The sequence below is a fragment of the Penicillium macrosclerotiorum genome, assembly GCF_028827735.1.
Source record: "Penicillium macrosclerotiorum strain IBT 26536 chromosome Unknown utg000009l_segment0_segment0, whole genome shotgun sequence".
NCBI lineage: Eukaryota > Fungi > Ascomycota > Eurotiomycetes > Eurotiales > Aspergillaceae > Penicillium > Penicillium macrosclerotiorum.
In genome coordinates, this window is record NW_026643088.1 from 1 (window position 1) to 1068460 (window position 1068460).

At 49.9% G+C, this 1068460-nt stretch overlaps 382 protein-coding genes across 382 annotated transcripts in view, besides 2 other annotated features; 177 read left to right on the plus strand and 205 right to left on the minus strand.

The window, feature by feature from the left end:
- Nucleotides 1-3: 3 nt before the first annotated feature.
- N7462_009167 (Heat shock 70 kDa protein) lies at nt 4-495 on the plus strand (the record flags this gene model as incomplete). The annotated part of the gene is made up of 1 exon (XM_057080881.1): nt 4-495. A coding segment is annotated over one exon (492 nt), but the record flags the coding sequence as incomplete, so codon positions are not given.
- Nucleotides 496-5805: 5310 nt separating this feature from the next.
- Nucleotides 5806-7393, plus strand: N7462_009168 (uncharacterized protein; the record flags this gene model as incomplete). Its single annotated transcript, XM_057080882.1, has 2 exons — nt 5806-6195; nt 6320-7393. 2 exons carry the CDS (start codon nt 5806-5808, stop codon nt 7391-7393), a joined length of 1464 nt encoding a protein of 487 aa, XP_056929719.1.
- Nucleotides 7394-8217: 824 nt separating this feature from the next.
- Nucleotides 8218-10486, minus strand: N7462_009169 (S-adenosylmethionine-dependent methyltransferase; the record flags this gene model as incomplete). Its single annotated transcript, XM_057080883.1, has 6 exons — nt 8218-9008; nt 9386-9547; nt 9610-9814; nt 9865-10004; nt 10251-10333; nt 10395-10486. 6 exons carry the CDS (start codon nt 10484-10486, stop codon nt 8218-8220), a joined length of 1473 nt encoding a protein of 490 aa, XP_056929720.1.
- Nucleotides 10487-10900: 414 nt separating this feature from the next.
- On the plus strand, nt 10901-13065 carry faa4 (long-chain fatty acid-CoA ligase FAA1; the record flags this gene model as incomplete). The annotated part of the gene is made up of 2 exons (XM_057080884.1): nt 10901-12907; nt 12976-13065. 2 exons carry the CDS (start codon nt 10901-10903, stop codon nt 13063-13065), a joined length of 2097 nt encoding a protein of 698 aa, XP_056929721.1.
- Nucleotides 13066-13864: 799 nt separating this feature from the next.
- N7462_009171 (uncharacterized protein) lies at nt 13865-14155 on the plus strand (the record flags this gene model as incomplete). The annotated part of the gene is made up of 2 exons (XM_057080885.1): nt 13865-13878; nt 13951-14155. The coding sequence occupies 2 exons, from the start codon at nt 13865-13867 to the stop codon at nt 14153-14155; spliced, it is 219 nt and encodes a 72-aa protein (XP_056929722.1).
- Nucleotides 14156-15597: 1442 nt separating this feature from the next.
- Nucleotides 15598-15786, plus strand: N7462_009172 (uncharacterized protein; the record flags this gene model as incomplete). The annotated part of the gene is made up of 1 exon (XM_057080886.1): nt 15598-15786. One exon carries the CDS (start codon nt 15598-15600, stop codon nt 15784-15786), a length of 189 nt encoding a protein of 62 aa, XP_056929723.1.
- Nucleotides 15787-16529: 743 nt separating this feature from the next.
- On the plus strand, nt 16530-16769 carry N7462_009173 (uncharacterized protein; the record flags this gene model as incomplete). The annotated part of the gene is made up of 1 exon (XM_057080887.1): nt 16530-16769. The coding sequence occupies one exon, from the start codon at nt 16530-16532 to the stop codon at nt 16767-16769; it is 240 nt and encodes a 79-aa protein (XP_056929724.1).
- Nucleotides 16770-18764: 1995 nt separating this feature from the next.
- On the minus strand, nt 18765-21237 carry N7462_009174 (uncharacterized protein; the record flags this gene model as incomplete). The annotated part of the gene is made up of 3 exons (XM_057080888.1): nt 18765-20172; nt 20888-21077; nt 21228-21237. The coding sequence occupies 3 exons, from the start codon at nt 21235-21237 to the stop codon at nt 18765-18767; spliced, it is 1608 nt and encodes a 535-aa protein (XP_056929725.1).
- An 8262-nt stretch (nt 21238-29499) lies between these two features.
- Nucleotides 29500-30588, minus strand: tif35 (translation initiation factor eIF3 core subunit g; the record flags this gene model as incomplete). The annotated part of the gene is made up of 4 exons (XM_057080889.1): nt 29500-29552; nt 29630-29801; nt 29880-30504; nt 30572-30588. The coding sequence occupies 4 exons, from the start codon at nt 30586-30588 to the stop codon at nt 29500-29502; spliced, it is 867 nt and encodes a 288-aa protein (XP_056929726.1).
- Nucleotides 30589-33334: 2746 nt separating this feature from the next.
- N7462_009176 (DUF4396 domain-containing protein) lies at nt 33335-34045 on the minus strand (the record flags this gene model as incomplete). The annotated part of the gene is made up of 2 exons (XM_057080890.1): nt 33335-33627; nt 33685-34045. 2 exons carry the CDS (start codon nt 34043-34045, stop codon nt 33335-33337), a joined length of 654 nt encoding a protein of 217 aa, XP_056929727.1.
- A 667-nt stretch (nt 34046-34712) lies between these two features.
- N7462_009177 (cation diffusion facilitator family transporter) lies at nt 34713-36450 on the plus strand (the record flags this gene model as incomplete). The annotated part of the gene is made up of 9 exons (XM_057080891.1): nt 34713-34791; nt 34895-34944; nt 35018-35062; nt 35119-35266; nt 35320-35400; nt 35452-35618; nt 35674-35902; nt 35960-36039; nt 36100-36450. 9 exons carry the CDS (start codon nt 34713-34715, stop codon nt 36448-36450), a joined length of 1230 nt encoding a protein of 409 aa, XP_056929728.1.
- Nucleotides 36451-36820: 370 nt separating this feature from the next.
- On the minus strand, nt 36821-38583 carry N7462_009178 (cytosine permease; the record flags this gene model as incomplete). The annotated part of the gene is made up of 3 exons (XM_057080892.1): nt 36821-37923; nt 38002-38218; nt 38311-38583. The coding sequence occupies 3 exons, from the start codon at nt 38581-38583 to the stop codon at nt 36821-36823; spliced, it is 1593 nt and encodes a 530-aa protein (XP_056929729.1).
- A 382-nt stretch (nt 38584-38965) lies between these two features.
- On the plus strand, nt 38966-39450 carry N7462_009179 (uncharacterized protein; the record flags this gene model as incomplete). The annotated part of the gene is made up of 2 exons (XM_057080893.1): nt 38966-39097; nt 39238-39450. The coding sequence occupies 2 exons, from the start codon at nt 38966-38968 to the stop codon at nt 39448-39450; spliced, it is 345 nt and encodes a 114-aa protein (XP_056929730.1).
- Nucleotides 39451-41392: 1942 nt separating this feature from the next.
- N7462_009180 (nitronate monooxygenase) lies at nt 41393-42601 on the minus strand (the record flags this gene model as incomplete). The annotated part of the gene is made up of 3 exons (XM_057080894.1): nt 41393-42185; nt 42261-42522; nt 42589-42601. 3 exons carry the CDS (start codon nt 42599-42601, stop codon nt 41393-41395), a joined length of 1068 nt encoding a protein of 355 aa, XP_056929731.1.
- Nucleotides 42602-43437: 836 nt separating this feature from the next.
- On the plus strand, nt 43438-44861 carry N7462_009181 (folic acid synthesis protein; the record flags this gene model as incomplete). Its single annotated transcript, XM_057080895.1, has 3 exons — nt 43438-43641; nt 43709-43917; nt 43970-44861. The coding sequence occupies 3 exons, from the start codon at nt 43438-43440 to the stop codon at nt 44859-44861; spliced, it is 1305 nt and encodes a 434-aa protein (XP_056929732.1).
- Nucleotides 44862-45680: 819 nt separating this feature from the next.
- Nucleotides 45681-47465, minus strand: N7462_009182 (ADP-ribosylation factor GTPase-activating protein; the record flags this gene model as incomplete). The annotated part of the gene is made up of 6 exons (XM_057080896.1): nt 45681-45709; nt 45772-46089; nt 46146-46858; nt 46928-47111; nt 47182-47317; nt 47400-47465. 6 exons carry the CDS (start codon nt 47463-47465, stop codon nt 45681-45683), a joined length of 1446 nt encoding a protein of 481 aa, XP_056929733.1.
- Nucleotides 47466-48711: 1246 nt separating this feature from the next.
- Nucleotides 48712-49608, plus strand: tim21 (the record flags this gene model as incomplete). The annotated part of the gene is made up of 4 exons (XM_057080897.1): nt 48712-48963; nt 49061-49245; nt 49309-49363; nt 49423-49608. The coding sequence occupies 4 exons, from the start codon at nt 48712-48714 to the stop codon at nt 49606-49608; spliced, it is 678 nt and encodes a 225-aa protein (XP_056929734.1).
- Nucleotides 49609-50043: 435 nt separating this feature from the next.
- Nucleotides 50044-51540, minus strand: N7462_009184 (L-fuconate dehydratase; the record flags this gene model as incomplete). Its single annotated transcript, XM_057080898.1, has 3 exons — nt 50044-51252; nt 51324-51428; nt 51496-51540. The coding sequence occupies 3 exons, from the start codon at nt 51538-51540 to the stop codon at nt 50044-50046; spliced, it is 1359 nt and encodes a 452-aa protein (XP_056929735.1).
- A 648-nt stretch (nt 51541-52188) lies between these two features.
- Nucleotides 52189-54736, minus strand: N7462_009185 (uncharacterized protein; the record flags this gene model as incomplete). The annotated part of the gene is made up of 5 exons (XM_057080899.1): nt 52189-52281; nt 52350-53870; nt 53930-54525; nt 54586-54630; nt 54718-54736. 5 exons carry the CDS (start codon nt 54734-54736, stop codon nt 52189-52191), a joined length of 2274 nt encoding a protein of 757 aa, XP_056929736.1.
- Nucleotides 54737-56255: 1519 nt separating this feature from the next.
- N7462_009186 (glucose-6-phosphate isomerase) lies at nt 56256-58011 on the plus strand (the record flags this gene model as incomplete). Its single annotated transcript, XM_057080900.1, has 3 exons — nt 56256-56755; nt 56851-57260; nt 57302-58011. 3 exons carry the CDS (start codon nt 56256-56258, stop codon nt 58009-58011), a joined length of 1620 nt encoding a protein of 539 aa, XP_056929737.1.
- Nucleotides 58012-58421: 410 nt separating this feature from the next.
- On the plus strand, nt 58422-59769 carry N7462_009187 (uncharacterized protein; the record flags this gene model as incomplete). The annotated part of the gene is made up of 3 exons (XM_057080901.1): nt 58422-58588; nt 58662-58674; nt 58765-59769. 3 exons carry the CDS (start codon nt 58422-58424, stop codon nt 59767-59769), a joined length of 1185 nt encoding a protein of 394 aa, XP_056929738.1.
- A 336-nt stretch (nt 59770-60105) lies between these two features.
- On the minus strand, nt 60106-60807 carry N7462_009188 (mitochondrial 37S ribosomal protein bS21m; the record flags this gene model as incomplete). Its single annotated transcript, XM_057080902.1, has 1 exon — nt 60106-60807. The coding sequence occupies one exon, from the start codon at nt 60805-60807 to the stop codon at nt 60106-60108; it is 702 nt and encodes a 233-aa protein (XP_056929739.1).
- Nucleotides 60808-61084: 277 nt separating this feature from the next.
- N7462_009189 (phosphatase YCH1) lies at nt 61085-61567 on the plus strand (the record flags this gene model as incomplete). The annotated part of the gene is made up of 2 exons (XM_057080903.1): nt 61085-61199; nt 61257-61567. The coding sequence occupies 2 exons, from the start codon at nt 61085-61087 to the stop codon at nt 61565-61567; spliced, it is 426 nt and encodes a 141-aa protein (XP_056929740.1).
- Nucleotides 61568-61852: 285 nt separating this feature from the next.
- Nucleotides 61853-63551, minus strand: N7462_009190 (uncharacterized protein; the record flags this gene model as incomplete). Its single annotated transcript, XM_057080904.1, has 4 exons — nt 61853-62742; nt 62804-63008; nt 63078-63335; nt 63396-63551. The coding sequence occupies 4 exons, from the start codon at nt 63549-63551 to the stop codon at nt 61853-61855; spliced, it is 1509 nt and encodes a 502-aa protein (XP_056929741.1).
- Nucleotides 63552-63953: 402 nt separating this feature from the next.
- On the minus strand, nt 63954-65033 carry N7462_009191 (RNA recognition motif domain-containing protein; the record flags this gene model as incomplete). Its single annotated transcript, XM_057080905.1, has 4 exons — nt 63954-64214; nt 64278-64679; nt 64760-64911; nt 64976-65033. The coding sequence occupies 4 exons, from the start codon at nt 65031-65033 to the stop codon at nt 63954-63956; spliced, it is 873 nt and encodes a 290-aa protein (XP_056929742.1).
- A 1089-nt stretch (nt 65034-66122) lies between these two features.
- Nucleotides 66123-67442, plus strand: N7462_009192 (uncharacterized protein; the record flags this gene model as incomplete). The annotated part of the gene is made up of 1 exon (XM_057080906.1): nt 66123-67442. One exon carries the CDS (start codon nt 66123-66125, stop codon nt 67440-67442), a length of 1320 nt encoding a protein of 439 aa, XP_056929743.1.
- Nucleotides 67443-68348: 906 nt separating this feature from the next.
- N7462_009193 (uncharacterized protein) lies at nt 68349-69849 on the minus strand (the record flags this gene model as incomplete). Its single annotated transcript, XM_057080907.1, has 2 exons — nt 68349-69210; nt 69281-69849. 2 exons carry the CDS (start codon nt 69847-69849, stop codon nt 68349-68351), a joined length of 1431 nt encoding a protein of 476 aa, XP_056929744.1.
- Nucleotides 69850-70170: 321 nt separating this feature from the next.
- On the plus strand, nt 70171-71159 carry N7462_009194 (copper chaperone CCS1; the record flags this gene model as incomplete). Its single annotated transcript, XM_057080908.1, has 4 exons — nt 70171-70188; nt 70256-70328; nt 70417-70551; nt 70639-71159. 4 exons carry the CDS (start codon nt 70171-70173, stop codon nt 71157-71159), a joined length of 747 nt encoding a protein of 248 aa, XP_056929745.1.
- Nucleotides 71160-72130: 971 nt separating this feature from the next.
- Nucleotides 72131-73022, plus strand: N7462_009195 (uncharacterized protein; the record flags this gene model as incomplete). Its single annotated transcript, XM_057080909.1, has 2 exons — nt 72131-72343; nt 72408-73022. The coding sequence occupies 2 exons, from the start codon at nt 72131-72133 to the stop codon at nt 73020-73022; spliced, it is 828 nt and encodes a 275-aa protein (XP_056929746.1).
- A 138-nt stretch (nt 73023-73160) lies between these two features.
- N7462_009196 (uncharacterized protein) lies at nt 73161-74081 on the minus strand (the record flags this gene model as incomplete). The annotated part of the gene is made up of 3 exons (XM_057080910.1): nt 73161-73498; nt 73562-73686; nt 73834-74081. 3 exons carry the CDS (start codon nt 74079-74081, stop codon nt 73161-73163), a joined length of 711 nt encoding a protein of 236 aa, XP_056929747.1.
- Nucleotides 74082-75175: 1094 nt separating this feature from the next.
- N7462_009197 (Major facilitator superfamily domain general substrate transporter) lies at nt 75176-76730 on the plus strand (the record flags this gene model as incomplete). The annotated part of the gene is made up of 3 exons (XM_057080911.1): nt 75176-75414; nt 75481-75493; nt 75543-76730. 3 exons carry the CDS (start codon nt 75176-75178, stop codon nt 76728-76730), a joined length of 1440 nt encoding a protein of 479 aa, XP_056929748.1.
- An 851-nt stretch (nt 76731-77581) lies between these two features.
- Nucleotides 77582-77966, minus strand: N7462_009198 (hypervirulence associated TUDOR domain-containing protein; the record flags this gene model as incomplete). The annotated part of the gene is made up of 3 exons (XM_057080912.1): nt 77582-77671; nt 77721-77783; nt 77871-77966. The coding sequence occupies 3 exons, from the start codon at nt 77964-77966 to the stop codon at nt 77582-77584; spliced, it is 249 nt and encodes an 82-aa protein (XP_056929749.1).
- Nucleotides 77967-79748: 1782 nt separating this feature from the next.
- On the plus strand, nt 79749-80511 carry N7462_009199 (OBAP family protein; the record flags this gene model as incomplete). The annotated part of the gene is made up of 2 exons (XM_057080913.1): nt 79749-79962; nt 80045-80511. The coding sequence occupies 2 exons, from the start codon at nt 79749-79751 to the stop codon at nt 80509-80511; spliced, it is 681 nt and encodes a 226-aa protein (XP_056929750.1).
- Nucleotides 80512-80854: 343 nt separating this feature from the next.
- N7462_009200 (uncharacterized protein) lies at nt 80855-81221 on the minus strand (the record flags this gene model as incomplete). Its single annotated transcript, XM_057080914.1, has 2 exons — nt 80855-80961; nt 81020-81221. The coding sequence occupies 2 exons, from the start codon at nt 81219-81221 to the stop codon at nt 80855-80857; spliced, it is 309 nt and encodes a 102-aa protein (XP_056929751.1).
- A 1079-nt stretch (nt 81222-82300) lies between these two features.
- Nucleotides 82301-83980, plus strand: N7462_009201 (MFS transporter; the record flags this gene model as incomplete). Its single annotated transcript, XM_057080915.1, has 5 exons — nt 82301-82429; nt 82486-82506; nt 82560-82617; nt 82673-82732; nt 82782-83980. 5 exons carry the CDS (start codon nt 82301-82303, stop codon nt 83978-83980), a joined length of 1467 nt encoding a protein of 488 aa, XP_056929752.1.
- Nucleotides 83981-87535: 3555 nt separating this feature from the next.
- On the plus strand, nt 87536-89363 carry N7462_009202 (putative PB1 domain protein; the record flags this gene model as incomplete). The annotated part of the gene is made up of 3 exons (XM_057080916.1): nt 87536-87718; nt 87810-88145; nt 88224-89363. The coding sequence occupies 3 exons, from the start codon at nt 87536-87538 to the stop codon at nt 89361-89363; spliced, it is 1659 nt and encodes a 552-aa protein (XP_056929753.1).
- A 499-nt stretch (nt 89364-89862) lies between these two features.
- Nucleotides 89863-91075, plus strand: N7462_009203 (uncharacterized protein; the record flags this gene model as incomplete). The annotated part of the gene is made up of 2 exons (XM_057080917.1): nt 89863-90707; nt 90835-91075. The coding sequence occupies 2 exons, from the start codon at nt 89863-89865 to the stop codon at nt 91073-91075; spliced, it is 1086 nt and encodes a 361-aa protein (XP_056929754.1).
- Nucleotides 91076-91831: 756 nt separating this feature from the next.
- On the minus strand, nt 91832-93544 carry N7462_009204 (aspartate aminotransferase; the record flags this gene model as incomplete). The annotated part of the gene is made up of 4 exons (XM_057080918.1): nt 91832-91927; nt 91999-92841; nt 93037-93168; nt 93272-93544. The coding sequence occupies 4 exons, from the start codon at nt 93542-93544 to the stop codon at nt 91832-91834; spliced, it is 1344 nt and encodes a 447-aa protein (XP_056929755.1).
- Nucleotides 93545-98786: 5242 nt separating this feature from the next.
- On the plus strand, nt 98787-99611 carry N7462_009205 (uncharacterized protein; the record flags this gene model as incomplete). Its single annotated transcript, XM_057080919.1, has 1 exon — nt 98787-99611. The coding sequence occupies one exon, from the start codon at nt 98787-98789 to the stop codon at nt 99609-99611; it is 825 nt and encodes a 274-aa protein (XP_056929756.1).
- A 937-nt stretch (nt 99612-100548) lies between these two features.
- Nucleotides 100549-102469, minus strand: N7462_009206 (RING-H2 finger protein; the record flags this gene model as incomplete). The annotated part of the gene is made up of 4 exons (XM_057080920.1): nt 100549-100987; nt 101087-101636; nt 101711-102113; nt 102248-102469. The coding sequence occupies 4 exons, from the start codon at nt 102467-102469 to the stop codon at nt 100549-100551; spliced, it is 1614 nt and encodes a 537-aa protein (XP_056929757.1).
- A 2325-nt stretch (nt 102470-104794) lies between these two features.
- Nucleotides 104795-105211, minus strand: N7462_009207 (uncharacterized protein; the record flags this gene model as incomplete). Its single annotated transcript, XM_057080921.1, has 1 exon — nt 104795-105211. The coding sequence occupies one exon, from the start codon at nt 105209-105211 to the stop codon at nt 104795-104797; it is 417 nt and encodes a 138-aa protein (XP_056929758.1).
- A 619-nt stretch (nt 105212-105830) lies between these two features.
- Nucleotides 105831-108034, plus strand: N7462_009208 (uncharacterized protein; the record flags this gene model as incomplete). Its single annotated transcript, XM_057080922.1, has 3 exons — nt 105831-105904; nt 106075-106396; nt 106517-108034. The coding sequence occupies 3 exons, from the start codon at nt 105831-105833 to the stop codon at nt 108032-108034; spliced, it is 1914 nt and encodes a 637-aa protein (XP_056929759.1).
- A 1039-nt stretch (nt 108035-109073) lies between these two features.
- Nucleotides 109074-110451, plus strand: N7462_009209 (phytanoyl-CoA dioxygenase family protein; the record flags this gene model as incomplete). Its single annotated transcript, XM_057080923.1, has 2 exons — nt 109074-109542; nt 109589-110451. 2 exons carry the CDS (start codon nt 109074-109076, stop codon nt 110449-110451), a joined length of 1332 nt encoding a protein of 443 aa, XP_056929760.1.
- Nucleotides 110452-111884: 1433 nt separating this feature from the next.
- On the plus strand, nt 111885-114943 carry N7462_009210 (serine/threonine protein kinase; the record flags this gene model as incomplete). The annotated part of the gene is made up of 2 exons (XM_057080924.1): nt 111885-112544; nt 112664-114943. 2 exons carry the CDS (start codon nt 111885-111887, stop codon nt 114941-114943), a joined length of 2940 nt encoding a protein of 979 aa, XP_056929761.1.
- Nucleotides 114944-115668: 725 nt separating this feature from the next.
- N7462_009211 (putative mitochondrial genome maintenance protein Mgm101) lies at nt 115669-116622 on the minus strand (the record flags this gene model as incomplete). The annotated part of the gene is made up of 2 exons (XM_057080925.1): nt 115669-115942; nt 116033-116622. The coding sequence occupies 2 exons, from the start codon at nt 116620-116622 to the stop codon at nt 115669-115671; spliced, it is 864 nt and encodes a 287-aa protein (XP_056929762.1).
- Nucleotides 116623-118299: 1677 nt separating this feature from the next.
- Nucleotides 118300-119453, plus strand: N7462_009212 (uncharacterized protein; the record flags this gene model as incomplete). The annotated part of the gene is made up of 4 exons (XM_057080926.1): nt 118300-118407; nt 118478-118719; nt 118797-119143; nt 119203-119453. 4 exons carry the CDS (start codon nt 118300-118302, stop codon nt 119451-119453), a joined length of 948 nt encoding a protein of 315 aa, XP_056929763.1.
- Nucleotides 119454-119888: 435 nt separating this feature from the next.
- On the minus strand, nt 119889-120412 carry N7462_009213 (uncharacterized protein; the record flags this gene model as incomplete). Its single annotated transcript, XM_057080927.1, has 4 exons — nt 119889-119957; nt 120142-120206; nt 120258-120289; nt 120351-120412. 4 exons carry the CDS (start codon nt 120410-120412, stop codon nt 119889-119891), a joined length of 228 nt encoding a protein of 75 aa, XP_056929764.1.
- A 125-nt stretch (nt 120413-120537) lies between these two features.
- N7462_009214 (biotin--[acetyl-CoA-carboxylase] ligase BPL1) lies at nt 120538-122840 on the plus strand (the record flags this gene model as incomplete). Its single annotated transcript, XM_057080928.1, has 4 exons — nt 120538-121301; nt 121354-121920; nt 121998-122269; nt 122332-122840. The coding sequence occupies 4 exons, from the start codon at nt 120538-120540 to the stop codon at nt 122838-122840; spliced, it is 2112 nt and encodes a 703-aa protein (XP_056929765.1).
- Nucleotides 122841-122949: 109 nt separating this feature from the next.
- On the minus strand, nt 122950-124714 carry N7462_009215 (uncharacterized protein; the record flags this gene model as incomplete). The annotated part of the gene is made up of 6 exons (XM_057080929.1): nt 122950-123033; nt 123095-123238; nt 123311-123801; nt 123864-124004; nt 124140-124489; nt 124551-124714. The coding sequence occupies 6 exons, from the start codon at nt 124712-124714 to the stop codon at nt 122950-122952; spliced, it is 1374 nt and encodes a 457-aa protein (XP_056929766.1).
- A 1113-nt stretch (nt 124715-125827) lies between these two features.
- Nucleotides 125828-127462, minus strand: N7462_009216 (uncharacterized protein; the record flags this gene model as incomplete). Its single annotated transcript, XM_057080930.1, has 2 exons — nt 125828-127277; nt 127338-127462. 2 exons carry the CDS (start codon nt 127460-127462, stop codon nt 125828-125830), a joined length of 1575 nt encoding a protein of 524 aa, XP_056929767.1.
- A 2371-nt stretch (nt 127463-129833) lies between these two features.
- N7462_009217 (uncharacterized protein) lies at nt 129834-133275 on the plus strand (the record flags this gene model as incomplete). The annotated part of the gene is made up of 4 exons (XM_057080931.1): nt 129834-130169; nt 130270-130531; nt 130599-130753; nt 130813-133275. 4 exons carry the CDS (start codon nt 129834-129836, stop codon nt 133273-133275), a joined length of 3216 nt encoding a protein of 1071 aa, XP_056929768.1.
- Nucleotides 133276-134125: 850 nt separating this feature from the next.
- On the plus strand, nt 134126-134643 carry N7462_009218 (GFA family protein; the record flags this gene model as incomplete). Its single annotated transcript, XM_057080932.1, has 2 exons — nt 134126-134221; nt 134272-134643. The coding sequence occupies 2 exons, from the start codon at nt 134126-134128 to the stop codon at nt 134641-134643; spliced, it is 468 nt and encodes a 155-aa protein (XP_056929769.1).
- Nucleotides 134644-135019: 376 nt separating this feature from the next.
- On the plus strand, nt 135020-135910 carry N7462_009219 (dihydrodipicolinate synthase family protein; the record flags this gene model as incomplete). The annotated part of the gene is made up of 1 exon (XM_057080933.1): nt 135020-135910. The coding sequence occupies one exon, from the start codon at nt 135020-135022 to the stop codon at nt 135908-135910; it is 891 nt and encodes a 296-aa protein (XP_056929770.1).
- Nucleotides 135911-136078: 168 nt separating this feature from the next.
- On the minus strand, nt 136079-138451 carry N7462_009220 (Zn(II)2Cys6 transcription factor; the record flags this gene model as incomplete). The annotated part of the gene is made up of 3 exons (XM_057080934.1): nt 136079-137131; nt 137214-138166; nt 138223-138451. The coding sequence occupies 3 exons, from the start codon at nt 138449-138451 to the stop codon at nt 136079-136081; spliced, it is 2235 nt and encodes a 744-aa protein (XP_056929771.1).
- A 199-nt stretch (nt 138452-138650) lies between these two features.
- N7462_009221 (uncharacterized protein) lies at nt 138651-139904 on the minus strand (the record flags this gene model as incomplete). Its single annotated transcript, XM_057080935.1, has 5 exons — nt 138651-138908; nt 138971-139422; nt 139482-139559; nt 139628-139833; nt 139888-139904. The coding sequence occupies 5 exons, from the start codon at nt 139902-139904 to the stop codon at nt 138651-138653; spliced, it is 1011 nt and encodes a 336-aa protein (XP_056929772.1).
- Nucleotides 139905-140317: 413 nt separating this feature from the next.
- N7462_009222 (alpha-hydroxy acid oxidase) lies at nt 140318-141989 on the plus strand (the record flags this gene model as incomplete). Its single annotated transcript, XM_057080936.1, has 9 exons — nt 140318-140411; nt 140470-140503; nt 140573-140675; nt 140737-140971; nt 141037-141189; nt 141259-141333; nt 141403-141656; nt 141742-141818; nt 141914-141989. The coding sequence occupies 9 exons, from the start codon at nt 140318-140320 to the stop codon at nt 141987-141989; spliced, it is 1101 nt and encodes a 366-aa protein (XP_056929773.1).
- Nucleotides 141990-142858: 869 nt separating this feature from the next.
- On the plus strand, nt 142859-143181 carry N7462_009223 (uncharacterized protein; the record flags this gene model as incomplete). The annotated part of the gene is made up of 2 exons (XM_057080937.1): nt 142859-143002; nt 143119-143181. The coding sequence occupies 2 exons, from the start codon at nt 142859-142861 to the stop codon at nt 143179-143181; spliced, it is 207 nt and encodes a 68-aa protein (XP_056929774.1).
- A 455-nt stretch (nt 143182-143636) lies between these two features.
- N7462_009224 (uncharacterized protein) lies at nt 143637-145370 on the minus strand (the record flags this gene model as incomplete). Its single annotated transcript, XM_057080938.1, has 3 exons — nt 143637-143801; nt 143906-144979; nt 145044-145370. 3 exons carry the CDS (start codon nt 145368-145370, stop codon nt 143637-143639), a joined length of 1566 nt encoding a protein of 521 aa, XP_056929775.1.
- Nucleotides 145371-145519: 149 nt separating this feature from the next.
- On the minus strand, nt 145520-145735 carry N7462_009225 (uncharacterized protein; the record flags this gene model as incomplete). The annotated part of the gene is made up of 1 exon (XM_057080939.1): nt 145520-145735. The coding sequence occupies one exon, from the start codon at nt 145733-145735 to the stop codon at nt 145520-145522; it is 216 nt and encodes a 71-aa protein (XP_056929776.1).
- A 665-nt stretch (nt 145736-146400) lies between these two features.
- Nucleotides 146401-148071, plus strand: N7462_009226 (cytochrome P450; the record flags this gene model as incomplete). Its single annotated transcript, XM_057080940.1, has 2 exons — nt 146401-146805; nt 146911-148071. 2 exons carry the CDS (start codon nt 146401-146403, stop codon nt 148069-148071), a joined length of 1566 nt encoding a protein of 521 aa, XP_056929777.1.
- A 2701-nt stretch (nt 148072-150772) lies between these two features.
- N7462_009227 (ABC transporter integral membrane type 1) lies at nt 150773-151602 on the plus strand (the record flags this gene model as incomplete). Its single annotated transcript, XM_057080941.1, has 2 exons — nt 150773-150982; nt 151255-151602. The coding sequence occupies 2 exons, from the start codon at nt 150773-150775 to the stop codon at nt 151600-151602; spliced, it is 558 nt and encodes a 185-aa protein (XP_056929778.1).
- Nucleotides 151603-152365: 763 nt separating this feature from the next.
- N7462_009228 (uncharacterized protein) lies at nt 152366-156110 on the minus strand (the record flags this gene model as incomplete). The annotated part of the gene is made up of 2 exons (XM_057080942.1): nt 152366-155407; nt 155490-156110. The coding sequence occupies 2 exons, from the start codon at nt 156108-156110 to the stop codon at nt 152366-152368; spliced, it is 3663 nt and encodes a 1220-aa protein (XP_056929779.1).
- Nucleotides 156111-157089: 979 nt separating this feature from the next.
- egl3 (putative extracellular endoglucanase/cellulase) lies at nt 157090-158915 on the minus strand (the record flags this gene model as incomplete). The annotated part of the gene is made up of 5 exons (XM_057080943.1): nt 157090-158126; nt 158189-158286; nt 158348-158412; nt 158482-158690; nt 158792-158915. 5 exons carry the CDS (start codon nt 158913-158915, stop codon nt 157090-157092), a joined length of 1533 nt encoding a protein of 510 aa, XP_056929780.1.
- Nucleotides 158916-160077: 1162 nt separating this feature from the next.
- On the minus strand, nt 160078-161101 carry N7462_009230 (NRDE family protein; the record flags this gene model as incomplete). The annotated part of the gene is made up of 2 exons (XM_057080944.1): nt 160078-160977; nt 161036-161101. The coding sequence occupies 2 exons, from the start codon at nt 161099-161101 to the stop codon at nt 160078-160080; spliced, it is 966 nt and encodes a 321-aa protein (XP_056929781.1).
- Nucleotides 161102-161360: 259 nt separating this feature from the next.
- On the minus strand, nt 161361-161666 carry N7462_009231 (uncharacterized protein; the record flags this gene model as incomplete). Its single annotated transcript, XM_057080945.1, has 1 exon — nt 161361-161666. The coding sequence occupies one exon, from the start codon at nt 161664-161666 to the stop codon at nt 161361-161363; it is 306 nt and encodes a 101-aa protein (XP_056929782.1).
- Nucleotides 161667-161778: 112 nt separating this feature from the next.
- N7462_009232 (HVA22/TB2/DP1 family protein) lies at nt 161779-162917 on the plus strand (the record flags this gene model as incomplete). The annotated part of the gene is made up of 3 exons (XM_057080946.1): nt 161779-161807; nt 161905-162054; nt 162113-162917. 3 exons carry the CDS (start codon nt 161779-161781, stop codon nt 162915-162917), a joined length of 984 nt encoding a protein of 327 aa, XP_056929783.1.
- A 1704-nt stretch (nt 162918-164621) lies between these two features.
- On the plus strand, nt 164622-169822 carry N7462_009233 (putative eukaryotic translation initiation factor subunit eIF-4F; the record flags this gene model as incomplete). The annotated part of the gene is made up of 8 exons (XM_057080947.1): nt 164622-165254; nt 165508-167847; nt 167883-168339; nt 168401-168620; nt 168773-168983; nt 169059-169142; nt 169207-169601; nt 169675-169822. The coding sequence occupies 8 exons, from the start codon at nt 164622-164624 to the stop codon at nt 169820-169822; spliced, it is 4488 nt and encodes a 1495-aa protein (XP_056929784.1).
- Nucleotides 169823-171398: 1576 nt separating this feature from the next.
- On the minus strand, nt 171399-172946 carry N7462_009234 (universal stress protein; the record flags this gene model as incomplete). The annotated part of the gene is made up of 3 exons (XM_057080948.1): nt 171399-172109; nt 172178-172568; nt 172633-172946. The coding sequence occupies 3 exons, from the start codon at nt 172944-172946 to the stop codon at nt 171399-171401; spliced, it is 1416 nt and encodes a 471-aa protein (XP_056929785.1).
- Nucleotides 172947-175459: 2513 nt separating this feature from the next.
- Nucleotides 175460-176173, minus strand: N7462_009235 (uncharacterized protein; the record flags this gene model as incomplete). The annotated part of the gene is made up of 1 exon (XM_057080949.1): nt 175460-176173. One exon carries the CDS (start codon nt 176171-176173, stop codon nt 175460-175462), a length of 714 nt encoding a protein of 237 aa, XP_056929786.1.
- A 5235-nt stretch (nt 176174-181408) lies between these two features.
- Nucleotides 181409-183337, minus strand: N7462_009236 (serine hydrolase domain-containing protein; the record flags this gene model as incomplete). The annotated part of the gene is made up of 4 exons (XM_057080950.1): nt 181409-182192; nt 182270-182531; nt 182606-182719; nt 182779-183337. 4 exons carry the CDS (start codon nt 183335-183337, stop codon nt 181409-181411), a joined length of 1719 nt encoding a protein of 572 aa, XP_056929787.1.
- Nucleotides 183338-184413: 1076 nt separating this feature from the next.
- Nucleotides 184414-186487, minus strand: N7462_009237 (phosphoribosylaminoimidazolecarboxamide formyltransferase/IMP cyclohydrolase; the record flags this gene model as incomplete). The annotated part of the gene is made up of 4 exons (XM_057080951.1): nt 184414-184569; nt 184636-186121; nt 186239-186365; nt 186472-186487. The coding sequence occupies 4 exons, from the start codon at nt 186485-186487 to the stop codon at nt 184414-184416; spliced, it is 1785 nt and encodes a 594-aa protein (XP_056929788.1).
- Nucleotides 186488-187330: 843 nt separating this feature from the next.
- Nucleotides 187331-188832, minus strand: N7462_009238 (INSIG family protein; the record flags this gene model as incomplete). Its single annotated transcript, XM_057080952.1, has 3 exons — nt 187331-187699; nt 187795-188615; nt 188748-188832. The coding sequence occupies 3 exons, from the start codon at nt 188830-188832 to the stop codon at nt 187331-187333; spliced, it is 1275 nt and encodes a 424-aa protein (XP_056929789.1).
- A 2199-nt stretch (nt 188833-191031) lies between these two features.
- Nucleotides 191032-191718, plus strand: N7462_009239 (uncharacterized protein; the record flags this gene model as incomplete). The annotated part of the gene is made up of 1 exon (XM_057080953.1): nt 191032-191718. The coding sequence occupies one exon, from the start codon at nt 191032-191034 to the stop codon at nt 191716-191718; it is 687 nt and encodes a 228-aa protein (XP_056929790.1).
- Nucleotides 191719-192807: 1089 nt separating this feature from the next.
- On the plus strand, nt 192808-193110 carry N7462_009240 (uncharacterized protein; the record flags this gene model as incomplete). The annotated part of the gene is made up of 2 exons (XM_057080954.1): nt 192808-192892; nt 192965-193110. 2 exons carry the CDS (start codon nt 192808-192810, stop codon nt 193108-193110), a joined length of 231 nt encoding a protein of 76 aa, XP_056929791.1.
- A 1712-nt stretch (nt 193111-194822) lies between these two features.
- Nucleotides 194823-195881, minus strand: N7462_009241 (uncharacterized protein; the record flags this gene model as incomplete). The annotated part of the gene is made up of 1 exon (XM_057080955.1): nt 194823-195881. The coding sequence occupies one exon, from the start codon at nt 195879-195881 to the stop codon at nt 194823-194825; it is 1059 nt and encodes a 352-aa protein (XP_056929792.1).
- Nucleotides 195882-196467: 586 nt separating this feature from the next.
- Nucleotides 196468-198389, minus strand: N7462_009242 (ribosomal RNA-processing protein RRP9; the record flags this gene model as incomplete). The annotated part of the gene is made up of 2 exons (XM_057080956.1): nt 196468-197961; nt 198024-198389. The coding sequence occupies 2 exons, from the start codon at nt 198387-198389 to the stop codon at nt 196468-196470; spliced, it is 1860 nt and encodes a 619-aa protein (XP_056929793.1).
- Nucleotides 198390-198804: 415 nt separating this feature from the next.
- N7462_009243 (cysteine proteinase) lies at nt 198805-201844 on the plus strand (the record flags this gene model as incomplete). Its single annotated transcript, XM_057080957.1, has 5 exons — nt 198805-198901; nt 198971-199220; nt 199289-199412; nt 199860-200616; nt 200676-201844. The coding sequence occupies 5 exons, from the start codon at nt 198805-198807 to the stop codon at nt 201842-201844; spliced, it is 2397 nt and encodes a 798-aa protein (XP_056929794.1).
- Nucleotides 201845-202304: 460 nt separating this feature from the next.
- On the minus strand, nt 202305-205047 carry N7462_009244 (uncharacterized protein; the record flags this gene model as incomplete). The annotated part of the gene is made up of 4 exons (XM_057080958.1): nt 202305-204015; nt 204069-204310; nt 204377-204733; nt 205012-205047. The coding sequence occupies 4 exons, from the start codon at nt 205045-205047 to the stop codon at nt 202305-202307; spliced, it is 2346 nt and encodes a 781-aa protein (XP_056929795.1).
- Nucleotides 205048-205347: 300 nt separating this feature from the next.
- On the plus strand, nt 205348-208354 carry N7462_009245 (U3 snoRNA-associated protein UTP13; the record flags this gene model as incomplete). The annotated part of the gene is made up of 3 exons (XM_057080959.1): nt 205348-205521; nt 205581-205608; nt 205662-208354. 3 exons carry the CDS (start codon nt 205348-205350, stop codon nt 208352-208354), a joined length of 2895 nt encoding a protein of 964 aa, XP_056929796.1.
- Nucleotides 208355-208622: 268 nt separating this feature from the next.
- spp2 (spliceosome ATPase-activating subunit SPP2) lies at nt 208623-210215 on the minus strand (the record flags this gene model as incomplete). The annotated part of the gene is made up of 1 exon (XM_057080960.1): nt 208623-210215. One exon carries the CDS (start codon nt 210213-210215, stop codon nt 208623-208625), a length of 1593 nt encoding a protein of 530 aa, XP_056929797.1.
- Nucleotides 210216-210919: 704 nt separating this feature from the next.
- eaf1 (MYB and HSA domain protein) lies at nt 210920-215416 on the minus strand (the record flags this gene model as incomplete). Its single annotated transcript, XM_057080961.1, has 3 exons — nt 210920-215021; nt 215154-215285; nt 215373-215416. The coding sequence occupies 3 exons, from the start codon at nt 215414-215416 to the stop codon at nt 210920-210922; spliced, it is 4278 nt and encodes a 1425-aa protein (XP_056929798.1).
- Nucleotides 215417-216104: 688 nt separating this feature from the next.
- N7462_009248 (putative 60S ribosome biogenesis protein Mak11) lies at nt 216105-217682 on the plus strand (the record flags this gene model as incomplete). The annotated part of the gene is made up of 1 exon (XM_057080962.1): nt 216105-217682. The coding sequence occupies one exon, from the start codon at nt 216105-216107 to the stop codon at nt 217680-217682; it is 1578 nt and encodes a 525-aa protein (XP_056929799.1).
- A 985-nt stretch (nt 217683-218667) lies between these two features.
- Nucleotides 218668-219001, plus strand: N7462_009249 (uncharacterized protein; the record flags this gene model as incomplete). The annotated part of the gene is made up of 2 exons (XM_057080963.1): nt 218668-218913; nt 218990-219001. The coding sequence occupies 2 exons, from the start codon at nt 218668-218670 to the stop codon at nt 218999-219001; spliced, it is 258 nt and encodes an 85-aa protein (XP_056929800.1).
- Nucleotides 219002-219863: 862 nt separating this feature from the next.
- N7462_009250 (peptidylprolyl isomerase) lies at nt 219864-221176 on the plus strand (the record flags this gene model as incomplete). The annotated part of the gene is made up of 8 exons (XM_057080964.1): nt 219864-219974; nt 220029-220106; nt 220214-220230; nt 220295-220398; nt 220453-220533; nt 220593-220656; nt 220728-220894; nt 220989-221176. 8 exons carry the CDS (start codon nt 219864-219866, stop codon nt 221174-221176), a joined length of 810 nt encoding a protein of 269 aa, XP_056929801.1.
- A 1195-nt stretch (nt 221177-222371) lies between these two features.
- On the plus strand, nt 222372-224507 carry N7462_009251 (DEAD/DEAH box helicase; the record flags this gene model as incomplete). Its single annotated transcript, XM_057080965.1, has 2 exons — nt 222372-222553; nt 222632-224507. 2 exons carry the CDS (start codon nt 222372-222374, stop codon nt 224505-224507), a joined length of 2058 nt encoding a protein of 685 aa, XP_056929802.1.
- A 1706-nt stretch (nt 224508-226213) lies between these two features.
- N7462_009252 (amino acid permease) lies at nt 226214-226567 on the minus strand (the record flags this gene model as incomplete). Its single annotated transcript, XM_057080966.1, has 1 exon — nt 226214-226567. The coding sequence occupies one exon, from the start codon at nt 226565-226567 to the stop codon at nt 226214-226216; it is 354 nt and encodes a 117-aa protein (XP_056929803.1).
- A 180-nt stretch (nt 226568-226747) lies between these two features.
- Nucleotides 226748-227977, minus strand: N7462_009253 (uncharacterized protein; the record flags this gene model as incomplete). The annotated part of the gene is made up of 5 exons (XM_057080967.1): nt 226748-227004; nt 227055-227435; nt 227492-227571; nt 227631-227815; nt 227867-227977. The coding sequence occupies 5 exons, from the start codon at nt 227975-227977 to the stop codon at nt 226748-226750; spliced, it is 1014 nt and encodes a 337-aa protein (XP_056929804.1).
- Nucleotides 227978-230850: 2873 nt separating this feature from the next.
- On the plus strand, nt 230851-233283 carry N7462_009254 (uncharacterized protein; the record flags this gene model as incomplete). The annotated part of the gene is made up of 4 exons (XM_057080968.1): nt 230851-231283; nt 231357-231896; nt 231980-232033; nt 232088-233283. 4 exons carry the CDS (start codon nt 230851-230853, stop codon nt 233281-233283), a joined length of 2223 nt encoding a protein of 740 aa, XP_056929805.1.
- A 1594-nt stretch (nt 233284-234877) lies between these two features.
- Nucleotides 234878-236703, plus strand: N7462_009255 (translation initiation factor eIF2 subunit gamma; the record flags this gene model as incomplete). Its single annotated transcript, XM_057080969.1, has 6 exons — nt 234878-235160; nt 235228-235479; nt 235539-235908; nt 235979-236030; nt 236093-236307; nt 236367-236703. 6 exons carry the CDS (start codon nt 234878-234880, stop codon nt 236701-236703), a joined length of 1509 nt encoding a protein of 502 aa, XP_056929806.1.
- Nucleotides 236704-237591: 888 nt separating this feature from the next.
- Nucleotides 237592-239229, plus strand: N7462_009256 (zinc metalloprotease; the record flags this gene model as incomplete). Its single annotated transcript, XM_057080970.1, has 5 exons — nt 237592-237606; nt 237697-237879; nt 237944-238690; nt 238747-238939; nt 238997-239229. 5 exons carry the CDS (start codon nt 237592-237594, stop codon nt 239227-239229), a joined length of 1371 nt encoding a protein of 456 aa, XP_056929807.1.
- A 505-nt stretch (nt 239230-239734) lies between these two features.
- Nucleotides 239735-240250, minus strand: N7462_009257 (uncharacterized protein; the record flags this gene model as incomplete). The annotated part of the gene is made up of 1 exon (XM_057080971.1): nt 239735-240250. One exon carries the CDS (start codon nt 240248-240250, stop codon nt 239735-239737), a length of 516 nt encoding a protein of 171 aa, XP_056929808.1.
- Nucleotides 240251-240803: 553 nt separating this feature from the next.
- N7462_009258 (mitochondrial 54S ribosomal protein bL34m) lies at nt 240804-241263 on the plus strand (the record flags this gene model as incomplete). Its single annotated transcript, XM_057080972.1, has 2 exons — nt 240804-240823; nt 240912-241263. 2 exons carry the CDS (start codon nt 240804-240806, stop codon nt 241261-241263), a joined length of 372 nt encoding a protein of 123 aa, XP_056929809.1.
- Nucleotides 241264-241591: 328 nt separating this feature from the next.
- N7462_009259 (putative zinc metalloprotease) lies at nt 241592-244891 on the minus strand (the record flags this gene model as incomplete). The annotated part of the gene is made up of 2 exons (XM_057080973.1): nt 241592-241792; nt 241868-244891. 2 exons carry the CDS (start codon nt 244889-244891, stop codon nt 241592-241594), a joined length of 3225 nt encoding a protein of 1074 aa, XP_056929810.1.
- An 846-nt stretch (nt 244892-245737) lies between these two features.
- N7462_009260 (uncharacterized protein) lies at nt 245738-248367 on the plus strand (the record flags this gene model as incomplete). The annotated part of the gene is made up of 3 exons (XM_057080974.1): nt 245738-245896; nt 245978-247500; nt 247554-248367. The coding sequence occupies 3 exons, from the start codon at nt 245738-245740 to the stop codon at nt 248365-248367; spliced, it is 2496 nt and encodes an 831-aa protein (XP_056929811.1).
- Nucleotides 248368-248619: 252 nt separating this feature from the next.
- Nucleotides 248620-250158, plus strand: N7462_009261 (WD repeat WDR12/YTM1 family ribosome biogenesis protein; the record flags this gene model as incomplete). The annotated part of the gene is made up of 2 exons (XM_057080975.1): nt 248620-248743; nt 248816-250158. 2 exons carry the CDS (start codon nt 248620-248622, stop codon nt 250156-250158), a joined length of 1467 nt encoding a protein of 488 aa, XP_056929812.1.
- A 461-nt stretch (nt 250159-250619) lies between these two features.
- On the minus strand, nt 250620-251289 carry N7462_009262 (mitochondrial 37S ribosomal protein uS13m; the record flags this gene model as incomplete). The annotated part of the gene is made up of 4 exons (XM_057080976.1): nt 250620-250664; nt 250823-251089; nt 251186-251230; nt 251287-251289. 4 exons carry the CDS (start codon nt 251287-251289, stop codon nt 250620-250622), a joined length of 360 nt encoding a protein of 119 aa, XP_056929813.1.
- A 556-nt stretch (nt 251290-251845) lies between these two features.
- N7462_009263 (S9 family peptidase) lies at nt 251846-253938 on the minus strand (the record flags this gene model as incomplete). Its single annotated transcript, XM_057080977.1, has 3 exons — nt 251846-252953; nt 253018-253784; nt 253840-253938. The coding sequence occupies 3 exons, from the start codon at nt 253936-253938 to the stop codon at nt 251846-251848; spliced, it is 1974 nt and encodes a 657-aa protein (XP_056929814.1).
- A 927-nt stretch (nt 253939-254865) lies between these two features.
- Nucleotides 254866-256448, minus strand: N7462_009264 (uncharacterized protein; the record flags this gene model as incomplete). The annotated part of the gene is made up of 4 exons (XM_057080978.1): nt 254866-256017; nt 256085-256177; nt 256233-256352; nt 256410-256448. The coding sequence occupies 4 exons, from the start codon at nt 256446-256448 to the stop codon at nt 254866-254868; spliced, it is 1404 nt and encodes a 467-aa protein (XP_056929815.1).
- Nucleotides 256449-257979: 1531 nt separating this feature from the next.
- On the plus strand, nt 257980-258413 carry N7462_009265 (uncharacterized protein; the record flags this gene model as incomplete). Its single annotated transcript, XM_057080979.1, has 2 exons — nt 257980-258050; nt 258302-258413. The coding sequence occupies 2 exons, from the start codon at nt 257980-257982 to the stop codon at nt 258411-258413; spliced, it is 183 nt and encodes a 60-aa protein (XP_056929816.1).
- Nucleotides 258414-259599: 1186 nt separating this feature from the next.
- N7462_009266 (MDM20/NAA25 family protein) lies at nt 259600-262923 on the plus strand (the record flags this gene model as incomplete). Its single annotated transcript, XM_057080980.1, has 8 exons — nt 259600-259737; nt 259838-260113; nt 260192-260407; nt 260454-260794; nt 260848-261124; nt 261179-261935; nt 262002-262114; nt 262171-262923. The coding sequence occupies 8 exons, from the start codon at nt 259600-259602 to the stop codon at nt 262921-262923; spliced, it is 2871 nt and encodes a 956-aa protein (XP_056929817.1).
- Nucleotides 262924-263276: 353 nt separating this feature from the next.
- Nucleotides 263277-264249, plus strand: N7462_009267 (60S ribosomal protein eL36; the record flags this gene model as incomplete). Its single annotated transcript, XM_057080981.1, has 3 exons — nt 263277-263324; nt 263705-263890; nt 264166-264249. The coding sequence occupies 3 exons, from the start codon at nt 263277-263279 to the stop codon at nt 264247-264249; spliced, it is 318 nt and encodes a 105-aa protein (XP_056929818.1).
- Nucleotides 264250-264862: 613 nt separating this feature from the next.
- On the minus strand, nt 264863-266446 carry N7462_009268 (putative UBX domain protein; the record flags this gene model as incomplete). The annotated part of the gene is made up of 2 exons (XM_057080982.1): nt 264863-266246; nt 266310-266446. 2 exons carry the CDS (start codon nt 266444-266446, stop codon nt 264863-264865), a joined length of 1521 nt encoding a protein of 506 aa, XP_056929819.1.
- Nucleotides 266447-266988: 542 nt separating this feature from the next.
- On the plus strand, nt 266989-267622 carry pup3 (proteasome core particle subunit beta 3; the record flags this gene model as incomplete). The annotated part of the gene is made up of 2 exons (XM_057080983.1): nt 266989-267423; nt 267479-267622. 2 exons carry the CDS (start codon nt 266989-266991, stop codon nt 267620-267622), a joined length of 579 nt encoding a protein of 192 aa, XP_056929820.1.
- Nucleotides 267623-267882: 260 nt separating this feature from the next.
- N7462_009270 (epoxide hydrolase) lies at nt 267883-269378 on the minus strand (the record flags this gene model as incomplete). Its single annotated transcript, XM_057080984.1, has 4 exons — nt 267883-268652; nt 268702-268780; nt 268845-268969; nt 269057-269378. The coding sequence occupies 4 exons, from the start codon at nt 269376-269378 to the stop codon at nt 267883-267885; spliced, it is 1296 nt and encodes a 431-aa protein (XP_056929821.1).
- A 1684-nt stretch (nt 269379-271062) lies between these two features.
- On the plus strand, nt 271063-273954 carry N7462_009271 (uncharacterized protein; the record flags this gene model as incomplete). The annotated part of the gene is made up of 1 exon (XM_057080985.1): nt 271063-273954. The coding sequence occupies one exon, from the start codon at nt 271063-271065 to the stop codon at nt 273952-273954; it is 2892 nt and encodes a 963-aa protein (XP_056929822.1).
- A 718-nt stretch (nt 273955-274672) lies between these two features.
- On the minus strand, nt 274673-275543 carry N7462_009272 (p24 family protein; the record flags this gene model as incomplete). The annotated part of the gene is made up of 3 exons (XM_057080986.1): nt 274673-274822; nt 274927-275309; nt 275384-275543. The coding sequence occupies 3 exons, from the start codon at nt 275541-275543 to the stop codon at nt 274673-274675; spliced, it is 693 nt and encodes a 230-aa protein (XP_056929823.1).
- A 276-nt stretch (nt 275544-275819) lies between these two features.
- Nucleotides 275820-277677, plus strand: N7462_009273 (SANT/Myb-like DNA-binding domain-containing protein; the record flags this gene model as incomplete). Its single annotated transcript, XM_057080987.1, has 4 exons — nt 275820-275916; nt 275973-276090; nt 276148-277115; nt 277193-277677. The coding sequence occupies 4 exons, from the start codon at nt 275820-275822 to the stop codon at nt 277675-277677; spliced, it is 1668 nt and encodes a 555-aa protein (XP_056929824.1).
- A 253-nt stretch (nt 277678-277930) lies between these two features.
- Nucleotides 277931-280234, minus strand: N7462_009274 (uncharacterized protein; the record flags this gene model as incomplete). Its single annotated transcript, XM_057080988.1, has 1 exon — nt 277931-280234. One exon carries the CDS (start codon nt 280232-280234, stop codon nt 277931-277933), a length of 2304 nt encoding a protein of 767 aa, XP_056929825.1.
- A 1654-nt stretch (nt 280235-281888) lies between these two features.
- N7462_009275 (5-methyltetrahydropteroyltriglutamate--homocysteine S-methyltransferase) lies at nt 281889-284262 on the plus strand (the record flags this gene model as incomplete). The annotated part of the gene is made up of 2 exons (XM_057080989.1): nt 281889-281899; nt 281967-284262. The coding sequence occupies 2 exons, from the start codon at nt 281889-281891 to the stop codon at nt 284260-284262; spliced, it is 2307 nt and encodes a 768-aa protein (XP_056929826.1).
- A 965-nt stretch (nt 284263-285227) lies between these two features.
- On the minus strand, nt 285228-287008 carry N7462_009276 (metallophosphoesterase family protein; the record flags this gene model as incomplete). The annotated part of the gene is made up of 4 exons (XM_057080990.1): nt 285228-285603; nt 285670-285950; nt 286048-286505; nt 286573-287008. 4 exons carry the CDS (start codon nt 287006-287008, stop codon nt 285228-285230), a joined length of 1551 nt encoding a protein of 516 aa, XP_056929827.1.
- A 627-nt stretch (nt 287009-287635) lies between these two features.
- On the minus strand, nt 287636-288777 carry N7462_009277 (3-oxo-5-alpha-steroid 4-dehydrogenase family protein; the record flags this gene model as incomplete). Its single annotated transcript, XM_057080991.1, has 2 exons — nt 287636-288592; nt 288664-288777. The coding sequence occupies 2 exons, from the start codon at nt 288775-288777 to the stop codon at nt 287636-287638; spliced, it is 1071 nt and encodes a 356-aa protein (XP_056929828.1).
- A 633-nt stretch (nt 288778-289410) lies between these two features.
- Nucleotides 289411-292918, minus strand: N7462_009278 (ubiquitin-ubiquitin ligase UFD2; the record flags this gene model as incomplete). Its single annotated transcript, XM_057080992.1, has 6 exons — nt 289411-289505; nt 289571-289720; nt 289775-291818; nt 291883-292093; nt 292153-292805; nt 292889-292918. 6 exons carry the CDS (start codon nt 292916-292918, stop codon nt 289411-289413), a joined length of 3183 nt encoding a protein of 1060 aa, XP_056929829.1.
- A 706-nt stretch (nt 292919-293624) lies between these two features.
- On the minus strand, nt 293625-294824 carry N7462_009279 (J domain-containing protein; the record flags this gene model as incomplete). The annotated part of the gene is made up of 3 exons (XM_057080993.1): nt 293625-294163; nt 294221-294493; nt 294554-294824. 3 exons carry the CDS (start codon nt 294822-294824, stop codon nt 293625-293627), a joined length of 1083 nt encoding a protein of 360 aa, XP_056929830.1.
- Nucleotides 294825-295339: 515 nt separating this feature from the next.
- N7462_009280 (uncharacterized protein) lies at nt 295340-295836 on the plus strand (the record flags this gene model as incomplete). The annotated part of the gene is made up of 2 exons (XM_057080994.1): nt 295340-295403; nt 295496-295836. 2 exons carry the CDS (start codon nt 295340-295342, stop codon nt 295834-295836), a joined length of 405 nt encoding a protein of 134 aa, XP_056929831.1.
- Nucleotides 295837-296063: 227 nt separating this feature from the next.
- On the minus strand, nt 296064-296936 carry N7462_009281 (nicotinate-nicotinamide nucleotide adenylyltransferase; the record flags this gene model as incomplete). Its single annotated transcript, XM_057080995.1, has 1 exon — nt 296064-296936. One exon carries the CDS (start codon nt 296934-296936, stop codon nt 296064-296066), a length of 873 nt encoding a protein of 290 aa, XP_056929832.1.
- Nucleotides 296937-297130: 194 nt separating this feature from the next.
- On the minus strand, nt 297131-300447 carry N7462_009282 (fungal specific transcription factor domain-containing protein; the record flags this gene model as incomplete). The annotated part of the gene is made up of 4 exons (XM_057080996.1): nt 297131-297550; nt 297612-298519; nt 298586-298917; nt 300170-300447. The coding sequence occupies 4 exons, from the start codon at nt 300445-300447 to the stop codon at nt 297131-297133; spliced, it is 1938 nt and encodes a 645-aa protein (XP_056929833.1).
- Nucleotides 300448-301996: 1549 nt separating this feature from the next.
- On the plus strand, nt 301997-302410 carry N7462_009283 (EthD domain-containing protein; the record flags this gene model as incomplete). Its single annotated transcript, XM_057080997.1, has 1 exon — nt 301997-302410. One exon carries the CDS (start codon nt 301997-301999, stop codon nt 302408-302410), a length of 414 nt encoding a protein of 137 aa, XP_056929834.1.
- A 769-nt stretch (nt 302411-303179) lies between these two features.
- Nucleotides 303180-304186, minus strand: N7462_009284 (short-chain dehydrogenases/reductase; the record flags this gene model as incomplete). Its single annotated transcript, XM_057080998.1, has 2 exons — nt 303180-303751; nt 303832-304186. The coding sequence occupies 2 exons, from the start codon at nt 304184-304186 to the stop codon at nt 303180-303182; spliced, it is 927 nt and encodes a 308-aa protein (XP_056929835.1).
- Nucleotides 304187-304797: 611 nt separating this feature from the next.
- On the minus strand, nt 304798-306375 carry N7462_009285 (uncharacterized protein; the record flags this gene model as incomplete). The annotated part of the gene is made up of 1 exon (XM_057080999.1): nt 304798-306375. The coding sequence occupies one exon, from the start codon at nt 306373-306375 to the stop codon at nt 304798-304800; it is 1578 nt and encodes a 525-aa protein (XP_056929836.1).
- A 984-nt stretch (nt 306376-307359) lies between these two features.
- N7462_009286 (transcriptional regulator family TF) lies at nt 307360-308214 on the plus strand (the record flags this gene model as incomplete). The annotated part of the gene is made up of 1 exon (XM_057081000.1): nt 307360-308214. The coding sequence occupies one exon, from the start codon at nt 307360-307362 to the stop codon at nt 308212-308214; it is 855 nt and encodes a 284-aa protein (XP_056929837.1).
- A 312-nt stretch (nt 308215-308526) lies between these two features.
- Nucleotides 308527-310281, minus strand: N7462_009287 (tetratricopeptide repeat protein; the record flags this gene model as incomplete). Its single annotated transcript, XM_057081001.1, has 1 exon — nt 308527-310281. One exon carries the CDS (start codon nt 310279-310281, stop codon nt 308527-308529), a length of 1755 nt encoding a protein of 584 aa, XP_056929838.1.
- A 393-nt stretch (nt 310282-310674) lies between these two features.
- N7462_009288 (uncharacterized protein) lies at nt 310675-312835 on the minus strand (the record flags this gene model as incomplete). The annotated part of the gene is made up of 8 exons (XM_057081002.1): nt 310675-311005; nt 311073-311312; nt 311377-311605; nt 311683-311750; nt 311808-311901; nt 311973-312060; nt 312384-312485; nt 312536-312835. The coding sequence occupies 8 exons, from the start codon at nt 312833-312835 to the stop codon at nt 310675-310677; spliced, it is 1452 nt and encodes a 483-aa protein (XP_056929839.1).
- Nucleotides 312836-313745: 910 nt separating this feature from the next.
- N7462_009289 (uncharacterized protein) lies at nt 313746-315071 on the plus strand (the record flags this gene model as incomplete). The annotated part of the gene is made up of 4 exons (XM_057081003.1): nt 313746-313833; nt 313928-314029; nt 314088-314248; nt 314310-315071. The coding sequence occupies 4 exons, from the start codon at nt 313746-313748 to the stop codon at nt 315069-315071; spliced, it is 1113 nt and encodes a 370-aa protein (XP_056929840.1).
- Nucleotides 315072-315303: 232 nt separating this feature from the next.
- Nucleotides 315304-316660, minus strand: N7462_009290 (acyl-CoA desaturase; the record flags this gene model as incomplete). The annotated part of the gene is made up of 2 exons (XM_057081004.1): nt 315304-316304; nt 316399-316660. 2 exons carry the CDS (start codon nt 316658-316660, stop codon nt 315304-315306), a joined length of 1263 nt encoding a protein of 420 aa, XP_056929841.1.
- A 992-nt stretch (nt 316661-317652) lies between these two features.
- Nucleotides 317653-318707, plus strand: N7462_009291 (elongation of very long chain fatty acids protein; the record flags this gene model as incomplete). The annotated part of the gene is made up of 2 exons (XM_057081005.1): nt 317653-317947; nt 318016-318707. The coding sequence occupies 2 exons, from the start codon at nt 317653-317655 to the stop codon at nt 318705-318707; spliced, it is 987 nt and encodes a 328-aa protein (XP_056929842.1).
- A 3417-nt stretch (nt 318708-322124) lies between these two features.
- On the plus strand, nt 322125-323234 carry N7462_009292 (uncharacterized protein; the record flags this gene model as incomplete). Its single annotated transcript, XM_057081006.1, has 3 exons — nt 322125-322571; nt 322638-322814; nt 322884-323234. The coding sequence occupies 3 exons, from the start codon at nt 322125-322127 to the stop codon at nt 323232-323234; spliced, it is 975 nt and encodes a 324-aa protein (XP_056929843.1).
- A 1170-nt stretch (nt 323235-324404) lies between these two features.
- N7462_009293 (uncharacterized protein) lies at nt 324405-325340 on the minus strand (the record flags this gene model as incomplete). Its single annotated transcript, XM_057081007.1, has 1 exon — nt 324405-325340. The coding sequence occupies one exon, from the start codon at nt 325338-325340 to the stop codon at nt 324405-324407; it is 936 nt and encodes a 311-aa protein (XP_056929844.1).
- An 818-nt stretch (nt 325341-326158) lies between these two features.
- On the minus strand, nt 326159-328164 carry N7462_009294 (TCP11 family protein; the record flags this gene model as incomplete). The annotated part of the gene is made up of 2 exons (XM_057081008.1): nt 326159-327178; nt 327241-328164. 2 exons carry the CDS (start codon nt 328162-328164, stop codon nt 326159-326161), a joined length of 1944 nt encoding a protein of 647 aa, XP_056929845.1.
- A 2117-nt stretch (nt 328165-330281) lies between these two features.
- On the plus strand, nt 330282-331923 carry cp9 (putative serine carboxypeptidase; the record flags this gene model as incomplete). The annotated part of the gene is made up of 2 exons (XM_057081009.1): nt 330282-330522; nt 330584-331923. 2 exons carry the CDS (start codon nt 330282-330284, stop codon nt 331921-331923), a joined length of 1581 nt encoding a protein of 526 aa, XP_056929846.1.
- A 1436-nt stretch (nt 331924-333359) lies between these two features.
- Nucleotides 333360-336550, minus strand: N7462_009296 (uncharacterized protein; the record flags this gene model as incomplete). The annotated part of the gene is made up of 3 exons (XM_057081010.1): nt 333360-335876; nt 335931-336042; nt 336141-336550. The coding sequence occupies 3 exons, from the start codon at nt 336548-336550 to the stop codon at nt 333360-333362; spliced, it is 3039 nt and encodes a 1012-aa protein (XP_056929847.1).
- Nucleotides 336551-337523: 973 nt separating this feature from the next.
- Nucleotides 337524-338393, minus strand: rsm25 (mitochondrial 37S ribosomal protein mS23; the record flags this gene model as incomplete). The annotated part of the gene is made up of 2 exons (XM_057081011.1): nt 337524-337875; nt 337963-338393. The coding sequence occupies 2 exons, from the start codon at nt 338391-338393 to the stop codon at nt 337524-337526; spliced, it is 783 nt and encodes a 260-aa protein (XP_056929848.1).
- Nucleotides 338394-338796: 403 nt separating this feature from the next.
- Nucleotides 338797-341362, plus strand: N7462_009298 (pentatricopeptide repeat protein; the record flags this gene model as incomplete). Its single annotated transcript, XM_057081012.1, has 2 exons — nt 338797-340292; nt 340348-341362. The coding sequence occupies 2 exons, from the start codon at nt 338797-338799 to the stop codon at nt 341360-341362; spliced, it is 2511 nt and encodes an 836-aa protein (XP_056929849.1).
- Nucleotides 341363-341555: 193 nt separating this feature from the next.
- On the minus strand, nt 341556-342152 carry N7462_009299 (uncharacterized protein; the record flags this gene model as incomplete). The annotated part of the gene is made up of 1 exon (XM_057081013.1): nt 341556-342152. One exon carries the CDS (start codon nt 342150-342152, stop codon nt 341556-341558), a length of 597 nt encoding a protein of 198 aa, XP_056929850.1.
- Nucleotides 342153-342242: 90 nt separating this feature from the next.
- On the minus strand, nt 342243-342871 carry N7462_009300 (uncharacterized protein; the record flags this gene model as incomplete). The annotated part of the gene is made up of 2 exons (XM_057081014.1): nt 342243-342382; nt 342442-342871. 2 exons carry the CDS (start codon nt 342869-342871, stop codon nt 342243-342245), a joined length of 570 nt encoding a protein of 189 aa, XP_056929851.1.
- A 1920-nt stretch (nt 342872-344791) lies between these two features.
- On the plus strand, nt 344792-346571 carry N7462_009301 (putative RecQ family helicase RecQ; the record flags this gene model as incomplete). Its single annotated transcript, XM_057081015.1, has 3 exons — nt 344792-344874; nt 344923-345154; nt 345210-346571. The coding sequence occupies 3 exons, from the start codon at nt 344792-344794 to the stop codon at nt 346569-346571; spliced, it is 1677 nt and encodes a 558-aa protein (XP_056929852.1).
- Nucleotides 346572-347096: 525 nt separating this feature from the next.
- Nucleotides 347097-349220, minus strand: N7462_009302 (KH domain-containing protein; the record flags this gene model as incomplete). Its single annotated transcript, XM_057081016.1, has 9 exons — nt 347097-347120; nt 347203-347719; nt 347779-347987; nt 348047-348214; nt 348270-348322; nt 348390-348411; nt 348629-348787; nt 348853-348932; nt 349013-349220. 9 exons carry the CDS (start codon nt 349218-349220, stop codon nt 347097-347099), a joined length of 1440 nt encoding a protein of 479 aa, XP_056929853.1.
- Nucleotides 349221-349632: 412 nt separating this feature from the next.
- N7462_009303 (acetolactate synthase regulatory subunit) lies at nt 349633-350668 on the plus strand (the record flags this gene model as incomplete). The annotated part of the gene is made up of 2 exons (XM_057081017.1): nt 349633-350429; nt 350491-350668. 2 exons carry the CDS (start codon nt 349633-349635, stop codon nt 350666-350668), a joined length of 975 nt encoding a protein of 324 aa, XP_056929854.1.
- A 349-nt stretch (nt 350669-351017) lies between these two features.
- On the minus strand, nt 351018-351369 carry N7462_009304 (uncharacterized protein; the record flags this gene model as incomplete). Its single annotated transcript, XM_057081018.1, has 2 exons — nt 351018-351305; nt 351349-351369. The coding sequence occupies 2 exons, from the start codon at nt 351367-351369 to the stop codon at nt 351018-351020; spliced, it is 309 nt and encodes a 102-aa protein (XP_056929855.1).
- An 8-nt stretch (nt 351370-351377) lies between these two features.
- N7462_009305 (uncharacterized protein) lies at nt 351378-353929 on the minus strand (the record flags this gene model as incomplete). Its single annotated transcript, XM_057081019.1, has 4 exons — nt 351378-351652; nt 351737-352024; nt 352114-353058; nt 353113-353929. 4 exons carry the CDS (start codon nt 353927-353929, stop codon nt 351378-351380), a joined length of 2325 nt encoding a protein of 774 aa, XP_056929856.1.
- A 323-nt stretch (nt 353930-354252) lies between these two features.
- argB (ornithine carbamoyltransferase) lies at nt 354253-355395 on the plus strand (the record flags this gene model as incomplete). The annotated part of the gene is made up of 1 exon (XM_057081020.1): nt 354253-355395. The coding sequence occupies one exon, from the start codon at nt 354253-354255 to the stop codon at nt 355393-355395; it is 1143 nt and encodes a 380-aa protein (XP_056929857.1).
- A 1047-nt stretch (nt 355396-356442) lies between these two features.
- On the plus strand, nt 356443-357786 carry N7462_009307 (uncharacterized protein; the record flags this gene model as incomplete). The annotated part of the gene is made up of 2 exons (XM_057081021.1): nt 356443-357415; nt 357476-357786. The coding sequence occupies 2 exons, from the start codon at nt 356443-356445 to the stop codon at nt 357784-357786; spliced, it is 1284 nt and encodes a 427-aa protein (XP_056929858.1).
- Nucleotides 357787-358241: 455 nt separating this feature from the next.
- N7462_009308 (DUF3984 domain-containing protein) lies at nt 358242-359633 on the plus strand (the record flags this gene model as incomplete). Its single annotated transcript, XM_057081022.1, has 2 exons — nt 358242-358247; nt 358314-359633. 2 exons carry the CDS (start codon nt 358242-358244, stop codon nt 359631-359633), a joined length of 1326 nt encoding a protein of 441 aa, XP_056929859.1.
- Nucleotides 359634-360723: 1090 nt separating this feature from the next.
- Nucleotides 360724-361775, minus strand: N7462_009309 (cut8/STS1 family protein; the record flags this gene model as incomplete). The annotated part of the gene is made up of 2 exons (XM_057081023.1): nt 360724-361586; nt 361700-361775. The coding sequence occupies 2 exons, from the start codon at nt 361773-361775 to the stop codon at nt 360724-360726; spliced, it is 939 nt and encodes a 312-aa protein (XP_056929860.1).
- Nucleotides 361776-362323: 548 nt separating this feature from the next.
- Nucleotides 362324-365684, minus strand: N7462_009310 (ATP-dependent RNA helicase MTR4; the record flags this gene model as incomplete). The annotated part of the gene is made up of 3 exons (XM_057081024.1): nt 362324-362504; nt 362567-363132; nt 363192-365684. The coding sequence occupies 3 exons, from the start codon at nt 365682-365684 to the stop codon at nt 362324-362326; spliced, it is 3240 nt and encodes a 1079-aa protein (XP_056929861.1).
- A 341-nt stretch (nt 365685-366025) lies between these two features.
- On the plus strand, nt 366026-366392 carry N7462_009311 (cytochrome c oxidase VIIc family protein; the record flags this gene model as incomplete). Its single annotated transcript, XM_057081025.1, has 3 exons — nt 366026-366212; nt 366273-366305; nt 366367-366392. 3 exons carry the CDS (start codon nt 366026-366028, stop codon nt 366390-366392), a joined length of 246 nt encoding a protein of 81 aa, XP_056929862.1.
- A 445-nt stretch (nt 366393-366837) lies between these two features.
- Nucleotides 366838-371152, plus strand: N7462_009312 (Elongator subunit IKI3; the record flags this gene model as incomplete). The annotated part of the gene is made up of 7 exons (XM_057081026.1): nt 366838-368628; nt 368681-368834; nt 368896-369238; nt 369288-369556; nt 369617-369750; nt 369813-370092; nt 370149-371152. 7 exons carry the CDS (start codon nt 366838-366840, stop codon nt 371150-371152), a joined length of 3975 nt encoding a protein of 1324 aa, XP_056929863.1.
- Nucleotides 371153-372329: 1177 nt separating this feature from the next.
- On the plus strand, nt 372330-374698 carry N7462_009313 (S53 family peptidase; the record flags this gene model as incomplete). Its single annotated transcript, XM_057081027.1, has 7 exons — nt 372330-372541; nt 372628-372891; nt 372953-373423; nt 373480-373597; nt 373651-373741; nt 373793-374424; nt 374483-374698. The coding sequence occupies 7 exons, from the start codon at nt 372330-372332 to the stop codon at nt 374696-374698; spliced, it is 2004 nt and encodes a 667-aa protein (XP_056929864.1).
- Nucleotides 374699-377421: 2723 nt separating this feature from the next.
- N7462_009314 (cytochrome P450) lies at nt 377422-379472 on the plus strand (the record flags this gene model as incomplete). Its single annotated transcript, XM_057081028.1, has 5 exons — nt 377422-378185; nt 378307-378480; nt 378655-378775; nt 378890-379204; nt 379260-379472. 5 exons carry the CDS (start codon nt 377422-377424, stop codon nt 379470-379472), a joined length of 1587 nt encoding a protein of 528 aa, XP_056929865.1.
- Nucleotides 379473-380099: 627 nt separating this feature from the next.
- On the minus strand, nt 380100-381130 carry N7462_009315 (cytochrome b5 reductase family protein; the record flags this gene model as incomplete). The annotated part of the gene is made up of 3 exons (XM_057081029.1): nt 380100-380650; nt 380727-380804; nt 380863-381130. 3 exons carry the CDS (start codon nt 381128-381130, stop codon nt 380100-380102), a joined length of 897 nt encoding a protein of 298 aa, XP_056929866.1.
- Nucleotides 381131-381703: 573 nt separating this feature from the next.
- N7462_009316 (anthrone oxygenase family protein) lies at nt 381704-382341 on the plus strand (the record flags this gene model as incomplete). Its single annotated transcript, XM_057081030.1, has 2 exons — nt 381704-381773; nt 381890-382341. The coding sequence occupies 2 exons, from the start codon at nt 381704-381706 to the stop codon at nt 382339-382341; spliced, it is 522 nt and encodes a 173-aa protein (XP_056929867.1).
- Nucleotides 382342-383777: 1436 nt separating this feature from the next.
- On the minus strand, nt 383778-385065 carry mvd1 (diphosphomevalonate decarboxylase MVD1; the record flags this gene model as incomplete). The annotated part of the gene is made up of 2 exons (XM_057081031.1): nt 383778-384921; nt 384995-385065. 2 exons carry the CDS (start codon nt 385063-385065, stop codon nt 383778-383780), a joined length of 1215 nt encoding a protein of 404 aa, XP_056929868.1.
- Nucleotides 385066-385282: 217 nt separating this feature from the next.
- Nucleotides 385283-386149, plus strand: N7462_009318 (cytochrome c1 heme lyase CYT2; the record flags this gene model as incomplete). Its single annotated transcript, XM_057081032.1, has 1 exon — nt 385283-386149. One exon carries the CDS (start codon nt 385283-385285, stop codon nt 386147-386149), a length of 867 nt encoding a protein of 288 aa, XP_056929869.1.
- A 346-nt stretch (nt 386150-386495) lies between these two features.
- Nucleotides 386496-387370, minus strand: N7462_009319 (SNAP receptor PEP12; the record flags this gene model as incomplete). The annotated part of the gene is made up of 2 exons (XM_057081033.1): nt 386496-387014; nt 387074-387370. 2 exons carry the CDS (start codon nt 387368-387370, stop codon nt 386496-386498), a joined length of 816 nt encoding a protein of 271 aa, XP_056929870.1.
- A 426-nt stretch (nt 387371-387796) lies between these two features.
- N7462_009320 (nucleoporin NDC1) lies at nt 387797-389927 on the plus strand (the record flags this gene model as incomplete). The annotated part of the gene is made up of 3 exons (XM_057081034.1): nt 387797-387932; nt 388026-388293; nt 388352-389927. 3 exons carry the CDS (start codon nt 387797-387799, stop codon nt 389925-389927), a joined length of 1980 nt encoding a protein of 659 aa, XP_056929871.1.
- Nucleotides 389928-390330: 403 nt separating this feature from the next.
- Nucleotides 390331-391127, plus strand: N7462_009321 (AAA-ATPase Vps4-associated 1 family protein; the record flags this gene model as incomplete). The annotated part of the gene is made up of 4 exons (XM_057081035.1): nt 390331-390441; nt 390547-390834; nt 390893-390963; nt 391013-391127. The coding sequence occupies 4 exons, from the start codon at nt 390331-390333 to the stop codon at nt 391125-391127; spliced, it is 585 nt and encodes a 194-aa protein (XP_056929872.1).
- A 4215-nt stretch (nt 391128-395342) lies between these two features.
- Nucleotides 395343-397011, minus strand: dspC (dual specificity phosphatase YVH1; the record flags this gene model as incomplete). Its single annotated transcript, XM_057081036.1, has 4 exons — nt 395343-395829; nt 395904-396257; nt 396600-396821; nt 396968-397011. The coding sequence occupies 4 exons, from the start codon at nt 397009-397011 to the stop codon at nt 395343-395345; spliced, it is 1107 nt and encodes a 368-aa protein (XP_056929873.1).
- A 352-nt stretch (nt 397012-397363) lies between these two features.
- Nucleotides 397364-397591, minus strand: N7462_009323 (uncharacterized protein; the record flags this gene model as incomplete). Its single annotated transcript, XM_057081037.1, has 1 exon — nt 397364-397591. The coding sequence occupies one exon, from the start codon at nt 397589-397591 to the stop codon at nt 397364-397366; it is 228 nt and encodes a 75-aa protein (XP_056929874.1).
- Nucleotides 397592-398063: 472 nt separating this feature from the next.
- On the minus strand, nt 398064-398498 carry N7462_009324 (uncharacterized protein; the record flags this gene model as incomplete). The annotated part of the gene is made up of 2 exons (XM_057081038.1): nt 398064-398348; nt 398421-398498. The coding sequence occupies 2 exons, from the start codon at nt 398496-398498 to the stop codon at nt 398064-398066; spliced, it is 363 nt and encodes a 120-aa protein (XP_056929875.1).
- A 3686-nt stretch (nt 398499-402184) lies between these two features.
- On the plus strand, nt 402185-404444 carry znfA (putative C2H2 finger domain protein; the record flags this gene model as incomplete). The annotated part of the gene is made up of 3 exons (XM_057081039.1): nt 402185-402654; nt 402753-403868; nt 403925-404444. The coding sequence occupies 3 exons, from the start codon at nt 402185-402187 to the stop codon at nt 404442-404444; spliced, it is 2106 nt and encodes a 701-aa protein (XP_056929876.1).
- Nucleotides 404445-405343: 899 nt separating this feature from the next.
- N7462_009326 (uncharacterized protein) lies at nt 405344-406274 on the minus strand (the record flags this gene model as incomplete). Its single annotated transcript, XM_057081040.1, has 2 exons — nt 405344-405461; nt 405535-406274. 2 exons carry the CDS (start codon nt 406272-406274, stop codon nt 405344-405346), a joined length of 858 nt encoding a protein of 285 aa, XP_056929877.1.
- A 674-nt stretch (nt 406275-406948) lies between these two features.
- Nucleotides 406949-407663, minus strand: N7462_009327 (glycoside hydrolase family 11 protein; the record flags this gene model as incomplete). Its single annotated transcript, XM_057081041.1, has 2 exons — nt 406949-407348; nt 407410-407663. 2 exons carry the CDS (start codon nt 407661-407663, stop codon nt 406949-406951), a joined length of 654 nt encoding a protein of 217 aa, XP_056929878.1.
- A 1050-nt stretch (nt 407664-408713) lies between these two features.
- On the minus strand, nt 408714-409730 carry N7462_009328 (sterol desaturase family protein; the record flags this gene model as incomplete). The annotated part of the gene is made up of 1 exon (XM_057081042.1): nt 408714-409730. The coding sequence occupies one exon, from the start codon at nt 409728-409730 to the stop codon at nt 408714-408716; it is 1017 nt and encodes a 338-aa protein (XP_056929879.1).
- Nucleotides 409731-411734: 2004 nt separating this feature from the next.
- N7462_009329 (uncharacterized protein) lies at nt 411735-412101 on the minus strand (the record flags this gene model as incomplete). The annotated part of the gene is made up of 2 exons (XM_057081043.1): nt 411735-411797; nt 411913-412101. The coding sequence occupies 2 exons, from the start codon at nt 412099-412101 to the stop codon at nt 411735-411737; spliced, it is 252 nt and encodes an 83-aa protein (XP_056929880.1).
- Nucleotides 412102-418564: 6463 nt separating this feature from the next.
- On the minus strand, nt 418565-421374 carry N7462_009330 (fungal specific transcription factor domain-containing protein; the record flags this gene model as incomplete). The annotated part of the gene is made up of 4 exons (XM_057081044.1): nt 418565-418772; nt 418844-420709; nt 420799-421090; nt 421233-421374. The coding sequence occupies 4 exons, from the start codon at nt 421372-421374 to the stop codon at nt 418565-418567; spliced, it is 2508 nt and encodes an 835-aa protein (XP_056929881.1).
- Nucleotides 421375-424055: 2681 nt separating this feature from the next.
- N7462_009331 (Cys/Met metabolism pyridoxal phosphate-dependent enzyme) lies at nt 424056-424364 on the minus strand (the record flags this gene model as incomplete). Its single annotated transcript, XM_057081045.1, has 1 exon — nt 424056-424364. One exon carries the CDS (start codon nt 424362-424364, stop codon nt 424056-424058), a length of 309 nt encoding a protein of 102 aa, XP_056929882.1.
- Nucleotides 424365-427145: 2781 nt separating this feature from the next.
- On the minus strand, nt 427146-428168 carry N7462_009332 (uncharacterized protein; the record flags this gene model as incomplete). Its single annotated transcript, XM_057081046.1, has 3 exons — nt 427146-427545; nt 427606-427857; nt 427969-428168. The coding sequence occupies 3 exons, from the start codon at nt 428166-428168 to the stop codon at nt 427146-427148; spliced, it is 852 nt and encodes a 283-aa protein (XP_056929883.1).
- A 20-nt stretch (nt 428169-428188) lies between these two features.
- On the minus strand, nt 428189-429067 carry N7462_009333 (uncharacterized protein; the record flags this gene model as incomplete). The annotated part of the gene is made up of 4 exons (XM_057081047.1): nt 428189-428384; nt 428407-428637; nt 428684-428813; nt 428869-429067. The coding sequence occupies 4 exons, from the start codon at nt 429065-429067 to the stop codon at nt 428189-428191; spliced, it is 756 nt and encodes a 251-aa protein (XP_056929884.1).
- A 1596-nt stretch (nt 429068-430663) lies between these two features.
- Nucleotides 430664-432318, minus strand: N7462_009334 (putative acyl-CoA thioester hydrolase; the record flags this gene model as incomplete). The annotated part of the gene is made up of 5 exons (XM_057081048.1): nt 430664-431214; nt 431285-431466; nt 431530-431826; nt 431890-431954; nt 432013-432318. 5 exons carry the CDS (start codon nt 432316-432318, stop codon nt 430664-430666), a joined length of 1401 nt encoding a protein of 466 aa, XP_056929885.1.
- A 2119-nt stretch (nt 432319-434437) lies between these two features.
- On the minus strand, nt 434438-434662 carry N7462_009335 (uncharacterized protein; the record flags this gene model as incomplete). Its single annotated transcript, XM_057081049.1, has 1 exon — nt 434438-434662. The coding sequence occupies one exon, from the start codon at nt 434660-434662 to the stop codon at nt 434438-434440; it is 225 nt and encodes a 74-aa protein (XP_056929886.1).
- A 1602-nt stretch (nt 434663-436264) lies between these two features.
- Nucleotides 436265-436278: a sequence feature (Protein overlapping with rRNA (N7462_009336, KAJ5673897.1) was converted to a misc_feature.).
- Nucleotides 436279-436427: 149 nt separating this feature from the next.
- Nucleotides 436428-436752: a sequence feature (Protein overlapping with rRNA (N7462_009336, KAJ5673897.1) was converted to a misc_feature.).
- A 783-nt stretch (nt 436753-437535) lies between these two features.
- N7462_009337 (glycoside hydrolase superfamily) lies at nt 437536-440000 on the minus strand (the record flags this gene model as incomplete). The annotated part of the gene is made up of 3 exons (XM_057081051.1): nt 437536-438103; nt 438599-438611; nt 438662-440000. The coding sequence occupies 3 exons, from the start codon at nt 439998-440000 to the stop codon at nt 437536-437538; spliced, it is 1920 nt and encodes a 639-aa protein (XP_056929888.1).
- A 437-nt stretch (nt 440001-440437) lies between these two features.
- N7462_009338 (uncharacterized protein) lies at nt 440438-440922 on the plus strand (the record flags this gene model as incomplete). Its single annotated transcript, XM_057081052.1, has 2 exons — nt 440438-440546; nt 440618-440922. The coding sequence occupies 2 exons, from the start codon at nt 440438-440440 to the stop codon at nt 440920-440922; spliced, it is 414 nt and encodes a 137-aa protein (XP_056929889.1).
- A 74-nt stretch (nt 440923-440996) lies between these two features.
- Nucleotides 440997-441206, plus strand: N7462_009339 (uncharacterized protein; the record flags this gene model as incomplete). Its single annotated transcript, XM_057081053.1, has 1 exon — nt 440997-441206. The coding sequence occupies one exon, from the start codon at nt 440997-440999 to the stop codon at nt 441204-441206; it is 210 nt and encodes a 69-aa protein (XP_056929890.1).
- An 880-nt stretch (nt 441207-442086) lies between these two features.
- On the plus strand, nt 442087-442389 carry N7462_009340 (uncharacterized protein; the record flags this gene model as incomplete). The annotated part of the gene is made up of 1 exon (XM_057081054.1): nt 442087-442389. One exon carries the CDS (start codon nt 442087-442089, stop codon nt 442387-442389), a length of 303 nt encoding a protein of 100 aa, XP_056929891.1.
- A 617-nt stretch (nt 442390-443006) lies between these two features.
- On the minus strand, nt 443007-444392 carry N7462_009341 (pepsin-like aspartic protease; the record flags this gene model as incomplete). Its single annotated transcript, XM_057081055.1, has 1 exon — nt 443007-444392. The coding sequence occupies one exon, from the start codon at nt 444390-444392 to the stop codon at nt 443007-443009; it is 1386 nt and encodes a 461-aa protein (XP_056929892.1).
- Nucleotides 444393-448243: 3851 nt separating this feature from the next.
- Nucleotides 448244-449194, minus strand: N7462_009342 (SAP domain-containing protein; the record flags this gene model as incomplete). Its single annotated transcript, XM_057081056.1, has 3 exons — nt 448244-448685; nt 448823-448911; nt 448973-449194. 3 exons carry the CDS (start codon nt 449192-449194, stop codon nt 448244-448246), a joined length of 753 nt encoding a protein of 250 aa, XP_056929893.1.
- Nucleotides 449195-450051: 857 nt separating this feature from the next.
- N7462_009343 (uncharacterized protein) lies at nt 450052-450534 on the minus strand (the record flags this gene model as incomplete). Its single annotated transcript, XM_057081057.1, has 1 exon — nt 450052-450534. One exon carries the CDS (start codon nt 450532-450534, stop codon nt 450052-450054), a length of 483 nt encoding a protein of 160 aa, XP_056929894.1.
- Nucleotides 450535-451822: 1288 nt separating this feature from the next.
- Nucleotides 451823-453562, minus strand: N7462_009344 (FMN-dependent alpha-hydroxy acid dehydrogenase; the record flags this gene model as incomplete). The annotated part of the gene is made up of 3 exons (XM_057081058.1): nt 451823-452761; nt 452860-453365; nt 453430-453562. 3 exons carry the CDS (start codon nt 453560-453562, stop codon nt 451823-451825), a joined length of 1578 nt encoding a protein of 525 aa, XP_056929895.1.
- Nucleotides 453563-455516: 1954 nt separating this feature from the next.
- On the plus strand, nt 455517-456709 carry N7462_009345 (3'-5'-exodeoxyribonuclease; the record flags this gene model as incomplete). Its single annotated transcript, XM_057081059.1, has 5 exons — nt 455517-455552; nt 455633-455810; nt 455865-456355; nt 456411-456601; nt 456655-456709. The coding sequence occupies 5 exons, from the start codon at nt 455517-455519 to the stop codon at nt 456707-456709; spliced, it is 951 nt and encodes a 316-aa protein (XP_056929896.1).
- Nucleotides 456710-457730: 1021 nt separating this feature from the next.
- Nucleotides 457731-458532, plus strand: yphA (tyrosine phosphatase family protein; the record flags this gene model as incomplete). The annotated part of the gene is made up of 3 exons (XM_057081060.1): nt 457731-457939; nt 457991-458186; nt 458251-458532. 3 exons carry the CDS (start codon nt 457731-457733, stop codon nt 458530-458532), a joined length of 687 nt encoding a protein of 228 aa, XP_056929897.1.
- A 348-nt stretch (nt 458533-458880) lies between these two features.
- On the minus strand, nt 458881-459333 carry N7462_009347 (uncharacterized protein; the record flags this gene model as incomplete). The annotated part of the gene is made up of 1 exon (XM_057081061.1): nt 458881-459333. One exon carries the CDS (start codon nt 459331-459333, stop codon nt 458881-458883), a length of 453 nt encoding a protein of 150 aa, XP_056929898.1.
- Nucleotides 459334-459450: 117 nt separating this feature from the next.
- N7462_009348 (uncharacterized protein) lies at nt 459451-460381 on the minus strand (the record flags this gene model as incomplete). Its single annotated transcript, XM_057081062.1, has 2 exons — nt 459451-460062; nt 460124-460381. The coding sequence occupies 2 exons, from the start codon at nt 460379-460381 to the stop codon at nt 459451-459453; spliced, it is 870 nt and encodes a 289-aa protein (XP_056929899.1).
- A 661-nt stretch (nt 460382-461042) lies between these two features.
- Nucleotides 461043-463040, plus strand: N7462_009349 (putative amino acid transporter; the record flags this gene model as incomplete). The annotated part of the gene is made up of 6 exons (XM_057081063.1): nt 461043-461978; nt 462040-462199; nt 462251-462262; nt 462315-462519; nt 462584-462942; nt 463006-463040. The coding sequence occupies 6 exons, from the start codon at nt 461043-461045 to the stop codon at nt 463038-463040; spliced, it is 1707 nt and encodes a 568-aa protein (XP_056929900.1).
- Nucleotides 463041-463545: 505 nt separating this feature from the next.
- Nucleotides 463546-465401, minus strand: N7462_009350 (uncharacterized protein; the record flags this gene model as incomplete). The annotated part of the gene is made up of 5 exons (XM_057081064.1): nt 463546-464557; nt 464628-464668; nt 464886-465079; nt 465137-465305; nt 465360-465401. 5 exons carry the CDS (start codon nt 465399-465401, stop codon nt 463546-463548), a joined length of 1458 nt encoding a protein of 485 aa, XP_056929901.1.
- A 5375-nt stretch (nt 465402-470776) lies between these two features.
- Nucleotides 470777-470986, minus strand: N7462_009351 (uncharacterized protein; the record flags this gene model as incomplete). Its single annotated transcript, XM_057081065.1, has 1 exon — nt 470777-470986. The coding sequence occupies one exon, from the start codon at nt 470984-470986 to the stop codon at nt 470777-470779; it is 210 nt and encodes a 69-aa protein (XP_056929902.1).
- A 12604-nt stretch (nt 470987-483590) lies between these two features.
- On the minus strand, nt 483591-484790 carry N7462_009352 (pectate lyase superfamily protein domain-containing protein; the record flags this gene model as incomplete). The annotated part of the gene is made up of 1 exon (XM_057081066.1): nt 483591-484790. One exon carries the CDS (start codon nt 484788-484790, stop codon nt 483591-483593), a length of 1200 nt encoding a protein of 399 aa, XP_056929903.1.
- A 1494-nt stretch (nt 484791-486284) lies between these two features.
- On the plus strand, nt 486285-487214 carry N7462_009353 (uncharacterized protein; the record flags this gene model as incomplete). Its single annotated transcript, XM_057081067.1, has 2 exons — nt 486285-486289; nt 486557-487214. 2 exons carry the CDS (start codon nt 486285-486287, stop codon nt 487212-487214), a joined length of 663 nt encoding a protein of 220 aa, XP_056929904.1.
- Nucleotides 487215-488000: 786 nt separating this feature from the next.
- N7462_009354 (uncharacterized protein) lies at nt 488001-488708 on the plus strand (the record flags this gene model as incomplete). Its single annotated transcript, XM_057081068.1, has 1 exon — nt 488001-488708. The coding sequence occupies one exon, from the start codon at nt 488001-488003 to the stop codon at nt 488706-488708; it is 708 nt and encodes a 235-aa protein (XP_056929905.1).
- Nucleotides 488709-491843: 3135 nt separating this feature from the next.
- N7462_009355 (RAD52 DNA repair protein RADC) lies at nt 491844-493820 on the minus strand (the record flags this gene model as incomplete). Its single annotated transcript, XM_057081069.1, has 5 exons — nt 491844-493004; nt 493062-493241; nt 493301-493387; nt 493446-493746; nt 493813-493820. The coding sequence occupies 5 exons, from the start codon at nt 493818-493820 to the stop codon at nt 491844-491846; spliced, it is 1737 nt and encodes a 578-aa protein (XP_056929906.1).
- A 401-nt stretch (nt 493821-494221) lies between these two features.
- Nucleotides 494222-495286, minus strand: N7462_009356 (UBX domain protein; the record flags this gene model as incomplete). Its single annotated transcript, XM_057081070.1, has 2 exons — nt 494222-494728; nt 494801-495286. The coding sequence occupies 2 exons, from the start codon at nt 495284-495286 to the stop codon at nt 494222-494224; spliced, it is 993 nt and encodes a 330-aa protein (XP_056929907.1).
- Nucleotides 495287-496483: 1197 nt separating this feature from the next.
- Nucleotides 496484-497713, plus strand: N7462_009357 (uncharacterized protein; the record flags this gene model as incomplete). Its single annotated transcript, XM_057081071.1, has 7 exons — nt 496484-496523; nt 496589-496659; nt 496726-496748; nt 496809-496867; nt 496939-497054; nt 497119-497226; nt 497282-497713. 7 exons carry the CDS (start codon nt 496484-496486, stop codon nt 497711-497713), a joined length of 849 nt encoding a protein of 282 aa, XP_056929908.1.
- A 689-nt stretch (nt 497714-498402) lies between these two features.
- On the minus strand, nt 498403-499955 carry N7462_009358 (sphingolipid delta(4)-desaturase family protein; the record flags this gene model as incomplete). Its single annotated transcript, XM_057081072.1, has 3 exons — nt 498403-499206; nt 499324-499602; nt 499749-499955. 3 exons carry the CDS (start codon nt 499953-499955, stop codon nt 498403-498405), a joined length of 1290 nt encoding a protein of 429 aa, XP_056929909.1.
- Nucleotides 499956-500223: 268 nt separating this feature from the next.
- Nucleotides 500224-501958, minus strand: N7462_009359 (methionine aminopeptidase 2; the record flags this gene model as incomplete). The annotated part of the gene is made up of 7 exons (XM_057081073.1): nt 500224-500280; nt 500342-500428; nt 500489-500650; nt 500711-500974; nt 501033-501628; nt 501733-501861; nt 501919-501958. The coding sequence occupies 7 exons, from the start codon at nt 501956-501958 to the stop codon at nt 500224-500226; spliced, it is 1335 nt and encodes a 444-aa protein (XP_056929910.1).
- A 981-nt stretch (nt 501959-502939) lies between these two features.
- N7462_009360 (uncharacterized protein) lies at nt 502940-503632 on the minus strand (the record flags this gene model as incomplete). The annotated part of the gene is made up of 1 exon (XM_057081074.1): nt 502940-503632. The coding sequence occupies one exon, from the start codon at nt 503630-503632 to the stop codon at nt 502940-502942; it is 693 nt and encodes a 230-aa protein (XP_056929911.1).
- Nucleotides 503633-505082: 1450 nt separating this feature from the next.
- Nucleotides 505083-506196, plus strand: N7462_009361 (uncharacterized protein; the record flags this gene model as incomplete). The annotated part of the gene is made up of 2 exons (XM_057081075.1): nt 505083-505372; nt 505458-506196. The coding sequence occupies 2 exons, from the start codon at nt 505083-505085 to the stop codon at nt 506194-506196; spliced, it is 1029 nt and encodes a 342-aa protein (XP_056929912.1).
- Nucleotides 506197-506551: 355 nt separating this feature from the next.
- N7462_009362 (porin) lies at nt 506552-507881 on the minus strand (the record flags this gene model as incomplete). Its single annotated transcript, XM_057081076.1, has 5 exons — nt 506552-506701; nt 506798-507496; nt 507581-507669; nt 507732-507765; nt 507834-507881. The coding sequence occupies 5 exons, from the start codon at nt 507879-507881 to the stop codon at nt 506552-506554; spliced, it is 1020 nt and encodes a 339-aa protein (XP_056929913.1).
- Nucleotides 507882-508407: 526 nt separating this feature from the next.
- On the minus strand, nt 508408-510739 carry N7462_009363 (asparagine synthetase B; the record flags this gene model as incomplete). Its single annotated transcript, XM_057081077.1, has 10 exons — nt 508408-508450; nt 508530-508634; nt 508702-508838; nt 508879-509961; nt 510029-510177; nt 510252-510287; nt 510348-510374; nt 510448-510473; nt 510547-510597; nt 510714-510739. 10 exons carry the CDS (start codon nt 510737-510739, stop codon nt 508408-508410), a joined length of 1683 nt encoding a protein of 560 aa, XP_056929914.1.
- Nucleotides 510740-511243: 504 nt separating this feature from the next.
- N7462_009364 (E2 SUMO-conjugating protein UBC9) lies at nt 511244-512001 on the minus strand (the record flags this gene model as incomplete). The annotated part of the gene is made up of 4 exons (XM_057081078.1): nt 511244-511497; nt 511631-511654; nt 511724-511884; nt 511967-512001. 4 exons carry the CDS (start codon nt 511999-512001, stop codon nt 511244-511246), a joined length of 474 nt encoding a protein of 157 aa, XP_056929915.1.
- Nucleotides 512002-513260: 1259 nt separating this feature from the next.
- On the minus strand, nt 513261-515134 carry N7462_009365 (uncharacterized protein; the record flags this gene model as incomplete). Its single annotated transcript, XM_057081079.1, has 6 exons — nt 513261-513359; nt 513415-513507; nt 513564-514174; nt 514225-514389; nt 514456-514884; nt 514951-515134. The coding sequence occupies 6 exons, from the start codon at nt 515132-515134 to the stop codon at nt 513261-513263; spliced, it is 1581 nt and encodes a 526-aa protein (XP_056929916.1).
- Nucleotides 515135-516202: 1068 nt separating this feature from the next.
- Nucleotides 516203-516628, minus strand: N7462_009366 (SDR family NAD(P)-dependent oxidoreductase; the record flags this gene model as incomplete). The annotated part of the gene is made up of 2 exons (XM_057081080.1): nt 516203-516553; nt 516605-516628. The coding sequence occupies 2 exons, from the start codon at nt 516626-516628 to the stop codon at nt 516203-516205; spliced, it is 375 nt and encodes a 124-aa protein (XP_056929917.1).
- Nucleotides 516629-519264: 2636 nt separating this feature from the next.
- Nucleotides 519265-520491, minus strand: N7462_009367 (uncharacterized protein; the record flags this gene model as incomplete). Its single annotated transcript, XM_057081081.1, has 1 exon — nt 519265-520491. One exon carries the CDS (start codon nt 520489-520491, stop codon nt 519265-519267), a length of 1227 nt encoding a protein of 408 aa, XP_056929918.1.
- Nucleotides 520492-525924: 5433 nt separating this feature from the next.
- On the minus strand, nt 525925-527777 carry N7462_009368 (uncharacterized protein; the record flags this gene model as incomplete). The annotated part of the gene is made up of 3 exons (XM_057081082.1): nt 525925-526801; nt 526867-527433; nt 527503-527777. The coding sequence occupies 3 exons, from the start codon at nt 527775-527777 to the stop codon at nt 525925-525927; spliced, it is 1719 nt and encodes a 572-aa protein (XP_056929919.1).
- A 4050-nt stretch (nt 527778-531827) lies between these two features.
- N7462_009369 (Vegetative incompatibility protein HET-E-1) lies at nt 531828-532305 on the plus strand (the record flags this gene model as incomplete). Its single annotated transcript, XM_057081083.1, has 2 exons — nt 531828-531870; nt 531932-532305. The coding sequence occupies 2 exons, from the start codon at nt 531828-531830 to the stop codon at nt 532303-532305; spliced, it is 417 nt and encodes a 138-aa protein (XP_056929920.1).
- An 817-nt stretch (nt 532306-533122) lies between these two features.
- Nucleotides 533123-534004, minus strand: N7462_009370 (MFS general substrate transporter; the record flags this gene model as incomplete). Its single annotated transcript, XM_057081084.1, has 1 exon — nt 533123-534004. One exon carries the CDS (start codon nt 534002-534004, stop codon nt 533123-533125), a length of 882 nt encoding a protein of 293 aa, XP_056929921.1.
- A 547-nt stretch (nt 534005-534551) lies between these two features.
- Nucleotides 534552-536012, minus strand: N7462_009371 (CAZyme family AA7; the record flags this gene model as incomplete). Its single annotated transcript, XM_057081085.1, has 2 exons — nt 534552-535775; nt 535842-536012. 2 exons carry the CDS (start codon nt 536010-536012, stop codon nt 534552-534554), a joined length of 1395 nt encoding a protein of 464 aa, XP_056929922.1.
- Nucleotides 536013-536444: 432 nt separating this feature from the next.
- N7462_009372 (SDR family NAD(P)-dependent oxidoreductase) lies at nt 536445-537284 on the minus strand (the record flags this gene model as incomplete). Its single annotated transcript, XM_057081086.1, has 2 exons — nt 536445-536638; nt 536699-537284. 2 exons carry the CDS (start codon nt 537282-537284, stop codon nt 536445-536447), a joined length of 780 nt encoding a protein of 259 aa, XP_056929923.1.
- Nucleotides 537285-537556: 272 nt separating this feature from the next.
- Nucleotides 537557-538633, minus strand: N7462_009373 (EasF; the record flags this gene model as incomplete). Its single annotated transcript, XM_057081087.1, has 2 exons — nt 537557-538298; nt 538362-538633. 2 exons carry the CDS (start codon nt 538631-538633, stop codon nt 537557-537559), a joined length of 1014 nt encoding a protein of 337 aa, XP_056929924.1.
- Nucleotides 538634-538753: 120 nt separating this feature from the next.
- N7462_009374 (FAD-dependent oxidoreductase) lies at nt 538754-540520 on the minus strand (the record flags this gene model as incomplete). The annotated part of the gene is made up of 2 exons (XM_057081088.1): nt 538754-540379; nt 540461-540520. The coding sequence occupies 2 exons, from the start codon at nt 540518-540520 to the stop codon at nt 538754-538756; spliced, it is 1686 nt and encodes a 561-aa protein (XP_056929925.1).
- An 849-nt stretch (nt 540521-541369) lies between these two features.
- N7462_009375 (dimethylallyl tryptophan synthase) lies at nt 541370-542533 on the plus strand (the record flags this gene model as incomplete). Its single annotated transcript, XM_057081089.1, has 1 exon — nt 541370-542533. The coding sequence occupies one exon, from the start codon at nt 541370-541372 to the stop codon at nt 542531-542533; it is 1164 nt and encodes a 387-aa protein (XP_056929926.1).
- A 1046-nt stretch (nt 542534-543579) lies between these two features.
- On the minus strand, nt 543580-544473 carry N7462_009376 (phytanoyl-CoA dioxygenase family protein; the record flags this gene model as incomplete). Its single annotated transcript, XM_057081090.1, has 1 exon — nt 543580-544473. One exon carries the CDS (start codon nt 544471-544473, stop codon nt 543580-543582), a length of 894 nt encoding a protein of 297 aa, XP_056929927.1.
- An 872-nt stretch (nt 544474-545345) lies between these two features.
- On the minus strand, nt 545346-546969 carry N7462_009377 (aldehyde dehydrogenase; the record flags this gene model as incomplete). The annotated part of the gene is made up of 3 exons (XM_057081091.1): nt 545346-546517; nt 546586-546785; nt 546842-546969. The coding sequence occupies 3 exons, from the start codon at nt 546967-546969 to the stop codon at nt 545346-545348; spliced, it is 1500 nt and encodes a 499-aa protein (XP_056929928.1).
- Nucleotides 546970-549103: 2134 nt separating this feature from the next.
- N7462_009378 (uncharacterized protein) lies at nt 549104-550140 on the minus strand (the record flags this gene model as incomplete). Its single annotated transcript, XM_057081092.1, has 3 exons — nt 549104-549733; nt 549782-549899; nt 549989-550140. The coding sequence occupies 3 exons, from the start codon at nt 550138-550140 to the stop codon at nt 549104-549106; spliced, it is 900 nt and encodes a 299-aa protein (XP_056929929.1).
- A 1818-nt stretch (nt 550141-551958) lies between these two features.
- On the minus strand, nt 551959-554199 carry N7462_009379 (uncharacterized protein; the record flags this gene model as incomplete). The annotated part of the gene is made up of 6 exons (XM_057081093.1): nt 551959-552597; nt 552664-552719; nt 552797-552988; nt 553167-553551; nt 553630-553708; nt 553769-554199. 6 exons carry the CDS (start codon nt 554197-554199, stop codon nt 551959-551961), a joined length of 1782 nt encoding a protein of 593 aa, XP_056929930.1.
- A 382-nt stretch (nt 554200-554581) lies between these two features.
- N7462_009380 (uncharacterized protein) lies at nt 554582-555222 on the minus strand (the record flags this gene model as incomplete). Its single annotated transcript, XM_057081094.1, has 4 exons — nt 554582-554611; nt 554693-554856; nt 555024-555079; nt 555137-555222. 4 exons carry the CDS (start codon nt 555220-555222, stop codon nt 554582-554584), a joined length of 336 nt encoding a protein of 111 aa, XP_056929931.1.
- Nucleotides 555223-556522: 1300 nt separating this feature from the next.
- On the minus strand, nt 556523-558020 carry N7462_009381 (ANP1/MMN9/VAN1 family protein; the record flags this gene model as incomplete). The annotated part of the gene is made up of 5 exons (XM_057081095.1): nt 556523-556689; nt 556753-556968; nt 557048-557095; nt 557160-557791; nt 557848-558020. 5 exons carry the CDS (start codon nt 558018-558020, stop codon nt 556523-556525), a joined length of 1236 nt encoding a protein of 411 aa, XP_056929932.1.
- Nucleotides 558021-559193: 1173 nt separating this feature from the next.
- Nucleotides 559194-561682, minus strand: N7462_009382 (uncharacterized protein; the record flags this gene model as incomplete). Its single annotated transcript, XM_057081096.1, has 5 exons — nt 559194-559449; nt 559525-560163; nt 560232-560498; nt 560624-561185; nt 561256-561682. 5 exons carry the CDS (start codon nt 561680-561682, stop codon nt 559194-559196), a joined length of 2151 nt encoding a protein of 716 aa, XP_056929933.1.
- Nucleotides 561683-564680: 2998 nt separating this feature from the next.
- N7462_009383 (uncharacterized protein) lies at nt 564681-565832 on the minus strand (the record flags this gene model as incomplete). Its single annotated transcript, XM_057081097.1, has 1 exon — nt 564681-565832. One exon carries the CDS (start codon nt 565830-565832, stop codon nt 564681-564683), a length of 1152 nt encoding a protein of 383 aa, XP_056929934.1.
- Nucleotides 565833-567317: 1485 nt separating this feature from the next.
- N7462_009384 (putative HLH DNA binding domain protein) lies at nt 567318-568554 on the minus strand (the record flags this gene model as incomplete). The annotated part of the gene is made up of 2 exons (XM_057081098.1): nt 567318-568440; nt 568496-568554. 2 exons carry the CDS (start codon nt 568552-568554, stop codon nt 567318-567320), a joined length of 1182 nt encoding a protein of 393 aa, XP_056929935.1.
- A 3476-nt stretch (nt 568555-572030) lies between these two features.
- N7462_009385 (uncharacterized protein) lies at nt 572031-572240 on the minus strand (the record flags this gene model as incomplete). Its single annotated transcript, XM_057081099.1, has 1 exon — nt 572031-572240. One exon carries the CDS (start codon nt 572238-572240, stop codon nt 572031-572033), a length of 210 nt encoding a protein of 69 aa, XP_056929936.1.
- A 5878-nt stretch (nt 572241-578118) lies between these two features.
- ecm33 (GPI-anchored protein Ecm33) lies at nt 578119-579493 on the minus strand (the record flags this gene model as incomplete). Its single annotated transcript, XM_057081100.1, has 3 exons — nt 578119-578413; nt 578483-579302; nt 579430-579493. The coding sequence occupies 3 exons, from the start codon at nt 579491-579493 to the stop codon at nt 578119-578121; spliced, it is 1179 nt and encodes a 392-aa protein (XP_056929937.1).
- A 214-nt stretch (nt 579494-579707) lies between these two features.
- On the plus strand, nt 579708-579959 carry N7462_009387 (uncharacterized protein; the record flags this gene model as incomplete). The annotated part of the gene is made up of 2 exons (XM_057081101.1): nt 579708-579878; nt 579915-579959. The coding sequence occupies 2 exons, from the start codon at nt 579708-579710 to the stop codon at nt 579957-579959; spliced, it is 216 nt and encodes a 71-aa protein (XP_056929938.1).
- Nucleotides 579960-585796: 5837 nt separating this feature from the next.
- On the plus strand, nt 585797-587266 carry alkA (DNA-3-methyladenine glycosylase II; the record flags this gene model as incomplete). The annotated part of the gene is made up of 3 exons (XM_057081102.1): nt 585797-586884; nt 587013-587135; nt 587203-587266. 3 exons carry the CDS (start codon nt 585797-585799, stop codon nt 587264-587266), a joined length of 1275 nt encoding a protein of 424 aa, XP_056929939.1.
- Nucleotides 587267-587795: 529 nt separating this feature from the next.
- On the minus strand, nt 587796-588593 carry N7462_009389 (ubiquinol--cytochrome-c reductase subunit 7; the record flags this gene model as incomplete). The annotated part of the gene is made up of 4 exons (XM_057081103.1): nt 587796-587885; nt 588038-588091; nt 588158-588266; nt 588478-588593. 4 exons carry the CDS (start codon nt 588591-588593, stop codon nt 587796-587798), a joined length of 369 nt encoding a protein of 122 aa, XP_056929940.1.
- Nucleotides 588594-589262: 669 nt separating this feature from the next.
- Nucleotides 589263-590581, plus strand: N7462_009390 (uncharacterized protein; the record flags this gene model as incomplete). Its single annotated transcript, XM_057081104.1, has 2 exons — nt 589263-589740; nt 589803-590581. The coding sequence occupies 2 exons, from the start codon at nt 589263-589265 to the stop codon at nt 590579-590581; spliced, it is 1257 nt and encodes a 418-aa protein (XP_056929941.1).
- Nucleotides 590582-594337: 3756 nt separating this feature from the next.
- Nucleotides 594338-595003, plus strand: N7462_009391 (iron-sulfur cluster assembly scaffold protein; the record flags this gene model as incomplete). Its single annotated transcript, XM_057081105.1, has 2 exons — nt 594338-594776; nt 594837-595003. The coding sequence occupies 2 exons, from the start codon at nt 594338-594340 to the stop codon at nt 595001-595003; spliced, it is 606 nt and encodes a 201-aa protein (XP_056929942.1).
- Nucleotides 595004-595770: 767 nt separating this feature from the next.
- Nucleotides 595771-597844, minus strand: N7462_009392 (ABC1 kinase family protein; the record flags this gene model as incomplete). Its single annotated transcript, XM_057081106.1, has 4 exons — nt 595771-596024; nt 596084-596656; nt 596714-597318; nt 597399-597844. The coding sequence occupies 4 exons, from the start codon at nt 597842-597844 to the stop codon at nt 595771-595773; spliced, it is 1878 nt and encodes a 625-aa protein (XP_056929943.1).
- Nucleotides 597845-600890: 3046 nt separating this feature from the next.
- Nucleotides 600891-602734, plus strand: N7462_009393 (amidase signature enzyme; the record flags this gene model as incomplete). Its single annotated transcript, XM_057081107.1, has 6 exons — nt 600891-601319; nt 601380-601416; nt 601468-601496; nt 601553-601918; nt 601986-602100; nt 602571-602734. Coding segments are annotated over 6 exons (1140 nt in total), but the record flags the coding sequence as incomplete, so codon positions are not given.
- A 3605-nt stretch (nt 602735-606339) lies between these two features.
- N7462_009394 (uncharacterized protein) lies at nt 606340-607078 on the plus strand (the record flags this gene model as incomplete). Its single annotated transcript, XM_057081108.1, has 2 exons — nt 606340-606551; nt 606604-607078. The coding sequence occupies 2 exons, from the start codon at nt 606340-606342 to the stop codon at nt 607076-607078; spliced, it is 687 nt and encodes a 228-aa protein (XP_056929945.1).
- Nucleotides 607079-607889: 811 nt separating this feature from the next.
- N7462_009395 (uncharacterized protein) lies at nt 607890-608861 on the minus strand (the record flags this gene model as incomplete). The annotated part of the gene is made up of 2 exons (XM_057081109.1): nt 607890-608153; nt 608205-608861. 2 exons carry the CDS (start codon nt 608859-608861, stop codon nt 607890-607892), a joined length of 921 nt encoding a protein of 306 aa, XP_056929946.1.
- A 1345-nt stretch (nt 608862-610206) lies between these two features.
- N7462_009396 (putative MFS transporter) lies at nt 610207-611896 on the plus strand (the record flags this gene model as incomplete). Its single annotated transcript, XM_057081110.1, has 3 exons — nt 610207-610215; nt 610278-610373; nt 610442-611896. The coding sequence occupies 3 exons, from the start codon at nt 610207-610209 to the stop codon at nt 611894-611896; spliced, it is 1560 nt and encodes a 519-aa protein (XP_056929947.1).
- A 402-nt stretch (nt 611897-612298) lies between these two features.
- N7462_009397 (uncharacterized protein) lies at nt 612299-613180 on the minus strand (the record flags this gene model as incomplete). The annotated part of the gene is made up of 1 exon (XM_057081111.1): nt 612299-613180. The coding sequence occupies one exon, from the start codon at nt 613178-613180 to the stop codon at nt 612299-612301; it is 882 nt and encodes a 293-aa protein (XP_056929948.1).
- Nucleotides 613181-614672: 1492 nt separating this feature from the next.
- On the minus strand, nt 614673-615599 carry N7462_009398 (fungal specific transcription factor domain-containing protein; the record flags this gene model as incomplete). The annotated part of the gene is made up of 2 exons (XM_057081112.1): nt 614673-614897; nt 614979-615599. 2 exons carry the CDS (start codon nt 615597-615599, stop codon nt 614673-614675), a joined length of 846 nt encoding a protein of 281 aa, XP_056929949.1.
- Nucleotides 615600-617708: 2109 nt separating this feature from the next.
- Nucleotides 617709-619352, minus strand: N7462_009399 (MFS transporter; the record flags this gene model as incomplete). Its single annotated transcript, XM_057081113.1, has 1 exon — nt 617709-619352. One exon carries the CDS (start codon nt 619350-619352, stop codon nt 617709-617711), a length of 1644 nt encoding a protein of 547 aa, XP_056929950.1.
- A 381-nt stretch (nt 619353-619733) lies between these two features.
- On the minus strand, nt 619734-620693 carry N7462_009400 (putative short-chain dehydrogenase/reductase family protein; the record flags this gene model as incomplete). Its single annotated transcript, XM_057081114.1, has 1 exon — nt 619734-620693. The coding sequence occupies one exon, from the start codon at nt 620691-620693 to the stop codon at nt 619734-619736; it is 960 nt and encodes a 319-aa protein (XP_056929951.1).
- Nucleotides 620694-621186: 493 nt separating this feature from the next.
- Nucleotides 621187-627592, plus strand: N7462_009401 (putative polyketide synthase; the record flags this gene model as incomplete). Its single annotated transcript, XM_057081115.1, has 2 exons — nt 621187-621834; nt 621899-627592. 2 exons carry the CDS (start codon nt 621187-621189, stop codon nt 627590-627592), a joined length of 6342 nt encoding a protein of 2113 aa, XP_056929952.1.
- Nucleotides 627593-627788: 196 nt separating this feature from the next.
- On the plus strand, nt 627789-628091 carry N7462_009402 (uncharacterized protein; the record flags this gene model as incomplete). Its single annotated transcript, XM_057081116.1, has 1 exon — nt 627789-628091. The coding sequence occupies one exon, from the start codon at nt 627789-627791 to the stop codon at nt 628089-628091; it is 303 nt and encodes a 100-aa protein (XP_056929953.1).
- Nucleotides 628092-629214: 1123 nt separating this feature from the next.
- Nucleotides 629215-630171, minus strand: N7462_009403 (NmrA-like family protein; the record flags this gene model as incomplete). Its single annotated transcript, XM_057081117.1, has 1 exon — nt 629215-630171. One exon carries the CDS (start codon nt 630169-630171, stop codon nt 629215-629217), a length of 957 nt encoding a protein of 318 aa, XP_056929954.1.
- A 521-nt stretch (nt 630172-630692) lies between these two features.
- N7462_009404 (Zn(II)2Cys6 transcription factor) lies at nt 630693-632008 on the plus strand (the record flags this gene model as incomplete). The annotated part of the gene is made up of 3 exons (XM_057081118.1): nt 630693-630875; nt 630940-631419; nt 631475-632008. The coding sequence occupies 3 exons, from the start codon at nt 630693-630695 to the stop codon at nt 632006-632008; spliced, it is 1197 nt and encodes a 398-aa protein (XP_056929955.1).
- A 1894-nt stretch (nt 632009-633902) lies between these two features.
- On the minus strand, nt 633903-635721 carry N7462_009405 (uncharacterized protein; the record flags this gene model as incomplete). Its single annotated transcript, XM_057081119.1, has 3 exons — nt 633903-634814; nt 634881-635015; nt 635077-635721. 3 exons carry the CDS (start codon nt 635719-635721, stop codon nt 633903-633905), a joined length of 1692 nt encoding a protein of 563 aa, XP_056929956.1.
- A 557-nt stretch (nt 635722-636278) lies between these two features.
- On the minus strand, nt 636279-639087 carry N7462_009406 (ribonucleotide-diphosphate reductase subunit RNR1; the record flags this gene model as incomplete). Its single annotated transcript, XM_057081120.1, has 3 exons — nt 636279-638711; nt 638778-638935; nt 639069-639087. The coding sequence occupies 3 exons, from the start codon at nt 639085-639087 to the stop codon at nt 636279-636281; spliced, it is 2610 nt and encodes an 869-aa protein (XP_056929957.1).
- An 829-nt stretch (nt 639088-639916) lies between these two features.
- On the minus strand, nt 639917-640628 carry N7462_009407 (putative GPI anchored cell wall protein; the record flags this gene model as incomplete). The annotated part of the gene is made up of 3 exons (XM_057081121.1): nt 639917-640167; nt 640277-640425; nt 640534-640628. 3 exons carry the CDS (start codon nt 640626-640628, stop codon nt 639917-639919), a joined length of 495 nt encoding a protein of 164 aa, XP_056929958.1.
- Nucleotides 640629-641729: 1101 nt separating this feature from the next.
- On the minus strand, nt 641730-642565 carry N7462_009408 (kinase-related protein; the record flags this gene model as incomplete). The annotated part of the gene is made up of 2 exons (XM_057081122.1): nt 641730-642403; nt 642526-642565. 2 exons carry the CDS (start codon nt 642563-642565, stop codon nt 641730-641732), a joined length of 714 nt encoding a protein of 237 aa, XP_056929959.1.
- A 971-nt stretch (nt 642566-643536) lies between these two features.
- N7462_009409 (uncharacterized protein) lies at nt 643537-644856 on the minus strand (the record flags this gene model as incomplete). Its single annotated transcript, XM_057081123.1, has 2 exons — nt 643537-644758; nt 644846-644856. The coding sequence occupies 2 exons, from the start codon at nt 644854-644856 to the stop codon at nt 643537-643539; spliced, it is 1233 nt and encodes a 410-aa protein (XP_056929960.1).
- A 397-nt stretch (nt 644857-645253) lies between these two features.
- Nucleotides 645254-646534, plus strand: N7462_009410 (dihydrofolate synthase; the record flags this gene model as incomplete). The annotated part of the gene is made up of 1 exon (XM_057081124.1): nt 645254-646534. The coding sequence occupies one exon, from the start codon at nt 645254-645256 to the stop codon at nt 646532-646534; it is 1281 nt and encodes a 426-aa protein (XP_056929961.1).
- Nucleotides 646535-647271: 737 nt separating this feature from the next.
- Nucleotides 647272-651807, plus strand: N7462_009411 (serine/threonine-protein kinase; the record flags this gene model as incomplete). Its single annotated transcript, XM_057081125.1, has 10 exons — nt 647272-647457; nt 647533-647667; nt 647722-647751; nt 647801-647865; nt 647927-648359; nt 648412-649218; nt 649281-650156; nt 650220-650424; nt 650485-650935; nt 650991-651807. 10 exons carry the CDS (start codon nt 647272-647274, stop codon nt 651805-651807), a joined length of 4005 nt encoding a protein of 1334 aa, XP_056929962.1.
- Nucleotides 651808-652311: 504 nt separating this feature from the next.
- N7462_009412 (uncharacterized protein) lies at nt 652312-653445 on the minus strand (the record flags this gene model as incomplete). Its single annotated transcript, XM_057081126.1, has 2 exons — nt 652312-653035; nt 653117-653445. The coding sequence occupies 2 exons, from the start codon at nt 653443-653445 to the stop codon at nt 652312-652314; spliced, it is 1053 nt and encodes a 350-aa protein (XP_056929963.1).
- A 2311-nt stretch (nt 653446-655756) lies between these two features.
- Nucleotides 655757-656168, plus strand: N7462_009413 (uncharacterized protein; the record flags this gene model as incomplete). Its single annotated transcript, XM_057081127.1, has 2 exons — nt 655757-655940; nt 655999-656168. The coding sequence occupies 2 exons, from the start codon at nt 655757-655759 to the stop codon at nt 656166-656168; spliced, it is 354 nt and encodes a 117-aa protein (XP_056929964.1).
- A 4760-nt stretch (nt 656169-660928) lies between these two features.
- N7462_009414 (RlpA-like double-psi beta-barrel domain-containing protein) lies at nt 660929-661693 on the plus strand (the record flags this gene model as incomplete). The annotated part of the gene is made up of 1 exon (XM_057081128.1): nt 660929-661693. The coding sequence occupies one exon, from the start codon at nt 660929-660931 to the stop codon at nt 661691-661693; it is 765 nt and encodes a 254-aa protein (XP_056929965.1).
- Nucleotides 661694-663451: 1758 nt separating this feature from the next.
- Nucleotides 663452-664792, minus strand: N7462_009415 (fumarylacetoacetate hydrolase family protein; the record flags this gene model as incomplete). The annotated part of the gene is made up of 4 exons (XM_057081129.1): nt 663452-663564; nt 663697-664066; nt 664166-664302; nt 664516-664792. The coding sequence occupies 4 exons, from the start codon at nt 664790-664792 to the stop codon at nt 663452-663454; spliced, it is 897 nt and encodes a 298-aa protein (XP_056929966.1).
- A 386-nt stretch (nt 664793-665178) lies between these two features.
- N7462_009416 (uncharacterized protein) lies at nt 665179-666862 on the minus strand (the record flags this gene model as incomplete). Its single annotated transcript, XM_057081130.1, has 6 exons — nt 665179-665531; nt 665599-665738; nt 665786-665941; nt 665994-666150; nt 666217-666571; nt 666668-666862. The coding sequence occupies 6 exons, from the start codon at nt 666860-666862 to the stop codon at nt 665179-665181; spliced, it is 1356 nt and encodes a 451-aa protein (XP_056929967.1).
- A 409-nt stretch (nt 666863-667271) lies between these two features.
- N7462_009417 (cupin domain-containing protein) lies at nt 667272-668408 on the plus strand (the record flags this gene model as incomplete). Its single annotated transcript, XM_057081131.1, has 3 exons — nt 667272-667524; nt 667580-668014; nt 668104-668408. 3 exons carry the CDS (start codon nt 667272-667274, stop codon nt 668406-668408), a joined length of 993 nt encoding a protein of 330 aa, XP_056929968.1.
- Nucleotides 668409-670439: 2031 nt separating this feature from the next.
- N7462_009418 (LysM peptidoglycan-binding domain-containing protein) lies at nt 670440-671791 on the plus strand (the record flags this gene model as incomplete). Its single annotated transcript, XM_057081132.1, has 3 exons — nt 670440-670457; nt 670539-670741; nt 670810-671791. 3 exons carry the CDS (start codon nt 670440-670442, stop codon nt 671789-671791), a joined length of 1203 nt encoding a protein of 400 aa, XP_056929969.1.
- A 1479-nt stretch (nt 671792-673270) lies between these two features.
- Nucleotides 673271-675887, plus strand: N7462_009419 (putative C6 transcription factor; the record flags this gene model as incomplete). The annotated part of the gene is made up of 5 exons (XM_057081133.1): nt 673271-674270; nt 674349-674541; nt 674595-674744; nt 674800-675290; nt 675397-675887. The coding sequence occupies 5 exons, from the start codon at nt 673271-673273 to the stop codon at nt 675885-675887; spliced, it is 2325 nt and encodes a 774-aa protein (XP_056929970.1).
- A 365-nt stretch (nt 675888-676252) lies between these two features.
- Nucleotides 676253-678252, minus strand: N7462_009420 (sphingomyelin phosphodiesterase; the record flags this gene model as incomplete). Its single annotated transcript, XM_057081134.1, has 3 exons — nt 676253-677872; nt 677959-678045; nt 678118-678252. 3 exons carry the CDS (start codon nt 678250-678252, stop codon nt 676253-676255), a joined length of 1842 nt encoding a protein of 613 aa, XP_056929971.1.
- A 2566-nt stretch (nt 678253-680818) lies between these two features.
- On the plus strand, nt 680819-683879 carry N7462_009421 (putative MFS monosaccharide transporter; the record flags this gene model as incomplete). The annotated part of the gene is made up of 4 exons (XM_057081135.1): nt 680819-680962; nt 681118-681249; nt 681346-681814; nt 681904-683879. The coding sequence occupies 4 exons, from the start codon at nt 680819-680821 to the stop codon at nt 683877-683879; spliced, it is 2721 nt and encodes a 906-aa protein (XP_056929972.1).
- Nucleotides 683880-687555: 3676 nt separating this feature from the next.
- Nucleotides 687556-688113, minus strand: N7462_009422 (uncharacterized protein; the record flags this gene model as incomplete). The annotated part of the gene is made up of 1 exon (XM_057081136.1): nt 687556-688113. The coding sequence occupies one exon, from the start codon at nt 688111-688113 to the stop codon at nt 687556-687558; it is 558 nt and encodes a 185-aa protein (XP_056929973.1).
- Nucleotides 688114-696114: 8001 nt separating this feature from the next.
- Nucleotides 696115-696394, plus strand: N7462_009423 (uncharacterized protein; the record flags this gene model as incomplete). Its single annotated transcript, XM_057081137.1, is given in 2 exon segments — nt 696115-696133; nt 696147-696394. 2 exon segments carry the CDS (start codon nt 696115-696117, stop codon nt 696392-696394), a joined length of 267 nt encoding a protein of 88 aa, XP_056929974.1.
- A 477-nt stretch (nt 696395-696871) lies between these two features.
- On the plus strand, nt 696872-698506 carry N7462_009424 (glutamate dehydrogenase; the record flags this gene model as incomplete). The annotated part of the gene is made up of 3 exons (XM_057081138.1): nt 696872-696923; nt 697097-697227; nt 697301-698506. The coding sequence occupies 3 exons, from the start codon at nt 696872-696874 to the stop codon at nt 698504-698506; spliced, it is 1389 nt and encodes a 462-aa protein (XP_056929975.1).
- Nucleotides 698507-699037: 531 nt separating this feature from the next.
- Nucleotides 699038-700729, minus strand: N7462_009425 (general substrate transporter; the record flags this gene model as incomplete). Its single annotated transcript, XM_057081139.1, has 2 exons — nt 699038-699489; nt 699544-700729. The coding sequence occupies 2 exons, from the start codon at nt 700727-700729 to the stop codon at nt 699038-699040; spliced, it is 1638 nt and encodes a 545-aa protein (XP_056929976.1).
- Nucleotides 700730-702074: 1345 nt separating this feature from the next.
- Nucleotides 702075-705429, plus strand: nut1 (putative RNA polymerase II mediator complex subunit Nut1; the record flags this gene model as incomplete). The annotated part of the gene is made up of 6 exons (XM_057081140.1): nt 702075-702663; nt 702729-702979; nt 703033-703095; nt 703181-703687; nt 703742-704273; nt 704330-705429. The coding sequence occupies 6 exons, from the start codon at nt 702075-702077 to the stop codon at nt 705427-705429; spliced, it is 3042 nt and encodes a 1013-aa protein (XP_056929977.1).
- A 13443-nt stretch (nt 705430-718872) lies between these two features.
- On the plus strand, nt 718873-722511 carry N7462_009427 (guanine nucleotide exchange factor; the record flags this gene model as incomplete). The annotated part of the gene is made up of 3 exons (XM_057081141.1): nt 718873-719016; nt 719063-719413; nt 719533-722511. 3 exons carry the CDS (start codon nt 718873-718875, stop codon nt 722509-722511), a joined length of 3474 nt encoding a protein of 1157 aa, XP_056929978.1.
- An 891-nt stretch (nt 722512-723402) lies between these two features.
- Nucleotides 723403-724560, plus strand: N7462_009428 (uncharacterized protein; the record flags this gene model as incomplete). Its single annotated transcript, XM_057081142.1, has 2 exons — nt 723403-724110; nt 724183-724560. The coding sequence occupies 2 exons, from the start codon at nt 723403-723405 to the stop codon at nt 724558-724560; spliced, it is 1086 nt and encodes a 361-aa protein (XP_056929979.1).
- A 1863-nt stretch (nt 724561-726423) lies between these two features.
- On the minus strand, nt 726424-729409 carry N7462_009429 (putative DNA mismatch repair protein (Mlh3); the record flags this gene model as incomplete). The annotated part of the gene is made up of 2 exons (XM_057081143.1): nt 726424-729113; nt 729166-729409. 2 exons carry the CDS (start codon nt 729407-729409, stop codon nt 726424-726426), a joined length of 2934 nt encoding a protein of 977 aa, XP_056929980.1.
- Nucleotides 729410-729778: 369 nt separating this feature from the next.
- Nucleotides 729779-731148, plus strand: N7462_009430 (uncharacterized protein; the record flags this gene model as incomplete). The annotated part of the gene is made up of 2 exons (XM_057081144.1): nt 729779-729812; nt 729878-731148. The coding sequence occupies 2 exons, from the start codon at nt 729779-729781 to the stop codon at nt 731146-731148; spliced, it is 1305 nt and encodes a 434-aa protein (XP_056929981.1).
- A 389-nt stretch (nt 731149-731537) lies between these two features.
- On the minus strand, nt 731538-733352 carry N7462_009431 (cytochrome P450; the record flags this gene model as incomplete). The annotated part of the gene is made up of 5 exons (XM_057081145.1): nt 731538-731633; nt 731697-732467; nt 732534-732652; nt 732714-732966; nt 733044-733352. Coding segments are annotated over 5 exons (1548 nt in total), but the record flags the coding sequence as incomplete, so codon positions are not given.
- Nucleotides 733353-734350: 998 nt separating this feature from the next.
- N7462_009432 (uncharacterized protein) lies at nt 734351-735671 on the plus strand (the record flags this gene model as incomplete). Its single annotated transcript, XM_057081146.1, has 5 exons — nt 734351-734524; nt 734597-734972; nt 735034-735151; nt 735212-735279; nt 735340-735671. 5 exons carry the CDS (start codon nt 734351-734353, stop codon nt 735669-735671), a joined length of 1068 nt encoding a protein of 355 aa, XP_056929983.1.
- A 902-nt stretch (nt 735672-736573) lies between these two features.
- N7462_009433 (uncharacterized protein) lies at nt 736574-738103 on the plus strand (the record flags this gene model as incomplete). Its single annotated transcript, XM_057081147.1, has 2 exons — nt 736574-736702; nt 736802-738103. The coding sequence occupies 2 exons, from the start codon at nt 736574-736576 to the stop codon at nt 738101-738103; spliced, it is 1431 nt and encodes a 476-aa protein (XP_056929984.1).
- A 2053-nt stretch (nt 738104-740156) lies between these two features.
- N7462_009434 (uncharacterized protein) lies at nt 740157-741262 on the minus strand (the record flags this gene model as incomplete). Its single annotated transcript, XM_057081148.1, has 2 exons — nt 740157-740292; nt 741129-741262. 2 exons carry the CDS (start codon nt 741260-741262, stop codon nt 740157-740159), a joined length of 270 nt encoding a protein of 89 aa, XP_056929985.1.
- Nucleotides 741263-743868: 2606 nt separating this feature from the next.
- N7462_009435 (FAD-binding oxidoreductase) lies at nt 743869-745387 on the minus strand (the record flags this gene model as incomplete). The annotated part of the gene is made up of 2 exons (XM_057081149.1): nt 743869-745028; nt 745087-745387. 2 exons carry the CDS (start codon nt 745385-745387, stop codon nt 743869-743871), a joined length of 1461 nt encoding a protein of 486 aa, XP_056929986.1.
- Nucleotides 745388-747603: 2216 nt separating this feature from the next.
- Nucleotides 747604-749036, minus strand: N7462_009436 (putative bZIP transcription factor (MetR); the record flags this gene model as incomplete). The annotated part of the gene is made up of 2 exons (XM_057081150.1): nt 747604-748187; nt 748742-749036. 2 exons carry the CDS (start codon nt 749034-749036, stop codon nt 747604-747606), a joined length of 879 nt encoding a protein of 292 aa, XP_056929987.1.
- Nucleotides 749037-750883: 1847 nt separating this feature from the next.
- On the plus strand, nt 750884-752365 carry N7462_009437 (CENP-N/CHL4 family protein; the record flags this gene model as incomplete). Its single annotated transcript, XM_057081151.1, has 1 exon — nt 750884-752365. The coding sequence occupies one exon, from the start codon at nt 750884-750886 to the stop codon at nt 752363-752365; it is 1482 nt and encodes a 493-aa protein (XP_056929988.1).
- An 870-nt stretch (nt 752366-753235) lies between these two features.
- N7462_009438 (DUF4870 domain-containing protein) lies at nt 753236-753967 on the minus strand (the record flags this gene model as incomplete). Its single annotated transcript, XM_057081152.1, has 4 exons — nt 753236-753306; nt 753374-753476; nt 753535-753577; nt 753648-753967. 4 exons carry the CDS (start codon nt 753965-753967, stop codon nt 753236-753238), a joined length of 537 nt encoding a protein of 178 aa, XP_056929989.1.
- A 231-nt stretch (nt 753968-754198) lies between these two features.
- N7462_009439 (DASH complex subunit DUO1) lies at nt 754199-754983 on the minus strand (the record flags this gene model as incomplete). The annotated part of the gene is made up of 2 exons (XM_057081153.1): nt 754199-754627; nt 754687-754983. 2 exons carry the CDS (start codon nt 754981-754983, stop codon nt 754199-754201), a joined length of 726 nt encoding a protein of 241 aa, XP_056929990.1.
- A 1071-nt stretch (nt 754984-756054) lies between these two features.
- On the plus strand, nt 756055-757055 carry N7462_009440 (uncharacterized protein; the record flags this gene model as incomplete). The annotated part of the gene is made up of 3 exons (XM_057081154.1): nt 756055-756287; nt 756346-756414; nt 756476-757055. 3 exons carry the CDS (start codon nt 756055-756057, stop codon nt 757053-757055), a joined length of 882 nt encoding a protein of 293 aa, XP_056929991.1.
- A 927-nt stretch (nt 757056-757982) lies between these two features.
- Nucleotides 757983-759484, plus strand: N7462_009441 (MFS transporter; the record flags this gene model as incomplete). The annotated part of the gene is made up of 3 exons (XM_057081155.1): nt 757983-758237; nt 758311-758712; nt 758780-759484. The coding sequence occupies 3 exons, from the start codon at nt 757983-757985 to the stop codon at nt 759482-759484; spliced, it is 1362 nt and encodes a 453-aa protein (XP_056929992.1).
- Nucleotides 759485-759779: 295 nt separating this feature from the next.
- Nucleotides 759780-762548, minus strand: N7462_009442 (Mcm10/DnaG-type zinc finger protein; the record flags this gene model as incomplete). Its single annotated transcript, XM_057081156.1, has 2 exons — nt 759780-762214; nt 762431-762548. 2 exons carry the CDS (start codon nt 762546-762548, stop codon nt 759780-759782), a joined length of 2553 nt encoding a protein of 850 aa, XP_056929993.1.
- Nucleotides 762549-762634: 86 nt separating this feature from the next.
- N7462_009443 (uncharacterized protein) lies at nt 762635-763909 on the plus strand (the record flags this gene model as incomplete). Its single annotated transcript, XM_057081157.1, has 1 exon — nt 762635-763909. The coding sequence occupies one exon, from the start codon at nt 762635-762637 to the stop codon at nt 763907-763909; it is 1275 nt and encodes a 424-aa protein (XP_056929994.1).
- Nucleotides 763910-764375: 466 nt separating this feature from the next.
- N7462_009444 (uncharacterized protein) lies at nt 764376-766103 on the minus strand (the record flags this gene model as incomplete). The annotated part of the gene is made up of 3 exons (XM_057081158.1): nt 764376-764412; nt 764487-765368; nt 765451-766103. 3 exons carry the CDS (start codon nt 766101-766103, stop codon nt 764376-764378), a joined length of 1572 nt encoding a protein of 523 aa, XP_056929995.1.
- Nucleotides 766104-767614: 1511 nt separating this feature from the next.
- On the plus strand, nt 767615-769968 carry N7462_009445 (acetolactate synthase catalytic subunit; the record flags this gene model as incomplete). Its single annotated transcript, XM_057081159.1, has 5 exons — nt 767615-767778; nt 767835-767933; nt 768004-768071; nt 768155-769840; nt 769898-769968. The coding sequence occupies 5 exons, from the start codon at nt 767615-767617 to the stop codon at nt 769966-769968; spliced, it is 2088 nt and encodes a 695-aa protein (XP_056929996.1).
- A 3634-nt stretch (nt 769969-773602) lies between these two features.
- On the plus strand, nt 773603-776502 carry N7462_009446 (vacuolar protein sorting-associated protein 35; the record flags this gene model as incomplete). Its single annotated transcript, XM_057081160.1, has 5 exons — nt 773603-773739; nt 773843-774480; nt 774542-775524; nt 775584-776132; nt 776188-776502. The coding sequence occupies 5 exons, from the start codon at nt 773603-773605 to the stop codon at nt 776500-776502; spliced, it is 2622 nt and encodes an 873-aa protein (XP_056929997.1).
- Nucleotides 776503-778038: 1536 nt separating this feature from the next.
- On the minus strand, nt 778039-781787 carry N7462_009447 (uncharacterized protein; the record flags this gene model as incomplete). Its single annotated transcript, XM_057081161.1, has 5 exons — nt 778039-778532; nt 778579-778680; nt 778741-780340; nt 780401-780645; nt 780716-781787. The coding sequence occupies 5 exons, from the start codon at nt 781785-781787 to the stop codon at nt 778039-778041; spliced, it is 3513 nt and encodes a 1170-aa protein (XP_056929998.1).
- A 1544-nt stretch (nt 781788-783331) lies between these two features.
- On the plus strand, nt 783332-784333 carry rho2 (uncharacterized protein; the record flags this gene model as incomplete). Its single annotated transcript, XM_057081162.1, has 5 exons — nt 783332-783366; nt 783580-783658; nt 783731-783736; nt 783796-783987; nt 784046-784333. The coding sequence occupies 5 exons, from the start codon at nt 783332-783334 to the stop codon at nt 784331-784333; spliced, it is 600 nt and encodes a 199-aa protein (XP_056929999.1).
- Nucleotides 784334-785064: 731 nt separating this feature from the next.
- On the minus strand, nt 785065-785762 carry N7462_009449 (mitochondrial 54S ribosomal protein mL40; the record flags this gene model as incomplete). The annotated part of the gene is made up of 2 exons (XM_057081163.1): nt 785065-785408; nt 785537-785762. The coding sequence occupies 2 exons, from the start codon at nt 785760-785762 to the stop codon at nt 785065-785067; spliced, it is 570 nt and encodes a 189-aa protein (XP_056930000.1).
- A 595-nt stretch (nt 785763-786357) lies between these two features.
- Nucleotides 786358-787863, minus strand: N7462_009450 (RING finger domain protein; the record flags this gene model as incomplete). The annotated part of the gene is made up of 1 exon (XM_057081164.1): nt 786358-787863. The coding sequence occupies one exon, from the start codon at nt 787861-787863 to the stop codon at nt 786358-786360; it is 1506 nt and encodes a 501-aa protein (XP_056930001.1).
- Nucleotides 787864-791120: 3257 nt separating this feature from the next.
- Nucleotides 791121-791375, minus strand: N7462_009451 (uncharacterized protein; the record flags this gene model as incomplete). The annotated part of the gene is made up of 1 exon (XM_057081165.1): nt 791121-791375. The coding sequence occupies one exon, from the start codon at nt 791373-791375 to the stop codon at nt 791121-791123; it is 255 nt and encodes an 84-aa protein (XP_056930002.1).
- Nucleotides 791376-793440: 2065 nt separating this feature from the next.
- On the plus strand, nt 793441-794050 carry N7462_009452 (GFA family protein; the record flags this gene model as incomplete). Its single annotated transcript, XM_057081166.1, has 2 exons — nt 793441-793566; nt 793622-794050. The coding sequence occupies 2 exons, from the start codon at nt 793441-793443 to the stop codon at nt 794048-794050; spliced, it is 555 nt and encodes a 184-aa protein (XP_056930003.1).
- Nucleotides 794051-796105: 2055 nt separating this feature from the next.
- N7462_009453 (uncharacterized protein) lies at nt 796106-796492 on the plus strand (the record flags this gene model as incomplete). The annotated part of the gene is made up of 1 exon (XM_057081167.1): nt 796106-796492. One exon carries the CDS (start codon nt 796106-796108, stop codon nt 796490-796492), a length of 387 nt encoding a protein of 128 aa, XP_056930004.1.
- Nucleotides 796493-797239: 747 nt separating this feature from the next.
- N7462_009454 (hydroxyisourate hydrolase) lies at nt 797240-797770 on the minus strand (the record flags this gene model as incomplete). Its single annotated transcript, XM_057081168.1, has 1 exon — nt 797240-797770. The coding sequence occupies one exon, from the start codon at nt 797768-797770 to the stop codon at nt 797240-797242; it is 531 nt and encodes a 176-aa protein (XP_056930005.1).
- A 2043-nt stretch (nt 797771-799813) lies between these two features.
- N7462_009455 (ArsA family ATPase) lies at nt 799814-800883 on the plus strand (the record flags this gene model as incomplete). Its single annotated transcript, XM_057081169.1, has 2 exons — nt 799814-800203; nt 800290-800883. 2 exons carry the CDS (start codon nt 799814-799816, stop codon nt 800881-800883), a joined length of 984 nt encoding a protein of 327 aa, XP_056930006.1.
- A 3243-nt stretch (nt 800884-804126) lies between these two features.
- On the plus strand, nt 804127-804535 carry N7462_009456 (uncharacterized protein; the record flags this gene model as incomplete). Its single annotated transcript, XM_057081170.1, is given in 2 exon segments — nt 804127-804281; nt 804292-804535. 2 exon segments carry the CDS (start codon nt 804127-804129, stop codon nt 804533-804535), a joined length of 399 nt encoding a protein of 132 aa, XP_056930007.1.
- A 178-nt stretch (nt 804536-804713) lies between these two features.
- Nucleotides 804714-805219, plus strand: N7462_009457 (uncharacterized protein; the record flags this gene model as incomplete). Its single annotated transcript, XM_057081171.1, has 3 exons — nt 804714-804830; nt 804905-804946; nt 805004-805219. 3 exons carry the CDS (start codon nt 804714-804716, stop codon nt 805217-805219), a joined length of 375 nt encoding a protein of 124 aa, XP_056930008.1.
- Nucleotides 805220-806370: 1151 nt separating this feature from the next.
- On the minus strand, nt 806371-807865 carry N7462_009458 (eukaryotic translation initiation factor 3 subunit E; the record flags this gene model as incomplete). The annotated part of the gene is made up of 3 exons (XM_057081172.1): nt 806371-806389; nt 806470-806664; nt 806742-807865. The coding sequence occupies 3 exons, from the start codon at nt 807863-807865 to the stop codon at nt 806371-806373; spliced, it is 1338 nt and encodes a 445-aa protein (XP_056930009.1).
- Nucleotides 807866-808097: 232 nt separating this feature from the next.
- N7462_009459 (mitochondrial 54S ribosomal protein mL49) lies at nt 808098-808926 on the plus strand (the record flags this gene model as incomplete). Its single annotated transcript, XM_057081173.1, has 3 exons — nt 808098-808275; nt 808424-808815; nt 808876-808926. The coding sequence occupies 3 exons, from the start codon at nt 808098-808100 to the stop codon at nt 808924-808926; spliced, it is 621 nt and encodes a 206-aa protein (XP_056930010.1).
- A 3671-nt stretch (nt 808927-812597) lies between these two features.
- Nucleotides 812598-812798, plus strand: N7462_009460 (uncharacterized protein; the record flags this gene model as incomplete). The annotated part of the gene is made up of 1 exon (XM_057081174.1): nt 812598-812798. The coding sequence occupies one exon, from the start codon at nt 812598-812600 to the stop codon at nt 812796-812798; it is 201 nt and encodes a 66-aa protein (XP_056930011.1).
- Nucleotides 812799-813198: 400 nt separating this feature from the next.
- N7462_009461 (putative flavoprotein) lies at nt 813199-814144 on the plus strand (the record flags this gene model as incomplete). The annotated part of the gene is made up of 3 exons (XM_057081175.1): nt 813199-813281; nt 813386-813938; nt 814052-814144. The coding sequence occupies 3 exons, from the start codon at nt 813199-813201 to the stop codon at nt 814142-814144; spliced, it is 729 nt and encodes a 242-aa protein (XP_056930012.1).
- Nucleotides 814145-815216: 1072 nt separating this feature from the next.
- On the minus strand, nt 815217-818216 carry N7462_009462 (putative ARID/BRIGHT domain protein (SWI1); the record flags this gene model as incomplete). Its single annotated transcript, XM_057081176.1, has 1 exon — nt 815217-818216. The coding sequence occupies one exon, from the start codon at nt 818214-818216 to the stop codon at nt 815217-815219; it is 3000 nt and encodes a 999-aa protein (XP_056930013.1).
- A 3153-nt stretch (nt 818217-821369) lies between these two features.
- Nucleotides 821370-822995, plus strand: rpt3 (proteasome regulatory particle base subunit RPT3; the record flags this gene model as incomplete). Its single annotated transcript, XM_057081177.1, has 6 exons — nt 821370-821524; nt 821588-821629; nt 821697-821795; nt 821868-822154; nt 822231-822894; nt 822977-822995. The coding sequence occupies 6 exons, from the start codon at nt 821370-821372 to the stop codon at nt 822993-822995; spliced, it is 1266 nt and encodes a 421-aa protein (XP_056930014.1).
- Nucleotides 822996-823939: 944 nt separating this feature from the next.
- Nucleotides 823940-825303, plus strand: N7462_009464 (Vacuolar protease A; the record flags this gene model as incomplete). The annotated part of the gene is made up of 3 exons (XM_057081178.1): nt 823940-824041; nt 824119-824260; nt 824360-825303. 3 exons carry the CDS (start codon nt 823940-823942, stop codon nt 825301-825303), a joined length of 1188 nt encoding a protein of 395 aa, XP_056930015.1.
- A 1331-nt stretch (nt 825304-826634) lies between these two features.
- Nucleotides 826635-829240, plus strand: fcpA (protein-serine/threonine phosphatase; the record flags this gene model as incomplete). The annotated part of the gene is made up of 3 exons (XM_057081179.1): nt 826635-826882; nt 826957-827043; nt 827128-829240. The coding sequence occupies 3 exons, from the start codon at nt 826635-826637 to the stop codon at nt 829238-829240; spliced, it is 2448 nt and encodes an 815-aa protein (XP_056930016.1).
- A 2447-nt stretch (nt 829241-831687) lies between these two features.
- On the minus strand, nt 831688-832372 carry N7462_009466 (uncharacterized protein; the record flags this gene model as incomplete). Its single annotated transcript, XM_057081180.1, has 3 exons — nt 831688-831791; nt 831855-832132; nt 832203-832372. The coding sequence occupies 3 exons, from the start codon at nt 832370-832372 to the stop codon at nt 831688-831690; spliced, it is 552 nt and encodes a 183-aa protein (XP_056930017.1).
- A 644-nt stretch (nt 832373-833016) lies between these two features.
- N7462_009467 (arginase) lies at nt 833017-834123 on the minus strand (the record flags this gene model as incomplete). Its single annotated transcript, XM_057081181.1, has 3 exons — nt 833017-833320; nt 833393-833976; nt 834037-834123. 3 exons carry the CDS (start codon nt 834121-834123, stop codon nt 833017-833019), a joined length of 975 nt encoding a protein of 324 aa, XP_056930018.1.
- A 1090-nt stretch (nt 834124-835213) lies between these two features.
- Nucleotides 835214-837175, minus strand: N7462_009468 (glutamyl-tRNA(Gln) amidotransferase subunit PET112; the record flags this gene model as incomplete). The annotated part of the gene is made up of 6 exons (XM_057081182.1): nt 835214-835590; nt 835635-835949; nt 836000-836473; nt 836532-836673; nt 836729-836805; nt 836887-837175. The coding sequence occupies 6 exons, from the start codon at nt 837173-837175 to the stop codon at nt 835214-835216; spliced, it is 1674 nt and encodes a 557-aa protein (XP_056930019.1).
- A 1606-nt stretch (nt 837176-838781) lies between these two features.
- N7462_009469 (uncharacterized protein) lies at nt 838782-840392 on the plus strand (the record flags this gene model as incomplete). The annotated part of the gene is made up of 3 exons (XM_057081183.1): nt 838782-839850; nt 839910-840294; nt 840350-840392. 3 exons carry the CDS (start codon nt 838782-838784, stop codon nt 840390-840392), a joined length of 1497 nt encoding a protein of 498 aa, XP_056930020.1.
- A 1073-nt stretch (nt 840393-841465) lies between these two features.
- Nucleotides 841466-843974, minus strand: N7462_009470 (uncharacterized protein; the record flags this gene model as incomplete). Its single annotated transcript, XM_057081184.1, has 2 exons — nt 841466-843734; nt 843772-843974. 2 exons carry the CDS (start codon nt 843972-843974, stop codon nt 841466-841468), a joined length of 2472 nt encoding a protein of 823 aa, XP_056930021.1.
- An 876-nt stretch (nt 843975-844850) lies between these two features.
- N7462_009471 (uncharacterized protein) lies at nt 844851-847898 on the plus strand (the record flags this gene model as incomplete). The annotated part of the gene is made up of 1 exon (XM_057081185.1): nt 844851-847898. The coding sequence occupies one exon, from the start codon at nt 844851-844853 to the stop codon at nt 847896-847898; it is 3048 nt and encodes a 1015-aa protein (XP_056930022.1).
- Nucleotides 847899-848206: 308 nt separating this feature from the next.
- N7462_009472 (putative mitochondrial methylglutaconyl-CoA hydratase (Auh)) lies at nt 848207-849253 on the plus strand (the record flags this gene model as incomplete). The annotated part of the gene is made up of 2 exons (XM_057081186.1): nt 848207-848565; nt 848683-849253. The coding sequence occupies 2 exons, from the start codon at nt 848207-848209 to the stop codon at nt 849251-849253; spliced, it is 930 nt and encodes a 309-aa protein (XP_056930023.1).
- A 2344-nt stretch (nt 849254-851597) lies between these two features.
- On the plus strand, nt 851598-852792 carry N7462_009473 (esterase/lipase family protein; the record flags this gene model as incomplete). The annotated part of the gene is made up of 2 exons (XM_057081187.1): nt 851598-851900; nt 851968-852792. The coding sequence occupies 2 exons, from the start codon at nt 851598-851600 to the stop codon at nt 852790-852792; spliced, it is 1128 nt and encodes a 375-aa protein (XP_056930024.1).
- Nucleotides 852793-853366: 574 nt separating this feature from the next.
- Nucleotides 853367-856708, plus strand: N7462_009474 (uncharacterized protein; the record flags this gene model as incomplete). The annotated part of the gene is made up of 1 exon (XM_057081188.1): nt 853367-856708. The coding sequence occupies one exon, from the start codon at nt 853367-853369 to the stop codon at nt 856706-856708; it is 3342 nt and encodes a 1113-aa protein (XP_056930025.1).
- Nucleotides 856709-857864: 1156 nt separating this feature from the next.
- Nucleotides 857865-859026, plus strand: N7462_009475 (uncharacterized protein; the record flags this gene model as incomplete). Its single annotated transcript, XM_057081189.1, has 3 exons — nt 857865-858307; nt 858371-858910; nt 858987-859026. The coding sequence occupies 3 exons, from the start codon at nt 857865-857867 to the stop codon at nt 859024-859026; spliced, it is 1023 nt and encodes a 340-aa protein (XP_056930026.1).
- Nucleotides 859027-859198: 172 nt separating this feature from the next.
- Nucleotides 859199-860677, minus strand: N7462_009476 (uncharacterized protein; the record flags this gene model as incomplete). The annotated part of the gene is made up of 1 exon (XM_057081190.1): nt 859199-860677. One exon carries the CDS (start codon nt 860675-860677, stop codon nt 859199-859201), a length of 1479 nt encoding a protein of 492 aa, XP_056930027.1.
- A 398-nt stretch (nt 860678-861075) lies between these two features.
- N7462_009477 (J domain-containing protein) lies at nt 861076-862200 on the minus strand (the record flags this gene model as incomplete). The annotated part of the gene is made up of 1 exon (XM_057081191.1): nt 861076-862200. One exon carries the CDS (start codon nt 862198-862200, stop codon nt 861076-861078), a length of 1125 nt encoding a protein of 374 aa, XP_056930028.1.
- A 45-nt stretch (nt 862201-862245) lies between these two features.
- Nucleotides 862246-863217, plus strand: N7462_009478 (putative FHA domain protein SNIP1; the record flags this gene model as incomplete). The annotated part of the gene is made up of 1 exon (XM_057081192.1): nt 862246-863217. One exon carries the CDS (start codon nt 862246-862248, stop codon nt 863215-863217), a length of 972 nt encoding a protein of 323 aa, XP_056930029.1.
- A 172-nt stretch (nt 863218-863389) lies between these two features.
- On the minus strand, nt 863390-863846 carry N7462_009479 (uncharacterized protein; the record flags this gene model as incomplete). Its single annotated transcript, XM_057081193.1, has 2 exons — nt 863390-863592; nt 863654-863846. The coding sequence occupies 2 exons, from the start codon at nt 863844-863846 to the stop codon at nt 863390-863392; spliced, it is 396 nt and encodes a 131-aa protein (XP_056930030.1).
- A 1369-nt stretch (nt 863847-865215) lies between these two features.
- N7462_009480 (uncharacterized protein) lies at nt 865216-865698 on the minus strand (the record flags this gene model as incomplete). The annotated part of the gene is made up of 2 exons (XM_057081194.1): nt 865216-865463; nt 865578-865698. 2 exons carry the CDS (start codon nt 865696-865698, stop codon nt 865216-865218), a joined length of 369 nt encoding a protein of 122 aa, XP_056930031.1.
- Nucleotides 865699-868430: 2732 nt separating this feature from the next.
- Nucleotides 868431-869789, plus strand: N7462_009481 (uncharacterized protein; the record flags this gene model as incomplete). The annotated part of the gene is made up of 1 exon (XM_057081195.1): nt 868431-869789. One exon carries the CDS (start codon nt 868431-868433, stop codon nt 869787-869789), a length of 1359 nt encoding a protein of 452 aa, XP_056930032.1.
- A 111-nt stretch (nt 869790-869900) lies between these two features.
- Nucleotides 869901-870590, minus strand: N7462_009482 (uncharacterized protein; the record flags this gene model as incomplete). Its single annotated transcript, XM_057081196.1, has 2 exons — nt 869901-870403; nt 870470-870590. 2 exons carry the CDS (start codon nt 870588-870590, stop codon nt 869901-869903), a joined length of 624 nt encoding a protein of 207 aa, XP_056930033.1.
- Nucleotides 870591-872779: 2189 nt separating this feature from the next.
- Nucleotides 872780-874105, minus strand: N7462_009483 (FAD-dependent pyridine nucleotide-disulfide oxidoreductase; the record flags this gene model as incomplete). Its single annotated transcript, XM_057081197.1, has 5 exons — nt 872780-872949; nt 873018-873304; nt 873451-873489; nt 873555-873979; nt 874058-874105. Coding segments are annotated over 5 exons (969 nt in total), but the record flags the coding sequence as incomplete, so codon positions are not given.
- A 3252-nt stretch (nt 874106-877357) lies between these two features.
- Nucleotides 877358-878556, plus strand: N7462_009484 (amidohydrolase family protein; the record flags this gene model as incomplete). The annotated part of the gene is made up of 4 exons (XM_057081198.1): nt 877358-877622; nt 877679-877791; nt 877854-878331; nt 878408-878556. The coding sequence occupies 4 exons, from the start codon at nt 877358-877360 to the stop codon at nt 878554-878556; spliced, it is 1005 nt and encodes a 334-aa protein (XP_056930035.1).
- Nucleotides 878557-879152: 596 nt separating this feature from the next.
- Nucleotides 879153-880541, minus strand: N7462_009485 (uncharacterized protein; the record flags this gene model as incomplete). The annotated part of the gene is made up of 1 exon (XM_057081199.1): nt 879153-880541. The coding sequence occupies one exon, from the start codon at nt 880539-880541 to the stop codon at nt 879153-879155; it is 1389 nt and encodes a 462-aa protein (XP_056930036.1).
- A 760-nt stretch (nt 880542-881301) lies between these two features.
- Nucleotides 881302-886038, plus strand: N7462_009486 (uncharacterized protein; the record flags this gene model as incomplete). The annotated part of the gene is made up of 8 exons (XM_057081200.1): nt 881302-881453; nt 881483-881654; nt 881719-881802; nt 881866-882573; nt 884639-885103; nt 885171-885254; nt 885310-885615; nt 885715-886038. 8 exons carry the CDS (start codon nt 881302-881304, stop codon nt 886036-886038), a joined length of 2295 nt encoding a protein of 764 aa, XP_056930037.1.
- A 1321-nt stretch (nt 886039-887359) lies between these two features.
- N7462_009487 (uncharacterized protein) lies at nt 887360-887650 on the minus strand (the record flags this gene model as incomplete). Its single annotated transcript, XM_057081201.1, has 1 exon — nt 887360-887650. The coding sequence occupies one exon, from the start codon at nt 887648-887650 to the stop codon at nt 887360-887362; it is 291 nt and encodes a 96-aa protein (XP_056930038.1).
- A 3389-nt stretch (nt 887651-891039) lies between these two features.
- Nucleotides 891040-892506, plus strand: N7462_009488 (uncharacterized protein; the record flags this gene model as incomplete). Its single annotated transcript, XM_057081202.1, has 1 exon — nt 891040-892506. One exon carries the CDS (start codon nt 891040-891042, stop codon nt 892504-892506), a length of 1467 nt encoding a protein of 488 aa, XP_056930039.1.
- A 537-nt stretch (nt 892507-893043) lies between these two features.
- On the minus strand, nt 893044-895038 carry cdcA (phosphoprotein phosphatase CDC14; the record flags this gene model as incomplete). Its single annotated transcript, XM_057081203.1, has 3 exons — nt 893044-894307; nt 894373-894910; nt 894990-895038. 3 exons carry the CDS (start codon nt 895036-895038, stop codon nt 893044-893046), a joined length of 1851 nt encoding a protein of 616 aa, XP_056930040.1.
- Nucleotides 895039-898300: 3262 nt separating this feature from the next.
- Nucleotides 898301-899247, plus strand: N7462_009490 (uncharacterized protein; the record flags this gene model as incomplete). The annotated part of the gene is made up of 3 exons (XM_057081204.1): nt 898301-898925; nt 898986-899063; nt 899117-899247. 3 exons carry the CDS (start codon nt 898301-898303, stop codon nt 899245-899247), a joined length of 834 nt encoding a protein of 277 aa, XP_056930041.1.
- A 525-nt stretch (nt 899248-899772) lies between these two features.
- N7462_009491 (uncharacterized protein) lies at nt 899773-900477 on the minus strand (the record flags this gene model as incomplete). Its single annotated transcript, XM_057081205.1, has 1 exon — nt 899773-900477. One exon carries the CDS (start codon nt 900475-900477, stop codon nt 899773-899775), a length of 705 nt encoding a protein of 234 aa, XP_056930042.1.
- Nucleotides 900478-902200: 1723 nt separating this feature from the next.
- Nucleotides 902201-902675, plus strand: N7462_009492 (CTAG/PCC1 family protein; the record flags this gene model as incomplete). Its single annotated transcript, XM_057081206.1, has 2 exons — nt 902201-902244; nt 902348-902675. The coding sequence occupies 2 exons, from the start codon at nt 902201-902203 to the stop codon at nt 902673-902675; spliced, it is 372 nt and encodes a 123-aa protein (XP_056930043.1).
- A 1090-nt stretch (nt 902676-903765) lies between these two features.
- On the plus strand, nt 903766-904551 carry N7462_009493 (glutathione peroxidase; the record flags this gene model as incomplete). Its single annotated transcript, XM_057081207.1, has 2 exons — nt 903766-903808; nt 903989-904551. The coding sequence occupies 2 exons, from the start codon at nt 903766-903768 to the stop codon at nt 904549-904551; spliced, it is 606 nt and encodes a 201-aa protein (XP_056930044.1).
- Nucleotides 904552-904826: 275 nt separating this feature from the next.
- N7462_009494 (translin) lies at nt 904827-906219 on the minus strand (the record flags this gene model as incomplete). Its single annotated transcript, XM_057081208.1, has 7 exons — nt 904827-904901; nt 904974-905123; nt 905202-905287; nt 905376-905481; nt 905534-905667; nt 905816-905939; nt 906154-906219. The coding sequence occupies 7 exons, from the start codon at nt 906217-906219 to the stop codon at nt 904827-904829; spliced, it is 741 nt and encodes a 246-aa protein (XP_056930045.1).
- Nucleotides 906220-906785: 566 nt separating this feature from the next.
- On the minus strand, nt 906786-907398 carry N7462_009495 (DIM1 family thioredoxin-like protein; the record flags this gene model as incomplete). The annotated part of the gene is made up of 4 exons (XM_057081209.1): nt 906786-906811; nt 906873-907115; nt 907176-907223; nt 907284-907398. The coding sequence occupies 4 exons, from the start codon at nt 907396-907398 to the stop codon at nt 906786-906788; spliced, it is 432 nt and encodes a 143-aa protein (XP_056930046.1).
- A 1290-nt stretch (nt 907399-908688) lies between these two features.
- Nucleotides 908689-909491, plus strand: N7462_009496 (60S ribosomal protein eL22). The gene is made up of 4 exons (XM_057081210.1): nt 908689-908720; nt 908930-908965; nt 909045-909241; nt 909332-909491. The coding sequence occupies exons 1-4, from the start codon at nt 908706-908708 to the stop codon at nt 909456-909458; spliced, it is 375 nt and encodes a 124-aa protein (XP_056930047.1). The 5' UTR covers nt 908689-908705; the 3' UTR covers nt 909459-909491.
- A 1029-nt stretch (nt 909492-910520) lies between these two features.
- On the plus strand, nt 910521-911113 carry N7462_009497 (actin-binding ADF family protein; the record flags this gene model as incomplete). Its single annotated transcript, XM_057081211.1, has 3 exons — nt 910521-910795; nt 910883-911013; nt 911088-911113. 3 exons carry the CDS (start codon nt 910521-910523, stop codon nt 911111-911113), a joined length of 432 nt encoding a protein of 143 aa, XP_056930048.1.
- Nucleotides 911114-911548: 435 nt separating this feature from the next.
- rex3 (putative RNA exonuclease Rex3) lies at nt 911549-913600 on the minus strand (the record flags this gene model as incomplete). The annotated part of the gene is made up of 1 exon (XM_057081212.1): nt 911549-913600. One exon carries the CDS (start codon nt 913598-913600, stop codon nt 911549-911551), a length of 2052 nt encoding a protein of 683 aa, XP_056930049.1.
- Nucleotides 913601-914201: 601 nt separating this feature from the next.
- On the plus strand, nt 914202-915640 carry N7462_009499 (lipase ROG1 family protein; the record flags this gene model as incomplete). Its single annotated transcript, XM_057081213.1, has 2 exons — nt 914202-914251; nt 914323-915640. 2 exons carry the CDS (start codon nt 914202-914204, stop codon nt 915638-915640), a joined length of 1368 nt encoding a protein of 455 aa, XP_056930050.1.
- A 173-nt stretch (nt 915641-915813) lies between these two features.
- On the minus strand, nt 915814-916703 carry N7462_009500 (uncharacterized protein; the record flags this gene model as incomplete). The annotated part of the gene is made up of 2 exons (XM_057081214.1): nt 915814-916584; nt 916680-916703. The coding sequence occupies 2 exons, from the start codon at nt 916701-916703 to the stop codon at nt 915814-915816; spliced, it is 795 nt and encodes a 264-aa protein (XP_056930051.1).
- Nucleotides 916704-917935: 1232 nt separating this feature from the next.
- N7462_009501 (phosphatidyl synthase) lies at nt 917936-919354 on the minus strand (the record flags this gene model as incomplete). The annotated part of the gene is made up of 2 exons (XM_057081215.1): nt 917936-918944; nt 918984-919354. 2 exons carry the CDS (start codon nt 919352-919354, stop codon nt 917936-917938), a joined length of 1380 nt encoding a protein of 459 aa, XP_056930052.1.
- Nucleotides 919355-920477: 1123 nt separating this feature from the next.
- On the minus strand, nt 920478-920747 carry N7462_009502 (uncharacterized protein; the record flags this gene model as incomplete). The annotated part of the gene is made up of 1 exon (XM_057081216.1): nt 920478-920747. One exon carries the CDS (start codon nt 920745-920747, stop codon nt 920478-920480), a length of 270 nt encoding a protein of 89 aa, XP_056930053.1.
- A 4013-nt stretch (nt 920748-924760) lies between these two features.
- Nucleotides 924761-926806, minus strand: N7462_009503 (uncharacterized protein; the record flags this gene model as incomplete). The annotated part of the gene is made up of 1 exon (XM_057081217.1): nt 924761-926806. One exon carries the CDS (start codon nt 926804-926806, stop codon nt 924761-924763), a length of 2046 nt encoding a protein of 681 aa, XP_056930054.1.
- Nucleotides 926807-928392: 1586 nt separating this feature from the next.
- Nucleotides 928393-928842, minus strand: N7462_009504 (YqaE/Pmp3 family membrane protein; the record flags this gene model as incomplete). The annotated part of the gene is made up of 3 exons (XM_057081218.1): nt 928393-928414; nt 928512-928646; nt 928826-928842. 3 exons carry the CDS (start codon nt 928840-928842, stop codon nt 928393-928395), a joined length of 174 nt encoding a protein of 57 aa, XP_056930055.1.
- Nucleotides 928843-929977: 1135 nt separating this feature from the next.
- On the minus strand, nt 929978-931616 carry N7462_009505 (fungal specific transcription factor domain-containing protein; the record flags this gene model as incomplete). Its single annotated transcript, XM_057081219.1, has 2 exons — nt 929978-931070; nt 931132-931616. The coding sequence occupies 2 exons, from the start codon at nt 931614-931616 to the stop codon at nt 929978-929980; spliced, it is 1578 nt and encodes a 525-aa protein (XP_056930056.1).
- Nucleotides 931617-932666: 1050 nt separating this feature from the next.
- Nucleotides 932667-934278, plus strand: N7462_009506 (uncharacterized protein; the record flags this gene model as incomplete). Its single annotated transcript, XM_057081220.1, has 2 exons — nt 932667-932822; nt 932875-934278. 2 exons carry the CDS (start codon nt 932667-932669, stop codon nt 934276-934278), a joined length of 1560 nt encoding a protein of 519 aa, XP_056930057.1.
- A 306-nt stretch (nt 934279-934584) lies between these two features.
- N7462_009507 (H(+)-transporting V0 sector ATPase subunit c) lies at nt 934585-935534 on the plus strand (the record flags this gene model as incomplete). Its single annotated transcript, XM_057081221.1, has 6 exons — nt 934585-934601; nt 934728-934740; nt 934877-935006; nt 935084-935240; nt 935309-935412; nt 935476-935534. 6 exons carry the CDS (start codon nt 934585-934587, stop codon nt 935532-935534), a joined length of 480 nt encoding a protein of 159 aa, XP_056930058.1.
- A 1101-nt stretch (nt 935535-936635) lies between these two features.
- N7462_009508 (mitochondrial 37S ribosomal protein mS38) lies at nt 936636-937753 on the minus strand (the record flags this gene model as incomplete). Its single annotated transcript, XM_057081222.1, has 2 exons — nt 936636-937336; nt 937411-937753. 2 exons carry the CDS (start codon nt 937751-937753, stop codon nt 936636-936638), a joined length of 1044 nt encoding a protein of 347 aa, XP_056930059.1.
- A 781-nt stretch (nt 937754-938534) lies between these two features.
- On the minus strand, nt 938535-939890 carry N7462_009509 (guanine nucleotide-binding protein subunit alpha; the record flags this gene model as incomplete). The annotated part of the gene is made up of 4 exons (XM_057081223.1): nt 938535-938876; nt 938955-939213; nt 939287-939701; nt 939764-939890. The coding sequence occupies 4 exons, from the start codon at nt 939888-939890 to the stop codon at nt 938535-938537; spliced, it is 1143 nt and encodes a 380-aa protein (XP_056930060.1).
- A 7513-nt stretch (nt 939891-947403) lies between these two features.
- N7462_009510 (M13 family metallopeptidase) lies at nt 947404-950078 on the plus strand (the record flags this gene model as incomplete). The annotated part of the gene is made up of 6 exons (XM_057081224.1): nt 947404-947423; nt 947484-947713; nt 947783-948300; nt 948360-949452; nt 949535-949935; nt 950001-950078. 6 exons carry the CDS (start codon nt 947404-947406, stop codon nt 950076-950078), a joined length of 2340 nt encoding a protein of 779 aa, XP_056930061.1.
- Nucleotides 950079-952149: 2071 nt separating this feature from the next.
- Nucleotides 952150-957304, plus strand: N7462_009511 (mitotic regulator LTE1; the record flags this gene model as incomplete). The annotated part of the gene is made up of 4 exons (XM_057081225.1): nt 952150-952535; nt 952593-953914; nt 954004-956988; nt 957057-957304. 4 exons carry the CDS (start codon nt 952150-952152, stop codon nt 957302-957304), a joined length of 4941 nt encoding a protein of 1646 aa, XP_056930062.1.
- Nucleotides 957305-957998: 694 nt separating this feature from the next.
- N7462_009512 (uncharacterized protein) lies at nt 957999-960839 on the plus strand (the record flags this gene model as incomplete). Its single annotated transcript, XM_057081226.1, has 4 exons — nt 957999-958173; nt 958299-958693; nt 958812-959216; nt 959286-960839. The coding sequence occupies 4 exons, from the start codon at nt 957999-958001 to the stop codon at nt 960837-960839; spliced, it is 2529 nt and encodes an 842-aa protein (XP_056930063.1).
- Nucleotides 960840-963702: 2863 nt separating this feature from the next.
- On the plus strand, nt 963703-965202 carry N7462_009513 (uncharacterized protein; the record flags this gene model as incomplete). The annotated part of the gene is made up of 1 exon (XM_057081227.1): nt 963703-965202. The coding sequence occupies one exon, from the start codon at nt 963703-963705 to the stop codon at nt 965200-965202; it is 1500 nt and encodes a 499-aa protein (XP_056930064.1).
- Nucleotides 965203-965777: 575 nt separating this feature from the next.
- N7462_009514 (allantoate permease family MFS transporter) lies at nt 965778-967837 on the minus strand (the record flags this gene model as incomplete). The annotated part of the gene is made up of 9 exons (XM_057081228.1): nt 965778-965998; nt 966070-966183; nt 966253-966442; nt 966502-966602; nt 966680-966956; nt 967014-967153; nt 967232-967298; nt 967363-967478; nt 967549-967837. 9 exons carry the CDS (start codon nt 967835-967837, stop codon nt 965778-965780), a joined length of 1515 nt encoding a protein of 504 aa, XP_056930065.1.
- Nucleotides 967838-968853: 1016 nt separating this feature from the next.
- Nucleotides 968854-969711, plus strand: N7462_009515 (3-hydroxyacyl-CoA dehydrogenase family protein; the record flags this gene model as incomplete). The annotated part of the gene is made up of 1 exon (XM_057081229.1): nt 968854-969711. One exon carries the CDS (start codon nt 968854-968856, stop codon nt 969709-969711), a length of 858 nt encoding a protein of 285 aa, XP_056930066.1.
- An 892-nt stretch (nt 969712-970603) lies between these two features.
- On the minus strand, nt 970604-973444 carry N7462_009516 (putative TBC domain protein; the record flags this gene model as incomplete). Its single annotated transcript, XM_057081230.1, has 2 exons — nt 970604-970996; nt 971051-973444. The coding sequence occupies 2 exons, from the start codon at nt 973442-973444 to the stop codon at nt 970604-970606; spliced, it is 2787 nt and encodes a 928-aa protein (XP_056930067.1).
- Nucleotides 973445-974937: 1493 nt separating this feature from the next.
- N7462_009517 (Mo25 family protein) lies at nt 974938-976367 on the minus strand (the record flags this gene model as incomplete). Its single annotated transcript, XM_057081231.1, has 5 exons — nt 974938-975168; nt 975221-975493; nt 975573-976049; nt 976169-976207; nt 976263-976367. 5 exons carry the CDS (start codon nt 976365-976367, stop codon nt 974938-974940), a joined length of 1125 nt encoding a protein of 374 aa, XP_056930068.1.
- A 240-nt stretch (nt 976368-976607) lies between these two features.
- Nucleotides 976608-978437, plus strand: N7462_009518 (protein arginine methyltransferase RmtB; the record flags this gene model as incomplete). The annotated part of the gene is made up of 3 exons (XM_057081232.1): nt 976608-976848; nt 976979-977627; nt 977687-978437. 3 exons carry the CDS (start codon nt 976608-976610, stop codon nt 978435-978437), a joined length of 1641 nt encoding a protein of 546 aa, XP_056930069.1.
- A 226-nt stretch (nt 978438-978663) lies between these two features.
- Nucleotides 978664-979839, minus strand: N7462_009519 (uncharacterized protein; the record flags this gene model as incomplete). The annotated part of the gene is made up of 2 exons (XM_057081233.1): nt 978664-979777; nt 979832-979839. 2 exons carry the CDS (start codon nt 979837-979839, stop codon nt 978664-978666), a joined length of 1122 nt encoding a protein of 373 aa, XP_056930070.1.
- Nucleotides 979840-980175: 336 nt separating this feature from the next.
- Nucleotides 980176-982827, plus strand: N7462_009520 (AAA family ATPase SEC18; the record flags this gene model as incomplete). The annotated part of the gene is made up of 3 exons (XM_057081234.1): nt 980176-980537; nt 980591-980906; nt 980956-982827. The coding sequence occupies 3 exons, from the start codon at nt 980176-980178 to the stop codon at nt 982825-982827; spliced, it is 2550 nt and encodes an 849-aa protein (XP_056930071.1).
- An 892-nt stretch (nt 982828-983719) lies between these two features.
- Nucleotides 983720-984626, minus strand: N7462_009521 (KxDL motif-containing protein; the record flags this gene model as incomplete). Its single annotated transcript, XM_057081235.1, has 3 exons — nt 983720-983801; nt 983998-984150; nt 984313-984626. The coding sequence occupies 3 exons, from the start codon at nt 984624-984626 to the stop codon at nt 983720-983722; spliced, it is 549 nt and encodes a 182-aa protein (XP_056930072.1).
- A 1925-nt stretch (nt 984627-986551) lies between these two features.
- Nucleotides 986552-987319, plus strand: N7462_009522 (uncharacterized protein; the record flags this gene model as incomplete). Its single annotated transcript, XM_057081236.1, has 2 exons — nt 986552-986588; nt 986811-987319. The coding sequence occupies 2 exons, from the start codon at nt 986552-986554 to the stop codon at nt 987317-987319; spliced, it is 546 nt and encodes a 181-aa protein (XP_056930073.1).
- Nucleotides 987320-989084: 1765 nt separating this feature from the next.
- pkhB (putative sensor histidine kinase/response regulator) lies at nt 989085-994882 on the minus strand (the record flags this gene model as incomplete). The annotated part of the gene is made up of 3 exons (XM_057081237.1): nt 989085-989378; nt 989436-989549; nt 989606-994882. 3 exons carry the CDS (start codon nt 994880-994882, stop codon nt 989085-989087), a joined length of 5685 nt encoding a protein of 1894 aa, XP_056930074.1.
- Nucleotides 994883-997091: 2209 nt separating this feature from the next.
- On the minus strand, nt 997092-997358 carry N7462_009524 (uncharacterized protein; the record flags this gene model as incomplete). Its single annotated transcript, XM_057081238.1, has 2 exons — nt 997092-997253; nt 997317-997358. 2 exons carry the CDS (start codon nt 997356-997358, stop codon nt 997092-997094), a joined length of 204 nt encoding a protein of 67 aa, XP_056930075.1.
- A 1148-nt stretch (nt 997359-998506) lies between these two features.
- Nucleotides 998507-1005648, plus strand: N7462_009525 (putative sensor histidine kinase/response regulator; the record flags this gene model as incomplete). Its single annotated transcript, XM_057081239.1, has 2 exons — nt 998507-1001508; nt 1001580-1005648. The coding sequence occupies 2 exons, from the start codon at nt 998507-998509 to the stop codon at nt 1005646-1005648; spliced, it is 7071 nt and encodes a 2356-aa protein (XP_056930076.1).
- A 2385-nt stretch (nt 1005649-1008033) lies between these two features.
- N7462_009526 (uncharacterized protein) lies at nt 1008034-1008363 on the minus strand (the record flags this gene model as incomplete). The annotated part of the gene is made up of 1 exon (XM_057081240.1): nt 1008034-1008363. The coding sequence occupies one exon, from the start codon at nt 1008361-1008363 to the stop codon at nt 1008034-1008036; it is 330 nt and encodes a 109-aa protein (XP_056930077.1).
- A 2445-nt stretch (nt 1008364-1010808) lies between these two features.
- On the minus strand, nt 1010809-1012488 carry N7462_009527 (putative MFS sugar transporter protein; the record flags this gene model as incomplete). Its single annotated transcript, XM_057081241.1, has 2 exons — nt 1010809-1011447; nt 1011508-1012488. 2 exons carry the CDS (start codon nt 1012486-1012488, stop codon nt 1010809-1010811), a joined length of 1620 nt encoding a protein of 539 aa, XP_056930078.1.
- Nucleotides 1012489-1013430: 942 nt separating this feature from the next.
- Nucleotides 1013431-1015686, plus strand: N7462_009528 (glycoside hydrolase family 95 protein; the record flags this gene model as incomplete). The annotated part of the gene is made up of 1 exon (XM_057081242.1): nt 1013431-1015686. The coding sequence occupies one exon, from the start codon at nt 1013431-1013433 to the stop codon at nt 1015684-1015686; it is 2256 nt and encodes a 751-aa protein (XP_056930079.1).
- A 363-nt stretch (nt 1015687-1016049) lies between these two features.
- N7462_009529 (glycoside hydrolase family 1 protein) lies at nt 1016050-1017390 on the plus strand (the record flags this gene model as incomplete). Its single annotated transcript, XM_057081243.1, has 1 exon — nt 1016050-1017390. One exon carries the CDS (start codon nt 1016050-1016052, stop codon nt 1017388-1017390), a length of 1341 nt encoding a protein of 446 aa, XP_056930080.1.
- An 860-nt stretch (nt 1017391-1018250) lies between these two features.
- On the plus strand, nt 1018251-1018634 carry N7462_009530 (uncharacterized protein; the record flags this gene model as incomplete). Its single annotated transcript, XM_057081244.1, has 1 exon — nt 1018251-1018634. One exon carries the CDS (start codon nt 1018251-1018253, stop codon nt 1018632-1018634), a length of 384 nt encoding a protein of 127 aa, XP_056930081.1.
- A 101-nt stretch (nt 1018635-1018735) lies between these two features.
- Nucleotides 1018736-1019293, plus strand: N7462_009531 (uncharacterized protein; the record flags this gene model as incomplete). The annotated part of the gene is made up of 1 exon (XM_057081245.1): nt 1018736-1019293. One exon carries the CDS (start codon nt 1018736-1018738, stop codon nt 1019291-1019293), a length of 558 nt encoding a protein of 185 aa, XP_056930082.1.
- Nucleotides 1019294-1019937: 644 nt separating this feature from the next.
- On the plus strand, nt 1019938-1020699 carry N7462_009532 (uncharacterized protein; the record flags this gene model as incomplete). The annotated part of the gene is made up of 1 exon (XM_057081246.1): nt 1019938-1020699. One exon carries the CDS (start codon nt 1019938-1019940, stop codon nt 1020697-1020699), a length of 762 nt encoding a protein of 253 aa, XP_056930083.1.
- A 3437-nt stretch (nt 1020700-1024136) lies between these two features.
- Nucleotides 1024137-1024489, minus strand: N7462_009533 (uncharacterized protein; the record flags this gene model as incomplete). The annotated part of the gene is made up of 2 exons (XM_057081247.1): nt 1024137-1024242; nt 1024317-1024489. The coding sequence occupies 2 exons, from the start codon at nt 1024487-1024489 to the stop codon at nt 1024137-1024139; spliced, it is 279 nt and encodes a 92-aa protein (XP_056930084.1).
- A 1245-nt stretch (nt 1024490-1025734) lies between these two features.
- Nucleotides 1025735-1026742, plus strand: N7462_009534 (cytochrome b561 domain-containing protein; the record flags this gene model as incomplete). Its single annotated transcript, XM_057081248.1, has 3 exons — nt 1025735-1025896; nt 1026033-1026095; nt 1026248-1026742. 3 exons carry the CDS (start codon nt 1025735-1025737, stop codon nt 1026740-1026742), a joined length of 720 nt encoding a protein of 239 aa, XP_056930085.1.
- Nucleotides 1026743-1027135: 393 nt separating this feature from the next.
- Nucleotides 1027136-1027858, plus strand: N7462_009535 (uncharacterized protein; the record flags this gene model as incomplete). The annotated part of the gene is made up of 1 exon (XM_057081249.1): nt 1027136-1027858. One exon carries the CDS (start codon nt 1027136-1027138, stop codon nt 1027856-1027858), a length of 723 nt encoding a protein of 240 aa, XP_056930086.1.
- Nucleotides 1027859-1027869: 11 nt separating this feature from the next.
- N7462_009536 (Aminoacyl-tRNA synthetase class II) lies at nt 1027870-1028757 on the plus strand (the record flags this gene model as incomplete). The annotated part of the gene is made up of 1 exon (XM_057081250.1): nt 1027870-1028757. One exon carries the CDS (start codon nt 1027870-1027872, stop codon nt 1028755-1028757), a length of 888 nt encoding a protein of 295 aa, XP_056930087.1.
- A 619-nt stretch (nt 1028758-1029376) lies between these two features.
- Nucleotides 1029377-1031151, minus strand: N7462_009537 (uncharacterized protein; the record flags this gene model as incomplete). Its single annotated transcript, XM_057081251.1, has 2 exons — nt 1029377-1030525; nt 1030627-1031151. 2 exons carry the CDS (start codon nt 1031149-1031151, stop codon nt 1029377-1029379), a joined length of 1674 nt encoding a protein of 557 aa, XP_056930088.1.
- A 1816-nt stretch (nt 1031152-1032967) lies between these two features.
- ptpB (tyrosine protein phosphatase PTP1) lies at nt 1032968-1034490 on the plus strand (the record flags this gene model as incomplete). Its single annotated transcript, XM_057081252.1, has 3 exons — nt 1032968-1033133; nt 1033248-1033513; nt 1033627-1034490. The coding sequence occupies 3 exons, from the start codon at nt 1032968-1032970 to the stop codon at nt 1034488-1034490; spliced, it is 1296 nt and encodes a 431-aa protein (XP_056930089.1).
- A 931-nt stretch (nt 1034491-1035421) lies between these two features.
- On the minus strand, nt 1035422-1036128 carry N7462_009539 (VanZ family protein; the record flags this gene model as incomplete). The annotated part of the gene is made up of 2 exons (XM_057081253.1): nt 1035422-1036044; nt 1036104-1036128. The coding sequence occupies 2 exons, from the start codon at nt 1036126-1036128 to the stop codon at nt 1035422-1035424; spliced, it is 648 nt and encodes a 215-aa protein (XP_056930090.1).
- Nucleotides 1036129-1036260: 132 nt separating this feature from the next.
- On the plus strand, nt 1036261-1036638 carry N7462_009540 (uncharacterized protein; the record flags this gene model as incomplete). The annotated part of the gene is made up of 2 exons (XM_057081254.1): nt 1036261-1036296; nt 1036390-1036638. 2 exons carry the CDS (start codon nt 1036261-1036263, stop codon nt 1036636-1036638), a joined length of 285 nt encoding a protein of 94 aa, XP_056930091.1.
- Nucleotides 1036639-1036751: 113 nt separating this feature from the next.
- N7462_009541 (SAGA histone acetyltransferase complex subunit SPT7) lies at nt 1036752-1040396 on the plus strand (the record flags this gene model as incomplete). Its single annotated transcript, XM_057081255.1, has 4 exons — nt 1036752-1037835; nt 1037893-1039037; nt 1039111-1039799; nt 1039865-1040396. 4 exons carry the CDS (start codon nt 1036752-1036754, stop codon nt 1040394-1040396), a joined length of 3450 nt encoding a protein of 1149 aa, XP_056930092.1.
- Nucleotides 1040397-1041801: 1405 nt separating this feature from the next.
- Nucleotides 1041802-1045155, minus strand: N7462_009542 (putative eukaryotic translation initiation factor eIF-2C4; the record flags this gene model as incomplete). The annotated part of the gene is made up of 6 exons (XM_057081256.1): nt 1041802-1043874; nt 1043932-1044125; nt 1044175-1044425; nt 1044484-1044632; nt 1044699-1044818; nt 1044940-1045155. The coding sequence occupies 6 exons, from the start codon at nt 1045153-1045155 to the stop codon at nt 1041802-1041804; spliced, it is 3003 nt and encodes a 1000-aa protein (XP_056930093.1).
- A 1746-nt stretch (nt 1045156-1046901) lies between these two features.
- Nucleotides 1046902-1050185, minus strand: rna14 (cleavage polyadenylation factor subunit RNA14; the record flags this gene model as incomplete). Its single annotated transcript, XM_057081257.1, has 4 exons — nt 1046902-1047665; nt 1047724-1048726; nt 1048781-1049212; nt 1049319-1050185. The coding sequence occupies 4 exons, from the start codon at nt 1050183-1050185 to the stop codon at nt 1046902-1046904; spliced, it is 3066 nt and encodes a 1021-aa protein (XP_056930094.1).
- Nucleotides 1050186-1050692: 507 nt separating this feature from the next.
- On the plus strand, nt 1050693-1051705 carry asf1 (nucleosome assembly factor ASF1; the record flags this gene model as incomplete). The annotated part of the gene is made up of 3 exons (XM_057081258.1): nt 1050693-1050801; nt 1050861-1050900; nt 1050955-1051705. The coding sequence occupies 3 exons, from the start codon at nt 1050693-1050695 to the stop codon at nt 1051703-1051705; spliced, it is 900 nt and encodes a 299-aa protein (XP_056930095.1).
- Nucleotides 1051706-1052349: 644 nt separating this feature from the next.
- N7462_009545 (uncharacterized protein) lies at nt 1052350-1055715 on the minus strand (the record flags this gene model as incomplete). The annotated part of the gene is made up of 7 exons (XM_057081259.1): nt 1052350-1052375; nt 1052456-1052737; nt 1052796-1052917; nt 1052971-1053526; nt 1053584-1055161; nt 1055218-1055557; nt 1055629-1055715. 7 exons carry the CDS (start codon nt 1055713-1055715, stop codon nt 1052350-1052352), a joined length of 2991 nt encoding a protein of 996 aa, XP_056930096.1.
- A 489-nt stretch (nt 1055716-1056204) lies between these two features.
- On the minus strand, nt 1056205-1057324 carry N7462_009546 (phosphotransferase family protein; the record flags this gene model as incomplete). The annotated part of the gene is made up of 2 exons (XM_057081260.1): nt 1056205-1056337; nt 1056414-1057324. The coding sequence occupies 2 exons, from the start codon at nt 1057322-1057324 to the stop codon at nt 1056205-1056207; spliced, it is 1044 nt and encodes a 347-aa protein (XP_056930097.1).
- Nucleotides 1057325-1058834: 1510 nt separating this feature from the next.
- Nucleotides 1058835-1060172, minus strand: N7462_009547 (THUMP domain-containing protein; the record flags this gene model as incomplete). The annotated part of the gene is made up of 5 exons (XM_057081261.1): nt 1058835-1059002; nt 1059066-1059206; nt 1059336-1059550; nt 1059648-1060035; nt 1060110-1060172. 5 exons carry the CDS (start codon nt 1060170-1060172, stop codon nt 1058835-1058837), a joined length of 975 nt encoding a protein of 324 aa, XP_056930098.1.
- Nucleotides 1060173-1060803: 631 nt separating this feature from the next.
- On the plus strand, nt 1060804-1062727 carry N7462_009548 (alpha-keto acid decarboxylase family protein; the record flags this gene model as incomplete). The annotated part of the gene is made up of 4 exons (XM_057081262.1): nt 1060804-1060996; nt 1061078-1062305; nt 1062383-1062590; nt 1062644-1062727. 4 exons carry the CDS (start codon nt 1060804-1060806, stop codon nt 1062725-1062727), a joined length of 1713 nt encoding a protein of 570 aa, XP_056930099.1.
- A 1582-nt stretch (nt 1062728-1064309) lies between these two features.
- Nucleotides 1064310-1068460, plus strand: part of bck1 (uncharacterized protein) — a gene marked incomplete at both ends in the record, with an annotated part of 4969 nt that continues 818 nt past the window's right edge. The window contains 2 exons of the mRNA XM_057081263.1: nt 1064310-1067175; nt 1067257-1068460. The exon at nt 1067257-1068460 is cut by the window's right edge and continues 636 nt beyond it. Coding sequence (XP_056930100.1) covers nt 1064310-1067175; nt 1067257-1068460 — 4070 coding nt within the window. The remainder of the gene's footprint in view (nt 1067176-1067256) is intronic.

Genomic DNA, 1068460 nt, shown 5'->3' on the forward strand with positions numbered 1-1068460 from the left:
CTCTACATATATACTAATCAATGCTTGAAGGTCACTTTCGATATCGATGCGGACGCGTTGGTCCAAGTTCGGGCTATGGACAAGGCTACCAACAAGGACCAGTCTATCACCATCACCTCCGGCTCTGGTCTTTCTGATGCTGAGATCCAGTCCATGGTTGAGGATGCCGAGAAGTACGGTGAGCAGGACAAGGAGCGCAAGGCCGCTATTGAGGCTGCCAACCGTGCCGACAGCGTCCTCAACGACACTGAGAAGGCTCTCAAGGACTTCGAGGACCGTCTCGACAAGGCTGAGGCTGAGAACATCCGTGAGAAGATCGCCACTCTCCGTGAGTTCGTCGCCAAGAACCAGTCTGGCGAGGGCACTGCTACTGCCGAGGAGCTCAAGGCCAAGACCGATGAGCTGCAGACTGCCTCTCTGAGCCTCTTTGACAAGATGCACAAGGCCAACAACGAGCAGCAGCAGCAGCAACAGCAGGGCGAGAACAAGCAGTAAATTACTTGTTTTTCGTCTTGATGCTGTGAACTCATGGCCACCTTGAGTGGCCACTGTATTTTTTTATTGTTTTCCTTTTTCTTTTTCCTTTGTGTGTTAGAGACTCCCTGATTCTGTCCTCGCATCTCCTTTTTCGCATCATCTGTACACATATTTTTCTGAAGGCCCTTTTTATTTATCCCCCTTTTTTGTTTTGGTGTATCGGTGTTTTGACTCCCAACTTGTATGATCTATTTTCCCTTTTTTTTTTCCCTCTTCGACCCTTCTTCTTCCCCTGTTGCCCACAAATGCTCTGTGATTCAAGGCTCTCTCGCCTTTATCAGAGAGTTTGCTGGGGTCGTCTACCATTGTATTTAATGACACTAACGGCAAGGGGGGCCACCAAAAAAGGATGCAGGCTTTGGCTATCAGGTGCATGTGACAATAGAAATCGGACCATTCTCCTCTCGCTTTTACACATTTTTGATTCCTGCATCTGTAAGACCGTTATTGCGTAACAATGCCTTGAGCTTGAGGGCAGCAAATAGGAGAGCATCTTACACTCAGCAGCTTCTGCATCTCTGTGGCTTGCAGCGCGAGCAAGATGAGAAAATGAGTGCGCCAACCACCCCTCTAGCAAACAGCAAATGGGATCATGGCGCGGCTGTATGCGTTTCTGACCCGGATGCAGCCTGCAAGCCCGTCTTGTTTCTGTTCTCCTTCAAGTAGAGTGGCCTATTCTTGACTTTCCCACGGCTTGCTACGGCTTCTGGGTTCCGGTCAGCCAGGACCAAAGTACAGTACAGGTGAATGACTTGGTCCAGTCATTGCATCGCTGCGCCCCGAAGTTAATATCAGCGAGACATGAGAGAGGATGGACGGGTCCGCCACCTCAGACTGCAAACGATAGGTCGGAAACGCCTGTCACACGGGCTGAGCGTTCTCAAGGTTCTGTTTTCTTTCTTCCCCGCCCATGATTTCATCTGGCCTGGTTGATTTGTCGCCGTGCGAGGGAGAGCAGATGCTGTTGAGTGAGTGGGTTAGCTTGAAACCGGGCGCTTTCGCCTCTCACCGGGCCAATCTATTCGAGAGAGACGCTGGGACTAATGTTGTGTCTGCCCGGAGGGAGGAAGCTAGTTCAGGTAGTTGGAGATGGGCCAATCGCCTCTATAGTCTGGATTCCTTGCATGACAAGCGGCTGCGGCCAGGCGAGATTTCTAATCTGGTGCCAAGGAGATGATGTATGAGGATTTTAGCAAGATGATGTCGTCGTGTGAGCAGTATTAGTGGTCTGTATTACTATTTAGTGTACAGAGTAGTGTTACAGACAAGATGAATCATCAGACCAGAATAAAAAATAGTTCCAACTAAACCCCAGATGGTGATTATCTGATTATCCTGATTCTATGATTATTATTCATGATTAAGATGATGCAGCATGTCGGTCGAGAACGAGCAATCAGGGAATCTAAGAGGTCGGTGCTCATTCTGGGGCATGCTCTCAGCCTTGTTTTGGCTGCAGCGACGATACCAATGACATTATCAATGGAGTCTATAACCAACTTACCAACTAATTGCGTTCGAATTCTATGCGCCAGAATCAGACCCAACTCCACTCAACCAGAATGCGACATGAGACCAGCACGCGCACATAACCCTGGGCCAATCTGGCGCCGAGCCGGTGACTGAGCGAAGCAGTTGTGCAGGCTTCCCTGCAGCGGCGCGACACGAGCAAATCACCGTTGTACACACCAGTTGGGCTTCAAAGTGGGTCATTTGCAATGATGATGTTTGTGAATTACGAGGCCTCAGATCCTGTTGTGGGTATTTCTTTCGGTGGTAACGATGGGCGGGACCGGTCTATACTTCATACGAGCATAGTGGATGGATCATGTGTGTGTGTGTGTGTGTTTTTGCTGTTGTTTTTTAGCCAAGAAAGAGAGGGAACAAGACTAAGGCCTATCAAGGACAAGCTAGAAAAATTTCAAACGCCCACTGCACTTGCTTTTCCATCATTCGACGATCACCTTCTGTGTTGTGAGACCGTCTGCCTTAGCGCGCCCCTAGTGCTGCGTATGATTATTTCCCATCGTCTCCACTTCCATTTCCACTCTCTCTGTTTTGATTACTCTTTCTTTCTTACAAGCTAAGCCCTGGCGTCTGCTGCTCCAGGCCCGGAGTCTTCCTTCTTTCTTTTTTCCCCCTCTCTTCGTGATGGGGCAGTTTCATCTCGTTTTCGCTCTCCGAAGAGAAATGGCAGCAATAAGGCTTAAAAAACGGACTGCAAGACAGTCAAGGGAAAACCCGTTGTTCTCCCTCTGCTTAATGGATCCTGCTCCATAATTGGAGAAAAGAGTTCCCTATACCGGAGCTAGTGTACCAGCCAACGAGGGGCCACCTGGCACACTGGGAGCAAACCAATTTCTCATCGCAAAATGGTGTAGATTTCAAATGACTATCGCCTATTCGGCAATTTAAGGACACGATGGGTGTATGGTTGAGAATCTTGGCCTTGCCTGGCTGGACTTTGGAGATGATTGTGGCCCTTGCCGCAGTAGTCTACCCGCCCCAACCCCTTTTTGGACTGGATTGGACTGGGACTGGAAGGGAAAACAAATCATCGTCGGTAGACCCATGCCGCTCGCAGACAATAACCGCCGGGTTGAGTCAATAATGCTAATAATAAGTCAAATCACGACGCTGCACTCCCCCTCCCCTACATAGGAGGACGAATGTACCTCCTCACTACAAGGATCGAAAGCCACCAATCTATGGCCTTGCGACGTCGCACTGAGGTACTCTGTACATGGTCGTGTAACCTCTTTTTCCATAGTTGAAGATTAATGGCGATAGATGATAAACAATTTGACCAAGGGAATAATCGGAATAATAGCTGGGAAAATAATATGGAATCTGCAATTCTACTATTATTAATTGGCTACTCGTGTTCATAGTTAGTGCATGCTTCCCATAATGTAGCTAGAAGGTGTCCCAGTTCCCTCATTAGGTAGGATTGAAGTTCTTTGTTGCTGCAGACTAATGGAGCGGAAATCGGAAATGACTCCATTGACCCATTTTTTTTCTGCTTCACAGTAGTTCCCAAATTTTTTTTTTTTCGGTTCCAGCAGCTTCGACAAGCGTCCCACGGAACCGCCCAGGGTCGCCAGTTCACTGGCAAGTTCTTCCCCTGTGTTACATAATTGATCTCCCGCAATGACCAGGTCTTTCCAATGACGGTAGATCTGTGGCGTGCCATTGGCGGCCGCGACCGTAATTCACTAATTCACCTACACTAACGAGCAACTAAAACAGGAGCTGCCACACAGTGCACTGACTGGGAGCTTATGATTCATTGGGGACTCTCCCCCAGTGTACATATTTCGCTTTCACGCGCGCCACCAGGAAAGTGATGGATCATCCAACGAAAAAGGCTTCGCTATACTGTCTCCTCCTTTCTCCGGACCGGCTCCGGTAATGGTATGTTTGGGAATTTTAAAGTAGAAAATTTTTTTTCTGCCAAACTGTGTGTTCAGAGTGATTTTTAGGGCTGCAGTCAGCAGAAGTACAGATTTGACAAAGCAGTATGAATGTGATACAAATGGCAATAAGGAGATGTAGACAAATATTATCGGGTAATTAAGTTAATCAAATAATCAAATAATTTTGAACCGAACCGGCTTAATCATCGCAATGCTCACGACACCAGATGAATATGGAAATAAATAAATAAAACTCGTCTTAATTATCCCAAGTTCAACAAAGGTATTTGACCTCGGCCACATGTTCCCACAGGAGGCGCCGGGCTTCATCCGCCCACATGCGTGTCCCAAATGAATCATCAGGACCAAACAAGTTAAGCACAGAAAGTACGGAGTACAAATTCGATGGTTTTTTTTATTAAAAAAAACACTCGGGCCAGATGTTGGGTGTGCTCCTTGACTAAGATGCAGTGGGTAGAGTGGATAAAGATTATAACCCCCGTCTCCCAAAAATACAGACCAAAACACCAGGATCAGGAATATGGTCAACTGACGAAAATTCCGGGATTGCCCTCTTTTTACCCCGTCAGATTGATGAGATAACTCTAGGCTGTGGAGCGACGAAAAATCATCATCGTGATTCTTGCTAGAGAATTGAGATGATGGTGATTCTAATTATTACCTGATGGATTAGTCTTTTTTGGTGTCTAGTATTGGATGAGTTTTTACTTTGAGTCTAGTGATAGAGGGGACTAGTGCCAGGGATTGTCGCCATGTCCAATCTCCAGGAAATGAGGTATTGTGATTGTTGTGATTTGATTACATCGGGTCACTAGCGCCGAACCAATCCATGGAATCGCCGCTGTTCGACTGTTTCCGCTGACCGCATCTCCCAAACTGGTTTTGCTTCATGCGAATCGCACTAAAAAGGGGGGTCACAAAGTATGATGATACGCCCGTCACTATGAGGGCTGGTGACTGGCTCATAGTGGCTCATGAGCTAATGAGCTAATAGGGATCGCGATACGCCTGGATTTGGCTACCCCCCCTCCTCCCTTCTTTCGTCTCCCATTCGAGCCACTAGAATAATAATAGCCTTGTCGGGTAAGCGCTTGGTGGATCCGATATTCTTTGCCCTGTGTCAATATGTATTCTGTATGGAGTACAAGATGTAGAATATTGAGGTTTGCACAGTGATAAATATGGAACTTCAGTCTTGAGGCCTTTTCAGTGTTTGCGGAACGAAGCCCAAGATCCTGAAGTGTATACTAGACTCTGGTATAATCCAGCTACCTGCAGGCTAGGCTCTCTGCTGGACCTATGACGAGCCACCGTCAAGCTCAGCATGTCCTTTCCCCTAATCAGAATCGAGAGGAGGCCCTATTAAACTGGGTCTCGACGGGGGGGCCGATCCCCTTACACCGTTACGGGAAATTTCAAGATAACGGGGGTGCAGCCCAAGGGTCGCGCTAGTGGATATTGTCATTTCTTATTTTAATTTTTTTGGGCTGTTTTTCTGCACTATTTTCCTGTACTATTATTATAATGGGATGGGTTTTATGGGGACGTCTGGATGTCAATCCTTTCCTAACCGTCGACCCATAGATCGGAAATGGGGCTTTTTTCTGTCGATTCTTGTCTCATTGCCCACACGATTTGACTTCTTTTTTTCTTCCCGTGGTCGTGCCTTTTCTTTCCCTTTCTTCCCTACCTATCCCTGGTCCTGCCTTCCTTCCGGGACCCTCTGATAGCCTTTAGGGATCTATTGTAGGCGTGAGGTACAAACGTGGGAGAAGCAACCTCCCGATTTGCATTGCATTCTGGACACGGGCACCATCTTCAGAAGCTCGTCATGACGGCTGCTCCCCCGGTGGTTCACCCTGTTCCCGACAGCGGTTTAAATGGCCCTGGTCATCTCGCGCACAGCCTTCCACGCTACCAGGCAATCGCCATGAATCCCAATCCTCCCCCTCACCCACCAATGCCCCCGCCAGATCAAATGGTGCAAAATCATCACTACCGTCACTATGCGCCGCCGCCGTTGCATGATCCGCACTCCGGCCCGCCTCCTCCACCGCCGGCGCCAGCGCCGTCTTCTCTCGACCAGATTGAAGCTCGTCTACGCCAGTTAGAACATGAAGAGATGAACCGGATGGCTGCCCGCCATCACCTGCTCACCCTTCGTAAGCGAGAGGATGAGGAGTTCCGCAGGTTGACAGAGAGTGCCGAAGCCGAAGAAGAGGTATGTTGTATGAATTGTATAGTTCGCCGAGTCGGCGGATGGAAACCATGCGCGCATGAGCGCAATGCTCAATTCTCAATTCTTAAATCTCAATTCTCAATATATACTGACACTGCTCGATTAGGATCTACGGCGACAACGAAAAAGAATCAAGCGAGAGTCCATGGGGTTGGGACCCAATGCCATCACCGACTCTCCGCCGCTGCGCCCAACACCACCGCGGCGGCTGTCTGAGACCAGCGCTGCCACGACGTTGGCTTTCTTCAAGCAGCAGTCTCCTCCGGAACCGCGTCAACAGCCGCTACCACCGGTTTCTCAGGGACCACCACCCCCGCCAGCACCTCAACAACAGCAACCACCACCCCCGTCGATGCCCCCGCCCCTTCATCTGCATCCCCAAGCCCATCACGCACCTCCTCCTCCTCAGACTCAGCCCCAGCACCCCATTGTCCCGCACGATCACATTAACGGCACAGGATCTATCCGCCGTAAACAAAAATACACCATCAAGAATGTCGAGGCCTGGGGTGAACGTCATGGCCGCCCAGCAGCCCATGACCCTTCCGGCCGCGCTTTATGGAAGCGTCCCTCCGACAATAGTCTCGTGTATCTGACCTGTCCGATTGCCGGGTGCGGCAAATCAGACTTTGTCACCTTGCATGGCTTCATGTGCCATCTGACGAAGAAGCACAAAGACCGGTCTTTGGGCAGTCAGTCGCGCGCGCTCGAGATTTGTGGCGTCGTCTACGACCCCAACTCTCCGCTGCCTCCTGTCTCGGCCTCCACCCGGACCTCAATGGAAGACAGCCCGTTGAATGGCGGCGCTGATGACGAGGGCATGAACGAGGACGAGCTTGAGTCTCTCTCGGACGAGGGGGACTCGCCATACCGCGTGAAGATTGAGACCACAGACCGATCTCTGCCGGACGTAGAAGGGACACCCGGTCCGCGTGATTCCTCGCCCATGCTTCCCAAGCCGGTCGTGAACGGCCTGTCCACCAAACAGTCGATCTCTTCGATTATCGACCGCACCCCGGACTCCGAGCACCGGGAGGTGCTGGCATCTCTAACCCCGTCCGAGTCCATGTCACAGGGCCACTCATCGCTGGAGCCGTCGGTGCCCACGAAGCGGAAATACGAGTACTCGCCGGAGAAGGAGAACACGCAGCCGAAAAGGAACTCTGTGATGGCGGAGTAAATATGAATATTATTTAATATGGATTTTGTGTGTCCACCGACCCCACTGGAACACTGTTGGGCTGTCATACGCCGTTGAATTAGCCCGGGCTGCTGCAATGCCGAGGGATCGGTCGTCTCTCTGACACAGAAGAAGAGCAAGAACCAGGGCAAAAAAAGCGATCGGCTGCATCCGTTCTATCATTTCTCATTTTCTCAGCATGCTTGCAAGTGTCAACTGTCTCGATGTCGTTCCTTTTTCTATCAATACCCTTGCAATTTTCCTTTTCCATTTCTCTTGTTTTTGCTCGCTTGTATGTGTCAAATCTCTCTGGGTGGCTTGTTTATGTATTATGTCCCATTTGCCATGTTCTTCTGTTGCTTCAGGTTGACCTTCATTCGTTTTGAACTTCTCCTTGCCGCACCTTGTTAGATTGGCGGATTGCGCCCCCCCCCTTTACTCTCCTGTCCATACCCTCATTGTATGCTGAGCATATTTGTTAATGATGTACGAGGTTCTCGGACGTGGACATATTGTGCTAGAACATACTGCTGCATGTGGCCGTGGTGATTACCCTGTTGCACATGGCATTCGGACTGTCTTATCATGGCGGACCAATTTGAGATATCAGTTTGAATATTGCATGTAGCAAACAAATGATTAAATCTACCTTATCATTTACAGAAAATTTCCATGGGCAGTTCAGTTCAAATTGGAACAGAGGACTTCCTCTTGCACATGTGTAAGTGATGATTGTAGCATGGTCATATGCAGACAAACTAGAAATACATTTCTATCCCTCTATTCTATCTCATTTGAGCCACCAGGGAGAACGCCTACGCAGATCAATTCTTCTCTCTGACCATCAGCAAATGCACCAAATATCCCGTCCCACTCTTCAGTCCGTTCCCCAGGACCTCATCGCTCAGGCGCCAAATCCGGAATTCACGCAGCGTTTCCCGCAGCCAAGCTTCGAACACATCCGGCGAGCGCTGCTGCTGCGCGATGATACTAACCGTGGGTCGACGACTATACTTAACCGCGCCGTTCTCAGACGGCTCGTACGCCGGCCGGAGACGACATACTTCAGCGCAGGTGCGGACGAACGGAGCCACCAGGGCTTCATTGTAGATGCAATCGCATGAGAGCAGGAGGTCGAAGCCCCGGTCATCATCCTCTTCTTCTTGCCTCTTTGCACCGTGGCCCACGGTGCTGGACTCGGACTCGATGCAGTCTTTCAACCGCTCCGGCTGGTCGAGCTCCCAGTCCAAGGTGGTGAAGGTGACGTTGCTGACGGCCGGAGGGACAGACTGCTGCTTTTTAGCGGACTTACTACTACTGGCCCTGGCTTTGCTGGATTTTTGCTTGGTGCTGGAAGACGACTTGGCCGAGGCATTCTCGTCGAGGTTGGCGCGAAAGACTCGGCGAACGTATTCCTGATCGGTGGCGATATAATGCTGTACCGAGGGAGATAGGGCCAGGGCGACCAGGGCGGAGATGCCACAGCCCAACTCAGTGACTACCGAGGTTGGAGAGAGGATGGAATGTGTCCAGAGCGGATTGGAGGGAGACGAGATCCAGTCCGCGAAGAGGGGGGGTGATTTTCCAAAGGACTGGCCGGGCGTGGTTAGTTCAGCTGATCGATGAGGATATCGTGCCCTCGTGTAGGGAAGTAGGTGGCGTGGCAGCCAGACAAGGGGATGTGGAATGTTGAGGACACGAGGGCAGCAGTCATGTTTGGTTAAATGCTCATGTTGATGACGATGTGAAAGAAACGAGGCAGAGGGAGGTGAAAAGAATGTCCAGAAATGGTTCATGGTTTCCCCAACGGGCCAAGACATTCAAATGTAAAGGTCCAGATGCGCCGAAGCCGAGGCACAGCAGCACCTCCCTGAGGCCCGGAAGAAGATAAAAGTCCCATACGCGGGGATCTGTCACGTCCGTGCATTGGGGACAAGAAATTGAAAGGGGCTGTGTCGATCTTGCTGCAGTGCTTGGGACCTCTGAACTCACCGGCGCCCGTGGTTCCCCCAGCACGAGAGGAAGAGAGGAGAGAGGGGGATTGATGGATCGTATACTCGGCCCCGTGAATCGTCACATCGACCGAGTTGGCGCGGGAGTCGACAAACCCCAGGTTAGTGGTGGGGATGTCCTGACTGAAGAGGAGAAACGCCTCTTGGTTATGAAAAGCGAAATTAGGTCGCAGCTAGTATTGAGGGATTGATGATTGGACATACCCTCTTCGACGTCGGTGACTTCCTCGCAGGCGGCCAGTAGCTCACAGAGCTGCGCGTCTGCCATCTCTTTCGAACCTGGGGACTTCCCAAGCTTGCGCCGTGGGAGAGGAAGAGCCGTGCAGCTGAGGTTTTCCGGTGTTTCCGTGAGGGGATCACGGGATCGGGAAGCTTGACCTTGTGAACGACTTCGATTTCTCCATCTCTCCTATACTTCCGTCCAGAGAACCAGAGATGACCAAGACGGCCCCCAGATACCCCAGACTCTGACTCTGCAAGATACCCCGGCGGGGGCCATTGTGGCCAGCTACCACCGAAGTATACAGCCTGGCCGTGGAGTGGTAGCCAGTCGTTGCTGGAACCAGTTCCCCACTCCTCGACTGGACACGACGGATAGACTAATCACACGCAGTGCAGCAGTGCCGAACCCTCCGTTTATTGTTGGGCGGGAGCCCCAACAAAAGAGCAGCTGATCTGCCCGCGGATAAACGCCTGGCGAATTCCCCCCGGGCAACATGAACAGCTCAGGACCCGCCCTGAAGAAGACAAAAGCAGAGAGCTTTGAGGCAAGATACCTTCTCTACGGTGTACAGATCCCCAGTGACGGAGTATCGGAGAAATTTTTCAATCCTTTTAGCACGCACGAGGACTGAGCACTTGGCCCGAACCCTCGGACATCTGCCAACCGCGGCATGTTGCTGCTGCTACACTCTGAAGAGGTCTAGCGCTGCAGGCGGCAATTTAATATTATCAAGTATCAACGAGCACAAAAGGAACATAAAACCTACAGCCCCGTAAAACTCTGCTTGGCATTGATTGCAACGTCTGCGCTGGGGTCGAGTTGGTTCTTGGTCTGCAGACTCCATACGAACTGCGTCATCTGCCCGCAGAAGCCCAGCCACTCCAGGGCCTTGGGCTGCCGTAGCTCTCCTCCCCCTTCCTCGCAACCTCGCCAACAGCTTCAAAAGCTCCATCCCTCCCCTTCCCTTACCCCTCCTTAACCATACCACTGCCTCCCCTTGAGCAAGAGAAGGTCGCAATACCCTGCGGGTGTTGGTCTTGGGTAAGCTTTCGGATCGCTGTGCTCCCAGCTGGGCCACAGCTATTGTTTTTCCCCCGGGGCCCTGGGGGCCCCTCCCCCCCCCCCCCCGAAAGAAAGCCCGCTAACGTCACTCCGGCTCGACCCAGTGGATTTTTCCTCTCGAACGGTGCTACTCCGTCCCTGTCCTCCTCAACCCTGTCGAACACCCCTGAATACCCCTTTCCATACCTCCCGTAAGAGAGTTCGGTCAAGATGTCGAAGGCCGACCTCCACATCCAGCCGCGCATGGCCAAGAAGGGTCCCTTCTCGGTCGAGGCCGCCGGCTATGAGCCGGTGGACGGCGAGACCATTCCTCGCCGACACCCGGCCGCGAAAAATGGCCTCATCCTGCGCCCCTCGGACGACGTTGCGACCACCTATGACAACTTCCGCCGCTCCGCCCGGCTGTTTGGCAACTCCAAAGCGGTCGCCACCCGCAAGCTGATCAAGACACACGTGGAGAACAAGAAGGTCAAGAAGGTGGTGGACGGCGTGGAGCAGGAGGTTGACAAGCAATGGTCCTACTTTGAAATGAGCGGGTACACCTACAAGACCTTCCTGGAGTACGAGCAGCTCTGTCTCCAGCTCGGTGCCGGCCTGCGCAAGCTGGGCATGGAGAAGAACGGCCGGATTCACCTCTACGGTGCGACAAGTGCGCACTGGCTGGCCATGTCACACGGCGCTGCCTCGCAATCCATCACCATTGTCACTGCTTACGATACCCTCGGCGAGGAGGGCCTGAAGCACTCGCTTGTCCAAACCTCCAGCACAGCAATCTTCCTCGACCCCGGCCTGATCAAGTCTCTGACCAATGTCCTGAAGGATGCGTCCTCAATTAAGCATGTCATTTACAACACTGACAACGAAGTCAACGAGGCAGATCTCGAGAAGCTGAAGAGCGATTTCCCCGACCTCGTTGTGCTCAGCATTGAGGACCTGCGCAAGTCTGGCGAGGAGAACCTTGTGGACCCGGTGCCTCCCAAGCCCGAGGATCTCTGCTGCATCATGTACACATCCGGCTCTACAGGTCCCCCCAAGGGTGTCTCTCTGACTCAAGCCAACGTGATTGCCGCCACTGCTGGTGTCAATGAGATTGTTGGTCCGTACATTAGCCCCAAAGACTCGCTGCTCACCTATCTCCCCCAAGCGCACATTCTGGAGTTTATGTTTGAGAATCTGTGCCTGTTTTGGGGCGGTTGCATGGGTTACGGCAACCCACGTACCCTGTCCGATGCCTCGATGCGCAACTGCAAGGGTGATATTCGCGAGTTCAAGCCTACCATTCTGGTTGGCGTTCCTGCGGTCTGGGAGTCGGTCAAGAAGGGTGTGCTGAACAACCTGAACAAGAACTCTTTCCTTATCAAGGGCATGTTTTGGGGCGCCATGGCGGCGAAGAACTTCCTGCTGACCAACGGATTCCCTGGTGCTGCCACTGGCGCCTCTATCCTGGATGCTGTCGTCTTCCGCAAACTGAAGGAGGCTACCGGTGGTCATCTCCGTATCATGATGAACGGCGGTGGCCCCATTTCTAAGGATACCCAAAAGTTCCTGTCCATGGCCATTGCTCCCATGATCGGTGGCTACGGTCTTACGGAGACCTCTGCCATGGGTGCTCTGAACGACCCGATGGCCTGGAACCCCAACGCCTTGGGCGAGGTTCCCGCCTCGATCGAGATCAAGCTTGTTGACTTCCCCGATGCCGGGTATTTGACCAAGAACAACCCCCCACAAGGCGAGATCTTCATCCGTGGCGGCAGCGTCACCTCCGGATATTTCGATAACAAGGAGGAGACAAAGGCTGCGCTGACTGAGGACGGTTGGTTCATGACCGGTGACATTGGCGAGTTCGATTCCAACGGCCACTTGAGGATCATCGACCGTAAGAAGAACCTGGTGAAGACCTTGAATGGCGAATATATCGCTCTCGAGAAGCTTGAGTCTATCTACCGCTCGTGTCCCGTTGTTGGCAACATTTGTGTCTACGCCGCTGAGGACCAGGAGAAGCCTGTCGCAATCATTGTTCCCGTGGAGGTTGCGCTGAAGAAGCTTGCTGAAGACAATGGCGTTAAGGGCGATAGCCTTGAGTCGCTTGTGCACAACGAGAAGCTCCAACGTGTGGTTCTTCAGCAACTACAGAGCTCTGGCCGTGCTGGCGGCCTGAAGGGCATTGAGATCATCAACGGCGTGGTTCTGTCTGACGAGGAGTGGACCCCGCAAAACGTAAGTCATCATTCATATCGGACCCAAGCCAAATGACTATTTCCATGCTAATTTTTTTTCATCTTTAGGGCTTCATGACTGCCGCTCAGAAACTGCAGCGCAAGAAGATCGTCAACAAATACCAGGCTGAGATTGGCAAGGCCTATGGCAAGAAATAAAAAAATTGGGTGTCTTTTTTTTCGTGATCCCCATTGTGATTCTATTTACTTTTTGCTTTTTTTCTTTTCTTTCTATACACCTTCCATCATGGCTTTTCTACTTATCTTCGTTTCTCGCTCTGTTACCCTCCCACGCGTTTGATTTTGCCGATTTGCGATCTCCTCAAGTCCTGTTAATATAAGAAATTTCCGCGGATGGCTACTATTCTATGCCTCGTGCCACGGAAAGTTCCCTCGCTACGATGTAGACGAGATAGTGATGAATGCGGATATGACATTTCAACGGGTTTACCATGTTTTTGTGTCCTCTCCTTCCTCCCCTCTGAGCTAGGTAGAGCTCAGCTTCATCTAACCAACTTGAGACATCACTTCACCATGTTGTATACCGTCGAAGATCAACCATTCTGCACTACATTTCTAGTATCGAAACATTCGACAACCACAATGCCCTTTATTCAAATTGCCCAGTAAAGGTATCATCTAGATGTCTTTGGATTTCAGATCGAAAAGTACTATTCCACCCCCGATACTTCAGCCACCGTTACACTGATACCCAGTGGGTGCACCATTTTGACCTGCTCGTGTGGTACATGTACCTGGCAGTACCTGACAGGGCCATATTGCCTATCCGATGAGTTCGCAGGAACTACGAGAGCCTCAGGACCAACTACCTAACACGGACTAGCCCGCTGTTAGCTCCACGTGACATCGCTGCCACTCCCGGAGCTTAATCTTCTTCGAGCTACTTTGTCTATTAACTAGTCTTCCCTTGCCAGTGCCAGCAGAACATCAGAACACAATGTCTTTGTGGAGGTAAAGTTTGTCAAACACATACACCAATCAACATGACGGTATCTAGACACGAAACTGACGCTCCGCCGCTAGCTCCTACCGGTCCCTCACCCCCAAAACCCGGGCCTTGTTCGGTATCGGCGCCATGGCCTGGGCAAGCATCGGTCTCTGGACTTCACCCCAGGTCGAGAGCGCGCTAGGGATGCAGGCTACCCAGGCCGAACAGGATACGCTGGACCGCCAGCTTGCGGTGCGGGTTTCGCGGGTTGGAGAGGACGAGCAGCACCGGGCCAATTGAACAGCACCCCGATGGCCTCGACAGCCATGGTGCCTGTACCGCCCATGTCTCAGTTTCCGCGCCAAATACCAAGCTCACCTGGCTGCGATCGGATCGCTTCGGTCCTGGATGGGAGCTAGTTCCGGACCCTCCATTGTCTGAGCGTGGGTGCGATCCGCGCGTCCACGTTGCCCACCTCCTTTCGTGTGAATGCAATGGGTTCGGGATTCAAAAGGGGGCGCGCCATCTCGGAATTGAGAGTTTTCGGGCGAAGGAGCAGGAACAGGCGAGAGAAAAAAGAGGATCAGACCTCGAAGCTGGTCTTGGTTGGTGATGTCATTTCCGACTGGCCTATGTGAGCTACACACGATCCGGTGCATGGAGCAGGAGGACGTGGTAATGATCCTAGACCCCGACCCCGCCCCTCCTGGACGGTGCACCTCGAGTTCGTGGCTTCTGTGGGCTCAGCATGAGAGTAATTCTCCGATTGTACGATTCTCGGGGAGACAGAGAGTGCGCCAGATCAGGCCCCGCGTTGCGGCATGCACATTGGAACAACCAACCCTGGTGGCTGAAAGGGTAGATGGCTGCCCAGTTTAGATCAAGACTTTACCGGGCGAAGTAGTGAGGAGCCAATCATGGGGGCATTTGTTGGGTTGGATCTTGTTGCGAGCTGCTGGGCAGATCTTTGCAGATGTTGATGATTTCGGGACTGGTTGGCAATCCCTTTCTGATAGTCATGTACAGCTTGGAGCCTCGGGGATTTTTTTTTTTCATCGAAAAGCCGGATTCGATACTGCTTCATAGTTGGGTACCATGCATTTGTGCATGCAATGTTGATATCAACCTCATGCAACGGAGAGAATCAGCCATACGACCTCCAGCCAGATGCTCAATATACAAACTCCTTTTAGCCAATCTTGATTCTCCCCTGATCTCGAATGCATAGTTTCATTTACTAGCACTGTGATAATACTAATAAATCCCCCACCCACAATCAAATCAAATGCACCCAATCACTTCATCGGCTATCCATGGAAATTCTGGTGCAACCCAGCAAGAGATCTTGCCCGACCCCGTAAGACACTTTCCCAAGCGCCCTCCCCCCAAAGCCGTTGATGTGAAACAACGGAGAAATGCTGACCTCCCCGAGCTCCAAAAAAATCATCGACCCGCAGCTCTGAGCCTCGCAATATTCACAGGACTAATGCATCGGACAGATTGGAATCTCAATCCGCAGCCCCCATGGCGACCGGTCTGTCAAACCTACCTAAGCAGGGGGGGACACTGTCGCGGGCGCTGTGCTCACCACTCACAAGCAGACAAGATTGGTTTCTGGTTGCGTGAAAGAGCTGGGATTTTGTGGTAGCCCTCCTCCAAAGGGCAGGGCGCCTGACGAAGAGTTGTCTTTATCGGAAGCTGGATAGCAATGGCAATACCGACAAATCTCAGCTTCAATTGAGATGGTGTGGCCAATGCTCTTCTCGCTGGATTATGAGATAGGACCTAAAGAGCATGGGGGTGTCGGCATCCTGGGTGTCGCATGGTTTTCTGGGGGCACAGGTTATGCGCAAAAGGTGGATGTCGTTGTACTGACAACCAAGGGTCCATTAATGAGTGTCGCAAAGGATGAGTATCACGTCCCGCTGTAGTCCACCTCGTATACCTCATCTCTCCGGATCTCGTTGAACGGCAAAGCCCAAGGGGTTCTCTGTCTTTGTCGCTGGTGCCGACCAGATGCATGGGTTCATTTAAGACGAGTACAGAGGCCATTGGCCCCGGAGCGGCGCAAGTGGGCTTGTTCTTCGAAAGTATTTTGTTTCCATCTCGGGACTCTTGGATGTTCTCACCTGCTGTGGAACCGTGTTCACTCCAGAAATCCTCCGCAACAGCCTGATGCGTGCGGGCAGAAACACATTGGAAAGGCGAAATTGGACTTGAGTGCCGAGTTTCCAGGTCTTCCTCGCCATTCACTGGTATGAGATTTTTTTTTGGATACCATAATACAGCCTGCCGTGAGCCACAGAGGGCACATTCGCAAATGCTCCTGGGGCCGGAGGACTGTGCCCAAGACGATTGCTCTTTCGGCCGACGGCCCTGTACGACATGCAGCTTGGTCGCGGCGTTGGGGCTATTCCGATGGGCCGTGGAAGGGGGGGCGGTTGGGAAGCCTTCGTCTACATCCTATCATTGCATGTCCTAGGCTATTGCCACCGGGTGGTGGGCTACTCCGAGTCAAAAGCCCTCCCATTTTCGATCGTTGTGTGACCCGGATAGAGTTTTAGATGACTGATGAAAACATCTTTCGTCGACTAATGAGAAGAGGAGGTTCCCGCGGAATAGAAAAGAAAGGAAGAAATCATAAAATAATCCGATTCAGACGGCGATTCCGGCCATGGCAGGCCTAGCAGGCCTCGCAGAGTCTGGGCGAAGCCCGGGTGAGGTTCTCACTAACTCGCAGCGCAGGACCAGGATCCTGGCCGCTAAGCAGGGCACCGACATACCAAACAAGTGGCGTGAGGCACCGGAACATGCCGAGGACCAGGTGACTTGGGGTTTCTGGTCTCGCCAAGTAGTCAAGTACAAAAGTACCGGTGAAGTTGTACAGGACTATTGCGCCTGCCGCAAAACCTAGAATAGCAACCATCTCGAACTATAGAACGCGTCGTTAAGTTTGAAGCGGACCAAACAAAATAAATATGGATGCCCCTCAATTCTCCAAAAAAGAAAAACAAAACAAAACAAAACAAAACAAAACCCCACCTTGCCACTGTGTCCAAGGTACCCTGCAGGTATCATAGCCGCAGACGGGGGCTGAGCTGAGACGCAATAAATCACCTGCGCACGCACTGTCGATCCGATGGGCGATCAGACTGGGATCTGCACATTCCATACATTCTGATAGTCCACTACTCTACCTTTCCCCACAAGCGGAGAGGGGAGGGGGAACAGAGAGAGAAAAGAGACAGGTGCAATATCTAGAGCTAGAGCCCCATGGACGCTCCGTGCTTACCCTTGCGCCCTGGACACCCACTGTATAGAGTTAGTGCGAAATAGAATCTTTCTCACACGAGCCTGCAAGTAATATCCAATTTAGCACGAGTTTAGAGAATCAGAGCCTTTGACAAGAAAAGGTAATAAAATGACTTTTTTTTTTTTTTTAAAAAAAAATACACGCAAGAGTCCAGAGTCCGGCTCAAACAGGCTATAGCTCCGGGGTCTCGATTGGCTCTCTGCATCTTGCCATTGATAATCTCGTTTCATCACTCCAAAATCCTCCAAAGTCAAACCAGCGCAATCTCTAAAAGAAAAAAAGAAAGAAAGAAAGAAAAGAAAAATAAAAGTCAAACAACAAGGGAAAAGCAACGATGCAACGTAATACGCCACGCTCGGCTTCTCTGTACATGTACATACCCTTCATCTGAATCTCCACCCTGCACTCAACTAAACACGGGACAGCTGCAAACCTACTCGGGGAGCAGAGCCACAGCCGAGTAGACTCCAGTCCCCATCAGGTCCGAGTACCAGAAGAGAGAATATGGAAAACCTAGCTCAAATCATGACAGGGCCCCCTACCCAAACGAGGGCCAGTCATGAGGCAGAGGAATTAGGAAGGAATTGCCGCACTGACAGGCCCCCATCTCCATTGCATCTGAGACCGGGCGCATCCCTGCTACCACCCTGGCCGCGATGGACAGCTGGACTGGGACTGCACCAAATAACGGTTGATGGGGGCTAGGACGAATCGGGGAATTGGGTGGGTTTGGTGTGGTTTGGTGTGGTTCGGGGCATAAGGAGATGAGACTAGGATCACAAACGGAGAGGGTAAAGACGGCAATAGTAGCCAGGTCCCGGGAAAGAGAAGCGGCAATGGAAGTAGAAGCATGCAAAAACGCGGTATTATTAGGAGAAGCCAATTGTAGGAAAAGAAAAAACGCTAAATTATGGCAATTGTTTGATGTGGCATTCTGCTCTTGTTTTTTTGTTAAGAGGGTAGAAGAAGTAAAAAGAATATGACTAGAAGAAAGAGAAAATGGAATGGCCTTTACCAGGGGAAGCAATCTGTTTGTTTTCCAATGTTGAGAGTGTTCGAGGTGATTTAGGGGGGGGGGGGGCTGACGTTTAACGCCGCGGCGTGCTTTTTTTGGGGGCTCGAGGTTTCAGCCAGCCCGCTGTCAACTGCGAGGCTACCCGCCCACTTCGCCTAGATAGTTCTCCCAGAGATCATGGCGAAGAGGCAAAAGGGCCAATTCGAAGAAATCTGCAAGAAGGGAAATTTGGACATTTGAAAAAAAAAAAAAAAAAAAAAGAAAAAAGAAAAAAAAAGGACACAAACATAGAGGGAAAAGAAGCCGAAGTTCTCAAGTTCAAGTTGGTAAGTATAAGATATGAAAAATAAAAGAGAAAAAAAAAACGTCGAAGAAATAATCACACAAAGAAAGAAATTCAAAGAGCCATGAATTCATTCAGTCCCGCGCCGTTCTGCACCATTCCGTAAACCCATATCCCATTCTGCATTCTGCAGGTAAAATTTCTCTCGAAAGGTAAATGACAACAAGAAATAAAGTCAAAGGATTCAAAGTCAGGAGGAAATTATTGAGAGGAGAAACACATCCTATGCCGCGTCGATTTAGGTACACAGGCTATGTGGGTTCTGAATCGGGTCGTAGCGGCCGTACGTTGAGTAGACCGGATCATAACCGCCCGCACTGGGTCGGTGGTGGTTGGTAACACCGGTAAAGACAGGGTCTTGGTAGGGGTCGAGGGTAGAAGATGTCTTTAGCGTATCCATGGGATCCATCGTATCGTTGAGCATAGAATAGTCAAACCCAGATGACGACGAGGAGGAAACAAGTGGACTATCGCTCAATGGAGAATGTTCAGCTGTTGTCATCTGGCGATAGTCCGTTCGGCCATAGGGCAAACCTCCACGATGGGCAGAATCATAAAGCAGTAGATGCGAACGAGTCGCTTGCCCCATTCCATGAGGTAGAGAGCCTCCGGGTCCTTCTCCACTGCCCCCATCCGGTCCCATACTCGTCGTACTATCCCGCCGTCCGTCTTTATAATGACCTGGTGACCGGCCTCGTACAACCATCGGGTGCGAATGTCGACGGGCAATCTGAACCCACTGAGATTCTCCGCTAACCGGGCCGGCAACCTCTGCATGAAGCTCGACCACCAGATTATAATATTGCTGTTGAGCGCGCCGCTTCCCATTGTTAGCCGTCGCCTTCTGGAATTGAATCCGCTCGAACATATGAGACTGTGGCGGCTGACAAGGCTGGGGTGCTCCGGTAAAGGCCGACGTATAGTCTAGGGATTGAGAACCAAGTGAAAAGCCATGTGTGCCATTTCCAGTAGCCCCTGCCATTAACGATTGTGGCGGCGACGGTTGAAGGACCACGCGGCCCGGCTTGCGCTCGGATTGCTTATCCCGCTTCGGCGTATGCTGCACCAGCTCCCGGGTGTCCCCATATTGACCATTGACAATAGCCGAGATAGACATTGCAAAGCCCCTAATCGGCTCCATTGTTTGGTCTGAATGGCGAATATAGAGCGGAACAGTTGAAGGCCAGGGTTGAAAACTGAAACTGCAAGTCACGGCGAAGTAATTTCGTCGATAGCATGTCCACTTTCCATCCGATGCAAAGAAGCCTCGTCCAATCTTGGCTTGGACATCGGGTTTCAATATTTGCTGACTCGTTCCAAAGTCTGCCACAATCGACTCGAGAACATTCGTCTCTTCAAATGGCGGGGCCTCTACTTGAGCCTGTGAACGGTGGGAAGATTCCACTATTGGCTGCGGCTGTTGAAACAGTGCTGTTTGAGTGCGGTCCAGGCCATCCAAACCTCGTGGAGTACCCGAAAAGCCATGAGCGCGAGAAACATCATTGACACCGGTCAGTGGCAACCCCATGCCCCGGTGGAGCGTATATGAGTTCGAATAGGCATTGCTACGTCCCATCAAAGCTGGAATCGAGTTCACAGCGTGACCAGGAGCCTGCATAGTAGTAGACATGCCAGTAGGTGGTTGACTACAAAATCAAGGGTTTCACGTTAGTTTTTGGGCTCGAATACACCGGGGAAACTAGTCAAAGGGAGCATGCTTACAGAGCCGGAACCCGGCGAAAATCTGCCATCCGATCAAAAGGATGTTGGTGCTGCGGCATATGGGGAAATAAAGGGCCGGATGTTGGAGAGAAAGAATCTATTTCAAAGCCCAGAGGCATATTGGTCAGCCAAGAAGATCAATGCTAAACGCAAAACAGTTAACAAAGCCCTACCCGAGCAGGAATCTGGGGGAGTCATTGCAAGTGCAGATGAGCCAGGGTAACTATAGAGGAAAGCGAACCAGATTAGCACGTCACATCACCACGGACTGGTTCTTCGGCAATCGCCTGGAGGACTAAAAGTAGATGGAACAAGATAGAAGACCATGGGATTCCGGGCTGCGCCCGGAAAGCATGATGTGTAAAAACAAGAATCAACCACAGGTGCGCAAGACCCAGCAATGGCTCGCAAAACGACACAGACACATGAGTTCAGATAAAAAGAATAAAACATCGGAAGAAACGCATGCACGCAGCGGATCGATATGGAAGGTACCGAAACAGCCTGGACTGAAGTCCAAGCTGCCCGGACCCGGAGGAAGCGCAGTGACCAGGGGGAGTCGATTTGTCGATAGAAGGCCGAGTGGAGCGCCAGGGCAGCCCAGATTAAAAGAACAGCAGAGAGTAAAGAATAACTTACTGTAAGTCTTGCATCGCAGGCTGCTGTGCGTGGTATCGCACGCCGTTGGTGACAGGCATTGAGGAGAACCCTCCGACTCGTTGGCTGCTATCTTCGTCGTCGGTCGGGAATCCCGTCACATGGGAGTTGATATAATCCCCATCAGTAGTGACTGGACAATCCATGGCAAATGAATCCGGCAATAGTGAGGCTAGATAGGGTGGAGTTAGTTAGGGTGCACTGGGCGTAGAAGGGCGAAACAGGCACCAGAGAAGCCAGGGCTTGCCATGATGTCGAGTCCACTGCATGGACAGGGAAGAAACATCGAGCGAACCATGTAGGGCACGTCAACGAGACTTACAGGGATTCATTTTGATCGTGCTGATTCTAGGTGTCTCAAGGACCTTGAAGTATGGCCAAGCTGAGGTAACACCAGCGAGACGCCCAAGCCGTCGCCGGGCCCTTGACGTCTTAGAGTGGCGAGGGGATGGTTGTCTGGAACACGGAGGCCAAGTTAGTGACCAGGTTTCCAGGCCCAGGTCTTCTTTTTTCCGCCATCGGCCTTTGCTCACAGACACTGGACCGAAAGGCACACCTCCTTCCTGCTCTCTTTGCTCAAGGTCTCGCGAGAGACGCTGGCGAAAGACAGAGAGCGAGAGATAAGGAGAGAATGTGAGCTGCACGGAATACAGTTCCCCAAACCACGAAGCAAATAGACAAAATCCGGTCTTCAGAATTCACCAGAGAAGTAGGTTCAGGCAAAAGCAGTGACAATACAGGATATAAAGAAGAGGGATGACGTTTGTGAAGTAGAGAATAGTGATAGATGATGGTGGATGCTTGCGTTAGGAAGGAAGTGCAGGCAAGACAAGGTGTGGGAGTGAAGCAAAGAAGAAGATCTCCAGCGACGACGGGAGGGGGTGAAGACGAGAATAAGAGGATGTCACGACGGGAAGAGGGTTGGAAGTATGGAGGTGCCTATGGGGCCGTCGGATTGATGGAGGAGCGGAACGCAGAAGTATCTGGCGGAAGCCCGTGGCTCGGCCGGCCAGAAAAAGCGAATGCGTCACCAGTTAAAGCGTAGGCTTCCTATTTAGGGCCTCCTCACGTCTCCCGTCAGAAGGGTATTGTTTTCCGGGTGCAATGAGACCATATAAAGCATCCACTTCAATCCTAGTGTCTCCAGCGGAACTAGATCGCGAAGATCCAAGCTGGTTTTCATCGGCCGATGAGGACGATTGTAGTTGCTCCAGAACAAGGTCGAATAATCATTAAAAAAAAAGAAAATACCCCAAAGAAAATATGAAATCATGTAATAGAACAAGGCCAGAAAAAGGAAGAAACGGGGAACTAAAACAATAAAACCGAATAAAAAAAGAAAAAGAAAAAAACTTACTGATTACTGGTGTAATCTGGTGTGACTTGCGTCTGCAAATCAAGCCCCAGCACTGGAGGGCCTTGGCTAGCAATGAGGATTTGTTTGGCATGTACAGAACGTGTACAAAAAGTGACTGGAAGTACAGAAAGAAGGGTACCGTGCTTAGAGGGAAGGCAAACCGAATCCTGCCAACGGACTCTGCAACCCTAACTTTAGGGTCGTTGGGCGTGTCCCCAGAATCCAGGATCAGGGTCGCCGCGGGCGTTGATGCAGATGATCGATTGCCAGCTGTGGATAGTGCAGAGAGGTGGATGTCAATGTTGAAGGATTGATTGATTTTCCTTTTGGTCGAGTGGGTTTGTAGGTTATAGGTAGGTTCCTCAAGATAAGAAACATACCCCTCTAATGCAGAAGCAAAAATGCCAAACCCTCCTCCACAAGTTCCTGAGCGATCAGATTATTTTTTTTTTTTTTTGAGGCGGGCGAAGTAGTTGTGGCTGGGCTGGACGATGGGGAAAGATGGGGAAAGAGAAAGAATGGGATCGTGGAAGAGCGCATATAATTGATAGTTATTTGTTTTCCACCTTAATGGGATGCTTTGGGATTCGGGGGGAAGGTTCCTGTCTCTTTTCGCATCTGTCCTTGTTGCCACGATATTTTTCGGTTAGGAGAACAAAAGAACAAGAGCCTTACAGGAATCAAGATTCCGGTCGTCGTGGTCGATGTCCCTGCCTGGTCTTCCCGGAGCCGATGACTTCGGTCCTATGGTTTAGATGACGAAGGGGGGGGGGGAACCGAAAATAGACTCAGATCAGTCAACGACCCAGCCAAAAGACGACATTCCTCTTCGCCACGAGTTCTGCGGTGGGAAATCTGGAATCTGGGTCTGCCAGGGACAGTGGAAATACGTTGTATTCGGCAAAGCTCCAGTGGGTGGCAGCAGCCAGTTTTGCGTCAGGGGTCCAACCATAATGAGCGGCAGCCTGGGATTTTCGTAATGGATGGTTGATCTTGGGATTTTTTGTTTTTCTTTTCTTTTTTCTACTTGGTTTTGCTGGTGCTGGATTTTCTTTTCTTTTCCCACCCCCCTCTGCTGTTTTGGATTCTTGATTTTTAAATGACGGTCCCTCAAGGTCCTAGAAGGGTGGCCCGGTGCGAGTCCCCATAGGCAGAAAACTGTAACCTCAAATCATTGACCCCGGCGTCCAGACAGTCAACAGTTTGATTGCTCAAGGAGCATGGCTTTGGTCGAAATCTCCACGTTACGTGCCCTGAGGAGCCGAGGACGAGCTCTGCACGGACAGTGACCGATCCCGTAGGTGGGTATAGGCACGGACCCTCGTTCAATGACAGGCGCGGTGGATGTATTTTCCATACAGGGCGAGTCCCGATGAAGTCAGATGCCCCAGGCGCGAACACCCGAGCGACGGGTCGCTGCAGCAAAACCAAATAAGATGAAACTAGGAAAGATAGAGAAGGGGATCATCCACCAGGTTACCCGTCCAGACATCCATCTCACTTCCATCGCCTAACGAGTGATGTATCAGACTCTGGAGATCTGCAGGCCAATAGACCGTGCCGACCAACAAGAAAATCCAATCACCAATCATAAACATAATGAAGATGAAATCATCATATTCATTCGTCTGCATTGACCCAAGGAACCGAAATTTCCCTGACAATGGCCCAGGATGCTGGGGCGAAGTAAACCTGTCGGAGTCATCCCAGGAAATATCCTTTTTTTTCTTCTTCGTTCCCTGTTCTTGTGTATAGGATCTTCTGCTTCTTTCCTTCTATAGAAGCAGCATGGGAAATCCGATCTCGAGGCACGAGCGGTTCTTACATTGCGAAATAGGAGAGACACAACGATCGGCATTTTTGATTGAGCGAGTTGCATTGTGCATGTTGGCAATGTCCTCACCGACAGAACTCTGAGGCTTTCTTGGAATGTGCCGGCGGCGCGCAAATTACGGCGAGTCGTCGAACAACCACTCGCGAGAGATATCCACTCCACCCTGCCGAGGGAAGGGGAGCTCTGGGAGGGGTGCCACCGCCCTCAAATTGTGACCGATGTGATCATGCCCTAACTGGGGACGGGAATCTCCACCAAGCGACCAAGGGGGTGTGCCTAACGCATCTGCAACGGGAAGGACCGGTGGCATATGGTCCGTACCCGGCAGCATTTTCCAGGGAGCTCCACAATTACTGCAGCATCATACTCTGGATGCTTTTCCTTCTCCTTCCTTCATGTGGGGGAGGCTACTAGAGAGCATCCAGAGTGGCTCTGCTGAAAAGATGATATGAGCTGATTCAACTCGTAGATCCCAAAGATCCTAATTCACCATTCAAGTGGGTACCTTAACTATGATCGCGGATTGACGAAAGCGCGTTCATGGGGCTGGGAGATCGGCCATCCTGCAGGAGGCTAGTTGGTTGAGATGGCAAAGGCGAGAGCAGTGCCAGGGCGCCCAGCTACCGGGGGGAGGGTGAAGGCGAGTTGATTGATTGGTGGATCGAGACATGGATTGATACACTTGGGACCAGTCAATGGAGCCAGGCCTGGTCATGGAGGGTATGTTGTGCAGCGGCTTGCGCTGCCCACGGACCACTGGAGGCGTTCAGAGCCGGGCGTGATGGTACCGAAAGTGGTCCTAGGTGCAGGGGGTGGGAGCAAGTGTGGTCAAGGCCCATTCCAGACTGTCGATCCAACCACAAGGCCCATCAGGCCTACCAGCTCCATAACAGAGCTTGCGATTGACCTCGCAGTAACAAGGATGAAATATCGATGCCTCAGTCCCAGTGAAACTTGAGGTTGACCCTGGGAGGTTGATACTCGGGCTGATCATCCGCGGTCCCGTGGGCGTGCACACGTGTGGGGGCGGTGAACGAGGGCAGTCGGAACGAGTAAACCAAATGGTGGTCTGGGGATCGGAATATACGATGTAATTGTGTATGGTCCCAGTCCGTGCGATTATCTATGCTCAAGGTATGTGATAAATATTATGATACTTCCCTATAATTCCGAATATCCGTGAAGCCCTGCTGACCATTCCCGCCCGAGTAGTCCGAGCTAAACAAGGCGAGATGTGCTGTGTGCCCGTAATAAACAGTGGGGACCAACCGGCTCTAGGTCTCGTCTCGGATACGAAGTCCTGGATACATTCTCCATCCACAGTCGCCACACTGTGACTAGTGTACATAGTGTACTTAAGTCTACGGAGCCTGCCTAGTCTGTACTTTTTTTTGGTTCTTTTCACATCCGCTTGGCCGCGTCAAGTATAGAATCAAACAGCAAAAACAAAAGGCCCTCCCCTCGGATACTAGTGTATCTCGGTATTTCTGAATCCCTGTATTTCTGAGTCTCTATCCTTTCCATCCGTCCTTGAGTTGTTCCCGGGAATCTATTAGATCGTTCCACCCTCCCGTACCCGTGCCGGACTCCACTCGCCTTGCGGTGCTCCCGGTCTCCACCTTTTCCGATCTATCACAAGTCCTTTTCTCCAGGACACTGGGTACATGACACTATGGTCTGAGATACATAAAGGGAACGAGCTCTCCAGACCAAATTGTCCGAAAGACCGTGGTGGGGGCTCCTACGGCAGGATCTGAAGATCTGAGAGAATCCACCAGGAAGATCGGCTTGGAGTCCACTGCAGGTACCGCCCACTGTCCAGTCCGATTCCGTTCTTTATCGCCCTCCGCTTGCACCCTTCACAAGATGTAAAGCCTCACAAGCCCCAAGCCGCAATCTCCAAAGCTTCAGGTCTCCGAAATCCCCACCAAGGATGAACAGAACCAAGCAGAAAGTGTAATTGACTCGGTGCTTATTAAAATCCCCGCAGCGATTTTGAGTTTCCTAGCGGAGCGGAACTACAGGCACAATTGAATAAACCCCATCAAACCAACCAAGGTTCGGACCAGCGTCAATCACCCGATAGTTCTTTGAGGCTTTTTTTCAGGGTTGCAGATTCTCCCGAGACAAGAGTCCGGTCCCATCTCCGGGGCGGAATTTTGAGTTCTATTTAATTTTTCTGCTACGTTACTCTCTATTGGAGCGGCAATTGAACTCAAAGGGCGAAAGATTTGAGAAGAAAAAATTTTACGACTATGAGGGAGTATGGGAGTATGGGAGTATGGGAGTATGGGAAGTTCACATTCAGGGCTGGCGTGGGCACGTGCCCTGCGATTTCTTTCTTTCGTTGCTTCTGTGTCCTCCATCTGTAATCGATCTGTTGTGATCGCAAAGTCGCGTCCTAGAGCACGATTAATATTTCGACGCGAAAAGAAGGAAAAAGCTGACTTTGTGCGACGCAGCTATCCTCCTTCGCAGGCAATGGAAACTCCCGGGGTCTCGATTCCGCGTCCATTTCCAGGCTGCACCCGGCCGAATGCTCAGGTTTCTGACAAGGAAGCAGATTGACCAGCATGAAGGATACGGACTGCTCATCAGACGATGGTAGAAAATGGGAAATGACTCTCCGGCTCGCTGCTCCCCTCCGGAAAGTCGGAAGCTTTCCTATCTCATTACAGGGCACCGGCAGGCCCTGTGGTTTGACTTTCCGGCCGTGGGCTGAAAAAGCCATTGGCCAGCAATGAAGCTTCAAGGGTACATACCCAGAATGGCAACAGCTGGTAACATTCTAGACTGGCTGGTCCCCTTGTTCCGTGACCCTAGCTCGATATGCCCGTTGTTCTAGGATCTTGAATCCCGCGGTGGATCCGTGGATCCTGGTTTCCACCCCCGGTCCCTTCCAATGACCAGCGCACACAGATAGCCTTGGTCTGGATCCTCTCATGTTAGTGTCAGCAGAAGTGAAAGAGGGTGCCTTGACCCTCATCGCCAGGGTAGAGGCCGTTGAAGATCCCACGACCGACGTCCAGGCTGGGTGATTGGTTTGTCTTTGCTGGGCGGTGCAATCCCTGGCTCCTTGGACCCTCGCCCGCATTAGAGTTTGAGACACCGAAGAGATCATGACTGGGAAGAATCTTTTTCTGTCTCCTGCCGGGACAAGCTAGTGCGCGCGAGTAATGGACGCGACCACGTGTGAGGTAGCGAGACAAATCTTGACTCGACATCCATCCTGGCAACGGCCTCTTCCACTCTCCGCAATCATAAGCTTTCCAAACCCGCACCAGATGCCTTGGGTTAGCGGTTTTCAAGCTCCAGGTCACCTCCAGTGTCCAAAAAGACTCGATTGGAGCTCCTGTTGAGCCTTGCCCATCTCGGAGTCTGTACACAAGGTTCTGTGGACGGTTACCTGTGTATCACCTCTGGCAAAGATTGAGGGTCACTTGGGGCGACGCTCAACCTGATTCCCGGTAGATCTCCCCACTGTTTCTTACGCGCTGCCTGCTCTGTAGGCCAATGGAGCGTCCGATTCACCACCTGACACGTCCCTATATTCCGTTTTTGGAGGAAGAGAAATGGGCTCGAATAAGGCGCCTAGTAGCCTGCCCATGCTGATACCACATACCTCCATCGCCCTGAGATCGCCAGCCGGCCGAGCCGACCGTATTACGGCCGTGCTATGCCGACAGTCACTTTCTGAGTGGGGAGCATCGCTGGAAAGGGCAAGAGGCGATACGAGACTCTGGAACGGAACCACGGGGCGAATAAGGATCTTGTTGAGCCATCCTGGCAGCAATGCAAAGTGGTCTTAGCTGTACTATGGACATGGAAGGTGTCCAAAGGATGAAGATATTCCCGATGATGCTGGTCTGCGGACCAGTGATGACCATGGATGCGCCTTCGGCGACTTCGGCATCACCAAGGGTAACTTGTCTCTTTCTTGTTTCGCTGTCCTGAATTCGGAATTTTACTGATTTTGTCGGGGGCGTGACAAACTGCTCCAACCTTCATCACTCATCCCTAGCACGCAACGGCCAACCGGGGTGCGAGCTTGAGTAGCACGAGCAAGGGCCAAGACAAAATCCACTCAACGGCACGAGGCCGAGCAAGCAGCGGCGACGAAGAAATGCCTTTCCTGTCAATTAATTTGAAGTGTCTCACGGCATATGGCTCTCATTAGACGCTCGCCGTCTGCTACAATGTCATTAGGGCTTTGGAATGTCGCGAACGTCTTTCACATGCCCTGTCTTGTCATACTGCATGCCGTAGTGGCGGGGCGAGGCCGCTTGGAGAGACGGCGAAGCTTACTTGAGGACAAAACAAACTAACGGGAGGTTCCGAAGCGCTCCCCCGAAGGGACAAAACGATGAATGCAAAACACCAGACGCAGTAAAGACCGCTCCATTCCCTGTCCATGGAGCGTCCTTTGGTCGGCGAAACGCAGCGCCTGCGGGCCCTTAGGTCCACCCAAGTAAGCTTTCTGAAGGCAACCTCTTTCCTAAAAGAATTACCGATGCTACGTGATGCAACCCAATTCGAGCCCGGGAAATCGAAGACCGTAGCCTTTGGAAGTCCGAGGTGGAGGCACTGGCATACGAAGATCTCGATAGATCGGTGCAATGTTGCAATTAAGTGCAGGATCGGTGATCCGGTGTAGCAGCGTCAGACTTTGAAGCTGGGGGGTGTAACACTTTCCCCAAAGTTCTTTTGACGAACTTGGAGGTAGTGAAGAGCTGCCGTTAGGCGTAGCTGAAAAGTTTGTTTTGGGTCCCCTGGCCAGGTCTCCTGTCCATTTGTCGCGCAAAGATATCCTAGTCGTTCTATCTTATACGGGACTAGGAGTTGATCAGGACCATGAGGCTGTGGTTCTGATATCATATGCTATTCCAGTCGGATGATGAGAGGATGTTGAGCATAGACGGGTAACCTCGCCATTTGTGGATGGCACTTGGATTTCATTCGAAGCAGTAGATCTAGATACACAAATTTCAGAAAGTGACTATCAATTTATGTAAATGTTCAGTCAATGAAGTCTTGTGGAATACGAAAGGATCAAAGGTAGTCAAGGTTTCAGTGAACGGCTGTCTTTCTTTCTCTCCCTCTCCCTCTCTCTCTAGCTTTAGATAGCTACGGACAAAAGACTACGAAGTGATCAAAACAATCCGTTAAGACCAATCGCGAAGGCGCATCATGCAAGAAATCTCTAAACCATTGCTTTTGTATAGACTGACCAATGCAAGTAAAATGACATGAAGGTGTCTTTTCGGAAATCATCATTATCAATCAATCATACAGTACAAAGGAGAAGAGCTTCGACCAGTTGGTGAGGCCCGCCTGAAAAGAAAAAAAAAAGGGAAAGAGAATCCAGCCAGAAATTTGTCGTGAAAGGAAAAGCGAAAATTGAGTCTAGGTAGAGCGCTTGGCGAATTCGACGCGAAGAATGAGGTGGCGGTAACCGACTGCGATAGGGGAAAAAAGGTATACGTTAGCTCTGGACACTCGAAAAATAATTCTTGAGGGATGGGTGAAAACGTACAGCCGTCCATCTTCTCGCAGGCGCGAGACGCGTCGCTCCGATCCGCATAGCTGATGAAAGCAAAGCCCTTGGCCCGCTGGGTTTCGCGGTCCCGGGCAAGGAAAACTCTGGTGACACGACCGAACCGCTCGAAGAGATCCCGCAACTCTTGTTCCTCTGCCAACTCGCTGACCTGTAGAGATGAGAAAAGAGAAGCCGTTAGAGATATATTCAACACGAAGACAAGAATCCGTAGGATAGGGGTACGTACGTTTGTAACTCTGAGGGTAGCCAGGTCGTCCTTCTCGAAACGACCACCCATCTTCTCGCCGCCAGCAGCACCGCCCTTGCGCAGGTGCGGAGGAACGTAGCTGGAGGAACCAGCGCCCAGACCACCGGCAGCCTTATCATCTTCCATGCCCATATCGCCGCCGGCAGAAGGCTCCTCGACAGGGGCCATGGTGTCCTTGAAGGGACAGCGAGCCGTAAAGTGCTCGCCGCTGCAAATACGACACTTGACCTTTTTGTCTCTGAGCTGGTCCTTCATGCTGCCCTTCTCGGGGCCCTCCTTCTCGGCCTCCTTGGCCTGCACCTTCCAGTTTGTGCTGGGGCGGAAGACAATGTTCTCGCCGACGGAGGTGGTATCGAAAGACGGGCCAGCTGGGTGGCCCTTCTCGAGGCCGAACTTGGCCCACGAGCGGCGCTCGGCGACCTGGGGGTTGACATGTTCGCGGACCACAGTGGTCTTGATGCGGCGGGTGACCTTCACTTTCTTGTTCTCGTCATTGAAGCGGTAGGAGATGACGGTCTTGGTGCCGTCTTTGTTCGTGATCACTTGTTGCGCGGGGAGAGCGGAGGGGTCATCGAATTCCTCGTCGTCGGCCCAATCGGCGCGGCTGTGAAAATTTAAAAATTCTGGTTAGAAAGGAAAGTTGAGAAAATTTGGTGTGCGAAAGTACTCACTTCCCGAGTCGAGACATGGTGTGTGGTGTGGTTGTTGCGGTACTGCCGAATTCTAGGATTTCTTTCAAAGGTGAATCCGTTGTGGATTTCCTTCGCGGCGATTTTCCTGTGGCGCAGCCCGTGGCTGGTGTAAATCCAAGGTCACGTGGATATCGCCTGCCCCAATTTAACCAAGCATCACCTTGGGGTTTACGAATAGGCTGTTTTTGAATAGGATTGGACCATATTAATGTTTTCGGTAGGAATTTATCATAAATAATCTAGAGATATCTAACGAATCAAGAAAACTTTCGGTAAATAGTTGCAACGTCTAGTCTAGCAGGGTCAGAGCACCCATGAGAGAGTGATGAGTCTAAAACATAAATAACCTAGTATGTTCCGAGGGAAACCGTTTCGGTCATTTCGGTGGAATAAAAACTATGTCCTTTTATCGATTGGGTTGTCTTGAGGATGGTTCAAGACATGATTTTTATGTAATTTGAATCCCTCCGACACCCAGACAAAATGCAATCTCAGCGACTTGCTTCATATCTCGATCAATGATACTTTTTCCCATCTCAAACAGTGTGATAAACTATTTTGAGGAGATACCTCAAAGTCCTGATTGATAAAAATGCGACCACATAATGCGCCTGTCCCAGGTGCGGCTTGGCTCCCTTGAGATATAGAGTGGGTTTAAGCTGCGTGATTGTGAATGGAATCAAATCCAACCATTTCGCCCCAGGCATTGTTATTGATGTAAAATTGGTATAGGTCCATAATATTGATTGTAAAGATAGCTTCAGCTTCCGGCTCTGAGATCATGCCAATCTCAGAAGAGGGGCCCAAACTGGCCTTCTCTGCACAAAGTCGAGGTTGGTTCTTGGCCTTTTTTGGACCAAAATCCAGGGACAGTAATGATATAGATGAATCTCGTCGAGTCAAAGGCAGATTCAGCTCAAAATTTCATGATCTCCTCGGCATTGTTGTCAATACCATGCAGAAGTTCGCAATTATTTTTGAGTTAGGGCATGATATGGCCACTCCCTTTTTCTCTCGTCCTTGTAAGCACATGCCACGGAGACCTACATCCTAATCCTTTCTTCAGGGTCAAGTAAGATATATTTTAATTTGCAGTATCAAAGAAGTATTGGGTTTGTACAGAAAAAAAACATGCCGAATTGGAAGAACGGATTTCAAGTTTGAAAATGAGGGCCCGGAATGTTTCCAAAGTGAAGGGCTCACTGATTTCTCACCCTTCAAGATCCTTTCAGTAGTTTGGGAGAAATAATTAGTTATGAGGACTGAAAAAATGAGGAGCAAGAAGAGACAAATCGAAAAGTTCCATCTATCTTTAACGACCACCTGGATTTCAACGCTGGCATAATTCTCTCCTTCCTATCCACGCACATCAAATCTGACTTCTCTGCGACATGAAGGCCGGGTACTTTCAGGCATGTGTCCTCGCCCCCAGGCTATCAAAACCGAGTGGAAATAAAATGCATTACTGCAACGAACTCTATTTGAAAATTCTTCAAATACCCTACTCCGCCTCAGTCAACTAATGAGATCAATCTCGAAAATCAAACAAGCATGTTCCAAGGCCTCCTACCCGGCTTGCTACTAAACTAAGCTGCGCCTGCAAGGATACGATTGGAGGCGGACGACAAGCTTATCAAAAGACCTGCTAAAAAATGTGGATATTTCAAATCCCATGGAATTCTACATTTCGGCCTATCATGGTGGAAACTACTTCAGAGGATCGGAAACTCTTCCAAAAATATCCAAAAAAAAATCTTCAATGTGAGTCAAGCCAAGCAGGCATTTAGTTTTCCCACGAGACTCTGAATTAAAGACTAACGTAAATCAGATGCTCTTCAAGCCTGTACTAAACTCAAGACATATAAACCCAATCACACCAGGGCGCCATGAGGCGAGAGATTATATCACAAACGCTCTCAAAATACGAAGGCCACCAGACAATAAATGGGAACGCCGCTCGTCAATTCTTCTTATAAGATGTTACAGAGCAAATCGCTCGCGTCGCAAGTGAACTATACTGCTCGTCAGACAAATATCGCCGGACCTGGGATTGACCCTTCGAGAAGAAATTTTTCGAATATGACTGGATTGATCACCCGCAGAAGGGTTCCATAAACTGTCAGACTCGGCGTGAAGTTCAGAAGGAAGGCATTTATCATGCGTCCAGCTGCATCAGAATCGGCGAACAATGTCCCCCCATAATTCTAGCTCTATGCAAGAAAGGGAATGACCGTCAGCGAATGCTCTTCGCCGTTAGAGGATAGGTCCTTATTGAACTACGTGACCGAGCCAAACTGAACCTGGTTCTTCTCGCATTTTTGAGGCCATGAGAAACAAATTTTCGCAGCGGAAGAAGCCCTAGCACGAGTTCTAGGGAGACTCTGCAGCATCTTACTCTCAATGGCTTCATTCCACACTCAGAAGATATGTGGTATTTCCAAACTCATGCTGGTTTTCTCACAGCTCAATACTGACATGACAACATATACATCGATCTAAATTGTGTCTATTCTGATGCTTCGATTTGGAATCCACTTGCGTTCCAATAGCTTTGACTACCTGCCTTCTTATAATATCCGTAATTGAAGGGAACTATCAACTTTGGCTCGAAATGAGATGAGATTGATTGAAAAATCTTTTCGGTGTCTATGGTACATTTATTTTGATATTGATATTACAACTTCCGAGGTATTTCCAACTTCCGAGCTGAAACTTGACATACGCTGCCCTCGTGCGTTCGGTTTAATGACAAGCCTTACCATACTTTCGTAGGCGTAAGTAATTATAAGGCAACGGGGCCAAGTAACCAGCAGCAATCGACAGAGCTGCCGCTGTCCAGAATTTTGGATCATCGAACGCGACAATGCCGCCCGTGAGATGGTAGTCTACGACATTCTCCGCGCACTCCATCGCCAGCATGGATACCATACTCATTCCCATGGCTGTCCGAGCTGCCATTTTCCATGAAAGTTGGTCGGCTCCTCGGCGGAGCAATATCGTTTCTAAGATGACGGATGTGGTGATACCCGATGCCACTGTGAAACAAGATCTTAGCTGGAGCTTCAAGTGTACCTGTTGAGTCTAGAACGTACTGGATGCGAGCATGATGGTACTCATCCCTAACTCGGGATAGTAGGATTGAAGCATCCATAAGGCAGAAAAATCGCCGACCGTACACCCAACTAAGCAGCGTAAGGTATTGATGCCTGCTCTTCTCCATGTGGAGCGGCAGGTCCAGAATGGGAGGCGAAGGGTAGAGTTCAATTTAGATCCGGACGGTAAATCAGCTGCTTTGCTGCTCTGCCATGACGCCTTTTGCTGCGTGGAGGCCGAGGCCTTGTCGGCTTGACTCAGTTGGCAGGCTTGTCGCAAAACGCCTCTAGACAAGAAGCGACCAGAAAAAAGACACTGGCGAAGGCCAATGATCGGCCGCTGTCGGGAAAATTGGCTCATAGTGGTCGACTCTATAGTTACATAGATAACTGGTAGAGTTAGGCAACGAGAATCATAAACAAGATCTGGGAATGATTGTCTAGGCCGAGTGGAAATGTTTTGGTTTTGTCCCTGAAACAACGCAAAAATCCCGCATGAACAGGCAGTGATTGTTTGTATTCCGGATCTTTTATTGAGACCGAGGGTTCCTAAGGGCGCAAATGCCTCATGTCAAGAACCCATCGGGACTGATGAGATGTTTTTTGTGCTATAACTATACCGAACTAGCTCGCTCTGTGGCCCACGAAGATTAGCTTTACTCAGTTCATTTGACTCGGAAATCCGGTGTCTGCTTTGCTAAGGCTTGGCGCGAGGCAGTGATTTGCCGAGCCGCAGAGATTGAAATCTTATAGGTTGCATCGCTTTCTTTGATGCATGCTGAAGAAGCAACTGGACTTATTTTTGATCTTTTGTATGTCTACTTGGGGACTTGATTTGCGGTGTTGAGTCATACGACCCGGAAAGTGATTCGCCACTTGAAGCTTGAATCCTTCTAGCGAAACCCTGATATGGAGGCTGCGCGACCCTTAATCCCACTAGCCACTAGACTCGCGATTTTAATTCTTTCGATCCACACCCTGGATTTACACCCACCGCCAAATAATAATCCGCCTTGTGATTGCTCGCTATGGCCAAGATATCCCGAATCCAGCGGCTTAGCGCTGTCATCGGGATCTCGTTCTGCTTCTTCATCGCTGAGATCTCCGGTCAGAATTTTCCTTGGTTCCCCATCATGACAGTAATCTAGCAGAAAAGCTAGAACCTAATATGCGAGTCGAGTTATTACTAATACATTCTATACAACAATAGTCGGCTTCTATACACATTCACTCGCTCTGGTCGCAGATGCCTTTCATTATGTAATTTTGTCCCGAAGTCAGCGGTCTGCAAAGGCACTGGCAACTAGATATGGTGAGAACTGACGATCGCTAGCTAAATGACCTGGTTGGCTTCATAATTGCCCTTATCGCTGCAATCGTGAGTACCACCTGACTAGACCCTTACTGTCTTTATTACTGATCCCAGGTATGTAGGTGGCCGAAAAAAGCACTCCTCCAAAAGCCCTCACATTTGGCTGGCAGCGAATCCAACTCTTGGGTGCTTTCTTCAATGGAGTCCTGCTATTTGGGTTGGGGATCAGCGTTTTCCTGCAATCCCTTGAGCGCTTTATTACCCTACAGAGTCAGTCGTCTTCTGGCTTATGATAGCCTTCGCAACTAATACAGTTATTATAGAGGTCGAGCAGCCAAAACTTGTTCTGGTCATGGGCTGCGTAGGTTTTGGCCTCAATCTCATCAGCGTATTGTTCTTGCACGGTCAGTGTCTTGAATTAGGTTTGCTCTAACAAATACTAAAGGTCTTCACAGATCACGACCACGGACATGACCATGGTAGCGGGCATGGGCACGACCATGGACATGAGCACGATCATGGGCACGACCATGGCCATGACCATGGCCATGACCACACGCACGATACCCACGAGCGTTCTACTGACGAGGACTCTGCGGCGATAGGTCTTGTAGATGGAAAGGTTAGCAATATGCTTATTTTCTTTTGACTTTTTTGCCATGTGCTTACCAAAATAGCATATCCATCACAAACATTATATCAAGCAAAGTGCTTCAAGCAAGCCCCATCGGGATCTAGCTATGATGGGCGTTTTGATACATGTTATCGGCGACTGCGCAAATAATCTTGGTGTCATTATCGCCGCAGCGGTCATTTGGTTCGCTAACTACGGCGGAAGATACTACGCGGACCCTGCGGTCAGTATGGGTATCGCAATTATGATATTTCTTTCCTCCATCCCTCTGAGTAAGTGGTCATCTGAATGCCTATCCCATCACCAACAAGAGTACTGACCTATGCCAGTCAAATCTTCCGGTCTCATCCTCCTACAAAGCGCCCCGCAAGGAGTTGACCATGACGATGTCAAGCACGATCTAAAAAAGGTAGACGACATCCAATATGCCCTAATAACCCTTGACTTGACGTAATTGACTCGATAATAGATTCCGGGTGTTCTTGCAATTCACGAACTTCACATCTGGCGTCTGAACCAGACCAAGTCGCTCGCTTCGGCGCACCTCGTCATTGATGGCGATATTACGACTGATTTCGACAGTCTGGCCAAGACTATTCGAGAATGTTTCCATGCATATGGCATTCACTCTGTCACTCTACAGCCAGAGATCAATACTAGCTTGAAACCAAGCACAGCCGCATCAGGACACAGCACCAGTATCGACGCTGGTAATGAGTCTGGGGACAACGCTAGACGCCGGCAAAGTCTTGAGAGAGCGATGAATCAGTGTCAGATAGGATGTGGCAATTTGTGCCTGGACCTGACTTGTTGCCGTTGACAGTGCTTATCGTTCGAAGTCGTAGATGATCATTTCCGCGATTACTCATTGATCACATCTTGCCAGGCCTTTCAAAGGTAAGACTAAAAGGAGGTTGGAAACCCATCCGAGACATTTTTTTGGTAAAAGAAATCCTCATCCGAAAGAAATAATTTGGACAGGGTTGTCTGTCTTTTAAAACCAGAGACTAAAGGGATAAGAGGATAGGATAAGAGGATAGGCTCAGAGATGATGCGAATGCAAGATTCATTATTAAGAAAAATTTTCTGAACTATCCATCCATGATAAAATGCAAAAACTATTACCGTCAATACAAATCCCATGTTTCCACAGCCCACCCATCCCAACCCATATGTACAAACAATCAAAACTAACGGCGGAAGAAGTGAATCTCAATCGGGCGTGCAACGCAGTACATCGTAAAGGCAAAAGCGAAACCCAGTTCGAAACCGACATCACCACCATAGGGAAGAGCGCCAGCGTGCTTCGCAATCGGACCGATCCACCAGGTCTGACTCATACCAGTGACCATACCGGCGACACCGAAGCAGAATGCCACGCTCGCGGCGAGGCCGATGGGAAGCTGATCAGGCTTATCGTAGATTTCGGGGCGGTAGCCCTTGAACCCGCGCTTGAAGACGAAGTGGTCCGCGATAGCAATACCCGAGTAGATAGCCAGCCAGTACGCGATCAAGTTCATGAAGTTTTCCAAGACGGTCTCGAAGTGGGAGTAGCCTGGAATAGCAATGGCAAGCGACACACAGGAGGCGAGGAAGGTCCAAATGAAGCGAGGCACGCGCTGCGTGTATCGGCTCAGAACTTGCAAGGTCAGCGAGACAGAGTAGATGTTCGGGCAGTTGTTGGCGATGATTGATAGCGCCAGGATGACCAAACAGAACTTGCCGAAGCCACCAAGGGGTTCCAGGACAGCTCCAAGCAGACCACCGTTGCCCGAGGCCGAGTAGCCATCGGCGTACTTGTTGTTACCGTCGTTGAGACCAGTGGCAGTCATCACGGCAATACCTAGGAACTGGGTAAACAACAGCGGAATAACCAGGCCAGCCCAGGTGGCGGCGAAGACCTTGCGGCGGCTGCGGTTAGCCGGCTGGTAGACGGTATAATCCGCGGCATAGCTGGTCCAGCCAGTTGCGAAGCCATACACAGTCGAGCCAAAGGACAGGCAGTCACCCAGCTCAGAGGTGCCAGACTCCATAGGCAGGTTGAGGAAATCACCAGAGTGGGCAAAGCAACCCAGCACGATGAAGAAAACGATACATGTCGGAATCCAGCTCCAGTATTCATAAATGTGGACGACCTTGTATCCGGCGAAGGTAATGAAGAGGGTGCAGAAAGTGATGATGAGGATGCCGGCAAAGCCAGGAACGGTACCGTTGACGGCATTCAAAAGCTGAGCGCCCACGATGGCGTTGGCGGCGGACCAGCCGACACAGGCCAGGACGTTGAGGATGGCAACTGTAAAGAAGAATCAAGGTTAGTCCTACCATCCATTATATGGCGTTGCACACCAGATGATCACTCAAGGCTACTCACTGAACTTCACAGGGAACCAGCCAAACCAGAAGCGGGACAGAACCATCTGTCGCAGTCCAAACGCGGGGCCAAAGCACGAGAAGAAACACACGGTCATGACACCGAGCAAGTTGAAGAACAGACACACCAGGATCGCGTCAACGAATCCCAGGTAGAAGAGTGATTTGCCGAGGACTCCAATCGCAAAGGAGCTGACGACCATGTTCGCGGCCAGCCACTACCCGGGTCTTGGTCAGTTTTTGGGACGATTTTCCCCCAGATAACCCCCAGCCACAATGAAGTGGCCGAGGCAGAAAGAATTCAACACACCATGCTGCCGATATTGAAGTAGGAGGTATCCGTGCGCTCATTTTCAGGAACGCGCTCAACTCCACGCTGTTCAATGTTGAACTTGCCCGCAATGCGCTGGATGCGCGCGTAGAGCGAGTTGCCGTACTCGAAGCTCTCACCTGGCACGGCGTTGTCGCTAACGGTGTCATAGTTCTCGTGGCTAGTGCTGTCGGATGCGAGAGTGTTATCGACATGGGGACCCTTCTCAACGTCGGCTTCCGCGCGGGAGCCAATGGCAAACTTCGAACGCATGGTTGGCGGAGGGTGAGGTTTTTGTCTTCGTTCGAGGAACCAGAAAAAACCGTGAAAAAAAAGTTCACGCAAAGTCAGTCAAGACGGGAGGAGGAGCACCACAGGCCCAGATCAAAGAATGACCAAGAGTGAAGAGGAAGAAGAGTGAAGAAGCGCAGTCACATCTCTTTTTCTTTTTTTTTTCTTCGGTTCCACTGCAAGGGACAGAGATCTTATAGTCATGCCCGAGTGCCGAAATCTCCCAGTGCGCGTTCGCCCCACCCCGCGACACAGTGGCAACGGGGCCAGGGCAAAAAGATAGCTCATTGTCGCGTGGGCCCCAGGAAAAATTCTAGAAAGAAGCAAATGACAAGCCTTGCACCGGGTCGAGTGGGTCGTCGGCATGGCGACAGGGCCAATGAAGAAGAGCAATAGGAGGGGCGGCGATGGACTAGCTTATCAGCAGCCCGCGGTTTCATTGCTCGCTTCCGCTGCGCGTGTGGCATTGGCCGGTCGGACCGCCGATAAGCAGCGCGTGAGATTCGGGTGAGATACGCACCCGATAACTTCCACCCGTTTGAGCTCACCCAATTACTGATCTCTTAACTGCTCTATCTCGTCCGCCCTCTTGGCTCGAAGCCAAGCTTTGTGCTTGATGTTCACCATGGTCTACAGACGAGAACCATAGTGTGGCTGATGCTGAGCTGCAAGAAGCTTGGCTCCCGTGCACGTCACCGTGATGATAGTGGTGATACCGGCGACACTGACAAAACAGGGAATGAACCCTTGCGCATCGTGGCTCGTGCATCAACATGCATTCTCATTACTCAGATTGCCCCGTGTGGATGGCTGGTTTGCGCTGACCAACGGCCGTTCATCCTCCATTAACTTGTCCATTTGAGGAAACCTACTCAAAAGCATTCAATATAGCCTCCTGGCCCTCAATCCAGCAGGTTGAACCGGTCGATCCAGTCGATTTTTGTCGCTGCACGATAGAATGCAGGGTATCTCTGCAAACACACGGCGGTGGCAGTTCCTTACTCCGCATTTTGGCGCCCCGGATGTCCCATCGTTCGTCATTCGGAGGGAGGCCCGTTCTCTCCTATGTGCTTGTGATAGCGGAGATCACCGCCAGGCCTGTTATTGGTGCGGTCAAGGGTATCACCCCGGATCTACTAGACGATGGGATCACGTAACGCCTTCCTCTTAATGAATTGAAATGATCACGATTGGCTCGAATTGGCTGTCCTGCCGATGCCAGCCCATCGTCCCAAACCAATATTCGGATCCTGACTGTGGCTAACAAGCTTGTGCTTCTGCTTATTTGGCCCTGCATGCACCTGCCTATACCTGCTTATTTGGTCAGCCACAGGCCTTTTAGCCGCTCCAGTGTTTCGGGGCCCTCCGATGGCTCGGGGCTCTGCTATCAGGACCATGCGGAGGGAGTTCTGGATCTCCTTGCCCCCTCGGGGTTGTTCGGCCTGCCCGTGCCGGCGGCTGTTGCGCCCGGCCACATGGGTCGGCCTTATTGACTAACTAACTACCGGCTAAAGACTTAATTATGAGGTGTCGATGGTTACTGATCGAACTGACGATGTCGTATTGCGTAATAGGAATTTGATCAGAGTGGGCGATACTCTATACAGGGGTCGTATATAAAAAATGAAATATGATATTTATAACTAGCACCATGAGGTTCGAAGATCTTGTGATTTTGCATATTCTTAGTAGCATGAGGATTCAGAAGTAGGGAAATACCGGGACCTCGACCTTTCTTCTGAAAAGCGGCAAGATGAGGCGACTAGGGGGTAGCAAATTCAATAGATATGAGCCACCTAGCCCTGTAGAATCACGAATCGTATCAGCTCTTCCACATTCTCTCACCGTGGACAGATATTAATCCTCTTGAGGCGTTGAGACCAGTCAATTGGTTCCTTGGTCCTCGATATACGGCGAAAGTTCTGTGCCCGGCCTGTAAAATCCATCTGTCCCAATGCCCCCTTTCCATGCTAAAGGTTCAGTGTTGATATTTTCTCGGCTATAGCGACCAATTATCATGCTCCTAGTTTATGTGAAGAGAATTCCATTTCTTTATAGAACAAGATAGTATATTTCATTAACTGTCCAAAAACTTGATCTCTTTTCATGCTCTGATGTCTCTTTCAAAATTTGTTAAAAATCTCTCTATGTCGCGCCTCTCCTACCGTTCTTCCCTCTGCGTCCTCTTCAAAATGAATTCCAGGATTTTTGTAATATGAAAAGTACCTTCTCGAAAAAAAAAGAAGAAAGAAAAGCCAGAAAGTTCACGAATGATCGTCAAATCCGTATCTCTTTTCATTTACTTGACCTTCAAGTTCTTTCGGAATATCTTCATCTTCCACAAACGATCAGTTCACATATTTACTATATCATTTGAACACTACTCATTCAAGACATCTACCATCTCAAATGCCAGATAAATGTTTCATGTCTGCTTATCTCCAATGAAGCTTCTCGAGGACAATGTTTCTCATTTCTACCTGCATGCTTCCATTTTCATACAGCACATTCAGATCCGGTCTTGTACCTTCCATCACAGAAAAGCCAGTTCACAATTCGCCGCCGGAAAACTGTGAGCGAGGGTTCCAGATGTCGCCTATTCGCTCAAATCAAGCACAGAATCTGCAACCAATGGGTGCTTACTTATTCATACAAAAACAACGTATAGCAAGAAAATAAACCGCTCTTTATGAGGTATTGTCATATTTCGACTATCCACATCGGGACCAAGCTATGGCATATAGAGACAAAGAGGAAGAAAGAAAATGTGGCGGGAGAAGGAGATCATTATTTACAACTTGGCAGTCATCTGGTTGCCCTTCTTGAGGAGAGCGGCAGCATCAGTGACAAGCTCGTCCACGATGGCCTTAGCAGACTTCTTCTCGTTCACGACGGCAGAAACCTTGCCCATCAGGAAAGGACGAGCATTGTCGAGGGTATCATCATCAACATCATCGGGCAAATTCTCAAAGTCGTGCTCGACAGGAATGATACCCTTGGCAGTCAGCTGCTTGATCTCGTCCTGTCGGTTGTTCTCCCAGTTCATAATGTAATCGTTCTTGCGGACACGCAGGGGACGACCGGTAAAGATGATGGTACGGACATTGTCCTCGAAGCCGGCAGTGCGGACAGCCTCTTGGTGAGCAACCGGGGCACCGGCCTCATCAGCCAGGATGAAGCGGGTGCCAATCCACACCGCTGAGGCACCGAGCATCAGGGCGGCGGCAACGGAGTTGCCGTTATAGAGACCACCGGCAGCGATGACCTGGACAGGCCCGCCGGTCAGAGGGCTCTTCTTGCCCTGGACCAGCTTAGCAACGGTGGGAATGAGGATGGTGGTGGGGACATCGCCGGTGTGACCACCACCCTCGCCACCCTGGGCGCAGATGATATCGATACCGACATCGAGGGCCTTCTGGACGTGCTTGGGGTGACCGATCATGTTCATGCAAAGGATACCAGCCCCGTGCAGCTTGTCGACAATGGCCTTGGGGGGGACACCGACGGCGGAGACGAAGAGCTTGGCGCCGCTGCTGATGATGATATCAACAAGCTCGCCGAGCTTGCCCTTGGTGTAATCATAGCTAAGGAGTAGGACCGAAATGGTTAGCCGAACGGATCTCTGCGAGAAGAAAGGGTTGTATGCAAGGCATGCTCACTTGGTCTTCCGGGCACTACCGCCAACCTGGGGAAGAAGCAAGTCAACACCGAAAGGTGCGTTCTTGTCATTGAGGAAGCTCTTCAACTCAGCGATCTGCTCCTTGAGCATGTCAGGAGTATAGCCGACACCGCCGATAACACCGAGACCACCAGCGTTGGTGACTGCGGCCGCCAGCTTAGGGCCGGCGGCCACGTTCATGCCTGCAAGCAGGACGGGGTGGTTGATCTTCAAAAGATCGGTGATCGGGGTACGGATGACCTCTATAAAGGCGACAGTGGTTAGCTATCGTTGTCAACACATAAGATGCCGGAGGGCAGAAAACTAACGAGGAGAAGCCATTTTGCTATGCGATGGGGTGCAAATGAAAGAGAGAAATCTGGGGAAGCGGACACCGTACCACTCTTATGAAGGGGCGCACTGCAACCACCGAGGACCATTCGAGCCTCGGTTCAGCGAGCCTTGCGGGGGTGACGGATTATGTCATCTCGTCACAAGCTCCGGACCTTATCCAGGCAGCAAGGCACCCACTCGAGGCCACTCACCTGACGCGCCCCAACAGAGCAGAACAACGGTCGCCATCCCGGAAAACTCCCTGGCCTCAGGTTCTTCGGCCCCAGAATGATTTCCAGAGCTTTATCTGGCCCGGGCACAACAGCATGGTTTGGGGCCCGTGGTCTTCCACGCTTGTTGCAACCATTGAGGTCGGCTAGGGGCCTGCCGGCAAGGCCGGTAACTCCGAGCGCGTCACGGCAGTGCGCTCGGGCAGGCGACGGAGGCCGGGCGAAAAGGTAAAGACGCTGGCAATTGCCGAGTTTAATCAGTTGAAACTAATAAACAAATATAGTCAATTTTCGAGTGTGAGCTCACGTATGTGTCTTCTCAAATTGTAACCACGGTATCTCAAGTCATGTATCTGTCCCGCGCAGAAAAAGGAAAAAAAAAAAAAAAAAAAAAAGAATGGCGTCCCGCATTCTTCTACCACTCCCTGCTTTTTTATGGTTGACCTGGCCGCCACACAGACTGAGCTTTAAATAGGGCAATTCTCGATGGGCGGTGTTAAGATTGCCACTTCGTGCATCGAAGATGCCCGGTCATCGCGCATGACCCCTCTACCGTACTTGAAATCATACTCGAGAAGATTTTCTAGAGGGGCAAACCTGCACCTGGATCCCAGAATGAACCCTACACAGGGCAGTCCACAACTTCATCGTGCATTCATCGCGCTAGGAAGTAACGTGGGGGATCGAGTGGAGATGATTGAGAAAGCTTGCCAGGAATTGGACCGGGCCAATATCAAAGTTAAACGGACAAGCTCCCTCTTTGAGACTACTCCTATGTATGTGCTTGACCAAGCTACATTCATAAACGGAGTCTGTGAAGTAAGCATGTTTTCCAATACTTGGCTAAAAGCATCTCCAGAAATCTAGTTCTTCTAATTTGTTGTAGGTTGAAACAAGTCTCGCGCCCATGGAACTCTTGGATACTCTCCAATCCATTGAGAATGAGCTAGGTCGAAAGAAACTCATTGACAAGGGCCCGCGCTCAATTGATCTGGATATTCTACTCTACGACCAAGATATCTTCTCCCATGAACGTCTGAATGTTCCACACAACTTAATGCTCGAGCGTGACTTTGTGCTCCGTCCTCTCTGCCAGTATGTCCAGTTTCGATGGCATAATCTTGCACTTCAACTAAAAACCCCCTAGATTGATTCCCAATGAACGACCACCCCAGCCAGAAAAGAGTGGTCAGACTTATAGCGAATATCTCAAGGCTCTCCCACCCCCAGAGCCAATCCCCTTCTCGACGACTCCGATCTCTCCTTCTTTTCCATCGCTGCACGCAACAGACCCTAAACGCAGCACCCATGTCATGGCCATCCTCAACCTAACCCCAGATTCCTTCTCTGACGGCGGCACCCACTCCCCAACAGACTTCACCAAGCTGACGGAGACAGTGCGCAACTTCATCACCGCTGGCGCCACCATAATCGATGTAGGCGGCGAAAGCACGCGACCAGGATCAACCCCCGTCGGCGCCGACGAAGAAATTGCTCGCGTGGTCCCCGCTATCCAACACATACGCACTACTATCCCCGAAGCAGCCAACATCGCTATCAGCATCGACACGTATCGTGCCCGTGTTGCAGAGGCAGCATGCGCCGCCGGCGCAGACATCATCAACGACGTCTCCGCCGGCCTCTTGGACCCAGAAATGCTACCCACTGCCGCGCGCATCGGCAAATCAATCATCTTAATGCACATGCGTGGAACACCGCAAACCATGACAAAACTTGTCGACTATCCGAACGGAGTCATTCCCGAAGTCGGGTCCGAGCTGCGCGCGCGGATCGCCGCCGCCGAAGACGCCGGCGTCCGGCGCTGGCGCATCATCCTAGATCCAGGCCTCGGCTTTGCGAAGAATCAGCCACACGACTTGGAAATCTTGCGCGACCTATCTCGTTTGCGTGGTCTGCAAGGGCTAGAATACTTTCCGTGGCTGATGGGCCCTAGTCGGAAGCGATTCATAGGCCACATCACTGGCGTCAAGACCCCCGCGGGAGCGTGTCTGGGGTACCGGTGCGACTGTGTCGGCTAGTGTTGCTGGCGGTGCGGACATCGTGCGTGTACACGATGTGCATGAGATGTGGCAGGTTACCAAGGTCGCAGATGCGATTTACCGTGTGTAAATGAGCGTTGCAAGCGTTGCACAGTGCTCTGCGCCCCTTTTAAAAAGTTATCCGAAGGCTGTCCTTCTTCCTTTTCAACACTGTACGAATTTGGCGTGTTTTTACCTTCATTCATCATGGAGTTTACGAGAGTATTTGATCTGGGAATCATTGGATCGAGGCGGAGTTGTGTCGGCGAGCACTGTATTATGCTATCATCAAACTAGACCGAGGCTCCATTGAATCTCAATTTATCACTGCGAGCGGTTCCTCCGAGGGACTTGGCCGAAATATATTGGCAGTGATCGTGTACACATTGCCTTCATTTGTCTAATCTATGCAAACCATGGAACTGTCAACAGGCTTGGGGATGAATTATCCATAAATTTTCTCAAGTAACTCAAATCCTACCAAACAAACAAACAAGAAAAAAACAGCAAGAAAAGAAAAGGGAACCTCAACCCATACGTGCGTTGCTGCAAAATGCGCGATGTGATGAAAAACATTCCAAACGAGTATCAACCGCGCCAGGTTGCAGTTTCACCCAATTTTGTTGCTTGGCTGCCGCTCATGAGATTTTGCCATGAGAGATGAAACAAGAAACTTGGATGAGAAAGAAGAAGTAGGATCAGAGAGACAGGTAGATGTCACGCATCACGGGAATAAACTGGAGAGGGGATCATTGGGGTTGCTAAGTATTCGATGGAAAGGGCGCGTCTGATATCGGACAGATGGCCAAGCATCGCCTTTTAACTGTTCAGATAGTTGCGGATAGCACCTAATTTTTTTAGTTTGGGCACTGTGGATATAGTCCTATTTTCATTTCTTTGAGAAACTAACCTTGCAGCTTTGTCGCACCCTCGCCAACGAGGTGTGACAGGTTCTCGAGATCGTCTCCGGCAGTGATACCGAAGCGGCGAACAAAGTCCTTCGCCGCATTCTCGAGGTCTCCATATCCATCATCAATTGCAGGAAGGTCATCATCGGGCCGGCCGAAATACGCATTGCTGGAGATCGAGGTCGCACCGTCAAAGTCCCGAAGGCGCTGCTTGGCTTCCTCTTGAGCATTGGGGTCGAAGCGGTCTCGCCCGAAGAACTCATCGGAGGAAATACCCTTCTGGGTGCCGAAACGAGTCCGGGTCTGGGCCAGTTCCTCGTCTAAAGATACTGGTTAGTTTTTGGTCTATGCCACTTCAAAGTCTGTAGAGCCATACCATCGACATTGGACTTGGCGGGCGCAACAGCACCAAAGCCAAGCTTCTTGGGGGCCGCTGGCTTGGATACTTGTCCGAAGCCAAGCCTTCCCATACCCATTCCCAGTCGCTCAACGTCACTCGAGTTACGTTCGTGGGTCTTATTAGTGGCACCGAACCCGGCTCGACTCGGACTAATCGGAGTAGGAGAAGTGATTGCTGCAGTGGAAGAAGCAGCCTTGGCATCTGCCTCAGCTTGTTCGGCGTCGGGGTCGTAACCAAGTTTCTCAATACGTTCCGCTTCCTCCTTAGCTTTACGTTCCATCTCATCGAAATCAATGTCGTTGGAGACCACCTTCTTAGCACCAAGCTTGGGCGCCTTCTTGGCTCCAAGCAAACTGCCCTTCTTCGCGGCACCAGTGCCTGCAGTCTTTCGGGTAGCGGAGCTAGGGCGGATAGCGGTGGGCGCAGGCGATGCTGTCTTTTCTTCAGAGGCAGAGAGAGGTGACTTCGATCGGGATCCGTTTGAGCTGGCACCGGCATTCAGGAAGGGGGATCCAGTTCGGCTCACGACGGGTGGCGTTCCAGTACGGGAAGGGGGGTTGCTCGGACGCTTGATCGAGGGCTTATCCCACGACGAGAAAAAATCATCTTCTTGGTCACCGGCTGGGGTACCTGAGCCATCCGATGGGGTGCCAGCAGGGATATCGGTGATGATAACTTCCTCGGGGTACCTAGATTATAATGAATCAGCACTCCTATCGTCCAAAACAATCAACACGGACGAGAGCCTGTGAACTTACTGTTGCGCATCCGCCGCAGCCCGTCTTTTCAACTCATCCTTATACTTGACAGCTGCATTGGATTCATACTTGACCTTGGGGTCCTTGCTCGCCAGCGCGGCGGATCCCCCATGGGACTGAAAGTACTTCGTGGCAGACTCGTTTCCACCAACTTTCATCACCCGCAGTTGTTCCCATTGCCACTCTGATTAAAAATAAGCCAATATTCACCAACAGACTGAAAAGCCAGGGTAACATCATCGGGTATTACATACGGTCGAGATTCGTGGAGCGAACAAAGGAGATATGGACACCAAGATTACGATGATGGGCAGAGCAATCAAGGCAGAGGTAGATTCCGAAGGGGACAGACGACCATGTCGGATTCTTAGATCCGCAATCAAAGCATAGCTATTAATGAGAAGATGGTTAGCGACCAATGGACAAGACAACCGAAAAATCACGGAGCAAGCGGGGTGTTGTTCGTGCGCACCTTATTTGCAGGCTTCAGCTTCAGCTTCTCAAAGATCTTTTGAGACTGCGCCTTGGAGGCACTCATGGTTGAAGAGCGAGGATCACTGAATGAGGAGGGGAAGGAGTTTGTTCAGCAGTGGGAAAGAAGCCGAGAATGATGAGTATCGGGAACGGCGAACGTGGTCGGACTCGAGACCCTGTGCCTGGGTGTAATTTGCACTTCTGCCGCCCCCCAAGCCGGCGGAGGAGCGGCGATCAATACACCGCCCTCTGTTGCAAATATACGGTATGGTAACTTTGAAACATGCACGTGAAGCGCCTCACGTCTATATGCAGTGCACGTTTGCAGCCATGATACCGTACACACTCTGTTCAAATTCTACATAATAGGAAAATCCATGGTAATCTCACATACCGCTAATCTAAGAGTATTCTTATGCAATCCCCCTTCCAAAAGACTGTAATGTGGAGTCCAATCACTCGGCGATCAACCTGATTGGCGAATTGAGTCCGAAGTGCGGTCCTTAGAAAGTCTCCAACTGCCCGGTAGTTCCCATTTCTTCCAGAAATCGGCATCTGTTTCATGGTTGGGAAGATTTGCTCTTTGCAGTAATTTTTTAACTATTTGATGGTTGATTTCGCGATCGGACTTGTCTGTCTTGTCAGACCAGGCTGCTCAGTTGTAGACTATCGCCATGAATTAATTGCTTTAGTACTGCAGCTAGGAATCGCCAACTTATAAAGACGTGATAAGAGTTATGATAGGTACCCCACAACTGTAGAAGATATCAGGAGGACCTACAACAATTACAACGTCACTTTATGCCCTACTGGGTATCCATAGAATCAATATATATTAGTGCAGAGTCAATGATGAATTCCAATTGACGAGGAACAATCCGGACTAGACCTTCCTTTGGATACAATTATCATTCCTGGGGCCTCATCATATATGGCATAGATATGTGAAAGCCCTTTCTATTCTTCTCTAAATTATTTGATGTGGTGTTTTGATCATAATAAATTCTGCCAGTCAAAAAGCCCCTCCAATTGCTCTGATTATACTGCTCTTATACTTTCCCGCCTTCTTCATGTCTTTTTATACCTATGCTGTCATCAGCTTATTTCCACTTTCTAAACTATGTTTTGAAAGCAGGAAATATGAATTAGGTAGACCAGGAAGGGAGCACAAACATCTTGTTACCAGAAGGTAAATAAGCCAGTACGGTAATTTCCACCCGAGCACGTGAGCATCTCCGCTCCGCTGCTATCAGCGTTATCGACTGTTGCGACAACCTCACGGCCCTGGCTCTTCGACAGACGCCACCACAATGAATTTCCGGTCTCTGCAACATCTGCGAGTGCCTTTGAGCGCACCGGTTGCCCCTCGCTCCCTTCCTCGCTCCGAGATCGCTCGGCTCTACGCAACACAGACCGGAGCTCGATCCAAGAGGAAGAACATCACAGTCTTGTCAGACGATGGACGATACGAATGGAGTGAACTGACTGGACGAGAGAAAGTTTCACGAGCAACACAACAATCATTCAACTTCGTGGTTGTGCTGGCTGGTGCGGCGCTGACGGTAGGCAATACCCATTCTCACGACTGGCCATAGAGGCGGCAGACAATTTTTTTTGGAAAGAGCTATCCGCTGATCACTGTGGCTTGGAAATGTATAGGGCGGTGTATTTTATTTACTTTATACCGAGGTTTTCTCGCCGAATAGCAGGGTATGGCAGTTTGAGAAGGCTGTTGATCGTATCAAGGATGATTCGCGATGCATAAAACTTCTGGGAGACCGACGGGAGATCAAGGCATACGGAGAGAACACCAATAGCCGGTGGGCACGGAATCGGCCTGTTGCGTGAGTTCCATAAGCAAGGAAGATTAGCGGGGAGGCGAGGAGCATATTGATTGACTTGAGCAGGACCACTATCGAGAAGGATCGGCTAGGCCGCGAGCATCTCAGAATGAACTTCCATGTATGACTCCTTTTGTTTCTCTGGCTATCAAGCAGGGCGATACTCACACACCTGTCTAGGTCGAGGGCCCTCTGAATTCCGGCGTCGTTTTCGTGCACATGATGAAGCCTTTGGACAAGAGCGAATGGGAGTACCAGCTTCTTGCTCTGGATGTGAAAGGCCATTCTCGCATCGTTTTGGAAAAAGCACATGAAAAGCCTAGTGTGGCTAGCTCATTGAAGCTTTTCGGAATCCAATGGCGTTGAGATTTAGTATTTGGGATTTGTTCATCGCGATCCTATCTTACTTTCCTACTAAACGCTTGGTCAATGGCGCCGTCTCTCCTGGGACTAATACCCCAAGACGCCGGCGAGCCTGTTGAACTGCATGCCAATATTGGCAGCAAGTCATTCGCATCGCTGTTCCAGGATATGATTATGTTTTCCATTTGATTGTCTTCCGACTTTCTTTGTATTTTTAGGGCTGGTCACAATCCACCCATTCATATCTATGGCCGCTGGCCTATCTGTTGTATCATATATTCCAGTTCAAGCAGCTTACTGCTGTGGACAAGTCAATTTGCCTTATTTATCGGCACTCTATAACAATACTTATTCAAGAACAAATGATATCTGACAAATTTCGAGAAAGCTATGGACATGAAATACACATAAAACGAACGATGCTAAAAGTCTTTCCACTTAGACCACCCGAGGGCCCTCAAGAATAGTCTTCGCCTCTTCTGAGCGCCACCAGCTCTTACCCTCCTCGCCAGGGAACGCGAAGGCATCCATGCTTTCCGGCTTCATTTCCACACTGTATCCAGGCTCCATAGGGGTGACATAGTAGCCGTCCTTGACACTGGACGGGTGCACAAAGTGTTCGTGCAGATGGTCAACATACTCCAATACGCTCTTCTTGCCGCTCACCACAACGTAGTCAATGGTGCTCAGGTGCTGTGTGTATTCGGGTAGGCCGACACCGCCCGAGTGGGGGACAATTGGGACGCCAAACTTGCAAGCCAGCAGCAAGATCGCGAGCACCTCGTTGACACCACCAACACGGCAGGCGTCGGGCTGGAGCACGGTCAAGGCACCAGCCTGCAGAAGCTGCTTGAAAACCACACGGTTCTGGCACATCTCGCCGGTGGCAACGCCAACGGTGCCGTGAGGGGTGTTCGCCAGCGCCTTGCGAATGGCGGCGTGACCGAGGATGTCATCGGGGGAGGTGGGCTCCTCAATGAACCAGGGCTTGAACTCAGCCAACTCCTGCATCCAGGTAATTGCCTCCGGTACGGACCAAACCTGGTTGGCGTCAACCATCAGGATGTTCCCCTTGTCATAGCCAATAGCGTCGCGAGCAATTTTCAATCTTCGCTTATCCTCTTCCAGGTTGGCGCCAACCTTCAGCTTGAAGTGTTTGTATCCCTGGGCCACGCTCTCATCCAGTAACTTCTTCAGCTTATCCTCACCATAACCCAGCCAGCCCGCGCTGGTGGTATAAGCAGGCACTGCCTGGCTGGCTTCCGCCTCGCGGATACGGTCCTGCTTGCCGGCTTCGACCGACTTGAGCATGTCCAGTGCCTCCTCGGGGGTAATGGCGTCTGTGATGTACCGGAAGTCGATGCAGCGCACGAACTCCTCAGGGGTCATGTCTGCGACGATACGCCATACGGGCTTGTTCAGGGTCTTGGCCCACAAATCCCACAAGGCATTGACGACGGCACCCAGGGCAAGGTGGATCACACCCTTCTCGGGGCCGATCCAGCGCAGCTGGCTGTCGGAGACGAGGTAGCGCCAAGTCTTGCCCCAGTCGGCAGTAAGCTCATCCAGGTCTTTGCCAACAATGAGTGGAGTCAGGAGGGAGATGGCAGAGCAGACAATCTCGTTGCCGCGGCCAATGGTGAAAGTCTATTGAGGTTCTTCATGTTAATGGGGCATTGCGGGGAGAATATGGGGACATCCGCTGGCGCGGGACGTACCATGCCATGGCCCTTGTAGTCTGAGTCTGTATAGATAATGCAGTAAGCAGCAGAGTAATCGCCAGCTGCGTTCATGGCATCTGAGCCAGTCTTATCGAGGGAGGTCTGGTGCGGGAGTCAGCGATGGCTCATTTCGAGTGCGTGGTAGGCAGCAGGTGCTTGAATAACGTACCGGAAACCTCACGTCCCGCGTGGTGAAGCTTGTGATTTTGACCATGATGAGACGCAGTCCCAAGTAGCAGCCAAAAAGGTATTTTCCGGGTCAATTGAGTGCAATTGAGGGGTGGTGGTGCTGTCGGTATAGGGAAGCGTTGCTCAATCTAGAGATTGCGGGATATGCCTCAAGAACAGATATCTACACCGTAGAGGGAGGGTATCAAAGCCCAACAATCAAAGCAAGGTGCAACGTGAGAGAAAATCGCAAAAGAGAAATGAACGGAAAAATGGGAAAAACTGCGACGCAGGCCCGTATATAGAGACCTTGTTACCCCCGCGGCGCCCGCGTTTTCGCCCTCGCCCCTCACTCCCTTATGACGCTGTGAAATTCTATTGGCGGATAATTGCCGGCAAAGGGGAAATGAAATAGTCCGCCAATCATATTGTGGGACGGGCCATCGGAGCTGCTCCGCGTTTCTGGGGGTGGGCGCATGCCCTAACAAGCTAGCCCAGCTGGCTACAGGACCTTCATAGCCCTAATACGGTTGGCCTATATAATAGAAAAGATTGAACAATTACGGCGCTAAAATGTATGTGAAAATCTGCCATTGTAAGCCAATTGCGGCTCTTCATTCTACTTTGTGTACGCATGTGTCTTGAATGTGGCAGATCATCCCGCCCCTGATCGACATGCTGCATAGTCGCGAGTTTATGCTGACAGACCGCGCTTCTCGCTTTCCGAGAAGAAGATGAGCATTCGCCAGAGCTTGCGGACCAGCACTTCGGCTTCTTCGTCCAATGCCTAGAGAAACCCCGTGGTCAGCAGTGCAATGTAAATTTCCAAGTGTAGACGGGGCCAGAAGAACGTACCATTTCCAACTGCTCCACAAGATCCTGAGGAGTGCCATGCTTCCGCACATGCTCCTCTACCACATCGACCAGCATCTGTTCCTGCACACCCAAGTATTCCACAATCTTCTTTTCCACAAACGGTTTGAGCTGATCAGTGATGACTGCCTCGTCCACAAACTCCCATTTGATCTCCCATTTCCACAGTCCGTCCTTGTCGGCAGGGATCTCGGCCGCCAATTGACGAGCCGCCTGAGCGCGTTCTTCGTCCGACAGGCCCGCAGCTTCGGCAGCAGAATCGAATTTGATGGGGATAAGCTGCCGGCGAGTAGTGCCTGCGGGTTCCTCCTCATCCTCCAACAAGCCCTCGACTTCGGCGACGGTGCGGCGGTTGGTCGCGGCCTGGGCTTTCTGGGCAGCAGCGCCGAGAGACAGCTTGAAGCGTTGGGGCTCCTCGCGAGGTTCGGGCTCCTGTGTACGGGTCTCCAGCTCCTGGGCCTGGCGGGCGAGGAAGTCGTCGGCCATTCCGCGAGCCTGCTCTTGCTGCTGAGCAGAGCGAGCCCGCTCACGCTCTTCCGCAGAACGATCAGCCTCATCCATGCTCACTTCGCGGGCCCGGAAAGCGGCACGGCTTCGCAACCAGGCACCGCGATCGGCGTAATATTCGCTTGCTTTTCGGCTAGCCTCATTGTCGTCATTCCACTCCCTTAGTCGCTGGTCCATCTCATCGTGAGCATCTTGCAACTTCCCATCTTCATCCTTATCACGCTTCTTCTCCCGCTCAAGGGCGGCAGTTCGGCTGCGTTCCCGGTTGAGCCACCGGCGCTCCTGGTCGAGAAATTGTTTCTCCTGCTCAGCATCGCGTTTCGCCTGGCGACGACGCTCAAGCTCCTCGTCACTGGCATCTGAATCTTCGTCTTCACGATCAATAGAGACCTGAGCCCCATTGATGGATCCGCCATTGACGAACGATACTCCTTTCTGGTAATCTTTAGGAATCTGTACACCAAATCCTTTCGGCCCGGCCGGGGCGTTCGGCATGCTACGATCACGCGGGCCCAGAGGAATGCCATTTGCGCCGCCAGCAGGTCCACTCGGAGCTGAAGCCGGGGGAGAAGCGAGACGGCTGATCCGGGAGCCAGAGTTCCGCGCACGCTCCATGGACTCGATCTCCTCCTCGCGCTTGAGCCGTTCGATATCTCGACGATTGCTGCGTTCGCGGAATGCAGCGATCTCCTTGGCCACACTCTCGCGCTGTTCGGGCGGGATGTCGGCCAGTTCGTCTTCGACACTGATTGGGATGGTAACGATCTCGCCGTCCTTGCCAGTTTCACCGTCCTTCATGTCGATATCGCCATCCCGATCGATGGCAGAAATATCCTCCTTCTGAGTGGGGCTGACTGGGTGGGAAAGATCAGACAAGACGCTCTTCAAATTGGCGCGAGCTGTATCAAAGCGCGCCTGAAGCTCCGTAGGATCACGTTCGCCTCGGGTGGCCCCGAAGTTCTCCAGATAGGTCATGGTGCTTTCGTCGACAATAACCTAATAGGAAAATTAGATCCATGGCAGATAGTTAGCCGTAGAAAGGGACATGTACGAACCAGAAGCATGCTCTTCTCAACTTCCGTCTCCTCATCATTCTCCGCACGCGGCTCTTGTCGCTTCACGGGGACCTCGATGTCTTTCAAGACTTCTACCGCAATTTCAAGGCTCTCAGGGTCTTCAAACTCGGCAAAGCCAAACCGGCATGGCTTCTCGTCGGCATCCGTGGCGCGAATCCATCGGCGCAAGTTACCTGCTGAGCGCAGGATCCGCTCAACGCCATCATCACCGCCCGCGCCCTCCGTGATTCCGCCCACAAACAGTGTCCGCACGATTTCGTCCCGTGTAGGGGGCTGCAGCTGCATCATTGTATCCCGAGCATGGTGACGCTGGTAGTCTGCGCCCCCCGATCCGAGACCTGCACGTCGTCCCTGACCCTCCGACCCACGTTCACGACCCATCTCCGGCGCGGCAGGCTTCGCAGGGCCGGAGGTGCCGAGTCGGATGACCGGCGCGGAGAAGTTGATGTTCGACATGTTCGGGGGCGGTTGGAAATTGGCCGGGAAGCCGGCCGGGCGGCCAGACTGCTGGTTATTGTTCTGCTGCACGCCTGGCGGAGGAGTGGTCCCGGGGGCAGACATCCCTGGAGGCGGCGCTGGAGTTGGTCAGTGATCATGAGGATAATCAAACTAGGCTGGGGTCGAATGAAACTCACCCATGCCCGGCGGGGCACCAGGGTACGAGCCATACATGCCCGGAGCTATGGCATAACAATCAGTATTGAGTCCATTGCGGAGGTTCAAGGCGCAAGATCGCAAAGGATGTGGCAAAGGAGGATGTAACTCACGCTGGTAAGGGTTGTACATCGTGGAGCAGGTCTCAGCTGAGTAGAACTAGGGACCTTGTGAGAATGGACCCGAAATATCTACCGCGATTCAGTTCACACTGCTATTGCCGTCGCCTTATCTGGGAAGGACGGGGTCGAGATCCAGCAAGCGAAGAAAGTTGCAGGTCGGCGGATATGATGCTTGGGTCCGTGCGTCGCTTGGCGGTTCGCAGCGCGGAAGGGCGCTAGCGGCAGTACAAGTACATAAGGAGTGACAGGTGCATGCTACAGAAGCGTCTCGGAGTCCCAGTGCCCCCCGAGACAATGAGACTATGACCAATAGCACATAAGGCGAGATCAATGGGGATGGTTCTTGACTTGAGACCTGGATCCCACTCTCATTCCTTCCCGCGCATTCTCACCGTCTCTCACCTTCGAAAGGACAGACACCCGAAAGAGCAAACCTCAGGCTTTCTAATGCTTCCTTGAGAGCATCGAACAATTGTCCCTTCCCTTAGCCTACTCCGCTCCGGAATATTCCAAAAGAATCTCGGTGGGACGGAGCTTATGGTTCACAGGATGCGGCCATTCTTAACCCATCGATCCAGGCTCATAGGTAGTCTAGGGAATAGGGTCATCGACACAGATATAGATGTAATGTACTCTAGATCGAGGAATCGTTGTATTTCCGCAGCATGCGAGAGGAGCTCTGCCCAATTTGCTTGTTCTGCAAGCGTTGCTCGGTCTCCGCGGAAACTCTCTCGTATGGATGTCTAAGGCTTATGTGTGCGACCTTGTTGATCGAGAATCCTCCAAAGAAACCAAAGAAGCCAAAGAAACTTTGCCCGTCACCCGACCAGTCCCGGAGTAACACCGTCCGGTAGTGGGGGTTCCTGGCGGCTGATCAGCCTATTTTCGGTCGACCCGGGGAGATGGCAGGAGCAATTGGTCATCTAGCGGGTCGAGAACGTGTCTCAGCGCTGGCTGCTAATTAGGGTGTCCGGTCAATCTAGGATCTTTGCGGGTTCGAGGGGCTGGTTCCTCCCCGTACAGCCGTACGGGATCCCGGCGGGGTGTTATCCGGTAGAAAAGGGAGCGAGGTAGAGAAGTACAGGTGTAGAGAGGCAGGCAATGCCCATCCACAGCTGAGGAAAGCAAGCCAAGAGGAAGACATGTCTGCCAATTCAAGCGGGACCGCCTATCTCGTCGCATTCGCAATTCACGCGAGCTCTGAATTCCGAGTCGGCAAGTGGAAGGGGTCGTCGATTTGCAAACAAACCCGCTCCAGACCCAGCCCGAATGCGGCAATGATGATGCTTGCCCCACGTCCCTCCGCCGGACCCCAACACGCCGGACACTTGACGACATCGCTTTTTTTCTTCTCTTCTCTTCCCTGCTGCCAGACTTCTTGGTGAAATCCTCTTCCCCCTCTCCGTTCCGTGTCCTATCTTGTGAGTTCACTTGCCTTCTTTGCCCCTCGCCTTTTCTGACCCCCGCACTGTTGCTCTAATGCTGACTTCCATCCGCCCCTCCAAAATCTAGCTCTACAATTCGTCATCATGCCGGCTTTCGCGCAGGCCTCCGATCTCAAGGCCTGGAAGGAGCTCCAGGAGCACCACACCACCCTTGGACGCAACATTGTCCTGAAGGAGTACTTTCAGAATGACCCCCAGCGCTTTGAGAAGTTCAGCCGGTCCTTCGCCAACACCGTGGACAACTCGGAGATCCTCTTCGACTTCTCCAAGAACTTCATCACCGAGGAGACCCTGTCTCTGTTGGTGAAGCTGGCCAAGGAGGCTGGCGTTGAGGAGCTGCGGGATGCCATGTTCCGCGGTGACCACATCAACTTCACTGAGGACCGTGCCGTCTACCACGCCGCCCTGCGCAATGTCTCCAACGAGCCCATGCAGGTGGATGGCAAGAGCGTTGTCGAGGAGGTCAACGCAGTCCTGGAGCACATGAAGGAGTTCTCCGAGCAGGTCCGCAGCGGCGAGTGGAAGGGTTACACCGGCAAGAAGATCAACACCATCATCAACATTGGTATTGGTGGCTCTGATCTGTAAGTCCCCCTCTCCTGTCGCGCTATCTACATGATCAGCCCGATGTCAAGCAGTCGGATGAAAGGTTGACCTTTTTTTTTTCTTCTTCTTTTAGCGGCCCCGTCATGGTCACCGAGGCCCTGAAGCCCTATGGCCACCCTGACATCAAGCTCCACTTCGTCTCCAACATTGATGGTACTCACGTCGCTGAGGCCCTCAAGGACTCCGACCCCGAGACTACTCTTTTCTTGATTGCCTCCAAGACCTTCACGACCGCCGAGACTTGCACCAACGCCAACACCGCCAAGAGCTGGTTCCTGCAGTCGGCCAAGGATGAGTCGCACATCGCGAAGCACTTCGTGGCTCTGTCTACCAATGAGGCCGAGGTCACCAAGTTCGGCATTGACAAGAAGAACATGTTTGGGTTCGAGTCTTGGGTCGGTGGTCGCTACTCCGTCTGGAGCGCCATCGGCCTGTCTGTGGCCCTGTACATTGGTTATGACAACTTCCACCAGTTCCTGGCCGGTGCTCACGCTATGGACAAGCACTTCCGTGAGGCCCCCTAGAACAGAACATCCCCGCCATTGGTGGTCTTCTGAGCGTCTGGTACAGCGATTTCTTCGGCGCCCAGACCCACCTGGTCGCGCCGTTTGACCAGTACCTGCACCGTTTCCCCGCCTACCTGCAGCAGCTGTCCATGGAGAGCAACGGTAAGGCAATTACTCGTGCCGGCGAATATGTCAAGTATACCACCGGCCCCATCCTGTTCGGCGAGCCTGCCACCAATGCCCAGCACAGTTTCTTCCAGCTGCTGCACCAGGGGACCAAACTCATTCCGGCCGATTTCCTCATGGCTGCCGAGTCTCACAACCCCGTCGAGGGCGGCAAGCACCAGCGCATGCTGGCTTCCAACTTCTTGGCTCAATCTGAGGCCCTGATGGTCGGCAAGACTCCCGACCAGGTCAAGGCTGAGGGTGCCCCGGACAATCTCGTTTCGCACAAGACCTTCCTGGGTAACCGGCCTACCACCTCCATTCTAGCCCAGAAGATCACCCCATCCACCCTGGGTGCTCTTATCACCTACTACGAGCACGTCACCTTCACCGAGGGTGCTATCTGGAACATCAACTCCTTTGACCAGTGGGGTGTCGAGCTTGGCAAGGTCCTCGCCAAGAACATCCAGAAGCAGCTGGAGACTCCCGGCGCTGGTGACGACCATGACAGCTCAACCAGCGGTTTGCTGCTGGCCTTCAAGCAGAAGGCCAAGCTGGCGTAAATCTCCCGTCCTGTTTGATTTGCGTCTTGCATCGGGGACATGGTGGACGATGATGTGATGCGGTTTTGACGAGCAACGAATGATCCTTATATTTTGAAACCCCTGTCTTTTCTTTTTATTCTGAAAATCAATGAGATTTAAATGCGAGTCTATAGTGGATTAGTAAATAAGCCGGAGCTAGAACAAAATTCACCCAGCTCCTGTTTCAGCAGCATTCTTGTTTGCGTCATCCCTGAGACATCATTGTTGGCTTGGTACTGTAGTTCGCGGGCGATCGTGATTAAGTAGGGACAACTAGCCCCGGCAGAAACACACCTCCGTGTCTCCTCCGCGTCGACACTCCAATTACTCCAGTCCACCAAACGCCAACGCGGGGCGGCCAACACATTAGAGTCATGAAACTCACCAGCATGTCTGCTCCGCGTCCATTGATCCAGCTGTCGTCTAAACTGGGGCTTCTGGCCCTCGTTGGCACGATGTTGCCACTTGATTCCGCCGCGGGGAGAAGCACTACCAACAGTGGGGAGGGATACAAGCTGGGAGAAGAGATCCCAGTCTCCTGTCTGAATCGAACAATGTAAGAAATGACTGATGAATACTGATCTGCTCTCTACCTCAAGACAACAGCTAACGAAGATCTGTCTGCACAGGGAGGGAGAACATGTATGCGCCACCTATCCTCCTAAACAAGCAACCCTTTCCTCCCCTCGAGCTACGAGCCACGCCCGCTAACAAAACGCAACAATCTCGCAGATCACAGACTCCCTTGGCAAACTGCAGTACATCCCTTTCGCAACCTGCAACGAGACCTCCCGCCCACTAGTTTTGCACTACGGCGTCTCCGAAACAATCACCTGCACGATTCCCTCCCTTCCCGACTCGCTCTACCACCTTTACGAATTCTACGTGCACTCCGACGTCCCCATGACCTGCCGCATCCCGACAGTGCCCCTTTCCCCCTCCTCTAGCGCATCCAAAGACCGCGCCGAAGACTCTGCCTCTGCGGAGGTCGACTCGCTCGCCGCTCTCAGCGAGAACGGCCCACCCTTTACGCCGCTCACCGTTGCGCTGCAGGGCACCCTGCAGCTCAGTCACTTGCACATCTGGACCGACATGAATATGCTACTGCACAACATCGCCGCGGACGCAGCGGCGCAGCCGCGCCCGCGCAATCGCCAGACTGGCCAGCCCGGGTACGCAGTCGCCGGGACAGCGTACTCGACGCCGGAGTTTGAGGCGGCCGCGGCGGCCAGGGCGGCTCTGGACGAGAACGAGCGCGCGGTCACGGTTGCGCAGGCGGCACGCGAGCCATGGACGGCCGGCCACGGGACAAAGGTGGTGCGCGGCGAGCCGCTGACATTCTCGTTCCACGTGGCGTGGTTGGAGGGCGGCGCAGGTATTGGATGGCCGGAGCGCGGAGGCTCGGAGTCCTTCCTGGAGATGCCAGGCGGATCGGGGGTGGGGTCCTTCTTCTCGCGTGTGTTTTTCTTTTTCCTGGCGATGTCGGTGGGGGCGATGGCGGCGCTGTACTGGGAGCGCAATGGCGGCCAGTTGCGCGGCCGGGCTGGCTGGTACGGAGATGGGATTCTCGGCGTGCCACCAGTGAAGGGCAAAGGGACTGGAGTAACCTTTGGGGCAAGTGGCCGGTCGAATGGGTATGGGGGATACTCAGCGGCTGCGAATGGCGCGAATGGCAATACAGCTGGTGGTGGAGGCCATTTTGGATATGGCGGATTTGCCAGCGGGAAGAGAGATTGAACAGGTGACGAATACGTTGAAGTATGAAAATACGTGTAAAGAATCTCTTGTACAGGGGTATATATGCATGACTACCAAGGCTTGGTAGAAGTGATGAACCAATTTTTAGAAGTAATGCAATCAAGATAACATCCAATGCATTCCATATCTTATGCAAAAATAAGCCAGGATAAATGAAACATTCCATAGATAAACAGTAGTTATACATGTAACACAGCAATTCCTCGGTTGTTAGGCGGACACGGCACCAGTACCACCGATAATGCTCCAATCCAGACTCGGTATCTATACAGACTGGTAAACGACCTTTGCCCCAAACCTAGAACACAGCTCCAACTACCAGCCCTGAGCTTGCATCCGCTGGATCTTCTTTACGGTCTCCTGGAACGAGAAACGGAAAAGCTTTCTCCACCGCGTGCGACGCAGCTCCTTTCGCACCGCACCCTTGCGTTTGTGATACTTCTGCTCAATCGACTGAGCCTTGACCTTGTTGACGCTGACCGCAATCTGCAGCTGGCGAATCGCCGACGCGAGATCCACGCCCCGCTCCGGCTCGACCTGGATCTGACGACCCAGCGTCGGGCCCAGCTTCAGCTCCAATTTGCGCGAGGCGAGCTGCTGGGCAGACCGGTCGCGGAAGGTCTGGGAGCTCACGCCGGCGACGGAGCGGGATAGGGAGTCGGCGAAGATGCGACGACCCCCACGGGTAAGAGAGTCGGGGGATGTGCTAGCTGAGCGGTTTCCGAGATCAAGCTTGTTAAGAATTTCGTCGAAATCCGAGGCAACGCTCTTGGTGGGTTCTCGTGCTTGGGAGTTGGCTTGCTCGGCAGGGGCGGGGGTCGGCGTTGATTGTGTGACTGGCGAGGTGGATTTTGTTGATTGTTGGCTAGGAGGTGTCTGTGGCGAGGAGGTCTTGGAGGAGTTATAGCGGATGCTTTTGAGAAGGAAGGGCTGCTGCAATTGCAGTTGTTGGCGCGAGCTGAGAAGCCACGGCATTGGCCGGGCACGGAGGCCTCGAGCCAGGAGGCGGGGGTCCATAATTTGTTTTCTTTTCACAGAGCAATTGAAAGGTCTGAAAAATTTAAATGCTGCCAATGGGCAGATGCTCTGTCTGGGCTTTGGCGCGAGAACTGAAGTCTGAAGCACAGGAGCGGAGAGCCGCTGGAAAATCGGTAGGTCGAAGGAAATTATAGATCACGTGCACCTCCGCGGCCAGTGAAGAACGACGTGGAGAGCAACTGCAGCACTTTTTCTTGATTCCTCCAGAAAGACAAATATTGAAAAAAAAAAATCTATCTTGTTATCAACTGCCAGAATGTCATCCATCACCATTGCGACCCTCCCTCGCTTGAGTAGAGATGCCCTATCCGCACTCCTGCACTCCACTAGCACACCTACCACATTGGCCATTATTGACGTCCGTGACTCTGGTATGGAAGATGTTGCTCCAAGTACAAGCATATATAGTGGCTAAATATCCGTATCAGATCATGTTGGGGGCCATATTCGCTCTTCAACTTGGGTCCCGAGCTCTACCCTCGATGTCCGCATGCCAGAGCTCATCCGCACTCTCCAAGATAAGGAGAAGGTAGTTTTTCACTGCGCCCTAAGCCAGCAACGTGGCCCGTCAGCCGCATTGCGTTATGTCCGCGAGCGTGAGCGCACCCTCGGTGCCGAAGAGAGCCAGAAGCAAGAAGTTTACGTGCTCGAGGGTGGCTTCGTTCAATGGCAGGAGAAGTATGGCAAAGACGAACAGCTGACTGAGGCTTATGTCGAGGACATCTGGCGCGAATACTGAACGATGGGACTTTGTTTTCGCTATGGCAGTCTATGTTGGCACTCTTTGCGATGTTATTTTGAACATGTGCATTTCCCATGAGATATGAACTAGAAATTTAGATACCACACATACTTAAGATACCGGATGAAACTTCTCTTGAAATAGCGCTGAGACGCATTTTAAACATCGTTTAAGATCGTAACACATGCGGCATCAATCCTTTTTTTAAGAGACTCGAAGATCTTGTACTGTAATATGGAGGCATTTTACAGGATGATAATTACTACATGGCACTAATGGCTATTACATTTGAACACCACCACCGAATCCAACCGGGCGCCTGCGACCGCTATTCTCCGGGATAATGGCCATGAACTTGTAAATCTGTCCCATAGAGCCGCCGCTCTTCTCAATCAGACGTTTCCAGCCTGTCTCCAGCGTCTTCTTATGTTCTTCATCGGCAACGCCTTTCAGCAACTGGCGCATACGTTCTTCAATACCCATAGCACCAAGGAAATCACCTTGCTCGACAGGACCATGAACCTCAACACCATCGCTGCCCTCAATGGCAGCTTCGGCGAGAGAAGTGAAATCAACGTCGGCACTCACGTCAACCTGGCCGGGCGACGAGAGCGCCGGTACAATCTTGTGGTGCTGGATACCGCGCAATGAGTTTATAGGAATGGTGGACATTGTGCCATAATCCATGATCAAAGCGGCACCAGAAGGGGTTTTCTTCTGGGCTTCCTGAGGTGCTGGTGAGTTCTTTGAGGACTTGGAAAAAGCAGCATCGCCACCAATGCGGCGCGCAAAGTCGGCAGCGTAGATTCGGCTCTCTGGGCTGATTTCAACGGTGGACCCAGGCTGAGCCTTCAGCTTGCGGTATCGTTCGGATATCTCGGGAATCACCAATGAAGAGGGAGTGGAGGCCTTGGCTTTGGTGAGCTGAAACTCTGGCTCGCCTTCGATGTTCTCTTCGACAGCCTTCGGGTTTAGGGTAACCAGAAGCTCGCGCCATTGCGGGACATTGGCGGCTTTGAGAGGCTTGTGTAGTTTTTGAGGTCCAGTGGGAGTCATAATTTCTTGTAGTTCGGATGGCTGATTTTCAGGTGACGGGGGGACGGATTCGAAAGCATGAATAGGGAGCGCGTCGAAGAACTCGTGGGCAAAGATGAAGGGTGTTTTGCCTTCCTCTGCATTCGTGGACAGGTGAGAAGGTTGCTTGTAGAGTGTCATATAGTTGGAACAACTCACCATGCGGCAACAGGCGAATATCCTCCACCCAGATGATGGGTACGTCAAAGTACTTGCAGATGCTTCGGTGTCCAATGTCTATTTCTTCCATCGTAGCCTCTTCACCGCAAAGCCGGAGCTTTTGTACTTCTCTCAGGGTTGAGCTTGCTTCGACGAGGTAAATAGCCTCCACACTTGAAGTGAAGGTCTTGAAATTCCGGAATGTCTGTTGCCGCCCGGGACACACGATTAGTCTTTTGATACCATAGATGCATGCGCCAACCACAAAACTTACTCGCAGCATATCATCCATCAAGGTGCCTTTACCGGGTCCCACCTCCATCAGCTGGACACCGCTTCGTTTTCGCCCTTGTGCCATCCACTCCGCAATTGTCCAAATACCAATTAATTCTCCAAAGACTTGCGAAATTTCCGGCGACGTGACGAAGTCGCCATACTTCCCGAACACATGTTCACGGGAAGTGTAGTAACCACCTTCTGGAGAAGTCAAGACCTGGCGCATAAAGGCCGCGATTGGAATGGGCCCAGTGACCTAAGGCGCATAGGGCGGTTAGCTTCGAGCTGCAAATCTGGAGATGCTAAAAAAACGCACCTTCATCGCACTGGCCAGTGTACGAGCAAGAGGGGTCGACCATTGTCTTTGCTCAAAAGCCGATGTGGAGTTCCATCGACGCGAATAGGCTGAGAAAATTAAGTTGCGAGACCTTCTAAGAGTATGCGACGCCGTGCGCCGGGCAGAGGAATTCATTTTCGTGGGTGGTGAGGCCAATGGCCCAGAAGCTCAAGGGTGGGATTGCTCTAGGTGGATGAGATTTCGGTGGAACTATGTCTCGACAACATATGAGGTCGCCAGCTCGACACGAAATAACAACACGCCTGAAGGAGTTGTGTTCCTTGTCTTCGAATCTGCCAAACTCCGCAGAAGCTCCGCTACACGTGACCTTATCCTTATCAGGAACATTCTGGCGCATTATTGATTGATTGATGACGAGCAGCAAGTAGCGAGGCCAAGTGAGTATAAGATATCATTCAAGTCATGAGATTGAGTATAGATGGAAAGGATCAAGTTAATTGTACAAATAATTCTGCACCTCCAGCGATCATCGGAGCCATTCAGGGGGGCTATGTCCTTTTGAGTCACCTCGGGCCATTATCGCCGTTGTCTATTGCGGTTCTGTTTCTGTTGGGGAGTATCCACCATCATCTGGTCACTGTAGAGTCCTGACTGCGACCCCATGGGGGTCCCCTGATCACCAAAACCGTAGCTACCATCCTGGAGCGAGGGATCTGCCCGACGACTCCGTCGCTGGCGGTCTGCCTGTTCTCGAAGCTTGTTAAAGGAATTCTGGGCCAAGGTAGACGTGCTGGTTCCAGGTGGTTGTAATTTCATAGATAAAATTCTTCCATCGGCCTGCGATTGGTGATAGTGTTAGCATAGATCAGATGAATAGGCTAAAGATGGGCTGGCCCTCACCCGTTGGCGGTCGAAGTTTGCCACGGCCCCCTCAGCAGACAGCTTGTCCTCATACTCAAATTCTGCGGTGACTGTGGGGTGGTGGGAAATGACCCGACAGCTCATCATTGGCCCCGAGACAGGCTCTAGTGCAGACTGAATATCGGCAGCAGTAGTCCCAGGGGCAAAATTGCTTCCAATCACTACGAAGGGGCCCGACGCACCCTTGATGGACAGACCGCCGCCGGGTTTGCGCACATGGGCTTGACCATGACCGCTCTCCAAAACACTCAAGAGGCGTTCTGCGTTCTGGCGCCGCTTGTTTGTAGGCTTCGTGCGTGAGTCTGTGGGACCGGTTGTAGCTGGTGCCGGGTTGGGCTTTTTGGTCTGGTTGCGTGGAGTGAAGGTTTGGGAAGTTGTGCGCTGTTAGCTCAAAGAATATGGTCAGAAATCATGTGTTGATTTGACTATGTGGAAAATAAGATACCTGGGGAGGCACTCACCTTGAGGGGGCCGATGCGACTGGCCAAGCTTCCTGGTTTCGCAGCTGAGGCCTTGGTTATTGCGCCTGGTGCGCTTGCCCTGCGGCCTTTCTCCTTTCTGTTCTTTCCAAGAAGCTGGTTTGCCAACTGTTCATTCTGCTTTTTCTGGCGATCTGGATTGCATATGGTGTTAGATAGTGCCAGACAGGCGATCTGATTGAGACAGCAAGCAATTACCAGATTGAATGATGGCATCGAAAGACACCGCGGATTTGGGTGCTGGCTTGTTCTTCATGGCGAGCGGGAATCAGACAGGGCTGAAAAAACGAAGAAAAGACCACAGAATAGGAGAGATGACCGATTAGACGTGCAACATATGATAAGGATGTTGGAGGAATGGAAGTTTGCGGGCCAAGGGAGGATTGGAACGGAGAAAAAGAAGCTCGGGAAGCCAAGTGGGTCGCGGATCAGCGCGCGCTTGCCTGAACACCAAAGCCAAACAAGTATGCAACACTTGTTTTGTGGACGCGAATGTTTTGGAAGCCACCATTAGTCCATAACTGTGTATTCCTGAATATGCTGCGTCTGGTTCTTTATGTATAGCTAGATATTGACAGGTAGGTGGGCAGGTAGATAGTTGACTGTCCCTCAGATAGAACTCAACGTAAGACAGCCCAGTGGGGGTTTGAGGGCCGTATAGATCCATGTCTTTTGTAAACTTGGAAATGAGGCGGACTTTCCCATTTGAGGAGACCACAACCTGCTCCGGTGGCTGTTCAGCGTGTCTTCTGCTGACCTTCACTGTACATACATGAATCTCATCACCCATCCCATCATCTACTTTTGTGCACTCAACGCGGGTTTATCGATTCGATCTTGACTTGAAATACCTAGACATTGTTGCAAGACCAATGAGTACAGCAAGTCTGCCGAAAGGTCTTGGACGGGGGCGAGAAGAATTACCCCGGCGGAGCCAGACCTTTTCACTCTCCTACGCATTCCGTTCGCCCAGCAAGAGAGGAAGGTCAGTAATGCAAGCCGAATATAAAAAATACACAAGCCTGAAGGAATTCACCACTCAGAAATAAGCTCTAGTGTTTTGGAATCTTCAGAAGTACAACCAACTTGCCAGGAAAAGATCCATTACCCTGTCTTCAATCCTCGAGACCCCCGACATAACCCAGCAGCTGCAGGAGAAGCCTGGCGTCGTTCGGATTCTCAGACGTCCTCTTCAGACTCTCAGCCTTCTCGACAGATCCATTGGGTTCAGGACTTTCCACGACGGTCACTGCACAAAGCACGATCGGGGTTGCTAGCCTTACGAGCAGGGCTTTTGCGGCGCTCGACTCGTCAAGACAGTGACCTCGTGGTGCCGGTCGTTGATATGTCCTCAAATCAAGGACATAACCATCAAGAAACCTATGGGTTCTCCAGTACGACCCAGGAGGACTTGAGCTTTGGGTTTGAGCTGTACAGGGCTCGTAGAAATCATCCCAGAGCCTCGAATGAGACTAACTCCGAGGAATTGAACCGAGTGCCTTCGTTCCAACCACTGGAGAATGCTGTTTCTGCCCCAGAGCGCTTGCCGAGTTCATGCACTACAATCCATGGTCCAGAAGACGCGGAGCTTCCTATTGTGAGTATGACTTCTCATGAAGCATCCGCCCTCGACTTGACTCTCACCCGTGCTACCAGTCCAGGCCCTTCTCTCGACCTGGAAGACCGCACCGACAATGGGCAATTGGTCGTCTCCAGGGCACGGAATATCACTACTGTTGATTCAGTTCATTCAGCGACTTCAATAGACTGGGAGACAGTGGGATCCTCTGGATCTTCATCAATATCCACGTCCACAGATGAGGATATTGGTGGAACGAGTTTGTTGTGTGACGCTCATGGCTTGGGGCTAGAGCTGCAAAACGGCACTCTGGAAGGGTTTGCAGGCAGCGCATATGATCAGCATTCAAGTCGATCTAGGTTGTCAAGTGCGTCGAGCGATATCTCCTCCTCGGACATGAAGCAAGATGAAGAGAATAGCCCCAAAGGGTCATTCGCATTGCCAGACTACGACACGGCAAGTATTGCAGGTTCCAATGCATCTAATCGACAACCATTCATCTTCACTCAGTCTGAAGCTTTCGTCACACAAGAGAGGCTAGATCAGGCCCGCGAAGCATCTTACTCCTCACCCTCTGCAATTCCTCTTCCACACTCCCGGCAATGTTCTGCAGAAGTCGGGATTGCTTTCCCTGGAATCTACCAAGAGCTGCTTGACCAGTGGACAAGAGAAGCACAGGGAAACCTTGAAAACTATGCCCACGGCGGACAACACAGGGCACATCGTCCTTCACAGCTCCCCATTATTTCATTAACACCAGAAACACCGTTTGTGAGAGAAGCAGCCCGGGCATCGTCGTCAACAGCGCTGCTTTGGAGCTACGAGAATTTGGCGTCCCTGGGAGCCCCTGCCCCTTTTGGCACCTCCCAGTTCGTGTACAGAGCATTTGTTCCCCCATCATCTTTCATCTCGCCTCTTTCTTTGACGGAAGACATGCAAGATTCCGGAAACGTTCCATACACCATGCTTAACCCCCCAGGTCACTCGGATAGTGCATCGCAACCACATAGCAACCGTTCTTCTGACGCACGCCATTCATTCGGCCTCCATATCTCTCTGAGGAATGTAAGTATACTCGATCAATGAAACGGCTGTCGAATTCAGAAAGGGTCTAACAGATGTCTCAGGAGTCTGACCAGAGGCGTACTCTCGAAAGGGCAATAAGTCCTCAAGAGCATCAACAAGGCTCATTTGATCAACACAACCCCCTTCGCAGTAGTCATTCTCTATCCTCTCTCGGAGTATGGGGCGCAGAGGATTCTCAGTGTGACTACTCAGAGGTCTCAACAAATTCTACTCGCCACAACACCACTTCAGATGGTGTCACATCACGCACGTCCATGTCAACAGCTCCATGGTCCCCACTCGACTCTCCTATTGATGAAGAGGTGCTTTTCTCGCATCACCGAAGCGAGTATTGGTCTGGGGATGGCAAACACAGTAGTTACTATCCTGATCGCGGTGATCAGCCAGTCAAGGTCACCAGGCCAGTCTTTGGAGACGGACACATTTACAGTGGCCCGGGTCTTGACCGAACCCCATCCTCCAGACTTCGAGAAGCCACCCAAATGATGCCTGCAAGAGCTATTCCACGACAATTTCGCCCAGATACCCGAGCGCAGACCGAGAGAGGGGAGAGCGAATCAACTGGATGACGAGTGTAGCTCAAAGCATAACACTCACACCGGGTCCCTTGAGAATGGTGGCAGACATACTAGGGTCTCTTTTTCATTCCATTTCACTCTTTTTCGTCTGTTCTTTCACAGGCTTTGAAGGTCTGCATACCTCGGCGGTTGCATTCCGTCATTGGAATACCCTTGCTCTATTCTTTATTTCTAGCGGTGTATATCTTAGGAGTTCGCTAGCAAGCAGTGTGTATTGTGTGGACCCTTCATTTGTAATTCCAGGATTGAACAAAGAGATTATTTCATGACATGTTGGTATCGTATTGTTGAGTTTCTCAATCGCCTATATAATTTATGTAGATATTCCTTAACCAAGGCGAAGGGTGAAGCCAGCACCAACCTCGCCCGAGTCTCCTCCAGGTGCGCCACCAAATACACCAGCAAAGTCCAGCTCGGGTGCTTCCTGGCCCCGTTTCGGGGCTTCAGGGGTATGGTGGCGTCTTCGTTTCTCCATGCCGGCCTTGGAGGGGAAAGTAGGAAACATTTCCTTAGGCTTGGGGCGGGGATCCTCGCGGAAGTATGGGTGCGCAAGACATTGCTTTGCTGTCGGGCGGGACGCTGGGTTCAAGGCTAGTAGTTCCGACAGCAGACCCAAGCCTGCATTTGTCAAGTAGGGGAACCGCGAGCGAGGCAATAGAGGCGGATTGCCCGAGGCAGAGGAAGATGTCGACGGCAGGCGTAGCGACTTTGCATTAGGCAGGGATCGGAATCCCGGCCATGTCTGCTGGGTGGGAGGTCCCGTTAGGGCAAAGATCTTGGAGACTTGGTCGACCTCATTCTTCCCCTGTAGCAAAGGTTCCTTGGTGAGGAGCTCGCCGAAGATGCAGCCAATGCTCCACATATCGATCTCCGTTCCGTACTTGTCTGCGCCTAAAAGTAGCTCCGGTGACCGGTACCAAAGAGTTACGACGAGCTGCGTCAACTTGGGTGGGGGGTCTCCGAAGTATCGCGCCATGCCAAAGTCGGCGATTTTGATCTCGCCGCGGTTGTTCATGAGAAGATTGGAGGTCTTCAGATCACGATGCATGATCCATTGCGAGTGTAGAAAATCAAGACCGCCGACGACCTGGAGAAGTAAAGTTTTAATCTCGGAAGGGAGGAACGGCTCTCGCATGTCATCTAGAAGAGTCTTCAGATCGTGTTCGAGGAAGTCCATGACGAGGAATACACTGTGCGAGAGGACAAATGGATTAGCTTGCTGGTCACCCTCCGATTGTCGAGACTTTCAGAACCACTCACTCATCCATCTTGTTTCCCATGACTACCTCTCGCAGAAAAACCACATTCTGATGTCGTGCCTCCAAGAGCGTCTGTATCTCCCGCAACCCCGTCACAGGGAACCCGTCCGGTGAGTTCTCAATCTTCAATTTTTTCAATGCAACGACCTCGCCCGTTGTGATGTCCTTGGCCCGCGAGACCCATCCGTAGGAGCCTTCCTCGATATGATTCAATCGCTCGAAGTTGTCAACGTGTCTGCAAGGGCCCCATTCGTTCTGGGGAAAGCGTAGCAAGCTCGACTGCTTTTTGTTCGCTTGTTGCGCCTCAGTCGGCGGGACATCTTCTGCACCAGAGAGTCCATCCGGATCGTTCGACAATCTCCGTCGTTTCTTGGGAGGGCCTAGATCGCCATTGGAGCCCTGGGCACCATCGACCGGCTGTGAGGAAGCCGCCTTTGTGCTGGCTTCCTCAGCCTGGCGCTGTTTCTCAGCCTTGGCGCGGCGCTTCTCCTCCTTCTCACGTTTGCGTTGCGCGAGAATCGCTTCGGTCTCGGGGTCATCGTCTGCCCATCGCGATTTGGCGGCAGACATGGTTTCTCGGGCGTCGTTGCGGGACGCGGGAGTTGGGGAGATCTCGTTGTCAAGGGAGGTTCGCGGAATGACGTTTCTCTGGGGAAGGAAAACGGGCCGAAGTGCAGCTCCGATTTGAAATCAATTGCCCCCGCCGCCGCACCTGGATCTTTTTTTATCAGTCACGGAATGTGCTGAAGACAAGCCACTTGGGAAATTCAACCCGGATCTTCAGGCTCGTCTCTTTTACTCAATCTTCAGTCCTAGCGATTTCCCAACGCTGCGCGCCCTGAGCATTTAGTTCGCCCCTACACCCGGCATCGGATCTACTTCTCCCCCACTATGATTGAGCCCTTCCAGGTGGGTTTGCAGGAACACCCATGGATCTTCTGAAGGTGTATGCTGATTCATATGATGGTGCTCTCAGACGACCTTCGCGGTCCCCATGACCTGCGAGGGCTGTGTGAAAGACATCTCCAACTCGCTGCACAAGGTGGATGGTACGATCTTCCCCGCGAGATCCCCGCGATGCGCCTTGTTCCCTCTGCTCCGACGACCCCTCTAACGATACGGCTGATGTCGGTCTAGGCGTGAACAAGGTGGAGGCAGACCTTAAGGACCAGCTGGTATTCATTGAAGGCACTGCGCCACCGAGTTCGATTGTGACTGCAATCCAAAATACCGGCCGAGATGCAGTTCTCCGCGGAAGCGGCACATCAAACAGTATGCGCGCCCGGTCACTCTCTTGGCCCCGTCTACGCTCTTCAGGCCCGTATTCTCATATCTAACCTGTCCTCTCTTTCCTCACAGGCTCGGCTGTCTGCATCCTTGAAACCCACTCCAATACCGTCGCCAATAAGATTCGTGGCCTGGCTCGCATGGTCCAGGTCTCGTCCAACATGACCCTCGTCGACCTCACAATCAACGGGCTGGCGCCTGGAAAATACTGGGCCACTGTCCGAGAAGCAGGCGATATTTCCCAGGGCGCCGCGTCGGCAGGCGGCATCTGGGACTCTTTGAAGACCAAGGTGCTGGGGTCGAATGCCGCAGCCGAGGAGCCGCGAGGTATCTTCGGAGCGGTGGATGTAGACGAGAAGGGTCGTGGAAATGTGTTCTTGGACCGACCGGTTGCTATCTGGGAGCTTATTGGGCGTAGTATGATTGTGTCCAAGACCAAGGAGGGCCCGTTCAAGCGTGAGGACGAGAACACCCTGGTTGGGGTGATTGCTCGCAGCGCGGGCGTGTGGGATAACGATAAGATGGTTTGCTCCTGCTCGGGCAAGAATGTCTGGCAAGAGCGACAGGAGCAGGTTGGCTTGGGTATGGTTTAAGGAGGCGGGTTCACTCTCGACGCATGGCGATTATCCTGTCAGATCTCGATCTTGCGAACTACCGCAATCTTTCCTAACATCACCCCCGATATTTGCCAAGGGATGGGGAGAAACTCTACACTCACATAGCAGCATAACAACATAAGATTGGCATTTCTTCTTCGCTTGTTTTCCCCCCCGAAAATGCTTCCCGCAAGTACGTTCCCGACAGGTCATAAAGCAGGTTTCAGTCTAGACCACAACGCCGTTCAGAGAGTCAAACAGGAACCGTCGAGACTAGTGTGACCTCGGCTCGCATGTCTTTCTACACATAGCCACTATCCCGTCTTGACTGTCTTGTATCCCTGTATCCGTTATTCTTTAGAAGAATAGATAGAAGGTCTCTCTCTCTGTCTCTCTCTCTCCCCCCCCCCCCCCCTTCTAACACGTTAGGACCATAAATTACCTCCACCAGGCAGGGTTCTATATGATGCATTCGTTGTTCTCTGCATGAAGAACCTAGTCCCGACCAATGATGCAGGCGCGCAAGCCTCGCAGGTGCCGTGTTACGTCTCTGGAAAGCTAGACCCAAGCCATGCTGCATCAAACTGGATGCGGGGGAGCGTGTCGAATCAGCGGGCATCGGGAACCACGAACCGTTGGTAGCCGGGTGACGAATCAAGCAATGCGCGCAAGAGAGGGGGAAAGGTGGATGCAGGCAGAGAATCACATCGAACCAGCCCCCGTCTGGGGTTCAAATACTGGATGAGCGATCGCTGGATGTCTGGGGCATCATTTCTTCTGAACGTGCATTCTCCCGAAGCTTATCACCAATGTACTGGAGCCGTGAAGAAACGTGCAGGATCGAGCCTCGGGTCTAGATTCAGTGACTAAGGCATCACGTGGGGCCAGAGCATCTCCGCCCCGCGGCTTCACGACTTCACGACTCGACTTCAGTCGGTAGACGGGCCCCGTCTCTCGATGAACTCGAAATGCTAGCCCCCAACTTCCAACTCAACTCAGTACCGCCGCCTTTGCCCGTAAACGACACCCCTACCTACTCCCCGGGCGAGGTCCCCTCTTGCGGAGGCCATGGGACCCTCGAGATTTTGGCCGTCACTCGATTCCTGGAGAGCCGTGGGATTGAATGTTGCATTGTCGGCGTCTCCGCACTAATTTTCTACGGCGCAGGGCGGGTGCGAGATGTATGAGTCCATTTCCCGTACCCCCGTGTCGCAGAGCAGAACCGCTAACCGGGACCCGGCTTAGGAATGGGAACTCTGCGTCCCCGACAACCGAGTCGACGAAGTGGCTGCGCTGCTGTCGTCGGACCTGATGGCCGACCAGATCCATCCCATGCCACCACACTCGATCTCCCATCCTTTCTCCCTCAGCCATACCTACCACCGCTTCAAAGGTTGCGGCATCCACTTTTACTTCGTCCTGATGCCGGCCCATGACGCCCATATTCCCTACGGTCCCTTCCCCATCCAGCGCAGCCTCAACGGGCTCCCCTACCCGACACTACCTGTATTAATGCAAAGTTTTCTGGACATGAATGACGACGTATCGCTCTGTGATTGCATCGACGGATCAAACGTCTCCGAGGAATGGGGACGCCGACATCTCGATCTGGACGGCACGAATGATCTTCAATGGACGGCACAAATGAACAAAGTGGTTAAAAAAGCCGCTGAAGGGAAAGGCTGGCTGTTTGTCTATTACTTCCCAACCCAAACAATCAACAAACGAGACAAATGGGAGTCGCGCGTCCGCAACAAGGCCGGACGGTTGGGCTGGACGACGCCAGAACATCTTTTCGCGACTCGATTCCGCTTGAAAGGCTCCCCAGATCCGTGGACCCAGAAGCTCATGTCCTGCTAGAGAAGGATGGGAAGGAAAGAAAGAGAAAAAAAAAAGGAAAGAAAGGGAAAGACCAAAAAAAAAAGTCTATAATGAAGCAAATGAATTAAACGATCAATTAATGTCTTTTGATTTTATACACCTGTGGATTTCGTCCTGTCAAAGGCCCAGTAGAATCCTCATATTTTCCACTTGATCTGGAAACGCCACATAGGCAGCGGCATATTGGGTATAGAAGTAGCGCCGCTGCTCGATATCATAATAATCTCGGAAAGTAGGGATCTGGGCCGCGTATTGAGTGAACAGAAATTCCAGATCCAGAAAGTCTTTACTGCCCTGTTCGCCGCGCCGAAAGAACGCGTCGAGCTTGGCGTAAATCTGAAAGACTAGGCCAAGCACCAGCACCGGTGAGCCCAGCGGCGTGGGTCTATGGGGGTTGATGGGTTCCCGCGAGGATTGTAGATCCGCCGGGGTCCCCAGGTTGCCTATCGATGGCCCTGGGTCATTAACACAGTGTTATTGTCTTCTTATCGACTGTCCTGTCGTCGAGCGCAACTCACCACTGATCACTATGTCCATGCTGACTGCCAAGTCGGGGACGTGAGGGAACTCATCATCCACGCTGTGCCCGGTGTCGATGAATATTTGGACCGAGGTGCGTCCGTGGATAGCTGGGAAGTGGATTCTGGCGATCGTTAAAAAACACAGGAATTGTATACAGAGAGAGAGATTACGCGGGCAGACGAGGTAGAAAGGAAGTGACGGTGCGAGGTGTCAAGAGTGCAAAGAGTGCGAAGAGTGCGAAGAGAGTGCGAGAGTGTAAAGCAAGTACCGAGATTGCGCGGTCAGGATCTGTTTCAAATTGTCCATTGTCGTCCCCACGGTGATATCAATATCTTGGGTGCGGCGGCGTCCCCCTCTTAAATAGACGGCCCAGCCGCCAATGAAGGCGTATGTGACCTGGTGGGCCTCGAAGAGGGTCGCTATGAATCTAGCCGCCAGGCCAAGCTGCAGGAGGTCGGCGGTATTCGATGGGTAATAAAGCTCGGCGAAGCGGTCCGTATTATAGATCTCCGCCATCGCGGGCGCCCGAGAGGTTTATCTTGATAGTATGAGAAGGTTTGATGGTGCCAGCAAGTCGGTGAGACCATCGTTGCGCGCGGAATGAGGGGAAGGCGACTAATCCCTGCTGAGGTTTGGCGCCCGTGTTCAGATCCCCTGCGGCATGGTCCCACTGCTGTCAGGCTCAAGCGCCGATTGTGTTGCGATCAATCTCGTCGACGCCATGGAACAGGATATTATGCAGACAGCAAACTTTTCCAGCTGTCTCCTTTTGTTCAGAGCAGTTCGTCCTTTATTTTCTCCTTCCTTTCTTCCTTTTTCTTCGCTTCTACTATGCCCCAATTGGGCGTTTTATGGTCGAACTACTGACTTCATACTACCCCGTAGAATCGGGACGACGAGCTGGGGATGAGCCTTGGTAAGCCGGCCTTTCTAGGTCTTCAAGGTCAATTTGACACAAGGCGAGCAACCTTGCTCCTATAGACATGGGTTATCCAGTTATCAACGGCCCCTCTCTGGCCAGAATTCATTGCTGCATTTCCCCACATTTAGCATTCTCACGGTGCGCATATCACGGGATTTCACCTCATAGGAAAGTGACCACCAGGTAGGAGTGTGCCCAAGAAGAAAATTTTAACTTCTCAACTGCTCTAGACATCCTAGAGCCCATGGAGATTGGGTGTCCCTCTGAACTTAGCTTCTCCAGATGACTGTGGAAAACAAATAGATAAATTAGCTACATCAAGACTAAATATTTATGGGTGAAAAAATTCCACATTTCATTTTATTCAGTGGACGTGTCAGAGCAATCAAAGGCTAATTGATTGGCTCATAAATGTTTGATTGTGTTTTCTGTTCAAATACGTATTTTATGGTCAATAGAATAGCATGCTGCCTAATACGGCTAGTGTTCTGCCCTACTCCGCATGACGAGCCTCCCACGCCCAATGATATTTTTTAAAGCATGATGATTCATCCTGATTCATGGGCGTTAGTCCAGAAACGGGTTTAAAATATACAATTTTGATCTATGGCGCTTCCCATATATTTATACGATTCTTCGCCCGAATTGACTGTCGCTATCCAAATATTTCGATCCGTCAGAAGAGACAATGGTCGAAGAAAAGCCCAAAGGGGTCGCAGGGGTCCCCAAGGCGGAGGACAAATCGACCAGCGACATCGACTCCTCAGTTGAGGAAGTGAGCGATTTTGAATTGAGAGGACTGTCATTAGTCCTCGTTTTTGTGGGACTTGCGCTCGCTGTTTTTCTCATGTCATTGGACTCGGCCATTATTTCAACAGCCATTTCTCGTATTACATCACAATTCAACAGCACAGGCGATATAGGGTGGTATGAAAGTGCGTATTCCTTCGCGATGTGTGCGTTGTAGCCCATAGCGGGTAAATTATTTCCAAGCTTTCCGATGAAGGTAAGTTCATACCTGAAAACTATTCCCACAGATATACTGATTACAACAGGGAATGTTTCTTGGATGCCTTGCTGTCTTGCAGCTGGGCTCCTTGCTTTGTGCTCTTGCGGTCAATAGCCCGATGCTTATTGTTGGTCGTGCTATAGCCGGAGCTGGGGCAGCAGGCTGCTGCACAGGAGGGTTCTGCATTGTTGCAGTTTCTCTACCTCTGGAGAAGCGACCTTTTGCTGTCGCAATTCTTCAATCAAGCTTTGGAATCGCCACCATCATTGGGCCATTGCTTGGAGGTGCGTTTACGCAGCATTCGACGTGGCGATGGTGTTTCTGGATCAACTTGCCTCTTGGAGCCGTCACAATCTTGACATTGGTATTCTTCTTTAACCCCCCATCACGAAACTCTACAAAAGTTTCATTGATTCTTCACCGGCTGGAAAGCTTGGATTTACTCGGTGCTATCTTTTTCGCCCCGGCTGTTATCATGATACTCTTAGCTGTTCAGTGGGGAGGAACTGAATACGCGTGGAAAAGTGCGACAATTATTGGTCTTTTCATTGGAGGCGCCGGGCTAGGTGTCATCTTTGCTTTTTGGCAAGTATACAGAGGGGAGAAAGCTATGATACCTCCTCGTCTGTTTACTAATCGCATGATGTTCTTCGCCTGTTTTGCGGAATTCTTTGCCTTGGGTGCGGTCTGCATATCAATATACTATATCCCTGAGTGGTTCCAAGTTGTTAAGAACGCTTCACCCGCAACATCCGGCGTCATGTATCTTCCTCTGGCACTGTCTGATGTACTATCTACCATTATCGCCGGGGCTTCGCTGAAGTATTTGGGCTACCCGAACCTCTACATTCTGTTCGGAACCGCCCTGATGAGTATAGCGACAGGGTTATTTCCCACTTTCACTACAACCACTCCCCACCAGCACTGGATCCCATTCCAAGCCCTACAGGGTCTTGGCGCCGGAATGACCATGTCAATGCCCTATGTCGCAACCCAAATAATACTCAAGCCTGAGGATATCCCTGTCGGTACCTCGCTCCTCCAGTGCCTCCAGTTCTTCGGAGCTGCTGTGAGTCTTGCCGTCGCGGAAGCTACTTTCGAGAACAGACTTGTGTCAGGATTGGCCAGCTCGGGATACACAGAGGAAGCAATCGAGAATTTCATCAACGCAGGCTCTACGTCTGTGAGGAGCGTGGTTCCCAAATGCGTGCGTATAACAACGCCCTCACGATAACTTTCTATGTCGCAGCAACCGTTGCTGCAATTTCATTCTTGGTTTGTCTTGGCATGCTATGGAAGAGCATCAAGTCACCAAAGCCTCAGGCTTCCTCAGGTGATATAGAGGCAAAGTAATTGCGCTCGCATGTATTTATAATAGATTTGGAAAACACATGATAGAGAACATAGCAGCTCCAGACCCTGGTTTCTCGGATATTGGGGATAATGTCATTTTAATTTGCGTCATTCAGTCTGGCCAACGTAGAGTACATAGACCAGACAGTTATAGAAAGAATATTATTACTCTCTCCACACTGTGAAACACACTTCAATTTGCTTTGTTGCGAAGTATTGAAACAAGAAGATTGGTGAATTATATAATGATGGTATCTTTTCGTTGCCCGTTGAAACTGCGAATGAATAGGACCTACCTACCACTATAAAACTAGGTGAATATTATTTTGAGGACTGTTAATCTCATAATTACTAGAGGATATATATACCAGAAGCGAATTATCAATTCTAACTCCGAATATGCGTACCCTACATAGAGCTATAAATAGAAAGCAAGGAAGAAAGCTGTTGCTATGAATAGGCGATTACAATTACGTATTAGTGGGGAAGATACCACCTGCTTCTTACAATATTTAGTAAGAATTAACCGTCGTTGGATCTCTAAAAGTGGGCCTTGAGTTATAGAGAACCCCATAAATGTCGTTAACTTTCTATAAATTCACTATGTAATAAGAGTCAAGTTTGTTTATTTGCTAGGCGAATGAGAAATCCCAATCCGTGCCAAAAATTTTGAATATGAAATTTCGGCTTCAAACGATTATTGGGATTCTTTATTGACTCGTAGACCCATTCTCACATAGTTTCTTCAAAAGTGCCCATTTTGATTTCCAAAGCACCCGGATTATGCGCTACCTTTTTCCCGTCCTTGTTCTGGAATAAGATCTTGAGAGTTCCATCAGCATCAACTTGACGCAAATGTTCCCTGTCTTACCTTAGGAGGGTGCTTTAATGATAGTTCTGCAGCTCGGTTGTCATCGGTTATGATCTCTTCCACCTTTATTCCAAAAATTAGTAAGCCCAAGATATCCTCCAGGCTGACTTTTCGCGGAGAATCGCTCAATTAAGGAAAATTTGGACATACCTTGCCCTCATGCGAGCCTCCACGTATTCTTGTAAATACGTAATCTGCTTTATGAATAGGGTTGCCGTATTTGTCCCAAATATCACTGTTTTCCATATTGATTTACTATCATTTAGTTCTTTAGCAGTAAGGATCCTAGTCGTAGGAAGTGTGATCAATCTGCCGTGATAAAATGTGGTATTAAACTTGCACCTAGTGCATCAGAATGACGTGGTCTCCAGCTACGTCATTAAACATGTGAGACTATTTGCTAATAGGTGGCGCATTATCGAAATTAATTTTGTTTGATGTTCTTATATTATGTGATATCGCCATCGTCTGAATTATGTTCCAGCTGCTCATCATATCTGCGTACACCAGCGAGTCTCCTCTATATCACTCCTTAGACACAACGTAAGGGATAATCAATGTAAGAGCCAATCTGAACAATATCAGAGCGACTGGAGATGAAAAGGTAGATTGTAATCATTTGATAAAAAATATCTGTCGTTCTCAAAATCCAGTTTTCGAGCTGGATCGTGTCTTGGCATGGCATGGCTCAGTTGTCGTTCTCACTTTGAAGCTAGTCTCGGTGCTCACAATTTCTCGGAATTATCAAGATGCAACCAATGCCCCCATAAAGTTGACCGCTGTCTTTGCTACCCTGGTTCATGATGAATTTTGTATAGGAACTTGAGAATGGTTCGGGAATACAGATTCTTTAAGAGCGATTCTGGTTCTTAATCCTGGGGGTTAAACTTTTTTTTTGGGGTTTAATGGGACCAATTCAATGTGGACCCAATTGGGCTATAGCTCCATTTCATTAAAACTTGAAGTGAAGGTGAGGTTGCACAAATTACTTTGTTGTAAGTATCGACGGTAATCATCCAATGAGAGCTGAAGATCTTCGCCACCGGCAAACGAGTGAGTTGAAAGCACCTGTTGATGTGGGCCGAGGGGCAGTTTGCTAGCTGAAACTGATAGCGTACTAGGAGACTGTAATACTATATTAAACTAAATAATTATAGAGAGTCAATCCTCATTCTATTCGAATCAAGGATTTGAAAGGATCGGTTTGACCATTAAAGGTGTGCGGGGAAAGTTCGATTTCATTTTCAATGAAAAGGAACGCCCGCAGTTATTAGTTTGGGGCATTCTGTTTAGAATTCTCACATTAAATTCTAAACACCAAGGATACGAATCACCATCAGTTTTTATGGTTGGCTTTTGATGTGCATAGCGCTAAATTTGGGGCTAATGCCACACGGGGTGTTACCCTCCAAGCCAGGTCACATGACCCCAGGGCACCTTCTCAGCTAGTTCAGAGCATAACTAATAAGACCACCTTTTACATCTCCTGACCTTGTCACAAGGGATGCCACTGTGGAAAAAAGAAAATGAATCATGTACCATATTAAAACTTGTGTAGCAACCTATATATTAATCTACAGAAAACCAGGTTGTGATAAAGCTGGGTGGACAAATACCAGGATTCCGACAGGGGCTGCTACCTTTACGAGTAGCTATGGAAGTCGAAACATGAACTCTTCGATGTAATTGCTTAGACAGCTAACGAATGACAATTTTAAGCCATGCAGATTAGATTATATCTCCTATCTAGGACTCCTTTCATTAAAGTCGCTATTCACAGCGGCAAGGTATGACGTGTACGGCATGGATGGAAGTGCATCACCACAACGTCACTATCTCGATGAGCGTCTCTGAACCACGCAGAATATATATTATCTCAGTAGATGAGCCTAATGAGAGTGCAATAAATATCTTATTATTCTTTGAAAGGAATCCCTTCACTCCGAACCTTTTTTTTAAAAGCTCATAATCAATAACCACAACTTTTACTTGAACATCTACATCTATCCCACATTCCTCAACGTTCAAATGGCTGATATAGAAACATCCACTGCGAAATCAAATGTGATCCCAGGAGAGCCACGCACAATTAAAAGTCGTATTCTCGAGACAGGTGCGGCTGTGACTCAGGATTTTACACCCATCAAACAGATATGTGCGCATCTTAACGCGTTCCATGTGTACGCCGAGGACCCATCTCGATGCATCGAGGCAAATCACTACTGTGCACACCTGACAGAAGGTAATTCGCAAGAGCAAAATTGAGTCCTCATCAAGGCTCAAGAGATCCACATTCTTTGAAGCAATAGCTCAATTATACGCAGATGTTCGACAATGTCTGATTTACGATTCTGACAAAGCCAACGCACGCCTTATTGGTGTCGAGTATATGGTTTCACCATCCTTATTCGAGACACTCCCGCAGGAAGAGCGCAAATTATGGCACTCACACGAATTTGAGGTGAGGAGCGGCATGCTCATCATGCCAACACCAATGGGCGTTCCAACTGCGGTGTGGGAAACCGCCGAGAAAGCTGAAATGAAAGATGTCATCCCTTTATACGGTAAGACATTTCACTTTTGGCAAGTTGATCGTGGCGATCCAGTCCCATTAGGGCTACCACAGCTCATGGGCAGCTTCACGTCCCCTGCAGCTGTTAAGCACGCAAATCCAGATGGTCTGGACGGGTTACTGAATGGGAGAGATGAGAGATTTGGAGTGGACTATAGGAAAAAGGCCCAGCAGAGAGAAAGTATTCCGATCATTCAAAAGCATCCTGGTGGGTTCTGATCCATGTACATGAAAGCTTTGCGGGCTCAAACGCGCTGACGGATTGATGCAACAGATGCAGATGCGATGTTTGAATGAGAATCAAACAGTTTTATTCTCAGTAGTCTATTCTTAGGAATCTTGGGCTTACCAAAGAGTCGTAGACTCAGTCTTGAACACAAATTCTTTTGCTACCCTCGCTCTGGTTCGGAAAGGCTAAGGAGATTTTCGAAGGATAAAATGACCAAATCATATGCTGAAGCTGAATTTCATACAGCCCGATAAGTCAACTGGTAGTAATATGATATCACAGTACAACAAATTTCATTCTTGTCCAAAAAATAATCGTGCGGAGACTTCATATTTAGTTAAGCTTCTTGTTTGAAGCCCTGGTAGACCGTCCTTGGCGACCCTGATACTGCACATAGCCATATACCCCTCCGGCAATGAGCAATATGATAACAAGATTGCCTTTTCATTCAAAAATTTAGTCTCTCAAAATTTGTATGGACAGGAGAGGAGAACCTACTTGCAATAAACTTGCCAAGTCCCCCGATTGCCTCAAGAGTGTTTCCTGCCGCCCTCAATGCTGTTTGGACAATCCCCACGAAAAAGTCGACTATGGTCGTGATGACTCCGGTTGTTGCATGAAAAGCCGTGCTGAAAATGGAGTATATGACCTCAAAGATAGAATCGATGAGGTGTTTGAGAGAAACAATGATTGATGACATGACTGTCCTCGTGTAGAAGCTTAGTGTGATGATGGTTTTTGTCCACGTTGGAAAAGGTAATAGGTAGTCCCGCGGCAGAGGAACGACGGTGGGTTTAAAAAGACAGTTGAACAGTCGATGCTGGTTCAAAGGGAACATATCCTGTTTCAAGAAAAAAGGAAGATTGACACTGGGTATTCCCTGCTTCTGGCACTCGAAACCGTGGTGGCTTGCGATGAATAGAGCTGCATGACGTAATTCCCACAACTTCAAGTTTGGCTGCTGATTCGGTCCGTCCACGATGCCACTTCCTCCTGGTCAATTCTGATTACTCTATTCAGTTCATTTAAAATAATGAGGGAAACTTAGAAATTGATTCGCGCAAGGTGATCGATTAAGTTGCTGAAAAAGTGAAAGTGCTTATCTGAGTATAGCATTTGGATTCGTCAAATGATTGAATGGCTCACGTCAACAGTCAAATCCAGACAAATTCCCGATTACACGTATTCATCTCATCTTGATGCTAGGTACAGCGGGAAAACAAAGTGATCTCGACAAAAGAATTTAATAACACTCCTGAGGTCTTTCGGTTTGAACGTCAGACCTAGGGGGCATAGAGGAGTGAAATGGACGTTAAAGAACGGCACTGGTTCGCGGAGACCATCCTTAAGTTCGGGTTGGCCAATCAGGACCTAGAACGGCACTGTCTATGGATGGCCTCCAAGATCTATATCCCCACAATTTCTTTCCTATTTTCTACTCTTCGGTGCTGAAATATAAGAAGGTGAATCAACTTAATAATACAAATGTGTTAGTTACTGTCATTGGCTTAATGAAAGTCTTTATTATTAAAGCCAGCCGGGCCAGCCCTAGAGGAGCTGCTCTTATCAGGAGCATACAGTTAAGTCCGATGTGGGTGGAGTCCTAAGGTCACGCCAATGTAATCTGCTTACGGACCCATGCGGGGTGTTCCAGTCAGCAGAAAAATATATGGCCTCGCTAAGAGTTTTCTCCTTTGGAGTCCACAAATAATTATAAAGCTCCCGGTTTTGGCTAATAACCGATGATCGTAAAGTGTCTTGCTGCTGATTATTCACACAATGCTGCCCCCTCATCCAAGCGCTGCTCTTCGATTGCTGAACAAGTTTGCGCGGTCTCGGCCGGTGCTGCTGGACCTCAGGTCTTCAGATGTATTAATTACGAGTGCTGTCGCGGCAGCTTTATTCACGGTATGCATATTCATCTGGCTTGATGCGGATAAAATCAATTTAATACCTGGTTCCAGGATAGCTTTCTTTACACAGTGGTATGACCACATCAACTAGATTCAATTCCCTTCCGTTTCTTACTGCCCGCTAGGTTGTTCCGGTTATCCCAACTGCTTTGCGTGTGAGGGTCGGCCTGTCCGAGGGAGACCGTATGTAAACAAACTGTATGCCGTAGAAGTCTCTGGATCTGATCAGACTCGGCAGAACAAAAATGGACCTCGATCTTGCTTAGCTTATATGCTGCAGCTCTACTCCTTGCCTCTCGTAGGTGTATATACCCCGAAAGACGGATGTGTCGCTAAAAAGTGGCTAGCACCCCTTGGATACCTCGCAGACCGTATGTCTTCGAGACGAGTCCCATTGCTGCTTGGTCTTGTCGCGCTGGCAGCGTCAACCGGCCTTCTCTGTAGTGGAACGACGGTCGGGCTATGGGCTGCCGGACGATTCTGTCAGGGGCTTTCAGCAGCCGTTGTATGGGCAGTCGGATTCGCCCTGATAAGAGACACAATTCCTCCAGAGAAGTTCGGCCGGGTCATTGGGATCCTTGGGATGGCATCCAGTGTTGGAAGTATGACTGGCCCATTGCTTGGTGGGTTATTATATGAACGAGGTGGCTACTATGCAGTCTTCGGACTGTCTTTCGGCGTCATCGGTCTCGACGTAATACTTCGCTTCCTGCTCATAGAAAAGCGCCAGGCCGCGAAGTGGCTCGCGGCTTCCGGGGTACAACTGCAGCTGGAATCTCAGGGTAGGTCGTCCCAATTGATCGAACCGCGGGATGAAGAAAGCGAAACTGAAGATATGAATCGTATCCAAACGCCTGTGGAATCAGTTGCTCCAATATGTTCCAGCAGTTGGGGGCTGACATTCCTGCTTCTGCGATCTCCTCGTCTTGCGAGTGTTTTGGGCGGATACATGGTGATCGCGCTTATAGGAGCATCGTTCAACACTATCCTCCCTTTGTGTGTAGAGGAAACATTTGGATGGCAGCAAATGGGACAAGGCCTCATCTTTATTCCGCTCGCTGCCCCCCATGCGTTTAATCCATTAATAGGGAGGATCGTGGACCACAGCCGACGCTCGAGCCGCTATTTCGCCGCTGGAGCCATGTTTCTCTCCGTTCCTGTATACGCTCTTCTACGACTTGTAGATCAAAACTCACTCGGTCAGAAAGTGCTATTGTGTGCATTGCTTGCCCTCATCGGACTGAGCCTGGCTGTGTGCATGCCACCATTGATGATAGAGGTATCGTTCGAACTTAGTCGCCTGGAACAGAATGACCCAAGTCTCTTCAGCGGGGGAGGTGCAACAGCTCAGGCATACGGAATGTTGAATTCCGCATGGGCGACAGGTAATCTGATTGGGCCGTATCTTGCTGGATACGTTAAAGAAGCAGCTGGGTGGGGTACGATTACCTGGGTGCTTGGACTGGTAGCTGGAATTACCTCTTTGCCCTTGTTTCTTTATCTTGGCGGTTGGATTGGGCAGACCACTCGTGCACATGCCGAATGATTTCCTCTCGTTTCGCTTGGATGACACATTATATCTATCCGAAGCTGTCCCGGTCAAATATTTGCCCCAGGCTCACAGACAAGCGTTATGATGCCAACATACAGGCAGCAGAGAGCTGGAATTCAGAGTCTCTCGGATAGGTACTCCAAGCAAGGCACAAGAATGACCTCATGATTTCTTTCAGATACACAATGGTCGCCGCGTGGATTCTCGTAAACTCCAGATTCATGCGATTATTCCAAAAATACCCAAAACGCGGGAAGGACCTAAGGTTACGCCATTTAGGGCATCCATTCTTGCTTTGGTGTGTGTGTGCGTCGATACAATACTACTTCAGAAATAAAATGGCAATCTATGTCGACTTCGGAGTTGAGTTCTCTTCTTGGCTCTAAGTCCAGAACATCACCGCAGCAGATATCCAATCATGATGTTCTTTCTTTTCTCAGTGGATTGATATAATAATCATGATGTTGGGGTTTAGCCCGTTGTTCCGGACGAAGATCTATTGTCTATAGTGTCCATCACGACGATCTATTCCTTTACAGTATCACGAGGTTTTCCACACTGAAAAGGGAATGCAAGTGAACGGGTAGGCTATCTTTCAAACGATAACGAACAGGATGTTGTTTTATTTACTAGTCTCTGCTAGTAATCTAGCCAAGGTTTCCACCGTATGCCGAGACGTGATGAGGTGCATCTTGCATGTTGATCAGCTGGAATTGTTGCAGAACTCGGAAGGTTCGGAGTGTGCTTAGTGCAATAAGAAAAGCATAATATTGCTATTCATAGACCCTGCTCTTTGTTGCCCGCTATATTCGATATTACGACACGGACAGTGATGCAGACTGGCTGCCATCGGTTCTTCGGCAAGTATGATTGGTTTTGAACGGGGTTGTCATCGGTGTCTGTTTCGAGGGTGCTCCTGGCCCCCAACTGAAGCTCACCCGCATCAATCACCGGTCCAATGACCTCGATAGCTCCAGAATTGATCTTCCAGAAGGGCAGGCAGCGTTCAATGGGTAGGTACTGGAGGGAAACGTCTCAGTGATTGCCCTTCCCGTTTAAGGCCAGTATGCATTTACCCCGCCCGAGGGTTTAGCAAGCTTGGCTTGACTCTAAATCACCGGAAGCGCCGTCAAAGTGGTAAATGAGGAGGACCTGTGCGGGACCTGTCTAGGAGGACGAGGACGGACAGGCCCGGGCTTCCACGACATCCTTCAGGTGAAATGAAGGTTGCCGGTGGTTGGAATCGTCCTGCATATCGTAGTCACTCCTTCAATTGATCTTCTCTTGGGTGTGTCAGTGAATCGTCGGACTACCTTTCTAAGTTGGACTTGCTCTGCTTCGACGGTTGCGCGGGCAGCTTGGGACTCCCCATGCTCAAACCGTGGAACGGCGCGGCGGCCCGTTCGTCGAACCAACCGACCACCAGGTTGCGCCCAACGTCCCCTGTGGTTTGATAGCCCGTCTGCTCTTGATTTTCTCTGAATTCGGCTCTGTTTGGCTCTTTCCGATGGGTCTGATCGTTCGAAACCCCCTCTCCATTCCGTTTTGCTCGCTTTTATTCGATCTGGTTTCCGGAGATGAAGACCTCAGGCCCGCTTTCAGCGACCAATAGGAGGTTCCCACCATATGCTTAATGATGGGCGATGTGACAAGGGGGGGGGGAGGCTGGGAGCATCCTTCCGGAGGTGTGGTTCGCGAGAACGAGCGAACGACACGAGGCAGGAGAATCCATGCTGCTATGATGGTCTGATGGGTCTGATGGGTCTGATGGATCCGGTGGGCCGATAATCATGATATCTCCCCAACGTCATCCGACCCTGCTGGGAGAGTCTTTCTCCGATCAGTTCAGCGGTCTGCATCCCAGACTCGCCAATGGTCGCAAAAGGAGGACGAGTAAAAGCCAGAACTGGGCGACGTGCGTCTACGACTCGCGCCGCGGGGAAGGCTGCACGCTGATTGCACGCGAACGTGCATGAATCGCTGCAGGTGCCCAAGCTATTTTTGGCCCATCACGCCGGGCGCTTCGCTTTCCTCCCTCTCCCTCTGCATGGGCAATACCGATGACCCTGGCCAGGGAATTGGTTCTGTTGCGTGGACGGGAAATGAAATTTGGGGACGTTGCATGTTGAGAAGTAGAAAGTTGTTGGTGGGAAGTTGGAAGTGGAGGGGTCTATAGGTCCCTCGTCATATAGTCTAGTCTACTGGAAGCAGACCGGATAGTATCACGTCTAGTTTGACGACTTGCCTGGCGACTCCAGCCTCTGTCTCTCTCGTCACAGGGAATTGAGTATGGAGCATGGGCGTACAGAGTCCTCCGGACTTCTCGAGCGTCTCGTTTCGGATTGCGCTGGCCTGCCCCTGATTCCAAGTCGCCGACGAGTCAAAGCGGCTTCTCGTCGATTCTTAACCGCCCATGCTCGGCCCTCGTCGGGCTCGTGACTTTTCTGGCTGCTTGATGTCGCTTCCTGGCTCTCGACACTACTTCCTTCTTTTACCAACCGAAAGACTGGACTCTCGAGATTGCTCTGGCACCTCCCGTCGTTTTCTAGCGTTGAGACTCGCTGTCGCCACCAGAATCGATTATTGCCAACTCCAAACGTCCGGTGCCATCGACTCTCGCGGAGATTATCCCGAGTCAAGCCGTCACGCCGCCAATCTATCGGGACCCTCAAATCAGATCCCCCAGCCACCGGCCTTACACGGGATCGCGTGATTCTATTAATACTTCGGGGAATAGCAACCTTGATCTTTGCAAGGCAAATTGACTCGTTCGTTTTGTCTTCGCCAAGAAATCGAAGCGAGAGACGAGCCCGACAGCCCAGTCCAGATCTATCAGCCCATTAACTGCATCGGATTGATCGGTTCTCGAGGCCCTGATTCTCCATTCTAATCCCGACATCCCCTCTTTTCCTCCACTTCAATAGTGCGCCACTTCAACCCGCTCAGGCTCCGGCGCGTATCGCACTCAAAACTCAAAATCCAAACCCTCAAAATTGCCCAAACCCACCAAATCTCTGAAGTCCGGTTCGCTCCCGAGCTCGACTGGCAGCTACCGTCCCAAAGCCAGCCCACTATTGCCCTGGGACCCGCCACGAGTCCCACCCCCGCAGCTCGTTCGTCCCGCCTCGGCGAGCCCCATTTCCTTCTTCCCTTTCTTGGCAGTTGATAGTCCGTGGCAGCACTGACCAGACCGCCCATCACACTGACCTAAGTACCCCTCCCCCACCACGGCCACAAGGGCCCTCCTAAACCGGATCATATAACATATACGCTGGGACGGTTGACTCGCTCACCTCCCTAGATGCCACTTTCCGGCAGCCTGACCTTGCTTCCCGCCTACAGCCCAACCTGCGGTGTACCACGACGGAGCAGGGTGGGAAAGCTGCTTTCTTTTTAGTGCGTCTCTCGCCTCCCTTTTCACGTACCGATCCATACCCAACCGGCAGGTTCGGTACTGTAGAGCAAGAGTCCGGAGAAGATTCCTATCAATGGCTGCAATGTCGATCAAACAGGTACAGACTGCGGCCCAACTTTGATCCCAATTAACCTATGCGAGCCTCATATGCTAAGATGACCCTGCAGGAAATTGAGACTTGGGTGCAAGCTCTCGACGCCTATGATAACCAGGAGTTTGAGGAATCCTTACGCTGTTTTGACCAAATTGCCGACACTTCCAAGATCTTGTTTAACTGTGGCGTGATCTATGCCACGTTGGGCGAGCATGAGACAGCAGTATGTGACTGATTGAATCGAGTGGAGGGAACCAGAGCCATTGACAGGCAACAGGGAAAATCGAATCCTCGGCTAATTTTCTCCTCTCCAGGTACAATGTTATCAAAAAGCAACCGGCCTGGACCGCTTCCTTGCTATTGCATACTTCCAGCAGGGCGTGTCTAACTTTCTGCTGGGAGACTTTGAGGAGGCATTGGCAAACTTTAACGACACACTCCTGTATTTGCGTGGGAACACATCTATCGACTATGAACAGCTAGGCCTCAAGTTTAGACTCTATTCGTGTGAGGTTTTATTCAACCGTGGCCTATGTTACGTCTATCTTCAACAGATGGGTCCCGGACTACAGGATCTCGAATACGCCGCAAAGGAGAAGGTGACCACAGATCACGATGTGATTGACGACGCAATCCGCGAAAATGCAGATGTACGCTTCGCTTGCCCTCCATCGTCCTTGAGAGACCATCTTCCATCTTAATGGCCGCATCTTGCTAACATGACTTAGGGATATACGGTTTTCTCAATCCCTGTGGGCGTGCTCTATCGACCAAACGCAGCTAAAGTCAAGAATCTCAAGACCAAAGATTACCTCGGCAAGGCCAGGCTCGTTGCGGCTGCTGATCGTCAACAAGGATCAAATTCTCAATGGCAACCCATGGCTATCCCCATACAAACTGTCCCCGAAGGCCGCGAGGGCATCCCCTGGACAGTGTCACATCTGGTTCATAAGAATTTGAGCAGTCGCACTCGTCAACAATCAGAACCACCAATGAACCGTAACGTTTTCCCGCCCACACCACCCCCAGACGACCGCACTGCCTCCAATGGTGCCGCAAGTGGATCATCGCACCATCGCACCTCCTCTCTCCGAAACGCTCGTCCACCCCAATTAGATCTTGCTCAGACCAAGCCAAACTCAGACCAGCGGCTATTCGCAGAGGTTGCTACTGGCGTAGAAAAGCCCCGTATTGGCACCACACGAACCGCCTCCGAACCCCGCGGTCCTTCCGGGAGACACTATCAAAACATGCGTGGCTTCGGCGGGGAGTCCTCAGCTGGTGGTCACCGACGCAATCTCAGCGACACTAACTATACTCCCGACCCCGAGCACGCCAATAACAATTACACTTCTGCAACGGCCCAATCCAACTCCTGGGGCCGCATGCCCCGCTATCAGCCACCGCAATACATTGATGAGGAAGAGGAGTACGGCAGCGACGATTGTGACGGCTCTCCGGTGAAAGATGGTGGCTTCGAGATTGTGGTCAACGCGCCACCGTCTACCAATTCGCCCAGTAAGCGCACACGCTCACCACGGCGCTACTCGCGGCGGCCTGAAGTTACCAAGTTCCGAACAAAGGTACATGCACCGGACGATATTCGATATATCATGATCGGGGCGACTGTGGAGTATGCGGAGTTCGAAGCGCGAATCCGCGAGAAGTTTGGATTCCGGGGCCCGCTGAAAGTGCGAGTCCAAGATGACGGCGATATGATTACTATGGTGGACCAGGAGGACTTGGATTTATTGGTTGGTTCCGCGAGGGATATTGCAAGGAGGGAAGGTAGCGAAATGGGGAAGATGGAGGTAAGATCTTGGATTTGTTCTGTCCTTTTCCTTGGACGATTTCGTACGAGACCGTGAGCTAACGCCGTGTGCGTCTTTTGGCAGGTTTGGGTTGAAGAGATGTGTTGATCAGGCGGGATTTCAATTGGATTTCAATTGGCCAGCTTTGGTAAACATGAATTTTGGTCTTGGGTCCTGGTGTTTAGAGCTTTTGCGGGAGCATTTTGAGCCTTTTTTTTGGCGTCTTCAGTTTATTTTTTTTTTTTTTTTTTTTTTTTTGGTTATTTATACCCTTTTCTATTGGCATGAAGATACGAAATGCATGGTTGGAGAGTAGATATACGTTAATGCTGCTCCTACGGAACAAACCTCTGGATTTGACACTTCTAGATTGATATCCGACTGAGTAAACGTACTATATCTACAGGGGGCGGGATTGACCAATAGTGCCCTGTGACGTTGACTGTTGACGGCTCCACTCCGAGTCCATCTTCCGCTTCACTTTCAACATTTAGATCTTAACACCTCCGTCTCTCCCCCCAAACCTCCTTATGCCCTCCCTCTCAAGTTCGGCACAATGACAGACCTCACGCCAGTCCTCAACTCTCTCCTCGCGGCACACAAGGCGCCCCCAATCCAACATACCGTCTCCGTATCCCCCTCAAACGCAGACGAGTTCCTCAAAGAAGCCTATCGCATCGTACGCCCTCTACTCCCCCTCCCCTCCAAACAGCCAAACAAAACCCCCACTAACATCCGCCAGAATGCCCACATAAGCTCCCTCCTCAAATATCTCCACTCCATCCGCCCCGCCTACCTCAGCACAACAACTCACTCTAGCACATCCTCCACCACAACCCCCCTCACCGACCCAGATCGCGACTCAATCGACAGCTCCACCTCACTACTCCTCCGTGACCTCGCAGCATCCATCTCAAACCTCTCCTCCGCTGAATCTCTCCGCCAAGACACCCAATCGAGCCTCCTCCGCGCCCGCTACGGCCACTCCGCCGCCGGCGCCGCACTCTTCCGTTGGGCCGGCGCAGATGCCAAATCACCCGACCAACTCGCCGCCGAGGAGCGCGCACGCACCCAGGCTGCCGTTCGCGAGGCCGTGCTCTGGTACCTGCGACACACGCTCGATGGTGCGGCGGGCGTGCAGCGCAACATGGTCGAGAAGCGCATCGAGCGCGTGCGCGAGCGCGAGAAGAGCGTGCTCTACAAGAGCGCCGCGAAGCCGGCCGCGAAGATACGGGCCCAGCCTGATGCGTATGCGGGCGTGGTGCCGGCGAGCGCGACCGCGTTGAGCGAGACGGAGGCGGCAGCGATCGAGGCAGAGCTGTCGCCGGCGCAGTTGCAGTTGTTTGCGGAGGAGAACGACACCATGCTAAGGCATTACGAAGATACCCTGGGAAAAGTACAGTACGTGCAACTGGATGGCTTATTATCCCTTCCTCTCCTCTTTTTCCTTGTTTTTTTTTTAAAAAAAAAAAATTTCTATTCCATTCCCACGGAACCTCGGCTAACGAAGATCGTGTGCCACTACTAGGAATGCGGAGAAATCGCTCCTGGAGATCTCATCTCTGCAAGAAACGCTCGTTTCACACCTGTCCACTCAGGAGGAGTACATCTCGCAATTGGTCAGCGATGTAGATACGACGCAGGTGAATGTGGGCCAAGGAAACCGCGAGCTCAAGCGGGCGACAGAGCGGCGTAGTACGGCACAGGCAGTGTTTTGGGGCACTGTTGGGCTGTGTACGTGGCTTGTGGTGTGGGATTTGGTGTTCTGATGGCATGGACGACTGGGCATGTTTTGCATTTTTTGGGCAACGACAAGTGTCTTTCGATATCCGAGTAGCAGGGACCCTATCTGTTTCTTCCTACTTACTTGGACAACCTTTGCATTGGCTAGCGGTGCGGTTTACATAATAAGCATAAGCATCTATCATGCGCTAGGTTCCTTCCATCCAGCGAGTAAAGCTTGTGCTTCTCGCAATATGTGAACATTTACACTATACTAGATGTCAGGGAAGGGGTTCCACCCTACAGGGCGTGAAACAAGACTTGAGAGAAACCCTGCTACTACAAGGGAAACAACCCCCGAGAAAGAATCTGTGATACGTGGAATAATATCTTAATAAACTAACTCTCTATCTTCACTACTCAACTGCGATACTGAGGGTCCCAAGAAAGTGGCCATGTCCAAATTCCCATAGATTCTGGCGATAAAAGTGGATGTGACGTGATGGTGTATGGGGGTAGCGCGACCCCCGGGATCCACAGTGCCGATCCGGGGAGGCGTTAGGAAGCAATAGTGGGAATCGATAATTGTGGGGAGAATAAACATGCTTGCGGAGAATACGGGCAGATATGCATCGGGGTGGGGAGGGCCTAGATGATCACATCACAGCCATGTTGAATTGGAGAGAAGATACATGAGAGAATAATACCCTAGATCCAAAAGAGGGAGCTAAAGCAAGCAAGGAAAAGGAGACAAAAGAGAAACGCCGGGCCCGAGTTGGTATCGCTGATCATGGCAGAACAAGTTATGAGGTCTCTCGGACGACGCTGTCGACTGCCTCGGCGAAGTAGTCCAAGTTGTGTGTGTTCAGGCCGGCCATAGAGATACGACCGTTCTTGGTCTGTGCAGACAGCGAAGAAAACAAAGATCAGTAAGAATACCATGGAGAAGCAGGGGAGGAAGAGATCTTACCATGTAGACGTGCCACTTATCCCGCAGTACCTTGACTTGGGCCTCAGACAACCCGGTGAAACTAAACATGCCAATCTGGCTGGTGATGTGGTCCCACGAACCGGGAGTGCCGCGCTTCTCCAAACGCTCTCGCAACCCGCGGCGCATCTCCTGGATACGGCCGCTCATAGTGCGGAGGTCCTCCTCCCACTCCGCAAACAGTACCGGATCGTTCAGAACCCGACTGGCGATGCGGGCACCATACGCAGGGGGGTTGGAGATCTCCGAGCGCTGCAGGATCGCCAATTGGCTAGCAATGTGAGCAATCGCAGTGGAGGCGTCCGCACCAGGGGCAGAGACAAAGTGGAAAGCGCCAGTCCGCTCGCCGTACAGGCCAAAGTTCTTGGCAAATGACTGGGCGACGCAGAGCTCGAAGCCTTGCTCGACGAAGTAGCGGATGGCCCACGAATCGCGCACCAGATCACCAGAGGCGAAGCCCTGGTAGGCGGTATCAAAGAAGGGGAAGTGGTGGCGCTCGCGCATCACGGCGGCAATTTGCTTCCACTGCTCCTGAGTCGGATCAACGCCGGTCGGGTTGTGCGCACAGGCGTGCAGCAGGATGACAGAGCCGGTCGGCGCCGCCTGCAGCGCACCCAGCATGCCGTCGAAGTCAAGGCCCTTGGTCTGGGCGGAGAAGTACGGGTACTTGGCCAGAGAAAGCCCGACATTGGTGAAGATCTGATTGTGATTGGCCCATGTTGGGTTGGACAGGTAGATGGTGGGCTTCTGTGGATGGAATTTGGCGAGGAACAGGCCGCCCAGGTGGACGGCGCCGGTTCCCGAGATGGTCTGCAGGGAACAGATCTATAGAAAGCCAAATAGATACAGCGTTAGCGTCTGTCTTTTGCGCCCTTTCAGGGCATCTGTTTCCGTAGGGTAGGATTGAGGCCAAGTGTTTCAGGTATTGATAGTAATGCAGTGGAGAGAGCCGGGGGAGAGGGGGGGGGGGGGACTAGGAGCGTGGACATGGCCGATCTTAGTCGGCTCGGGTCGACATACCCGTTTCTCATGAATCGCAGGGCTGTCCGCGCCGACGATAAGCTTCTGCGCAGCGGAGGTGAAATCGGCCAAGCCGCCTATGGACAGATATTCGTGATTCAAGCTGGGATCATTGTGGATTGCGTCATCAGCCTATGGACCAAAGAGAATCCCGCAGGACGGTATTAGCTGGAGCTCTGGAGGATCTCAAGGTCTGATAGAGGTGCGAAAGCACGGAATTGGAGATGGGAATTACCTTCTTGACGACGGGCAAGATCCAGGGCTTTGCATTGTTGTCGCGGTAGGCACCGATACCCAGATCGACCTTCTTATCGGAGGGGTCTTCGCGATAGGCCTTCATCAGACCGAAAAGAGGGTCTTCGGGGGCCGCAGCGACGGCGGCCGGAGTGAAAACGGACGGGCTAGGGGAACCCATGATGTGTGAGGAGAGTGAAGAGAGACGGGCGCGAGCAGAGGAAGGAGAAGAAGAGGAGGATGCAGGGGGGTTTTGATGTTGGCGGGCCGTCATGTTGTTGGTAACGAATTGCCTGACCAGGTATGAGTAATAATCCTCTTGTTCTGGCCGTACGACCCTACCTTGGCAGCAGTGATTGTCAATTTCTGACGAAATAAGACACTTTCCCCGGAATCTAGCCACCGGAAATCCCTAAAAAAAAAATCTCCAAGCAAACCTTGCTGCTTGCGTTCACCGGATTGAGGAGGAATGAGGGGGTGGAGACGGAGCGGTTAAATCAGGGCGCGGCGAATGTCAGCGAATCTCCGACCATGCAAGAATTCGGAGCTTGAGGAGTGCAACTCTGCAACCAAGAACTCCCCCAAAAACAAGTGAGGGAAAAAAAAAAATAAAGTCGGATCGAGATTCAGAAGAGCAGTTGCCTCTGCCCCATTGCTATTTATGAAGCTTCCCCTGAGATCCCTCGGGAGAGGCCAGAGATGCCGAGGAACTTCCGTATCATCTTCGTCGCATGACGCACCGACTCCGGTGGAGTTCACATGTCATTAGGACGGACGAGGGACCTGGTTGACTCGCATGGAATGAGTTCTTATCCTGGCAGACCAGAGATCAGGTGCCCTTGAATGGGGGCGGTAATAGGGACTACTACGAGTGCTATGCGAGCTGAGTTGAGTACGATGAATATACTATGGTGATCGTTCTCACTGTGATGTATAGGGCTATTCCCGGACCTGCTTCTCCAGGGCGCAGAGGGTCAGATAGGATTCACAGAGTATACTTTACGGAATATTTACAGAGATTTCCGCAAAATATTGACAGAATCATCGCCGGCCTTGCTCATACCCGGTCACTGTTGAGGACCGAAGGCTCAAAGCCCCATATCTAGCAATTTACCTGTCTGATTTGTTTATCCGTCCGCGCACCACGAGTCCACGAGGACTAGTACACTATAAATACCCGAGTGTCGTCGCCAGCGCGGCTTGTCGGGGCCTGTCGGGGGCTCTCTGGCCCAATCTACGCCGAGCTCTGGCCTCCGACAGGCTCCCGCCGCCGCCCACGCCCACCTGTGTGTCATCGCAACGCCGAGCGCGTAAAAAAAAGGCGCAAAGTGGAGCCCTTCTGGAAGCCCCAGCCTGGAACGTGCCTCGTCGTAGAATGAACCGATCCCATGATCGAGGACGTTTGATAGGCGTCAATCTGCCCAGGTGCTTAGTCCCAACACAGTAAAAGGCAGCATGTACCTGCCGTAGTCTCCCGAGCGGTCCGTTGGAACCCGGCTCCCCCAGGTCGCCCCCAAGTTCTCCCCATATCCGCCCCCAAAGATACCCCAAGGATCCTCCCAGCGCCGGTGCGGAGTCATCCCCCAAAACACCATCCGGGTCCATGAGGTGCGAGATTGACCCCCCACAAGGGCCCCGTCTCGAGGTGAGGAGAAGAAAGAAGCACTCTGTCGTCGATCATGCTCATTTCCGAAAAGGGAAAGTAATCCCCCCCCAATACAAAAGACCCTAGCGATTTCTGCATGCGACATTGAGTTACCAATTGATAAGCTTACGCTCCGTGTCTCCGGCTCTCCGTGTCTTCCCCCCATGCCCCATCACTCGACCAATCCACAATTGAGGGTAGGAGATGAGCATTCGCAAGAAGACCAGGAGTCGAGGAATACAAGAAGAATTCTGAATATGGAAAATAAAAACCAGTCAACATTTAAAATCAAACAGCGACGTTTCATCCCCCGAATAGTTCGCTGACCGGAACCTCCGCAGGAAGAGTGGTATTCGAATCCCGGCCAACGGACGCAGGAGTAAGAAGTGAGGAGTATACTTCGTACGGACTGCGGAGCAATTGAGACCGACATAGATGATCCCGGTCCTGGGCGGCGGAGGAGCGGAGGAACGGACTTGTTCCGACGCCAACCGTGTCTCCACCAGTCCTCGCTTTTCTCCCCGAAGAGCCCAATTTAACAATGATGTCAAGTCAGAGTGCAGGTCGGCCGTCCGGAAGCAACTGTCTGACCTAACTAGAAGGCCTCGAATCTCCTCCACTTTTTTCAGATAAATTGGCCCTTATCTCACCGAAAGGTTCGTTTATCTCCCCTAGCGTTCGATATATAGTTTAGCGTAATGCAAGATATACTATCTGAATTGTACGGGTACTGCAGTATTTACTGGTATGCATGCAATATACACGAAAACGTCTGCTTGGCGTCGCTTTCGTTTAGGACCGTCGATCAGGTTTATCGAGTGGTTTGTAGCATGCTCTCGATACTCCGACCTGGAGTGATCGACTCACGTATTTGCTTTCCACTGGGGCTGAGCGATCATGAAAGCCTCAGTGATTGTATGATGGTTCACGTAGCCCGTTGTATCCAGGCTTCACTGCGCTTAATACTATCAGATTTTACCTTAAACGTATGAAGATATGAAGAAGTAATCAATACAGCAGCGATTTTTGATGTATAGTATCCAAGGCATACGTTTATAAAAATTTATCTATTCTCAGATAAAGTCTTGCAAATTATCCCAGATTGTAACCATCCAACAACAGAGGCTCTTTAACAATGACGGAAAGGGAAAATATCGAATTCAAAAGTTGGGATGGTCTTACGTTGCGAGGCTGGTTCTTTCCAACTGGGCTGAATAGAACCGTGTATCAATTCAACTCGCGGTGTAAGTTACTCCCGCACGTTCATGCAACCGGGGTTGTCGATGCGTTTCAAAGCCCAGCCACTTACAAGAGTCTGCTAGTTCGGTGGTTTGAAAGAGTAATTCCTTCCTGACTTTGCCACTCGCTTCCAGTCTGCTGACTTTGGCTCTGTTGTGTACGATAATCGACACTTTGGCTCGAGTGACGGTTTACCTCGCAACCACGCAGATCGTATCCTTCAGGCTCGGGCTTACTCGTCTGCATTTGACTATATATCCTCCCTCCCAGAAGTTGATCCATCCAAAATTATCTTTTGGGGCAGCAGTTTGTCTGGAGGGTTGCAACGTACGCAACATCTATCGATTCCCGTGCTAGAGCCGTTATATTACAGTGCCCCTTTTCCATCTTCTGGTCACGTCGTCAATGACCTAGGAGATGCTATCAAGCGAGCTCTAGCGGACCGCGGGGCCACAACGTCGGGGAAGGAGCATAACATGATACCCACGTGTCCTTATGCAAACAAACGTATCCAATCTGATCATGGTGCTGCTATGGTTGATGACCCTGATATTTTGGGGTATTATGCTGAGCTGGACCGCCACCGTAACACCCCCCACGGTGCCCTGGTCACACTCCAGAGCCTTCTCGGGATAGCTGGCTTTGAACCAAAGGCGTTCATCGATAGAATATCCCCTCGGCCTTTGCTAATGACACGAAAGTCTGAAACCCAAAGTTTGAGATGTTCTTCAATTTACAATCGCCGCTGCCAGGCATCATATCGCAGTGGAAAAAATCTGCATTACCTAAAGAAAGACATATTGCTAAGACAGCCAAATTTCATCGTAATCCCTGACGGCATCGGAAGGACGCGAAGAGCCGTGGACCTACAATGACTTTCATTACATTAGCGGACTGTGAGGTAATTGAATCCGAACATCGTCGTGACCCAGAATATTTGCTGGGTAACAAAAAACCACGTCCGATGTGTGAAAACACTTACTGCCAGCTTCATATAATACGAATATGATTCCTTGCGATGATCTCCTTACCCAGAATAAAAGGGGAAGGCATGAGCCTGCCCATGAGTCAGATACTTGACACTGTGGGTAAACGGGGACTAGGGCAAGTAATAGAAGGAGAATAAGCGTACCCGACTACCAATTTATATTACTAGCTAGTTTAATAACCTTCGTAGCGACTAGCGATTTGAAATATTATTACAGTTAGACTAGCTGTTAGGGTGCTACTTACAGGGTAGTCACCTGTTGGTTAGGCAAGGGAAATGAATACAAAATTGAATCGCTATTGAGTCGGAGAAGAATATTCAAGGTGTATGATTCCAATAACTGAATCTCTTCAAGATTCAGTTCGAAAGAAAGGGAGATTCTCCTTTCTTAACCTTAATGTCGTCATTACGCTGTTTGCCGAAGATATGACGATAAAGGTGTCCCATTCCAACTTGTTTTCCATGAACAAATATCGTCATGTGCACCATTCGTATCCGAAGTCGGCCGGAATAACATCAAGCATTATACATTTGGTTGTTCCATAACAGCCGAGCTCTAGATTCACTGCACTGACAAGTAGCACTTTTAACATACTATACAAAACAGATAGTGAATCGAGTATCCTTGTGATACTAGTACGCACGGAAGAATATATCGATCCTCGCAGTATTATGTGGCTTCTTCAAAAGCAATGCAAAGATCACTTTCCTTGCTCCTTTCGTCTACCTATTGCCTCTTCGGGATTACGCGAGAGAACTAGCGCGTATTCCGCGCACGGGCCAATACGCGAGGAATATAAATGCCGCCTCCCCCTCGCCACTCTTCCTCTTCTTTTTTTTCTTTTCCAGCTCTCTTTGCCAATTGGCTTAGATCAAGTGTAGTATCTGTTCTTTTCAGTTTAATCTCTGAAAGTTTTGCATAGCAAAACAACATTGATTATTCTCATTTTTGGACCCCGCGACTTGGCCCCTGTGCTTGCGCATGCCTCGTCGCACAGTGTCATCGGGCTCACACTACCCCCGATCGACGCGAACACCCTTTTTCATCAATTGTGTCGGCTTGTCTGACCGCTTGGAGAAGAACTGGTGGTATTATATCTCGCGCGTATGTTATGCCGCACTGTGTTTCCAAAGAAACTTGAATGACTTTGGCCTCCGAAGGCCCTAAGATGTTGTGACTTCAGAGAGTTGAGTCAGTGTTGGTTAGACTACTAAATTTAGCCACTTCACCGCGTCATTTGAAAGATGAAAAATAATAGTCTTCGATATCCCAGCCTATAATATGGTCCTATATAATATTGCCGCGTTATTCACCCTATGAGAATCACAGCGCCAAGTCCAATTTTAGAACGCTGTCGTATCGACCAGGGGGCAAATGGGTCGAGACCACAGAATGGCCAGCCATCTACTGGCTGAGAAGAAGACATCATATCCACAAGACACAGTCATGTTCGAATAAAGGGTCTCAGTATGGGGGTTTTTTTTAATTGAAATCCCATGAATGAAAGGGGTATTTAGAACTCCCCACGGCGCTTCGCGTAACCTCCTTCGAGTTCAAGGCACAGAAAAGCATCATTCGTTGGTACATAGGCATTCCTGTCAACTCCAATAAACCTTTCCCGAGGTTTCTTTGAGCGGGCAGGAATGTCCAATCCAGCCAAGGGTCTGCGCGGACTTCTGCGGCCATGGGTCATCGCCAGTAAGTCTCAGAAGAATCCGCAGGAGTCCAGTAGTGCTCCTCCAAGGAAGCTTCCACAAGGGCAGCAGCAGGCGGAAGAGGCCTTGGCTGCCATAGAGACACCAAAAGATTTCATGGACCGTCTACACAGCCATCCAAGCGCATTATACGTCATTCTCTGGAGGAGAGCGACCCGGGAGAAAGATTTCCACTGGGGCTTTTATTTTCACTGGAGTGATCAACATGCTGAGAAACAGAACCGAAAGCGTGGGTCATCCTACTGTGGTAGCATATACCGCATAGTGAGGGAAAAAGGGAGCAAGCGCAATAAAAGGAACTCCAAACTCACACAGCACTCTGTTGTTGAAGACGACCTTCTAGAGCCAAAATTTTCGTGCGTCCTCATTCCTATCATGCAGGCTCGCGATAGAGATGAATATATTCGGAAGATCATGACTTCTTCCCACATTCGCACTAGCCACCAGCTCAGCGACGAAGAATATGTTACTCAAATCATCACGGAAATGAGAGAGAGAAGACACAAGTTTCGCGTCTGGAACGTCTTTGCACCCCTAAACAATCCCGTGCAAGACATTATGGCTGATTTGGTCGTTCGGGCTGCAAAGCATATGCCTGAAGTAGGACCAGGACTAAAGCCGCGACCCGCGCTGGTCCTGGCACGCGAGGGCACGATCTGGCTTGATCACAACCGGAAGTCCCGATACGAACTAGTTCCTGATCATAGGAAATCGCCAAGGCCGGGAGGTTTTGGAATCCCAGCTACATCTTAGTTCGTGGACCCCAAATAGGACTTCACTTCGGCAGACGTCATAAATTGGTACCTCCGAGACAGGCGGGTAAACAAAGGAGAAAGATAATGGCTTCGCTAGAGAATCATCAAGCAGCATGTCCCGCACTGAGATAAACTACTGACTGGAACCCGAAGTAATCTGCTTATAAACGATCTCGATATATACCATGTTCGCACCCTAGTTCCATCTCCGGCGAACCAGCCAAATCTGCAACAAATTTGTCGCCATCATAGGTCTTGTCTCTAAGCCTCCTCCTCCTCCTTTGCGAATATGAAGAGAGATAGATTCTATTCAATTTTTTAACACCCCTACTTAACCATCAACGTCAATCTTCCTCAAATATGCTCTATACCTACCTATTTAAGATATGATCAGGACGCAACAATGTGATTTTCAAATGGCGAGACCAAAAAGTCAGCTCGGTTCATGCAGTATGTAATTTTATTTCTGATTTGTAGCAGAATCTACACAACCCTTTTAACTCAAAAATATACATCAACCGTCCATGCAAAACAAGGTTGAACACAGAAGACAAGTGAGTCACAAGAAAAATCCACAGAGAAGGGAAAGAGAAGAGGAAGATGGATGAACAGAACAAAGACAAATCTCTTTTCCTCCCGAGTCTCATTGAACGCCCAGTATACCACAGATACAAAACCCTTTAAAATCCAAGGTAGGTTGCGAGGGAAGGGAAGGGGAGCAAAGAAAACCATATAAACAAAAACCATGTCATAACGCCGGTGCAGTAGAAACCATAAGCCTGGCGGTGTCGTGTTGAGGAAGCTAAAAGGGGTAAAAAAGAAAATAAAAAATCATCTGATCGTCAAAGAAGCCCAGTCCATGCGACATCGCATTGGACGGGATTGAATCCGGTAGAAGTGAAAGAGTAAAGGAGGGTCATGTCATAACGTGAAAATCATGGGTTGGATTCAGAGGCTGATGGGCCGGTGGTGTGTGCCGGAGCAGGTACGGCGGGTGTAGTCACGGCCGGGGTAGTCGACCCGCTCTCGACGGGGCTGGGCGAGTCGATGCCGTGGGCACGGGTGCGGATGCGAAAGCGTTCGCGGAGCCGCCTGGAAAGCCGGCTACGACCGGAGCGGGCGGGATCGGCGTCGTCGGCTTCACCGTTGTTGGCTTCTCGCACACGACGTAGGGCGTCGAGGCGCTCTTCTACGGTGGCATTGCGCATGCGCCGGGCGTTCAGCGGGCCGTGCAGGTAGTTGGTTAATCGGTGAGAGTGTCGGTGCTGAGGTGCGTCGGCAGCGGCGGCGGATGTGTCCTCAGCATGGGACTCTGGGTGTTCTCCTTCTTGTTCGGCATTCTCCTCAGCCTTGGGGGGGTTGAGGTCAATGCGGCTGTGTCAAGGATCAGTATATATTTTTTTCTTTTCTCTGGTGTGAGACAATATGTATTCTTGGTGGGGGATAGCCACTGGAAGGGAGGGATTTGCATACCAAAGAGGACATGTGCCAGACACATTTACAAGCCAAGGGTCAATGCATTCCGGATGGAACTGATGACTGCAAGGCAGGACACGGAGATCTTGGCCCTTAATGAAGTCATCCGTGCAGATGGGACAGGAAAAGTTACCCCCGTCTGGGGCCGCCTCAGGCTTCGGGTCGTGCGTGTGCGCGGCGTCTGTGGATTGTTCTGCCGGCTGTTCGGAAGTGGGCATTTCAGATTCATGCGGCGTGGTCTGCTCAACGTCGGCGATGGTGTCCGAGCGGGAAGGCGAGTGTTCCCGAGCGGGATCCTCGGCTCCCGCCATCTCGACATCTCGCTTGGCGGCATCGACTCCATCGGCATTGTCGCCGAATTTGACGACGGGGATGGTGTCGAGCATAGCTTGGGCTATCCCTCGCGCTCGACTTTGCCGTGGACGACCGGCGACCCGACGTGGTCCATACCGCTCGGGGTGGCGGTGGGCCCGGACGGCACCGGTGATGATGATGCCCAGGAACAGGGCGGTGATGATACCCGTAATACTATACAAGATAATCATGGCTGACAGCTTACGTTAGTACGGGAACGCCGGATCAGGCCCGATGTAGAGATATTGGGGCAGTGCATCCACGAACCGGTGTTTGGGCTATCACCCGAGCCCCCAGTATCACTACTGGTGTCCGCCGTGGTGGTTGTTACTGGGTACGACATTGGGACAATGCTGTACGTCTTGTTTGAGGTGGTCGAGAGGGTCTGGTTTAGGACCGCGGCCGCATGTGCTTGCTTGAGAGTGAAGATGTAGCGGAAATTCTCCGCGGAAGCATCCCTCGTCAAGTTGCAGTGATTCTCGGAAGCACTGAAGAGGACAATGGCCGCCGGGGGGGACTCCGCGGAGATGACGCTTTGGACGGTTTGGCTAGCATCCAATTCCCCGGGGTAGTCTGATGAATCACAGGGGATGCAGGCAATCTGCGAACTCGAGAGATCCTGGGAGTTCGTGGCAGTGACCTCAAGAATCGTACCCGCAACGTCGAAGCCCTAGAGGGCAGCCGGGTTAGTCGGAGGACCGGAGGAGAGGAGAAGGGGAAAGAGGCGGATGGGTGGAGGAAAGGCAATGATGGAATAGGACTGGAAGGAGGGAAAGGAGGAGGAAGGGGAGGATGGTGACGCACCTGGACTTGGCTGGTGGATAAATTGACGAGGTACTGCGTCAACGGAGCGAGAGTCTGGCCGGACAGTGGGCTGGCACCGTGGAAGCGGAAGGTCGCGGAGGATGACCAGGCCAGATCCTGGGTGTTGTTGGAGGGCTCGACGGTGATGGTAGCGTGGACAGCGGCGAATAAAAGGCAGAGCCCGAGGCTGCGACAGAGACGGGGACTGAGACGAAGACCCATGTCGGTGGGTTTTGGCCCTTACGTCCTCACGGCCTCACGTTCTACGGGAGCCGGCGGAAGAGTCGCAGTGTGGGGGTGGGCTGGGCGTGAGCGTGGGCGCATTAGTCAGGGCCACCCAAAATTGAGAACGTTTGGAGACGTGGAGGAACGACAGAGACGAAAAAAAAGAGGGGAGGAGTGGAGTTGCATAAAAAGGCGAGACGGAAAACAGGGAAAAAGAGGGGAGAGCTTAGGCCGATCGCAGGACTCCGTCTGGATCCCCGGAGGACGGGGGAGATCCAAGCGATCATGACGATAACGGCGGGGCTGAAACGGGGGAATTGGGGGGGGGGGGGGGGAGCAGCCGCAGGGGGAGGGACGATTGGGGCAATTGGGAGAATTGGGATAAAGCAGATAATTGGGACAATTTGGTTGTTCAGAGTTCTCCTCGTTCTCGTCTTCAAGACCCCGAGCATGATTGGACTGGGATTGAGAGGCTTTGGGAAACGCGTTTGGGAGGAGGCTGGATTGGATGGGTCTGGATGGGCCGGGCTGCTTCCTCAGTCATTCACTCTTGCTGCTTCTGGGGCGACCCGGGGCGCTGCCGAGGCGGAGTCGGGCGCGGTCCATGGCCTGTATCGCCCGAACGGGCCTCTTCATCACCCCCCGTTCCCTGGAGATCGCTGCAGATGATGTGATGACTGAACCATCGCATTTTGGAATTCTGGCACTCTCCCTCTCTGCCCTTCTCTTAATCCGCAGGCGGTTCGAGGTATCATCGTGATCGTACGGGTGATGGACTCGGAGTCCCGCCGAATGGGAGAAGGATATACTTCCCTTCTGGAGTATAGATAGTCCCGATCATCCCCACAGGGTCCATCCTGCGATCCGATGACGGAGTGCGTCGCTGACATTGCTGACAGCGGTGGATCTTCAAAAATTCATACTCAGTCCCCGATTGATCATAATATTCTGGGGATTGACTGATCGACTGATCGACTGCGCGTGCGCGCTCCTCTGTGTCGTCTGGAGCAAGTGTTGGAGATGCGATCATCCTTCAATCCGTCCCATTCAGGAAATATGTTAATCATCACGTGATTTACAGGGCGCCCGGTCTGAATGGTACGCGGGGTCAGCGGGGTTCAGAGAACAGCGTGCGGACCCTCGGAGAATCCGTCCTGCGAATCGCGACGTGCAGCCAGTATTGTCGCCCTACAGCGCCCAGAATACGAAAACGCCGGACGGAGAACATACACCAGAACACGGCGCTCAACGTCCGAAAGCGCTCCCTCCAACCACACATCCGGTCATCGACCTCTACTTCGTAGATACTACGTCTAGATATAGCACCTTATACATTCCTCGAGAGCGGGAGATTATCGACTGTGTGTACCTCTCTCTCTCTCTCTCTCTCTCTGTATGTGTGTGTGTGTGTGTATTCAGCAATATGCGACCTCTCACATCCCCAGAAGTTGAGAGACGGAGCTGAGGACCGTAAACTATGGACTAAGGACAATGTACATAATAGATGTGTATCTGATGCGACTCGGTGTGGTGGGTGACGAATTGGCCCGGCATCACTAGTCTGCTGCAGGGTGTCGATCGTCGGGGGGAGAGGATGGGGTTGTGATCGGGAGTGCTTTGGTCGGGAGAAAGTCCCAGACGATGTCCGTTTCTGGACCGGGTACTCTGCTACGGCTGGTGTTGACAATATGTTGATCGACCAGGATCCCGTCTGCTAGCATGCCTGTATGGAGTGTATGGAGTGTATGGAGTGTAGAGAGTGTGTAGAGTGTGTAGAGTGTAGGGTATGGAGGACCTAGCAGAACCCTGCTTTCCGGCGGGCAGGGATGGGCCGGAGGGAGAGGTGATGGGGACTGCGGGGGGTGTCGGGGTGCTGGGCTATGGTCTAGATGCCATTGGGGTCCCGTTTTGCCATTTAGCCCATCGAGCATCTCAGCCGCTTGAAGCCTGGCTCCCGACAGGCTGGTTATCCGCCGATTGAGGAAATGAGGTTCGACGATGGACACGGTGTTTTCGCCGTGGGCAGAAAGAATCCGGGTCCTTTGTATATGTGTACGGCCCATTACCTCTCCGGGGTCACGACCCTAATTGGGGAGGGGTGTGGGGGGTGGAGGCCTGAATGCCTGAATGCCTGAGGCATGACGTTATCCAGGCAGGATATTCAGGCGTCAAGGCAACCAGGTGTCCGCATGAGTTAATTCTGGATTCGGAAATCCGGGATCACGAACGATGGGGATGAACGACTCCATCGTTCATGCTCCTCCCGACGCCAGCCACCCGACCCTGTGGCCCCTCGTCGGGGCGTCTGGATTTCTGGCCTGTTCAGGGGGAGGTCTGGACCTTTCCAGAAGTGCGCAGGTCCCGGTCCTCTCGGGGGAAGTCGCCAGCACAACCCAAACAAAAGCAACGCAGCGTGACAGCCGGCGGCCGCATGCCGAACCGGGCGGCCGCCCAAACCTTAAATGCGTTCAATGAATCCCGTTCACCTGTTCTCGGCCACAGCACAACCGCCGCGCGTGTCATGTAAAGCGCCTGTAGAGAGAGCATGTAGAAGGGGCGACGGGGCCAGGGCGCGAGAGACCGCGCATGCGAAGTATACCCCGGATGATGGGGTTTTAGCACAGGCGATCCGTGGAGCTCGACTCGATTATTGCGACTGTCGCGACTGTCGCTCCGTCCCTCTCCGGTCTGTTCAGCCCTGCTCGATCCCGTTCCATCCAGAGGCTCTTCGGTTCCCATTCCTGGTTCTCGTGATGCTGAAGAGCTCCCTGTTGGGTCGCTGTTCGACCCTGTCCAGGCCCAGCCCCGGGCGAAGCGGAGTCCTGTGATTTGCGGAGGCCCGAGTGGGGGAGGTCGAGGCTCTCATCGACCGTACAAAAAAAAAAACTTCGCCATTAATAGCACTGGGCTTCTCTCTTCAGGCTCTGTTCTCGCTCGTCTGGTCTCGGCGCTCTCGTCGCTCTCTGACTCCCTCTCTTGCTCGCTCTCTCACGCCTCTCGTTCTTCGCTACTCTGCCTCGTTTCGTGTCTCGTCCTTTACGTCCGGCCTGTGCCTGCAACCGGCAACCCCTCTCCGCCCGGCTTCTTGTTCCTTTAAACGCCGTCTAATTTGACGCGTATCGTCCGGCCAAAACCAACCCATTCCCCCCTCTCTGGCCAAATCTCCCGACCTTCTTTCTTTCCCCCCCCCCCCCCCCCATATCCCCTCGATCGGCACTCCACCCCAGGCGATCCACTCCCGCTTTTTCATGTCATGAGGAGTTTCTTTCCGTTCGACCTCCTCCTTTGAGTGTCCCCCCCTCTCCTCGTAGTTGGATCCTTCGATACTCGGGGGTGCCTGTCGGCCATGCGCCGCACCATGCCCTTCGAGTCATCCACAAATCCTTTCCCTCAGGACTGGGAACGATGCTTTGATAGGAAGCCGATCTCCGCGTAGGTCGACCCCCCCTCCCCCCCCCCCCCCCGTGCGAAAGACTGTGACCGCGAGCCTTTGGTGGCCCGTTTCAAAACGTCGCCCGGATCCCCGGGCTCCCAAAGCCGCGACGGTCTCCGTCGCGCGGCAAACCCGTGCTGGGGCAGTGATCTAACGTGGGACCGGACAGGAACCCCATTCTCGCGGATCTCGACATCGAACACAATGAGCTGGCGCAAACGTGCAAGTCCTTTGTCCGCCGCCTTCTATTAGAGGACCGAGTCGACATGGGAGAGCAGCCGCCGTCTCCGGCCGATGTGCTCGCACTCGTGCGCCAGCTGCAGACCGGTTGGGTCTCCCGGCCCCGACGACGCCAGTTTGCCAACACCATAACCCTTGCGGGCCGATTTCTTCCTACGGTCCAAACCCATGCGGCATTGATGGCCGTGCTGCCCGACTCTGACCTGTTCCACGCCCCGCTCTTTTATAGCGTACTGCAAATTGTGCTCAAGGTGGGTGACCCGAATGGAAGAGGATGGTTGCTCGGCTCCGGACGCAACCCAAAAGGATAACCTGTCTCGATTAAGATGACATGCTAACTCATCGCTTTGTTGCGGCATCACCGGAATCAGGCATCTTCAAATTACCCCCACGTGATCGAATGTCTTTTAACCGCCCTCCTGGATATTCATCGTGCCCTGGACCTTCCGGAGGAGCCATTGTCGTCGGCCCACCTGTTGCCTGTCGCGCAGATCTATGCCCTGATTTTCTTTTTCTTGACCGAATTCATGGATTGGTATGTGCGACGGTCCACGTGCGCGCTGTTGAATTGTCACAGCCAGGATGCATATGCAGAGTTTTACTATCTGGTCCGCTGCATTCAGCGCCAGGCAAGGGCCCTCGCCGGGCCTGCCGATGCCATGGATCTGGATCTGGATCTGGATACGAAATGTGACTCGGCCTATAGCCCACGCGCCCTGTGGGAGGAGTCCCAACTCAGTCAGGTGGGCCGGCAAGGAGCAGAACGGCGAATCGCCGCCCAGAACACCATAACGCGCCGATTGATCTGGGAAATCCAGCAAGATGCTGAAGAACGAGCGCGCATCCGGGAGCAACGCGACCAGCTATTGGCCCAGATGCTGACTGCCGTCAGCGAGCACCTCACCCCGATCGCCGAGCAGAGCAGTGGCATTGTCTGCCTGACCACCGCGGCCCCAGACCTTGGTATGGAACCCCCGACGCCGCTTCTTTACCCATGCGCCATCGGCGAGGCCGCAACAGAGACTAATTTGCCACCAGTGACTACCCAATTCGAATGGTCACGAGGGTCAAAGCGTCGTCTCGCCCGCCTGGAACTCCAAAATGCCTCCAAACATCTCCAGGTTTTCTTCGACAGTGACGACCAGGTCGCCGACTTTGCGCCGGATGTCCGAGTGGCAGCTGAGGGCACGCTCATCACCTCGCTACAGAACTGGATGACCAATCCCCGATCGCACGCCCTGGCCGTCGGTGGTCCCCAGAACCCCCTCTTCCCGAACTCCGTGGCTCTGATCTCAGCCTGCTATGCGTCCATCGCCCGCCGCACACGGCTGCCCGTGGTGGCGCACTTCTGCGCCCTCTCTACCGAGGGGGTGCTGGGTCTGGGTCTGACACCCCACCAACGGGGGCTCATTGCCCTGACCTACAGTCTGATCCGCCAGTTGATTGATTCTCTCCCCACAGTCGTCGACAGTGACGCCCTGCTGGACCTCAGTGCCGAGCGCTTCCTTCAGCTCGATGGATCGATGTATAGTTGGAAAGCTGCTCTCGCGTTGGTCGACACCCTACTGCATTTTGTCCCGCCGCTATTGGTTTGTGTCATCGATGGCATTGATACGATTCAAGACGCCTCCACGGATGTGGCGCTACGGGAGCTCATCCGCGTTCTCCTTACTCATACCCGCCACCAACCACAGCCTATGGACCTCGACAGCCCTGGCCCAACGTTCTTGTTCAAAGTTTTGTTTACCGTCGCGGGGCGGCCCAGTGCCCTGGTGGAAACTATGTCCGAGAACCAGGTGATCATGAGCGAGTCGACGGCGGCAAATGAGTCCACTCCCTCAGACCCTGTACTTACATCGGATCTGGGCGCCGTCATGATGAATGCCTGAGCCATCAGCCTCAGATCCTCCACAGAGAGGGCCATTTAACTTCCTCACGAATTTCCTTTCACTATTTCTCTCTTCCTCACCCCCCTTCGGTCTGGACCAGACTAAATCAAAAGACCTCGACCGAAACATAGACCTGCACTCTGCTGGACTGTTTTCATGTTTAATTATGAGGTTATCTTACGACGCATGAGGCACGAATGCTGACACCTTGAGCACTTCCGAGCTTTGATTTCTTTCTCTTTCCCCATATGTTCTCGCTATTTGCATGGTACCTCTGATGCAACGATACCTTGGTTTCTTACCCATGCCTTCTAATTCCCGCTTCATCTGTTAGCTTTTGTTTATTTTCGTTGGGCCCCTCTTGCTCCTTTCGGTTCACTGTCGGCGTCCTTTCTGTTGCGACTTAGCTCTCTCGTTGGCGTCTGAGAACTTTCTCCGGAATATATGGATATCCGGGGGGGTGTTGTTGATTTTTTTTTTCCCCTTTTCTTTCTTACTTTGTTTTTTATTTTGGTTCCCGTTATGGATTTTGTGCATCCCTGCTCGTTCAGTGACTTGTGGTAGACCGTGTATTATATACTGCTTGCTCGCTGTTGATACCCCTGTCTAGAACTAATTTGCTGATATTTTCTTTCCCCTCCTGCCTTGATTTGGCCAAAGCCCTCCTGAGCCACAACCGTAGGCTGAGTGCCCAAGGGTCATAATGGGGGGAGGGAGTGCATCGGAATCCGGTTTCCGTGGTCTCGAGATATGGTGGTTGCTGTGTCTATGGTGACAGTGAATTGCGGGTCTCTTTATACTGGGACTCGGTAGTGGATGCGAATTGCGGGGATGGGGCCCATCGCGCCACTGGAGATTGAATTCCGCGCGCCAAGTACTTAAAGCGTGGGCCGCGTCTGGCATCCACATCCGCAATTTTATACACATTTATTGCACATCCTACGTCCCGCATAGATCTATATAAAAAACCCATCTACAAACTACAAATTACAAACACACTTACACAACGCCCCGTATAGAAACTCCTTGGTCATCAGCCATGGACGGGCCAACGCCAATTCCCTCGCGGCTGTACAAGCCCTCGGCCTACAACCTGGACGAGTTCCAACAGATCTGTTCGCGCACTGTCGACCCGGCGACTTACCCCCTCGCCTGCGCCGTCGAGCAAAACATCCCGATCTACGATATCCCCGCGCTGGACGCACAGTCCCCGGGTTCCGAGACTATCGCCGCCCTCCAAGACGAGTGGCACCACATACTCTTCACAGGCCCGGGCGTCTTCGTCCTCCGCGGCATGTACAGTCCAACCCGCTACGAAGCCGTCCTCACTGCCGCTGATGCCGCCTTCGACCGCATCATAGCCGCGGAGCGCGCGTCCCACCCGACCAAAGGTGACCATTTCGCCGCCGGCGGCACCAACGACCGCATCTGGAACTCCTTCTCCAAGCACGCTCTCGACGACCCATCCTCTCTTTCTCCCTTACTACGCAAACCCGTGGCTGGCCCTCGTCTCCACCGCCTGGCTCGGCCCCGCCTACCGTATCACCGCCCAAGTCAACGCCGTGCACCCAGGCGGCGCAGCCCAGGCCCCGCACCGCGACTACCACTTCGGCTTCATGGACGCTGCCACGCTGGCCACATACCCGGCCGCCACGCACCGGGCCTCCCAGCTTCTCACGCTGCAAGGCGCGGTCGCGCACTCGGCGATGCCGGTCGCCTCGGGCCCGACGCGCTTCCTCCCCTTCAGCCAGACGTTCGGCCCGGGCTACGGCGCAGCGCGGGAGCCGGCCTTCGCAGCACACTTTGCAGCGCACTATGTCGCGCTACCGCTGGCCCGCGGCGACGGGGTCTTCTTCAACCCGGCGCTGATGCACGCGGCCGGGGCGAACGTCACAGAGCCTGGCAGCGGGACCCGGCGCGTGGCCAATCTGCTGCAGGTGAGCTCGGCGTTTGGAAAGCCGATGGAGGCGGTGGATGGGCTACCGCTGGTTGAGCGGTGCTGGGGTTCACTGGGGGAGATGTATCGGGCGGGCGTGGCGGGGGGTGAAGGGAGTTGGGCGATGCGCGAGGTGAGAGCGTTCGTGGCGGCGGTTGTAGAGGGCTATCCGTTTCCGACAAATTTGGATCGGCGACCGCCGGCGCCGAGTGGGATGGCGCCGGAGAGCGAGCAGGATGTGGTCATGCGGGGATTGGAGGAGGGGTGGGGGGAGGGCGAGGGTGGTTGCGGCGTTGGAAGAGATGCGGTGGCAGGGACGGGCTTGAAGCGGTGGCCTGGGGAGGTAGAGAGGATTGATCCCGTGTTTTTGGCAGTATTTCCGAGCGGAACGCCGGGGGTGTTCTGCAAGACACAAGAGATAAGAGGCAAGAGAGAAGAGAGAGGAAGAGAAGGAGAGAGTATAGGTATATCAGTGTGGTGAGCGGGATCAGCTAATTCGGGTTTGTTTCTGTTTTTCCTTGGCATCTCTTGTTTGACTCGATTGCCCCAAGTCTTAGGTTTGCATGGTTTATATGATTCATATACATGGAGTCATTATAATATATACATGGATGCAATATAGTATATATATAGTATCATGACGGTAGAGGATGGCACAATCGTACAACGATCCTCTGTTCTGTTCACTGCACTCCGTCCAAGTAGGAAACCCGAGGAGCTCGGAAGACAGCCGTGTTCTCGCCTGGCCTTTCCTTGGACCCTTGCTGGCCCCTGGGCCGTCTAGGATTTGGTGGATGCTCGGACCCCTGAGATCGGGCGGATCGGGAGATGCGATTGGAGGGTCTGCTTGGGGCGCACGGTGGACCCCAGTGGACCTGCATTCATGTTACCGTGGACGGAGAGAGGTTTTGCAGCTGATCAGTGGCAACAAAACGGTTGGAAGAGAGGGTCAAAGGATCAGGGGGGGAATTTGGTCATGGCCACAATGTGTATAGATGGCGGAGGTATAGATCTGGTGGAGGACGGAATCAGGATAGATGCAAAGGGTCAGAACTTGACAGTGGTCGTGTTGAGCGGGGGAGGGTTCGAAGTGATCATTAAGAATGCGGCTGCTGGCAGGCCAGAATGAACTTGAAGGAAGGAAAGCATCGATTCCAATGTTTTTAGTGCAATGCGATCAATCAGAACCCGGAATCCAGGAGGTACCTGGCCAATGTATGTGTCCCACCCTACAATCGCAGGTATCGCAGGGGGTCTCACATTTCTGGGTGGCTCCCCGCCAACAACCTCCAACGCTGGTGAAACATGGCTTGCAAGCCTCTCCCACGGCTTTGCTCCACTCGCGACATCCAACAAAAAAATCTCCGTTCTTTTCACTTGAACCTCGCACAGGAAAAAACAAAAAACAAAAACAGAAAGACACTCGTTTTCTCCAACCGCATCGTCCAAGTCATTCCCTTCTCACTCTCCCGAGCCTCCACATCCACCACCACCACACTCATTCTACCTCGGCCCTCGCCGATCTCGTACTCCACCGCGACAGCTACACGACGACAGCGTGGATGATCTTCTAGTCCTCCAACGGCGACTGGCCCGGGAGTGACAGCCTAGCAAAGGCCTCTAGAGCAACAGCAAAGGAAAATCACTCGGCACGTCCAAGACACGCAGAACACGACGCACTCGCGACTGGGCTCTCCGAACGGAACAGCAAAGCTGATTGCTGCATGACGGGAGGGGGTTTGGCCTGAACCAAGACGAACGGCCTATGGTTTTTTCGCCTCGCGCTCCACCGACTCATTGCCATCGGGCCAACCAGCTTTAGCATCGATCTACAGCGCGAGTTCCTTTCCCCGAACCTAAATAAAAGACCCTGGCTGTTCCCCTCCCCACACGGGTCTGATTTCTTTCCTTGAGATGAAGGGCCGCTTGGGGATAACCTCCAACCGCTTGTCGACTCACCGGTTCGAGCAAATTCCGGATCTACCCCACGACGGCATGCATAACCCCAACGACGTGACCATCGATATCCCCCTGACGGCCACCCAGAGCCGAGGTCAGAACGGCATTCGCAAATGGGGGTCCAATACGGGGGTCGCCGAACCTGTCAGCAACGACGAGAAGGCTGATATTGCCCCTGGTCGTCGACGACGCCGTGAGGATTCAGATATCAACGAGTCTACGGGTAAACCCTCCGAAGCCCCAGAAGATGGCACGATCACGCGAATGGGCCGCATCTACCAGGCCATCTACAACTTCTCCATTGTCACTCGTTACATGATCTATGTGATCCCCATTGGCGCACTCATCGCCATTCCAATCATTGTCGGGGCCACTGCGTCACCGGATGCCCGCATCGGCGGTGTTCACATCTACTGGTTCTTCACCTGGATCGAGGTGGTCTGGGTTAGTTTATGGGTGTGCAAGATCTTCGCCAAGTTTATTCCCTATGTGTTCCAATTTCTATGTGGCATCGTCAGCTCCGGCACACGCAAGTATGCACTTATCCTGCGCGCTTTGGAGACTCCGATTACCCTTGTGATCTGGATGATCATCTCGCTAGTTACTTTCCTCCCCGTATGTTTTCCCTCCCTTTCCTTTTTATGGCTCGGGATAGCCACCGTTCCGTGGAGAGTGTATTTCCCACTCCCTCAACCTCAAAAGGACGATCAATGGAACTAATAATGTCTCGGTAGATCATGACAATGAATGCTGGGAAAGAGGCCAGCGGTGATACCGGTGTCAAGTCGTGGGAGAAGAGCGTCAAGAATATTCTCTTCGCCCTGCTTGTCTGCAGTCTAATCTTCCTCGGTGAAAAAGCCATCGTCCAGCTCATCTCCATCAGCTACCATCGCAAGCAGTTCGATGCCAAGATCAAGGAATCCAAGCGCAACGTCTACCTCGTCGGTCTCCTCTTCGAAGCCTCCCGAAACATGTTCCCCGTCTACTGTCCGGAATTTAAGGACGAGGATGCCATCATCTTTGACTCGCTTCTCGCCCAGAGTACTGGCAAGAAGCACAAGCGCGGATCTATCATGCCCTTGCGTATGATGCGTCAGGTTGGACACAACGTCGGTCGTATTGGTGACAAGGTCACTGCGGCGTTTGGCAATGTTGCCTCCGAGCTGACGGGCAAGCAAGTCTTCAACCCTAATGCTACCCATTCAATTGTCATTGAGGCGCTTGAGCGCAAGCGCTGTGCTGCGGCGCTGGCTCGCCGCATTTGGATGTCGTTTGTCGTGGAGGGCCGGGAGGCTCTATATCTTGATGACGTTATTGAAGTCCTGGGCCCCGAGCATGAGGCAGAAGCAGAGGAGTGCTTCGCTGCGATCGACAAGGATGGAAACGGCGATATCAGTCTGGATGAGATGATTATGACGATCAGCGAGTTTGGCCGCATGCGCAAATCTCTGAACCACAGCATGCATGATGTCGACCAAGCCATCCACGTTCTGGACAACTTGCTTCTCTCTGTTGCTTTCGTGATTGGTATCTTGGTCTTCGTGTCTTTCGTTACAACTGGCTTCGGCACTGTTATTGCAGCTGGTGCTACCTCCTTGTTGTCCCTGAGTTTCGTTTTTTCGACGACTGCCCAAGAAGTCCTAGGCTCGTGCATTTTCTTGTTTGTGAAGCACCCCTTCGATATCGGAGACCGCATCGAGGTCAATGACAAGGCCTATATTGTGGAGCGTATTTCTTTGTTGTTCAGTGTGTTCCGCACTGTCAATGACCATCGCATGACCCAGGTGCCCAACAACATCTTGAACAGCCTGTGGATCGACAACTTCACTCGTGCCAACGCCATGCACGAACAATTGACCGTGCCTGTCAGCTTCGACACCAGCTTTGCTGAGATCCAGGCTTTGCGAAATGAAATGGAGGCATTTGTTCGTGACAAGGAAAACTGCCGTGACTTCCAGCCTGACATTGACGTTGAGGTCTCGGGCGTTGGTGACATGGATAAGCTCGAGCTTCGCGTTGATATCCGCCACAAGTCCAACTGGTCTAATGAGACCGTCCGGGCCGCACGTCGCTCTAAGTTCATGTGCGCACTGGTTCTGGCTACGCGTAAGGTTCCTATTCGTGCTCCTGGTGCTGCTGCCCCGGAGGAAGAGTCCAAGGAGGAGGGTGGCCATGATGACAATGGTGACAATGCCGGTGACCGCAAGTCGACTCAGCCCGGCGCCGACTCGAAGGGCAATGGTGGTTTAACCCCAGCAGCTGCCGTTGCTGCTGGCTTTATCTCCTATGACGCCCACGCGACTGGCTTCGACCAGGGCCACACCGGCACAGTCACTCACCGCGGCTCTACCCACGCCGCATCCGAAGCTGCCATCGCCGAACGCCTGAACGCGCGCACTCCCGCCGTGGAACCTGTCCGCGATGAACAAGGCCTTTACCGAACTGCCACCAACACTTCCAGCCAGGGTAATCAACTCAGCACAAATGACGGTAACACCGGCGTTTCCCGCGGCCTGTCCACCGGCCACCGCAAGGCTGGCCTGCGTGCCTCGTACACCGAAGGCGACGTGCCCATGCCGCCACCTCTCTCTCCAGTAGCCGCCGGCATGACCCCGTCCTCCAGCAATGTGCCCATTTTGGGCGCCCCCGCGCCGCCCGGGTCTCGTGGCAGTGTCCGTTATGAGCCTCCTACCAACGCACCCCCCAGCACCCAGGCCACGGACCCTCATTCGATCATCTCCCCTGGTACCTACACGCAGCCGTACTACCATAACCAAGACAATACCTACGACTCCGTTCCGCTGCATGGCGTCAGCACAGCCTACACGCCCGCCCGTGACGACCGCTACGATCCCGTATCCTCGCCCTCGATCTACTCCCCGCCGCAGCCCCAGGCGCCTGCACCTGCGCTGACAGGCGAAGGTATCAGTCAGCGCGGCTCCTTCATCTCGCGCACGCTGAAGCGCGGCAAGCATGGCAATGACCAGGGCCCGTACGGAGAGCACGACGCATAATAGGCACGATATAACCTCTGGCGCTTCCATGCGCCTTTCCTTTCCTTTTGGGGTTCATGGGTAACAAACGGGGTGTACTACTCGACTTCTCTCTTTCTCTCTTTCTCATTTTCACATTTCCTTGACCAAAAATTTCCTTCATTTTCCTCCACCATAATTCCATTTTGGGGGGTTGTATGATATTGGCCTTCGGCCTAGGGGTTGGATTTCTTTGACGATCTAGATGATCAGATGATTTTGACAATTTTATGTCCGAATTAGGACGGTTTTCTCTCTTTGGTGACTTTGGAATCAATTCTTTTTCTATCGAGCTGTCGTTTTGTGAAGTGAACATATAAGTAGAGGACGTAAGTAGCGGCTTATTGGCGCTCTAGTGTCTCTGCCTGTGTGCAAGCTATGTTTCACGTAGCTGCTAATCTGTTGGAGCGCCTCGCGGGCATGCATGCGTGCGGATTCGACTATAGCAAACCGTTGATACTTCGGTCAGGAAATCGAGCAGAGATGCGTGTAAATTCTTAAACTCCTAGCTAGGTACCCCCTGGCTAGATCGTAGGTATCACTCTTACCAGATTATATAATATAAACATAAGAATTAGAAAAAGTGAGAGACTAACCATCTATCAACTCTCATGGAAAAGATCCCGCTGCGCCCTGGGTCATCTTCTGACCGAGAAAAAAAAGGCAGAGACTCACAAGTAGAACAGTAAACAAGCCTTCATACTTCCCTACTTGCTTCCAGATTCCTTCCACGGATAGCTCACTGGATCATCTTTCCGCACCCAGATCTTCGACCGCTTCTTGCTCACGATATGCTCGACAAAAACCTCCCGCGTATACTGCGCCTTGAACTTTCGGATCCACCGGGGATCCCACAGCTCGCTCGCAATGCCGAGGTCCTTGCAGCACCGCACCAGTGCATTCGACTTGCAACCCTCGGTCGCGGTCGGGATCCCGTCTGGCGAGAAGTAGTCTTGCTCACCGCGCGCCACGGAGACAAGTCTGCGGAAGTACCGTTAGCAAGAGAAGGAACGTCTCGGGGTGGCGCAGAAAGGGAGGAGGAGGGGGCAAGAAAGAAGGCGAAGGCCTCACCGTCCATTGCACACAAGCGCATACTCGCGGGTCACGGTCTTTGGGGTGACGATACTCTCGCCGCGCGGGGCGAGGCCCCAACCGCCGGGCCCGAAGGCGCGGTTCAGGATGCGCCGGTACTTGATCTCGGGCAGGTAGACGATGCCATCGGGCTTGATCTCAACTTCTTGCGGGTCAGTGTCGGCAAGAAGGATTTCGGCTGCTTCTTTGGGGAAGGGCTCCGCAGAGAGGCCATGGAAAGAACGGGTCCAGTCGATCTTGTCTTCCTGTGCCTCGAGCTCGAGCGGCTTGTCGCCGAGCCCACTCTTGGAGATGTTGTCGGTTGTGGGGCGGTTCCGGGGCTCGGTGGTTGCGGAGGGGGAGGCTGAGGTGCGTGGCTGACTTGATGGGACTGGCTTGACGGTGCTGTTGGTGGCAGTGCTGGCGTTTTGGGTGCGTGTTGCGCTGTAACTTATAGCGCGTTGTGGAACGGGGCGGAGGAGCTGCGGCAGGACATGTGCACGCAAGACTTGGGATGTGGATGTCGATGCGGATGTCGCATATTGGATACTCTGCAGCACACGCCAAGGACGAGGGCGAAGAGCTGCCATGGTTGGTGGAGGGAACGCAGAGGTGAGAGCTTTGAAAGCTCGAGGGCTGTGCATTGATGTTTCGTCGGGGAGCTCGATCCCTGGCGCTTAGCGGACATCACGTAATTCCCTCACGGCAAGTTAGCTACTCCACCCTGTCAACGGTGATCACTTGCAAGCGGTACAAGGTTGTTTCAGAATCAACTTTTATACCAAAAAAGAAATTTAATGTGAGGTCACTATTATCGACAACTAAGTTACGGTTGCGAGAGCTCTCTACGACGAAACTCTTGAAATATTCGGTTGGCCAAATACGTCAAGCCAGATCCCTCCATAGAAGAAATCGCGCAGCATTGGCAATAGATTAGTGGCCTCAATAACGCGATTGGCTGATTTGGAAAAAATGTATGGAAGTCTGCAAATAGGCTGTATTTGCCAGTAATTGCCTCTATTCTTGTCGCTCGGGACTAATCTGACCTATCCTACTATAAATTCATGGTCTCTGCATCTCGTTCTGCTCTCTTTACTATCAACTGCCTCCTTTTGGTATATCTAAAAGCAATTCACAGACCCATCGCTTTCTTTCTGCCAAACCCTTTGCTTGCCTTTTTCCAATATGCCATCCCCAGGTAAGTCATCTGAGATTCTATCCTGCTCACAAGGCTGATGCATGTGTGTTTAGCTGCCTCTCGACAACCTTCGCCAAACCGTCAATTGAAGCCTTCATTTCTGAGCAATCAAACTGATGCATTTCCCGTCACTCAAGTCCAAATAACGATAACAGCCAATGGGCAATCGAAGGAATATACCTGGAATAGTGACTGCTGGGCAACCCCCAGGGCGATATATGTCCCGGCCAACGGGGTTTATAAAGCCACAGGAACCGCTCTAGTGGGTTCAGGGATTGTTGCATATACCATGGTCCTCCCGGGCAGAAACCCTCTCTTACCGGACCCTCAATGGCTTTGTTGGGCTCGGATCCAGGCTGGACAGCGATTGAACGTATGGGACTCGAACATCAAGGTGAGTGGGACGCTGGTGTACACGAAGAACGGTAAAGTTGAGCAGGAAAGCTTCGTGCTCTCAACTTCTTCACCATAGAGTATAGTCGAGATCCAAATTTTGGTCAAATCCAAAAAAACTTGAATAGAAACCAGAATACACATTGTCAAATAAATGCGCATATGTAATTGGATCTATATCTTGTCTGCAGAATAGAGATAACAATCAACTTCTCCTGGCTACTAGCGGAGCACAGAACGACTGAGCAAGCGAGGTCAATGTGTAAGTCACTTCTAAATTAGCTTCGAGTTAGAAAGAGGATAGCTCTGTTGGATGAATTATTGGTCAGAAGGTTCGTTTTATTCGACATATCCTCTGAGCCAATGAACAAAGGGAAGGGCAACGACTCCTTCAAGGAAAAGAAGAAAAAGAAGACGAAAACAAGAACCACGCATCTTGTGGAGCCCGAAGACTGAGACTATCCCCAATAGTTGTTGTTGCTGCTGCGCAATTTGCCGAGAAGAATCAACGGCAATGGCACCCGGTTCCACTTGACCCGCTTTGAGGAAATTCTATTCCCATCGATCGAACCCCTTTTCGAAAACATCACGTGTGCTGGGATATACGGAGAGTTTATGAGCTAAAGTTCGAAGGGATCTCTACCATTGCATGCACACTTTTTGATCGGCTTCTACCATGGCCCGAACGATTGCAGTGGCTGGAGCGACTGGTAGTGTGGGACGAACAATTACTGAGCAAATCTTAAATGAGAACAAATTCTCTGTGATTGCTCTGACCCGAAGGGTATGTCTCAACAACACCAGCACAACCCCACGTATCCTCGGGAAAGCATTTTGGTTAAAATAGAGAAAAGGACCCGGAGCGAATTCTCGAGTCCGCAATCAGCAACGTGCAGTATGTGCAGGTTGACTATGATAACATTCTGAATCTCGCACAACAATTAGACGAACATGCAGTGCACACGGTGATATGTGCCATCGGCATGTTGGGGGATGACTGCTCCGAAGCCCAGCTCAATATAATCAAGGCCGCTGATCAGGCATACTCAGTACAAAGATTCATCACTAGTGAATTTGGCTATATGACCCATGAAGGGTAACGGCTCCTCATCAACCTTGGTATTCTCGCGTAGGCGAGGCCGTGAAATCATCGTATTACTGACCCATATATAGAAAAAGGCACATCGATCCGGGTGTTGGCTGGTTCCTGGAAGCTGCTGATCTTCTCAAGAAGACCAATTTGACTTATACCCGTCCAGTGTGTGGGGCATTCATGGATTTCTTGGGAGCGCCACATATGAGATCGAATATTCCCCCGATACCCATAGCCGTTGACGTGTTGAATCGAGAAGCATACATCCCGGGGGATGGTAACGCAATTTTAACCATGATCTACAGCTATGATGCTGCTACCTTTATTGCAAAGCTCCTCGAGCTGGACGATTGGCCTGAAATTAGCTATTGTGCGGGGGAGGATATCACCTTTAATCAAGTCGTGCAGTTAGCCGAGGAAGTTTGTGGTAGGATCTTCTGGCCGACATCCAAACCTCATTTGTGCTAATGCTATTTTGCTGCGCAGGAGAGAAATTCAAAGTGATCAACTTGAATGCAGAAAATATCGACAAAGGCGATATCCCACTGCTCAAGGCCCATGAAGAAATCGACATACCACCAGAGGAGATTAAGGCATATAATGTCTTTGGTTACCAACTTTATCTCGCCGGCGCGTTTCATTTACCTAGTGAAGGACGAGTTGGAGACAGATTTCCGGAATTTGAAACGAAGACTGTTTCGGAATTCTTGAACCTGGCTTGGGGGTCTCGTACCTAGACGAATGATTGACGCACAGTACCCTCTGACATAAAGCTGGTTTTCTTGATCGCTTCGTGACCATGTATTTACTATACTATATGAGTTTGTAGATCCTAGACGTGCCTGTCTAGTCCAAGATGGTCATTAGGGGTGCATATATTCCTTTATAACTCTCAGTATATTAAGTTTCCTAGCATGGCAATCTAGCCTATACATCCAACCAAAGTTATGCTCCCCACCTGCAAGTGCTCAGGCCATTATTAGACCTCTTTCTTTCTTCAGGTAGTCTATTGATGCCTCAGGCTACAAAAGTAAGCCAAGTTATATCACGTGATGATACAGCTAGCAGAGAATGAACTTCTCATTAAGTAAATGGCAGCCATGGAAGAGAAAGAAAGCATGTCACTTGAGTGAGAAGAAACAATATACATATTAACAACTAATGGCAAAATTTCATGCGTCTTTAGTCTGCGTTCGCTCGTCGTTACCTTGACGTTTCCAGCATTCCCGGAAGGCTTCCATCTGTGGTCTTGTTAGAGAGAATGGCAATCAACTCAGCGGAAGAGAGGTAAATTGGACACGGGAAAAACCAGTCGGTCTCCAGAAGTCTTGATCTCATAGATTTGCGTCATATGGCAGTACCATAATCTCTTTCTCAAGGGATTGCAGAGGGATGACATTAAAAGCAGAGATGGGCATTCCTCACCTCCTCCTTGCACTGGCGCCAGTCTTTCTTCGCGAAATAGCAGTCGTTCATCTTGTCTTGCTCAGCTGGGGGGCATCAGTAGGCGATCCAAAGCAAGTGGCGTAGGAAGCACTGACCGTGGCAGCCGGTACTGAAGATGCGCTTGTCCCTGCAGAGAAATCTCAGTGTCTTCGAATCCTCACAAAGCCCTAGTGCGGTCGGTCAATTACCATTCATCGGGTTCATCGTCATCTTCTGGAGTAATTTTGGGCTGTTCTGCGTTATTTGACATTGTTGTGTTCCTTGGAAAGCGAAGGGGTCACACCAGTCAAGTGGAAGTCGGGCGGTTGGCCTCGGCGGGCTCAACTATCTTATCGGCTTCCCCAGCATCCCATCAATTCTCTCCAACAATCAACAATGGCCACGCCAACGGGCAATGATGCCAACCTCACGGGCAAGAAACTAAATGTCCTAGTCTACTCCGGTTCGCTTACCCATTCCGCCTGGCAACTCAGCCGCTTTCTGACCGACAATGGCCCGACAGGAACTGGAACCACCGTTGACTCGGTCCGCCACTGCATTTACACCCTGCGCCGCCTACTTGCCCCCCACTACGCCGTCACCCCCGTGACGGGAGATATGCTTCTGAAGGAGCCATGGACGGCAACATGTGCTCTTCTCGTCATCCCTGGGGGGGCAGATCTGGGCTACGGGCGCACCCTCAATGGCGCGGGGAACCGGCGCATTACGCAGTTCGTGCGCCGAGGTGGAAAATACTTGGGCCTTTGCGCGGGCGGCTACTATGGATGCAAACGATGCGAATTTGAGGTCGGTGATAAGACGATGGAAGTGATTGGAGACCGAGAACTGGCCTTTTTCCCGGGCACTTGCCGAGGCGGTGCGTTCCCGGGATTTGTTTATCATAGCGAGGCCGGCGCAAGAGCGGCTCAACTTGATGTCCAGAAGGAGTCGTTGAGTGCTGGTGCGGTGCCGACGCATTTCCGATCATACTATAACGGAGGAGGCGTTTTTGTGGATGCTTCGCTGTACAAAGACCAGGGTGTTGAAGTGCTGGCCAGCTATACCGAAAAGCTCAATGTCGACCCTGGTGAGGGTTCGGCTGCAGTGGTCTATTGCAAAGTCGGTGAAGGAGCGGCTATTTTGACAGGGCCACATCCTGAGTAGGTGATTATATATATGGGAGACTATCTATCGGCTGACACCATTATCTAGGTTTGCCGCAGTGAATCTCGATCCCAATGCCAATGGCCCCGATTATGCCGATGTTGTGGCCGCATTGGCCGCCGACGACAAAGAGCGTACAGACTTCCTAAAGGCATGTCTGTCTAAACTTGGGCTACAAGTTACCCAGGACTCCACGACCGTACCTTCTTTGTCGTCATTACATATGTCTGGTATTGATGCAGAGGGTCCTATTGAGATCCTATCCTCCCTTGCCCCGGCCTTAACCCGCGAGAACCATAACGAGTACCTGAAAGATGAAAATGATACGTTCCGTATCGAAAGACCTGGCACATGGAATCTGGACGATCTCAAGGAATCGCTTCCAAGCGATTCATCCGCCACTAGCGACGGTATTGTTGACTACAAGACAATTATTAAACGACTTGTGATCCATGACGATCTCCCCTCTTCAAAGCTAACACCCTACTTCAATCACCATGCATTCTACGCCAACCTTCGACAATACCAGTCTGAGTCCAAGGAGGGAGCATCCGAGTTTGGGTCGAATCTCTTGTACGGCGAGGTCGTGACAAGTACTAACACTATAATGGAAAAGTAAGCAACTACTGGGGAGGAGAGGATTGTTGGCCAGCTAGTATATTTACAAGGATCCAACATCTAACGATACCTAGGAATACACAGTTACTTCGCCAACTTCCGCATGGGTTCACTGCTACAGCGACCGTTCAAGTTGCTGGACGGGGCCGAGGTTCTAATGTCTGGATCTCACCAGCAGGTGCCTTGATCTTCTCAACAGTCGTTCGCCACCCGATCGACAAGATCCAGTCTGCGCCGGTCGTATTCCTCCAATACCTCGCCGCCATGGCCGTCGTCAAGGGAATCAAAAGTTACTCCAAGGGCTACGAGAACCTCCCAGTCAAGATGAAATGGCCAAATGATATCTGTATGTTGGGCCATTCATACTTTTCTTTTTTGATCGCCCAGCCACTAATCATTGTTTTCCAGATGCCCTTGATCCGGAGGACCCCGAGCAGAAGCGTTACACCAAGATTTGTGGCATTCTTATCAACTCTCACTTCATGTCAAATGAATACATCTCCGTCGTCGGCATCGGCGTCAATGCAACGAATGCCTCCCCCACCACTGCCCTAACAGCTCTTGCTGCACGTTATGCTTCCCCGGGAGCGGCTGCTGCATCCCCTGTGACGCTTGAGAAGCTTTTGGCCCGTATTCTAACAACATTCGAAGATCTTTACACTCGGTTCCTTCGTACCGGTTTTGATCGCGGCTTTGAGGCTATGTACTACGAGGACTGGCTACATATGCACCAGATCGTCACCTTGGAAGAGGAGGGCGGTGCCCGTGCTCGCATTCAAGGGATCACTCGGGATTATGGCTTGTTACTTGCAGAAGAACTTGGATGGAATGAACGACCCACTGGGCGGGTCTGGCAACTGCAGAGCGATAGCAACAGTTTTGACTTTTTCAAAGGTCTGGTGAGGCGGAAGGTTTAGACTACTCCCCTTGCAACACAACATAGAAAGTAAATGCATGAAGATGAAAATTTCCAACAGGAGATATCTTCTTTGACTTTGATATATGTACAGCTACTTATACGTCTATTCATGCATTGTTGGCACACGAAAAGCTAGCGCCGCTAGGATTATCGTGGATGGATTTTCCGGAAGTATAAAGACCGAGAGCACACTGTGAGGCAAATGTTAGAAATTGAGACCAAAAAATTAACTTCTGGCCTACGAAGACTTACTAGAATGACACCAACACAAATGATAAACGCATTGAGAGCGGTTAAGAAAATCTTTCTGGGCGACGAGAACCACAAGCCTTTGTTCATGTAAAACCAGAACATACCCGTGAAACCGAAAGTGAACCAACTTCCGAAAAGGGCAGTCTGTGATATTCATTAGTACCTGTGGATCATACATATCCAGTAATCCTCTGGGGCAAATAAGTATAAACATACAATCAAGCTGACAAGGTCGCTGAACACTGGAATGGAAGATGCGATTATCCAAGCAATTATCCAAAGACCAAAAGAAATGCCAATCCACGAGCTGACAGCAACCCAGTCTCGCTTATGCATACGGTCTGTGCCGGCAAAGAGGCGGATATAAATCGACTTGGCGGCAACGTGACTATTGATGACACCTGCAATGACAATCTGAACGAGTGAAATGATGAGTGGATATTCCATAAATATTGAGTAATATTTGTTCAAATGATAGTAGATATTTCTCACTGTAGGAAGAGCGACGCCATAGGCTATCTTTGATATCAATGGGCCGGCAGAGCCCAGTGCCGGGGAGGCAACGTCAGGACCAGCGAATCGATATATCACCACAGCAGCGACAATATATAGCGTCATGTCAATTGTTTGCAGGAGAGCAAGAGCTTTTGGGAAATCTCTTGCGTCCTGAAGTTCTGCCATAAACGTGAAGAATGTGTTGTGGCTGACTACTTATTGTCAGAAAATATGACAGTCAAAAGTAAACTTCGATTCATCAATGGAAACTAACCGTAAGAAAAGCCAATGTTGGCGGCAGCAGTGCATGCAGTAACAAGGTTTGTCTTGGAAGTGGGATGGATAATGGTGTCAGGGTTTCGTATTCCCACGGCAATCATGGTTATCATGACCGCGGTGAAGATACTAATGAAGGCTGAGGAGAATATCAGTGACTATTGAGTAGCGTTGGAGTGGAAAATTCTGAAAGCAAAGAACTCACAAATCAAGGAAAGCCACGATATTTTCTCCAGTGTTCGCGGTAGCGACAGAATACATGAAAGAATCATACCTACGACCCCAAAAACAATAGAGCAGGTGGCATGATTGGTAATGACGTTCAATGCAACCGTGAATGTCAGAATATGGCTTGCCATGATGAAGACCAAGAACAATAATTGGGCTGTTCCAAACAACTCGCGACCAAACCGACCCATAAGCATCTCGCCAGCATCAGCCATGCTCGAAATATGAGGATATCTCCATTTGAATTGTCCAATCACATATCCTGTATAAGATGCTAGGATCCCGAAGCCAATCAGAACAATGAGACCAGGCACAAGACCTAAGCCAGCGATGGCTGCTGGTAGTGAGAGGATTCCAAGCGAGATGGTCTCCGAGACCATCAGCAGGCCTCCTTGCCTTTGAGCGAAAGGAATCAATTAGCATAGCACAATCTCAATATAGTGTGTATAGAGCATACCACCACTTCAATACTTTATATTTCACTTCTGCATGCTCCTCGTCGCCAAACGCATCCTGCCGCTCGGGAACAAGATCTGGTTTTTCCTGGATACCCTCGCTCCCGGCCCCCAATTCAGGGGTCCCTTGGCTAGGCTGTGTGATATCAATAATCTGGGGTCTCATAGTTGTTGTTCTCATTCTATTTATGGAAATATAGAAAGGACGGTGGTTGCCAAACAATTCAGTAGTGTAGTGAATGGAGAAGGTGATATTGAGACTCAGGATAGCAAACACACAATAAAAGTCCCCCGGACCAACCGCGATATCCGCTCAGATCCCCAGTGAAATCATTTCAACTTGCGGGGAAAGACTGCTCGCCTTCCATTTCCAGTCACCTTCATAACCCTGGCTACTCGAGCGATATGTGGATCACTGTCGGTGGGAATCGCCTAGTGAGGTGGAATCCACGGGATAAAGACGGGGCCAACGAAAATAGCCCTTTACTGGTATCTCGTCTGTATAGGAAAGGCATGCCCGTTGTGCCTGACGATAAGAGAGAGAGAAAAAGGCTCTCTTATCGCCCGTATTTCATAATTCTTGGGACCTTTAGCAAACGCAGTGAGGATTGGGATTACTCGACATATATAAATACTCATGGCATGATCCTTCCTTTATTTCAGTATCTCGATTCCTACCCCGTTTTTTGCCCCGGATTCGTGATTTTTTCCCGTTGCACCACCTTCGCGCAATCTGGGGTATTTTTTGATGCCAATGTGGTTATGGGTCGGAATCGCCTTCCTACCGTCGGAGTGACTTTCTTAAATTAGAACATATCGCCAAATTGGCCGAAAATGGCCAAATCGTCATTTTCATCTAATAAGATAATATTTACTAACTAATTGGTACGTCTTACGTACTATCTGATATTGGATTGAGTCATCAAGGCACATTTCATGATTCCTGTATCCAGTTTCCTCAGTTGAGATGTGATCTGCAGCGATATAGAGTTCCATCTGGGGAAGGCCGCCCTCATTACCGGCTTGAAAAACATAGTGTCTATCTTCACTCTCCTCTATGATTCCTTTATATGATAAGAGCTTACAGAATTAGTTCATAGTATAAGGAACCCAGAAAATGGAATCCAGCTACTGGCCCGACCCGGTTATGTTTTGGCGGCAGCGCTGAGTTCGCCGGGGTATGATTGAGAGAAAGTAAAGTGATCTCATTGAAAAAAAAATGATTCATTGAAGATCTATCATAAAATTCTAAACATCAAATGCGATGCAAATCGTATCTCTACAGCCTGGTGCCCATGTTTACATGGACAGCCTTGATCTGGCTGTAAGCCTCCAAACCAGCTTCACCTAGTTCCCGGCCAATGCCGCTCTGCTTAACACCACCGAATGGCACACGAGGATCACAATCTTGGCTACTGTTCACCCATACCATACCGGACTCAATCTCAGATGCTACGCGATGCGCCCGTTCCAAATCTGTCGTGAACACCGCCGCACCCAGGCCGTAGGTAGTGTCGTTGGCACGGCGGATAGCCTCTTCCTCTGTATCAAATGGCAAGATCACGACCACTGGGCCGAAGATCTCCTCCCGAACCACCCGCATCGAGTCGGTCACATCGGTAATTACCGTCGGCTTGACAAAGTAGCCGTCCTTGTGCTCCGAGTTGGCGGGGACATGGGCAGTACCACCCGTCAGTACAGTCGCGCCTTCGCTCTTGGCAATATCCATATAAGACAGGATACGCTCATACTGGGCGCGCGTCACTTGTGGACCCTGGAACGTCTCCGGATCCCATTGATCGCCGATCTTGACGCTCTCAACCGCCTTCTTGAAGCGAGCTAGAAATGTTGGCAGGATTTCCCGGTGCACGAAGATACGAGACGTTGCCGTGCAGATCTGGCCCTGATTGGACATGATTCCGAAATGCGACCACTTCACTGCCTGGTCCATATCGGCGTCCGGGAAGACCAGTAACGGAGACTTACCACCGGTCTCGAGTGTGATATTCTTCAGAGTGCCAGCCGCCATCTTCATAATTTCACGAGCCGTGACCGTGGAACCTGTGAAGGCGACCTTATCAACAAGCGGATGAGAAGTCAGTGCGGCGCCGGCCTCACGGCCGTAGCCATTGACGATGTTCACCACGCCTGGAGGAAAGCCTGCCTCCTTAATCAGAGTTCCTAGGATCAACGCGCTGAGTGGAGTTTGTTCGGCAGGCTTGAGAACGACGGTGTTGCCGCATGCGAGTGCCGGTCCGAGTTTCCATGCCGCCATCGACAAGGGGTAGTTCCATGGGATAATCTGGCCAACAACGCCGATCGGCTGGCGCAAAGTGTAGGCGAACTTTTGGGGAGTAGTGTTGATCGTCTGCCCAAAGGTCTTGTCTGCCCAGCCGCTGTAGTACCGAATCGTCGAGATTGCCTCCACCAGATCCTCCTCGAGAGCGACATGGTACGGCTTTCCTATATCGTTATTAGCAGACGCAAATAGTAGCTCCGATTGGCGCTGTCGCCAGATTGAGTCGCTTACCGTTGTCCCACGCATCGATCGTGGCCAGAATTTCCTTATTTTTTCTAGCAAATCGGCCAGTCGGCCCATTAGTTGGCCCCGCTCGGTTGCGGGAAGAAGCTTCCACGACGGCTGCCCAAGCGCGGTTTTGGCCGCCTGCACGGCACGGTCGACATCCTCGGCGCTGGCAGCGTGCACGGTGGCAATTGGTTTATCGGTGCTATCGGGTTCGGCTGATGAGTGTTTTATTTCGTTCGTGAAGGCGTTCTTGGAGACTTACGCCGGGTCAAGAGAGGTGATGGTTTGGCCGGACGACGCAGGCACAAATTCATTGTTGATGAACAGGCCGGTGGGCTGCGTGTAGCGGCGCCCATTAGGCGTAACGATTTCCACGGAGAGGCTCATGATAAAGGATCAGTCTTGCAGAAGTACAAGGCAAAAGACACTGGTTCAAAAAGAAGAGAGACAACAGCATCAAGCTGGTGGTGCACCGAGATATTAGAGGGGCAGCAAGTCCGGGGAGTGTTCGCAAGTGGGGCGCCGTTCGGCGCGAATGTTCTCGAGGCTTTTGAGGAAGGCGATTCCGCCGAGACGAGGCTACGCTCGGTCTGTTAAGTCCACCCGCAACACAGCTTGAGATTCGCGTCCTATTTCCAATCCGAGAACCCATCGGTCTTGCTGTCTATCTCCCCTTCCTCACTTAGAACATCGTGCGTCATCGCATATCGCAAACCGAATGTGTATCTTGATGTTCGAATTGCGTAAGGCTCTCTCTCTCTCCCATACCGTGAGGGAGATGGTAGGTCTCTGAGACGGGATTGGGCGAGGGAAGGGTGGACAGAATCACAAAGCTAGGTCACCTATGAGCTGAGGCTGTCAGGATGGTCAAGCCCAATTTCTTCTCAATCTCGATGAATCAATTGGGCACATCGCTTCATTCAACTACTCAGATGGTCCTATAGTTCCCCTGGCAGGGGACTGTTCGCGTTTGCCAGGTTGTCGACCATCAATGAAGTGCCAGTCGATGAGGCACCCAGTTATCGAACAAGTCGTGTGCAGAGTAACAGCTGCATGTCAGAACCGGAGGTTTCTTCATCTCATGATTGAGTGCCCTAAGAGCCGCCCGTTGCGACCGGGGCCAGAACGAACGAGAAGCAATAAACAGGGCTTCCTGCACACACTACGGAGAACGTTCTTCGATAAGCCAATATTTCCAATATTTTTCTCCACTATTTATGTCAATAGCCACATGACTAGATAGTCTGAAAATGGGATTTTGACCCCGTCATTTTTGTCTAGTACAGATGAAGTTTCAATAGCTCCATCTTCCGAGGTCTGATTTTTGAGATCTTCCAAAATGGAATGGCAATGTTGTTTCATATGTAGCACTAGGCATCGGATAATCGATAGAGAATAAATCTAGACCTTTAGGGGGAGAGGGGGGTGGCAGATCGGCCACCACTAACTAGTAGTCATTGGTTCAACTAAAAAAGCGGCAGGTCTTCATCAAGTCATCGGGTGGATTGTGATTGTGTTGGTTAATATCCTATCGCTAATGCCAGTCTAGCCCGAATAGCGTCAATCCATGCACATTCACATTTTCGAGAGGAGGAGGAGGAGGTGGGGGGGGAAAGACAAGTAGTATTCGGGCCTTTATTTCAACATTGTACCGACCATGATGGGGCAATTGTTGCAGTCTATCATGAATACCACCAACTGGGGGGTCTCCTGGGTTGTCAATCTTCCCCGTCGGCTCCCGCACTTCTGACCGAGCAGATCCAGGGGGTATGGGGGATCGTTTTGCTTTGCGGGACGTGGTTCGGGGGTGCGGGTAGAGCCGAAACTCGGTTCCAGCGGAAAGAGTGGTTATTGATTCATCATCGCATGAGACCGATTGCTTTTGCCTTCAAAAAGAAATCATGAAAAATGGCCATATATGCATATTTGAATAGGGTCTTTTCGTTTTATTGGGGGCCATTTAGGGTAACCTCGAAAGTTTCTACCGAGAACAGCCCACCAATAGTCATAATCCTTACACGTGTTAGATAAAGGACTTTGCCCCGCGCGGGGATTGAAGCAAGGGATGGGAAGCCCAGACGAACGGATCAGCCAAAGAGATAGATAGCCAGGAAATCTGCCCGGTGGTCCATTTGGAGTCAATTGGCTCCAATGGGCTTTCGGAAAATTGCCGTTCTCCCCGAGTGGGGGTCGAGCCCGCCTCGCTAGCTAGCTGGTGGGAGTCCTCTGTAGGTGGTGCTATCTAGTTACGGTGTGTCTCAAGTAGGTAAATAGTGATCCTTCCCTCATCGAAACTAGAAGATGCGTTGGTTAGCCGCAGCCACCTGATGTCATCTTGAACACCAACCTCGAACTAGAAAACTCGAGCAGACCAACCACGGCAAAACGCAGCAATATGTCTGCCTTTTTGCTGGTCTAGCGACTCCAGAACCTGGCATGGAGACTCCGCATGGCTTCAAAAACTCACTAGTTGCCCTGTTCGAACTTTCTATTTGCCCTCTCCTCTTGCACGGGGTTCGAGAGGGGCGGAAGGGGGGCGGCACACCCGCGCATTAGCGCTCTCCCGGAAGGTTATAGTGTTGACCCGCAGGCACAAGCCGCGCTGCAGCTACCGACTTTTCACTTGACAATCCCTGTCATTTCTTCACACATCAGTGATCCTCAAACATTCTCGGAGCGCCATGGCATGAGACTGTACTCGATCTCTCCTTCACCCCGCGACAGGAGCCCACGACACCCCCCTTTCGCGTGCACGCCTATGACCGCTAGAATGGCCGGGTCTACCTCTCTCCAGCCTTGGGCTGAAGGCGCGGAGAAATTTAGAGGCCAACGGTTGCTCCCCCACATCATCGACTATTACGCTCATCATGAACCCGATCGGGTATTTGCCGCCGTTGCGACCTCCGAAAGCGTAGCGACAAGCTTTCAGGATGTCCCTATGAAGACTCTGGCGACAGCTATCGACCATATGGCCTGGTGGCTGGACCGCTCGTTGAAAAAGTCAAGCAAAAAAAGGCGGACCCTGGCTTATGTTGGCCCTGTCGACCTGCGATATACGATTGTTCTACTGGCGGCGATCAAATCAGGATGGAGGGTAAGTATTATCAATAAACTAGTTCTCTCCCTTCAGAGTAAATTGGGATCAATCATTTCTTGGCCGGAAACTTATCTTGCTTTCTTCCTACTTCCAATAGACTATGTTTGTCTCGCCACAAAACCCCGCCATCTTGAACCTTGGCCTTCTACAGCAGGTCGATGTGAGCACCATGCTGTATGCTGATGTCATGCGTTCTGTGGCCAAAGACTTACAAAAGTTTGATCCCTCAATATCCTGCAAACAAGTGCCCTCGATGGCCGATTTACTCAACTCAGATGCTATGCCATACCCCTTCGAGAGCTCATGGAAGGATATTAAAGATGTGAATTGCCTGGTCTTACACTCTTCGGGATCAACTGGTAAAGCGACAATCCACAATTTATGCATGATTGTTGAATCTCATCTGACCCATATCGCAATGAACAGGCCAGCCAAAGCTAGTGTATATCACTCATTATTCGTTTTCCTGCACGGACAATGACGGAAAGATACCCGTTCCAAAGGGTCGACGCCCCCAAAACGCGGCTCTATTCAACTTTTCCCCAGCTGGACGGTTCTATTCTGCCTTTCCACCTTATCTTGTAAGATGACCTTGAATAATGCTGGTGACTATGATATATCGAAGCTTACAACTGAACAGATGGCGGGTGTTCAATCAACTACATTATTGCCTGCATTTTCGCAAGGAGCGACGGTGGTCATGGGCCCACCGATGTTGCCCCCTAGTGGCCTTTTAGTAACTACTATCATGAAACAACAGGAGATACGAGGTCTTTTTGTTCCTCCGCCTATTATAGAACAATGGGTCATTGATCCACATGCATATGAACAGGCAGAAGAGCTTGATTTCGTGCTCTATAGTGGTGGTCTATTGAATCGAAGTATTGGCAACCGCCTCGATGAAGTTACAGATGTCTGCCAGATATACGGTACTCTCGAAATCGGCCATGGCCAGATGCTTGTTCCTCAGGATGGAGAATGGGAATACATGGAGGTGAACCCAGTGGAAGAGTACGACTTTCAAGAACTGGAAGAAGGTGAGGGTCTCTATGAATTGGTGATACATGCAAATCCAAAGCTCATAGAGCATCGCGCCCTTGCACATAACTTCCCGGACGCGAAAGAATGGCGAACGAGGGATCTATTCATCCCCCACCCGTCAAAGCCTGGACTCTGGCGTTTTCACTCCCGCACTGACGATATTATCTCGCTGGCAACCGGTTATCGAGTATGGCCTATCCCGATGGAGACAGTCCTGGCCGAGGATCCTCATATTTCCGGTGCTTTGATGGTAGGGAATGATCGCCCCGAGGTCCTTCTTTTAGTCGAACCACGCCAAAGTCCGCAGGTGGACCGAATGAGTAAACGCGAATTTATTGATGCTATCTGGCCAACCATTGTTCAAGCGAATGCAAAGGCTCCTGAGTACGGCAAAATTCGTCGATCGCGAATTCTCCTCTGTCAGCCCAATCTTGGATTCTTTAGAACTCCAAAGGGCACCATCTCACGGAAACCTACAGAATCATTATACTCCGAGTACATTGCCGGGACTTTTATCGAGGGCACAGCGGATGAGCAGAGCCAAATCGGACTTCTGGAAAAGCACTGGTTGGACGAAAGCAAACGGTTTATTGGATCAGTTGTGCATGACATTCGTCCTGATGTTACTTTTAAAGAAACCGATGATTTCTTCATTACCAAAGCTATGGACTCGCTCACCGTCGTGGAACTTGGGCAGAAGCTGAGACTCGGTCTTTTAGGACGTATGAGTCAAGAGAAGAATACAATTAGCTTCTGGATACGAACCATCTTCGAAAACCCGTCTATCGAGAGTCTAGCCAAGGCCACCTTGAATGCTATCTCTGGGAAAGGAGACTCTGACGAGCTATCACAAACCTCTGCCATGGAGCGTATGGTAGAGCAATTGACGGACCAGCTGCCAGAACCCAGTGGAAAGGCCCCAGAGCTTGAACTTCCGAACGAAGACATTGAAGTCGTTCTACTTGGATCTCGCGGCCGTCTTGGGCCATACCTCGTTAAAGACTTGCTAGACGACCCTCGTGTGGCCAGCATCAAATGTCTAGATAGAGGACAGAACGGTCGAGCAGCGTTTCAGCGCCGCGTGGATGAGCTCGGTCTTGACCTGGATTCGAAGAACTCACGGTTGCAATTCATCTCCATGAACCTATCCTTGCCAAATCTTGGACTTCAGCCAAAAGAATTGGAGGAAATTTCCAACAATGCTGATGTCATTATTCATAATGTCTGGGCTGTGAATTTTGCGTTGTCGCTATCATCCTTTCGGCTGGAGATGCTCAAGAGCCTCGTCACCTTGGTAGAAATCGCAAATAATGCGCCATCTCGGCCACGGCTCGTCTTCACGTCAAGTACCGGGACTGTATCATGCTGGCCAAAAGCTGTTGCACCCAATGTGCCTGTCCCAGAAGAGGTTATTAAGTGTTCGGCAGCAGCGACACTAACAGGCTACGCACAATCGAAGCATGTCGCAGAGCGGCTCCTGGCGTCTGCGGGGGCACGTCTAAAAATTCCGATCTCCATCCTTCGCATTGGCCAAATCGCCGGCCCCACCACCTTGGCAGATAGCGGTAAATGGGATAGTCGCGACTGGATGCATTCTCTCTCAATTCTCGCCAAGGCCACCGGCCTTGTTCCCTCAGACGTGGCTGAGATTGACTGGATCCCGGTGGATCAAGTCTCCCAAATTGTGACCGAGATTTCGTTGAAAGAGACTCACGACGAGGAAACCGGCACGCCTTTCGTGCAAGTTTATAATGTGATCCACTCGCGTCCAGTTCCATTCGTCCAGTTTGCCGATGCACTGGCAGGCTGCATCTCCTCATCGCGTAAAGTTGGGTTCCACCAATGGGTAGATCACTTAGCTGGTCTAATGCCAAACAAGCTTTCAAAGGATGCCGAGGCTGAGAAGACTCGCATCTTACATTTCTTCCAGGCGATCGTTCAGGAACAGTACCCCAAGTTCACGCTGAGCAAGGCAAAAGCCGCTAGTGTTACTATGGCTAGTATGGAACCGATTGGGCAGGAAATGCTGACGAAGTGGTGTAAGCAGTGGACACAGTCATAGAAATGGGTCGGATTGATATTTTTCGACGATTGATTGATTAGACCGTGGGAGGTCAATTTGAATGATTCATGAATAGCATTATACATAGCACATTTAGCGAGATCGAAGAATTGAGAATTTCAAATTAGTCGAAGCTCTTTCAAAATGCAAATGTACTGATTGATGTTGGTGTGAGCATGTCTTCGCCGTTCAGATATCAAGGGACTACCACGTCAGACAAATCCCATTCGTGTAGCCGCGAGGAAACTTCTATTCATCGAGGTACACGTTGGCTCTCTGACTAAGACTATCTGGTTTGGTCCCCGAATTCTTTATCAGAGCACCAGTCGCCCTCCCTACCATATACGTATGTACGTATATATATTATTTTTGATGGTCAGCTTGTGGTCAATTGTGTGGCTTTCCATGGGAGAAAGTAAGTAAGAAAAGCAAGAGAGAGCTAACTGATGAAATAAATTTGTCTCTCATTGGTTCTGAGAGCTATATTTTAGCCCCTAGGTCAAACAAAAATATGATTATTATCAAGGTTATCAGTTAAATTAATTTCTAAGCTTGGAGATACAAAATGCAGCCAATAGGGAGAGGGGGATAGCGAGACTTGACGAGGCAAGCACGTTGGTATGAAGCCTTTTCTTTTCGGGCTAATATAGATCAAAATAAATTACTATTCATCTCAATTAGGCTTGGCCTTTCCGTAATCTAGCTTCATCCAAGCTACCTCCGTGAAATGAATATTCGGTTCCGGGTCTTTCAGAATGACCCGCCGAGAGTCTATTATTAGCTACTTCGTATCCTCCACAATCTGGCCACAATTTTGAGCACTCTTCCCATCGCCCTACAACTCGTCGCCATGTCCACGATGAGTCCAAATTTTCTGACTGGCTCGTGTCTTTGCAAAAATATCACATATCGCATTGATTTGCCCAAATCTGAGCCATACCCCAATGTATGAATCATCTGTCCGACCATCAATCTGTTTCCTGATTTACTCACTAGCCGTACCACCAGCTTGTCATCTGCCACTGCATCAATTGCAAACGATATACCGGCTCCGGATTCTCCACTAATATTGTCGTGTCTCAGTCGAGTTTCACGTACACGAGTGGACAACCTAAGCTGTTTCTCGATCGCAGTGATAATGGCAACCATGTACGCCGTGAGTTCTGTCCCGATTGCGGTACGCCATTCACATCGCAGTCAAGCACTGGCGATGATGTTGCTGTAAAGTCGGGGACTTTGGACGAGCAGTGCCGACTTCAGTGTGCAAACCTGACGACTGAGATCTACTATCATCGGAAAGACGCCTGGGTGGACGAGATCGGAAACGATAAGGTGCAGAAGCTTAACGGCAGCATGGGCAATTCGTAAGATCACAGTTACCACGGGACTTTCTCAAGCATCCGATGCCGCACATAACTCATTATATTTCAAGAATTTGTAATTAATTTGAATAGTCTTATCAACTCATTCAATACCCCTCAATTGGCAGGACAATGTGTATAGCGGGGTAGAGTCGGAGTCTCATTCCCAAGGTATTCGTGTGGGGCGATCCGGGATAGGCAGGCCACTCCATCACGATATCCTTCGACTTTACACTGACTTCATAGATCGATGCAACAAAAGCAGAAAGCCACTCCGTTTCGGTCACCTATATCTATAACAGTCTTCCGCGACATCATGCATAACATTATACATCTCCTCTATACCCGCCACGACACGAGAAAACAAACGATTATACGCAAACATGACCTCGCTCACCGGTATCTTTGTGGCTTTGATCACCCCGTTCACCGATGATGGTTCCAAGATAGATGAAGGTCGCTTGCAGGCACATATCGAGCACCTCATCAAGGCCGGCGTGCATGGCCTCGTTCCTGGTGGCAGCACCGGCGAATTCACAGCCATGTCCACAGCCGAACGCAAGCAGCTCACCGAACTGTGCGTGAAATACGCCGCTGGCCGCGTGCCCGTCGTCACCGGCACCGGTAGCACTTCCACTGCTGAGGCCATTGAGCTCTCTGTACACGCAGCCCAGGCCGGCGCCGCTGCAGTCATGATTGTCCCGCCCTTCTACGACCCTGTCAATCTTGAGCAGCTGCATGAGATGCTGTCCGAGGTCCACACTGCTTCCAAGCTGCCCATTATGTTCTACAATATCCCCTCTGCCTCCGGTCTTACCCTCTCGCCTACTGAGATTGCGGGTTTATCCAAGGTCGGCGTGAAGTGGCTCAAAGATACTTCTGGCAACGCGCCGGCTCTGACAGAGCTGGTTTTCGGCTTGTCTGATCAGATCACAACCTTCAATGGATGGGATACGCTGACCTTCTACGGCCTGGTGGCTGGCTGCCCTGGCGGTGTTTGGGGCGCGGCGAACATCATCCCCGAGCTGGCGGCTGAGCTGTGGGATGCCGTCGCGGTGAAGGGGGACTTACAGCGTGGGCGGGAGCTTTGGGCTAAAGCTTGGCCTATCTGCAAATTCCTGGAGTCGCATAATTATTCTGCGGCTGTGAAGACCGGTGTCGAGCTTACTGGACAGCCCACCGGTGGTCTACGGAAGCCGTTTTCGCTCTTGAACCCGGAATTGACGGCGGAGTTGAAGCAATTGTTGCAAAATGCCGGTGTCAAGACTATTTAAAATACGCATGTGATATAGAAATGAATTGAAGACCAATGATTGAATGGAAAGTATGATCGAATCGGTAAAAATTTCGCTTCTTCGTTTCTTCGTACAATAGAGCGGCCACGAGATAAATATGAACCAGAAAATACAACGATACCCAATGAGGAAATAGGATGTTAAATATCAACAGAAAAGAGGCCATATCTGCTCTTCTTTCAAAATTTCGACCCAGATCGGCACGGGTGTAGATCGATTTGCGGTTAAATACTCGTCCTGCTTGCGCCAGAGTTTGGTCATGATATAACGGGCCGTAGTGAACGAAGTAAACCCACAGATAGAGCTTGCGTTATCAATCCATCGCATGATTGCTTCCCTCCTCTCTGTTGTGAGTGCTTCACATCCAGCAATGAAAGCAGGCCAGGCAGTCCCGGGGCCTACCAGCCCACTTTGAGACAGTGAGGCGCTGCATTTCTCAAGAGCAGCAATAACACTGTCCACATATCCTTGCAGCGCGGCAGGATGAGTCTCGCGAATTCTTCGGTAGAAGAAGATAACCAGTGCTCCGTTTAAAGCTTCCAGCATATGCCCATGAGGCTTACATGTGGCCTGAAGGTCAGTAGCACCCCCTCTGGCGCGGCCGAGATTGAACGAGCAGATCATGTTTTCCAGCCGCATTGCGCGCCGCTGGAGTGTTTCCCAAGCTTCTAGGCTCAACTTTCTGCCCGACGTACGCGCAATATCCCAGGTTGCTAGGACATTGGCTAGCCTTGTAGTTTGGGACACAAGACTAAGCCACGTCTCTGGAATGCCGTATATTTGTTTATATAGCGTTTCGGGAAAGCTGCGGGAGTCGTGGAGATGTATGTCGTGGTATCCCGAAGCCTGATCCTTCGGTTCATCGATATTGAGATCGCTGTCTGAATTCTGATTCTCAAGGCGAAGAAAGTCGTCAAGATGAGGGTTTGGCTCACTGAATACCACTGCCGTTGAAGAATTCCCCGTGCTGGAGGATGGCTGAGAGCGCGTGAAAGTGCCTAGCATTTCGAGGCATGAATATGAGAGCCCATAATCGTGTAGAACAAAAGTACTCTCCCCCACAATCCGCAGCCACGTATAGACATGATGTAAAAGACGGGCCTTTTTCGAGATTCTTCTCTTTGATAAGCCTCTCAATCGTAGTAGTCGCTCTGCATCAATCAAAAAACATCGAGCATGTTGTTGTTGCCCAGACAAAATCTATTACAAAATCAAAAGCTGATCTAACTGGGCTCGATGGGTATGTGGTGAGTGGGAAGTGAGTGGAAAGTGGCATATTTACCGCATACTGAGTGAGAATGTTGGCTGCCATTAGCTGGTCTTTGTACTTGGCCTTTTTTGGACCGTTTGTTTCATGCTGCAATGAAATTTGTATATGATCCTTGGCCTGCTGATAGGTCCGATTCGCAATATCATGCCAATGCTCAGTGGATTTTATCTCTTCAGTTGGCGGCTTCAAAGCCAAGCTGATAGCCGAGCAAGCTAATAAACCAAATAAATTTGCAAGCCGGGCATGAGTGACGCTTTCTGTGCCAAGGAAAGTAGAATCCCCAAAGGCCACGACTGCTGCAGGCAAGTTCAATATTTTCCAAGGGGACTTGTTGTCAAATGGGACTGCCATAATCTGGGGAATCACATTATCCTGGAAATTCTTGAGAAGGAATTGCGCATCTTTGAGCAGGTCCTCGGCCAAGCTAGATAATTCTACTGGTGTTTGCTTTGGAGTAGATAGTTGTATCGAGCCTTCGAGCAAGTTCAAGGCCCCTGGTAGTAAAACGTTCTCATTGCCAAGATCGAAGGGTATATCGTTTGGCATGCTGAGTGTAGGATGCAATGGAGGTCCCAAATTATCTGGACTAAAGCTCAACAAATCGGACCAATGAAGAAAGTCATCCATGTTTGATAGAGAGTCAATGATCGACGCGGGGCTAGCATCCGGCATGCCGGCAGACATGTCCGCTGGCATGATAAGATCTGTGGACTGCACTGCAGGCACCGAGTCCTCGGTGACGGACTCATCCTTTCCACGTGGTACAGTCTCCGACTGGGGCTGCGGCTGTGGTGATGATGCAGAGCCAGTGAAGTTGAGAACTCCGAAGGGACCGATGACAATATCGCTCTCCAGCGAGCGGTCTGGGTGTCGGGACCGGAGATCAACTTCAGCTAGGGAAGCATCAACTGAGCCAGATACTAGATCATTTCCCAGCGTAGCACTCATAGAAAGTCGTGATTGCTCTAGAGCGTCAATCAGCTTCACAAGGTTCTCGTAAAAATGAATGGGCTGTAGCTACCGGTATAGAGATGGCGACGTGTGCCACGGCGACCATTTTCTGTCGCTTCAATATCATCGCCGCGCAACCATAAGACCTGATCAGAGAAGCCCTCACATGGAACTCCCAGAGCCCGGCAGGTCCGGCATGCGGGGCGTTTCTGGTCGCATTTGACGTGCCGGCGTCTGCAGGTGCTACATCCGCCTAGCACATGAGATCGGCGAGCACGAGCACGCTTCGCACTCGGCATTGGACAAATTTGATCTTAGAAAGAATATAGATTTCAACCTGTTCATAGACTTGGATTCGGTATCAAATGAAGTATGGGGATCCGGGGAGACCCCGCAAAATCTGTCGGAATCGCCTCCCAAAACGAGCGGCGAAATCCCCCGCTGCCACTCTTATCTACTTATCGCCTTATCGATTATCACCTCTTTCCCTTTTCAGATCTACAATTTGCCAAGACGAATCGCCTCGGCGCGGACGGTCAACGGGATCTCCTGCTCGACAGAAGGGCCTTGTGGAGCCCATCCAAGCATCTGTTGAGCCCGTTGTGCAGTGCTGCGTGCGTTGGTGCCCCAAAACACGCTGCCCCGCGCAGATAACGTATCGGCCTCAGTGGCACTGATGCTCTTGACAGCAGGCGAGTCAGTCAGGCCCAGCTTATATGCCGCCTCAGCAATCAATTCAGAAATTCTTCCAAAGGACTACTCATATCAGCTCCGATCTAGATTCATTTAACTGCTCAATAGGGTTCAGGGAAACTCACTAGCATTCCAGTTCCAACGAAGTAGACGCCATTCTGGTTCCAAAGGTCACCTTCCGTACCCTCCACGGCCTTTTTAACAAGCTTCAGGAAGACATTGCTGAGATCATAGATGTAGATATTGCTCCAGATGCTTTCTCCTCTGCCCACCTGAACTGTTTGCCGAGTCTCGATCGCCACTCTAGAGAGCTCTGGAATCTGCACGCTGCGCTGTTTCACCGGCCCCCGTGACTGGCCATAGATGATGGGAGGGAATACGAGCGCAGTTTTGATACCGGACACATTCAGAAGGAACTCGTCTACTACTCTGGTGTCCGCATTCTTGTGCACGAGCTCACGGATCTCGGCGGCATCGTCGACATCGCAACTAACTTTATCGGATGCCTCGCCGAAGCGCTTTTGCAGAATATCGGGGATCGACAGCAGACTGGCACCGGAGACTTGAATCCAGTATCCTACATTGCCCCTTTGTTAGAACTTTGCCTTGAACATTACGCCCCTATCTGTTCCTCACCAGGCTTTGGGCCAGCTTTCTTGGCTAGACCGCGCGCGATAGCCTCGACGCTGTTCATGTGCTTGTTGCTAGCGGCATCTTGACAGGATGTTATTCAAACTATTCACCCGTAGGAGGTATCATAAACCCAATTAATGAGAACTTACGGACAATCACATCTGCCTGACTGGCTTCTTCCTCGATGAGGGAGGTGGAGTCGAGGTCCCCCTCCAAAACACGCACACCAGGGTAGGCATTCGTGACTGCAGCGACTTTCTCGCTTCCACGGACGAGGGCAGTAAGCTGATACTCGGGATGAGTCGAAGTTAAGGCATGGAGCAGGTCTCCGCCAATATATCCGGAGGCGCCAGTGCTATGGGGCCAATTAGCATGCCACACGCTCAGTCTTAAATGATAATCCACGTACATGAAGATGCGTGCCATAATGGTCGATAGAGCTAGTTGATTGTTCCTGACTATTCTGGAAGGAAAATTGCATATGTGGGTGTAAAAGGACATGTATCATGTTCATGTGGTGCTTTAAACCTCGTACGGCTGCGGGGGGGATCTGCGTGGGGCAAGTGATTCCGAAGCCCTGAGGAGCTCCAACCATGACATGGGATGACTGTCCACAATAGGAAGCCCAGCCCAAGCTGTCTAGATAGATAGAAGAGGAAAGTGATTGACAGTCGTCTTGATTAGGCTAACAACCTGTGTAGTGCTTTTGGGGTTTGACCTGCAATTCGGGGATACGGGGTAATGTACTTATTTCTACTCCATCGCTGTCGCTCTGATTGAACTTTATTTTTCCCTGCCTCTCCTCAAAGCTCTGCCTTCATAATTATAACTCTTTAGACATGGCGCATCGCGGCGAGACTTTCCACAAAGATGTATGTTGCATCGCAGACTTGAAGGAGCTGGGGAGTCGGCGGTTATCTCCCATGGCGAGGGGTGAGTGATTACCGAAGTATTCAGCACCCTCGCGACAGCTGCATACTGACGCAACTAGACTATTACAACGAGGGCGCTATGGATCTAATCACGTATGCCACTTGAGATTTTGCCCTTGATTAAAAACAATGAGCAAGTCCATTAACTCACATTTTGACTAGCCTGCGCGAGAACGAATCGGCATATGATCGGTATAAAATCCGGCCCAGGATCCTGGTGAATGTGGACAAAATCGATACTAGCACAGAGATACTGAACACCAAGGTCCGTCAGAACACACAATTGGACGAATATCACCCTGTGGATTAATCTAACGGCCAGGCAGGTATCCCTCCCTTTCGGCTTTAGCCCCGCCGCCTCTCATAAACTAGCACACCCCGACGGAGAACTTGCGACATCACGCGCGGCGGCCAAACATGGAATTTGCATGGGCTTGTCATCCTATTCGACCTACCCGCTTGAGGACGTGGCCGCCCAGGGTTTGGGGAATCCGTATGTGATGCAGATGTGTGTGCTGAAGGATCGATCCATCACCGTCCAGTTGCTGGAGCGAGCGGAGAGTACGTGTCTTCTTTGCCCTAAGATTTCTAAAATAGATCCAGCTTGGTTGACTCGGTTCTGGTAGAGGCGGGATACAAGGCTTTGTTCTTGTCGGTCGACGTGCCTGTACTGGGCAAGCGGTTGAACGAGTACCGCAACGAGTTTCGCATCCCGGATGATATGGCCTGGCCGAATATCCTCAGCTACGGAGGCGACTCCTCTGATCGCACCGACTATGGTACGTGGAAAATATTCCTTCCTGCGAGCTAGCGGGTTGGTGAACATAGATTGACATTGACATGAATAGACCCGAGTCTGGATTGGGAGACGGCGATTCCCTGGCTGCGACAGCACACATCGCTTAAGATTTGGTTGAAAGGAGGTATAGCCCTTCCACCTTATACTCAGACTCTCTCTCTCCCGTCATACTAATATGCATGGTGTTTTATAGTGTCCACCCCCGAGGACGTGGAACTTGCTATCCAGCATGGCGTCGACGGGATTGTGATCTCCAACCACGGCGGGCGCCAGCTGGACGGAGTCCCGGCTACCCTCGATGCCCTGCGAGTGTGTGCCCCTATTGCCCGGGGTCGCATTCCGATCACTGTTGACGGCGGCATTCGTCGAGGGTCGGATATCTTCAAGGCGCTGGCGCTGGGAGCGAGTTACTGTTTTTTAGGGCGAATTCCAATTTGGGGCCTCTCGGTAAGTTTTGGTTTATTTTATTTTTGTTTTGTTTTCGCCTCTTCTTGATCATATTAGGACATCATCAAAGCTCACACGGATACAGTACGATGGCCAGGCAGGAGTCGAGCTCGCGATCAGGATCCTTGCTCAGGAGCTGAGGATTACCATGGCGCTGGCTGGGTGAGTCAGGGTTTCCCCATGGCCTACTGGCCCTTCTATTTAAAATGGTTTGAAACAATTCACCACTGACTTAATTTATCTTGAATGACTCTCAGGTGCCGCACCATCAGCGAAATTAAACAAAGTTACCTGTCGGTGCTGCGCTCCGACGGTCTCCTGGCGAAGCTTTGAGGATCCGAACCTTCCGATTATCCGATCCTAGTGGGTTGCCAAGCCGTCTTGGCGCGTCGTTTTAGGGCTGACGGGGCCGGTCCACGAATTGATGCCGTCCCATGGATTCGAGGGCCCTGAAAACGCGTCAAGGGGGGGCTCAGGGCCAGGGGCAAGGGATAAGTGAGCGATAGGCAACCAGAATAGCTAACGAAAAACCCTTATGGTACTCCCTGTCTCGAGCACTCGCGTAGTCTCCCGGACTCCGGTACGTATGCGTATGAGGCGCATCCATGGACCAAGCCTCCTTCGCCAGTGGCGGTGTGCCCGATCCCTCCAGATGCCTACAGCCGTCAATCGCAGGCAGCATCGTTTTGATTAGTCCGCTATACTTAGCACACCAGCACACAAGCACTCCAAGGCAAGACTACCCGGTGCATGAGGACCGGCTATGCAGTTGTTGGCATTTTTGCATTTACGAAGATTTGCCGAACAAGCCGAGGAGGTCGTAGTTGAATGTCGTTTCGCATGATGGCCCAACAGTGTCAAAGTGTTATTCGTCCTCCATACACCCTCGTCAGTATAGAGATTCGGGAATTATAATGATCGCGCCGGGTTGAAAAAAAAGGAAACGAAAAAAGTGTAATAATAATAGTTTGTAGAATTTGCTGGGAATCAGGGAATTATGAACAGCCGATCCTCCACATCGCCAAAGTGTAACAAGTACCGGTGGAGACGCAGACGGTTCCCCTTTTGGTCTGCGTGCTCAGCCCTGCTGATCCCTCTTTTTCAATTTAAACCCCGTCCCTCGTCCCTCATCTTTCCCTTTTTCTTTCTTCATCCTACGCGTCACTCGATCTCCCCGATCTCGAATCTGACATCCATTCACCATGTTCGGCTTCAACTTCTTCAAGTCCGCTCCCGCCGAGGCCGAGGCCACCCAGGAGAACACCTGGAACGGCAACACCGTCGCCATGCAGCCCTCCAGCCCCGCGGCCCCAACCACCAACCAGGGCGTCGTCTCTGAGCAGCCGGTACGCTGACCCCCTTCCCTCCCCCCCCCCTCCTTCCCCCTTTCCCCCACCAGACAACCTCCAGGTTATGATATCAACTCAAAGCAAAACCCGAAAAGACTAACATCTCTTTCTAGTCCGGCCAGGAGCAGATGCAGCTGCGTGGTGGTGGCGGCGGCGACGTTTGCTGCGGCATGTAAGTAGTCCCTCTAACCTACTATCTTAGAGATCAAACACCTGGGACAAGCACTAACTTGAAACCAGTTGTGCCGGTGTCGCCTGCTTCGAGTGCCTCGAGTGCTGCTGCTAGATCCATTCCCGTGTTGATCTAACTTCAGGAGGGAGGCCGGAAAGAATACGTCCAATCCGCAAAGACTAAGCTGGATTGCAGGAAATTTGGTTTTTTTTTGTTTCCTCTTTACGCTTTTGCAGGCTCTCGTGCTGGAGAATTTTGTAATGGCTTGTTTAATGTTACATCAGACGTCTATGCGATATACCCAATGACAAACTATGCAGTCTCCGATGGCTGTCTCGCTTAAAATTACCTTCGTTTCAAGTGTCGTTTCATCGTACCTCATGGGGCTGGAGTTGTTGGCCCGATAGTCATCATGGCAGGTCGGCAGGGTGGACCCCTGCCGACGTGGGGTGAACGGGCTCAGTCGAATGATCGCCGCTGGATGGCAGTCCGCAGTGCAGCTTCGACATCCCAGAGCCGGAACCCAGGGGCGCGACCCAGAATCCGGACGTCGGCGAGGAGTACTAGAGATGGGGCGAAAACGTGGAAATCAGCAAGGTCGGTAGACGTTGGAACAAGCTTGTTCTGGTGGCCCCAGGCAAGGGGGGAGGCGGGTCACACTCACAGTCAAAAAAGCATTCCACATCAAGGACATACATCGACTGCCCTAAATACTGCGACCCACTCACCTCGCTGGAAGACAGTTCTCCAGGTGAGACATAGAATTGTGAGGCAGCGTGGTCCGGTGAGAGGCCATACAAAGCCTTCACCGTCGACGCCGGCACTTCCAGCTGCAACGATGAGCCGTCCAGCACTACGTCAAGGTTCTGAAGGTAGCCCTGGACATCATGGCAGTCGAACCATTCGCCCTCTAAATCCAACAGGCGTAGCCGCGCATCCTCGCTCATCGCCTTCAGCTGCTGCGCCTGTGCATCCCCGTCATCCGGCTCCCGGTCCCCGCTCCAATCCTCATCCCAGTCCTGGATGCCCCCACGGCGCAAGATCCGCGCCAGCCGCCGGATGATCTTGCCTGGCCGCCGCATGTTCTCCGGGTAGGCGGGTTGGCCGTCGTGCCCGGTGCGGGGGTAGTGCGTGCCCGCGCCGCCGAGGGTGTAGAACGCCAGCTTGGGCACCTCCAGGGGTCCGCCGATCTCGCCTTGCAGCATATGCCTCATGCTGCGCCGCACGCCGGGCATGTCCTGGATGCAGGGCAACAGGCCGAACACGCGGCTCATCAGAGCCGGGTCAGAATGCGGCTCTGATTGCCAGCGGTAGATGTGCTCGAGGCAGAATCGCTGCAGGCGGCGCGAAAGGTCCGACTCCTGGTAGCTGTAGGTATAGATGGTGTTGGATGGAAAGAGGCGGCTGAGGAGGGGGGAGGGCGATCTGGGGCGTGGGTATCGTGGTGGTCGTTCTTGGGCGTGCTGGCGCGAAGATGGGTTATCAGCATGTTCTCTTCGGCCATGTGCGACATGATAGCCGAAAATGTCGCGAACACTGTCGAGGTCGCGCCCGGTCTGGTCGGTCTGGTCTCCTGGAAACGGCCGCCCTCGTTGTATCTCTTCGAGGACAAGCTGTCGTGCGCGGATCAGGTTTCCGCGGTCAGCACGGCCATCTGCGTCTGTGTCTGTGGCACCGAGCAGATCAGATACCGTCTGCAACGTGTGTTCGAGAACCTCAACTCGCGTCCTCAGAGTCTGGATTGTAGCCTCTTTCTTCTGGCGATAGGTGCGCTGCGCCCGTCGGATTTGCACACGCCGCTCCTATATAGGGCGCCGATAAGTATATATTCGCATGATCAGTTAATCTGGACTAAGGATTCCGTACCTCGAGCGCAGCGGCATCCTTTGCGGTGTCGAGTCTGGGCCGGCCCCTTTTTCGCGGTGGACGGTCCACCGGCAGCGGATTCTTTGCCCCGGACTCCGACTCGGTCTTCTCCGAATGCTTCGGACAGGGTTGGCGGTCGCAGGATCGCAAGTGCGGAAATGAGTTGTCGCCAATGCCAATCGGGCTCCCCGAGAACGTGGACCGCTGTTTGGACAGGGATTGTCGAGGAGGAGATGAAATTCGCTGGCGAGCAAGTTCAAGATAGGATCGCGCAGAGAGCGTGTCCGCGAGGGCGTGGTCGGACGGTGAGCCTTCGGGGGCGGGCATCGGTTTGGTAAATAGATTGGGGCCAAGTTGGAGGTTTGAAGGGTTGGCTTGGAGGAGGGGGCCTTGGTTCGGTAGAGAAACTTGGTTCAGAAAAGAATGAATGTATTTTTGGGTGACGATGTTGGGATGACCATCGCCATGACTAGTGATCAGTAATCGTCGAGACCCCGGCCTCGGCTGGTCGGCGATCGCAGTCCGGTCCCGTCAAGGCTGAACCCCGGCGGAGAGAGGGGCACACCGCAGCCTCCAATCGTGAGCTCGGCTGACTGAACTTTAAGGGCGATCTTGGCTGTAGCATCATCCGAATATGGGAATAGTTCAATATGCCAACATGTCGTGGGGTCCGTTGGTCGCTTCAACGGCATTGTGACGCTGCCGCGCCAGACGAGCGCCAAATGAGTATGTCGAGTAAGCTTATCAACGTGGGGGAGGCTTACACGCTTAATTTATTTCCGATTTGGGGCCGCCCGCGGCCCCCCATGGCTGAACATGGGGGCTGTAGACGCCTGGACTAGAATGCAGCAGACAGACAGGCACAATCCTGACACAATCCTTCAGATCCGGTCCATCTCAGTCGATCCACCTCGACGGAAGCTTCTGTGTGCGTTGCAGCTCGCAAGGGGGTCCCACCCAACTATCTACTAAAGCATGTGGACTCTCCAGCCTCACCGAGAGAGCAAGGCTCCAGGCGGATACTAAAGAGATCCCGCCTCCCGTGAATCCAATCAAGCCACCTTACGAGACCCCCCTCACGAGCCGGCGCGGGCGACCTGTTATTCGGAGTAGGAATTCAGCGCGAAGTCCGACGGCCGGCCATCGAGTTCGACCTCCGGCAGGCCTCCCATTGGCTCTCCAACACGGATGATCCTGTCTCGAGCCCTCTGCTTCCCCCACCCACTGGATCCAGTACCGAGGCCCGGTGATGAAATGCAACTTGCTATATAATGTCATTCCTATCCCCTTATTTATACGAACTCTGAAGCTCTCTTCCAATACCCATGGTCGCCGCCTTTATTTCCGCTGCGCAACCATGACCTACACCTTTATTTTGGGCTTCGCGGCCGCGGCCGTGGTCCTGCAGATCATCCGCATGGCCCTGTCATCCTGGCAACACGCCCGTAAGGCGCATAGTCTGGGCTGTAGTGCCATCCCTCATTTTCCATCCAAGGACCCGATGGGTATCAGTAACTTAAAGCAATCACTGGCAGCGGATCGGAAGAAGCTACTGCCAGTGCTCTCAGAGCGCCGCGTCGAGATCGTGAGCGAGAAAGAGGGTCGCTACGTCACAACCTACGTGATACGAAATATGGGCCGGGACCTGGTCTTTACCATCGACCCGAAGAATATTCAGGCTGTTCTAGCAACTCAGTTTAAGGACTTCGAGTTGGGTACGGTGCGCCAAAACAGTGTGCACCCCCTGCTGGGCACCGGTATTGTAAGTCACATACCTCGTGCCGTGGGTTTTTTTTGCTCCTTGAATTTGTTTGGGCGTGATGCTATATCAAGTGGCGCAGATGTTAACTTTTTTGGTGGGAAATAGTTCACTGCTGATGGCGAAGAATGGTCTCGATCGCGTGGCTTGCTTCGTCCACAATTCACTCGAGACCAAATCAGCCAGCTGGATCTGGAGGAAGCACATGTGCAAAAGGCAATGCAGGCATTGCCCGTCGCCGCAAACGGATGGACTGCTGCCACCGATATCCAGTCGATTTTCTTCCGCCTCACCATCGATTCCGCCACCGAATTCCTGTTCGGAGAGAGCGTAGAGAGCCAACTGGGCGCTTTGCAAGGCACCCAGCGGCCCGAGGACTCTTTCGCTTACTATTTCGATAAGTCACAATGGGTGTGCGCCCAGCGAGCCCGTTTCGAGAAGCTCGCCTTCCTCGTGAATAGCAAGGAAACACGCCACTCGGATAAGCAGGTGCATGCCTTCGTCGACAAGTTCGTTCACAGTGCCCTAGCCGCGACGCAGAGTGGCAAGCCCCGCGTGGACGAGGAGAAGTCGCAGTATGTATTCCTAGATGCGCTCGTAGCGACTACCCGCGACCCAGTCGACCTGCGCTCGCAGCTGTTGAACATTCTTCTGGCCGGTCGTGACACCACGGCCTCACTACTGAGCTGGACCATCTTGATGCTGGCGCGGAACCCTGAGGTCTTCCGCAAGCTGCGCGAGACGATCATCGAAACCTTCGGCACGTACTCCGCCCCGCAGAACATCACTTTCGCCACACTTAAGTCCTGCCAGTACTTGCAGTACTGCATGAATGAGTCTCTCCGCCTTTTTCCTGTAGTCCCCTTCAACCGACGCGCCGCCACCCGTGATACCACCATCCCCCGCGGCGGCGGCCCTGATGGTCAGTCCCCGGTCTACATCAAGAAGGGCCAATCTGTCGTCTACAGCACCCACGTCATGCATCGCCGTAAGGACATCTGGGGCCCGGATGCAGACAAGTTCAAGCCCGACCGCTGGTTCAACCGCAAGGTTGGCTGGGAGTACGTTCCCTTCAACGGCGGCCCGCGTATCTGCATTGGCCAGCAGTTCGCCCTTACCGAGGCTGGCTATGTGCTCGTGCGTCTACTCCAGCGCTTCGACCAGATCCAAGACGTCGACCCTGATCGGGAAATCCGCTGGGGCTTGACTCTTACAAGCTGCCCGGCCGATCTGGTGACTGTCCGGATGCACCAAGCAGACGACGCGTAAAGCGAAAGATCGAAAAGCCCCTCAGATGTTGAATTTGGACATAAAGAGGCAATGTATATGTTGGAATATTTCTCTTCCCCTTCAGTTTTCTGTGATGAAGAAATTGTTGGTCCTTTAATTCCCAACTCTGGGTCTCCGCTGAGCCCGAGACCTGAAATGTTGGCCTAGGCTTTAGGCAGGCTCTTTGCATCACTCCTCTCATGAGGTCATCTGATTTATGATACAACGATTTCTCTGTGTTGATTACCGAATGTCATTGATCTCTCGCTGCAATTTGCAATATGAAATCTTACAGCGAAAGCCAGCCCTCCTGTGACAGAGTCCGAGGATGTAAAAGTGATCATATTGGATGTCCTTTAAACTAGCCAAGAATTTGCTATATAGTCAGGTGACCTAACTTAGAGGGTAATATATGCCTGGTCTGTAAAAGTATTATCTTGGTACGGAAGGGAATATATAAGGTTAGTTTTAATACTACGTAATGAGCACCTATACTTTATTCGCCTTGCGTATAGCTTCTCGGGATTCTTTATTATTTTTGAGGAGGGGAACTATAGGTAGAGCAGCCAGGATAAGGAGGAGAAATACTAGCTTCACTATAGCTAGAAGAGGCTTAATTAGAGATAAAAAGAGGAAGACTGAGAGAGCTGCGCTAGAGAGAGGATAGTAGCTACTGCACTTTAGCTGCTGGAATGGCAAGATAAGCCCTGGTTGCGGCTCCCATCCGCGGGTACTTATCCTTGTGCATCCTCCATTAGGTAAATAACTAATCTTCACTTTTTGTTACAGATTCATCAACCGTCACCACGCCTTCCTTAAAGTCGCGGTCAATATCTAAACGTAAAATCACTTATGGTTATAATTTTTGTAGGACACGAGCCTCTAGCCCGTGCGGCTTTGCCGCTTATTTTCCTGGTTAAGTTTTGACATTAATAGCTCTAGTGACGGTTTTGTCGTGTATTACTTATATAAGGTATCCTTAATTAATCGAATCTCTTTTGGTGCTGTCACCGGCCCGAGCCCCTACTCTGACAGTTATGAGCCCGAATTGTATAACTAGATATCTCATTTATTCCAAAAATTCCTTCCTACTGCGCGGAATCAGCTATACAACCTATCGACGAATTCGATCTGTTTAGACCGCCAATTGTATTGCCTAACCCACCAGAAACTCGTCAACAGGTCGAAGAACCTTGAATACATACTACAATCATAAGAGTCGAAAAGTCGAGACTACCGCTAAGCGAGCCTACAGGGGGCTTACTTCTACGAGAGAAAGCCTAGTAGCGAAGATGAATAGGACACATTCGGTCCTATATATAAGGATTGAGAGTATAGGACTAGATTGACCCCGATCTCTCCGATTACTAAATCAAAAGGACTCCTTGCCTCACACAACCTACCATTCCTTTACCCGACGGGTGGGATAAGCTCTTGTCCGATCGCAAACGGTAATTTGGGATAAGATTAGGCGAATATAAGGATAGGAAGAAGGAGACCAAGAAGGTCAATGACGGCCTTCGGTGAACCAGCTAATTGATTATCTAACGTTAAGAGAGAGCGAAGGACTACATGATTCTTAGCATAAGTGACCCTCGAGAACAATTAGTTACTCTCAAGACCTATTTCGGAACTACACAGGAAGATCGCTAGTTGGATCTTCGCCGTTAATGGATAGCTATGATTACCAATCCAAGGAGCCGCATAGACCAAGTCTTGCACACCAAGGCTAGTTCCTGGAACAAACCACTAGCGAATTCAATTCGATAAGCAACAGCCTGGTAGATGGTGCCAACATAAGAGGCAGAAAGGAACTAGAGGTCAATCGCACCACGAACAAGTTCTGGTTATTTAGAATGTGGTAATATGGCTCTATGTGTGCAAGGTCGATGTTGGGATGAATTCCACAGAAGCTAGCTAGTTCGAATTAGGCCTAATTGTCGAGCTGAAAGGTGGTATTTTAACACTAAGAATTGGATGACTCAGCTACGACCTACTCCATATGTTTTTGCACGGTAAACCGGGTCAACTCGGGATATCCGCGTTGTAGCACGCAATGCTAGCCTTTCAGACTATGAGACGCTCTCAACAGCGATCTCCAGGATAGTTCTTCAATCAACTCATTCAATTGGTTCTCTCAGTACTACTGTAGCATATACGGAAATCCTGCCGTCCATCACTAATTAATTACACACTTTCTGATTACTGAACTTTTACCGCGATTAGCCAATAAGCACGCGTCATCATGCATCTGCTAAAAACCACGCTAATTGTGCCTCCCGGGACGGATGAGGGGATTAGCCTTAGGGGAGGTGGGAGGTTCTAGTTAATCACGCATCTTCATAATCCATACAGTCAAGGCTTTCTGCTGATACGCTTCGAGAGCATTTTTACGCGACTCGCGCTGAGTAGGCACTTGCTGAGCGTTTTTGACGCATCGGTAGGGAGTCGGCTGAAAAACGCCGAAGTCAAGCTCAATATTCGAGATATTTGGGTTTTTTTAGGCAAGAGCAGCTATAGGCCTCAGCCAAGCGATCCTCGTAGAAATGTGTGAGATTTCGGACTACGACCTGGCCACACTCCAACGAGGCTCATGAATGCTTGATAAGAAATGGCAAGGCCAAATAAGCTCCCCCTTCACTTTATCCCCCGCTAGGAAAACGTAGCCAGGAATAAACACCAGGTCTTTCAGCAAGGGAAGATGACGGCCTACACAGGGGCGGCAGATGCTATGTTTGGCCCCAGAGTCAGCATCGCCTGTCGCGCCTTTGACTTCACTATCTATTCGATGGACGTGTTTTTTGCGTGCTTACCGGCCGCATTATTTCTTTTAATTTTCCCCTTTGAATTGTGGCTGCTACGGAACGAGCCCCGCCGAGTTCAGCGATCGGCCCTACTAGGTTGTAAGCTGGTGAGTTGAGTCGTGCACGCAAGTACCTTGAACCTGATTGACGAGCCATTGGTGATTTTTACAGGGAGTTCAGGGAGTTCTCGGTGCCCTTTTTGCATGCCAACTCGCTTTTGTCCTCATACGACAGTTGCGGTCACTCGGGTTACACAACGAAATCTCGCTGCCAGCAGACGTGCTGGAGCTGGTCGCTATCGCCAGCGCCGCCGTCCTCTCGTATATCCACCATTGTCGATCGATTCGACCCTCAACACTGATTGTGATCTTCTTGTCAGCTCAGTCGCTACTGGGGATTGGCTCGTATTAGAACGCTAGGGCTCATTCCCACCGTGACCAACGCGGCGACCCCCTTTACATTGGGCTTTGGCTTCACTCTGCTTTCGATGGTGATCGAATCCACAGAAAAACGGTCTAGTCTCACGGCGACTACAGCAAAGCCTGCGACACCAGAGCCCTTCAGTGGCTTCTGGAAGCGCGCTAGTTTCGCATGGCTCGCTGGGACATTTCGCCAGGGTTACGCGAAAGTCTTGTCGGTACACGACCTTCCAGAGCTGGACCCCCAGCTGAACAGTCAAACTGTGGCGCAGAAGCTGCACCGCAGCTGGGCGCAAGTCAGTAGGTAGAATCGTGTATAATCTGACAATGGAGAGCTGTTGGCTGATTAGAAATACTGGACTCCCCAGAAGAATGAAAAGACTATCATACCAGCCTCATACGCTGATTCGTCGATAGTATTGCCATACATTTTGTGAATTCAGATACAGGACCTGACTTGTCGGCAAAGAACCGCAGCCCATCGACTTAAATTCACATATGAACGATATAGTCGACTACCTTCTGATCGGTTGAGAAGCTTTGAAGCTGCGGTCATTACTAGTTGCGAGGTGGCCTATATTTTGATCTGCTGTAATGAGGATCAACGCAGCGAGGACGACACAACCACCACAGTCCAGCCAACGAGATGGAGAAGGACAGACTTTTGAATATAGACTGGGAGGACAAGTTCATCTGCTCACATTCATCCAATGGAGCCTGCTCTGAGCGAAGCCAGGAGGTCCACCGGTGCTTGACACTTCTCCGTCAACTTTCTTTCCAAGACACCAGGATTCACCCTGCCTGGCCACGTATTTTGCAATTTCTCTGCATCATGATGATATGCTATCTATTATAAATCTGGCTTGACTGCGAGGACCCTGGTTCAATATATAGACTTTCTCGATACTCAGGTATTTATTTCTGTTCCCCTGTGGGGAGATTACCTAGTTGATTTCTTCTTCTTCCTAATTTGTATTTTTCTCATATAGGGGAGAATTGAAAGTGCAAACAGTCTTCCGTCTTAACCAGTATTCAAATAGAAGACGAGTACCCGAAAAGGTGAGATAAAAATCAGAAATCCATGATACTGCTTTCCTCGCTTGATTCAGCCTCGGGCGGTGTGTTTGGTGATCGACCGATAGAGGGATCGGCACCATGGTCCAACAGCATCTTCACAGTAATTTGATTGTCTCTGAACAACGCTGCCTGAAGCGCTGTACCATGAATGCCACCTTGAATATTGACATCGGCACCATGATCCAGCAGCATCTTGACAATCTTTTGCTTATACCAGACCGATGAGGCCGGAATTGCATAACAGGTTTTCAGAATAAAGACATCGGCATTAAGGGACATTAGCATGTCGATATCCTTTTCACCGCCAACATACTGCACTTCTCTCATCACATTACTTGATATCGCCTGCAGTGCAGTACCATACTTGCCCCCTTGAATGTTGACATCGGCGCCATGGTCCAGTAGTATCTTGACAATGTTTTTGTGTCCTACTACCGATGCTGCCTGCAGTGCGGTATCATACCTGCCCCCTTGAATGTTGACATCGGCGCCATGGTCCAGTAGCATCTTGACAATGTCTTTGTGGTCCTTTACTGATGCTGCCTGCAGTGCGGTATCATACCTGCCCCCTTGAATGTTGACATCGGCGCCATGGTCCAGTAGCATCTTGACAATGTCTTTGTGGTCCTTTACCGATGCTGCCTGCAGTGCGGTATCATACCTGCCCCCTTGAATGTTGACATCGGCGCCATGGTCCAGTAGTATCTTGACAATGTCTTTGTGGGCCATTACCGATGCTGCCTGTAGTGCGGTACCATACTTGCCACTTTGAATGTTGATATCAGCACCACGGGCTAGCAGTATCTTTAAAATATCTTCGTAGCCGTTCGCCGATGCTATTTGAAGCGTTGTACCGTAATTCTCATCTCGGTAGTTGACATCTATTCCTTGATTGAGCAGCAACATGACGACCTGTGTTATGCCAAGCGCACTCGCCACAGAAATCATGTTGGATTTCTCCAACTGGTTTTCGTTGAGGTCACCTTCGGCATAAATGGATATCCAGACGCGTGCAGGGTATTTGGAAAGATCACACAATGTGCGCACATCCTCGATGAACTGCTCAGCAAGCGCGTCGTTCTGAAGATCGAGATGCAAAGGCCAGTTTCGAGCCGCATACTGCAGAAAAGAGGGATTGCCAACGTCATTGTCGCTGCCGTGGTCATGGTCGTTGTCGCTGTCGTTGTCGCTGTCGTTGTCGCTGTCGTTGTCGCTGTCGTTGCCATAAACATACCCTTTCAAGCCATTATCATACCATTTCAAGCCGGGAAGCAATAAGTACTGGACACATACACATAGAATTGTGTCGTTGGACTGTGGTAGATTGAAGTCACCTTTCCATGCTCCTTTCTCACCTCCTTGATTGGGTATCATGAGGAAGTCCCTAGCTGTCTGGTGGATGAATGAGAGCTTGGAGTCGTACACACTGACGAACAGGCCGCAGAGATTGGTGACGATTTTCTTAAATTGTTTTCTTGGCCACATTTCATCTTCAAGTGCCTCGAGCGATTTCGGTCTGGATTCCCGGAGAGCCAGAGTTAGGGCCGCATTTGCCTGATCAAGGGTCAGAGGCTGCTGAGCAGCCAACATCAGCTGGAGGAGGATCTTGGTTCGTGATTTGTTGGTACTCCGACTCAAGATTCTTTCATATGCGTCGGAAATTTGGGTGGGTAGATGGGATAAGAGCCTCTCCACGTCCGAAGCTCGGCTGTATTCGGTGCGCTCTTTCTCGATAATATCAAGTGTCAGATGTAGCCAGAGATATGTGCGGTTCTCCATGCTCTTGAGACGGTCTGTGATAAGTCGACGATCGCTCTCTTTAAAACCCTCAGTCACTTTGTTCACCCGAGCGTCTATCACGAGGTTGATCTCTTGGCCAATTTGCTCACTCTTTTCATCACCATCGAGCCGAAGATAGGTTGAAATGGCTGGGAAGCTCTCAAACGAGTGTTCCAAGTCATGATATGGACGACTTGTAATGAAAAACTTGAGCTTGGAGGTGGGCAGCGGATGGTCTGTGCAATAAAACTCTTTCAGCGTGTTGATGAACGTGAGCCTGTTGTGTTCCTTGCATTCATCCAATGCATCTAGCACACAGACTATTTCACCGGCTTCTGGTGCAGCGCTACATTTCAGCAAGATGTGCCACAAGTTGGAGAATTTTGCAGTCAGAGAATTGCCATTTTCTTTATGGCTCTGAAGTCCATATTTAATCAGACTTGAAGCGGACGGGGAGGTGAACAGCTGGTGCAATAGGGCGCATAGAGCATGATTAGCGTCCATATTGCCATCACCGCCTTCCTTGAAGAAGAAATAAATGACAGTGACCTGAATTTCTTGCGAAGTGCTCGATGGCGGGATTGAAATGGTGGTGAGCGAACTCAAGTGCCCTTCATCAATCAGAGATCGGGATAAGACAGACTTGCCGCGTCCAGGGCCTGCTGAGACCCAGAGGAGATTGGAAATGCCATCACGCCAATTGCTAAACCTTTCATCGTTCAGGAACCACTCGCAGGTGCCAGGAACCCTATCGGGGTTGATATCTTTGTATCGCTTGTAATCACCAGCCGTGGCGGCTAGTGCTTGAAGCAGGCTTGCTTCCTTCTCATCTTGTCTGTCTTCTTGCATTTGCCGCAGAATGCTTTCTTGGACGACTCGTGCCTTTTCCATCTCTTGTAGCTGACTATTCCTACTTTCTCGAATCTCTGACTGTTCACCAACCGAGAGAAAGCCATCGCGGTACTCTTTGTCCATCTTGGTAATCTTTTCGATCCTTTCGGCCCAGGAGTTGGAGCCTTGAACATTCTGCCAGGCACGGGACAGTTGAGCACTGGCTAGATGATGTATAGCTCGAGCTTGATACTCAATGATATAGGAGTAAAGCTTGGCCAAGGGCTTGATCAGTGGCTCATAGTGTCGCCGATGTTCGGACTTGAGGTAATTATCCTCGCAGATTTGCCAGTACATCTGGATGTCACCAATGAAATTCAAGCCCTCTAGCATGTCTGCGTTCTGGGTGACGCCACTGGTTATAAGCTTTTACAGTTACAGTTAGCGAGGTTTGGATACCACCTAAACTTATAGGAAAGATGAGACTCGCTGGTAGAATCAAGGAGACGCCCGACCAGGCAAGCGCTGCGTATGGTTGAAGGCTGAGAGCATTCTTCACGAGCGGATCCGACCAACGAAGAAACTCGGCCAGCTTCTCTACCTGCGAGCGTATTTTGATATCGTGGTTGCGAATGGTGACTTTCCATTGCTTTCCCTCTCGATAGGCGAGCAGATTCTTCACAGCTTCTTCGACGGAATTTTGTTGGGAGAAATCCAGACTAGCCGGGCTGCCATCCTGCAAAGAGACCAGATGGTTTTTGTAGGCTGTGACCAGTTCCTGATTACCGTCTCTCTCCTCGAAAATAAGAAATGCTTGGGTCCATAAATAGGCTCGGATTTCGTGATTGACGCGTGGTTCTACCTGCGGCCCCTGGGCCCCTACTTGTTGATCTTGTGGCTCGTTTGATTCTGGTAAGCTGGTACTAACAGCGGAGGACTCAGCGGGCTGGGGGTGGGTCGTGATATTTTTCACGGTCGTAGATGATGTACCGGAAGACCCGGAAGCCACCTCGTTCGACTCAGTTGTTGTTCCTGTTCCTTTTTCCTGAGGCTTGCTCTCCCCTGCTCTTTCCGCAGACCGTCGTTTTGTTCGGACAAAGCGTCTTTTGAGCTTGGAGAGACATTCCATTTTGTAATGGCAGCGTAGATGCAAGGGAAACGATTGAGTCTGGCATTAGGCGGGTTTGAAGCAAGTGTTGGACCCGACACTACGACAAGTCCACTGATTAGGCACCGGAGCCTGGGATGATACATCACCCTAAAATTTCTGAACTTGGAAAGTGGGGAACCGAATCTCAAAAATGACAAATTGAGTCCACCTTTAAAAGAAGCTTACCTACCTTGAATACATGGCACAATCACACTTTGAAAATCGAAGTCTTTCAATTCAAATATCTCTCTGGGCTAGCAGACAAATTTTATCCCCCTACCACAATAGTTACATAGTTTAATACTGGATGGAGCCAGTAGTCGCCAAGGACCAGATATATCACATGTTGGTCCATTTATCGCCTTCACTAATTTTGTAAAAGCGGTGTTAACTTATCACAGACTACTAATAGTCCTACTTCGTACTAGTATTAGAGTCCTAATGACTAAGGGATTTTGTGAACAGTCACGGTGACTGAGACGACCCCACTCGCTATGGGAGACAATCTGTCACAACATACCTCCATTTCTCATCGGCCCATTGTTCCCTGTCCACCATGTAAGCCAGATACCTGAAAAAGCATATGCAAGTCAACCGCGTAAGGAAAGAGTCTTCTTTGAGCTATAATTCCTCCGGTAATTCGGGATACAGCCCTTGGCCCATGGCTTGTAGAAAACAACCAATCAATCAAACGATCACCTACACACTGACCCACCTCAAATATCGAATAATCATGTATCAATATGCAGCCTAAGCACAAATAAAAGAAGAAATGGCTTGGAAGAAAGTAAATTGTAAATATCTGAATCGAAATTTAGATGGAAAAAAAGTATACAAGCGAAGGTCAAGCCTCCAGAAGAAGAAAATTAATCACCAATCCATGATCAGAAACACAGACACACACTCCTTTTATCTTCTCTGCTCTATGGCTCGTCGCTGCCGTCCAATTTATATATCTTTAGACGCACTGGTAGTAGTAGGGGTTCTGCTTCACGCAGGTGTATCCGCTCTCGCACGAAGTCGCACCGGTCCAGTTGATGCCGCCACACTGGTAGTAGTGGGCTGCAACACCACCGCTGGTAGAAGTGGTAGCCGAGGCGGTGGGGGCGCTGGTGGTCGAGGAGGCGGAGCAGGCGACGCTGACGAAAGTGGTCGGGTTCGAGGCTGGAGTGGAGACGGCAGCGGTAGATGGGGAAGCGGCAGCAGTCTCGATGGGAGCGACAGAAGCAACGGCAGCGGTTGAAGAGCTGGTGGACTCAACGGCGGGGCTGGAGGCCTGGACCTGGGAGTTCGGCGTGCTGATAACCTCGATACTGGTGGTGGCAGAGGCGGAGGTCTGCTGGGCGACGGTGGAGGTGGAAGTGGAGGACGAAGATGACGAAGAGGACGAAGAGGTGGAAGAGGAGGAGGACGAAGAGGAAGAAGAAGAAGACGACGATGAAGATGACGAGGAGGAAGATGAGCTGCTGACGAAATACTTCTCCAGGATGGGGAGGTAGGTCGAGTATGCGGGGCCGTCAGTGGGCTCCAGGCTGTACATGTAAGTTCCCCACCAGGGACCAGCAGCCCACCACTCGGCGCCCATCCAGACATCGCTGTTGTCTGACATGTAGGAAAGCATGCCTTCGACGGCAGTCTCGCAGTCAGAGTTGACGCCACCGGCAAACTCGCCGATGAAGCCCTTCTTGTTGTTGTTCTTCAGCCAAGTAGTGGCGGACTCGAGGCGCTCCTTGCCAATGGTAGTGCTAGTGCAGGTCTCAGAGGTACCGGAGCTATCAGAGTCAAGGTACTGGTGCATCTCGTAGACAATGAGGTCCTCCGAGTCTGTCAGGTCCTTCAAGTTGTCGTTATTGTCGGTCCAGGACCAAGCGCCAGTCCAGGCGTTGCCTTCAACAAAGATATATTGCGTGGTGGCGCCAGCAGCACGGATACCGTTAATGGCAGCCTGGTTCAGGTTGAGAACCAGGGTCTGGTCCATGTCATGGTACTCGTTGTCTACAAAATCAAGAGTTAATTTCTCATCGGATGGGACGCATATCAATAGAATCAAATCTTACTGGTGTCAAAAATAACCAGATCGTTGGAGGCAAACTCAGAAGCGACGGTCGTCCAGAAGGTTTTAAAGTCGGAGGTGGAGGTGATGATACTGCCAGAGCTATTGGGGGAGAAGTCAACACCAAATCAACTGCAGATGAGAAGGCTCCTATGTAGCTTACTATCGGCCATAGTTGTGGGGGTCCAGAACAGCATATGCACCACTGTCAGTGATGTACTCGACGGTCTATATTGATTATGGCATCAGTACTTTCACTTGCAATTCTTTTTCAGGATATTTGATATTGTCCCTTACAGACTTCAGGGCCGCCAGGTAAGTCGAGTCGGGAGTACCAGTCATGCTATCAGGAACCAGACGCTCCATCAAGAAGGGAACACGGAAGATGTTCATGCCTTTGTTACGCAGGACCTCAATCTTGGAAGTCACCGGCCAAGTGTAGTCGGTGCCCAGAGTACCGGGAATGTTCGAACCAAACTCAGCGCCAGATTCACTGACACCAACCCCTAACAGCTATTAGTATACCGGCCCGTGAAATGCCGACTTGGCATATAATGCCGCAACCCAGAATATCTTGAGACGAGATCTGCGGTGGTAAAAAGCTTACAGGTGAAACCGGAAGCACGCTTTTCCTTAACGTTACGCTTGGCAGGAAGGGTATCCCGGCCCTTGGGGTAGGCAGTGGCAATGCTAGCAGCGCTAGCAGCGAGGATCAGGTTGGTGAACTTCATGTTGAAAGTTATGGAGTTGATGAAAAGAGAATGACTGTCGAGCTTGTCGAGTAAAAGAGAATGGAAAGTCCCGAAGGAAGAACGAAGGAAAATCAAGAAACCAGTCTTGAAGCCTGAAGGGAAAGGAAGGATAGCGACGAAAGAGAAGGGAGAGAACAGGGTTCTGGCGTCTCGACCGTTATATAGTTTCAGTATAAGGGAAAGCGGGGGGCATCAAAAACCCTTTGCTCGGCTAAGGCTACCAAGCATCCGATACACGATGTGGGCTCGTCATTCAAGACCCTCTCAGACACGGTCACCGCCAGCATCTGTCCAGCCTTTCATAAAAGTAGTACCAGTGGAGTCTGCTCCTAGAATCCATATTGAATGGGCTAGAAGCGTTCTTCCGGGACGATGGATCTACTCAATTGGGGATAGAGGTGGGAAAAGCCACCAGCGCTTGATTGAGGGCCACTGGAACCAGCACGAACGGTCTGGAACTGCCATGATCTGATCATAGGTTAATTAAATTTCATTGTCAGGCTCCCTCACACTACACGCAGGGATTGGGAACTAGAAATTGAGCACTCACAGTGCAGCCACGCTTAGACAGGTAGTTTGAGATGGGGCCATGTGGAGTCATTGATTGACACAGGATCCACGGGGGTTCAGGGTCATTTCGCGAAGTGATACCAGACTGCAAGCCATAAGTGGAATCTCCAGAGGAAATTAATCCGGTCCAGGGGCGGTGGACTCGGTCATTTCCCTTTGGGGGGCGATGCCGAGCGCAGGAGGGCTCCGGGTAGATGGGCGGCCCTTAAGCTGAAACGCGAGCGGTCCGTTAGCAGGTTTAGGAGGGTGAGCAGGACCGCCGGCGAAGGGACACCGGCGCGCTTGGCCCGAATCAGCTCGGAGGCTCCTTTGCTAAATGATACGGATATTAAAGATGGGTCTCCGGATGTGATAGGGAATGTCAATTACATCGAAGTCCCAAATCTCATCAGAGAGACAAGGCAGACGCAAAAAAAAAATAATATCTATCCTCGGCTCCCTGGGTCTTTCGCTTTGCCTCACCCTCCATGACTTTGAACAACATTGTCGCGTTCATAACCCGTCACAGTCTACCCAAGCAAATCAAGAGCCACGATCGCTCTGGGGAAGTCCTACTGAGTCCGACCGATCATTATTGTTCAATGTTGAACTCAAAGGACCGATCGCCCTGTCCGAGAGGCACCGGTTTCCCATAGTCACCGTAAAGGGTTCGCTCAAAGTATCGCACCCGACCATCGGGCCGCGCCAGGAGAATGGTCTGCTTCTGAGTTCCATATGGTCCAGAGATATAGCTCTGTTCCAGAGCCCCATTCGTCTGCGGTTTCATCGCCTCGTCCTCAATCTGGGCAGCGGCAATAGTCTCCGCAGCTTGAGCGGCATCACCATCAGGGTTGATCCATGGGATAAAAATGCTCTTCCGTAGTTCTGTGATGTAATCATGAACCGTGACCTCTGCTCCAGACAGCCGCGGCAAAGTGTCTGTATTAAGTACCTGGAGGAGACGTTCCACCAAACCATCCTCGTCCTCTCCCTCTTGGATGTGCTTCTTGATCGCCGTTTGCATTAATATCTCTCCGTCCAGGATCTTGGGCCATGTCCGATCATCCACGTTGGTATTGCTGAGTCCGCGAGTCTGGTTCTTTTCCGTGGCCACCCAGGTGATATGGTCCATGTCCGAGGAGCGGTTTGAGATAATGGCCAGCGGTTCATTGATCCGTCCACACAATAAACTGAAGCCGCCCACTTGCTTGGCTTCCGGGCTGGCGACCATCGCCTGCACGAAGCTCTGGGTGGACTGTTGCTCGTCCGGGGCACCAGTCAGCCAGCTGTTGACAATCCGGCCACGGCTATACGTCCCAATAGCCTCGCTGGTTTTGTCTTCACGGTAGTTGGTGAGTACAGCTAATTTGCCCTGTTTGGTGACCCCCATCCAGGTGCCATGCGTGGATCTGGCCATGTCGCGTGAGCCGAGGACATACGAAAAGGGCTCCGGCCACCAATCTGGCGAGGAAGTTGGTCGTCGGAGGAACTCCTGGACGGAGTCAGTACGGCGCAATTCTCGTTTATATTAGAACTGAATGGCCACTCACATCTCTGTTATCGATAATAATTAATGAATAGGACGGGTGGGCAGTTGAGATCAGTGCGATGCACATCGTTTAGTTCTGAAGTCCCGCCGAGGAAGCTCAAGGACCAGAAGCGGGGAAGAGAAAGTTGCAATCGTTGCGCCCAACACAAAGCTGGAAGACAAGGGTCTGATAATGATAATGCCGGGTATTCACAAAAATGTCAGAACGCAAAGGGGTGGAAGGACGGAAGAAGATCTGGGAATCCGGGCTGTTCATGCAAGCAAAGACCTTGGGTGGACATCGGCTGATTGGGCCGATTCTCAAGCTCCACCAGTCTCGCTCTGTCCTACTGCAGTAGATCGGAGGCCGCTCGAATGTGGCGTGACGTAAAATGAGGGAAGGTTAACATGAAGAGGAAGCCCGCGATAGTCGAGCAACTAACAAGTCGTGCTGTGTTCGTTGCCGCGATGTCTCGCGTGACGTCAAGACGAGCCGTTGAATCGCGGCTGATCTGGGGCGCCCCAAAATAGGCGGTCATGCTCTCTGCAGATCTCCCAACTCCACGACTTGTCTTCTTGTTCGCCATTTCACTTCCTAAAGTACTTGAAGACGTGATAGCCTGCTCCTTGGGGACATTGTTAGCTCGACTCATTGTTCACCCGCTGAGTACGCAGCAGCCCCACGGCCGGAGGGAGCTGCCTAATCCTCCACCGCTGATTGTTGACCCCTCTTGAACTTTGCTTCTCGATACCTTTGCCGCCATCATGTTTGGAATATTTGCCGACTTGTTGTCGTAAGTTTTTGCAAAAGTAAAATCGAGACTAAGCCACGATTAGGCTAGACGGACAGATTCTTGAAGACTGCAAAGCTAACATTCGTGTGTCCCATAGCTCCGTGATCACCATCCTCTTCCCCATCTTCGCTTCCTACAAGGCCCTGCGCTCTTCCGACCCCTCCCAACTGGCTCCATGGCTGATGTACTGGGTGGTACTCTCCATCATCTTACTGGTGGAATCCTGGACTGTTTTTATTATCGGATGGTGCGGCTCAACGATCCTCTCGGAACGACGCCCGCCGCTGACGGTGTGATCATCTTAGGTTTCCCTTCTATAGCTGGATCCGCCTCTTTTTCATGGCCTACCTTGTCCTCCCACAGACCCAGGGTGCCCGTTTGCTCTATCAAGACTACGTCGATCCGTTTTTGACTCACCATGAGCGGGAGATTGAGGAGCTGATCGGCCGTAGCCACGAGCAGGCCAAAGCTCTAGGATTGCAATACTTCTACAAAGCCATCGATCTGATCCGAGAGAAAATTCTCGGTCTTCCCCCACAACGGACGGCCCCGCCACCACCTCCCTCTGGCCCGGCGGCGTATGCACAGTCTCTGCTCTCGCGATTCAATATCCCCACGGCGATCCCCATCGCTGGAGCCTCCGGGACGACAGGCAGCCCTGCCGCCTCCAACGATTGGTACTCTGCGCTGGCATCCGTCCTGGGGTCTGTGGCCTCGATGGGCAAGCCTCGCGAGGTGCGGGAGGAGCAGATGTCCGCCAGTGGCACCCTGTTGCAACAGCAGCTTCAAACCATGTCCGGCGCGGAGAAGGCACAGTATATCACACACCAGCGCGAGGTCTTGGATTTCCTCCGCTCTACGTTAGCTCGTGAGGAGCAGGCGATGGGCCGCGACGATCCTGAGACGGACGACCTGGCCTATGGGGCGCCGCTGCGCAAGGACCCCAGTGACACCTCGTTCGATGTCGTCGACGATGAAGATCTGGGCAACCGCAGCGGGACGCGACGGACCAGCAGTCGATGGGCCTCGGGCTGGCTTGGGAATGACCAGGACTCGTCTGGCTCGTCTAATCCCGACCACGCACGCACCAGCGGATATGATCGGTACTAAAAGGCTGTGTGGATTAGACTCTTCGCAAAAACCAAGAATGATCTATGGAGTACTGGCGAGGAGAAGGACCAAGAATCCACAAGAGCCACCAGAACCCACAAAATTCACATAGAAGTTTGTCTTTTCAGGCCTTTCTTTGTTGTTTTGCTTTGCGCCACAGGGATAGCGGGTTTTCAGGCATGGGGAGTTCATGAAATCAAGCTATTTGCTATTTGAGGTCTCTTTATTATTTTTTTGGTCCTTGCTCCCTCGATTTTGACTTCGTATGATGTATGATCAAAAGTCAGTGGCCGTCTTGAAGTTAGCCTGCAATGGGTCAAATCGAAAACCGGATGGCCTGCATTCCAGGCGACAGCCGAGGGTGGAGTCGCGGCCGACTCAATCCGATCGGAAGAAATCCCCATGCACGTCGAGACGGTGCGGCTGCAAGGCGATGGGGGACAGCCGATCTCAAGAATGCATGGCTATCCCTTGAGAAACTATTGGATTGCGAGGGATATGCCCATTCCATAGATCCACTCCTGTTTCAATGGCTTGATCTATAGTATCTATAATATTCATTGTATTCATTGTTCTGCGTCCAATGTACGAGAGAAATCAAACAGGAAACAAGCTAGCTAAGTCGTAAATTTTGAAACTTCAGATGTTTAGTAAGTATAGCCAAGTTAGAACGAATCCTTTCGTTTTAGTTTCCTGACTCATTCCCATGCGTCATTCAAACCATCCAATCAATTTACGATCTTTGACGAGTTGCAATCCTTGTTGGACTTTTTGTTACCCGTCAATCGCAGTGGCAAATGGGGAATCGTCTACAAAGAGCCTGAGATGACTGGGAATGGAATTATTTGGTTCACAGGGAGAGAGAATCCCCCCAGAATCCAAAGGATCCATGGTCGATTAGTTCATTTCGGGTTCCGATTGTTCGTGCATTCTTCCTCCCGTAGAACCCATCGCGGAGATGCCAGGATGGTTGGCCCATAGATTGATTATAGATCGGTCATGCAATGATAGAGTCCTTATCGGAAGACCATCTCCAGTTCCATAGATGTACATTGATCTGACGTAGACTCATGGGTGTTTCAAGCTGGGCGCATGGTCGTCCTGGGTGGCGGAGTAATGAAGTCCTATATACCTCGTCACTGGGGCTCCGGGGCTCGGAATCGCGCCTCCAACCACTAGCAACAACATCGTCCTGCTTTTCTTCTTTCTTCACCCTCCCCTCCGATTCCCAGAATCCGACGGTGAATCTTTTTTGTTTGTGGTGAGTGCTACTCTTTTTCGCCTTGTTCACCTCAGTCGTGTTGCTGTGCTGCCACCCAATTTTTCCCTTCCCGAAACAACTTTTTTCCAGCTGGATTTTTTCTCCTTCCCACACACAACCTCACTTCTTGTGCCAACTCTCCACCCCCCTTCCACCACTCCCTCCAACCCCCCCCTCTGGAAGACCACGGCGCTGCATTTTCCCCTGCTGCGCTTGCTGGTTGTCATTTCATTCAGTTGATTTGACTCTTTTCTTCCCTTTTTGGTTGCTTTTCTAACCTCCGGGTCCGAAAATCCCACCCCCGCAGATCTCAGGTTTGGATGTGGCCTTGTTCGAGCCTCTTCCACTTGACATCACCGTCACCAGGCATCGCTTAAAAATAAACTCCGATTTCACCTCCTCGTCCACCCTTCTGCGCCTTTGACGTGGACACCACCTGTCTAATGACCTCGAACCCTCCTCAGTCGGGCGTTCAACCAGGACAGAGCACCGCTACCAACCCGCCCTCCTCCTCCCCCCTGGCCGCTGCTGCTCCGCCAGCCAGGTCCTACGCCAACGCGACGAAGAAGTCCGCGACGGACTCGACCGCCGCTCCCGTCACCGTGGGTGGCTCGGCGCAACATGGGAAGTCGACTTCCGTATCTCCTGTGAACGGCAAACCCATGCAAACCCAACAGCCCCAGCAGTCCGGTGTGACCATCGTCAATGGCGGTGCTCCGACTGCGCCTGCAGCTCAGGGTGACCACTCCCGGAAGCCCTCCGTGACCATCACCTCGGCGGGAACGTCGGGATACATGCCCAACGGGGGGCCGGCCAGTCGCCCCAACAGCCTTCAGTTCGGCTTCGCCAACCAACAGAGCTCTCCGAACATGGGCAATCCTGCCGTGCTCGCTTCCTCCCAGCCCCAGTCTGGTTTGGGGGCGCCGTCTATGAACCCGCGTGTCACCTCGCCTCAGACTTCTCCGTCTCCAATCCCACAACCCGCCTCCAGCGGTGGTCGCCCTCCCCCATCAACTTATCAGGCGCAAGGCAACGTGCCGAACTTTGGTAGCTTTGGTGATTCGGGCGATAACAACGTAAGTTTGGTTTCTTTTTAGTACAGTGATTTTTTTTTCTTTTCGGTTTAAAGACTGGTGGCGGGTTGCTATTGTTGTTGGCACCCACGGAGGAAAAAAATTGATTGGGGGATCTGTATGCCGCGATAGCGGATGGTAGCGCGCGGCACGCGCGACCGCGCATAACTCTAACCCCCCGTCTCTCTTTTTTGCGTCGCCTTTCACTCCCCTCTTTTGGACCCGCTGGCTCACCTTGATACGCCCACCACCACAGGCACCCCTTGGCCCCGGTTCCCAGCACTTGCGTCGCGAGTCTTCTCAGTCCACTCACAGCGACATGAGTAACCACATGGGTAGCGGCCCTGGCCGTGGCGGATACCCTCACCAGGGTGGTCGTGGTCGCGGATATTCTCAGTCGGGCTACCAGGGACAGATGCCCTACTCGCCAGGGCCGAGTTTCCGCCAGACTCCCAACCAGCCCCGTGGCGGACCTAACATGGGCCCTCAGTACCACGGACCTAACCAAGGCCGCCCGATGCCCCCGTTCCCTAACTCGCCGCACCAGGCGAACCGGAGCCCGGCCCTCGCCAGCGCCCATCCCACCACTCCTCAAATGAACCAAGTCCCTATGGCCCATCCGCAGATGCCTCCCCAGCCCTACACCGGCTATGGGCAGCACATGGGTCCCCAAGCTGTGAGACACCCTCCCTCCTCTCGTCATCCCACGAGACCCGCCCGGCGTGGCAATTATGGCAAACAGAACAGGACGAACAACCGCGTCTTCTCGTTCAATCCCCCTCCCTCTCGCCTTCCGGACTTGACGCCGGAAAGCGGCCAGTTCGACTATTGGCTAACATACATGAAAAACAACCAGGCGTACCCCCCTTACGATCCAAACTATGGCTACTATCCTCCCGGCAACGCCTACAACATGCAGTATATGACCCCTCCGTCGCCTCAGCCCCGGCCCGGCATGCCCTATAACCCCCAGACCCCCTACATGCAAGGACAATATCCCGTTCAGCCGCCGCCGCAGTCGACTCCCCTCTCGCGCACCCCGTCCCAGGTTTCCACCGATCGTCCTGGCTCGAGTCTCGGTCAACCCGCTCCTGCAGGCCCTGGTCACGCTCACACTAATAGCAGATCCTCGAACAGCCCTGCCCCTGCGAAGCCGAATTTCATCATTCCTTCCAACAAGAAGAGCCCAATCGTGATTAAGGACCCGGGCAGCGGTGTTGTCAAGACTTTCGAAAAGACCCCAGCCTCTCCGGCCCGTGCCACTCCTTCTCCCGTGAAGGTCGCCACTCCCACTTCGACCCCGCCACCCCGAACCGCGAGCGCTGCTGAACACACCCGCACTGACAGCAAGGTTAGCGGTGCCAAGACCGACGAGGAGAAGAAGCAGGAGTTGAAGGATGCTGTTCGCCAGAAGATTCAGGAGGATGAGGCTGCTCAAAAGCGCGAGGCTGAGGAAGCCGCCGCCCGCAAGAATGCCGACAAGGCCAAGGTCGCGGAACCCAAGGCCGCGGAACCCAAGGCTGCGGAACCCAAGGCTGCGGAACCCAAGAAGGAGGACACCACCGAGTCTGCTCGTGCTGCTCTTGAAGATCTGAGCTTGAAGGAGAAGGCCGCTCCTGTGGAGGAGCCCAAGAAGGCCCCTGCCCCTGTTCCTGCTCCTGCCCCCGCGCCCATCCAAGACGATGATGAGATCGACTATGACGCCATTGAGCGTGAGATGGCCGAGATTGAGGCCAAGGAGCGTGCCGCTGAAGAGGATTACAATCGCAAGAAGCAGGCCAAGAAGGAGGAGGCCGAGCGCAAGGAGCGTGAAGAACGCGAAGCCTATGAGACCAACATGAAGAAGGCCGAGCAGGAGGCTGAGGAGCGTGAGCTTGCCCGCGAAGCCGCCCGTGCTAAGGGTGACTCCGGCGAGGACGAATCTAGTCGTAAGGAGCGTGAGGATCTCTTTGCCTCTCTCAAGAAGGGTGGTTTCGCTGCCACAGAGGCCTCCACCCCGGGTGACAGCGGTGCTGCCACTCCTGTTTCATCTGACATGTCTATGGGTCCTCCGTCCAAGCCCGCCAGTGCCACCGCCAAGAAGCCGACTGGTCTGAAACTTGATACTCCCAAGCCTACTGAGCCACCGCAGCCCAGCGCAGCCATGAAGTCGCTGCAAAACGCGAAGTTCCTGGAGGATCTCAGTGCTGTTACCTATCCGTCCTCGGTCACCGCGCCGAACAGCGAATTAAACACCAGCGCCCCGGCTGGCCGCCGCTTCCATTATGATCGCGATTTCCTGCTTCAGTTCCAGGCTACATTCAAGGACAAGATCTCTATCGACTGGGATGCCCGTGTGCGCGACACTGTTGGCGATAGTGACTCTTCCCGCACTCCATCCCGCAATACCGGCCTGGGCAACCGTAACCCCTCCCACAAGGGCATCCCTGGTGGCTTCTCTACTGTTATGGGCAGCTTCGGTGCTCAACATCCGTCCCGTCCCATGCCTCAAGTCAGCACTCCTCTCGGTGGCCGTGGCTCTCACCCCTTCGGATTCCCCTCGCGCCCTGGTATGAGTGGCATGGGCAGCGGTATGCCCCCCGCTCTGGCTCTTCTGGTATTGGCAACATGCCTCGTGGAACCTCTAGCAAGGGCCCCGGTAGCAAGCGTGGCGGCAAGGGTGGCCTTAAGAAGGAAGAGGAGACCAACAAGTCCATGCCCCTCACTGCGGGTATGGAGCTAAAGGCTCTCCAGATCTCCGCTGGTGGATGGAAAGCCCGCAGCATTGGTCAGGCTCCTGCCGGCCCTGCCCCCGGTGGAGAAGGCCATATGGCTCCCGATGTTGTGCAGCGTAAGGTCAAGGCCGCGCTGAACAAGATGACGCCCGAGAAATTCGACCGTATCGCTTCCCAGATTTTGGAGATTGTGTCTCAGTCTAAGGATGAATCCGATGGCCGCACCTTGCGCCAGGTCATTCAGCTTACTTTCGAGAAGGCTACTGACGAGGCTCACTGGGCTCCGATGTACGCCAAATTCTGTAAGAGCATGCTCGAGAGCATGAGCGCCGAGATCAAGGATGAGAACATTCGTGATAAGAATGGCAACATTGGTAAGTACCCCCGAACCTGCTGTGAACTTGCAGTTGGATACTAATTCACATATCAATCAAGTCACCGGTGGTTCGCTTTTCCGGAAGTACCTGCTCAACCGCTGTCAGGAAGAGTTCGAGCGTGGTTGGAAAGTCAACCTACCTCCCAAGCCTGAGGGCGTGACCGAGGAGATTGCTATGATGTCCGACGAGTACTACATTGCTGCTGCTGCCAAGCGACGTGGTCTTGGTTTGGTCAAGTTCATTGGTGAGCTGTACAAGCTTGGCATGTTGACGGAACGGTATGTTTTGGCGGTCTCTTTTATTTTCCATCTATTTTTGTGCCTTGTCCTGCCTCCCTTTTCTCAATATGCTCAACCCAAGCATTCTTTCTGCCTCTTTTCTTTTGCAACATTGTCCAGTCACCAGAACTAACTCTTGTTTTTTTTTCTAGTATCATGCACGAGTGTACTAAGAGATTACTCGACTTCGAGGGTATTCCTGAGGAGGCTGAGGTTGAGAGTTTGTGCAACCTCTTGCGCACCATCGGTGCCAGTCTCGATGCCTCGGAGAAGGGTCCTGCCATGATGGACGCTTACTTCGCTCGTATCAACCTCATGATGGAGATGCCTGGCCTCCCCAGCCGTCTGAAGTTCATGTTGATGGTGAGTCAACCGCTGATGGCTACTCTATACCCCTGATGATTTTTGAGCCGAAACTGATTCGAGCCCCACTTCCAGGATATTGTTGATCTGCGCCAGAAGCGTTGGAACTCCAAGGATGCCGACAAGGGTCCTAAGACTATCCAACAAATTCGTGAAGAGGTAAAGTTCTATGTTCACTGTTAATTCATCTTCAGACTGTCATCGCTGACTACATAATCTCTAGGCTGCTCGTGCGCACGCTGAGGCCGAGATGGAGCGCCAACGCCAGCAAGCTAGCCGTGGTGGCGGTGGCGGTGGTGGTGGCCGCCCGGCTATGGGCCGTGGTGATGCCCGCGGTTTTGGCTATGGTAACCAGGCTCCTCCTCCCGACTATGCCTCTAGCAAGGTCGGCAGCGACGATCTTCGCCGTCTGCGTGCCACACGCAACACCAACCAGCCTATGTCCTTCGGCCCGTCCAGCCTGCTCGGATCCCGCAGCAGCAGCGGCCGTAAGAACCTTGGCCCTGGTGGTAACCTGGTCCGGGGTAGCGATGACAGCGCTGCCAGCAGCCGCACTGGTACTCCTCCTGCCGGCAAGAAGGAGGACAAGGAGGCCGCATCGTCGATCAATGCTTTCAGGTACAACCTCACTTCCGAATTCCTTCTCAGCGCACCGCATCCCATTTGCTAACATCTCCGTCACCCTCTCTAGCGCTCTCGCCAGTCTGGAAGACCGCGACAACATGGCGACTTCGCCCCCGTCCAACCCCACCTCCCCGATGCTCACCAAGTCGCAGCCCGCTACTTCCGAGCGCCGGCCCTCCAAAACCCCGTCTAAGGACGGCGAGAACGCAGCATAGATTTGATTCCCTAGGAGTAATGATCAACGCCTTTCCAATGTTTCTGGTTGCCCAAAAAGATTTCCCTTTTTTTCTTCTTCCTCTTTTCCTTGCGCCTCTATATGGTTTTTCATCGTTTCCAACCTTTCTTTTACCCCTCTGACTATGCTCTCTCTCTGCCTTTGCTCCTCCCCATTGCGCTCTGCTTTTAATGGCCGTCCTGCAGGACCTTGCATTTTCCGACTGGTCGGTTCTCTTTTTTTAACCTCTTTTTATCGGGACTTTCGAGGACCTCACCTTCATAGTGTACAATTTTCACACCTTTTCTTCTTCGATTTTTTATCTCTGCCTTCGTCTCATTTCTTCCTTACTTTCCTGCTTGCTCTTGTGCGTTGGCTGAACAATCAGACCCGAAGGGGTTGATTGCGTCTGGGTCGAGCTCGTATTCGAATGGAGAGATGGGAATAGTCGCGGAAGGGTTGCTAGTCTCGTAAAGAATGCACAATGCTGTGCGTGAAGCAACAGCACTTCCCAATGTGCCAGGCTTCTCAGGCCGTCTACCCTCAAAAGGCCGGTCTCCCTCTTTTCAGCCCATTCTCGGATCCCTGTCGCTTTAGTCTGGTCCTTCTTGGTCGTATCGTTGCAATGGGGCGTAGTCTGGTGTTGCGTGGCGCTGGTGAACGTAATTCTCTTCTACCTATCCGGTGGGCATGTAGCGAATACACTGAAAGTCCCTATAGCGGACTCTTGTGGTCCAGTTTGTAACGCCATGACAGCTCTGTCTGTAGCCGGATTTCAGGATTGAAAGAGGGGGAGGGGGGAGGAGAGGACGATCCCGAGTAGATGAGCCTTGCAGGAGGCAGCAGGACTTTGAACCCAATTAATCTAATCTACTAATACTCACATCGGCTGGTTGAGGTAAATAGAGTATGTACGGATAGACAGAGAGCTACGGCGCAAATGGCGATGTGTATGTACCTTGTAAGCACACGGTTCTTAATACTGCAGTGATATACGAATCTTATGACCAGATCAGAGAGACGCTTGAAAGGCCGCCCCAAGCCGGTAACCCCGGGACCTTGAGGTAAATGGTACTAGCTTGATTTCGATTCTCTGCCCCTCAGCGCGAAGCCAGCGCCCTAAATGGCTCGATGCATTGTGCAGGCTATGTGCCATGCGGTACAAAGTGCTTTCGCTGTTAGAAACCAGAGACCTGGTTGCCAGGGCCATGCGTATAGATTCTATGGAAAGGCAGGAGGCACGAAAGAAGCAGTTTGGAAGGAATATGTCATGCAAAGCGGAGAAGAATATGAAGCAGAGAAAGGGGGGGGGGGGGGGTATTTGCGCTGAAAATGGTTGTGAAGGGGGGTATAATCAGGCTAGAAAGCGTGCTGGGTATGAGAATTAGCCCGAGCGGGTATGGAGAATGCAAAATGCAATTTGGTTCGTTGTGGTTTGGTAGGAGACAATGATGGTAGAGGAGGGACATGAGAAGGTAAGCGTGAAATTTGGACTCGGTCAGTAAAATGCAGTTTGGAATCTGTTCTGCAGGAGGGTATCGAGTTGAGATTGAAGTTTTGAGTATAAGCCACTTCGTTCAGTCGTCTTTAGGCTTGCTATGCTTCTCGTTGTCGTTGGATACTTCGATCACAGGAATCGAAACACGCTTCGCAGTTGCATCAGATGCCTCAGAATTGGAATCGGCCATGTCATCCTCGTCGGACAATTCCTCGACTTCATCGAGAGAGTCTTCGTCGGGCGACAAGGATCGAAGCGGGGGCGCTGGCGATGATGCTCTCTGAGTCCCTTCGCTAACGACTACACTCTCCTCGGAGCTGGCCGGACTCCCATTCAGTGGGCTCTTCATAATTACGGTGTCCAATGATTGCAGAATTGGAGAAGGGGAGTCGGACTCGTCGATGCTAATGCTGCTGCGGTCTGATACCGATAGGGAGCTGCGAGAATTGGCACGTGAGTAAGAGGCAGGCAGGCCCAGTGCCTCCGCGACAGCAGCCTCTTCGTCCGGGAGCTTGGAGATGTTACTCTCAGTGCTAGAGCTAGCGTCGAAGATGCGACTACCACGTTGCTCACTCAGCTCCAGTATATGGTTGTAGCTTCGTCGGGTTGGGTCCGCGCGCCGCTTTTTCTTTTTCTTCTCACGCTTGGGCGACGGCCGAACCACAATCACGGGAATAGGTGACTGCTGCAGGCAGTACTTAGAGACCGATCCTGGGAGAAGACTGTGGACGCCCTTTAGATTGCGTCCTCGGGTGCCGACTATGAGCATCACTGGTTCATATATGCGGATCTATGTCCCGTCAGCATGGATACTAAGTGAAAATTGCTAAACCGCTGTCAAGCCAAAAGGAAACTCACCATGCGCTGGATGATCTCCTCTACCTTCCCCACCACCAGTTCCAAAACTAAACTGATGGCTTTTTCATCCTGGCTGTTCTTCTGGATCACCTGTTCGAACAGCCTCTCGGCTTCCTGGCGGTATTTCCCTTCTTCGATACCGGCATCGCTCGCCATGCGCGAGTCCTTCTCCACCGCGCGCAGACAGACAATCTCGTCGCCATCATCAACCAGCTCGTCTATCAGCCACTCCAGTGCAAACTCTGAGTAATCATTCTGGTCCGTGCCGCACAGGAACGTCCGACTCCGACGAGTACTCTGGTACCCCTTATGCTTATAATTGAGCGTCAGAGTGAAATCCGCCGCATCACGATTATCAAAGGTGTTAAATGAAACGCCGCGCTCATAAGTCCTGTGATACCCTGGTTAGCATGCGCAATCCTTGCCCTTGAAACCTTGCCCGTGGGATAACATACTTCGGCGGCGGCGGCGACAGGCCACGAGTTGTCGACAGAGCCCGAGGCTCTCGTTCTATCTCTAGTTCCCTGGGTTGAGCGTCTGCATATGAAAGTCGCTTCTCCTTGATGCTCTGCGAGCGAGTCGGCAGCTGTGCTTCCGCGGCGCCCACGCTGAATTGGATCGACCGTCGCCGCGGGCTGTGCTGCCTGGGCTTTGTTTCAAACGAGATACTGGATCGCTGGCCGCTGTCCGGGCCTTTTGGAATGTCCTGGGTCGACTCAAGACGCTCCTCCGACTCAAAGGAGTGCTTCGGTGAGCTCGAGGCTGACATTGTTGCGAAGGTGGGGGGAGTATTCTTGTGGACTGGTGGTTGCCTCAATGGGTTCTTTCGTCCGAAGCGGTGAGGCAATCGGTTGCCCAGGCAAAGACTGGCACGGCGCTCGTCGTGCGGGGATTTGACGGCTTGTTTCCAGCGAGGATTCGGGGGCAGGTGGTCGTACGCAGTACAATGATGACGGGGTCGGGACTCGATGTGGCTGTCTATGGTCGCAAGGCACGCAGGACGGGATCGGCTGCTTCAGTCGCACGGCTCAGCGGTAGATGAACGAGTGGTGTTAGTCCAGAGCAAGGCACGCACTTCCATGGTTCAAATGTCCTGCGTTTCTCGGGGGTGCGGAGGGTCTGAAATGGAAGGCAGGATGGCACGAGATCATGGAGCAACAAGTGCTGTGACGCTTGCAGCGAGGGGTTGGGCCCGAAGGCGTAGGCGGTGAGGTTGTTATCGATAGCAGGCTTGGAGCCGACCAGGCGTGAGGAAGTATAGAGATAGCTAACATCGTGGACTACGAGGACACTCGTACATGAGCAATTGGAGGGCAAAGCAATGAAGCGATATCCAAGAGCAGGACCTCAATAGAATTTTGAGGCTCAAAACTCCCCATTGTCAGCAGGTGCTCCACGTCCGACTCTAATAACTCGTCGCTTCTCGGCCAGCGCACCCTCTGCTATGACCCATCAACCCCTCATCAGGAAATAGAATCCAGTCACCACAACCGTTCCCTCTACAGCAGAGCACCCCCAGAAATGAGCGCCTGTCCAAATGATGTGCTTACCCGGAGCAGTCAGGTGAGCGGTGCTGAGGACCTCTCGGACCGGAAATGAGCTGCAACGCGAGATAACAGAAAGCCCTAACGCCATTCGAGCCAGCAGAAAATAAGTTTGCAGATCCCGAGTCACATAATCTGAGGTGATCCAAGGACTTCGGATTCTTCAAGCTATGTACAGTACAAGCATGGAGAAGGGGAATATGCTCGGTTGTTCTCCCGTAAGCATTGAACACATGTTGCGGTTGACGGAAGTCCGTTCATGACCATGTATCTCGCTATATAGGGTAATCCGTAGTAATCTAGCGTACAGGCCATTGTTCAAGTCGGTCACAGTATCTACTTCATATTTCGATGCCCCGGAAACCCCCGTCAAAGCCTACCTGTTGTGACACCCAGACCAAGCCCTACACAGTGCACGCAGGCATGTGTCATGGCACACTTCCACGCAACTAAAATGGTGCATTCTGCTGACGACTGGCAACTGTTCTCGTCTGTCCCAATGCCCGACACGACTCTCCCCCCCCCCCCCCCCCGCCCAACTGCTGCTGCGTACAAAGCATATAGAACACTGGGTACAGAACACAAAATACGGAGAACGGAGCCCATAATTGGATCTCTCTGTACAGTCCACAGGTTTTGAAGGCGGACTCCACATTCTATTTTCCGCTATCCACCTGATCATCTCACAGTAATTGACTCCATCGAGCATCGATCTCTCTCCCTCCCCCCTTTCTCGAAAATTTCCCAAAGGAAAGCCTCTCTGTGCAAATCCCCCCTCCCCAAAAAGCACCCTAAGCAAACCCTTCACCACACTAGCACCCGTAGCGGGCCGACTATGCCGACTTAGCCGCGCAGATCGGAGACTATCGCTGACTTGGCGTGGATCTATCCACCAGCGGTGAGGCCCCATCCGGCGTCCGGCTCAGTGCCGCACAAGGGGTGCTCAGGGCGCTGGCGTGCAGTCCGATCGACCGGTCACATGCACCGTTGGGCCACAGTGGTTGGCAGGGCATTGGCGATGTCCGGTTCGATGGACGGAGGACAAGAGGGGCATGAGTGGGGTCGGAGTATGTGCGGAGCATGTATATTGTGGACTATGGCGTGCGCTACTGGGAGATCGTTCCAGGTGGCAAAGCGAGTACAAGGAGGAACCTACTTGCGACGAGACTATGGGGGGCGAAGGCAAGAGATAAGAGATTATTTGAACTGTTTTTGATTTGGTATTGTGAATTATATAGTTTTTTCAACTTCCTGAGGAGGGTCGGTTCCAAGATCTATGGACAGAAACATGTGGTTTCGATACAGCGACCCTCCCAGTTGGGATCCCAATCCCCAATCTCCACTGTTGGGTAGTCTCAACCTGCCACCGTCCGCTCGCAGAAGGTGGGGGGAGAGCTGCCCTGGAAGGGGGTTTCAGGGACAACGGATAAACCAAGTAATGAGGTGAGATGCAGGTATCCCCGACGTAGTGGAGTGGTGGTCTGAATGTATGTTCAAAACATGCGACCATGACAAATAAAAGAGGTCAAAAATATAAACGCCAAATATGATGAATGGAAAACATTGAATGGGAAATGAAAAAAAAGTCGCTCCAAATGGCTCAGCCATCGCTCGTAACGGCATCAGGGTATCACAAGGTATCATAATAATGATCAAAAGATAATATGTGGTGTACAAGGCAGAGCACGGAGAAATATGCGGGGGTTGGTAGGTATGGGGATAGATCGGAAGGGCGAGCTCAATACGCCTCGATCATCGTGCTCTGCTCTTGTGAAACGTAATACCCTGAGTCAAACAGATGGTCCTGGTGGGCGTCGTTGGCCAGTGGGATAGCCATAGTGGTTGGCGCCTTCTCGTCGAAGACTTCCAACGTGGGCTGGGACGGGGAGGGCGGCATGCCCTCGTCCTCCTCCGACGAGTCGTCCGAGTCTGCCAACAGCTCGGGCGGTGATTGCCGCGAAGGAGAACGGGTGAGACTGAGCTCTTCCAAATCCTCAACATCGTCGTACTCGAAGTCCGAGTCGGTGTCGTCCTCATAGTCCTCCAGCAAGGCGGACTCGACCACCGGCGGCGGGGAACGCAGGCGGGCGGGGGTATTAATGACAAATTCGTTCTCGTCAAAGTCGGAATCATCCTCATCACTGTCGCTGGCGTCGGACTCCAGGTCGGACGCATCTTCCGGGTCCCAGTCCTCCTCGGGCTCCTCGACCACGGTCGAGGCCCATTGGATGTGACGGGAGGACTCTTCATGTGAGGCCTTGGAAGCACCGCTGACGGTTTGGTTGAACCAGCGTTCCTGTTCCCGCTCGGCATCGGCAAGGTCCAGCATCAAGGAGTCGAGGAGGTTGGCATGGCCAACCAGGAGGCGCAAGTCATGGTCGGGCCGGGAAGCCTCACGGGTGAGCTTCTTGCGAGCCGTGTGGGCCAGGTAGTATGTTTGTGTGATGCTCATCTTTTTCTGTTGACGACGACGGAAGAGAGAGTTGAAGTAGGGTGAGGCGGCGGCGGCGAAAGAAGAATCCTTGGGAGAATCCTTAGGGAGAGTGGGGGGGTGATTGGAGAAACGTCCATGGCGCTGTTGGGTCAAGGAGGTGCTTATGAGCTCTGACGGGTATGACTCGTTCTGCCCAGGTGGTGACTCAATCCTGTGCTCATCCAGTCACAAAGTAGGCGGTGAGGCAGGCGCCGAGGTGCTGATAAGTGCGAGGCGGTGAACTGCAAGGAAGGTCCTCAATGCGGCAGGGGGGTGTGGAGACGAGAGGAGAGTAAGTCTGCGATCTTGGTCGAGAAGAAAGAGTCTGGAGATCGGAGAGTGGATGATTATTACTGTTGTCTGGTGTAGTTTGTGGTTTGTAGGATATAGACAGTGTTACAGGGGTGAGGGCGAAGGGGATGGTTTTAAAAGTTTCCTTGGGGCCTGATAAATCCGTATTATTTTTTTTTTGAAGTTCCCGTGTATCCGTTGTAAAGTCCGGGACCCGATCGGAGGGCGACGTTCCCCCCGAGTTTTATGCTCTCGCGGTCAGTGGATCCACCGAGCCCGAGCTGCCGCTGAATAATGGACGGTTTTTTTCGTTTTTTTCTTTCCTTTTTTTGGTTTTTTTTTTTGACGTTTTGCTGGTGATGGGCCACACCGCTCCCTGCACCCCGATCTATACAGAGATTCAGCTGCACAACAGGATACATCTGATGCTTCAATTATTGTTCGGAATATTGTTCAGGATTGTTTAGCGCCGATGTCTCGAGTACATACCTTGCGGATGACCATGCCAATGACTCCCAGGATGCGTCCAGCTGGGGGCTCGGATGGATGGCCCCTTGCTATCCCCGATTTTTGGTCCGGATTCCTTCTTCGCGTTTTCTCCGCTAGTGCCATTCCAGCTCGATTGAGTAATCCAAAAGCCGCACTCGGCTGATCAATCAGAATCATGGCTCAGAGCATAATCCAGCGTCGACCATGACTCACCCGATAAAGTCCGTTTTCCGCTCGAGTCTCTCTGTATTGCTCCGTAATGAGGACCCTGAGCATCTCCACCCCACGATGACCCAAACTCGTCCGTCCTGTCGTTACTAATTAGGAAGATGTACAGACTCTGTATAGAGTATGGTACGGGATTCCGCCTTGATGGCCCGGGCATCCGGTTCGTCCAGGCTCCGGCTTTCCTCGCCTTTCCACGGTTTCTGCACGGAACGACATCCCCCCGGGGATTACTCAACGTGACTCGGATTTAACACCAGTTAACTATTCCAGTAGTCACGGTGCGCGGTCACTAATTTTCACTTTCACTCGAATAGCCTAATCAGGACCCATCATCCTTACATGGTCCTCTCATTGCTGCCACACCCCGGTCCAGTAATTTTGCTGTCCATTCAACCCCGTCCCAGTAGTCCTGCCTTAGCTCAGCAGCGTGATTTCCAATCATCGATCGTGTTCGATTATCAATCCATGTCTATCACCTCATCCAACCACCCCATGTCCCTCCTGCCTGTCCCCGTGGCCATCCCCAGATTTACCTAGGATAGCTGATCCTGGCAACATGATACGAGAGCTGTTCTCTTGGGGTTTCTCCCGGTCGGATAGTTGCGCAGCCGCTCCTGAGCCTCGACCAGGGCCTAGATGATCTCACCCACCAGTCCTCCGCATCCTCTGCGCCTTATCCCCGGGCCCATGTCGCGATGACAGCGTTTGATCTCATCCCGCTTCCCAATCCCCGGTCAAGTATATCCGCCCTGTCGGGACAGTATGGCCATCAGCAGGGAACATGGAACATGGAATTCTCCAGATTCACGGACCATCCTCGTATTGTGTATTTCCTTACGGCTGCAGCCGCCTGCCCCCAAGCAAATAGTGGTGCACCCAGTCGCTGATTATTAGCCTTGGCGACCAAAGCCTCCCTCCCTTGGGTCGCTCTGATTTCCCAAGATGGACAGCTGGGAAGTGAATGCGGAGGGCGTGTCATAGCTCATTACGAATGCTGACCATGGGGTCGGGCATAATGGCCTGCTGCCTTGTGCTGGCCACGTCCTCCTTACTCCGTACAGGCCGCAGCAATCCTGTAATCATCTCCAGGCATGCATATATTCTCAATATTAATTTACGTGTATCAATTCCAGGTCGGTGACAGAATTGAGCTACCTAATCCTCCGTGTTCGTGTTCCAGTATTTGGGTATTCCAATACGCCCCCAGCATACCATGTAGATAGGCGTCCGTACAAAGTCAAGAGAAGCGACCAGCGCCCGCTTCCCCACTGGCGGCAACACCGACAATGTCTCACTGTGGAATGCTGATGAAACACGCTGCCTGAGAACCACATTAGTTCGCGCCTCACAGATTCTTCGCGGCTCAGCTCGGTGCCATGGAGCCAGGTCCAATGCCCAGGGTGGCTGTGACGAGCTAGTGACGAGCTAACGGAGGCTCAGAGACTGTCCTGTCCCCCAAATCCAGCCATCCACTCACAGGCGATTCTTCGTCTCGCGATGGATTCCCTTTTCAGCCCAATGGGTCCCGTCTCAGGAATTTATTTTTACTTTTTTTTTTTCTTTTCTCGCTCTCTCTGTGTCTTGGGACGTTCCCCACCCGCACTGGGACTGGGACTTGGCCGTTGCGTAGCAGCCCTACGGTCGCGAATACGATTTTCCTATCTGGATAGTGTCTCGTATACCCTATTCGAAGATCTGTTCTGTCTCCTCCGTGGGGACTTGAGGCTTTGGCCGAAAAAGTGCCATCCTCCCTGCCTGTCGGGTCCATCAGCGTCATCATTTCCCTCGATCCCAGAGAAACGTACGAGAGAGAAATCAATGGCCAGATGTGAAACTCACCGCAATTGCCCTCGCATCGATAGGCCTAGAGCCCGCCACGTCCAGCTGAAATTGCCCAGTCAACCTGCGACGGGCGACCATGGAGATAGAGAGAGGATCGGTGGCCGGTCGGAGTTTACCTGGGAGGGAATTGGACTGGCAATTACGGAAGAGATCCTGGATTGGACAGGAAAACATGGGTCGGCCAATGTCGATCCGGTCGGCGTTTTGGCCTGCCAATCCGCCCGAGCGGCCGGTCCACCGTGACAGGTCGATGATGTCAATCATCATCGATTCTGTCGCCCAGGGTTCACAGGGTGTCAAGATACGGATATAGGGGAAGAATGGAGGGCAAAATCTAGACCAGCAGTCTTCTAGACCTCGTTGGAGCCATTGAATGGCGCTATACTGATGACATACAAGTGCTCTGAATAGAGTATCTCCTCATAGTTATACCTCAGCGTTGACTAATTATATATCTTGCAACTAAGTAGTTCATAACTCGCCTCATCAAAACCTTTTCATCATATCGTCACCATGTCCCACAGATAGCGAACCATAATTCTGAGATGTCCATTTCCCCTCCGCGGACATTCTGCTAGATCGACAATCAATTGTCATCAATTGTAATCAATCATCGATGATGCACCAGAGTGGTCACCCAAGGACCCGTGTTACTGCTAATCTCCATTAGGATCAATTACATAAGCGGATCAAACCCATCTCGTTCGACCGTTTCGTCGAGCATCGCAAATCATGTTTAGTAATACCTCGAACTCTCTCTTAACTCCACCTGGCTCTTGTTATCCATCTCCGATTGCAATAAGCAACTATTCATCCGCGTCCGGACTTTCCGCGGCCGCGGCCAACAACCGCGGCTCTGAGTCAATAGCACCACAAGACATCAGATTCTGCCGGAACCTCGGCGATTCACGCAGCTCCACTGCGTAGATCGGCGTCTCCGAACCCCGACGCCGACCAGCGCACAAACTCGGCGCCCCGTGGATCCGCGTGGGTCGTGCACAATTTGAGGGCCGTTTATGCTCAGCCTTACAGCCACACGATGGGTGTGCCCCTTATGCTTGATATCTGATACTATCAAACAAGGCATGCAATATCCAATGCTCCACCACCCGATCAAGGGAAAAAAAAAGAGACGTGGCCCTCTGATCAATGGAGCACACAGGACCCTTTCGAGTCTCTTTACCCCAGGTTCCGCTTCCTTGTAGGCCCTCATCCGCGCCCATACTCCCGGTGCCGTTGAATATCCCATTTCCGTGTTGGCAACACCAACAGTCGCCCAAAAAAAAAAGAGCCCGTCCAACCCAACAATCCCAATATAGCAGCAATCACCCCTAAACAAACCTGCGACACCAAAAATTCCTTCCTTCTCTGGCATCAGCGCTAACAACGCCCCCTTCCCCCCCACCTCCCTTACCACCTGGTAGTACGCCCGGCAGCTCCCCCGCACTCCTGGTATTATGCCCCCCTCCCCCCGGGCGATCCTGGCATTGTCCACCCTGGCCCCGGGCACTTGTTCCCGTGTCTGCCGGATGCACGCGGCTACGGAAAGCACGGCGCATGGTAGTCGCCGAGCATTCTTCTCGAGTGCTGGTCACGCGCGTGCTGCAGAACACAGAGCGCGACGCGGGAGGGAGGAGAGGGGAATAGGAAGGGGTTATGCATGCTGAGGGTGCATAGGGTGTATACGCGAGCTTTTACATCTGTCCCTGTTTCTTTCTTGTTTCTTTCCTGTTTCTTTCCTTTTTGGGCAACCCCTCCTCTTCCCGTGTATGTATTCTCGGCACACTTGGGCCGTGAGCTGGGGAGGGTCCGCTAGCCTGTTTCGGGGTACATTTTGGGGCTCTGGCGATGGGGAGTGGAAGTGGGGAGTGGAAATGAAGAAGATTGACTGATGCTAGTCTTTTTTCTTTTTTCTTTTTTCTTTTTTCTTTTTGGCGGCAGCGAGGTGGAATGGATGGCGTGTAGCATATAGCATATTTGTAGTATATCTGTAGCATATCTACAGCATATTTGTATAGAATGTAGGGAGCAGTCTTGGCTGCAAAAATGTCAGTATGAGGATGGTGTTGCTCAGCTTCAGCACTTTTTAAGGCACAGTGTCCTGTCAAGTGGTAAGAGTTGTTGAATAGCCAACCATGTGCCCATATCGGACCACGTACATAGCCGCAAGCTTGCTCTTTGTCCACTGTCTATACACGAGTAAAATCCTGCCTGATCACATTTTATTTTATCAAAAATGTTCACATTTGACCACAACAACCTCCCAAGAAAGGGAGATGAGAAAAAAGAAACTTTCATCAAACAGCATAAATCATCTATGCCGGTCTTGGTCCCATCAAGGTACACCGTGCAATTGTACTTCTTTCACGTCTTCGGCAACGTGATCCGCAAAATACGAGGCGAGACACTAACAACATCCCCCTGATCATCGAGATTAAAGACAAATTCATCGAGAGCGACACTGCCATACATGGCAGAATCGACCGTCACCCAGGTGATGCAGGACGAAGTAAACGGCCCATGACCCGCCGTCGGCAGCGTTGGTGGGATCAGAGCCCGGAAGGAGACCATGTCCGGGGCCACCAGGCCCGTCGGATACAGACGGATGCTCAGTAGGCTGGGGTCAGGAATGCCCTGGAGCGACATGATACTCTGAAACATGTCTGTGCCGTTACTGATCCAGCTGGTCACCAGCAGGCCCGGCCCGGCATCTGTGGTGATGTTGATGGACGAATTGGTGCCGGCGGAGGCCGCGAAGTATCCTGTGAATTGCTGCTCGGCTTGGTCTTTGGCGCTCTGGTCCAAGGCCGGCAGCAAGGTGGCAGAGACGAGATCGGAGAGAAGGGCGATGTTGGCGTGGCCGTCCTTGCCAGCGTGCTGGATGGTGAAGCCAACTGCGTGGTCGGAGGAGAGGACGATGGTCGACGAGTAGACACCAATGTCTCCAGATTTCGTGTAGAGATCGATAGGCCGGTTATCACCGAAAGATATGATTTCCCAAGGGGCCCCGACCGCAAAGTCAAGGGAAGACGTGTGCGTGACGGGCTTCATCCATTTTCTGGTGATTGATGGTGCAACCAGGGTGTTGTTTAGAATGGCTTGCCCCAGCGCGGTCATGTCCCTTGTGCTCGAATAGATGCCGCCAGCACTGGAGAATGGGAAGGTTGAAGACAATGGTCAGCCTTTGGGCTGCTGTAGACTCGAAGAGGTGATGCTACTACTCACGGGTTCTCGTCCCCTAGGTCCATATTCCAAAAGTACTCGCCCTGTTCGCTCGGGATGACCCCAATTGTCGAGTTCGGCCTATCATAGTACGTCCCAGTCAGGCCTAGGGGCCTAATGATATCTCGCTGCAAAAGATCTGGATAGGAATGGCCTGTGATAGTCTCCAGTGCATATGCCAGAATCTGAAAGGCTGCGTTTGAGTATATCGGTGTTCTTGATGTCGGGACAATAGGATGTCTTCGAAGCAGCCCATTAAAGAATTCTAGGACATGACCCACCAATTAATCGACCAAAACTTTTAAAAGCCATCAAACGGAACCATTTAAGTAGACATACGTTTTCTATTGCATGGTTCTGGCACACCGCAGGGGGGAATCTGTGACCGGGGAAGGGCAGGGAATCCCAGGTCTATCATCCGAGATTCCATCTCACTGAAATCGAGTATACCGTCTTGATAAAATCGTCAGTGAGGCGTCACTGACTGCGTGGAACGGAGAGACAATACATACAATCTCTCCCAATGCCTGCGAGATGACTCGCTAGATCTCCGATGGTGATTTCATCCCACTGCACGTAGTCGACTTTATCTTCTCGCCGAGTGCGGTTATGGCGAAGCTCGACAGCGGCTCTCCGTAACTCGGGGACAAATCTCGCAATTGGCTGCTGGAAAGTCCAGAGACCTTCTTCGGCAATGAACATGAGAATAGTCCATAGTTTGGAGACGCTTCCGACGCGGAATACAGTATTTTCGTCAACAGTGCTTACGCCTAAGGTAGTGTCGATGTCACTGCCAGTATAAGAGAAACTCAACAATGGACTAGGGTTGGTTGCATCAAATATTTGCAACGAAATTGAATTAGTAGATAGATTGCCCGATGTCATTACTTCATTAAGTGTTGATGTTATGTTTTGTAATGCTGCGCTGAAGGCTGCATCGTTGGCCAGAGTTGTTGGAGGGGGGTAGATTGGGCCAAGCAGGGGACAGTAGTTCAGGGTTATCTGGGCAGTCACTGAAGTCCAAAGTGCCAATGACACTGGAAACCATTTTTTGGTGAGCAAAGAAACCATTATGAGAATTGACAATATGAAAATCTAGTACAGTGATGTGCTCGGCATCATACTTATAAATCTAAATGCCCCTTTGTTCCGAGACCTTCGCTAGGTATGCTCTTCAAGGGTCCTGAAATGTAATTGGTATGCAACATGCGGAACTCTATAGGAGGGAAGGGCTACTAGAACGCGATTCAACGCGTTGATAAGGGAGTATCAGGGGGCTTAGGTGTACCTTCTTCTTAGATTCAACAACAATATTCGATGTGTGTAAGGCATATAAATGATCTGGCGGTCCGTGCGATGGTTATTGGGGAAACACATGCCAGCTCAGCGTCGGATTCCGCATAGGTTACTATTGTAAAACCCTCAATGGCCAACGGGGGAAAGGAAGAAAGAAGGAAAGGGATTTAGTGAATCATAATGAGCTGGATCCTTGAAGTACCTGTGAACAGTCTGGATTGCGGCTGCCCCCCTTCCGAGGAGAGCCAGGCACCATCCCTGCCATTCCTAATCCATGGACGAGCAAAGGGGTATTATACTTGGCGTTAGAATTTGCTGCGGCCTCTTGATCTATACTTAACAGATTGTCTCTAGATGTCCTCACTTCTACCTAGCTCATTCAGCTATAGTGTTGTCTGCTAGATGGTACTTGACCTGCTTCATAAGGCCCCCTGTCCGATTTGATAATATGCATACTTCCATAGTTCAGAACGGGGTTACACTGGCCTAGTGGCCCTGTAATACACACCATCGGCATAATAATTTGAACGTTGTGGTAAAAGGGGGTGGTCGTTGGCTTGAAACCGTGGGCAGCCAGCTAGGTCCAAGTTAGTATTTCGGAGTTCAACATCCGCTGATTACTCACACCTCCCTCATCAATCCAGAAGACCAACGGAGCACTCGTGATTTAACACGAGAAAAAAGAAAGGGAAAGAAGAAGAAAAAGAAGAAAAAAGTATGGAAATATTTGTGAATTTCTTAATCATAAATAAGGAAAGCTATCATCATCATAACTTAATATCATCCTTTTTGCCCCGAAACAAGGGACGTCCAAAAAGCAAAGTTACCCTCAGGGTAGCCACGAAATAGACTTAGTGGTGGAACAGACGGATACCTTGCTCAACGAAGGTGATGCCCAGCTTCTCGGCGGTCTCGAAGACGGGAGTGTCATTCTGGCTGCCAGTAGGGGCGGCAATGTACTTGACACCGGAGCGGGCAGCGCGGAAGACATTGTCGATGAAGGGGAACTAGAGAAAGATCATAGCGTTAGTAGAGAATAAAAAAAAATCAAGGAATCCCATTGGCAAACTTACGAAGGCATCAGAAGAGATTGCGACCTCGCCCATCTTCTGGAGCCAAGCATCACGTTCCTCCTGAGTGAAGGGAGCGGGGACCTCCTCGAAGACACGCTCATACTCGACCTTCTCAGCGTCGTTACGGGGGGTCTGGCCAGAGCACAGTAGATCGATGGCGTTGCTCTTGTCAGCGCGCTTGGTGCCTTGCTTCCACTTGATGCCGATGACACGGTCGTGGAAACGCATCCACCAGTTGTCGGCCTTGTCACCGGCCAGACGAGTGCAGTGGATACGGCTCTGCTGGCCAGCGCCGAGACCGATGACCTGGCCGTTCAGGGCATAGCAGACAGAGTTGGACTGGGTGTACTTGAGAGCGATGGTGGCGACAGTCAGATCGCGCAGGGCAGCCTCGGGCAGAGCCGGGGCGTTCTTAGGGGTGATGACATTGTTGAAGGTCTTGCTGGGGGAGATGACGACGTCGTTGCGGTGCTGGGTGAGCTGCACACCGTACAGAGTGCGGGTCTCCTCGGGAGAGGGGGTATAGTTCTCGTCCATCTGGAGGACAAGGTACTTGCCACCCTTCTTCTTGGAGAGAATCTCCAGAGCCTCAGGCTCATAGCCAGCGGCGATAACACCGTCGGACACCTCGCGCGAGATGATCTTCGCGGTAGGGGTGTCGACGATGTCGCTAAGGGCAAGGATGTCTCCAAAGCTGGACATACGGTCAGCACCACGAGCGCGAGCATAGGCCTGGGCCAGGCCGGAAGACTCGATGCCCTTGATGTCATCAACCATGTAAACCTTGCGCTCCTTCTCGTTCAGAGGGACACCGATGGCAGCACCGGCAGGAGAAACGTGCTTGAAGCTGGCAGCGGCGGGAAAACCAAGAGCCTGCTTAAGCTCCTTGACCAGGGGCCAGGCATTAAGGGCATCAAGGAGGTTGACATAGCCAGGCGAGCCGTTCAGGACCTTGAAGGGAAGCTTGCCCTGCACCATGAAAGCGGAAGCAGGCTTCTGATGCGGGTTAGTACCGTACCGCAGAGAGAGCTGCTGCAGTCCATTGCCAGCGTACTCCTTGCGGAAGAAGCCCGAGATAGCGGAGTCGTAGTCAGCAGTCTGTTCAAAAGCCTTGAGGGCATACTGCTTGCGGCTGGCCTCGGTGATCTCGCCTGCCTCGAGCTCCTTGAGGAACTCGGGATAGTCAGAGGGGTCCGACAGAATGGTCACACGCTTGTGGTTCTTGGCCGCAGCACGGAGCAGAGTCACACCGCCGATATCGATCTCCTCCACAGCCTCATCGATAGTCACGTTGACCTTGGCAACAGTCTCCTTGAAGGGGTACAGGTTGCACACAACGTAGTCGACCTTGGCAATCTTCTGCTCAGCGAGGTCCTGCTCGTCGGATTCGATGTCACGGGCAAGGATACCACCGTGGACAGCTGGGTGGAGGGTCTTGACACGGCCGCCCAGCATCTCGGGGGCATGAGTGATGGCGGAAACATCCCTAGGAAGTAAATATCAGCAACAATTTTTAGAAATATCCGGCTAAATTGGATAATAGGAGCTTAAATCGTCCCCTCAAGCTTTCCAGAACCTCAAATTGTCAAAGAATGGAACTTACTCGACAGGGAAGCCAGCCTCACGGATCATCTTGGCAGTACCGCCGGAGGCAAGAAGACGGACATTTTGCTTGACCAGGCCTTTGGCCAAGTCGAGCAGTCCCGTTTTGTCGTAGACGGAGACGATAGCTGTTTCCATAGAAAATAAAAGTCAGCATTGATTCTCTAGCAAAGTATGCCCCAAATCCATTGTGAAGTAATCCGGGGAATGATGTCAAGACCTAGGTATGCCTACCGGATTTCTGAGACATTGTGTCGACACTGGGGTGCAAGTCAGCAAGCATAATCCTTCCCCAAGCTTCAATTGAGCTCAGTGCACATCAAACGAGATCAACGTACCTGAATCCAAGCGGCAGCGGGGTATGGCAGCTTCGAACAAGAGTGAAAAAGAAATATTTCTGTCCCGCGGCGGGGGTGGTTTGGCCGCAATCGGACGGGGGTTTGTAAGGTGATACCTGAAAATTACCCACGATACGCACTCTACGGGCGGGAGAAGATACATCCCATCGCGGGGTCCTGTTGTACTACCGTATGGTCATGTATCGGGAAACTGCATCATCGCGGCCCAATCGGGGCGGACTCTGACTCAGCATGTCACATGACCCACGACACACGGCTACTTCAAAAGCGCTTTTCCGCCGTGTTTTTTCCTCTTCTTTTTTCTTTTCCTTCAATATGAACAACGCAAAAAACAACATTCTTCTCAAAAAGCGTTCCTACGAGGCTTTGTCTAATGAAGTACGGAAATCGTCATAGAGAATGGAGATCGAGTGTAGCTTGACTGCACAGTGTCGATCTTGGGTGCAGTGCCTGCTTGACCTTCGGGTCCTGTGGTAGGAATTGCAATGATTGATTCTACAATCCACGCGTAATCTGTTCTCTTCTAGAATTGGAAATTACGAGGGAGAGCGAGATGCATAGCTCAAAAAGCTGGTTTCTATTACATATATCTATGGGATTAAATGAAAGAAAATTTTGCTGTATGAAAAAATTGCGTTCCATCACAAACTTCCTAGTCGTCCTGGCTCTCTGTTCGAGTTGATTCTCAGCGTGATAAGTGAACCAAGGGGGCTGTGAGGCGGATATCGCAGCCCTCATGGCTTGAGGGTATCTCTGCTACCAGCTCCGATCGCGAGCTGACGGCCAATATTGCCGAAACACACGCAGGCGCAGAAAATGACGCTGGCGACCCAGGTGCGGACCGCGATGCTCTCCTGCGAGATTCCTGCCCCCAGTGTATTTTCCCAGCCAGTGCCGTTCAACAAAGTGCTGCCCACTGTCGGACCAGTGGACGTAGGGATCAATTCGGGCTTGAGTCCCAAAACCACACTCATGCCGGTGAGGCCAACAGTGGTTGAAAGGAGGAAGCCCGTCGAGGTTCGATCAATTAGATACCAAAGGACTGGGTTCGCGAGAGCAAGGGTCAAGGAGGCTTGCGTGGTAGACTGCCAGGGAAGTCGTCGCTAAAAAAAGTTGACAGTCAGCATGGAGAAACTCAAAGAATGCAAATCTGTAGGTAGTTTTGTTTTTTAAAAAAAGCTCAAATCGGGGGTTTTACCATGGCGAAGGCGATGCCGACAAATGCTCCAACACTGCGGGCGACAGTCACCCACGAGGGAGTACGATCCCTATTCTCTTCCTCATTGTTTGTGTTCTTTGATTCATCAACCTTCTTCAATTCATTCTCGCGCCAAGTGTCCAGTAAGGGAAGAAGATTTCCCAGTGCTATGCCCGCGAGTCCCCAGAATCCCAGATACTGCCATGAATCGTAATAGTGGACATTTTCCAGTTTGACTGGAGTGATCCAGTGATTATCGTGTAAGTGAACGGTGATGACCCCGTAGACGATGCCGAAGCCAAAGAGCAAAGCGCTGCTCATGGCCTGTGGCAGGATCACTCCACGGAACAGACCCTGACTCAGTCGCGAGCGTGTCCGTCGTAGAGCAAACTGACGCGGTTCTGTCGCAGATTTCACTGCTTCCCGCTGCGAGGGCTCTGGCGGGTGCTCTGCAGCTGGAGTATGGGCCTCTGTGCCCCAGGGGCTGGATTCATCACGCAGACTATCGAATGCGGTCGGGGAATAGATGCCGTAGAGGGTGGAGGAGGTCAGATTCAAGATTGAGCCGGTGCGACTGACACTGGTCGAGTTCGAGCCCGTGTCCTGGGCGTTGGGATTCAGCAAGTCGGGGTTGGCGGCTTCGCTCGGCGTAGGGGGCTCGGACGATTCGTTCGACGCGGGTACGACCTCAAAGGGCCGTCGCGGGCGCGGGCGAAGGATACGGGGGAGTCCACCATCGTGTACCGGTGAATTTGTTCTTTTCGGGCTCACAAAGGGCGAGAAGGATTCAATTCCGCCGGGGATACGAGGTAGGGAATTTCCTCGTTAACGGCAGAGCCTCCGTTCAAAAAGATACGATTAGGTCGTTCTCGTGGTTGCCACGGTGAATTCCACGTAACAATCGGTCGGCTAGAGCAGATCTGAATTGAGGAACTGGGAAAATGCAGTTGTACGACACGTCTGCAGAGGAACAGAGTTAGTGAAATTCTCGGCGGGAGGACGACTCGGGCGGAGTGCGCGCTGGGGGGTCCCATACATGGTATGACACGCGGAACCTCGCCACGGCCGGACTCAGTGATCCGGGGCTTACAGGTCGGTGAATTAGGTAGATCTTGGAAGAGTAATGCAGGTTCTATGAACTCCGCTAAGGGGATTCTGTTGTTGGGCAGAGAGCCTAAAAGTGTTGGGAGGCCGGGAAGATGTCAGGGACCGCGGTTTCAAGGGTCTTTCGCCGCTAGTGAAGGTCCACGGAAGGTCACTGCAGACCCATCAGCGCGCCTGGTCCTTTATATTTGCCGATCTCCCCAAATCCTCGACACGGAGCGCAGGAATGTTCACCTAAGCAATCCTAACACACTCGGGTTGGCCACCTGAACTGTGATCCACAGTGGCTCTTCACTCGTCTGTGAGGAGTCGCTGATCCGTCATGGGGATCCGGGGTTAACGGGAGTTACGCGGTCCCGAAGTTGGCCAAAGTAGAAGAGCTTTGCTTTTCCCGAGTATTGGAGTTTCGAAGTCTCGAAGTCTCAAAGTCTCAAAGTCTCAAAGTCTTAAAGTCTCAAAGCTCAAAGTCTCAAAGACTCTCCACAGTAGAATTGAGGAGAACAGAAACGAAGAGAAAGTGTAGGACACCAGAAGAGGCGACAAAAGAGGGGCCATCACATGCCACTGACGCCAGTCCACCGCAGCTGCAGAGCGCAGTCTCACGAGGTCCCACGGCGGTTGAAGGTTGTGTGATTGACAGGACATTGGGTTTGCCGTATTTGTCTATTCATCTATTGTCCATTTGCCTATTGTCTATTGTCACTTGTCTCTTGTCCTCCATAGGCTGATCTTCAACCCGAAATTGTCGTTCTATTCTTGCTTGTCCATGAAGGTTCCCCCCCTTCACGGCTCTGGGGGAACATCGGGCCAGCTAATCGCCTAGCAAAGCTCTCGAGACACGCCAGTTTCTCCATTGCCTTCTCCGAACGGACCTGTCGCCCAGCTGCATGAAATGCTCATCCAATGGCTGATCAAGGACGGTCTTGGTCGAGGGTCCAGTCAGCTGCAGGCCGATGTCAGCCGAGCTCAAACCAACACCAATAGCTTGACCGCGAATACAAGCCGACAATGACAAAGAGGGGGCTTAAACTCTCGGAAATTTCGTTTTGTTGCGATCACTGCTTTACAATTATGCACCTCTTTGTTATTTTTGAAGGAAACTTCGAACACTAGAGAAATTACCTCTTGGGTTGTACGTAGATACTATGCTCCGTGGAGTGTGTATGGGGTTCTCATGTCCCCAACGGCTACAGCAGCGTGCAGGCGTACAATCTCAAATGCATGCAGTGCATGTGCCTCCCCGCTTTTTCAAGTAGGCTCAATCGTACGAAGTGTGCAGATGGGGAAATTACCCGAACGGGCTTGCGGGGGGCCAGACTGCAAAATGAAGGCCTTAGAACGAGTTGTCCTCACCCCATAAACAGCCTAGAGCAGGACAGCCCAGACATCATTAAACCCGAAATCTAAAGTACTTATGCCGAAGAGGCTAAATCTTGATATGTAGTCGTCCGCTCTGTGTACCATAGACTGTGTATTTCGAAGGAAGGTATGGACCGGACTTCTTGGATGCCAGCTAATCTGAGACTGTGATCTCAAATTAGAGCCCCAGCCAAGCTTTGATCATGTCCTTCGCCTTCTCCAGGGCTTGGATAATATTGGCTGACGCTATCTACCGAATAATTTCAAAGAAATCGTTATCCTGAAGGTGCATATCAACTGCGTCACGCACGCTTTGGTTGCGTTGATCTAAGGTCCTCCGGCTCAAACTGGTATTTCTGAGTCCGGGTATTCAGAGGAAGCAATTCCATAGGGTCTTGTTCTGTAAATATGTATTTATGCAACTGCACACGTTTTTATAGCAAACAAACTTTGAGGAATATTTCGAGGAACTACAGCATCCAAGCATATGGACTTGGCACCATTAATGGATCGAGGAAGTGCCCACAAGACTTACCAGAAGGACTGGCCAATAGTCTATCCCGGAGATCCGGAGCTCTGAATCTTCTCCAATTGAGTGAAAGGCCTTGGTGTGATAATTGGCTCAAATGGATCCAGAAAAAAAAAGGAGATCTTATGCCCGTGAGGGATATAAGAAGACATTCCCTGGTGCTGTTCAAACAATCCCAACCACAACGTTCTTTTCATACTTTATCTGTTAATTTTCAAGAGCTAATTATCTCTTTTCATCACGCAATGCCTTCTATTCGAGCCTCAATCGTTGCTACCCTTGCCGTCCTGGCTCCCGCTACCCTCAGCCGCGCGACTCCGCTTACGGGCCAACTGAATCTCGATACGATTCCCGAGGAAGTTTCTTACTTCTATAAAGAGCAGAACGTCCCCCTGAGCCTCTTTACTGAAAGATATGACTCGAACTTCGACTTCCGCACCCGTCAGCTAAGCTGCGGTCAGGATCGCCTAGGCGATTGCCCGCCGCTGCAATCCTTCTGCTACCAGCCGATGAAGAGATGTATGGTCAAAGGAATCATTGGAATGAAGTGCAATTCCAACGACAGCTGTTTTTCTGGTCTCTGTGGCCAAGATGGTCTCTGTGAACGGCCTAAAGGCCAATTCGGGACTCTCTGCACGGAGCAGAGCGACTGCAACTCCGATCTCGTCTGTCGAATCAGTCGTTTCGACCCAGACAGCACAAGATGTCTCGATAAACGAGCACGAGGTGTCGGTGATGTGTGCAAGAATGATAATGATTGCGATCGTCCACTCACTTGTAAAGAGACGAAGCTGCCTGATGGGCGTAGTATCTGCACTCTGGCAAGGGAAGATTCTCAGAAGTGCATGAATGCCGGAATGCTCTGTGGCTCTGGTAGTCAGTGCTGCTCTGGAAGGTGCATGCTCTCAGGAATCATGCCTTCATGCGCTTAAGTGATCTCTCACTCTTAATATATTGAAGCTTGAATCATTGGTATTTTTGGGAATAGTATTCGTTCGATTTTTATTATTGCAGTCATGGATTCATCTATCTCTCTAATTAATCACTTAGCTCAATTTGCCAGATTTCTTATCAAAAATGATTATGAGCCCCAATATATGTCCTTCAATTTGATGATTGATTTGTTGATATCGTATATTATTTTTCCTTTCCACAGAGCTGAAATAGGTAAGTCAACCCCCGAGGCATTCGCTTCAATGGTCGAGTATCATGTAAATAGTCCTAATTCACTTATAAGTATATTCTTAAATATCAATTTTATTTCCTTACGCTCCGGATGGCAATAGGAGCAAGCGATGGCGCTGGTCGTTACATGTAGGAATCTTTCTTTGGATGCTTGGCCTATACTCAAGCGGGTTACGCGGTGGATAATAGAGACTAGGTTTGGCTTTATTTACTCACTCATCCCAGAAAAGTCTCAAGCACGAGGGAAAAAAACCCAGAAAAAATCGAATACCGGGGATGTGTTTGAACTATATTAGTTCAGATATTTATCAAGAACGACAATTATTTAGAGGTCTACCTTTTCAGGAACTCTCTTGATATGTTGAAAGGGGACCTTTTCCCGGGCATCTAATTTTGGATACCCCAGATGCCAAGTCAATTGTCAAATCAAATTTTGCATATCCCAACAATAATGGCTATAAAGCTCAATAATTCCATTTATGCCGGGCGGCTTTCCGTGATTTCTAGTGGTGATAATGAATGGGGTAATCGGTCGTGATTCTCGGCCAGATTTGCCACCTACTGAAATGCGGTGGGGTGAGCCGGGCTTACAACCCCGCAACCAAGGTGCATATGCAAAAACAAACGAATCATAATCATAAACCACGTCCACGAAGAAAAAATGTACCAACCAAGCTGTCGAACAGTTGTCCCATACGTCGCGCATCATATGATACCTGGATCGAGGCGTACAGAGGCTTCTTATATAACCCCAAAGACGTCATCGCAGGAATCTGAAGATTGCACTTCAAGAACTTGAACTTCAAAGACATTCACAACAGATATTACCTCTTAAAATGTCTTCATTCAGTAACTTTCAAACCCTTCTGGACCAACAGGTCGGAACCCTTCCACAAAGGTCATCATGGCCGATAGCAACAGGTATGAAACTCCTGTCCCTTAATCTAAAAATTGATCCAGTCTCAACTTTCGATGATAACATATTCAATATAGATAAGTCGCAGAAGCAGAGACCTATTCCCATCAGCTCTTTACGCTTTCAGGGCGCTGCTTGGGCTACTGCGGGAGGCAGTATGTACGCAACGCTCCACGGTGTATTCAAGATCTTCCGCAACTTCCGAGGGCTGAGATACATTTGATGAAATTCTTTTCTTGAATATGAAATTGGGAATTTGATATGAAATGTTTCAATAATCAAACACATCACCTAAAAAGAAGTGCACCTTTTCAGCTTTACAAAATACGATGATTAATGATTTTGACATGTGGAGAGAGGAGGAGAGAAGTTTCATTATGAATTGAAAGAGATTTAGGATATGCAAACTGGGAAAGTAATAATAACGGATGAATCATTGTCTGAAATTTGGTTCGGTTATATTGTCCTATGCTGAGCATTATACGGGCTAGACTCCGTAATTGTCTGGTTCAACCAGCAGGAGCAGCAGCTTAATTTTAATGGGCTTCAAAATTTCCTGGCCTCGGCTTTAGGAGCCATTTGTTAGAAAGTAGTGACATCAGAAGAGCCAATTTTCAAGCTGATCACCGGACATAGGCCTAAGTGATTTAAATCGCAGTATCCAAACCGTGGGTAGATATCATTTGCAAGGTATACTCATTCCTTAGACATTAAGAATATTTAGTGAGCAGGTAAAGAACCTCTTCAAGACTCTACTATTGACTATCTAATAAAAGTCCAAGAAAAGGAGCCTCAGATGAAGCTTTCCGCACTCATCATTTCAATGCTCCTCGTGAGCACTTCATCTGCTTGGGAACTTCGTGCCAAAAACCAAGTATGGACTGGTTCCAGCCCTCAACCGACATGTCGATCCGTTAATATCCCTAGAGGCGCAGCAATTAGCTGGAAAGGCTCCAAAGGTGCCCAGTCTCTATTGTTATTCAACACTCAAGGAAAATGTTCCCAGGTATACCGGACTGTCATGGGCGTTGGGGATATTAATGCGTCAAACAACATTTATGGATTCATCGTCAAACCTTGAGATGAGTCCACTTGTACCTGCCTTGAAAAGGATTGAATGGAAGCACGTGTATTGAGATTCGTATGCCCGGAGGGGATTTCTGTTTTCAAAAGGAGCGGGCTTGCTCCCTTGCGCTCTCTATTCCTATCTCGGTTTTCTAGAAAGAAACTTAAGTGTTGATGGGCACGGCCGGGGTTTGAATTAGGAGTCAGTAACTAGTGAAGTCTCGTTTGATCCTTTGGGTTCCTACTGTCATATTCCTCTTAAACAATACTTTTATCTAGGGTCTACACTACTCAATTAGCTTTTAAGTACCTTCAAATCTTGGACCTTGAAATCTCCCAAAGCCAGGCCCTTAAAGACGACGCACCCATTATACCATACCATTATGGACTGTATACTTGACCTTTCTCTGGGCTAAATAAGCAGTGAGCTTAAAGTAACACTGCAACGTTACTTAGACCGGAAAATTATTTTCCTAGCTACATTTCAGGAATCCACCACGGCATTGTCAGTCGTAATGATGACACGCCAACAAGCTTCCGCCTTCTGAATTTCTGTTACCCGGGAGGATACTAAGAGCAGGAGTGTTTTTCGGTCACAACACACTGAGCTGAAACAGATCGACAGAATCTTCCAGCGATGGGATGGAAAAGTCAGATTTATTAGAGACTAGCACAAACCATGACCAACTCGTATTTCCCTACCAGGTAGTTGGGAGATTGATCAAGCTCGACTCTCCATCGCAGCCGATATATTCGGACTCGATGACTTCAGGTCACTGGCTGGCGAGTACTGGCACAAATACATAAGCAGGGAACGAGAAATGTGATATATAGGGGTCTCTTTAGCAATGTATATTAAAGCTTTGACATTCAACCACCATGTGTACAGACCGTCACTGTAAAAATCATGATCCCAAATTCATCCATATTTTCCAGCCATTGATCGACCCTTTCACGCCTGTGAGTAATACCGGCTTCGTCCATGCCTTGGGGAATAGGCCAAAGTTCATCAATTGTAAGGCTATGAGTTGTCCATTTGGTGAGATAAACATTGAATTCCTTTTCCCAGTCTGCCCGATTTTCGGCCTGCCACAAAGGTTTATTCGCAGGTGCTGGAAGCCCTTGTAGCTCGGTTCCAAGAAATGTCGGAAGGCTCTCCTGGGCAGACAAGATATTGTCAAAGAGATACATGACATAGAGGGTTCGTCGTTTCGCCTCAGTGACGATCCACTCCTCCCACCTTGGGCGCGAATGAAGCCGGTCTGCTGCGCATACGAGACCTTGCCGAGAGGTCAGACAAGCTAGTTCCTGCAAATTCATCATCGCCTGACGGAAGAAAGGGTTGAAACCCTGACTGAGATGAAAAAATAAAGCCATTGTGTATATTAGATACGATTGAAAGGCCGCCAGGAGATCCATATCATCATAATCGTTACGAGTTTCGGCTATGGCCTCCATTTCACGCTGGAGGACAAGAGCTGCAGAGTTCTCACTGCCAGGTAAAGGCTTTTCGCAAATTCGAATCAAACTCAAACAGGTAGCTAGCGGGGAGCCGCTCAAGCTTTGCTTGGGGTGAATGAACGGAAGGGCACGGTGGCCACGAACAGCAACAGCAGAATAAGACTTTAAAACGCGATATATAAAGCTGGTGACAGTGGCAGGATAGTTTTTTATCTTCTGCCCCGGGGTTGGAATATAAGGATTCAACCACCGATTGCTGATTTCCTCAACATTGATAGGGCAAGCCAAATCAAGGTTCTGGAAGTCAAGATTACTCTGATTGAAAGGTCTTCGCTCCTCGGCGCCTATGACAGACCGTTCATAACTAGGCACAGGAGAAGTATGGCTGTTGGAGCATGTGGCGAAAGCCTGATGTTGAGATTGTGTGTTTGCCACGGCCTCAGTAACCGATGTAGAATTTGGAGCCATTATTGGATTGAATTCTGCGGATATTTGAGAGTTAGGGTTTTCAAATGACACTACGCTTTTTGTGCCAGACCCGTTAGAGTTGGTCTTGCTGATTATTGAAGAATCAATCTGTACATGACCGGCTGTTTGGGAGTAAATGCACGACAGACCCCGTTGGATACATCTGGCACAATGTTTTTGGCGGTCGCATTTTGCCTTGGCGCTTGAGCATTGTTGGCAGGATTTTTGTCGAGATGTAGCATATCTTGAGGCCTTCATGGTGATATTTAAAGATCAACGGAAATCTCAAGAAGTTTCCCAACTCCACGCATTATGGAAGAGATATGTTATTGACTAAAAGGAAGCAAGGCAATCACAGAACTGTATCACGTGATATCCATAAGATCTTCAGGATTTGGGTACGCAGTAATTCATCCGTTTCCAGCGTCGAGATGAATCCAATCGAAATTTCCAGAAGAGATAGACGAAGCTTTTTTGTAGAAGAGACTCTATATGTATGCAAAATAGGTGGACAAATACATGCAAGGTTCCTACTCCATAACACCCCAAAACGCTCGTAATAGTAGGTAATCAAACCTAGAAACTTTTATACATCAGACTCGGCAGCAGCGTCGACTGAAATGAAGGGAACCTCAAAAATAACGGCACCGTTACGGCCTTGAGAGCAAGGACCCTCGGAGTAGTTGTTTGCAAAACATTTCCACCGCGCCAAACGATGCTCCTTTCCGACGGCAGCGACAACGCACAATCCTCGAGGCTGCGTTTCGGAGGATGATCCAGTTTTGGATGAGGGTTTTGTGCCAGACAAGCTTGGCTGGGCAGTCTCTGGTCGACGTTCGAAAACCGCAATGTCGTTAATGACACCCTTGATCAATGGCTCGGACTCACTCTTCTCCGAAACCGTGTCGTCAGGGTCGGGGGTAGTGTCGAGAGCCAATGAACTGTTGAGCTGTTTTGAAGGGGTATCAGGTGTCAATTGACCCGAGGGTCCTGCACCAATCGGACCCAGAGGGATGATAGTCTTCTTATCCTCCGAGATGCGCCACGCACGAATCCAACCATCCCAGCTGCCACTAAGGATAACATCAGTCCCTGGGATGGTTGTCAGAGCTGTAATCCAGCGGGGCATGGCTCTCATATGGCGGGTATTGTGAGCGGCGGTATCCTTGTCGACTTCAGGGGAAAGTTCATCCAAAGGTGGAATTGGGTCCAGACCATGTGCAAGAGGAATGGTGTAAAGTGGTTTCTTTTTGTGCATCGACCACAAGGAAATGGACCCAGAGTCGGAGCCTGTTACAAAATGGGTGGGAGGAAGCGGGGCAATGCAGTCAATATTGTTCTCACGGTAGGCGGCATTCTTGGAGGAGCCGCCTCGGAATACAAGCTGGGATTCCTCCACAACCTTCCACAAGCGAGCGGTTCGGTCTCTGGCGCCGACAGAAACACACTGGTCGATGGCCATGGCTGCAACTCCAGTAACGTGATCCTGGTGTCCAAAGAGAGTCTCAACGTAGGCATGACCGGCTCCACTGAGAGACCAAGTCTTTAAAGTGCGATCATAGGATCCGGAGAAAAGTTGTTCACCGGAGCTCATTGTTGAGATGTGTCGGGCGAAGGCTAAGCTGCTCACGGAATCGCGATGCTGAGTGAAAGTCTTGGTAGGGGTAAGACTCTCAGCATCCCAGATAACCAACCGATTGTCCCGGCCACCAGTCGCAACAAAACGTCCAGAGGGGGAGACAGCAACAGACAAAATGTCGCTGGTGTGTCCAGACTCTTCGCCCGTCTCGGGAATTTTGCGCACACCTCGAGCGTACTTCACGCGCCTGGGCTTCTTGCGCTGAGGGCGTGGAGGTCTTGTTGAGGATCCATTCTGGGCGGTTGACTGAGCATTGCTCGTGCTCGGAGTAGCCAATTCCCATTTGGTCAAAGTCTTGTCTTTGGAAACAGTATAGACGTAGGGATAATGAATGGCAACAGAAGTGAGGGATTGGGTATCGGAGCGGAAAAAAGAATGAGATGAGGTAGAAAAGGATAAGTTAGAGGCGATTTGCCGAAAAGTTCGTCCTTTGAACTCATCCTAAATAAAAACTTCGTTAGCCATCACGACTTTGCGCCGCGGAACAGGGCTTCATCACATACGACATCCTCTTTCAATCTTTCTGCGATCAGATCTCGATCAATCTCGGCCGCATCGAATCCAACTTCATCAACTTCCTCTCGGATGTTGTCTAGGTAGCGTTCCGCGAGTTTCAAGCGTCGGTCTGCCGCTGTCTCGCCGTCGTCCGAGTCAGACTCAGACTCCTCTCCAGATTCAAATTGCTCAATTTCCCCCTCCTCATCCTCCTCGATATCACTGCCAGAAATCGATTCTTCTCGTTCACGATTACGGCGACCTCCACTGTCGCTTTTGGTGTCCACGCCTCGTTTCTTAGTTGCCGGGGCTGCGGGACGATCTTCTCTCTTGCGCTTGCGCTGCGATGCGGGGACCGTAAAAAAAGAAGACATGGTGCCCTCTATCGGAGATCTCCGGCAGACGTTCCTGTGAAAATTTTCGTATGAAATCCGCCGGGCAGAAAATGTCGTTGTGGTAGTTCAAGTCTGGCGCGGATACAACTTTTTTTTTTGGGGGAAAAGGCGCTAAGCGGCGGCTGAGTCAGCATTGTAGCTGAGAGCTCCAGTCCAGGCGACAAGCTCGCCGCGCGGTCCATAACCATTCACTCCCACTCGCCTTCACCCCATCATCTCTTGCGACTTCTTACGCTCTCTTGTTCGTTTTACTCTATTTGACAGAAAATATGTAGGTGCACCATACTTTTATCCCCCCGATCAATCTGGTCCCTGACACTAAACGCTTGCTAGGGAGGTTCTCTTGGGCATCACCGGAAAGGACTTCGTCATTGTTGCCGCATCCAAGGCCACAATGCGAGGACCGACTATTATCAAGGCAGAAGATGACAAGACACGACAGCTGAACAAGAACACGCTCATGGCGTTTAGCGGAGAGGCGGGTGACACCGGTGAGTAGCTTGTTACCTTCAACCGCTGTGACGAGGCTTGATAGCATGCTGAGTCTATGTCGTAACCAGTGCAATTTGCCGAATACATCCAAGCCAACATTCAACTCTATTCGATGCGCAACGATACCGAGCTCAACCCGGCTGCCGTTTCCAACTTTGTTCGAGGAGAGCTGGCCCGCAGCTTGCGGTCACGAAACCCCTACACAGTCAACCTGCTGCTTGGCGGCATGGACCCAACCACCGAGCAACCACACCTGTATTGGATCGACTACTTGGCTTCTCTGGCACCTGTACCATATGCCGCTCACGGATATGCTCAGTATGTGTGCACCTAAGTGGATTGCGGACCGGATTCATGCTGGGCTAGGCATTTCTAACATTGTGCAGATACTACTGCCTGTCCCTTCTTGACAAGCATCACAACCCAAACATTGATCTCGAGGAAGGAATGAAGCTCCTCGGAATGTGCACAGATGAGCTCAAACGTCGACTACCCATTGATTACAAGGGGGTATGTGACCGCGCAAACTCTTCCATATTTTCCTCCTGGTCACTGACTCCATTCCCCCGCAGGTTCTTGTAAAGGTTATCACGAAGGATGGTGTTCGAGAGGTAGACTTCGATAACGACAAAATCGTTCGGAGTGCTTAATGGCGGCCACTTTCCAGTGTTTGTTGTATCATATCCTATGACGTTTACCCTTTGATGACAGGATAATACCATATTTGTCGAGACAACACAAGCTGCTGTAGAGTTGAATGTTGGCCCTTGGTCACAAACCCTCAACGTTTATCCTCACTCTTCCTTCGTATTGTGTAATTTCTAGCAAATTGTCAAACAACAGAAATGTTCGTGAAGGGTCCTAGGAACAGACCCTATTGAAGTCAACCTGAGTATGTAGGGTACCCGCTGCCCGCTTCCCGTGCACCCAGATCCGCCCTGTTTGACTGGTTTGCAGCTCAAGCTGGGCGCTCGGGCGGACCGCATTGAACCTTTTGATTGCGGCGCGAAAGAACCCCAGCATTTCATTTGTCTTCCACCACCCCACGTCACAATGTCGAAAAGACAAGCAGAGCTTCCCTTAGGGGAGAATTTCCCTGGTTCTCCCGCCTCCAAGAAAGCTCGCCTCGAGGATGACGTTGCTTCAGATGATCCAAACGGTAACAGCTTTACGCGAGTTCACGACCAGGAGCTAGAACATGACAAGCGCAATGGCACACAGACTCGCACAGCTATCGATCTGGAAGAGAAGGAGCTGCAGGAAGAATCATCGGATGTTTCTGGATCATCAGACCTCGATGAAGAGGCACCCGCCCTCAGTGCGCCCAAACGACAGACGCAGCCGATCGAAGGCTATGGTGACCTCTATCTCGACACTGTCAACCGTGGAGTGCTGGACTTCGATTTCGAGAAGCTGTGCTCGGTCAGTCTCTCGAATATCAACGTGTATGCGTGTCTCGTCTGTGGCAAATATTTCCAGGGTCGCGGTCCCAAGTCGCATGCGTATTTTCACGCACTCGAGATCGGCCACCATCCTTTTATCAATATGGGGACGAAGAAGGTATATGTTTTGCCGGAGGGCTATGAAGTGAAAAGCAAGAGTTTGGAAGATATCAAATATGTCGTAGATCCGCACTTCACCAAGGATGAGGTGATGAAACTTGACAAGGAAGTCCACGATGCATGGGACCTTTCCGGTTCCCGGTACAGACCAGGTAAGACACCCCTGTATAATTGATGAGACAGGCCTCAATGCTTAGCTTTTTTTTGCCAGGATTCGTCGGTATGAACAACATCAAGGCTAACGACTACTTAAACGTGGTTGTCCAATTGCTTGCACATGTTCACCCCATCCGGAATTTTTTCCTTCTCCACAAGTTTCCCGCTCCAGGCACGCCCGAACTAGCCCTTCGATTCAGTACTCTAGTACGGAAACTATGGAATCCCAAGGCTTTCCGATCTCACGTCTCACCCCATGAGCTTCTGCAAGAGATTGCGCTGAGGTCATCAAAGCGCTTCACCCTCACCCAACAATCCGACCCCGTGGAATTCCTGTCCTGGTTCCTTAACAACCTGCACCTGTCTCTGGGTGGCTCGAAGAAACCATCCTCAACGCCTACCAGTATAATTCAAGCTGCCTTCCAGGGCCAACTTAGAATCGAGAGCCAAGCCATTACTGCGCATTCAGACACCCAAAATGCTCGATTGGTGTTCACAGAATCCGGCGATATTAAAAGCCAGGTTACACCCTTCCTCATCCTTACTCTCGACTTACCGCCAACACCGCTCTTTCAATCCGCAAATCGGGAGTCCATCATCCCGCAAGTGCCTCTCACTACACTTCTGAATAAGTACAACGGCTTAACGGCGTCCGAAAAAATGGCGCAGCGTGTTCGGCATCGCCTTCTTCACCCTCTTCCGCCGTTCCTTCTTTTCCATATCAAACGTTTCAGCAAGAACCGTTTCGTCTCAGAACGTAACCCCACGATCGTCACCTTCCCCTCTCCGCGCTCCCTCGACATGTCCCCGTATGTCGAGCCCAACCCTGACGTTTGGCCTCCGGGGGAGCCCATTATGTATGACCTTGTGGCAAATATTATCCTTGATCCTGCGGTTGCTGCGCCCGGTGCCACTGAAGATGCGGCGGAGAAGGGTGTCAATGCAGCCACTGGGTCTGGCGGCTCTTCAGGAGCTGGCGCTGGCGCTGGCAGCGAAAAGGTTTCTTGGCTTGTACAGCTACATGATAAGGCTGTATCAACAGAGACTTCACGCCACACTGGCGGTACTACGGAACAGCAGCAACGGGGTGCGGAGTGGCTCGAAATTCAAGACTTGTTCGTGAAACGTGCTGAGAGTGAGACCCTATTTACCCGTGAAGGCTACTTGATGGTCTGGGAACGGCGGAAGGTCCCTGGACAAAAGGGCAAGAGCAAATTAAAATAAGAAAGCTGGTTATAATTACTAGCCTTTCCTTGCATATTTGATGGCCATTGGAAGGAATATAATAATTTTCATTTCTGACCAAATGTCTATCCGGTGTATGATTAGAAATATGACGAAATTACGGCAATCGGAAGCATTAATTCATGAATTGGTCAATACGTAGGAATATACTGGATGCATTGCAATCGTCATGAGAATAAATTTGTCTTCAAACCATCCAACTCACACGCTTATCCTAAAGTTCCCCAGCCACAGAATCGCCTTCCAATTCTCATTGTCGAGCCGACGAAGAATCCCCACACACCGGCTCTGACCGCAGCTTGCATGGCTCTTATGAGAACCATCTTTCCATTATATGCCAACATATCAGTCCAAGTGCGTCCCCCAAACCATAAACCCACAGGATGGATATCTGATAACTGAGCTGTCGGGGAAGAATGAACAGTAAGGTAAGAGTGAGCTAATGAGCGAAGGCAGAGAGTTTCGAGGGGGAAAGAATAATGGCACTAATAAAGGCTGCCAAATGAGATGCAAGTGAATCGACCGGATGGGCGGATAGTAAAGTGATTCGGTGAGCGCCGGATGGATTATTGACAAGAGACAGGCCCTGCAGGCGCGAAGATGAGATTGGTTGATCAGTAAGATCAGTTTGAGTGTCTGAAATTTGGAGTGCGCCAACAGCTACAGGTATTTGATTGTCAGACTCTTCATCACTTGGCTCTTCAACGCCATCTGGGAGAAGGGTATGAGCAGTGGAAGCTGCCGTCGTTTCAATAGCGGTAGAAACACGGCTCTCATCGGTCAAAATGTTATCTAATACAGGGTTCGGAGGGACAGAAGCAGAGCCGGGAACATCTTGCCCAGAGTTCCGAGCACTGGTTTCAGAAACAGGCATATCCTGTGTTGTACTACTTGCAGTCGGCGATATGTTTGAAATATCATCGATATCTGTACGTCGAGTTTGATGGATCGCTTGATGTTGAGCCTGGTTCATTATCAATGACTCGAGGAACTCAGCTATTGATCGGCGATCCATAGTTGTTGAGGAAGGGCGTAATCCTTGGTTGCCATGACCAAATCTTGGAATCTGCGAGTTTCGAACAGAGGCATCGGTTGGAGGGTTACGGGTGCGATTACCGAGTAACTCAAGTTGCATTGTAATAATGTCAGAGCTCTGGTGTATAAGCGAAGCCCTGACACGGGGCGAAGTCGGCGGAGAGCTCTCCGGCGAAGATGGATGAGAGAAAAGAGTATTAGAACGAGAATTATGTCGATCCATGGCGGCGCTCCCCGAGTTGGTATTATTCGGTAGGCTCTGAGAACTTGACTCTGTGGATTGCGCGCTTGTCCTGCCAAGCGTCGCCATTTCCGAAAAGAAATCATTGCTCATCTCCCCAGGAGATTGGGACATGCGATTTTCGTTGGTAAGTACCTGGTTTATGCCAAGGTCTAGGTCTTCTTCGGTGATTTCAGACATTTGTGCAGCAGCAGGTGAACCCGAATCAGCCGTCCCAAAGTGGGAATGAGCCAGGACACCAGAAAAGTGGTTGTTGCGAAGCTGAACTTCCTCTAGTTGATGTTGTAAAGATTCGATGGAGTTCCGAAGATTTTCGATTCGTTCTTGATTCAACGTGTCAATAGCACGAGGATTTGGATTGAGCTTTGTGTTTGAGGCTAGGTTTTGTTTTGAGAAGAGGTTGAAGAACGAGAAGACCCATCCTCGAAAAGAGGCCAGTTCGCATTTAATATCATCCAGTAATGAGAGCTTGGCACGGCGGGTTTCCTCTTCTGCCCTACGGCCTAGGGTGGGAACTACCCAGTCAACAAGGTTCTCATCATAGGCGACTCTAATTGAAAGTTCATCTGCAATCATCGGCTTTGGGAGTTGACGACGAATCAGTCGGTAGATTCGTTCCTCCAGATTGGGGCGCAGATAAAAGGCAAAAAGGAAAGTCAATACCCCAGGAGAGGTCAAGAGACCGACAAGGAAGCCACCAATAGAGGGAACAGAAAAGTCGGTGGGGAAAGATGGCAACCGAATCAAAGACTGTTCTCTAAATGGAATCATAAGATTAAGGCTGGGTACGGAATTTGACGGTATGATTGCGAGTGACTGGAGAAGCGAGTACATGTAGGTCTCGATAGATAAGAGAAGTATTGAGCTCCGGAGTCTGCAGCCAAGATTAGCTGCTATTTCTTTACTGGAGATGACAGAAGGACTTACGTGGAATATGCAATGACGAAAAGAGATCGAATGCCGAGAGACAAATGGTTATTTCCCGTCAAGTCAATAAGGTCCCCCACTGTGGCAAACAAACGCTTCAGGGGGCTATCACGAGCAATAGACAGACCGCTGGTGACCACCCAAGCGGGGATTCCAGCGAGGTAAAAGCCGAAGACTCCTGTTGCTCCACGTTCAGATCGTATGACATCTAACAGAGCAGCATGGGTGTAATGTTTGAATGTCTAGTTTGATGGCACACAAAGGTCATTAGAAAGGAATTCAATCTAAATTAGAGACATCAGTCTTACCTGAATGCGGCCAGCCAGGGACGAGGAGAACCAGGTCGTAAAGAATGAAGCCAGCTGGTCAGCGGTGGTGATCACCAACCCGAAATCATTTTCTGTTGCAATCTGGTTGAGTTTCTGCTGCTCATTGGGACTGCTGGAATTTCGATCTTCTCCACTGACAACAATCCCCATGGTAGAAAGAATGTCATTTTTTGCGCGTCGAAGTTCTCGTCCAAGCGTCTTGGATTCAGGGTTGACCGGGTGGCCTCGCGCATCATATTGTTGCATGTAGCTGTCAGAGTGAATGTTAGAGACTCTTCGGACCGGACTTGATGGGTCCACAGCAGCAGTCTCTGGTGGTTCATAAGGTGACCGGCCCTTAAATAAGTTAGTCTCCTTAGCTATGAAACTTGCAAATGTAAGGAGAGAAATGAGGAAAGTCAAGGTTGGTGCTGTACAAGGACTATCGCAGCACAGCCAGATTCAACAGGGAACATGAAACCCAAAGAAAGCCCTATGATTAAATCTAGAGTCATTGTAACAAAAAAAAAATCGAAGTTCTCCATCTCATGAGGAATCAAAAAGATTGAAGCCACGGACAACCATGGAGGGAAACGGGTAACGAGCAACAACGGGAATCAGATTAAGGCGCTTACCAAAGCCAGCCGGTTCAAGTAAGCCTGACGACCCATCGTGACCAGAACCAGAGTATAGCCAAGATGTTAGAAGGTCCTCATCTCCTCATAAATGTCCGCTGGTAATATCGGGTTTTCACGACACGTCAGGAGAGCAAGAGGGCTATCCGATGATGCGCTGGATGTGTGCACGTGACAGCGTTGCGGCGTCAGCAGCGCTTGGGTGGGCGCTATCTTATCACGATGCAAACAAGGCAAACTCGAAAAAAGTTGGCCGCCCCGGCGAGCTTTTCGCGACTCCGAACTTGAAAAAGTGGGTTGAATGGCGTGAAGTACAGACAGGCTGTGGTACACATCATGTCGAAAGCCATTGTCAAAACCACTTTTGAGGCGACTCGCACTCTGCGCCCCATCTACACCGGCGGCAGTACGTCCCTGGATGCCAGCGGTCGTATTCTATTGAGTTGCGTTGGCGAAGATGCCTTGATCGTGGATTTAGAAACCGGCGACCAACTCGCTAGTTTGGAAGGAGTGAGACTGCATCCCTTTTCAGACATTTCAATGGATCACTGACTATGTCAACTTTTCAGGATGGCGAAGTTATCACAAGCTTGGCGAGTATGTTACTTTCGCATGTGTCTAGCAAGATGAACTGCTTACAGGTTCTTTAGTTTCCCCGTCTGCCTCGCACGCTGTCATCTGCTCGCGGTCAATGTCCATGCGCATATACAGCCTTTCACCCTTCGATGAGACCTCTAAGACCATTCAAGCCGAATTGGTTCGGACCCTAAAGCCACATACCGCACCTGTCATCTCAGCTGCGATTGACCCAACCAGCACACTTTTGGCTGTTGGTGGTGCAGATGGTAGCATCAAAGTTTTTGATATCCGTGGCGGTTATGTGACGCATACTTTCCACGACCGGGGAATTATCTCTGCACTCTGCTTTTTCGAGCTCTCTGTCAGCGACACCAAGTCAAGCTCGAAGAAATCAAAGAAGGCATCCGGAGATGACGATGAGGATATGGACGATGTTGCCCTGGCTGCTACGGACTCCACAGCAGGATTCCGTCTAGCAAGTGGCTCAGAGGAGGGCAAGGTTCGCGTTTGGGATTTGCACAAGCGAAAATCCATTGCAGTGCTTGAATCCCATGTCTCCCTCGTGCGCAGCATTTCGTACTCCTCGTCGGAGAATGCCCTTCTGTCAGCATCTCGAGATAAAACTGTGATTGTTTGGGATGCACGCACCTGGAAAACTCGCCGAATAATCCCCGTACTTGAGAGCGTGGAAGCCGCCGCGTTTATCGCTGACAGCGGTTTGTGTGTTATTGGTGGAGAGAACGGCAAACTACGTGTATGGGACTGCAATCGCGGTAGTGAAGTTACAGAGGACCAAGAGGCTGGTGAGGAGTTTGAAACTATTGTCGCCATTCAATACTCGCCTGGTCTACCCTTCGTCATGACAGTGCATGCAGACCAGACAATTCGCATCCATTCTATTGAGCAACTGTCGGATTACAAAACTGGCTCGACCATCCAACCACTTGCTATCATTCGACGAATTTCTGGCAATGATGACGAATATATTGACTTGGCTTTTGCTGGCCCCGATCGTTCTTTGCTTGCCCTGGCCACCAACACAGAGAGTATCCGTCTAGTATCCGTTGCACCTTCGGAAGACCGACCTTCCGCTCAGGGTGATGAGTTTTTTGGAGCTGATGTTGATCACTTGGAAGGTCATGAGGATATTATTATCTGTCTTGATACGGATTGGTCCGGTCACTGGCTAGCTACTGGCGCTAAGGACAATACCGCTCGTCTCTGGCGCCTAGACCCTAAGAACTCTTCATTTGAGTGCTTTGCTGTTCTCACTGGTCATGCTGAATCCCTGGGTGCCATTGCTCTACCGCGGGTTCCACCACCTGCCGGTACCCCCGCCTATAACGACCCTATCAACCATCCCCCCACTTTCCTAATGACTGGCTCTCAGGATCGAACCATCAAACGTTGGGACACAGGAAAGCTAGGATCACTAAAGGGAGGAAAACCGCATTCTCCCAAGGCTATCTATACGCGAAAGGCACACGAGAAGGATATCAATGCCCTCGACATTGACTCTTCGTCAGCTTTCTTTGCATCTGCTTCCCAGGATCGCACTGTCAAGATTTGGGATACTGAAGAGGGATCTGCCGTAGGCATTCTTCGAGGACACAAGCGTGGTGTGTGGTCGGTACGGTTTTCTCCCAAAAATATCCCCATTGTCAATGCCGAGGGTGGAACTAGTACAAGCCGTGGTCTTGTAGCCACCGCATCTGGAGATAAGACTGTCAAACTCTTCAGCTTGTCTGATTACAGCTGTCTTCTTACATTCGAAGGGCACACCAACAGTGTTCTCAAGGTGATTTGGCTCCCGCCTCCTGAGATCAACAACGGTGATGACGATGAGGAGACATCCGCAAGTAACAATTCTCTTCCTACCAAGCCTCTTCTGGCCAGTGCTGCAGCAGATGGCTTGGTGAAAGTCTGGAATCCTTACACTGGCGAGTTGGAGACAACTCTGGATAATCATACCGATCGTGTCTGGGCACTCGCCAGTCCAACGCCCTCTGGCTCCCGAGGCGATGTCAAGCCAGCCTCCTCTAAGTTGAATTCTACCCCTTACGCCCTGGTATCTGGATCAGCCGACTCTACTGTCACTTTTTGGACCGATACAACATCTGCAACCTACACAGCTACTGTCAATGCCCAATCAGAACGCGTTGAGCAAGACCAACAGCTGCAAAACCACATTCGTGCAGGTAATTATCGCGAAGCCATCACGCTCGCGCTGCAGCTCAACCACCCAAGCCGACTCCTCGCGATTTTCACTTCTGCGATCGACGTTGCCGAGGATCCCACCCGGTCTGCTGAAGAACGTGCACTCTCGGCAAACAGCCTCAGTGGCAATCCTGCCATTGATGAGGTACTCCAGACGCTTGGAACAGCTAACCTTCGGACACTGTTGCTCCGTCTTCGTGACTGGAACACCAATGCCCGGACCTCGCGTGTGTCGCAACGCATCCTCTATGCACTTTTCCGTTCCTACCCGGCCTCGACCTTCGTCGAGCTGGCCACGCAATCTGTGCGAGGCAAGAATGGTCACGCTGCGGCTGGCCTGAAAGACATTCTGCACGCGCTGTCAGTATACACGGAGCGACACTACAAGCGGGTTGAGGAACTTACAGACGACTCTTATCTCGTCGAATGGGTCCTTGCTGAGATGGACGGTGGTGTTGGCCTCGGAGGACTGATGAGTCTGGATGTTAACGATGCCAATGGCGATGTGGAGGAGCATGAGAAGGATTTTATCATGCTGGAGGCTTGAAAAGGCCTTGTATTTTGTGTATATTGAATGGCGTCTTGTTTTTTAGGAGTACCATGGGAAGGGGATATGACAAAAGCCATCTTCTTTCTCTCATAGATTTCAAATACATTTATCATGTCATGCGCTCTCAATAGTCTAGTGTTGTTTGGGTATCGCTATTTTTAAATGCATCGGAGCTCTTTCTTGTGGCAATGGCAACTGAAGAGTCACATCGCAATTTCATCAAATGCATGAAGTGTTCGATAGATTGATTAACAGTATAAAACCTTTAATCCGCTCGCCGGACTCGACGAGAATCATGGTCTCGATCATGGTCTCGGTCGTGTCGGGATGAGAGCGACGAGGAATGTCGCGAGCTGCCGTATCGGTCATCTCGGTGTCGACGATCTGATTCACGATCACGATCACGATCACGATCTCTGCGAGACTCCTTGTGGTCGTCATGACGATCCCGCCGATGATCACGGTCACGGTCTCCGTCTCTAGAAGATCGTTTATCGTTACGGCGATAGTCATCATCGTATCGAGATCGTCTGGAGGAGTGGCGACCAGCAGATGAACTCCGGTCACGACGCGAAGACCCATTCCGCCGATCAGAGCGGTGGTCGTCGTAATCCCGTCTGCGACATTCCCGATCCTGGTCGCGCCCGCTCTTCTCCAGATTGCGATCGCGTCTGTCGCGCCAGTCATTTTCCTCAGGTTGAGAATTTGCGCCCTCCTTCTTGAGATTTGCAAGCTCCTCCTCGGTGATATATTCTCCTGTCTTCTTGTTCCGCATCATCACAGGCATATACACACCCTCCGTGCTGCCACCATTGGCATTCTCCTCGCCTTGCTTTCTCGATGCCTTGCGCATCGCCGACTTGCCCCACGCTCCAAGCTCAGCTTCGGCACCTTTGCCACTAGAAGTATCCTTGGCACCGATACCTAGAAATCCAGGGCGTCTTTCTGGTACACGAGATTTGTTTTTATTCATCGCAGGCGCAGAGGAACCGTAGTCTCCACGTCCAATAGACTGTCCATCCTTCCATCCCATTCCACGCAGGAGCGCAGCGCCAAACTCTTCGACCGGAATGGCGTTGTATTGATCCAGAGTAGCAGACTCCGGACGAGAGGCCACATCTGATCGGAAAGAGCTTGTCTCGTCGTATCGCGCCGGTGCCTCGTCATCGTCCTCTTGCTGTTTTGAGGACTCAATCACAAGATCTGTTCTCCGCTCCACCTCTCCTTTGCTTTCACGTAATAAAGCCTGCAAAGCAATCTGGTCCTCTGTGAGAGGCTTGTTGTCCTCAACAGATACAGGGTTTGCATCCGGCATTCGTTGATCCTCCACGCCCGCACCCTCTTGATTTTCCTGGTCCAGTTTCTGTGCAAAGCTCAGGCCATACGCCATGCTCGGTCCCTCCGTCTCAACTGCTCCTCCCTCGAGCATCTTTCTGTTTTTCTGTGCTTCTTGCATGGCTTGTACTTCTCGAGGAAGCAGGTTCTTCTTGCTCTTCTTCGTATTGACACCCGCCCTATCGCGCCAGTTATTGGTGCTCGTTACTGGAATGACCAAGGGTTTTTTCCCGTCGCTAATAGCATCTCCATCGGCGGTGATTTTCATGCCAGTATGCGTATCAAACCCAGAAATTTCCTCGTGTACGGGCGCCCGCTCTTCTTCATCGGAGGAGTCATCGTCACGGCCTAGTTGATGCGGACGGCGAGGTAGAGAGCGGTTCTGGCTGGCTGGACTGGGACGGTTGCGACTCGATTGAAAGTTGAATCCAGTTTTCTTTTGAGGTCCGCTCGAAGTGCTGGAAAAAGAGAATGGCTTCGAGCCGCTTCCATTGCAGTCTCCATGGCCTTGCGATGAAGACATCGCGACAAAGCTATGGGTAAAAAGATACCGGTTGGTGCTTCTGAAGAGTAGATCGAGGTCGATGGATTCGATGAGAGCTTCAAGGCGGGAGGCGGTGGCAAAAGCGGACAAGTCCAAGCGCGCGACTGTGTGGTTAACTTATTATCGGCATCTATCAGATGGGTCCATGACGCAGAAACGAATGAAACGTCGACTAAGTTACTGTTATCCATAAAATCTATTGAGAATTGCAGCGTAAAATGGTCTACTATGTTAATATAATATAATAGAGACGAGGATTGGCAAACTTGAAACTAATCATACAATTCGTGCTCGTGCAGTCCTGGGTTCAACTAAAACAAATCCCAGAATTTTTTCCCATCCTGTGGAATAATACATGCCCAAATCCAGAGAAGCGCCACTGGTATAAAGGGAGCCAGTACGACGTCTGGTCCATTACATTAATGAACGCACCAAAGAGTTCGGACAAGAGTTCGGAAATCAGATCGCGCACACGGTAAATAGGAATCAGAGGGGGCGTGAGGGTGTCAAAAAGCAAGGTGCGCCGTTGTTATCCCGGACCACCAACGCAGAAAAAAAGACAATAAAGCAGAGTATCAAGGGGCGTAGGTGTAAAATATGTACACAAGAAGTAGTAGAAGAAGAAGAAGAAGAAGAAGGGGGGGGGGGAGTATTAGGAGCATGAGGGGTAGCAGGGCTATTCCCTAACTGCTCGCTGTTTGGGCAGGCGGAGGGTGTGGACTCTTGCTAGAGCCTTGCACCGCACCAGCCTGAGAGCTACCGCTGCGCTGGGTCTGAGGTGTTGCGCTCCGGCTAGCCTGGGGAACAGCACCATTGATTGCCGGCGAGCTGGTAACATTTACCCGGTTTTGTTGATTGGCCTGGGGCACTCGCATCATCGGGGAAAAGCCTTGATTCTGAGGAACTTGCATGGCTGGGCCAGCATTGGGAATGCCAGGTTGCGGTGGAGTCTGGAAGTTTCCGTCATGCGGAACCTGGAAGTTGGCTTGAACGTTATTAACATTGTTCATACCACCTGCGGCTGCATTGATAGCAGCTTGCTGAGACATGCGTTGCTGCTGGTACTGATTTAAGCGGTCAGTAGCCAGCTTGTTCACTTGTTCAGCAGGCAAGTTTGGGTTCGCTCGCTGGATCTGGCTTTGGAAGGTGCTTATTGTGGGAACAACCCCACCGGAGAGGGGATTGGGCTGACCCATACGAGGCGATGGCGTTGAAACCCCTTGTGGTGTGTTTCCATGGAACGATGGGCTCTGCATTCCTCCCTGGGCCTGGAGAGCAGCCATCATAGCAGGATTGTTCGGGGCACCGTTAACATTTGGCAAATTCATGTTTGGCGAGTGAGATCCTTGTGTAGCAAACTGCTGATTGTGGAACTGTTGCGGGGGTTGCTGGGGCTGGCCTTGCTGGGGAGGAACCTGCTGTTGCTGCTGACGGGATTGAAGCAGGCGCTGTTGTTCTTGCAACCGGTTTGCCTCTCGAATAACTCGGGCATTGTCAGGAGACGCCTGCATTGGCATCCCAGGGCGAACGCCCACGTTCTGTTGCATTTGACCTTGAGGCATCATCTTCACCGCCATGGCATTGGCTGGCATTTGACCATTGACAGGTGCAGAACCTGCAGGCAGGCCCTGCATTGGCTGAGCACGAGCTTGGTTGACACCAACATTGGGAGCCATGCCAGCAGGAACTCCATTCGGTGTACCATTCGGCATATTAGGGTTGGTCGAATTCGGAGGAATACTGTTAGGGTTCCGTCCTTGAGCATTCATCATCTGTTGCTGCTGTGGATGGTTAGGAAGCTGGCCAGCACGCTGGGCTGCGAGACTCGCTCTCTGTTGGGCGATCATCTGCTGCCGGTACTGCTCTTGACGCTCTTGAAGTTTCATTTCCCGGTCGTACTTAAGACGGCTGAATTCAGCAGGCGACGAAATTGGAGGCTTAGGCTGATTAGCCTCGTTCACTTTCCTGAGGGAAGCAAGATGGGAAGCATGTTGCTGCTTCTGCAACATTGTCTCCCGCTTCTTCGCCAACTTCCGCATAGCATCAAGTAGAGCAAGGTGTCTTGAAGATCGGCGCCTATCCACACGCAGAGGCTGGGTTGTCCGGCGACGAATCGGCTGCTGCTGGGCTTGGCCATTGTTTGCTTGTTGCTGCTGTTGCTGCTGTTGCTGCTGCTGCTGCTGCTGAGCAGCTTGTTGTTGGGCAAGAACGGTACGTTGCGCAGTTTCAAGCCTTTGATGATAAGCTCGGAAGTACTGAGTCTTGGACATGTCCGCAGGCAAGCCTTCCAATCCCACCCAGCGTTCAAAGCACTCCCAAGGAGTCCGTCGTTCAGCTCCAGATGTAAACAATGATGGCGAGGTCAAACAACCTGAGATGAGAGACCAGTTATAGGAATACTCTTTAACCAAGCGGCGAAGTTCGTCATCCTCCGACATTGTCCACTGCGACGACTGCCGGGATTCGAAAAACCCAACCGATGGCATGGGGTGCTCAGTGGGAGGCCGGAAAGAATGACCTGGGTGAATTCGGTCTCGAATATGCTTGTTCTCTGGTCGGAACAGGGCAACGTTGGTCTGCTCTGGTGGAATGTCCGCGATCCGGTGATCCGAGTCGGACCCATATTGAGAGTAATCGTACCTGGTACGCTTTCGAGGACGTTCATCTTCCTCGTTAAAGGTGATTTTGGATGAGGCAAATTTGGAGACAGGAAGGAGCTCTGTTTTCCAGGCAGAATCAGGGAGATCTTTGAATGCGGGGAGGCGAGTTTCTTGGGCAAGACGAACTGGCTCATAAAGCGGCAACTCATCCAACAACTTCACGGCAGCAGGGGTCATATCAATCGAGAAGTTAAATTCGTCGGAGCCAAGAGAGAATATGGCCGCAGGCGCAACTGTGTCGCATATATCATGTCGGGGCTCCTCGTTGAACCCATCACTGACCGATTCCTCCTCGGCAGATGGGACCAAATCGGGTGTTGGGTGAGAAGCAGCGAGGGTTTCATCTCCTGTATCTTCCGGAGATGCCACCTCCATTTTAGAAGTGTCCTGCGTCGTGGTGGGGGAAGGAATCCTCGCCGTCACGCGTAGGAGTGCCCGATGTTCTTCGTCACTGTTGACATACTCTGCACACCAGTCGGCGCAACTTTTGGCGGCGGCCAGTTTCCATTTACGCTCTTCCCGAAAATCTGTGCGCATCCATTTCATGTGGTCCAAGAGGACATCCAAATGACTAGACGAGCGGGGGGGCTCGGCAGACCGTTTCATCTGCCGCAAGGGCCACCGATTCGCATTCTGAAGGGCATAGATACGTCGAAGAGTCCGACAATCCATCTGCTCTTGGTATTCAAGAAGATGGTTCGATGTACTCAAGGTCTTGTGGGCGGACGCGAGAAGGGTGTTGAGGTTGGTTCCCCGTGGAGGTGCATAAGCCCTATTCAAAAACAGGGTGAAAAGGTAGTCCTGCTCCTCATGCAATTTCGCAACCGCATCCCCGGAATCCCGGTTATCGAGGTCCGATGTGTCGCTCTTGTCTTGCAAGGAAGAAGGCTGTTTGGGAAAAACAACAGTCGATACTCTGGATCTTTCCTTCTCGCGGTCCTTGCGATCTTTGAATCGCATGCGGGCGACACTGTCAGGAGTATCAGGCTCAGTGCCATGACCTCGGTCATGGGTTGCTGTTCTTGGTGTTTCTCCAAGAATTTCAGACACAGACTTGTGTCTAATCGCGCCTGATGAAACGCGAGTCGTCATACGAGGCTGGGAGACATCTGTTTGGATGGGAGGTATTGATATTGGAGGTTTGGCGACGATACCCTCCTCCGCAGAAGGCTGAGTTCCTTCCGGTAAACGCTCCGTCGGTGATAACGTCTCTGTCCGAGCTACGGCCGTTTTTGCGGGAAGCTTCGTCTCGGGAGATTGGACCAGAGGGTCCTGTTCGACTTCCATTGGATCCTGGTCAATTGTCGAGTCCACACTCTCTTGAATCACCTCATTTGTCGGAGGCACGCCATCCACAGTATTATTCTGCATCGACTGTGCTTCTTCCAATCGCAACTGCTCGTCTGGGGTGGACGGCACGAGACCTGGACGAGGCTTCATAGATCGAATGTGTTTGGGACTCGGTCTGCCAGCATCTGTCAATTCCTCACCGGGACTAGTATCAGGCGAAGCATCGACGGGAGCAGGAGTATTATTTGAAAAGGGATCGATGGAGGAGGCGGGTGAGAGAGGTTGTTCTAGGTGTGACGGGCCTAGAGTGAGAGAAGGTCGAGAGTCGGATTTCTTTCGGGGGAGTGTATGGGGAGGGATTTCCAGAGAGGTCGTCGTGCTTGTCGCAGCTGGTACCGCTGCAATAGTAGAAGGCTTGACCTCCACTCCATCGTGCTCTTGGGAACTCAGAGGGGTCTCAGATACAGACGCGCTTCCGTTCTGGTTCCTACTAATATGGTGGAATGGGGCGGCCGAGGATGGAACAGCGACCCCCTGGAGCCGGCCTGGGCTCGTGGCTGGCACAGAAGACTGGTTCGGGCCAGTTGCATGCTTCACGGTCGAAGTGACAGTCGGTATTGCGGCTCCTGGCTGGGTCGCGATGGGCGCAGCTTGCGGACTGGGTTTGGTCGGCAGCGAAGGGGCGTGACCATCGACCGTAGGCGGGGGCGTGATGCCAGCTGCTTCTGATGTTTTGGCGTCTGTTAAGGTAGCTACTGCGACATTTTTTCTGGTCGGAGAACGTTGTTGCGCATGAGTGGGTGATGGAAGGGTGATCTCGTCGAAGTAACGACCTCTGCGACCAATATCAGTTTATCGCGCAATTGCCAGGGAGGGAGCATTTGAATCATTTAGATTCTTTTAAGTGTTTTTGGAGGATTGCGGAGCCTTTAGGGTGATAGGAAGAGGAAGAAAGATTGAGACCTACCTGGCGAGGTCGTTGGCGTCGAGAAAGGCCTGTTCTTTCTGCTGATACAGAGAGTCGGCGGTCGCGCCCTCAAACCCCACGGTCGCATAATACAACTCGGTCAGTTTTCGCTTGCGCGACAACAAACAGTTTCTGAGCCGATATTAGCCAAAAATGCATCGTTCGCCGGCCAAAACCGCTCGTCCGTCAGTCTCGATTTTTTTTCGCATTAATACTTACGCGATCTCATCGTTCTTAGACCGGAGAAGCTCGTCGCGGAGCATGAGGTCTAACTTGGGAGCACAGCATCCGATTAACGTGGGGGAAAAAGGAATGGATTGACCGAGGTCATTCAGATGGAAAAAATCGCTTGAAAGGATGAAATCGGGTCTTGGAGTCGCGTGAAGCGATGGAAGGCAGGGAAGGGAGGACTTTTCTGTACGGGTTGGCACGGGAAAAAAGGGAAGCGCCGGCGAGCAGATGGTCGTTGAGGTATGGTACCGTACGCGCGAAAATTACCGCCAAGGACCTGCCTTGGGGAGCGGCAGCGCGAGCTTGTCGGTGGAAGATGACGGGCTGCAATACGGGGCCAATACAGAGGACAGAGGACAGGATGTGATGGCAATGATGAGACAAGAGCGACTTCGGGCATCTCGCCAGCTTCGTGGGGGAAGGCCAGTATTCTCATCATCCTCCAGGGCGCGCCCGTATTGTGTATTTCCAACAAGACATTCTCCAGGCCGCGAACGGATACCTTGACGCCTCAGGCATATACAACTACGTTTCGAGACACCTAGGTGGTAAGGCACTCAGGCACTCATTGATCCAGGCACCAAGGCACCTATTACCCTATCGGCAACCGATAAGGCAAGAAAAAAAATGCTGTCGAAAAGCTCCAGGCCCATTTCCCTGCGTTCTTCATCCTACCATCCCCCAACCTTGAATATCTCCTCTCTTTCAATTATTGATACCATGGTTAAGCGAAAGCGCAATGATCCCTCTAAGGAGGAGAAATCGACCGCGAGTCCTGCCAAGACTGTCAAGTCGGCTCCAACTCCTTCACAAGTTCCCGATGCAGCTGTGACCATCCAGGTTGTTACCGGCTCCTATGAGCGCGTGTTGCACGGCTTCACGGCCGGCTTTCCAGCATCCAGCTTAACTTCCAATGATGCAGACGCCTCCATTCAATGTGTCGACACCTTCTTATTCGAGGCCCACGAGTCCGCCATCCGTTGCCTGGCCCTCTCCCCGCTTCCCAAGGCCACCGACTCGCCTGACGCCCAAAAGGTTTTCATGGCTTCAGGATCCACCGATGAGAGAATTCAGCTATACTCCCTGTCGGCGGCACCACCAGCCGTGACTGATGAATACCCCTCGATTCCCACCCTCGCCGGAAACAAGATCCTGGAGAACCCGAAGAACCGCGAACTGGGCTCGTTATTGCACCACACCGCCAGCATCACCGCATTGAACTTTCCATCACGCAGCAAATTGCTCGCTGCCGCCGAAGATAACACCATATCAGTGTCCAAAACCCGTGATTGGACCGTGGTCTCGTCCATCAAGGCTCCCCGCCCGAAAACCCAAGGCCGCCCCAGCGGTGATACGGCACCCGAGGGGGCTGCGCCATCCGGAGTCAACGACTTTGCAGTGCACCCCAGTATGAAGTTGATGTTGAGTGTTGGAAAGGGCGAGAAGTGTATGCGGCTGTGGAACTTGGTGACGGGTCGGAAGGCCGGGGTCCTCAACTTTGGAAGAGAGATCCTCCAGAGCGTGAAGGAGGGCAAGTGGAGCAGTGGAGAGGGACGTCGTCTTGCATGGAATGCCGCAGGAGAAGAATTTGCTGTGGCTTTTGAATGGGGTGTCGTCGTTTTTGGCGTTGTAAGTTGCTGGATTTCTTTTGACTCATCGGATTTCGGATTTCGATCTCGCATGCTAACCATGATACCTGGTACCCAGGACTCGACCCCCAAGTGCCGACTCCTCCCGAGTCCACGAAGCAAGGTTCACCAGATGAAATATGTTTCCCTCCCTTCAGACGGCGAGGAACAAAAAGATGACTTACTCGCGATCTCTACCGAGGATGGTCGCGTGATCTTCTATTCGACTACCGCACTCCAAGATCCGGAGGAGGGCGATGAGTCGACAATTCCTCACGCCACTCAGGTGGCGCAGGTTGGTGGGAAACAAGCGGGTTTTCCTGGTCGCATCAAGGACTTTGAGGTTCTGAGCCTGGAGGAGCAAGGGAACGAGTTCCGTAACGACTTCGTGCTGTTGACTGCTAACAGCGACGGCGTTGTCCGTTTCTGGAAGGTCAATGGACAAGATCTGGCTTTGGAAAAGCAAGACAAAGCCAAAAAGGGCTCAAAAGAATCCAAAGACTCTACACGGCAAACCGGTAACCTGTTGACAACCTACGAGACAGGAAATCGCATCACTTGTCTCGCTGCCTTCATCATGCTGCCAGCGGAAGACCCATCAACACTTTTTGCTTCTGAAGATGAGTCTGAGGAGGAACAAGAGGAGTCAAGTGAGGATGATGATGAGTAGGTGACTGTTTGTTCTCAGAGTTGATTACTATTATACCCATTGTATTGTTAGATCGGGATGATATATATATACACACGTATTCGGCTGCGTGAAATAAAACTTCGTACTAACGCAACATTTCACGGGCTTTTTTTCTCATCTTCTCTGTCATACTGATCCTCATATCTCTCATATCATGCAGCATTAATCGATTCGTGTTTGCAGCTAGGTGTCTCATGCAATCTACCCTTGACCCTAGCAAAGAGGAGAATCTTCGCATCTCCGTGAGCATATCCCATCAATTTTTTTCATCACAACTCCCACTCATGCGCAGCCGTTGCCGCTTCCCATAAGCTGAAATCCTGACCCTCGACGGTAACAGCCATACCCAAGACTGAATGCCCCAACCCTCGCAAGGAGATAGGGACGTAATCTAACTGTGGCAAATATGGAAATGCCCTTAATCGTGTAAATCTATCAATACTATGGAAAATGAAGCTTCACAGATTGTTACAGGCACTCGACGGCTGACTACCGTAAGTCTCAAGTCAATGGAGCTTGTCGCATTCTTCTCAAGGGATGAACAACTTTAGTGTTGATTGCTCAACACTCTCTATACGTACAGATCTGGATGAGTTCGAAAGGTTCAAAGGCTCGGTCCCAAAATTATTCCATTCGTAGTGTACAAGCTCGCAAAGGATGACGGTCACCAGAACTCGTGGGGGGTGCTTTTGTGTGAATCTTCACTGTCGCTGTCATCACTATATCCTGATAGTGGGTCCTGCTAATCCTATCCCAGACAACCAGCTAGGGAATAGCACTGACCATGTTACTAAAGGGAATGGGCGACTGGCCTCCCAAGAGGAGGTAAAGCGTGAGTCAGATCGTCAAGCTGAACTACAAAAGAAACCATCTCATCGAAGAACCTATTTTAGGGTGGAAAAGGTACCATGAGGCGCATTTCGCAGTCAGTACTGGATGCGACGCGTAATATGATGTACTCAGGATGGAACAGAGTTTGACTCTGCAGATAATACTCGCCTATGAGAAGGGCCTGCTTTACGAGACTATCCACGGCCACGAGATGGACGCGCGGAGCTACCAGAAGGGTAACTTGTATGACCTAAGGGAGGTGTTCTTCAACGAGAGTGGTTGGGACCAGGTTCCTATGTATACTTCTAGCAGATTCGACCGTCAGCTGTCTCGGTCTAAACTTGAAGAGATGCTGTCTAGTTGGGTGATCTCCAAGAGGGTTTCTCTTAAAAGATGTCGTTTTGAGTGACAAGATTCTTAGGTATCTGCATATCGAGTACTCTTGATACTAACAGTCTATCATGTAGATCGTGGTTGAATATCTCTGCTAGACAAAGATCTCGATAGACCTTTCTAGTGTCGTAGCATTTGGCTCACATGAAAGGACTATGTCGCTATCAAGATGTCACGGTCTTTGGATGACAATTTGATTGGAATAAATTTGACATGGACTGTGAAGTACCCATAATATCTGAGTAAATTCCTATGAATAAAAAATAAAGACAGTAGAAATTAGCCCTTTAGTCATAATAGTGATTGTAAATATGTAGCTTTACCTCTAAATACGTATATTCATCAATTTTCTAAGAGTGTTGAACTCCTATCATTCCTATTTCTATTTTTATATCCCAGCATACTTGTACTTGCTTCAAGATTGCACAGTCAAGAAGCCAGAATTAGAGGCAGATGAGGAGAGAGAAATGAGCAGCCTGTTTGCACAGGACTAGACTAGCCTTTACGGAGATCGAAGGTGAAGTTGCCAGCAAAGAGTGGAATATCGAAAACAAGGCAGAGGAGAGACAGCTATTGAGTATATCTGAGCATCTTATTCATTCTGCGTGAGAGCTCTGCGTCTTCCCTAAATACCCCCTTTTTGATTGAGTTACTTATTTCGCAAGTAGTTATTTGCTACAGTTAAGCACTGCCACGGAGACAGGATTCACCGCCTGGTGAATCCCTTTATTTTCTGCCTTACTTTGTACCGTATATTCGTATCCAATACCCCATCCGCACTGCAAATCACTACTTTAATCTGCACATATTACAATACCTAACCGATGCGGAGAGGCCACTCTCAGCACGTCCTTTGCAAGCTGGCCTCCTATCGAGTTCTCCTGCTTCATTTCTTATCTCCACTGCACCCTCTCTAGGCAGTGGCAATTCGCAACCATGAATTTCCGTAACCTTTTCCTATCCCTTTTCTTCGTCTTCGCCTTCAGCCTTGCGCTGGCCCAGGCTGAGGATGCCAAGGAGCCCCGTGGCCCCAAGGTCACTAGCAAGGTAATTGCTTTTGGATATTGATTTCACGAGGCAACAGTTAATTGGTGAATGCAGGTTTACTTCGACGTTCAACATGGCGATGAGTTCCTTGGCCGAATTACCATGGGTCTGTACGGCAAAACTGTCCCCGAGGTGCGCTATCCTACTTCAGCAGAGCTATGGGACTATGCGCCCGATCTCTGACATTGGTGTATCGAGAATTACCCCTGACTTACTGACGTTCTGTCTTCGTTGATTAGACTGCTGAGAATTTCCGGTATGATACTTTTAAACTCCCTGCTGGCTGAGCTGTATCGATGATTGATGCTAACCATCTTCAGTGCTCTGGCCACCGGTGAGAAGGGCTTTGGATACGAGGGCTCGACTTTCCACCGTGTCATCAAGGACTTCATGATTCAGGGTGGTGACTTCACCAACCACGACGGTTCGTGCGAGTTTGTATATACAAGGATGGTATCGTGGCTGATCTGTTGGGCAGGCACTGGTGGCAAGTCCATCTACGGCAACAAGTTCAAGGATGAGAACTTCAAGCTTCGTCACACCCGCAAGGGTCTCTTGAGTATGCATACCTTTTTTTCTAATCTGCCCGCTCAGTCCTGGAAACTCACAAATATTTAGGCATGGCCAACGCCGGCAAGGATACCAACGGCTCTCAATTCTTCATCACTACCGTCATTACCTCGTATGATTTTGCCTTGACCCTTTTGCACCTGACCCAGCTCTGTGTGACTAAACAATATTATAACCTTCTAGTTGGCTTGACGGTCGCCACGTTGTCTTCGGTGAGGTCCTCGAGGGCTACGAGATCGTGGACAAGATTCAGAACGTCCCCAAGGGCCGTGGTGACAAGCCCGAGAAGGCCGTTAAGATCGTGAAGAGCGGCGAGCTGACGATGGATGAGTCGGAAACCGAAGACAAAGGTAGCCGCGACGAGCTCTAGTCCGGTAACGGACCCGGTTTCTACTTTGCTGCTTTGGACCCAGGGTGGCTGATAATGCATGCTTTCCCTTTAAGACTACGACGCCGACGGATTGCCCATCGCCCACGAGACCGAGACCGAAACTGCTGCTGCCACCGATGACGCGGCTAACTATTCGATGCAACCAGTTCTGATTTTCTTGGTGTTAGTTGCTGTGGTGGGTTTCTATATTCGCCATCGTCGCAACCAAGAGCGGGCCAACGAGAAGGAGTTCGAGGCGTAAAGAGTAGATTATAGAGGAGCTAGAAACCAGAAGAAGTATTGAAGAATTCAATATCTACGTACATAAGATGCATGTTAGGTAGCCCATCAGCTCCGTGGCCCGTGGAAATCACAGCAGATGACTGTTGACCTGTCCGCTATCGTCTTTCTTTCACTCATTCTTTGTCTCTCGTATGAGCTTTTTCTTGGCTCATGCTCCATAGGGCCGATCCTGAGAGCCTCATCTCAACATGGGTCGTGGGATTTCCCCCAGTTTGATCACCGTGACTAGTGACCTAAGTCTCATGCCGATGATCGTCCTTCTCCGCCACTCAGAGCCTGTGACTCTGCCCTTAGTCAGCGTACACAGGGGGTCCGGACTCCCTCAACTGGTCAGTACAAGAAAAAAAAAATCTGTCTCGCCGCCCTAATCTGTACTGATACAATCCAATACATGTCTATACGGGCTGCCGGTACTTTTCTGGTACTCTGTTCAGCCATAGCGAGACTAGTTGCCCCACAGGTACCATGGTCCCTGGGATAAGTATCTTTGCCAAGGGGGGAGCCCAGCAGGACAGGCAAGACGCTGCAGGAACATGGCTCAACCACAATACCGACAATACACTAGATACGCCCCAATACACACGATACGGCGGAGGGACCGCAGAATACACTGCACTGGCCGGCGGGCACTGCCAAGTGGATGACTGACCGTGTACCCAGGAAGTACACGATTTGCCTCCTTCCCACAGAAAACCGGCCTTGACTTCTTCTCTTCTTGTTTTACTCCCATCATCCCTTTTTCCCACCTCCCACCCATCCCTCTCATTTTCTTCTGTGCTCATAGAGTTCTTAGAACCGGGGGATTTTGCATTTTTTTCGTCTTTCGCCCCTCTCTGCCCTGTCTCCTTTTTGCCGACATTTTTTTTCCCTATCACCCTAGGGGAAAAAATACGAGAGGACCTGACGACTTCACTTTCTAACGTCCTTCACTTGTTCTTGACCGTTATTTCACATTCCCTCCGCAAGTGTTCTGTGTCCAGTCGCTTGCGCCCTAGTACCAGAGAACACTTTTTAGTGAAGTTCTAGCAAAAACCTGTACGCAAACTTGTCCCTCTGCCGCATCGAGATTTTTCCATCCGCTATTCTTTCGACCAACCGAGACTAACGCTGAGGTGATCTTCGCGACCACAGAAATCTCCTTTTCAATCGCAATCATGGCCGACGGTCTCCAAATGGGCAGCCTGTCCATCAACGACTCTCAGCACGCGCCCGCGCCCGCTGGTGGCCCCCCTGGCCGCGCTGCCTACATCCCTCCGCACCTCCGCGGACGGGGAGGCGCCGCCGCTGCAAACGATACCTCTGCTCCCCCTGCCGGCCCTGGCTATGGTGGCCCTCGGTACGCTATCTGACATGAAACGCATGGAACACAGTTCCTTTTGCCACTTGGTCCACTAACCCCAAGCTGCTTCTCTAGGGACGGTCCTCGCAACAACTGGGCTAACGCCAGTGCCCCCAACTTCAGCCCTCGCGGCCCTGCCAACGGTAACCCTAGCTGGATCCCAGACGGTCAAATCCGGCCCTTCAATCCCCATGCTTACGGATACCCAGGTCACGGTGGCTCATACGGTGGTGGTAACTACAGTGGCGGTGGTGGTAGTGGTGCCCAGGCTCGCGGTTCGGGCGATGGCCAGTGGCGCGACGGCAAGCACATTCCCGGTCCCGCCAATGCCCGCGTGGAGCGTGAATTGTTCGGTGTCCCCAATGATCCTACCAAGCAGCAGACTGGTATCAACTTTGCCAACTATGACGATATCCCCGTCGAAGCCTCTGGCCAGGACGTCCCAGAGCCCGTCAACACTTTTACCAACCCTCCCCTCGACGACCACCTCATCTCGAACATCACGCTCGCCAGTTACGTCACTCCCACTCCCGTTCAGAAATACTCCATCCCGATTGTCATGAATGGCCGCGACTTGATGGCCTGCGCTCAGACCGGTTCCGGAAAGACCGGTGGTTTCTTGTTCCCTATCCTTTCGCAGGCTTTCCAGAATGGTCCCTCTGTTGTTCCTAACCAGGCCGGTGGCCAGTTCAGCTACGGTCGTCAGCGTAAGGCCTACCCTACTTCGCTGATTCTTGCTCCCACTCGTGAACTGGTCTCCCAGATTTACGACGAGGCTCGCAAGTTCAGTTACCGTTCCTGGGTCCGCCCTTGTGTCGTGTACGGTGGTGCCGACATTGGCTCCCAGCTCCGCCAGATTGAGCGTGGCTGCGATCTGCTCGTTGCCACCCCCGGCCGTCTGGTCGATCTGATTGAGCGTGGCCGTATCTCCCTCATGAACATCAAGTACCTGGTTCTCGATGAGGCTGATCGTATGCTGGACATGGGTTTCGAGCCCCAGATCCGCCGCATTGTTGAGGGCGAGGATATGCCCCGTGTTGAGGACCGTCAGACTCTCATGTTCTCTGCCACTTTCCCCCGCGACATCCAGATGCTGGCTCGTGACTTCTTGAAGGACTATGTCTTCCTGTCTGTCGGCCGTGTTGGTTCGACCTCCGAGAACATTACTCAGAAGATTGAGTATGTCGAGGATGCTGACAAGCGTTCCGTTCTGCTTGATATTCTCCACACTCACGGTACCACCGGCCTGACCCTCATCTTTGTCGAGACCAAGCGCATGGCCGACTCCCTTTCCGACTTCCTGATCAACCAGCGCTTCCCTGCTACTGCGATTCACGGTGACCGTACTCAGCGCGAGCGTGAGCGTGCCCTGGAGCTGTTCCGTAACGGCCGTTGCCCCATCCTCGTTGCTACCGCTGTTGCGGCCCGTGGTCTCGATATCCCCAACGTCACCCACGTTATCAACTACGACCTGCCTACTGACATTGACGACTATGTTCACCGTATCGGTCGTACCGGCCGTGCTGGTAACACTGGTATCGCCACTGCCTTCTTCAACCGTGGCAACCGTGGTGTCGTCCGTGACCTGATTGACCTTTTGAAGGAGGCCAACCAGGAGGTTCCCAGCTTCCTAGAGAGCATTGCCCGTGAGGGCAGCGGATACGGTGGCCGCGGTGGCGCCCGTAGCCGTGGCGGTGGCCGCTTTGCCAAGCAGGACTCCTTCGGCTCCCGTGATGTGCGTCGTGGTGGCATGGGCGGTGCCCCCTCGTCCTTCGGTGGCGGCGGATATGGCGGTGCCCCCTCCTACGGCGGCAGCGGTGGTTATGGCGGTGCCGCTCCCTCCTATGGCGGCTATGGTGGTGGCAGCGGCGGCTCATACGGCGGCAGCAGCGGCGGCGGTGGTTATGGCAACCCCTCCGGCGGTCCCACCGGTCCCTCCTCTTGGTGGTAAATCAGTTGTGGTCTGATGACGAGGCTGTCGGGTCTGATTGGTTCTCATTTCTTATTTCCTTATGTCTCTCGTTGACGGATACGATCAGAACGAACCCTGGGTTTCTTTTTTCCCTGCTAGCTGTTTCTCAGGGACGGCTTTGTCATGACTGCCACGACTTTCCTATGCGTTTTTAGAGTCATGTTCCGTTCTCTCTTATCTCTTTTCCTTTTCCTGTATCTGTCTTATCTGCTTTTATTCTTTGTTTCTTTTCCTATTTCCGCATGTTTTTCATGGCTTTCCATCTGGCCTTGTTTAGACACGGGGCGTTCGAGCAGTTCTGATTTCCATTATGTGTTGCTCCGGGTCCCTTTCATGACAAGCATGTGTCCCCGTTTTCCTCTTCGAGCAACCTCGGTGATCGGCACTGCATGAACATCATAGAATGCGTTGTCTTTTACTGTGTCCGCTCTCATCAGATACCCCTTGCGTTCGAGCGTTCCCACATCTGGGGACGACGTTCGAATGACGCGCGCGCCGAATGGAGAGTGCCGGCTTTTCAACTCTCCTCGAAAAGTGCTTTCTCTTACATCTGCATACATCTCTCTCGGTGCTGTTATGGCTGCGCCGGTCGAGTTTTGCAGCATAGACTTCTGACAGCGTCGGTATCTTATGGCGGACTCGTTATCTGCGTTTTTTTGCTGCCCCTCGTGTTAAGTCTTCTGTGGTCGATTTCGCTGTTTCAGAAACCAAAAAAAATTCCGCGCTTTCTTTCTCCTGGCTGCCGATGGCTTTTTTTAATGATGGACCAACACCAAAAGTTCGGGGAGGCGTGCAACAATGGGCGAAGAAGGACAGAACCCTTGTTTGCTAAACCTTCAGATACTGGGTCTCTTTCCTAATTCTTGCTGGCCATTATGTTTTGCCGGATGGATTTCGAATGGGGTGTTTCTTTGCATTCTGTATGGCGTTGGCTTGACATCTGTTCTCATGTTATCCTCGAGGGTCCGCGGAGGCTGATTGTTTCTACGCTATTCTCTTGCATATCGTTTTTCTCGGATCCATGGAGGTTTGGGACGCTGTGTCGCCGGCGCTGCATGAATGAGTCGCTCTCAAGCATCATGGTTTGATTTTCGCATGGTTCAAAGTTTGGGAGGACGCAGAGGGGGCCTGGAATCTCGAGGCCGTGAGAAGGAAAGCCTTCTTAGTTCAATGCAATTTCGAAAAGTACTTGCATTTTTATTCTTAGGAGTATTATCTCTTAGTGATTGTAGTTTGATGCGGACCAGTCTCGCTTGAGGAGCTATTCTACTAGCCTCTAAGCTATAAAACGATAAGGGTTCTCTGTAACGTGCCAATGCCCGGCGGTAAGTCATGTGCTATGGCCAACCTCCTCCGGATGGAAATGAACTATATATGCCTTCGCAAATGCAAAAGACACTGGATTTCTCCCTAGGAGTTAGGTATCGCCCAATTCTCAGCTGTCGGGATGTCAACGAAAGCCTATAAGATGCGTTTCTTGGGCGTTTCTTCGTACACCAAACCGTTCCATATAATCTCCAGTAAAGACGCTTAAGAGTAGGGAGCTCATATAGATTTTGGATACTTACTGAATTGAAGTATATGAACAGTCTAGTCAACCCCTTTAATAAAAAGCTATCAACGAATACTAGCAGCTAACTTACTTTCACTCCCACTTGGAGTCTTCGGTTTCCACCTTCTATACTTCACTCTTCTCTAGCATAAGACGCTATTGTTGGGCCTTCCCACTTATGCCGTCCGCGAAAAATCCAATCCCCACAGGCGAATACCATAACGAACCCAAGCACAGGCCCGGCATAGTTCATGTTCTCCCCGGTGACCGGCAGCGTCGACGGGAAGGGAAGGAAGATAACAAAATAAGTAGCGAAGAGAGTGGCAAGAAGGTTCATGGGAAGGCCAAATTTCCCCAGACTAAATGTTCCCTGCGGGATATTTTGGGGCGCCATGAAGCGCTTTAAGACAAGAAGGATGAGAGGAATAAGATAGGAAATGTAGAGACCGAGCGTGCTGAGCGACAGAATAGCGTTGAATGCAGCCATGGATCCGATCTGGATAAACGAGAGTGCGAAAATACATGATGTGACTAGGAATAAAGCACGGAGGGGGATCTTATAGGTTGGGTCGATGAAGGCAAAGAAGTTGGAGAAGGGGAGTCCGTTGTCTCGAGCGAAAGCCCAGGTCAGACGTGTAACGGAGGCGAGACCGTTGAAAAGGGCTACTCAGCCGGGGAGCATTCCCATTGCCATTAGAACGCAGGTGGCTGCTTTGGATCCGGTTGCTTGGAAGGCGATTGTGATGATGGAATAGCCCGTTGCGCTGGTGACAGCTTCGGTGTAGTCGCCCATGCAGTAGAGGACCGCTATCAGATAGCAGAATGCGAGGATTCCGTTGATCAGGGTACCGTAGATCATGGAGCGGGGGACGACAACTTGGGCGTTCTTGACTTCTTCGGCCATGTGAATTACACCGTCGACGCCTGTGGACATGGCTTAGATTGCTGAATATTATGATAATGGAGAGACGTACCAGCCAGCGGAGTAATGACACCAATAAGACCGACGGAGAATACCACTCCGGAATCCTTCCAGCCACTCAGGCCACCGACAAAGTTATCCCAGACAAACGAGTCGGGGTTTCGAGGGGCAAGGATAACGAAGACTGCGATGGTGACGGGTAGGAAAACGACATGCTTGATGCCCGCAGCAACCTCGATACCTCCCATGATGCGACGCGCAAATATATTGATAATGATCGGGACGATTGCAACTGCCCACATGAGTAGCGTACCCCGCCACCTCACAAGCTCATATTCAGGGTGTGCCAGCACAACCATGCCTTGAATTTGGGTTCCGATGAAGTATGGCGCGATGCAGACGAGAGCGGACCAGGAGAAGACAGTGACCCAACCTGAAATGTTTAGCGTGCGACTATAAACGAAGGAAAGTTGCGGGGCATGTATCTACCCTGGAAGAAACTAATGAATCGACGACCACGAGGTGCAAGATAATAGCTCCAATGATATTGAGCACCGGCAGTTGGGTGTCTTGTCAAGGTCGGTGTTAGCACTATCAAATTGCAGTCGTTTGTGCACGTTGCACATACAGAGAGGCAAGCTTGGCTAAAGAGCATGCAATAGCCAAATTACCCACGGTACTTAAGATAATTCCATAAACAATCGCTGCAGGGCCGCCGTTATACAGCCCCGAGAGCAAACTGCCACCAGCAGATTCCCATGTGGCAAGCAGGCAAGCGGAAAATGCCATCGAAGAGAAGAAGCTTAGATATCTCTGTTAAACTATTAGAGTCTGCCCAGGTCAATTAATCGCCTAAATATTTACCTCCAGTTCTTGTTTCTGGCGGAATGTGACGCTCGAATAGACACCATTCCCACTCCCTCCTGGCCCTGAACGCCCAGCGCTCCCACTCTTGATTTCCATCTCTTCCTGCATATTGAAACACAACCAAAGCCGGAAAAATGGGGGGTGGGGGGATATTTACAGAAAGCAGACCAGTCGGTCTGAAGACGGCAAGAAGTACTCGATGCCATCTGTGCCTCTTTATTTCTGTAGACAGGTGGTCGACAGGGATCTTGATGGCGCCATGAGTGCGAAACGAATAGACGACACTTCGAATGCGAGTTGTTGCACCGCGTCGAAACAATTCTGTTCGCTTCGGCGCAAACCCTTGTCGTTCGCGTTCTAGTAACAAGACCGGTGCTATTTAGTGCTGGATCTGGACTCTCTGGCGAGCAGCGGACTGCTGCGTAGCAAATTTAGTGGCACGAGCCCGGCTTCCGCGCTTTGTCGTTGGTTACTGATAGCTATTGCCAAGTAAAAGAGTTAGTCTTCCCTAGTAGCTAGTCGACGCGGTCTTTTTAATCTGTCGTCGATTCCCCGCCCCCGCAATTTTGGGTCTGTTCTGGGCCATACGGACAATGCCATCGAAAAACCTCGGGCCCACCTGGTCTCAAATCATCACGATGTTCGATTTAGCCGATACACTATACTACCAGGATTCGCATCCTTGCAACGGAAGGGATGCGTGCTATCATTCAAAACCAATAGCCACCTCTGTTCCCTTCTAGTGAGTAGGGTCGGGCTCGAAGAAACAGTAAGAATCGTGATTTTCAATGGAAAGAAATTTAACTACCAAGATGGCTGACCAAATGAACCTTCCAGGCCCTGTCAAGCGATAATCGCCGCACTATCATCTCCTTGGCCTCGGTGTCCCTTCCGATTAGGGCCATGATCTTTGTGCTCGTTAAGTGCGGCTCGGCAAATTATCTCAAGCAACGAGGGACCGTTGTCAATACTCCCATCTCAACCGCTTTGGTTCTTGCTACTGTTCAATTGTGTTGTCTTGTAGAAGGCCGTTGACCATAGACTGAGAACGCATCAGGACCGACTTGATGAAAAGTAATATCCAAGCCTGGAGCAAATTCGCCTTCGCGGCTCACATTCTGCTCGTCGTTATCTTGTCGCTTTTGAAAATGTCGACCATTTTGCTGGTTTGGAAGTTAAAGCCAAATAAGATCGTTAGCTAGCGGCTGTATGATCACGGGTGGGCAATATTCGCCGTGTCCAGCAAAGCTTTCCAGTGTGAATGAGCCGATCCGTGGCTATATTCCCCCGAGAGATGTGCTGGAGACCCGATACAGCATATTAATGCCGATGATGAATACTGTGCACCTTGAACATATTGATATCTACCATCAATTCATCAAGATATATAGCAAGGTTTCGAAACCATCACATCGCTTGACAGGGAAGAACTGATAAAGATTAAAGACGGGCTGGTGAAGGAGCTGGCGAAATTCTTAGATATTGTCAATTACTATGGCCGCCATTTGTGCTCTTCCCCCACAACTCACACGAACACATACATTTCTTGACTCTACTTCTGAATGAGCAGCAGCTTCTGATCGGTAATGATGTGGTCCACTGTGAAGAGGCCTGCACACTGTTTTTGAAGGGGAAAGAAGCCACATAAGTCTTCGGGAGGCAATCTTCGACAGTTGCCATGCTATTGAAAGCCAAGATGCGGTCAACAAGCACAAAGAGGAGCGGTCATAGCATTCATCTGAGACTAGATGTCGCTGATGTAGCAACAAAGCATTAGCGAGTCATTCTTTGGCAGCTCTTTGTGGCTACTGATTGATTTGCTGTATTTCTTTTTTAGCCCTATTGCTCAGAAGCCCAAATTATGTAATCTATGTATATGTGGTTGCATACGCATTACTCGCTGGGATCTTTCCAGAAAATGGTGTCAGTCTTTGAACCTGTCATTGTTATTGAGTTCCTCCTCCGTACTGAGGTATCTTGCGATTTGTTCTTCAGCCATCTCTAACAAAAATGGCTCATGGTCAATGTTTTCATTCTTCAAACTCGATGCAAGAAGAATTTAGTCGAACAAAGTCCAAGAAAATCGAATTCGAATAAGTGGTCTCGTTTGCGAACTGATCTACAGCGCTTTTTACCTCGACCAAAATCCTAGCCGAAAGAATTATGGCCTGTTTAAGTGAATGAATCATACCAATTGAGTATACTATACACATTTATGCCTGAGACAAACCGGTGAAAGTTGAGAAGAGGGCATAGCTAGTATTCAAGGAGGGAAGGGGGGTCTTTTGAATATGCAGCAGAAACGAGACTCAAGGTCACTTTACACTTAGGAAGGACCATACTTTTGAGTTAATATAATCATTTTGGGAATAGAAAACCAACGTATTTTACATTCATAGAACACCCCTGTAAGTCCATTGGAGCTGGCAATGGCCTTTTGGCAACCTGACGGCTGTGTATTACCGCCACTATGATCGATACCTAGACTAGCGTAGATTTCGAAGAGTTATGGCTGAATTGAAGCTATATTACTATTGGGATGTAGGTAAATAATATTGATATGTGTAAAATCAAACCGAACAAAAAAATGTCAAGATAAAAAAAAAAAAGGTCGCTGCGTGCAAGGTCTGGGGGTCGCGTAGCGAACACGCCGAGCCACGTTACGCGGAGCCCCAAAGCGGGTAGATAATCACGGCTGGGCGTTTAGAGGCCGCAAACCTTACGTTGATCCGGCACACCCTCTCCCTTCCGCTCCCTCCCCTTGGCAGACTTCCCATCACCCCTCCTCTTTACGACCTTCTTTCCTTCGCCACCCTCTTTTTACTCCTATATCCTTTGTTGTCCTTGTCCCTTTCGATAGTGCTCGCGCCTCCAAAGGAGGCCGACATCACCGCCCCAGATCCCTCGATTTCTGGACCCTTGGGGCTTTCGCACGCCGCGAGCATCGACCCCCCTGATCGCAACCTGAACCATCACCCCTGATGACTGAAGTCGATCATACTCCAATGGACGAATCCTTCGCTGCGTCCGAGGCGGCGGACGAGCAGTCCCACGGCGCAACCGCAAGCGCAACGGTTGGAACGAGGCGACAGGCGAATGGCACTATTGGCTCTGTGTATTCGGGTAACAAAATCCGACATCTCAAGAAGGAGGATGGCATCCCCCTATGGCGGAAGGATATTCAGTACCAGTTCCTTAAGCTTGTCTTCGAGGACAAGACTGCCGTTTTCACGCGATACCCCGATGGACAAAAGAATATGGACTTTGCCGATATCTACATTGACGCCATGGCACGGAGTAGCAAAACGAGCAAGATCTTAAAGGATAAATTGCAGAATGACAAACCCGCGGCTATTAGTATGGCAATGGTCTGTCTGCTGGTCAATTTCGGTCGCATGAACACAACTCTCAACTGTAAGTGTCGCGCGTGAAGATGTCATTAGTGCTGGTCTGGTCACCTACTAATTTCAGCGCCTGCGTTGCATAGTCTTCCCCGAAATGCGTGCTCAGTTACGAACCTACCACTCAATCCCTTCTCTCCAAGCCCACCAGGACTCGAATGCTTATAAACAGCTACAGGACGCTCCACGTCTGAAATCCATCTTGAAAGGTGCCTCCGAGGATGTCGATCAGCCGAATACCTTAGACAAGATCAAGCGCCAAGCAATTCCTCGAACAAATCCGGTGAATTTGATCTTCGTTTTGGCGCAATATGCACCAAAGGTGTCTGAGATGCACTTCTTCCCTCCGCGGGACTTCTTTGACCTGGTCATGAGGTCAACACTAAGCAGTAAAACTCGGGCAAGGGCATTTCTGTGGTTGATGTGGTGGTACCTGGAGAGTGATTTCACCCGCGAATCCGCGCTGAAGAATCCATTTGGACCGGGCCTTGAAGGCGAAGGGACCGATGGCTTGCCATTGAAGGTTCCGGCATTTGAAAGCCTGACAGAGGAGCAGGCGAACGAGGAGAATATAGATACACAGGAAGAATTGGATTACGGAGAGTCAAAGCGATTGGAACGCAAACGTTAGTTTTCCCCATGCGGTGTGGACATTTTTGGTGCAAGATTTAGGATGCGACTTTTACTAACACCCACTCCTTCTATCCAGGTATCCTAGAAGAAGATGAACCGCTTCCTCGAGTTCCCAAGCGTTCAAAGAAAGGTATGTGTTGTCCATGCTTGTTCCTCCCTTTTTATGTCTAACAGTTGTGTGCAGACTACGGCCTAGATGACGATTCCTTTGCCGGTGACTATTCCGGCCTAGGAGGTCGTGGGTCTGCAATGTCTACGCCTCTCCATCCATCTGCCAAACGCAGTCTAGACGACGACGATGATGATCTCACCCCGGGTTCTTCACGTCCACGCAACAAGCAGGTTAAGCGTGAATCCTCTCTCAATCGTGCTGTGGGCCAGCAACGACTCATCCTCAAGACCAAAATGGATCATACTCCTGATGCTTCGCCTGCTCCACCGGGTTCCAATCATCCTGTGTTGAATCGTTTCATTCCTGAGCCATCCCTTTCTCAAGCGCCTGGCCGTCGTCCCCGGCCCCTGACACAACACCAAATTGCTGTTGAGCAGAACCGCCGCCAACGTGTTGAATATCTGCTTGCCAAACGCAAGAATAATGCCTACCGGGTGCTTCGCAAGAAGCGCGAAGAAGAGATTCCTCTCGTCCGATCTGGTCGCCTGCTCCAGAACCTGCCTGATGGATATGACACAGAGGACGAAGATAAGTCGTTTGGCAAAGCTGGCCTGCTTCCCAATCCCGAAGAGGAAGATGACTACGGCGAGTGTGCAAGCTTTTTCCTCTCTGTTGTGCGAAAGGCAGCTCGCCGACTTGATCGCTGGGACTATGAGGATGCCAATGGACCCAAGAAAGATCGCCAGAAGGAACGTGAGGAACGACAGAGGGCCAAGGCCGCCCTCGAAGCAGACGTTCGAGCAGCCAATAGTCGGGCTCGCCCCCGCGTGGTACGCAGTGCTGCTGCGAAGCGCAAGTCCACTGGTCCAACTTCTACCCCGGGAGCCGCCAAGAAGACTGCTTCTCGTCCAAAGGGTGGCCGCAGCCGCCCGCCTGGGATTGAAGGTACCGGGGCATCCTCTGTTGGTACTCCAACCTGGGACCCCGAGAACGCCGCTGGTGATGAAGAGATCGAGGGCGAACTCGACGATATTGACCGAGAACTGCTGGGTGAGGCATCCGGTGAAGAAGATATCGCGCCGCGAGTCGGAGATGTGGAGGGTGACTCCTCAGACGAATCTGGCGATGAGGATGGTGATGTAGATGGCGATGAAAATTCCTCAACCTACGACGGCCCCAATGGCTATGCACGACATGAGAGCTCTTCACCTGTTCCTGAAGGCGCTGTCGGCCGCCGCGAGGGGGCAGACGATGCAATGGAGGAGTGAAATGGGCTCCATTCTTTCTTTCCTTTTCATTTCCTATTTTGTTATGACCATATTTGTGCTTTCTAAATGGCCCTGAAAGGTGTTCATGGGGTCTGATGTGATTTTCCTTCTGTGCACGGACGGCATGGGATATCAGTTAGCTTCTACTTTAGGACTAATATTTTCATCTTTGTGAACGGTTACGTTTTAGCTTTTGGCTTTATCTTTTCTTCCGGTCTGTACTAAGGAAACACAGGCATACAAGCCGCAGGAAACATGGCGTCAGGTTCTGTATGTCTTGTCGCTCCTTTCTGTCTGATATTAACGACCGCGATTCGTACTCATGAACATATCATCACTATCATAATTTCGAATGCATCTTAGTAGTGGTGGTATGACGTTTATTCCCTTCAAAATTACTGTCGGATCAAGGATAGCTCCGAATTGCTTCCCCCTTTGATATGATGCAAGCTATCGAACATCTACTGACAATACGAGAACTTATATTCAAGTAGAGCTGAATCCTGAAAATTGTACATAAATACCATCCGACATCATCTTTATCAATATTCTCCAGGGATTCGAGGAGCTTCAGAGCTTGTTGGAAAAGGATCTCGAAGGGCAACAGTGCTAGCCAGCCAAACAATGATATTGCGGACTTCTATTATGTATATTTCCTTAGTGGAAGCGCTAGTTCTGAAAATATATTAGCTGCATGTCAAAGTACTCTGAGATTAATTTGATATCCCTCCACGAGTAAGCAGATGATCAAGTTGAAATAGGTTTAAAAAAAACAACAAATATGTCCTCAAACCCCATGTTGAAGGCAAGACTGAAATGAAGATAGGGTAACAGGTGACGAGAGTCATGGTTCTAACAATTCTTAGTATCATTATGCTTAGCGTCTTGGCCAAAACAGACTGCGCGATATGAGGCCCGATCCTTCAGGCACCATGAATCACATGACCAATAATTCGAGCGGGAACAAACTCGGCTGAGTCATTGGGATTACATCCCCCGGAGTAACCTTTCCTGCTCTTCTGTGAAGAGCAAACATTTAGAGACTGAAATATAGATAGATAGATGGATGGATATATATCTGCTGAGCATCCATGTTAATAATTTTTTCTTCCTTCTCTATGTTTCGATTTTGAGTTAGCTTTTTCATGAAAAAGGGTCCCTGTTGTAGCATTTGCCTCCAAGTCATATTGGTTGGTCCCTGTCGGGACTATCCTCTTTTCTTCTCTTGAAGTTTCTTCGGCTGGCCTTTGGTATACCTTTTTTTTCATTCAAAATTGCGCAGAATGATAATATCCAACGAGCGATTTGTGATACAACTATTGAATAGAGCTCATGGGGAAATTTTGGTTTGGATCATGCTTCGCTGTGGCCCATAGACTTGGTAGCGTAGCCAACCTGGACACCGCCCGGCCACTCTCCACTGCACAAAACCCCCCACTATTACATTCTTCCATTATCATATCGCCGCCCACCAGCAATTTTCACCCGACCTTCAACTCTCCATCCTCCACCACCAACACCTTCTCTCCCGTTTACTACCCTCGACCTTGAAGGGAAAGGTTGTTGCTGCCAGTGCGATCTGAGAATTTCCAATATGGCCACCAACGGCGACTTCTCCGACGAGTCCCTTCCCGGGAGTCCCAACCTCGATGCCAACCAAGCCCAGGATTTCGAGGACCAGGAGCCTCTTGACGCGAAGCCCCTCAAGTCTGCTATGAAGAAGACCGACTCTGCGCCTATTCAGCCTGCGCGTCCTTGGCTGCCTGAGCAACCCGACCCAGCGACTCTTGATCTCTCAACTCTGAGCCCTTTGTCACCCGAAATTATCGCCCGTCAAGCCACCCAGAATATCGGCACAATCGGCCACGTCGCTCACGGTATGTGATATTGTTTGGAGGCTCAAGGTTGAAATAAGCTCAATGCTGAGTGACAAATCTCGTTTAGGAAAATCCACTGTTGTCAAGGCCATTTCCGAAGTCCAGACCGTCCGCTTCAAGAACGAGTTAGAGCGAAACATTACCATCAAGCTCGGTTACGCCAATGCCAAGATCTACAAGTGCGATAACCCCGCTTGCCCCCGGCCTACCTGCTACAAGAGCTATAAGAGTGAGAAGGAGATTGATCCGCCTTGTGAGCGTGATGGATGTGAGGGAACATACCGCCTGCTTCGCCATGTGTCCTTCGTCGACTGCCCCGGTATGAATTTCACTTAAGCGACAAACGAGATGGGCCGGACTCTAATTGACTTGCTATAGGTCACGATATTCTCATGAGCACTATGCTTTCGGGTGCCGCCGTCATGGACGCTGCTCTTCTCCTGATCGCCGGAAACGAAACCTGCCCTCAGCCCCAGACCTCCGAGCATTTGGCTGCTATCGAGATCATGAAGCTCAGCCATATCATCATTCTGCAGAACAAGGTGGATTTGATGCGTGAGGACGCTGCTCTGCAGCATTACCAGTCCATTCTCAAGTTCATCCGTGGTACTGTTGCCGACAACTCGCCTATTATCCCGATCTCCGCCCAGCTTAAGTACAACATCGATGCTGTCAATGAGTACCTCGTTTCGTCCATCCCCGTTCCCCTTCGTGACTACACCGCGAGCCCGAAGATGATGACTATCCGGTAATTGCTCCTCGCCTCTTATTTTTGGTCTTTGGGGATATAGAGTGCTAATATTGTTTTTTCGATGCAGATCCTTCGACGTCAACAAGCCCGGTGCCGAGATCGATGAGCTTAAGGGTGGTGTAAGTATTCTTTCGCCATTGGTCTATATACTTGAATCACGATTAATCAATTACTCATATAGGTTGCTGGTGGTTCCATTTTGACCGGTGTCTTGCGACTGGAGGATGAGATTGAGATCCGTCCCGGCCTGGTCACAAAGGACGAGCATGGAAAGATCCAGTGCCGCCCCATTTTCTCCCGTATCGAGACCCTCTTCGCCGAACACAACTCTTTGCGATTCGCAACCCCTGGTGGCCTTATCGGTGTTGGAACCCGCATCGATCCCACCCTGTGCCGGTAATTATGATGTCCGATATCCCAAAGTCTGTGTTCTGTTTTGCTAACTTAATTCATAGTGCTGATCGTCTGGTCGGCTTCGTTCTTGGTCACCGTGGCCAGCTTCCTGCCATCTATACTGAAATTGAGGTCAACTACTTCCTGCTCCGCCGTCTTCTGGGTGTCAAGACTGCCGATGGAAAGCAGGCTAAGGTTGCCAAGCTGGCTAAGAACGAGGTTCTCATGGTGAATATCGGCTCAACTGCCACCGGTGCCAAGGTTCTGGGCGTGAAGGCCGATGCTGCTAAGCTCAGCCTGACCAGCCCCGCCTGTACAGAGATTGGAGAAAAGATTGCCATCTCCCGAAGAATCGATAAGCATTGGCGTCTGATCGGTTGGGCCAACATTGTCGCGTAAGTCACCACCAAGTCATCACGTTCGGTTCACATTTCGAAGTTTATGGATTACTAATTGATATGATTCCTAGTGGTAACACTGTTGAGCCCATTTCGCACTAGGAGTGCATCTTCACAGATGTTCAGTCCTGAGCGAGAAGCTTGAAGAAGGGTTGTATTTTATTGGGATGAATCAATCGAATCACTCGGTATTCTTCATGTACGGCCCTCTGATCACTCCCGCTCAGGCTCACGCTCCGCGGTTCATCATCGCAGAAAAGTTTTACGGTCACGAGTCGGAAAAGTGAAGGCATGACATTTACAGATTCCCCCGGCTGAATAGAGAAGAGTGTTTTTCCAAAGTCCTCTTACCTGTCACCGTGCTCCAACCCTCCGCATAAAGCACACCTGCGGCCATCTCAACTGGCTTTAAAGCGGAGTGCCCATAGGGTTGGCCAGCAAGGTGACAGGGGCAGGATATGAGTCACGTTGACGAAGAAGAGGTGTACTTCTTTTTCTTTTGTGTGTTCTAGGGAGTTGTATTGAAGAGGCTTCTTTTTCCTTGTTCATTTTTTTATTGCGTCTGCATAGTCAAGTCTTATGTATCGAGATATATAGGTCTTGCGGTCCCCGGAAAAGTGTAGCAGAGGCAAGGTAGCGCTATGAAAACGAAAGTTCTTCGCATCTTTATTCATGGATCACAATTTACCAAATGCAACCAATCTCATAAACAGTTGAGCTAGGTGATCTTGCCAATTTTCTTAGATTGGGTTCCTTTTGTTCCTGCATTGATCGTCATTAAGAGCCGGGCCCCGTGTAGTATGACTAAGGCAACCAACCCGCAATAACAAGGTAGCTTCTTCGGCGCTTCGAGGAACTCTCTCCCTTGACACTGTCGCGAATCTGCAACATGTGGATTCTTGAGGTGAGTTAGCCTACCTTGATACTACTTTTATTTGTGAAAACTAAATTATAGTTTTCTTTTCGATACCTTTGCTGATACGCGACCATTTAGCAACTCGCGCGCCTTCTGGACCGGCCGCTCTTCCCATGGAAGAACGTGCTCGTAGGATTCTCTCTGGGCCAGTTCGTCCTTGAGGGTCTCTTGTCTCTTCGCCAGTATAAAGTCCTGCAGCAGACAAAGCCTCCTAAGGTTCTCGCAGGAGAGGTTACTCAGAAGGTCTTTGATCAAAGCCAGGTATGACACCGCGGGATAAGTCCAGAAACGTGTACAGACGCTCATGAAAGAAATCTCAATCTAGGCATATGGTCGCGCTAAGGCTAAGTTTGGCTTCGTTTCCGGTCTCTATGGTCAAATTCAGAATCTTGCTTTCATTTACGGCGATGTCCTTCCCAAGCTTTGGGGCGTCGCGGGCCTCGTCCTGACGCGGTACTTCCCTGATCGATTCCAAGGCGAAATCTCGCAGACACTCCTGTTCATATTCGGTTTCAACATTCTCAGCACTATTCTTTCGCTTCCGGTCTCTTACTACAACACGTTTGTCCTCGAAGAGAAGTTCGGGTTCAACAAGCAAACGGTCAAGCTCTGGGTGACAGATATGCTTAAGGGTCAGATGCTGGGTATAGTCCTGGGAACCCCGATCATCAGTGCTGTTCTGAAGATCGTTCAAAAGACTGGTAACTCCTTCTTCTATTACCTTTGGCTCTTTGGTGTCTTCGTCCAGGTGTTTGCCATCACTATTTACCCTATTGTGATTTTGCCCTTGTTCAACAAGCTGTCTCCCCTGGAGCCTGGTGAAATCAAGACTGGCGTTGAGAATCTTGCCCAGAAGCTTAAATTCCCGCTCTCAGAACTGCACGTCATTGATGGCAGCAAACGCAGCGCTCACAGCAACGCTTACTTCTATGGACTGCCCTGGAAGAAGCACATTGTCATCTACGATACTCTCCTCGAGAAGAGCGAACCACAAGAGGTTGTTGCTGTCCTGAGCCACGAGCTTGGTCACTGGAGCCTGAGCCACACAACCAAGCTATTTGGGATTGCTCAGGTACGTTCAACCATCTAGTGTCTCCGAGTTGTCCAGATTTCTGACCAAACCTTTAGTTCCATATGTTTTATATCTTTGCTCTGTTCTCCGTTTTCGTCAACAACAAGTCCCTCTACCAGTCATTTGGTTTCGTCAAGGAGCAGCCTATCATGATCGGCTTCTTGCTGTTCTCGGACGCCCTGGCCCCCATGGATGCTGTTGTGAAGCTTCTGATGAACATCCTCAGCCGCAAGTTTGAGTTTGAGGCTGGTATGTTGTCTCCTTATCCCACTATTCAACCTCACGATGGATACTGATCTCTCGCAGATGCTTTCGCTCAAGGACTTGGATTTTCGAAGGAGCTTGCCTCATCGCTCCTGAAGCTACAGATCCAGAACTTGAGCACCATGGATGCCGACTGGATGTATGCCAGCTATCACTACTCCCACCCGATTCTCACCGAGCGTCTTGGTGCCCTGGGCTGGAAGGGCGGCAAGGTTACCGATTTCAAGAATGAGGACAGTGAGAAGCCGGTCAAAGCCGCCGACCGCGAGCTTTGAGCTTCAACAAAGCAATGACTGGACTTTCTCCTTTATTTACCTGATGATACTTTATGCCATCGGACGCATCCGAGATACTATGATGAAAAATCTAATCTTCGATGGAGTTGTCTTGTGTGACAAAATTATGATGTGGTAGCTGTCTTCCCAGGGCATTTGGAGTTTTAGTATAGCAAAGGGGGACGATGGGTTTTTTTGGCAGGCCGATATATCTTCCTGGCGACTTTGCTAGTGATATGACGGGGTCATAGATATTGGTTTTTGAAAAGAGCAAAGTACTCGAATTTTGCATGTGTTTGGATAGGCCCTTTGGAATATGACCGAACCATCTAACTTTACAACAAACCATACTTTTCCTAGACATGATTTGCATGCGTTCATATGTCCAGACCAGAGAATATCCATTGATAGGAAACTTCCCGACCAAAAAAGGGTGAATAAAGAAATGGAACTCCGACCCAATGCAGCAACGCCCATAAGCTCAAAGATATCCAGGAAAAAGTGATCAATCCGAACCAACATCCTTCTTGGCCTTAGCTTTTTTCTCTGCTTGACGCCTTTCCTTCTTCTTGCGCTTGCGCTCCTCCTTATCAATGGTAGTTTGATCCTTCTCTTGTTCGGAGAAAGCCTCGGCCTCCATCTCAGCATCCTTCATTTCGAGATCGGCTTGCTCTTGTTCGTCACCCTCCTCATTCTGGTTGGTCTTTGAAGCAGATCCAGCGGCAATGTCCAGGTATTCCTCGTTCGGGTTCTGCTTTGCAACGGTCAGATCCTGGCCGAGAATCTCGCCAGCAAGACCAGCTTGCACGCGCTTGAGGTTGTGGAGGATCAGGTTGGGCGCAGCAGCGGTTGTGCGCGAAACAGGGCCGTTCTCGCCGATGCTAGAGTTTGGCTGCAAGGAGGGATCTGTGTTCGCGCGCTCCAAGTAGGAGGCCAGGAACTCATGCGCAGCGGACTGGCTAATTGTCTTGGTGCTGTGCACAGTCGTGGGTGGGAGGGCGGAGGGGCCTTGAGTAGTCATTTTGGCGGGTGGTCTGGTTCAATTGACAATTTATTGGAGTCTGTTTGATAGACCAGACAATATTGGGGGTATTATTCGATGTCCCAGGGGTTGAAAGGCGAAAACAAGGCCAAGAAGAGTCTCTGCAAGAATCATGAAAGTAGCAAGCGGCGCATCGCGACAAAAAAGTTTCGGTGCGCTAGTCCCAATTTGGTATCATATTCATAAATCGCAGAGCATAATGCCAGACTGCTGATCCCAATTAATAGGATTGCAAGAATGGTGTTATTATATTACTCTTGGATTAATTCCTTGTATCTTCTTTTTTGTATCTCTCACTGACTTGATTGCATGGGGCGATCTAACACTGTACAGTCGGGTCCGTGCCTGCGGCTCCGCGCTTAATTTTCTTTCGACTTCCGAACACCGCGCCTCGAGCCAGTGACTCCATCAGCCCGTCCATCACAACGTCAAGAAACCCAGAGTCGCTCATCCACGTCACCGACTCGGGTCTTTTACCATGTTTTGTTCTGGTTGCAGGGTTCTGCCCTCTATCCGGGCTCCTTTTTCCGCCATGCGCACCCCGATGAACAGGTATGCCAGCACGCGAATCTCGACTCTTCTCCGCAAAAACAGCCATCCCAAGTCAACCAGACTTCTAACAGTTGTTCCAATGATGTAGAATCTCTCAATTCACCCCGTCAGCTACAATTACCCCTTCCACCTTTCTCACCTCAAGATCTTTCTCCTCGACTCTCCTCTCCACGCCCACTCGCCTCCAATCAATGCAGACCGTTTCCTCCCGTTTGCCCTCGACATCGGCCCTCACAATCCCATCTATTCCCTCACTGCTGCCTCAGCAGAACCGTTCTTTCTCGGCTACTGCATCCCTGGGGGTCAAGCGCTCTACATTTCGCCCCTCGCGCCGAGTCCAGAAGCGGCGTCATGGTTTCCTATCCCGCAACACCGCCAGGAAAGGACGGTTGACAGTTATCCGCCGGCGGCTGAAGGGTCGGAAGGCTGTGAGCTGGTGATTCAAATGCAACTTCAACCTTCGACCTGCTAGTTCTTCCAGGAGACCGCGAAAGTGATATGTCCATATTAGGGCGGATACAAATACCAAAGCATACGGGTTAGGGAAGAGAAGGGGAGCAAGATTTTCTTTAAAGAGACTACCTCTTGAGACGGAGTCCGTCGAGAGATAGAGCATGTTGGGCCACTAGGCCTTGTACCATAGTACCTATTCGTGTTACAAACGCACGGAACGGATTTGTGAGATTATACTCAATTCAACAGTTATTCATTTCAGCGCCAGCACACAACTCCGTAGCCAGTGTATAAGTTCTACCTAGGCTGCCGTTTCTAGAGTTCGTGGGACGCATCGCTCATCTCTTCGTCATCTTCATCGTCATCGTCCTCTGAGTCGTTCTCATAATCTTCGTCATCTTCATCTTCATCGTCTTCCTCATCGCCATCGAGCTTAAGACCATAGTCGTCCTCGAATTCCTTGAGTGGCTGGACAGTTGGAGTGAAGCCAGCGGACTTGAAACCTTGCACAAGAGGCTAAGAATGGAAAATTAGCAAATTATCTTCTCAAACTGGGTACTATCCTGGGCGAAATGGGGCATTGGAGCTTACCTCCTCTAGAACGGGGCTACATGTGACGACAAGGTTGGCTGTCTCCGACGAGAACATAGGCAGGATGATATCGCGCAGAGCACTCTTGACCTCATCAACGTTGATATCCCGTACTTTCTTGAGCATCTTCTCTTTGTAGTCGCTGGGCAGGTTGCGAACGACTTGGCGAATGAAACTGCCCTGAGCAGCGCTGGCTGCAGTAATTTGCTCGTTGGCGAAGCCAACTACGATGCTGCTAATGGCACCTTCCAGCATCAATGGATCGAAGGGAGTGGCACCAGACAAGTAATTCTCGACGATATTTTTGCTCGCCTCAAATGCCTTGTGCGCGTTTGGAGAACGGTACACATCGAAGGTGACGAAGTTCGTGTCGATGTTGTAGCCGAAGTTGGTGCCATAGGCCAGGCCGGTGCCGCGGACTGCCACCCAGAGGGGACCCTCAACTGCGTTCATGTACGCAATTGCAACAAGAAGCGCCGGTAACTTGGGATGGTCGTAAGAATCAAGACCTCGAGAAGTAGTATAGGCGAAAGACGAGTCGACAGTGGGCATTGGGACAATGTATGACTTGCCACCAATATTCTTGCCCGCATCGCTCATCAAAGCCCGGCGGTTAGTGATGGGCTTCAGGTTTTCGCTGCTTCCGAGACGCTCGGCAAACTGCTTCCAGGCCGAGACAGGACGAGGAAGCTTCTCGAGGTCGGCAATCACCACAACTCGAATGTTGTCCGGGCGAAACAGCGACTTGCGGATTTCCTCCATGCGGCTGACGATCTCTTCGGGCTGGCTTGACAGCAGCCGTTTGACCCGCTTTAGGTAGCGTGCCTTTACCAAGGTAGATCGAGCGCGCGAGATAGATCCCTGTGCATAGTGTACCATAGTGTGAACCGCAGCGAGCATAGAGTCGCCGTTGCGCTTAGATTCAGGGACGTCGGCGAGGAGTCTAGTTGTGATGGCACGGAGTCTCTCGACATCGAAAACAGAATTCCAGCACAGTTCCTGGATCCAGGCGATGGCAGTTTCATACTTCTCAAGCTCCACCTGGAAGGAGACACGCAGCATCTCGGAACTTCCGAGGGCCCGTGCGGATTCCATGCTGTATCCGACGGTGTCCTTCTCCAATTCGACCACAACTTGCTCGAAGTTGATGGTCTTGCCATCACGCAGGACCGGAATGTTGAAGAACGCCTCCGTGTAGATAGACAACAAGGGGAGAAGCTGAATGGGAACTGACTGCGCGGAGAAAAGAACAGACATCTGTACAAAGCTGCTGGGGATGTGCTCGAAGTGAATGAACAAAGGCATGTCTGTCTTGTCAGTATCCACCAGCTTTTGAATCTTGTGATCAGGGTGGCCAGCCTTTAGTGCAGCACCTGAGCGCGCAGTGGTCGTCTCCGTGAAGTGAATAGATTCAGTTCCAGGAATAGTGAACTCGGCCAGTACCTCTTCCGGGATTTCCCTGTCGTTCACTTCCTTGGCCTGCTCAAGCTTGTCTGCAAGCTCCTTCAGACCAGTTTCACCCAAACGTTTCTTTTGCGCGGCAACTCGGGCCTCCTCATCCGCCTTCAATTTGTCAGACATCTTCAGCGACGGAACACCCAGGATTGAAACATGATTCGCATCAGCGATCCATTTTCTGATGAAAGCACGCCACTCATCCTCCGTCCAGCTTTCAAGAGCATCATATTCCTTCAGCGACGCAACATCCCGCATGGTTGAACCATCACGTTTTCCGAACAAGAAATCCGTAATGACGTACTCAGCAAAGCTGTTCGCTGAGTTTTCAGTCGAGAACTTCCAAGAACGGCGCTGGCGGTCAATGCATTCCTTGATATATTTCATGTCTAGTGGCTTATTCATCGCATCTTTCAAGATCTCGAAGAATCTCTTTTCAACTTGCTCAAGCTTTTCAGTCTCAACGCTAGTTAGTGTAAAGCGAATCTCGATGCTGGGATGGTCATCGGTGGAATAGTAGACAGCACTGGCGATCTGCTCCTTTTCCACGATGGTGTTCTCCAGCAGGGAGGCAGATGAGCCGGCCAGATACAAGAGAGCCACATTCAAGGCACCAGCTGGGAGATTGTTAGCTTCTGTATCTATATATAGGAAGGAAGCAGTGACAAACATACATTGTATGGCATCGTTGCAATCCGGACCAAGAAATCGGATCTCAACTTCACCAAATGACTCATCTTCCTCAGGGAATTCCACTCTCTCGATGATGGACTTCTCTAAGGCGGGAGTTTGCTTGGAATCAGTCCAGGGTCTCTTGAAGGAGGCATCTGGGCTAGGAATGACATCCAAAATGGTGTCCTCAAACTTGTCCAGGATTTCCAGCATGTTATTCTGGTCGACCTCACCCGTAATGATCAAGCAGAGGTTCTTTGGCTGATACATCTCTCGGTGAAACTCTCTGATCCGCTCTGCAGTCAAGACTCGAAGCTGCTCCATCATTCCTCCAGTCTCATACCGGAATCCAATGCCCGGAGGATAGGTGGCACGTCGAGCTGCCAGGTCAATCAGCTCCGCGGCGTTGTTCTGGACACCCTGCATCTCCGAGTAAACTACACCGGCATCGTTTCCAGTGCCGTCGATGTGGTGCACCTCCGTATAGCAGCCCTCGTCTGTCAGCGTTGGGGCAATGACATGCTCTAGATAGACAGGAAGGATACGTGCAAAGCCTTCCCAGCCGGCTGTGTCAAGTGTGTAGGCTGTGTGATCGGTCGCCGTCCAGGCATTGGTGTTGGAGTACACCCGAGTTGCCAGCTTATCCAGGAAGCCCTTGTATCGGTAGTTCCGTGATCCCATGAAGCAGAGATGCTCCAGAGTATGAGGAGCACCTGAATCATCGTGGATCTCAGTGGCGAGTACAAAGTAGCCGTTCACCTTGGGGCCCTTCTGGTCGATCACCACGACCCGCATGCCAGTGCGTTGAGACTCATACTCTGTGAATTCACTAGGTGAATAGTCTGGCTTGAACTGCTGGAGCAGTTTGAAGTGACTATTCTGTTTTGAGGGCGACATATTGATCAATGAAAGGATATGCCCAGGAGAGATTCCGCGCCGGAAGGTGAACAGTCTGCTTTTATGTTAGCTGCCGTCTTCACCTGGACGCTGTGTATAAAAGGTTGGCTTATAGTAATTCTGTTGCATGCCAACAGCACCAGCCATCAACCGCCAACTGCCAACTGCCAATATGATTTCCAATGGCGCTAAGGGCCGGCTGCGCCCGCGCAGGTATTGGATGTGGGGAGAGAGAGCATATGCACCATGTCCAGAGTGGAATAAATAGAGCCACCAGTAGAATCAGGAGGAAGGTAGGCCACGCGAGGCTGCAGGGACGCATCTAAGGAATCGCCTGCGACATGGTACCAGTGGGCATGTGTGACGGCGGGGCAGAAAGAGATTTGGGAGGCCGAATGGAGCCTCGGTGCAGGGATTGAAGGGATTCCAGCAGATCCAAGACACAAAGGGGGCGCTTGACTTACAGTGACTGAATTGTTTTCACCCGACTCAGGCCTTGCAGGCTAAACCGAGACACGATGGGGTTAGAGCTGAGCTTGTGTGCTGGACCCAAGCGGAGGTTCCAAAGGTCGGTTCCCGTTCCTTACAAAGCGACCGTGTTCTCTGGCTCCTCTTTTCTTGTATCGGGCTGGGACTTGGGACTCTTTCCAATCTCTGGCCAGTAAGACTCCCCGAGCAACGTCTTGATTTTGGATTTCGGCTGATTCCTGGCCCTCGTGGACGATCTCCGATCACACGTGGGGCGGTGACGCCCAAAGTCACGAGTTGTTGACACGCCGCAACTCCGGGGCTCGAGTCCTCCAAACCCCTAGTAATCCCGACAGCTGTTGGTATTTCGCTCCCAACATGTCCCGTCAGGCCTCCGAGGACGAGTTGTGCCAGGCGGTCCTCAATTTTGTCACCGACGGCGCCTATCCAGAGGAGACCCTGGTGGCCGCCCAATTCCCTGCGGCAGCTCTGACGAAGGAGCTGGAGCTCATTTCCAAGGCTCGCAAGCAGGTTGAGGTGGGTCAATGCAGTCGCAGCTTCACCTCAGCTTTGAGATGATCCGTGAATATACTGACTTGTTGCTCGTTGGCCCTTTAGGACGAAATTAGCTCACTGAGCCGTGAGAATACCACCTTCGATGCCGATGACTGGATTATCCAAGCGAAGCAACTGCATGCGGATATCGAGCGCTCGCGAGTCACTGCACGGGAGATTGTCGCCCAGCATGAGCAGACTAAACCATTGCGATCAAAAGTGGAGGATGCAAGCGCGAAAGTGGGCTTGATCGAAACGGAGATCGCGTTCAACCAGGCCGTGACCGACACGCTCGAGGAGGTACAGCGACTATGCCAGCAGCTGGAGAGCGGACGAGCAGCTCTTGCGACTGGTCAGATTTCGGCAGCCATCAAGCAGTTGGAGTTGATCGATGGGGCGATTGGAAGCGATACGAACTTCGCGCACACCAACGTCATGGGCATACTTTCGACAGAGGTCGCACGCTTGCGTCAAGAGATAGAAGATGCACTGCGCCTGCGCTGGAGCAAACAATTGAACGTTGATCGGCAAAAGGGCGAATTTCAAATCACCAAGGGTGATGCGGCAGATTCTTTGGATGATACGATCGAGGCCCTGTCTCGATTGGAGATTCTACCTTCTGCCACTGATAAATTCCTGAGAGATCTTACTTCTATTATCATTGACCCTATACTATTACCACGGGCAGATGGTAGCAGCCGTGGTGTCTCGGTAACCGACGCGAGCGTTCATCTTGAACCTGATTATTCAATAACCACCGTCTCTGAAACTTTGAATCATGTCGCCGAGGTCTTGAGCCATTTGCGGCAGAACCTTCCTCCATCCATTTCGGTCGGGCTTTCACAGACACTTGTTTCAGCTGTTGCTTCGAAGGCAATATCCGGGCGGTTGTCTTCTGTAATCCCAACCACCCTCGCTGGTCTGGACGAATTTGAAAAAACCCTAGACCATGTCTTGCAATTTACAAAAACTATTGAGTCTTGGGGGTGGACTGGTCAAGAGGAGCTGGTGTCGTGGGTCAATCAAGCTCCTCGTCTGTGGTTGACACAGCGTCGTGTCGATTCGCTTGACCGTGTCCGCAAGATTCTCGCTGCTAGCAAGGGCTCAACCATGCAAGTGGAATGGGTAGAAAAGGAGGTTTTTGAAGCCGATGAAGCTTTATTGCAGAATGCCACGGCCGATGATGATTGGGATGTAAATTGGGACGATGACAAAGAGGAACAGGAAGCTACTACGCATGAGAAGAATGCGCAGTCCGAAGACGATGAGGAGGATGTTAGTGCATGGGGCCTTGATGATGCTCAGGAAGAATCTAAACCCGACAGCATGGGTCCAATTGAAGACGATGGCGATGGCGATGATGCTTGGGGTTGGGGCGAAGAGGATGAGGAAGATAAGGGCGAGAAAAACCCAGAATCTGAAGACACGGCGAGCTTAAAACCTGCAAATGGTGAAAAGATTGCCACTTCCTCTGCTCCCAGAGAGGTGACTCTGAAAGAGGTCTACACTGTCACTGATATCCCTGATTCGGTCCTTGGCATAATCCAACAACAAATTACCGACTCGAAAAATATTTCACAACCCCCGTGAGTCTATAACAGTCATTGATCTGATGCTGTACTTCGCTAACAGAACCCAGATATTCGACTTCTCGTGTTGCATCGTCTGGCGCTGGCCTGCTTGCGCTACCCACCTTGATTTTGGCTATGTTCAAAGCCACCTCGTCCACTTTCTATTCTCTGAAACTTGAATCCGGACAGATGTATCTTTACAATGATACTCTCTATCTTGCTGGCCAAGTTCGTGAATTGGTAGAGCGATACGAGTTGTCCAGGCTCGGCTCGGATGTGGAAGCTCTGGAGAAGTTTGGGAAGTTTGCCTACAGCAAGGAGATGCAAACTCAGAGCACCATTGTTACAGACCTTCTAGATGGTGCACAGGGCTTTGGTCAATGTTCTCAGCAGCCATTCAAGACGGAATGCGAAAATGCCGTGAGCGCCACTGTTGACCGGATACGAGACGTCTACAAAGAGTGGCAGCCGATCCTGTCACACTCCGCCCTGCTTCAATCAATAGGCTCTCTGCTCTCTACGGTGATCAATAAGATCATTATTGATGTTGAAGATCTAGGGGATATCTCTGAAGATCAGTCCAAGCAGTTAGTCGCAGTCTGCAACCAAGTCACCAAGCTCGAAAACCTATTCATGCCCAAGACGACCGGCGACGCTGAAGCTGTTCCAATTACTGCCGTTTATGTTCCAAACTGGCTCCGGTTCCAGTATCTTATTAACATCTTGGAAAGCTCGCTGGCCGATATCAAATTCCTTTGGCTCGAGGGCGAATTGGGCCTAGAATTCTCCATGGATGAAGTGATTGATTTGATTGAAGCACTGTTTGCTGAGTCTGACTATCGCCGTCGAGCCATTGCAGATATTCGACGAGCCCCCCGATGATGATGATGATGATGATGATATTTTCCATAATAGGCTTCGGTTTTTTTCAATAATTCATACATATTTCAACTAATGTAAAATTCTACGTATATTCCGATGGACTTTGTAGGTCTGGCGGGGCCATCTCCGCGCTTTGCACTACTATGCCGCACCGGCTACCGTATTTTTTCCTCACCCGCGCGCTTTTGTTCAATTTGCGACGGCCACCAGAACAGGGATCGCCACGACGTTCTGGATCCAATTTTGCCCATCATGAGCGAAGACCAAGGTTCATCTGCTGCGGAGGCTGTGCAGAGACAAGTTCGTGTGCAGCTCACCAGCAAGCAAGAAGATGTTGCTCTGCCTGAAAGCACTGGTCCCATTTTGGTTCCTACCGGTAAAATCTCCCTCAGTCCTCATCGAGGACATATGAGTATTAAAATCAAATGCTGATGCAATTGTTACCTAGGATTGCGACGATATGCGCTTTCGACACTGGTTAACAACCTTCTGGGAAGCGAGAAGCCGATTCCATTCGAGTTTTTGATCAACGGAACATTCCTTCGTACCTCGATCGATGAATACCTGACTTCCCATGGCATATCTTCTGAAACTACTCTTGAGATTGAATATGTCCGAGCCCTTATTCCCCCGCTTCACATCGCATCCTTCCAGCATGACGATTGGGTCAGCGCAACCGATGTCCTCTCAGCGACCTCCCACGCTGCGTCCTGGGCATCCGGCGCTACCTTTTCCAAGGGCCAGGAAAGAATTCTGTCCGGTAGTTACGATGGTTTCCTCCGTATTTGGAACATGTCTTCCGAGACCATTGCCACCTCTCCCGCTGCCGCCGAAGGAGGACACACCGCATCTATTAAGGCTGCTAAGTTTGTGTCGCCAAACCAGATCGCTTCGGCTGGGCTAGACCGGACGGTTCGCCTGTGGAAATATACCGAGGATGATGAGTTCACTGGAAAGATCTCTCCCCAGCTAGAGCTGTATGGACACAAGTCTGGTATCGAATCGCTGGCTGTGCATGCTCCGTCTAACCGTCTTCTTACTGCTTCCTCTGACCATACTGTCGGTTTTTGGTCGACTAAGAAGGCCGACGCCCCTGCTGCTCCGGAAGGTCTTCTCCCATCCAACACTTCCCGGACATCGAAGCGAAGAAAGCTGAACTCCTCTCTGAGCACCCCGCAGCGCGGCCCTCTGGCTCTTCTTTCGGCCCACACTAGCCCCGTCTCTGCTGCCATCTTTGATGCCAAGGACTCGACTGTTGGTTACTCGGCCTCCTGGGACCACTCTCTGCGAACCTGGGACCTGGTGACTGCTACTCTCGTTGACACTCGCACCACGTCCCACTCCCTTCTCTCTCTGGAGCACCTGCCCGAGCATAACCTCCTGGCTGCTGGTACATCTGCCCGCCACATTACTTTGATCGACCCTCGAGTATCTGCTACAACTGTGGCAGCGCTGACCCTCCGTGGTCACACCAACGCCGTAGTGAGCTTAGCTCGCGATCCCCACAGCACCTACGGTCTGATTAGTGGCTCACACGACGGAACCTGCCGAATTTGGGATATTCGATCGACCAAGACCGACAAAGACGGCGTTGTTGGCGAGAGCGTCTACTCAATCTCCCGAAAAAGTCTTGAGGAGGAAGGTAAGGCTGATAGCAAGCGTGTTGGCGGTGAGGGCGTCAAGGTCTTCAGTGTATGCTGGGACCAGACTGTGGGCATCGTGAGCGCGGGTGAGGACAAGCGGATTCAAATTAACCGTGGTGAAGGAGTTTTGTCCTCGATGAAGGAGTAGATTGCACATATGGGCCCGGCGTTTTTAGATGTGTCGTTTTCTGTCAAAAGTTTCTATCTGCCTGTACTTTTCCGTCTCTAGCTTGATTTAGCCCTAGGTAGTATTCGGATATACACCAAAGCCTACCTGAACTGAAGATAAGTTTCTACTGCCGTAAGTATTGTATTGGCCAGGTACAAATCATGGACTGCTACTGGTAAGATGATTTGTGAACTAGGCTTTATGTGTTCAGTTATTTGAATTTAATCTATGGTACAGTGTGAGACTACCCATATGATAGCAGATGTTGCAGTCCATATGTGCATCCCAATGGGTCCTTATCTCCATTTGTTCATAATCCCGCGACGGATTGAGTGCTAAAAAATCAAGAAAATATGAAACGCCATTCCCATGCCTCTTACACCAAAGAGGTGTGATTGTCCCAGAAAAAAAAGTCGAGGAGAGTGAGATCGCTGCTATATTTACAGCCGGCGCTCCATCCGATTGAGTTTGACAGGGGTTTTGATCTGTACATAATTCCATTAGCATTGACTGGCCCTATTCAATACGGTGCAGGAACTCGCAGCATGTGCATCAACATGTTGCAATATAACATCGAAGGTAATGACAAGAGCACAGATCCACCGACCGTACAGTGGAACCTTAAAATCAAGATAAAACCTACCTGAGTGCGTGTGCGCTGTCCTCTCACAGGCAAACCCAGGGCATGGCGACGGCCGCGGTAGGTACCGGTCTCCTTCAAGCGCTTGATGTCATTCAAAACCTCTCGTCGCAGATCGTTCTCAATCTTCATATCCGACAGCACAGCGGTCAGGTCGAGAACCTGCTTGTTGGCAAGCTCTCCGACGCGGCAGGTCGGGTGGATGTTGAAACGGGCCAGAAGGCGAGAAGAGGTATTACCTCCGACTCCGAAGAAGGTCTCGAGGGATTTCTGTTAACTACAGTCAGATTCTGATGACCGGGCGAGTCAATTGATCGAGATAGAAGGGTTGAGGTTGGAGGTGCGATGTCACGGAGGGAGGCTTGCCTTGAGAAGATTCCGCTCAGGGAAGTTGACGCCGAGAATAAAGACCTATGAAGAAGATTAGCGGCTGCAACAATGAAAAAATATTGACGGAGAAGCGGTACCATTGTGACGACTCTGAATAGCTGCTGGCCAGGCAATTGTTTCGTGCTCCGACGGATGTTCTTGTCGCGATGCGAAATCCTCCGGCAACAACGTTTCTCCGGGAAGTGACTTGCGGACGGCCCGCAACGGCTTTACAGTTCTACGGGTAATACAGTCACGATGTACAGTATTTGTCGGCCTTTCCTGTACACACTTCATTTCCTTGCTATGGGTAGTGGATACACTCGTTGAAAAGTAAAATAAATGATATTAAAAAACGCGAATGATCTATTATAAGTAAAACCTACACTCATTAATAGCTGAATTGCCCAGCTTGTGAAAGCGATGCAAATAAGATGTATGTTGGCTGAGGGTTCACTGGACTTTTCCCGAAAAACGGGTCTGGCGAACACTTGAAACGCAGAAGGTGTTCCTTATTGACCCTAAGTCCAACTTAATGCCAAATAAGAATGAGACGAAGCAGACTCGGCGAAATGTCATTGTCAATGGCCTCAGTTGAGCGTTTCTAGAAATCATACTTCTTTCAAAAACGGGGGCAAATATTCCAATTCGAAGACTTCAAGTCAGATGCCGCTTCCACCATTCCTCTTTCCGTAAAAAGGACTCGTGGATAGCCTTTTGCCCATGCCAACCATGCCCTTCACCCTCGAACTCGACAACCTCTGCAACTCTTCCTTCCGTTTTCATGGCATCAGCCATCATTCTCGCCTGTGCAACTGGGACAACCATATCGATGGTTCCCTGCAAGAGTAACAGTGGTGCCTTCATCCGCTCGGCATAAAAGCATGGGCTGCGATTTTGAAGCTCCATTTCTCTGTCCTCAGGCTTTGTTTTAGAAAGTAACAAGCGGTCCACATCTTGACTTTCAAACTTGTAAGAGTCTGCCTGGAGTGCCTTCACATCACTGATGCCATAAGAGCTTATACCCGCAGCCCATACATCGGGATACATATGCAGAGCTCGCAAAGTCAGGTACCCACCAGCGCTTCCGCCGTATATGCCGACTCGCGCCGTATTGACCAACCCTTTACTTCCTAGGAATTCAACGGCGCTGACAGCGTCCCCAACATCGACAAGGCCCCAGTATCCAGAGAGTCGCTCACAATAATCACGGCCGAATCCAGTGGAACCGGTGTAATTGACCGCAGAAACGGCGAAGCCGCGTGTGGTCCAGTACTGGATTTCCAGATTCAACGCAGGAGTCACACATCCATTGGGACCACCATGTACATAAACTAGGAGTGGCGGTAGAGTTGTATCATTCGCTTGGAACTCTGGGTTACGAGGAGGAAAGTAGAACATATGAACATCTCCATCGCATCGAGGGCCGTATTTTTGAGGGGCCGTATATTCTGTCGCGAGCGAGACATACTCCGGTGAAATTTCAAACGAAGCAGTCGAAGTAAGCACAATTTTCTCTGTAGCAGCAGATGGCAACACCGAGATCAAAGCTAGTTCTTGTGGGGAAGTAGCTGCTGAGCCAACAACTGTAAAGCTGGTAGACGAAACTCGAGTGAGCCCATTGCCACGACTTCCAATATCGACATATGGAAGATGGAGATCTTGAGCCGACAAAGAGACAAGATCGATTAACACAACTTTGCTAGTTGCATGAGTTATGACGGTCGCCACTATGGTTTTCTCATCAAGAAAAATATATGTAGAGCTGCATAGATGTTAGGTGATTGAGAATTGAATGCCCATTTTTCGAATGACAATTTTGAACATACCTTCCAAGCTCCCATTCAGCAATAGCAAAGTCGGATTTGTCCATGCCATCAAACTGTAGATGACTTAGATGTCCATTTTCCGGGTGGAATGAGTATAGTTGCCAGAATCCTGTCCGGTCACTCGCAAAGTACAATCTACCGTCCAAACCCCATTTGGGTTGGGCGATACTCTCTTCCCGAGCCTTTCCTGCGATGCGGGTCACATTTTGCAAAGCGCCATCGTGCCATTCTGCTGTATACAGAACTGTTCCGGTCCAGGGCATATCTGGATGTGACCATTGTATCCAAGAGAGATGATTTCCGGAAGGGTCAAACTTAGGGTGGGAATAGAAATCGTCTCCTTGGGCGATGATGACTTCTTTGTTCGAATTCATGTCGAAGGCAACCAGGGTGTTGTGAACATGGGTTGCTTGGGTTTCGGGGGTAGCCTCTCTGTGGTCTTCCTTAATTGCAACTATCCATTGTGGGTTTGTGGGATGACTGCAAAAATCCCCATAGCGGATGCCTTTCTCCGCTGGATGGAGGAGTTTAGCCTGGCCTGTCGATGGATCTAGCAAGTAGATATGGCAAGACTTTTCATCCGATAATAAGATCTGGCCATCGTGTCTCATAGATACAGAGCCGCCGCCGAGCTCTTGCACTGTTGCCAGGGCGCTCAATTCTCTAGGAAGGACGTCTTTCTTTTGTCCGTCTAGATGCTGCACGATGGCGAAGCGACCGTTCTCAGTGGGGCGGCACTCAACAGAGTATATCGCGCCAATGGATTCCTGTAGACTATTATGAGCAAGCGCATCTTGTATTTGAAGATGGGTGAATACAGACATCAACCACAACGTCGTGAAGGGATATACTACAAGTTGCCAACACCTCGGCGGTGAGCGGGCTTCCCCATTGACCATAGGGTACAGTTTGGGGAGGCATCTTTCTAGTTTAAAGAAGGCGACGCAATTCGGGTTCAAATGAAGACTTGTCTTTGGGGATGGACCAGTTTTTTCTGGAGATTTTCTGAACCCCACGGCAGCTGTCTCGGAAGTTGGATTGGGATGACTCACCGGAAAATTGCCAATTGCTCGAAGAAACTGGGCGATGTTTCTCAACGCTTCAAAAGCAAGTCTATTAAGTCTTTGGATATTATGCTGATCACATCTATGTTGGAACCTTTATACTCTTCTTTTGAATGGGCACCAGCGACGCTGCTTCGATGGGCGAGCAAAAATTCAACTGTTTGTTAACGAACTCCTCGTGATTAACTGGTTGGAAAATTACAGTGTATCATCGGTCGACCTGCAAGCTAAGGCAAGACGATATCTGCAATTTTTACGGGTGTCACATTAGTCATTGGCGTGAAAATCACTAAAATTATGCTGGATTGGTTGTCTCTGGTAGAAGCCGGAGCCAGAAGACAGGAAAAACCTCAATAGAACCCCACATGCATCTAAAGCCCTTCCTTCGCTTGCTATGATCGCCAACAAGATAATGAAAATAAGAATAAGACGGTAAATAGATCAAAAGAGATGCACCACAAAAGACAAATGTTGGGTGGGGTATTCGCGGAGAAGTTTGGGGATTCCAAGAGGCAAGTGATGAGGAAATAGCAAAGAGGCGAAAAGAAGTCATTGCGTTGGCCAAACCAAGCAATGGTCTCCTGCAAGATTAAATCAAAGAGGGCACAGTCGACATATAACCTGTTGAGGAACTTTTCTATTCCATCCAAAGCGCCGTGCTTTTGCAAAAACATGAGAAAAAGTATGAGAAGGCAGCTTCAAAAAGATCAAGGCCGGTTCCGAAAGTGACAAGCCCATGTTTAGTACGGTGAGAATCGGGCTCTCCGCCTTTGAGTTGCTCTTCTCATGGGACCAACTGGTTGCTCATCCTCGGAATCATCAATCGTGATGGCATTGGTGGCGGAGGCTCCTGTACTCCTGGCAATTCTTGCGGGGGGCCTTGGGGGGAGCTGGAACTCGCGGACTCATCATCCAAATCCTCCAAAGCAGGATCTGGATGCGAATCATAGAAGCGTCTTCTGCCCGTGGCGAGATGAGGAGCCTCTTCTTCTTCATCATCATCTTCGTCATCTTCGTCATCTATCAACGAGTGCATCGGAGAAGAACGGGTATCGTGGTATGTAGGACTGCTCGAGGTGTCCTCGTCATGAGAGGGTGATGACACCTCCCAAGGCTCTCTGGGCGCCACAAAACTGCTCTCATCTTCTTCGATTTCGCTATCTTCGTCTGAATTATCGGTGTCAACATAAGTGGGGCCAGATTGAGGCAATCCTCGACGGGGTGACCCTCCCACTCGGGAATGAGTGCCATCAACCACTGTGGAGTGATCAGAGTCGTAATCTTCCCCATGTGCGTGCTCCTCATCGTCGATGAAGGAGTCCATGTCATCATAATCATCATCCTCCTCCTCTTCATCATATTGGCTACCATCAAGGTCGTGAACGCGTTGCCCCCATGGGTGGGGATGGTATGCGTGCTCCCCTAACGCATGAGCCAGAGGAGCAAATATGGAGGGAGTAGGATCTCCAGCTCCTACTCCAAGATAGAACTGATGCGCGTACGGGTCACCATAAGATCCCCAAACGCTATCGTCATCCTCAAGGTCACCAAACTCATCCTCTTCAGCCTCCTCCCCATCAACCATCGAATCGAAATCGGTCTCATCATAATAATCATCGTCCGTAATACTGTAGTCTGTCAGGCCTTCATCCGGGCGGTAGACCCAACCGCAGCCTCCGCATGCATCGTCTTCAAGTTCCCATTGACAGTGAGGGCAGCGCATTACTCCATCATCCACATCAACCAAAGGTTTGAGCGCAGGGGCTTTTGGCTTGAAGAGACCCCCAAACAGACCCCCAGTTTGGGGATGAGCATCTGCTTTGTCTTTATCCACTCGATCTGATTCCGATTTTTGGTGCTCCGAGTGCTCCGCTGTGGTTTCTCCTTTGTCTAAGAGCTCTGCACGACTTGTGAACATCTGGACTACTGCGCGAACCTTTGAAGTATGTATCAGATAACAGCTCACAACATTGCGTTTGAAAAATATGGACCCGGGAGCTTACCAGATATGCCGGAGCAGGCTGGGTCTTGACGGGTGCCCGGCAGTCCGGGCATGTCCTCTTCGATCTTCCACCACCAAACCATGATGACAGGCACTATGCGCGGTTAGCAGGTCCCTGGGTAGGAACCCGCTAGCAAAAGAGCACTCACAGTGTAACAAAACGTATGCCCGCAGGCAAGGGTAAAGGGTTCGTATAGGGGTCGAATACAAATTCCGCATTGTATAAGGCTTCGGATTTCATCGACATGTCCTTGGAGCGTGTTGACAAGCTAATGACGCGTTAAGTCTGGATCTTCGGTTCAATCAGAGGGATGAAAGGATCTTACTCCGGAGGCCTCGGCCTCTGAGCCACTGCCACCCGCCATGCCGGCTGCGCGTATTGGGCTGATGTGCTCAATCGCCCAAGCAGTCGCTTGTATATCAGCAAACGTGCGTAGGGGTGGTGTAGCGCGGGGGCGCGAAATCCGTGGAGATGCGGTGGGGGTCGGACGAAAAGGTTTCTGTCGAGGTTGGGCGGTTAGGCGATGAACCAAGGAGAATAGCGACGACAAGGATTCAAGATGGTAAAATGAGGTGTAAGCACGTTTTAAGAGAATGACAGAGACGAAGACCGGTGGAAAATGAGGACTCGAGAAATCGTGGAAGGCAGGATAATCATGGCTATTGTCGCCTCAGGCATAAATTTACATAAGCGGTACCTGAGCCTGCAAAGCGCCGACTCCGCCTTCTCGTGCACAGAAAAACTGATAGCAAAATTGTTATTGTGACTATTATTACTGCAAGTATTGCATCCTGATAGGATACTTGTCCTGGCTTAGACTTGGCCCTCGTAGTCATTCCATAGTTCTGACTTAGGTTGTTGAGCCCTTGAGGCTAATTACGCAATCAGAATGATGATATGCCGCTCTATGCAAGTATGTGGCAACAAGCAGAAAGCAAGCCATGATTCGGATCTGACATACAATATCAGTCTCCCTGGGAGAACGTCGCTTGACAGCGACGGCTCATCCGGTCCCAAGTCTTGCTGCACCTTCTACGGATCTAGCTGGCCCCCTGGGCTCCTGTTTGCTTTCCGTCTGTATTAAAATTCTCCCCCTTGTATGGATGGACAGATAAATGGATTGGATAGATCACTTTCTCTGCTTTTTGCTGCTACCAGTGTCGCAGAGTCGCACTCGCCGTGGCAATCTACGATGTTTGACACACAGAACATATGTTTTTTTTTGCCGGGCATCCCTTCGAATAAACATTCCTATGTGAATTCACCCATCACCTTTGATTTTCCCGATTGCTCCTCCCTCATGAGCCAGATCTCCACGATACCGGGTCACCCATTGAGAGCCAACTGATCATTCCTTCAGCGACATTCACACAATCTTGTAACGTCAGCCTTCATTAAGCTTCAAGGACTGAATATGAAGAGGGGAATAGTTGAGATGGACTCGCCCTATATACCTTCCTTTGGAGTTATCTATGGTTTAGAATATACCTTTACACTTCTTTTCTTTGCTAGCCGCTTTGAGACATTCCTGCATCGATCATGATTCATCAGGAAAGACCCCATAGGTACGATGTCTATTTATCTAATTTATTTCTATTTCAGGAAAATGTGCTTTTTTGTTTCCCCTCAGCCGGGACGGGCTGCAAATTCAAAGTATATCCTCCGTCTTCCGTCCGCCAACCCAACGATCCAATGGTCAGCGGCCGCAGTCTCTCCGCGCCAAGACTGTGGGTCCATAATTCTTCCCTGAGTAACACTAACCTAAACCTCCAATCAACCTCCAGTCCTTCTAAGCTCTCCCTTGACGCGCGCCATCACCGTCTTTGGTTTCATTTGTGTTCAATTTGGCTCATCACTCAGCCTTCTTTGAAACATATTCTTGACACATCGCCCTCATGGCGGCCGAATCTGACCAGAATGAAAATTACGACAAGGTGTGGGAGAAAGCCGAGCCCAAATTCTCACAGTGAGTCTATACTCCTTTCTAGCCTGTCCTTCTTTCGTTAGCACGTCACCCTTGTCCATGTCTTCTGGGCAATCTTCTTTTGAGAATATTGCACTACATTCGATACTTGTCAGAGCTTCAGATCTATGATTTATATTGCAACTTCAAGGGTGATTACCCATTGAACTTGTTCGCGCAATGCTCCCACTAGTGCATCTTGGTCGCGTAGTTGTTCATTGGGCTTGAACTCATGACTGACTTCATCATTCTAGTAAAACCGCAAGTGAATACTATGACCCTTGTCAGGATTTTGCAGATCGAAGCCTGAAGTGCATGAAGCGCAATGGCTTTGATCGTGAAATGTGCCAAGATTACTTCCAGTAAGTGAAGCATTCTCCTCTTTCTCAATGAATACATAGAGATCTAGGGGCTTCTGGGACTACATGGACTTGACATATTGCAATTCTTTATCCCAACCAATCCCGGCACTCCTCAATATCTTCTTGTCTAATTGACATTTCCTCACAGGGCTTATCGGGACTGTAAAAAAAACTGGGTAAGTTCAAAAATATTTGGAACAGTCATTGTTCAAAAGTCTTTCCTATCATTTTGGTCTAGATTTTGATGGTCGGAGTCTTGTTGCTGATTGTCTCTTCAGCTGAATCAGAAGAAGGGGATCCCGTCTCAGCCAAAGTAAAAGGTTGATGGATTTGTCCAATAACCAATACGGACGATTCAGGCCTGATGGCGGAGACTACGATGGCCGCTCTCCTGATTTCTATTTAGCGAGTCTTGTACACGCCATTCAGAAGCTTTCATGAAACATATATACCTGCTAATCTCCGATCGCAAACTCGGAGTATCAGGCAACTTATATATCACCTGAGTACGTCTTCTCATTTTGAATCATGTTTCCTGGGGTTTGAGTCTTTTTACCATAATGGGGAACTTCTGCCAGGCCCAATTCTCGGTAATTAATGTATTATTAGTTCGCTAGCCTTCATCCAAAACTATTTCCGCATATTAAGCGAGAATTTAAAGATATATTTTGAAAACAGTCTAGAAAGATTGTCAAAAAAGAGGATGATAAAATCAAGTCCAATAAAACTTCGAGACTTCACCTACAGCTGAATGTGAAAAAGACACACAGTAGATTGATCAATCATTAACAAATACTAACCAATCCTAACTATGTGATCTTACGCTGAATGAAAGCGAAAAATTTATTGGGTATCTAAGAATGAGACTTGTATTGGGAAACTCAATAATATTGAGAAAAAAAAACAACCACTGGCTTTTATGTTCTATTACCCAGTTCATAGGAAAAAAGACTTACAAGGATTTATCTTGCTCGAAAAATTACTAGATGTGAAGGGCAAGTAATTGATCGTGCGGACAAGACACCCCTCCATGCTTCACCGCCTTTAAACTGCTTCCCCGCCAAAACGGCACCTGCGACAAAGCTCATGGCCGTCACTCCGACTACCTCTTCTGGGCCTTCGGCGAGGGAGAACAATTACTCAGGTGAGCAGCAAGTGGTACATATCCGGCTCAACCTGTCACACCCATCATGTCGCCTGTCAACGACCCGGTGTTTCTCCGCCGCAACAATCAGATCCAAGATGCTATTGACGGGCAGAATCTCAAGCAAGCCCTGCAGCTGATCGAGAAGCGCATGAAGAAGGGCGAGGACACGCGTTTTATGAAGGTAATCTAAAAATATCTGCCCTCAATTGAATAACTGTCTCAGGCTCACAGTCCCCTATCAAATTAAAAATTACGTTTTGCTCACGACGGTCTCACCCCAGGCATGGAAAGCGCACGTTCTCTTCCGGCATGCCGATGATGTTCACCACCAGCGTGGTATTACCGAGACGCTCCAGCTTTGCAATGCAGAGCCTCCCACAACGGATATTGAGACGCTGGACATTTTGCACAAAACCTTACAGAAGTTGGATGGGCATGGTGATACCAGGACCATGTTGTGGGAGGTAGCAGCCAGAGCGAAGCCCCAGGATCTGACGATTCAGGGCAGATGGTTCACTTATGCCTTTGAAGAAAATGATTGGAAGTCAGCACAGAAGGTCAGCCTCGACCTTGTCCTCATATAATAAGTGCTGATTGTATTTCCCGATCGCTGACATCTGCTTTGAAAATTACAGGCTGCCATGAGTCTTCAAAAGAATTTCCCCAAGGATCGGAAATATTATTTCTGGGCTATCTTTTTAAGCCACATGATCGCCATCGATGACACGAGCTCGGAAATTGACCGCAAGCTTTTTGGCACTCTGGCATATCGCATGGTTTCCAAGGCAGCCGCGGATGTTCCGATCGAAAAGGTTGGTAGACTGCCAAACCCACCTATTTACACCAATCGCGTATGTATTTGAGCAAATCTGACGAGTGTATTCTCAATCTTCACAGAGTCAGTTATTGAGTGCCCCTCGCGCCATTCAGACATCGGAGGAGCTGCTCTTGCTCATTAAGATCTATGAAGCACAAGGGCGGTTCGATGAGGTTGTGAAAACTCTGGACAGCGAGAATTTGGGTCTTTCTTCTCGAATCGTTCAAAATGATACTGCTTTCCTCGGGTTCAAAGCCTCTAACCTGGGAGCTGGCAAAATGTGGGAGGAAGCGATATCCTTCGTGAAGAGCCTTTACACGGTGCCGGATAATGAGGAAAAACGTAAAGCTCTCCGGGAGATTGATGACTGGAATATCTGGAATCTTCTGGTCGAGGCAACACGACACGTTAAAACCTCTGGGTTGGCTTCTTCAATTTATTTCATTTTACGTATTGAGCTGACACTCGCCATAGGATTTTCACTGAAACGGCCCAATTTGTTGAAAAGTTCATTGAATTTAACCCCAAGTCTCGGAATGCTGCTCTAGCTCGTCTTGAGGTCATCCTTCACGGGATAGATGCAGGAGAAATGAAAGCTGACGACCTTCACTCGGCTTCCGAAAAGTACATTGACCATCATATCCACAAACTTTATGCATTTGATGATCTTCGAAGAATCTCTCGTGGCAACAGAGACAATATGCTAAAGAATAATACCTATACCCAAAAAGCTCATGGGAATGATGAGAATGTAGGCGACTCAAAATATTCTACAATTCCTGATTTAATGCTGACACCAATCCAGAGCATAGTTCCTACAATTAACGCCCTGAAGATGGACTACTGGTTGAACATCTCCGGCTCAGAGAGCACGCCATCTTGTCAGCAGATTGACTCTTTTGTATCTCGTTGCATGAAGCTTTATCAGTCCTTCTCAAGCAAGGATAAAAAAGACACAACAAAGAAGGCTGTGGAAGGATCCTCTTCGACCATTGAAAGCCAACCTAGAGATGAACTGTGCATTCTTGCCGCCATGGGACTTCTTCAGATTGAAGGGACACAATCCGAAGTGTCTGATACTGCTCTCATTCGTGCTGCCAGCATACTGGAACGTCTTTGCCAAGATTCACCTCACAACTACCAGGCCTTACTGCTCTTGATTCGCATTTATCTCCGATTAGGTGCTGGGTCTCTTGCATTGAGCACTTTCAGCAAGTTGTCAGTCAAACAAGTTCAGTATGATTCTGTTGCTCATCTTTTTTTCACACGTCTCGCCACGATTCATCCTCATTCCGCGCCCCCGATCGAAGGTGCAGAGTACAAAGATTTCGATCCACAGTCTGCATTTGTTCAGGCTCTCCACTTTTTCCGGATGGCCGATGCCAACACTATGAAATATCGCACGGCAGGTTTGGATAACGGAAGCTATGCGAATACGGAAGAAATCATAGAGCTGCGAAGACGTCTTTTGAATAGTGTAAATCGCAGGACCTTTGCGCTTGATGTTCGACGAATGCAGAGGCTTGTTGGCGGTGATCCCCTGTCCCGTTATGATGATATTGGTTAGTTCTTCAACCCCAAATCTAACTCCAAACTCCCCTAATGGCAGTTACTAATTGATATTAAAGCCCAAGAGACTTCGCCATTCCTAGACCACCGGGAATTTACGGCTTTCATGAACTGCGAGTTCACAGGCAAGCCTGATTTTGAACAGCGAGTGCGCGTGGGACCAACTCCAAAGGTGGGTTCGGTATTTGACAAGCTTGCAGTATTGAAAATCAACTAACACGCTGTAAGGCAAACTGGTTGGCTTCGAGCAGAGTCACCGACAGACTCTTTAGTATTCTGAAGGGTATTTCCCTCCAAAGGCCCCTCCCCGCTGATATAGAGCTACCCTCTCTGGAAAACCTGCAACTCTCTGGCTCTGAATCCGATCAGACCGAGACCGAGAGAGAGACAGCCCAAGTTCACTTGGACCTCCTAAAAGTGGCATTCTTCATGGCTGGATCCAATACCGTCAACCCTCAAGAAGCAGACAAAGCTCTAAGTCAAGTTGAAACCTGGCTCATTGGGAAGAAAAATGAACTCACGTCCAATGAATCTAGTTTTGCACCACTCGTCAACTCCACAGCGGTGCATCTCAAAGCAGGTATCCCAACTGCACCAACTTGGAGATACTTCCATAGTGTCTTCACTCTCCTCGAAACTATAAAGGCATTGTCGCAGCTGGTTATACTAGCATCCCGAAAGGGATCCAAAGCCGCCAAGTTGCCCAAGGGCCGCTTTGACCAGTTGTCTGCTTTGGTCCCTGAAGTGTTTGAGTCGGTTCGGCGTAACACTCGTGTTTTCAAGCAGTGTATCTCTGAAGCCGGGGTACTTAGCTCACTAGTGGATCTTGTACTCCAAGGTGATCAGGGTAATCTTTACTCAAAAGAGCTGCAAGAAACACTGGATACTTCGATGGACTCGGCTGCAGTCGAGATGTTCTGCGGTTCCTTGATGGAAAGCTGGGAGGAAGCCCTGGATGGCGTAATGAGCGTGAGGATATGATGGGTCTATTTGCTTTGAGATGAGCGTTAGATACTTCTTTTCAGGTGATTGATAGAGAGCTTCAGACAAAAGTAGATGGCATAGAGCGTGATGACCATGAAATCCTTCGCGAACCCAGTATACAAAGATAAACACGTGACGCAGTATAAATTCTAGCCTTAGGTGTCGATCGCACGTGAATGCTAACTCAAAATGGGAAGTTGCCCTAAGCCCTATTTTTTCGCCTACGCACCAACGCCTGCGCCAAGACCCGCATTGTGCGGTTCCCAAAGGACTAGGGGATTTCCACTCGACTTTCTTCATTCCCTTTCTTCGACAACCACCGCCAATCCCTCCAGTCACCAACCGTCGAAATGGCGCAGGAACGCACCGGTATCGTGGTCGGCACCAACAAGGGCCACGTACGTTCTCCCCCAACTGCTTTGAATCGTCGATAGCCCTGAATCTCTCAGTTTTTCCGTCCGTTTTTTCGAGTCGAGTCGAGTCGGGAGTTCAAGATCCAATCTTGGTCAATCGTTGTACTACAAAGTGAAACGCAAGGAACGAAATGCAGTCGGAAGTGAATAAAAAAGAGAGGGAATTCAAGGTTCAAGACCTGGAACTGTTGGAAAATTTCGATGTTTTCAATGAATCTCAACCCAAGACTTTGTATTGGCAACATGAACCCCGACTCGATTCCGAATCGCATTCAACAGACCTACGAAAAACCGAGCATCCTGGGAGCTATCGTCGCTCCGAATATTCTAGCGGGAACAGATTGACTGACTAGGATTTGATACAGAAAACCACTCCCCTCAACACCCCCAAGACCAAGATTAGCCGCACCAAGGGCCAGTCTTCCCGCCGCACTGCGTTCGTCCGCGAGATCGCCCGTGAGGTTGTCGGCCTTGCTCCCTACGAGCGCCGTGTCATTGAGCTGCTCCGTAACGCTCAGGACAAGCGTGCCCGCAAGCTCGCTAAGAAGCGCGTACGTCTACCGAAATACCCTCTCTATCTCCGCTTTGTTCAACCGCTTGTGTCTCAAATTCGTTGGGGAATTCTTGGAAAGATTGAGTGGTGGACCTGGCAAAGTGTTTTCGCGCAAATTTACCGCCTACTCAAGGCTCACTCCATCTGATTTGCAAACCCACTGCGCCAATGATCCCACTCGTTCGCCAGGTCCCAATCGTTTTGAGCTCATCCAGCGAGCATAACATGGCGACTTTTTTTTGTCAGGAAATATGAGCTAACTTCTCTCTCTAGCTCGGAACCTTCGGCCGTGGCAAGCGCAAGGTCGAGGACATGCAGAAGGTCATTGCTGAGGCTCGCCGTACCCAGGCCCACTAAATGCACCATTCCGCTACTGTTTTTCTCTTTCGTTTAACGACTCGAATACCTGGCGCGCGCGAGGGAACACGAAGAAAAAATCGCCGGAGCCTTTCTCTTTTTCCACGCTGGTTGGTCTGATGTGATTAAAACCTACGGCCACCACATGGCGCATGGCTTGCGGATTGGAACATGGGGGGTTTTGTGACTACCGGTGGTTGATGGGGATGGCAAAAATGGAATCCCTTCCCTGTTATTTGGAAGTGAAACCATAATGAAAACAATTTTTCAATTCATCTACTGTGCTTGATTCGTAATCCAGTAAAGACATCGGGAACTTGGATGTTTATTTCCACTACTCTATTCCTCCGATCTCCTCGATATGGGATTAGCTATTAAGATGGTTATTCTAATTGAATCATCATGATGTACATGAAAATCATGTATAAGATCTGGACTTACCGAGTTATACTAAGGGCAAGCATAAAACCTACAACGTTTATATGCTTCTTTTCATGACGTCGATTTTCATAGCTTGATCCCAAATACGACATGCAAAGTAGAGCGCTTAGATTCATAAAGTATAAGGCCATGGTTATCCAATCATGCATATCCCATGGGATATAATATCATTTTACTTCTTCCCCGGCAGTTTCAGCCACTTCGGCATACCGCCAGACTTCCGGGCTCCGTTGGGCTTGCTTCCCTCGCTTGTAGTGCTAGGTCCCGCGGCTGCGGAAGATAAAGCCGATGAATCTTCCACGGCCGCTGACGGTTGTTCAACCTTCAGCTGCTGGGCTTGGCTTCGAAGTTCAGGACGCAGAAGATTCACCCGGCCCTGGTGAGCAGATGCATCAAACCAACTGAAGTTGACCAAGACTCGGCCCGCTAGACCCAGATCCTTGATTAAAAGGATTTGCTCCGAATCTGAGATGGTATTTGCATGAGAGGCCCGAGGAGCCGCCGGGTTGAGGAAGACATTGAGGGTGAACTTCTCCTCAGAGAACTCTGGCGCAAGACAGCTGCGAACAAATCCATACAGTGACTTACCCGAGTCCGTAGGTCCAAATTTAGCTACAACTTGGCTTTGGTCTGGAAAGCGGACTTTCATGTCCACTTCATGGATCTGTAAGCGCCGCTTCTCTTCTGCGGCTGCCTTAGCCGCGATCTCAGCATCGGTTGGAAGGCGGGTGTTATGAGACGATTTGTTAAGAAGCCGTTGATGAGCTTTAGCGTGCTCGACAGACGGGATATAATCTTCTTCATTGTAAGGTATTTGGGCTGATGATGGGGTATTGTCGGATGGAGGGGAGAACACAGTGACGTTCCGGTCGGAGGTTGTAATTGACATAGGTTGCTCAGGCGATGCATTTGACAAAGAAGCATCCTGTCCAGACCCCACTGGTAATTTTGATCCATTATCAGGTTCAGTGCCTGTGGGATGAGCGGATTGATCTTCAGAAGGGACTGTTCCTTCAGCGACTGGGGCGGTTGGTGGTTGAATCTGGGCCGGAGCTGGCATCTCATCCTCGGATGACTTAAAGTATTCCCCAATCTTTGTCATTGCCTCTTCAAGGGGGTCTTCAGTCCGCCGAAAATTGAGACGAATAAGCACATTTCCGCTGTTGAACCCTAGTTGGGCCAGAGTCTTCTGTAAATCGGTGAAACTTGATAACTCGCGCTCCAGGATCTGAAGGACAGGAATCTCGTAGAATAGACGCCCAGCACCAGTCTGACGGGTGGTCGAAGGTACACCACGCGCGGTAAGATTTCTGATAGGTCCAGCCCCTGCTACTCCTGCTTCAAACTTGCGTAGAACCAGCCAAAGTGTAGTTGTACTTGGAAACTTGTCTAGTATGCGCCCGTTGGGTGCCCCGCGCGCTTCGGATTCAGGTAGTTGCAGCGCAACCGTCACCACAGAGGGAGAGCGAGATAGCTGTACAAGCTCGAGCTTGGCTCCAGAACTGAGGCCGGAGAGACGGAAGGATAGGGAAAGATCGATTTGCTTGCGATTATGTCTGTAAAGAAAAGAGAAGTCAGTATGAGCATATCATAGCAATGGGGTTAGTCTCTTGACTCACTTGAGGCCATATTGACTTGAATTATAACCAAGCTTTGTGCACGCCTCCTGAAGAACATCGGTCAAATGTTTCCCTGGTGTCGTCTTGACCGTTGCCCGCCTGGCCGTCGCGTCGATCACCACGACGTGGGCACTCATGGTCACAAAGTATGAACTCCTCTGGTTCCGGGAAAGATCCTCAAAGCTTAGAAGAGAAGTAGATCAGTGGCAGCAGATTAAGGCCATAAAAATCGTGATTAATGGTCTAAAATAGGGGTTAGCCAAGAGGTGTGGTGAGAGAAAGGTAGAAAGCAGTCGAAGGTCGAGGCCGAGCCAAACAGGCAGCGGTGCGGCGGCGTCATCCGAGCTCTCTCGCGTACTTCACAGCTCCCCGTCACCACCTCACCTCCCCCGATCATCCACCCCCCAACCTCCTTCTCCAGCCTTCTATTCCCAGCTCCTGCCACTTGTCTAAGCTCCAAGGCACGCCTATTTGATTGGATTGATTCAAAAGAACTGCAATAATGGTAGGACAGATGTGCCCCTTCTCCCGATCATTCAAAGCCGCCGGACTTCAAGCTGACCACCTCCTGCCATCAACAGAGCTCTCCCTTCGACATCAGTATGACAGAACCTAACTCCTGAATTGTACCCGGTTTATACACTAACATCTGTGCAAAGATGGCGGTGCCTGTGTCGCCATGGTGGGCAAGGACTGCGTCGCCATTGCTTGTGACCTCCGTCTGGGCATGCAAGCCCTGACCATCTCGAACAACTTCCCCAAGATCTTCAACTACGCTCCCTCCACCTATCTCGGCCTGACAGGCCTGGCCACCGATGTCAACACCGTCTCGGATCTGTTCCGCTACAAGGTCAACATGTACCGCCTGCGCGAGGAGCGCCACATCGCACCCCAGACTCTGGCCAACCTGGTCAGCTCATCGTTGTACGAGAAACGTTTCGGACCGTTCTTTGTTAGCCCTGTACTTGCTGGTATCAACCAAACAACCGGGAAACCGTTTATCTGCGGATTTGACAGCATCGGCTGTATCGACTTCGCCAAGGACTTCATCGTGAGCGGAACTGCCAGCGAGCAGCTTTTCGGCACCTGTGAGGGTCTCTGGGAGCCAGATCTTGTAAGTTTACGGACTTGAGCAAGGCCTAATCTATCGAGCTAACATGCGACGCCAGGCTCCTGAGGACCTCTTCGAAACAATCTCCCAAGCGCTACTGAGTGCAGTCGACCGAGATGCTCTCTCCGGCTGGGGTGCCCAGGTGTATATTATAGAGAAGGATAAGGTCACCCAACGACTACTGAAGGGACGACAGGATTAAAGACGGATGCGAAGTTATTATTGGGGCTTTCTGTTGATCCAAGAGCAGATTCCGGCGTCTAGGGTCTTGACTGGATGATAAGGTGCCACTGACAGTCGGCGACTGTCAAAATACCACAGCAGCGACGCGAGCGATATTCGCATGGAAGATGGATCTCTGCGACTATATGTTTCTCCTACTCCTATCATGATAATACAAAGCCCATCATCACGCCTAGAGCAGCAGCATTCGAGCCCTGGCCAGTCTAGCCTAGACTTTAATCATCCAGAAGCTCTGTAGCCATCTTTGCCTTGCACAGCCTCGTAAGCCGCTCCATCTCTGCCAAAGAACTCGTACAGATCACCAGCCAGCAGCTCTGGAACCTCGAAGGCAGCGAAATGGCCTCCACGATCAAATTCCTTCTCCTTCACCACGTTACCAATGGAATGATACCAAGCCATAGGCCACATTACAAGCTCCTCCTTGAACTGTGCTACGGCAAAACGCACATTCGGAGGTGCCTGGGCCGCTAGCACCTGTTCAAGTGGCATCCAGTTCTTCGGCTCTTGGCCGTCCGCTGTGCCGTTTTCTGCAGTGCTGTTGTTCGCAGACCTCTTGGCCGACGCCTCGTAATAGATCCTCGTGGACGCAGTTGGCCCAGCCCGCGAGAAGTAGTAGATGCTCACCCACGTCAGGATCTCCTCATCGGTCCATGAATAGCTGTCTGACCAAGAATGTAATTTGTCGTAGATCCACGCCAATAATGCGACAGGACTGTCGTGTAACCCATATCCGAGCGTTTGTGGTCGAGTCTCTTGCTGTTTCATGTACGCATTTCCACGCATCAAATAATCCATGGACCGAGCGATATATGCGCGGTCCTTGGCTGAAAATGGGACGCTGACAAGAGATTGGAAGAAGCGCAGGGGACTGCGCCACGGGTATGGTGGAATGACGGGGATGAAGTTCAAGTGTATGGCCTGGATATGCTTCGCGTAGTACTGGGACATCGTGCGGGCGATCATACTTCCCCAGTCACCTCCCTGAATCACTATACAGGTGTTAGCTATTGAGTCCTTCAAGGATCATTGACTTCAGACACTTGCCGTATTCGTCGTATTCAAGGGAAACCATCACTTTGTGGAGCGTCTCGGCGTATTGAGCAAGGCCGAATCCTTTCTGGTCGTTATCAAGCAAAGTCAACATAGATCATGGGCCAGTTCCGTAAGTTGGGAGGACATACCTTCTGTACGCCCATCGAGAAGCCAAAATTAGGGAGCGATGGTGCTATAATATCGAAGTCTGGACCTCCATCCTCTTTCATGAGGAGTGGGATCAGCTTTGTAGCTTCTAGGAAACTACCAGGCCCTGATGCACAAAACAGTAAGGAATTGTCTTTAGATGGGAGGATAAATGGGAAGGACTAGGGGAATCGCAAGGGAAAATTATACTCACAGCCATGAATGAATAGCAGAGGAATGGCATTGGGGTTTTCACTTCGATGGTACACAAGATGGATATCCAATTCTCCAAATCCATCTACCGAGACCGGGAGAATGAATTGCTTCAGCTGGTCATTCAGCTTCTTCTCTTGGGCCCGCCAGTCAAAATTCTCACGCCACACCGTAGCCAGTCGCTTTGCCTCTGCTAGTGGGACGCCCATGTCCCAGCCTGCAGCGTCGAGTTCATCGGGGAACGTGGCATACTCAAGCTTCTGCTGAAGCTGCTCGATTTGAGAATCGGGAACCGCAATATTGAACGGCGTCAGGTTGACCATGGTGAGATCTTTGTTCTAGCTTCTCTAACGCGGTCTGGCATGAGAGATGACAGTGCCTGGGTTGTAGCAGCTGCTCATGATGTGCTCTAGGGTGCTCTAGTAGACAGCAACCTGGAGGAGACCGAAACGTACATGATTGGCGGGCTGGGAATCGACCTCGGTATCACGGACCAGCTCCCACACCGACAGCAGCTGTCGAATGTACGGTATTTACAGATATCACACATGAAGAGAAAAGAGATGATTGAATGATTTCATTCAAGTCCTAGGCGGTATATAGAATACAAATTCGAGCTACTCTTTGCTGAACATCAGATCGACTTGTGTGCATTGTATACCTTGTCGATGGGGTCAGTGGATTGCCAGTGACCGGGTCCACGGTGGAGACTGCACAAATATATATTGTCTCGGCCCGTGCAGACACTTCATCTATCTTGCCGTCCAGCTTGGGAGCGTAGCAATCATAATGGGGTTGTGCTCCCAATAGGAGGCGTCTACAGACCCTTTAAATGTCCTCCTTAGCCATGATTCGGTCGGCAATGGATCTAGTCCCCGTCCCTGATGGCTTCTTTGGGCGCCATGCAGATGCGAGATACACCTCGACGGCGTTTCCATTGGAAACCCGGACCGCCCTGGTTATTGGTGACCGAATCTCGAGGATACGAGTTCCTCTCATAAAATTTACAGCCAGTGCCACCAAGAAGTAGTTCCACGCGAGTTGAGTTACCTATTGTTACCTATTGCGAACTGGTGAAATTTTAAATCCCAACTAGTTCAGATTCCTCAAGCCCCGCATGGTAATAGCGTTCTTGGCGACGAGCGGTGGGCAAGCTTTTCGCCGGGGTGGACTTATGTTTATGAACCTTCTAGAGCGGTAATAGCCGACGGTCCAGAGATGGAGATGCAAGACATGAAGGCGAGGGCACAAAAGCAAAGAAAGAGATCGATCATGTTTTGGATCTCGCTTGCGCTATCTCCACGCCCCAAGAATGGGGGCCAAGCCACCTGCAAGGCTCGGCATGTTCGTGGGTACCGGTACCTACTTCGTATTGCCTGATACTGCCGGCGCGGACGGGGCCCGTTAAGCTGGGGATGTGCCAGGCCCTTTTACCGGGCCTTTAACCAGACCTTTGACCGGGGCTTAACTGGAACTGCTCGGGGACTGCCCGCACCAAAGGAACACGCACCCACCGGCGCCCTCCTGTGGTACCCGTTACTCGGATGCACAATACCGGTCTAGATCCGCCGATCGTGCAGCATGCATTTTCGTCTCCGCAGCAGAGGAATAGCGTAGCGAGAATTGAACAAAAACTAAAAAAAAAAATCCTTCTTCGATCTTGCAGAGCCAACAGAATCCTCGGCCATCGAGGGGAGCAGCGACCATCCTATAAACACATACTGCCGCGGATGCGGTCCCTGACCCACGAACTCCTGTTTCAGGCTGACCACCTCCCCCGAAGTGTCTAGACCGCCCTGTGGCCCCATCGCCAGTGCCGAAAATCCCCTCCTGATCCCCCTCCCTCAACCCTTCACCCTTCAAACTTCAACTCTCCAATCTTCTCACCTTCCCCGCCCAAGGCTTTCCGCTGCTGGCTTCATGCTTTTTGGACCCGTCCGCCCAAAAGCCATGGTCCCAGTTCTGCCTAGATAAAGTGTGCATCGATTCCTCTCTCCCACATGGACTATGTCCGAGTCGCCCGAGTCCGATGTCCCTAATTCCATCCACCCTCGCTCCGCCATGTCCTTCCCTTCATGCAAGTCCGAAAGTCTTACCGATGGACGAGCTGCTGTACACGACGATGGGGACATGAAGTTCGACGCGTCGGGCCGACGGTGGAACGATGGCGCTCAAACAGCTGCCATTGAACATCTGGTGACCCTCAAGCAGGGGCTGCGGGCGTCGGACACTGAGCTATTCTGGAAGCGCCTTATGGAGGATATCACTTCCATCAGCAAAGCACAATATGGATTCGTAGCTCGGAGGGTACACGGCGGGGAGCCTATGCCGGAACTCGGTGGGCGCCGGCCGTCGCTGTTTGGGGCGGTCTTTTATTATAACGACGGCTACCAGAACGTTGGACTGCAGCGAAACCGGTATTTCGCAGGCGGAAACCCACTTCTGCATATGGATCACGAACGACCCTGCTTGGTTCCTGAGAACCTCAAATCTCTCGTCTCCTTTGGTGACGACCAACTGCCATTCGCCGCCGAGGCGTACCTGGCAATCCCACTCTTCTCGGCTGGCAAGTGCCTGGCGCATCTCGGGTTGATGTGGTCCAAAGATGGCATCCGGAGTCGAAATCTGTCATGGTCGTTTCTCGAGATGATTCTGCATTCCCTGGAGGACTTGATCGTTCAGCAACTATTACAAGACGACGTTTTCCCCGAGCATCAGACCACCGAGTTTCCAGCCTTCGACCCCACCATTATGCAAGATGCACCGACTAGTACGATTCCTGAAGATTCCGATTTCACGTCTCAACCTCTGAAGCCATACGCCCGGAGTCTATCCCATGAGCTGCGAACTCCGATGCAAGGTGTGGTGGGTATGCTGGATGTCATGCACGCGACCGTCCGAGAGGCCATGGAAAGCAAGACTCCCATTAAATCGGGCGGCATATTTCAGGCTCTCAAAGAGGGTATTGAGATGGTTCAAGACAGTGCTAGGCGGGCAGTTGAGGCGGCCGATAATGTCGTTCATGCATATGACCTGAACATGCAAGTCCCTAAGACACCACAAAGAGAGCGAGAAAACGGAATCCTGGTCGATCCGACCCCGCAAACCGACTCTATCGAATCCCGTCCAACCGTTTTCATCGAAGGAAACAATATTGCCGTCAATCCCTATAAGAGACGACGAAGTCTGCCATTGGACATGACCTCGGGCCCTGCTAGGAAGCAAAGAGTTCGCGCGGCATCATCGCGGCAAGAACTCTCGCCTCGCAGCGAAGAAGTCAAGAACGCCGTTCACGAGAGCGACCAGATTGTGCATGCTTCACCGGCCCGCCAGATTGAAGCAGTCATGGCCAATATGGTCGACCCACGTCCATCAATCGCGGTCCGACGATCCGCCCCTCACCTGCTCTTAGAAGGTATCAACATGAACCTTCGAGGTCCAGCTCTGCGCTTCACCAAATTGCGAGACCTTCTCCGTCTGGTGATCAACGAGTCCCTTCATGTCGGTGGTCGCCCTGATTCTGCCATCAGCACTGCCACTGATTTTGGCGAGAAGATAGAGATTCGGTCTCGATCTTCGAATGGCGAAATCTTTACTAAAGTCGTGGATTGGTCTGTTGACCCGGCCTTACCAGACACTCTTCTTGCCGACGATCGGGACTTGGCCAAGTTGATCTCGTGCGTTTTTCTAAATGCCATCAAGTTTACCAATAACGGGACCATCACTGTATTTGCGACTGTCGACCCGAAAAATGGCGATGTCTTGATTATGGTCCGCGACACAGGCCCAGGAATCCCCGAGGCGTTCCTCCCGAACCTTTTTAAACCCTTTGCCCGTGAAGATGCTTCGACCACTCGGAGTAAGGACGGTCTGGGTTTAGGTCTTCTCGTGGCGAAGGGTCTTTCGCGGAAGATGGGAGGTGATTTAATCTGCGTTCGCTCTTCGACTACAGGTCCCAACCATGGCTCTGAATTCCAGATTCGAGTTCCTGTCAACCAACGTGATGCGTACAATCGCCCTGGGACCCCAAACGAGCGAATGATGACCCCACCAATCATCAATGATCATTCTCGACATGGCAGCGGAAGCAGCTTCACCTGGGAGCCTTCCTCCCTGATCTCACCTTCCATTATCCAAAATCAGCCATTGCAACAACCGACACCCAGTACTGCTGATGAAAACACATCTCAAAGATCGACGCCCCCGCGGGCTCTCGCCAAGCCCCGGCTTAATCGTACCCTTGGCGATACGTACGACAAAAAACTTGGAGAGAAATATCCACTCCGGTTTCTTGTCGCCGAAGACAACCGAATCAACCGGCGTGTGTTGGTTAATATGCTTCGCAAACTGGGATATCGGGACGTTCTTGAAGCTGCTGATGGCCGAGAAGCCGTTCAGATTGTGCAAGACATTTTATCTGCGTCGGCGTCTGTCAATGCCTCACCTACATTCCCCACTACCGACGCACAACCGATGTCTTCTTCCCTACCCGACTCTTCTCCCGAGATGAAGCCAATCGATATTGTCTTGATGGATCTTTGGATGCCAAAAATGGATGGATACGAAGCAACTTCTCGCATTCTTCAAATGGTTGATGACCATCAGAGCCAGGGCTCTGGGTCCGACGATGGGTCACAGCTCCCGAGTGCTACAGACAGCCCTGATAAGATGGACATGGATACCACTGTCAGCCCGCCCCGGGTCCCGCGGCCTCCTACCGTCCTTGCTGTCAGTGCGGATGTCACAGACGAGGCATTGAATCGTGCCTCGAAAGTTGGCATCAAAGGCTACATGACAAAGCCTTACAAGCTGTCCGACTTGGAACGTCTTATCCTTGGATTTTGTGGTAGCCCTATTGAACCTATTGGAGTGGCTCCACAAGCCTTCTCAGCCATTTGAACATGATATTTTCTTCCGTATTTGTGCTCGGAGACCGATTCTCGCATCACAAAGAACCTATTTTCAGTGTTCTATGTACCAAGTCCCTTCCCAGATGACTGGAGTTGAGACTACTATCATGTGGCAAGGAACAACCTTGCCTTTGTTCAATTGGCGTCTTTTCTTTTCGGTCCGAGTTCTTTTCTCTAACATGCCGTATACCATATCGGGCATTTTCACTCTTATATTTTTTAACATTCCATACTGGACATAATGAATGATGACCCCCTCACAATTCAACAATCAAATTACTTTTCAATTGGCTCTCGAGAAACCTCTCAACTACTCAATACCCTACGTAGTCTATGAAAAGCACAGTTTAAAACCCAAAGCTGTTCATTACATCCATTATCAAAATCGAAATCGCTCTGACCATGCGGCTCCAGACACTCCACATTCCTCTCTCTCTCTCTCTTTTTTTTTAACGAATCATAGACCGAGAGTGATGTCCCAGAACATGTCTGACTTGGCCACTCTGGCCAAAACAGAGTTGTTCTGATGCAAACAATCGGTTTATCTCCCAAGGAAGAAAGTCAAACCCCATGTAAGAACCAAAGATCAAAACCCTGTACTTGGGCGTGCGTGATACAAAGAGTTGGAAGCAAGATGCAAGGTTGTAGGAAAGGCTTAAAACACATTCGAAGCATAAGAGAAAGAAACGAAATTTCACGTCCCATTCTTAAGTCAACTTCTGCTTGATGAAGAATGACCGCAAATGCGAAAGCTGCCACGCGCAGGCGGCAGACAGGATCGCCAGCTGGATCAGGGTCCAGCGGACGACACGGGAGTTGGTGGTCTCGGATTGGTCACGAAACTCGGCCTCACGTTCCTGCAGGAGATATTTGTTAGTTTTGAGCAAGTAGGGTTTGGCAAGGGGCACGCATGGTCAGGTATGGTGTACAAGCGACACTACAAGGAGAGTGGGGAGCTTACACGCTGGTAGACCTGCTCCCGACGAATGTCGTGCAGCCGGCTGTTCAGATCGCGGACGCGCTGCACAATATCCTTCATCTTGTCCTTATCCTCGGTTTCGATCTTGCTGGTCTCGCCAATGGCAATGTCCAAGGACACTTTGACCGCACCCTGAGCACTGGACATCCAGCCGCCAGTCGAGGCATCGGTATCCGCGGTGAAGCAGATGCGGTGCTGGCCAGCGTCGGCAGCGGAGAAAGTGAAGCGGCCAGAGTGGTTCTCGCGTTTCGAGACGACGCGGTGGTCGTTGTCGAAAGTCTCATCGACGGTGATATGCATCTTCAAGTTGTGGTCGATCGCGTAGGTGTTGGTGTTGGGGTTGATGACCTCAGTCTCAAACTTGCCTATATAATAGCAGTTAAGGTTAGATATTTGCCATTATCATGCGAATTTCAGCTGCAGATAGGTGCTTCCATACCTGCTACTAGAGTATCCTTGGGCAGGTCCTCGAAGAAGCACTTTGTTTGGCGACCGTCAACATAGAAGTACAGGGCGTTCGCGGGGAGAAGCAGAGAGAAGAAGGAGAACAAGGCCAGAGCAGCCGCAAGCCATGACGGCGAGGATACCTTGAAAGCCATGGCTATGGAAGTTGAGCAATTGAGAGAAACGCTACTCCTTGTCAACATGGGAACAGCGGAGTGTTGACCATCTGGCACCATCACGACCCCACACCGCCTGCTGCTTCCGTGTCCTCCCTTCCCAGAAGCCGCGCTCGATTTTCATCTCACCACTATCTCATCGTCATCAGAGAAATCCAGTCAGGTTGATACAGATCTGCCTTGAAATCTACGCGTTGCAGTGCCTCAACTCTATACTGTTCCGTGTTACGCTCAAAGAGGCTTGCCTGAGTCGTTATGGCGGCCGCCGCTGATGTTCGCGACATGCTGGACTTGCCCGCCGAGGGCCAGCCCAGACCGACCAAGAAGCAAAAAGTCGTCGAGAAACGACCGGGTGTGTCTAGAGTGGATCGCATATTGTGTTAATTACCGCTGACTTTATATGTATAGAGGGTATAACCCGTGAATTGTATGCACTGCTCGGCGAACGTGCACCCCCAATTGCTATCAATGAGAACAAATACAAGGGGCGCCCAAAATGGATGAACAAGCTGCGAGTCCGACCATGGTATGCATAAATCGGATAATATGGCATGCGGTAGAAGTTAACTTTGTATTTTTGCAGGCGTATGTCGCCCTTCACCAACAGTGCCCGCGACGACGGCCTGGTTCTTAACCACTGGCAACGGAAACACGAATCGAAACAGCCCGTTTTGCCCGAAGGGTCCCAAATGGAAGTGGATGGAATGAAAGAGGAAGGAAAGGAAGAAGCGCCCAAACACCAGGAGCAGGAATATACATTCTCCAAGTACAACATCAAGGCCCGGGTACCACGGCGATACACGGACGAAGAATACAACCGACATTTGAAAAGTGATGAATGGACCCAAGAGGAAACGGATTATCTCATGGACCTCGCTTCAGAATATGACTTGCGTTGGGTCATCATTGCAGATCGCTACGACTATCAACCACACCTGGACTCCACTCCAGATGCCAATGCGATTGTACCGGCCAAGCAGTACCGGACAATGGAGCATATAAAGGCACGCTATTATTATGTGGCCGCAACTATGCTGGCAATTGAGCATCCCCCGTCTGAGATGTCGGAGGCTGAATTCGAATTACACGAAAAAATGCTGAAGTTCGACCCAGACCGTGAACGGGATCGCAAGGAGCTGGCTGCTTTGCAATTGAATCGCACTGCAGACGAGGTCCGGGAGGAGGCCATGCTGCTAGAGGAACTGAAACGTATCACAAGCAACGAGCAGACGTTCATCACCGAGCGTCGCGAACTCTACTCCCGCCTCGAGGTCCCCATCAGTGTCGGCAACACCACAATGTACCAGTCGAGCCAAGGCCTCTCCCAACTTCTCCAAACCCTTCTCCAAGCCGACAAGAGCAAGAAACGTCGCTCGATTCTCGGTCCAGAGGGTGCTGTCGCCAGCCCCGCTGGCCAGACTCCTACCCAGGCGACTGCCATGGGACGCGCCGAAACACCCAGCACAAACCCTCCCCCGCCACCAAGAAAGGCTCTATCACAGCCCAGCCACAGCAGACGGCACGAACTCTCACCCCAGCAGAGGAAGCTCGGTATGGCGTGCAACACCATGAACGCCTGTCTGGTGGCGTCCAGTTTCGCAGCGATCGCGCTCAGAAACTCACACAAGCCAAATCAAACGTGCAGACACAGAAGCTGGCCGGGGCCCTGGCTGAGCTTGAGATCCCTGTGCGCTTGTTCATGCCTACCGAGCGCGTGTGCAAGGACTTTGAGAAGCTCATCCAGTCTGTTAATCTCCTCCTGGATGCCCGCAAGGTCTCCGAGAAAGTCGAGAGCGAGATCCGGGTCCTTGAAGCTGCCAAGGCGGACCGGGAGCGTAAGAATGCCCCTGAGTCTGCTGCTAAAGATCCTGACAACCCAGAAGTCAAGACAGAGGCCGAAGAAGGCGGCAATGGCGTGTTAGAGTCGACTGCTGCGGACGGGGCTGAGGCTTCGACGGCCACTGCAGAGGGCGAGGCAGACCAAGCCAATGGAGATGATGCTGATGACAGGGCACCTGAAGAGACACCTGCCAAAGAGGATAGCACTCATAAGCGGTCCGCCAGTGTACTGAGCAGTGTTAGTGACAAAAGCTCTAAGCGACAGCGACGCTAGATGATCCAATCTTCTCTTTGTGTCTGGAAAGTCTTGGAAACTGCCCGTTTTAAAAACTGTATCATATTCGGCGCTGGGATCTGGATGCCGCTGTACGATTAATGACATTCTGTTGCTGGGAGCTACCATCTATAATTCACAATTTGACTCCGCACTGCCGGTTAATAATATACCACCAAACCCCTCCTGCTCGCTATAATAAAAAACGAACAACCACGCGCTTCACATTCTGACTTTTTCCATTCTGATCCCATCACTGGTCATCAGTAGTAACCAGGTCCCATAACACCCTACTTGTCCGACTTGCCCAGCGACTGCCTTCAAATGATCCTGGCATCTGAAGACACTCTCGATACATGCTTGCTAAGTCCTCCGCAACGGTACTCTTGGTGGAGTTGGCTCGGCCAAGGCTGTCGGCATCACAGTCCTGGTACGGGCCCGAGGAAGCCTGAGACACATCCTGCTTATGTAGATTTGAGACTCGCCGACTGTCTCTACGCTTGGAGAATCGGCGAACCCATTTGGCACCCCGAGAGTTGCTGGGACGCAGCAGGTGGGCAAGATCGTCAGGATTGGGTTCCCGTCCAGTGCGAAAGAACTCTGGCTCAATGTCCGCTGCACTGTCACCTGAGATTGGAACATCTTGTACTGCTGCCGGGTGGACAACATTTGTAATTACGGATCGCCGTCCGTTATTTTGTTCTTTGCGACCCCGAGGGTGGGCGTTCAGGGACTGGCTTAGCCTGGCCCATCGGTTGACTGCATTGTCCGCAGATTGGCTATTATAGTGGGAGCTCTGCGGGACTTGACAGTGCTCCATTTGAGTCATTGGAGGCACCTCGGATGCACGCAGGCTCCCCGAGCTCTGTTTGCTACCTCTCGGAGACTGGGGGTCCTGCCCCTGGCTGTAGCGACCTGATAGAATGGCTCGTAAGTACGGTGGCTCCGGATACTTGTCAACGTTTCGGATAGAGCTTCTGGCCTTAGGAAGAGTGGTGGGAGCAGCCTCCTGGCCAGTCTGACGATTGATGACTCGGATGGGTTCTGGGTTTGGTGTACTGGTCCCGGCTGCATACCCAGAGTCCCGTCGTTCTCCTGAAAATTGGACAACTTGGCCATTTCCCAACCCTGAGCCCGCAACTGAAATTTCGGGTCGATCTGATCCTTGCTGAGTATAATAATGGCCATCTTCCAACTTGGATTGTTCCTCATCATTAGGCACCGGACTATAACCGTATCCAACTCGTCGGCCTCCAGACATCCATCCGATGCTGACTTTGCGGGACGAGCCAGCCTCGTTGTTATAATTTGATTCCATTTGAGCAGGCGGGGTTTTCGAGAGCTCGTTTTCACAATGCTCACGAAATTTGCTGCTTAGGCCTTCATTTGTTGGAGAAGGACCTGTTTCAATAGCAAAGCCTTCGTTGAATAATTTCTGTTTGATATCCGGGGGAGTTTCAATTCCAGGGGAGGAGGCTCCGAAATGAGACGACCCAAGACAGGGGGATGAACATGTTGATATAGGGCTGGCCTGGTGAGAATAGTATGACGATACATCTCGGCGGTTCGAATGGGTTTGCAACTCGGGCACAGAATGTGCAGACGCCGATCTCTGACTGGTTGGAATGTTCTCTTGCGAAGCATTCAAAAATGCGCCGTACTTGCTGAGGCGAATCAATTCGGCGATAGACGGATTGCATGAGCCTGTCCCAGAGGATGCAGATGGAGAGGCAAGCCGGTGTGGAATACCTATTTCGCCCAAATGAATTGGTCGAGGGTCTGTGCCAGGAGTACCGGAAGCGATGAGTTGTCGTCTTTTCGTAACCATAATGTCATTTGGCTGGTTCGGTAAAGAGCCTGAAGAGATGCCATACTTTTGGCGGTTCGGTCCTACGAACTGGGCCCAGTCTACCGCAAGACTTTGATCCTGAAGGGCATCTGGGACCCGAATAGTGGGGAGATGCTTAGTTGCCGATGTTTTGGGCATTTGATTGATCGCATTCAAGTCTGGAAGCGACCTTGCTTGATTCACTTGATTCATCTTGATGCCATGACCGGTTTGTATGGCCCCTTGGACAATGACCCCTCCATGTGAGGGCGAATTCGACCTATGAGAATCTGGTGACTCATAAGCTTTGTGATAGGGACTGCGAGCGCTTCTTAGGCTGCTGGGTGGCGTGTGTATATATCTCATCCCAAAGGCAGATTCGGGGGGTTCTGGAATGTTTTCGCCATGTCCCATCGCCCAGCGCTCAGACTCGGTTCGTTCGTGACTGCGTTCTATCAGATCACTTAATTCCATTCGACGACGGCCGCGATGCGCAGGAGAGTTCACTAGATCGCGTTTTGGTGTGGTGATACACTGTGCGTCGCTATCATATCGGCTCTCGCTCATCAGGCTGCTTCCATAGTTGTCTAATACGGCGAGCTCCGTTGCCGGTTTCGCGGCGGATCGGGAGGACTTGCGGGAAAAAGGGAATGTAAATTTGCTCTGCTCGCGGTGGTCACTTGAAGCTTTGGAGGTCTTGGACTCGCGGGAGAATCGGCGCCGGAGCATGCGAGATATGCTCTCCGGATGATATTTTGAGGGCAAGGGGACATTCTGCGATCCAGCTTGAGGTTCTACTTCCTTCAGTCAGAACTAAGATTTATTATTTTCTCATGTGGAATGAAACGTATGAAACACATCAAGGCCAATGTAGGACATACCTTGCATCTGTCTCTCCTGGACTCGCGTTTGCCCTGGCTGATTGCATTGGTAGGACGGGGCGACGTCTGGCGAAGCCGGACGCGGCTTTCGCCAAAGAGGACAACTGAATAACACCATCTGGCCTGGAGAGGCACAAAAGATGGCAGAGGCTATCCGCCAGTCTGCGAATAGATGCACTTTTGGTTCCGAGCAGGTGCCTTCCCATGAGCCTTCCCGATTGGGGTCGATGGGGACCTGCCCGATACAACGCCAGGAGCATCCTTCGAATCGGAGCTCATAGTCAGGGCAAGTTCTCCTCGAGTGTCTCCCATGATTGGAGGATCTCGGCTGTTGTCTGGCCCTTCTCTGGCTGCCGGCTTACCAGTTGCGTCCGGGTTGTTGATCCCAACTCTGTTCGCGTCTGTCGATTATCGATGGGCAAAAGGGCCTCGTGGAGGTTCTCTTTTCCTTGAGCTTCCTCGACTCCTGGCAGACTTCGTCCCCTCAAACCCTCTTTTGAGGTTGCTTCTGAACCATTCCGCCTGGTCGCAAGAATAATTGGGAGATCGACCAAGTCGTGTCACTTCATTACTTCTGCTGCTGTGCGATGTGGTACATCCGCAGGGGAGCTTTTTCTTTCCCCTTCTTTTCTGATTCCTTATTTGCTTTCCCCTCTTCGTTCCAATGAGCGTCTCGAATGAGCGTCTAGAATGTCCTCGAGAGACGACGGTGGTATTTTTGCATCACCATTTGACCGAATAGATCTCTCCTCGTGTACCCGAAGAATCTTACAGATCCCATTGTGAGAGCGGCAGGGACAAAATCTCCTCCCTTGTAGGACATGTAATATCTCCGATACCCAATTGGTGGGCTTACACCGATGGATTATGCAGACTCCGTACAGGCTGTTTTTCTTATTCTGGCTCGCCGGAATCCGAGGGGGAACCGGTCTACCCCGCTAGAAGAGTCGAGGGGGAATGTGCCTGCCTCACTCCGTCAACCAGGAGATTCTCGACTTCCCACTGACTCAGCGAGCCTGAGAGACGGCGCGGACTCGAGCGTACTCTACATGACCACTTGAATCCGCTGCTTTCAATTCCCTCACCCTCGACATTCCACTTATCGAGGGGCCCCTGAGTCTTATCGCCCCGTGTCAAAATGGCGTGATCTCCGCCGATCACGGAGACAGTCTCGGTGGGGTACCGTTACACCAGAATTACAATACCCCCACTAAATAATCCACGCAATCCCGCATTGTCCACCCCAATCTCCCCCCCCCCCCCCCCCCCTGTCCTTGCACGACCTCACGGGTGTACGTACTGTAATATTACCAATGCCCCTCCATCCCATTGGGGTTTAGACCCAATCTTCCCCTCCATTTTTCTTCTCGCTTTTTCCCTCTCATCTTCTTCTTTCTCTTTCTCTCTTCCCCAAAGGCATCGGGTTCTTTTGTATCTTGCTATCCCTCTGAAGACCCCGCCTTATCCATCCTCTTTTCCCCGTTACCTACACATCCGTCAGAATGGTTCAATCGTATGTTCTCCGTCAATCTCTGAATCATCTCTGGTTGACATTGGGCCTTACTGACCGCTCCATCTAGCTCCGTTCTGGGTTTCCCCCGTATGGGTAAGCTCCGTGACCTGAAGAAGGCCACTGAAGCTTACTGGGGTGGCAAGATCTCTCGTGATGAGCTGCTTGCTGAGGGTAAGCGTCTCCGTGCTGCCCACTGGCAGCTGCAGAAGGCGGGCGGTGCCGATATCATCCCCTCCAACGACTTCGCCTTCTACGATCAGGTCCTCGACCACATCCAGCTCTTCGGTGTTGTTCCCGAGCGCTACAGCAAGTACAACCTCCACGCCCTTGACGAGTACTTCGCCATGGGCCGTGGTCTGCAGAAGGAGGGTGTCGATGTCCCTGCTCTGGAGATGGTCAAGTGGTTCGATTCGAACTACCACTACGTCAAGCCTACCCTGCAGGACAACCAGGTTTTCAAGCTCGCTGCTGAGCCCAAGCCTGTTGCCCAATTCCTTGAGGCCAAGGAGCTGGGTATCAACACCCGCCCCGTCCTCTTGGGTCCCGTCTCTTTCCTTGTTCTGGGCAAGCCTGACCGTGGCCAGAGCGTTGACCCCATCACTCAGCTGGACAAGCTCCTACCCCTCTATGTCGACCTTTTGGCTCAGCTGAAGGCCGCCGGTGCTGAGGATGTCCAGATTGATGAGCCCGTCCTCGTCTACGATCTCGCTGAGAAGGCCAAGGCCGCTTTCAAGCCCGCTTATGAGAAGCTCGGCAACTTGGGTGACAAGGCTCCCCGCCTGACCCTCGCCACCTACTTCGGTGACATTGTCCACAACATCGATGTTCTGTCCCATCTCCAGAACCTGCACGCTATCCACATTGACTTGGTCCGCAACCCCGAGCAGCTTGACACCGTCGTTGCTGCCCTTGGCCCCAAGCAGACCCTGTCCGCCGGTGTCGTTGATGGTCGTAACATCTGGAAGACCAACTTCAAGAACGCCATCGAGAAGGTCGAGGCCGCTATCCAGAAGCTCGGCAAGGACCGTGTTGTCGTCGCCACCTCCAGCTCCCTTCTTCACGTTCCCCACACTCTGGCCAGCGAAGACAAGCTCGATGCTGAGGTCCGTGACTGGTTCAGCTTCGCTGTTGAGAAGGTCTCCGAGGTTGCTGTGATCGCCAAGGCTGTGACTGAGGGCCCCGCCTCTGTCAGCGCTGAGCTCGAGGCTAACGCCAAGTCCATGCACTCCCGTGCCACCTCTGCCCGCACCAACGACCCTGCTGTCAAGGCTCGCCAGGCTGCCGTCACCGCTGAGATGCACAACCGCAAGGCGGCTTTCCCTGTCCGTATCGCTGAGCAGACCAAGAGCATCAAGCTTCCTCTCTTCCCCACCACCACCATCGGTTCCTTCCCCCAGACTAGCCAGATTCGTGTGACTCGCAACAAGTTCACCAAGGGTGAAATCACCCCTGAGCAGTACGAGAAGTTCATCGAGGATGAGATCCGCGCTGTTGTTAAGCTCCAGGAGGACCTCGACCTTGATGTTCTGGTTCACGGAGAGCCCGAGCGTAACGACATGGTTCAGTACTTCGGTGAGCGTCTCAACGGCTACGTCTTCACTGAGAAGGCCTGGGTTCAGAGCTACGGTTCCCGCTGTGTCCGTCCTCCCATCCTGGTTGGCGATGTGTCTCGCCCTGCCCCTATGACCGTCAAGGAGTCCAAGTTCGCTGCTTCCATCACCTCCAAGCCCATGAAGGGCATGCTTACCGGCCCCATCACCTGCTTGCGCTGGTCCTTCCCCCGTGACGACATTCACCAGTCCCAGCAAGCCCAGCAGCTCGCCCTCGCCCTGCGCGACGAGGTTGTTGACCTTGAGGCTGCCGGCGTCAAGGTTATCCAGGTCGATGAGCCCGCTCTTCGTGAGGGTCTTCCCCTCCGCGCTGGCACTGAGCGCGAGAAGTACCTCACCTGGGCTGTTGATGCCTTCAAGCTCTCCACTGCTGGCGTTGAGAATGGCACTCAGATCCACTCCCACTTCTGCTACAGTGAATTCCAAGATTTCTTCCACGCCATCGCTGCTCTTGATGCCGATGTTCTGTCTATTGAGAACAGCAAGTCGGATGCTAAGCTGCTGAAGGTCTTCATCGATGAGGCTTACCCCCGTGAGATCGGACCCGGTGTCTACGATATCCACTCTCCCCGTGTTCCCACCGAGGAGGAGATCAAGAACCGTATCGAGGAGATGCTGCAGTATCTTCGCCCTGAGCAGCTCTGGATCAACCCCGACTGCGGTCTCAAGACCCGTAAGGAAGCCGAGGCCACTGGCCAGCTCCAGTCGATGGTTGCTGCTGCCAAGTTCTACCGCCAGAAGTATGCTCAGTAAATTCTGTGCACTTCTTTTTTTTTCATATGTTTCACTTCCTATAATGTGTTAATTGACGGAGGCGGCATTCTCAACCCCGCCGCCTCCAGCACGGGGAGTTTTCCTTTTCTTTTGTCTGTGATGAGTTTATGACGATGATACCAAAAGTTCAACATACGGGTTTCAACGGTTTTGTGGATTAGAGGGCACCAAAAAGCGGGTTTACGGAGTTTCAACATGACTAACGATTTCAACATGGGTGCCGCCAATTTAGGTGCCAATTATTTCAACAATTGCTTTGGTCTCCCGTCCTTGCGAAGCAGTTGCTGTCGCTTGGACCTGGAGAACGAAGAACCTTTTTTTTTTTTTTAACGTGTAGAATTAGCTGTGAATATACTGCTTTTCCTATGCCGTAATACCTACAGTCCTTGTCGGCCCATCTGTTTCGTCAGACCCAGCCGTAAGGTGCAGTTCTCCTGATTCCATACCAATTAATGTAGCTTAAGTTGCCCTTCCACTGCTTCAAATCTCTCGAAGTAGACTGGCTCCAAGATAGACATGGACATGCTTTCTGCGGGAGGAGTTTCTTTTGATCAGAAGAGAGACTGGGGGTTCTAATAATGTGGTGCCTTTGAAGCTGAATGTGGTTTTCCAAGCAGAATAGAGAGACCAAATTGGAGCTGGGTCACTGCGTCAGCTAGGTCGCGAAAAGTAAGTAGGGTCCTTGTACAAAAGGACCTTCAGATATAAAATATTTGAAATATACGTTGATTGCCCCCTTGCTGATGCTATTTTATCCAAGTATCCAATATCAGTCATCGTTGTGATCTATATAGTGTCTGAATAGATTGGCGATAGAGCCAGATAATAACGATGCAAAGGTTCTATAGAAGAAGGGATTGTATGGTTGAGTCGGATAACTGGAGCATGGTATTTTCAAATATCTCAAATATATTGACCAGCTATGAACATAGAAGCGCATGAGGCTAGTATGAGCACTTCCAATGCCAAAGGATGAAGACCGGAAGCCACAAACCAACCATACTATACCACAGAGATCCCAGGTGAGAAAGACGGCGACTTGCACCGCCTTCCATGCTCCCGATTGCACGGCGATGAATCTTTGAATAATCGTCCTGTCCATATGTTCCGTTGAGTGTGACATGTGCCGAAACCGTGCCATCCTCCAACCGGACCCAGGTTTCCACATCATCGACCAGGTTCTCCTGCTTAAGGAGAATTTGTCGTCCGCCACGCATAGCATTCCCGTACCCGCCATATCCGGTATGTCGACCATAGCACATGTTAAGCCCGTTTCCTGCAAGATTCTGAGAAACCGTCTTTCCGTCCCATTTGAAGCACCTAAATGGAGTCAATATGGCCCAGTACCAAATAGAGTCGCACATTAAACATTCAATCACAGCATACCAGTCATTTTCATGGTCGTGTCCACTGAAGGTGGCCATAAGCCCCGAGGTGTTCAGAAGCGCCTGCATAAATGCTATATCTTGGCCGGTGTAGGGAGTATCTCCGGATCCTTGCTGGACGACTGTTTCCCCGTTGAGGCCGGGTGATTTGCGGGAGTCTACCCCGTTATCTTGGTATGTGCGCATAGCATCTGCAGGTATATGGTAAAAAGCTAAAGAAGGAATACTATGCCCATACTTGCTCGTCAGGTCGGAGTTGGTCTTGATAAACCAGTCAACCACCTTTTATTTTTTTTCCCCCAGGTCAGCATTGGCTAAGAGTGATTGGCCCAGAGATTTTTTTAAAAAAAAGCAACAGTGAAAAAGAATTGGGCCATACAGATTGGTCGACCCAGTCGCCTCGTCGGCCTGAACGGCCGTTGGGTACTCGGTTAATTGGCTCACGTCCACCTCTAGAATCAAAGAACCACAGCAAAAGAGTAGGTATATCGGATTCAGATCCATCGTGAGAGAAGACGGGTAGATAATAGTTCGTGACCCCTGCCATCGGATCAGATATCAATTTTTGTGTCAGGCTATTCTTGTATCGTTTCTCTTGGTCGTATTCATCCTGCCGCGGGTCTAGATTCGGATTGCTGTCATGGTTGCCGTATGTCGACGCCCACAGGTAACCCCCATCAAGCAAAGGGCTAACAACTTGATGGAGATATTGGCTGGAGCTGGAGGCTTTGGTGGCTTCCCCAGAGACCAGGTCCCCGTTGATCACCACCAGTTGGGGCTTCTCCTTTGCGAGGACATATTTCATTACATGTTGTGTTTTGACATCTTTTCTTGAATCTAGAAGGTTCCTCAATTAGCCGCTTGTTTGTATCAGACTACCATGACCTGTGTTGCCGTTCCTGACCTTCAGCAAAATGTAAGTCTTCAAAAACACTGATTTGGAAAGTGCCATCTTTTGTAAATCGCAATGTACGATCCGGGGTTGAACACCCCTGGTTCTGACCTGCTCTTGCAGACCGACCTAGCATACGGGCCATCATATCTGGAATTCCGGTCAACCAAAGAGCGAGACAAAAGCAGAGACAAGCCAAGCGCTTTATCTCACTGCGGCCTAGGAAGGCTGGAGTCTTCCGTGGCGGCGCCTGTGGATCAACATCGTGACAGTTCTTGTCCAAATCGTCATCCGAACCATGGAATGTTCCGGTGTCGGCTTTTTCGCATGATTCCATCTTGGAGGAGACATTGGGTGGCACAGTGCCGATATTGAGGGCGCACAGGGTCTGCTTTGAGTGCCAACCGGCGTGTTGGCCGTGCTTGTTCTTGCCGTCGTCCCCGTCCATTTCAAGATCTCTCTGGTTCGCGCAGTGTGTTCTCAGCGGGCGAGCACTCTGATACTCAGGTCACCTCTGGAAGATCTGGAGGATTTGATCGAGTCTGGAGATCCAGGCTCGAGCTGACATCAAAGACATTCCACTGAGCTTGGTGAAGACCCTGGTCCCCCGCTTTTTGCTCCGCCCTGAGTTCCCTGCTGAGGGTTGGAATGTGGGGAAGGGGGGCTCATCGTGGGTCTGATTGGTCTTTCCGCGGCGGATGTTTGGGGGATGCCCGTCGATGGTTGGGCCCATGCTCAAGCAACCATCTGCAGGGCTTCCCAGGGCAATGACGTCGGTATCTGCATCAGGTACAGTGTATATTTGGCCGGTTGCACGGGGTCTAGAATGTAGGGGCGCTGGGACGATGTACCGAGTCTCTCCACGGAGGAGTCTTTTACTGAACTGGTGCTACGATCGCGAGGCCCTCCAGCTAGACATTGGACGATTCACAGAGAACGCCGGTGAAGAAATAGCACGGACCAGGGAATCTTCCCAATCCCGTGTGTTCGAGTTCTATACAGTATTATGCTAGTCGTCCTTTCGATTTCCCGACTGTGATACGGGCGTGTCAGAACATCCTCATCAACGCTATTCTCACATCCATGGGCACCACGGCACCACAGCGCCCCGGCCCGCAACTTCTTTTTCCCCAAACTTCTCCACATACCACTTCCGTCCCCATCGAGCGTGTGGCAGCATATTTGCTACTGCGTTGATCACAAAAACAACAGCGGGCAAGGGCAGTGGTAGCCCCAGAGAGTCAGCGGCCTGTACAACAGGCATGACCCACGGTGCAGGTCGAAAGAAGAGAGGCGCCCCGGCTTTTTCGTAGAGAGTGCTGTTCCCAGAAGTCACGGAAGGGAAGACGGCTAGACCAGCGAGAGCAAAGCCTGTCCATTCCAGCCACTCAAACACATAGTGTGGATAGAGAATAGACCGGAAAACACCCTTCACTGGCGGGATCACATAGACCTTATGGAACTTGTTCGTTCCGTTTCCAGGGGCCTTGATATCGGCTTTCTTCGTGGCTCGTTTCTCGACTTCCTCCCGTCTGAATCGGAAGAGAGCTGTTTCGGAATAGATATTACCAATCATTCCGATGAAGAATAAAGACGTCCCAATAACCGGAAGAACATGCACTAGAGTGGAAGAAGCGGAGTGAAATGCGTCACTGCCCTGCGTGCGCAGGCCAGGGATGGAAATTTCATAGCCATACAACCACCCGGAGAGACAAGAGGAATTGAACCAGTTGAAGGCTATTGCACTGGTCATGACGAAAACATGGATGGGGGACATGCTCGGCGCCGAAAAGAAAGGCGAAATGATTGCACGGTTCGTGTAGTGGATGCAGTACAGAGCCACAACGAGCTGATTAGTGACTGGCAGCTCTAGTAAAGACGGCGAGGTTTGGGACAGATTAAAGAGGAGGTTAAGCGGGCCGACAATCTCCATGGTAAACCATGCCAATCGGCCCGGGATGTTGAAAAGGGAATTCTGGATGGACGTTTTGCCCGCTGGATGCCATGAAAGTATCCATTGCACGATACTGACCTGAACAGTGGGTTAGAAACAGCGATTTCGGAAACAGACCCGTCTGAAAACTTGAGTCCGTGATCACTTACCACTGGGAAGTACTGAAAGATCGACAGGACTGTGATATATGCTGCCGGTGATGGCGGTGCAAACTCTGCCAGTGGGGGCAACGAAGCCCAGGCACTGGAGAAAACAGTACCCATCTGGACAAGAGACTTTAGAGAGGGCAATCGCAAGGGTGAAGAAGGAGACTACCCGCAAAGGGAAAAAGAAGCCTTAAGCTCCAGGAGAGTTTAAATAGTTCCGGTAGTTGCACAAGCGATATGATGTAACCAAGCCTAAACAAGCAAGCGGTCATGATAAGCTCCACTATCGATCCCCCTTTCGTCCAAATTGGGTAAATGTTGGTTTTAGACGGGTATTCACGATGTTTACAAAATAAGATACAGACGTGTGGAGGCCATCAATTGAGGAGGACTGTTACCCTGCTGACAGTGCTTGGAGTTAGCCTTGGTGCTATCATTGGTCTCTGATCTGCCACTATGAGAACTTCAGGACACACTTTTGTATGGCGAGCCTTTCTCAATTACTGATTGGCCACTCATGGGTTGGCGATCGATCGATCAGAGTCTAGGATGAACCATCGATCCTCTAATACCGGATACACAATGATTTTATCGAAGGAGCCCAAGCCAAAAAGCCGATAAGAGAGTCCGATTAGAGAGCAAACTCCGGTATTTCTAGATACAGTCTAAAGCTAGTATATTCGTGGAGCGAGAAAGCCTGATGAAGCTACCTAGCCATTCGGCTTTGACTTGAACATCATAATCGTAGTATCAGTCCGCGGAAATGTCCATCTGCTCCCCAGCTGTACTTTTCTTGCCAGTTCGCTCTGCCTTGAATGCCTCGATCTTGGCCTTGAGTTCGGTATCTGCCGAAAATTAGCTGATTGGACCGGACGGTGCATCGTGCATGAGACTAGTGAGACAAGCTTACCCGGGAGCACATCCTCCATCTTGAGTGGAACACGGTTGAAGGGGTCGTGGGGATCACTGAGCAAATGCGAACGGATGGTCGAGCGGTCAATAGAGACCCGTGAGCTCGGAAGAATAACGGGATCTTCTATGAGTGTGTACATGAGAGGGTCTGCGAAGAATTAATTTCACTTGGCATTTCCCAACGTATCGGAGCGAGACATACCCAAGAATTCGTCTGGAACCTCACCGAGGTCCTCCTCTGCCTGATCATCGGCTTCCTTGGCCTCCTGAACCTTCTTTCGCAGCCGATCCCATCGCTGTAAATCTTCTTCGGCTGTTAACTTATGATTACGCAAAAGGACTGCAGCCTTCTCAAAAAGTACAGGCTTGTAGGACCGTCCATCACGAGCAATAGCCGTGATGAAAGTTTCTTTGCCCATGAGGTTCAGATACACCCTTGCAATCTCGCTAAGGAATACCTTCGGCTCGAAGCCATATTGGCCCGGGTTCTCAACTTTGAGGTTGGAGCTCTTCGGTCCCGCCATCGCCTCCAGATTGTAATTCAACATATCAGCAAGACGTTGGACGATCTCGGGCATGGTAAAGGCGTCGGCTAAAGCCGCGGTAAAAAGCTTCAACATGGCCATTGTTTCGTTGGTCAGCTGCATGTAGGACTTGGCACTCCGTTGAACTGTGGTTAAGTGTTCTTCGCGTTCTTGTCGGGTGGTGGGGTCCATCGAGTTCCCCTCACTGGCGAGCTGGTCTTGGATGTTGTGGATGGTTTTGAAGGCTCCAAAGGATTCATCCAGCACATAGGTCACATCGTTCAACAGCAAATTGACAAACTGGACAAAAAAGTCCACGTTCTGGTTGGCTTGGTAGGACAACTTCTTTCGATACAACGTGTTTGGCCAGATGCATTTGATAATCTGGAAAATCTCGTAGCGAATATTGAATTTGTCAAAAAATTGAGTGTGCGCACCGGTATGCTCCGCCTCAATGTAGAATCTCATCACGGCATGGAGAAGGTATTGGTTGGCGAACGGCAGCGAGTTCAGCAAGTCAACCAAGACGCCGCGTGCGCCTCCGGGGCGGTCCCATGTACCTCGGAACAGAATCGAAACAAGGCCCGCCTTGAGATATGGATTCTTGATATAGCTAGAGCTTTCCAAGAAAGAGATGCACAGCATCACCAACTCATCGCCCTCAGTGGCAGTGATGATCTGGGGCATAGCCCACATAATGAATTTGAAATTGCTGACAATAACATCCAAGAAGTATTCTGGGAGGCATTGGAACACCTCGGGTTGCTTTTCAGGGAGCGGTAAGCTGACTTTCTCCTTGGGAAAGTCCGCACCTGACACCAGCTTCAATAGCCAGACAGCGAGATGACGCATAAACAAAATCGAGCGAGTCTGCCACTGCTCATCAAATAGGACACCTTGAAGGCTGTACTTCAACGCCAAACCCAGATCGAGCTTATCCCTGTACTTCTTAAGCGCCTGTTCAAAGACACGTAACTGCATGGGGTTGCCAGTCCAGCGGTGCCGTTCTAGTTCAAATTTGGTGATGGTGGATTCCATGTGCCTCAGATCCTTCTCAAGTTGCTCCAGCTTCGAGGTAAGCGATTCGCTGCCATAGTGATGAGCAGCAGCTGATAGGAAGACAACCTCGGTCGTGAAATTGGATTTGCCTTCCACTTTCTTGGAGTAGAAAGCATCCGACGCATGCTTGTCCGCATTAATCTTGGTCTCATCCTCCATGTCTACCCGGGGATTCCGTTGAAGATATGCTGCTTCAATATTGTTGACTTTGCTGAAAGACGCATTCATGATCGGCTCGCATAGATGGTCAAGACAGGACGTGATATTAAACATGAAACCGTCACTTGACACCTGCTCGGGGTCAACTTGCATGGCCCGGCGCTTATGATTGATATTCACAGCAGTCGCAAACCAATCAAGAAGGCGCTCTCGAGCCTCGGGCGAGGCACGAACTATTGTGTGTACAATTCTTTCAAGTTCCGACTTGATCATGTGCTGGGTCATGCGAAGCGAGCGCTGAGCATTCAAGATATAAGCCTGGTCCCGGGTCTTGGGGCTAGAAAAGAATGACATGGTGACATCGGGTTGGAGAGGGGACAGACGGAACCAGGGCCCCAGGAGGGTAACCTTCTCAAATTGAGATGGATCCTTCGAATGATTGAATATCGAAGATTCCGTGATAGCGACTGCGAGTGGCGAGAACTGAACAATATTTCGTAATGCCTATAGTGACGCCATGAGTACCTCCGAATATGGGTAAAATAAACATGGAATTGAATCAACTGACCATCAGATAGGGTTGATAGTCACCATTAGCATCCTTAGTGGACAACTGGCTGCTCAGCTCCTCAATCGCGGTGATAAGAGCGGGCTTAATGGCCTCATCTTCGTCAAAGCTTTTGACAACCTCACGGAGAAATTCGGCATCAAGTCCCCTCGAGTCATCGGGATCTAGTAATAGGTGCCGGGCCAACGGTGAAGCTTCAGGGGAGTCGACACTACAAGATAAATAGTAAGTACATGAGTGCCACATGGATTATTCTGTGAAATAACAAACCCAAACATCTCAGGCATTGTGATCGCAAAGATGCAATAACTAAGACACAAACGCTGAGCCTCATTGTAAATGTGCGATTTTTTGGGGTCATTTTCAGGCTTCTTCATCTTCTTTTGAATATCCTTCCAGCATGGTAGCAAATAGTCCAGTGGACGCTGCTGCTTTGTGTTTGAAGCAGCCTCTAACAGGGCTTGGTCCAGATATGCTATCTGCAGACGCAGTTCTTTGCCTTCATCCTGCAGTTCACTCCGCAAGCCAGGAAGGAATATCCGTTTCCCATTGGTTGTATAGGGTGTTTCCACGAGGGAAAGCTTGAATAGCTCGCCTAGGGTCTGATGTTCAAACTCTTCGATGGTCTGGGGCTCAGCTTTTGCGGTATTTTCGGACCTGGTGGGCCTGGAAGTGCTGACGGATGAAGCAGCCGAGGACGGTCTTTCTGGAGTCGAGATAGCTGGAGTGATCTTTATCCGCTTTCCTTCTGCATATAGTGGTGTCTGTGCGGTGGATGTTGGTGAACATGGAACTCGGGGCGACTGCTGCTGAGGCGCGGGGGACTGTGGGCGAGAAGTATTGGGAGAATTAGAGGGAGAGTCTGATGGACTACCTGGGGGTGGTGTAGGGTTTCCGAGTTTTGCCAGGCGCTTGTTGCGGATCTGAAGCATTAGGCAAGTGTCATGTTAGCCCGCTGCGGAGAAGAAACGCTATGACTGTGCGGTGGGGGAAGGGGTCGGGCAACCTTTTCCGCATCAGACAGTGTGTCCGACATGTTTTGCGCTCCAGCGAATCGAGGGCTATAAACACCCGTAGCGAGGCGATCGCAGTTGTGTCGGGAGTTGGGCAGGTGTGCCTGGCGCACCGTGGATGTCGAGTTTCGGAGTGGGCAATCCTTCTCAAACGTGTGACAGAACCAGGCACCGGTAGTGGCCAAAATCAACCGAGCAATGAATGCAAATGTGCCAGAAATGAGGTCGCTTGAGGTGCAGGAAAAGGAGGGGAAAGTGCAGAATCACGGAGAGGTTCTGTCATGATCGCCGGGGTTCGCCCGCATGTTCTGCAGGGTTGGGGTCAAGGATGCCTCTTGACTAAGCAGTGCGGATGGACTAAATCGATTTGATACCAGCACTACATACATCCACAAGGGTTTATCGTAAATGGATACATTCTTTTGGTCTTCCTTCTCTGCCGGGATATGACTACAATAGGCCTGAGACCAGAAAAAATAGGACTTGGGATTGAAACGCCTGTCGAAGCGTGCCGACTCCGAATTTGACGCCACCAACACCGAGAATATAGCAGCAGCAGGCTGGATGCATTTCATAGGCACTATACATAATGAGGGAGACAGATATAATGAAACAAAAAAAAAGCCCAATAGACGCCACCCGTCGTGCTACTGACGTCTTTCCATGATGAGAACCAGAATGGCAGAATCAGCGCAAAACGATTCGAATTACACCTGCTCATCTGCAGGCTCAGTTTCTGCCTTTCACCTTCTCTAACTGCCGACAACTCTTCAATTCCATTGCTCGTGCCTCCCTCATTTTCTCCACGTCCGGGAAGAACCAGCCCTGGGCATCCTGAATCTTGCGTTGTTGCATTTGCGCTTCTCTTTCACATTCGTATTGGAGACCGGTCACATAGTTCACCTCTACACGGCGGTCCAGTTGTTTGAGCTTTCGAGGACTAAGATCATCGACGTCGAGAGGGTTCACGAAATAGTTAAGTTTGAGTTCTGGGGTTATACGACCCATGGTGTATGGCGCCTGGGGGGTATTGATTCGATAGGATGGTCCTGATGGCGTTGAGGAGCCGGACATAAGAGAGGAGAGAAGGGGAAGGACGAAGAGCAGGAGGAGAGGCAGCAGCTGGCGGACAAAAGCCCAGCCATCCACGGGTGGCTCCGGTTGGCCACTGCTGGTTGTGCGAGGCCGCCGGCGTGGCATGCCTCCTCCAAATTGATGTACTCGGAATCCTGGACCGCCCCCCATGTTGAAGACAAATGGCTGACCGGCTGAGAAATGGGTTGTTAGCAACAAAAACAGGCCCTATATCGTAGGATAAGGCATACCACCAAAAGGACTGAATCCCCCACCCATCCCTCCAAATCCACCACTGAAGAAGCGGTTGAACAGCTCCTCTGGCGAAATTTCTTCCTCAAAGCCCGCGCCGCGTCCTGCAGATCGTGGGAATCCACCACCGCCAAATCCACCGCTGAATGGAGAGGCGCCGCCGCTTGAGGCCCCCGCGCTGGGGTTGAATCTGCTATCGGGGTCGCCGCCATATCGATCATACTGGGCCTTTTTATCCTCGTCCGAGAGAATCTGGAAAGCACGCGAGACCACTGCCAAGCGATGTCAGAGACCGGGATGATTGCATGTAGAGCCAAAAAAATGGTACTCACTTTTGAAGGCCTCGTCTGCGCCGTCGTACCCATTCTTATCCGGGTGAGTTAGCAGACTCTGTTTCCGATAGGCCTTCTTGATTTCGCCTCCAGAAGCGGTTTTCTCAATCGACAGAATCTCGTAGAACGCGGTCGCTGTGCATTTTCGAATTCGAATGACGGCTGCCTTCTGTTCGGGGGTGTATTTGCGATCCTGGTTTCCCTGGTTATGGTCGCGCGACCTGGCGCCTCCGCCGTTGGCATCGGAGCCAGACGCCGTGGCTGACGGCATGTTGGAGAGTCGGTATTAGAAGGAGGTCTCGCCGACTTTGGGGGGCAGAGATGTAGGCGAAGAAACGACAGGAACGAGTGGGTAGGGTGGCGCGGGACCGCGGAGAAAGGGGATCCAATGATTCCCCGACAGATCAGTCGAATCGGGGGTGGAAAACACAGACAGGTCAGCCGAAACTATAGAGCCTGGGCTGGTGGAGATGGAGGGTAATGCGGGCAAGGGTGACTTGAGGGGGATCCGACTGAAAGAAGTGGAAAACTATAGACTTAGGTGTCTTTCTTTGCCAAGCGCGGGAACGCCAGTTGGTTGCGAAGCGCTTATCGTTTGTATAGGCCGACCCTCCGACCTTTTCTCCGCCTCAAATTGCAACGACCCTTCGGATTCACTCTCACGAGCCCGCCACCGCCTAACGACGTGTGTTGCCTTTGCCGAAGCAGTCTTGCTATTTTGTCCAACGCAATTTGTGGTCTCCTTCTGCCTTCTCCAGTTTCTCTCCCTCGCTTCTCGATTTCAACATGGCGAAGGATTCCATCGAAGAAACAAAGCAGACCCTGGTGCAGCGCTTTCGGGCTTGGGGTGGTATGTGTTTAGCATTTGAATCTCTTTTCCTCCCGGAGTTCTTTTATCACAAGAAAATATATTTCAAAACTGACACGGACGATTGTGTGTAGAAAACTCGTTCCCGCCGACCCTTCTGGCCTCTCTCATCTTCGCGCAACATGCTCGACCCTTCCAATTCTTCCCAATGATGTTCCCACCCATTCTGCTGTTTACTAGCTATGCGAATCTACAAGGATTCAAGACCGAGACCGCCGGTATCAGTGCTGCGTGGTCGGGCTTGTATCTGCTCCTGGCGGGCCGGCGGCGACAGCCGCTGATGAAGAAATTCGGAGCTCGCGGCATCGTGCGCGGCGCGACAATGGGTCTCTGCTTGGTCAACATGATTGGAGGAGGACTAGCATATACCCTGGGAAAGCGCGAAGAGGAGGAAAGCAAGCAGGACAAGTCGTAACGCGAAACAACAACTCTTGGATGCTAGCATGGAGCAAAAGTGTATGATATATGTCTAAGAAGGGGTGGGCTTGCATGGGTGGAATCTATTAGGTGTTTGGCGTCATTTTGCCCTGCAGAATTGATTCATGTACATGTTTGATATCTATGCTTAATTTTCATCGAGGCTGTGTGGATTCAGGCCTGCAATTGAGTTTTCTGTTTCAATGATATATGATGACAGACCCATCAAATCTTATTGCCCAAAATATCCGTCGAATAGGGCTGCTCATATTGCATAAACTGTTGTACACGATCTGGCACCAACCACTCTAGATCCTGAGGCGCAGACTTGGCTGCTTCACGTGCCTTGGTCGAACTGACCGGTGGATCGCCGGGCTTCCTGCCTTCCACAAGCTGGATCTTTTGAGCCCACTCCCGTCGACCACCTTCACTTTCTCGGTTACCGCGAGCAAGATCGACAAGGAACTTCTGCTGCTCCTCTTTCTCACCCCACTCCTGCCCCGGCCGTAATGTTACCCGAAGCCGGTGCTGGGAAAATAGCGGGGCAAGAGGCTGCAAGGTGTGTTCCGGAGGGTAGTATTTCGTGTCGAAAATGCGAATTAGAGTATCATAGCCAGTGAGGTGAACTTGCTCCATCGGCGTTGAGTAATGCCCTGAGGTTTCTATTGCAGTCGCTTTATCGATGAAGTAAGGCTTTTTAGTTACGCCGATGTCAACGGCAGGTATGTGGTCCATAGATGGTCCAATTCCAGGGGAGCTTTGAGTTGCAAGATGGGCGCGCAGATCATGAGCAAATAGCTCCATCATCGCGAGTCTGTCCTCGAACAGAGCAGGCTTGGATGGCTTGTCTGCATTTTGTGTGGCAAGCAAGAGCAACAAGCGCGAGCTGGGCTCCAATCGTTCGAGAAGAGCGGAGCTCGCAATGCGGAGGTGGGCGCGGGTTGGAGGGTTGAAGGAGGAGTCCAGCACATAGAGGATCTTCGCTGGTGGAGAGCGATCGCAGGGGATTGTTGTCAGAATTTCAAATTCTTTGCTCGAAGAGGCGAATTGCTTCAACAGAGAGGCGTATTTGACACGCAGCGATCTGAAAGAGGCCATGATTGTCAACTCACGAAGGATCGCAATGACGCGGACTTGCTGGCATGGGAATACGATAAGATAAACAAGCTTATCTGGCTTATCGGAATCGTGCGAGAACTATGAACGCTATAGAAAAGGTGAAACGGAGGGAGTTTGAGATTGAAACCCAGAATACTCAATCAAACTTATTTTTTGACTTAGAAAATAGAGGTCTAGTTTCTGATGATATTGAACTCGTTGTCCCAATCCCATCTAGGTGAATTTTCATCATCCGAACCGATGGGTGACATTGCTGCAACGGGCCATTGAAACACGATATCCGGGTCTACAGAAGTTGTCTTTTCGCTATTTGGCCCAGGAAGACTCCCCTCCAGCGTGAGACTGTCTATAATTTCGGGAATTGGAGGCGTTAAGCAGCCCGCGCTTAAGTCAGAGAGATCTGAAAAATTGCTCCCCTTTGACGATGTCTGCTCGAAGACGGGATTAAGCGGGTCCATCATCGCCCAATAGTCAACCAGGGATTTTAGAACGGCCGATTCAGTATTACTAAGCTCATCAACAAGGGGATTATCTCGCAAGAGTAGATCACTGCTTCGGGCACACTGGAGAGCAAATGACTTGAGTGCATCGGCCTACATCCATTATCAGAACGGTTAGATTGCCAATTGGGGTTTCCAGTAAGATTCTACTCACCATGACCTGAGCATTGCACCAAAGCTCTGAAACCTCACTCAAGTAGTCCAACGATGTTCTCAAATATTCTGCAGAGGCCTGACTAACCACCAACTCCTCACTGTATAGATGCAGAGCGTGTATGGTACTGGCCACTAAGATGCAGTAGCTGTAGACAGAAGGGACAGGCATATAACCCGCAGCCTTAGCTTCCACAAGGACAGTAATCAGGGAACCAGCATGAACCAACGAAGTGGTGCGAGTATCTTCCAGCCATTTGGTTGGCATTTCGGGGATTGGACGAGATTGTATTTTCATCCCAAGCAAAAGCGGATGGCCAAGGATGCAATAAGCAAGGTGGTATAATGTATGAGATAGAACCATATGTGCAATTCGCTCACGATCTTGATCTTGTATCTCACTTTGAGAGCGTGGTTGTCCAGGAGCTGCCAATATAGGACTATTATCCACAGCCAGCTCTTTCAGAAACTCCAAGTCTGTAAGAATTCTGTGATAGGATGAGTTTGGGTCCCACGGAGCTTCATTAGTGCTTTCGTCATTCATCATATATTGGATAGTGCGTCCGAGGACTGCCGATAATGCGATGCTGATACCAAACATTCCCGGTCGGATAGAAGAATCGCGAGAGTCAACAGCTAATAACTTCCCGAGTGTGATGGGAGGCACCCGTTTCCCAGAGTAATGATGTGTGGGTAAATTAAGAAGGCAATCCGAGTCTCTGATGGCGTGTGGCCGTTGGAAAGAGCAGCATACAAAGCGATCGAGGAGGTATAACGACCAAAACAGATTCCTCCGTTCATCACGTCTCAATTCGGAAATAGTTGTACTGGACTCAAGCATCATTTGAAGATCTTGGCTGATCCGAACGGCCATTCCGATTTTGACCCAAGCACCTCTTCTTCGCCCGGCTATAGTAATACTGATTTAGCAAATATACCTCGACCCTCAATAGATAGAATATTGAAAGTGATTACCAGTTGCATCAATGACAGCCAAAAGTGCAAGAGCTTGGACTACCGTCACCTCATCATTGTCATCCAGGCCATTTTGGGAAGTGACAATCAATTCCCACGAACATCGTGCATACTCATCGATCGTACTTTGCTTTCTGTCCCGCCACTGGGAACGGGACGAGTAGCGTGCAGCGGTCGCGATCAGGGCCAAGCGAAGATGGAGAGGAACCTGATTGTGAGCTACCTTTTGTTGGAAAAGAGCAGAATTGAAGAATCCATATGGCTTATTATGACAGTGCCGGAAATAGACATCGCATGCTTCAAGAAACACCTTGTCGGGCGTAGGAGATGTGCTACAAGCCCATTTCAGAGATTAGCCAGGGTCGCGAGGGCCGAAAGCGAGTCCACCCAGAAGGGAGGCAAAGAGAGAAATTCTGCTTGAGAATACCTTGAAGAGCGTTTTTGTGTCTCCATGGGGTGTCACCCGAAATGTCAAGTCGTGCGGGGATAGTGGGCGCTGAGAGGTGATTCAAATTCAGGACTGTATTTATTGTGTGATGTTGAGATGTTAAAATCTTCGTGTGTCTACCTGACTTTTGAAAAACTCAAAATCCTTGATAACCTGCTTCTCTAGATCCCCAAAAATGCATGCACTGAGATCACATTACTCAATTATTTGCTTACGGCTTGTCGGAGTCCGGGGCCAAGTGGGGGATTGCCGGCCCCGTATTGAGCTCCTTCTCCGCGTTTAACCGACCGGGCCGGTGAACGTTACGCCCGGGGAAAGAGAAATCGGGGATATTGATTATTTGGCGCTTCAGTACCGATAATTTTCTAAGACATTCTTGTAGTTATTTATGTATGTATCTAAACTCCAAATGATGATGAGAACGTGCACGCAAGCGCGGGCTCCAGCTAATTCATCCGCAACAGAGCCGAACGAGTCACCCCTTGCATGGTGTTTGACTTCTAATGCAAATCCAGGTCAGCAGACGAAAACTTTTGTGTATGCTAGGTGTCTTCATGCACATGCCCTCGTTGCAGCCACTCCATATTGTCACGGGGGGGATTCAGCCTAGCTGTTGATGAAAAGAATTGTCGTGTGCGCTGGTGCCCATTATTGAAGTCTGAAGTTGCGTGGGGAAAGTAAGTTAAGCTGCTCTTGAAAATTGCTAATAAGCTTCTCAAGAAAAATAGCAAATTTAGCATTGATTTGCATTTCAAAAATCAAGGATCATATAGGAGTAGCCAGTTAGAAGTTTGAGCAAATATTAATTAAGAAAGAAGGACCTTTGAGCACACATATAAGTAGGAAGTTTATTAGCCAGTTTTGTTGTCCACCAATAGCATTTGAACTGAGTGCTGAGAATTGGATGGTATTTTGTATTTTGTTTGTATCGGACTAAAATACTCCGCAGACCAAGAGTGCTGATTTCCCTAAGACATGATATATTTGTCTTCATCGAAGATCAACCTAGTTTCTGATTTTTCCGAGCCTTCTGCTCCCGATACTTCTCTATGTAGAACCCGTAGGGTCTGGATTGTGGATGTTCAATATCAATATGTGAGCTTCCGTCTGAAATATCTGTTAAACATCCGTCATACGAGCCACCCGGGCAGCCCTGCCACTTGATGGCTGTGCTTCGACATTTGTACGCCTTATACCGAACAGCACTGTTTCTGGCGCTTCTTTCCTTTTCTTTCTCCATCAGCCACGGCTTCAGTTTCTCCTTGAGAGCTCGATAAACAACAACGTAAAGATGGACTTCGAAAACCACCAGGTTTTCTTTGGCGTCAACCATGGCTTTCATCTCTCCCAACCACGCATTTTGAATATAAAGGCTTTTAGCATCGCCTTCATTGTCAGGAGCATGTTCTGGCATTTTTTCTAATGACGCAAAATATGGCGAGTCGATATAAATTCGTAATTGAGTCAACCTAGGAAATTTGCTTCCTATGCTGCTCCACAAGGAATCGTAATCTGCTTTATTCTTTTTAGATACGTGTGGCTGGATGTCGGACCCCATAGGCCACCACAAAGTCAGACGCCGGATCATTGAAAGGCTAGAGGAGGGGATCTGGGCGGGCAAAGTGCTACAGAGATCCAGTTGTTTGGAAAAGCGGAATTCGTTGGTAGCGTAAAGCGTAGATAGGCCTTCTATATATCTGTCTTTATCGTCATTGTTGTCACTTGAAAAATATAGAATTTGCATTCCAAAGGGACTTGAATTGCGAGCATGGTGACGGTGCATAGGAGATCTCAATAAGAACGTATAACTCACCCTTTCCAGCATGAAAACAAGATCCCAATATCAAGCCACATTCCCCAGAATATTGCAGAGTTCGGGGCATTCAAGCCATGCCCTGCACAGAGATCCCAATCCAATCTTTCACAGGCTGTAAAGCACATATATGAGTAAGTAATCCATTTCATATTCTCTTCTGACCAGTCACATTCGTAGTGCAGGGAACGATTCCCAAAGAGAAGTTCATAGATAATGATTCGGATTTCAGGCGAGAGTGAAGTGAAAAATGGACTTTGGGGCTGAGGGTCGATGGTCGATGGAGAAAGATACGGCCGGCCTTTTCGTTTCGGATTAGAGGCGGGGTGGCTTTTAGTTTTGAGCTTCTTCTCATCTAGTGTGAGATGGGAATTAGTACTGGATTTTTAATGCTCGATGTTCACGGGTAGAGTTGGTTACACACCCTTCAGTATGTATTTTTGAAAAAAGATACTAAGATCAAAGTTCCAGAGAGGCATTTAGACTACTCAGACTTGGGTTGGTAAAATTTGAGAGATGTTCAGGGACTATCATCTCAAAAGCTGGATATCAGGGGGGATACCGGCATTTTAAGCTGTCAGGAAGCTAACCAGGAAGTAGACTAGTTGAAATTACAGTAAAGCCATGTATATAGCCTCCATAAGCATACGTGGGAGCCATTCGAAGTCAAAGAATTATGAGGACTAGAAAGGAGAAAGATCAGGCATATCTTTTCCGCACGTACATTCAACTCACCTTCTGGCTATACTTTGCTATCTCTGGACCGAGTTTGCTCAAATATTCCCAGCCAGTGCCAACAGGCTAGAGGCATCGCCTTTGCCACCCACACTATCAGTTTCCGTACAATACACAGATGACTAAACGAGCTGGGTGTGAGGAGCCGGTTAGTTAGTTACTGTACTGCTAATTCAGCCCCCGGCCCCCACACAATTGGCCCCCACTTGCTTTGAAACCACAGCAGACGAAATGGGGGCTGAAGCGTCTGGGAATCATATTTATCTTGTTCGTGCATACAACAAACACTAAATCAAATCGCAGCTTAAAAAACTATTCAGCATTGGGATTTCTTTGAAATCGGTTGTATCCGGATAGTCGTGAATCTGTCAGCTCCGAAACCTTGAAAGATATCTCGTTACTTGAATACTTCAAGATGTCTCTAAAGGCCTTCATCTATGCTTACCGCAAACCGGGAATATCTCCGGAGGATTTCAAACGCCACTATGAGGCACACATTGACTTGGTCAAGCGCATCTCTGAGGATGATTTCCCACTCTCACACAAGCGCAGCTATCTTTCTCGCAAGACTGTCGAAACTGCCCCTGAAGGGGCTACCTCTCGCAATGCTATTACCCCTGCCTCTATTGTTGTCGGCCAGCAGTCAGATTTTGACTTTGATGCATATGCCGAGCTGACATTTACGGACCAAGCCCATTTCCAAGCATTTGGTGCTAAGGTCTATGCGCCCGAAGCGGCAGCGCAGATTGCCGCCGACGAGGAACAGTTTCTGGACCGGTCGAAATTGGGGATTGTCATGCTTGGAGATGTCATTGAAACCACCAAGTAATGAGCCAAGCTTGATTGAGGAACCACGAGATTGCTTGACAAGCATTGCTGGAAGATGAATGGAGAAAGGTACTATGGCTTCACATCACAGTGGATTAGTACCTCTCTTCATTGTTCACCACCAATCAAGCTTTATTTGATATAGACTCGCCATACGGCGGTTGATGTCTGTAATAGCTGAGCGCAGAAGAAAATATATCGGAAGTGAAAATTAAAACGACGTTCATATACAAGTTACAAATCTGCAAAGTTTAAGTGCTGTGTAAAGTTGGTATTGTGGCAGTGCTAGCATATGGCTGTAAGTTGGTACGGCTACCGATTGAACCAAGGCGCTCGGAGGCAAGCCTGACAAGCAGATTGTATGAGATGGATCAACGAATCAACAACCAAACCACTTCATACCACGTTAATGCATCCTCAAGCGGAGACAGATGCCGTCTGAGGGAGAGAGTGTGTAGAAAGCCTTTTTAGGTAGAGCTCTGTCCTATAAAGATATTGTCAAGGATGACACAGATGATCTGTCTGTCGTTGAGATCCTCAAATGGTGGATGAAAGGCCCTGAAGAGTAGTAGTAGATGAAAATCACATCAAGGAGCTGCTGGGCAAAAGTGATATTAATTAGGTCCATTAAAGAAAATAAATACTGATCGATAAGCCATCCCAGGTTAAACATCCTAGCCCTGGTACATGATCTCTTTGACCTCGAAAATCTTGCAGTTCACCCGTTGCTATGAGATAGTTTCCTCATCACAAAGTTTGGAACATAATTTCTACGCAAGAATTCGACCGAAGGTGTCCTGCGTATGCTTCCAGACAATTTCGGGGAATCCCTTCTTTCGGAATTCAGCCATCAGAGATTGGTTGGTGGCATCCTTGCCATTGTGATTGAGGAGATAGACACCCTGGCCAGAGTTCTTGGGGGCGAAATTAGGTGAAGTCGATAGCCATGTCTGCCATTCCCCACTCTCCTCGGCCGACATGGCGATGGGCTTCGCCAGGAACCCTATGATTGTACCTACCACAGATCCCATACTATTTTTCATGAGTGGCGTAGCCACAATACCTGGGAACACGTGGAGGAAGCTGACGGATGGGTGTTGCGACGCGAGGACCTCGAATGCCAGCGAGGTCATAGATGCTGGGTAGCCGTTCGCTGCAGAAAAGGAAAACTTCTTCCTTAGGTCTAAGTTGTCTTCCTCAATCATGATTTCTTTACCAGCGGCCAGAATGCTGATCACACGGGGGGTTTTGGCGGCTTCCAGAGAAGGCAGTAGGTTCTCGACGAATCTCATACGAGAGTAGTATCGAAGCATATGGTTGACATCAATGCCCGCAGGCGTCTCTGTGTTTTGATAGAGATGTCAGCCTATACTCCGTTGATATAACATCGTTTCTCGGGCCTATAAGGTCGTTTCTTCTTACCATTCTTGCTAAAACCAAGAGCTCCAGCAGAGAGGAATAAGAGGTCCAGAAATTCAAAACGAGTTTTGAGTTCCTCGCAAGCTTCGTCTACGTTGCGAAGGTTTGAGATATCAACAGCTTTGAATTCATAAGAACCATCCGGGTTCGCTTTTTTCATCGCGTCGACGACTTCAGCACCAGCAACTTCGCTGCGACCGATGATGTAAATTGTGGGTTTCTTAACCGCGCCGGCCAATTTAATGGCAGTGTATTTTCCAATGCCACTGGTACCTCCGACGAAGAGCGCCACCGTTTCCGGCTGTGCGGACTTCAGCGCCGCGTTCCATTCACGGACTTGTGTCAAGGTCTGCGCCATCTTGATTTTATCGTGATTTCTGTTCGTAGGTCGAAATGCTTGCGTGTAAAAGAAATTTTGGAAAGAAGAGCGTCCAGATGTAAGATCATGCTCAACAGTGAAGGTGGAGAGAGGTCATGACGCTAACCATTGGTTGACATGATAAGCGTGCGGAGTTCCGCAATCAAACCCGGCGGGGTTGTGGAGCCCCAATGGGAGGAATCAAGGATCGGGTTGTATTTCAGCATAAAAATCTATCTGCGTTGTTATGCCTTCCTGATTACTATTTACACAGCTGGTTCAGCTCAACTGGTGTATCAAAATAGTGTATAAAAAATCCACTTTCCGCAACTCTTTCGGAGTCGGTGGTAGTACGCTGGTGGCTGATATCGCCACTGGGGTAGTTGTAGTTTGGTAGTTCCAGAAAATGTCCAAATATTGAGAACGAAAGGCATTGATATCGCTTTTCTCGTCAAATTAGGCGACCTTGTCGATCATGGCCGCATGTTCAGCAAGGAGACATGAATTGCCAGGACTACTTTGGCCCCTGTTTCAAGGCACGACTGACTCATGACTGCGCGGACGAAAACATTCGCCTTGTTCACAGTTGCGGCATCGTCAGGTGCCCCAAGCTACATCCTTAGGTCTCGAACAACATGAAAACAAGCGACCCCATCGTTCGCTAGCTGCGCAACAAGCCCATACTCCCAGTCCAGGTATCCTTGCATATCTTTGCGGGCATTGCTCGTCCCTTCATATGGCCGTTTATACACGTCGATAGGATGTGAAAGCCACCGGGCCTCCGTCTCAACTGGATGGCCAGCATCTTTCCAGGCTGCTGTCCCCCCTGCCAAATACCATACTTGTCGTGAGATTGAGCTGCGCACATATTCCAGATTCATAGCAGCAACTTTGCCATCTGGGGAGGTCAAGATGATTGGTCCATCTCCAACAACAGCCTTCAAGTCTCGAGCAAGTTCAGGGACAGAAGCAAACCATGCTCCCGGAATATGACCTTTGTGATAGACGGGACTGCGCGCAAGATCGACGATCGTTGCATGAGCGAGGCTCTGAACTTCATCGACTGTGATTGCACCAGTTTGTGGAGGATGCCATGACGGACCCTGAGGTGTCGGAAGCCCGTCGGGGACTGGGAATCGATCTTCGAAGACATACACCTCCCACCCGAGCTGCAAGAGCCAGCTGGCGGTCATCGAAGCTCTCACACCATCCGTGTCATACAGAACAATGCGGGCGCCTCGAACGCCAACCCACTCGTCGGTCGCTTGGACGAGTTGGCCTCCCGGAGCATTGGTGAATCCCGCGGGGTGCTCGAGGGCATATTCCTCCGGGTCCCTCACATCTAGCAGGAACAGGGTGCGCTCTTCCTGCTCTTCGGCCAGTCGACTTAATTTTTCGCCATTGATATAAGGGACCCCGACGTGTTTGGCCCACGATTCAGCGCATTGCCGTGCCCGGTGGCATGCCTCCCTTGAGGGCCGCGGAATGCGCGTTGTCTTGTTGGTCTCCAGTTCCAAACCTTCCAGTGTCCAGCCAATAGTCCCATTGCGCAGCGCAATCACTTTATTGGGGATCCTTGAATTGATCAAGGATTGTGTCCCGACAATACTTCGTGTGCGACCGGCGCAGTTGACCACAACTGTGGTCTCTGGAGAGGGCGCAGCTTCGAAAACACGGTACAACAGCTCTCCTCCTGGGCAGCTTTGGCCTCCCGGAATACACATTGTATTGTACTCCTCAAAACGCCGGGCATCCAATACCACCACGTCCTGCTTGCTCTTCAGAATGTCTTTGATCTCCCGCGCGGAGAGGGAAGGAGTGTGACGGATCGATTCGACGAGCTCACCAAATGCCTTAGATGGGACATTGACATCGCGATAAACCTCGCCAACGAGGCTATAGCCGGACAGTCCACCTTTCAGGATGGCAACATCGCGATACCCAAGGGCTAAGACCCGCGATGCAGCTCGATCAACATACCCCTCCCCATTATCGTAGACGACAATAGGGACGGCCAACCGAGGGACCAGCGGTGGCAATTTGATCTCGATCTCTGATATTGGCACGCTCACTGCGAAGAGAGGGTGGGCTTCCGCATAGGGACCCTCTTCGCGGACATCGAGGAGGGCAATTTCGCGGCGATCCATCCAGTGCTGGCGCAACTCTCGGGCGGTTATCGATTTCACCATTTTGCTGCGTTAAAGATCCCCCGAGACAGACCTCCAGAGAGTAGTTCAGATCAAGTTTTATCGATTTTATCGCTGTCTAGATTTTGAAGTACATTGGAAAAAAATAGTATTTTGCACAGCTCGTCCACTCGGGTATTTTTGGTCGAGTTGCTCGGATGTTTTTGACTTGCGCGGGAAATTTGACCCGCAGACGACCGAGCATTGTCCACGGGGATAGATCTGCTATAGTGCCGTGATTTTGGGTTTATATACCAATGTATCTGCGTGTCCAAAGAGCCTCTTCAGCACATCAGCAGTGTCGGGGATGGGAGAATTCTATTCTAAGAAGTACTATGATGCCCCTTCACTGTGGTAGGTGGGCTTTGGCATGCACTTCAAAGCCCATCATGAGCATTGGCTATGTGGAATTCTTGGGCTTTTTAGGGGCAATTATCTTTATTACAGATTTGATTTCCAATGAGTCACCGTCTTTCCTCCTCATAATACCGAATATCGTACTCTGTCCAGATGGACACTGCGGTTGAGGCGGCTGTTTAAGCGGCCGCGCCTCGGAAGCGACCCCGCTCGAGACTCGGTTGACGCCATTGTAGCGCAGGATGACCACCATCGCCTTTCGATCTCAGTTCGGATCCTGCTTGCTAGATGTCCCAGTTGACACTCACGATATAATATGAATCCCATTCCCTCTCGGCAGGAACGCAAGTCCTGCGAGGCGTGCCGTAAGCTGAATCGTTCAATTCGGAGATTCGATAGCTAATAATAGCAGGAGCACGGAAGCTACGATGCTCGGGTGAAAAAACCGGCTGTTCGCGTTGTCAGGGTTTGTCATTGACCTGTAAATTCAAGGACAAAGGCGCCCCTGGGAGGCCGAGAAAACGTGTACGGCTCGAGCAACAAGATCGCAGCTTGCCGAACAAAGAGCAGCGAATAGGTTCCTCAAGTTCTTCGCAATTCTCACCGACGCTGCCCCAATCAGCATTTGGCATGCAAGATACCGTGGATCTGCTAATGGAGACTGATAAAGTTGACTTCTTGCCATATGCACTATCTGGAGTGTGCGGACTGGATTCCCTCCCCTGGGAGATGCCGGGAAATGGTGATCTCTCTGCCTTTCCTATTATTGATCTATGGCAAACACCACAGCAGAGTGACATGCATGGGGCTGAGATACCCTCAACATCATTAAGCGCATACGCCTCACCCGTGTCATTGTCCCAGTCCTGTAAATGTGACGAGGAAGTATCGGACGTGGTCCGGAACCTGAGCCGTGCAACTATATCGCGCGACACCATTAAAATTCTTCGTGCAGGTGTCACTCTTACAGAAAGATTACTCGTTTGCCCAATCTGCTATGATGTGTCAAAGCCTCCGCGAGTGACGGTGCAGAATGTCCTCCTGATTGGGCAACTCATGTTTGAAATCACAACAGGCTATCAGAAGTACCTTCGCTGGCTGGAGAAATACTGCATGGAGCTAGACATCAGGAACGAAACCGAGTCCGTCTACCTTGAAACTGGCCTTGGACCCTCCTCAGAACTCAATTTACAAGTCAGTGGAGAGAAATTCCGTGACCTTGTGGTGCATGGGCTCCAAACTGATGCCGAGCGTTTGTTGGTACTGGGGAAGCGTTTCGCCCAGAGGCAACGCAATCGTCATATGATAGGCCATGAAGCATGTCCTGACCCCGAAGGCCGCTGTCGGAAAAAGGAGTACAGCGTTGACCATGACCCGCTTGACCTTTGCCCCCAGAATCCTGTGGCGCGGAAGCTGGTTCCTTGTTTTCGTATTGTCGATGAGGTCCAGGGCATGATTAAACAAATTGCGGATGCAGTTGTATAATATACATTCTAATGACGATCTATTTGACGAATTTTGCATATGTTGAAGGGCTGACAGGCTCCAACTCAACCCGAGAGGCGTAACGATTATTGTATCTCCCTGCGTACTATCAAATCATCAGAATACTTGACTCCATTGCTCATTTTCTTTATAAATACAGGCCATGGCTCACATTACGAGTAGTTAAAATAGAGCTCCAAAGGTGGCTTTGAATACAGTACTCAACCGGTTTGACGGCTTACTGTCAGATTTAGAATAAAGGGCATCATACTAAGGATATTCACTGTTGAATTAATGGATGCGTGCAGAAAGTTACTTTTGACACGCGGACTGCCCGTGGTGGCATCCGTTCATTTTGGCTCGTACTTTGCATGAAGGAAGGTTGCCGAGCCGACAGAAACATGAAGATGTGATTTCAACATCTGCCTCCACGAGTGCGAGGGACAATTGTTTCTGGATTATATTTGCCTCTGCATGGCGACCCAAAATTTGAAGACATTCATGGTAGCCATGAAGCGCCCAGACGTTGTTTGGATGTTGATGGGCACGTTTTGGCGTAGGATAGAGCCCCAAATCCTCCGCATAGGCAAGGGCAGCTTGCTCAATTTCTCCCTGCTCCAAAGAGAGCGCTGCATATGCATGCCGCGCAGGAAGCATCCACCCCCATGGCTCTGCGAAAGGCAAGTCATCCTCCAAGACAATTGCATCCCGTAATCGGCGGAAGGCAGTCTCGTAATTACCTCTTCTATACTCAATTTCTCCATCCAGCATTGCAGATGCTACTTTGAGTATATCGGTGATTTTGTTGGGAAAGTCGAGCCGTGTAGGCGGAACATGTTTAGCTGCTTCTTTGAATAGCTCTCGCTCTCTATCAGCGTCTTCCAGCTGCGATGTCGCTGCAAAAGCAATTCCCTTCCCATAGTGTCTCATAACATTTGTCACACAGTAAAGCTCTTTATCTTCCAGCGGTTTGAGTTTCTTGAGCTCTTCCCACATTCCGAAGCGAATCAGCACATGAACTCTGACGGCCTTGAAAAATTCCATCCAGTTTGCAAGTGCGGGCATCTCGACCCGCAAGATCTCTTCCGTGATAGTAGCTTCCATCCGATCTGTTGCTGACAATGCTGCCTTTGATTTGCCACCCAGCATTGCGGCGTAGATAAGGGAATGGTAGTCGTGCAGGCGATAATAGCTGTAGAATGTCAACCCGCCATTCTGTTGGAAGTATTTATCATCGGCAATGGTTGCTTTCAAATTATATTCCACAGCACGTCGGTAATCACCAACGAGAACATCAATATGTGCAGGCATATGAAATGTATGGCCAGTATCAGGGAATATTTCGCGGATCATCTCAGCTGCAGGCAGAGAAGCCTCAGGAGTTGCTGACATTTCCATCAAGTGGATGTACATATGCGCGGGACCTGGATGTCTTTCGACTCCCGGCATTTTCAATGCCCGTTCGAGCAGTGCTTTCACTTCAAAAACCGGAGAAGATGCTATTGGTAGTCCCGTCGAGGCGTCGTATAATTTTCGTGGAGCACAATTCATCAAAGCATCAGCAAATAGCGTGATGATATCAAAATCTTGATGACCAAAGGTTGTGTATACCTCTCTCATAGACTCAGCATATGCCTTGCTACATGCAAGAAGATCTCGCTTTGGATCATCGTTCGGGTACCGTGTTGCAAGAGCTATGATAAGGGCCCTTTCCCAATCGGAGGCATTTGATGCCCGGTTCAGCGCTTCTTGGGAAAATATGTAACACTGCTCAATCGCGTTGATACGATCTTTTTCGTCAAATAATGCCCATGTCTTGTTATAGTTTGAACCGGAACAGAATGATATGCCCCAATAAGCCATAGCACAGTTCTCGTCATGAGCAATTGCCTGTCTGTAACAAGTGATAGCCTCATCGTGATTGAAGCAATACGTCCAAACCAGTCCTCGATTGAACCATATCTGGGCTTCCTCACAATTGGTACTAACCTTGCGCCCAAACGTCCCTAAATTGAAATAAGGGTCGCTGGAGGCTCTCGCTGGGATCTGAGATTCAGAAGGGCTCATTTTCCAAGCCATGTAAGCCAAGTATCAAACAGGCGTTTTGCGCAGAGCCTTCTAGTTGCTCATACAAAGAAGTTATTTCAAATCTTCAAAGTCACATGAATATTGAGCATACCTGAGAGGGGCATATATGGAGCGGAGGGTTTTCTTTAGCGGCGATTGGATCGCGGGGTTTTGATTCGACCCTCGGACCTTTTTTGGCGCCAACAGAACCGCGAAACCGCAACGTTCGGACTGATTTAGATATAGCAGCTGTTTCAAAAATGGCTACAATCTAGTAGTTCATTGCAGCAAGTTTTGTCTTATCAAAATTATGAGGTAGATTTTTGAGAAAGACAATAGGATGCAAGGTTGATCTGAGAGTAAAGCTAAACCGCATATGGGTCTGCGGCATCCCTAATTCCGATCCCCTTGATTATGCTTCAAATCGTTGTCTACAACGTCTTCCAAGATTATTTCCCCTCTCTTTTCTGCTGCTAGCTTGGCTAATTTTAGCCGCCTTGTGTCCCGTTCGGTTTCCCGAGTCACCCACCATGTCACCAGGGTCAAGATCGCGCAAAGACCCACAAGCCCGATAGCCACGGAGAAGGGAAGCGTATAGTGTGGTGCGTATTCGCTTCTGAAGATTTGTGGCCCAATAGCTCCACCGATCTGGCCATAGCTGTTGACGAAGCCGATAGAGAAGGCAGACCCAGTTGCTCTGGAAGTTGTCTGTACTCGCCATGGCCTATCATTGGGTCGTTAGCTGCATAGAAACAAGTATAGTGGGGAATATTGAAATAGATGCAACATACCACATCACTGGGTACCATCCTGCCGTCAGGGCGTTCCCGATCAAAGTGACAGCATACACTGCACCGGTGCTGGGATAGGCGACAAATACTCCATAGCAAGCCATTATTATAACCAGGAAAGAAAGTGGATACAGCGGTCGGGGAATACGGCTACGGTCTGCCGTGATTCCTGTCGCAGCAATGAATAAGAGGCCGCAAACGGTGATCGGGATATTGAGGAGCTGAGCTTGGGCAATGCTCCTGCGAAGTAGTCAGTGGCGGGTAATCATATCAGTACCATATCTTCACGCCGTAGGGCACTTACGTGAAGCCGAGGTCGGCAATAACGGTCGATTGATAAAAGGTGACGCCGTTGGTTCCAACAGTGAAGGTGGCCCATATCAACGTAAATAGCCATAGCCTTATATCTTTCAATGAATCCACAACTTCACGGAATTTGAAATTTCCTTCATTTGCACGAGGAGAATTAGATGGTAGTCGGGCCTGGATAAATTTCTTCTCTCTCTCTGTCAACCATTTTGCGGTCTCAGGAACTGTATTTTGGGTTGTCAGGTCAGCAATTGCGAAAATGCATAATGTGGTGGAAATTGTAGCTGCAAAGCGCCCTTACAATCAGGAAGCAGAAACCAGATCAATATACCAAACAGAACAGTTGCGATGCCTTCAGTTAGAAACAACCTGGAAGAAGGTTAATACACAGGGATTCAAGACGACAGTGTCTGAGAAATATAATACCATTGCCATCCGGAAAGGCCACCTGCGCCGGACACAGTATCAAATGCGTATGCGAGAAGACCCCCAAAAATACCAGAGACATTTCCGCAGATATCTGGTTATGATTATTATGGGTTAGAAATCAGGAACATAGCAGTTTTCTAGGTAGGGTCGATTGCAGCTTACAGAAATAGAGAAGGCGTAAAGACATCTCGTCTGGCCGATACCAGTAAGTCATCTGGAGAATGACGCCAGGAAACTGCCCAGCTTCCGCCTAGAGAGATATATTAGTACCCATAGTACTGAACATCAAGGCCACCTCCAGTTGATTTTTCTTGGAAGGACCTAGACCTCATCCGCCTATAGACGTACAAGACCTAGCAAGAACCGTGTAGTGAACAACCCCCCCCTTATTCTTCACAGCAGCGTTACACATGAGAACGATTCCCCAGCTGATCATAATTCTCGATTGCCATTTTGATGGAGACATTCTCTTGAGCAGTAGATTCGATGGTGCTTCTAACACAATGTACGGTATCTAGTCATTTCATAATCAGCGACACGCCTCGATACTACGTCAAGAATATAAGGTCTCACATAGTAACAGACTGTGATAAGACTATACTCGTTGGATGTGATTCCAAGCTGTGCCATAATATTTTGATCTGTTCCCTTGTTCATAATCCGAGCATTAGAGGCCTGGAAATTGTGAGTATGCTATTTTTCAAAGAAGTTGTAAATGAACGCACATTGTTGCTGTCCAAGTTCTTGAACATGAAAATGAGAGAACAAAGTGTCATCAATCGCCAGTCAATCTTTCGAAGTAATCTTTTCTCCTCTTCAGTAGTAAGCAAGGTTCTACCACTCATCAACTCAGGATTGTATCCCTCGATACTTTCCTGAATCGACGATGCCTCACTGAGAGCTTCCCCTCGTTTGGCAAAATGAAGTTCTCGGTCGGCATTGCTCTCACCAGTCGAATTAACATCAATGGCGGTAGTTCTTCCATTATCTTTGAAAAGGTCGTTTTGAATGTTGTTGTTTGCCATACTTGTGGATATTCTGTCAATCTAACCCTTGACAAAAAATACTAGAAGGAGGCTTTATTGAACGCAAGCAATTGTCACAATCAACCTAGATATGCAAGTTTAATCAACATTGGACTGCCCGGAAAACCTCCGAAGGATTGCACAGGATAAGGTCAGGGTCGAATGCGCAGCATAATATGCATTGTATCATGGTCCACAAGTATTGCGAATAGTATGATCGGTCTAGCTAGTATCCAGGAGATTCATAAAGAGTATATCAAAATGGATTAAACGTACGTCTAACAAGGTGCCTGGCTAAAAGCTAAACAAACAGTGGACTTAGGATAAATACTTGAACGATGCAAAGCCCTTTGTATGAGGCGTAAATCCCCTCATTTTGAGTGGGTGAGGCTTCAATTTAGATGATGTTTATGTAAGTTGACCGCTCAATGGAATGTTCTCTAAGAGGCTCCTGAATGCTATGTCTAGTGGGCATCAATAGCATCTCAATTTTGAATCTCTTTGGCGGGGCTCGGCTGTCATGCCGGCCGGCAAGTTTGTTCTCAGAGCACTGGTTATCCGCTTTTGATCACGCCAGCGGAGGATATCATGAGGGGATCTCGAGTCTAGTGGCGTAAAGTGGGGGACCGTTGAGATTCGTACCAACAACGCGACGGCCTGGCATATCGGCCTTGTGGAACGTATGGAATAGCGCCAGAAACAACCCGATTGGAATGAAACTCAGAAAGAGATAATTTGTCAATCTCGATGCTACCGCAGAGTCACAGGTAGCTCAAGGCTTTGATAAACCCTTTAATCTCTCAGATGCATCACAACCCGCTGCATACCATTTGTCTCCACAATTAAACCTTTCCGCATCAAATTCGGTGAGCTACAGTCCTCTTTGTATGGGCTATCTTAACATCACAAGATGACCGCTATCACTCGAAATCCACTTGCTGTGCCTACAGCATCTGAAATCCCGACGTATGATCAGGTACCAGAGACCTCCTTTGAACGTACGTGTTCTGGATTCTCCACTTATCGTCTATTCGAAATACAGAACTATCAATTAAAGTGGATTGAACTTAGCTGATTGGCATTTTTGATTAGTTGATTGGGCAGACCTTGCGACCTTAGATCTGTCCCAGTTTGACCAGCCAAATGGCAAAGAAAAGCTAGCCAAGCAACTGTTCGAGGCTATTCAGAACATAGGTCCGCGGTCTCAATCAGACTATCATATTTCATCTTGGTGTATTTAACCAATCAATAGGATTCTTCTACATAATCGGTTTTGGTCTCTCACAGGAAGATGTTGACCGTCAATTCTCAATTGGCAACCAGATTTTCAAGCTGCCATTAGAGGAGAAGCTCAAGTATCGTGCCGAACTAGAGAAAGGCGGCTACAATGGTTATAAGCCTGCGGGTCTGCGGGTTAGTCACTGCTTTATACATAATTGATCCGGGAGCAATTAATCCTAACCTTCTCTTTTAGGAAATTAGTCCAGGCGTCTTTGACAAAACGGAAATCTACAACATCCCGAAGTTTATCCCCGCTTTCGAACGCCCTCAGCCCGAAATAGTGAACGAAAATCGTCCTATTATCGAGAGCTTTGCACGGCACATTCATGATGAAATTGTGCGGAAGCTCCTCACGCTCTTAGCTATAATTCTTGAGCTCCCCGAAGACTATTTCCTCAAGGTGCATCGCTATGACGAGAAGAGTGACTGCCACCTACGCTATATGAAGTATCATCGCCGCTCTAACGAAGAAAATGAAAAGGCTTCGGGTATTTGGTCCAAAGGACATACCGACTTTGGCAGCTTGACATTACTGTTCCGTCAGCCAGTTGCCGCGTTGCAGGTTCGCACTCCAGAAGGCGACTGGAAGTGGGTAAAGCCATATCCAGGTAGTATTACAGTGAATCTTGCCGACTCACTTCAATTCCTCACAAATGGATTCTTGAAGAGCAGTATACATCGTGTTGTCGCACCTCCACCAGATCAACGGGACATTGATCGACTAGGTGTTTTGTACTTTGTCCGGCCGGAGGATGATCTTGAGCTCCGGCCGGTAGCAAGCGAGGTGTTGCGCCGCCTGGGATACGATCAAATTACTGATAATAGTGCAATTGGAATTACTGCAGGAGAGTGGGTGAAGGCTAGAGTCGCCAAGGGGGTGGACAAAGGTTCGGCTCGAAGCGAAATTGGAGACCAGCCTATTATCGGTGGTGTGGTAGCTAAATATTATGACTAGAGCTCCAAAAATACTAGTATAGCTCTCATATCAACAAATTTTACGCCCGAATTCTATTATTGTATGATACTCCAGGGTGTTATTTCTGTACCGAAAGTTCAGGTTGATATATTATAATGAGGAAACTGTCTATTTGGGGAAACCAGTCTTGTGTAGGCATGATATAATGTTGGGAATTCAACCGAAAGTAATTTCCATGCAATAAAGCTAATCTACTACTTGCGGACTCCATCTAGATGTCTTTAATCACTGCTATCCTCATTCTATCTAGTAGATTGGAGGCTGCATTGGAATGGCCATATATTCCACCTTCGAACATCTCTGTTGCATCCTTCCCAACAGCCCCTGCAATCATCGCGGGACCTCCTGGATGCTCACTTGCAAATGCTGAAACATCATGCACGGCTCCTCTGATGACAATCAAGTTGCGCCCAGTTCTTGTTTGTTCAGCATATTCCTCCCATTTCCAAACTGGTAGCTCGTCCAACGGCACCCCCCAGTCCACTGCCTCACCTTCTTTCTCTATTTCCTCACACTTTCTCTGCAACCTCGTCTTATCAACTTCATTCTGTGGGAATCGTTTAAGATTGGTAGCAAGGCCAAGGAAATAAAACAAAGAGATACACCACTTTCCTGGGTCGAAATCATACCATCGAATACCAGTCCGATAGTCTCCCGGAAATTCATGGTGATAGTTATGGTATCCCTCTCCCATGAGAAAGATTGTGACAGCCCATGGGCTTTGCCTTGCAGATTTTGTGGCTGTATAAGGTTGATCGCCTAACCAGTGGGCCACGGAATTCACGCAAAATGTGAGCTGCTGCTGTATTGCGGTGCCTAGGCAGCCTGCGTAAATGAAACCTCCAAGGAAGTCACCGTGAGATATGCCACAGATGACGGAAGGAACGAGGTAACCCATAATGAGGAACAAGGGCACGAAATACTTTTTCTGCCATTGGACTATTCGATCGGAATTGAGATCGCTAATATCCACAGGACCAGTTGTCCTAGCTTTTCTGTCCTCAAAAATGATCCAGCCCATGTGTGCGTAGAAAAATCCTTGTTTGATATTATAGGGGTCCTGATTGGTATCAACATAGCGATGGTGGGCACGGTGGTCGCGAGCCCATTTTTTGATGTGATCTTGCCCCGCCCCAGCTCCAAGTATCGCAAAGATTATTTTTAAGGTAGTGCTAGCATTGTAGGTTCTATGCGCCCAAAGGCGATGATAACCTGTTATAAATTATTGGTCATTGGAAGTCCTTGTATGAGCTGTCTCCACTAGGCACGGGGTAAATGAAAAATTATTCAAACAACTTGAACCTACCCGACACGATAGCAAATGATCGTATATATGCATAGAACACCCCGAACAAAAGCGTTTTAGAGTGAAGATGCACCCACGGAAGGCTAATAATGGCCCCTAACGGAATTGCAATAATAGCGAAGGAGTTTCGCAAGTTCACCGAAGATAAACTGGGGTTATAGGTGCTTTTAGTTGTAGCGACCAGCGAGTCAGGTTTCATGGAGAATTTAGATCGCTGTCTGAAAAGCGGTGTTTTTGACAACTCCTTGCTAATTTTCTGCATGTTGGAGAAAATTGGCTCCGCAAAGAGCGTATCATTCGTCGCTACTTGAGTCGAGCATATGAGAAGCCAGACAGGAGACAAGCGATCACATATATTCATCCCCTTTTACTTTGTAGGCCCACCTACATTGAATTTCCAGCGACTAACACTAGTCAAAGCTTTCAAATCTTGATATTAACTAACCTCAGTTGTGTTGAAGTCGTGTAACCCTGAATGTCCCATGCAGGAAGAAGCAATTATCAGCTTACATCCCCAGGAACAAACCTGGCTGGACATGCCGAGGCCAAGACTTTCTGCGTTATATAAACAAGAGTCTACACTCTACAGTCAAGATAGACCAGGGCGCATAAATTTTGTTCAATGGCCTCACAGGTCTTCCTGGATTCATTTTGAAATCTGTGAGTAACACTAGATATGATAGTTGAAGTTTGCCCAAAAAGAAAATTGCCAATAGTGTGGCTAACTATCGCAGATCTTCTGTTGAGGGCTTTGTGTAACAGAAGATAAAATCTGGTTGGCCAACAAGGCAAATTTTATAAGTCTTTGGAAGACATGTCATTACAGGAAAATATCAATTTATACATGATTTCTCAATTTCAATCCAGATAGTCGGTAATGAGAATGCCTGGTAGTTACACAAATACCTTGAACTCGGTAAAGCCGCTATAATCTCTCATGGTAGTATACATCTTTCCCCACTCCCAAATGGCCTCGTCGAGAGTGAGGGGCTATCCACTTCACTATGATATAGTATATAAAGTTCTATTAACACGAAGTAAGAAGTTCTCCTATCATCGAAAAAAATCTGACTCGCTTTTGGCAATCATGGAAATTTTCAGAGGGATGAAATCGGTTAAGCTCAGTTGTCCTCCCCTGGAAATCTTCCTGCCGTCTGCCATGCCAAACATTCGTCATCCTTTTTGGCTTTTGAATACGCCCGGGGGAGCATTTTTAATCCAGTCGAGATTGATCCTAATCTATTTTATCTATCAATGAGTCCAGAATTCGTTTTCACTTTTGCAGCAGTCTATGTCACAATGGTTCTACTATTGAATCAATTTAATGCTGGCAGGGGGTATCAACCATGGGCTCTGAGTAAAAGTCCGATTTTTAAACCTTTGGTGACCATTCATAATGCTTTACTTGCACTTTTCTCCGCGTGGTCTCTTTGTGGAATGCTCTACGTCCCATTTGTTCTTTGGCCTTCGATAGCGACAGATTTAGACGTCAGTTATCCCGCCCGAGCCGTGGAATTTCTTTGTAAAGCAAACTCGAAGGACTATAAGAGTAAGTACATGACTTATTAATTCCTATATAAATTTGATTGATCAACTGACTTCTCAATCCATATGCAGTTTTAAACAACTTAAGCATTTCTGAAGCAGGAGGGACTTATATGAGTTGGCTCTTCTATATGAGCAAATTTTATGAAGTAATGGACACTTTGATCATCCTCACCAGTGGAAGGAAAAGTTCAACGTTGCAAACATTTCATCACGCTGGGGTTATGATTGCAGGGTGGATCGGCATGAGATATGAATCTCCAATGGGTTTTATTGGAGCTATTTTGAATGCGGCAGTGCATACTCTGATGGTGAGGCGGCATTATCCGCTCCTTGACTCTTTTCTTCTAGAAGAAATCCGATTATATATGCTAATACATGAATCATTATCTTTCCAGTACACATATTTCACTCTGCGCGCACTTGGAATTTCTGTGCCCAGCAAATTTAAGCGCACTCTGACAAAAATTCAAATTGGACAGTTTGTGGTAGGTCTAGGTATCGCATACCTCTACACCTTTGTGAGGTATGAAGCTCCACTTCATGTTGTTCGTAAAGCCTTCAATTCCACCTCGCCTCTAGTCTCGGACTCAGTCAAAAGACGTGATCATATTCGAGAGGGTCTAAATGACATGGTTACATTTTCATGTTTGGAGAATCGTGGCGAGGGGTTCCCAGTGATACTTGCGAGCCTCTATCTCTTGCCTTTGACTTATCTATTTATCAAGTTTTACGTCCACTCCTATACTAGGAAAATGGCGTAATGGCATTTCCCGGTGGCATCTCCCAGAGTAGGACGCTGGCTTATTCTCTCTGATACTAGGCCTCTCCTAATATGTGATAGCTTTGATTACAACTGCGACTGTTTGATCCTAACTATTCTAGAAGATAAAAAGAAAGGAAAAGAAAGTCTCGATTATTTGGTTCAATTTATTTTTCATTGTGATGTAGAACAGTAATTTAAATATGACCTCTCCAGTCAAAGCAAGATTGGCAGGAATAACGATTAGCATTTGAGGATACCACAATACTGGTCTCAGCGATATGGACATTACATAGTTGTTAATTGCCTCACACTCTTTGTAATATAAAGCTACAGTGCTCTTCATAAGACGCAGGACCATTGGGATGATTGAAAAACGGTAATTTTGTATACATAGGTGTAGGGGACAGGGGAATGTGACCATGAACAAATCAGCAAATTACATTGAACGGAATTTCAGACCGACCTCTCTTCTAGAGTTAAGGTTTTCGCGAAGAGGTCGATTCTCTCTCGGGATCAATTTGAAAAAGTGGCACGGTTTATCACAGCAGGAGATAAACAATTCAATATTGCTATTGAGTGAGCAATGTCCTGCGAGGACTTAATAGCACAGAATCCGGAACTCTCTCTTGAGAGGTAACAAACTCCGTCTTTCAACGTACTATACTTAATGCGATAATTTTCATAATTGAAGGCGATCATATCCATACCGTTGCGGAATCCGCTGACGGAAGATCGCATCATAGATAACCCCTTGTACATCATAACAAGGATTGATGATGTTCTTGTGCCAAAGTCTTAATCCGTTTGGGCGATCGAGTAATGAGCTAATCTATCATCTCTGCAAAGCGAATTTTTGTACCAATAATTAGAGTCAAGGAGGTCCTGAGGCGATGGATTCAATCCAAAGTTCAATTTCCCGTTGTCTCAGACTGACCCCCGCGCAGACTATAGTCGGCAGCCGCGGTCGTTCTTAGACATTCCCGAACGCGCACGAACTGCCCAAAAATGGGCACCAGGAGAATGTTTGATCCCCGCGGTACTCTGAGAGGTGACATCTTTTTGGCCTAGCTAGTGTGGTCTTAGGGTGAGTTTGATCATGTTTGTGCGAGCGGAACTGGGACTTGCCCTCGGAAAGAGATGATGAAAACATGAAAACCCTGGTGTTTCAGGTTGGTGAAGCTTCTCCGTAGGATCGGCTAGGTCGTGCCCCAGAGGGAAAATCAGGGAAAAGAGAATCTGTACTATGACGAAATGGGTTCCATAGAAGCATCTCTGTCAAGTCTATCACATTTCAAGTGTTGTGGTTCTCTCGATTTGATGGATCCGACGAAGCGGCTGGGAAGTAAGTGTAGGGGAGTACGAAGTACGAGGTATATTACTGCTGATAGGAGTCTCCCGTTGTTGGAGTGGAAAGGCAGGCTCAAAGTCAAATATGTCCCTCTCCACTGAGTGGAACAGCACAATTGAGCGGGAATCCTGGCGCTCCGGGGGGGGGGGGGGGGGGCGACCCTACTCAGTCTGGCCACTTGCGACCCGTCCCAAGCACCACGGGCCCGAGGGTCCAGCGAGTCCAGAATCACAGAGCAGATGATGAGTATCCCGTAATGAACGAATTGAGAACGATACACCCTGTCCACTGCCGTCATTCTCGGGACCGAGCACGGGCTAGGCGGCATTTGCGATCGCATCTTTTGGAACCTTCATCTACCCCCGGCCCGTGTTGAGTCTGGACTTTGTGAACCATTACAGGTCCCGAGAAGCACCACTCGATCGGGCAGTGCGATGACAATCATTATATCAGTTTTGCTCGCGCCCGGTCAATCTATCGTGGGATGCGGACCCTGGAAGGGAGGATGAGTTGATGGCCCGGTGGCGCGGGGTAGTTAATATGAAACTGTAGCTTGGCTGTGCATCAAGGTAGATTATTACCGGGTGGTGAATATTACCGTATGCTGTGTTTCCCACGAATGGGGAACGGACTAGCCCGAGGGCTGGACTCTCCCCTGTTGAGCTTGAAATCCCTAGAAGGAACAGGAGAGGCCCGACTTAAACAGTTCTGAAACGGTGGCTGCCACGGGCTCTGCGATCGAATAGTCGAAGACTACATTCTCCATGCCCCCCGGGAGCCCGATGGACCGACTTTAAGGGACCTTGACACCCGAACAGGCAAGGATCGATTTTTTCTGGCATCTGGGCAACTGGGACGTCTGGAAAAGACCGACCCGTCTGGTCGCTCATTGTCACCCGTGTACCTTCGCTTGAGACTCGCGGAATCGAATGTCTGGTCGGACCAAAACAATCTGTAGCACATCCGTTTGACTCTGCAGTGTTACATCACCCGTGTCCAGACTGTCTCGCGGCCCCCAGCCTGTTGTGCCCAGCCTGGCGCAAACAAACCGACTGCTTTGATCCTTTCAATCATAAGTCCAGCAACTGGGCTGCTCTGGGCAGCGACGGTTATCGATGATAGGGGGGCAAACCGCCGTCGAGCGCCACGATAGTGATGGATAGGATGGAGCCATGCTCGCGAGCCACTAATTCGGGTGCCGCAGCCACTTCGTGAGATTAAAGGCCCAGTCCACACGGAGCATAAGCGGGCATCTGGCATCTTCCAGCGGCTGATTGGCGGGACGGTGGATCCCGGGCAGCGAAGGTGTAGCCAGTGAGGCGACGGTGCCTGAGAAGAGGTGGAGTCGATCCACTCAGTGGCGGTCGCGTACCGAAGGTCGGGGGGCGGTCAGTGTGGCAGAACAACGCCATTGAGAGCAACGTTCGGATTCTGCGATGGAACCAGCCATGGCAGCTTGATATCGAGGATGCAAGCTCCACTTTGTCCCGGTAAAACCAGAACGAGGTCTTCACTTACAATCAGAGCTCAACATAGCGGGACTTTTTTTTTCTGAATTGGGTGTCTGCACGTCCCCCTTGTACTTGGAGAGATTAGCCTAATGAATGGCCGACTCCAACAGATCCATATTACTGGATTACGCCTAGACTGGCGTAGTTAATTGATCTTTGATTATGATGATTTTTAAAAAAAAAATTAATATTTTATTATCCCTATTATCTTGATTATATGCGATGATTTGATTAACGCTAGCGTGGTGGGCGGCTTTAATTAACATGGCGTGTCTGCCTGGCTTGGAATCTTGCTCTCTTCCTTTTTCTTCTTCAACCTCCATCTTTGCCTTTACTTTCTCTTCGGTTCTCTGCGAGACACCTTCCTTCCTGTCATTCCTTTCGTCTTGCGAATCGACTTCGCAACCTCACATTCGTTGACCTTGTTTACCTTCCGACTTCCTTCCACCCTCACCTTCGTTGAGACATTGACTGTCGTTTGAGAATCTACTTCCTCCCATACGCATTTTCTCTCAAGAACTTCCAAGGACCTGGAAAGCATCTCCGATAGCTCATCATGCACTTCGTCAACAAGTTTACTCTGGCCCTCGTCGCCTCGCTGGCGGCCGTTGGTGAGGCCGAGCACCATGCTCACCGCGTTCACTTCGTCCACAGCGGTCAGCCCAGTGGCTCTCCCTCTCCCTTGCCTACAATCACTCGTACTATCTTGCCGACCCCTCCAGCTCCATCTGGTTCGGCTTCTTCGGGAGTTGCTCCCTCTGGTCTCCCTTCTTCCGGTGTTCCCTCCTCCAGTCTTGTCCCCTCTAGCAGTGGCCCCATTCCCAGCTCCTCCGTGTCCATTCCTCTGGGAACTGGAGTGCCTGGTGCCGGTGCTTCTTACACTCCGGGCAGCAGTGCCACGGGTGACCTGACCCTGACTTACACTCTGGGATCTGGTACTTCCACCAGTGTCGTCACTACTACCATTCACCGCACCGCTACGGACTATAACACTGTCTATGCTGTATGTGATGGCTCTTCTCCAATTAATATTGCACCATTTGAATTGAATCTAACATTCAACATCTAGACTGAAACTCCCGATGCCAATGGCCACAACCAGGGCGGTTCGGAGCAGACAACCACCTTGCACTCCACTGCCACTGAGACCGTCACCCTGGTCGAGGTCCCCACTGAGAGCGCTGGTGGCGCAGGTTCCTGCCGCCCTGTTACTGTGACTGTCACTGAGACCCAGACCGTAACCGCCGTATGTTGATTATAACATATCTTCCCACCATGAAATCCTAGACATGATCAAACTGACTCCAATTCCTAGAACGGTGCCACTGCCACCGAGACCCCTAGCGGCAACAACCACCAGCAGGGCGGCCAGGGTGAAGGTGAGGGCAACGGTCATCACCATCACCACAGCCAGGGTGGCGAGAGCACCACCACCATTGAGGTTATCCCGACCCCTAGCGCTACTTTGAGCCCCGGCCGTCCCCCCTTCGGCAACGGCACCAGCCCCTTCTTGTCGTCCAGCCCCATCGCCTCCTCGGGCTTCGCGACCAGCTCCATCCCGGTCCCTTCTGGCACCCCTAGCGCTCACCCTAGCGGTTATCCTACCCCCTCTGGAATCCCGAGCTCCCGTCCGTTCCCGACCAACTTCCGTCGCCGCTTCATCTAAGCGCATTACTCCACTTGAATTCCCCCATAGAGATGGCTCGCGATGCTGCAAGGTGCTGTAATGCGAGCCTGGCGATGACTTGAGAGCGTTCCGATTGTTTTCCCCTTCTTCGATTGCCAACACCTTTTTTGACCCTACTGCCTTTTTTTTCATGCAAAGGCGCGCTGGCACTGTACGTATTTTCCGACATCCAACTGCTTGGCATGGAGGAACTGGAACAGATCGAACTTTTCCTTGCGCCAGGGTCTCTGTCTGGCGGATCTGTTTTCTGATACATTGCCGCAGTATTTGTCAATTTATCTACCCTTCTTTTTGCAGTTGTTCTGTTTCTGATCAGAAGTCTTTTGAGGGCACTCGGTTCCTAGTTGGCTCAATTGGGAATTGTCTCTCTCATGGCTTCTTTTCAATGAGATGGGCACCTTGCAACCGTTTTTTACCTCTTTATTTGTCTTTCTCCTCATAATGGGAATGATTTCTTTCTACCATCTCTTGCTGGCTTTCATTTCGGATCAATCTCTCGTACCCTCCGCCGCGGCTTTGTGATACGGATTTCTTACTGTGGCGAAAGGGTCCATCGCGGGTTTTCTTGTGTTGTCTTTTCTTTCTTCTTCTCTATTCTCTTAGCCCTTTTTTTACTGCTCAGTGTCAGCCTGCGGGGTTCTTATTCTCTTGAGAACCTAGCGAGCGGCCTGTGCATCTGTTCTGTGTACAAAATTCGTGTTCTTCTATTTTATCTCAATGGCAGAAAGCTGGGCGGATTTTGCCCTTTTTCGATATGAGCAGTCATGTCTTTTGCGTATCACGGTATACTTAGAGGTACATATATTAGAGCCCTTGAGTTCGGGTTTTGTGTTGATACAAACTAGGCAGAGGGCGTGGGGTCGTATGGTGTTGCCTTCCCTCGTACTTGTGTAGTATGTAAGGCGCGGTAGCTTAGACTACTGTACGGTTGATCCTGTGGAGCTGTCGATCACTGCCGATCAGTGATCCTCGTTCTCTATCTGAGCCTTTACTGTAGCTGCAAGACAGTCGTGTTCAGAAAAGAATTCCGATATTCAAGATGTTCATGATCAATCTATTCATTAGCTGTTATACAGGATAGTAAATGTAATTACTCATACAACCCAGTCACACTTCAATAGTTGCTGTATGACGCCCACCCAGGGCATATCATGGCATCGATTCGAGTGCCCGCACTCCCTCAGATGCCAGTCTCTCCCGCATAACCTGCCACTCCAGCCAAGTGAGCCCCTGCAACAAACAATCCGCCAGATCATCCAACTTGCCCAGATCTCCGCCCCGCTGCCCCCGCCACTTTCGCACATACGCACCCGCCAACTCCTGCACTGCCGCATCCTCCGTTAACGCAATCTTCCCCGTTCCCTCCGACACCCCCATGACCTCGCTCTCCAACCAACTTCCTACAAGATCAATCTTGGCCTTCTTCACCTCTCGCACCGACACCCTCTTCTTCCTGCCTTCCCCCTCCTCCGCTTTCCGCGATGCCCCTAACTCCTCCCAATATCCAACCACCCGCCGCGGCTCGACCCCATAAACCAGCGGCCCAGCAACCTCCCCGCCACGCTCCCGCCGCAGCGCATGCAACACCGCATACACCATCCCCTCTAATACCCCTACCCGCAGCGTCCACTCCTGCACCGCACTGCCCCCATTCGACCGGAAGCGCTGCCGCTCAATCAGCACATGGGTCGGCCGATACGCCGCCAGCAGCGCCGTGACTAGCTCATACGCCGCCGCCGCGTACGCCTGTGGCACAAACCCGTCCGCGCCCTCCAGATCCAGACCCGCGATCTTGGACACCGGTTGCCGCCGCCACGCCGCGAGCGTCGCGCGCGCAGAGCCACCCGCCCGGTCGACGCGCAGATGCGCGAACGCCAAATTCCGGATGCCCATATCGATGCTGAGGATGCTCCATGGACGCGGGTCGGGCGTTGCGGTGGTGAGGTCGGCGGCGATGCGCTGGGCGAGCGCGGCTTTGGGGCCGGACGAGGGGATGCCGGTGGCGCGGGCGATGTGTTGCAGTTGGGCGGCCTTGAGGGGAGCGAGCCAGGATGTGGGCGTGGAGAGCGGCGCGGAGAGGCGCATTGTATGGGTATGCGTTGGAAGTGTTGAGTTCCTCGCGCGTGTGGCGTGTCTAGACCAGGGGGAGGAAGGACTTGGCTGTAAGTTGGGATGTTGTGGTTTTGCTCTTTGCGGAAGGCGGGTAGATGACGTAATTGATGCGGTTGTTCCCCCTTGTCTGGTGTTGGGGGGGGGGGTCCTTGACAAGCTCGCGAGGGAGCTTGGTAGCAGTTAGGGGCTTTGGGGGGAAGGGCACGCCGGAAGTTGGGGGTTTGGGCTGCTGATCGGGCCGATCGGGGCAAGGACAGGCGGAGATGGACGCGTTCGGTGATCGGTTCTTGTTTGGGTTGTCTCGATGCGGTGGACGTGGAAGATCAGAAAAGCGGAGGTGAATTAAAAAAAGACATATGATATCACATTATAGATCTGATTTTGATGGCCTTTGGGACATACGACCTGATTGAAGCGAATCTGATACTTGGCTTAGGCCATTGTACACTTTGCGGGGCCGAAGAAGCAAGACACAGGAGCAACGATGTCAATAGGTAATCGAGACAAGCAAAAGCAAAAACGCCATCTATTTCCCAATGGATGAGTTATTTCCCAGCACGCAAAAGAAAAAATCAATCAAACACTCAAAACCAGAAAGAACCTCCCATTTACCGTAGTTCCCGTCCATTGGAACACCGTCATGAGCAACGCCGTACTCCTAGTGTCCAAAGATAACGCCAAGCCAAACAAGGATGCAAAGCGCTGAAGAGCAGATCAAAAGATTGAAAAAGAAAAAAAAAAACAAAGCCAAAAAGGAAACAGTAGCTGATCAACCCAAGGAGTGTAGACAGTTAAATCTTATACGAACGCCGGCGGGTCGGAATTCGAGGTGACGATCTCATCTTTGAGATACAACAGCGGCGCCCATACGCGCCAGTGTAACACACCCATATGGGCAAGCCGCATACCAATGCGATCAATATCGCACTGGTGGGGGAGGGAGATAGTGTGGAGGGTGGCGATGCATTAGTGGTTGAAGCAGACGGGGCCGGGCCGCCGGAGGCTGGGCCGGTGGAGGGCGGCGGAGCAGTTCGCTGGGACTCGCAAATGGCCAGAGGAGAGAGGGAGAGATATTTCCCTGCCGACTCGAGCGTCGCAGCTAGGACCTTCTCGCGCATGGCATTCTGAAAATACCGAAAGAGATCGGACTCGTTCGAAAGGTGCCACTCCAGAGCGGCCTCGATCGGGGAAATCACCTCGTCCGCAACGACAACATCCAGGCAGCATGCGGCACAGGCAAAGCGGGCAATTTCCAGTGATATGCAGCGCATATTTCGAAGCCAGCGTACGCCGCCACGAAGGTCAGGGTCGTCATCGTCGCTGGTAGCTCGACCATCGGAACTCAACTCGTCCTCCATGAGAGACCAGATCCGGGTCCGGAAGGTGGCGTATGTCTCGTCACGGGCCGAGAGATAACGCTTCTGGGTGTGGACGTAGGATTCAAAGATGTACCAGGCGATTTCGAGGTTGATTAGGTTCTGAATAGTCGAGCGAAGCTGCCAGAGCCGATCTGAATCAAAGAGGAACGTTTCCGGGAAGTCATCTGGTGGGTGGAACTGAAGCAGTTGGTCCGCAATACCGCGGAAGAGGGCTTCGAGTGGCTTCAATGCGTCGTCTGGCTGTGTAGAATTTGAACTCTTGTCTGCATCTTCTTTTTGAGCACGATCCCGGGCTGCGAGATACCAGAGCCGTGCGGGTTCCACCTGGAAATTGCCGCGATTGATTTTGCCATCGAAGTATTCCGTTAGAAAAGGAACAGTGTCTTCGATGAGAAGTACACGAAAGGTGCGTATTTGGTGGTTAGCAACATCCTATGCTTCGTCAGTCGAGCTATAATTAACAGATGTGTGAGATTGATGATTATCTCTCTTACCAGCTTCATTGCTTCTAAGATGGCGAACAATGTTTGAAGTCCATTCACGATCTCCTTTGGATCCTGCGATTGAGAGCCCTCAGTAATCTGTTGAACCATACGGTCTGCCCACTCATCCCGCATCGGCGCGCAGTGTGTCTTCAGAAGAGTGGCCATCCACGTCGCCAGCGCAACCATATCAAGCACCCCTTTGCGAATCTGCTGCATCAACAGAGGAACTTCTAGATTTTGAATGACGCTTGGATGATCTCGCTCGGGGACCAGAGTCTTGATTACTTCTTGTAAAGTCTCAAACATAGCCGGCAGCCGCGGCTCAAACGTCCGCTTAGAGCTACTTTCCCGGTCATTGGCTTCCTTTCCACCAGCATTGTCAGGATGCGCCGCATAGAAAGCATAAATGGCAATCTCCGTCGCCATCGAGTCCCAATAATCAGCTGCCTCCTTCCGCTTGCGCTTTTCCTTTTCGCCATCCAGATCGGGCTTGAAATGTAGATCGCGGTCGAAGTTGGCATCCATGCGCAAATTGATGTTGCTCATGATGCAGGGCAGATCGAGTTCGCTCAGGGTCCGCTTCGTCACCGGCGGATGGCGTCGGGCCTTGCACAACAACCGTTGATCACGAGAGCCTAGACCCAGGTCCTGGGGAATCGTGATAGCTTCAGGAGACGGGGAGGGGTCTCGAGGCCGAGGCGCAGCGGTGGAGGTCGGCGTGGTGACGGGCTGACGAGCGCCGGGAGGGTATGTAAAGGCTGACTGTCGGCGACGAGGAGGATGTACCGTAGATGAGTTGTCATGTTTGTGAGAATCACGGCTCTCACTTTTGTGATAATCTTTGGCACGTCCACTATTGGCCCCATAGGCGTCTAACGGGCCGTCGGCACCATCTTCCTGTGTTCGGGGATCTTTGGTACCCTGGAGATCCATTGCCAAAAAGTGTAAAAAAAAAAAACAAATGGAGCGGCGGTATGCTCCCACAATCGGGGGCTTCTGCACCCAGCGTTAGATAAGACTCCAACCCTTGGTCTGTATTCTGTGTCTAGGGGAAAGAGAAGACGAGAGGACTGGCGGTGGCAACGGTGTAGCCCTACACCAACAGCCCCCTGTCCACCTGCGTACCGGTAAGGGCACTTGGTTGGGGAAAGGGAAGGGAATGATCCAAATGGGAATAATTCGCTTCCGGCCAAGCCCCTATAATCAGACCCGTTGACTTACAATTTTCTTATTTTTTTTCTCGCTCTCACAGACACCCCCTGTTTGCCTCAGGCAGGCGGCCAATCCCGGCGGGCGAGAAAGTGATGCAAGTGAGCTGTCAATTCGCGGTGGAGCCAGTCGATGGACTAGGGATCCGCGGGCGATCGGCCTCGTGGACCTTTTGAGATTCAGAGAAGCCGGAATGAAACCAAGCAAAAAGAAGGGGGGCGAGATGAAGCGAGCGAGTGGAAATGAGAATATACGGTACTCTCCAATCGAAATTGGTTGGAATCCAGAGGAGGGCGTCAAATGGGTCAACGAGGAATCACAGTGGAATCTTCTCAGTCACCTTCTCGGCCACCGACCCAGCGACCACCCACATAGAGGAGTCGGAGGAATCCTGAGACTGTCACCGAAACTGCAACTGAGGCGAAGTAAGACTGAGACTGCGGCTGGGTCTAGGACGGGGACTAGGACTGGGACTGAGACGAACGACGGGGTCTGAGTATGAGAGGCTTGAGAGTATATCCCGAATACTCAGTCAGCGTTGTCCACGGAAAATCAGATTCACGATTCCAGCGAGGGGGAGCAACGTCGAGACCGGACAAATCAGGCGAGCAAAAGAGAAAAAGAGGTAAAAGGACACAAAGATTGGGAAAGCGACCGGGTTGGACTGATATAGGGCCCCCATCTGGGTCCCAAAGTGCACCATCGCCAGTGATGGGACAACGTTTTCGACCGACGGATTCGGGAGTAGACGCAACCATCTGCTGCTCGGCTTTTCTGCGGTCTTGCCGCCCACAGGCTGCGCTTGTTCCTCCAGCGTGGGCTGCTGCTTTCTTCCTCCTTCGGCGCTGCTCACATTCCAATGGCTGCTGCTACCCGAACACAGACTTCGACGTGCTCCATCACATTCGACTCGATCCTCGTTTCCTTGGTTCCAGCAGGGCTCATTGCCGATCGTCCCGATCGGAGATCGATCTGTTCCTCCTGCCCTGTTCTTTTTTTTTTAATTCCTTCTTCGTCTTCACCCTTTTTTCTTGCCCCCCCTAACGGCGGGTCTGAGTAAACAAGAATAGGGATAGGGTTTGGTTGGAAGGGGGCAACGATCTTCCCGAAGACCCGCAACGCGCCTCACTTTTCAGGCGCATTGGCCACGTGAGGGACTCGCCCCCGAATTTCTCGGGGAACCACTGGCCCAGCAATGGGCGACTGCAGTTGGTTTGGTAATGGGAAGGGGGACCGGGATCTGTTCATCTTGTTTTCTTTTTCTTGCCTTGGTGTACCAAAGTCTTGGAGAGATTGGCCTCTGTAAGCAAAGCTGGGGAAAGAAGTACCAAAGTGGAGTTGCCCCAGCCTCCGAATGCGGTCGGCAGACCTACCGAATGCTTGCCTGGCTTTTCAGGCGCCGCAACGCAGTCTCTCTCCACGGACGGCTGAGGACCGGACTATCGACGGAAAAGGCCAGACCAGAGAATTAGAAACAGTTCTGCGACACAAGTAGGAAATGGAAGCCGAGACCGAGCACGCTGGGCAGGATGGAACATTTGTCGTTCCTTGGGGAGAAGCCTGGCCGTTCGGGCTCCACTCCACGTGAAATCCTATAGAGACCCGAATCGGGTAAGAGGCTTCTGCCCGCTCAATCAGACGGCCACTTCCATCCGCGATGAGCTGCGCCAATGATTCAAAAGGCAAAGCCGTGGCTTTCCCCTGGGACATCATGCTGTTGGTCTCATATGCCGTCCTTATAAAGAATTTCGACCGCCATGCTGGAGATCATTGATATGGAAGAGCCCCGGAAGTGTGCGATTTGAACAATCTATACTTGCAGAGCCAGGTGGGGTGTCGCAATGGATCTGACGGCGTTCTTCTTCTTTTTCCAACATCTCTGGTCAATTTCCAATATGGTGCTGAGCCGGTCCGCGTCTTCTTCTCAGACCTCCCGCTTTGAAGTTCATTCGCTGCCAAATAGTCCGTCACTGCCAACCAGTTGGGCCGGCCGGCTACCAGTATTAGGAGCAGATCCGGGCAATGAGATATTCTTCTGGTTGTTTCAACCAGAAGATCCAGCTCGGGATGAAGATCTCATCAGTGAGTCGCTGATCACCGGAAATGCAAAGTATGCCACCCAGCTAACACCTCCTTCATGGAGTCTGGTTCAACGGTGGACCCGGTTGCTCATCCCTTGTAGGGCTAACAGGCGGCAACGGACCGTTCTCATTTATCAGTAACTCTACCCAGCTTGAACGCAATCCCTATTCCTGGACCCAGCTAGGTCATGTCCTGTACGTGGACCAGCCGGTCGGCACGGGCTTCTCGACAGCCAGCAATCCATACCCTGTACGGAACAATGAGCAGGTCACAGAAAGTTTTACGAAATGGCTCGATGGGTTCTGGACATATTTCCCGCATCTCCGCTCAAAGAAAATACATTTGATGGGCGAGTCTTACGCTGGAATATACATACCCTACTTCGCCGCCGGATTGCTACATAACCCTTCTTCACCTTCGCTCAATATCCGCTCCATGTCACTAGGGGACGGGTCCTGGGCCAATGCGGCCGCATTGTCCTCTGTCGCCATGGGATCCTATATGCATGCCCATGCAACCATGCTCAAGGTGCCTCAAGATATCCTATCCACCTTCGCCGAGGCAGACCGCATATGTAGCTTTGATGACGTGCTGGAGCAAGCTCAAATCTACCCCCCGAAAGGCAAGATCCATATTCCCGGAGACCCGCAATACTTCAACTACCGGCGTCTCCAAAGCCGTGACATGACGAACGTTCTGGATGCTGCGTGCGATATTCAGCCCACCACACCGGCGCAAGTACGCTCGTCCATCTTTAACTCTACTTGCTACGGGCCCTGCGCAACCTACTCAACCGCCACAGACTACATGGCCGCCATCTCCGCCGCCGGCACCGGGCCACCCTGCTGGGACGTCTACGACATCCACCACGACTGCAGCACCGTCAACGCCATGGCCCTGATTGCAAAGTACTTCAGCCGCTCAGATGTCCAAGAAGCTTTGCATGTTCGCGGCCGTGGCAACTACACAGCCTGTAACTCCACTATCCTAGAAACCCTCCTTGCCGCGCCGTCCGTCGTCCCGCCAGCATACACCCTGCTGCCGTCACTGGTCACGGACTACAACATTTCGCTGCATATATACAATGGCGAATGGGACATGCTCCTCAACCATATCGGCACGGAACTGTCGATCCAGAACATGACATGGCGCGGGGTCCAGGGCTTCTCACAGAAGCCACAACGCCTGTTCTATGCGGACGATCCCGCCCCCGTGTCGGATTCTCAGCGGTCCACGTCAGCTAGGGCTAATGTCGCAGATCATGTAGCCGGTTATTGGGCCTCGGAGCGTGGTGTCTCATATCATTTGTTTCGGGGTGCAGGGCATAGTGTGTTTGGAAACAAACCACGCGAGATGTTTGCGTATGTTCGGGATATCGTGGTGGGTGCGAAGGCCGACTGAAAGCGAGGCGAATGGTGTAGATTTCACGAGATGGAGATTCAGTGGAAATGCATAGAAACGGGGGGAAAATGTATGACTGATTTAATAATATTCATCTTTTTCCTATTGGCATTCTTCTTTCTCCTATTAGCTTTAAAGTTCAACACCACGGTCGGTAGACTAGGTACTCTCCAATATCTTTGACATAGGAAGCCGTGTTGGTACATGTACGAAACTATAGTAGTTCGCCATGAAAAGACACTGAGATCAAGCCTAAAAAAGGAATAATCTTGAGTGTATGAGTGGAATGAAAAAGAGGGTGGGATCAAATAAATGGAAATAAGAAAACTTTTTGTCCTGTTGATATTCGGCGTGTTAGTTGTGTTCCGCTCAACGAATATGTAATGCAAGGATAAATGTTCAAAACAACATAAGTTAGGCCATCGGGCGATGTCGACAAGAATAGTACATCATGATATTTAACCAGAGATCCTTTCTGGTCTCAGAAAAAGTTTTCGTCATTGGCTTGGGTTAGAAAGGGGTTTGTGTGGGCAATAATCGCTCTAACCGAGATACATGACTTACATTCCCATGGCACGATTGTGAAACTCAATAGCAGTTTGAAGAAAAATGCTCTTGCGACAGATTTACAGATACTTCAAGCTCACTAAGGGTACTAAGTCCAGCTATATACGTATATATGATGGCCTTTAAAGCAACATGAGGTCTAGTTCATAATCTCCCAGTGCACAAATAGCAACAACATGGTTAACAGCAAAAAAGCATCCAACAAATAACCAAAAAAGGCAATCTTGAATATCCATCCACATAGTTTGCTCACTAATGTGTAATTATCCGTCAAAGGATGCAAAAATTATTCAACAGTTGTCAACACCTCTTCATCATGAGCCATCATGAGTCATGATGGATCAATAGTGGGTTTGAACGCGGCGAATCAGGGGCTGATTCTGAGCCGAGAGTAATTCAATGTCTTAAAAAGTACTTCTAAGTTACAGACAAAATAAACCGAAAAGAATCTAACAATATGTTTTAGATGGATTTTACAGCCTAATAAACATAGTTAAATGAGACCGAATGAATTTATGGAAACCGCCCGAACGGTTGTATGATATCGAGTACAAACGAGGCAACCACTCCGTATATAATCCGACCTATTCTTTCTTTTGTACGGGCCCAAGAACAAAAAGTAAAAAATCCGAATTCCCGCTAAGTTGAGACAAAAATACACGTGGACTCGTAGATACGGGTAGATGGAGGGAGCACGTTAACAATAGAGGGGGTTGGGGGCGCGAGGTGCGTTCATCTGCTCATATCATCATAAGAGACATTCAGTAGATGGCATATGGTAAGGGTAATGAAATTCGCAGAACATCGGTCGTGCCTCAGGTTCTTTCTTCAAGCTTTAATTCAAAGATAGCGAGAAGACACAAGTCCGCTTAGCGACGAGTGAAGAACGGCGCTTGGTTGGGCATTGAAAGAAGTGAGTCGGCACGCTGAAACACATCACCTTCAAAGAACTTGTCACTGTACGCGCTAGCTGGCGTGGACGGCACGGTAGCCTGTGCTGCGGGGCCAAGGGCAGCACTCAGTGGGGTGGCCGGGACGGTGACCGACTGAGGAGACATGCTAGCAGCAAGCTGGTACGCGTTGGGATGGCTGGATATGGCGGAAGTTGAAACCGAAGTCTGATGCTGCGATTGTGGAGTTTGAAGTGGGGGTCCGTATAAATTGCCTGGTGCGTTGCTGGGAGCCATGTCCGATAGGTAAGACCACGGAGATGCCTCGATCAACCGACCAGCTTCCCGACTGGCCTTTTGAACAGGACGCAGAATGATGATTATGTCGCCCGGGAGCAATTGCATACTGCGAACCTCCCGCATGTCAGTCACCAAATCGACGAATGACTGCATGAAAGTTTTGCAAAGTTGCCAGAACTCGCGTTGGTTCCGCAGTCCACCGCCTGGCTCTTTGACTTTCATTGTGGACAGCCGCATCCCTAATGCCTCTGATACTTCCAGACAGAACCGACAGCGCCGAATGAGGTTGTTCCAGAGGATTTGGATCCCTTCGGAGTCTCGTGACTGTTCGGCCGCTTCAAGGCACCTCGAAAATTGCCGTCGTGCGAGTGGAAGCGCCTGCAGAGCTGCAGAATACGCGGAAGTGAGCTGGTGGAAGATTTTCTCGAAGATTCTTTCTTCTTCTATCTCGTCCAATCCAGTCAATGGATTGATTCGAGGCGCACCCGAGGTAGGGATAGGAGGAAATGCTTCGCCCGAGCGAGGTGTCGCTAAAGATGACGGTACAGAGGTATTGATCAAATTTGATCGACTGCTAGATCTGCTGCGAGGATAGTTAAAGGATGGAGTTGAGAAGCCAGGTGAACCGGCGATTGACTGTACAGATCCTGCCATAGACGTTGGACCTCCCAAGGCAAGCTGAGGGTGTCGGATGGTTGTATCGCTTCTCAGTCGACGTGCCGGGGCAGCTGTATCTCTTGTTGGAGTGACAATCGATCGCTGGAGCCTTTCCGGAGGCACTGGCCCTCTCGGTATCTCAGGCAAAGGTTGCCTGGGTGCAGAGAGCCGCTTAGGTACAGGTCGGAAAGGGATGTTGAGACTGGCACATGCATTTCGCAGCTCCACCAAGCTCCCATACAATGTCAGCATAAGCGATCGCACGTATCTAGAATCACCGTTCGAGACGATTTTAGCGGCACTGTTGCGAAGCTGCGTGCCCACATGCGAATAGGCTATAATACATGTCTCGCATTCTCGCTTGACGTTCTCTGTGAGCATAGATGCTGATTCCGGGTCATCGGGCAAGGTTGTTTCTGCATTTTCAAGAGCTTCGTTAAGGCGATCAACATGGGTTGAAGCATTGTAAAAGACGAGCTCGAGACTATGACGGCGCGCATCATCCCGTTTTATGACGTTAATGAGTGTGGAAATATGGGAATGAACCTGGAAAAGTGCGAACAAGATGCCCTTAGCGCTTTCGATGATCGGTTCATCGGATCCTCGCTCGACTTTGTGTTCAGGGAGGCTCGACATCCGATTGACCCAACCGTCGCGTAAACGACGACGTTCTCTTGGGCTACTTGGACTTGAGGAACTACTGCCACTAGCAGGAGTAGGAGCTGCAGGATGTGCCCGGAGGACAGAGCCATGACTGAGTCCACGTAGATGGCTATTCCGATATGGACGGGTTTCATCCAGGGTACTTAAATCGGTATTCTTGCGGGTAATCACACCCATTCGCTTGTTGCGGGCAGCAAAGGACGCCTGAATAATGCCTTCGCTGTTACTTCGATTTCGTTCGTTTACTGCATGTGGATTTATTCCTGGTCGTTGAAGGCCAGCCATGTGATAGCTGGCGGGCTGTTGTCCAGACGCCATGCGGAAGTGGGATTTCACTGGAATTGGCGGACGGGACAGCGACGGGGATCGAGAAGAAGGCGCCGGCCCATCACCTATGCTTGGGATAACAGGAAATCGACTGCTGAGTTTGCGTTTAACTGGTATAGGTTTGGGGGTATCGAATGCTCCCTCGCTGCGATCATGTTTAGCTGATTTATCATCTTTTTGGAGATCAAGAAGTCCGTACCTTCCATCGGCACTACTCTCAGGCTCTGGTGTCGTCGCCTGCTGTCGAGACTTGAGGAACCTTTTCAGCTCCGCCGTCACAGCAACTTCCTTTTCATTGTCTGTCATGGTAGGAGCTATGTCCGCCTCTGAAGCCTCCAGAACACGGCGCAAGGGATATCGCAACGGATTTCCTGCTATTTTAAGAATTTGGAGCTTATTCATCTCGGACAGACCAACTGGAAGGTCATCGAGTCGGTTCTGCATGACTGAGAGCACTCGTAGGGATTTTAATTTATTGATTTCGTCCGGGAGTGCATTGATCTTATTGCGACTGAGATCAAGAATTTCCAGCAGGGGCAGTTTATAGACCTAGTGAACATTAGCATCACGCTATTTACGCAACGGACAGACGTAAACTCATACTCCTTTAGGGAATTCTCGAAAGTTGTTGGCTCTGATGTTGAGGTATCGGAGATGAGAACATTCTGCAAACCGGTAGGGAATATGAAAGAGATGGTTGTTGGACAAGGAGAGTCTATGAGTAGTTCAGAAATTTAGTTCAGAGTCCAATGCATGCAGTGTATCCTTTCCAATTGGAGCGGTCCCAGACAAAGGCTTCGGGTGCTCACGAACCTTTCCACTTCATCCTTGATGATATCAACCACCGGCTCTGGGATCCGTACAATATGGGAATGGCCCAGATCGATTGTCAATTTTGGTTTGACCACATCAGTCACAGCCTCACTCCCAGCTAAGGACCGCTTGGTATCTTGAATGCCACTTTCTACCGCTCGTCTGGCAAGATCGATCGTATCTTCTTGTGATAACAACTTCGAGCTTGGTGTTTGCCTATTATTGGAACCGGGATGGTCACTCATCGCCGTACCCGGTCTCGAGCTATCTTCTTCAGTGCGGGGAGAGCCCTCGTTGTACGACAAGGGTGGCGGTACGAGAGAGTCAGTCCCACTTTTCTCCCCGTCATCTTCATCGGCCTCACTGCGGTACGGACGTTGTCCTCGAATTGTGTCCTCTGGTCGGGTCATTGCGGAGATCATGATCGGTCCGGTCTCAGGTCGTAATCGATCGGCAACGTTGAGATGCGTGCTTGCTCGAGGTGCAGGCGCGCAAACACTCAGTTCGGTGTTCCCTTTACCGCCACTAGGAGAAGTATTCCAGTACGTATAGCCCGAGCATCATCGACAGGCGTGCGTTCGAAAGGTGCAGATTATTCGGACGTCAAGCGGGTCCGGGGGAAACGGTAGCCTAGCGGACAGTCGACGTAGGAGGGCGACACGGGATCGAGGATATTCAAGCAGTCGATGTACCGTCACTGGAGTAGGCTGGAGTAGACTAGAGCAGACTGGAGCAGAGCGGAATAGTTGAACTCGGGGTAATGTCGTTCAGGTGAAAGCGGCGAGCGGGAAAGGCGCAGCCCAGCTGGATTCGTGGTAGAGGTCAGCCACGCTGGCCCAGGAATGTTGTTATCGCGGGAAACAAGGAGGATCGAGCGAGCGCAACCCCAGACGTTTCTTCTCGACGGGGAATGATGTGAGATGTAAGAAGGAGGAGGGATCAATGAGGGCTGCGCAGTTCAGTCGAGTCCGCAACCCGCGACAGGTAGTTTGGAGAGGCTGGAAGGCTCGTGATTGGGCGAGACGGAGCCCAACGGAGCTGGGCGATCAACGGTTTTTGGGATTTGCGGCGTGTTTCAACTTTTCCACGGCCCACAGGTTCGGATAGCGCATATTCCGGCTTTCACGCTGCTGCGCTATTTACTTGGATGCGATGTCCCAAATGGGACCAAATGGGTCTGGTCGAGACACGGGGAATTAGGTGCATCAATACAGCATGTTATACACATGCTACGAGTTGGGCTTTGGGAATATTCAGTAGAACAGAATCAAATAATGTACATGACCATCAAAGTGGGAGCCCCCGCGTATCAAAGACAAAACTCCCCTTCCAAACGAGACAATGCAAAGTGTGCCAATGCCGTTAAACCTCAACTCCAGGTATCTACGAAGACGAGGCGGGCTCTTCGGAAAAGGCCTCCTCCTTCTCTCCCTGCTGCTCCAGCGCGATTTCCGGCGCGCCAGACATCGCGGCAGAACGCTGCTCAAAAAGCTGTGCTTCGGTACGAGCCCATCCCTTCCATTTCTCGTACTGCTGGTTCTCAAGCTGCATACCGATCTCCAAGTATGACGGGCCAAAGGTGGCGCCTGTGGCTTCCGCCTCCTCGGCCGCAACTCGTCGCTCAATATCCTCCTGCAGACGTATTTTGTAGAACTCTCGGCGGGCAATATCATAAGCATTGCTCTTGGTCATGTCAGGAACGTTGTTCAGGAGCCAAAGCTGTCGCTGAACCACACTGGATGTGGGAAAAGATCATGCATTAGTTTTGTACATGGCAGAAAGGAAAGACAAGGAGTGGCAAATTGGAATTTATCGAACGCACCTTTCACCATCCAATCGCTTGCCTGGTTGCTCGATGCGGCTCCAATCATAGTGTTCGTGGTCTTTACCGGTGCTCTCGAGGAGCACGCGAGGCCGGGCCAGTTCCCAAGGGTGGTCACGGAAGAACTCTTTGCGCAGTTGATCCTCCTCATACTTTAATTCAACTGGCTGGAAGAGACGGCTGGGCTTCTTGGGCTTCCGGCGTTTCTCCTGGACCTCAAACACGACCTGCGGCTTTGAGGATCCCGGGACGTTCTTCATGCGCTGTCGGACCAGCTGATGCTGCGGGGGGCGGTTTCGAATCAATGTTTCGGAAGGAGGGATTTCGCCAATAACATCGACCCATTGTGGCAGCTTGTTGATCTTTCCACTGGCGAATTGGTTGAGCGCGGTCTGGCGGACCCGAAGGGCTGTAAGGTTGTATTTACCCATCGTCGTTGGGACACCGCCGACGAACGGTAAGATAGGGGCACAGGATCAAGGGACCGCAGTTTAATGAAAGCTGTCTAGCGATCTGCTGGGCAACCGATGCAGACTTTGCAGGACTCAGAGGGGTTCGCAGGGTCGAGAGAGGAAGACGAAGCTGCGATGTTGCGGGAGCGAAAAAGATGGGATTGGTCACGGAAGGCCCCGATTGGTCAGAACGGGTCCCGCTGCAAAGCCAGAAAGTCCGGCCATCAGAAAAACACCCCAGCTTCTTTCTCTCTGCTTCATCGTCTTGCCTTCTTGTCTACTTCCCCGGGCCGAGAAGTAGTCGAGTCTTTTTTGCGTGGAATCGGCCTCTGTCTACCTCGGACATGCATGGCTAATCCAATGCCACGATGTCTGTTCTCTCATGCCTCATCCCAATAGGTCCCCCAGCTCGCCGAGCCTGCGCGATCCCCCCAAGCAGGTCTCGGGCGAGCTCCATCTCTCTCGACCTTCCATGTCTCCTTCGAACCCCTCTCCGCTTCGTGCCTCCGTTCGACGATTCCCATCCCGCGGCGCTCGCCCGACCGTCGCGTCGATAGCAGACCTTTTTGTTGGCTCGCTGGTTCTGGCAGGCTTCTGCCATGAACACTCGCCACGGACTCGGGCCCGCAGCCTATCGACACTGCCTCTGAAAAAATCTGAGCACCACCTTCAGAGATTTCGGTGCAAGGCGATGGCTAACCGGGGCCAACTTCCTGTCGGGGAACGGTGGGAATACACGGGCTCGGTCGCGCAGCCATCTAGAGCTCGATCATGGTTGAGCACTGCGTCAGCACCCGCCGCAGAAAATTTGACGACGGAGAATCGTGCGACAAAACGAGAAGAGGAAGACCAAAAATCTGGAGGAGGCGATTTCAGCATGCGGTCTGGTTCGACCGATTCCGCGACCAAAAAGTCACGGCAAACTTGGTTGCAGACGTTCGACACTATAGTGGGTTCCAAGCGTTTAGTGATTCAACAAAAAGGCCCTTGTGTGACTCGGCCAGACTCACAAATCTCCATTGAGGAGATCTCAACTCAGTTATCAACACCTGATGACGAACTACGCCTCTCATTCGATCAAAAGCGGTATATCTTGAATGCCAACTTGTATAAGCGAATACTGGGCGACGAGAACAATTGGACCGAACCTATGGACATTGTTTTCCCGAAGGAGGATGTGCTAGAGAAGACTAAAATAGAGGTTAGAGCTGATGACGCCGTGGACCCTCATCAAAGCCCCTCTGTGACAAGACTGGTGGACGTCCTAAATGGCGATGATCCTCCAAGTACTCAACACCTGTTCCGTTTGTATCGTGATATCCCAGTCCCGGGAGTCGCAAAGCTCTCCAAACGCTCCCGCGGGGACCTGCTACGTCGGTTCGCGAATCCCCCTGACCGACGTTGGGCGGATGCTCGCCGGTACCTCGCATTGGTGCAAGACATGGTTGCTGCCGACCTCCCAATGTCTCGCTCCCTTTGGACGTCTGCGATCTATTTTGCTGGGCGCGGAAATGGCAGCGGCAGGGTGATGAAGCGAGACTTGGTTCGAGCCATTGGCATATGGCAGCAGATGGAACATGTTGCTGGTCTTCAATCAGACGATGTCGTCTTCAACATTCTATTTGACGTGGCAATCAAAGCCGGCCAGTTTACTGTCGCTAATCGACTGGAGGAAGAAAGGATTAAGCGAGGAATTGGTTTTAGTCGCTTTGGACTGATCTCGAGGATCTATTCTTTTGGCCTGCGAAAAGACCTCGACAAAATCTCTCGAACATTTGAAGAGTTTGTCCAATCCGGAGAACTGGTTGATACCGTTGTGCTGAACTCCTTGTGTGCTTCTTTTCTTCGGGCTGGCGACACTGTCGCCGCCGAGGCACTGTACGCCCGTATGATCCAAGCGCAGCAATCATCGAAAGTCAAGATCACTCCCTAGTGTGGCTGATCCATCACCTCTCGACCACGCCCTCTCCTCCGAGTTTGGAGAATATCGGAAAAGCGCCCGAAAATTGGGGCGCCTCCTGAAGCACTCGAAAGTCCTTAAACACCGACTCCCCGACCATCATCGTGTCCTCCAGAATTCTCTCTCTATGGCCCCTGACACCCGGACCTTCTATATTTTCCTTCGATATTACGCACACCAAAGTGGTCAGTTTGACCAATTCATCGCTGTCCTCCGTGATATGGAGGATACCTACACCGTACCCCCGCGCAATATTATTTACATGCTCCTCTTCGAAGGGTTCGCTCTTCATGGTGATCGGAAGCGATCTTGGTCGGCGGAAAGGCTTCGGCAGACCTGGCACGCATACCTCCGGGCTCTACGTGAGTCGCGGTCTAGATTTGATGCCCAGCATTCTCGACGGGCCCTACCCAAGACGGTCTGGGAAAATCCATTGGGCAATACTGTGAATAAAGAAGCAGGGCTAGACCTCCCGGTGAATGATGCACCTGACGGTTTCTACATGCCTCTTCCTTCTGCCTCTCCTGCGACAAGCCCGACCCTTAATCTAACTAGTCACCCGGAAGATACAAGAGAGCCCGGACAGGCCCCGACGTACGCTGCCTTTGATGGCCAGGAACTGGGAAAGGATCCCCACGCTGCAGCTCACTCTTCACCCGATGGGCTCCTGGAGCACGAGGACCTGGAGGAGGACGAGATTCCGGGCGTGGATGAGTTCTTCACCTCCTCATCGCCTTCTTCGGCTCCATCCAGACTCGGCCTGGTCCCTCCCGGCCAGCACCGCCTCGAAAATGGCGTTTTTGTGGGACGCAAGATGATAGTAGTCATCCTCCGTGCCTTTGGCGCGTGTTGTGGGCCTAAAGAGGTGCTCGAGGTATGGCTACAGCTGGAGCGGCTCTGGCATCCTCACCATCGCAAGGCGATGGATGTATTGGCTATCAAGGAGGAACTGGACCACCAGCTCTCCAAGGGGCCGCCGCGCACGTAACGTACGCTCCGCTTTGCCTCCTTTCCTTGAAAATGGGAGACGGAGTGGTGATTGATACTTGACGATACCTGTACATTATATTATATTCCTAGATCTGCGATACACCAAATTCGAGCGATACTTTTCTATTCCTTCTGTTGATTTCTCTCTTCTTCCCGATGAACTCGAGGACCGATCGAGATACCCTTAATACTTATCTGTTGAGTATTTCCACCTTATCGTCTGGATTTCTCTTTCTCAGGCGTTGTGCGCCGGGCCTGAACATATATGCTTGCGCCTGCTGCTGTTGTGTGTGCTGCTGTGTGCCTCTGGACAACTTAGGCGGGTTATACTCCTCATTGTCGATCACCTTCCTGCCTTCCCTCGTCCACGCGATACTGTTGGGTGGAAGTTTCCGTAGAGTCTGCACGAATTGCTGGTCTACCCCCCGCGTCCCCCTAAGTTGCGCCTGTTCATAGTACTCAACAGCGGAAGGCAGAAGGTTATTCAGAGCCCATTCCTCGCCCTTGTCCTCTGCGGCGCGGTAGACGCCTAAACATCTGGTGCTATGAGACTTGTAGATGTCTCTCGGCTGCGTCTCTGATTCCACCCAGGTAAAGGGGTCCACCTCATCGATGCGCAGGATCTGCCGGTTTCCTTTTCTGTCCTGCCGGTGCACGTACATCGATCCTTCGCCGGTAAACATATAGCTGCCCCACGTGGTCTTCGTGCGCATGTACAGAAATGTGACCAGCTCGTACTGCCTCTCGCCCGCCGATCGGCGAAACGTGGCCGCGTAGATCAAATACATGCCCGATGGGAGCGTTTCGGGTTCCGGGGGTTGGAGGGAGGCACTTCGGTGTGACGAACCATAGCAGAGCTCGCCAGGACCAGCGCTTGATCATTCCTCGTCGCTGATGCAGAGCGCGAACTTGTCGACGATACGGAATGCTGCCGGCGACTCGAAGCTGGCCCTGAGCTCGTCGTTGGCCGTTGCTGCCGAGGTCGTCCGCGATGCTGTGACTGCCCCTGGTATGACTCCTGGTATGGCCATTCATCTTCAGTCACTTCATCAAGGCGAGTGTAAGCTCTATCTTGACCACGGTCCTTCTGCCCATACTGGCTGCGTGCCAAGATCCTCTGGTTAATTCTTTCACCGAGTTTCGCTTTTTGGGCCTTGCTCCATTGTTGGTTCTCCATAAGTTGCTCCATCCCCAATTTCAATCTCTCGAGCTGCTCTTCTAAATCTCCCGCAGCTTCGGATTGACGTCCCATCCGATTCGCTCCCATCGATGGCGGCCGCCATCCGATATCGTTTTGCCGATTCTCAATAGTAGATTTCAGATAATTTATTTTGCGCTCTTGTTCACGAATTTCATGCTCCGACATCGTTGACCTGGTCTCGGCGAGGCGACGGTACATTTTGATGAGCCTCTCATAATCGTCATGTATCTCTTGCCGAATATGCCGAATATGCCGAATATCCTCCGTATTGTAGCTCGAGCGTTCAGAAGGCCTATAAGATTGCATGGCGAAAGCGTGAAAGACGGTCAGAAACCGCACCGAGAAAAGAATACGGGCACGTGTGCTTTCTGAAAATCAGCTCTTGGAATCAGCAATAGGGGTTTGGACGAGGAGGGTTATATAGATCTTTGGAGGAGTCGCCCAATGGCATCCCGCATGGCGACGACGTCCCCCCATTCCCCGCGTCTTTCCATATAGATTTACAGCCTTGCAGTTCTTTTTTAGGAGCTGGTCACTGCCCATCTAACTTATAATAGCACCAGGCAGAATTCTTCTTCAACGCGACTGGTATTGATTGCGAGCAGATGGCCTTGATTGGCCCCGTCTGCTCAGAAGTTCATCAGTCCTGGGGGGCGCTGTTGTTGGTGGAGGGTCGCCGTGCATCGGGACTGGATTGTTAATCGCTGAAGAAATAAAAACAAAAATAGAGCAGGTATTGGGGGGAAGGAGGGGGGGGGGGGGGGGGGGCGGTTGGGTTCTGCAGATAATATGCGACATAGTAGTATACGCCTCTGAGAATTTGAGACTCTCATGTTGGACATCGATATCATTGTGGTCTCGGGGAGATGCCAAAATAGCAGCGACGTTTTAATATCAGCTGTAGGCTAAGAGAGCAAATATCTAGACCACCTCCCCAAATCTACATATAGGCATAGGCATGGGTTATATTAGTAACACCGGGGGCAATTACGGACACCATGCTGGTAACGTGCTCAAAGGCCTCAGGTTGGCTGGATACCCAAAAACTGCCATCGCTTAAGCGCAGGGTGGGAAAACTCCTGGTTCAACGAAGCTAATCTTGACTCAGAGGGACATATGATGTTCGTTGGAGCCCTATGTTGGGCAGGTACGACAGAGTCAGAAGATGTTAGGGTGGTCATGTTGGTTATCCTCTAAACTACTGTAGATGATGCTAGTGGGGAAATGGCCAACGATGGGGGTGATCTTGAGTGATCTCTGATTGGAGGATATCTTTCCTAGTATACAGTCTTTATAGGATATAGCTTCGTAGATCCGATAGGGAGAGAATCAACCTCTAGACATCTTTGGCTGAAGCAGCATCTGCTTCCTCTCTGAAAGGCTTCCATCCATCGTGGTGTGGCGTGGTTTGTTGGTTGGTTCGCTGATCCATCTCATCCTGCTTGCATTCGCAGCCTTGCCGTAGAGCGCCCTGGTTCACTAAGAAGGTGCCATAGGGTCAGGTGACCTGGCTTGGAGGGTGACAGCGGGTGTGCCAGCACCTAGCGCCGTTGGCATCACCATCCATAATTAGATGTTCGAAAGCGGCTATGCACATATTTAATTTTTTTAAGATTAAAAATAAGAGATATGAGACTATTCATTCTCACAAGGTAAAAGTGGGCTAGTTGGATAGCGTCGAATCACAATGTACCTGTAGAGCTATCGCGCCTAAGGCGATACAATGCCGGCCAATTCCCACCCTTGGGTTTTCACCCGTTAACTTAGCATTGGGCAGTCTTCTTTTTTTGAACTTTACAAACTGTCTTTCCGATTTGCTTCTCTTTGTTTTGATCGATCGAGTAATCGTTTGGAGACTTACATACTCAAAAGATGAAGATGAGGCGCCTGAGCAGGCTTGAAAACCACCGTAGAATTAGATCTAATGATCGCCAAGTCGGAGCATATGCCTAAACCTACCCAGTGAGTCGGAGCCAAAAACCCCTCACAAAATTGCAGCGGTCTATATGGAAGCTTCCCTCGCAGAAATCATCCAGGGAGGCCACATAATCGAAGCTCGGTTTGGGTGACGGCATTCATCACTCGCAGTATGCCTGGTGTCCCAAATAGGAAATATGAACAACACGTGATAGCGCGTTGCTTGGCTCCGACGCGGCCCAGGAACGAACAATAGCGGCCGGACTCTCCAATCCACCTTACTTTTCGCGTGGATGAGTATGTGGCCAAATGGCTAACCGGGGAAGATTGCCACAGCGGACACCAGATTTGGACTTTTACCTGCACCGCGTTTTCCGAAAGAAGTCCTTCCGGTGAGTTGTGCCGCGATGTTAGCATGTTCATTTGGCTGACACAGATAGACCACTCCAAAGAGAAGTCATTACCGCAGTCGTGGAAGGCCATGATGTATTTTTGCAGGCATCTACCTCATTCGGCAAAAGCCTTTGCTTTCAACTACCTGCCGTGATCGGCAGCGGTTGTATGTATCACCAACATGGTTTTACTCGGGAGCAAGATTTAGCAGCTGACTTCTCTCTCCTCTCATCCTCGATTCTAGTGACTGTTGTTATCTGTCCCCTGCTTGCATTGATGGTGAGTAACACGTCTATGGCTTCATATAATGGCTCCGACTGACTCAAGTCACCAGGTGGACCAAGTCAATGCTCTTCAGGCTATCGGCGTACCAGTTTCAACCATCAATTCTAGTACTCCGCTGGCAGAAAGGCGTGTGATCATGGATGACATGCTTTCTGGACATCCTCGAACCCGTCTCCTCTACGTCACTCCAGAACTTTGCCAGACAGATAGCTTCCGGCGCAATCTTCAGACCGTCCACCGCCAAGGACAGCTCACCCGAGTCGCAATCGACGAAGCTCATTGTATCAGTGAATGGGGCCATGATTTTCGCCCAGCATATCAAGAGCTAGGATGGTTCAAAAAAACATTAACTGATCCCCCTGTTCCAATCACAGCACTAACGGCCACTGCCACGCCTAGGGTAAGATCAGACATTCTCACAATGCTAGGACTTGACTTCACCAAGCTCAAACTCTTCAACACTCCATCTGCGCGCCCAAATATTCATTATGAAGTGCGATATTTTCAAGAATATGTCGATGATTCCGAACCTGCAGAGGGTACTCAAATACAAAACCTCTTGTCCTGGCTGAAAGCAATTAAAACCAGACGGGAAGCCAGAATAGGCCCAGAAGAAGCAGCGCGACTCCCACCGATGTCTGGTATCATCTACGTGGGGCTACGCGTGGCCTCAGAAAATCTTGCCAGTCAACTCAATGCCGAGGAGAGTATCTCTGCAGTAGCCTACCACGCAGGGCTCACGTCCCAAGACCGGACCCGCATCCAAGCGATGTGGACTTCACCACAATCCCCTCCGCCAGAAAACAACGGGAAACCTTCACCGACCTTTTCGATCATTGTCGCAACGAACGCCTTCGGAATGGGCATTGACAATCCCCATGTACGGTTCGTTGTTCACTGGACACCCCCGCGCAGCTTTGAAGGTTTCGTCCAAGAATCCGGCCGAGCAGGGCGCGACAGCCGCGCCGCATCTTCTCTTGTATACTATGACCCCCAGGAGCGGGACCGCATCTACGAGCGCCTGAGTCGCGATGCAGAAAATGTACGCAATCGTGGCGGATCCAAGCCCTTTATTGCGGGTCTCCTCAAGAATCAGATGGCCCGGTTGGAAAGCTTCCAAAAAGTCATTCGATATTGCGAGACGGCAACGAAATGTCGGCATGATATGATCAAGGAGTTGTTTGGTGATTTTGAATTGGAAGAAATGGGTTCGCAGCAGCCATCTTCTACGCAGGGACATTTTAGAAAGGATGGCGTCCCGTTACCAGGCTCCTCGCCTTGTGACTTTGCTTGCGACTTTTGCAAAGAGGGCCGAGGGGGTCTGGCTAAACGCAAGGCCAAGCTGACCTCGGATACTCTTCATGATCTTATGATGGATCGTATGAATCACCTTTATGAGGGCTATGTCTAATGTTGAATATAGAGCGAGTACTATCTGCATTCCTATACCAGAGTGTAGTTCAAGTGGCTGGCTGTCTGTTGAGTGTCAGCTTTATTACCAGTTTAAACTAGGGCTTTAGGAGTGAAGGCTTCAGCTCTGCCGGGCGCAAAGTGAGTTCCATATGCGCTGGGTTAACACATATCCTAGTCCTGATCTCTCAGAAAGATGAATAACGGTCAAAATACATTCGTTCCAGAGATTAGCATTAGTCACAGAATCATTTTACTCCCTGGTGATCAGCTCAACAGTACGTTCCACACACATGATTTATTACCGCGCAAAAGACGTCAGAAAAGTTGAAACAAAGTAGACTCCTATGAATTTAGCAATAAGAATAGTCACAGCCCATGATGGAATTTAACCCCGCGCGAAAACATAAATCGCTTTATCTTTTCCCGACTTTTGAATGACTTCGAAAACTTGCCATTTAATTCTGATATCAGCCAGAGACAGTAAAGAACACAAGAAGAATGTGCTCTATAGAAAACTGTCAAGTTAGAGGCCAGGAGGTGGCGGAACCTAAAGAACTGTGATCAGCCAAACCATCTGGTGCTTGAATCTCCATTCCTAATCAACCAAATCAAACAAAACAGGGTCTTACCGCTCCATAGCTACCGCCTCCAGGTGGAGGGGGCGGTGGTGGTTGAGACTCTCCGGCGCCCGGGGGAGGGGGAGGAGGTGCCTCGCTTGCAGGGGGTGGGGGTGCCGGGCTTTCTGATTGCTGCTGTTGAGCAGCAGCAGCAGCTTGATAGTACTGATAATAGGCAACGTAGTTCTGGTATCCGCCGTAGGCGGCATACGGGTCAGCTGTTCCGTAGTATTGGGCGTACTGAGCACTATAGTCAGCTATGTTGGCAGGGCTGGAGGCGCTATCCTGAGCTCCAGGGCTGGCAGAAGCGCCAGACGATTGCTGGTTGTGATGACGGTTGTTATAGCGATCATATCCGCCACCGCCCCGGTCACCACGATCGTGGTAGCGATCACCGCCTCCACGGCCATAGCCACCATAGCTGTGCTGGGGCGGGTTATCCTTGAAATTTTGATACTGCTCACGGACATTGGCGAGGAGATCTTCACAGAGTTCCTTGGCAGCTTGAACGTCATTCGGGTCGGGGCCTCTTCAGTGAAAGTTAGCTGGCTAGGTTCATTCGCAAAAAAAACCAACGATCGAACTTACGCCACATGCAAGAACATCGGCTCATCACTCTCCTGACCAGTGCTGGATTCAATAAAACCAGAGCCCCGGCCCTTGATCTGAACACGACATCTCGTCTTCTGCTGGATGTGTTTTACGTATGCGCCACCCTGGCCCACAACCTGAGCGCGTAAATTGAAACCGGGAATGGGCTCAAGGTCAATGGGAATGCGCTCATCCGGCCATTTGCGCTGTAAGGAGTTAGCAACAGTAGCGTTTGGAGATAAATCGAATCAGCATGGTTTCATACACGTCCATACTCATCCCGTTCAACTTGCTGCTCGGGTTCACGTCGGCGGAACCTTCGCTCGTCGACCAAGTTCGGCAGTTCTTTCTTCATAAGGTCATCAATGAACTGCACAGCCTTGTCGAGACCTTCCTTGGTGGTGCTTGTCACATGAAGATAGAGAGGGGGATTCTGTATCGCTACGGTTAAAAAAGTTCATAGGCGCTATGGCGAAATAGGCACTTACTGCAGCCGTCGCCATGTTTTTGTCGGGATAATAGTTTCCTCGAGTGGTGACATCTTAAACGAAAGTAAGCTTCCGGATCTTACGACCAACATTAGTGTACGAAAAAGAAAGAAGGCGTACCGGCGCCGGTTTCATCTTTAATCTAGAAGTCACGCAACCGAGGTTAGCAGATGCAGCAGAGGGGATGGGAGAAACTGGATTAGTTGGCCTTGGGTAAGCTTGATCCAACCACAACAGAAAATTTAGATCCGGGGAAGTCGAGCCAAGGGGGAGGTGAAGAAAGCATAGAGGATCAATCTTGTGCTTCATGAGACGAGGAAACGTCTGGGCGATCAGTAAACGACAACAGGAGTTATTACCATCTTTTGTGTAGAACCCTTGGTCAGGGTGTATCGATTACGCAAATCGTTGATTTCAATATCCTTGATATAGTCTCCGTCCGCAACATAGACTTCGGGGTTGGGCTTGCCGGAGTCGGGGTTGCCAGGCGAATCCGATGCAAAACCAGGGGTCGACCCCTATGTGAACAGGAGAGGTAAGTATCGAATAAAGCAAGACTAGATTGAAGCAAGCGATCATTTACCGAGCGAATTGGAGGCACATCTACATGCTGGACCCCCTTCTTTGCTTGCAACTGGGCATTGATCTTGGCTGCAGCCGCGGCTGTTAGAGGGAGAAGTTCATGTGTTAGCTGTGTACAACGTGAAATCTAGCTAAGGGAGGAAGTGCAATATCCCACTTACCAGCTGCGGCTGCCGGATCATTTTGAGGCTTTGTTGAACCATCTTCCGCCGGGCTCCGCGGCTCGCGACTGAGCGGGCTGCGAGTGCGAGTAGATTCGGACTGTCTGGCGGAAGGTGATCGAGAACGGCGGTCAAATCGAGAGCGGCGGGGCTCAGGTTCGGTTTGGTCAAAGCGCGAGCGCTTTGCTCGACGGTCGTCGTCGGCCATGGTTAAAAAATGGAGAGGAGGGGCTAGTGAAGACCGTGAAGGAACAGAGTAGCTAGTTTGAAGAGGCTGGACGAATTGCGGAAAGGGAGATTGTCAGGATGCGGGTGACCGGAACCGAAGAACAAAGAGGACCCTGTACCGACACCAATTTTCAAGGAATAGAACAACTGGAAGGTCGATTAGCCAAAATTGGGGATAAATATCAATGCCTGTTGAAGCCTCCTCGAGTTCATTTTGATATCAAGCGCATCAAAAACGCATTTAATCACGTGCCAAAGACCTAAGCTAGTCCGTATTTGTGCTAGTGTTGTGTGAGTCAGCCTGGCCGAGGTCGGACCTACGACAAAAAGGATCCGGAGATCCTGGAGCTGAAGTGATTCATCGCACAACATTCGGTGCTTCTGAATCCGTCATGGCTTTCAGACGTCCATTGACGCTGTCCGCAGCGTCAGCGTCGCTGCTGTCATCAACGGCAGCTGCTGCTCGGTCTCGTACCGCTGCGTCGTTGCCTCGTTTCAACTCCGTCCGTGCCTCGTCCAGCTCGACCTCCGCTCTGGCCTACAAGGCATTGCATCGTCGGTCTCCCCTGCCTCTGCCGGTCGCCGATGCCTCTCCTCAGTGGGATGCTCCCACTGCCGTCTCCTCTATTTTGTATGAGACTCCTGTGCCTCCAACCAACCCTCCGAAGCGGCACATTCTGAACTGCCTGGTTCAAAACGAACCCGGTGTGCTATCCCGTGTGTCTGGAATTCTGGCTGCGCGTGGCTTCAACATTGACAGCCTGGTTGTTTGCAACACTGAGGTCGAGGATCTCTCTCGTATGACCATTGTACTGCAGGGCCAGGACGGTGTCGTCGAGCAGGCTCGCCGCCAGCTGGATGACCTCGTCCCCGTCTGGGCTGTTCTCGACTACACCGACTCCGCTCTGGTTCAGCGCGAGCTCCTCCTTGCGAAGGTCTCTATTCTTGGCCCGGAGTTCTTCGAGGAGCTGCTCCAGCACCACCGCGAGATCATTACTCCCGCCGAGTCTATGAAGGACGGTCAGGCCGGTGCCCACGACATCGAGCAGATCGAGTACCACCCCCGCAACCTGCCTCCTAGCCAGGCACTGCGTCACAAGCACGAGCATCTCGATGCCATTACCCGACTGACTCACCAATTCGGTGGTAAGGTCTTGGATATCAGTACCAATAACTGTATTGTTGAGGTGTAAGTACCTCATGCCCCCATTATCTGTTATTGATCCTTCTGACCACCTTGATTCCTTCAGCTCCGCCAAGCCCAGCCGTATCGACTCTTTTCTCAAGCTGATTGGACCTTTCGGCATCCTTGAGTCTACCCGAACTGGTCTGATGGCCCTGCCTCGCTCTCCGCTTTCTGAGCAGACTGAGGAGATTGAAAAGGACGCCGCCGACGTCGTTGATGCCAGCACCCTGCCCCCCGGCTAAGCGACCTCCATTAAACATTCATACCCAATATGATTTGGTTTCCGTGCTGCGTGTCCATTTGAACCATTGCAATCTTCCGTTTCATGCTTCTTTATAATTTGAAAGCAATCTTATTCTTAGCTTCAAGTTCATATGTAAAATGCAACAGTCTTTTGGCTTTTTCCGGGTGGATGCACTTGGCTCTTCCTTTTTCCCTGATAATTGGTGGATTTTCTTGCTGCGTGATGGTTTTTCAGAAGTAAACGAGACGTACCAAAATCTCAGGGACAATTAAAAAACTTCATTGGTATCTTGTAGTAAACCTCATTCCGGTAACGCCCGCAAAATATTTAAACAAGATTCATTTCCTTTAAACCCTTATTTTTGCCCCTATCCCTTTTCCTTGATAAAAAACAACGTCAACATAATTCCTTATCCGGACCCCAACAGTGGCAATTGTATCCAATTTTAACGATTGCCCTAGCGCCCTGCGCAGTTCATCATAGCCAACGCCTCCAAGAATCAGGTCTACTGGGATTCGGGGAGTGTGTGAGATACCAGGAGGTACGTCAAAAGCAAATTTGTAATTGATTCGGCCGACCGGTTCGCCCTTTTCATAGAAGGCAGTTGCATCAATTGAGGTGACAGTGATGCTAGTCTGGTTCAATGGTGAAAAAAGAACAAATTCAGCTGTGGAAGACCACAAATGAAGCTAAACACATGATAAACATTAGTCTTCTTGCATTTCTCTAGCGTTCTTGGAGGACAATGCAACTTCACGGTGATTCGTGGATATATAAAATGGAGATAGTACCGTTGCATCTTGAATGAAGTGTGGACGTTTTTGATCCTCATCATCGCCACCCTGCCCGTTGCCTGGTGACCCTGGAATTGATATATGTGGTACCGGAACATCAATCTGCAATGCCGACAGTGATTTGCCGATGTTTGGAAGGGCTGGAAAGGTTCCCTCATGAGTTCTGATTGTCACAGTTGTATTGTCGCCTAGGAAAATTAGACATAAATACCGATACCTGTTGATTCACTGAAACAACTTGCCTTGAAGGTAGGATGAAACAAGGGCCCTACCAGCTTTCACTCCATGAGTATGATTGTTCGCCAACGGACTCCATTTGAAGTCAATCATAACATTGGTATTGTTTCCGGGTACAATGAATATATCGCGACCAATGATGTGAGCCACAGCCGTATTGTTGAACAACATAAGCGCATCAATGAATGGCACTGATGCAGAATAGTTGGTTGGATTCATGAAATTCAATAGAACTGACACAGAGAGACAAGATTCCGTGGTGTCGCCCAGCTCCAGAGATGTAACTTCAGGATTGAAGCGGCCCAATGGATTTCCATAAGGAGCTATTATCAGGTCAATCGATTAGACAAGAAAACAGAATTTGGCTGAATTTATACTATCTAGTTCAATCATGAAGATAAAGAAAACATACTCTTAACGGGGACGCTGCCTTCTGCAGGGATGCCACGCACAGCAAAGCGACCCAATCCCGTTGAGACCTTTGCATCTACAGTGGCAGCAACATGTAAGACCACAGCCTTACTCCCAAAAAGCATTTCTTGGACGATCTGTGTCAACAGGTCGCTATCCGTTACCTGTAAGGGTGCATCCTTCATGGTAAACTCCACGAGCAACGCAGAAAGGCCATCGCGGTCCACTACCTGAGTCGAGTTGGCGTCTTGCCATTCTTTAATGTTCAACATCCCAAGCTTTTTACCCTTGTAGTAGACGTCTGTTAGAGCACGAACATGGGGAACTTCGACTTGGAAATTCATCTGTTCAGGCAGCGCAATCAGAACTTTGACCAAAGCAGAAACCGTCGGCTGTGCCTCAGGGGTTCCTGGCTCCGCAAATGGATCAGGGAGGGAGAAATGCGTGTCTGACATGGTGAAGTTTTTCACAAGGTTATCCAACGCATGTCCTGTGAATGGTAAAGGTATTGTGACACTATGTAAAAGGCTTACTAGCCAGCCTGGTGCGTCAGATGGCGACGATTCCGCCCCACGGACGTAAATTGTAGTCTCGAGACCTTGAATATAGCTTGAGACTAGGAAGTCCAGCGGTGAACCATCTTCTCCAGGGCATGTAGTCGTCAATTCATCAGGTAGTTTATTAATAAAGCCACTGACGCTGACATCTGTAGGCTCGCCAGGACGAATCTCGAGCTCGGCCGTTTCGGCGTTAGCAACCAAGATAGAAGGGTCCCCTGGTGAGCAGTTTGGCACAAGAATGTCAAAGCCAAGACTCGGGACTGTAAGAACAATTGGAGAATCAAACATTGCAGAAAGCAAGACATCTGCTATCATGGATCCACCCATCGCGTCGTGCACTTTAATCTTGGTAACGTTGACCTCTGGTATGGCAGGGAAATCATTTTCTGATCAAGTATTAATATGAGGTTGGAAAAATGGAGGTAGAAACAAAGACATACCTTCGAATGTGACAGTATCTGTGATGACTTGGGTTCCCATGCTAATGAGCCCCGATTTCAGATGTATCGTCGCCTTACCACGAATACTGAGACGACCTAGTCTTCCCTCTATCCAATCCATCGCAATTGAATGGATTCCTTGAATGTCACCCGCATGCAAGTCTGCCAAAAAGTCGACATGATTCTGATGGCCATTGCGAATGTTGACTTTGATGGATGGCAAAGCAGCATTGCCAACCAGAATGTTGCCATATTCCGGCAGGTATACATCGACATTTGATTCGCCTGTTTCAACCTCTGTGGCAATCCAAGTGATAAACCGACCAAAATTTCGCATATGTTTATTCTTCACGCGATTCGCATCCATAACAAAATCGCCCTGTATTCGAGCACGAACACCATCGGGTGTTGTCGAATCGATCGAAAGTGCGGTTGGTTTGAATACGGCCGCCTCCTGAGCATATTCCTTCACCGTAGCCGGCGCAGCAAATGCGAAAAACAGGATCGCCAAGATTCCAGTGGTTAACAGGGTGAGGGATATCAAGGTCGGCCATCGCACCCGGCTACGTCTCTTGGTCGCGCCGCTTTCGGACGATGTCGACCGTCGTGATACAGTTGATGGCGACCTGGATAATCGTCGCTCTGTTCCATAGGTCGCAAGATTATCGTCGCGACGATGAAGTAGGGGTGTTGATTCGGATGACAATTCGAATGATCGGCGAGGCTCATCGGGAAAAGTGGCGGTCCCTGGGGATGGGTCGGGCGAGGAAGATCGGGCCTGCCCAGTCAGTAGCGGCTGGCTTGCCTCGTCAGCCATCACGGCCAGGGATTTATTCGAAATTAATGATCACTTTAAGACTTTTCTGTATGATGACTCGGATCTTGAGAAGATGAGAGGTGGAGGAGGCAGGTTGCTCGATGACGATAAGCGCATGATAACGGAAGTGTGGAGATGGTAAGTTGACACCGTCATTCTCAGGCCGTCAGGCATCAAGGCCGGTGCCACACTATCTCCGGATTTTGAGTTGAGTCATTGCGTTTCCACTTCCTTTGCGCTCCGGTCCCCGGCTTCCCTCTTCCCTCCCCCATTGCACCTTGCACACCCAACTCCCTGTACCCTCCTACCCTCCTTAGCCCATCATGGCTAGCGGTCTCAAAGCTGCCACCCGTTATGGCGCCCAAAGTGTAACTCAATTGGCCGGCTCCACCTCTTCCCTGCGTCGAACACTCCAGGCTAATGGTCTCCGACGATTTGCCCACCAGACACAAACCACTCCTGCCACCTCCCCCTTCGCTCCTCGCCATCTCCTGTCCATTGCAGACCTGACTCCTGCGGAATTCGCTACCCTGGTGCGCAATGCCGCCTCTCATAAACGTGCCATCAAATCCGGCTCCATCCCGCAAAGCCTCTTGGGATCTATGTCGGGCAAAACCGTCGCCATGATGTTCAACAAGCGGAGTACACGTACCCGTGTGTCTACCGAGGCTGCCGCCGTGCAGATGGGTGGCCACCCTATGTTCCTTGGCAAGGAAGATATCCAACTCGGTGTGAACGAATCCCTCTACGATACCTCCGTCGTGATCTCCTCCATGGTTTCCTGCATCGTCGCACGAGTCGCGAAGCACTCCGATGTGGCCGATCTCGCCAAGCACTCGTCCGTTCCCGTCATCAATGCTTTGTGCGATTCCTTCCACCCCCTGCAGATTATCGCCGACTTCTTGACGATTTACGAATCATTCACACCCAAGGCTCACGACCTCTCCAGCCTCGGTCTGGAGGGCCTGAAGATCGCGTGGGTGGGTGATGCCAACAACGTTCTCTTCGATCTTGCTATTGGTGCCACCAAGATGGGTGTGGACGTGGCCGTTGCTACCCCCAAGGGCTACGAAATTCCCGCCGATATGCTCGAGATCATTCAGCGTGCTGGTGAGGGTGTCTCCACTCCCGGCAAGCTCACCCAGACCAATGTTCCCGAGGAGGCCGTGAAGGATGCCGATATCCTGGTGACCGATACCTGGGTTTCCATGGGCCAGGAGGAAGAGGCCAAGAAGCGTATGAAGGCCTTTGAGGGCTTCCAGATCACGGCTGATCTGGCCAAGCGTGGTGGCGCCAAGGAGGGCTGGAAATTTATGCATTGCCTCCCTCGACACCCCGAAGAGGTCAGCGATGAGGTTTTCTATAGCCCGCGCTCTTTGGTATTCCCCGAAGCCGAGAACCGTCTGTGGGCGGCTATCTCGGCACTGGAGGGCTTCGTTGTGAACAAGGGTAAGATTGTGGAGTAGGGACCAGGAGTATCCGAAAGTCGGTACTCTGCAAAACGAATTAGAGTTGAGTGGAACAGACCCGGTACCTGCAGTGCCTATATTACAAAATGAACAAAAGAAAAGCAAGCATGGGGGGCCTGACATCTTTCGGAGATCTATGTGGAAAAAAGCTTTTCGGAATGTAATTATGTTAAAAATGCCATAAACCCTCCAATCCACGTCCGAAACCGTTTCATGTCTTTTTAAGGGTTTTCGGGTTACACCAATGATGAGCTTGATTATTCCATTTTAGAGTTCAGGAGACTCGGCAAGCCTGTGACCGAAGTCCAGGCTTCCCGGCTTGCTGACTCAAGCCTTCCGACCCGGTGGAGCCTGTCGGATGCTGCACGCCACGGGAGTGGCGGCGCTTCCGATGCCATCATGCCTGGCAAAGGCTAGGAACACAGTGCGATAGGGCGTTGGAACAAGAGATGCCCATTAATGAATCTTCGACAAGGCTCTGTATTGTTTAGAGTATGAACATGTCTCCTGTGAACTCTTAGTAGTTACAGATATAAATAATGAGGATTAAGGGAGACCTAGTATATCGGATACAAGAATAGAATTGAGCCGGATCACCAGCAACGGACCCATGGAGCTATACAAGTGATCGCCCTATGATGCATATCATTAAGATCTTCCACAAACGTCGTTTCAGTCTAAGCGCGATCCGAACGGCTCTTCGCCTGTGGTCGTGTCCCTCCGTTCGATCGTCCGGAGAATCCGGAGTCCAAGTGCACTCGGGAACGGCACATAAGCACCACCCCACACTCGCTCTCCACGCTCCGAAAAGCCACCTCCAGCCTGGATGATCGGATCCGTCTTCCTCCAGGCGGGGCAAACCCGATATCCCACTTGATACATATAGCTCCTTCGAAAGGACGTGGTCCTTCTCTTCACACTCCTTCACTCCATCGTACTGCATCTGCAGAATCATCCAACCTGACACTCGAACAATCGGCACTCTGTTGATACATTAGGAATCGCAGTTTCAAACCCCACCTCCCCCACTTCCCCTTCCTGAAAATGGGCTTCGAGGACAAGCGCGTCGCCATCGTCGGCGGAGGCTTGGGTGGCATGTCTTTCCTGAATGCTGCCCTCTACGCCGGCCTAAAGAACGTCCAACTATACGAGCAGGCCTCGCAATTCTCTGAAGTGGGCGCCGGAGTGAACATCACTTCCAATGCCAACCGCATCTTAGACGCCTTTGGTCTTCATGATAGCATGACACGCAAGTCCTCGCGCAAGTTGCCCTGTTACATGGAGTACCACAGCTACAAGACTGGGGAGTACCTGGGTCACATTGAAGAGTTCTCGCAGCCGCCAGCACGTCTGCTGCACCGGGCCCACCTTCTGGATTCGCTGAAGGAGCGAGTCCCCGAGTCCAGTCTGAACTTGGGAAAGCGATTGGCTTCCATTGACCGAAACACTGCGGCGGGTACCGCGCCGTATACTCTGCACTTTGAAGATGGCAGCACCGCGGAGGCTGACATCGTCATTGGATGCGACGGGATCAAGTCGAATGTGCGCCTGGACATGGGCTTAGGTGACTCTCCCAACTATTCAGGCCAGGTTGTGTACCGTGGTTTCGTCGACTACAAAGACTTGCCTAAGGAGACGGCACAGCTTCTCCGCAAGACGGTCAACTTCCGTGGTCCTAAGCGCCACGTCCTGATCTTGCCTATCGGCAACCAAGAGACCCAGACGGACCGTGCTGCTGTCATTGGCTTTATGTCCGAGTCTCTTGAGGCTTGGGACTCGGAGAGCTGGATGTCCCGCTCTGACATTGACAGCCTCCAGGAGCATGTGCGCGATTGGTGCCCGCAAGTACAACACATCATCGAAGGTCTACGTAAGGGCTCTAGCGATGGCAAGATGCTAAAGCAAGCACTTTATGTGCGCAATCCTCTGGATAAGTGGTATGAGATGAAGGATGATCAGAAGGATTCGGGAATCATCCTCCTGGGTGATTCCGCCCACTCGACTCTCCCGCACCAAGGCAGGTTCCCCATCTTTCCCTCTACCAAACGAGTCTCATGATTAACATCGAAAACGATAGGCCAGGGAACTTGCATGGCCATTGAGTCAGGCATTGCCCTTGCAACCATTCTGCGCCACTGGAAGACTGACGATCTGGAGGCCGCATTCAAATTCTATCAGGATCTGCGCAAGCCCCGGACAGACCGGGTCACACAGACCAGCTATGAGGCTGGAAAGCTTGCGAGTGCGGACACACCGGATCAGATGACTAGCAACTTTAACCCGCAAGCACTTGGGGAACGCATGAAGTGGATTATGGAGTACAATGTCCTCGAAGACTTGAGGGTCAAAGGTGCTGACGTCCTGGATTTCCACGACTCCCGACTGTAATTAGCGGATGGAAGGTGGATTGTATATGCTGTAAATAGCTCTCTTTTTGTGAATGAATGAACTTTATGATGGTATAGAACTCATGATCTGTCAGATGTTGAATGAATTGGTCAAGCAACACAGTAGGTGGCATGACCGAGGAAGCGCGGTAAGTGCAATTATATAGATCGGGTGATGACCCAGCCAACCAACCACCAACACCACTGTCTCTAAATTCAAGATTCCTGCAACACAATTTGAGTCGTTAAGATTTTAATGATATAACTATCAGAAGATATTATCCTTCAACCCCCGGGTTTGTACTTTGGACGTCCAACGCTTGCCCTGAACGTTACCGAAGCCGTGCACGGTCACTTTCACATGCCAACCGCACGTGCAGCACCTCCGCATTTTCACGGTTGTCGGATCTTGTTCTCGTTGCTTCTTCAGTCCTTCTGGAGGTCACCAAGTCCATCATGGAGGTGAGTATAATCATTATAAATGTGGTATAGGATAATGAAATCAATGTCAACTAACCAGTTCGCCAGTTCAATACTTCCGGTGGCTTTCGCTCCCGCCGCTCATACCCCAACCTCCACCACATCTCCCTTGCTCCACTCACACCTCGATTCCCTATTGACGACGACATCGAGCCAACAGACTACTTCAGTCACCGCGCTGTTGAGGATCAATCTGGCAGTGACACCAGAGCTCCGCCGAGAACATCGTACCTCTCCAGCGTTTCCGTGCCCAGCACGCCACCCATACTCTCTCACTCGCGGAGCACATCCCGAACCCGACATGCTCGCAGTAAAAGCTCCACCCGCGCCGGCCCCTTGAGCGACACCAATCTACACAGCAAAAGTGTCGCCCTCCCACTGCACCACCAGCATGCCACGCACAAGAAGCACCCTAGCTCGTCCCACACGCGGCGCCTAGGCGAAGCCACCAATGCTAACAGCAAGTCCGATGCAGAATGGATGCTCCGCGCCGGGATAGCCCTGGCATCATCAACCCGCGAAGAAAAAGGCCAAAGCTGGCTTACCAAGCGTGAGAGCTCGACCAGCCTCGTCTCCGATGCGCCCTTCGATGACGCCTCCACGACGCTCCACCACCGCCACCACCACCGCACCAAATCCGCCTCGTCCCACAAGTCTCGTTCCGGCGCGTCCACCCCCGGCGGGCCTTTCTCCCGCCGCAGCTCACGATCCCGTGGCGGCAGCAGACGCGGCAGCCGCGCCGGGCTCACCATGACTACCATGCCGCCATCCTCAGCGGTCGGCAAAGCGCCCAGCCCCGGGACGGGCACGGTGAGCCCCGAGGTGCGAGGCCGCGATACCGGGTCCTTGCTGCCAGACTTCGTGGACGCGCGTATCCGCGCGGAGATGGAGGCGTTGCAGCTGCAGCGGAGCTTCACGGACGAGCAATTGGATGACTGGGATGGGGACGGGGGCGACGACTCGGAGTGTGAGTCGTGCTCAGACGAGATACCGGAGGAATTCGACGAGGCGGATCTAGCGCGGCTCACGCGGGAGCGTGGGTTTGGATTAGGGAGCTGGATTGATCGGTTGGTAGAGTGGACGCTGTTTGGCGTGGACGAGTGGCCTGTAGCTGCACCGGCGAGTATGTCTGCAACGCGGATCGGCGCTGCTGCTACGACCACGACTGTGACGTTTGAGGATGGGATGCATGCGGGTCCCGAGGAACAGGCATATGACACTTTGTCGATGGGCTCTGTGGATGTGGAGGACGATGTGCTTTCTCACACTGATAGGGAATCGATAGTCGTTGTGGAGAAGCCCGGGGTGCAGGGCGGCTGGGAAGATGTGGGTTGGCTGCTCCGAGTGATGAAGCGTACCTTGATTTGATACTGCGGAAAATCCAGCGGCACCTGGCTGGGTTCGTACAAACAACCGAAATGATATTAGGGCATAATACAATAGCATACGAAGAAATCGAATTAATTCTGAATTTTGAATAGATTTCACTGAGCTAGTAGTATAGGCCACCTTTTGCGCAATCCTGATGATCACTGGTGAGATGACCCGTCAATGGCGAGTAGCAACGCTCTCCGATCACCTCTCCGAGCCGGTAATCCACCAAGAACAAGTCCACCAAGAACAAGTCCACCAAGGTTCCTTAAGATAACTGTCTAGGGGCTGACTGGCGTCGGCGAGGGTAGGTCTATTGCCTGAGATGAGGCAATAGGGTATGCATGATTCACGCCGAGCCTGAAGGGGGATGGGGTAGAGGGAATAACCAAGGCTAACAAAAAGAAAATTAACGGAAAGGAGATGAAGGGAAAGGATGTACACGACTCCGGATAGCGCCAATCAAAAGGGCAAGTAAAATCAAGAGCATAAGCAGACCATCCGAAATTGCAATGAGATGAACACAAGAACAGAGGAAAAGGGTAAATATGGAGCGAGGGAAGAGAACGAACGTCGCAAGTAATAATTCGCATACAAGGGAAGCCAATATCAAAAGAAAATGGAACATCCGCGTGCACTGGGCTTTGAGTAAGTTCGTTGGAAGTTTGTAGACATGCCAAAGGTATGGTGAGACGCATTCATTCAAGACCAGAAATAACAAAAGCGCAGGGGCAAAAGAGTTCAAGGTCAAGAAAAGGAAATCAAAGGAAAGAAGAAAAAGAAAACTGAAGCAACTGTTAGGTTATTCGCCTTTGCATACTATAAACGCCAATCTGAGACCAGGTGGGATTCTCTAAAGGTCATGCAGTAGGTATCATGATCGTGGCATACGTCGGAAATTTGACCGGTCGGGATTGTATTCAATGAGACCGTAGGTAAAGTTGACGATGGAGTCAACATGGGGACGAGGGCGCGACGTGAGCGCATTGGTTGTGCTGGTAATGGTTCAAGTTGGATGCGACGGTGTGCTGAGTGGTCGTCAAGATATTGAATGGGTTGAAGATGGTCCGTGCTGATCTGAGTCACATCACCAGGGTCCAACCTTCACAGGAGTGCCCAAGCCATATGTCCCCGAGAGGAGCTGGTCTCGGATAGAGCCCATATCGCCGCCACCAGCACCGTGGGATAGGGAGTCCGGCCCATTCATCCACCCCAGGTTGGTGGCCAGCTCATTCACTGCCGCCTGCATCTTACCCCCGGAGTTCTGGTTGTGCTTCGCGAGTTTCTGATCCCATCCTCCATATTGAAGCTGGATACCACCACCTCGCTTTGCCGCCTCTCGGATCACCAGGATCCAGGCCTTGCAAATCTCATCGTACGCCGAGTCCCGCTCGATATTGTTTTGTGGAGTGCTCCAGCGAGGCAGGGCGTGGATGATATTGGTGGCACCGTCGAGGTAGCTCAGAGATACCGATGGCTGCGACTCGTTGGGAGGGAGAAAGTTCGGTGTGAAATCGCTCAGGGCTTCGAGAAGGTTTGTGAGCGGTTGTCGTACGCGGTTGTAGGCATAGTCAGACTCGGTGTTGCTGCCCAGCGGGAACGAGGACTGGAGGGCCGCTTGGTAGTTTCGGAGTACCTGTAGCGTGGACGATACACTCGGCCGAGGAGAGGTTTGAGCAACCTCGTCAGCGAGTTGGGGGTGGCGTTCGCACATGGTTCGCACCACCATGCGCAAGGCATCCGTGTCTAGTGTCTCTAGGAGGCGAGGGAGGGAGAGAGGTCGACCAGAGACGTTCGGTCGGGAACGTTTTATGTTTCGAAAAGAAGGAAGCTGGCGAGGAGTGAATGCAGGGGAGTTGGTCGGAGAGGCGGACATGCGTCCATCATGCTCGTTGCCGTCGTCGTCGGCTTTCCGCTTTCGGCTGGTATAGGACGACGAAGGTGTAGACACTGAACAATCTGAGTTAGAAAAAAGACCAGAAGGGAAAAGGAAAGAGAAATTTTATGAGCACACAGCATCAAGAAAATCCCAATTCCAAAACCAAAGGGACAGGAGGTTGTACTTATACGGGAAGGAGAGAGCCGAAGGTTCTCGTAGAAATGAGGAGGGACAGGAGGCGTGGCCACCAGACTGTTCATGATGACAGCCGGATGGCAAGAAAGGTGATCTTGTCCTGGAAATCAGAAAGGGACAAGATTCAAAGAATAGAATGAGGGAGAGGGCAAAGAGAGTCAAAAATAGGTGCCCGAAAGGGTGAGGTGGGGAGAGAGAAGTGCAAAGAAGCAGAGAAGCGGTGGAGAAAAGCCCGGCGTTGCGGGCGGCAACGCAGCCCTGCTGCGCAGGTTCTGAAATGGTGACTTCTTGACGTTACAGAGACCAGCCTTCCTGGCGGAAGGAAAAAATGAAACAAATTACAATTATTTTGAATCAGCAGGACCGATATTCCTTTTGTTGACTTGAGCTTTTTCAATAGCAAATAAAGCCAACAGACCTACAAAACTACCGGGCATCGTTTGAGGCGAGGACTCCGGGAATCGGTCAGACCCGCTCAAGCCTCCGCGTTCAGGCCGAGCTTCAGGTCGGCCTATCCAGTCAGTGTTACAATATCGGGGAGGATCCTGCGGTCAAATGATCATGAAATGCTAGAATTTTATGGATCTCGAAACACAAGTCGGGGATATCGTATTTACAGGTACAAGGACTGAGCCGCCACAATGTCACGACGGACCTTGGTCAGCGCCGTCTCGAACTTACTCTCCAGGTCCTCGCTGCCCATCACCTTGGCAGCCTGCGCCATTTGACGCAAACATTCTTCCAGCCGCCGGAAAACACGGATCAAGCTACCTTCGTAGACATCGGTCATTTTACTGCGGAAAAGTTAGCAACGATCGAGCCAGCTAATTCAACGGTGGAAATTGGGCGAACGTACCAAATATCGGCGAAAGACTTGCCGTTTGACCATTCGTAGATCACCTCCATCAGCTCCCAGTGGAAGCTCTGGACATACTCGTCTTCGTTGACAGCCATCTTGGACTCTTGCGAAATCTTAGCGATGATACGGGCCTGGGCCTGGATCTCCTTAAGGGGCTTTGCAAGCTCGTCCTTGGCCAAAGGCGGGGCTTCCTTGACCTTCTCCTCGAACACGAACACGCTGATAACCGCAGCGGTCTGTTCGGGGGTCAAGTTGTTGAAGAAACCGTTGAACAGAAGCTCGGACAGCATTAGCTCGTCACCGGTGCTGATCTCACAGGCGACCCGAGCCTTAAGTTGCACCACCTCAGCATCGTTGATAAAGCCGAAACGACGGAGCACACGCTTGCGATTCTTTAACTCGTCTAGCTGCATGATCGACATAGCCTCAGTGATCTTCTTTTTGGCTTCCTTGATCTCGTTGCCCAGGTTAACCTTCTCGGCGTATTGATCGTACAACTCTTGGAGGCGAGGGGAGTTGTGCAATGGGTTGCCCAGAAGGCGAGATTCCAGGACTTCGATTTTCTATTGTGAAGTTAGCATATAGGCCCAGACAGGGAATAAACGGAACGAGACCAACTCACCCGAAGAAGCTTCTTGAATGAATCATCCTTGATACCCATATTCTCAACGGGGTCGAGGAGCGCAAGACCATCAGGGAATCGTTTCTTCACTTCTCCCAAGGATTTCTTCACCCCGTCGCGAGCATCAGCAGAACTGATATCTTTCGGGAGGAAGATTCGGACGTGGGAAATGGCATGGATGCAATTGAGTGTAACAGGCACCACTTCCATTCGGCATTTTTCTCCTTCCTGCGCCGGACGCACACCAGGAGGGAAGTCCTGGAAAGTCTTGGTACCAATAGCCGGCCCATCTGCAAGTTTCATGAGGACGTCCACCACGTATGCTTCGTGGGGCTTGAGCTCCTCGGTGGAGCCCTTGGGCGCCTTTCGTTTCGTATATTTCACCACCACACCCCATCCAAAATCATGGCCCTGGTGCTTGATCTGAACAAGGCGACCACCCTGAATATAAGACAAGCAGTGGTTCGGGTGAGTAAAGACGGCACGAACATCATCGGCAAACGTATCTAGTTGCTTTCTCAGGTCGTAGTACTCGCGAATGGTCCCCTCATCAGAGATAATCATATTGGCCTTCTTCTCCTCCAAGGCGGACAGTTCGGTTTCCAGGCCAGCAATACTTCCAGTGTTCTGAAACTGCTTGAAACAACGTTCAAGCATGAACTCGGGCGAGATGCCCTCCACTCGCATCAGGTTGAGGATCATGTTATATCCAAGGTGGAAAGCAGAGTTCAATCGATCCTGCTCACCACGGACAATCTCCTTGGCAACTGCAGGGTCCATCTCCTCGCCAACCATCATAATCACAATACCACGTTCATCAAGACCTCGACGACCGGCTCGTCCAGACATCTGAATGAACTCAGAGGGTGTGACCCATCGCTGGCTAGTTCCATCGAATTTGCGCACGCTGGTGAAAACAACAGTCTTGGCTGGCATGTTGAGACCAATGGAGAAGGTTTCGGTGGCAAAGAGAACCTTAATGAGACCTTCTTGGAAAAGAATTTCAATAGTTTCCTTGAGAATGGGCAAAAGACCAGAGTGATGAACACCCACACCTCTCCGAAGGAGGGGCAGGAGATTCTGAATTTGGGGTAAGGCCCGATCTTCGGGGGATAACATTTCGATGGCACTGTCGAAGACTTTTTGGACCATCTCTTTCTCCGAATCATCGTTGAATGCCAACTGCTTCATCTGAAGCGCACCATTCTCACACTCCCGCTTGCTGAAGCTGAAAACGATGACTGGATTGTATCTCTTAAGCATGATCATTTTGACAATCTTGAAAATATCCGAGGGACCCTCGTTGCCACCCGTGTTTGTCTTTCTATCCTTGCCCCTCCCTTTACGTTTGGCGAGAGCGTCGGCTGGGTCACTGCCCTTCTTATCCGCAATACTTCCCATGGCTTTCTGGAAGTTGTCCTCGCGGAAGACACCCTTCTCATCGACGACGAGGTGAATTCCCTCAGCACCGGCAGGGAAAAAATAATGTTGAAGAGGAGTCGGACGGTAGTTGGTGTAAATGACGTGACAAGGCTGGTTATGCATTTTCACAATCCATTCCGCAAACTGCATGGCGTTGGGAATAGTAGCAGAGAGGAATACGTATCGGACCTTATCGGGAAGGAGAATGATCGTCTCCTCCCACACGACACCGCGGTTCTGATCGCGCATGTAGTGAATTTCGTCGAAGATAACCCAGCCAACCTCACGCATGATCTCAGAGCCGCGATACAGCATGGACCGCAGAATCTCCGTGGTCATGACCAGACAAGTTGCTGTGGGATTAATGGTCACGTCACCGGTCATCAAACCGACATCGCCGAACTCTGCCGCAAATTCACGGTATTTCTGATTGCTTAAGGCCTTGATTGGACTGGTGTAAATAACTCTCTGATTGTACTTCAAGCTTTGCGCAATGGCATATTCGGCAACAACAGTCTTTCCAGCACTAGTATGAGCAGATACTAGCACACTTTCTTCTCGTTGAATAGCATTGACTGCAAATTGCTGGAAGGGATCGAGTGTAAACGGATATACCTTGGCGGGGTCGGCTGGTGGCTTATGTTCTGAAAGAGGGACGTAGGGGTAATTCGGGGGGATCGCGACTTGGTGGCGGACTTGGTGAGAGACTACCATAGATGACGGGTCCTGTGTTCCCTGCAGACCGGCAGCTCCAGCGATCTCACGCTCCTGTTCGGTCTCAAAGGAATCGGCGAGGACGGGTTGAGGCGCTTCGTCAAGCCGAAGGCGCTTGGTCTCGGGCTGTTCATTTTCGGCTGCGGGTCTCTCAGAATCCGGGGAAGTGTTTCCGTCAACAGGCTCATCGGCAGGCGTCACTTCCTCTTTCTTTTCTGTCGGTGTAGTCCCATTCTTCTTCACATCACCGTTGGCGGCGCGCTTCTTGCTTTTGTCCTTCTTGGGGCGCTTGGGCACGCTGCCGGAAGGCTTTGTTGCCTGAGGTTGGTCCTCAAAGACATCAAAGAGCTCATCCATCTCCAGTGGGTCAAAAATTGACAAGAGACACAGGCGTATCAAAGACAGAGAAGATGCGTCTGGACTTTTTTTGCAGAAAAATGAAAGTGCTTCATAGGGCAGGCGGTCAGTCTCAACCCGTAGTAATGGTGCTTCATTGATCAAGTCTGATTAGGTAAACACATTCGACGGGACAGTCACGTGCTGTCTTATCATGTGACTCAGATGGTCCCATTCCGCACCTTGCGATGTTCGTTCTGGCTCCGTCCGTCCATTCCCGATCGCCCATTCTCTCCCCTCTGTACTTCAAGGTTGGTACCATTCGACTACAATTCAAACCGCATAGCTCCAGCGAACTAATTATGTCTTTGAAGATGTACGCCTCTTCCGCTGTCCGCGCCCGACTGGCCACCGTCGCTGCCCGTCGTGGCTTCTCCACCACTCGCGCCCAGCTCGGCAGCCCCTACCACTACGCTGAGGGCCCTCGCACCAACATTCCCTTCAATCCTCTGACCAAGCACTTCTTCTGGCGCTACTGGGCCTTCATGGGTTAGTGATCCGTCAATTCCCGAATTCGAGACTGCAGTACTGACTCAACCGCTCCTCTAGTTACCGGTTTCGGTGCCCCCTTCGCCATTGCTGGTAAGCTCCCAATTGCCCTATAATTCCATCTACGTTTCTCTAATACAGTTCTTTTTTCTAGTCTGGCAAACCTACAAGACCAAATAAGCTGTTTGATCCCTCGTTTTGGGCGTTGGCAGTCAGGAAGATCTCGTGGTGGAAACTTTGGATCGGGCGTCGAAGCTGTTCGAATATCATGTACAAAGTTAGAGGACAAAATTGAATTTTGATTTTGCCCACAATTGGTCCCATTGTAGCTGTGTAGACGGTGTGAAGCGTAGCTCTCTAGACGTTGAAATATGGATGAAGTCATTGGCTGAGCGGCAGTGGAAAATCAAAAATCTTTGGTTCGGCATTGATTTGTATCAAGTCCAGCACTCGGAGCCACAACCACGCCGCCCACACATCACTGGACTTGGATTTTTCGTCAGAGAACTATCTGGTCTGGAAAACTACCGCGGGTTTTATTATTTTGTTGCCACCCGTCTCCGTTTACACCATCTCATGGCGGGGTAGCCGACACACAGGCGATAAAAAAAAGTGATACTGAAAGATGCGCAACCTTAGAAACGTGCGCCTCCAGGAGACGCAAGTTGCGGGCGATCTGCCTTTGACTGCCACTGCATGGGACACATCATCAGATTCGATTGTCTGCACTTTTGGCCCGACAGAGCACAACCCGATCATCGAGCTGCGGAGGAAGCGCCCCGATGTCGTGGCCGCGGAGCCTCTGAGCCGTGATGCTTTGGAGTGCATCGCATCCTGGGATGCCCCATGTCCATTACTAGATCTGCCATGTGACCGAGTCCTCTCCTTGCACTACTTTGCGGATAATTTGACCGCGTGTCTGGTTCTGGAGGGTGGTGATATCATCATCGTCCGTGAAGAGCCCCTCCCAGGAGAGGACAAAATTGAGATTCTTGGCTCAGTGGATGTGGGAATCACGGCTGGCGCATGGTCTCCTGATGAGGAGCTGTTGGCTATCACAACTAGAGCTCGAACATTTCTATATATGACGCGCGAGTTTGAAAATGTGGCGGAGATTAATTTCACACCAGCTGATCTCCAAGCCTCTCAACATGTGTCCGTGGGATGGGGCAAGAGAGAGACCCAATTTCAGGGTAAAAGAGCGAAAGCTCTCCGAGACCCGACAGTCCCTGAGAAGGTCGACCAGGGTAAGCTAAGCGCCCATGAAGATGCAAGCACCACGATTAGCTGGCGCGGCGACGGTGCCTACGTTGCGGTCACCACGGTCGAGGAAGCATCTCGCCGTGTCATCCGAGTTTATTCACGAGAAGGTACTCTAGACAGCGTCAGCGAGCCCGTCGATGGTCTTGAAGGCGCACTAAGCTGGCGACCATCCGGAAATCTCATCGCAGCCATCCAGCGGCTTGACGATCGAATCGATGTGGTTTTCTTCGAGCGAAATGGCTTGCGTCATGGCCAGTTCACCCTTCGCCTGACTCCGGAGGAGCGGCAATCTTGGGCCTCACAGATCAAGTTGTCGTGGAATGTCGATTCCACGGTACTGGCAGTCCGCTTCGAGGATCGTGTTCAATTTTGGACAACTGGCAACTATCACTACTACCTGAAGCAGGAGGTCCCGATAGTGAGCGATCCGTCATTTCAAGCTCCATACTCCTTTGAATGGCACCAAGAGAAAGCTCTGCGAGTTGTTGTCGGTTCCTCAATCTCCATGCTCGATGTAGAGTTTGCTTTTGACATTAATCATGGGTCAACTTCAATTCCCCATGATACGGGTGCGGTCGCCGTCATTGATGGCAAGGTACTTAAGCTCACTCCACTTCGACTGGCTGGTGTTCCGCCCCCCATGGCTCACAATGAGCTTCCATTAGATTCAAACGTTGTGGATGTGGCTTTCAGCAATTCAGGTACTCGGATTGCAGTCTTGATGAACAAAAGCTTCTCGATCTTTCTGTGGTCTTTGAAAAGTCGTCCAGTTCCAGTGCCGATTCTTGAGTCTAGCTATCCTCTTTCAGACTCCCCGGCTACTCGACCTAGGCAAATTGCCTTTTTGAATGAGAATGAGGTGTATGTGCTCAAAGATAGCGGACCGAACACCACCAACATTGAGCGCACAAAACTGGAGACTAGAGAGACTCAGATTGTTTATCAGTCAGCAGATTCAGAACAGTTGTCGTCGATATTTGCTGGCATCGGACATCAGGCTCTTTGGTTCGCTCACTCTCCCCAACCTGGCCTGCCTTCTAGTTACTCGATCCTCGAGTCCCTTGATAAAGATGATGTTCAATGTACGCCCTGGGCTGAGTGTCCCATAGGTGATACCTGCTGGGCTCGCGCTGTTTCTGTCTCAGAGGAGGAGGTAATGACCCCTACTACAGTTTGGTGACATTTACTTATGCTGACTCTTATAGCGAATTCTGATATCTTTGACAAGAACTGGCACTTTGTATGCCAATAAGCGAGTTCTTGCAAAGAACTGTACATCATTCTTGGTGACGCCGGCCCATCTTTTGTTCACTACGTCTCAGCATCTCTTGAAGTTTGTTCACCTGAATCGTGTTGACGGTATGACTTCATAAATAATGCATTAATACTTCTTTCACGTCAATACTTACGTTATCCATAGATATGGAAGTCCCAGAGGACACACCAGAAACAGATGAGCGATGCAGAAGCATCGAACGTGGTTCTAAGCTTGTGTCGGTTATTCCTTCGATCTTTGCCGTCACTCTCCAAGCGCCTCGAGGAAACATCGAGACTATATACCCACGTGCTCTTGTGTTGGCTGGCATTCGTAACTTCCTCGACCAGAAGAACTACCGGGCTGCCTTCCTTGCTTGTCGCAGCCAGATGGTGGATATGAACATCCTGCATGACTATGCCCCGCAGCAGTTCATGGACAATGTTCAGCTATTCATCGATCAAGTCAAAAAGATCGAATTTATTGATGATTTTCTTTCGCGATTGAAGTATGGACACTCAAAATATATAGTTGTGTATCCGCTAATAGCATTCTAGGGAGGAGGATGTCTCGCAAACTCTCTACAAGGATACTCTAAAGATCTCCAAGACTGAGTCTGCGGTTGTTGCTCCACCAGATGCTCCTATTCTACCATCCTTGTCTCAATCGTTCAGCAAGAGCAGCAAGGTCAATTCTATATGTGATGCTTTCTTGGTGGTTTTGCAAAATCGCCTTGAAACCAACTTGCAGAACCTTATCACAGCACATGTGTGCAAAGACCCTCCTGATCTTGAGACCGGCCTGACGCTTGTTGCAAACCTTCGAGGTCCGTCTTTGTCCCTTGATTGACTGTTGAGCTCTCCAATTACTCACCTTATATTTATAGTCGAGAATGCCGAGCAAGCAGAGAATGCTATTGAGCACATGTGCTTCTTGACTGATGCCAATCGCCTTTATTCCCATGCCCTTGGATTATACGATTTGGAGCTTACATTACTGGTGGCCCAGCAAGCGCAGATGGTAGGCCTTCGCTTCGTAAATTTCTCATTCGACCATCGCAATTGACTGACTATCCGCCCCAGGATCCCCGAGAGTATCTCCCTTTCCTTCGCAAACTGCAACAACTTCCGGAAACTCGACGCCAATTCGAGATCGACAACCACCTCTCGCGATTTTCCAAAGCATTAAAGCACCTCTTTACGCTGGGTGCCCACGAAGAGATTCTGGCCTATGTGACTAAGCATATTCTGTATAAGGATGCCCTCGAAATTTACAAATACCACCCTGAGCAGCAGAAGGCGATCACTCATCTTTATGCTGACTATCTCCGAGGCGAGTCAAAGCACAAGGATGCCGCAATTGGTGAGCCAAATCATTCCCCTACCCTGGAAATGCAACTGACTGCTAACATATTTCAGCTTATGAATCCCTTGCAATCTATGATGAGGCATACAAGTGCTATAATCTCGCCCATATGTGGCGGGAGTCCTTATACTGTGCCATGATGGCGGATTTGACCGAAGAGGAGCTTGTCACGTATACCAATGAGCTCTGTACGACCCTGGTTGATGAGGCCCGAGACTATGTATCTGCGGCCACCATTTATGCTGAGCACCTGCATGACGTCGTCACAGCCGCTCGACTTCTATGCCGCGGTTCCAAGTTTGCTGATGCCGCCCGTCTGCTTACTCTCCACGGCAAGGGAAACCTGGTCGTGGAGATTGTGGATTCCGGCCTGGCCGAGGCGATGGGCTCGATGACCGACCTCCTTGCCGATTGCAAGTCCCAGCTCAACGCTCAGGTTCCTCGAGTGCGTGAACTGCGCCAACTGCGCGCGGCTGATCCACTCGCCTTTTTTGGCGGCGATCCAACTGGCGGCGAGGGCGGCGTTGACATTCCTGATAATGTCTCGCTGGCTCCGACCGAGGCAACCACCCTGGCGGGCCGTACCATGTTCACCCGTTATACTGGAAAGACGGGCATGTCTCGGCAGACCTCGCGGACCCGTCGCCGGGAGGAGCGCAAGCGCGCCAAGGGCAAGAAGGGCACCGTCTACGAGGAAGAGTATTTGGTCAACAGTATCCGGCGACTGATTGAGCGCGTCAATTCTACGATATCCGAGGCTGAGGCCTTGGTGGATTCCCTACTGCGACGGGGTATGCGCGAACGTGCTGCGGCCGTGGAAAAAGCGTTGGCCGATGTTGTGAAGATGTGTGCGGACTGCCGCGACGACGTGTTTGAAATCGCACAGACACCTGCTCCTAAGCCCGAAGGCGATGAGGATGAAGGATTTGAAGAACCTCAGCTCCGTTTGACCAGCGGCTCTCGTGTTCTGGCCGAGAGCATCGGCATTGTCAGCGGTGGGCAAGTGAAGGAGCCCCCGGTGGTGAAAACGATGACCAAGTCCTCTCTGCTGGCTTGAACGGGATTGAGAGGCAAGATAGAGGTCAACTGATGAGGATGAATTAGATTTATGTTGGTTTTATGGATTTTCTATCATGTCCATGACACTTTAAACGACTTGACCTGGGTGCATTAAAATCTGCATTTGATTATTCCATTCTGTATATTTCTCGCCTCCATTTTCCTTCACTCCATATTTCCTGCATGTCAGAAGACGCCGATAACCATCAGGTTTCAAACGATATGGGCTGCTATATTGTCGCCATCTTCTCGCTTTGGTTCTCCATTGCAACTCAACTAAGCGGATATGGTTGGCGATTGGCTAGTCTGATCCACGTTTGGCCCAAGCTGTTTAGTTCAAGTTTAGATCGGCCTGCAATCCGTCGCGATTTGCTGCTTCCCCTCTCTTTTAATCCTTCACCATCTTTCCCCACTTTGTTAGTGTGTGGATAGCAGTCGTGGATGGCCTTTTTGGCCTTGTTTTACGCCCTTCGCTGCTATTCCATTCGCCCGGTAGAAAGGGGTAATTTTGATTGCAGCCAAAGCCGTTGGAGCCCCGACCCTCTGGCCCTCTGGCTTCCTCTGGCTCTCTCTGGCCCTGACTGAATTGGTTCATCCGTCGGAGCTCCGCCCTTGCATAGACCGGGATCCCAATCTCTTTCTTTAGTCACGCATCCCTCCGCCTCCGCCGATAACAAATGGAAAATCTCGCCAGAGCGGAATAGGCGAGGAGCCAGTGCGGATCCATCTCCCGTCCTATTGCACGATCCAGTCGGACTCAGGTGATAAGGGCTGAGACTCTCCGGAGATGGCCATGGAACATCGCTTGGCCTTAAATCCCGTGTTTAGCTCGCTCAGAGAGCGGCCGGGGCCCTGCGACTGGAACGATTGCCGAAGCCCGCCCCGCTGGCGATGCTTAGTTTGACAAGCCACGCGCGGTGGCTGCTCGCTGTTGATATGTCTCATCGTCTAGTGCAGAGACTGTCCCGCATCGTGCCCAATCAGCCCACTCGCTGCGAAATAGCTGTCTTGCCCGCCTCTTGCAAGCGGAGAAACCTGTCTGTGATCATGATACCCTGCCGACGCTAGGCCGTGCTTCTGGCGGCCTTGTATTTCAAGGAGCTCTCCCCCCTGCTCGGGGAAAAGCTGCTCCAGCGTGCGTCTCCGTCTTTCTTTTTCCTGTCTGACGTGCTGTCATGTTGTTGCGCCAATTGTATGCCACCTTGGCCATTGCGGCCCTTTCTGAGGCTGCTCCAGCTCCAGTTAAGCATGTTATGCATGAAAAACGCGAGCGGCACTCGTACGATTGGGTCAAGGGTGACCGGGTCGAGGCTGATGCTGTGTTACCTGTCCGGATTGGACTGACGCAGAACAATCTTGACAAAGGTTATGACTATCTGATGGAGGTGTAAGTACAATTGCATTTTGCGGGTGTTCGTGGGATATGAATAAGAGGTCGGGCTGAATGAGCTGCTAATCTGCCATTACACACAGATCTGACCCAGAATCTCCGAAATATGGAATTCATTGGTCCCCTGAGCAGGTGCATGACATGTTCGCCCCTTCTGCAGAAGCAGTGGATGCGGTGCGGGACTGGCTTCATGATGCGGGTATTGACAAATCTCGGGTCGTCCACTCGGACAACAAAGGCTGGCTGGCTTTCGACGCCTATGCTCACGAGGCAGAAAAGTTATTTTTGGCTAAATTTTATGAGCATAAGCACATCAGTACTGATAGTGTCAAGATTGGATGTGACGAGTAAGATGATGCTCTTTTTTCGCACATGGGATGATGATCTGTATTGCTAATTGTCAAACAGGTACCATGTTCCAGCACATCTTCAAGGACACGTCGATTATATTACTCCGGGTGTGAAGCTGACCCCTGTTATGAAGAAGCACACAAAGGCGAAGCGGGCATCCCACTTGAAACATGTGAAACCAAATGCTCAAGCGGCTTCATCCACCGAAAGCCACACGTCAATTCCGGCCAAAGCATTATCACTTGCTTCAGATCTGCAGGGATGTGGCTACAACATGACCCCGACCTGTATCAAAGCTCTATACGACATCCCGGATCCGACGAAATCTGCGAAGGGCAACTCGCTCGGCCTCTATGAACAAGGTGACTACTTTGCCAAGTCGGACTTGGATCTTTTTTACAAGGAGTATGCCCCATGGGTTCCGCAGGGCACTTATCCTATCCCAGCGTTGATCGATGGAGCAAACTACTCCGTGCCTGCGTACAGCTCTCTCAACACCGGTGAATCGGATATCGATATTGACATGGTGTAAGTAAAGTTATTATAGATTTATAATCGAATTCAGGTACTGATGAGAGGATCAGGTACGCATTGATCTACCCCCAAACAGTGACTCTGTACCAGGTCGATGATCAGCTCTACGAGCCGGAAGAAGTTGCGACCACCAACTTGTTCAACACTTTTCTTGATGCTCTGGATGGGGTATGTTTCCATTGTGGTTTACATTTTTCGTTCTGCGTATCTGACATTCTTAGTCATATTGTACCTATAGTGCCTACGGTGAGACTGGCAACGATCCGGATATTGATCCAGTCTATCCCGATACTCGTGCCGGTGGCTACAAAGGTACATGCCCCAAAAGTAATGTCTAGGATTAAAATGCTGACAACAATCCAGGCAAGCTTCAATGTGGTGTTTACAAGCCCACGAACGTCATCAGCGCTTCCTATGGGCAAGCTGAGGCGGATCTCCCTATCAGCTATACTAAGCGCCAGTGCAATGAGTTCATGAAGCTCGGTCTACAGGGTCACTCAATTCTTTTTGCATCCGGTGACTATGGCGTTGCCTCTTTTGCCGGAGATGGCTCTGAGAATGGATGCTTGGGTCCTGAGCAGAAGATTTTCAACCCACAATATCCATCGAACTGCCCTTATGTGACCTCCGTGGGAGGTACCATGATCTACGAGGACCAGACAGTTGAGGACCCCGAGAGTGTCATGCACGTCAACCTCGGCGGTACAGCCTCCAATTTCAGCACTGCTGGTGGATTTTCAAACTATTTCCCTCAGCCCAAGTACCAAAAGGATGCCGTCAAGAAGTACTTCGAGAAGGCTGATCTGACTTATCCCTACTACTCGGAGTTCAGCGTCGACGTCAATACAACCAAGGGACTATACAACCGCATCGGACGGGCGTACCCTGATGTCGCGGCTAATGGGGCGAGATTCCGTGCGTACACCGACGGCTATGATTATCACTATTATGGGTCGAGTCTTGCTTCACCGCTGTTTGCCTCAGTACTCAACTTGGTATGTTATGCTTTCGGCCTTGAACTCCATGATGATATCTGACAACTTTCTTTTTTAGATCAACGAGGAGCGCCTTGCAGCTGGAAAGGGCACAGTCGGCTTCGTAAACCCTGTCCTGTATGCCCACTCTGATGTCCTCAATGATATCACCAACGGTACGAATGCTGGCTGCGGCACATATGGATTCAGCGCTATCGCAGGTTGGGATCCGGCAACCGGCCTCGGTACCCCCAACTACCCCAAGATGAAGAAGCTGTTCTTGTCTTTGCCGTAAGGCTCTTTGTGAGAAGAGATAGGAATGTTAATAGAGGTGTATTGTTGGGGTCGCTTCAATATTCTTGTCTATAGCTGTTTATACTATCAAATATTCTTATTTCTCTTTCCAAATTGCTGAAGATATCCTGTTCCGGAGTATCTATTATTGTCGTGACTTCATGATAATGCCTTCATCATCTTCCAGAAAATATACGACATTCCCAGCTTCTGGATTCTCCCTTTCTACCGACTCGCATTGACAGGAGCAGGTCAAACATATTCTTAGCTCAGTCGTTTGAAATTTAGCTTTAACTTGTACTGTATGGCAGCTTACAGTTTATAGAATTATCAGGTCGCCTTGCGGTCACTCCTAAGGTACTACAGCTCCCCGTGATTTTTTGATACAGCTGCGAGAGGGTAATAGTAATTAATTAATGGTATGGTAATAAATTTCACCACACATTTGCTAAATATGAGTATTATATAATCCGCGAGAAAGCGTCTAAACTATGAGCATTCACGTTTTTTTATCGTAGATGTGCTGGGTTTGTGTCTATCTATGTGGCTATGAGCCCCGCCCGATTATACTAAAATGTAATGCCTAGCGGTCAGACGTATAGAAATAATAGGTACTGAACCAGGGTGCTCTACGGCAAGCCTGAGAATGCAGGTAGGATGAGATAGGTCGGTGAACAGACCAACAAAGCACCACACACCACGATGGAGGAAGCCTCCCAAAAGGGAAAGCAGAAGCAGATGAAGCGAGAGTGTGAAAGTTGATTCTCTCCCTATCGGAGATGCGAAGCTATATCCTGTAAAGACTGTGTACCAGAAAGATATCCTCCAATCAGAGACCTCCCTAGTGTTGGCCATTTCCCCACTGCAGTACTTACTACACAGGAACTCCATACATAATTTCCTTCTGTGGCATCTCTAGCATATACGACCACAGGGTGTAAAGGACAGGTCTTCCGGTCCGCTCAGCGATACTTAGGCCACATTAAACTCGCGGCCAATTCTGAATGTGCCCTGAGTTCTAAAACAGACTTACATTTGATCTTCAAGTAGAGATTGGATGGTATACGGAGACTGGGGTGAGAGCGGGTGAGAACAGGGTATGCATCCTCACCAGCATCTATCCTAGACCACTCACTCCCCCACCTTCACTTAGGTTATAACACGTCACTGGTGTCAAATTATGGTTCCCATCGCTTGGCGCCAATGGTCATACATACGGATCAAAGGGATTCACCGAATTATAAAAGACTCCCCAAATTCTAAATCAAGCGGAAGATGACCAAAGGCGGACAGAACAACAGCGGAGGCCAGGAGAGGAATGAAATATACAATTTAGTGATAAGAGGTCTTTTCTTCGAAATCTGCTACCATCTGCTTTCCCGGTTTCCCGGCCTTCATGGGCCAGCACTCCGTCACAGTCCACAAAACGAAAGATCCTGGCACCTCAGGGGAAATACTGCCCGGCACGACTTCTGCCCTGGACAGATTGCACCACTGTACAACAAGAGATGTATGATTCAGTTTGCAACTAACTTTACGCAAAAACGTTATACCCCCCGGGAGTTCCTTTTAAAAGTCCCACATTGAGCACGTCTTGCCGAATCATTAGGCAGTAAGAGACACCCTGAAAGCAATCGCGGAAGTATCAAAATGATTATGTTAAACTTTCAATACATCCACTGAATATAGTCAGACCAAGACATTGATGCAAAGCATGCTTTGATTCTTCGCTTCTCTCTCCATGACCCTGGGCCATTGAAAGATTGAAAGAGAAGTAAAGGATCTTCAAAAAGGGTTGAGGTTGGGGACTCGCCCGGTGCTGGCTGGATCTTGGGGTTGACTAAAAAGTTTTTCTTATGCTGCTATCTCCCAGTATCATCAAAGATAAAGTAACCACGTCATCATAGATATTCTGTCTATTACTGGATGCTGTGACATCTTGGTCATCATTTTGCAAAGCCGGATTTGCCGCTGCTTTACGTCCAGTTTCTCCATTCTTACCAGGCATCATGCATGCATGCCCTCACCAATTCATGAAAGGTCATTGGTATTTGCCCCACAGAGTTGCATATCACATGCGACCCGCATATGTGATGTTTCTGCATAAGCCTAGACATTCTCATCCAATCATGCTATAGAGCGGACCGGATATGACACTTGGCGAAATTATAAATGTGTCTAGAAATATTGCATGAGCAGTACGAATCCCTGACATTGGAGATAATTTATTTCTGGGAACTCTGCCTCAAGTTCTCAAGATGCCGATAAGTATCAAAGAACCAAGATGAACATTGAAATTGGAGAAGTCATCGTTTTCGTATAATCAATTTGCATGATGGAACCAGGATTGCTGTGGTTGCTCCTCGTCCTGCAGCATGTACCAAGTCGACAGGTCCAACCAATCCTTGAGAAACATGGTGTGTTATGCATGCAGATACGGCCTTCTTTTTGTCCAGCATACTGCGTTTGAGATTACATGCACCTCTGCAGGCTGGATGATGGGAAATGCTTACTGAAAATGGAAATGCGGGGGAGATGATTACCTGGATTTAACATTCTCCCATTATATAGAGGTTCGCTTGTTCTCGTATGACTTGCTGCAGACTTGCAGCATCGCTCCCGCAATCTGATCACGAACCTATATGTCAGCTACCTTTGCCTTACTGATACTAATTCTTGTCTAAATATAGCAGTTGACAAAGTCACCAGACGCAGTACGCCGAAATGGGCATAAGAGAACTGATTGAGCTTGACAAAGCTGCTCTTCTTAAATACTTTGCTGCTCTCTGCATTGCTTGGTATATTATCTCCTCTGTCACAACATGGTATAAACTTCGTCACTTTCCAGGTCCCTTCATATGCAAGTTCTCCAACCTTTGGTCAATCTATCATCAGCTTGCTGGAGACGTGGGGCCCGCATACCTGAAGTTGAGCAAATATAACTCACCCCTTGTCCGCACTGGGCCACATTTCCTAGTGACCACAGATGCGGATGTCTTCAAATATGTCAATGGCGCCAGGAGTCCTTATCAGCGTGATCCGTGGTGGTCCGTTACTCGACTCGACCATAAAAGGTCCAGTCTAGCAGACACCCTGGACATAGCCACGCATGACAGCAAAAAGGCCAAGCTAGCTGGAGGTTACAGTGGACGTGAAGTCAACCTCGAGAGTGCTATCGACGAACAGATAGCGAAATTCGCCGATACCATACGAAGAAAGCAAATAGCTAAGAATAAAGTCGACTTCGCGAGCCTTAGTCGGTTCTTCACTCTCGACGTCATTACTAGACTCTCATACGGCAAGGAGTTCGGGTGGATGGAAGCTGATAAAGACTTGTATGGGTATGCTACAGAGGTTAACAAAGTAATCTCCATATCCTCCATGGTAGCAGATGTTTCATGGCTGCACCCATTGGTGCGCTGGCCTTTCTTCAATAGTATGATAAAACCCGACCCAAGAGCGGAAACTGGGTTGGGTAAAGTCATTGGGTATGTGACAAAAAGCTTTCCCTTCTGTTAACGGTCTCTCTTTTACTATACCTTTTTTCAATTCTTCACTGACCTGGCGTACTTCATAACCAAGCCTTGGACGGGCAATAATTCAAAAAAGATTTGCCGAGGATAACAAAGATGAGAAGGATATGATTGGGTCTTTCATGCGCCATGGACTGAACATGCTCGACATTGAAAATGAGACCTTGATCCAGATATTCGCCGGCTCTGATACTACTGCCACCGTAATCCGCTCTGTTATGTTGCATTTGACGGCGACGCCGAGAGTCTGGTAAGTCGTTCCAAGCAGGGGATCGCACTGTATCATACGGATGACTGTATATTTTTACTAATTTACCTACCGATATAGTACGTATAAAATCCATCCCTGAACCCTACAAATACCTCCAATCACTGCAAGAGAATGTACAGAAACTGGGCAGAAATTATGTTCTTCATACTGAAGTGATGCTATTTTCTATGTTCCAGACTTGCGACTTAAGAATGAGATCAAAAATGCGATCCCCAGCGGCAAAGTATCTACCCCAATAACCTTTGTGCAGGCTCAATCTTTGCCGTATCTCCAGGTACGTTCACATACCCAGCTCTCGAATCATGATTCGGTCATTCAGAACCAGTCTATTATTTAGCATTTGTGGTTCTATAGCAAAGACCAAGCACTTATATACCCCTTCACATAGGCTGTTATCTGGGAAGGCTTCCGTATGCGACCCGCCGTGACATATGGCCACTTCAAAGTTGTGCCTGAGGGCGGCGACACGATTGCCGGTATGTGGGTTCCTGGAGGAACTGCCATCGGTCACAGTCACTTCGCCACGATGCACGAAAAGCGCATCTTTGGTGATGATGCAAACGTGTTTCGCCCGGAGAGGTTTCTGGATGATCCGAACGCACAAGAAATGCAACGTACAGTCGAGCTGGTATTCGGGACTGGCCGCTGGATGTGTGCCGGCAAGCAGGTTGCTTTAATGGAGCTGAATAAGGTTTTCTGGGAAGTGAGTGATAGAGGAAACTGACATCCTATGCCCTATTCCTATTCCTGACTAAAAGACCTTTGTTGCCCTCACCCGTCTTGTCGAAGTGTTAAATAGTGGATCCGGGGAGCAGGCTAATCAATTTGAGCAGTTGTTGCGCCAGTTTGACTTCCAGCTGGTGGACCCAGACAAGCCTGGGTGGAAGGAAAGTTCGCGCGTGGTCTTCACGCATAGTGATATGTGGATGAAAATCACAGAGGCTGAAAATCAATCGCAAATAGTGGAATAAATTGAAGGTATAAGGCTTATTCTAGTACGGGAATGTCTTCATCTCTTCATAACGTTGTTAGCCATCGTTGAAATGTGGTATTTTGCTTGTGGCTTTAAGCTTTACTCTTCGCAGATGTTCATTCAGAGAAAGAATGTATATGGGGTCTATATCACTTACTACCACTGAGGGTATCTCCACCAAACGATTTAATCTCATTTGATAGCAGAGACTGGGGTCCTTCTTTGAAGATATATCAACATACTCTAAACTGAAGCCTCGTTCTAGTCAAATCAAGAGATATCCATCATATCGCATGATGAGAACTATGACAAAGAAAAATAAAGATTAAGCTACGGGGCTAGGATTATTTGTCGTCCCTTTGTGTTAAAACTATAGCGTAGCTTTTTCACCCATGACCACAGCCCCGACCTTACCCTTTCTAGTGACGCCTAATACTGGATTTATACAGTCGAATAAAAACTAGACCATAGTTTATGTCAGTTAATTAAGTAGTCAATGTCATGGTGATAGAGAACCTGAAACTTTAGCTGCTAGATTTTGAGATTCCAGAAAGCCTTTTTGGAAAGCCATGACTCTGTTCAATTCCATACAGATACTTGCTGTCTACAGTCAAATATTTCTGCTCTAAAATCTGTGTATTTGATCTTTCGAGAAACCTAAACGCCCAAGAATACCCTGGCCATTTCTTGATCCCACCAACGAATCCTCCATCCTCGGCGGACCGCAAACAAAAACTTTAGTATCCTGATCTGAGTCCCTAGAAATGATGTCTCGCAGTAGCTCTTCTGTCACATAGCCCTTGCGGAAAGAAGAACCTTCCTGTTTCGGGTGACTGACGGTATAGATATAGTTGAAGCGATCAGGGAATCGGCTCTTATATTCCTCAAGCTCATCTTGAAATAGCAGGTCTTGCTCGCTATTGACACCAAATACCAGGCTAATCTTGGTTTCATCGTGAGGATTGCTCAAAACACCCCGGATCAATTGGTAAATCGGGGTAATCCCCGCACCTCCGGCAATGAGATACACGTGGGAGAACTTGTTTGCTGTCCATGGGTATCCCTTGAGGGCCGTAACGAATGTGAGCGTATCGCCTGGTTTAAGTGAATGGAGATGGCTGCTGGCTTTGCCATTGGGGTACTGCTTAACCATGAGTTCGATCGATCCAGGCTGGTCTGGCGAATAAATTGTGAGTGAATGCTATGTTTCAAAAATGTCAAAGTCCTAGTGTATGCGCTCTCTCTCACTCACCCAGATTGCTGATCGGAGTGTAGGGTCGCAGCACAGGGAACCATTGGCCGGCTGGCCAGGAATAGGTGAGCAACGCGGCTGGCACTGTCAATATCCGGTGACTTTTCTCCCTTCTCGTACTATCACGGACACTTACACGTCAAACTGAGTCCGCTCGAGGCATCTTTGTCTGGGAATTCAAATTTAAATCGCTTCGTGTTGTGGTTCACCTTCTGAATATCTTGTAGGCGTAACGTTTTCAAGCCAAAGCTGCCGAAGACCTTCATAGGCTCAGTGGACTCTGCATGTCCCATCGGCAGCAGAAAAGACCGAGAGCCAAAGTAAGTCCCCACCCCGGCCACTGCGATTGTAGACAAAAGAGCGAATCTGGACCGAGAAGAGTGCCAGGAGAGCCGCGACGCCATGATGCTTGGTAGGCTGAGAAGAAATATCCAAGTTTAGCCCTTAAAAATCAGTCTCCAGGTTTTTTACCGAGGGATGCTCTGGGTGCCAGGGGAAGATCCATATAAGCTATTCTGTAATTGATTTAGTTTACTTCATATTGCATCCTTCCAGATCAGTTTATGATCTCGCCTTCCGGCGCCCCGGTCCAAGCCCTGCAAACACCGTACAAACACCGGCAAAATCCGCCAAAGACCGTCTCGGGAGATCGCTCTCGGTGGGGCCCGATGGGCTTGAAATAGGTAGGGGTGACAAATTTTGGTTGGCGGAAGGCATGCTGATTGTCGGCGATCGAGAGCCGAACCCCGTTAAAAAGCCAACTAAAAACCGAGCTCTCGAGCTTTTACATCATGTGGTATGCTCCACCCAGGTCCGGTGCGAGATCTAGCGACTACAAAATAGAATGGACGTATTTCACCAAGTCGAATTCCTTCATTCGACTATTATTTGACTACTCCGATTCTCGCTAGATTCAACCTAACTTCTAACTTCCCACACGTAATTGTCTTCGACTCTCCAATTTCACTTTCAAGATCATGGCCTCCTATCCTGCCGGTTTCCGAGTGGCACAGGCTATTGGCATTTCCGGGGCCGCCTGGCTATCTGGTAAGTAGTTAAATCCCTTGACCTCCGAAATTTGACAGGATCTCTATTTTATAAATAAATCTTGTTCAAGTTCGCGCCCGAATATAGAATCCAAGTTCTAACATCCCTTTGCAAAGGGAACATTGCTGCCCTCAGCATGAATGTCACACCGGCTCTGCTCCAGTCCTGGCAAGAAGACAATATCCCCTTGACGTTCCTTGTCAAGCAATGGAGGAATATTTATGAAAATGGCAAAAGTCAGAACCCTCCTATCGCTGCGGCCGCAGGCATATCATTTGTCTATCTGGCCTGGTCCGTCAGATGCAGAGCACCGCAATCCAAGCCCACACTCCTCAACCGCAGCGCTCTCTTTTCAGCAGCGGCGGTGTTAGTTATTGGAATCATCCCATACACCATTCTGACTATGTCGACTGTCAACAATTCCCTACTGCAGAAAGCTCTGTCAACATCGGAGTTGGTGGAGGCGGAAACAGCCAGCTTAATTGAGCGGTGGACAACACTCAACACGCTTAGAAGCATTCTACCCCTTGCCGGGGCTATTTGCGGGATTCTGGCGTCATTATTGTAATCAAAAGGAATGGATTGGAATTTCTTCGGTCAAAATGGTATCGCTTGAAGACTGTCGGTAAACTAGTATGTGCAATCGGTTGCAACAAAATATTATGTTCGTTTAATGAGGCCTTTGTCTCACAAATTATGCAAGGCTGTTTTCTGGTGGTTTAATTATTTCTTTTTGCAATTTTCTCGTCATATTTCCTTTTGCAGCCAGATCAAAAATATTGGGCACACATTGCATTTTGAGGTAACATTGTAATTCTCGAGAGTGGTCAGTCAGCTTTGGTGAAATCAAAATCTTCTTTATTCATTCTTACCAATAAATTTTGTATACGTAAATTCTGCACTGCCCTACTACTTTTCTCAAATAAAATACTCTGTAATCCCCAACAAGCATTCCCCGCATCCTGCGTGTCATGCATCTGCAACTCGGAGTATTTCTGATTCCGATGGTACCTTACATAGTTTGGGATGACACAAGAATGAGAATAGCATGGATGCATGAAGCTGGCTGCTGAAGATCATCGGTTGCACAAATTTTGATGAGTGGTACCTGGCAAGGTATCTCGAGATGAGTCTGCCTACGAGACACAAAAGAGCAATCTAGGGGTTAATCACCTTAATTTCCAGAATACTAAGTAACGTAAACCGATATCAGCCCTTGCTCCCCTAATTCTAGGAGGGTCATTGGTAATGTTGACACACAAAAGGCTCCCTGGCCGCTAGTCAAGCCATTCGTTCGTCGAGGACATCAGGATTTCATTTGTTCGGCTCATCCCCTCTAGTACTAGTCACTCAATATATAGGCCCGACAAAAAGCAAATATCTGCATTGCTCTCCATGAAATTCCATATAGGCTGATTACTCCAATTGAACCTGTTCCAACATAATTCACCGAGTGTCATTGCTCGCCTATTAGGGGTTGCTATTCTCCCAGACACAACGGAAGCCGTCAAGTTCAGCTGCCAAGGACAAGCTCGGCATTCCTAACATGTTTGCCAAAGAGCGAATGGTACATATGACGCAGACGGGTGCGGATTAATAGGATGTTGTGTCATCGAAAATCAGCAGGAACTTTTTATCAGATTACGCCTTTCGCTGGTTTATAGGTTCAAGCGTTGCGATGATTGTGCGACCGGCTGAGAACCTGAAAAGCAGAGTGGAGAGCAGCAGACGAGAATAATCTTGGGAATATTTTTGGAGTCAGTGAGAATTAATTGTATGTCCCAAGTGTTAAAGTGAGCAGGCTGTATTTCATCAAATGTCAAATATGTTATGCCGAAAAATATGTTCTAGAAGATCCCGAGCAAAAACAAGGATACAACGAAAGAAAACCGTATCATCTTTCGCATCGACCTAGCCAAAAATGGTCTGGTAAAGGCAGGTTTGGGGTATCTTCCAATCCATCTGGACAGGGTCGCTCTATCATAAATCTCATCTTAAATATTCCTATGCATTGACCATGTCGCCAGTCTCGCTCACAAGATGGTCCTCAACGGAGACAGGGCCCTCGCCAACACCAGTCAAAATGACACGGCTGACACCATCCTTGAGAACATCCAGCACACGTGTATCAATGTTATCAAGAGAGACTCCGGGAGCAGTGACGTTGGCCAGGTTCTCGTAGAAGTGGCCCTCCCACCCAGTAGTGTTGCTGCCCAAGATGGCCTTGACAGTGCCCGCAACAAGCTCTGAATCCTTATCTTCGTAGTAGATCACAGCATTTGGACCGGCGTCGAAAGTATAGGCACAGACTGTGCGACCAACAGCACGGTTGATGTCATGCACAAGGCGCACAGCAGCACGAGAGACATCATTCATGTAAAAGATTGGGGGCCATGAGTCCAGGCAGGTAGCGTGGAAGGTGTTGGAGTCGCGCATGGTGATCTCGGCAAACTTAGGGAAGTCACGGTCACGGATAGCAGCCTCAATAGCATTCATACGCTCGGGAACAACGGACTGGGCCCGAGTGGCAAAGAGGTCTGAAGTAGCAACGGTGGTCTGCATTCCCTCGGTGCTAGGGACATCTTTCTTCTCTGCGCTGACGACCAGAATAAGAGCACGCATCTCAGGCCAGTGAGAAGCAGGGGCGACCTCCTCAGCCAAGCTATCGCTGCCGTCGGCCAGCTCACCAGTGCGCCAGGCGACATAGCCACCCATAAGCGACCGACAGGCGGAACCAGAGCCTTGACGGGCAATTCGGCTCAGCTCGCGGGGAGACTGGGGAAGTTGGTAGAGGTTTGCAACAGCGCGAACCAGAGCAGCAAATCCTGCAGCGGAACTGGCAAGACCGGCAGCGGTGGGGAAGTTGTTCTCAGAGACGATTCGGAGGGGAAGGGTGGAGAGCTTCGGCAGCGAAGCATCAGCATCCTCTAGAGACTTGCGCAGAGCACGCAGATTCGAGAGACAGGCGAGAGTCCGCTTGGATGACTGGATCTCTTGCGGCTTGCCATTCAGGTTCAAAGTATCCTCAGCGGGGTAATTGGCAGAGCAGGAGGCAGTGGTCAGGGTGCGCAGGGAGCGCTGGGAAAGGGTGACTGATAGAGAAGAGTTCGTAGGGAGATTAAGAGTAACATCACGCTTGCCCCAGTACCTGAGAAACACCTAGATTAGCATGATTCGTCTCGAGTTAGATAGACGATGAGGGGTGAGCAATGCTGACTTACTTGATAACAGCAATGTTCACAGGAGCGGTCGTAGTGGCCCGGTAAACAGGCTGGCCAGTTTGAGTCGCCATATTGCTTTGAAAGTAAATGTTTTAGAGAAAAGACGAGCAACTGCTGGGGGTACAATGGTTCAATAGGGGGTATGGGGACTTGGTTGTTGCACAAGAGGCGTTTATATTGCGGTCGGGCGGTGAGGGCAAAATTATTGCTCCGCCGGCCTTTCGCAGAGCGCCGATCTTCAATTAGCAATCATCCCGGCCTTGACGAACTCGACAACTTTGATACCTCATGGGGGCAGGCGCAAGCACTCCCTCTGCCTCGACAGAGCCACCAGCCACATGCCCTGTTGATCATAAGACACGTGAAATTTGGCTCCAACAAAATGGAGGCCAAGCACCTCATCCTCCCTCCGGGCCGGCACTAGAACCAGGACAAACGTCAACAAAACTACAACGCCCACTATCTACAGATCGAGAGGTTAGCAGTATACCTCGAGCTGGTGATCCAGATATAGCAAAATCCTGTCCGGAAGCGAATAAACAACCACCGTCGCCCTATGCAGCTTCCGCATCTGCCGCTTCCCATGGCTGCCCATCCAATGCGGAATCTGAGACTGGCCATGATGAGGCCTCCGGCAACTGGATTTATCCGTCCGAAAAACAATTTTTTGAAGCGCTGATGCGCAAGGGAAACACTCCAGAGTCAGCCGCAAATGCAACCGAGCTAGCGACATCGGTTGCGTCTATCATTCCCATCCACAACGCCGTCAACGAGCGCGCATGGCAGCAGATTCTTGACTGGGAAAAGAAGGCCCCTGCAACCGATCCCGGGAGCAAGAAGTGTGGCGGACCGAAATTATACTCATTCCGCGGACTCGGAGTCGACCCGCAATTCTTGAGCCCGCGTGCACGCGTCAATGGATGGCTTGGATACCAACTTCCATTTGATCGACACGATTGGGTCGTCGAGCGCTGCGGTGGCGAGCGAATCGAATATGTTATAGATTTCTACCAAGGGAGATCATCTGGAGGTAATGGATCGGGTTTGACTAGCAACACGGGCCCTGGAAAGCTGAGCTTTTACTTGGACGTTCGGCCAAAGCTCAACACATATGAGGGGTGGAAGATGAGGATGACCAAATTTATGGGGCTGTGAAGCATGCGTTTCAGACGCAACTAACTAGGCGTCAAATCTCCATCCTACGATATTGGAAGGCGAAGATGGAACATAGGCACGGCTTTAGCCAAAGCATCACCTGTATAATTCATGTATCACTAGCACCATGTACGATATTATAGTCGAAGGCCATGAGGATTGAGGAAATTGAAGTTCTCCATTCCATATACGCCACAATCAAGACAATAAGCAAATCAGAATCATAAGAAAGCTCGCGAAGGAACGCAGGGGTAGAATGCACCAGGGATATCGTTCGCAGACGTAATGAATGAAAAGAAGACCAGCATCAGGTGACAAAGGGAGAAGAGAAACGACTGAGGACCATCTATCCAAGGACAACCGCGAGAACAATAATAGTCAAAATGACAGCTAGGATAATCAGTAGACAGCATGCCTTGTTACGAGCGTTCTTTTGGTATCGGCTGGCGCTGCGCAGCTCAGTATTTGCCCCTCTAGTATCAGAGGTTACGTTTTCGACGTTCTCGCTGATAATATCGAGCTGCCCTCCTTGCTCATGGACAATGTGTGCGACATCTCGGAACAACTCGTTCAACTCGCCAACACTCTGCTCGATGTTTCGAATCTCCGCCTCCCGTTCGATAATGAGGGACTCCTGAAAATCCACTTCGCCCTGGTTTGCTAAGCGAGGTTGCTCTTCCAGCTGCTGCTGTTGTAGTTGAACATCGGAATCACCCGTTGGGTGTTCCCCTTCTTCTATAGCAGTACGGGCAGCAACCGCAGATGCACGTTGCTTCTCGAGCGCGCGACGCTGGACTGTCTGGAATTCGTCCAGGCTTGCTTTAAATTCAGATGAAAGCTTTTGTTGAGTCCATTTCTGAGAGGGCTAACAGGAAAAACTTTGTTAACCAAGGAAAGGAGAACTCCAGAGATGAATATGCTTACATTAACATCCTCCCATTGCTGGATCTTTTTCAGCCCGTCTCCGACATCTTTGAACCCTGTTCGGGTCTCTTCCAAGAGGTTATGAACTCGTTCACGCACGCGCTCTGTGTCTCGTTTTGTTCCCAGTAATGCAATCTGGTTAGATAGGCGAGAAATGTTGGATGTCAAAGTGAAGAGTTGATCAGAGAGGGACTCGGCGAGATGATCGAAGCCAGGATCGTCACGGTATTGCGGGTCGTCAGACCGGCGCATGCCGGGGGGTTGAGCCTCGAGCGAGTTGAGTCGGTCAAAGGACATGACGGATGCTTTTTGCGAAAAATGAATGAATTGCAAGACAGAAGAAGCACGAGCAAAGAGGGTGTGATAGTCTTGCGACTGTTGCTGCCTCCTCTCTCGGAACCGCGGGCCTCCTCACATGACGTACCTGCTTCACTAGTCCAAACTAAGGCTAGCGCGGTGCGCCATAATATGTGTGCGCCACGGTCACCTGACTCGATGTGGCTGACATGTTTTGATGCCTCGAAATATTCCATCATGGTGCTCTGCTTCTGATCCCATCGGCCTGTCGCATCCTGCTCTGTTCGGCCTCGATTACCAGCCATACCTGTCACTGGCCTACCAATCCCTTCTTGCAGCTTTCAAAGCTCTTGCGATGGTTATCCCGATCATGCTCTAAGTCTCGTTTCTGTCCTCGACGAGCCCCATCCCCATCCAGCTTGCAACATGGCTGCCGCCGCCCAACCTCGGCCGTACAGGCGCATCCTCACCTCAGCGCTGCATCGACGATTTGTCCATGCCTCCGCGCTTTCGCTCCTCGTGTCCTATATTGTCGCAATTGCAATAGGCGACAAAACCTCCTGTAAGTCTCCGTTGCGCGGCCTGGTCCAGCCTGTGCGATCTCGTTACTTTTTATTTTCCATCTCGACTCAGCTGACTTGATTTATGAATGGAGTCATTTGGGCATGGTTCCCTATCGGAGCTTGTGGCCTTCGTGCCATACTCCTTTTTGTCTCATCACTCTCTATCTTCGTTCTGCGTGTCGGACAAATGCACCTCGGCCCAAGAACCACAACATCCCCGATCGGCGCTTTTAAACATCTATTTCCAGTTCAGGTTGCTCAGACTTTTGGATGGTATCTTTTTTCTGCTTGGTGGTTTACTGAGATCTACCTCTGGTCGTCTTCGAAGGACGCACACCTGGAAATGGTGAAATGGGGCAGGTGCGTCAAGCTTTCTGAACAAAGGACCCTTAGGCAGACACTGATTTTTTGCATCCAGACCATATGAGCGTCCGACTTTGAACGAGAGACCGATTTACATCCACACCTACCATCTGCTCTTAGCTTGTGTTCAAGCTGGATTCCACCTCTATTATGACGAGGATCAGGTTCCTGTACCTATTAACACCCGAAACCCGAAGGCAGATGATGAGCGTACACACCCAGTGCCACCGACCTCGAAACATATTCAGAATACGCTCCCACAAGTGGTCATTTCTGGACTTAAGAGAAGCCTGGTTGTTGCCAGCATTACTCCCATCCTTTACCGCGGATTTCTTCGGCAGCGAGCATGGAGGTGGTCCTTGTATTTCGCAAAGCTCTTTTGGAATTTCTCTCGTTCCTCCGCTGAGCCCGATACTTTTCTTCCTCCCGGATTTTTCACTCTCCTCGTCCGATCTGCTTTCTCTGGCTCTCTCCTGATACTTTGCTGGCAAACAGCTAATCTCTTCTTTTCTATCTTCATTGGAAAGGAACCTTTGAAGCGTGGTCAGCCACTGACAGCCGAGGCAAAAGACCCCAACGGAAGCCTTCTCACTGGTCTGAAAACGAAGAAACAAGTCGTCAAATCATTCGCCCTATGGGAACTTGGTCTTATTAGCCAGAGTCATCCAGAGCGTCGAAAGACGATTTTCAACGAAATTGACCGGGATAACGGCTCGACCTGGACTCAAGTTCTGGACAGTTTAACAGAAGTAATCAAGGGCATTACGACACGGATTGACGCAGTCAAAGCTCCAAGACCAGGTGCTAAACCACCATCGGACTCGGAACCTTCTCAACCTATTCTTCAGACACTACCGCGATTGACAGAGCCGCCCAAGAATGGGAACATCTTCGCGGCAGCGCCGAAAGCGAGCTCTCACCAGGACAAATTTGGGGAGGCTTTCAGCTCAACTGCCAAGGCATATGGCCAATCCCCAGATTGGACTCCCAAAGCACGCGCCCGCGCCCGCGAAGTTTTGGACATGGCTTCTTCTGCCATGCTGAGCCCTGAACGAAAACAGAGACTTCTTGCTTCTACAGAGGAGTTTAAGCTCCTTACCGGAGGGCCTTCAACAACTTACAAGCCCGAAGATGTCAATCCTCTTATTGCCAACTTTCTTCGGTCCCCTATCGGCCAGCCATTGCGCCAAACATATGCCCGGCAGGCGTCGAGTGTCATCCTCAGCACACCTGACTCGGTCCTGGACCCTATTGTGGACGCGGTTGACTCATTGACACGCCTCTTAATTGCCAGTCTTGCGGAAGACCAGTATGGAAAAGTCCAGGCTGATGTTCCGGCCGTGGTCCGTCTATTCACTCAAACGATTATTTCTTTGGATGCTGTTGTGCACCAAGGTGGCCTGGACGCTCACTGGACAGATGTCAACTTCCCTCCCTCATCTGATCCGAAGGCACAAGCGGAAGCTCGTAAAGTACCAGCCGTGGAACTGGTGCTGGACACTCTGAAGAGCGGCCTAGGTGATTTATTGATAGCCTTCAAGCCATACTTTAGAGATATCGGCCTTGTCGGCAAGGATCTTCGGCTAGCAAAACAAGCAGCAGGCCTTGATGAGGAGGATGTCTCTTTATGATCTACGATGGTCTCATGTTTTCTGAACTTTTAATTTATGTTGTGTACTAAAAGCGATAGTCGCGATGGACTGGACTCGCTAGACCGATGTTTTCTGTATTACCTGTTGCGATTGGAATCGCGAAGACAAATGCATGGTTAGGCGTTTTTCAAATAGGCTCGAGTGCAAGTTATTATCAACATAATATCCGTTCTGGTTCGTAATTGTGAAGCATATTCCGTCAGGGACTCTTGTACATTTTGTTTTGGGGCTACGTTACCAATGAGCGAGTCACATGACGGCAGTTATCGTGATAACCTCATTTCCACCCAACGTGATCTTGTCTTTACTGCTCTAGCAACATTCGTGGAAGAGAAATTGCATTTCAGTCAACTGAACATATACTATTCAATGTTCTAAGGCAATGTCGCTAACAAACGTGTATCACTTGCGCCGAGTCGCCGACACTTCAGCGAAGGCATGCTTGATCTGCTATAAACCATCAACTAGTGTTTTGATAACTCCAGACAACAAGGTATGGCCTGTTGCGAAGCGAAATATATCAAATTCCAAGAAGATATTCTGTTGATTTCAATTATACCGCGGTGTTTGATACATTGGACCACTGACTCCCTTGCAGGACTTTTTCTATGTGTGCCCCGCACATCTACAAGATCGAAACTTCTGCTCACCTATTATCGATGCGGAGGGCGATGCGGCCCGACTGAAGGAACAGAAAATGGCTGAGGAGATTGAGAAAGTCAAAAAGGAATATGAAGAAAAACAAAAGCGGAGAAAAGAAAAGAAGGAATCTAGTAAAGATGAGCAAGACAAAGAGAAAGAAAAGGACAAGGACAAGGACAAGGGAGACTCAAAGGGATATGATGACCAGAAGATTGCAAATGATGAGAAGGAAAGAGATGAAAAAGTATGTTCAAGTTCAAACCCCTAACTCTTTCAAATTATAACAATTAACTTGTTGCCAGATCAATTCCATCAAGAACTCTGGAAACGAAGCAACCCCAGACAACTCACCTCGGATATTTGCTCTTCATAAGTAAGCTTTTGCTCCCGTATCCCGTTGAGACGCTGCTCATACAATGTAGAACATTTTATCAGATGCGCATAGATCGCCTCCGAGGTATCGAAATGGCCAAAAGGAATCAAGAGCGCATGAAGAATCCCTCGCTTTTCCCTTCTGTTCCAAATCGCGAGATCTAACTTAGAAACATGAAATGATTATGTGATGCATTAGCTTTCTGATTTCCGAACCGAATACGTCAATTATACGACATCCCTGGTTATTGTTATTAATATCTTAATTACTTTCGTTCAAGCCATGCCAACCGGGATGCTGAAAGTCATCTCATGACCACACAAGCATAGCTAAGCATAGCTCAGCAGAAAGGAACATAGAGATGACTTCAAAGAGCATATTTCGCCTGTCACATCTACCGCTATACGAGTCACTATCTCAAAATTTGCTCACGTCAGGCTACCCCTCCTTCCGGGCATCTGACTACGGATGCCAGCGGATGCAACCACGCATTGGAAGCCCCTCGGCTATGCTATTTGATGATCTTGCGTGTTATTCAATGCCAAGAAGGGCTTTGCCTTGAACCTTTACCTGTGCTTTCCCAAGAAGGAAATTATCATGACGGAGGATTCCGCACTGGCAAAGCTTGCGCTGGTGTCACACTGGTCAACGCCGACTGCATCGCACCACGGGACTGCAAGGACTCCAACATGCGCGCTCCGCAAACACTTCTTCCTAGTTGGTCAGTGTCTACATGAAAATGGCTAGGCTCTGAATCCTGCGGAATTGGAAGTATGTCCGCGAACGCCCTGTCGTTGGGCTGAGAGAAGCACAGTCCACAAGTTGATCGGCCCTCACTTGACGCCCTTCGCCCTGGGCTTAAAGTGCTCCATGCAAGGCGTCCCACCTCGACCCGTCCACACAGCCAGGGCATATCGATTGCTCGCTTGGGCAATACAACGCGACTGGCAACCCGGTTTCGAGCCGTCGGGTAAAGTGACAAGGCTCACTGCGCTTCGACAAGGAAGTAGCGACAGCACAGACGGGGTGTACTAGGTTAGATCTGTTCGGTTAGTGGGGTGCAATTTGGGGATAAGCACTAAAGTGGTGGCCGTTGAGGCGAAGCATGAGAACCCAAACCCCTCTTACAGAAAACCGCCCCCGTCAGCCCTAGCAGGCTATCGTATTCGCCGATCTTTGGATCGGGTAGGTTTCCCAGAGTTCTATCTACATGTGTTTCTCTATGGTCTGGTGATGGTGTCAACCTTGTGAGACTCTGTTAGAGACTTGGAAATGAGGCTCTGTTGGAAGACTGATTATGTCTGAGGATGGTCAATAGATCTTGGAAGACGTTCTATGATTCATGTAAAGAGTCCGGCCTTGTTTGCAAATATAGATGATTGTTCATTGCATGATTGGCCGTCTTCAGTAGCCTACGGAGTTAATAGACTCCTCAATATTTCCCTTGTCCAGACATCCTGATGCAGTCGTGCATGTAGCTATAGCATCTGACAACAACTTTACTAAATATATATCCACCCCACAAGTACGTTCTGATATTCATAACCATTAGTATAGCCTAACTGCCTAGAATGCGTCACTAGGCTATTTCAATATATTTCTTTAACCCAGCAAAAGCGGGCCATGACTTCTTATGAGGCTCTATGGTGATCCCAAGGTCTATTGGGGAGGATGCCTGGTAGGCTTCCACACGCAACCATCACAGGACCTCGCAAACTAGCCCTTCTGGCTTAGTGCACCCGATAGCGTCAAGTCATCTAAGAATTCTCGTGCGCAAGCCACGACTTGGTCAACGATGCCCCCAGGGCATCACGTAATGGACGCGTTGGCAGTGGGCGTAGTTGATCTTGGCGCGATGAGAAACCCTAGAAGGTTGGCCTGCATGAAGCTAATGAAATGCTTCCCTAAGGAAGATCGCCGAGATCTACCCTTCAAAAGCGATTTCCTAACATGGTAACCAGCAGTCCACAAGTCTCACGCTTACAAATTTACGCTGAAAGAGTCATTAAGTGCGAGACAGATCAACAAGGTGGTAGATCCCGAGCAAAGAATTCCTATGGATGTAAACCCAGATGGTTCCCCCCCCCTCTCCCCCATCTCAGGCCAATCTACTCCGTCCTTGATGCTCCGCAAGTATATCTCCGGGACCCAGTGCCAACCGACACAAGCCACTCTCCCCCCACCGAGACAGCCTAAATCGTTTATTGATGCCACACGCTTATGCAAGGCGATCACACTACCGTAGCAGGTAAAGGGTCCATCCCAAAAAGCGAAAGTTTATCCAGTCTAGTGAGCGCCTCGGACCAAGGATGGATGGGATGGGGAAAGCTATCAGATCAGCTCAAGTCAATCGCCACCACTCACGCTCATGGATATCTTTACCACGGCGGCAACCAGTCATTCGGGCTCCACCGACAAGCTGAGAGCTTCTGCTGCAAGGCAGTGCACTGCCCCACCCCCACCAGGGCTGCGACTCTGCCAATGACGCCCGGTCCTGACAGGAGTATGTATGAGGGAGCTTAGTCGCCTCTCAGGGGGTGGCATTCCAGGGCTGGTGTCTACGAAGTACCTCTTGTCTGTCCCAGAGCTGCCTGGGTCCCTCTTTAGGGCCGGGATAGCCGTCGAAATCATCAAGCTCGGGACCACTTCGAGGCACTGGCATGGTGCCCGATTCGATGAACTCAGACGGCCCCGCCAGAAGTCCCCAAGTCCCCTAGTCCCCTAGTTTCACGATGACCGCTTTTCCAGTCGGGCGTTGTTCTACTTGTCCAGCCGACCTACGATCCCATTGAGCCGAGACAACATGCTGACCATTGTATTGTCTCATCAGCTGGTGCTCCCATCGTGTCCATCGTGTCCATCGTGTTTATCGTGCCCCCGTCTTCCTCGTCGCTCTGATCTTTCGCCATCTAGGGCTAGGTATGTAATGACCGTCACAAACGCGTAAAACCAATACGCACCGCCAGAACGGTCAAGCCAATCGGGAGCAGCAGGAAGTCGGCCCACTTTTGCACAGCCTCCTTCACTTGTCCTGATTCCTCCCAACCTTGGAAAGTCCCCCTCCCTGAAGGGGCAAATAATCACCGTCTCGGTTCCATCCCAGCGTCATTGGCGTCTGGCCTCGCTGATCTTGAGATGAAACACGGTGCGCTGCAATTTGCACAGTTGTGACAGCGCGCCTGGGATGTGGGGCCTATAGAACCTCGTGGAGGAACTGGATCAGGGATCGGTGGAAAGTGGAGAGAGAGCGCGTGCGCGCGAGGGACAAGAGAAAGCGAGGGCCGGGCTGACGAACAGCGTCTTGCCGATGACATGCACTTCTGCCACCGCTCATCATCCTCCCCATCCTGTGCCGTGGGCGTTCCAGAATCCGAGTCATGTTTGTTCGCTTGGCGCGCGACTAAGCCGTGGTCTGGCCTGGATGGTTTCGGGACGCCCCCTTCAGCCACGAGTCGACATGTACGTATACACCCACGCCTACTGGCCCGTCGGCGTGATGCAGCCCTAAGCTTCGTCCTCCTGGTCAGGGCCTGGATGGCTGGTCCAGTGGCCAGCCTGATTGGCTGGCGGGGATAATCGGTCGTCTCACATCGCCGATGCTGTATCACGGCGAGCTTGTGTAAGGCTGCACACTGCTTAATGGGGTGCTTTGTGGCGAGAGTCATCTACTACTCCAGTCGTTGTGGTGGCCATGGCTGAGGAGGATGCGAAAGGCGGACAGGAACAGGACAAGCTATAAAGAGCCTCGTATTGGCCCTTATTTTGATCCCCATATAGAAACCCGGGTTAACGGGAAACAAGTCAGCAGAGCCGCTGATTTGTGCTGGATTCGTCTAGCTCTTGGTTTTTTTTTTTTTTTCGGTCTCGGATACCTCTTCGTATTTTCAACTTGACGGCTACCAAGGCTGACGGAGACTGGATCTAGAAAGGAGTGGATCGGGTTTGCGCGCCGGGGCACAGGCTAAAATGTGGCTCTGATCGCCCGACTCCTTTCGTCCTGGGCTGGCTGGAGGACGGAGCGCCGGCGGAGTTTGAGCCTCACGGTTCTCCTTGCTGACATCAGTTCACCCAGAGATCAGATCGGGCAGGTGAGATGTGCAGAAAGCTCAGATGCGCTATTGCCTCCACATGACGCAAGTGGCCGACGCAGACAGGGAAGTGTCGACGAGGGAGAAACTATAGATCAATCGGTTGGCTCAAAAGTATAGTTCAATTGAGGTGCCCCAATTGACTTCTGGTCTTTTGTCCATCGGGCGTGTGGCAAATGCAATACGCAATCTTAAAATAGCAAACACTGATTTACATAGGTGAATCAACAGGGTAGAAATTCGCTTAGATTATTTTCATGGCACGTAAGTCTATATGCATATATGGGGGTTTCATAGATCGTTCAATAAGGAGGCGTTATCAAAGATTGCCCCGCCCTGGGTTCGAGTCATTCGTTTCGGTTCGCCGCATCCCTGGCGGCATACGAATCCCCAAAGCTGGGGGACTCCAGAGCCTCGTGTCGAATTCATCCGATTGGCAATATCTACTCGGGCTTTGGCGAGACCGATGGCGGGCACCACCCATCCTCCACAGCTACATTGCATGCCCTGCCAGGCGAATTTGCCGACGTTAGCCCCACAGCCTGGGTTGGGGCAAGTAAGGCGGCCTGATAGGGGAGCATCGCTAGCGTAATCGGTGTATGTGGAATCGGCATCAGGGTCGGCGCCATCTTCGACTGAGGCTGGGAAGAGACTGGGGCGCATCCACTTCAGCGGGTGCAGGAAGATATGTGCGCATTCCATATTTGGTTGAGCCCTTGGATTGTAGCCCGACTTGGGGTCGTGCGGGATGATGAACGGACTTGTGGCCAAGGTGCGCCTGTTGGTTAAAATTAGCTGTCTTTTCATGTTGAGGAAGGCAGGTGTATCCTGTCCTGTAAATAGAATACGAACCGGCATTTGCGACACTTGATCTCCTCTGTGCGTCCAGTGCTATCTATCTGAGACTTAGGCGAATGTTCGTCTTCGAAACGCACCGACCTCATCTCTGGAGCACGGCCACACGCCACACTCTCCTCAACATCCCGGCGATACAACCAGCGCCGATATAGTGGATGTTCGGTGACATCATCTGGGCAGCCCATCTCATAGTAGAGCTCTAACTGTTGCATAAAGCCATCATTAGGCTCACAGAGTGGCCGGGATTGCCTCAGAATCTCCAGCGCAGATTGCGGTGTGAGGGCACCAGGCTGCTGGTGGAGCAAATAGGCAATGCAGACAGTTGCGGACCGGGACTTCCCCATTGCACTAGATCGACATCGTCAGTTCCTGCATCTCGTACCCAAAAAAGCAGATCCGTCATGCGTTTCGGGTTCGATCAATACTCTAGAAGCAGGGTATACAGTAGGTCAAGAGCAAAAAGAACAAAATGTCCAATAGAAGCCATGGGGAACAGAATAGACTCCAGCCACATGTAGATCGTAATTGATAACATACGAAAGAAGGCAAATAAGCAACGGCCGGAGAAACTCACGCGACCCTGGAGGGACGGCTAGAGGCAATGATGAAAAAGCAAAAGGAACCTCAGGTCCTAACAGAAAGAAAAAAATTCGAAGACGAGCAAAAAGGAATAGATGTACATGGACTCACCAGTGCACCAGGACACCCCCACCTCCATCCAAGCCAGCTTGAATGAATTTGACTGCGGTAGGGAGATGTTCCAAGAGGTTGTCATCATCAACATCATCCACATCTATGGCAAGATGCTGGTAGGGGGCAAAGGTATCATCTGCCTGGTTGAGTCGCAGTACAGAAACCACATGTGTGATATCTGCCCGTGCTAGGGCTGCTTTGTTTTTGAGGCAAATAATGCTGATAATGGCGATGGTGACCTGGTTAGCAAAATATCATGAAGAGCATGGAAGGATGTGGATGAGGAGCTGTAGAAAGAAGGGCCCACTCCATAATAGTAAACAGCAGGAAAGCTACGCAGGCAATATCGGTGAAGCAGAACTAACCCTCCGATGTAGATATTCTGGCCGGGGACCTGATTCATGGCCATGGCGATGGGGATTTGATCAATAGATCAAATATTGCACTGACAAGGTGAGAGGAATGGGAAGGGTATCAAGAGAATATCAACCCTGTCGCTGATGCTTGTAACAATCGGCCCAGCAAACTCTTATTCCCCGGCGTTCCAGTCTCTGCGTGAGGGCGGACGTTGCCAATGAACCTCGGCCCTACTAATGTCTAAAACGGTTATTAGGGCAAGGGCAGGCCCGACCAGGTGACTTTTAATGCCTGAGGCGTAAAACGCAACAACTTTATTTTTTCCCCGGAATTGCGATCAGGGAAGCAACAGCATCCACTACTACGTCGGGATCGTCACAATTGGAAAGTGCCGGTCTGAGGGATCAAGAGTCAAACAGGGCAGCATGTCCCCATCCAGCTAGAAACTGGGACCCAGAAGCATCGCTGTTTCCGCTAAGAAGTGAGCGCGCGAGCTGACCACTGGCACGATACCGTACCTGCGATACACTCCGCGTTTCGAAACGAAGGGATTGGATCATACGCTCCCAGACTACCTTGCGCCGCCACGCTGCGTCGCGAAGCGCAGCACAGAAGGATAACCCACGCTGCATGTTTTCATTGGCTATGGGGCTCCCGATCGTCAATCCAATCGGGGGACCAACGACCCCAATGAACCCCCTCGACCCAGCCCGCCACCACGAGACTACTAGATCCCAATGTCTGGGCATCTGAACCTGTCTACTCCGTATCGAGTACTGGCGTCGTATTACAATCCCATGCCCTCCCTCACTCTCACAAGTTGCACCGAAAAATCTCGGTGTAGGGAACGTGACGAGATAACACTAGCCGAGTGATTCCACACCGCGCTAGTGGGGCCCTGATTTATCCCCGACAAACCTTCACCATGAACGTCGTCGCAGCCGCTTCGCTGTGGAGTCTGCAAGGGACCCTCGTTTTTCTTGTTCTCGGCATCGCGGGTAAGTTTGAAAATTGTCCTAAAGCCGCAGGAACCTACAACCGGAGTAACGGGAGGGGGCTGGGGGGCTGGGGGGCTGGGTGCTGGGTGCTGTATAGACCGCGGTACTATAGGCCAGGGCTGAACCCGGGGGGTTGTTGCTCCATGTTGATTACTGGCGAGGCGGGAACGGAGGCGTTGGCGCAGAAAACGCGCCTGGAGCGCTGCAGCCCCTTAAGGCTTAGACTGACGCCTTCTACGGGGGTACTAAGGGTGGAAGCTGGCGCTGACAGGTGGTTTCCCTCCTTGTAGCGTTGCTTGCGACTTAGACCGCCAATCACTACCGGAATTGCCAATGTAGAACTGCGCCTCTTGATGGAGTCCGGAGTATGGCGTCCGCAGTATGAAGTAGCCTGGAGTTGAAGTCTGGCCGTCTCAGGACAAAACATGAATGATCGGCTACAGGAGACCAACCCAGGACTTACCTGTGACGATCTCTTGAAGTGGACAAGTCGATTGCGATGAGCCTTCAAAATGGAGTTTCCCGCTTTCCGCAGCCACATTGAGGGGGAGACTATGCAGTGCTCCCGTACCATTGATGACTGAGCCTTCTGTAGGATGAACATATGCTACGTCGTACGAGGATAGATTCGCTTTTCAAACCACCTGAGCCAAACAAAGGCGGGGCTTCTGAGCAGGGTCAGGCGATTTGATATGCAAGTGACTACTATGAATATGTTTTCACGTCACTCATCCATTCCTGATACCCTCCCCCTAGGGCGTCAAATCATACCCCCCACGTCCATATCCTGGTCTCCCCCTATCAACAGAGGTATCAACAGAGGCATTTCCTACGACCCTTTTCCCCTTTCTGGTTTTGCCAAGATTCGGTTGTAGTTTCCCAGAAATCCTTTTCACGCCTGTAATTTTTCGTGGGAACGAGCCTTGGTAAAAAAAAAACGGCCAAGATGATTGGATTCAGTTCGTGAAGCTGGTGTGGAGCACAAGGGGATGACTCAGCACTCCTTGTCAACGTCCAGTGTGCACAGCAAGCAACAATGTCGTCCATCTTGTCCTTTTGCTTGTCCGACGTGTCTTACTTTGAGTGCCCAGAGAGTCTCATACATGGTCATTCTGTGTCTCTGTGTGAATCCTTTCTGTCACCCTCTCCTTTGCTTTCATCTCTCGAGTGACAGCGGACCGTGAGTGTGGCAGTGCATGCAGGACTGGGGCCCAAGTGGAGGGCGCTAGGAAATCAGTGGGTCGCAGCCAGCGACTCAGCATTGTCCACTACATGTGGAGCCCTTGAGGAATGTTCTGTCTGCTTTTTTGCATGCGACTATTTCACATAACCGCCCACCGTTCTCTCCTGTCGTCATTCCCGAAACCCAGCCAAGGGAGTGGGAGCAAGAGAGAGGGGCACAGAGAGCATCATTCTGCATGGTGCGAATTCTCGATTGCTGCGCCCGATCTGATCGAACTGGAACTCGGGCTGTGGGGGGATTTCGCACTTGCATTTGCAGGATTTCGTCAGTCTCCCGGGAGATATAAGCCTACAGCCAAGACTTCCAAGAACCCCCCGGTGCATATTGTCACTTGTCACTGGTGGATTGTACGTGGACTGTACCACTGATTCATACCCTATCATTCTGTTCTCCATTCGCGATTCTTACTTTCCTGGTCGTCGCTGCTTCTCTTCGGCGTCATGACGGTCAGCTATGACCACCGCGCTAACCATGGTTCCTCGAGGACGGAACGTCTTGATACACTACTTCTGCAGAGACCAATGGTCGTCCCGGCCCGTTGCCCTTGCCTAGCACGGAGTAGGAATACCGCCAACTGTAATTTGCCGCCCCCTCCTCCCCTCCTGGAAGTGCCGGGGCCAGTAGTATCGCCTTCCAATACCCATCTTGGGATAGCATTTCAGACAATAAATAACGAGGCTCGAGGCATGCGACACTCCTCATGGATGATGACGGTTATCCGAATCAACCATTATCCTACCCTCCACCAGCAATATCCTGGTGAGGCGTCCAACATGCGAGACAGGGAACGGTTCCCTCATCTCCCCACTCCGAGGGGGAAGGGGGCTTTTGTGACGCGCCAAAGATGGTGGGCGGTATATAGAGTACAATGATGTTATTTAATTATATAGAGTTTGGCCATGCGCGGGTTGGTTCTCAAAACACCAGGGCGGTCCAATGACTCCGTACTCCATACTGGGCGGAGCATGGAGGAGAGTTGGTCAATTAGGCCCTACGTCTAGAACCCTTGCGCTTTTCCATCACCGCGATCCCAGTTTCTGGAAGGCCTAATTTCCTAGGTTCCGAGGGCTTGAACCACGGGTGATGTGTCTGCAGCGGATGTGCCTGATTCGAGGAGAACCGAGTAAAATTACGGGATCCCGGGCTGTCCGTGTTATTCCTAAGGCTGACTAGGGGGAGGGGGCGTTCTTGTTATTCTATTCTTTTTCTCTCTCTTTTTGTATTTTTGCATTTTTTTTTTTTTTTTTTTTTCAAGATTTATGATTTAGATTTTTTTTCACCCCCGCTAGAATCACCAGAAATGAACTAGTCCAGCCTTGTGATGATCGTGTCATCCCATCATTCCAACGTGGCTACACAACTGCCCTCCCCCCTTCCCACGCGATTCCCGCAATAAATGAGGGATCGAATAAGAAGAGTGGTCCTATATGAACCTCTCTCTACTCCTCCTCGGTTGGTCTCCTCCCCGGTTCGTATGGAGCAACTAAGAATCCCCACTTCAAGGGCAAAAAGGGCTGATTTTCCAACGTCCGTACGGGTATGTAAATGATACGGCGGTATACCATACATATACCCGGAACCAGGCCCAGTCGCCTTTTGCCTCTCTTCTTACCACCACGTCAACCCCCCGAACTGCAAGTTAAGTCCGGCCAGAGACCCATCGTTTTATGGGATTCAATACTCCCTCTTTTTTGCCTCTTTACGTCTGGAAAGGTTCCAGAATCCATCCTGGCTCCTGTCCTCGGCCCTTGACTCCTTCCTCCCCTCTCACCTCTCCCGTCCACCTTGGCTCAGCTCGGTGAGAATGAGATCACCGCAATTGCCTTCTCTTCGATTCTAAGTACTGCTCTGGCTCGTGCTGTTGGACCCAATCAATTGGTTGCACCGCCATCTTGCCCAACTTGCCAACTGCCCGATTTCCCACGCACTCGGGGCGCATTTTCGCTCCCTTTTTTCCTGGCTACTTTCTGTGCCTCGCTAGTGGCACGTTTTCAGCTTTCGTACCTTCCTTCCTTTTGACTAGGGTGTGCAGCTGCTGGAGACACCAATTGTTCAGCTAGTGGCGGGGTGTCCGAAGGATAGACAGTCCTTATACTCGACCACTTTTTTGGCCATCTAATCGCATTACCCGTGCTTTTTTGTCTCTGCTTTTCTCTCCAAGTTCAACGCGATCCCACCCCTTTCTGTCTTTCCCCCAAAAAGGAACGAAGACCTCAAAAAACTAAATCCAAGGAATAAACCAAGAAAAAGCATGTGTGGCCCTAGTCTTGCCATTTGCGATTGACTCGTTCTATGGGACACAGACGGCTGCTCGACAGGGCTGTGTTACTACTGCGGCAAACGTTTCATCCCATGAGGCGAATCGCCCGACAAGGGACCCGAACGAGGTAGGTGGTCAACATTTTTCGCATCCCAACACAGTCTTTCGCCTCGAGCGGGCGTTTTTCCTGTGCCCATTCAGCCCTATTCCTGATGTCCGCGACCTATGGATATTAGGTCACTCTCTGCGCCCCCTCGGTTCCACCGGTCTGACTTGCAACTAGATTTCCAGCCGCATGAACTTGTATTCTGCACCTAGCACCTATTCCCCGTTCTGGTCGCCACCCATAAGTCGCCTCGTCGGCTCGCGCTTGCTTACCCATTAGAAGCTGGACCTTCTCTTTGAAGCATCCGAGGTGGAGGCTGGTGAACAGTCCGCTTACGAATCCGGGCTGGTTTCACGACCGACGTTTGCACTCAACTGGATTGGGTTATACTTGCGACACTGATCTGGATTCAATCCACCCATCGTTCCGATTTCCGCGACGCGACGCCTTTGTGTTCTTTCTTTCTTATTCGATCGTATTTTTTTTATTTCCATTTTTATTGCTTATCCTTGGGAAGATCTCTATCCTTCCGCTGTTTCGCCGCCGTACCTGCACCCGGGATTCGCAGCCTCAGCTCGTTGATGTTAGCGCATCGGTTGGTGTTGCCTCGGTTCTAGAATGGACCAAAGAGACCGTCGACTATATTCGCCGCCGAGCTTCTATGATTTGAAAGATCACGACCGCCACCGTTCCGATCGTACCCACATGATGCCCGACTTGCCCTTCTCGTCTCACGGCCCGTTACCTATACCATCTCGTTCCGTCATGAACACTGCTCCGCCACCTTTACCCCCACCGCCCAGGATCCATGACTTGGAGAACGGTTACGACGCTGGGTGGCTGCATGCCAATTCTGGAAGACCAGCTACTGTACTTCCCCCAATTAACCCCAACTCGAGTCTTTTTGGTGGCCATCGACGCCCTGACTCTACGCCGCAAAGCGATCGCATGGTGGTGGACGAGCTGGAAGGACGACAGAGTGGGTTGCCCTTAGCACACAGCCCTGAGGCCCAGATCAAGATAGAGCCACCACCGCCCACCGATGACGGATTTCCAAATTCGATGTCTATCAATTCGGCTGGTCCTATGTAAGTCTTAAACCGTCAATCTCCGTTACCAACCTATAGCTCTATGATTTCCGGCAAAATGCGCTTCAGAGGGTATCATTGTACTGACAACTTTTCAGCCTCAAGGGTGAGCGGGACTTTTCGCTCCGAAGCGTCAAAGACTCGTCAAATGCCTACGATCAGCATTTATTGTCGAAGATTGGGAATTCGCTATCCCCTCGCAACTCAATCAGTCAGGGATCCGACCACCGAGGTTCAATTTCGGCACTTACCGTTCCATCTGTTCCATCCCGATCATCTAGCAATCTGCCTTCTCCAGGGCCGTCAGAAGGCTCAACTCTCGATGTGAAATGGTATAGCAGTCCACAGTCTGGGGGAGTGTCTCCTCGAAGCAAAGTCGGCTGGAGGGAATATATTGAGGGCCGTAGCCCGAGTGTTGAGAGCAATGCACCTTCTGCACTTGACTACGATTATATGCGAGATATGGGTCGACGACGATATCGTGGAACTACCCCCTCTCGAGAGGATAGTATCAGTTTACCAAGCAGGTCGAATCGTGGAAGCTATGACCAAGGTGTCTTCTCCGACATTGAGGGTGACTTCTCTACCGATGAGCCAGCGCCCCCGCGACAGTTTATTCTGCGTGAACCGACGCCGCCATATCCAGAGGGCTCCAAACAGGGTATGAAGCGTAGAGCATCGTCGCCTCCGCGAGAGCCGATAACGGACGATAGGCATACTTTGCACCTGGCTACGAGCAATGGCGATCTATCCCAACGCCGAACGAGTGGACACCCCCCTTTTACAAATACTTTGTCGGTCAACACAACTTATGCCCCGAGCCATCGAACCTTGTCAGCTGCATCCTCTCTCAGTATTCGAACCTCAGGGTCGTATTCTTCCGCACTCTCGATTGGAGGCAGCAGCATGACTAGCCTCTCCCCTTACGACCGGCCCTCACCGGGTGGTCTTTCGCCCAGCTCTGATTTGGATACATTCCATGAAAAATCGATTTTGAATCCAAATTTGCCTGCAACGGGCCTTGTTCAACCAGTTGTACGACCAGTCGCATCTTCAAATACTCTTGAACCTCCCACAACAGACATTACCGGAAAGGTTATCATGCCGACTGCTTTGACTGCACCAAAAGCCTCTGCTCCCAAGATTAGTGGACTATTCATCTGCGATTGCTGTCCAAAGAAACCAAAGAAGTTTGACAATCCAGATGATCTACGGTCAGTCTTACAATATCTCATTCTAACGGGAAATTCCAGAACTAACTTTATCACAGTGCACACGAGATGGAAAAGCAGTACTCCTGCCTATACTGCAACAATCGCTTCAAGAACAAGAATGAAGCAGAGCGTCACCAAAATTCCCTCCATCTTCGTCGCCATTCCTGGTCCTGCGCTGCACTGCCCGGGTTTCAGGCTGCGTTCCATGGCTCCGTCACCCCGTCCTGCCAAACCAATGCCGGTCCATCGCATGACACTTGTGGCTATTGTGGGGAGGAATTTCCAAACTTCCCTCGTCCAGACTGGGACCGCCGTTTCGAGCACTTGACTACTGTCCATAAATTCGGCGAGTGCAACAATGCCAAAAAGTTCTTCCGTGCGGACCACTTCCGCCAGCACTTGAAGCACAGCCATGCCGGGTCTAGCGGCAAGTGGACTAATATCCTGGAAAACGCTTGCATGAAGGAAGAGCAGCCACCGGAGCCTCGGGATAAGACTGCTGGGAATTCTGGCCCACAATCAAATGCTGGATCTTTGACCGCAAACACAATTGATGAAGTTCTCAGCGAGCAATGACAGAGGGCCATCGAATATCTATACAAAGGGTATCGGTATTCGCACTTAGGCTACCTTGCCCGACATTTCATTCTCGGCTTAGTCTGTCCCCTTTACTGTTGTCATAGTGGGGCAGTTTGTTAGCAGCTCAAAAGAGCATCAAAATTCTATGACGTCCCTCCCGACATCAAATTCTCACCTCGGAGAATCTCAAACATCCATACAACGCACCCAAAAAGTGACTTGGTCCAAAAAATCTCAATCCTATTTTGGATATTACGATATGACATGATTTTTTTTTTTTTTTTTCATTTTTCTACTTTCTGCTTTTGGATCGGTTATAACTTCGGCGGAGAAGACAGGGAGTTTTCCTGGGTTTAGGGTATTGTCGTATGTATACCTGGTGCATCATCATTACCTGGGTGGATCTATATCATTCTCCATGAGTCGGAGTCTTGTTTCATGGTTGGTGGAGTTGGTGCATGGTTCGGGGATCTGGATTTACGCCGACGCTTCTGCGCACATATATATATATCTTTATTCCCCCCCTTGTATATAGGAACTGAAATTTAGACCGCAGTCGGTGGCTTCTTTTCACTTGTTGCTTTGTTTCCAATTTTGGGACTTGTATCCGTTGTAGATAGGGAACCTGACTGAAATATCGGGTTGCAGACTTCATTATATTTCCTACGATGTGTCTGAACAGATTAAAAAATGTGCCTGGATAGCAACAGTGAAGATATGAGCCTGAAGTATGACGTCTTTCTGTTCAACATCAGTTCACCATCAGTTCATGTCCGTAAGCTACTTCTCTACCGTACTATGTAGTATCTATCTGTGTGCGCAAAGGTGATTATGGATTCTGAATGTTGTTCAAATTTGCATGTTTTACCGGATATGATTTAGTATGTCAAGATCGATTACTGCGTGGCTTTCTCCAAATCCGCTGCCCACAACGCGGCCCCAACGACATTTGTAAATGAAAGAGCCATAGATGCAAATGGAACCATTTCCAGTACGAAGGATGCAATGCCGAGGCTTGATACAGTTAATGAACATTCAAAGATATGGCGACTGAAATGGAGAGCAAAGGGAATATGAATCGACTCACCCAGTGTATGCACCTCTATTTTTCGCAACCCATTCGTCTCTTTGCCGAGTGTTCCAACCCTTGAGTTGGAAATAGCGGGCATGTAGCGTTGGTCCCATTTTCTTACCTTGCATCGTAATATATAGCACTGTCCCGACCACTGGAATCAGATTCAACGGCAAATAGATCAACGATCGTAATAGTGCCTGAGGTTTCATTCTTGAGAAAGGCCGAGAAAACATCTTCCCCAGTCTTGCTACGGCGTCTCTTCCGCCCGATCGGGGTTTGACCTCGCGACCCTGCGCAACAAGGGGCTCCTGGTCACGAAGAATAAGAGTACTGTCAAAGGTATCTATGAGAGCGTCCTCAACGAGGAATGAACGAGAGAGAAGATTTGTGATCGTTGAGCTCTCAGTAAGAACCAACAAAGCCGCCGATATAGCTGCCAAGGGGCCACTTGTGAAGGTCATGATGGCCATCTGTGGCACATATGTGAAGAAGAACATGGCGGTGGTAACACTAAGGCCCAGGGTGATGGTGCGCCCCGCACGGGATATAAAAGGGCCCCAAAGGTCCTTATGTGCCACAAAGTAGATAATCCCCTGGTTTGACTCGTGAGATGCGGCAATATGCATTAAAATTGGCGAGTGTTTGGTTACCTTGAATGGATAGAGATATGCGCCCGATTTGATCACATCCTGGGCAGCATGCTGGGTCCTTTTAGCCTCAGCAGCCACTGAATCTTTCAGTTTGTCGGACATCGCGACAGAGCAGTCATCAATATTTCAAAAAGGTGGGGGTGAAGTTGAGAAAGCCAAGGTTTTGCTGGCGATCGAGGATCCCGCGCTGGATAAATGACGTCACCAAACCGGCTCGACATCTCAGGAGGGTCGGCGGGTATGGCACACAAACTTGTTACTTTCGTATTTATGATATTCTCTAAGCTCTACACAAATGCAAGGCTAAGAGAATCAAATAATAGCAGGGAATCCAAACTATGGTATCCAAAATCCCCATAGGGACAAGCTGCCCCCCAAGTAATAACACCTGACGGGGCGGCCATCCGGACCGACTCTAAAGCGAAACAGAGTATATAATTAGTGAATGATTATCACCTACTTCATAGTGTCCTCTAAATCATTTCATGCCTCCATATGCGTCGACATGGCGGTAGAGTGGGCTTACCAGAGTGGTTACAATTTGGTACCGAATAATTTGATCCTTACTTGCAAAGATGACTATAAGGCGCCTCAGACAATGAATACTGGCAAGATCATGCCAGTTACTTATCTGAGAATAAGTGGAATTACATAACTAGCTCAAGTTTCCTAATAAATCATCAAATTCCAATCATTGAGAGCAAATGAAACAGACTTGCCCTCATTGAGAAGGGACTGTGATATGTGAAACCACAGTGGACAATCAAACTTAAGATCTAGGAAACAGTGATGGTGGAAGATCCACTGCTCTCATACCCCTCTGTCGAAACAATCTGGTAGTTATGAGAGCCTAGATTCATTCCTAGGGCAGCCCAGGCATTGAAGTGGTTTGAAGTTGTCACAGTACCACTAGATCTCTTGCTTCGGCGGATAGACCAGTATTGATTGAAGGTAGCAGTACCCGAAATGGATGGTTGATTTACTTGCTGGTGCTCGTAGATATCATAGACAGACCCATCACTAGTCACAGTACCCTTGTAGGTCATGCTACTACCAGGGTTGTAGGTTCCATAGTCCTCTAGGATGTAGTATTCGACTAGAGGACTGGTGGTCCAGCCATAGATCGAGAGATAGGCATTTCCAGAGGGATTGAATGAGCCCGAGAAGTTGATAGAGCTAGATTCATGCCAAATCTTATCAACATGAGTCCTGAAGAATATCAGAGTGCGGATCTTACCGGGCGCTACCCGTGCTCCATCCTTTACCGGAAGTAAAGTCCCCACAATTCTGCCAGGTGACACTGTATTGACCAGCAGCACCATTGGTGTAATCCACAGTGCCACCGCCGTTGGTCCAGAAAGAATAGTAATACCCATTGTTGGTTCCAGTTTGACTGGTGGTGATAGTTTGACGCTTGTTGTAATCACCAGGCATTGACATAGCACCCATCACGGCAGAGGCGGCCAGAAGGACGTTGGTAAAAGACACCATGATGAAGGCTATCACTGGAGGCTATAAAGTAAGAAACTTTGGATATCTAGGTGGTGATTCTGTTTAAGTGATTTCAGGAACAAAGGTGGACTTATATACTGCTCTCTATGAGCAGATTCCAAGCCCTCCCTACGTGTCTAACCCTGACATCTGATGGTGATCCCTTAATTAATTTAACCGGGACCCTATTATCCTAAAGTAAAACAATGCCCCTAAGCTTCTTCACCGGCCTAATTCTGCGACACGAGGAGTTCCACTGTGAACGGCGTTCGAAACACCGGCGCAAAAAGCAGTTCCACCAACCCGTTCAGGCTATGACAGCTTAGAATAGCCAAATGGGTATTTCACATAGGATAATGAACCATTTCAAAGAAAACCTTGTGAACGCCGAGACGGCTAAAACTTGGCAAGGTTGTGAAGATTACGACCCAATTCAGGCACGATGGATGTTGAATGCGGGGAAACGAGCGGGTTCATGCTAAGCCCAGGGGGTTCCGTGGCGTTTACGGAATATCCACTAGATGGAACTAGTCTATATGAAAATGCTTAGAAAAACCACGGAAAAAATTTTTTTTTCATGACTCTTAGTTCAGCTAACACTTGCCTGGTATTTTTGTGGATAACCTGCAAGTAGAAAATAAGGATAAAACGATAGAGCGATAGAGCACGGATGGAATTCGCGCAAAGGAGAGTGAAGATCTCACCATAAGAAATGTTCGACTTAAATTTCGGTTGAGGAAGGAAATATTTTTTGTTCCAATCAGTCTAACAAGGTGTTCATTAGGTAGAGTTGAAACAAATCCAACCCAGGCAAACGGCAGAGATGTTCCGGTGAGACTTTACCCCAGAAAATTATTCTATTAAGTGAATGAAGTGAATTTGACATTTACTTAAAGAAAAAAAGTCTTATTGACTTCCAACTCCTTTCCTTCACTTTCAATTATAACCCACCTGGAAAATAAGAGTCGAAAATTATTTCTCTGAGCTAAACTGTCATGCACTCTCATTTACTCATCATAGAAATTTTAAAATTCAATATCGAGTTTGAACCTAGAAAGGTGACATCCAAAGGGAATTATCATAATCGATATTATTGTCCACGCTCTCAATCCGGTCACTACATGTACCGAAGATGCGGTCCCATACGCGTGTTTGCTTTCCATAATTATGACTCTTCCGCCATCCTTTACGATGATGAAGGTCATGATCTTCGATGAAAAGTTCGGCATTGAAGAGCCTCATCAGCCAGGTCAGGCTATTAGGAGGCGAAGCGTGCAAGCGAAGACCGCTATGCCCTGCCAGTTCTGCAAACACAACATAAAGTTGGCAAATATGCCACTCATAGAAGCCCATAGGAAAGCCCATAAACTTCATTGTATAGAATGTCATCAGTGGAATTCCCGCAATATCGAAGAACTCTTGCTCAGAATCCGCATAAATTGTAAGCAGCGGGTTCGGGTGCTTTGTCAAATGATGGGTGCGGTGATACTTCCAAAACGAGTCGTGATCATGCATGATTCTATGGTACCAGTAGAACCAAAAGTCGAGTATGATTCCATATAAGCCAGCTTCCAACGGAAGCCACCGCCAATTCAAATCCATAGGTGCATGACTTGTAGAATATGTGAGGTAAACTGTCATCATCGGACGCACCAACCCGGCTAACATCACGGAAGTAAGGGCCTTCGAAACGCCTGCATCTGGCACACCATCTCGTTCATGTTTATCGCCGTCTAGGAATCCGTACTGGTGTCCAAGTTCGCGAAGATTTCGTAACTCACGGGTTGTGAAGATTCTCGACGCGTAATAATAGAAGATGAAAGCGACAATTTGACCAAAATTTTGGCCACAAACGTGTATATAAAGTTGGTGCAGTAGAAGTGGGATACCGGCATGGAGAATAATCCATAGATGCATGGATAAGTCGGATACATACGGCACTTTGTCGTCCTTGGCGTGAACAGGGACCTCTCTATCAAGATCAACATGATACACATTGGCTTGTTCAAATAATTTGTGGGTAATATTCCATTGGCTTCGATCCCACCGACGCCACGTTGACTTCATCGACTCTTTTTGACTTGGATGGTTGCTCATTGTTTCTAGAGTGCCCCAAACTGTCCAAATTGTCCAAATGGTGTCGAGTTTTAGAGGAATCCGGGAAAATGTACAGCATTTTATCACACTTCGTCTGGTCTTCACGGGGATTTCATATGCCGAGGCTCAAATAAAGTGTGCACTATATTGGGGTTTGCCAGACATGTATTGCCGACTTTACCAAAAAGAAATTGTCACTTTGGGAAAATAATCGCCGGCGAGTGGAGTTTCGCAATGGTTGCCAAGAAAGGAAAGAAGCGGTGGGTCGCTTGAGCGATCTCTCAAATCCAATGCCCTCGTATCTCGTGAAAAGATGAGTATCGACCGGAGATCTTGAGCGATTATAGTTTGGGTTGTTATATACAATATCTGCATATTTTGGGTCAAATGGATTTATAGCAGCCAAGTTCAATGGCAAGGGCCCCCAAGCGATAGATTCATGTTCCTGTTGGCTGCGGCCTTTGTGGGTTCTTTGTTGGACCTAGGAGTTGCCCGAATTCTGTCGAAGGCTAGACTCGTGAAAGAAGAATCTGGGAACATCTCTCACCCTCCCGTTGCGAAAAGCGATTATTCTGGCCGCTGATCGTGCCCAAATACCGATCGTGAGGCTCTTGCTACCCCATGGTTCTTCTCCTCACAAACCCCATAGCACTTGAAGACTGATTTTTACTCATTGTAGCAGGAAAAAATGTTGATGGACTGGAAATACTCCATTGCGTGTGGACTAAGAATCCCTGGCGCCTCGCTTTTTAAATGACATGAAGATAATTACATTGGCAACGATACTGTCGACAGCTTCTCTTTCTTTGGTACCTACTACTTCTAGTATCCACAAATTACCGTGGGTTATTTATTTCAGGCGATATATTATTCATGTCACAGAGACTCTGAGATATAATATCTCTATTAATTAATAGAAAATAAATCAGCATCTTAGGTGTAAACACTATTCCTCGAATGGCAGCAAGGCAGAATCAGTGACGCTCGAAAAAATGGGTTTGGCTAACTATGTCAATTTTACAATGATTAGCGATGCGGAGGTAAATTCACCTCGATACTTGTGACAATAATAACTGGTTGATAGACTGAGATGTCTCTCAAAGTGGAATCCGAAATCAAAGTTGCGACTTTGCATGGAGCTTGTGAAGGTCCCGGTTCTCATGTGAGGAGACTGGCAATCACTGGCTGTTTGTCGCCTTCGACCGCAGCTACTCTCGGCCTCCCAAGTTCTCTTCAATTTCCAGGTACTTTCACGCCAAATAATCACTCAATTAAGCTAACAAATAGATTCTTTGGACGATTAGCTTAGTTACCAGATATTCTGAATTGTTTTGTCGCTTCACTTTTTCAGGCTAGCCAACCATTAAGGAGCGCCTAATGTGTGGCCACGTTTTGCTTTTTCCAGTCTCATGAGTAAATTTCTCACAAATACACGTGCTTTAAAACATTATGCCAGTCGGAAGAAAATTAATGGGTTCAAACAAAACAAGACAGATGATGCGGTAAATGGCCGGGGTGGCTTTTGTGAAAAGTCCCCCAAGATGCTTCATTTCCTATATTGGGTTTGTGTGGCAGAATATATAAAAAAAGACCAGACAGCGCCTATACAGAATATTTTATTCTGCAATATTAGGTTGGGTCATGCCAAGAGCGATGACATCTCGGAAGGCTAAATCAGAGACATAGCCACAATCCAAGAAATCATGCCGAGTGAGACAAGGCTTATCGAAAGGTATAAATCTTCCGCCAAGCTCGTGGCACTGAAGTCAAATCTCTTTGTAGCACTACTTGATGACCCACTGATTGTGGTCAACTGGGGAGATTTCTCTGTGCTAGCAATCCCATTTTGCGCCTTACGTGGCACTGTCACGCTTTGGGCGTTTATTGCGGCCTTCTTGAAAGTTTGTAGTGACCCCGTTCCACTTGTACTAGTACAATCCTAGCTCCTGTTGAATTTTACAAGAGTCGAGTAACTCATTGTGGGGTAACGTATGCTGTATCAATGACTGCCACCATTCCAGCCTGACAGTGGTCAATCTGGCGACAGTAGAGTCAGAGTGGGACGGTATTATTCACTGTCAACGCGAAAACGGTCGGCTGGAGAGTTATTGATTCGTTAGCCATTTTTTGAGTCACTGATCATGACGCATACCAAACCACTGCCGATCCCTGAGATGAACCATTTAGGAAGCTCGTATCGCTGAGAGAGTGACATGGATTTTCGAATGAGGACTGGGCAACGGAGTGGTTGCATGGGTAGAAATGTGAATTCGGCCTTTACTCCTGGAGTCATATGAAGCGTATCTGGGCTTAAAGTCAGCTCATCCTCAACAACATCCATAGTTTGGAAAGACCTCAATGCCGTGGTGGTTATTGAAGAATGCGCAGTTGCTATTATGCCGCTATTATGCCGCTATTAGCTCCTCTTACGAGTTCTCATATTGTGCAGCCACTGAGGGGAGTCTCAATGCGAGTAAGGGACAGAGGATTGATCAAACCATTAATACGCCTTCTTGAAACGATAAGGTTCCAATACGATACAGGGGGCTCAATTAATCAAAAAATTTCAGGTTATACTCTTTACAGTCATTGAAGGCTTTGAGTATAGCCACATGGCCATGAGCCGATCGCAATTTGATCTTACTTTTACCTTGCTAGGGCCTCTTCTCTCTTATGAAATACGAAATCGAGAGCTAGATGATATGTCTTCTTTGACCTGAAAGAGATGATGCATATTATGTGTTAACAAGTCTACAGCTGCACCAAAAGTGCTATCCAAGGTACCAAGGTAAATATCTCACGTACTCTGTTCGAGACCGATCCATTAAGTTGAAAGTTTCAACGAAGACTGTTCTCAAAAAGATCGCTGCTCTGGCTTTGGGTGGCTGATCACGTTGACAAATACGTATGGTAGTCTGTGGAGGCGAAGCACGCAGCTCTCGTGGATAAGGTTTAGAAAACACTGTGGGGTTCCGTGAACGAAGAAGATTGGTGAGCCTGGAGCTCCATCCGTGGCAGATGCCGACCGGTGATTAGTGGCGAGCCACGACTTCAATGCGACCTTTGTCCTGCGTACTGCCTTGTCTGGGCAATGGACCGATCGACAGGGCTAACAGCTTTCCATGGAGTTTTGATAAGAAGTACTTTGAATATTCTTTAAGTTAAAGCTAAAGCCAGGTAGAACTAGATACGGCAATATGACATAGCCACTTCGTGTCTGTAAGTCACCAGGCAGGCTGGATATCGTGAGATAAATTTTGACATTGCCGCACTCTGATTTTGATCTCATCATGTTCTCTGGAACGTGCAAGAAACATCAACAATATGGCTAAAAATTACATCCTTCTCTGGCTATGTGAATTGACCTCAACTTTTGCTCAGCTTCAAACATTTGTGCCCCCCGGGCAGTCTCAAGTTAGCTATAGCGTCAACATCCCCCAACACACGGCCGACTCCAACACTGGGCCAATATATTTCCAGCTCAAATCAACGCAGAATGTTGAATGGTTGGCGTGGGGTCAAGGCACTCGGATGTTAGGAGCAAACATATTTGTCGTTTATGCATCTAGAGATGGGAACAATATTACCGTTTCTCCTCGGCTAGGGTTGGATCATGTTGAGCCAACCTACAACAGTGAAACCAAATTATCAGTCTTGGAAGGCAGCGGAATCAAAGACGGTGTTATAACAGCAAATATTCGATGCGATACTTGTATTAATTGGGAAGGTGGACACGAGGACCCAAACAGCTCGTCGAGCTCTTGGATTTGGGCCGTGAAATACGGAAGCCCACTCAAATCAAATAGTCTGTCAGCACTTATCACAGAGCATGATAGCTCTGGTATCGCAACTTTGAACCTTCAGCAAGCGTCTGGAGGCGCCTCCAGTAATCCATTCTTGGACTCAAGCAACATTACCACCACAACAATGGGACAGGCAACGACAGAAGCAAATTCAGTCCAAAAGCTCCGAATTGCCCACGCTGTTATTATGAGCCTTGTTTTTATCATACTACTCCCTTCGTTTGCTTTGATTCTCCGGGTTTTTCCCTCTTCAATGATCGTCAATATCCACGCAGCCTCCCAAATTGTGACACTCGCACTTGCTGTTGCTGGACTAGGAATCGGAATAGCGATGGCCAGAACACTTCATTTGGTTCAAAGCTACCATCCGATTATTGGGATATTTACTGTCTCTTCTCTTTGCCTTTTCCAACCCGCTATGGGCTTTCTTCAACACAGATACTTCCGAAAAACAGGAGGGAAGGGTAGTTTTGCGTACTTACACCGGTGGACTGGGCGTTGTCTCATAGTTCTTGGTATTATTAATGGTGGCCTAGGGTTCCGTCTTGCGGGCGTTGGCAGCTCAGCTGCCCCAAAAGGGGCAATTGTGGCTTACAGCGTGGTCGCTGGGGTAGCTGGGCTTGGATACCTTTTGGGAACCATATGCTCTTGCGGCTGGAAATCACGGCATATCAGTCCATAATTATAACATATTTCCATTCAACCCCTAAACCTGGGGGCTGCACGATGTGATTTCCTTTCGCTATATGGTATTTTTCCGTTCCTTATACCCTATTTACTTTATGCCCAATTTTATCCAAGTAGGTTCGCCGCAGTGATTATTTCCTGTCACTTAATTGGATGAGTGCTAAATTTCCAGAAAGTGACACCTAGTCCCTGCAGCCCAATTTTCTCCATATTTGTTCAAGATTTTCTGATGTTGCTGATTTGAAAAGGTCTCCTATTGGTTTACGCATCAATTACCCCATTCGGACCGAGCACTCTTCCCTCAACCTTCTTGCTGTCTGACGATGCGAGGAATTTTTCGCGCCGCCTACCCCAAACGGCTAGTATGCTACTTGTGCCTCAAGCCCCGTTAAAAGATCTTCATAATTGTCACTCTTATCCATGTATCGATTGGCATGCCAGAACCATCTTTATTGGCCGAACGGGAAGAGCTGCCGCTTGTTATGGGGGCTATTACTACTTGGTTTCCTAACCGGTCAAAAAAGGGTCGCCTTACAGTTTCGTTGGGAGACCGATATGGGGCCAATTTTCCACATATAAATTCCTGCATTTTTTGTCCACTCCGAATTTTCGAAAGGATTGATTTGTTTTTCGATTCATCACAAGATCCTGGCCCTATTACTTGCCAACAACAAAGACACCGCCCGTTAAACTATTACCAACAACTACGAAATCTCAAAATGTGCCTTTTCCTGTTTCCATACCTTGCAAAGAAGTATAAGGCGAGGAAGAGCGCCCAAGTCAACACAGAATATTGTGCAACCCCGCCACGATCGGTCCCAATCAACAATGGGAGCCCGGTCGGGATGGAGCCGAAAGAAATGGAAAGAAGAGATCCAGTACCTTCAGTACCTGGAAATTGAAGACCACATGGTCAGTATATCTTCGCATTCCTAGCATTCCTGGTAGAAATTCCATGGTAACATGTGGCATATAGTGGTAAAATACACTTCTTGAAGTATGTACCGGTTCTGCATGAGGCTTTGCAGGGGGAGTTTTTGAGATGGTATCTCAGGGTGATTCAGGGCCAGATAAACAGCGGGATTTTTTTTTTCCTTTTCTTATTTAAAACTAGGTGGGTTGTTTTTAATATTGGAAAAAGTCTTCTCATATCATCATGTGGATTAATTATGCTGTCTATCGCTCCCTCATTCCATGACTGCCTGCGATCATGTCCAACGAATGCCCTCCCGCCACATACTGGTACATCGTAAACGCTTGTTGATTGCCAGTTGCATGTTCTATTTTGCGAAAGGTTTTCGAAGTCCACTCTATTCCTCTCGCTCCCAATCCTCCGTATTCCGAGGCGATATACAACGGCCAGAGAAGCCGAAATGAACCCCCAATACCCACCTCCCCTGATTGGAAATGGTAAGGCACACTTGCGAAAACGTCTTCAGCCATCTGTTGGCAAGTAGTGGCACATTGATAGTGTAGCCGATTTCGACCGGGCAGCCCTTTTTCATCCGATGAGCGAGCAAGCAAATATTGAACGATTTTAAGGACGACAATCCGTCCTTGCCGACACTGATTCCATATGGAAGCAATACCGACGGTAGGATAAACATGATAGTCTTGTCCGTAGACTGAGCGGTCTGCACCAAAATCGGGAGTTATGGTATCTGCACTGGTTACGTTGATTGTCTCATAAGTCCACTCGGGGTCAATAGAATCACACCATGAGCTTAGGTATCCATCTAGCTGAAGAGCCCTTTCAATGAAAATATTCAACCTCTCAGTGAGGGTATTCTCAAAAAGGGCATCGTTAATCTCAGCAGATAGATCCCCTATCGCCATAAGAATCTCGAAAAGTCTCTCAACTATTTGAGACTTAGAATTGCCCAGAGACATTGCTCGGGCTGTCAACTCCTTCATAATGGGAGGGGTTTTTCGTTTGCAGAACATGTTATTCGTAGTCTAAAAAATATTTCGGATTTGTTAGAAATATTCAATTGGCAGCTTCCCGCGCTTAGAATTAGACCTCGGATAACCCACAATTTGAGCCCGAATAACCGAGAATAATTCCATTCCAATGCGGGTTTGTAGCTGATTCGTACCCCGTAGTTCCAAAACTTTCATTGCACCATTGACATGGGTCAACCAGCGACTGCCCATTGAATTGATTTTGTCACTAGTAACTGACTGCCAAGAAATTTTATCAGATTAAAATCACATTTGCTGGATCATATCACCCTACCTCATACATGCTAAGCGCCACTACAGCCATGAGCGTCGCGTCTGACGTGTACATTGTCTTGTCTAGCAGGGCTTCATTTGTGGCTAGTAAGGCACTTCCATACTGTTGATAAGCCATTTGAAGCAGACGTGGTGACTTCTTGATTTTTGCCAGGCTTACAAGTCCCACGGCCTTGATTGAGGCCTGTAGGGCAGGCGAGGGGTCGCTGTGTAATAAATTCGGTAAATATGCAATGATGCCGCGGCTTCCTTCAGTTCCAACATAGTATGAAAACGTATGTTTGGTGACATATTCGTCTAGTGATAGTGGCATAGAGGTGATTGGAAATAATATGGGGCGTTGATCTTTCGAGGCAGCTTTATTCCGAGACTTCAAAACCACTTCTTCGCTGTGATCATAGATCCGTAAAGCTGTGAGATCTCGGTAGCCCGTGCATTTACCTCTTACCCGAAGACATTGTGAGCAGGATGGCCTTTGAAGGTCGCACTGCTGTAATCAGAGACTGAGGCCTGCGGGCAGGGATTCATTTAAACCATACCTTGAGACGCCGTAGACGGCACAGCTCACAAGCTTGGCTAGGCTTTCCTCTGTAGACCATGGCAAAAGAAAACCTGCTTGTATGGCGAATTAATGTTATTGTATGGTGGATTAATATTAATGGGCTCGGAGAACATCAACGGGCACATGAGTTCGTAGGGATGGTTGACATTTAACCAGCTGAACTTGATTTCAAAGTGGGGGCCAAAAATAATGCTTGGTGCTTGACCTCAGGGGCTGTGCAGAACCAAGCATCGCTGGCAGAATAATCTTATTCATTCGACAAACCACAATCTAGGGTTCCTGGCGGCGGTCAAGCGCCCAGTGCAATACTGGACCGCCTTACGCGTAGCCTCGTGAGTCGGCTCCGCTGAACTCCGCAAAGCGGTCCCCACCATAAGGCTATTCTGTCGAAAAGAAGAAGCTGCATAATTCTGTGAGGATACACAACTTCCACTTTGCATCCGGATATGTCATGGTTATTCGGTTTCCTGCTTGTTTTATATAATATTCCAGGTAAATCGGCACACAGCGTCACAAGACTCGACTCAACATGGTAGTGAACATTCAACAGCCCCTGCCAGGTAGTTCAAATAATTAGACAGCATCACGTTGAGCATCGGCGTCCATTGGATCGCACGTCTACGACTTGTAGAGTATCCTAAAATATTGATATATATCGAGAAAAAGAAGCTGCATAATGTAGCGAATGCTTAGTTCTTGGAGTGGGGAAACGGCGGTCTACAGGATGACTCAGGATTAACTACGTAAGACTACCCCGCTGGCAGAGGGGCAGACAATCAGACAGCTTCTCTTGATTATGTTTCTATTTCTCCTTCCTCCTTAGCACTCCTACTATCCCCGCCAGAGGCTGGACCTAATTCACAGATCGGTGTAGCCTTATCCTAGTTCTTATTGAACTGAGAACAGAGCGGTCGCTGACTGCGAACCAGGGTCGCATCTAGGGATTGTGGAAGAGAAAGAGAGGACATCTAGGGATAGTGTAGAAGATAAATGAATGTCTGAGTTGCTAGAAACAGCTGGGTAGGCCCTACATATCACATCTCCTGTCACACCGCTAGTTTATGCCTATATGCTACTTCCCCACTATAATATTTACGTAGTTCTGTGATATCTGGTTCTTTGTGCACCTCATATTTTGAGATCGCAGTCTCGAATCCGCTGAGCTATACAATTGAGGTCTCAACAAACTTTTCTGGGAACCTCCCAAAAAGGATTTCTAAACAGATATATAGAGTGATGATTTGTCCTGTATATCCGGGAGGGGAGACCAGCCTTTCTGCCCGCAACGACGGTGCAGTACCACGCTTGATGCCTCCTCCAGTGATCGACCGGAACCCTAAGAACGCTATCAGGATGATACATTGTCCTCGTAACCAAAGTGAGAACTGCACAGCCGCTGTAGATTAACTTAACTAGGTGTTCGAATTTACAGTAGTCTTTCACATAAGGGAGGACGTGAAAGTACCATGTCTAAATACTATGGCATATCTATCCCTTATCTAGAGACATTTCATGAATCAAGGATTTTCAGAAGATGATTCAAAGATCTTCTCGTAAATCTCGATCAGTATTTGTGCATCAGCCTGCAGTGCAGGAGAGTTGTTTCCATTGCGCAGGAGGAACTGAATTGTGCGTTTGAGGAGACGCCTGAGGACGTCTCGCTCGATAAGCTCAGAAAGACTGGAGGTATAGGTCGCGGAAAGGACGAGCATGTTTCCAAATTGCCTATGATAATCAATATTAGGGCAGATTCAATAGGAAAACACAGGAGATGGAATTGCATTAGAAGCACATACGTATGAGCGAGACTGAAGATGTTAGGGATCAGAAGTCTACCCTCAATTCCATCGAATGCCTCCGTGTTCAAGATAGCAGATTCTATGCAGACTCGGCATGCATGGTGGAGCTTCTCGGGGAGTTCTCTCAGGCTACCATTAGGCGGAGTCCAGTTGTCCGAACCAAAATGTGGGCCTAGTTTCTCATAGTGTAGAATGCTATAGAGCAATGGGCGGCGAATGATATACATAGTGCTATAATACGTAGCACGCATGCGAGCAGCATTGATATCAGTAGCGGGTGGATCTGTATCATCCCACTTGATGATGTCTGGGAGGCCCATGCGCCATAGATCGAGGCTCATGCTATGTCCTTCTTGAGCCATGGATGACCATGTAATTTTGTCATAACTTGCATCCCTATAAAAGTCTTGGTAGACACGCTGGAGGGTACCATATAAGTGGACCTGGGCAGAATAGAACGGCATGATCATGACCATCCTCTGTACAGACGGCTCATCATGGAAAGCCATCGTATAGCGCCCATTTGGTATCTCACTTTCGACCTCAGATATACCAGTGGCTGGAAGATCGACGTCCCAGAAAAATTCACTCTCCAATTGAAGACAAGTCCAGTAAGCAAATTCAAACAGGTCTTTGGAGGCCCCCTCTTCCAATGTCCCATACCTTTTCATACGAAGAATTGTCTGACACGTGTAGGCAGCCTGGGAAATCCATCCATGGGCATGCATGGGGCGTGCCAAGTGGCCGGCATACAGACCAGCAAGTAACCTCGCCTGTGCAAACTCTAGCCCGATTCCACCATGAAGACCAGCAAGAATCCGAGAAGCAAACCCATAAAGAGCCAAGCCTGGAATGACATGCAAACTCCGTTTATGTTCAAAATGATTGTCAGGGCAAGAAGTTTTCCTTTTGCTAGAATCTTCCTCCTGCTCCGATGTAAAAATCGAAAGCGAGCAGGAAGGGCCAATGAATCGAGATGTATTGTCGAAAGAGGATGCAATCGGGGTAATAAATCCAGACTTGGAATGTGTAGAGTTGACACTATTGGTGACGTGTCTGTCGTTCTTAGATGGTGTTTTCTTCAAGGAATTTGGGACGCAAGGGATATCTTGGTGGTTAAAGATGACCTTTTCATCCACAGTATGGCCAGGAAATGAAAATTTGGATTCGCACATAGCACCAAGGGCGAGAACAAGAAGAACGACAGCATCTCCAACATCATAGTCGACAGGCACCCTTAGAGATGCATGAAATAGGCCAACTGAGTCCCATCGGATACCATGAAAATCTTCGTCAGAATCTGAGTGGGCGTATTCGAACTTTTTGCCAGAACATGAGAGTTTAGTGTCTGTTGTCGACAACACAGTTTTCGGGGAGTGCTTTTTGATGAAACTATCCAGCTTCATGATCCAAGCACTTTGCGAAAGAAAAGGGTGTAGCTTATGCATGTGGTCGAAATAATTTCTATAGTATCGATGAACAGTCCCACCATCTAGTTGCAACCAACCATGTTCGTCGATTTCTGCATTTTCATCAGAGGAATATTGTACATTCGGAGTTTCTCGCGTCTGGACTTGTTTGGACTGTTTTCCTTTAGAGTCGCCCTCATCTAAAACGTCGTGGTTGACTGGTAATCTATCGTCATTTGTGTATGGAATATCGACCTGAGCACATAAAATAGAACCCAAGTCGCACTTCAACTCTAGATCCCTCATATATTCCACATCATACTTGTAGTTTACTAGCCGCTTGATCGAGGGCCATTCAAGAAGCGTATGCACTGCAGCTAAATGTTCTATTAAAATCGACAGCTCGAATGCATCAGTAACATATAAGCGAGATTGCCAAGGACGGACGTACTGCCTTGTATGACGATGCCTCTGATTTCTTCAAGCAATTCGGACATGCATGCGACATTTTCATTAACACATAGAAAATTTTCAAAGACGGACGTATGCCTTTCTGTGACGATATTTCTGTTTTCTTCAAGCAAATTGAACATGCATGCGACATTTTTATGGACGCATACATTGGCATGGAAGGACGCACGCTTTTCTGTATTGATTCCATTGAATTCTTCAAAATAGTTGAACATGTGTGCGATATCTTTATTGGCGCATACAAGATTGTCAAATACCGGTTTATCCCAATTTGTGGTGTTTTGGATTTCTTCAAGCAAGTTAAGGACGTGCTGGAGACTCATCACTTTAAATGTACTCCCGTCCTCGTAGCCTTGCGAAGATTCTATGGAAATAATTAGTCAGCCCAGGCATATCCCCTTCCTCTTCATACTGAACATCTCAGTGATTCCAGTCAAGCTTGAAAAGGAAAATATATACAATGGCCGCTATGGAGGCGGGGTGATCAGCTCGTGCTGGTGACATACCTGAAAAGGCACTATTATTTAAACCCTTTGAAGTTTCCATCAAGGGTGTTGCGAAAATAGGCTCCGCATGTACCTGACGTGGGTGCAGTTGGTTTTGGTGCTTCGGTTGTTCTCCTACAGAGGCATTGTCCAGCTCTTTCATCGTGTTGCGTTCCAAAGTTGCCTCACCCTGGACTGGTTTGATACATCCTCGCCCTAATTCACTTCGGAAATGCCGTCGAAGATTTGATTTGCGAGCGTAACGTGAACCACAGCCCCAGCGCGCACCGTTTTTCAGTGTACCGCCGCATACCCAATTTCTTTCACCTGTGTGCAGCTGTTCATGTGTTTTCCGGTCATTATCTCTGGTAAAAGCCCTTCCACATACCTCGCAAACGAAGGGCCGCTCTCCGGTATGAGTGAGTAGATGATTCCGTAGGTTGAAGGCTCTAGTAAATCTTCGCGGGCATAGAGTACATGGAAAGCTTGCTGACGGCGGCCGCACATTTGGATGCGGAGATCGCATATTCAGGTCCAGGCCTTCCATTTCTTGTTATGTTTTGTTCGGGGTAGATGTGCTATGTTAACGGAAAGAGTAGTGATTTTAAAGATAGAGCAGAGTATGATAGATCTGGTGGAGAACTCTGGTCAAAGAGCGGTAAATTTAAGCCTCTTATAGGATGGGATCCTTAGATCTTGTAGAATTTTGAACTCCTGCTCTATCGTAACAATACGCTGGCTTGAATAATTATGGCCCACCACTGGCCTATCATGGCATTACAAGCTGCAAGGCTCAATTGAGGCTGATACAGTATCAGTAATGCTGGCACAGGCTCAGTGGGGCTTGGAAGACATAATCGGAATCGTACTTTTGTTGTAGGCTCTGCTGAGCAGGAGGCAATCAATCACACCGCTTATCCACTAGTTCACCGGAGAGCCATCCAATTGAAACCACGGTGGCTTCGGTGTTGCTGAGACGCTGCAAGGCCTTCCCTGCGATCAATCTCTTTGACCATGTATTGACTGCAGAGAAGAATTGGCTGTTGAGACTACACAGTGACACGATTTCGGTGGGCTGTGGCTACCTGTCAAATTTCCTGCACTGCACAGGCTCATTCCGCCTATGCGTCCTGTACCACATCCTTTCAGCACTGACATAGACGACATAGCCAGGGGCTCCTTTGAGAATACACAGGCCCACCCATGAAATTATCATTTCATTCTACCAGGCTTGGTAAGGCTATATGTGATAAACTTGCAGAACCTTGGCTCCTTGTTCAAATGGCAACATGTTGAACAGCCAGGGATGCCGGAGAAGTTGCGTTTAGGACCGCCTTCTTGGCTCTTTCACAAATTTGGCCTACAAAAAGTACTTTCCGCCCCACGCCATCACTTGCACTGGCTCCATAGCCTCTCTTAGGTTTATCAACAACAACACAGGTTTAGTCTCTCAATAAGTTTGCATGGGCTCAAGGATTTGCATAGGCCCAAGGAGCTCGGTAGCAAAATCCATTCAATCACCTTTCTTGGAATAAGCCACTTGTCTTTCTATAAATATGTTCTCTGTCTCGGTCTATTTGGAAAGTAAAAAAATTCATCTTTCAGTCTTTGAAGCCCTTTGGCACTTTTAACATTTTAAACCACGCATCCTTACTCTAGTTCCTATAATCTATTCTTTGAAATTTGACTCTATCAGCTGCTTCATGACGCCAGAATTAATATGCTCGATTGTTTTTGGCATTCTGATGGCGCTGTTTGCTCTATGGGGAATTGTGCAAAGCTCCCTTCAGCGGCAAGTCCGAGGTGAGCTGGTCCACGTCTTCTCATTGAGACCAATACTTGATCCTCATCTCAAGCTTAGATATCGAAGCCCAGCGAGATCGCCAATATCTAGCCTCTCTATATATCAATCGAAATTTTGTCGAGTCAATCGTTATCTATGGCCAGAATGCTGTCCAAGCCCGCGACGTCGTTGGGGTGATGACAGAATAAAGCCCGATTGGCGCCCCCCGGCTTGGATCATGAACTTATCAAGACGGACTGGAGTTGACTGTAGTAAAGGATTATTTATTTGCTGGTTTTTCTTCTTCGCCGATTTTGTATAGTTGTAGCCTGGGGAGTTAGGTACAATAAAGATTAGAAAAAAAGGGCAATAATGGCTAGTCAATGTTAGCTAAATTCCTATCTATTATAATTTAGTAGTATAAAGTTAAAATAGAGTAAATGTATTTAATAGCACGCTATCTCCGTTCAATTCCCTTCCTGGACTGATGTGGCGTTTTATGGGAAAGGAAATTGGGAAGTCACACAGGCGCATACATTAGGGAGATAAGTATACATATCCCCAATGTATCCATTCAGCTCACCTTTGCTTCTTTGTGACTATGTGTGCTTGGAACGAGCACTTGGCTATCAATATTGTTATTCTCCAAAGTAATCTATGTTTTTTTTAACATTTTGAGATCGCTTTGAACCCGTTATCCAACGTTATATTTGACTGCTCTTAGAAACTAAAATTATGGGCAATAAAGTAGACAAGTTGTGGCAAGAGACTAAGAAGGCCGATTGACCGCTGTAGTGCGTCGAGCAAGTCAGAATTGAGCAGTTCAAAAATTCATCTGATGTGTTTGTCAACTGTCCCTGAGCGATCCTGTACTCCATGAAGTCAAAAGCTACGTTGATCGCCGCTTGATCGAATTGATAACTGTCGAATTTACCGTAGTTCCATTCCTCATCAGCGGTCATTACTTCCAGTAGCTAGGCCTTAAGCTGTAACGGCGGTTTATGAAAGTGCTAATTCTCGCGTGGCAGTATCTGTGGAAGAGCGAGACATGCTTCCCACTACTAACTCCGCATTCTAGTCTTGTCTGCAGCCTGCAGCGCTCTCTTTAAAAGTTCAAGGAGCACCTCTTGGTCTTCGAGACCGATGAAAACCCACACTAGAATCTCATTAAGCCGATGTCCTTTGGCCCAATCTTTCTGGTTCTGCATAACCAACTGGGCATAAGGTAGCGCAATGGTACCGTTCGCACCGAAGGATGCCTTTGCACACCGGGAAGTTGTCGAAGAACGCCGAAGAACTTGCGTACTGTCAAAGTCGACCCAAAATACAGAGCCGAACCCGGGCTCGAACTCATCTGTGGCTGGGCGCATAAAGCTACAGTAGTTTTTCCGCGACCACCAGACGCGGCTGAATAGATAGTAGTCATATAAGAAGGCGCAACTCTCAGGCACTCGTTCACTTTTTCTTTCATCATAGTAATTCTGACTTTTTGTAATATTTCGAGCATACTTCTTTTGATCGTTAAATCGCACAACATGGCATCTGAAAGGGCTTCTCCTGTCTGTCGGCTGGGGCTTGACGCCACCCAATAGCCCCACGAATGGTTTCAATAGTTCTCAAGCTACCTTAAAGGACCTGAAGCAGCTCTATAAAGTCCTTGAGAAGGTATTGCTCAACCTTGCCAAGACGCAAATTGCAGATGCTCCTATTTTCCAGTATCATTTCCAACCAGGCCCTGACGTTGGTTCACCTAGAGCAGTTGCTGGTGAAGCTCACCGATGCCAGAAATAAGCAGGAAAAGAAAGTTGAGACTGATCTCAAAATTCCGATCTGAGGGCCTCACATATCCGTAGAGGTGGATGGTGTCTTTAGATGAACAACCAATATTAATAGCCAGTATAGTCGACTCTAGATACAAGACGTAGCGCGAGGAAACCAAAGAAAGGTGGCTTCCTCTCAGCTGCACCCTGTGAACAGGGACTTGTGTATCCCGCAATGAATGACCACTGCAGGAAGATGGGGCCAAAAATTGGGATGGGGCGCGTGTCTCGGGCATTTCGCCTCCTTTTCCAGGACGTTCCAACATGGGCACAGCACCTTGATAGAACGAACACAATCTCGAAACGAGATTTTGACTGTGATAAAGCCCTTTCCCAAGATAGCTAGTACAGCCTTACGAACGTTGCTTTCTCGTGAGAATGAATGAACGAGGGTCCACTTTCTTCAATTATCCATCCCACATCCTAGATATATAAAGGAGTACGGCCTTATTAAGCAATTTCCTCCAAGTATTCAAAATTCTTCTACTTTCCTGCGCCCATATCATATACTATCTGCAATGAACTCCTTCGGCGGAGATGGCTCCAGCCCTGTCCAAATGTCTCTTATACATGTCCTCTTTCCCGATTTCAGTATGGTTTCTGCCTTGCACAGCAGCTGCTTGCGGGTAACCTGGACAGCTAAATTTGCCTCCTTTGTACCTAAGGAATGCTTGTCCTCTTCACTCGCTATGCGGCCAGCTATGTTGGGGAGCTAGTGAGAAGTTACTTCAGTTTATAATTCTTCCCTTGTGATGGGATGAGTCGACAGCCAACAGCTTCGACAATCTATGTCTCATATTGTGACGAAGCTTACGACATGCTAGTCGGTTGGATAGCTCACCAACCATTTGTCCGCAACGCTCACTCAATAATTGCTGGTGTGAGATCGCCACAGCGAACAACTATTCAAAGCCAAGAAAAGAAAATGCATGTGACCTTCTCGCCTTAGGATAGATCTTTCCCTTTTTAGTATAAGGGACACCTACGTATCCTCCACTGCACTGTTATAGACCATCGAGAAGATATCTACATCTCCTCTATTAGCTTTTATCTAAACATTTTCAAACAGCTCATTGAAGAGTGCCGAGGAAATTAGCTTATTAGTATTGACAAAAAGATCACTATCTTTGAGCACAGTGAAGGAGACTGGAAGAAGACTAAATTAAGACCAATTCGACCCGTTCTTAACAGTCACTATGGACATGGAAGTACAAGGTGACCTGTTAAGAGATGTGAAGGACTTCGTGAATGAAGATATGCAGAAGTGGTACGCCGATCGCGGGATCCCCTCCCAACGAGGCTACCTTTTGGACGTCCTGGAACCGGAAAATCCAGCTTCAGTCTCTCCCTGGCCGCGGAATTTGAACTGGTCATTTATACGCTTCAACTGTCAGGGATTTCTGACAACAAGCTGATGAAGCTATTTTCTGAGCTTCTACCGCACTGCATTGTTCTCCTAAAGGACGTGAACACCGCTGGGATGGGGCGTAGGGACGACTCTGATATATTCTTGGCTAAATACCCCTCAGGCTGACCCTAAGGTTAAGACACATCGCAGATGTCGTCCACTGAGCCACCCGTCTCCCTAGTGACCTCCCGTCCCACTGCGAAACATCTTCACCCACTCACCCCTCGACTGCTTAGCCAGTACTGATTTTGCTTCATTGTATACCACGCTCGTACGCATAGCTGTCCTGAAACCACCTTGTGGGCTTAAACGGCCGATTGGAGATTCAGGAGTGCCTATCTTGCATCCTTGTTTTGATTAAAATTTTCAGGACCTTGTTGATCTTAGTCAAATATTCAAAGTCCGCCGATACGATTGCAGCCGATTGAGTCAGTTCCTAACAGTGTGCCCACCCTCCGCTACTAGCAAATATTCATAATTCCATGACGTTTTTCATACACTTCGGGGCAATCAGTGGGCTTCTTTGATTTCCTTGCAGCCAATTCCTTCGTCTAACCATCCGCAGAGGCCTTCACACCTACGACAAAACTTTTTTATATCTCGGTACAGACAGCCATAGAATTAATTGGTCGAGAAAGGGGCTTTGCGCTCAAGGATATCGATGATACTGAGTGCTGCCACACTGCATTATTCAACCGAGCTTGAAAAGAATGTTGCGTTTCTTAGTTTGTAATCTGCAAATCGAATGTAGGTCATATGAACGACTAGCTACATCAAAACTAATGCCCCTCGCGTAACCTAACATAACTAGGACGTAACCCGGGGGTTAAGTTTTAGGTCGAAGACTCTGACATGGTCTTTTGCCCAGTGTCCCTAGTTATATACTGGTCCTAATTTAAGGCTCCAATACCAGATACCAGAATTCAATACTGCAAGCCAGAGAGAGCTTGAGAATGACTTTCCTCCCACGGATACTTTTGCTCTACCGATTTGATCAGGTCCACATGAGCAGCACTTCGGGGGTTGATGGACAGTTTGAAAGGAGCAGGATGGCTGATGACTCCTGGGAGGAAGTTCAAATTAACGTCTTGTACTTTGCCATTTTCTATCGGCTTCGTGATGTTGAAAACTGCCAAAACTCGTGAAACAGTCAAGAAGATATTCGAATCCGCCAGGGTTCGCCCTGGGCAAGCTCGACGACCGAATCCGAACACCAACAGGTGAGGATCCCTCTCAGGAACATGTCCATCAGGTATATCCAAGAAACGCTCTGGCTTGAAGCTCATTGGGTCATTGTAAACACTTGGGTCGTGCGTAAATGCCCTATCCCCCAGACTCAGGATCTAGACGCACGATTCAATATTTGGAAAGAAGTCGACTTACCACAAATTTGACAGGATTGCGGAGCCTTTAGGGATAAAATATCCATTACACATATCGTCCTCAATTGACGCATGGGCTACATTCATTGGAACAACTGGGTGCCATCGGAGGACTTCCTTAACCAAAGCATTGATATAAGGCAGATTCTCTCGGTCTTTAAACTCTGGCAGTTTACCCGTGCCGATGACTGTTTCGAGTTCCTGCTGGGCCTTTCTCTGAGCTTCCGGGAAAAAAGCCATGGCAAGGAAGAAGCTTGCAATGGAGGACACCGTCTATAATTCTCAGTTCACGGGGAATCGGATTCTATTTGAATGGGCCAAACTCACTGTATCCGCTCCCCCGGCATAGAGTGATCCAGCAGACCATTTGATGATATTTTCCTCTTCCGACCCAGGGCGTACAGGATTCTCTTGAAGAATATTGGAGAGAAAAGACGGAACAAACTTCTCATTCTTCATTTGTTGTTTCACAAACGCAAATGGTATATCGCTGAATTCCCTTGCTTTTGTTTTATAACCCTGTGCAGTTTTGATGAACCCTGCGCCTGGGAACCAAGAAGGCATGTATCTCACTAATCACAGCGTTAAATTTGGCTCAAATTCAGAATTTTTGTCAAGGAAAGCGCACATATAGGAATAAAATCCACTGCCCATGTTGCGGGAAGCAAAGCAAAGGAAAAGTCTTCCATAGCCTTATCAGCGAGATCAACAAGAGGGTCTCTCTTGTGCGGTTCAATGGTATAACCGTAGCCAATTTTCAAAACTATTGCTCCAGCCTCTCTGTTTGTCTAATTTAGTACACATCTTGTATTGCAGAAATTCAGTGATGCGGTGGCCTAACTTTCTAATATGCTGTTGCAGCTTATCGGGTTCTTCAAGCACCCTCAACAGAAACCGACTGACCTCCGCTGTCTGTATTTCATTAAAGCGAGATACTGATTTATTAGAGCCGATTTCCTGGTACAAATGTTTTCGAGTCTGTCTAGTGTGGTCTGGGTTTCTGAGCGCCCCGAGGACATTATTCCATCCCGACCTAACGATTTTAATGAAATTCCATCTACCTTAGAGCAAGGACCTACATGTCAGTAAAATTCTGCTGCGGTCGCGACGAATGTATGACCGATCGTTTCTCCAATAATTCCACTGCCAGTTGGGCATTGTTGAGAATGATGAGGTTCTTCCCCATCACAGTGAGGGAACTAATAGGTCCTAATGAACAAGTTCAGCTACCAATATTATCAATAATCAAGAACTGTGTCTATACCATATAGATCCTTATGTTTAAGCCAATATTGCCATTCTTGGTCATTTGGTCTAGGCAAATCACCCAAATTCCCGACCAGAGGCTTCCGTGGGGGCCCTGGAGGAAGAGGCCGATGATCTTTCTTGCGGTTAAGAAATGCAGCTATCACAGAAATTCCAAAAAGAGTGATCAGAATGCTAGCCCAGAGTTTGAAAAGCATATTGAAATACGAGATGGTGATGGAAGAGTGTGAAACTGACAAGAGATAGGTAGCTGTATTCTGGGCTGGGCTGCTCTTAAATCACCGGAAGAGGGGTTATGTCTCTTCACTGCACCTCCACGGTGCTAGGTAGTAGCTTCTAGTATTATATTGCAGGGTTTATGCGTAAAGTCAAACTGCAATTTCTCTCCAATAGGTCTCTCTCCACCTTGATGCATGCTGAGCGGGATGGCTATCCGCTGACTGGGTGTTGTGTTGTCGGTGGTTGCATGGATATTATCATCCCTGTCCGCGAAAAATCCGTGGCTCACACAAGCCAAATAATGCATATAATCACGGTATTATGAGTGGTTGATACCACACCCATTGATGCTCTTATATAATAATCTCAATCACATGTGGTAAGACTCCAACTTCAGATCGTCATTTTTGACGTACTTTTTTTTCAAATCCTCGTTGAATGACTGGGATTTTTGCATCAGTTGACTCATCATCATTCTCTCAAAAATATTGAAAGCCCCCTCAGATGCTTACATGTGAACCAAAAAGTCCTATCTTCCGTTTCGTTGCCAGGCTTCAACTTGAAGCCATGCAAACCACTGAAGATCCAGTTACCACCCAATTTGCCACGACAAGAAGATCCGGAAGAGGAGTTGGAGATAGCCAAGGCAAAAAATTATGACTAGTCAAGAGTTACCTTAAACCCCTCCTCAGGCGCAAATGCGCCTTGCTCGTTGTCATTCAGTGAGACAATCCTTTTGAGGAATCTAATGTGGTAAGTTAGGAGAGCGGCGAGGTCCAAAAAGAGATCAGCACAAAGACTTTTCGGACTTTCTTGATACAATCAGGTGATAAGTGTGATATTCGCACGGCTACTAGTACCACAAATGATGGTGCATTGGTGAGGATTTCAGTTTCGATCATCGCGATAAAGTGTGCGTGTTCGATTTCATTCCAGACAGAGCGCCAAATCGCGTCAGATTTACTGTGGGTTAAATGTACCTCTTTCTAATAACACAATCAATTACATAGCATGTACATTCCATCATTTCTGCATTTTCAGAAGACCGCAATGAACTCTCGATATCCTTGGCCTGTTTAGCATCCATTGATTGTTTGTTAATGGCCCGCACTGGATTTTTTGCGGTCGGCAACTCGACCGTCACGAACCTGTGCCTTGACAGTCATTCGTGTTATCCTTTTCGATAAACAATTTGACGCTAGCTTCTCAGTCAAAAAGGGACATCATTCAACGCTATACCAAAGTATCTCAGCTTAGGTACCAGTGTATTAGCAGATCTTATGTTACTGCACCCGCGTTAGCAGAGCGAACCCTGAGTACAGGGTTGCTCTCGTGCCAAAAGAACCACAGGCTGAAGAGGGATGATATTTGTACACGAAGAGAGCAATTGAGAGAATTTTTTGCAAAAAAAAGATCAAGCTTCGTAATATGAAACCAGTATGAAAGCATACTATCTTGGTAATAAATTTCCCGGAGGACTAGATAACCAGGCCACCTGTCTATCAAGACTATTTACAATGCTCCAATTCCAAAGAAAAAAGAAAGGATTATGCACGCCCAATCCAAGCAAAGCTCTATTCTGTCACACTATCCTGGATACTTCGCAAAGTACTTGATTTGTGCGCAGGATCAATAGCAGCTGCATTGCGTGCACGTCTTCGGGCATCTGTCCAAAGCATAAACTCACCATAGCTCTTGGGCATGACATTGATGTCTTTTTCGACAAGGAAAGTGTAGTTGAACATGCCAGTCGACTTCTTGGTGCCGTGCTCGACATCGCGGACCTTCGAGTCGACTCGCACCTGCACGCGAGTAAACTTACTGTGCCCGCCTTCTCGCTCCTCGGGTTCGGTGTACGCGACTGTAGCGCGCAGGTACAGCACGCTGCCAACCGGGACGGGATTCTCAAAGGTGCTGGGGTCAAGGGCAAGGAAGTTGGGACGAGCGTGCGCGAAAGATGCAGCACAGCAGAACGCCAGCTCGAAGGTTTGCTTAAGCAAAAAGCCACCGAAAATCATGAAGTTGTGTCTGTTTCGGTCTTGTGGTTGCATAATCATAGCAGATTTGAGAACAGTGTCACTCATATCAACCTGGTTTTGTGGGCGAATGGCAGGGACTTGCGGGTCTAGGTTCAGGTGTTAATAGGGACTAGAAAAGAATTTAGATATAGGGTGTAATGGTCGGGCTTTGCATACTCAGGTATGACATTTCTTTCGTCCACATGGAGTGGATCAGATTACTCTCCTCGTCATCAGGCGCCTTTTCTAAGAGGCTCCGTTTCCGGAGAGCCTTTTTAGCTTTGTAGTTCTCCTCTCCTTTCTTGAAAAGAGCCTTCTCCTCTTCAGTCTCCACAATTAGAGGAGCCACTGGAGCAGGTCTATAATTAAGAGAAATTAGGTTACTGATATTAGGGGTATAGAGGAGTCATCAGAGGCCATACTTTTTCGTAACTGGATCAAGTGATACCATCGTGAAGGCACAAGTAATCAGAACATCTTCAGGTGTCGCAGGCTGTCCTTCGGGGCGAGCTTTGGCCACTTGCACGGAGACTTCCATACTTGAACGACCAGTAGCATAACTGACTTGGCCACTAAGCTCGAGATCGCAAATTTCCATCAAGGGGTTCTCGATAGTAATTCTGTCCACGGCTGCAGTGACTGTGCTGACACCATCACCAGTGTGGCGATAGGCAATAACACCAGCCAAGGCATCAAGATCCATGACCAAGGACCCGAGTCTAAGATTTAGTCAGTGTAAGGTTCCTTGTCCAGTGTTTTAATGACGAGAGTAGCTATCGTACCGAATGTGCCCAGAGGCATTGAGATAGGTATCTAACAACCACTTGTCTTGCGCCAAGGGCAAAACCTATAGATTCGGTAAAGGGATTAACAATGTGAGATGATTCGAGACACGGAATACCTACGGCACTGTAGTAACTGTCCGACATCTTTTTTGGCGTAAGATCCGGCTTCACGGCCTGTGCCGGTGGTACACCGTCTTCCGATTTGCGGGCTGCCTCACGGCTCTGGGTCAGTGCATCGATCCATGGAGTCTTGACACGCATTGGCATCCATGTTGGTCGAAACGCGGCGTTAGTCGGCGTTGAGCGAAATTCCCGGCTGTTGGTGCATCGCGGTTGTGCGGCAATAGCTGCGCGTGGAGTCAGGGCAGTCGGCGCCAAGCACTTAGGCCGAGAAATAGCAGTCCTTCTTCCTGCAAGTCCAAACATAGTGTGTATATTGGTAGGTAGGTTTAAGGAAGGTGGAAGTGTTAAGTCGAGGTGATTAGTATTCGCGATGACGCTGTTGGGCCCGAAGGGTTGACCCGATTCGGTTAGTGCACAAGCCTTTCCGGGGCATATCGGGAAAACAGTGCCGAAGAACGCCGGGAGGGAACCCGGGCCGGCACTCGAAGGAACTCAGCTCGGTAACATGGTTGGTATGAATAACGATGAAGGCTCCACTAGGCCGCAGAGTGAAGACGCTGGTCCTGGGAGACCACCAGCAGCTCTTCTATTCGCCATCCTCAGTAGATTCTCTGCTTATGTCTTATCGATCCCCGACCGTGGTTAATTGCATATGCGTGCGTGGTCGCTTCGTCTGCACCGTACTGGGCTCAACGCTTCGGGTGTCGTACACTGCTGAGATACAAAGCAAGCGTTTTGATATATCTCAATGCCTTCGCAGTTGGTTTTCTGCATTTTCTGCACACAACAATTCGTATGGACTAGTACTGAGCGAACTAATCGACATGGCTTGATGACTGAGTGATTAAACCAATTGACTTTCCGAATGCTACACAAATAGGAGTGGAGTTCAAGCTGAATAATTATGTCCTGAAAAGTGGCAGCAGTATTTGGCCGTCATTTCAGATCGACACATAGAAACTAGTGGCCTCTCGAGGTCATAAACAATATATATTATTCATAGCGTGATAAAAAATTGAAAATAGGGATATGGAAGTAGATCTAAGATACAAGAAATTACTGGAAATGTCTGGAGTGGACCAGGGCGCTCTATGGCAAGCCTGACATGCAGGCGGGATGAGATAGATCGGCGAACAAGCCACTAAACACCACATATCACGATGGAGGAAAGCCTCTCAAAAAGGAAACAGATGATGTTTGAGTAAAAGAGCGTAGAATTGATATTTCTCCTTGTCGGAGATGCGAAGCTATATCTGTAAAGACTGTGCGCTATATATCTTTTAATCAGAGACCACACATCGTAGGTATCTTCCCTATTACAATAGGTACGTATACTTTATGTCTACTACGAGGTAATTAGGGGAGCGAAAATTAGGAGCAACCGGAAGCTATTTATAGTATATACCAGTAACATTTCAAGAATGTATGTTATATGTTGTTGAATCAGCAGTAATTAGTAGTAACTAATAATACGTATTATACTACGACTAGGGAATTGACTGTTGATGCAATGTAAAAAAGGAAAATGAAAAAGGATGATGGGGCAACGGATGTTCGGTCTGCGAAGCCTGCCGTACCAAATCCCATATTGAAAAAAAATGCTAATGCACGTATACTAGGACCAACAAGATTCTTTAGTCCTTTTGAATCTAATGATTAATATACATGTTTTCAGGGACCTATTCATCAGGAATGAAACATCCGCCCAGCAATTGCTGAACCGGTCAACTTTTGCATTCCCAGAGGTCCACCGGTCATGGCTCCAGTCCACCGATCATATGTCCCTATCTTTTGCACGTGGTGTACATTCCGACTTTCGAATTGGTAAGAGGCATCATGTTCCTCATCTTCATCGATCGAAATCCTCCAACCAGTGATATTCATATTCTCCAAGGTCGGGAAGGTGATGTTGGGACGGATCGGACGGACGACTATGCTGTTTTTGTCACAGCTGGACCGAATGATCTTTTAATCTCGAGCAAGATATGCACTGGAGGTAATTCTCTGGTGGGTATCGATATAGTAGAACTAAACGAGGGAATAGGAGCCAACTGCGGCGTGGCCCCAGTAGTACATACATGCAGATTGCCGCTGGCAATGGTAACCATCGTGAATCTGACAGCGCATGATTCGCTCAGGTGAAATAGCTGATCAAACCAGGATCATCGGCACACCCTGAAACCTGAACTAGCATTTGTGATCATGGGTAGACCAAAGCTCCCACTTTGAGACTCCTTCCATACTCGCCCCACATACTTGGAAGTTTGCAAGGCAATACCGCCCCTCCAGCCCGTCTCAATTGATCTGAGGCCAGCTAACATTGCCGATCGGTACTTGCCAGTATTTATCGAGAGCCCTGCGATGAACAGAGGCTAGCAGAGTACACCATTGGCAGAGGAAGCCATGGGGAGTTTTGTGAGGGTCAAGAAAAGGTGGAGATAATATGCTGCATCGGTTCATTGCATATTGACATGTGAGATTTTATCGCCTGGCTGAGCTGCAATTCACAGCGCAGATAGTACAGCTTGAAGGCCAACTGGACCTCGTTCAATGGTAGCTCACTTGCACCGAAATTTTCGACTCCAGCATATCTTTGATTGGCGGAGATTCGCTCTAGCTTCAGTTCCAGAGACGACTGTTCTGACATGATTGACATACCGTATGAACAAAGCAATGAATCGATATTGAACACAGCAGAGAGACGTAGGCCAATTTGAAAGACCTCTGGCGATGGCCCTTAGAGCATACCCTGGCTCCGATGCCTCTAAGGTGTTGGACAATGAAATATCGGGAACGCAAGTTCTATGCCTATTCTCGTATGACGGCCGTGAGTCGTCGCTGCAAGGGTGAAAAAGTAGCAGGATAATTCTAATAGGAATCCACCAACTTCCGGGTTATCTGAAAGACTGCTCAGGCCTTTTGATATAAAAGCAGCAGCTCCATTGATGTGAGTAAGTAAATAGTGCCTGTTACTAAAATTAAAGACTGGGGGCTGTCAGCGTGCAATTCGGTTTGTCAGGCAGAAAAGTTTGAAATACCTCGTGAACACAAAGAAGTGCCGTGATCAGATTATCATCTTTTGAGCTTGTTAGCTAGAGTAACATGTCTCAAACCGCCAAATGGACATGCCTGGTAAATATTTCTCACATCCGGAATTAATACTCCCCAATTTATTTGCTATCGCAGCTTATCGCGCCGCCGCCGCACCTCCGTAGTGCTGGTATGATAATCGCCCGAGCTCCACACACTCCACACCAATTTTACCAAGATCGTCTGCAGAAATGGTCAGGAGACAATGCATCACCATATCATTGCCCATATCTATAGGGATCAGGTAATGGAGAAAGTCCGCACCGCCAGAGACCCAGATTGATGATATCCAATTCGGACATGACACATCGATATGTGATATAAGATGCTGGTTGAAAGTCAAGCTTGGTGCCGCAAATATTGTCATAAGGTTGCTTATTTTCTGAGGTATTGCATGATGATGGTTGAATGTTTGGGTTCGATGTAAGCGGGGTTTGCGTGGGCATAGTCATTTCCACATAAGCAATCAATTTCTTGTTTCTTGCAACCACCACTCACAGGATGGAATTCATCACATTTCTTCTTCCGTGGGCGACATGTCAGACAACCGGCTTTTGACCGTCTCGCAGTTTTGCTGGTACTCATGGAGGCAGAATCTCTCTGGGATGTGAAGAATTTATCCCGGTTCAATGCTTACCGCCACCTGCTCCAACAGACGAGGAACAAGCCATCCTGCACAGTAACCCTGGGTTGAGCTTCCTCTAAGAATCGACTATGAAACCAACATCAAAGCTGGAAGCAATGCCTTTATGAACTTTAACTGAACATTCTTGGACGCTTGTTTGATATAGATCGATTCACGAATCTCTGTCAGCGCCAATATGTTATCTTTCAGTGGTTCCCATCCAACTGATCCCGAGTTGCGTAACAGAACCAACAAACCGGAGATGGGCAACCCTATCACTATCAGTGCATATTGTTGGATAGGTGGTAACGCCACTATCCATCCCGACGTTACTATCAGCGACGGATATACTATTGGTGCAAGAAGTCTGGTTTCACAGCTACTTTGCTTTATCAGACTCTCCAATACAGCGCTGATCGGGCATATTATCTCGCTATTAGGATGTTCGGCCTATCATGTTGCAGCAGACAACCCAGCACTAATTCTTCACAAAGTCGAGTGAAATTTCAAGGAATTACAGGAGGCTCAGCAAACATGAAGTTCTCAAGGTGTGAAACCGCAATGGGGGAACTTTTGTTTGGATGAAATAGTGATATCAGGTCCGCAGTATATTCGAATGCTCACAATGATAAACAAAGTCTTCATGATAATGTTCTAAGTTGATTTCAAAACCTTATAAGCAATAACTAGTCCCAAGTAAATGCTTCGCAGGCTTACTATCATCCGGGCTTTGCGCTGCTGCTCTCGCGAGACTAGATTCTGTTTGTTTTCAACCTTTCTATATAAGCCTTGTTCAAGGGGATCCCAGTACATACGACCACAGGGTGTGGAGAACAGGGCTTCCCGTCCGCTCAGCCGTACTTAAGCCACACGCCGGCAGGTTAGTAGTTGGGTGGGTGACCACCAGCAAATCCCTGCTGTTGTATGTTTTTTGGTATTTTTTTTATTTCTCATATCCTGTCTGTCTATCATGGAAGACTTGGTTTTTGTTACACAAAGCAGATCAGACAGACCTGAAGTGATTCAATTATCATATAGGAGGTCGGGGTATTCCTGAAAAGTCTTCATCTTCTCGCTCGACATGATTCTCGGAATCTTTGACCCATTCTCTTCTTTGAAACGTCGTTGACGTTTGAGTTCCATTCTAGAACAAAAGATTCATTGGTGAACGTAAATCTGGTTCACGGGATAGATGATAATAGATTGTTGCACAGGGAATGGGCGTTGGGTAGGTTCTTTGTTCCTGGCCGGTGAACATCAAAAACAACCAAAGGGATAAATTGAAGAATCAGAGCATATTGCTTGTCGGTCCATCAGTCCTTGGTGGGACCGCGGATGAGTATAAATAATTATGAATTTGATTGATGTTGTTGAAGACCCATTGTCCTCTGACTAGGTCCGCAATGTCCACAAGAGAGCTATCATTGCAGAAAAAAGAACTTTCTGCTGATGACGTGCAAGAGTATCCTGAAGGAGGGGTAGCGGGCATGGTCTGTTGTCTTGGGGGCTAGGTGTGGTTTCATGCCCGCCTACTCCTTGATGAATATTGGTAGATCTGCGTATGTATCGTTAATTATACCTGGCAGCTGTTGCTAAAGGGATAAAGTCGGATAGAGACCTACAATTTTGTTTTGAAGTTTCGCTCAAACTACCTGCCCAGTTTACGCTTACGATGTTGCTAGAAAATTCTATATAAGGTAGCTGGACTTTTTCGGCCTTACGCCAAGTAGTAACTCCTAGGATACAAAGTAATCTATCCATTTATAAAGCAAAACGTAAAGCCAGCAACGGCACTTTTTGACCAGTCACTCTCCGAAATGACCAGCAACGTGGTGCGCCACAGCGGCTTCGTCGCCCTCGAAATCAGCGCACACGGGACATTTGAGCGATCCAGGCCTTTGAGCGGCAGTGCCTGCATCTGTCGTATCCTCATGCTTCTCCTCCAGTTCCACATTCTGCCCTTGGTGTGTCTTTTTACCCTTCTTCTTTTCCTTTGCGGGGCGTATATACATATCCAGTCCAAGGGGCTCTGAGGAAGGCTCCTCCGGTCCATCAAGACGCATATCACGCGAAGTAAAACGATTGCGTCTCCCACTTAAATCGCCTCTCTCTGTTCTGTATTGGATACTGGGCTCGTCGTCTGGCGTGTCCTGTGTCTTTCCATCTAGTTCCTCCTGTGTCGGCTCACCGCCCCGGATGCTCTGCACCCTTCCGACGCGCCCGTCAGTGAGACGCACTTTGACGCCTCGGGGGTGATCACCGCGTGTGAGTAATTCGCTCACTATGCCTGAAACTGTAATTCCTGTGGGCTGGTCGGCTTTGAGAATAATATTGACGGGTGTACCGGGGTTGATGGATCTTGAGGGGGTACGCCTGGGTGGGAAGGGCGCGATGCCCCGCGTCCGCCCCGTCCGCCCCGTCGTTTTTGGTTATTCATTTTTGGGAATATTGAGCATGGGGATGTAGAATGATACTGGGATGGAGGCGCAGGTATTGTGAGTGTTGGCACGGCTCGAAGCGGGTTTTTTCCAAGAAACATGTGGTGTGGGGTTAAAGTTGTCGGGTAGATGAAGAGACCACGTTACTATGGAGTATCTTTAGTGGGTTTGGAGGGAAAACTGTATAAAATAATTCTCTGGAGTATCTATTGCCTGAAACCATCACCGAGCAATCTGACAAAGCATGGCTTTAACCAGAAAAAGACCGTCTAAGTAACACGATGCCACATTCAAATCCTCACTTATATCCTAAATATTGCCCGTTTTTCTCCTCTTCGTGAATGTCTCTCGCAAGTAAGAGGCAGATTTCTTCGGCGTCCGTTCCAAGGTCTGGTAGTTTATATGAGTAATTCCGAACCGTGGCCCGTACCCTGCCGACCATTCTGGGGGCCTGTCAGCTGAGAATCAAGAGCAAAAATGAAGAAAGCCGTACCGAAATTATCCATAAAACTCCAGGCATAGTAACCGAGCACTTGCACGCCGTCCTGGTAAATAGCCCTCGACATAGCATCCAAATATGTTGCAAAATATTGAACGCGGAAGTCATCCTCAACCGCCTGTTCAAGGGTCATCTCACTCTCTCCAGGACAAGGACATCCATTTTCAGTGATTAGAATGGGAACATGGTATCGCTCCCAGATCCACGCTAGGAGCTTACGGAACTGTGCTGGCGTCACACGCAGCCAGCTTATGCCCGTCACAGGCCCTAGCTGATGTCCCTCACAGTTGACGTCCATCTCCTCGATATGACCGGTATGGTCATCGGGGGATGGACTGCCTGGTCGCGCCCTCGCATAGCTAGACGTGTAGTGGTTGAGGCCAAAGAAAGCCGCGCTGCAAATAGGTGCCACTTGGCGCAGCAGCAATAATTCATCGGGAGTAAAACGGGGTAGGCGATCTCCCAATTGAGCACGCATCTCTGGTGGATAGTCACGACCAAGAAAGACGGGGTCGGCGAACCAGGCAAGGTAGAACAGTAAGCGTCGAGAGGCAGCCTCCTGGTCTGAAGAATTGGAAATATCGTATGGTTCAAAGAAATTCGCGTTCAGCACAATGGAGATGCTACCACCTTGCGTTGCCTGAAAGTGTTCGACATAAGCTTGTACCGTTGCAGCATGTGTTAGGATGGTATTATGCGCAATTACCCACGTATCCGTGTCGGATTGCGTTTCAGAGCTATAGACTGCCATAATATAAGGCTCGTTGAAGGTGACCCAGCGACGTACCCGGTCGCCAAAGCGGGCGAAACACAGTTTTGCGTAATGGACAAAATCCGCCTGAAATTCTCTCAGATTGCCCACAGCGCCATAACGATCGCTGAGTGCCTGAGGCGTATCCCAGTGGAAGAGGGTTACAACAGGCTCGATGCCACGGGCCCGCAGGCTGTCGATCAGAGAATCGTAAAACGCGAAACCAGCCTCATTAGTTGGATCCTCGCGCCCACCTAGGGGAACGATGCGTGTCCACGCAATAGAGAAGCGATATTCTTCCACTCCATAGTCGGAGAGCAGAGCAACATCAGCGGCCATGCGGTGGTAGTGATCACACGCCACGTCACCATGCTCTCCGTTGGTCCGAGAGGGCTTCAGATGCGAGACTCTATCCCATACAGACTCCCCTTTGCCATCTTCAAAGGCGCCGCCCTCGATCTGATAGGCAGATGTGGCACATCCCCAGGTCATGTCAGCCGGCAACGGCAGCTCCTCCATAGGTGGGATGGCAGTGGTGTCGCCGCTTTCACCAGTCGGCACGATCTCATCCGCATCGAACATGATCCTTTGGGTCGATAGTTGTAAGCACCGCGTACTTTGCGCACTATGCACTTCTAAGTAGACAAGGTCTGGTACAGTTTGTGCCGATAGATCAGCCCCTGGTTACTTACAATAGATATTGCATTAGGCCGCGGGCAACGTGTTGTTACAAAACTGGAATGATTCGGCCACACAATGCGCCGATTTATGCGGGGGTGGCTTTTTTTTTAATTATTGCCAGCCCCCACCGAAGCGAACTAGCTGGGTATCCCTAATGTCTGGCTTTGACTCTGTTTCTTGATTCGGACTTTGAGAGGGTGGTCGCCTCCTCCCCTTCGAGCCGAACGATGTTGAGGTTTGGTGTCACGTTGCCAACCAATTATTAGCTCAACTAGGTGACCGCCGCCCATTGCCACCAGGTGTTGGAATTACTAACATGCTGCGCAAGTTAGCCCCTGATGGCTATGCTGTACGTGTATATCCCTTCTATCCCGTCGACACAGCGAAAGCTCGTTCTACACATCTACGGGAGAGGGATGGCTATGGGTGAGGTGCCCTCCAACAATCGTGGCTTCCCCTCTCAAGCAATCGCCCTCGGGATTCAGATATTTTCGGTTAAATATCACTTGGCTCCTGAGTGACGCCATTTAACTCCCGTGGAGGATTGCTATGCTGCTCTTCACTCGATGGTGCCAACTCATTTGACATCGATATTGAACCGAGTCACATTTCTATCTCAGATAAAAGTGCTGACGGCGGTTTTGTCGCGGGTGTTGCCCTCCTGGCACACGATAGGGCTCTATTTCCGCCGCTCGCAAAGCAGTTCCTCGTCTATCCGATGCAGGATGATCGGAATACGGTGTCCAACAAATCAAATGAAGCTTTCGCTATCCAGAGAACAGCCGACAGCGTCGCTGCCTGGGCCACCGTCCTAGGTGAATAGGTCGGCTTTGACAACGTGTCGCCGTTTGCAGCGCCAGCCGTACCTTCGACCTGGCTAGGCTGCCTCCTACATACATGGACACCGGCGAACTGGACGTTTCCCGCGATGAAAATCTTCAGTATGTGGCACAGCGAGCGAAAACAAACGTGTCTCTTGAGTTTCATCTGTATTCTGGGACGCCGCATGGCTTTACGAACGTTTCTGTCGGGATCAGCGTGACAGACCGGGCGCTGGAGAATCAGCGCGTTGCATTCAATCACTTGTTAAAGGATCTGACCAAGTAACGAGGTCGTGGTCTTCAAAAATATACGATATCAGAGTGAGTTTCCGCTTCCAGATTAATCAATTATCAATCTTATCCTCATGAAATATCTCGGAATAAAATTCCTCGTTGCTTTGGGAACTTCTCAGATCAAGCGAGGAAAACTATGCTAAGAGTATGATAGAAAAGTAAAATCACATTTGACTAGCTACGTGCGTGTGGCAACATCTCAATTTGGATCATCTTGCGTCGGAAGATTGCTTATAGCCATCGCTGGTCAATCACTTCGGCCCGAGTACATATCAATCAAATCTGACCCTCCACGCCATAATTTACATCAACGACCACAATTCGTAAATTGCCTTTCATAGTTTACCCATCTCTTCCTCGGGCACAATGCGTCATCTTACTCAGACTCGCTCCATATATAGTTTTCTATTAAAAATGCGATACAACGATGTCTCAAGCAATAAGGCCCCCGATCCATTAACGAAACTCATCTACTTGCATCTTGTCCCAAATTGCTTGTCCTCAGGCCACCCGAGCCGCGCCAAACTTTTTGTAGAAAGCCCCACCACGATCCCAGATTTCCAAAAGCGGGCTGGGTAATCTACATCATGACTCTGCAACGTTGTTTCAGAAATGTCTACGATAACTCAGAAGCAATAGCGTGAATGAGTACGCCTAAGGGCCCTCAAACCCTTCGTTCTCATCATCAATTGGCCATGTAAACCCACCAGCCATGGGTCTGAGAACCAGCCGCAGAGCATTCCAAAAAGGGAGACTAACCGGGTATAAAAAGACAACCTGTATGTCGATTCCCAGACTCCTCACCATACTAGCGGCTTCCTCTAATCTTACGTTCTATCAAACTCAAGACAGACAATCAGCATCAAAGAATCATGCACTTCGTCTCCCTCGTCCTCGCTCTCGGAACATGTGCCTCCTCGGCCGTGGCCTGGAATTTGACCGCTTACAGCGACGATAAGTGCACCGCGGCAACGGGGTGGTCCCTCTCAGAGACCAGCTCGATCGGGTGTGTTGGGCTTTCAGAGAAGGTCGGGTCGATTCTCGTTGAGAATATGCCCGACAACCTGCACTTTATGGGCTCAAGCGGGTACTCTTGCGACACGTTCCATCAGTTTGGTGGGAATGGCTGCTACACTCAGGGCCAGGGTTTCCAATCTGTCGAGGTGTATCCCTAGTATGTCATTTGGTTGCAAGTTTTATTACGCGGGGCTGATCCTAACTACCGGCTTCTAGTTCCTCTTAAAATGTTTTGAGTTGAGGAAGGGGGCACAGAGTATACGGATTTTAAGAGATGGAATTAGAAAATAAATGAAGTGTGCGATGATCAATAGTGAATTATTAAAATTGATGATTGTGTCTATCATGAAAGAAAGATCGTATTCTTAATTGTACAACGGTGCGGGCTCCGTCGTCCGGGCCCGCCAAACAGCAAGTTGGTCAAAATGTATCAATGGGTGTGCACAGAATAAGACCGCCATTTTGAATGCAGCACGATGATAGTGGATGGTGGTGGCTGAATGGCCCAGTGCAAATGAAGATGAACGAGAGGGTATATGTGCAAAAGGGTGTATCGCCCAGGTCAAGTGGAAAGGAAGTGAATGTATAGTCAAACAGGCCTCATGAAGGGTATGCATCGGGCCCAAAGAGTATGAACAGAATAACGCCGCTGGAGAATGATTGTGTGTAGGGCATGCACGGATATGTTTAGCAAGTAGTTGAAAGAAGAGGATAGAATATGCTGGCAGTGCAGTTGGTGAGGTTGTTGGGTGTGCAAGGAAACGATGGTGTGTCTTTAGAGGAAGAGTATGCTGGTAGTGAGAGCGAGGAGGGCCGGGATAATTCCATAAGAGATGCGAGACGCCGATGCAGTCTGGATAACTGACGTGCCGGTGGCAGCGCTGGCAGTGGAGGCCGCTGTAGTGGTGGTCGCAGTCGTGGTGGTAGTTGAGCTGATTGTTTTACGAGCAGCAAATCCGACCTGCCCATTGTCAAAGTCAAAAACAGAGTATACGTTCTTGAGAAAGACGTCTCCAAGAAGCCAGGTATTGTTGCCTGAATATTGGTGGGCGACAATAGTCGACAAACAGCTACCGTTGCTCTCTGCGCCGATGTAATCATCAGGCGAAATCGAGTACTTGACCCCTGAGAATGATAACTCCAATGTCGCAGTAGAATTGCAAGGGATGATGTAGTTCGTTCCTGACTGGGTTGAGTTGGGAATCAACGAGAACAGGGATGTCGCATCTGCCGGAGGAATCATAATGTACGTGGTTCCTGTATCAATGATGGCAGACTTGTCCGAAAAGCCAGCAGCTTGGCCGTTCACGTAGGCGTCATCGAGCGGGATAGACCAGACATCCGCGTCGGTGGTGGTGTAGGAGATGTTGCCATCAAACTTGGACGTATCAATAGTGCCGAAATTTACTTCTCCATCCTTCGCGTTGTCCTCGGCACGAGAAAGGCTGAATCCAATGATGTTCGACGAGAGGAGGCCTGTCGTGTTGACAACATCCATGAACGAGGGAATAGTCCAGCCCCCGGTACCAGATCGACCAAGACCTAGGATGCCATCAAACGGGTAACTCGAGAAGTCACTTGACGCATTTGTAGTCGTTCCAAACCAGAAATTCACGTTCAGGTCTGCAAATGCAAAAGTGTCCTGACCCAGTTTCCCGCGAACAGTACCATTGCCATATCCGACGCTGAAGGTCGAGTTGTCCGTGGTGTAGGTAGTGGATTCCGACGTGTCGAAGGTATGGTGGCTTGTGCAGGCACTATCTTCACAGATGGTACTGAATACCCAACTGCTGGGGGATCCAGTATCGAGAGCGAGCCACATCTCTTCCTGCTGAGAGCCAACCTTGACCACGGAGAAATAGGAGAAGTCCTCTCCATCTTGGTCCAGTGCAGCACTGTTAGGGAGTGTTGGAGTGCTGGACTCGACAATGGCATATGAATCACCACGGCGGACGGGATACTTTTTGATATCAAGAGTCAGTGACTTCACATCGGCGCTGTCGTCGGAATCCTCCGACATCAATGCCCAGGGGAAGAATCGACGGTTCTCATTATGGCGAGCCGAAATGCTGGCAGATGATTCAACCTTCAAGCTCCATGGATAGAAGGCGTGAACGCCTGTTGACAGGCTCACGATGAGCAAGCATAATGAGAAACGCATGATCCGGGAACGGATCTAGTTGCAGAGACCAATGGCCGGCATTGGTCGGGATCGATTGAGGCTCAGTATTCCAACTGAACCTGTGAATTAGGATAGGTGGTTTGATACAGTGATCTTAATCTGTAAATTGGTCGGAGGTGAGGCCTGTTGAAGAATGTGAAGAGATCCGCGAGTCTTGCGGAGAGTTGATTTGAATGCAACCTGGAGAAACCAGCAATTAAAGGCGATAGAAAAGCACGACCAAGAGAAAGAGGAATTAATTGTTTATGAAAAGAGGGGAAGAATGAAGATGAAGGTGCAATGCAAAGAAACGAGAAAGAGGTGGATAAGGAGGTTGGAAGCGCACTCGAATGTGAGGGGGAAGCTGGTAGCGGACTTGGAGAGTCTCCGCTGGGGAGGCCCGCTTTTCCCAAGAACACGAACCACGAACGGGTTGGAACATTGACCCTGGCCAACCAACCTGATTGAGCGAACCACTGCAGCCACTACAGCCCATATCTTGACAGGAATCTTCCCCTGACAAAGCACACTCTGGCTCATCCAGGCCTAGTGGGGGCCCACTGTGCGCCTGTTCCGGGTTGCGATCGGCTGCACTGGTCGGGGCTAACGATACAAACGGGGCTAAAAGGGCGCTAGTCCAAGCGCTTTTGCTGGCTTTGCGGCGTAAGAGACCATGCAAATCAAGGAAGTGGAGTGTACCATTCACACTTTGATTCTTCAGAGACTTAATGATGAACAGTTCTCAATCTTTGCGATTGTCCTGCCAAAGTACTATTTCCCTTGGGACACGAAGTTTCACGATACCCAAGCGGTGGCGACCAGTATTACATGTTGCATATCGTTGCATCCCAGGATCCTTAATCCCGGCGTGCACGGGGCACAGGAACCCTGGGCCGCGTACTCAGGGGGAAAGCCCTTGGCCTGTGACTGGCTCTGTTTCCTTCAGCTTCACTTGCGATCGGTCTAGACTCGACCGTCATGACCACCAGGCTCTCCATCCGCAGACTACAGAGAGTCTCGAGCCCGGTTGTCTTACCAAACTTCACTTGACACCTCGGTCGCGGTCTTTGGCAACCAGTCGGTTCCGGAAGCTACTCACACCATCCATTTGAGTTCCTGCATAGCCCTCGCATCTCAGCCTGCAACCCCCGAGGAATCGTTGACCGTATGTTGCACAATGTACGTAGTTATATCACCCCGCCGGTTCCATTGTAATCCATCCGATAATTCCCTTGTTGAGTGGGCAAGTGGTATTGTACACGGTCCAATACGACCGACTCTACTCCGCTTGCCTTTTGTCCTCGCTGCCATACTACAACGACGTACTAGAGAGGTGGACCTGTTTGATGGATCATACGCAGATGCCGCCAAGTGAAATGTGTACGGGTATGAAGTCCATAGTGCATAATACATATGACCGCTGCCTCGCGATATTGTAGTTCGCAAGTTCCCCGTCTCCTGTAAGCCCCACCACCATCGCCCCGGACTATTCGACAATAGCCAGTCTAGACCGCATTTAGTCCAGCTCACTCCGCGATTTGAACTGCTACAATTGGTCGATCCTATGTTTCATTGACTTTAAATTGGCCACAGCATCTAACATTTTATTACTGGAAGAGGTGGATGGTAATTGATATATAGTATCCATTAAAAATCACTTCAAACTCGATCCTGATTCCAATAACGCAAAAAGTGTCAATAAGAACTTCCCTCTGTCAAATCGATCGCAAGCTCAAATCACGTAAGATCTATATATTTCCTATTCAGCCACGCAGCATCTCAAACCCAACATCGCATAACCTATGTACGCAACCATTGTCAGCCCCGGTCAAGACTCAGGAGTCCCACCAGATTCAAGTCTGCCCAATACCCGCCATTGCCATTCGCAGGATGAATGTTGACTACTTCCTACCTAGGGAATCAGGCCTACAGACGCTCCGAAAACGATTTTCGACCAGTGTACCCATGCAAGTGTGAATTGAACCCCTCCATCTGGCGTTTCCACTATCTGCCCTTCGACACTGTCTTTAAATACAGGCCCGTTGTCACCTTTTTCACATTCACAAGAAGTCTGCCTATCTGAACTGGTGGATGTCACGCAATACGACTTGAATTTGCCCTTGCACACACCGACTGGGCAGAGGATGGTTACTCGAACATTTCGGGGCGGGAGAACTCATCCGGACAGGAATAATCTGCCTTCTTGCAGTAATTGGGCATTGTAGGAGGGCCTGAGTATGGACAAATTAACATCTCGATGGGCCAGGCGACGTTTCAATGAGTCCCACGATGTATGGGTTGATGATGGACATGGTTCAGAAGGTAACTATGATTGATGTATTTGTCAACTAGAATTGGGTATCACTAGTGGCATCCAAAGAGTACGGTTTACTCTGCCTATGCATGGTTGGCTCAATTGCAGTAGTCCTTACCGGATCGGTGCTGCTAGCACGACACGTTTACTGAATGACGAACTTGAAACTAGGGTTAGTCAACCCAAAATAAACGACGAAAACCTTCAGAGCTGTCGGGTTCTTTTGTTGGATCCCTCTCGGGAGAGACCGGGGGAGCCGAGCTCACGCACAATGGTGAATGGGTTGCCTGTGTCTATCAAGGAATTGATTTCTACAGACAAGGATATTTGCGTTGCATTGGATCAATCGAGATATTGGAGTTCAATATATGTCTAAATAGCAGTATCGGGGAGTTCTTGTTGATCAGAACCATGGCCCATGGGTACGACCTGCCTCCTGGGCTAAGTATACTACAGTATTCCCGCTCACCCTAAATGCCTGAAAATACACTAATCCCCCACAACCCACAAATTAGGAGAGCCGATGAATTCGGAAGTATACTGAGCCTATACCAAAAACATTATCCTTGTCATCTTTTCCCCAAGAACCTACAATCACGGGAAATCGGGTGCTTGACCTGCGGAGCGGAGCAGATATACTCCGGCCGTTGACAGCGAACACGGCAGCAAGAGCGCGATCTTCAGCGTCCGTGGATAAATCAAAACCCCCTGTGCTCTCGCAGAAATAGCACGGAGTACAGATCTCCGAAGATGATGCGCGAAAGTAGAGCGAAAAAAAAAATTCTGGCCCGCTTAGTAGCTCAACAATTCAACACAGCGGACCCGACGTCACGCGATCCCCGCGAAACCGAATTCCTCCGCACGCCTACCCACTTCTGCCCCTAGGGGCCGAATGACCTCGGAGTCGGGTCCCCCATGGTCCCTCGGGCGGAAGGGCTCTCGGGGACAAGAGTACTGGAAGCGATCCCGGGTTACGGCAGATCGTGTCTTGCAGGGTCGATCAGGGCGAGAGGCTAGGCGGTTGAGAGGGACCTCGGCAACACGAAAATTGGGGATTTCCAAGGGAAAAACGGTCCTTTCCTTTTTTTTTCCCCCATCCGGGGCGGTTCATATCAGATCGGATGAGTCATTCGTCACTCGTGGGGTATTCTCCGAGCCGGACGGCCTCCAGATTTGGGTTGGCTAGACACAATGTTGGGTTATATCGCGATGGGGTGAAATTAGGCTGACAGAGAAAAGGAGGACGGTTGGCATGGACAGGGTTTGTCGACCCCATAGAATCACTTCATTTGGAAGGAATAGAAGATACAACTCAATCAGATATTACATCAACACGCTAGTTCCCAAAAACAGAAAGAAAAAGAAATCTCGAAAGACTGGAACGTAGGAAGAGAGAAACCCCGGGATAGACGAGGAGAAGGAATCAAAGACACAAGAGAAAGCATAGCTGGAAGCTTAGCACCAAGAAAATTCGTTCATACAGTGGCCGTCAGCAACCGGTACTTGCAGGATGTATGGACTCTGAGAGTGACACGCCCTACTTGTGCAACGACGCAGCCTGTTTGGGACCGAGGACATCGTCCAAGAAGCCAGACCAGAGCTCACGCACAACACCGGGCTCTTTGGATGAGCCATTCTGGCGGCGCTGCAGTTCCTCGCCGATCCGCGAGCGGCCAACAGCCTCGGTAAGCGAGAAGGGATCAAGATCGACGGCGTGATTGTCGACGACCTCACTCATGGGGGAGGCGGCGCTGACGTCGCCGCCGGAAACAGTGTAGATCTGAGGCTTCATGGGTGGGGCGGAGGGAGTGGAGGACTCGTGGTGCGAGAACAGGTCGGGAAGGACCGGGACGCGGGGGTGGGTGTGGACGGGGGCGGCATCGAGCTCGGCCATCGAAGGCATGTAGATGAAGTCGACAGTAGATGAGTCACCGATAGCCTTGGAGGCACGGGAAGTGTTGAATTGGCGGGTTGGTTGGCTAAGAAGTGGTCATTAGTCTTGAGACATTTGGAGAGTGGCAGATCAGGTGTATATAGATCTAGGAATTGGGGGAGGGGTTCTCTGTGTGGACAAGGATTGGAGCCAAAAATAGATTTTGCCGGGGGAAAAACGTACTCGGCAAAGGCATTGCTGTTAATACGGCGCATGGCAATGCTGAATGCACGGGATTGCAGGACATCATGGTTGGAGAGACGCTCAATCAGCTGTGTATACCAGTCCCGGGTTAGTTTAGTATTCACGGAGGACGGAGACGAGGGCACGAACCTCGGACTTGCTGCCAGCAGCACGGATCGAGCGTCTTTGGCACTCCGACTTGAGCTCTGGGAGAGTGCGTGCGGCGTACAACGAGGCCTTGTCAGCGGGGTTAGCCGGTTGAGCCGACTGGACGCCAGTGATGTGTAGACCACGGCGGGTCATGGGGGCAGCAATGGGCTGCTGGGTGAGGTGGCGGAGAGCACGCAGGGAAGATGAGCGAGGCGCAGCCATGGTGAGTGATGGAGGGGATAGAATGTTGAGATGGGTGAAGATGGACCGGTCGACTGGAGTGACAGAAGAATGTATCGCAGATAGGGTGGTATGAAGTAAATGGGCCGAGATGGGGAGGTAGTGGGGAGATAGAGATAGTTGCGTAGGATCGGAGTCGAGAGAGAAAGTTAAAAGGTAAAAGGTTAAAAGAGAAAAAGAAAACCCAAAATGTCGGAACAGGAAGCGTGTCAATAGACGAGGGATGCCCCTTCTTATACGGAAGTATGGGCGTCTGGGCGTCTGGGATCTGTAGGGAGCTGGAGCTCACGAGAATCGTTGGGGAGAAGCTTGGGACGGAACCCACTTGTCTTGGCGGTCTGGACCCGTTATCGATAGTAGGGAGAGGAGGATCCACGTTCCCAATGGACTGTTGACGTGCTCTACTCCTGGTGTGGGCTTGGAGGACTGGAAAATGTGACGATGGGAAGACCAGTGCAATCGGTTGGGCTCGTTGAAATACGTGGACGAGAAAGAAACAGAAAGAGGGGGGGGACAGGGTTTCATCTACGAGTGATGGAGGGGACAACGACCGGGGAAGAGTCACGGCGATCGATACAGGCGAAGACATCAAATCCGACACTGGAGGTACCGGGGCGAAGGCGTGAGGATACCGCGTACAGCGTGTACCTATTCTGCTCCCACCAGACTCTCCGATGTACTGCGTGCAGCGTACTCTGGACTCGTCTGTACACCGTCGCGCTCAACGTCCTGGCGATCGACTTTCCGTTCCTCGATGTACCGGGTACCCTCCGGTCGGGACTGACGATTACCCCGTATCCACCAGCACATCCCCGTCCACAAAGTACCCGGTACATCGATTACCCCAGGACCGCCCGGGTGCCCGTACATGTCGTAATGATGCCATTCCTCTCGGACTGCGGATCCTGCTCCCCGGCCCCATCGGAGGATGAGCTGTACTCTATACAGGAACCATGATGTTCTTTCCCGTCCGCTGCGTCTCCTCCGATCTCCAGGCCTCCGTTTTTCTCCAAGGGAAACTGCACGTCGGACCTCCGGGAAGCCAGCATGCCCGTCCAGGGCACCCGTTTCCCCCTCTCCAATGCCTCGTCATGGCCCATGACTGGTCCGGCCCCTGTTTCCCCGCCAAAAACGGCACACCACCTCCTCACCGAGTCTGCGTCAGCAATGTGCAGTTTCATTACACCCAGGGATTCGAGGAGATAAATCGAACGAATCAGATTCGCCCGAAATGGCACCCGGACATAATTAGACACGATCGGCCATGATCGGCCAATGTTGAGTCCGGGCGGGCACGGAACAGATGTGGAGGGTGATCCCATGACCTTGGAGAGCGGTGAATCCACCCTGACGCCTCAACGATGGGCTCGATTTCCCTCTCGATTATCCGAGGATTATTACTCACCAGTGCAGGGCTGGAGCATGGCATGATTCATCGTCGCCCCTCCTGGTGGAGAAAAGTCCAGACACAGAAGGTTCCATAGCCGATCGCTTCCGTGAAGTCTTGGTTCGCGGTCCCCTGTTACTCTCATCCTGGATCTGTTGTAACGGGTGTATCTCTATCTCCTGATGACTGGATCTTCTAGCTCGAGTTCTATCCATTCTTTCACTCTAATTGTAGATACGTGGGCAATTCTTATGCAGTGGGAATTCTTGGTAGAGTGCATTGTTGCCCATCCCTTCTGAAGCCACCGCCGCGACTTTGATATGGGGCATTCAATATTGGTTTCACTGCTCTTTTTTGTGGCTTAAAAATGGAGAGATAAATGGTGTTCCCCAACATCCTACATGTACTCTGTGACCAATATTATGAGGTTGTGTGGTAGTCATACCCAGCGTCCAGGGAGACCGGATCAAGGTAGACGAGCGATAATTGAAATCGAATCCGGTGAAAAAAATTCCGATGGCCGTGAAGAGAATATAGGAGTTCTACAGACTTGAAGCCCACCCTATCCACTTCGACCACGAAAACGCCCGCGAAGGGGAGGAGCTCTAATCGGGAAAGTAAGCCACGTACCAAAACGGGGTTCTCAGGCATATATATTACGCCTATCATGACCCACGATCCACGATAGTCTACGGATCCCCCGGATATCCCCCCTCCCAAAGGTGACTGGCATCGTGGATCGAGTCGGGGTGATCACCAGACCCATTGCGTGGCGGCGCAGCAATTCTGCAGACCCAGAGACCCAGGGACAATGGGGGTTGCTGGTATGTCCAGGGGTAAAAACTGCTGTAAGGGCCAAGTGTCAGTCCTACTGGCTTGGCAGAAATGCCTTCCCCTGCAGCCAAACGGCACAAGTCCCTTAGAATGTAGGTGTAACCAACAGCCATACATAGCACACAGGGAAAAGATTTTGTTGGGATTGAGATTTGAACTACCGGGCGAGGGGCTACATGTCTCGGGAGGCAAACTGGCTATGATGGTTGGCTGGAGATGATTCAGTTATCTGTTCTGATCTCAACATCGTCGATCAAATCTATACTCTCGGAGAAAAACGAGCCAGGATCTATCAACAACTACTGCTGTCTCGGCGTACACAGCAAACTGCTGCCGAGTGCTAATTCATTACCAATCCCAATTGGACAAGTGCCCCCTGCCAGCCCCCCTTAAAGTCGAGACTCCCATTGCCGTCCTTTAGCTATGGCCCGAGCGTACGGGTGCGAGCGAGATGCCGGGACCAGATGGTCAACATCGCCCGTGTGGACTAGGTCCGGCGAGGCCTGGTCTAACGAGGTGATCCCGATGTTTCGCATGGCCGTCTCCAGCTCGTCTTGCATGACTGGAGAGAACATGTATTTAGCATCTTTCGTTTCTGACTTCTCAAGCTCATTTGAGAAAAACGAGGCAAAGGGTCGACTGGTCAATTTGCACTTACTATCAATCAAATGCTCGACACCCTCCTGTCCGTAGTTGGTTGCGAACAGCATACTTCGACCCATTCCCACAGCCGTCGCACCCAAGCACACAGCCTTAAGAATATCCGTGCCGCGGCGAATCCCACTATCCACATACACTTCCATCCGATCAAACACCTCAGGACATCGCTTCTGAATCTCAAGCAACGTGATAATTGACGGTGGACTGGTATCCAGGTTCCGGCCACCGTGGTTGCTCAGCAAGATTCCATCCATACCAGCCTTGAGCGCGAGCAAGGCGTCGTCTGCGGACATCACGCCCTTCAGACACACCGGCTTGTGCGTGTGCTGTCGCACCCACTTAAGATCCTCCCACGTCAAGCCCGGGTCGATGAATCCAGCCATGACGCGACCCAGCCCCCCACCCTTCTTGTCGTTCTGCGCCTTAGACGGCGCCATGGGCACGGACAGGCTCTCGTCCGCTTTCACTCGCTCATCGGCCTCTCGCTTGCCGGGCCAGGCTGCGTCAACGGTCACAAAGATGGCCTTGATGCTCGGGTTGGCAGAGCACTGACGGAGGAGAGCCGCGGACTTCTCTCGGTCGCGGTTGACATACAACTGGAAGAAGAAACTTGTAGACGGAGCCGTGGTGCGAAGTTCGTCCATTGTGTACGATGAATTATTGGAAACCTGTCAAACCCCAGGTCAGCACGGTAGGGCATTGCCTATGTCTGTGACTAGCAAAAGGGCCAGGTCAATGACGGAAGTGACGCGGAATCTATACTCACACCCTGCATAATTCCCTTGCTCCCACACGCCCGCGCAATCGCGCACTCGCCATCGGGGTGAATCAGCTTTGCCATCGCCGCCGGACTGACGAACAACGGCAGTCGATAATCTCCTCCCAGCATCCGGGTGCGCGTCTCCACGGCCCGCACGTTGCGCAGCACGCGCGGTCGGAACCAAATGCGGTCGAAACAGGACTTGTTCGCGTCGCGCGTAATTAGATCTGTTGCAGCGCTGGAGTAGAAGGCCCAGGTCTTTTTGCTTGCGGTTTTGGACGCAACCACTTGGAAGTCGTGCGCATTAATCAGGGTGTTGAGCGGCGGTTTCTCGTTATCTGTGAGTGTGGTTGAGCTTTGGCGAATCGGTGTTCTGGTCCATTCGTCGTTGATGGTCGTCTCGTCCAGCACGCCCTTGAGCTTGTCAGGCTGGAGATTCGCTTTCAGGACGCTGGGCGCGTGGACCTCCGAGTAGGCTTGTGTGGCGTCGTGTCCAGCGTATTTCAAGATAACTGGGTTGGGGGTTTCAGCATGTAGTGATTGGGTGGGATATTGACATTGATAGTGATTCCGTACTTGTAGATCCGCCGGGATGTTCATCAAGGAAGTCAGTGACGTCCCATACTTGCTTATCCACTACAATCCAGCATTTGTCTGGTGTGTTGTGTTCGGATATCTGCTGGGTAGACAGCAGTTTCTGGTTTCCCATCTTAATACGCAATCAACTTCTAAAAGCTCAATGGCCAATGATGCCGAGTTGCACGCCGCAGTTGCCGATTGGGGGTAGATCTTGAGTTTTGGCCGAGATACGACGAAGGGAGAGGTAGCTAGACAGCACGATTGAGTGTCCGAGACGGTTTAGAGCGAGGGAAAGCGGAAGGGCGACGGAGCCAGTCAGTAAAGGCTAAATACTCAGCAAAAGACTGTACTCATGGACCGGAGGCCTGTGTCTCGCGGGGAATCTCCGTGCCACGCGCGGTGTCTCCACCACGGTCATGTCTCCGACTTGCCCCAGAATTGCACCATCTTCTCCCTTCTCAGGCAGAGACCGCCCCAATGAAAGCTTCTGCGAGAAGCGCGATGGAAATTCGATGATCTGGTGTGTTTTGACTGGATAGCGAGTCGAATTTCATTCAACCCTTGATGAGTTTATCATATGTTCATGATCTCGAAAACCGCCAACATTTCGGGGTATTTCGTGCCGAGTCCACCTCTCGGATCTTCGGTTCCCACTTTCCCCGCAATGTTCCCTACTAGACAGAACAGTACCTGTGAGACCCTGAAACCGTCATACTATCGGACTCCTGGCCAACGTACTTTTGGAAATCCATACCAACCCTTGGACCTTTTCATGAATCAACGCTTTCAATGTCCCTAATTCCACAGGACGCCAGTCTTCATTGGAGGAGCGAAAAGAAATACCATGTTCTAGAAACTATGAACGAAACCCCAGTATCTCATAGGTGTAATAGCAATCTTCAATTATAGAAGCCTGCACCAAAGCCTCGCACATTGAAATGTATCCAAGAGTCATTTTGGATTCAATCGTATCAACTACTCGATATTAATCTGAGCCGTGTCCTATTTTTTGACAGATATTATTCTCCGGAAAATTCTCTATTGAGAATTTAAACATGTACAATGAGATTGATCAGGGTGATTTCCGGATTTCATAGAATATCCATCCCTGGTTCTATCAATTGTGAAACCATAGACCGGCATCAACGGCGTATTTCATGTGTGAGACTGGGTTGAGACAATCATCGGGTATCGATACAAAGGCAGGAGATCATCTACAGAAGCAACATGTGGCACGAGCATTGGATGCGCATAGATCGCGCTGGAAATTCATTGGGCTGCTACTGTTATCATGTTCTGCCCTGAATGAGAGCGTAGATTTGCTAGGCTAGAGGCACAGGTTTCGCTAGAAGATGTGGCTCAATCAAAGTCTGGGAAATAAGGCAAAAAGTGGGTCATGGCGAAATATCTGTGATATGTTCCGAGAAAGAGTAATGAATAGGCTCGTACACTGGCAGTGAAAAGCCTACGCCGACAACGAGATAAACAAATGAAGGTTAGTCGGCCCAGGCCCCGGGAGACCATCCGGATTTCTCTCCGACTGTGACAAGATTATGTAACGACAGTGAGGACTGCGCCACACCTCATGGTCAGTGCTCAGCCCAAGTTGTGGCTGGGATTCCGATCCGTTAGTCAACAAAAAAACGTGTCTGAGTTGGGGCAGTTACCCTTGACAGAAGTAGAGTAGGCTAACAACGCAGAGGGAAGCCCATAACACGCATTTCGCTCATGCTTATCACATGCGCTCAGACCAGAGTCTTGAATGCGCTTAGAAGGATTAACACCCCAATCGTTACAAAACAAACGATCGGATTTATCACGATCGCCCGCAATTGCTTCCCCCGTGCCGGCAGCGGTAACCAGAGTAAGCATAGCCTCTGACTCACTCGCAATCGAATCAAGATTGAATTCCGATGCGCTGAGATAAGCGCCTCAAAAAGTAGTGGCATATGAAGCTAACAGTCGCTGCAGAAATTTGTGGGGGAAGTAACTTCGTTTCTCGTGTCCACTTAAACACAATTCACAGGAGAATTAACCAGCAACATTCTGCGTTTTCGACTTCGACAAAGTCATATTCGACCAGTATGGAAGATTCAAGCAAACCTCTTCGATATGTTGATGTAGGTTGCTTGACGTTGATCATCTCACGTGGCTGTCGGAACCCCCAATGGTGCTTTGACACTGACCTCTCATATTTCAGATTGGTATCAACTTGAGCGATCCTATGTTCCAGGGTAGTTATCATGGCAAGCAAGCTCATGAAAACGATCTGAATGATGTAATCCAGCGTGCTAAGGATGTGGGTTGTGCGAAGTTCATGGTGACGGGATCTGATTTAGTCGAGTCAGCACAAGCTATTCAAATAGCCCGTGATCACCGTGAGTCATTCTCTTCATATACCGTCAAATCCATATCTCTGACAACTCTGAAAGCTGGCTTTTGCTATGCCACGGTTGGTGTGCATCCTTGCCAGGCTAAAATGTTCGATGAACACCCCGGAGGCCCCTCAAAGATGATCAACGAGCTTCGAACCCTAGCTCTAGAGTCCAAGCAAGCCGGCCTGACTGTCGCTTTTGGTGAAATTGGTCTCGACTATGACCGATTATTCCACAGTGCGAAGGAACCGCAGCTCAGGTATTTTGAAGCCCAGCTGGACTTGGCAATCGAGATTGGGCTGCCCTTATTTCTGCACTCCCGTGCTGCTAGTGAAGACTTTGAGAGAATTCTAGGCTCTCGGCTTGACCGTCTTCCTAAGGGTGGCCTAGTGCATAGTTTCACAGGTACAATGGAAGAAATGCAACGCCTAGTTGCATTGGGCCTGGATATCGGTGTCAATGGCTGCAGTATGAAGACGGAGGAGAACCTAGAAGTTGTGAAGGCGATTCCGTTAGAGCGACTCCAGATTGAGACTGATGGACCCTGGGTATGTACTTTTATTCCCTGTCCCTGGCTACCATCCACTAATTCCCTTATGCCAGTGTGAGATCCGTCCCTCCCACGCTTCGGCCAAGCACTTGAATGGAGCGCCGGACCTCCCAAAGTCTGTCAAGAAGGAGAAGTGGCAGAAGGGTTTTATGGTCAAAGGCCGCAATGAGCCTGTAGCCATTGCTCGTGTTGCTCATGTCATTGCCTCCATCAAGGGCATCTCTGTCGAGGACGTCTGTGAAGCGTAAGACTCTGCCTCTCTGTAATCGTATAGAATCTTGCTAATTGGGCTTTCAGAGCTTGGAACAACTCCATCAGGATGTTTGGTCTTGGTGAGCGGTCTCTTGATTGATGTGACATGCTCCTTTCAGCACCGTTTTCGGGACTCTCTCAGGGCCACTCACTCTGCACCGATAGGCCTCGCAAGGCTTATATTCTCTCAGGCTCTAGAGCATTCTAACAGATAATCATTTAGCTCACTGCGTATTTATGGGCCCTGCAGTGTGACAATGTTAGTTCAGCGTCTTTGAGTGCCTTGGTGCTTGGTTCTGCGATGCACTCCGGGGATATGTCATACCAGTTATGATATTCCTCTACGGTGCAATTCTTGAAGAAGGCAATCCATCTGTGAAACTTGTTCAGGGCAATGCGAAGCCTTCATTTGTTCGTGGCATCAGGATCATAGGTGGAAAGGGCCTGAGGAAGATGACTATTTTCCGAAGGTAGTGGATGTGCGGGTATTGCTTCATATTGCCTCTTTTTAGCCAACTCGTCCTGCATTATCGCTTTATCGATACGGAAAGCGATTAGATTGTTGTTTGATCTCCAGCAGCCTTTCAATTTCATCAGTTTTTATTTCACTTTCCTGTCCATTATTCATGCATACTTTCTTTCCTAGGCTCTCCCGTTCCATTTCGATGCCCTGGCCATTCTGTTTCCGCTCTTTCCTCCAACATTAGGTACTGCTCTGCTTTGTCTCGTCTCATCGTTTTTCGCCGTCACTCATCTCATCTCCCACTTCTCTGCCTGGTCAAGACTAACTTACGCCCCTAACTGGCTTTGTGCATGTCACCTGCCGGGCAGCCCCATTTTACGGAAATTTTGACCTGTCAGCCTCGCAGTCCTCATCCAGGCATATTTGATGGCTTCATCAAGTTCCTATCCTACTCACCAAGCAGGGCTTTTAACCTCCTTTACACACCTGTACGAGGCTTCAATCACCCAAGCCCGTCAGGTAGATCCTTTATATGGGGAGGAGTTTAGACGAGATGAGAACAAACATCAGACAAGCGCAATTCGATGCAGTCCCTTCTCGCTGGTTAATTCAAGTGAGTTTCCACCCCTCATCCCCCATCTTGCTCTTTAATACTACTATGAGCATAGTTCCATCCTGTGTTCTAGACTTGGCTGCTAATCGTGTACAAGGTGCCCGTGAACAGTTATCGGATGACAGCGATGGATCGCCTTTGCAGTTCATGATTCCCACACGCTTCGCCCAGGTTGTCGACGGTATCTACCGTTCCTCTTTCCCCAACGTGCTTCACATTGACATCCATCAAGCACTGGGTGTAAAGACGATTTTGTGCGTTCTCGGCGTTAATTCATTGTGACACCGAGCTAACTTGATTTGCAGGAGTCTGGTTAGCACGGAATATTCTTGGGCCAATGTGCACTGGATGCTGAACCGGGACACCAAAGTCCTTTCAGTGCCGGTGATCGCAAACAAGGATCCTCACATTAAGACGACTGAGCGTGTAGTGAATATGATTCTGTCGATTCTGATGCATGAGAAGAATCACCCAATTGTGGTTCACTGCAACGAGGGCAAGGTGTGTATCTGATCCTTTTTATGTCAAATATACTCTCAGTTCCGTGTTTTATTAATCTCACTAGCATCGAACTGGTTGTATCATTGGCTGCTTCCGAAAGCTGCAGGGCTGGGACCATGCCTCTATCATAGAGGAGTACCGAGAGTTTGCTGGGGACAAGGCACGTGCTCTTGATGAAGACTTCATCCAGGCTTACGAGCCCCGTCGAGGCATGAAGAAGCAGGCAAGGCGCAAGCAGGTCGCAACCTGGATTCAAGCTCCTGAACGCCTCACAAGCAACACCCCGGACGAGCGACCTCTACTCCCACAGCATGACAACGATACCCTCTTTGCTTTATCTCCTTAAAAATACGCCATTTGAAATTCAAAATTCGGTATGACTATCTACATAGGTGGACTTTCTCTCTGGTTCCACGTTTCACTGCAATGGGCGTCTGTTCCTGTCTTTCCTTTTATTCTTTGTTTCCTTTTTTGTCACAGATGTCGTTTGATCTACATCTGTTTGTCTGTATACTACACCACACATTTTACCTTGCAGGATTGTATTATTAGCAAGGTTCTCTAGCTATGCAATCAACTCTCATCTCCGTCGCAAAATACCTGGTACGCAGTAATTCTAGTTGGTTCAAAATGTTCTATATGCCCATACTTATTGGGCGCGTTTGTATCAAAATAACATTATTGCGCATAATTTCTATATCTCTATAGCTACAAAACCATCCGACTCATCCAAGCAATCCTCCATAGAACCGCTGTCAGATAACAGCATTTCAATATCGGTCAATTTGGGTGCAAAACATTCATCTACAGCGGAATCGTCATATGATGTCGTCTGTGTGGTGTCCGTTGATTCTTCGAGATCTTCAAAACTTATCATGCTACTTTCCTCGGAGAACCATTCGTGATCTTCCAGGTTGGAAAGAGCAGCATGATTGTTGACTGCAGGAGAAATTTCATCGCCAGAGTCAAGTATATCCGTATCCGTTAGATGATCTATTGATGTGGTATACGGGTCGAATAGGAGTTGTGAGACCTCCGCAATATGAGTGTGCTCAAAAAAAGTTGTTTCCTTCTTCATCGTCTTTCCTTTCGGGATTTTGTTTTGTGCAAGCGTCCACAGTGACGATTGGATAGTGTTCTCCGGCATTTTGCTCCGAAGAGAGATAGCGTGATTGGCCTTGAGCATATTATTTATTGAATTAGTTACTAGCTGTATTGAAAATGCCCTTTGATGCATGGCCTGTATCATACATTAGCCCAGAGTTCAGGATGCCATGGAGGAGTCCAGGCTCACTTCACGGTAACTTGGGTTGAAAATGGCAGGAACCAGGCCAGAGAGGGATTGAAGTGTATCCTCTTCAACCACCACCTGAGGAGTCTTGACTTTGCCAGAGAAAATGAGTCGCTGAAGGCCAAATGCCACTAGTTGACAATAATGCTGAGAATAGTGGTTTGTAGCCGTCATAATTCCTTGCGTTCGGCAATTCAAATTGGGGCAAGTCGCCGCAAACCCTGCAATCCCATCGGTCGGGTTTTGATATTTTGTAGTGGAAAAAGTCTGCGGCTGGGGAAATATATGATCTCTGGATACATGTTTTGCCGAGTAACCTTCTTGTAGACTGTTTGCACAGCGGCATTGTGTAAGTTTGAGGGTCATATCGACAGATGACATCGAGAGGACGGGAAGGTCAGGTGGAGGATGTGGTTCCGGAGGGTTTTTCAAAATAGCTGGAACATTCTGGCTATTCTCAGGTCGGGTCTTCTGGTTCCTTCGACATAGGCCAAATCGCAGCGAAGGCTCTTCGGTAGAGCAAGGCAGTGTAGCCCTATCGGGGCTCTCCTTCAGTATGATATCAAACCCGAGTTCTGGCCAAACCTGTATCAGAGGAAGGTTAGCATATTTTCAGTTGGATATTGAGTTAAGGGGCCACACTTACTTTGGAGTTGCAAATTTTTCGCTCCAAGGACTGGACAAAAGTTGGCTTAATGTCAACACCCGTAGGGATTCTAATAAAGAAACACAGCTCAAGCTCGGGTGCCTCTGTAATCCAATATAGTTTCAAAGCTTCTTGTTGGATTGAAACGTGAGGTTCATGGTCTTTGTGCCTCGTGAAACTAGCGGTGGCACTGAACTCAAGCCGTAAATGCGACACCGTAGCATACAGGGTGGTTCGACCCAAATCAATTCGATTCATCATGAAGACACACGATCTTTCTTTCAATCATGACTCTGAGCTTCTAACACAAAAGACTGCCCTTTTTGGTCAAATTGACAATGAGATGATTTTGGACGGTGAATAGGGAAACAGATGGTCCGAGAATCTTCGGTGATGATCAAATTGAGAGGAGGTTCACATGCACATGACCTTATCAAGTTGGTTCGCACAGCACCTCATTCCAGCACATGAGCCTGACATATGGGCTATAGGTGCAGCTAGCTACAGAAGCCAACATCATAAGCTGCAGGCTCATCATTGAATCATTAAGCTGAATGTGAATTAGTAATTTAATATTTTAATGTCATTCTCCTACACTGAAACTTTCCCAGCAGATATATATAGCAGCACCCCTATTTTCATAAACCTTTGCAGTCATTTTGTTTGGTTAAGACTGGAAACACAAGATATTCTTATATATCTTGAATCAGAAATGCATTAAAATCAGATCCATGTAACATTGACTTTCCTACCATCTGTCGGGTGATATCATCGCACGCCTAGTGTGTACCCGTCAACGCGCATTAAGTGGAGCCCGCCATTATCAACAAATAATGCTTATCGATAAAGGTCACGTGTGGCCCCCATAAGCTGGCCTCATGAGGACTCAACTGCTTGATCTCGAACCCAACGGTCAACGATGCCCGGGGATGAGGGAGACAATGGCCTACTGACTGGTCTCAATGGCCACAACCAGTATGAATCTCAGTCTCTGCTCTCTTCCCCCTCTGTGGAGCAGGAGAGTCTTGCAGATCACCCTGGCTTAGCCACTTCGCCTCCAGTTCCCCCAAGCAACAGGCCACATGCAAAGCGCCAATCCTCGATATCCCAGCCTATCCCCGATGGACAGCGTCGCACACCTCGAACAATGAACCGGGTACGATTTGACATCGAAGAAGATGCCGAAGAAGAAGACTACCATTCGGATGGCCATACCCGCAGCCCAGGGAGCGACGACGCGCTATGGGTAGAGGAGGAAGACTACGAGCTCGGTGACGGAGGCACGACTGGCCGACGGAATACCGGGCAGACAGTCCCTCTGCTCACAAATATTGAAGCCCCCAGCGTGACGCTTGCGACCTCAGAAGATTTCTTCCCCGAAGACCACTTGGAGCATGCGCGGCCGAAGAGCGGAATGAGGATGGCGTTTATGAATATGGCGAATAGCATTATAGGCGCTGGGATCATCGGGCAGCCTTATGCACTTCGTCAAGCCGGAATGACTATGGGAATACTGCTCCTGACAGCTTTGACTGTGACCGTTGACTGGACGATACGCTTGATCGTCATCAACTCGAAGATGAGTGGAGCCGACTCTTTCCAAGCAACAATGCAATACTGCTTTGGGAGGAGCGGTCTCATAGCAATCTCAATCGCACAATGGGCATTTGCGTTCGGCGGCATGGTGGCCTTTTGCATCATTGTCGGTGACACAATTCCACATGTCCTCAGCGCCTTATTTCCATCTCTTCGTGAGATGCCCTTCCTATGGCTGCTGACTGATCGGCGAGCTGTGATTGTGATATTTGTTCTGGGTGTCTCATTTCCCCTTTCCCTCTATAGGGACATTGCGAAGGTAGGACCGGGCCCATTGGCTACATTATCTAGGATCCTGACTGACACCGATGGGTCGATAGCTGGCCAAGGCATCTGCATTGGCTTTGGTGAGTATGATAATCATTGTGGTCACGGTCATAACACAGGGCTTTCGGGTCCCCGCAGAGTCTCGCGGTGAGATCAAGAGCCATCTCATTTTCAACTCAGGGTTCTTCCAGGCCGTGGGTGTGATATCATTCGGTATGGTCCCCTTTTTAGGTCTCTGTCTATTTGCATGCTAACAGCCTCTAGCATTTGTTTGTCGTATGTCCCCTAAACGCACCATGATGTGCCTTTATCTCTAACACCTGCCTAGACCACAACAGTCTCCTAATCTATGGCTCTCTAAAGAAGCCAACACTCGACCGTTTTGCTACTGTTACACATTACTCAACTGGAGTGTCCTTGATAATGTGCTTGGCAATGGGAATTGCAGGATTTCTTTCCTTTGGCTCAAAAACACAAGGCAATGTCCTCAACAATTTCCCCTCTGACAATATCATGGTCAACATAGCTCGATTGTAAGACTCCTCTGTCGCTCTTCTCTCATTATTTCGTGTTCTAACTTGTTCTAACTTGACTTAGTTGCTTCGGGTTGAACATGCTCACTACCCTGCCGCTAGAAGCATTTGTTTGCCGATCTGTTATGACGACATACTATTTCCCAGAGGAACCTTTCAATCCTCATCGACACCTCATATTCACAACCGCTCTTGTGCTAACATCGATGGTGCTGGCATTGATCACTTGCGATCTTGGCAGTGTCTTCGAACTTATCGGAGCAACCAGTGCCGCAGCTTTGGCTTACATATTCCCTCCCCTGTGCTATATCAAGCTCAGCAGCGCGACCCGCCGGGAGAAGATACCTGCTTATCTATGTGTTGCATTCGGAGTGGTTGTCATGGGCGTGAGCGTCGTTCTAGCGGTCGCTAAAATTATCCGCAGTATGTCCTTCCGGTTCCTTTCTGGTCAAACCCACACTAAAACGTCTATTTCTTTCCCTGCAGATGATGGAGAAGCTCACACTTGTGGTGCACCTTGATAGGAACACCTGCTTCTATTGATACTCCTTCCCTATAGATCCTCACCCATCTGCACTATTTGCATGATCATTGTACATATATTGTCTCATTAACCTTGGATTGAACCAAGTAATATCTCCCAAAAAGTCTCTCACTTTATGGTTTTTTGTAGAACTGAAATGACTAGTAGGCCATACAAAGTGTGAGCACACTAATTGGGCCTTATACAGCTCAAAACAGGATTATCTCAATTTGACGCTTTCCCCTATAACGTTCATATTTACTGACACAACTAGACTATGATATTTAGATTTCGAGAACCAAGGGTACCAGCGCACCTGCAGTGGCGAGGTCAGATTATTGGGGTATCTAGGGGTGTCGATGGCGTCAGTTATACCATGCTGTCTAGATTATTCTCAGGGCAGGTTCTGAGACCCTTCGTGATTCATTAGATTTTCTTGTTCAGAAAGGATTGATATTGAATATTCCAGATTGAAGTTAGTTTGACTTGTAAAATGAAAATCTTCAATGACGCCGAGGAACAGGTGGAGCAGGACCAATAAGCCTAACTTTGGAGGAAGTGACGTTTGGTTGACGAGACGGGGGCTCCTGTTCTTGTGGGATGCTCCATTTACTCTTTTCAAGGCCTTCCGAAACAACTCGTGACTTCTTCTTTGACAAGGGCGGCTCCTCTAAAGAGGACTCTGACACACTCAGAGACTTGAAAACTTCGATAGACACGGATTGGTTCTCACCGGGCTTTTTTGGAGAAAGAAGCCCAGGGTCCATTGCCCCTGACTTTTCAGAAGATTCGCTATCAGACACAATGCGTGTCGGTGAGCGGTACTTATCAAAATTTCCGGAGCGAGCTTCCATTCGAGGCAGCAATGTTTGGGTAGTTTCTAGGCATGTAGGACTAGGGTGCGGGTTAGTGGCCTCGAAGCTGATTCCGGCCAATTCTGCGATACCAGGGCTGAATGATATTTCTTCATTCTGCTTGAAATCTTCATCTGACACATCGATGAGGAGGAGAACATCACTCGACTGAGGCTTCATAGGAGTTACTGGTGCTGATGGTTCTGGGAGAGTCACCAAGGCTTCTGGCTCAGCCTTATTCTTCTCAGGCATGGAGGCTGCAAGCTCAGATGTTATTGGCACTGGGGTTGTGGAATGAAGCTTGATACTGCTCTTTCCTTCTGACTTGAGGTGTGCCAGTTTCGTGCGTTTTGTGAAGACAGCAGTCTTCTCAATGGGAACAATACGAGCCGAAGACTTTGTGGCATCCGCATATATTGAATCCGCAAGGGAGGTGCTGGTGGATTTAATAGGCTTCATGTCTGCTGGACTTGAAATGGGTATTTTTATCTCAGGTCGGAACGTGACCCCTGGGCGCCGTGTTTGCAGGGTGACCGCCGTCGAGCAAGCCCTTGGAGGAGGGCTTGATGGGGACTCCGAAGAGGTTGGTGACGGGCCAAACGAAGCTCGAGCATTTGCCAAAAAGATCTCTGGTGCCGTAATCTTTCTTGAAAAATCCTCCCTGATATGATCAAAACCTGATTTTATCGATATATAGGGGTGGAAAATGGCTTACCTGGGTTGAGACCTACTTACCCTTGGGACTAACGTTCGACTGCTGTGTGGCGACTTTCTGTGTTGATTTGGGCCACGTTGTACTCCTCTTCCTCTCGGGGGAAGAGAAACAGAATTATCAATATTCAAAGCGGGATCCTGCCTCGATGGCATGACTGATCCACTTTTTGGTAATCTTGGTTTGTGTTAAACGCAGGTTTGGAGGTTGGAGTTGAATGGAGTTTCACCTACCTAGGTAGAGCCACGGCACTCTGGCTTCGTCCCCTTGTACCTACTACACTCCCCCAAATGCCGAGTGACTGATGTGGATACGGGTGGTGGCCTCGTCCACCACCGCGCTTCCCAGAAGGATGATGTATACCATCACCACCGTGCAGAGTAGCCGTGAGGCGAAGGCGATGAGACTGTCCATGCATCAAGTCATTTAAATCCTCAAGCTTCCCTGTATCTGAGACTGTCTTGTGCAGATCTAGATCATTTGTTAGTGAAGTCAATCACCTGAAGGGTTGCGTTGCTGGGTGCGTACTTGACCAGGCATTCAACTGGTCTTTGTTCTGGGCCGCTAAATTGGCCGCAACGGTTCCACAAACATTTGACAACCTCGAAGCCTCGATGTCCTCGATCCGAGCTTGTCTTTGATGCTTTGAGTCGTCAGTGGTGGAAATGTACTCGCGTCGGGCCGTTCCCAAATCCGCCTGTTGAAAAGATCATTAGATATGGGCCACACGAAAAGGCAAGGAAGCTCTCACCATCTGCAAAGCTTGCAGTGTATCAATATTCGTAGACTCCATCTGATTGAGGTGTCATTCCGTCAGCTCATCTTCAAGGGGTAGGAGGCAACCCATCTTGACAACGGATTGGTCTCACTTACCCTGAATTTCACGCAGCTGCCGGTCATCAAAATATCGGACTTGGACTTCTGAAACCCATGTGGAAAGAAGAGATGTAGTGACAATGGCGCCAGATGGGAGAATGTGTGGAAAAGAAGTAGAGAATGGAGAAGAATAGAGGGGGCAGACGCGGGAGACGAAGGGGGAAAACAATAAGAAGATGAGGGGGCAACACGCAACAACAGACACGTCAACAAGAGGGGAAAGAGTCAGTCACGATATTTCCACAGATCGCCGTCGTCCCTTCTGATACTCACCCGTCTGTTCTCTTGGCTTTCATGTCAGACCCGTTAGACTCCTCATGATGTTCCAAAAACACCACAGTGAACCAGCAGAATGAAAGTGTGAGGAAACAATCGATGCCATGACACACATAACACAAAACTTTGAGTAGTCTTCCATACCACTAAGGCTTCCTGGATAGATACTGTGTAGTTAAAAGCTTCTATTACTAGCTACACTCTATAAAGAAAGACACGAGCTTTATTTAGTAAAGTAGACGTTGAAGAAGCTTGTAAAGCCAGCTTCAGCTTTGGGGCTATCTACCACTTAAAATAGGTCGTACATTCGGCTATTCCTATCTCCGCTATCTGAGCTGTCGATATTTTGCTATCTAAGCGTTGCATACCTACGGCAAACACTGGCCTCGAGTAAACATATCTATTTTTAGTAACAATGAAAGCGTGCCCAGTGATACTTGCTAAAATGTTAAACCTTGTGTTTGACAGAGAAAGTCGAGCAGGGTACCCCGAAACGCGTCTTGATTGTAATAATGCGTATATACATAGGGGCTCAAAAGTTTTTCCCGACCCTCACTTTTAATTGCTCCAACAACTACCCACCCTAAATTTTATTCTTCCTTCTACAACACTAATATGACAGACAATCTAGCAGAATCTGCTATAAAACGAAGAAAAAAGGGGGAGCTTACCCCTGAACAGCGTTTAGCAATAGTATATACTGCTGATAATAGTGTATCTAGAGTGCGGCTAGCACGGGATTTTACGTACGATCCGAAGACGATATATAATAATAAAACGCTATACAGAATACTATACTTTTAAGTCTATACCTCGCCTAGGTAGGCCTAGCAAGCTTAGTGATAAAGATAGTCGTTATCTCTATTCATAAGCTCGCCGGGATCCTTTCTCTACCTATAAACGTTAGGATGCTACTTTGCAGGGTAGCGGCCTGTTGGTCAGGTAAGGAAAAATAAATACAATATTGAATCGTTGTTGAATCAGAGAAGAATAGTATAAGTAGATTATTCCAATAACTGAATCTTGAAGAGATTTGGTCCAAAAGAAGGGGCGATTCTCTTTCTATAATCTAAATGCCGTCATTCCGTTACTTGCCGGAGGGATAACGGTAAAGGAATCCGATTCCAATATGTTCTTCTCCGTGAACAAATATCGCCATGTACACGATTCGTATCCGAAACAAGCCGGTCAGCCGGAATAACATCAATGTGGTTATTCGAATTTTTCTACTGGAAATGTATATCTAGAAAGATAGTAGGATATTGTTTAGTGTAACAGATATATATTTGATATTAGGGTGGTGAAAGTGGGGATGGGCAAATACTTTTAACCCCTATGTATTTGCGTGGTTTGGTTGTGTGAATATATCCTTGGATCCCCGACGGGCGATGTTTGCGCTGTTATTCTTTGAGTCTGATTCTTCCCACTTCTCTTTGTCCCTGGTCCGCGGTTTCGCTCCGGTCGGCCACTAACCTGGTGCCTCCACTTTTCGATAATGTTATGTGCTCGATGGCGGAGAATCCTTCGCCCTACTAGTCTGGGAGGCTCTTGCACGCTAATATCTATGTGTGCATAATGGATTTGTGTATCGGTATGATACCGAGTTGCAGTAACCTCTCCCGTCGCCGATATCAGACACATTGCTGCCATAGAATAACCGCAGCGTGAAACGGGATCGGCGACTATACAGCTCCGAGGCTGATCAGGTCGTCTCTTGATATTTAATTTATTCCCTAAGAAGCAGCAGATCGCCTGCGTGTGAAAACCATTCATAACCTGTTGTTCGCCGGTAACGATCCCGTAGTGGCTGCAGCACTAGCGTAGGATGCCACGTTCCCCGGTGAGTCGAAGCAGCAGGGGAATGATAGCCCCACTTGACACGCATCCGAAGCAGCACTAGCAAGACGATCATCCCACGGTGTAGCCTGAAGGCGGCGATCTGGTAGAGCCAGACTTTCGTCCATACCTAGTAGAAATGTCTTTGCAGGACTGTCCGCTACAATTTTTTGTTTTGGTTATCACCCTGATCATGTTGTCCCTGATTGGGTCGTGCCATGCTTCCTAGTTGCTCATTAGAACAATTCAATCAATGTCCGCTTTCTCCGACCAAGTCCTCTTCCATACCGTCATTGCTATAGCCTCTCTGAACAAAATGCGTGCTCCAGGTGAGAGAATTACGTGGTGTGGGGCCACTCACAACCCCCTGTAGACCGTACCTGCTGACTAAGTCCACGACGACCGGAGCAGCAGCAACGAAAAGGGGGTAGTGTCCGAGCTAACAAAGAGAAGGTCATAGGATTGCTGGTCAATGAGCAGGGAAATGAGTTAAGTACTCCGCGCTCAGCCTCACATGAATCATTTGTCCTTGGTCACACCGGTAGTATAGCTTGGCGCAGGCTTCGGGAGAGCCCGTCCGACCCACCCAATAAAGGCGAAGACGCCCACGAGGGGTTAGATGAGATGTGGAGACCCCTGGTGGGGTGGCTTCAGCGAAAGTCTATCTGGATGCTAACCCGAAACGGCCGATGGTTGTCCAGAGTCAAAACAGCTTGGCTAAATAAGACGTAAAAAAATGGGCATGTCGGTCAGACAGAAAAGGGGGGAAATGGCGTGCGGTTGGGGGCGAAGTCCCGATTGGGTGTTCCCTGCTTTTTCCCTGCTCCGACCGGGAGCGTCCCCCAGGCCCATCAACCGTTTGGTTAGGATGTTGACGAAGCGACATCATACTCGATGGTGGGGCTCTTCGCATGTTTGAATGGAGTCATGAGGGCAACGGGAGCGGAGTTTGAGACCATGGAGCTAAATATTGGTGTAGCGGTCCTGCAAGGATGGGGACTGTTAGGCAAATGTCGAATGATGTGCTGGAGCTCCACTGATCCCCGTTTCATAGCTCCCACCAAATAGCGATCTCTCGAAGCTAGTATATCAGGAACTAGTCGATTTCCACCGTGTTCGGCTGTAATAGAAATAGGGAAGACGCAGTACAAAGTCGGAAAGGAGAGAATTTCCTTTGGTTTGGAGGAGTCTTTTTTCAGGCCCACAACAGCACCGGTCAAGCCTAATTCATGTTCGGATCGACACATGCGCGAATGAGAGTGGTTGTTGGTCTAGCTTTTGCTCCTTTGCGCCTCAGCTTTACTTCCCCGGCCGCCCCTGGGAACAAACCTCCGACCGCTAAGTCACAATAGCGAGCAGACCTGTCAATCGTTGGGAGGCCCAGGCACGCTCCCAGAAATTTACTTTCTTTTTTTCTTTTAGCGTGGTCCTCTAAGCGTTTTCGTCACTCCTTCTGACTCATTCGGTTAGCGTGCTTGGTGGTGCGAAGTCCAGCCCCGAAATTGGTAGAAGAGCTTGGAAAGGATCGCAAATCTGGAGATGCTCTCCGCCTGACCCCTCTTGGTCCATCCTAATGAGCCGCAGCGAGGCGTTCGAGTCCTGTTTCAGTGATTGGTTAGTTCCATTCCTCCCTCGTGCCGGATCACAGGGCCCCGCACCCTCTCCTAGGCTAGACAAAAATTAAAATATTTTCGGAGATATACAACTTTACTAGGATGGCCCTTGCATGTTCCTCTCTACTTCGGATTTTTTTTTCTTTTTTCATTCATAACAGTTCTATCCGTCTGGTTCTGTGCCGTTCTACCATGCATTTACCGCCCAGGTAATGTCCCGCTCCCTTTTCATTTATTACCTTCGGTCCTGTTCGGCCTTTTCCTGCTACGGTATTCCGGCCTGAGTGCTTATCTGGCCTTTGTTTTATTCTCATCCTATCCTAAGGTAGTTATCTCGAGTGAAATTTCAAGGTCCGCCCTATTTGAAATGCTTTGGCTACCCTTTCCATGTGAGAATTCCATACCGACCATTTCGGTTGCCTCAATGACGAGGTATCTTGTTTCTTTTGCTTTGGTGGGAAATCCAGTCCCTCCACAACAATTGCTAGGCCCTAATAAGCACAAAGCCCCTGTGGCTCCCGACGAATATTTCTCACCGCTGGCGGGTCGGAGAACGGTCGCTTACACTGGGCCCATTCGAGAATATCTTTAGCAGATCCAAGAATCGAAAACTTTTTTCTACCTATGATTTTCAATATACCGAGCACAAAGCAAGTAATTTTTCACTTTCAGGTGTGACTCCCTGCAGTTGAACACCTTAGACAACAGCACATACATCCTCAGCCGGGGAGTAGAGTCATTGGATCTTCAAAAGTAGGGCCAGGCGAGGAGTGACTCTGAGGGGTGACTTTCATCAACTTGCCCGCGTTGTGTTCTCCTTATGTTCCGGTTTCCATTAAAGGCTTCACAGGTCTAGGGTTATCAGCAACTTTCCACAAAGGAATATCAAGAGGCTCCGACCTTTCCAGAGATATGGCTTCCGGCGCCGTAAGCCAGCAGGATTCGAAATTCGATCGCTCGCAAAGCCGGTTGTGGAGAGACTTGGGGAGGAAATCGACGTGGGTTCTGGTATGGGCTCCAGTATGGGTGTCGATCTGCGTTTGCGTGTCTAGAAAAGCCAGGCTGGTCATGAGCAATGAATGGATGAGACGGACAAGGCGCCAAAGGACCAAGCAGACGAGATACTCACCTTGGGATCATCTTGGATCAAATCGAGAATGGCCACCCACAGATCCGAAACTGCAGGCCTGTTTGTCCAGATCGCATGCCATACTTGTAGCACAGAATTCATCTTTGACACTCAGAGCGGCTCAGAAAAGGAGCGGAAGGAACGATGACAATAGAAGATACCGACCGACGTGCACTAAGAATGGCCCAAGCAGGGAAGGAAACCGTTCTCATCAACGGCAGTGGCAGCCACTTTTATATGGCTCCAGCAGTGTCGGCGAAAACGCAATCCCCCTCCCATTGGCTCAATGGGTGATAAGAGGGCAGCGAACTCCCCAGAATAAGGCCAGATTGAATCAGGCTGCCTATGACCCGCGACTGGTCGTTGGGGAAAGATTGGCTTTAGTGGCGCGACGTATCGTCGTTACGAGGGGAATCAAGACGATATTGTGGGCGTACGTCATGGCATGGAGACGCCATTCTGGCGGGTGGGTGTATTTATGGAGTTGACAGGGGAGGAAAGCTTTCCACCTGGGCGGGAATGCTCCGTCGATACCGTAGGGCCCTGGTATCCGTCGGTTGGCTTCTCCTGGGCTGGGCGTAGCCCACGGCCCTTGACCCACCGGCAGCGCTTCAACGATCGAGCCAACCGGTGGGCCAGCGACGCCATGTGAACATGGAACTTCGCTTGCTCGTGGCGAGGTTGACAGGCCGCATGCACGTCCCCGGCTCGTGAGTGTCTACCAGTGACCTCTGGTGGGCCTCCTGAAATGGGAGCAGTCGACCTCGACAATCCGCGGCTCATTCGATACGTACAGCGTACAGCGAGAAGTCTCTAAGCTCGACCTTGTGGGGCGAGCGCAAGCGCCGATCTTTACGCCCATGTTCATCATCTGCGGCGAGCAAATAGGATAGTCATAAATAAATGAAAAAAAAAAAAATCCGATTTGGCATTAACGACAAGGGCTAAAAGGCCCAAACACTCCTTTACGATGTGATTCGGGATTGGCGAGCGGGGGTTATTGGATGGCTTGCTGTAAGCCCGCAGCAACGCGCTCCAGCTTTCTAACCTCTTTCGATAGCCAGCCTTCTTCTGGACTTCGCTGTACAGAACTGCTCGACTCTTTACCGTTCTCCGAATGTCCTCACTAGGTAAATCATGCTTGGAACGTCCTTCGGCATTAGACCGCATATAGCAACGAAGGTGTTCTTTCCAGGTTTTGCCGGCGAGTGAAACCATTGTCAGTGCTGTGCTTGCAGCCAATATGCGGGCACCTGCCTCGTCCCCCTGGGAGGCTCCAGTTCCCCGGTGGTACATCCCCTGCATGAGATGCCACAGTTCACGCATGCGTGGTCGTTAATGGTCGGACAAGTCTTAATAGACGCACTCGCGCTTTCCTTTCTCTCTTTTTTCTTTTGCTTTCTTGACCAGCTGCTACCCCTTAGTATAGAGGTGTAAAAGAGAGAGGAGAGAGATGAGAGTGAGCGAGTAAGCCTAAGCGAGCGGAATCTCGGTTTAGGGGGAGTATCTTTGGGGTGGAATTAGTAAATACGATCCGAGACGAGGTCCATGCAAATATGAATAACATTCTAGCCTTCGGAAGCTGGGATAGGGCTTCCCGCCGCACGCTACTCCCGAATAGATTAGAGCAGCGCAGAGCAGCGCAGAAGAGAGGAGAAGAGAAAACATAACAGAAGAGGAAAAGTGAAGACGTGATATACAGTAGAAGAGTGCACGATCGTCGCACGATCGTCGCTTGGCCGGGAATTCTTGTGGCTCTTCCGATGTATGCAAAAAGTGCAGACCTTGCAGGGGTGATACTTGAGGGTGCTGATTTGGAAGGTTTTTCAACCAAGAGCCCTCAGTGCACCTGGAGGCCAGGGCACTGCGGTTTTTCTTGTCTATATTTAATTCTTGGCCCATCCAATCTCTCGATTCCCTCTCAAGCGTTCTCTACTATCGTTGATTTATTTTTCATCTTTCCGACTGCATCACCCTCCGCAGAGCTCAATTCGTGACTATGATGACGTTGTTGAGCGAATTTTATGTTTCTCATGCGGTCGCTACCAATACAGCCATGATTCGCCTTCTCGTGGCAGTTTTTTTTCACTGCCAGCTTCATGTCTCGGGCTTCGAAACGAGAGCCGCGACGGCCTGACGGGAGAACTGTGGAAAATTCAGGACCATTTCCGGTGCGAGACCAAAATCAATTTTTCGTTCGCAGTGACTATTTCCACATCCCTATCACCTTCCATCGCTCTTGGCTTTCATTGAATACCAAAGCACTCATGTTGAAGATCATGTACTACTAGCGCACTATTGCCGAACGGCTTCTAACCAATTTTGGATATTTCTACAGTAGGTCGGTCCGTACTCGAATCGTCCCGAAACCGCACCATTCCCTCCGTCCTATACCTCGAAAGTTAAGAAGCCCATAGATCTTTGAGAGACACAGTCAGTTATTTGTGATGGGTGAAATTTTATGGCCAAGCGAGATGTTGATACCAATTGGATTGTATTAAAGGAGTCGCCTGGACGAATCGCATCATTTAGTGAATGGCCGGTTGGGTATGATTACGATCAAGAATTGAGGCCTGGGGCCGTGGTCCTCTAATTCGCCAACCTGCGTGCATATCGATTCAATCTGAATTGTGAGATTGTACTGTCCATTGATTGTCTCTTCAATATGTTGATGATTTGAATTCAGCAAGAGAGGATCTTCATAAACAGTAAGAAGCAAGCAGTTGATCATTTGTTTATTTGATTGTCAGATTGATATCATTCAAACAAGCTATCTCAGGACGTATTCATTCTAGTGACGTCCGTGTCATTCGCGTCCGTGGGCCAAAATAGCCCTGCCTGCCAATCGCTCGGTCGCCAAGGATGGGAAAAATCCTTCCACAGGGAAAAGAAAAGAGTAACCAAAAATGGCGAAGGAGGGGTAGAAAAGGTACATGTGCTTCAAGGGTCGATTTTTTGCCCATGCGATCTTGATTTTTCCTCATCATCCTTGTATTTTTAGCGTGGTTTTCTGGTCCCCTTAGGCCTAGTTAGTTATCGCGTGGGCTTACAAAGTCAAGAAACAAAGGGAGGAATATTTAGCCGCCGAGGGATATGTGGGCCTGGACTCTATTCTCCCCGCCTCCCAAGGGGTATGGGCAAGTGCTACAATGCTATAAAATCCTGCTTATTTTCCGAGCTCGCCAGTAACATCGCCAAAGCTCACAGGCCCGAGCCCAAAAACCCCAACCCGCAAATGGGTTAGGCATTAGGCCCAGTCCTTAAGCCTATAGTGGACTATTTGCTTTACTATTAGGCCCACCGTAGGCTTATAGGTTTTTTATAGGCCCTATGCCACCTTCCAAGCCAAGGTCACCTGACTCTATGGCACCTTCTTAGCTAGTTTAGAGGATAACCAATATGATCGCCTTTACATCTCCTGATTCCGTCACACCTACTGATCGACTATCTTGGCTACCTAATTCATCTATAGTATGATATAAGGATATACCTATAACCAGCAGGAATACTTACTAGTTAGACTTAACTACTACCTAACTAACTAAGCGCTCTACTATTAGAACGTCTTCGGTTTACTCTGTAGACCCGAGCCCGTATAAAGCCTTAGTCGGTAAGGGTATAGTTACGAGTTGAGACTATTGGAGCTATATCGAGAGAGGTACGTTACGATAACGTACTATTTACATTACCTAGTTAGTAGTACCTAATTGTTAGAGTGCTACTTGTAGGGTAGCGGCCTATTAGTCAGGTAAGGAAAAAGGAATATAACATTGAATCGTTATAGAATCGAAAAAAAAATAATAAAGGTGTATATTCTGATAATTGAATCTTGAAGATATTTAGTTCAAGCTGGTTGATTAGTGAATGAGTAAATTGTGAGTTGCCTGGATGGAGAAAGAAGCCCATGTGGTCTAAAATGTGTAGTGATCAAGCGTCTGCCACAAGCGTGATGCCCAGAAGAATAGATGAGCATGTTATCAATTAATCATAATTTTGGAGACATATTTCAGCATTCCAAGTGATCTACCAATTTTCCAATGGCAGTGCAAGCTTAAGAACATCGCGCAGAAAGAGTCGTGCCACACTAGTGTCAACAATTCAACAAAAAAAGCTTGGACATTATGGCCATTTCCTGGTGGAGCTATAGGTTACGAATGTCGATGCACTAGGGCTAAAAGGAGAAGCCAAGTTTAGAATTAAGAGTTTTTACATCCGCGTAAATCCTGCAGGGTGGTTGACGGATATGGAAAGTAGAGACAGCTGCTTCACTTACTTCCATTGCTTGTTGAACCTCGTTCCTCTCTTCCCATCTATCTATAGCAGCAGGTAAGCTTGAACCTTGATTCCGCAGCAAGCTAGAACAACAACAAGGTAGAGATAAAATTATCCGGGGGCGGGGCTGAGTATTTAAACTAAGTGGATTTGGTGGAGCTATTCATACCCGTTCATGCCCCACTGACCACACATTGCTTACCGAAAACGGTAAGCGAGAAACGCGACCGGAGTGCATTGGATTCCAAACCGCAAAAGCCACGTGCTGGTTCGGCTCTTGAATCAAATGGCATGATGCATGGTGATAAACTCCTTGCAGAGTGCCCAATATGTAAAACAACGGTGGGCCAACGCTATCAAACTAAAATATAGGTTCTAGGTAAGCAACTAGCAGTGTCTCCGCCCACCCACACCGCTTCCGCGTTGTGGGTGTGCCACACACTAACGCATAACCACAGACTAATGCATAATTTTTTCTTATTTCTCCTATCTATCACTGCATCCTAGTAGTATCTATAAAGAAAATATCACCTTCCTGGCGTGCTTCCTCCGCTCTATCTATTAGTACCTTACACCGCCCCCCAACCCTTCCGGGTTGTGGGTGCGCCACACAGTAACCCAACTTCACAGTAACCCAACATTTTTCCTATTTCCCCTATCTACTACTGCATCCCACTAGTATCTAGAAAGAAACCCTGCCTGTTCTGACGTGCTTCCTCTGCTCTATCTAACGATGCCTGGGATTCCTGTGTAGGATCTGGTGGTGGTGATGTTCTATACGCTTTCTTCCACTGCTTCCTTACCCGCTTTAGACCTCGGCACGACCCTCGCGAGGGTCCAAGACTCAGACCCTCGACCCGACCCTCGCGAGGGTCGGGTCCAAACCTCATGAGGGTCACCCGACCCGCGACCCTCGCCTACCCTCATGCGGGTCACCCTCAGCGACCCTCAGCGACCCTTATTTTCATAAAATTTTGACGCTTTTCCTAATCAGGATGCATAATTTTGCTGAATAATCTTAGTTAAATATTGTTATTTACAGCTGTTTCAGTATTACAATCAAGATTATAGTTTAAATCGAAGGAATTAAATTGAAATCTTTATAAACTTTTTTAAAATTTAATTAATCTTAAGCTTATATAGTAAGGAATATTCTATCCTAGTTGAAGTGGGTATGTTTATTATGTATATAACCGCTATTGAGAGAGATATATATATCTCTATCCTACTATTCAGGATTTTCTGACCACGGTCAAAATCAGAAATACTTATATGTAAAAGACTATCCTACAGCCTATATTTCTAACCACGGTCAGAAATATAGGGTAGGAGAGGGTTAGGATGATAGATATTAGATAACTCTACTAACTCTTCTATCCTCTCGACGATATTTTTGACTATGGTTAGAAAACTAGGGTAGGTAGAAGAATTCGCTGAGGATCCTAAGGGTCGGTGAGGGTCGGTAAGGGTCACCCGCGGGTCACCCGCGGGTAACCCTTACCGACCCTCAGGACCTAGCTAATTAGAAGACGTATACTAGTCTAAATAGGTTATATTATGATATATCGACTCTGATCCTACACGCTATCGTAGAGATCCTATTACTCCCCTTTATTACTACGAATTCCTTTCACTTTTGTTAATCCTTTTGTAAGTTCTCTATTTCCCCTACCCTTACTATGTCTTAGTACTCTGGATTCCCCTCCTCGTCCGTCTACGAGGAGGATACTTCAGATCTATTTCATCTTGATTTTCCTAATAAAGCGCACTTAGTAACACTAGAGCCCTCTAGAAGCTACTTAGCCTCGGTTATTAGCTCTGATCTTCTTTTAATACTACTACCTATCCCGGACTCCCTTACCCGTGTAGGTCGAAATAAAGCATATATCCTTTATTCTACAATATCTAAAGATGCGTTTATTACCTAGTAGTTGAAAATAGATTACGGAATAAAGAAAAGGATTAACTAGGATATAAACCACTAATCTAAGGCCTAGAAACACTTCGAATAGGTAGTAGACGAAAAAACTAGGAAGCCTAGAGTGATATATAATCGATATATTACTATTCTTAAGCATCCTAGTACTTATCGCTATAGAATATCTTCAATAAATAAGCATATGAAGGGGGTTAACTGCCGGAAGGTAGTATATACAACACTAAATATTAGACAGATAATCGAGAATACGGTATATAATATATCAATTATCCTATCTAAGATACTTATTTTTCTAGGCAAAGTTTTCTCCGAAAGCCTTAGTCTTTACTTAGGAAGAGTAGGAATATAAGCTTTTAAACTTACTCGCTCTATCACGACTCCTATTTCAATTTATTAAGCACTAGCAATTTTATAATATTATTAATTATGCTCGCCTTGCCCTAAGGAGTCTAGAAATCCCTTCCTCTAAAATAATTCGAACCCGGCTACGAGACTTTGTAAAGAAGCAACAACTAAGTATTCTTCGAAAACTACCTTTAGATTCAAAGCTCTTACTTGCACTAGACTATTAGACCTCTCCTTTTCGGTAGTCTTTTATAGTAGTAACCGGCTACTTCCTTGACTAGGACTAGGAATACTAAGAGATCCTTTTAGGATTCGAGCCTCTCTCTAGGACGCACTCAGGTGTAAATCTAAGCGATATGCTTATGAACCTTCTCTAATAATACAAGATTATAGATCGAGTCCTTGCAATAACGACGGATAATACGTCTAATAATAATATAATGATAGCTAGTGTACAGGAGTTAATCTAGTTACTAGAGCTTCATAACAGCTTAACTATTATACGTGTTCTATATATTGCCTATATAATTCAACTAAGCTTGAAAGATCTCCTTAGTCAGATAAAAGCAAACCTAAGGAACGAAACAGCTGAGACTAAATAGTCTAAAGTCCGGATCTAGTCTCTTCATGTAAAGCAGAAGAGGAAAGAGATTATCAATACTTTGAATAAGGTATAAGCTTAATATATATATCTCTCGTATCTTCTAACCTATTACTAGATACGGAGCCTAGCTATCTATATCAACGCTAGTCTACAGCGTCGAGAGGCCTTTTATAATCTCTAAAAAGAAGAGCTAAAGCTTATGCTAATCTAGGATATTGCAACTCGCTAGAATTCAACATTCTTGATACTACGCCGTGCAAAACGTCTTCAGTCTATATTCGATATATTTTGTATTCAATATAACTAAGACTACTTTGCACTTAGTACAGAAGAATAGCGCTAAATCGAGTATCTTCTCTAGATTACCTAGCCTTTCTTTCAATTTACTACTCTACTCTCTAAGACAAGAGACGTGAGTATTCATCTTGTGTTTAGTATCTATAATAAGCTTTTTAATTATCTAGAAAAGTCTATTTAGAAGCTGCAGCGGAAAAAGGTTCCTTAGAAGTAGTTAATGCTTACTGCTCTGAATTCAGCTAAAAGCAAGCTTTCTTAATACTATAGTATAACTAATTAAATCTATAGTGATCTATATGCTATCGGTATAATAATTTCTCCTTAACAGAAGCTTTAGTTCTTCTCTACCAAGGATTAGGATCACGACTAGCGTACACGTTATCGGCAAAGCTTCGAGTCTTACCTTAAGCCTTATAAACAGCGGCTATTACAAACCTAGCCTCCTACTCTTATTTAATCGTCTTATAGTATAGTCTCTAAGCTTGAGATAATATGTGAGCTAGAGTTATCTCAATAGTTAGTTAATAGTGAGCATAATAAGCTTACGCAATACCTAGATACCCGTATATACTCTATTAGATATACGCTACTAATTGCTAATATAATATATAGCAACTATTCGAACCAGCCCTCGTACTTTCTAGAGGGAGTACTAGTAGGAGTTCCTAGCACTTGCAAGTCTTGCCCGTGATATTCTTTCGGTTCCTACAATAGGTACGGGTGTAGAGCGGCTCTTTAATTCTGCTCGAGATATCTGTTATTATCGCCGAGGCTCTCTTAAATCTAAGACGATCTAGGACCTAATAATATTTATATATATATCAAGGTTTAATCTTAAGGACTAACAGAGAGCGACAATCAAGGAGTATCTCTCACATAAAGAGACCTAGACGGCTAAAGAGGAAAAGGATACACAGTCAAGTAAGATTAATCCGATTAGCGATTATAAAGAAGAAGAAGATGAATCTATAGAGACACAGCTAGAGGGTCAGGGAAGTAGCGAACGAAGCCTAGGGAAACGACAGAAGAGTATTGCATTAGAACTAGAGGTTATAGAAGACTACGAGGATAGAGATGATAATATAGCTACCCTTCTACTACCTGATATGCACTAACGTATATTAGGCCGTCTTCGAAAACGGTCAAGACTACTAGATAGATACGAGGTTTAAGAGAAGTCCTACCCTAGTTTTCTAACTATAGTCAAAAATATCTATATAGGATAGAAGAGTTTCCGCAGTCTATCTAATATCTATTATCCCGACCCTTAACTACCCTAGTTTTCTGACCGTGGTCAGAAATATAGGCCGTAGGATAGTCTCTAATATATAAGTGTTTCTGATTTTGACCGTGGTTAGAAAACCTGTCACTAAATAGGATTATTCAATATATTCTACCCGCTACCTATAGACTCTCTCTACACTAGGATAGAGTAAGTGAAATACTGAAAGATACCGCTGCAATCTGCATAAATTATGCAAGTCGCGAGTTCCTCCTGTTTGCTTAGTTTGACCACCCGCGGGTTACCCGCGGGTGACCCTCGCGAGGGTCCTACCTACACTAGACCCGACCCGCGGGTCCATAAGCTAGACCCTCGACCCTCAAAACGAGGGTCGGAGGGTCACCCGCCGAGGGTCACCCGCGGGTCGTGCCGAGGCCTAACCCGCTTCCGCTCTGCCTCTGCTTCCTTCTTATTTCTTTTAGCAATAGAACGATTTATATCTCTAATAGAGAGTACCCCTTTTTTGCTAAGCGGCGTTTTAACCTAGCGCTTAGTGATTAGGCGTTGTAGTAGTTATTGAGCTTCCCTAATCTTACAAATAGTATTGTTCGCTAGATTTAGGTTCTCTATAGCAATCTTGTTATAATAAAATAACCGGTTAAGATTACGTTGCTGCCTAGGTGTAAGATCTTCTTATTGATATCTAGCAATCTTCTTTTAATTCTTCTCTAGATCCTATATAGATCTAGGCGGCGATTAGTCGATACTAGAAGAAGATATAGGTAGTAGTAAAGGTGTTGTATAAAGCGTTAAATAAAGCGGTTGTAGATCTAGCGCTATAAGACCTAGGTAATCTTAGATAGGAAGGCTATTAATAACCTTTCTACTATCGACTAGATATATCCTACGATCTTTAAACGATTCACGAATAATTTGCTAGCTAAACGCTCTATTCCGAATATCACTGATTATTTAAAGGAACTCGGATCTTCTAATAGGGCTTCTACCCTAAAACGCGTAGTCGTTATTCGCTAAGCGGAAGTATTGCTTATAGCTTAGAAACGGCTTACCGTCTAGCGGCTAGTAAAGATATATTATATAAAGTAGGAATCCTATTAGTAGGATATTATTCTCTTCGTAAAGGTATAGGAATTCGAATATAAGATACGAACTATAACTATCGAATATTAGGATACGTTTTTTACCTGATTTCGTATAGTCGTATATTGATTCTATAAAGAATCGAAGCTATTAAACTACTATACTATCGGTTATCTAACCGTTTAGCGATATATTAATAGTAAGTCTTAGTAGTAGGTTCTCGGTTTGATTAAACTAGGATTCTATAAAGATCCTATTGCCTTTAAAGATAAACTACGGCTCTAACTGCTACCTGTCGGTAGCGATACACTCGATAGACGTAATATTTTCGCCTTAGTCTAGCTAAGGAAGGTCTACTATCTTCCTACTACTACTACTACTACTACTAGTAGGAAAAGATATAATATTTCTAGACCTTCCTTCGCTAAGTTGAAAGCTAAATTTATCAAAGTTATAGATAAGACGTGCTAGCGTAGTCTTCTTGATCGTTTAGGCTAATAGATCGTACTAGTGCTGTAATACTGCTGGATCTTCTGCTAGTATTCGCTTTGATTCCTTCGTGTACTACTTAGTAGGCCCTAATTAAAGAGGTTTAGGAAGTCTATTAATAAAGCGATAGGCCTACATCTTGCTAACCGACGGCTTCCCGACGCGTTAGCATACACGATTCGCCTACGCTTCTAGTATCCTAGGAGTGATAGGTATATAGCAATCGTTTATATGTTGAATCTAGCGAATTAAGGCTTCTTCTTGATAGGCTTCTAGGGCCTGTTTAGCATTGCGTTTAGCTAAATTAGGCCCTATTCTCTTTTTAACACGGTCATATAGCGTACGCCTAGGAACGCCGAATTCGCGCGCTAAACGTGATATATTCGGCTTCTCTTCGCGTTATGCTGCCAAGCAGGCCTCGGCCATACGAGCTTCGTCGAATTTAGGCATATTTAGATAGTGGTTTTGGGTAGGGAAGCAAAAAATAGGGTAGTAGGAAAAGTGACGGTTTATGTGTGGGTGACGGTTCATACGTGGCGCACCCACAACCCGGAAGGGTTGGGTGGGGCGGTGTAAGGCACTAATAATAGTATTCCGCGCACACTAGTATTCCGCGCACCCCATCCAAAACGCGTATCCCACGCGTCACCTACTATCTTCCACTATACACTATGCCACCAAAACGTTCTGAAAAACGCTCAAAATCACCCGATAGGGAGGGTAGGATCCTATTAGCAATTGCTGCTATTCAAAAGGATCCTACCCTATCTATACGCAAAGCAGCAAGGATTTATAGCGTGCCAGAAAGCACGCTTCGCGACCGTATAAAAGGAGTGCTAAATCAACAGGAAAAACGATCATCTTTGAATAAGCTTACACAAGAAGAAGAAGATTCGCTTTGCTAGTAGATCCTATCACTAGATACGCGTAGAGCTTCCCCTAGGCCTTCAGCTATTGCTAGTATAGCGAATCTTCTACTAGTAGCGCGTAGTGATATCTTCCCTTCTCTTCTACCTCCTACTATAGGTGTTAACTAGGTAACACGCTATATTAAACGTCGATCTGAGCTTTATACCCGATTCTCTAGACGCTACGACTATCAACGTACGCAAAACGAAGATCCTACTAGCCTACGCGCGTAGTTTAGGCTAGTAGAGCGTACGATTTATAAAAACAGGATCCTTCCTAACGATATCTATAACTTTAATAAAATAGGCTTTGCAATAGGCTTAATATCTACTACTAGAATCGTTACACGGAAGGATATATACGGTCGGAAGCCTCTACTACAACCTAGAAATCGGGAGTAGGTAACAGTAATTGAATCTATATCGGCAACCGGCTACTCGCTTCCGCCGTGTATAGTATTTAAAGGGAAGGTTTATATTGCTAGCTAGTTTAATACTTCCTAGCGACTAGCGATTCGAAATATTACCGAACGGTTAGACTACCGATAATATAGGCCTACGCTAGCTAGAAAAGCTCTTTATTCCAGCAACTACTAGTCGTACGTAAGGCAAATATCGCTTGCTAATTTTAGACGGTTATAGAAGCTATCTAACACTACAATTCGACCTAATCTGCTAGCAAAATAACGTTATACTACTCTATATACCGCCGCATTCGTTATATTTTCTACAGCCGCTAGATATAGGATATTTTGCTATCCTAAAGCGCTTATACGGTCGCTTAATCGAGGCCTAAGCTCGCCTAGGATATAACTATATCGACAAGCTCGACTTCCTAGAATCCTATACACTAGCACGCAAGGAAGCCTTCCTACCTAGCACTATACAATCAAGCTTCGCCAGCGCCGGCCTAGTTCCGCTAGATACCGACCGAGTCCTATCGAAGCTTAATATATCGCTTCGAACACCTACACCTCCTACTACTAGTAGGCCTAGTAGTAGGAGTAGCGCTTTCGTGCCTACTACGCTATATACAATTAAGCAGCTTAGCAAGCAAGCTTTAGCTATCAAAGCTCTACTACGCAAGCGCTCGCGATCGCCAGGAAGCCCTACAGAGAGAGCGCTAGATCAATTAATCAAAGGTGCTGAACTAGCGTTTTATAACACTGTTTTACAAGCGGAAGAGATTCGGCAACTATATAGATTCAACGAGAAGAAGCGTCGAAAACGCATACTTTCTACTCGCCAGATATCTATGCAGCAAGGTTCTACGGTCAGCGAATCTATATCTCTAGATTCAACGTTGCCAGCAAGCGTTGAAGCTATTCAAAACGATGATGCAGAGCTTGCTCAGCAGCCTACTGAGGGCGCTAAGCCTACTACTAGGCGTGTATTTCAATGTTCTGGATGTAGGAATATAGGGCATAAGATTACTCGGTGCCCTAGTAAATAGTTGAATTAAATATATGGCGTTTTGGTAGAAAAATAGTGTTTTCAAAAAGTAGTGGTTGGTGGGGTGCGCGGAATACTAGTGTGCGCGGAATACTAGTGAAACACGTTATTACCTTCCTCTTATCGTTTAGGCCTTGAGACACGCTCGATAATCAAGATTGAAAGGAAGTGTTATATAGCTTCTGCAGGTCGTGCATAAGGGCAATCCTCTTTTTCTGGCAGAAACCGTGGCCTCAGCTCCATCATTAGCCCTGATATATCCTCCGTGAAACACATATATTATCGGAAAACAGCGCAGCAGCTTTATGCGAGACGTTTCATACGCTCTGAGCCTTATCATTTTGCCAGTCGGAACAATTTCATGTATCAGTGATTGCATAAAGCAAAGAGATGGAAGTAGGCCCTGAGTTGCTTTAACAATAGGGATTAGGTATAGGAGAGAGCGGGGGAGGGAAGGGAGGTGTTCTAATGCCACCCTACCATCAAACTAATACTTAACTATGATTTCAGACTTCCAATCCAGAGGTAAATTAAAATGCAAATTAATCCACCTATCTTATTGTATACAATTTCAGGGGCTATAGCCAGCGACGACATCAAATCAGCCAAGTCAACTTCATGAGTCAATTGTTGACCACAGGGGTAGCACGCGCAATAACACCATTCCCGCCCGTCAGCCTACCTTCTCCCTCAGTGAAATGTAGGTTAAACCCTACAGAAATAACAGTGTCGCTATCCACAGCTTCAATACCTGGAAACCCAATGCCACTTTTATTCCAAGATTGAATCCAAACATTGTCTAAATTCAAGCGAGCACCCGCGCCTGAAGCACGAATGGAATTGGTCTCGGTTATTTTGATCCTGACATTAGTTGCCTGGACTATGACACCGGGAGCTTGAATATTTATTCCGGTCTCCGACCCCTTATCCCCCTGGAAGTTGTAATTAACGATATGGCCAGTTGTCAGAGGTCCATCAATTTTGATACCCTGGTAGCCGTAGTCATTATCTGCGTTCGTAATCTGAAACTTACTGGTGATGTCTCCTTGAGGTGTATTGTCCCGTTTGCTAAATAGGAATCCAGTGCTGTATCCAAGAGTGAAAATGTTAGAGAACACTGGATTATCATTACGATAGCTTTCAATAGCGTGTGCATTATCGAATATGTATTTTTTGACGGGCGTCGCTCCATTCCAGAAAGGCCAGAAATGAACCTTATCGATCTTCACTCTGTCTCTTGCGTTGTCGATCGAGATACCGGTTTGAAGTGGTTGGCCAAATAAACGGCTTATGCTTAAACGCCCCGCATTTTCTGATACAATCCCAACCGTTGGGTTTCGTAAAAATAAATTTTCTAGGCACACATCGTGCGCAGCAACCAAGATAGTCGCTGGATATGGGTCAGGTTTCCAGGGCTGGTCATCCACAGGTTCTGGTTGTTCGTGGTATATCGCCATATCACGGATAATTGTACCCCACCCAGTAACAAAGATTGGAGTGATATCACGATTAGTGACCATCAGCTTTGAGCCATTCGTGGCAAGTGGGCTGCCCAATGGATTGTCGTTGAATTGTGGTTTTCCAGTGCCTGCCCCAGCTAGAATAACAGAGGTATCAATAGTGAGACCCCGTGTGGCATCCAAGCCTGTATCCGTGCGCTTATCAATGAGATATAGACCTGGTGGAAACCAAACAATTCCACCTCCAGCAGCGGCTGCTGCATTGATGGCGCTTTGGATTGCCGGAGAGTCATTGGCCTTTCCAAGTCCAGTTGCACCGTATTCCTGGACATCGAAATACCCACGCATGATACTGGAAGACATTCTTGCAGGGAAAATTAAATTGGAGGATATGAGGGTTCAAGTTATAATGATGATCAAGAGATTTGTGAGAGGCTTCCCTTCCTCCAAGAGACAGAAAGATAAGAGGAATTTCTCCTAAGAAATCCTAGACCAGGTCTAGAAGAGCTGTTGAGCTTATTCTGATATGAAAGAGAGAGGATATAGGATGATTTTGAGTCGCAAGGACGAGGGTGTGATTTGTAGATCAAGTCTAGATCAAGTCTAGATCAAGTCTAGATCAAGTCTAGATCAAGTCATGATATGCAGTGTCGAGCTTGCGGCATAGACTCCCGGGGAAGGACAACTTTAATTCGAACATGCCAAAGAGACAGGTCACTCATGCTTTCGACGATATGGGCGATCCAAACCTAAATTTGGATGAGGGGTGTCGTCTTCTTTTTTGCCATTCGAGACAACCTCCGCCGTTAGGCTGTGCCACCATTTGTTCATGATGATCTTGCACCGTACCACAGCGTCAGTTACAAGAACAACGAGAAGATGGATTTATGATTCTTTATCTATGCAACTGGCAAAAAGTGCCTGTCAGCTGAAGGGAATTGATCTAGAACATTTTCATCCAATAAACCTTAATGTAATGTTTCCCGCGGGGTAATTTGCCACATGAGAAGCTACCAGATGCTGGACTGGCCGCTTTCATCCCAAATCCAAGCCGCCAAGTGACGCTCACGCCAATTTTCTGGTGTCATATCCGAATTGAGAAGCTTTCTTTTGCATCCAAGCTTGGGCTGTGAAGACTGAGCAGTGTAGCCTGACTTGACACTCAAACCTGGACGCAGTACCACGGTATAGGCCCCTAGAGCGCAACCTGCTATTTGATGGTCCTTATTGTAGTCTTCTCGGACCCGATTCTTGCTCGTTGAGCGAAATTTCAGGTGTGTCTGCTCCAATCTTCCCTTCTCGAACCTTTCTACCTTGACATCCGACCGCTCAAATTTTGTCACCCTCCTCCCCCCTTCCCCAAGATACCATCTCCCAACTGTCTTTATCTCAGCGCGGTTGCCCATGTCAATGTAAGGACTCGGAATTTATGAGACCTATCTAGCCCATTCATATAACAGAGCGACCAAGTTTTGCGAGAGATTTGCGTCAAGAAAAGTTGTTTAAGGTTGATCCATATCCTGGTCGACCCTGCATTTGGTGTAGCCCCCAATTTGCACTATGAGTTGCTGTTCACGGTCGAAAGATCTTAGATTCATTCAGTTAATCGTCATCAAGAGAAATGACGACTGACCTCTTCAATCAGCTGTCGTATGGGAGACTTTGAGGTATGGAGTTTACAGAATACTTATGTGAACTGCGGGTGTTCTTCATGGATATACAATATGCTAATATTTCGCCTGTTGAGCGCGTAATGTTTTTTTATCTTTCAAAAGGGCTTATGGAGAGCTGCAGGTTCCTAGACCTTTCACAATCACGCCACGGGTCATTCTCGTTATTATAAGAGGCAAGGTAACAATGATGTGAGTACTCAGAACAATCACCTGACGTTATGCTGAGCTGGAGGGGCCGCTTTTTAATGGAAAGGCCTTGCCTGGTTGTATTTCCTTGGGTCTATAAATACCTCGTCGTTTCCTCCAGTAGATTATAAATATTAGCAGTACTTTCGAAATTTAAGCATACCTTCATCTTCTTGATCCACTTCCTACCCCTCGATCACCAACATTAAAGCTGACAGCCAACCGAAACTATTATTATTGAGTCGAAACGATAGTGAAGAAAGAACCTAGGGGAAACGATGCCCGCACCGAATATGGCCTGGCCTTAGTCCGCCCAGTACTAATCGACGAGCCCGCACCGGCATCTACGCCGGCCGTTCACCTCAATCTTACGCCTTCCCAACCGCCTCAGATAGAGACACTGCGCACATTGAATGATCCTAGTTACAGAATAAGGCACCCTCATATCAACGGTGAACCCGATCCTGGATCGGCTGGCCACTCCCACGGACACGCACCACCAATACTACAGATTGAAGTTGGCCTCGACAGTTCCATTCCAGAGCTCGCCTCTAGTGAGAGGATTCCCTTCGCAGAGTTGCAGGTTACGAGTCGTCCGCCATTAGATTTTCCTACTGTTCTCGAAGAGGCTGATATTTTGCCTGTTGAGACAAATGTTTTTGGCGAGATGGGCGCGCCACGTCTCCTGATGGCATTGGACGAAGAACGGAGAGAGCGAGCTTTGATCCAGCTGACCAGTGAGATTGCTACCTCCGACAATATTGGATCCATCGACGACTCCGGGTATGTCGTGGCGACCAAGTACGAAATGGATGTAATTGACCATGATTCGGGGGTTGTCACACCTCAACGCGGCGTGGCAGACACAACAGGCGAGGCGACTTACTACACAGCGATCGCCGTGGTCGCTCTAGCGACAGGAAACTAAGTCCAGCAGTCATGGGACATCGCTCACGCTAATGACAACATAATGAAGCTTCCCCGAGTGTTAGAGGACACAAGCTGGAGCAATAAAGATTCTGCAGGCACCCTCCACCCTTTCTGCCATCCCAAACTGTTCGATTATGATAAAAATAACGTGACGATTCAGCAACGGCCCTTGACAAAAGACTCTTTTGGTCCAATTTTGGCGGCGTGCTACTATGCATTCAGCTGTCCCAACAGCTCTACCGCTGTCCGTGGCCAGTGCCAGTCACTGCTGAAGAAGTTAATAGTATACCTAGAAAGTCACTAGTACACATTAAACACCAAATCGTTCGACACGGAGTTCTCGGGGGGCCTATTTGACTCGGCCGGCAAGCCTCAATCCAAGCTGTCCGAGATCGACTTCGTGCTCCTGCCATCCGATCTGGACATGGAGACCCAGAGGGCCACCATCCCACTGCTGGCACCCAATTTAGTTGTGTACTCTCTTGGAATAAAGGCAGAAGGGAATCCTTGCGGATTGTGGGCATGGCTTGCCCGCCAAGATGAGATCGTGGCCAGCCAGCTTCAGACATTCGAGGGTGAGGCGCTTAGCCACTGGAAGACGTACGCGTGGGAGACTGCGTACGATAATTGAATCAGACTCAACGTCAATCCCGACCAGGATAAGAAGGGGCCTCCCTGTTCCCGGTTAGACTACCTCGTATTGTGCGGGCTTACCGAGAAGGGTGCTCCAACATGGGACCTTGTCGCGTTGAACCAGCAGGTGGTTCTGAACGCCCTCGAAATAATGCGTGACGCTATCATCCAAGATGCCGAGAAGTTCTTCGTATTGCTTGGCCGTTTCGAGAGGGTGTACGTGGATGCACTGGATGCGACAGTACGGGAGATTATCAAGATTGAGGGTGAATTAACTCGGGAAATTTGGCGGGAAGGGAAGCAAGCGTCTAAGATATTGCATTCGCTGGAGGGCAAAGCGCTCCAGCAGTGGCGATGGACGGCCAACGAGGTCATCACCGACTTCAGCAAATGGGCAAATACGCTCGAGATAGAGCTAGTCGATGTGGAAAACTTGGTCAAGCTCCAAATCAGGCAGCTCGATGGAGTGTTGCGCATTTGGACCTGGAATAAAGCTAATAAGGCACTTGAGTCCTTTAGAGCCTTCGTTGGAACGCCAACAGTGGGAGATCTCCTTGCAGGTGCAGAGGAGGTGACAAGAGTGTTTCGGGATGCGACGGGCATACTGTCGCAGATTAGATGGCAGAAAGGAGTGAACCAGACCTACACTCAGTGGCGGACTTCAACAATCGAAGCATTGGCAAACGCAGAAGACTGTATTATTCACTCGGTTCGTGATCCAAGTGGGCAGTTGAGGCAATGGCGCTATGGTGAGGACCGCGCGTTGGAGAATTTTGGGCACTGGCTGACCTCAGATGTGACCGGTGTGTCTTCTGGCGCTGTACTTCTTCAGGTTGGTCCATTACCCACCTCAATTTAGACGACAGCTCAGCTAACACCGGCATAGGCAGCGATCCGCGGGGCCGCCGGTAACCTTCAAGTCGCTTTTTACGACGGCGCTGGCAACTTCCTCTTCCGGTCCGACTGGTCCATCTCCTCCCCCTTCGGATCGGTCCACGAAGTCGACTGTATCCTCAACCAGCTTCGCTCCCTCGATATGAGTTTTGAAGAGTGGCACATGGATCATTTGGTCCCACAAAAGTATCTCAAGTGGAAAGTTTCCACACCGGATGGAAACGCCATAGGAAAGGACCTCCTAAGGAGTGTGGAGCGACAATTGGATGGGACGTTTATTTCATGGTCATTTGCGAACGGGGTGGCGACAGTTGAACAGGTTGTGACTGGGATTGGGCAGGTTGTCAAGGATATTGGGGGTGCGGTGGGAGGAATGGTAGATGCAATTGGAGATATGTTTTCTGGGCTGCATTGGTAAGTTGTTTGAAAATGGCAGGTTGAGAAGATATTACATCTAAAAACGAATCGTATAGCTATTCAATTAACCTCGCTATATCATTATCACTTATGCTTCAATATAAGGGCACTCCTATTTACTAGGAGGAGACCTTAGTAGTGATCATGGTGGCTACTGACTATCTGACTAGGCGCACTCAACTATACGACGTCTTCGGTCTACTCTGTAGACCCGAGCCCGTGTAAGGCTTCAGAGATTCGGCAACGGTACGGTTGCGAATTACAGATCGTCAGAGCTAATCAGATAGGTACGTTAGCATAACGTACTATTTTACGTTAACTAGTGAACCAGAGCGCTCTATAGCCAGCCTGGCAAGCGGGCTGGATAATATACGTAGATCAACGAACAGACCAACAAATCACCACACACCACTATCAACGAGGGCTTCTTTAAAAGGAAACAGAAATAGTTTCAGCGAAAGGTGTTCGGAAGTTTTTTTTCTCTCCCAATCGGATATGCGAAGCTACGTATATCCTGTAAAGACTGTGTGCTAGGAAAGATGTCCTCCAATCAAAGATCACCTATCGTCGGTCATTTTCCCACTACACTAGTTAGCAATACGTGATACCAGGGAGTATGGATACATATTTGTTTTTATATATAGTACGTATATCCCTAGTAGATGCATCTGGTTATACTATCATAGGTGTTTAAGAGGTTTGGCGATAAAACCTAGGAGTCAGGCTGCACGCTGGAACTTGGCGGGTAAGCTCCGACAAAATAAGTAATCACTAGGTCGATCTACATCTTTGTACTCCGTAGCGATCCACAAACTAGAAATTGAGTGGCGTACTTGTTGTATTTAGTATTCTTAGTAGCGTGAATACTGTAGTAGGATGTTAAGGGCTAGGAGAATACGAGATCCTGAAGGGTGCTGTCCCTATTTATTAGGCCTTTTTTTCCGTATCGAAATAATACATACAGTATAGCCCAAAGACGAGGCCCACTCCACCAATAATCTGGGATATTGGAAGCCAGAGATACCTTAGATCCCCAATCGTGCTAGTGTGCATACCTCAGACTCGACATGAGAGCCCCCAGACCGTAATACGGTCTTAGCTTTGTAACCGTGCTAGTACTCCCGAGTCATGAAGTCTGTATGGATGGATGGATGGATGGAATCAGATGAATTACCACAGGCACCAAGATCAGAGTGTGATCAATATGTGAGATGGGAAAGTATTTCAACTACAGAGGAGTTGGAAGAAATTGAGCGAAGGTGCCAACGTTTTTGGCAATGGGTAGAGATGATGTATATGGAGAACTAATTTGGTCGTGTGGATCTAACTATGGATGATTAGCTAGCTAATATTGAACACTTGCACTGAATTACCGTTTCGATAAAATGAGAGTATTGAACAAATTTATATGACACGGTTCAAAAACTGCCTAGCACGAGCGGAGAAGCTACTACCTGTAGTAGCTTAACTTAGTACTATAATATCATGGTTTCAAGTCATGTTTGTGAAAGGTCCTAGAAAAAACCGGTATATAGAGTCGACTCATATTTTACGTCTCCCCTCAGATTTCCTCCCAAGACTGAACTCAACAGCCATCTATATAAGATCAATCGTGCTTAACTCTATGATGACTCTGACCGGTCGATAACTTCGAAGGCCATGCTTGTTCCCAGATCTCCACCGAGAGGGTTCTTTGATCTAAAAAGCGAGAGAGAAGCAAGTTTCTTTGTGCCCAATTACGCCTTACGGTTAATTAAGAAGTATGCACCACCGCTGCCATTCAGAGTCCCAAGTAGAGCGTTAGACTCCGCCTCCCCTGCTTTGACTTTCATAGGGTTCCAATAACCTCCAATCGTTTCCCCGTTAGCAACCTCACCAATGACTGATCCAGCGTCCAAATTCGCGAAGCTAAAGCGAATGAAGTATTTCAAGTTGGTTATATCACCGCCAGGTGGGGGCGAGTTAAGGTTAAAGGGGGCGGCGATGAGTGCACGATAGAGAAGTTGGAAGGGAAAATGTGAAAGGAAAAACAGGTTGAAAGGCCAGGGCGAGCTTTTATGCTGGAGCCACAGACGATGGGGCTTACAGAACGACGCATTGGGGTGCTAAAATAGTAAGAAAGGAACAACTAGCCTCATGCAGTAATTCACAGGTCTGCCGTTTATAAAGGAAATTAAACAAGAGCGAGATTGGAACCTTCAAGCTATTCCTCGAATTTGAACAGATGGATGATCAGTCTCCAGCTTTCTGGTATATGCTGTGATGCATCCTAATGTTTGATTTTCAACAATGGAAGATTTTGCTATCCATATTCAATTCATGGCGATTAATTAAGCGGACACAATGATTTTAATAAAGATTTCGATCAAGAAATGGAAATCCACTTGTACATCTGTAATCCAATCAACAAAAGTATGGTATGTAAAGTAGAACACGTCAAGTGCGATAAAATTAAATCAAACTGATCCAGGTTGCTTTCTTGGCTCTATATAGCCATAAATTTTCATTTGTTTCCGTACGCCGCTACTCCTTCATTCATTCCCCGACCCCTGAACAGCTAAACATGCAAAATCAGGTGCTGGGCAAAGGCTTAAAAACTCCTCCAAATAAGGATGATGAAGATACCCGCTAATTTCATACCAATGAACTTGTTCCGAGACTAGAAATTCAGAAACCCAATATCTTATTTTGGGGGAGCTTCAGGGGGCTGCTGTTGTCCAGGAGGGCCATCTGATACCCGAGGCCGCTTCGACTCATTCAATCCATGTGGAGGAGGTACAGCAGAGTTTGTGACAGGTGAGGTGCTCGCATTAGTAACATCATTCAAAGGAGGACGTTTGCCGTTCAAATTCTGTGGTGGAACGCTACCTCCTCTATTCATGACAGCGGCATTTGGTAAGTTTCTCGGGTCAATGTTGGGCCGGGTCAATGGTCGGTAAGATGAAGTCGATGGGCCTCTTGATAGAGGGCTGCCTACCCCACCTGACGGACCCCCTGGAGCTCCGACTCGACGCTGCAAGTCAGTTGCAGGGTTAACATAGTCACGAGAGCTGTTGTTGGCTGGTGGAGCACCAGAGAGCATAGGTTTGGAAATTGGAACACTCTTAGAATGGTCCACACCAGCAGTTTTGCGGATGGAGGGACTTTCCGCGTGGGGATCAAATTGAGTTCCTGGAGCTGGTACAGCGTTGGGGTTATCCCGAACAAGATCGACTGCTCTTGCGGAGTAAAATCCCACTGACTGGGATCCCGCTGGTGGTTGATTCGGGTCTTGGTTATGCGAGAAACCAGGTTCCCTTTTTATCTGTGGCTGGGCATTGGAGTTGTGCATTTGTTGACCAGGGTCCGTCGGTCGAGCACGCGGCATACTCTGTGGGGCAGGTGCGGGCATTGATTGCCTCGTGCCGGACATAGCTGGTGGATTTGCTCTGGCATTTGGCGGTAATGACTGTCTTGCAGCAGCAGCATTGGCAGGGTTCCATCTCTCCGGTTTGGAAGGTGTTACAACAGAAGAGTCAAATCTACCAGGCGGTGCTCTCTGGGGAGCCGGACGGTTCATAGGAGTTGGAGGCTGATGCTGCTGGTGTTCAGACTCTATTGATATTTCGTCCGGGTTTCCTGTGGTGGTAACAACAAAATCTGCTTCGTCAAAAAGGTCGCTGCCAAATTCACCATCTCCATCAAAGGCAGCGATGTTTTCAGACACATTATTTTTCACAGGCTCGGCTGGACGCGGCCGAGGGGGTAAGTCATCATCTTCAGCTATGCGTTTTGGAGCAATGGTTTCTTTCTTGATTGGTGCGAAATCGGGGTGGCGATGGAGCTCATCAACATCCCACCTGGCCTTGGAATAATTAGTAGGCTGTGCTACATGACTCTGACTTCTTCGGTAACTACTTACCGGTGTAGATTTGACTTTGGTGACCTTGGATAGATAATCTTTGTCGTAGACGCAATTTCCGAGGACGTTACCGAAATTTCTCAATGTACGTTTTAGAGCATCTGTGGTTCCTTCTTTCTTAGATTTCTCGAAAGCCGCGGCCTTGCCCTTGCAGTTCTCAATATGGCCGTAACCAATGTCCTAATGGATATATCAGTCAATGTTTTCGAGATATACTGATTAGGGAAAAGCATCCAGACCTCATGGAAAGACCCATCTCGGAGAGTCACCCTCACAATAACCGATAGCCCCAAGCTGATCTTTCCAGTGTTTTGATTTTCCTCAATCTGGTCAACAGGTATTAGTCTGATTTTTTTGTCGCCAGAGATTTCAAAGGCGACATACAAAATCTATGTCAATTTTTTGAATCGAGCTGGACCAGCCATTGAAACCAAAGACCTCATTCGCCAGATTGATGCACTTGTCCGCGGAGAGATAGTGAACCTTTGACCCCGCAGCGCCAGGTCGCGAGGAAATGTATTCGGGGCCAAGTTTCTTGTCGAGGCGGGCCTGTAATGTGGCAATTTCCATTGCAGTATACTCATTGATGCGGCGTTCGGGTTCCTCAAAGGGGTTCGCAGTGACAGGGCCTGGGGCGTTGGGCATCCCGATAGAGGCGGGTCCGCCACGATGCTGGTCCCCAACACTGTGAAACGCCATCAGTTAGTGATTCCATGGAGAATATATATTTAATTAGCAGTCTCATCCTCACGCTGGCATTCTGAGAGGGTGCTGTGATTCTGGTTGATCGTTAGGCAGAGAGCATCTCGGCGTGTCAAGCGCGTCTCGGTCATCGCGCGATGACTCGCGCGATCACGTGTAGATAAGTGCCTGATAAATCGGTCCGCAATTCAAACAAACTACCTATGTCCGAAGTAGAGCCTTTGTAGTAGTTGCTCAGGAAGTTTTTACAAAGAAGAATTTTATTGGATTTCCATAATGGGAGGGAGTTACAATTATTCATTGGATATCATTCCAGCAAAGATATACTCGCTTATGGGTGTGCCTTATATGCCGTACCGACAACGTATCGAGGATATCATATCGTTTGTCTCTCTCATTTTTCACTTTTTCACGAAGGCGTACCCAAAGGTCTTCAATGAAGCCAGCGGTTTACCAAATTAGTTAATACCAAGGCTCGCACTAGGTACGAGGCCCAGTTCCTTCAAAGTCTCCCCGAATGACTCGGCATCAAACACCTTTCTTGGGAAGTTTTGGATGAAGCTCTGTACTTCGACGCCATCCTCTTGCTTCAGAGTCGCGGCCACTTCAAACAAGGTCGTAGTGACAGGAAGCGTCTTCATAATGTTGCCTTTGGGAGTCTGGAAACGCAAACGCGTCTCGGTATAAGCAGACGCAGGCTTAGACGCTACGGGTCCAGAAGTGGTCGGCGCTGCTGCTGGCGTGGGCTCGGGCGGAGCGGCCACTCCAGCGCGGTCAGCTCGTTCACGCTCTGCCTTTCGACGTCGCTCCTCCTTATCTGCTTCAATCTTAGCCTTGATGCGCTTGCGTGCGTCGATTTCATCTTGCTTCTCTTTCTTCTTCTGGGCTGCCTCTTTCAACATTTGCTTCCGCTGTAGCTCCTCCTTTGCGTCCTGGCTCTCCTTGGTGCTCTTGCGACGAATTTCCTAAAAATGTTAAAAAGCCCGGGGTGAGTGCCCATTCATATCTCGTACTTTCTTGTTTATAAGCTAGCATACCTCGTTTCGCTTCTGGTCGACCTTGTCCTGCTCGGACTGCACTGCTCGCTTTGCTGCCAGTCTCTCTCTAAGCTCTGCTAGTCGCTCCTTCTTCTGCTCTTCATTCAAGGGTGCGATTTCCTCGGTGGACTCTGAGAAGTCCACGTGCTGCGATTTGGAAGCGTGGAACTCGGCCTGCGCCTGGCTTCGGAACTTCTTCCCACAGTCGTTGCAGACCAAGCTGCGAGCCTCCTCGCCGGGCTTCAAAGCCGGTGGATCTTCATCCTCTCCCTGTTGTAATTGTGCTGCCTGAATTTCCTCCAGCGATTTATCTTGATTTTCCTCGAGCCATTCTAGCGCCCCCTGCACTGTACTGGTCGTTAGAGCGAAAGACGGAGGAGAAAGCTGGTCAAAGAATAGCTTACGGCCACCTGTCTTTGAAACTGCTAGTTGTGCTCTTTCCTTGTCGAAGCCCATCTCAATGAGCTGGTCGAGATCAGAAGCCATGGTTTGTGAAGTGCGGGAAACAGGGTGAACAGAATTCGATCGAAGAGGAGAGTATAGCACCAATAAGCAGGTAAGATTGGTCCGATGTAGAAATGAAATATCAGGAGGAAAGTCCACCAAAAGAGTGTGGGGCTCGAAGCAAAGATGTGACTGATGATTGAAGTGGACAAAAGAGGTTCTGGGTGACGTATCGTTGAAGGCGGCGGGCGGCGAGCGCCAAGTGCGGACCCGCTCGCGATCAAAGATCGAAGCTCGGTGCTGGTCAAAGCAGTCTGGGTAACTTCCGGGTCTTCTACACCTTCTAGACAGTTCAAGAATTTTCGCTTATATGTTCTGACTACTTGGAAACATGGTTGTGTTTTTGAACACCCAGGAGGAGGGGTTGGTAAAGTCATTTTTATAACTACCTCAGGTCATACAAAGCATGCCATATATAATTGGAAAATCTTGGTAATCATATGCAGAGAACCAGATCCAGAAATCTGGTCGTATTCAGATTTTCATTTTACGCCAGGTACAGAAAACAGTACTCCTTGGCCTTGCAGAAGCAGAGTCTCCTCTCGCTGCTTAGGTCATAACGTACAGCCCATGTGAATTGGTATAAGGCCCCAAGAAGAGAACAGAGGAGTAAAATAGTATAACCCTAGATTTCATTTCATGCAGTGTCTATTTACAAGGTTAATGATTATATGGCAGTATTGACAGGGATGGTTTCAGCCGCAACAACATGTAACGATATCTGTGAATATGAAACCATTCGTGGCACAGCTGGGGTGATTATGATCGTTCTAGTAGTCCGTCCACGTCAATCCGGAGAACCCCACAGTGGACAGCATCACATGCGGTGGTAATATATGGATATTCCTCGGAACAGCCATCACTTATGACCGCCGAGGCAGCACATCCAAGGCACTAAAAAATACCACCTTCTTCAACTCCAAGATACTCAACAAGCAAGATCGCAAAATCGCTTTGCTGAACACAGTGACATCACCTGACTGCTTACTCAGCACATACACGAAGTGGACTCGGACAACAATAACGAACTCCTGAGGCGCCAAATCCCTTGACCAAGATAACCTCCCCTCACTTGCCCCATCCACAATCGCAGGCCGGTCCAGATAGTTCTGGGTCCACAGACTCTGCATCTATCTTCATTTTCCCCTTCAGGCCTTTCTCTACGCCCTCACGATCGCCATGTCTGTTGAGATCGATCCCCCGGAGTTAGGCTTCAAGCGTGAGTTCCACCAAACGACACATAGCCCAGAAATGAAGGCAAAGACTGACCTTGAGTATCTGTAGGGCCTTTCAACCAAGAAGTTTGTCAGATCTTGCATCTGCGCAATACCAACCAGGAGCCTGTGGTTTTCAAGGTATGCGAACGTTCCCCAGACGCATTTGTCAGACGCCGACTGACGTGATGGTTTCTTGTGTGTTAGGTTAAAACCACCGCCCCGAAGCAGTATGTCTAATCACCACATTCCCAGTGTCTCAATTTTCTCACCGGCTGACTGGGTCTTAGTTACTGTGTCCGTCCTAACTCCGGCCGGATTGAACCCGGCAAAACCGTCGATGTCCAAGGTTCGCGACCCGCTCTCGATAAGAATCGATACACTCGCAACCACCGACTTCAGCTAACTGGGTTTGCACAGTCCTACTCCAGGCCATGAAAGAGGAGCCAGCTGCGGATGCGAAGTGCAAAGACAAGTTCTTGGTCCAGTCCGTCGCAGTCACTCGTGACATGGAATTCGCAAATGTCACATCCATTGTATGTTGCCTTCCCTGCTCGCGACGCCAAGCTCTCTGCTAAATACTTTTTTGGTTTGATAAAGTTTGAAAAAGCCTCGAAATCCTCCGTGGTCGAACGCAAGATTCGTGTCAACTGGCTGCCATCTGATGCGTTCCTGGGCTCGGAACAGGCTAAGATGAATGACTCGGTGGTATGTTCTATTGCGCTTCTCATGCTTAGTGCAGTGACTGACTATCTCGGTATAGGTGGTGGAAGATGAGCCTCCGGCATACACCTCTCCTGGTGGAAACTTTGAAACCCCTGCTCCTGGTGTCGTGAAGAAGAGTGCCGACCAAACATCCCCGATTCCTGCTCCCGATTTCGAGAAGCCTGTCAAGCCCGAGACTCCCCAGACCACCGAGGCTACCTCGTTCACGAATACAAGGGCCACAGCGGCCAATGCAATTCCTTCTAGTGATGATGTCAAGGCTCAGCTTGCCGAGGCAAATGCGCACATTCAACGCCTGAAAGACAGACTCGCGGACCAGGGATTGCGACAGCGCAAGACTGGTGGTGATGCGAAGGCAGCTCCAGCAACCATGCAGCAGACGCACACCCAGACCGAGTCCGGGGTATCTGTTCAGGTCGTTGCTGGGCTATGTTTGATCAGCTTCCTGATCGCCTACTTCTTCTTTTAGTCTCGTTTCGTGGACCATGTCGGACTGGTCTCATCTTGTTTACGCCTCCGATCACGTTTCGACGCCTCTTGCCCTTTATCCCAATTTTCATCTACCTACCTTCTGTGTCTCTTGAGGAGCCTCCCGTCTTTTGTTTTCCGCATCAGCATTCTTCTTGTGTCTCTTTTCTTTCCTTCCTCTGGTATCCATATTTCTTTATTCCACCCAGCCCTGCGTGAGCCCTCAATTGGCTTGAACCTTTTTCTCCCCTTTCACTCTTCTTTACCTTTCCTGTCTTGTCTAATATCATGTTACGATGAACGGACTAAGCGTCTCAATTTCCTTTTGTCATAAATGATCGATAGCCTCCGCAGGATAATCAATACCCTTGCCGATAGCTTCTTAGATATCTTACGCTCTTTGTCTTCTATGTTTTAGAGCTACGCCTAGATTCTTGGAATGGACTTCTTTGGTTCTAATTTCCAGCTTTGGGAAAAGGGAGCATGGCTAGCTGAGAACCCTGCCAAAAACCTAAGAGCTTACATAGAACGTTAACCAGGCTATAATCCTTGGATGCTAGGAAGTTTTTAATCATGCAGTCTAGAAAGCTCGAAAAAATACCATTTTGATTTGTATCATTACTAGCCCGTAGTATGTACTCCATGTAGTTGTAACACCAGCCGAAATCAAATCCGAGATAGTCAGTGCATCTAGCATTGGATCTCGCTCTCCTTCCACCCGTCACCCTCCTCGCCGTCCGGACCTGCCGACGCAGCTGAGATGCCCTCTCCCCCACGCCCAGTGGACGTCTTAGACTTAGTGCTGCCACCACCAACAACACGTCCGCCCTGGGCACGCTTCACACGGCACCACGGGCCAACATTCTTGTCCAGGATGAATGTCCAAATCACCCAAACCCAGCTGCGATGGCAGGGTAGGGGCTCGTAGAATTCTTTCGCCACCGAGTGCAGCTGGTGCAGTCTGGTCCAGGGGATGGCCGGGAAGTCATGGTGCTCATTGTGCAAACCCACATTGTACGTCAGGATGTTGAGAGGCCCGTAGTAGGAGTATGTCTCCGGCGGGGCTAGGGAGCTCAGCGGGTGGGAAGCGTCGACCTTGGTGCCGGGCTTCTGCTTCAGCTCCAGAAGGGACTCTGTGCCGCCGGTCTTCACATTCGAGAAGAAATAATGCTCGGCGATGAAGTGTCCCGCACAGGGGTGTAGAGATCCCGCGAGGAAGGAGCTGGCAATGAGGTAGTAGAACGGCTGAAAAGACCCGGTGAATCGAGTAAGGGCATAATCAAAGCTCAGTTGCACGAAGAGGTTGAGCAGGTGGATTGAGGTGAACGGTGGGCTATAGATGAACATAGGGCGCACCGCGTAGAAGAGGATCTGGAAGGTGCAGAAGAATGTCTTGCCCAAAAGGGAGTTGAGAAAGAAAGCTTCAAGTGCGGTAGGAAGATCGGTGTCGAGACCAGTCACGCCGAGGGATTTATGGTGTGTCAGGTGGTATGGCTGGAACGAAATTATATGTTAAAACCGAATTGAATCCCATGCAAAACCCTGGCTCCGGTTTGGCAACCGGCTAAGTGGCAATGACTGTGAGCAGCCTTGGGTTGACAGCAGACTTACTCGGAAAGCAGCACTATAGGGCAGACCGATAGGGAGGTTCGCGAAGATAGCCAGCAGACGATTGGCCATTGGCGAACGGAATGCCAAATTGTGAGAGATCTCGTGGATGGCGAGGAAGAGGTTCTGGTTTGAGGTGGCCCCAACCACGTATGCGGTAGCCAGAAATCGCCAGTCAAGGATGGAGGTATTGCGAAGGAGGTATGCGCAAGAGAGCTGGATGGATACGACAAGAAGAACGACCCATTTTGTAAGAGGTTCTGGTCCGCAGAGTTTGGTAACCTGAAGCCAGAAGCCATAATCGTTAGCAGCTAAATCCAGGAACCGCGGGACGGTTTGTCAGGAACAGTTGGATCTCGCCCGGTACTGGTCGGGGCTCCGAAACAGGGGTAATAGAAACGCATTCGACGTTGACGAGAAATTCGTACCTCTGGATGGGCCTTGATAATCGCCTGGCGCCTTGAACGGTGCGGTTCCTCTGTGTATGTCCAAAAGAAGTGGTCTTCGACCGAGGAGGTCTCTGGCGGCGTGATTCTGGCGGAGGTGGGCTCGGTGGTCCCAGTGGTCGCTGAGGATGAGGCCTTGGCCGCGGACACCCGCAGATGAGGCGAGGCGGTTTCAACAACCGAAGGCATGTTTGGAGAGAGCAATGCAGATACGTGTCGACATGAAGAACAAGAGCGGCCTGGAAAAGGCGGAAGCCTCCTCGCTCCACGTGGGGCGACGCGGCAGACTTGGATGGTCCGATATGGCTTGGCAGTGATCTACACGCCGGATGACCGGACGACTGAGATGTCGACCATTACAGATGAGGTGCCACGATTCTACTTCTTTTGGATCTAGATATAGTCGTTTTGAAAATTCGATTCGTATTTTGTTTCTAAATTGTTGGCTATGATAAGACTAATAGTCGTCTCCGCGGCTAATAACTTCCTTGACGGTAGGACGGAGCACAATAGTCTAGGATTGCGTCAGTGGATATGAATGATATACTGATATACCAGAGAAAAAGGACACGTACATGTTCATACTGTGCAGTATAGGAGCCCTTAATGTCGCAGAGAGGCGGGTAGTCCTGGACAATTCCTGAGGAGACCAGGTTGTTCAACTAGATGGATATCAGTTAACTCTGCTCTTGATAACGACCACACAGCAAAAGCAAACTTACCCCAAGGAGATATTTCTCCTGGCCTAGTCGGTCTAGGTACCGACGGCAAAAAGGCAGAGTGCCAAAATTCTTGTTAATCACGCTGAGCAGATTCTTGGCGGAAGAGAGACGCAAGGGGACATTGGGGGCATCAGCTGCCAGAGCGTAATGGGAACATTCCATCTGGAATCAGTGAGTAAGTATGTATGGGGGCCAAATTGATGAAAGTAATGGGAGACTTACGTCTTCGCGAACATAACCCTTGCCAGTACTGCCGAAAGTCTCGATGGCAAATACTTCACCCTCCTCCATCTTAGTCTGGTCACTGCTCTTGACGATAGGCACGCTCTTTCCACCGTGGATAACGTGCTGTTCAATGTTGTGACCGTTGAGGTTTCGAATACATTTGACTGGGTACATGGTACCGTTGAGTTCAATTTCATAGCTCTCCATGGCTTCCTGGATGGCAGCGCCAATGTCGCTCATGCGCACATCAATACCAGCTTCCTATGAATCAATTAGCCCACTTTATTATGATGAATAAGGGTGTCGAAGTCAAACAAACCCGAATACCAGTGTTTGTCGCATCCTTAACTGCTTCCAGAAGCGGATCATACACTGGATCAAAGGTCATGGTAAAGGCACTGTCCACGATGCGACCATTGAGCTGAGCACCGAAATCCACCTTCATCACATCTCCCTGGTTCAAAACCATCTTGTTGCCGGCATTAGGTGTGTAGTGCGCGGCGCAGTGGTTGATACTCAGTCCGCAAGGGAATCCCATACCGCCCTTGAGGTTGTCACCCTCTTCGAGACCTTGGTGGCCAGTCAAGGCTCGGACGGAGTCTTCAATACCTTCCGCAATCTCGGTCAGAGTCTGGCCGGGTCTGATGTTTTTCTGCGCATACTGGCGAACTTGGCGGTGGACCTCAGCGCCCTGGCGATATTCTTGTAGGAAGTCGTTGTTCATGCGATCGAGGTAACGTTTCTCTTCGTTGGTGGTGCGGTAGGCATTGTCGTTCTTGTATTCGACGATCTCGCCCTCGGGGTATTGTCCATTGGGGAAGAGGTTAGATACGGGGACACGCGGCGGAGAGCTCTGGACCTTGGCGCCGCCCTTCTTCTTCTTCTTGGACTTGCGCTTCTTCTTCTTCTTGGCAGCTAATATGCGGCAATAATGGTCAGTATGGGTTGTCGCGAGCGAGTGCAGTCGCGAAGCAGGCAGTATGAACTAAAATCCAAGAATCAAGAACCAGAATACATACCTCCGGCTGCGCCAGCATCCGGGGCGCCTTCTCCTTCTTCTTGGTCGTCCTCAGAATCATCCTCCGCCTCGCCAGCAGCAGCCTGTCCAGCTGCGGGGGCATCGGCCTGGGCGCCGTTTGGACCATTCACTAGGAGGGAGTTGGTGAGCGACAGGAACGTCCAGACGAGAATAAATTGAAACTTACGGTCCAACTGCTGCAGCTTCTCGGTCGCCTGAGCTGCCATCGTGGAATTTCACGGGGGTTAATAATGTGGATGTGGAAAAGAGGGGAGGCGACTCGGAAGTCGGGGAAGGATTTTCGCTGCGATAAGATACCGACCGCGCTTAATGACGGAGTGGCTTAAGTATCTGCTTGGCAGGGCCAACATCCTACCACTGTCGGCAATTTTTATACTCCCTGTTTCATTCGGGTACGACATCCTCAATTTGTTGTTTAATTGCTCTTACACAATTCCGCCTGAGTTTTTGATGATCATTCCGACGGCGCTTGGCAATCATCCATTCGACATATTATCTTTTCTAAATCAAATCCAAGTTGTAACGCACAGAAGATCACGAAATGGTGTAGCACCTATAGGGGTGATTAATCAAAAACATTCCGCCTTTAACATCTGTAGTGGCATTTCCAATCAGCGACATGAAGGGGGAAGATGAGGACCTTGACTGCTTATTCTACCTTTCTCTCTTATCTACTTGCACACTTGCATTCCAAGATATTCAGATATGATTTGGCATCATACAGGTTTTGAGTGTTTTTAATATACTATATATCATTACATATCGATCTTTCAGGGCCGGATTGGGAGCATACAGTTTGATAGTAGGGCTACGTGGTTTGATCCTTTAGAAACTTGGATGAAGCTGGATCATTAGAAGCTTGTATAGTGGTTATGTTTCGCATACTATGTCCTACATTCTACATGTTTCTTGGTTATTAGTTAGAGAGAATTCTGGTTAAAACATCGATTTCAACTTTGTGGTTAGCGTGGATCCAACTGGATTTCACTAGCCTTTTCAGGGGTGTCTAGTTTAAAAAGGGATCACAAAATCTCAAATTTCAAACTGAATAAAAAAAACTCCAAGGATCAAAGGAGTTGTACTTACATAAATTACTCCATAAAATCAGAGTCTGCTAAAGAGAGAGAATATGAGAAAAATCTCAGTGAACCAAAAACACTACCAGAAGGCAACCAATAAGTATTGCTCTATGCAATTCGATTTATGTCGAAGCGCATTTGCAAGATGCCATGTGGCAGGACGCTCCAGGTTTCAATCCGACTGATGACATGTGTGCCGCGGGGATAAGCGCCCAGGACTATGTAGGCCACGACCTTACCTAGCCGAGTACCAAGGATCTCTTCGTATTCCTGGCTACCCATGAGCCAAAGCTGAGAGCGATTGGCTGGCCAATTGCTGTTGATGACGTTGCGAATGAGATCCCCAGTCTGGACGTTAACCGCGTTGTCAATGAAAACAGACCGCAGGGTGTTCCGCTCGTAGTCTCTCGCATACACAGCAAGAGAAATCTCAGAGATATATGGATCCCGGCCGGGATTTTCGCGCGCAGCCAGCGGCCGGTGGGCACTTTCAATAATGATGAAACCGGGCGCTGTGATTCCAATCCATTGTGCGTTGTCAAAGTGGAGGGTAAAGGACATGGCATGAGTGGGTGTGATGGGCATCGCCACATCAAACACGAGAGAAGGAGCCAGGGCTATTTGCATTGGTCCGGCGTAGTCAGAACACAACGGCACAATCTGCGAGAAAGTTAATGTCGCTTGTTGGATGCGGCAACCAATCGCGGTAGGATCGTTGATCCATCGAACAAGGTCTTGTCCTCGCTCTTGGTAGCGCTCGCGGGCAACGATGGGGTCCCGACCGAGTTCGATGCGGTTCATCTCTAGAGCCTCTCGAGAACTACTAGAGCTACTACTTGCCGTTCGCGCAGGGCGGTGGAAACAGCTCAATCTACACCCCATTTTACGATACGATACGACAAATGTGTGAGCTACTTTGGCTATGACAGGACCGAAGGAAATTGGGACGAACGAATAATTATCGCTCTGGGAAATCCTTGGCGACCAAGAATAGAATGGCTATGGATCGGAAGGCTTTATTTATATAATTTTTTTGGCCTAGTGAATTGGACCCAAGCTCTAGTAGCAGATGAGATAACAAAAGTCTTGTTTTAGACAAAGGGGGCATTTTGAATCAGACAACAACAACAAAGGCCGACAAAGGAAAATCATTTAGGAAGACGAATTTGGGATGACTCCTTAGGAATCTGCTGGAGACCTGACTTAGAGGTTTGTCAACTAAGTTGAGTTTTGGTGCTATCAGTGAAAATGCAAAGGATGGCGATTTATAAAAAGACAAGCCCATATTGCGTTGACTACATACAAACTGAACATCTTACCGCCGAAGATATATTGAAGTATTTATTCAAACCCGGGGCAGATCTTTCAGACATCTGCACCAGGTGAACCTCTCAGGAGTTTCTTTTAGAGATTTCTACTTCATCCATGATGCTTTTACTTCTCATTGATAGTAGTGTATCTGACCCGAAGCCTGTGCGTTTTTTCCAGAAAAAATATCTCAGCCAAAGTATGCATAAGGGGAGATTATGGAGCCCGGTTGGGGTTTCGTATTTATCTTCTGCGATCATACTTCTGAGAATTGACAACTTCGCGGCATTCTGGATCAATTTCAATGCCACATACCGGATAAACACGATGATCCAGGCACAGATCGATAGTTCAACACATAAGAGTAAAGAACATTACTCTTTGCTATTCTGGATAATACCAATGCCTGATTTTACCCACATCCACCGTTACCAGAATCGACAACCTGACAGGCAGACAAGAGACTGTTAGAGGGGACGGTGGGCATCAACTGTATCGTGAAGCCTTCATAGTAGGTTCAATGAATTAATTTTCGAAATTTGGATAGTCGCATTAGATGTGCCGCATGAATTGGATCATTCCGCTTCAACTCTCAGAGATTGCACGCTCTACTTACTGTAGAAGTAGGGGCGGTCGTTATCTAATCTGATCATCAATCAGCATGGCGACTTCCAGTAATGAAGGAGCCCACGATATGCCAGCCTCTCACAGCTCAAAGAATATATAGAACCGTGATCCGCAAAAAACAATGATAACTTACAATTAGTTTTATTCAAATAAATTTGCTATCTTAATCCCGTGAGGAGTGTCCATAATCCCCAAACCCTCCTATGACGCCACTCCGATCTGCCGGGACCTCGTCTCCTAGCACTCCACATTTCCCACAGCTCCTCTTCCTCTTCGCTTCGCTCTTCCTTAATGTGACCAGCCAAACGCACAGGCAATGCAATCCCCCCGGACAGCAACCTTTTTCTTCTGCCAAGCACCACATACAACTAGCCTGGTCTCGCACCCACTCCATGTGCGTGGCAATCGCTACTTCTCGACTCCCTGTCAGCATCGCATAACGTACACGCGACCTCATCCCCCTCACCCCCGACGCAACCCCCACCATGCCAGACAACCCTCAATCTTCTACTTTGCCTATTCAACTAGCCCCCATTCCTCCCACGAGAAAAACCACTATGAAACCCTTGACCTGCCTGTAACCGCGACCGCCGCCGAGATCAAGAAGTACGTCGACATTCGCCGAAGACCCACTCTGGCCTCTTCCCAACGCAGCGAAACTCCCCCTCTCTAACAAAAGGTCATGTACCAGGCAATTCTACGCCCTCTCCCTCCGCCACCACCCAGACCGCAACCGCGATGACCCCACCGCCAGCCAGCGCTTCTCCCGAATCTCCGCCGCATACAACGTCCTCGGCAACGCGCAGAAGCGGGCCTCCTATGACCGCGACCATGGCTTCCACCATGCACATGCCCGCGCCCCAGGCCAACACCCCATGGGCAGCCACAGCAGCTACAGCGCAAACCTTCACCACAAAGGCGGCAGCTACGCCGGGTCGCGGCCGGCCAGCGGGCTAAGCAAGCGCCGGGGCACATTCCACGGACCGCCGCCGAGTTTCTACGCGCAGGGCGGGTACGGGACGACAGGGCGGACGGGGGATGGGTTCAGCGCAGGCAAGGCCGGAGCCCGGGCTGAGGGGAGTGCTGGGGCTGGATCTGGTTCTCAAGGAGCAAGGGAGGGGGCGGACCCGGAGGATTATACGGGGTTCATTGAGCGCAATCCGCTGGGGCATTTCAATGCGCGGGGGCATTTCCAGACGCAGCGGGCGGAGGATGCGCGGCGGCGAGAACGGCTGTCGAAGGCGCGGAAGGCGGCGAGGAAGGAAGAGTCGCCTATGGGGGGCGGGGAATTTGGCATTGTGCGCTTCATTGTTGTTTGTGGGATCCTTGTGGCGGCCGGTGGCATGACTGGGCTTTTTGCCTGGCCTTCGTCATCGGTAGACGGTGCAAAAGCTGGGAAGAAACGAAAGGATGCGGTAGCTGGATCTTGAGATGCTGGCAGTATGGAGCTGACATTTGCATGCATACTCTTCTCTATGCGCGCTGTACAATACAATTTTCTTAGACCGGGCCCAGCTAGCTAGTCCAAGTTCGGGTACGACAAATGGGATGTAATGAAACTCCATCAACAAAGGGAAATAGTTTAGATTTGATATACAAAGCGAAGCCATCGTCTAGGACTACGACCCACGCAAGATTATCTTAGAACTGACAGTAAATCAATCACCGTAGATTACATCATTCTGAAGTCGGATGAACAATGCAGCCACGGAGAACGACGCGAACATCCCCGAGAATCTTCAGAAGTCTCTCGAGTACCAGCCTACTAGTGGAAATGAAAGACGCTTAAGCCTCGAAGGTGAAGCTGGCGCCAACCTTGTGGGCAGCCTGGTTCAGGTTCTGGGTATCGAACGAAGCACCCAGGCCGAGAGTGACACCGGGGCGGAGCAGGACGTTGTAGGCCAGAGCGGCGACACCACGGTCGTTGATCTTGGCCTACAGAGAGTAAAAAAGGTCAATGTTAGCTTTCTAGGCTTGATTTGATACGGGCCAGTAGAGCCTAGGGAGAATAGAGGTGGGGAGAAAACGCACCTTGGCGAAAGAAGAGGGGTCCAGGCGGTACTTGCTGGCGACCTCGAGGCCGACGGCATTGCCGGAGTTGGAGTCCCAGGAAGCCTTAGCACCGGCCTCGACCTGAGCGTTGACGCGGTGGTAGTAAGAGGCGGAGAAGAGGGACAGGTTGTTGCTGGCGGTGATGGCAGCAGAGTACTGGGGCACGGAGTAACCGACGGCAGCAGAGTACTTGGTGATGGCAGCCTTGTTGACATCGTAGCCACCCTCAGCACCGACGAGGAAGCCCTCGTGGCCGAGGACAGCGTCGAGGTTGGCAGTGGGGCCGTTGAGGAGGTCGAAGAAGGCACGAGCATGCAGGTTGGGCTGCTTGAAGTACAGGTTGAGCTTGGCACCCTTGGACTGCTTGGCAGGCTGGTACTGGGTCAGGATCTCAGCCTTGAGGCCTTTGGCGATGTTGTTGTCCAGCTCAAGCTTGGTGTCGAGGGCATTGGCAGTGGTCCAAGCCTGGGTCAGGGTGAGGCCTGGGCAGGGACGAATAATTAGCTTGATTGTGTGCTTGACTGTGTTGGTCAAAACAAAAAAGTTCACCCAGCGAGATGCGAAGTGGCCGCACGACAGAAAGAACGTCATCGGCCGACCCTCGCGCACGCCGGGATCGGGTGGTTTGCATCGCATGGGGCCCTTACCGGTGGGCGCATCAACGTATTTGGCCTCGAGCTATATGAAAACGAGATACATTAGCTTCCGAGCCCTTTCCACCGACGCGACGTGGAATGAGGGGGAGCCTCGGGGAAAACTCACCTGGCCAGCAATGGAACCCTCGTGGGCGGACTTGCCCTTGACAGTGAAGGTGACACCGTTGGGGGCCTTGGACTTGACCTCAAGGTTGGCTATAGGATTGTTAGCCGAAGGAGCTTTGATAGTTAGCGGAGGAGTTAGGAGCAAAACGAACCCGGGCTGGCGTGGTAGAAGTCCTTGTTCAGGAGCTATCGGAGGCCATCAGCTATCGGAATTCCAGGAGCGGGCAAAATCTGCTTCAAGGAACAGCACATACGTCGTTGGCCGCCTTGGCGATGTCGGAGAAAGCAGCAGGAGCAGACATGGTGAATGTGTAGAGACTGAGAGAGTCGGGGATGAGGTGAAGAAAGAAGGAGAAGGAGTGCGATGATGTTGGGGGAGGTGGGAAGGGGCTCCAGCCACGGGCCGCTGGGCGCCCGGTGATTGGTCGCTGTTCGGTTGCCGGGAAAGCCCGCCGGCAAAGCCATTAGGTAAGCCCGGCTGATGATGCGGTCTACCCTAAAAAGGTGCTAAAATGTGCCGAAAACTTGCGAATGCTAGTGGGCTTCTAGAAGCCATGACAAGGATTTACTTCATATGAAAAGAGGATTAATTGAACGATGAATCCATTCAGGCAATTCTGCAGAGCAACTCTAATTGTGCAGTCCTGACTCAATGGTGATAGTATGTTTTTAATCGATCTCGGACACCGGCTGGGTATATGCACTCTTGCATTCTTCCAATCATAACTCTTTATCTATGCCTAGCAGGGGGGAACTGATCTAAGAAAACAAAGTCCATTTTGATACTCCGTCATTCGCGCCGCCTTATTTGTTGTATATTTTAGTAATTTACTCGGCAGAATCATACTTCGCGTTGTGGGTGGCAATAGCACTGTGGAAAACATTAGTTTGTTTTTTCAATGATGAACCGACGCCTCGCACAAAAAAAAAAAAAAAAAAAAAAGACTCACCGGCCACTGGGATCGGTCTGCTTGGACCAGGTAGGGGTCCAGCGCTCAACGGTCCCAGCACAGTGGGGAGGGAAGTGCTCGTCGAACATAACACGGTACCAGTAACTAAAAGGATAAGTCAATATCAGCCTCTACGAGGTTCCACTTAAGTTGAACAGATTGTAAAACATACGCCTCCTTGGTATCCGGGATATCGGTGCCCCATTCAGGCTTGGGGTTCTTCATCATCTCATCAGTGACTTGGCTCTCAGCGTGGTCCTTCAGGCCGTCAATCCAGCTGTAGCCGACACCATCGCTAAACTGCTCCTTCTGACGCCAGAGGATCTTGTCAGGAAGGTAGGGGGGAAACATCAGGCTCGTCGGAGGTGTCAAAGGCCTTGCGCAGGATGTACTTCTCAATGCGGTCCTTGGTGATCATCTTATCCGCGGGATCCACGCCCATGGAGGTCTCAAGGAACTCCTTGTCGAGGAAAGGCACACGGGCCTCCAGACCCCAGGCCAGCGTCGACTTGTTAGCACGCAGACAATCAGCCAAGTGCAGGTTCTTCACACGGCGGACGGTCTCAGTGTGGAACTCCTCCCGGTTGGGGGCAGCGTGGAAGTAAAGGTAGCCACCGAAGATCTCGTCGCTACCCTCACCACTCAGAACCATCTTGACACCCATAGCCTTGATCTTACGGGACAGCAGGTACATCGGTGTTGAGGCACGGATGGTGGTCACATCGTAGGTCTCAAGGTGGTAGATGACGTCGGAGAGTGCGTTCAGGCCGTCCTCAACGGTGAAAGTAAAAGCATGGTGCTTGGTGCCCAGGAACTTGGCCACCTCGAGCGCAGCCGCGGTATCGGGGGCGCCAGGAAGACCGATAGAGAACGAGTGGAGCTGCTGGAAAGTGGTCACAGTCGAAAGCTCGTTCTCATCATCAATGCCGACCAGGTCGGAGGACGCGGCCTCAGTCTTTGCGGCCGCACGGGCAGCTTCTTGCATACGCAGAGTCTCGCGCTGAGCGATAGAGGCCACCAGACTGGAGTCCAACCCGCCAGACAACAGAACACCATAGGGCACCTCGGCCATCAGACGCTTGCGGACAGACTTCTCCAGAGTGTGGCGGAGCACCTTATAATCGACGGGGGTGGAGGGAACGTTAGTGGGATCCCACCACTTGGGCTGGAAGTAGCGGGTCATTTTGTCGGTCTTGGAGTCGTAGATGTGTCCTGGAGGGAAGGCAACGATCTCGTCACAGATGGGGTGCAGAGACTTGAGCTCAGAAGCGAAGTAAACAGCGCCGGGAGTCTGCGAGGAGCGACCCAGATAGAAACTGATGATGCCAATGGGGTCACGGGCAGCGATGACACGATCCTCCTTCTTATCCCAAAGGACAAAGGAGAACATACCATCGAGGTGCTTAGGCGCATCGAGGCCGTGCTCGATATACTGACATCGTGAGGAATAATCAGCCATTGCCATGATCTGAGAAGATCAAATTTGCGGGTTGCCATACCAATGGAAGGATCACCTCACAATCTGAGTGAGTCTTAAAGTTGTACTTGGTCTTCAAACCCTTCCGCAGGATACGGTGGTTGTAGATCTCACCGTTGACGGCGAGGGCGAGGGAGGAGTCATCGTTAACGAGGGGCTGGGCACCGGAGTCTAATTAGAGAAGTATGGCTTTAGCGATTTGTACTGAGGCATGATTGCAGTTGTCTTCAGAAAGGGACACATACCGACACCGACGATGCACAGACGCTCATGTGCCAGGACTAGGAGACAATGCTGTTAGTTTGCAACCACGACGACTCTGCATGGGCCATTGAACATACTAGTCTGGTCGCCAATGAAGCTTCCACCTGTCAAGAAGTATGATGTTAACGCCTGATCTCTCAATGGCATATGCTACGAGTCCAAACGGTTGTGACTCACTCCAATCGGGACCACGGTGGCGCACACTGCGATTGACAGGAATATTAGCGGAAATGTCACAATTAGGTACAGGAACTGTACTAATAGGCAGATACTTACGCCTTGGCCATGCGCAAAGCCGTGGGCTTGAACTTTTGCACATCGGGGTGACTGTCGCGGGACAATTAGCCTTGACTCAACCAGTGCCGGTTGTGGCCCCGTTCCGGGGCAAGGTACAGCGGGGTGGGAGGAGGGGGGGGGGAGCAGGTCTGGATTGAGGCACGCACTGATGACACGCGAAGATTCCACACATGATGGGCAGAGATCGCTCAGCGGGATAGTCAACAGGATTTCAATTGGCAACTGGAGAGGTGTTGAAGGAGGAAGAAAGATTGACTAAGCGCGGTTCCGGGGGAGGAACCAGAGAGGCGATTTTTTTCATTTCCCCTTGGCGGGGCGAGGGGCGATGTCGGCTCGGATCAGGGAGTCTTTGAGTCACCGATAAGATAACACCCACCCACTGGTGAGCCCGCGATTACTCTACACATTCCACGCCAGTTTGAGAACTCGATTGTGAAGCAATACTTAATCGTTCATGTGTTGTGCAAGATGCAAGGTTCTCTGTCTGCAAGACCAGTAGCTAATCTGTAAAACGCCTTCCATTGGGTAGTCTAACGCCGCGCTCGTGATCGGTTCCTTCGAACAGAGATGCAGTCCCGTCGCCGAGGAAAATATCATGCACTCCGAATTTGCAACCGATTCCCTGACCAAAAGCTGAAATGATTAAAACGAACATGCAAAGGGAGAGTTGATGAATTTAAATAGGTGGATTTTCCTTGACGACTTGACGGACCCGCCGCTCATAGGCGGGCTTATCCTTCTTAAACAGATTGTAGGCGTCGGCCTGGGCGGGTGAATCGGGGTTCGGATCATCCAAGAGGTCTTGAATACCAAGAAGAATCTGTTTAATGGTGATGGCTGGACGCCAGTCTTCTTCCTCGTTCAGAATTGACAGGCAGACAGTGCCAGACGGATACACATTGGGGTGGAAAAGAGGAGGATTGAATTTGCCTGCCCGAAATAATCATTTTGTTAGCCGCTTGAAACGCTGTGTGAAATCAGGTATGGGAGGGAAAAGAATAGAGAGATAGAGAGAGAGCGCGCGAAAAGAGGGATAATAGGAATGGCGAGTCTTGAAACATACACTTGGGGGGCTTGGTAGGATATTCTGGAAGCGCAAAGCTCATCGCGTTAGTATGTGGGCCGTCAACCGCGTGGAATGCGCAAAATTACTGACCATCTGGAAAAATCACATCCAGTTTGAAAACGCCGCCGTCCCAGAGAGTATCTTTTTTGCCAGGCACTGCACACTCCCAGTTCTTCAAGTCAAAAGTGCCCTGCGCAGTACGCTTAGGCTTTGCGACAAAGCCGAACGGATGGTCTCGGCGCCATTGTTTCCTATCCAACCAGAAACATTAGCACAATACTTGAGGAATCCTTGACCACTGCCATTGAAATTCGACGAGGGTCTATCACCTACCGCTCTTCTTGCAGGCGATTGAGGCAGAGTGTCATTTTGGGTCACGAGTGACTGAGGAGGGTTCGAAAGGGCAGGTTGCGGAGGAGGGATGCTGAGCTGATTGCGGTAGTCAGGTCGTCCAGGTTGGGGTGATCAAATTAGAGAAAGCGATGAAGAGAAGATGAAGGAGGATAGAGCTGGTGTTAAAGAAGCAGCTTTGCTCAGAAGCTCCAGGAAATGGACTGAGTGAGAAGTCCCCGCCAAAGGGGCTTAGTAAGCCAGTTGTATGCAGCGGGCATGCATGCATGGTGTTTGATTTTCAAGCGGATGCTGTTTGCTGACACTTCAGCTTCACGGTAGGATTTTATTTAGCCGTTTCAACGAAGAATTGAACCCTCTCTCTCAACTTTGACCCAAAGCCATTCGGATGCCCAAATGCACCGAACAAAAGGTGGGCTATCTTAAGTCAGCGAAAATGAGGAGCGATAAAGAGCCAAAACCAAGAATACTTGTTTTCGTATCAGATCAAAGACTGGGGCGCCAATTGGAGTTTTCAGTTCAAGAAGGAAGGCAATTATTTTATTCATTTGTTTCTTTTATATAAAGACATCTAATTCGAAGCCCGAATCTTGCATTGAATCTTGGTCACAGCATGTTTTCCCTTTCTAGTACCTAGATTTTACGGGTTGACATTGAAGCCCTCCTGAAACCAATTGAAACCAAGCCAAGATGTGCCATAGCATCCTCTAGGTCCATCTCCTCTGCGGGCACTTGAATCTATTGAACCCCTCCTTGGTAATATGTGATGATGTTATTATGATAAGAGATAGCTGTTTCCCTCTGACGGAGCTTTGCATGTTCCCCGTCTGTAGGATATGTAGCCATTGCAGGCATGAACGACAGCAGTATGGCAGGATAGATCATAAATGTGAGAAAACTGAGCCTGCTCGTCTTGCGTCCCCGGCCGGAGGGAATCGTCCCAAATTGCATGTTGGGAGGTCAATAGAGAAGACCCGACCCCGAAATCACCAATTAGGTATATCGATGGCAGGATCACGAAGTGCTTGCCTCTATCGACCTAGGAAACAGCACTCCCGCCTGCCAGTACCTGTGAACTGTATCCGGAGAGGGCTATAGATAAAAAAGGAAGCAGAAAGCAGATAAGAGGGTTAGTGATTGTTGACTATGTTGTTGGTTGAGATTTTGAACCCGAAATCTCGATATTCATTCCATTCGCACATTGCTACCAAAAGAGTAATTTAGGTTGAGGGATATCATTAGGTATCATGCCATATCAGAATTTGTCATCAGTACATTAGTCCACGTAAATGCCTTTCTCAAACTTTTCACGGTCGAAGAATCGAGCAACTATGGCATTGCCGTTGAAAATGCGACCTTCGAGAGCATTCACTGCCTGTACCAAACGTCCCATTAGATAAAGTTCTCTAAGGTATCGAAATCGAACTCACCCGCAAAGCAGATAGTGGACTGGTAAATTTCACAAAAACAGGGATTGGAGTGCCGGCATCGCGAGAAATGTAGACTCGTTCCACGGTCCCATACTGGGTTCATCAGAAATCTGGATAAACAGGACAAGGCAAAATGTCATGGAACATACCTTTTCAGAACATTCCTCTCCGATTTCCTGCATTAGGCCACCGCCCTCGCCAAGCTCCAGCTCTGCATCGAGATCCATTCCATCTAGCATTCCCTGAAGGATAATGACTTCGCTCATAGCTCCAAACTTGCCGGTCTCCTCCCCTTTTTTCTTGCTGCCAATGATTTTTCCGAGCCCTGCTGGGGTCACAAATCCTCCGCCTTCAGAATCGGGACGTTTTTTCCGTTTTTCAACTTTTACCTGCAGCGGATTAACAATACCTGAACCTGTAGCACCGAGTCCAGATCCTTTCGTCCATCCATATTTGGAGAGAAGCCGCTCCGCAAAGCCCTTTTGTCCTGGGCGGAGGGAGCGAGGTGCATCTTCATTGACCTCATTTTCCGCAGCTTGCTCATTCGCGAGAACCTCCTCCAATTCAGCCTCTGATGCTGGGATATCCTCGGGTGGTGGTGGGAGCTCGTAACGAACAGGTGCTCGGGATATGGTAGCAGAGCTAGGTTGGAAACTATTGATAGAACGCGGAGGATGAGAGGCAGGAACATTTCCGAATGAATGTGAGGTTTTAGGTTGCTGCATTTGTGGCAAGTATGCTTCTTCGCTGGTGGCATCATCTGGGGGGGAGCTGGAACTTCCTCAGGCGGAGGTGGAGGGGGCTGCTGACTATAGTCGGACATTACTGTATCGTTGTGAGGCTGTTGGCTCATGCGAGCACGGCGGGCAAAGGCATCTTCTCCGGATGCTTCATCGGGGATGTTTGCTGCGGCCGGAGGGGGCACTTCGTTAAAATTAGGCGGTGGCGCAAAGCTAGCGGGAGGTGCGAATTGGCCTGTCACTTGCTTTTAGTACCAATGACTTATTCAAAGCCCCATGAAGAGTGACCGGGTGAACATACGGTTTATCGGTCGGTCAGAGTCATCGCTGTCTGAGTCTCTAGTTGGCGATCGTCTCATTCGATGCGCATATAGCCGATCTTTCCATTCGCGGACTTCGCATATCTTCTCATCACTATTTCGATATTCTTCGTAGTTATTTGGTCGAGAAGGATCGTAGATGTCGTCCCAGTTCTGCATCACTGCCTGCTCTTCACGGTTCTTCTTGCGCTTCTTCCTTCCACCGCGCTGGCGCTTCTCACCCATATAGTACCCAAAATCATCATCCTCGGTAGCGGCCCAGTCAGCTAGTGTGGTTTTCACCGGTGCTGCAGAAGAGACCGAGGCTGGTCCGGTATTAGGAAGCGGTGCTGTTTTGGCCAGTGCAGGTTTGGGTTTAGGTTTCTGGGTTGAGAGCTGGGGCCGCTTGGTGGGTTGAAATCGAAGAGAAGCTGTCCGGTGGAGATAAGGTGAGCTAAAGATGCCTCAGTTCAATCATCAAAGAAATTCACAAGTACCAGCATTGAGCTGCTGCTTTTTGGCAGCGGACTCGTCGGGCAGCGCGTCGGTCTCGGAGCTTTGTTTGAAGGCGATGGGTGCCCGGGAGATGGTCCCCGGGGATGACTCCGCGGAAGGATCAAGTAAATTTGCATATAACGACATCATTCCCCCGCCTTTAGACGGGGTTGATTCGGAGGCCATAGTCACTGGTCGAAGTGGTTTCGCAAGAACTGGTAAGCAGCAAGTGATGGACGATAAAGCGATAGCGCCTGTCCCTATGGCTCACCGCCATATTCACCGCCATCCATCCCGGCCCTACATCCCAAACTACTACACTTCAAACTGCTAGGGATTCCTTGGCGGGAGAGCAGGAAAGGGGAAAGTAAACCACCGTGTACCAGTAGGACAGCTCTCACATCATCCACTTAAGTGTCATAGCAATACACCATCTGCTGCATTGGATCAAGCAGCTGGCAGGGTAGAAACAAGAAGCGGGAGACGCAGAGACAATCTATGTCTTCTCAAAGCAGCTTATAAGAAGTATGTCGACCTTGTGATGCCTCAAGTCTACCTAAATGTTCTATTTGATTTTGAAAAAAAAAGCATTCGCGACACTTGAGGGAGAAGCAGCTTCATTAAATATGTCTCACAACGTAAGAGGTAAGAGACTAGTTTGAGTGGTTATTGAGGCTGGCATATATATCTATTGTACAATTAGATTATGCTCGAGCAAATATTATGAAGACAAAATTCACCACCCCCCCCACCCCCCCCCCCCATATCAGAGTTCAAAACCGGATAGTCTAGCAGACCCAGCCTCCATCCACGTTGTAAACAGCACCAGTAACAAACGACGACGCATCACTTAGCAGAAAAGAAATTACATTGGCCACTTGAATTGGTTCCGCCCGCATCTTTTGCGTCGTGAGCTGCAAGCCACACTTTACATGTTCCGGATCCTCGCCGGCAGAAATTGGTGTATTCACGGATCCTAGAAGAAAGTTAGTCAGCGAGGAGCCAACTTTTAATGACGACCGAGGTGAATGGACTTACCGGGGGAAACACAGTTCACTCGGATATGCTGGTTTTCTTTTGTGGCTGTTCTGGTTAAATCAATGACTGCCGCTTACTTGAGCAATAAGGTGAGTTTCCGGGTGCTCCAAATTGTCCAAATGAACTTGCTGCAGAGACCTTCACATGAGCTCTGACCCGACATTTCAAGTGAGAGATTTGAAATGCTCACAATACTTCCACCTGCAGTCATTGCCCTCAATTGTGCTCTGAGACAAAGAAAGACGCCACGCGTATTGACAGAAAAGTTGAAATCCATGCATCTTCCGTCAGCTCGGTGATTGGCTTAGCCGGAGAAATAACACCAGTCATGTTCACTGCACCATCTAGCTTTCCAAACTTTTGTACGGTCATTTCAATCCATTCATCCACTGATTTGCTGGAGCGTACGTCGACAACTGAAATCATGTGCCTTTCTGGGTAATCCAGGGTCACTGCCTGTTGAAGTTCCTCTTCATTAATGTCGGCTAGCGAAACAGAACCGCCCTGGAGCGCAACGAGTCTTGCGGTTGCCAGGCCCATACCAGACGCGGCACCGGTAACAGCAATCTATGGGGAAATCAGCTTCGACCTTCAGACTCTAGGGGTTTATTTCTCTACCACTTTTTCTTCCAAAGAGGACATATCGTGAATTTTCTTCTGAGGAGAGATCTGAAGGGATCTACGGAGAAATCTACTCATGGAACCAAGGAGCCATTTAAAGGACACCGAGGTAATATTGTGATCATATTACTTAACTTCCCGATCGCAGAACATTCTGTCAATATAGTAGGATACGGTATCGACTAGGAAAGCTAGGATCCAATTGAATGAGATGCTCAATATAGTGATGTATTGAGTGACTGAACTATCTAAGTGTGTAGGCGGGGGGATGTTGAATATCCCCTACCTCGCTGTCTAGCGTGTTACGGCGCTGGGTTCCGAGTATATCCGGGATACTATACAAAACATGTAGCAAATCGAGTATCCCTGTAACAATCTGACGCACATGGGGATATGTGGGTCTCGCCTGTATTATGCAGTCTTCCTTCTTGACACATTCTTATCAAAGGAAATACTGGGTCTTGTAAGTCCGAATTCGGTGGTGAAAATGGCAACACTTTCCGTCTTCTCAAGCCGGGGAATAGCTGCCGACATGTGACGGTAAGTCCAAACGCTTTCAGGCTCCTTGAACTAGGAAATTCTAACGGGGCTGGAAGCAAGATTGCCATTAAATACCAGAGGCACTAGTCGAGTAAGGAAAATCTAATGCGGCATCGACATCATCATGGTTTAGAAATTCCCACTATTCCTTCGTCACAACGCCGGAAGATGTCATCGGGGAAATACGTATGCGGGACCCTCTGTGGAAAGTGCCTCCCACTTCCGAGACTCCGAAGAGTCGTTTAGGTCATTTCGATCTATAAAACTCTATTGCTAGATTGACCATGTAGCAAAACGCCCTATTCAGAGAACATTCTCACTTAAAATAATGTCAGAAAACTGCTTTTAGGAACAATGATCGTTTCTGTTTTGTCTGGAACGATTGAGTCAAGTTACTTGACTCCCTTCGTGACATGATACCCATTGTTGGAAACGCTGCTGACGCTGCTGCTGAACATCCGATAAGGCTGTATCAAATCTTTCCTGTTGGGCAGGGTTCCAGGAAAGGGTTATTCCCCAAGTCCTCGGTTAGGCTTCCTTCCCGAGCCCATCGTGTGATCCGTTACCGAAACCCAGACTGGGGAGATAAGAAGTAGAGAGACATGGGGTCCCCGCGATTGAAACCCACGGGGATAGCGTTCTTTTCAATGAGTAGAAAGCTGTGGGGAAAAAAAGAAAACTTAACTTTCTTATTATATCTTTCCTGTCATCTCTGCCCTATATAAAAGAACCATGATTTCAATGGCACATATGGCTCGGTTATGGGCATCATTGAGTCTCTTCGAACGATGCCTCGAAGCCATGGACGTGTGCCGATAATTCAAATCTAATTTAGTTTGTCATTCGAATATTTTCTTAGCCTATCTTGTAAGATGACTATGCGAATGTGTTCCTAACAAATATTACTTGTACTTCCATTTTTCGTTATTGATTGACTTCTTCCTTTCTCACATCGGAGTCAATCTAACGGCTCGTTTTCTACATTTTACTCGAATCATTATAGTTGTTAAAGGTCTGTACAGTAATAAGAGAAAACCTAGAAATAGTAGATATCTTGATTTACCTCGTTACTAATAAGACACTCTGATAGCTCCTAGCGAGAATATGCTTAGCCTGATTTATAGTCTCAATGGACTTACTTTACGTATTCAAGTATTTTGATCCGGTGGCTAAAGGTATAGACACTGTAAGCGCAGACGCGAATTTAATATAAGTATTGTAGTGAGAGATAGCGGTTGAAGGATGATTCAACATTAATGTACATAAGACAACCCCGCTTACAGAGGGCAGATAATCAGATATCTTCTCTTCTTTATATTCCAATATCTCCTCCCTAGCACTCCTACTGCCCTCTAGAGGCTAGACCTGGTCCACAGATAGGTGCAGTCTTACCCTAGCGTATGTAGTGACTAACGTACAGGGGTAGCGTTAGCCGGAGTAATAGGAGTAGGAATTTGAGCCCTCACTGACATTTATAATTAGAAGCTTTGTATTTTCGCGAGTTGGTAGCGAAGAATACTCTATCAATAGGGGTTTCCACAATCTAAGATATACCTTCTACGACATGCAAACTACCTCCTATGTTCTAACGTCTAAAGCAAGCTACCCGATTTATACAGATTGAATTTTATTTGGGCCCTGGGCACCGACCTCAGACAGCCCGGATTCTGCTTTAAGTTTTGGTGGTTGACCGTTCCAGTCAACTCTGAGAGGAGGAAATACTGCAGCCACATGGCCTTATCGATCAATTTGTAACGATAAGGCCGACAGCATATATCTCTATCCCTATATTGGAAGCTGTAACAGGAATATAAATATTGGTTGATTGATTGATATGGCGTTTCCAGTAGGTCACGGGCTAATTTTGGTCACTCAAGGAGATGCTCATATTTTAGTCTTTAGATCATTAGCAAGAGAGCGTTCGCAATGCCCCAAGTCGGGTCTCACAAAAGGGCTGGTGGCCGATATAAAGTGACGTGGAGGTTGTCGGATTACGCGTCCTGCACGAATCGGTCCATACTAGGCAACTTACCCCTATATTAGCTATCCAAAGTATGTGGTCAGTTAATCTATCCTCAGAACTCACACGAGAGAGTTCCATTGAAAGAGACCGTCTTCTATTTTTCGATGCTACCTGAACTCGATCTATTTTGTGGTGGCCTTTCCCAGCGGAAACAATACTGCCCCTTTGACAAGGCTGTACGCCTTGTCCGTGGGCCTGTTACATAAAGCGGCTCTCCGTTATCGGTTTCACCTAGTTCAAAAGGCACACTGTAATCAGGTGGATTTGGCAGGTCTGGCCAAGTAAGCTGATTAGGTGCATTGGAATATTTTTCAATACTCCCTTTCCGCATCTCTAGCCATTCACTCAAAAACTCGCGGAATATCGATATATCCGAGTCTAGCTCGCGTTTGCACACCCAATCAGAGCTCAGCAGCTCATCGACATTTCGATCCCAGTAGGGGATGCTTGAGAAATGGGTATCGTTTGTGATAAGCTCGTATAATGTATATACGACGCTAGATACATCATCTCGACCCTCGATTAGGGATGCTGTTCCGTAGACGGCCCAATTGAAGTCAAAAAGAAGAATCTTAGTAGTATCCGGATCGATAAGTAGATTTCGAGGCGCAATATCTTGATGCATTACACCGAGTTCAAGATTAAGGAAATCCACAACCTGGGTCAACTGCTTCAACCACTCAAATTGTAAAGGAATCTCAGGGTGATCGGCGAGAGTTCCACTTGGAATATATTTTGTAGTAAACCCAAGAACACGAGACTCTATATCTTCGAGAACAATACGATCAAGTGGCATAATATTCGGATGTGGTGGTAGATGAGCAAGGAGATTTAGCTCATTCCAGGCCATTAGTAGTCTCCGGGGCTTTCCAAAAGGTTCAAATTTAAAAGCAACCCTTTGATCATTATATAATGAGAGATCCACACCAGCTCCGAGACGATCTAGTTCTTGAAGTTCAGAGAACTTGATCGTAGGATAATCAGCGATACGGCAATTATCGAGCGAGGCAAGTAATGAAAATGGAAGATACGCAATAAATTGAGTATCGTCATCCTCCGGGTCCGTTGAGAGTGCAGTAAGGAGCCCGTCGTCGTCGACGGTAATAGCGCGGACCGTAGGTGATAGATAATCAGCAAATTGCGATAAGACCTGGTGTTCAATATCCCCATCAGAGGGGAAAACATTACTAGTGCCTTTGACTTTAATCAATCGTAGTTGATCCCAATCCCAGACGTTGCAATGGGCTTCGACTCCAGGGATCTCGCCGGAGCCAAAGTAGATTTGCTCTGCGGTGAAAAATCTGCCTTCAGGATTGATCATAGCAAATAAATGACAGGAAATGAGGTATTGAAAGGCGTAGGTCAAAGAAGTTTTGCCTTGGTTGTTGGAGTGAGTAACTCATGGTCATAAATCTCCTTCTGGGGTTCCACCAATCTTTTATAGTTTTCTGGCCGCACTTCTGGGTGCTGGCAGTGAGGGGCTCTGGTCATGTGGATGTGGAAAAAATGGCAGAATTGCCCATCTTTTGTGGCTGTGTAGAATCCACTAAGATGACGCAATCTGCCAAAACCATCTATTAAAGTGAATTATTTATTTGCTTTAGTTGTTTGGATTTAAAAGAGCACAAGCGATTCGAAATTTCCATTTCAAGTAGATTGTGCGAATTGAGGTATGCTACGGGACTCCGTGGGGGCCATGCTGGACCGTCTCTTGATAGATTTCCGTTAATGTTGGTGAAGCGCTTAACAAAGCTGTCATTAGAATTCTTCGCCCAACCAACGGGATCCCAACAATAGGGCGATGAATCCCACCCCCATTCATCTCCTATCTCGCTGAGTAGCGTCTTACGGCGCTAAGTTCCGATTATATCCAGCATACTATACAAAACATATAAGGAATCGAGTATTCCTGTAATGGTAGGACGCACAGAGGCATAAGTGGGTCCTCGATGTATTCAATAGCCTCTCCTTCTCAACAATTCCCTATCATAGTCTACCTATTCGGCTTAATGGACCCGGTCGTATGGAGAGTTTCCGTGTCGGCTTTGACATTTCAAAATTCCAATGTTAGTGAAGCGCTTATTCCTGATATCATTAGACGCTTGACACAAGTGAGTATCAGGACTGTGCTATATTTTCAATGTTGGTAAAGCGCTTATTCCTGACATCTAATATACGTTACGCAAGCGAAACATCTGGGGAAATCTAATACATGCAATGAACCAGACAGCTCATAAGTAAATTTGGCAAGGCAGACATGAATAGAAGGGTCGTCTACCTAACCAAAACAATTACTACATTCTACCAGGGGACACAGAACGGAACGTCTGACCAGGAAACAAAGGCTGCTCACAATAGGGTATCGACAGCGTGCCGTTCAATCAATTCAAAACATATAGATACAAAATGATTAAATTGATCAAATTTCTAACTGCCGTTAGTAAACTTTCCGCTATAGTGATATCCGCATGAGAGAGCAAAAAAATGGCGCTGTTGGGGGTTCTCGTATATCTGGAAATTATTATAGAACTAGCCAATGCCAGCTATCTGTTGTTTTCAGACTGCTAGGTGGCTATTGAGCTCGAGATGTGTGGGATTTAATTGAAAGATCGCCCCTATTTCATAATATATGATATGATGAGGATAACCAACATGATAACTTCTTAAATTATTGGACTTGAAGAATAAATGGAGACATACTCAACACAATATCCAAATATAGATCAATTTCTTTTCGTATAATGTGAAAGTAAATGCTTCCAATAGATTACTATAAGTATCAAAGTAGCCTTCAAGATATTCTCAATATCAACTTCAACAAGAGACATTCTTCCATCGGTGTTTGGGAACATATTTCTTCTCCGCTATCAACGAATTATATTATACTTCCTTTCTAAATAACTACTATCACAACCTTGAACAATGGCATCTAACGCTAATGGAGCTGGAAACCCGCAAGGAATTTTGCCTAACGGCATCTCAGGGCATGTCCATGCGAATCAGATACGTGACCGCCGAAACCCCAACAACTGCTCCTGTGGTGTATATCTTTATTATTCATCAGTTTGTGGACATGTGTATCAGAGATATGAATTCAAATGTGGCTCCAAGACCACACCTTCGGGTAAGGCGGGCTTCTGCCAGAGCCCAGCACCCAACCATAATGTCGCAATGCGAGTACGTGTGAGATGCACGAACCCGGCCTGTCATTGAGATTCAGGTATGTTATATTATTAGTCAGGTATAACATCTGGCTGCGTTCTCGAAATAAGTATTCTTGACTGACTAGTCAGAAGTGATGAGCTGATTATTGAGAGAGAGAGAGGTTGTCATTGGGTGATCAGCGTTGTAGGTGTGGATGAGCATAGGATGGGGAGGTATTCGGAAACTTTCCGGGTCCGATTCGTCTGAATGACGTTGTTAACTATCAAAAACTATATAGTAGTTTTAGTCACGTCGTTCTCCATCATACAATTTGTTCGAATAGACAAGAAATACTATATCATAATGAACTGAATCTTTCTAGGATCCCATTATGGATGTTATCTACATTAGTAGGGCAGATATATATGGTTAATACTATTTGATTAACCCGTTAGGGCTTGGACCTTGGAGCTTAGAGTGATCAGGGCTTTTGGCAGGCGCTTTATTATGCCAATGAACAGGTACCGAGCAGCTATAAGCTACCTATATATTTAGACATATTTAGGGCTCTAGGTTGCTGTACCTACAGTTCCCTGAGAGGCAGGCGAAGCCCTAGATCTACTAGATCGTCTATCAGGGGCCGGGAAAAAAATTTAGTCTGGATAAATCGCTCTATTAGAATAATATCTATTAGTTCTATCGTATCTAACGTTACAAGCCTTGGTGGAATAAATTTAGCTGTTATGGCATAACTACATCCGTGATACTATCCGGATTACCTTCGGACCCGAAACTTGTACATGATTTAATAAGGGAGAAGGTATACTTTATCGTTCTTATTCATCATGGATTGTATCATAAATCATAATAAAGAGATATCCCCAATTTTCCAACTGAATTTAAAGAGATTTTAAGATTCAGTCATTGAATTGTATACAATATCCTTCTTTAATACGGATTCATTATCGATTCTATTTTGATGATCATTGTTTTGTTACCTCATCAACAGGTCGCTACCTTGCAAGTAATACTAAATTAACCCTTTAATTAGATATAAGGATAAAGACTGCGATAAATATACTTCACGCTAGAAATAACAGCCGAGGAAATTCAAAATTTTCGTCCGGCCTCACATTGGTACTTACTATGCTATATGTATGAGATAATGAATACGATATTTTATTCATTTCTAGGGAAGAGCATATTGAATTACATTGGTTTGGTTTGAAGCTCAGCTAGCTGGCTCAATCTGGGCCCTCTTGTGACTTAATCTCTATCAACATTTCAGACACGACCACATGGGCAGGCTTGTACTGCTGACCTAAATCCTGGCTTTGAACTGTTAAGTGCGACGTTAGGTTGGGAGACGCATGTAAGTACTTTCAGACTAGTACTCCCTACCCCCTCTATGCCTATCCAGGAGACCGTAGAGCTAGTAGGTAAGGGCTCCCAGGAGCATACAGTTTAATTGATTGGTTGATTGGCTGATCAACCCTTAGGCTCCATCGAGGCGCAACGTATATCAGTAAATGCACTAAATGAGACGTCAAGTTCAATTCCATGGGCTCACGAAAAAATTCCGATACTAGCGATATCACGAGTTCGTGCGCTTGTTAGGATTAGAAGACGTCTTTTCTATAAAGGGTCCCGTATAGGGCACCTCCATGAAAGTGCCACTTTATATATAGTCTTATCCCGCACGGTGTATCATATTTTCTAAATAATATATAAGCGATTCGTATATATCTAATGTAGCATCAGAACCCTAAAGACAGAATCGCCGTAGGATTCGGTCTATTCTTCCATATATGAGTTACTTTAGTTTCCTATCTAAATTATTATGAATTCCTTATGTAGATAATAGTCCACAACACGAACAAGTAGTACCCTTACATTATTTCTATCCGACCTCCCTAGATAGGAGATAATATATATCAATTAAAATAGATGGCAAAACTCAAGTGTTTTAGAGATGTTTAATGGATACTTGATATTCTGAATCGCCTATCCCTAGTGTTAGAATACTACTTGCAGGGTATTGGCCTGTTGGTCAGGTAAGAAAGGAATGAATATCAATATTGGATCGTCATGCAATCAAGGAATAATAATAGTGGTGTATTATTCAATAACTGAATCTTGATTCGGTTTGCAAGAAAGAGGATTCTTGTATTATATTAGTGTCAATGTAATTATCATGACATTCAATAAGTAGATAAAGATAGGTGAGATCTTATCGCGTCATGTTTACACCTTATATCTAGCGCGTTCGATATTCATCTACGTTATGTATACGATTCGTATCCGAAGTTGACCTGAATAGCACCAAGCATCATAGATTTGGTTGTTCCATAACAACTAGGAGGTAAATCGAGAGGAAAGATACCGCTAATATAGCGAGGACCTATATATTCCGCTATACGTCCCAATATTATAGGGACACTCGGCTCTCTGTTTGTTGTGTATAGTATAAAACAGAACTTGCGACGACACAATAGAAAGCTCTCATCTTCATATATGGGCCAATAGTCTATATAGGAGGGGTAAAAGACAGTGTCAAGAGGAAAGGTCACCCAATAATGCATGGATCCATGTATTCCTATGCGCGTTCACAAGTTACAAAGATCTCCGATGCCGTAAATGTTGTCGACATGCTAGGATAGTGTATAGGCTTGTAGAGGAGGGATCTAATAGAACGCAAATCTCAATGTGATGACGTCTAAATATCTAGGATTGTTGGTAGGGACTGTTGAATATCCTCTTTCTCGCTGACTAGCGTGCCATTACAACGCTAATTCTGAGTTTACCTAGGACAAGATGGCCCATATCTTAAGATGTTTTAGTAGAGCCTCAACATCTCAGCCTGCAGCTCCCTCTCATTTTATTTGAAAGCTGTGTGAAATCATGGCTAATCAGAAAGCTTGATGAATCATAGCATCCTTCTTATCAGTTCCATGGGCCTCTGGAGAGGATCAACTGGCCATATATGACAGTTTTATGTAGAACCATTCCTATATTTTTTCCATATATTATATTTAATATCTCATTGTTGCTTTTTGTCGTTTAAGAGTATTCGATATCTTTGATTGGGAAATTTCCTTATTGTAAGAGAGAAATGATCACTACTAGAATCTCCTCAGGTCTTTCTCTCCCATTGATCAGGTTTCTCTTCTATAAAATCGATCTAATTGATAATCGGATTCCCATCGCTGTTAGAAAAAAACAAAATGCTTTTATTCCATGCCAGGGCTTTATGATTCCTTATCGTGATAATCCAGGGGCAGTTCAATAAAGAGAGGTTAATGTCATTCATTCAATAGTCATCAGCAACCTAAGTTTTTGCTTCTTTCAAATAATTCATTAAGTGTCATAGACAGGCATGATCTCCTAGCTATCCCAGTCCAAGAGGCTTTGTATATCCAATCAGAAATTTCAGTACTCGTCGTATCTTCCATCGACTGGTTTCCTAACTAGTTCCCTCACTTTGACGGGTGTGTTCGGAGAGTCATATGGCATGTTTGACGACTGATCTGATTCGGAAACATGTGGCTGCTGGGAGACAGAATCGTACTTCCTGCGCTTGCGAATGAAGAAGCTAAATTCAAAACGCTGGTTAGCTAAAATGCCCGATGCTGATTGGAGAGGGTTGTACTGACATGGATGCTACAATAATGGCTGCGAGGAAGGGAACTCCAAGTCCTACGCAAAGGCCGATGATAACCTTGTTACTTGTACCATCCGTAGTACCATTGAGAATGCTGCTTCCTCCAGTGGCCGAGCTTGCATCATAGGACTTCGGTGATCCTGATGTTGAGGACATCCTTTTCACATCATCTCCAAATGCAATGGGACTAGTGACTGAGGCAAAGATGCTTGCTGGCATTGTTGCGGTAGCACCTGATGTTACAGTGACCGTTGATGTAACGGTAGTTGTGTAAGATGTAGTGTTCTGGTAACGAACGGGACAATAGATCGCGCCTGAAGTGATACAATTGACAATTGTATAGGACTCATCCGACGTCACAGTTGTTGTGACTACGCCCTTGTTAGAATCCTCTCGTTCGTTCAAATATGCGCGAGCGGTGATCTCAGAGGATGCAGTTGATGTAGTCGATGCCGACTTTGTCTTTGCACAGGTACTGGTAAGAGTTGTATACCAGACAGGGACAGTTGTGATAGGCGCCGGGCCCCAAGCATATGTATCGACCGCGACCGTGGCACCAGCCGCTGCTCCAACAGCAAGCGTATATTCCACCGCTGCCTCCCATTCACAGTCACCACTATCGGCGTCTTCTTTATGATTTACTTCTGTCACAAAGTCGGCAACATAGGCAAAGATCTCAGCCACAACGCCAGCACTGAATTTCGGCAGGAAATCTTCATCAACAGAGATATCCGCTCCCACGCTCGCTTTCAGACTCAGCACCGCCTGAAGAGAACCCCCTTCGCCTGTAAGGGTAACAGGTAATATTTCATAAGAGCCACCGGGCCTAGAAAGATCACGTTTTTGTCAGCGATAAGGATTTGTTTCACTTATCATAAGTGAGCAACTTACATTGTAATACTCGACAAGTCAGTTTTAAACATTTCCAAATCAAAGGCCAATCCGTCATCGAGCTTTATATGAATGCCACTCCCAATGTCGATCTCGGCTTCTGCAATCAGGATCAAGTCCACACTGAACAAGACTCCAAGGTCAACCCCTGGAACAGAAATTCCTACTGGGCTCTCGGAGGTGTATATATTCAACGTATAGGCTGCCCCTGTCGCAAGCTGGATATCGAGATCCAGATACATCTCCAGGTCATCGAACTCCAAGTGTACTTTCGCATCAGAAATTTCAGCGTTGTTCAAGCTGACGTCGACATCTAGGGTTGGCCAGGCCGTAAGATCATTTTCGAGCTCGTCAATGTTTAGACTGGTAATGTCTGTGAAAATCTCTTTCACATGGGCCTCTAGTTGGTCAGTCATATTGCTGACAGCACCAGAGACCTTGTCCTTGGCAGTATCGACTGCTTGAGTGAAGTTGGTGCTCCCAGTTAGTGTCAGACTGCCAGTGACCGAGCCATTGACGTAACAAGTAGAACAGATAATACTGATAGTCGGGTCATAGTTCGTAGAGCTGCAAAATTACATGTAAGCAATATGTCTTCAAACAAAGACCACAGGGATAGAGTAAGAATGGACCGACCTGTCGCCATATTCAGCATCGTTTCCTCCTAGAGTAAACAAAGTGGCTCCATCCCAGGATTTTGCAAGAGATGTCCGATTCATAGTGTAAACTTCATCTTGGGATCTGGCGACATGGAAAGCTCGCCCCAATGCACTCAGAGTATCTGCATCTGTCATTCCAGGCCCATTCCTAGTCCTCAGTGCACTGTTCACATTGTTCATGGGTAACAGAGCTCCGGCAGAGCCCAGTGTGGGCAGGCAGCCCAGGAGGATGGGTAAAATAGAGGTGAGCATCTTGATACACAGCTCAAAATTTTACGTATCATCTGGGATGGCCGATATGGCTCTTTAAGACTCTGAAGGCTTGTGGTAGTGTTGGGGATTTATGTTCAAAATACTATGCTTGAGACGACTGCGGCTCTCTTCCAGGGACTAAAAATTGATTCGATATCCACTGACCCTCGTTCGGCCCCATTTTCTTGGCCGTAGGGGCTTAGAGGGGGGGGGGGGGTGGTTGGGCTCGACAAAAGGCGCGTTAGCGCCAACAAAATGAGCATGAACCATGCATCTCTCAATCTAGGTCGTCCGCTTATTGGTGAGCAGTTTCCGTGTTGGATAAGAGGCGGTTTTGCTAAATTAGTATCCCGACAGGGATTCAGTCATGTGCTTCTTGCGGCCATGGCCATTTATGACAGGTGAACAAATGTCGATTAACGGCATGCCGGTGCCATATCGAAAGATAACCTGTGTATCCATCTATATTCAAATACTTCCTGCTCAGTTCTCCCCATTTTTCTCAAAGTGGGTGAGAAGCTTAATTTGGTAGGAAGTGACAATGGGGCAAGCAGAAAGCAGACAACAAAAGATCGGAGGAGGACCAAAAGAGGCAGTGGGGCGATGCATCGTCTAAGGTACATGCTGCATGAGCTCGGAGTGTCTAATGCACGAACTAATCACTGCCCAAAGTCATGTCAGGTAAAGATTTCCCCCGAACCTATCTAGCGGCAGTTTTGGCCCCATTCTGGCAGTTGAGGCCCGAGCGGAGTTTCATTTTCGAGAAAGGCCATCCGCTTCTCTTTGAAGTTACGACGGGCAAAGTTGACTTTCACATATAAGGATTCCCAACCAAAAGAGCACTCTGAAGAAAACAAAATTTAAAAGGTAAATCAGTCCGGCCGGTGCAGCCCGAAGGGCTGACCGTGGCAGAGAATTTTGACTGCGGTCCATTGCATAAGTGTGCGGGGGTCGTGCAGCTCACACGTTTGACCGCACAGCGAGGCGGCTGGGCATGACTCAATATCCGCATAGCTGTCACTTATATTACCAGGACCTTTGTCCTGGATTCTCAAAATAGCAGGTCGATCGGGTCGGGGCGGGGTGGCAGTCATTAACCTAAGCTGCCGTTCGAGATTTCCTCCACTTTGGACCCCACGAGAAAGCATGCACGATTTGGTACGCCCTCGGCTGCCTCGAGCTTGAGCCCCAGTCTGTGTGCGCCTTGCGTGTATTCTTCATTGTATGGATCCAGATGTGACATGTGTTCCAGCATATATACCGGATAATGTCTAGCAATTCTTGGCTTTCCCTTTCCATTCTAGTGATCACCCCGTCGCCGCTTTTACTCCCTAAATAGAATTGAGCACGCCCCTGACCGGCCAGAGCTGATCAGTGATCATTATGTAATCAAGCTAATCACTCACTGAGCCTGATCGAAGCACCCTGATTTGCTCAGTGAGCCTGCTCTGAGCACCATGATCTGATCACTGACCCTGACCTGATTCATCGTAGGGTTGTTTATTAAGCTTCGCAATTCACGTGGCCTGAGTAAGCGGGCTCATTAAAACGCGACACGCTAGCTTGACCGCTGTACAAGAATTAGCTTCGTGAAGTTGCCACTAAATAGCGATCTTTCCCTTTACAAACGGAATATACCTGATTAATTTCGTTTTAATGAACAGTTGAATCTATTGAGATTTGACGCTCCTAGGAGCATTCTCCGTTCTCCCAACGCATACCCAATTTGGGAGAACTATCTAGGCAGATGTGTAAATAGGTAAACTACGTAAATCATTTCATTCTCATTGGATATCGAGTAGGTTAACCCGTCAGCGATCATCTCCAACTTGACCAAAACTGTTTCAATGTCTTTGTCTTCACCCCTTTCTGGCAAGATTGAGTGGAAGTAAACCCAAAAAATTAATATTTTCTAGACCGAATTTGCTCCTGGGAGCATCAGCACGGGGCCTCATCAGTATATGCCGGCCCTTTAGATTTAATGACATAGTTTTTTTTGGATGGATGACTCTTCTAAGCTCTTAGGAGCTTATCATAGAAGCAACTATTTCGAGCACACTAGAAAGTGTTAAACATTGACCTCGACAATAATTCCCTTTGCGACCATATACCAAACTTGCTCGTATGCCACTTGAAAGAGGTTCGCTACGGACACATCTAACAAGCACGTCTTTTTGATCGATTCAGAAATCCACCCACAACAACGATTCTGTCATATAATATTGCAACACGAGGCTATTCCCAACTTTATGCCTCAGGTGTCAGTTCGACACCTTATCGGTCAGGCTTCGAAATGACAGCCCCACTTCTCCCCAACATAGATGCATGACCTACAAGACCCTGAGGGTTCGGTGCCCTTCCATTAGGGATTCGTGAACCCCTCTTTCCTGTAGCCTTTGCTTGCCTCTGTTACATGCGGGCCACGTCAGACCACATGTTATAATGTGATCTATCGCCTTTGCCTTGGTCATATGGGAAGGTGTTGAAGTCTGTACATAAATTGAGGATTATGGAGAGATCCATGATAGTAAGAAACAGTGTTTTGCTTTCCTTACTTGACGTTTATCTTCCTACCTAGTCGACAGGCTTTCTACCCTGTATAAGTAGTTATTCTCTAACAGATTTCTATGGGAATGATTCTTCAGAAGCGGAAGCGTCCTGCTGAACAGAAAGCATACGAGGTTCGGCAAAAAAGGCAAAAAGGTGAGCTATATACCGAGAACCCGCAGTGGCCCTCATACAACTCCTCTAATTTAAGGATTAGCTATTATCTGCCCAAGGTGCGATAGTATCGTTGCCGTCTGAATTGTTATGTATGATCTGCGACTACTTGGATATCGAATTTCTTACAAGCTTTTTCCGCGTGTCGCGTAGCTTCCAGATGCTGGTGCAACCAATGATATTCATAGAGTTTCACTCGGGTCTATACGATCAGCGAAACCTTTGGAAACGGCTAGAATCTCTAGCAAATGCATTAACGAGTCATTTAACTCTTGGACCAAAGATGTTTCATATCCCTGTGAAACTCCATACGCTTAGGCATGTGGAGAAACTCGACAACTCCTTCGTCCAATTCTTTCAAAGGCTACGAATCTTCGCTCTTTGTCTCTTCCGATTCATATTGCTACTACAGATCTTCTCGATAGCCGTAATTTTGGCTACCTCGGGATGGACTTGAAGATCAAAGCTGCATATGATTGGATTTTGGGCCTTGACGAGATAACACTCGCCCGGTCTCCCGTTCAGTACGATCAGCTGTACACCTACCACTGGCTAGACGAATTACGACTCCAACGCATGGATATTACATAGTTCGTGTGCATTAGACTATCGGTCTGCCATTCGACTTCTGCGACGACTCCGAAGTCTTGAGGTGGTTGTGTTCTACAAGGTCGAGCTACGGGGCTGTGCTTCCTTCAGTTGCGAGTCAAAAGTGGCGGGAATCATCAAGGCATTGGCTTCTTCCAAGAGTCACCTTAGGAAACTGGCTTTACACATCACTGGATTTCGCGATTCTTCGACTGGAATCAGTAAAATCTTGTCTTTTGATTCCCTCTTGGGCGTTCAAGATCTCGAGATTTACGAACATGATCTAGCCGCCAACGCTGTATTCCCCCCCTCCTTGACCAAACTAGCGCTCGTTGACTGGGAAGAACAGCCAAGCTTTCCTTTCACAAAATATTTAGCCCAGAAAAGCCTCCCTATACACCTTGAATCTATCACCAGCTATAGTAGAGCCCCGGACATATTGCGCCAAGCGCTGGAAGAGACTTGGAGCTCTTACGAGGTCGAGATTCACTATCGCAGATTCGATGATTGCCCGCCGACAGGCCCTTTTCGCGTACACTCGGATTCGAAATTGGCTTCCATAAGAATTACACATACTTGTGTTCTGGAACCCTCTGCCAAGACAGATCATCCAATTACAGCAAAGAAAACCAAAGGTAAGGCTCCATGTTATCGCTCAAAAGGGTATAGCCGCCTCTAGTATCGGACTAGTCTTAGGGTCCGAGATAGTTTTTCTGTGTACAATATGGAAGCCAATTTCGAATGCGAGTGTATCATCCAAGCACCTTCATTCAGAATGTCGAAAGTACGTCTGAATTCCAAGTTTTCTGCTTGGCAGCTCTAAGTCTAACTTAAACCCTCACAAGATCCAGAAGGGCAAGGAGTCAATCGCTGCCTCGACTACCTGGCGGTGAGAGACCCGCACGACGTCAAGACGACCATCCACCAAACCAGGTGGGCCGCCCTTAAGGAGTCCTATGAATGGATTCTGTGTCATCCCCAGTTCCTGTGTTGGCGCGACAGCAACGATAGCCAGATCCTTTGGATCAAAGGCGACCCCGGTAAAGGCAAGACGATGCTACTCTGCGGCATTATCGACGAGCTTCGCCCGACCACGAAACTGGCCGATCCCCAAGCCAAGACCTTCCTTTCTTTCTTTTTCTGCCAAGCCACTGTTTCCAAGCTGAGTAACGCTTATGCTGTCCTGCGTGGTTTGATCTATAGGTCTCCTGCCATGTAAATTTGAAGTCACAGGATTTTCGTCTTCGCTATTGACTAAAGGCATAAGTATTGCGCCATGCAATGGTGAGACAACAGTATGAAAATCTAGCTTCATTTCCCAGCAGTGGGTTTCTTGTAAGTGCTTAAGCCGGAGAACAATGAAAAAACGGTGGCTATTCCAGCCAAAACAGTGGCTAAGATGAACACAGTCTGTATCCCAGACAAATATGCCCCCAAATTTATTTCCAGAATCTGAGTATCAAATCCTCGCAGTTTGAGAGATTCCAGCAGATTGCTATGAAAATGAGGAATTTTTTCATGATGGTCGAGATATGCGGACATTTTGTTATAGAGAAGTGACTGGGCCAACTGCAGAAATAAAGCACCACCCAGAAGCTGGAAGAAAAGAGTCATCGCTGTCACTGACGATATTTTCGATGGCTCGACGATGCTTTGGTTGAGGATGATGGGCATTTGACAAGAGAGCCCTATCCCAACACCGGCAAGGAGTTGTAAACCGATAGTAAAAGCTAACGAGGTGTCTTTTTTTAAAGTGCAAAGTAGCCCGTGGGCAATCACAGCCGCTACACTTCCCAGGAACATTGGAGGCAATGAATAACCAAATGTCGATAGATAAAAACCGGAAAGTGCAGCAAAAAAGCCACATCCCACCACCAAAGGGAGAGTTCGTATCCCGGAGGCTATACCGGAGAGGCCTTGCACTGCTTGGAAATATAATGGCAGATAATATAAGACAACGAAGAAAGAAGCGGCAAGGAAGAAGATGAACCCGCAGTTTCCAAAGATGCGCCTTTGAAAAAAAAGACTGCGCGGGATCATAGCGTCGTCTCCCATATGCCACTCCCAGGCGCAGAAGATGAGACCAATGATAACGAACCCAGCAAGCGTTCCCACCACATCACGGTGACTCCAGGGCTTGACAGCACCCCCCATTCCATTGCGAGAAGGTAGCATATCATCGTGCTCGTGAGAAGCATGACCCCTGTCAAATCAACTTGCTTAAAGATTGAGATCCATGTCGCCGGCTCCGGCTTTGGTCCAACCGGAGGAGTAAAAAGAAATAGGATGGCCGCTAATGCAAGACCACCAATAGGCAAATTGATCCAGAAACACCATCGCCAAGTGGTCTCCGTCGTGAAAACACCTCCAAGCAACGGGCCCACAAAACTGGCAAAAGCATAACTCATTCCAAATATAGCGGTGAGGGATCCTCGTATCCTCGGTGCTGCGCTCACTGCAAGGATGGTATATGCGCCAGATGCGACACCAGCTGCGCCGACTCCAGCAATTGCGCGACCGACAATAAGCATGATTGGCCAATTTGCAAGGGCACATATGAGAGATCCTGCTTCGAAAACCGCCATGGAGATAATGAAACAAATTTTCAACGGAAAGAAGCGGTAGATCTTGCCCCATGAAGCTTGTGTTGCCCCGTCGGTCAAGAAGAAAGCCGAGCCATACCATCCTTGGCTGTCAATGGAGTGGAACTCTTTCGTGATACTAGGAATTGCGGTGGAAATGATGGTCATATCGAGGGCAACCAGAAACAAGGCCAGACCTAAGGCTAGAACCAGGATACCCAAGGACCATCCAGTCATGTATCCATCATCTGCGGCTACATCAACGGGACTTCTTGGCTGATCCGAATCTGACCCTACTCCTGACACATTTTCGGGCAGGGGTTTTGATTCTTCCATCTTGTTGCGGGTCGCGTAGCCAAATGAAGGGGCATGGATATCAGGAACATGTTGACAGATCACGGCTATGCTGTGCAGTTTTCATAATATATTTGTCGTCCCAGTTGACATTCCAAAAGGGTGGCACCTGGGATTCCGTGTTGAAGTTCCTTTCGCAATTCTATGACTGCAACAAGAATGCTGGACCATCAATACAACTGATTTACAATCTGTCTCGATGAAAATATTAATGACCCTGTTATTCAGGCTACATAAGACACAGTCCTTTCAAAATTGCCGTGATTGGTTGGCTTCAAAAGACTGAGAAGCCCAAATGGTCTAAGTTTTAACCCCAAGGGAAATGTCTATGCCAGTTTTGGTATTTTGCGACCAGTGGCACAGCGATGAGAACGACAATCATTACAGAACCCATGAATGGGCGCCTTGCAGAAGATTCGCTCAAGCTTATGAAACAAACGATCAAAGCAAAAGCAACGAGCAACCAATTCGTGTTTTCCGATAATTCTTTGACTTCCATGACTAGATAGATGACCAAAGTGTCAATTTTCTACAGTTTTGGCTGGGAAGCTTGGTTCTGGATTCCGTCAACTTCATGAACACCTCTCTTCACCTTATCAGCTAGCTCGAGAGACAATAAGCTGAAGGCGTGATAAACTTTTTCTCGGATCTCAGGGCAGGTCTGTGCAATAGACCCAATCAGTCTCTCTACTAACCGATCTTGAAACTCCTGGCCTCGGAAAGAAGGGAGAACCTCATAGTACTCCCGAGCGAACCTGTAGTCATCCTCGTTAGACTGGGACCATGCTGCGGAGCTAGTTTCGGCGAGCCACTCGACGAACTCAGGACCAAGTGCGGACTGGGGTCCTAAAGCCGAGGGAGTGCGAGCCCGCGGAGTGGGCTGCTGGGTAATCGGCAGGCGATACCGTTGTGCATCGGGATACGCAAACATCCGGGCCTGCAAGATGGGATCTTCCGAGGCCTCAATACCCGGCACCAAGTTGGATGGTGAGAACGCTCGCTGCTCGACCTCGCGGAAATAGTCGGTCACATTACGGTTCAGGGTCAATCTTCCAAATTCCCGAGGCTCCAGCAATTTCACTCCCGTTGGATATGTCCCCAGATTCCAATGTTTCGTGACGTCGAGGATATTGAAGCCCAGATTGGGCGCGTCCTTTGGATCCACCAGCTGAACTTTCGCGATCCATGATGGATTCTCGCCTCTCTCGATTGCTTCGAAAAGGTCTTTGCTAGCAGCGTCGGGATCGCTAGAGTCAATATTGGCAATTGAACCATTCTCAAAATTGGGACCACGCTCGGATGCCAGAAAAAAATGGGCGTATTTAAACGAGCCATCGGCCATGACCCATTTGAATGCATGGCCGGAGTAGCTACTCATTGTGCGCCAGGTGAACATCCGGCCGAAGTCACTGAATTGGAGCAGCGTCATATGGAGGGATTCATGATTCTCCGAAACGAATTTCCAGAGCATGTTGGGGTTGGGTCGGTTCGTCTGGGGGTCCCGTCGCTGAGCGTGAATCATTTCGGGGAATTTGGCAGGATCGCGGATGAAGAAAAAAGGAAAGTTCAGGAACACCCAGTCCCATTCTCCGTCTTTGGTGAAAAACTTGGTGGCCATGCCTTTGAGATCCTGAACACTGTCTGAGGAGCCACGTTCCAGACCGGTCGTTGAGAAACGAGTCATGACTTCAGTCTTTTTGCCGACGCCGAGCAACGATTCAATGTTGCAGATATCGGAGATATCGTGAGTCACCTAGTGGGATTATCGTCAGGTCGATTGGGGGGATAGTTGAATTGCACAGAAAAGAAGCAAGCCTACCTCGAACTCTCCGTACGCCCCAGCTCCTAATGCGTGGACCGCTCGCTCGGGGATCTTCTCCCGGTTAAAATGGGACAATGCCTCTAGAGTGTAGATATCTTGAGGACCGACGCTGGAAATTTTCGAGGGAGCCATTCCCATCACGGGGCATTTTTCCGCATTCGAACTCATCTTGTGTTTTTTCTATTTGACAAAATTTGAGGGGAGGGGGTATAGAGACTGCACTTCAAGTCTAACAATTTAAGGTTGAGGATCAGCCGAGCTTAATCCCCGGGAGCAATGATGCCTAATAAATGTCATAATAAAATTCACGTGTTTCAGAACTTCGTTTTTGCATTTTCGGCTAAGTAAGGGGGAGGAGGACAACCTACTTCAGCTCTCACCGTCTGCTACAACGATCTGACATGAATGCAAGGGATTCGCTAGCTACATCTCCATAATCCGGTGTTAATGCAAGGGGTATACTAAATTTCCATCGTATTCATCTTCTATTCTGAATGTGAGTGTATCCGCAGCTAAGGTGCCATGCAACGTGCCATTGATAATACCTCAGCACTGTGCATTCATAAGCAGAAAGAGCCCTTGACGACCAAATTACCAGGCTCATGGGATACCAGCTCCAATATTGATGTTCGCTCCGAATACAGGACGGGAGTCTTCGCTCAATAGCCAAACGATAGTACGCGAAACATCCTCCGGCTCAATCACGATATAGCCTTCCTTGACATACTCTTCCTCCACCTCATGTGCGCTTTTTCCGGGAGCAAACTTAGGTAGCATTGGGGTTCTCGTAATTCCTTGTTTTCAAAAGACGAAATCAGTTCCTGACATGCGTAGAGATCGGAGCACAGGCTCACCGGGCGAAACGGTGTTGACACGAATTCCAAAGGGGATTACATCTTGAGCCACACACGTCGTCAGATAAGCACAAGCCCCCTTGGATGTTCCATAGGCAAAGACATCCGGCATATGTACCATCGATGCAATGCTCGAGACGTTCACGATGCTCCGATCTCCTAGCATTGGCTTCATGGCTTTAATCTCGGCTTTTATTGCAAAAAATACACCGTCAAGATTGACCTGGAAGATTCGTTTCCATTCTGTCTCATCTTCTTCAAGAAGAGTCGGGGACTGGCGTGTTCCAGCCCCCTGGGCAAGGCCAGCAATATTAGCAGCGCCATCGAGTCGTCCAAACTGAGCCGTGATAGTCCCGATCCACTCATTCAAGGAAGATGAAGACGTCACATCTACAACGGTGCAGTGAATTTCTGTCTGGGGATATGTAGCTTGGATGGATTCTCTGACTTTGACCAGGCTCTGGTGAGAGATATCTCCAATACATACGGCTTTGGCTCCTCTTTCCGCTAGAAGTCGACAGGTTGCGGCGCCAATCCCAGATGCACCGCCTGTGACAGCGAATACTTTGGATGAAACCGAGGCCATTGATTAGGTAGAGCAAGATATTGAAATAGTTTAGCGATATTGAATACGTCTGATAGTGGATTTTAAGAACCTACTTATAATTCACACTCAAACCAGCCAATACTACACCGCACTGAAATCCCATGGTTAATTCCGCGCACTGTTTTTTTTTCTTTTCACACCGTATGCTAGGTTTCATGCGTCTATACATCTATATGACGCTTCATCCTATTTTGGATCTGATTGTTAGGGTCATAGTCACAGGCACACAATTGACAATTTTTCCCGCTGATTCATAGTTGTAGTTGATAGAAAGCAACATCGCAACCCTCATCCGACCACTCATTGACGGAATTGAGTCCTGCTGCTTTGAACAAATCCTGTCGTTCGTCCGCGCCATACTTGTAACTACAGCCGAATCGGATCTTTTCATGCTTTTCAACAATGATCCCGTCCAATGGGGCGCCTAGACTCACGTTATAGCCTTTCGTGATCAAAGAGGCCTCATGCCTCCCGAGAACATAATTCCATTCACTCAAAAAATTCCAGTCTCCAACGTTGAAAACCGGCTTTGACTCCTTGCCTTGAGCGAACAGAGTATTTCCATAGTCAAGAGATACTAAGGCAAAGGGACAAACGCCTTCCGCTGTATATGCACGCAGCACCTTGGTCGGGACTTTGCAGCTGTCCAGGCTCAATAATATAGAGCTTTGGCTCGGATTAGCGGTCAAGGCACCATCAGCTATTCCTTGCAGAAACTTGGCAGCATTAGAGCGGGAGAAATTGCCAACAGTCAGCCCGAACAACAGTAGAGTGTGTGGCAGGTCCTGAACTCCTGATGTTTCCTTGAGCCAGTGCACTCCATCTTCGAATGTCCCATGCAATGCACCAAATCGGACAAAATTGAACTTTTCGGCGGGAATAGCTTCTAGCGTTGACTGAAGTCCTGAAAAGCTTAGATCCAGGGCATAGTACGTTATGTACTTCTCAGCGGCCTCTAATGCTTCTAGCAATGGCAGGACTTTTTCTAGGCTTCTGGGATCTATTTCAGTATTATATTCGATTGACTCAGGATGAAATACTTTGTTTTGTACTCACGCGCTCCCAAGATCAACCACTACGCTGTTTGGGGCAATCGACGCGGCCATCTCGCTCACTCGAGTGCGAAGAATTCGCAATTCTTCATGGCGAGGGTAGAAGTCTGACGCGGTGGAGTGTTGAATCCAGTGTCGAATTCCCTCATCACTATAGAAGAGCAGCGCCGGAAGAGTCTTGGGTGTCTGTGACAGTCCAGATTTGACTTGATCAGCTATAGAATCTTCAAATTTGCTCCGACGAATGTCAAGAATGCGTGGCTGAAGAATGGTCATCGTTTCGTGGGTCTCTTTTCCCCGAGCTATGAACGTCTATAGAAATGGATGAGGCTACCTCGACCTGACGATTTATGTTCCTTTTTCAACCCTTGAGTCTCGGCGATCAACTTTCAAGGTTCATTGCCGTATTTTTTTACTGCTCATACGCTGTTGCTGGTATGCAAGACGCACTGCATGAGCAGGTTTGCGTAGCACATCAATCAGCCAGCTCACGAATACATTCCTCGTTCTACACATTCCCTCCGAATCCCACTCCTCACTTGCCACTCCTTGTCTGCTGAAGAATAATCCACTAGGGTCCCACACACGTTTCACCTGGGATAGCCTCGCATATGTCTCACCCCAGTAAACTTCCTGGAACTCTTTCTCATTTGGGTCTCCCACGTTGCGATATGAAACCCGAAAGCGCGGGTCGATTGCGTACAGCAAAGGCATATAGATATTGGTCAGATCATGCTGGGCAGCCGCGCGTCCCTCAATGGATGGTTCAACTGTTCGCACAAAATTGATCAACTGGGCGGAGTCTCTCCATCCAGGATGCATGGATGTGTTGACCGAATTTTTATTCTGCACGATTCTTCCCCCGAGATTGCTAGTAAATAATAGGTCTCCGGGGACCATAGGAACTCGTGCCAAGGCATGGCCCACATGCTTTGGGCCATCAGAGGCGTTAAATAGCTGGTTAGAAATCACAACCGATGACCCAAGTATGCCGAAGTCGTTGTCGGTGTGGATATCGGGCACTTGTCGGTAGTTGTTGCTGAGACGGGGCAACGCGATCGAGCTGTACGTGGCGTTATTTTCAATCAGCCTCAGCTCGTTGTACAATGGCCACATGCGCTGGTCGACACTTTCGCTTTCGGTTCGGTTAAGGAAGAACAATTTTAGACTGGCCTGAAAGGCCTGATCAGGCAAGGCCTCCACTACTAGCTGGCCACCAATCATTTCCCTGTTGAGAATCTGCAGAGCCGTGAACAAGCAAGCGAGTATCTCAGGCGATGTGCTTTTCGCGTGTGATGATTGGACACGGAGCTCAGCAACGACAGCAGGGATATCCGGGAATACCCGGACTGTAGCCGCTGTAACCACGCCAAATGTCCCTCCACCCCCTCCGCGCAAGGCCCAAAACAGATCCTGGTTTTGGTTGGAGTTCGCAATAATCAATCTGCCCTGTGGAGGCGTTAGGTATGCTCGTTCCGTATCATGAGTTCGGCTGGTGGGACTTACGTCTGCGGTGACCACTTCAAACTCCAAGACATTGTCGACTGCCAACCCGTATTGGAGGCTCAAAAAGTCAGACACTCCTCCTCCTTGTAAAAAGCCTCCAGCCACACCAACTGTAGGGCAGTCGCCGCCGACCACGGTATATCCCTTCTCAGCAGCTCGGGCATAGAGCTCTCCCACCTGTACACCAGCGCCAATGCTCACTGCGGGTCCGAACGTCTCATGAGATCCATTCGGCCGGAAATCCTGATAAAAGCTAGTCTTTTGCAGACGGTGGGTATGAATCTGCAAGGAGTTGGCTGCACTGGATCGTCCAGCCAAGTCATGGCCTGTGTTGCGAATCGTGAGGCGTAGATCATGTTTCTTGGCAAAGAGTACAGCTTCCTGGATATGCTGAACTGAATCCACCAGAGCTGAATAAAGAGGAATGCGACCTTGGTGACATGAGGTGTGATTTGACATTTGCGTTCCGATGGGGCATGTCTCTACTTCGGATGGGCCAGCCTCCCATACCCAATCCTGCAATGCACCTGAATAAAGCCATTAGATGATGGAGAACTTGGATTGATATCTTCAGATACAGCGTAAACAGACGCTTACCCGGCTGAGATGCCCTCCACCCACTGTCTTTTGATAAGCGGATAACTTCTTGACACCCATTTTGGTCGAACATAGGCGCATGGCACACAGACCCAATGGGCAGCAAGTGAACCAAGTTGAATTCAATTGATTTATTCAGTGAACTCCATTCTTCCTCATTCGGCCAGCAGTGTTCCCATGGCCGACATCGACACAGGGACAATGGTTCCAATTGTGTGTAAGCCAGCCAGCTGAAAATAATCCCAAGTACGGCGTTTCCCCAAAAAGCCAAAGAACATCGTGTCCAATGCTTTGTGTCCAAAGCTCAAACGAAAGAGGATAGGTATCAAAAACAGAAAAAGGAGAAGGAAAAAACAAAAAAAAATAAGACTTCCGAGATCGAGCTGGGCTCAGCTTTTGGGACATTCCAAGTTTTTGATGATCGGATATATATACCAATATACAATGCCCTTGGGTCAATTATGGTCCAGGTCCTCCAGGGCTGTCTTGCTACTTGTCCATACTAGACATCTGGAGGCTTGCAGCTCAAACAGTAAGGGGCAGATATGTACATTATTTAAACATACCTATGTGAACTCCCCTGTCCCTATCCATATTCGTGATACATACATGAAATTGCAAGAGAGCCACGTACTATCCGATGAAGCAAATGGCATTCCGACCGCGGAGAGTTCGGGGGTTAAAAGAAGCATACCTCAAGTGGCCCATCATGGCCAGTCACAACGTAGTATCTCGCATCCAATATGAGCCATTGGAATGCACCATCAGGATGTATTATTTAATTACGGATTATGTTCTAAATTAAATCGGTTTCAAGGACTCTTGAAGAAACACCCCAAACACGGAAAGCCATAACCCCAGTATTTTCTACTCTTTTTTTCAGTACAAACACGCAGACAAATAATCATCATGGGCTCAATCGAACCTCCGAGTACAAATGCATCCCGTTCATGGGTCTACAAGACCATCACCGAACTTGGTGATTTCACCAACCATGATGAGAAGCTTTGGTGGCATAGTATCGCACCTATGTTCGCTGAAATGCTGAACGTTGCGGGATATGACCTTCATTCTCAATACAGAATACTCTGGGTCTGTCAAAAACACGTCATTCCCTTCCTTGGTGTTTACCCAACCCCAACCAACAAGCGATGGCTCAGCATATTGACTCGATACGGCACACCTTTTGAATTGAGCCTTAATTGCACCAACTCGATAGTGCGATACACATACGAGCCTATCAACGCCACTACAGGTACTTTGAAAGATCCGTTTAATACCCATGCAATCTGGGATGCACTGGATCGAATGGTTCCATTACAGAGTGGCATCGATTTGACCTTCCTTCGACACTTCAAGAATGATCTTACAGTCAATGACCAGGATGCGCAGTATTTGCTGGAAAACAACCTTGTGGAAGGCCATATTCGCACCCAGAACAAGCTAGCCCTGGATCTCAAAGGTGGAAAATTCATGATGAAGTTGTACATTTATCCCAGTCTCAAATCCTTGGCAACTGGGAAATCGATCCAAAACCTCATGTTCGACTCTGTCCATCGTCTCTGTCATGAGCATCCTACTCTTGCGGCCCCTCTTGCAACACTGGAGGAGTACGTTGTTTCTCGTGTGAAAACCGGCACTGCGTCTCCGAGACTTCTGTCTTGTGACCTTTGCAATCCATATCAATCCCGTATCAAGATCTACATCCTAGAACGGAACGTATCCCTGGCCGCAATGGAGGATATGTGGACTATGGGTGGGCGCCGGAACGATGAAGCATCACTCGCTGGGGCGGACATGCTCCGCGAGCTGTGGGGTCTTCTTCGTATGCCAGATGGCCTACGCAAATACCCAGAGCCTTTCCTTGATCTTGGAACTATTCCGGATGAGCAACTCCCCCTCATGGCTAACTATACTCTCCATCATGATGAGTCTATTCCAGAGCCTCAGGTGTATTTCACAACTTTTGGTATGAACGATGGCCGAGTGACTGACGGGCTCGTCTCGTTCTTCCAGCGCCACGGCTATACCCACATGGCGCAGGCATACAAAGAAAGCCTCAGGGCATACTAGTGAGTCTGCATGTCCCTTGTCGATTACCTTATCTGTGGATTAGTCTGACACCCCTCAGCCCACATTCAGATCATGATACCATCAACTATCTCCATGCGTATATTTCATTCTCGTACCGAAAAGGCTCACCCTATCTGAGCGTTTATCTCCAGACTTTTGAGACAGGAGACTGGCCAATCTGTAAGTGGAAGTTTTTTTGTCTTCGCCACATTTCATTATGTTCATCTTCCTTTTGTTTAGGCAACTTCGGTATTCCAATATCAAAGCCTCAATCTAAAGATCTGGGCTGCCAGCACCCTGTCTCTTTTAAGGTACCTTTAAAGGGGCGCAGGGCTAGCATGACCGGTGAGTAGAAAATGTGTAAGAGCGATCAATACCTCTAGCGCACATACCCCAAAATAGTAGAACAGAGCAGGAATCACTAACCTCGACACAGAAATTACTGTCTAATAGCCCTCTAGTGGAGGGGTGAAGAAGTGGGAGAGATTTTTCCCCAAGCATATGTCAAGAAATTGGACTAAACACATGGCTATTACTTTACAAGGTCTTAATTCCGGTGTGGGCTCTGTATCAATTCAGCACTGTTATTTATGCACAGTTCAACTCTGGCCGTGGCTTAGTAGGAAAGCTATCCAAGGAACTAGGGGATTTTCTTGCCTTCTTCGGCGTTCTTTCTACTGAGTAGTCATTTCGAGAACCACAATCACCGCGGTTTTTTTCCACCCTCCAATTATTGACCTACTATGACTATGAATTGCTTGCTATCCTTCCTTGATTTCTCATTCCTCGTCCTCGCATTCTCCGATTCCCAATTTATATAGCAAATATTGAGCCTTGATTGGAATAATTTATCCAAATCTTACTTCCTCTTCCCCTTTTCACCTTGAAGTTTTCTTGGGTCGAGTTTCTATAAAATTCCAAACGCAGTAAAGAATATTTATTCATAGTGATTTTGAGTTTCTTTATTCATCTCAAAAGTTAAAGCAATTTTAGCAATCACATGGTCCGGCGTCTTCGCTTTATTCTTCAGTCTCGTTCTCTCTGCCTTAGTAATGCGATAGCCACCGTTTATCAATCTCATCCTCGGATAGCGGTTGTTCTGACTTCAGACCCAACTGCTTCCCAAGATCATTCATATGCAATGACCACAATTCAATTCCCTGGCATTTCACAGATCGCCACCCAATCATTTTCTGCGCCTGAGGAGTCATGCTCTCAACAACATTTCGTGGCAGGAATGCTGACGCCTCAACTGGAGTGAAATATCCGGATTGTGTCACAATAGGGAGAGCACGACGATTGAAGTTCTCAGAACGATTTTGACCCGCTCCATGCAGGACCTTGCCGCCGAATAGAACAGCGTCTCCGGCATCCATTTCAACGGGAATAGACTCTTCAATCGAAGGCTGGTAATCATAATCGTCCCATTTTTCGCTGCCCGGAATCACGCGGGTTGCTCCATTTTCGTCCGTGAATGGGGTCAGGGCGATCAGGAAATTGAACATGGCTTCTGGGCATTCTCTGCCCATAGCAGTGCAAATTGGGATTCCGTCGTGTTCCCTATGAAGCTTCTGTCCAGCGTACCCGGGACTAGTCTCCAGTACAGCAGACGTAGCTAGCCAGTAGTCGCCTCCGGTCTCTTTCCCGAAGACCGTTTCCGAGATACCGTGGATGATTGGGTGATTCAGGACATCTTCTCTGTAGGTTTTGCTGATAAGGGCCATGTGGCCTTGTCGCTTCATGTTGACCCAATATTTCTCCTGGTAGGTACCACGGCTTTTGTGAATTTTAGTAATATGCGGATCAACATCTCGGTTGATATTCATGACTTGCTCAGGCGAAAGAAACTTCTGCACGATCACGCATCCATGTTCTTGCAAGACTTTTTGGATTGCCTCGAGCCCTGCACTAACTGGAACGCAATGAATTGATGGTTTCATGTTTTTGAGATTGGTCATGATATCCGATTTGATGCTCGATCGCGCCCTCGGGGGAGTCTAGGACTGCGTAGTTCAAGTAAGAGAGATGGAGAGCTCGTACGTGGATGAACACAGATCTGGGCTTAGCCAAAATTCTGACAAAACTTTCTCTTTATCAAGATAACCTGACAAGGACTTGGCCAGAAACTCTTACCTGAATTTTGCCAGAAGCAACTTACGTACCATAAGGTCTGGAACGCCTCACCTGGGTTAGGAATATTAAATGGAGATCAAAAACAAGGAATCCCCATATTCGCTGAAATCTATCTGCTGCCCTTGCTTTACGTTACATCGCAACTCAGAGTTGTTCTCTAAACAGCTGCGTCTCACATGCGCGCATACCTTTCCATGTACTCAATTCCGCTCTCATGGGTAATTTGTAACGAGATTGTGCCGTCGATCCATTCCTGAGCCTGCGACAGACCCACCTATCTGGTATATCCCAATGGGGGGGGGGTGAAAGAAAACATTTCTCGCTGTGCTTTATGTTGACATCACACCGCCACAAGTAGATCGTTCTCGGGGTGTAGCCTAAGTTGAAGTATTCCTTCAGTATATAGATACACTCGAATTCGAAATTGGCTTCCATATTATACACAGAGAAAGTATCTCGGAATCTCGGACCCTAGGACTGGGCCAATACTAGAGGCGGCTACACCTTTTTGAGCGTTAATGTGGAGTCTGGCCTTTGGTTTGCTTTGCTGTGAAACGCAAGTATGTGTATTTCTCATGGAAGCTAATTTCGAATCCGTGTGTAGTGAAAAAGAGAAAGGTGATGGAAGATTTTGTTTAAATTGATAATATTCAGATCTCACGGAGGTTTAGATCATTCTCTATAGAATATTACCGACGTTGATGTGAACGGCCTTAGTCTGGTAATAAGCCCGCAATCCTTCTCCGCCCAGCTCCCTCCCGATCCCACTTTGTTTCATCCCACCGAAGGGGACCCGCACATCACCGTCGTTGCTGCTATTGATCCAGATGGTTCCAGCTGCTATGTCTCCAGCAACACGGTGTGCTCGCTGAATGTCCTTAGTGAATATCGATGCACCAAGCCCATAGACTGTGTTATTTGCCAAGGCAACAGCTTCTTCTTCCCCACGGAAGCTCTTCAGCACAAGAACAGGGCCAAAAATCTCTTCCTTCCAAATGCGCATGTCTTCTTTGACGTCGATGAAGACGGTAGGTAAAATATACAGCCCCTGTCCAGGAACTGCGGTTCCTCCTGTCGCCACGGTAGCACCCTCTGACTTTCCACTCTCGATATACTCGAGCACTTTGTCAAACTGCAGCTTACTATTCTGGGCTCCTTGAGAAGTCCCTTCATGGAAAGGATCTCCTACCTTGATAATCGCGATGGATTGCTTCAACAACTCCATGAAGCGAGGCATTATTTTGTCATGCACAAGGACTCTGGATGTTGCGGTACAAATCTGCCCTTGATTGTACATTGCACCAAAACAAGCCCATTTAGCGGCTTGTTCAAGATCTGCATCATCAAAAACGATTAGTGGGGACTTTCCGCCAGTTTCAAGAAGAATAGGCTTCAAGGTCCCAGCAGCTAGACGCATGACCTCTTTACCCGTTGCAGTCGAGCCTGTAAACGCAACCATATCCACGTCCAGGTGGGTCACGATACTAGAACCAGTCACCCCGCCCAGACCGTTGAGAATATTGACCACACCGGGTGGAAAGCCAGCCTTTTGAATAAGAGTTGCCAGGAAGAGAATACTCAATGGTGTTTGCTCCGCAGCTTTCATGACGATGGTATTTCCACAGGCAAGAGCAGGTGCCAATTTCATTGCTGCCATGGCCAATGGAAAATTCCAGGGGATGATTTGGCCCACGACACCAACTGGCTGGCGAATAGTATACGCCAGACTTTGACCCGTGCCTGAAAGGACCGTTGTTTCGCCGTGTATCTTATCCGCCCAGCCCGCATAGTAGCGAAATATTTTAATGACTTCTTCCAAGTCATCATTCAAAGCTGCTTTGAATGGCTTCCCTTTAAAATCGCATGTGATTATAATATTCCTGGAATGTTTTGGGAGGGGTGGGGGTAAGAAACCATACCATTGTCCCAAGACTCAATAGCTGCCAAAGTCTTCTTATCCCCATCAATTAAGTTGGCAAGCTCAGTCATCAGGCTTCCTCGCTGCGACGAGGGTAATGACTTCCATGAGGGATCACTGAGCGCTGCACGAGCTGCCTTCACAGCAATATCAACGTCATCTGCGCCGGCTGCGAAAACAGATATAATACGCTGTTGGTCTCTACATTATAGCACTCATTAGCTTTAGTTCTTTGGTGCTTGATGATTTCTGCTCACACTGGGTTGATGCTGTCAATTGTAGCTCCGGATTTAGAGGGAACAAAGGTGTTGTTGATAAAGAGACCTTTTGGCTGAGTGTATCTGACACCATTTGGTGCAACCAAATCAACAAACACGTCAGCCATGTTGATCTAACTCTCGCAAAAGGCAAGACAACAAATCAACCTCTTTCTCGAATTGAAAAAAAGGACCTGATGATTAACCATATACCCTGGGGAGGTTTTCCACTTTCGAGCCTGTAAAACACGCGCAATGTCCAGTTAATTTCTTTGATTAGTAATAACAAGGGATGCAAATGTGAAAGCCCGATACTAAGATCCGGGTTGCGGTGAGTAAGCGCAAATTAGTCCCTTGCGTGGCTAGAATAGCCTAGCCAAGTCTTAAGACCTAACCGGATGATACAGCACAGTATCAAATCCAAGTGAAAAAAATTATGCAAAGCTGACATTTCTAGTTTCCAGTTCGAGCTTTGAATATGCACAGGAATGTACATACCAGATATACGGAATTCAATTCAAATGTAATAGTGAGTCGCCTGAATATGGTAACTATTAGGGAATTTCAGAGCGTGTTATTCCCTCGCCCCGAGAGATATGGTTTCGCTAAATTGTAAGGCCAGACAGAAATACGAGGCGCCGGACTATTTGTTGAGAAATGAAGGCACATTCCGGTCTAAATGACAAGACAAAGGTAAGGAATACACTCCATTTGTTTAGTGGGTGATAGGGAAGGGGTAAAATTTCATCTCCATGAAGCTTCAAAGTACCATGTCGACTGCCATCTGCCAAGTATGCGAACTAAGCTAATGTAGCACTGGAATTCGTCACATTTCTTCAATATTACAAGACGTCTAATCCTGGCCAAGCTCAGATACGAGCATGGCCAGTTTCATCGCCTGGAATCTGCCCATTACAGGAGCAGAAAGATCATCAACTCATCACCGAAGTATTTGCCAAACCGTTGCGAGACCCCTCCTCTCCAATGCCTAATTCGTCGCAATTGGATGCCCCTAAACGACTTACAAATCGCCATGATTTAGTCACCTGAAACACATACACCATGCTCTTGCCTAGCCGCAGGAGCCAAGCTGATTCTGATGAAACTCCCCCAGTCAGCAGAGCACTGTTGTCCTGCGAAAGGTCACATTTACTGCCCAAAGGCTTGCCAGCTTTGCATTCGACTTGAAAAAATCAGCAGGTGTATGCCTCTGGGTTTTTCAAACCCTTTTGTTCCTGCGCTGTTCTTCCCTGCAACTCTGGAGCCCGCGACGGTATTGAATTCGGTTGTATCTGTATCCCTCTGTCGCGGGATGGAGGTGCAATACACCAAAATACGTGACTCGGCCAAAAAGCGTGTACACGCTAAAAAGCGCCTGTAATATGGTATTATCTATTCTGACACTTTCTCAGTCTCAGTCCCGTGATGGAATCCTCGAAGTATTAGAAACACCGGAATAGGGATTCGATAGCTCACCTACTTACAAGGGCTAAGATCTAAATTTATATCCCTCCTAGTTCTACTCTACAGTTCGTCCGCGGTTACCGGCCCAAGGGGAAATCGTTTAAGGATTATCGGATCTACCGCTCTGTATATAAATATCTCCTGCTTCCCCGACAAGTAAGCGCAGGTCTTCTTTAACATAGATACAACTATGCTTGTTAAAGGTAATGGTGGCTAACTTATTCTCTATGTCAACCTATTTTCTATGTTAACCACTTGAGTTATTAGTTGTAGCTTCAGCTGCATTAGCCTCTGATTCCACACAGAGCCCAGCCGGACACCAGGGGCCTTCTCAATAATCTATCCGGCCTCGACTAAATTGTTCGCTACAAAAAAAAAAGCTAAAAGAAGAGATCAATTCAAACCGTTGCAGTACTGTTATAGACTCTGTAGAGATGATAATTATGCTTGACTCAGAATGAAGATGATCCACAAGAGGTCAAAGAGAATCATGTTGATGGCCTTGAGTGATACAGTGATCTACATAGGCTTTTAAATCACAAACGGTGGCCAATATTCAAGAGCATATCGAAACTTGGGAGGGTAATTGTCCAGAAGACGTTGATTCACCAGCGGTAGAGATACTTGTCAAACCTGCATTAGAAGAGTCGCAACCACTACCCACAGTGAAGTCATGGTCTAGTGTACGGGTGAAAGTATCGCCTTGCTGGTTGAGAAAAGTTGCAGCGTGATTGCAATCGACTGAGCTTAGCTGAAAGATTCCATCCCCACCTTGGTGCTCTATATCTTTGTCGATACTCAGAGGTCCAAGATTTCTGGGTCAATAACTTCAAATCCGGGAGTTGTCGGCAGTGAGCTAGATTGAGAATTTGCCGTGTTTGCCGTGGATGAATGAGTTGCCACGGAGCCGCATCTGGCACCTGATAAGTAACTTTCGCTATTGCTCGAGCAATAATTCTCTTGGGGCGATTCTATGATAAAGCATGTGGCGGCCAGGATCGGGACAAATATGTCACTTGAAATCAAGGAATTATCTCCTTGGCGCCGGTGTGGATAGCGATAAAATCGTAGCTTCTTTGCACCGTTTTCTTCGAACTTCACGGCAATATTGCCGTCGGCTGCTTTTCTCTTTCTCGATGGCTTTGGATTTCTCCAAATGGTATCATTGAGCCCGTGCACGTCATGCAGGTAATGCCTGAGTTCGCGTTGATTCTCGAATGCTTGAGAGCATCCGCAAATCGACGCCTTTGGTGGCCACGAGATTTCCTGCATATGTTGATTTTCGATATGCTCTCGTAGATTATCGCTACGCGTCCAATACTGTAAACGATCTTTGGCTAGCTTTTGATGGTCCCACAAACAGAAAGGGCAGTAAGCGGGGCGAATCACTGTGTTGCGGTACTTGACAACTTCGCAGTGCTGGTTCTCCTATGATTGGAGATGTGCAGTATATTGCTCCTGCTAATCTTGCAATACAAACCACTTTAGGCACTCGTAGCAATAGCGCAGCGACGATTCGGGAACTTGAAGTAAGAGTCCTCTCTCACGTCGAACGCAATCGTGAATATAGGCGCTTCTCTTACTTTTCGCAAGACTGTAGAGGTTTTTATTAGGATCCTTCTTCATTATTGAGTTATCACAACTCACTTTTCAATCTTTATTTAGCAGCCCTTTGCTAGACACAGACCCTTAATTAGCTCTTTATTAGGAAGATAGATCATATCTTCTTTGCGAGAGCAAAGAATACGGAGGTCTTCTATAAAGGAAAGTTTCCCTTCAAAGGTCAGCTCATCTGTATAGGACATAGATGCTGCAATTCGTGCAAGCTCTAGCATAATCAAGTATTACGCACGTATACAAGTATTGTTTATTTCTTGTGCCGGCTCCCCCTTTCCGCGATTTAGGATTTTTTCATCTCGCTTTGTTTATACCTATAAAGCTCGGTATTCCTTCAGCTTAGCTCGATGCTATCGAGCAAGTACTGCTTTATATTTCTGCTTTGTGACTCGAACGGCTGGCTTCTTAATTATTACATGTTTTAGCAATTTCGATAACCCTATTCATCTCTACTATTTCAGGTAGCCCTAGAACACTCTCTTTTATGTGAGCAGGCAATTTAAGAGGGAGCCCTAGCTGACAAAGCTAGCCGTATCCCTGGAGGAACTTAATGTGTTTTATTACTCTCTCCTTATCGAGCACAGCTGAGACTGTATCAACGGAGGAACAATAGGCTTAGTAGTGTTCTAGAAACGTTTTCGGGTCTCGTTGTGCTAGAATTTGAGAAACTAGCGCCGATCTATACCGTTCTGCGTTAAGGCATCAGGAACTATGACACCTTTCAGGAGGGTTGATGTCTCCACAACTTACTTTCAACTTCTTAGGCTAGATCGCGTCTAATATAATATATAGTTAGGTGCTTACTATATCCAGCCGTATTAAAGAATATATAAAGATAACTGTAGAAATCCTTGTTTGTGAGAGGGGTATCTTATAGCCCTCGAGCTGTCACATTTCGAAAAACGGGCTTCTTCAAGTAACTCTCTTTCCATCGTAATAGTATTTCTCTATTAGATAGATCAAAATTTGCTAAGTCTGACCTGACCGGCTTTCGATTGCGAAAAGAGCGCTATGTCCTAGCGTAAGTCCAAGAAGGAGGTCGCTAGACGCAAATAGTAGTCAGCCTCATTTTTGATACGGTGGGCAGAAATGCTGTTTTTTCTAAACGGGAACATTCGGCTTACAGGCATCAGCGCGCTAGTTATCACAGAATAGATGGCCCATTAGGCCATACCAATTTCGGAATAGCTAAAGCCATACTAGGAAACAAACGCTGATTGGATGTGGAGCATCAAGGGATGACTAGGTATCGAATCATCACTGGGCAATACTCAGTGATCCCTGAGCAGCCCTGATTGGTCACTGAGCGATCAGGTTGCCTGAGTCATGCCTCACCTGACTGGGGTGAGCCGATCACTGAGCCTGACCCCGTGCTGACATCTACTCACTGAGCCTGAGCCTGAGCGCCCTCATAAAAGCGGCGTCAGCCGAGACAGGAAAGCCTCACCTGGCAGACATTATCCAGTCTATATAGCTGCATATAGTTATGCCAAGGACCCTGCAAAAATTCCATAATAGGAAGGCCGACTTCGTCGAATGTGGCTGTGAGCTCAGCCAACAGGTGCTCAAACTCTTCCAGGAGAAGATGCTCTTCGTCCAGAATTTCGTCGATCTCAGCCTGTTCTATGCAATCGAGTGTCTCCTTGGCCAACTTGGTGCTTTTGCGACAGCAGACGTGTTTCAGATCCAGTGCATCGAAAGTCATCAGTCAAATGATGGCTCGGTCGGTTTCCGCGTCTCTTGGAGTTCGGCGCGCATGAGAAAATTGAGATGGCCTGGGAATCTATTCTCGCCTCTGCTCATGAAGTATTTTTGGGGGTATTGAAGGGTATGGCGCAGTGCCACGGAAAATGGCGTGCAGCCCTCGGGGGAGCAAGCGCAAACACATTCATCTCGATGTGTTGTCTGATAGATGAAGTCCAAAAACTGTAGCGGGTCATTCTTGGTACCCTGGACGTTGAAGGATGCATAGGTCGCAAAATGGGATAAAAAATAGTACAACGACTCCGGATATAGCAACTCGGCTTCATGGATCCCTAAAAAGTGAAGGGCTGTGGAGTGTGTTCCGGGTAAGACGACCTTGCAAGGATCTGCGCCTTTGCAAATGAGCCAGGATCCCCTTGGATGGGGATCCTGGTCATCGAAGAATATTGAGGTTTCACCATCAGGGGGGTTCGACCTGACGAGTCAATGAGATCAACATTTTTGAACCCTGCTTCAAAGAACAGGTCAAGCGTTGCGATCTTCATCCAATGGTGATGGTAAATGGAGCTCGAAGGGTCCTGGATTTGCAGCGCCGGGTCGACACGTGCTCCTCGAGCAACCAGGGCGTTATGAATTCTGGATGCAGTTGTATCCGGAATTGCATCATCCTCAACGTCAAGCTCGAGAAGTTCCTTTGGAGACAGATTTGCTTGTGCAAGTTTCAATAATCGTCTGCGCCGAGAAGCGAGCTCGGAGATAAGGAGTGTGCTTATTTTGCCCTCATCTGAAAGATGTTCGGATTCTTGTATATCATCAAACGTCAATTTGCAGCCCGATTGGAGCAAGACTTTTGTAGACTGATGATGAGAACCACGGATTGCCAGCTTGAGAGGGGAACTTCCTTGATATCTATCCATATCAGACCCTGCATCAAGCAATAGTTGGATTCCTCTCGCCCAACCAACCGCGAGCTGCAGTAATGTAGTTTGCCCAATCGTGTCATTTGCGACCGTTGGACATAACCGAAGCTCACGTACCAAATCTTCTTCTGATTCTAAGATCACAGCTTTCGCAATGTCTGGCATATTGACAGCTAAAACAGAAAGTTAGATTGCCGCCGTTCGCTTCATGCTGAGGGCTTATTTGTATGTTTCTTTTTTGAAAATTTACCTTCTTCGTTCTCGTCAAGGACACGGCACATGTTCGCTTTGCTGAATGCTGAGTAAAACGTCCCACTAATGGTCAAATAACCGCCACGTTGTATCAAAAGGGAAAGAAGTTGTCTTTCTTCATATCCAAAATTTGCTGTGCCAATAAAGCTATCCAACCCGGTTCGTATTAATGTATGCGACGTGTCAAGCACTGCACCGTTATGGATCAAGAACATAAATAGCCTTGAGAATCCCGTACACGCATCTAGATGCCATTTTGTACATGCTGGTATGCGTCACAGGCAGCCTTGAACGCAGGTCAGCCCTCTGGGAGATTTATTGGAATGTGAATGAAGAAAGACATGGACATACATCCAAGAGGGATCTACCTTCTTGAGTCAAATCAGACGGCGTCACCATCTTCTCCACAAAGAGGTATTTCAAAAGATTTATTGTATTGTCCACAAATTGGGCAGGAGGTTGAGACTTTGCCATTAGAGGATATAGGCCCAACGAGCGAAATCCAGGGCTATTGGGAGAAATAGGAACTCGTAAGGTGATACTTGGAGCAATGGAGAATCCCCAAGCACCTCGGCTTAATGAAAATGACGCGGTGATCGTAAGATTCAGAAGACGGCTGTGCAAAGTAAATTTCTTCGCAGCCTTCTCTGAGCGGCGAGTCGGTATAAGATCTCGCTGCGTATTGCACCAGGATTGAAGCAATTCGGGCGGTGGAGGAGAAGACTTTCTGGGAAGCTCTTGTAGCTCCAGGTGCTGTCAAGATATTAATAAGTTAGAATCCAAAGACGCGTTTAAGGCCATCGGCCATTTTGGACACAATTGACTAAATACCATAGCTTGAACTTCGCGCAGCAGTTTCGCTTGCATTAGAATTAAGGATGGAATCAGGCGCACATTCTGCGCCGAAAACCTATAGAAAATGATCAATACTGAATGCGGGGGAATTAGCAAAAGAGCCAACCAAGCTTACACATGAAGAGTAGTATGCAAGTTGATTTGCATCGCATCCAAATCATTGGCCAACCCTCGTAATGCCTCTTTACGAAAAGGATACGCGGCTCTTTTTCCATGAGCACGAACCTTTTCGCTTAGCGTTTCTGGGACAATGGCAGGTCTGCATTTTTCGATGGATGTTTTGACTCGCTCAATACCCTCGCGGAGAGTCTCAGTGTTCTCTCGCAAATTATTTGCGATTTGCGGGTCCGTGAGCTCAGTCTCTTGGATAAGTTGACGAAGTGCTTCCAAGGGAGATTCCAGTCCTTCGACCTTGCTAGCTATATCTTGGATCTCCTGGTGGGCTCCCCGCCAAGACCTACAATAGGCCACGATCTCTTCCCGTACCTGCAGTGCGAAGGATATTACGCCTAGAGCGGTGCCTGCAATCGAAAGAGGGTCTGCCATTTTGCGCCTATTGTGTGGAAGGGGATCGAACTGGAGGTGAGGGGCTGCCGCTCATGAAGCCCGTATTTTTATTGCGCTAGTTGCCTGGGCAAGCTCGGTCACTTGAATAGCCTTCTTTATTGTTGATTTCGCGATATATCTACTCTTAATTGTGAATCGTGGAGTCTAAGGCATAAATGAGCAGCACCATGCCTTGTAAATCCAGCATAGGCCACAGCCTGCAAGCTCTTATTTTCCATGAATAGCGTTGAAGTCTACCAACATCCGATGCTAACCGAGTAACTAGCCGAATGAACGCTTCCATTAAGACACTTGTAAAGCCCAACCAAGTCCCGAAATCCAATCAAAATGAAACCTCCCTCTGTAGCTGCCTTTTTTTGAATTACAGCTCCTTGCGCACGGCAGACTTGAACTAAATTTCGCACAATAGTCAGTAAAACATGTCAGGCAGATATACTCCTGTTGTGCCGACGATTGGTGGCGCAGCACGTACCGGAATGATCTGGGCCTTTTCGAGATCCCACACACCGCTATGGGAATAGATGTCGTTCTCCAGGATCTTGCGCACCTCGGCCTCGCTCTCGGCCACGGCAAGCATCATACTGCCCTTGAAGGCGGGGGTCTCGCCCTCAGCGGGGTGAGACTCGAGCATGGCACCTGGTAAAGCCTATGTATTAGTAATGGACTAGAATTTCGGTTGTGCGACGTCACACATGAATCTGTATTCATAGGATGCCGTGTTGTACAACCGGAAGAGGGGGCTCGGTCTGATGTCCGGGGGGGGGGGGGGGTGAAAGAAGCCAAGGAGGCAAGGAGCCACATACCACCAGCGACGATAGAGCCCGAGGCGACGAGGGGCTTGACGCCCTCCAGATGGGAACTAGAAGAAGACCGTGAGCCAACCTATCTCCATGATTTACCCGCGGGGCATCCTTACGGGCGAACTTCGAGACGCTTGGCCTGCGCGCCGGGCTTATCCGGCAGGATGCAGAGGAACTCCTTCTTGGCGGGGGCAGAAGACATGGTACGAAGTTGGGATGAGGGGTGTCGAGAGGAATTGAGAAAGTCACAAGAAGGTTTTTGGCAAGCAGAGAGGAGGGGAGAAGATAGAAATAATCTGGTCACTGGGGCGCGGAGGAAAGGTTGCCGAGCGTGGGGGAAAGCGGGGACTCGTGGCCGTAACAAAACGCGTGAGCAAGCCGACGGCATTGAGGCGAATGGTGCTGTCGAAATGGGAGTGGTTGGTAATTAGAATGGGCTTTGGAGATTCGACAGTAGGACAATGGGGACAATGGGCCAATGAAGGGCGGTGGAATGGGTTTGGAGGTGGGCCAGAGAGGGGAGAGCTGTCCCTGAGTCTCTGCGATCACGGAGTTAAGGATCTCAGGATTTAGGCTATTGCCTCGTGCACCCCCAACAACCTAATTTCTAGCCTCAAAGCGGGTCACGGGCACTAACACAGCAGACAACCCCAGGCGGAGAGAGCGGATGCACGGAAAAATTACTCTGGCAGTACTATACGATGCAGAAATCATTTATTATATATACATGCACCTCAGAACAGTCACTCGGAGGAGCTTGCTCCGTTACTCGATAATCCCAAGGACATCCCCCGCGCCGATCAGAAATGATCGGGCGAGGTATCGATCAACTTCTCCAAGAGACTGCGCAATGCCACTCAATCCTCCGCTAAAACTTCCACAGAAAGACCGGTCGACGCCAGTTCAATAGGGGCAGATATAAGAGAGAGAAACAATTTGGTCGGAGCCCAACACGGGATCGAAACAAGACTTTGATAGGAACATAAAGGAAACATGAAAAGGAAAGCACATGACAGTAATGGTCCGGTTCTCGGCCCCTAATTGAAGTTTGCAAGAAGAAAAGAGGATGGACATGGAGGATCAACCCATCTCCACATTGCCTTCTCCCGGAAATCGGGGAAGAAATGCACCACCGGCGAACTCTATAGACCCTGTAGTCCTGCCAAACAACATTTTCCCCCAAAGCGCCAAGGTAACAAATACAGACACACCCTAGAAACGCGGTACGAAGATGGATTATGGAAAATCATTAGGCTTCCGTCGCGACGCATCCCTCCAAGGAAGAAAGAAAAAAAAAAGAAAGTGGACAAGTTGATCACAGTAGAATCGGAAAGAGTCGGGCACCATGTCGAGGCATGACCACTGCGGTGGTAGGAGGCCGAGGAGCTCTGTAGGCTCGAAGAGAGAAATGGAGGGTGATCGAAGACGGGTGAGGATTTCAAGCTCAGCTTGAACCCTCGAGAGGCGTGCTTATCGGCTATTAAGATACAGGTAACTGCATTTTAATATGCCTTGCGGTCTCCGAGATTGCCGGGCTTCTCGTCCGTGTCGATGTGCCAGACCACATAGTTGGGCAGTCCCACAACCTGATAGCCCGCTCGCTTGGCCATGCGAGCAAAGCCTTCGGTCTCGGCTTGGTTCTCGAAAGCATAAGCCGGGAAGTTGACGCCTGCCGATACGATTAGCGTCACATTCCAGATCTCTCGGGTAGAATAGAAAAGTTTCAACATACCAGTGCGGTGAACATCGGCCTTGACGAGGATATTGACGCCTCCAATACCGTCAAGCTCGACCTCCTCATCCTTGTTCTTTCTCCAGTCACCCATGCTGACCAGGTATGTGCGACCAGTATCGTACTCCTTGTAGCCCTCAGCCAAAACGACATCTGGTTCGAGGGTTTCGCGGAGCCGGCGGCCCTTGTCAGATTCGATCCAGGAATTGTAGTCGACTATATTCACATTCTGTGGTCAGCAAATGAGGAAAAAATAAAACGCTTCTTGACCACGTCATCACAGGAATTGACTCACAGCGACCCTCAATGTCACGGCCATCCCGGTAGCGGTGGAACCAAATGTCTGGAAAGTTTTCGTTAGCCTCGTTCTTCGTATATTAATAAATGGGATATCGGAGGAATCATACTCGGCACGAGGATATCCTTATCGTGGGCCATGAAGTCTTCCAAGATGCGCTCCGGACAATCAGTGATGTCCACATCACGCCAGTACACCCAGGAGTGGTCGGGCTTCAGAGCTGAGTACAGGAGGTAGTTGCGGGCACGACCGATAGCCTTGCGACGAGGACCCTGAGCAGCAAATGAGTGTCGCTCTTCGACAGTCATGGGGGTGTCAGCGCCGAAATCCTTCTTGACAACGGTCGCGCTGCGGAATCGGATTTTTTCATCGGCGTGGTTCTGGATACGATCAAGTTCCGAAGCCAGATTGGCCAAAGTGTCATCCTTGGAATCGCCCACCAGGAAGGCCAAATCGATCAGCTCGTGCGGGTAGGTCAGTTTATACAGGAGGTCGAAGTATTTCTCGAGGTAGGGAGCGGCGTCGCGCAGGGGGGTCAGGATCAGGACACGTTCGCGGTTGGAAACGGCCTGGGTGGAGGACCGGATGGGGTTCAGATCGACTTCGGTGATGGAGGTGCTGTTGACTTCGTAGGGTTCGTGATGGTTGAAGAGGACGGGGGTCTGGGAGTGAGCATTCCACTCATTCATCTCGTTCAGGCTCATCTCCATGGGGGATTTGGCAGAGCCGTAGCAGTAGAAACTAGTCGAGATGTCAGTCCAGCACACAGAGGACAAGCTTCCGACCCTGACACATACTTTTGCATCTCCGATGCGGAGCTGCTGACGCCGCGCCATAACAGAATAATCAGGCCCGTCACGGCCACGGAGACCAAGAAGCGAGTCCGCGTCAGGAGAACCAGAACCGCTCGCCACGGCGGTAACCGGGCCCTGGCGGACTTCCAGTTGACTCCACCCTTGGGAATCAACATGATGTATGCGAGGAAAAGAGGTGGAGGGAGGAGGGGGGGGTAAGAGATATGACCGGTGGAACGAGTGGGTGTTGGCGATTTGGTGGTAGACTTCAGGAGCCTAGCAGACGAGGATCCCGGGGTTGTTGGGGGATCACTGGGCACGCCCGTCGAAAGCCCCTTGTCGACCAAACGAATGAGGCCTGAGAGGACGCGCGGAGAGCCACAAGATCGATTCACCGATGAGATGGGGTGGAAGGTGAAACGAAGGGCAAAGATAGGGAGGAGGGAAAAGAGGAGGACGGGATCGTCGGGGGAAAGTCAACCTGCCAAGCGGGAACGGGTTCAGATCCGCCCTAAGACAGAGACACCACCCGCCATTATGTTCCTTAGGTTATGGTTCTTGTGATTTTGTCATTATTATCGCCTCTCACTATCGAGGATTCTATCATCTAGTGCTTGAATATAGCTGTCTCGTCCTCCTCCCTGGATTCTCGTGGGCGGCGAGTCCGATCGAGATTTTTGACAGCCAAGGCCAGACCCTTTTTATTTATAGCACAAAACGGACGAGGAGGACCTGGCGGAGATGCTTCTTCTCTGCACTCGCTCGAGTATACGGACCACCATGGAACTATAGAGACCCAGAGGCCAAAGAAGCCTTCATAGTAACAACAAATGCCCCATCTTCAAAATAAAGTTGCTATTTTCCCGGTCTTTGTTTTTTTAGGGGAAACAAAATTCCTAAGGTTATTGCGTGTCACCGACGCACCCAGTCGTCAACCAGTGCCGGGTGTGGCGTCAAGGCTTGCTTACTGGTCTTCGGTCTTCAGGTCCCTCGAAGCTGACACTGTGTCTTTAATCAATGTAACGGGCGCTTCGACGATCCAACAGGGGCCGCTCGAGATTAACAATGACCAATTCGAGAAGAGAGCCCTGAAATGCGGCAAACGATGCGATTTCATTGCCTCGAGGCGTCGACCATCACGTCCATCATATACTTCCATATCCCCCTTCCAATAACCCCAACGAAAGAAAAATCAAAAATCAAAAAATAACATCAGACATGGTTACTTATCTCAGGGTCTCCCTTCTTAGCGATCAAATGAACAGTATGATCTGCGCGCGGGCCCCCCTTTAGCTTATGAGACTAGGATGAGAAACCGGGCCAAAAATCTAGCCCCCAGGTAGCGATCGTCACCATAGCATCCAGGGCACACACTGGTCAAAAAAGACGACATTCAACTTGTCCGAAACCAATGCTTCCTCTCCATTTATCAAGAGGAATTCTTCTTGGAATTGAGTAGCCTGCTCGAGGCACGTCGCCCGGTCATCCTCTCGTCCTTGTTCCCCAAAGATTCGCGAGAGCCGATAATTGGCGCGTGCAAGATGGCCAATTCCCTCAAGTTTCGGAAGTTTGGCAGCAAACTGGATGCATTCGGTAAGGAGTTGGCTAGGAACAGAAAAAAGAGGAAATAATCAGTACAGATTGTAGCAGTTTGCATGCGATGCTGACGAGTTGGCCTACCTTGCTAGCCCGGCATCACTGGAGGCACCGAGCACCGCCAACTGGTAGAGCGAGTCGCAGACCTTGAGACGACCGTCCACACTGCCCTTCCGCAGATTCAAAGCTCTGTCTGCGAAGCGCAGTGCTTTGTCGCGATTCCCTTGGACGCTTTGAACTCGGCTTAGGAGCATTAGATCGCCAGATAGCCGCGGGTTCGTGGTTTCCAAGAGTGCTTCGTCCGTAAAGTTCGTTGAATAGCAGCAGCGCCGCAGCATTTTCTCGGCCTCATCTATCCTTCCAGCCCGGAGCAGCAGACTCGCCATGTTGCCACACGAGTTCCCAATTTTCTCGCCGAGGTGCTTCTCCCGGATCTCGATCGATTGCCTGAGACATATCTCTGCCTCGTCAAATTCCCGCAACTCCGTCCACGCAATGCCCAGATTGACGCTGTTTCCGGCCAGAGAGATATGGTCCTGAGGGAGGGTTGCTGTGCGCAAGTTGTACGCCTCTTTGAAAGCCTGCAGTGCGGCTTTCGGGCGGCAGATCGCAAGGTTCGTTATCCCCCAGAGGTCCAATGCACTTGTACGCGCAAGCGTTTCTGCGGGGAGCATTTCGAGAGCTGTCTTGATGTAGCGTAGAGCGGCACTATATCGTTCTTGTCTATAGAGATAGCTTCTTTGGATTAGCATTTGTTCTCTTTCGCACTCGTCCATCTGTAAAGCACGTACCCCGAACAACGTAGTAGAAGTTGCGCTAGCGGCGTATGGAAGCGCTGAACGATATCAAACTCTTGGTTCAGTTCTAGAAGGTTGTCAACGTGTGGCAAGATCCGCTCACATGCCTCCCAGCTGTCGGCTTGGGTATGTCTTGGAGCAATCGGCGACCCTGTGAGGCTCGCTGATACAATAGCCACGACGAGAGAAAAATTATTTGCTTGTTTATCATGGTCCATTCGTCGAATGGCGGCTCGCTGGATAAGTCGATGCATCGAGAGTCTGCTCGAGAGACTGGACTTCTCTATCAACGAGAGCCCCAGCAACCTCCCCTGCGCAGCGAGGAAGCTATACTCCGGTCAGCCACGGGGCTTTGTTCACGCAAATTCTGCGGGCAAAATACTTACCTTACTTTCTCGTACATGAAATCCATATCTGAGCAACGTACACGGAGTGCAGCATCTTGAAGGAACTTTTCTGATATGCCATTGGGGCTGAGAAACGCCAGGATCGTAAGAAGCGTCTGCGCACCTCCCCAGAGCCCAGCTATATCCCGACCCCAAAGGCTAGCAAGACACCGGCCATCCGTGCTCATGGTCTTATCATCATCAATTTCCTCGGTGTATTCATCATACACGGCCAAAAAGTCCTTCAACGCGATGTTTCTCCGGAAAATAAACCCGCCTATTTGATCCAGCGCAAGCGGGAGACCTCCCAGCCTGGTGCAAACATTCTCCGCGTCCTTCTGGTGTAATTTCGACTCGCTATCGAGGTCCAGGATTTTGAGAAGCATTCTCGACGCAGTATCGACATCAAAGGGATGCAGCCGGTGTCCGCGCGAGGTTAGACTAAAGGCAATTGCTGGATTTCGGCCAGTGACGAGTATAGACCCACGCATAGCCGATGGCCAAAAGTCGCTGAGGAGATGCACATCGTTGGCATCGTCATAAACAAGCAACCAGCGGCTTTCTTGCCCGCATATTCGGATTAGCGTTTGCGTAGACTACCCGTATTGCGGGCTCTATTTATAGAAACACACCTGTTGACGAAAGCCAGGTATGCACATTTGATACAAGCTCTTCATCATCTTTCGTGGTGCCTGGTCTGTTCAAGCCTAGCAATGTCGCGACTGTCTGAAAACTCTCCTGGAGCACTCTTCGACTGCAGGCCGAGATCCAGAATATCAAATCGAATTTGTCGCGGGATGCATTGGCATACCTCAGGGCAACCTGAGTCTTGCCGACGCCACTCATGCCATACAGAGCAAAGAATTGGAGGGAGTTGTTGTGGGCATCAGGTGACAGTCGAGAGGTGATCTCGGCGAGGGTTTCTTCGCGGCCATATAGACGGGGAGCTTCTATGAGCGGAATATGGTAAATGGTCCTGGGATGTCTATCAACACATTGAATGCGTAAGCTTGAGATCAAGTCCGCAATCTGGTCATCGTCTGGCGTGCGGAGTCGCATTTTCCGTCCAACTCGAGCTCGTACGGGATGATGTGGTTATTTTGCAGCCTAACCACGGAAGGGGCTTGATATTGAAGGCCTTTGGGGTGGTTGAAATAGCAAGGCATCGGCCTTTTCCATCTTATGGCCGGTGACTCGATGACGGACGATGTAAGCATCAGATTCTCAACAAAGAAGCGAAAAACAAGTCGAGCCCGGTCAAAGAGCGTGAGGCAACTGATTGGGTCAAGTCGGTTTTTCGTCCCCCTACTATATGCCACCACGGGCTCGGATCTATAAAGTAAACCGAAGACGTATATAGTTGAAGGGCGCCTAGTCAGTCAACGAAGTAACTACTAGGTAGTTACTAAGTGTTCCTCCTAGTTAGGATTGTATCCTTATATTAGACCGTGACAATTATCAAATAACCGAGATAGTTAATTAGGTAGGTCTTTGTTAGAGAATAACTACTTGTACAGGGTAGAAAGCCTGTCGACTAGGTGGGAAGATAAAACGTCAAGTAAGGAAGATAAAACACTATTTCTTACTATCATAGATCCTTCTATAATCCTTAATTTATATACAGGCTTCCTTATTTTCCTATATAACTAAAATAAAGGCGATAGATCATATTACAATATACGGTCTAAGGTAACCTATATATAATAGAGGTAAGAAAAGGTTACCGGAAAGAGAGGTTCACGAATCCCTAATAGAAGGGTACCGAACCCTTAGGGCTTTGTAGGTTATATATCTATATTAAGGAGAAGTAGGGCTATTATAACGAAGCCTGACTAGTAAGGTGTTAAACTAATACCTAAGGCCTTGAGTTAGGAATAGCCTTATATCATAGTATTATATAATATACATAATATAATTCGTAAGATCAGGGAAGCTTAATAACTACCACAGCGCCTAATAATAAGACCCTAGGTTAAAACACCGCTTAGAAAAACACGTGTGCTCTCTATTAGAGATACTAATCGGTCTATTACTAAGAGAAACGAGAAGGAAGCAGAGGCAGGGCAGAGGGAGGGTAGGGAAGCAGTGGAAGAAAGCGTATAGAATATCACCACCACCAGATCCTACACAGAATCAAGATACAGCACTAGAAAGAGCGGAGGAAGCACACTAGGGTAGTATTTTTTTATTTATAGATACTACTAGAGTACTTCGCTAGATAGTAGAAATATAAAAAATTAGCAGTCTATGTGTGGTTAAGTAGCGCACCCACAACCCAGAAGGACTAGGCGGGGGCGGTTTAAGGCACTAATATATCAAGTAACACATAGATACAGCGTTAGCACCTGGAGTGGGGTGGGTATAGCCCGGACATAAGACGATAGGCGCACGAACTTCCGGATTCGGGTATTCAGGATCTTATAGGACTCGGAGCTAAATACGTAGGCAGCCTTAAATAATAGTCAGGGCAGCGATAAGGGTAGTTGCGATAACGAAGAAGCTAGGAAGAAGTAGTAGTAGGGGTAGGGGCGGAGCTCTAGAATATATAGACTAATATTATATAATATTATAATATAAGGCTATTCCTAACTCAAGGCCTTAGGTAATACTTCGATACCTTACTAGTTAGGCTTCGTTATAATAGCCCTACTTCTCCTTAATATAGATATATAACCTACAAGGCCCTAAGGGTTTAGTACCTTTCTATCAGGGATTTATAAACCTCTCTTTCTGGTAACCTTTTCTTATCTCTATTATATATAGGTTACCTTAGACCGTATCATGTAATATGATCTATCGCCTTTATTTTAGTTATATAGGAAAGTAAGGAAGCCTGTATATAAATTAAGGATTATAGAAGGATCTATGATAGTAAGAAATAGTGTTTTATCTTCCTTACTTAACGTTTTATCTTCCCACCTAGTCGATAGGCTTTCTACCCTGTATAAGTAGTTATTCTCTAACAATTTGCTATCTAGACATTTTCTATCACAATCTTGTTGTAATGAAATAGGCGATCATGATTTCGTCGTTACTGTAATGTAAGATCTTCTTATGAATATCTAGTAATCTTTTTTTGATTCTTCTCTAGATCCTATATAGATCTAGAGAGCGATTAGCCGATACTAGAAGAAGATATAGTAGTATATAGTAGTAGCGAAGGTGTTGAATATAGTAGATCAGGTGCTTTGAGATCTTGGTAATCTTAGATATTGTAGTGGAAAATAGCTGACGATGGGTGATCTCTGATTGGAGGATATAAGGCACTGATAGTATTGGACTGGAAAATGTTACACCCCTATCTTTCTATTCCAGGTATGTTATTGATCCACGCCTTTGGCCTACTATTGTAGTGGGGAAATGGCCTACTAGGGAGATCTTTGATTGGAGGATATCTTTCCAGTACACAGTCCTTACAGGATATAGCTTCATATCTCCAATAGGGAGAGAATCAACTCTAACACTCTCTTCGCTTCATCTGCTTCTGCTTCCTGTTAGGAAGGCTTCCTCCATCGTGGTGTGTGGTGGTTTGTTGACTGGTTCGCTGAGCTATCTCATCCTGCCTGCATTCTCAGGCTTGCCGCTGAGCGCCCTGGTTCAGTAGGTACAACCGGCATATTGATATTGATTGGGTGATCATCTAGAGTTAGTCCGACAAAGCAGATGGATCGGGATTCGGTTTATGTAAGCTTAATCAACAGGTTTCAAGTTGAACCACCGAGATCCAACCGGAGGCTGTTTTCTACGAAAGGACCGGAAAGAGTGTATTTCTACAGCCTAATCCGGGTGCGGCGCAATGAGTTAAACTTGGACCGATTAAGCCCTGGTCGCCACAAAAAGTGATCGGACTAGACCATGGCTGGATATACTAGTCTCTAAATGGCCCATAGTTGTGACAATGTCAAGCGATGTAAAGGTGATCCTATGGGTTCTGTCTGAGACTAGCTAGGAAGGTGGTGAGGGTCAGGTGACCCCAGCTTAAAGGGTAACAATAGTTAGCTCTTTTTAAGCTGCAAATCATCTTGTTTCGGGTCACAACTAGGTCTGCAGTATACGCTCACTGCTTGGCCGGCCCGCCTTGGCGATAAGTTATGTTCTCGGCTCTTGATTGGAGGGAAAATGGCTTCGGCATGAGAGAATCCCCTACGGTAACCATAACGAAATCAAGATCCGCCACCATCCCCCACCACGCCATGGTCTCCCAGGACATCCGCAGTATGAATCCGACCGATTGGTCAGTCTCATACACGATAGACACCTCCACATGAAGTTGGTATGGGAGGTCCTTGATCGCCTCCTTGAAAAGGGCATACATATCGGTGGGTTGTCCATCTAGGACCAACTTGACGAGAACATTTATCTTGCTCTTCACCGACTGAGGGAGGCTAGGCATAGTGTTGTGCAATCCCAGGCTTTTGTGAATGAGGACAATAGGCGCAGTGCCACTAATCGTGACCAACTGCGGCTGTGGGACGCTCTTGCGCTTGTTCTGGCTCAGATGTTCGAAAAGTGCAGGAATGGAGATTGGTGCATGCTTTAGCGCATGCACCGAGCGGTGAATCCGCTGGGTGAAGGAGATCCCAGAGGCCCGGGCTCTGGTTTCATCGCTTGGCCCGCAGGCCGAGAGTACCTGAATGGTACGGATGGATTGGGAGCGGGTTGCTAGCCCGGAAAAGCAACTGTCCATGATGGTGAGAACATCGAGACCTTTCATATGGTCGCTGTTGTTGTTGAAGATACTGCTGGCGATGGCAGCCCATTCCAGCCTGCTGTTGCCTGACGAGAGAACGAGCTTTCCATCAACGGCCTTGCCGTGGCCAGCGTAATAAAAGACTAGTAGACTGGTCTGTCCAGCGTTATGGTGAGTCTCAACGAACTTGCTGCACGCGTTCAGCAATGGCCCAAGGGGAATCATGGTGTTCTTCCGGACAACATGCTGCTCGACCTGGAAATTGAAGTCATCACCCATCAGTTTGGCCATAGTGGTGACATCGTCGGCTGCTCCAGTGTCGTCACCGGAGAAGCGGCATAGAAATGCAAGCCGTGTTGTATGAACGTTTCCACGCGCCGCGGATACCTTCTGGAGGTCGGCTTTCAAAGTCTGGGTGGTATGGTTGCGTCTGACCCGTGAGGCAGAGGCATGGCTGGCACCAGAACTGCTAGGAGAAGCTGGTGCCTTGGTGGGAGATGAGGGGTTCTTGGAGGCCATGGTGCTGGATGAGGTTGTTGTTCACGGGGGTGGTGGTGCTCGGTGAGGGTGTTGGTGAGGACGATGTTGACGAAGACTGTGATGAAAGTCAAGAAGTTGGGGGAATTCATTCTCTAGAGGAGGCGAACAACAACCATTTCCAATTCGGAATAGTCGGCCATTACAGGTAGCGTTCTCCGTGGTACTAGACTGCGGGAACCAAGCTTTATTTTAAAGTTTACGTCTACCTACTCTATAAATAAAAAGCCGTAGGCTCCTCCTATGCCTTCAAGTAGCATCTTTACACTATTCTCATATATCGTTTGATATTATCTTAATAAGAAGAAAGGCCGAGCGGATCATCTAAAAACTAAAGAGATACATCAATACTAGTAATATTTGAGAGTATACATAGCCATAGCGTTACAATCAATTCATACAATTTCCTAATCTATAGTGCTATATCTATGTAGACATTCTCACTTTCATCATATACTGTGGATATCCTGTGAGGCAGTAACTTAAATAGTCCTCGGCTGTGATTAGTAATTATATAATGATGTTCTAGTCAGGCTCAGTGATCAAATCGGGATGCTCGGATCAGGCTCAGTGATTAATCACTGAGCAGCTCAGGCTGATCAGGGCGTGCTCAATTCGACTCAGTGATCAAAAAGCGGCGAGGGATGAGCACTAGAACGGAAGGGGAAGGCCAAGAGTTGCCAGACATTTTTTGGTATATATGTGAGGATCTGACATAAAGGAAAATCAGAAAGGGTGTAGAGATAGCTCGAATCAATGTACTTACAATAATTCATATCTTTGGCACGGTGACGAGCGCAAGGCTCCGTCAGAATGTATTATTCTGCCCGGGACACCTTGCGCACGGCTAAGCTACTAGGAAATAAACTGAGAAACGACACGGCCCATCACAATTGGTTTGGTTTGCAAGGCCAGCTCCGGTCGGAGACCAATCTACATGGATGGAGGGTTGTTATCACCAAAAGATATTCATTGCAAGTGAGAAATATAGACAAGAAAAGAGCAAAAAAGAGAACCAAGTCACAAAAGAAAAATGGTAAACTCAGAACAAGAAGACCACCCGATCGTATATCCATATCATATAAACAGCGCCAAACAAAACCCCGGGGACACAAGAAAAAAATTTAGCCACCCATTTTTGTGCAAATATATGAATAGAAAAGATTTAACGGAAAAAAGTGACAGAATCCGAGCCAACGAAAATTGGAGATAACGAAAGAAACACCGAGCAAGTTGGGAACCTCGTATCTCTCAGGAGAAAAGTTCAGTTATTGTTACAATGCAGACGCTAAGAGGGAACAATGCAGCGAAGCCATGTGGAGAGGCAAGAGGCGACATTTGTCAGCCAAATGGGGCGTAGGGGGGCTGACAGAGAGTAAACAATACAACTGTCTGCAAGGGGTGGGCTCTGAGTACCCAGAGCGAGAAGAAAAATGGGTCATCAAAGCATGAGGAGTTCATGTTCATTCATGGGGAGGCCAGCAGAGACTGGCGACGCGAGGCTGTGAAGGTGAACGACGACGATTGGGATGGAGGAAACGCGGGCGAGGAAGGACCCGTCATCGGGGGTGTTGATGTGAGGTATGAGACGCCGAAGGTTTGTGAGGTGGCGCTCGAGAGGCCGTCGTGATGCAGATGAGTCTCAGGAGCAGAGGCGCCAACCTCATCACACAAGACTCGCATACCAGGTAGTCCCTTCTTTTGGCGCTTGTGCTCGGGGACATCGACGAGAGGACGTGGGCTAGTGTTCTCAATCTTCGGAGATCGGAACATCTGCTCGTATGACTTGAGCTGAAACTCAAGGGCGCGGTTGCGATCCGCCAGCAGCTCGTTCTCAGACTTAGCGGCTCGGAGCTGCTGCTGGACAGTTTGGTTTTGTTGCTGGAGAGAGGCGACCAGCTGCTGCAATTGCATACACCGAACTTGGGGCTGGAGCTTCTCGGAGAGTTGGGGTGTGACTTGTTCCTGACGGATAAGGTGTACGATGATGGCCAGCATAAAGTCGATGAGGTAGACGGCACCCTGGACAATGTGCTCCTTGGACTGTGGCAGACTCTTGGAAGGGTTCCAACCAGCACGCTCCAGGAAGAAGTCGTGAATACGGCTATCCAGTTCACGGTGGAGCTGGCTAAGGTTCTTGCGGCGGTTGCCCTCTGCGATTCGGTGCTTCTCTCGCTGGTCATCAGGGTCAGGAGAAATGGTGCTCCCCTTACGCTTACGTCCACAGAGCTGCTGAAGGGGGGCTTTCCGGTTGATGTTCTGGGGCGCAATCAAAGCCATGATCTCAGGCTGGGAGAGATCAGTGGGCCATTCTGTGGAGACGGCCTTCTGAGCCGCGAAGGACTCCTGCCACGAGCTCTCGGCCGAGTTGGCTGGAGACGGCGGCGCAGCAATGTTTTCACCGGCCGCAGACCAAGGGGACTTGAACTGAAAGGAGTCCTGGGGGCCGGGGGTGGTCGGAGAATATGCGTCCTTGGCTTGGAAAGGGTTGAAAGGCCCGCGGGGCAATGGCTCCATACGCGGAAGAGGAGGCAGGCGGCGGTCCTCGCCCATATTGGAGGCGGTCATGGTGGTGGTTGATTTCAAAGAGCTAGAGGGTGTTAGACGGGAGTTGTTCGCCAGATAAACAAATCCGGGGTACTCACGGGAGCGAGCAGCGGCGTGGAATGTCGTCAGTCATAGAAGCCATTTCTTCATACATCATGGATTTGGGTCGTGAATAAAATGCGGGATATGTGCAGGGTAAAAAGAAGGGTTGAGGTTGTCGAGCCAATGCCACACAAATCTAGATACGCCACAAAACAAGGTTGGGCCCTTGTTGTCGTCCGTCTCACAAAAACACGAGATATCTCCGCACGGTCGAAGGGATAGCAGGAGATGGGCAGAATAGGTGAAGTCGTCACTGATATCAAACAATGACGATGTATATTCCCGAAAGTGGATCAACAACGAAGGTGCAAGGCAGGTATCAACAAAGAAAGGCACAAGGGGATCGAAGCCCAAATCCACGAGGAGGCGAAGACAATGAGTGAGACACTTTTTTCGTCCCAGGGATACGGGGCTGGGATGCATGTTTATATGTAGACCAGATGATGACGAGGAGGCCCAGGATGGCCCAGGATGACCCAGGCGAGGGGAGAGTGTACTTTTGGTGCCGCGCCATGTATCCAACGATCGAGGAAACCCTGAAGCTCGGGACTCGACCTCTCTCCGGACCCAGGAGGGGGGAACCATGAACGATCATGGCCGATCATCCACAGACATCAAGCGCGGAAGACCGGGATTTCATACAGACAGATACTGTGCATGGTGCATGGTGCATGGCGCCGGCTTCGAGGGACCCACGGTCACGACGGGGAAGTGAAGTTGGACTCCCGGTGTGGGCTCTGGACTCTTGGACTCAAGGCTAGGCGACCCGCCCCGGCGAGAAGCCCCAGGGAGGAACTAGAGAAGTTAGAGAAGTGAGAGGATCCGAGTCGAGGGAGCGTATCTGTCACATCCTGCACGGACGAACTGGGTCCCCAGCTGGGAGACGATGAGCGAATCACAACGCCACGATCGTGCCCGAGAGGCAGGTTCAGGACGGGGATCCACGGCCCTTGATTTGTCACCGAAGTGGTGGGTTGAGCACGATCGACACGGGGAAGAGCGCAGCCTGTACCCTTGCATCAATAGTCCTCCACGTCTCCCAAATCACTCAATCAATTACCGTGGTCTCTCGAGAGTTTGCACGGCCATTCAATGTACCCTGAGAACGGTTGCATCCTTTGTTATTCCTCCAGGGAGGGTTTTCCATGTGGGGTAGAGTTAGAGTGGAACTGTTTACCGCGATAGCGACTTCATACATCCGCCTCGCATGCTAGACTCAATAGGGAACAGTAGACCATTCAATCAAAGAAGACGCAATAAAATCTCTAAAGCACACTAGTCCAACCCATACAGATGGTACCTAGCTACTTCCACTGTCAACGGGCTTTGCGTGCATATTCCCCGTCGTAATAGAGAACCCCAAAAAGGAAAAATGTGAAAAAATATGGAATATATATATATATATTTTAGGAAAGAATGGAATCGATCAAAATACAAACGACCTCCTATTCCTATTCGGATAGGTCATGAAACGCTCGCTGCAACAAAGCCGTCAAGAAGCGTTGCTGGGGATCCCTCGATCGCCTGCATCGATATTCAGGAGAACCTACCGTGGTCGTGCCAGGAACTCATCAAGGGGGATAGTTCTCTAGGGGCGAGCGGGCGATCTTCTCGGTTCATTTCATTGCCACCCTATAATCAAATAGAATGAAGCAAGGACCAGGGAAGTGTCGATGGTGAGACATGCGAGGAGACCATGGTCCATTCACAGGGCCAGCACTACTCCTCGCACTATCTCGGTTCACGCTACAGGCACAATTGGTCAATATCGAGATCATCATTATGAACGGAAATTGGATGCTTCCAGCGTCCACTCGGCAACCAAGGGATCTATTATGGTGGGGGAGAAAGGAGTCGAAGATCCAAAGTGCGGAATAGCAACAACAACAACAACAACAACAACAACAACAACAACAACAACAACAACAACAACAACAGCCATTATGATTGCATCATAAACGGTTTACGAGGCCAGGGTCTAGAGAAAACATTCCAGTTGGTCCAATTCATCTCATTAATCTGCCTTTGTTGGCCAGCAACCCAGCGTAAACGAATCATCAGGGAGAACGACCCACGAACGCGACGGATAAAGAGATCGCTCGAGGAGAACCAGTGATTTGGGACGGGGGGAGACCCAGCGACCAGGATAAGATGCCTGTCAGTCACCAAATCAGGAGCGGAGGATTGATTTGGAATTGAATCAAATGACAGGCGTTGAGGCGTTATCCTTTCGTTAGTTCATAGTCGTTGTGTTTGGGGCGACGAGTCAAGAAACAATAGTCCGGACTGGGGCCGAGCCCTAAGAGCTGCACGTTCCCCCGCCCCTCAAGTCGAATGGCACCTCGGATCCGCCGAAGCTGCTTTGTAGGGCCCTGCACTCTCTGGAGGAATCAGTCAGATTTCTTCCAGGATTTCTGAATTTCCTCGGTTGTTTTTCTTTCTGACCGTGGTGGTGTTTGTGGTGATAAAACTCTGGTGGTCAGCAAGCAACTAGGAAACTATGAGATTTTGTTGTTTATTGCGGACTGCAACACCACGGCTTCCTCTTCGTCTTTCTCCTCTCGAGAAGCTTGCGCCTTCGCTAACAGCACGAGTGGATCTTCTTGAGAACGGGCCTTTCTCGGTATTTTTCTTCATTATAAATATTGATTCGCCCTTCGTTGGGGGGAAGGGGCTTGGGATCGGAGCTGTCAGATTTGGCTGTCCCGTCTCTCGGAGCCAGATGCTCCATTGGACCCACTGGTCCCCACGTTCTTCTCCTTAGGGGTTCCCAACTCGCGTCAGGAATGAGAGCTGGAAGAAAGACGAGAACAAGGGGTCATTCAGAGCCTCGAGGCACTGAATGAAGCCGTGGTTGCATAGCCACGAGTCTGCCGAAATAAGAGGATTGTTCAAGATTGTAACAAAGCTCGCGCGGAAATATGCAGTAACACGTAGCACCACGCTACTGTGCACTTGTCTTTTCCCGTTTTCCCGTTGTGTTCTTCCCTTTGCTTTTTCCTTCAACGTCCTTTCCTCCCTTCTCTCAGCCAACGTCCCACTGTTCCCCATCTTCCCTCGCCAGAGCCTACTTGTGATGCCTACATGCGACCGGGGTTCTTAAGAGAGACCTGCGGCTGCGCCTAAGACCACTGTGCAGCCCACGCGCAGCAACTGGCTGCAGGAGGACTCGAGCGAGGAGCGCAAACCCACCCAGGCACGAACCATTCGAGATCCTCCAAACTCAACTCTTGCTTCCGGTACTTCCCCGGACCCATTACCAGAATCCAACAGAGATCTCCCAGCTTGTTGCCTCCAACCTGATTACTGTTTTGAGTGACGTGCAGCTGCCGCTCCCTCCCTAGGAGATGCTCTCCGGAAAATCCGACAGGCACATTAATGCGACTGGAACGCGATTTGAGTTTCCAGATCACCTTCCAGATCAGAGATCATCACAAGGGGATCTGATTTCCGGGTCCTTGGAAACTTGTCTCTGTTTGGGAAATCTTGGAAATTCCTTCATTTTCTTTCCTTTCTGGAATAGACCGGGCCTTAGTCCATGATTCCAGCGTCATGATTCTTCCGGGATCCAGGTCCGAGTAGGGTCGAGCCCAAGATCGAGAGATCGATCGTATCTGCCTGCTGTTTCAACTCCTCTCCCCTATACTGTGCAGCCCGGCGGAACTTTCCCTGTGGCTTGAAGTGACTCGAATCGTCCGATGGCAAACCTATCACCTCACACAGCATCTCCGGCGGCGGCATTTCGACCCATGCGGCTCGCACTTGCAAGGACCAGCCCTGCTCGCATTGAATTTGCCTCCACGGTCCAGGGGTCCTCTGACAAAGCCTGCACAGCCAATAATTAGTCTCACTGAGCCCTCCTCGCACCAAGTTATTCCCAATAGTAACCCAGTAGTTGACTCAGCGGCGACGACTGAGGACCCGCCCTGCGACCTGTCAAATCTCAACCGTCACAGATGACATGGCGAGGCAGTGTAGTATCAGCCAACTTGACTCCCCATACACGGGGTTACTGCCATACCAAACCGGAACCCGTATCCCTATCTCCTCTATGGTTACCTGGCTCTGAGATCTCAGTATTGTTCTTCGACATTGACCTGCTTGTTCACGCTACGATCGACTCCTCTGCCCCACGCCCTTTGTGGCGGATCTAGATCTGCCAAGAAATGACGAAAAAAGTGTGCGGAAGTACTGTTTCCTGCATTTTGCCCACTGCTGCAAGATCCATCTGCTCGTACTCTGCGTAGGCTGGATTTATGGGGAACCGCCACAGTAGATACTTTGACTACGGTAAGCTACTCATGTATTTGCTATCCACCTTCCCATTCTCCCCTAAGGGCCCCCGCTGTAGGGCGAACTGGACCCATTACGTGGGCCCCGCGATCGGGTTCTTCATGGAAGATTCGATCTGCCCTCAATTGATTTTTTTTTACCCTCCAGGCCCAGTTTTGATGAACAGCGCTGCTCCTCATCCTTCTTCTTTGGCGCTTCCCCTCTTTACAGTAGATGCAGACTGCTCCTGTGCGTGCTGGCCAGCCCCCGCTATGGAAATAGTATCCGCCTCCACTATATCCCAATCGAGTGGCAAGGGTGGATACAGGCTCGTGGCTCGTGCTACGTTCGACGGGATGCATGGGTCGGAAACGATGTGTATGTATGTTGGTTTGAGCCATTAGTGGGAGACTCAAAGGGCTATCGTCATGGCTACCTTCTATTGCCTCCGTTCAAAGTAGCGTTCCATTGTCCGAGCCGTCACTGCCAAAACTTAAATACTTTATGATGAAGCCGATATATAATGTGATGTGCACAATAATTGTAAGACTATACATAATATCGATTGGTGCGATCGCAGCAAGGACCAGAGGAGCCAGAATAGGGCTTGTCTATCGTGTGGATCGCCCTCGACCATGACAGATTCCGGGCCATGCCTGACGGTCGAAAGTACGTGCATCAGTTCCGATAAAAAGAAACGAGCAATATACCTCCGTGCCTCTCTGTACGAAGTATGCAGGTCCCCTCTTTCGGGGACATGCGATCCAGTTCCAACGCAGGCCCTCCTCGAGAATTAAAATGGGAAAAAAGGGAAAAAAAAAAAAAGAAAAGAAAAGAAAAGAAAAAGGAAACTCCTCAGTGCCAACCGCACTTGGAATTCGCCGACTGGCTCTGGCCACCACCGGAATCGCGGATACTGCAAGGACCACAGGTACCATACAGATCTAGTAGCGCCTGAACGCGTAGTCGAGTCTATTCCAGGAGTTCCTGCTCGGAACTCAAATTCACCGCATCTGACACGTCTTGCTCAGATCAGATCAGGACTCCCCGAGACACTCGCAGCCCGTGGAGTTCGCCTTCGATCATGCTAAGTGCGCTGGAACCGGTTCCTACATGCTGCACAGTGCGAGATCGATGTGCGCTTTCACACAATACCTCCTGCTAGTTCCCTTGGTTCTTTTTGGGAGGTAAGCCCAGGGGTTGGTTTCCCCAGTACCTGGATCTCGAGTTGCCTCCAATGCAAGGCGAATGTACCTCCTACATCCGCGGGGGCCACTATCTGTGCGTTCGGCCTCGCCTTCACTCAGGTACCCCTTCATACATATGCATCGGGACCTTAGGGCCAGTCCCGGAGCACTCAGAATCTCAAATCGAAGCCCCCCTTCCCCCCAAGCAAAAGGTACACGGGGTACACGGGGATCCATGAAGACATGAAGCGGGAAACCCTTGCCACGGTCATCAGTTCCTCGATGAATTTGATCCGTGAGGGAATTTTATTTCGTACTTGGTGCCGAAGATGAGGATGGTGGGTTTGCCAACGCATCTTTTCCTCTTCACTCCACCTTGTAGTGGTTCCCTTGGCCCTGGCCTAGTCTCCTGCTCAACCAAAAGCCCTGCACGAAAGGATTTTGGGTAATCCATTGGCCCATACGTCTTGTCTTTCTGTTTTGACTCTTCCCCGGCAGAGTGTCATCCGTCCCAAGTCTGCTGCGACTAGAGTTGCCATCACATCTGGATGTCGTCAAACCCCCGCGAGAGGGTCATTCGTGCCTTGCTTGGCGACCCTCAGATTCGCTTTTCCCTAGGAGATCGATGACCCATGCAAAGGTTTTGGCATCGATCTCGATCATGCCCCGCCAATCACTCTGGGCTCGGTGATGTTCGGCTCCCAAGGTTGACGAAAGTCGAGCCCGTCAAAGTTTAATTACTTTCCCGCGCGCGGACGCAGAGAGACAGGAACCAAATTGAGTTGGTCTTCTCTCAATATTTGAGTCTAATAAACGGCTCAGTTCGGACTGAATAATGGGAACTGCTCGTATTCACGGCTCAGGGATTTGGGGGAGCGACAGGGCCCTCTAGCTCGCGATCGAGCAAAGTGGACGGATCGTGCCTAGAACGCCTAGAACGCCTAGTGCGAACAGAATGACATGGATAACGCCCCGGCGTCATGGACCTTGGGACGAAAGAAGTGTCGATCTGTCACGGACGGCTCCTTGTCTCTGGGCCCTCGGCTAACCGTGGTATACTACGCTGGACGGAGTACTATACTAGACTTTTTCCTCCATCCTTCAGATCCTTGCTAGGATCAACATCCTGGGCCACTAGACTCCGCCTTCGCTACGATCATAATTATCAGTTGAAGTGGACTTTTGCTCTCGTGCAGAGTCTAGAGCCACGTACGTAGGATGCTGGAGTCGAAGATCTCATGCACAGGCCCCTGTAACCCCCCCGATCACCCTCCACCAGCATCTTGGACGGGTTCCTAGGTTTTAATTTTCTTCTATTCCTACTTCTAATGCAAGATCGGATCAAAAGATCATGAAGTCATTACGAACCATGCACTCTACCCTCCCGACGATACCATCACCCACCGATTCTCCCACATCCCCAGCCCCCCTTCCCCTCCCGAACCGCAGATCCCGACTATCTACTCAGCCCTTCCCAGTCCTTCAATTCTGATTGGCCTATCATGGCTGAAACTATGCGCGTCTATGCAAACCTTCGACTCCATCTTTCTTCTTCCCAGTCCACTGGCCATGGATATGCTCCCTCTTTCACTTGCCATTGCGAGCCATCCGTTCATCCCAGAGAAAAGGCAACCTTCCCCAGCCTAGCTGTCAACACTTATCTATCCCCGGCATCAAGTGTCAAATCCAGCTGCCTAAATCCCTCTCTCCGATCCTTCTCCCGATCAGGCGGCCCCCAACCCCTAATACTTCCCCCTCTCCCCCATCTGATCCTCGAATCAGACCAGGCGTGGGATGACAGACTAAAAGACCTAAAAGACCCTAGCGACCCGGCACAGTGGATTCGACACATCCACCGGGCCCGCCGCCAGCGTGGGCCTCGACGTTCGTCGCTGCAAGACACCCATACTTGAGACGCACATGGCCAGAAACGAAACGTCGAAAGCGGGGGGCCTATACATCTCTTCTTTCTTTTCTTTTCTTTTCTTTTCTTTTTTTTTTCTCCTTCGTCTCACTAGCATTCGTCCCTTTCTTGTCTCACTCAACCGTGCTATCCCGAAGAAGAGAAAAAAAAAGAAAAGAAGAGAAAAGAAAACCCGTCGTCAGTCTCCCACGTCACTGACTCCAATTCACCAGCCCGCGCTAGAAAAACCCAACCTCCGGCCCCAGATCTAGGACGTCTCCGATCCTTGATCTCCCCGGCCACCCGTGTATGGTCGGAGAAGAATCTCGCAAGGTTTGAGCCCTGTCTCGTTCCTGCTGCTGCTGTTGCTCCCCCCCCCACCCTTCGTTCCGCGATGTGCCCCATATAGCGTTCCCTCGGACGCTGTAACTAGATCCCGTAGTGCTGGATTCCGGGTAAGATCATGCCATTGTACCCCCCCTCTCCACTCCTCTCTCCTCGTACTTTGTGTAAGGATCCCGAGAACGAGCGCTAGTCTCCTGTTCTCGGGGTCTACGGGCTAGATGCAGCTACAATCCGGGATCCCCGTTCTTCGCGGGGCGGCATGTCAGGATCTGTACGGTGTGGTGAGGGTGGAGTAGAGTAGAGTTTTCTCATACTCTCATTCCTTTTTTTTGAGGCGGCATGAGTGAGCACGCTCAGCTCGGAGATTTTTTTTTTTTTTTTGAGGGGGGCTTTCTTTTCTTTTTTGTGTGCAATGGCTTGACACATGGCGCGGTTTTGTTTCATCGGTAGTTGGAGAGAGGAGAGTGGAGCAGAAGCCATGGGAACGAGGAACGAGGAGATGTATAGAGAGGTGTACGTAGAACCATAACCATAGCGAATCTTACTTATCGTACGGATCTTTGATCTTTGGCTACTCCTGTGTTTCTGGGAGAGAGGGTAATTGAGTGGGCTTACACGGCTCTAGGCTGCTTCTGGATAGCCATGTATGCTGGCTCTCTCTCTCTGGATCGTGAGCGGGGAGGACGATCCTGGTCTCGTTCTCGGGGTTTGCTTTTCCGACCAGGGGTTTCCGGTTACCTGGATGGATTGCATGCGACCTGTGGGATTCATTTCGAAAGAGGGGAATGTTTTAGTCTATGTATCGTCCTTTTGTACCGGTGAGATGAGCTGGACGTGGCAGGGAGATATATATGTGTAGATATCAAAGAGCCGGAAAGATCTTGCCGTTTGTGTACAAGGTTGAAATCACACCGCAGTTGAGATAACAGGATAGAAAAAAAATTTGCGAAGAAAAAAAGTACCTCAGAGCCTTCTCAATGCAAGGTGACAATTATATGTGCAGGTTTTGAGACCAAATGATATTAAATTGATTTGGCATAAACAGTAAGAGCGCCTAAGGGTGCAAGCTTTGTCAACCTTATGCTACACCTGCTGTCCACGATATATAATGCACTTTACTACGTATGCATACAATTTAACACCGACCCTTTCATACGTTTTTCTGATATCAATGTGACTCCAATAAAATAGATCAAATAAGACCTCTCAAGTTAGAACAAGCTGCACATTAACAGAAGTCACTCGGCAAACACGCTTGTATTACTACTTGCAGGGCCTAGCCAACTATACATACGTAGGACTTATCCATACGGATTGCTATGAGAGAGGCCAATTTTGGGGACATGGCGCAGAACACAATGATCACGTTCTCCAAGCACCGACTTCCCATCAATCAGGACAGTCATTAAACGAGAAGATGAAATGCAAACACAGAAAAGTTCACAGAAAGACAGAAAGAATGTAGATGCAGAGGGTCAGGGGAGAATACTGGACCCTGACATGAACAGATACAGATTATGTATGGATTACTGATACAGAAAAGAAAAAGGGGATTCTACTTGGAAACACCGAGAGACCATGGCGAAGGAGCTTACAAACTTGCCAAACCGAATACATTAGAAAACGGCGTACGCTTGGGTAAAACACATATCGAGACAAGAACGAAACAAGAACGGAGGGCGAGTAAGGAAATAGAAATAAGAACTCCTTTCCGATGGAACGGTGACGAGGGGTTGTCTTTCGAGGACAGAATCCAAATTGCGAATTTTCCTCATAAAGACGGAATTATTATCATGAGAACTGCAGTAAGGCGAAAAATGAAACGTTGCTTGGTGAAACTTTGCATCTACAATCTTCCCGACAAAACAAAGAAACACACATCCTTTCCCTTCAAACCAATACAAGAGATGCTTTACAGAAGCTGGGCCAGGCCGTAGAACAGGGCAGCAAGGCCAGCAACGGGAAGGGCAGCACCGTTGGCAACAGCGGCACCGGAGCTGGTGGAAGAGGAGCTGCTGGAGGAGCCGGAGGTGGTACCAGACTTGCCGTTGGCGGTGGTGGGGTCGCTGGTGTTGGCAGCGCACTTGTAGGTACCCTTGATGACGTTGTCTTCTTGCATCTTCTTGAAGGTGCTGCAGCTGAAGTTTCCGTCGGTGGACTGGAGGTTGAAGCCACCCTCAACATCCTCGAGGGAATCCATATCAACACTGGGGACGAATCAGTAACTGCCACCTGAAATTTCAACAGCCAAGGGGGAGAATGCAATCAAAACTTACGTGTTGAACTTGCCACTGAAATCAATGGCACCAGTAACAGTCTCCAGGTTGGGAACCTCGATGGTACGGAGCTTGTCGTTGCGAGAGATGGTGAATCCACCGTCGACCTTGGTCAGCTTGTCCATGGTGATGTTCTTAAGCTCGCTGTTGCCGGTGAAAACCAGGTCACCAGTGGTAGTGAGGTTAGGGGCATAGAAAGTGGTGAACTGAGTGCTCCAGAAGCCGAGCTGGCCGGTCAACTTCTCCAGGGAGGGGATAGAGACACTGGAGATGTTGGTGAAGGTCATGTTGGTACCGGTGCCGAGGTTGGGGAATGCAACCTCCAGCGAGTCGTAGTTACCGGAGAAGTTGATCAGATCGGTGGCGTTCTTCAGGTCATTGACGTTGATGGTCTTGAGATCACGGTTGTTCTGGATCTGGAACTGGTTGACGCTGGTCAGAGAAACCTCCAGGCTAGTGAGACCAGTGTTGGCGATGGACACATCGTTGACATCGGTGATGGTGGTGAAGTCGATGGTCTGCAGCTTGGGGAGAGCCTCCCAGTCGATGGAGCCGATGGTGGTCAGCTCGGAGAAGGAGAGCTGGGTCAGACGGGTGAGACCGTTGAGGTAGAACTTCTTGCCGATGGACTCCAGGGAGGAGGCAGTGATATCGGTGACGTTCTCACCACCAGTGCAGGTCAGGGTACCGGTGATCTTCTCGACACCAGAGATCGAGAGGGAGCCAGAGAAGGATTCGTCGATGGTAATGTCACCGCTGATCTTGGTGCAGGTGGCGATGCCATCGGCATCGGACTGGGAGGAGATGGTGGTGTCACCGCCTGCAGGAAGGGAAAACGCGTGTTAGCTGATATGATCCTCTCATCACTCACAGCATGAAGTTCTTCGTGTTGCCGTGATATGCGGCATTTGGGGATGTTCTATAGCCGTCGGGGTCGGGTTACTCACACTCAGCAGCGAAGGCGAGCTGGGTGGCTGCCAGCGCAGGCAGGATGTACTTGATGTAAGCCATTTGGAAGGTTTTTTTTACTGATCGCACACGTCGTTGTTAGCCACTTCCGTCCGCCAAGGCTGGCAATGGAGAAGAGAAATCGTGGGAAGTGGACCAGGCAAGCAGGCAGCAGGACTGTCTCGTTGCGCGTCCAGGGGGAGCGTCGGAAATTGAGGATCACATACCGAGCAGAGGGAATAGAAATTAGAAAGAAGAGGGAGAACGAGTGGAAGAAATGGCGCCTCAAGCAAAGGACGTGGGCTCAGCAGGCTCAACGAAAGGGAAAGAACGAATGGACGGGGTTGAGTGGGAGAAGGAAGAATTAAGAAGTTCGGGGAGAGGAAAGGAGGCGTCGGTGGAGATTTCCAAGTTTCCCAGCGATGCTCGAATGTTTGGCGTGTTTTGGGTATGTAAGCGTCAGTGTCTGTATTCGGCGTATGAGTGTATGGGCGTATGGGTGTATTGGGATCTGGGTAACGCTGGGTAATGCTGGGTAAGGTCTCTGGAGGTATTATTCGGGGGAGAGAGGGGCCTGGGTTCTCGTTTCGTACTGCAGAAATCGAGTTTAGAGGGAAACACCGGGCATAGATGGAATGATGGATATATATGAATCAAAAGGACAACAGAGAATATCTCGCTAATTTATGATTTATGGGAATGAATACTCATTGCCTCCGCAAACACAGAGTACACTGAGTACAACATAGTACCGAATCCGGCGCTGCCCTTTGGGGGGGGAGGACGATGGGCGAGGACGATGTTCCGAGCGGTAAGAGGTATTTCGCGGGTCACGCTGGTTTCAACCCAAATTCCCTGCTTTTGCGTCGGTTTAGTGCTGTTTCCGTAACACTTCGCCAATGGCCGATTCGCCCGTGCGGCGCCCCCTTTCTCCATTTTGTGTTTCCCCCTCTTGAAGTGGATCCCGTCCTCGTCTCCTTCCACACGTGTCGTCCGTTTTGAATGACTCGTCCATGGAACAAGCCATGATGGAAAATTTTTCTGATTGGGGGAATCAATGGTTAGGTTAATTATAGACCTGATATTTACTTCCAACAATACTTCCCAATACTGGTGATGATTTTTTTGGCTCCCGAGAACTTATCGACCATCAAATATACTGCACGCTGATATTACTGCTCTGTAATTTACGCTCCCACAGCCTCGACCTCGGTGGCACGGGACCCCGTACCTTTTGTATTGACATTGATACCATCCGGTCCGACTGGCCGCGACGTGCTCCAGATAGAGACCCCGTCTGTCTATACATGTCGGTACACTAGGTCCTGGCCACTAAATTTTAGGCGCAGCTCTCCAGTGCAGACGATTGCCACCATGCATAGATAGTTTGTACCACCCATGCTGCAATGTACATACTATTCTCTGTCTTCCGTACTCTTCATAGTATTGATTCGTTACCCGAAACAGTCCATCCCCACGGTGCTCATCACTGGTGCTACTTTGTTCTCTCCTCCCCATCTTCCACGCCCCAGGCATATATACCGTAGCTAGAGTAGCTATTATGATACCCCCAGAGAATAGCATGAACCCAGAGAAAATCAATTCTGGTCCCAACGAATCATAACTGATGACGGAAGATCGGTGTAGCATTATCAAAACTCCGTGGCTCTAGAACCCTATTTTACAATGGCTTTATCCTCGTAATACGACAGTATACAGTACAGGATATCCAATCTTCAATGCTACGCATGTACAGCGGATACATCTATCAATGTACTCCGTACACCTATCCTGGTTCTGCTTCCTAATGATCATACTAAATCATGATGATGATGATGATGGCCAAAACAGTATGAGGCACTGCACAGAACGCTATACAAACAATTATACATTTAGTGGATCTCAATACTGCACAAACAATGATGATGAGCTATCCATGAGGCTAGTTATACTAGTTCTCAAACTTTGAAATTAATCAAGCAGACTCGTAATTAATCATCACTGGTATAACAACAACAACAACCCCTTGTACCTGACGCGGGATTCAGAGTTGCCGGGACGATTCTTCTCCAATAATGGCCGCGCCACGCTATCTCTTGTCTATCACCAGTTGTCATCCTTGCCCCCAAACTTGAGAAGCTTCCCCCCCCAATCAAGAAAACTCATGCACTTAAGCCAGGCCTTGTCTCTATCCCAAAGCTGATCGGGATCCCGCTCTCTATTTCCCACGTCTCATTTCCCCTTTCTTTCCTCCGGTCGCATGCGCCCTTCTGCCTATCGCGGCCTGTGGATTTCGATCCAGTTGCACCTTGCTCTTGGAGATGATCTAAATTTGCAGGAATTCAAGCCTTTTCATGGACCCGCCGCCCCCTGCCGCTCTGGTCGACAGCCCCGGTATGTCCGACCTCTGATTGGCACGCTGGAATGATTCGCCCTGGATTAACGGGCAATCCTCGCGTTCTGACGAGTCGACCGTTCCATCTGAGATACTGACAACCCCGCGTCTCAGGCGCCCCTCGCTCATCTCAGACCATTGAAGCTCACTGGGTGCGAATTAGTTACTGGAAACCGACCTGACGCCATATCGCATATAGCCGCCCGCGAGATATATCCCCTGAGCAACAATGCCGGCTAACAGAAACAAATAGTTTGTTATTTATTATCATTTTGCCCCATCTGAGTTTCTGCCGCCGGAATCTAAACCCGATAGCGTCGTCCCAGTGGCAAAATGCGATCGTCACAGTGCACTAAATGCAGCGACAGCTCAGTGGCAGGGGCTTTTCCCCCCCGCCCCCTATTGTTTTTCTATGTTTCGACAATGAAGATCCAATCGACTCGCGTCCGCCACTGAAAGTGCAGTACGTTGTAGATAAGTACCCAACATGTCAGAGCGAGACCAAAATGGTCCCAGTCGCCCGATGGAATAAGCCGACCGAATCAAATGTTGGCTACGGACCATTGGGAAATTAGAGGGAAATTGGAATCGGGTCCACGATTCCCATTCTGGAAACTCAGTAATTATTGAGCTCAGATCCGCTCGGGAGCTCCTGTCATTCGAGTACTTGCGATGATCGCCTGTCTGGAGCTTCATGGACCTACGATCTGCGCAGCCTTGGCTATATACAGTACGTTTTGCGTACGCAAGCACTTTAGATGACTAGTCAGGTATCCCGAGAACCATCAGTTTGAATTTAGATGCCGATAACGATACAATATTTCCGCCATACTGATGGTCGCCTGAGGGCTCCATGGCTCTCTCGAGTCTTTGGATGCTTGGCTTCCACGGCAGACGCATGACCAACAACACCTTGTCTCAGTGTGCCTGTTCATACTTCACACTGACCTCTCCTTCAAGAGCTGTGGTCACATCGCGCATTTCCAACGTTACCGTTAGCCCATGACGACCGTACCATACCGGTACCGATGTTTCAGATCGCTGGACGGAGCACGTCGGCTCCGTCTGGCTCCATCTGGCCTCGTCCATCACACTTCGTTCTAGCATTACTCCACTGCATCGCTTATTCTGCTACATAGCAAGGAAACCTACTGCAGGATCAATCAAAATTGTCCTTGCTGGATTCTATGCTCCATCATCATATGTGTTCGCTGACTAACCAGGTGATGGCCGCGTCGTCGCTGGCCAAGCAACCACAATAAACTAACTAATCTCCGTAGCGGTTCCCCAAGAGGGCGATCTATCTCACAACTTTGTACGCAGTGAGTGCAGAGCTGCACTACTGTTGTTGTTTACACCTTTATTTTTAAATTAAAAAATAAAAAAGGTAATTGTATCTATGTATGTATCAAACGCCTTGTTTTTTTTTAGATGCGAGTGGCTCTCGGAACGCCACAGAATCTGGGTACCGCGCGGCCTGCAAACCCAAGCGTCTACTCTACGGAGTCGACCGTTCTAGTTTAAACCGCCGCATGGCATTTGACTTCGCATTCCACAATTGCCAGTCGGGCCTGGATGTTCTTTTTTTGACCCTGCGGAATGTATATATGTGCGGAGAGAAAACAAGGGCGCAATTGGGAACGTGAATAAGGGGGAGGCTGGCAACATTCTCAGGGAGCACGAGACCACGGCCAACTACTGTGCGTTGACTCGGGGGCCATCCAACAGGTTGGCCCGATCACAGCTCCATTTTTTCTCGGGGCGGTTTGGAATGGAATTCTGTATTTTCTCGATTCTGGATCAGGCCAACACAAGAATTTCAAGACGAAGCTTTTTCTCTGTGTGACTTTGATATCAGCCGTGCTGGTCCTACCGGGCAGTATGTTATGTGCAGCACATCTCCCATGTTAAAAGCTTGGAACCCGTATCGTCTCGACCATGATCTTCCCAATCCATACATGGAACGCCTGCTATCACTGGATAACCGGCAATAAAATGCCTGGTCAATTGGCTTAGCGACCCACTCCTGCATGAATTTTTTTTTCTCGGGGTACGGAGTGCCTGCGAACCTAGCGAGCTCTTTGACTTGGCAGTGGCCGCTGACGCAAGCCTGCCAGACCAAGTCCCGAGCTTTGCTTCTTTTGTATGCATGCTCAAAGGACCGCACCTTTTTGGGATCAAGTTTCTTCCGGTCGCGTGGGGATTTGGTTTCTTGTTTTCTATCAATTGTCCGGATGTTGACTTTCGAAAACACGCCCAGTGTATGAATGGCTACCATGGTTGTGAATGAATCTTGGTGGTGTGCTCCTCAAGTTCCTTGGTACGGATAGATAGCGGAGTAGATTTGAGCCAATAGCGCTGAACACCAATCCATGAATCCAATACTCGGGTGTGGTCGAATCACAAATCAGAGATCATCTTAGCAGATATCTTTCTTGGGTAAATTGGCCCAGAACTGAAAGTGGTTTGGTTGAACGGCTATAAACACTTTTCCCGATCGATGATGCTTACTACTGTTTCCCAGTCGTCGGAACTCGTTGGTGATTGGCCTGGTTGATTTCGTTGGACCAGGTTCTAACGAAGTGCACAAAAGCTATTTCCTAAACGTAATGCATTATACTCTTTGTCTCTAATGAGAAACCAAGGTGAGTGCTGGCTTTGTCCATCGGAATGGAAATCTAAGTTTGCTGAACCTGACCTCAGCGTGTAGGCTACTGGGGGACAGTATTGCAGTTCTTTCTAATTACACACTGAACATTTACCGACCCTATATGAATCACCCAAAATCCACGTACCTCGAATTTTGATAGTTGATGAGATCATTCTAATATCATGTACAAGGAGATTTCTCATTCGCTCATCACTGGCTGAATCCTACTTCGTGCAACCGATATAACATCTGTGGACCGTAGAGCACTAAGTTCAAGTTCAACAGATCAGGTACCTGAAGACGGGCTAACAGATGAGCAAGCAGTCTTCTTGACTGCATGCAAGACGACAGTTCTTGGATTTCAGATTGGATTAAGAGACGGGAGTCTTCTGTCGGCTTGATACGTAATCAACTGTGACTTTTCCAAAAGGGTGCCCCTCCAAGACCCTCAAATGGATCCCACGAGCCACTTTTGTTAACAAAAAATTAATAAGTCAATAAAGAAATAAATAGGTATTAAAATTAACGGGCCATTGTTTGCGTTGTTCTTGTTGTTTTTGAAAAATATACTTAGCTATATGTACTAGTGTTTATCCTCAGCATATGACATTGACTCACGGAAGAAAACAAATGTCGTGACCTGAAGACGCAATGAATATATGCGTATAATTGAGGAATTTCATGTTCATGATCTACGAAGAAGCAGTTTTTTTTTTTTTTTTTTTTTTTTTCAGATGAAGACTGTTGGTGTATTTATCAATATTGGAATATTAGAGATATCATGATATTCTCGCATACGTTTAGTTCTAGGCGGAATTTAAGCTACAGTGTTGTTGAGGCTATGTAAGAATCTTGAAGAAAATAAGGAGCACAAAATACTTCAGGACAAGCAGCTGATCCTTTGCGATATATATTTGCTGCCAGAGGTGAAATGATAGGTCTTGAGATCCCCTCGGCCGATATGGATATAATACATATATAAGCCAAACGAGGTAGCAGCCCAAGACTCGACTCCAGCCTTGGATCAATTGGAAGAAACATACTGGTTTGATTCTCACTGAGAATTTCCAATGTCAAACAGTCCAATCAGATTAAAGATAATGATTCTGGGGTCAATTTCATATATCCGAGGCGTTGAGATTCATGAATGGGGCCGGTCCGTATATAATACCGTCAAATGGTTCAACATTTACCAATAGATATACCAATAGAGATAGACTAATAGAGTAGAATTATGATGAATATTAGGCGGCTCCAGTTTCAAAAATATGAAGCCATTGAACAATTTCTTACTGGTCACTTTGGAGCCGCAGTGCTTGGCATGGGTGCAAGCGTGGACTTCGGGCCCACCCCTGGAACTCCGCATGCTAACAGCGATGCGACTCCGCTGAACTCGAAGCCACTCCATTTGATCGAGACCGGCGAATCACAGAGTCCCCGAAATAATCCAACCAAGAATGTCGTTACGCCGCTCAGCACGACTGGGTGCTCTCCCAACTCTCCCAACTATCAAGGCACCCTTGCAGAATACGGTGCCCAAAACGACCAGAGTGCAGAACAGCGCCGTCGCAAAGCCTCGCAAGGCGTCTTCTACCCAAGCAACAGCCCCCAAAGTCCCAAAGAAGCAAAAGAAAGAGCCCCAAATGTCATACTGGTCTCCAGAGCCTCCGACCCTAGGGCTATCGGCGCAAGGACCGGACGACAACCCCCCACCAACAACGTCACCAACAGGCATCTTACACCTCCGCTCGACCGGCCTGTTGACCCTCATCGAACAAACGCAACTCTCCTTACTCCACATGGCTCATCAGTCGTTGCATATCCTGGGAGAGTCGAGGATGCCTCGCCCTCGAAGACAGGATTACCTCGCCCGGCCGCCACAACAGGGACTTTGCTGGAAAAAGCAACTGCTCACTTGATTGCGACGGACCCTCGCCTCAAGCCCGTGATAGAGCGACATCCCTGCCCACTTTTTTCTCCTGCGGGCTTAGCAGAGCAGATTGATCCATTCAACAGCCTGGCTAGCAGCATTATCGGACAACAAGTCTCTGGCGCCGCGGCCAAATCCATTCGGAACAAGTTTCTGGCTTTGTTCAACTTAACAAGTGGAGAAGACGGTGCTTCATTGCCACACTCACGATTCCCAATGCCTGAAGATGTCGCTAGATGTGATATTGCGACGCTGCGGACTGCGGGTCTGTCTCAGCGCAAAGCAGAGTATATACAAGGGCTGGCGGAGAAGTTTGCAAACGGAGAACTGAGTGCACAGATGCTAGCACGTGCTAGCGATGAGGAACTGGTCGAGAAGCTTATAGCTGTTCGTGGACTAGGTAAATGGTCCGTTGAGATGTTTGCTTGCTTCGCTCTCAAGCGGATTGATGTTTTCTCCACTGGAGATTTAGGTGTGCAGTAAGTTTTCCTTTGCTTGTCATTTTGGAGCTATCGAAGCCCACCTCTCTTTCTCCCCGGGGCCGTAAAGCCTTGAGCAATATTGAATGCTGGTACTTTTTTGATCTGCTACTAACAAATTCTACAAGACGAGGCTGCGCCGCTTTCGTAGGCAAAGATGTGAGTAAACTCAAAGGAAAGGGCGGTGGTAAATTCAAGTATATGCCCGAGAAAGATATGCTGGAATTGGCCTCGAAATTCGCGCCGTATAGGTATGGATATCTCCCATTGCTTGCTGCTCTTCCGAGAGAGAACATGTTGCTGAGAATATCTTGATAGGACTCTTTTCATGTGGTATATGTGGCGAATTGAGGATGTTGACATAGCTGTTCTTTCTGGGTGAATGACTCTAAAGGCATTCAATTAGACCATTCTCCGAATCATGTCATGAAATAGCTGTTCAGCATTGGGTCATTATATGTCGCTTGTCCTGACAATAGATGGTTTTTTAGTTGATTGAGTCAAAGACGACCTGTTGAAACAGCGTATCGCCCTTTTATTCTAACTAGTATTTACCTGTGTCTAGGCATGTGACTACGTGAAGCAACAGACTAAACCGAAGCCTACCTCTCAGTTGGAGACCGCAACAGGACAGCCTTTCGGTAGCCAGTGGTATGGCTTCAGATAAAAATCGCATATATGGAATGTTCAAGGAGCAAAAGGTAGTGTCGGGTATCAAGGCAGAACGAAAAAAATCGATTTGTACAGTATCAGTACACACAGTGGATTAACCAAACACCCCCTTCAGCGGTAGGCGCATTCATCGCCAAATAAACCCGACGTCTATATCATGCAGACAACCCTATCATCCTTAATTCCATCGGCTTTTCGTAGTCAATTGCAGCAGGGGCACAAGTTTTCGACGAAAGCGTTTACTTGCGGACGACGAGGTTGTCGAGGTCTGCACGCTCCTTGTTCTCCTTCTCGATCTCGCGGATGATCGGGCTCAGGTACTCAACATCCTAAAAAGATGATACGGTCAGGATTGGTTTTGTTTGAAGGGTATGTATGAATCAAGGTCACCCGGGTTTCGATGTGACAAATCCTCGCAACAGGATTGGCCGATACGGTTGGAAATGCGGGGAGGGCGAATTTTGAAACAGGAAGAACTTACCTCCTCGGGCTTGGTCTGCTCAGCAGGGGGAAGGAGGGTGTGGGAGATGGAGCACTGCAATTGAGATATTCATTAACTCGATTCTAGTTGGGAATGAGGAGGGGGTGTCGTCGGACGAACCTGGAAAGCCCGGCGGATACGGAAGACGCGGTCGTAGGCCTCCTTGGCAGGCAGGCGCTTGATGGCCTTCTGGACGGTCTCGCTCTCCTCGGGGATTAGGTCGTCGAACCTAGAGAGTGGTTAGCGCCTGTAATGGAACAAATATGCCCGCAGGGGAAACCCGGAAGGACCGCGATGAGCGAATGCGACATGGGGACAATGACAATCGTGCGAGACGATGTTGCTCTAGAATCACTCGGATGATTCAAATGCCTCCCAAGTATTTCATCGCTCGCGGTGGGAAGGCATTGGCGGCATAGGAGGGAGAGGGCGAGAATTACTTCAGTCCTAGACGTCTGTAGCCGGCGGCATCAGTGTACCACTGAGCGAGCGGAGTCATCCAGCGCTTGAGCCATGGGCGCTTGACAATGTAGTTGGCGATCGAAGGAGCAGACATTTTGGATCCCGAATATCCAATGGACTTGAGGAAGAGGTGGACGGGGAGGGAAGTTGGAAAGGGCGGTCCGGCTGAACACGAGATGACCCGATGTTGCGAGGTTGTGCAAAACGGAGCTTGCAGCGCTAGTCCAAGAACGGAACTTTTATGCCTAAGGCTTAAATATATTACACGTGACATTTCCGGTTCCTGCCTCAGGCCCACAGGGAGGAATGCCAATCGGTGACTCCACCTCGCACCACTTTCAATTCCCCATATCATAATCAACCTCGTTTTCTCCTTCTCGAACCCTGCTCTGCATCATTGGAATATGGGGCTGACTGATTCTCGCGGCGTTATCTAATCCCTGTTGCGACAGGGGAGCTTGTCCGGAAACACCCCACTCCGCCCGTTGTCCGTGCTGCAAGATCATAGGGCATCGCATTCACCCCAGTCCGGTTCGGTAACCATCGGCTTCCAGAAAACTCTCCTCCCTCAACCTCCCTCATCTTCGCCTTACATTTCTTCTTCAACCGACGGTTTTGACTGCTCTCTTTTTATCCGACCATATTTCCTGCGGCTGTCAATATCGACTTCTTGGGTTCCGGATCGAGCACCCGATATGCTCGGATCCGGGAGCCCTCGGTGATCAAGACGGATAGACAAGCGTGAGTGCCTGCTATTCCCACGATGCGCTCCGACGGCCAAAGCAGCTCCACGGCTGCTACCACATCCACAGAGCAACCGCAGAGCTTTCATGTAGATAATGTCTCCCCATCCGCCCCCCACGTGCCTATTACCGATGCGTCGCCGAGTTCCGATCTTGTCACTCGTTTGGAGATCCTGTCAACCAAAATTCCGAACTTCTACATCGCTCCCTTCTGTGGTGCGAGTGCAGGCGTTGCTTCTGGTATTGTGACTTGCCCCCTCGATGTTATCAAAACCAAGCTGCAGGCCCAAGGCGGCTTTGCCCGACGGGGAGGACAGCCGGTGGATTCGAAAGCGCTATATCGAGGAATGCTGGGAACTGGAAGAGTGATCTTCCGAAACGATGGTATTCGCGGCCTATATCAAGGTCTTGGTCCGATGTTGATGGGGTATCTCCCCACTTGGGCGGTTTACCTTGCTGTGTACGACAGATCCCGGGAATACTTCTATGAGCAGACAGGTTGGTAATCCCTTGCTTTCATTTGGACAAAGGTGATTGAGTCATACTAAATTAAACTACAGACAGCTGGTGGTTGTCCCGTGGCTATGCTTCTGTTACGGCTGGCGCTTGCTCCACGATCGTGACCAATCCTATTTGGGTCATCAAGACAAGACTAATGTCGCAGAGTCTTAAGCAAAATAATGAAGGAGTCCGCGCCCCATGGCAGTATTCCGGCACATGGGATGCTGCCCGAAAGATGTATCAGATTGAAGGCATTCGCTCCTTCTATTCCGGCCTGACGCCCGCTCTTCTGGGGTTGACCCATGTCGCTATCCAATTTCCTCTTTACGAATACCTCAAGATGGCCTTCACCGGCTACGGCATTGGAGAACATCCCGATACTGGTAGCTCCCACTGGATTGGTATCACCTTTGCCACTTTCCTCAGCAAGATCGTGGCTAGCACTGTCACATACCCCCACGAGGTGCTACGCACCCGACTACAAACACAGCAACGCACAATCCCGGCGTCGTCGCCGGAGGAAATTTCTTTCCGTGGAGGATTAAATCATCCGCATGACCGCGGGCGACCACCCATGGTCTCATCATCGGATGGAATGCCCAATCGCCCCCGTTACAACGGCATGATCCGCACGTGCCAGACAATCCTCCGAGAGGAGGGCTGGCGTGCGTTCTATTCCGGCATCGGCACCAACCTATTCCGGGCTGTCCCGGCTGCCATGACTACAATGCTTACTTATGAGTATCTGCGGAAGCTTATTCACAGCTACCAGCATGAAGGCGAGATAAAGCTGCGCTTGGCAGAAAGTCAGGATGCAGAAGCGTCTGGCATGATCTGACAACCATGACCTGTCGGAACAGATTAGACACACTTGACTTTCGTTTCCAGCCCCACCCAACCCCTACTTTGCACTTAAGTACCGTGCATAACCATCTGAGTTTCCTCTCAACTCCTCTCTTTCCTCCTCGACTTGTATAGACTTGGAACCGTGACCAGTACTGTCCAGCTGATGCGCTTTAGCGAATGGGTCTTCCTATGCCCTTTGCATTTCCAAAAATATTGCTTTTGGTCCTCGAATTTTCGGTATAGATGGCAGTCTTGGTGGGAGGCTCTTACATGTGAAGTCTCCGCGGCCTATACCTTGATCACATGCCAGGGGTTCTTCATGTATTTACTTTTGTACTCCGTACATCGGAAGATCTCTGTGATTTCTAAGCGTTTTTTTTTCATTCAACTATTCCATTTCGCATGGCTGCCGCATTTCTGATACTGTACATACATCACCAGTTCGCCCGTTTTGCACTATTTATTCTCCCCATAAATCAGTCTATGCCAATTTAGTTCATTCTGAAATCGCCTGCAGGTGAAAACTCCACCGTTCTACCAAATTGCCTTGTGATAATGGTCGTATGCCTCAATAACTTCAGGCTTGGTAGCCCCTTTTGTATCGAGCAGTTGCGAGGTGACTCAGAGGAGAAAAGATTGCGAGTGACTCCTAAGATTATACCAGTTCTCCAAACACTGACATTTGACAATACGGAGAAGTAAAGTCCACAAGTAGCTGATGGACATTGGCATGCTATTATGTTGTTCCACGCGCGGCCCACCGAGGCTCCTCCAGGGTAATAAAAGATTTCGTTAGTAGCTACTGAATCACTTTTTTCAACAATGGCCTCATACTCCGAGGTTTAAAGCTGAAATGTAGATTTTAGTGTTGAAAATGGTAGATGCAAGATAGCTGAAGGGTAAAGCAGCCCTGATGGGAAAATCGACAGGACTAGCTTATGGATGAGCGAGGTTTTAGCTATACCATGACCTCTATTGCGGTGATTTGTCTCATTCCGTAAGCTCAGAAGTTTTGCATGTTCATGATTTTATCCTAAATAATATGACTGTGATATGTGCCTCACTAACATCGATTATCTACGGTCTCTTAATGGAGATATTGGCTGTATTCCCAATTTATTGTATGTGAGGAGCCACCCTGGGTCTCACTGCCCGGCCGAGTGGAGTCTTGCCAAACAAGATAAACAAAGATAGCTAGTCATGTGACTGTGTGTGTTAAGCACAAATTTCTTCCCTTCCCGTTTCCTTTCCTTTTACACAGTTCCTTCCAACTCCAAACTCGTGAGAATCTTAATGACTGAATCTCATATGGTACCTTCGGTTGCTATTGGATCTAATTGATAACACTGATGACTTCAGTGTAGAATATTTCCCTTCTGGACGGTCGGAAAGTCACCATTAATTAATATCGCCCACAGATACCATTTCACACAGAACGGATTGAACACTTTTCCACGTTTGTTCACTGTTCAGCCTGTAGAAATCCCCAACGGAGCATACAAAGCATCTCTGTGGCTCGTCTTGTTTTGAACTCTTCCTTTACCTCTTGCTCATCCTCGCAGCATCTCTGGTCCCTGGACCGCTTCACTTCGTGATTCATATGATGATCCTTTCTTTGAATATTGAACCAGGCTGTTATACACTTGAACTCCTGGGTATGATCATTCATACACTGAAAATTCTGATTGATGATGAAGTTGAAGCGCTTTTCCCTCTTACCATACTACTTCAATTTTCCCTATATTCTGCTGGTCTTAGAATGTCTATATATTAAGGACAGTGAAATCGATCTGTCTTTATTGCTTGATGTTGTCTTTATATGCTGTGCATCCATCAAGAATATGGAATATCAACCTGAACTTTTTATTGAGTTTAAAATCACCTATCTGACTTCCTTCCTTTCTCACCCTCAGACCGACTCTCCTCAAGGGCCCGCTGGATCCATAACGAATTCCTATCTTCTGATAATCCTCGTTGGTGAGAGCTCGGATGTCCTGCTGGCTGTCCCTGTGCCTCACGTCTTGCAGTGTGGATAGAGCTGAAACAGTAGGAGCAGAGAATTACAGCCATTGTGAAGGCCGCGATAGGAGCATTGATGGACTTGATAGCGGTCAGTCTATGGAATAATATTTTATGTGATTATATACGTATACACAGCCAGAGGCTTGGCAACGGTAGATCACAATGGCTGCTGTTTCTTCCACAATGGGAGATAAAAATTCGACTTACCCCTGAGGACCGACCTAGGGTCCTCGGATTTGGTTTATTGTTTTGTGGCATTGTATTTGATCTTTGAAACTATATCAAAGAAGCACAACCGTGAGCCTTCATCTCCAGGGATAAGAAAAGTTGAAATTCTGATACCTTGGGATCGTTGTTAAGTGTTCAATATGTTCTCCCGAGGTGCTGATGCGGCCTTCGATGCGGCCTTCGATAACTCGAAAGGCCCTCGCATAAAATACTTGGGTCGGAAAAGCAGAGTCCATAGATACTGGGAGGCTACGGAAAGTGCGGTCCCATCGTTTGAGGATGAGGTCGAAAGTAGCATCAGATTGGAAACTGGTGCCAACATTTTCAGGCCTGAATAGGGTTTGTCATCAAGTTAATCGGATTCGGACTGCCCCTGCTACTCAAAGTGTTCAAGAACATGCTACGAATATCGCAGACAAAATATCAAACTTCTGGACTGTGTAGCAGTCTCGGCCTAATAAACTACGTGTTACATGATCTTAGAGTAAAGATTCCATAGAAATTCGCACGTGGGTTTTACTCTTTCATAGCGTGTGCTAGACCTATGATCACAGTCCCACTGTTCACAAAAAAACGAGGTATGCGCTAGTCTCTAGTCGCAGATCAAGATGAGGACTACAATGATGCATGGCATGACTTTGAACTCGATAACAGTGACATTACACTGGATCGACAGTAATTTGTTTGCTTTGTTAAATTAGATCGCTGGTGCAGACGCGACCGGCAAAACCAACGACATTTTATCCCGTTCTCCTGCACGATCTCGGACTCTCGACAAGCATCCCGGTCATTTGATCGGATGTCGGCCTTAGTGCCGGGGTATTCGTCTATGAAGCTATCGGAGCTTAACGGAATTTGCCGAATGAGTTCGTTAGTCCCTTATCCCCGAGTCTTCCCTCGGTCCGGAGGTATGGGCGTCCATGAGAATATCATTCTTGGCCGTGATAAGGAGGATCCTTCGAGTTCTTTTCGGTGTATTATGTGAGACTAACCCAGCCATTATATCATTTTGTGCCGGGAGCGTTCATCACTGCCTTAGAGGTGATTCTCCACCATTTGTTATTATCGCGTTATAATTGGCCCACGGCCATCCTTCGGGAAACAAGAATCTCGCAAGATTCCACCGCGGAGCCACCGCGGGCAACATCACTGGTTACGGAGACTTGCCACTGGACTCTTTTGTATTCTGATATCACCGATTGTTACCCCTCTCTAGCAAAGACCGAGTTGAATGTCCTTCAGACAAAATAAACCCCACAGATCACTGGCACGAACCGGGAACAGGGTGCTGAGTCAGCTCCGATGGCCGGCGGTTCCGACGTCGCAGTTCCCCAACGGGCCTAGGCGCTTATGTAAGAATCAGATTATTTAGCAATGAATTCATCATCTCCTCTTTTCCGTATCAGATCTGTTTTCGCCATCCACCACCACCTCACTATCTTACCCCTCTCATCACTTTGAAAGCGTCAGATACATTCAGATACCCAAAACTTTCACCATGTTCAAGCGTCTCGTCACCGTCGCCCCCCGCGTCGGCGCTGTGGCGCCCCGTACCTTCGCACCCCTCTCCGGCTTGCAGTCCATCCAGCCCGTTCAACGCCTTGCCCCTGCTCCTGCTCAGCGGAGAGGCTACCATGAGAAAGTTCTTGACCACTACAACAACCCACGGAACGTTGGATCTTTCAAGAAGGGCGATCAGGATGTCGGTACCGGCCTGGTCGGTGCTCCCGCTTGCGGCGATGTCATGAAGCTCCAGATCCGCGTGAACAAGGACTCCGGTCGTATCGATGACGTTGTTTTCAAGACTTTCGGCTGTGGCAGTGCTATCGCTTCGTCAAGCTATCTCACTGAGCTTGTCCGCGGTATGACCCTGGATGAGGCTGGCAAGATCAAGAACACCGATGTGGCCAAGGAGCTGTGTCTGCCCCCTGTTAAGCGTATGTTTTTCTGGACTTTCTATGTGATGTTGAACCGACATGCTGACCTTGTTCTCACAGTTCATTGCTCCATGCTCGCCGAGGATGCCATCAAGTCCGCCATCTCCGACTACTACACCAAGAACCCCAAGACCCAAGCAACCAACCTGTCCGGCACCGGCGCGTCTATCCCCAACGTCAAGGTTGAGATTGACCAGGCTGCGACCGGCAGCCCTGCTGCCCTCTAAATTCATATCTCACAAGAAAAGATATAATTTCGGGCTAGCCTTCGAAATTCAACATTCATTTACGAGTTTTAGTCATCCTGAGAACGTTGTCACTGCGCACAATCGTTTGATCGAGGTCGTTTTTTATTCAATGAGCATCCGGAATGCAGAGCTGAAGGATGAGATTGGTGTTGATTCATCAGGCCGCTGAGAATGATTTACTCGCCCTGGGATGATATTGGAGGATCCAAACAAATTTGCCACATTTGTTTGCTGTACAGATTTTTTCCTTTTAGTTCTCTCGTGTTGTTCACTTTTTTTTTCTTTTTTTCTGTGATGGCGCCTCGGTCTGGGATCCTTGATCTACTTTCTGTTCTTAAAAAGCGTGGTGCCGCGATAGTTTCTAATCAAAGGATGAAACCAGAATGCCCGAAGTGTTCGTAAGCTTGTATATTTTATAGAAGCTTTTGATGAAAACAAATGAGATCGGCGCAGTAAATGAAATCATCTATATCGTTTAATAGTCTATCACCAAATCTATCTGTACATACTGCCCGGCTCGTATTTGAAACAGTAGCAGACGAAGAAAAGGCTATAATAACAAAAAGCCCTTACCATTGAGATTCGCCTGGGTCTCAAGGGCTGGGAAGAAGAGAAAAACTTTGAAACACCGTCGCTTATGCACAGATAGACCAGTCAAGATAATCCGTACCCTAAAACCAAATCGAAAAAGACCGAGGGATATTTACAAACACAATACATTTTCACGACGCGTGAAGGCTACAAGCTTAGCCTGTTCGTAGACCAAACCGGCTCTTTAGCGACAGCACGGTCTCATAGATGGACAACTTCACCTCGACACGCAGGAACCCGGCCCAAGCCGAGAGAAACCGGAAAAAGTTCGAGTAGTGGAAGATACCACCGGACTCTCTAATGCATTCCATATGTTCCTGAAAGACGGTACGGGTGGCGTATCGTGCAAGGATCAGGAATGTGCGCATCGGGCCTTGGCGAGTGTGGAGGTTTTCATCTAGACTGCGAGCTGTTGAGTTGTTAGAATAATCATGAAACAAGGCAACAAAAATGTCAAGTGGAACATACTGAGATCGTTCGTTTTGAGGATCAGCAAAATAATTCGGGGAACCTGGCCAAGCAACTCGACCAACTGCTGCAACATGCCCTCGCCCAAAGCACCAGAAATCTCCTGTTTTTCCTCCGCAGTGCGCGCAGAGACAACATTCTTCTTGGTCAATACGCTGTAGTCACGGCCGGTGATGGCACTGGCGAAAAGGGGGAACTGCTCGTCAGTCACGCCAGCCACCCTATACGCGTACTCGCGCATGCGGGGGACATCGGCATCAATGACGGCGAGCCAAAGTTTGGCGTAGTTGCGGCGCAGGTCGCGGTCAATGTTGCGGTAAAGGCCGTGGTCGTATAAGATAATATCGAAGTTCGGGTGTTGACGGCTGGGGTTGGGACGAATGGCAATGTTGCCACCATGCGGATCACAGTGAAGCGGAGCGTCATCGCCGAAGATCATCTCATTAAAAATATGCGCAAAGGCAGCAGAGACTTCGTCGCGGTCGATGTTGTTTGCGTCCAGAAATTCAAGGTCGTCAGGGCGTCGACCCGCGATGAACTCCATGACGAGAATGCGCTTTTGGGACCACATGACTCCAGGATAGTTAGCAAATCATATTATTATTTATGATCCAGAAGAGGTTTTTTTACCTTCAGGAATCACCAATGGAGCATCGGAGTGCTTCTTGAAGTACTCGCTTGCAAGGGTGGCATTCTGAGCCTCCATACGGAAGTCCAACTCTATGGGAAGAGACAGGTCCATTTCCCTAGATAACCATTCCAGATCGTATTCCGGGAAAAAGCGCTTGAGCATGGAGAAAGTAAAGCGAGTCAAAGCAAGATCCAACGGAACCCACTCGGCTAAAGCAGGGTGCTGGACCTTAACGGCGACCTTTTGGCCGGTTTCCTTCAATGTGGCAATGTGCACCTGCGCCAACGAAGCGGCACCGGTAGGAAGTGGCTCGAAAGAGCTGAAAAGTTCATCGATGGTCTGGCCAGTATCGCTGACGAACATCTCGGCAATCGACTCGATTGACGAAACAGGGCATTTGTCTTGGAGCGGAACGAAAGTTGTGGTCCATTCAACAGGGAGTAGATAACCCATGCTGCTGAGGTGTTGTCCAAGCTTGATGAAAATTGATCCATTCTTCTCTAATACACGCAGCGTGCGCTCTGCACAGCGTTTGTGGCATGCACGGATGAGGGCATCACGATCTTCGGGAGTGGAGGCTTCTTGCTTGAGGGTGACACGATAACTATTGTAAATCCACTAATTAGTATTTCGCGATAGAAAACAAATACATTGGGGTTCAAGGGACATCCTATGCCGACTCACTCATTTATACAGACGGCGAGAGTACCGACAACGCGACCGCTTCTCTTCGCCGCTCCATAGACGTGCTTCACATTGTCAGAGAATGCCAATGCACCCACAGCAAGTGCGCCCAAGACGATGAGATATTTAATTGCTCTCCGCGACAACGGCTTTGAGCTAATCTTTCTTCCCGTCTCGTGAATTGACTGGCTTTGAGGTTCAGTGGAAAGAAGTGGCGAGGTACTCGTGGAGTAGTACCGGTTTCGAGAGGCAATAATCAAGCTGGTTTCAGCCTGCTGGCGACTCCATGACTGATTATTGTATCTGCACGAAGTAAGTGACGTGCGCAGTTGTGATTTTCTAGCGTGTTGGAATGCGGCGCCGGAGGTCGAGGCTATGGATGTTTGTCCGATAACCGTGGCGGGCTTGACCAAGGCCCGCAGCGGCACGCGGAGTGCTGCGCTCATGCCGACCAGCTGCGATCCTGAAGCAAGGAAGTTTAACACGGACCCGAGATTGAATGCAAAAGAGCCTAGCTCATTTCATGGCCTGGCAATTGCGGGATCGTCTGTTGACCAGGGAGATTTTTCAGGGCGGTGCTGGCCGCCGCCAATCGGCTGGTGTCACCCGATCTTGGGCCGTACGCACGTGATTCCGAGAATGTATATCAGCACGTCACTTGGAACCGTATGTGCTACGCGGTTGATTGGATTGTGCAAAGAATCATCGTGTCAAGTTACATTGTTTGATAATTTAAATGGCAAGATTATGGATCCATATTGGAAACGAAATATTTCTGAGGCTTTATTTCCCATGGGCAGATCGAAACCGATAAGAGAATCAAGGCCAATGACCATCAGTATTCATGATTAGATGCTGTTGCGTCCCATTCGCATAATACTTTATCTTTTGTTTGTAAGGCTTATTATATAAACTTACAGGAGAATTTTTTCTTATTTACCTTAGTAGAAAGTGTCGAGAAGGAAGACTGCATAATACGGGAGAGACCCACATATCCCCATGTGCGTCAGGCTATTATAGGGATACTCGATTCCCTACATATTTTGTATGGTATCCCGGGTAGACTCGGAATACAGCGCCGTAACACGCTAGACAGCGAGGCAGGGGATATTCAACATTTCCCCGCCCACACACTTAGATAGTTCAGTTCACTCAGTAATCGCCATATTGAGCACCATCTTCCATTGGGACCCGCCTTTCCTAGCCTATACCGTATCCTAATATATTGACAGAAAGTCCCATTGAAAGTAATTTGAAAAGGATCCTGGCTAGGGTAAAGGAGGGCTTCTCCACAGTGTAACCTGCGAGCTCTCTGGGCATAACGCCAGGTAAAATAAGCGGAGAGAAGCAAGTGCCGTTCGACAGCGAGTGTTTCTAGATGTTTGAAGTTGTATTAACTCGGAATTTCAGCAATATAATCTGCCTCCAGCGCTGCCAAGATATTATTTTTCGTTTCGGTTAACTATCTTTATATGGATTTATCTACTATTCATGGTAGGAAGGCTGTCGACTAAGTAGGAAGTATAAGAGTACTACTTGTCAGCGTCGTAGGCTGTCAGTTAGGTAAGGAATCTACAATGAATAAGGTATGAGATACTAGTGGGTCCTGTATTGAACAGACTGAATCTTGGAAAGATTCAGAGGATAGAATCTCGGATCTTAGACTAAATACACCAGATTCGCTTAGGAATCACACCAGAAATGTGACAGGTCGCGCAGGGTAAGAGGGGTAGGATACCGAGACCATCCCTAGTCGCATGTAAGACGGAATCCCTTGGAGTTCTTTACCATGAATAACCGATATTTGCCTTCGGTAGGCGTCGTAGTTATTAGAAAAAAGCGGGTTTCTAGCTATCGTAGGCCTGGTTGTGGGAGGTATTTCAAAGCTGGGGTCGTGGAGTATAGAGTATAGAAAATCGAGGGTATATAGATTTGGAGGGAGTTTGTGGGAGCTGGGTTTAACCATGAGCCGGGTTGAGCGGGGCCGAGTCGCTCCAACTTGACGTTCCCCGCTGCATCAGTCAAATTTAAAGTCATTAGTTACCAGGACTACCGTGATGGTGGAGGATCAACTAGTTGGTGTGTGGGGCATGGTACGCCCGCATGTGCCCAAACTGAGATATTCCGAAATGTTTGTTAAAATAAAATAGCAACCCTTTTTCTCGTTTCCAACTTGATCGGTTTTAATTTCCTCTCCCCACTATCAGGATATTATTCTGCTTACTTTGACCGCGTTTCTGATCTATACAACTCCACAAGCTTCAATGTGGGACCTAGGTCTCACTCGCTTTCTCAAACGGCTTCAATACAGCAGATCGCCCCCATCAGCAACGACAGATTCAGCGGATTGATTTTCAGCTCTTCATGCCCGTTGTCACCGTTAATCAATGGCCAAAGGGATACACAGAACAAAAGCATATTGTATAAGATATCTCATCTCTCTATGTCATCTTTTTGCCTCGTTGCCTCGATCATTTTCTCTCTCTTAAGCTATCATCACAAATGATCGGATTATGAATATGTGCGGCGGTGGTCAGCTCTAAGTTTGTCTCTCCTCCTTGGGGGTCAGCCTTCTCACAACTGACGACATCAATAGGCCCAGCACTTTAGCCTGTCGACTTTGAATGGGTGACATTAAGTGATAAATTCCAGCATGATGAGTATAGCGGCTACCCCATCGCTACGTCAGAGAAAGAATGGAAGCATTATGGGATTGTGCGTGTAAACACCCGGAATATCTATCCAATTGATGAGACAAAGCTTATTTGAGAAGTTGGTGCTTTCACTATGCCCTTAGAATTGCTTGCAGGACTGAACAAATCTTCATTGACGAGGGATTTCAGGTCAGTAGGCTCAGGGCCAGATGCAGGTGTTGGTGGTCTTCTAAAGGGGGCGCATCAAATTCATTGCCTGGTGAGTCGCCGTAAGGTGGATCTTGAGAGAGCCGCCCTAATAGTGAGTCCGGCAAAATCTCTTAAGGTAGGTTATCTATCGAGACTACTGCGACTATAGCGAACTTCTCTCTTTGAGTGGCGGAGAAAAGACTTGTCGGCATCATGTAGACCACTGTATTGAGACGTTGAGAATAGTTTTTGCATGTCAGAGTGATGTGACCCATATTATTTAGTAAGAGCAGGGAATCGCCGCAAAAGTGTCGAAACTACTCGAAGCTGGTCAACTGGGTGAATTCGTATTCAGTCTTTGATACTGTGGAAAGGTAGTTTCAGTTAGTGTAAGGGCTTTGGACTAGGTTATAATAAAATATCATTCATGACAAAGGATGAGCGATCGCTTTTGGTTAGCTTTAAGGCTGGAATCTCAAAGTTGTTATTTTGGCATCTTCAACCACTCTTAGATCACAAAAATAGATACCAAGAGACCAGGCAACAGGATTCTGAGTTTTGAGGGGTTAATTAGACCAGCACGTGTTCGACCTAAGGTAGCGTGAAATCTACTTACTAAAAACACCCTAACTTGGAATCCATTCCATAGCTCCTCATAGAATTACGAAATTTCAACACGAGAATAATGACCTTGAACGTCCTCACAACCAACGCAATTGAACTACAGCAACTACTCAAACAGGAAAAATTTACGAGCGCTCAAATTGTGGCAGAGTATCTAGCACAAATCGATTGCTATGAGCCCGTCCTCAATGCCTTGATCTCACCAGCTCCGCGAGATCATGTCCTCGAAATCGCTAAAACTCGGGATGAAGAGCGCCGTAATGAAAAAATTCGGAGCCCGTTCCATGGAGTTCCAATTATCTTGAAAGATAATTTCATGACAGCGTCTAATCTCGGCATGAGTACAACAGCTGGGTCATATGTGTTTGATGGCGCTAAGGTGCTAAAAAACGGAGCTATTACTCAACGATTGATTGATGCTGGTTTAATTATCTTGGGAAAAGCCAATATGACTGTTAGTAGATATTGGATTTCTTGGTTTTCTAGGAGTTGACTAAATTTATTATTATCCTAGGAGTTTGCTGGTATGAAGATGACTATGATGATGCCGGGTTAGTCTGCTTATGGAGGTCAGACTTTATCACCATATGTTGGGAAAATAGATGATAATGAGACAATTCTGGGACATTCTGTGAGTAATTTGTAGATAGAATTGAGGATTTCTTTTATTCTACTAATACTCAATAGGCGCCTGGGGGATCATCTACTGGTTCTGCGGTCGCCGCAGCCGCTGGGTTTAATCCTCTTAGTATGGCGACTGAAACTATAGGTTCTATAGTTACTCCGTCAATACGTGCGGGTCTATATGCACTTAAGCCTACAATCGGTACCCAAGATACTACTGGGTTATATACCATGACGGAGTTCTTTGATAGTCCAGGTCCTATGGCAAAATCAGCAGCTGACGTGCGCGTTCTTTCCGAGACTCTGCTCGGTCGTCTCTTTGAAAAATCCCATTCGTGGGAAGGTCTTTCGATAGGCTTCCTAGACCCTAAGCTTTGGAATATGTTGGCAGAGTTTTGTAAACAGTTTGAGGGCACCGCAGAGCAAATGGTTCGTCGATATTATCTCATCAAAAAATTTGGACTCCAACTGTTCGGACTCTAATAGTTGATTCTAGGTAGACGAGTACGAAGAGATGGTTGCTAATCTACGAAGCGAACGCTATTCTCTAAGATACCCAGTTTACTGCAAGGATCCCTCGGTCCTACCGGCTACAATACTACCAATCGCATGTATGTAGGTTGGAGTGGTCTTAGAGGAAGTTGGGATAGCTAACCGTTTCTAGAGTGAGACTTTGGGAATATCTGTATTCCTAAATTCATTCGCTTGTTTCATGAATGCTCTGTTACAAGCCTTGCAGACATTATCAAGTTTAATAAAGAAAACAGCGAAAAGGCTCTTCCAGCTCGTAGGTAAACAGATATTGTGTAATCCTACTATCAAGAAGTAACTAATATAATACAACATTTACCGAGCAAAATGATATGAAAGGAGCAATGAATGCCATTGAACGAAAGACAGAAATAGAAAACTAAAGCAGGATCTTCGTGCCACCGCGAGAGAAATTCTAGATGACGTTTTCAACAAGGAAAGGATCAACATTCTTGCAGCACCTGGTGACTCTTCTTTGTGTGTCCATGCTGCTGCTGCAGGTAATAACATAACTACCACTTCAATCTATCTTCCTGACTATTGCTAATAGTATCAGGATATCCTATCGCCACAGTTCCCATAGGGCAACTTCGCTATAAGAGCCGGCCGTTCGGTCTATGTCTAGTAGCGAGGGCAGACAAGGAGGAGACTCTCTTACAATTCATGGAAGAGTACGAAAAGATAGCTCAGCCTCGACCTGTTCCAAGATTCTGACACAATAAGTGTATTATAATTTAGAGTGATGATAATTTATAAGATGAATAAGATCTTGGGGTATAAGAAAGACCGTAAACTGGTTTTAGAAGAAAAGCGAGCTGGAACGAACATGAGAGGGCTGTATTGAGGAAAATGATGAAGCTGTGAAAAGGACTAATACTAGGCTATACTAGACTGCAAGCAAGTCTCTCAATAGTCTAACTAGAAATCTTGTGAGGGGGTTCGTCGAATGGCTGTTGATCTTCGAAAGATGATTCGAGGAAACCGAACCCGCCTAATAGGGTAATAGGCAACATGTTGAATCTGTGCGTGGCACACCCACAACGCGGAAGCGGGGTGGATGGGCGGAGACACTGCTATCTCCTCGCTCCTCTCTTCCTTTCGTTAATGTCAGTCACCAGCTTGTAGCACAGCGGCTTCCTGCTTACTCTTATTAGTCCACATAACATGGCTCCAAGAATTTCGCCTTCAAAGCTTAATCTCATTCATGGTATTATAGACAGCGACTTTTCCATTATATCTGAAATGACTGAACAGGCTAAACAAGCCGAATTTGGAAGCATATACGTACCACAACGCCGAGAAGGACGAAAAGGAACTTTAAAATCTCTGACGATCGAATAAAGCCCTCTGCAATCACCTATCTGAGAAACCCGGCATTTCTGATGAAGAGATTGTTGTATTCCTATAGGATAAGTTTTAGGCCCTATTTACACCTCTACAAGAAGAGCCCCTATCACAGAAGATTGATCGTGGAGACATGCTAAAGAGCAAAATGCTAAATTCAGAGACAATTACTGTACGATAGCTATAAACTCTAGTATATTCCTGAAATGTAAGTTCAACTCTACTCAGGCTCCGCATTTTCTTCCCAAACATAAGATAAATACCCTAATTCTACCCTAGTATGATCCGAGTAGGTTCATGGTTTAGAGAGTAAAATGATTACCTATCCACGAAGGGAGGTATGCCAATGACGCATCTTCATCTCCATCCCTCAAATTCAGGCGAACAACTTTGCCAAAAAAATTCCAATGACGCCCGCGGTTGGCGTCCTCTTCGGCATACTCAAAAGTTGTGTTATTGCGAGGTCCTTATGGCCCGGTTAAACGGGTGGATTGAGCCTTATACACAGAGATAGACTCCTATAGGTTTGATGATCTCAAGCGCCGGGGAATGTGACTCTGACCCGTGTTACTATGCTGGAAAATGGAAAGTAGTCTCCTACTGGCCACAAATGCATTTTTTCAGTAGCCAGGCGTGCTGGACCTCGCCGTAAATTCTTCTTAGCCTAAAATCTGCGGTGATTGACGCAAAATTAAAAGATATGACCAGGATATTGAGATTCCGAGCTACAACCCTAAATTCCTCAACATCTTCCTAACCTCATTAACGGTGATAAGACACCACGGCATCCCCACCCCCGCACATATATTCCACGCTGGCCCTGCATCCGGCGCAGGGGGCATCTCATGCCACCGCTTCTGGCGGTCCTCGAAATCCGCAAGGAAGGACCAAAAACATCGTTCTCGAGCCCCATGAACTCCAAATATCTCGGCTTTCACTGTGCCCCGCATAAACGCCTTCCACTCCTCCGGTGTCATTTCTATTTGAAATGATGCCGTGGCATTGCTATTATTGTAATTAATATCTGGTGCTGAAGCGAAGACTGGGCTCATCATTTCAATCTGTTTTTGTTCACTGGCACGCAAAGCACGTTGGTCCTCGACCTCAAGGCCATGCAGGATGCGCGAATAGCATTCTGCGATACATAGACATAGAGCGCCGAGAATTGAGACATTCTGAATCGCGGTGAGGTACCGCTGCGGGCAGTGCGGGCAGACTAGGGTGTCCCGTGCCGATTGTAAACATTCGCGTAAAGCAACCATGTCACCGAGGATGATGAGGTGCTGAAATGACCGGAGGCGCTCTAGGAGGAGGTATAGTATCGAGAGGCGGGCACATGGTTCAGGAGCTGGATTATGTGAGATGCTGCGTGCGTTGCTTGGCTGGTCATTGATACTAAGCAACTTAACGGCTCGTCCTGCTTCTGCACGATGGTGGAATGCATTCCTACTTTATACACTCCCCTGTGTCCAATAACGATGGAGCGGCTAAAACAACAGGCTCGGAGCGGAGCGAATTCTCAAGCAAAGAACCCGTGGGGTTCAAAGTCGGAACTGGAGCAGAGGCAGCATTAAGTCCGGGCGCCTGGTGCGCAGGAAAAGTACGATCAGCAGCCCGTACAGAGGGCTGAGGTTTTACAATAGGAGGATCTATCCTGGAACGCGATAGCGACCTCTTTGGCCTGCCTAGAGGCATTGCCATTGAGTAGGAACATCGCTGGTTGCTAAGTTGGCATGCTGAACAAGTTGGACGTTCCCTGCTGCAGCGGACTTTTTTAGCTCCTAGGAAAAGGTCAGATTCTGCTAGTACGACATTAAAGTAAGCTAATAGTACTGCAGATCTCACACGATGACCGAACCCGTCGTCCCGTGGCGTCTCTTCTTGTGAATGGGTTCATGGCAATTTTTGGTAGTCGGAACTGATACGGCGTCGGAGATCCGGTAGTCAAAATGTCCCGGTCACGTGAGTCGCCTGTTGGACGACTCTGGGGATGGGTTTGAAATTCCAGAGAACACGAGCAATTGGGATAGCGTGTCTGTGGGGATACACCACAATGTCGCTGTAAGCCTCTTCCCTCGAGACTCTTCTTGTTAGGTAGCCAGAACTTGCTAGACAATCCATGAACCATTTTCCAGAATTCTCCGAAAAGTCTCCGTGTACTACAGGGATTCGGAACCCACCCAATGACGACCAATAGGAGACTTTCAGTTAACCATTTAACTACATAAATAACTTATAATTCGGACATTTAATAACCACAAGGAAGTTTTCGAAGCCATTTCTTAGTTGTGATCTACGGGAGATTGATCCAGACCATATCTTGCCCGACAGGTCCCCAGCTCGCTGCTTCGTTGACGAGTTCATCGTCAACACGACATTGTGCATTGAAAAAGGTGGCGAAAGGCTTCAATACCTACACAATTACTTTGCCCGCAATTTGCTGCACTATGCACTAGGCGATTACCTAGCCCACATTCCACTTGGTCAGCATCGATGAAGTGGCTGGGATGTTGTTCGAGGAATTACAAAATTGGCCTTTAAGCCTTAGAAGGAAGGATTTTGAAGCCTTTCAAAGGCATGTTCTTGTCCGCATGGACCCCTCAATGCTATGAGCGGGAATTCGGGCTTTTCTGCCCAGTTATACCAATCGGAGACTTAGATTGTAGTCCACATACAAACATCAGGGGCTTAAAAAGGCACTAATCCGTCGTTTAGTGTGTTCTCCATTATCTGATTCCATAGTTAAATAACCTGACACACTACTTGACGGCAAAAAATATGACAGCTGAACACATCTCCGACGCCCTGATCATTGGAGGCGGACCCGCAGGTTTGTCCGCCGCGTTGGCTCTAGGACGAGCATGCCGCTCCGCCGTTCTGTTTGACTCGCAGGAATACCGTAACGAGCCAGCTGTAAGAATGCACAATGTTCTCGGCAGCGATGGCCAGAAGCCAGAGGTCTCCGCGCAACTGCGATGGAGCAAATCATGCAGAAATACGGTTCAATCGCGTTTGTCGATACCGAGATCAGCGCGGCGAGCGTCCACACTGACGGCCCGAAATCGATCTTTCAGGTTATTAATCGCAAGGGACTGACTTGGTCGGGGAGCAAGTTGATTATAGCGTCTGGAACGAAGGATATTCTACCAAATATCCCGGGGTATAAGGAGCTCTGGGGCCGGGGAATGTGAGTGATCAATATGCTCGGGATTAAACATGGAATTGACTTGTATATATAGCGTACATTGTCTGTTTTGCGACGGCTATGACAGGAAAGGGGGTCGTGTTGGAATTTTGGGTCTTGAAAATCACGATGACTTGACCACCTTGCTGATGAGCTTCCAGCTTGCGGAAGACGGCGTCACGGTATTCACCAACGGACAGGCCGCACCTAAGGACGTGGAACTACAACAAATCTTCAATACGGCCAGCGCACGCGGAGCCACATTTGATGATCGAGAAATTCAATCATTCACTGAGACCCCGAACGGCGATGAAATTCTTATTCACTTCAAGAATGGGGCCGGGGAAGTTGTTCGAATGATCCTGAGCACCCCGCCATCGGTCAATCGGGCGGAAAACTTGATTTCGAGCTTGAAAATTGAGACTCATTCCCCTACATATGGCCATGTTGTCACTAAAGGAATGTTGGGTGAAACGAGTCTTCAGGGATGCTTTGTCGCCGGTGATACGTCAACCTCAGCGAAAAGGTAGCTGTTGCTATGTCATCTGGTTAGTTCATTTCCCGGTCTAACACAAGGCACGATTAACAGGCTGACTTACTGGCTAGGAACACTTGCTGGTATCGGGGTGGCTATACAGCTTGCGTTTGATGATGCTCTTGAGATAAATCGTCCATCAACAAGCGAGTGACCTAGCGTTATAAATGGCAGAATATGGGTCAGCGCTAAATAGAGTAATAGGGAATCTACCAACTCAGGAATGTTTTAATTGGCGGAGATGATATTGGGTACGGTCGCTACAGATATAGTCTCTGCTTTCTAGACAGATAGAAATCAACCTTTCAACTCTCTTTGATATTTGAATTCCGGTTGCCCTGCTGAGAGTTCCTGCATTGAGTGGTGTTTTGGTGTTTGGTTGAGGATCCTATTGACATCTTCTGCTCTGTCAGATCTGGCTTTGAGCCTCCCTAGCTCAATAGATTTACCTTTCAACGTTCGGGAGCAGTCTAGAATATATCTCTGTATGCAATCGTAGCTTTCCTCCTTCGTGTGCTGAATTTATGAATCTCCTCCAAAGCTCCTGACGTCGTCGAGTGTCATATTGAGGCTCGATAGCTTAAGAATTACACAGTACCCGTAGATAATAGTCCGGGACTACAAGAGAGCTTTCGGCAGGAAGTCACAAAGCACAAAGTCACATCCGACTGAGGTTTCCTCTTCCTTACCACGATCCGTACCCATAAGAAGTTTAGCAAGGGACCTTTACTTTGCTAGCAGAAAATTGAGATCGTAATCCTCACATTGATATCTAAGATATGTTATTAGGGGTTCTAGTTCTATTTTCAGAGTCGTTGAGCCTCCTCCCATATTGCCTTATTCTCTTGAATGAACTCATCAAAAGTCTTAGGCGTCTTCCCCGTCACCTTCCGAATGGCATCTTCATGTAGGAATCTTCCCAAGTCCTCCTTCTTAGTCTCGACATTTACCAGGAAATTCGCGTAGTAATCCGATAGCCCAGCTTTGAGGAAAGCCTGCACTCGCTCATCTGCGGTAAGTTTCACATGTTCAACCCGCCGACCAAGAGCTTGGCTCAGCTTCGCCGCGACCTGTTCATTGAAGCGAAACCGTTAGAAACATATCATAATGAGCAAACACACTGGTACAGAGGAAAGAAACAAAAGCGGACGAGGGAAAGGAGGGATAATAACCTGATCGTAAGTCAACAGCTCCCGGCCAAGCAGTTTATAATCACAGTTATGGGAACGGGGATCTGTGAGGGCACGAAGCGCCACCGCCGCGATATCCTCCGCGCTTACAAAAGGGAATTGCGCGTCCCCGGTGGCGGAATAGATCTTGCCTTCGGTCTTGATGGTCCGGCACGCGGGTCCATCGGTCAGATTCTCCATGAACCAGGTCGGACGCAGCACGCAGTAGTCGACCCCGGTATCCAGGAAATGCTGCCACACGCCCCCAACGCCGGGTGATCCCGGGGATGCTGTGGTTCCTGCCACCAAAACAAATCTCCGGAGACCGTGATTCTGAATGGCATAGTCGATCCATGCTTTCATGGAGATATCCGGGTTCTCCACGATAGGATTCATGATGTAAGCCGCCGTGATGCGGGCATTCTTGAACGGATTCTCATACGTCGAAGGGTCCAGCCAGTCGAACCGGACGACATCAGTGCCGGGAGAGCTGGCTCCGCTTTCTTCTGCACGGCGCGAGGCGATCAATATCGAGATTTGGGCCTCCTGCAGCAGACGTGCCAGACGTCGGGCGGTTTTTCCGGTGCCACCGATCAATAAGATAGCCATGGTTACTGGGATGTTGGTTTTTATAGCAAAATTAGTTCATGATCTTGAACTTTCAGCTTTATACACCTATCTCATTTTAATCTATGTCTGTCATGTTTCCCGCACGATCGGGATGTGGCCCGTCGGAACGTCGATAGATCAGACCACGCACATGGACCATGCATCCTGTAACTAACAGCAATTCTATTGTTAGTTCACTAGAGATGTCGGAATTCGGTTGCCGAAAAAGTCGCTGCCAGCCACCAAGGTAACCAAGCCAGTCGCCTATTCCTAAACGCCGATAAATGCCGGCGATAACGTACATCCGTCTCTTTCCTGGTTGTAGTCAGCCAGTCTAGGATTAAGGTCCGAATCGCACCGTTGGCCTACCTTTAGGTCCACTCCTTTGATTTACAGTATAGTAGATGGTGCCGGACTATCATTATTTCATACAACTTGATAGGTATGATATACATTAGAGCAAGTAAGTCCTTGTCCTCACTTACCCATACTTCAACCCCCCTTTCTCCTTAAAATAATGGATATATCACAGACAGGCGACACCGGCAACATACCGAATCACCTTGCTCAATATTTTCTTAAATAGGGAAATATCCCATCCTTGGTAGCTCACGCCGGGTTTCAACCACCGCTCCCCAGACATGGCTGCAAATCAATTCGATTGGTTGCGAGTTAGTATCTAGCAAGCGCCATCCATGGTGAAAATATGGCTTGCACCCACTGACAGAGGTGACTGTGATTTTGTCTTTGAGATATCCAGAGGCAAACACCAAGGCTGGGGTTTGGCTTGATATACTATTCTCTAAAGCATCTCATGTGCTAAGAGGTGGGGTGGAAACTGTAGCAAGGGGCTTTTGTAGATAGCAATGGGACACCTTGCGAGTTTCCAGGCCATGGTAGACCGATAAAGGGAAACTGCCAATAATCTACAAAAGCACCATTGATCCAGTTTTTTCAAGAGTATCTTATTAGTCAGTATTCATCGGACGGAATTCCATATGACCTGGAAGGTTCCTGGCCGAAACTCAAGGATTCAGTTCTTTTCGGTGACCGGGCGCCGAATATACCCCAAGGTAGAGCAAGAAAGAGATCCGAGCCCCGAATTCTTGGTATTCAGGGCTATGTATGAGCAGTGACTAGATTTGCATGTAGCTGCCGGGTTTCTTCTTAACGGAGCGCCATAAATCCGATGCTGTGTTGACCAGGCAGTGGGAGTACCCGCCACACTTCTTTAAGTCGTCCACGCAATCATTGCGCTAGGAATTTCCGAGCTTCTTGGCCTTTATATGACAAACGACTCTATTTCAGAGTCTCCGCTGAAGGGTTCGGACGTAGAGAGCTCAACATGTCAAAGGTGGGAGGTCTTTATCCCTGGTGGACATTGGGTAGTAGGATTGCTCTAATTATTGGTGGCAGTCTACGCATGCGAGCACAGCTGTTCTCCTGGTGCCTCCATCAGATCTAGAATCGGAAAACCAGCTCGATGAGGTGAAATTTACCAAGGATCATCGGGTTAGTGTTGATCATATTTTGAAAAGAGGGTCATCCGAATTACGATTGATGTGTTTCTTGAGTGTTAGATCATTCTTATACCACAGCCCTCAGACAGCCCTGACGACCCTCTCAACTGGACCTCTTTTAAGAAACATGCCATCTTGCTCTGTGCAGCATTCTCCGGGTTTGCCGCCGACTTCATGGTCTCAGAGAGTGTGGCTTGCATCATACTTCAAGCCGAAGAGTGGAAGATATCATCCGATGGGGCCAACTATCCCAACAATCTTGCCCTTATCATGTTGGGGGTATCTTCCCTCCTCTGGATGCCATTGTTGAACAGCTGGGGTCGCATCCCGGTGCTCTTCTGGAGCACCGTACTGGGCCTGTTGTTCACCCTTGGCTGTGCCCTGACACCGGGAATCTCCACGTATTATCCGCTGCGCGTCCTGCAGGCGTTGAGTCAGGGAACCGGAGCCACGGCCGGCCTGGCATTCATTGATGACTTATTCTTCTTTCACGAACGCGCGCGAAAGATTGGAGTCTGGTACACGATTTTCCTGTGCTCGCCGTTTGTGTCACCGCTCCTCGGCTACTTCATGGTCTCTGGCCTACAAGAATGGCGGCCCGTGTATTGGGTTGTCTTCGCTGTTTACAGCCTCGTCTTAGCCTCAATCGTTGTCTTCGGGGATGAAACATACTGGAATCGCCGCTCATTTGAACCTGCTGCTCGGCAAGAACAACAAGAGCAGCAGCAGCAGCAGCAGCAGCCCATACGCAAGCCGGGGTGGAGAAGTCGACTTTCCCGCGTTGTGGGTCTCTGGCAGCTCGAGATCCATCATCATCAAGATCGTCATCTGGGCTATTTCTACAGTGTGCTCGGATCCTACGGCAGACTTTTTGGGGTCTTGATCTCCAAACCGTTGATCCCGATTACGCTCATCACGTACAGTGTGATCTTCATGTGGGGCATCGGGATAAATCAGACCTCGGCCCTCCTTCTGGAGACATCCATCTCCGAAGGCGGGTACGGGATGAGTTCCCGGGCCATCGGCTTCATGTACTTCACGCCGATCGTCGCCGTCTTCCTTGGGGAGGCCATCGGCCATAAACTCAACGACGCGATCGCCAGCCTCTACGTGAACCGGCACCGGGGGCTCTTCACGCCCGAGGCAAGACTGTGGACCGCGTACCTCGGGGCAGCGCTCATGGTCCCCGGCCTGATCCTGGTAGGGTACACGCTGCAACGGCATCTCCACTGGGTGGGCATCGTGTTCGGCTGGGGGATGTATCAGTGCGGGACGATGTTGGTCTCCGTTGCCGTGGTGGCCTATCTCTTGGACTGTTACCCCAACGCATCGGTGGAGATCTCTACGTGGGCCAATTTCGGGCGATGTCTGACGGGGTTCTCGATAGGGTATTTTCAGCAAGCGTGGGGCCGGAGGGATGGATACGCCGTTTCCTTCGGGGTTCAAGCGGCGATTGTTGGGGCTGCTTTTGGGGTTATTTGGGGGATTCAAATATTTGGGGCTAGGGTTCGTTAAATGCTTTACCGGTTTGTAGTTGCCCATCTGTATTACTCTTTTCGTGGAGGAAACGATGGTGTTTAAAGAATTTGATAAAAGGCAGGTTCCAGGATCTTGGTTAGTGTTATGACCAGTCGTCGTCCATTTCCGTCTGTCTCCAGTAGATCTCAATTCTCCTTATCCTATAACAGGAGTACATATTTGAGACAAGTAGATATATATTCTTCGATCAGGTATTCAGAACTTGCAAACAAACAGGCAGGCGGTTGATTCACATAGCCAGAGTTATCTTAACTCTATCTGAATTTATTGTTCATAATCTTTTGTGCCGGCCCCTATTTAACCAACTCTATCCACATCCCAACCCTCCAATCTCTGGAAGTTGCTCTCTCCCAGAGATTCGAGCAGGCCAAAAATATTTCATGATCCTAAATCTTCACAACCGGACTGCTGCTCCTCCTTCTCCTGATCATCTACAGTCCCCGCAGCACGCATCAAGTAAAACACCAACAGATTCATCTGAAAGAATGCACAGGCCATGCCCACCCAAAAGGTCAACGCCCCATTCCACGCTAGCACCCCTGAATGCACACAGTGTACGCCGAGTGCCGGGTATAGCCCGATCGTGAGCCCGGTCGTGGTGTAGGCCAACCACCGGGGAAAGAGGGGTTTCGGCCGGCGATCCGACAGGATGGCCCAGGAGATGGCGAGATCCTGGGCGATGAAGGGGGGCCAGGCCATGGTGAAGGTGAGCCAGGACAAGTCGCTCAGCAACTGCGTCAGCACGGGGTCCCGGTCGAGCCGGTAGACGGTCGCCGCGAACAGGAAGGACGGGCACATCATGGAGATCACGCAGAGGCTGCCACCGGCGATCTGCGTATAGAGTACAATCGGGTTGACCCCCGGGATGCGCGCCAGCTGCCGATTTACGCCGGCGACGAAGATGGGCCAGAACACGGCGGTTAGACTCATCAGGGCGCTAGCCCCGCGGAGTCCCGTTTCGTGCTTTCGGTAGTGATTCACCAGGTTCTCGGGCGAGGTCGAGGGGCTAAGCGGGGGGAAGTTGAGGGACGCAGGCAAGAAGAGGAAGAAGAGCGTCTGCGCGAAGGGCCCGCAGAAGATCGTGAATTTGTTGAACCGTACCTCGGAAGCTCGGTAGCGTTGAGAAGGAGGGTGTTGATGATCATGCCCTGGAGCAGTGGCGGAGGAGATCATCATCATCTCACCACCAGAAAGTGGAGGGTTTCGAGAGCTGACACTCTGTGCTTGATGCAGCGCAGATTTGTTATTTGGGTTGGCCATGGTTGCCAGCACGGGAGATTGAGGTAGCGCTTGTATGTCTGATGGCAAGTAAGAACAGAATGTAGGCAGCTCATGAGATGAGGTATGGACGAGAAAAATCACCTATCCAAAAACCCTCCGGACTATAAATGGTTGGTTTACACCAAGGATTCATGCTATAATTTTGAATCCTTGAGTAAACTCCCTATATGGAATAGTCAGAGCCTGGGCGTCCGGAGTTTTCGGACATTCGTTATTCGGATCTTTTCGATTATACAGCGAAGCTCCTTGTATTATAATATTTCGGCTTCCGAGTTCCGAGGGGGCAATTGAAAAGGGGGATAGGATTGAGCTATGCAAATTGACAAGAAGCTGTTGTTCTACGGAGAGCGAATCAGAAATGGAACGTGATATTTGAAGTCTATATATCCCATATCCTCTCTAAGACATGAATTCAAACGAGGCATCTGCTCTAGTTGTTAGGAGCTTATCTACTAAGTCATCTGCCCTGTTAGCGCATATCTTGCAATATCGTCATCAAGCTAGAATGCGCTGCATGAACTTACTCATAGTTTGCGAATCCCTGAGTATATGATCGAGCTCAGGCATACAATGATCAAAAGTTTGATCAATCGATAGTCCAGCGGATTCTAAAGCAAGACTTTTATCTCCAAATCCGTGATCCGGAAATATACTCTCTATCCGCGATGGAGGGAGACTCGAGCCCAATTCTTGCATGGGGCTGTCATAGTCCGTATTTCTTCCTCTGCACTGAAGCTCAGATCTTTGGGGGTATGTATCAATATTGACCACTTTCACAACCATTCGGAATATGTATGCCAGCTTCTGTATCCGATTGTTGGCCTTTGTCTTCATAGCATGTTCCTCGAAGCAGAAGCAAACATGTTTTAAGATGCTCAAGTCTTCCGTCTGGACATTATCTGGAGGGCCAACGGGCCAGATGATGTTACCAGCCAGTTTAAAGAAAGCAAAAGGAGGGAACGCTTCTATCAGGTCATAGGCTCTTATGTGATGGGTTTGGCTCGACGGTGTTGAAAGCGATGAGTGGTGGTTGCGCGCGTCATAATCCTTGCTCCATAAAGGCATACCTTGGCGTTTGCAATAAGATGAAAGAAGGTGGTGAAAACGTATCTCTGTCGCTTGGTGACCAACGCTGATGGCTGTCAAGAGCACCAGGCAACATGCCCGGGCATGCTCGGTTGTCTGACACATATCTTGCACATTCGTGCTCCTGCCGAGAGCAATCAATAGAGTCGACAAAAAGCGCATTAATGTTATCAAATCGGCCGAGCTCTTCGTGTCATTATTCAGAAGCTTGTTGCCGGAAGTAAATTTGTTCAGCTTGTGCATCACCTCTGGCAATAGCCGCTTATGGACTGAAGGATCTATATTGGAGAGATTGTAGACTTCCTCTTGCAGACGGGCTAGCTGGATAGTGCAGGCCCAGGGAGTCCAACTAAATTCTTCACAGCTTAAAACATTACAGTCAAAGCTAGGGGAGCCAACAGACCGATCCCCGGAGAAGTGCAAAGTCCTTGTCTTGCACATACAAGGAGCGGAACACTTTCAACCGTTCCTGAATTTCCGGATCTTGATCGCCGTCTTGCTGCGGATACGAAGAGACATGGTGCAGACCCATGGTTTTGGCCAGAACGCAAGCCTGTGAAAGCATGGTCTCCGCAAATCCTAGAGGAAAGTGCTGACGAGCTGCGACACTCTATTTGGAGAAGACAGAATTGAGTGATGATATCCGTGGCAGAGTGGCAAGAGCTGATAATAGGAATAATCAGTCACTTACCAAGAGAATCAGAACCTGTATATTGATCAATCTTGGCACCAGAACGTTTTGAGTTTTGTTCAGCCACTGCTGCACCATGGAGTGGTATGAAAGCAAGAATTCAGGTGCAATCAGTGGGTGGCTGCTAGGACTGAGGAGGTCTGGTCCTAGAGAAAGGAGGACGATTGTTTGAAAGCAGACTGCCCACGACTCATCGGAGCTGTCCAGAGATTCTTCTCGCCCGTACAGATCTTCCAAGGCCAGGAGATAACTGGACTTGACAAATATATCGGTGATGTGATCCGCATTCTGGAAGAAATGTTCTTGAAACCACAGAACAAACTGTTTTGGAGGAAGTTGAATAAGGCTCTGGTCGGATTGGCTGAGAAATGGAGCGTCCAAGGTCTGCACGTTAATGCACAAGTCATGTAGTAACTCCTGCAAAGAGTCAACATGAACCGAATTGTTGTATTTACTTTCATGCGAGAAGACTAGCTCTCGAAACCACTCGCAGAGTACCAAGAGGGAATCTGGTCCTTGATCCCCGCCAATTGAAGTGGACCTTCTGCGAAATGTGGTTGGAATCAGGTTGAGATTACTTTTATCGTCGTCATTATTATCATCATGGTCTTCTTCATCCATGGAAGGAGCACTTGAGCTCTCGTTGCTGCCAGACACACTCTTAATGCTTTGTCCAGAGGGTTGAGTCAGGCGTGAGATATCTTCTTCAATCTTGATCAGACGGTCTTGAATGCTTGCAATACTATCGGATCTGTGTACGAGTCAAACAGAAGACCCTGTCCAAGGGGTCCACATATCGTTAGTCGCAACTCTAGTTCATCTTGCCCTGTCTAGATATCCTGGCCCCAAGATTTGGCACCAACTCACATTAGTTTCATATGATTCACTCTCTTCCCTGCAACTGTATACTCGCATTTGGCCTGATCCCGCTTGCAATTGGCGCATTTTCCTGGTTCGCGTCCACATCGGACTTTTCTTTCGCGGCAGCGAGCGCAGGCGATCCCGGACTGTTGCTGAGTTTAAGGGAATAAAAGTCAAAGTCTGTTGTCTACGATCATTCTTCGGGACTTCGCTTCACAAACCTTTTCAACGGTCGCGGTCATGATTGAAGGGCCACACTGCCCTAATTCTGCTCTCGCGGGGAAAAGAGAAGTCGTACGCCAATTAAAGAAGACTGACTTAAGAAACCCTGGATTTACTATGAGAGGCCCAGCTCTTTTCTATTAACTATATGTTGTTACCCACTAAGCATGAAATCATATAGTAAGTCAGCGAACTTTCCCTCAGTCTCAAAGATTTCCTCGAGATTCCTTGGCACACGGGCCATCCAGTAACACTGAACGATGGCAAGGCCGAAGGAATAGTACCCCTGCCCAATTACTTGATATCGGCAAGCGAAGCACAATCACGTTCAATTGACCAGAAATCATAGAACCGAAAGATGGTAAAGCCGAAGGAATAATATCCCTGCCCGATTACTTGATATCGGCAAGCGAAGCACAATCACGTTCGATGGACCAGAAATCGTACTCGTGAAGATAATTGTGATAATTTGGGACCCCAAATTGTGGTGGAGCCGAATCTCAACCCGAAACCGATTGGAAGATCAAGCAATCCGTATCGAAGTTGCTTGACTTGGATTCTGCAGCCAAGAATCGATTGGCAAGCCACATTACGTGGCACGGGAATCTTTCGGGCCATTTGGGAGGTGTTAGATGATTGTATGGCCATCTGATAATCTCAAATTGCAGTATAGGGAGAGAGAGAGAGAAAGAGAGAGAATAGGTCGACTTTCTTTCTTTTCTGTATGTAATTACGAGACTCCGAGACAACCCTTTCAAGTCACTCTCGATTATCCTATGGAACCTCCAAGACATGGAGGATTTGGTTCTATTTACACATCAACTATGGACCAACTCTGCAGATGTGTACTTCATATATCCTCTACGTGTCATTTATTTTATCAAAAATCAATCAATTGTATATTCCTGATGATTCCGGCAGTCATTCGCGACAAAGTTCACTAGTTCGAACGCTCTTAGCTGGCTCTGACAGTATCGTTGGGGGCTAAACTTCCCGTCCTCGGATGATCGACACACCCGCTATACATGGACTCAGCGCCACACTCACGATTACTTCCAATTGTATCTCTGCATGCAGTCACTAGCTAACTGATTCAATTTCCTTTCTCTTGGCCATTCTCTTGGCAATTCTCTTCATCTTCATCCAATAGTCATCTATACAGTAGTCTCCTTTTCTATATACATGCTGTAGTGGGGGATCCAGTGACATTGTTTTGACTTGGTCGCCTCTGCTTTACGGTTTGTTTGTCTGGTTTGCCCTTGGGGATTTGGGCAGAAATCATGTACTTTAGATCAAGGACGGAGAAGGAAGGAGAATAAGCATACACGGACGAACAACCACGAAATGGACGAAGTAGTCGAATGGACGCGTTCTTTATGAAGCTTTTCCTTTCATTTTTCTAGCTCTTCCAGCGGAGCAGGACGTTTTCTTGTTTCTTCTGCTGAGACAACTGGATCTGTTGGTAGGGCGCCTGGCGGCAGATTGATTTCATCTCGCCTCTCTCCTTCTTTGACAGCAGCTTCACTGTTGGAGGTTTTTGTTTTGGTTCTGTATACATACTCTCTTTCGTGCCTCGACCTATCCGTGCCGACCGGACCGCCTTGAGCTTTCCCACTCTAATACATATATTGATCAAACGCAGGCAAACTACCTCCCAGAGTCCGTAATAGCTGCCGAATCCAAGGATTTTGACGTAGAATGAGAGGAGCGAGCGATCATGAGCAGACTGAGAATGACACCCACGCCCGCAAATCCCACGCCCGTCCACAGGGCGGCGCGGTAGCCATGAAGCAATTGATCCTGTTCCTCGCTTCTATGTGCGACATACAACTGCACGGTGGCCCCGACCCCGAGACCCAGGGAGATACTGTAGTTGACTATGGTAGCTACAAGAGACGCGCCCATGCCTTGCTGCTCACTCTTCATCGTGTTGGAAATAAGCACCGTAGCGGTCGGGAACGACGTCTCCATACCCCACGGGATGATTAGCATCCCGACGAAAAGCTGCGCCCAATATGTCTGCTCCACTGGGGTCGTAGCGAGGAGAACGGTCCCAATCATGAAGCAGGTCAGGGAAAATGTCATGATCCAGGAGACGGGGATGCGGTGAAGCAGCGCCCCGACCACGACAGAGGCGAGTAGTCCGACTATTGCCAGCGGTGACATGCACGCGGCGAGCAGAATCGGGGATGTGCCTCGGAGCACCAGAAAGAACTCGGAGATATAGAAGACCCAGATCCCAAAACAAGCCCATCCACATGCGATGCAAGAGACCACGAGCGGAACATTGCCTGTGAAGGCTGTAAAGGGGATCAGAGGCACCTTGGCAAACCAACGTTCAATCACGAAGAAGACCGCGGCAAAGATTAAGCCCAGGGCGAGAGTGACGGCTATATAGGGCTGTTTCCAGCCCACTGAGGACCCTTGATTCCACGCGAAATTGATCAGCACCAAGGCGGCCACGCCAGAGACTGATCCCCACACATCGAGCTGTTCAATCTTTTCCTGCAGAGATTTGTTCATATTGTTGCTCTGGTCGGGACTTTTGGGCAGGCGGGGAATGGCGAAGATGCCCACCACGACTAGAACCGCTTGGATGATTCCCGTGCTCCAAAACGCCCATGGCCACCAAGCCAAGTTGAAGAGTCCGGCGACGAGATATCCACCCACGCCTCCTAGAGGGGAACTAGCGCCAAACAGGGCAAATGCCATATTCTTCTGAATCCCCGCGCGGCATGAGACGCCCAAGATAGCCAGGGCGTTGGGGAGGAGGACTGCAGGGCCGATTCCTTGGAGCGTCCGAGCGATGATAAACATAGTGCCTGAACTGGCGTAAACACTCAAACCGGAGATGACCGACCAGAGGGAGAACCAGACCATGCCACCGAGGAAGAGTGGTTTGTAGCCAAAGCAATCGCCCATGCGACCTGCCACGAGGACAAAGGTTCCCGCCGTAAGGCTGTATCCTGCCACCAGCCAGGGGAACTGATCCGAATTCATTCCAAAGGCATCCCCGATGAGCTGCATCACCCCCAGAGTCTGTCCCAGCCCGGACATGTTCAAAAACTGAGCGCTGCAGATAATAGCGATGAAGGCGATGTGTTGCCTAGTGGACAAGCCATCGACGACTGATGGACCTTCCATAGAGAGAAGCGAAGGTTCCTCATCATCCTTGGAAGGGGATAACGTGAATGATTTCTCATTATTGCCACCCGGTAATGATTCAATTGGCACGTTTATTGCGTCGTCCAGTTGGTCGGTGGTGGTCGCGCCAGTTTCGCTTCGCGGCATGATGAAACAGATCGATCGAGAGTACTTTATGTCTGGTCGCGCTCAAAGCCAACAAATTTCCATATTGACGGAATCGCACACAAGAGTACCAAGAAAACTCGAATTATATACGTAAATATAGGTATGGTGACGACTTGATCGCGGTATGCAGTTGTTAACATGAAGAAGACGGGGCTCGGGAACCGAATTACGAAGTAAAAAGGGTTGGACAAAGAATATACCCTATACTGATATTTTCCTTTTCGGCAGACAAGGCGCCAAGAAGCTGGACTACGCGTACAGCAGGGATCAAGCGAGAACGATCAAAGGCATACCTAGGCTTAATTCCATTGCAGAGTACTAACACCGTCTTTAACTCCGATTGAGCCCCCTCCTCACTCTTCACTCCACCACTCGAAGCACTCCAGGGTGGATCTCCTCTAGAATTGCGCCCAATTCCTCCCATACCCTTTTCTGCACCTGAAATCCTTCAGCACTGATCACGAATGGAGACAGCGCTTCATTGGCCAATTTACCGTCCGACAGGTACCCTCCGTGACTCTCTGGCCCATCAGCAGCAGCCGCCACCAGACTTCGGCTGCCCACCTCTGTAGACCGAGCGAACACGAGCTTCAGGAACCACAGATCCCAGCCTGAGTCCCGAGCCAGAGCTGAGTGGCACAGCCCTGGATTCAGCATGTTGAGGATCAGTCCGGATTGAGCCAGACGAGGCGCCAGCTCCCGCACCACCAGCACTTCCAACAACTTCGAAGTGCCGTAGCGTTCGGCCATGTTGGTCTGGGCGGGATCATCTAGGGCGGCGAAGATATTCTTTGTTCGCGACTCGGCAAAGCTGGTCCAGCCATGTACCTCGCTGGTGACAATACTCAGATGGGGCTTCGCCGTAGGGAAAGCTTTGCCGGTCTGTAGTAGCTTCGGGATCAGTAGAAGAGCTAAGAGTACAGTGCTGATCACGTTGACGGTGATATGACTCTCGTGGTTCTCCACTAATCGGAAGGAAGGGGTCGCGATCGCAGCATTTTCTACCACCACATCTAGTCGGTCGAGCTTCGAAGCTTGAGCTCCGAAGCTCTTGACCGACGCATACGATGCAAGATCTAACGCCCATACTTCACACACGTTTGGCCTCCCCTCGCTGGCCTCGATTGACCGCTTGGCCGCATTCCCAGCTTGAATGTTGCGAACAGCCAGGATAACCTTGGACGCTTTGAGCCGGACAAAGTGACGAGCGGCCTCGTACCCTAATCCGACATTGGATCCGGTCACAATGATTGTTTGACCCGCGAAGGACTGGGCTGGGTAAGGAGGGCGGATAAATAATTGAGAATAGTACCAGCCCATGGCAAACTCACGTAGATTGAAGCAAGGAGGACGGATGGGTGGTCTGTCTGAGTAGTAGACGTGAGTGAGAAGCGTGTTTTATCCCGTAATGCGTACGCCATCTTTCTCATGTAATCCCAATTTCCTCCTCGGGCCTTCGGCCTTTGATTCCCGAGTTCCTTTTGGTCCCGATTGTCTCTTATCTCTGTTCTTCGTCATTCTTCTCCGAGAAAACACAGCAAGCATTAATGCAGGTTCGGCGCCGAGATAGCGAACTATATGCTCGGCACCCGATCTCTTAGAACTGGTAGGCCACAGTCCATGAGTATGTCTATGACGCTGGCATAACATGTTTGCCGAGGCCGATAGGGACCAGGTCCAGCTGGTCTATACAATCACGCTCCGTGGCATCTTAAAAACGAGCAGTGAGACTCGCATCGATATGAAGAGGAGACCATTGCCCGTTTCTTTTTTTGATGCCAAGAATACAATGACCACCACCTCTCTCTGAATCATGATTGCTCCGCTCCCTCCAATCCAATCGACCCAGAAGGTGGCCTTGTTTGGGCCTCAATTCCTCTATCTCCGCAACGGGGACTCCTACGAACAACTCAGACGCGCCATTACCCAAGATGCCACCTATCAATGGGTTATTCAGACTGTGTCGGAGATGCCAGAAACCTGGCAAACCATCTCTCAACGAGTTCCGGCCGTTCAGAGCCTATCTGGGAGGAAAATGATCCAAAAGTTTGCTGTCTGGCTTGAAACCGGTCACCTCGATGCTGCCATATCACCAATGCCAAACCTTCTTCTCACGCCTATGGTGGTGATGAGCCAAATCTGTCAGTACCTCCGTTATAACGCGTCGATAGCATCCGGCGCAGGACCTGCCGTCGACTTGGACCGCACGCCTGTCACCCAGACTATCGGTCTATGTATTGGCCTGTTGAGCGCACTGGCAGTGGCTAGCGCTTCTGATGAGACGGAAATCCGAATTCAGGGCGCCAAGGCAGTGCGACTGGCGATGTTGATCGGGGCCATTGTCGACGCTTACGAAGAATGTCTGGAGCCGGAAATGTCTGCCGTCTCCTTCTCGACAGCTTACGCATCCCCAAATCCAAATACCGAAGAGGTTTTGAAAATTATTGAACAAGTACCAGAGGTCTGTTTACCAGAATCAGAGCGCGATCTAGCTGAGGTGTTTGGCTAACGTGCACCGCTTCTAGGCATATGTTTCGGTGGTCTACGACCTAAATAGGCTCACTGTGACGACTTCCCAGGAGAATGCCTCCTCGCTGAGTCAACAGCTATCCGCAGCAGGGGTCAAGGTCACTAGGATTGGGCTGCAAGGGCGCTTTCACTCCCGAGTCTATGAGTCCCTGTTGAGCGATGTTATTCAATTCTGTGATTCGGAGCCCAAATTCCAGCTTGCTGATGCCTCAGCCCTGGTCCTACGTACAAGGTCCAATTCGGGTCCAAAGCCCATCACCAGCGGAAAGCTACATCAAATTGCGTTGAAATCCATTCTGGTTGACCCGTCGTGTTGGTATGATACTTGCTCATCGCTACTGTCGACATCTGGCTTGGGCTCCTCGTCGGACCTAAGCATCGTCTCATTTGGGACTCATCCCAGTATGCCACCAAGCTTGATGCAGGAGTTGAGCAACGTGGTCACCCACTATGATAATATTGGGAGCTCGATGGGTCCGGGGCCCCGTCATTTTGAACATGATATTGCGGTGGTGGGGATGGCCATCAAGACTCCCGGTGCGGACGATGTGAATGAATTCTGGGAGCTGCTTCGTCGAGGCGAGTCTCAGCATCAACGGGTACCTCATGAGCGTCTTAGCTTCGAGACCCCCTGGCGAGAGGGGGATTCCAAGCAAGAGTGGTTCGGCAACTTTATCGACGACCCAGAGGCTTTCGATCACAAATTCTTCAAGAAGAGCCCCCGCGAATCCGCCTCGATGGACCCACAGCAAAGATTGTTATTGCAAGTGGCATATCAAGCTGCGCAACAAGCGGGCTATTTCCGTACCGACATATATGGCAGCAAAGACATGGACCAGAAACGAGTGGGATGCTTTGTCGGCGTCAGCAATGTCGACTACCAGGACAATATTGCGTGCCATCCCGCCAATGCATACTCGGCGACCGGGACACTGATGAGCTTCGTGGCAGGCAAGATCAGCCATTATTTTGGCTGGACAGGGCCCGCGATGAGTATCGATACCGCGTGCTCAGGGTCGGCCGTTGCCATTCACCAGGCTTGCAAGGCCCTTCTAGCGGATGAGTGCACTGCGGCCTTGGCCGGCGGTGTTAATATCATGACAGGCCCTTTATGGTTCCAAAACCTTGCAGGAGCGTCATTTCTCAGCACAACGGGGCAATGCAAACCTTTTGATGCTAGTGGAGATGGCTACTGTCGAGGCGAAGCCAGCGGCGCAGTGTTCCTGAAGAGATTATCTAGGGCTCAGGCCGACGGAGACAACATCCTCGGTGTGATTGCAGGATCAGCTGTGTTTCAAAACCAAAATGAAACGCCCATCACTGTGCCTAACTCCGCGTCACTTTCAGATCTCTTCCTCTCCGTGACCAGGCGAGCACACGTTGAACCGGGTCAGATCACGGTGGTCGAAGCCCATGGCACTGGAACGGCAGTTGGGGACCCGGCGGAGTACAGCAGCATTCGCCAGGTCTTTGGGGGAGCGGTTCGAAGGAATCTTCTTTCCCTGGGCTCAGTCAAGGGTCTAGTGGGCCACGCTGAATGTGCATCGGGAATGGTGGCCCTCATCAAGATCTTACTGATGCTTCATCATGGGGAAATCCCGCCGCAAGCTAGTTTTCATAGCATGAGACCATCTTTGAACGCAGCGCAGTCGGATATGATCAACATCTCCACCACGCTAAAGCCATGGGATTCATCATTCAAAGCCGCGCTCATCAACAATTATGGCGCATCTGGATCTAATGCTTCCATGGTAATCACGCAGGCTCCCGCCAGTCCCTCATCAAACCGGGAAAAATTGGGAGGAAATGATTGCAAATATCCTTTTTCAATATGTGCCTTGGATGATCGCAGCGTTCGAGCATATGCGGTGCAATTGTTGAGTTATGTACAGGGTGGTACACGGAATCTCTCGTTGGCCGATGTGGCATTCAACCTGTCCCGTCAATCTAACTTGTCTCTACCATGCACCTACTCCTTTGCTGCCAATTCTCTCTCGGATCTTTCTAAAAGTCTCACGGAAATAGCCCGCCAAAGCTCTGAGCTCTCACCACCGTCCATCGTGGTCTCTACCACAGCCGCCCCGTCACGGTTGCCCATTATCCTCTGTTTCGGTGGCCAGGTTTTCAAGTTCATAGGGCTAGACCGAAAGGTATACGAAGAAATAGCCCTTTTACGTTCGTACTTGGACCGGTGTGATGGCATCTGTCAAGATCTCGGACTTCCAAGCATCTATCCAGGAATTTTCCAGCAATCACCCATCGATGATATAGTGGCCCTGCACATTTCTTTATTCTCCCTACAGTATTCTTGCGCTAAGTGCTGGATTGATTGTGGAATTCCAGTACAAGGTGTGGTTGGTCACAGCTTTGGCGAATATAGTGCATTGACTATCGCCGGGGTGATGAGCCTTCGCGATGCTTTGGTTGTCATCTCGGCGCGAGCGCGCGTTATTGATAACTCCTGGTCCACAGAGAAGGGGGCCATGGCGGCTGTTGAAGGTGATCTTGAGGTTGTCCAGCAGTTGTTGGTTCACGCCAGCAAGGTTAACCCACAAGACCATGTACCAACGATTGCGTGTTTCAACGGGGACAGATCTTTTACAGTAGCAGGCTCATCCAAGTCCATTGATGCCGTCGTGGAGACTCATGCAAGAGATCCAATATTCGCCAAGTCAATGAGAATCAAGAGACTGAATGTGACTCACGCCTTCCATTCCATGCTCGTGGATCCCCTGAAGGATGAACTAGAGAAATGTGCCCAGTCTATCGTTTTCCATCCGCCAACAATTCCGGTTGAGAGAGCGACTGAGCATGAGTGTAGTGATTTCCTAACCCCCCGGTTCGTCGCAGATCATCTCAGAAATCCTGTTTATTTTAACCATGCCGTTCAACGCATTACCCGGCGACATCCATCGGCAGTATGGCTCGAGGCCGGTTCAATGTCCACCATTACAGCCATGGCCAATCGGGCCCAGGGGATGTCTTCTTCGAAGCATATCTTCCAATCTATCAACATCACAGGTGCCGCTAATGCTTGGCCGAATCTCGTACAGGCAACTATCGATCTCAGAAAGAACGGAGTGATGGCAACATTCTGGGCACATCATTCGTGCCAAGCGTCAAGCTACTCTCCCCTACTACTGCCACCGTATCAGTTTGAGAAAGCCAAACATTGGCTCGAACTCAAGAAACCCGAGCAGCTTTCTCTAGGGTCATCATTATCCCAAGGTCTTCGGGAGAACATCACGCCAAAGGAACTCTGGAGCTTCGTGGGGTATCAAGATCCTTCTCTAAAGACACTGGCCCGCTTCCGGATCAATACCGAGACGGAAAAGTTTCGAAAGTTTGTCTCGGGCCATACAGTGGCGCATTCGGCTCCGCTATGTCCCAGCACCTTGCAGCTTGATATGGCAATTGAGTGTATTCTGTATCTCTGTCCAGAACTTCTCCCATCAAATATGCAGCCGGAGCTCCAGGGATTGGAGAACCATGCTCCACTCTGCATTGATATCTCGCGGCAGGTCTGGCTTGACATCCAGCGACGAAGCGATGACGAGGGAATGGTCTGGGACTGGAAGCTGGTAAGTAACAGTGCAGTATTAGCATCATCAGCAAGCGACGAAATTACAAACCTCCATGCCTCCGGTACAATTTTGTTTCGGTCTCGCGACGACGTGCATCTTCAAACCGAGTTCGAACGTTATGAGCGTCTCGTTGGGTACAACCGCTGCCAAAGTCTACTCCACTGCCCGGATGATGTTGACGATGCAATTGTCGGGCGGCGCAATATCTACAAGACCTTTGCCCATGTGGTGGATTATGGGGAGATATACCAAGGCGTCTGCAAAGTGGTCGGCAAGGGGAAGGAGTCTGCCGGCCGTGTGGTCAAGCAGTATACCGGGGAAACTTGGTTGGATACGCCGCTGTGCGATTCGTTCTGCCAGGTGGCAGGAGTATACGTCAACTGCATGACGAACCACCCCGATGCAGAAGTCTGTATCTCGAATAAGATTGAGCGGTTGATCCGCTCCCCAAGGCTTGATCTGAGTGAATCTCGACCAGACGAGTATCATATCATTGCTGTTCATCATCAGCCGTCACCGAAGCTATATTCGAGTGATGTCTTCATCTTTGATCCCCGTTCGGGTGCATTGATGGAGGTCATACTGGGAATACAGTATCAGAAGGTCAACAGATTCGCCTTGGGCAAAGTTCTTGCTAGACTTACTCCGGGCTTTAAACAAAAAGAACCGGTTGTGGATATCAAATCCATTGCGACAGAAGAGGAATCAACTCCTCCTTACACCACCTCCAGGGAGAAGGAGACAGTACAAAAGTCTCCCGGAAATGAAGGCCTCAATTCCACAGCACCGGGCAATTTGCATGGCAAGATTCGCAATTTAATCGCCCAGGTTTGCGGTCGGGACCTTCATGAAATACAGGATTCAGCCAGCCTAGCTGATCTAGGAATTGATTCTCTCATGGGGATGGAATTGGCCCGAGATATTGAAAATGCATTCAAATGCACTTTGAACGCTGGAGATCTTATTACACTGACCGACATTAAGAGTCTGCTCGATTGCATTGACGCCGCGTTGGGTGGTGCTGGTGGCGCTGCTAGGACAGAATCTTCCACATCTTCATCATCATCATCATCATCAACATCTTCCTCTTCTGCAACTTCTTCGCCTACTGGAGTCATGACACCGTGTTTATCCGCCTCATCGAAAATCGATCAGCAGTGCGATGATAAAGATGCTTCCACTCGGTATGCTGCTCACAGCCAAGAAACTATTGATGCATATGTTCTAAAATATACCCAAGGGTTTCTCCCACCACCGTCTCTAGCCAGTAAAGGTGTTCCAGTCAGATCACCACCCGGAACGACTGGTCACTGTGTCCTTTTGACTGGTGCTACGGGGAGTCTTGGATCTCACCTTGCCGCACATCTTACCAAGCTATCCAACGTTCAGACGGTCATTTGCCTCAATCGACCTGGACGACTCGTGGTGGCGGCACCCATGGACCGGCAGGAGGAGGCGTTCACATCCCGAGGAATCTCACTCGACCTAACAGCATTGTCCAAGGTACGGGTTCTCGAGGCCGATATCACCAAGCCGCGGTTGGGGCTATCGGATCGCGAGTATGAGGAGTTGGTCTCCACCGTCTCCCACATCGTCCATAACGCTTGGCCCATGACGATCACCCGCCCAGTGAAAGGGTTTGAGCCCCAGTTCCAGACTCTCCGGAACCTCATCGACCTGGCGCATGATATCGTAGTCTGTCGTGCACAACTGCTTCAGCCTTCCCTGGTGGTTGGCTTCCAATTCATCTCCTCGATCGCTACCGTGGGACTCCATCCCATTTGGACCGGGAACCCTACCGTGCCCGAGGCCCCCATGACGGTCGATTCTGTTCTGGAGTCCGGCTATGGAGAGGCAAAGCTCGTCTGTGAGACCATGCTCCAGAAAACCCTGCAGCAATACCCCGAGTGCTTCCGAGCAATGGTGATGCGCATTGGGCAGATCGCGGGCTCGAAGAAGAGTGGATATTGGAATCCTGTGGAACACTTTTCCTTCCTGATCAAGTCTTCGGTTACATTGAAAGTTTTTCCGGATCTTCAAGGCGTGCGTATCTGCTTCTTTTCCCCCATCTACTACTTCTTTGCATATGAATCTGCACCCCTTTAATCCATTTGGAAAATCGAACAAATACTAATCTCTTAAACAGAACCTCTCTTGGCTCCCAGTCGATGAGGTAGCCACCACCATAGCCGATCTATTGTTGCTACATTCTTCATTTTCATCTTCCGAGACAAATTCAACACCGGCTCTATACCCTTTAATCTACCACATCGAGAATCCGACTCGCCAGCCATGGCCCGAAATGATCCGTATCATAGCCAGAGCCGCGCTCGATTCCGCCACCACTAGCCCAGAGATTGTCCCCTTCGATCAATGGCTTCAGAGGGTGCGGACGGCGAGCAGCGACATCGACAATGAGAACCCCGCGCGGAAGATCCTCGAGTTCTTCGACGAGCATTTCCTCCGCATGGCCTGTGGCGGTCTCATCATGGATACCACATGTAGTCGATCGGATTCCCCGACGCTGGCACATGCGAAGGCGATCGATGCGTCACTTGTTGAGAAGTATGTGGTTTCTTGGAAGCAGATGGGGTTCTTACCATGATATATTATGGTAGCTCAGGAGCCATGCAGGAGAGGACCCCGCCAAACCCCACGAAACAACATTCACTTCTGGGACTCAGGCCTTGGCAGTGGGGCCCAGACAGATTTTGCAAGTGTAAATTGGTGAAGCTGGGTTTGCACTCCTCTGTAGTACTTTTTGTCAATACAGGAGGAAGCCGTATAAGCTAGTAAAAGATGGGATCCGATGGGAATCAATGATCAACTACGATGATGTCTGACTATTGAACTGGGGGAAGCTCAAGGCCAGCTCTGACAGAGCAGAAGATGTCAATAGGATCGTCAACCAAACACCAAAACACCACATACCACCACTCAATGCAGGACCTCTCAGTAGGGGAACCGGAATTCAAATTCCAAAGAGGGTTGAAAGGTTGATTTCTATCTGTCTAGAAAGCAGAGACTATATCTGTAGCGACCGTACCCAATCTCATTCCAACCAATCAGAGCATTCCTGAGTTGGTAGATTCCCCATTACAATGCTTAAATCCAATCCTGGAATATCAAATGGAATATTATTGCAGAAATTGTAGAAAGAACACTTCCGTGTCTGTGGTATCCAGCTATTATGAGACTCTGAGTGCGTCATGCTCTTAATGAGAGCACGAAACTCAGAGCCTACTTACGATGTCTTGTGATGGAAGCTAAGGACGAAAAAATTGCAGCATACTTTTTGGTTGACGAATTCTCCATTCTCATTAAGAAGCCTAAGTAATGTTCCCGACACAGACAGAAGAAGGAAGTGAGCCCGTAGAGACGATTCAAACGTAGCAAGAGAGTCGCCGCCTCGTTAACGTATTTCTCTATGAGTGCCTTGCACCGTTGGCCCCTCTTTACTTCAGAAAAGCCTCATTTGCTGCCGTACTGTAGATGTGGATTATCTGTATGTACTAGCTAGAAAAATGGTGGGTATTCTCCAATTCCAAAGTATTGATGCTCTCTTCTCGATGTAACAAAAGTTTCGCAACAGCAAGTGAGCTAAAGTCAGCAGCCCAATGAAGACCACTTCGTCAGTGCATATCCCGCGAATCCATAATTGTCTTAGGTTGGAGGAGGTATCGTAACCGGCCACCTTAGTTCCCCTGAAAACATTCGTCGTTCCAACGTTACTCCTCTAGTAATGTCTTCAAAACATTAGCAGGTGTTTGTTTTGGAGCAGCAAGCTCCAGAATCTCTTTGCTTGTTGTAGAAGTTGAGCATTTCCCTTCCCACGCTGTCTTGGGGGCACGTTTGATTGAGTAGATGACATTCTTAGATTGCTTGGTTGTCGCATATTGGTACTCATACAGCATGTCAATGAAAGAAACGTCCTGGTAACTAATATCTTTGACGGGCACACCGATGTGTTGCTCTATCATGTTGACAATCTGCTTTCCAGTTATATCCTCGGGTCCATTTAAAACGTACTTGGCCTTGTTGTGCCTAGCAGTGTCATCTTGAGAGAGGAGATGAGCTGCAATAACACCAATCTCGTCGGGGTCAATGATCCCGACAGGTGAATCCTCTGACAGCAACAGCCGAAGGGTGTCTTGCTCTCCAGTCTTGCGGTATTTCTTAATCAACTCCGCCGCAGGGGACATAATGAGTGGCGAGAACACATTCGGCTGCAGAGATGTCCATTGCAAGCCACTAAACTCAGGTGAGCCGAGAAGAGCCTCGATAGCCCAGTGCTGGCGTGCATAGTACGCAGGGCAATCCGGGCGCACATTTGCAGCCGTAGTCGAGATTCGCACGACATACTTGACGCCAGCGCCGAGGGCGTTGAGATAGAAGGTTGACTCCTCCGCAAATTGGTTGGGCTCGTTGTGGGATGCAATGAAGGCCCTAGTAATGTCGTGCTCACGGAGCCAGTCGGCGGTAATCTCAACCCAGTTCTGCTCGATCACTTCAACTCCAGGTAGTTTGGCAAGCTCGTGTGCCACTGGGCTACTCGAGGAGCGAGTGAGAGCAATGATACGACTCCCGGTCAAAGTATTGCTTGACCGAATCAACTCTGGCAACGTCCGAGCTACAGCCCGGCCTGTGTTGCCAGTAGCGCCGACGATCAGGATAGACGGAGTCATGGTTTGGAGATGTGAGAGATATGATTCACGCTGAGATATGGGCTAGATACCTGAGACTTTGCAAGGTACTTATACCCATATTTTGCTTTAACCTGCATATTAATAACATTTAAAGATAATTAATAAGGGAGGTAGAAGTGCAACTCATGATTCGCAGAGATTCTGCTGTGGGGCAATTTACCGGCCCTCCGACCGGCCGCCCACTGGTAACCCACCGAAGAAAATACGACGTCTCACGAATGACTTTACCGGTCCGAAGATCCTTCACTGGCCTTGACTGTGGTAGAATCGTCGTCCTGGTACGACACTCCACTTACTGGTTGACCGCCTCTGCGCAGTTCCCGTACGCAAAACGCCTTGAAATTTGTCAAGGCAAACGAGGTGGTGGGATGCCGGCGGGTTGCCGGTAGGAGGGTAAAAGGTCTCTTTGCGACCCGTCCGCCTACGCAAAGTTCAGCGAAGCTTACTCTTTATTTTGTTTTCCAGGCCAATCCGGCAGGCTGACAGCACAATATATATCGATGGAATCGTTCGGCAGGGAAATTGAATGTCTTCAGAGTCCATCGGGCCCTGTTGCATACGACGCGTTTCGGTGTCAATTTCCTGGCTGCAATGCCACATACCAGCGTAGAGAGCATCTAAGCCGCCACGAAAGGTCGAAACACATCAAGAAACAGGCTATTATTTGTTCTAGATGTGGTCATGTATTTCAACGAAGGTATTCACGTCCTTGCATTCACCGTCATACAGCGCCACCCCTCACATTAGAACGTTCAATTTAGTGATACCCTTCGACGTCATATTCAGAGGCAGCACCATATAAACGAGCCTCTAAATCGCGCCCGCCAGGCTTGTGCGGGTTGCCATGCGGTCAAGACTCGGTGCGAAGGGGGCGCTCCATGCCGGGAGTGCGTTCGTCGCAACATTAAATGTTCTTTCCAAAACTCTACTAGTATTGCAGCAGAGCAACAAATACGATCATCGACCCAAACTCCGTCACCCTTAGAATCCGATCAGGCGCGTTTAAGTCATTGGGAGAAGAGAAAACAGTATATTGATTGTTATTTTGAGATATTCCATCCGCGTTGGCCCTTCATGCACAGAGGCACGTTCAATTTGGGCCAAGAACCTCCATTACTTCTACAGTCAATGATAGCTATAGGCATGTGGATAACCGGAGAACAGTCGGCGCAATCTGCGGCAGTAGAGCTGTCTGGTAAACTTGACTTTTCAATTCGAGATCAAACGGTATTTCACATCACCGAGCTATAATGTATCTGATTTACTAATGTGTAAAGCATAGGAGAAATGGAATGCCTCAGAAGTGGAGGGTGTCTCCAGCGCCTGCCCTTGGCCAATGGCCACTTACCAGGCTATCTTACTACATCTTATTCTTTCTGTTATCATGAAGGCTAACAGTGTGATCAACCTCGACCTCAGAGCTTCTATCTCCCCTGCCGATTTAGGATTACTCAAATCGCTTGTTGAGAGCTGTCGAAGATTAGGAATGTTCTTTTATCCAAACATGCTCTCCAAGTACAAAGATACTGATCTACCTTCGTTTGTCTGGGTTGGTGTTGAGGAAGTCAAACGTTTCAGTATAGCACTTTATAGGTTTTGTGCGAAAGTGCGCAGCTTTAGTTCGGAGGACAGGCCTCTACTGCATGCGAGTGAACTCCGATTCCCTCTTCCAAGCAATGATGCCTTGTGGAATTCTGCTGGAAGACATGAATGGGAAGCAAATGCGAAAGAGGAGAATTCTGTTTCCTTTAACGATGACCTCCAGGCAAGGTGGATCTCGAAGTATACAGATATAATAGACGTTCTTGATTTCTGAATATCAATCTTATGATCGTCATAGACTGGGCGCTGGTGGGTCCTCTCTAGTTTGAACTTAGTGTCCCTAAAAGCCTTTGCTCTGTCTTTGAACCCTACAAGGCAGCGCTATTCAGTCATCAAGTTTTCCCGCTTGTTGGATTTGATAATACCTTATGAAGTGGGAACACGTTCGACTCGGGCCGTTTCCCACAGTGCTGGAGAAGCTGCTCGATATAATTTTTAAATGTAGACGCGTCAGTTGAACCCTGGAACACCGGAGACAAAACGATGTCGTCTTGCGCTTACGCAGGCAATATGTGATAACGCTGATCACGATGAAATTTCGACACTTGGACCGGTGCGGTACCAAGTGGCGACCAACCCGTTCGCCGGAAGCCTATCCTTTTATCACATCTAGATTCATCAACATTAGACAAGGCAACAAGACTTCAAGTCTGAGATAAAATGACAGTATTCAGCCCGAAGGTCAAGGTTGCCTTCTCGAGCCTTGGCCCGAGCAGTCTATTTTGACCAGCCTTTGGAATTAAGGGCGCAACTGATGCTCAATTTCGTTGCTCGAAGGTCAAATTCGTCCCGTAGAAAAATCGCCATCTTGTCCAGATATAAGAGAAGGTTTTCGATCAAATAGTCGCGCAAAGGCTCAAGCATGACTAGAGTGATACCAGGGGGTCGTCACCCGTAAATTGGCTGCCCTCTGACGCTGCCAGACATTCTAAGATTGAGAGAGATTCTCAAGATGTGCTTTTATTGCAATCAGCGGCCAGTGCTGTCTCAGCTATAGACAGTTCGCCACTGCGGATCATGTCATAAAAGTAGCTTGTGCTTGAAAGGAACTAGGTTTAGAGCCATCTTGAGTAGGGCCACTCGTGATCGATTGTTAGTGTATGCCTTCCCGAGGAAAGTTGTTTTTTGAGGTACAGTAGGGAGGCGCGAGATAAGATGAATATATCAAGAGGGAAGATGCTACTAATACAGAGATGACCTATATATTCCGCTATAAGTCCGAGGATTATAGAAATACTCGATATCCTACACGTTTTGATATTATATACCAGGTACACTTTGAATACAGCGTTGTAACGCGCTAGATAGCGAGGTAGGAGATATTCAACATTCCCTGCCTACATACTGTAATGGGGAATCTGCCAACAAAGGGATGCTCTGATTGGTGGAGATGATATTGAGTACGGTCGCTACAGATATAGTCTCTGCATGCTAGGCAGAGGGAAAATGAACTCCTCATCTCCCCATCTCTTTTGATATTCGACTTCCGGTTCCCCTACTGAGAGGTCCTGCATTCCGTGGTGGTGTGTGGTGTTTTTCGTAGCTGATTTGACGATCCTATCCGCACCATCTGCTTTGTCAGGTCTGGCGGTGGGCTTCCCTGGTTCACTATCTAGAACTAATCTAAATAGGGGTAATAACTGAAATATTTAATACTAAGCTAGTTAACTTAGTCACTACTAAGCCCCTATTTAACTAATCGAGAGCTCTACTATGCCAGCTAAACTAGTACCGTCGACCGAGAGCTTAGCAACTCTAACGGATAGCCCCGACGATCCTTACCTAAGGATAACTTAGGAACATTTTAACGAATTCTAGAAACCTTAGAGACAATATAACACTACCTTTCCCTCCTACACTATCCTCGCTCTCTACTTCACTTATATACTTCCCCTACTTAATCGTCCTTATGCTTCATGTCCTTGCTCAGTGGGACGCTGCCACGTTACGAAGGGGCCTAATGCTACCGCATGATTATATCATCCCCTTTTCATAACAGCTTGTCATATCTCTCTCGTAATAAATGGAACATCATCTTTGCCACTACTTAGCTTCCTGCTTGCGCCAGTCATCCGCTATTGATCTCAGGAAATGGGATATTGGCTTGTTTAACATATTTTCAAGCTCTCTGGCACAGGCGCCAATTCTCCATCCTTGGTCATATGAATCACCTTCAACGTATCTCCTTCCATAGAGACATTTAATCGTTCCCCGTAATCCTCCCTTAATAACAAGCTGGCATGAAAATTACATTTTGGGTCCTGGCATAGGAGCCAGTACTTCCACCAAACCTGACTGATACATGTAGCTAGGTCATTACCCCCACTTTCGACGATTTTACAGATATGTTGGACCCAGCGAAATTTCTTCCAGCTTCTCAGATGTGTATAGGGCTTGAGAACAGGCCAAAGATTGACTGTGATCTTGAGCACCCCATATGAGCCTAGCCTGTTTTGTAGCCAGTATGGTATGGCGCGGCAGATGTTATCTGCGTATGTTTCTGACATCTTGAGTTCGCTATAAGCTTCGAAATCGGTTGGGGATTTGTTAAAGAAGTCATTCGGGACGTTATCTCGAGCATGTCGTAGTACACGGATTTGAGAATGATAAATCATTATCTGGAGAAGAACCATCGCTTTCCAGAAAAATACATGCAGCTCTGCATGTCGAAGTGACTGAAAGGTGTAAAAATGGCTGAAAACTTCATCCGAGGATGGCAATGGACGGCCCATGTTTTTCAATTTTCCGGTAGGATAGCAAATGGGCGGACCACCGATACTATCCAGATTCCGAGAATACCATTCTAGAGTCTTCGCTCTATGCATGCGGCATCGTCGAACCAGATTTTCACACAAGGCTCTGTCACTTTTTCCAGATGAATCGATGTAATCGGCGGTAGCAAGAAGGGTTGTAATTTCGACGTAGACCTCGAAAAGCTCATCAAAAGCGGCATCATCATTGTGTTTCTTCAAGTAGTCGAAATCGTATCCGGATCCTTTGAACAGTAATGGGGCATACATCTTATTTATGACTTAGTTTGGAATCCAAGAAAAGGAGTACCAAGGTCGAAACTTTGCAGAACTTACCAGGCCTTGTTTCTGAAGCTTATAGACACACTTCATACCGGAATTTGCCTTTGTGTCATCAAAGTTCTTGAGTATTAGATTATGACCTTCCATATGAGCCGCGATCGCTTCACGGCCACTGGGGCAATGGAATGTCTGAAGACTGTCAGGTTCTCTTTCTCGTGCAACAGAGAGTCCGTTACTTTAGAAAGCTTACCTCAATTGCTTTGAAAATGACACTGGTATATACCATGTCCTCGGTAACAGCAGACTGGCACACTCGGTTTGACATGCAACGAATCGCAGTGTTGTATAATTGCATACCCTTCTGCAATAGTTGATCGTCTTTATTCGTGGAACCAAAATAGAAACAAGATATCGCGGAAAACGCAGTCTCTAGCATCTTGCTCTTAGAAGGGAGAGTGATGAACCTGGACACCAGTTGGAACCACAGGTCGACCTCCTGAATGGCATTGATATCTAGACGCATGGGATAGTAAGAATCCAAGAATGACGCGTAGAGCTGTATCCGTATTTGCGAATACGCCTGCATATTATGCGGTAATTTCTGGGCCCGATTGGCCGGTTCAATCTCGGTGCTTCTGCCCATCGCCACCTTCCTTGGATGCTGAGTATCAGCGTAATGGGCGAAAACAACCAAGTCATTGTCGGGATATCCCGGACAGATAATGTTACGTTTAACACAATGTGCACATCTCGGCCTCTGAAGGTCGCACTGCAATCCAGTCCATTTATCAGCAAGAGGGTCAATATTGACGTCCCTCGAGTCCGACATTACTGACTTTGACCCTGCGCCTTTTACAAGCTGCGCACCCTTACTCTTCCACGGTTTTCCTCCCATTTCGTCCTGCTTATGCTGGAAATTGGGGTGCCTTTCAAGTTTGGCGTAGTTAGAGGAGACAGGGCGACATCGTGGGGGTGATCCTCAATTTAAGCATTTGGGCTGGCGCATCCCTTTTTGGCCCCCAAAGCAGGCGAGTGCAGATCATCCAATCAACCAACGCCTGACGAATAGACTTCGCAAGAAACCAAGGAGACGGGATCCATTGCACGGGCCTTTAGTCATAAGTTCGGAGCAGACGCCATTTCACTTGGACCATGGCTGCATTATTCAACGACATTCTACGGCAAGAAACCGGAGTTGACCGTGAGATATCATTGAACGGAGAGAACTAACATAGAAGAATACATGAAAATTTTTGATCTGAAAACGCGCCCAAAAAACCACCAAGAACAAAAGACTGTGACATAGGAAATGGGGGAAAACCATCAATCTCGTAATATAGGTACATAAATCACACACAAACGCAGTGCGAGGGGTAGGAGAGACTTGGGGGGTGGGAGGGGAAGAGGAACATGAAAATCGTGGGGATGGAAGGGAACAAAAAAAGCACTCTTTCAGCCCTGGCACATCAGGCAGGCCTCCTTGTTCTCGATGCTGCATTGGAGCACCTTGTCGGAGAAGATATCGCCATCAGACTTGCCCTCGGTCTCACCCTCGGCACCCTCGGAGAGAGCAGTAGCGCCATTAGCCTCGGCGGCCGGGGCGGGAGCGGCAGCGATGGGCTCAACCAGAGTACGGGGGCTCTCAAGGCGAGGAGAGCCATTGGTAGAGGCAGCCTCTGGCTCAGCACCGTTGGAACGGGGCACAGCTGAGTAGGTAGAGGAAGCGGCGCCGACGGCACGCTTCTTGTACGAGGGGTTCGCGCGAGCGACGTTGGTGTCCTCAACCTTGAGCTGCTCCTGGTCGACGGTGAACTGGATGGGCGCAGAGGCAGCCATGGTACGCAGGTAGTACATGCCGGTCTTCAGACCCATCTTCCAGCCAGCGAAGTGCATGGAAGTGATCTTGCCCATGGTGGGCTCCTTCATGTGAATGTTGAGCGACTGGGACTGATCGATGTAGGCACCACGATCAGCGGCCATCTGCAGGATGGACCGCTGGGAGATCTCCCACACGGTCTTGTACAGTGCCTTGATGTCGGCCGGGATGTTGGGGATGTTCTGGACGGAGCCACCGTCGGCGATGATGCGGTTCTTCATGTTGTCGGACCACAAGCCCAGGTCGACCAGGTCCTTCAGCAGCCACGGGTTGACAACCTGGAACTCACCAGCCAGGACACGGCGGGAGTAGATGTTGGAGGTGTAAGGCTCAAAACATTCGTTGAAGCCCAGGATCTGGCTGGTACTGGCGGTCGGCATGGGAGCAACCAGCAGACTGTTGCGCACGCCGTTCTCAGCAATCTTAGCCTTCAGAGCAGACCAGTCCCAGAGGTCGGTGGGAGTGCGGTCCCACATGTCATACTGCAGGATGCCTTGGGAGACAGGGGAGCCCTCGTAGGTCTCATAGGTACCGAGCTCCTTGGCCAGCTGCGAGGAGGCAGTCAGAGCACCGTGGTAGATGGTCTCAAAGATCTGGATGTTCAGCTGCTTAGCCTCCGGAGAGTCGAAGGGCAGGCGCAGAGCCAGGAAGGCATCGGCTAGACCGTTAACACCAAGGGCAATAGGACGGTGACGGAAGTTGCTCTTGCGGGCCTCGGGGACAGGGTAGTAGTTGATGTCAATGATCTTGTTCAGGTTGCGCACCAGAACTTGGACGACCTCGTGCAGCTTGCCGAAGTCATACTCGCCACGAGCAGCGTCGACGAAGGTGGGGAGAGCAAGCGAAGCCAGGTTGCAGACAGCAACCTCATCGGGGGCACTGTACTCAATGATCTCGGTGCACAGGTTGGAGCTGCGGATGGTGCCCAGGTTCTTCTGGTTGCTCTTCTTGTTGCAAGCATCCTTGTACAGCATGAAGGGGTTGCCGGTCTCAGTCTGGGCCTCAAGAATAGCATACCAGAGCTTCTGAGCCTTGATGGTCTTGCGGCCACGGCCCTCCTTCTCGTAACGCTCGTAGAGAGCATCAAACTCATCGCCGTAAACATCAGCCAGGCCGGGAGCCTCATTGGGGCAGAAGAGAGTCCAGTCGCCGTTAGCCTCGACACGCTTCATGAAGAGATCGGGGGTCCACAGAGCGTAGAACAGGTCACGAGCACGGACTTCCTCTTTGCCGTGGTTCTTGCGAAGATCGAGGAACTCGAAAACATCGGCGTGCCAAGGCTCAAGGTAGATGGCGAAAGCACCAGGGCGCTTGTTACCACCCTGGTCCACGTAACGGGCGGTGTTGTTGTACACACGCAACATAGGAACAATACCGTTGGAAGAACCGTTAGTCCCGCCGATGTAGGAGCCAGTGGCCCGAATGCGGTGAACGTTCAAACCAATGCCACCGGCAGTCTTGGAAATCATGGCACAGGTCTTCAGGGTATCATAAATGCCCTCAATGCTGTCCTCCTTCATGTCAACCAGGAAGCAGGAAGCTAACTGGGGCTGAGGGGTACCAGCGTTGAACAAAGTTGGGGAAGCATGGGTGAAGTATTTCTGGGACATCAAGTGGTAGGTCTCAATAGCCTTTTCAATGTCCTCACCATGGATACCCACAGCAACACGCATCAGCAGGTGCTGAGGACGCTCGGCCACCTTGCCGCTGATCCGCAGCAAATATGAACGCTCCAAGGTCTTGAAACCAAAGTAGTTGTAGTTGAAGTCACGGTCATAGACGATAGCCGAGTTAAGCTCATCGGCATGCTTCATGACAATCTCGTAAATATCCTTCGAGATCATTGGTGCGGGCTTGTTGTTCTTGGGGTTGACATAGTGGTAGAGGTCAGAGATAACCATAGAGAATTGCTTCTTAGTTTGCTTATGGAGGTTGGAAACGGCGATACGAGCGGCCAGGATGGCATAGTCGGGGTGTGTGACGGTCATGTACGCCGCAGTCTCGGCAGCCTGTGGAGCGCGTTGAGCAATTAGCAATTTCCTCGGCATATTTGGACGGCGAGAAGTTCCACTTACCAAGTTGTCCAGCTCAATAGTGTTCACGCCCTGGTAGACACCGGAGATAACCTTCTGGGTGATAGCAGCAGCATCAACGTGCTCCGGGTCGAGGCCGTAACAGAGCCTCGAAACACGGGCCGTGATCTTGTCGAACTGCACGCGTTCTTTGCGTCCATCTGCAAGATAGTCGTGTCAATGACGTGTCTGAGGTTGGTGGCGAGGCCACCAGACTTGTTCTAATGTAAGAGAACGCGTCTGCCCCGCGACTCATGCCAAAGGGCTGCAGCTAGGAATTTGGACGAAGCTTACCTCTCTTGTAAACGAACATCTTGAAAAATGTGGAGGGGAGGAAGATGCGAAGATTAGAACAGAAGGGTATAGAGAACAGAAACGAATAATTAGACTTGAGGAGGGGAGAGGGAAGTTTGGGGGGGGAGAAAAGTAGGGAGTAGAGGGTAGAGAGGTGGGATGGGAAGGAGAGAAGAGGACCGGAGGGGCGAGGATATTTGATGTCGCCGGGGCAGACGCGTTTTTGCTCGTGAATTTTCGCGTTTGGCCTGATTCGGCTCCCTTTGCTTACCGCGCTGAGTAATATGGGATCGCGTTCGTCACCTTATCACGTGGCCACGCGCCGACGAGGCCGCATGGTATCGGCAGCCGCAATGCCGGGCGGAGCCCAACATTCCGGGCTCAGACAACCAGATGTCATTCGAACTACATCTATAGGGCATGGGCGCTGCCATTCGGGGTACCCTGATCGGCGTACTGCGTGCATTGTAAATCACCAAGCCTCCTTACTGCGCGACAGCCCCGGCAACCCAACAGCGGAAGATACACTAACTCCAAGTCCAGTAACTTTAGTCAATAAAGGGATACAGGGATGGGCCACTGGGTTGATGAATGAGATATTATAAACTAAAAACACCAAAGCAATTCATTTTGCCTTTCTACCATGACAATCGGTGTGAGACTCAGATACAGCAGGTGGAACAAAACAGAACAATGTGCAGCAAGGTATTTGATTTGCCCCCATATATCAGCATCCTCGAGATAAGATAGTGATAGATGAGGACAGATCAAACAGAGCATATCCAAGCCAATTATCTATCGGTACATCCGGGGGCAGATTGCGAGACTCTTTGCCGAGGAGATTACTCTCACAGCAGAGCAGCGGCACCGAGGAACACCGCAGCGAGCAAGGCCGAGTCCTGCAGCTGAAGGCCAACGGCAGCGTTAGTAGTGGCAGTAGGGGCGCCGCCGGAGCTAGAGCCCGAAGCGCTGCCAGAGGCGGCGCCCGATGTCGATGTGCCAGAACCAGTCGCCTGGGCACCAGAGGTTGCGGTAACGAAGCCAGAGCTGGAGGCAGTAGCGGTGCCGGAGGCGGTGGAGTTGGAAATCGAGGAGATATCTACGAAGATGGTAAGCCCAGGATGTACAGAGAATAGCTAGAGCTGAGGTAGGGGAGGGGTCTGGCAAGCTTCATGCTTAGAGTGAGATCGGTTATCGGAGATCCTTACCAACGTTGTGGCCGTTCGAGTTGCAGGTGTTGGCAAAGAACTTCAGGGCAGACTGGCTCTTGTCACCACACTTGTTCGAGATCTGAGATTCAAGCTTTTTCGCATCGGAACCGCACAGCGTAGACAGGTCGGCGGGGTTGGAGGAGTCGCTTGAGATTGTCAGTAATGGGAACTGTGTTCGCGATCGCGGTCGGGGTCCGGGGGTTAAACGGCATATGCTTGTGTTGTTCTTGTACACGTGTGCTTGTAATACTTACCCGATGACAGAGAGCAGGCAGGCCGGAGTCTGACCGGCAGAGACAATGTTGGCGAGGGCCACGAAGGCCAGGGCGAGAGTGGACTTGAAGAGCATGATGAAGATCGAGGTGAATGGGCGTTGGAACGATTGAAACAAGATCGCACAGCGAATCTGGATGAGAATGGCGAGGATGGATGAATTGGGGTGAGAGTAAGGATCGTTGGGATTTTGCTAAAGAGCGACTAAGTCTGGCAATGGAAAAAGGAGGGTGTGCAAAGTAGAAGACAAAGAGTGACGAAGGAAAGATTCCAGCGGCCCTCGAAGCGGAACCGTCTCAGGGTGGGAAACACCAACAACGGGAACCCTCAGGGTCTGTGAGGGTCTGAGGGGCCAGGGCCGTTCGGGGATGGTACGGGCTGGTACTGCCAGGTACCCTCAACATGAGCCTAATATAAAGAAGATACTTTACGGTGGCCGTATGTTACCTTACAGCTCGTATTATACTTCTCCATGTCCATGTCCCGATCAGGTCTAGCTCCAGGGACCCTGAGCTTCGGGCCCCAGACTGGCTTATGTCACCCACCACCGGGACGGGTGCATGTGTAATGGCCGCTTGTATGACTCTTCCCCGTGACCAGATTGCTCAAACACGCCTGGTCAGGGCTCTCAGTTGGTCGGTTGTATTTTTGTATTGAGTGGTATTAGCGGCGGCGGATGGAACAGGTCATGTGTCGTCACGGCCTCATGGCCTCCGACCCTAGAAGAGGATTAGCCAGGGTGAAAAATATCCCGGGATCAGATCTATTTTTAACCCTCGAAGAAACCATCTTTTGGAACCCTGGATAGATCAGGGTTACCGGAGCATGGGGCGACCTAATGAACTTAAATTACTCTTGATGAGGACCATTGAGAGGCAGTAGTCTACGTGCAATTGATTTTGCAATTGGGATTTGGAAGTGCCATATCGAGTACACCTATCCCTAAAAAGTATACCATACTATGCCAAGTAGACAGTCACAACCGGGCAGACAAGCAGAGTGCTATGAAAAATGCCATGCCAAATGCAATTCGTGGAATCTGTCCATTGAAATTTGATATCCAAGTTGCATCGCCATCAAAGCAGTGCAACCGTAAGCTCTGTTGCGCCGAGACAATGCTCCTTCCGTTCTATCATTATACCACAACAGACCCCAGCCTCAAGTGATATCACTCCATTTACAGTCGTTCCCAGGCCGGATCATAGATGCTCGATACGACTTCCTGGACCGGCAAGCGAAAGTCCACAATCTCCTTCCCATTAACCAAATCATTCTTCCTCGCCCGCCAATCTGCCTCCGTTTCGTCCTTCGCAATCCCGGCCTGCACATGTCGCCGGATTAATCTCTTTCTCGCAACCTCGAAGTCCACCTCCACAAACCACAACTCGTCCATCAGTCTCGCCGCCTCGTTCCACGGCGCCTTGTTTAAACTGAGGTAATTCCCCTCGAAGAAGATCACCCGACAGGTCGGCGGAATCGGTATATCGTCGTCCACGGGGTCCTTGACTGCGTGGTCGAAGCTCGGCGCGTAGATCATGGGAGAGTGAGGCGTGAGTGGCTTTCGGAGGTCTTGCACGAGGGCTAGGAATTTTTGTCCATCGAAAGTGAAAGCAGCACCGCGCCGGGCGAAGGCGATCGGCGGGTCGGGCATGGCTGATAGCTGAGCGCGGGTGAGATGGTAACCATCCATGGGGAGGGCGGTGGCAATGGGATGGGAGACAGGGTTCTCGGAGGCGTAGATGTCGTTAATGCGTTTGGACATCATGTTGGCGAGCTCGGTCTTGCCAGAGCCTGGGATGCCACTGACGGCGATCATTAATCGGGCGTCATCCGGGGTGGAGCAGTAGGTTGCTGCAACAAAGTCAGTAGGAAAGCAGCAACATGTAATTCTCCGCAGCCATATAGTGAAATGAAGAAGATGAGGTTTATAGTGCTTGAGGCCGGTTGCCAACGCCTGAAGGAAGGCAACTTACCCCAGGTCTTTTGGACTAGACGATCCACCTGCTCGTTCATTATGGGCTTTATATTTAGGGAATCGGTGGTACCACACCGAAGCCCAGGATTCTTATCAGGGAGAGACACTATGGCTGAAAGATTGCGAGTTGCGGGCAACGCCGAATGGATCTTCAGGTGAGGCTTCGTCGCGTGCTGCGTTGATGTGATCTTCTCAAAGCCGAGGTCTGCGGGTTTTGCGGGAAAGGCGGGTACAATTGGGGGTATGGGCTCTGCGTAACGTCGTGATATGCGAAGAGAGTATATTTCTGTAACTCAGAATGTGTGGAAAAGGGGAGAGGTTTATGAGAGAAGATGCGACGAACTGCGCGCGCGATAACGGGGTTGGCGGGGCTCTCCATGACTGATTCCGGTGGGGACTGCAGTGCTCCGAGACCATTGAGCATACGTCACAAAATAATTGGTTGGCCCCGCCGACGGGGAAAAAGAGAAACACCAGGATCCAATTCTTCAATGTGCTCCTTCCTCGAGAACATAGTTCGTTAAGCTTAAATAAAGCCAGTGGCGTGCGGAATGCGCAGCCTGTAAGCTTACAGGGTGCAGCGAAAACGTAAAATCATTCGCTTGGCAAGTCATTACATTGCAAGTGTGCGTTTTTATTGAACTCAAAAGGTCTCTCGATCATTTCGAGCATCAGATATCAATACATAAAGATGAAGCTGTCCGCAGATAAGGACCTTGTTCGACCGCGAAGAAGAAATAACAGATTTTCGACCGATGCCGCCTCGACTAAGTGACGAAAATTGGGAGGAAACATCGTATAAATCAGGAGAAATCAAGCTCATATGATCGATCCATGAAGTATCATCGGTTCACCAACGCCCAAAGCATAAACAAAGTCCGTAGATTAAACGCCTATAAAAATGGAACATGTTCCAGAGATCACCAAAAGAAAATGAAGAAAAAAACGCCGTCATTATAAGGAAGCAGGGCATAGATGGAGATAGAGGATAGAGTGCACCGGTATTAATTCACTCAGTACGCTCATTTTCATTGGCATCAGCGCTGGCACTGAGGCCTCGGCCAATAGTGCGTGACAGACCAGCGCCGGCCCACCAATGATCGGGAATGTCGTCTCGTCGCGCGAGTCGGTCAAGGATGGCCTGCATCTGTTGAAGATCCGAGTCGCTCGAAGCGTCTGAGAAGGAGAAGGAGATAGTCGGAATGGGCGGATGGCTGCTCATGGTCGAATTAAGGCCGGGCGAGCGGCGGAGTGCGAGAGGAAGGCCGGCTTGGCTCAGCATACGGTGGTAGGTGACAGGAACGTCCTCGTCGTCTGAGGAGGAGAAGTCGCAGGGAGGCAGGTGATCAGGGTACGGGTCGAGGGCTAAGTGGACAGCTCGAGGGAGACCGAGGGAGGAAGGCAAGGTCTGCGAAGAACTTCGGGGGTTCCGGGACGACTCGTTTCGAGAAACATCCGATGCAGAGTTTGCAGAGAATGAAGTATCGGTGGAAGGTAAATTTACATCTGGAGTAATGGTCGACAAGAGAGTTTCCCAGGCATCTGTTGGACGCTCAACGTCCGGGCTCAGGCTGCGCTGACGATCACCAAGACCATCGGTGGCGGGGTCTCGACTTGATTGATGCAGCGCACGTGCAATGCGATAGTCTCTCAGTAGACTGGCGGTGGTGTCAGAGCTAGGCTCAAGGTTGCGCTCTGTGCTGCGCAGACGTGGGAGAGGTGGGAGACGAATGCCTTCCGATGACAGATGGGGAGAAGATGAGGTGTGGTATGAGATCGCCGGGGCAAAATTTGGAGTGAGAGACGGGCTCAGATGAGCGGTGCCAGGGCGGGTTTGAGGGTCAGCTTGGCCAAGTGAATCATTGGCGGTTTGATCACGAATGTTTCTCAAATGGGTGAAACGATTGCGGCTGCGAATACTAGGACGCGTGCCACTGCGGCTCAGTGCCTCCCGCCGGCTCGAGTCAAGGTCTAATCCATCTTCGCTGATTCCCAGGTTCAGAACAGGAGAACGGATACTTAGTTGAGGCTCCGCAATACCGCGCTGGATCTCATCAAGAATCTGCGAATGAAACGAAGAAAGCACGCCACTTCGGCGCGACCGCGAATTCTGATGCTGCGACGGACGAAGAATCGTGGCCTGGCGACGGATAGCGGATCGAGCGGCCGCAGAAGGGTCCTTGTCGAGCGCAGATTTGAATGTATCTGCCTCTGAAGGCTCGCGCCACATCCTGTGTTCTCAAGTTAGTCGACGCGGCGACGAGGTGGCGCATGCGACAAGTTTCAACCAGTATGACGGCAATAGAGGCAAAACTTACGGAATGCCCATTTCGTATGATAGTGAAAATTAAGTAAACGAACGCGAAAAAGGAGAGTGAGTACTTTTATAAACGCGAGTTGACGCGACCCCGGAATCTCGAGTAGTGGGGATGGGGAAGGATGGATTCCGATCGGAAGGGGATTGGGTTTTTCTGGGAAGGGCAAGGGGGGAACGGGAGGTTCGGCAGCCTGAAATGTCAGGTAGAAGTGGCTGGTAGGCACGTGATCTTATCGGATTGTGACTTCACATGCGGCGATCTCCGCTTTACGGCAGCAGCGAGTTTCCGACTGCTCTTGCTGCTCTCACTGCTTCTCCAAGAATGAGCTCCTAACCCCCGGCTTTCTTTTTTACATTGCTCTCCTAATAATGACGATTGTTCCCGCCGATTACAGTAAGATCCGGAGGAATGATTGAGCTAGGGTTGAGCCGCGTCTCGCGTCTCATTCAGACACCACTGCCATGGAAAGCTATTCACATTGCCGGTACTAATGGCAAGGGGTCAATTAGTGCCTACCTTTCGCATATGTTATCCGTTGATGGAGTTCGCTGTGGTCGCTTTACCTCCCCGCACCTGATTGACCGTTGGGACTGCATCACCATCGACGAACGAGTCGTTCAAGAGTCCCTCTTCCGACAGATCGAGTCCCAAATCAAACAACGAGACCATAAGCTAGGCATTGGAGCCTCCGAATTCGAGCTTTTGACTGCAACGGCCTTTGAAATATTCAACCATGAACAAGTTGAAGTCGGTGTGGTGGAGGTGGGCATGGGTGGTCGCTTGGACGCCACCAATATCCTAGACCAGAGTGATGTGCTGGTTTCAGTCATCGCCAAGATTGGTATGGATCACCAGGCGTTCCTCGGTTCTACAATCGAAGAAATCGCACGCGAAAAGGCTGGCATTCTGAAGCCAGGAGTGCCTTGCGTGGTTGATCAGACCAACGAATCTGCAGTGCTGGAAGCAGTATCAAAGCGTGTCGAAGAACTCGGTATTGACGCTCAGTTTGTCTCGCCCGACAGGCTCTGTGACTCTCTCCCCCGCGAACAACTTACCCAGATTTTCCAGAAGCTGGATTCCGAACCCCATCAACGACAGAATATATCCTGTGCAGTATCGGCCTTGCATCTTGCCTTATCCAAAATCCGACCTGGGGCTGGGACGCGTGTCTCTACACTTCTTCCCTCTCTTGCGGATGTTAAATGGCCGGGGCGTCTAGAGCACATCGCCCTTGGGCCTCTTATCGGTCGTCCTGAAGCGGTTCTGTTAGACGGTGCCCACAATCCACAATCTGCCGATGTTTTGGGCAAGTATGTTGATCGCAAACTGCGACCTCGACCAGAAGCAGAACGACCGTCTCATGCGGTGACTTGGGTCATTGCCGCCTCCAGTGGGAAGGACCTTGCTGGTGTCTTTCAGTCGATTATTCGCCCTGGTGACCATGTCGCAACGGCAGAATTTGGCCCTGTTGATGGAATGCCATGGGTAAAATCAACCAATGCCATTGAACTCGCATCTGCTATTCGATCTATACCAGGCATAGGCCAAGTGGAGAGTTTTGAGGGTGATGAACAGTTGCTCGCCGCGATGCAATGGGCGAGCCAGACAGCCCAAGGACAACCACTGGTCATCGCTGGAAGTCTGTACCTGGTTTCTGATGTGCACCGCTTGCTCCGCAATTCTCAATAAACAAAGTGTGTGCGCCTTTCGTTTCCTTTTCCCGAGGATTGGGGTGGGACTCTGTGTTCCCAGTGTACAGATGTCCGTCTAAGTCTGTAAATAATATGCATTTTGGGAAAGGCGGCAGTCTAGTATAGCTCTCAACCTGATTCATCTTCTAAGTTATCTTCACCGTGGGTGCAGATTTGGTCTTCCTAAAAGTCTAGATCTCGTGTAGTGGGCGGCTCTGTAGGGCTGATCGGCGGAAGTCCAGCACAGCCGCTGCAGGTTGCGGCGAGCGGCCGGTGGAGAAGGGAAAGTTCAAAACAACCACGACGTGCACTCCCGACTCCTCTCGGCCTCTCCCCCAGTCCTTGGTCCATCTCTCTGATATTGAGCTGCGCCGCCTCCTCCAATCTTTTTCTTCCTCGAATGCGCTCGGCATAGAGCGAAAGACCGCTCTCAAGGGTGTGGAGCTGAACGGCCCTCCTGTGATGCTCGCTTGGTGAGACTCGACCCCCTCTCCAACAAACACAGGCATACAACGACTTCATCGCCCGCTGTTTGCAGTCTCCGATTGATTCAGATAGACTAACAATCCGTGTCTCTTAGATCCTGCGGACATGAACCCTGAGACCGTTGCCCTCGGCTCCTGCCTTCTTCTCTAGCTTTCACCCCACCCCCGTCTACCTGAAACCGCGCCCTAAGACCGGCGGTCGGATTGAAACGTACACTGGACCTTCGACTGGCCCGGGCCTGCGTCTGCGATGGTTTCTCGCTCGAGCGAAGTAAGTGAGGGGCAGCGCCCCCTCACCCCCTCCAGGGCGTCCGGTACGCCGATTAAGCCGCGATTGGCTCGAGCCGGCACCAGCCCAACAAAGAAAGATGAGAAACCGAAGGAGGATAAAATGGTGAAGTCGTCCGCCAAGGATGTTGCAGAGCTCAAGGACTATGTATGCCCAGAGACTCCTATGTCTGTGTATATGCCGCAAGCGGATGTGAATGCTGACCTCACGGCTGCCCGGTAGCAATTGGGCGACTGCCTGGGCAGAGGAGCCTTCGGATCCGTCTACCGAGCACTGAACTGGAATACCGGAGAGACTGTCGCTGTTAAACAAATAAAACTGGTGGATCTCCCAAAAAGCGAACTACGAGTTATTATGGTACTCCGCCCAATTGATCCCATTTCGTGAACTGCGACTGACGCGGCGCCTTAGCTGGAAATTGATCTCCTGAAAAACCTGGATGTAAGACAACCTGACAGATCCTGCCCGACCGGCGCTAATTAGAGAACAGCATCCCAACATTGTCAAGTACCACGGATTTGTTAAGTCTGCGGAAACTTTAAACATTATCCTGGAGTATGTGCGCGGACATTCGAAACCCGTAATTCAAAGAAATCGGGAAGCTGATATCATCTAGATATTGTGAGAATGGCTCATTACACTCCATCGCAAAGAACTTTGGCCGCTTCCCAGAGAATCTTGTTGGTCTTTACATGTCGCAAGTCCTTCACGGGCTCCTATATCTACATGAACAGGGTGTCATCCATCGTGATATAAAAGGTGCCAACATCTTGACAACAAAGGAAGGGTTAGTTAAATTGGCTGATTTTGGCGTCGCGAGCCGCACAACGGGTTTGAGCGAGTCAAGCGTCGTTGGTACACCATATTGGATGGCCCCCGAAGTTATCGAGCTCTCTGGTGCAACCACCGCCTCCGATATCTGGAGTTTGGGATGTACAGTCATTGAGCTTCTTGAGGGAAAGCCCCCATATCACAACCTACAACCGATGCCTGCATTGTTCCGCATTGTCAATGATGATCATCCTCCACTTCCACAGGGTGCCTCGCCGGTAAAGCTCTATACCCGAATCAGAACATGCTCATTGCCTAACTTCATTCTAGGCTGTCAAAGACTTCTTGATGCAATGCTTTCAAAAAGATCCCAATCTGCGTGTTTCGGCAAGGAAGCTGCTGAAGCATCCCTGGATCGTCAATGCACGCAGATCTGACTCAGTTGTCCCCAAGAAATCTACAGAATATGAAGAGGCTGTCAAAAGTGTACAAGAGTGGAACGAGGCCTTGCGGTCTCCTGGTGCTGGTACCTCGAGAAAGAGTAACAGGTTTGACCCGAATGCTGCGCCCATGCCAGCGGCCCGAAACAGTTCACTGGTAGATACGCTTCCATCTCCAACTTCCATCAAAGCAGCAGATAGATTTCGTTCTCCGGAATCTGCTGAAGATGACAACTGGGATGATGATTTTGCTACTGCTATCTCTCCTAGCGCGCTTCGGCTGCCTCATCTCCGTCCTCATGATAACTTCGGAGGCATGCTTTCCTCGGAGAGGCTCAAAGCATTTGCCTCGCTTGATGGGACTGTTCTGAGAACAGAGGATAGCTTCGAAGACTTTGAAGATATTTCAAGAGGCTCATTACAGCCGGCAGAGAATGACCCTCTCCAGACAATCCGCCCTTATTCGGCCAAGTCGGCCGTGGTCGAACCTTCGAAATCGCAAAGCCCTACCCGCAGGCCGCCCAACAAGACTCCAGTATCTGGGTTGCAAAACGTGCCCATTCTTACACAGAACCCTGTGCCGCCGATGAGACGGCCTCGTCCAGCAGCCCTCTACAAGGAAAATTCTGTAGAAGATTACACGGATCTCATCATGGCAAATGAGGACGTGCTTGACCGAAAACTTGGCGTATATCAGGTATATGATGCTTTCTTTGCATATTGTATTGGCAGGGTGAACCAACTTCTAACGAAAAACAGGATTTTGATGACGATCCTGCTTCGCCTACTCACGATATAGATTACGATGCATTTGAGGAGACCCTTAATGGTCATCATCCTCAGCTGCGCAAGCAACTCTCGGTAAAGCGTGACCGGTCTACCATCGAAATTCAAAAATTTGCCGAAAATGAAACCGATGAAGACTTTTCAGATATCCTTGGGGCCGACCAGGTAGCTCTAGATAAGACAGAGAGTGATGACGGTTCGGACCAAAGTACACTGATGTTAAATTCAAAGTTGTCCAACAATTCGTGGCTGGGTGATCAGGATGACGACGATGATCCATTTGCGCAATTGGAGGAGGGATTTGATGAGATGGACCTGGAGGCCAACATTGCCCGGGATAAATACGCACGTCTACGCAACCAAGTTGAAGGACTTGTTGGGTCTCTAAAGACTTCTCAAGATGAGGAAATCCTTGCCGACATTGCCGAGCAGCTTCTCACTGTCTTCTGCGATCTTCCGGAGACTAAGAACATCATAATTAGTGCCCACGGAATGCTTCCCATTTTGGAAATCCTCGATACATCTCGCCGGCGTGACACTGTCTTCTGTCTGCTTCGAGTTGTCAACGCTATCATCTATAACGACTATGAGATTCAGGAAAACTTATGTTTCGTCGGTGGTATCCCCATTGTTAACGAGTTTGCATCAAAGAAATATCCCCGTGAAATTCGCCTGGAAGCAGCAGCCTTTGTGCAGCAAATGTATCAAACATCGACCCTGACGCTCCAGATGTTTGTCAGTGCTGGCGGTCTAAATGTACTCGTTGAGTTCCTCGAAGATGACTACGAAGACGAGCGCGATCTTGTCTTAATCGGAGTGAACGGAATCTGGAGCGTTTTCGAGCTACAGGTGAGCTTACTAGTGGCGATTGGTTTATATGGGATTTTGATGCTGATAGTATGGCTCTATCAGGGCTCTACGCCAAAAAATGATTTTTGTAGGATTCTGTCACGTAATTCTGTGCTTGATCCTCTCTCTCTTGTTCTCAGTCGGGTCTTAGATGAAGAAGGAGAGCTTGCTGAAATAATTGAGGGCCGTATCGCCAACATTTTCTTCATTTTCTCGCAGGCCGAGAACCATGTCAAGGAAATGGTGGCTGAGCGGACAGTTCTGCATAGTACGAAACTTACCAATTGTCCCCAAACTGCTTCAAGCTTGCGCTAACTTTCTTATACAGGAGTTCTTAAGGAATTGCGACGGATGTCACCAGTCCATCAAGTTACGATGCTCAAGTTTATCAAGAACTTGTCCATGCTGTCTACTACCTTGGACTCTTTGCAAAATTCCAATGCCATTGACGTGCTAACTGAGTTGCTTCGATCAACCATGAGACGTGGCCATTTCAGAGAGGTTTCGAATCAGATTCTCAACACCATCTACAATATGTGTCGTCTGAATAAGACTCGACAGGAGGATGCCGCTCTTAATGGCATTGTGCCGCTACTACAAAAGATCGTCAAGACTGAACGACCATTGAAGGAGTTTGCTCTGCCTATTCTCTGTGATATGGCCCAGTCTGGCAAGGTCGGCCGCCGGGAATTATGGCGCAATAAGGGCCTGCCTTTTTATATATCGCTCCTTGCTGATCCATACTGGCAGGTTACTGCGTTGGATGCTATTTTCACTTGGTTTGTTTTTGTGCCCCGTTAATGCTCTAGAGATTACAAACTAATAAGTTAAAAGGCTTCAGGAAGAAACTGCCAAAGTTGAGGAGCATCTCTTGGAAAATTGCCAGGAGAAAATGTCCTTTACTGATGCCATTGTACGGTGTTTGACCCTTTCAAAAGCTAATTCCTTCGAGAATCTCCTCGAACCTTTGCAAAAATTACTCCGGTTGAGTCCACCGGTAGCATCAACCTTTGCTCGCGCAGACCTCTTTGCTAGACTTGGACAGAAACTCCACCATAACAAAGCCGCGGTTCGACTGAACCTCCTGCGTATCATCTCGAGCATTTGTGATTCCACTGAGCAGCAGGGAGGCCTTCTTGCTGCCTACGGCTTACTGGAAGCCATCAGGGAGCTTGAGAATGATCCGGCTATCCTGGTCAGAGACATGGCTGGCAAGCTGATCCAATCAAGTGAGAAGAGCGACAGCTTCGGCGCGAAGCGCAGGCCAACAAGCCGCAGGAAAAGTACTTCAACCACTCCACCTAATCCATTCTCTAGCTCCACCCCTTCTACCCCCCAGGCGAATCGCACCAGCCAGTCGCGAGGGTTTTTCGAAGGGCGCGAGACTCCCCGTCACCCTCGAAACAACTTGAGTGGATCCTCACTGGCTCTCCGCCCTGGAAGCCGCGATGGCAATGCCTCCTCTCTGAGCTCTGGTCTTAACGGTAGTGCTGCAGCACCTCGATCCCGAATGCGGGGCATGTCTAACAGACTCTCTCATGTTGATCTACTGCCAGACGATAATGGAAAGCCTCCAAGTTCCCTTAGCCGTCGACCTTCTATTATTCCGCGGCGGCGACGTCCCACAATTGCCGATTCTGAATGGACTTGATGGCGCTTCGTGACACTTGATCGTACATGTTCTCTGTTTGTTCTCATGCTTCTTCTAATTCTTTCTTTTCTACTGTTTTAAAAATGGCGTCATACTTTCAATTGGTGGATGGGGATGAAAGGTTATTTTTTTTGTTTGAACAGCTACGAGCTGTTTTCTCTTCCCGGCTATGATGGGCACTGGCTGTTTCACATAGTTCCAGCATAAACTTTTCAATGAAAATAATTATTTTTGCCGTCATGGATTCCAACCAAGATGGTGGAGATGCAGGACATATCTGAAAAATTCATCATTTCTACCCCATCTCCCTTACCAGCTCTCCCCGGTGCTCCGTGCCATGGTAGAGGCTGGGGATTGTGGATACTTGTTCCCCCCACCCCTTTCCCGGTTAACAACAAGACGATAATAAACTTGTGAAAGGTTCTTTCAACGGTATTTAATACATAATAGATATTATTGTGGCGTATCAAACATTAGTCTCGATTATTACGCTTAACATTGGTTTCATATATAATTGGGGTGAGGACCAGTCCCCGGCGCCTTCTCTTCTTCCGTCGGGCGATGGTGCTGATCTGTACCCTCCAACTCGTACACCGCATGGTCTCCATTTAATTCCATCAAAGCATTGGATCCTAGCTCTGGCCGTGGTTCCTCGCACCCGACCATTTCTTGTAGGGGCTTGTGATCGGAACCACTCACTTCCACCGGTCGACCAAGGCCATCGAGCTCTACTGGCTTCTTGCTCATAGCGCCCTTTGTCAAGCCATTCGCGCTGCCTTCGGTATTTATTGAATTTTTTCTTTGCTTCCGTTTGTGGAAGAAATAAAACAATCCAAAGGCGATCAAGGCCAAAGCGCCTGCTGCCACACCAACACCGACGCCCGCTTTAGCTCCAGTGCTCAGGCCATGAGACGAGGTATTTGCAGGTGTAGCCGTCGCAGTACCTGCGCCTGTTGTTGATGTCGATGATGCTGTCGATGCTGTTGAATCTGTTGAAATTGTCGAGGTCGCAGTGGCGGTGTGCGCCTTGACATTCCATCCCATAATCGTGGTTGCGGTAATGGTCATGGCAGTCCCGAAAGTGGTTGTATTGTATGCAGGAAGCGATTTTGTCGTAATCAACTCGTTGTCCAAAAAGACCAACGACGAGGATCTATTTCCAAAGACAGACTGGCACCATCCGGAAAGAGTATTGTCTGTGTTTTGCCGAACAATCCCTTGGTAATTTCTGATATATTACCATTCAATTAGCTTTCTATTTCAATATTGTTATATTTCTCTGACGTTGGATGTCAATGGAAGGACTCACGAAGGGCAGCAGAGCGTCTGAGTGCTGGACCCGTCTTTTACTGTAGTGGCTACCTCACTCCAGCTTCCCGGGCAGGTGAACGGGCCCATCGAATACGTCGTGTATGGGTCGGAATTGCCCGTATACGAGGAAAGGACTGCGGGCGCGAGGCAATCGGACGCAGTACTGGACCCCAAGTATAGTAATAAATTGATATCATAGAATGTGAGAAGCGCACCCTCGCTGATGATCATACTCCCGCAGAATGCCGATGGGGTGAAAGCAGTGGTCATGGGAAGCCATGATGTTGTGGTGTTGCCCGACGTCTGGGGCGCATAGGTGGTGGTCATGCCTCCGTGTCGGAAGATTGGCAATCAACGAAATTGGTCACGTATAGAATCGTTGACGAATAAATCAAGCATTTGTTAAACTGTTTCTCGAATGCTTGGGAGGGTGGAATTGTTTGAACGCGACTCAGATGTGGAAGTTCGACGCAAAACGCCATCATTAGGGGTCCAGAAAAATCACACTAGCGCGCATCCAATGCTTTGCCATTGGATCGTCGACTCGGCCCCCGTTCATGTTCCCTGCAGGTCCATTTTCTAGTGTCGGATCCTTCCAGCTTCCATCCAATCCTCTCCGCTGCAGGGTTATTATAGGGGCAGGATGAAACACAAACAGGCCAATGATAGGCCCGTCTTGAACTCCACTTTAATCGAGGCTAAACTGCAACTGTAAGAAGTCACATGATATTCTCTATACAAGTGATTTTACTCAGGCTACACTTGAATCTACTCGGCGTACAAAAGTGACGATGAACACTGGTAGGTATGGAAAGCATCGAAGAGCCGGCAGGACATTTGCGTGTAATAGGTCAGTACTCTCTATGCTAAATATGTTCGGATCATACGCAAAACTACCTGCTAGCTGTGCTAGCCAGCGTTGAATCTATTCTAAAACGAAGAGATCAGTGGTGATCAGCAGCCTACTGATTGCACTGGGCCTACAACCAAGCGTGTTTTTAAAGTGGTCTGAATGTTTTCAAATAGGGGCATCACCTCAACTAGTGCCAAGTAAATTCATTTGAAACAATATATTTTGCGGTTGAAAAATCGTGTGGTGAAGAAATCGTAGATGAGGTGACCGGCACTGGTGTGACCTGTTTCACTTGTGAAATATGTTATATAGTGAATTTGCCCTTGGTGCCGATCGGTGGAACGAGGAAAGAATTCGAATATACATATATCATACGTCTAGGGGTTTCCCGTACCATTTGTACCTGTGGTACTTATTTTAAAATACAACCTAGATCTCCTACTTCTAAAATAGAAATCCAGGATGCAGAGTGGGAGATTATGATGTAGCGGCTTTTTTTTTGCCTCAGTCAAGCATCGCTGTAGGAATATTGAGTCAAAAGGAAATGTTCATTCGAAGATCATCCGCGCTAGGGCTAACTGGTAACGTTGGCCATCGAGGGGAGGTCACATGACATCAGTCAATCGCCCTCAGGCGCCCAGACTTGTTGCCCCTGACGTCATACTATCGCAGGCTGGCCCCCATTGTTGACTGTTAGTCTTATGTTTCATCACGCGCAAATCGCCGCTCACCGGGCAAGTTATTCATCAAGTCTTGATGCCTTTTGGAGCCCACCACCTAACTTCCTCGACATCGTGCATCATTGATACAGGGACTTCAATCCCGCTATCGTTTCTGATCTTTTTTCGATGCCCAAGTGAAACATCAGAGTGGATTGACTGTCCCAGGACCCCTCCTATAATATCGTTATTCTTTTGACCCCGGTTTTCCTTCCCTTCACGCTATCCTGTGGCCTTGTAACGTCGGGGACCTAGCTTTACCAAGAATTTTACGGCTGAATCTTTATAGTTCGCCGCAAATTGTAGACGTTGAATTTAGACTGCTCACCAGCCAACCTTGAACAAACCAGCGAGCCGTGGACTAACCAGCGAGCCCTGAACTAACCAGCAAGCCCTGAACTAACCAGCGGGCCTTGAGCCAACCAACCAGCCTTGAGCTAACCAACCAGCCTTGGGATAACCAACTAGCCTTGATCTATCTAACTAACGACTCACAAACCTGGCTTTATACCCTCTGATATATCCCACACATAACATTATGGGCCACCAAGAGACCTGCCGATCTTCTGTACAGCGCCAGCGCACCACAAATGACAGCAATAATTTTCATTCATGCCTGTTGGATATTAATTCTGGAACTTATGCCAATGTTCAACTGAGCAAAACTGCTGTCAAGTGCTATAATAATTGTTGGTCATATTATGGACAGAGCTCCTTGTACCTCGTTATCCTCCAGGACATTGATATGAGATAGGATTGGCGTCTGTATCTCTATCTGTTGGGTTATTGATTCCCAAACCTCAAACGAACAACACAAAGAAGAGATCGTCACCTATCAGCTTATATTTTTATTTTGTTATAGGTTTTTTTTTAGAATGAGCGGACCTTGAAAGGCCCCAACGGATGGCACAGCATTCATTTTTTCCAGAAACTGGCAAGATCCCCACCACGCTAAAAAGACAAGGGAAAAGATATAAATATGAGAGTTTCATCCCGACTTTAATTCATTCATAACAGTCATCAACCTTTTCTCTTCATACCAAAGCCAGGTCAATTTCAGCCCAAAATGCAGTTCTATCCCTCCTTTCTGGCCGCTGGCCTCTTCGCTGCCCTCGCTTCCGCTCTGCATCTCGAGATCATCAGCGAAGACGGGGAATGCAAGATTCAAGTAGGCACGCCGGACGCACCGGACTATGGATGCTACGGTACCACAGCGGGATTTGCCCCTGATGTGAACGGCGACTGCTCCCGTATGTTCAAAACCAGACCACCACTTAGAAGAACGCTAATATTTCATACAATCTTTAGAGTTTTCTAGCGGCGCAGATGTTGCAGGCCCCTTGGAAGTCTGTACTGAGTACGCTAGTGTGAAAATCACGGGCAAAACGGCGCTTTTCACCGATACTGGAATTGGAAACCCTGTATCTATACCTTGTGACTTTGATGTTCTAAATGCCGATGAGTCCTGCGACGTATAGTATGGACATTGAATGCGAATAGTGAAGCAGGAGCTGGTCTCCCGGTGCACAGAGGAGACTGAAATAGGGTTCATTTTGGGGGTGTGCTTTTTCAGCTTAAGCTATATAGCAATGCAATTATTATCTGGTTTTCCCCCTATTTCGCTTAACACAAAAAAGTCTATAGCAGGTCACAAGGAAAAGGAAGGCTGATTAAATGAACGATTATCATAATGAGCATTACCAGGCCTTATATTCGAAGATAGATCTTGGTTAAAGAGCTGTGATATTAGAGCTTTGACTCTAGGCACCGTGATCCAGATTAGGGGACTGGCGGCCTCAGTCCAGTGGCTTTAGACACAGACTTACTTTGGACATCCAAGGCTTTACGGGCTATGTCGATATCCATTTTTGTTCAACCTATTATTGTTCTTCACCCGATAGAGAGCCAGAGTCGTGTTACTAACAACCCGTTATGTGAGGTTAGAATGATTCGTCCTGCCTCGAAGGGTAGTTCCGACAAACTGCTCAAAGAATCAGCAAACAAGCAAACCCGGGTGACTCCTGTATGAATCGAGTTCTGGCCCCGTGGGCCCAAATCTCCGATAAAGCCCCTCTCACACCTAGCAGCGTGATTCGGTGTAGATCTCCAAAAAAAGCTTTGAAATCACTTGAGAACACAAATATTTGATCACCCGCATGACAAGTTTAGACGTAAATGCGCTAGAAAGACTATAATATCCACGAATAGCCGGGTTGATATCTAAGGACCCAGATATAGTAGCGCACAGCAGTGTATTCCCTCATAATACAAGTTTTAATAAGTCATATTGAGTACTTATGACACTGGTCTTGAACCAAGACTCAAAAATGAAATAAATGTCGTTCTTCTCAGTCCTCTGCCTGTAGGCTTGGACCAATTTTGAATATGTCACTCACAGTAGATAATAATATAAGGAAGCAAACAATGGCATACGGTGAAATTTCCTTCTACTACTGACGATATAATTTTGCTATTAAGATAGGAGTTGTACTTAGATTAGCTGTCCTAGCCATATAGATGCCGACGTAAGAGTTAAGCTCCAAGATAAAATATAGAAACTACCACGTAAATCTACTTCACGCTAATTTTTTCCTTTCTCAATCTATCTTTCAAGTTTATATCATAGAGAATTCAGTAGTTTCAGCCTTCGCCAGAGTAGATTTTTCCGCAATCATATCACGAACAAAAAGAACGGTGGACTTCGCTAGAGGTGAATACTATCATTCGTCCTGTCACCTACAAAGGTGTCAACGATGAGACTTGTATGTAGGCCATGAAAGTTGCGGTAGAGAATTGAGACAGGCAGTGACACTGTTTCCTTCAAATACTGTTAACTGCCGAAAGTGAGTCGTGAGATAATTCATTCGTCCTAGGACATATGGGCATGAACAGTCTATTTCTGATGGAAGAAGGGCCTTAGTACTCCTAAAATTGTTTAAAAGATAATCAAGGCATTCTAGAACTATTTCATTAGCTTCTATACTATAAATACTGCAATGGAAAAGTGGTCTCGGGCGGGAACTAGTGGTGAGTTAGAAAGATGTGACCTATAAGGCTGCCCTGCTGTCTATAGCAACTCAGACACTACTATCCCTAGTTATTCTCTCTTTTTCTTCCGCAATATCTAGAGGACTTTCTGGTTCGCAGATAACGGGCGTCTCTGATGCCAGTTCCATACTTATCACATCAGAACAATCCGATCGGGTACAGCATCGCAATTGTCGGCCCGGCTCCAAACGGATCCCGCTTCCCCATCCGGCGACGAGACAACCCTGGCCAAGAAAAAGTTAAATGGACAAAAGGAAGAACGGCTTTAGAAAATGAAGGAGGGTCCCTTTTCCATCTCCCCGCCATTCGACGCTTGACAAACCGGACAAACGCCGAGGTAGCGTCATCCCGACTGTACTCGTCTCCATGAAGCAAGTGTGCCGTGGAATGTGGCAACCCGTGAGATCCCGAGTTGCCACGAGGGGGCTTGGCTCATTTTAAGTTCACTTCTTTGCTTGGAACTTCGCTCAAAATTCCTTCGCATTTCCATTTCCGGCGACTGGGGGCCGGCAAACTCTTTCACGAGGAACCCTTGATGGGTGTGCCAACTGTAGCTCTTCTGCAAAGCCACTGTTTCTTTCGCCCGCTCGACTCTGTACTCGATGGGGAATATGATTATATCCTTGATGCCATTCCGATATTATGATTTTGGTCACAAAAGTTTAAGTAGATTACTATTAGTCTGGGTTGTATTTGAGATTGATTTGAAAAACTAATTTACAAATTTTGTGTAATTCTGCAAGAATATTTCGAAAGGCTAATGGAAAATCTTGATATATGTCTTGTGGTTTCAACATAAGCCAATCACTGGGGGCCTTTTGAAATGATATTGAAAGAGTGCTGCCAAAAGGCATAAGGAAGAGGGCCAGACATATGAACAAGTGTCAAAAGGAAAGGAGTGTTGTGTAGAAAAGGATTAACAATCGAGAACCAACGCAACATAAAAGCTGATACTGAACAAACCCATGATTAGAATTGATGGTTTCAAGATCTCGATGTGAATATTACGTACGGTCTATAAGTTGTATTCTATTACTTCAAGTCGGGTGCTAGCGTGTTTGGCTTGGCGCGGAAGTGGGTAGCATACCAATGGCAATGCGATAATGTATGCGCGCATTCTTCATGGTCGCAAGATCCTGGCTCCCGGTGCGATCTAACATTCTGACAGGTGTCTCCCAGATTTCCGAGGTTGAAGAATGGCGGGTCAGATTGATATTTACAGACTAACAATCGGGAGAGTGCACTACATAGCAGGACAAATCATCTCCGAGCGCTCTTGCTGTCGCGCAAACCTTTGTAACGTGCTCCAACAGCGAGGCCGACTCACATAGCAAGGTATGGCGTGCATGAGTATGTCGTGCGGGATCCGACGTACAACTTTCGCTACGATGTCGGCAAATCCGACCGTGGTTGTCTGTTCTGCTTCCGGGGTGATCGTCGGTGGAGTGGAATAGTAGCGACCAGACGGTGACGAAGAGTGTAAGATGGAGGCCAGCCCAGATTCTCGGATGGGCCCATCCCAGGCTTGTGCGATCATTGGTAGGGCAAGGGCCCCCCTCTTCCCATCTTCTCAAGCCCCCGGCAGGTCTAGAATGTGATGGGTGGAGATCGGACTTGTTTCATCTGCCAGCCACCGATCGAGGAACATGTTAGCCCCTCCCGCTATGAACAGAGTGAACAGAGGATTCGGCGGGGATCTGTATTAATTTTTTTTGACGACTTGACCACAGCAGGAGGCATATAGTTGCTGGGAGTAGGGAATTTCTTGTTATGATCCCCTCTGTGAGGCATTGGGACAATTCAGCGAGGATAATACTGCAGGCCAACGCTGACTGAGGCCAGGCCTCGTTGGGCAAAATAATAGGCCTTGGTCAACAGGAAGCCAAGATCTGGTCCAAAAAAAATGATACCTGTGTCCTCTATTCAGAAAGCGACAACGTTGTTCGCACAGAGAAGATAACCCAGGCCCCGTACTTCCAGACAGGACTGGGGTGCGGGAAGACCGGACAGGACAGGGGGTCTGAAACCCGCGATTGCCCCCCCTCCTCGGAAGTTCGATATATCTGTCAACCGGCCCAGTAAGATCTCAGCTCGGTTGTCTTACAGTACCATTATTCGGTCTGATTGATACACCACCAATTGAGAAGCACCATGGAGACCCGCCGCGACACAACGTTGAGAGGGACTACAGCTTCCTGCAGTTTGGATATGTCGCATAGGGCGCGAGGTTTGCAAAAGCGACTGATAAAAGTGGACCTGTTGTGTAGGGACCAACATCCGCTGGTGCGGAGTTCTGTGCGTCTGCGTCTGGGATCGAGGAGTGACATAAATCATCTCCGTACTTTGGTTCATCGATGCGCCGGAAATGGCATTTTTCAAGAGAACGAGTCTTTTTGGGGGTTTCGGTGGAGTAAGAGAGTTGCCACTGCTGCCAGGTACCCAGGGGGTGCAAACCGCCAGGGATCCGAAGCCACTAAGCCACCTCTTCGATCTGGACGTATCATGATTGGATCCTCGTTGGGCCCTCAGGGACAGCGGCTGATTCAGCCGCCGGATCTTGCTGCTCACTGGGCCCAGTAGTGGTGGTACCTGCCCCTGCGCCAGTGCGTTGGCACAATTCTGCTGTCCCCAATCAGCGAACCCGATGGGCCATGGGCTCCGGAGGCTCCGGATTCCCGTGCCTGATGATCGTTCTGGTTACTCCGACTATTCACAGGGGATTCCAGGCCAATATGCTCAGGGCGAGGATAACAAAGACGAGGTTGCGAGCCCGGAAATGTGGCTGATACGAAGACCATGGGTTCGTGAACGTGGTGGATCCACTTCCTTCGAGTTTCCTGAATTGGAGCACTGGATGGAGTTGGTGGTGGGTGGTGAAAGAGTGGAAACGAAAAGAAGTGGAGCCAGGGCCCTCGAGTGTTTGCCCGGGGTCCCGTGTTCTGGGCGCCTGTATAAAACCCTCCTCTCCTTTCGCTCACTCCTGCTCGCTCCTCTGCCAACGCCCCCCGACGGTCTCTTACTTTCGTCTGTTCACGCTCGACTCCTTTGAGTGTCTTTCAGTCCTTCCTTACTGCTGTGCAGTCATTACATCCTTCTTTTGATCAGCACCCAATACTCGCCCAGGCGACTATCCTCGAAAAAAACCACTTTTCAACCAATATACGCAGAAGATCGTCACTGAACTACAAAAATGGCCCCGATCACTAAAACCCTCGCCGTTGCTGGCGCCCTCTTTGCCGTCACTGGCCTTGCTGCTCCCGTCGAGAAGCGCGCCGTCGTGTGGGAGACTGTCACCGATATTGTCTGGGAGACCGTCGATATTACTACCACCATCTACCCCGGCCAGCCCACCGCCACCGCTACCGTCGTCGCCGTGACCACCTCTGCCGAGACCGTTCCCTCTTCTCCCGCTGTAGTCCAGGAGTCTCAGCAGCCGGAGAGTTCCTCCTCGGCCCCCGTCGAGACCCCTGCGGTCGTCGCTCCTACAACCACTGCGGCTCCTGTCGTTGAGCAGCCCGCTTCCGAGACCACCTCGACCTCGTCTGCTACCTCCACTACTTCGGCATCCTCCAGCTCCAGCTCCAGCTCCTCCAGCTCCTCCGGCTCTTCCGGCTACAGCGGCACCTGCGATGAGAGCTCCCCTTGCACCGGAGCCCTGACCTGGTATGACACGGCTACCAGTATGAGTTCCCCCAGTGCCTGTGGAACTGCCAATGACGGCAGCTCGGAGAACGTTCTTGCCCTGCCCTCCAGCATGATGCCTGGAACCAACCCTCCTGCACTCTGCGGCAAGACCGTCACAATCACGTACAATGGTGTTACCGCAAGTGGAACTGTCGTCGACAAGTGTCCGAGCTGCGTTGACAACCATGTTGACTTGTCCGAAGCCTTCTTCAAAGCCTTCGCCGGCACTGGCGCGGGCAATCTGGCAGGTGCTGAGTGGTACATCAACTAGGATGCTGTCGCGTCGACCGCCGGCGTTCTGGGGTTTCTGGGCTATACGATGTTTAAAAGGAAACCGGATATTCTCTGGTAGATTGGATCCAAGCGCTCCTTGAAACATATGAAAACCTCCTGAGTCTCGATGACTCGTTCGGGCTTGCTTTTTTTTATCTTTCTTTCCTCGCTGGTATTGACTTTTCTTCCGAGGTTATTACCAGTTGAGGCCCTTTATCTTCTCTTCTTCCATTCTCTTATGAAAACCCCATTTGTTAACATTGCGCGCCCCTAGTGGTGTTGCGCTATTTTCCCAAATTATCTTTTCTGTTGATAGAATTATGCCCCTCTCTCTTCGGAGTCTTGTGACAATACTACCTGTGATGGATCATTTATCTGCAATCTTTCTGTATATTCCTCTTGTGCGTGATGAGGATGACTCCACGAGAAGAATGCTTCCATCTGATGATTTATACGATGACCATGTCTATGACCACGATGAGATTTCTGGTTTGGCGCAGAATCAAATTTTTTTTTTGGAATTTGATCGTGTCATTGCGCAGAGTACATCAAGCCTCTATCTTAGAATTGAAGTTCTCGAATTATGATATGATTTTTGAATCAATTTCGTTCTTTTGAAATCTTGCATCAGACACTCCTGATTAGTGAACCATACACTGGGCATTTTGATTAACTTAAGACAGGTGATCGTCTGTGCTGTGAGACTGACCTTGCCCAGCCTCGCCTCGGTCGTACAGCTGTCCATGCCCGCAAAAAGGGGATATAGCAGGAGACGAGAACTGGCGAACTGCCAAAATCAACGCTGACAAGATTTGGTCTGGTTCTCATGGCCTAGAAGTTGCTAGTGTATAGATCTTCATCTTTGGTGCCTAACGTCCAGCTCCGAGCACAGCCTCTGGGAATTGCATCACTAACTCCCTAGGCCCCAAGCCACACGCAGCCCCCTGATTTTGAACTGACAGGTAGCACCGGCCTCGGCCTGCGCCGGGTTGGTTCAGGTAGTCCGAAATGTGGGCGAGCCTGACTTGTCATAATGGGTCGTCTCGCATTCTACCTGCCGAGAACAGAGGCTGGTCGAAGTTCGACCCGTTAATGATGATCCCCGTACTCAGCATTGCTCTCCTGTTTCATAGTCCCGGGGGTTTGGCTTTAGGATACACTAGATCAAAAGAAGGTGTAACTATAGCTGAAGCTACTAGATACTGCGACCGGAATACTATTATTATAGTGTTAATTCGTAGTCGTGGGGCTTGTGATGATCTTCACCGCTAATGCTCGACGTGTGCGTCAGCTAGGATGTTGATCTATTCCTTCGCCTAATTTCAGGTGGATAGGGGAAAAATTATACAATCAAACCAAATAACTTAGGGATTTTGTCATAGGTCTCATTCATCTCGAATACGATCTTCTTTGCATTGACTTTCTGTTACCTCGCTCTGCTACTCTTTTTAGCCTCAAGTCAACACCGTAGACATAGCACTATCGAACCCCATCAGTAGCTTTTTGAGATTTGAGACAGGCAGTATTGAATTCTATACCTAAAACTTTATTTCTAGACAGCAAGGGAATTCTTGGAGGGCACATCTCATGGTTCAGGTTTGCAATGTCACTAAAACTGATACAATTGTGTTATTTGAAGATAACACACCTCCTTCAAACCAAGTTGTTATAATTTGTCTTCAGGTCACGGACAAGTGACAAGATAAATTATCCTCTATAAAGCTTCATACCTATTATGTGTCCTCAAATATTTTACCTAAGCATCATCAAAAACCACGTTATTGCGCAAGGTACCAATGATATCAATCGACACGTCCATCTGTGTCCCGGGAACGAGATACTTGGGAGGGCTCAAACCCGCTCCAACGCCTAAAGTTATTTCTAGGATTAGCTCAATCCAGCTTGTCCGAAAGCCAGTCTTCCCAGGAACAGTGTTCGGAAATGTTTGGCATAGAACACAAAGCAATGCATGAAAAGACTAAGGCCAGGAAGTGTACTAACCACCGGGGGTTCCCGTCATAATCACACTGCCCTTCTGCAGCGTTGTACCCTGTGAGAGATACGATACCAGGTACGCACAGTCGAACAAAAGATCCGACACACCTTCCTCCTGACGCACCTCCCCGTCCACAACCGTCCGCAGCCGCAACGCTTTCGGGTCCGCAATCTCGCTGCCCGCTACCAAGCACGGGCCCAGCGGCGCATATGTATCGAAGCCCTTCGAAAACCCCCATTGTGGGACGCGGCCTGCAAAGGCTGGATCACGCTGCAGCTTGCGCGAGGAGATGTCGTTGCCTACTGTGTAGGCGGCGATGTAGGTGAGGGCTTCGGACTCTGGGACGTTCTTGGCGTCTCTGCCGAGGATCAGACACTATTATATTAGGACAGTCAATGTCAGTTCATGATGATGATGATGCCTGAGCCTGATATGACTGGATGAGTGTCGTCTGGGGCTGTGCTTTTCTCTCACCAGTTCGCCCTCGTAATCTGCCTGGTCGTCTTGCGCGATCTTAGGGATCACGACTGGTGCACCGTGATCGTGGATTGTAGTGGTTGGCTTGAAGAAAATGAAAGGGAAAGGCGGCGGCGTACGCCCTGCTTCCTTGACTGTATAATATGTTAGATATGGGAAAACTTATGGAATGGTATTTTGATATGATAGCGCAATATCCCGTACGGGTGTTATATAGAGAACATGGTTATACTCTGCGAATCTGCCCGGATTGCCCGTGGCTCAAGCCACAAAAGCTCGTGCTCGTATCCGGGCCAGGAGCGTATTTGATAGATCGAAATTGAACTGCAAAAAAGAGGCAAACTTACTGTGCTTCGCATAGTTCAGACCCACGCATCGCAGAATAGGCACGTCGCTCTGGGCCAGCGGACCCAGAATGGTCTTCACAGTCACGACTTCATCTGTCACCTGGGTCTTGCCTGTTGTGTCATATATATCCTCGCCTTGAATAACTCGTGCCTGGAGCTTGTCGGCTTCCGTGATAAGCCCCAGATCTGTGGTGGGAGTGGGAAGGATGGGCTCTCCGCGCAGTGTGCGGCCATCTGTAGCGATGAAGCGAATGAGACGTTTCCAAGGGAGAGGCATTTTGGATCGAGAGACCTGTCGGTGAGCAATCACCCTGAAAAACGAACTGACAGCAAGAAAAAAAAATAAAAAAAGTCCTACGTTATAATACGAACGTGCTGGGGTTTAATGAGGGGTATATGTATCTAGCTTGGATGGTGTCGATGGAGGGGTTCTGCTGGTCGGGGATAGATCGGGAGGGCCGGGACCCCGGATTGCGCGATTCTGTGGATCGAATAGTTGATTCTCGAGTCGGCAAAAATGGATTCAATTGAGTTCATTAACAGTCGCTATATGAGGTACTCACTTGCACCTGGTTAGGGCTAGAAACTCCGTCAAATGTGTACATACTATTACTATATACATTTTCATCTGCATTCAGTTCTATGTCTTCCTATATCTCTCGTCTAAAGATTACTTCGATCATGTGATACTTCCTCCCACGCTCGATCAATCTCCAACTCTGCATCATAAAAATAAGTCCACATCTGTGTCGCGGGGTCACTCCACTGATTAGGACTGTGACTGAAAGGCTCGCCCCGCGTCTCGGGTTCCATGGCCTTGTCCCGGGCACGCTGGAGCGGCCCGTCAGCAAAGTGCCACAGCTTTCCATTGAGCAGGCTCGCTTCCTGCATCTTGCCCGCCCGGTCGATGCGCACGCGTTCGAAGATGCTCAGCGCTCGTGGAATGGCGGAGATGGTGGTAATCTTGGACAGAGACCGCGCTAGCGCGACACCGTCTTCGACGGCCATTGCTGCGCCTGAGGATGGTTAGTTAGATGGTGCAGATCGAATGGGAATTTCTTCCATTTGGGCGGTTCTGATTACCTTGTGACATATATGGTAGCATGGCGTGTGCCGCGTCACCGAGGATCACTACTCGGCCGGTCGTCCACTGTTGTAAGGGAGTCCCGCTGACCAGTGGCCATTTGATGGTTTTATCGATCATGCCAATAATCCTTTTCAGCCTAGGAGAGTCAGGAGGTGATCAATGTGATGGGTTCTTTGTACCGACTGTGCATCCCATCCCGAGAACTGGCGCTTCATGTCGGATAAAGCTGTTGTCTGATCCCATGTCGACGGGTCGGTGTCGTCCGGGTGCGAAAGCACCATGTTGAATGACTTGCCGGCACCAATGGTGTAGGTCATGACATGCCTTTGGTCACCAATCCTGATGAAAATAAGCACCATGTACGAAATTGCGAGAGAAGACTGGGACATACCAAATGTTGAGGCTGGGTCTTTCGAGTAGCCATGATACCTCAGGATCTGCTTGCATCTTCGCAACGTCAACAGTGGCTCGGTAGGCCGCAAAGCCTGTTTTTTGTAAGGTTTCACAGCCTGATCGATCTACTAGGCTTCGTGCGATTGACTTGACCCCTGTAATCATTTATTAGAAATTGCTTCACACGCTGTCACAGCGGACTGGAACGAATAGTATCACACCGTCTGCGGCCACTATCAAATCTGCCGAGGCAAATGTGCCATCCTCAAGGGTCAGAATTGGTCCCTGGGGATCATAATTGACCACACGAGATGCAAGCTTGACCGTAACACCGAGCTCTAGTGCTCGTTGGTGTAGAGCAGCATGGAAGTTCGCCCGGTGGATGACATAGTAAGGCGCGCCGAACAATTCCCGGAAGTTGGGCATGAGCTTGGTGAGCCCAATCACCTTTCCTGACTCCCAGCGTCGAAACGAAATTGTTTCAGGCTCTGTCACATACTTTTCCAAGTACGGATCAAGACCGAGTCTGCTTAGAAGACGGGCGGAGTTGGAAGGTATTTGGATGCCAGCGCCAACCTATCAGGCCTTAGTTATTATATTGAATAGAGAGAGAGAGAGAGAGGAGAAAGAGAGAGAAAGATGAAATAGATAAACGGGATAAATTTGAAATACCTCTCCAAGTTCTTGTGCCTGCTCGTAGATCGTGATAGTGTGCCCTGATCTTGCGAGCGCAATCGCAGTTGCCAGTCCGCCCAAACCGGCCCCGACGACGATGACCTTCAAGCGCAGAGCCGCCGACTGAGTTTGTGAAGAGAATGCAGTGGGTGAGTTCACAAAGGCAAGGCAGTTACTTGGGTAAGTGGGCATCTGTCGAATTTTCTTAATTTTGACTGTACCGGATTATCGGGCTCTATACAAAACTGACCTTCAGAGAACAAGACGGCGGAGGCGCATCGGGGTCTTGACCGTTTGATGGCATTTTCTGATAATTCCTATTTGATTATGGAAGAGAAAGAAGGAATATTGATTGTGATTCGACAACTCCTCTTGTTTTCAGACAGCTTATAACCCCATATTTCCCCGCTGCTTCCGACCGACGCGCGGGGATGCGTTCCCGGTGTAACCCCGGCGCCTATGAGGAGCAGGCTTCATTAGAATTGACGTCTGGATATAATATTGGGGTGCTTTCTCTACCCATAATAGTACAATTCTAATTGGAGATTTGTCGATTTCAGTAGAGGCAAAGCTTTCCGGACCATATTTCTCATTTTTCACCATGTCGTTAACAGAACAAATCGCCACTACGGTGGTAGACTCAGAGGAGAAGCTACTCGCTGATTTGGAGGCGAGCAAGACTCTCCCTCTATGGAAACAGATGGCAAGACTGAATCCTCCAGCACCAAATCCGACCACCATCCCCAATGTATGGAAGTACAAGGCCATCCGTCCCAACCTAGAGCGCGCCGGCAAGCTGGTCCCTGAATCCCAAGCCGAACGCCGGGTCCTGATGTTGATTAACCCCGCTCGAGGTGAGCTTATCCACCATCTGAAACTGCCAAGTACCCAACTGAACACCCGTTCAAGATGCCCCTTATACGACGGACACGCTGTATGCGGGTCTGCAGCTGGTGATGCCAAATGAGACGGCGCGCGCTCACCGGCATACCGCGTTTGCGATGCGCTTCATCATCGAGGGCACCGGCGGCTTCACCGCTGTTCATGGCCGCCGCATCAAGATGCAGCGTGGCGATGTGATCCTGACTCCGACCTGGAACTACCACGACCACGGCAAGGACGGGTCGGGTCCCATGGTCTGGCTGGATGGGCTGGACCTGCCCAATTTCCGGCACTTCCCTGTGCACTTTGTCGAGCACTACAATCAGCCGCGGTACCCAGCCGATGATGTTGATAGTACCACATCGCCCCTGGTGTACCCCTGGGCCGAGATGAAGGCTCGTCTGGATGCCATGTCGGGGCCATGGGCTACGAGTCGCTATCTCAAAGCGGATGGACGGGAAGGTAAGAAGAGCACCCTTACCAAACCCTTCGGCCCCTGACCGTTTGGCCCGTGGTCACATGGAATCCTAGCAGCTAATTAATATATCCAGTGAGCCGTGTGCTTGGGGGTTGCGCAGAGCACATTGCGGCCGGGGCGGCCTCGCCGTCCCGTCGCGAGACCACCTCGTCAGTCTACCATGTCATTACGGGCCATGGACGCTCTGTCATCGGTGACCAAGAGTATGTGTGGGAGCAAGGTGATACATTCTGCATCCCCTCGTGGTACAAGTACCAGCATTTTGCGGCAAACGGGGCCGAGGTGTATCTGTACCGATTTGACGATCGGCCCATGTTGGATGCCTTGGGTTTCTATCGGTCAGAGCAAATGGATGTTGAGACACTGGTGTCGGACTAGAAACCTAGAAAGCCACAAAGCAGAACGATCTGGACTTTGCCGATCGAGATGCTGTCCATCTTTTTCTTCTTGTCGACCTTGGATATTTGGGACCCGCAACATGGGCGTGGGACTTCGTATTTGATCACGGAATATAATTACAGGAGGGCCATCGTGTCACTGCGTGCAATGCCAATCAAATTATCGGATAGGATACTCCGTCGTCACAGGGTCACACTCTGTTCTTCATGTCGATAGCGTGCCCCCGAATCCTTTCTGTTTCTAGGGCTTTCCTTTGATCGCCCCACTGCACCAACGCGCAAGCAAATCGCACAGGGCAGGTTAAAACTGCGCCCGGTACTCCGCATTGTATTTGTGCTACGCCTCACGTCATCGGTAGGGGAAAAAAAGGGAGTAAATGAATATGGAAAAAGAAATCAAAGAGAAATTTAGCGCCCCGGTTACATGCCACTGCAATCAGCAATGTACATAGATGTGAGAGGGAATTTGTGACTGGAAATGCATACGCGCGCGATCTTCGCGAGATGGTTGAAGTACCAAGACTTTGGGGCCCGCTAGAGGGCATACAGTAAAGACTAGTGTGAGACGGTCTACTCGGATACCACCAACCGACTGACCTAGTGCGTCACCCACCACACTCAACCATTTTTGGGGGCTAGGAATTGGGCCGGGGATAATCGATGGGTCTGGACTTTGATAGAAGTTTTGGTATAGGTCTCAGTCCGGGTCTCAGGTGGAAAACCTCGGTCTCGGGGGACAGTATATAGGGAGGAGGGGGGGGGAGCGAAATAGGGGATCAGAGACGGGAAGACGATGGCTGAACTGGGGTCCTTGTGGAAGTGCCAGCCGTCGCGTGGAATGGCCAGTGGACGTCTCACCTGGACGAGCAGGGTCGAAAGGCAGGGCAATCCGCAGGGTCAAACGAGGGCCCCGACCAGAAAGGGTGGGCTCCACCGACAAACCGCCACCCATCAGATTTGGCATACCGATCGAGAGGAACGGCACATTTTGATTAGTATATTTCTTATTATTCCATTTTTCCAACTGTTCAATATGACCTGGGGGCAATTGAGCAATTTGCGGGTGATGAGTAGGAAATATGAGAATAAGAAAATAAAATGGGCCATTTCGAGGCGTCGCTGAGCAGCGATTGGTCCATTGGGATTCCACGCGGTCTATTACATTCTGTTTATTGTCTATGGATCTATATTTCGTAGATACGGTGGACCCGATCTGATATACAGCGTATGTGAGACCAATGGATAGTTGCAAGAGTCGACCGCAAACAATGCCTTTTCTGGCGTCCCAATGAGTTCCTCGAGTGGTCAACCTGCTGGATAGAGTATAGAATAGAATCCGAGGGTATATTGGGGGGGGAAACCCGTCATCACCGCGATTCCGCCACCGGAGATCCCCATTGGCGGCCGTGGGAGCTGAGGGCTGAGCGAAGATCAAGGCTCGCGGCCCAATGACACGACCCCGCGAGGCCACCGCGCGGTGTTCGGTGGGTCTCGAACGCAAGGTCGCGCCCCTCGACCACTGAGCCCCGGCGTGAGCCCTGAACAATGGGGCCTGGTGCCCAGAACGGGGGGACCTGAAACTAGCGAAGAGAACCCCCGCTCGGCGCCCACCGGCGCCCATCTTTCCCCTCAGGGCCAACTCTCGGGCCCTGTTCCGCCGCCAGGGGATGTTGAGTGTGTTTCAGCCTCTGCAACGCAAGGTGCATGCTGGCCAGCCATTGGATCGTCATACAATCCTCCCCGTTCGTTGCTGAGAAGGGTAACTCTTCTGTACGTTAATTACCCGATGAGCTTGGTGTGTCTCCACCATCGTACAGGGGAAGTGGAGTGAAAGAAGAACGAGTAGAAAAAAAACTCCCCTGGTCCAAAGTGACGGGATGGAGGGCATTGGGCCGGTGCATGTACATATAGACCCTTCGTCCGCTCTCTTGATTCTCTTTGTTTCTTTCGAGCAAGCAAGTCTTCTCTTCACTCTCTTTTTTCGTGCTGGGCACTCCTTTCTTCAGCAACGATGTTCACCCTTCCATTCGTATGTGATCTCTCTCGGATATTGACAATGGAGTCGTATCCTTCCTGTCCTCGAGAACCTCAAACTGACCGATCTCGCTAGCTTTTGGCTGCTGGCAGTCTCCCCCTCATTTCTGGGGCTCCAGTCGCATCCTCTCTCTTCAGCTCGTCTGTCGATACAGTGGCGTCCAAACATTCCCTCAGTGGACGCAGTACCAACACTTATGCTGCCGTTTTTGGCGGTGACGGTTTAGTTTCCGATGGGTGGCCCAGCATCTCTGAATGGATCTCGGACTTTGAAACCATGTATGTGGTTCTCCCCCAAATGGAGCTCATGTGAAGATTGAAGATTGAAGGTCTGACTGAAATGCCAGGTTCGAGAGCAATAAGGACGTTATGAGCTCCAGCTGCTCGCAGTGGAGTGTTGAGAACCCTACCGAGGAGGAGATGGGTTATATCAAGAGCTCCATCAAGTCCGTGGCCGAGTCCACCAGTGTCGATGCTCGTTTCATTTTGGCCATCGTGATGCAAGAAAGCAACGGCTGTGTCCGTGTCCCGACCACCGACAACGGCGTGACCAATCCGGGTCTCATGCAATCCCACGATGGTACTGGTACCTGCAACTCGGGCAGTGAGGTCTCCACTCCTTGCATCGAGTCCGAGATCAAGCAAATGATTCAGGATGGCGCTGGCGGGACCTCCGCCGGTGCTGGCCTCCAGCAGTGCTTGGCTCAGTATGGCACCGATGCTACCGCCTACTACAAGGCCGCTCGCTGCTACAATTCCGGCTCGGTTGACTCCAGTGGAAACCTCGGCGCTGGTGGTGCCACGCACTGCTACGTCTCGGACGTCGCCAACCGTCTCCTGGGCTGGTCCGAAGGCACCAGTAGCTGTGACCCGGATACTATCGGTAGCCTCACTGGTTCTTCGTGGACCGGCAGCTCTTCCTCTGGCAGCTCCGGCAGCTCCTCAGGAACTGCCTCCACTGCAACCTCTACTGCCACCAGCACCTCCAGCACCGCTGCTGAGCCTACGGATACCTTCACGCCCACCACCACGCCTAGCGTGCCTGTTCAGACTGGTGGTTCGGAGCCCGTCACCATTGTTCCAACCCCAACCGTCACCGCAACTCCTACGGCCACGGCCACCCCGTCCGCGTCGGCCTCGGGGGCTCCCTTGTACCCCTATGCCACTTCGTCTTGCGAGCAGTACTACACTGTTGTTAAGGGCGACTACTGCCGCAAGGTCGAGGTGCAATACGGCATCACTGCGTCCCAACTCCAAGGCTGGAATCCGGGTTTGGACGACGCCTGCACAAATCTCTGGAAGGGATACCAGTATTGTGTTAAGGCGTAAACCTTCCTTTTCTTTTTCTCTTTCTTGTCTGGGCCGACATCTCTTGTCGAGCCTCCCTTTTCTTTCTTGTTCATTCTTTCTCGAGGCAGTGCCCATCTTGAGATCTAGAGTGTGAAGCTCCACCTCTATTTATCTCCTTACTACAAAACAAAAAGAGATGTCTCAGTAGAAGACAGTTGCGCACCGCATATGGCAGGGATTAGGAGACGGATGTCCGGACGAATAGTTCGGCTGGGCCGGCCTATTCATTCTCATCGACTCCCCTTGTCCTTGCCATTATGCCCGCCGATACGAATTCACGATCCCTGTTCTTGATACCGCTGCTATCCGCAGACCGGCAAATACAATTTTTCACTTTTTTCCCCCTGTAACTCTCTCGTATCTTCTCCATTCGTAATGTAGACATACGCCTCCTCCTAAGTAATCCGTGGCGTATCGCCAAAAGTCAGCCAATTTGTAGATCTCGCGAATCTTCTTCCCTTGTGTTCTTTCGTAAGGGCTAAGTTCCTAATTTTCTGTGTGCATTCCCCACCTTTACCCCTCCACGTCATGCCATACAATGACACCACTCGTGTACACATCGAATCAGGGTCCCCCGTTTCGCGAGCTTGCATGATCTTCCCGGGTGAGTATGACTGCTTCCGCCGCCGTGATGCACATACATCTGCAGGATTCCTGCCAGTGGGAAGGCAGAAGAATGCGCCGGCCGGGGGAGGGGGGGGGCCGGGAACAGGCCTGGCGCCTAGTCGCCGCGTCCTATTCGTGTACATGGCGCATGGCTCTCATGCAGAATAAAGCACTAGAATCGGCTGATGTGGGTGGGGAAGGGTTCGGTGTATGCAGTGGTCCTATCAGGTCTTATAACAGAAACATTGTTTTCGATTTATGCTGATTCGCTAGTGTTGGAATTGAGTGTAGAAAGCCTTGAAGTTTGCTTTGAGGTGCAGGTTTCAGGTTTAGTGAATATGAGGGGAATTGGGGGGGGGGGCCCATTTTGGAGATCGCTTTTACATGTTTTGTATCATGGCTTCCTTGGCTTGTATAGAGAAGGGGGGTGAAATAGATGGAAAACAGATTTGTGACTTTGTTGTCTGCCTCCACGGGCTATTGGAACTGATGCGCTGAGGTTACGCGGGCTTCCGATTAAATCTGATAACTTTTAACTTGATTAACTCTATAGTCCGCCCGCACTTGGAACCCCGCGAGACTGTATGCTACGTCCTGGATACGTTATCGATATGATGATATCCTTCCATCTATCAACAATCCAGGGTTCCAAGGATATTCAACCAACAATAATCCAGAACCTCGGGTCAACCACCGGCGTGACGGAACTCCACAATTTCTCTCGTTCCGCCCGTGCCCCGGCTTCCCAATGTCTATCTCCGACCGTTCCCCGCCCGCTCTAATCGCATGAACTTGATCGCCCGCGCCAACCCCGGCCTCCCCGGCCTGCCAGAAGCACGATAAACGAAATCAATGGCCCCATCCGAATCGCCTGATCATGATACTGCCCAAGCACCCCCATCCAAGCGGCGTCGCGTGGCGGTCGCCTGCGATGCATGCCGCACCCGTAAGTCCCGCTGCGACGGCACCCGGCCCCGGTGTTCGCTGTGCCGGGATCTGGGCTTTGAGTGTGTCTATACGCCGCCAACGACGGCAACCAATGTCATTGTACAGAAAGACTACTTGCACGGCCTAGAGGACCGGGTGAAGAGGCTGGAAGAGTCGGTTTTGGGGGTTCGCGATGAGATTAGTGGACTGACCGGCCGGGTGGACCGCATGCAGAGCGGCAAAGTAGATGGAAGCCCTGAGGAGGAAGTACATGCGCAGCGAGTGGTCTCGGTGCCAGACTTGATCGGGACGGAGGACTCGGTGGATGCGATGGGCGCGATGACGTTCGCAGAAGAAGAGGATTCGGGGTTCTTCGGTATAGTTTCTTTTGGACTAGCACGCTGGTCTGGATGGGAGACCGATCCGTGGCTAATTGACGATCGATTAGGTCCCTCATCAAATATCGCATTCTTGAGACATCTCTCTGGAGCAGTTGTTCAGCAGGGATATCTCCTGTCACCTGGGGCCGCAGAGGGAGGCTTCGTGAGCGCTTCACGGCCACCGTCGGTACCACCCCAGATGGCCGGCCATGATAAACGCCCGAAAGTCAATATTTTTGCATTGCCGCATCAGTCAGAGACGATAGCGCGGATCTATCGCTATTTCTCTAATACGGGACTTCTTTTCCCGTATATCTACCCGCCAATCTTCCTGGAGACGTATCATCAGATGGTGCGGGAGAACTTCACCAAAGTGCGAAAGACATGGCTGGGCCTGTTGAATATGGTGCTGGCCATGTCGACTATCACTGCCGTGCCAGGTGGCGCGAAGGCAGATATGCGAATTGCAGAATCTGATGTCTTCTACCAGCGGGGTCTAGGCTTATGCAGTAGTGAGATCCTGCGCGGAACAACGCTAGAAGTTGGTAGGTTGGATAACCCATAGTGGGCTCTGAGTTCCACGTCACTTCATATGTAATACCCATCCACTAATTCAGTCCTAGTCCAATTTTTGCTCTTGATGGGACAGTATCTCCAGGGAACACAGAAATCTGTCCAGGCTTGGACAGTCCACGGACTAGCAGTCAAAGCTGCACTCCAGCTTGGACTGCATTCCCAAAACGCATCTAAGGCCTTCTCGGCCCTCGAGCAAGAAACTCGCAAACGAACTTGGTACGGGTGCGTTGTACTCGATAGGTAAGCTAGTAGCGAAAGTCTCGGCACAACGATACCAGATGCTGACTCATTAGAACCCTGAGTATGACATTCGGAAGACCGAGTTCGATTCCAGACAGCTATGTGAAGCTTGAGCTACCCTCTAAACGAGATTTTGAAAAGTCATCTGCATTCATCGATGACGAGACCTCTTATCTCAGTGTTGCCTTTTTCAACTCGACCATGTATGTTGTAGCCCCAAACTACTCTCCATTTGTATTAACAGCCATCCCTCCCAAGAACGCTATATAAACAGTTATGGAACGTACTAGACCTTTTATACGGCCAAAATATTGGCTGCGGGTCCCCCCTATCCGTCACCGAAACAGTCGCTCACATCTTCAGCATGGAGCAGAACCTCTTCTCATGGGAGCGCTCGCTGGTTCAATCCCTCCAGCTCGTGTCCACCGCCACCCTTGACGAAATGCCTCCTGAGCAGCTCTCATCAAACTTCCAGTATTTCTCCTGGAAATTCCGTGTCATCCTTACCCTGCGCTACCTCAACCTGCGCGTCCTCCTCCACCGCCCTGTCCTCGTCAAGTTCATAGCTGCCAGCAGGACACCCAACCGCGACCCGCAGGACCTAAAACTGCTCCAGCAGATCGGCCAGAACAGCATGACCATCTGTACCGAGTCGGCAATGCAAATCATCGACATTGTTCACCGCGTCGTGTCAGAGCCGGGCTGGAAACAGAGCCTGCTCGGCGCTTGGTGGTTCTCGCTATACTACAGTACGTCTACGTCTCCCCCTCGCCCTTCTGACCGTCCCTGGCCGTGACTGGGCTTTTCAATCTGTGTTCTACTCCATCGTCGCTAACGCTCCACGCACCTCGCCAGCATTCAACGCCGCGCTCGTCGTCATCGGCGCCATCTGGGTCAACCGCGACGCAAGTCTGAGCGACGGCCCCATGCCCGCGCACGCGATAGAATCCCAGCAATACCCCAGCCGTGCAGTGACTGCGCTCTCCAAGCTCGACGACGGAAACCGCATGATCGACCGCTGCAGGTACTATCTGGAGCAGTTCACCAAGATCCTCGTCGACCCTGGTACGTTGTCTCCCCTCCTCCCTCCCGCCCCGGGGGGAAGGGACCGAGGAACCCGAGCTAATTCATGCCCATTAGAGAGAAACCCCGGCGGTTCAGACTCGGGCTCGGACGTGGCCGGTCCCGTGCTTGTCGGGTCCCGGGGTTCCCTGCCGGCCGCAGACTTCGGGCTATCACCGTTCGGGATGGAGCTAGGCGAGTTCATGATGGACGATGACCTTGTGGCGATGCTTGAGAAACAGGCGCTATTGCCCGCCGATCCCGGGACAACTTATGACTTGTGAGATGGGGAGAAATGGAGAGGGGATGGATGTCTATCATGCTCTCAATCAAATGGACCCGACTCGTTCGCGTCATTGTTTGTATATGTACCTGTACATACCGAAATTTTAGGCCTTAGTCATAATCGTCATTGGAAGCCCTTTGACGGACGAAGGGCGAATATTTAAATACTTGTAGAGAGTGGAGCCCCAGAGAAGCGTCTTAATGCAATGGAACATACTGTGAATTCTTCCTCTTTTCAACTAAAATGAACACTGAATGCTGTTCTTCTATCGCCCATGCAGGTATATAATATACTACTATACTTGGCTTATACATCCTCCCCCATCCCTCTCATCCCGCCTCTGCCCGTATAACCAGTCCCTCACTATCTCTCCGAGGGAGCCTCGCTCCGCGCCTCGTGCGCCCGCCGCGCAATCTTGGCCAACAGTGGCGCCATGCCGGCGTGGTTACATTCCGGCTGGAAGCGTGTCGTTGGGACGCCGTCTCGCTTGGAGAAGCTGAAGCCCGGCGTCGGCACGACACAGTTGTACTGCGCGTCTGCGGCACGCAGGGCACATATCTCCTGCGAGACGCAGGTATCAGTGCACGCGGGCACGTTGAAGCCGCGCGTGCGGCGGGCCCAGAAGGCCTGGAACACGGCGTCATCTTGCTGCATGGCGACGGTGACGTTGTGCCAGAAGCCTGGGGTAAGCTCGGCAGCAGGGTCAGTTACTGGCGGGGTGAGCGCGGCCCCATAGGACGCTTTGGCGGAGTAGTAGGGGGTCCAGGCGGGGGAAGTTTGAAAGGCTGGATCTGTGATGTTGGCGATGTACTGGGTGAAGTCGAGGACGGCGAAAGTGACAGGGTCGATGTCGTAGACGCGGAAAGAGGGCGGGCCGGAGGTGGGCGTCATGGAGGGCGCGACGTAGCCCATGGCGGTTGCAGAGTCCCAGCTACGGGCACTATAGTTGGCGTAGGCTATTTGGAACTCGTCGGTGTGGGTATGGCCGAAGAAGAGAGCAGCGATAGTGGCGTCATAGCGCTGTACGATCTGGTCGAAATAGTGCGAGTGGTCACGGAAATGGTCGGCGTTGCCAGGGGGAATATGAGAGATGAGCCAGACACGTTGACCAGCAGTCTCGGCAGCTTGAAGTTCTTCAATTAGCCAAGTGAGTTGGCTGTCTGGGTCGTATTCCATGGGCTCGGTATAGGCGAAGAAATTGTACTTGTAGTAGAAGATACTATTGTAAGAGATAATGCGTAGCTTGCTGCCTGGGTGGATAGCGGAGTAGGAGCCATATTCATTAGCATTTTGCACCGATGGAATCCCAGTCAATGCCATCCAGTCGGCTGCCAGGGCATCGTAGGCCCATTGGGGATTGTATTCGCTGGGGATGTTGTCGGATGGGAAGAGGTTCAGAGGTGCCGCATCATGATTGCCCAGGGCTGCATAGACTTGGCCAAGATGAGACTCCATTGCGCCGTAGGTTGCATTCAAGTCCTGAAGGACTTCCGACTTGTTGACAAGCCAAACATCATGCGCTACCACGTCGCCCGTGTAGATAGAGAACGCTGGGTTGAGGTCGGCGATGGCAGTCATCATACTCTCCTGCAGCCGGTGTGGAGGATCACATTTGGGATTCCCAAACGGCCCACATGGCGAGGAGGTCTTGCCAGGAGCATCGTCTTCGCTGTAGACTCGGCAGCAGATTGGCTTCGAACAGTCATAGTTGGAACCGGTTTCATATGAAAGGTCCACGTGCGTGTCACTAAAGTGGACCACTTTAATGGCGGGCTGCCCGCTGGGTGGAGGTCGATGGGTTGGCGGTTTAGACGTTGGGAATGACAATGTGTAGGGGCGCACATCAGGATAGTTGCAGAGACCGACCAGGCTTGCACAGAAGGTCTTCGCCGTGTGAGAGCCGAGCTTCAAATTCTGAAGGGAGTAATACACCGCCGGGCCCTCATTGGCGATGACGCCAGCACAGACATCTGAATCTTCCGCCTACATATTGTAGTTAGAACATGTGGGTATCTGTGATGAGAGGTTGCAGGTGAAACGATCCCAAGTGGAAGGCTCAGAGTACTTACACCGCTGATATCGCAGACGCCGGTCAAAACATCCACCATGAACGATTCGCCAAAGCCGGCGACTAGTTGAAGGCCGCCTAGGAGAACCTGGCAAACCCCTCACATTAGCCTCGTTAACTGATGTTCCTCGAGTGGTTGAGCGCATGCATGACGGCATACCTGGCAGCTGGCACAGTCCACGGCTTCTTTGAAGTCATCCCAGATCGTGGAGATCCAGCTATCGGCAGAGTTCGCGACAACCCCGCGCAAGGATGTCTGTAAGGCGAGCGCAGTCACAAGGGGCACCGATTTCATCTCGACGGTGGCTTTCTTTCAGCAGAGGGTTCTGTGCTTCGCCCTGTGCGAACCCAGAAGGGCAAGGGAGGATGAGAAAACAGAGTGGGCGGAATGCGATGGAAGGATGGTAGGAGCTCAGACAGTTGCCATGTCTTTATACTCTCCATTTCGAGACCGGCACCAAAACCTGCCCCGGGGATATCTGCACGTATATTTGCGCTGCAAGACGATCCTACCTTCCGCTGAGGGTCAGAATGCGTTCCTGCAGCTGCACAGAGTAATCCAGGAAATAAGCGAAGAGGGATCTTCAGAACTTTGTGCTTGAACCCCTCAGCGATGGATATCAAGCGTCGAGGCGTCTGGAACGCTACAGCGATCCACTCTTGCATATTATTCGAGCATACGGCAGTTCACGCAGGTCTCCTGCCTATGGATCAACTCCATCGACCGCCAGTTCGCCCTCGTGTCGGGATTTAGTGGTGGCCGATTAGGGGCAGCGAGAAAGCAGAGGGGCAGCAGACGTCACCCAAGCTATGCAGCCAAGCAGCTAACGGGCGGTGCTGCACTCCGGGAGCATAAAGCGAAGATGATCTCGGGGACTGATTATTTACCGTGAAGAGCGAGAGGATCTTGGCGGAGATCGACTGTCACCTCGGCCGCCTCAAGTTGGGCCATCACATGGCTCGATTGCAAGGCAGTGAACGGCCTGGAGACTCGGGACACGGTGAACCTCAATTCTCGTCGGTCTTTTGGGGATCAAATTGACCTATTTCGGGCTTCATGCAGGAGGGGCGGTTCATTGGGAGCCTCCTGATAAGATGAGATCTTTTCCCTACCCCCTGAGCTGCCAAGCCCAGTCCTGCACGTCAGAGGGAGCAGGTGGAACTGAGCGTGTGAAATGGAATACATGCGATTGGGGGAGTCTATTTGATATATCGATCGTGCTGTGTACACCTCTCTACCTCTACATCTCAACATGACCACATGGAGATGGAGACGTATCAGGGACGAGAGTGGAGATCTGGGAATGATGGCGGGTTTTCCGACCACAGCAACGAGGTCCAGGGAATTAGAAGGGATGGCTGAATGCCGCGACTACAGATTCTTCACGAACAGCTTTCCGGTCTACAGAACCCCCCCCGGGTAGTGGAAGGGAGCCTCGCATGGCTACATTGGTTGTCATCGCAAGCAGTCTGTTCTAGAGTTGAGGCATCTCTTGGACGGACCCCGCATGGGCGTACAGAGGCAAAGCCCCCCCCCCCCCCCCCCCCCGGGAGAGCATATACGAGCAATCAGCATCCGGTCGTAAAGCGCGAGAGCACCGCAGAGGCCTCTAGGAAATCATCTCTTCTCTTCCCCGCGCTGTTCAAAGGTGGACTGCCAGTCCCCCGCCGATCTCGGGCGGACGGAAGTATCCCGGCCAGTCATGGGCCCGTTGGGACTGGGTCGTTAGGCCCGCTCCTCTGGGGGAGGGTTGCGGTTACCCCAGGAATCTCCGCGACCCAGGGATAGTCGATTTTTGAGGGGCTGCACGATTGGATCGCGCTAGGATGGTCCACCAATGGGCTTCTGGGACGGGGTCGAGGGAGGGGTTCAAGCCTCCGAACCCAAGCTAGCATGAACAAGAGGCGACTGGGAACTCCGGAAGCTCCTGGGCGGACCATTCGTCCATTGCATGCTCAAGGGTAAGGGGGCGGGCTCGGCAGGGGGAGGTTCAGACAGTCGAAAGAGAGCGAATCAAGGGATATCAAGCAGCTCCAGAGCTGTTCACCGGCGGGAGGAAAAAGAGAGAGAGAGAGAGAAGAGAGAGAGAGAGAGAAGAGAGAGAGAGAGAGAGAGCAAGAGAGCAAGAGCGCAAGAGAGCAAAGACGGAGCGCGAAAGCGCAGACCAGCGGTGAACGTCACCGTCGAGTCCACAATAAGCGCGCTTCTACCCCGTCTACCTTCGCCCCTTCAATTGCCCGTCGCGTTCAAATGACTCCGGGGCTCTTGACCTCGGGGATCTGGCCATAGACTTAGAATCGTCCGAAACAGGATGCTGCTGTCGTCTCTCTCGTAAAAACAAAGACCAGCAATCAAAAAGAAAAAGAAAAAGAGGGACATGGTTGGTAGAGGCGCCCGGTCGCGGCGGCGGGGGAAGCCAGGAATGACTCGATCCTCAATTCGCCAACACTCCACCTCGTCTTTCCCCCTCCCCAACTTTTCCCAAATCCCCCTTCCCAATCTTTCTCTTCTCCTGTTCCAACAAGCTCAGCAATTTCAACTGTCTCTTCAACCTCCCTGTCGGCCCCTGCCCTCCTATCCTCAGCCCGGCTGCCTCGCTACTGTGCGCTCTCCGAAACCAAGCGGGTCCCCACTCCCCGGGCTTACCCCGGATTCGTCGGTGCGAAGGACAAAAAACCGCAAAGCCCAGTCTGCCTCACCCCCAAGACCATGGAGTCCTGGCTGGACTCACAGTTCTTTTTCGTCCTCCGCCGTCCCCAATGCATTGATGAGCCTGGAACTCCATTCTCTCTCGCTATATTGAGCAGTTTACGATCGTGCGCCGTCCGCCACCCACGCGGTGCGCGCGCCAGCAGCCGTGATGGCGAGCCGCCAACCCGCCACGTTGGGGGTCTCAATCTCCTTCTTCGTGATCGCCAGTGTCTTCGTCGCTCTTCGGTTTATCTCGCGCGTCTTCGTCGTGCGCAGGGTCGGGTTACACGATTATTTCATGTTGGTCGCATGGGTAGGTCGGATCTGACGCCGTCCCTGCATGTGTCCGGGGTTGTATTGGGCTAGCCCTTGTTGTGACCCCCGAGGAGCAATCCGCGCATTTTCGCGACTGGCTGGACTATGACTTTCTACTTTACGTTCCTGGCTCGCTAATTCGTATTGCACTAGATCATTGATTTCGGCTTCTCCTTCTCGCTTTTCTATGCGACGAAAAAAGGACTTGGTCTACACTCGTACGACATTCTGCCCGAAAACGAAGAGGCGCTCAACAAAGCGAATTATGTCTTCACCGTCCTCTACGTGAGTGTCTTTCTCTCTGTCTCTCCGCCTCTCTATTCCTCATGAATAGATCTGGACAACATCAGCCCTAGGATGCTCATTTCTCTCACTCCCTAGAATCCAGCACTGATGGCCGTCAAAACATCCATTTTGGTGTTCTACCTGACCTTGACTCGCAACCAAAAGGTCTTTCGATGGGCCAACTATGTTACACTGGCCGTGGTGAATGCCGCTGGCTTCGCACTGACCATGGTCAACGTCTTTCAGTGCCGTCCTGTGTCCGCCGCGTTCCACTCAACAGTCCCTTCCTATGCGAAGTGTACCGACATTGTGACTCTCTACCTGTCCTCCTCTCCCGTCAATATTATCACCGACTTGGCCATTCTTTTCCTTCCTATGCCCATTCTGACGCAGATGCGGCTTCCTAAAAAGCAAAAGGTGATTTTGATAATCACCTTCAGCTTTGGTTTCTTCGTGGCCGTGGTCGATGTCATCCGCATTGCGTTCCTCCAACAAGCCGCCACTTCTCGTCAATTAGCCTTGAAATCGATCCACATACAGAATCTCGGCGGCGCGGATTTCAGCTGTATGGATATACCTTTCTTTCTACTTTTCCTTTGGTGCGATATTTTCATTGGATGTCACGAAGCTAACTACAATGGCTCTGCTCTACAGGGTATGTCTCGCTTTCTTTCATGTGGTCCGCCGTGGAAGTCAACGTCTCGGTGATATGTGCATGCGTCCCAAGTCTGAAACCGCTGGTCGCCCGCCTCGTACCGAAATTGATTCGAGACACCGATGACCCGACTTCCAGCCCTCTCAACAACTACGCCACTGGAGACAGTCCGGTCGCGGTCCCCCAACCCGCCGTGATACCAAATTCCAATGGTCCGTCTCCGGCTTCCTCTCCATCCGACAGCACTGGCAGCAAACCCTCTCAAACCCGAAGCGGCAGTAGCATTGCCCGACGCCAAAGCTCAAATACGCCCATGGGTATTTTAGATTTCCTGGGCCACCCGGGGAATGGCCCTGCGGACACCGAAGCCAACACGCATACCAGCGCGTCCTACCCACCCGATATCACATTCTTCGATTTCGTCAATATGAAGAACCCAGAGAGCATGCTGAAACTGAACAACCGAGAGTCCATCGCGCCGATTGCATTGACTACCCTTCTGTTCTTCTTATGGGGCTTCGCATATGGTTTTCTTGACATACTAAACACCCAGTTCCAGACAATTGTCAAGCTGGACTCGTGGCACTCCCTTGGGCTCCACGGGGCCTACTTTGGCGGGTATGTTGTGGGACCGTTGCTCATTGGGCGGCCAGTCTTGAAGATTTGGGGTTTCAAATCCACGTTCATCACAGGCCTCTGTATCTATGCGTGTGGCACCCTTATCTTTTGGCCGTCTGCCGTATTGACCTCTACTGCGGCGTTCACGCTTTCCAACTTCATTGTTGGCCTTGGTCTTGCCGTCCTGGAGACGGCGGCAAACCCATTCATTGCGCTGTGTGGCCCCCTCGAGAATTCGGAAATTCGACTCAACATCTCGCAAGGCGTACAGGCCATCGGCAGCGTCGTGTCGCCATTGCTAGCCAAAAAGGTCCTGTTCAAAGGTGTGCAGGATGTGGCGTCTTTGGTGGATGTACAATGGGCCTATCTCGGCATTGCTCTGTTTGACGTCCTTCTGGCCGTAGCATTCTATTATCTCCCGATTCCCGAAGCTTCGGATGATGACTTGGAGGAATTGGCAAATCGACGCCGAGAAGATAATATGACCAAGGTCCTCGGGATCCCGGTGGTTTGGCTCACTCTTGCCTTAGGAGTCTGGTCACAATTCTTCTACGTAGCTGGACAAGAAGTCCTTGCCACATCCCTCGAACGCTTCGTCGCTGCGGTTAATCCAAATACCACGCTAGGCGGCTTCGAGTTCTTGACGATCGGCCATAGCGTTTTCGCCATAGGCCGCTTCCTAGCTGCCTTTGCACAATGGTTTCTCAAACCACGCTGGATCCTCATGGTCTCCTACATCGGCATGATTGTCTTCGCCGTGCTCTGCATGAAGACCACCGGCTCGGCTGCGGCAACGATGGCGATGCTGGTCTTTTTATTCGAAAGCGGTGCGTTCAGCATTATCTTTGCCATCTCCCTTCGCGGGACTGCTCGGCATACCAAGACCGCCTCAGTGTTCCTCACTATGGGCATTAGCGGCGGTGTCTTCTTCCCCTTTGCCGAGTACGCGGCCTACTTGACGCACGGTCAGAACTACTCCTACTGTGTTATTGTGGCTCTGTTTGCTGCTGGCGCCATCTTCCCCCTGTACCTCAACCTGGTCCCCGCAGTCAAGAAGCAGGTCGATCCCGTGCCGAATGAGTATCTGCGCCGCCACCGCCGGCGCAGCCGGGCCGCCACTGGGACTATCCACCGCGAGAAGCAGAACCCGGCGATCGGGGGCGTGCTGTCGCGCCGTCGTAGTCTCGTTTCGGACCCAGACTTGCTCCCCGACCTCCCCATGCCCGGCGAGACTCATCCTCAGCCCCGGGCACGCAGCATTAAGCAGGCTTCCCAGTCCAGCGCTCACTCCCACGCCCCCTCGCAGTCGTCCCAAAGCTCTGCGTCTAAACGAGTGACCACGATTCATGAACCATGAAATTCGAGGCAGAGAGACCCGTCGCACCCAAAACTTGGGCTTGCCTTCACGACATGAATTAACGACCAACTCTTCTTACCTTTCCCACCTCTCCTCCCCCCCTCCCTCCCTCCCTCCCTCCCTCCCTTCCTTCCTTTTCCTATGCGCAGAGATGTAAATTCTTTGCTTCTAGCTCCGTGATGCATAACGCTTTCTCTTTCTTCCCTAAATCTCTCATCCTCATCCCGTGATCACTCCCCGCGATACCCAGCTCTATCAAAATGCCTCTGCCCGTCTCTTAAAAAATAGCTTACATTTCTGGACGAGATACCCTTGATATCTTTCTATCTTTTGCAATATACCTTGCACGGTTGGGGTGTGGGAGGCGGTAATCTTGTGCCTTGTTCCTTTGCTTCTTCTTCATTTGCATTTCAGCGACGGCGTTGGGTTGGGGTATGTAGGCAACTCTCTTGTCTCTCGCCCTAGTTGGGTTTTTTTTTCTGTCTGTCTGTGTCTGTGGTTGTGGCTGTGTGTGGCTGTGGATATGTGGCCCAGGGCTCGTTTGTACAGACTTAGTGTTTCGCATGTATCCCACCGAGTCCGAGTCCTCCGTCTCCCCGTCCTAATATATAGTCAAATTGTATAAAACCCTAATTCCCATGGCTTCCTCTGGCTTTCTCTTCCCCATGTCGAACAGCGAGACATCTTCCTCTTCCTCTTCCTCTTCTTCCTCTCTCTCTCTCTCTCGTTATTCGATGAACCACCCACCGGACGCTTGACCCTCCCCTCCCTCCCCTCTCCACACCTTCGACCCGCAATGCGGCCCACGATCCACGGCACCAGACAACACAGGCAGGGGACAAAGGAGGGGTTACCCACGGCGTATTTTCGGCCGCGAGCTGACAGGTTACCGGTGTGTCGCCCGAACCGTCGCATGCAGTTGGCGATCTGTGGAGAGGAGGGAAGCGATTGTAGGGCGGTTCTTTTTTTTTTTTTTTTTTTCTCTCTTTTCTTTTCTTTTCTGCGTGGGCACAAGCAGGGAGTGGTTTCTGGGTCGGGGTTTCGAGTGTTTTTACTTATTTTTTATCTTTGGTTCTGTGTATGGATGGAGGATTGTTGGTGGGGGGGGGGGGTTGGGTTATTTTTATGGGCTCTTTTCGGGACTGAGGGGAGGTTTTTTGTATAGGGTTGCGCCCCTGGGGATAGAGGGGGAAGGTCAAGGCACATAAGGTGTATATATATGTAATGTGTATAGAGAGAATGAAGATAGGGAGTGCGGCTCAGGGGGGTTCTGCAGGATTGCGATCGAAATGACGATCGGATCTGGTGGCACCGTGGCGTAGCCAAGGCGTTGTCTGTGTCTTTGGGGGAGGAAGGCCCCGAGGTCCGAGGTGGTTCAGGGGCACAGTGGCGATTGGGAGAAAGAGAGAAAGAGTAGGAAAACGAGAGAAAGGGGGAGAGGAGAGCATCCGAGATGCGCAGATATGGGGGAATAGCTTCGAGTTAGGGGGTTGTCGAGGATTTGTATACTCCGCCCTGCTGGATGCGGAGATATACTTCCGTGTCCCGCGGTCGCCGATCCGTGCGATTACCTCCAGAGACACCGAGCTAGACCGATTAGACGCCGGCGATCGCCCAATTATATGCCCTATCGGCATTCCTTTCGTTCAGGGGGGGGGGGGGGGGGGGGGACGATCTCGGAGAATTTCTGACGATTCAGGGGACTGGCTTAGCGGCCAGGCTAGGAGTCTAAGTGGTCGCAAGACTCTAAGAGTCTCAGAGGGCCCCAGTTCAGCCACGCCACATCTCCAATTCCCCCACGACCTCTTCTGAGAACATGAAAGCGCATTGTTTAGCGTTGAGGCAAAACCTTACGAACTGGTCCCAGGCACACACTCGAAAGGCTAATTGATTGGCCTTGGGGATTCCATCGGGAAGGTTTGGGGGCTAAAGGCTTAGGTGTGCAAGTTTCCCTCTCTCCCTCCCTCTCTCTCTCTTTTGGGACAGGATTTCTTGTCATTTTTCCGGCGAAGATTAGCTAGTGCGACTTGGGGCAGTGAAAGCATCCTGGCGTCCTCCCTGGGCAAGTATATTCCATTACTGTACAGTGTTGCGGTATAGCGTGCGGTACAGTGTGCGCTGGACGGGGTCAACGAGGTGCATAAGGTTCGGAGACAGTTTATGCAGGTCTGGAGCGAGTGACGTTCAGTTCCGGTGTTCAAGTTGCGAACTACTTCATGGTCTCGATTGTCTCGGAATATTGATGTACTACGGGCTTTCCTCAGGGCAAGTGGTGAGGGAACCCGACCCCGACCCGGACCGCGATGCAGTGCACACCACTTCTATTCAGGGACGGGATGAACGGAAACGGGTCGTGGACCGAAAGACTGCCCGTCCATCTCGACCCAATGGAAAGGGAAATAGACCGGGAGGGAGAGACAGAAAGAGAAAGAGACTGAGAAAGTGGGTGGTCCTTGGATTGGGTCAATTCGATCTGATCCACAGCGGAACAGCGCAAACTAGTGGGGGTTCGCCCAACGGTGGCCCCCCCTTTCATGGTTCCCAACGCTCTTTTTTCCCTTCTTCGCTGCTTCTTGATCATTGTTGCTTTTGCCTTGTTCTTGATTGGTGGTCTAATGGAGTTAACTAGGGAGCAAACGGGAGCCCGTAGCGAGGGGCCAAAAAGTAAACACGAAACAAAAAAAGGAAAACCTATATAGAACGGCAGACATGGGAACAGAACCGCAAGGCATCTAGCACGGTCCGCTCGCTGGCCAGAGTGGATTGCCTGCTTGAATTCGACCCTCCTTTTTGCTATACTCCACTCCGACGCCAACCACAGCTGAAAGAGAGAAAAACTCCCGGCCGAAATGACGTCCTCGACCAAATAGGGCCTCTTCATTTGTTTCTGTGTCTCTGTGGTTCCCAAGCCTTGCCTTTCCCCCTCGGGTCCCCCCCCCCCCCCCTCTTCCGACCCGAACAGGATCCGACGGGTGTGGTGCCTTGTAATTGAGCGTACCCGTATCGTAATTTTGGCCTTGGTTCTCCCTTTTTTTCCTTCCTGCGATCCCTTTTTTAAGGTCCAATTGGCTATGGCATGTCGGTGGGGGTGGAAACTTAGGGACCGGTGATCACAGCCGCTCTGTTAGGGGAGGAACTGTTGGGCTGAGGATGTACACGGGAATAGATTGTCCATGGATTTCGGTTTCGGTTCTTTCTTTGAGTAGATTAAGAGATATAGAGATGCATATGTATAGAAATAGATAAAGATATATCCTATCTTTATCTATAGATGACCACCAAAATCTAGTTCTTGGAAACAGGAAAAAAAAAAAAAAAAAGTCCGGCCATTCGTCCGGCCAACAGAAATGCACCAGGGGGGTAACAGGGCCAGTGCGCCGAGAACTCTCCGACTCGGCGAAGGGGGAATAAGCCTCATTAAAAATGCGAGGGGGAATTGCGTATCGGAATGACGAGAAAGGGAGAAGACGATCGCTAGACCAATGGGCTCGAAAGACACAATGGACGCCATGTCGCCGGCCCGATGTATGATAATGCTCCGGACAAGACACAAGAGAAAGAGGAGACTGGAGGAACGAGCGGGAACGAAGGAGGAAGAGATGAAAGAGAAGGGGAAAAAAAATAAGGGGTAAAATGGATCAAGACATGTCATAGAAAGGAAGAAGAGGCCTCACGCTCAGCCGCGAGCACTGCGTGGTCGCGAGTTCTGCGAAGACGAGTCGTGCAGGATATCTGGGGCCCGCGGCCCAACCATCCAGTCCTCCATGGCCAGCCACTCACTCCAGCTGCGCTCAGCGGCCTCGATCTCGGCGTCGAGCGGGCCCTGCAGCGGGCGCAAGAAGGGAATGGTCTCCAAGGGGGACATGTCGTAGTCCTTCTTCACGGACGCCCAACCACCGCTCTTGGCGGCAAATAGATAGTTGCGTCGTTCCTGCTCGTGCAACGATCCGACGCCGCTGCCCCAGTCGTCGCCGAAAAATCCATGCAAAACGCCGGGGAAATCCATGCCGGTGGCGACGAGGCGGCGGATGTACGGGATCAATGAGACGGCGGGCGGTCCGGGGGTGTTGGGCCGGCCGAGGCGGCGGGGGTGGGAGTCGTATTGAAGACCGGGTTGGGTTGCCGTTGGAAGGGAAGTTGGATATTCAAGAATGCCGATAGGGCCTGAACCGGGACACTGTGCTGTGCATGGTCCAGAAAATAACGCTGGCAGCTCTGATAGCGCGGATACCATTCGAAGATGTCGAAATTGTCTTCTGTTCGACCAGGCGAGGCGCCGACCAGGCCGATCATCGTGGCCGGGTCGAAATGTTGTGAATTCATGCGGGATGAAGTCGACAATCGGCGGGGCGGTTCTACCGGCGGTCTGTATACAATCCCAGTCTTAGCTCGGACATTCTGAATTTGACCTGTTGGGAAGAGAGAGAAGGAAGACTCTGGTCTGCAGTTCCCTTTTGCAGCGCCTCCTCGTGTTGGAGAAGGAGGGGGGGGGGGGTTGCTCAGCGGGGCTGTTCGGGGACTGAATTGGCCCCAACGGAAGCATTCCAGATTCGCGCGCACGAGGGCCAGGGAGAACGAGGGAGATAGCAAGAGGGGGAGAGCGAGGTAGAGAGCGAGGTAGAGGTAGAGGGAGAGAGAGCGAGAGAGAGAGAGATGTGGGAGGTTAGGAAAGGCGCATGACTCTCATTCCGGCTGGGCAGTGGCAGAGGGGACACGGGGAATGGTTACTTGTTCGAAAAAAGATCCCTACCTCGACGGACCAGGAGAGACACTCGGCGCCGGGAGGAAGGGGCAGTTGGGGAAGGGGGAGCAGAGCGGAAAAGATCTCTGATGGCCCCCAGTCCTCGACCGGGTTGGGGCTTGTTCATGGACATCGGTCAGGGCCATCAAGGGAGCTGGACGAGGGGGAGGAACAGTTGGGCAGGTGTTGGTCCCATTGAGGGGAAAGACGATCCGTTATGAGATGAAAGAACAGCAGACATACATTGCGACGAAGAGCCGGGGAGGAGGAGGCAGAGGCAGAGGAGGAGGAGGAGGCGGAGGGAAGAGGAAGATGGACGAAGGCGAGGATGGAGGAAGAGCAGAAGGAAAGTTTATTCTGGAACGTTCATAGAAGAACAAGGAGGAAAGAAATCGTGCGGAGAGTGGATGCCAATCGTCGACGGAGTATTTAGTATTTTTGGTTTGGAATCGGATCCATCAGAACGGGTCTATCCGGTCAGGCCAATCAGGCCAACGAAGCCCATCGTCCCTCAGATCTCACGGTCGACGGAGAGCCGGAGAGTGGATACGGGATCGATCTAGACGAGGACACACCCAGTCGTCCATCTCGTTCGGCGTGATTGGAGGCTCGGGATGACGGGATGCGTCTTCGAAAAGGTGCATCGTTGATGAATTATGGTCCTCGGCACTCCGCAGGTGGTGATGCTGTTGTTCATCTTTTTTTTTTCCTTTTAAAAGTTTGTGTCTCTCCCTCGCTCACTTTGTGTATGTGTGTGCGTGTCTGTCTGTCTCTCCTCTTTGGGTTCTTCCCGTCGTCAATATATAGTGTGCGAGATACGACCCGGATACAGAGCAATTGATCTATAACTCGACGAGATCAAGTTCCAAATATCTCCATACGGTGCATAACCCTTCTGCACTGGTCACCAAAGGGACCCCTGTGCTTTCGATTCCCACGGTTCACGGGTCCTCCAGACCCGCCGCGGACTCTACAAACTAGGGTATCGTCCCCGAGCCTCCTTCACATGGGTCCGATTCGGCTAATAGATACAGGCCCATTCGGATCCATGGGTACGGAGAGATACGCGACACAGGAATACACGGTGATACACGGTACCCTCTGTACCTAATCGTCGATAATTGTGAATTGCGGATTCCTGGCTCTCTTGCTCCGTTTCGGGCTCGCGTCTGCCCCAGTGACTTGGGATCCTCATAGTCCAAAAGCCAAGGCTGGGCGCCCTTGCGGGTAACGCTGCATATAGTAAGAGAGTTAAGAGAGATCTCAATCGGCCCGTTCGCCACTCTCATTGGCCCGCCGAATCGAGACGGCGTCGATTCTAATAACCATCCTTTACCCACCGTCTCCTTTTCTCTGCCATGGTGGCGGCCAATCCATCGCCATTTGGATTTGACTTCCCCCCCCCCCTCTTCTTCTTCTTTTTTTTTTTTTTTTAAAAATCCTCTCTGTTGTTTTCTAGGGCCATGCAGATCGGATACACTACCGAGACAGACTAGAAAGAAAGGGAAAAGAAAAAGGGGGGGAGGGACTACGCTGGGAACCGGGGCGTACTTGCTGGGCGATGCGCCTATCGACGACCTCTGAGGGTTGCTTGCTGCAAGGTGTCTAGTCATGATTGGAATTCATCGTCCACGAGGACACCTGCTGGTGCATGAATACTGCTCACATTTCATACCCCATAGCTCATGGTCCATCACTTATAGCTTCCTGCGCATCGACGACTTAGGATGCAGCATAGCGATGCCGTCACCCATCCCAGACGACTGGTCAGATACCGGCACTCCTTCCCCACTTCATATATAGATTCACCATGTGCCCTTTCCTGCACATCAATATCATTATTCTGCAGGCCTCGATAGTGGCTGACGAATCCACTGTCAGGAACAGAGCGTTCATATACGCGCTCAGCTGTCATCTCACCATCTATCTCACTCCTTTAGTCCGGTTAACTCTTGGTGCCTGCTCTTCCTACCCAACCCCCCTGACTGGTAAAGGGGCCGGATAGGTTGGGTCCAGGGGTCCAGGGGTATGGAGTCGACAGAGACCCAAACCTATGCTGGATACCGACCTTCGAAGCCGGCGGCGTACATGCTAACCCATCTCCATAGGCAAGCTCATCCACTTTCCTGTTTCCCCCCAATTCAGCCCGATGAATTGTGCGATGGTGGCGCTACATGCCGAATGGACCCGAGCATGACCTCGTCGAACGGGCCAAAAGGATCGATCCTGCACGGATCGAGTTGGTCGATGCGGAATATATTAAAACAAAACCAGATCCACAAATTCACCACAGGAAACCGAATCCAGCAAGGCACGGACAGCCGAATGGCCGGGGTTATTCCGCCGAACCAGTTGCCTTTCTGCTTTCTTTTCCCCGCCCCTTTCTACATACTTGTTGATAAACTATGTACACGTGTACCCACCTCAAAATACAGTTATCAATAGGCCTTGTTTCCCCGATCATGTCTTCAAGCTCCGGCGTTATGCGTAGCGTAAATAGGGAGAAAAAAAAAGAGAGATAGAGAGAGAGACGCGGAGACGAGAGAGAAAGAGGCACACGATCTCAGATGGATCTCGCAGCGAACGCAGGGGCCACCCGTCGAGCTGTGAGCCTTGCCCCCTGATAGCGGAGCCCTCAAGCTACGGCCCAATCGTAATAGTTCCCAGACGAGCAAGTGACAGAGCCGATCACGGATCCCGGAGCATGGATCACCAAGCCCGTCCAGTACTAGGAAGGGAGTGGTGGACGCGATCCACAATAATTACGAATGGATTGGTGCTGGATCGAAGCCCCCTCGATGCCCAATGGGCCTGTTTGAAATTTAGTACGGAATGCGGAGGCGTGGGATGGGGGAGAGAAAAACCACAGCTCTCGACTACGTGGGCTCCATTCGTAGTAGTAGCAGGAACAATACGGAATACGGAGTAGTTCACGGGAATTGAAGCATTCCCCTTTTCTGGAGTCGATATGCTGCGGGTCCCGCCAGCTGCACGAAATCCTCGGAGGCGGGCCAGAAACCAGGGGGTAAATTCAAAGAGCAGATCGGGATTAGAGAGTTGTCAACACTCCAGTACCGAGCACAGGGGAAACTGCCGATTGCCAGGTTGGGGGTTGATTCTTTGAGGTCGGGGACTAGAGCTCTCAACTGCTATTCCGGGCAACGATTGCCTGGGGACTGTTCAACCTGACGCAGGAAACCCTGTTCCTGGCTGTTCCCCCTTTCGATCTTTCAATCTTTCAATTCCCCCGAGGATCCACTAGCGATTCCCGTATGACAGGTTGGGTCTATGGGGTTGACCCTGTCTTGGGGGAGTCCTCGTCATACACTAGCATCTGACAAGACTGAGACATGCTCATCGAACGAAGAGATTTCGACTCAAAATAGACGGTCAGCTTAGAATGATATTCGGAATTGCGATTGGTTAATTCTGTAATCGCCATCGCAAAACCGTCCTGTTCTCCCCCACCCCCCTTTTTTTTTGTCTCTCTCTCTCTCTCTGTCTCTAATTTTCCGGGATTACCTCTCCCGGCACAGCCGCACCAAGTGTCGACCTACGGCCATATTCCTCTCAGGCGTGATCTGCGGAATCAAAATTCGTCGTCCGCAAAGTGCTCTGCACTGCTCCTGCGGCTGCTGTTCCAGGATATGCATGAGGGCCACTTGAAATCGGTGGTCGATCCTTTGGCGCCGGAAGCCCAAGCTCTATTCCTGCTTTTCTGAAATTAAAGCCTTCGGCGAACCATGGGCCGAGGCGGCTTGTTCTCAACAACGCCTCTCAATATCTCACTCCAAAAAAAATACATATCTCTTGGCTTTCGGCTTTCATCGGGGGGAAAGGGGGGCGGGGGCCAGATTGAAGCCCAATGGCTGGCGACCGGGGCTTGTATCGAGGTGGTGGACTTTGTCTTCGAACACGAGCACCGTAGATGTTGAAATCCTTGGCGCTGGAGTCCAATCGACAATGCTTTGTTCCCAATAGGGCCTCTGACTGTTCACTTGTTGGAGACCGTCATGCTTATTTTCCTCGGCTCCCGCGCTCCTGCCCGATGGCCGAAGACATTTAAATGTTAGCCTTTTTCATTGTTTTTTTCCCCGAACTTTTTGAGAGGGGAGGGAAGAAGAGAGATCTATTGGTTCGCCGTCACTGAAAATAGATCCATGATGGCCACGACGATGAATGATATCGGCTCTGCTAAGACTCACAGACTTGGATTTTATCGCGCAGAACCCTTTGATCCATTGCCAACACATCTAGAGGGTTGGTCTGCACCAGGATTCGGCATGGTTCGCATGAAATCCATTCTTATGCACCTCCTCGATCACCTCGTGCTGTTGGGTGGTGAAGCTCGTTCTTTGTTTTCCGTACTCCGCACTGGGAGGATGCATGTTGCATCAGTAGCTCAGTAGCGGGCGCATCAAGTCAAGGCGATTCCAAATCCTGGTCCATTCCCGCCCCCAATGACCCGTCCCGGGCCGAAAAGAAAAATTGATCTATCGACTTTGCAGACCGCTGCGAACAAATGCCGGCGCAGCGCACCGCCACTTTCTAAACCCCCGAGGTGAAGACGGCGATGATCGCCCGTAGCAGTGCCCGTCGTAAAGCGTAGCACATGATACTTGTCAGTTTGCCACTGACGCCATGAAGGAAAGCAAAGGGCCACTGGCACGATGAGGCAAACGTGCAGGCAGCACGGAGTATGGACGTCGCGATCCCGCACTCGGCCGGGAGACCGCGATACATCCCGTAGATGACGATCTCGAGTAACAGTAATGTGTCATGGAGGCGACGTCGGGTATTTTCGATTTGGCTTGATAGGAAAACAGAGAGGGATTGAATGACGTCCTATTATTATTCACAGGGTCTTGGAAGGGGGGGGTCTCCATTGCGGAGTCCGCCGATGCCCATGCGAGTCTTCCCCGCAAGCGCGATGGGGTCAGGTAGGACTCGTGGAATGGGCTAATCCTCTGTAAGGGAAGTGGGGGTAGGAGGCGATCCGGTGGATTTGCGGGTATGTTTATTCTGGTTGGATTAGACTGCTTGTCTTATTTTCATGTTTCTAAATTTCGTCTTGCTGGAATCCGGGGTTGAAGTGAGTGGGACGGGCGGGGACAGGGATCGGTTCCTGGCGGGTGGAACGTTCCACCGATTGTTCTGTGGATGCGCGAGAGTTGTTTGATCGGATTAAGGGCATGAATATACTAGATAGAATTTTGGAGCCAGGTTTTGGAGGTTTCACGGATTTCGTGTGGTCTCTGAATTTGTGGTGCCGTTTGAATCCATCCTCTGGCATCTACAAAGAGCGGCGTCCTTCGTATAGCAGCAGGTGAGTCCATGGCATGCAACTGGAGCCGGATAATTAAGCATGGTGCTATTAAGAGAAGCGCAAATAACTAGAGACATCTTGCCAGTGACAGGTCATTACCGAGGACATAGGCCATCATGATTGCTGGCTAGTTTTGATCAATCAACAGCCTTGGATTGAACTTGAAGTTCTATACACATTGGCAAGGAAAGATGCGCCAGAATATTATTAGCTCCACAAACTAGGCACAGGTAGGCTGCCTTGGATAGAAATAAGGTGGTGGCTGTCTTTAAAAGCTCGAGAAGTGAAAGTGAAACTTTTCCCTTAGATAATGGTGGCTCCGAAACTACTATATAAATTCTCTCCTCTCTTATACACCCACCGGGGGTGGGGACTTCTCCTCGCGTCCACCGCAAATTTGACACACCAAATGTACAAATCAGTGATCCTAAAACTGATGAGATAGCCCGCATGCGCATACACCATGCAACTAACGAGGTTAGTTAGAGGAACTAGCTTTTCTGAGAATGAGCAAAGGAGGGGGGAGGAGGCGCTAGAAGCTTAGGCGGCGGGGTGTCTCCATGTGAATGTAGTGCTTTTTTTTTTATTGTATGAACACTGACCCATAGGCCGAGAAGGGTAATAGCAAGCATATCTGGACAGTGCGTCGGGGGTATTTCCGTTGTTGTAGTTTCCATCAAGAATGATGTGGGTGGGTAGGGAAGGTTCTTCATGGGCGCGGGGGAGGGGGAGTTATAGCGACTACTATTTTAGAGCGAACTCGGCAGAGGCAATGATTTGGTCATTTTATTCGTCCTTCATTTTCTCGCCGTTGAATGGAATGCCATCAGGATTGCCAAAGAGGGCAGGACGAGTTGATTATGGTGTGTGTGTGCGAGTGTTGTGGTTTACGTGAACTCAAATGTCAAGATCTATGGGAGACCGAGTCTGATTTTGAGACTTGCTCGTGCAGCTCACCTGCACGGTCGATCATGCGCCGTAGTGACAAGGAAGAAGTGGTAGATCGGCGGCCTTGGGCTGCAGCTGGACGCCGGTACCGCCGATTTAATCTCAAGTCCAAATCCATATACCTTGGGCGATAATCGGGGCGCTGAATGTATAGTGTTGTATAGGATCAGGATCACTCGCGGGCAAACGCATCAGTCGGCTGGCTAGGATCCCGGTCTTCAGGGCCCTTGGCATCACACGACATAGTTTGGGGGCAATTTCGATCTGAACATTGTTATTGGTGGCGCTCCTAAGCGCAGCGTCGGAAGCGCCATTGACGAGGCCAGCCGTGGTGGCGCCCTGTCAGGGGTAGGAGACCAGGGTGATATTGACTACAGACCAGGAATGTTTTGAAGATTGCATAAATCGGGCGAGTCTACAAGGTATAGGATGGAATCCGGGTATTCTATATGGTCTGTCGTCTGTATCGTGGTTGGGATCTTGTCCATTGTCGGGTCTCGGGCCAGCCGAAGTTTAGCCATGTTCGAATTACCCCTCTACCCCTCCACCCCTCCAAACTACCATAAGACCCCGGTGGCGGGGAGGGAAAGAGGGGTAATTCCGCGGTGCCGAGTACGGGGCCCGGTGAAGCAAAGGCACGAAAAGACACGGGTTGGGAAGGACTCGCAATTTGCTTGTGCCTTCTGCCTTCGATGAGAGGGCCTGATAAAGCAGAACGGACCAGTGGCAAGCATCATCCGCGTTTTTGTGAGTCAAGCGGATTGAAAAATTCAATCGGGCGATCAGATAAGGTGGTGGAGCCGCCGGAAGTCACCACGCCCAGTGGCCACTCACGTCGAGTCGTCAATGGGTGGTTAAGCGCTAACGGACTGGCGGACGTGGATACTCCGGCCCTATGCTTCAGGCTGTCCTCGTTCGAGGCTACCACCTACTCAAACAAGCCAAGGCCCTGCATTCTTCCGGTGCCAAAGTCACTCGAATCCTCAGAAGGTGCAGATTCTCCGTTTGCGGGAGAGGGGCACGTGACTCCGGTTTGCCGGCTCGTCGCTTAAGTAACATCGTTATGTAATCGCGGTCGCTTCAAGTCACGAGCGCCGAGTCTGTTCACTCTATTCGCATGTCGCGCCGCTGCAATGCAATTGAGGACATCATACGATCAATCTTCTGCCCTCCCGCTCTGCCTCCCGCTCTCTCCGCATTTGCTGATCCGCGCACAGAACATGGAGCGCGCAATGCGAGGTTAATGTCCCAGGTTACATTAGCGCGGGTTGGACCAAGTACTTCGGAGAGGACCGATCCGATGGGACCAGGACGCCGACTCGCCCAACCAACGAGGAGCAGGACCATATTGATGCACACCCGACCACGAAATTGACACGGAACGAACAGGCTGGGCAGATCCTGGATCCGGGACCAGGACAGGGCCTTCAGTGCGGTGCCAGTGGTGGCCGTCCGAGAATCTGTGGACCACTAATGGGCGCTGTGTACCAACCCGCGTAGCCGCCACCACAGATAAGCAATCTGTGACCTTAAAGGATAACCAAATCCAGCGTGGGCCCCGAACTTCGGACGTTCTTCCCACGGAAACCATTGGCCTCCTCACGGCGACACGGTTGCCTCCCCTCGTCCGCTTGTCTCCCAGGGAAGAATGGTCCCTGGAGCAGACGGCCAGCGGGCGGGCTGATCAACTCCCGTTTTCTTTTCCCCGTCCACGTTGTCCGGACACTCACGTCCGACTCCGGCTTTGCGTCCTCCCCGCCCCTCCCCCCCCCCATCTCCGGCACATAAGGTTGTGTCTATATATTCGGTAGAACCCTCGCCTGCTTCTCTTCTCTTCTTCTTACTCTTCTCCATCCTGAGAATCCCTGGGCCATCCTTCCTCTTCAACCCACCTTTCACCTTCGATCTATACCCCCGTGATCGCCAAGCCGATCATCCTGAAAGTACTACACAAGGAAAGGAAGACAAAACGCCGAAATGACTGCCCAGAACCTCCCCTCCGAGCCTGAGTTCGAGCAGGCCTACAAGGGTATGTTTGATCCTTTTTTTTTGCCTTTACTACTACTCCCCAGCCCCTCAATGCCTTATCTTTTACCCCTCCAAAAGAATTGAACTACCCCTCGGGAGTTAATCTTTTTTCCATCGGCATTCTCGGCAAGTGGTTCTTCGGGAAGTGGCTCAGCTAATCATCCCGAACTACAGAGCTCGCTTCCACCCTGGAGAACTCCACCCTGTTCCAGAAGAAGCCTGAGTACCGCAAGGCCCTCCAGGTCGTCTCCGTCCCCGAGCGCATCGTCCAGTTCCGTGTTGTCTGGGAGGATGACAAGGGTCAGGTAAGCTACTTGATTCCCCAGTCTTGAGTTTCTTTTAAAAAGGAAACCTCAATTAATCATTATCTCCTCGCAGGTCCAAATCAACCGCGGTTTCCGTGTTCAGTTCAACTCCGCCCTCGGCCCCTACAAGGGTGGTCTCCGTTTCCACCCCTCGGTCAACCTTTCCATTCTGAAGTTCCTCGGCTTCGAGCAGATCTTCAAGAATGCCCTGACCGGTCTCAACATGGGCGGTGGCAAGGGTGGCTCCGACTTCGACCCCAAGGGCAAGTCTGACAACGAGATCCGCCGCTTCTGTGTCTCCTTCATGACTGAGCTGTGCAAGCACATTGGCGCCGACACTGACGTCCCCGCTGGTGACATCGGTGTCACTGGCCGTGAGGTCGGCTTCATGTTCGGCCAGTACAAGAAGATCCGCAACCAGTGGGAGGGTGTCCTCACCGGCAAGGGTGGCAGCTGGGGTGGTTCTCTCATTCGTCCCGAGGCCACCGGCTACGGTGTCGTCTACTACGTCGAGCACATGATCAAGCACGCCTCCGGCGGCAAGGAGTCCTTCGCTGGCAAGCGCGTCGCCATCTCCGGCTCCGGTAACGTTGCCCAGTACGCCGCCCTGAAGGTCATCGAGCTTGGCGGTTCCGTCATCTCCCTGTCCGACTCCCAGGGTGCCCTCGTCCTCAACGGCGAGGAGGGCTCTTTCACCCCCGAGGAGATCAACCAGATCGCCGCCATCAAGGTTGAGCGCAAGCAGATCTCCGAGCTGGCCTCCACCGCTGCCTTCGCCTCCAAGTTCAAGTACATCCCCGGTGCCCGCCCCTGGACCAACATCACCGGCCGCATCGATGTTGCCCTTCCCTCCGCCACCCAGAACGAGGTTTCCGGCGACGAGGCCAAGGCCCTGATCGCCGCTGGCTGCAAGTTCATCGCTGAGGGCTCCAACATGGGCTCCACCCAGGAGGCCATTGATGTCTTCGAGGCCCACCGTGAGGCCAACGCCGGCGCCGCCGCCATCTGGTACGCCCCCGGCAAGGCCGCTAACGCTGGTGGTGTCGCCGTCTCCGGTCTCGAGATGGCTCAGAACTCCGCCCGCGTCAGCTGGACCTCCGAGGAGGTTGACAGCCGCCTCAAGGGTATCATGGAGGACTGCTTCAAGAACGGTCTCCGCACTGCTGAGGAGTACGTCACTCCCGCCGCCGGTGTCCTTCCTTCCCTGGTCGCTGGTAGCAACATCGCTGGTTTCACCAAGGTTGCTGAGGCCATGAAGGACCACGGTGACTGGTGGTAAATCAGTCGCTCTCACCCAAATAATATTTCTTGATGGAATACGGGTCGTGGGCCCGGTGAACTAGCTCTTCCGAGAGCTGGCGCCGTTTATGCATTTCCTTTTAAAACTTTTTTTTCATGTCGAGCGGGTATATAGAGGCGCTGGTCTTTTGCTTCTGTCTTTTTCTATCTTGTTGCATTTGAGATGATATTCCCACTTGAGCATCGCTACTTTGGTCTGCTTTCGGGTTTGTCGTGATGATAATGAAATTGAATGATGATTCCAAGAAAAATTATCTGCTTCTCCCTTCATAAAGTAATTACTGTAAGAATCAAACCCAGAATCAATAATATCATGAGAATCTACATAAATCCAGGATCCGTTTTCATTGAGGATTCAAACCTCATGTTAGATTTCGCCATACTTATCGATCGAAAAGGCATTCATTCATTAACTTCCATTCAGCTCCAATTCCCAGCGGCCTTGTTATTGCAAGTTCCGCTGTGGAGCTAGAGTTAAGCTACAGGAGACTTGACATGTATGTTGAAATTGTCAGACCTCTCGCTCCTGCTCGGACGGTCTGGGCTCAGGCAGTTTGTGCTCCGTAGCGTAGGCCTCCGCGGCGCGTCGCTCGGCCACAGTAACATATTTCTTGAATTGCCGAGTAGGCACCCGATTCATGAACAGCTCATCCAACTCCTCATAGGTGCGCATGCGAGTTTCGGGAACACAGAAGTAGGCACCAAGGATGAAAAAGACCATGAATCCTCCAAACACGAAGCCAATCTTGGCCTTCAGATTGCCGTAGCCGGGGTTGAAGATGTAGGGAGCGACAAATGACCACATCGTGTTTACGGCGTTGGAGACGATCAGTGAGATGGCGAGGGTTTTGGTTCGCAAGATAGAGGTTGGCACTTCGCCGGCGATTGCGTAGACATTTGACCCAACGCCGATGTTAAAGAAAAAGTTATACATTGTATAAAAGCCGACAGCGGCGGTCACGCCTATGGTCTTATTAGTAGATGCTTGGAACAAAATGTCGGAGACGGCCTACATACCGGGAGTACTAGTTACTGATCCTGAGATACCCATGCAAAGCAATAGGATAGTCAAGCTGATACAGCCCCATAGGAACATCGGGCGTCGACCAAAAAAGTCACCGATCAGGAAAGAGCAGGTCGCGCCAGAGATAGACAAGATCTGGGCGCCGATCTGAAGAAGGAAAGACTGGCGGTCTCCGATACCAAGATATTGATACATCAGAGAGCCGTAGTTTTGAACGAATCCCAGGCCAGCCATCGGCTCTGCCAGGAACACAAGAATAGCAATCAAAGTTCGTCGAAGATTAGTGCCGCGGAAACACTCGATATACGTTGATTCCTGCTTCGATTCGGCTTCCTCCAGAGTAAGCTTGATTCGCTCCAGATGGCCGTCCGCATCGCTAGGCTCGGAGTAAAGACGACCAAGCACCTTGCGTGCAGCCTCAATTTTGCCCTTCCGGACAAGATAGATTGGTGACTCTGGCATGAAGAGTTGCCCGATGAAGCCAATGACAGCGAATCCCCATTGAGCGCATATAAGCGCCTTCCACGACCAATCGTTGTCCCATTGCGAGGTATAATACGTCATAATTGCGGAGATGAAGGGTCCAATGCACTGTGAGAGGTTACAGAAACCGATCACAGATGCACGGATCGCGAGCGGCGAAATGTCAGCAACATAAGCCGTGCAAAGGTTAAGGAAGACACCAATCGCCACAAAGTTCATCATCTTGCCTCCGAAGAACATTCCAATTGATGTAGTAGCGAACTCCACGCCGACAGAAGCGATGTTAATGGCGCAGGCAGTGATCAGGATCGGCTTGGTACCGAAGATATCAGCCAGATATGACGAGACCCAAGCACCGAGAATAGCAGCAGCATTTCCACCGCCGCTGAGAGCCGACTGCCACTTTGTCTCGATGAAATAGCTCCCATCCGCATCAACCTTGCCGAAACGGCGCTTGAATTCCGCAATACTGATCACCGAGCCTGCGGACTGATTTTCAAAGCCACGCACGATAAGAGTCCATAGCATGAGACCGATCCAGGACAGAAGCCAAGGGTCCTTGTTGAGCGTTTGCCAGTAGGAACGATTGTGCTCCTGCTGCTGGATGGCACGACCATGGATTTCATTGGCATTTGGCACTCTTGTAGTGTTCTCTTCCCAATTTTCGCCGATTTGGCCTTCGTTGGTCTTCTCCATTATGGAAGCCGGCAGAGAAGTCGCTGGCCGCTGATTTCAAAAAGACAAACTTGCCTGCCGTCTTCAGCGAGAGGGGAAGCTATCTTTTTTAAAGTGCTGATCATGCCCGCGTTTCTCGTTCGGATATCCCGAACCGATGGCTGAGATTCCGGGGTAGTGAACAGTGCGGGGTCTCCACGCTCGCACCATCAATATGCGAGGTAAGACAGGACTCGGTCCATTAATGACCGAAGTATGCCAGAATTGACATTGATTGGCCCCAGCGCCTGGCGATTTTGTCTCTTGGCTCCCTTGAAATGATTAAGTATGTAAGGCGTAAAGCCACGGGGAGGAAATGGGCTGATCGGTACGTGGCCCTCGATCCCGGGCCGTAAATTGCTTCCGAGAAGACCTGAATACGGATTGTGGCCATTAGCAATCACAAGCGGCAGTTCCAACAACAGATACGAGGTCGGCTTGACGTGATCGTGGAAGCCGTGCGTACGCGTTCGGTATTTCTGGGCGGCGAGCAGAACTGAATGATGGCATTTCCAGTCAAACTAAATGCCGGTCAAACTAAATGCCGGTCACCACGGTTTCTCATATTTCATTTGAAAAAAAACCCCCTGGATTCCGGAGCAAGTGGTGTTTTGAGGAAACTCGATAGACAACGCTAAGAAAGAAAGGTCTTCTGTATTGATGCGACTCACAGTCGGGCAAAAACAAGCGTTAGGCCCCAAAATATTGTACCACTATGGGTAGCAATTGCTGGACTATCTGGACCGTCCTTTTCCAGTTTCCACAACTTATAGTGTACAGGAGGGCGAGGGTTGGTCAACTATAAGCCCACGAAATGGAATGCTGTCTCAGCTGAGCCTCGTACATGGAAATCAAAGGCTCTTCTCTCTTTTTTTCCCTCTTGAACATAGTCTTCTGTTGCAGCAATATTGAAGGTGGTAAAGTGTTTGATTTCTTTCTACTGGGGCCTTTAGCGGCCTAGTGTTCCAGGCTTCCTGTTCTAATGTCCAGTGAGCCACCACTCCTCCCTTGAACCTGAGCATCTCAATGGATACATTCCTGTCTGTCTTATTTCGCTGTCCATGAAACCACGATCGGGAGGCCAACAAGAGATCGTGCTTTCTTCGTCTTTTCTCGGGAACCCCCACGTGACCAGGGCCAATCTCTGTGTGCACGTGACTATCACCAAACAAGGCCGTTCCCTTCTCCGCCCAATCGGGGATCAAGTCGGACCATTCACAGGCGCCAAAATGGGCAGAATCATCTCATGATCAAGCAGCCAGTTATATATCACCAGTAGATCCGATCTGGGCGTGGTGTGCTCAGCAAGATCTCAATGCTGCCAGACATGGCATCTTCCGAACAGTGGAGGACCTTCCTCCATCGATGTTTGGCGCATCGCGTAGACGTCGACGAATTCAAAGACCTGTTCAAATTGATGCTGTCCCGCGCTCCTGTCAACGAAAGCGAACTGCTTGACCTGCTGCTCGAAGCTCGCGCCGCATCTAACGTGACCTGGGATCCCTTGCTGCCGGTCTATCTTGACGGGCTATGTAAGACGGGCCAGGTCAAGGCGTCGGCCGCGCTGGCTTGTCTCTTGAAGCATTCATCCATCCGCCCGAAGTCGGAAGCCCTAAAGGGCAAGGTCTCGACACTCATGACCGATATCAAAGTCATTCAAGATGTTATGCTTTCAATATCCGCCGGGGTCATCCCAACATCGATCGACGAGGTGGCCGACCTTTATGCAGCAACTGTTGAATGGATTATGGCCGTGGTTGCGTGGCATAATGCCAACCTTGACGTGTCGCAGCAAACGGGAGGTTTTTTTAGCTCTCCTGATGCTGTGTCTTTGTTCGAGTCTCTTGGCATTCTGCTCGCTGCACTGTCGGGCACGGCGAAGGGCCTGGAGATGCTGTCCAGTGATCTTCATCAAGGTATGTACAACTGACAGAACCATATGGTGAAAATAGAGACTAAAAAGGCTTTGGTGTATTCTCAGGCCTGAAAACCAAACTAGGCCAGGCTCTTTCATCCTACCTGCCCCTGTGTGTTGATGTATCCTTACCTCTGCGGCACCGACTTGACACTTTGCAGAAGGAGTTCAATCTATATGGGCAGCAACCCTCAAAGTCGTCGAACCACCCGGCAATCGACGGCATGAATGTCAATGCGCTTCAGTTCGAATCTGGAGTGATGGATGGCCCGGTTATCAATACTAGAGCTGGCCTCTATGTATATATCAATTCCATGGTTAGATCATATTCCGCATGCTTTTTGGGGACAGATACTGATTTTTGCTACAGCTTGTGGGGCGTCCATTGGTCGACGATTCTATATTACTAAACTATCTCACCAACCGCTACGAGGTAAGCCTTTTTATCTCGTTGTGCCCTTCCCTTGGTCCCGTTCTAGATTCTCGTGGGAGCAAACATCTCATGCTTTGATGTATAGGGCCACCAAGAAGTTCTCGTGGAGGAAATCATCACAGCAGCCTTTGATGTCTTGTCCAATGGTGTCTATCGCAATGAATCCAGCCGAACAATGTTTCTCTTTCGATCTTTTTTAGTCAACAAGCTTCCGGCCTTCTTCGCCGCGATGACAGCAGCATCCATGATGCCAATCCAGGTGGAGCTATGTGTTAGCCAAGCACTCAGCCGTCTTGACCCGAATGCTTTCCCCTCTTTCTCTCAGGTGTTCTCCATGCAAGGAAGTAGCGTTCTTTCAGATGCCCGCCAGGAGTTCTTGTTCGCGTGTGCGTCTCATCGGCTGATCCAGGAATCAAGCATCGAGCGGCTTCTAGGAGAAAATCCTATGCAGACCCTGCCCGGGGGTGGCCCTTATCAGAAGGATGATCTTGTGTCCCAGATCAACAATAATCCTGAACGCGCAGAGCAATTGATCGGCGAGATTGAATCGATGGAGGGTAATGCGGGCGCTATCGTTGGCGCGATCACAGATGTTTGTCCCAAAGCCCCTCCCAATTCCTTACTGCGTCTCTAACTTGATGACTAGGTCATTTTCAATCTTTGTAATCAAAAAGAAACTATGACCCTGAAAAATATTTGTAACTCCCTCTCGCGACGCCCGCAGACCCTGGACGTCATCCTTCTTTTCCGAACCACAAAGCAGGTTCTACAGCCTCTTTGTGCTCTTCTTGATTCTTGGCATTGGGATGAAGACCAAAGCGAGAACCAGCCTGTGTATGATGAGTTTGGCAGCATCCTACTCTTGGTTCTCGCTTTCAAATACCGCTATGACCTGAGCCCCTCCGACCTTGGTATCTCGAGTAACGGGTCATTCTTGCTAAAGTTATTGGATCGAGGCTCATGCAATCAGAAACTCAATGAGCTGAGCGAGAAGCAGAACAAGGACCTTGGTGCATGGATTGCGGCATTATTCATCGCAGAGGGGATCAATGAGGAAACCATGTCCTCTTGCAGTCCCCAGGATTTTTATATGCTTGTTGCAACATTGTTCGACCAGAGCGTCGGGGCATGCGAGTCTGGGAAATTGGATTTCGAAACCTTGAAGGGTGGTTTTGAATGTGAGAGAATCTGCCGGTCTATATGGACATTGCTCATTATACTAACCTTACTGTAGATCTCCTCGAGCCCTTCTTACTGCCGTCCCTAGTCGTCGCACTGACCTGGCTCGGTAATCATATCTGGGAATCAGAAACAGACCCTACGATTCCCTTGAAGACACTATATTCCTTAGTCAAGCCCAGCTCAATCTCCGGCGAAGCACAGGCTATCCATCAGACTGTACTCAACATTACTGCACGCCCTCTGGAGGAGCAACTCAAAGACGTTCGAACCAGACACCAATCCCGCTCGGACATCAAACCCATACTCGATGCCATCGATCCATACCTTGCCTTCCGGCGCGTCGGCAGCTGCCACCGCTCTGAACTCGACAATTGGACTACCCAGACGGCCGGCGGTCTGTCCGGTAGCATTCGCAATACCCTACAGTCGCTCGTGCTCTGGAGCACTAACTCCGAAATTTCCTTGCAGCCGCAAGCCTACACGCACCGACAAATTCTAGCAGGAGTGCGCATTCTCGGTGCTGCGCGCGTCCTGGACGTCCTGCTCGACGAGTTGAAACAGCAGACGGAGGCCGGCAGCGGTGACCTGGCCCTTGACATTGTAGCGACGATGGTATGTGCCCCGATGGCGGAGTCGTTCGCGGTTGACCAGAACATCTGCCACCCGGTCGACTCTACCAAAGAGGCATTGCCTCGCTGCTCCATACTCTCCCTGCGCGACGCCCTGGCCCTGCGGCACGAGAACGTTCCCAAGGTCTCGGAGCAGGACCCCCTGCGTGCGGAGGTCATCGTCCGCCTCTGGCGACGAGTCAGCATTCTCGCCGCTCCGCCGTCGCAAGTCTCCAATATCGACGTCAGCAACATAATCCAGAATATGGATCTCGGCGTCGACGGCCAGGACCGGATGGACTTAGAACCGACGGCGGGTGGAGTCGGCGACGAAGATCCAGATAATATCAACCAGATGTTGGACAAGGCTGCCGCTGCGGCCGCAGCTGGCATGGATAGCAGTGTTGGTGTGGACGTGGGGCAGGACATGGGGCTTGGTGCAGAGGGTGGTGGCATGGATGCTATCGACGATGTGCTCAACGCGGCGGATATGGCCGTGGGGAATCCGGAGTTCTTGGACTTGGACATGGAAGGAATGTTTTGAGTAGCACGGCTCTGCACTGGTTTATATAGATAGACAAATATCGACCTATTGAATTCTGACTTCTTATTCCTGTAGGACAAAATCGAGTAGTCACGACCTGGCATAATATGGACATCTCAATATCTTTCCGTTCTATTCCCATTCTAGGGGCACTCAAGCTGCGTGCTGTGAAGCCCTACGGTGCCTCTATGAAACCCCCAGTTCTCCCGATCGCTTCACGACTTGAGCCGTAACCTTTTGTGCATTATCATATTCCATGCGCAAGACCCAATATGCGTGTTTAACCAATGAAATTGGTTCTATCGCGAAAGTCAGTGATAATCCGCTATCCCGATTGCCGTATGGAGATACACATACAAATATGCAGCTCACTTTCAACTTTGGATGCGAGCTTTGGGATCCCAGAGTGCGGGTACATTATCTCTAGCAAGTCCATGGGCTTGGGAATGAGTCCACGACGCGCCTCAGTCGAAATGGGGGCTGCTGCGACAACAGAAGAGAGGAAAATTGAAGCGATAATGGCAGTCAGCTTCATTGTGTCTTCGATGCAATCTACTACGAGGCGTGTGTTAGTCTGATGCGAAATCAAGCCTGCTTAGGAGTCCTGTCCTGTCGTGGAAGTCTTTACAAATGCTTTGAAAAGAGCTTTACCTTCGATTATATTGGAATGACGTGGCTTTCACAGAGTCAAAAATACTCTAAACAAGAGGTGCTAGGTGGATAAGGCGCTGTGCAAGTTAAATGACCGTTGTAAGCAGATCTCAGACTTCTTAGCCCCGAAGGTTTTCTCGCGAAGGCCCACACTAGGGGCTTGATGACTATTCATTCCACTGGTATGAAGGCTTCCAAAAACACTACTGGCATTCGCAAGTGCGACGCGTCGCGAAACTTACCACCCCAGGGAGGGATGAGGTTCCAGCGATCCCTTGGAACGACCATAGCGTAGGGTTTAAATCTAACGCTGGGACCGAAGGTTTGAGTATCCATACTTTGTCTTGCTAGAAATTTATTTATCTTTCTCTCTATGAATAACACCTTCGGTCTCATCCTGTTTGGAAGAGTTGCTGCCTGGGCTGTACTTTTGCGCGGTGTCGCCAGACGCGGTGGACGCAAGGGGTAGATGACAGGTTCAAGAGCCACAAAAGATGCACAGACTGCCAAAGTTACTCTCTTTGATAGACATATCATATCTCTTCTTTCTTTTGACGTAATTAAGTGAGGAATATAAGGCCTGACTTTGATATAGGATTTTATTGAAGCCGGTTGCCATGGAGTTACTACATAGATACAGCTGTACGACAAGAAACTACATACCATGCCCTTACCTAGTAATTCACCGAATTTCCAACCATGCATACATCAATTGTCAGCGAGAAAGTTCGCATCGATTGAATCCAGATAGTTGACAAAAGGGAAAATTGCAATATACTGAGCTCGATGTCTATGTATCGCTCGATGTCTAAAATACATAGATTAGCCAATTCGCCCCAGAATATATATATTTATTTTCCTGTCCACGGAATCCAGCATGCAAAGGACCCTATTTTCCATAACCATCGCTACTATGCCAAGTATCTACTGCATAAATATTCATTCTGGAAGCACCAAAGCTGTAGAATATCCACTGGTCATAACTTCAAACCTGATGTCGGTGCATGTTCAAGTGACCGGGAGGGCTTTTTATATCCATATCCATTGTCTATGCATAGATGTACTAATCAAATCCACATTGAAGGTGCCCTACATATAGGAACAAAGACATAGAAAATAAAATGCCCATTGTATGGAGGATTGTCTCTAGGTTTCAATCCTATAGATAATATATTGATACTGCTAGGAAACAGCCAAATTTACAATGATGAAGAACCAATAATCTCTAATCCAACGTCTGGACTCCCTTTCGATCCATTGCCATCTGTGACAGCAACTACAGCGCACCTCAAAAAAATCTGACATCTAAAAATTTATACAATCAATATGGGCGGATCCCATGTCCACATATCTGAGAAAGGTCTTGGGGGTAAGATACCCTGAAAGATACGGGAGAGAATCGCCAAGAACGGCTCATGACTGTCGTGCTCAGGGCAACAGTTTTGAACGTCATGACGTTCAGGCCAACAATCTCTTGCTATTATCTACCTCGTGCACGAATATGGCATTGAGGTGTCCCGCTATCCCACCCGGGGGCCGTACCAACAGCACAAATGGGGCTCACCTTCCCGAACAGGACTGTCCCGACCCATCCGCAACCCAGGGCATAACATCATAGGCCCTGGACTGAACATTGGCGAGGAAAATATGTCCCGCGCTTCTTTTGTGTATGCGTGCCCAGTGATTTAGATTGGGCGGCAAGAAAGGAGAAAGAACAGATCGCCGGATGTGAGCGATAAGTCTGCTCGAATCCGAGAGTGCGCACTAGGTCGCGCAGCGCGACACCTAATAGTTGCTTTTCGTTGCTTTCTTTTTTGGCCTTTGCTTGTCGTTTTCTAGACTATTTCGTCCCGTTTCCCGATGAGATGGAACCTCCGTCCTTGGTGAGTCTCCATTTGACATGTAGCTGAACTCAATCATTTCCGCCGGGGGCGCCAGAAAAATTTGGGTGGCTTGTGAGGGCTTTCTCCGTCCCACATCGTGAGTCCAGTCTGCACGAGGGTGGACACCACATGCGTCCCGTTCGCCAGGGTGCGATGTGCATGGTTTGACAGCGACGAGACAGCTCGATAGCTCACGCGGGCTTTTGACTACGCGGTGAGGATGGGTGAAACGACCGTAGAAGGAAGTGTGAGTGCGCTCGAGCACGAGCTCGTGCGCATCGCTGCAGGAACACGGGTGATGGACATCTGCACTCTCTTTTTACGCTTTGGTTCTCAGAGAAGCGGGAGTAGCCTTCTGGTGATCGTTTCCTGGCCATCAGAGTGGCTGCCCTGAAATCTCATCACGAACCTCAGCACACAGCACGCGCCTTCGGCTGGCGGCGAGAAGCTGATCGGCTCGGGAACATTCCCGATCGAGAAATCTTGGTCCTTTTGGTTCGTGGAGAGTGATGGGTGTGGTGAGGGGGCGGGATCATATCCCCGGCCTGAAGAGGTCGGCTTTTAAACCCGTGAAGGGACTTGTCCGGGGAATTCTGTCAGCCTGTGCGCAGGTTCTTGCTACTCCGTGATTCCAAATCGCAGGGGATGAAGCGCACTCGTTCTTCATGCTTCCCCTCTAATCATTTGCCTACCTCCCCTTCTTCATGCGGCAGAAGCTGGGATGCCCATCACATCCAATGCACAGCCGGTGAGTGTCAGAGAAAAACACCCGATCTGTCGGCCAAGAAAAGATCAACAGTGCAAAGTGGAGGAGCGAACACGTTCGGCTAGTCATCATAGGGGGGGGGGGACAGTACAGCCCGCCCCGCCACCATCTTTCGTCGATGCCGTCGCCCCACTACTACGAACTCTTGGGTCGCGAAGTCATCGAGCACCCACTGGTGGCTTGTGGTGGTTGCTCGAACAACAGGGTTGGGGGTGGTGGGGTGGAGGAAGGAAAAGGGTTCGGACGGGTCGAGGGCAGGTTCTGGGAGGGTTTGGCAGCGCAACACGGGACAAAGAGGGTTCCCCCAGCCTAACGAGGAGGGCGTATGTTTGCATTCGTTTACGCTGAGAGCTGCCGAGTGTTTTTATTTAGTGTCCTACTCCGTACACAGGATCGTAAGGCAGACAGCTCCGAGGGTTTGGTTCATACCCACTGCACTTACGCAGGCCAAAGGTAGATCGAATTGCCACTCAGCTTGGGCCAGGCCAGCAGTGGCGACAGAGATCCTCAGAAGGAGTAGTTGTGGCTCTCGTATTGTATCCCAAGTAGGCAAATAGGGAATCAAGAGCAGTATACCACGTCCCCAAGACAGAGTCAATAGTTAATAGTCAATAGTCCATCTGGTTCCGAGGAACGGCAGAACACAGCAATACAGTAATACAGTACACCGTACATGAGTACCGCTCAATACACTCCGACACCCATACACCCCATACATCCACTGCGACTGGGACAGAATGTCAGACGTATGATACCGTACAGATATTCACGTGCCAGGCTCCCTCCACTTTCGCATCCAGTATCCTTTCAATACTTGGTCGATATTCCTCAATATTCCCCAATATTCGTGCCGATATCATTCAGTACCCCATAGATAGTCGTCATCGCTCGAATGGGGCGAATGATTTTCTCTCAGCCGACGCAACCGTCCCTGGGCATCACGTTGTCGGCCAAACCCATGGACACGAGCGGCGATCACCCTGTGTTCAACGTCTCGTCTCGTGTGATGGTACGCCATGCCACCCATCACTTAAGAACTGGCGGCAGACGAGTTGTACGAATCTCCGCGGTGATGCTTGTCCTGTGATAAGAAGCAAGAGGCCCAAAACCAAGGCCTATCATGTCGTTGTTTTCCATCCCGTCCCATGGACCGTGCCGCGGAAAAAGGGTGGAGAGGGGTGTTACCCGTTGCCCAGGAATTGAATTATCGATCCTCATCCGTTCGTCAGGATTGATCTTCGACTTGCGTCACTGATATGACGGCAGAAGATTTCGACATATTTGCTATTTTGCTATTGAACATCGTGTATCCGCCTTTCCCAGTCACACGGGGGTTTCGCCATTTCAGTCGACTTCACGGCGTCAGGCTATCTTGGGCTTTCCTTCTAGCGTGCTTTTTAGGGGGGGGCGCAATTCCCATCAGTTTGGTTTGCTCTAGTTCCTAGTCTTCGTCTCCATCTCGCGCCCCCCCCACAGCTCATCGAGCCCGTCTCAGGGGTACGACAGGGAAGGATCTGTACGTTCTGCATCGTTTGGCGAACACGTGCTCGAAGGGGCGAAAGGAAGACATGGGTCCGTCTAGGTTTAGCTAGGCCGCTTAGCCTGGTCTCCGGTTGATGAATACCCAGGTGAACGGCGATCATCGAATGATTTCGAGTGTTCTGGACTCGGCCCCTAGAACACGGCACAGCGTTCGCCCCCTGTTTCCCCTCTTCGTCTGTCTCCTCCCTCGGCTGTTACCTTTCCGGACGTTGACACTATCGATTGTCAAACAAGAGCCGTTCTGTCTTAGCCGTTATATGCCGGACCTGTCACCGTAGTATTCCTTAAAGGGGAAACATCCCTCCGAGGGGGATAGTGGACTCAATGTCGCGGAGGACCATGACAGACTAGCCAAAGGATAGAATGAACGTCTGAATAATCATGAACACCCGATCTTGACCAGGCGCAGAGTTGGGGAACGATGGATCCCCAGTGACCTTCATCCTATCGTTTGCATCCGCGCGATATGGACCTAACGAATCGGTGTGAAATCCTTGGGCCCTCCATTCTTCTCCCCTGACAGGAAGAGCATCCACCTTCAGATCCCGATTCTTTGTCTCCTGGATCCCGGATAGCGACTCCGCACAGGACACTAAACACTCGGCCCCTCTCAATCCCTCGAAGACTGCCGATCCAATTTTTAGGGCCAACGAGATAAAAACGGAGCCGAAGGGATAGCTCAGGTTCCAGGTAGAGAGAGTTTTTTTGGTTCAAATCGTGGCGCCGGTCCCCGGTCGGGATGCGGCGATGCCAGTCCGAAAGTTGATGTATACCTGTACACTTCCCCGGGACCTCGCCGGGGCAAGAAAGCTTGGATAAAGTAGCCGGGGCCGCGATGGCTGCGCCCATTGGATTTGCCTCCCAGGCTAGTGGCTCCGTGGACATGGATTGGGGACCAGCAACATTCAGGTTAAAGGACTGTTTTTGGACGCATCTCAACTCCTTCGCGCCAAAAGTTCCGGCTGAACCGTTGTGCGGGAACGTGTGGGCCAATCCATGGTGGCGATGCTCAGGGAGGAAATGGTGCTAGTCTTCCTGGGACATTTGGACATCTCGCGGATGCTCTCCCGGAGGCTTAGGGCTGTCCACAATTACACCCTCGTGAAGGGATGGTGGAGATCGGTGGGGATCAGCGTCGTCCTCTAGAGGCGTTGCTCCCTATCTTTAGGATTCTTGGCGCCGTCGGACTAGATTCGGGAGCCGTTGGCTTCGTGAGAAGGAAGACAAGTCTGGTGATAATCTAATTTATGGATTTTATAGAGTAGGATTGTAGGATTGTCCTCTGTCGCCCCAAATGGGGACGTAGTCTCCAAAGCTTTTCTGTACTAGTGACCAGAACCTGGGCGTACGTTATTACACAACCCAGGTACTTTGTACTCAATACCGAATACCATAGAGCCTGTCAAATTCAAACAAAACATAGGTACTTACAGTACTGATTACTGAGTGCTTTGAATCGTTGCGAAGGACTGAAGGACTGAAGAACTATCATTCAAAAGCGATCTGGTCTCCTTCCGCCTCCCTGGATCGACTAGTTAGCTAGCGGACTAATTCCTCCGTCACGCAACCAAAAGAGCCTGAAAACCGAGTCGCAATCACGGGTGAACTTGGCAGCCTTTATTGAAGTCCGTTGGAAAGTTTCCCTTCTGGATTTGGAAAGCGGGGGATTGTCTTTTAGGAAAGGGAGGGGGGGGGGGGGGGGGGCGGCGTTGGTCTATTATTGACAGCACTTCCAGCAATGATCCACCTCGTTCCACGGCTGTACTTTGCGTTTAAGCCAATGTCCCTGATTTTGAGGCCTGGCGGTAATTTATCAATCATCAAGAATAGAAAACATCAGGAGTATCTGTTTGTATCAAGAATATAAATTTAAAACGGTTACTGCCATCCGTACATACACAAGAGCAATACATACGCCACCAATCAAATGACATCATATGTCCATCGAGGTATATCTCTCGGAATTGTGTGGCACGACCGTGGGGACAGTTCGCGCACTTGAGTTATTGACCGCTGAGGACCGAGATGATAGACAAGGCAAGGGGCTCTTGGAAACGATCTATCCATCCTGCTGGAAATGCTAATCTGATCATTTCAGAGGGGCATCGGTCAAGCAGTTCGTGTAACAGCTCGTGGGTGTGGCGTAGCTGGATCTCGCGGGGAAGAATTAGAAAGCGCGTACACCGACAGTATGGAATAGGAGGAACAGAAAAAGAAAAAAACAAATCAATTTACAAAATCTTGCGCGGAGAAGCGTCCCGAGGCAAAAGTTGGAGAGGCTGGTGAAGCCTGTCGGTGTAGTTGTACATGAGGCAATAGATCGAGTGCATCGGAAAGCCTCGAATCAACTTGTGAGGCTTTTTGAGGTGCCGCACATACTGAACGCAGGTACCATCCACTTGGTCCGGGTCTTGAACCTGGCATATGCATTATCTCAGGCTCAGTCTGACTGCTGCAGCAGAGCACAGTCCGCTATGAAACCAAAAGGCCACGAGGTCACACAACAGGAGCCGAAAACGAGAGAAAAAAAACCGAAGGCATCGATGAATTCTGCATCGAAGGATTCCAATTCTCTGGTTCTGAGGGCCAGGGGTGCCCCAGGTAAATCTCAGTGCCTTGGCGATAACAGAATCGCGGTGTGCAGTTGCTGGGATCATCGAGATAGAAAGATACATGCCTTTGAAGGACCTGGGAGTATATATTTCGTATTTGTGTGGTCATAGCTTTGGGTGTGCACTGAGCTTCCAAGTCACCAGTCACAGCTTAATCCCGTGTTCTGGCCGTGTCTCTCGTTTGTTTAAATTGGAGTGTTCTCACAGGCTGAAGATAGTTTTTGTGGCACATGAGCCGATCCCGAGCGGACGAACCAACTCTTGATGCTGGACCCGACTAATAGAGCCATTCCGGGCCGAGAACCAACTCGTTTTTGCGTCGCGGGCCCTCCTAGAGCAGCACTGACCAATTTACTATTTGTCACGTTTCTTGTAAATTTGGTTACCTGCTTCCCGCGATCTGAGTCTGAACCTTAATTGCTCTGGGATCTCGAGGTCGAGTTCGTCCGCTGTCTCGAGCGACTGTCTTAGCCAGGTAATCGGGGCCCTCGGTGGTAGCTGAAAGAGCATGCAGTGCGACAATTTGTACCGAGTAATTGGCATTGGGTCACCGAGAATCCTCACAAATCAATTCCGCCCTCGTTGAAGACCGAAGAGGGAAAGAGGCCATGTTAGGTCGGACGAGATGCATTGGAGAATTCAGTAGTCGGTTCCGCCAGCCCCGACTCGGCCCAGTCGAACTACATCAACAGGTATACCATACACGTGCTGTATGTATGGGTTTTGTGAATTGTAAGCACCTCGGGATTTGCTTGTGTCTATTCAATTGATGTGTCTGTTAAAAGTCTCGATGATTCTATGTATGCACTGCAATGGCCCTAAATATGCCAGGTTTCTCTCCGCAGCCTCGGGGCGCAGCCGACATGGCTGTCGTTTGCTTCCTCTCTGCCTCATCACAGGAGAAGAAAAAAAATCCCCGCAGAGAGACCGCGATCGTTACTCGATTTGGGCTTTCAGTTTTGGCCTACCGTAGATACAAGAGGTACGATTCGGTAGAGAGAAAGGGCGGTCTTACGCCCCACCATTTGGGCATCTCTTCAGTCTCGTGTTGTTTTGCCTGTATTGGGGGAGGGGGGCATGTCGCGTTGCGCATAATGGAGTCGTCGAAGTAGCGGCAGATGTCAACAAACTGGTGAAAAAAATTCCAACAAACCTGCGCATAGTCAGCACTAGGCAATTCAAAGTAGGAGAAGTTGGCGACGCGCGAATTACGCCATCAGGCAAGCAAACGACTTCTAAGACAAGTCTCCGTTGGATCTTTTCTGTTCACATCAGTTACGCGGGCCAGCCCGCCTGTGTATCACCTTCTGGATTGGCATTGTACTACGATTTTAGGCCAGAGGAGGGCTTCATACGGATTGCAGAAGAAGTCAAATTGAAAGTACAAACCAGCACAGCTATCGCCGATATACTCGTTCGAAGTAAAATACACACTGCTCGGGAAGACATAAATAGTTCACTAACACATCAGCGATATTGCGTGTTCCATGATTCTATAACACCAAGGACCTTCTGGGTGGAGTGGTTAATCAATACTCATTACTGAATAGTTCCAATGCTCGATGACTGCTTCCATAGTAGTCTCAATAATAAGAAGGTCTGGAGATTGATTGTTGATGCTAGACCTGGCCCAAGCGCCCACTGCCCCTGCGTTCCATGGATCGATCCCGCCCGGAGCACGGAGATGCCTCCCAATCCAAAGCACCCGCCGCAGATCGCACTTTTACTGGAGCGCAGACGAGGAGGGGGGGAAGGGGGCTAAATGGGGGCAAACGGCAAGCCAGATACTCGGCCTCCCGCTACCCCTCCAACAAGTGCGCCCGACACTGTGATAATGTGGAGGGGGCTTGCATTACCCTGAGGCTTCGCACGCTTATTGGGCCACCCCCCTGGCGACGTGTCGGAGTATTTTCTCTCTTCACACGAACAGACACTGTTCGAGAGCCCTCTTCACGAAAGCATGTGACATGTGACTGGCGCAAAATGTGTCGGTCCATGGAGTAAATTGCGTCCTAAAATTGGCAAATGGACCGGCAACTGCAGAATCACCGTCCATGCCTGCATAGATTGAGCGGCGAGAGACACGGGCCATGAGGAGGGGATTGCCAATGGACTGATTCATTGTGCATCTCATGTTCAGGGATTGTAGCTACCATGACTAGCTACAATTTATTGCTTGTGGATTATCCAGCTAGCTAGTGTATTGTGAGTTGCCTGTATAAATCATCATGGATGTCATTGTGTATCGGATGCCTTGTACCATTGTACTCTATGTATCATGCTCTGTACAGTATTACACCATCCTTTTTGGGGATGGTTCTGGGTGCTTTTGGTGCCGATTCTTCCCTGTCTCTTCCAAGTCTAGACCGTTTGACAGGACAAAAGCTCGGTGGTTCCGAGTCATGTATTTTTTGTTACAGCATCGCTTCCACAAATTTCAGGAACTGGGATCAACAGAATCAGGAGATGGACTGGAGAACCAGCTTCCCCATCTGTTCGCAATCTGGGCCCAAACTCTGCGATGGAGCATCGATCTCGTGTGTCCACCGGCCCCAAAACTGTCGCGCTCCGGTCAATTCACGATCCAAGATTCGGTCCGGTCTTCATGAGTGTTAGGAACTATGTATTGTGAATCGGTAAATGATGCTGACTCAATTTCTGTGCTACTTTCTCCCCCGTCACGTCGAACAAAAGTACTTTCATCAATACAGCGAACAGAGTGCTACATACGACCTTGCCTTCCACCCCCCCCCCACAGATTCCACCATTTTTTGCACCATTTTCCTGGCCCCCAGAGCCAAGATTAAGACCATTACCAACATACCCAGCAATCGACCATTGAGACAATCAGGCTCTGATCGTCCCGAGGGTCAAGGTCTTACATGGACAGACCCTAAGATCGTAACAGTAAGCGTGGGTCCCACGTCAAAAGATTTTCCGTCGCTCCAAGCCCAGCAGCTGCACCGGGTACATAAACTATAGCCTTACTATGGATGCACGCCGCGGGTGGTACTGCAATGGGCCGTGACGTTGCCTGGCCGTTTCGATGCCTCGCGATAGCTCGATTTCGGTCGCGTTTGTGGGTCCCCCGGAGGCGTCTGCCCGAACCTGCGCTCTATCCATCGGTTCCTATCGCAATGGGATCAATTTGCTGGAACCCACTAATCCGCCCAATCCGCCCCACGCGGGATGAAGGGCGAGGAAGGAGAGGAAAACAAAGAAAGAGAGAGAGAGGGGCCAGGCTAACTCGCATTTCTACCTCAGGCTAGTTTAGCTCCCCTTTTCTGGACGGCTGGTGTACACGATCGGGTTTGTGGCGATTTACAGAGGGCCAACGGGGTTAAGTGACTTTGTACTTTGTCCAGAGTGCGGATACTTCAGCCAGTATTATTATTACTTGTCCCCTTTTGGACCACGAGACCACGGGGATTAGATTCTGTTTGTAGTAGAAGAGGCCGAGCAAGTCAACATAATTAGAGAACCATAGTACTTTTCTTGTTCTATTGAGGCTGGTCGCAGTTTGTATTTCGCCTCCCTGCCCTCGTGGTATGCAGCCTGTATATATGTGTTTGTATATGTCGCCTCTTGGAGCCGAGGTGCATACAACATCGAAAACATCGATTTTTGGCCTACTTGCGCACCGTCTCTTCTATTTGACACTGGTCTAATTCCCCCACTAAATAGACGACGCGAGAGGGACAAAGCGGAGGTAGAAAAGGTGGAGGAAGTCAGAAAAAGAGACTTTTATGGCTGCTGTCACTTTGGGGGCCCGGTCGCTGCGCGGTCGATCCCCGGAGGATAGTTGACAGGCAACGTGAGCGAGGGGCGAAACGGGAGGATCGAGAGCGCGAGACTTGCCACGGGAATAATATTTTACTATATTTTACTATAAAATCGACCGTAGTAATTCAATACGGGGCAGCCTGTCGCAACCCAGCGTCCTCTCCCCCAAGGTGATTGATCGAGTCCGTGTTTGGCCTGCTGCAGGCTCCAGCACACGGTCAGTGCATTCAAGACATGGGCCGGATTAACCCCACAGAATTTCTCTGGAGGCAGCGTTCTGATTCGCGCGGTTGCGCGGGAGGCTGGGTGTTTTTGTTTTTGGGCAAATGAAAACCCGGAACACCCAATGAGCGTGGGAGCAGTGGATGAGGCTTGGAACGGGAAGCGTTCGGCAGATGCAAGGTGGGCTTGTGTTGGATTTTGGTGGAGGAGAAGAAGAAGGGGGTAGAGAGAAGAGTTGATTCGGATCTAGACGTAAACCAATCATGGGGAGTCGGAAGTAGAAAAGTGGCCAGTAGGGAGGAGGGAGCAGCAAGCAGCAAGCAAGAAGCACGGGAGGAGGAAGCGAGGTGAAGTATCTGAGAATGAAGTATACGACATTCGAGTCCTCCGTGTCACAGTTGGTCTTGTATAGATAAATTGTAGGGTGGGGAGGTCCATCGCCTCCCAAACTACGGAAAGAGTACAGAGTCCAGTGGCCGGTTTTTTTTTACCCTTCCCGCAGCTTTATTTTATTTTTTATTTTTTATTTTACGTTGCCTAGGACCGGATTGCAACCTGATGATTCCCTAGCCACATCGAGGTAAAGAAAAAGAAAGCTCATACCGTCGTTGGCACGGAAAGGAGAGACGAGACAGCGACCGTGGACCGAAGCGTACGGAGGACGGAATCCACGCTTTCAATACGGGAAAGGTTATGTATACCTGTACAGCGTCTGTGTATGCGGTGTATATGGTATAGTAAACCATACGACTCGTTACTTGCACTAGGGGCCTTTTGGGGCTAGTCAGGCAAAAGTCAGGAAATCCATTTAAATCCAGGCCCCGAAACTGTCAAAAATACAGAGAAAATAAGGAATAGGGAAAAAATTAGGAAAATCGGAGCATCTGCCCCCCCTCCCCCCAAAAAAAGAATTAAATAAAACCAGGTCAAAAGTGGAGTCCACATGGATCGTCCCGATCGAGTCCCAGAAGAAGCAGAATCCACTGTCGGGGAGAGCTCTTATTCCCTTGAAGCCCGCCCTCCTTTTCTCTTCCCCAGTCCTTCCTTTTGGATCTCCTCTCGATACCCTTTTTTTTTTCTCTACATCTATATACCCGTGGGACTTGGACCGGATTGGGGAGTTTAGGGCTTCTGGTTTGGTTCAATACGTTCTATACGCCCATTGCCGCCGGTGGCAATATAACATTCATTCGCGTTCACCCCTTCCGTGCTCTCCCCGCCCTTGCGTGTTGAGACCCCCCCCTCCAAAAAGAAGGGATTCCAGTGTCGTCATCCGCTGCTGCAAGTCAGTTTTCGCGGCTTCTCATCGTCCTTGCTGCGATCTTCGTCTGGTACAGGGCTAGGCCAAGGTCTCCTGGCTCCGTTCAGAGTGGCATTGTACCCTCCGCTTTGACTTAAGTGGGATCTTGCATAGATCCAGTGAGACTGGTCAATCGCTTTGGACGCTCAATCATTTCGCTCTCCGGAGAGACGTTTAATTACTGTTTATAGTTTGATTGCATTGTTATTGTTGTGGTGCGTAGGTTGCTATCCTTTCGAGTTCTCTCCGTGCAGCGCCTCTGACGGCCTTCAACTTGCACCCTTCCCCCAGCATTCCGTGCCCTACTTTCTTCCCCTCGACTCCCTCGACTCCCTTGGAATCGTACATTCCACTGGGGAGAACAAACACTCTCCATTACTCTGTGCTCTGCGATTGAATCACTCGCCCTTTGTCCTGCGCCCCTCCAATTAACCTTGATGCGTAGGATCATCATCCCCAGCCCTCTGGCGATCCGACTATTCACCAACCCTAGGTCACGACTCGCCGCCGTCTCCTAAGGCTTCCTTGTCCTCTATCTTTTGTCGATTAGCACCTGGAGCCCTCAAAGGATGTCAATTGCGTTGATTCTCGTCTAAACGCCCACCCCGCCTCCGGTCAGTGACCACCACGGCATTTATCGGCAACCGAAATCAATCTATAGCGAATGGACGAGAGATGGAATCAATGAAGCCAAATATCCCACCATTAAAGATCGCCAAGTCGAATCCGAACATTACTGTGTCGACCACATCACCCTCGGACCCTGACGCCAAATTCATCCCGTCTCGATTCTATTCGCATAGCGGCCATTCGGAGATGACGCCGCCGGTAACGCCGCAAACCCAGCAACCGGAAGCCAGCATGGAGCAATCAGAACCCCCCGAGAGCGGTTTTTCACAACTACCTGCGCGCTTTCTATCCTTTTCACCCGGCCGGCGATGTCTCGCCATCGACGGTCACGCTGCCCCTCGACCAGGGCGATATCATTCTGGTCCACTCCGTTCATACCAATGGCTGGGCTGACGGTACCTTGTTGGATTCGGGAAATCGAGGCTGGCTCCCGACCAACTACTGCGAAGCATACGACCAATTGCCTATGCGTCCATTATTAAAAGCGCTGACTGATTTCTGGGATATCATCCGTGGCGGATGTGGATCATCTTTGAAGGATTTCGGAAATCAGGATTTGATGCGTGGCCCCATTGCTGGTGTTCGCTTTCTTCTGGTAGGTCACTTTTTTTTGATATTTTGTTATATTGCAAGGACTATCCAGCCAGATTGGATCCACTGACTTCTTGAATAGGAGAAGTCTGAGTGTCTGACTCGGGAATCCCCCTAGTCAAGAAGTATGATGGATTGCGAAGGATTCGCAAAGCCTTACTGTCGGATCTGTCGTCGCTTGTCAAAACCGCGAAAAGGTTTCAAGAAGTTGCCAACGGAACGCCAGCGGAAGATGAGGTCGAGGCCATCCTGGATGAGATGTTGCTCAAAGCCTTCAAGATTGTCACTCGGGGCGTCCGATTTCTCGACGTCTGGAATGAGGAAGTTGGTCTGAGTCGGACGATTGCCGAGCTGGAGACAGCCAGCGATGGCCGGAGTCTGCATGACATGCCTCCAACGCCTGCTTCAGAAACATTCACTCTCGCCGACACGACATGCGACGGCATCGACTGCACTGAATCCCGACAGATGAACCACAGCCGTATGGATGCAAGCCGAGCATCGATGCGAACCGAGATGATGGACCCCCCTCATCGACCTGTCTCGGTTTCAACCAAGCGTATCTCGGTGTCACACCGGATTTCATACTCGGCCCCGTCAGGCGCGATCCGGTCGCAAAACCTGGCCTCCGAGCGTCTCGGCACGACCTATGATGCTTTTCTGGGCGTTCTGGGCTCCTTCATCGGCCTTCACATGCAGTCGCGCTCCTCAACCGAGCTGGTTCTCACCACTCAGCAGGCCGTTCAGTCCTGCCGTGGTCTTCTGAACGTCGTCGAAGCGGTCTCTGAGCATGATACCCAAGGAGGCGCCTTGTTGGAGGAGGCACGCGAGTCGATGTGTGAGAAGCTGGCAGAGCTCGTCCATGCTGCCCGCGACGTGTTTCGGCCGGCCAACTTGCACGACGACGACCTAGTGTTCATGCCGGACGAAGGCAAGCGTCTGGTCGACGCTGCAACGGACTGTGTCCGCGCTGCTGGCAATTGTCTGGCCAAAGCTCGCCTGGTGCTGGAGCAAATCGGAGATATCGAGCTCGATTCGTTGGACGAGGAAGTGGCCGCTCCTCCCACGTCGACTGCCGACACTCAAGATGTGCCGGGCATCGTCACCTCGCTAACTTCGCCCAACACACCCGCCGAGCAGGACAAACCGCAGGAACGGTCTCTTCGTCTTCCCCCGCCGCTCACGATTCCAAACTCAACCTACTCGCCCTCCACCCCTGGCCTCACCGATGCGGCCACACCCTCTTCTTTCCAATCGCACCTCACGTCCAGCAGTCACCCCTCGACGCTGTCTTCTTTCCCCAACTCTGCCATCTCCTCTCTCCCCAACTCTGCCATCCTCCCCACCCATCTTGAGAAACTGTCTTTCTCTTCATACGACAGCACCTACCGTGAAAGTCATCCGAAGTCGGACATGAGCGAGTCCTTCGGTCGAGGTGTCACGAGCACGGGTAGCAGCTTCACTTACAACAGCCACGCCCGCGACTCCGAAATGAGCGGTCTCTCGCAGACTTCGACCCGGGCGACCTCGCCGGACATTGGTGGAAGCTTCCACGGAAGTTTCCAGGTGCCTTCGCTGAAGGAAAGTGTGAGCCACTCGACTTTGGCGGAGGAGAACGAGGAGACCGAGGCCCACCTTCTCGAGAAGACCTACGCCCACGAATTGGTCTACAAGGAGGGCCAAGTCATGGGCGGCAGCCTGCGCGCGTTGATCGAGAAGCTCACCGCCCATCAGTCCACGCCTGATGCCATGTTCGTCTCGACCTTCTATCTGACCTTTCGCCTCTTCGCCACGCCCTTAGAGTTTGCCGAGGCTCTCACTGAGCGGTTTGAGTACATCGGCGACACCCCCCACGCTGCCGGGCCAGTCCGGTTGCGTGTTTACAATGTGTTCAAGGGGTGGCTCGAGTCTCACTGGCGCCACGACCGGGACAACACTGCGCTCGAGTACATCATCAACTTTGCGAAGACGCGTCTGACGGCGGATCTACCCACAGCGGGCAAGCGTCTTTTGGATCTGGCAGACAAGGTATCTGCTGTCCACGGCCCTGTTGTTCCTCGTCTGGTGTCTTCCATGGGCAAGACAAACACTGCCATTGCCCAATACGTGCACCCTGACACTCCCCTGCCTCCCCCCACCCTCGGAAAGAAGGAGCTCAATCTGCTCAAACAGTGGAAGACCGGGGATGCCTCCATCACCATTCTCGACTTTGATCCCCTCGAGCTGGCTCGCCAACTCACCATCAAAGAGTCGCGTATCTTTTGCTCCATTCTACCCGAGGAGCTTCTCGACACTGAGTGGACTCGGAAATCAGGCTCGCTCGCGGTCAACGTCCGTGCCATGTCGACCTTGTCGACTGATCTGGCTCATTTGGTCGCCGACTCTATCCTCTACCTGGAGGAGCCCAAGAAGCGCGCCGCTACCATCAAGCACTGGGTTAAGATTGCCAACAAGTGCCTGGAACTGAACAATTATGATTCTCTCATGGCTATTATCTGTTCCCTCAACTTGTCCATGATCTCTCGGCTGAAGCGCACCTGGGATATCGTGTCTCAGAAGACCAAGGCCACCCTGGAACACCTTCGCAGCATCGTCGACGTATCCCGGAATTATGCTGTACTGCGTCAGCGCCTTCAGAACCATGTGCCTCCATGCTTGCCATTCGTCGGTACCTACTTGACTGATCTGACTTTCGTGGATCATGGTAACCAGTCTCTCCGCTCCCTGCCGACGGAGGACGGTGAGATGGCCGTGATCAACTTCGATAAGCATATGAAGACGGCCAAGATCATTAGCGAGCTCCAAAGATTCCAGATTCCCTATCGCCTGACCGAGGTTCCTGAGCTGCAAACCTGGATGCAGAACGAGCTGGTGCGAGTACGATCTAATGGCGAGACAACTGCGCAGACCTTTTACCGTCGGTCACTGGTCGTCGAACCACGAGAGCCCTCCCGTAGCGGCGGCAATCTTCAGGCTCAGAGTCAGCCCCAATCCTCCTCAGCCGAATCTAATCCCTCCATACTCGAAAACGCCAAGGACAAATTTGATTTCCTCTCCTGGACTCATCCCTCGAAGCCCAAGTCCGTCGCGACTAATGGCTAAATCCCCTCTCACTTCATCATTCATATCATACCCTTGCACCATATTGACGACTGATGACTTGTGCTATTCCTCATGCTGCGTTCTTTCATGGTATGGTTCTACTCGGTGTTTTATTCCAGTTTCCTTCGGCCCATTTCTATTACCATGCTGGCTGCATAATGTTTCTTTTCGCCACCTGTCCCAATTGCTTTGTGAATATCCTCTTTTATTCTTTCATCATCTCCTTGTTCTCTTCAGGCGGCGCTCACATCTTTTTTTTCATCCCTGCAAGAAATGGCATCAGAAAAGCGATTGGAAATGGGTCCGGGTTGGAAAAACGGAGTACATACTGGGCCTTCTTTCGTTTCTTTTCTTTGGGTCGTTTTCCATTTTGATCGGCGGATGGGACAAGGGATTTTTATGTATGTCTTTTTTATTGTCCCCCAAGTCCTTCCTAGAAAGGATATAAGCCTCGCGGCTTCTGTACAAGTGCAATCTTAAAATTTTCCTGGAATGCAAAAAGGCTTTTATGGATTCGATTTCAAGCGAACATGACCGTAGTTCACAGTAGTATCATTGAAAATAGTAGAAGAATCCCCATTGAAAAATGGAATTTTCCAATTTGGATGGCAGCTAACGCGTTCATTGGTAAGTCGTGCATTGTACGTCAGTTAGCCTTTGCTCCGATTGCGCTTTTGGGAAACGAGGGTATACAATCGTCACCTAGAAAAGGCACTTTCCCTTTCTCAGATTAGGCTTCACAATTCAGTCGAATTCGTATTAGTTTTCTGTCAATTTTCTGTCAATTCTTCCTCCTGATACTTTATAGAATCGGAGTATAGGATTTAAGCTTCGTTCCTGTCCTTCGTCTTCTTCTCTTCTTTTCTTTATCTTCATCCAATACCACCCACCATGCGGCTCCACAGGAGACAAGAGCCGACTTGGTACTGGCGCTATAAGCGCCAGGAACAAGGCCTGGAGGGCATGCTCCTCGCCCTCAATTACGCAAAGAGACACGCATCCCCTGAGAAGGATCTCGACCACTGGCTCAGTCGAAAACGAGTCGGCCTGCATCCTCTCGACTTCACCACTGGAGAAACCTGGTGCTCCAACTCTACCTCTCCATTCTTCATGCCAACAGATGAAAAGGTTCTCTATCAGAAAAAGAACCAACCCATCCACCGCCGCGCCGCTGTTAGAAAGATCCCTCTGAAGACCCGCCTTTCCAAAGGGCAAGATAGCTCTCCAATGCGCGACCTCAAAATCCGGGACGAGCTTTCCCATGAGCTCGAAAACTACCGTATCCGCGCCAGCAGATATCGGCGCCCAAGTGGCTTCAAATCCTTCAAAACCGACTCTGCCACTGAGGGCCGGGGTATTATCAGAGACAGCCCTGTGTCCGCCTACATCCCTCGCGCTGCGCAGATCCCCAATAGCCACCGTATTGTGACGTTTGTCACGGATGAATACAACACCCCAGAAATAAATCGACCCTCCGCCACGGAGATGGAGCTCCTCATCGCCATGATAAAAGGCGGAATGCAGAGCCAAAGGCGTGCAGAACACCTCTCAGACAAATATAACCGTGCCAAGAAGGGTTCCATCAACTATATCATTCCTGTAAGTCAAGACTATCCGATACAGCGTCCGGCAGCCACCCTTGAGTGAAGTGGAAGCTGATAAGAGCTTCAGGCACTCATTATCTCAATCTACCCTGGCGCCCAAGTCCGTGTTCTCTACGGATACCTCACTGAACGGGTTCATATCCATTACACCGAGCCTCAGCAATTCACAGAGGAAAAATTTGAAGAGATGATGGAGAAAACCCTTCGCTGGGCAATGCCCGCTACCGGGGAAGACATTACGCGAATCGTTATGCTGGACGATATTGAGGAGATTGATGAGACTGAAGAAGAGCCGGAAAAGGGGCAAGAGAAAGAGGCTGTGGAAGGATGCGCGGTTCATGTTTTCATGTCCGCAAATAAGAAGAAGAGCAAGGGGAAGACGAAGAACCAGGGCCACAGAGGAAGGAAAATGTTGGCTGTGACTACATCAGCGGCTCAAACATGAGGATGGCGAAGGAAGAGGGAACCATTTCTTCAGATACCAAGGGATGTTTGTCTTGTGTTGGGGATAGGAAGATACTCTATACCATCGGGATGACAAAGAGAAGATCTTGAACTCCTGCCGACGCGCCGAACCATGACCGACGACTAGGTAGGAGGGATAGCAAACACTATGCACATACATTCAAGGAGGCAAAGAGAAAGATGAGGAGAAAAAAAAAGAAGAGAGAAAAGTAGTGGTGTCCAGTCGTAGGGACCCTGTCTACGACACCCTCGAGCAGGACTTGCACCTTTTCGTGGTGCTCGAGATAAGTAGCCACAATGGCGAAACCAAGCAAGTCATGAATTACTTCTATAGAACTTAACTACGTATATTGAAAATGCACTGGGCATACGATATCATTGAGTGATGCGTATTTTAATAGATAGATAAACCCTTGCCTGACTGCGAGGGTTCAAGTTGCTCCGAATGCAAGAAGTGTAAGTTAACCAAGTCCACAGGCTTCGCGGACTGTTCGGGGCAACTGGCCAATTCTCTTAAAGTTACCAGATTTATTCGTAACATTATTGCATCGGAATTGCTCATGTCCTGAAAATAAATTCTTCGCTTACATGCTTTCGAGAGCAACGAGTAGGAGAAAAACCGCCAACACTATGTCTTAGGATTGCTGCAAGGAACAAACAACCAGACCTTGAGTACAGCTACTGAGGATGCCAGTTTTCCAAATATTGCTTACTGTTCGAATGAAAAAACGTATCATGGAGGACCGGTCTACGTGCCAGCAGCCTTCGCAGCAATACAGCCGTCCAATCCATACGAACTAAAGACACACTGGTTTTGAAATAAAAATACATAAAATAACTGAACACTGAGTAAACCTTCAATACTGAAAATTCGGTAAATACGAATTGTATTTCTTCTCCCTGGGTTCTGGTACTATACAATCCCAGCTTGGGTCTACGTGATCCACCAAAAGAGATATTCCTTTTGAGAATGCAGTGCAAACCTGATTAGGTTCATAAGGTAAGTTCGTCGTATAAAGCCACCGAGAAGTGTGTAACAGCCTCAAAGTTCAATTGAAGAGCGAAGTGATGTATCTCTCTGCTCCTGTTCCCGATGGCGGAGATCCTTGCATAAAGCCCCTCCGCCACCTTCCACATCAGCGAGTCTGTGCTACGCCTCGATATAGATCTCTCATATAAGGTATCGACAGGCACTGCAAGGGATACGTCAAAAGCCCCGCACAAGGTTGAAAGGAATATGCTGTCACAACGCAAGTCCGTAGTTCGCAAGAGTTCATGTAGCACAATGGAGATGCCTGGATCTGCGAAGTGCAAAGTTGAGACTAATCGGAATCTATTTTGACTCTGCATGGGTAGCGTACAGAAGCATGGTTTGCATGACGAATAGAGTTCATGCTAGTTCATACATGCTTAGGGCTGACAGACGACTAAGTGGCGGGCTGAGACCTCACGTAGGTACTCCCTTCGAACAAGAAATTTCTTCGACGGAACGAAGCTACTCCGCTATGCAATTCTAATTTTTGGCCTGAAAATTGAAAAATGACGAACAGCCTAGGTATTGTCACCAAACAGTACGAATTATTTTGAATGGTCATGTAAATGCCACTTGTTCTATAAAATTAGCATGTGATGTATCAAATGCCTCGAATTTGACGTGGCTTGGCCATTCTGACCATGATGAGGGGCAAGCGTTTCGAAAATGAAAGACAGGCGGGGGCCAGAAACCATGCTTGTTTAACAGGATGATAACGATTATCATGGAAACGTTGATGAAGTGTGAATTATTTTTGTTCGTTAACACGATAAGATATACAGAACTGCCAAGTGGGTCGTACCCAGTCTTTTAACTTTCGTATTGCGCCTGAAAAGCATCTAGAAATCTCAATTGGTTGTTGCCGTGTTCGTCATCGTTAGTGGGCAAGTCTCCGTCAACAAAGGCCAAGCTGTCCCTTCCAGCTTGTGACCGAAGGTCAAGAATAGGTATCATGGAAGGCCGACCATGGGCACATTGAAATGGAAAGGCACATCGTGAAAGTCGTGTGACCAATGCCCTGCATTCGTCATTGTTCAATGAGTCATTGAACATAATCGCTCCTCGACAGGCGCGAGAGTTCAGCATATCCAAGATGCCTTGCGGACAGCCGTTCATTTTGTGTATCCATGGGTGAGCGATGCTATCCATCGATTCATGCAACGATGATTCACCATAACCATAGTGATAGTTCCGTAAGAAATCCTCTCGGGAATCTAGTGATCTTCCTGGTCTGCTGTCCTCTTCCTCAGCTGTCCAGATCTCACGGCGGAGTAGGTCGACAACTAGAGTTGGCTCAAGTCGACAGCGCTCGGCAATGAGAATCGGAAGCGCATAAACGGAAACAATCATCCCAACGCCTTCTTCTGATCTCTTGTCGATTCCGTAGTGAATCCCCCAGTGCTTGAAAAAATTTTTGTATTTTTGGAAGAGAGAAGCCTCGGTAGAGGAAATTCGAAATGAGATACAATCGATTTCCACCGTTTGAACTTCAGGATGGCGTGAAGCACTAGTTGAGATGAACATGTTCGCAAACAAATCTTCCACTCGACAACGCTCATCTGCTGCATGTTGATCAATCAAGACTAAGAAAGCACCCGAATCATTATCTCCAGAAGTACCGTACTGTGACGAGCCAAATCTGGTCAGAATGAACTTCTGATCGACTTGGGCGATTACAGTTGCCATTGCGAGGTCGTGACGGCGCAATCTTCCCTTGAACTTCGCGAATTGGGAGGTGCCAAGAGATCCAATCTCTCCAAAACAATCGTGAGAGCATAATTTAGTTTGTGAGGTGTCTGCTCCAGTGGCAAGACGCGGTATTTGCAGTTCAGAACGGGCGAAAATGGGATTATCCCATGCCTCAATCAAATTGTCCACCCAGAGCTTTGAAGTAGAGGACGGTTGCGGCTTGTCAGAGAGTCCAAGTTTTTGTAGTGTAGTAAAGAAGCTAGTGGATCGGGGACCATCTGGGAGTGATTTGGGGCCAACTATCAAACCGGTTCGTGAGTTGATCAAATGCGATTTTCCGGTGTGCGGATCAATCCAGGAAATCAGACTGTCAGCCGATGACTGAGATGAAGGATCATCGCAGGTCTGGACTTGTTTGGTGACATTACATGAGGCCGCTGAGTCTTTATGGATTTCATCCGATGGGGTAGGGTGATTGCCATCATATTTGCGTAATTGGAAATGAGTCCGTGGCTGTCCTGGAGGTGCAAGAATATTGGCCTCTGCGGGGAGATTTCTATTGTTTGGGGCAATATTCCCTGAGCCAAGTCCAGTCAGGGGAGCCGGAGACTCAGATGCATTTGCTGCCTTGACTCTAGACCAATTGTTGAAATGAACACCGGAGTTCACGGACTGTGATCTTCCAAAAGTAGGTAGCTTATGACGGCCGTTGAATATCTCTTCTGTGCTCGTTGCCTGACCAAATTGAGTTAGAGAGCTCGAAGACTGGCAAGACCCCGCCCGGGAAAGACTGCTGGATTCTTGAGATCGTTTGGAAATCTTCCTTTGTCGCTTTATAGCACGAGGTCGCAAGTTCTGCTGTTTTAAGAACTCCAGAATCATCGCTCCAAGCACATCCAGGATATGTCGAAGGGACTCTTCGGACTCGGTAGATGGTTCAATGCAGTCAACCGGCCCGAGAGAACTCGTATCGATACGTATATAGAACATTGGCCATTTGTTGATGGGCTTCGCCCAAGTCCTGCTTCCCACACTATTCGGTGCATCGGATTCTCCGTGCAGAGGTAAGGGACATGGTAAAGTTGCGGCGTCAGAGGCAGCTCTAGCGTTTCCAAAGTCAGACATCGATACTAGTCTGTTGACCTCGCTGAACAAAACATTCGAGCTGTTTCTTGGGAAAACCGGATCCTTGCCCAAAGAAATGAATTGACACTTCTTTGAGGGGCTTGGCATAGTGCACAGGGCAGCACGAATGATGAGATCGGGACTGGTGGCAGACATTATACGCCAGGAATCCATATTTCGTGAGTCAATCATGGCGGAGGGGGCAAGGATAGACCCGATGCGCCTCAGGTTCATCTCACCGGAAGGAGATTCAGAGCTCTCACTCTGTGTCAAGAGGTCTGGACGTATGGTGATTTTCTTCCCTCTTTCCATGTCAAAAATCACCAATTTAGATAGCTGTATATTGGATAGCATGAGAGAAACCAACGAATATCGGAGTTGGACCCATTCTCTTTCCATTTCATCAAACTTTTGAAGAGCTAAAGCGCGGCTCTTCACACGGACTGGCATGTTACCGAAGAGGTCATTGACAGTCACACAGGTGCCATGTTCACCAAATCGGAGACTTCGGTGCGCTGGCGCAGGAATGAGTCGCGCGACAGGCTTCGAATGATGGAATACAATGGCGTTGGTAGTCGGATACTGTCTGTGGCGCGCAGTCACAGTCAGCAAGGACAGAGAAGCCAAAGAAGCCAGGAAAAGTCCACGTTGCCCATAGGCACCTCTGTTCTGGAAGTTTGATGTATCTGTAACCAGTCAATCGGTGTATCTCAATTCATAACCACAAGGGATGTTTACAGTGTGCCTTCCCAAGGCCACCCGTGGATTCGAACTCGGCCGGTCGGATCCCATCGCCATCATCCTCTACTATGCAACTTCCGCGCTTAAAGTCCACAGAGACATGGACAGTATGTGCATTCGCATCTAGTGCGTTCTTGACCAACTCAACAATCACTCCGTTCAAATGAGTGATCGAGGTTGAAGATTTGAGTTTGGCGATCACATCAGAAGGAAGTGGTTGAATGCCTGCTCTCGGAGGCATTACGAAATAAGCTCCAGTAACAAAGTTGCTGCTGGTATTTCAAGGCATTTCCATCGCATGGACAGCGGGGCTCATAGAACGGCAAGAACGCTGCCACTCCTTCAAAGCCGTCATCACGTTTGAATCAAATTTCAAATTCGAAAGGGGTTGAAGTTAGTAGACAGAATGACAAAACTATTGAGACGTTGCCCCAATCCGCCAAGTTGACGGAGGCGATCTTGCCATCAAGGGCGGGCACATGACCTGTGCGGATAAACAGTCCTCCCGCACCTCCCATTCGCCTCAGTGTCGAGCTGCCACTTGCTTCAACGTTGCTACTCTTGAGTAACATCTGGGGCCCAACTCCAACGGTCTCTACCGGAATTTGACATGGCTACAGCTGAAGGGCTCGCGCGGGCGCACGGTAAGACCCCGGGTACTGAACAGCTGACCTGTTTGAAAATAAGTCGCTCATCAATATGCAAATAGATCGCAATGGTCGTCGCCGCCCATTCTCCAGCTGGATGAAGCGTCTTGCGAGTCTCAAAAGTTCCTCCGAATCAGGCTCCCATCGCTGGTCCAACAAGCGTCACACAGTCGCCAAGGGGAAGAAGAGCGTGGGCCAAGGAAACAACCCATATCCGTTGTCAGGGACCCTCAATCGCCCCACCCAGAACGATTCATACTCGGAGATCGATGACCATGATGGCCAAGAATCTCATTCTCGAAGCGATCCATCCATGGTTTACTCCGGATATGAGAGCCAGCTACCCGCAACCAGCGCCAAATCGACCGCCCCTACCGTCTCCACTAACGGCGACACTGTCATCTCAGATGCAGGGTACTCGAAGGCAGGGACATTAGCAACAGGAGGCGGAGGGATCAGCTCGCATGGGGGAGGAGAGGGTAGCACATTCTCGTCACCCGCTCCCTCAATTCGATCCTTAACCACCACCTTGACCACCGTGCAGTCCGCCGCCCCATCCACTCAACTGTACCCTGCGCCGAATCCACAGCATGGACAAGCACATGGAAGCTCCACACAGAACTCTGGGAATCAACAGGTCCAATTTTCGCACCAGTTTCCTTCCTCTTCATCGCCCGCGACCGCCGTACCCCCGCACCTCATCCCACATAGCCATTCTATGACGTACAGCACTGCGACCGCAAACAATGTCCTGACCGACAATGCTTCCATACTCACACTTGCGAGCTCCTCGAAGAGGCGCCGCAGGAACTCCCTGGACACAAATGCCTCGGTCCGTGCGTTGGCCCCATCCTCAGTTTTCGGTGGCAGTCGCGAAAGTCTGCCACTGAGTGTTTTGAGCGGCAACGTGATTGAACCGTCCAATTCCTCGGCTTTCAACGCTCAAGGCGTACTAAGCCGACCCAGCATCGTCGGCCTCGCAAGTGCTGAGCGCATTAGCGTCTATTCTTCCTCAGGCACCGCTCCCCTGGGCAGTGCTGGCGGCGAACGGGGCAGCCTCTACACCGCTAAGCAGAACCCGGTGACGGGTGATGGGGCTAGTATTCGGAGTGGTGCGCCTTCACATGGCCGAAATGACAGCACTGCTGCCAGTATCTCTGGTGGCGTGGGAAGTCCGCTTGCCATGGCTTCTGGTCGTGTTAGCCGCCGAAGCTCCGCATGGGGAGAAATTACCGGCGATGAGGGCGAAGATCGGAAGTCCGACGAGGTTAACGATGAGAACTCGGCACCAAAACCCGAGGAATCCTTCAATGAAGAGCCAAAGAAGAACTAAATATGAAGACAGGAGCCTCATTACCGAACGAGGCAAGGTCTAGAGGCTTGCATGATGTTATCCACGAACTTCGCAAAGAACTAACCGACTTCGGATGAAGATATTTCTTTCTTAATGAATTGATGCATGGATTTTGGGAAATTGGGGGTTTTACGTGAACTGGGCCTTTGCGGTGTTTTTATTCTGGCGTTCTGTCCTCTTTTTCTCTATGGGAAGACCTTTGATACCCTCTATAGTATGAATGGGGGGTTTTGTTCCAATTCAGCGGCATGAACATGCAAATTGCTCCTTCGAGCCATAAGAGCCAAGCTTAATTACTTGTGTTTGGTATTTCGTTTGATGTACCTCCTTGAAAACTTGATCTATACACGTGAGATTTATTGACTGACAATTTTCCGACGACGAATCACCATTGGCATGTCATACTGGTAAACAAACCAGGCATTGCGGTATTTCCACTCATGATTGGGATCCACCAATTGAAACTGTGTTCTAAGTTAGCCCACCGAAGAAGAAGACCAGCGTGGTCACTTAAGCCAAGGACTTACTTCAAACAAGTTATACAAGGTAGCAATGAGCTTCTTGATCTCTAGCATCGCGAGATAACGTCCCATACAAACACGTCCACCGCCGCCGAAGACAAAATCGACGGTATCCTTCATTCGCCGAGAGCGAGTCTCAAAGCTCTCACTGTTTTCATTCTTGCCTGGAAGCCAGCGATCTGGGTTGAAACTATCCGCGTCGCTGCCAAAGACCTCGACGTCATGGTTTGTCACAAATGGATTGCACCCGACCTTGGTACCAGCAGGGAGATACCGTCCGTCCGGAAGCGTGAAACCGCCCTCGGGGACAACACGCTCAAAAATCATAGCGATGCCTGGGTTAACACGCATTGCCTCTCTGATGACTGCATCCAGATAGGGCAGGTCCCGAATAGATTTCCAGGATGCTGGAGTAGGGAGGGAAGCAGCTTGGAGCTCGGAATAGAGCTTCGTAGACGCAGATGGTGACTTTGCTAGATAGTATAGAACAGCACGCATGGTAGCAGAACTTGTGTCGCCACCGGCCAAAATACTCAGCATCAACCAGTTGACGATTTGTTGGTCATTGACCATGTCCGGGTAGCTTTCCTTCAGCTGAACATACTTGTCCAAGGTGTGGTCGACTGAGCCTGCGATGACCTTCTTGTCTGCAAGTTGAGTTTGGTATTCGGCCACAACCTTGAAGGCATACAGAACACCAGTGAGAGTAGGCTTAGGGCCAATGCGCATGATGGGATTTTTATCAAGTAGGTTATCGATCCATGGAATTTGAGAAACCTGAGGAGTAAAATTCATGTTAGTTCGAAAACGTCAGGAAGGTATTAAACAGCTAGGCCTCCTCACCGGGGCAAAATAGATCAAACCGGCGGTCGAGTCCGTGATCAGGTTATCGACATCTTTTTCTTGATCAATGAAGCCATAGTGGCGCCCGAAGCTGAAGTTGGCCGTAACATCCCACGCAACTTGGAATTAATCAGTCGACTTATTCGTAATCAGTCAGGGTGAAAGATTGGTATAACTTACAGAATCCAATCCACTCATCTGCTGGGCAGATCTTGCCTGAATTCTTACCATCCACAAATCTCAGCGCAAGCTTGTCCACAAATTTGATCAAGGTTTCGTCAATAAGAGGCTCATATTCAAGAGCTTTAGTCATACTCCACAGGCCACGGATGGGGCGGATGTTTTGATTATGCCATTCTTCGTCTTGAGTGTTGAAGAGGTTGGATAGACGGTGTCCCTCAATTAAAACATCGTTTGGTCGGTACATGTCACTCTTTGATATGAGATGTCAGAAGTCATATCCAGGCATTGTACACACTTTTGATGAACTTGGGACAGTTTGTCGCCTACCTTTTTCCATGGATTACGTGTGGAGTAAATTGTTCGAATGAGGTTCGGATCAGATATGCTCACGCAATTAGGGCCGATCTGCACCGCCGTTCCATATTTGCGGTGCAGTTCCAGGTGTTTCAGTTCCACGCGCCCATGATATGTGTGAACAGCACGCCAAACATTGGTCACCTTGGCCAAAATGGGACCGGGAATTGCTCTTAGCGGAGAGAAAAAGATGTCGTAGACAAGCTTCGTCAAGACCATGAGGCCAAGAGTGGCGAGAGCTTGGGCCCACGGGCTGGAAGAGATTGAAGCCAACACTGCCATTATGCCGGGCTGAGGCCAGCTAATACATACAAAGGCGCTCAAAAGGACTCCCTAAAAAGAGATACTGACCCTTTACTGAGTACAGGAGGATAACTGGAGGCGACTGAAGTCAAGAGAAATATGATGACAGGTCACACACAAGGGGCATTCAGGTCCCGCGGGGGCCAGAATAAGACGGGAGATTGGATAATCAAATGCCGAATCATAAAGAGTCCCCCGCGAAGAAAAAACTAAACCAAGAACAAGTGTTCGTTGCGGATGCCAGCGCTGACCGGAATTCTGGCGTAGTTGTTAACCGGTGTTTTGGAACTACGCTACAATGGCTTAGTTGTAGAAAAGACGGGATGTGGAGACCGAAATTGTATTTACCACCGCGGCGACTGGTCAGCTTCGAGTCTAAGTGTCCCAATCAGGCTACTGGAACCTTCACTTTGACATAGGCGCGCCACCCTAGCGCCCGTAGACATCGCTTAGGATGAATTTTACCAAGCCAAAAAAACGTGGCGTCGGCGAACGACCGATATACGAAGCTTGCAATAATGCAGTAATAGCCAGCTCTCGGGAAAGATGAGGGATCCAGCAAGCATCGACCAGCCCCAATAAACAATAAGTAGAGACCTTTCGAACAGTTTTGGAGCCCCTTGTAGCTAGGCGTGTTGTGATAATTTCTTGCACGATATCTATATGATACTAAGCATGGCCTCGGTTTGACTGGTGTAATGGCGACTGGCCACGTCCCCGACAATTTGCCCCAGTCTACCGAAGTAAAAGATCCACTCGACATGAGTGAAAGGTCATCCTAATCGGAAATCCCCCCCTGTCAGATTTGTTCCCAAACTCGTTAGTTGGGATCCGCTGCAGACAGCATAATAATCATGCTTAAATCCCTTCTGGCTCCCACGTGTTATGGAGGCCGCTGTTGTTTCCCGACGGTGTCGAAAAGCCGGCCGGTGCGTTCTAAAACCGCACGACTCTACGAATTTTGGGGGTAGTTGAGAATGGTGTCCAGCGATTCGGAGTCCTACCTCCAGGAGAGCAGGGCTCCCCTGGTGAAGGGAGTGATGTGGTTGATGGCAATTGTGCCGTCAATATCCGTATTGATGCGTTTATACGTCAGGTGTTTCTTAAAGCGTGTATTCGGCTGGGACGACTTCATTATCATCATTGCGACAGTAAGTTTCTTTTTTTCTTCACATGGTTTCTGTGTCTGGTCGGTCTAATCTTATAACCTCTGTTCATGTTAGGCCTGCTTAATTGCCTATGCTGCTATCTGTCATGTTGCGGTGAACCTAGGCCTTGGAAGACATCTGACAGCCGTAGAGGAAACCCCAAACAATGTTATTCAGGTGGCACTGCTATGTGACATCGGAGAAGTTTTCGCCATTATGGCTTGTACATTAGGAAAGACTTCCTTTGCCGTGACTCTGCTTCGCATTGTTGTCCAAAGATGGATGATTGTCGTGCTTTGGTTCGTGATTGTGACCATGAATCTGGTCAATGTTCTAGCGGCCTTGTTTATCTTTGTTCAATGCAAAGATCCTCGACATCTTTGGAACTCGGCGATACCGTCCGAATGTTGGCCGGACAGCGTGTTCACGGATTTTTCGCTCTTTGTTGGAGGTATGCAGGCCTGAATCTGTCAGATTTTTCCCATGCTGACATGTCTTGTCCAACCCTTTAGCTTATTCCGGAGCCCAGGATTTTGTCCTGGCATTGCTTCCGTGGGCGATTGTTTGGAACCTGCAGATGAAGAAGAAAGAGAAGTTGGGTATTGCATTTGCTATGAGCCTGGGTATCTTGTAAGTGCTTGCGAAAACCGCACGTGACATGCAGCGGCGTCTGAACTGATTTTGCTATAGTGCGGGTGCAGCTGCCATTGTGAAGACAACCTTCCTTGTAGCCCTGTCGGCCAAAGCTGACTTCACTTGTAAGTGTTTATGGATCCTTCTCGAGGCCCAGGAACTAATTCATGGGCTTGGTCCTCTAGGGGAGCTTGCGCCGTTACTTTATTGGGCTGCGGTTGAAGACGGACTTGCCATCACTGCTTCCTCGGTTCCAGCTCTGAAGCCTCTGCTTATGAGAGTCTTCCCCAGTTCGCTGGGAAACGAAAACTACAACATGATCTCCTATCCCGTCGGGACTCCTCGACAGAGAGTATTTGACAACTCCCAAGGCGAAACGCAAACAGATATTGGGCATGCCACTGTTCATGAACGGGGCAGCCAAACGGCCATCTTGGAGCCACACTCGCCGGGAATTAAAGAGGAAAGCATCAACATGACGACGGAGGTGTCAGTGACGTATAATCGCGTTCCATAGGGACGATCTTCGGGCCCAGTTCTAAATCCAAGATTCCAGCCGATCTCAGGGCCATCTTGGCTGATGTAATCCTTTCCGGTTCCAGTTCCAGTTCCATTTGTAATTCTCTTCGGGGGCTCGTTTTCGTATTGCTCCATATCTCACGCGTGAAGACTGCTGATTTTGCCGGGCGTTGATTGGCGGGCTGAATGGATCCATGGGCACTTGACCGAGCTACAGTCAGCATGTGCTTCCCCCAGCACCTCGGGCCAGGGCTGGAGATCGAGAAAGGACCCATGTCTCGGTGTTCGGGGCAACTGATCTCTCCCCAACGCAACGACGACATTTCCAGTCAAATCGATCATGAATGATCTCAATCCGCTCGTACTGTGGCGTAGGGTCGAGGAGTATCGACCAGGAGCTCAGGAGTTCATCGATTTGGCGGGCGGCGTTCGCGGAACATGTGGCGATGACTAATCATAGCTGACTAACGAGGGATCAATAAAGCCGGCACTGATCCTGTGCTAGTGGAGCCGACGAACATGAAGAATGGAGAGTAAGAGTCAGCCCTTGGAGGCCGTATAAATAAGAAAGGAGAGACTAATGACGCGGTGTTCGGCACGATTCAATAGACCGAGGGCAGCAGGTCTGGGAAAGGCCTGGTGTGATTGGGACAGGCCGGTCCGCGGAAGTCGATAGATTCGATCGCTTTGCCCCAACAAGCCTGGGCATTTTCTCGATTTAGCCGTACCCGCTCGTGGATTTTCTGCAGGACGCTCGAGAACTACGGCATATTGTACGCTCATTCCCACTCCCATCCAAGGGCCAGATCTAGCATGAACAGCTGTCTGTCGAGTGTTCCTTGCATTTGAACTTGTTCGCTGTACACTGTATATCGTATTTCTCATCAAGGTCTCGCCACGATGGAGAAGCCTCAACTCCGGCGACCGCGGACGGTTGCTGTTGTGGGCACGGGCATGGCCGGTCTGGCCACCGCACATCTGTTACACCAGGACTCGCAGGATCGATACCAAGTGACGCTGCTTGAAAAGGTTGGTTGGTTTTGTGAATGTGTCTCCGGTCTGGGCACTTGATACCCTCACGGCCCGAGACAACCCTAGATTGCCTAGAAAGCTGACCAATGTTGGTAGAGAGACCAAATTTCATTGAGTGCAGAGTCTATTGAGATTCCAACTCGAGATGAGAATCATGCTACAGTATGGGCAGATGTTCCCATGCGCGCCTTTGCAGGCGGCTTTTACCAGAATTTGATCCGAATGTACGATCATCTGGACATTCAGTACCACGCACAACCGTTCCTCTTCAGCTTCACCAGACTGCCACAGCGACAGCAACCCTGCTCGACCACTTCGTGTATCCCAGGGCCCCAGATGGTGTACGCTTCGAACTTTCATCAGGTCCCTCCGATCCCTCGCACTCTGGATCTGCTCCAGTGGTTTGTGGAGGCCGTCTATGCAGTGGTGTGCTACTGCTGGTTCACTTTCTGTGTCTTCTTCATCGCACCATATGATGAGGACTTGCAGAATGAAACTCCCAGTGAAACCTTCGGTCACTATCTGCGCCGTGTCCGGATGCCACAGTACTATGTGATTAACTACCTTCTTCCCCTGATCTCGAGTGTTTGCACCTGCACGCATCAAGAACTGCTATGTTTCCCAGCAAGCGATATCCTGGACTACAAGCGTCGCACACACAGACAACAACACTTTGTCGTCGCCGCAGGCGTCCAGTCTGTCCAGAAAAAGCTTCTGGATGGCCTAGATGTGCGCCTTGGAATCCAGCTGACACATGTGATCCCGAAAGATGGTGGTGTTGAAATTCAGTACTTGACCGCCGATGGAAATAGCTCGTCCGAGCAATTTGACCTGGTAGTATTAGCCGTGTCGCCCGATGTGGCAGCATACTTACTGCCGGACTTGACATCGCAACTATCAGCCATTCCGACAACACTCGTAGAGACAGTCGCACACACAGACCAGTCAAGCATCATTCCGATGCTCCAGGCCACAGGCTCTTCAACTTCTAAGGCTCGCAGGTCCTTCCGAGGCACTCTCAGCACCACTATGCAGCGCATACACCTCCTCTCTAATGAAAACCTAACCGAGGCCGTCCATGAACAAGCCAACTCGCTCCTTGTTACCACCAATCCTCTCCTCCCTCTGGACAAATCAAAGATTCTTCGTTCTGCACGTTTCGTTCGTGTTCTACGAAGTCCTCTTAGTCGACTGCTTGTCAACTCCATGTTCCAAAATCGTCAAGAAAGGTTCTCCTCCTCTTCTCCGAAGTCATGGCGAAGTGGAGACAAAGGAATCTATCTCGCAGGAGGCTGGTGTTGGGATGGCATGGTTCTGTTAGAAGGATGCATTGTCTCCGCGATGCGGGTCGCTGCTGACCTAGGTGTCGACGTGCCCTGGGACCTCCCGAAGCTATAAGCGAGCTTCATATAAATAGTCATGATTTCACGTATTTCTTTCGGTTGTATCTTTATGTCCTTTGCGTAGCCTAGACGGCTGTTTAGTCTACATAGCTTGTTGAAAAATGTTTATTCTGTTGTTCTCGGCGAATTCTAATATGCGAATGAAACAAGATACCCGAGGACCTCTCCGTGACGATGGGATTTCTTAGGAACGGGAGAAGACTGCATCTAGATGCATCTATTATACCACTGGTTGCACTGCCACATATACTGTATTTGGGCTAATACATGGGTTCCCATACTGATTGAGAGACCATCAACTACACAAATTGATTTTGGATTCCAGCGAGAACTTATTCATTGGATTCAAAATGTGTCCAATCACTACTTCGTTCACTCACTAGGTAACCATTCAAATACTCGAATCCGACCAAGACGTACCTACCTAGAAACCAATGCAGACTCTAACCCCGGTGAGTAGGCCGCATGGGATCAAGCACTGGCTCATAATCAGTATCTCCATCTATCAAAAACACCGAGAGGGGCGAAAAGCAGATTGTTTGACAGGTCACTTACGCATATATTAGGTCCGGTCGGATTAGATGCAGGTGGACAGGTGTTGGTACCTAGACAGCAACCAGGAAGAGGGCCGCCTGAGATGCATGTAGTACCTCCAGGGCACTGCCGAATTATCAGCGGCACAGTTCTACAATGTGAGTTTCGCCGTCACTTACGCATATTCCCGCCGCTGGGCAGAACGGTGTGGCTGCTGGGCATTGGACACAAATGCCATTGACACAAGCGCCACCTCCAGGTCCAAGTGGGCACTAGTAAGCTCCGATTAGGGATAGAAAATTTAAATAATACAAATACAGCGAAATTAAGAGCGGAATAGTTAAAAAAGGGAACGGAAAGATTAGAAATGATAACAATGGCAATAATGACAACAATAACAACAAATAAAGAATCAAAGAGAATAAAGACGAGAGAAAACGTAAAATTCTGTCTCGGATGAGGGAATAGCAAACTTACTCCTTGATTGCATTGCCCACAGTTATTCAAGTTATTTGATAAGTCAACACATGTTCCCTGACAGCAAGCAGGTAATATGCCGGTGCAAGGTGCCGCTGTGCAGGATCCACAGTGAATCAAGCTACTGCTGAGATCTGTGCAGGTTCCATTACAACAAGCAGGTATCAAGCCGAAGCAAGGAATAGCCAAGCAGCCACCGCAGTGAAGCGGATCTGAGCTTAAATCGGTGCAAGTTCCACTACAGCACGCGGGGTTGACACCAGTGCAAGCTGGAGCTGAGCAGGATCCACAGTGTGCGGTAGAGGTTGCTAGATCAGTGCATGTGCCATTACAGCATGCCGGTTGGAATCCAAGACAAGGTAAAGTAATACAAGATCCACAATGATTGATATCTGTACTCAAATCTGTGCATGTTCCTAGACAGCATGCTGGTCTGATACCAGTGCATGGTGGAGCGGAACAGTTTCCGCAGTGGTTAGCATCAAAGGAGAGATCCGTACAGGTTCCACTGCAGCAGGCAGGCACTATTCCTAGGCATGGGAAGGCTGTACAGTTTCCACAGTGCAGAATATCAGAGCTAAGATCCGTGCAGATACCAGTACAACACGCAGGCGCCACGCCGGTACATGGAGGAGATATGCAGTTTCCGCAGTGTGTTGTATCAGAACTTAGATCAGCACATGTGCCATTGCAGCAAGCCGGTAATAAGCCGGAGCACGGTGCAGCTGTGCATGAGCCACAATGCGTAATGCTCGTGGCCAGATCTGTGCACGAACTATTGCAGCAGGCAGGATTTAGTCCAAGACACGGGATAGCTATGCAAGAGCCGCAGTGGTTAACATTTGTTGCAAGATCAGTGCAGTTGCCGGAACAGCAAGTCGCAGCAGTTGGTGGACACTGTCAAAGCTCTAGCGTCAGCAAGCCCAACGGAGTTCATTCCTGGCATGATGCCCTTACAGTATTAGTACAAGATCCACAATGGGCATTGCTAGAACTGAGATCAGTACAGGTACCAGCACAGCATGCTGGTGAGAGTCCTAGACAAGGCAGAGCAAGGCATGCTCCACAATGGTTTGGATCAGAAGCCAAATCGACGCAGCCTCCCAGACAACAAGCAGGTTGAACCCCAGAGCACTTTTAATAAATTGCACATGATAGTCAGAACCATGTAAACTGTTAGATTTATGGTTATGCGGGAAAGACTCGACTTACGACAGTATTGCAATTTCCGCAATGATTGAAATCTGTGGCGATATCAGTACACTCTCCTGAACAGCATGCAGGTACAATTCCTAAGCAAGGTACGGCGTTGCAGGCGCCGCAATGGAAAATGTCGGAGCTGAGATCAGAGCATATGCCAGAGCAACACGCCGGATCGTTACCGGTGCACTAAATGTTATTCTTAACATGAAGACAATTGACTAGAGGTTAGTCAAAGAATCAAATCTTACGTTTATACCGCAGAACCCGCAATTGGACACAGATCTAGTCAAGTCGGCACAGGTGCCATTACAGCACGCCGGGATTGTTCCGTTGCACTAGGCGACATCATGTTAGACTCCGGTTATAGAAAATAGGCTTGATGCGTTACTTACAGCTATTGCATTGCAAGCTCCACAATGCCGTACATCTACGGCCAGATCAAAGCATGACCCCGAGCAACAAGCGGGGTTCAGCCCCGCACACTTGATTGGTTAGTAAGGAACAAGACAGAGATTCTGACATAAGAAAGCTTACAGGCAAGGAAGTGCAGCTTCCACAATGTGTGGTAGATGAGGCAAGATCAGCACAAGTGCCGCTGCAGCAAGCCGGCAATGTTCCAGTACACTATATGCTTTTTGATTAGCATAATAGAGATAAAGTGGTACGAGCGAATCCAGAATACATAATAAAGAGATCAAGAAAAGAATGATGAAATCAGAGGACATTGAAACAAGAAGAAAGGACACTAGACAAAGAGAAATTAAAAGTAAAGACAGATATAATGTAACAAAAGGTGCGGAAATTACCACTGAGGCGTTGCATGATCCGCAGTGATTGATATCAGATGCAAGGTCAGAACAAGCTCCTGAGCAGCAGCCAGGGTTATTCCCAGTACACTAGGAGTAAAGTCAGATATTTTGAAGAATAATAAGAGAGACATTATGCGGCATACGGCAATACTACAGTTTCCACAGTTTTGTGGGCTTGATGTTAAATCCACACAGAGGAAATTGCAGCACGTTTGATTAGTGGGACACTAGGCCTCCAATTTCAGTTTTCTCTGATGTATATTGCATCTTGAACATTTGAAAGTTGGTGAAAGAGAACACACTGGTTTCCATGGCAGCCATGATGCACATATAAGCCCTCCTTCCACAGTAGGTAGAGGAGTGGCGACAGCGGTCACAGTCACTTTCAGCGGTGTCGATGATTTAGATTCGAAGGGTTTTGCTTCCACACGATTATGCCAGCTGAGCCCAAATTCTAATATATGATTAGAAATTCATTGTCGATAGAATTGCGCATATAAATATTCGGATCAAGGAAATTCAACTTAGTGTTACCGAGAGCAAAAAGAAGGTATGTTGCTATGCTGACCATAATGGGAAATCCAGGTATTAGATGATGCTATAAAGCTTTCAAATGAGCAAATCTCCTGAAGGTAATCAGAAGCGAATCTAAGTGGGAAACTCAAAAAGGTAGCTCTTTAGACTGAGAACCCCCGGTCTTATGTGTTGTATGCCAAAGCTATTTCCACATGATACCCTCAATGTAAAATGGTGTGGTTGAGCTCACATTTTGTCAACATATGGTGGAACCCCCTGCATGCGTCCGGTCTACAAGTAAACCAAACTGAAAACTGGTGGGCTCAAGGTTGTCCTAGTTTCCTTTCATGGAGCTTGCTTTCCATCCCCAGGTTACTCAGTGTATACGTTGTCTCGCGGATCAGAGATGTCAAGTAAGTGGCTTTTATGGGATTCGGTTCATGCAACTTTTGTGAAACACTTTCACAAGAATGATTTTTGTAATACAGCTGCACAATCTCGGATCTTTAATCATACTGGGACAAATTTTAAGAGAGGATCTTACTTGGATTGAAAAAAAATTAGAATCATCACTGCAGCTATTGAAAGATGCTCTTCATATTATTTTGTTAAGAATCTCTTTACGAATTAAAGCTCTAAAAGGCCAATTGAGAGCTGGTCGAATAGACTTTTGTCTCATTTTTTTGCTCTTGATGCCACAGTAACAGGGATACTAACATGGTGTCACCTTCAAAGCCTAGTAACGGGGACTTGATGATCTCAACTTGAAAATTATAGGCCCACTAATTTTTACATATGAAGAATTCATCAGATAATTCTTCTGTATTTAGTACTACCGTATTTAATGATAAGAAATCACTTGGCAAAATCCAGCAAAAGCGTCCAGAGAGGAACGTCCATAGCCGGGGCCGTACACGAGATTATCTAGTAGACGAGATGCCAATGATCTTTGTTGTGGGAATCATTCATATTCTAGCATGTACGTTAACGAGAGGTACGTAGAAGTTTAATGAAATGGAACGGTAGTTAATTTATAGTCTGTACGACGGGGATGGCGGGTAGAAATTAATGCCTCTCCCATCACGAATAAAAAGAAGAAATTTTGCTTAGGGTATATAGGCTGTTTGGTGGATTCCCCTTTTACCTTTCCTTAACCATATCCCGTACTCTGAAACCTCAGGTTTTTGATTGATCTATTTTTGAGACCTATGGGACGAGGCCTCAAGTATAGCGACATATGTTGATTTGAATATTGGAAAAGGCCTATTATTATATTCTAAATAATGATAAAAATTTGTAGTACACAGGTATTTGTATCCTCATATAAAGGCGAATGAGTCATTTCTATCATACTAATTCAACGAGATCGACAAAAAGCCGATGGAGTTGCAGGAGGCCAGGGACCTAATGAGGTGGCTTTGCAGCAGGTGACCATACCTAATCATGTGAAGAAGTACCTAAAAAGTCTCGACCATTTCTCAGACAAGAATTCTTCAAAGCAAAATTAAGCCCATTAGGTCGGCACACGAAGGATTATCTAATATAAATGGTTCTGAAAAAGAAATTACCAAGTCTTGGTGTCTCGGTAGCTCCGAAGAATTGAATCAAAGCATCTTAAGAGAATTGCTTAATCCAGAAGGACGCCACCACCAGATGAAAACATACAGCAGATCTGGTCGTAAACCCCACTCTTTCAGTATTATTTATCTCAGGCGATTCATTTTTAATAGTACGTCAACGTATCTTCATATCATAGCACCATCTTCAAAATCCTATCATAACTTATATTTCACGGGCATTAGTAAAAGCAGATGGATGAGGTAGCAAAATCATTACCGTTCCAGTCCTTATGACGGCCGAGCAATGATCTAAAGTCTTGCCAATAGCCGATACCACTCATGTTGATCAGTAAGCACTAGTCATGCATAGTTTTTGGTTTGAAGTGTATAAGCCAATTTACATTGTTAAAAACCCTGTAGTTCCTCAAAAAAACAATGCTGCGCTAAAATACAGAGCAAATTTTGATGAATTATTAGGTCTTTGGAAGGCGGATGTAGCTTTTGTCATTTCGCCCTGATTTTTCTCCCTATCTGCTAAAAAAACAGTGTTAGTGTTGTGGTTGTACATGGTATATTTTGAATTATTTATGTGAGACCAGTATATACATTTGTCATGGAAATTCAAACACGACTTTCATTGAATTTAGCCTTAATAGTGTCTTTCAAAACGCAGGCGAGGGACTCTGAGGGTTCTTGAAGACATTTTGAGGGTCAATTTCTTTTTTGATTTGCTGAAGCCGTAGTAGGTTTGAACCCCAGTATGCCTCGGGTCCGGCTGCCATCAGAGGATCAACATAACCTGGGTATGCAGCATACGGAGCCTTGTCATTTGTCACAAGATTGTTGACCTGCTCCAAGTATTCAATCTGCGTCTGGGAGACAGGGCCAAGCAAATTGATGCTATATGACTGCAGCCAGATGAGCACATCGCGGTGAGCATATGCGGTCGCATCTGTGGGAATATCATTGGTGTAGCCTCCCTGGAAATCGAACAACAGAAACCAGATCAATGTTCCTTTGTCCGCACTATCAATGTAGTCGAAGAGCTGGTCGATTGTCTCAGAAGTCATCAAATTGTCTGGAGTCCATGCGGTTGATTTGGAATAGAAGTTGGACGCAATTCCACCGCCGAGCTCCAAAGCGGCCTCTTCGGCCCAGTCACCGACCAGACCAAGCCAATCCTGAAAAACAACAGCACTCCCATTGACACCGGGCCATTGGGAACCAATATCCAAGGACTCGTACTCTTCTTCGGTACCGAAGAAAGTACCGGTGATGACCATGGTGTCTTCAAGAAGGGTAAGAGTGGACGCCAATTTGCGGGTCAGTTTCGGATTAGAAACATATGCTTGCCATTGTTTGAACAAAGTGGCCCGTTCTTCGGTGCTGCCTATCTTCAGGGTATATTCGTATTTAACAGCGGTACCAGGTTCAGGCTCAGTGCGAACCTTAAACTCGGTGACAATACCAAAGCCGGAAGCAGCACCTTTGATAGCCCAGAAGATGTCCGAATTTTGAGTCTCAGAAGCCGTCACGATGCTGGAATTGGCAAGCACAACTTCCGCCTCCACAATATGATCAAGAGCAGCTCCAAACTGTCGCGATGTTGGACCGAGTCCACCAATGGTGAAATGGCCACCAGATCCAACCTGAGGGCAAGTGCCATGAGACATAGCTCGACCTCCAGCATCATGCAGATGCTGTGTCACGTCTCCTAAAAGTGTTCCAGATCCGATTGTTGCCACCCAATTCGAGCTATCCATGGAGAATTGCTGTAAATTCTTTAAATCGACGACAACAGCGCCATCCGTTCCACCAAGGCCTACAGTAGCTATGCATTAGATCTCATATTATTTCAAAACGCGAGAAAGAGCAAATACCATAGTTTCCATAGCTATGACCACCACTCTTAGCCTGAACATGATATCCATTGTCCGCGGCACACTTCACAATAGCAGCAACTTGTTGCGAGGAAGTGGGAAATGTCACAGCAGCTGGAACTACAGGTATGTTCAGGTTATAGCGATTCACATTCGCAACTTGGTAGAAAGGGTCACCAGCAAAGGCGACACTTCCACTGTCAGTCAATGCATACTGAAGGCACGATTTCAAATTATCGGCGTCGCTTGCAGCCACAAATGCAGCACCTGCAGCGAGCAAAAGATTAATGATAGATGCCATAATCAGTACCTGGCAAGGGGAAAAAACGGGGGCCCAGAAACCTCCAAAAGCACGAGTCACAATCTTCCTGTGAGTTATTGGGATTTTAAATAGCAATTTATCGGTGGATCTCCATGCAGAATTTCAGAAGCGCTTTGACAGAAGTCATCGTCGACTTAAGCTGAAAAGGGACAAACTTTTCCTCTTTAGCGCTCCTCAGCACTATTTTGCAAAAGTAGCAGTCAACCCCATTAGTAGAGGTAGTCATCCAGGGGGTCGCCTAGCGAGAAAGCGAACTCCATTCTTGAGACAATCCATTCGGCTACCGACCCGAGCAAGCCAGGCACCCCTTTTGAGCATTGAACTGACTGGGAAATTGATGAGCAGTTCCGGTGGTTTCTGAGCCCTTAACGGGAAAGGTTTATCTCCTAGACCCCGATTTGCGCGCTAGTGGTGTCGATCGTTGTGAAGTGTGGGGGGTTTGGGCTCAGGGATGACACCGCCGCTCGGCCGTGATAGACCTGTCAGCTTCCTACAAGAGTCAACGCTCAAGATATCAGATCGACATGAATCTTCAATCAAATTAAGCGATGCCGAGGTGAGAAAAGATATAACCATGTGCTTGTGAGAGGTGAGCAAAGACAAAATGAATGCAACAACGTGATCTATGCACCACCTCCCCTTTATTGGGATTGGACTTGATACCTCTTAGTCGGCATAAATTGACATGATTCATACCAATGTGAGCCCCAGCACGGAATGCTACTATGATCTCAATCTTAACATTTTCCCTCTTCATTTGGTAGCCATGGACTCCAGTCTGAGCTTTCATATAATGTCTATCGACAATATGACAATTTCTGCGATTCCAAATATTTCTGCTGCTCTTCTGGAGATTTAGCTATGAACGCTTTGTGATCCGGCATATTTTTCATTCCCTTGGGCATGCCGTTGACTTGCAAGCCGTGTTCATCCATCAGCCTCTCGCGAATCTCCGTAGCTTGTTTCCAAGGAGGACGAGACCCATAAGCTGATGTCAGGTCCGACAATTTGGTATAGTACCAGTGCAGCCTCTCTGGAAGTATTTCCCATAGACATATTCAGCCGAAAGTTCCAGGATAGGAAGGCATCAAGAAGATACTGAGCTTACCGGGGACCTGCCCATTTGGACTGTTATTGATGAACGGGGCTTTTTGACATCATCGAAATTGAACAATTCGATCACCTACGAGGTTTGAAGCTCTTCGACCGCGCAAATAACCTATCTCTTATATATTTAATAGCATTATTAACATTCTGTCGATAAATGATAGAAGAATCATGGGATGAATGTTGCAAGAATTGGGGGCACCCGCTTGATTTTATTAGTTATGGTATCAGAAGCTGCAACGAGCTGATAACCTTATAGATCAGCCAAACAGTAATGGGCTTGGGTCATTTTTGCAATCCTATCAAGCATGATTAAACTTCCAATCAATTCTTTCTAAGATACCTGAGAACATTTCTCAACAATAAAAATCAAATTGGGGCAGAGTGTCTTGCCCCTCCCCCTCGACTCTGTCAAGCCGTAGGTAGGCGTCAAGGAAAAGTCAATTAGTTTGATGTATCGGATCCTGTTTTAACTGTTATTCAGTGCAGTGATTCCTGGATATCAATAACTGGATGCTGACATCAACAATGAGGTCTCTCGGTTCAGGTTATTGCCCTGTTACCAAGATAGAAGCCGCCATGTCTGACTACTTGGACCCATTCGCCCCTCTGTTTGCAGAAGCAGGTGAGTCTGGGGATCATGCTCTTTGTGCGGTGGCTCCGGGGTAGCTATGCCCCGGGTGTAAGCCACCAGCCACCCACAATACAGTGAGGATAACGGGGTATCAGGCTATATCAGACTGATTCACAATCCAATTCGGGAGTAAAAAGTTGCGTCTATTCAATCAAACTGCACTTAGTAGTAATCATCATACTAATTATTTCCACCCCCCAAACCAACAGACATTGTCTGAAATAGCTGAAGCTGCTGTTCAAAAAAAAAAAAAAAAGACGTAAGACAAAGTCGCTCAAAACATATTCACAAGAAACAGAAAGACAGAAAGCTGGGAGTTCAGATATGTGAACTTCCAAAGGCATCCGTCGTTAGCAGCAGGGGATAGACGGCAGTGCGTTGAATCAGATCGCTTGAATATTCTGTTTTTGGGGATTTTCTTTGCTTTTTTTCTTTGCTTTTTATATTGTCTGATTTACACAGACGTACCGACACCGTGCTTTGACTTGGAAAGACTTGATTCGGGCTCGCGCGAGGCCAGGTAGCTCTTAAACATGTCAGAGATGGCCTTCTCGGATTGCTCGTCGCGCTCCTCCGTGCCGTTCTTCTCCATGATCAAGCCTCGAAGCCAGTGGTTCTCAAGCTCTAGCTGAGAGACACGAGCCTCGAGGGCATCGTTCTTTTCAGTGGTCTCCTTCACAGTCCGTTCCAGAGCCTGCTCGCGCTGCTTCTTCTTCACCCGGAACCGAGCACTGGCAGCTGTGTTACGGCGCCGCTTATCCTCCTCAGCGATGACCCGTGCAGCCTCCTCTGCACTGGCCTGAGTCGACTTCTGGGTGTGCTTCCGCTTCGGACCAGCAGCGGCAGCAGGGGTGGTGGGAGTAGGCGGCGCCGCCACACTCTGTGGGGTGGTAGTAGGCGAATTTTGAACGGGGGCCGGGTTAGCCGCGACCGATCCATTAGGAACGGAGGGCACCGCGAAAGACGCGTTCTGGATGGGCATGGACGGAACGTGCACGCCATGGAGATTGGGCTGATATTCCATATTACCCAAGCCATCTGTCCAATCAAAATTAGCCATCCGGTCATTTTAAAACACAAGACTCCACATGGTCGCGCTCTCGGTCAATCCAAAATGGTCAGATAATCCTCAGCATCGTGCGGTCTTCTCCGATCACGTGGAATGGCGTAATAGCGGAGTGCACTCGCGACGAAGGAAACCAAGTGCTTGGCGTTGACTAGGGGCCAACGAAAACCTTGCCAGCGCCACAAAGTGTAGACGGACTGCAGCCCTGAGGAGACTCTCGAGAGATCTGCTTTCAGAATACACAGTGTGGTGCTGGCACGCGAGGGAAGGGAAAGTTGAGCACATCGAGACTTCAGAAGACAACATTCAAAGCCATGGCTATGAACGTGCACCACTAAAGCAAGATCAAAGTAGATGAGCTTGTCAACTGAGCTAGCGATCACAAGCCATGCATATATGAGACCAGTGCCCGTGGACAACCTGATATATGGTGTGATCCAGGGGAACTCATGCAACGTAGGCAGACCATCAATCCATCGAGCGCGACCAATAGCAGGCAACTTCAGCGGTTGACTTTCCAACTTACCGTTCAAAAATTCCAAAAATTTCATGTCCGCATTTCTTGTGGAGTGGTCGGCGAGGGACTCGCCGTGTGCAGTCTTCTCCTCCACCGAGTCAAAGGTCGGTAGGCCCAAGTCGGCAAATTTGTCGAAATCGAAGAACTCGGCATTGGTGAACAGAGCCAACTCCTCGTCGAGGTTGAATGTGTTCTGCTGCTGCTGCTGCTGTTGCACGGCCTGGTCGTAGGGCGATGGAATAGCGTTCAGGTCATCGAGATATTGGGCGAAGTTCGGGGCGCGGCGCCCATTGAGACCAGCCATTTCGAAAGATGTGCGGAGTCGCGTGGACCGTGATTGAATATAACGAACAATGGTAGGGGTTGCGCTTGTTCAAGGCCCGAAGGCTTCGCGTCTGCGTGATCGTTCGTGAGGGACGTGGATCGGGCGCGCCGGATGCGGCTCTCGGCCGGTGTGGATGGCTGTATCGAACCCAGGTAAAGCGGAGGGCGGATTCTGTCGCGACGCGCGAATGTAACGACCAACGATAGTTTTTGGTCGATGAACTTGATCGGTTGATATGATGTGAAGGAGAGGAGGAGGAGAGAGGAAGGGTCGAGTCACTGGTGGGTTGGGGGAGGAGCCACTTGTGGGTTTTCCCTTTGAGTTTGAAGGTGGTGGGGGTTCAATTCATCCGACGAGGGGTGCTGATTAATCGCCGGTTTGCCTCATACAATTGCATAAGCAAATCATCAGATCCAAACCTCGTCCTGACTCGGACGCGCTCCACGGTGTTTTGTTTGGCTATTCTTTTCAACCCTCTTCTATAACTCTATAATCTATGTCGATTCCAGTATACCTGTCCTCTGCTATGCTACCTTTGCCCCATGTCTACAAACGAGTTGCACAGTTGAACCCTTCTCCTTATCACAGGGCAATCGGTTCCGGGTGGCCGAAAATCGGAGGCGAATCCACTGGAATTGCTGGTACCCACTCTTGGACTCGACCTCCAAAGGGGGGACTGGGTGGGAACGGAGGGCCCCATCGCACAGATCCGCATTGAGCACGGTCGCCCATTAACGGCTCGCAACACACGTTCTGTTCTATGTGCGACCCCAGGGTCTGTCAGCACTGGACTTTCCCGAAATCCCCTCACGGCGCATTCGGTTTGGTTTCTTTAATTCATCCGCACTAACCAGCCTCATATCGAGAAAATAGAATTTACAGCGACAAGCGCGGCTTGCACGGGGCCTGCTATGGGCTTTCATTGGCGGATGCCGCCAGCATTTGTCAGCCTCGAGGTGAACTCACTTTCTGGTCATCGCACTTCCCTGTTTCTCCCGAGGGTTTCGCCGGTGTATTATTCAGCATCGCCTCCGGTCCACGGACCATTTCGCCTGTGGCCAACCAATCCCGTGGGATGATGATGCGCAAAAGGGGGAGACTTGGAGTGGCACTTGGAGGGGGATACATATATACATCCATGGAGGGACAGTATGTTAGTGCTACCCAGGGCTTTGACCACACTAGGCTCGTGCTTCGCAGACCTGCAGGACATTCGAGAAAAGCACGGACAGTCTCCACGCCCACGAGATACATACATTGATGGGCATTTGCCAGGGATTCGCGGTCTGGGACCGGGAACTGAGTTATGAAAGAAATCATGCCAATAATCATGAAACTGAGGTTCTTCGTAGTGTTGTCTTTTGCAAATCTCATTCCAGTACAACGGTGGATAATATACGGGAGCATCTTCTTTGTGGTCGTGATGCAAGTTTCCCTTCTCAGTAATTGTATCATGAAATCCCAAGCAGCGACAAGACCAATCAGATTGATTCGGCCTAGAGAGCGCCTGGAAGGTATATATCAATGAACACAAGCGACCATCAAATTGATAATACAATCCTGCTTCTCGAAAGCTTAATCAAATATCCGTCTGTTCTCGAAACTCTCTTCGGCCCCAGAGGCGCATTGTACTTCATTCACTTATCAGCACGTGATGTTATTTATCGAGTCTCAACGCGCGTGCTGTCCGAATGACGGGAATGGAAAGATCAAAGCAATACATTCAAATCCCATAGACACCAATCCTAAGTCAGGCCATTCCGCTGATGCAAAATTCTTGTGTCTAACCGACTGCCAACACAACAATCTCCGAGTCCCAATCAGCCATGGTGCGCTCCAAAACGGTTCGCGCAGCGACAACAGCGAGCCTTCCAAACAATTTGCGCATCCCCTCAACAACTTCCTCTCTTATAAAAGCCCTGGGAAGACTGTCGCGACAAGAGCTACTGGATTTAGCCCTTCTCTGGCTAGATGATCGAAATCTGAGCTCTTTCCCTCCATATCTCCAGCCGGCCGCCGACAAGGGCTTTGATGATGAGGAGACCTTGCCCTATCCCGCGGCCGAAACAGTTGAAGAAGCCCGCCAAACATACGAAGATCTTCAAGCCCGCAGGGGTGGGAAACGGGAAGTTCTCGAGCGTATTTTGGAAGGGGATTGGCGCCACGGTATCACCCTGCGCCAGCTCGCAATGGCCGACTTGCGCTATATGGACGACCATCCCGCAAGCCTGCGATGGACGGCTCTGGAGCTGAGTCGCATTGGGGTGCAGGTTAAGCATTCCCGGACAGCTCCTGTAGCTGGCGACTGGTCTAGCAGCATTCCACGCATGCAAGCAGCAACCTTCGTCAAGGCGCTCCAACAAGAAATTTCCCCGCTGGTGAAGGCTCACTACCACCTCGCGCGCTCGACTACCTTCCCTCTCACCTTCCTCCGCATCTTCATCATCGACTCGCCATACCAATCGCCCCGGCAAACGCCTGAAATCTTTGCCGACTCGTCGCGTGTGATCTATGTCGCTTTCCCTGATAGCTGCCCCTTCATCTATACCTCTATATCCGCATCAACCGGCACGAAGGCAGCCGCTGCGTCAACAAGCTCAATCGCCACGGACCCTCGAAGTCTGCAGCGCTTAGTGCGCGATGCTATTCCCAAAGCCTTTTCTCGTCCACAAGAGCGATATACCCTAAAAGCCACCGCGTTGGCCGCGAAGAATCTGCCTACTCTACTAGCGCTCCGTGGGCCGGGCCGAAATACAGGAGCAAATGGAGCTTTCAGTATATTCGCCGATTCTGCCATCGAAGGTAGCCCGCTGGACCCACGCCCGTCAAACACGGTTCCCGTCGAGGAACATATGCGTAGTGGGCACAGGTCCTTGGCAACGGACGACAAGGAGAATATCCGCGACGCAGATGATCTCCCGCAAGCATCAAGCGCTACATCAAAAAGAAAGTCCCAGGGTCAAGATACAAGACCACTTTCTCCGGGGTCTAAAAAGCGGCGGCTTGCTGTCCAGACCCGCTTTGGAACAGCCGGTTCCTCGTTAGCCCCTGCGCCTCTCGATCGTCTCGATATTCGGCTTCTTGACATGCCTGTCGCCGACAAGTCCGCTGATTCCGCAGAGCAGCCCTCTGGCACCTCACCGGCAATCTCACTTACTTTCAGCGGATCAGATGTTATAGGGGGGATTCGCAAACTCGCCGAGTTGGGAGTAATTGACCCGGAGCGGATGCCAACCTGGATGACAGGAGAGGAGGCCGTCAGTACGGCTGTTGTTCAGGGAGGGAAACGGGTGAGGAATGCTATATGAAAGTCGCTTTTTTTATGGTTTACATTGCGTATGGCGCTCTTTGGCGGATTTAAATTGTTTTATCCTGGCCTTTTCTGTGATACCCCATTTTTGAGAAGGTCGATATGAACTCATGCAAATTCTTTGTCAATGGATGTTCCCCATTTAGCACGTAATAATGTTGGAATAGACCGAGTAGTTCGAGGTTCATAAACCATTCCATCAAGAACTGGCTTCTTGGTAGAATATCTATCGATCGGCGTACCGGTATTGCTCCTGCTTTTAGAGTACAGATCTTCTGGCAGTGTGGTGTACACCGGTCTCCTAGTTATCTCAATGGGCGTGCATTCTTTGTGTCTGCCATAACATTGATCACATGTAGCTGTCTCAATTGAGGAACATTCAATGTTTAGACATATTTCTGTACGAACCCACGCTAGGTTGTTGTCCAGAACTATAAAGAGGCCAATTATGATCGACTGAACTCCAATACTCCTACGTGTATAATTTTGATCCTGACCAGCATCATACGGACCGTGGAAGGGGTGACAGAGTCGGCACCATGCCCAATAAAGTGGCCATCAAACAGTAAATTTCAAGTGGTTATCAGGAATTACAGACTCCTCACGACCCTGGATTTCGATTCCAGATATAGGCCCATGGGGTTGATGTTCATCAAGTGGCTATCAGCAAGGTAGGTAGGAATCTCGTGGTCCACCACATCAGGGGGGCTAATGAAGAGGCAATCAAGGCTCTGAGCCCAGTGAGCAAAATATTCACAGGAAACAATAAAGCATTGGCAGACAAGGGGTATATGGAGAAAAAGGACTCTCTCTCCGAGCGAGAATTTCAAATACACGCAAAGCCCAAGAACAGAACACCCGCAAATTCTCATTCATTATCAACAAAGGAGTTGGCCAAGCGACCAATGAATGGAACTTCGAAGTGGTCGAGCGTGGCGACTAGGAAAAAACATGTATCAGACGATAGCCAGCACTATGGATATTCGTTGACAGGCGTGCTACTCACCATCTCGATAAGCACGCATGCTAAGGAATCCCATGAGAAAAAGATCAATAATAAAGAGAGTCCATGAAATGAAGCTACTCCAGGAGAAGATGAGATGGATTATCTATGCCTAGCGTTAATATTTTCGGACCTGCGACGAGAAGGTCTCCAATTGAACCTACGAAAATGATGGCAAAAAGCATGCTCGACTGCCAGGCATGGAACCTGCATCTATTTGTTAGATCACTCCTAATTTCAACCCTTTCGAATCTCTCGGCTCTCAGAAACCACGTACCGCACGTAGTCACTATTGTGCTCCATCAATAACAAAAACACACCTCCAGCTGGAGGCAGAAGAAGGTATGCCAACATAGCCTCAATATCCATGCGAATGGGAAGACTCGTCTCGAAGGCACCTAGGCTCACATGGCCACCTTCCACGTCCCGTCCAAAGCCAGTGTTGGTATGTCCACCGGCGAAATGGCTTGGGGATGGCAGATCGGCTGAGGTCCGGGGAGATCGGAGATTGGGTGATTTAACACGGCCATCCGGGTTCGGAGGGGACAGCGCCCGCTCGATCTCCGGGGATTCGTCCTGGTACGGGGCGAAATTCATTGTTTATTGGGGTTGGGCAAGAGAAACGACGGGGGAATTTGGCCATGATTTGGGGGAAGCTCCTTATCCTTATCGTAGGAACCTAAACTTATCGGGTCGCGTGTCCGCGTATACAGGGGTGCCTGAGGCATCAAGGGGATTTCCAGAGGATCGCAATTGGGTATCTTTCATTGGGCGCGTTTTCTCCATCTCTAGGGTCTCATATATCATACAAGAGAGTGGGTTGCAAATCTAAGCCTTGCCCCGTCCTCGAGCAATTCCACTCCCGCGAGCAATCCCACTCGCTGGTCTCCGCGTCGCAGTTGTCGAGGATCCACGCGTCGCCGCGGGTCGATTGGTACTGACGCTCGGTGTCCTGCCGAGTCCAGTGCTACGGACGGTGCCACGAGTAGTCCCACGGCCACGAGTGATGGCTGCCCGCCGTCTCGCTTCCTCGTCAGCTTTCTGCGCTGCTGCTTCTCGTTGATGTTGGAGTGCTTGTTCGCGTCGCTCGGCTGCCTGTTGCCTCTGGATGGCTTCATTCTCCATATCGGCCACGTCCTGTGTAGCACCTTGCCAGTTGGGGTTGAGAATGAGTCGCTGGTTATGTTCGGTTTGGGAGAGAATTCTCGTCCATGTATTGAGAAGCGTTGACGCTGAGGTCACGGTTCGCGATACTGTCTGTGAAAGATTTAGCAGGGAATAAGGTATATCAACCATCATCAGATTCTGCAATTTACCTCCATGTTGCCTTTGGCGTGGTCGATGCTGCCTAGCAGGCTTTCAAGGACTTCATTGATATTCCGCACAGCCTCTAGCTCATTTTGCAGCGCCACCTCGCGAGCTTCCTGGCGATCGAAAAGCGTATTACCACTATCGTGGGGCTGTCGAGGTTCTTGAGGAGGAATTCCGTCGGAAGATCGAGATTCAAATGGTTCATGAGTTTTTCGCTTTGACGGGGAGTTCCAAAGATCTTCTGTGTCTTCATCGGAGAGCTGAAGTCTTTCCATTTCCTCGGCAGTGCTTCGAAAAGCCATTTTGGCGGGGAGGGGGAAAGACGGGATTTAGAAACGGTCTTTACTGCGCAAAGATTTCTGATGGGCAGAGCACTGAGTGGGTCTGGGGTAAGTCCACCACAATCAGTTCGTAAAAAAAAGAAAAGAAAAACACCAAAGTCGCGGGGCAATCTGCATCGAGGGAATGTCAACAAATCTATCCATGGGCCGAGAACGATCGCGGGGCGGGAAGAATGGCGCCAAGGCGGTAAGCTGGCTGGGCGGTGAACAATTGAGGTGGCTGGGCGCCAAACATGCCGCCCTTTATTGGGACCTCGCCCTTTCTTCCCACTCTTGACTTTTACATCGTTTTCTTGTTGCTGTTCCTCATTGATATCTCATCTACTGAAAGAGCTCTTGAAATCTGTTTGTTCCCGATTCCTATCGCATATTTTTGTCTGTGCTCCTCCATTGTTGATCGAGTTTCATTGCGCCCTTGATTCAGCCGTCTCAACATCAACCTGACGACTTCAGACTGGAATTTGTTCCAGCAACGCCATCCCGCGTCGAAAGTCGTATAGATCTGAGAAATTTTGATCGATTTACGCCATCTTGCACTTGTTATTGATTACGAGCGTTCATAATGGCATCGACTCCGCCCCCGCCTTCACCATCATCCCTGCGCGTTCCTACTGCACCGCGACATGGTGCTGGATACGACCAATATGAGCCATATCCCACCCGATTCTCAGCGAGATTAGCCAGCCAGCGTGCGTCAAGGATAAACGAGAAGACACCAGAGCCCAACTGCCCCAGTTCGCCTAGCAAAATGCGATATAGAGCGTCACCTAAAAAGAATCGAAAGGTTGAGGAGGAAACGTTGTCGCCTCCCAAAAGCGAAGCGAAACTCCATAACAATTCTCACTTCGCACAATCGGCTGCCTACAATCACACTCTTGATTTTGATATTTCTGGATCGCACAATCGCCACCCTTCTCGCTCTCGCTCAGCAGTAAATCAATCTCTGCCAACCCCTGCCAAAACCCCTCCAAGAGGAAGATTGCAGACGATCTCTCTTCTGCATCTCGTACTCTATTTCCTACCCACGGAAGAATGGCAAGCAAGAAGCCCTCTCATTTGTCTCTCGATAGCTTCGAGACCCCTGCTGCGCCAAAGGAAATTCAGATTTATACGGATTCTCGTGACCGTATCCCAGTGTCTGTTGCTGCAATGAAAACTCCTTTCGCTGCAAAGATTGAAAAGGACAGTCCTGGCAAATGGGCTTCCAAGCGTTCCACCAATGAGCCCAGCTCCAGCTCACATGACAGTCCCGTCACCATCGTGTAGTAAGTTTCGTATCATTTTATCCTCAGTTGCACCACTGATTTTAACATGGTTTTGCAGTCATCCTAATGATAGTGACAACGAGGATACCAAGAAGTCTATCACTCAAGATGGAATGACCATGATTTTGTAAGTTCTGTGATATCTCCATGACTCTAATAAGGCAAATATTCTGATACAAATTTCACAGCCGTGGCAAGAAGGTCTACAACAAATTTGAGGAAGAAGAAGATGATGGTGATGACGAGATGGGCCTGTTTGCCGCTCGCCCCGACCTACTCGATGACAGTGATGATCTGTTATCTAGTGTTCAGCCCCTTTCTCGCAACTCCATCAAGCCGCGGGTTCTCTTCCCGAGTCAGAAGCCACAGGACCAGGACCAATCAGTTCATGAGGAGGAGGCAGCCACGGATGATGAAGACGGCTATGAGGCGGATCCTCAGTCACCCCTTGCTGACTCCAAGTCACCTGTCTTCACTCCTCAGTCACCTGAGTTCCCTCGTGCTCCTGGTGCCACCCGCCTCCTGCGTTCTAACGCTCGGTTTGGTTCTCAGCTCGATCTTACTCCTACTGTCAGCGCCTCTTCTGACGCAAAGCGGAAGCGCATCAGCCCCTTTGATCAGTGGTTGCGTAAGAAGCAGAGCCCCGAAGATACAGCCGTTCCAACAACTCCCAAGAAGAGAGAGGCCGACCGTTCTGGCAGCCCTGTCGCTCCTCCCTCGGCCAAAAAGACCCGCAGCACTCGTGGTGCTGTTGTTCCGTTGGTTTAAATCTCACTTTCACCATCCCAATGTTGGGAATTCATTTGCCTCACTTATGAAGGTTTTTAATTTCGCATGGTGCATTAAGTGAGCGGCTTCTATCTTCTTTCCTCTTTTTCTTTACATCCTGAGTGTTGTCATTCTTCAGAGTGACAGAAGAAAACACTTGACTTCTTTGAAATATTGGATGCCTTGCATGTCGCCTTGCGGGAACTTTCCCTGCTTGGCATCTTATTCTCAGTTCTCTTGAAGCATCCTTTGTTGTGTCGTCCTTGCTTTGACATTTTAATTCGTCCTCCTCTTCATGACTCATGTGTCTTTTCGAACATTGAATTCTTCTGCTGCTTTTCTTTGGCGTGTGTGGGTTTGCTCATCTTTGGGGAAAACAGGATACCAGGTACCTTACGTGTTTCAGGAAATGGGTTGGGGAGTTGGGCTTGCTTTTTTTTCTTTTCTTTTCTTTTTTCTTCTTCTTCTTGGTGTCTTTGCTTTGCCAGTCCTCTCTCTATCTCTCTGGTTCTAAGAGAACAAACTTAGGTTCTGAGCGGCTGAAGCCTGCGTGTTTGGTTTCTACGTTGATGGAACGTTAATGGAACAAGAACTTTTATGAACATGTCCACTTTGTAACTTTTCCCCATAGACTAATCCTTGTTAAATGCTTATGGCCTGTGAGAAATAAACATCGCCATAGTAGCCCATCCAATCCCCATTCAGCAGGACCCAATGCTCCCTGTTTTTGATTATCGTTCCTCAGAAAATCCAACAAAAAAAAAGGCTCAAAGGCCAACGCTGGATGCCTGAAGTGCCATATAATCAGCAGGCCCAGCATGGTGGGTCGCGAAGTAACATCGCTAAAGATGCCTTGTTTCCCCGCTTTTGAATTTGATTAACCACTCCAGCTTTGTTCAAGGTGAAGTAACGTCTGAAAGGCTCAAAATGAGCGCCGAATTTACAGTTTCAAGTCCTCTTCTTTCGAGTCAACGGTCATCAAACTTGAAAGCAGACCTTGAGAATACTATGCAACAGGACGCTACGTCTTCAGAGCAGGACGATATCCCACCATTACATGCCGTCAATATCGCTCAGAGATGGAATGAGTCGAAGACTATGATTTGGAGGGTGACAGCCACATTCTGGTGTGCATTTGTTATGGGTTCCAATGATGCCGCATATGGTGCTATAATTCCCTATGTTAGTGTTACCCTCTTTCTGTTTACTACCTTTTCAACTGCCTAAACAGGACTCTGGGGTTGTTTTGCTCTAGTTGCAACTTTCTTATCACAAAAGCTACACTGTGATCTCGCTGGTTTTCCTCTCGCCCTTTTTTGGCTATACAGCGTCCGCCATCCTGAACAGTCTGGTCCATCAGCAGTTCGGCCGTCGAGGAGTCAGTATTCTCGGCCCTGGATGTCACTTGCTGGCTTTCATGGTCATATCACTTCACCCTCCCTTCCCGGTATTGGTGATTATGTATATGTTTGTCGGCTTTGGCAGTGGTCTCCAGAACGCAGCCTGGAATGTGTGGATTGGAAACATGGCTAGTTCTCACCAAGTCCTTGGGTGTCTCCACGGATTTTATGGAATTGGCGCGACATTCAGCCCTCTAGTTGCTACAAGTCTGATTACCAAGGCTGGCTGGGAATGGTATTTGATCTACTATCTCATGGTATGCACATATATCATGCTTCACAACACGACAAACCTGGAATAGCCTTCACTGACATGATAAGCAGACCGGAGGGGCGGTGATCGAGCTTGTCAATGCCACTGCTGCATTCTGGACTGATAACGGCTCTCAATACCGTCAAGAAAGTGCATCGTCTTCCGGCAGAGACGAAGGAATCAACCAAACCCGTCTTTCGCTTACCTACCGAGTCACATGGATCTGTGCTATCTTCCTCTTCCTATATGGGGGCGTCGAAGTATCCATTGGCGGGTGGATTGTTGTTTTCATGACCAAAGTTCGTCATGGCAAAGCATTTGCATCCGGTATGGCAGAAACGGGGTTCTGGCTCGGCGTCACAGTCGGCCGATTTGCGCTCGGATTTGTCTCACCTCGGATTGGCGAGAAGCTGTCGATTGCCGTCTACATCATTCTTGCAATCGCACTTGAGCTCGTTTTCTGGCTTGTGCCGGACTTTATTGTCTCCGCAGTGGCGGTCTCCCTCGTTGGCTTCTTCTTGGGCACTATTTTCCCGGGGGTGGTGGTTGTGGCCACTCGTCTGCTGCCGAAGAATCTTCATGTAGCGGCTATTGGATTTGCAGCCGCTTTCTCCATGGGAGGCGGCGCTGTGTTTCCTTTCATTATCGGCGCTATTGCACAGGCTAAGGGTGTGGCAGTGCTGCAGCCTATTTTACTTGCCATGCTATTTGTAGCGTTGATGGTTTGGGCAATGCTGATTCGAGAGCCAACGCAGGGGCTACCGTATATGGTTTAATAGGGACGAATATATATAGATATTATGAGTAGAACAGGGGCGATAGCTTGTTGATGAACCGATTGAAAAGGAACGTTTACCCGGATATTCAAACGACAGCCGAGGCTTACGACATATACATGGATGTTCTTTTTCTGAATGGAGGTTTAGTATTCATGTACTAGCTTAGCAAAGAAATCGCCCAATGGAGTTGTTGAACAAAATTTTTCTTCATTCGTGACAGCGTTATAAGAAATATGAGTAGGTAGACCACAAACCGAACCGGTCTGGAAAGAATAACAGCTTTTTGCAGGTATTACACAATCTCTAAGTCATCATCATCGTCTGATAGAACATGTCTTCTCTCTGTTGCCGCATCAGCACCCAAACTCTCTCGGCCTGCTTCTCTGATCCCTTTTGAGGTGATAAACCGGGTCTTCTTGACACCACTGCCATGTGGCTTGTCATTGACGCGCTTCATAGGGCCTCTTAGGCGGACATTCTCCGCTTTGAGAGCGGATAAATTCATGCTCTGGGTGACAGATTGAGTCGTTGGTGTCGAGGGTGTCTTCGGTACTTTGTCGTGGTCTCCAAGTTTGGGGCCAATCTGGTTATTGGCGCGAGTGCGAAGGTAGTCTGCGCCAACGCCACCTGCCCGACCAGAGACGACAAGTTTTTGCGCGATATCACGCTCACGTTGCTGGTCTGCAACACGTCGACGGAATAGCTCCTCCTTGTTCTCCATACCACGTCCCATCATACCGGCGGCAAGGAAAGGGTCATCATTGGTATCAAGTAGATTGGCAGCTGACCGCCCGGAGGTGAAAGGACTGAAAGATGCGCGGGCAAGACCCGCGGTTTTGGGAGCAGGGGCTACATAGTAGGTAGACTGGGAGGCCCAATCATATTGGGCACCCTCTGACTTCAAGCCATCGCGACCTCCTGCTCCTCCTTGGCCTCGGCCGACAGTACGTGCGCCAGCTCCTCTCCCACCACCACCACCCCAGACGCCTGTTCGTTGTCCGGACTGGCCGCCAGGGCCAAACATCCCCGTACCCTTATTAATACCGGCACGCTGTCCTTGGGTGCGCCGCACCTGGACGTCAATATGAAAGTCACAGAACTCGGTCTTTCGCCCGTCTACCCATGACTGGCAAGTTTTTCCGTCTTTCCTCACAGATTTGCAGAAGCCAATGTCTCGGGCTTTTCCGATCTCGAGAATTTTGTCATCCGAGGAGGAGAGCGCCAAGCTGAACCGATTGGTGTCCAGTTTATTCTTTGGAGGGGGCATAATTGTGGGATTCAAGATTGCAATGACTGTTCCCTTGGATATTCTGTAGTACCGAGGGAATGCTGTATCAAAAAGAAACATGTCAATGGTCCACTTGAGGTCAGTCAAAGTGATAGCCATGTAGTTATTGGAATTGTTCAGCCCATCATCATATGGGTTCGTTGCTTTCGCAGTGGAGCTCCCGGAAGCTTTGGTTTGCTTCGTATCGGACTTTGATGCAACGATTCCAAATACGACAAAATCACCATCTATCTCTTCCGGTAGTTCAAACGAAGGTGCTTTGACCGTTTTGAGGAGATCGGGTATTTTGAGTATGGTTTTGTCTGCTAAGGTGCGGCTCAGAAATGAATGTGGTAGTACACGGCTTGACAGGTGTAACGAAGAATATGCTTCGAATTTAGAGGAGTCAGGTGGGTTCACTATGACTCCAGCTTCATTAGAGGCTGCGTCAAGTTGGGCACCGTCCTCATGAGATGAAGCTCGTCCGTGTGAGGCAGATGACCGGTTTGGAGTACCCCCTGCATTCCTAATATTTGGAGTGGTTTGGCTGCGCTTCATCCCGCCAGAACGAGGCGGGCCAAGAGAGCGAAGAATATCCTCGCGATTGAAACTTGGCGCTTGTGGCTCTCGGGAAACAGATAATGCGGTGGAAATGTTTTCATTTGCGGCTGCTGCCTTGTAAGTCTCGATCTCAGAGTTGTCCAGCTGGAAGCCAGAGCTTCTATTTGCTTGGATCCTGTTCACTCTGTCCATCCGAGCTTGCTCCGCCTTCTCAGCGGCACGGCCTTCGGCCATGCGCTCACTGAAACTTTTGATCCTGTTCAGCCCTGCACCTCCGGGTGAAGTTTGTGGTCTTGATGAAAAGACATCACCTGAATGTGGCATTGCACTGCTTCTGCCTCCAAGCTGACTGGTTGGACGAGGAGGACGCTTTAGAGATACATCATTGGCTTTCCAACCCTTGTCAATCCCAAGTTGATACCTCTTTGGAGACCAGGGCTCTGCTGCAGCTGTTTCACGCCGCGTTGGGGACACCGGAACCTGAACATCATCTGTATGAGCCCTTCGCTGCACACTTGTAGGACTCCTCGGGATCATGGAATGGCTCTGAGACCGTGAGATGCCGGAAGTTGGGCGGGCACGTCCTTCCTCTCCTCCTTCATTATTTGAACTGGTGGCGCCAGACCTTCCGAGATTCTTCTGCAGCTGCTTCAATTTGAGGCGAGCCTTGATCTCAGCAAGCTGCAGTTGTAGGGTCTCTTCATCCTCCTCGCCGTCACCCTCGTCCTCATCAATGACCAGGTCGGCCTTGGAGCGGAAGTTTGGGGTTGTGTTTGAGCGTTTTAAAGGCGAGGAGAGTAATTCTCGGCGACGTTGCACGTCTTGGTATTTCCTTCGTCCCCCAGGCGAACTCAGCAGGGCTTCGCGGGGCGACTTGGGCGGCCACGCATTATCAGTCACTAAAACCGGCAGTATTAGCAAGGAAATCTACATCATTCTCGGAGAAGATCTCACTGTTTCTTTTTCGAAGCCAAAAGGTAGTCAAAATTCGAGATCACCATGGAGCGGCACGCCCAACTGCTTCAGCCGCTCCGCAGGCCATAAGCTGTGTCTCGATCGGCACAAGAGAACAAGATGACTGTCGACAGGTGAGAAAACCTAATCCAGGTAGATACAGGAAACGAGGGAGTTGGAAACAATGCAACGGCTGTCTCCTGGTTTCTTCAGACGCAAGGACGTAGGGAGATGTGAGGGATCACACACCTGCATGGCCCGGCCCGCACATGATTCCATGGCGCGTCCCGGCGCGTCTCGCGGTTTCCCTTTTCAAGCCTATTCAATCCTGTCTTCCTCCACCAACCCGCCAATTCGTCACCACAATGCCCCGCACTCGATCAACTGCTCCCTCGGAGCAGACTGAGCCTAAACAAGATAATACAACATTGACATCGGTGGAGAAACCCAGCAAGAGCTTTATTATTCCGTCCAACGTGAGCGCCAATGCGCGCCTGGTTTCCCTACCGAACCCACAGTCGGGCGAGCTATCCCGCTATTTCTTTTGCCCAGAGCGCGGCTTATATGAGTTCACTGTCATCGCGTCTTCTCCTCAATTAGCGCGCAGTATTTTATTTACCCCCGATACGCAACAGTCGACGCCCGGGTCCGAAGATGAGCGAAAAGTGTCTGCCGCAAAGGCATCAATTGCCAAAAAGGCAGAGTTGCTGGTCGCGACGCCAATCGATGCAATCTTCTTCCTGATTCCATTGTTTTCATTGTCATCGAAGTCTGGCCAGTCCCTCTTCCAACCATTGGACGACATGATCGACTCGAACGACGACCTTCCTCCGCACCTCCGCCAGATTCTTTACAACGAGACATTCAGAGGCAATCTTCTGTCACGCGCGGAGTCTATTTGTGATATTGTGGAAGCTGGTGATGAAAAGATGTTCCGTTTCAGCGAGACAAAGCTTCTGAAGGAGCTTGTTGCTAAAGCAGAGCGTATGGCGGCCCACGGGCTGCCTGCAAGCATGGAGGAACGATTTGTTCGCCAAACATTGGCCGCTCCACTGATGTCAGTCAAACGTGAAGATGTTTTGACCAACCATACGTCAAATGAGAATGAAGCCAATCTCTCTAAGTCAGACGAGCGACCAGACTCACCATCGACAGTGGCCACAACAACAACACCATCGGTATCGACACCTGCCGGAGAAACTACGCCTGCACCGCAACCTTTGAATGAGGGATCAGCACCTGTGGATGAGATCGCTCGCCTGCAGCGGGTTTCCATTGCCCTGTCTTTCATGAAAGATTCGTACCTGCCACAGACCTTGTGCTCTCGAGTCGACGAGATGATCGCCGCCCCGGAGAGCCCTTTAGATTTCAAGCCATTGACTGAGCGATTGAAAGAACTCGTCACGCTTCGTGCTGAAGCCCTCGCATCGAGAAGTACGAATGACTTTAGCCGAAAACGCGGGTTGGATGATGAGGAAGTCGAAGCTCGTGCTGATAAAAAACGCCGAAAGGAGGAGGAAGAAAAGAAGAGCAAAGCATCTGAATCTCGAGGAGTTCGTGATCTTAAAAAGGTCAATACATCTGGCATGAAGAAGATGAGCGACTTCTTTGGAAAAGCTGCTATGAAGAAGAAGACGTGAATGTTTCCTCGGGTGATACTCAATAGGATTTCTTTCAGCATGCACAGCATGCTGATGAACACGAGCGGGCTCCACTCTTCTTTGGAATTTGCATCATCCATGGCGAGCGCAAAAGCTGCGGCTCCGAGATGGCCGATAGATGAGCCACGCCTCAAAACTTCACAAGCACGGTACTTGCGAGGCGTGGCAGGAGAACGACAGTCTTATCGCGTACTTAGCAACGATATGATAATCTAGACAGTCAATTGGCCTACATCTGTCTTAGATCTCTCGTTATCAGGCTGGACCGTTAATGATTTACTCGAGCCTTTTATTTGATCGATTCTTGGTTGAGGATCCTCTACGCAGTTGAAAAGCTGCCCATAGCGCCTCAGTGGGAAACAATGGAGGGCTTTTGAAAGTTTGTGGATTTTTTTTGGAAATTATTTTAATCAATGAACCCTTCTGGGCAATAATACCCCAAAGCTTAAAGAGCAACTTGATCAATTGCAGCACCCGCAACTCTGTTTTCATATTAGTAATATTTCCAACAAACAGTATGAATATCAACGCAATTCACCAACGAGGGAAAACATACACAAATGAGCCATTGGACGGCTTGCTGATAACCATAGCCTGCTCCAGCTTCTCAGCAGTGATATCGGGGAACTTCTTGAGGTAGTACTCGTTGCGCAGGGCCGTCGTGACAGCCTCAACCTTGTCCTGGGGCAGCATGTGCACGGTGCAGCCTCCCCATCCAGCACCAGTCAGCCGGCTACCCAGAGTGCCCGCACGGCGGGCAATGGCACAAATCTCATCGACCTCGGGAGCGCTACAGTCGTAGGCAGTGCGGCACGACTCTTGCGACTCGTTCAGCAGCTGACCCAGGTACTGGATGCGCTTCTCATCCAGCTGCGAGGCATTGGCAAGGCATGCCTTGAAGTCCAGCACGCGGCGGGCCTCCTTGAAGCAGTGCAGCGTGCGCTGGCGCAGAAGGAAGCGCTCGGCTTGGACAGGAAACGCGGACAGAAAGTTTGACTCCAGCTCGGCGACGGTGATGCCCAGCAGCTCCGCCATTTCTTCGCGTGTGTAGCCTTCTTCCTTCGTCAGGAGATCTTGGGTTGCCTGGATGACGGAGTCGATCTGATATTCCAACGGGTCGCCGAGACGGCCCTCCTTGGTCATCAGTTGGTTCTGGAAGTTACGTAGACTGTATCCCAAGGAGCTGTTGTCCTTCGGAAGAGTCAGGCCGTAGTGCTTAGCGAGGATGACCGCGGCGAGTGTGCACTCGGCCACACGCAGGTTATAGTGTCGCGGAGCGGTTTCGGCCTTGTTCGAAGTGACGAAGCTCTGGGCCATTAGGAAGGTGATTTCGTTGGTAGCCTTGGGGATCGGAACGTGCTCAACCGCGAACTGAGGGTAGAATTGGGTGTAGAGCAGGAAGCCGCGCTTGGAAAAAATGGAAGCAGCCTGATCCATGCTGTAGAGGGGAAGATTGAAGAATGTTCGTTAGTTTAGGATTCCCCATTTGTCTTCAAGTTCAATCGTTCCTGGAAACTTACCCGCCAGAGTAGACACCGACAGCACGCTCCGATACAACGGCCAGATCCAATAGATCCTGCTTCGATACGTTGTGGTTGTTGGCCTTCATGACCGCCAAAGCACTTGCGCAGACAAATGCAGCGCTGCTGGAGATACCACCACCCGGGGGCACATTACCATCCACCAGAATCTCCATACTGGCAGGGACCAGCGCGCCAGCGGCCTGATTGCGAAGGAACTTGAGGGCGCCTAGCAGGCCGGCTTTGAAGTAGTTCACCCACTCGTGCTTCTTGGGGTCAATTTCGATATCGGAGTCCTGAGGGACAGCGAACTCGCGGGTAGGGAATTTCTCCGGGTTAACATTCGCGATCTTCACCGTCGTGCCCGCGGTACCAGCCGGGACGACCTTGACGGCCATGATCACATCAACGCTCACGGCGGTCGGGAGGACATCGTAGAGAGAGTAGTCAATGTGCTCGCCGATGATGTTGACGCGCCCTGGGCTGCGCGCGACGAAGTCAGGACGGTGATTATACTGCTTGTTGAACTGGGAAACGAGAGCAGCCCAGCGCTGCTGGTGTTCCGGAGCAACCGAGTTCACAGAAGCATCATCAGTGGCGTAGACCTCCGCGATGGATTCTGTTTGGGGCACCAGCTCCTGCGGGGATGACATGGCGGGGTGGAGAGTCTTGTACTTTTCTTTTTTGTAGGAAGAGGGAGAAGGGAGGGGGAAATAATAGAAAGAATGGTGGGGGAAAACGAAGAAATAGTTGTAGATGATGGCATGTCCACCGCGGGGTTTTTTTGCCCATCCCACTCAGTTGAAGGCAGCCAAGCCCGCGTTCCAACCCCGGGTAAATTGGAGTTGAGGGCTCTTTGGTGGGGCACATACTCCGTACGGCACCTGGTTTCGTCCCCGGTGTCCCGTTGAAGTGTAGCCCTTTGCGGGGGGTTCGGCTTGGGCCACCCTTCGGTTCTGTTCCTGGAATGACGTGGTTATCGAATCCGGACAAAATTAATGTGATCGCAAGATCAATTGATCAGGCGTCTCCATTCCTGTACTGATTCATGTGTTATGCCGTGTAGAAATACTACACCACAGTTAGCCACAAAGAGACTGGCTTAGTATGGTAAATTCTGCCTATCCAAAAGCCCCCCTCAGTGACTGCTACCGATACACCCGTTAGTATTGCTTTTTGACACGCCTACCCCTTTCGAATATTCCTTCTGTTCTCCTCCTACCACGACCCATACCCTTCACCGGGTTTTTAACTTTATTTCTTTTTATTTGATCTTTGGAATCAACGGGTCAAAGGAGGGAACGAACACTTTCGGAGCATAATAGTGTATTCGGTCTGTTGAGTGAAAGCAAAGGTATTGGCTGCCTGTCTTCAAACCCGGCATGCAGGGCAATGCAGGGCTCGTTGAACGAACGGAATTGCATGGCTTGGACCGGGGATGATCCAATCGTTAAGCCGTGTCTGGAACACCGGGCCGAATTGAAGGGGACCCGCCCCGACTTCCGAGTCCACGATGTTCGGGATCCCTTAAGCGACCCGTGAGTCGGCTAAAAAAAGAAAGGGAAAAAAGAAAAACATCGTCGGCTACGATCGGCAGCAGAATCCAAGCTCTCGGGCGATCCCCACGACCCGCCGATGTCAGTGGCTGAACAGACTTTTGGTGATGCATGTACTCCGTAGTGTATGTATAAGCTTAACCAGCGACAAAGTCCGGGGTGAGGCGTCAACAGACCGGGTTGGCGATCGGGCTTCCCCGGATCACGCACAAAGCCCGCCAATTCCCTTGCAGCCAGCCTCACCGTAGACAGAATCGAGCGTAGCTGGGGACAAACTCGCAACAAACCCGCCAAGAGGCTTAGGGCATCTTTAGGTGTACTTGGGCATACCTAAGTTGCCTCGAACGCTTCTGAACTGACCGTCGGCAGAATCACATGACTCCGGCAACGGGCAGATCAGGTGACCGCACCGAGTCTCGCCGAGGTCGGAGCAGCAGAGGGGCGACCAGCCAATCAAACACGCCGAATTCTTGACTCAGAGCGGTCGGATGGTTTGGGTTTAAGGCCTTTTTCGTCTTCCCCCAGAGAGATTCACGGTAAGGGCCATTGGATCTCATTTTTACTTCCTTGACTCACCTACAAGTGCTGCTGGGCTCTCGTCGGTCAGGATGATGCCGTTCAGACCGTCAAAAAGCGCTCTGCGCTCCATTCACCTCCAAAGGCAGCTTGCCTCATCCCGTCGGTCCTTCTCGACTTCGTTCGTGGCTTTGGCTGCCTCGCCCCACCGCTCTTCTCCTCAGAAGCGTGCTCAGAGCACAGCTACCGCGCCCTCGTAAGCATATCTCCAGAATTTAAATCAGATCAGAGCGTGCTAATACCGTCGAGCAGTGATTCTAGGCCCGTGCCGAGTCCGGCTTTCAATCAAGAACCTCACCGCAATGAGATTTCGCCTCTCCAGAACCGTCAGCTCCCCGAGCTTGACGATTCGTAAGTTATTATCCCTTGGCTCATCGCCCTGGATGTGAAAATGACAGGAAATTAACGACCGTTCAAACAGAATGGTCGGCATGAGTGGTGGTGAAATCTTCCACGAGATGATGCTTCGCCTCAATGTGAAGCAGGTCTGTAAGTAGACTGATGCAGCTGCCTTCTCCGGTATATCATTGTTCGTCGAGAACGATTTTTGCTAATGCATCATTTCGAAACAGTTGGTTATCCTGGTGGTGCCATTCTTCCCGTCTTCGACGCCATCTATAACTCCAAACACTTCGACTTCGTTCTCCCCAAGCACGAACAAGGCGCCGGCCACATGGCCCAGGGCTATGCCCGTGCCTCTGGCAAGCCCGGTGTTGTCCTCGTTACCTCGGGCCCTGGTGCAACCAACGTTGTCACCCCCATGCAGGATGCCCTGTCCGACGGAACCCCTATGGTTGTTTTCTGTGGTCAGGTTCCGACCAGTGCTATCGGAACCGATTCTTTCCAAGAGGCCGATGTCATCGGTATCTCTCGTGCTTGCACCAAGTGGAATGTGATGGTCAAGTCCGTTGGTGAGCTGCCTCGCCGTATCCAGGAAGCTTTCGAAATTGCCACTAGCGGTCGTCCCGGTCCCGTCCTCGTCGATCTGCCCAAGGATGTTACTGCTGGCATCCTTCGCAACCCGATTCCTATGCACAGCACCATTCCCTCCCTTCCCAGTGCCGCGACCATGGCTGCTCGCGACATGAGCCAGAAGCAGCTACAAGCCACCATTGACCGTGTGGCTCGCCTGGTGAATACCGCTGAGAAGCCTATCCTCTACGTTGGTCAGGGTCTCCTCGCTCGCCCTGATGGCCCTGAGATTCTGAAGGAGTTTGCCGACAAGGCTTGTATTCCCGTCACCACTACCCTCCAGGGTCTTGGTGGCTTCGATGAACTCGACCCTAAGGCTCTCCACATGCTTGGTATGCACGGTTCTGCTTACGCCAACATGGCCATGCAAGAGGCGGATCTGATCATTGCTGTCGGTGCCCGTTTCGACGATCGTGTGACTCTTAGTATCCCTAAGTTCGCTCCTCAGGCCAAGGCTGCCGCCGCTGAGGGCCGTGGTGGTATTGTTCACTTCGAGATTATGCCCAAGAATATCAACAAGGTCGTCCAGGCCACCGAGGCCGTTGAAGGTGACTGCGCCGACAACCTTCGTCTTCTCCTGCCGCAGGTCGCACCCGTTGCTGAGCGTCCCGAGTGGTTCGCGCAGATCAACGACTGGAAGTCTCGTTTCCCCCTGTCTCTCTACGAGCGCCAGGTCGATGATGGTCCCATCAAGCCCCAGAGCGTGATTGAGAAGCTGAGCGATCTCACCGCTCACATGAAGGACAAGACCATCATTACTACCGGTGTTGGCCAGCACCAGATGTGGGCTGCTCAGCACTTCCGCTGGCGTCACCCCCGTACCATGATCACTTCTGGTGGTCTTGGTACTATGGGTTACGGTCTGCCCTCCGCCATCGGTGCCAAGGTGGCTCGTCCCGACTGCCTGGTCGTCGACATTGATGGTGATGCCTCTTTCAACATGACTTTGACTGAGCTCTCCACTGCTGCTCAGTTCAACATCGGCGTCAAGGTCCTATTGCTGAATAACGAGGAGCAGGGCATGGTCACCCAATGGCAGAATCTGTTCTATGAGGACCGCTACTCCCACACCCACCAGCAGAATCCCGACTTCGTTCCTCTTGCCCGCGCTATGCGTGTTGCTGCTGAGCGTGTCTCTAAGACCTCCGAGGTCGAGGCCAAGCTGAAGTGGCTGATCGAGCAGCCCGGTCCTGCTCTTCTGGAGGTCATCACTGACCGCAAGGTCCCCGTTCTGCCCATGGTGCCCTCTGGCCGTGGTCTTCACGAGTTCCTGGTTTACGATGAAGGTATATTTCGAACCCCATTCTTCCGCACTCGGATTATTTTACTAATTGTCCATATAGCCAAGGAGAAAGAGCGCAAGGAAACCATGCGGAAGCGCAATGTTGACTTCAAGGTTAACTACCGCGACTGAACGTGTTAAGCAAGTGACCGACCAGCACCACTAGCCACGCGTGATGTCATTCATTCTGACCGTCGTTTCTTTTTTTTACCCTTGATATCCATGGCGTTGTCTTGGCAGGTCCACCAAAAGCTACTGGGAAAGAATCAGTCGAACTCGACCACTCCGAACAGAAGCAAAACGCCAAACCGCCGCCTTTCCCCCCAAAGACCAATATGGCAAAAGTTTGATTCGGTAGCCCATGATTTTACGCTCCTTGGGCTCCGCTTATTTTCTTGATAGGGCTTCAAGCCTTTCGATGACATGCATCGTGGTTTTACTAGTCACATTTCGGGGTTCTTTGTTTCACTCTACGCCACCTTTTTTCGTCTTGTGTATATAATGTTTGTGTGTTTTGAGTCATTTAGGTCCAGATTGGGGAAGTGCCGTTTCGGATTCAATGCTAGTGGAGCAGGTACTACTTCCGAAAACATTATACGTTTCTTGAACCAGCTTTGGGTATCTACCTTGTTTTTCGTAGGCGCTCCTTGTTGGGAAGGTACAAAAGTAAGCCGCACTGATTTATCTCATTCACCCTCTGCCCTCGTCCTCGGTCCAGCGTACAATCCCTGGCAAAGTCAGATCATCAAATGTCTCCTGCGCTGGTCACCTTATTGTGTTCCAATAATTTCATTATTTATTGAATCACTACTAATTGACCTGCAATAGTCCATGAACGAGCGTAAGAAATCTTTGCTGTGCGCTGGGCGACGCATTTCTTGATGGAATTTGGGCACCCCTGCTAAAAATGATGTTGTTCAGATATTCTCGATCGCAGTGATGGAGACCCCACAAGCCATTAGCCTAGTTCTCTCCAAACCATAGATAGGATCTTTTTCATCCTTAGCCGGCCAAATTAACAAATGGCGCCTTTGCGTTGGGTTATAGCAGACAGATTGATGATATTCAAATTCTGTTTCAGTGGCCTTGTGGGTTCCTTTTTATCTACTTTTTTTTATCATCTCAAAAGAATATTCAAGCTTAAAATCTAGAGTAGATCTCGATTAAGGAAGAGCTTTCTCACCGTTTTTAGGTGAAGTATGTTAATGAAGAGTCTCAATCAATAATTCAATCAAGGTCATCGTGCCACCCGGTAACGCTGGGGTGTTATTTAATCAGTTTCATCTCGAGTCCTAATACTCAAATCCACAACCAACGCCAAATCTGCAATCAAGCTCAAGATAATTTCCACTGTTCTCATGAATCTTGCATTTGCAATTATGACATCCACTATTACCATGCTTAATTACCATTTCAACATTCCAATTTGCCCTCAAGACTGGCTTTTAAGAGACGCTTAGATCATTCGGTTCATCTACTCCATATTTGTCTTTCATCCGAAGAACATGACTCTTGATTACCAAACACTAAATTACAATGCCACCTTGTATCTTATGGTTTACGATGGTCTGGGTCATGAATTTCTAGAATATAGAAGTGGCTTCTGTGGGTGGGGGGCGGTTTGTGGCCGACAAAGTCCTCGAGACAATCAACAGGATGTCTATCGATGGGCTTTCAATTTTGCACAAGGGCATGTTTTGGAATATCGGTCAAATGAAACAGTATGCTCTGTGAATATCTTGACTTTCTACTCTTTAAAAATGACCTCTTCCAGAACTGCTTCGCGTCACTCCGGGAACAGGTCGTTGTTCGGTCAGCTCTTACTCACAAACCGAGTAGGTATACAGGCTCAAGGAGTAACCAAGATTCCTAGTCTTGGAAGTAGAAAAAGCTTCAGTATATATTAGCGTCAATACCAGTAATACGCCCTCGTGTCTAAAATTTTTGTATAAGATCGTCCAGGGGTGGAGATCCACCCGTCGTATTCGCCCCCGAAACATCAAGAGATTCCGAACCGAGATTATGCCTTGATTCTTAGTTTTGCTGATTCAATCTCATAGAACCCATTCATTTCTTGCCTAATCAGTTAATCATTCAAGCCACCCTTGAATTGTTGACTACCAAACTAGTAGTTGAATTGGATTTGAGTATATCACATATAGGACCAGACTCGTGTATATTTAGCTAGCGTATCACTAGGCCAGGGGAATACGAACAAGCTCAAAAATAGCATCTCTCAACCCTTCTGCCAAGACCTTAACGTTTAAATGAGCCTTTCACGTACAAGAGAGGCATCATCTTACGAAGTAGCTTATCAATTTAAGTTTAGGATTGAAATATATAAGAGAGGCCCGGTGAATCAGGAGAAGTTAGTTCTCACCAATCTGCACAGCCTTCTCGAGCTATCTGAACTTCTCCAAAAGCTTCCAGTTTGCTACCTACACCGCAATCGATTTTCTGTTGTCTCATTCTAGTCAACTTGAGGTCTGGAATATACAGAAGGGTACCCAAGAAATAAGTTCAGCTCCTAACAGCCTCCTAGGAAGATACTCAAATTAGCGAAGATGAAATTCCTCGAACATGCTGTTGTCCTTTTCCTCCTCCCCCTCGGTACCCTCGCCAGCTCGTGTTACTTTTGTGAAAATTACCCTCACGTTGGGGCTGTTGCGCCTACCTATGACTGTGGGAAACATTGTGGTCTAGACAACTATCATACCGAGATCGAAGGTTATCACTGCTGGGAAGATAGCAAAGGATCTGGTTCTTGCTTCAAAAACTGCTGTGCCAAGTCCGGGAAAAGCGCTACGCATCTTTCTGGGATCTAAATTGCTCACCGGGCCCACGGAATTTAACAGAACTTAAAGGCAAGAGTAATTCTATGCTTGAAAATTTTACATGGGCCCTGTACCTTGAAGCTCTTTTGAAAGTGACGATGGACATATTCCCTTCCTATTGGTGGCAATATTTTTATTAAACATCCGAGCTACAAGTCGCTAGTCAAGATACTTCGTGATATTGAAACATACATTAAATTGATTAAGGCTAATCAGGGGACATGTATCATGAAATCTGAATTAAGCATTGAGGAAGCGTCTCAGCGTCTATGCATATCCGAAGACCACAACATCTGAGGTGAATCAAGCGATCAGTTAGCTGAGGCGACATTACCCTTTAAAATTTGAAAAATCCCCATCAAGACTATTGAGTGACACCAAATTTTTGATTGCGGTTCATATATTATTGACCAAGCTCTGTGACCACGCTATGTTTTTCTTTCAGTCCTGAGCCTAAGTGGTCCTCTGGCAACATCGGGTAAAGAGACGAGTTATTGGAATGAAAATTCAGGGGGATTTTTTAGTACCTTCGTGCAGCTTTCACTATCATATCGCATGAGAGCAAAAAAAAAAAAATTTTCTGCTGGATATTCAAATGTAGTGCTAGTTGTCTAAGAAAAGCGAATATTACATAAATCAGACCGCGAATACTTGCGTGATGGCCGGTGGGTGCCGCGTACAGTGACGTTCGGGGAACATCCCCCCATGGTGTCACCACCCAATGAGCTTATCCTCTTATCCTCTGGGCAACTTGAACCAACACTCTTCCTCCACCACCCCCCTCGGAAACCCCAACAGACCTCCCATTCCTCCGTCTATGAATTGCTCTTGCAAGCGACAGTGGTGAAAAGAGCCCTCTGCTCAATTAATTGCTCTGCAGCGCAGGTGTTTACCGCCTGCTCTCATTCCTAGGCCCCCTCACTCCCTCCACGATGGCGAGCCCACCGCCGGTCTCTGAGGACCAAACCCGCCTCCTCGAGGAGGCATTGGGGGTGGTGAGGCAACAGTCTGCCATGATGCGCAAATGTCTTGAGACTCCGGGCAAGCTCATGGATGCGCTCAAATGCGGGTGAGCTTTGCTCCAGCCTTCTCCCTCCCCAGGCAGCGACAGCGGATGACTGCGCAATAGGATCATAAGCTAATTGCTGCGTCCCCCGAACGCGTTGATACAGATCGACTCTCGTTTCCGAATTGCGAACCCCAAGTCTCGGTCCGAAACAGTATTACGAGCTCTACATGGCCGTATTCGATGCTTTGCGACACCTGTCTGTATATCTTAAAGAGAACCACCCGGTCAACCACCTTGCGGACCTGTACGAGCTGGTCCAATACGCTGGCAATATTGTTCCTCGCTTGTACTTGATGATCACGGTCGGCACAGTCTATATGTCGGTTGAAGATGCACCTGTTAAGGAGATCATGAAGGATATGATGGAGATGAGCCGTGGCATCCAACATCCCATCCGTGGACTTTTCCTCCGATACTATTTGTCCGGACAGGCGCGTGACTACCTTCCCTCAGGTACCAGCGATGGCCCAGAGGGTAACCTGCAGGACTCAATCAATTTCGTCTTGACCAATTTCGTGGAAATGAACAAGCTCTGGGTTAGGCTGCAGCATCAAGGTCCCTCCAGGGAGCGGGAGCGACGGATACAAGAGCGGCGCGAGCTTGAATTGCTGGTTGGTAGCAATATTGTTCGATTGAGCCAGCTGGTGGACCTGGAAGCATACCGGTCGGGAATTCTGCAGGCGCTTCTGGAGCAGGTGGTGCAGTGTCGGGATGTGCTGGCGCAAGAATATCTCCTCGAAGGTGAGTCTCGCTCGGCGAAGCAGTCATGGATACTCCATGTAGATTCTAATTAAGTCTACAGTGATCACGAAGGTTTTTCCAGATGAATTCCATCTCCACACCCTGGACCTCCTCTTGTCCGCCATTTCTCGCCTCCATCCGCATGTCGATCTGAAGAAAATCATCATCGGTCTGATGGATCGCCTATCAAGCTACGCCACCAAAGACAACGAATCAGTAGTTGAACCCGAAGCACGAAAACAGAATGAAGAGGAAGCCGTTACCCGACTTTTGGAAAAGCTCGAGCTTGATAAGGAGAAGAAGAAGCAAGCATCCGCCGAAGCGGCGGCCGCGAACGCGACACAGGAGAATGGCACCGAAGAGCCATCTCAAAACGAGGAGCCCTCTAAGCCAACAAAGGAAGAACCCCAGGACCAAAATGCTAATGGGGAAGATTCAAAGCCTGGAGTCCCAACTGAAGTCAAGCTATACGATATCTTCTACGAACAGGTGGTCAACTTGATCAAGAAGGGCGCCTTGTCAATTCAGGATACCATGGCACTTCTGGTATCCCTTGTCAATCTTGCATTGAATATCTACCCGGAAGAATTGCATTATGTCGACCAGGTGCTTGGTTTTGCGGCTGAAAAAACCGCCGAATATACCGATCACGCCGACCTCCACTCGGCACCGACACAGCAGCACATTCTTCATCTCCTTAGCGCTCCACTTCGTTCCTATGTTTCGATCTTCACAGCGCTCGCTTTGCCACACTATCTTCCCCTTTTGACGTCCCAATCATACCCTACGCGGAGAGCGATTGCAGGCGAGATTATCCGAAGTCTTCTCAAGAATAGGATTCTCATCACCACTACTGAGAATCTTGACCGTGTGCTGCAGGTCGCTCGCGTTTTGATCAAGGAGGGGCTGCAGCAGTCGGCTGGATACCCAGGAGCTCCCTCCCAGCGCCGTGGAGGAGAGACAGATGAGACAATTGAGGAGCAAGGTTGGCTCGCCAGACTAGTACACTTGATCCAAGCACCCGATAACGACACTCAGCTCAAGGTAGGTTTAACTCGCTGCGAAAATCTTCACTTTCCGCACGCTAACATTCCCTCGAAAAGCTTCTTCAAGCGACTCGTAAAGCATACACGGATGGAAATGAACGCATTCGGTACACTACACCCGCCATTATCACCGTCTCGATTCGCTTAGCTCGAAAACTGAAGTCGCGTGAGCACTATGACGACAACTGGCAGTCACAGTCGTCGGCTTTGTATCGCTTCATGCATCAGTGTGTCAACAACTTGTACCAGCGAGTGAACCCTGGCTGTGCAGATCTCGCGCTTCGACTATTTGTGATGTGTGGTGAAGTCGCAGATCAGACTGGCTTTGAAGAGGTTAGCTACGAATTCTTCGCGCAGGCTTTCACTATCTATGAGGATGCAATCAGCGATTCGCGCGCCCAATTCCAGGCTGTGTGCATCATTGCGGGTGCCTTGCATGGAACCCGAGGCTTCTCCAAGGAGAATTACGATACCTTGATCACAAAGGCTGCTCTCCACGGCAGCAAGCTTCTCAAAAAGCCAGATCAGTGTCGTGCAGTTTACCTTGCTAGCCACCTCTGGTGGGTCGTCGAGAACCCCCAGCGTGGAGAGGAGGACCCTAAAAACGTAAGTGTTCTTGGCTCGCCCTAATTTAACTTCCGATACTGATCGAACATAAAAGCTTTACCGTGATGGGAAACGAGTCCTAGAATGCCTTCAGCGGGCCCTCCGTGTCGCCGATGCCTGCATGGACACCGCCGTTTCTGTTGAGCTCTTTGTCGAGATTCTCAACCGCTACGTGTACTACTTTGATCAACAAAACGAAACCGTCACCACCAAGTACCTCAATGGTCTGATTGAGCTTATCCATTCCAACCTGCAAACTAGCGAGGATGAGCCTAATCCCAGTCTTGATGGCCCCAAGCGCCATTTCGAACGCACGCTTGAGTACATCAAGTCTCGGGACTATGAAGGTGTGGTGACGGAGCGACAGTAGTTCTGACCACGAATGAAACAGATCATAGTTGATCTGGCCTTCTTCGGGCTTTTTGGATGTGAATTGACCCTGTTCATTGAAGGAGGAGTCTATGTTTTGTTTATCTGAGGGTGGACAGGCCTTGTCTTGTTCTTATTTTATCCCCTTTTCGTCCTTGTTCGCTTCTGGAAGCCGGCCCCTGCCTAACTTTGTCTTCTTTTCGTTTTAAGTATATACAAGTGTACAATTGTCTCTGGACAACACAATACCCTTCAACATCACTTTGTTCTTGTATGCTTTCCGTCGTGAAGTTCACCATGGTAAACACCTACGTACCGGATCTCCTATGCCACGTCTTGGCCTTCCTCTTTCGCTTTAGTGCTCACTGAGGGCCGCTTTTACTCTCTGACTATATCTGAGAGCCGCTCAGTGAGTTCGATCTGACCGCGCTGATTTACGCTCTGATTTACTGTGCTCCTCCGCAGGCTGGTCACGTGGAAGTCCACGGACCGACAAAGGGACCTCAATAAACTGTGTCAATATAGTAGGATACGGTATCGGCTAGGAAAGCTGGGATCCAATAGAGTGAGATGCTCAATCTGATAATGTCTTAGATGACTTGACTATCTATGTGTGTAGGCGGGGGAATGTTGATTATCCTCTGCCTCGCTGTCTAGCGCGTTACAGCGCTGAATTCCGAGTCTACCCGGGATACTATACAAAATACGTAGGGAATCGATTATCCCTGTAACAATCTGACGCACACAGGGAGAAGTAGGTCTTAGCGGTATTATGCAGTCTCTCATCTCGACACTAAGCACTCTCTCAGCAGAGAGTGCTCAGAGGCCTTGCTGATTTATCACGTGATTTCAGTGAGCCTGAGCTGAGTCTGAAATATCCCAGCGAGTCTAACTCTGAGCGCTCTTAGTAAAGCGGCGGCAGATCGAATAGGAAAGCCCCACCCGGTAGAGGGAAAATGGTACGTATAGTGACCTATGTATCGCTATTCCTGTTTCCGCAAGGAAGAAATGCAAGATACAAAGCCACGATCATGGTCACTAGAAATGGCTGCGTTCAATTGTCTACTGGATCTTTACCCAGGATCAAAAGACGAAGAAAGCTTCAATCATGCAATTGGTCAAATACGATGAAGGAGAGGGAGATCGTCCCAAGCTCCACGGATATCGCTGCATAATGCAGAACGGCCAGTGAAAAAAAAATAGACTCATACCGTACACAAAACAAACCCGGATGCCCCAGGTCCAAGCCCAGCCGACTTGAACACGAAATAAGAACCGATCAAAATAAAACCCATGTCAGAAAAAGATCAGGACAGTTCAGAATGTGGTGGGTGAGACGTTAATCCGTGACGCTTCAATTCAAGAAAAAAAAGAACACATAAGTAGGAAGTGAGGAAGGTTGTGGAGAAGAGGAAATGGCGTGGGAGAGGGAGAAGGTGGGGGCGTTTTCAAACATCATTCTCATAAGAGCAAAAGAAAGATCTCAACATGCCTGGATCCCCAGACAGCCAAGCTAACTCGATGCCATAGCATGAAATCAGGAAGTTCCGCCATACAACCCGGCTGGAGGCGAGGAATATTGACGCAACACAGATGGCGCGCCGAAACCACCAAATACAGCTGGGTTACTGTTCCCAGGGACAGGGCTCCCGATATCACCAGGCACAATGCTGCCCCGGTGGCCTGTGACTGCACTATTGGTGTCTGGCTCGAACTTGACGTACCGACCCTTCTTATCTTCTTTGATAAAGAAAGAACCACCGCCGTTCTGGGGGCTACCCTCAGTGTCACAAATATCCAGCATCTCGTCTAGAGAAATTGCCGGTTCGTTCGAAGCGCGCAGCTGTTCCACTTGGCCGAGAACAAGATTCACATCGTGATAACCCCCGGAGCCGATCTCCGGACTTAGCGTGTTGAGGTGCTTGCAGGCCTGAATCACCAGTAGACGAATGGTGACAGGTCGAGACGCATGGACACGATGGTGCCCGCCGGCGGCAAAGGCATTATGAGACCACCCAGTTCCTAAAAGAGCTATGAGGGACAATTTTGTAAGGGCATGCGAATACATCAAACTCACCGGTCGTTGCTCCCCAGGTAGACGCACCAGGGAAAGCAGAGCCTCCAAAAGGCGCCGGCGCACCCCAACCGGTACTAGCTGCAAATGGTGCGTGTTTAGCTCCTACTGAAAAGTTAGCAAAAATATGGAACAAAATATGTCGGTACAAAGATCCAATCCTACCCAAAGGCTCCGTGAACAACGATGATCCTTGGAAGCTAGCTCGCGCCGGGGATGCATAAGGTCCAGGTGCTGGTGCACCAGGTAGAGACTGAGACAACTTCGACGGGAAAGGGGTATCTGTGTCATCGAGAAGAGCGCTACTCCCTAACTGGGTACTCAGGTCATCCATATCTCGCTGGGAAGACGCATGACCCATGCCTTGTTGATCCTGCGCAGTGCTTGGCGGTCGCTTGATCGGGCTTGGTCGTGAGATGGGGAATGCCTGTGTGCCAGTTTCCAAAGAAGAGCGATCGAAAGAGCCAGATGCTTGTCTGGAATGAGTTTTCGACAAACCACCTTGCTGCATCGGGAACATACCGGGGACACCAGGGACTCCGTGAGGCCCAGGGAAAGGCATTGCGTGGCCCGGCTCAGGAGGAAATCCTCGACCTGGGTGCATTGGACGAACCCCGTTGATCCCAGGTGGTGCCGGAATTCCCCCAGGCCCACCGATGCCTCGAAGAGGATTCATCATTGTCGAATTGGGCGAGTACATTGGCAGGTCAGGCGGATGAAGAGGTCGGCCACCCAAACCTGGGAGACCTGGGGGATTGGAAGGCAAACTGCCCAGGCCCGGAAAGCCAGGCGGATTGGTTCGACCCAGAGGGGATAATGGTGCAGAGGGTTGGGGGTGATGCAAAGGAGGCTGCTGTTGGTGTGTTGGCCGAACACTAATTCCCGGCGGGCCTGCTTGCGATTGCGCCAGGGAGCGCGGCGATATCGACGGCTGAAACGGGAACTCCGAGCCTGTAGACTGCGAATGAGGAGATGAAGTGTGGGAGCCATGCTGGGAGGTTTGTCGGGCCCTTCCAGGCGTCGAAGCCTTTGGAGCCACAGGTGTAGCAGCAGTATAATGCGGCGACTGGAAAGAGCCAGGGGCAGCCTGGGTTTGTAGATTAGGAGCAATCGCGGCGGGAACAAGAGGTGGTTGAGGCTTTGCCGGTGCATGGAATTTCCCAGTGCGTTCTCGGAGCTCTTGTTCAGCTTTGGCAGAGGCCTCTCGGTCCTTCTTGAGCTTCTCCTCTCTTGCCTTCCGGTCTTGTTCCTCTTTCTCTAACCGCTTTGCTTCCTCACGCCGCTTCTTCTCTTCCTTCTGCTCGCGTTGTTTGCGCTCCACTACGGCTTGCCGGTCTCTCTCCTCTTTGGCACGTCGTTGCTTCTCGGCGTCTTTGCGGGCACGCTCTTCCTCCAGAGCTTTCCGTTCGGCCTCCCGCTTTTTGCGAAGCTCTTCACGCTTCTGCCGTTGCTCTTCCACCTGTGCGGCCTTCAAAGAAGCCTCCTCGGCCGCTTTTTCTGCCTCACGACGGGCCTTCTCTTCTTCCTTCGCCTGCTTCTGTAGTCGTTTCTTGTCTTTCTTTTTCTGAGCCTCTCGCGCCTTCTTAGCATTGCGCTGCTCAGTTCGATTCTCCTCTTCCAACAATTCTTCAATGAGCTGCTTCTGGCGCTGTTCGGCGACTTTCTCGCGGTATGCCGTCATGACTCGTTGTTCAAACATCCGAGCTGCAAAGATTTGGAACATTCGCCGCCCTTCCTGCATCCGTTGCTCTTCGGTCATAGCATCCTAAGCATGATTGTTAAGAAAAAGATTCCCTATGCAAGGATTGATCACGGAATAACAAACCATCTCATCTTCATCAAACTCTTCCTCCTCCTGACTATCATAGTCCTCGTCCTCTTCATCATCGTAATCATCGTCATCAAGAGGGCCGTGATTATGACCAGCATGGAATGACTGATGAGCGGCAGCTATGTTGTACTGGGTATCTTCTTCTCGTTGCATTCGACGTTCGGCTAGTTGCTCCATCATGTCAATAAAGTGCTTCCCATCGTTTTTAAGAAGATCATCTGCCACAGTAAGAATGCCATCTGTAATGTATCAAAGATGTACCGTTAGTATATAGACGTTCAAGGGACAAGTGATGTCCGCCAGACAGACCTTTCACAGTTAAACTGTTTCCAAAGGCAAAGAAATCCGCACGAGCAGCGCGCGTTTCGTCGTCCTCGAATTCCTCGTCACTGTACATCTCATCATCTTCCTCGTCTTCGTCCTCATCATACTCTTCCTCATATTCTTCTACATCATGTTCCACTTCCTGTACACGGTCCCTTGATGGGTGGAACTGGCCATGGGTGCGAGTATGTTGACCGGGTGATCGAAGTGGAGGTTGGTACAGTCGGGGTGGAGGAATAATTGGGGCACCTTCATCAAAGGAACCCTGGTTGTTGTTGTTGGCGTACTGCTCAAGCTCTTCATAGTATGCATCGTACAGTACCTCAAGCTCTTCCTCGATAGCGGTTCGCTTTCGGCCACAAACAGTACAACTGCAAGAATGCTTTTGCTGTTCTTTCATTTTCTTCAAGACAGCATCTTTCTCCACTTTGACCAGCTGACGGCGTTCTTCCTCGCCCAGTTCAAACCAGAAAGTTCGGATATTCTCGCGTTCTTCCAGGGATGACTGGTTCCAAATACTGCTCTCCTTTGATGACCGAGCAGGATAACGACTGCCATAAGGTAAAGAGTGCGGCAGCGGAGGAGGATGGGAAAAGGTAGCAGAGGGTGTAGAAAGTGGAGTCGAACTGCCGTCGGCGAGGGTATGCGATCCCGAGCGACCTTTCTTATTTTTCTTTTTCTTTGACTTGGAGCCGGGAGTATTTGGGGGTTCATGCGGATCATTCGACATCGACCTGCCTAGCATCTCATTCGGTCCGCCGGACTCTCCGTCCCTATACAGATCGTCCAGGTGGGCATGGTTGAGGTCGGGGCTCTCGCGATCGCCATTGTCATCGTAAGAATGTCGGTCATCCGCCAGATTCGCGGCGTCAGCGTGGCCATGAATGTCGGGTTCTGCAGCTAGGCGAGCCGCTTGTTTTTGTCGGCGTTTCTGCTTCTTGCGATTCACCGTCGGTGCTGGTGTGGACATATTTCCGGATGCCGAGTGGCTCAAAGGTCCCCGCGCGTCACCGTTAGTCGAGGATGTAGTCGGAGGGGCTGCTGCATGAGTCGTCATGGCGAATATGGAGCCTGTAGGGACTTGCTGCCGTAACCGGGTTCTTTCACCAGGCACAGCGAGTTATCTGTTAGAGACGAAGAGTCCCATCAAAAAGTTGGGGGTGGGGGAACAAAAGGCAAGCAGGCCAAAGCGGAGAGCGGGAGGGCGAAAGAACCTACCAACAAAGCTCCGGTCAATCCAATGCCAAGATCAACTCACCAAAACAAAATCCCCCTGAATATCTCAGCGAGGGGGGTTGTCGCTCCCTTTGTCGCCCAATAGAGAGGAGCGTCTCCAGAGCGACAGGTAGGAGGAGGGGGGTTTGCGGGATCAAGGTCGAGAAGAGGGGGCTTTGCAAGGTAAGAATCCCGGCCGGTCACGTCGTGTTTGCGGTTCGGAAATAAGACCGGGGCGCTGGGAGACCCGCGGAGGAGAGTGAAAGGGAAGCCAAAGCCAGGCCCAGCAGAACAACAGAGCCCTGAGGTGCGGGATACAGAGGAGATCTCTCGTGGCGGATGATGGATGAATCGATGGGCGTTCTGGCTGGTTGTCGTGCCGCCGCAACGGGATAGCCGCCGCAAGCGAGCTGGTGCCTGATCAGTCAGGCACCAGTCACAATCAACGGAAAATCGGGATAAACAAAGTGCTCAACTCACTTAATAGGCGCTAAAATTCCCTACAGGACCCTAGGGCTAACAACTTTTAGCACTGCTACAGCGTGTCTTGCACAGACTGAGGTTTGTCTGAAATCACGTGGATTAAAGTCACACCGCCTATTTACTCCTTTATTGCCGGCACAATCACCAGGCGGTGTCGTGGGCAACTATCACCGTGACTGCTCCACTGCGCAGTGAGACACACCTAGCGCTAATTAAAAATAACTTCATAGCGAAGGAGTGGGCTCATGAGCATGGAAAGGAAAATTTGGAACATATGATGATCATTCCGGAGGAGCTGCCCTGTGTGTATTTTCGTCCGTGGGCCTCAAGCCCCTCGATGAGCCTGAAATCTCCGGGTTTCCTCAACCTCGTAGTCATCAAGCGGACTGTTTAAACTAACCGCATCTCCTCCCCTTCATCTTATCTACCACCCACTGGCTCTAAACTCTCGCTTACTAGACTTAACTTCATCTTGTTCTTCCTTCTCTCTTTTTTTCACTGTGGATCGGATCATCGTCACGATCGTCGTGCCGGGCCATCCAATTCGTCCACCCCTCCTCCGACCTTCAGTGCTCCCCCCCCCCCCCCCCGGGAGACGCGCGACCGCCTCGAAACCCCCAACCCTGGACCGTCACGTCACTGTTTTTGTGCATCTTTAGGCCGTCCATCCCCTCCCCCCTGAAGCGCTATTGGGTGGCAATACCGTGTACAGGGCTGGACTTCCCTTACCCCTGCTGGCTTCCGTGTCGCGATCTCGGGTCATCAACGCTCAGCTCCTACGACCTGCTCGAGACCCCGTATCCGTGTCTTGACCCCCCGTAGACTTGTGATCGATCTTGTCATCCCCTGCTCAACCATCCTTCATCTTGTGACATACGGTTTAGACCATCCCACCATTGAACCATGGCCCAGCAACAGGATGAGAATGTGATGCGAAGGTACGCGCGGCCAGTTTCCTCATCTTTTGGCGTCTTGTCACACCGTTTCTCCTTCGAGCCCCCCCAATTGCACCAGGTGGTTCAGCACCAGAAACGTCTGTCGTCGATACCAAGTCAACGTTCAGAACGAATCGGGCACAATGCACAATCCAGAATAGACCACCTCCGTCGATCTTGCCTTAATGAATGCTAATCCGAAGACTACCCATACAGGAAGCTCGTGATCATTGGCGATGGTGCATGTGGCAAGACCAGTCTTCTCAGTGTCTTCACCCTTGGATACTTTCCTACTGTGAGTTGTTATGAGATCAGTCTATAATCTAACAAGGTACAAGAGTGGCTAATTGAACTTCAATGGTTACAGCACTACGTTAGTCGTTCAACCAATCACCCCCACCCGCAAATCCACTCCATCTTACAATTTCATAGGTCCCGACAGTCTTCGAAAACTACGTGACAGACTGCCGAGTCGATGGGCGATCAGTGCAATTGGCTCTCTGGGATACGGCAGGACAGGAAGACTATGAGCGTTTGCGGCCACTTGCATACTCCAAAGCTCATGTCATCCTAATCGGCTTCGCGGTAGACACGCCAGATTCGCTTGAGAACGTAAAACACAAGGTTCGTGGAATCTCGTTAGACAGGATTGAGAATCTTCCATGCTAAACCTAGATCATAGTGGATTGAAGAGGCCAATGAACGATGCCCCGGTGTGCCTATCATCCTCGTCGGTTTGAAAAAGGACCTTCGGGAGGACCCCTTGGCTATTGAGGAAATGCGCAAGAAGTCCCTCAAATTTGTGACAACCAAAGAAGGCAATGATATCGGGACCCAGATTGCCGCCCGCAAATATCTCGAGTGCTCATCCTTGACCGGAGAAGGCGTCGACGATGTCTTCGAGGCAGCCACCCGAGCTGCTCTTCTCACCTTCGACAAGCGGAAAAGCTCCTGTTGCGTGGTTCTATAACGACTCGATTATGTGAACGTGCACATTGCGATTCTTTCTCTGCCCAGCGTTCGGTTTTATCTCGACTTGGAAGTCAGCGGGTGCCCAAGCTTGCCTTTGCTCCCACCCACTTGACATTCTCCGTTGTATCATGCATCATTGGCGTTTGGGAGGTTTCGTGATTTCCTAGGTTCCTTGGTCCAGGCATGACGTCTGCTTTCGATTCCTTTTCCGGTCATTTCGAGCCGTGTCTATTCTCTCGGAGTACATTCTTTTCTTTCTTTCACGTCTTTCCTTTCCGCCATGCCTTTTCACAACTCCGGATTCCCATCATTGTCGTCCTTTCCCCGAAGTGCATTGCGAATGCCGCTCCTTGGTCCTTTCCCTTCTTCTCTTGTAGTATCTTCTTGGTTATTTTATACAGTGCACTCATTACTTTTGCCTTCCAAGGGCTACATAATCCAGCTTCTTACAGCCATTTCGTTTTTGAAAATAATGATGTTCATCAGTATCAAGCCTAGCCCTTGAGGTAAGCTGTAGCTAACAAGGCGAGAGAAAAGGAAACCAAACACAAGAAATGGAATATGTAGGGAGTCCAGAGGTAAAAAGGATGCTCTCGAAAACATAGGTAAAGAGAAACAAGAATGCGTATAGTACATAGCGCCAAATGATACATGAGGGCCTAAAATTGCCGCTAGCTCCCCCAGCAGTAGCCATTTTTCCGTCACAATAATATCCATCATACGAGCGACCTATTTCTTCTCGATGCGCTTCCAATCATGGTTCCACCCCTCGGCCGGTGGGTAGTCAGTCTGCATACGGCCATATTCAATAGGGAACATATCAGTGAAAATGCCCTTCTTGATCATCGACTTCCGGAATAGTCTACCACCATCACCAGCCCCAGTACGCAGCTCTTCACAGGCTGATTGCATGCTCTGGTACTGGCGCTCAAGCTCAAGCTCCTGGGCACGGCGCTGCTTAGCCTGGAACAGGTTCCAAGCGCGGTGGATGGTCCAATGGCGGAGGTAGCGGTTTCGAGAGAAGCGGAGGGGACGAGGAGTGAGAGGGTGGTGCAGGAAATAGCGGATGAGCGCTGAAAGGATACATTAGCTCTGAACAGAAGATTTTCTTCTGAAGTACTGGGTTTTGGTTGCAGAATGACATCGAGTAACACACGGCAACCGATATCACATATGTGCCCCAATGGCAAGGAGAACATACTGATTCTCTTGTCCACATTAGGACCTTTACCCTTGCGTTTCGCCAGGGAACTTGTAGACGAGAATGGCGCCGACTGAACGGCGGCGGTGATGGGACCGGGTTGTGGTGTTCGGCGGGCTAGGGTCTCATGGCAGGCCCCGAGAATAGTCGGGCGGGCTGGAGCGAGTGACAGAGGAATTCGGAAGACGTTCGCAAGGGACGCGAGTGCAGGGGATAAAGACCGCATTGTGAATGGTATATTGTGGATGTAGGAGTCGCGGGAGTTGCACACGAGGTACGGGGGATAATTCCCTGACGGCAGAATCTTGTCCGCCTTATTTAGCCGCGCGCTTATCTCACACTGCGATCGCCATTTCACTGCTCACCCATGATGTTCCCTTTGACGGTTTCGAGGACGCTTTTGTGAAAGTATCCCGACCTGTCTCTACTCCGAGGCCAAATATGAAGAGGTTTGTTTCTATTTAGAGTACAGGAGCTGCGGATGGAGTTTTGTATTTGTGATCGGAGTATCGTATCCCCTCAAACACCATGTAGCCTGCTTTCAATAGTAGATACATTCAAGAAGACAAAAACCCGGCCTTCTTGTTGAAAAAAAAAAAAAGTGAAAGGGGCAATCATAATATTTAACGGTATCTTGTGGGTCATGAAAGGCATCAGTATCGAGGAGACATGCGTGTAGGCAGTGTACCACGTCAAATCGTAAAAGCGAGACCCTAAAAGGGAGAAAAGAAAACGCCTAGAATGCACAAGTTATCGAATGGTGTGGATAATTCAAGGAATGAAGTGGACACCCGAGTAATGAGCATCCAATAAGTCGGGGTTCATCGCTTTCTCCCGGTCTGCTTTTTGGATCGATCGTAATTCAACACTTTTCGCCGGCGATGAGTTTGTGCGAGTTTCCATCGGCAGTAAAGAACGAGTGCATCCTTCAAAAGTACAAACATGCATCCGCCTACCACGCTGCGACCCCAACGAGTCTGGAGAAGCCCCGGGCGACTGCGTTCTAAGACAGAGGACGGAGTGGTCCATGACTTTGGCAGCACATACTTCAGTATACCACCCATGGATGCTGAGATTGCCGGGAAGACGAGAGCTCCGAGAACGATGTCGGCGAGATTACCCGTGTCGTGAATGATTTCGTTTTGTCGACGTCCGAGACCAAGCCCCTGTCCGTTATTCTGACCTTGTGCTTGTCCGTCCTGGGCGGCTTGGTCAGCGCCATCTTGGTTCTCTGCGGCAGGGAGAGCTTGAGCCTCGAGCGGCTCGTCGTCGTCGCCCATCCCTACCTGCAACTCGAGATCAATCTCCATCAGGATTTGGCCATTGACATGGTCACCAAATCGATTCAGTCCTTCTGCCTGGTCTTGTTGCTGTACTTCATCCAAAATTTCCTCCGCAGCTCGAGGTTGAACTTCCGCAATCCATTTTTTCTCCAATCCACCAAAAAGGCGGTCATAGAGAGCGCCGTAGAAACTCTTGACATATGGCAAAGCAGCAAACGTCATGGCGGGAGTGGGTGGCCAGAGATCGAAGTCTGGTTCTTGTCCCGGGCTATGTGCAGCAAAGAACAGAACAGGAATGGCCGGGAGAAGGCCTTCTGCATAACGTGTGCGCGAGAAGATCAAAACCAGCGGAATGAGGGGCAGGCCTAGGTTCAACCCCGGGTTGAACGGAGCATCAACATTATCCTCGAGAATGCGCTTAGCTTCCTCAGTTCCAAAAATAAGGTACATTGAGTACACGCCGTGTGCGCAGCAACCAGCCCACACAGTACCGGCTACTGTGAACACCATCCCCGGGAGGACTAACCGCCCTGCAATTCTTTCCACTAGGCGCAAAGTGTCCACGACGTAACTCCGTGGGCGCGTAACTATAATCTCCGATTTGCACTGAGGGCAAACCATTCTGGCGCTATGGCCATTCCGCTTGCGCGACCGAGGGTTCTCCATATCAGCAAGCCAGTCGAGGAGGCACGCTTCGTGAGCCGTCAAAGCACATGGGCAGGGAGAACGCCATTCCGCGTTGAGTGGCGAGTTCTCTGTTTCATCGGTATAACAAATCCAACACTTTCGCGGCTCCTCCTGATTACCTGGGGTATCTCCAATATTCGAGGGCCGAGCAAGAGTCTTATCAGTGGCGTCCACCGCGCTATCTTGAGGACTCGGGGTCGAGGACCCTTTGTTCAAAAAGATCGTCTCGGCGTCCTCGAAGTGCTCTGGTTGGGATGATGTACCTTCAAGGATCGAGCCTCCGTCGGTGTTGGCGGTGGAGGCGCCATCGGTCGATCTGGTCCTCCCAGCGGCGGAGACGCCTGGAAGAGAGGCCATCGTCAAGGCGGATAGTCGTTTGCTGAAATGCGGCGCTAAAGTAGGAAAAATAATCCAAAATAAGCTTAGAAGTTTCCCGGACCTGAAATCAGAAGTGTACACAATACAGTGACTTCTGAGCGAAAGGAATCACATCAAGGATGGCGGAGAGAAGCGTGGAGAGTCCCGCTGGGAGAGAGAACCTCCGCTCGAGTGGAGCGCTCGCCTTAAAAGGAATATCGGTTGTCAGCCGCGGCTGTGAGCCAGCAGGGTCACGTGTTTACTGATCACGTCACAATTAAGGAATGATCGCAACTTAGCAAAGTCGATACGGCGCATTCTATGAAGAAAGGGTATTTTCTTCAATTTAACACAGCAGCAATAGATGTTCGTACTAATTATTATCTGCAGTTCAGAGTCGGATGATTTTTCGTTGAAAATTTTATGGTGCAAATAGCTGTCTTCCGTCTATATTGTTTGTAGGTGCGTTTAACTTCCTATGGTTGTATTTGGCTGGTTTGTTGTAACAGGTGAACATTTCTTTTGAGGAATGTGTAGACGTAAGGGCTCTGCAACGAGGCATCCAATGAGCTTTGAAAAGTAGATAAGATTATACTCTCTTCACTGGCTAAAGTATAGAAAATCAACCGAATTTTTAACAAAGGGGGAAATCTCAACCCTGTATCATATAAACATCATTGATTTCTCTTGTTGATCTTATTTCCACTTGTTTCTCAAGACTTGGAAAATCGTTCTCAGGGTATGTTGGGCTTAGTGTATCAGCACATGGAACTTTCTTATCTCCGACGACTTCTCAATAAAACTCTGCGACTTCTCAGGGCCAGGGATTGGCGATCATTCTCCTCTTGTAGAGAAAGAAGACAGGTATCATATCATGATGTCGACGAAGAGAAAGCCGAAAGCCGCTATGCCGTGGGATTAATTCCAGATCTTGATGATGTGCCGTTCGGTGAGATTATCTACAAGTACTGGACATGCCAATACTCTAATGTCGACCAACTGAGGCTTGATTGCAATAAAATGAATGACACGAACAAATGACTGGCTTTGAGTATGGATATGAACGCATTCATCAAGTCTACGATTTTTGCGTTTGCATTAGGTAACATTTTACTCTGTGCGTCTTGAAGACTATCTTGATATAAGTCAGGTACAAAACTCATTTAAGTACTCCAGTTCTGTGGATGTGCGGAGCGAGAGGGGGTTTGATACGAATCTAGATGTAGTCAGCAAAAGCATTATGTGATTTTGAATATTATTTGTCTTAGCTACCAGCATATATTCTTTGGCCTAAATGTTTATTTGGACTCAATTGAAATACCCTATCTTCGACTTAATTCTGCTGAGATAAGTAGCTCTGCCTGAAAAGGGGTTTCAAGAATTGCCGGACATAAATAGGAATGTGCATGGTATCTAATTATACTATACCTTTGAGTAATAGTCTCAATTTCTTGGTTAGGTCCTGTCTGCTATATCTCAGGAGCGCACGGACGAGTCTCTCCCAAAGCTCCAAGGGATCATTTCCAAATTCAGAAAAACGATTCTCAAGCCGCCCAGGTATCAGCAAATATGTTATATTTTCAAGCCTAGCACGATTTGCTCAGGATGTTGTTGCTGTAGGCCAAAAAGCTTCGCAAGGGGGATATAGAGCTGCCAAAGAAATCCTAGGGCCTTATTTGCCCCAAAATCGCGGATTAGTTGACTTCCAGGAAGAGTTTATCAGAAGTTAATCACATTACTATCAGCTATTGCTTTATTATTCTCTTCTCAGGCTCCGAAGGCAAAAGAATGCGTCTAACCATCGCGGGTGAACTGTTAAAATATTAAGAAGGAAGAAATTACAGTATTCAGAGCCAAAAAGTGGATCTATAAACAGGCTCAGCCGAAATAAACCCCGATAGTAAGATTTCGACTCGTTGAGGGACATAAATTATTGAACATCCTGTCTCTGTTCGTTACATTAGAAATTCCTTAATATTAGTCAAACACTAAGTAAACATACTCAAGCCTGATGGTAAGCGGGGGATAGTTGATTGACAGAGGTATTTATAGGTATCTTTTTATTAAAGTCTTCAATAATAAGCATCAATTCTCCAAGGATAATAGAAGACTATCTTGCGAAGAAGGGAATTATCAGACAGTTAGTGTGTTCATCCAGCGTGCTGCAATTACTCTAGGAGATATTTATAGAGTAAATCCCGGGAATCAAGCCTACGAGGAGACCGACGGTAGATCATAAGCCATTGGAAGCGATCAGAATTCCTTCAAGTTTTGTCCACTTTTTTCTTTGGCGGTCCATTCTTATCGTTAGCTTTAGTATAGGGATTCCAGTGTATAAAAGGCCACCGCCAATCTTTCCCAAGGCACTCGATGGTCGTTCTTCACTGCCAACTATCTTTACCGATCTTCCTTCATTATCAAATTCTCATTTTATATAGATAAAAAAAGTGATGAAAAATACTCGGGAGGTGGTCCTTCTGCAACATCTCAGAACCATAAGGGGAATATAGATCTGTTCAAACAAATCACGGCAAGTTGCGATCGGGCACGTCAAGAACATCTCTTTCCTTAGCTGAAAATAGGCGACTCTATGTATTATTGTCCTACAGATCGCGTTGCTCTAGGTGATAAAAGAAGAAATCGACAAGGTAGTAGGACGATGTTTTCCTCCACACTATCCTCATTTTGATCAAATTAATACTTTTCTTGTCTCATATGATCCTAATCCAGACAGTTCACACATAGTATTTTTTGGCATGGAAATAGATTCGATTTCACGGGTCTTCAACAGCAACGCTGTCAGAGGGATACATAGAGAGGGAACCTAGGTCAATATTATCAGCGGCGGGTCAATTAGGAACAACAGCATTCTGTTCAATAACGATTTGGACCCAAAAAGCTTCAAAAAAATAGTTGCCAAATATATATATATATCAGGTACAAAATGAAACTTCAAAGCAGAGTCAAATGGTGCTCCGAGAAGTCTGGATGGCCATAGTCACATTGAGATACGCTGAATTGACATGTATTAATACATATTAATATACTATAATTGCGTTCATATCACGTTTGGACTCCAAATTTACCATATAGTCTCTTTAGTGTGCAATGCTTGAAGCAAGCTCAAACTTGAAAAAAGGTATCGCCAATAATAGATTTCCCTAGGATATCAGAAATTCAGATATCAACCCTGAAAGAGGGTTCAGTTATCAAAAATGATCACTGATACGCCATTCCAAGTAATTGAATCCATCAAATCAAAAAGAAAGCGCAATACCAGCCACGCCCACTGCGCCAGCAACAGGCATCATAACACCATTGGTAGGAATCAAGATCCCCTGACCATTGCTTGAGGAAGAAGTTGAAGATGTGGCAGTAGTAGCAATGGCGGCGACAGTGCCGGTCGTAATCCAATCTTGAGTGTGCGTGATCTCATAGGATATGATAGCGGCGTCTCTTGTGGACTCGAAAACCTTGACGCTCTCGGGCAGGCTATTGTACCAAGCTGGCATGGAACCACGAAGCCTCGCCAAATCCACATACATACCAAAGGCGGAGTCGTATTCATAGAATGAAGCTCATGCGGTTGGCTCAGCGCTATTGATAGCTTCCACGACCCACGTTGGCTCGATCAGTAGGGACTCAAGGACGGGATCGATGGTGGTCTGTTCAACAGCTAGAGTCGTGGTGGCCAAGCAGAGGACAGGAAGGATGTTCCATTTCATGGTAATGGTGCTGTGTAGCAAGAGGCTGATAGACGATACTGTTAAGATATTATTCCCTTTATTGAACAAATGAAGTGAAGCTAAGAGGGTGGGCTTTAGGAGATGGCTAATAGTTGGTATTTATGAACTAGAGGAATTACTTCAGGCGGCTGTCTGCCTGTTCTTTGAACACTACACCGGCACAAGACTAAAATTGAATGTTAAGAACAATACGAGATTTTGTTTAACGAGAGGAAACCATGAAACCAAAATTCACTAGCTTGAGAAGAGAATTAAGCTAAGCTTTTAGTGCCTTTCGAAGCGAGATGATAGACTTGGAAGTGGGTTTTTGGAACGGTTTGGTACGATTCGAAAGATCTCGTGTTACCGTTTTATCTACATTACTTGGATCATTCGGATCTTTATTCAAATCAGATTGTTGATTATCATTTCCGATATTAGCAGGATTTACGGGTATACGTTGGATATTCAGACAAAACTTATTAAGGACCTCATTAATTTCGTATTCAAATCCGAGTTAATGAAAAGAACAAAATTTTAAAGTCAAGAAAGAAACAACCCCTCTCTACTTCGACCTAGTAGTTTAAAACTTGAATAATACCCGGGAAGTTGTTCTGAAACAAATTGATTTACCCGGAAGTGGGTTTTTAGGATACAACTTCAAGACGACCTATGAAGCTGAAGTAGTATAGGTAAATGTTTCATTCGAAGCCGCATTGAAACACAGCTTCTAATATAACTCCCCAGACTCATTGATCACGTTATTCAGACACACCATTTGTCTCTTGGGAACTCCGACGCAGGCGTGTAAGAGTTCATAATCTTCCTTGCCAGTAAAGTCACGTAGACGGTTTATACGTAGCTAAGACTCTGGTAAGAAGGAAGCTAAAATAGCGTCAAAGCTAGACATTTTTTGGCCCCAATTTTACCGTCACTTAGCTTTGGGGTGTCATATACGTATGGCTACGTTCTGAAGCTGCCCAGAGATAATAGTCTAATGTATTTCTCGTTGCTCTAGCATTAATATGAGCCAACAGGTTCTTCTGGTTGTACTGAGAAATCGTAACAATGCCGTTCAATCAAGGATTAGACTGCACTTCAATACTGTAAAACATACTAGAGGAAAGGGGACATAATTAAAAGGACTTGAAGTGTCTATATGTGTTAGACTGACGATAAGGTACGCTACACTAGGCCCTATGTACTAGGGAAAGTGCGAGCAAATTAGTCACACAGATTCTGGAAGAATCTTCCTTCAAAAATTTTAATCCGGTCAGTTGAGGCCATCGTTTCGGCTCATCTAATAACTCCAGTATAGAGGGTAGCGTTTGGCCCGAAGGAAGCAAATTACGAGAACCCCCCAAATGAATGGCATTTAGGATGTGGGACAAAGCTTGTGGAACTTGAGGAGCAGTACAAAGCAATAATGATCAAACAGATACGAGATATTAACACTAGTATATTCTAGCCAGCTCAGTCGACCCTACATCTATCTGATAGAAGTGTCGACTCTTGGGGTAGAAATCTACGTGTTTCAGACAACTGTTCGATTCATCGACTTGGGAATTTCTATCGCAAGTCTGTCTGCCGAAGAATACAATTACTTCCTCTACATATCGAAGAACTTCCAACAACGTGTACGCTGACTAAATCTGCTTTCTGCGGGGCGATCCTAGTTCTGTACCTCGGTATATTTCTCTCAGGATTTCCTGCGCCCCCCTTGCCTCTCGTAATGCCGCGGAGAGGGGCACTGCTTGGACGCTAAATAACACCACGACTATTTTCTGTTACTATCAAGATTTCAGCAGATCTCGCCTTTTTCAGTATTTTTCTTCCATCCTCTGACGTTCAGATGGCTAGATCCTCAGATAAAACCGACTCTTCTTATATACCCTTGGCTGGTAGCGCTGAAGATGGATTTTCCAAAGATGACGAAGCCACGGCCACGTGCTATTGTGGTGCTGTCCAATTATGCTTCGTGAGTCGAAGATGGCCAAGCACATTGATCTCATTCTAAAGTCATCATAATATAGCCAACTCAAGGTCCGGGATTAGTCGACACTTTTCTATGTCATTGCACCGACTGTAGGAAGATAACAGCGTCAATGTTCGCATCGAATTTTATAATATTGGACACACATCTCAAACATCTCCGGGGTCGCGACCAACTGAGCACATACAGTCAATCGAAAACTATCGTATCTGGGAAAGCAATGACAAACTTCTTTTGCTCGATATGTGGTTCGTTGATGTACAGGGTTGGTGAGGCATACCCAGGAAGTAGTATTTTGCGTATAGGCACTGTAGATGATTTCAATCTACACGAAACCAGGTTGAAGCCTAGGGTTGAGCAGTTTACAAAGGATCGCGTGGCATGGTTGTGTGGAGCGGATGGTGTTGAGCAAGTTGAGGGGTCAGCCTATAGCCCAAGAACAAGAATGCCTCGCCGAGGATCTCTTTAAATAGTTGTGAGGTTGCAAGAAATTTAAAACCTTCGTGTTCTGACAGATTCCATCATTGAATCAATTCTGGGAGGAAAAATTAGTATGAATCTTCCTTGGCCACATCTATCAATTTAAGGGGCTGTTTAAGATAGGCAATACTCATTACCTGCATTTGCATCCCTTGGGCATGTATCACTCTCAAGGTATCATCACTTGGCTCCAGCTCACGTATGAGTGTGGGCTTTTCTACATAGGCCTGTGATATTTGTCGAAGATAGAAAGTCAAATGTTCTTCCGGGGCGTGGTTCTAGCCAAATAATGTCATATTGTGGACAATGCACCAGACTTGACTATTCATGCGCTATTCTATTGCCTTTCAACATCAGAAGTCCTGGAAAAGGTGTGTTTATTCTTCTATGATCCCTCGGGCATTAAAAGTATGAGCTATAGAATATACGATGGAACAGGGAGGAATTTACCCCTTGGCTTAAGGTATCCAATCCGATGACCTTGTGGTCGAGATTGATTGACAATAATCATGCCGGATAGCCTGGACCACCCATGTCAACTGCCCTTATCGTGTGCCGCCCATCTTTCCTGGGGGTTGAATAGAGATCTAGACTGGGATGATGACGGATTTCTCGCTATAACAGCTTTATTACTGCATTTTCTGTAGTTATAATGGCCGATGATTGGATTATCGATCTGATAATCCACCATTGACATTCTCATTCGGAATTAAATGATCCATATTTGTTATCACACAATCCTAGTAATGAGAAGCATCGCTTTTGACAAGCAAACCTTCCAAAAATCCACCATTTCTTGTTTATACTTTGCGGCTTTCTTGCAGCGTGGTGATCATATTGGCCTCGGGTGCTGAGTGTCAAAGTCATGCAAGTCGTTCATCTCTTGAATTTGCATCAAAATGGTAGATTTCGAAGACCTCGGTTATATCGAAGTCCAACCATGTGTGATTTTCTTCCTATGTCTTTCTGTCTTCCTTTCAGGGGCTTAAACTTACCCCAGTCACTCTTATCTTCAGAAACTACACGAAACTACACAGGGAGCGGCTAAGTTATCTCGACCCAGTCATCATGCATTCTATCAATCTGAACAACCCCATGCCATTGAAGCTGTATGATGAGGTTATCTTTGAAAAACATGTACTTTCCCAACTCACCCGAATCCCTACTCTGTGGCTTGCTTTCAACTTTCCAAATCACATACATTCAAATCGCCCTGGATGCCTAAAGCTTTTATTTGATGGCTTTTCCCCTGCATTCAAATATGCTGAGGGTACCAATATTCTTAATGGAGAAAATCCAGGCATTGGAGATTGCGATAAACACAGGTCACAGTGAGAGCCATACCGACCTCGGTCGGACTCCTTATTCTCTCCAGCGGAGATGGAGAACGAACCAACAAGCGAATGGGAAGTCAAAGAAAGGAACTGTATATGAATGAAGAGTTTGAAGGGTTCAAGGAATGGCTCAAGCAGTCTTCAAAGCAGAACTAATCAGTTTTATCTCATATGAGCGGCTTTGCTAGCTCCCAAATATTCGGACCAAGTTTCGGCCGACCCACATTGGTTATAGAAGTCTCGCCAGGTATATCCCTCTACAAGGAATAGAGCATCACGATGGCGGAAGACACATTCCTTTAATGAGCCAAGCCCACGAGCATCTGAGGTTGCCATTGGCACCGAGCGCAGTTGGCTTCCTACTGCGTTAAACATGGCTTCACTCAGCTGTCGAGTTGCCGAGCCAGGGTTGTTAAATAGTCCATTACATAAGTGCGATCCACGTGATTCGCACCTTGATGTCTTTGGGGCCAACCCCCAAGACTTAGGAAGAATCCAAGACTTTATGATCCAATCACGCTTCAAGGGGGGCGTCGTTTGACATGACGACATGGGGATACGTCATAGTAGTACTAGTAGTAACCATCAACCACGATCAGCAATAGCGAGGATCATGACCTGTTTTTGACAGTGGGATGATTATCTGTGGTTCAGGTCAACCCCGTTCATTCTTCTCCCTCTCAACTCTTCCACATTGCATAATCGATACAATGGCCCCCCTACTGCCACTCCTCTCGCGAATGCAGGCGCGTTCTGCCTTAACGTCCCTCGGGACCCCAGTCTATATTCAGACATTCCGACGAAGATATGCTCAAGGCTCATCTTCATCAAAGTCTGACGGTGACAAGAGCGAACCGGCTCGGGATGGGGGACCCCCCGAGGATCCTGCCGTCAACTATCCAATCCCCTCCAACAAGGCTACCCCAACGCTACGAGATGGACGACAGTCACCAATTGCGGATTTTGAAGGCAACTTGAAAGAAGATCTTCCTGAGGATGTGAAGCGACATAACGAGGAGATGGAGCATCGCTATGATCGGCCGTACAACCATATTGGAGATAAAGGAAAGGTGGAAAGAACGTGGCAGAATGATTAGGGGGTCCAGGCGTCTGAGACATTTCTGGAATAGAAATGGACTCCCTAACTCATCGTATGTATGAAAGATCTGGATGTTTCATTGGTTTTCATTATGTTTTCGAGTCAAATGGGAAGAAGCAAGCTTGTATTCCCCACATCTACATACACATGGAGACATCAGCGAGAAGTAATTATTTCCAGCTTTCCACAGCCGATCTTCGTGCACGTAGAACCAACCCCAGTCGGGCTCTTTGGAGAGCCAAAGCAGAAGAGCTTGAGAGAGAATGCAGTACATGGTAAAACACCAAAAAAAGGTGGGTTCAAGGGGTAAGCAAAAATATAAAAGAGAAATGACAAGAGTGGGATTCGAACCCACGCCCCGAAATCGAGACACGGAATTGTGGATCAGGTAAGCCTGAACCGTGCGCCATAGACCAACTCGGCCATCTTGCCAATTGGATGGCAAAGTTCCCTAGTCTTGACATCATGAATCCAGTGACCCTATCGTTTCAACTGAACTATACAGAGTCGATCAATGCCAATATGTAGCTCTACTATATTAACTACATGTACTTGGTCGACTACTCCCATGCTTGCTGTCTATATCCCGATGCCTGATAATCGACAGATACTAACATTGAAGCCCCATTATCAAAGTTGAATGTCTTTCGTCATTCGTATATTTTGCATCACTCGTATGTACAAACCACCTTCATCTCTACCAATCCCCTCATTCTGCCTTCATCTCAATTCGTTTGTTTGTGTTTTATGACCCACGATAGGTCGAATAGTTCCAAGGTCCTAGCAGTACCGGCACGTGGTAGTGGCGCCAGCCCTCCTCGCCCTCGCGGCCGCGGCCCTTGACGGTGAACTTGACCTCGACCTCGGGCCAGAAGCTCTCGATACCCTGCGCTTCGTACCAGGGGCCGACCTCAAAGCGCACCGCCCAGTTGGTCTTGCTTTCAGCGGTGGGAAGAGCCTCTAGGAGTTTGGGCACGGAGGTTGCGGCCCCGCCAGTGGGCGTCCACTGAGCGACACGACCGTCGGCGTTGGTGGTCGCGTGGAAGGTGACCGGGGTGGATGAAGAGAGTAGCGTCAAGGTCACCGGCAGATTAGCAGCGGGAGTGCCTGTCAGCGTATTAAGACAATGGCAGGTAATGGGGTCGCGGGCCATGATTATTGGTTTGTTGGCGGGGGTGGGAGATGGTCTGGAGAGCGGGGCCGGGGTCAGTTGGTGCTGGACGAGGGCGAGACGTTCGGTGGTAATGCGACCCTGTGCGGATTCACGGGCATCCATTCATGCAGTGGATGAGGGAGTTGGAGGAATGAGCAAAATGTAAAGGGGGAAGAGAGGAAGGGGGAAGATTTGACCGGGAAAGTCTCCTGAGGAGTTCGCCCTTTCTACGGGTGTGTTAGCATCGGAGAGCACCGATAACCGCGGAGGCTGCCATCAGTGGAGATTGTCGGCCGTGGTCAGAGTAGGAGGTTCTGAAAGCCGTAATCTGGTTCATCATGTTCAATTTTGCATATCACTCACATAATAGCCCGGGTGGTCTAGTGGTATGATTCGCGCTTAGGGTTACACCCCAAGCATAATTGCGCGAGGTCCCGCGTTCGATCCGCGGCTCGGGCCTATTATTCTCTAATTTTTTTCAAGCCCCCCAATTTTTCTTGCCAGGTGAATCATGATTGACTTTAGTGAGAAAATTTCCAAGAAGCAGAGCATATCAACAATGATCCCCCACCGAGGTTTTATTCAACCTGTGATAATTATTTTTTGAAATGTACCCGGTCTTAGTCAATATTCATCATATTATGGGTCACTTGAGATGCTAATTTATTTTAATGAACAGCGATATTATGAAGAGTTTTATTGTCATTCATGCCTTCGTACGGGCGGATTTGATGCAACTTATTTATGACAGCTCTGTCTGAGAGAGGATAGTATCAAAGCTGGACCGTTGCCACACCCTTCTATCCTTGTCTTTTCTATGTCTCTTAGCGAGGCACGGCTATACTGGCATGGGGTCTTGAGCTTGGGTCGAATTTGAACTAGGTTTGCTGCAGCTTCTATGTGTTGTAGATTTTGTTGTCTTCACTGGCTTTGTAGGGGATACTTGTAACACTCTCTACTGATAGGTCTGTATAATAAATATCAATCCTCGGCTGCTGATGGATTCAATGCTGTGACAGCAGTCTTTGACGCGGGGTGGAATAGTAATTTGGAGCCAGGTTACTTTCTTCGTCTTTCCTGGTGGACAACATTGAATGACAGGGATCTGGGAGCTTGTAGAGGGATCAATCCACTGTTGTGAGCTATCATATTCAGGTGCTAGAGTATAAACGCGACCATGCGTTGATGTTATGGTCTTTTTAGCTGAGCATAAAACGCATGTGTCCAGACGTATTCCCCTACATATGTAACGTCCGATACCTCGTGATATATATATAAGGAGAGAGAGACATACATACCCATGTCTTATTTGAAACCCCTTGATAGATCTGCTAGAGGCCTTCAGAGTATACTATCTTTATATTGTCATTGACTTCTCGTCGCCGCGACCTGATCTAGAAAGAAGGCGGTCTCACGATTGAACTGAGTTCGGGGTATCTATACTTCCTATAGTAAGGGGAAACAAGGATTTCCCTTATGTAGGTAAAGTCCTCAGATTATAAACATGAATAGCCCGGGTGGTCTAGTGGTATGATTCGCGCTTAGGGTTACACCCCAAGCACAATTGCGCGAGGTCCCGCGTTCGATCCGCGGCTCGGGCCTATTATTTCTTTTTTTGTTCAAATTTTGAATTCGAGCCGATTAAATACTGCCACCATTGATTTGACGGATACATAAACAAACACATCAACTCAACAAGCCTTTAGCGAATCAAACAGGAACCTCACGATCTATTACTAGACGCTGGATAACCAATACCCGGGTTGGACCTAGGATGTCTTTAGATCATCATATTACTAAATACTCGATCTGAAATTACCATCATTCTGCTCCAGCTGTCACCATGCCACTGCATGCATAGTATACTCTGTCTATCCACTTGGCCAGAAGGCAGCCTGGGGCCGGTCATGGCTTCGAGCAACCCAAGACAATCGAAAGTATAGGTCAACCGGATTGTCCAACTAGTTGATCGAGACTCCCATCTGTGGCTCATACTGAACATTCCGAACATGGCTGTCGACATTATCGTTCGCGAATGTTCGATCGCCTTTGCGGGGCAAACTCCTGGAATTTTGAACCTCACCTCTCCGCCTCTCCCCACCTCTCGACCTTCCCGAACCCTCCCCACCTCCGACTACCCTACTCCCCCTTTTCCTCACATTCGCCATGTCCTCTGCTGTCGTCCATGGCGATGAGCTCGATATGGAGCCAACGCTCCAGTCGATTCTCAGCCAAAACACCCTCCGCTGGATCTTCGTCGGAGGGAAAGGTGGTGTCGGCAAGACCACCACCTCCTGCTCCCTTGCCATCCAGCTGGCCAAAGTCCGCAAGTCGGTCTTGCTGATCTCCACCGATCCCGCCCACAACCTGAGTGATGCATTCGGCCAGAAATTCGGGAAGGAGGCCCGCCTCATCGACGGCTTCGACAACCTTAGCGCCATGGAAATTGACCCCAACGGCAGCATTCAGGATCTCCTGGCCAACGGGGAAGGCCAGGGTGACGACCCCATGGCGGGTCTGGGAATGGGTAATATGATGCAAGACCTGGCGTTCAGCGTGAGTGGCCGCACCGCCGGGACATGCCCCCGATCTCCATGGATGGAAATGTACAAGCTTTACTGATCGTATCATGACTGTTGCAGATCCCCGGTGTCGATGAAGCCATGTCCTTTGCCGAAGTCCTGAAGCAGGTCAAGTCGCTGTCATATGAGGTTATCGTGTTCGATACCGCGCCGACCGGCCACACCCTCCGATTCCTCCAATTCCCCACCGTCCTCGAGAAAGCCCTGGCCAAGCTCTCGCAGCTGTCCTCGCAGTTCGGCCCGATGCTGAACTCGATTCTTGGTGCCCGGGGCGGCCTACCCGGCGGCCAGAACATGGACGAACTATTGCAGAAGATGGAATCGCTGCGCGAGACAATCAGCGAGGTCAACACCCAGTTCAAGAACCCGGACATGACCACCTTCGTGTGTGTCTGCATCGCAGAGTTCCTGTCATTGTACGAGACCGAGCGCATGATCCAGGAATTGACCAGCTACAGCATCGACACCCACTCGATCGTCGTCAACCAACTGCTATTCCCCAAGGAAGGCAGCAACTGTGACCAGTGCAATGCGCGGAGGAAGATGCAGAAGAAGTATCTTGAACAGATCGAGGAGCTCTACGAGGACTTCAACGTGGTTCGGATGCCTTTATTGGTTGAGGAGGTCCGTGGAAAGGAGAAATTAGAGAAGTAAGTTGAAACCGGAGCGTCCGCTTCTACAGGCTCTCCCTGATTTTTTTTTTCTGTTTTCTTTGCTTTCTTTCCGCGAAACAAGCTAATCATCATCGCTCTGTTCAGGTTTAGTGACATGCTTGTCCACCCATATGTTCCCCCGCAGTGAGGGATTGGAAGCAGGTCACAAGAGGATACCAAAGTATTGCGCGCTCATCTTAAGTTGTCAGACGAATTATGAAAAGGCTAGAGAAATAATGTATGACACATACCCAATCATCTGGGGACAGGGCTTATTGCACCCAACTTCATTGCTCGAGTTGTGGGATTCCACCTGTAGATGATTCGATTGACTCGAGAATACTCGAGAATAACCGAGATTTTGTGAGTACAATCTAATTGATCTTCTAGGGGAACTGAGCATAATCCTGCTCATGTGAGATGTTCTGATAATTATTACTACGATCATGTCACGGTCTTATATACTACTGGATACTCCAATTATCCTCGGGTCTGCCCCAACATATCCCAAAACAACAAGCGCTCATGCGGTGTGATCAGGCGTACGCATGCATGAACTGGACCACATAAACCTCTCCAACTGCGCCCTGATGAATGCGCCTCCCCTACAAGTTGGCCCCACCATGTTCTGTCGCATTGGGTACCATAAAAAGTACTCGCTGGACTGTATATGTCAAGTAGACCACTCACTGTTGACGAGAACTGGATACCCAGCCTCCAGCCTCCAAATGTATACCCAGAGCGCACTCAACAGGGATATTTGTTGCTTTTTAAAGAGGGGCCGATGCCCACGTCCATCCCCGCATCTGGAACCCCTACAAGCATTGCCAAAATGCCTGAGACGATGTTTCATCACTCTTCTGAGCCCTCGCCGAAGGGGAGTTTGAGCTGAATTTTGAAATGTGAACCCCAGACCCCTTGAAAATCATTTTCGTGCACCATTGCCGGACTTTCGAGAGTGCAGCCTCAATTCCCTTTTATGTCCCTGTGCCGCGCCTTAATGAATGGGTTTCTTTCTTGCTAGAACACCAACTGAGAATATGGCTGGAGTTCAAAGAAATGCAGGTTCTCGCCGAAGAGCCAGATGACACCGAGATCCTCAGAGTGAACGAAATGGCAAGGACTCGCATTCGCTTGCATTAAAAGCAATGCCAGACTCTAGTGGAGCTTGCGAACAGCAGGGATAAAGGAATACCTGCGTTTGACGATTTCATCTATTGAAAAAGAAACTTGCTTGATCCGGGATTTTCTTTATGATCTTACGGAGGGGGACCTGATGCAGCAATTCCAGGGAAAAGTCGCCGCAGCCAAGGCAGCAGTCAGAGAAAACCCGGACTGGCAGCAACGGTCTCCCGCAATGTCCTCTTCATCATCATCCAATCACAACCTTTACGCAGCACCCCTCTATCCCATTCGCCCAGGCGGCTGGGCTACTTATTCCTTTGCACAGAGCTAGGGAGATTGCATTGGGATATCGTCCCTCAAAGGGGTAGAAAGGGTATTTGAAACTCATTCTTTCTTTGCGTCTATGTTCATACGGGGCATCGAGATCATGATGACCGGAAGTACTCTTTGATCCATGCTTGTATGTATAGATTCAAGTCGAAACCAAGAATGCAGGCAAGGGTATAATAAACTCTATCTTTTCCCCTGTTTCCACCAACCAAAAGACTGGAGGCTTCCCGCTGTTCCTGAGGCAATTGTCCTAGTTCTATCACTATGTAAGGAATTCGAGCAACAAGACAAGGCTCTGCATGAGAAATCTAGATGTTATCCTCAAATACATGGTCTGTGGATTGTGGATTAGAAAAGGAATCCATCGAGAATCCATCAAGACTGGAATACAGCAAATGTATATATAGGCCCTGTGGAATAGTCTGACTGAAGAAGTTTGGTGGCTTCAAATGCGCGTACTGCCGCCTACTGAAATGGGTGACATTTAGACAAATATTGTCTCGTCAGATTGAATTTGAAACCGACCTACCGAGTAGATAGTCAGTCCACAGCCCGTGGAAGTACACCGCTGGGCGATTTACAGATTTGCTTTTTCTCCTGTCCGAAAGTCCAGTGACACTCTCCATAAATAGAAGGGCGAAGTGTCAGAGGAGCTTGTCCTATGCACCTCCTTCACTCCGACTTTGCTGTGCTCGCTTAGCATTCAGATGCCCTCATCCAGCGTCCTTCAATCATTTCACACACCGGAGTCAACAAGTGGGACGCCAAAACTCCGCAGGATCTAGGTCTATCTATGTTCCATCAGTCGATATTCCAACACCGGCGTCTGCATCTGCCATGTGTTCGGCATCAAAATGTCCTTCCCTCTACAATGACAGTTACCCACCGTCTTTTCGACACCCCAAAACGAACAGCTGCAGAAATGCTTCCTGCAGCTTAGGTCGGACCCCGCGAGGGAAAGACTTTAGCTCATGGTGCCACGACATTCGCGCAGCCAGAGCAAATTGGCTGCATCGGAAAAAAAAGAGGGGTGAAGTGCGGTGAAGAAGAACACGCCATGAACAACGACCAAATCCAGTTTCCTGCCAGGGCCATCCATGCCTTCGGGGGTTCGCTGGCCGAGATTGTCGCAACTGAAGGATTCTGAGTAGGAGAGGCCTGGAGAAGCTAAAGATTGAAATATGGAACCCAGCAAGACGCAAAGAAGGTGGTGGGAGGATGGGAAGGGGGGGGGGGGGGGGGGGGGGGGGGAAGAGCTCGTATGCAGAAACTCGGTCTCGGCAGAGACAGAAGACTGTTTTCCACAAACAGATAGCGCCCGACAGATGCCAACCTTCGCATGCGGATTCTGGTTCTCGGGTGCGTTGTTCATTTCGGCCTCTAGCTTTGCAGTGATTCGAGGGCGCGCTGTCCCCTAAGCAAGCCTCACTTTGGCACTGGCCCGAGCCCCCGGTTATGGCGACGGGGAGACTGGGGGCGTTCTTCCTGGTGTGGCAGGGCGGATCCCCTATACTGAGCATGGTCCGGTCCGATATTAATCTTTCCTGGAAATCAAAAATCCGTCAGAAGGAAAAAGGGTTGGGTGTCGTTGTCGCTTCGAAGTGAGGCGGTCGTCCACCCCCTTTCTCTAGTTTGGCCTTCTGGCGCTGCGTCGTGCGTCCCCCCGACGGTTCCGACATGAAGTCCTCCTGTTCAGCCTGGGCTGGACCGGGACAGGAAAATCGCCGGTTACTGGATCATCTCCTGGATGGGGTACGATGTTCTTCAGGAGCTCTTGCTGCGGTGATCCATGGCCGTTCACCTTATGGCACCCCCGAACCCGGGCTGTGGAGTACTGGCTGAAACTAGCTGCGTGGCCGATGTGGAGGATAGCATTTGTCAAGAACCACAACCAAGATCGAGAACCGGTGGATCTCATCGACTGGCGCGAACGGTGTCCGAAATGTAAGTCTAGAGTCGGTGTCCGCGGTGCGTCCTCCGCGAGCATTGGCGAGCAATGGCTGAGATCATCGTTGCCCCGAACGGATCTGGACAAAGGAAGACGAAGTGCCACTGCAGCCCTGGTGGACGCTGGTCTCATTCGTTCTCTCTCCCCTTCCATTCCGTCGGAGTCCTTGGTTGACTACGGAGGGGAGGTGACCATCAGAAGGGCCGCTCGGTTGGTCCAGTCAGCTATTTATACCCTCCCCCCTACGTAGTCCTGGAACCGACAGAGAGAGGGAAAAAAAGATACCAAAGATCTCCGCTGCCAGTGTCCAGTTCCGGCCCTTCTCGTGGCGGCCTTGTCTGATTACCAGACTCGCCCTATTTCACAACCCCTTTGCCTCCCCAAAGAGCCTTACGCACACGCCTCGGGTTCTATACTGCGACTCGATCATGTCTCGAGTTCAACAGTACTGGCTGCCTGGGTATGGCCTGTCCCGACACATTGTGCTTGGGCACATCCATTACTTTCTTGGTCCGTCAGCGTCAGTCAGGCCGTATAGTTATCAGGTACTTTGGAATCCACCACCCGCCATGCGCCACGGTTGACACGCTCTAACCAGATTTCGTTGCATGTCTAAAAGGGGCGTGAAGGTTACCTCATCACAGGGGTGCCTCTCACTCGGGTTTGTCTTGACTCCAGTGCGAGGGCTCGACAGGTTGACTGACGTTGCTTCCCACAGGAACAAATCGACGATCTTGCGGCCATGTCCCGGGAGTACGAGAGACAAGAAGCACTGCGCATGACAAACCAGAATCCTGGCACGAATTGGGACCAGAATAGCAGTGACGGGTCCTCACGGCAACCGTCAGAGCCCTATATCAATGAGATCATTCCGGTGGATCCCAATCGAGCTCGCAGACGCCCAGTGGATCCGGATCCCAGAGGTGGCCGTTGAGCAAACCAGGACCACCTTTCTTTCCGTGTCCAATGGTCCCGATCTTTTGACAACCATAGACAATGAGTTCCACCAATATACCTGACCAGGATCCAGATGCTCTTCCTTTGTTTCTCCAAGGAATATGAAAGAGAGGACCACGAATACTATCCATGACTTGATTGCTCTAATGCCTCAAGAGGGTCGGTTGCTGGCTCGAATTTCCTTGATTCTGCTTCTTTGGCCTATAAATATCGTTTGCCAGACATGTGGAAGCACCAGCTATGCAGGATTCTCAGGTCTTTCAAGGCTTTCAATTATCCGTGGATTGAAACCATGCGCTAGGAGACCCGTTCCTCCCCAGGAAAAGGACACGACGGACATGACCTCTAGACACACCAGCCCATGGAGCTTTGGGGGATATTGCTTTTTTTTTTTGACGATACCCTTCCGTTTCTTTTCTTGATCTTCATTCCATGAACCCCATCATAGGGGGTTCCTGGACATGAACTTCCCTGTTCTATTTCGTTACGTTACGAAGACTCAATCTACCGCATCTAAACCACCCGGAACGAACATTGTCAGACATCATTTTCACTCATCTCTATAGACCATTCGTAACAGCATAGATCCATCAGACCCCAGAACGGAAATCTGGGATCTTCTACATGATGCCCCGTCTTTTCCTTCTTCAGACACAAAAAGAAACAGACAAGGCGCGGAGGAGAAGCGTCATGCATGGACCCTCCATGCAGGGTAGGGTCCGTTGTCCTCCCCTGAGCCCCTCCATCTTCCCGTTCTTCGCAAAACCACCAGAGGCAAAGACAAGGATGTCATCTTTTCTTGGCACACACAAAAAGAACCAAGCACGTAAGATAAATAAACTGTAAAGAAGAGAATATCTGACGACAGAGAATGGGGCATGGAAATATAGGGGATAAGAGGAAAACTGTGGACTAAGAGGTAAAAAGGAAACATCAAAAAGGTGGACCACCTAAGAACGCCAGCCGGATGCCACTCTGCTCGGAGTCCCCATCCCTCAAAGAACCGTGTTGTGACATACACGGAGAGATCACTAAAATGGGCAGGCAGAAAACATGGGTTGATAATAACAAAGAAGAAATTCGGTTTTTGGCATCAGCTCATAGAGAGAGAAGGGTGAGGGAAGTATTTCATTTTGCGACAGCCGAGCTGAATAAGGTGTTAGTTAATTGATATTCTCAAACCCCGAAACAGACTAGCATGTGGTTAGGATAGAAAGTCTCTCTTACCTCAAGACTTGTGTCCGGAAGAATGCACCCTTAGTCTTCTCAATGACTTGCTGGTACACCGACTGAGGAGGGTGGTTCATGATCACGGTACCCTCCTTGTAGTCAATCTTGGCGTCAACTCGGGTATCGCGGATGAGGTTGACAATCCACTTCTCGCCCTCATCCTGGCTCAGGCCAAGGCGAGTGGAAAGGTCCCTGAAGACCGGTTAGATAGGACTTTTTTTTTTTTTTTTTTCCTTGGGGTTCCAAGAATTGAACATTTGGTCACTTACTTAATATCAATCCGCTGGTGAATCTTGCAGTAGCTCTCCGAGATAAGGTGGCGGGCAGCCTCAACGAAAGCATCGGCGGCAGACACAAGGAAGAAGTCTGTGCGCAGAACTTCCTCAGCCTCACCCAGCTTCTTCTGAGCCTCCTCGAAGTCGAAGTCGACGTAAAGAGCCTTGATAAAGTCGGTGATGGGGTCGGTGTACTCGTAGCCCTCCTGGCGCACAACTCGGATCAGGTCCTTCAATTGCTTCTGGTACACACCGGTGTGCTTATGAGGGCGGCTGCGGTTGGTGATGACGGCGGCAGCGAGGTAGCGCAGGATCCAGGGGCAGCTGGTCTGGATGGTGTTGATGTAGGCGGGGGAGAAGAAGAGGTCGGTCAGAACGTCGCGGGCGGGATCGTGGTTGAAGAAGGGGAACAGGGACCAGTGGATGAGCCAAGAGCGGTTGGTGAGCTGGCCCAGCGGGTTGTTGAACAAACGGGTCTCGATCGAGTCCTTGGCCTTCTGCACCTCCTCCATGGCGGCCTCCCAGTTGGTGGTCAGAATCTCGGATGCCAGCTTACCCCAGGTGGCAGAGGCAACCTTGTCGTTGTCGGTGGACAGGACACGGAACTGGTAGAGCAATTCGGCGGCGTTACCGTAGCTGCCGCAGCTGTACTGGAACCGGCCATAGTCGTACAGGCTGTTGACCATCTCGTTGGTAACACCGTGTTGCTCCTCCAAGAAGCGCAAGTTAGCCGCCTTGTCGCTTCGGAGGTTGCCCACAACATCCTCATCCTGCAAAAGCTCGGTGATCTTTTCGCTCTGATCCTGGTAGTGCTGCAGCTTGGCCAGAACCTCCTCGCGCTTCTTGACAAACTCGTCGGGAATATCGTCGGAATCGTTGATCTCCTTCCACAAATTGGCAACATAGTCGGTCATGTTGGTGTGCTTAAGCAACTCGTACTTGGCGCGGGTGATTTCCTTGTCCTCCTCATCGGCGCCGGCGCTGAACTCCAGCAGCGGGAAAACCAGGTGGCGGTCGAGGTACGGGATCAGCCGGGGCAGCAGATCATACTGAGGGGTGGCATCGGTCGGGTGAGCGCCGCTGAGCATCTCAGCGGAGGGAGGGGCGTTGTCAGCCATGGTGGACAGCACTGAGGGGGTTGTTCAAAGACAAGACACAATCTCGCACTTTGAATTTGTGTGCGGGAGGGTTGGCGGCGCTAAACCGCTTCAGGGAAAATAAAGGCGGTGGCAGAATCGGCGGCCGCGAAGAAACCTGCTTCGTCCTTTCGTCGACTTGCAACGCGGGCTTATTTTTCGTGTTATTCTGCTCCCCTGCCAGGTTCTTCGCCCTGCCCATCTCAGACGTTCAATGGCGTCTCTTCGACAGTCGGCCTCGGCTGCCTCGGTCGTGTGCAAACAGACTGCCAACTGCCGCCTGGCGTCGTCCGTGGCTTCCGTGCAGATGCGGAGTCCGCTTTCTTCGTTATCTTCCGTCTCACATCGTGCACTCTGTAAGTTTGAGTCTTGCTTTCATTTCCCCTCTGTTGGTTTGTCGAAATGGTTTATGCATCTAGAGAGGTTCTGGACTGGAATTTTTTCTGTACCAAAATCAAACCGCACCTTTTTCGGAGATCATGCCATCCTACTACTTGAAATGACAATATCTAACAAAGCTTTTGTTTTTCCCCCCTACAGCTCCTCGCTCTCTATTCTCTCTGCGCCCTAGCTCCTCCCAGATTACTCTCTCCAGTCGCCAAACCCGCACGTTCCTGACACAACTGCGCCGTCAAGCACAAGCTCTGAAAGAGCAACCCATCTCATCCTCCACACCCTTGCCCAAGCAGGCTAAACAACCTCAGTCGGCGCTTCAACTGAATAATCTCCCATACTTTGTTCGCCGCACTGGTTCCAACCAGCTGCCTGTCTACCTTGTTACAAAAGCAGGTGGAACCAAGCAGCTCACCAAGATTCAGAAGACAGAGGGAGATTTGGATGCTCTGCGCAGTGACCTGGCTCTTACCCTCGGAATTGACACACGGAGTCCCGATGTTTCTATTAACAGGCTGAACGGGCATATCATTGTCAAGGTATTCACTATTACCTGAATTCCTTTCTGAACCTTCATGATATTAATATGTACCTCAAAGGGCTGGCGGAAACCTGAGATTGTAAAATTTCTCCAGGAACGCAACTTTTAAACATCTCCCAAACCTCCACTCCCCGACAATGGACCACTTTTGGTTTCTGTGGTCGAGGGAATGTTTTCAAAAGCAGTGATGGGTTCCCAATGAGCAGGGAACCTTGGCGAGCGCTGGAACAGATGGGCAAAGAGCAAGAACAAAAGCATACGGAGGGCCAGAAAGAGGAGGGAACCAAGTTGGCTCCGGAGGCAGCTGCTGTCTATGGGTAATTTTTTTTCCCTTTTCCTCGATTCCCTACTCCTGCGGTGTATTTTTTTTTCCTAATTTCAGCTTATGGGGCCATTTTCTTTCTTGCGGGTGTTTTGATTTCTTCGTTCCTCTCGTTGGCCCTGTTCTCCGGCGCTTTGCGTTTCTTTTAATCGCTCCCTGTACCATTTCTACTCTAAATATGCTCGACGACTCAATGGAGGCTTCCTCTGGTTTCTTGATCTCTAATTGAATGGATCCATATATCATTATTTCTTGTGAACGCCGATAAAGCATCGGCGGTCTCTCATATCTCCACTCTTTTGAGACGCTTGCATCGGCCCTCTTTGGCGACTCGCAATATCGCAAATATGAGAACTTGGGAATGAGGAGACAGATTTCTCAATTAGACAAGGCCCAAAATCTATAAGTTGCATTATATAACTATTTTGCAGTTGACGGGTCGCTTTTTGAAGGAACCTCGTCTCAAGATCCAGCGTCTTCCGACTCGAACGGTTGAATGCCTCCTCCGTATGGTTTCGTTAGGCGCCGGAGTTGTGGAGTCTACGTAAGAAATTGGACGGTCGTTTCCGAAGAAAACCCGCACAGGCGTGCAGATTCCCTACGGCGAGTAAGTAAGCTCTGGTGTTGGGTTCGAGTGATCAATAGGCCCCCAACATGGTAAGCTAATGTTGAAGGTATTCAGAAGCAGGCTGCGACGCTTGAACGCTTGACCAACCAACAAATTGTCCACTTGTAACTGAGAAATATAATATCATGGCATCATGATACAAATGAAGTGAGATAGCATCGTCCTCAATATTAGTTTTCTTTCGGCCTAAACTATGTTATCTCTTCCTAGGGCCTATAGTCGACCTAAAGCTTCAGCTCATACTTGATCAACATCGAGACTTCATTAGTTTTCCAGTTACTCTCTGCCTCTCCCAAAATACTCGCTTATCCCGAGTTGCTGTTTCCGAAACTACGTTTGCCGCGAACCACCTCTGTCCCTATCAGCATATACCCACTTTCAAACAAAAGATAGATATGCGACTAATTGTTGTCCAAGTTCGCGGCTTCCTTCTTACATTGTTTCTTCGAGGCCTAACCCGTAGGACAGGGCTGTGCATTATCTATTGCCTTAACACATAGAGTGATTTTCCTATAGAACCGGTGACCTGTCGATAGAACCAGATTTGACATTTCAGAGACTATGCTGGCGACGAGGCAAGCCAAGCCTGTGATTACGGAGAAGTACTATCATAATATGGGCACATAGAGCATTCTGAAGTCTCAAGAATCTTTGAGCGGTCCACCTTTAAGCAGAACGATTATAGATGACAGGGATTAAGAAAAGCTCATGTCTTGTAAGATTGGATGGTATGTGTTGGCTGCCGTATGACTATTTCACAGGCCTAGGCTGGCGCCTCGAGGCTACCTAACCCCACTAGTAATATGATCCAACGAGAAAATTGAACTTACGAATGTGTTAGATATCCCCCAGGGGTATAAAGGTTTGATGTCAGGCCCCAAGCTTAAGAAGAACTCTTTTGCTACGTATATAAAGGCCAGTAGACACGGTCTTCTTCTGCTTCGAATACCTTTCCTTGAATTATTCTCAAAGAATCCTGAACTATTCTAAATAAACCTCGAACAAAAGACTTGCTGGGAAAACAAACGCTCTGTGGAAAACTTTTATGCCAAATTTTGTTCTTCTCGAATTTGAATCCCGCAAACATGAGCACACGTGGAAACGTCGATCCTAGAAAGGTTGCCAGCTGGAGAGCAAGCCCAGCAGCCAATGCCACCAAGGAAGCACCTCCTGATTCTAAAAACATGAAAAAAATTGTAGGCTGGGAAAACAAAAGGCCGTGTTCGAATATTCCTCCAACACATAAATCTGGAGTTGTTGACGGGGTTCCTCTCAAGTGGCAGGATAACGCTTATGACCTCCTTGAGTGTAATGCTGGCAAGTTGAAGATCAAAAGGACGCCGCAACTTCTGAAAATCACAACTGAGAATATTGTGGCGCAAATTGGTCATCGATATTGGCGATCACTGCCGGCAGAACCACTTCTCATTTTGTAGGACAACACTTTGTTATATATTACTTCGCTTGAACTTTTGTAGCTGATGTTATTTTAGAGGTCCCGTGCACGAGGGTACTATTACCAGACTTCCAGGTGGCAATAACGCAACCACCTCGAAGAATGATCCTCTTCATGTCACTATCCAAGTTATGGATAAGTTCAAAATTCATGCATATATTGACCCTAGAGATGAAGAGACGATCATGTCAGTGAGTGTTGTGGTGAGGAAAAATGTGATTAAAGAACTTTGCTACTAGTAGTGAAGATAGTGAAAGCCGATAACAGGATCAATACCCAACAGACAAGTACAGTATATACCAAATCCTCTTGCTGGGAAGAAAGAAATTTCTCGAAAAAATGTGTTCTTCACTTCGGACTAGAGATGAACCACGATGAGTAAAAATCCTCTGCGGAAATAGTGTGTGATCTTATTTGATGAGTATATCCAAGACATATATTTCAAGGCATCCAAGGAAGGAAGAATTTCAAAGAAAATGCACCTAACACTGTGACGTCTCAAACTGTCAGAATATTTTTTTGGTGTGAAGAATATAGATTCTTGATGATCTCGATAGGCATGTAGATTAGAAATTGAGGTAGTTGATTGAAAAGAATTATCGTGCTGAGCTAGACTGAATTGACATGGGAAATTGACAGGAACAGTTTTAAGGCTGTTCTAGATCGCATATTTCTATAAAATATCAGTTAATCCGATCGAAATCGAAGTATGCCCCCGCACTAGCCTAGTATAGCTCTCAGCTATGACGCAGAAGTCGACTTTGTATTTATACGAATAGAGAAAGATGTTGATCTCTGCCCCACGGCTTGCGCATGGTGGCATCCCTTATGACATCACACTGTGCATCGCATTCACAATCACAGTGGTGGTGCCGTGTGTGGAGATGCCAGTGGACGCCAAAATCCCGACACCATATGGGCCATGCGTTCGTTCCAGCGCAATGGATGGCCAATTAAGTGACCCACCTTGCTCCACTGATAGGCTTTGATATGCACCAGCCCCCTCTAGCTTTTTGAGATCGGTTGCGCGAACCGAACACTTCGCCACTTCGTTGGAAGTAATTTTTCGCATGAAGAGGAATTGTGGGCTGGGAGCACGATAAGGCAAAGCTGCGGCTGTGCCGGTTGATGTTTCGACAGAAGGGAAGCGTAAGACAAGTTTGTCTGGCAAAGCTGCTTTAGTGGTCTCCTTCAGTGGCTCCCTCTATAAAGTCTCGTATGTTCCAGAAATTCCAAAGTAAATGTAAGTATCAACCCATCGTTGCAGTCGATATGAAAGACTCTTTAATTAGCGCTCAACTAATGAGACTAGCCCCTCAAACAAGTTCAGCTCAATAAATTCTTTGAAGATTGGCACTGAAGATGGTCCTTAAAATGGGCTTTGAGGGTGAGAAAGTTGGAGCTACCAAAAGCGACCTTGAGGAGGAGAATGAGGATGAGGAGGAGGAGGAGGAGAAGAAGGAAGACGCCGAAGAGAAAGTAAAGCAAGAGCGACTGGCAGAATTGGAGAAGAAAAAGGCTGAAATCCTGAAGAATGTCACAACTTCAGTGAATGTTGTTCAAGCGCCGCAGTGATCTGTTGTTGGGGGGGTGTTGATTTTACATTGTTTACTAGAATTCAAACATGATGACATGAAATAGCAAGCAGTGCCTGCACAGTAAACTAAGGTGCCATCAGATTTGAATCTACCTTATCTCTTTAAGTTTACTTCTGTAGTTCTACCCCGCATTTCTGACTAACAGATATGCTTATTAACTGGGCGGTGTGTAGTGGCAGAAGCGAAAGCTGGGTGCACTTTCCAGCTTAGCAATCTCGCCTTCATGAAGATTCTACATTCTGTCTGCATTAAATCCAGCTAGAACTGACTCCATATCTCATTACGCTCTGCTGAATACAGTCTCAAGCTGTCTGGTGCCTAACAGCTTGCCTCATCAACCTTTTCTACCGCATCTCCTACTAGGGGTTCTACTTCAGATGTCCGGGGACAGCTCAATAGCACCGGCTGATGCTGTTGCAGCCGCAATCGACGACGGCAAGACACATCTCCTTCTAGCCGCGTTTGTATCCCTTTTTCTTTTCCTTTTCTAGACTAGCCAGAAACCTTGGATATGTCCTATATCTTCCCAATTCCAATGAAAGTTAACACCCCATGGAACTTCAGAAGCGGCTCCGTTGCAACCATCAAGATCCCTCTAATCATCTCCGCCCTCCAACACCACAAGAACCTCTCCATACGCGTGGTTCTGACAAGCAGCGCATCCCATTTCCTCAATGGAGATTCTCCCGAACAACCCACTGTCGCGTCACTAGCCTCTCTACCCTTCGTCGATGGCGTCTACCAAGACAGCGATGAGCAAGCCGACTCCTGGACCCGAGGCGCCGGCATTTTGCACATTAACTTGCGCAAGTGGGCACATATTCTTGTTATCGCCCCTCTAAGCGCAAACACTCTCGCCAAGATCGTCCATGGCATATCAGACAATCTGTTGACGAATCTGATCCGCGCGTGGGATACGTCCGGCCTGCTGGACGGGGCCAAGAAACGCATTCTAGTATTCCCGGCTATGAACGTCGCAATGTGGCTTCACCCTGTCACTACGAGCCAGATCCGCGTCCTGGAAGAGGACTGGGGTGTGCCGGCTGACGGCGCGGAGACGGAGGACAAAAATGAACTAGCAAAGCAAGGCTGGTTTGAGGTCTTCAGGCCTATTGGGGTACGTGGACTCTTTCCCCCATCTTCTTTCTTTGTAGTTCCAGAGTCTATTTCTTGGCACTACTCGTGAGGATGCGTAGTTACTGGGAGTACCTTGCTAATAGGAATCTATAGAAAACGCTTGCCTGTGGCGATATCGGAATCGGGGGGATGCGGGAGTGGACAGAGGTTGTGACCATTATCCAGCAAAGATTAGGTCTCACGTAGTCATAAATAGTCCCAGAGCCCCCTCTTCCAGACGACCCTCTGTTGACCATATTTGCTCCCGAGGATAGCAGAGCTGTTCGGGAATGAATTCTTGCTCACCCGTGATGGACCAACAAAGAAGTCGCTACCATCTCACATACTTGGACCATTCTCCTCGACGCCCGTCTTCGGGCCGAGCTTTTATTCCTGACCAGGTGGTGCAGGAAAACACACCAGTCAGCTATAATATGGCAGATGGAAGATCGACAAGGAAAATGAGTCTTCACATATCTCGGCAATGAAAACGAGAGATTGAAAAGAGATCTGTGCCAATTCAATGACGCTCATGACGAAGACAGAATTCGAGGCTAAGCGGGTTAATTTCGATTTCCTCGGCTTTCCTTTTCTATGAAATCCACCATACTATAACTTCAAGTCGACTCTGATCATCTTGTGCTTCAATATGTTATCATCCAAAAATATATTGGGGTATCTGAATGCATATACCTAAATATAGCTCATGATACAAGTGAATCAACGCTTTCTGCTTCTTTGGAACACTATAACACCATATTCCGTGATCAGTTAATCTCATTCGGAACTAGCTAGAGATATAGCATACATGACGAGTATGTGTGCCTAACGCAACCACATAATACCACATCTTTACTTCTAGGAATAAAGCGATGAGCAGCCGCTGCATCAAGATAAGTCCTCAATATCTCGCGTTTAGCCGAGGGTATTTTGAGCATTGTACATATGGATAAACATAAAAGGCACGCTATCTCACAATGGAAGGAAGGAGAGAGGAAATAGGAATAAAATAGAAAAGAAAAGGAAAATAAAAAAGAAGCCCCCATTTCCACCGGCGCCCAAAAAAGATAGGAAGATCGAACCTGACCGTTTGACTTTGAAGAAACATGCGTACAAATGACATGACAGAAATCAGAAAGTTTGTCGTAGATGCTTCATGCACAGCGGCAACGCCCTCGCGTCCATATCACTCCAGCCGTGTATTCGCCTGCTCGTGTGCTAAAGAGGTAACTCGTGAGGTGGCGAGGAGATGCAAAAAAAAGAGAACAAAACACCGAGTTTACTCTGCCAGCCGAGCATAGGTAATGAGTTGGCGAATGATGGTGGGGTCCATGTTCGGAAGGAGAAGTGCACCAAGAAGGCTCTCTTTGCGGGGGAGGATTCCGGAGGGGAGACGGAGGGGTGAGGTGTTGTCTATTTGCTTCGACTTTTCGGCGAGTCGGCGCAGGATGGCCAGACCGCGGTGAATGATCGATCCAAAGGCATAAGCTTCGGCTTCGGCTTGACCACGCTGTCGCATATTGATCTGCGGGATGCGTTCAGTGCACAGGAGACACGAGAGGCGAAGAAGATGGATCGCAAAGCCATCGACAGATCCAAGCCATAGCTGGGCTAGGAGTCCGTCGGCGAAGGTAGTCAGAACATCGGCAGCTAGGAGGCCTTGCATGAGGAATACCTTTCGGGCATCTGCAACCGCCAGGGGTTTCTTGTCTGGGACCGCGCAGATGGCGAGGCCAAATGTGCGGGTGAGAAGCTCAGGCTGAGGAGGCGTGGCGCCATCTCCAGAAAAGATGGCACCGAAATAAATCCGGTTTGGATCATCTCTTGCCAGCAGCTTGGCAAGGCCATCAACAGCAGAAGGAGTGTATCGGTGGATAGAGGGATTGAATGCTGTGAACATGACCTGATCCGGGCTGGGCCCAGCTGATTCAGACGACGGTGAGAAGGCCAGGAGGAAGTGCAGCAGACTCAAAGCTTCATCTTTTCCGGGAATTTGCATAACATGTGCCAAGTTGCTCATGAAAATAACGGCGTCTTTCATGAAATCCAGTGTATTCTGGTTATTCCGAAGGAACATATCGCGAGTCCCAATGCATCGGAAGATATTGGCAAGGCACTGAGTAACAGATGACAGGCCCAAGGCGCCAAAGTTTGACTCGCTGAATGAAAAGTTGCGCAGAATGGTGGTAATACAAATCAGTCTATCCACGGCTCGGTCGAGCTCATAATCCAGACTTCCAAATTCATGAACGTCAGCAAGAGAAGAGTGCTCAGACTGGCAACCACGAGTCACATCCTCGTATGAACGCATCACCATAGTGTCTGACACTTCGGGGAGGTGATCGGCCAAGAAATCGGCCTGGTTATCGGCACAGTCAATTAAGCTTTCCACCAGATCATCGCAGTTCTCAAGTGAAATTTGGATGGCGGGTTCACATGATAGAGTAGTGAGCGTATCCAAGGCGACTCGGATCTCGGCATTGATTCCAGATTTCAGTCCCATAGTGAGAGCATGGATGTCAATGACACCCAATTCTGCAAAGCTGGGTACGGTCGGGCGGAGTCGTGAGATGTCGTCGCCAATCTGATACATTTCATCCACCTGAACGGGCCCATGTAAACGATGCTCTGTGAGAACCATCGGTTTAAATGGGTCCTCCAGGGGTTTCTTCATTACCTGATCGGGCTTCGGCGCCATCGGGCCAGGCTGTTGTTGAACAGGAGTTGGCACGGCGGGCTTCCCTTGTTGGGTTGGGGATGGTGCTGTGAACGGAGCCGTAACCTCAGGCGGGCCCGGAGGGTGCGATTGACGAGAGACACTCGCTCGGTGTGCCTGCTGTGCAGACTTGCTTTGACTTCGCGCTTGCGTAGGGGTGGCAAATCCATTAACTGGGGTGTGTTGAGAGTTGGCGGAGATGGGGGTATTATTTTGAGGGGAATGAGCGATTGGTTGAGGCTGCTCAAAGTGGCCGGTTTTGACAGTAGGTGACTGAAATTGCATTTGCGATGGGTCATTTTGTTGGCGTGGCAGCCCGCCAGGTTGCTGCTGCTGCTGCTGCTGCTGCTGCTGTGGCGGCGGCTGTGGCTGCTGTTGCATCTGGTCGGCAAAGTGTTTGGACTGGGACTGGAAATAGGCCTGCTCATAAGGGCCTAGATTCCTTTGGTGATAGTCCCGAATTTCTTGTGCCGCCATAGGGAACTGCATTTGCGGGAACTGGAGTTGCTGCGCGACCATCGGCCACATGTTCATGGCAGTGATTTTCTTTGATCCACCCATTTTCATGACGGTACCATATAATTGCATTACATTGATGGGTCGACCGCTGATGATTGGGTTAGGATCCAAGGGCAGATTTCGTGACATCATGAATTTCTGCAGTGTCCGCATGAACATTTCCGGGTTGTTGGGCTTGCCCATATTCTGCTGCATTTGCCGAATGGCGGCCATCTGTTGGGGATTGGCCATAGGATTCATGACTCCGGGAACTTGGGGGCGTCCCGCCATTTGGGGATTGGCGTTCATTTGCGGCCCTTGGCCTTGCATCTGCATCTGCCGAAGTCGTTGCTGCTGAGCGGCAATTGCCTGGTGATATCCAGGAGGAACCTGTTGCATCCCATTGAATTGCTGAACTTGCATGGGTTGCTGTTGCCCGGCTGCCGCCATCCCGGGTCCCTGTTGGAACTGTGGGTTCATGCCTTGGGGGAAGCCTTGGCCGGGCATGAAGTTGGCATTCTGAGGAGTGTTTACACGACTTCCATCTGACTGTGAAGGGGACATCTGTGGGCCACCCATATGCGGACCAGCTGGGGAGTAGGGACTCGGCGAGGCGGTTCCCATCCGAGCACTCTGTTGGTCGAATTCTGGCATGATGGGTGACTGGGTCACTCCCGGTGACGCGTTCTGCTGAAGGTGCTGATACGGCGTGGGATGCTGAGGAAACTGGGCAGTCCCGTTGGCCGGGCCCTGATAGCCTGGAAAAGGGACCTGATGTGGGGTCTGAGAGCGTGACCCGGTCACCCCAGCGCCGGGCGCTGGGCGCGGCGACATGGGCATCCCATCTTCTGGGCGAGGCCTTTTGGAAGGGATCACTTGGTTAGGGTTGTGGAACCCGGGGGAAGCATTCCGCGGCACGCCATTGAACATGCGCTGGAATTGGTTCGGGTCTTGAGGCGTCGGGGAGTTATGGAGGAAGGCGGTAGAAGGGTCTATTGTGGAAGGATTAAACGCGCCATTATCCTGGCCAGGAAGGGTCGAGGCGTCAGGGAGCCAGGCATTCATCTCGGACGGAATCACCAACCCATCTGTTTGACCTGAGGGAGCGGGAGGTCAGCGAGGTTCACTGCAGCGACGTGCGCTATCATCGCGACGAGAGTCCGCCGCCTAGGAATCATCTCCAATGCCAATGGGGAAGGGCAGGGGCCTCATGGACGCATCTCCCACTCGGTGCGAACGCGTCAGGGCCGAGATGTTTAGGGTCAGCGCGCCCGGTCGCGACACGCTCCGAGGGGGTTGGGTCGCCGAGGATAGACGAAGGCAGCAACGATCATTCAACCATGGCCATCCCCGAATGTGGTGGAGGGGAAAGAGGGAAGGAGGTACATACCGACGAGGCTGGATGAATTAAATTCCCGACTTGCGATCGGATGACTGAGGCCGGGTTCCGGAATTAGCAGATGGGACGTGAGGCAGAGGTTTGGGGTGAGGTGGTAGAGTCACGTGGAAAGAGGGAATTATGGGGGCCTCAGGCAACAGGGGAGGTCACGGGGAAGGTCACGGGGGGAAGGTGACCTAGGGAGGTGGGAAGCCAGCGGGAAGCCGGGCAACCAAGCAGGGCAGCAGGGAAGGGGGATGATCAGACCACGATAGCTGCGGGCCGAAAACCATCCAGGGCTGGGAAAGAGTCGGTGGACTTCCCGGAAGAAGGGGGGAAGAGGGGGGGGGGAACCGGAGTGGGTGGGTGCGTGGCCACAGAGCTCTCATCCAAGGCCGGGGAAGGGATCAGAAGGGGAGCGGGGGGAGAGGATTAACGAACATCCGATTGAAAAGCAAACGGAGTCAAACCAGGCGTACCTCCCGTACAGATTTTTGGGCGTAAAAAGGCAGTCCAAAGGGATGCGTCAAAAGGGCGAAGTGGAGGCAAAGAATGGGTGAGGGAAAAATACCAGGAAACAGCCGGAGTGAATGGACACCCGAGAACGGCTTGGCGGTACAGCCATTACAGCCCATACCGCCCATACAGCCAATACCGCCAGTACCCCGGTCTGTCGGCGGCAATCGGGCTGTGTACCACGGAATTACCCTGCTCGTACCATACATACATGGCCGTCTTTTTCGCTGGTGATTAAACAGAGTCGCTGGTGATGAGTTTCTGCTCATCTTCTCATGGTACTCGGCAGCATAATATCCTAGGGATCCCCGAGAATCCGCAGGGCTGTCTCCTCGACTGCATGGTTACAATAATTCAGCTGGGGTTAGTCAGATTACTCAGGTTAGTCAGACGGCCGCAACCGCGCCGTACGGGGAAACGAAGGGGCCTCCCTCTTCCACTACTAGGAACCCCATCAGATTCCTAGGCAAAATTGGGATCAGGACTTCTGGTCCTGGGATAAGAAGAGAGAAGAAAGAGGAACGAGGAAAAAGAAGAAGAGGCAGAAGTCAAAAACGGCGCCTAAGAGCGGCCTCACAGGACGCAAAGCCCCGAAGATCCATTCCAACGGTCTCCGCCCAGTATGGTTTAGTCAGGTTAGTCTGGTGAACTAATTAGTTCGTTTGAAGCCCTTTATGATCGATCCCAGGGGCCGCAACACCGGAATTTGGGACCGGAGAGCCTCAACAGGGACGGGAAGGGATCAATCTAGAACCTCTTCGGATGGGAAAAAGGAGGGGGAAGTGAGGTCAAAAAGCCTTCGGGTTTGGGAGGGAAAAGGAAATCTCGTGGGCTGGCTCTCCTTATATGAAAGCCCGGACTAGCGTCTGATAATCAGGGCGAGCCCAATCCTCCGACGAGATCAGCCATTCTGCCTATTGGGGGAAAGCTTAGAACCCAGAGCACAAGAGACCGAAGTCCCTAGAGGAGCTCATCTTGTGTTGTCTCCAATCTCCGGTCTTAATGGTCTACCAGCGTGGCCTCCTATCCACCCATTTTTACTACAATACGATGCTACTTGACTACTATAGTACCATGTTACTATGCTGCCATGATCTGATAATCCTATAATCATATACCGTTCATACTATGATAATGCAATCCCATATTGCTCGATATACTTTGGACTGTTCAACGTTATTCTAACGAGCTGCTGCCCATGCTAAAGGCCCATCGAGTCTCCTTTTCCTAGCGACCGTCGTGACCAGGCTCTGATTCGATTGTCCCTCCTCCTTCCGTCCGGACATCGTGATGATTCGGTGCCTGTCCCACCCTGAATTCCCTCCTCTCCACCACTGAACTCGCCGTGCATGAACGTGACCGCGTTACGGGCCTGCGACTCCACCGCCGTTGGGGTCATATATTCCCCTCCGTCCTCCCCGCGGAGCTCATTTGGCAGGCCCGTAAACGGCCCAAGCGACAGGAACAGCTCATCCCATGGATCAAGTGGCTTAACACGTCTCTGCCGGGGACGGTCTGCTTCCTCGGCCCAGAAATGATCAGCTCAGCTGCCTTGATCTACGCGCTGGCACTGCATTTCGAACGAATCACCTCCACGCAGTTGAGTCGGTCGGATTAGCCCTGCGTGGCGCAGTTGGCTTGGCCCGAAAAAGAAGCGATGTTGACCAAAGGACTGCCCTAGCATGATACAATCGATACCATTACAGAAATGAGACCCCCTCGGACGGAACCATGATGAGGCGAATCAGAGAACCCGAGAGCTTTGACCGAATCGGGCGCACGATCACTACCCGAGCATGATACTGTACAGGGCAAGGTGGCTCTATGGAATGATGTTGCTTTGCTTACAACATACGCAGCATAAAATGGCTCAGCGGGGTCGATTCCATTTATTCTAGACGTAGTTTTAGAGAGGTCCTTTGCTCCCGTACAGTTCTTGTATCACGTTCCAACGAATCAGCCTCGAATGATGACTGGCGGCACGGGAAATCGCCTCTTCGCGAGGATATTAATGATATGAATCCATTCATAACTACCTCAAAAATGATTGCCTACCAAGAAAGAGAAGAAAAAAGAGATAAAACAGTATCAGGTAAAGCCATCAAATGCTGTGTGGACCAGTCCTGCGGAGTGACGAGTGATCACAGTCACGTGAAGCATCAAGTAAGCTCCAGCCCGATCTGAAGCTCCAAGGACCATCTCCGGACTCCCTCTACACAACGCGACTTCCACGTCTCTTTTTACGAACCCCTCCTTTCTTACGATCTCTTCTATCCTATCGCCTTCATCTGATATCGGATCCCTTACATTGGTCAATTCTCATCATGGCAGACGTCGCCGTGGAGAACCCAGCGAACAACGTCACGCCTCTTCCCAAGCCAACGCTGGATGCCATCGCCAACTTGGACTCGCTGGAAGGCACAGGGGCCGATGGAAACGATGAATATGCCAACCTCAAGCGGTTACAGAGACATCTAGAGTGAGTGGGCTCTTTGCCACCACCTCAACAGGCCTGGATCCAAGGTATTAACGCCGCCGCCAGATACATCCAGTTGCAGGAGGAATACATCAAGGATGAGCAAAGGTATGGCCCCATCGCGCAGACAATAGATTGACTTGAGCTCTATACTGACCGATGGTTTCCAATATAGGAGCTTGAAGAGGGAACTGGTTCGGGCACAAGAGGAGATCAAGCGGATACAGAGTGTGCCGCTGGTCATTGGGCAGTTCATGGAGGCGATCGATCAGAAGTAAGCCGGACCCGTCATTCTTATTACTGTGATGGTGTTGTCGAGAGATGCTAACCTGTCACCTTCCTACAGCACTGGTATTGTGCAGAGCTCAACCGGGTCGAATTACGTCGTCCGCATCCTGTCTACCCTCGACCGCGAGAAGCTGAAGCCCTCCTCTTCGGTCGCCCTCCACCGCCACTCCAATGCCCTGGTCGATATCCTCCCTCCGGAGGCAGACTCGTCGATCGCGATGCTTGGTGAGAGTGAGAAGCCAGATGTGACCTACGCCGATGTAGGTGGTCTTGATATGCAGAAGCAGGAGATTCGGGAAGCCGTCGAGTTGCCCTTGACACACTTCGACCTTTACAGACAGATCGGTATGACCTTTGAGGGGATAAAAAGTTCCTTTTCTTGAACAAAACGAATTAGAGCTTACTGACTTCCGAACTACAGGTATTGATCCTCCTCGGGGCGTGTTGCTGTATGGACCTCCCGGTACCGGCAAGACCATGCTGGTCAAGGCCGTGGCCAACAGCACGACTGCCAGCTTCATTCGCGTTAACGGGTCCGAATTCGTACAAAAGTATTTGGGTGAGGGTCCTCGGATGGTGCGTGATGTGTTCCGGATGGCGCGTGAGAACTCCCCAGCCATCATCTTCATCGACGAGATCGATGCTATTGCCACCAAGCGTTTCGACGCCCAGACTGGTGCCGATCGAGAGGTCCAGCGTATCCTGCTGGAGTTGCTGAACCAGATGGACGGTTTCGAGCAAACCAGCAATGTCAAGGTCATCATGGCCACCAACCGAGCCGACACTCTGGACCCGGCTCTGCTGCGTCCTGGTCGTCTGGACCGTAAGATTGAGTTCCCGTCGCTGCGTGATCGCCGTGAGCGCCGACTCATCTTCAGCACCATCGCATCGAAGATGTCCCTCTCCCCCGAGGTGGACCTGGACTCCTTGATCGTGCGCAACGAGCCGCTGTCAGGTGCCGTCATCGCCGCCATCATGCAGGAGGCCGGTCTACGTGCGGTACGCAAGAACCGATACAACATCATCCAGTCCGACTTGGAGGATGCCTATGCTGCTCAGGTGAAGAGTGGCCATGACGATGATCGGTATGTACCCTTTCCCCCCCCGGCCGAATCTCGGGCCATTGCTTTCGTGTTACTAATCTATGGTTTTTTTTTTCTCTCATAGTCTCGACTTCTACCGGTAAATCGTTGATTGCTGGAGTGGGCGCGTGGATGAGGATGGTGGAAGCTTGGCCTCGAGCGTTGTATTATCAATAATCTGTGATACTTGGGAATACATGGATGATTCTTTTTCTGGAATGGCTCATGATAAGGCCACTGGCAGGCCAATCTTTCGTCCCACGTAGAGATCGGATTTATCAGTACATGGATACCCGAACACCAGTCGTAAATAGAGATACTGTTTATGCAAGTTCTGTAAAGACTCCCAGTATGCGGGACACGATGTGATCCACGTCTATTGTATGCCTTGTTTTTTTTTATAAGGAGGTAGGGCTAAATATAGGTTGCTTGATTCATCGACTGATAGATTGACTTCCAGCACAAGCCAACCCTGATGATGACTAAAAGAATTTTGATCCTAAGGTTGAATCCGCCGAGTCATCCTCAGTGAAACATTTATGTAGTAGATAATGGTTGGGCATTTGTCGAAGGTCCCGTCAGGTGATGCCGGGTAACTCTAGACCCTTTCGCCATGGTAATCAACTTGATTCCGGCTGACGAGCTCCTGCAGCTGCTGCCAGGTACGCGGGTGCTTCGACCTCCTCTTGACCTGGTTAGCGCAGGCAACCAGCCCCCTTCCAAAGCCCCCCTAGACTGTTTCTAAGTCTTCTGCTCAACAAGCTCAGATCGTAGATACAGGCACATGCACATATAGAGGCCCTGAGATTTCATCAAGCAGGCTAACACCTAATTCCCCGAGCAGGGGACGTTCCACGAGGGGAGAATAAGGACAGACGGAGAATCTGGGAAGGGTGTAACCCGCTCCGGCGCAGCTGATTCCGGGAAATGACGCACTCCCGTCACGTTATGCCGATCGGGTCCCCAGGCTCCGCCCCCAGCCCGCTCTTATCTTCCCTCATCACCTCTCCATCGTTATCATTCCTCCTCCGTCACGTTCTCTACCATCATGAAGTCCTTTGCCCTACTCACAGCCGCAGCGCTGCTGGGCTCTGCCTCTGCAGAGGTCCACAAGCTCAAGATTAAGAAGCTCCCGCTCGAAAAGCAGCTGGTAAGAGAGGACCCCTCCCCTCCCGCCGGAAGCAGTCACCTCTGCTGGGATCGCTGTGACTAACTGCATCACCTTAGGAGAACGCCAACATCGACGCCCATGTCCAGGCGCTAGGACAGAAATATATGGGCTTCCGTCCGGACAACCGCTTCCAGGATACTTCTTTCAAGCCTACCGGTGGCCACAATGTGCTCGTTGACAACTTCCTGAACGCTCAGTGTAAGGCCTTCATCCCCTTTCCCCCTGCCCGGTCCAGGTTGTTCATCATCAAGAGACCATCATAGTACTTATTAGGCTATTGTGGCTGACTATCTCCAGATTTCTCTGAGATTTCTCTCGGCACTCCTCCCCAGACTTTCAAGGTTGTCCTCGATACAGGTAGCTCCAACCTGTGGGTGCCATCCTCGGAGTGTAGCTCGATCGCTTGCTTCCTCCACACCAAGTATGACTCGTCTTCATCGAGCACCTACAAGAAGAATGGCACCGATTTCGCCATCCGTTATGGGTCCGGAAGCCTGACCGGGTTCGTCTCTCAAGACACTCTGCAGATCGGCGATCTGGCCGTCAAGGGCCAGGACTTTGCCGAGGCCACCGAAGAGCCCGGTCTTGCCTTTGCCTTCGGTCGCTTCGATGGAATTCTAGGCCTGGGATATGACACCATTTCCGTCAACGGCATGGTGCCCCCCTTCTACAACATGATCAATCAGGGCCTCCTCGATGAGCCCGTCTTCGGCTTCTACCTTGGTGATTCCAACAAGGAGGGCGACAATTCCGAGGCCACCTTCGGTGGTATTGACAAGAGCCACTACACTGGTGAGATGATCAAGATTCCTCTCCGCCGCAAGGCTTACTGGGAGGTCGACCTCGATGCCATTGCCTTTGGCGACAACGTTGCTGAGCTGGACAACACTGGTGTCATTCTTGACACCGGCACCTCGCTCATTGCTCTGCCCTCTACCCTGGCTGAGCTCCTGAACAAGGAGATTGGTGCCAAGAAGTCCTTCACTGGCCAGTACACCGTCGAGTGTGACGCCCGTAGCAAGCTGCCTGACTTGACCTTCACCCTGAGCGGCCACAACTTCACCATCGGCCCTTACGACTATATTCTGGAGGTGCAGGGATCCTGCATCAGCAGCTTCATGGGCATGGACTTCCCCGAGCCCGTGGGTCCCCTCGCTATCCTGGGTGACGCATTCCTGCGCCAGTGGTACAGTGTCTATGACGTGGGCAACAACGCTGTCGGCCTGGCCAAGTCTAAGTAAATACCCATCCTAATCAAGGCCCTCTCCTCGAAGCCGTGGTTGCCGACTAGCTGGAGGAAAAGAAATTGAAGCGGATGTCTCATATATGCAGTGTTTATGCCGCTTCTTTTCTTGAGTTGAGTGGTTTGTAAATGTGCCTGCCTTGATCATCTGTACCAATGGCCTCAAGCGCATCATCCATTGATATTTTGATTCTCTTCGTTTCTTTTCTGTCCGTCTCTCAGCACGGCCGCTTCCGGGTGCCTTCTTAATTCCTTGATGATTACAAACCGTCACAGGCCATGGATTTATTGCATTCTCGTTGATTTATCTCGCTTTTACGAATTGATCACCCCAGCTTTGCTTCGTACCTCTAGTTCCGGTTATCCTCTTGAGGAGACTCGACGTCGTAGTCAAATTCTTTCCGCGGACTGGGGCTTCTAACGTAGGCCCTTGATTTAGTTTATTATGAAGCTAGAGCCGCTCTCATAGCTTGGACCGAGAAGCTGCAAATGGAGCCGGTGGCCCGTAGCTGCATAGCCAATCATGCAGCTTAGCCCAACCCGCAGGAGTCGATTTGGACCAGATGATAGACTCAAATTGGGACCATGGTTCTTGATATTGTCCTAGATAGATATTAGCACTTCTAGTATCAGCCCGAGTAGTTATACCGAGCCTTCTTTGTCATCATGATTTCTTTGTCCGGGGATGTTGACATAAGCGGAGCTCTCCTGGGCAGATTCCCCGCACAAAGTACTTCTACTCCCTAGGCTCTTGCTTGACGCACGACAATCCTAATCCTTTCTTCCTCTATCCTGGATAACCTCGTTTTCTCTCTTCTCGGCCTCTCCTGATTCCTAGTGTGTCGCGTTTCTTAGACCTGTCTCGTGCGCTAGGTTGCGTCGGGTGCGCACGATACTCTGTACTGCTCCGCGTTCGTGTGGCGATTTACCCGTCACTCGACCTGCCCACTACTTCTTCCCACCCCAAACCCTTGCGCTCCGCACCCGTCCTTCCTTCCAACCTCCCCCTCCCTTCCCAAATCCATTCGCCAACGCCTCTTGAGCTTCCGTTGGCCCAATCCCATTTTATCTTCTTTCATCCTCTCGCATACCCGCGAGTCCCCGGACCTGCTGTTGCTTGCCCCACGCGTCGCGTGTCGGGGATGGCGCCGTAGCCAGAGTCGCACGCGATCACCCTAACACGACATCCGCGCCTCGCTGCGACGCGGAGACATTCCGAGCTTCCTACGAGCCCCCCACAGAGCGATTCTGTGGCGGGGGGGACCTCCGGGCTGTGGACTACATTGAGGAGCGCCACGGATTTTTTCGGGCGGCGATCTTGGAGCAACCATGCTGCTCCGCTTGCCGGGCAGCTTGCACTACCCGATCACCGTGACCTCACTTCTCAAGCAGGAGGGGGACACGGTGGAACGGGATGAGGCGATCTTCTGGTACATCTACCAGACCACGGTCGAGGAGGGCGACGGGCTGGGAAACAAGGTGGAAGTGAAGCGCCAGTTTCCCACCCGGTTTCAGTCCTCTGTGGATGGGACCGTGGTGCGGTGGAATGTCGCGAAAGGAGATGTGATTGATGAACCGTGAGTTTGCTGTCCTCTTTTCTGTTTCTATCCTCGTCCGGCTGTGTCTAATTGGGTTTGTCTTGATGAGGCAGAATTGATATCGTTGAGATCGATGAGCCATGTGCGCATGAGGTCCAGTACGGAGGCATGTGTGCGGAGTGTGGAAAGGATATGACCGAGTATGTATTCGTTTATCATGGGAGGCGGGTTTCTCTGGGGATATCTTTGTGCATAACTGACGGGTCTCTCCCTTTCTTCGACAGAGCTTCCTATAACACGGAGGTGATGGACTCTTTTCGCGCGCCAATTCAAATGACCCATGACAACACTACACTCACCGTTAGTGCGAAAGAGGCGACTCGCGTGGAAGAGGATGCAAAGCGTCGTTTGTTAGCGTCTCGCCGTCTTTCACTTGTGGTGGATCTGGACCAAACGATCATCCACGCGACTGTCGACCCGACAGTTGGCGAATGGAAAGAAGACAAAGACAATCCGAACTACCAAGCATTGAGGGATGTCAGGTCGTTTCAATTGATTGACGAGGGTCCCGGAGCACGTGGATGTTGGTATTACATCAAGCTGCGGCCTGGACTGGAGGACTTTTTGGAGAAGGTGGCAGAATTATATGAGCTGCACATCTACACCATGGGTACTCGAGCCTATGCTCAGAACATTGCCGACATCATTGATCCCACCCGCAAGCTTTTTGGGGACCGCATTCTCAGTCGTGATGAAAGTGGAAGCTTGACAGCCAAGAACCTTCAACGACTGTTTCCAGTGGACACGAAGATGGTGGTCATCATCGATGACCGCGGCGACGTTTGGCGCTGGAGCCCGAATCTTATCAAAGTGTCGCCTTATGACTTCTTCATTGGAATTGGCGATATCAATTCCAGCTTCTTGCCTAAGAAGCAAGATATCGGCGAGACAAACAAAGCTATTAAAGGTGCAAAAGAAAAAGACACGAAAGAACATCATGTGAATGGCGCGACTTTGAACGCAGGTGCAGAGACTGAGGTCTCTGCATTGGAACAACTCGTGACGATGGGCGGTGGAGATGACCCGAGACTATTACAGGAACAAAGCAATGCCCAAGAAGAAACCATTATGCATCAAGTGGAAGACCGTCCTCTGCTACAGAAGCAGAAAGAGTTGGATGCTGAGGACGATGCTGCCTCTGTCGACGGCAGCGAATCATCTTCTAGTGCCGAAGACTCTCAAGAGGCTAACAGGCCCCGGCATCATCTGCTTGAAGACCACGACTCTGAGCTCTTCCAGTTGCAAGATCGATTAGAGCAAGTTCATTTGCTGTTCTTTGAAGAGTATGACAAGAGGCGGACCACTGCTTTGGGTGGCCGGGTGGCGGCTCTGAGAGGCGAAAGGACCGCATCTAGAGACAAGGATGTTGATCTCAAAATGGTTCCTGATATTAAGGACATTTTGCCACTGTACAAACGGCAGGTTCTAGGAGGAGCGGTCGTGGTCTTCTCAGGAGTTCTACCTCTAGGCTCTGACATCCAGAATGCCGAAATCTCTCTGTGGGCCAAGACCTTTGGTGTAGTCATCGCATCCAAGATCAGTAATCGGGTTACTCATCTCGTGGCAGGGCGAAACCGCACGGCTAAGGTGCGCGAGGCGACCCGGTGGCCGAATATCAGGATTGTCACGAGCCAGTGGCTCTCGGACTGTCTGGTCAGCTGGAAACACCTGGATGAAGAGCCCTATCTGCTCCCTGTACACCCAGATGACCGTGGTGAGCCTCTCTCCCCCGGCTCGCGCGAGCTCGCTGAGAGTTCGTGGCTCTCCTCCTCGGATGAAGCCTCGGGATCTCTGTGGACCGACGACGAAGGTGTGGTGCAAGAAGACGATTTCAGATCTGCTGGGCTGAACGAGACATCTCCCATTGGGTACGATGAAGATGAACAGGCGGCCGTGCACGACGAACTGAGGGAATTCCTTGGCAGCGACGACGAAAGCGAAAGTGACACCGATGCCTTGGGCGACGAGTCCGCCGCTGCTGGCAAGAAACGCAAGCGTGGTGAGAACAATGGTGGTGACAGTGAGGAAGACTCTGCCGATGACGACGGTGACGACGACAACCAAGGATCGCGCCTCTCGCAGCGCATTAAGCGTTCATACGAACGAAGCACCGGCCTTCGCGAAGTAGCCACCGCCGGCAGCGGCTCCGAGATGTCCGCCGGCGCCGAGGGCGAGGAAATGGACGCTGAGACGGATGCCAACCACAGTCCCAACGACGGATACCCCGAAGACCCGGACGATGATGATGACGAGCTGGAGCGCGAGATGCTCGCGGCGTTCGAAGACAGAAACGACGAGGAGGGCGCCGAGGCCGATGCGGTCGCGGATAGCGGGTAATTCCTCCCGTTCAATCTTGACCTGTCCAGTTTCCCCGATAGGCTTGTACGAGGTTCTTGTCGCGGCTCTTTTTTCTTTCCTCGCCGTGTTCAATGGCGCTCTTCGGTTTCTCTCTGCATTGGCATCCGCGTGTTTCTGCTGATTCGTTCCGTGTATCTTTTCTTCCCATTGATTTGTGCAGTTGCAATGCGCTCCTGGCATAGCGACGGCGTTCGTCAGTGATCTGTTTTTTCTCTCCTTCTCCCATCCTTGCCCTCTGTACTTTTCAGTTTCGCCTGCATTGGCTGTGCGTTGTGTCCTGGATTCGATTGTGGCTCGTGGGTTGATCTCATACGGAGCGCGTGTATGTCGGCTCCTTAGGCTTTTGCTTGTGAATTTCTGAGGAAAATTGAACATGTTATTTTGACTAATCTGGGCTTTAGGCGTAGGCCTTGAAGTATAGGGGGTTTCTTCCCCCGAGGCTTGCGGGATGTTCCTACCATAAGCTTCTAGTCTAGTAGGCCGTATGAGCAGCCAAAAAATGGGATATTCTTGTGGACCATCTACTTCATAAACGCCACTGTAAGACTTGATAGTGGACAGGCTTTTTTATTTTGTTTGTGTCACTTCTTCTTTTGTACATGAAAGATAATCAACAGGCTCACCGGTCATCAAATATCCTCTCTTCTCTGTATCAGGCTCCACTCCGAATTGTCCTTCAATATGTTTGATCAACATAACTTTGGGCATTCACATACGCATGTCGTCTCATGCATCGGATGCATCACAACAGATCCTTTCTTTGAATTTGGACCAGATCAAAGAACAAATACCCGAACCTAACATACAAACAAATAAATCCCCGAAAATTAACAAAACCAAATACACTCAAGTATATCCTTCTTCAGGCATCTGAAACTCCGTGCTCGCATTTTGACAGGTTGGCGCTTCCTCGCCACAATGTCCTTGAATGTTTTGCCTTGGTGCTTCTTCACCCTTGGCTCCTTTCCCTGCGGCTTGTGCCACCCCACCGCATTTGTTGGCTTTGAGGTTGAGGATGAGGTTTGACGCTTCTTCGTCACTTCGGTTGTCCCATGTTTTTTGCCGTAGTGCTTCTTCACTCTTGGCTCCTTTCCTGCGGCTTGTACCTCCACACCGCTCCAGTTCCTCCGCTTTCCCAGATTTTAACAGGGTAGGGGATGGTGAGATGTTCTCAAGGAATGATTCTCATGCATAGGCAGAGGCTGATGTGTGTGTGTGTTTTGTTTTTGTAAGAGACCCACACAAATTCTCTGATCTGACTTGAAGAGAAGATCAGTATGAATGGCTCAGACAAGACCAAAAATGGAGATCAGTTACCTTCGCTCGCATTATGTGAGTGTGAATATCAAAACCATGGAGTCAAGGCGTCACCACCATCGTAGCCCAGAAGGAAGTTGATGAATGATGAGAGAAAACTAGAAACTGGCGAAGAGTCAGTGTTGTTGTTGATATATCAGGATTTGAAGGACTCACTTCCTCGAAAAACATCTCAAGATGAATAAGTCCCAGCACATAGGACAAAGAGATATGTTGACATGTTTTTGTTTGACATGCTGAAATATTATCTCGACATGATGACATGTAAACAAGAGAGAGGTGAGAATGTCAGAGGTAAGGAGACACGTTCATAGAAGAGATGTAAACAAAACATCCTGAGGTGATGTGTCAACATGTTGATGGGGAAGTTTGAAGAAGTGAGGTGCTGGGACCAGAGGTAGTATGGTGAGGTACAAACACATTCATGTAAACAAGACTTCGTTTTGGGGGAAAGTCTTTTGGAAGAAAGAATGTAAACATGGAAATGAAGAGTTGAGAACCATGATGATATGTGTTTGAAGGACAATATATATGATGTAGGCCTAGATGAGTGAAAGAAAAGTAGGTGTGGGAACATGTGAAGGCCAATAACGGGTGTTGGGGGAGGAGGGAGAGGGGGAGATGAAGAGGGAAGAAAGAAAAACAAGAGAGATTGTGAGAGAAGAGGTATTTATAGTTGTGTGGGTGGGTGGGTGTGTATAGCATCACTTGCCCTAGCAACATCCTAAACACACAGCCTGCCTTAACAACATCCTCAATTTGTAACCTCAGGGTATGCCAAAACAAGACTAGTAACAACACACTCACGACGACCTACCAATATGGCCAGAGACAGAGCCATTCCATGAAACCCCGAGAATTGCAAGACTAAGAACCTGGCCTCTATTCGATGAACTCAAGAAAAATGCCTCATATATTTAGAAGTCAGGTATTCATTAAAAACTGCAAAATATGTCACAGGTCAAGCCTGTATAGATATGGCATGCTGCGATGGAAACCATGTCACGTAACGCCGGAGGTCATGCATCAAAATGGTATCACAATGATTGAGAAAAAGAAAAGCTGATAATATCCCCAGAAGAAATTCCATACATGAAGAGTCAAATGCATCAATGGTAAAAGTCACGGTGGACCTGCCATGACATAACCATCATCCAGATATAGAAGATGGTATTGACAAGCTCGAATGCGAATGCAGTCTTCCAACAATTACCTGTATCGGCAGGGTCAGAGGAAGGGCCATCATGGTGACAAGACAGGGATAGGGTTTACTCACATATCAAACTTTGTGTCAGCCAAGCCAGGGTATTGATGTTGTTCCCATGAGATACATTCTCGACCACATAGTTTTGGCAGTTGTCATTGACGTTCCCGGACACGCCATACAACTGGAGTGCGGTTTCAATTAATCCAGTGAGAAATAGAACGAACAGGATGAAGCTACCCAGGAGCAGGACACCCGGAAGTAATAGCCCACGTGCTATGAGGAGGCCCAGGACCATGAATATGAAAAGCACGCCCAGAGCACTGGTCACGACCATGTAGGGAAAGAGCCTAGAGAGCACGAGTCAGTGTTTGCGGTCCTTGGAGGATTAAGTGGTATTAAGCAGAGCAGGAAGCTCACCAAGGCGTTCCAAGGTTCATTTGGGACTGTACAACCATGAACCAGGAGAAGATGCCCAGGCAGGTTGCGGCGCCAGAGAGTACCACGATGATCCAGATGTTGAGCTGGATTTCGGGCCATCGGTAGTTCGTGCGTGCCACATGGCGAACACGGATCTCCTCCTTGACCATTATGTCAATCCAGTCAGTCCAACGAGACCAGTATGTAGGTAAGGCTGCGTGGATGGAATTTGGACGTGCTCGATCTCAATTGTGAAATGCCACTTGAGGTTGCGGTATATATGTCGGTAGATTGCACGTCTGCCCAACAGTATCTCGCTGCCTGATAGCCGTCACTAGGGAAGTGATTCAATGCGACTCGAGTGATGCAGCACCGGGAAGATTCGATTCGAGGTAAGTGGTTGCGCTCAGAGGAATTGGTTGTGGAACTGGGGACGATAAGGGCTGACAGCGCATCAGGCGCCGTTCGGCGCAAGTGTCGAGACTAAAGGTGCTATCCTAGAGACGCGCGAGAAGCAGCAGCAGCAGCAGCAACAGTGCAAACAGCGCAATCGTTGTACGCTACAGATGAAGCGACTAGAGGGTTGTCAAAGAAGAAACTTGGCGTGCTTGGAAAAATGAAAGAAGAGGGGCTGGTTTGTTGATCGGGGAAATTGAGGTGGCAGGGGATTTAGTTCCCGCCCCGGGGGACGCGTGGGAACCCACTTCTACTCTCTCAAAGCCACCCCCCAACAGCGTCATTCTCTGGGAATCAAACCACTCTCTATTGATCTCATCTAACTTTGGATATCGCTGATTTTTCATAAACTTAACAATTACAGAAGGGTGTCACCCAGCGCACTCCGTACCAGTGAGCATCCGGCGCGGATGGTCTCGGCCGCGCCCACCGACTCGAGGCTGGGGTTGACCTCCACCAGGTCCATTGCCACCAAGTTACCGGTCTCATGAACGCATTCACAGATGAAATCACCCTCCCGCAGGGTCAGACCGCCGCGCACCGGGGTACCGGTGCTCGGCGCCCACTGCGGGTCGAGCGCGTCGACGTCGAACGAGAGGTGGATGGGGGTATCGTTGCCGATGTGAGCGAGGGCCATATCAACGACCTTGCCAATTCCGTGACTGTGAGGGGGTGCGGATTAGAGTGAGTGAGGAAGCATTACACAAGGGGATAGAGGGATAAGTTCAACGTACCGGTCAATGTCGTGCATGCTGAAGGCCTTAATACCGTGCTCCCGCAGGAGCTTCTTTTCGCCGCGATCGACATCCCGCAGACCGATGTATACGATCTTACGGGTGCTGACGATATGCTCGTCCTGGAGCCAGCCAAAGATATCGGGCTTATCCTCCCGGGCCAGCCGGGTGAGGAAGGCCATGGGCATGCCGTGGATGTTGCCGCTAGGGCTCATCTCGGGAATATTAATGTCAGCGTGGGCATCGACCCAGATGACCGCCATCTCCCGCCCCAGACGCTCCCGGATGGCCTTGGCTGTGCCGGAGATGGTTCCGATGGCGATGGAATGGTCGCCGCCCAGGGTGAGGACGAACTTGCCATCCTTGGCGTAGTTATAGACCTGCGAGCTCAGCTTCTGGGTTACAGCGCTGACGGCGCGCGGCTTCTTCATGTTCCGGTGATCCGGATCCTCGGCGGGAATGTCCTTCTCGTAGTAGTGGATGATGTTGTCGTGGTGGATGTCGTAGTCCAGATCCTCTCGCAGCTGGGTGAGCAGGCCGGACTCGATCAGAGCCATCGGCGCGGCCTCGACGCCCTTCTTACACTGTAGAAAAGGGACTCGATTAGTCTGTCATCTCGGTGTCCTTGCCGTCGCATTTCTTACCTGCCCGCCATTGAAGCCGACGGCGACGACACCCAACTGGTTGGGGTGCGAGAGGAAGCGCGAGTCGATGGTGGAGGGTTGCGTCATTGTGCGTATCTATGCAGCTATCGAGCCACTACAGCAGAGAAGGAGGAAGCGTAGGGAGTCGGAATTGCTCAAGATCAAGTTCAGATCCAGGCAAGATCAAGTCGAAGATCCAAGATGATCTCCGATAAGATAAAAAAAAGGGCAACGAAAAGTGGATCGGGGCAAAGTGGGACACCCGATAAGCCGTCAGTTTGAAGGGCAACAGGAAGACACCAGATCGAGAGAAAGAGAAAGACGGGGGATTCTACAGATATCGAGGAGAAAAGAAGAAAGGAAGTCCCAACGGAATACAGGCCCAGCTTTATAATCGCTCGCTCTCTGCCCCCTTTCCCGCCCTCCTGTCATTCCTGTTTCGCGCGCGCAACCGCAGTCGCTAAAAACTGCTTTTAGCGATCATCGCGCTCCGCCGGGTTCTCCATCACTTCCGTTAAGTACAGGTTGAGGAGAGCGGCCCCGTTTAGGTCCTTTCGGCGTCCCACTGGGTTGCAATTTTGCCTTTGCGAGAGGGGCAAAGGCCGGAAAGATGTCGTAATGGTATCGGGGCCTCCTTTTGTCCCTTTGTAGGAGAGCCCGAAGTTGGTGATTCCGAGTTGGTTGGCGTCTGCCGCGGCCAGGGTTTTGGTAGAACCCCGGCATAGTCAACCTTACCAAATAATAAAGATATCTGCCATTTGGACATGCCTATCTACGTCTGTTTATACCGTCGAGGAGAGCGAAGGAAGCACCAGGTATCGACATTGAATATCGAGGGCATACATAAATAGGGAAAGATCCCTCCCTGCCTTACACCAGCGAACTATATTATTCTTTACTATGTTGATGACCTGCTTCCGACACGATGGATGCCAGTCTCCTATTTCACGATAAAACTAGCAATCACTGCCCAAAGGACCACGAAAGTAGTTGTATTTACTCGAGAATTAGGAAATATGTATGGCTCTCGATCCTCAATGCCCAATCGCGTTCGTGAAACAGAGGCTTCCATGCACAACTTCCCACAAGGCGCGTGGGAGGGGTATCATTGCAATCATGTTCTAATAGCTACAGGTAGTACACGTATTCATACAACAAGCGGGTATGTCCCCGACCTCTAAGGTTTGCCCAGAATAAGTTCACGAAGCATCTCCTCGGCCTTGGGGGCCTCCACTCGGCCCTTCTCCCCCGTCCGCATCATCTGCCCAACGAACCAGCCCAGCTTCCCCAGCTGATTCTTGCTGCGGATCTGCTCAACCATCTGCGGGTTCAGTGCAACCGCCGCTTCCGCCAGAGCCAGGTACTCCTCTCGCGACAAGGGGCGGAGCAGAAGATTGTCTTCTTCCAGTAGTCGAGGCACTGGCCGACGATCGCCATCAAAGACCGCCGCTAGGACCTGCTTGGCCGTGGGGCCGGTGATGAGCTTCCGGTACAGATGGTCGATGAGGTCGGCCAGAGACTGTGCCGGCACAATCTCCGCGTCCCACGCTCGGTCTGTCTTGGTCAGGAGGCCCCCAGTTCGTGAAGCACCCAGTTACCCGCCAGCCGCGCGAGAGCCGCCCGTGTTGACGAATTTGGGGCCCGATCGGCATGGGCCGAGCAGAGAAAATCGACCACGTCTTGATAATACTCCAAGCGGGCGCCATCGTCGAGCTCGATCAGGGGCTTTGCATCCTCGATCGGGAGCCCGTACTCGGGTCCGATCAGCTGTACCACCAGCGAGTCGGGGGATGTAGGGAGGGTCTCCTCAAGGTGGGTAATCAGGTCCTCCCCAATGATCAGTGGCGGGATGTCAGGGTCGGGCATATAGCGGTAGTCGACGGCACCTTCTTTGCCTCGTAGTTTGCGAGTCTCTGTGCTGCCAATCGTCCATCCTCGAGTCTCCCCTTCAATCACCCCCCACTTTCCAGAACCGCGATTTGCCGGTTCTTCTCTGCGATAATCGCGTCCTCGACAGCCTTGAAACTACTTAGGTTCTTGATTTCGGTGCGCTGGCCCAGTCCACTAATTCCATCATACTGACATTGCCCCGGCGCCTCACCCCGCCGTCGAATGGAGACATTGACATCGGCCCGTAGACCACCAAGCTCCATCCCCGTCGTCACAGCACCACATGCTTGTAGTATCGCCTGTAGTTTCCGGACACAAGCGGCAGCAGTCGCAGGTGTGTGGATCTGCGGCATTGTGATGACCTCGATGAGCGGGTGGGAGACGCGATTGAAATCCAGCAGCTGCGTCGACGGCGGATACTCCTGGGACTTGGCCGTATCTTGTTCCAGCTGGACCTGTTTAATATCCACACGAACTCGGGTTCCATCCTCCGGGGCAATGCCATCATAGTCAAAGAGATCAACGTGGCCATTCCGGGCGAACGGCTCTATCACGCATCGTCAGTTGATATCCCAGCCGATCGGTCCAGCCAGGGGGGAACGTACCATAATATTGTGTAATTTGGTACCCGGCCGGTTGGTCTTGGTAGAAATAGTGCTTCCGATCGAATCGGCTAACTGGCTGGATCTGACACTTCAAAGCAATGGCGGCGCGGAGGGCTGGGAGGAGGGTGGCTGCTTGGAATTCCTGTAGCGCATGAGCGTTTGTGTCTCGTACTCATGCCACACGAGAGAGCACGAACCGGTTGGCTGCCCGGAAAGGCCAGATCAAATAAGGCGACATTGGAATTCGGAGCATCACTTGTCGAAGTTGCGGCCCCTGGAAAGCAGTTGTCAGTAGTCACCGGCCACGCCTCTTAGGATCCGGGCAAGCAAGGCCGGATCCAACGACTTCACTCACGGGAGAACAGTTTTGCGCGTGTATCTAAGTGGGCGTGGATCTCCACGCCCACCGTCAATTCCCAATCCTGCCGAGAGCTTTCCTCGCTTTCTTTGCGCTGCTTCTTTTTAGCCCTGAGGACTTTGGCCTCCTGCTTGAGTTGTTTGCGGAGAGGGACGCGGTCTGTCGGTGCGGCCGGGAGCTTGTGATGCGCGACGGTGGAAAACGATGCAATTGGCGGGCGAACGAGGCATGGACGATTGATCCGGCCGAGAAGGCGGACTACGCCAGTGGGCCATGGCCGGAGCATCGAGGGAGAGGAGGGGCAGAGCTCGCAGCTCGGAAGTTGAGGTTGTGGAGATCGTTTCAACTGCGGAAGTCGATGGGGAACTTGGCGATCGGCGGCCGAGCCCTTCCATTCGTCTGACGCAACTACTCTGTACAACTCTACCTATTTATGGATTGATGGAATACGAGCTGTTCCGGTGTCGATTTCGGATCGGGAATAGAAACACATTTCAAAAAGAAACGAAAGAAAAGTAAATTTCTGGGGAACTCGTGCAATCTTCCGAGACTGCCATGCAATGATGAGTGTTGGGCGTCAACCACGTACTCGCTGTATGTACACTTTGCTGGACTTGCAGTGACCACTTCTGATTCAACCTCTCCTCCATCTTTTCCCAACCCCAAACGCCAGAACCTCCTGCACGACAGAAATTGGGGATGATTGCACGAATCAATCTGCGAACCACAATGGTTCAATAGTTCCATGGCCATTTCTTCTCCCTCTTCTCCCCCTCCCCCGCCTGGCGCCTCTAAAAATGGGGCAGCCGCCAGACCGCCACAAGGGCCAGACGCAAGGAGATGATCGTCAGGCGAATCGCCAGCTCATCGTGCTAATGACTTAACTACGTTCAGACACGCATACATTCTACGCATTGCACTCGGATCGGACAGGAACGCCGGCTGATTTGTTGCGGCTGTCAAACGGCCCACTCGAAGAGTGCACAAAGAGGGACTCCCCCGTGGAAATCCGCTAGTCTCAATTCCATTCCCTTGTTTTCATCCTCAAGTGGACGTCTTTTCCCGTCCAGCGTGATCGTAAAAGGCGTCACGTCGTCACGGCTCATCACAAAGTCGCCCCGGGGCGAGACACGAAGTTGGCCCCCCGGGTTTCATGTTTCGATCGGCAGGGATTTGAGGAACTCCCTTGCGACCCCAGTGTCATTGGCTGCCGATCTGAAGCCCCCGGCGCTTCTCATCTGCCTCAGATTGTTCGGGAGTTCCCTGTGTGACGAATTGCAACCCTCCATTCCTGGCGACTCGCCCGGGTGCTCATTTTGGCCCTGCACTGGTGACGCGAACGTCGTTTCCACTCCCTGGCAAGCTGACGTGCCGCTGGTTGGCGCTGTGACAAGTACATTATTGTTTCCCCAGTGCACTAGTTCATCTAGTGCTGGGTCCCCGAGAGTTGGGGCCGGGATCCGTCAGCCCTGAGTATACATACTTCGACGGTACCCTCTGCGTCTTATCGTCGGAAGAATATCAAGGAGACGACGCGGGGAGAATTGAGACATCACATTCTATTGAATTTCGCTTCCTACTTTTACTTTGGCACAGTCTTTTTCACTGCGCTCGACTACGCAGGCCGTGCACCACCCCTACATTCCTGTGGTGGACATCACGATCCGATCGGAACCCTTTGCCCCTCTCTTGTTTCCTGATGCCATGCCTTGGGCCCCCATGCTCACGCTGTTGATTCCGCCGTCATCATTGCGATCGCTGTGGAACACTCTATGCCCATCAGTTCTGCTAAGTATGGACATTGTGTAAACCGAACAGTCCATTCTGTTTGATTTCTTTTTATTTGCTCCAAGAGATGAGCCGGGTCCTCCCTCCGACCTTCTCCGATCATCATGCCGCTCCATACCGGCCATAATTTGCGAACTAGAAAGACGAAGAAGGAGAGCAAAAAAAGGACGTCATCGACAGTTTCTTCGTCTTCGCCTACAATCTCACAGACCGGCCGTACCGGAAGTCCCAAGACCACCGAAACGGCCTCCTCCCCAACCGAACGATCCAATGGATCTAAATCAGCCCTGAAACCGCCGGCGGCTTCAGAGGTTGCGCCAGATAAACCGGCGGAGCCGGCGAAAAGTGTGCCTAATGTATTCGAGTTTCTTGATGACAGCGATGAGTCCTCATCAGATTCATCGTCCGATGATGGAGAGCCTGCCTCATCGGTTGAGGCGCGAGCCATTACCAAGATTCAATCTCCAAAGCCTCGAGCCAGTCCTATCCCACATGCGCTGTTGGCCTCGGCCAACACTCCCTCGAAATCAATTGTAACATCCTCGCCTGCGCCATCAAGAAGTTCTAGCGACTCACGTCCACCACCAGCGGCACCGGCGCCCGCATCGACAGAGAAACAGTTGCAGGTGGCCCGGAAACAACCACCCTCGCGAAAAATGTCCCCTGTTGAGGATATCCCTCCCGAGCAGCATCAATTGCAGCTTACTCGCCCGGAAAGTTACTATGTCTCACGAGACGCTGCCTCCATTCACCGGCCGCCACTTCCACCCTCTCCTCCAAGCAGCCCAGAAGATAGTATCCATCGCGGCACATCAGTCAGGCGTAGAGACTCGAGCGCATTGCAATCAACATCAGGCTATGGCCTTCTTGCTACCCACCTGACGCATTCTGCCGGCGAGGAAAAGGTGGGGTTTGCACCTCTGTACCGACGCTTTGAAAGCGTCAATCATCGCGTCCTTTTACATCTCCAGGATGAGATCTCTCAGATGGAGGAGGACCTCAACACACTCGATAAGTATGAGGAGATGCACCGGGTAGCCACCGCCAAGCAAGAAGGCACCCAGCCTTTGCCTGCTTCCCGTCGGGTTGATGTTCAGTCCCAGGCGTATTCGTCGCTGCATTACCGACGCATGGATGTGATGGCTGCTCTTATTGAAAAAACGGAGCAGTACAGTGAGTGGCCATTCTTGTCTGCCATATGTCAGATAAGATACTAACTGAAACGAAAATAGACAATGCCCTCAGTGCATATAGTAAAGTGCTTCAGACCCTACCCCAGGCCTCGGGGGAAGACGTCCAAAATTATCGGACATGGATGAAAGCGAATACCCCCATTGCCGCCGCCGAAAGCCGGTTTTTGGACCAGGATGCCGACCTTGTAGCTTTGACTCCTCGTCTTGCTGCCTCTGCAGCGGCGGCACCCGTGTACATGGCCATTATCATCGCATCTGGCGCCTTGTTGCTTCCCCTACTAGCATTCAGCATGATAGCAGAGTTCTCAGGCCGCCTTGTTGTCGTAACTGTTACCGGTGGAGCGGCAGCTGCTATCGCTGCGAATTACTCAGCCGGGATCGAAGCACTTGTCGATTCAAAAGATGGATGGAGATGTGCGACGCTGTAAGTTTGTTTTCGTCACGAACGAGCTGAATCTCTTCTGACTCCTTGGCTATAGGTATTTTGGTTTTATGACCGTCGCCGCCATGTTTATCCCCTAACTTCCACAACCAGAACCATAGGTTTTCGCGCCTGTGACGACTGACGAATTTCCTTTCTTACACCCTATCTCTCGCGTGCGAGTTTATGCGAAAAAGAGTATACCCTTGTCATGGGTTTCAGAGACATTCTTATACCCACTCGGTCTTTCATTCCTCAGCAACCCTCCAGACGTGACGAGTGCACCGAAAAAAGGGGCGTGAAGAAAACCAAACGGGTCAAAATTCTCTGCAGCGAAAGACATGGCCTTTTTTTTATTTACATTCTCGGGAAATTGATTATACCAAGTTAAAGGCCGTGTAGAATGGTTGGGTCTGCAGACGGTGACAAGAGAGATACCTTGAGCATTGGGATGGACGGAATATAGCGGATTGGCGAGGTGTTAAATGGGAGATTTTACTGAGTGTGATTAATTCATGTTGATGTACTATTTATCTGACGTTAATGAATTCCGGGGTTTATGATTTTAACAAAATTTTCAACATCCTGGAGTATAGACTCAATGCGCTCCAAGTTGATAGCACTGAGTGCGAGCGGACTCGATCTCGATAAAGTAACAGCGACCTACTACTATCGTGAACAAAAATGCAAAGCTGAATCTTTTAGAATCAGGAGAATGGTACATCTCATAAAAAGAAACTGAAAAAGCGGGAGCAATCTTCTTATCTAAAACACCCTGGAGACACGAAAATAAGCAGACTGCCTCGCCCCCAGCAGCCCAGGCCACCCAGCCCAGACCCGACCCGACTTATAAAGACCACTTTCACGCCAATCGCTGTCATTCGACAAAACAAAAACACCGGGAAATACAATTCAAATATGAGTCCACCGAGACATGAGGATAACACCATTAGAAACACAGTGGGAAGTGAAAGAAAAAGGAAAAGGGAAGAAAAAGCGACAGTGATGGAAAAATCACGTATTCGAGGCGAAAGAAAAGAGAATCCGAATAAAGGGCACTTGTAGTCCATGAATTGGATAAATGGGAACTTTTTTTCACTGTGACGCTGCCATCGCAAAAAGTACATCTTACTCCGGCATCAAATTTGAAAAAGCGAGAAGCATAATGGTGTCTTCATGACCGGACGGGGGTGCCATTCTGCTTGCCTGGGGTGAGGCTGCCCTCATGGGAGGAGTGGCGAGGCTCGAAGCCTTGAGGCTGCAGAGCAGACGGGCTCTGTCGTTGCTGGGCAGCTGCAAGCTGGGCCTTCGCAGCTTGTTGTTCGGCAGCACTGCGAGCATAAGATGCAGCTGCGGCAGTGTTCGCGTACGCGGCTTGTGAAGGGGTGTGGGCTGCGTATTGCATCCGTTGAGTCGAAACTGTCGCATTGGCGTAAGGAGTGCGCCCCTGAGGGGTGGCATTGTATCCAACCGATTGTCCGGGGCGGGGAGTATAAGGCTGAGGGGATTGTGTGTAGCCATTCTGCGCCGGGCGCGCGAATTGCGATGCATTGTTCCCCTGGGAGTACTGCGCATTCGCTTGCTGCGAAAATTGTTGCTGAATGTAGCCAGGTCGCTGCCCAGGGGTGCTTGGACGGCCTCCAGCATAGGCTGGATTATACGCGCCTCCTGTTGAAGATTGCCTTCCCTGCTGCGATGCTTGAATCCCAGGCTGTGACTGCGAAACTCGAGAACTGGGAGTGAAGCTACGCTGATTGTATCCGGTTTGGGCTGGTTGTTGGTATCCGGGTCGGGCCGAAGTAGGTGTCGAGATTCGATTTGCAGCGGTCGGTGCGGCGGCAGCAGCTATCGCGGCGGCACGCTCTTGGTGCAGAGTGTAATCGTCTCGCTCCATGGTGCCACTGTAATCAGGGGTTTCAACGATGATCTTTTGGCTGATGTTCAACTCTGCCAACTGGTCGCCGTCGAGCTTCGCGACTGCGAAGGGAGGAAGGTTGTTGATTATCGCAAAGAGGCTTGATTTCAATGTCTCGTACACCATCCTCTCTGCGTCTGATGGATCATCAGGTGTACCAAAGTCTGGGACGGCTGTCTCATTCGATTCGGGATTCTCGCCACCAGAAGGAAGAGAAAGGTTGCGGATTCTTTGATAGGAGCTGAGAGTATCCAACAGCTCAGAAATCTCTTGAAGAATCTCTTCCACTTCCCTGGATTCTGGGTCGACCTTCTTTGCATCATCCTGGGGGATGTCGACAGCGAAATCGTCCGGATTGAACGATTTGACCATCTCATCGAGAGTGCTTTCGTCAAGGTCACCAATGCTGCCAGGCTGGACGGTGGGTATCTGTTCATCCTCTGACGGAAGTGATAGCAAAGTACGTAGGCGTTTTGCGCCTCGCTTACCCCACCAGATCATGTCCTTTGAGTCGGCTTGTACGATGGCCCCAGAACTATCATAGGATGGAGCAAATGACGAGAATACACCTTGCAGGTAAGAAGGATCATCTCCAGTCCAAAGTGCAGGATCTCCATGCTTGGGGCCAAAATCCGTCTCGGCATGGTGCTTTTCCACGCGACCCCAGTAGGATGGTGACGATGTGACTCCACCATATTGCAACCACTGGCCGGCAGGAAGGGTTGCAAGGCTGTAACTGCTATTACCACCCAAAAAGCACTTGGTGTCAAAGACTGCGTCAAAGGGATCGATCCATGAGACGGAAGAGCTACGATGCGTTCGTCTTCGGGGGGGTTCCATTGGAGGTAGACCTGGACGAGGGGTGAAAACTTCACCGAAAGTTCTTTTTGAGGGCTTGGTGGCATTTAAATTGTAAGGAACCACTTTAGTCGATGCAATGCCGGTAGGCAGAGCTCCCTCGCGGAGTTGCCCCTGCACTTCCACGAATTTCTCAGCATCTGATTCGGAAGAGTGCAGGGATACTTTGACGGATTTTTGAAGACTGGAGAACAGCTGTTTTGGATTGCCCGGATTTGAAGGATTCGCACCAAAAAAAGTCAAAGCCTGGCGGTCCTCCCGAGCACCAACATTCGATAAAAGTGAGTCTGCCTGTTCCTCAGCATCGTCATCCGGAGTCTCGGTTTTGACCTCGGTCTGATTGACAAAGGACTGGCCGATGAGGCTGTTCATGTGCTTTTTGAAAGCTGCGATGCGGTTGACGACCTCCGTCAGAGGAGTGCCATCAAGTTTTGTTCCGTTAGACTGATTCTGATTGCGCTCAATTACTGCCGCAGAGGCCTTTTCGATGTCTGCGAGAAATTCCTGAAGAGTGTTATAGCGACTCGACTCGACACGTGTCCGCACATTGGACGTTTCTTGATCTGTTGATGTTTTGGCACGCTTCGCCCGAGGTTTAGCTGCCGAGGAGGGAAAGGGACAGGAGAGAAGTTGGAGTTCAGCATCGTGTCTACCACCACCGTGCGTTAGCCTTGATGATCTGTTAAACAGTTAGATTAAGGCCATACTTAAGGAGTAGATCGACGAGACTCCGCAAATTCTCGTGAAGGTTTGATTTATCGCGCGATGAAGATGCAGTAGCGTCGACAACCGATTTCTCGTCGGTGGAGCGCTTCCTCTTCCCTGGAGTTGCGACCACCGTCGAGTCAGGGTGGGGTTCACCGTTTGTAGCAGGCATGGTAGAGGTGTCTCCGCTTTCTTCGGCACTCATGGTTGTTCAAAACGTCGCGAAGATGGACCAGCTTGACAGAACTTCGTCCAACGCGACCTCCTTCAAAATCAGATCTCCCTGATTGACCCTGAAAAGGAACAGCTAAAAAAGATCGGAACGACGCGATCAACTGCCAGTGATTTTCGTGTTGATCGGGGTCGAGGGTGGTCCTGGGGTCTGTTCAGAACTGGTGCTTGGGCTGGTCTTGATGCGAGGCCCGAGATAGGATCGAGAAAGGATGAGATCGCGACAAGAAGGACCAAACAAGAAGCGGATTGCTTCTCTACCCCGCAGCGACAGGAAAAGTAAGTGTCAGTTAGAATGCCAGCCCAATAGCTAGTGTTCACTCGGGTAACAATGGACCAGGCCACCACCAGGCAGAGGCGACTATGGACTGACACGGGTTTCGAAGGCGAGGCGGATACCGTTCGTTCGTGAGACGCTCAGAATGCGCGCCATCCCGAAAACCGTAGCCCGTGACGATCACTCACGTGACATGTTTACTGCCGCGTCGGGCGGGCCGGACACTTTTTCTTGCGGTTGCGCTGAGAATCTGCTATTTACATCTGGGCTTTTTGAACTGCGCACTCTAAAGAGCAGGGGACGGAAACTGGAGACTCCTGCTAGAGTGTGCTGCATCAAACCGAAGTCTGCATGACGACATTCATGGATGTCATCGGCTTTCAATCATGGTCAAAGCCTTTCGGGGGTATCTTTTCTAAGAGCGGCGCAGCTCGCTGGCCGCCCGCGCCGCAAGGTACTTTCTAATCGATTCAACCCAAGACTGCTTGACTTAAGAGTCAATGCTAATGGAGGATGTATAATTGCATTTAGGGAATCTCTCATGGTGATCTCCAGCCGGCTACACATCGCGGCATGCTGCGTCATACCCCCGCCGGCTTTCAACGCTCATTCCGTTTCAAAGCTTCTCTTCGTCATCCCGGATCTCTTATGACAGGCTCAATTCCAGCTATTTCCGATGGACTGTCTGTTCAAGATGTCTCGACTCACTTGCCTGACGACAACCGTCCCTCTTCGCCGCCTCACGCCGTAACTGATATTCATCGTCAGAGGGAAAACCAACACCCCGAAAGCTTGATATCGAGACGGCGGTTTAAAAAATATTACGCCCAACCAAAACCTACCCCTTCCGAATATCTGGCTAAGGCCTTGAAACATGCTGGTCATGCTCTTGGATCCGTGGGGTATTCGACGAAAAAACGGGTCGGTCGTTCCAGTTTCGGCCCTGGCCAAGATGCATCCAGAGATGCCCTTCAAACCCTCAACATGCCACGATTAACATACGGAAGACCTCAAAACCACTCCTTTCAAACGACTCTTGCCGAATATATACGTCTTGTGGATCCTATTCTCGCAACCAGCACCGCCAGTGACCAGAGTGGTGAATTGGACAAAATACTTAGCCAGGTCTTTAGAGAAAGCAGTCATCGATTTTTGACGTCCAGGGGATATGATATTGAAGATGTGGTCGCGTGGGCGTGGATTTTGAAAAGCAAAGACACTTGCCAGGCAATTTCCAGGCTGTTCGCGCTCGAGATGGACTATGGAACTCGGTTTGAAGCCAATTATCCTCGTGTCCCGCCTTTCATTGCCCTTTTCCTTTTGAAAGAGGATCATCTGGATGTTCGCTCTTTTCGATTACTGGTCATCTATTCTTTGCACCTTTTGAGTGGCCAACCCCTGCCGCCCTTTGATTATATGGCAAATTATCCAGCGCGAGCTTTGGAACCCCTAGAACATTTTCGGCCACGAATTGATCCCTCTACTGGGGCGCATCTTGTGGCTCGTATGATTCGACATGCGCGGCTAATTTGGCCCCAGGCCTTACCTACATTAGCACGGGCTCTTGCTCGATTCTTGATGGCTACGGATGCAGAGACACAGCCTTCGAGGTTGAGTAAAGATAGGTCCGACCATTTCAAGACAGACAAGCTTAATGCCTGTTTATGGCTCATCTCTCTTCCAACTAAAATTTACCCCTTTCGCTCGACATCTATTCAGCAGCAAGCGCAATTTGAGCTCCTTCGAGCCATGGCCAGTCACAAACCAGTTCTTCCTCTTTCACGCCAAGGCTATCGGGCAGTCGTCGCCGTCCAGGTGGCCCATAAAAAAACCACAGCAGAGCGACAGTCAGCTGAACTGAAGGCTCCTTCATGGCCACCATGGAAGGAAGAAAGAATGGGTATCGATGCCCTTCGTGGTAACGAAGGTGTCTACAGCCGTGCGATGAATGTCCTCTCGCAGATGCGAGAGGCTGGCTATTCCCCTCGTCTCTGGGAGGACATAGCTTCTATCCTAACTGGATGGGACACCGACCGCAGTCCGACCATTCAGACAAGAAGCCTCGTGTCTTGGTCACCGTCAGTGACTCGTGCGCGCCAGAGTAACCCCGACAACATTGCGCTCTGGACTGCGCGAATCCGCGCTACAAGGACTGTCCGTGAAGCTTGGGCCTGCTTTCTATCGTACCAAGATCTTTGTCTTCCTCCAAAGCCTGCCATGTACACTGCGATGGCCGAAAAGCTGATATACCGTCAAAGGGCCATCAAGACCCGGTTTGATGAGACCAGTAATGCTCTCCCAGGTGATGGGCCTGAAGTTCACCCTGAACCGGCGTCAGCACGCGATATCATCTACGTCCATACGGAACCCCCAGTCCTGCGAGAATTCCTCGACCAAATGCTGTCTCATGGGTTTCGATTCTCCGGGAGGTTTCTGGCTTTATTGCTTCGCTCTGCTCCCAACATTCAAACTGGGCTGCGATACCTGCATTGCAGCGACTTAACCGAAGATCAAATCCGAGCTCTCTGCACCGTGCGGAGTCATCCATCTGAATACGATGTCTCGCATCTCACAGCCCTTCAGTCTGTGCCAGATTATATCTTTGCTTCTTTCATCCAGCTGCTATGCGCACGATCAAGTTTCAGAGTTTGGCAAACAGACAGGAGAATGCCCATGGATGATCGCTTTCCTCTTATCGCCGCAACTGACCATTCTCATACCCCTACAGTTCTTCTTCCTGATTTTGAAGACAAACTTCGGCATCGATCCTATCCCAAGGCTCTCTGGCATGCACTTCAACTGACTCGGGCGCGTCAAGCTCCGTGTGCTGCTGCGTGGTCCACCATTTTGAAAACCTTAGGCGATGAGCGCATCAGCAGGAAATGCCCTCCTGGTCAACGATACTTGAACCGCATCCTTGCATGGCATGAGACCCTGATCGCCTTGAGATGGATGAAATCTCAGGGTATTGATCCTACGATGGAGGGATTCTACGGTCTATGCACTACCTTCAGGCAAGCCGTTGATGCAGGGATGAGACATCCCGACAAAGCCGACGAGAGCTTCATGATGATTGAAAAAGCGGCCCGCGGTCCAAATGCCCCCATCAAAATCTGCGGGCAGGATTTCTTCGATGCCATGGTTGAGAATGGTCTCCAAGTTCTGAAGTCGCTATTTGATTCTCTTGTTCTCCCGACTTCGAATACAACGGAGGTGGCCGAGCACAGCGTCTTCTCAGTTGGTAGCCTGGTCGAATCGGAGCTACATGTGCCCTCGGTGTTGCACGTTCCGTCATTTGCGGTGCTCCATAGTTTCGTGCGGGTGCTTGGGACGGTCCTCGATGACGACGGCTTGTTGCATCTGTTGCGATGGATGGGCCGGACCGCTGCTCCCTTGAATGAAGTGTCCGACGAGCTACTGAACGGTGAGAAGATGCGTCGGCAGACCTTGACAGCTATTCGCGTGTTCCTGGAGCGGCGACACATCGCTGATCTCGATGCCGTTCATGACGACCGGGTAGCAGCGGAGAAAGTGCAGGAGGCATACGACATCATCTGCCGGGCACCTGGCTGGGACTGGCCCAGTGACGCGGAGATCGAGGAATATTGCATGGACCAATAATTTGTATAGATAGTGTAACTGTAGCTGTTCGTTTTTGATCGGAAATATGATACCCACCTTCAATCATTAACACCTTCGGCAATCGTCGGCATCGAAAAGCTTTCCCCACACCCGAAGCTCCGAGCACAACCAGCTTCGATCTTCAAACCTCGATCTTCAATTCACCTTGCGTTCACTGGACAACTCCTGGCCCTTCTACGACAGGATAAATACCTGGTCTACAACCCCAGTTTTCCCTTTTCTCTTTTTTCTCGTGATCGAGGTATTTTCTTTTCACCCTTCCCTTAACCCGGGCAATGGCCGCGACCATGTCCCCGCGGCTCGTCCGCCTCACCACCCTTGGCGGACACCTTTCTCGCCCGACAGTACTATCCACCCGGGCGTTTGTCTCACGATACAGCACCAGTGCCGATGAAGAGGACGTCATCAAGACCCAGCAGATCCCAGCTCCGGGCTCCGGGCACGTACGCGTGCTCCAGCTGAACCGACCTAAAGCCCGCAATGCCATTTCACGTCACTTGCTCGAGTCACTCTCCAAGCAAGTGAATTCCATCGCCGCCGAAGGTGGCAACGGGCCCACCAGGGCTCTGGTCCTGGCCAGCAATGTCGATGCGGCCTTCTGCGCCGGCGCCGATTTGAAAGAGCGCGCCAATATGACCCATGCCGAGTAAGATTGCTGGATCTGATCTCCCTCTTCTGCATCTGCCTCTTCCTCTTTTTGCCCCTCTCTCCGTAGTTCCTAGGGGATTTCTCGCTGACCAGTCACTACCACCGCCTCCTTCAGGGTCGAGCAATTCCTCGAAAAGCTCCGTGGCACCTTCAAAGACCTCGCAGCCCTCCAAGTCCCCACCATCTCCGCTATCTCGTCCATGGCCCTCGGCGGCGGCCTCGAGCTCGCCCTCTGTACACACCTCCGTGTCTTCGGCTCCTCCAGCACGGTCGGCCTCCCTGAGACCCGGCTCGCCATCATCCCCGGCGCTGGTGGCACTTACCGCCTGCCCGCGTTGATCGGGCCCACCCGGGCGCGCGACCTGATTTTGACGGGGCGACGGGTGTCCGGACCGGAGGCGTATTTCTTAGGGCTCTGCGATCGCCTAGTCGAGGTGTTGCCGGAGGAGGCTCATCAGGAGGGGGTGGCGCGCGAGAAGGTGCTCCGGGCGAGTATCAAGCTGGCGCTGGACATCTGCGAGGGTGGGCCAATTGCCTTGAAGCAGGCGCTGCTGGCGGTGCAGGGCTCGGCGCTGGGCGAAGTATCGGAGAACCAGGCGTATGAGGGTGTGATCGAAACGGAGGACCGGTACGAGGCGCTGCGGGCGTTTGTAGAGAAGCGCAAGCCTGCGTTTCGGGGCCGGTAGAGAGGTTAATTCTGCGGGCTGCTGAGAGGAGCAAGACTTTGTGACTGAATACGCACGAGTCGATTTTGAAAGATACTCAAATTATGCCGTTTGTTTGGGCCCTACATAACTATACTATTCACTTTTCCAAAAGTTTAATGATCCTCAACCTCCTTGTAGCTTTATTCTACGAAGCTTCCCGATTAAATTCCCTATTGTATCCATAGTACGATAATTATATATAGGCGACAAGAGACAGCCTCTTGCTAGACTTGCGGGTTCGTGTGCCACATGTACTCGGTGAACGTCGGGGAGATGAGGATGCCCGGTTGCCCGGTTGCCCTGCTAAAGCCAGGCTGCAACGACGCCCGAGCACTCGGGCGTCGGCTGGATTAGCTAGCAGGCGGAGCAGGGCGAAGAGTGTTGCGATGGTTGGCGGACCGAGAAACATGAGGTCCCAGACCTCAAAGAGTAGAAATTGTGCTGCCACTTTTTAGCATAGAGTACGAAGAAACTTTCAGCCGCGTACATCTGCCATATGTAGCGATACCTTGTGGGAGCGAGGCTGTGTGGCACTGCAAGCACACTCCACGCAACCCGGGCGGATGCGAGTCACCGTCCAGGATATGCTGGCCGCCAAGAAGAGATTTTTATGACAAAAAAGGGCGGGTCAAGGCAGGAGATAAGCACAATTAATGAGTCTTCGTAGCCGACGAAAGGGCGTCGTGCCATGAATCCTAGTTGAGCGATGCATCACGCTCTATTGTAGTAGTTTCCTATGCGAGATCTTGAGGCGACTGTTCAAGGTTTGTGGACCGATAAATTTCGGACCCACTGTACTTACAGCCCGGGTGGTCTAGTGGTATGATTCGCGCTTAGGGTTACACCCCAAGCATATTTGCGCGAGGTCCCGCGTTCGATCCGCGGCTCGGGCCTGTCGTTTTTTGTTTTTCTCAGTGTATCCAAGTTTTCTGTTCGCGAGGTATACGAAAAGTATAATATAGGCAGACAATTTTTCGGTCGGATAGAGTTTTTTTGTATTTTTTTTTTCTTTGGGTAAATTCAATGACCGCCCATGTCGAGAAGCGGCCTATGGCGTTCCGGGCTTCAAGAAGTGTAACGGGGTTGATCAGTAAAAGATTGCACTACGATGATACCATAAGTTTTCGCCCCCAATATCAATCGCCCGGGTGGTCTAGTGGTATGATTCGCGCTTAGGGTTACACCCCAAGCACAATTGCGCGAGGTCCCGCGTTCGATCCGCGGCTCGGGCCTTTGTTTTCTTTTTTTGTTTTGGTTTCTCTTACCATCTATTTTACTCTGGGTTGAAGGGTAGTGTGGCATATATGTAACATCTTTATTGAGATTCTAGAGCAAGCTCTTTCCCTCCCTTTGGATGCATCGACTTGCTCCCTTGGTTCCGCAAGGCACCGACTCCCAAATCGGATGCGCTGGTAGGTTCAAAGTGTTTCAATGTTGGTTCTGATGAGTCACAACTAGGCGACAATATTCTAGGGACTTTGATATCTTGATATTCTGATATTCTGATCTTCTGATCTCTCCGATCTCTCCGATCTTAGTCGCGCCGCCACCCTGCCCAACCCCTCACTATGTAGACCGGGATCTCACCTCCTTCGCCCAGGGAGAAGCGGGTCCCGGGCAAATCGTGGACCCTGGGTTCCTGCATGCTTTGCCCGTCTGAGTGGCGCAGATCCCTGGCTTCAGATCAGTTGGCCCCCAGACGAATCGGGACTCCACAGTCGATGGGATCTAAGAGTTGACTGTTTGTACTCTTCTTCCCCAGTCAGCTGTCTGTACTGCTGGAAATTTCCTTTGTACTCGGCCAACCCGCCCCGCAGGTCCTCAGATACGTATCTATATCGTAACATAGAACCGCTTTGATAGCGCTACTTCCTCCGGTCATACCAACGTCTCGGAATAGGAGTACCACTGTAACATCTACCTTGATTTCGCTCCTAGTTTTCTTGCGATCACCGTCTTCTGGTCTGATGGTTGGAAGGTCATCTATGACAGGGTGCCCAACAACTGCCGTCACCGGCGAGGTATCCCGGATGTACTCCATGCGCCCTTCGCCCGCAGGACTTGGGACGCCAGGTACCCCCGAGTTACCCAGGGAATCTGCAGGGCGGCAGGCTCCACCCAGTCATCTGAAAGGGTCAGGGGAACAACCCCAAACAACCAAGCTCGACTGACTCGACTCACTCGACTGATCCGATCAGCAGCCAAGCCTACCTTTATAAATGCTCCCCCCGCTTCTGCTGCTGGGTTATTCTTCTATAATTCGCCTTTGGGGCTCGACATGGCTTGGTGATACCCTTTTCATCTTTGATCCTCCTGACACCTTATGTCCGACCCCCGCCCCGTTAAGGCCTTTGGCCTGACGCAGGTGTACGTCCCCCGCGGAGACCCCACGGTGGATATCGTCTTCGTTCACGGCCTCAACGGTCACCCCCGAGACTCGTGGACGAGCAAGTCGGGCTGTTTCTGGCCCGTTGATCTGCTGCCAGATGTATTGGCCCCGTTGCGCCCGCGCATCTTGACGTATGGCTATAATGCGAACGTCACGGCCTTCACAGACGGCGCATCGCGCGATTCCATCGTCAGCCATGCGGAGACGCTGGCGTCCAGTTTGGCAGCTAATCGCAATGTATGTCCCCTCTCAACCTTAACTTTTCGTTGGACAATCCGTCTTAAGTAGAACCCGGCCCCAATAGCTCCGAAGCTGCTCCGATCGCCCCATCATCTTCGTCTGCCATTCCCTCGGCGGTCTGGTCGTCAAACGCGCCCTGATATATTCCCGAAGTCTCTCAAATGAGAAAACAGAACATCTCCGCTCCGTCTACGTCTCAACATTTGGCATCCTATTCCTCGGCACTCCCCACAACGGCTCCGACATTGCCAAATGGGGCCTGTTGTTACACAACATCTGCAGCGCCGTTCTGCCCAAGAAATTTATGGAGTCGTCGCCGCAGCTAGTCAAGGCCCTGCGCACCAATAACGAGACACTCCAGCACATCAACAGCTTATTCGCCGATGTCATGAGTCGTTTTCATATTTACTTCTTCCACGAGACCCGCTCAACCGACGTCCGTGGAACACGGGAGGTCATCGTTGATGAGGCGTCTGCCGCTCCCTACTTCGAGGGGGTGGAGCGAATGGGCATCGAAGCGGACCACAGCCATATGTGTAAATTTGAGGATGAAAATTCTCCCGGCTATGAGGTCGTCGCCGAGGCTCTTCTACGTTACTCACGTCTAGCTCCGTCACTGATTTCCGATCGCTGGGTTGAAGAGAGGAAGACCCGAACTTTGGAAAAGAAGGCCAAGGCTCGAGAAATCTACGACGGTAGGCCATACCTCTCCCAGGCGCCAGGCGTCTCAGTCTCGTCATCATCGACGCTGACAAGTATCACAGGATCCGATGATCCGGCTGGTCGAAGCTTGCCGGATCTTAACACTGGTAGGGCATTGCTTTCCCTTCCTTCACCGGAAGAGTCGGTTACTCTGAGAGATTATGAGATCGAGGAGCCTCCTGTGTGATGACACTACTTTCTTCTATGCTGGCGATGATACATGATTTTTATTAGCTCTCTATTTTCTTTTCTTTTTTTTTCATTGAGATATTGAACACACTCCTTCCTCTCTTCGCTATCTCTACCATCAAGCTGCAGAGTCTTGCTTCGATTCGTGGATGCGCCAAAACGTTCTCAAACTGCGCCTTCGTGTACCTAGTCTGTGCTCCATTCTAGGGTGGCTCCCGTCCTCTTCTCTCAGATTGGCTGGTATCTTTCGATGTGACCTTGAGACTTCACCGTGTGGCTTCTTTCCCTAACTTCTACCCACCTTCTCTCTCTTCTCTTTGATTCATCTTTTTACACAATACGATATGCTTTTCTATCCAATCTAGTCAGACAAATGCTGACTCTTTCTTTCTCCTCTTGATAGGTCAATCTGTACCCACTTTGCCCCCGGCACCTGCAACGGAGGGCCGCAACTCCCCCTGTGTCAGATATGAACCATAGTGGTATTCTGGCATTGTCTCACTACTCACACAACAACCCGCCGCTCTTCGTTGCGCCCCCCGGGATTCCACCCTAATGCAACTTTCTTTGGTATGCAGAAGGAGCTAGAAGTCCTTCACAACCGCTTGTTTAAAGCAAAAGCGCGTGTGGATCGGGCTATGGCCGTTTTAATAGCAGGTGTACCTGGATCGGGGAAGACGCATCTAGCGCGCCAATATGTATTCGCCCAACGCGAGTGCTATCCCGGAGGAATATTCTGGATCGATACCAAATCCCGCGAGTCCGCTTATAAATGTTTCTGGGAAATCGCCCAGGCTGCGACACTAATAGACCGCAAAGAAGCCGAGGACCCCGAATACCAAGAGTCTCGGACATATGTGAATGCTGTGCGCAACTGGCTGCAGTCACGCAGCGAATGGCTGTTGGTGTTTGATGGCATTACATTCGACCATGATGACGATATCAATGAATTCCGACCCTTTCTACCATGGAATAAACGGTGCAGTATCATTTATACTTCGATTGATGCCACGCTTCGGAAAAAGCAGCGTCTTTTTGAGCCCTATTGTCTGTCGATACCTCGTCTCAAAGTGGAAGATGCTTGCAAACTTCTCTATAAAGATCTAGGCATTAAGAAGCCTACACCAGAACAAACTGCCAAGGCGAAAGAGATTGTCCAACACTACGAGTGCTTGCCACTGGCTATTCACGCTATCGGTCACCGTCTTAATGCAACAGGAAAACCGATTGAGAAATATCGAGTCAGGCACCAGGTGACCGATAAAAAGCTTGCGGAGCCGTTTCTGAGCATCATGAACGACCTGTTTCGCCTGCAACAACGAGAGGCTCTTAATTTGGTCAATTTACTCTCGTTTCTCGGTCATCACATTCCTGTGGGACTTCTGAACTTCGGACGGAGTGCTATGTCCGCTTCTAATGCGGAGATTTTGACTAGTGCGCAGACTGGTGAGGACCCCGACCTAGATACTACATTAGGAATCCTCATCCATTATGGCTTGGTTGAGCGAACTTCGGATGCTGATGCACTTTTTCATCAAAATTGGTCTCCGAATCAATCGATGGATGAGAAGCCAGCGGATGCGAAGTTACCTCCAGAATTGTCAGAGTCATTGACGGAAAGCAGCCAGGAGGGTTTCTTCTCTATTTATCGAGGAAATCTGGCAGTCGACGTGGTCAAGATCCACAGTGTCGTGCAAGGCTTCTGCCGTGACGAGCTTCGAATCAAGGATGAAGAATACAAGGACGTTGCTCGGAAAGATGATCCCGGATTCTTCGACTCGTGGCTCATCCTCGCTACCCATTTTTTATGCAAATCATACGAGACTGCGAAGGAAAAGATGGCTCACTATCATGACTATGGAATTGTTCGTGATTATCGCGAATACGAGACCCATGCGTCTCGGCTGGCGGAGTTTTTCCCCAAGAAGCCATCGATAGGCAATCACCCACCGGTAATTCGAGAGGCGCGAGAGAGCCTCCGACAATTGATGAAGAGCATCAGCAATGAGATTGACCGCATGTCGCCCAGTTCTTCGATGGAAGGTGCCCGAAACCAAAAGTCCGTTTTTGACCGGTCCAGTAGCTCTTCTTCCTCGTTCCCGGATTCATCGGCAGATGAAGGTGGCCTATCACGCCAGTCAACCTGGGCTTGGACGGAATCAGGTTCAATGCGAGCGGAATCCCCAGAGGAAATCGTTGCTCCGCCTCGGTTTCGATTGGAGTTGTTTCCACCTCATATCTTTCGACAAGCTGGCTCCGAGTCTGAAGATGGCTATGAAACAGACGGTGAAGGAAAGGAAGCGCCTGGGATTTCTCCTGCACATTCGCAAATGAGCCAGGCTACTGAGAAACCGAAGCAGTCCCCAGCTTCGTTGAGCCCACCGGTTCTGTCCGATGAGCAGGAGGATTGGCAGGTTGTTGATCGTCACTCAAGATTACGTACAAGGCAAAGGCAACCTCGAAAGCGAACAAGAGGACCGTGGCGGTTCCAAAGTGCAAACCCTTTAACTCCTCTTGTCAAAATCTCGCCGATTCAAGGAAAAGGCTCGTCCAGTCGTGTGTCCTCAGAAGAAGGAAGCAGCTCTACGATTTTAGCTTCGGAGGCCGAGAGAGCCCTGGCGGCAGTTCGAAGGTCAAGCAATAGCCACACAGAAAACACAAGGCCATTTTCAGCTACCACGCCGTCCAGCAAAGAGAATGTACCAAGCTACGCAAGTGTTGCCGCCAGACGTATGCTCAAGACCTCTGAATTCATTCCACGTCCGGCTTCTATGCCTATGCCTAGCGTATCGGACCAAGCATCTAAGCTGCAAATAAAGGCTTCTACGGAGTCACTTGATAGCCAGGCAGGTCCTCTTTTTGCATCTCCATTATCGCATGAGGTGATGTCCCACGAGATACTAGCTGGGTCTACCTATAGCGACCCTGGGCGAGACTATCTTGCTCAGTCTCTCGGCGCATTGGACCTGCATACGGCCCCTGTATCTCAGATCCATTCGCGCCGCCCGTCACTACAAGCAAACTTTGGTCCTACTCGAGACCTTTCTGCTAGTACTCCATCGATGCTCCCATTCGCAGTTCCTATTCGAGATCTATCTGCAAGCACACCCTCTCTTCTAGCCTACACCCCTCCAGTGCCACTGCCGTATGATGAGGACATCACAATTACGATACCTCGACACAGACGATACTCTCAAAAACCTCCAGGTCCTGCCTTCAACTCTCCCATGGCTCCCAAACCCGCTGCGGTTGCCCACCCATCCGCCATCATGCCAGGCGCCATTTCGCTTTCCCTAGCTCCATCGGATTCAACCATTGTTCCGGCGCCTGAAAGACCTGGTAATGAAGCTCTTTCACGCGGCTCCTCTAGCTTCTCGCATCAATCTTGGGCTACAGAGCCCGTTCGTTATCCACCGCGCTTCTCTCCAACCCCAAGCTTCCAGCAACCAAGCGACATCACCCGCAGTCCTACCCCAATGATATCATCGCAGCAAATTCTCGCCGGTACCGGTGGCTGGGCTGCCGAACCCAACTTCCCTGGAAGCGCGATTCAGTCTGACTTACCATACCCAGTATCGTCGCCAGCCCACCCACGCCTCGGATCGGTGGACGAACGACTTAGTAGCATGGACCTAGCGTGGGATCCAGCCATTGAGCCTGCTCAACTTCTCCATTTCGGCACCCACCGCGTTGACGTGCGAGATGCACGCCAGCGCCTCCACGAAGCCGCCCGCCTTCAGACTCCACGCCACGTCCCCACGTATCACCTTTACCACCCGAACCTATCGGGGCCTCTGATCCAGGAAGGCAGACATGTATATGCCCCGGCTCCGGCGCTGGAAAGCTACGGGACCCGCGCGCGGAGCGGCAGTTCGCCGCCGCGGCCGAATGATGGCTCAGGAGTGCAGTTCTGACGCTAAATGTTCTCAATGACGCCTGGCCACCTATCCGATCTTGATTATGAAAAGTCGTTGGCTAGTATCACCTCAATTCCGCCCTTGATCCCAAGAGATCTCATCAACCGTCCCGTCTATCAACCTGAATGACGTGCAATTAGACAGATATAGATACTGTCAATCCTTGAAAGACAAGGGATATGATCGCAATAAACTGCCAAAGCTCTTATGATACCCTATTTTCTTCCCTGTCAACGGGACTTTTCTGCCGGATTTTCTTTCCTATCGGAAACGCAGGTTTTTTTTTTTTTTTTTTAAAAAAAAAAAACTCTGCCTCTTATTTTTACTAATCGCATTTGTGGGTTTTTGCATTTGCATATATGCGGATTGAGGGAGATTACAATAATCCAGGTCTCTTGCTCAATGTGTTTCTTCGTTTATTCTGATCTTGCTTCATGCCTTTTTTTTTCTTCCGCATTCACTGGTTCGGGGACACGATGCTATGGCATATGGTTTTATGCTTTGAGCAATGAAGGTTTTGATTTTGCTTTTCAACGTTGTTTTCGTTTTATCTGTGCCTTGCATTTTTACGATAAAACCCTAGAATGGTGGTGGGTGCATGAGTTGTGACTGAGCTTGGGGAGCATGGATCGGTGTTTATTTTGTTGCATCCATACATACCACTGGATATTTATGTCTGACAACTTCTGACATTCCATTACTGCTCTATGTAAATGGTATCCTAGGAGTTTCATATTGAGACTGAGGTTTCCAAATCAAAAGATATCCCGACCACTTCTGAAAAATGATTTCGATACTGTTTGTTCTAAGCGGCTCCACATTTTTGATTCAGCCGTGGTCTTGATCGTGCTTTTCACTAGGGTTCACTTTCATGTGTAGAAAAGGAGCTACACTCAGAGCGAAAATGGAAAAAATAAAAGCTTTTATGGGGGCCGTTCAGACTACTGTACTCTTGAAGAATGATGCGCAGTCGGGAAACCAAATGGGTATAGCGTACAAGTCAGCATTGCCTGAATCTGCCAGGGGAAGAGATTTACGATGTACTTAAATACTAATCAATATTCTCCATCAGACAAGTATTCGCCTCTCATATTTTTCCTGCTTTCCAAAATCTTTTTCCTACTCCAATTGCTTTTTTTCCCTGATATTCAAGATGTCTCTCCCCTTACGAGCTGTGGGCCGTGATGGCCCGCAAGCGTCTGCTATTGGTCTGGGGTTCGGAAGTTTGAGCGGATCCTATGGTGCACCCGGTAGTCTTGATGAAAGAATCACCCTTCTAGACCATGCACATGCTACAGGACTCCGGTTTTGGGATCTAGCAGATATTTACGGGGATAGTGAGGATGTCGTGGGGGAATGGATCAAGCGATCTGGGAAGCGAGAGGACGTATTTCTTACTACTAAGTTTGGACTTCAGCACCGCCTAGATGGGAAACCAGGATGGGTTTTTCGGTCCGATCCCGAATATGTCAGGGTTGCTTGTGAAAAGAGTCTGCAAAGGCTGGGGGTCGACAGCATTGATCTCTACTATTGCCATCGAGTAGATGGGGTGACGCCCATTGAAAAAACGATAGAAGCTATGGTGGAACTCAAGAAGTAAGTCCGAAAGGCCTTGAATGAACATATTGAAGGATTTTCTGATCTTGTTATGTTATTTAGCCAGGGCAAGATTCGGAACATCGGCCTGTCCGAAGTCTCAGCCAACACGCTGCGCCGCGCGCATGCTGTCCACCCTATCGCGGCCCTACAGATGGAATATAGCCTTTTCACTCTCGACATCGAATCTTCAACATCGGAAATTCTAACCACATGCCACGAGCTGGGCATTACCATTGTGGCCTTTAGCCCTATTGGACGTGGTATTCTGAGCGGTCAATTTCAGTCTCAGGGAGACATTCCCGAGAACGACCTTCGCCGCTTTTTGCCCAAGTATTCAGAGAAGAACTTCCCCGAGATCTTGAAGCTAGTGCAAGGGTTAAGAGAGGTAGCTAAGGCGCATGAGGCCACTCCGGCACAAATTGCTCTTGCCTGGCTATTAGCGCAAGGGCTAAATTTTATCCCCATCCCCGGCACGAAATCGGCTGCGAAAATGGACGAGAACGCGGCTGCTGCGGGGCTTCAGTTGAGCGAGGAAGAGGTGCAATGGATTCATGGCCTGGCGAAGCAAGCTGAAATTGAAGGCCTTCGATATCCTGCTGCGTGAGTTTCTTTTATGCTGCCTTCTTATTTATAGATTCTCTTTTCTGAATGCCTTCAACCGCTAATCAATGTGTAGAACGATGGCAATTCTCTGTACAGATACCCCGCCACTGTAGGTCTATAGCGAAGGGATGTATACAGAGGCAAAAATATGTGCAAGTCGTAAGAGGATCAATTGATCCTTCATTTCCATGACGTATTTACATATCAATGCAAAATCAAACGCTCAATCTTACTTCCATGTATAATGTACTGATGATCAAACTTGCCTATCACCACAATCTGTCTTCATAATCGTGCTCTTGTGCGCCACTCATTTTGCAGCTTATCTTCCTCATGTTGTCGCCAGGCCATGCTTTTTCGCATTCGAGCATCAACTTTCTCGTCGTCCAGTTTGCACGCTTTCTCGAGGGGAATCTCGCGTATCGACCGCAATTGGAACCCAACATAGGTCAAATTCCCGGTCGGTGTAACACGGCCAGCTGCAGCATCGCGACAGAAGCCTGAAAAACCTTCCCAGAACCGCCGCCCAGTGGGGGTATCCATCATGAGAATACCATGGCAGTGCGGCATTCCCTCAAACTGTTCTGTGACAACAGCCACGCCAGCTTGGTGCAGTCGACGTGCCATGATTAGGTCTTCATCGGCAAGACACTCTTCACCAAATGAGATGAACACGGGCGGGGCATCTTTCCAAAGGTCTGGTTTTGCTGCAAGTGGAGATGCAAGTGGATGAAGCGCCATATTTGCATACGTATACAGATCTGCACGCGGCGGCGAAAGAGGCCATACATTGTCAGGCGGATATGGCAGTGGGGTAAATGGTGCCGGTTCCTCTGGACCCTCCGATTCTTCGGCTCCCAAACCAATATAGTCGAATTTTCCGTTATGGATGATGGACGGCAAGGATCGGATAAGATCACACCACGGTGACATAGTGGTTACTCCGGCGGGCAGCTCAATATCTACGTCCTTGCCGTGAAAGCGAATGGATCGCGAGGCACGTTTCAGAGTGAGCAGTGTCTGCAGTAGTACGAGAGACAAATTACCCCCTGCCGAGTCACCAGCGATGACGATCTTGTTTGCTGGAACGGGCTCATGTAAGGCTCCTGGAGGGGGGTGAATCAGGGAGAGATAGGCTGTCAAAGCGTCCACCAGTGCCGCAGGGAATGGGTTCTGTGGCGCAAGACGATAGCGCACTGACAGAATGGGGGATCCTGTTAGGCGAGAGAGATGTGCCACAGGTACACGATGTGTGCATGGATCCATTAAGAAATATGCACCGCCGTGGAAATAGAGAATCGTCATATCAGATGGAGACTCCTTTCGCAGCTCGCGGTATTTCTCGGCCTCGGAAATGTCGGGAGGAGGTGTGTATTTGCCAACCTCCTTACGATATCCCGTCCATTCGGCCTCCACAGCGGCTATGGCGGGAACATCGTACGTCTCGTCACCGGTCTTGAGATCTTCAATGGCACGGAGCACCGCATCGCGAACATCAAACTCGGGTTGGGGAAGGGTGACTTTGGACACCCACATAGGACCCTTGATTCCGGGGTCACGCATGCTTTCCTTTTGCACCTTGGTGATGGGCCGGCTAAAGGTCAGGAATGAACGAATAATAGTGACCGTCATCTCAGTCCGTAAATCTTGCTTCCCCGTCACCGGGGACATCTGAGCGGCATGCAGAAGGAGGGTCTTCAAGATCAGTGGGGCCCGGACCAAAAGCTCCTTCACGAGATTAATGGTTCGTTTGACCGAACCCATATTGGAGGTGAGAGAGTGGTTTGGAGCCGCTGCTCCTGGAATGTTGATTTCTGAAGAAGATGGGTCCGAAAGTGATCTAGAAACCGGATGCCCCCACCCCCGTTGGTGGCGTCAGAGAGCCGAGGCCCGCGAGTGAGGACCCACTTCCAAGGGTTTCCCACATGTTTGTAGTTTTTGAAACAAACTAGTACATACGACAATTGAATACTTCAAGGGCATATATAGATTGTCAATAAAGCTTGATTTGAAGTGATAGGGAGATCAATATAGAAAATATAGATTTTTATGAAATCTGTTCAGAAAAGATGTTTTTTCCACATTTATGTAGAAAGAGGCCAGCCTTTCTGTCAATCAGAACGCTATGCAATCATAATACAATCCTTATATTCGAGCCCCGATCACAGATCTGGTCCAATATCCTTCGGTTTCTCTGCATCGACCTTACGTGCAGCTGTCGCGCTCTCTGTTTCACAGTGGCGTTCTTGTGAAACCTCTACATTAGCCGACTGGCGGCGAGGATGGAGCTCCCTTTGATAGACGGGCTGTTCATCATCCTTGAGACCTGATCCAGTCGGGTCTCTGCGAATCAAAAAGCTCTGCACTCGGGCATCATTTGAGGGCATCTGGGCCACGGTATGTTGCCGGCGGCCAGTCAAGAACCGCATCGAGTCTTCACTAACTTCGCGTAGGCGCTGCTCATATCCACTGTTTAGTTGACCAATCCATGAAGCCTGAACAGCACCGCCGAAGAAGACCAATAGGATCACAAGTCGTATGAAAGTACGGTGGTCAACCACGTTCTGCTGTTTCCCCTGGTGACGGTTATTCCATCGCTCCCAGTCCTCCCAGGTGGCATTTGCGTATATAGTTGGTCCATAAGGGCCCCATTCCGCGGTTGCGTCGTAAACAGTAGTGTATCGCTTCGGGCTGTGGTTCCATCCGGCACCAGATAAGTCGTAAGCCGCTCGCTTGGTAGGGTCCGAGAGAATCTCATGCGCAGCCACTACAATATGGTAACGCTGAAGGCGGACTTCTGGGGTGATGTTTTGACAGAGAGGATGTTCATTGCAAGGCCGATCTGGGTGGTAGATCTTCACAAGGTCATAGTACCGAGTCTTGGAATATGGGGCATTCCGGTTCAAGTTCAAGACATCGTAGGGCGTGAAGGAAGTGCCGGAAGGCCATTGATATCCATATTCCGGATGATGCGATGTCGTCGTGGCATAACTTTTGTTCCAGCGAGGTGCTGGTATATATCCTGGGAGGTGGGTGTTAGGACGAGGATGTGGCGAAATTAGGCTTGACAAGCTTAGCAGCTGGATGCCGCTGTAGCCAAACAAGGTGTGTCTCTTAAGCATGACCGCATGGCTTTCCGACGAGAGCAGGGTCAAGTCCCGAGTGCTCTCTGGTGTGAATGGTTCAAGTGGAGAAGGGCAAAAGCTCCCCTCAATGCTTTGATGTGCCGGCCGCGGAGGTGCGTCACGTGCCCATCGAAGCTTGGTGGGTTTCAGGCGAAGCTTCATTGATTCCCTTCTACCAACGTTTGGCTTTACTGCGACTTCGCTGAAATGACTGATTTGCGCGAAGACAACGGGGAAAGCGATCGGCAATCCCCGTCTAATTCCCTAGGTCGCGGTGAGCGACGCAGCACACGAGATACACGGGACGACTACCATTCTAGTTCGCGGCGGAGGGATAGAGAATACCGAAGCTCTCGCCGTGACAGTCCCCGCCGCCGATCCTCACGCAGCCCACTAAGGAAAGAAAGCGCGTCGGGTGATCGTGACAGACATCGTCGACAACGCAGGGAGAGGTCTACGGATTCAGCAGACGAGGATCGCCGGCGACACAGGCACCGAAGCCATCGACACCGCAACGACCGTGATCGGGATGGGGAACGCTCTTCTCGAAGAAATCGCAGTCCACGACCACGGTCGCGCTCGCCGAGGAGGTCGCGTACGCCACCCAAATCCATGAAACGAAGTGGTCCACTTCCTTCTCAGTCGGATGCATTTTCTGGCGAGGTTGCGCAGTCCTCCGATATTCCTCTGCCCGAGAAGCAGAAGCCCAATTTCAGCAATACAGGCAGACTGGCAGCGGAAAGCAACACTGTTCAAATTGAAGGTGGCGAGGGAATCGTTCTGAAATATCACGAGCCCCCCGAGGCTCGTAAACCTCCCGCAAAGGAGCCCTGGCGGTTATATGTTTTCAAGGGAGAAGATCTACTGGAGGTGGTTGAGCTTAGTGGACGCAGCTGCTGGCTGATTGGCCGGGAGCGATTGGTAGTGGACTTCCCCCTCGAACACCCCAGCTGCTCGAAGCAACATGCTGCGCTCCAATTTCGTTATGTCGAAAAGCGGAATGAATATGGTGATCGCATTGGCAAGGTCAAGCCATATTTAATTGACCTTGAGAGTGCGAATGGGTCCAGTGTCAACGGGGACGCTGTTCCGGCAGGCCGCTACGTGGAAATTATGGACAAGGACGTTCTTAAGTTCGGATTGAGCACTCGTGAATATGTTCTCATGCTACCGAACTGAATGTTTTACCCCGATGAATACAGCAAAGAGGCTTTGGTTCTGCTCTTGTTATAGCGACAAAGAAAGCGTCAAGCTTTGACATTTGATTTACAATATCATACAATTCTTCGAAGCAGAAAGACAAGAGATGAGAGTGTGTGAATCTCTCGGAATCACAAACAACGGGAAGTTTTCAACCAACATGTGTACGCTTAGCCTCCTTGGCCTTGCCTGACATCTCTTCCATTTTCCCTTTCACCTTCCCGGCAGCATGTTCTGCTTCGCCCTTGCTCTTGCCCGCATATTCGGCAGCATCTCCCTTCATCGACTGCGCCTTAGACTTGGCCTCGGCACTCGTGCTGCCGAAGACATCCTTGAGTTTGTGACCAACCTCCTCTAGATGGAAGACAGCTGTCAACCTAAATTGCATTTGCAGAAGCAGAAGAAGAAAACGTACCACCCTTATTGATACCCTTGACTGCGGCATCGGAAACGACCCGATCGGCTTTCTTCAGCGTATCCTTAGTTGCGTCGACCGGCCCTTTCTCATTTTTGGCTGTGGATGAAATGGATCGAATAGCCAGGATTCGGGGCTTGGGGCATGTTGCCACGCGAGATCTCACAACCGGCACAAGGCGTATGGCTGACATGGTGGGTGGTAAATACTTGGCCTGTTGTGCAGGAGATAGTGGTTGAGTCTAGATGAAAATCAAATATGGTCAATGCTAGCGGATTCATTCAAAGAATTGACTGTGATCTATATTTGCCGCCCTATCGTCCTTTTATATTGATTAGTTGGATATACTTTGGACCAGTGCTGGCCAAGTTGACGTCATCGGCATCGCATTTCTTACGTCGTTACGCGGTCACAGCTCCCGATCCGACCACCAATCTCTGGGTTGCCCATTCCAAATCCCTGCTTTTGAGCCCTACGCTCTAGCTTAGAATACTGGAGCAGAAAAACGCCACGGCCTGGCCCGGTTTCCATGTTTTTGGGGGTCAATGGCCAGGCTGAATAAATCAAATTTAATGTGAAAGATCACTTGTCCCGCCAAACAGACGGTAAAATCACGAGAGCGAACACATGCTAATAAGGGAAGAACTCGTATCTTGAATATTTTTAGACCAGCTACATGTGGTTTTGGGACGGTAATTTTCCTATTCTCAACAACCCCGCAGCACGGATGAAAGAAATATAATTGACCAACATATTCGTTCAGGGTCTTGGGCCTGGCGTAGTGACATGTCAACTTTGATTCGAAGTCAAAAGATATATCATGAATGCCACAATGCATGGACCGATAAAGTCCCTGCCCCGACCGGGGCCACGATCATTAAATATACGTTCGGAACCCCCACTTTAATTCCTTCATAGAGTAGACTGATATCTCATGAACGAACTTCGATTTATTCATGGGACCCTCATTAAGCAAAATTTGAGCTAAAAAAACCATAAGCCTTCGTGGTCTAGTTGGTCATGACGTCGGTCTCATATTCACTTATGACGTCCCTGTAAAACAGGGTTGCTATCCGAAGGTCTCCAGTTCGAACCTGGACGAGGGCAAAATTTTGCTTTTTTTTTTTTGCTCAGTTAGTCAGTCAGTCAGCTGGATGTCAAGAAGGGACCAAGTGGAAAAATGCTGAAATCAAATTGCAACATTTTTTTGATTAACATTCAAGTAGAATCCCCTTATATTTGACACATCTGGATCGGGTCAATTCAACATTGACTGACCAATGGGGTTCATTGAGTATAAATCAAAGAGACCAAATGTACCTGCAGAAGCATACGTATGCTAGCCTAGTAGATGGCCAACATATAGAACGCAAGATCCCAGGGTCAGCTCGTGGCCACCTCAAAGCCAGAGAGAACAGTTATCTAATTGGCTGAATAGCGGCTTGGCACTAGTCTGTCCAAACCAACGGAGAACTTATATCAGATAAACAAAACAATCCTAAGAGCATCAAGGTAGCTAGTATGGCCGCCAATGCATATACTCCGCTTGAGATCGATAATGGTTAATAGAGGATATTGGCAGCCACATTTTGAGATTGAATGATCATCAATTGCGTTGGGCTAATCGTATCAGCGAGTGGCTCGTCCACGACGCCGCCGATACCAGCAGCCAACAGAAGATAACCAGCACGCCATAAAGTGTTTCTTGCGTTGAACATCAAGAGTGCAGTTTGTATCACTTGATTGACTGCTCGTTTGGTGAGAAATGCCGAAAGAAGCAACTGGAGCGTTGGGTATAGCATCGGAAAAGCTAGTCGCAAGATTAATGTTGAAAATTCGATCTGTTTCCGAAGGTTGTTGTACTAGAGAAGTGTTGTCAGTAAATCCATTTATTTTGGTACTGTTCTTTAGATTAGTGACTTACTCGATGTGTCGAGGTCTGTGGTCATCTCCTCTTTTACTTGTAGTTCTCTTGCATGATCAAAGTAAATCCTGTGTCGTTGGAAGCCTAGTAGGGGAACGAATTCAATGATATCGTCCTCCATAGTGATTGGGAAGTGAACAGTTTTGCCCTCGAGAAGATATTGTCTTGATCCTGGAAGCTTTTTTGTAAATGAGCCTGCCTCAAATATTGCCCGGGAGGCAAAAAACTATTTTTCCAATCTTGGACGCCAAGCTGCGTTAAGTTTAGTTCTCGACGCTGGGTTGGGATCTCGTGCAGGTTTTTGCCACTGGTCGCAGGTTTGGACCCGGTCTCGAATCGAGGTGCATATGCACCTTAAATCATGTGTTAATATTTGGATAAGTTAGTTAGTCGCCCCATTCTTCATTTAATAGTCCTCCAATGGGATAAGTTTGACCTGGAACGACCATTTCTGGAGCGCAACCAGACGAGGAGAAGCAGAGCATCCGGTAAAAGCGACAGAAGCAGATTCAAGGGGTGAATGTGCGAAGATTCAAGCTGTTTCTTGATACGCTGATGTTAAATGAGGATTTTTCCCATCTCTTCTCCGCTGGATGATCAGAAGCTGCATGCAAGTGCCGCCCCGAGAGAAATCGTGTCATGCGGCCACCCGCCCCACGCGAGCCCGCGAGCCCCGTTGCCGCCTTAAAGCCCAGGTCAATCGCAAGGAAATACGTATTTCACCCGATTGTGACTTTTATATTATGCCTCGAATAATTGATGCAAGGCACTCCACGGTAACAGCAGATATTTCGCTCATAGTAACCTTTACGGGACCGCGCCTCTACTCGGTAAGACTGTGGGATTAATTGCCGAGATGAGCGTGTCATATTATCGACATCGGCAGACGAGAGATCTCTTCAGTGCCCCCGCCATGGTAAAGGATCGTTCGATGCTATGCAATGTTTCGAATCCGAAAAAAAGGACTTTGATTCTATACACTTGCACTTTTGCTGGAGACGATGCTGGCGGCAGGTGCCTCAGGCTTCTCAGTCCCCAGAAGGGTTAATGAGGGTCGCGCCAGTTGGATCCTCATGAGTCTAGAGGTACGATTGTGTGGACCAACAAGATGTCTTGTCGTAAATCAAGGACGAACAAAATATTGGCTGAAGCTATCACATTAGCCTAAAGGGCAGGCGAATTTAGTGTGTTTGACTCTCAGCCTCGCTGTGTCTTAGCTGCCGAGGCGACATGTTTGCTACTCTTGCCACAGCTGTTATGTCGCAGGCGGGGAGCCGGTCTTTCAGCGCAAGGTATGAGCAGCTGAGCTTGATAAAATGCAGTGGTTGCAGTGGCGGTATCAGGGGCGACCGTCTTGGTAGTCCTCGGCGCATATAGTCGCGGGCCGACGCTTCGGGCATATCAAAGGAAGGCCCGAGATTGGGAGACGATGGCGTGCAGATTGAGGTAGAGGCAGTCCAAGGCTTCTGGGAGTGATTCGGGATTGCGGGAAGGATTGTATGGGTCTATTGCTATAGATAGACCGCGATACTGATTTTGGGCTTTCCCGTTAGAAATTAGTTAGGTATTCCATGATTGAGGTTGCGGATGTACTGTCTCATCGTTCCTAGAGCTTGTATCCTGTTGACAGGCCTCTATAGCACCGAGTGTAACATCAGCTTGCACCCCATGAATAGGCAGAAAAGCCTCAGAGCGCGAAGATCTTTTGAAAAGAGAGTGAGATAGGGTGATGCTCTAGTCTACTAGGTCGGCGGCATTGAAGAAGGCAGAGAGGACAAGGGAGAGGTCTGATCCTTATACCAGGCTTACGTTCGCTAGCGAAGCTACATTTGTACGTAAGTCATTAGATAACATGCTAGCATAAGTATTGGTCATGAAGCTCATGGTCTCTTTCTAGCCACGGCAGGGGTCTGCCTATCTCCTACGGAGGCGTTCAGACTCATTGAACAGACTCTATTTAAGACGCATTTGACGTCAAATGAGATGAAGGTTACTACTTTGTGTTTATACCAGGCCCGGTCAACCGCATTTGAGAGTACTGGCGGAGCTTGCTCAGTAGTTCTTCCCGGGCGTTCACCGGACTGGGTGTCGATAGCAGTCTATGATTTTCTGCGAGATAAGAAAGTCGTGGAGCTATCACTATTTTTAGAAGCTCGCATTGCATTTAAGGGAGCGAGATGCCGATACTCTCTGGGAGGCAGAATTCTTCCTGCCCGGAGTCCAAGGTGTTGGGTTCGGTAGGTGTTGGGTTAGGTAGGTGTTGGGTTAGGTAGGTCCAAGGTATTGTTGGGTGACACGTGTCTACTACCTGCTCTTTATAGTATAGTATACAGCGCTTAATAGTGCCTGTTACTCCTGACTATATCTATTGAACCAATCAGATCGTTCATTTCAACCTATTCCAACACAACAGAGAATTCTTCCTTCCCTGAGTCCAAGGTATTAGGCTAGGTACTGCAGTGGGGAAATGACCCACGAATGGTGATCTCTGATTGGAGGATATCTTTCCTATCACACCTGCCTGTGCCTGTATTCTCAGGCTTGCAGTAGAAGCGCCCTGGTTCAGTACGTAGATGTTGGGTTAGATGACTAGCGCCTACTGCCATATCTGTATAATATATAGCGCTTAACAGCGTCTATTCCCCCTCTCCATATCTACTGAAAATAATCAGATCATTCATTTCAACCTATATTCCAACGCAAGGCAGATTACTTCCCGCTCAGAGTCGATGACATAGAATTCCTTTAAAAAGGCACCTAAGCCCATCAAGAACTCCGATTTACCAAGCCTGATCCCCCTGCAAATTTTCACAGGATCTCTTTTTGCGAAATAACGAATCATTTCCATCCACGATGTCCGTATCAATCGATATAAATGATTTGGTTTCAAACTTCGACCCGTTGACGAAAGCTTCAATTTCGAAGCTACAAGGTGCCGATGTTATCAATGTGGTCTATGCTGTCCGTCCTTGCGATTGGACAAGAAAAGACATGCTGTATGCGGATTTGAAAAACAAAATTGCATCCCTCGATAAAATCAAGTTCGGGACTGCCTGCCGCTTCAAATCCCTCAAAGGAAAGAAAGAAAGTACTCCCACGGTCTACGTTGTCGGCTTTCACATCCAAGAGAAGAAGCCGGATGGGTCGATAAAGACAACGACGAATGAGGAAGCGAAAAAGAGAATAGATTTTCTGAAAGTTTGGAAGGGTTTACAAATCAATATCCTGGGCCCTTACATCCTCGACCCCCTAAAACCAGTGGGGCAAAGTGAGGTCTTTGATATATATAACGACAAAAACGGCAAGGACAAAGAAACGCGTCGCACATGGGAGAGTGAGTTGGTCGGATGTTTACAGCCACGGAAAAGGCTCGCATCCTGTCAAACAATCAACGTTGTGTACATTGTCGGCACCTCCAATGAAAGAAAAATGTCAAGTATGAATGTCGAAATGCTAAAAGCAATCGAACAACTTACAGGGGACCTGCAACAAAAATACACCGGGTGGAGCGGAAAAGTCACATTGCTGGGCACCTTCGGCGTGAAGGCCTCCTCTGGCGTGTCTGAACAACCTCAGGGCGAGCATGAAGGCTCAGAAGGTGTCAAGGGCAGATGTTTAAATGGCTGCAAGAAGGAGCATTCTGGCAACCCGGCCCTAAATGCCGCAATCATGAAGGCGGACATGGTAATACATGGTGGACAGGAGGCATGTCCAACAAAGACAGAATCCGAGCCTTCTCATTATTATGACGCAAATTACTTGATGTATTACTGTGCCACGAGGCTTCCTTCGGATCCGTCTCGGAGTCGGTCTCGAGGTGTTTCTTCGAGTCACGATCCGAATCAGCCTCGAGGTCGGTCTCGAGATGCTACTTCGAGTCACGATCCGAATCAGCCTCGGGGTCGGTCTTCGAGTCGGCCTCCACAGACTGGGAAGCCAATCCGGCATTATAAGATCGCAAAGTCCAAGGGCATCCGGGTGGTGGACGAGGCTTTGAGAGAAGCTTTGAGGAGAAACAAAGCAGAGGGAGAGAAAGATGATTGGACTGCCGGGAAAATCATCGTTGAGTTGGGAATTGCGCATGACCACGCTCATTGGCACCTTGAACTCGGTCCACCAGGAAAAGATCGCTACCACTGGTCCACGGATGGATATAAGCTGCTCTCTCTGCCACTGGAATGGTTTATGCACCTCATGCCTCCGCGATCATAATATATCTACTTAGAACAAAGTAGCCTACAAACTAGACTTGAATATCTTCTCGCTGGATTTCCCTTCCTTTTTTGATGTGTATCGTAATCCGGACATATATGTTCCTGCAAATCAACCGCGAGGATGATCCACCGAGGAACGGGTGGCACTGCGCCGCATGGAAGAAGGCGAGAGGGATACAACAGGGACCGGAGCGTGGATATGGAGCCCCTGTTCGACTGCTCTTGGCGGCCGGCTAAGCTGGTCTTCATTTTCCTTCTCTCTCTCTCTTTTTTTTGAAGGCGCAACAGGACCCCATCCACAAAACTCCGGTTGCCCATCTTTGTTTATTTTCACTACAATCGTGCCTCGGACCAAACCCCCTCCATAGCCCTTTTCAATGGAACAGATCGACCTCATGGTGGCCGCAAGACACAGCCATCCTCCACTGAACATGCCCACGGAAACTTCTAGATAATGCAATGGCGGCCGCGAGTCGACGCTCAAACCACCCGAATCGACCAACGGACGAACACCCACGATGCGGAAGACGTGAACTGGCGGACCATCTACGGAGAAGATGACCAGTCTAGGATTTGGGATCACCTGCCCGCCTTCGCTGCCGGGAGTTGGAACTACATCTTGTCATGGCCGTGTAGTCGGTCATATGACGCGTGGCCAACACTATCGAGTACTCGTACCAGAGTGAAGATAACACGGGCCATCGGCTTCCTGCCGATATGGGAGCGGAATCGCACGCCGGAGGTGAGGGCCCGCCAGCGATTCTTGAAGCGCATCTGATACGGCAATCGCGTTTCGCATCGTGCGATCAGGAAAATTGGGAGGCCACGAACTGACCGAATCCTCTTTTCCGCTTATATGGTTGTTTCTCGGCCCTACATAGCTTAAAATATAAGACGAGGTAGTTAGATCATCTTTATACTGTCTTGACTTCCTTGAATTGCTCTTAAGTTATTTTTGCTGTATTGTGAGTGAAGAGCAAGCTCACCTCGACTTTCTACTGCCTAATCAGAATCCTTTCTGCTGTCTTTACCAACTTGACATGATCCTGAGAATCATTGCTGCTCTCACTCTGCTACCCCTAGCCTCCTTTTCAATTTCCTTCCTGTGCATCTTTTCGTGTCCATTGTTTTCTTTTTCTCCTTTTCCCTCTTTTAGATCTTTTAAAAACTTGGGGTCTGAGCAAAAATAAAAATAAATGACAGGCCTTGATGAGGCTCTGAAATTCTTTCTCAGCAAGTAGGGTATACTTCATTTTAGTATAGCGATATATATATTTGACATAGCCGAGCCACCATGCTCCTACAGGCCTCGATTGCCTCATACGAAGATATGTCTCAATCCAAAATAGCAATCAAGACTGTCAGTAGACGAGCGAACACCGTAAGCTGATACCGGGATCTCTGGAAACCCCAGCTCGAGCACCATAGAGCAATGGCCCCACGAACAAGGGACCCAAGAATTCAATTGTTCAGTGACTCCGGTAATTTGCAAAAACTTCCAGTCCAGCAACCGGCGTTCTATACAACGCCAAAGTCGATGAAAGCTAGATATTACAATACGCATATTTGAGGATGTAATAACCGAAAGCATTTAGGCTGTGTCACAAAAGCCTGCATCATGTATCAATTTTGGAGCTCAAATCATTCACGAAAGAGCGAAAAGGCAAGGAGGGTAAAAGTAAACGAGACTGGAGATTGATCGCAGGATCCTGTCGGTATTACTGTTAACGACACGTGGCTATAGAATAATCAAACCACCGCTTGAGCCCCAAAGCAATAAAGAATGAACACAAAGCAACCCACATATGTCTCGACCGGTGGTCTCAAAGAGTTGAACCCTCTTCGTATCGTCCATGGCCAAGAAATATAGTCAGAAATGTGTCAAAAGAAATTGACCAGATCCAGGCTCGAATCGAGGACCTTTTTCGGTGTTAATAATACATACGGTAATTTACGGTGTCAAGGATATGGAATAACCAAACCACCGCGTGCACCCAAGTGCAATACAAAAAGACCACAAACAAACCCGCACACTTCTCGATCAGTGGTCTCAAAGCATTATACCTTCTTCGAAGCGTCCATCGCCAAGAGATATAGCCAAGTAAAATGCAAAAAAATTGACCAGACCCGGGCTCGATCCGAGGACCTTGTCGGTGTTAACGACATGTGATAACCAACTACACCATCCGGCCATTGATGAAGAAAGGCCCACAATTATCAAATTAACAAAGAATTGGGGGCTGTCTCAGGTTTGACCTTCCTTGTCAAGATTCCTTTTAACGAATGCAAATTACAGGGATTCACTTCAGCTCGATATACTGTGGAGGGGACAAGGGCTATAATAGATGATCTCTGATTAGAGGATATATTCTATAGTGTATAGTCTTAAATCTTTATAACATAGCTTCGTATCTTCGATAAGGGAAAATATATCTTCTACACTCTTTTCGCTCAAGCAATATCTATTGCCCCATCTCCTGAGGCCTTGCTATATCGTGGCATATAGTAATTTGTTGGGTTGTTCGTTGACCTATCTCGTCCTGCCTGCATGTCAAGCTTATCGTAGAGCTCTTCGGCTCAATATATAAGCACACGCGATGAGCCATGATAGTTGAGGATATATAAAATCATTAACTAGGTTTTCAGAAGACAATAATACATACATGGGCCTTCGCAATCTCAACATCGTTCAAACTTCTGGCTTATAACATGTTGACCCACCAGCCTCGGAGGATAAATTAGCCTCGACCGATGAGACAGTCAGGAAAAAAGTGTAAAACGAAGTATAGAAGCCATTGGTTCGAGTCTAAAGGGAGAACATTCATATGTCTGACTGTGAACGGATCCATATGGATCTATATACAGGAGAAAATTGAGCTGATCCATGTGCTCCAGCATCGGATCCGAATTGGAATCTAGAAATCAGAGAAATCAGATAGATCAGGAGGCTGATATTGGGAGACTGCTTGACAGGCCGAATGCATACGGATGAAATCGAATCCAAACGGAGATCTCCAGATCTTCCAGGCTACTGGTTCCCATAGTCATCATCCTCGACTGAATTCGTGCCTCTCCGTTCTCCCTTTCCCACGCAGCTAGGGCACGGGCACCCTCTTCGTTACAAAGTTGTAATGATACGCCTCCGGCAGCGCGGAATCCTAGATATCAGGCCACGTTAGCTAGAGGTCCAAATCCGATTTGAAAAGCATATAACTATATCACATACCAGTGCTCATAGCAGTGGCGACTTGCTTCACTAATTGACCCCCATCGCCAGCCACGAAGCAACCTGGCAGACTGGATTCACAGAAGAGTTGGTTGACCATCACCTCAGCACTGTGTTCCATCTTTGCAAGTCCAAGCTGATCAATCAATGCCTGCGATCGATTAATGATTGGGGGCTTGTGCAGAAGCATGCTCAATGTGACGGCCTGGGAGTCTCTGAATTCAATGCCGATGGTGTCCCCTTGGTTGATCAACCGCCGAATCGGTCGCTCATCAAGTCTGACGCCACTGGCATAGGCCGTACGAAGTGCGTTTTAGATAGCGGAGTCAGTTGAAACCGGTCCATTACTATAGATAGTGATGTCCTTTGAGAACTGTAGACTCATAAGAGCGAGTCCCAGGTAGGCTGGGGAGGAGAACTCTAAAATGCCTACACGATGGCCTCGCTTTTCATGGCCATCACAGAAGAGGCACTGATAACTATTGAATAGCGTGAGTCAATTTTGAAATAAATCTCACGGTCGCAAATGAGACTTACATATGCGATGCCCAATTCTCCTGGTATCCCTCGATGTTCATAGGCAACACATCCTGCGATCCAAGGGCTAGAATCAACTTGCGCCCTTTATAGACAGCATTGTAAGTATCAGCTACCTGGTATCCCATATAGCCATCCCCTATTTCGGTATGAGATGCATGATGAATTTTGGCCCTGGAGAAATGGATATGGGGATACTTGTCCTCGATCTGACTGCGGGCAATCTGGCGGAACTCGGTTGGTGGTGTGCCGTCCCGCGTCAGAACTGTATGCATGGCTGTCACTTTCTCATTTCGATAGTGACCAGAGTCAAAGACCAGTGCTGTGCGTTGGACCCGTGCTAGAGCCAGTGCCGCCGACAGGCCTGCAGGGCCACCTCCAACGATCAAAGCGTCAAAAATCATGTTGGTCGTATTGATATATTTCTGGAGACAGTATTTAGTGGTAAATAAAAATTGATGAAAAACAGAATCCACCACAGACCAGAGTCCGCTTTTTTATACCTCATCTTGGCTCGGACACTTCGTTGATAAGTCTCCGGACATCTGCATTCCCTGATGGCGCAGCTGGTAATTTGGACCCCACATCATCGCTCCTACTTCCGCAGGATCAAATCGAGGGGGAAAAAAGTCACTTTCTTGTATATCAATGATCCTTTTCCGGTTCTTCCTAGTGAAAACATTTACGAAAGTCTTTTGAATATTTGAGTTCTCAATTGGCTGTTCAGGTAGGATGTCCATACCTCTACTCACCTCTAATTCGCCTGATGATAGATCGACTCTATTCATGCGATCTGAGTTTGACTTACAAAAAATCATTGAAGATCTGGAATGAAAGAGCCGCTGACAAGAGACCAGATTCGATTTACAGGAAAGTCGCAGCGTTTTAAGGGACTAAGCAGCACGTTACATACTGAACCAGGGCGCTCTACGGCAAGCCTCAGATGCAGGCAGGATGAGATGGATCAACGAACAAGCCAACAAACCACACCACACCACGACGAAGGAAAGCCTCCCAAACAGGAAACAGAGGCTGCTTCAGTGAAAAGATGTGTAAAAGTTGATTCTCTCCCTATTGGAGATGCGAAGCTATACCTGTAAAGACTGTGTACTAGAACAGAGATCCTCCAACCAGAGATCACCTATCCTTGGCCATTTCCCCACTATAGTACGTAGGAACAACAGTGCCGGAAACATCTCGGACACTTTTGAGTCGCACTGTCAGACTTCAGATAGTATTTAGAGCTAAGCTCATAGGCTGATGATTTCAATAAATCTAGGTAAGACCTGCCAAGATTGGAAGACTAGTATATTTAAATACATATAATAACAAAAGTCTTTTTACACTCCTTCCCGCCCCACCCACCTAAACAACTACCTATCTTCTACTACCTCCTTTATTATCAGATTGCGTTATATTAAAATAGGACTTGATCAGAATATAAGAGCAAGAGATGAATTGAATAAGGTAGTGCGCACTGCTATTATTTACGCGAGCGAAAACGGTGTTCTGAAGGCTAAACCGGCGTATAATTTTCACATTAGTAGGCCCGTAGTTTTAAATATATTACATCGCTTCTAATATACCAAAAAACCTTCTCTCTCTCTCTCTCTCTCTCTCGCAAAGAATGCCTAAGGAGGATTTAAAATCCTAATTTTTGTTATATCCTTCCTTTAAATCGTAAATTTCAGCGATAACGTAGAAAAATCTTATTAAAGAGATTCTGTTACCATCCAAGCCAGGTCACATGACTCCAGTGCATCTTTCTAGCTAGTTTAGGGATAACTAATAACATCACTTTTACATCTCCTGGCTCTGTCACAGATAATTTTCGATATTTTATATGATATTTGTCTTTCTACGATTTAACATAATTCAATTGAGTAATGAATTCGAAAATAGGCCTCGAAGCAATTCTGTTAGTTAAAAATTAAGAATATAAAGCGTTGATGTTCCTTGATTCAAGATTAGGATAATTTAACGCTTAGGAAACGATTATCTTTTCCGATAAATACTAAGCAATTTAAACCTAAGTTTGTTAATTTATCAAGCTAAGAAAAGGAAAATTCCTGAATAATCTAGAGTTTTTTAGGCTACTGAAAACGAGACAGGCTCGGTTCCTTCGCCTTGAAGAACATCCCCGGTAGTTCTACTCTCGTTCACGGCTTCCTCATCTTCATCCTATTATGGGCTTGGCGATTATGCCACCGTTGCGGGACTCTCGCGGAAGAGAGAGTCCCCAAAAAAGCAAGCCTGTCATTGTGAAAGCCAGCAAGGCGTATGTATCATTGCGGTATTTTGAACTAGAAGATCATGTTCCGTGTTTCCAGTGTTTCAGTGTGTTTCCCATAATCGAAACCACTAGCCATATCACGGTCAAAGCTCGGAATAATCAAGAAGCCCAGCGTACAGGAGATACTAATTGAACGGCACTGCAAGGTGTAGAATTGAGATCCGAGTTGAGGTATAGTAAGAGATATAAAGGCCGTATCTTTGAGCTGAAATAATGACATGGCGACCAGAGCGCGTTGGAGCATACATAGGGTGATAAAAGTCTTTTTATAACCCACATTTTTACCACTAAACCTAACACTAAACCCCAATTTCTAGCAACAATTTCTTACTCAAATTAAATGCAGTTGCTTCTAGAATATGATATAATCTTTTTAAATATTATTATATTGAATAACACCCTTTTTCTTTCTTAACTGCTCTGATTTGCTTTCGATAATAAGCGGATTAAGCTATCAATCTTCTTTTGATTGAGAGCCCACTAAGCTTTACGAATTGCTCATCGAAATAAATTCCAATCAAGATTAGATATTCCTCCTTTAACTAGATTTAGATCAGGCGAATACGGAGGCTATTCTATCCTTCTGATCCTTCGATCTTCAAACTATAATTATATAATATTCTAATATTCGCTAATAAAAATAGTACGTAATCGTATGAGAAAATTGGATTAAAGTAATAGATCAGAAGAGGACCCTTTTCGAGTATTTTTAAATATAGGATTTCACGTCGAATCCTTTACCGGGCTTTTTTTCTTTGAAAATAATATCCGAGCGACTAGTAATCTATATTAAGCTGGATTTATCATATTGGACTGTAAACTTTCATTTGAAGTTCGCTATAATTTCCTAAAGTTTAATGCAATCTTGTCGATTTCGTTCGACATTGGTAATTATGAGAAATTCTTTCTTCTATTTTGGCTTACCAATTGAGGTACAAAATCGCCTCTGATTGAAGCTCTGGTGTCGTGACACATGTTCAGAGCTAGCTATTCACCTGGAACAAGGGTGAGGTTCTGAATTCTTGAGGCTGGGGCACGACCAAATGTAAGATAAAACGCGCTACCGCAATTCTGTCCCGGTCTTGCCTAGTAACGTATCTCACTAGCGAGCGGAACACCTAGAACGCCATAGTAAATGCGATAGTTAGTTAGTTAATTAATTTACCCATGTGAGGTAATCCATCCCCGCCAAGACGGAGAAACTGAGACGGACCCTAAATTAGCAACTCTAGTTCTCACTGGCTGTATTCATAGGCGATGATTTGATCTTGCATCGGAATTTTTAGCCTCGGTCCCTCTTAGTCTCACTCTACATTTTGTACCCCCTCTTGGACTTCCCGCCGCTAGTAGTCTCGACCTTGACGATTTCCATGCTCCGGTAAGTCCTTTTTTATGTTCTCTTCCGCTTTTTTCATCTTGCATCTGGGTCAATCTCTATCTTTCTGGCCTTCTTTCCTTATATAGCACTACTGTTTTGAAGATTTTCATCTAATTTTCTACGATAACCCTCATGCCATCCCTCGTACGAACTCTTCTGTTGGGAATTATCCCGGCATATTTCGTCAACTGCCATGCAGCTGATTCCCTCGGGTCAATGTATCGCATTGACGTGCATTCCCATGCCATTCCAGCAATTTGGAAACAAGCGATGATCTCAGCAGGCTTTCCAGTCAAGAATGGTACTTTGTATAATGACGGCGCTCCTGTTCCCGATTGGACATTGGACTCGCACATTAGCGCCATGGACAACCTTGGGGTCAATTACTCAACCATCAGTATCACTGCACCTGGTTCTCCTTTATCAAAGATGCGACCAAGGCAAAATCTTTAGCCCGCAGAATCAATCTCCTACTTCATGAATACACCCAAACTTACCCAACTCGGCTTGGAGCACTTTGCCTTCTCCCTCTTCCTCATGTCAGTGAAGCGGTAGAGGAGATTCGAGTACGTGCATTGATGATTCATTACATCAGGCCCTAAACCTCACTAATTGGTCCTCTTTCTAGTTCTGCATGGATGTCCTCAAATTTGTGGGCGTGGGCTTGTACACTAATGCCAATGGTATATATTTGGGCGACTCCGCCCTCAACCCCGTTTTCTCGGCCCTCAGCTCCCACAATGCCAGCGTATTTGTGCATCCAGCCTCTCCAAGTTGCACATCTGTCGCTCTTGACCACCCAATTCCGATGACAGAGTATCCTTTCGATACCGTGCGTGCTATGGAGAATTTATTACTAACTGGTCAACGTGCGAAATACCCGGACCTTAAAATAATATTCGCTCACGGTGGTGGCGCTATGCCATATCTGGCCACACGTATTGCTGGTGTCGCGACACTTTCCTACGCAGGCGGAATTTCTTTCGCTGAAACAATGGCTCAACTTACTGGATATTATTTTGATCTTGCTAGCGCAACATCAGCCATTCAACTGACTGCTTTAAAGAGCTTCATTGGTGCCGGAAAGCTCGTGACTGGAATTGACTGTAGGACTCTTCCCCCTTAAACTTGCGCTATCTATGCCCTGAGAGTGTATAGAGCTCAGTATGCTAACACAGACAGATCCCTACGTACCACTTACACAGGCTTTGCCAGGTCTGACGGGCATCCAAGGAAATGGGAATTTTACGGATGAAGAGATGGTCTCGATTAAATACCTAAATGCCTTGGAAATTTTTCCACGAATCTCCAATGCCTTGAAACTTCAGTAAGATGACAGCGTAGCATGCTCATGATGAACATGTTTTTAAGTAGCTAGTTAATTATCGATGGCTCATCAAGAATACTATTGCTTTTTCTTTGTTCTACTTCTCGCTTTGTGAAAGGGCTGTACTTGAAGCGTGCATTTGAAAAAAAAAATTGTCTCTTATTATTGCTGGAGAAATAGGCCGAATAGGCCACTATTGTCTGTGATTGATGTGTTTTAAAGCTTCTCGAGTGAGGAAATTGAGACACTGATTCATTGAATGCTAGGCAGGGAAGAGATCGCAAGACATTGAGGCCATTTGCTATCGCTGGTCTCTCCTGCGGGGCTCGAAACCAGAAAGGAAATGTCCAATTCGCTCAAATTATGTTCACATTCTTCAGCATACTATAAAAACTTCCCTGTACCTATGAATCCCCACTTTCGACTTTACACAGTGCGCTCTGCGTTCTGAACTGTGTCTTGGCAAGGAGGCTGTGCCAGGCAACATCACCTAACGCCGCGTCATGACTGGCTCAAGCGATTCAGCTAAGACCGAAATGCACTTATTTATTTGAAACTCATTGTGAATTGTGATCAGGCTTCTTTCTGGCTCCCATAACTCTATTTTGACATCGTTATTGTGGCGTTCCGATCTGCCGCCTCGACCTGTGCGACTCGCCTCACGTCTTCAAGAGCCGCAACGGTATCGGGATGATCGCGACCCAATAACTTCCGTCGCTGCGAGTAAACACTTTCAGCAACATCGCCCGCTCGATCCCAATTCCCTTGGGATTGATAGATGAACCCGAGATTGGATACGACACTCAGGGTATGAGGATGCTCCTCGCCCAATGACTTGTTCATCAGCTCCGCCACCTGTGCAGTCAATGTTGCAGCATCATTAATTTTCCCACGAATTCGATAGGTTACTGCGAGGTCGGCTAGTGCTGTCAAAGTATGAGGGTGGCCATCCCCCAATACCTCCCTCATGGCAAATGATGACCTCTCCCCAAGATCCTGCGCTTCTGCCAAGCGCCCAAGACCACGACAGGAAGAAGCAAGATTGCTCAGGGACATTAACGTCTGTGGGTGCTTGAGGCCCAAGGTCGCCTCGCTTGTTGCGACTACTTCTCGATCCAGGCGCTCCGCTTCCGTCCATTTATTCTGACCACGATATGTTGACGCCAAGTTGGCTATTGAAGCTAGAGTCAACGGATGTTGCGACCCCAAGGATTTCCGTCTTGCTCTAAGAACCTCTTGATCCAACTTTTCTGCAAGCGAAAAGCGGCCCTCATCTCGGTATGTGGACGCCAGATTTGATTTGATTGTCAACATTGAAGGATCCGTTGCATCTAGCACCCTTTCTCCCCGTTCCACTAATTTTCGATTTATTTCTTCTGCTTCCTGATATCTGCCCTGCTCCGCATAGGAAGTGGCCAGATTTGTCATGGAGATGAGCGTGGAGCGGTGTTCCGCCCCAAGAGTCTTTGATTTCAAGTCCACAAGTTGGGCGTCAAGTGCCCGTGCATCTTCCAAGCGGCCTTGACCTCGATATGCAGATGCAAGGTTTGACATTGAAATCAAGGTCTGGGGGTCTGTTTCGCCTAGAATTCTCTTTCGGAGGTTCGTTACCTGTAGGCCCAGTTGGGCGGCTTCCTTGAATTGACCTAATCCCCAAAATGCCGAGGCTAGACTGCTCATTGTACTCATAGTCTTTGGATCCTCTTTGCCTCGGAGGGAATCGCGATATTCCAGCACTACAGACGCCAACTCGGCGGCGGCGTCCCACTTTCCATGGTTGAGGTGGGCTCTAACCAACATGTCAAGCTTGTCAAGCGCATCAGAGGTCGAGTTGAACTGAGCATCTGTTGTAGCCGGCACAGTTTGAATTGAGGACGCTATTTTTTGCAATCTTGAGGCATCTTCACTCCATTCTCGGGTTGTGTATGTCTCCCCAAGACTCTGGATTTTGTGCCGTAGCGACCGTGCTGATGCCGAGGTTTCGTCCATGTATTGCTGTTCCGTTGGCAAATGATTGATAATTACCCGTGGGGGGTGGCACATTCAGTCTTATGAGTCAAGCAAAGACAAAATGCTTCCTGGACTATCAACTTCAAAAATATGGCCACTTCAATCAAAACGACTATCCGCCGGGATTATCGGGAAGGAGAATGCCACACTCGGAACTTCCACAACTGGCGTGAGGTGCTAAAGAAATGGTGCCCAGAGCGGTGAAATACGCCAAGGTAAAATGCGCCCCGTCATGAATTTCCAGGCTATTAATAAATTATTACTGCTATCTAGCTATCCGTCTTGATCTAACTGATATGCCTATCGTTCTATTTGTAGATGTAATACGGAGAAAATATGAAACTATCCTTCGACCCCACATATGACAGGATGATGGCAATATATTGTGGAAGGGGGCAATTTGTGCCTCATAGTGAACCTATCGCACGTTCATGCCGGTTGCTGACCAGTTTTTGCGTGAAATGGTGCTGCCTACGCGGCCTGGGTCCATTGTAAATTTGGTGGGGTTCAGCCCTATCAAACTGGCCCCTGGAATGTGGAGCCATATGGTTCGAGCTGCGTCATGTTTGGCACTAGTAATAAGGCTGAATACCGCCCTGCAAAAGGTATGTTCATGCCGACATACACTCGTTGTATCACCTGCCCCGCTCTGGCGGACTGGATTACTGTATTTATTTTGCTTGAATGAGCCGGCTTGTTGGGTAATTTGCACTCCAGACCGACAATGACAGTGCCCAGCATGTCCCCGGTGGCCGACCAGTTGGGCAGCCCGGCACAAGAATCATCAAGTGGGCAAGGATCCCCAACAAATAGCCCATTGTCTAGATGGTCAGAACTGGTTCATCTGCCTGCGCAGGCTAAGGTCGGTCTTATCAAGGGACAAATTCCCATGTTCTTCTGCCACTAGCAGCTGCAGCAAGACTCCTTCATTGGAATGCAGCTATTGTCCTGGTAGTCAACTTAGTTGCGATCATCTTCCTTTCGGGCGTTATCTCATCTGCATCTGATGATCTCGCCGACAATTTCGGACATTTGGGGCATTTGCTGAGTGCACTCATTGGCGCGACGCTGGGCAACACTGTCGAGATTACGGTTTGCATCTCTGCTTTCGCGTGAGTTTACACATCAGACTTATCGATCGTGTGTTTATGTTTAGTCCGGCGTCTTGGGTCTTTTAAATGGAGACATCGTCTTTGCCCAGTCTGTTATGGCTGGAAGTATTCTGTCAGATATTCTATTGGTTGGATAACCCCCCCATGTTGCATCCGAGGATATCAATTCAGACTAACTAGAGCCGGACCAGATATTGGGATGTTGCATTGTAACCGCCTCTTACAATAAGCATATCCTCAAGCTCAACAATTCCCTCGCCAAAACACTGTCATCGCTAATGATGATTGCTGCTGTAACAATGCTCCTTCCGACGGCCCTATACTCGTCCTTCCCCGTCTCTCAAATCGACGATCGCGTCCTCCTATTTTCCCGCGGCATCTCCCTTGTTCTCTTTCTCCTATACGGCGGATACCTATATTCCCATATGAAGAGCCACAAATATCTGTTTTTGTCGGGGGAGGAAAATGAGGATGAGGAGCTTCATACAAATGAAGATGAAACCCCTGGGCTCTCAAAGTCACGTTCGACCGTGTCCAGTGCGTCCAACGTTTTCGCATTAGGCATACGGCTCGCGGCTGCAGTGGCAGGGACTATATTTTGCACAGAGCTCATATTCGAAGGAATTCACGAAATAGTTGACACTCTTGGCTTTAGCCGTGTGTTCATTGCTGTCATTTTGGTCCCGATCGCAAGTAACAGCACCGAAGGGATGACAGTCATAGCTTCAGCTCGCGACGGCGATACTGACTCTGCAATTCGAGTGATTGTGGATAGTCTGCTCCAGATTGGGCTGTTTGTCATTCCATTTCTTGTCATTATAGGATGGTGCATACAGGAGCCAATGACTCTTTACTTTAATCCTTTTCAATCAAGGGTTATGTTTTTGGCCATTTTAGTCGTTAATCATCTTCTCCAAGACGGACAATATGCATACATTCACGGAGCAATGCTAATTGCACTGTAAGTTTCTAGAATTAACCTGGAGAAAGCCTGATATGAATTCTAACAGAACCTACAGATATGCTAGTTTAACAGTTGCATTCTATGCGAGTTAGAGAACGAGAAAATTCTATATGCTACTATAACTATCTTTATCAGAAATCCTGACAAAGATATTGGCAGAATCAGAATTTTAGAATTTCAAATTGAGGAAGTTCTCCTTGCCTTCTATAATCCTTTTTTAAATCAAATTTGTGCCCTTTCCGAGTAATACGCTGGAGAGCTGACAGGAACAACTTTTATTGATGAGTCTGGACGCACGTAAAAGGAGAAAGCCATTATAATGTACCTATGGGTCAAATATGTTGGTTAACAAGTAATTTAATTCCAAAATAATAGGTAGCACTCACGTTCCGATTAGCATCAAGCCTTCAAAATAGTTGCTTCGTCCATAAGAAATCAAGTAGGTCATCACAACAATGCTCAGAAGGAGCGATGTAGCCTCAAACTCATCAAACTTCAAAATCAACGGTTGACCAAACGCCCAACCAATCATCGCTAAGAGAGGAGCAAGCAGCACAGTGAGCCGCAGAATACCGTTAATAATGGCTCGAATACCACGTTCAATTTGCTCGTTCGATGATCCTTTTACAATTCTGTGATATTTCGTCAAATTGTCAAGTAATGGTACCATTGTGATACCAAGAAATGGTGGGTTGGTTCCCAAAGCTTTAGCTGTGCCGTCAATGCTGTTGACAAGTGGAAAAGAGCAAGCTAACATGGTTGACGATGCAACTACTAGAATGAGCGCTGACTTTCTGCTCCCAGATAGTGGTTGCCAAGTTTGAGAGTCCATGGTTGTGTGTGAGACTTGGCTATCTGAGCCGGAATAGTGGAATGGGGTACTGGCAAACATCTCTGCGTGGGTTAAAAGCCTGAACATGAGGTAAATAGCAAGGAGAATCATCAGGATAATGACTGTTGTGTGCTGGATCAACTGTGTGTCTGTAGTCGAGATGGCCTGGTGAGATGACAGGGTTTCCATAGCAGTTGGGACGATCAACATGATGAATACGACCATCATGAGAGACGACAACGTGGTTGTTAAAGTGCGATCAAACCGCAATCGATTCTTGCCATAGCCCGCAAAGAATATAGAGCTGCCAAGAACCAAAAGCAAATTGCAAAGAATACTCCCCAGGAAAATATACCGAGAGATATAAGCGCGGCCTAGAGTTACGGAGCTGATAGCAGTCTGTTAATAAAGAAGAATCACAGTTAGCCAGGCTCTTTGTATTCTTGGGATCTCAAATCACTGCCGAGAAGGATTTTACCATAAGTTCGACGGCATTTCCCAGAATCGCCTTGATAAACTCATTGACGAGTCGCGTTGAATTGATAGAAATTGAATCTACCGACCGCATGATCCATCCCAGAAGGACTGTGAACGAGAGAAGATTGAGCGCAAAGACCAGAAGAGCCGACGGCTTTAGAAGTCCTGCTGCGATGCCTGCAGCGGGCAATAGCAGGAGGGAGTCCGAGTATCGTGTAAATGTTGACATTATCGAGCAACTGACAGGGCTCAGCATCGGGTCGAGATTTTCAGATTGGAGTATATATTGCTTTCCACAGGTTCCGCCTCGGTGCAAACAATAGCAAGTCCTGGGCTTCTTGGCTTCCCAATGCCCCGATTTCGATGGAGAGAGCTCGCGAGCAAAACCGTAATGTGGAAAGGATTGGGTATGATCAGCGCGAGACACGATAAATTAGACACTTGGTGGGCGTTCTATTTCTGTCCCGTTGCAGCATACGCATACCGTCTTGGACTGTATTTGCCCCACTTGTACGTGGTCTTACCGTTTCGTTTGTTTGGGGGCTGAAGTGTAAGTATGGGCGTCGTTCATTCTTCGCAAACTCTCCACGATATTAGTCCAGCTCTTGGGCCATTCGTCTCTCCGTCTCGTAAACTCCTCATCTTTTTATTAAAACACATAGAAGTTCCCGCCACGACTCGATTCCGGAAGCCTTCAAGAACCAACTTAAACCACGATAGTATGCCAATTTCTTCCACTGGGCTCGATAACCAACAGAAAAACGAAAGAGAATGTCTGTTAGAAGAGCGTTTCAGAAAGAGCTTCCAAGAGAATCAGGCAGAGCAGTTATCACTTGTCTCATTTTCCAGGCCATTCATAAACAATGGTCCAGGGTCTGCGCCAGCGCAATCTGTTCCTCTCGGTGAGTCTGTTCGGATCACGATAAAAACTACACTGGGTGAAAGCTATACGAGCTATCTTCTTCCATTTGTTTTCCTGGGCATTGTTGCGGGGGAGAAAGGATGGAATGAATCATATGTCTTTCTACTGAACTTCTTAGCAATTCTTCCCCTTGCTTCGTTGCTTTCGTTTTCAACCGAGGGGTTGGCAAAAAGTGTTGGGCAGTTACTAGGAGGATTAATCAATGCAACATTTGGGAACGCAGTTGAAATGATTGTATGTCTGAAACTTCCTCTACACTCTGGAGGTTCTATTTACTAACCCATATTTTCTTAATTCTTAGGTGGGAATCACGGCCGTCGGTCGGGGAGAGACCAACATTGTACAGTCGAATATGGTGGGGAGTATACTATCTGGGAGCCTTTTGGTAAAAAAAATCCGGCCCAGCCCATAATAAGCCTTACTAAGTTTGTGTATCCAAGATTCTCGGATGCTGCTTATTCACAGGTGGTTATTCCAGAGACACTGTCTCATTCAATGTAGATGTTAGTGGGATTCTGTCATCACTGATGGTCATCTCCTCGGCATCTCTCATCATCCCATCTGTTCTGGACTTGACCACACCTTCCACCAAAAATTCCGTTCATGATAGTGTTTTGAGTCTATCCAGAGCTACCTCTGTTGTTCTCCTCATATTCTACATCATCTATCTTTATTTTCAACTCAAAAGCCATGACGACCTCTTTACCGACGATTCAAAAAACGAGACTGAAAACGGCAAAGTTAAAGTTGGCCCTTGACCGGCGAGCATTGTGTTGATTTTAACTACCCTCGGGGTGACTGCTTGCTCCGATCATCTTGTCAATAGTGTGGATGGGTTTGTCAAGGCCTGGGGTATCAGTAGGGCTTTCATTGGACTGATAGTGGTGCCTGTTATTGGAAATGCTGGCGAGTTCAATACTGCTGTCACAGCAGCCATGAAGAATAATATGGACCTGTCAATTGGTGTCATTGTTGGAAGCACACTTCAGATTGCCTTGTTCGTGAGTCCATTCCTAGTAATATGCGGCTGGGTCATTGGGCAACCCATGTCTCTTCGATATAGCACTTTTGAAACTGTGGTGTTCTTCGTGTCGGTGATTGTGAGGGATTGCTTGATCCGTAGCGACCGATCGAATTATTATGAAGGCTTCTTACTCATTGGAACGTAAGTAGCCAGTTAACTCTATTCTGTCCTTGGAACATACTGACTTGAGAAACGCTACGTTATCATTTCAATCGCTTTCTATATACAGCCCGACACGGCCAGTTCAACTTGATATTGGGTTGTCAAACTGACGATGTCGGTGCGTATTATATCTCCAACTAGGCAAAGGAAAAGGGAATGACTTATAAATTGCAACTTCTTATTTCTAAATAAATTCAACCATCCTTGGCAACCACATATTGATTTGACTAATTGTATGAACTTGAATTATATGCTCTCATTTGATCCATTGCGTATGTAGAGACTGAACAGCGCGCACATGGAAGTTGAAAGAAGCTTTGTAGTCCGGGAAATGTAAATCCATATTTCCCATAAACCGCTGTCTCATATAGATTCATTGATTCAACTACGGTCTCATCCGCAAGTATGAAGAAATATCTGGAATGTGTAGGAAGATAGGGGGTAAAGATCTTTGAGGCTGGATCTGGCTCCTGCAATAATTAGATGAATCCCCTCTACACATTGTAGTTTGACGTGCCATGATACAGCTACGCAACACCCGTCATTCTGAAACACTTCTCAAAGACACTCAAAAGTAATGTCACTTCGTGGAGAATAAATTCTGTATGGAGAGAATAGCATCAAGAGCTCTGGCAGCTCGCTCAAAAAAGAATTCGTATAAGCAGAAGAAAGAGCTGGCCGGATTTCAGCTACCCGCTGGTTCACTTTGCTTCTGCTCATCATCATTTTTCCTTTGTTCATGCTCACTCTGTGTATTATGTGCATGTTCACCTTGCCTCTGCTCTGCATAAACTGAATCAGAAATAGAACAACGGGGTTCCGAGGGACCCGGTTCTGAATCTCCATCAACAGTAGTAGATTGAACCTTGCTTTTCCAGAACTTGAAAGATACCATAGCAATCAAGCATATCAATAGGAGAAATGCCGTCACAAGTGCCATTAAGGGTCTTCCAGGAAGTGTAGATGTCGATGCATCAATATGATTGATAGACCACGGGTAACATGGTGACTTAACAACGATGTATATACCAAGACCCATATAGAGGAAGGGAATGATAATATCCACATACTTCTCAGCCAACCGTATAATGTGCTTTTGCTTCATGATGAGGAATGCCACAAGGCACCACACCCCGAGTAAGATGTAATATGTCACCACATACACAGCGATTTCCGCCCCTCCTGCTTGCGAAAAAAGAGGGTATATATGTCCCGATTTTATCTCCACCATTCATCACGGTGACGATTGAAACTTTGAAAATACTCCTCACTGAGGCCATCTTCGACATTCGGAATCTTCTTCTTCATCGGCGGGTATCAGAATGTCTAACAGCTTCCAGACCCCAAGCAGGATTGGGAGTAAGCCAAAAAAAACCAATTGGTTCAGAGGGAAGCACCAGCGCAACGCCATATCCGATCATACTGATAACGATGAGGATTGTGAAACCGATGTATTGACCGATAGTAATTGTAATAGGGGTCATGGTTTTGTTGGTAGACGATTCGGCAAAGAAGGTGGCTAAGGCGAACATATCGTCGATATTTGTGATAGCGAAGGAGCTGCGTGCTGTCCCAATTGATTTGCCGAACTGCATGGCGTGAGAGCAGCCCAAGTAATGTTCGTCGAAGTCGACATTGGCGATGAGTGGCTGGGCGTGCCGAGGGATTGATCGAAGGTGAGACAGATGCACTCCACCAACCGAGAGTGACAAGGACTGACAGGCTCAACGGGAGTTGTTGCTATTTCTATATGGGACCGTCAACAGCTCAACATAACCATGAGTCCCTGCTCTGGAGATGAGTCAGGGTAGGAAGGCAGAGGGCGAGAGATAGCAGTTTCTTCGAGTCCCGTGACAACCCTGGCCCCTAGGCATAGGAGCCCGGATCCTTGCCTTCCAATTATAACTCACCTTTACCGAGCTGTAGGTTGGCATCTTTCGTCTTTCGTACGGGTGGAGAGGACTCTATTTATACAGAGGTACCCGCTTCTGTATTGCATGTATTTAATCCTGAACGAAGTGGGGCTTCGCTTCCTGCTGTAGTGGGGAAATGGCCTACAAAGGGGGATCTCTAATTGGAGGATATCTTTCCAGTACACAGTCCTTACAGGATATAGCTTCAGATCTCCAATAGGGAGAAATATCAACTCTTACACTCTCCTTGCTCTATCTGCTTCTGCTTTCTATAGGGGAGGCTTCCTCCATTGTGGTGTGTGGTGGTTTGTATGCTGGTTTGTTGAGGCTATATCATCCTGCCTGCATTCTCAGGCTTGCCGCTGAGCGCCCTGGTTCACTGCGTATTTCTGGCTTCCTGGGAATACTCCCCGAGCCCCAAGTACCCTTTGTACGTCTTACGGAACTTCCCCCAAACAGCCTATTGTTAACAACACACTGGAGTCTTGTTGTACCCAAGACTAGCATTTGAGTGCCTCAGATACATCATCTATCTATCTAATATTGAGGATGATATACAGTATGTTGGCACCTCTGGGTATATCGTGAAGGATTTCATTCTAGACAAACCTCCAGATCAGTGCTGACCTAGTTTATCCCAGTACAGCGGCAAGAATCTCCACTGTAGCTCGCGATCAAGCCCTACATCCCGATCGACCCAAACTGGTTGCAGTCAATGGAATCACGGCGATTGGGGCACATGGAAACGGCTATCATAAGATGATCACCCTTCGTTTCCTCCACCCCTCCCCTATATCCCCTCATCAATCATTGACTCACATACCGGGGTGGAAGACTTATATGCGCCCAGCGGTGTGTGGCCCTTGAATAACTTAATATCATGGAGACGTGCTTGCTAGATTTTCTCAGAATTTCGACTTCTATCATCCATACCCATTTACTCGCGACGCTGGTATTCGATGAACTCGTCGTCCTAGAGCCTGGCTATGACTTTGGCCTCCACCCGGTCGAGTTCTCTGCCCCTCAGTCGGACTTAGAGGAGTCCCAAGAGGGGGCAAGGCTGCCCTACGCAAGCGACGTCGGAGATGGGACTCTCGCATAGTTCCTTTTATCTGCAAGTTGGCTTCCGGTCTATTCTGCCGTGTCTCATATAATACCAATATTGAACCCAGCGTGCCTTCGTTCACTGTGACTCTATCCACCACCAGGTACTAGGAATTGTTGAGCTCCACAATTTCTCATCTCGAGCCTGAGTCGAGTGGACTGGGTCGGTACTTATTGCCAGACTGGATTCTGAAGCTGAGCTTCGATGCATCTTTGGATGGACAGTATTGAGCGGCCAGTCGCAATTGATACTTTGCGCGACGCAGTGTATTGTGGGCTTTTGGTAGTCGCAGTCATTTCTCGCCACTTGAGACTCAAGGGAACAGACCGAGCAATGTAGGCATGGGTGTCGGAGGAAGTGGGCGAACGAGGCAAGGAATGATCGAAAATCATCACGTTTGAGGAAGCTAAGCATATTTTGGTGTATGTATGAACAGCTGGACCGATGTGCCGATGTGGCGGCCGATTGGGTTCAATGCTGCTTTGGGGCTGGCTTGCCGACGACTGCTTCTTCGCCAGGTCTTAGGGGAAATGTTCTAAATCAGGCATGTTGAATGCGTCTGAGGCGGGCTTGAAAGCTACCCTCGCGTCTGGGAACATGGTGAAGCCCAAAGAGAAGCGGTAGACGTTATCGAGAGACGGATACCTCAGATAGCTCTGGCTCGATGCATGGAGGATTGACCTCCATTCCTTCGATTAGTATAATCCAGCAATTGGGGTTTTCGGAATTTTCTTGCAGTGCGCAAGCTGCATTGCAATGCACCAGACTCCAGTCGAATGCAGACCAAGAATCCTGTATTGCGAACTCACGTGCCAACTGGAAGTCATTCCCAAAGAGGGATATTTCACGCAGCCAATCGATCCTCCTCCTTCTACTCTTCCTCCTCTCCTTCCCCCACCACAGTCGCCTTTTTGCCCAGTCGGACAAGGTCGTTGCATCAATCGTTTCCTCGGACTGGGCCACATTGACCGAGCGGCGGTTCTGGCTTGGTGCACGGCCGGGAACAAACCCTTGGGTGGGCTTTTTAGCCTCGAGCTTATTATTTGCCCTTCGCCTACCAGCATGTTCCGCCACGCAGAGCCATCCCCAATCCCTCGATCGGATGAGACACGCATGGCTGGCTGCTTATCGACTGCAAACAGCCAAAGCAAAAACCTGCCAATCGCGCCTTCTGACCAGGTTGCCGCGATGATACGGTGCGTCCTTGGGGCGTAAATCCCCACAGGGAATGTGCCGTCTCAAGCCAAGCCGCTGGACCGGACAAGCGCCTGGCCAGAAGACGCGATTTTAAGCTTGGGGCCAGCTTGGCAGCCAGTCGATTGGCTCACAGCGGTGGACCATCAGTCACCCTGTGGCTCCAGGGTCTAGTTGCCCTGAGGATAGGCTCCTAACGCCCTGTGTCCCGCTTTTTCTATTAATATGTCTGGCTCTCTTGAGCCCCTCTGCTCATTTATTTGGCTGACGCAAAAGCATATTGCACGAACCAGAAAACTGAGGGGATTGACTCAATAGGCGAGCAAAGTTGCGCGAAATTTATCCGTCATTTCGACGAGAGATCGGGTTACCATCAGTCCTAGGCGAAGGGTTGCGCTGGCAATCGGAGCCACAGGTGCTACGGTTTCATATCTCACTGTTTCATTCGCTCTCTTTGTGTGTCTCTTTCTCTCTCAACCCCGTCTCCGCAACCGGTTTATTCGACAGAAACCGATCAACAAGCCCTCGTGTGCTACAATATGACAAGACCATTTGATTGAGCCCAGGAGGATTGAAACGGATATCTACTCATTAATCCTTACCCCGCAGCTTGGTACGTAGGCCCAGGAATGTCTACATTGTCATATCAAAGAGGTTATCGTCGACATGGTGGGTGTTCCGAAAAGTAAAGGATGCCAGACGTGTATCACACGACGCGTGAAGGTAAGTATCTACCCAATATCCTACCAAAGTGCGATAGCACTCCACCGGGATGCTCAATGCGGATCATGCTAACACAGTTGTCAAAAAGTGTGACCTACTGCGTCCGCAATGTACCCAGTGCCAACGATACGGTGCCGAGTGCCCCGGCTATACGCGCCCCCACAAGTTCATGGACGAAGGGCCACAGCTACGCCAACGATTCCACAAGAAACGATATCAGTCTAGCTCTGCCCCAAAATTCGAATCAATTGATGAACGAATCGCCCCTTCCCTTGTAACCCAGTCTATGGGCAACCAGCAGCCGGTCATCTTTGGATCCTTCGTCCTCACAGCCTTCACCCGCTGGTTTGGGCTCAACAAATACCGTGTCCATGTACCGTGGACGGGGTATATTGCGCAGCATATTGGCCAAAGTCCTGCCTTCGACGCTGCAATCTACTGCGTCAACTCCATTTTCATGGGTCAGACACACCACAATACCACATTACAAAGGTCCAGCCGAGAGGTATATAGCAAGGCGCTCCGCCTGTTTGGGGATCGAATCCGCGATGCCAACGCAATGGAGTCGACCGAGAGCGTGAGCATCACCATCGCGCTGAGTTTGTTTGAGGCCTACTCGCGCACAAATTCGGACTCTTGGGCCCGCCACGCTGCTGGTACAGCGCTCCTCATGGCACACAGAGGTCCAGCTACACACGTAAACGGCTTTGACCGATGTCTGTACCTATCCTTCCGGAGCTTTCTCGTCGCCGAGGCATTTGTCAACAACAAGCGATGCATCTTCGAGCGCCCCGAGTGGCAGGCGCATATTGACCAAATTCGCGTGGAGGACATGACCTCGTCTCGAGTGGATGGACCTATTTCACTTTTCATCGATCTACAGGATCGCATTTTCAAAGGCGTTGTGAAGACACCGGGCTTACTGGTGCAAGCTCGCAAATTGCATGCAGCAGCCGAACCGCTGAAAGCGAGTAGAAACCTAGCCGCACAAGTTCTCCGACTTAGCCAATCTCTTCACACATTGACAGTACGGCTCCGCCTAGCTGCCACGGCGCAAAGCTATCAAGAAGGATGCAGGCCCTCCAGTGGCAGTCAACCCCCTAAATTTATCGGACCAATCCCGACCACATTTCCGCAGGAATTTGCAAACAGTGTCTTGCGGGGCTCAGAGCAATGTCTGTTAATACTACGGTTGCTATTGGACTACTTGGAGAGCGATACCATACATCACATTCCGAAATCGAGCTATCAAGATAGTGTCGAAAGTTCAGATCCATTGCCCTTTCGGCTCGTCTCCAACTTAGTTCGCTTTCAAGATAAGAACTCAGACAGTTCCTCGGCAATACTTGCGGGGGAGACAGACGTTCCGTCTGCAGATAAATGGCTCGATCTGGTGGCTGCATCGATGGGTCTGGAGGCATTCGACATCGTGACCTCCACGAGCGAAAGTCATGATCTTCCCTCCGAAGACCAGGGCGATACAGACCAGTGGAATGCTGCTCTCGCACTCCGATAATTGCTCCAAACCTTCTACGATATTAATTAGCATCTCAAGCCATACAGCACTATTAGGTCGGTCTACGAGAAAATGAAATGAAGATCAAATCAGATATTTCTGTGCGAGCTCATGAAAGCAATTGTCGTATCGCCGTAGAAATTGACGTGTACGGAAACCCGCAAAAAGAACACCTTGCCATGGGAGTGAGGGGATACCGGCAGGAAAACAGCCTTTCATTCGTCAACCACGAAAGGATCAGATCATGATAACGTCCCATGTCAAACAGCCGTAAAAAATTATCAACAAAGCAGTGCAACCAGACGCCGTGCAGAACATGCCCCCAGAAATCCATCAGTTTCGCCGCGTGGAAAAGGCCTTTGACAAGGAAAGCAAGGAACAAGAAAATTGAATCGAGAAAACATTAGAAGCGTCGAGGGATGCAGCAGAAGAAATATGGGTATGCATAAAATAGCCCAATGAGGACAGAAAGAATAGAAGTTGTCAACCACAGGAAGACGATCCGCTCAAACGTTGAAAAACCGAGCATTTTGACCATTACTGGACAGTTGCGCGAGTGGCCCGAGATGGGCTTGAAGTGCTACCGACTCGACCGCTTGGCTTGCGCACACCTCGGGATTCGCTTTTGTTGCTCTCCGTTGCCCGCCGGGGGCTGGAGCGAACCTTGCTGACTGAAATAGCGCCGCCACCACTCTTGCGGCTGACGGGAGTCTTGGGAGCAGCAGTTTCGACCCAATTCTCTCGATCTTCGTGGATATCATCAGTCAATGTATAGCTCGCCGTCACGGTGGCTGAATAACTAATTGAACGTGAAGTTGTGGATGCGATAGGAGACCTTGATGAACGCTTGGCTAGCATTCTGAGCTGAATCTCTTCCTCACTCTCGCTGCTCTCGTTGCTGAGTCGATGAGCACGAGGCGAGCGAGAGTCTGCATGCTTATGTCCATCATGTTCCATAGTCAACGAGCCGGAAGCCGTGCGAGCGTAAGGATGGTGTCGTGAGTCCTTACGGTGTGACTTGCGTGGCTGCCCAGGAGTTGGAGCGGGTAGGTTTTCTTCGTGATGGCTTGCGCCGCCTTCGTTGTGGTCGATCTCACCCAGCGCAGCGCGCTTAGAGTGGCTGTTGTTGGGAGGAGTTGATACCACTCCGTTGCTAGGACGCTTCTTGGTAGATACACGAGCCGGGGTTACCGGGGCGGACTGGGCCAGCTTTTCACGCATGCTGTCCTCAAACCACCATTCTCGGAAAGAGCCCTGGTTGAGATGCAGCCAGTGCTGCTGAGGTCCAACGACCATTCCTGGACGCATGAATCGCATGAAGGCGATAACTTCATTGGCGGTGAACCCATAACGATAGATCAAATAAGCGCCAATCAAGCACCCTGTCCGGCCCAGACCAGCCTTACAATGAACTGCAATACCCTTGTTCTTCACAGTGATCATCTCATGGGCCATCTTAATGAAACGTCGAACCAATTGGAGAGGTGGGCAGGTGCCGTCCTCAAAAATCATGTCGATATGGTTGATCCCCATCGCAGTGAAATAAGATGGGCTATACAGCTCTGAGTTCAATCGAACAACGAGACCAACGTTGCGTGAAGTAAAATGGACCAGCACATTCTTAAAAGGAAGGGGTAGCTTGGACGAGCAGATTTCGGAAATGGAGGAGGGCAGCGCGTCGTACTCGGGAGTATTTATAGGGACCGGATCAACTGGTTGGTGTTGGGGAGAGGCGAAGGCGAGGAAATTCGGTGTGACCCAGTTGAAATCTCCCATATCGACGCGCTCAAATTTCTCGTACCTGTCGTCCGATTGTCAGCAGGAAAGATCTCAACAGCAGCCACCGGTTCTTGGGGGGAGCCCTACTCTTCTAGATTAAAGTCACGTAGTCCACAGAGACCTTGTTCCTTGGCCTTCCACACTCCATATACCACATCTTGAATGTTCAGAATAAAGTCGGCCTGGCTGTAGCCTGCGTCGCGGAAGGGCATGTAAGGAGGGTCCGCCTGCGCGATGGGCGCCAGAGCTAAGTGTGGCGGCCAGGATTGAATAAGGACCATATAGCACGCCACCAGACAAGCAGCGTTAGCACGACTCCGAGCATCAGTCTTGCTGTAGAACACAACAGGGCGATCGCTGTTTGCGGGGTCCCCGAGGATCTCATGAAAGAGCACAGCGAAGCGATAGAGGTGGCCAATGTGGAGAGGGCCAAAATCCGCGTGGAAAGCGTTGTAGAGGAGAGTATCGTCAATCGTGAAGTACACCGGGGACCGGCGCTTGCTGCTCGGGGTGGTCGGCTGGGCCCGGGCTGCCCGCTTGCTGGGAGACTTGGGTTGGTCGAGCGGGTAAGGGAATGGAGTTCTCGAACTGGGCGTCGAGTCGTAGGATGCCAGGTAGAGGCGATCTGTAGCATGACATGTCGTTAGGATATGAAAACAAACAAAATTCCTGCATCCGAATCTCCGCGGGGCGATTCCACAAACCTTGGATGTACTCGATCATCTGGCCCGCATGGCCAGCGTTGGACGTCATCTTGTACCGCCTCTGCTGGTGGCGCCGCTACAAGAGATGAAAGATAAAGAGGGATAACAGTGTCAGGGTCAGCAGCAGTGCCGCGGAACTGTATTGAAATGTGTAGTCGTGGGCCAAACCAATTGTCCGAGAGCAAATGGCAGACGGTCGGTCAATGACAGGATAACAAGCAGTCTCAAAGGGTCATGATCTGATTGATCCGAAGCAAAGTAGAGGAATGATGAGGATAACGATAGTCCCAGCGGCAAGAGAAACTGTACAGGACGAATTCTCAGGGAGGAGAGGTGTTGAAGAACAAGCGGAGGTGGGAGGAGAATAATAATAATAATCTCATGGGGTTGGGGCAGCTGCCATGCCACGCTAAGCCGCTGTTATGTTGTGCTGGGCTCCTTTGGGACTAGCGCCAGAGGTTGGCTCGACAACCATCATTGTCGCCTCAGGCACTCACAACGTCTGCCTTATGTCATCCAAACAAAGCGTCGTCACAGCTTCGACTCCGAGTTCCCCCTCATACCAACAGCCTTGGTGCGCTCTGGCCCGATTGATCCGCTGGATCAGATCTGGCAACAGGCATTTGATTTTGGGAATTCTCTCATATCTTTCCGCACTCGATTTGTTATCATATAGCTTTTGACTGATTGGTTTAGTTGGTCGCATGTTCAATCTCACCGTGATTAGTGGTTACATACTATAGATGCCTGAAAAGGGCAACCCATGTGCCACTAGAATCCTTCAACATTCCGGATGACCAGCGGGAGGACTCATTGTCAAAACAATTGATATCACCCCGCTATGCTGGGCAGACTTGCCTCGAACCGGAGGCGGGATTGCCGCAGCCATCATATGCAGCGTTATAGCCTGTTCATCGTCGGTATTGTGATTGATAACAATTCCATTTAGAGAATTCGCCTACGCTCCTAGGAGAATAGTCTCATTCTTTTAAGATATTGTTTCCTCCTCAGAACAGACTTTGTCAGTCGTGAGTAAGAAGGAAAATACTTTGGCACTATTGATAACCGGTCGCACCCCTTGCCACAGTCCAGATGTTGAGATCAGACAGCAGCTCGCCATGATGATGGGCGGCAACATATGGAGATCCCCACTTTCTGTTGCCACTAACATGAAGGGGCGATAATAGTAGTAAACAAACAATGGAGATAAACACAAAAATCACATTTCGCCACCAGAACAAAATCCCTGATATGATTTAGGGACTTGGGCCTATCATGCTTGATTTATTGCGTGACCGACGAACAATTCATGCAATAATCAAAGACATGTATATATATTTTTTCAAAGATACAAAATCAGCTACTCACCTGCCGCTCAGGCACAGCCGCTTTTTACAACCCAAACTACGCTAGATGAATTGGGTTGATTTTTGGTGGGAGTTATTGATAAAATGACGCGCTCTAATTGAAGAAATTGGTACAGCATGACATGTTCATCCACACCCTCAACCATAATGATGTCGGTTCTATGATAATGCGACAGTGACGACTTTGAAGCATCTTGCTGGCGCTAATTTTCGCTGGTGATTCCCTCCTTTTTTTGGAACCTCCTACTTTAGGGCGTTGAAAACACAGCTAGGCTATTAATCTAAGAGATACCCAAAAAATTACTGTAGTTTCTCTTCACGAAAAAAATATGATGGTATTCACTGTGTTGTCGCCGCTTCGAGATGATCTTTCCCCATGTCTCTGCTGACATGTCTCCCTACGCTCACGATACCGAGATCCTTTCAAAAGTAAGCTAGGAAAAGCTACCCCACCTCACCTTGATTTTTTTCTCTACTTTATTTAAATCTGGATGGGAGCAAATTTAAGCAAATTGATAGTTCATAGACATATTGGAGATGTTCATATCTTTGGAATTATCCTCAAAACTTGCTAGTAAGGAGATTCATGGTTACCAATACAGAGTTTAGCTGCGTGTCATGTCGTACTATAATTGCCAAGTAGTGGAATTTGAAGAACTCAGATCGCAACTTTATTCCACGCATTAAAACACTTGGTGTTCTCAGCTCTCTAGGACACCGTCGACGGTCGCGAAGTGAAAGAAGTTTGAACCCGACCACAAACGCACAGCGAGATCCCTGGATCTCCCGCAGCGTAATAATATGTAGACTACTCCGTCGAGCCAATCAACCGAATCGAGTGACCAGCTAATCGTCCTCCTCACTGTGATATGCTAATGATAATCACACGAAGGTCAAGATTTATCCTTGGCCATTAAGAGGATTGATGGAACTCGCCAGACTATGAGAGGCAAATGATGCTCGAGGACCTCGCGACCACGGGAGCGAAATTGATGCAAGGTCTTCAAACGGTTAAGTCGCTCTTCAGAACGCAACCCAGTCAACAGCTTTGCAATGAAACCTCCCTCCTGTCCAAATGGGGCCCCGAATGATCACCAGAGCAGCAGGGACGTTATTCGTCCAGGCGCCGCCGCAGACGCCAGCCCTTACTGCTGTGGCCCCACCAGTCAAGTCAATGCATCACATCGTGGACTATCCCTCGCATTGGGTCGCGAGTGAGGTTTATTTGTTGTTGGTCGACAATTGTTATCTCATAAGCCCCAAGCGACTTCGTCGCCTTCATTCCGACTCGTTCTTTCCCTTGTTCAAAAATCCACAAAAGCGCTGATATAACGAGGTTATCCATGAAGGGTCCATTCGGAACCCAGTCGACTGAACTGCAAGAAAAGTTCATCTACCAGGAGATCACTCGCTGAAACAATATGAAAGCCTTGCTGAATACCCACTGAAGCTTAGCCAGATCGAGCAAATCAAAAACCCCAGACTTTCTATAGCTTGCTTCCGGGAGATTTCAATGGGGCCCATGTGGGCACATCCCTTCGCCCTCTTGATGGCGATTGACTGAACTGTCTGCATGACCCATCGCATGGCAGCTCACTAATGTCGATCACCATGAATGGTGCCCTGACCGGACGAAATGAAATCAAAGACAAACCATTAGACCCCTGAACCTTGGCTGCAGGGTATGCGAGGAGGTTCACGACGCAGCATGTGCAAGCTCATACTTGGTAAATAAGCCCGTTCAAGAGAACATATATAAGGGGGCTCCCAGCCTCCTCTGTCTGAATATCCCTGCTCCATCAGACCAGCTCACTCTTTCACACTCTCCTTGTCTCCTTCTCTCAGTCGCTCTCTTTTCGACGTCCAGTCTTTTACCAATAAACCCTTACCTCAACAAAGTCTCTCCTTGACGTTTATTTTTCCTCTTTTCCGCCAATCGCGACAATGAAGTTCACTGGGCTGGCTATGTCACTCGCCCTGGCCGGCATGGTCTCTGCCGCCGCTCTTCCTGCTGTTCCTGGTGTTGATGGTGCAGTTGGAGGGCTCAAGGGCGCCGCCGAGGGGGTCATTGCAGGTGCTGGGAGTATCAAGCGCCAGCTCACTACCGTCGAGCCTATCACTGAGGGCGTGGGCAGCTCCTTGAATGGGGGCACCGGTGTTGTTGGCAGTGCCGTTGGCACCTTCGAGAGCACTACCCAAGGCGCTGTCGGTACCGCCGAGCATGAGGTTGCCGGGCTCGGTGGCGTCGCGAAACGCCAGATCTCTGCTGCTGAGCCGATTGCGAATAGCGTCGGCAGCTCCCTCAACGGTGGTACTGGTGTAGTTGGCAGTGCTGTTGGTACCGCCGAGACTACTACTCAGGGTGCTGTTGGCACTGCTGAACACGAGGTTGCCGGGCTCGGTGGCATCGCTAAGCGCCAGATCTCTGCTGCTGAGCCGATTGCGAATAGCGTCGGCAGCTCTCTCAATGGAGGCACTGGTATCGTCGGAAGCGCTGTCGGCACCGTTGAAAGCACTACCCAGGGTGCCGTTGGGACCGCCGAACACACTGTTGCTGGCGCTGGCTCTGGTGAGTCGGCAAAATCCTCCATCAGGTTTGGAAAAATGTATAGCTAACCTAATAATGCAGCTGTCAAGCGCCAGTTTGGCAACCTACCCGCTACCATGTCCCAGACTGGGACTGATATTTTCGCTGGTCTATCTGGAAGTATGTTTCCTGGTTTTTGGATTTCCATTTGAACGCCGCTAACGTCCTTATAGACCCCAGTGGTATTTACGGTGCCCTCAACAACCTGAAGACCATTGTTGCCGCTGGCCAAATCTCCCCTGATGAGCTGTCCAACATGCCCCAGGCGGTCCAGAATGTCATTGCCAACCTTGCCGTCGCATAAGTGACTCGAATGCTTTGGGTGGCAACACACCGTGTTGCCTATATGCATAACAGGTGTCATGACTTTGCTTGTTTGGCGCGTGGTTATCTTCTTGTTTCAACCTTTGGGTCTGTTTGTCCCGATTCAATTCGTACGCAAATCATTGTACAATACTTTATGAGTGTGTTTCCATACTTTGATGATTACTTTTCGAACTTGCATGAGCAGTTCATTCTCCGAGAGAAATCTGTTTCTACCATAATACCTATTTGATATTCGTTGCTGTTGATCCATCAAATCGAAATTGTTAAACCTTCTCGTGAAGCACCCATGTCTAGTTCTTTCCAGCCTTTGTAACTGGCGGCAAACCTGTGAAGCTGCCTGTGGAAGTATGTCATTATCATGTGTTCTCAGCTCGCCATTTTATCATATTTTTTACTTCGCTCCAACCGAGAAGATTGCCTTTAACCTCTTCCCTCCTCGCTCTTCTCGTCACGTTTTTATTCATAGCTCAATAGACATCGATATTTCAATTTCTTCTGACTTCTATGGCCTTAACGGTAACCTTGATAAAGGGTGCATCATGTTTATTGGCAATGCTCCCTTCATGGCATCGGCGGAATCCAGTTCCCACATTTCCGAGTGGCATTTTATTTTCCCATTCACATCATGAGGTCTGCTGATGAATGTCACCTCATACATCATAGGTCGCGCAGATGATGCATGTCGAGAAGAAATGACGAAGTGCTGAATTCGTTCATGTTCAGGGGGAAGCCAATCCTCTTCTGGACAGTCGCCTGGTGGTAATCCCAAGTGCTTTTCTTCGAATTCCATAATGCGAGAGAATATTGAATGGTATTGCACGGTTTGGTAAACCCACTCCCATTTAGGCATACGACTGAGCAGGTCGAGTGCGCGGCGTCGCAAGCGCGGCCAGCGACACTTCCACGCCACGATATGGAAAGCTGGAAGCAGTACCAAAGCCAGAGTGAACACCATTGAATGGTCGTACGAGGATTGATTTCCTTCGGGAATAGTAGCCTCCATTATTGGGAGGAGTGCTTCGTACTCGGCGTGATAAGCATCCCAGCTACACTCCTCTTCCGTTTGGTTGACCAAAGTGGCTATCCGAGTACTAAAGCTGACGACCTGTAGGCGATTCGCTAGTTCTCTTTCCCACTTGACCCAGTCGTGTTTTTGTCGATCAACGAGCTCGTTGAACCTATGCATCCATTCAAAAGTCTGCTGCATACTGCGAGAGTATCCATATAAAAGTCTATCACTTAGACCATTTTGGTGCTGGCTTGTGACGCTCCAAGAATTGATATCGATGATGCAAGCACTAGCCTCGGTCAGACTCTCGAACCGGCTCGCTAAAACTGGCCCGCCAGGCTGATTTGAAGGATGAAATAGAGTATTAGTACGCTTTTCAAATCCACTCTCCACTGCTTGGGCACTGAAGAGCGATACAAATGGTAAGACTTCAGTCCCCATAAAATGTGATTCAAATGCTGTAAAGCTCTGGCTCCTTGTCCTAAGGGGATCTTTGGTCCAATCATACCACATTCGTACTAAATGCACCCCATTTTCGATATGTACTTTTGCTGCCGGGATGTTTACCTGGAGCATCTCAAAACATATGAAAAGGATATTGGCCGTGGCGACCAAAGGAACCGCACTTGGTCCTATTGCTAGTTTTTGGATGACTGCGCTAATGGATCGATTATATAGCTGAATATGGCAATTGGAGAAAGGGCCTTCAGGTCTTTCAAGGATATTTTGTCTCTGCAAGGCACCTATGGCTGCCATCGCCTGGCGGATTACTGGCTCTGAAAGACTCAATCGAAGGATACTCCCCTGGAAAAAGTCTGGTCCAAACAGGCCTGCCAATTTTGGCGCACTTCTCAGGAAGAAGAATTCTAAGGCCTGGGACTCATATTGTGATTCAAGAGCCGGCGCTGGCGCTAGTGTTCTGGGAGCCAATATCATGGATCTTACTTTTGGAGCCCTATAGCCCTGGCAGAGTCGCCCGGTCTTGGTACACCTAGACAATTTGGGCACAAGTTGAATTAGTCAGGCACTGGTGAACACAAGAAATTTGATAGTAATGAAAAAGGAATCAGGTACCGATTACATGCTGGCTTCCCTTCATCGCATTTAACTCGTCGAGATCTATGTAGATTTGAGTTTTTGCTCCCCTTTTCAGAGAGGCATGAGACCCACTTGCAAGTAATGCAACCGGTGCGTACTTTTGGCTTCCTAGTGCGTATTCTTTCCTGTTGGGACATGGAAATTTCATGAGAAGATTTGACTTCGAGCGTCATTTTGGTACAGAGACTTCTTTTGAGGAGAGATGTGGTGAAGATGCCACTAAGATAGGTTGTGTGGTGAGCGCCAACTCCTGCTGTGTCCTTTGGTCGCCCCCTTGCGTCAATTTTCTTATCTACGCGAACACAAATAGCAGTTTAGAGGGATTAGACTCAACAAGATATTGACTATATACAAGGTATTGACTATATCGGTTGGCTTCTTGTGGCCGTTTTAAAAAGATAATGTACCCATGCGAATTTGGGAAGAACACCGGACTTCGAAGCAAGCCGTAGTTAACCAGTAAAGAGGCCACGTGCTTTCCGACTCTATCAGAAAAAAAAATAAAAAAGACAATTTCAAAGATTATGGATACCTCCTGGAGCTTGCAGCTATTTGTAGCTGTATCTAAGGTACTAATTAGATGTTGCTGGATTATTCCCGGTTGTTTTGCACTGGCGGTCAGCTCCACGAGCAACTGTTGAATCTGATCTCGAGGCTGAGTCATCCTCGCCAAGTGCCCCTCCCAACTCGCTTTGGAGAAGGAAGTTGAGCCTCCAGTAGAAAAGAAACAATTATCCCTCTCAGCAGCACTACGTAGTCCAAGAGACTTGCTAGCTTCCAGTTTTTCATTTTTCTTCAGCAATTGATCCTGTCATCCTTGAAAATGGCTTCCACTCAACCCTCCGACGCCGAGTTCCCATACTCGCTGTATGATTCCTCTCCCCCGCCTTAACCTTTCCACACACACATCATAGCTGCTTTACGGCTGTCGTTTGAGCTTAGGGATTCGTCTTGCTGATTGCATTCTCAGAACTATCTCTCTCCCTTTTCCGACCCATCGTCTGGCCTCCTCAGCCCTTCAAGCTCTCGAGGTCGACGCCGAGCTGTCCCCATTTGTGCGGCGCACATTGACCCTTACGGCCCCGTCCTCCAAACACTCTGCCGAGCCCCAGGAAAAGAAGCTGAAGCAGGATCCAGATGAGTCGAAGACAGTTCTCCAGACCATCTACCGTGCGACTACCAACCGCATGTTGCGCGTGGCCGTGAACGGGTTTATGGAAAGTCTCGGAGTAGTTCTCGGTGTGATGACGGAGTTGGACGTCGATGTACTCCAGGCAGAGGCCGAAATGGAGGGGTGAAGATCAGACAAATTGACAACCTTTTGCTGTCTTACCCAATAAGCCCTGTGGACGCCAACAAGGCCTCGGGTGGGGGGAGGAGACCCGGCCAGGGACTATATTTTCGATGCGCTGACCGTCATAAGGCCATTTTCATCGCATGCTACAAAGGCCTCGGAAGTTTCTCATATGGCGTGTGCTTTCCAAAGTCCGGGTCTCTTCGCCCGGGTGACCGTTTTGCCCATCCCAAGACCTTCAACCTCTGTTTTGGGGCAGACGTCCGATCGGAGATCATACCACAAGTGTGCGGGCCATCAGCCCGCGGCTGTCCGACGGGGAGGCTGTGCGGCCATGGGAAGAATGGGATAAGCGACTAGACAGCACTATTATAATCAAACCCACCACTGGGGTGGGACGATCCCAGGTCTTGCTTTTTCCTAAAAAGGAAAGCTGGTGGTTCTGAGAGGGTCATGCAGTTGCACAATTTGCTTCTCATTACGCGCGCAGGGCGCCACCGGGAGTGGTCGAGGCCCGCGAGTTCTTCTAAGCAACCAGCCGACAAGGCCATGAGTAATGCCAGACTCAATAGTCGCCCGATAATTCCAAATCACTGAGTCGCAGTCGACCCCACTCGTTGTGTTTTCGTGTAGATTTGTGCAGAGCCCGACCAATTAAGCTTAATACTTTTCTACTTGACACAATTCCTGCAGCATTCGGGCAGTGGAAACACGAAAAAAGGAACCGTTGGATGATCGCACATTCCTCCAATCACGTCGCGCATCGCCGCGATCGGCTCGGGACCAAGCTGCAGCCGTCGGTCTCTCAGGCCTCCGTGTCTGGACCTGCGATCATTGGTAATTGCTTGTCTGAGAGAAGCAGGAGGAGAACTAGAGAAGTAGAGCACCCGGGGCTAGTAACTATGGCTTCGGCCCTGTCCTACAAAACCGCGCTGTCTCGCCAAGCTCGCCAATCTCTCCGGTTTACTCACATCCTCGGTTCTCCCCGCTCCCCTTTCCTCTCGACGTCATCGAACCACCAGCATTCGAACACTCGTCTTTTCTTTCCGCGACAGCTTCCTCTCTGCTCCTACACCTTTATTCAATCCAGAACAATGGCCTCCGCGACCGCTTTCTTTGATTTTGAGCCCGTTGACAGTAAGTCGCGAGTCCTGAGTCCTTGAGTCCCGCTAGAACAACGCCAGCCACTTGGTCCCTGTCCCTGTCACATCCCTCCCTCCTTTTTGCGAAACCCCTACCCATGCCAGGCGCATCGTACAGATGCTGGCTCACCGCAGTAATATACCGCGCGCTAACCCGTTCGCTTCTGCTGAACAGAGAAGGGCCAGCCCTTCCCTCTCTCGGAGCTGAAGGGCAAGGTTGTCCTGGTCGTCAACACTGCCTCCAAGTGCGGCTTCACCCCTCAGTTTGAGGGCCTCGAGAAGCTCTACAAGAAACTGAAGGCCGAGTACCCCGATGACTTCACCATCCTTGGTTTCCCCTGCAACCAGTTTGGCGGCCAGGACCCGGCCTCCAACGATGAGATCCAGTCTTTCTGCCAGATCAACTACGGCGTCAGCTTCCCCGTCCTGGGCAAGCTGGAAGTCAACGGCGACAACGCCGACCCCCTCTTCACCTGGCTGAAAGAAAAGATGCCCGGCGCCCTTGGCCTCAAGCGCGTCAAGTGGAACTTTGAGAAGTTCCTGGTCGCCGCTGACGGAACTGTCGTCTCGCGCCATTCATCTCTGACCAAGCCCGAGTCGCTTGAGGGCGCTATTGTCAAGGAGATCCAGAAGGCACAGAAGGCTGGTACTGCTGCCTCCACGCAGAAGGCTACTGAGACTACTGGAGCTGAGGGCACTGGGCCCACTGAGGCCACCGAGACTGCTAAGCTTTCGTGAGCCGGATCGTCCGTCAGGTTTCGGTTGTGGCTTAAACTGTTTATCCTTCCCTAATTTGTTTCTTGTATCTATACCTCCGCGCACCTTTTTTTGCCTTTGCATTTGTACGTAATACGCTCGTTCTTTTACGAGGGAAGTTAAAATTCCATTTATGGTTACGAATTTTTTTCTTCGTACTTCCGCTCATAACATGACTGGTTCCCTCTAGATCTTTCAGCCGCCCGCGCGCCGTCAATTGTTTTTCCGCCACATTAGGACCCTTAGGTCTCCAAGACTTAAGCGGCATCGCTGCCCTTCGGAATCAGATTTCGGAGCGAGAGGTCGTAGACAACATCTTCAACCTTCTTAACCTATATTCGCGTAAAAGAACGTCAGTCGGAAAAGACTTCTCTGCGGCGTAATTGCCCTTTGCAAAAACTTACACTGTACTTAATCCCATCGCTACGTTTGCGTAGGATGTCATTCTTCAGATTCAGCAACTGGAATCCGGCAAAGAGATCCTTGATGAAGTTGCTAATCTGGAGAGGGCGGTGATAGTCGCCTAAGGTGACGGAGTTGACGGCCAAGCGCGACTAGTGAGTCAAATTAGCCTTCGCTCATTCATCTCTTCTCATGGCGGCAGATGAGGCCTCCAAGGATGGGGTTCTTACCAACTCCTCTACCATGGCAATCAAAGCCAGGAGGTACTCCTCGATTGTGAGGTGGAACGCATCTTCCTGCTTGAGATTAATTGGGACTGTGGAAGAAGAGAAATTATCAGTTAAAAGTGCACCCAGAAGTGAGAAAAAAACAATGCCGTTTTCATGAGTAGTGTCGTAGCGTACTTTCCAGAAACTTGCCCACGTCCTCGATAGTCATGAACGACGCCGAACTGGGCCCCTTGTGCTCCTGCAAGCCGCCGAGCCAAGCGCAGAGCTCGATCGAAGCAACCTAGAATCCGATCAGACATGATGCCCACTTGCTCCGGGTCAAGAAGACTTACCAGGTTTTGCAGCTCGCGCGACCATAGCCCATTGTACTTATAAAACGGGTGCTTGTCTGCAACGGCCTTCAGCCGAAGCACCTCCTGCTTCTCTGCGAGGATTTCAGCGGCAGCTTCATCGAGCACAGGCTTGACTTTGTTGAAAGAGTTAGCGAAACGTCTGGTCCAAAAGGTCTCTCCCTATATCGGGGGCGAGCCACTCCTCGCACGGCTCTCAAGAGACAGGGGTCATGCAGGAGAAAGGCAAGACGATAATCCATGGGTTGAGTAGGTAATACATACGCTGGTCGGATGGGGTAGAGTGTGCCCTCGAGAGGATAGCCTGCGTCGAGCGTCCTATGAAAGTCGCATCAGCTTCGATTTGCCCACACGGATACTGATGAAGGTCCTCGAAAGCTCCCTCTCGCTATCTCGTATGTGGGAACAAAAATGATCAGAATGGATGGCAATGGTTTCCTACCTTTTCTGGCTAGAGTCTGGACAATTTCATGGAGTTCCTATGCCTCAAATGTCAACTTTAGGCCACACTGGTGCGATCAGCCGCTTCGAACGGAAGCTTTGGCTTGGCACGCGCAGAAAATACTTTAGGTCCGCGCACGGAGTGGGATCGCGAGACTCACATCGCGGACAGTGGTCTCCTCATCGATTTTCGTCTGAAGATCCTCAAATATGCGTTGGTTGATCATTTTGGCGATGGCTATGAAAAGGTGTGGGAGGTACTGTGGGTGGAATGCGGACGTGTGGTGGTGGACGGCCGGTGGACGGATTCAACAAGTCACGTCCAGGTTCAAGAACGGCCCTCAGAAACTTAGGGGGGTTTTTTGAAGAAATTCAATTAAAAGGGACCCAGATCTCATAGTAGCGTGGCCTTTTCAAGCATTTCTTTTAATTAGATATTACACCAATTGTAGGTGGAGAAGAGCTGCTGAAGCTTGCAAACTATCTACACAGCGGGTGATCTGGGCAACCACCACTACGCTTATTGAGCGAACTACAGAAAGATGCTATTTGGCCATAACTTCCTCTCTTTTCTTCTGGAATTGAACCGACAGTATATCTTTTGAATTCGAACTAGCCGGCCTAGCCACCATTAAGAAAAATCTTTATTGAACCAACTCCAAGAACGCAAATATCCAAGGGTTTATTTTTACACTGCTTCATCTGCAGCGCATGTAATAATCATCAAGTTTATGAAATGATGCGACATCCATCAAATATCGCCGGTATCACCATCCTCCCGAGAGAGCTTCGTTTAGTATCGGTATCGTGTAGAGTAATCTGCGCATGTTGTCAGCTTCCGAGTGACTTCCTCCAGCAGCTAAAATCAGTAGTCACTTACCCTTCGGGCTGACCACCAGACCACGACCCTTCTTCGCGCCCTTGTAGATGGTCTCGATGATATCTATCAACTCTTGCTTGTCCTCAAGCACCCAGTTCAGCTTATTGTTATTTCCGGTGCCGAAATCGCACATCATATGCTTGTTGCGGTAGAAGAACATGATGGTCATGGTGTCGTATAGCTCGTACATCGTATTGAAGTCAGGAACCTCGTCAATGTCGCAAAGGTAGATCACGGCGAAGTCTGTGACAAGCCAAAGTCAGCTGCTAACGTTTCTGTGGGAGTTCGGCAAGGGGGAACCACTCTTGACACGTTCGGCGATCTTGTAGAGGAGTTCATCTTGGCGGATACCTACACGCATGGTAAGTTAGTCCATGACTTATGCGACATAGCAGAGATGGTTGGACTCACAGTCGGGGTCGTGGTCACGGCCGAATCGAATCACCACCAGGCGCTCCTCCTCGGACAGGATAGCCTGGTCCACGTGCCAGGCAGTCTGCAGGTGAGGGAGCACGATGGAGCCCATGGCGATGGTATGTTTGAGGGTGAGGGGAGCACTGGTCGCATAAATTTGGCAAGTTGGAGAGCTTATCAGGTGCCCCACGATAGAGGCTAGTCAGGTGACATCGACCTTGGGTTTATGTCCGGGGTCCAGAAAATGTCAACGAATTATCAGAGCACTTTCCTTTTTTCTTTTCTTTTCCTTTTTTGACAAGCAACGTTCATTGATGCGTTTCAGCTAGTGGATAATACTTTGAGTTTCGGTTTGTCTAGGAAAATCTAAAGTATTGACAGGCATTCGAGACCCAGCTGGGCTACTAAGATATATGTTCATGGTCGGCAATGTATGTAGACATGTCCTGACTTTGGTCAGTTGCATGTACGGGTAAAAAAATATATATATACTTTTAAATAAGCTTGTTACTTGGTCGAAATATTGTTTTCATAGGTTCCTACTGTGCTGGGCTCACCTTGACCGTTATCGTACATCTCAGTCTTGCAAGTGTCCTCATTCCTCAAAATCCTTTGAAGGGCTACAGACCAAGTTTCACTAGTCGACAAAACCTTCAGTGCAGCATTCCAAGGAACTTGCTGTGAGCAGGGCGAAGATGGAAGGGACATGGACATGTAAAAACAGCAGGTAACTTTATCAAGACAGAGCAATGAATAAAATTGCCACAGAAAACCAGTTCTTCTCCAAGCGGTCAGACAAGCCGACACAATTGATGAAAAAGGGTATTCGCGTCGATCGGGGGTAGTGTGAGCCCGATGACACTGTGCGACGAGGCATGCGCAAGCACAGGGGCCAAGTCGCGGGATCCAAAAATGAGAATAATCAATGTTGTTTTGCTATGCAAAACTTTCAGAGATTAAACTGAAAAGAACAGATACTACACTTGATCTAAGCCAATTGGCAAAGAGAGCTGGAAAAGAAAAAAAAGAAGAGGAAGAGTGGCGAGGGGGAGGCAGTATTTATACTCTGCCGAGTGGGGCTCGGCTGTGGCCTCAGCACTAGCCTCGTTTAGACTAGCCAATGATAGCACAGAGCCACCTATATGATGACTGACCCATATCTGACTCATCAATCATGTGATATCAGGTGGCCTGGGATGTTCCACCATCACCTGACCACCATCACCCTAGCCCTTCACATTTCCCAAAAGGGACTAGCCCACACACCGCGAGCCCGCCATGAATTTTCGAGGCCGAAAAGAGCTCCACTGCAGCGAAAGTTGATCTTTCTCCCGACCATCTCTCTCCCGACGGCGCAGGATATTCACCTCTTTGCGACCACTTTCTCCCCAAATTTTCAACCCCCCCCAAATCATCACAATGGCTCCCGCTGCTGTACGTTGAAAGAATGCCCCTCAGACCGCTTTGCTGTTCCCCCCGGCCATCTCGGCGGGCTTGCTCTTTGCCAAAAACGGTATACCGAATATTGGAAAATCTATTCGGTTGAAATGCGCCGTCAATGAGCAAGACAAGTCTACCGAGAAAGCCATTGGGGCTTCCGACATGATGGAGCAGTAGGCTAATCCTTTCCCCCTCGGCAATAGGCTCGTGGTCGCAAGGCCCAGAAGGTCACCCAGAAGGTACGTCTTTCCAAGCTACTCCCGTTGAACACCCCTCCCCAGTTCACGAGCCCCGAGGCTAACTGAAACTTCTCTGCAGTTCATCATCAACGCTTCGCAGCCCGCTAGCGACAAGATCTTCGATGTCTCTGCCTTCGAGAAGTTCCTCCACGACCGCATCAAGGTCGAGGGCCGTGTCGGCAACCTCGGTGACAGCGTTGCCATCTCCCAGGTTGGCGATGGCAAGATCGAGGTTGTTGCTCACATCCCCTTCTCTGGTCGCTACCTTAAGTACCTGTAAGCTTTTCTTCCTTGGATACCCACTTCACGCAATCTTGCTGCTTTCTCGATACCCGTACGCTGACCACCCGTTTCTTCTCTCTTCAGGACCAAGAAGTACCTCAAGAAGCAGCAGCTCCGTGACTGGCTCCGTGTCGTCTCCACCTCCAAGGGTGTCTACGAGCTCCGCTTCTACAACGTCGTCAACGACGAGGCTGAGGAGGATGAGGAGTAAATGCGCATCTTCGGCGTGTGACCTGCATGTCGACCGATTGGAACTGGTCTGTGTGTCACGCTCTTGGACCGGAGGGATTACCGCCGGTTTAAAGTGTGAGAGTCCATGGGGGGTTTCTGGTCGTGGTGATGTGTCGGGATAGACTAGCCTACATTGTAGGCGAAATGAAAAAAAGTTTATACCCTCCACAAGAATTTTTATCTTTTCCTCTGTAATCGAAGTAGATCATGTGCATTTTATCGTGCTGCACCGTATTCTGGCCTACCTCTTGGTTGGTACTCTCTTTTAGGTATTGATACCAGTGATGCCATAAGTGGGGACCGTTCTCTTTATCAACTAGTTTAGAGAAGCAGAATATTCTAGGTGCTCGATATGCCCATCTACTCCAGTTGAGAGGAATTCATAGTTGTTCAAGATACCTGTGAAAATGAAAGAAAACAGACAATCGTGAGTAGACACCGTTCAAATGGACATGATTCTGATACTGGTTTGTTGTAATCCATACCGGGTAAACGTAGTGACAAACTAGAAGATAGCCATCTTTATTTTTCCACCTCTGAATGATGAATCAAAATGGACCTAGAGGACTTAGTTGTAAGATAATGTACTATGTCTTCCGGGAAACTGCTAATGGTCTGCTCGGCGCTATACATTTCGGCTACTTGCTTGAGCTCTAGGATTTCTCCACTGAGCGAACTAAATCTGATTTGAGTGGAAGAGTATCTCGTATATAGCTGATGCCGTTTGTTATTCACTAGTCACCTAAACAGGTAATAGTCTACTAAGGAGGCTAGCCCAGGAAATATACGTCATGCCTAGATAGCAGTGTACATCCATCCTGGCACAGAGGGTTAGGTACAAGTAAACAAATGTAGCAGGCTAATTTCGCTGATAGAGAAAGGCTGTTAGCGTCATGGTGGAGGCGTGCAGATCAGGAAGATCAGCAATGCACTCTTTCCCCGCCCTGAAAGAAAAGCCGGGGTAAGAAGCCAGTAGAAATGACGACTCTTCCCCCTCTTTTCTTTTCCTCTCAACATATCTCCTCTACCTACTGTTGACACCATGACCAGAGGGTTCGCAACCATCACGCCTGAATGTGAAGTCGCCTTTGATGAGGTCAAAGAGACTGACAACCTTAACTTCGTCATTTATGAGGCCTCCGCACACAATAAGAATATCACCGTTGCCGAACGTGGTAAATACCAGGACTACGCCGAGTTCATCGCTCGCTTCAAAGACGACACTCCCAGATATGCCGTTGTTGATTTCAACTATGACTTTCCGACCGGCGAGAGTGCTGAGAAGCAGCAGAGACACAAATTAGTTTTCATCACATGGTAAGCTCTCTTGAATCCCTGATATCTGCGATGGCGATGGGGTCTGCAAAGGGCCAGAAGGGCCGACAATCCAACACCATAATCTAGGGTTCCAGCGGCAGCAAGCATGCATGAAAGATCCTACTACACATCAAACAAAGATCATCTTTACTGCGCGCTCCTCGACATCAGTCTCCATGTGCAAGCTACCTCCCAAGTGGATCTGGCCCACGCTACTAGTACGTAAATCAAGAGAATCTTACCTTTTTCTACCATGAAATTTGTAAATGACAATACCTTTTTTTTAATTCAGTCCTGAGCAAGTTCAAGACACTCTAGAGAGATGGATCCTATCGGTCTTATCGATGCGAGGAGCTGGCATAGCCAGAGGATGGCGAAAACCTTGAATGCTCTCACCTATGATAATCAATGAAACATTTCATTCATCAGTTGGTAATTCTCCACCTTCACCTTAACTTGGTCGTAGTTAGCCCCATCAGTACTCTGATTGCTGCCCTGAAACCATCCAGGAGGAACAAAATGGGAGTTTCAGATAGCATAGTCCATCAGCACTACAAACCCAGTCTCAATAGCGTCAAAATGCGCGGAAGAAAGTCATCCTGTATGATTATTGACTTTTTATTTAGGCCTATATGTGGATCTCAATATCGATGATAGCTCTCGTACATATGCGACAAAATCTCCGCATTTCGCCACTAAGGGCGCATCTTGCCTCACTGAAATTGTTTGAGGCATTGCTATGGCCTGGCCCACTTAGAGCCAGGTCGCGACACCCAGAATTTGTGCAGATCTGCCTCGACCGGATACATCAGAGTTAATCTGAGTTTTTTCTTTTATGTCCAACGCCAGGGCCCAGACCGAGTGCCATCTTGTGCGCATCCGTTGGCTCTTGACCAGGAGGGGGATCAACTTGTCATCCTCGAGACGCCAGCCCTTGGATTTCAAACGTTTCCAAAGATCGCCCGCTTTAACCCGCACTAAATCCCCAGTGGCAATGGAGTCTTCCTTTGAGTCGTGTCCTTTTGTTCCTCCTGTTTGAATGTCACGGTCGAGAAATCTCCGAGATAGGGTCTTGAGACTCATGCGATTGGGAAGACCGCCCTTTGGATGGGGATATAGAATAACTGTATCTATAACAGTGGGGTGGATTATTCGGCAGACATTGAGGTCATTGTCAATTGCGTGGCCAATTAAGGGTGTATCGGGTTGAAGAAATCGGAAAATCAAGTCCCGCGCTACAGCGGGCGAATCCACAACTTGCATAGGTTTTTGATCCTTACTTTTAGCTTGAGAAGGGAGTTCAGTAGAAGAGCTCGAGGTCCTATAAGGCGTGGCGGAGGCGTAGTGTTCAGGGAACACACCGGAATACCGCGAATTGAGGTCCAGGACTTCACCCATAGGCTTGACAAGAACGTCAAGAAGCTCACGTCCCTCTGGCCAGCTGACAGCAGAAACACGGATAAGCTCCAGGCCTAACGTCGTGTAGCCCATCTCGCAATCGAAACATACCGGCTGCAAAGGACCTTGGTCGGTTTGAAGTGGAGTTTCTTTGAACTGGAGAATCGATGCGAGTCGTTTGGCCTCAGAGACTTTGAAAACATGGGTATCACCCTTCATGCAACCGGGTGAGGCACCCAAGCTTTCGCCACAGCAGGGGAAGTATGCCTCCGACGAGCCGGTGTGTCTCTCAGTCTTCTTTCGGGGTGGATAGAAGGGCCGGCTTGGATGGTGGGTACATTGTCCAGTGGTTGTTAATGCACCATCCTCACGACGACCAGGGAAAACCTGGAAACGGCTTCCACAACGGTCGCACTTCTCCCAACCCTTCGATTCCACAACGCCTTTTTTGGCTATTTCTATCTCTGCTTCTGTGGGAAGCTTTGTAACATAGCCGAATTCTTCGAGGCCGTCCAAGGGTGTTAGTAATGATGCCGCAAGAGCCACCTCTTCCTTGCTGGTGAGGCCAGTATGAAGGGGGTTGGGAGTCTCAGAAGTAGCGCTCGCTGGTTGAATTGGGTTGATTTTATAATACCGGTCATTGAGGTGATTTATAACTTCTTCGGTCCATTCTGCAGTGCTCAACTTTGCCAATTTCACAATACGAAGCTTTATGACATTTGAGTAGAGGTCGCCGCTGTCTTTTGCGAGCTTCTCCTCCTCGTCCAGCGCCATCGTTATCAATTCGTCAGGAGTTAGGATAAAAGATTTATTTGAGCTGTCCTTGTCCTTGGCCAGTTTCTGACTCTGCGCAACCATTGAAGAATGGAGCTTTTTCAAAATCGCAGTTCGGACAGTATGAGTAGCCGGAGGCTTGGTCAACATGCGAGGGTTGAGACTTTCTTTTGGTGCCTTTCGAGGAGGAAGACGTGACAACGGGCCAGGTGAAGTAGCCGCAGTGCTGCCCACAGTAGATTCCATTTTTGATTTTTCTCCAAGTCTTTTAGATGGAGGCGGGGAAATCTCTCGAGAGGCTGACCGTAGAATCGGATTGTTTTGTTTGGCATCTTGAGATTGATGAGGTGGGCCTGGAGTTGATGTGGAGGATCTCGGTGTCACCACAGGGGTAATTGAAACTTCAGACGATGTCGAAGCATTACTCAAAGATGATGCGACAGCGCCCATCCTTGGCCTTTTTGCAACATGTAAGTTGTCCACATTCGATGGACGAGGGTTGACGGGTCGAGACACAAGTTTCTTTGTCTCAGACGCGCCGAGGCTCTGATGAGCGAACATGCACGCCAATAGAGAGCAGCCTTGACCCTCGGGGCAGGGTACCTCCGCAAATAGGCCTAATGTGGTGAACATTGTGAATGCGCCGAATGGCAGCGCTTAGAAATCTACCTCTGGGCGCCTAATAACGGGATCAGAGAGGAGTGAAGTCAAGGCAGTGACCAGTTTGATTCATGGTAAATCAACCATGATGGATCCTTGTCATCTAGGAAATTGAAGGGCTTTGTTGTTGAAGAACCATAACAAACAATAACGAGGTGTAGCTGATAGCTCAGGTCAAAGGAGCGCTATTTACTTCGAGCAGCAACACCATGACCATCGCAACGAATCTGTGATATCAGATACGCTGTCAACTGATATATCCGAAGTGTTGCAGCAATCAAATCACAGGGAACCAGGCGATCGATTGTTGGATGTTGTGGAAAGTTGGCGATGGCAAGTTGAAGCGGTGCCGGCTAGTCAGTGACGGACGTCGGAAGTTGGTTTGCAAACTAGGCAAAGTTGGAAGCCTGAAACACGGGGCCAACACCCATTGTCTTATCGACCACTTTTATACCTATAGGCGCTTAAATCGTCACTGGGCGTCAACACCAGCAATGGAGTTCTTAACATCCAGTTGCCCGGTAAGGATTCTCTACCCCTTCAAGATTCCTGAGTGTTGTTCCTTGCAGGAGCCATGACTGAGATTTCTACCAAAGCCGAGCACTTGTGTGTCCTGGTGCATGGGTAAGGTTCAAGTCTAGATTGCATCTCAAGTTTCCCCCCAAAAGAACTAAACTAATTAATTTTGCGCATAGACTTTGGGGTAATCCAAAAAACCTCGAGTATCTAGAATTTGCTCTCAGGCAGAAGCACAGCGAAGAGATTTTGTATATTCTCCGAGCGAAAGACAACAGTGGAAGTTTCACATACGATGGGATCGAACTCGGCGGAGAGCGCGTGGCGCATGAGATCGAGCAAACGCTGATGACCTTGGAAGCAAAAGGCCAAAAAATTACCAAAATCAGTATAGTTGGATATTCTCTTGGAGGGTTAGTGTCACGATATGCGATCGGCTTACTTCATTCCAGAGGCTGGTTTGAGAAAGTGCAACCCATCAACTTCACCACTTTCGCTTCACCGCATGTTGGGGCGAGAATACATCTCAAAGGACTCTGGAACTATATCTGGAACACAATGGGAGCGATCACGATTTCGATGTCTGGCCGCCAGCTCTTCATGATAGACTCCTTCCGAGACACTGGACGTCCACTTCTCAATGTGCTGGCGGACCACGAGAGCATCTTCATTCAGGGACTGAAGAAATTCCACAATCGTTGTGTTTATGCGAATATAGTACATGACCGTACTGTTAAGTTTTACACCTCGGCTATTTCCAAAACGGATCCATTCGGGAATCTGGAAAACATTAACATCAACTATGTAAATGGCTATCACCAAGTCATTATTGACTCTAATAAATGGCTACTACCATTTATGCCAAAAAAAGAGACCATGTGGACGAAAACAAAATCATTCACAAGAAACCTGCCTTACAATGTACTCGTCTTTCTTCTAGCCCCCATCCTGGTGCCTCTCTATCTCCTCAACGCTGTAATTCAAACGCCTCGCAGTCGACAGCGGATACGTCAACACGAAGAGGGGGACAACGGTTTGCTATTTGGAAGGTATAAAATACCTTTACTAGTGCAGGATGCTCAGAATGTCCTGGAGGAGCTTTTTGATACTGCGAATGTGTATCCGCGGCCTGACTATCTCTCAACTATCGAAGAAGTTGAAATGTCCGATTCGTCTACCCTCCATGCAGCATCATTGACGGACAAAAAACTAGACGAGGTCAATGAATCGATGGCTAGGTCAGACTTATCGGCAAGCACAGATTATATTGATATTGATATTGAGAATTCTGGCGGCTGTCGACCGACACTTGATTTGACCGACGAGCAGTTTTCGATCATTGACTCACTCAATGCTGTAGGATTCAGGAAACACCCGGTCCACATCCATCACCACCGGCGTGGCCATGCAGCGATGATCGTCAGGAGGGAAAGCCACGGATTTGAGGAAGGCAAGATGGTTTTGAAGCATTGGCTTGACAACGAATTTGTAATCTGAGATCAAGATCAAGATCTATGCACTGATTGTACTCGACAGCATTTTTTGGTTGTTCAATACCTGAGCCTTATGTTTTATTTTATTGGGTGAAAATATTCAATTATATTGTTTTCCATTTGAGACACCTCGTGCACAAAATTGAATCTAGAATATACAAGATACTACCTATCACGCTACATGTCTTGCACGCATTCGTAAGATACTCGGCTAATGCCCTTCTGGCGACTAATCTTGCGCACAGTAATTGGTCCCACCAAACTGGTTCGGGACACATGAGTACCACCACAAGGGTTTCGATCAAGACCACCTATGCTAGCGATGCGAACAGGACCGGCTCTTGTCGCGCCCCGACCTTCAAGGTCGCTTCCATCCTCCATCCATGAGATCAAGATTGGCAAGTCTTGCTGGACCAGCTCATCCACCTTTGCCTGGATCAGCGGCTTATGCTCGTTGTATAACAGGCCTTCATACTCCATGCAAGCTTCCTTTGGGAAGTGATTTGCCTTGAATTTCTTCATTTCTGGAAAAAGGATCTCCATTGCCAGTCCGACAATATGTCCTCCCGTATGTAACCGGGAATGGTAATCGCGCTTGGCACCGTCGACTTGCTGGACAACAACCTGGCCTTCAACAAGGGGCGCACTTCCCTCAACCGGCTTGCCAAAGTGAAGAATCCTTCCATCTTCCACCTTGCGCACGAAAGACACAGTGAATGTTGGATCTTGATCAACGAGCGCGAGTGTGCCAGTATCGCTTGGCTGACCACCCCCTTGCGGATACAAGATGGTCTGGCGCATTGTGATTGCCGTATCATCCGGACCAGCATTTTTGATCAAGCTCTTTTCATTTTCTGGGAGCGCCGAGACCGACTGGCATGAGACTATCTCCGAGGTCAGGGTTCTCAGCGCAGCATTGTGCAAATATACTGCTTCTGTGGATGTGGCCTATTTTAGATGTTAGACACAAGGATCGCTCTAAACAAATATTTCTCAATCGGGACCTGCCATTTTGCTTCACCAGACGTATGAGATTAGCTTACAGGTTCCCTCCATGTGGCCCCCATTGCAATCATCGGTCCAGTGGATCGATTTTTCCCCCGCGTAGTGGGCCACATCACGAATAGGGATGCATTTGCAGCCCGGATTCTCAGGCGCCGACTCTCGGGACTAGTTCAATGTATGGGGGAAAGCCCAAAACGGGACTGACCTGTGTTCCTCGATCAAAAAAGATCACGCAGAATGATTTTGGAGAAGCTTGGACTCATAGATAAACAGAAAATATTCTCAAAGCCACACTCAAGGTCCTCAAGCTAGGAATGAGACCCGATTTGTGGCATCCAAGATCCCACGACAGCCGTGTAATTTGCCATGGCAGACTAACTGCCTCGTTGAGAAAGATCGCATGTTCTCACCACATCGAGATGAATAACATCTCAGATACTGTATTTACTGAAGGTCTACCAAGCCGATGAACGAATCCCTCAACCTTAAGCCAACCGCCGTGATTCAGCCGGACCACACCCGCATTTCCCCCGGCTTTCCTAATCTGGTCCTCCCGTCCACCAGTGCCAAACTCCCTGTGATTTGTTGATCGCGAGCCAGCATGCCGAAACACGAGCTTACCAGGGGATGATCTCAGTCTCGAAAAATATCATTTTTTGGGCCTGCCAACGCTTTAAGGTGCATTGCATTACATCACGTTATGTTGGTGCGGGGTGAATATTGACTGGGTAGCTAGAAAGTTGCGCTGAAGATCCGGGGTAGATGGGTGTTAGTCCCCATGAGCACCCATTGATTTTGGATGGTGTGTATTACGGTATCGGGGCTTGAGACCTGGCGGTTGGAAATTTGGAATTCCAACTGTATTGAGAACGGTAAGCAGCAGCTTAGATGGGGAAAAGGCATAACATGAAAGGTTTAAAATGCTCAAGAAACAGGAAGCATGGTTTATTTGTTCATGATAATCCGATATAAATGGTCCTGATAATGCAGGATAGATAAACTACATCAGGCATAACAGCCTGGAGGTCTTGAAATTGAAGATAGAAGAACCAAACGGAAAGAAAAGGGAAATAGAATCAATACAACAGAGGGTGTTTGTTATCGTGACTTGAAAATCATCATATCTGATTGGTCATTTAAGAAAAAAAAGGTAGCGGAGTAGATAGCGTGGCCATGAAAGGAAGCTGGCTGAGAACGGATGATAGGGAGGTATAGAAATCAACCAGCCAAAGAGGACAGTGAGAAGGCCAGCAATCCATAGAAGAAAAGATCAGCAAAAGACCCAGAAGAGGCCTTAGTTCTTCAAGTAATTCTCTTCAAGTGTATCTTCTCGACCATAAAATGGGTTACCCTTGTTGATGGATCTTTGGTGCTCACGCTCTACTGCAAACTTGACCGCATCAAAAATGTGATCAACGATCTTCTTGGGGGGATAACGAGGAATAGTATTGTCCTGGTAGACACCCGTCTTCACCAGGATAGAGTACCATTCGTTATCTGAAATGTCGTTGAATTCATTGGTACCTCGAATGTCTGATTCGGGAGTATCACCAACAAAATAGACTGTGCTCGGCGGCTTGTCAATGCCATGCGAGTCGCTGCGCCACTGCTGGAGCAAGCGAGTAGCGAACTGAAAGGTACCCATCTGGGGCTTGCCAAAGGCGACGGTCTTCAACTCATTTCCGGTAACGGCTTTGTAGAGTGCCTCGAGCGAAGCACGTAGGGCTCCCATACCAATACGTGAGTGCTCATGAGATGTAGACCAGACTACATCGTTATGGGAGAAGTAGACAGGGGGTCCCTCATCGAACGTCTCCGACCGTGTGCCCAGGCGGCCGTTCTGAGACATCAAGCAGTCCAGAATGATCTGCTGGTCGCCGGCCCAATCGCGGCTGTCGGCAAAGACGAATATCGCTTCAATTTGGACCGCGTCCAAGTCGAGCTCTCGTGAGTTCTTGTATTCTTCGTCGGTCAATTTACGGAAGGGGGTGGTGTCGTGACGTGTCTTGATAATGTCACCTGGGGTGATAACATTCTGAAATCCATATCCTTCGGCGACAATGCGACACTTTTCGCCCTCGCCGCCTACGACGAGGACGGTCTTGTACCGTTGCGCCTTTTCGCGCATGGGTGTGTGGCCACAAATGAATTGGCCCGGGGAAACTTCTAATTGGAGCTGGCGGCTGAGATCCTGACACCTTTCTTGCTCAGTCTTTCCACCACCGTTGGTCAAGAAGATGTAAGGTCTGCCCAGTTTGCAGTCAGCGCCCACGATTCTTTTCACACCCCTCCCATTGAGTCGTCTCGGGTCCGCGGGAGGAAATACAGGGAATTGGACTCACACTCGAATTCCATAAGGATTTTCGCCATTGATATACTTCATCGCATCGACCGCTTCGGGAATGACCTGCCCGCCTCTGATGAGGACACCATCGATGTCGAAGGCAAGGGCGAAATCGTCACTGGTCATTATTGGCGGAGTTGACAGAGGGGTATCAGTCTGAAGATACTCTTCTTCCGATGAGATAGCGTCTTCGTCCAGGTGATGCTTGACCAGTTCCAGTTCAGTTGTCAGATCACAGTCATGAGTGGAAGCCATCAAGTGCTTTGGAGGTATGACGACGTTGGGGCCCCCGTAGAGGTCGGCCCGATCGGCGTGCAGACTGGAAAGTCGGCGGACCCTCTGGGCACCGAACCCATCGGCAGTAGCCATTGTGAGCGGGCAAACGGTCACGGTGGGTCAACAAGCGGGTCTCCTGCAGCACAGCAGGTATGACGACAATCGTAAGCGCGACAGAGAAAGAGACGCGCTGATATCCACCCGGATCGACGAACGACAAGGCGCCAGGAGATCTGTGACTGTCTCTTATCTAGAGACAATGGTTGGAAAGGAGATCGAGAAAGCTCACGATTATGCACTTATCGTGAGTGATGTGCAGTGTGCAGAAGCAGTAAGCAGCAGATGCAAATCGTGTCGAAAGCAAGTTAGGACTATGGAGCATGTGGAGAGGGAACAGGGCCATTAATATAGCATCCCGAGGCCAAATCTGGCGCGCAAAGTATCAGGAATCATTTGTAACCTGGCAGGGCCCCACTACCCTGTCCTTGTTGCTCAGACACACAGCCTCCGTCATCATCATTTCGAGATCTGAAGCCCGTCCTAGTTTCCCTTCTGGTATCCTCCCATGGCCTCCTACTGGTTACACGCAATGGACTTCACTCAGCATCCAGAGAGAGAGGGCGAAGACTGTCCCTGCGGATCCACAACGGCGTGCCCTTGGCGCAGGGAGCCATTCCCACGAGCCTGCTCGCCGACGCTGATTGATTCGTACAGATGGAAAAAAGACGCAACCGTTCCGACTGCACGGAGTGGAGTCGGCCGGGCCTGCGTACCATGAATGGGCCCTTGACGTCGTGCATAGTACCGGAGTACTGCATGGGCAATGCGTGTTAATCAGGTAAGATTACCGAAGGCGATCATTGCTCCCGCGAGCCTTTGCGAGTCCATGCAAGTCTTTGTTTTCCTTCAACGGGATCAGTGACTCGGTTGATCATGACTCTCCGAATTGGAAGTTCCCATGGCGCCTGCTTGGCTGCTTCAAAACCCGACCTTATTTCGGCGTGGCGTCGGCATCGTCTGCCAAAAGTGATTCATCACCCTGGTCGTTGCCGCTTCTTTCCCTCCTTCCCCTCCGGAAACCATCCCTCTCGCACATCCTTGAGGATTCCCTAAGCCCCATTCGACCGACGTCCATGATCCCATCCCTGCCCAACCAGTTGCTGTGTAGAGTATCCCGAGGATTCTCTAGGTGCAGGGCCGGTCCTGCACGATCGAATCAGCAGGCGTCACCGCGGGGCAGATCGGAGGCCTTGACGTCATACAATTCCGGTGGCTGACTCAACAGCCTCAGGAACCGAAACACCAGACTGGCTGGGCGACACTCACTACCGAGGTCTGTGCTCGCCCGTCCCGGATCAGGCATGGACCAAGGACCAAGCACAATAGGGGGAATCGGGAGAACGCCCTTCCCGCCCTTGCCCCGGTCATGATGGTGGTAGAAGAGGACGAAACGCTCGAGTTGGGGAGTGGTATGTGGCGCCAACATGGCGCCGGATACTACATCAGCCCGACCGCCATCTCAGCCGCTCTTGTCTACGGGCAAGCCACATCTGCAGCCATCCTACTCCGGCGCAATGAAGGACCTGGTCAAGTCGACGCCTGAGTGCACTTTAAACGATTCTACATGGGAAAGCGGGACCATGTGGAGTCCTATTCATATTCCAAAGAAATAGAGTACATGTGCATAGACGACGGATTAGGCAGTATAATGAGCCGCCATCCATGGTAAAACATCCAAAAGGAATATACCTTTATGGCTTCCTGCTGCTACAAAATACCATACTTCAGGCCCTCTCCGACCCTGGCCAAGGAGGAGGGGGTTCGCCTAAGATGTGGTCACCATGCATTACAGCCATTGATCTAGGCTATGTTATAGTTCGCCCGCCCGCCCGCAAGATCTATCCAGCGACCGGGCCGCGAACTTCCTTGCCATGACGGATATGGCTCTGGCAAATGCTGTCAGGTGGAAACCAGAGCTCTCAGGCTGTGAATTCCGTCCAATCGAGCGCAGACAGCGGCCAGCAAGTCGCAAATCCGAGCTTTCTGTATGGAGCCGAGGAGGAGAAGATCTCACTTTCGTGGCCCGAGCCTAGCCGGCGCACGGTGGATATAATCCCTAGCATGTGAAATCAGATATGATCAGGCATTCGTGATTAGACGCACGGTTACTTGGTGCTGTATCTTGTTGACTTGGCTCTCGACCGACCGGGGAAGAATACTCTAAGGCGAGCCAATAAACTAGCTAATTTACCCAGTAGCCAGGTATAATAACTTCTACACTGAAAAGGTCATATCCACATGATGGGTACAGACGTCGCTTAAAGGTCCGGCCAAAGGCAAGTCAAGCAGAGTGCCGGTCACGATATGGCTTGGCTCGTTTTGTAACAAGGGGCTTCCTATTCCTATAACCTCTCTTCTCCTCATAGAGCATACCCCCATTTCCATTAATATTTTTGGAGACTGAACATGTTATATATCTCGCTGATTCGTTGGAATATTTTTCTGGATTGTGAAAAGTTAGACAAAATCTATTCCGTTCAAGAGTGGGCTGCTCTAGAACAGGCAACATAGACCAACGCTGCTCGAAGTACGAGCACCTAATGTGACTCAAAGGAAGAAAGCAGATAAAACATATCATCCTATTTTACAACTATATATATTACTGAGTAGTATTGCTCTTATTTCTGATTATATCAAGAAGCCGCAAAGCCTTAACGCTATGTTTTCAAGGGCGAACGATTAGATGGAAAACATTGCGATGTACGCGCCATCATTGTATCAATTTAGTTTAACCTAACTCTCTAGGCCAAACATCTCCGCTATTTCGATTACCTTTTCATCATGTTTTTTTTGTAAAGGCCGCTGCTCTCGGAGATAAATCTTGTGAAAAAGCCAAGGCTCTAGACCTTCGCTCCTTTTCCTTGAAGAAACATGAACATAAGTCATTAAGATGATGAGTTGCAAAATGATGGCCACGATCCACGCAGAGCTGAAAGAACTGTTGGCACCAGAAAAACTTGTCCCAGATTCCTAGTGCGAGATAGGTATGAGCAACTGTGAACATTGGCAGCATCGCGGCATGCAGCCCAAAAGTTCCCATTTTATCCTGTGTAAGATACGCAACACTTAGACATGCGCGGTCGGCATAGATGGTCAAGTGCCGATGATGTTCTTCATAAAGCTGACAGACATTTTTCTCGTAGAAAGGCAAGTCTGGGGATGCCTGTGAAAGGGGCCCAACAAGGCTTTTCACTTTATAAATCATGTTTTGGTTCTGAATCATCATGAACCAGTACCATGTGTATAATGTGGCATCATCCATCGAGTGAAAATGATAGGGTTTGCCAAATAATGAATCCATAGGTGGTAACGGCGAGGAGAAGATCTCGCCAGCGACAGGGTGCCAATGGCACACACCGATTCCACTCATGGTATACCATCTAATTAAATTCGATTTCTGCTCCAAACAATTTCCAAGTAGATTTTGATAAGCCTCGAGATCAGGACAGGGCTGAGTGATCGAATTGATGGTGGCAATTACGGAACCAAAGTCATCGTAAATCTTAATCAGCTTGATTTGGAGAGTGCTCTCCCTTAATTGAGTGACCGGAACATATCTCTCGTGGGGCTTTTTGATACCTGCTGACGATAAAAGCTAAACGTATCATCCAGTTAGTCACTGATGAGGAGGAATATTTTTGGGCGACGTTCAGACCATTGGTAGCCTTGTGTGGTTGATATAGATTGCATCGATGAGAGAGTTTTGGACAATCTTTGGGCGGTAATGCCGCAAAATATTATCGGTCCCTTCTACATGGGCAAAATAAGCTTGAAGGTCATGAGGGCAGTGAAGTTTCTGACATGCTAGTCAGTACACAACCCGAGTATGTCACGACGCTAGCCCGCTATACCTCGATTTCCTGGAATAAAACGGCGGTATATATTATCTGGTTATCATACCTTCCAAGGTACATCGCATTCAACAACATCCGGATTGCAACAGTATACAGCTGCAGTCCGTAAAAAAAGAGACCGTTGTTGCCTTGCATTTTGCCAAGGTAAAGACACGATAGCGCGGCAATGGCCCTTTCGAGCATGTCGCTCTTATTGGGGAGGACTGCAAAGCCCCGAATCAAGAACTGCCAGTAATCGACAAGAGATACGGCTTCTGTACCCTTGGGAAAGTAAAGATCGTAGTAGGAGGCAAAAACTTGGCTTCGCCATGCAGGTCTTGCCAGATCTCCCGGTCTGTTCACAGACTCAACCTGGAAAGAGGATCTTTGTTTCCGTCCTTCAGCATGGTAGATAAACAGAGCACCGGCGTCAGATCTTTCGTATCCTGGACAATGGCCGCTTCGTTTCAGGCAAATCTTGCACTGTGGTTTTTGCTCGTCACACTACCTATCCCATGAGTATTAGGGGCCAAGGGGGGCCGTGTGGGGGGATTCTGTTGCAGATTTGAGGCGCACTAACCTTGACTTTCCTCTTCCTACAGGCTTGACAACCTTTTGATTGCCATGCTTTGCCGCCCATTCTGTGCTTTCGAATATACTCTGAGCCCCGTCTCCGCCCTTATCACCTGACCAATGGGTGTAAACGGAGTCGAAGGATCGCTTGAGCACAACAAACACGTTTTCCCTGGCAATATGGAGACGGTGGGGCCGAGCTGATAAGTAGTGAAGTCTGATACCGCCCTCCTCTCCGCCTGCCGTTTTTGATAAAAAGAGACGGTGATGGTTCACGGGTTTTGTCGTTTCTACGTGGGAAAAGATCGCTTTACAGGCCCAGGGCTTCAGAAAGAGATATAAGCGCTTTCGATGTACAATATGAGGTAGAAGAAAATTATAAGAGGCCACGGATCAAAGAAATAGGTTGATTTCAGGTTCGAAATTGAGAAGTCGCGTGTTCTATGACTGTAGTGTCGTCCTATCACGTAGGCAACATTCTACAGGAAGTGAATGAACATCTCCCACAGCTCTGAAGGGAGAGTAACACCCCATTATTGGCTGGTTAACAGACTGCCGACAGACTGTTTCCCAAGAAGGGAAATGGATAGAGCGAGGAACGGAAAACGGAGAGTATGATCGAATGTTGGTTGGGTGAGAGTCTGATCTGAGCGTAGAGATATCGAAATTCAGAGTTCTCTTCAGCTTCGACAACAGTTTTTATCAGTCATTTCCAAACCCTTATCATCCGCAGCAATCTAAACAGAATACCTGAAGACCATTTTTTGCTAACGATTTTACAAATGAAGTCGCGAATGGAAAATCAAAGAAGAAAAAAATGAATTATGGGTATGGACAAGAAGATTAGCTATCTATGTAGGTGGCACTGACGCCATGCAATTATGCAGAATTGCCTCTCCAAATCCGACTTGGGTGATCGGATATCAGACCAAGACTCTACCCTAGAGAACATGGTAGTCGCTAATGTACAACAGAGAAAAAGAGAAAAGGATATAGAGAACGTTCGAGAAAAGAAGAGATAGGCATAATATTTTCAGTCCACATGCAATATAAGGTCATGTCCTCGCCTGGAGGGAGTCAGCTGAGGACTCACTGTTGATGATCGAATAGGGATGTCGTCGGGTTGTTTTTTTGGGCTTGATGGGTAATGCACCTGGCCCGGATAAGCTTCCGATGGATATGGAAGCTCAGCCGTCCCGGTACGAGGTGGCGGTGGAGGTAATTGACTCCGAGTACGCTCCAGCCAGAAATCTTCCGGGGAGTATGGAGCTAGAACACCGCCCGGAGACCGGCTACTATTGCTGCCAATCTGAACGCGTTTTATATCATCTTTTCGGATGATCCGTGGCCGCGAAACAATTTCTGCAAGGGCTCCCCGCTTTCCTGTGCGTTGTCCTGGGCGCGTAAGTGGAGGGCGTCTAGGCGAATCGGCGCGAAAAGGTGTCTTTGGACTAGATGCCATCCCGGGCAAATTGTGCACTTTGGCCGGAGGGCCGAAGGGATGTTTCGTTACGGTGGAACCAGCGGGTGTGGTTACCGGCGGTGTTGTTATCCCAGACAATCCAGGTAGATTTGGTATTGAAGGAAGTGCAGGAACGGTACCAAAGGTTGTAATGGGCCGTGGAAAAGCGAGTTCTGGGTGGGTAGAATAGATGCTACTTTGCCGGGGTAGGCGAATGTTATTTGATTCAAGTCCGCTTGTGTATTTGTCTGCGGAGAAAGGAGACCCCAGCGTTCTCTCGCTTGTATAGGTTGGCAGTATTTGTGCAACCGGGGATAGAGTTTGGCCGCCTCCTCCTCCAGGCCACTCGGCTGGGCTGGGCATCAATCCATCCTTTATAGCGCGAGGATTGGATGGGAGTCCTGTGGCGCCAAAGGATGTCGCTGCTGCTGACACTGGCGAAGTCATTGAAAACGAATTATCTTGCAGTGGGACATTCGGCAAATATTCATCTTCTTCGAATAGAGTTTCGCCGCTATCTGGACGATGATTCCATTTCAGAGCCGGAGGATGTATTGGAATGGGTTGTTGAGGCGGGTCCGTGAGTGTGCGTTGAGAGGACAACGTCCTGGGCGGTGTTCCATATGACCCAGGCGAGTTGATTGTGTTTTCAGCTAGCTCGTTCTCGTTGTCCTGCTGCGGCAGACCGGCACCGAGAGCTCCCCGAGCCCAAGCGCCAGCAGTCTCAATTGATGCGTTATTAGATAGTGAACGGAAGGCATGCACTTCGTTCGACTGAAGTGCTCCGCTGGCAAAGAATCCACCACCTGGACCAGGGTCCCCTCCAGTACCTGGGTTATACATGGAATTTCCGGAAGATGGCCTTGAGAAGTCGAGAGGCTCGGACATGCTACCTCCGATCTCAAATTCACCGCCCTCTTCGCCTTTCTTCTGCCTCCATTTTTTGCTCAAGAAGAATACGGCCACTCCGATAATAAAACAGCCCGCCACTCCAGATGAGACAGACACTCCGATGACCGTGCCTGATGTGATGTGGGACTTTCCACTGGTTTGAGTGGATGAAGCAGAAGGGCTCGTAGGGCTGGAGGCGTATTCTGAGTCAGAAGTAGATGCAACACTCGGTAAAGAGGTATTGTCCGCGGACTTGTCGGTTTTCGTCGTTCTGGATGTATTCGTGGAAGTGGATTTGGAGGTGGTTGTCGTGTCGGATGTTGTACTATCAGCGGTCGTCGTCGAGGACGCTGGAGCAAAGCTGATCGCGGTGATTGTCGGCAGCGTTTCAGCGATATGGCCATTTACCGAGTCGCAGATAGCATAGACGCTTTCGCTGTCTTTGGAGATAATAGACTTTGAGCAGACGGCATAGAGACAGCTCAGGCTCGCTTCTCCCAGAGTATAGCCATTCTTCGTGGCTGTTTTACAGAGACAGTTGGTATTTGACGACGAGCAGGACGTGTATTCGGTGTCGATGAAGTTGTTCACGCATGTTTTAGCACAGTTCGGAATGACATCCAACAGAGAAGATTCGGTAGATGATGTGCCCAAAGGGTCTGCAGAGCTGAAGGAAACCAAGAGAGCAACCGCGGCGAGAATTCCGTAGTGAGAAGAGAGACGCATTCTGTGGTGACAAAGCTATCATGCTTGTAAGCAGGTGTTTTCTCTAGATACCTATATCTCTCTCTATTCCACCAACGCCACGCAGGGGCTGACCTGTTCTGATATTCCGTGGGTATGACTACCCTCGAAGCCATAGAACCTTTAAGGTTACCATTATAGAGCCAAGATAATTTGAAGATGACCGTTATATCGAATACCTGGACAGGCCGATACGAATGAGAAGAGAGAGAAGAGAGAAAGCCCTAAAGAAAGGGAATGTCAGAAGGATCCCGAGGGATGTTCCAAAATAGAAGGGCTTAAGGTCCCTCATTAAGCCCGTAGGACATGTAAAATGGCGCGATTCTGCGCGCGAGGCCTCAAGATCCTCGATAATGCTCTCCCAACTGGTCCATTGGCCTGGCAAGCCAGGATTGCCCCTCCCACTTGAAACTCGGACGCTGCAGTGGTGCCCCTTGTAGGCGCCCTGATGAAACCATATGACATCGTGAGGCTTGCAGTACATGATTCGGGCGAATGATAAGGGGCGAAATGCACCCACTCTGCTGGTGTTGGCGCTGGGTGGGCGAACGCGACGTATAGGCGCCGGCGGTACGCGCCCATGCGACCCTGGGCGCTTGGGAGGACACCACCATCAAAGTCGTGCGATGTGGCTATGTTTCAGCACCGCTCGAGCTTGGCTTATCGCTAGATCTGCTGCAAATCATTGTGGATATGTTGGAGTGTCGGTGGGTTGAGGATAATTAAAAACGGGGAGGGCCCATAGTTCCAAGTTATTTCTGGCCCAGGCCAGATCGCCCAAGCTTCTTCGGTCTCGTTCATTTCAGGGCTCCCCGCGCCTCTTCCTTGATCATACACTTGGATCATACTCTATGAAGGACACGATTTGATCGCTCCAAGTGGCTTGCTACGGCGCTTGAGGAGTGCACTGCTTTGCAGCACATGCAAGTGCCTACGTTGTCCCTCCAATCAAATTACAGGCCACTGGACCAATCAGAGGCGTTAGAGAGACCCGCATCTGGAGATGCGCTTGAGGGGCGAGTCGCGCATCAATCGACCACAACCAGCAAGTTGGGAGAGAAGTACAAGTTAAGCTATTGAGCCTGATCAAGGGACCGTTTGAGAGGATTGAGAACTTTCAAATAATTGCCATTGCCATCAATCGTAAAAGCGAACTAACCCCGGGCCAAGACGCGAAAGAAGCCCGAAAGGTCGTACAATATGAGGTGGTATCATTTGTAATAGGAAAAAGGAGAAAGCAAAGGCACAGCAAAAACAAAACCCGGCAAGATTCGAAGGCAAAACAAATGAAAAGATCGATAATCACTATCGAGGCGGAGGGGGCGCCGTAATTAAGAAATTATGGACATCACTAGCGATGCCAAGAAGGGGGGTTGCAGGAGGCTAGCCACTGAACCGGACTTCTGCGGAACGCTGACCCCAGTGCCGCCAGACGCACCATCGTTGCACCCGCGCCGCAGACCTAGATCCTAGGAGAGCGTACACTGGGCGATCCGATTCATCCAGGTCGGTCGGAAAAAAGGGGGCGTGGTGAGATCCACCGGGACCGGAGATTCCGGCGGACGTATCTAGTATTTGAAGATGATGTAGCTGAGAAGAGCGAGATGTCAGTCTATGAACGTCAAGAGTGGAGTTGGAACAGAAGGGTTTTCGTCGGTTCGACGGTCGGCGCATAGGCAATACATACATGGCGTGGATCACACCGGGGATCCAACCCAGGATGGTCAGACAGATGTTGATCAGGAAATCAGCACCACATCCGCGCTCCAGGAAGACACCCAGAGGAGGCAGGATGATGGCGAAGATGATCTTGCAAATGTCGCTGCAGTAATTCAGTTAGCTTTACCGGAAGTTTGGATGAAGAGCCGAGTATGAATGCGAAACCGCAAGGCTGGAACGGTCGCATTTGGCCAAGACCTTGCGGCCCCCCGGATGGGTGGATGAGGGAAGCTTGGAAGAGGAGAGAACTCAGGGGCCACAAGGGGAGCAGAGAGCACTTACGAAGCAGTGAAAGGCATGTTGACGGTTGGAAGTTGTGCGGAGGAAGGAGGAATGAGAGGGAACCGAGATGGAGGAGTGGGAATGCGGAGGACTTAAGAAAGCCAGAACCGGTCAGGAGCAGTCGGCGAGCTTCTTTTTTTCTATTGCGTCATGGGCCCGCCACGTGTGGCGCAGGGAAAGGTAGCTTCGCCCCTGATTGGCTGTAAAGCCCATCTCTGTGGCTAGAGTATGTTACCTAATATTGCTGATATAATCCCTGGGCTTTCCTGATTGGGTTTCGGTTGGGAGATCGCGAGCACATGATTCTAGTATGACTTGATTTCCCCAATGATTAAAATAACGATAGTCAGCCCTCCCATAGTCCAAACACTTTCCCCCTTTTTTCCCACTCAGTACAACATGATTCCTGCTACAAGGCCAGCTGCAGCCGCTGTGGACCTCCAGTAGAGGCAGCCAGAGACTGCAACAAAAAAACAATCGCCAATGCATTCTGCGCGATCTCCATTCCGAACCGCCCTATCGGCGGGGCCCGTTTCCTGGTTGCCTGGATGGTCTATGCTTGGCATTGTGCGCTGGCCGTGGCTGGACAAGTTCGCCATGTCTGTGTGTGTGTGACTGGAAGGAACCTGGAACGCATTGGATCCTCCGGTCCCATGATGGTGCAGCAGCGCCGATCCTCGGTTGACTACTCGTGCAGGCCGGCCGAGACGGCATCATCATCTGTGGCGCTCATCCTGGTCCAGCGCCAGCCCTACAGGGGACGCTTCCCTGACTAGGCCTAACCGTCGCCCCGTTCCCCCGTCACCCCCACCTGCCAAGGCCACGCTGTAGCCTGGGTACCTCCATTGGCTGCCAGTGACTTCACGAACGACGTGGGCGGTTGCGACAGTGGCTGGAAACTCCGTCACGGCGAACAATCAAGGATGAACGACTTAGCTCCTGGCGTAAGCCGGTTTCTCAAGAGGGTACTTTGTGTAGCATACGATGTACCTTTCGATAATCAGAACCGGAAGCGCTCATCCTTCGGTTCGGCTGATTTTCTTTTAGGGGTCGAACTCCCGATTCTGGCATCCTAATCAAAATCTCCAAGATTGGACATGATGCTATTTTTAAATGTCGATTTGCATACTCTGTACAAAGCATATGATTGCATCAAAACACATCCAGCCCGGTATTGAAATCCACTTCCTCCAGCAACGAACTCCACTGGGGTATATCCAAATCGGGCGCCACAGCCACAAACTCAGACCACAACTGGTCCCACCCTTCTTCACCAATGTCGTTGACCAATATACTGCCCTGGTCGCCATCTGCTTCAATTATAGATGAGGGTTGTATTGTAGTGCGTTGGGTCCCCGGGACGCGTACGGAGTCGCTCAGGCCCGACGCCGGCAGGGTCTGCACCCTAGCCGGCTCTGACGCCCCCGCAGAGTCCCCTTTGAACGTCGAGCTAACAGGCTGCGACTGCTGTTTGTGGAGGGTCGACATGAGGGTCTGAAGGTTCTTCTGGACCCCTTGCATTAAATAGTTCGACTCCTTTTTAGACCGCTCGAGCATCTGATACCCCGCCATCACCTTGGCCTTGCGAGCTTCCACGTCCGGAGCATTGGGGTTGAAAGATACATCCATAGCGAGGATCAGCGCGGCAAAGAAGACATGGTGCATGACGGTCCAGAACCGTCCAGGCATAAGTCCCACGTCAGTCTTGATATCATCCATCGAGCGCCGTAACTCTAGGACCTTCTGTGCGGACCGGATGCATACCATGTGCGAATAGGCATATTTAGGATTCATTGTTCCCTCCAGGTGGTACGGCCGGTGGAGCCGGCAGAGACGGGTATTCAGACTGAAGTGAATGCTGGTCCGTTGCCAGGCAATGTAAGGTCGCTCTTTGCATATCTCGCGGCTCTGCTCGATGCTGTCGGGGTCGATCTTGAAGAATACGGGCATGTCTTCGATCAGCTTCTGGAACCTCTGGTCTAGTTCTAAAATGGTATCGTAATCATTTTCCGAGCTATCTAGGAGGACCGACGGCAGGGCGTCGATGACTTGCCGACACAGTTCCGAGGTTTTGATTCGCCAAAAGAAGGCGGACATTGATGTCGGGACAGACATGGGAAACTCTCGATGTATGCCAGCGCAAGTGATATACTCGTCATCCGTGTTGCTGGGGAAATTGACGTTCATATGCTTTGGTTGAAAAATGTACGCCCCCTCTTGGGCACCACCTGAAAACGACAAGAGCCTGTGGTTGTGGTTAGTATGGATTTGAAATCTAGAACAGTCGGTCAGAAGGAAATCAATACCAGTCTGATGCGACCATGCCCCACCAGAGACGTCGTTGAACCTCAATATCGATCATGTCGCACCCCTTTATCCTTCGGTCTTCGCGACATTTCTCTGTATCTAATCGATGAATCTGCAACTCCCGTGACATCATGAAGCAGCGGTGGCGAAGTAGATGCACTTTGAGCGGGAATCCGTCCGTGTTCATGAGTATATGAGCCATGACACCAATGGCTGCGAGGGAGATAGTTGACGCTTGTATCAGCTGGCGAGGATGGTCTAGGATCGCGAGTGCAAGCCTAGTGTACACCATGAAGGCTGCGCCAGCTCCTTCTCGAGTGGACTTGAGCGTCTCCAGGAGCTGTGGGGTCCATAATAGTGCAGCACCGGCAAAGATACCAAATATTAACATCACATCAGCCGCCTCCGGCTCTTCCCCTTCTAGGAAGCATTGATACGTCTTTTCCATGCGAGAACGGGTGCTGGGGATATGAAGAATTCCCATGGTTGGTTGATAAACATTTGCAAAATGGTCGAACAGTTGCCTTGCTTGCCGAAGTGGAGGCAGGTTTTTAGCTATTTCAGCCATACTGGGACCTCTATTGTTCATTTCCTCTGAATGTAGAAGATGATAATTAAAAGGGGTGACATAGTGAGAAGTGGAGCCCTATATATTATCAGTAAGAGCAAATATTAACCTGCTAGTAGGTTATCTTACAACTTGAGGACTCAATGCGTATGTCAAACTATCAGACAAATCGGGTCGGATTGTCCCAGATTGCATCGCCTCATAGTTCCTTTCAGCTAACTTTTGCTCCAATCGACGAACACGAAACAGAAGCTCATCTGAGTCGCTTAAGAGGTATTAGCACAAACGAAGACTTGGCTTAGTCTTCGAAGAGAGGGCCCTTACTTCGAAGATAGTTCCGATCGATCGGTCGCGAGGCCAGAATCGAAACGAGACACCTGGGATGGTCCAGCAGTCCCCGCTTCATTTATCTCTTGCCCCGGATATTCACATGGGATTTTTCGAAGAGTGCAGTTCGAACAAGGCCGAGTGCGGTCACAGCGACGCTTTTTGTCACGACAGGCTTGACATGACAAGTGTGGTCTATTCCACCGCTGGACCATTGGAACCGGGTTACCTCTGTTATCCCGCTTCATGGTGCTACCTGAATAGCTTGAATCGGATTGTAGATGAATCCGCGGAACTCCGCGGGGGTTGCGCTTATATACTTCTCGAATGACCTAACTAACGGGTCCAAGTGAGAATCACACTGGTTCTTTTTCCTAAGACTGGACCAGGTTGACGATGTAGGAGCAAGGCCGCGGAAGTCCGCGGGAGACTTACTATTTATAGCTAGCGTGTCTGTAATCTGGGACGCATATCCCCTTTGACTTCAACAAGTATCTTGTATCTAATACACTGTATTACGGGTATTATTCAAGTCGGATTGCTGCGCATCTGAATGGTTGCTCCCCGCAACTCGACCATTGTGACGTTTGCAATTGCTGCACCGAGTGGCCGACAACGCTCGGCTGGGTACTGAGGTCTATGGAATTCCGCACAGTACCTCGGCTGGTGCAGTTCCAGCGAGCGCGAAGCTCAAATCGAGCTCTGTTGAACTCGAATCGCACGAGCCGATGTTATTCCACCAAAAAATGCGCGCCATTCGCATACACATGGCTCACAAAGTCACCCGAGGCCATTGTAAGTCCTGGAGTCCGTTACCAGCTTCCTGCATATGCTAATACTTTACAAGGACCCTAGTGATATCCTAGCATCCCTTCCCTCCCGACCTGTCATTGCGCCAGACTCCGTTCCGCTTCTCCTTCTCACTCCTAGCTTTGCCCACTGGCTCGATGCCTCGAATCTGTTTCTTGCAGACTTGATGCGACGGCTGTATGGCGATACCCCTGAGCCTCAAGCCCTCCATGCGATCGCCGCTGTTGTTGACAGAATACCATACGGCCCTTCACTACCGAAAGGCTCAATATCGGATATCAAGAAGAGTCCTACTACACGGGTTGTGGAGTCGGAGGGTCTGTCACTTCTGGTCGTTGGACCTGAGGCAGTGCAAGGCAAAGTTGCACCGACTCGTGGCATTAGAGGGCCTGCTGGCGAGGAGCCGGATCTGATGATATCGCTTCAGAACGGGGAAGCCCACATGAGCTCCGCAGGCACCGCCTATCGAGTCGGATTACGTCTCGCAAACACCGTGTTTACAAATGGAAAAGAGACAACTCTTTTTGGTATGCGCTGGGCTCGCAACACTACTGGTAAATACACCTTACAACAGTCAGTGGACTTCGCCAGTTGTTCTGTGACCGCTCTGTCACAGGTTGATGGCTTAACCCCCAGTCTCTCCCTTCCGCTGCATCCTGTGGGCGAAAGGAGAAAAGTGATCACAAGCATGGGAAATATCTTGCGTCAAATCTCCAAATCGTCGGATCCGAATTCAAATGAGCCAATTCCCGCGTCCTCTGAGCTAGAGAAAGATCTCCCTCGATACATTGAAGAGAATAACATCATGGCCCAGAAAGTGTCTGTCTGGGCCTTGGTTGAGAAGCCCGATGTAGTCGCCGCTGATGAGAGCTCGACGACGCAGGACAGACTGATCCAGTCACTTCGCCAGGGTGGTAAGCTGCACCGCGTTATGAGCGGGGGTGGTGGATGGGGCAAAAAGCAAGGTCTTCTTTCGCTCGATCCAGAGATTAGCTTCTGTGACACCACTCGTCGGCAAGAGCTTCTTGGCCTGGATCAACTCTTTGATCCGAATGCAGATGCAGTAATGGAAATGCCATCGTTGGATACAAAGGGCATGATTGGGGATGATCTCTCACTGCTGTCCCAGGTTGCAAGAGCCGGTGACTTTGTCCAGTTTTTGGTGTCTGTAGAGCCGGTGTACCCACCTGATGCCTCTCCCACGCACGATGGCGCCTGCGAAGAAAGCATCACCTACAATTTTGGTGTTGTGTCTCGTGCGGATGAACTTGATTCACAAACTTTGAATGGCGAAGAAAAGAATCTCATCCCTTTGCCGAACTCGTTCGGGGCATTGTCTGAGAAGGCGATTGCGTATGCACAGCCAGTGCCGCAAGGAGAAACTTGGGAATCTAGTACGAAGCTAGATATACCAGGATGCCGAGTTATCCTGAATCTGTAAAATAGTGAGCCCGTTGGGGAAAACACAACAATGATATTGTAACATTAGAATGAATACAATTCAGTGTCGGCAAAAAGAAGAGAGTCGATGTATACAAATCGACAGTGGAGACCTCCCTGACGGCGCCAAGACCACGTGACCGAAGCACCAGCGTGTTGGCCTCTGACCTCGTAGCACCCTCCATCCTCTCCGATCACCGCTACCACCTCGCCCACGGCTTGAGCTTGTACATCTCGAGTCTCCTACCATCCATCCTAAGCTCCAAGCGCCTCTTGAGACTCTTGCTGAGCCGCCAAATCCATCAAAATGGCCACAGAACTCTGGTAAGTCATCATCAAGTCGCCTTCGGCCCCCCTGGGCAGTTAACAGCTACCGCTCGTCGAGTTTGTGGCTCAATATCTATCACCCTCGATGCATTGATGAATTATAGCTAACACTGCAACCAACAGCCCCGTCTATGCCGTGAGTCTAACTTCTTCAAACTTCCCACGCCCGAGTCCATCCATCGACTCCTCCGCGCTTTAGCCATCCCCTCCATATCTATAACCACACCTTGTCACAATAGCTCGACAGAATGACTGATCTGTTTGTTTCTTAGCCCTTCTTTGGTGCGCTGGGCTGCACGTCCGCCATCGTTTTCACCTGCTTTGGTGCCGCCTATGGCACTGCTAAGGCCGGTGTCGGCGTTTGCAGCATGGCCGTCCTCCGCCCCGACCTGATCGTCAAGAGTATGTAAAAGCTGAACATCATAACAGAGCGTCTGCTCTCGCTTTTGAGCCCACCAGTGGACTAACAAAACCTATAGACATTGTTCCCATCGTCATGGCTGGTATCATTGGTATCTACGGTCTCGTCGTGTCGGTCTTGGTCGCCAACGACCTGACCCAGAAGCTCCCCCTGTACACTGGTTTCATTCAGCTGGGCGCTGGTCTGGCTGTCGGTCTCGCTGGTCTCGCTGCTGGGTATGTGTGCCAATCGCCCCTAAAGGACCCCTTTTCTCCTGTTCCAAACTAACGAGTGTTCTTTACAGTTTCGCTATTGGTATTGTTGGTGACGCTGGTGTTCGTGGAACTGCTCAGCAACCGCGTCTCTATGTCGGCATGATTCTGATTCTCATTTTCGCTGAAGTCCTGGGTAAGTCCTGACTATGCTTGATTGTTCTAGTGGATCGATTCTCATCACTGACACCGCATCCAGGTCTCTACGGTCTGATTGTCGCCCTTCTCATGAACTCCCGCTCGAAAGCCACTTGCTAAACGAGCCACGGCTCGTCGCACTCGGTAATCGGACCATGAAAACCCCATGCAGCCCTTGCTAGGAGGCATGGGGGAATTACATCCCGTTTGTTCCGATGTGTCTATTCTTCGCGACCTCTGTCCTGACAGATCCCAACAGAAGACGGATTGGTGGCAAGAAAGGAAAAAAGATTTCGGCTATGACAATTTATTTGATTCGTGAAAGGATTTCTTTTTTTTTTTGGTTTGTCAATGGTGGTGGTATGTAGAATTGGGGACTCGGGGACTGCGCCCCGAGTCCGGTGGACAGGATGTCGGGTAGATATTGGACTTGGCTTTTTTTTTTGTTTCTACATTGCATGAATGCGCGCTGGATTACTGTACTTTATATGGGTCTTGCTCTATCTGGGACCGGATCCCCTCTGCAGTCGTCTCACCGGTCTGACCGGGTTCTTGTCGATCGCTGAGACTGGACAAAAACCCCCCGTCTTTTCCTGATTTCTTCTCGGTTTTGGCTATTTCTTTCTCTTTTTATTATTGATTTTGTCGGGGCTTTGTATTCGGTACGATATAGGAATCCCGATTTGTGCATTATACTTGGCGATTTTTCTGCTCACTATGGCTGTTCGCTGTCATTTGTGACTTTTAGAACGGCGCTTAGCCTTCGTCTACGGCAATCTGTTGGGGCTTGTAAATCAAGAATTTCTGATCCAGAGTCTTCATTGCTTCGAGCACTGTCAATTCAGGATTTGAGAGCAAGATCCTAAGGCACAACAGAATCTATCGAATGGTCCACAATGCATGCAAAGCCAAAACAAAATTGGCCACGCAAACTTCCGAGCGGGGCCATCACAGTGGTAGAAAAAATGGTGAGGTGGTTGGATATTTGATGTAGAGTATATGAGAGCGGATGAGAAAAGAAAAAGCACGGACTGTACGGGCGGGGAAAAAAAAACTTGAAACGGAGAAAAATAGAGGATATATGCCCTGTGAAAAACTCAGACAATACTAACCCTCAACCCAGGGAGATGCAAGACGCAGGCCAGAAGATGCATCCAACGAAAACCGAACGAAAAAAAAGAAACAGAAAGAAGCGGAATGTAGATTAACAAGGCACCGAGTCTAAGCCTTGTCGAGTTTCCGTCTAAGAGTGCGTGTCCGCCGCATCAGCTTCTTGAACTTGTGCTTCTTCATCTTGGTCTTGCGACGCCGCTTGGTGCTGATGGCGTGGATGGTGCGGTTGTGCTGCACACGCTCGATATAGGTCATGCCAGACGTCGAGCCGGTAGGGGCGTCAATGGTGACTCCGTCCTGCTGAGCGGGTTCTTCCATGTCGTTGCGGACGAAGGGGCCGGTGTGCGCCTCGTAGGTCTTACGACCATCCGCGTGGCGCTGTTCCCGGATAGTCAGGACGGTCGAGTAGGTCGTCTCCTGGTTCTCGGCTTCGGCCGACTCCATAGCCTCGGCGCTCATATCCATAGGAACCGGGGGAGGGGGAGGGTGGAAGGGACGAAGACGACGGGTGTACTCTTCCACGGTCATCTGAGCCTCCGGACCATCCAGCATGCGGAGCTCTCCCTCGCCGTCGCTAGCGAAGCCGCGGTGCAGCGGGCCGAACTGGTCCTCTGACTCGGACACATTGTGTGTAGTGTTCTCCATTGACTGAACTGTCGAGGAAAGGGTGAAGATGACATCTTCCGGCTCGTTCTTGAGGAATTTCTTTGAGAAAATTGCATCAAAAGCTTCGGGGGTCGAGATCGGGGGGACCGTGGTGGTTACGGAGATAGGGCGGTGGATGGAGAAAAATGAGGCGACATGGACATCTATGCGCAACGAAAATTAGCCTCTGCGCCAGGAAATTGCTAGACAGTAGAAATGAAAAAAAATGACAACTCACCATGCGGCTGGCGGTGCTGAGTCGAGGGAACGCTGGGAAGCTTTGAAAAGACCGCATGCTGCTGGCTAGCTCTCGATGAGCCATTTCGGCCACTGCTGTCCTTTCCACGGCGACGGGTAGCCTTGCTCTTCTCACTGGAGGAGTTTACACCCTTCGCTGGAGTCGAGGTATCCATTCGCCGAGAGCCATCGCTAGGCGGGACCGGCGGCTTCGAAGATGAAGAAGAGTACCGGCGTTGGTGAACATATCGGGTAGCGATGGCGGTAGTAGGAATGTTCTGAGTAGAGCGAGATATGCCGGATAGAGGCGCCCATGCAGCCCGGCGTAAAGATGTCGACAACATGGTTGGCGTGTAACCCAGCAGCTCGGAGACGGTGAGGATGAGTCTGAATCGGAGAGGCGAAATCGTCGGGCCGGAACCCGGCGTCTCTGATCATGTGGAGATTATGTAATATGTGGCCTCAGGTGTCATTTGCTGGAGTTATACCCATCGCAACTACATGGATTCATCACGTTTTTGGGGCTATATTTTACGAGAAAACCCCTCGGGGAAAAATGATGGGTTCAAGGAGAGTAACACATTGGTTTCATTTGAGATGAGAATGTGAAAAAAAAGAAATAGTGATAATACAGAGCATAGTCGTCAGGTATAACACGTCAGCACAGGGACAAAACAAAAGGTATCATCCTGCATAGTCAAAAATAAAAGAGAACTGAGAGATGGATAAAAGAAGAAAATGGAAAGACGCCGTCGCTGAAATTTGAGCTTGGCATTAGTTGGGAAAAATCCAACGGGCTTTTTGGATGCAACATAACAGACCCAAGGGTGCGGCAGAGAGCCGACAGCTCTATCAAGACGCCTCGTAAAGAAGAAAGAGAAGGAAAATGAGAGGGAAAAATGACAGGTCAAATCAGACAGCCAGACGTATGTGTGGACAAGAGGGGAAAAAAGGAAAGAAGAGGAAAACGTATAAGGATCAAAGTTGCAGAGAAACGGAGCCGCCGTGGAATGCAACATGAGGGGGGAAACAAGGCCGGAAAGCTTGACCAGAAACGAAAACTAACTTCGTGGCAACAATGACGTTCATCACATACAGGCCACCGGTATTCTAGATGCCGCTGCCTTATAGTATTAAGGTATGGAGGTTCTTCTGGATAATCATATCCTGCACCGAGTCCATAGTAGCCTTCAGCAGAGTGGTGTCGGTAGCATTGGTGCGATGGATATAGATTTCTCGATCGGGAATTCGGTTGATGCCACGGAATCGATCAGAGAAGTATCGGACGGCAGCATCGAAATCGGTGTCATCGCCAGTATAATCTGGGAAGTGCTTGGAGATGGCGGAGATGGCGAGTTTTCCCTTGAACAAATCCATCTTGTTGAGGAAGAGAATGATAGGCTTACGCTTAAACCACTCGCCATTGACAAGAGATTCAAAGAGCATCATCGCTTCGTGCATTTGGTTCTATGAAAATAAATTGTTAGCAACTTTGGGACCCAGCCGCTGGTCTGACGAGTGCTGTCATAAGATAAGTGCACTTACCGCGTTCTGATCTTCCACCAGACATTGATCGTACCCAGAGAGCGCCACCATAAACAGCAAGCACTGCACGCCCTCGAAACAATGAATCCACTTCTTTCGTTCCGACCGCTGTCCTCCGACATCCATCATCCGAAAATTCATTTGGCGAAGCTCAAACAGAGTTTCGGTGATACCTGTTGTCCGGAGACGTGCTTGGAGCATATCCTGGTTGTCAGGAAGCCACCCTGGTGTGAAGATACGATCCAAAGAGTCGTAAAAGCTAAAATTGAATAATCGTTAACCAGAACTCCCACAATGATGGGCAGGGCGTGTTGGTGTGATTGTTCACTCACTAGCTCAAGTTGTCATGCAAGGCAAACTCGTGCCCCCGCGCAACAGCCTTCTGGACACCTGCATCGAGCCACATCTCTCTCATTGCATCACGAACTTTCAGGTCAGAGAAGGCTTCATCGGAACCTACGTCTGGCTCGGTTTGATCTAAAAGTGCCGACAACGGCTTTATGAAGGGGAATATCAGTCCAATGTCTTCATATACCCGACTGGAAGGAAATGGGTTGTGTACCTTGCAGCTTTCACGCTCAAATTCTATGTTTTCGGTTTTCATGATATCCAACAGGACTTTGAATGCAATGACAATATTTGAGTAGATGACGGCCCGATTTTGGTGACGCTCCTCGTCGGGAAAGCCTCCACTGTGAATAATCCGCATCTGTTTAATGATAGTTGACTTCCCAGATTCTCCGGCACCTGATGAAGCTGTTAGCGGGGTTTCTGCGTTGATATGATCCGATATTTCGGGCTGCACGCACCGAGCAGGAGGATTTTGATTGTCCGGTCCAGGGTTTTCTTGTCATTCTTGAGCGTGCGTTCGATGCGAGCATTCCGTTGAAGCGCATCCCGGTCCGCCTCGGCGGGTTTTGAATTCATACAGCCCATTCTGCCGGGTTCAGGGACACCGCAGACGAAAATCAAATGATCTAGGGTGGCAGTCGTTAACGAATTAATCAAGACTCATAGACCTGACAAGGACTCGAAGCATGGCTGGGTGCTCTAGTTTGGATCTGAATCAGGGATGTGGCCGCACTGGCGCCACCCCAGACCCGATTGAGAGACAAGCGACCCAGCCAGCGACACGAGGTTGCGGGTGGTGAATTTCGTGAACCCATCCCGCAGCTCTAAGCCAATCCACGTTGTTGGGGGTTCGGGCGTACCTGGAGATCACCGCCAATACACCCGTCTGCCGTCTGCCGTACAAGGGACCCCGAAGACAGAATGCGCCCGTTTGGACTCAATGGCTTTGCTGATGACAGCTTCGATTGGCTCGTTCCCCACACAGTTGAGGGCCTGCCACGTTTTGCGATAAACACTGCGCCGCCCAGTTTCCAATTAGGCCAGATTATTCTCCGAAGCCAGCGTTACCGAGTCTGTACCGAAGCCAGTGCGACGTCAATTCGCCAGAAGAGTCGCGTGAAGGTAAGAGGAAGGAATCGCGAGGTCGTCGTGCCGAGACCGGGATGGGGGAGGTTTCTTGGGCGCGGAAGGGTTCCAAACTTTGCGGTTGCGGGCAAGCGGCGAGCCGATCTATAGGTCCGTTTCGGCGAGCTTGAGGAGAGGAAGAGGCAAGATTTCCAGAATCGGCCACAGAGGGAAGCAGGCGAGGAGATGCTTTGAACGAGTGAAAGCTGTCACAAACGGGTCAAGAGCCCGAGAGGAGACAAAGGAAGGGGGGGAGGGAGCGGGTGGGGAGGCAGAGAGAAAGAGTATGGGGGGGCGGAAGGAAGAGAAAGGGGAGTTCGCATGGAATCGAGGAGTCGAGGAGTCGCGCGGTCGTACATAGTCTGCCGTCCCACTCGGCGGAGAGCAGAAGCAGAGTAAAAGCAGCCACTCCACCGTGGGAAATGCGCAACAATGCTTGGCCAGGCCGTCGAGGTTAGTTCCGGTTAGCCTCGTTAGCCCCGTTGGTGAAGCTGGCCGGGTTTATCTTACACCTCCGGGCCGCTCTGGATGCGGAGTTGTGGAAACTGTGGTTCGATGGGGGAAGTTTTTTTTTTCCTTTGGGAATATTCCATTTTTCATTTCTGATCTTTCTCGGTGATATATCTTCTCCTGATGAACAGAATCCTCATGCTTTGTCCACTGAGGTCATCGGCCGCTTCGCTTGAAGACTAGGCCCCATATTTGAAGGATTACCAGCCCCGAGCTAGTACTTTTGACATTGAAGTATCGACAAGGTATAGGCAAATGAGAACCCTGGAAAGCTATAAAGGTGTCTCTGTTCCTATTGATTTCTATTTACGTTCTCTGGCCCCTTGCCATTATGTTCAAGCAGGGAAGCCACCGTACGGCACTAAAGCCGATCCACCAGCAGAATGGGGCTATTGCCCCGAGCTGATTTGCTGCCAAATCGCAACATAAACAATAGGATACGGAATCTGGAATTCGATCGGTAGGATGAGGGTTATTATGTTACCGCGCGGGTTGAAAATGATTGAAATGATTGAAATAGACTCTATGATCGTTATCATGAAGCCCTTGCATAATGATACTCCCGTCGTATTAGTCGAGACAGAACACGCTTGAAGGGCGCAAAGAAGGCCCATGAGCCCTATCTTGCGCAGGTCCTTATGCGTCCACCGGAACTCCTATGAACTCTGCTTCCATAGGTATCGGGTGTGCGGAAGAGAAGGATAACTACTCGGGCTCCCAGCTTGAGTGGTTATCATCTCGAGACGGTCTTACATTTACTCTTTAGAAAAAAAAAAAAAAAAAAAAAAAAAAAAGCTCGCCATGCGACTTCTAGTCAACAGTCTATCTTTGCCCCCTAGCCAGTGGAGTAGAGGTTGCAGAGAATTGAGAACTCCTGCAGGTAGGACTCAATACTCCATATACCATTTACCTTCTACCAACAGTACCAGGCCCACACATATACAGAGTATGTACGGCCTTGCTCAATCATAATAGTCCACTATTTTTTTTTTCATTGAGTAGACTGCCCAGCTAAAAACAGCAAACAGGGAGAGCAAAAGGATCTGGCTGATCTCAGGATGATTGAACCATTACTGTGTCTGGTAAAGATGCTCCGGGGACTATTGATATCGGCCTCGGGTCCAAGCGTGGGGCCCAATCACATTCCCCCAAAGTCCCGGTCAACTTGGGACAATTGGATTCTTCAACCTCTCCGACCTCGCGAAGACCGTGTTGGGTCTTCTCTATTTCCCCATCTTCCCATACTTCCCATGATTCTTCTTTCATGAGTCTGAGCATGCCTCCTCTTTCCTCCCCCTTTCAGGCCCTGACAAGACCTGACACTCCTCCAGCCGCACCAGGGATGCAAGGTGGATCAACTGTGGCTCCCATGGTTTTTCGATGGTTCTTCGACTGCACGCCAAGCCACCATGCGGGCTGCATGTCGCGATCGGCACGTAATTGCTGAAACTGTGTCGGCGTGCGCAAGAATCTTTCTGAAACGTTGGCCGGAATCCTGGTCGGCCTGGAGTATACAGATCACCTGTTCTGCGCCTTCTTCCCTCAGCCGTGACTTTCCCCTCCCACAACAGGAAGCTTCTTCCGCAAACTACCGATGCATGTCTCTGGAGCCCAGGTCATCCTTCTCCCCTCTCCTCCTCTCCAAGCACGGAACCGCCCTCAAGCCGTCAGAAGGATCCGGCGCCATGATACCGGTCTTCAGCCGAGGCCCTGCACGCACCAGAGCTCCTTTTCTGAAGCCCTCCTTATTCGCTGGTGCAAGGACCTCGTGGGTCGCGGGGCTTTCCCAGAATCTTTTGCTTTAGCCACGCGCCATTTCGCTTATTAGCCCCCGTCCTCAGATCCATGGAGATTCAGGGACGGTAACGATAGACCCATTGAACCTCCCGTTGGGACAGGTTCGGCAGTCCTCACCACCACAGTGGAGCTTGTCACCGAGCAAACTCCGCCTTGTTGGCTCGGTCATGCCCGTGCTCCCTGACGCAACAGGGTTTTAATTTGGAATGCGCCCACGAGCCAACTCTCGGACCGAACAGATCACCCTCCAACGCTATTCAACATCAACTCTATACAGACTTCGTAATCCTCTACATAATGTCCGTGGTCCAAAAAGAAAAAGGAAACAAGAAGCACCAAAATACAAAGTACAAAGATTTCATCTATCAATTCCCTAAGTGAACACCACTCGCTATCTGCACCCTTGACCACGAGGCTGGGAGAAGGAGGGAGAAGGAGGGGGGGGCCATTCGACCTTTTTTCGATGCGAAGTGTCATTTCCCACATGGGAACTGTACAGCCCGTACAGCACCGTACAGTACCACAGGCCCCCCTCGGAATCCCCACAGTTGGGGCCTCTGAAGTTTGTTGAACACCGGTGGTCCGTTCATACGACCACATTGCCCCGTGATCTTCCCACTCACGACAAAAAGACAAGGGATCGGCCTTCTCGGTTGCTCGTTTCCGGTTTCACGTCGCGGGCGCGGGACAGGCGAGTGTGCGCCGGCGTGAGACTAAGGCAGGGGGTCATCCTTTCCAGGGAGGTGCAGGAGGGGGACGGGCTGTGGGGAGAGAATCGATGCCCCTATCGCAACAGGCGGTCGGATGGGATCACAGTGCCGGCATCCAATTCGATCTGGGGGCGAAAAGATTCCGGCGGACTTATGTCGAGGGCGGTGACTTGCATAAGTCGAGATTCAGTGACATGAAGCATAAAGGACGCGGTACCCTGGATGCCTTGGGATGCTGAGCCCGGGGCAGAGGATTCTGACAGCGGGAGTGGGCCAGAATGTCCACGTCTCAGCTAACCGCCCCCTCCTTTTCCGTCTTTCTTGGTAGTCACTCCGAGTCCGTACTCCTACACCATGCCTCATACAGAGGGGAACTTCAATCGAGTGGTCTTCCAACAGCGCGACCTGACTCTTGCATTGAGACCCAGGGTTGGCCGTATATTTATTTCATTCAAATCGGTGTTCCGAAGATCTATTCTCACCGAATCCCGAACAAATCAAGGGCTATAGACTTCAAAATAAACGATACTGGGATTGCCAACGCCCGTCCACATCCCCTGTTAGAACACTTCCAATCGGAAAATCCATATGTCAATGGTATTGACCGATGGGAATAAAAGAATAATCATGACCTATATGGGGTGGGGGGCCGTCCGGAAGGCTTTGATTCTGACCTTTTGCTGATCGGATTTTGGGCCCAGCGTCTCCGCAGGATTTGATTTGGGAAGTCAACAGAGTCCTGCCAAATTGATCCCTAGTGGCCCCCTCCATAAGTGGTTCGAGCTCTTGAACCAACCAGTTCTGTACCAAACCACCTTTCCCCAAATCCTCGAATTGGACGGACAAGTGGACATGTCCACTTGCGCTCCAGAAGAGGGCATGGCCGCCACATGGACGACCAACGGCGATCATCAATCCTTGATTTCCCCTCTTCTTATGTGTAAGCCCCCTCTACATAATTATGCATTGGCCCGAATTCAGAGTTCGCCGTCTGCTGAAGCCTAAGCTTCCCCGGCTCGGGGTTTCTGGAGGGGGGACTTGGTCGACGGTACAATGACCTGTCAACAACTATATTCATCGCTAAGACCCCATCTCCTCGCGCATAGACTATACAACACCTATGCGTGATCAATCGGAGACAAACACGGCGCAACTGCCTCTGCGCGCGGGCCCCAAAGAGTCGAGGGGAATAGACTGGTCACAGCGCTCAACGGCACAAACGGGCACAACGGTCTTAACGGCCCACGATGGTTGAGCTGTGGACCCGTGTAAATTAAACGTTGTCGATCTGCATTTGGCAGCAGGCTAGACCCTCCGTGAGCGACGGAAGTAGACAGGGGGCGCCCGGCGGGTCGTCGGGCTTTGCCTCCGAGGGCGCTGGGCCCTCGTGCAAACGGCTCTCGTTCAAGCCTCGGATTCTTCTTTTGTGGTCCTAAAGTTCAAAGATTGACCGGGCCTGTCGGGAATTTTCTAACCTGTCAGCGTCGTGGCCGTTGGTATTATTGTTGTTGCTATCTTTAGATCAGTTTGCTTTTTGAGAAGCTACAAATCATGACAAGCCTCTCATGCTGGAATTCTTCCAGAATAATTCAACCGAGAAAGAGAAAGTACTTCTGACTTCCCCGATTGGATCCAATGAAACATTACGCTGTGCTTTTGACACCGTCGCTGCAATATGAAGTCGAGCGGCCTGGCCCTGCGCTGGCCTCGGGCTTCCCGGAAGAGAGGGATTGTGGGGACATAAACTATATTTAGTCTGAGTCTTGATTATTCACGGGGCTACGTATGCTTAAGGAGGGTGTGCCGATCAAATTGGTGATAGTTTGGCAGATCAACGCACTCCCAGGTATCTTTGTTTTCGGATTATTATATCGTCCCCCCGCCCCCTGGGTATCCTAGCCTCGTGAAGGGCGGTACGGCCGCAATGGTCTTGAAGCCCACACTCAATGGCTTCAAATGTCAGCAGAGCTTGAACAATTTGTAAGGTATCCCGAGTTGCAGCCAGATGGCGTCCGGCTACAAACATCTCTTTCAGTTGGGCCCTTGCGTGTCGGACGAAGCAGAGGCGGCCAAGTTTCTCCCGTTCCCACAAATGGCGACAATAAGAACGGTGATTGCTCGTCATTGTCGAGGGTATTTAAGTTAGCGTCGTTCTCCAGTAGAAGTCAAATTGCGTCCCCAGAATCACCCATAAAGCCGTCAACTACAGTGTGTTATCACCTCTCTCTTTCGTCACCTCGAGCTCAACATTCCCTTCCAGCCAGAGTTTGACAACAGGAATTATGCTACTGGTTGGTGCGGTAAAGATGCAGTGTTTCTACTGTCAAGTTTTGATGTACAGGCTTTCTTCTCTGACCACGTCAGCCTGGACAACATCCTGATGGCAGCTTGATGCTGCTATGAGCAGTGGGCAGTCCAATTCCATTCGCCCAGAGCCATCGCTTTATCCAATGCTTCGTAGTAGCGGTTCTCACACGCATACAATAAGGTTGTATGCTCTGTAGGACGGAGAAGATGCGGGTCGGCCGTCTTTCTCAAGAGTAGACGGGGCTACATCAAACTGAACCGCACGCTGCTGAAGCATGAAGCAATGCCTTATCTATTTTATTCTTCATGCTAGGATCAGCACTTTTCTCCAGAGAAATGGATACTATGTCTGTGGTGCCAAAGGTGAACGGCTAATCAATGGTCTTCTTTGAAGCTCATCTTTAGTTCACTGGCCACCGCAATGAAATTAACTTTCGAACTTTACCATCCGATTCAAAGCAGACTTCAACGTATTCCAGTAGCAAGTATTGAACAGGCGCTATCAAATACAGAGAGCCATATGCGTGTCCTAGGTACGGTTTGAACGTACAGTCTGAAGTCCATGTAGTTACGAAAAGACGGAATATTGAACATAACTTGCGCATAGCAATTGGTTGACAGCTTCGACGGCGCCACTAGGTAGCTCAGTCTTAACTTTGCGTCCTCGGGAATCCCTTCTAGGGCCTGTAAGTGAAGCATTTAATGGCACTTAGTTGCGGCTGTAGAGTAAGTGTGGTCTGGCGGAGCCTGGAAAGCTGATAATATAATAATCATAAGAAGTCGCTTAAAATAAAGCCTCCACTTTGATATACCCTAATAATGACAGGGAACCATCACGTATCCATGAGTATTGCATGATACCTGACTGCAGCTTTGCTTGATCTCTCACAGATATCTATATTGACCTTCGGAATAGGGATATACGTGCACTACAGCCCTCTCTGACTGGTTATACTGAAGATAGAGTTTTTTTTAATATTTTATCAAATGAGCAGGTCTCTCTTCAAAATAAGCGACAGTAGAATCCCCGTAATTAGGATGAGAGCTCCATTATCGTCTCCTACATTTGCTCCCCACCCCATTATCATTCTACTCCGCCCACTTTATTTCCTATCGACTTTTTAGGGGTTCATTATGGCTAAGGCTATATAAAACTGTAGAGATTTCTGAAATTCCTGTTTTTGTTTTACTGGCGCGTCATGCATAGAGACAAAGGTTATCAGAATATCCTAGAGCTCTGGTTTGGAATTGACAGTTCGGAGCATAACAAGATTCCATGAAAAAATATAATTGTGGCCAAGCTTAAATTCTGAGAGAGAGTGGTCGAGGGTGAACATAGGCCAAGTTTCTACCTCGACTTCGGAGTACGTAACTTCACGAATGGAATTAACAGAAGGAAGCGTATGATCAGTGCAACTGAAGTCGGTTTATCTGTTGAGCCGTTGTGCAACCCTGTGTAATTGTCTTTCCCAAATGGGCAAGTATGCAACTGGCTGACTCATCCTAGTGCATGTGACGCCATCCCCCATCTTTGAGGTTCAGTCGTGCGGGGACGACTTGCCCCTGGCCATATCCAACAACGAAAGGCCGATTATACTATCTTTTTCACATATCGAACTCGTTGTTGGCTACTATCTGCTCTGAGCAACATGGCATTGCCGTTCAGCCGGTAAGTCTTATCAGTGGGTCCCAATGACGACGAGTAGCCGCTGAGACGAGTGCTGTACAGCTCCGATGAGCAGAGCTTGGCCTATGTCGCCGATATTGAGTCCGAACAGAAACAAGGCCTCCTGATTGGCAGTGATGGTATCGGGCGGACAAACGATATCTTTGTTGAGAGTACTCCCAGAAGCATGTGCTGTAAACAAAGAGGTCATTCGATCCGGCGCTTAGCGAAAGGCATCGTGACGATCAGCTGGATGGGCCTTCTGGCGTATGGTCTCATTCGATTTTTTTCTGGTATGTATGACTCGATTTTTATTTGAAAGTAAGACAGCATCTAATGCAGGCGGTCTTGCCATTCATCAGGTACAGAGGTCGAGATAATCGAACCGTCTTCCCCTCACCCGCAGACTCGCCCTGCAATTTGCCAGACACCAGAATGCATCCATGCAGCCTCAGAGATCCTTTTCAATCTAGATTCAAAATACACCGAGGTTGATCCTTGCACCAATTTCGACCAATATGTCTGCGGTGGGTGGAGGGAGCGCCATGATATGCGCGCCGACCAGGGATCGATCTTCACTGGGACAATCATGGAAGAGAATGCCCAAACCCGGCTACGTCATATACTAGAACGCTCAAATCCGCCAGATGGTGCCGATGACGGTAATTTCAACAAACTCAAAGCTGCTTATAATGCTTGTCTGGACGAGACCACCATCAGAGAACGTGGTACCAAGCCCTTGGTTGACCTGCTTACAGACCTGCAGAAGATCTATCCCGTGAAGAGCGGCCTTGTTTCTGGCACCCAAGATCACCTCACTAATGCCCTCTTGTTTCTTATGAAATCTGGAGTCGATGCTCTTGTCTCCTCGGGTGTTTCTGTAAGTGATTGCCACACCAAATGGATCCGTTTATCTTGGCCTCCTCTGATAATATCTAGTCTGACGATCGTGACCCTGACAATGTTGCGATATTTGTACAACCCCCTCGGAAAATTGGTCTTCCAGCGAGGGAGTACTATAACAAGACGGACACAGTAGCCGAGTATACTCAAACTCTGAAACAGGTACTTCAAGCCTTCGGCGGATCGGACAAGATTGCCGAAAATGTTGTCGCTTTCGAGACAAAGCTTGCACAAGTGACGCCGGACACAGCGACCCAGGAAGACGTCACCAAGTACTATAATCCGCTTAGTATCAAGGAAACCGAGTCATTAATTCCGGAGATTTCGTTTTCCGCAATCCTTTCAGAGTTGGCATCCCATGACTACAAGGGTGACCGACTGATTGTGGGATCCCCATCATATATGAAGGCCTTATCTGATATTTTGAACGATGCATCGCGAGAGACTGTGTCGTTCTTTCTGCAATGGAAGCTCATCCAGGGTTTCTCAGACGACATTGAAGCCGATGCGATTGTTCCTCTGCGGCAATTCAATAACAAGCTTGCCGGAAAAGACCCTCAAGCTACCGAGGAACGGTGGCGCAAGTGTATTAAGAGCTTGGATGATGGCCTTGGCTGGAGTCTAAGTCGATTTTACGTGCTTGATTCCTTCCCTGAGGAGTCAAAGAAGCTCGGAGATCAGGTTGTGTCGGACATCAAGGAGCGGTTCGTTTTCACCTTGACCCAAACCGGCTGGATGTCACCGGAGGTTCGGAAGCTGGGTATCAAAAAAGTGGAAAATATTATCCAGAAGATTGGATTCCCTACCAAGAGCCCCAATGTGTTGGATGCACAGGATGTGGAGAATCATTATCAAGGCTTGGATGTGTCAATGAACACTTTCTTTGAAAATGAGCTGGCCGTGGCAAGCTTCAAGCTTCGTAATGAATGGGCCAAGCTGGGAAAGCCCACCAACCGCGATGAATGGGATATGACTGCGCCCACAGTTAACGCTTACTACAACCCTCCTGGCAATGAAATAGTCTTCCCAGCCGGGATCATGCAGCCGCCAGTGTTCTATGGACCTGCCGCGCCGTTGTACCTGGCTTATGGCGCGTTTGGTGCTGTCAGTGGTCATGAGCTCTCTCATGGTAAGTATGCCATCTTGCTATGCTGCAACCAAACTACCCCTGTGGACTTGTAATGTGTTTGATATTAATCTTGTTTACATAGCATTCGACTCGACCGGTCGGCACTACGACGAGACGGGAAACTACACAAACTGGTGGGACGACAAGACCGTTGAAGCCTTCGAGGAGCGTGCCCAGTGTTTTGTAGATCAATATTCCAAATTTACCGTGGAGGGCCCTGGCGATAAAGTTCTCCATGTCAATGGACGCTTGACCTTAGGCGAGAACATCGCCGACGCCGGTGGGCTGACTGCATCGTTCCATGCCTGGAAGAAACACGACGAGGCCTCCCCGGATCCTCACCTTCCAGGGCTTGATGCTTTTAGTAAAGAACAGCTCTTTTTCATCTCCTATGGTAATTGGTGGTGCAGCAAGACCACGAAGGAAGCTGCTGAGCGGGCGATTTACAATGACCCGCATGCGCCCAAGGCGGCACGAATCATTGTGAGTTGAAATTACATGTTGGTTTTTTATGCCATATGAGTCTTTTATTAACTTGACGGGACTAGGGAACTATGGCCAATTCTCGCGAGTTCAACGAAGCATTCAACTGTCCCGAGAAGAAGCCTGTCTGCAAGCTGTGGTAGTCTGGCGGCCGGGTGGTATTCAGGGAGCAGGGAACCTAGGTTTGTTTTTTTCGGACTGTTTATTTTTGCCTTGCTTCTTTTTCTCTTTCCTCGCGTCCGGGCAATTTTTTTTCCAGGTGAACCACTTAAGAGTGGAAAACCTCTGTGCATTAGGTCCTCCTTTCGAGAACTCTTGTTTTCGGCGTCCGATCGGATGGAGTCAGTAAGAACATCCATTAGTAGCAGCATTTAGCATCTATCTATTAAAGTTTCTCGTCTTTTTTCTCTCTTTTTCTGTGGGAGAGGGGCTAGGCCTCTTTCTTGGACTCCGAGGTATCAGCTGCCAGATTGTCCAGTGACAAGCAGGGCCCCCCCCTCCTTCCCGAAATTTATAGCGCATTTCCCAGTCCAGCAATCCCTGTTCTGCGTGAGCCTAGTTCAGGCAAGCAAAGAGATCCCGTGTTCTAGGCAAACTCCCGCAGATCATGGTTGAAGGGGAGCGGTCTGGTTGGGAAAAAGTTGAAGGGAGATCATCGCGTCCAGATTGGACCCGTCCGACTTGGTGACGGGAAGCTCAAGCCGATCCCGCGATGTGGAGAAGGGCCGATCATGTGAAGGCTTCAAAATCGGGGTTGCGGTCCCAACCAACGCTTTCATTAATTAGTAAATTAAAGCAGCCCATCGCCTTGGCAGTGGTGGAACCGTCGTAAACCGTCGAAACTATCGTAAATTGAGTGAGCAAACCTCAGTAACACGGCCATTCGCCTCCCCCTGACTTCCTTCTAGGTAGACCTAAGCGAGTTGGAAGAGAAGATGAGTAGAGAAATCTCGTCAGCTACCCGAACCTTTCAAAACTCCCAGTTTGATCACTCCTTCCTTGGCAGTATGAGGCGTTCGAAGTGGGCATGAAGGCCGACTCGGCTCACCGATGATCAATGTCTTCCAGCAAAGCAAACACAAAACATATCGCCAATTATCTTCAAGGAAAGCCATGTCTTCAACGTCCCGGGTGGGTGGATTCGAGGTGCCAGAAGGATTGATCTCTCACGTCCCCGCTGGGCTGCATGGAGGTAATGCATGAGAGGGACCAGTGGCCCAACGCGGCGACGGGACAGGTCTCGGGGGCCATACATAGGGGCGGGACGTGTCGTGAGGTGTGCCCCCTTCATTTGCTCCATCTGCTCCATCTGGGCTCCATATATCAGCTGGGGTTCCAGAGTCGCGTCACTCAAACCCGAGAACCTAAGTGGAGAAAGGATTAACGGCGCCAGCCTCGGCCAACCAGCGAGCGGGGCCTGGTGGCCCCGACTGGGGGGTCGCTTCACCGGGGCGAATGGAAGGGCCTCGCGGGACGACGCGATGACCTATCACCTTGACGGTCCTGGGCCAAGAGAGCCCGCTCTCTGCAACATCCGGAGCATTTCCAGTGGAGGAGAAATGAGAGTGTGAGCTGAGATCGGACCGAGTTAGAAAGAGGTAGAAACGGGGAGGGAAGAGTTGGGAGCATAGGGATGTGGCAAGACGGAGACGTGCTGGGCGATCCTAATCAGCCCGTGACTCTTATCGACTCGATCCTACGCCCGCCTTATTCAATTCACTGAACTTCGTACACGCATTTACTTTGCGCTGCATAGTGCCAAAGCCCTCTACCTTTAACAGGGAGACCCAGCAGTGCATCCTGTCATATCCCACCCGATAATATGCCCTTCGGACTAATAAGACCAGTAGAATATTCATAAACCTGACTGGGCGTACCGTCATCACGCTCGACCTGTTCCTGGAGGCTGTGGCAAGAACGGGTTACCCAGCGTTCGCCAGGTTTTGTTGGTTCCGCCGCGTCGGGTCCGCCATCTCCACTCGGGCAAAAACAGAGCTGTCGCTTCTCCTGCTCCTCTCTTCAATTCTCCTACTCTCCTCTCGCGGCATGTCGTGCCAGCGTCGTTCTCGATCCCGACTTGGGCTGCTGTTGCATTTTCCTTAGTCCGTTCAAGATCATTGGCGCCCCCCTGCTTAGGATTGCGATTGTTCGCGTCGCGACGGAGCGGCTCGCCGCAGAGCTGCCATCCGGGGTAGCTCTCGCGAACCGCCTACGATGGAGCCTTTCCCATCTGCGATCGACTCGTCGGCGCCCTCCAGAGACAAGTCGGGCGAGCCTCAAGTCCGTATTGATGAGCTACCGGTCTCGATGCAAACACGCGGTGGAGCCCCTCCCAACAACATGACGCATTTACGCCGGGCCAACACAGTGGCACAGAGTGGAAATCTCATCAAGAGGAACCGTGAACTCAAGGCTACACGAGAAAGGACCGCCACTACCCCTTCTGGCCTGCGTGCCAAAGATAGCCATGAATTATTACGAAAGGCCCCATTGCAACGGTCCCAGACACACCGTGGTCCATTGGAGGCGCGTCCAGCCGGGCGCAAGGCAGGTCATTTTACGGTTGGAAGCGTCGGCCAGAATGGCAAGATCTTTCTCAGGTAGGATCTCAATCGATAATCTCAGTGACATGATCCCATGTCGCACACCGACTGCAGTAGAGCTGACAAAGGATCCTCCATGGCCAGACCGATTGCAAACCCGCCGCAGAAAGCGCCTTCAATAGTCCCATTCTCATCTATCGACCAAGTGACGAACCCCCATATTCCGCATCTTCAGCCGCAAAAGTACCCGCCGATCCGTGATGACCCATCGCGATGGTCGAGCTCCCAGCTCTCGGAACTGCGTCCCCGAGATCCCCCCAGTGAGGAGCCCGAGTCTGTCATGTCCGAAGCACCGCGACCCGAGTCGGCCAACCACTCTCGCCAGAGAGCCAATTCTTTCTCCACAATATCTGAACAGCACTCCGTGTCTGGCGCGGGGAAACGTGGAGAGCTGCGCATCGTGATCGACCGATCCGAGGATCGGCCCAAGTCCGCAGGCGAGAAAACTGCCCACGCAGCTCTGGAAGTCCCCATTCCTCATTACAGGCTTGGATCGCCACGATTCAACACCGAAGGTAGTGCAATCCTGCAGAGTTCCGTTTACACGCGAACATCAATGTCCGATAATTTTCGGAATTCGACATTACTGGGCGGCATGGCAGATCCGTTACCGACGCATTTTTCGAGTACATACTGCAGAGAATCCTTTTCTCGTAACCGTCCGTCTTTCGCGATATCTTTATTCTCCGGGACGGGCGCGATAGATCTCAGCCGAGCTTCGCCGGTGCCCAGGAACTCTGTTGTGTATGAGTTGAAAGGACCGGTTGAACCCTCCATCTATGAATCTTTGGTGTCGGATATGGATGGCGAAGCCGTTGTACGGTACATTCCTGGTACGAAAGATATCAGCGCTGCTACACCGGCCCGTATTGTTGCCCAGATCTCTTCCGAGTCATTCATGGATTATGAGTTGGTTTCGGACTTCTTTCTCACTTTTAGATCATATCTCTCACCAAGTCATCTTCTGGCTCTACTCCTTGCACGTCTCCAATGGGCTATCAACCGATTACAGGAAGACGGTCGCATCATTCGCATCCGCACATTTGCAGCTCTTCGCCATTGGATTTTGAACTACTTTGTTGACGACTTTGTTACGCACTACGAACTACGGACCCATTTCTGCGATACCATTAACTCTCTCTACTCCGATGTCAAGTCCCGTGAAAATGGTGGCAAGAGTGATTTAAAGATTCTCCTTGACTTAAAGCGATGCTGGAATGGCAAATGCTCCGTATATTGGACTGCTCCGGAATTCTCTCGTGCATACAACGACCCAGATAGCCCAATTAGCCCCGGAACTGCTCATATTGAGATTTTTCCCGGCGACATACCTCAACCAGATGGCATGGCGACGGCTCCTCGAAATGGCAATGTTCGTGAGAGCTTGTCCTTTTCTACCCAGCATGACAGAAATGAGTCTGCAGCCACCGCGCAAAGCATACCTTTCTCTTCTAAGAGTGACCAGAGTGTGCTCGCGCTTTCCTGCTCTCTTCCCCCCGGTCTCCGAAGCGCCTGTCAATGCCTTACTCCAAAGGCAAAGCACCGCGTCCGGTACCAGTGGGCCTAGCAAAGACAAGCTCCTCGCATGAAGCATCGCCCACATCACCGATGGTGTCGCGCCATCCATTTCATGGCCATGGACACAAGCGAAGCGGCAGCTTCTCGGACTCTGTCCGAGATGATCGAGTGCCCATGTTCGGTATGGAGCCTGGATATGCTAGGCGGGCACCCCAAGAGATATTGGACCCTATTGGTTTCATTCGCGGTGCTCTTTACCCTCCCGCCGAATCGTACATGACCATGATGGCACCCGAATCGCCTCCATTGGCGCCGCCTTTGGCATCATCCAATCCAGATCGCCGGAGCACTCCGGATGGTGGAGCTAGGTTGGGATCGAATACAGGCGTCAGAACATTCATTGGTTCAATCAGACGCGCATTGCATACCAAAAATGGCGGTCAAAGTGTCTCCGCTCGCATCGCTAATGCCTCTGAAGCTGTCGTTTTACCGCGTGGGAAGACCTCCGCGATGCCGAATCATATAGCTTTGGGTTCGGACATTTATCGAGAAAGGAAGCTGACCGCTGTGTCGAAGCGACCAACAAGGATTGATATACTTTGCGACGAATCACTAAAGCAATATCGCCAGATCATGAATCCCAATGAGATCCCAGGTGAGGTGAAGAAAGATATACAGCCACAAGCGATTCCTCCTGGCCTGCAAATCACACTCCAGCAATCCTCGCCAAATCCAAACGACGCTCATACTCTTCAGCCTCCCATATCCGAAGCCTCTAAGATCAAAAGTGGGATCACGACTGGCAGTGGGTCGATTGTCATTGTGGACGATACTGGGTTTGAGTTCCCAACGATGTCTGGGGCAGTACCAGAACCTCTCGATGACGCCAACTTTTATCCAAACCCACAGAACAATATATTATCAACTACGTTGTCACAACAATCCTCTCTAGGAGATGGCGGGTACTTGCTTCCGATATACTATAATAGTGAAGGGCCAGGACTTGTTGGACAACCACCAAAGGATCAGTATCCTTCCGGCCTTCCTTCGCAGCGACGATCTTTCTCAAACGAACGTCAATCTGTACCCAGAAAACGGACATCATTGTCGCTCCGGCTTCGAAAATATGCTTCTTTCCAGAGCGGGATCTCTAGGCATCGCCTCTCGATGGGAAGTGAGACAAGAAAATCCATCGCCGGATCGAATACCACTCAAGACTGTTCCGATAGGCCGGCTGGCCCAGCTCTTCGCAGACGACCCGGCGGAAACCTGCGCCAAATGCAGTTTGTTGATGAACGAGAGCAAAACTCTGGCCGTGGGTCTTTTGATACCACCCATTCTTACGGCGACTCTCTAGCGGAGACATCAATAACCGCTGACGAAGTTGCGTCTCGACCACCGACGACTTTGATTCCTCCTAATCCTCGTTATTCTCTTATCCAAGGCGTTTCAAATCGAAACCCGCGACGGTCTTTCGAAGCAGCTCTCGCCAGTTTTGCTCAAATTCCAGACGATGATGATGGTGGCATTGAATCGACGCTGCTAAAGCTCGAGGGTAAATGGAAGGGTCCATCTAGTAGAGTTCAATCTTCTGCTGATCAGGGTGGATCTTCTCAGGGGCTCCCAGCGCATGGAGAACATCCCCATGTTGAACCTGGCTTTGAGAAAGTAGGCTGGGATATCATTTCTCGGAGACGGCAGACTGATAAATCAGCGTATTCTACCATTGGCGGGCGACTGGCGGTACCAAGACCTTATTCTGATTCTGTGGCAGAGTCTGAGGAGTCGTATAATTCTATTCCTCTGCTTGAGCGTGGACTTTCAGACGAGTCGATGAAGCGACCACCTACTGGTCGAACTCGCATCGCTGAGACTCATGGCGCTTCTCTCAGTCTCATCTCTAGTCGAGATACTTCTGAGCTGACATCCTCGCATCCATCGATCCAGATCATTCAAGAAACGGAAAGCATTCGACGCATTGCTCGAGGTTCGACCCTTCCCGAGTCAGCCTCAAGAGAGACCGAGCAGCCTACTTCAAAGCGGCTGTCTGGCTCATCGTCGGAAGCCTCTGTTGATATGATTGATTCGCGGGAGGCCGGGGACGAGCGGCTGTCTACGGATACCCGTAGTTTGACCGCTTCAGCTGTGGAAATTCCACCTCACCCTTTAGCACACCCCCCTTCCCCTCCGATGACCATTCAACATCCAGGTTCTTTCGGCTCTTACGTCTCACCGCTAGACAAGGTACTGGTTCAGCCCCAGCTCCTTACACCTGATACCTCTCCTAGACATCGAGAGAATGAGCCTCCAACCGCGCAGCCCCGGAATATGCCACAGTTCGCTAGTGACGTTCTGTCCAATTCGGAGAAGCATAGGCCTATGCAGAGTTTTTCTACCGAAATTGGTCCCCATCATGTTCCTTTCATTCTTTCCTGTGAATCACAGGTGCTCGCCCAACAATTAACATTGGTTGAAATGGCGGCACTCAGTGAGGTTGACTGGAGAGATTTGGTCGAAATGAGATGGAGTAGTGCTTCTCCATCTATCACCAGCTGGGTTCAGTTTCTGACTACTGAAGAACGGAAAGGCATTGATCTGGTTGTTGGCCGCTTCAACTTGATGGTCAAGTGGGTTGTTTCTGAGATTGTACTTACTCGCGACATCCATGAGCGAGCACGCACTATCATCAAGTACATACATACTGCGGCACACGCGCGTCGTATCTGCAACTATGCCACAATGCTTCAGATCGCAATTGCCTTATCTTCGTCTGACTGTTCTCGGCTGCAGGATTCGTGGCAACTAGTTCCCCCCGAAGATAGACGACTCTTCAAAGATATGGAATGTTTGATCCAACCTGTGCGCAATTTCCATGATCTCCGTGTTGAGATGGAGACAGCCAACTTGCAGGAAGGTTGCATTCCATTCATTGGTAAGCTCTTTGACATTTCCCTTTGATATCCCCCCCAAATGCGGTGCTAATACAGTCCAATCGTACAGGTCTATACGTCCATGATCTTACCTACAACGCCCAGAAGCCAGCTCAGGTCAATAGCAGTGCGGGTGGGCTACTGGTCAATTTCGAGCGCTACCGTACTGCCGCTCGTATCGTCAAGAGCCTGCTTCGTCTGATTGACGCCAGCACGAAGTACCGATTCGAGCCTGTCCAAGGTATTATTGAACGATGCTTATGGATCGCATCTCTCTCTGAGGAGGAGATCTCAAGTCGAAGTAAACGACTTGAATAATCAACCTATATATATGTGTCCCCCCGGGTGTCTTCGAAAGCCTTGCGTTTGTATTTTGTTTTTGCCCTTCGATGTTTTGGATTTTTCATACCCCCTTTTGTGGCACGGGTGCATTCCTGCCATTATATCCTGTATCTATACTTTGCATTTGTCCACCTTTTGGCCTACTCTTTGGTTTTCGCGTTTGGAGCGAGCATTAAGCATATGATTTGGGAATATTTGAGATATCACGGATGATGGTTATTGAGATGTATTGATTGTTATGCCTGAATTCTTTTACTTTGATGCGCGTCAAGTTCTGCAAATTCCCCCGGCTTCCCCATGTTCCGCGTGACTTCGACAAGATTAGGTGAAATGATCGTTTCACAATGGCCAGATATGAATGAGTACAGTATACTGTAGATCCTCCTTCAATTCGTGTAGACCCCTGTTGTTATCTGGTGGGAGTGGCATCAACAACGTCGGGGTTTCATATTAAGTGGGTTCCAAAGTGCGTCATAAAAAAGCTACAGCACTGGTTGGTGTTTGATCTACGCCCCGGACCACCTTTTTCAGCGCCGACCCATCACTCTCCCGCCGACACCTAATTCCGACCGAGCGCGACTCCATTTTCCCACGTCTTCTCCTCAAGGACTATTCCTCAATATTTGGATGTCCTGCCTCTTCCAGTCTCCACGACCGCAGGCCCTCCAAGATGGACACGACCGAGCCACGGCGCGGGGCTCCAGAGGAGGGCGACACTGACCCTAACTACAGCCCCGCGTCTTCTGAGAAACAGCAAGAACTCCCCGATGACTTACCGAAGTCACTAGACGATCGCCGATCAGTGCCGGTTTTTCAGGAGACTGAGATGTACGATGCGTGGCAAGGTAAGCAATATCTCCCAGGACTCCCAGGGCCTGCGCATAGCCACTCTATTCGGGCCATGCCTGGGGCCTTTGATTACCAGCCAGATGATCGTGCAGATTGAACTGAACCATCACGCTTCCTTCAGGACAATCCCAATTCCTGACGACCCCGGTCGCCGCAAAACCCCTGAGCTTTAGTCTCGCCCTCGATGACCACTCGCACGATTCGGAGCACGAATTACGGGCACAGTACGGCCGGGACCTGGAGGATAGTGATGCCCGTCTGATGGAAATGCTTGCGGCCCAGGCTGCCCATCGTGAGGTGGACTCCTTGGGCGCGGATGAAGAGAGTATCGCTGCAGACGAAAAATTGACTGTTGTGGAGAAACGGGACATCCTGCAGAAAAGCCTCAACATGGCGGCAAGCAACGGTGACGTCGAACGTGTGCGGAAACTAGTCCAGGGCCCGATCAAAACCTACGTCGATGTGAACATGCCAGACGAGGAGGGGGCGGTGCCCTTAATCTATGCCAGTTGTTTTGTGGGTTGTTCCCCTCTGTTCCTCCGGCGCGCCTCCTTGAATAGGGATAAGCTTCCCCTTCCGTTGATGGCAGGAAGGGTTGATTGAGAGGGATAAAGGCTAATGAATGGGTTGGCAGGGTCACCAAGATGTCGTTTCGGCTCTCCTCGACGCGGGCGCTTTCGTCGACCAGCAAGACCGTAACCAGTGGAGCGCATTGATGTGGGCCATGACGAATCGACACAAGACTATTGCAAAGATCCTCCTCGATCATGGAGCTTCGCCGGATATTAAATCATCTTCTGGAGGCACAGCATTCGACTTTGCGCAGCCGGGGAGTGAGATTTCGGAGTATCTGCATGAAAATGGGTATAACTTCGGGCCAAGTGCGATCGAGGATGATTTCTATGACGCGGGACTAGCACATGGCCGGTTCGAGGATGAAATTGCCGAAAATGAAATGAAGCGCCGTATGATGATGGAGGAGAGCGCAATCAATCTGGAGGTTGACTTATCGAGTTTAGGCCTCGATGAGAACTTTGAGGTGAGCCCTAAAAGATTGGCGTGCCAAAGAACTATGCTGATAGTGGACCCTTTTTCCAATTCGGAACAGCCATCAGACGACGAAGATCTTGAAGAAGAGCAGCAAGAGTTTGTTTGGGACCGATGCCTGAATGACCAGATGTTCGTGTTCCAAGATCACGAATTGGAACGTATACTGGAAATTATTATAACCAACATGACTCCGCAACGCTCTCCGTCTCAAAAACCCGTACCGGCGAATCTCCTCTTTCTTAGCGCCCGATATGCTCACTATCATGCCAGCCCTGAGCTGCTTGCGGCTCTCCTCACATCGGCAACAGAAAAGATCAATGATGTCGTAGAACGTCACCAATGGGATATGACCATGCAAGCATTCTGGATGTCTAATGCTACATTGCTGCTCCACTATCTCAAGAAGGACACGGAACTCGTGGAAGCCACGGTCCAGTTTCAGCTTCATCTGGCCGAGCTAATTAACGAGATTTTCATTCTCATCATTCGTGACGCTGAGCGGCGAATGAACAAAGTCCTGGATGCGGCAATGCTGGATCATGAAACCATCCCGGGTCTTGAAGATGTCGCGTTTCAAAATGAGTGGAACATATTCCGAAAGAAGAAATCAGAAGCTCCCGAGCCTGCAGAGAAGAGATTTCGGCCACCATCCCCTCGTCGGCGAGCTCAGATCTCTCCCAGAAACATAACCTCTCTATTATCATCCACCCTTTTCGTCCTTGACCTATATGACGTTCACTCAGTGATCACTACACAAATCCTGTCCCAGCTCTTGTATTGGCTTGGTGCGGAAATTTTCAATCGCATTATGAGCACCCGACGCTACCTAGCACGAACAAAGGCCATGCAGATTCGGATGAATGTTTCCACACTGGAGGATTGGGCTCGTACCAACAACAGACAACCGGAGCACTATGAGAATGGGTCTTTGACGAGCACCGGTGAGAGTACAGTTGACTCCGCTCGGCATCACCTTGCGCCAATCATCCAGTTGCTCCAATGGTTACAATGCTTCTCTTCTCTTGGCGACGACCATGAATCTCTTGTGACGACTCTTCTTCAACTCCAGCAGCTCAGCCCTGTCCAACTCCTGCATGCCGTGAAGTCATATAGACCGGAAGTTGGTGAAAAGGGCCTCACCAAGCCGGCAATGAAGTTTCTCCTAGAAATGCAGCGTGATCCAGATGTGCTGTACCGGGAGCAATTTAAGATCCAAGAGGAAAAGGCGAAGGCGGATGCAGGACCAGCGCCTGCATTAGCATCCGGTGCCACCAAAGAAGACCGGCCAAAGACACCAAGTAAAGACAAAGCCGATGCCAATCCACAAGCACCTGGAACCTCCGACCTCGGGGTCGCTTCTCCGGGTTCGGCAGCTGCCCCTTCGCGACCGACTAGCATGTCGGCTCCATCCAGAAATGATGACCGCCCTAGCAGAAATAGTATTTTCTTAGACCCAACGCTCTTCCTCCCATTTTCCCTGCCAACAAGCACAGACATGCTCATCAGCTATGGCGCCGGACTTGGTGGGACCAACCGCGAGCGTGCACGCAAGTACATCCCAACCGTTCCGCCAGAAGTACTTACCCGCTTCGATCGCGGAAACGACGCATAAAAAATCAACTGTCGGATCACCACTCTCTCTTTCCTCTTTTATCCCTTATTTGTTTCTCCAAAGCTTTGGCTTTTTGAGTTCCAATTCATCTCAACTCAGACTTTGGAGTGCTCGGATTCTGTGTTGTGTACGATTTCGGGCTGGACTTGGGATGACGTGAGCAAAGCGATACCCTTTCTCCAATATTTGCTTCTGGGCTGGCGAGTTAAAATGAAGGATTTGTGGAAGGACTTCGATCCTCGTATATATCTATTTTCCCAATGGAAATTAAATTCGTGAATAGAAGACCTAAATCTCTTTAAAGACTCCTTCCCTCACAGCCTAAGCACAGCGACCCTGACGCCGATCAAGTGCACCCGTCATCTATAACTTGAATTTACCCCTGTGGTAACCCGATCGGAGTCAATTTGGCTTTGCGGATGCTGCTATAGTTTGTCACTGGTTGGAGTGGGAATAAGGTTACGGGTATTGATAGAAATCCCACTAGGTACCGTGGTTCTAGTTCGAACCTTTTGATTCAGACGCATGAAGGTCCCTGTAATTCAAATTAATAATGGCTTCAAATAACCAGGATACAAAAGTCCCCGAGCATTCACCATATAGGGTCATCCCGCATGAATCTACCTCGGTTTTGAGAAGATTCGTATGCCTGTCAGGGGTTGGTAAGCACCGACCAAGATTTTTTTGGCCTTCATTATCTCTTTCAAGACAAATCTAGGTTAGCTCTAGGATTCAAAATAAATCCTACCAAAATAGAACAAGTAAGGTGGATCAGCCACAAGCCCATTTGGTGAATGGTCCGTGGTGAGTGCGTAAGCGTTCGCTTTCGATGGTCATGCATCACTAAAGGATGAGTATGACATGCGTACCGCGTACTTCGTACACAGGCCACATCGCCAAGTAATCCAACCTCCCAAAAAATACAAAGAAAAAGCCTATCTTAGCCTATTGAACATCATAACAGACATATCAATGAGCAATTCAGTGCTTGACTGACAAAGTTGTCGAAGACGAGCCACTAGGTCTAAATAAGGGTGGTCGCGATCTATCACGATCTATCATGCCGAGCCCAATCGGGGTCCCACTTTTTCCCTTTTTTTGTGCCGTCTGTGCTCCTTTCCATGGCTGTCAGATTGTTGGATGTCAGTGATTGGGTTCAAAGGGACCTGGAAGTATAATCCTTGGCGAAATCGTAGACATAGCGATAAGATGAATTGCGGGTTCAGATTTTTGGAACTCGGGGGACTCCCCGATAAGCTTATACTCGTCACATGGTCGCATCTCACAACCACGTCTACATCGCCTGAATCGCCTGAACCGTCTCTTCAAAGGCAACGAAGATGGCAATCATGCTGCCACTCCGATTCTCTCTGTCTTCGATTGGCCCAAGTGGCTGATTGCCACGGCCATTTCTGGTTCTCACCCGCCCGGGGTCCAATCGGCATGATGAAACAATCCATGCATGTGCATGGAGAAGGAAACCCGCTGACTTCATCCTAGACTGGGAGCATACATGACAATATCCGGAGTACGAAGCACTGTCTGTACCATCTGCATTCTTACACATCGCGCAAAGGCCCTGGTCTCTACAACATCCGTGTTCGTGGGCTTTTGTTTGAACCGTCATTGGATGCCTGACTCGTAAAGGAATCCACCCACGGCACCCGATCACGAACGCACTTCCCCCCCCCCCCTCAACAAATGTTGGGATGCTAGGATCTTGCCAACTCAGGGATGCCTAGTGCTGCACATGCCCTCTTCCAGATCTGGCCAGTCGGTGTTCAAGTAGAAGCAGGTCGAAGCGAGTCGGTCTTCTTGCGACTGACTGATGATTGCATTTCCCGGCCCCCTCGTTGCACTGCTCCTGGTCGTCATCATCAATCTCAAACACCTCCTACTATCACCATCTGAACCCTGCCCGGGAGCCGATCTCAACCAACTCCTCCAACTATTCCCAACCGGGCTGCGATTGGCATCATTGCCGAACCGCGCCCCCCTAAAACATCCGGATCAGCGCCGTGACCAAGTGGAACCCAGCGCTTGCGCGGAGTCCGTAACCCACCCGCTTTCGCAGCGTCGTCAAGAATGATTATTGGAGGTGGTCTCTTGATTCGTCTCCAGAAGGCGGCTCCCAATTGAGGCTAACAGAGAGGTCGATGCTCCTCATTTGCGCACCTCCACTGTCTTCACCCACTTGTCTGGCCCGGTAGTGTCGTCGTCTTCGTAAGGCCATCTATCCCGGCTAAGGGCAATGGCCTAAAGCACGCCGACGCCTACGATCAATCATAACTGGCCCCTTCGAGTTTTGAATTTATTTTTATTTTTCTTCTTCCCTCGTCTCCCTCCCTCTTCTCCTCTCCCCTGTCACAGTCCTGGTCCTTCTCGGAGAAGCCGAGAACCCCCTTCCTTTTCCCTTCTAGAGGCCCGTCGATGCAGGCTATCGGTACGGCCCGTGCTGAGGTACTCGCAACTTGTTTCAGATTGCCTCAGATCTCGCGTGTCCCCGCCTTCTGGATGTTCGATGTTTGAGCTGTTCTCGCTTCTATCGAGACCCGGCAATTCCTTCCTAGACTGGCACCGCTCGTTTTCTCTCTCCTCCCCCCGGAGCCGTCTGTAGCTGCTGGGCCCCATTTCGATTACGCAGGCTTGAGGCCTCCGGCGGACTCGACGCTGACTCAGTCCCACTGTGCACGCAAGAGGGTAGGTGCTTTCCTATTTAGGTAATCGGGAGGTTGCTTCGTTTGAGGGTTTTGCTCCATTCCTTTACACCCCTTCCCTATTCTTCTTTCCCCCAAAAACCCATCTGCATCTCCAATCCTTGTCTTTCAAACCATGCGCCAATACACAGTCCCGTGCTTCGACAATGTTGCTCACTCTTAAACCTCCGTCCAGCGACAGAGACATCAATGAGTATACGGAAATTTACCGATCGAATCCGGCCTCGCGGTCTTCGACGTGGTCTGAGACCTCATTTGGGCCTGATTCAACCTCTATGGAATCCTCCAATAGAGACCTTCCTCCGCCGTCTACCTTGACTCATCGGCCTTCAGCAATGCCTACTCCTCTACCTCCCCCGCCTGCTCACTGGATCAGCCCGGAAGACATGCAACATTGGCTGCAGGCTAAAGCCGAAGAGGACCGGCGCAACCAAGAGGAGGAAAGGACTCGACAAGAATCTTTACGGCTGGAGCAGCGGAAAATGGAACACACGATTCTGATGGAATCGTTGCGCAATGGTGTTCCACCACACATGGTCCCATTGGTATTTGCGTCGATGAGTGGTGGAATGAATTCCAGTGCCTGGGTGGATCGGATGCATCAGTATATCTTGGACACTACCCGAAATACTTCAATGTCAACACGCCCACAGGAAGCATCTCCGGCCTATTATTCGGGCTCAGCTCAGGCTACGACTCTTCCACCACTCTCCCATCAGCTCTCTCAAATGGCTCCTGTTGAGCCACCGCGCGATACGCGGGATATTCGCATTCTCCATTCTAATGTCTATACCTCAACTGCTCAGAATCCGCCCCTCAACACGGAAAATATCCCGTCTCAGCTACCCCCGAGGAGCGGCGGCTTTTCCTTCAACCCGGTTCCGAACACCCCAAGTTCCGCTCCATCGCTTGTCCAGAGACCCCTGGAAGTGCCATCGCGAAGCCAAGCAAGTACCTTCAACTCTGTTCACTATATTGGTGTTCCACCACCGCCGAATCCAGCCGTCCGGGGCCAACAGGAGAATCGATCACGTCGGACCTCGCCCGTGATATCATTTCATCATTGGACTCCACCGAGCCATCAACAGCCTCAGGTCCCATCAAACAGGAATCAGGAAGATTCTGTGCCATCATCGAATATGTCATCCCAGATCCGGGCTAGTGGCCAAGCTTCACCAGGTCGTAAACGCAAGTCGCTCTCTGTTCATCGCCAAGTGCCTCACCCATCCTCTCGTTTATACGATGCCCATCCTAAAAGTTCTGTCGTCTACAGCCAACAAAGTCCAAGTACCAGCAGGGCTGGCGAGACTGAGTCGCATGAGCATCATCGAAAACCGAGTGATGTTTCAAACTCGCATGAATCGCGTGCTCCGGAAGAGGACGAGGGTGATCATCTCCGGAGGACGACGAGATCCCGAGCGCCGACTGAACAGCCTGTTCGGGAGTACAGAAGACGATCCACCGGCAGAAGCATTAAGATCGAGGTTGTTCCCAAACCCATTCAAAAAGCTGGTCCTAATGAAACAACTTCGCAAGGTCAAGCATCGGATGCCGACAGTCCGCCCTATCCGTCTCAAGACTTAGCAATGGGTACCAGGTCTGGTGGAGCCGCTACCAGGGGCGAAAGCCCTAAGCCTTGCGAGTAAACTCAAGCACCGATTGTTTCAAATGTCCTTCACCTTTTCCTTTTTTGGTAGCCGAGCTATGGATTGACCTCCGCTACCTCTTGAGTAACACATTTTATCCGATGTTGCATCGGTTGCATCACCGTGGGCCCCGATTTTCTATTTATATGAGGTTCCAGAGTGGGGTGTCTCGAAAGACTTGAACTCACGGCGAGAATCCAACATCTCTTGGATTTGCATTGATACCGCTATTCACATATGGTGTTCGGTGGCGAAGCGGCTGCTTTTTGTCTTATCTGCATTCGTTTGAATCAGACACTCTTTTTCTTGCACGGGATTGAAACGGTTATCTGGAAGGACTGGATCGAGGCCGGCTGGTTCCGTGTCTTGTGTATAGAGAGTCATGAGGTTAAAACCGGCCTGTGTATTGCTTGCATAGCCCGTTATTTTTCTTTCCCAAACTCATCTTGTATATTTCTGGGATGCGCTAACGGGTTTAGCCCTATTTCTATCTCTTGCGCGTTGGGCTACCCGCTACCAACATCACACAGAAAAGTTCAATTCATTCCTATGTCCTACTCTAATACTTCCAACCCTTATAACATGTATCTAAATAATGGAGACCGGTCGCCCATCGAATCTGGATCCGCAGGATACTGCGATGGGTCGATACGATCTCGTTTGTGATTAATGCGCTGGTATATGAATCGCATAAGAATCGTCGCCAGCATGCCCACTACCACGAATCCTAGTTCAAGTGCATGACCGAGAATGTACTGTGGGGCGTCTTCGGCCCGATAGAAGTTAGACGCCATCGCTATGGTTGCGGAGATAGGTTAGTACACCGATCTATCCAGTCCAATCATTCCTTGGCCTTGGAAAACTCACCCCCTGCAAGATTGCCGAGGCCTATGTAAATGGCCATGCCGGCGGCGCGCTTATAGTCACCCGCAAGGTTGACGCTTAGCCAGGTCACATTACCTGGGAAAGCAGGGTAAATGCCTAATCGTATTATTAGCAGTTTTTCAGTGCCTATAGGTTAAAAAAAGGGTGGTGGAACGCCGGACTGACCAACGACTGCAACGAACACCCCAAAGTATACTACTCCCGGGACACCCCGCCCACTGGAGGCAATGCAAATGATGAACCCGATGGCAATCATAGCCATGAAGAACAGGATGAACGGAGAACGCTGTTTCTGCCGATCAGAGAACCATGCTGCAACGACGGCGACGACGGCAGCCGTAATATATATCGGAACCTGTTTGCTAGACCGTCAACTTCTTGTGATCAGTCGGTACTTCCAGCAAGGGGACTTACCGTCAAGAGCTGTGCGGTGGACGAAGTGTACCCCAGGTCTTTAATGATTGATGGGAGAAAGAACGAGATGCCATACAGCGGACAGGTTATGCCCCAATACACTGAAGATGACCCTGTTAGCCGAAGCGATTCCGACGTATGGCGCATCTGCGTGCCAGTCTCCCCGCCCCCCACTCACTGAAAAGCCCCAGGTAAATCTGCCAATCCGTGAATGCGTCAATGACATATTTCATCCGGAACTTGGCCTCATCCTGCACCATCTCGCGCGCGTCGGCCGAGTGCTGGATTCGTAGGCTGTGAATAACAAACCGGCGCTCTTGCTCAGTGAGGAATGTGGCTGTCTCGGGCGAATCGTGGATGGCAAATGGTGCGATGAGCGCCACCAACACGGTCAGAAGGCCTTCAAGAATGAAGATCCAGCGCCAGCCGGCGTAGCCACCCACACCGTCCATTTTCTAGCCGAGCCAGGTTAGTCTTCGGTCCGGGCCAGTGTAGGAGATGCGCAATCTTACGGCAATGCCATATGCGAGAATTCCGGAAAAAGCACCGGCAATGCTGGCCGCGCTGAAAAAGAGAGCCTGGCGGTACTGGGCTCGGTGCCTAGGGTACCAGAGCGTAATGTAGTAGGCGACGCCGGGGTAAAGACCGGCCTCTGGAGATATTCAGCACTCCGTTTGTCCAGGGGATGATGGCGCGCCCAGGAAAAGGATCACAGGACCAGAAGACCTACCAGCGACGCCCAGGAACAGGCGGGTAATCAGGAGCCCAGCATAGTTATGCACGACCCCCATGAGTGTCTATCGAAGGGTGGACAGTGAGATTTCCGTTCAACTATGGACAGCCATTGGATTGGGCGCCCACCATGACGATCCCCCACGCCACCATAATCAGCGGCAACCATCGCGACGGTCTGAGCTTCTTTAGCAGCAAATTACTGGGCAATTCGAAAACGCAATAGGTGAAGAAGAAGACAGTGACTGTTTGCCTCTGGAATTAGCCAATGCCCACCAAAGCAGAAACGGAAGGGCAAAGCAGCGGGTTGCGCACGGGTCCAATTGTACTGCGGCCCCGTCATATGGAGATCGTCCACTAAGCCCTCGATCTTGGCATTGCCAATATTGCCACGGTCGAGAAACGCCAGCAGGTACAGAATACTCAGCATGGGAATCAGCCGGATGTCCATCTTGCGCAATACGGCCATTTCATCGATGCCCGCGAATTCGGGTGCGGGAATGGCCTCGTTGTCTTCGGCCTTGACATCCGGTGTGATGGCCCGGGCATGTTCAAGGTGCTGCGAGGGTTTCCCCATCGATTTTGAATCGGTCGAGTCGGGCATGACGAGAAGGAAGAATGAATGTTCAGGCTGATGGATGCAGAGGCACAGATTGAGGGACTGGATCCTGCATTTATATAGTCTTTTTACCGTCATACAGCCTGCAAATATTTCCCCGGCTTTTCGGGTCCCCCTTGGATGGGATCTTCATTCTGGTCCTTGGCATGAGGGGTTCATGGCGCAAGCCTCATCCCGCCCTGGCTTTTCAGGGTTTGGCGCGGTGTCGGGGTGTACTTGCCAGAGGTCGAGTGGAGGGGGCTTGCGGATGGATGGTTGTACAGACAAGGTAAGAAGACTCAAAGAACCCAAAGTTGCGATGGTGTATAGATCGAGGTATATGCCGACCGGGTATTGGGCTGCCTCCAAACTTCGAGTCCATAGAACTAACTACCATGCAGAGAAGCTGCATTCCGCGATCCCCGCACTTTAATTTACTTTCTCGAAGACCTCGGCGACGGCCAAAGGACCAGTTCCAATCTCGCCCTTCCTGTATGCTTACGCTTCATACGATCGGACTAAGAAAGAATACGTCAACATCCAACGACCCGCTGGAAGACCATCCAATCTCATCTGGATCACATAGATCGTGTATCGTTTCATGTCTCCGTGTAAGGCTATTCGCGGTCGGATCGTCCCCAAGCCTGTGGCCCGCTCTATGACCTTTCCAAATGCGACCTGAACGGTCTAGAAGATGCAGAAAATACAGCAAAGGGTTGAGACAGCTACCTGAGAGTCTTCCCTACGCAGCCACATCTGTTATCAGACTGAAATCATCGCCGAAGCGTGGCTCCGCCTCCAATTCAGTCATTAAGTGTCATCATAGCATCATCCCAGCCATGCATCTCAGTTCCCATTCTGTCGCCCGGAATCACAATGGCTTCAATTGACTTCCAACCTTTTGCTATTCTTTACCCTGTGAGCCGGAGCACTCCTCCCTTCTCTTTCTCGCTATAAGCCTATCTACCATCTATCAATCTCCAACGCTCCCAAAAGAAAGAAAGAAAAGAGGAAAAACCACCATGCCTTCCACCCCATGGACCAAGCCTGACACAACCACCCGGCCAATTGCGGTCATTGGCGCCGGCGTGATGGGCCGACGGATCAGCATGATGTGGGTGGCAGCCGGCTATACTGTGATACTGTGTGAGAAGGCCGTGGGCAGCTACGACCCAGCGCTGGAGTTCATCAATGGCAATAAGGACCAGCAAGCCGCAAAGATGGGCACCAAACCCGCACAAGTGAAAGTGACGGCGTCGATGCAAGAGGCGGTCGAGAAGGCATGGATGGTGATCGAGGCCGTGCCCGAAAAGCTGGACATGAAGATTGAAATTCTGGGCCAAATCGACCGGCTGGCGCCGGCGGACTGCATCATCGCCACTAACTCGTCGTCTCTGCGCTCCAGCCAGATGCTCGCCCAGACCGAGAAGAATTACCGGATCTGCAACGGGCACTACTATATGCCGCCCGAGCAGACCTACTACGAGGTCATGTCGTGTGGCCACACCGACCCGGATATTTTCCCCTTCTTGATGGAGAAGGCCACCACCGCGGGCTTCCAGCCTGTTCATGCGAAGAAGGAGTCGACAGGATTGGTTTTCAATAGGATTTGGGCCGCCATTAAGCGCGAGTGTCTGCTAGTCATGGCGGATGGGGTCAGTGACGCCCGGACGATTGATGATATGTTCATGTCGTGGTTCAAGGCGGCGAAGGGGCCTTGTCAGATGATGGACACCGTGGGCTTGGATACTGTGTACAACATTGAGGTTGTGTATCAGCAACAGCTAGGCCTGGACCCGCGGGCGAAAGATTGGCTTAAGGCGGCATATGTGGACAAGGGGAACTTGGGCGCGAAGGGCGGAAAGGGTTTACTGGGATGAAAATCGGAAGCATTACAGACAAGGAGAGAAGGCAGTCTACCCTTTGACTTGTGGCGGGAGACCTGGATAGAAATCAAAAAGTGCTAAGTCGCGATCTGGATCTGATGAACCCGGGGCTAAAGCTCGAGAATGTGTGGGAATCAGCTTGCAAATAAAGTGCCTCTGATTCAATACGTGTATCAGTAGCGGCGTTCTTTCGCCCGTTCTATATATGGATTGAATTCACAATTACACATTGATACAGTTTGCCCAAAGAAGAAGCAAATCGAACAGTTGCAGACCGAGCTGAGGGAAGAACCAGGTCAAACGCATCGAGATGGAAGAAAGAAAAAGGCCAGCCAGTGTCAAAGACCCGAGGTGCGGTCAGACAGTCAGATAGCGATGAGAAGGAAATGAGGCCATGAAAACAGGTCTTGTGGGCAGAAATGAAGAACATGGGAGATGGGGACATATTAGGAAATAGAAAGAGAGCGAGAGAGCAAGACATAGGGTGCGTGTAAAGATAGAAGGTCGTTCGAGGGCACCACAACGGTATTTTGTAGTCATGAGAACAGGCCAAGAGAGGCCGAAGAAAAGAATCAAGTAATGAACGTGATGAAACATCAAAATTGAAAGAAACAAAAGATAGGTATTAAGAATAAGAAGGTGGCTGTGTTCAAGAGAGTAAGTGTTCAAGAGCTCTCCCACAGCAGTCCATTATCCCGCATTAGCGGATAAGTCAAGACACATGAGAATGGGTATAATGTATTAGACATCAAGGGTGATTCTCGAGGCCCACCCCGATCATTAGGGTATAAGATCGCCTATCAGGGAAAGGAACAAAAGGCGAGAAGAGGTAGAAATATCACGTCGAACGGAATGAATCAAGCCAGATTCAAGATGAGAAAGGCTATTAGATCGCCTTCTTGCGGCGATGGACCTTCCATTCTGCTTTGGCCACCCGCATGAAGAGTTCAATATCTTTGATCGGAACCCAGCTGGTAAGGACCTTCATACTGTTTTCGAAATCAGACTCTAGAATAATCTCGCGCATTCCGTCAATCAACGCAGCAGAGGTGGCATGGAGGACATCAAGACCCTGGCCAAACGTGCTTGGACGTGCTTCAGATGCATCTTTCTTATGTTTGGCGGATGAAGTAGACGGACGGCCCGTAATATCTTGAGCATCTCCAAGGAGCATGAAGACATCCCACACTCGAAGTTGGGCCGGAAAAGGGATAGAATAATTAAAAAGGGTCAGATACCAGCGGGTACCATATGCAGTGGGTGGAATGCCAACTTCGGTCTAAAATATAGCGAGTTAGTGACTGGAAAAAAAGTGTGGCAGTCCGCTGCTTACTAGTTTCGAGGCGACTTCACCCCCGGCTAGCCACTCCCGTTCAAAATCGTCCAGAGCCTCCATCAGACCCGCGAACCCAGATCTATATAGCTCCTCCAAGCCGCGTAATTGCCACAGTCGAGCAAGCATAACAAAAGCATGTTCTTCGTCATAGTACGCCAGCAAGGTCGCCGCAAGAGCAGCCATTCCTTGCACATAGCCGGTGTCAGGGAAATATAATGACATAGCGTGGAGCACCCGGAAGAGAAGTCTCTGTCCGCCGCGGTATCGCCGACGAAACATGATGTGGCTTGAGATAGTTCGCGGGACATCAATGTCAATTTGGACGTCGTCGGGCGAGGAGACATATTGGTACTCGTGAAAAGCCTCAATAAGTTCCTCTTCGGATGGGCTATCCGCATGTTGTTTTGCACTAGCCTCGAGGAACGAAAACCACGCCGTCGAGCGCCATCGATCTGGAATGCCCTTCCACGTCCGCTCAATCAATTTGGAACTGTGAACATCGAACTCAAATTTCATCCCACCACCATCCCTGGTCTTCTTGGTAGGCTTGGCCATCTTGGTCCACTTGTCCTCACGTTCCCACTCCTTCCTCCGCATCGCACGCGCGGCGGCAGTGTCCTGTCCCTCAGTGGGAGTGTCCGCTGGGAGGGTCAGCATGTCGCCTGCCTCGTCCTTGAATTTCCGGTCCCTATTGTGAGGGAGGCGGTTGGTTGCAGAACGTAGGCGAGAGGTCGATCGCCGTATTGGTACACTGTGTGTGCTTGCCGAGGAAGATGGCCGGCCTGGCGCTGAACTATGGGACATGTTGCGAGTTGGGGATCGGCCACTGAAAGACCGGTTACTCGCGCGAGTAGCTGACGGCCGAATAGAACGTTTCCGCCGTGGCATTTCAGAGGCGAGAAGAAGGCTGGTAGTTACCCTTTGGATGGGATGGGGCTCTGATCCACTGCCATTCTTTGCGGGCGAGCGAATGAAACCGTAACGATCCACATCTCCAGCACCTACATTCTGCCAATACTCAATCCCTCCGGCCAGCTCTTGTGTTTCCCTTTTGATTCTGACTCGCTCTACTTCGGCAGAGGCTCGTCCATTTTGCTCAAGTGCTCCGTGAACATCCGGGCCAGGAGTGGAAGCAGTCTCCACATCAATCTCAGCATCAGGAGTGGCACCCTCCTCCCAGAGGACCCCATTATCCTCTGCGATTGATTTGGCAACATCCGAATCAGTCACGCTGTCATTGCCCCGCTCGTACATGAGACGGACGCGGCGAGAGAGCATATCTTCGTCCGCAGAGATAGCCCGGCTCTGAAGGCTCGTCTGCCTGGGACATAAAGTCCCCTTCGATCTAAGCGGCCGGAGAGTGGCTTGTGGGACATCGTTGTCTTCTGCCTTCTTTTCATCGTTGATGCTGTCGGGGGTGTCCGTCGAAGGGTCGGGCGAAAGGGTCGAGGGGACTTGACGGATCGACAGTTTCTCGGAGGATGGTGCTGGGCTTTGTTCGGTCGGTTCAGATGGCTGCTCAGATTGTTGATCCACACTGAGAGCGGGATACGGCCGTTTGGACCGATTCCTGATGAGACTGCCTCGGTTAGAAAACTTCATTGTCTGGCCTAACCCTTCCAGGCTTGCTGTCGGAATATCCAAGCTGATTCCACTAAATGCAGGTTCAATCGGAGGCACTGGAGGTAATTCTTCGGTGCTCATCTTGCGTTCCAATTCGGCTGACTTCCTTCTTAAACCTCCCCACTTGCGCTCCGACCAACGAGACCCTGGCCGCGACCCTGGGCGTGAGCTGGGGCGGGCGCTTAAATCATTGACGACGATGCTAGGAACACTCCGCAATGAGGGCGCATCGACCCCAGAGGAATCATCTGTCGAGCGCAGCATTCGGTTGTGCTCCCCCGCTCCGATCGAAGTGGTTGGCCGTCTTTCATCCTGCTTGGTCCTCCCTCGCGTGGAGCGTGCAGTGGCGGGCCGGTCGACGAAGTCAGGAGACGCGGCGCTGGCGCTGAGCGATCGGCCATTCGAGTCATGTAACGCATCAGTCGGGGCAGGGAGTGAGACGGAACGAATGGCGCCGGGGCGCTGGTCTGCGACCGTGTTGTTGTCGGGCTCGCGGTGAATCGAGGGCTGCGGCTCCGATCCCACGGGCGATAACGATGCAGGAGGCTCGTCGCCCATTATCCCGGCATGGCTTGCGAAAGAGGAGGCGCGCAGAGAGGAGGGAAGAAGGAGTGTGAGAGTTTGAGCAACAGCGATAGTTAGACTGAAAGGAGTGACAGGCGTATGCAGGAACGCATCACCGTTTGGTAGGGACCTGGAAAAATCGCGACAATTGACTCCTGGCGATGGAGCGGCGACGTGAAGTCTTGGCGCAGGAGCCGCTTTCATTGCGAGCCGCAGGTCAGCCCGAGACTAGTCCAGCTGTGTGCCACGGGGTTCAAGTCAACCAACTTGAGGTATTGAAGAATGAGATATCCAGCTTAGACGTTTAGATTCAATAGGTATCCATTTGTCTGAATCTTCTTAGTTGAGGATCCATTGAATGCCCAGAAGGGTCAATCAAGTCAGTATACTCCGTACTCAAGTCCGGGTGACAGAGTTCGACCATAAAGATATTCTCTGAGACAACTGTGATTATCTAGCGCTAATAACAAACACCTATATTAGGATTGTTTTTAGAAACAATGCTTCTTTTTTTAGGTTAAGGACTGGCTCGCTTGGACTCCCTTAATCATTGGGTAGAAATAAGAATATAGGGGGTGAAAGCTCCGAGAGATGGGATTCAAGGGGGACCAGGCTTAAGTGGGTATAGGGCCACCACGTAGTGCCCTACGTATCCTGCTACGTACTTATGGATAGGCACACTATACATGAGGGGTAGGATAGGGGCTCAGGTCCGGATTAGACGTGGAATATGCTCTCCGGATCAAACAAGCTTTTGGCAACTTCGCAGTCGAAGTATAGCTGTGTCTCTTACAAGATCTGCAGTGAAGGCCTTGAGGGGTTTTCCTTCATACTGCGACCTTTCTTTTCCCATCCCTAGCCCTAATCATTGGAACACAGTTTAGAGTATTTAATGAGTGTACTAATGAGCGCGAAACTTGCCAGGGAGCTCAAAATGCAACCAAGGCTTGGTCGGCTCCACTGGAAGGTGGGCCACAAAAACTATGATGGATGGACCCGCATGCTCTGATGCCTATGCTATACTTAGAAGCATGACATCTTGAATGCAAAGCCTGGAGTTGGGAGACTTTTAGCAGGGTACCTACTCTCCCCTTTGAACATGATCCGGAACGCACGGAGGCGTGGGCTTTTGATAAAAATAGAAAACGAGTTCTCAACGCTAAAGATGTCTCGAGGGAGGCATGGGTGAGCAATCACCATTTCTCCTCTAGGAAGCACAGGACTAAAGCTTGAGACGCAAGTGCTTGGCAGGGCAGAAATTTAAGCTCGACCAGGTCCCGTCGTGTCAAGCCATATCTTTTTTATCTCTACATAATTATGTTAATCCCTCACTCTTTGCCCCTTCCCTCTCCCTACTGGAGATTAGGGCCGGAAAATACAAGAGGTCAGATGCGATGCACAGAACCCGTTCAATTTTATCAAGATATCCCTTTTCTCACTTTTGGGGAAATGGAACATGTACTAGAATGTACTCGAAGAAAAAGAAGAAAAAACGCGAGGAACTCCAGTAGCCGAGGCTGTAAATCCAGCAGGCCATCGGCTGCACAATGCAAAAGGGAGATTTAACCCAACAACCCCAGCTATACCCACCAAGATCGTCATAGCGTGAAAAGAAAAGGAGAAGATAGAGAAGGGACATGGCCATGGTGGGTGATCTAGCGGCCCAGCGTTAGATCGGGTTCCAAAGCATGCCGAATCTAAGCCACCGTGGCGGTGTTGGCGCCGGACTGTGGAGTTGTACGGGCCCTATCAATAGGCTCTTTAGGAAGGAGTTCAATTTGACGAACGAGAAAGCTCTTTTCGTCGGTGAATTGGTCATCATCAGTCCTGTCCTCCAGGAATTTTGGCAAGAATCTCAGCAATCGATCGCGGTTATTGATGAGAATTCGTTGCACCGCCACCGACTTGTTTGGATTGGCGACAAAGACCTTTTCCAGTCAGCACATTCATTCCCTCTGAATTGACAGGGCGGACACCTACTTTGAATACATGGAACCCTTCATATTGTACCATCTTGCGGTCATCACGTAACAATTTCATGCAGAGCTTGAGATTCTCTCCACTTTCCACGTAGGCCATCATCACATTATAGTTTGCACGGTCCAACAGGATCTCCCCTAGTAACTTTATGCTCTGTCGCTTGGTCACGTAGGAGTCCGATTGAACGAGGTTATCATTGAATCGCCCAAAGAAGAGCTCGAAATTGGTGGCCAGGTAGGCTGTCACCAGACTCTTGTGACGAGTCAAGATCTCCTGCAGATATGACCAGTCAGTCTCTCATAATTTATCCCAAGAAGGAAGAGAAGGACAAAATCCCGAAGGCTCTTCTTACCCTGAACGTAGTAAATGCATCGGCGCTGACTTCAAAATTGCTCTTGTCGATCCAATCAAAGAATTTCCAAAAGACCCCATCGCCCTTTTGGGGTAAATTGGGCTTCAAATCAGAGAGGCGGACTGCGGGTTCCCCCTCATGTGATTGATCATATAATACCACCGCCGTGACCACGTCAAACTTGAGTGCTTCTCGAAGAATCACGCCACACGGCATAGCACTCTGGCTCTCCGAATAGCCTCGACATAATTCAATCAAAATCTCTGGTCGATGGTGAACAATGTATGAAATAACAGGAGGGTCCTTGTCGGGCGCAAATGAGGTCGGTCGGAAGCGCAGGATATGGGAGAAGATGGTCTGCGTGTCCTTTCGGGCCTCAAACGGGAGCAAGTGAATGGATCGTGACAATTCGTAGAGCAGATCTTCCTGAAGAGTGGCCTGGATCAGGGCGTGGACCTGGTCGGGGGACGTGTTGACCTCTGCATTCATGGGAACGATGTCAGTCGTGCATTCCGATCCAGTCCAGCAGCGCGGGAGTGGCGGTCCTTCAACTGTAAGAAGGCAGGTAACCGACCTTGTGTCCCTTGAACAATGACTTTCATCTGGCTGAGCTGCTTCGCCAATTCCTCATCGCCCTAGCTTCGTGTGTCAGCGATGATGCGCATATGCTGGGGATTGGATTTCCCGGACTTTGGGGTTGCTAGGCGTCTCTTGGACCCTCATTAACAATTCTTTAGTGGAGCGGACCACATCAGCAGGTTGTCGCGATCGGCCGCGATTGAAGAAAAACGCCATGGCTCCAGAGGTTGGAGAGTTGTAGAAACAAGGGCCTCGGTGTCTAGTGAAGCCAAGGTTGGGTCCCTTGTGACCCGTCATCAACCGCCCGCAATAAACAAACGGCGGGCGGGGCAACCGGCTGGCCTCAGGCCGCACTGATAACGGATTTTTTTTATCAGTCAAATCTCTGCCCCTCCAACCCCCTCCGTAACCCCAGTTGGTCAGTCTTTCGTTTTTGCCAATTGCCTTTCAATCACGATGGCGTCTTCGAACCGTGCTGCCGATTCACCCGTCAACGAAATCCCGGCCGATTCACGCTCACTTTCAGACGATTCCGACTCCAGCGATGAGGAGGGTTGGGAAGATGTCGAGCCTGATGATGAGTCCCAGCCTGTAGTTGGCCTTTTCTCGGATGTTGTGTTCCCTGACGTGCGCTCTATGTTGAAGGAGTGCAAGGAGAAAAATAATTTTGATCTAGTGAAGATCCAGAAGGAACTCGGTGTGTTATTCCTGTCAGGTCATGTCTATCTCTAGACACAGACCTATGATTCCTCCTATACCATGTCTACAGCAGGGAGATGGTCTTACCTTAGGGACTTTGGGACTAATTGCGAAATTTCTGTCTCCAGATCTGGATTTCCTCGACACCATCAAGCTGGTCAACTATGTGCGATCTGAGGTCAAGGCCGGAAACTCGACCCCCGATGTTTCCTCCAAATCCAAGTTCGCCGATGATGCCTTCCTGAAGCCCGTCCTGGAGGACGACGCTCTCCTTTACAGCCTGGATGATATCGCCGATAATGATGGAGAGGATGCGGCACCTGGCAGTGAAGCTGAGAAGCAGGTCCTTGAGCTGCAGGAGGAATTGGAGCGTCTCCAGAGTCAATTTTCCGAGTATAGACTCGCCGTGCAAAAGTCGATGGAGGATCAGCTGTCCAAGGAGGACGAAAAACTTGAGCCTGGTGCAACTATCAAACGACCGGCCAAGGACCGACTCCAGGATGCCGATGCCGACTACTTTGTCTCATATTCTTACAACGGGATTCACGAGTCCATGCTGAAGGACGCCATCCGTACTGATGCCTATCGCGATTTTGTCTATGAAAACAAGCATCTCTTCAAGGACAAGGTTGTACTAGATGTTGGCTGCGGGACCGGTATTCTTTCAATGTTTTGTGCCAAGGCTGGCGCAAAGAAGGTCATCTCGGTTGACAACTCCAACATTATCGATCGTGCTAGAGAGATCGTGCACGCCAATGGCTTGGGTGATGTTATCACGTATGGTTACTTATTTTGACCCGCCTTTCAGACACCCCATTGACTAACAATCTTGGCAGATGCATTCGCGGCAAGATCGAAGAAGTCACTCTGCCTGTTGAGAAGGTGGACATCATCATCTCTGAGTGGATGGGCTATGCTCTGCTTTTTGAGGCCATGTTTGATTCTGTCATCTACGCTCGCGACCGGTACCTTGTCCCTGGTGGTCTGATGGTCCCGTCGCATGCAACTCTTCGCATTGCCCCCTTCGCGGATTCGGAGTTCGTTGATACGAACGTCTCGTTCTGGAACAACGTCTATGGCTTCAACATGTCCAGCATGCTAATGAACATCTATGATGAGGCGCTTGTTCGTCATGTGAAGCCTACATCTCTTCCTGGTGACTCGAGTGTGTTCCTTCCGTTGCCATTGCACACCATCACTGTCGACGAGCTCTCCTTCCTGAAGGAGTTTCAGGTGACCTTGAATGAAGACATTGATGCTCTTGATGGCTGGGCTATCTGGTTCGATATGTTCTTCATGCCCTCGCAAGACTCTACCATCCCCGAGAACGCTGGCCCCTCTGACATGCAGAAGAAGGGATTCGTTGCCTTTACCACCGGGCCTCATGGAACTGAGACTCACTGGCAGCAGGCTATCTGCCTGATTGACCATGGAAAGCAGCAACCCAAGCCTCTGAAGAAGGGCCAAGTTCTGACCGGAAAGGTTGGCTACCAGAAAAAGGAGGAAGGCTCTCGGCTCCTCAATATCAGCATTGAGTGGCAAGCAGAAGACATAACGAAGGGCAACCAACACTGGTCCCTTCAATAGATGATACAAATTTCAAAAGCGATTACTTCCTAGAGGACACGGGACACCGTGACGTTCCATGGACTACTTAACAAGATAGAGAATAGTTACTATACCCAGCGAAGTATGGCATCCTACAACCTGGATAAGGCTTTGATCTAGTTTCTGACAATACATGAATTTCCATAAAAAAATAAAGTATTCATATTTAATCGTTTTATCAGTTTATCATGAAGTCATCCTAAAGTCAACGCTCAGCCGTAGTCTTCTCAGATTTGCGGGAATGCCTGCTTTCTCTACATGCCCTGTCATGAGAGCGGCGATAAGAACGGTCTAGAGAATGGCGGGAGCTTCGATGTGAACGATGCCGACTGCGACTGCGACTGCGGCTGCGATGTCGGCTGCGGTCTCCGTGATGATGACGATTCTCATGACATCGACGAGAACTCCTATGTTCCTTGTCATCGCGTTCTCTAGGCGCAGGAGCATCGAGCTTGAAGTTGCCAAAACTATCTATAGACTTGGATCGTCGCCTCCGACGATGCCTTGAAGAACGACTTTCTTCAGCTTTCAGCGCTTCGAGCTCTCTTTGTTTGTTCTCATTCCATCGCTTTCGCTCCTGCTCTGTAGCTTTTAATTGGCGTACGGCCTGTTTCATAGCCATCAGAGGATCGCTGGCATCCATACGGGCTTTCTCCCGTTCTTTGCGCCTTGGGTCCTCATTTCCCCACACATTCTTCTGTGACATGGAATCTGGTGCTTCTAGGGCCTGGGCAGATGACGAATACCATGGTTTTCGACCCACGTCTTCTTTGAATCCTGCAGCATTGGAGAATCGCATCATATACTGATTTTCATAGCCTTGTCGTTCCTTCTCCGCCTCGGCCTCGGCCTCGGCGTTTTTTTCGGCCTTTCTGTTGCCACCTTCGGCTGGGAAGAGGTTGATGTGACCTGCATTATCCAAAAGGGGGACTTGTGCTTTCTTATCATCACTACGGGACGCAGAAAGAAGTTCTTCTCGTTTAGCATGAGCCTGGGCGGCATCTTCTCGGGCCAGTCTGATATCCCTATCCGTATCGTCTTCTCCGGCAAGCCGCCGTTTCTTGCGATACCTCTCGGGTCCGCCAGCACCTTCTCTGTCTGGACGACTCTTTGTATCTGACGAAGAGCGTATCGGCGGTGGAGGTGGGGGTGTGGAAGGGCGCTCGCCGCGTAATATCTGTATCCGGCGCTTGGCATCGACCTCTTGCATCCGACGCTCATCCTCTTCCTCACGGGCCTTCGCCTCGGCCTCGTCGCGCTTCACTCGCGCGATATTCTCGGAGTTGTAGACATTCCATGACTTTTTGCCAAGGAGATGGCTGTTCAGATGTTAGCGCCAAGAATAGAATCCTAGGCAGTGAAGAAGCACTTACAGCGGCATTGTGGAACGATAGTGAGGGAAGGAAACCCAGAACGCGACGGGCTCGTAGGAGCTGCCTTATCGATAACGCCCCACGGCCCGACGCTGTTCCCGGAGTGGCTGAGTTCCCCACGCCGTGGGCCTTCGAGCTTCAACCTGCTCTCTTCAACTGTTTTGCTATTCTGAGGTTGTCGCTTGACACTCGTACACCTGCTCAGCCATCGATCTCAAGAGATCTAAACCACACGGGGGCTTGATCTGCGTCGTTGCCTGCTCCCGTTAAGACAAGTGGCGATACCCGCAACGTCCCCAACTCTCCTACACCTCTTTCGCTCTCCAATCCTCATATCAAGCAATATGTTTAATCGGAACAATCTCCCATCTGTCCCGAGCCCTTTCGGAAGTCGACAAGATGCTGGGCGTCCGTCGCCACAGGGCTATTCGAATCCCAACCAAGCACCGCCACGGTATGGTAACAGCTCCGGCTACGCCCCAAGACCCGATCCTGGACCTGCCCACGATTACGATGTACCCATGACTGATGCAAGTAATGATATAAGGGGATATGGAGCTCCGCCACCATCCATGGGTCGGTCACCGCAACAAGTGCCTGACCGCATGCCCCTCGGAAGACGGCCAGCGGGAGGGGCAGCTAATGGCCCGACTTGGACGCTCTATCCCAGCAAGAGCCCAAACGACAATTACACTTTTGGCAACCTGTATGCTTATTTGAAGCCTGACTCTTGTATATTCGGATACTGATTGACTTCAGAGTCGCTGTGTCACCTCAGGATATTCCACCCAGCCGTGACGGCACAGACGTCCTTCTCCTCGTTAACGATGTCTACGTCTTCTCCGCTCGTCCCCTCGAAGGCGTTCCTGCAGGTTATATCGGCATGTCGGATCCTCAGCGTACTTGGGCAATGGTTGGAATGCGAGATGCTGTCAAGGTACAGCTCTATGATCCGTTCAGTCAAGGAGGTCAGGCTTACTTGGGATCCGCCGACATTGAAGTCAGCTTTGCATCTCAAAAGAAACGAGTGGAGGCACCATATGACCAGGATGATCTTACAAATGCTGTTATTCGTGTAGGTCAATCTCCATTGTGAATTTGTTAGGACATACTGACATGATAAGAACTTCGAAAACCAACTGTTTGCTCCGGGTCAAAGGGTTCTGATGGACCACAGAAGTATTCCATTATTGCTCCAGGTCAAAACTGTTCAACGCGTGGACTTGACATCTGAGAAAGTCGACCTTTCATCTGGCGAAATTGAGACCGACCCTGCAGCAAGAGGAATTATCACCCGGCATACCCAGTTTAATTTCTTCAAAGATACGCAAACTGGCATCAATATGAAACCGTCCAATCGCCGCCCTGCAGCGAACTCGATTATTCAACCCGGGTTTAAGTTTGAAGACATGGGTATTGGTGGCTTGGACTCGGAGTTTAGCACCATTTTCCGTCGGGCCTTCGCATCCCGTATCTTTCCCCCTGGTCTTGTCGAGAAGCTTGGCATTCAGCATGTTAAAGGTCTCTTGCTGTATGGACCTCCTGGCACTGGTAAGACCCTGATTGCCCGACAAATTGGCAAAATGCTGAACGCCCGGGAACCAAAAATCATCAACGGTCCCGAGGTGTTGAACAAGTATGTCGGTCAGTCAGAAGAAAACATTCGAAAGATGTTCGCCGACGCAGAGAAGGAATATAAGGAGAAAGGCGACGAAAGTGGTCTGCACATCATCATTTTTGACGAGCTAGATGCCGTGTGCAAGCAGCGTGGCAGTGGCGCAGCGGGCGGTACTGGCGTTGGTGATAGTGTCGTCAATCAGCTTTTGTCCAAGCTGGATGGTGTCGACCAGCTGAACAACATCTTATTGATCGGTATGACTAACCGTATGGATATGATTGATGAGGCTTTGCTCCGTCCTGGCCGTCTGGAGGTTCACATGGAAATTTCCCTTCCTGATGAAAAAGGCAGAAGCCAAATCCTCAAAATCCACACCGAGAAGATGCGGACCAACAACGTTATGGATACAGATGTCAACTTGGAGGAGCTTGCTCAATTGACAAAGAACTTTTCCGGTGCTGAGATCGCTGGTTTGGTCAAGTCAGCATCCTCGTTCGCCTTCTCGCGTCACGTCAAGGTTGGTACAATGGCTAGCATCAACGATGATGTTGTCAACATGAAGGTCAACCGATCCGACTTTCATCAAGCACTCGAGGAAGTCAAACCCGCATTCGGTGTTTCGGAGGAGGAGCTTTCCAGTCGAATCCAGTATGGTGTCATTCACTACTCGGAAACCATCAACGAGATCTTGCGGGAGGGTGAACTGTTCGTCAAGCAGGTCGGCGAAGCAGAGTCTACTCCGCTATTCTCCGTCCTGCTGCATGGACCTCCTGGCAGTGGCAAGACGGCCCTGGCTGCTCGAATTGCCATCAACTCAGGCTTCCCTTTCATCAAGTTGATCAGCCCGGAGGATATGGTTGGATTCAGCGAGACCGCGAAGATCCAGCACATTAGCCGAATCTTTGACAGTGCCTATAAGAGTCGCACCAGCATTGTCGTAGTCGACAATATTGAACGTATCATTGACTGGGTGCCCATCGGCCCTCGCTTCAGCAATAGCGTTCTCCAGGCTCTCATGGTCTTCCTTCGAAAACAGCCTACGCATGGCCGCCGTCTATTAGTCCTGGCTACCACCACTGAACGGGCTTTGATGAAGCAACTGGACGTCTACAACTCGTTCAACTCCGACATTATGGTGCCTAATGTCAGATCTTTCGACGAGCTTCGGTATGTCATGGAGAAGTCCGGCGCCTTTGATGCCCAGGAGATCTCACAGGCTCTTGAAAACGTCGGGGGCCTGGCGGATGACGACCGTCTCAGCGTTGGCGTTAAGAAGGTTCTTTTGGGCATCGAGACTGCCAAGCAGGATGCGGACAAGGTCGGTCGATTTGTCCGTGTAGTTAATCGAGCCATTGAAGAGGAGCAGAGCGTCTCTTAAAATGGTATATAGTTAGATAGACCTGGCTCGGGATAGAGTGGTGTAATCACGATCCCCAAATGGTCCACTTTTCTTTCCTTTTGAGGGCAAACAAGATACTCAAATCCTAATCATGCCTTCGAGGCTGTCATTTTTTGAGATAGCTGATCCTTGTTTCGCCAAAACAGGATATCATCTAATAGTAAATCCCACTTCGAAAGGATGAAATGCCCTTAAGTTAGCGTGTCTCTCCAAGCTGAGTTACTGTTTAAATGTATACATTTTTAATATCTTATGCACAAATCATTGACCAACATACATGTGAGCCCCTTCGAGAAAGTCCGCCATAGTGACAGTGGTTGAATACAGACCATTGGGCGTCAGACAGTTTCTTAGGGCAACTGACTAAGAGACCCTCCTAGTCATACCTGAAATGGTAAAGCTACCTGAATATACTTTTTTAAACTAACGAACGCGTAAAACACCTTTCCAAGTGGGTATCTCTCAGCCTACAGCCTATAATCGACCTCTATTTCTGAAAATAACCCTAGCGAGGGCTTAACTACGTACAATACCGAGCCTAATACGCGAGGTTTATGCCATATTGTATATCAAAGGGCCATAAAACATCATTTTACCGGGGAAAATTGGTAAAACACATACGATTCAGAACATCCGCCCAGCTATCAGCCCACAAACGCAGGGAATAACCCGATGTAACGTATCGAGGCACAGATATACACATAGTTCGTAAACAAAAACACGCCAGAGCCAACCCAGAAAAGCAAATTAGCCCGTCCCAGTCCCAAAATAGTCCAATTTTGTCCGAAGTCCATCATCACAGTCGTTAGAATAAGCACATTATAAGCATAACAGCACAGGGCACCGCCTAGGAGGGGCCCTGGCCGCAAAATCAGTAGTCATCATAGGTGTATTTCTTCGCCGCCCGGCGGTATTCGTCCGGATAGGCCTTCTCGGCCTTGCTCTTGAGCGCGCTATTGGGACAACATTCGTCAGCCTTCTAGAAGACGCATGCGGCGCTAATTTGGCCCGTCGATCCCCTAGAGCGCACGTGCCAAGCGCTACCCCGGCGGAGCGGAGGTGATGTGACATGTCGGCGCGGAGCGGGGCGGAGCATAGAACGTTCATGCTAGGGGCTGGGTTCGGTCCAGGGTGCATTTCAAGTCTTACCTGACGCGTTTCTGAGTCCATTCTAGATCCCGCTTAGTTTCTCGCGCGGTCTTCACGCCCTCGGCAAAGTTGGCGCGGACGCTCTTCAGACGACGCTGAGCTAGGGCTTGCAGCTCCAACAGCTCTCGCTGCTTTGCATTCAGCTGACCGGAGCTGAAGATCACGCGTGCATTAGCTTGATGAGGCTCTGATGCTTAAATTTGCTGCAGAGCTGCCAAAACAGTGGCTGCAGCCTCGTTCTTTTTCTCATCTCCCATGTGCGAGTGCGGTAAATCACCGCGTCTCAGGAACCATGCTTCGCGGTAGATGACTCACGTTTGCGCCTGTCTCGCGATCCCCTTATCCAAGGGGGTCGGGTCAAATGCGGTTTGCATTCGGTCGCTCAAAACATCGACGACATCCACTCCGGAGTACGACGCCGAACTCGAGTCGTAGTCACCGCTGGCACCGGCAGAGCTAAATGTGAGCCCGCCAGAAGTGCGGCTGCCCGCAGTTGTGCTCGCATCTGAATAATCTGGTGGAGAGCCTGCGACCCGCGAGATAGGGTAAATGCTGGCCGACACCGGTGCCTTGGAGGGCATAGCCATGGTGTGGACGGCGGGCTGGTAATAGTGACGCTGGGTGGCCATTATGGTGAGGTGGATTTCTTCCTGGAAGGTAAATGAAGATACACAATGACGAGATAGTCTCGGCAGGGCAAGACAATGTTAAGTTGAAGGACAAGAGAGGCCTTGGACTAGGTCCGGGTAGCAATATCAAAGGATGAAGGCCACAGGGTCTGGGTCTGAAGAGTTGGAAGTCTGAGAGAGATAAATAGAGAAGCAGGAGGACGTCCAGGCCCGCGGAATCCCACGACGGAATTTATAGTCCTCACCGGAGGGTCTTCCATCCGATGGCTTCTTCGTGTCCTTCTTCCATGATTAGGAGGCGCGGGGGGGAAGAGCAAGGATGGGCGGGAGTGACTGCGAGCCATTGGACCAGCGGAGTCCTGGGACATGCTCCCCCCTCCTTCCTGTAACCTCTCCAATGCCCCCCCATCGTGCCATCTTCCAATCCGCGAGCTTCGGCTGCAACGCCTTCTCCGTTTCTGTCCGCCGATTCGCCTCTTGGACCGCCCGGACCCCGCTCGCCAGCGGGAAACGAGGATGTCTGGCCCAGTCCACTAGGGTTTCCGCCCTCCGGTGGCTTTCCACTCTGGGATCTTCGGTCTTGGTCTACGCGGCCCCCCTCCCTTCTGCTGGGTCTGAGCGGGGCCTGGAAGTATCCGGGATAGAGAAATGAAGCCTGAGAGAGATGAATGGCTGAGAGGGTTGAAAGTGATATGAGCCGATGGTGGAGTTGGGACCAGGTATAAAGATAAGCATGGATCCCTCCCCCGTGCTTCTTCTCTGGACATTTGGACCTTTTTCTTTCTGTCTCCCACTCATATTCATCTCCCCACTCTGTGCAATTGACGTTCTCAAAACTCGGTGGCTGGGGACGGCGGTAATGGGGGCTTGGCTGGTTCGCTGCAAACTACAGAGGAGCCGGTAGGACATACAAGCTCGTGTTTTTCCACCCATGCGCTGACTTCGCATCATTGGTTCCCATACTGACCATACCATAGTCTCTCATGACTGCTAGAGCGGGCCGCTTAAGCCTCACTCTTCTGAAGAGATGCCATCCAGCGTGATTGACGGTGCCGAGGACCATCTCAGCAAAGACCGACAGAGTGCGGACTGGGTTCCGAGTCGTCCCCCCCCCCCCCCCCAAAGAGGAAAGATAAGACAATCGGAAAAGTCCATGTTTAACAGCTTGACATCATCTGGAATGCAAGCATCGAACAAATCAAAATAAAACTCAAATCAGATTATTGCAAGGCAGAAAAATCGAAACAACAGGGTCACACGGCTTGGCGATCTGAAATGTTGGACATCACTGCATAGCCCGACGAACCGTGGCAGCCGGCAATGATTCGAAAGAACCCGGAAGTTCCAGCCGAGAGGGTGTGGCCCCCATGCCCCTCGGGGGACACCGGCTGGCTCCTATTCTAAGTCCCCCGGCCAGAAGAAAAAAAAAAAGGGCAAGACCATTTGACCCCAGAATGGTTTGCTCGGGTTGAGCATATAAAAGAGATCTATCAGAAAAGGCCAAAGGTAACGGGGAGCAAGCATTGCGACGATGATCCCTGCACCTTCCGTTTGCCAGTCTTGGTGCGGCTATTGCTGCGAGAGCAAAACGCCTCAAACAAGCCAACAAGTGGTTAGAAGAACAGGGAACAGAGCAACGCAGCAGTGACAAGCGCTCTAGACGCCGGTCACAGCATGGAGGAAAAGGTACGTTTCCCCCACCGATCTATGCACATGGTCGATGACTTGCTCCTTCCACAGAGATGACAAGGCGAGAGACCCTCTTTTACAGACTCTTGGAGAAAAAGGTAAACGCAACAGACCCCGAAAATTGCAGAGCGGCCACCTCGTCATCATTGGTCCCCGATTCCCTGCTGACATGAAGACCACGCAGGCTGCGGAATGCAAACGAGCCTTGCAACAGGGCACCAATTTTCGCCCGCACTATGATGCTAGGTCGTCTACATCTGTATACCCACGCCGGTACTTGCTACTATGGCTCTTCCATGACTTTAGGTATCAATGGGGCGTGGTCGATTGCCTATTATCACGGCACAACGCCTTGGCCCTGAATATGCTGCATGCCTTGCAGCCTGACGAGGGCGATATGCCCCGTTGACTCGCATACGGCCACCGAATGACACTGTGCCACCACCCTCCATGGGCTTTTGATTTTATTTTTAATTGTTACTGAACCATCCCAAGTGCCTTTCAGGGATCCAATACCGAACGACCTCCGCCCAATCCCTTTCTGGGTGCTCCCGGCACAACCAGCCCAGGGCATCAGGCAGCACGGCAATGACGCGCAGAACATGTCCACCAACTGTGCAAATGGGAAATTTCTCCCTCGTCCGGTCTTGCGCGTCATCGCTCCGATGCCCTGCGCCCATTTACCATCTCACCGGGCTCGGGTCCGCCCCTCCCTGAGCCTCGCCGCTATCTTGTTCGCTCGGGCTGTTTCCCTCGCCAGACCAGACAAAAATTCCGGGCTGAAGCACATGCGGTCCGTTTTGGAGGTGTTTGTGTTTTGGTCTTCCCCAACCCCGGACCATTGCCACGAACCGCTTGCTGTTCGTTCCCCCGAATATACCATGCATCCGCCTTACACACCTGCACTGCACGCTGTCAACAACGGGCCAACAGAGTTGCATGCGTTACACGAGCCCGCAGTTTTGATCCGAGGCGATCCAGAACCCATCCCGGGGGACGGTTAATTTCCCGTCATCTGCAGATTTGCCTCGTGCACTGTTGGATATTAAGGCAGATTGGGAGGGGCGGACATCACCAAAGACCTACCCCTGATTTCTTTTTCAGACTTGATGATCATATCAGCAATGCTTTCGGGTCATCATTGGGTTTTTGTCGAGCATCTCTAGACCCTGCGAGAGGCCAGTAATTTGCCCGTCAAGTGGGGTTGAGGCGGGGATTTTTTTTCCCTACAGTTTGTTCCTTCACCGCCACATGCAGCGTCATGACTGGACAGTTGCTCTCGCCAACTCATCTCCCTTTCCATTTTGGGGGTGGTTCGCTTTTGGCGTGAGTTGGACAAATTCAACGCTGGTGAGTGGTGAAGCCCCCCCCTCCTGTCACCAATCCCCCCAGAGGTACAAGAGAAAACCCAAACCCCCCAGCATGCTTCGTCGGCCCTAGAAGTAGACACGATCTGCTGGCGTTGCAGACGTGCGACAAGGGATAGTATCGGGTACTCACGGCCCTTTGACGCATGCCAGACCATCTCAATTCGCAAGGATTGACCTTGAATGAAAGTCTTAACATGCATCGTAATATACCCAGATACCCACGAGGCCTCATATCCCTCGTTATCTGACTTTCCAAGAAGACTGCCGGATCCCGATTGGCTCGCGCCACGATTCATATGATTTACGCCTTGCTTCCCATCTTTTCCCTTTTGGCCTTGCCTGCTTCGATGATGAAGTCTGATGGAAACTCTTTTTTGAGGGGAGGGGGAGTCTCTTGTATTGATTGTCAGAACCCAAAATTCCACGTAGCTAGACTCGTTCAAACCACTGCCCAGACTACGGGCCTCATAACACTTCTCTCCAAATTTAACTTCTATATTCAAGTTACTGACCTTTCGCCGTTTATCAACGATCTAGAGCTCTATCTATTCGACTGGTAATAATCATGGACGGGTAGACTGCTATGACGTATATCTCCATTAAACGAATATGAGTCCCCCCTCGACCGCATCCTGCGATGAGTGAGAAAGTAAAGGCAAAAAAAAGGTAGGAAGGCAGAATTATTGACAAATACAGATCCAGAAGGTAGATAAGTGTCGTTACGCGCTCGTAATCTGGTATCACAAGAAAAAGAAGCAACACGACCCGGAGAAAGGAAGAAGAAAAAAGCAAATCAAGAGGACCAGGAAAGAAGAGGAAAACAGCCAAATCCAGGCACTGACGCCACACGTTCAAAGTTTGAACGGCCACAGTAGAACCCCAAAGAACCAAAACGTAGAGCCACCGGAAGGGCGCGGTGGAAACAGACAATAGTACAAGAAAGAGGAGCCCTTCGAATAGCAATGAAGATGCTGAGAAATGCGGCGCTAGTAGAAGCCCATCGCCCAATGCAGATGCAGATAATGCGTGGAAGGTTTCAGGCCCCGGAGCGAAGGATGCAAATGCGATGAAAAGCAAGGCAAAATCATAGATGAGCGCCCATGCCGATATGTATTCCCCCTCTCCTTTGCAGACCCCACCGATTCCCCAACCATGACAAGGAAAAAACGAACCCGTTGCGTGCACCGTTAACCGATCGTAAGATATAGAGGGCAATAAGAAAAGGAAGACAGAACAAGACAACAATCCGCTCAATAGTGTGCTAGAGAGCCGAAAGTCGAAAGCACGAGACTAATAAAATTTAGTAAGGTGTAAAAGAGGACGCCCTAAGCCATGGAGTGGATGAAGGCAGAGTGTTGCCATCACATTGGCAGGAAGGGGTAAAGTGAGGTATAAACCGTTAGCGGCGAGCAGCAGGGGGGATCTCGCCGCTCGGTTGAAGACGGTCTCGAAGCAGCAAGAGAGGCCGGCCAGGGTCAAGAAGACCCATCATCATTTTGCCCAATTCATTGTGTTTAATTGGCTTCGTAACATAATCGTTGAAGCCCGCTCGGGCTGCATTCTCGATCTGATCTGTCATTGCATTGGCCGATAGAGCCATGATCGGAATTTGAGGATAATGATTCTTCTGCTCCCATGCACGGATCTCCCGGCAGGTATCGTAACCGTTCTTGATTGGCATTTGGATATCGCACTATGAATTGAGATGTTAGCAACACTTAAAATCACTCAACAAAGGAGGCCGACGAACGATAATGAGCGAATAGTAGCCCGGCTCCTTGGAGAATACCATATCAGTACACTCCTGTCCATTGGATGCAGTCTCCGACATGAGCTTGATCTTGTCCAGATATTTCAACATGACCTATTTAAGAAGATTAGATGATTCCAAAGAGGAGATTCCAGAAGAAAAGAACTTACATCACGGTTGGTCTCATCATCTTCAACAAGCAGAATCCGGTAACCCTTATTCCCAAGAACCTCCTTGACCATCTTGGACACGGTCTTGAAGTTGTTGTTGATCTCCCGAGCCATGTCTTGGTTGCGATCCTTGCTCAGTTCGCGCTTGCTTTCTGGGTCAAAGATAGTGGAGAATGCCGAAGGCTTAACAGGCTTTGGAACAATGAAGACTTGCTTTCCAGTTGCCGCCAGCTCCTTTACTTGTGTACTGATCTGGCGTTTCTGGTACAAGTCCGAGATGATAACAACAACAGGGGCAACATTCGCATCAGTCTCTGACACATGTTGGATGACCTCCAGGATGTCATCCGTAGCAGGAAGATTCAGAACTAGATGGGTACAGGGTGTGCTGGAGCCTGGCTGCATCATGTCCTTCCACTCATCGACATCAAGCAAGGTCTTGATTGTGAACGGGATCTCGTGCGGGACGACCTGCTCAATGTGCTGTTTTGTGGCTTTCCGAGTATTATCCAGAGGGCACAGGATAACGATATTAAACGGCCCTTGGAGTGGCACGGCTGCTGCTGGTCCACTAGAAACCCTGCTCAGAGACATGGAGCCTTGAGGCGGCGGTGGAGTTTTGCGAATCGGTGTTGCCGTATCAGGTTCGTGAGAAGGTGAGTTCGAGGTAGGGTCTATACCAGGTTTATCGTGATCGAAATTAGGCGGTAGATTCACGGTATTGATATCTGGTGTCGGCAGAGCAGATGAAGAAGCAGAAGGCGGAGAGAGAAGCTTGGCCCCTGGAGGGGCAAGGAAAGGCGACTCCGCGGGAGGCGTTTCAAGTCCAGGTGACAAGCTAGCAAGGCCTTGATTTCTCAGCTGTGAGGCAAGGCTGTTATTGTCGTAAGAAGTTGTTCTAGACGTTCCTGGTCTCCGAGAAGCAGTTGACGCCTGGCGAAGTAATCGAGGCCTCTCAGAAGGTGAGGGAGGCGGAGGAGCATCAACCTTCACATTGAAGGAGAACTTGGCACCCTGGCCTTCTTTGCTGCTAGGAGTAAGCTTGCCCCCATGCATTTCCACCAGTTGCTTTGACAAGAACAAACCCAATCCACTGCCTGCATGTTGTTGCGATCCATTTTCTCCTAACTGACTGAATCGCTGCATGAGACGCTGCGCATCTTGAGAACTGAATCCCTTGCCGGTGTCTACAACATCAAAGTTGAGCAAGGCTTCGGTCTCCTTGAGCTGTGCGGACACGTCATGGAAAATATTGCAACCAATGTAAATCTCACCCTGAGCGGTGAATTTAACGGCATTTCCAACAAGGTTGATAAGAATCTGGCGAATTCGGAAACGATCACCAATCACCATTGCGGGCACATTGGCGTCCATCAAGTAGTTAATCTCAAGGCCTTTGTCAATCGCTCGGGAGGCAATTGTGTCTATCACATCCTCGATCATCGACCGCACATGGAACCATGAGTTCACCATGGACATCTTGCCTGCCTCAACACGAGAAACATCAAGTATGTTGTCCACCAATTCACGAAGATTGGTCGAGCTGTTCTGAATGGTATCAAGCATTCGTCTCTGGTCACTATCAAGTTGCGTGTCAAGGATGAATGGAATGGTACCAAGTATACCATTGAGAGGAGTACGAATCTCGTGTGACATATTGCTGAAGAACTTCGTCTTGGACTCCATTTGGTTGTTGAGTTGGCTCATCGCCTTGTTCAGCTCCCGCTCAAGGTTCTTGCGGTCATTGATGTCGGTGCACGTGCCATACCAGGAAGTTTCTTCGCTTCCAAAGCTGCTCGTCTCAACACAAACAAGGCGAACTAAATGCCATCGGAAGTCGCCGCCTCGAGACCGTAGACGAATTTCAGTGGAATAAAAGACTCGACCATTCTCGTCTTTCTGCAATGAAGCAACGCCGCGTCGCACCAGGTCATCCAGTGCGGATGAAACACCCTGGGTTTCTGATAATGATCTCTCACGACCATGTTCAGAAGATGGTATACCAGGTTCTGCCGCCTTGGGTCCGTGAGGGCCAGGAAGAGTTTGCATTGAAAGTCCGCCACATTTTTCAAGATCATCAGGATGAACATGCTTCGCGAAGCCCAGATTGAGGGCCTCCTCCAGTTTTTGGCCAGTATATAAGTTCCATTGCTCATTGACAAAAATCAAACCTCGATTTTCTGTTGCCTCGAAGACGACCTGGGGGATCGAATTCGAGAATGCCCGGTACTTGGCGTCTGTAGCAAATTTCTCCCTCTCTTGATTTGCTTTCAATTCGGCAATATGCTGTTCGTGAATATCAAGGAAGGAACCTATCCAATAAAGAACTTCTCCAGTGGACGAAAGCAAGGGGTTGGCTCTGAAAATGAACCATCGATACGCTGTCTCATCGTTGAATCGTCGAACACGAACGCGCTCGGTGAATTGAGAACCGGTTCGAAGGGCATTAGCCCACTCGTTAGAAACATGATCCCGTTCGCTACTGTGGATATTCTGCCACGGGTCACGAAACTTGTGCTCTTGAGGCTTGCTCCTTCGGTACGCATCAAACTTGGAATTAGTCCAAATAACTTCTCCGCTTTGGGGCTTAGCCAGGAAAAGATGGAGGGGGATAGAGTTCAGCATCAGCTGTGCGATTGTGTCCGAGAATGGTCGTGGAAGATCCCGCTGAAGCTGGGCAAAGAATGAATTTGTTGAGGCCTGGCGGGAGGATTGCTGAGTAGGGGACAAAATAGAAGGTCTGGTCTCTTGTAACGGGGATGCAATCGCCTGAGTAGAATCTTGTGGAGTACTTTCATCGGCACTGGGCGCTTTTCCTATTCTACCTGGAGATGTCGGTGTTGAGGAGGCGAGATTCGACTTGGATTTGGAAAGACGACGTCGATGCGGCGCGATAGGATCACGAGGACCTTTGGGCTGTTGAACATTGAAATAGCCGTCGGTAGCGTCCCCCGAGCGTGATATCAAAGCCGGAGAATGGGTTGTCGAAACAAATCCTGTTTGGCCAAGGTCATATCCAGGCGTTCCAAAGCTGGAGATGGCAGGACTGAGCTTCGTAGACGAGCGGTCGCTCGGACTGGCGATACTTGCTCGCGCAGATATAGAAGTTTCGTCGCCAGCGGAATAACTGACATGGCCACTTAGTCCTGCAACAAGTTCCAGCTCGCTGCTTGCGTCAGAAAAGGTTCCACCCAGTCCCAATAAATGGCCATATCGAGGTGTTTCCACTTTCGACACCAATTGTCTTTCAAGTTGACTATATTGTTGAGCGAGGCAAAAGGACGTAGTTAGGTGTGGCATAAAATGTGCCAAGGATTGGCGGAGATTAGATGGGTATGGCACAATTGTGGAAAGGAGTGAAACAATGGCAACTGGAAACCTCAATGTCGAGGAAGCCCCTTGGGGAGCTCGACCACCATGTAAAAGAGGAATGTGGATGACTGTCTTCGAATGGTCGATCCCGATGGCTTCCAACGGATGGGTATTTGAATAGTCATGGGCGGGCGGGTGTTGCGAGAAAGCGCCTTCATCCACTGTATGGTTGGAGAAGAATGGATTCTGGTCTGCATGCGTTCGGGGGGCGGGTGAGGGTGCAGGGGATTGAGACCATGGTGACTGCGGAATTTGCTCGTACTCATCATAATGCTTCAGACCAAATAAAGAAATATCATTTCCAGGCAAATTCAGCCCAGTATTCAAGTCATAGTCGGTCCTGTCCGCACGTTCAGTATTTGGTGTTTTCTGGACAACTTCGAGGGGGCTCGGCGCCATTTCTTGTCCTTGCTGAGAGATCTGCATCGAATTCGACGAGTACTCGCGAGTAAGAACAACCGGGGAGGTACGTCCGAATAGCTTCACGACTCCGGTGCGCTTGATTAAGGGGTCCGACTCGACTTCCAGAGGTCTTGTTATTGGAAATACTGCTTGCTTCACAGCAGTCGCATGTTTGTTCGAAAAATCTGCTGGTTCGGCCTGTTCGGACGCTCTGGCGACTCGTGCATGCTTCTTCTCCTGTTTTCCGGTGGCCTTTGATTGTGGTTGCTGTTGATCTGATTCAGAAGATGCAGCTTGCTTCTTACCATAACCAAAGCCTGAAAATGTGTGCCGGGATGAGAGGGTTGGTCGGGTCGACGAAAGGGGAGGGCCGGGGGCTTTGAAGTTGGATGATGACGACAATATTCCCTCCTGCTTATGATCGGCTTCATCTTGATTGTTGCAGTCGCCAGTAGTCTCCGTTGGGAGCAATTCGGTAAAGGAGGCCGTGTGGTTATTCGCCGGTCTCACATATTGGTTGAAGACGGCTTTTTGGCCCCAAGGCACGTTTTCGAGGTCTGTCGCATCACCGGGGACTGCGAGTGATACTCGCTCTGCCCCATAATGTGTTTGCAAGATTTGAATCAGATTGGACCACCAAGCTTCCAATCCCGGGTCCGCATTAAGCTTCAAAGTTAGATCATATAGACTGGGGGAACCGAACTCGGTTTCCGGGTCGATCTGTTGATGCTGAGGCGGCAGAAATGTAGGCTGTGCATCGGACACTTTTGTGGACGGGTGGGACTCATCTAGCGTCTGTGATGATGGTGTGCTTGATCTCGCCCTGTCCGAGGGTAATTTCAGCCGAAAATGTCCCTGCCGCCCGATTTGTTCGATTCCCGGCTTCCCGGATGGCGAATTCTGTACTTTCGGGAATGGATAGGAAGGTGTCTGGGTTGTCGCATTGTTGGGAGAGAGTACTTCATCGGTGGTACCTTTGATCGTTCCCCCAGAGCCTATAGAGTCAGAAGTGTGGACGACGGTTGGTGGAACCTCGGTTGAGGTGATAGATAGTCGACGTTTCTTGGGAGTTTCGCTGGAAAGGGTCGACACGGGTTGAGTCTGGGATGTGAGGTGATGTTGATGCTGTTGCATCTGCTGATACACCAGGAGCTCTTCCATCTGCCGCCGCAACTCTTTCAACGTTTGCGAGCTCCGGCCCTGATCTTCCTGTCGTTCGCTGAAGGACCGAGGGTCTTCCGTCACGGGAGTCAGGCCAATCATCTGTTCCGTCGAGTCGCCACGCGAGAAGCGAGGCATTCCGGAAGATGATTTCACGGCCCCGTCCCCTCCATCCGTGGTGGCATCCACTGGCAAGCCGGCGGCATGGCGGGCTTGGTCAGGAATTCGGTAGCTCGACGACCGTGGGGGCTGCAGGTGGGGAGGCTGCGGCACGGCGACAGGCGACACTGTCTCTGTTGGTGATGGGAATGGAGGAGTCCTCCTGCTATGCACGTCCCCCATCTCTCTCTCACACACACACACACACTCTCTCTCTCTCTCTCTCTCTCTCTCTCTCCTCCGCCGATCAAATGAGGGCAATCAGTACACCTGGGCGACAAAAACAGCGTCGAAGCACAGTCGGTCGGTCATGTCTCGGCCACGGCAGTCCGGTGCAGTCTTGAAGAGGGAGAATGAGCGAAGCGCGTTGGTCAGTGTTGGACCGGGGGAGAGGGATGGAACGTCGGCTCGGGAAGAAAGGAGACGAAAAAAAGACTCAGCAAAGCGCAGATGAGAGCTGGGTCGATTTAGAATCCGGGATCAGAGTCGAAAGAAGTGAATAAGGTTCAGGCGGTGTATCGCCCCGTGAGATGGGATGGGGGGTGGTTGTGGTATATGGTGTGGGTTGGGGGGGAGGGCGGGCAGGTCAACAGAGGAGTGTGTGGTTCGGTGGGTGGGTGTTCGGGATCGAGGGAACAAGCAGCGGCTGTCGTGACTCTGGACACTGGCGTCAGTACCCGCTAGGCCATTGCTTGGATCGGCCAGGGAGTGGATGAAGAAGGGAAAAAAAGTGGATTCTCGATGGCTCCGTCTCCGGGGAGGGGGGAAAACGAGGCGCCGATGACGTAGCCGGCCAGGGCCAAAATAAGAAAACCTTGACGCCCCGTGATGCAGGTCGAGCAACACCCTACTTAAAATGTCGCGTCTGATTGCCGAAATTTCGACGATCCCCCATTTAACCCTCTATTCTCTATCATCTATCGGGTTGGTGGGTTACCAGTCCAGCTGGTATAGTTCGCTCCAAGGGCAGCCAGACCAGAGAAGCTTAAAAAATAGACCCCCGAATCAATGTAGAACCCCCCCCCCCCAGCAACGGCTGTAGGAACGATGGAGACCGGTGTTCTCTGCATGAGTCGGGCCTATCATGGTCTCGCACTCTCGGGAGAAACTGCCTACAGAGAGTGAGAGGGAGAAAACGGAGTAGTCGAGTACAAGTCCCGTCCACTGACTCGCGTTGACGTCCTGATCCTTTTCCGACTCGCGGTGAAGGGGTTTGTTCTGGTCAGATGACGGAGTTTTGTCCAGTTTGGGTCCGAGTAAATGGTACTTGGACGGTACAGAGACTGTACAGAGGGAACATGTGCAGAGGTGGAGATATACTCCATTCCCTAAACCCAGATGTACATGGATACACACCACATATATACATATATAGATGTGTGTGTGTTTGTATCTATAGTGGTCTACCGTTCTTGGGAGATATACTCTGTTACCTACCAAGAGATGGTCATTTCCTGTCTTTCTAGATGCTGAGGAATCCTCGGTGGAACCGGTTCATGATTCTTGTTTTTGGACCGCGCACCGACCGGGTCCGCATCGGCCCTTTGGGTATCGCGACCGCCCCAATCAGAACTCGTCCCTCGCCCCTCGTCTCTCGAGTCCTCAGCGTCGGGACCTCCCAAACCCTCCAAGTATTATTATCGACGGGACTGCATTATGGGGCGATATTATGAAACTATGTTATGAACTGGGTGGACTAGCGATGACTAGCAATTACACCCTTCCGCTGACTGCCTACCTACATCATTCCCGCCGAAATCTCAATCATCTGCATGATTGCCTCCCTCCTTTTCCTCTCTCCCTCTCCAGCGATGGATCGATGGATTGACCTCTAGTGTTTCCCATCCAATAGATACCCAGCATCGAGTGGCGGTCCATGCTGATCATCTTTCCCGCGTGCCCATCCTCCCATCTGAGGAGGTCAACTGGCCGATCCAATGAGGCCCTCTTCCCTGTATAATGTAAAAGGTATAATACGTAGTATCCGAAATGTATCTGTGACCTCCCCCGTATCTATCATAACGTATCTACCCAGGCAGGGTGACGAGTGACTTGGTACATAGGGCACAGCGATCGCAGACATGACGAAGGGGTCCTCTGCTTATTTCATCATGTGCTGTGCGTCAAGAGAGAGATAAAAGGGCTCGAGATATTCATCTTCTCCTTTAGCCTGCGAGGATTCGTCGGCGTCCTCCATGCGGGATGTTGTACGAGGCCCCCAGGCAGGGGCGAAAAATCCCCAGGGTCTAGGCCCTCGCCTGTGCATCCCTTGATGATCGGTGCCGAATACGCGACATCGTGACGTGAGTGGGCTTTTTTCTAGAAAAGACTGTTCTCTGGGGCAGACAGAGCCCGTAGCAACGGGCTTGGCCAGTGGCGCACGGCTGTGACACTAGTCACGAATTGGATGTTGGACCCATTCGAAGGGGCCTGAGAAGAACACATATCCTCTTTCCGAGACGAAATGGGGCGATGCCGTGTCCTGGAGACCAGTAGACCAGTCTGTCGGCTGGGGCGTCCTGAGCCTCAGGGAATCTGACCAGCAGTTGGGAAGCTGAAGAGCTGAAAAGTCCAATTCGCCGTCATCCGACCACGGCAGTTGGGCTGTTAAACGAACCCGAAACGTGACGGGTGCGTCGAGCCCGCCGGCCGATGTCATGCTGCCGCAGGCAAACCCTGTGTGTCACCCCGACTGCTTGCACGTTTTCTTGAGGGTATTCAGGCATTCTCAAATAAAGATAATCAGAAGGTTCTGATGGTCGATCATATTTGAAAATGGGTGATAGAGCACTGGAGTTCGTATCAGCTCTATTAGATTCCTAGTTAGGTTTATTTTCATTGCGAAACTAGTGGTACATTCGACGTAACCTCCTTTGACTACAAACAGCAGCCAACTTCGTCAAACAAAATCGCTTTTCGAGATCAGGGCAGTTGCGGTAGGTCATTGTAAAGTCTATTGGAATGCCAAAGAAGGCGTGGTGAATAATTGACGACATACATCTCGAGACGGATATTGATACGCAGAGATGTCCGTCAATATATATGTTGCCTTTCCAGTTGATTCTCGAACAAGGGCAGCTATGACTGGAGCACCAGGGCTACATGCTACATCCCTTCAAGAACCAGAAATCAGAGGTATATTCCATGTGCTACGATAAGGTACCTATCGGCACCCATACATTTTCTCCGGAACGCCACCATACTCCGATTGCGAACCGGGCTTGGACGGGTAGGCACTTAGATTGAAACTATAGCATCCACTGATGTCAGCCCGCGGCCACGCTCTGGTTTCCCCATTTGAATTGAGCAGGCTTGTTTTTAAAAGTGGAAGGAAGTTCAGACGTCCATCGCACAGGGGCAGCGGATCTCTCCTTTGGACCCATCCGATCGTGTTCCGTCTTGATTTCCTAACGAACGAAATGGCGGATGCACCTAGATCTCCGTAAAAATAGATTTTCCGATCGACCCGGCCCACCTGCAACGTCCGTGTGGACTGCGCGACAAAACCTACGATGTCCACTTGTGAGCCGCCTGTGATTGTTCTTCCTTGTGGGTGAATTCTTCAAAGGCCAAGGCCCGTGTGTGCTTCTTTTTCTTTTGACTGCACCCCAACACTCAAATCTGTCACTGGACTTTGGAGGCTGACTTCCGCCGTCGCTATCGCCAGCGCCGTTTCCGTCCTCCATGTCCGTCCCGCCGCTATCCCACTTTGCCTAACCCATCTCGCCAGACCGGACACCCAGACAACGCCCAAGAGAGATCGGTCTATGGCCACAGGGATCCATAGGACCTAGAAACACCATAGAGATGGAGGAAAGTCACATAATCAGCGAGGATCTGCCGCTTCCACGCTCCCGGCTGTTTGAACGTCTAGGCAACCTGCCCGGCTATACGTGGGACCAGTCAGTCGAGCCGTTCCATTCGACATACAATCATTGGCATATCTGCGGATTTCGCCATGCGATCGAATCCGACCTCTCAACCCCCGTCGCGACCTCTTCGGGCCCAGCCTCTTCAGGTCCATCGAGTCTCACTCGTTACTCCCCGCGTGCGGACATTCGTCCGGCCACCCGCCCATTGATACGACGAGCCAGTATTAGCGAAACAAGTAGTGAGATTTCTTTCTCACGAGGCGAACAGGAGCAGATATGGATCCCGGTTGTCGCTCGCGTCTCCACCAATGTGATTAGATTGGAACGTGAATTTCATATGTTAAGATCCGTCGTGCAATCTTCCGACCCGGACTGCAACCATACAATCCGACCTATCGACTTGATTCGACTTCTCCCCGACCCTGGTGACGAGAGAACCCTTTTGGTAGCGATCTTTGAGTCTCCGGGCCACGACCGATTACGCGACTTGGTTACATTTGGCCCTGCTTCGTTCGTCGCCGGAGCAAAGGGAGACAATAACGCTACGCCCAATGAACAGATACCATTGCCGGCCTTTTTTGACTTTGCGATCGGCGCATGCGACTGCTTGGAAATTTTACATTATGGAGTGAAAACCGTACATGGGGAGATTCGCGGCGATGCATTCCATTTTTGTGGCGAGACTGGAGCTGTCAAGCTTGTAAACATCGGGAATGGTGCTCGGTCATTCGACAACGTTCTCAGTGAAGGATGGTCTTCTGTGTCTCGTGAGCTTGGGGCAAAGTACAAGTTGCAATTCATTGCTCCAGAGCAGACGGGTAGGATGCCTACCGAGCCAGACAGTCGCACCGATATCTATGCTCTGGGTCTCTTCTTCTGGTCAATGTTGGTAGGAAAATTACCCTTCGAAGGCACTGATCCTGTCGAGGTTGTTCAAAATGTACTAGGAAGGAAATTGACCCCCATATCTGCGAAGAGAATGGATGTGCCAGATGCTCTTTCAGCAGTGATCCAAAAAATGACACAGAAAGCGGTTCACGAGCGCTACCACACAATTTCCTCGGTGAAGCGGGACCTATCGCAAATTGCAAATCTACTGGGCGATGGAGACAGTGAAGCCTTGAACAACTTTCGAATTGCGCAGCAAGACGTGTCATCCTTTTTTACCCTTCCGTCCCGCATGTTTGGTCGACAAGATGTGTATGATACCATAATCAACGTCGTGGAAAAGGTGAACAGACGACAGGCAGCTGCCTTCGCAAAATCATTCACTCAGAGCCCAGGAACAGCGCATGCCCTCGCTTCAAATTCATCTTTCTCCGAGGGGCGTGTGGACAGTTTCGAACTTGCATCCATGTCTAGCGATTCGGGATCATTCCACCTACCTCCCAGGACACGCTCTGATGCCACTAATTACCATCTCTCCCACGTCAGTACCCACGACTCTGTCACAAGCAGCGATGTGACATTTCAAACTCCGAAGCAAGCACAGACACCAACCAGTCAAGAAATTCCTCCTTCGGCACATAATTCCATATCCGACAAAGTGAAAAGTCCCTCACATTCTCGTTCTTCATATAATACAGACCGGGAGAGCCACCCCTCTATCGGTACTAATACCAACAGCCAACCGTCGATTCATAATTTCAGTCAGTCTGATCCATTGAACTCTATCGCCAAGCAAAAGGCCGGCGGAAAATTCCGCCGTAGCGGACGGTGCGAGGTCATCACAATTAGCGGTGTTGCAGGACTAGGCAAGACGGATCTTCTGAACCGGGTTCAACCAATTATTCGTAAAATGGGCTATATAGCCATTACTCGTTTGGATCGAGCGAAGCGAGTGCCGTTTGAACCATTTGCAAAAGTTTTAGCCAGCCTTCTGCGTCAGATCTTCTCTGAGCGCGATGTTATGACCGACTATCATGACAGCATCCGACGGGCTTTACGCCCACTATGGCCTACCTTGCATAAAGTGCTAGACCTGCCTGAGCAGCTGATGGCTCCTGGTTCGAAATACAAACCGCAGTCATCCAATATCACCGTTACTCAACAAGTCGTTAAGCCAGATGTTTTCAAGGGTGAGCTCCCCAAAACAATGAAAATCCCATGGTTGGATCAAGGTCAAACTTCGGCAGATTTTTTCTTATCAAATGCAGCCTCCAATAATCTGCGTTTGATGGAAATTTTCCTGGAGATTTTGAAGACCTTGTGTCAGTTCCGACTGATCACCATTTGTCTTGATGACCTTGAATACGCGGACGACGAAACTTTGGAGCTGGTTTTGAACATCATTAGAGCAAAGTTACCATGCGTCCTCATTCTTACCAGTCGTAAGGATGAGATCATGTCTGATAGTGTCAGGTCATTGTTTGAGGCGGACAATTCCAACGTCACAAGAATTGATCTTCAACCGTTGGGTGAAGACGACATCATGGAGTTCGTGGCTGCGACAATGCACCAGGCGCCCAATCCCACATTGACACCGCTCTCCGCTGTGATCCAAGAAAAGAGCCAGGGTAATCCGTTCTATGTGCGGGTGATGCTGGAAACCTGCTACCGGAAAAATTGCATCTGGTACTCGTGGAAAGACTCGAGGTGGCTGTTTGACCTTGATCGAATTTTCACCGAATTCGTGGCTCCTGTGTATGGGGAAGGGTTGGGTCTGGGCTTTCTCACCAAGCGTCTCCAAGAAATTCCGCCTGCAGCCAGGTCGATCATGGTTTGGGGTGCGCTTCTAGGGAGTCCATTCTCATTCTCGTTGGTTCAAAAGATTTTGACTAGCGAGTTTCTTCTCTCTAACGATGATGGAGATTTGGATCTTCCGTCCCCACAAAATGTAACACTGGTACGGCAAACAGAGGGAGACATTGTTGTTGGGCTACAGTACTTGGTCCAGGCCAACCTCCTGAATACAGGGAAAACTGATGATGAGTTCAAGTATGTGTACGAGATATGTGCTGGATTTTGCCTCTGCCACCCAAAAGAACCTTGGCTAACAATGACTATAGATTTGGCAATGACCGGTTGGCGCAAGCTGCTCTTACTCTGAACGAGAGCCAAAATGTCGAGAAAATGCATTTCATCGTCTCCCAAGCTTTGATGAAATATTATCATGATCATCGTAGTCGTTATTCGATGGCAAACCATGTCGCTCATTCGTCCCGTACCATCAAGTCTCGTGTTACCCGACGGATTGACTACAGAAGAATACTGTGGGAAGCTGGACAAACTGCTGCTCAGTCTGGAGCACGACCAACAGCACTCTGGTACTTTCGCCACTGTATCGCGCTCCTTCAGGATGACCCATGGGACGATCACCAAGTTGATGTTTATTATGACGAGACAATGCGTCTATTCATTGCAACAGCTGAAATGTCATGGTCCCAGGGCCAAAATGAGGAGGCGCTTACATTGATAGACGCAGTTTTTGTCCACGGAAAAGATGCAGTGAGCAAGTCAAGGGCCTGGATCATCAAAGCGAAGATCTTCGCTCAGCTAGGAAACCACCATCGATCGATGGAATCCCTGCTCACGTGCCTTGATGAACTGGGTGTTCACCTTCGCTCACCCACAACATATGAGGACTGTGATGCTTCCTATATGAAATTGAAGCACTTTCTTGAGCAGGCTGATCTGGAAGCTGTCACCCAAAAGCCAATCAGCAAGGACCCGAACCTGGTCACCATTGGGGCCGTTATGGCAGAGGCGATGGCAGTTACATATTGGGATGATGCGTTAACATTCTATCGCATGGCGATTGAGATGATGCACATCCACATTTTCAGGGGCGGATTTACGCAAATCTCAATCGGTTGCTCCCATCTTGCCATGATCGCCCTCAGTCGCTTTAAAGACCTGGAGTTTGGTATTAGACTCAGCGATCTTTGCCTTTCCCTCCTTGAGCGCTGCCCTGAGCTATGGACCCAAAGCCGTGGTTCTATCGTGCACAACCTCTATGTCAGCCACTTGCGCATTCCGATGGCCTCAACATTGCCGGCCTTGGACGCCTCTCTGGAGGCATCGTTTACTATGGGCGACCCGTACATTACCTTGATCAGCATATCCTCAATGGCCATGACACGGCTGTATCTTGGCCAAGACATGGATCAATTGGAAACATTCTGTCTGGACACGCCTGAAGAAATCCCGCATTGGAACCAGGACACTCGCGGTGGAGCCAGCGTACTTGCGGTCCGACAAGTTGCACGGGCTCTCCAGGGCAAGACCGAATTCCGCGATGCTGATAATGTCATGTCAGATGACCAGCATCGGACAGCTGCATATATGGCCTACCTGGATGCAAATGCGAGCAATGTGGACAGGCCCCGTGACATCTATTATGGCTTGTCCATGATTCCTTTGTTCTTGTTTGGTCACCACACGAAAGCGATCCAGGTCGGTACGAAATTACTAGAGACGACACACAGACTGTGGTCCGTGCGCGTGTCCTACCTAGTGTACTTCTACCTATCTGTCTCACTCCTCACACTTCACAATGATTATCCTGCTCAGGGATACCTGGATGGCAAGATGGACACCATCCTCCAGTACAAAGCCGAGATCGACTTCGCTCGAACCTGTTCGGATGCAAATTATGGTATGTGGTCGCTACTGCTAGAGGCACTCATATCCGAGGTTCGGAACGACCATAGTGCGGCGATCCAGGCGTATGAGGCTGCTATTGATCATTGCCAAGTTCACGGTTGGCCCTTGGAGGAGGCACTTGCACTTGAACTTCAGGGAGAGTTTTTGGTTCGACGTGGAGCGAAGAGGGCTGCTCGCGCTGTGATGCAAGATGCTATTGCTGCATGGAGCTCCATAAGTGCTGGAGGCAAGGCCGCAATGGTCGCAGAGAAGCATGAGTGGTTGCTTAAGACAGCAACTTCGGCCAAGACCGTTGATGTTGGTTGCCAGACCGTCGACTCTTTGCTCGAAATTTCTCGTGACGTTGTCGAGGAAGAAATTGGTATCCCCTCGCAGATCGAGGAAGAAGAGAGAAGACATCGTTGGATTGAACAGAATGGTGTCACCGCGGGTGAGAGATCACTAGATATCTCTAGCGTTGGACTTGACATTATCGATCTGTCTAGCATACTCGAGTCAAGCCAAGTCATGTCATCTGAACTTCAAATTGACAAGCTCTTCACAAAGATGCTCGAGATTATCATCGAATCATGCAATGGCTCTGATTTTGCAGTCATTGCTACAGACTTTGACGAGCAAGGCTTTGCAATTGCCGCAGCCGCAGATGCCGAAAAGGGCCAAAAGTCTTTCACGGATGGCCTGTCTTTCTCAGAAATGGAAGGTCGAATGGCTAACGAGATTACCCATTATGTCATGCGTACGAAAGAAGAAGTTCTCGTCCACAATGTCCTTGAAGACGAGCGATTTTCCAACGTCAGCGAAGCGTACCATGCAAATTTCCCACTTGGCCGGTCTGTAATTGCGCTGCCCATTGTTCAAGCGGACCATCTTCTTGGAGTGATTCATCTTGAAGGTAAACCAAATTGGTTCACCCAACGAAATGTTGTCGTGTTGCATCTGCTCTGTAACCAGATTGGAATCTCACTGTCTAATGCCCTCCTGTTCCGTGAGATTCGCAAAGTCAGTGCAAAGAATGCATCGATGATCGAATCGCAGAAGCGTGCGCTCGCTCAAGCACGCGAGTCAGAACAGAAGGCTAAAGTAGCTGAAGCAGAGGCGAAACACAACGTTAAACTCAAGGATGATGCTGCTCGAGCTAAATCTATTTTCCTCGCAAACATTTCCCACGATCTTCGCACTCCGATGAATGGTGTTATTGGTCTTTCGGAGCTCCTGAAGGGTACATCACTGGATAGAGAGCAGGATGAATATGTTGAATCCATTCGCGTCTGTGCCGATACCCTACTGACTCTCATCAACGACATCTTGGACTTCTCAAAGCTCGAAGCTGGCAAGATGAAGATCTCGACTGTGCCACTCAATCTCAAGGAAACAATTTCGGAGGTTATTCGTGCGCTTCGGTACACCCATCGCGAGCGTGGCCTGGATACAATCGAGGATCTTGAGCGTGTACCACCAGAGCTTGTTGTACTTGGTGATCCTGTTCGGTTGCATCAAATCTTCATGAACTTGCTGAGCAACAGCTACAAATTCACACCGAAAGGCTCCATTACCGTCAAGGCTCGGGTTGCCCGTGAAGGCAAAGGCCGGGTGCGCTTGGAATGTTCAGTCTCCGACACCGGAATCGGTATTCCCGAAGAGCAGAAAGCCCGTCTTTTCCGGCCTTTCTCTCAAGCTGACCCCTCAACTGAAAGATCTTATGGCGGCAGCGGGCTTGGTCTGAGCATCTGTAAGGCGATTATTGAGGACGTTCTTGGTGGTGCAATCTGGCTCGAGTCAACGTCAGGAGTCGGAACCACTGTGACCTTCCACTTGGTTTTCAATAAAGCGCCCAAGAAAACAGCAGTCAAGGCTCCGTGGTCACAGGATCTGAGCCAAGCAGAAAGCAAAGAAAGTCCACGAACGAAAGCCCGAGACCTCACCCAAATCCCAAGAGATCAGATCCGAGTTTGCATTGCTGAAGACAATCCTATTAATCAAAAGATTGCTGTCAAGTTCGTGACAGGGCTTGGTCTCCAATGTGAAGCATACAGCGACGGAAAGCAAGCAGTGGACGCTCTGCGCGCTAGATCCAAAGAAGGCAACCCTTTCCATGTGGTTTTGATGGATGTCATGATGCCCACTCTCGATGGATACAACGCGACCCGCGAGCTGCGCCGAGACCCCGATCCCAATGTCAATGAGGTTCTGGTCATTGCTATGACGGCCAGTGCCATCGAAGGCGACCGGGAGAAATGCCTTGAAGCTGGCATGAACAACTATTTGCCAAAGCCCGTGCGATCACCTATTCTCAGCGAGCTGTTGGACAAGTATCTTGCCCCCGTGCCCTCGTACCCACGCACCCGTCTCGCAATTCGCGAAAAAAGCTCGAGAAGCAGCATTGGTCCCGACGCTGGCACCCCCACCAGTTTCTCTTCATCAGCATCCGATGAAAAGCCTCTTCCCCCACCACCAACATCAGAGGAAAAATGATTTTATGCACTTTCAAATGATACCCTGCACATTTGCACCTGGATAGAAAGGATGAGGCGTCTTTTGGATTTTTTTCTTTTGTTACATTTTTTTTCGATTTTTGATTTCTGAGCCGGGTTGGTTAGCACCGAGGCTGTTTTTGGGTCTCACTTATTGCACTACTTGACGACTCTTTGTTTCTTCAATTGGTTTTGTTGTTTCCTGTTCTTGGACATGGTGCTATGGGATTCTCATATACTCCATGCCTTTCCTTTTCATATCTGCGGAGCTGATTAACTTATTTTGGTCTCTTTCTGATTTTATTTACGATTTTCATGATAGGGTGATTCACTACTTTGTTCCAGGACCTCGTCTTTACTAAAGGGGTTCCATATTGTACCTGTAATCTCGGATATCTGCATTCGATTTGTCTATATTATTTTTCCTGGCCTGGGGGGTTGTTTAACGAGAGAAGATCCTCGGTCTTTCGATTTGTAGAAACTGTAGGAAGGCATGAAGACGGTTTAATGGAAGTAGACTTCTAGAAGATGCACATGGTGTAGAGGTCGGAATTGGGTCTTCGTAAGGAATTGCAAGACGAAGGGGGAAAGATGTATTAGCCCAGCCGTGGAAGTTGAACCTCGCGACCTGACTTCTGGCGGCATGCCGTAGCACGCAATCGGTCTTTAGGGCGATGCTTAATTTTATGCATATTTATCCAGTGGCTCCGAGACATAACGGGAATCTCTTATTCAGTATGATGTGCACCCTTGCAAAGTAAAGCCGCATGATTTGATACCGAAGTAGAAACTATGCCGTGACATTGAGTCCGAAGTCTCTTGTGTCAATTCTGACATGTCAATGTCGATTCTGACTTTTGAGGATAAAGGCAAAGAAGGTCCTGAAACCGAACCTTCCAAATAGAGAATAGAGAAAGGGGACAGCGTGGCGAAGGACGCTGGGTGCTGGGAATGATGACATTTAATGCTTACCGGGAAGCAGAGGAAGACGCAATCCTACAACTGGAGAACTACAATTGAACGAAGCAAGATCTCTACCTTGCTGGCTTGGCGGAAGGAGAGGATGCAGAGGAAGGAAGGAAGGCAATAAAGTATGAGGATGTGGTGCTGTATGTTGCATACAACCGAGTTGCCGGTTGATCTGGGCGGGATTTGATGGTTTCTACTACTTGTAGGCGTTATATATTACCATTTGATAAGGGACCTAGGGCTTATCTGGACTGGTTTTGTATGGCAGAATGTTTTTTTCCTTTGTATTGTTATTCTTTGCGCACAGCTGGAGATGGGACAGCTCTTGCTTCCACTGGAGAAAGCGCCTTCATAGCCATTACCCCACGATTTAGGTTGCATTACGTTAATAAAGTTATCGCTTGATTGACGTTGGTTCCAATTTAGTATAGAGGGCTATCGAGTGCTAAGTGTAGCGTCTTTAAGCCCTTTATCTTGTCAATTAAATCCGTGTTTTGTAAAAGTCGCTGCTCTGTAGAGTTTAGCCACCACAAAAAACGGCGTAAACTCCAGAGACGCCCAGCGAGCCATTTTAGGCATCTGGTGGGTGGAAAAGATCCCCAACGAGGGACATCAACTTGGCTGCCCCGTGCGAGATGTATGACACTCGGAGTTCGATCGGAATCGCGGCATAGAGGACAGCATAGGCAAAAAATATTCGTGCAAGTGATTGATTGGAATTTGCCCCATTCTCCTCACTCCTGGCTCGGCAGGTGGTACAGAGTGGTGGGATTGAATTGGCTCATTATACGAGCATCACTAGCTGCGCGTTTTTCAGGTCCAGATGATCTTGCTCGATGAACATAATGAAGGTGGAGCCAATGAATGGGGGAATCTCTAATCAGACCTTGTCGCCTTCATTCGGTTGGCACTTGACGGCTCAGGTGAAGTGTCACTTACGTTACTGTTGCAATGTTGACCACACTGCTAGGTCGCTTGTGCAACGCTCAACGGAATCGCTGTCGAGTCTTGCGGCTGCTCGATATTATGCATCGGGCTTGAGAAAAGAACATACAATAGGAAATAAAAGTCATTAGGGGGCACTTGTTGGCTTTTATCGGCATTTTCTTTTCTTTATCGGTAAGCAAAGATATGTATGGAGGAAGATGGAAATAGTATTGGAAATTTATAGACAAATAGGGGAGTCGAGGCAGCAAAGGATCATAGCGTCTCAACTTCGATCAAACAAGGAAATGAGCAAAGCAATCGAACCCAGTTGAATTCCTGGAAGTTACCCAAAAGTGGCTTTGCGAAAAGCAACGCACAGTGTTGCTGGAGACTTCCGGCTCTAAACCAACGCCGCCAAATGCCCTCTCGGCGCTCAATCATGGTGTCAATTCAAAATTAAAGCAAACAAGAAAGCACTTTTGATCGCTGCCTACCCGCTCGCGGCCTTTGTTGCCGTTTTCTCTAAGTGATTGTATCGCCATTCATATTGTGCAAGCTGTCTTTTGTCGGTCGGCGACATGCTTTCCCCCTTCTCTGCCAATTCTTTCTCTGCCTGTTTCAGCATCTCCCAACGTTTCAATATCTTTGCCTGCGCCTCGGAGATTGATGCGAGATTGGTATCTTGAGAGGCCATTCGCTCATCGATAGTAGAGTGGTATGACAGTTTCGCATGGAAGAGAGCCATCTCGGATTCATCATACTTGAGCCCTTGCGCTTCTGGCATCGTGGTATTATATTGGGCTCCCTTGGGAGGCATCATGTATTGAGAGTAGGTAGGCGGCACGTTGATAGAAGACAGAAATTTTGAGAAAGCAAATGTTGATGCTGATTGCGGGTCGTTTGGGGTGCTTGGATGCAGCGTGGGAGTCGACAGGCAAGGGAAGAGAGGGGATAGGAGGGGTCATATATCCAATTCCACGGAATAGCGATGTGTAGGAGCTGTGATTAAATTAAATTATAAAATAAAAAAAGACGAATCATTGACGAGCGAGACCTTTTATTGGTGCAAACAATTGAAATTCCGGGACAAGCAAAGCGACTTCTAGAGACGAAAGAAAGGACGCATGTTAGATGGTCATCGGTTTGAAGCACGGGGAATAGGGTGCCTGAAGCTCCCTAAATATACCCAAGTCTGATATTCATCATAGCTTTTGTTGACCAACAAACTTGGCCTTCCAATACCCGAGCATCCCCCACTTGGGTGATACCAAAGGATGGGAAAGACAACCATGAAACCCTCCCCAACACCGCGCAGAGAACGAGGGGCAGGACCAGGCCATCCCGGAAAGAGAAGGAGACTGAAAGACAGACTTACCAAGGGTAAAGGGCCTTCATGGACCGGCTCTCAATTCTACCCATTGTCAAGGACTCGAAGTGGTGTCTGCACGCCACAAGAGGTGACGTTCCGTTTGCCTGCTCAGCAGGAAAAAGATGGTCGCTGTCTCGTGATAATAACCATCAAGCCAATGGACATCACTAAAGTACCTTCCTCGCTGCTTATTGGCAGTTGAATGGTGACACCGTTTTCCCTCTACCGTCCGCGCAACCGGACATGCATGGCGAGGGGAATCTACTGGAAGGAGGAACATGGGAGATGCAGCAGTCCCGTCTCAGTCCGTATGGCCGTGCGTGGTTGTTGAGGTCTGTGGTCTAGGATCTCGAAGAGCTATACCCTGATTAAGCGGAGTTAAATTCGAGTAGTCCGTCTCGAGCGACCAAGGAGGCTGAAGTTGGCCACAAACACGTTTCGTGCGCATGAAAGCGACAGGGGGATACCCCGATAAAAAATGCTTCAGGTTGAGTCCACATCATCTTGCCACGCGAAATGACGAATCACACGAGAAAAGCCAAATCGGCGGTGGGCAGCTTGATTGACAGATGGGCGGAGGAATGAAATTACACGAAAATAGAGTTGACGTATCCTGCCAGTCATTTAGCTCTCCCATCGTCTCACCGTTTGGGCTCCCCATACTTCATCTCTACAAGTCTCTAAATGGGCCACTGCTCGCCACCCCACCAAAGAACGTTCGATCTCTGCATAGAAGCTGAACACGGGGAATTACTGTTCAAGTGTTACCGAAGTGGTTGATTCAACGTCATCAATGCAGGTTGATGCTGTGTTGCCACAAATAATCCATTTCAATACGACTGTCTCAAGAGAGCTCTAGGATCAGATCAAACTTAGTTTGTCGGGAATTACTTCGATTTGCCAGTGAAGCTGTAACTTTCCATACAAGTAGAAAAGATAGCCCCCCCCTCCCACCCCAAAATTCTTATGTAAGGGAATATGGTGATATCTGAATGGCTGTTGGGGGGATTTCTCCACTTGCTGCCGTTATTAAAGTACTTGTTTGGTCGAACTTAGGCTCGCCCAGGGACAATTCCCTGCTCACAATAAGTCCATGATGCAAGATATTTCTGGAGAAGCACTAATACAGAGCAATTGATTATTTGGGTGGTAGAAGGCTCGATCATCGCTGCTCAACAAGAGTCGAATGACACTGTTTGGCAGGCACTCAACTCGGTACCTGATCTGTTTGTGTGACTCAGCCTGCGTACATGTAGGGCGCCTCTTAGATTGACTAGAGTTTTGAATGATGGCAAATTACCTTGGAGAAAAGAAGAAGTCGTTGACTTAAAGTCTTGAAAAGCATCACGGCGACGATTTGCGGCTTATTAGAGCTGCAAGACATCATGTCGTTTTGGTTGGTATTTGGAACTATCTCGGACCATTAGAGGGAGCCATTGCCCATTTCTGTTCGAAATAGTCCCTACTGCATCTTCTACACTCAATGATCAGGTGGTCCCAGAAAGAGGGAATAATTACCAGAAGGCGGATACAGTGCGATAGAACAAGCATACCCCCGACGGGTAGGGGCAGCCGCGTCGGGGCGGGCGCGGCCGCCTGTGTTTCATCTACTTCGCATGGACATTTTAATTCCAGAGAGTGTGGGAGCTAGAAATTCAGCTTCCAGAATAAAGTTTCTGGTAGAAGCAAAATTGAGAAACTTGTGCGCTTTTAGGCCAAAGCAGCTTAGCACTATGTCCAAGTTAAGCTCACATCTAGGGTAAGAGATTCGGTTACCTGCAGCTGCAACAATTTCATTTTAACGCAACATGAAGCTGCACTCAAGGAGAATTTGAGTAAACAGCCCCTGAAAAGACAGAACAGCAATTATGAATTAATGTACTTGGTAGTACTACATCAATATTCAGTTCTGGCCTCCTCGTCTCGCGTAGCTGCTCTCTGTTTCTTGGCCTTCTGGATGTCAAGGGACATTTTGACGGGATTGACACCAGGTGTCTCAAATACGGCATCAATCTCCTCCAAACTCAATCCGCCGGTTTCGGGAAAAACGAAATACGACAGGATCAGCTGGATACTGTTGTATGCAATGTACACCACCCAAATCTTATACCCGAGTTTAGCAATACCGACACTGATTCCATAGGTCTGTGCGGCACTGGCACCGCCCTGGATGAGACTGTATAAACCCATCCCCTTGGCACGAAGGGACAAGGAGAGAATCTCAACCGGATAAAGATTATGCATCGTGGCAATCAATGTCGCAGAACAGGTCTGATACAAGAAAATCCAGAGCAGGGTCAGAGACGCGGCTGCATGGGTTTCGTGAAGACTGAACCGCCATGAGGTTATTGTGGTGGCTGTCTGGAATATAATCATTGTAGCAAGACCGGCAAATATAAGAGTTCGTCGACGGAACTTGTCGACAAGAAGAGAGCCTACGGCAGTGAAGACAAAATACGTGGCTGTCGTGCCAATGGAAATACCTAGTACAGGGATTGTGTCTGTAATTCCGATTGTATTCAGCGCATCGACCATCTGTAATGAACTTGTAGTTAGTATTGACCATAACAGGGGTCAAAGCATGAAAGTTCTCACATAGTATGTGATGATTCCTCCACCATTCCATTGTTGGAAGAACGAGTACAGGGTCAAAACAAGGAGTCGATAACGAGCAAGCTTGGTGAAGAAGACCCTGAAATCCCAGAAAGCTCGATATCCCGTTTTATCATTCTCAAGAGACTCCTCAATCTGCGAAACAACAATCTCAACGATCGGTTCGTTGATGTCCGTGCTCGTGGTGTGGTATTTCGCCACAACCTCCTTGGCCTTTTGTCGGTTGCCTCTCATTACATAGTATCGGGGTGATTCGGGGGTCAACACATAGATGGTCAAGCACACGATGGCCGGGAACACAGCCTCGAGGATCAGGGAGATACGCCAGCTCTTGTTACCAGACAGCTTCGAGAGACCTACCATGGCGCCCAGCATGACGAGACTGCCTACTTGGAAGCAAGCGCCGAAAAAGCCGACCATGCGACCACGGAGGTGGATCGGGGAAATTTCACCGATGTACTGAGAGCTAGACATCAGTGCCGTGCCGAAGCCCATGAAGAAGCGGCCCGCCATGAACATGTCCAGATTAACTGCGCAGCCCTGCAGGAGGGCGGCGAAAATAACAATGGCATTGCCAGTGAAGTTGATACCCCGACGGCCGATCACGTCTGCGAAGGCCATGAATGGAGCGCCACAGACGGAACCAATGCTCATCAGGGCATTCATTAGGCCGTATGTACTGCCACTGGTCCCGAAACCAAAGTATGCATGCCACGAATCCAACGCATTGATGCCACTAATGACACCCCAGTCGATTCCGTAGCCGGCTTGGTTGCAGCCATGTACGAACATAATGAGGCCCAGACGGAATCCAGTCCATGACCAAACGGACAGCGACTCCTGAGACAGCCTCCAGAGGTCTTCTTCGGTCAACCGTGCCAGAGCAACCTCCTCAATATGCTCCTCTCCCAAGTCCTTGACCATATCAGCCTTACCGAGGCTCAGTGTTTCCTTTTTGGCCATGTTTCTCAATCAATGGACCGGGAATTTTGAAAAGGCGAGAGTTGGAGCAGATCCGCCAGAGTCCAGCAATCGACCTAGAATGCGGGCACTGTAGGCTGTAAAGTCCTTTAAAAAATGTGAGCCAAGCGAGGGGCACAGGGCCACAGCTTGTATTTCTGCCCTCGCGAGCATGGATGATCCCGACTCATTAAAAGAAGCTGGCCAATCCGATGGCTACTGGATTGATTAATCCGTCCAATTCCGCCACGGAGTACTGGATTACCCGGGGCCAAACAGGAAGCGCGTGAACTTGGGAAATATGGCGACCAGACTCTCCATGGCATAGTTCTCCTGCCGGAATGCAAAGACTTATTGGCAGTTATCTTCGAGGGCGGAATGCTGGCGTTGGTCACATTCACCATCGCAAGCGACACTGAGTGTTTATTGGTCTCTTTGCGCTTGGGCGCAAGGCAGGCTCTGCTCGCTAGGCGCATGAAAAAGTGGTCTTTGCTTCTTTGAGAACGATAGTGAATGCAAGAATATCTCCACCACTGGGAAGCGAGTGCGGGGTACCCCGTCAACTCATCTAGACCCGTCAGGATGCAAGGCTGATCCTGAGAGCTCAGTACGCTAGACTGCGAGCCCGGGTAGAAGTCAATATAGCGTGGAGAAATCCGGGGACCATCGTGAATTTAACCGGTTTCTACCCGCGGGTCAAGTGGCGAGATTTAAGGTGCAGTGACCAAAGAATTAGATGCTTATGATTATCGCGGATTGACTTTGCAAGGACATGTCTGTGCGCCCTGGATTTCTCGATCAGATGTTACTTTGAAATTGACTTGACCTTCTTTGAAGCACGTTCATGATATTCGACCCATAGTAGTTAAATCCTAATTAAGGGATTACATTGTGAAAAAACCGTTTCCGTCCAGCCTATTGAAGTTTGACTAAGATCCAGTCAAGATGAACGAGCTCTGGTATAACCAGCCTGCAAAGGACTGGAATGAAGCTCTCCCAGTGGGCAACGGCCGCTTAGGCGCGATGATCTATGGACGCACTGATACAGAAATGCTGCAACTCAACGAGGATTCGGTGTGGTATGGGGGCCCACAGGATCGTACCCCCCAAGATGCTTTGAAGTACCTCCCAATGTTGAGAGAGGCTATTCGCACGGGTAACCAAGTCGAGGCAGAGAAGTTAGCTCATTTAGCCTTCTTTGCCAATCCAATCAGTCAACGATTATACGAGCCTCTTGGTAGTCTCTTCATTGACTTTGGACACCGGTTTGACGAAGTGACCGCGTATCGACGCAGCCTCAGTCTAGAGACCGCCATCTCGCATGTGCAATATGAATACAAAGGAACTCATTTCGAGAGACAAATGATAGCCAGCTATGCTGATCAAGCCCTTGCACTTCGCCTATCTTCATCATCAGAAGCTGAGTTTATCGTACGTCTGTCCCGCATGAGTGACTTGGAGTTTGAGACAAATGAATATCTTGACGATGTCTTTGCGACTCATGATACTATAACAATGCATATTACGCCGGGCGGCCGGGACAGCAATCGCGCCTGTTGTGTTGTCCATATTGAATGTCTGGATGACAAGGGCTCTATTCAAAAGATCGGGAACAACCTGGTCGTCAAGTCCTGCCATACCATCATCAGGATCTCGGCGCAAACCGTCTTTCGCCATTCCGACCCAGATCAAGCAACACTTGAAGATATAGAGGCCAGTCTTAAGTGCTCATGGAATCTTCTCCAACAGCGACACATAGAGGACTATCAGTTCTTGTATGCAAGAATGGGCTTGCATTTAGAATCAAATACACCCGATGAGCTTCCGACCGATCAAAGAATACAAGCCTTGCGAGACCCTGGCTTGATTACCTTGTATTTCAATTATTGTCGTTACCTTTTGATATCATCAAGTCGCAGTGGGGACAAAGCACTTCCTGCCAACCTACAAGGCATCTGGAACCCATCTTTTCACCCGGCCTGGGGCTCCAGATTTACTATCAATGTCAATCTCCAAATGAACTATTGGCCTGCCAATACATGTGCCTTGTCGGAGTGTGAACACCCACTTTTCACGCTGCTGGAGCGTATGGTAGAGACAGGAAAAGTCACAGCCAAGGATATGTATGGATGTCGCGGCTGGGCGGCTCATTCATGCACTGACATCTGGGCCGATACGTCGCCTGTTGATCGGTGGATGCCAGCGAGTATATGGCCTCTCGGCGGCGCATGGCTTTGCTATCATATATGGGATCACTTCCAGTTCACGAGGGATAAGGATTTCCTTCGGCGCCTGTTTCCCATTCTGCGAGGATGTGTGGAGTTCCTTGTCGATTTTCTGATTGAAGATGCATCCGGGACATATTTGACCACGAATCCGTCAGTCTCGCCAGAAAATTCATTTTATGACCAGAAGGGACAGAAGGGTGTCCTGTGCGAGGGCTCTACGATTGACATTCAAATTATCGATGCTATTCTGAGCGCTTTCGAGTTATGTGCAATTGATCTAGATATCGCAGATGCCCTTCTACCGACGGTTGGTGAGACACGCACTCGACTGCCACCCATGAACATTAGCGATTCTGGCTACCTTCAAGAGTGGGCCATCGATTATGCTGAAGTCGAGCCAGGCCATCGCCATACTTCGCATCTATGGGCGCTTTACCCGGGCAATGCAATTACGCCGTCCAAGACCCCTGAGCTGGCGGCTGCATGTGGAGTGGTCCTACGTCGACGAGCACTTCATGGTGGTGGACATACAGGTTGGAGCCGCGCCTGGCTCATCAACCTACATGCTCGTTTATTCGAAGCTGAGGAGTGTCAGAAGCATTTAGATCTGCTTCTCTCCCATTCCACTCTGCCTAATTTGCTGGATAGCCATCCGCCATTTCAAATAGATGGAAATTTTGGTGGGGGCGCAGGCATTATCGAAATGCTTGTACAGTCTCATGAACCGGGATTGATCCGACTTCTTCCAGCATGTCCGAAAGACTGGACAGGGAGTATTCGAGGAGTGCGTGCTCGGGGCGGATTTATTTTACAATTCGGCTGGAAAAAAGGAAAGATCATTGGCTCGGTGATTGTGGATTCGGAGCGTGGAGAAAAAACCACGATCTGTTTTCATGAAAATGGGAAGCTAGTGGACATAGACGGGCTTGGTCGACATGAAATTGATCCCGAATTTCAGTCGCTACACACATAGACTGATGAGCAGATGAGTTGAATGATTTTGGACAGAACCTGCTTAAATTGAGAACATGGTGTCCTTACCTCCAGTGTACGGAGTACATGCGTTGGGGTTTCAATATTCACATCGCGGCCGGTGCATTAATATCCATTTTCTTCCCACCTGATTCCCCCTCACTCGGCGTTTCCTAAATAATCACGGAATCGCACTCCGTCCAGGCTGAATTCCGGATAAATGACACTCAAGCACTAGCTAAAATATGCGAGCTTAGCCAGATAGTTGGATGTCAAAATAATAGTTTCAAATAGATCGGTTTGAAAGCAGAAGAAAAAAGTCCACGGCGCCGAAATCATTAAAACGAAGACATTCCATTCGGCCATGGATCTGAAATCAGTACAGGATCTGAAAGGCGTTCTTCGCCCAGACTTCTACCATGGATATGCTACCGCTGCGGCGCAGATTGAAGGGGCCTGGGATAAAGATGGGAAAGGAATCTCGATCTGGGATGAATTCGGCCATACCCCCGGCAAGATCTCCGACGGAAGCACGGCAGATGACGCCGTCCGAGCTTATGACTTTTACCGCGAGGATGTGGCGCTCATGAAGTCCTATGGCGTTAATGCCTATCGCTTCTCGTTGGCCTGGTCGCGTATCATCCCCCTGGGAGGCTGTGATGACCCTGTCAACGAGCAAGGTATCCAATACTACTCGAACCTTATTGACGAGCTCATTCGCAATGGAATCACTCCTTTTGTGACTCTGTTCCACTGGGATATTCCCCAAGCCCTGGAGGATAGATATGGTGGCATGCTGAACCAGGCAGCCTATACGCCAGATTTTGTGCGCTATGCACGGGTGTGCTTTGAACGGTTTGGTGATCGAGTCAAGCACTGGATCACCTACAATGAGCCGGGGGTGTACACCTTGGCTGGATACGCTGCCGGTGTACATGCACCAGGGCGATCATCTTTTCGCGATCGGAATGCAGAGGGCGACTCATCCACGGAGCCTTTTACTGTCGCCCACACCGAATTGGTCTCGCATGGACATGTCTCTCAACTGTATCGTGAGGAATTCCAACCTCAACAGAAGGGGACGATTGGGATCACTCTTCATGGCAATTGGTCTGAGCCTTGGAATGAAGAAGACCCTCTTGACCAAGCAGCTGCGGAGCGAGCTCGAGAATTTGAGATTGCTTGGTTCGCGGATCCCCTTTACAAGACTGGCGACTACCCTGCATCTATGCGTGAGCAGCTTGGAGACAGACTACCTCGATTCACCTCCGAAGAGTCTCGACTGGTGCTCGGTAGCTCTGAATTTTATGGGATGAATACGTATACAACATTTTTCATGAAGCACAAGACGACACCCCCAGATATCAATGATCATAAAGGAAATGTGGAAATCCATGATGAAAATTGCAACGGCATACCTCGTGGAGAGGAAAGTGACACTCCGTGGCTTCGTGCCGCACCTGGAGGGTTCCGAAAGTTGTTGAACTGGATCTATAAGCGATATCAAATGCCGATCTATGTCACAGAGAACGGCACTACAGCAAAGGGCGAAGTGGCCCCAACGCCAGAAGTGCTCAATGATACATTCCGAATTAGATTTTTTGAGGGTTACGTGGGAAATGCGTTGGCCCGAGCAGTCAAAGAGGATGGTATTGACATCCGGTCATATTTCGCTTGGACATTCACTGATAACTGGGGTGAGTAATAAATCTTTTCACCTATCAAATTTGTGACGAGGATCCTGATGACTGACTGATGTATAGAATGGGCTGCTGGATATTCAGATCGATTTGGGTGTACATTTATCGATTATGAAAGCGAGCAAAAGACACGCTACCCAAAGCAGTCTGCGTACTATTTGGATAAGCTGTTCAAACATTTGATTCAGGAAGCCTAGAATGCTCAATGAAATACTTTATTTTTGCGAAAGAGAAAATATCTTTCTTTTGCCACCCTGTCACTTCAAAATGCACCTTCCGGGCTTTCTACTCACTGATACCGATATTTAACCATGGGTATCGCCTTGCGCTGTTGGGGTTTCTTTGGAGTAATCGGCAGTCTGAAAATTGCATTTAGTCATTTCTCGAGGTCCAAGATCGTATCTAAAAGCATATCATATTGTCAGAGCATCGACCTTCCGTTCCGAGGTACAATCTGACAATATAACCAATTAAGGCAGGTCATTGCGATCTGTTATAGGCTAGCCCCCGCACGACTCCAACTGAGGGGAAGTTCGGCTCGGCTGTTGATAGGCTCGGGTAGCCGACGAGAACCAAGAAGTCCGGAGAAGCATATAACTAATTAACTAACAAGCGTGCGTTTGTCCATCTCTGAATCAATCTCATCAAAGCGAAACTACATTCACCATGAGCTCGGGCGACGCGCCAATTCAACTCACGCTGAGGGGAAGCCCCCGAGAAGTATCGCATCCTGTCTTTGCAGAAATAATGATTTTCGAGCCAAGTTTCATATGAAGCTGATTTGCGAATCACAAAATAGATTGGTCTCGAGCATGGCCGTTCATTGCGGGATCAAATCCGCAGTCAAATCGATATCTATGAGGGCATGTTTGAATATACATCCAAGTTATCCTGGTCCGAGGTCCGCGAAGTTGCGAAAGAGTTCCAGCCAGTGCTTGTGGAACGGACGCCTCATCTATTCGCTGAAATGGAGGGAATCGCCGAGGGGGCCGGGTTGGATGTGCTTGACATTGTAGCGCTTAACTGTCGCAGTGAGATTGCCCTAGGCAAATTCTCCGATGGCTGCTCAACGCTCTGCTGGAAAAAGAACGATCATTGCCGTGTTTTATCTCAGAACTGGGACTGGACTGACACTGTGAAGAAAAACCTGGCCATGGTCTCTATTGAACAGCTTGGCAAGCCTACCATCTATATGGTAACGGAGGTGAGAGCTGCTCCTCTAACAAAATATCGCGGTGTCAGAGGCTGACCAAAGATGATTGTGACGCTGTACAGGCGGGGCTTGTGGGCAAGATCGGATTCAACTCGGCGGCGGTGGGGACATGTCTTAACGCAATCAGGGCCAAACCGATGATCAGCAGCAAACTGCCCATCCATGTCGCCCTCCGCTTGTGTCTGGAAAGTACGTCCGTTGAGAACGCTGTAAAGACCCTCAAGTCATTGGGTGGTGTTGCTTCTGCTCAACACATTTTGGTTGCCGACCATACAACAGCGTTGGGTCTTGAATTATCGCCAGTGGGTGACAAGCATATTGTTGAGGATGCGTCGGGGTTGATTGGCCACACCAACCATTTTATTGAGAATCGATATGTCAACGAACCCCCGTGGCTGGCCGGATCTCCCGTTCGCCTGAAGAGGCTGGGAGATTTAGCCCAGGAGCTCATCTCACAGGGGGTGACGGGTGATGCCCTCACTCCATCTGTGCTGCGAGATCGAATCTTCTCAGATACATACAACGCTCCAGAGGCTATCTGTTGCCGCGAAGATTCCACCCGTCATATTTCAATCCGGAGTAGCTCCTTATTCAACATCGTCATGAATCTAGATCCACAAAATCTCGGAGCCGAGGTAGTTTGGGGTCGACCTGGTTCGGGGGAAGAGGGGCCTGTTCTGAAGATGCCTTGGTAGAAAAAAAAATCTCAATAACTCTAGAAAAACTCAATAGGAATCAGTATTTTCATATCGAATATATCCGGTATCATATTCATCGAGATTGTATGGGGGTTAGATCATGGATGCTGCCAACCGTAGGGAGATTAGAGGAAAGTTCTCATTCGTCATCTATTGTTTACTACAAACATCCGACACCCTTCTCATAATCCAAAGAACCAGATGTATGATACATGTTTGCAGTCTACGTGAATCTTGAAACATGGCCATGTCCTGGAAATAGAAATTTGAAAGCTTTCAATCCTACATCAAAGCGGAGACGTACCCACAATGTTAGTGTTTACAGGAACAAAGGCTTTGAATATGTACACTTCTGTTTATTATTTATACATTGGACATAATCCCCCAACAAAGAAGTGGGAAGGGACGAAATAGGATGATCATTTGTACATCTTTCACGGTCCTCCATTATCCCCCAGCCAGGTTCAAAGAATAGTCTTAGACTCCCCCCTCCCCTCCCGACGAAAAATCTAGCATAAAAAGCCTTGATTCCCTCATAAAATATCAACCCATATAATAAATCTCCCATTTTCGTCAGGTCAGCATCCGATCCAGTTATATTCTTTTTGTCGATACTCGTTTCTCCACGGATACCGCCCATCATGTCTCAGCTTCCGTGGCGCGAGTACGATCTGGCGCCTTCTCGCGTGCATTTAGTAGAGTCGGCTGAGATGCTGCAAACTCAGGTTGACATCCTCGAAGCGCGTGATGCTCGACGGTTCAAAGATCTCCCACGACTGATAATTAGTATAATTCACAGGATCACTGGAGCCAAGTTACTTAGTGAGATTGAGCTCACAAGAACGTTCGGGTTCAGCTACTCCGATCCCGTGTTCAGTGAGAACTGCAACCAAATCTGTCGTACCATCAACGAGCAACGACAGACTCTCGAGAAAAACTTTGACAATGCTACAGAGGTTGCCAAAGGGCTGAAAGGAATAATTTCCTTTATTAACGAAATGCTCCTGAATGACCATGAAGGTTCTCCCAACTTTCTCCAACTGGACGAGTTCATCTACGTCGTTTGCGGCATCAGCAGATGGCTAACCGGTCTACAGGATCCCAGTGCAGACTGGTCTGCAACTCTCCGGATGGTGAATGATCTTATGAACCAGCTCTGTGAATGTATCCGGGTGGCGATGCAGGCTGCGTTCGAACGGACCTACCAAGATGCACACCTTGCGGTCCAAGCAAATTACTTCTTCAAGCAGTGTGAACTCATTCTTGGGATTATTGTTTCGCAGCAAAGCATTCTCAATATGAACTCGGAACAATTTCAGGGAGTCATTTTGAATTTGAGCTCGCTGGTGATCGCCATGCGTGAGATGCAGACGAGATGGCCCAAGGTATCTGCGAAGAAGTAGGAGGGACTCTTGGCCTCTCTGATAAATGTATTTCCTTTGCTCTTGGAGTATTGCGGGATTGCCTGCCTTTTTTTTCTAAATTGTTGATTTTTCTCGTACAGTAATATTCGAAATCAGTTATACCTCTACATTCTACCGACTTCTGTCCCGGAAAATAAACCCGGGATACACTAATCTCCCGCTCGACTATACACGATCAGACTAAATTAAAAGTCTGAGGCAACGAATTGAAAGGTACTAGTATAAGTAAGAGCCTAGCTATATTCCTCTTAGAGTTTCTTTATTTATATTCAAATATAGTGTCATATGATATTGTAACATAAGGCTATTCCCAACTTAATGCCTCAGGTGTTAGTTCGACACCTTATCGGTCAGGCTTCATCATGATAGCCCTACTTCTTCCTAACATGGATGCATAACCTACAAGGCCCTAAGGGTTCGGTGCCCTTCCATTAGGGATTCGTGAACCCCTCTCCCCTGTAGCCTTTGCTTACCTCTGTTACATGTGGGCTACGTCAGACCGCGTGTTGTAATGTGATCCATCGCCTTTACTTTGGTCATGTAGGAAAGTGTTGAAGCCTGTACATAAATTGAGGATTATAGAGAGATCCATGATAGCAAGAAATAATGTTTTGTCTTCCTTACTTGACGTTTATCTTCCTACCTAGTCGACAGGCTTTCTACCCTGTACAAGTAGTTATTCTTTAACACTTATGCTATAGAGAGTAAACCATAGTAAGCAAAGATGCTTCTCTATATCGATATCTTATATTACCTATAACCTATTGCAATTTTTATTCGTTCCCGGTTCCTAGCAACCCCTAGTTCTACTAATATGCTAACTAGGCGTTCTAAGGCTTACGATTAATCTTTTAGCTAGATAGTATAATCTAGGGTAAGTAGCTTAATTTAATTGTATAGATAATTATTACTCTTCTTTAACTATAGGTCGGAAAGAGGAGAAAAGAGGAAAGTTGTTAGTTACGAAAAAAATACTTAGCGAGCTACTCGACATAGAGAGGAATAATTCTAGCGAGAGACCAATCTAGCGTAACGTCTATAATTTAATATAGTACGACTTATTTATATATTAATATAGTCCTTATTATCAAGTAGACCCGATAGGGAAAAAGTACTATCTACTTAAATCTTATTATATTAAGCGCCTTATTATGTACGTTAAGAAAGGTAGGATACTAGAAAGCTATAAAGATATACTAGAAGTAGTCTAGGACGAATTATATAGGGAGGAGTAAGAGAGACTAAACAGAAAACAGCGTAAAGGAGACTAAACTACCCGGTTCGGAATTTGTATCGTAATAATCGAGAATAGCCTTGACCTGGAGCAGGTCACAAAAACTAACATCCAAATCTCTTCATCGAGAAAGGGATAAAAATAGGTATCGCTCGACGTTTCGTAGAAGACATCGGAAAGTGGGTTAAGAATGTGAAGAAAGCGATGCCTGTTTATGAAATTCTTTAGACTGGACAGGTGGTCATTTAATCATCATAGCGTTTTGGGCTTGAACACGTTAATTGTATTTTTGACCGAACCAGATAGAGCAACCCTAGATTGTTATAACAGAATTCATCGCGTATCAGCTTTCGTTTTCCTCTAGTTTCTGTTAATGTTTGAAATCTTTGAGCAGTGCAGAAGCCAGCCCGGTCACTCAGTTTCGACTTCGGCTTTTTGCCTAGCTGGTCTGTTTGTCGAAAAGATCTCTCTCGTCGCCTTGCATGCGGTTGAGACCTGATTTGCGAAGGTCGGAGAAGAAATTAATCGCAGCATCGAAAGTCTCATGACTCGTCTATCCGTCCCGCTGCACTAGGCTATCAACACTGTCAAAAAAGTCTTGAGCCTTATTCCAACCCTCTGAATCCTTTAAATAGTTCTTCAACTCTTCCTTAGTAAAACTATACGGGCAATCACCTCGGATCCCTATATCTTGCTAGTGTCTTTATATATCGTCAGCGTTTGCTAGTGTCACAAGATTTAAGCACGGTATAATTGGAAGGTCGGCTGTGGAAGTGCCGGCCTTTGCTTCCGAAACGGACGGGATACATGATATCTTAATTGTTGCAGAGCGGATAGGATTGAATGCCGCATAGCCCTGGTTCATCGCTGGATGTTGGCGGTGCTCTGATAACGAATAGCGATAAGTGGCACGGGAGTTGGCAGGTTGGCGCCAGGCTTAGTAAGTCACTATCTCAAGACGACACTGTTTAATCTGCACAGGGCTGCAACTTCACTAAGTTTTACGACGATCAGGTGAGGCGAAATGCCTTGTACCCTCCAATATTCCGAAAGGTATATGTCTAGTAAAACATAATTCGTTAATGGCTAGGTGACCTGTCCTATCGCAGGGATAATAGGTCTGGTGACCTCGCACAAGCCCTGTGTATGAGTTTCGTTAACCTTTACTAGTTTATGTGAGGTAGCCATTCCATTCTAGGCCTTTCGAGCTCTCTGATAACATGGTACTGTACTAATTAGGCCAGATGTTTGTTCAAGCTAGATCTTCTTAAGCGATTGCTTATGTATACCCCGCACTCTCTAGCTATTAAATACGAGGATACTCGCGTGGAGGGATATTTACTTGGAGTCACGAATATAAGTAATCTATAGCTAGTACTTTGATTTAACAAGGTCAACCCTCCGATCTCAAGGTACGCGTTTAAGGACTTGATCAACGGACGAAGGCTCATACTATCAAAGGATGCCTATTTCTATCAAGACAGTTCGTGCATTCATCGATGGTATACCTTAGGCAAAAGTGTTCAAAAAAGCCGAAAATACTAGCAGGGGCCAGCGCCTCTATCCGTAACAAAGCCACGACCAAAAGAAGAAATTCTCAATTGATAAAGGGTCAAAAATCAGCGACAGCGAGCAGGAGATTATTCTTCAAGCGAATCAAGGTGCTGAAGACGCCTAAGTGAAAAAGTCCGCTCAGAAGGACAGCGATAGGATTTTAGCAAAATGCGTTATTGACCCTAGTGATATGGACGCTGAACAGGCCAAGGCGGATTTAGAAACGTTTTCCAGGGAGAATAATTGATAAGTCGGAGCAGAAAGAGCTTCAAGGGTCGACAGGCTTCTTCTATCGCTAGGCCTGCATGCCGAAAATGACCTCTAGCGCTCTCTTCTTCTGGCACTAACTATGCTGATACACTAGTTGAGGAAGACATTAAATCCTCGATTTGGACTTTGTTCATAATGACTCCAATTACGTTTAATAAAGCTCTTGAGCTCAGCGAAGAACTCTTCAATAGGATTTAGATCCGGTGAGTAGGGTGGTAAATAAATTAACTTAACCCCCGCATCCTCATATATCTGCGTGAGCCGCTCTGAATAGTGAAATGAAGAATTGTCTATAACTAGGATATATTTAGATTCGGGCTATCTCCCGTAATATTAGAGAAGCTGAGCTATAAAATCCTCAAATATAGTAGTATCTGTGGTGCCGCGGAAGACACGCGAGAGAATAATCCCGTCCTAGGTATAGGCAGGCAATATTTGACATCGCTGATCGCGGTGGAACTGCGCTATTTGTAAAGGGGTTTTGCTAAGTAGCGCCTAGCCTGTGCATCTAAATCTATTCCGTTTATCACATCCCGACTTATCAACAAACACATAGGTAATACAATAAGAAGTCGGACAGAGTATATAGGTAATAGTCTCGTAAATCAGCATTTTGCTCCTTAGCACGTTGTCGCGCGGTCTTCTTAGACTAACCTTTAGCGACGAGGGCTCTTCGGATACTAGAGGTTGTAATAAAGGTTTAGAACTCATCCTAGAGGAAGAGAGCTATCTCAATTAAATAAAGGCTAGGCTTCTTAAATAGATAGTCGCATAGGGCTTCTATTATTAGCGGCATCACGGTAAGTTTCCGGCTGATTCGGGTTTAGGGTACGTAGATACTTCTAAATTGCCGTAAAATTCTGCGAATATTAATAATTCTAAGCTTAGTGCATTCTGCTTCTTTAGCTATCTAGGATATTGTAAAAATTTAGCTCTCTGTTATGTCACGAATAAGACAGAGCTTCGCAAGAGGTAGCCTTAGAGCGATATTGTGTGAACTAGTCTTTGGATAACCTCGGATAGCGATAATAAGGAAGCAGCTTGACGGTTAGGAGAAGGGAGATGTCGCAGTGCGTGTATAGGAGTTTCAATGTAAAATATATTATTGTACGTCTCTTAAGTGTACTGTAAAATACGGATACTACTTTCAAAAAAGCAGTTTCGAGCCAGAGGTATCGCAAGTATCCAATCAGAACTCGCATTACTATGGATTATTATCCGGCAAAGAAGGCGTAAGAGTTCAGAGGTATAACTGATTTCGAATATCACTGTATAGCCAAAATACATTTTTGATAAAGTTCTTTATTCTTGGATCCTCCGCACTCAAATACTATGTAGGTGGTAACAACGCTTTTATGGGAGTAAGAAAAAAAAAACAAAGTCCAAATATATGTATATATCATACAGCTTGCAGATTCCATAGAATGACAGTAGTTGGGCAGTCTTTAAGACTCCCAGAGTTATCCCTTTTTAATGCTTCCTGGCGGGTTGAAAGGGTGGTGAATCATAAATGTAAAAAAATAATCAATAAATAATTAGTTATTTGATCCATTCCTTGATGAAAATATCGAGGGGCATCATCCATCTTCATTCCACTTGCTTGTTAGCAATGCCTCGTCGTTGATTAGCAACCCGCCCCTCCACAAGTCTGCATTGGCCTGCATTGGTTCATGCTGGCGCCCCTCACCTCGTCATTCCCGCGGATGATCGCGCCAGATCAAGCCGCTTCCTCATGAAGCCTCGCCTTGATTGTGCAACACGTAGTAGGACAGCATCAGAGGGCAACATTAATGCATTTGATACTGCTCGTACTGCTACTAGTGGTTAGTAGTTAGCTTTTAGGGTATTACTAACACTGAACAGGTTGCTCCTGACCAATTCTATAAAGCGCGTTCGCCCCTCCAGAACCGTTGCTCAACTTGGTTCTGATTGATCCTTCCCGACTTTGCATCGATCATGGCATCAGCCTCGGATAGCTCGGACAACCATGCGGTGACGGACCAGTTTCCGGAAAGTGAACCTTTACTGGGCCATCCGGGCGATGCCACACAACGACAGGGAGAGAGCATCATCCGCAATCTAATTACAGGTGAGGCGGATCGGAATCAGACAAGCCAGGTTTCACCAGATTGATTCTATCCTCGCTGATATGATTTCTGAATACAGGCACGGCGAGTCTTGCGCAGGCGGGGATTTGGATCGTAAGTATATCTCGTGCATCGTCTCGCCTTCCGCTGTTAACGAATCCATACAGTTGGCGGCGCTCGTGTGGTCCAATCTGCTTTCGCACCCAATTATTCTCTTTACGGCACATCCGGTCAGTCTGATCCCTGCAATCTTCCCTCCTCGTCACTGGCCATCGCTTCTTTTGGGCTAGGGAATCCGCCAGGAAACTCCTCGTGCTGTTCTCGATATCTCAGGGGATGATTTTGTTTCACTGACCGGGAAGCTTATTGCTCGTCTCTCTAGCTTCTTGCCAGCTCTGCCCTACTGCTTCAAGTGCAAGCTACGCTCATCTTGCAGCCGACCACAACCCCGCCACAGAAACGCCTCGGCACCCGCATCCACTACAGCATTCAACTTCTCAGTATCCTGTGTTTCCTCGGCGCCTTCATTGTCATTGAGATCAATAAAGGCGATCACCCCCGTCTGACTTCTCCGCACGGTGTTCTCGGCCTCCTCACCGTCATCAGCGTGGTGCTCCAGTCCGCCGTGGGCATTATCCAGTTCTTCTTCCCAGTCACAGTCCTAGGCAGCGCTGACGCCGGAAAGCGGATCTATAAGTATCACCGTTGGTCTGGCTATGTTCTGCTACTGCTGGAGGTTTCAACTGTTGTGGCGGCGACGCAAACAGAATACAACCTAAGCACATTGCGAATTCCGACCTGGGGCGCGGTGATAGCCATCATTCTAACTTTGTCTGGCTTGGGTGCGAGGATCAAGAAGCATAAACTAGGGCTGTGAGCAGGCAAAAGGGAGTAAATTAATGGTACTGCTTGCTGGCTCTGCAATGGATCTGGCTATCCATCTCGATTTGTTGTGCTGCCAGCACGATTTGACACCAGCCGCGAACAACCCCCCCCCCCCCCCAACCTCCCTTTCCCCTTGGTTCGCGGCATGCATTGACGAAGTGTGTTAAAAAATAAGATGGATCTGGGATTTCAATGTATTTTTGGTGAAGACTAAAGCCTTGAAAACAATGAGTCTATTCCTAGCGTAGTCGCATAGTCTTCAGCTGGTGCTCTCATACTTGGCGCACTAAACATCGGACACCAGACGGGCCCACCCACAAAGAAAGTCGTGATCCACTTCTTCGCATTCGCCAACGCCTCCCTTTACAACCTTCTCTCCCCTCCCATGGCGCCGTCCCCTCCCCCCTACATCTGCTTCAATTGCAGATTGGCGCCCCGGAATGTCCTGCCCCGACTTCTCCCACGGAATTTCTCAACAAGTCGCCGGGCACACCAGCTCCTCCGTCCCGCAACAGCTCCCAAGCCCACGCCGGATGTGAAGCACATCCGCCAGAATGTCGATCTCTTCTCACAAAACTGCATCGACCGGAACTACGCTGGTCACGCCACCTTCCCTGCCCAGATACAGGCCCTATCCGAAGAAGCCAGAAAGTTGGACCATGATCTGAAGGAACCACGCTCGCGCATCAAGCAACTAGAGAAAACAATCGCCAAGCTGTCCATTGCAGCTCGACAGAATGCCAGCGCCGACGGTAAAAGTGTCGACAGTACCCAGCCCCCAGACCAGGAACTGGTGGACCTGAAAGCCGAAGCGCAGCGGCTAAAAGATGCCTCCCACGCCATGACAACGCGCAAAACGACCTGCGATGACGAGATCCACCGCCTTGCCCTGTCCCTCCCGAACCTCTCATCCCCCGACACTCCTATCGGCGACACGCCCCGCCTCGTCAGCTACCTGAACTTCGATCCGCAGGCCCCCCGTCCTGGACCCGCCTCGCGCCCGCCCAGCTCCAGGCCCGTTCCCACGTCGCCATCGGCACCGAGCTCGGCCTTCTCGACTTCACCAGCTCAGCCACGACCACCGGCTGGGGCTGGTATTTCCTGGTGAATGAGGGCGCGATGCTGGAGCAGGCGCTGGTGCAATACGCACTTGGGGTGGCACGCCGGCGCGGATGGAAGGCCGTTGCGCCGCCGTCGCTCGTGTACTCGTACATTGCCGAGGCCTGTGGATTCCAGCCGCGCGACCAGCACAACGAGCAGCAAATCTGGGCTATCGAACAGTCTGACCGCGACCGCGACGTCAAGCCGCCCCGCTCACTGACCGGCACCGCTGAGATCCCGCTCGCCGCCATGTACGCGGGGCGCGACCTGCGTGCCGCCGACCTGCCCATCAAGCTGGTTGGCGCGAGCCGCTGCTACCGCGCGGAGGCGGGCTCGCGCGGCGTGGACACCAAGGGCTTGTACCGCGTGCACGAGTTCACCAAGGTCGAGCTGTTCGGCTGGGCAGATACGCTCGAGACAGGCGAGGCATCGTCCTCGGACGCCCTGTTTGCCGAGCTGCTCGATATCCAGACTGAGATCTTGACGGCGCTGCATCTCCCCTGCCGCGTGCTGGAAATGCCCACAGGCGATCTGGGTGCCAGCGCCACACGCAAGCGCGACATTGAGGCGCTGTTCCCCTCGCGGTTCCGTCCGGCGGGCGCGGCGCCGCCCGTCGTCGTTGACCCCATGGCGCATGCGCTCGAGTCGGCGTGGGGGGAGGTCACGTCGGCGTCGATCTGTACGGATTATCAGAGCCGGCGGCTGGCGACCCGGGTGCGCGGCGGGTCGCCGAAGGAGTCGCGGTTCCCGCATACCGTGAACGGCACAGCGATGGCGGTGCCACGGGTACTTGCGGCGATTCTGGAGAATGGCTGGGATACCGAGCGTGGTGTGGTCATTGTGCCGGAGGTCCTGCGGCCGTGGATGGATGGTATGGAGACGATTGGTCGCCAGGACTCAGTGTAGGTGACCGCCGTGGAGCTCTCTGCGCTTTGCGCACTTGTATAATATTCCCGGGCAGATTTGAAAAGGGTTAAAGCTTTTGTGTATGATGTATATATAGAACAATAGGGATTTTTACCACTCTGGATCACAATATCAAACATTATGAAAATAACATTCTCCCTATCACACAGTATAGATCTCACACAGGAACATTATGTAGATCATTCCAGGGGCGACAGAAGGTATAACAGGGTCTAGTCTTTGCTAGTGCGCACCAGATCAAACAAACCAAGGCCTTAAAGACCAATGGGACCACAGGGAGACAGGAGCAAAAGAGGTCATTCATGGTATCGTAAACACATTAACTAGAGACGCGGTAAGAGGGCTGCGGGACATTAATCAAATACACGTCACATCATCGAGCAAACAAAGAGAGCAAAAAAAAGGGAAGGGAGGGGGAAGGAAAAGAAAACAAGATATGGCATGCAGATAGGTGTACAGCCAGCCAGTTCGTGATTTTCTGTCCACAGACCAAGGCCAGCAGGCTGGAGAGAGAAAGGTCACTTCGAGCAAAGATAATCGAAAGATGGCAAAAAAGCAAGCGCCAAGTAGATAGCGGAGATCAAATGTGGCAAGAGGTTTAGTTCCAGGGCAAGTCAGCCTCCTCGACTCGGGTACAGGTCAAATAAGGCAACCCGGGAGACGCGGTACCGTTGTTGGTACTTGAGGTGCCTTGGTCAGTGCCGGTGTTCTTCAGCTCCAATTCGAGGAAGTTGCGCATGAGCGGTTTCACGACCTCGCGGGCCAGCCGTTTGATCTCGTCCATCTTGCGCTCGAAGCGTTTCAAGGTCTCGCGGGTGTACAGGGAGCCGGAGGACGGGGTCGGATGGAGCTTGAGGAAGCGCTTGATCTCGTCGTGGGAGAGGTATGCCTGTGGAAGTGACGAACCGATCAATTTGTACACGCGGGCGCTCGGGTCCGGCGCTGTCGGGGGACGAGAGGAGCCTGTCTGGGAGCCTTGCACCGCAGGCGGCGGGGCGGTGCCATTGGAATTGGAGGAGTTCTTGAGGATAGGCGGCGGTGGGGGAGTGGTGTTCTCGATGAGCCACTGGCGGAATAGGGAGACGGCAAGCCAGTCCAGGTATGCATTTGAGGGGCCGACACGTTCGCCGCGGGAGGTGGTCAGAGACAGGCGGAAGAGCTTGGACTCCACGCGAGCCTTGAGGTCTTCCAGATCCTCGTATTTGTCCTCGATCAGATCGAGGACGGAATTAGGGAGAGGCGCATAGGAAGCATTGCGCAAATTCGGTAAGGCGGCGGGCCACTGGCCGACGACGTGAACCAGGGCTTCGGAGAAGATCACCCGGCTGCGTGCCAGATAGCCCAGCTTGAGATAGCTAGGCGGATACTTGGCGATTTGTTTGAACAGACGTGAGCCAAATCCGAGAAGGTGGTGATCTACTCGGGGGCCCGTGACGGACAAGGCGTCGTACATATCCGCCAATGCAAGCAGAGCCTTACATTCGGCGTAGGCAGAGGCAATATTGACACTGTTCAAGAGAGGTGGATGATTATAAAATAGGCGGAAGAGGTTGTCGTAGTCACGAACCAACTGGTCGACCGGCGGGCCATGATCTTCACTCCCCTGCTTAGGCAAGTGAGCTACCGACTGCATTCCGGTCAGATTCGCCATGGATCGGAAGAAGCCCGCCTGTCCGGTGGTCGGCTTGGTCATCGTCGGTACATATGTGGATTGGTCACTGCTGAACATGGGGGCATAACTCGGTTGCTGCACGGGGACAAAAGGTTAGTTGGTCTTCCATGAGTCAATTCGAACAGGGACGGTATCTCGACCGGGGATGCGCTCTCGCGCGCGGCGCGATAACTGACCTTCTGCACCAGAATCGGCTCTTCGTCCTCCGCACGATTGTCCCAGTCCAATTCATATCGCCAGCGCCGCTTCTCGCTCGGCCGCACAGCCAGTGCGCCTTGTTCCGACTGCGCCAGCGTCGAGCCATTGGACAACGAATCGTCCTCGCTGATGCGCGACAACGAACCCGACCCGTCAGGTTTGGATGGCGCGACCACGGTCTGGCGCGACCAGTCTTCGCTGGTGCTTGCCTCGAAGAAGCCCGAGCATTGCGCCAAGATCAGTCGATGGAGGAGATAACGGCGTTCCTGCGCGCCGACGCGAATGACAATCTCGGTGTCGCCGGTGTAGGTGAAGATCGGAAAGTCGTTTGAGGAGGCGGCGTGCAGGGAGCCGCCATGATGCGAGCGCCCCGATCGATGCCGGCGACCGGAGTGAGAATGTCGCGAGACCACGGACACGGCACTCTGGTGCGGCGTGGAGTGATCGGTGGTTTGCGCCTGGGAGACCATGTCGGGAGGGCGCACAGGCAGGGTGGTGGTCATGGAGAAAGAGAGACTGCGCCGGTGCTCAACACCCTGCGCGATCGGAGTCCGACATCCAAACCGACGCGAGTGACTCAGGGGGACCGCGAGAACCAATGCGTGATGTTCGAGGAGGGAGAGCAGGTGTGACGTGAAGGATGTTTCAGACGGGGGATGCTTTCGAGATGCGCGCGCTACCCCCCGCGCGATGCGCCAAAACACTAGGTTTATCGCCGACGCCGATAAAAAAAGGGGGGAGATGAACCGGGACCGGCTTTCGACCGGGGAAGGACTTCCTCGGATTGTCTCAAAGGGAGATCCTACAGCGAAAGAGAGGGACAGGGGAAGCCGAAGATCACACAGGAATAGTAGACTGGAGGTCTGAAACAGCTTCTACTCTTCATCAAGTCACTCCAAAAAGAAAACAAACCGGGAAATGTCCGCGGTTGAAGAATCCCTAATCCAGTAGATTCCTGGTTGCGTACCGCATTTCCGGGACGCAAGCAGCTGAAAGCCAGCGCCAGTGGCAAATCTCGGGCCAAAGCACGCTGCACACCTGCAGGGTGCTTATTATGGCACCTCCAAGTGCGAAAAAAAGACAGTACCTAGGAATTAAGTATCGGCAGTTGGCGGTCGAGAGACGTGCATCTATCCCCCGAGAAGGATATAGTTGTATAGGTGTATCGTTGTATAGTTGGAGTGTTGTATAGTTGCATCAGCTCAGAAGAGAGTAGGATAGGATATCCCAACCATGCCCGATGATTCTGGCGATAATCACTGAACTCAACAGTCTCTCTAGTCTCTCTAGTCCATCTGGTTCAACGTATCCAGCAAGTCGCCGTTGGGTTCACCTGTTCTCCGCGTCCAGAAACACACAGGTTCCCCCATAGATCCAAGTCTCCTTTCGGAAGAGAAGCTTGTTTTCGACCCCGAGTTCGTCGGGAATGAGCGAAACGGATTCGGGTCTTCATCAGGCGCAATGCAGCTTCGAGCATCTGAAACAGGTCTAAATTACTTAAACACACTGCACACCGTGGCCGACAAAGGCTTTCTATTCGAATCCAGCCCGTGCTTTGTTTCAGCCAGAAAGTGACTCGATTCTTCGACCGGCGCGCGCTGTCCAGGCCGTGGGCCCCTCTGTCCGGCCCTCTATTCTGTCGGTGTCGCGGTGTCGCGGTGTCGCGGTGTCGCGGTGTTCGGTGTGTCTGTGTTTCTGTGCTTCTGTGTATCTATCACCACTTTGGGAAGCGTCTCGTGGGATTTGGGACTCGACGCCCCTCTGTGTCGCCCGTGGTCGCCGAAATCCGTCTTCGTTCCCCCCCGCCCTTAATTTTCTCTTTCTTCTCCCCCTCCTCCCCCGCCATCATTTCGGCCCCGACAGCCCAAAACCAAAAAGAAAAAAAAATATCCCGGCATCGGTCGGCTTGCTCCCTCTGGTTCGGACCTTCCTGGCAAACGCAGTTCGGCCTTATACGAGGTCACACGTGCTCTTGCGACGCTCCTGACATCCATTCGACGCCCAAAACTCCCGAACTTCCCCCCCCTCTCCCTTCTCTTTCCCCCCCGCCCTCGATTTTCCTCAAAAAATCTGGCCCTGGATACTTCTTCACGGGACAGCTTCTATAGCTGTCCCGATCTGTCCACGCTGCAGATTTCCCAGGTCTCGGCTGCCGCCTACGGAATCGAACACGAAATCAATACCGAACCCTCTCGGTCGCCCTCCCCGGATCTGGCCCCGCGCAGCGTCAAGAAGCGCTCCAAGGGCCAGGCCGTCTCCAGGAAGGCCCGTGGCGTGATCGGCAAGGTGCGCGCATTCCAACGGATCGCAACCGCTAAGATGGCGCATCCGTCCATCAAGATCGACACCAACGTCCAGTCCACCAAGCGCGGCCCGCCGGACAGCGATGCGAGCCTTGACGGGCTCGGCAGCGAGCAGGGGAATCCCCGTCTGGATGTTGGGGATACGGCCGACGTCCCGCCGTTCCTGTGTCAATCGGCCTCGGGTGAGTGAGGGGTGCATGCACCTATCGGAGAATACCAGTCTCCACGTGGAGAGGGTCTTTTCCTGTTCGTGTTTGGGGGAGCGTTTAACTGACCGCTTTGGGACATGTTCACAGAGATTCACGACAAGTTCGAAGACCTCGAAATGAGACAACACACCCGCATGACCGAAGGCTCGCTCTCTGACGATCCCGCCCACCCCTTCGCCCTCGAGGCCGACCCTAGGATTCGAGACAGGAATCGCTATGTCAACGTCCAGGCCTGGGCGAACTGCCGTATCCATCTGCAGGTCCCCGAGGGCGAGTGTGATTTCATCAACGCGTCCCCGATCCTGCTGATCGATACCGTCACGCAGGAAAAACGGAGGTATATTGCAACTCAGGTAGGTGGACAGTTGGATCCCCCTCCCTTTCTTCCACCCCTTCCCCTCCCATTTTGGATATACTTGGTACTTTTGGCATGGCTTTTTCTCTGACGGACAGATTGGGCGTGTAGGCACCGAAGCTTGGTCATATCTCCCACTTTTGGCATATGGTCTTCCACGAAAGCCAGGAGGTCGGCGTCATTGTTATGCTGACCAAGACATTTGAAGCGGGCCGGGAAAAATGCGCACAGTACTTCCCCTTGAACGATGAGCAGCCCTCAATGATTTTGTCCGATTCGTTCGTGGCCGACCAAACCCAGTCCCCAGCAGAAGAAGCCCGACCCATCCTTGGCAAGGTCACTCTGTTGGACTCTGACTTTGACGATAAATCGCGATCTGAGATCCGGAAGCTGGAGCTGACCATCGGCTTGGAGTCCAAGATTGTCTGGCACTTCCTCTTCGCCGGCTGGCCAGATTACTCCAAACCTGAGGGTAGTGATCGTGAGGCGCTTCTGGAACTGATCAAGCTGTCTGCATCCAAATCCAGTGCCCAGAACCCACGTGTGGTGCACTGCAGTGCTGGCGTTGGTCGGACGGGGACTTTCATCGCTCTCGACCATCTCCTCCAGGAGCTTGAATCGGGCCAGCTCCTACAGGTAGCTGATCCTGAAATCGACCCGGTCTTTGAAACAGTCAACCAGATGCGCGAGCAACGCATGATGATGGTCTACAACGAAATGCAGATGCAGTTCATCTACGAGGTCCTCCGAGAGCAGACCGATGTGAAGCTGGGCAAGGTCCCGGCTCCGAGCGAGTCCCCTGGAGATCAAATGGACGAACCGCGTTCGGCAAAGGTGGCGAAGCTGAGCGATCAGGCCGAGTACTCGCTGACGCTGAAGCCCGAATTGGAGGCTGTCCCGGACCGAGTCGCAACACCGACGCACGAATGGTTTGGAACTCCCGAGACCTCGGACAACGAGCAGTGCGAAGGCTAATTCTCATACTTCTTCGTCTTTTTCACCACATTCATACGTTTTTCCTTTCCTTTCTTGTTCTTTCTCTCTTTTTTTTTTTTTTTTTTTTTTTTACGGTCGTGAATATTCTCCCACAGTTTTATCCTCTTCGTCACGATTTGATCATGAGCCCCTGAATTGTCGATCTCATTTGTCCTCTTGCATCATATCATGGCATCCGGTGTTCTGCGTTTTTTCTATTCCCTGTTCGAATTGTTTAGTTCGCTCATGTTTGTCTGCTCATCCGAACCCTCTCCCCCACCTTTGGTTTTCCCTTCCCCGCCTTTTTCGAAATACCCCCAAGTCTGCATGGCCATAACCTTGATGTCCCTTGCCCTTTATGTAGCCCTATATGCCTGCTGACCGGAGTCGCCTAGTTTTGCATTAGAATTGCTGTATATTAACGGTCTGTTGAACAGTCCTTTGCCATTATGCGGTCGACCACGCCCGAAGATTTCTTTACACACTCACGTCACATCTATCACATCTTGCCGGTTGCGGTTGCGGTTATAATTGTATGTAATATTGATAAAGGCGCCTAAGCTGTACATCTATCTAAAGATGAATCGGTTCCTCGACCAAAAGAGCATTGCAATATAGACCGAGAAGAGGCTGGCAACAGGACACGATCCGGCCGGTTCCTTCCACACCCTCATACAGCACATGCCCGATCCTGTAAAAAGCGGAAAGAGAAATAGAGACAAGCGCTGCGGGATACACAATTGGCTTAAATGACTGGTATCATTCCAACATGAAATCGATCAATGCATCAGTCCATAATCATAACGACTCGTAAAATTGACAATTCAACAGAGAAAGATGGCGACGAGGACTCTCAACTTGCAAAATTTCCCAGATTTGAGTTGCCCTGCACACTCTTTTGATATCCAAAAGAAAGCAGAATGAGAGTCATTTAGTCATTGCGTTTGGCTGCACCTTCGCTATTTTGACCCGTTTCATGATAGCTTGGAGGTGAAGCCTGATGCTGCGTTGGCTCGGGCCCATCTTCTGTGTCCCAATTGTCGACGGCGTTCTCATCCCAATTGTCCACCTCTTGCTCGAGGTTCATGACACCGGTCTCTTGGGGCCCTAGTCCCTCCTCATCCTGAGAATCACGGCCAGCAACCCCGACGCCAAGCTCGACATCATCTGCACCGCCCTCCATCATACCGAAGCGGCTCTGGCGGCGACGCTCCAACATGCGGCGGTGGTACCAGCCGCACAGACCCACAGCGCCGAGGCTGCCGACAAGGTTGGCGAGCACATCGAACGGATCGAAAGCGCGACCATTGGGCAAAAAGCCCTGGACAATCTCCGAGCCCACTCCCAGGCCCAGTGTGCAAATGATCAGAGTCAAGTGAAGGGTGCGCCGGCGCGAGGTATCTAAGATCCAGTAGAAGGTCACGGACAAGAGGAAGAAGGTGATGAGGTGCAAGAACTTGTCATTTGGCTGAAGTTGGGTGGGAATTGAAGACGAGGTGCTGTGTGGGAGGAGACCGACATAGGCAGCCAATATGAGGAGGAAAATGAAAGCTCCTAAGTGTGTTGGGTTAGCTGATTGGCCTTGGTAGACTAGTATTGCGCTGCAAACGTACCTGCAAAAGGATAACGGATCCGCATGGCGAACGGTTACAAAAGCAATATAAAACCTAGGTGGCGGAGAGTCTTTTTGAAGCTTTGAAGGTGGCGTGGTTGAGCTTGAGGTGGCACAAAAGGTTCCCAGACAGCGCAGCAGATGTGGTGATGGTACGGATGGACGTTGATCACTTGGCCCCAGCTGCTGCCTTAGTGCGTCATATGTGGAGTGGTAGGGGTATATCTCCAGTGATGGTGAAAATGAGCACCACAAGAGTATTCAATGCATAACAGAGTAGAAATTAGGCGCTGTTGAGCAATGTGATCAGTGATATCGTTGCCTCGGATCAGTCAACGGCAAGATCGTCGTCGTCGCCGGCGCTGCTGACCTTGCGATCTGCCGCGTCTCTCCGCCTTCGCGCCCTGGCGTACTTCATCCCCGTCCAGAGAAACTTCCCTACAAAAGCCCTCATCTTCTTCATCAAACCTCGCCGCTGTGCCATCGCTGTTGGCCCTTCCGACATCGCCTGTCGATTTGGCCAACTGCGCGGCTAATCTACATATCACTTAACCCCCCCAAAACGTCCTCGTTGTGATTTCCCAGTGCGTGGTCCCAACCGTGGAGATTCGAGTCTCGCCCGCCCCAGAACCGGGGTTTTGGAGCGAGCATGTCGCTCGGTCACAACGCCTGGCCCCCGGGCAATATCCGTCCTCCCGATGAGCATCTGGACTCGCCGCGCCCTGTCAATGGCTTGGTCAAGACATTATCTGGCTCGCGAACTCCCCAAATACGCGGGTCTGTCAGCGCCGACGGGCCGAACCCGGGTAGTATGACATCGGAGCCCGATATGGCAGTCGAGGAGGACCCGCGCATTGCCCAATTCCGCGATCTCTATCGGCGCAGCGAAGCGAAAATCAACGCGCTCTTTTCTGCTCAATCTGTCCCGGCTGACACTGCCGGCGCCGCGGGCGCGGAGCCTGACCAGGTGGAAGGTCAACCTGAACGCGTCGATGCGCCGGCACCCCCTTCGGCCGCCCCGACCAAACCTGCCCGCAAGCTTGACGACGATTATGATGACTACGATGAGGACGAGGATGTGGAAATGGCTGATTCGACCGAATCGCCCTTGAAAGCCAAGTCTATTCCGCCGTCGCAGGATACCGGCACCGCTGCACCTCCGTCCCAACGTACCGGTACCGCAGCCTCTCTTGTTGCTGAACAGATGAAAGAATCGAAGAAAGAAACAATGGAAGATATTCGGAAACAGCTCGAAGAAGACAAGAAAGCAACGGAAGAAGCTGCCAGGAGAAGCTTCCACACCATCTTCTATACTCTTGAAAATGACCGCGATGCTATGCTGGACCAGCAGCGGTTGGAGGAATCCGAGCGACAAGTGGAGGCAGAGATCTCCGGCCAGGCCAATGGCGGTGGGAGTAACGCCGCTGTTGGTTCAAATGGCTATAGTTCTCTGAGTAATACAAACCTGGGTGCATCCAGCTTGACACTGAAGAATCTCATTGCTCGAATTGACAAAAAGCGCGACATGGTACAAGCATCCGATGCTGAGCTTCGAAGTCTCCTGAGCGAAGTACGCAAGAATCGCAGTAAATGGGCCAGCGAAGACAAGATTGGCCAGGAAGAGCTATATGAATCTGCAGAAAAGGTCCTTAGCGAGCTCAAGGCCATGACAGAACATTCTACTGCTTTTTTGACCCGTGTCAACAAACGGGATGCCCCGGATTACCACACGAGTAAGCTCACTTATACCATCAACATTGACATTCAGCATGCTAACCACCTTTGTCTAGTAATTAAACACCCGATGGACCTCGGAACGATGACGAAGAAGCTCAAAAGCTTGTCCTACCGTTCGAAGCAGGATTTTGTGGACGATCTCAACCTCATCTGGTCGAATTGTTTGAAATACAACACTAACCCTGAGCATTTTCTACGAAAACATGCCTTATACATGCGAAAGGAGACCGAGAAGCTAGTTCCTTTGATTCCCGAGATTGTCATCAGAGATCGTGCTGAGGTTGAAGCTGAAGAGCGCCGAATGCAACTTGCCGAACTTGACGGTGCCGAGGAAAGTGATGATGAACCTATCATGTCTTCTCGAGGAAGAAAGGCCCCTGGGAAATCGTCGAAGAAAGGCACCGCACCCTCCCGCAATACGCCTAGCGGATCTGAAGGCCCTTCGGGTGCTCCGGCCAGTCAGCCTCCGGCACCTGTCCGTGCAGATTCTGATACGGCCATGGAATCAGGCCAGAATGGTTTCTCTACCCCTCCACCTGGATCACACACACCCTCAGACCCTGCAGGCGTGGGCGTAGGGGCTGCAGCAAGCCAACAGTGTGATTCTATGGAGATCGACGCCCCTATAATCTCTACTGCATCTCTCAGTGCTCTTTCAGTCCCTGGAATGGAACTAGAAGACCCTGAGTACAAAGTATGGAAGCAAGTCACGAAAAAGGATCGAGCTCTCATTGCCGCTGAACGGCACCGTCTTCTCAAAAGCGACAAACTCAACCCTGACGAGCCAGCTCTGCTCCGGACAAAGGCCGGTATGCGGCGATGGCTTCGTCACGAAAAGCAAGCTGCTATCGAAGCTGACAAAATCCAAGATGCCGGTGCCCAGACAATGGAACCCGCGGCCCCTGGAGAGACACTTGCAGAGGGTATCGAGGTTGAAGAAGACAAAATGGTTCCTTATTACTACGACGTTATGTCTGGTGTCCCAGACCTCCCAGAACGACTTGCCTGGAAAGAAGATGCAGAGGGCAATGTTGTGGATGCCTCTGAAGAGTACCTCAGAATTCTTCCCAAGGACTCTTTCACGCAGCCAGATAGCAAATTGACTCGCAAATTTAATGACAACATGCGACAAATGCAAGATACACGTAAGATTTGCTCGAAGATCGGCATTGTGAAGCAAATGCAGCTGCAGTCTCAGGTACGTGCTTCGGTTTGCTCTGAACCTGAAATTATGAACATGCGTCTTTGGTTCGGTACTGACAATCTTCTAGATGTATCAAAACCAATTCCAGAAGTACCAACCCGAACCTTTTGCCGAGCAAGATGTTGCACCTCACGTCATGAACGACGATGGCCCCGTGATCGCTCCAGGAACTTGTCGGGCCGCGCTGCAGCGATCAGTCGCCAAGATCTTCTATCACACTGGCTTTGAGGAGTACCAACCATCGGCTCTTGAGGTTGTTACTGACATTACAGCCGACTTTTTCCACAAGATCGGCGAAACGATCAAATCCTATATGGAAGCACCCAAAGTTCCCGCAGTTGAATCTGAGGACCCTGCTTCATCTGCCGCTGACTGGAAACCTGCGTATACCGAGCCGGAGATGGTACTTCACACCCTTGGGGCGGTCGGTATCAACATCGATGAGCTTGAGTCCTATATTAAAGATGATGTTGAGCGTCTCGGAACTAAGCTTTCCACTGCCCACGATCGCCTCAAGATGCTTCTCACAGAGCTCCTCCGGCCCGCCTTTGCGGATGGCGGCGAAGACGGATCCCATGCCTTTGCGGATGGAAGCGAGCAGTTCGTTGGAGGCGACTTTGCTGAGGATATCGATGAGGACTTCTTTGGATTCAAGGAGCTGGGTCTTGACCGTGAGTTCGGTCTTGCGACTCTTAGCGTGCCACTTCATCTACTTCAGAACCGTATGTTTAATGCGGCACGCTCCCAAGACACAAGGTATGTTCCGAATCGCAAACACTTACTGTAATATTTGTTCTTACTGACTTTTTTCCCCTTTGCAGCTCTATTCAAGCGATTGACCTCTTCCCACCACCTCCGCCTTATGTCCGTATCTCGGTGGATAACTTGCCCAATCAGATCGGACTGGTGCAATCGTTCTTCAAGGGCAAATTGGATGCGCATAGCGATGAGCCCCTCGTCGAAGATCTTGAATTACCACCCAAACAGAGGCCAATGGCTGCTAAACCCCGTCTCCCGGCTTCCGGTAAGATTCCTGCGATAGCTGGAGTCTTGGGTGCTACATCAAGCCCGCAGAAGCGACCTGTACCGCCGAATGCAGCCAGTACTTCCAAACCAGGGCCTTCAGAACCAAGCAAAAAGAAGATCAAAAAGAATAGCGGTGTCGCATTAGAGATGCCTAATTTCAATATCGATGGTGATGCCGACCAACCCAACGCCACAAACGAGACTAAAGACTTCATGACCGATCTTACACCCAAACCCGAAGATTCCAACATGCCGGATGGCACTGGTGAGCTCAGTGCCAGCCAACAGGATAACACTGTTCCGATGACAAATGGTACTACGACATGATCTCCTCATACTTGCCTTTATGGCAATTAAAATACTCGGTTGCACAAATATCTTTCCACTCATCTTTGTCCTTTTCACTCCATCCTTTCTACAATTTCATTTCTCCTTTTCTTCTCTTGAATTATCCACGACGATGAATCACCACGCACAAGGAATGACATGCGGCACATGTGATGATCAGTATCTCCGCGATTTCCTCAGCCCATTTAGGTTTTTCCTTTAGGAGGCAATGCCACGGCCAGGACAACAGGGACTCAGAAGCATGGGGAAGGTAGAAGCCTAACCAAACATCTGTTCAACGCTCCTAGCACGCCGCACGCCGCCTATTTCCTTAGTGGCATCTACATCCTTGCTCGTTGCAATGTATTATTTTCTTTCTTTGTTTCTCTCTCTTTTAACCTATCCTTATCTTCTTCCCTCCATTTCCGCACCTGGGGTCGCAATGCATTAATATTGTATCCATTTTGACCTGTTTTCAATCTTCGAATGCGCATGTACCATATCATACCATCTGCCAAGTGGCCGAATTTTTTTTTCTTGTGTTGTCATGTCTCACTTGACTGCAATGAAAGACTTTTGTCTCGAGATCTTCCAATCTAATGTCTATAATGAACCGCGTAGGATATTTGCTGCTTTGTAATCTTTGTCTGGCTATGCACAGCTTTCGTGAGAGTCGGCCATGAATCGTCGTTGTGTTCTTTATCTTAGTTACCTGAAAGATAAGGTTGCCATTACTGTAAATGTTCCTGAATAAAGTTGTCGTATCACTATGCCCCTTCTAGTTTGTTAATCTCCCTTCCTTATACACTCAAGAATGAGCAAAGTACCTCACTATGGGCAAATTGTGCCTGCATATCTCGATGACATGATTATTGTATGTTTTGTTCTTCAATTTCTCCACTTATTTCTATGTGTACTGGTTGTAGAGGGCTATGGCAAACTAAGGATCTCTCAACATGAAGCTGAAAAGTCTACCTGCAATAAAAAAGAAATCATCTGAACTACTTCATTTCTATGAGTTCTTTTCGGGACTTTCAGATCGCCCGTCGGGCTGCATGGTCGCCAAACCGAGCCTCTTATCAGCTGAAATGGAGCCTCCTACCCCTTCAATCCCTCCATGGCAGCGGGTTCAAAGGGGAGAGAAAAAAACGAGGAAAAGCAGGCATCAGGATGTCAAGGAGTGGAGTGCTACGAAACCGAGGTGGAACGAGAATTTGCAAGCCCTTGAAAGACAAGAAAGGCAAAGTTGCCGATGGAATGCACTGGTGCATTGAGCACATATTCCGGGAGCTCAGTGGAGACATTACAGATAAAAGAAAGGTAAAGGGAAGATAGAAATCTCAGCCTCTTCATATCATGATACAAAGGGAGATTGTTGAAAGTGCAGACTCTGGTGGTGCAAGTTTCACATCCACCACATCTTGTACTCTAAGCGATTGTGTGTCTCACCGATTGGGAGCAACGGAATAATCTCCTTATGTGGTTCCTTTCGCTCAGGCCGATGGACCTTTCCTCGAACCAGACGTACAGCTCGTCCGTGTTGGGCTCCGAGGCGTGAGGGGATATCCTCATGATGACGACCGCGAACAGAGATCAGATGAGCATAGTAGATAGAAGGATGCACAGATACCGAGGTAGTCGAGCGCGCATACTGATAGCAATGTTCATAGATCATGTTCTGAAGCTCCTCGGGCTTGTGACCAATCTCGTCCTTCAGAACGGTGTAATGCACAGGGCGAGAGGTGCCCTGGAGTGCGATGTGAGAGTACAGGTAGAAATCCCACCCATGGGGACTAACCACCTCACGGTCAATCAGAGTTCCTGGATAAGGATTGCCATTCTTGTCACCGGCAGCATGATTCTTCGGATCAGGGAATGATCGAATATGGTGGCGTTTATTTGCGACAATGACGCAAATTTTTCCACGCCATTCTTCTATGTTGGCAGCCCTGGCTAGTGTCTGTTTGATGGTAAGAACCTCACGCATCAATACCAGCTCAAACTCTCCTTCAGAGACTCCATCCCGGAAGTAGTAAACGTATTTGGGACCTTTCCCTTTACCAACAGTCGCAATCCATTCGTTCAACATGGGCTCGAGAATTACCGGCAAAATGGGCTCATTGATGATTTCTTCCTTGTCCCCATTCACCTCACACCCGCCCATGTAGCGTGTGCATTGGATGTCACTAGATACACACATAGCAGCAATTGATGGTGTCCAGACACCTAACATAGGATGGGTGACATCTGCTCCAATGATCATGGAGCCCGGTGACATATTAGATGACTTTGACGCGGGAATAGCTCGAGCCGTCGTCCCTCCAAGCTTCGCATTGATCTTCATGGCGATATTGGAATAAATTTGATCAAAGTCTTTCTTTGCATTCTCGTGCTGGATGACTTGCGAGGCAATACCAAATCGGCAGTCGCAATTTTTCTTGATGCGAACGTAGACATTCGCATCCCAGCTGGGCACCAGAAAGATCAGGAGTTGTGCGGAGCCTTGTCCGCGCAGGGAGTCGCAACGATTTCGGAGACCGAGCACCGATTCACCAACATCAGAATTGAGCAAAAGAGAGGTTGGATGTTTTTCAATAAGGCCGCCATGGTGACGATAAACCTTGACAAATTGCTCAATCCAGCTTTGAACCATATTTTCATTCATGGGACTGTATGGGGCGGACCAGTATCCAATGCCCCAGGATTTCAGAGGCTTGTCATTCGACTTGAAGAACTTCTTGCCCCGGAGGTCCCACCGCCCATTGATACCTGGATTGTGCTTTGAAGCCCCAAATTGAATCTCGGGATTTGGGAGGAGACGTGCCTTGGCCCGAACCATGGCTTTGTCAACAACCATGCCATAGTGAATCAAATTAGGGTCATTCTCATGATCAAAGATCTTCTTGATGAGCTGGATATGAGACATCCGCTCTCGAGGTTTTTGTGCAGTGTACCTGATCATTTGTCCAGTCATCAACTTTGAAAGCTTTTTGTTGTAGCGTTGTAGGCCTTTTACCACCAGAAGCTCGGCAGGGTAAGCAATAGGCCATCCATGCACCTCATCGCGCATCTCAACCACGCACATTTTGGGCTTTTGGAGGAGAAGATTGTACTTATCCTTATAGAATTGAGCCAGTGTTTTCTTCTCAGTCTCACCGGTCGCCTTGTCTGTCACTGGAATGTGGTATTCAAGGCAATGTCCCATAGCCAGACCTTTGATCTTGAAAACGCGATTCGGATTCGGGCAGCCTCTGAAACTGGGAGATACCAAGAGCCCTCCTATGTTCTTGTGAACAACCTTCCACGCTTCAGGATACTCTTTGGCCCGCTGCTCCATATATTTCTTTTCGACAATGGTAGTAGCTTTCACCAACTCGTCATCGTGGTCTAGGTCAAGAAACCCCCGCATGACTGACATAAGACCAATGCGAGAATAGAAGACAGCATAAGCTGTGTCGACATTGAGAATCAAGCCCCGCTATACTCTCATTAGTGGGAGTCCAGAAGATATACGAGGTAGATAAATGATTCTTACTGGACACGCTCGAATTGTCTGGAAAAGACCACGATGAACAGTTGCTCCTCGCCCAGCGAGTTGGTACAAGAATTGCGATTGGTCCACATTTTTGAAGTTTGGTCCAAGATCTTTGACATTATCAAAGAAGTACGCCCGTTTGTGCTCGTAAAATTGTTTTCTTGGCCAGTCACGAAGCAAATGGTCCAGGAAATCTTTCAATGTGAGCTAAAAGCTGGATTGGAAATTGCCCAGGCTACTTACTGAATGCTTCAACTGTTTCTTCATCATAGGGTCGCTTCTGATTAAGCCATGCGTTGATCACACTCAGATTGATTTTGTGCTTCAAGATGACTCGGAACTGAACTTTGGGAAGAAGGGTCAAGAACACGCGGTGGGCATCTGCAATCGCGGCAAATCCTCCAACCCGATTGGGACCTTCACGGTAGTGATAAGGAGGATCGAAATAAATCATCTCATTAATACCCTTCTCAAGGCTCAGCTCCTCGAGAGACCTAGATGATCCCGTATCAGCTTATATGATAGAACCCTCTGGAAAATGACCAGACTTACCAAGCAATGTAAGCACCGTTGTGAATAGCATTAGCTAGGTGCTCCTTTCGAAGTTGACTTCTTTCAAAACAGGTTTGAAGAAGATTCTTGTCAAGCGTAGGGAGAATCGAAGTCTTGTCCCCTGCTGTGACGGGGTGGATTACTTCAACCTGTAGTTGCTCAGTAATTAATTGCCCCTGAACATAAAACCTTTTGCTACAAAGTGAGAAACTTACCTCATACAAGTAGACTGGCTTCTTTGGCACTTTCCGAATCGGATATGCATTCACAACCAAGTCAATCTCCTTCCCAGTGGTGTTGTATTCGTTATCACGTCTAACATCGAGTTCGGGAATCTATGCAAGGTCAGTGAAATATTCCAGAGACAGCGATAAGTGGCCTCCAAATCGGCCATCAGAGAGGAATGAGGAACCACAATGATGGAAAAGATCGGGATCCGAAGGGATTGCAACGAACCGGGAATACAACGTAATCCCACCATTTACGGGGCTTCATGCGGAGATGACCTTTCTCATCTCTGAAAGTGAGATTGGCAATGCTTTGCCTTTGAGCCTCAATCTGTGCATCTTGCGAAGGGTCTGATACTTCCTTTTGGGGCTCTAAAGATTCTTTCTGGGGACTTGACCGTCCACTTCTCTGGCCTTTCTGGCTAGGACTCGGGGGAGAGCCCATGATAGATGAACGACGATCAGGGTTTCTGGAGATAAGAGATCATTAGCACAACAATATAGATCAATGCTCTGATGAGATTTGCGAAGAGAAAGTTGACAGAAATGTTGAAAAGAAAATTCTGGGAAAAGATGCTTGTATATAGAGGATCGAGTCGATATGATTCGCAGCCTGGTACTTCCAAGATGGCCTTTGGGATAGTTTTCCTTGGAGTGGAGACCTCAACTCATGCTGCTCCAAGGCCGAAGGTCCTGAGAAAAGGAAAGCATATAAAGAGACTTGAATGAAATACATACCGTCGTCAGGAAAGAAGTGTAAAGGGAAAAGAGTAAGAAAATGGTTCAGAATAGGGTCAAAAAGTACAAAAGCTGCTTCTCACCGAGTATCTGGGCAATAAGCAGGGAAACTGAGAGCAGAAAGACCTAAAGAGATGGGAATCCTTTCTTCAGGTGCCCAAATCGCAGGGGAAGGGTTGGGACACGTGAGAAAGTAATGGTATTGATAGTGAAATAGGATATTGAAAAACAAGAGGATGTTGGAGAAAGTGGGAGGAAGAAGGGAAATTTATATTCCCAGGGGGCAGGGGCCTCAGAGATGAATTGGCAGTCACGCTGAATGTCAATCAATGGACCCCACCTGTGATTCAGTTAATTCGGGTAGAAATCGAATTGTCTTGGAAAGCATCAAGAGCTTACTATTCAAGAAATGAAATTGGACAAATCTGAGTAGTTCAAGGAAGATTCACAAGTAGAGAAGCCGCAGGCGAGAGATGAAGTCGTCGTAGAGAATGAAAACAGAGAAGGAGGGGGAGAGGGAACGGTCAACCAGATAGGCATCTAAATGCCTTAGTAGGCAACTAGCTGGGCTTGCAGAGGAAAGCCTGAAATCCTTTTTCATTACCATAACACCATGACTTTCTAGCATATTGCAATTAGTTGCTAGAAGCTAGAAGTGTCCTCCTAGGCGACTATTTAGTACGTTGTGATGGAGGTAACCAGAGTCAAGCAATGGGTGGATAACCAAGTAAAATGGAACTGATAGACAAACAAGTCAAAAGACATCGACTACTGAGTGAATTCTATTACCTTCATTTCATATAGAGATATGTCTGTTCAAATTGTTACTTGTGATCGTCCTGGGTCAGGACAGGACCTAGGTCTAGCGCCAAATATGCCATATACATTATCATATCAGCAGCGTTACAAATTTCTTTATCTCTCTAGAATAATCTAACCTAGGAAAACTGGTTGTGAAAGTGGATCTATTGTGGCTACATCTGGCATATCATCCATCTGCTGTATCTGAAGTATCATTGGAGTATCTGCACAACTTGTCGCGAACTGTACATATAGGGTTATGAAGATGGCAGGGGAAGGCAAACTCCGCAGTCTCAAAAAAGTGCTTAATGTGAAAAAATGAAAACATGAGAACGAGAAAACCGCAACGTAGGGTAACCGCATGCCTGTTGAAAGAAAGAATGCCAATCAGACCGACGCCGGCATAATGCAACAGATTCTAGGGCAATCAGGAAGATTCCTACCACACCCAGAATGAAGTAAGAAGTCGGATCATCTAGATCAAGGAGGATGTTGCCAGGTAGTAATCACCCAATTTGGACGCCTCGATGATTAAGTGAGAAAAGTTTCATGGGAAAAGTTGAGTGAATATACACAGAAAATGAAGGAATAGTGGCAATTGATCAGCACTCGAGGGATTTTAGCGGTATGAGCCTGGATAAAAAAAACCGTGTTAGAAAATAAATGATTCCGAGGGGATTCGTATGTTTGAGGAAATGTGTCTCAATTGACCGCCAGGGGGATTCGTACCGGAGGACTGAGGGGCTCCAAGGCCCCGCGCATTCGCAGGAAGGGGAATATGGGAAGGAGAGGAGGGAACATCGATGCAACGAATCAGATCAACCATCTTCTCTGGGGAGAGGCGTGCGATGTTGTAAGCGGACGCATGAGGAATGATACTGAGCAATTGTACCACTTCTCGAGGCAAAGGTGTCGAAGATCCTTGAGGTTTGTACGATGATGTGGTCTGACCGTTGATGCCTCGCTTTTGCTGGTCCAGCCGGCGACCTTGCACGGCCTTCAATGGGGATTCGGCACGAACAAACTTGCGTGGGCGATCCGAGTCGTAATCAAAGTCGTCAGTGGGGAATGGCCTTTTTGGAGAGTTCAAAGTATCCAGGTGCGGCACCGGGGAGCTACGAGACTCCTGCGCCATTCCCGGAAGAATTGACTTGGGCCGAGTTTGCGAGGGTGACAGAATAGGACGAACGGTCATAGGGTCGAAGATTGGCGTTGAGTACCGGTGGGAAAACTGATCCAATAAGGGGTCTTCGGGGTAGAGTTCGCGCATCCGGGTTTCCAAGTTGATAACTTGAACTAAATCTCCATACCGCGATTCATACTCGTGAAGGAAAGCAAAGATCGGTTTGGCCTTTTCAACATTTTCTGGCTTGGTGGCCAGTCTCCTGACAGTCAGTTCAAACACAGCCCGGGCATCTGAGACGTGGCATTAGCAAACATGTGAGAAGGGTGAGGCGCAAGAGGTTTTGCTTACTGATAATATCATTGATATCAATGAGATGTTTCAAGTATTCGAGGGCGAAATTCTCATCTTCTGGAAACAACTTCGCACCTCGCTCAAAGATCCTGGTTGCGGCAGGGTCTTTGTAGCAGTGATACTCCATAAGGGCACTGGCAATATAGACATCGCTCGTGATTCGACCTCGTTTGCGGGCATCAGCAAATACTGAGCGAGAACCAGCCACCTCGCCTGGCTTTCCCTTTCCCGAGATGCGACGCATAGCACGCATTAGTGCTACCCAAGCGAATGAGATGGTCTTGGAAAGTGTGTTGATTTGAATAGAATGAGCCTCCCGGACGGCGTCAATTTGTGCCTTCTTGGCAGCTTCTTTCTCCTTGGCCTCGCTGGGAGCATCATCGTCATCCTCATCATGCACTGGTGGAGCATCTGGGTTCTGCTTTGCGAATGTCTCCTCAATGCGTGACACATCCTGGGCTTCTTGGTTCCGGGCCTTTTCAATCAAATCGTAAAGAGCATCAAGCAACTTGTCATAAGGCTCTTTGACTTTAGCTGCCCGTTTGGAAACATCTTGCTCGGTATCTGACGTAACCTCCAGCCGATCGGCCAACTTGAAGGATAACAGACAGCTCTCGGGATTAGCTTCGATACCTTTTTTTAACAGATCGGAACCATCTTTTTCCATGTTGTTCAAAAAACAAAACTCGGCCGCGTCAAACCACATTTCAGGAAGAAATCTGAGAGCCATAAGTGCCTGCTTATAGACGTACAGCACACGAGATTTGAACGCGGCAGCATCATCTTCTTGCAGGACTAAGGGGTCTTCTTTTTCCCAGGCAATCCAACGCTTCCAAATATCAACCTGCTGGGCAAACTCAACATCACCTTCGGATCCTGGTACAGGCGGCAATCGAGGCAGAGAAGTTCTGACGAGGTCACGAGTGATGTTCTGCAGTTCGACCTGCGAGCTACGCGCAGTCATATAGGATGGCGAGTGCTCTTGCAGAAATTTTCGACCCTGAAATGGAGTGTTAGCCTAGTTTCTATTAGATAGGAAGTAGAGTGGTTTTACTGTTAGCTTGTTGAGACCCATCTCAAATTGATCATACTCCTTCCACAGAGTATTAACAGCTTGGTTTGGGACACAGATGGCTTTTTGATAAGCCTTTCGCAACAGGTCCATCTTCTGCTGGTCTTGCCAGCCCGATCCTCCAACGGTGCCTGGTCCAGAGCGAATGAACTCAACATAATCAGACCAGATGTTTCCGCAATCTTTGTCCATTCCGACATATTGAAGAGCTAGATCATAGGCTGACGAGATTACACGCCTGGCGTCTCCGCTTGTGTCTGTGGTCAAAGGATTTCGGCGACGCACGTAATCAAGATAGACCGACCAGAGCTGGACACTTGGAACTGTGAGAAGGGTTCGGCTGAAAATCTGTTCCAGGCGGTAAAGTTCGTTGAGCTCAGATTCCATAGTCGCATATGCCACCCACTGGTCAGCCTAACATGAGTTAGCCGGGGAAATGCTCACCACCAAAAAAAAAAAAAAAAAAAAAAAAAAACATATAAAACCAAGTAAATACGCGTGGAGATCTTTGGGGACCTACCGCATCGGGAAACAGTTTCAGAAATCGTTCGTAGACTTCACGGGCACTATCAAGTCTGTTACGACTTCTGTGCTCAGAAATTAGCTCCAGCCAAGCAGGAATATCTCCTCGTGGATCCTCATCAACCCTGTCCTGCAGGATTCCCACGCGGTCATGAGGCAAGCGACCTCTGGAGGCAGAAGGTGAGTCAGGTACAGGGGTAGGAACAGTACTGTTCTGGAGGCTCGCATCATGCAAAGCCCACTGAGTGGGACCAGAAGCAGAAGGATCAATATTTGAAACAGGAACAGGAGAATAAGAACTATTGGCAACATCTGGCACGGAGGCAGCGGAATGCACAGCCGGTTGTGATGATACATCAGGGAGAGTGTTTTGAATTGCATTTCCTGAACTTGGATCTTCAGACAGGGTCATAGGCATGGCATTTGCTTCATCCACTTCCAGCGCAGCCGGCGGCTCATAGTCCGCCTCTTCTTTGTCATCCTCATCATCTTCTTCATCCACAAATCCCCCAATCGTCCTGGTCTGGGGCTGTACGGATGCACCAGCGGGTGGTACCGGGGTGGACCTCTGAGACTCAGTACGCGAGGGGTTCTGGGAAGCAATCGGGGCGTTAGCGGCGGCGACTGTGTCTATGTCTGAGGAAACGGTCGGATTCAGAGTGCTGTCATCGGGTAGGTCTTCTTCATCGTCTTGGAATTCGCGCGCAGAGGGCTGGTACTCTTCGTCCAAAGTTTTGGAGGGGTCATATTCATCGTCATCATCGTCGACGTCTGCAGGTTCTTCCTCAGTTGGGACTGGGTCTGCAGCATCAGCATTAGCTACCTGCGCCTGGAAAAAGGCCTGTTCAGCTTCTTCATCCGCCATGACAGGCGCCGTCTGTGATGGATCGCAGTGAATGGAATATGAGATTCCCAACGGGCGCAGAGAGCTTGGGATAACTTGAGGTGAAGGGGATTGGGTTAGATGAAGAAGGGCAGAATTGTAAAAGAGAACTGGCAAGCTGTCCCACCCTCTGGCGGGATCAGAGAAGAACGAAAAAGACCGAGAGGAGATTGTTGGTGAAGACAAAGAAGCTGTTGGCAGCTTGTGATGCATGATGCCCGCTGAGTCTGCATCTAGCAATCTCGATCACGTGGGCGGTGAGCGCGCAAGGGACGCGAAGGCGCGTCGGGCGATGGGCTCCTCCTCGCATACATGCTTTGATTGCGGCCCTCGAAAGAAACTACCCTTCGCATTCCTTGCGGTGAAACTGTTTGTTTCTCTTTCCCCGTGCCCCCAGATTTGACCTGCACTATAAATTGATCACCCTTTCCTCCCCCTGCCCCTGTCCCACTTTTCTCCGTACATATCTGCATCTCCCATCTTATCACCATGTCCGTCGTCTCGCTTCTCGGGGTTAAAATCCTCAATAACCCAGCCACGTTCACGGCTTCTTACCAATTTGAGATCACTTTCGAGTGTCTCGAGCAGCTGCAAAAAGGTGAGCAGTTCACCTGATGACCTATTTACTTTTGGCGGCCCCTGCTCACCAAGTCCCAGATCTCGAATGGAAATTGACCTATGTCGGATCCGCCACTTCGTAATTCTACCTCATCCACCGCCCAATCTGCCCCTCACTAACCATTTTACTCAGTTCCGAATATGATCAGGAACTTGACTCCCTGCTGGTCGGCCCCATCCCGGTTGGCGTGAATAAGTTCATCTTTGAGGCTGATGCGCCCGACCTTCAGCGCATTCCTTCCTCTGAGATTCTGGGTGTCACTGTCATTCTTCTCACCTGCAGTTATGATGGTCGCGAATTCGTCCGTGTGGGTTACTATGTTAACAACGAGTATGACTCGGAGGAGCTGGCCGCGGATCCCCCGGCCAAGCCCATCATTGAACGCATTCGCCGCAATGTCCTCGCCGAGAAGCCCCGCGTAACTCGCTTTGCTATCAAATGGTACGTTTGTATCTTGAGGGTTTCGCTGCCTGTCTTCCTGTTGCTAACACTGTGTTTCAAGGGATTCGGAGGAGTCTGCACCCGCCGAGTACCCCCTGACCAGCCTGAGGCCGATGGCTTGGATGATGACAGTGGAGCCTACGGTGCTGAAGAGGCCGAACTGGAGGCCGCCCTCGTTAAGGAACTCGAGGATGCCAACAAGGAGGGCGAAGGTGAGGACCAGGAGATGGAAGGTGGCGAGGCGACCGCTGGCAATGAGGAAGATGATGACGCCTCCGATGCTGGCAGCGAGGATCTCGAAGAGGAGAGTGACGACGACGACGATGAACTGGATGAGGATGAGGCTGGTGATGAGGATGTGGAAATGGGTGATGATTCGGAGCAGAAGGATGAGTCCAGCAAGCCTGCCCACCAGGCCCAGCCCGAAGTCATGGTCCACTAAATTTGGACTTGGTTGTGGACATGATTCCTTTCATCGCCACTTTTTTTCTCAACCTTTCTCCCAACCCATATGTTTTCTTGATGACCGCCAGTATGCTACGTTATGACACCTGGACAACACACCACTTCTCCTATACCCTTTTTCAACGTCGGCGTTGATCAAGGTCTACGAAATAGAATTTCATACCACTTCCATTGAATCGCCATTCGCACAAACCTCGCGCGAGCTTTCAAGTTCAAGCCCCTTCCTCGAGTATGTAGGAGGGCTCTCAATGCCTGTCGTCACCTTCCAGAGTCATGCTCAATGGGTCGGAATCCATAACCAGGACTATGATCGGCATCGAAAGAATGCTCAGATCTCTACCTAGCCGGAGTCCGCTTGGATATTCCAGAATAGGTACATGACTAGTCCTCAAATGTGGCGAGAGCTTCCGCAGTGGATCCCGATTCTAGGGAGCGCTCTTGTTTATTTCTGCTCGTTTTTATTTGTTTACAGTACTGTATATCCAGTAACCACACTAGGGGCAAAATGTAAAAACGAGTCTTTATTTGGGAGTATCAATGGCCCATGGCGTAGCATTTTCCTGTACAAAGAATAGTCTGTTTTATGTTTCAGCAAGAGAGGGGGAAGCCCCCATACAAACACTAGAGTCCGAACTTGGAGCCCAATACTGCATAATGTTGGTCAGTTTCATGCAACTAGAGATGCAAGGGGGTTGATTTTGACAAGGATGCCCGCAAGACCACTTACCGCCAAAGACAGCCTTCCTCTTCTGGGTCTGGACGTACTTGCCGACATCGCTGGCGAAGTTGCTGCTGTTTTCTTCCAAACGATCCATGGTGTCTCCAGCAATACCTAGACGTTCAGTGCGTTCTTGGACTTGGCGCGACATGTATGACCAGTAGCTTTCGTCATTGCCCTGGGGTTCTGGCGGGGGTGCACGGCCTTCTCTGAGTGCTTGGCGGCGCTCTTGTTCTTCGAGCTTCATTTGTTCGATCATGCGCTTGGACGGTGGGCGCTCGGGTCCTCCAACTAAAACAAGATTAGAAAAGTTGATCTTGCATGCAAAGCCTATGGCAGTATATCGTACTCAGAATATCCATATCCGCTGGGGATATATATTGAGTCCCGGAGATCCACTGGATGTTTGTGATTGTTGGCCGTGTCGGGATGATCTTCTCAGGGTCGTAGAGACGGTCCTGTGACGGACTCCTGGAAAACTAGTTAGCGAATCGTCCAGGAGGATTGCTTCAACTATGGCGTACAATTTATTCCCAGACCCCCAGACATTGAACAATCCAACCTCCGAAGGACCAGTCCAGGTCATGACACTGCCTGTGGGTGTAATGCATGCCTCTGAGAGTCGGCGCATATCGGCAATGTGGTTAATCTTGCTGCACCCAATTTCTCTGAGAGCAGGAATAGAGAAGGCACGAGTATTGCCATCACCAAATAGACCAACCAGACTGAAGCCCCGTCCCTCCGACTTGACAAGCGCCGCGGAGTCGCACAGGTAATCGTCCCAGGTCTTAGAGGCACCCTTGGCAGTCGGGGGCTTAAAGATCCGACAGCCCGAGACAGTCACAGCGATCACCACACCATTGATCTTCATACCGTTTCGCAATCCTCCAACAGCACTGGGTGTTGCAAGGGCGCGGCCGCCGGATTCCGCATCGATGGGAATCAGGCTGATGACCTTATCGTCCACTGCAGAGGATCCGACAAAAGACGCCGTGTAAGTGCCATTAGAGGCCGGCAGAATTTTGAAAGTTGCCACATTTCCTCGGCTCGTGCCAACAAAGCAGCAGATGCTAGAGTATTCTGATGCCAAATAGGTTAGTTAGGGCAAAGAAAAGCAATGCCTCGTAATAATCATACCTTCCCCTTCCAAAGTCATCACGCCAAATTCAATTTCTGTAGGCCACTCGGCCGGAGCATCATCTGAGCCACGAGTCTTTCGGAAACTACCCCGTTTCGAAGCCTTGGTAAATTCAGAAAGATGTGCAGTATGGATGATTGCAGGACCGCGCAGGTCGACTATAACTAAACCACCACCCTCGAATCCCGCTGCCACAAAGCCCACAGGGCTATGTTTCAGGGCTGTGACGGGGCCCTGTTGCATATCCAAAAGGGTTAAAGGTAGTAGTCCAGTCTTGAGACCGGGATCCGTCCGATGAGTGACCGGAGTCAGAGTCCCTGGTCCTTGGTTGACACCGGGAGGTTGTTCATTGCCGTGTGAAGCATTGTTACCCCATCGGAAGACGACAAGCTCTCCACTACGGAGCCCAACAGATAATTCACCTGTAGTGCTTGCGAGAGACATCTCGGTCACTTCCACGTTACGTACCCGACCAACGGCCCGGGCCAGGTCCACTTGAATAACTTCCCCATTTTCGATTTCATCATCATGGCCAGCATCCCAGAGGCGGATTGTTCCATCAGCATGAGCAGTGGATATTATATTGCGATTCTCAAAGCGTTTCAAGGGATTCTTCGCTTCTGCGCCTCCGATTACAAACCGGGGTCCCTGTGCCCGGCGTTCCTTCAATCCCAGCCACGCGTTGCGATCAACCGGTGTGAGGGTAGCTTTGTTCACAAACGGATGGACAAAGGATAGATATGGATGAAGCATGTTAGTTGGAGTGATCGCATGACCACTGGGAAAGCTCATTGTGACCAGTTCGCCCGAGGAAAGCACGGCAATCAGGGCAATTGGATCATGGGCCCCTGCGAAATACGGAGAGGCCCGGGGGACAAGGCAGAAATCAACAGCATGTGCACCCGTAGGGATAGGAAGATTGATGACTCGGCGAGTTCTCTCAAAATATGCGGCCAAGATTTGCCATGATGACGTCGAGTAGTTCGGAGTCGGCCCCATATCGAGGAAAGTGAGGCCCTTATTTGGATCCCCGGCGCTTTTGCCACCGGCAACTAAAAGACCAGTATCATCAGGGTTATCTTTAGCACACCACTTGACCCTGGTAATGGGCTCTTTAGGGCCAGACGGCACGTCTGCCGAGCTGGGCCGGCCCGAAGCACCGGGCTGATCAACATTAGTGGCCTGAATAGTTCTGGCATGAAGCTTTCGGCCATCCTTCGAATCCCAGAGGACCAAGCTGGTATCCTCATGGACAGTCAAAACGAAAGTGCCGTTTGGATGCCACACGGCATGGGTCAATTTTGGTCGACGTACACCCGCGGAGGACATCTCGGGGTCCCCGCCCGGAGCACCAGTGGGAACTTCATAGACAAAATACTTTTGCGCGACATTTTGTTTGAATGAAAAAGTGACAGCTCCTTCCGGATAGCCGATGAGAATCTTGCCGATATCTCTCGTAGAGAATTCAAGGGAGATGACAGGGAAAAGCCGGGCTCGCGGGTTGCGTTCCAACCATAAGTTCGGAATCTTGAATGGCGTCAAAGTCTCTCGGTCGAGATCATAAGCGATTATCTCGCCTGTAACGAAGTCAACAGCTGTCTATTTACAGGTACGGTATTGAGGGTTCTCCAACCATTTGACAAGCCAATAAAGGCGTAATCGAGACTTGGGTCTGTTGCGAGGGCAGTCGCTTGACCCGGCGGCGCATATGATGTCACCAAGCATTTATTTTCCAATGAGAAAATGCAGACTTCGTTCTTAGAGTCGACGCTGATGAGCTTGCCAGCGCAGAACTGGAGGAACTTTGCCGAGGCCTTGCGCGGAAAGTCAAAGACGACCAACACGCGCCGCTGTCCAAAGACATAGATCTGACCGCTTCCAAATTGAGTATCACTCGTTCCAATGGCGAGAAGAGATTGAACCGGATCATAGGTGACCGCACTGATTTGGGAGTTGACACCGCATCGCGCAAACTGGAACGGGTAGCTTTTCATCAGTTCACGATCGCAAGAAAAAAAGATGCCTGGAGCGCCAAGAAACATACATCGTCAAGCCCGAAGAAGTCCGGGGAGAGACCCTCCGACAAATCTCGCTGGATACCAGCTTGCTTGCCTCTTAAGAACTGCGCCATTCCCGCAAGTAAGTGGTAGGAGGACTACGAGGGATGGGAAGGAAAGAAAGCGGAGGAGCTTTGGAGGAATGTTCACAGCTGACGACATGGCGGAGCTAAATGGATCTGCCCCGCTCCCGCCGCCTTACGCCCCCTGCGCTTAAGTCATGCCGGTATGCACCAGGACGTTTGCGATATACACCGAAGGAAATAAGCGGGCTAGATTCGTTCTTATTCCCAGCCAAGCTTAGGGGTATCTGTGAATCTCATAGTCTATGATCCGAATACAATCCCGACTGACCTCTCCTAATCTGCTGGCCCTCATATGCCTTGCGATGCTCGGGAGCCCGAATCACATGCCGAACTATAGGCTCCACCTGAATCGGCTTGGGATTGGGATTGGGCCCTCAACGTTTAATATATCATGCAAGGGAGGCAAATTCTATGAGCTTCAAACAGACATTGAATTGCTTTGTGCTCGCTCATGCAGATTTCCATTCTTGAAATGCTTCATTCAAATTCTAACGTCACCATGTCCGCAATTGTCCTTGTTAGCCGCCGTCGAGCACTAAACTCTTTGTTCTCATCTCGGTTGCGGTAATATTGTATCGTGATTTGGCATACCAATCGGTAGCAGGAATATCTTAAAAAGAGGCAAACCCCACATTAGCATGCTAGATAGGAGTGAAAATAACGACCGAGGCCAATCAGGCACTTACAATAACAACCGCATATGCTCTCGTTTAGTCCGAACCAAGGGTAGCCCAGCCCCTTCGAGCACGGCAGAGGATGGATCTTCAAATATCTCAGCCATCAGTAGATCTCCCCAAAGGGCACTGCTAAAGTCCACTACGCCAGAGAGTTGCCGGGATGCCTCATCTAAGAGAACATGCGAAGGCCGGCCAAAGCTGACGACCACCAAACGAGGCAAGGTAATTTCGTCGAGAGCAGGGGCTAGACGGACCATCTCGTGTCGAATTTCGGCATAAGGTAGATGAATGAACATGTCTTCGGCATCACGTAGCACACTTTCGAATAAGGAGCTGAATGCCTCTCGCCACGCCCGCTTCCCGGCCCCAACGGCAACCTGCTGCAGAGAGCCAAATCCCGGAGCCACATTTTGGCTGATGGTACTTGCCAGGAACCCCAGATGCCGATCGATATCAGCTCTTTGCCTGGCCGTAAGTTGATGTTCCATGTCTGATAAGCTGGTTCCATTCACATATCGACGGACAAGATACGGCGATCCCAGAGGACCGCCGTAAGGATCATAGTAATATAATTGGGGAATACAGGGGTTGGCACTTTGTCCCAGTAAGGCCAGGGACCGAGCCTCAGTCTCAAGATAGAATCGTTCCTGTCGAAGCAATGGAGTGCCGTTAAAGACAGAGCCCTTGAGTAATAATCGGCCACTGTTTGAGAGTGTGAGACAGCGCAAGGAATGCAAATGGCCCAGGATATTTTGCGACTGTTGCACACGGATGGTGGAGGGAAACAACAGGGAAAGCACTGCATCTAGTCTTTGATACTCGACGGATGCGTTTGTCCGGGCATCATTTTGGGCGGCAGGCATGACGGACCCTTTCAGGGAAAACACGGCAGGTTGTGTCTGCACATCCGCGTGGCGCATTCTGATATAATGATATAGGAATAGAAGGGTCAAGAGATGCCGAAAAGGGAGGTCTGGGATACACGGGCTAGAGCCGAGAATTGCGACAATCGTAGAATAGAAGCCAAGTAACCCTAAAAGCGACCCTAAAAGTGACCCTTGCTCATTAAGCAGACGCCAGACCTCGTCCTCCGAGGAGATGGTTCAACAACGCGGACCACATTCCTTTCTTTGCAGCCTTGCATTTGAGTAGCCGAGGGTGCAGAAAGGCTGGCACATTGACCAGAGACAGAGAGGGGGAAAAAAGAAAAAGAAATAAAAAGGGAAATTGGGCCTAAAATCTGGCCCTGGCAGCCATCAGAGACGGACTAGGCGCTGGGCCACGCCATAGTTGCAATGTCTCGTCCCCATTGTCTTGAGTAGGGAAAGTGGCCACGGGCCTTAACCCAAGAGCGCGCCATGACATGGACCTACTGTAGGTTTAGCTACGCGAGATACGGGGACCGAGTGGAGGCTTCCGAGGCTCGGGAGACCGTATACTCCGTCCGAAAGACAGGTCCATGTTACAAGGCCCCCGTTCCAACGCCCGGCAGAAAAGATGACTGGAGGGGTAACGAAAGGAGCCGGTCCACTGAGTAATCGCCGAAAGGTTTCTGTCTGTCACTCTGGGGACTGGGTCTGGGCGACTCAAAACGCGAAGTCAGCGATGCCTTCTCGCGTAAGGATCCCGCTTGAAGCAACGCGGACATCCGAGCCCCCACTCGCCGCCAATCAGAAGTGCGTCTTGCCGAACTGCCCCCCGTGGATCCCTGAAGTGCGGGCCCGCGCCGTCGCTAGACTTTCAAATCCACCTTCGATGTATTCCAGGCGACTCTGTCATCACCCTATTTCCTGCGCTGCATGGAATGTACTGGGTCTTCGCTTCCGATTGCTGGGAAATAAAGGAACGGCGCCATCCTCACCCCACTTATAAAAGTCTGGAAAACATATACAAGACTTGCGCGAACTGACAGCGGAGCGCCATGATCTCTTCTGAGGGCATTTCTATGAGAAACTCTCAATAACAATTGGAGTTTGTCCCCACGGTAGAACCAAGGTCCAAGTATCCAGGTCCAGGTCCACGCTGGGCAAAAAACCCTGAACCCTGACCTCTCCGGATGGATCGGCATGGGGCTTCCAGGCCCTTAGTCCGTGTAAGGAAGAAAATCCGTGGGTAAGTTCTGCCGTCCTCATGCAAACCCGATGGAGGGCTTGCTCGTTTTACGATGTACCTGGTAAACAAAACGCTCCTCCACGCGGGAGGGCTTGTGGCTGCATGAACTTGGCCCTGACTAGGAATTTGATAAATTGATCGAGCGGTAAGTTCCGCATGCTGGTCATGCAAGGTGGCCAAAAATCCCATTGGGCTCGTCATCATTTGATTTCTCATTTATCAGTGGGGTCCTGCGTCACTAATAACCAGAACTCATGTTATGTAGGTTGGGAAGAACGCGTGGCAGGAATCTCTCGTCTATACTTTAAGCCCGAGACTCTAAGATGCGGTCTCTATTGGGGCTTCCTTAGGGGCTTCCTCTTCCTTGAGGGATTCTTTGGTGGTTTCCTTAGGGACTGGCTTCGGGGACGGATCATAAATCTCAGCCAGGTTAAACCGTTTCAGCTGATCGTAATCGCTATCGACTACACTCATACCAATGACATTCTAGGGACCAATTAACGTCAGCCTATTTAAGCACACGACTCGTCATGTTGCATCAGAACTCACTTGGCAGACATCGACCAGAATCATCTTATCGTAGTTCGTCAGATTTACCGGGTGTTCAGGGCCCACGATATCCGCGATGGTCTTGATTAGAGGGTTCCGCTTGAATTTTCCGTTTCCTCGAATAGATGGCCGGATCGCGTACTATAGGAACGAAAAAAAAATTAATTAAATTAGCAATGCAGCTCGTCTCGCGGCGGTCATGTCATGATGGACAGCAGTCGGGGCGAGGCCCATTTCTATCGCCAAGGAGGGGCAATCCGTTTCACTTACCCTACGTGGAGGTCCCCCAGAATGGAAGTGCGGCTTGAGGATTTCTCGCGTAAAAGCTTCCATATCGAATCGCAATGTTTTTCTGATTGAGGTGACAGGGGTCATGCGCTTGATAAATCGACTCCTCTTCGTCTCCGGATCGGCCCGTGCTTCTCGACACAGACGGTGGACCAACTCGACCGGGTCGATAGATGGGTCCAGTCGGACAAATATGACTGCCAGCAATCATGATTAGCGCCACGGGCTGTTTCTAGAAGTCGGCACGAAGGGTGCACGTTTGCGCCAAGCCAACATTTTCATTTGGGAACACACCACAGGGCATCTCCAAGCGAAATGCTTGGAAGGGGCGCTTTTTATCCTTGTTTGGTTTTAAGCCCGCAAGCTCTTTTTGAATCTGGGCCTCGATGTCGTCCTCCTCCTCGTCGTCATCGTCATCCTTGGCAGGGGAAGCTGATGATTCAAGTTCCTGAACGACAAGCCAGTCAGCGTGTGTTGGCGTGGTTTGAAGATTGGCTCCAGCGCTGGCCATGCAGGCCACGCAGACCGTATGATGGACGAATGGACCAACCTGGGAGAAGATATCGACTGTCTCCGCCATGCATTTTCCTTCCTTGCCCATGTCACAAGTCACAAAAACACCGACATCGCCCGCCTCAATATTGACTCTGCTTTTGCCCTGTTTCCACATTCCTTTGTCGCCCTGTTTGGCCCTCATTTAGCATTTTCCCACCGCCCTGAAGGACTTTGGACTGGATGCTCTGGGGGAAAGCATACCTTGCCGCGTTTAGCAGACGGATTTGCGTTGGTCGGCATACTGCGTTTGCCCGGTGCGGCCATTAGAGGGGGGTTCTTCTGGGGAAACTAATTTTCTGTGATGGACGCGATAGGCGATAATGGGTCAAGAGGCCGACGATAAAGGATAAGCCCCGATAGACGATAAGACGATTGGCGATTGGAGTGGGGGAAAACTTTGAAGTTCGGGACGGAGTTTGATGTGATCGCCCTTCAATTGGGTTTAGCGCGCCGGAGGACCGATGAACTGGACCATCGGCCTGATCATCAACAAACCCCTAGCCGTGGGTTGCATCAATGGCTCAACGGCTCTCAGCAGATCAAGCAATTGCCGCATATATCACCGTTGGTCTCATCCACGAGTCTGCCCACCTCGTGGCACGGTAACGGTCTAATGGTCGGACGGACTATTTGTGTTGGCATGACATCAATGCTCCAATCATGACGTAGTGCACTAACTGTCCTCGACCTTCAACGTTGTTTAGCGTGACTTAAAGGGCTTAAAGGGGGTCGATCCGGCAAGCCGAGTGCCCTGTTTTGGAGCGTCACATCTTCCGATCACTCCGTATCACCCGTGGTAGATAAGGGTGCAACGGTTGTCCGTCTCCTCCTTCTCTTCTGCCTTCTCGCTCTATCGTGCCTATCTTCTCCTCTGTTCCTTCTCGTCACATCCAGCATGGCGTCTACAGATATCGCTACGCAGGAGCTCAAGAATCCCATGGATGTCACCGAGTATTTGTTCCGACGTCTACACGAGGTAGGCATCCGCTCGGTTCATGGAGTCCCAGGTGACTACAATCTTTCGGCTCTGGATTACTTGCCCAAGTGCGGCCTAAACTGGGTTGGAAACTGCAATGAACTCAATGCCGGTATGATCACTATCCACATAGACCCCAACCAGAATGGAAACGAGCGTTAATGGACTTTCTGACGGGGTTTCTTGTTGATAGGCTACGCGGCCGATGGCTACGCTCGAGTAAAAGGAATCAGTGCCATGATCACGACATTTGGCGTGGGAGAGCTATCAGCTCTCAACGCGATTGCTGGCGCATACTCGGAGTTTGTGCCCATCGTTCACATTGTGGGTCAGCCAACCACCAAGTCTCAAAAGGACGGAATGCTACTTCACCACACCCTGGGAAATGGGGATTTCAACGTCTTCACTCGAATGAGCGCGGCTATCTCATGCTATGTAGCTCGCCTGAACGATCCTCATGACGCAGCAACCTTAATTGACAGCGCCATTCGTGAGTGCTGGATTCGCAGCCGCCCTGTGTATATCACCCTCCCCACAGACATGATCGCTGCGAAGGTGAACGGTGATCGCCTCAAGCAACCTCTGGATCTTTCCTTACCAGTGAACGAGCCGGAGAAAGAGGATTACGTCGTGGATGTCGTCCTCAAGTACCTGCAGGCGGCTAAGAACCCGGTGATCCTGGTCGATGCGTGCGCCATTCGTCACCATGCGCTAGAGGAGGTACGCGACTTGGTCGAAGCTTCGGGTCTCCCCACCTTTGTCGCGCCCATGGGGAAGGGTGCGGTGAATGAAACGCACAAAAACTTCGGCGGTGTTTATGCCGGCAATGGCTCCAATCCAGGCGTGCGCGAAGTGGTTGAGTCTTCGGACTTGATTCTCAGCATTGGCGCCATCAAATCTGACTTCAATACCACGGGATTCACCTATCGCATTGGACAACTGAACACCATTGACTTCCACAGCACCTACGTTCGAGTTCGCTACTCGGAGTATCCTGACATTAACATGAAAGGTGTCCTGCGGAAAGTGGTGCAGAAAATGGGAAAGCTCAACGTCGCGTCCACCCCTCAGATCACGAACAAGCTCCCCGAAAGTGAGAAAAACTCCAGTGATCAGACCATCACTCATGCCTGGCTATGGCCCACTGTTGGACAATGGCTTAAGGAGAAGGATGTGGTTATCACTGAAACCGGCACGGCGAACTTTGGTATCTGGGACACTCGGTTCCCTGCCCATGTGACGGCCATTAGCCAAGTACTTTGGGGCAGCATTGGGTACTCACTCGGAGCTTGTCAAGGTGCCGCCTTGGCTGCCAAAGAACAAACAGACCGCCGCACCATTTTGTTTATTGGAGACGGGAGTACTCAATTGACCGTGCAGGAAATCAGCACGATGCTGCGCAACAAGCTGAACCCGATCGTGTAAGTCGCCTTGCAGTCCCAACCCATCTTGGAGTTTTTCGCTCGCCCGCATTTCCATACTGATCCCGACTATGTAGGTTTGTCATTTGCAACGAAGGTTACACCATCGAGCGATACATTCATGGGTGGGATGAGCGCTACAATGATATTCAGCCCTGGGATTATGCCAACATCCCCAAGGTGTTTGGTGGCCAGGACGGGTATCAGGGCTATCGCATCAAGACCCGGGATGAGCTGACCAAGCTGTTCGCTGACCAGGCTTTCTGCTCTTCCCAGACTCTTCAAGTAAGTCCATCGCGAAATCTAGTCTTGTTTCCGCATCTAACCATGGTGTCCAGCTGGTTGAGCTGTACATGCCTCGCGACGACGCTCCTGCCGCCTTGAAGTTGACCGCCGAGGCCGCTGCCGAGCGCAACGCATAAGGGACCAGGAACCCCTGCCTTCAGCCATGATACTTCACGCTCGCAAACTTTCATCTCTCTAATCGAACTCGGTATCCAGCGTTATCGAGATTTCCCCACCATCTAAATTGCCATCCTCTTATTTCCCGTGCCTTCAGTAGGTCAGGATCTGCGGTCGCCCACATGGTCTGAATCAGGATTGACGTCTACCAGCAAATGCTGTTATGAATCGGTTGGTTGTGTTTAATCATCTCAGGAGTCGGGCTTTGCTTCTTTACCAGCCACGAAATCTATGAAAATCGCTTGCTTGCTTGCTGCTTGCTCCAGATTATTTGTGTAAGAGCACCAGGGCCAGGACTACACCCGCATGTAGACAGGAGAGACAGCAGGACCATAGGGCGGGTACCCTTATCTGGTCCCTCGGTATGTAGACCATATTGGGCACGAAGGGAGTAGGGCCGGCGCGACAGGTAGCAACCAACAGCATAGTTGTGTGCAGCTATAGGCATTTGGACACATCAGATTGGAAGATTCCAGGCCCACTGATGGCCACTGATGGGGATGGGCGAGTCTAGCCAGTTTCATGGGGAGCCAGGGTCAGGGGCCGGCGTCAATATGACACCCGTTGGGGAGCGCGCAGCCAAGAGAGGGGGTGTTTCTAGGGGGCTTCTAGGGCTCGATGAATATTCCCTGTCTCCCTTGAAGAACCAGTGCCGCCTCGAAGGGCTCAAGAGTGTACATTCATCAGCCATTCCGTGACGAGATACGTGATACAGTGTCAAAGTTGAAGAGCCCTCAATCTCTGTACAATAGTCTTGCCCTGCTTCTTGTTCTTCCTCTTCCTCGCTGTACACAAGTACTCCAGCCGCAGGCCGAAGCCAAAGCGCCCAAAACGCAAAAACACGTCTCCACTTGGGCCCACGTGACGATCCCAGGCACTCCAGTCCTCAAAGCTCTTCTCCAGCTCGATTCTCGATTCTCGGGACGAAACAATTTCTTTTTCTCCAGCCTTCCGGCCTTCTTTTTCGCTTCGGTGAGTGCGTGCGCTGGATTCCGGGAGTAATTCTCCGAAGCAAGGAGGACGTGGCTGGAATGCTCTCCCGTCGCTTTGACTTGCTTCCCGTCTACGATCGGAGGGGGATCGCCCTCGCGTTCATTTGCCTCCAGATTTGCTGACGATACGCTTTGAGAAGTAGCAAGCCCAGCCTCTTTGCAGCAGGCTGTTCTTCGGTTGGGCCTACGATCCTCTAGCCCGGTTGCTGGAGGTGATAGCGTTTTCCTCGCGCTCTCAACGACCCCGGCGACAGCTTCGGAGACGCCGAAATCGATTATGCCGTGCCAGTGACCGAGTGCGCTCCTTGACCCGGTTTTTACTTTCAGTCCTTTTGCACCAGTACCCGATCTGTCCACAACATCTGGATTTGGCCTTCATGAGTGGTCGTGTTGGTCCGCCTCTCATCCCTCACGATCTTGTGAATTTGTTGCATGGAACCGAACTAGACCTTCGGGGATGCGACTGGTATCGGCGACAGCCAATAACTTCTCCGCGGTGATCTTGTGGTCTCATAATATCTGCGGACGGTGATAATCGGCCTGTTTCATAATGGACGGACAACGACAGCAATACATCCCAGGCCCCCCGCCCACTTCTCAGCATACCATCAACCTGCCTCCACCTCCCCCACGACACCCTCAGCCTCAGCTTCAAAGCACCGTGCCACCCCCGCCTCCCGGTCCGCCTCCGTCGGCTTATGGAGCTCCTGCTGGATGGCAGCAACAAAGCTGGGGCCGGCAGGCTCTGGCCGGCTTTCCGCCGCCGCCTCCGCCGCCGCTTCCTCAAAATCCACAGCATATCGCATATCGCGCTCCTGGCCCGCCGGGCTCTCTTTCCATCGTCACCCCGCATGACACTCAACCTCTCACTTCAGCAACTTATATCCCGGGACATGACACCATTGGTGTCGGAATTCCACCGTTGTTTGAACAACATGGCCAACCATATGACCCCTACGCGCAACGAGCGGTGGGCGGTCAAGTAGGCGGCCAAGCATATCAACCTGGTGTTGAATCGTACGCTCCACCAACGCCGGGGGTCCGAAGTGCTATTCCATTTGGTCTCCATGATCAGGTTCACGAACTAAACGTGTCGATTCCAAGTGCGAATCCGAACTCAAATCCAGCCCCGAATCAGCTGCCGCAACTCACAAATCAAGGCATGGACATCCCAAGATCGCCGAGTCATCGTCATAATGCTAGCGGTGCATCCTTGGGTGGGCTCTCCCCGAGCGAGGCTGCGGTTCAATGGCCATTGGATCGCGTTCTTCTGTGGCTTGCCAAAAACGGATTCTCTGAAGACTGGCAGGAGACTTTCAAGTCCTTGGAGCTTCAAGGAGCCGATTTTCTGGAACTCGGCCTCGCTTCTGGCGGACGCGGCAACCTGGGCAAGATTCATAAAGTTGTTTATCCTCAGTTAGCAAAAGAGTGTGCTCGGAGTGGTACTGGATGGGACTCTACTCGTGAGCGAGAAGAAGGGCTGCGCATGCGCAAGTTGATCCGCCAGATTCATGATGGAGGATCGGACTATACCATCACAACTCCAATGCGAACCGAGGCACCATTGATCCCGAGTGCTTCGGAGAGTGGAACTGGGTTTTTCTCAGGCCAGATCGCCGAACCCCGCTCAGCTGGTCCTATACCTGGCGTCAACGACATTACCCCAGACCAACTGGCTAGTGTCCAAAACCCTCAATCGGCCCAGGCGCAGAAGAATTCCCAAATGCGCTCTGTTACCTTGCCAATCCCTACAGGTCATGAGTCGCCGATGTATGAGTCGCCTTCCCGTGATTCCCCGTGGATGCGGTCTGAATACTCCCGAAGCACCTTGGCAACAATCAATGATCACCGACGGCAAAGCCCGTCTATTTCCAGCGATAACGGCGCTTTGCCTGCTTCGCTCCGGCCCGCAGAAAGTCCAAAGAGTGGTAGTCCAGCGACACAACATGTTTTGCCTGCAGGCTTATCATCTTCCTCCACCGGAGACCTGTCATTAAAGTACGATCACTCTCGCGGCAATAGTACCGACTCAATCCCCGGTGTCGGCAGAGGCTCTGCCACTGCTGGACGATACTATGATTCCCGCAGGTATGGGCAGGATGGTGCTCGTCCGTCACCTCAGGAGACGCATAGCCGACCGTGGAGTGGGGAAACTCTCACGTCATATTCAAAGGACCATGGCAAAGGCATTCTCAATATATTCAGCCGAAAGAAGCAACATAAAACGGACAACTCGAATCATCCATCGCCGGACGTGGAGAATTTCGATTCCCCGCCGAGCCCAGAATGCCGGACCAATGGCTATCTTCCATATCAAAAACCTGGATTCAATACAAGTGACATGTCTTTAGGTGACCGCCCATCTTCGGCAACAATGGCGAAGACGAAAAAATGGATCTTTGCCACCTTGGATGGAATCAACTACCGTTTGATTGATGTATCAGATATGGACTCTGTGGAAACTCTACGGACTGGTATTTGCCAAAAGATGAATATTCAAGACTGGACCAGTGCTCAGTTTTTTCTCACGCAGCCTGGACAGACTGAACATGATGAGCCACTGACCGACACTAATTTGACACTTGTTCGCCGAACCAAGTGCGATGCTTATGGATCCCTAAAAGTCTTTATTAGGGGACAGTTCTCCCATCCGACGCCTCAAATTCCCAACTTTGAAGGTCTGGGAGTGTCCATACCTGGACTTGCTGACAAGGCAAACTCGTCACCCACCGCATCTCATGGTCATATCCCTCGGAAGCCTTTGGACGAAGATGCTCTAAACAGGATATCTCCACAGACTCAAACTAAGCCCGGATCTCCTCTGCTAGGTTCTCGCCAGCCAACCCCGAAGACAAACAACAAGACACTCCCAGATGGTTCCCAAGATGTCAATCTAGCCATGGACCTTGACAAGGCAGATCTCATCGCGCGCCACGAAGCACATCTACGTGAAGTTGAGCGGAAGCAGAAGGAACATCGCATCTCCAAGTTCCCTCCGTCAACCACCCAGTCCAGGAAAGATACTTATGGCGAGACTGGGTATAGACGTGAAGGTGTGATAGATTTCGATTCGCCTCGTATCTCACCTTATGAAGAGAAGAAATCAGATACATTGGTTCCGCTTCGGAAGCCTCCAGCGGCACCAAATGAATCCAACACGCTCACTAAAGTCAATTCTCTTCGAAAGGCTCCTGGTGAGCGAGTTCGTCCACAGCCTGTATCTTCTAGTCAAACTCCTGGCCTGGGTTCTGTTTTGGCCAGCATGGGTCGCATGACCAGCGCTATTGGCACCCCATCCCCCTCGGTCCCCGTGCCTTCCACGCCCTCATCAACCAATCAGGAAAGTATTTCGTCGGATTCTGATCGGCCAGGTACTCTAAACTCCGAAATGACGTCTTCAAGCAGAACTACCTTGGGTAAGCTCGAAAATTATTTCCATTTCCCGGTCAGGTGTAGTACATGCAGAAGTATAAATACTGATAATGTTGAAATACTAGAAACATTGAATGCTGCTTCTGCTGCTTCAAACCGTGTCTCAACGCAGAGTGACAAATCTCTGACTTCTTTTGCCCCTCGGTCTCCAGCGAATACTGCTTCTCCCAACAGTGCGACCTGGCAGAAACCGGCTTTGCAATCTCGCAAATCATATGGCCCCGAATTTGACTTCCCAGAGACCGAAGTATCTTTTGTACGAAGTCCGAATCTCGCTGAGCAGTCTGATGACGACTCCTCTGATGACGGATTGTTCCAAATTCGGCCGGCAAGAAACGAACCCCCGAAAGCAGATCCTGAGCCTGAAAGGAAGAGGAAGCCTTCTCTTACGGTGGACACGGATAACAAGCCCCGTCGTTCTGTAAGCTTTATTTCACCCAGTACCGCCTCGGGAGAGAGTTTCGGGGGTCCGACATCGCACGGTTCTGGTGGAGATCCTTCTGAAAAGCAGGATAATTTCCCCGGTGCCTCTTATGAAGCAAAATCACCCGGTGACGAGAAGCTGTCACGGAGAGATTCTTTTGCCAATGCAGATGTTTGGGCTAGCAGACCTGCTGTGGAGGGTGTTATCGACAATCTAGACAGCTTCTTCCCTAATGTCGATCTCGATGCCCCTTACCTAGAAGAGCCACCTTCACCCAAAAGCAAGAACGATGCTGAGAGTGAGGCAACCCTCAGGGGCAAGCAACCGGCTCCACCCCCGACACCTCAATCCAGTGTCGATCCAGACAGCGTCTACGGGGCGGATATATCAACAGTTCGACCACCTCCCATGCCGCAAGGAGGCTCAGTCGTTGCCAAGCGCAACTTGGATCGTGGTGGCGGCCTCTCACGAGTGAAGTCCATTCGTGAGGTTGCCAGAGGCGCGGCCCACCGGACGAAGAGCGTTGGTCCTTCTACCGGCGCTGGTCCTCAGAGATCGGGTGTTCTTCTGCGCCGCAAGAGCACCAAGATGTTCGGTGCCAAGATTATGCAGATCAGTCCCAAACCAGGTACCAGACTCAGTCAGCTCGACCCAATCCCCCAAAACGCCCCTCCGTCTCCCGGACCAAGTGAACCTGTCCCACAGCGCCAACCAACCTTCCGCATTATCCGTGGTCAACTCATTGGAAAGGGAACCTACGGTCGTGTCTACCTGGGCATTAACGCAGACAACGGTGAAGTCTTGGCGGTAAAGCAGGTCGAGATTAACGCCAGGATTGCTGGCTC

Excerpts from the sequence above, each read along its gene's own strand:
- N7462_009496 (XM_057081210.1), top strand. Across the intron at positions 908,966-909,044 it reads CCCAGAAGGTCACCCAGAAG|TTCATCATCAACGCTTCGCA; the intron begins GTACGTCTTTCC and ends ACTTCTCTGCAG. Across the intron at positions 909,242-909,331 it reads GGTCGCTACCTTAAGTACCT|GACCAAGAAGTACCTCAAGA; the intron begins GTAAGCTTTTCT and ends TTCTCTCTTCAG.